The sequence below is a fragment of the Urocampus carinirostris genome, chromosome 10 (genome assembly GCF_059441175.1).
Source record: "Urocampus carinirostris isolate Australia breed hairy pipefish chromosome 10, RoL_Ucar_1.0, whole genome shotgun sequence".
Classification (NCBI taxonomy): Eukaryota; Metazoa; Chordata; class Actinopteri; order Syngnathiformes; family Syngnathidae; genus Urocampus; species Urocampus carinirostris.
Window position 1 is genome coordinate 14,568,300 of NC_142358.1, and position 1,077,967 is coordinate 15,646,266.

At 38.8% G+C, this 1,077,967-nt stretch overlaps 15 protein-coding genes, 3 long non-coding RNA genes and 1 pseudogene across 39 annotated transcripts in view; 6 read left to right on the plus strand and 13 right to left on the minus strand.

Annotated features, from left to right (window-relative positions):
* eif3k (eukaryotic translation initiation factor 3, subunit K) overlaps nucleotides 1-4,988 on the minus strand; it is a 5,909-nt gene extending 921 nt beyond the window's left edge. The window contains exons 1-6 of the mRNA XM_088346189.1: nucleotides 4,799-4,988; nucleotides 3,342-3,440; nucleotides 3,149-3,269; nucleotides 2,965-3,039; nucleotides 2,816-2,882; nucleotides 1,684-1,761 (exon numbers count right to left, since the gene is read on the minus strand). Coding sequence (XP_088202315.1) covers nucleotides 1,684-1,761; nucleotides 2,816-2,882; nucleotides 2,965-3,039; nucleotides 3,149-3,269; nucleotides 3,342-3,440; nucleotides 4,799-4,857 — 499 coding nt within the window. The 5' untranslated portion in view covers nucleotides 4,858-4,988. The remainder of the gene's footprint in view (nucleotides 1-1,683; nucleotides 1,762-2,815; nucleotides 2,883-2,964; nucleotides 3,040-3,148; nucleotides 3,270-3,341; nucleotides 3,441-4,798) is intronic.
* Nucleotides 1-31,233, plus strand: part of map4k1 (mitogen-activated protein kinase kinase kinase kinase 1) — a 35,326-nt gene extending 4,093 nt beyond the window's left edge. The window contains exons 2-32 of one of the 6 annotated variants that reach the window (XM_088346186.1): nucleotides 8,021-8,087; nucleotides 15,491-15,548; nucleotides 15,617-15,707; nucleotides 15,774-15,838; nucleotides 15,930-15,985; nucleotides 16,073-16,120; nucleotides 17,202-17,244; nucleotides 18,047-18,119; nucleotides 18,193-18,324; nucleotides 18,393-18,455; nucleotides 19,738-19,819; nucleotides 20,035-20,154; nucleotides 20,302-20,377; nucleotides 24,686-24,738; nucleotides 24,845-24,891; nucleotides 24,963-25,007; nucleotides 25,077-25,122; nucleotides 25,196-25,349; nucleotides 25,466-25,560; nucleotides 25,624-25,668; nucleotides 26,289-26,367; nucleotides 26,448-26,524; nucleotides 27,537-27,597; nucleotides 27,684-27,786; nucleotides 27,856-27,914; nucleotides 28,360-28,445; nucleotides 28,528-28,705; nucleotides 29,170-29,238; nucleotides 29,303-29,389; nucleotides 29,491-29,617; nucleotides 30,960-31,233. In XM_088346186.1, the coding sequence (XP_088202312.1) occupies nucleotides 15,646-15,707; nucleotides 15,774-15,838; nucleotides 15,930-15,985; nucleotides 16,073-16,120; nucleotides 17,202-17,244; nucleotides 18,047-18,119; nucleotides 18,193-18,324; nucleotides 18,393-18,455; nucleotides 19,738-19,819; nucleotides 20,035-20,154; nucleotides 20,302-20,377; nucleotides 24,686-24,738; nucleotides 24,845-24,891; nucleotides 24,963-25,007; nucleotides 25,077-25,122; nucleotides 25,196-25,349; nucleotides 25,466-25,560; nucleotides 25,624-25,668; nucleotides 26,289-26,367; nucleotides 26,448-26,524; nucleotides 27,537-27,597; nucleotides 27,684-27,786; nucleotides 27,856-27,914; nucleotides 28,360-28,445; nucleotides 28,528-28,705; nucleotides 29,170-29,238; nucleotides 29,303-29,389; nucleotides 29,491-29,617; nucleotides 30,960-31,056 (2,328 nt within the window). In that variant the 5' untranslated portion in view covers nucleotides 8,021-8,087; nucleotides 15,491-15,548; nucleotides 15,617-15,645 and the 3' untranslated portion in view covers nucleotides 31,057-31,233. Of the gene's footprint in view, nucleotides 1-4,992; nucleotides 5,205-7,743; nucleotides 8,088-8,233; nucleotides 8,572-15,490; nucleotides 15,549-15,616; nucleotides 15,708-15,773; nucleotides 15,839-15,929; nucleotides 15,986-16,072; nucleotides 16,121-17,201; nucleotides 17,245-18,046; nucleotides 18,120-18,192; nucleotides 18,325-18,392; nucleotides 18,456-19,737; nucleotides 19,820-20,034; nucleotides 20,155-20,301; nucleotides 20,378-24,685; nucleotides 24,739-24,844; nucleotides 24,892-24,962; nucleotides 25,008-25,076; nucleotides 25,123-25,195; nucleotides 25,350-25,465; nucleotides 25,561-25,623; nucleotides 25,669-26,288; nucleotides 26,368-26,447; nucleotides 26,525-27,536; nucleotides 27,598-27,683; nucleotides 27,787-27,855; nucleotides 27,915-28,359; nucleotides 28,446-28,527; nucleotides 28,706-29,169; nucleotides 29,239-29,302; nucleotides 29,390-29,490; nucleotides 29,618-30,959 lie in introns of those variants that run through there. The other 5 variants (XM_088346182.1, XM_088346183.1, XM_088346187.1 and 2 more) reach the window with 5 other exon arrangements.
* On the minus strand, nucleotides 12,300-14,896 carry LOC148357890 (uncharacterized). The gene is made up of 3 exons (XR_015851518.1): nucleotides 14,549-14,896; nucleotides 14,246-14,328; nucleotides 12,300-14,149 (listed from the first exon to the last, which is right to left on the minus strand). It is a non-coding gene; the product is annotated as an uncharacterized LOC148357890 (long non-coding RNA).
* Nucleotides 31,234-31,976: 743 nt separating the features above from the next.
* On the plus strand, nucleotides 31,977-51,030 carry ube4a (ubiquitination factor E4A (UFD2 homolog, yeast)). The gene is made up of 20 exons (XM_088346126.1): nucleotides 31,977-32,064; nucleotides 32,534-32,706; nucleotides 34,416-34,592; nucleotides 38,622-38,734; nucleotides 38,852-39,004; nucleotides 40,270-40,429; nucleotides 40,514-40,716; nucleotides 40,783-40,974; nucleotides 41,430-41,763; nucleotides 42,073-42,202; nucleotides 43,371-43,678; nucleotides 44,716-44,848; nucleotides 44,924-45,114; nucleotides 45,309-45,409; nucleotides 45,704-45,817; nucleotides 45,922-46,096; nucleotides 46,165-46,345; nucleotides 46,507-46,654; nucleotides 46,761-46,918; nucleotides 48,897-51,030. The coding sequence occupies exons 2-20, from the start codon at nucleotides 32,574-32,576 to the stop codon at nucleotides 49,036-49,038; spliced, it is 3,246 nt and encodes a 1,081-aa protein (XP_088202252.1). The 5' UTR covers nucleotides 31,977-32,064; nucleotides 32,534-32,573; the 3' UTR covers nucleotides 49,039-51,030.
* LOC148357892 (uncharacterized) lies at nucleotides 43,288-53,228 on the minus strand. The gene is made up of 4 exons (XR_015851566.1): nucleotides 52,976-53,228; nucleotides 45,925-46,363; nucleotides 45,689-45,823; nucleotides 43,288-45,129 (listed from the first exon to the last, which is right to left on the minus strand). It is a non-coding gene; the product is annotated as an uncharacterized LOC148357892 (long non-coding RNA).
* kmt2a (lysine (K)-specific methyltransferase 2A) lies at nucleotides 52,999-134,350 on the plus strand. Its single transcript, XM_088346125.1, has 34 exons — nucleotides 52,999-53,502; nucleotides 78,394-78,466; nucleotides 80,266-83,540; nucleotides 85,112-85,289; nucleotides 85,465-85,693; nucleotides 87,506-88,176; nucleotides 92,293-92,366; nucleotides 92,720-92,956; nucleotides 94,682-94,828; nucleotides 97,044-97,142; nucleotides 97,462-97,582; nucleotides 98,432-98,545; nucleotides 98,674-98,858; nucleotides 99,485-99,661; nucleotides 100,396-100,506; nucleotides 100,659-100,732; nucleotides 106,583-106,797; nucleotides 108,271-108,365; nucleotides 108,438-108,575; nucleotides 110,066-110,224; nucleotides 110,381-110,492; nucleotides 110,580-110,658; nucleotides 110,747-110,907; nucleotides 111,010-111,159; nucleotides 112,100-114,566; nucleotides 115,540-118,071; nucleotides 118,155-118,226; nucleotides 118,430-118,656; nucleotides 118,773-118,847; nucleotides 121,285-121,459; nucleotides 121,549-121,656; nucleotides 121,728-121,808; nucleotides 125,236-125,365; nucleotides 129,183-134,350. Exons 1-34 carry the CDS (start codon nucleotides 53,257-53,259, stop codon nucleotides 129,456-129,458), a joined length of 13,263 nt encoding a protein of 4,420 aa, XP_088202251.1. The 5' UTR covers nucleotides 52,999-53,256; the 3' UTR covers nucleotides 129,459-134,350.
* Nucleotides 134,351-144,543: 10,193 nt separating this feature from the next.
* Nucleotides 144,544-154,272, plus strand: c1qtnf5 (C1q and TNF related 5). Of its 2 annotated transcripts, none has more exons than XM_088345430.1 (4): nucleotides 144,544-144,883; nucleotides 144,956-145,083; nucleotides 149,633-149,874; nucleotides 153,280-154,272. In XM_088345430.1, the coding sequence occupies exons 3-4, from the start codon at nucleotides 149,643-149,645 to the stop codon at nucleotides 153,804-153,806; spliced, it is 759 nt and encodes a 252-aa protein (XP_088201556.1). In that variant the 5' UTR covers nucleotides 144,544-144,883; nucleotides 144,956-145,083; nucleotides 149,633-149,642; the 3' UTR covers nucleotides 153,807-154,272. The 2 variants fall into 2 exon arrangements, with proteins under 2 accessions (XP_088201556.1, XP_088201557.1); XM_088345431.1 differs by having other exon boundaries at nucleotides 145,050-145,083.
* A 13,152-nt stretch (nucleotides 154,273-167,424) lies between these two features.
* On the minus strand, nucleotides 167,425-174,635 carry rnf26 (ring finger protein 26). Its single transcript, XM_088346403.1, has 3 exons — nucleotides 174,537-174,635; nucleotides 173,225-174,308; nucleotides 167,425-169,464 (listed from the first exon to the last, which is right to left on the minus strand). Exons 2-3 carry the CDS (start codon nucleotides 174,211-174,213, stop codon nucleotides 169,182-169,184), a joined length of 1,272 nt encoding a protein of 423 aa, XP_088202529.1. The 5' UTR covers nucleotides 174,214-174,308; nucleotides 174,537-174,635; the 3' UTR covers nucleotides 167,425-169,181.
* Nucleotides 174,636-188,345: 13,710 nt separating this feature from the next.
* Nucleotides 188,346-197,189, minus strand: LOC148357896 (uncharacterized). Its single transcript, XR_015851533.1, has 2 exons — nucleotides 197,063-197,189; nucleotides 188,346-188,836 (listed from the first exon to the last, which is right to left on the minus strand). It is a non-coding gene; the product is annotated as an uncharacterized LOC148357896 (long non-coding RNA).
* mcamb (melanoma cell adhesion molecule b) lies at nucleotides 193,121-238,934 on the plus strand. Of its 5 annotated transcripts, XM_088345749.1 has the most exons (18): nucleotides 193,121-193,259; nucleotides 222,995-223,122; nucleotides 223,209-223,440; nucleotides 223,727-223,797; nucleotides 223,859-223,943; nucleotides 224,021-224,200; nucleotides 224,345-224,475; nucleotides 225,011-225,146; nucleotides 225,242-225,354; nucleotides 226,162-226,303; nucleotides 227,855-227,982; nucleotides 228,138-228,279; nucleotides 229,102-229,170; nucleotides 230,183-230,242; nucleotides 231,976-232,017; nucleotides 233,132-233,255; nucleotides 236,482-236,593; nucleotides 236,685-238,934. In XM_088345749.1, exons 1-18 carry the CDS (start codon nucleotides 193,196-193,198, stop codon nucleotides 236,685-236,687), a joined length of 1,962 nt encoding a protein of 653 aa, XP_088201875.1. In that variant the 5' UTR covers nucleotides 193,121-193,195; the 3' UTR covers nucleotides 236,688-238,934. The 5 variants fall into 5 exon arrangements, with proteins under 5 accessions (XP_088201875.1, XP_088201876.1, XP_088201878.1 ...); XM_088345750.1 differs by lacking the exon at nucleotides 230,183-230,242; XM_088345752.1 differs by lacking the exon at nucleotides 229,102-229,170.
* Nucleotides 238,935-241,034: 2,100 nt separating this feature from the next.
* cbl (Cbl proto-oncogene) lies at nucleotides 241,035-278,581 on the minus strand. Of its 2 annotated transcripts, XM_088345370.1 has the most exons (17): nucleotides 277,750-278,581; nucleotides 270,439-270,686; nucleotides 257,922-258,068; nucleotides 257,293-257,449; nucleotides 256,050-256,171; nucleotides 255,444-255,581; nucleotides 254,825-254,912; nucleotides 254,436-254,567; nucleotides 254,139-254,357; nucleotides 252,391-252,522; nucleotides 249,930-250,074; nucleotides 249,664-249,848; nucleotides 249,458-249,546; nucleotides 248,239-248,442; nucleotides 248,062-248,150; nucleotides 247,782-247,982; nucleotides 241,035-245,396 (listed from the first exon to the last, which is right to left on the minus strand). In XM_088345370.1, exons 1-17 carry the CDS (start codon nucleotides 277,894-277,896, stop codon nucleotides 245,101-245,103), a joined length of 2,739 nt encoding a protein of 912 aa, XP_088201496.1. In that variant the 5' UTR covers nucleotides 277,897-278,581; the 3' UTR covers nucleotides 241,035-245,100. The 2 variants fall into 2 exon arrangements, with proteins under 2 accessions (XP_088201496.1, XP_088201495.1); XM_088345369.1 differs by having other exon boundaries at nucleotides 249,664-250,074.
* A 20,533-nt stretch (nucleotides 278,582-299,114) lies between these two features.
* On the minus strand, nucleotides 299,115-845,271 carry grik4 (glutamate receptor, ionotropic, kainate 4). Of its 4 annotated transcripts, none has more exons than XM_088346499.1 (21): nucleotides 844,806-845,271; nucleotides 733,637-733,791; nucleotides 632,671-632,804; nucleotides 573,182-573,346; nucleotides 564,586-564,683; nucleotides 509,697-509,862; nucleotides 490,363-490,541; nucleotides 476,877-476,930; nucleotides 431,854-432,015; nucleotides 419,093-419,245; nucleotides 416,252-416,356; nucleotides 365,109-365,216; nucleotides 353,214-353,417; nucleotides 341,857-341,970; nucleotides 323,411-323,520; nucleotides 316,710-316,883; nucleotides 313,916-314,081; nucleotides 310,098-310,323; nucleotides 306,430-306,558; nucleotides 306,236-306,354; nucleotides 299,115-301,690 (listed from the first exon to the last, which is right to left on the minus strand). In XM_088346499.1, the coding sequence occupies exons 3-21, from the start codon at nucleotides 632,750-632,752 to the stop codon at nucleotides 301,298-301,300; spliced, it is 2,907 nt and encodes a 968-aa protein (XP_088202625.1). In that variant the 5' UTR covers nucleotides 632,753-632,804; nucleotides 733,637-733,791; nucleotides 844,806-845,271; the 3' UTR covers nucleotides 299,115-301,297. The 4 variants fall into 4 exon arrangements, with proteins under 4 accessions (XP_088202625.1, XP_088202622.1, XP_088202624.1 ...); XM_088346496.1 differs by having other exon boundaries at nucleotides 299,115-301,693; XM_088346498.1 differs by lacking the exon at nucleotides 844,806-845,271 and adding an exon at nucleotides 794,577-794,636 and having other exon boundaries at nucleotides 299,115-301,693.
* LOC148357900 (uncharacterized) lies at nucleotides 335,714-343,988 on the plus strand. Its single transcript, XM_088346501.1, has 4 exons — nucleotides 335,714-335,823; nucleotides 341,818-342,903; nucleotides 343,001-343,499; nucleotides 343,840-343,988. Exons 2-3 carry the CDS (start codon nucleotides 342,693-342,695, stop codon nucleotides 343,168-343,170), a joined length of 381 nt encoding a protein of 126 aa, XP_088202627.1. The 5' UTR covers nucleotides 335,714-335,823; nucleotides 341,818-342,692; the 3' UTR covers nucleotides 343,171-343,499; nucleotides 343,840-343,988.
* On the minus strand, nucleotides 731,179-731,341 carry LOC148357901 (U2 spliceosomal RNA; annotated as a pseudogene).
* Nucleotides 845,272-887,058: 41,787 nt separating the features above from the next.
* Nucleotides 887,059-938,235, minus strand: arhgef12a (Rho guanine nucleotide exchange factor 12a). The gene is made up of 40 exons (XM_088345294.1): nucleotides 937,086-938,235; nucleotides 916,604-916,624; nucleotides 913,958-914,049; nucleotides 912,584-912,649; nucleotides 910,145-910,243; nucleotides 909,328-909,377; nucleotides 909,132-909,189; nucleotides 908,870-909,039; nucleotides 908,636-908,755; nucleotides 908,037-908,141; nucleotides 907,821-907,952; nucleotides 907,578-907,676; nucleotides 907,381-907,491; nucleotides 907,201-907,299; nucleotides 907,084-907,126; nucleotides 905,612-905,717; nucleotides 905,391-905,528; nucleotides 905,275-905,307; nucleotides 904,369-904,483; nucleotides 904,181-904,286; nucleotides 903,910-904,113; nucleotides 903,695-903,833; nucleotides 902,470-902,502; nucleotides 902,237-902,388; nucleotides 898,840-898,986; nucleotides 898,692-898,777; nucleotides 897,982-898,107; nucleotides 897,760-897,874; nucleotides 897,302-897,402; nucleotides 897,139-897,216; nucleotides 896,755-896,830; nucleotides 896,506-896,673; nucleotides 896,342-896,429; nucleotides 896,074-896,151; nucleotides 895,895-895,989; nucleotides 895,609-895,815; nucleotides 894,165-894,395; nucleotides 892,738-892,961; nucleotides 890,987-891,059; nucleotides 887,059-888,019 (listed from the first exon to the last, which is right to left on the minus strand). Exons 1-40 carry the CDS (start codon nucleotides 937,115-937,117, stop codon nucleotides 888,009-888,011), a joined length of 4,227 nt encoding a protein of 1,408 aa, XP_088201420.1. The 5' UTR covers nucleotides 937,118-938,235; the 3' UTR covers nucleotides 887,059-888,008.
* Nucleotides 938,236-943,413: 5,178 nt separating this feature from the next.
* On the minus strand, nucleotides 943,414-950,141 carry tlcd5a (TLC domain containing 5a). 2 transcript variants are annotated; one of them, XM_088346413.1, is made up of 3 exons: nucleotides 949,816-950,141; nucleotides 945,851-946,048; nucleotides 943,414-944,397 (listed from the first exon to the last, which is right to left on the minus strand). In XM_088346413.1, the coding sequence occupies exons 2-3, from the start codon at nucleotides 946,038-946,040 to the stop codon at nucleotides 943,880-943,882; spliced, it is 708 nt and encodes a 235-aa protein (XP_088202539.1). In that variant the 5' UTR covers nucleotides 946,041-946,048; nucleotides 949,816-950,141; the 3' UTR covers nucleotides 943,414-943,879. The 2 variants fall into 2 exon arrangements, with proteins under 2 accessions (XP_088202539.1, XP_088202538.1); XM_088346412.1 differs by lacking the exon at nucleotides 949,816-950,141 and having other exon boundaries at nucleotides 945,851-946,128.
* A 1,086-nt stretch (nucleotides 950,142-951,227) lies between these two features.
* oafa (OAF homolog a (Drosophila)) lies at nucleotides 951,228-990,320 on the minus strand. The gene is made up of 4 exons (XM_088345458.1): nucleotides 989,745-990,320; nucleotides 959,323-959,457; nucleotides 956,905-957,085; nucleotides 951,228-952,657 (listed from the first exon to the last, which is right to left on the minus strand). The coding sequence occupies exons 1-4, from the start codon at nucleotides 989,955-989,957 to the stop codon at nucleotides 952,383-952,385; spliced, it is 804 nt and encodes a 267-aa protein (XP_088201584.1). The 5' UTR covers nucleotides 989,958-990,320; the 3' UTR covers nucleotides 951,228-952,382.
* Nucleotides 990,321-1,012,322: 22,002 nt separating this feature from the next.
* On the minus strand, nucleotides 1,012,323-1,033,086 carry pde9ac (phosphodiesterase 9ac). 7 transcript variants are annotated; one of them, XM_088346051.1, is made up of 20 exons: nucleotides 1,032,957-1,033,086; nucleotides 1,032,649-1,032,811; nucleotides 1,028,809-1,028,879; nucleotides 1,028,319-1,028,396; nucleotides 1,026,829-1,026,872; nucleotides 1,026,685-1,026,739; nucleotides 1,026,456-1,026,526; nucleotides 1,026,291-1,026,378; nucleotides 1,026,146-1,026,224; nucleotides 1,026,002-1,026,076; nucleotides 1,024,425-1,024,511; nucleotides 1,024,173-1,024,277; nucleotides 1,024,023-1,024,105; nucleotides 1,023,639-1,023,795; nucleotides 1,019,401-1,019,514; nucleotides 1,019,184-1,019,288; nucleotides 1,017,843-1,017,971; nucleotides 1,017,684-1,017,779; nucleotides 1,014,662-1,014,744; nucleotides 1,012,370-1,012,517 (listed from the first exon to the last, which is right to left on the minus strand). In XM_088346051.1, the coding sequence occupies exons 2-19, from the start codon at nucleotides 1,032,715-1,032,717 to the stop codon at nucleotides 1,014,694-1,014,696; spliced, it is 1,557 nt and encodes a 518-aa protein (XP_088202177.1). In that variant the 5' UTR covers nucleotides 1,032,718-1,032,811; nucleotides 1,032,957-1,033,086; the 3' UTR covers nucleotides 1,012,370-1,012,517; nucleotides 1,014,662-1,014,693. The 7 variants fall into 7 exon arrangements, with proteins under 7 accessions (XP_088202176.1, XP_088202175.1, XP_088202174.1 ...); XM_088346047.1 differs by having other exon boundaries at nucleotides 1,014,662-1,014,738; nucleotides 1,017,843-1,017,995; nucleotides 1,024,362-1,024,511; XM_088346045.1 differs by having other exon boundaries at nucleotides 1,017,843-1,017,995; nucleotides 1,024,362-1,024,511.
* A 17,209-nt stretch (nucleotides 1,033,087-1,050,295) lies between these two features.
* Nucleotides 1,050,296-1,070,080, minus strand: hepacama (hepatic and glial cell adhesion molecule a). Its single transcript, XM_088346191.1, has 7 exons — nucleotides 1,069,887-1,070,080; nucleotides 1,061,095-1,061,442; nucleotides 1,058,884-1,059,165; nucleotides 1,057,337-1,057,427; nucleotides 1,057,155-1,057,225; nucleotides 1,056,482-1,056,552; nucleotides 1,050,296-1,054,753 (listed from the first exon to the last, which is right to left on the minus strand). Exons 1-7 carry the CDS (start codon nucleotides 1,069,972-1,069,974, stop codon nucleotides 1,054,403-1,054,405), a joined length of 1,302 nt encoding a protein of 433 aa, XP_088202317.1. The 5' UTR covers nucleotides 1,069,975-1,070,080; the 3' UTR covers nucleotides 1,050,296-1,054,402.
* Nucleotides 1,070,081-1,077,967: the final 7,887 nt, after the last annotated feature.

The following is a 1,077,967-nucleotide window of genomic DNA, read 5'->3' on the forward strand; positions in this document are numbered from 1 at the left end:
TGCGGAGTTTGTATGTTCTCCCCGTGCTTGCGTGGGTTTCCTCCGGGCACTCCAGTTTCCTCCCACATTCCAAAGACATGCATTTCAGGTGAATTGGCCGGTCCAAATTGTCCCTAGGTGTGAATGAGCGAATGAGTTGTCTGTCCCTGTGTGCCCTGCGATTGGCTGGCAACCAGTTCAGGGTGTCCCCTGCCCACTGCCCGATGATTGCTGGGATGGGCTCCAGCCCCCCGCGACCCTACTGAGGATAAGCGGTACGGCTAATGAGATGAGATTAACCATATTGACTGGATCCACGAGATATCAAACAATAAAAACGTCAACGTTCTTAGCGTGCTAGCGATACAGCACACATTATTTTTAGACACGAACCAGGAAGTAGAAGCCGGATTTCTTCTTCTAGGTGGATGCTGGGTGACCTCTCAACGTCACCACACGCCGGTAGCGGTGGAGAGAAGCACTACATTACTGTCCTCTATTCAGAAAAGGTGCACACAATACAAAATCTAACTTACAGCTATGTCCGGATACTTTCCGACATCCCGAAAAAATGTTCGTATCTACCGTTTTACCCAAGTCTAATAGTCGTAAGTAGGGGAGCTGTCTGTACATTCAGTGAAGCACCTATTGATGCAGTGGTCTCTAAATCAGTAAAGACCCAACTGTTCTCATTGTAATTTGTGGGTTGGCAATCCACGGCTCAGGAGCCCCATGCGGCTCTTGAGCTCTGCAGAGCGTCTCCCTGGTGATTTCCCAAAAAGGTCTACATTTTGAAAAAGATCGGGGGGAGCCAAAAAATGGCAGACAACACTATCCATCAGCAAACCCAGGACATTCAGCCCTAGAAGGGGGACGCTGCTGCGTTTTACTCTTTCAGTCTTGTTATGCAATTGCTCAGAAATCGAATTTTAACTATTTGTTTTTATATACTTTTCAAAAGGTTGCAGTTTTATTTGTAAAAATGCATGCTGCGTTGCATCCTTCAACCAAGTAGTCACGTGGTGCGCTCTTCACCAAATGAACTGCAAGGAAAATAAACATTTGATCATGACAAATCATTATGTATATGTAACCTATGTTGTAATTTTGACAGCTAATACAATACAGTAATTCTTCGGTTATTGCGGTTAATGGGAACCAAAACCACCCGCGAAAAGTGAAAATTCGCGGAGTAGCGACGCCCCTTCAAAAATGCTAAAAAAAAAAATTATATGTATATATTATTTATTTTTTTTAAATCATTTTATTGTATTATTATTATTTTTAGACCCGGTTAATGGGGACCAAAACCACCCACGAAAAGTGAAAATTCGCGAAGTAGCGACGCCCCTTCAAAAATGCTTAAAAAAAAAAAATTACTGTATTTTATTATTATTTTTTTTTAGACCCGCGAAGCTCTGAACCTGCGAACGTGGAACCGCATAGTAGTGAGGTCCCACTGTATTTTTGGTCCCAACCTTTTGATAGTTTTGGTATAAGTGGTAATCTGTCCATTCCTTAAAAGTGTACCAATGTTGTTTGTCCATCTCCTCTCCTCCTGGAGAAGTCTGAAAATGTTAGCCACCATTTTTTGTTATTGAGGTGACTAAGGGCTGAGGTATTTTTGGATCGATGAAAACAAGTGACAACACTTACATAAAAATGTCAAAATGGAGCACAGCTTGACAATGTTACTGATCTTACCCAGGGGGTCCCCCAGCATTTTAGCCAGCAGGCGGCGGTCTATTGTCTGGTAGGTGATGCCCACCACATGGCAGATGACTGGAAAATATGAGGTCACCACGTTTCCTATTATTCCGACATAATGTAAACTATACATCTTGAATTACTTATCGTAAAGCAAAATTTTGTAATACCTGACCACTGGATGTTGCTGTATTGTACGTTGCAACCTAAACAAGTACTACTAGGCACTAAGAAGAATACTAACTACAGAGTTAAAGTGACCAAAACGGAACATTTGTCTCAAGTTTTTGCCTAACCTTCCGTAATGTTTTCCAGGTACCCGAAGCAGCAAGTTGGCGTACAATGATGTCAGTTCCTTTTGAGTGGGGCTTATGTTGTTTAAAAAAAAGGCAAATTTCTAGACCTACAAGAAAAAAAAGCCCAATTATATTATGTTTCATGTATATTTTCTTATTATTTGAATCAATATTCTTTTTTAAGGGATTAAGTTTTTTTTCTAACACAAAGAGGCTCTGAATAAATAAATAATAATTCTATTTATTTTCTTTCTGTTATTGGATTTCTATTATTTTTTTAAACAATAAAAAAAATTTAAGCAAACATTACTGATACAAAATTATTATTATTCTGATAAATTAATGCCTTACCTTTGATTTATTTATTTTGGGTTATACAATAATTAATGATATGAAGTCTTTTTCAAGGCTTATAATTAAAGGCACAGTGTGAATTAATCAGCGCCTCCTAGTGGTAAAAATAAAACCATACATCAAAAAAACATGAACTATCATAGAAACATACATTTAAAAAAACACTCATAGGTAGAGAATTAAGGATTTATTTTACATAGCATTAGCCTCACCTAAAGGGAGCTGACATAATTGTCCGCCATTTTGCTGCTACAACTACCCAAAACCCACAAAAAAGCTGGGCATAAGAATGTAAAGTAAAGTTGCACGTCACTTCAGTTTCCTTAGTTCGCATTCTTCCTTGTGCTTTTTAGCATTTCATTTCAATTGCACTACACCACAGAGCGACACCTAGTGGTCAGTGGCCTTGAAAGATTAAAAAAAAAAAAAAAAACAGTGTTGCAGTTAGTATTAATTAGGTATATAGTATAGAAACCTACATTTTCGTACAGAGTCTTCAAAGCCAGTAATTCCATCGATAAGCTCCCTGTTCTCTTTAAGACTCGCCTGTGAAAAAGAAAATCTTGCTTTTCAAAACATCAAATTAAAAAACCTCCCATTTGCTTATGTGTGTGTCTGCATGCATTACCCAGAAGCTCTGGAAGTGGCAAGTCTCTAGCAAGTTCCCGAGGTAGAGGATCTGCTTGATAGGGTGCTCCTCTTGCTGCAGCACACTAGTCAAGGAAATACACCCCAACCAAAATTTTCTCTACATTTCTACTTCACCTAAATTCTAATATAAAGCAAAATTGTGACTGGCACAGAGAGGATACGTGTGTTTGGTCGATCATGCACTTGCAGAGTGTGAAGTCTGTGTGGGGCAAGTTGGTGAGCGCTTTGAGTAGGATCTGGGAAGTCACGTTGGTCTGGAAGTAGGCTGGGTTGAACTGGTAACTGGTGAAAATGACATCAAATGAGCAGAAAAGATACAAAAACAGGCTTATTGGATTGTGTTTCGGGACTCACAGTTTGAGAACAGCCAGGTTGGCCTCCAGGTCGTATGCATTTTCATGGGCTTGCGTCTCCACGTAGCGCTCCAATGTGGCCAGGTTTTCGGGGTTGTAGCTTACAGTTGGTGAGACAGAATATTATTACGAATCTTAAATAACAATATGCCTAAAGGAAATATGATTTAGTCAAGCCATTTTAAAATCACAATTATATTGTAAGCTCCAAGACCGTTTCTTCCTCAGGGCCATCATCACCCTAAACAAGTGCACAAGAGTGAAAAAAATATCTGAAAAATAAACAACTTGCCCATCTTGAGGAAAAAATGTTTTCATATCTTATTTGAAATGACAGTGTCGACATGTAACACGTAGGGCACGGGATTCGAACTGCGATCTCTTGATCCCAAGACGAGCGCTCTACCTCCTGAGCCACTGTTGCTGCTAAATGTCATTGCACTACATTTCATTGCACTATTGTTCCGATGCACTAAATATTTTAGGTCTACTTCTCCTAACTTTGGTTGTACATTTTGTCATTGAAGTGTGTAATACAGCATAATCCTGGAGTGCCACATCTAATCTTGTTGTAAACAATAATCACTATATTGCTATCAATGACAATGAAGACAATTTTAATTTGAAGTCCTAATTTAGACAAAATAGTCGGAAAAAAGTACACTGTACCTATATCATTTTTAGTAGATTTCTCAAATAAATGCATCTTGATCCTTAACAAAAAACGGCAAACATTCTAGTACAAAGTCAAATTACAATTATAAAACACAAGGAAGAACTTCAGTCTCCCTTGTCAAACACAAGACATGTGTCCATCTTAATTATTACATATTAAGGTCATGTGCACATTTATTTCACACACACTCTAATTCCAGAGTTGTTAATCTTGATTAGATTTTCAGATCATTTAAACGCTACTAATTCTGAATAAATTCCGAAATGGAAAGCACTTTGCACAAATTAAACGATCCCAATCATTCTCATGACCCCAAATGTATTTGTCTGATCTACATAATGCAGCTACATCTTTTATGAAACTAAAAATCTTTTATTGAGAAAATATACATCAAGTATCATTATTACAGGTAATCGGGATTTTCTATACTTAACTACCAGGACATCTTAGCCTTTTTTTGAATTGCTGTTTTCATGGATTTGTATACGATTCGTACTCCGATTTGGGATTTTTGAACATCAAGTAGCAGCATGCACGGGAAGTAACAGTAAATAATGGAGTTCAATCTGGACATAAGATGACGCGCGTTAGACCCTTAACAACCTATGTAATGGCATACACACTTTCAAATAAAGTGACTGACTTTTTTACTGTGTTGTGATATTTTTACGTTATTCTAGCAGAATCTGCAACGTTATAACATTGGGTCAGTGCTAAAACGTAGCTAGCCTGACATTAGCATGCAGCTATATACTTATTGAAGCCTGAGCAAAATACCGTACCGGTCAATTCCTCGCAGGAGTTTGGCCACATTCGCCTTCATTAGCTCGAAAGTTGTCATCTTAATATGAAAAGTGAAAAGATGAAGGCAGGCGCGGCCAAAATTATATTTCCACACGTGGAGCAAAAAAAACAGACGCCACAGAGCTGTTTGTTGTCCGGAAAAAAAGAGCAACGGACCGGAAGTGAAACAACATGCAACCGGAAAAAACGCCGGTAACACTAAAAGTGACAAAAAAAAAAAAACCCCAGTAATATCAGCCAACTGAAGTAGTGTACTTAACAATGAGAGCAACTTTATACAAAAAATGGATATTATACTACGTTACTTTTTGGTTAAAACTCGGTGTACCTCTTTCGTGGTTATCAATAATGTCCGCTAGAGGGCAACATATCCATATCCAGGCGGTAAGCAAAATACTGTATTTTCTGCCTAAACATTTTTTTCTGCTTGGGCCATGAACTTTTTTGAAAAGGAGTGCTACTTTTTGTTGCTGCTTAGCGCGAAGGTCTACCAGTTTTACATGCATTTCTAAAATAACAAGTTATCATGTTATTACTACTTTATCATTATGTTATTTTTATGTTATTACCAGGTTGTACTTATTAGAAGTAGGGTTAAAATAGGCCCAGTCAACCACTAAAACATCTGCCTTGTATAGGGGCACTGGGTGATTTACTTATCTCAATTCTAGGCGTATTTCAAAATATTTTTTGTTGAATTGATCCTGTATTTAAAGACATGTGAATGAGTTTTCATGCCATTTAAAAATCATACAGAGTGTTCCAAAATGGTTGATCCAATTCTAAATGCCGGTATCGCAGAAACTACTTGATGGATCTTAAAGGTGGTGTCCAGAATTTGAAAATGTGTTACTCTCTGTCGCCATCTGCTGGCTTAAAGTCATGATCGCAGCCTCAGTCAGATCATTCATGAGTCCGATCATATCTTAGACGCGCTTGAATAAACTCTTTTTCTTTTAATTACTTTTTTTTCTAGGGGTTTGGGTTGGGGCTTGGACTGTACTTGAAACAGGCTTCTTTTTACTTTTATCATTTTCTTGCTTAACTTACAAAAAGCTGCAATGTCATGGACCAACCGCCCCCCTGACCCCGCACCTAATGTGTTGCATGTCCCGGAACAGCATCAAAGTAAGATAAAACCAGATAGGCGCAGTGGGAAAAAATGATAAAGGCTCTAGAGATTCATTGTTAATTTATACTTAAAAGAAAATAATATTGTACTTTCAACTTTCTAAGGACACCTTAAACAACTCACCCCACCTCTCATGAAACTAAATGCACTTTATTTTCAAGGTCAAAACTTGAATTGGTTGAATTTATTTATTTAATTAAGAACTTTTGTAAACTGTAATCAGACAAAAACTGCAATGGTGTAGTTACGTTACGATTACAAGGATGGTCCAATGTTATTCTCCAGGGCAGATCCAATGGGGTAGGAGGGGGGCAAGACAGAAAAAGAACCAGGACGGTAACATTCAGGATTGGACTTGTGCTAACTTTACCACAACTCAAACTCAGGCCAGGAACCGTCAGCAGTGGAAAAAGCTGCCCTGAGTGGCGTTCTCAGTGGTGCCCCAACAGCCCAGGCTGTTAAGAGATCCATGTACCGTCAACCTAGTTGCTAAAACTGCCCATCTGTTTTTTTATTTCACTACAGGCAGTTCTTATAGTACCTCTACACTACTGCACCATTTACCGTACTGTATTGTCTGTACATACTGTATGTTTACCTGACTTCCCATTTTGCATATTAAACCCAGATTCTTCTCTTGCACTACTTTTGGTTGGTTGGTATGTTGGTTGGATCCCTGAACAACTAGGGTTGTAGGGGCACCATTTCCTGCTGTGTGTCTTGGGCAAGTACAGCATGATGGCACCCTTCCCACTCCAGGCCAACACATATTTAATTTATATAGCCAAAAATATTTATCTGCTGTTGCAAATCCATATATTTTGTAAATTGTTATATTGTGCGGAAACTGCACTTTTGCTATGTTTACCAGAATGTCATGATTACCGATGTGAATCACCTGTGCCCGCTCCTTTGGCGGCAACTGCCTCGGACTCTGATTGGCTCCCTGTCCTTATTTAAACCCACCCCTCTCTGTCCCCTTTTGTCAGTCCGTCTGCAAACCTCAGTTAACACTAGGCAAGCTTTTTTTTCCGACCCTGACTCCCACCTGTTCTTGCTCCCGTCTGTCCCCCGGCTTCGACCCGTTTTTGATCCTGACAACGTCTACTCTCCCGTTCTGGCTTTCGACCTCTTTTTGTCCCCGACCACGTCTACTCTCCTTTCTTGGCATACGACTCGCTTTCGACCCGACCACGTTTCTGCTCTCCTGTCTACTGACCCGTTTTTCCATTCCCGACACCAGCATCGCTCACCACAGAAGATCCACTTCTGCGTTCAGAGCGACCTGCTTTCCGCGTCTAGCAATCACCGGATCGTGGTCACAACCCTTTCTCTTTCTTCCAACAAGACTTGTGAGAAATGCAACCCAAGTGGATCCTGTCTCCGTTCTGGTCTTGACACAGGATGACAATAAAGTATATCTGAATCTGAAATAGCACATTAACTACTATGCAGTAAGAGTCTTTTCTTTCATATATATTTTTAGCGTGAGTTGCACTGTAGTTTATTGTGACAAGGAGTCTGATGGAACAATCGAGCTGACAGCTTCAGACATTTACAACTGATAGACTGTGATTTTTCTATTCTCTAAACAGAACTCAGTCCAATGTTTTTTGTTTGATTCACAAGAGCACAGCTGGTGAGTGGAACATTTTATTTGAGTCACAAACCATAAGAAGAATAAGGATGCATGCCGCTAATTGTGATTTATAATATGCTTCAGTAAACAGGAAAGCAAAAAAAGAACTTCAGACGTCAGAAATAAATTTGTCTTGATTCTGAGATGAAAGGAAGGTGCTGAGTGGCTAAGAAGCTGGGGGTTCGTAGGGGAGGGGTAGGCCAACAAATTAGTAAGAAGCAAGAAGGTGCAAATGTATGTCTGCAAGAGTGCGTGTGGGTGCATGTATGTGTGGTCCTGTACCTTTCCGAAGGCAAAAACCAGAGCAAAAAACAAAAAGTGACTTCAAGGGTGCTCATCAGCTAAGTGTGAGACTGTGAAAGTGCATGTGTGTGAAAATTAACCCGGTTGTTTAATGGATCTCGAACACGTAGAGGATTTCTCCAACAGGAACCCTGAGGAAGACTTTGAGATTCTGCTGAGAGTCGGATGGGGAACCTACGGAGACGTTTACAAGGTCTGATTAGAATCCTTTGAATGGTTCCAGTGTATCGTCTTTTATAATTTATTATTTAAGGACGTAGATTTGACTGCTGCCAACTTTGCCACGACCCTTGAACAGGCCAGGGACCGTCAACAATGGGGAAGGCTGTCCAGAGTTGCGTCCTCATTTGTTCCCAGACGACCCATGCGGTTCAGGGATCCATGAACGATGAAAAGATTTAGGGCTGATCAAAATTGTATTTATGAATTTATAGTATAATCACTATGCTAAATGAATGTATTAATGTTCACTAGGCTCCCTTATTGAAATGTGTTTTTGATAAGGAACATTTTGGCTCTTTGTCATCACACTTTTGTTGCTTTGCTGCGGCCTCACAGGAGGAAGTGGTTAAGCGAGAACTGAGAATGAGCCTGAGACTGCACCCGCGACACAGCACCATCAGAAAGCAACGTCAACTTCTTTTTACCAGTTCTACACAGAAAACACATTTCTTAGGGTGCATGAATATTAATGACCTTTTATACACTAAGGCAGTGATTTTCAACCAAGTCAAGTCAAGTCAAGTCATTTTTATTTGTATAGCCCTAAATCACGAAGAGTCTCAAAGGGCTTCACAGATTGTTACACTATATTACACAAACTATTTTCAACCGACAAGAGGAGTAGGTTATTCATATGCAATGGAGTAGAAGTGAGTTTTAAGTTTAGATTTAAACATTTCCACTGAGGTTGCAGATCGAATCTCAGGGGGAAGAGCATTCCACAGCACCGGTGCCCGGATGGAGAACGCTCTCGAACCAGCAGAAGACTTTTTTGCTCTCGGGATCATCAGAAGACCAGCACTCTCAGATCGTAGGCTTCGGACCGGGACATAGTGGCAGATCAGATCTGAAAGATAAGAGGGAGCAAGTCCATGTATGATTTTGTACAATACTAAGAGAACTTTGAAGTCACATCTTTGGCTAACTGGGAGCCAATGCAGGTTAGCCAAAATCGGTGTTATGTGATCGTACTTTTTTGTCCTGGTTAAGAGCCTCGCTGCGGCATTTTGTACTAGCTGAAGAGACTTGATTCTGGACTTCGGGAGACCGGAGAGTAGTGCATTGCAGTAATCGAGACGGGAGGTAACAAATGCATGAATTATTGTTTCCGCATCAGACTGAGACAGTATTGAACGGATTTTAGCAATGTTGCGAAGATGGAAGAAGGCAGTTCTAGTAATTTGCTTTACATGCATCTCAAAGGATAGATCAGGGTCAAATATGACACCTAAATTTTTAACTGAGTCACTCTGTGTGATGTGACATTTGTCAATGTTCACAGCAGTTTTTGAGAATAAGTCCCGGCATTTAGAAGGACCAATGACTAACATTTCAGTCTTTTCAGAGTTAAGACGCAAGAAATTGAGTGACATCCACTCTTTTATCTCAGTGAGACAGGCCTCCAAATTTCCACAGTTTAGTGTGGAAGATTCCTCCAACGGAAGATATAGTTGAGTGTCGTCTGCATAGCAATGGAAGCTGATATTGTACTTGCGAATAATATCACCTAATGGAAGCATGTAAATGTTGAAAAGTAGGGGGCCGAGCACTGAACCCTGCGGAACACCGCAGGTAACATTAAAGGGCTCAGATGTCGTTTCACCATATTTAACACAGTGCGTCCTATCTGAGAGGTAGGATTTGAACCACGAGAGGACAGCTCCTGAGAGACCAATCCATTTTTCCAACCGTTCTAGTAGGATATTGTGGCGCACTGTGTCAAAAGCAGCACTAAGATCCAGCAGCAGCAAAAGTGATGAAGCGCCAGAATCCATTGACATTAGGAGATCATTTGTTACCTTGATCAGAGCTGTCTCAGTAGAGTGGTTAGCCCTGAATCCTGATTGCATGGATTCAAAAAGGTTATTCTCGGATATGAAAGCATTCAGCTGCTGTGCCACTACTCTTTCGAGTACTTTAGAGAGGAAAGGTAGGTTTGACACAGGTCTGTAATTACTTAATATTTCTGGATCAAGGTTGGGTCGTTTCAGTGTGGGTTTAATAACGGCGGACTTAAAAGCTGCTGGAACTACACCTGAGGAGAGTGATGTATTTATAATATTTAGAACTGAAGGCCCAAGGACGCTAAAAAGACTTTTAATAAGTGAACCTGGGAGCAGGTCGAACTGGCAAGTTGTCGGTTTGGCCGCATTCACCACTTGTTTGAGATCATCAAGTGACAGTTCACTAAAACCGGCCATTTTCCCAGGGCAGCCACCCTGTCGTGCATCTGTAAATTTCAGTCCTTTAATACGTGTGGTACTAACAATATCTTTTGCAATTTCTTCCTGTATGCATTGAATCTTCTTAGTGAAGAAGACCATTAACTCCTGAGCAGAGTGTGTCGAACTGTCTGCGATAGGCTGTTGCCTTGTAAGCGATGCTACAGTGTCAAAAAGGGCTTTGGGGTTGTTCTTTTGAGACGCAATCACCTTCGAAAGGTAGGCCGATTTTGCAGAGGCAAGGGCCGCTTTATACTTTAACAAGCTGTCACACCAGGTTTGATGGAAAACCTCAAGCTTGGTAGCGCGCCATTTTCTCTCCCATTTCCTGCATTCTTTTTTAAGGGTTCTAGTTTCATCAGTAAACCAAGGTGTGCGTCTTTTAGGACGTGATTTTAGTTTTATGGGCGCTATTGAATCCAGCACACTAGTCAGGGTGGTATTGAACTCATTCATGAGTGAGTCAATCGAGCCATTGTATTTAGGAAAGGACGCAACTGCTCCAGGAAGGAGTTCAAAGAGCTCAGAAACTGTGCCAGTGCTTATATTGCGTCCGCTAAATCCCTCATCTTTATTAACTCTACATTTAGTTAGCACCTCAAATGTCACTAAATAATGATCAGAGATAACAGTAGTACACGGTAGCACCATAATGTTTGAGGTTAAAACTCCTCGAGTCAGAATCAAGTCTAGCGTGTTCCCATTTTTATGGGTTGGCAAGTCAACCAGTTGAGTAAAACCAAATGCATCAATTAGAGAACTAAACGCAATAGTAAGTGAACTGTGTGGGGAGTTCATATGAATGTTAAAGTCTCCCATAATTATAATTTTGTCTGCATAGGTTACTAGTTCAGACAAAAGTTCAGCAAATTCGTCTAAGAAAGTTGTGTATGGCCCAGGTGCATGATAGATAGTTATTACATCAATTGACAATTGAGGGGACCGCATCACAAGAGCCTCAAACGTTTTGTAATTATTAGAGGTACGTGTATTAAATTTGAGCGATTTTTCAGAGATTAGCGCAACACCACCACCTCTTTTCAGCGTGCGTGCTATATGACTACTCTCGTAGTCTGGGGGAGAGGCATAATTTAGCGCTAAGTGCTCATCCGGGCGTAACCACGTTTCACAAAGACCCATACAGTTAAGTTTATAATCACGAATAATGTTATCAACAAGTAAAGCTTTTGGAGCAAGCGATCTAATATTTAACAGACCAAATTTCAGTTTTGCTGAATCATTTGACTTAGCTGAACTCTTTGTAGTCTTTGTCGAGATCTTCAAAAGCTCCCGGCGTTGTGGCCGTTCGTGAGCGCTGAGTTTAAAGCGTCGGTTGTCCGGCGAGGAATGAATGGTGGAATTAGTTACATCCTCGCGTCCATCCTCGCGTCCATCTTGCTGCTTGGACTTCACACGCTTCACACATCTACCTGCACGGCAACCACGTTTCTGTTTTCTTTCTTTACGGGGCCGCCGCCGTCGTTTATTAAGAGGAATAGCTGTCCACAAGGATGCCGGGTCTCTTTGAAGTTCGCTCGGTATATCATGGGCGTTATAAAAAGTGCCCGAAAAGTCGAAATTTAGACGCCCACCCAACCGAATAAGTTCGTCCCTACTGTAAGTGTTTTTGGCCACACATGTGTCCAAAAGTGAAAGCAAAAAAGACAAGAGAACGGCAATAAAAAGAAGATTAGCTGGACGAGCCGCAAGCATGTATCCATGCGCCGCCATGTTGGATTCTCTCACCACTGTGCTGCGACACACTAGTGTGCCGTGAGAGATCGACAGGTTTGCCGTGAAAAATTATCCAATGTCACTTTTTAAATTTAAAATTTTATAAAACATTTATGAATCATTTTCTGCAAACATTATGTTATTGTCGAGTGTGTGTGCTGGAAAAACTGGGGGTATTATAAATTATATTGTCAGAACCCGAACAGATGGTGGACCCAGACGCGTAATGTTTTCACACAAGCTTTATTTTACGGGACAGACGAGATCGATACAGGATACTGGATACAACAGCAAGATACTGGATAGGACGGGACAAACAGGATGAATACTGGTTACGTGAACAGGATACTGGACAGGACAAGACAGACAGAATCGATACCGGATACTGGAGGAAGATAGTGGACAGGACCGGACAGACGGTATCTATACCAAATACTGGAGCAAGATACCGAACAGGATGAGACAGACGGGATCGATACTGGAGACTGGAGCACGGTACAGGACAAGACAGACTGGATCGATACGGATACTGGAGACTGGAGCAAGATACCGGACAGGACGAAACAGGCGGGATCGATACTGGATACCGGAGACTGGAGCAAGATACCGGACAGGGCGAGACAGATGTGATCAATACCGGATACTGGAGACTGGAGCAAGGTACCGGACAGTACGAGACAGGCGGGATCGATACCGGATAGTGGAGACGGGAGCAAGATACTGGACAGGAAGAGACAGGCTGGATTGATACACGAGACTGGAGCAAGATACCGGACAGGACGAGACAGGCGGGGTCGATACTGGATACATAAGCAGGATACCGGACAGCGTCAAAATACAAGTCTTGCAAGGGCAGAGGTTTATTGACGGACTGACAAGGAGTGAATGAGAGCACTGAGTTTAAACAGGAGGGAAGCCAATCAGGCAACGAGCAGCAGCTGGCGCAGAATGGGCGGGCCCAAGTGAGAGCAATGGGTAACCGTGACATATATTGTAATTAAAAATACTGTTCAGTGTCATTTTAAAACATTTTGGGTTAGTGGTGTGTGGCAAAATTTTTCCAATGTAAAAAACATGCCCTGGCTCAAAAAAGGTTGAAAAATACTGCTCTAAGGTACTGTTGTGCTTTTCTAACACTGGTCGGTGTTAAAGTCCAATCGAGTTATGTTTATTAAAGATCTACACTGAGCACTGCTAATAGTACTTAACACTGGTGTCAGTGTTAAAACTGTCTGTGTTGAAAATTGCATTAAATTTCCACTCAGCAAGATTCGCCCAAAGGTTTGCGGTTATTTCAACACACACTGTGTAGGTAGTGTTAATTAAGTTCCACTTAAAGGGACATTTTGTATTTCTTAAGCCCTCCCAGTGGTTAAAAAACTATCAAAGAAAACATTATTTATTTGAATAATAATCAAATATACATGCATGATCATATCGTGCATTTTTAAAAAATGCTCGTAGGTCAAGAAATTTGTATTCATTTTACATAACATTCGAGTCGCCAAGAGGGAACTGAGATAATTGTCCTTCATCTGTGTTGGGACCTGTGCAAAAAATTTTTTAATAAAGGCTTTAAGAAAAGCTGACCAGCGACAGTTTGGCAGATCAATTATTTACAACCAAACAAGGCTTGATGGTTTTTGGTAGAATATTTTTGTCACAATTACTGATTTGACTCAGCTGTGCCCGCTCATTTGGCGCCAACTGCCTCGGACTCTGATTGGCTCCCTGTCCCTATTTAAACCCACTCCTATCTATCCGCTTTTGTCTGTCCGTCTGCGAACCTCAGTTAGCACTAGGCAAGCCTTTTTCAACCCTGACTCCCACCTGTTTTTTGCTCCCGTCTGTCCCCTGGGTTCGACCCATTTTTCAGCCTGACCACGTGTACACTCCCGTCCCGGCTTTCAACCTCTTTTTGTCCCTGGCCACGTCTACTCTACTTTTCTGGCTTACGACTCGCTTTCGACTCCGACCACATTTTTGCTCTCGTGTCCAGGCTATTGACCAGTTTTTCCGTTCCCGACACCCCATCCCTGGTATCTTCATTGCGTTGCTGCTTCGTTTTGACGTCAGCCTGAAAAAGAACAGCAGGACATATTTCTTCTCCAGCTTCCTGGCTTACATCTTTGTCATGCACACCTTCAAACATGCACAGCCCGCTTTGCTCTACCTGGTGCCTGCCTGTGTTGGCTTCCCTGTCGTAGTGGCCCTCTTCAAAGGAGAACTTACTGAGATGTTCAGGTACGAAGAAACCTTTGGGGAGGAGGAGCTCGCTAAAGATAATTCGTCAGAAACTAGCCATCGCCCCCGGGTCACTGCAACCTCCCGGGTAACGACCTTGCAGACGAGCAGGCTAAATTAGGCTCGGCCCTCCCTCAACCTACCTCCCCGCTAGACCCACAAACTCGGCTCGCCATTATTCGCAGGAGCTGCAAACCCCCCCATCTACCCACCCACGTCTCATTTCTCTTACCTCTTCCCACCACAACACGGAGGAAGAATCCCAGCTCTCAAAGAAAGACCTTGTCGATCTTATACGCTTCCGGTCCGGTCATCACTCCTCCCTCCGAAGATTGCAACATTTGACGGTGAAATGCGAAGACGATCGGTGCCGTCTCTGCGGTGAGGACGAAGAATCGGCCGAGCATCTCTGGCTGCGGTGCCCTGCACTCCAGTCTGCCCGATACCACCGCCAGCCGGGATTCTCCTTTGGAGAACTACGGAGCCTCCCACAAGCGAGTCTAGCGCTTCTGAGGATTATCCTTAGGTGCCTTGAGTGACTCAACAACAACAACAACCATCGCTCGCCACGGAAGATCCACTTCCGTGTTCAGAGCGACCTGCTTCTTGCGTCTAGCAATCACTGGATCGTGGGCGCAACCCTTTCTCTTTCTTCCATTAAAACTTGTGAGAAACGCAACGCAAGTGGGTCCTGTCTCATTTCTGGTCCTGACAATTTTACTTTCTGGGACTGAGTATTGAAAAGCAAACAAACCAATACTTTGTGTATTTAACCAAAACACGTCACCCTGCTCTTGGTAAAATCTGCTTGCTTTTCTGCTAATGCTAAATCCAACCTGCCATAGGTCAGGCGGTCAGCTAGCAAAATCAGCATTCTTGTTTTAGTCTAATTAGACCTTTTTAGCAACAGTGCAGTAATATACACACAGATTACGTTACTGTGCCTCTCTACATTTATTAAGTAAATAGGCAGTTTTTAAAAAAGAAAACAAGGTTGACACAAATGGGAGGGAAATAACCTCAACTCTAAATTTAAAATAATATTAATAATAATATACTGTAGTGCGTTTCTGATGAAATTAAACATAAATTGTGCAAGCAAATTGTGGATGACCATTTAGTTAGTGTGATTTCTAATGTGTGTGTGTGTGTGTGTGTGTGTGTTCGTGTTTAGGCACGTAATAAGCAGACTGGGGACTTGGCAGCCATTAAAGTGATTAAAACGGAGACAGGTGAGAAATGTCATGTTTCGGGATTGTTGTGACTGAACTTATAAAATGATTTGCCTGGTGTTTCCCAGAGGATGACTTCTCCACCATCCAGCAAGAAATGGTTATCGCAAGGAGCTGCAAACACAACAACATTGTGGCTTATTATGGGAGCTACTTGTGGTGAGCATGGATGGCAACATTTAGTTTTCAAACATTTCTTTGTCTTATCAATTGGTTAACTTACAGGGCCAATACACTGTGGATCTGCATGGAATTGTGTGGGGGGGGCTCCTTGCAGGACATCTACAGTGGTAATGAACAGTACAATAATCACAAATTTGAACTGATGACACGCAGAATTGGATAAATGGAGACATCACGTTATTTATTTGTGGCTTATAGCAACTGGTCCTCTCTCAGAAGCACAGATTGCGTACGTCTGCCGGGAGATGCTTCAGGTTGTCACGCCATGTGTTTCAAATCATCATCGTACAAAAGATGATACTGATGCTAGAAAAATGTATTCTGTATGTGTGTGGGACTAGGGTTTGGACTACCTCCATGCACAGAGAAAAATACATCGAGATATTAAGGTGAGCGCATTGGTTTGATTTTTTTTTTTCATAAGTTCTTCAACATTTAAAACCAATAATATTGTATTCAGTGACTCTGAAATTAAATGATAATAAAGAAGTCTACTTCTATTTTATGCCCCACTTTCCTTCAATTCCTTCAATTAACAAAATAATGTTATTTAGTCTTAGTCTTAACAGCTCCTTTGATTAAATTTCAGATTTTTTTCTATACTCACTCACTTCTATTCAGTTAAATATTGATTGGTGTAAGTATACAGTAATTATTTTTCTTTAATACCAAGGACGTACAGTAATACAATTAATATTATTTACAAATGCAAAGGCAGTAACTGGGAAACACTTTAAATTCATTCCTTTCAGATGAATTTATTTATAATTTAGGGGGGAAATAAACTAATGTGTCATAATCACTTAAGTATTACTGACAAAAGAAGAGGAACAGGACTGGGTTTAAATAGCAGGGAAGCCAATCTTTCAACGAGCCGCAGCTGGCTCCACACGGGCGGGGCCAATTGGGCGCCATAGCAACCGTGACATGTTTATGAATCCGATTTTGAGTAGGAAAACCCAATTGAAATTAGCATGTTTTTCCCAACTCAACCTTCGCACATATAAGATATAAAATGCAACTACAGCAATTTAGAGGTGTAAAATCACAAAATATATAAATACAAATCTGCTTTAATATTATGCAGAATGCAAATATGGGCATTGTAGACATAAAGACATAGAATAAGATGTAGAGTAGATTATAATTTGTGCAGCATCCCTCAGAGGTAAATTCTTCGAACCGTATTGCTTCAGGTCGAGTTCATACCCAACAGGTAGACTGTGATTGAATTATTTTATCATTGGATTGGAGGTTTGTATAAATATTAAATGCATGCTGTTTAGAAGTCTATCAGCATCAACATGTTATGTAAATATGCTACATTCAACTCATACCTACAAAAAGTAAGAATGTGGTTTCCGGTTTTGCGTGTGAAAATCTCCTCCATAACTTCATGTTATTTTCCTCATGCCTATGTACTGTAAAATCATGTTATCACCGCATGTATGATGTTATCAATGCCCCCAGGGTGCCAACATACTGATCAACGACCATGGTGAGGTGAAGTTGGGTAGGTGGATCATGGTTAACACACAATTTGTGTTGATGCTTATGTTTTTGCAACCTATTGCACGTTTTGGCTCTGGGACCGTATCCAGACTTTCTGTACTCAGGCAGGCCGGATTAGTATATAATTTCAACTTAAAATGTTTAGCCTGCCGTAGTTTTTCAGTATTATGCTGTATCACTGAGCCTCTTTTAATAACCTATCCTCATATTGTAATCATGGATGACAAGGGATCCTTTTGAAGCATAAAGCATTTACTTAGAAACAATGGGAAAAATTATTTTTATGTTTAGCATTGAATGAGTTAACTGGTTCATTTCAACTCTTGAGTGAATGCACTCAACCTAAACCAATTCACTATGTTATAAAAACTTGGGAGCTATGAAAACATATAAAGTTTACCTTAATTGTCATGCTGGTTTGAAATGGAATAAAAAGTAATACAAAATAAAAGCTTTAGCAGTGCATGGGCAAGAAGATTAGACTACTTTAGATCATACTACTATGTTGGGCCTACTAAAACTGAGAGTATATCCTTAAGCAACCAGAGGGAGCATTTGGTTTTGATTTGTTCTAAAAATCATAGCTTTTGATTGGTTCTTGTATATGTTTTTAGACATAAATGTGACAAAAAACATTTGTTCAAAAGTATGTCTTTGTGATTTCAAAAACTGTACTGGTATCCTTCAGAAAGACCAAAATTGTGGTATTAGTATCCCGACTCCATACTCATACTGGTATCGGTCTAAAATAGTATGGTAGACTATGAAACATGCATATTTTTAAAATTTCCTGTGGCATGAAGCTGACTTTGGAATCTCCGCCCAAACCACGGCCACACTGGCTCGCCGCATGTCCTTCGTTGGGACACCTTACTGGTGAGTGTTCTCCTTGACTAAATCATATTTAAAGTTTAACAGTTAACCAAAACACTTACCTTCTCCCCCTCAGGATGGCGCCCGAAGTGGTTGCAGTGGAAATCAAAGGTGGTTACAACGAGCTATGCGATATTTGGTCGGTTGGCATCACCGCCATCGAGCTGGCGGAGCTGCAGCCACCAATGTTTGAGCTCCACCCGTTACGGTAAAAACAATGACAATGATGTTAATAAGATTTACGTAATTATTTAATTGTGTTTTTTCTTCCCTAAGTGTCTTGTTTCTAATGTCCAAGAGTGGCTACCAACCCCCCAAACTGAAGGACAAAGCAAAATGGTAAAGTTTATTCAATTTGGCTCTTGCAACTTTTCAAGTTGCAAACCCATGCACTAAGGCAATATTTTATTGGTCTGCTTTAAAGGGGCATTGTGTATTTTGTGCCTCATAGAGCTGAAAAATACATAATTCTTAAAAACAATGATATTAATTTATATGATAAGCATAAATACGTGAACTATCATTTAAACGTGCATTTTTAAAAAATACTTATAGGTTGAAAATATTTTTTCATTAAATGAGGCTCACTCAGAGGGAGCAAACATGATTGTTTTCCGTCATGCTTCTACCGATACCCTCAAAACGCCAAAATCTGGTGAAAGGATGGGTCAGAGAATGGAAAGAAAAATTGTGCTGTTTGGTCAGTTCGAGTTTCTGTAGTTTGTATTCTTTCTTGTGCTTTGTGGTTCTCATTTTCAGTTGCACTACGGAATGCAGCTACAGCTAGTGGTCAAATATTACACAATTTCCATCCATCCATTATCTGCTCCGCTTATCCTCAGTAGGGTCGCAGGAGCCCATCCCAGCCATTTCTGGGCAGTGGGCAGGGGACACCCTGAACTGGTTGCCAGCCAGTCGCAGGTCGGTGCAGCGTCTGCCGTCATTCGGACCCTGTACCGGTCCGTCGTGGTGAAGAGGGAGCTGAGCCGAAAAGGCAAAGCTCTCGATCTACCTGTCGATCTACGTTCCTACCCTCACCTATGGTCATGACCAAAAGAACACGATTCCGGATACAAGTGGCTGAAATGAGTTTCCTCCGCAGGGTGGCTGGGTTCTCCCTTAGAGATAAGGTGAGAAGCTCAGTCATCCGGGAGGGACTCGGTGTAGAGCCACTGCTCCTCCGCGTTGAGAGGAGCCAGTTGAGGTGGCTCGGGCATCTAATAAGGATACCTCCTGGACGCCTCCCTCGGGAGGTGTTCCGGGCATGTCCCACCGGCAGGAGGCCCCGGGGGCGACCCAGGACACGTTGGAGAGACTATGTCTCTCGGCTGGCTTGGGATTGCCTCGGGGTCCCGCCGGATGAGCTGGAGGAGGTGGCTGGGGATAGGGACGTCTGGGCTTCCCTTTTAACGCTGCTGCCCCCGCGACCCGACCTCGGATAAGCGAAAGACAATAGATGGATGGATGGATGGATGGATGGATGTTGGTGAAGAACATTTTGTGGGCTTGATCGTATTTGTTTGTTATGCACTTGAGTGACTGTTGCTTTCGAATGTCATTGTGACATAGCATCATTACATGTAAATGCAGTGTTTTCAGCTGAGGTGTTTACTTTTTGTAGGTCACCCATGTTTTACAACTTTGTTAAGGCAATGCTGGTGAAGAACCCCAAGAAGAGACCAAGCGCCTCCAAAATGCTCTCAGTCAGTCTCACCATTTGTAACGTTCAACTAACCCTACTTTGAAGCACTATTTTGACCTTTTATCATGGCTATAAATCCTTAATCTGTTGAAATTCTTGAAATTGCTCTGTACAATTTTAACCCTCCCCTAATTAACTCAATTTTAAACCATAATTTTTATTTGAAAGCCTATTTTGGAACCTGAACTTTTACTCTTGTTTAATATTTTGTCCCAGCACACGTTTCTGAACCTGCAGAATCTGCACCAAAATCTGATTCTAGACCTGTTAGAGGAGTGTCGACACCCTGAAAATGTAAAATTCTGGCCAGAAATAGATGATGATGATGAAATAAAGGTATGATTTACCAACACAATACCATGACAATATTTTGACATAACATATATTTTAAATTCATTTTAAGCCACTCCGTGACAAATACATGACTGTTTACTAATGTATTTTTGATTTGAGTTGATTGTCTCATTTATTTTTGGATTGAAGGTGGATGGATCTTTGAAGATGATCCAGTCACTTCACAAAAACTACTGGGAGGAAAGACAGCCATCACAGACAAAGAGTAAGACAAACCGTTGATACTGAAAACGAGAAATATTTGTATAAATGTGCTTCACCAGGGACTTGAATTATGGATCATCAGATTAACAGACTGCTGCTCTACCAACTGAGCTACACATGATCTGGGCCATGTTATTATTCATTTTGTCCTGGTGCTCAACAAGGTCCAAGGCAATGCACTTTTTAATGGACCTCGATGAACTCGAGTTCTGCTTAAGACTGATTGTTCCTGTTTTTAATAATGCTTGGACAAAGACCCTAAGATTAAATGTTTAATGAAATTCATTAATGGGGTTCAATTAAATATTTCACTTGAGATCTGGTTGGAACAGCTTGATGCTGTTTTTAATACAGAAAGAACACTTCAATAGGGATTTTAACCCTGGACCTTCAGATTAGGAGTCTGATGATCTACCAACTGAGCTATTAAGCCTCTGCAAATTATTTTAAGAATTTGGTTTTTGCCCAAGTGCTTTCACCAGTAAAAGGAAAAAAACAATGGATTTCAATGAAACATATTGTTGTACTGCACACAAATGTTTCCTGTTTTAGTTGAAAGAACACATGAAAGAGGACATGAATCCTGCACACTCAGATCAAAACACTGATGCTCTATCAATTAAGCTATCGGGGGTGCTCTAGCAGCTTCTTTGCCCAAAAATTCAGTGTTTGGCTACGTGCCTTTAACGGTAAAAGATAAATGGAACTCAATTAAAAATATTGTTGAAACAATGCTCAGGAATGTTTGAGGTTTTGGCAATAGAAACACCTAAACAGGAACCCCGAATGCTGGACCCTCAGATAAAAGTGTAATTGCTCTATCAAGTGAGCCATTCAGGTTCTGCTCGTGATGTCTTTGTCTGAGAATTCGCTTTGTTGCCGAAGTGCCTTTACCGGTAAAAGACCAATGGACCTCAAACTATATTGTCTAAGTATTGCTCACTAATGTTTGTTGTTTTGGTAATAAGAACACCTGAAAAAGGACATGAATCCTGCACTTTCAGATATACTGATACTCTACCAATTAAGCTATACAGGCTCTCCCCAAGAATTCTGAACCCTCAAATGAAAAATCTGATGCTTTACTGACTGAGGTGTCCAGGCTCTGCTGGCAAAATCTTTGCCCAAAAATTTAGTGCTTGGGTACGTGCCTTTACCGGTAAAAGATAAATGGAACTCAATGAGAAATTTTGCTTGAGTAAGGCTCAGGAATGATTGATGTTTTGGTAAAAAGACACCAGAACAGGCACTTAAAAACCTCAAATTAAAAATCTAATGCTCTACTGACTAAGCTATTCAAACTTTGTTAAAAAAATATTTGCCTGAGGATTCCATGTTTACCTAAGTGCCTTTCCCGGGACATCAAACTCAACAAGAAATATTGCTGGAGTAATGCTAAGGAATGTCTGATGTTTTAGTAAATACACATAAACAGGGATTTGAACCCTACACCCTCAGAGTAAAAGTTTGATGTTCTGCTGGTGACTAACTTACCGGAAAAGTCTGTTTGCCCAAGTGCTTTTACTGGTAAATTATTGGACCTCAGTGAAAGATATCCAAGTACTGCCCATGAATGATGTTTTGGTAAGAAGAACACCCAAAGAGGGACTTGAGCCCTGGACCCTTAGATAGAAATATTGATGCTGTTCCAATTAAGTTATTCAGGCTCTGATAGCACCTTCTTTGCCCGATAACTATGTGTTTGGTTAAATGCTATAACTTGTAAGGAATCAATGGACCTCTGTGAAAGATATTGTCCAAGTACTGCTCACAAAAGTTTTATGTTTTGATAAGAAGAAAGCCTGAACAGGGACTTGAAGCCTGGATTAAAAGTCTGATGCTCTACCAACTGAGCTATCCAGGCTCTTGTAGTACTGTATAGTGGTTATCAGATTTTGCCCAAGTGCTTTAAAAAAAAAATCAATGTACCTCAACAAAAAGTACTTTCGTGTGTTCGTGTTTTAGTCATAAAAACACCTGAAAAGAAAAATGAATCGTGCACACTCAGAAAAACTGATGCTCTACCAATTAAGCTATACAGGCTCTGCTAGCAGCTGCTCTGCCCGAGAATTCTGTGTTTGGCTACCTGCCTTTACCGGTAAAAGATAAATGGAACTCAACGGGAAATATTGCTGAAGAAATGCTCAGGAAGATTTGATGTTTTGGTAAGAATACACTTGAACAGGTACTTGAACCCTGAACCCTCAAATTATAAATTTTGCCCCAAAATGTTGTTTTGCCCTTTGCCGAGTAAGTGACTTCACCAATGCACTTTGTCAATGGGAATGAATAAACGATTTGACTTAAGTTCTGCTTAAGACCGCTTGTTTCTTTTATTAATAACACTTGGAAAGGGACTCAAACCCTTGATTCTTATATTAAAAGTCCAGTGCACTTCATTAATGGACTTTAATGAAGGATTTGACTTGAGTTCTGCTCAGGATCGCTTGCCTTGTTGCTTAACTTAGATCTGCTAGTGCCTTCACCTATGCATTTAGTGAGTAGATTTCTAAACGATCTGACCTGAGTTCTGATCGCTTGTTACTGTTTTTTTAATAACACCTAAAATCGAACTTGAGCCCTGGACTCTCAGATTAAAAGTCTGGTGCTCAACTAAATGAGGTTTTGCTCATATAATTGCACCAAAGATCTTTGATTTTGCCTTAATGCTAAACCAAGGTAAGTGCCTTTACTGATGCGCATCATCAATTGGCCTCACTGAGAGCTTTTACCCAAGTACAACTCAGCTACATTTGCTATTATGCTTAACTAATACATGGCTAGTGATTTGACTGATGCACTTATTGCCTTCAATGAGATAGTTGACCTGAATTCTACTCAGAAGCATCTGCTACTTTTTATATTGATAAAAAACATCTGAGCAGGCACTTGAACCTTTACCCTCAGATTAAAAGCCTGATGCACTACTTACTGAGATACTCAGGCTCTGCTTCCAGTACTTCATACGTTTTCATTCATGTTTTTATTTTGCCTTGGTGTGTTTACCAATGCACTTCATTAATGGACCTCAATTAAATGTTTTATTTGAGTTCTGCTCAGGACTGCTTGCCTTGGTGCTGAACTAAGATGAGGCTGGTGCATTTACCAATGCGCTTCAATAAAAGATTTGATTTGAATCCTGCTCAGAAGCGCTTGTTGTTGTTTTTAGAAAGAAAGATGCCTGAAGAGGCACTTGAAGCCGAGAACTTTACATTAAGTCTGATGCCCTATCAACTTAGCTACCCAGCCTGTGCGTTCCGGTAACTTTCTCCAAAATACTCTATTTTTTGCTTCACCGATGGGCCTTAATTAAATGTTTTACTTGAAATCCTCTCAGAACCTTGCCTTGGTGCTAAACCGAGATTTGGCTAGTGCCTTTACTGATTCGCTTGGTAAATGTAAATGGTCTGCATTTATATAGCGCATTTCAAGTCAATGAAGACCTTCCAAAGCGCTTTACAATGTGCTTCACACCGATAGCAGCATTAGCCATTAAAGGCAACTGTCAGCTTATCAGGGGCATTAGGGACTTGACATATAACACAAGGGAGCCGGGAATTGAACCTGTGACCTCTTTATTCATGATGAGTGCTTTTACCTCCTGAGCTACTGGTGAAGGAACTCCGATGAAAGATTTGACTTGAGTTCTTTTCAGAAGTGCGTGTTGCTGTTTTATTATGATAATAACAGGGACTTAAACCCAGCAACCTCAGATTTCAAGTCTAATGTTTTACAAACTGAGCCAACCAGGCTCTGCAACTGGTCCATTTGTTCCAAATTTCTTTTTTACTTGCCTTGCTTCGGGTAAATGCCTATACCGACACACTTTATCAATGGGCCTCAATAAAGGGTTCTAATTGAGTTCCACTCAGCTGCACTTGCCTTAGTGCTGAACCAGATGTGGCAAGTGCATTTACTGAGAGACTTGGTCAATGGACCTCAATGCCAGATTTCACTTGAGTTCTGCTCAGAAGTGCTTGTTGCACCAGAACGGGGACTTGAATCTTAAACCCTCAGACTTAAAGTTTGAAGCACTACTAACTAAACTACCCAGGCTCTGTAATCAACTAATTTGTCACATCATTTTTTTCCTTGGTGCTGAACTGCATTATGGACCTCAATGAGAGATTTGAGTCATTTCTTAAAAACACGCGATAAGGGATCATTTTCCATGGTGCTGATCAGATTAAAAGTCTGATGCTCTACCAACTAAAAAATAGCTCATTTACTCGTGGTTTGTGGAAGGTTTAACTCATGCTCGCTAAGAAACTTGAATTCCAAAGAAATGTTGTGCGTATTTACGTTTCAGTGGAGCAGATTTACCGAAAGAGGCTTTGGAAGAAAGACTCTCCACATTCTACTGTAAGCATTTGAAAAAATGTCAACGCACATCCACGCAAACCTCCACATTCAATCGTTCATGTAATGGTACTTCTAAAGCAACATGGTTTTCCTGTGTTCTTTACAGTTTATGCATTCAGGAAGCTTGCGTGGTACCAGCACACACTCAATGAGGTATATCTATGCACAAACACATGAACACACACTTGATGTGTAATTCCATGTACGTTTGCTTTGTTTGTCAGGAACAAAGACTCTGAATCTTCAGATGATTATGATGATGTGGAAGCGTGAGCAGCTCACATACAATCAGACACATTCACGCACAGATACTTGATGCCATTTTCTTTTACCCACAGTGCCACAATGCTAGTGGATCAATTGCCACCTCCACTTCCTCCCAGAGTAATCAAATCCATTCAGGACCTTATAAAATATTACACTGAATAAGCAAACTGTCAACTGTGTGTGTTTGTAGCCCAAAGTGCGTTCAAACTCGGAGGAAATCGTTTGGGTGGAAGATGATGGTCCTGTTAAACCATTTTCGCTTTGCGTCCCATTGCCTCGCGTCAGGACGTCCAGTGGAACGCAAGTCAAAGCCTCTGCACACCCGAGAATCATGACAAACTCGGGTGAGATGCAAATAAACACACGTCATTTTTATGTTGATTAACTTCTTTTTGAGTAACTTTTGGAGGCATTATTTTGACTTGAGGACTGTTTGGATGTTTCTGTTTGTGCATGTCAGCAGACCCTATGTCCTTCCAGTTGTTGGACCAAAAACTGTTTCCCATACCTCCAGAGCTGCCTCCTAAAATTAGACAGCAACTCCAGCAGCCAAAGGTACAACATCAAGTACAGTTCCATGCTTTTATTATTATATTTAAAACCATTTGTGTGTGCCAGAACGCTGTCCAGTGTGTGAGACGTCTCAAGAAACCAAAACCTCTTGTGAGTTTTGATTGACTTTAGCAATTGAAAATTTGACTGACTGCATTTTTTTTTTTTTTTTGTAAATTTCAGTAGAATTTAAATGTGACCAATTTACAATTCTTCAACATTTACTTTAAAAGAGACCCTTGACCCTTACATCAAGTCAGACACTTTTCCAATTGAGCTATCCAGGCCCTTAAAGTTAAAGTCGAGGAAGTTATGAGAAATATTAGGCATAACCAATTGAAATGGAAATTATTTGAAGTGTTGAGTGATAAATAGGTCAAATAGGGAACTGGAGACATTATTCGATTTTTGTAACTTTATCGATAGACTTTGGCAGTTATAGCTTTTATTGATGGATTTTCTCAAGAGACCAGAATGAATAAATACATTTGAATTTATTTCTTAAAGTACATGTTTGTTAAAAACTAATCTTCGTATTATGAAATTAATTCACTGGAATGAGTGTATTGATTGCATTTTATTAGTTGGTTTGGTTCATTTAATCGCTCTTTAACTCGATTCTGTTGAATGAGCTAACAGATGACAGAGCTGATCAGACTTTCGGCTATTGCATTTCAGTACACGACAATTTTGCAAACTTGTACAAAACAATTTCCTCCCCGCTAGTTTAGATCTACTTTAAGAAGATTTTCCACAGCTGTCCTCTCAAATTAAATTGCTCTACCACCTGGGAACACTCAGACACCAAAGGTAAAAAAGGAGAAACATGTTATCTTTTATAACAACCGAGGTATTCTCAATTTTATACGTTCCTTGCATTCTTGATCTAGACCAGCACCTGATTGTGGGCGCAGAGGAGGGCATCTACACACTTAACCTTAACAACTCAGTGGCCACCATGGAGCTGGTATGCTTACTCTGGGGCTTATTCTGATGATTTAATTTGTTTTTATTGCACATTTAGGTGGTTGTCATACAGAACTTGTGAGACCAGTGCTTGCATTAATCCTACAAGTGGATTTGTTCCAATGTCGTGTCATTTTCGTTGAGATGTGTTTCAATTCCTGTCATTGTGTTTTTATTTTCCATTACAAGAACTCACAATCGTACTTAGTCCTTAGTCTTGTTTGAAACTACATTGACGGATCTAAATCTAAAATTGACAGCATGTGCTGTGGACATTTTTAGACTTTATGTCAGGGACCCGATTTGGGTGTTGTGGAAGCCCTGTGCAAAAACACAGATCAGTGTAGTAAAGGAGGTCTTTGTTCAGACAGGTTTTGGTACACTGAAGTCAGGTAGTGAGGCAACAATCGTGGTCCAAGATGCAGGTGAGGTGTCAGTATTCCAGTAAGCGCAATCAGTTTAGAGTTTGTCAGGCAGTACCCGTGATCCTGAAAGGCAGGAAAGGCTTCCGTACACTGGAATAGCAAAAGGTTGAGAAAAGAGTGCTTGGGACATGACATGGAAGGCAACGATCTAGCACCGAGCCAAGGGGACAGAGTGTTAAAAAATGACTAGGAAGAGCCGAGAAATCAGGGCAAGTGATCTCAGCTACAGTATAAAAAGAATTAAACCTGGAAAAAAGTGACCAAATAAGGTAAGTTCAAGATAGGGAACCTACAGAGATACAGGAACATGAGCGCAGGAACATGACACTTTGTGCATTATAATTTGTCATTTTGAAATTCCTCCCAAACGATTGGTGAGGTGTGAGAACAGAAATCTTGCGTATCATGTTTCGTTCAATTGAACTGATTGCATGAGCAACTTTTAAAAATACCGTATTCATTTAAAAAAATTCTTACAATATGTATATTGTACAAGGTGGCAATCTTGTGTTGTCAAGTGATTTAAATTTTTCCAAGTGGTTTTCTAAAGAGAAAATAGGTGAATGCATGTTATTACTTCCAATACAGTTGTACCCTGGAAAGTGCACTTGGGTCTACAGCTGCCACAATGTCCTCGTGTCTATATCTGGTAGGTCTTCTACTCCTTGTTAAAAGGCATACTTATTAAAATAAGGAAGTCTACATAGAAGGTTGTGCTTTTTTCTCTGTCTCCAGGGAAATCCTCACAGCTTCACTCCCATTCGCTGAAGGAGCTCTATGAGCAGGCTCGCAGAGACCAAAGGACAGTGGTGCTGCCCACTCATCGCTTGTTCTCACGGTAATGCTAGATGCAACTCTTATCTGGTCTTTCCTATACTCACTGAAGAAAGGTGTTCCTTGTCTTTAGGAAATGTGCAGTGACGTGTAAAATTGCAGACACCAAAGGATGCAGGACATGCTCCGTCGGTATGCACAAATGCTACAATAACTACAAATATGGTGTTTTCTTGTCCACGCTTATTGATCCTGTCTGGCTCTTTTTTCACCTTATGTCTTGATCTTATTTCACCTCCCAGAAGGCCTGGAAAATAAATTGGATTCGTTTGATTAATATGCCATTTGAAAAATGTTGTCATTGAAAATGGGCAGCACGGCGACGCAGTGGTTAGCGCGTGTGCGGCACAGTTCTAAGGTTGTGAGATCAAACCTTCCTGTGTGGAGTTTGCGTGTTCTCCCAGTGCTTGTGTGGGTTTTCTCCGGGCACTCTGGCTTCCTCCCACATTCCATAGACATTCCTTAAAAAACATCTCTCATTCAGTTTGCTTCATTCTTCCTATCCAACTACATCCACGCCATGACCAAACCTTGAAAGTCTGTTGTCCCCCTCTGATGAGCTTGCCCCCAATTTCAGCTGACACATTCCTATGCTGCGCGCTGGAATCTAGCGTGGTGTTACTGCAGTGGTACGAGCCAATGAACAAGTTCATGCTTATCAAGGTAAGCAGACCTTCATTTGGAGGGGAATCAGTATATATTAAAACACTTTCCAAACTACTATGCTGGTTTTCTATCACTGTAGCATTTTGACTTTGCCCTCACCGGTCCCTCATGCATGTTTGAGGCGGTAGTGGACCCCCACCTGGAGTACCCGCTGGTCTGCATTGGTGTTTCTAAGGGGCCCGGTCCCACAGTGCCTGTCACACTGGAGTACATCAACTTAAACTCCAACACTTCCTGGTTAATGCAAGATGATATTAGTGAGCCTCACACATACTCCTGGAGCGTTCTTTTTCTGTGTATGCACATGATTGGGATTATGAGCATATGCTTTTTTGTACTCTTAAATGTTGGGCACATTAAAGGGGTTAGCACAGATTTTACATATGAATACCTGCCAACAGTACTGCTTTACGCTTTGGACTACCCCTTCTCGCCCCTTAAAAATGCCTAGCTCTTTTTAAAATAATGTTGCCGCTTTATCACATTTAAACAGCAATGAAAAAATCTTGACTCGACTAGTATTTTAATCTAGGCAGTTCTAAGTTTTTGTGTGTAAATAAACTCCTCCAATTATTGCATTAGATTTCATCTTAGGTAAAAGATTATTTCCTTTTCTATACAAGCAAATGTAGGGTATTTTCATTTTCTTGAGGTATATTGTGTTTTATATGTAAATATATGAAAAGTTAGGCATGTATAGACATTCACTCTGTTGTCACAGATCAACGATATACTGGTGCCACGCAAGTCAAGCAGTTGGACAGCAACTCTCTGCTTGTCCTATTGGAAGGTAAACTTGTGCTCATTCAATCATCATGTTATAGAACGTTCGTCAACCATCTTTCATGGTGCAGGGAGAGCACACTTTGTCGACTTAGGCGGGGCGCTAAAGAGCGCCCAGCCTCATGAGACCACCTTCTCACATAACGTGGAGTCTGTAGGTGAGTCCCATAACAGAAGGTGGTACAAAAGAAGGTTGTGTTTTGAGTGAGCATGTTGCAAGTTACAAACCTGACATCACATTTGTGAATATATTTTGCAGTGTATTTTGAGAACACTTTATTAGCTGTGTGGCGTCATGGCTGGCTAAGAACAAAAATAGGTGTCACAAAGATGTTAGAGGAGACCACTAACTTCAAAAAAATCTATCGTCTTGTACAATCAGACAGGTCTGAACTTTTGTTGTTTTTTCTTAAAGTGGGAGGATGTCTTGGTCGCTTGTGTTTGCATTTTACTTATAAATGATTCCAAACCAAAAAAAAAAATCAAAGGTATTCCCAAACTGATTTTTTTAACTAGGAACAGAACGTATAGTGTTCCTCCCCACAATTATGCAAATATTTTTCAAAATATTTCACGTGCTGTGAGACTCAAGAAATTTAGTCTCTAATCCAGCTTGACCAATCTAGCTAGTTTTTTTTAGAGCTGTGACATAACTGAAGGAACACAACACTTTAAAAATGGTGAATCCAATCAACACAGCATGTGAGGCAGTTTAAAACAGGCGATTGTAGTGAACAGCGATTGCATACTACTCATTTCTGCTTAGAGAAATTGGAACTTTGCTTAGCCTGTCGTTGGAGGCCTTGTTACTGTTTTGTCATAGTGGCGTGTTTCGATCTCCAAAATCTGTGTGGGGTAAGTTTACCTGCCATTACAACGTGCTCCTTGTTTGTCTTCGCCTCCTTGGAGGTAGGCGATTGGGGATTTCTGTTTGTGTTTTTCGCCGCGTGTGTCGCGGTTAATATAATTTTGTCCTGCTAGCCCCCTCTTAGCGTCGAGGCTGCTGAGGGATTTCCTGTTTTGTTTGCTCCCAGTTGGCGCGAGTTGGCTGCAAACCATTTGTTGTCTGGCCGGCTAGCCTGGCGTTAAAGCCAGTTTTGCCATTTTTCTTGGTTTGTTTATTCCTGGCCAGCTTTGCATTTGTCGCAATAGCCTTTGCGGATTTTCTTTGTTAGTTCCCGGTTAGCCTGGCTGCTCGCTGAATGTTTTTTGGTCAGCTAGCCTTGCGTTTTTACGACAATGCTGTGGTAGTCTTTAGTTGATTGGTCCCGGTTAGATTCCTTTGGCGGCTCTCCATGTGTTTTTTTTTTGGGCCAGGCAGACCCTTTTTGGACATTTGTTGTACCATTTCTGCAACCACCTGCCAAAATGACCAAAACTGCGCTTAAAACACTCATTACCTCTTCGACTTATTAGCACGTAAATCAATATGGCGACTGGCTTGCTAGGGTGCTGGTGTTCCTCCAATGATGTCACAGCTCAGAATGACAAAGACAAGACATAATCGGAAAATAGCCATGAAATATATATAGATTTTATGCGAAAACATGTTACTGTATATTTCCTCACAATTTGCATGTTTAAGAATTTTAAAATACCCTAAACTCATTCAGTTCTAGTTGACTCAAATGAAAATGGATGCTTCACGTCAATAGCTGTCAAAAGCACTGAATGTATTAACGGATCAAATGCACCGCAATAACAGAATTTACTATGACACCCCTGCAGGATGGTTTTAATGGAAACCCACTGCACTGAGGACCCCTCAGGGCTGTCCAATCTGTACTTGCTGGAGATTGCTGAGAACTATGCCATGCTTCCCTGATGTCCATAAGCACGACATTAGAGGACAAAGGGACTTTCCATGCAGGACTCCTACAATAAGAGAGCCGTGGTTTCAGTTAATGAAACTGTTTTCAGTAGGATCGGTTGGATTGGGTCACTTGATTCTCAGTCAATGTGTATTGCCATGTAATAAAATAACTTAAAGTTTCAATTATTACATGGCTTGTCCAGTTTTATTTCCTCACATTTCTGTCTGCAACACACTTTTAAAGAAAGTCACCACTAAGAAAGGAAAAAAAAGGATTTTGCAAATAATACCACAATGACATAGGAAATCGAACCAACAATGGCTCACAGTCTTTATACACTTACTTAGATTAGTCAGTAGTTGTTGCCACTTATTATTATCATTATTGCTTACATATTTTTTATACTTTTTACCACAACTTCTGAGAAAGAAAAGAATAATGTTATAATCAATGCAGCAAAGCCATGGGAAATCGATTCAACAACTGATGTCTTTATATACTTACTTACCTTACTCAATTTTAAATATTTAATTATACTGAACAATCCCAATATATGAATACATTTGTGCTGAGTAAAACATGTCATTATTATTTATTTATTTATTTTATTGATTTGTTTTTTCAACGTACTTTGGCGGCACTTATTGGTCCTTAAAAATATTATTTTGTATTAATATTTGACTGTTTCATGCCCATTTTATTTTATTTATAAGGATGTTATGTTCAATTAAATAAAATACTACTACCAGTAGTAGGAAATTAGTTTATTTGATTTTTTTTTACCATAATAACTCCTTAAAGGGTTTTTAGGGTGAACATATTACATATAAAATATTTAATGATAAAAAGTTATACAAAACAACCTAGTATGAAAAAATAATATGGTGAAAAATATTGCCAAACTTTCCGACTCATGTTGATGACGTCACAGTTTGTATTTACTTGGGGCCTATTCGTGGTGATACAGAGAAGCAGGAGTTACAATTACCGTCAAAAGGGACACTTCGCAAGTCAGACAGGTAAGACAGTTCTAATATTTCAATGTAAAAATCATCTGCTACGAGTGTATGAAACTAATGTCGACAAGTATAAACAATTCATCTTATTTATTTCCAATGATAGCTGACTGGCTAACATGGTTAGCCATATGCCAGCTAGCACTGCTTGGGTGTTTTAACACCAATTCGCTCACAATGCGCGGTGTCATCGTTAAAACAATGTGACTCCCGAATAAACTCTATAAACTACACGCTTCTGAAAATATGGCGTAGTGTGTAGTACTACTAACACCAAGTTACTGACTCGGTAAGCATGAGTAGCCTACAGTGCACAGATGGGAATTCCATCCTCTCTTATTCCGTAATTATATATATAATTATGCGCATGTGCACGTACTCAAGCACCAGTTTACTTAAGGTAAAGACATACATGTTGAAAAAGAAACAGTCAGAATCACGTGACAATGATTTCAAATGGGTTTCCTTTCAGGGTATGATCTTGGCTGGACTTTGTGTTGAGCCTCAGTGAGATGACAGACCAGGGCAACAACAACAATCACAACATCTCCTGCAACCCATTCGCTGCCCTCTTCAGCTCCTTGGCTGATGCCAAGCAGTTTGCGTCAAGCCAAAAGTCTGCAGCGTTGCCCACTGGAGCCTTGCGTGAGTAATGATGTGCAAAACTGGTACTGTACTTATAAACTGCTGGTTATACACATAACAAGTAATTTGGGCATTTGCTTATCTGTATTCATAGTCACTCAAATGCATATGACAGTGTAAATTCTCCTCACAATAACAGTTTTTAGTTACTATTGGGGTCCGCACACTTTTTGAGTTTGCGGACCCAATTTGATTTGAAAGAAATAGCAGAGGGGGCCAGGAAGAAAAAAAAAAAGATTGATGCACAATGAAAATCCACAAGGTAGCAAAATGGTGAAAAGTAAAACGTGATATATCAAGGGATAACTGTACTACTATATGTTTTAAATATTCAGCAGTTACCCTGCTGAAACAGTTAAAGAGAAAATCAGTAACTGAGCAACGACATAATTTGTGGCACCTACGTGTGACTTCCTCTAATGAAGGCATTGGCATGTTTATACAGTATCTCAAATTATCTCGAGCAATGGCGTCAAAACATGAGGAAAAAAAATGTAGCCCTATTAAATATTTTGCCAATGTATTTATGAATAAAAGGCACCCTGGGCACAATACTACTGTACCTCCATAAACTGTTATTTAATTTAGTAGTGCATTGTTTCTCAACCCTTTTTGAGCCAAGGCACACTTTTTTTTCACTAAAAAAATCTAGAGACAAAAGGTCTCTGTTAGGAATGCTAACAAATTGATTCCTGGCACAAGCTTCTTGGTTATTTTTGTTCCTTTATGCAGCTTAAAGCCCCAATGTGTAGTATTTGATCACTAGATGGCACTGTGTTGTCTAGTATGAGTAAAGGCCAGTTATACACGGGACAGCGTAGCAGCAGGATGTCAGAAAAACATGACGCCGTGGAGATTTCACGGTCTAAAAGAAATACAGATTTCTGGACCTATGATTTTTTTTTTTCAATTTTTATAAAAATTAACATTTGTATGCTAGTTCATGTGTTTTGTTTATTTAAATCAATGTTTTTTTTTACTGGATGAATTTGACCTGTTGCCTATAGTGACAGCATACATTTTTTTATCATTTGTGGTTTATATACCTCAGGAGGTAATACAGATTATTAATATTTGTAAATATATTGGCTGTAGTTTTGGACGTTACTATATTTTTATCGTGTTTCACAATATATTTTTTTATTTTTTTTCTCTCATAAAACAATCAAAAGTGATAGTTAAAATATTTGACAGTGGAACTAGTTTTTTTACTACATATTAACTTTTTTCATTTTCTGTGTGTAAAATTAGACAATCATTTAAATCAGCAAAAGTATTTTCAAGGTGTATTTTATTATATTTTGAAGTGGTATCGTAAATGGCTTTTCGGAACAAAATAAGTGATTGTGTTTCTCTGTATTAACTTAGGAGCTGATAATTAGTACATAAAAGAAAGAAAATAGTAATCTGCTGCCAGCCACTGGTATGGAGTAATCTTAGAGTTACCTGGCTGATCAATGGGGGAAAGCAGTGATTCGGGAAAATGGCATGCTTATTTCCTAAAATAAAATTGCTCTATTTCCTGCAGCACACGAGACAAGGTCTCAAAGCATACGAGGTTGAAAAACACTGTAGCAGGGTTCCAAATAATTCATTAACTATAACCATTGTCTTAGATCAAAGTACATCCTGAATCAATATTTCTAACAATATTCTTCATATAGTAGCTCTGTAAACATTGTTTAATGACTGTTTGTGTCACATTTCAGAAGAGGACTCTGGGGAGAGCCAATCAGATTCTGAAAACTCTGTTTCGGACAGTGTAGACGAAAATGACGACTCAGTGGCCGAAATTAGTCGGTCGTTCCGATCCCGACAGGAACTATGTGAGCAACTTAATGTGAATCACATGATCCAGCGTGTATTCCTTATCACCTTGGACAACAGTAAGTAAATTGAGTCTTTAAGTATCTATTTACTTGACACACAATATATATATATATATATATATATATATATATATATATATATATATATATATATATACCGGAGCCATATCCCCCCTAGTGGATGTGGCTTGAGTCACGTTCTTATTTCTGACTCTTTCTGGGAGATTGATACAGAGGAGGGGATTCCCAGCCCCCTCGCTCAACCCAACTGATGTGTTGGGAGTCTTTAGGTGACCAAACCCCAGAGCGCCAAGCAGGGAGGCCATGAGTACCAATGTTGTAAGTCTTAGGTATGACTCGGCTAAGGCTTGAACCAGCAACCTCCCAGTCTCGGGGCAGGCGCCCTATCCCCAAGGCCACAGAGCTGTTTTAGTATTCCTTTTTTTATTTTTTTTTATTATTTTTTTTTTATTTTTGACACACAGTACTGCAGTGTTTAAAACCTTGATGTACTGAAAATTTTAACTTTTTTAGTGACACCAAAGCTTATTTTCTTCTTCAAATGAATGGGGGTTGTATGAAATCGGTGATCCAAAAATGTTAATAAATGTGGTTTTTAGTAACACAAAAACACAATAATGTAATTTAGAAAAACAATCCAACCAAGATTGTTCTTCTTCAAACACTTTCCTAATATTGTGATGACGGCTTAACTTAATTTTCCTCCACAATCTACTTCTCCAACGTTGTGTGTGTGTGTGTTTGTTTTTTGCAAATACAATGGTGTATTATCAGATACAGTGAGTGAACCTTTATCAGAAGTGTGGGTTCCAGTCAAGTCACATTTATTTGTTCAGCCCTTAATCACAGAGTGTCTCAAAGGGCTGCACAGGCCAAAATTACACAACCTCTGATCTTAAACCTGCATTCATGTTGTGTCCCAAAAAACAAATCGTGATTGGCCAAATCTGTTAAGTGGAAACCTTTTTATTTGGTGGCACGGCAGTTAAGTGGTTAGCGCCTCCATGGCACAGTCCTGAGGTAATGGGTTCAAATCCAGCTACCAGCCTTCCTGTGCAGAGCTTGCATGTTCTCCCCGTGCTTGTGTGGGTTCCCTCCGGGCACTCCAGTTTCCTCCCACATTTTAAAAAACACGCATGTCCAGTTAATAGGCTGGTCCATATTCTCTCTAGGTGTGGATAAGTGAGTGAGTTGTCTGTCTCTGTGTGCACTGCGACTGGCTGGCAACCAGTTAAGGGTGCCCCCTGCCTACTGCCCGAAGATAGCTGGGATGGGCTCCAGCAGCCCCCCCAACCCTACTGAGGGTAAGCGGTGCATATAATGGATGGATAGATAGAAACCCGTTATTTTTATACAATTATTACAATATTTGATATACTGAAACAAATGTACCAACCCCTTTTACAGGCTCAGGCATCTGTTTAACAAATGATAGTACTGCGTAAGGTTTTTTCTTTTGTTTTTTTTTTGGAAGTAACTACTGTACTGAGATGGTAATAATTCTATTCAGTAACGTGAACTCAAAGCAAAGAGACTGTTTAGCCAATTGGAATGCACAATGCACGATGCAAATCAGTGAAACAATGAGACCGTGAAAAGTGAACCGTAGCCAAGGTATACTATAATCAGAACATAATGTACTTTCTGTTATCTAGTGGAAATAATCGTTCACGCTTCTGGTTTTTGTGATGAATGTATGACAAACAAAGAATCAAAAAAATATCTGATTTCTAAAAAAAACATAATATTCTTTAAGTTGATGCAAAGCAGTAAAAACATAAAATCGTACCTGAATGACTACATTTTGCTTAGCTTTGGCTTGGTATATACTAATATTGGAACGGGAATGAATGAATGACTCGCTTTTTTTGCCAGATGAAATAAACGGAAAGAAGAATATGTAGTTTCTAGTTTTTTTTGCAGAGATTCCAATGGATAAACTGTTTACAACTGATTTCCAAAAACTTTGTTTTACAGTGAGCACTGCTTGTGACATGACACAGTGTCCTTTATGCTTTTCTTTTTCAAATGTATTATGCACTGCAGCTTCATCGTTCTGTGTACTTTTTATTGGTATTTTTCTTTTTTTTTAAACTCAAATAAAAATACAAAAAGAATGTGTTTTAATTTTTAATTTGAAACTAATTTGAAAACCTTATTTAAAAAATTATGTACACTCCAAAAACAAAGTTCTTACTTTTATTATTTTTAATATGAATATTATACAATTTAAATACTCCAGTATACACCCATCCATTCATTTTCTGCATCGCTTATCCCCAGTTGGGTCTCTGGGTCCTGGAGCCCATCTCAGCGATCTTCAGGCAGCGGGTAGTTTTCCAATCATTTGCAGGGCACACGGACAGACAAACCATCTTCATGCTCGCTCACACCTAGGGACAATTTGGAGTCACCAATTAACCTGCTACCCATGTTTTTTTTTTTGAATGTTCGATGAAACCGGAGTGGCCGGAGATTACCCACACAGGAACGTGAAGAACATGCCAGCTCTAAACGGAGAGGCTAGTAACTGGACTTTAAGCCTGGACCTCTGCACCGTCGCATGGACAGGCTAACCACTAATCCGCCATGTCGCCCCCATCATACGTTAAAACCAAAATAATCTGTTTAGCAAATAGAAACATGTAATGTGTCTTTTTTAACCAATCCTTACTGTGTTATGGACTGTTTAGCCTAAGAATGTCAAACTTGGTTTGGCTTAGGGGCCGAATCCAGATTTTCTGTGCAGAGGCGGGCCAATTCAGGAAAATGTCAACTCCAAATAATTTGCCTTGTTTTTTTTAGCATTATGCATTATCAATCAGCCTACATTAGTAACTACACAACATATCACAATCACAGATGAAAAGGGATCTTTTATAAATACAAATACAACACTTTTATTCACAAACAATGGGAAGAAATGTTTGGCATTAAATGTGTTATGTGGTTTATTTTAACAATTAAGTGAATGCAGTTTTACACTTAAACCTACTTACCACAATATACAAGTGGCTTGAGAAAGCATTTGGTTTGCATTTATTTCAAAAAATATGACTTTAGACCGAGAGACTAGCTTCCTTTTTTCACATACTAAGGAATTTATGGCGGGCAAGATTATGTCATCCAACGGGCCAGAAATTTTTGCATGCCTGGTTTGGCCAATCTGAATGCATAACGCTATGCATCATGGGAATCTCATGAAACATCAAGACAGTGACAGGGGAATCGCGTTATAACAAGGGATTACCGTTTATGGAAATTTTGGTGTTTTCTGGCAAGCCAACTGCTGTCTTGGAATACGCTGCTTTTATTCATCTAAAAATAAATTATAATATTGAAATATCCCTCAATTCTTCCATTTTGATTCTTTTTTAGCTTTGAATGTAAGACTTTGATGCTTTATTTGCATTGCCAATTTTCTTATAACATAAAAAAAAAATCAAAAATGACATTTTTTTTGCTTTTTTGTGTCGAGAGATAGAAGTAAGAGTAAACAAACTTTTTATCTAAAAAAACATACCAATTGTAATCCCTAGTTTCTAATTCAAATTTTCATAGTTATAAAGGGTAGTCTTAATTGTCACTGTGTTTGAAGCATGATTGGCTGGGGATTGTCAGGAAAATCTAATCCGAATTTAGTTTGGCCTGATGGCCTTACAAAAAACCCACACACATTGATTTATATGTTTCAATCATGTCCTATAGGTGGCAGTAGTACAATGTTGATACTGTCGTTACAAATTAGTTTTCCATGGTAATACACTATCTCACCATCAAGCATCGACTTTAGTCATATGGTGAAGTCACACCAAGAGTCTGCGGGAAATAGAATAATGAGTCATTATCGTCACATAATGGGAAGTTTTGCTCTGAGAATGCTGGGTCTCTGCACTGACGCTGTCTTGGGGTGAGTCATTTTCCTCAGGAAGTGAACAATAAAAAGCCTCATTCTTAAGTATACACAGTCATCCATTTTTCTGCCACATAAATCAGTTTCAACTAGTGAATTGAATTCACTTTTTTTAGATTGGGTAAACACTGTACACATGTAATCCTCTTTAGGTGATCCCAGTCTGAAAGGGGGCAATGGAATCCCACCTCGATGTGTTTACCTGGAGGAGATGGCGGCTGATCTGGATGGGCAGGATTGGCTGGACATGGACAACATAGAGCAGGTTTTCCAAGCACACTTTTGCTTTTTGTTATTTTAAGATATTTTCCTACTGAATTCTAGGCTTTGATTTTGCAAATAGATTTTCCCCATTTGTAATCTGTCTGTTTATTTCTGTCAGGCAATTTTTAATCGTCTGCTGATGCTCGAACCAGGAAACCACCTCATCTCTATGACATCATGTAGCACTGCGAATCTCTCTGCTGACCGTGACGCTGGAGAGAAATCTGCCATACCATATCTCTTTGCTAGTTATCAAAGGGCAAAGGAGGAGGTAATATAAAACTATTTTCAAGTCAAAACGGGTATTCTTTTATTGTGTCTCCTTCTTTTTAGTGCAAATGTGGAAAGATTTTCAGTGGTTTAGAAGAATTTTGAATGTAAAAAATGTTTATAACCCCCAGTGTTGACGCTGAGCAAATATTGCACTAAATAAAATGTCCAATTTATATCAACAATGATTGGTTGCTGTAGCATAACAAGCCGGTCTTTTATCAAGTCCAGTAAAATTACTACTAACATAGTAAAGTAACTTTGAAAATTACTTATTTATTTCAAGTTTGCTATAAAACAAAACAAAGAAAGGAGCTAGTTCCAATAGTGTAGTGTCTTGTTTGCTATTTTGTCAAATTTATTTAAGAGAAAACAACCTGTGGCACAAAACATGATGGGCACTGCTTTTCTTTGCTGGAAAATATGAATGACATCATCAACATTATCAATTGAGATTTGCTTCAGCCTTTTTCAGGCTGTAGGTAGTGAATTTTTTGTCTTTGATTTGTTTTTTTTTTTCATACAAACTTCATCTTTTAATGGCCACATAAAGACATATTAAAGAATACTGTCTTTTCGTCTTACACAAAGTTTACTAAAATCAGTTTTGTTGTTGTTTTGCTATTAACAGAAAACAATACTTTTTTATAGTTAGTTTGGAGCAGTTATATTTAATTTTTAAATCTACAAAACCATTAGGTAAGAGTATTTGATGGCTATTGAATTGAATTGGATTTGTCTTTATTGTCATTGGTATCAACATTGTATGCAATGAGCTTAGACATGGTTCTGAGGGGTAAAACATGTAATAAAGACTTTGAAGAGAAACAAAAGACAAAAAAACATTTAATTACAATGTAGTGCTTATAAAACTGGACCAAGTTATACAAATAATAATGCAATAAAAAGAGTATTGTATAGTAACAATAGTGCAATGAAAAGTGCATTAACATTTAGCAGCAAAAAAAAAAAAAAAAAAAAAAAAAAAAAATATATATATATATATATATATATATATAAATAAAACATTATAGATTTCAATGATACTTTTTTACCTGGTTGGGATCGAATGAGTGAAAATGTTGAACAGTGTATAACTCTTTCTGGGGCAAATATCTGCTTTAGCATTTGCTGTAGGCGGTTAAAAAATCGAAGGTGGGTCGCAATTGACCCCCAAGCCCCCCCACCCCGCCGTAAATTGGCGATCTCCTCTCAGGATTCATGTACAAATCTTATACTCATAATTTTGTTTTTTGCCTTCATCAGGTGACGAAGGTGCCAGAAAAGTTGCTGCCATTCTCTGTCCGTTGTAGGAACCTGACAGTCTCAAATGCACGCACGGTTCTGCTCACCCCAGAAATCTACGTCAACCAAGTCGTGTACGAGCAGCTTCTGGATTTGCTGCTGGATGCCTACAGTATAGCGCGTAAGTTCTCGATTGGTCCTGGTTATGTTCATCTGCTCTGACTTCCGAACAATATTTGTACCCTACAACATCTCCTTGCTTCAGAGCCAGAAGAAGTGATAGAGTTTATTGAGGAAGTGATCACTGGCTTGTTGGCCGACCAAGAAGTGCGGACTTTTGCGGAGGTGATTGTTCCAGTGCTTGACATATTCCAGGGTAGAATCAATGGCATGGATCTGTGTCAGCCCATCTTCTACTTCTACCTTGATGTGCTTCTCTACTTCTCCTACAATAAAGATATTGCCAAGGTCTGACAGCACTCTGGGATCATTTTTTGGGTCACGTCATAGAAAAGTTATACTTGATGCCTGCAGGTATTGATGGAGCACATCCAGCCTAAAGATCCAGCCAATGGCTTGCTGTACCAGAAGAGCCTTTTAGGAACTGTGTTGAGCGTGTCTTGCTTGCTTAAAACACCTGGAGTGGTGGAAGGTCATGGCTACTTCCTGAACCCTGCCCGTTCAAGTTCTCATGAGACTAAGGTCCAGGAGGGCAACATCCATCAGGTGAATGCTTCAGATAGTCTTTGTTTGTCTTTGACAACACTTTGTTCAGAGGTAAGATTGGGCCTAAAAACTTAATCCTGACCCAACCCAGGCCCTCCAGTATTAAAGCCTGACCTACCCTGAGCCTGACCATTTAACTTGATTTGCAGGACCAAGACCGAGACAAACCCAAAATTTCATATTTTATTCATGAGGACTCGGAAGGAAAGGTGATAACAGATTAAAACCCGGTCTTTTGTAACAAAATCTTAGTTAATCAGGACTTCATAAACATTTTTGTCTTTTATACTTCTGTGTCTGCAGAGGTGAAGATTAACATACAAATTTCCATTATTGGCTGTCCACCAAATTCAGGTCTGGCTCAGGCTTGGGCTATAGATCTTACCTCTGATTCTGATCATCAAACCAGCAAAGGAATCAAGCCACTGTGATGACGTTGATTCCTTCTTTTTCAGTTCATGGGCCAGTTCCATGAAAAGCTGCATCAAATGTTTAAATACTTGCTGCAGCGGTCCAGTGAAACTCGCCACCTGCTGCTATCCTGGTTGGGAAACTGCCTGCACGCAAATGCTGGCCGGGCCAAGATTTGGGCTAGTCAGATGCCAGAGGTCTTCTATCAGATGTATGCCTCGGATGCATTCTTCTTGAATTTGGGTGCGGCACTATTGAAGCTTTGCCAGCCCTTCTGCCGGCCACGTTCACCCAAGTTGCTTACTTATAATCCTACCTATTGCGCGGTACGAGACTTGAGTGAAGAGGGGAGACGACTTCGCAATGTGCACGCCAGAGGTAAGTGCACCTTCATTATTGTGATTGTTTTATTGTTGTCATTTTACTTATGATTTATATATAAAGTTATAGAACCCACATTGTGTTATAATTCTTATTCGTCTCATCGACCAAGAACCGTGAAGAGTGATGGAGATTTACCTTATTTGTGCCAAAATGTCTAACTTTCTGGTGTGTGCTATTTCAATGTGCTTAGTTATCTTTTATTGGATCATTGTTACATTTATTATGCCATTGTAAATGCAATTAACTTTTTCCACAAATCTGATTACTGTTCACATATGAATGAACAACTATATCCTTTTCCAGGTCTTGACAAAGAGACTTGTCTGACCCCAATGCCCTCCCAGCCGATGCCAGAGACATTTGCAGAGTCCTACAGTCTACTGACGGAAAACCTCGTTCTTACACAGCTTACCTTGCATCTCGGCTTCCATAGGTTCAATTCAGTTCATTACCTATAATGCCAATTTGGTGTTGCATAGAATTACAGCAAAGATGAAAAATCTGATTTGTACAGAGCAGAAGGAAATTAAATGAGTAAAATCAGTTTAGTTTTTTAATTGAATTGTCTTTATTGTCATACATAACAAAGCAGTGACCACTATTTGCAACAAGATTAAACATGGTACTCCATGTTGAAAAAAAAAGAGAAATAATTTCAAGATAGATAGGCCAAAGATGATTACAAGGTATTCCTTGGAGACTGGCCTAAGATGTAATAATAATGCAATGTAAAATAGTGCATCGTAAAAATAGTGCACTGAAACATAGTGCTATTATATTTCACTGTTATGGGTTCACTGATCCCTTAACCACCTGAGTCGCCGGGGCACCGAATAGGACCCAACTCTAGACTGGTTTCTCGACTGCTGACCTGGTTTTGGCAAAGATGGCATCAGTCCCTTCCTTGATGTTGTAGGGCCCAGTTCTTTTTAGCAGCAACAAGCTTTTAGAATAAGTCGATAAATAATATGTAAATACCCATTTTCATAAACATAGGGAAAATATGTATTAGTTTGTTTAGAGTTTGTTTTAGGTTTTGTTGGTTTCATGTTGGCTTGTTATTATGTTGGTTATTGACAAATACTACCCAATCAAGGACCAAAAACGGATACATTAAAAATAAATGTGAAAATGAAATTCTCAATTGCTGAATGTAATAAAAAAAAATACAAAATATAATCTAAATGAAAATTAAAAACCATAGAAAATCCATAATTACATGAATAAAAGTTATAAATAAAACAAGGTTGAAAAACTGTTTGAAAAAACAAATGCCGTCATAAATGCAAATATAAATAAATACAAACTGATAAATAAAAATGCTGTGCACTCTCATTTAGTTCATGCTTTTAATATGTTAAAAGTGCGGCCATGTATGAAAAATATTTGATGCAGACATCATTTGGTGCATGAAATAAATGTGAGTGCAGGGCTAATTTACTAATGAAATTGTAATATTTCGATGAATATTTTTTGTCATGTATTTTTATTTTTGTATATAGATTTGTATTATTTTATCTCGGTCATTACACCAAATCAAATACACTTGGTTTTCCGAGTGCTACGATACAAAAATGACTGTTGTGCTGTTGCATCCGCAGACTCTACCAACAGCTGGTCAAGATGAACCAATCCCTCCACCGGCTCCAGGTGACGTGCGAGGAGGCCCACCGCACAGGAAACCCCATGACGGAGCAGCTCTTTGAGCAATTCGAGCGCCTGATGATTGTCTTCTTGTCAACCAAAGCGGCCACCACACAGCCCGCTATGCTGCAATGCTGCCTTAACCTTCACGCTTCCACTGCTGCTTTGCTTGTACAGTTTGCTATGGGAAACTACGGCCCAGAATATGTAGCACTCAGTTTCCCTCTTCCTGCACTGCAGAACACCAAACTCTGCTTTGTACCAGGTGAGGTGATGTAATTTATGTGCCGTAAATTATACCTCTTAAAGCCCCTTCGTGTATGTGAAACATTTTCTTGCAGGGCTTCACTGCTGTATGGGGCTTAATTTTGCCATCACTATAGTTTAAAATTGCACTTTGAACTTTGAATACAATGGGAATCAAACTCAGATCGAGGCATAGAGTGCGTCGGTTTAGAGATACATACGACACCTGAATAGGCATTAGGTCTTATCTCATTATCACACTATTTTAGTCACGGTACCAGATATATTAGAAAGAATGTTTTTTTCTGAGCTCAAACTGAGCATTGTAAGTAACACATGTTTTGATTACAGCCATACATTTAATTGCATTTTTCAGGACGATCAAATTACTTCCCACTATATTCAGTTCCGAACGACGGAATTACTTGCCACAATGCCGTCATTCAGTACAGAATCTCATGTGCTTATAAAAGACTAAGTCAGCTGAACCACGGACCGGTTTCACGTATGACAATGATTTAGCGGCCCGATCTAATAGTAAAATCAACAATTTGTCACTGTGACTAACAATAGTGTGATGTTGAGTTAAGACCAAATGCCTTTTCATGTGTCCTTTGCATCGCGCAATCCACTCGGTGATCTGGGTCAGATATCCACTGCATTCAAAGTTTTTCATTTGTATGCAATTGTGATCAATGATATATTCTGACATGTAGTTACGGCTCTTTTTTGTTTTTTTTTGTGCAACCCTAGCCCTTACAGTAATTTTAATTCCATGCCCCTTATAGTCTTGTACGCCTTACATCGAAAAAAAAATCACAAAGGACAATTTTTTTTTGTGCGCATTATAGTGCGGAAAACACTCTATATTCATTAATATATCTACATACGTTGTTTGTTTTTTTAGTTTCGTTTATGCAAAATCACTGCCTTAGCTCATTTACGGCTTGGTTTGCCATTTTTTTCAATTATCATTCATTTATTGATTTTGTTACTTGCACAGTTAAGTATGCTACATGGGATTAGGTTTTATGTGCCTTTCGTACGATTTTTCAGAGTTTTTCGTCGAGAACTTGGGAGGTTTTTTCACTTTTCTGCGTCCATTTGCTGATGATGTTTTGGAGACCTCTGCGGAAAGTCTTGAGCAGATTCTTAACTTCATCACTGTCTTTATGGGTAATGTGGAAAGGTATGCCTTACTGTGTCAGATGAAACACGAAGCTATTACTTTTCTGCACTAAGTTGTTTTTTACGTTCCTAACAGAATGAAGAATCCACATCTAAGAGCAGAGTTGGCAGAAGTCCTAGAGGCAGTGATGCCCCACATGTTGCCTCTGGCGCCCGGTACTCCTCAGCCAATCGTCTTCCAACGACAGAGAGTGTTCTCTTCTTACAAATATGCACCACAATTGACAGAAGCCCTCATCACTGTGTTCGTAGATATTGAATTTACAGGTGAGACAGTGTTGCCTGTAAACATGAATATAAAACATTTTGTCACTGTCAGTTGAAGATCCTGGATGTTCATATATGGTCAGTTTCCTATTTTTCATAAGTCCATTGTTAGTATGGACCAGGTGTTGTTACCAATTTATAGTATGGGAAATTGTGTGAGTACAAGACGTGTTTTTTTGGGCTATATTCTTTAGGTGATCCTCACCAGTTTGAACAGAAGTTCAATTACAGAAGACCCATGTATCCCATCCTCAAGTTCATGTGGGGCGAAATTAACTACAGAGACAGTATCAAGGTAATTTTAGAATTATATATTGGTTATTATGGTTTAAGAAAAAAACTGCAGAAATAATAATACGCAGTAAGCAATTTTGACTGAGCGATGTCAATTCATTAAATTGAACTAATTGGTCAAATATTTTGAAGGTATTGAAAAGACATATATGTTTTCTTCCCCAGAACGCTACATATTATGATTAACAAAACGTAACTATGACTTAATTTTAGAAAACGATATGACTGCTCAGCACTTGCACGTTCAACAACTACGTATCCATTTACTAAGGAAATGTACCGTTGTGTTTCTCAGCATCTGGCAGAATATGCATCTAAGAACCTGGAAGCCATGAATCCTCCTCTGTTCCTCAGGTTCCTTAACTTGCTCATAAATGATGCCGTCTTCCTTTTGGACGAGGCTATTCAGGTAAAGCTATGAGACAAAGCAGGGATTTAAGCGAAGTTATCATCATTTAAAATTCCCAAATAATTTATTTTTCTTTCACATTGATCTTGCCATTAATGTTGCAGTACCTGAGTAAAATCAAGATCCTGCAGCTGGAACGGGATCGAGGGGAGTGGAGGGACCTGGGCCCCGATGGCCGAAGGGAAAGGGAGTCAAGCCTGCAGATGTTTGGACAACTGGGCCGCTTCCACAACATCATGTCCAACGAGACCATTGGCACGTTGGCCTTCCTCACCTCAGGTCCGTTCAAAGGAATATACATTTTTAAACCCTCCTATTGTAACAATGTCCCTGTTTTTATTTTCCAGAGATCAAAGGAATCTTTGTCCACCCTTTCCTTGCTGAGAGGATCATCTCCATGCTCAACTACTTCTTGCAGCACCTCGTAGGACCAAAGATGGGGGCTCTCAAAGTGAAGGACTTCAGTGAGTTCGACTTCAAGCCCCAGCAACTCGTCTCTGACATCTGTACAATCTACTTAAACTTGGGGTACGCCGTGAACACTCTCTGTGAAAGGATATCAGATGATTTGAAGGCTGCCTGTTTCAATAATGACTACATTTTTTTTGGTCGCTGTAGCTGAAGGGGAAATATCATTGCTCACTGCCAAGCATTGGTTTACAAATGAATTTAGTTTATTTCTTTGGCAGAGATGAGGAGAATTTCTGCCGTACCGTCCCTAAGGATGGCCGTTCGTACTCCCCTACACTTTTTTCTCAAACTGTGAGAGTGCTGAAGAAAATCAACAAGCCTGGAGACATGATTGTGGCTTTTGGACTCCTGTCGGATAAAATAAAGGTACTGTATTGTTTAACTCAAGAGTAGGAGGATTTTAAACAAGCCATTTTAGAAGTAGAGGTGTCTGGATTGTTTTTACAGTCCTTTCACTCTTCTCGGTCTCTAGTCTCATGCAGATCGACAGCAGCAGGAGGAGGAGACTTATTCAGATGCACCTGAGGAGTTTCTAGATCCCATCATGTCCACCCTGATGCTCGATCCCGTTCTTCTTCCTTCTTCCAACGTCACTGTTGACCGATCTACCATTGCAAGGCATCTACTCAGGTTAGTTATCAACGAGCATCAAACTGCTTTGTACGTACAGTTTAACTTTGATCTATCAAGTATACCAACATCGGTCAATCAACACATTCATTTTTTTAACAATAAGGTATAGAGTTTTGAGTTTACAAGATTTTAGGTTGGTTGGCACCTCAGCCTCCTTAACTGAACTGTACCAGAATTCCATCTCTAGTCAGAACAAAAAGAGAACACTTTTAACATAGTATTATGGGAAATTGTTTTGTGTGATGGTTTCACTATTTGGAATTTGCACAGGAGAACTGTAATTTCTGGACTATAACCCCGCACCTGACTGTAAACCTCACCCAATGTATTTTAAAGGAAAAAACATTTTATACGCATACAATCCCAACTAACAATAAGACGCATGTGCCCATGTTTAAACGTATATTTTCAAAGAGAGACTGAACACAGAAAGAGTTTTCAAAGTAGCAAGTAAGAGCAAAAAACGCACAGTTGCAGAACACTAGGAGGGCAAAAACATGGATCTACCTCTAGTTCTTGCCACTGCTTTTTCTGGCCTCCCACCATCAATTCTGCAATGCAAAAAGTTCATGCAACAGCTCTGTTTTCTTATTTTTCAGCCATCTCAATTGCTTTTAAAAGCTACGCCAAATTCTTTTTTTCCCCCTCCATTTTCCATAATGAGTACCGTTTTGTGCTTATGTTATTTATGTATAAGGTGTGTGACCAAATGTTAAAAGTTCTTCTATGGTGTTTTTTCTTGGTTGTGACTTGCATCTTTCTTGACACCACCTGTCCCACTTTTACTTTTTCTGCTCGAGGCCCCTGGTGGCTGTTACAAAAAACGCATACATTAGCAGCATCTCTGCATAAGCCTCAGGGTTGAGATTGTGTGAAAAAAGTTGCACCCTTTGGTCCAGAAATTACAATAAACATAATAATTCACTTTTGCTTGCTAGGTCAGTGTTGGGTGACTTTTTTACTGATCTAAGTCTTACTTATGTATCAATAGTTAATTTTCATCTTTGCATATGAATTAAAAAAAAGTAGAAAACGTTTTCAGTTTCTGGTGCAGGCTGCTACAAGTAGTTGGCAGGCTATGAATGTCTCTAGGAAACTACTCTTTTTAAGGAATTTGCAGACTTGCCTCTTACTCCTTTTTTCTAAAAAAGGAAATTCAAGCAAACTGAAAATCTTATCATAATTCTATTGTCATTCCACTTGGCTACAACAAACCAATAAAAATCTAAGTGCACTTAGAGTGCACTCCAAGGAGATGACTTGATTCAGGACCAATTAACCGTCCTCACAAATACTTACCTGGAGAAGTTTGTGTAAGACAATAGTGTTAGTTGTTGAAGGAATATAAAACATACGGCCCGTGGGCTGCATCCAGCTTCTTAGATGATTAAATCAGTTTAACCATACATTTCTGAGTATGTTGAAAAAAGAAGCAAGTCTCAAGGTAATTTCTATCAAAAGTTATGACTTAAAAAAAAAAATCCGAACCAAGTGCTCTTTCCGGCCACTGTAGGGCAGTGTCGAATTTGTAAAGCACGGTGAGTTGGTTCAGATTTAGAACTGCATTCACTCAGTTGTTAAAATTAACCAGTTAACACATTCAATGCCAAACATGAAAAACTTGTTCCTTATTGTTTGCGAATAAATATACCTTGTCATCTGTGACTATAATATGTAGGGTAGGTTACTGATGTAGGCCAAATGATAGAGCATACAACTGAAAAATCAAGTTTGAAGTTGACATTCCTTTACCGATCCGGCCTGCCTCAAAACAGAAAGTCTGGATCCGGCCCCAGAGCCAAACTGAGTTTCACATCCCTTGTCTACACACTACCTGTCACAATTCCACCGATATTTTTTTCGGGTATCTGATTTGTTCGCTTGACAGCCCAGTTTTAACATTTACAAACTAAAGTGAAACCTCAACTTTGCACTTCTTTGTGGAGCTTCTATAAAAAGAGTCTCCTCATTCCAGTGACCAGACAGACCCGTTCAACCGCAGTCCTCTCACCATGGACCAGATCAGGCCAAACGAGGAGCTCAAACAGCAGATCTTGCAGTGGTTGGATAAGCATAAGCAGGAGAGTCTACAGATGAGACCGAGTGACCAGACTTGAGCCGCTCGGTGCTCAATAATGACTGTGCCCTTGTTTGCTTTCCTCTTCCACATCTACAGTGGTTCCTCTTCCTTTTTTAGATGGCTAATATGTGGTGTTTGTCACTGCAGATTCTGAGATTGTAATACTGCATTTAAATCCTATATAATACAGACAAGCCTTGAAACGGTGTGGCACAACAGCTGTTTGACAATACCCAATGCTAATAATTTACATTATTAAAGTAATGCCATTTTAGGCAGAATCGTGACAAAGCATTTGTCTAATCCAGATTATAGTTTTCCTTCGACATGTACGTCAACCATAACGTCAGGAAATGCTTTGAAGCGCCACATACAACTACTAGGGTCACCAACATGGTGAGCACCGCATGAGTTGCCTGTGGGACTTATCTAAAAATAGATTGCCAGTAATAAACATTGTGATTGTCTTAGAATGTAGGCGAGGCAGTGTTTCATATAATTTAAGTGTTGCATATATTGAGATTTTGCTCTTTCCTAGTCATTGCGACAATATCGTATTTGTGTAGATGATTTTCATATTTTATTATAATGATGATAATAATAATAGTAATAACTAATAATAAAATTTGTCGTTAATCATAATAAAGAATGTAATTTTCATAATGTCTAATAATCCAGATTAATCCATGTTTAAAAAAAAAACTATGGAAACGATGATGATTTATGTAAAAGCTCAATCTCAATTGGCTGAAACATATGCAACTTTGCCACACTTGTTCTCCTAAAAGTCATCTAATAAGATGACGGTTGGCAGCCTGTAAAATCATAACAAACACAACACTTAACAAAACAAAGACAATTTATGATTTTAGTCATTGCTGCTTATGGCGGCATAAACACTTATTCCAATAGATAGAATTGTAAAATAATTTAATTTCCCTTATACAATCACCATATAAAAAGGAATTGGTTCCTTAAAGGGGAAACCTTAATGTCATCACTGATTTTTTTTTTTTTTAAGTATTTCTCCATTAAAATCCCATAGTGTTACTAAAACCTTGTACCTGCTGAATATTCTTTACAAACTTGCCGCTGTAAACAAATTTATACCGCAAGCATTTTGCTGAATTTTGAAGCCTAATAATAAATGTTCTTATTTTGCCATCTAACGCAACTACAATCAATGCTAGGTGTAAGATGGATGTAAATATAAATACTACTTGGAATATAACGCAAATTTATTAAAACGTGTGATTTTTTTTTATTTTTTATTGCTGCCCTTCTTTTTGTTGTATAACTGGCCATGACAGTTTCGTAAGCACACATCAGCGGTAAATGGTGTGACATGAAATAAAGAATGTGGGTGTCTGTCAGACTGCATTCAGGAAGTCTTGCTGTATGCTAAACACAGTTCCTCAGTTTTAAATGTAAAAATCATTTTAACCCTGCTTGCTGTTCGATGCTTGACAAAAACAAAACAAAAATACGAATACAACAATAGATTTAGGAAATGCATCATTCTTTTTAATTGGTGCTGAACACTCAATGAGCTGTCATTGATCTTGTTTACTTAACACAACGGGTGGGAGTTATTTCTTTTCATTATTAATGTTTTGTGACGTTAACGAGATGGAGATGTTCCTATTTATGGTACATACAGTTTGGATTAACAAACTAATCTCACCTGCTAGTATTTATAATCCCATTTCTTAAATACCTAGTTTCTCTCAAACCTTAACAGTTAACTGATAGCTGATGGTGTTTTCCAAAGATTTTCCATTGTTTGCATTCAATATTATTATTATTTTTACATAACTATAGAGAGCTGCCAATAGAATGCAAGGAAATCAATTTAACACAAATGTGATTTTAATAAATAAAAGTGGGTGTGGTCAAGACAACAATGTGAAGGTTATAGTATATAATTTATAATATGTCATCTTAATTTTGTCATGTTATGTGAAAATATATATTTTTTGTGTAAAATGTTAATTTTTGTGTACATAATGAATAAAGAAATAAAACATGGTGATGTTGTTACGTTGACTTGTTTTGGCTGAATTAATGCTCCACTACAATGCAGTACAACGCGGCACTGTAAAAAGTGAAATGATTTAAAAAAAAAAAAATCGAATGCCTTTTCATTTGTCATCTACAATCCTAAAAGTCCTCTGGTTAAGATTGTATCTGGCTCTCACTCCCGCAATCAGGGTTTGATTCCATTTGCATTCAATTCTGAGAAAATTAGCTCAGCAAAATGTGTCATTGGCCAGTAACAGAGAAATACTACCTTTAAACTTCGGTATAGTGCGCACCCAAACTTTGAGAGTTTTTGGGGTGAGAAGAAAAAGCGTGTGTTCCTTCCACATTCCCAAAAACATGCATGTCAGGTTAATTGGCTGGTCCAAGCTGTCCCTACGTGTGAATGAGCGGGTTAGTTGTCTGTCTCTGTATGCCGTGCGACTGGCTCGCAACCAGTTCAGGGTGTCCCCTGCCCACTGCACGAAGATAGTTGGGATGGGCTCAAGCACCCCCGCAACCCTACTGAGGATAAGCGGTGCAGATAATGGATGGATGGATGTGAAAAATCTGCACTTTTGAAAACAGGGGTCATAGGAGTGTTTGAAATCCTTGAATTTCATTGTTATTTTAATGGTCTGAAAGTGCTTTTGGGTGAAGTGCTTGTAAATGATTAGAATAGTTGCCATGTTTATTGGTTGTCTGGTTTGATAAACCACACATTAAATGAAGATGTGTATTAGTGTAAGGATCAATTATGGAAATTTATTATGGGCCATGCAAAAAATAAAGTTGGTTTCCCAGTGGTAAATTGTAATGGGAAGAACATCCTGCCAATAAAATAATAATATACGTATTACCGTCTTTTTCACCCAACACCTATATGGGGAGAGATTGGTCTCAAGAAATATTTACGTACTTATTGTTCAGATCCCTAAATATATTCTTGATTTGTTCGATCTACAAATCATATGTCTGGATAAATGCACAGGCAATATTAAAATTCAATGTAAATCGCAGATATAGTTGTGGATCTGCAAAAACATGATTCACACTGGATTTCTTAATGGTACTGGAGAAATTGGAAAATTGTCTTTGAAAGTGCTGGAAGCTAGTGCTATGGCTTCCATTATATTGAGACCTCTTTCCTGCAGTGCACTCATAACACTATCCATCCACCAAGAGGAAGGCCGCGATTGGCGTGGATGGATAGTGTTATGAGTGCGCTGCAGGAAAGAGGTCTCAATATAATGGAAGCTAGAGCTCTTGCTGGTGATAGGAAGGACTGGATAGGTGTTGTGAAAGGATAGTGGGATTGTGGATGAGTTCCAAAGGATGGGCTGGGCACCCGTATGATGCGGCAGGGTTAAACCAGTGAAAGCTGTCGGGCCCTGCTGTTGAACAGAAGAGTGTTTTGTGTCACCCTGACCCGAGTGACATGGCCGCTTTCTTGTGTCCCGTTTCATCTGGAGAGACGAAAGCATGACCAACTTAGGTGCCTAACTTGTGTGGGCATTTGGGTTGGCCATGGTCCAAAAATGTTTGTGTGTGGTTTTTTTGTGCCTTTTTTCCCCTTTTATTTTACTTGTTTTTGTATGTTTATCTTGCTGTCGGTCACCGCTCTTGAGGTATATGACCAAGGTAGATAGATAATGGATCGTTTTTGAAAGTCCTGAAGTGTTTAAATTTGGCCATGTAAAAGGTGTAGGCCTAAGAACCCTGCGAAAAAGAAAATCACCCAAGATCTATAGTTAAATGGTAAGTTTAACACTGAGTAATTGTATGTAAATTGTATTTATTTTTAACTCATCGGAATACCCTTGACCTGACTTGTGCGCAAGTGTACACAATGTTATAAATCTGCAGATTCATGCTAAAGCCCAGTATCGCTATCAAAAGACGATTTTCTCTATCTGATGCCGTTGTATGCATTTTACTCTAACGGTTTGTCTCACTCTTGATGTTATTCTTTTGCCATTCAAGTGCGCCGCTCGTTTCCCGGGCAAAGCCCCTGAATCTGATTAGCACTCGTCAACGTTGAGCTCCAATAGCGCCCGCTGAGCTTAATGCATTGTCCGGGCCCAGTCAGAGCCGCCCCGCAACCTGCATAACGAAGCGTCGTCCAGTGAGAGCCGAGGCCGTCGCGGAGCTTGTTTATGTGGAGTGCTGGCTCAGGGTTCCGCCCACCGACGGATCTCTGATCGCGGGGCACACAACCACAGCTACAGAGTGTAAAATGGCGCACAGCTGTCGGTGGCGCTTCCCCGCTCGGCCCGGAGGGAGCTGCAACTCCGGCACCGGGAGGAGAGCGGGCCGGACAAGGGTCACCGCCTCGCTTCGGAACGTCCCGGGAGCCCACCCGCACGCCGCTGGCCTCGGACCCGGCTATGATGCTGCACTACAGGTCTCTTCGGTCATCCGGAGCAACCTGCAGAAATTCCGGGATGTTTTGGGGGAATCGAGCGATTCGAGCAGCGCGGAGGTAAGAACCGGAGAAACCGCGGGGAGACAAACTCGGTTGGGGAGCTCCGGTCACCGGGACGGTCGTTGGTTGTTTTGCGGCTAACGGTCTAAACGCGGAAGGTATACCTCTCCCCGATGTCAGTGAAACTTGCAGGATGCTCCGTTAACTTTGGTGCACTTTTACGAGCAGTAACTTTGCTTTTGAACCCAACCAAGACGTGAGTTTGTTTCAGGTTCTGCAGGGAACAAAGTTAGTTTGGAGAAGTGTGAGGAGAGCCTCTATTCTGGAGGATTATTAGCACGCTAACAAAAAAACGCTCTCCTCATCTTTAATTTTGAATGATAGTTTGATAAACTAATCACGAACTGTTAATGAATTATTCATATTACTATAACAAACCCGTAGCATGCACAAAAGGCAGCTACAACTGCTTTACTAGTTAGCTACTTGACATTAGCTCACTTAAACGCCTTTAGGACTAATGACGTCTCTGAACACTAATTGTTTCTCCTTTTCGTCAGATGTAAAACAAGTAACGAGCGCAATTGAGCGTAATAACAACGTTACAACCGGGCACCCGATATAAGAGCTTGTTTGCAAACAAAACATGACAACTTTAGAGCACACGAATGTGATCGAGATTCTTCTCTTCGCGAATGTATTTCTTTCTAATTAATTGTTTTGCGCCACGCACGTATTTAAATATATTTGAAATGACGGAACGCGTTAAATTTGCTAACTCGTGCCCTCTCCCCCCTTATGTGCATCTTGCTCCAAATATTCGGCTAACGTAGCCGGTGGGCGAGTAAGCTAGCTCGCTTAGCGAACAGTGCACTTTTTTATTTTCACTTGTGTTTTTGCCTTGTGGAAACTGCTTCTGTATTCTGGGCTTGTTGTATCACTCGTAGGTTTCGAACATAGAAGTAAAAGCCGGCGAAGCGTTTCTGCAGCCGTGTGTTCTTAGGCTAGCAAAATTAGCATACTACGCCACGCTAGCCGTCATGCTACTGCTGATGCGTTGTAAAATGGTAGGTGGATCCATTCTCCTCGTAGTCAGTGCGTAGCTGCCCAGGAACGAAGCAATGCGCGGCTTGTAATCGTTTCACGGTCACATTTGCGAAGAAGCGGCGTGCATCTCTCGCAGAAAGGTTTTTCCTGTCATTTTTGTTCTAACAACGCCAAAGTGCGACTTGAACGTGTGACAGTGCGCATGCAGGGCCAGCTACAACAACAAGGAGCCCCCAGCTTGACGGGCCGTGTGATGTGGGGGTGTGTTCGCCTTAGCAAACTACCATCTTTCTTTCCCAGAAGTAGCAGCAGCGTGCTACCGTTGCAGAATCTTGCAATAGCAAGTGCAGTTGTATGGTTTGATTTTTAGTGCATGTGATGCACTGAAGACTGAGTGTAGGTTAGAATCTGCAGTTTTATGCCGAATAACTTCAGATTTTAAGAAGCTGTACCAGAAGCAACGTGCTACCGTTGCAGAACCTCGCAGTAGCAAGTGCAGTTGATGTACTGAAGACGAGTGTGCTGATTAGAATCTGCAGCCTTCTGTCAAAGATTTTATGACTTATATTACCAATGAGATTAATGAAGGGATGCAAAATAATTACAAAATTATGATGTGCGATCCTACTTTCTTGGCCAGCACAAGGTGTGGGGACCCCCTCTGAACCAGTATACTACTGGTCCATGTATTTATTTTGGAGAATTGAATGCATGTTTTATAAAACTGTGTGCATATTTTTTTCGTTTACCCAGGAATAAAAAAAAAAAAACAATACTTTCCTTGTGCATAGTAGATTTTGTTTAAAATTTAGGTATATTTTTCTCTTATTTTACCATGGGGACAAATGGCTACAATTATAGGTAAATACATTTAAAAAGTCCTGTGCAAACGCATGTTGCAGTGTGGCAATATTGCATTCAATATTTCAATGGTTTTTGGTGTCTTAAAACCATAATAAAAAGGGGGATGAATCTTAACACTGAAACACAACGGCGACAATATGATGAAGGTGCCGTATCTGAGTCAGATCAGGAGCCTTCTCCTGCTATTGGTAACCATGGAAAGCAGTTTCATATGCGGTAGAAAACCCGTACCCCAGGAAAAAAATGGGTTGGAAAAGAATGGGCGCCGCCAGGTTGTACTTGCCCAAGACACACTACAGGATGTGGTGCCCCCATCTTTGGGTGGTTAAGGGATCCGTGAGCTGTGAATCTTTCGCACAATAATGCGCACCTAACGAAAAATTATTTTGTGATGTAATTTTCGTATATACGGTGCACTTCACAATGAGGCTCATAAAATTAAAACTACAATAAGAGTTATGGTTGCATAAAAAATAAATACATTTTAATAAAACTAAATTAACATTGACATATGGTTTCACCGTCCTGCAACTGGCTGGCAACCAGTTCATGTTGTGCCCTGCCCATTGCCTGGAGATACCTGGGATGGGCTCCAGCACCCCCGTGACCCTACTTAGGATAAGCGGTGCGGATAATGGATGGATGGATCTGGTTTCACAACTAAAAATTATTTTTACAGCAAAACATTAAGATGTTAACCACCAGAGGGCACTAGAAGACCACTCTGTTTCTCAAAGGCAGAGCAGTATTCGTATGCAATTGTAACTAGGCATTTCCAACTTCATTCATTTCCAACTTCATACTCCGTATTTTCCAGTATATAATGTGCACTGGTTTATATAAGGCGCTTCTTAGAGTCCAGAAAATTAGATCATTTATTTAAACATAAACATGTTTACGTGTAGTTGATCCACGTGGTTATATTTTCTCAGTGTGAAAGTTCTTTCTCATTTTTTTCACAATTTGTTGATATCCTTTTTCAGAATTTCTGAACCTTCACATTATATAATGAATATTATTAATTCAATAGTATGTAACAAATTACTGTACTGAGCGTATGCAGGTGCAGAGTAAGGCACACAATTCTGTTACCTCATGGCAGGGGTCGATGGTGACACAAAATATTTTGTTCCGGCCACACTCCACTCCAAACAATGGAATTTGTGATAGTATTAACAATAGGTCTGGCCAACCAGTATTTTTTTCCTATTGGATGGACTTTTTGTTTTACAGTTCTTATATTTATTTCTTGCTCTGCCAATTAAAAGATGAATACAATTAATAATTTAATTTATTTGAAAAATCTCACTGCCTCAGCAGACATGAACCTCATTGCTCATCATAGCCTAATGCAGCCATTTTTTAAAACAAGTTTAGGAAAAAATGTTTTCTTTAGGGTTGGAATAATTATTTATTGCCATTGATTTACATAGTGAATATTGTTTACAAGATGAGATGTGGCATTCCAGAATAAACATGTAATAAAAAAAGAATATTGGGCAATATTTATGAGTTAAGTAAATCAGAATAATAGTTCAATGACATTAGCAGCAATATATTTTGCAAATCGTGTTATGTACATTTGAAACATCCTTGATGCAATATCATTAAATATAAGAGACCTAGTTGAAAGTGTCACGATCTTTTTACAGTATTCAGATTTCTGCCATCATCCACTAAAATCTTGTGCTGTATCAAAAAGGAACATTTAAAATCCTCTCATTTTCTTTTGAAATAAAATGCTCAGGAATAAGTATTTCCTGACATTTTGAAAACCAAATTACAAAACTGTTGTTTATTTCGAATCTTTTTACCATTTACCATGCTAGGTCACAGCAAAGTACAAACTATGCGTATTTTATTCAATGTAAAAAAAATTAAGACTCAATGTAATTTTTGATTTATTTTAAAAACCCACTCCTAATTGTGATATAATAGCCTGAAAAATCTATCTGTCCCCTGCATGTGATCGTCGCAGAGTCGCCTGATTCAGTTTCCCGTGGCTTCTCTGCTTTTGCTTAGGTCTCACTAGCTTTGTTTGCATTTAGTTGCCACTAAATATTTGATCTTGTCTCATTAATTTGGATGTGTCTGGTTCAGATTCCAGTTGAATGATTGGATTTTGGGTCCAACAATCCATTTTATGCCTGGCTTAACCTCAGTACGGTTACGGGGGTGCTGGAGACCACCCCAGCCGTGATTTTGGCATTAGACAGGGGACACCCTGAACTCGCTGCCAGCCAGTTGGAGGGTACACAAAGACAAGCAACCTTTCACTCGCTCATTCATACCTAGGGACAATCTGGAGTCACCAATTGACTGATTCCCCTGAGAAAACCCACCTAGGGTCAGGGAGAACATGCAAACTCTGCACAGGGGGCCGGCTAGCTGGATTTTAAAAAGGGACCTTTGAACTGTGTGGCCCAGGCACTGACCACTCAGTTGCCGTGACGCCCACAATAAAGTCAGATTCCCCAATAAATTTTGGGGTGACATCTTTGACTTGTATGCATTTTGTTGTGTAATTATTTCCTTGAATACTATTTTGAAAGGCATGCATCCATCCATTATCTGCACCGCTTATCCTCAGTAGGATCGCGTGGGTGCTCGAGCCCATCCCAGCTGTCTTCGGGCAGTGGGCAGGGGGCACCCTGAACTGGTTGCCAGCCATTCGTAGGACACACATAGACAGACAACTCACTTGCTCATTAACATCTAGGGACAAATTTGGACCGGCCAATTAACCGGACATGCATGTTTTTGGAATGTGGGAGGAAACTGGAGTGTCTGGAGGAAACTCACGCAGGCCCGGGGAGAACATGCAAACTCTACATGGGGAAGCTGCGGTAGCTGGATTTTAAAAAGGGACTCCTGAACTGTGTGGCTGAGGCATTAACCACTCAGTCGCCGTGCCGCCCACAATAAAGTCCGGCTGCCCAATAACTTTTGTGGTGACATCTTTGACCTATATGCATTTTGTTGTATATTTCTTTTCCTTGAATATTATTTCCGAAGGCAATATTACATAATTCAATATACTGATGCTTTTTTTCAATTTATGTACAGTTTACCAATGTCCGCACAAGTTGAAACATCCTTGACTTTTTATCCTATGAACTAGTATCTTCCCTGTAGTTCAGAACCTTTAGAGTTTCATAGTTTTAAATACCACATCAACCACCCTTTATTCATGCAGAGGAAATGACCTGATATCGCTTTTCCTGAATTGCATTCGACTGAAAGACTTTCAAGTCGGACTTCAAGCTCAACATTTTTAGGGAAGTAAGGAATTAAGACGATCTCAGTCCCAAATGCTGGAGTTGACGATGTATCCCCCTTTTCAGATCAAAATCCCCGCAAGTAAATTCTACAAATCCTGGTGAGACGCAAGAGTAATGAAAGTTTGGCGATATGTTTGATTTGTAGGTAGAATAAGCCGTGTGATGAAAAATGTGACTTTAGAAAGAGACACTTTCCTTTTGGTGCGTCTTGTTTTGCACTCAAAAGTATTCTTGAGCTTCTTGAGTGTGATGCAGTATTGTTGATGCGGAAAGGCAGACCGGGTTGTTCTTCCTCCTAGAGATCAATGGCGTCTATTTAAGATGAGGGACCAGCTTGGTGCATCCATTAAAGCTTTCTATAAATAAATGCTTAATCATAGTTACACAAAGATTTGAGATAAAGTGCAATGCTATTTAAATATTGGCCGCAAATCAATTCCTTGAAGCTTTTCAAGTACATTGAAAGTTATTTTTGGAAAAAGGTGATCCTCCCTCGTCACTACCATAAATTAATGTTTTCAGAGATTTAGCAAAGAAATTAAACGCTTTACAGTTAGACTGTCTAATTGTAAGTTACCACTATTGGATATTTTTGTAGTCTGGTATCCTATTTTCACATACTGTAACCCCTTGTTTATCACTGTTAATGGGGACCTGAAAATACAGTTGTTATACACGAATTAATACTGGAGCTCTCACTGTAGTGGTTATTCCATGTGCCTTATACTCCAGTGTGCCTTATATATGACAAAATAGTCAAGTCAAGTCATGTTTATTTGTATAAAGGTATATTCTATTCTATTCTATTCTATAGCCCTGAATCACAAGTAGTCTCCAAGGGCTGTACAGTCTAATTTTACACCCATTGCTACATAGAAGCCAGATAACTTAGCTAATACTCAAAGAACCTAATCTCACATGATTAAATAAGGTCCAGCCAAGAAAAAATATGAAGAAATTTAGTGCAAATGTATTTGACAAGTTGCAATTACTTTAATAAAACCAAACAAGCAGTAGTCACAGTTTCACTTTGTCAAGTGAGTATATGATTTAAAGATACAAGACCTGTGGGTACGACTTGTAATATGGTGTGCCATATAGTCCGTAAAATACGGTAAGTATTCGGGAACGTCAAATTACTGCCTCAGGAGCAGGACAACTTGCTGTGTTTGACGGAAGAATAAATTCTGGTGTTAACAAGAAGATCCTGAAAGAGAACGTTCGGCCATCAGTTCGTGCCCTCAAACTCGAGCGCTCTTGGATCATGCAGCAAGACAAGGATCCAAAACACACCAGCAAGACCACCTCCAAATGGCTCTAACACAACAAAAATGAAGGTTCTGTAACATCCGTATTCAAATCCAATTTCAGATGCTGTTGTGTGACCTTAAATGCTAGAAAAACCCCCCTAATGTGTCAGATTTGAAACAATTATGCAAAGAAGAGTGGGCCAAATTTTCTCCACAGTGTTGTGAGAGACTCATTACCAATTATCGTAAATGTTTGATTCTGTTTATTGCTGCCAGAGGTGCCCCAATTCGCTTATCAGGGGGCAATTACTTTTTCACATAGGGCCAGATTTTTTTGATTTTTTTTTTTTTTTTTTTGTGCCTTAATACGCGGAATCAATTTATAGGGGGATACACTGTCTCTCTGATATTGAAATCGGTTTGATGAGTGACAAATATGGAAAAAAAGCAGAAATCGGGAAGGGGCATTTTAGAATTTTGGTTGGTTGAACTTTTAATATTATGCTCTTGTATCACAGCCCTATAAAGATGTTCTATATCAGGATCGGAGTGTATCTCCTCTAACTCCCACTTTGTACCTAACTTCCACTGAGAGCGTGAATCGACACATCCCTGCCACGATACACTTTGTGGTCACATCTTGTGGTTTTCATGCAAGACCTGTGTAATGCCGAAGTGGTCAGACCGGGGCAGGATTGTTCGGGATCACTGCAGCCTGCTGAGTTCACAAGGCCATGCTTAACAAAGTGTGAGCCGGACACCCGGGCTGGGTCTCCCATTCTACCGCCCTCCCCTTTGCCAAATCCATCCAGACAGAAAAGACCTAAATCCAACACAGACGCAGAACTCGCTCTGAGAAGCAGAGCAACTTTTATTCTGACAGCTGCCACTTTGGAATGGATTGCTAAGCCTATTGCCTTGACTCAAAGGGGTGCTTGTCGGCTGTTGCCGTCCAAATGAAGGCATTTGTTAGAGTTTAGGGGTGTGGAGGGAATTCATTCTCTTGATCTGTCCAAGTTTCAGTTGCTTTTGCTGTTTTGCAGGGTTCCAACTTAGCTGTCCAGCTTTTGTGATTTTCTAATTGTGGAGGACAGCAACAGAAACTCACTGTCTTCCCCTATCATGACACCCAACCTTTTGGTGTTTTCCTCATATAAGGTCTGAAGAGAGTTTACAGTCATTTATTATCAAAGTCAATTTGTAATATAAAATCCAAAAGTTGATTTGTGACTTAAAAGGACACTGAGTAATATTTGGCCACTACTTAAAGTAATCAAGCAAATCACTTCTCCTCTTTTTTTTTTCATCCTTCCACAATATCTTCAGTTCGTTAGGGCACCCACAGCAGCAAGATGGCTGCCAATCATGTCAGCAGCTCCCTTTTAGAAAATTTCTGTAAAATAAATACAAATTATATACAAATTGTGAATATATAAAAAAAAGAACGTTTATATGCTAGTTCATATTTTTTTTTGTTATTCAAATACATATTTTTTTGAACCAGTAAAAGTTTTTCTTTTACCATTAGGAGGCGCTAAATAATTCTAAATGTCCCCTTAAATGTTAATATTTTAGCATTAATTTAGCACGAGATATTAAACAATAAATAACGTCCAAGTTCTTCGCGCGCTAGAGATACAGAACACGTGGTACAGTATGTATGTAGGAAGTAGAAGCCAGAAAGAAGCACTACAGTAATGTCCTATACAGTAGGACCTCGCTACTTCGCAGTTCCACGTTCGCGGGTTCAGAGTTTCGTGGGTTTAAAAAATAATAATAGTAAAATAAAACAATTTCATTTATTTATTTATTTTTTAAGCATTTTTGAAGGGGCGTCGCTACTTCGTGGATTTTCACTTTTCGCAGGTGGTTTTGGTCCCCATTAACCGCGATAACCGAGGGATTACTGTACTCGGAAAAAGGTGCACACGATACAAAATCTAACCTACAGCAATGTCTGGATATTTTCTGACATCCGGAAAAAAATGTCCGTGTCTACAGTTTTACGTAAGTCGAATGGTCGTAAGTAGGGGAGCTTCTGTATGTCCGGCCCCAAATGGCTTTGTTTAAAGTAAGATAAAAGGAGATAGGCGCAGTGAAAAACAAAGCATAAGGGCATTTTGAGAACAGTTTGGCGTTGTCAACACATACTTGATAGAGAAAAGATTTAATTTTCGACTTTTTTAAAGACACTTCAAACAATGCACGCCACCTTTAAGTACAGCAAAACATTTGTTTTTCATGTTTTGTTTATGACCAATTGGAAATAGCTTTTTACATTCAAGTAGTTAAGTAGCAAGTACATTACATTTTAGGATATTTTCAAAAACACATTTATTTCCCCAAATTGGAATCAAAAAGGGTCTGCGGGCTCTGAATGGCCTTCCAGGCATTGTTCACTACTTGAGTATTGCAAGTCAGAATGAAAACTCCCAGTAAGTCGTTACAGGGTAACAGTCTTAATGTTTTATTTTAACTTTTTCAGTATTTTTGCTCTTTGGGCATAATTACAGCAAATTCAGGCGAATAGGACGTCACTGAATGGATTGTTGCCTTTGCGACGCTATTATGTTGATGTAACCATATGTCTCAGTGGCGCACTGCTTAGTGTGTTTTGGTGCATGGTGCTAGAGTCCAGCAGGTGTTTGGTCTGTTTAAATAGAAGAGACCCCTCCCAGTTTAAATGGAAGAGACCCTTCCCCCCGCTTTCACCCGCGTACCCATCCCAGAGACAGCGTGTGGATTGGAGCAGGAAGCTTTGTGTCTGCTTTTATCCTCGGGCTCACAAAGTGTGGGCGCCTGAACGATATCAAAGGATGCGGGTGACACAAACCCCCCAAGTACCCCGCCCCTATTTGTCTCTACAGGACAACACTGGGAGGAGAATTCGTTACAGAGCCTCCCATCCACGGCTTCATTCAGCTACAGCAGGCGGTCAACGTGCTTTCAACTCCGCTTTAGGGGTCGTGGTGATGAGAGAGAGTTGAATATTTGATTTTTCTTATGCTTTAAGTGTCATTAGGTTCCCAGCAATCTGTGTCATTGTGAAGTAGTAGGCATTTGGATATTTATTCAAAGGTGGCGTACCTCATTTTAGGTGTCCTTAAAAAGTTTAAAGTACAATATTTTCTCTTCTCAATATGGGTTAACAATGTCCAACTGAGTTCAAAGAGCTTTTAAATATTTTTTCCACCGCCCTTTTCCTTGGGACTCTTAACACATCAGAAAACAGGACAGGGAGAGAATTATTTCATGCTGGTGCTCGCTTGTTTCTGTAAGTTTAGCATGAGAATGGTGAAAGTAAGAAAATAACTTTCAAATACAGTCCAAACACCGGAAAAGGTGAAAAAAGATGAATTTACTTGAGGGCATCTAAATGCACATACTTTCATGTGCAACACAAGCAGCCTAACAAAGGCTGCAATGATGATATGAGCCAGAAGATGGCGTCAACAAGTACAACCTTTTCAAAGTCCTGAAAATAATATGAAATAATTTTGGTATAAGAGCTTTTAATACAGATATCAGAGTCTCAATGTTTTCATCTAATGTGCTGTATTTTCCTGACTATAAGTCACAGTGTTTTTCCCATAGTTTGTGCGACTTATACTACTACGAGACATGCATCCATCCATCCATCCATTATCTGCTCCGCTTATCCTCAGGAGGGTCACAGGGGTGTTGGACCCCATCCCAGCTATATATGGGCAGGGGACACCCTGAACTGGTTGCCAGCCAGTCGCAGGGCACACAAAGACGGACAACTCACTCGCTCATTCACATCTAGGGACAATTTGGATCAGCCAATTAACCTGACATGCATGTTTTCGGGAATGTGGAAGGAAACCAGAGTGCCCGGAGGAAAGCCACACAAGCACGGGGAGAACATGCAAACTCTACACAGGAGGTTCGATCTCATGACCTTAGAACTGTGCCGCACACGCGCTAACCACTGCGCCGCAGTGGCGCCCCTAATACGAAACATAACTGAAATTATTAACACATTATTACGTCATGAAGTTTTAATTTTTTTTTATCACCGGTACTGTACATATTTTCACATGTTATTGTCTCACAAAACCGCAAGAGGGCGCTCTAGGCCTGTGTTGATAACTTCAACCTTGCCCTGTTGTACAGGGGACATTTTTTTGAAGCGGAAAGAGGAAATGAAGCGGTTTATCGGATTCCTCCCGAGTTGGAGATGTTTACTGGTAAAAGTGACACAGAGGATGAATATTTCATTGGGTTTAGTGATTTAGAGGGAAGATGGTGGCTTGATGAGCATTTTCTTCACACTAGAGTTATTTGAATAAGTCTTGATATGGTATGCCGTGAACTGAAATTAACAGGCATGTCAATCATGTAATGTTCGTATACTATACACACTTACTCATCCTTTCTCGATTTCATTTTAAATTACCTTTCAAGATGACGCGTATGTTTTTGGTGTCTGATTTTTTCAAAAAAATTTCACACAAAAATGTGACTTATTCGCTGAGTTCTTCCACGTGTTTTTTCATTCCTAATTATGCAATTTTGAGCTGGTTCGACTTGTACACTGGAAAGACTTGTAGCACTCTCACTCAATTTTCTTATCTTTGCACAAGATTCTGAATTCTGTGACGTGCTTTAATGTTACGTTTAGTGAAAAGCGCTTGAATTTTGGGTGAAATGCTTGTAAATGCTCAAAATTGTTACTATGTTTCTTAATAACTCAGCCTAAAAATGACACAGACACTGCGCTGTGGTGGCTCCGCTTTACCATTGCAATTGACAGCAGCTGCCATTAGTTTGTATGGCGGTGTCATGTGAAGCGTCATTACCCCCTACGGGTTGTGTCCAACAGGTGCATGCTACACCTAAACAGGGCACTATGAATTGTGTATTAGTGCAATTATGGACATTTATTATGGGCCATTTAACCAATTAAGGTAGCGCTTCAGAGTGGGTTTGCACCCTTCAGGTAACAAAAACCTGATAACTGACCACTGTTCAATCCTGCCTCTTGGTCGACCAGATTCGTTAATCTCAAACTGTGTTTTTTTTCTATCTGATAAAGAAATATTATCAATGTGAAAAATAAACTTTTTTTCTCGCTTTATTTCTATCTGTATTAAAAGTTCTTAGTTTCTAAGGCTCAGACCCAAAATCCACACTATTTATGAACTGACCCCAGGGTAGGACCAAATGCACCTGTGCCTGTCAGTCTTTGTTCGTATCTCTCTACTCTTGCGGTGATTGATTTCAGAAGAGGTGTCACTTTACCCCTGGAGTGTTTGTTTTAGGTCAAGTGCTGTCAAGAAACCGTCAAACAGTTGCACATCTCTGTGTGGGGACACTCCAAAATACCAAAAGCCCACCTTTTGCTTCTGGGGCAAAGGGTTGGGGGAGAGGTTCGATGCCATGTAGCAAAGCGTCACAATTGTAGAGCGTAATTTGTTATGTATGTGTGTGTAAAAACGCTCTTGGGGAATTGTCCTCCAAGGGTCGTATCGGAGAATGAGCTCATCTCTAATTTTCGTTCCAGGAAGAGATGAGGCACTGTGTGTTCTGTAAATGTCAAACGAACAATTCCTGGAATGTTTATAAGTGTTTTTCAATGATCCACTCGAAATTCTGCCTTTCCATAGATTATAGTCTTGTGCTCTCTAATTGCAGACCTGTACGGGTACAGAAAGTAAAATAATTGGTGTCTTGCTATTTTTTGGTTTGAGTGGTATTAAACAGGATCCAAACTGATTAATGGTAAACTGTCTCATCTATAAATAATAATAATAATAATAATAATAATTTCCTTGTATTGTCATTCTGTGTAACAATGTACACAGAACGAAATGTCGATTGCACCTGACCCGTTGTAGCGAGCCGATGCAGCCGCAGCCAACAGAGGGCGCCGCCGACCACTTTTTAAGGAACAGTGTGTACTATTTAGTGCCTCCTAGTGGTACAAAAAACATTGATTTGATTATTAGGCAAAAATACATGAACTATCATACCAATGAGAATTGTTATTAAAACCAAATCATAGGTTGAGAAATTTGTGTTTTTTTACATAGTGGAATCTGGGGCTTTGGAATACGGTACTTCCATGCATTGTATTATTTTCATGTGAGAGATGCCGATGATAAGGACAGAATACAGTGGCTTGCGAAACTATTTGAACATTTACAACATTTGGATTTGTCACCCTTTGAATGTTTTCTAAATATCATAAAGGGACATCGTGTATTATTTAGCTCCTCCTAGTGGTAAAAACGTACTTCATTACAAATTAATTATATCGATTTGAATAACAAGCAAAAATACACGAACTTTTATACAAACAAGCATTTTTAAACACTTGTTGTTCAAAAACATTTGTATTTATTTTACATAATATGAGACTTACCAAGAGGGAGCTAACATGATTATTCAACATCATGCTACTACGGGTACAACTAATAACCTTGTGGGTAACAAAATTAGAAGAAAAATGCGGTGCGTTCGGGTGCTTTGATTCTCTAGTTTGGATTATTCCTTGTGCCTTGTTGCACTACACAGTTGAGCAACGTCTGGTGGTCAAATCTTAGACAGTGTCCCTTTTTAATTTTTCAGAAATCACAATTTTTAATGTAATAAAATATATGTGTGTGTTTTTGTGGTGTAAAACTGGCCTGTATGGTCTTCATAAACGCATACAGCATTTACCTTTCCCTGTGGAATAACAGAATTTTCTGCGTTTCGAATATCTTCCTAATTGTGAATCTCATTAATTTTTATCCTTTAACCTTGAGAGCTGATCCCTAGTTACTCATTGGTCTGTATCACAGCATGTTGTGATGTTTGGTGACCTGTTAAAGGTCAATGCACTTGTATATAAGATGTACAGTGCACTAAAATGTGTGCACTCTATTACGTGTACCTTCAACATGACTCACTGCTGCTTTCCCGTTCCTACTCTCACCGTCTTTATTCTAGTCATTACTGCTCCTCATCTAGTTGCTTTGATCAAAACTGTTGCTTGTATATCCAAAAGGTTATCAATGAAGCGGCTTTCATTTCCCATTAAACTGGACACTTTAGTGGCTATACTATTGTCTTGTACTATCATCAATGCCAGACTGATTTGAATTTGCACAAGAAATAAAGTAGATGTTGGATAAGCACCATGCATCTTATGAAATAGATTATTTACTAACCTCGTGAGGTATTTGCCACATAATGGTGGTGTATGCACTTCCATGCTGTCGCAGATGTTTTTCACACGTCTCATCCTTTCCTGTACTCTTAAAGTTAGCTCTAAATCAGCACAAACGATCTAAGTATAAGCGCCAATGTTTTAAGCAATAGTAAAACGCGATTATTGGCCTTGCTTTGGGTTTTTTATGTGCTAAAATTGGGTGATATAATTAAATGCACACCAGTGACTCCTACACTTAGTTCCATGGTTGACACTTTTTGCATAATTTATTGGAGCCACGCCACTTTAAATGGACTCGAGCTAGGGGATTTTTATTGATCCGTTCATTAAGAGTTCTGGCAATTGTCGTGAATTGATGTTTTGCTTGAGTCCACATTATTTTGCTTTAATTTTCTGTCACTACATAGCAGAGCAATATTTAACTTCTGTTCAACATGACACTACGTAATCACAAAGCACAATTTTGAACCACAGGCCGAAGTTAGTTGATTACTTTTAATTTACGGACTCATCAGCAAATATTTGGTACAGTGGTACATCTACTTACGAATGTCTTTACATACGAACGTTTAGGTTGCGAAGCAACTGAACAGGAAAATATTGCCTCTAGTTACAAAGGCGTTTCAGGATAAAAACGGTAGAGTACGTGCTGCTATTAGTTTCACAAATGTAAACAAACTGGCTATTGCTTAAAATCTTTCCGGCAACCCTGTGCGCATGCGTGCTACCAGCATGCACTTTGTGTCACTGTCACATTTCAGAGTTCTGTGATGACGAGGAGGAGGGGTTCTGGCAAGATAGCGGGGAAGAAGCCGCAGCCATCATTCAATCAGCCCAGATAAAAGACATTTTAGCAAAATTCCATGAAGTCTTGGAATTTGTGGAAAGGAATCACTCCAATAAAGTGTCGACAAGTCGGGGTATCACTACGTCTGGCTCGCGCATTTCTGACAGATTGTCAAAAGCCATCAAAGGCAGCTGTCATTGGATCAGTTTTTTAAGAAACGCGAGCCAAAAAGGTCAATGAATATTTTTATTATTTCCTCAATTCTTTGTTTTATTTTACATGGTGTGACTCTCGTTTTATGTTTATTGTGCGGTAATCTAATTTTAACATGTATTTGTTATTATGCTCTAATGATTTACTAAAAAATATTATACTGTACTTGGAATTAAATAGTGTATTCACATTCAAAATGCGTCTCTACTTGCAAATTTTTCAAGTTACAAAGATATTCTCAGAATAATTAAAGTCTTAAGTAGAGGTACCACTGTATCTGTTACGGGTCCCAGACTACACTGGATACCACACAATAATATTAATTTAAAAGTGGCCTGAGCCTCACCCACCGGGTTTCAGTAAAATAAAGAAATTGTGTTGAAACGAGGCTGCTAAACCACTCCCGTTGTTTCCATTTACCTATCTAATTTATTCAAAATAATCAATAACAAACATTCTTCATCAAAAAGTCAAATTATACATATTCAAAAAAAAACACTCCGCTTGCATACTGTCTTCATTTAGCTGCCATTACAGTGCTGTAGCATGAATGTTTTACCTCAGTCAATTAACAATAGCTCAAAGAAATGTTCTTTTCCTCAAAACATTATAAAACACATTTCCTTGGGGAAATGTAATGATAACAAAAACTGCACACTGATGAATATTTACACTTTCACCTCTCAACTGACCAAAATATGAATAAAAGGACACACTCTGTATAAAGATGTCAATTACAATTTTTTTTGTCCAAAGTAACACTTGCGAATAAGGTGAAACATAACTTGCTTCTTAGTAAACTCTTTTTTTCTTCTTTTTTTCAAGGAATACTTCCACCATCTATACCAGGTGTCCCCAACCTTTTGTAGCTGAGTTTAATTTTTTGCTAATAATTAGCGCAAAAGGCAGTTTGATATTTGTTTCTAAAATAACAACTTATCATGTTATAACTATGTCGTTACTATGTTGTTACCAGGGTTATTACAGCAAGTAGGGTTAAATAGACTTTGTCAACCATTGGAAAATAATTTTACCAAATAATCACAAAGACCCAGCACTGGTGAACTACCTTCATAAAAGGTCTGCGGACACGTCAGCTATCCTTAGAGGGCGCCAGGTTAGGGGCACCTGATCTAAGTGCTCAGACAACCTAATTGCCAGGGATAAAAGTAAACATTTCTCATTAGGCTGTTTTACCACCTCCGCATGTGAAACAGTCGCCATTACGACTGTTAGCCATAACGTGTAAACCGTTCGTGCTGTAAAACTGCACGTCTTGTAATTCTCTTAAAACTCAAAATAAAGCACTCATTTTCAACATACAAATGACTTGAAATATTGCTACATACGGTACATGCCAATACCTATGGTGTAAATCATTAGTGTTTAAGTAACAAACTAATCTGTAAGTTGAAATGATGCTGTTGAACCACTTTTGTTGTCTTATTTATTTTTAATGATTCAGGAAAAAAAATGATGATTGAGAAGGAAATCCCAATGGTACATCCCTGATTTAGCCACAGTTTACAATTTTTGAATGCATTATATAAGGAACAGAGCCATGGTTTGAGTAGCTGACCTTAAAGGCGGTGTCCATAAGTTTAAAATATTTTACTTATTGACGCCATCTTCTGGCTGAAATTATTATTGCCGCCTCTGTCAAGCTCCTTTGGTTGCGCGTGTAAGTACGTGTTTATCTTCGAAGTGCTCTTCTCTTTTTCATCTTTTTTTGCAGCTTGGGTTTGGACTGTATTTGAAACTGTCCTCTTCTTACTTTCACCGTTTTCATTCTGGCTCTAAAGGAACCGTGATCAAGCATGTGAAATCACCCTCCCCCCCATTCCCCCCTGCTTCCTTTATTCAAGCCTAACACTCTGCATGGACGAATAAAAGCAGATTGCCGCGCTTAAAAAATATATTTAGGCTCTTTGAACTCAGTTGGGCATTGTTAACTCATACTTAATAGAGAAAATATTTAATTTTCAACTTTTTAAGGTCACCTTAAACTACGCACCCCACCATTAAAGCACGAGACAAATTGATTTGTAGTTGAAATTGATATAATTATTGGATGGTCCGCATGCACGGTTTTCTTTCAAAGTAATTTAGACATACCAAAGAAAGAATATTTTTTTGTTTCTTGATTGTTCACAGCAGAGGAACGCAGCCTGTCATCTGCACGAAACGATTCAAGGATGAGGTCTGCAAAATGCATGGACATCTATTTTGTGCATTTTAGGGATAGTCCCTCTTGCCACCCTTGTGTAGAAATATTGTTCTTGCTTTTGTTCTGTTTTTTTAACTATAGTCCTACACTTCATTACGTACAACTGTTCAAATTAATATAATAGTTTGATCAATAACCATGATAATTGATCAGGCTTTTATAGATTTAGTGATCATTACAAAAAGCTGGCAGTTTGAAGCCAAATACAGTATATCTTACAGCTGTTTTCATATCACTTTTGAGATTTTGTTTCGATTGTGGACATGTTGTAGCTTTCCAGTTTATCCAAAGGCCAGCACAGTCTATGGTTGTTTCTAATTTGTTTCTAATAAATTCACCAATAGTGTTTTCAGGTATTATTGTGAGTAATCTTTTAACAGGAAGTATGCAAAAGAGCACTGCTGCAATATAACATTTCAAACAAAGGCTCATCACAACGGAAGAAAGGCAGAGAAATCGAACAATTGAGAGCTAACTGCTATCCTTAAACAACTCCGCTATTCTTTTTCAATATTCCAGTCAGGCACCAAAATGCAACAGATGAAGTAAAACCGCTTATAGATCTGAGATGTAACTGAGCAAATTCACTCTACTTTAGTATTTATAGTAAAGTGGGTATGGTTATGATGGAAATAAATACTTTGAAGCTGCTGCACTGAAAAATTGCTCTTCTTCATAGTATCTATTATTGAGGCATCAAGGTCTATTCACTCCATGGCAGCTTTTATTGGACAGGAGAGGAAGCAACTGATGTTGGTTATGTGAGAGTGGGTGTGGTACACAAACAAGTCACTCTTGCATATTCGATAATGTAAAAAAAAAAACAACAATTAACAAATAACAATTGCTAATAATAATGATATCAGTATAAAAACTCGCTCCACATGTAGCTTTGCGCCAGCCAATTAACTCCAGGGGTAGGTGGACAGAACGTCACACAGAGAGTACATGTTTATGACTTAAAACTGGGGTCCAAAACAATTAATATTTGTTATGAAATCCTTTAGGTCACACATATCAGAAGTCGAGGCCCGCAACCTGGGTCTGGCTCGCGAGAAGGTTTTCCACAGCCCCAGAGTTTATCTTGATTCACTATTGCACTATACATAATATGCTTAAAAATTTTCCCCCTTGTGTTGAGATACACATTTTTTTTCTCTGTATTTCTGCAGCACTTTCTGTTCCCTTTAAAATTATTTGCTTTGAAGTATCTGGCTGTTTCAATCGAATTTGATTTAGATAGATATATAGATAGATAGATAGATACTTTATTCATCCCCGTAGGGAAATTCACGCTTCCAGCAGTCTCCTTTGTTGTTTATTACCAGGATGGCCTTCGGATGCTGTGTTGTAGTTTAGCAACAGCGGAGTGGATGACGTCACACGCTAGTCCAAAAGTTCGACGTCCCTGCAGCAGATGGAAATCTTTGTGCCCAGGGTTACACCACCTCGTGTTCACGTAGATAGCGAGTCCACCTCCTCTCCGCTTCCCGCAGGCTTTTGTGTCTCTGTCTAACAGCGCTGAAGCCGGGTAGCTCCACGTTAGCGTCCAGGATGCTAGATGTAAACCGCGTTTCCATAAAACACAGCAAACTGCACTCCCTGTACGCTTTGATATTTTTCACCAGCACAGCCAGTTCGTCGGTCTTATTTGGTAGAGAGTTCACCTTTACCATGATTACGGACAGTACCGAAGACTTTTAACACCGCTACCCGCTTAGCCTTAGCTCCGTCTCTGCATCCACGATAGGGCCCCCTCATCACGCCGGTACGAGAATTCTTTAGGGCAAGGAGTTGATTCCTCGAATAAACGCATTTTTGTGCGTTAAAACCCATAACGATAGGATAGAAAGTAATCCAAAGTGTATTTGTCAAACGGGACGAAAAACACCGAAGATAGACACTTAAAACAATAAATCACAAAAAGTGCGAAATAACACGGAGCTGCTGGAAGGGCTGCCGCTCGCGGCGGAACCTATGATGTACTACGATTTGTGACAATGCATTGTTCAACAAAAAATGACTCCCAAAAAATGTAAAATACTTTTATAAAAATTGTCTCAAGACGCTCCCTGCTGGACCAAAGTGGTACTACAACACCACAACTTCACAACGAGATCCAATGCACTAATTTGCATTAATTGATTATGCTCAGCGGCTCATAAAGGGCACGATGAATAGATGAGGTAATTAGTTCCTAACACTTTTAATTGTCAGTTTTATGGCTGTAAAGACATATAATACACCTCCCCTTGATCTAAAACCTACATGAGGGCTAGGGAAAGCTCAAAAAGTTTAGCATAAGGAAATTTAAGGGGCCCCACATGAGGTGATCCCAATTCCAGGATGACCTGCTTCTAATAGATGTTGCAGTAGTTCATCATTTCTATCTGGCATCAAAAAACCAAAACAACGAGGACATTTTATGTTTTTGAACAAAAGGTTGCGGACCACTGCACTAAACTGTATCTGTCTATTAAAACTGTTCAACATTCCATCAGTCTGGCCCTCGGCTTGTAGACATTTTTTTATTTAGCCCTCTGTCCGTTTGACACCCTTTCTTTTGTGTACTTGCACTCTAAGTATTGCATAAATACAGAAAAGGACTTTTTAATGTTCCCAGTAAGATCGTGGCTGCTCCAAATGTTGCGGCATATGGAGCGTACCTCACACTCCAGTGTTTGTTTACATTCTGCGGTTCCCTTCCTGAGCATGCCCCTGCTGTTGAGCTCATTGCACGACCGTGGGCGTAAAGTGACAGCGAGAAGACCTTGTTGTTGCGTAGGAGGCCCGTTTAGAGTCCGGATTGGCAGGCGTGTGCACGAGCACGGCGCGACTCCCTGACCCTTCGTCCTCCTGGGAGATGCCTTCGCTCCCTGTTGTTGTTAATATCCGAGATGATGTTTCCGTGTTTTGTTTTCATCTCTCCCTTCCTCACTACGCCTGCCCTCAATAATTTCTCCACTCGCTCACACACCCACTGCCGCTGTTGGCACGTTCCCTTTCACCTTCAAAGTAAGGCTGCAACAATTAGTCAAAGTTGGAGACAAAAATCGATAACAGAAATTGTAGACTATGGATTCCGTTGTCGACTATTGTTGCCGGACGCGTTTTTCCAGCTGAAAGGTATCTCTACATGTATTTGATCTATGCTGAGACCAGGGTTCCCGCTGATCTTGAATTTATTATTCTAAAAATAAGGCATTTAGTACGCCTTCAATCCAATTTTTGAAAGTCTTGATATGTAAATACTTTAATGATATTTATATTTGTTTGAACCAAAAACATTTAATGACATTTATCAATTGTGTTTCTTAATTCTTAAAAGTGGCTGTCCGGTGATCGTTTTCGTCTTTGCCAGGTAAAGTGTACAAGGCACAATGTAAGAAATATTTGTAGGGGTTTTTAATTAAAACATATTTTTGGTCAACCTTGTCTTAAATTCAATTTTAAAAGGCATTAAAAAAATCTTATAGGCTTGAATTTAATATGTCTTAAGCTGTAGGAACCCTGTGAGATTCACTCCTGCGTAATAGATTGACCGCCTTGAGAGTTAACATGGGCATATAGAAATGGCAGCGTCAAGATCAAGTATGCCTACCAAAACTTATCAAGTTTGTAAGCGTATTAGCCTGGGCACAACGAATAAATAGTAAGGTGAAGGAGACCTTGTGTATGATGGCGGTAACTCTGTTACGCACAAACATTTAAAGAGCACGGCAAACACTGGAACGAAACAGAGTAACTTATCTCGGTAAGACTCAAGTAACGTTCAAGTCAATACCTTTCTGATGACAACATCAGAAATTTTATACGCTTATATTTTGCTATGAAATTGAGCTTGAGCATTAAGCCAAGACTGTACCTGACAACATATTTGAAAATAAATTGCACTTGGAAAAGCAAACGTCAGTTGTTGAAACCATTTAATTTCAAAGTTTTGAAAATTGTATTTCTGTTACAAACTTTGCAGTTGACCACTGAATGTACATCATATTTGTTTTGTTTATTGTTCTGCCTATAAGCCGATTCTTGCTTAACAGGAATAAAAAACGTTTTCTTGATTTTAATTTGTAATTGATTTGTCTGTCCCTAAAGATGGACAGAGGTTTATTTATGCTTTTATGTCTCTACTGAATGAGAACTGCACCATGTTTGGTTTTAGATTTGTATTTATTTTTTTATAAAAATCTGCTTATGTTCAATAAAAGTTTTATTTTTCATTGTTCCCATTTACTTGTGTTGAATATAATTTAATCAACTTCATGCTAAATTCAAGCAAAAAACAATAATTGTGTGATTAGTCGACTATCAAAATAATTGTTAGTTGCACCCCTAATCGTCATTCAGTTCAGAATCTTGCGCGACCTGTTATGACTTTGCAAGTCGGTTTTACCACAGACTGATCTTATATGTTACAATGTGTGCCTTTTCATGTGTCATCTGTATCCCTGGTGGTCTGTTGCAGTGTTTTTCAAAAGGTGGGTCGCGGCCTTAGCCATGGCAAAATAATGCAAAGAAGACAAAAAAACAGAGTCAACTAAACTCCTTAACAGTAGTTGGCAATCATGCCCTGCTCGATTGCTTCTTTATGTTCAGTCAATCGGCGCGTTCGAGAGGGACGACATCCCATTTTATTGTGCTTTTGTTGGTTTTATTTCCCTTTTCTGACTATAATGAAAAAAAAGTTAGTGATAAGGGGATAGAAAATTGGAAAACGGTGACACAACGATCGAGTCAAAGTAGGAAACAATTGTGAAATATGAAAATGTTGGACGAGTGTCTGCCATTGAAGTGCTCCTGGACGGTACAGTAAATAGTTTAGAAATTGCATATTCCGACTGATCAATCAATGTGCTAATACGGAACTTTTTGATTTTTAGCCTTACTGTAATTGTAGTTCCATGCAGCTTATAGTCTGGTGCTCCTTATATATGAAGAATATATCACAAAGGACTGTTTTTTTGGGGGGTGCGGCTTATAATCTTGTGCAGCGTATAGTTTGGAAATACGGTAATTTTGTTCCAGGAATGTGCTCCTTTGTAACGTGTACTCGCAACACTGCCCCTCACACACCCAATGCCTCTACTCGTTCCTTTTCACCTTCGTAGTAAAGAATGCAAATGAGTGCCTGACGGACAAATGCGTGAGCTCACTTGCGCAACCGCTCTCGAGCTCAGTTGGGTGATGTCATCAAGGTCTATTCACTCCATGGCAGCGAGTCAAAATCGTCCATTTGCACCCCGCCTCCCTTTCCTCAACGACTGCAACAGCACCCAGCGAGAGAGGCCGCATGGCAGAGCGGAATGACTGTGAGGAGAGGGGAAGAGTAGGGGATGCTTAGCAACTGAGCATCCACGGAGAGAAGATGCTCAGGGGCAAGTGGATGCATGTGCACAATTTCCCCTCTACATCCCCTTTTCAGTGTGCAAAATGGCTGCATTTTATACATGTGATTTACTGCTTACTCACCCATCTTCCAGCTGACTTTTTAGCTGGTAAGTCGTCAACGTGTGCAAGACCGCACTTGCAAAGTGGCTGCTTTGCAATCTGGGCCAACAGACCTCAAGTGCATCCCTTCACAGTAACCGCTATAAATAAACATGATGAAAAGGCAGCCGCACCTCAACTCTTAAGCGAATGCTCTGTTAAAGAAGTGAAGGTTGTTTTTTTTTCTTAATGCATTTATATACTCTTAACTTGAAAAGGCGAGAAAAGATGTGTTCTGATTTATTTTTATTGTGTAAAATATATTTTATTATATTGAATAGCAGATCTTGTTTTGCTGTATCCTTCAAAATTGACCTCTTACCTCATGAAGATGCACTGACGTATTTTTTTGCACCGTGGTGTAACAAAAAACTGTTTAAACTGGAAATTCTTTCTTTTGTTATTTTAATGCAGGTGCAACAAATCTAGCTAAGATCTCAAATCTTTCCACTAAAAAGTATAGTGTGTCTCAAAAAATGTATATACACTTCGACTTTTTAGATTTGGTTTTAGAAAGAGTTCTGGAAATATTCTGGAAATGTGAAAATAAAGCTGATGTGCAAAGACGTGTTGGGGCACCAGTGTGTGTGTGCAACATAGATTTTTGGAGACACACTATACTTATCAAATCATATTTTATTTGAGATAATTATCTTGAAAGGAAATTGGCAAGTTCATTCAAATACAGTGTGTTCCAAAAGTCCTCTAGTAAATATGAGAAAACTAGTAATGTTAATTTGTACATGGAACGTTTTAAGACGTCCATTGTGAGCACCATTAGTCACACTACACAGATCAAGCCAATAGTCAAATTCTTGCTAAACGTGTCCCAGAATTGAATTGCCTTATCTTGTTGAGTCAACACCATTAATGGGTGTGAAAAGAAATTTAAAAATCATTATCATCAAAACAAACTTGATTTAATTAGCTTTAAAATTCCTTACTACCATTCATAGTTAAGATGTATTGGGACTTCTAGTGTACCCATACTTTTGGAGCATCCTGTATATGTATCATGACAACAGAGACAAAACGATATTACTGCCTTGCAAACTGAGCGATACCATAATCATAATCCCACTGAGTGATATAAAATCAGTCTTCTTTTCTATTGTAACCCCCTAAATTGTTTATCACTTCCCTTATTGAAAAATGTTTCAAATAGTTCAGGTTAAAAATTGACTCCTAATAACGTTTTTGAAATCTCCTACTTTATTTTTGATTTGAATATAGTAGTGGCAGGCATTTGAGTGAATTTCATTATACAGTATTACAGAAAACAATTTTAATCAATAGACTGCCTTTCCAAGATTTCTCTGACATCCTGTCCGCCTCCACTATATTGTCAAAACAATGAAATCAGCCCCCATTTATTCACTATCCAGCTTTTTATCTTCACGAGGGTTGCGGGGCTGCTGAAGCCCATCTTAGCTGTCTTCAGTGCTCGGTGGAAGCCCTGGACGGGTTGCCAGCCAATTGCAGGGCACACTGACGCAAACAATGGAATCGAACACAGGACCTTCAAATTATGAAGCGGACATGTTAACCTCTCGGTCTTCCGCGCCACCCCATTCTGTCATATCTGGATATTGGGTTTTGCTTGGGTGATGTGTGACTCATGACCAAGCTCCTAAATTTGAGACCACTTCCCGTCTGTTGGTTAGGTGTTAGTCACCGAGTACAATCTGAATGTAAGCAATTCATTTCAGTCCCTCAGATTCTTGCTGTGAGCATAAATGAATCAATTTAATTGATTGTTTTTTCTTGACTTACAGTGCCGTGAATCCTCCACCCCTTTTTGATTTCTGTGTTTTTTGCATATTCATCACTCACAAGAGTTTCAGATCATCAAGCCAATTTTAATAGCACACAGACAACACCAAAACAATCTAAACCTATTTAGCCCTATGTGAAAAAGTTTTTTCCCTCTTAATCCAATATTGAGTTCAGCCACCTTTTGGCAGCGATAACAATACTCAAACATTTACGATAATTGGTAATGAGTCTTTCACAACACTGTTGAACAATTTTGGCCCAGTCTTCTTTGTGAAATTGTTTATAATCTGGTGTATTGGAGGGAATGAACTGCTCGTTTGAGGTCACACCACAGCATCTCAATTGGATTTAAATCCAGACTTTGAATTGGCCACACCAGAACCTTGTTATTATTATTTTACTTTACGGGACCAAATAGGCCTACATTTGTTTGCAACTTAATAAATGTAATCAACATATCAAAACTGCATTTTGTATTTCCTTGGGTTGTCTCGAGTGTTGTTGCGAGTGATGTATATGCAGAAAATTGCAAAAAAGAAAATTGACGAAAGGGTCAAATACTTTTTCATGGCACTGTATGTTTCATGGAGCACTAGGGGAAGTTCTTGCTTCTCAACTGAGTAAATATTTTGTACGATCTTTTTTAACAGAGGGAATCATTGTGTCAAAGCCCTCAACATATCACATCTGCATTACCATCACTCTCATCATCGACCCATTAACTGAAAATTTCCCTCACTCAAGTGATTCAAGTGTTGCACATTTGTCAAATATGTACACAGATGGATACCAAATATTTAGCTGCCTTTCTTCTGTTTCTTTATTTTTTTTAGGAAGAAGCATTTGGTGGATTTGGAAAAAGCACTGAGCAAAAAAGAATACCAAGTCCATCGAAAACCACTTCAGGTACTGAAACCACTTTTTTCAAATATTGTACTTCTGGTAAAACTGTTTGGTCTCTTTGGTTGTCTTTTCGCTCTTGTGTGGCGTGTATGACACTTGTCTGTATCCGCTGCATTTGTACGAATTGGTAGATGATCTTTGAAGGATATTCCTGTAAAAAGTATTTTGAAAGAAAAATGACAATAACCTCTGCCCAGCCACATAACAATTGTTGACAATTGTAATTATTTCTGCTGGTAGTTTTTAACATCAGGAAGTGTAGTGTCTTGTTTAGGGTGTAACATAAGTTGAACATTTGCGTTTGATATTGCGTCATTAAAATTTGCCAAACTTATGTGGGACCGTTCTTGCAAAGCAGCTGCCATTTAATTATAAATTTAGCCAATTTTTCTAAGTAATGTCAAACAAATTAGGTGTCAAAATAATGACCGATAATGATACATTTTAATGTAGCAATTGGAAAGATGTTTTTGATTAGTATTTAACTCGATTTTCTTATCGGAAAAATGAGAAATATATAGGAAAGAAGATTGAAAACAAAACAATGGCGCTGAAACAAAAACTAACATAGTTTTAATGTTTTTGTTCCGATGTTGACACGGTGGCCAATGGGCGATTCAGCAGTAGCGCTGCTTCTTGCGGCTCCAGCGCAGTTTCTCAGCGCTCCTCACAGATTTCCTCTGCAGTCTTCCAGGTCCAGCAGCCCCACTTTGGACGACTCCTCATGCTGAAACAAAAACTAACATAGTTAAAATGTTTTTGTTTCACGTTAACAAAATAGTTTTAATATTAAGTTATTGTTCTGTCACTTTTCTGCCAAGCATGTCTTAACTTGCATGAAAGTGAACATAAAGGTTTCTCTGTTATATTTATATCTGACTCTTTTTATGATTCAGATTCAGATTCAGATCTACTTTATTGTCATTCTAGTACACGTGTATACAGAACGAAATTTCGATGCATCTGACCCCCACAGTTTCCTTGAATGTACAGATATAAATAAAGTTGTATTGTATTTTGGCTACGTATAGTATTTTACCATAGTGCCGATAGTGCAAGAAGAGTAGCTAACCAGATGTGCAAAATGGGCAGTCAGGTTAACAAGTCAGGTACACAGTAACATTAACACTGTAGCAATAACGCTGTAATTACAATAGTGCAGAGAGCAATGTGCAAGGAGTGGCAAGCTATAAAAAACTGCCAGTAGTGCAAAAAGTCAGATTAGCAGCCGTTTAGATTTAAGTTAACTATATGTTAGATTGACCATTGATGAATGGGATGTTGCATTCAAAGAGTCAAACATTGTAGGCATCCCTGGAATCTTTTTTTTTAATGCATTGTTAACTAAGTGAGTTTGACTGTTTGGTTCACTCAGAGGTTAGTTCTGGACATCATGGGCCTGCAAGCTCCTTAATGAGTAAAGATCTTTTAGATGCTCTTCAATATTTTTGTCCTTAGATTCACTTTGTGGTTTCATGAGGAAGAATGCTTAATGTGTTCAAATCAATTAAGTTCTCCTTTAACCTTTTAGCCTGCCATCCCTTTTTTCTCTGGTTATTTCTTTTAACGTAATGTTTTTTTGCAACATTGCTCAAAAGAAAACTACAGAAAAATAACTGTTAAAAAAAAGGAAGAAATATACCTACAGTATTTTTTTTGTAGTGGTTGACCTCATATCTTTATAGGAAATCCATGTATTGGTACTTATTTTTTATTATTTTAAATTTTAACTAAAAAAATCTATCTATTATCTGTATTGAAACTATCAGTTTACAATTTGAATTGTACTTTTGATTTTTCAGCAGGTCCATCCATACAAGAGAAGAAGCCAAGAGGACGTCCACCGCGTGGTGTCTCAGCTCAAAAAGCTGCTACTGCAGGTCGCCTTTCCCCCTGTTCGGTTCTATCCCCACCGCAAGCCAAACCTGAAGTCCTTGAGCGAACAGCTGAGAAGGTAAAGAGATTGCCCGGAAGGCCGCCGGGTACCGCGGAAAAACGAAGGGGCCGCCCCCCTTCGTCAAGTTCCAAGAAAGCTTCGAGCGTAGGTAGCCATGCAGCAGCTGAAGACTGTAGACAAGCTCAGTCGAGTGTGGACCCTGGGGAGGACTGGAAAAGTGCAAAGAAGGCACCACAGGGCTCTGAGGCCAACCGACCACACGGCGGGCGTGGTGAATCCAAAGATCACAACTCCAAGAGAGCAACTTCACTTACGTCTTTTAAGTCCCGGCTTAAGGCGTTACCCGGCGTGCCTCGGCGTCGGCGGGGACGCCCACCCTCAGCGGATCGTCTCAAAGCTGAGGCAGCAGCGGCAGCTCAGCTGTCCGCTTCTGTTGAATCTGGCGAAGGAAAACAAAAAACCCCGAAGGGAGGCGGCGAATCGCAGAAACCCCGCCCGAATAAAGAGGAAAACCAGGACTCTTCCGATCTTCCCACCTCGCCATCTCCATCTGTGCCTGACCGACCTGTGGGACTCCGAAAAAGCCCTCGGCACAGGAAGCCTGTCCGGATTGTCCCGCCGTTGAAGCGTACCGACGCCACCATCGCTAAGCAGCTTCTCCAGCGTGCTAAAAAAGGCGCACAGAAAAGAATGGAGAAGGAAGCTGGAGCCGGAGGGACGGGTGCCTTTGAGTCTAGTATCCGTAAAACGCAGCTGAAGAACATCAGGCAGTTCATCATGCCCGTGGTCAGCACCGTCTCCCTTCGTATCATCAAGACACCGAAGCGCTTTATCGAAGACGAGGGAAACTTTGTGTCCCCACCGCCTCAAATGAAAATTGCACGGTTGGAGGCGCCAAGCACATCAGTTTCCACCTCCACCCAACCCACCTCCATTGCATCTTCTTCCCCCTCACCGGTGGTGGCATCCACAACCGTGGTGGCCTCCACAACATCGGAAACCACTAGCACCGGCACTACTGCTCCTGTGGAATCCTTACCACCTCCTCCACCCCCAACGCCCGTCACCACCGCTCCGGCACAGCCCGAGAGTCTCCTCAATAGCAACACCGACACGGTGGCCAATGGGCGATTCAGCAGTAGCGCTGCTTCTTGCGGCTCCAGCGCAGTTTCTCAGCGCTCCTCACAGATTTCCTCCGCAGAGTCTTCCAGGTCCAGCAGCCCTACTTTGGACGACTCCTCATGCGACTCTCAGGCCTCTGAGGCCACTCAAGCCTTTTCTGAGCCTGAGGATCACTCCCTGTCTTTGCAGGTGGAGAGGGAGTCCAACTTATTAGGCAACTCCCAGCCTCCCTCACCTCCCTCTGAGCCAGAGCCCGTTTTACCTAAGAGGAGTCAGCGTGGCCAGAGAAGCCAGGGAGTGAGTCAGTTGAGTCGAGAGACTCAAGGGAGGGAGGCTGTGGAGACAGTGGCAAGCAAAAAGCCCATTATCAGCCCACCCACTGGGGTTTTGATGACCTCCTCTGCGCTTCTCAACGCCAAACAGGTTTCAACCACGACGTCCTCTTCTACTTCTCCCCCGCCTCCTCCCCTCCTTACACCGCCACAGCCTTCCCAGTCGGCTTCATCTAGCACAGCTGCTGTCAATGAGCACCATGCTCAGTCTCCCTGGTTGCCGCACCCCATTCCTCCGTTCATGCCCGGGCCCTCAGGGCTGTCCAACATATCAGACAAACGAAGCCGTTCCATTCTGAGGGAACCCACTTTCCGCTGGACGTCCCTCTCCCGCCCCGGGTATCAATATTTTTCCTCCGCCAAGTACGCCAAGGAGGGTCTCATTCGGAAACCCATTTTCGACAACTTCCGTCCTCCACCTCTCACTGCGCAGGACGTCGGCCTGCTGCCTCAAGGTGTCAGCGGAGTTGGTGGGGCCGGTCCAGCTGTCTTCACCGCACAAGGGCCTGGAGGATCAGGAACAGGGACTCGCCTATTTACCCCACATCACCCACACAGCCATCACCAGCATCCCTCTTCTTCTCGCTTTGAATCCCCTCACCCCAAGCGTAGCCCGCTGTTGCGTGCCCCACGGTTCACGGCAAGTGAAGCCCACTACAGGATCTTCGAGTCGGTAACACTGCATTCTTCATCTGGTAGCTCCCATTCTCCCCACCAGAAGTCATTAAGCTCCAGCAGGAGTTCGCGGCGCAGGAGACGGCTGATTTCTGGGCTTTTACGTGGCCAGACAAGGTCACCTTCCCACTCTATGACCAGGCGCAGCAGTCAAATCGGGGGCCAAATGTCCGCGGGGAGGGGATCCTCTGACTCAGTGGTGTCTGATTCGGTCCCCACTAGTAACCCCAGCTCCCTGCAGAGTGGCTGTGCCACCCCACTTGCTACTAGTGCCTTAAATCCTACTCCTTTTGGCAACTTCTCCGTTTCAATGGGTCTTAGCTCGCAGGGGATATCTGACAGCAGGAGAGGCCTTGCTGGAAATCCACCACCTACTTCATCTTCCGCTTTTCCCTCCTTTCCTTCTAGTGACCAAGATATGGGACGGGGAGCTGGAAAAGGAAATAAGGAGAAAATCCTGTTAGCTCCCCAGGAACTTGCTCCAAAAGACAAAGAAAGAGATACTGAGAAACACAGGGAGAAGGAAAACAAAAGGGATGGAAGGAAGGATGTGGAGAAAAGGAGTAAGATCTCTACTCCGGATGGCTCCCCAATTGTGCACTCTAGTCTCTATATAGATGGCAGGGACTCAGAAGATGCTCTTTCATCCCTTGCTTCCAAAAAGACTCAAGGGAGAAGAAAACCAATGTCAGTGGATGCGGTAACAGACACTCCATGTTCTGGCATGTCTGGTCTTCACGCCCCCACTGCCAATTCAATTGCTAAGGAGCGATTGGCAAAGAAAGGCAGATCCGATGAAAAGGGAGCAGAGTTAGAAGAAGGGGAGATTGAGGAAGAAAAACAAAGTGCTCCAAGCCAGCAGGGGGTGAGCTTTGCTGGCCAGTCGGGAAGACAACACCTCCCGGTTTCCTCTCTTGGGTCTGTGTTGGAACAAGCGGAGAAACAACCTGCAGCCGACAAACGGGTTGTTGGACTCCTGAGGAAGGCCAAAGCCCAGCTCTTCGAGATCAAAAAGAACAAGCTGAAGCCTGCTGACCAAACCAAGGTCCAGGTAAGTTTTTATAAAAAAACAAATATACCTACTAGAATTGCCATGAGGGTGTACCAAACCTTCTAAACCAAAACATTTTCGGCCTAAAATAAGTACATTCTCAGTTTCACCTGAAAGAAAACAATTTAACCACAAAAATGCTGCCGTGACATAATCAGGGTTCCAGCGAAGCTTTAAAAAGTCTTGAAATGCATTTAATTCTATTCTAAAAAACATTAATATGATTCATATTTGTTTGAACTAATATTAGTAATATTTATCAAATGTCTTTTTTAAGAATTCACCGATTTCTTTTTTTGGTAAAGTTGCATGACCACATTAACTGGACTATCAAAACCGTGCTATGGTTTCAGTCGGGCCTTAGTTCTTAGGTCAACCCACAATACACATAGCAACTTCAGACATAGATGTTTACTTTTGACCATGGGAAAGAACATATTTAATGAAAAGTGGCTGTCCTACAAACAATTTTTGCCATGGATAAAAGCCTTGCCCGGTAATATGTATGAGGCACGATGCATTGCGCGCAAAGAAATATTTTCGTTTATTTTTCACTTTGCACATAAGAAGAAAGGGGAAAGACCAGCGTCCAAACGATAAGTGTGTGAAATTTGTTATCTGAAGCATTTAAACAGGCTCCCCTATTGACTTTTTCGTATCAGTGGTAAACTCAAAAAGTAATTAAAACCAAGCATGTTGTAATTGACAATATTTAGTGGAATGTATTACTATTGGGGTGTGTTTAGTTTAACAGTTAACTCCAATTAGAGGACATTGCTAGCACACTGAGCCTGTTCCATCAATTCTCCTCTGCCCTTTTAGTTCTAAATAATACAATAACCAGTGGTAATTTAACACTCTGTAGAATAAGACCACGTGTCCACCGAGGTAGTGGTAAACGTTTACTCTTTAGGTGTTAGATTAAAACCAATATTGAGTACACTTAAAAAAGACAGTGTTAAATTAACACTTATTAGTTAAACGTGTAACAAAAACTCATCATCCACTGAGTGTTGGATTAACACTGGTGATTTTACTGTGTAAGGTTAAGCAGAAGTGATATGCAGCTAAGACTGTGTTGTTGTTATTTTAGGTATTTTCCCTGCACAGTTTTATCAATACCACAACATATTAGTATCATATCTGTATACTGTGTGTACAGATATGATACAAATGCACACAAGCTGCCTGAGGGAATCGCACCTAGAGAACTATGTTTTAATATTCAAATGCAAACCTGCATTAGTACTTAAAGTGAAACTCGATAATGGGAAAGTCCCATGGAGGGTGTTGCTTGAGGGGAATTTTGTTAGTTTCATACATTATGCACAAGCTAGAACAGCCCGTGATTTTGGAAGTCCTTTGAAAAGACCTTTCCTCAGTTCTTTACCGGCTAATCCGTTGATTAGTTGAGTGTAAGTGTCTATTGCGCTCTTACGCGCTTTGGCAATCGTCGATAGTTAACGTCGACTATTCATTATTAATACAGTTTCATTTACACGAGGATCGTTGATGTATTTATGAGCAGCATTTTACTTACTGGTTGTACTTATTTTTGTTAATGGGAGCAGGGTCAAGAGAGTGACTCTTCAGAGACCTCTGTACACAGTCCACGCATCAAGCATGTGTGTCGTCGTGCAGCTGTGGCTCTTGGTCGTAATCGTGCAGTGTTCCCAGATGACATGCCCACACTTAGTGCCTTGCCCTGGGAGGAGAGGGAGAAGATCCTGTCTTCCATGGGGAATGACGGTAAGAAAACCATTTCAATTTTTCTTGACAAAAAATAAGATGTTAGACTCTTCATTTTTAATGCAGTATTGTATACACCTACACGACATCCATTAATTTAGAATTCCAGAGTACGTTTGAATCTGTTTACTCCCGTAGCGGTTTGTCCGAACATGTATATTTTCCCCATCTTCAGACAAATCGTCAGTAGCAGGCTCGGAGGAGGCCGAGCCTCAGTCCCCACCTTTAAAGCCACGGGAGACACGGCAAAGGACTGTTCAGGAGGCTCCTCCCAAAAAGGGTCGGCGGTCACGACGCTGCGGCCAGTGTTCAGGTTGTCAGGTTCCGGAAGATTGTGGGGAGTGCACCAACTGTCTCGACAAGCCCAAGTTTGGGGGACGAAACATCAAAAAGCAATGTTGCAAGTAAGTATTAGCTAGGCACAATCAAGTATTATCTGGGTTGGGCAGTATTAAATATAACATCATTTTACAATGGTTTTACACTGTGTTATTTTTTTTAATGACTAACAAAGGTCTTCCACTCTACAGTATTGGATATTGCGGGATACCGTTAAACCAAAATAATCACAAACCAAACTTCACATAATATAATTAACCAGCACACCTTGATTATACCATTCACATTCTGTTTGTGATCTGTTTTATAAAGAGTATAAAAACACAAGATGCATGTGAACACGGACTGCCAGTGAAAACTGGAAAGGCGGCTGCGTTAAACAGCAAGTCAGGATAAAATAGTGGGCCCCAAACCAAATACAACAATACTAACATATCAGCAAGTTTTGTCCGCCCAACCCATCAACAACTGCTAATTACTTTAACATGTAAAAAAGAGACAGATGACATAGCAATTAACAAAAACGTATGAAATGCTCAACAAGAAATTAACAGCCAATTGTGCAAAGAGTCAGAGAAACTCATTACACAAAACTGAATTTGGAATGGGATGGACAATAAGTATACTGCAACTCGCAGTATGTAAAATAAAAAAAAAGCTCTTCGTACGCGGGTAAATCCAAGCTACGACTTGAGACCTTGTTGAGTACAACTGGAATGGATTTCAATGACCGCAATTGTTGGTTTGAAAAATTCGAGAAAACAACTGGCTCTGTAACTGCTTGGCATCCGGTAGCTACGAGTGCAGGTTACAGAGCCGCGATGGACTCTTTTCAGCGATTTGCTTCATTAAAATAAAAATAAAATAAAATAAAAACAACATGCAGTAGTAATGTTTATTATGTACGTTTATTTTAAGTGACCGTAACACTAATTTTAAGTGTACCGATAGTATTTACGCACTATCAAAAGTCGTGTGCCTTCAGTCGCGTCACACACCTCTCACCAATTTTAAGAGTTTTTTTACGGTCCTTAGCCTGCGGTGGGCCATAAGGGCCTGCATGATCTTCTTCGGCTTAAGAAATCTTTAGCCAGTAGTGACTGGTTCAAATGATTATTGACACATTGGTTAGCCAATCAAATTCCCAACATAAATATATTCAGAGCCGAAAGTAAACGTGCGTAATGCAACTGGGATCCATTTTTACGTGTGATTATTACGCGCAAGCGTTCACAATCAGTGATTGACTTCTGTAAAAAGAAGTCAAACATTTACAACTCTTTCACAATTTCTAAAAATAGGCCAAAGTAAAGTACAGGGATGCAGAGGTTTTAGAACTGTGAACTGGTCGCCTCCATATGACCACTTTTGGAAACGGTGTAACGTACCTTTTAGAAAAATGTGTTAAACAATGTTTAGTTTTTGAGATTTTCAAAAAATTTGACCTGGGAACAGGTAAAGTTTCATGCTCTTGTCACAGCTGTTTTTCAGCATGAGATTGCAAAATTATTTTAGGCAGTAATAAAACGATGGTATTTCTGTTTGTTACAACTTTGATTACTCAATGTTAACAATGATTATTTCAGTTTGGGACAAAACTTTAGTGATAGATTTTAAAAGAGACCAAAACCGTCCATATTCTCCAAACATAAGAACAGCTTTCAATCTACTTTGAGTATATTTCGGATTACAATTTTAGGCGAATTGTACAGGTTTGTTAAGGGGTTAATTATTTGATATCGGTAAAATTCGTTCATTATACAAGCAACAAATTAAGCTCGGATAAAGAGGTACCACTATACATTGAATATTACGAAATCCCAATTCATCAATGCAATATTTGGCAAATACAATCTATTTTTTGTTCCTTTCTCTAGGATGAGGAAGTGTCAAAACCTGCAGTGGATGCCCTCAAAGCTTTTTCTTCAAAGACAGGGTAAAGGTAAAAAGGACCAGAAGAGGATAAGGTTTGCTGAAAAGAAAGAGAGCCTCAATCCAGTGAAAGGACACAACTCTGAATGTGGCAGCAAGACTGTTGCTGTGCCGCCAAAAGAAGAATCTCCCCACAGAAAGAGTGAAATTTCCCCTTCCGACCTTGACGAGGAGACATCAAAGCAGCAGTCCCCACCGCAAGCATCTTCTCCAGCGCCGTCATCCTCTTCTTCCCCAGATGACTCCCCACAAGCCACCAGCACGTTCGCAAGCCAGGCCCAATCCCCTGACCTCGAGCAGCCTTCTGCTCCGAGCAACATCCCCGGCAAAAAGGGACAAAAAACGCAGCAACCAGCATCCTCTTCCTCTTCCTCGTCTTCCTCGTCACCCTCTTCGTCCAGCTCGTCCTCCTCCTCGTCTTCCTCTTCTTCGTCCTCGGCGCAGAATTCCCCAGCCCCTTCTCCGTCAATGCCATCTCATCCCCAACACTCCCAAGAGCCGCCAGGGCCACCGAGCGGTCATGCACCCACAAGGAAAGACTCCTCACCCAAGATTCCATTAAGCGAGCCTACGAAGACTAAACGGCAGAACTCAACAACAGCAACGTCAGATACCAGTAAGAGACCACAGAATCATTTTGGCTTTTTGCGCTCCGTTTTCCATAACTACGACATAACACTAATAACAACTGGTTCACAGATGGCCCAAAATCCGTTCAAAATGGATTGAATTACTACATCAGTGCTCGAGAACATGGCTTGCGAGCCAGATATAGCTCTTTTCATGAGTACATCTGGTTTAGAGATTAACTAGAGCCTTAATAATCTTTTTAACTTTCCAATTTTAGGGAATGCGAAACCTAAGCAATTTAGTATGCCAGTCGTTGGGTCTCAAAAGTTTTAGCTTAAATTTACACTTGCGGTGTTACATCGACAGACACTGTTTTGGCTGTTCTTCTCTTAGGAATCCTTCATATGGAAGCTCAATATATGTTCACTGTTGAGACACTTTATGTTGTAAACCCACAGAGCAAACTGTAAACATCCAGACTAATTTGATTGGGTCAGGAGTAGAAATGAGGGGATCTCTTCACACATGGCGCACTCCCCTGAATACATCCGAATCCTTCTCGTTTGCAGTATTTTGTGACATTTTTACAAAAGAACTCTGCTCACACCTTGTTTTGCAACAATATTTTCTACCAAAATGAGCATCAACAATCTTAAGTAACTGTGGGAGAGAGACACATTAAGTAGTATATTTGTTGATAACAGGCTCTGGCATTGATATTATTTCATAGATTTTATCAAATAATCAAATGTCCCACATTGAAATAAAATGTGTTGAATAATCTGCTTTTGTCTGGAGAGCATGTTTTCTGGTTTTGTTGAACTTTCTCTTAAAATTCGTGGCGTGGCGCTCGAAAAAAATAAAAAAAGATTTGCTTTCTTGGCTCTTTGAGACAAAAATGTTCCTGACCCCTGCACTACATGGCTCAAATTGATCCTACTTTCCGGTTTTGTATTCCACTAAATAATGATTGGGGTTGTTTTATACAAAATTATCCATTTTGGGGGGTTGTTTTATGCCCTAAATGACCCAATATTTTCGGTTATGATATTTTGGGACAGTTTTTTTAAACAAACTTAAAAATAATGCTTTTCACAATGACCAAATGTCAGGGTGTTTTAACACAATTGTCTGTTTTACTTTTAACCGTTGAATCATTTAGGCTTTACTTGGTGTTTTTTAACCTTAGACAGCTTAGGAGCATTCTATTTTCCACAACTATGTCCTAACACTAAAAACAACTGGCTCATGGATAACTCAAAATAGGTTTTAAAATGGACTGGTCTACTACATGAGGGGTCTCCAATGTAGTCCTGGCTGGCACCAGGGTTGCCCCTAAGGACAGCTGAGGTGCCCGTGGACCTTTTCTGAAAATAGCTTACCAGATCTGGCTTATAATGACTTTCAAGTAAAATTATTATTTTAGTTTTTGACTGAGCATATTTAACTCAACTTCCAGTAATGAGTCTGGTAATAACATAGTAACAACCTAGTGATAACATGATAAGTTGTTATTTTAGGAATGCATATCAATCTGTGGGTGCCTTTTGCGCTAATTACCGTATTTTCCGCACTATAAGGCGCACCTAAAAGCCTTTATTTTTTTCAAAAGCTGACCATGCGCCTTATAATACAGTGCGCCTTATTTATGGATCAATTTTAAAATTGCAAAGTTTTCCAACTAACTTGCAGCCGCCGACTCGATTTTCCCCCGAACGCCAAGTAGTACGCGGTGTATGCTGGGATTTATTTACCGGCGTTTCATTGGCTAACCAATGTGTCAATCATCATTTGAATCAATCACTATTGGCTAAAGTTATTCGGAGGTCAAGGGGCGGATCCTTTTTATCATTTACAGGCTGGCATTGGCTTAAACGGCAACACAAAGCCTGCAATTGGCCAAAAAAAGATGAATGTTTATGGCACGTGGCTGACGGCATGGAGAAAGCATTTTTTTCTATTCTGTATTTGAAATTATTTTATTCTCCTGGATTTACTACCCTCACGGATATAAGAGGACATTGGCTGCACATTATTATGAACACAACGACTTCGGTGAGCTACTTCGGGTTTTATATTGTCCCTGTATCTTGTTTCAGACTGAACTCGATGTTTCTGTGATAAGCGGTGCAGATAATGGATGGAATGGAGTGTCTATTTTTAAATTAAACTCAATTCCAAGTGTTTATTGTCATATGCACAGTAAAGTTGCGAGCGAAAATGAAAATAGAAACTAAGAAATGTTTGGCATTTCTTGAATCCCAAGACTTTAACCTTCCGAATGATACTTGAAATGACGCATTTAAGTGACATCGTACGGACACCGCATCCGCACATGTCTACGACACGTATTTGCTTCTTTGCAAGCTTTGGGAATGTTAAGGGGGTAATCGGTTGGACTGAACTATCTGACTGTTTTGTCCACGTTCCCATTGTAGCGCCTTATAATCCGGTGCGTCTTATCTATGTCAAAAATTGGACCAAAAACTATTTTTTCGGGGTGCGCCCTAGAACCCGGTGCGCCTTATAGTGCGGAAAATACGGTACTAACAATAAGTAGCTCTGAGCTTAAAATAAGGTTGGAGACCCTTGCATTACACGGATCAATTTTAATCCAACTTTCTGTTTTTCTATTGCATAAAATCAATTATTTGGGTTATTTTACACAGAATAATCTTCTGTGGGGGTTTTTAAGGTCCAAAATGATCCATGGGTTGTTCGGGTATTTTGGGGGAAGATTTCTTTAAACAAATTATTTAATTATTCAGTTTCAACAAAATTATCGAAAATGGTCATTTGACTCCAAATATCAGTTTTGGAAGATATTAAACAAACGGAACCAGCGTTTTTAGGTTGTTTTATTTTGAAACGAAAACAAAAAACACCCAATTTCGGAAGTAGTTAGTGCAAAGCAAGTAAGGAATTTCGGTGAAATCAACTCAAGATGTGGATTTTTCCACCATTGAACTAAACTGACTTGGGGACGTTTGAAATTGTGTCTTGACCAGATTTAGGCGTAAATTTGGCCTTGGGTCAAAACTTTGTTAGTCACTATTCATCACGTTTCTTATTTTTTTAAAAGCAATCAGTTTTAATGGTTACTCGTCACTTCAGTCCTATTCATTGGACCCTTTAACGTTCGGACGGCCTGCCGGTGGGCCGTTAAACTGTTAGTAAACAAATAACAAAGTTGTGTCAGCAGTCACTAAAATACATCATGCCACATATCATTTGAAAACTTAAACTCTTGGGATTCAAGAGATTTCAAAACATACCCATTACAGAAAAACAAGATACCAGAAAACTATAAAGCAGATATAACTTACCCAAAAGTCAAACATTTACAACTTTTTCACAATGTCTAAAAATTGGACAGAGTAAAATATGCAAATGCAAAGTTTTAAGGGCTGTAAACTGGTCACATCCAAATCTCCACTTTTGGAAACTCCTCGATCTACCATTAGAAAAATGTGTAAAACACAATGTTTCGTTTTTCCGATTGTGATCAAATTTGACAATGTAGTAGGTAAAGCTTCAAGCAATTGTCTCACCTGTTTTCCAGCTATGATTCCCATGCTACACTCGTCTGTGGGCGTTTGATTGCCAAAAAAATAAAACATAAAAATAAAAGGCGAGAAATATTTCTGTGTGTTCCAACTCAGATTACTCAACTTTAGTAGCACTTGCAGTGATTATTTAAGTTTGGGACAAAACTTCAGAGTGTTACCTTTCAAATACAGACCAAAACCATCCACATTCTCCAAACAGTTCAAGAATAGAATTTAATTTACTTTGGCTATGTTTTGGATTTGGATAATGGGCAAATTTTACAGCAACGTCAAGTAATTGAATAATTGAAAATGTCCTGCTCTCCTTTAATATTGTAATCCTAATTATTGAACAAACATGTCGTTTTTGCGTTTCCTGAAAAGCTTTTTGAAGTTAAAACGGTTTGTCTTGAAGCTAACAATTTTGCCCTCCCAATTTTGCTGTACCCTGGTAATATAGTTGGTAATGCCATAATCATCAGTAGTTGACTGTGCTATGGAACTAGTACCTTGTACCTAAGATTGCTTGCTTTTGACACATTCAAATCAATAACTCTGGCAAACCTATTGTTGAATTCAAATGTCTGAATTTTTTCCTCCTTTTCTTTTTATAGTTGTCTTGAAGCAGCTGAAGAAGCCAATTTCTCGCTCTTTACTTCCATCTCTTCAACAGAAACCAAAAGACAAGGTAGACAATGTTCATATAATGATAATAACACACGATGAGGTTTAAATATCATTAAAACCCTTGTGGTTAGTGGCTGAGTTAGCTAAATGTATAAATATAATTTGAGGCTGAGCAACCCTCAGGGATCAGACACTGTATGTCAAAGTTTCCACAGACTTTTAAGTGGTAAGATTCATTTTGTTGTGCTTATTTCTTACTGATGCCTATTTGGGGATTACCTCATTTAGGTAAAATTCCAATTATGCACTTCTTACCATGCAAGATGTTTGTTTTATATCCATGTTTTTAATTGAGTTAAATTTGTGTTGTCATTCTGTTCTTTTCTCCTTTTTTGCCTTGATGGACCCAAAAAGACGCTGACCACAAAATCTCCTGGCAGCTGTACTTTAAACTGGCTAGGCACTCCCTCGACTAGGGGCCAGGCGAAGTCCACGGCACCCTGCGACGGAGTGCATCGAATCAGAGTTGATTTCAAGAGGGAACAAGATGTGGAGAAGGTGTGGGAGGCGGGCGGTCTCGGACAGCTCACCTCTTTGCCCGTCACACCCAGGGTGCTCTGCTTCTTATGTGCAAGCAGTGGAAATTTTGAGGTAAAAACAAAAATTAAGAAATATGAATAACTAGGCATGGGACGAGGCAAGCTGCTTCAAGGGACTTGTGCCCACAAGACAAGATTTTGGGGAAAATATAATGACAAAATACATTTTTCACATTTTTTGGGAGGGGCTTGAGCTGAGATCTTTCTTCTTACTTAATAATGTTGTCTCCAACTATCCAATATTTCAATATCCATATATTTTTAAAATATGATTATAAAATCCAAACACAGGACTGAAACAATCTTTTTGAAACCTTGATAAAAGCAAATGTCTACTCTTTCACCTTTGACTCAGCACAAAACTCTATTGTTTCATGTCTATTAATTATTAATCCATCTAACGTGGTAATTGTCTATTTTAGCTGAAATTAATGCACTATGTCTATCTATCTACCTTGGTCATATCCCTCAAGAGGGGTGACCGACAGCAAGACACACACATACAATAACAAAGAAAATAAAAGGGAAATAAATAGCTTAAAAACACATAGGCGTGAAGATGCCCTTTTCCAACAACCAGCACTTTGGTATTATAAGAGTACAATGTGTTTGTTTTTTTTTGCGTAAAAAGGCGAATGGAAAATTAAAAAACCCTTGTGCAAGGATTTTAGCGCAACTGAAATCCGTTTATTTGGTTTGAGAAGCCATAACATAGATCTTCCTTTGAGCTAGTGGAGTATCTGGAGCATTACATTTTTGAGTGTGATTAAACTCTCAGAATGGCCAGAAAAAATTATCTTTATGTGAATTTGGACAGTCTATTATTGCTCTAAGAAATTATGGCTATTCCATGCAAGAAATTACCAAGAAACTGAAGATGTCCTACAACGGTGTGTATCACCCCCTTCAGAGAATAGCACAAATAGGTTCTAACCGGAGTAGAAAGAGAGGGGGAAAGATGACAAGTATATTAGAGTCTCTAGTTTAAGAAATTGACGCCTTAGCAGGTTCTCAACACGCAGCTTGGTTAAATAATACCCGCAAAACACCAGTGTCAACATCTACAGTGAAAAGCCGACTCTGACATGCTGGCTTTAAGGCAGAGTGGCAAAGATAAAAAGACTGGCATTCAAACGGAAGACATTATACGGGCAGAAGAACAAAGACATTGGATAACTGATTTAATAAATAAAAGTGAGACTTTATCATTGAAAACTCAAACTTTTGAAGGCTAGTGTAACTGGTTTAATTATCTGGAAATTGTTGTCCAAAAGTGCTGTGTAGGAATGGAAGAGTTCTTTGCAACTAAAGCGCTAATGCTAGTGGCCACGCTAGTTATGTTAGACACTTGAGCATTGGCGACATTTTACACCTCTGTTAAAAAATGCTAAATGTGCTTTACAATATAATCTATTGTCAGTGCCTTAGGCCCAGGAACAACATAAAAATGAAAGGGCTTACAATGCATTGATATCCATTTTTAATGGTTTATTTTGGAAATGGCCCTGTACTTTTTTACATTACACTTAAATAAGGGTGACCCGAGGAATATTAAACAAATCTAATGCATCTCGTGCTCTCCTTGAGTAAGATATCTCGTGACATTTTCAACCCGCACTTCGATGTCTCGTTACATGCCTATGAATAACTTAAAAAACATTTTTTGCCAGCTTCATGTCATAAAACCTCCTATTTCAGTTTTTATTTGCAAGTCAAAATCTCACATAACGTTGTTGGAGGATTAAAACTAAACGTGTTGCTTCTTTTCTGTCTCTAGTTTGTTTTCTGCCAGGTATGCTGTGAGCCGTTCCATCTCTTTTGCTTGGGGGAGTCTGAGCGTCCCCTCCAGGAGCAGTTTGAAAACTGGTGTTGTCGCCGATGCCGCTTCTGCCAAGCCTGCGGGCGCCAGCACCAGACAACTAAAGTGAGCGGTTCTGTTTATTTTCTCGGTCACAAAATAAACCCGATGTAGGATCACAGTGTGTCGAAAGGCTGCACAAAACTCCCCAAACACTTCCTGGCGTCGCACCCTGGCTGCCATTAATCAACTTTATAGATCACCGCCTTGATTTTTATGATTTAGCTCATCGACTATGCAGGCTGCACATGACGTTAGCGGACGTGGCTGTCGTTACAGTTTACATTAGGCACTTCAATAAACATTTATTGACCAGGGAAGTCGAACAGTCTTTATGTTGTTTTTGGCCTGTTGGTACAAGTTGATAAGCAACACCAATGTGATTGATCTGCTAAGGTGACCTTTTCTTTGATGCTCCAGGTTTTTAGGAACAAATCTCTGCCTAAAGGGTGTTAATTTCCTGATTACTTTAATTGGCTTCCAGTCCTGGCTCCTTTTCACGGCTGCAAGCTAAAATTTGGCCTGAAAGCTTTTGGCGGGGCCATTGGCATGCCAATGAACTGCTGATAAATCAACACAGGAAATGAGGATCTTCTTGGTCATAAAAATTATGATTGAAACATATTTAAACATGTGTGCTTCTTTGCTAGACATTTCTTGAAGCAAATGCCAAAGATTTGTCTGTAATTGCAGTCTGGCATTTGGGTCATTGTGACCATTTGTTAAAACTGCCTTAGTTTACCAAACTACAGTACTGTATTTGAAAGTTTTCATTGTCTATCAATCTGAACTATAATGATAATGTGGCTTACTGTTAATTAAGCACTAGATAAAATGTGACATTTTGTTAGAATTAATAAATTGTATTGAGAATTTTCAACTCAATTACAGCCAAAAAGACTACCTTAGAGGCATTTTTTATGTGTTTGTTAATTGTCAGACACGCTGTTCAAAAATAGACACCGATAACAGAAACACTGTACTGCTGCAAAAAGTAATTATTTTTATATTAGATGAATCTGTTAATAATTAAATGGTCAATACCATTGTCTAAAGCCCCAACCTAATTTATAAATGGCAGTGTTTAAAAATGAATGATAATAATTTAGGTTCGCTAATTTTTTAACACTTCTTCTTTTTAAAATACCAAAGTAATGGCATCAAAGCCTTCTACCTCCAAAATTTTCACTTTTAATACATACAGTAAATTCCTAAAATGAAATCCCCTGCATGCGTCTGAATGTTCGAATAGTTGATATTGTGTATAATGAAATTTAAAGGGATAATGTGTATTACCACTAGATGTTGCTGTATGGTGTAATGCAACCGAAAACGACTGCTAAAAAGTACAAGGAAAAATAGAAACTACGTTGACGCTGTGACCAAAACTCACAATTTTCCTTCTCATCTTTGAGGTTTTTGGGTTCCCGTTGCATCAAGATGGCCAACACTTGTTAGTTTCCTTAACATGAGCCTCGTGTTATGTAAAGTAAATGCTCATTTCTCAATCTATGAGTATTTTTTAAAAGGCATATTATATGATAGTTAACGTATTTGTACTTATTATTTAAATCAATATTGTGTTTTTTTTAATAAATCACCAAGGAGGCGTTGAATAATACACAATGTCCCTTTAACAAATTGCGAACTTTGAGTTTTTATTCCATTGTCACCGTAATATTTTATTTTGATTCAAGACAAAGATAAATGTGTCTTTTATTACTGAGAAAAATAAAAGATGCCAAATGTATTTGACTGCATTCAATTTGTTGGATTTTGAAGTCTTGTAATCGCAATATTTTTTAATTAAATAAAACAGTTGGCTATAGTGATGATAAATTACCGTATTATCTGGACTAGGTGCATCAAATTTTAAGATGGCCTTTTGTATTTCTGGCATCGTTTTCTTTTTTAGGTGCGCCCTAATAGTCTGGAAAATGCAGTACTTTTAGCTAGTTTTTTTTTAAGACAACACTAACTATACCATATTCTACGGACTATAAGGCGCACCGGATTCTAAGGTGTACCTTTGAATTTCTGGCAAATCTTTGCTTTTTAGGTGCACCTTGTAGGGCCTATTTTCCGTAAAATACGGTACTTGTCAATTGAGCTATTTGTTTTTACACATCTATTGGGAAAGCTCTAGAGCAGGAATGGCCAAGGGGCTGGTGATGACACTCTTGATTAAATGTTGATTGGAATGTTCTCGGGGCTTTCCCTGCACAGTACAATGAGACCATGTTTGATAATGACCAGATCTCATCTTTCTCTGGCTTTGTAGCAGCAGCTGCTGGAGTGTGATAAGTGCCATAACAGCTATCACCCAGAGTGCCTGGGTTCAAAACACCCTGCAAGACCCACCAAAAACAAGAAAGTCTGGGTATGATGTTAACTCACTATGCATCCTGTACAAACACACATACAACCCCTCACTTTCATTTGTGTACTCTTGCACCAAACCTCTCCCAGAAAATTCATTTCCCTACCTTTTGTTCACACTTGATGTTTCCAACTTTGGCACCGCTCGTGTCAATTCCATCCACCTTCCTTTTTTTTCTCCTGGGCAGCAACTATAAAAACGTTACACTTTTGCCACAGTGTCAACCTAACGCCTTGCGTGTTCTTTCGACAGCAGCCTGCTCGTTTCAACAGCGTACTCACAAATGTGTTTGGATTCCTTTGTTTACTTGTTTTTTCAGATTTGTTCCAAGTGTGTGTGCTGTAAGCGTTGTGGAGCCACCAAACCCGGAAAGTCCTGGGATGCCCAGTGGTCACATGACTTTTCCTTGTGTCACGACTGTGCCAAACTCTTTGCAAAAGGTGAGTCGTTGGTCCACGGCAGCAACAACAGAAACAAAAAACAAGATATATTAAAGACATTTTTGCTCATTATTTCAAATGATTTTGGGTTTATTTATTGAATGAATTTCACCACTAGGAGGAGCTAATTAATAGCCAGTAAATGGGTCTTTCCCATCTTCTAAAATGTTTGTGATTTCTTGCGATGACAAAAAAATGTAGGTGGTGACAGTTAATGATTTCATTTTATTTGATTTTACTTACTTCTTTTATCTTACATTTATGAGAGCTGTTCAGTACTCGCAACCCATTAGGAAGCAGGAAATGTGTGAGGGGGGTGGAGAGTGATTTCATGTTCGTCCTCGCGGTTTTCTGTTAGTTTATCATAAAAATGGTGAAAGTAAGAAAAGGACTGTTTCATATACAGTCCTGACACCAACCCCGACCCCAAAAAAGGTTAGAAAGTAGAGTTAATACCACCGCGTCTAAGAAATGCATGCACTTGCAAGCGGCAAACAAGCAGCTTGACGAGGGCTGCAATGATAACTAAAGCCAGAAGATGGCGTTAGTGAGTATACAATGTCAAAATTCCAGACATCACCATTAAAAAGGCTGGGCAAAGAAAGCGAGAAGAAAACTGTTGCGTGTATAGATATGCGTCTCTGTAGTTTCATTCTCGTTTGTGCTTTTAGCACTCATTTTCAGTTGCACTACATCATACAGCGACATCTACTGGTCAAATAATTGACACTGTCACTGTAGTTGACAAGTGTAATTGATGGCAATCGAGTTGATGGTTTTTAAAATCTTGGAGTTATTATTCTTTAATTTTTTTTTCTAAATAATCTCATGTTTCATCCTTTATGGTAGGGAACATTTGCCCACTTTGCAATAAGTGCTGCAACGATGAGGAGCACGAGAGCAAAACGATGCAGTGCCAACGCTGCAGCCGTTGGGTTCATGCCAAGTGTGAGAGCCTTACAGGTACGTAAATGACTCTAAAAAGCTAAGCTGGAAGATGGGACGTTGTTTATTGTGACAGGCTGTACCACACCACAATTTATTTCGCTGACCAAGATTAAGAGGCCAAGATATCTTTTGGTATCCCACAGATGAAATGTTGGAGCTGCTGTCAAAGCTGCCCAAAAATGTTGCCTACGCCTGTTCCAAATGTAGCGAGCGACAGCCCGCCGAGTGGCGAACAGCCCTGGAAGGGGAGCTTCGAAGCCGCATACGACACATCCTTGACGCACTGCTCAACTCTCACACCTCCGCTCACCTTCTCCGCTACAGACAGGTGAGAAACACAAACTCTTTGTTTGTAGTATATTTAAAAGATATTTTAAAAATGCCATCAATTGTATTAGATGAAGAGTTCTTCATGACCAGAATGCTAACTTAAGTGCTTATTCTATTGCTAGCAGCTAATAGCGACTTTTTTATTGTTATCTGTTAGCAACAGCTAAAATTCTGTACTGAAGAGAAGAGATTCAGTAGGATATGTCATGTCAGATTTCTGTTTCACAGTGAATATTATTTCACAAATATTATATAAAAACAGTGAAATAAATGGTGCAATGATGGGTTTTTTTTGCAGTTACTTTTAGAGACTGCCACTAAACAAGAAGGCCGTTTTGTGATCTTCTAAAACAATTTTATAACACACTCTTATAACTATAAAAATTACAACTATAACTATTAATTCTATAACTGCTGTTTTTTTCCTCAAGAAAATCCCCCAAAATAAGTCTATTTATCTGGCAGTGTATTTTTTTTTGTAAATACAAAATATATTTGATGCATTGAAGGGTTCAACTGTTTCACTCCAGCCCAACTGGTGGCAGTTTAATTTCAAAAATTTGTGGCATACAACCTAACGTTATCAATATATTCTTTTACAAGTACTTCTTACTCTTTGGGTAGGTGGTAAAACCGCCAGATCTAAACCCTGAGAGTGAAGAAAGCCTTCCATCTCGTCGTTCCCCCGAGGGTCCAGACCCTCCAGTGTTGACTGAAGCTTCCCTCGCAACTCCTAGCAATTCCCCTGCAGACCTGGAGTCGGTGAAAAAAAAGATGGATATAGGCTGCTATAAGTCTCTGGTATGTACATGTTTATTTTTATTATATTGAAAGCGTCATAAGGAAACTTAGTAATAAGTTACAATTTAGTAATGTTTTGATGCTTTAGTCCAAATCTTAAATTTAACTGGCTTTTAGCTGTATGAACCCTGTTTTTTTTGGTTTTCATCTTTATTACCTCTATGTTAATATTTATCATCTATAAGTTTAAATAATTAGCGTTGTTTAGCTACGTGTGTCATTAATACTTACGTATTTGTTTTAGTATTTGGCTAAAGCAGGTTTAAGGGGTCAGCTTATTTGCGAGGATAAATGGTACTTCTTCAAGTAATAATTCCCTCCAGAGTGTATTGTTCATGAACAACAAACCTATTAAAAAAAGTGTGAATTTTAGTTCAGTAAAGTACTATATTTTACTACTTAACAGGACTGCAAATAGTACTGTCTTCTATGTGGGTGTGTGGGTGTAAATGTGTGTGCATAATCAGATTATGCTGCCCTCTGGTAGCCAATGCAAACATCCCATTAGATCTCAATTAATAAAAATGCATGAATTAAAACTGCCCAATTCTATTTTATTTAATGATGCTTCTATTTGGCTCTGTTGATGACAATACTGTTGAGTGTAAAAATAGTCATGGGGAAAGACAGTCCAGCTTTTAATGGACTAATGAGCGTGGTTTTTAAAAGAGGAAAAATAAATAATCGTTTACCTCAACGCACCACTAAACTTGTGTGCATTTGTTTTTTTCCAGCTGGCATTTAGTGACGATGTCACACGGATCATTCAGACTGCAATTAACGGTGATGGTGGCCAGCCGGAAAGCAGGAAAGCCAACAGCATGTTCAAATCTTACTTCATCCGGGTAAGCATCCCTACTTTTTAAACCTCACTAAAACTACAACCAGGCATGCATTTTTTGCTGTTTTTTTTAAAAAAAGAACGAAAATGTGATGTTTAATGCAAAGTGTTTAACACTAGCTCAGGGAATCATAACTGATGAATGTTCTGTTTTAGCTAATGGACCGAAACTTTCCCTGGTTTAAAGCGAAAGATTCACACTTCTGGGACAGATCCAAAGTCTGCGCAAAGTGAGTATCTGCTATGCTGCAGCATCATCTTTCTTTCTTTTTTTGAGGGGAGTTGTGTCTTGTTTACCAGTTGCGCTGTGGGAGTTTCGGTTTTAATAGTCGGGTAATTTGAGTGCAGCCCTTAAACTGTTTTCAGCTGGGGAGGTCTGTAATTATTGAGGAGAACTGAAGAGACAGAGATGCTATACCATCATGTTGGTGGTGGCGGGATGCAGCCAGAAAGAAGCAAACTAATATTTATAGAATGTCTGTTTGAGTGTGCACAATCCCCCGAGATCTTATAAATTAGATTCAAACGGCTGTTCGACGACAAGAGCGTTGAAACTGACTCGACTGAATGGGTGGCACAGGACAAACGACTGCCGCTGTTACACAGATCTGTCGAGGCGCAGATTCACAGTAATAAATTTGATTCCACAGTGAACCAGATTGAATGGTCAGAGTTAGATCAGACACAATGGTGAGGTCATTGGATTAAATTACAAGATAAGAAAGTTTGGCTTGGAAGATCTGTGATTTGGGGATTTTTTTTAATGAGGCTAAAAAGATGAACACTTTCTGGCCTTGATGTGCTCTAAATTGCCAAACTGAATACAGACGCTGCCCTACTTACGAACGATCCGGACGATCGTTCGTAAATTGAATTTGTTCATAAGTTGCTTCACTGCTATATTTTGTATGGCATGTATGTTTAATGTTTATATAAGTATGTTTAAGGCCTGTATAAGTAACCTGTATTTTTTTGTACTAAAAAAAAACATTCTATCAAATAATATGCTCTATAAAGATAAATAAAGTTGAGTTTAACTTACGATTGGAAGATGGGCTTCAAGAGGCTCCTCCGTGGTAGAGAGTGGATGAAAAAAAGCGATCCAACCATTTTCTCAACCGAATCAATCTTTCTTATTCCACTTTCATTTCAAAATAAACGGCTCGCCTCTTCTTTACACTTTACACCAACCATAATGAATGGATTCACGAGATATTAAAGAACAAAAACGTCAAAGTTCTAAAAATACAGTACACGTCGTATGTTTACACATGAACTAGGAAGTTGAAGCTGGATTTCTTCTTCGGGGTGGATGCTAGGTGACCTCTCACAGTGCCACGCGGCGGAAAGAAGCACTACAGTAATGTCCTCTACTCGGTAAAAGGTGCACACAATACAAAATCTAACTGACAGCAACATCCGGATATTTTTCGACATCCCCAAACAAATCGTTTTTCGTAAGTTGAATTGTCGTAAGTAGGGGACCGTCTGTATCCAACTTTACCGTATTTTCCACACTAAAAGGCGATAGGGCGCACTCCCGACAACAAGTCTTTTTTTTATACATGTATATGTAGTTATATATGTAGTTGAAATGAAATATGAATTCTACACATTTTTACAGTATTGGAAAACATTAAAAGTGTTTGTCATGTTATTCCTACTATGGAAACCATATTAAAAGAATGACATATTTCCCTTTCACATGTTTTTAAATTTTAAACATTTTGGAAAAGCGCCAGGAGCCACTCCACAGCGCTTAAGAGCCAAGTACGGCTCGCCGACCCCGACCTATCAGAAATTCACTTTTCAAATCATTGTTTCTGGCATCTATTGCCTTAGTTGCCTAGTTCATTTGTACCCCTGGTGGTGTAAAGCAGTATTTCTCAACTAGTGGGTCAGGACCCAAAAATGGGTTCGCCTTTGCAAAATAATGCTAATGAAAGGGGGCCATTTAAACTTCTTTACAGTAGATAGCAATAATTGGATGCATATGCTAGTTGACACCTGCTATTTCTCACCACAGAAAAAGACCGATTTTGTTTGTCTACACATATCTAGCATGGCCAAAAGCAGATACATTGGAGAAAATATAAGACATGGAGTTTATTTTCTAAAAGACAAAACCACAGAAATGAAGTGTTTTGGATTAAATTAAAAATGCAAATGATTGAGTATTAAAGGGAATATGATGTTGTTTTGAAGCTGTTTTGGTTTTAAATGTAGTTTTTAAATGTGAGTATATTCTACTACCAATGGTTTAAACCGCACAATCTTTTTAATTCAGTAAATTTGAGAAGTTTAAGTTAAGAACCATTGGTTTAATGTCGTCGCCATCACCCCCTCGACCCAGGTTCTAATCCCATTGCATATGATGTACTGCGATTTGGGTCAGTGATACAGTCCATCATGTTCACCCAACCCAATTTTCTTACTAATTTTTCTTTAATTTCTCTCTCCAAATAATAAGAGTAAATCTAATTGTTCCTAAGTTTTAGAAAAATCTTTTCTTCATTTTTAAAATTTCTACATTGAATAGGCACGTGTCCGCTTTTTTTTTCAGCAGATGCAGTTGAGATATTACATTGATTGACAGTTAATCTTTAAAAGGCATACCCTGCCTCCTGCCAAATTGATTGAGTGTAGCTAATGAATGGATAATTGCCCTACAAATTTACGCTGAAGCTTTCTATCGACAACAGTGAATAAACCTACACGGGAAGATCAATTGAATAAATCCCCATGATGCTGAGCCCTGAACTAGTCCAATTCCCCGAACCACCCGGACTAGATTATAAATCGTTTAAACTTGATTGTATTGATGGAGTAAAGCAGCTGCTGACGACGACTCTCACTCCAAGAATCCCTAATGAAATGGTTGCCTTGAATTAATTATGCTCTTTGTAGAGGCGCCGGCTTCCCGAAATGAATATTCATGCCACGTGAAGCCACACGATGCCAGCTAGCTACGGAGACGTACTTGCTACGCACATCCATTCACACATCCTCGCTTAATCGCCGGCGTTTCAGCACTCTCCTCGGAGCGATCAACTTTCCCAGGCCATTTATTATTCATTCTATTGCTCCGCCTGCCTGGAAGACTTTATTGCGAGACCCACTGTAACAGTGTCACATGCCGCGGTCATATTTGTGGTTTTCTTGCGGTTCACTTTGTCAAGTTGTGTACGCAGAAACAAATGATCCATCACGTGGATTCAGTAGCCCACTCTTAAATTGAATCCAGACTTGCTTGCAATTCATTGATGGTGGCATTTCTGGCTTTCTACACAGGAAACTTCAGAGTACCCGAAAGGAAATTCAGATGTGAATGTATAAAATTTAGGTTGCAGTACATGAAGAACTCATTTCCATAACTATTAGCTGTAATTTACGTTTAGCAATTCGCACATAAAAACATGGTATGCTGTATTTCAGCGGTTCTTTAATGGGAGTATATGAAATACTGCATATAGGGTACAGTGCCTTGAAAAGGTATTTGCACCCTTGCTGATTTCTGTGTTTTTTTGCATATTTATCACTTACGAACGTTTTAGATCATCAAACCAATTTTAATATCACACAGAGACAACCCAATGATATACAAAGTTTTGAAATGTTTATTCCATTTATTAAGGCACACAAAGCTGTCCGGCCACCTCGGCTAGCTTAACAGAAATCAAACATTTACGCTATTTGGCAACGAGACATTTATAACACTGTACAAGCATTTTGGCCCACTCTTCTTTGCCAAATTGTTTCAAATCTGCCATATTAGAGGGTTTTCTAGCATAAACTGCCCATTAAAGGTCACCCCACAGCTTCTCAACTGGATTTAAATCCGGACTTTGACTTGGCCACTCCGGAACCTTTTTTCTTTTCTTTTTTTTTGAGCCATTCAGATGTGGACTTGCTGGTGTAGTTCGGTTAGTTGTCTTGCTGCATGATCCAAGATTGCTTGAGTTTTGGGGCACAAACTGATGGCTGGACATTTTCCTTCTGGATCTTCTGGTAATCCCCGGAATTCATTATTCTGTCAACCACAGCAAGTTGTCCTGGTCCTGACGCAGCAAAGCAGCCCCAGATCATCACACTGCCACCCCGTCGTGCTTTTCTGTTGGCATCATGTACTTTTTGTCAAATGCTGTGCCATTTTTACTCCAGATGTAACGGGCTGCACACCAGCCAAAAAGTTAAATTTGTGATTCATCAGTTTCCAGAATGTTTCTCCAAAAATGTTGAGTATATCTAAGATGCTTTTTGGCATATGTGAGTCGTCTCTTTGTGTTATTTTCTAACAGCAGTGGTTTTCGCCTGGAAACTCTCATCGATGCAAATTTTTGCCAGTACCTTTCTTATTCTGAAGTCATAAATACTGACTTAAACTGGGCTGCTTTGCTGCATCAGGACCAGGACAAGGTTCTGTTGTTGACGGAATAATGTTTTACCAGAAGATCCTGAAGGAGAACGTCGGGCCATCAGTTCGTGCCTTCAAACTCGAGCGCTCTTTTATGGGGAAATTACTGTTTCACATAGGGACGGATAGGTTTGAATTTTTGGGTGACTTAATAAATGGAATTAACACTTCAAAAATGCATTTTCTATTTCCGTGGATTGTGTCTGTGTGATATTGTAATTGGTTTGATGATACCTTTGTGAGTGATAAATATGCAAAAAAACACAGGAATCGGGAAGGGGAGAAATACTTTTTTACCTCACTGTATGTAAGTTTTAAAAGTATCCACATTATTAAAATCATTCATTTTCCGAACCGCTTATCCTTACTTGGGTCGTGTAGTTACTAAAAATTATTTACAAGAAATTTTGTATGATGTACATAAAATTAAGTAAATGTTATTTTCATCATGCCACACCTAATATTTAGGCTTGAATACTATTTTCGTTTTATTCCCCAAAACTGGGTTGTTTTTCCGAAAATTTGGGGTTTTTAGTTTTAAACAACCACAAACAACATATGGGATTTTGTTTATATCTATTGAGTCGTTTGTTTTTAAACATCCGCAAATCGTGATGTTTGTTCTTAACCTGAAATGTCTCATTATTTTATCTTCAATGACCCAACAAATTTGGTCATTTTTTAAACAACAATCCATAAAGTTGGATCATAACAAGCAATTAGGTCATTTTATGGAAATAACTTGAACTCTATGTTTTATAGTTTAGTTAGTTCGTTATAAAGTAATAACAATACAGTATAATAAAATGATAAATATAGTAAAAATCCCAAAATAAGAAATACATCAATAGCATACCGACCAACACTACCACTTTATGTGTTACGTTACCGCTTTTCTCTCCTTAAACAAAGCCAATTAATTAAAAAAAAAAAAAAAAAACTACTTCTTTCAAATTCAAAAAACGACAACAAATATCAACTCAAGACTAGTATTTTGTTTTGAAATGAGACAAAATCTTTGTGCGTGAATAATTTGTCAATTCATGTTACTATTGTAGTCTTTAACTGCTCCAACAATCGCATTACATTTACATTTTGGTAAAAGTTTGCCTCTTGTAGTTTGAGACAAGCACGTGTTTTTTATTCTTTTTTAATTTGTATCTCGTTATTTATTTGATTATATTTTTGAGACTGATTGTGTTTTGCCCGTAAAAATAAAGTGTGCGATAACATCAACTGCTTTTCTATGTCAAAAGGTTGGAATGAATGCAATAGTCAAGTCTCATTTATTTTTATAGCCCGTAACCTAAAAAAATCTCAAAGGACTGCACAGATCAAAATTACAACATCCCTTGTTCTGAAACCTATATGAGGGCCAAGGAAAACTCAAAAAACGTCAGCATTCTGAAAATTAAGAAACCCTGTAAATGGATCGCCTATAAGGGTAATGCTGCTTCCTGGATGTTAATGCTGCAATTGATTTTGCAAGGGCGTCAAGAGACAATACACAATCAACATGGAATATTTATTAACATAAATCATGCAAAAAGTCCAGTCGACCGATGCAGCAGGTTCTACTTGATGATGAATACATTTTTGTTCCCATTTTCAAACAGTCAGAGTTTAATGATGGCACTGTCTCATGTATTGTTGTTCTCTTCAACAGTGGTCTTCTGCCAAATGCTGTTTTGCCACCGTCCCTGGACCACAACTATGCCCAGTGGCAGGAGAGACTACAGCTGGCCCGTTCTGAGCACCCGCACTTCATCAAAAAAATCATTCCAGCCCCGTGCCCAAAGATTCCTGCTGAGCCAGACTTTGGAGCAACACCCCCTCCTCCACTTCCTCCTTCTTTACCTCCGCTACCTCCACTTATACCAGGTAAGGCAGTCCGACAAATTGATAGTTAATCTAAAAATTTTTTTCTTAACCTTACTGTTGCAGTAGTGTTACTCATTTGGGTTTAAAGCAGGAGTTGGAAAAATACAGGTCTTTAGGCTTTTGAATCCGGCTCGTAGAACGAATATTATGAAAATACCAAGACAGTATATACAATGGTAAATAAAGTACTCTTAATGAAAAATGTTTTTTGTGCCTTATTTGTCCCCCCTTTGCTTAGCTACAAAGAAAAAAAACTTCTACAGATATACTACGAAAATACCAAATTAATTAATAACAAATTCAGTATTTTAAAACAGGCACCTATTATATTTTTTTGTATTTCATTCTGAAAAGAAAAAGAAAAAACACTATAGAGATATAACTACAGTAATACTACAAAAAGATGCAGAAATACAAAAAAAATACAAAATACTTTACAGAAATGCAACAACAATACTACTACACTAATACTATAGTATAATACAACAATACGGCTACAATACATTACACTACAGTAGTACTACAAAATACTACTACTGTAATACTAAATATGCAATAGAAATCCTGCAAAACGTAATATCAAGTTGCAGGAATAACACTACACAAATACTATAAAATACTACAAAATCACAATCACAGTACTACTACACAAATACTACAAAAATTCCACAAAAATTGTAGAACGTTAATACTTTTAATACAAAAATACTACTACAGCACATTACACCACAGTAATACCCCCAAAATGCTACAGAAATACTACAAAACATCAAATTAAGTGACCTAATATATTATTAAGATCTGACCATTTCAAACAAATTTGATGAAACTAATTATTCAAAAACAAACAAATAAAAAAACATATCATATAGATGTCTGCATGTTTAACCCAATGTGGCACGCGACTCCAGAAGTTTGCCCACACCTGGTTTAATGACTAAAACTTAAACTTCAGTTATTCAAATATTTCACATTGTAGAGAATCAAGTATGCTTGAAAGATTTATCATATATTGTGTTTTTTTGTGTATAGCTACAGTAACACCCGTTTTATATTTTAAAAGGGCCAGAAGAGTGATGCTCATTAGCACTGATTTATTCATGATGTTTCCTTTTGAATGCTAGTATTCAGATTCTCTGGCACTTCTGCTAAAGCCAGTGATACAGTGTTGTACATATGTTTAATATCTGACAAAAGAAGAGCTTGAAACAGAAATAAAAATCTTTGCCTCTCAAATGTCAGCTATCTACTGGAATAAACGCTGCTAACAATGCACAAGGGGAAACAAATTATTTAAAGTAGACTGTAAACACAAATCTCTTGAGTTGAATAAACGGTAGAAATAGAGAAGTGCTTCTGGGATTGAGAATATTTGCAAATATACACTCTTTATTTTAGCCACAGGGGGTAAAACTTGGAAAAACACGTTGCAATGCTCATGGTGACCTTGCTGCTGCTTGTTTTTCTCCCCAGATTGTGAAGAGGACCTAAAGTTTCCTCCTCCACCAGGTGTTATTGATAACAGGCAGTGTGCATTTTGCTTAGAATATGGAGACGAGAACACAAACGTGAGTGACTTTGTCGACTTTAGGCACATTTGGAACGTATTCGATGCTATGTGACATGTTTTTCCAATCAAGGAGTGCGGTAGGTTGCTTTACCTCGGCCAGAACGAGTGGACGCATGTCAACTGTGCACTATGGTCCGCCGAGGTGTTTGAGGATGACGACGGCTCCCTGAAAAATGTACACATTGCTGTTATCAAAGGAAAACAGTTGGTAAGACACGAGAAGATACTGTGATGAATATAACGGTACACGTGCCCCTCGACCGACAGGGCCATAGGGGCACCACTTCTTGTGGTGTGTCTCGGGGAAATACAGCCTGACGGCGCCCATCTTTCTCCAAACCATTTTTTTGGCCAGGGGTTTGCTCTCACCATAAAGCAGGTAGTACGGGTTTCCGTGTATACCGGTAGCAGTAGAAGTCTCCTGATCTGACTCAAATACAGCACCGTCATCATTTGGTTGCCATTTTTATTTTCGATGTAAAGTCTCATCCTGCTCTTAAGAGCTGAGCGGGACCTCAGCTTCCAGTTGCTTCACCTTTTCACACCGTTCGCTTACACTTAGCTTTTTGTAGTCAGCGTGTTTCGTCTGGCAGTGACTCTTAATATTCCATTCTTTGAAAACAGTCATTTGTTAAATTAGGCAGACACAGTTGTTTTGGATTTTGGTGAAAACATTTCCACTTGTCATGAAAGGGGCGGCCCTCACAGTTAACTTTCCTTTTTTATTTACTGTCGCCATGTCGGAAATGGGGTGGGCTAAAATTCTCACGGAAGGGCAAGGTGGCAAGGGCGTTCTTCCTTCATCTGGTGAAATTTTGATTGTTTTTCTTTTTTTACAATTTTGTACTGCAGTCAACATTACTGGCGGACCATACATATTAATTTTATGACAGTAAAACTGGCCCCCGGGCCAGTCTTTGGACATATCTGGTGTAGGGGTTTGCTCACACATGAAACAGATAGTACTAGTTTTCAATGGTTACCAGTAGCAGGACAAGACTGTTTATCCTACTAAGAACCTTTATCATCTGGTCGCTCTTGTTTTTCAGTGTAAAGCCTGAGCCTTATCTTCAAAGATGAGCCTGATCTTGGCAGTGACATGTAGTGTGTTGCAATACTGATACTAGACCCCAAATCTCTGGGGAAAACTATATTGTTCCGAAATTTAGAGTACCGCATCGTACAATACACATACGAATTTACTACCACTACTTTCCCAAGGCTCAAAGATGGAAACAAATATATTATTTTTTATTCCATTCTCTTTAATTCCTTGTTTAATTTAGTACTACTTTTTGTAGGCTCATCGGAAAAAAAAGAAAACCGAGAAAGACAGAAAAGGAAAAGTTAAATATTTCACTTACCGGTACATTTTTACGACGTTTATAACCTAGCGTTTTTACGCTGTCTTAATGGTGCTGTTTGTATGTGTACTGATATTAGATCCTAAATCACTGGGGAAAAAACTATTTAGAATATACTTAAGCATACTCAGCCATTTATGTCCAAACCACACTTTCCAATTTTTTTTTCAATTGATTTACAGTCTATTAAAGTAATGTTTTGTCAATAATGGTGAAAGAAAATGCGATACATAAAAATTGAAGATATTTTTTATCCTACTATAGGATGTCATTAAATCTGATTATGTGACCAGGCGTCACCCATCAGGCATGTCATTTTGTTCTTCCATCCCAGTTCTGCAAGATGTGTAAGAAGCCAGGAGCCTCTGTCTGTTGCTGCTTCACCTCCTGCACCAGCAGCTACCACTTCATGTGTGCCCGCCAGGGCCTCTGCATCTTTCTGGAAGACAAGAAAGTCTATTGTTCTAAGCACAAGGATCTAATTAAAGGAGAAGTAAGGAATTCTCAATGACCTAGTACTTCTCAGATAACCCTGTACAGTATAATAGAAAAGTACATGTTGCACGTTGTGGGCGTTCAATGAGGACTTCTGACTCAATCAGGAAGTGGAGCAGTGCAATGCTATTTTTAAATAATTCCTTCCTCTCAGGTGGTGTCTGGCTTTGAGGTGACCCGCAGGGTACTTGTTGATCTGGAGGGAATGTGTGTGAAGAGCAAATGGATGGCAGGGCTGGAGCCTGAAAACGTCCACATTAAGATAGGTAGTGTGAAGTTGCGCCAATTATTTCTTTGTTTTCTAAAAGCCTTAATGCTTCTTTGCTGATGGCAACTTTACACTCTCCCTGCAGGTTCCATGACTATTGACTGTTTGGGAATACTGACTGAACTCTCTGACTCAGAACGCAAACTCTTCCCGATTGGATACCAGTGAGTGTTTAAGGTCCCCGGTATCATTTTAAAAAAATTCTTTTATCAACAGAAAAATGAATGCATATGATGATCCTCATTCTTCCAGGTGTTCTAGGGTGTACTGGAGTACTTTGGATGCACGAAAGCGCTGCGTGTATACCTGTAGAATCCTGGTTTGTCACCCACTTTTGGGAGAGTCTGAATTTAAAAGCTTACTGCCTCCTGAGGAAAATGTGACGATTGCACACAGCCCTCCCCCCTTACAAGGTAACGCTCGTGACAATCCCAGCTCTAAGAACCCACTTTAGGAAGAGTGGTTACCCACTGTGTTATTAGTTGATCTCACCTTTTTCTCTGCAACCCTTATAGATTTCCCTGATCCATTCGAGTCTCCGAGGCGCACAGAGTCTCTGTCCCCTGCAAAGGCCCCCAAGCTCAGAGTGTACACCAGAAACCGGCAATCTAGCAATCCCCCTGAAAACCAGCGCTCGCTTGGCCCGAGTTCTTTACCTTCTCTAGGTAGAAAACAATTTTTTTTTAATTTGTCTAACCAAATACAAACTGGGTAGAGGAAAGACCTTAAGCCCTAGTTTCACCCGAATTTCAAACCTAAAATCTTAATCACTACGTTCAGGTTCTGGCCGTCCTGCTTTTTCACTGACTTTTTTTCTTTCTAAATATCCATCCGTCATTTTTCTTTGTTTACTTTTGTTTTGCGCAATGGATACTTTGAACCCCCTCTCTCGCGGCCCATGTTGCTGTGCTCAGCGGCACTGCTGCTGGGCGCGGGGCGCACAGTGGCAAGATCAGCGGTGTACTTGGTGCTGCGTGAGCGGGTGACTGAATCCATCACTCGACACAATGAAATGGAAACAAAGAATAATAACTGGTGGATAAATACCCCCCAAAAAATGAGCTTTAAAACCTTAAAAACTCGTGTTTATTAAAGTTTAATTCTAATACTTGAGATTTGTCAGTTATTTATGAATATATGATACACAAGGTTTCGAGTTTTCCTTTGCCCACATCAGGGTATGTTGTTATTATAGTCTGTAATAGTCCTTAGTCTGTACAGCCCTTTGAGACTTCTTGTGATTAAGGGCTATACAAATATACACGACTAGACTTGACTTGACTGGACCAATTTTGGACTTTTGGTAAAATGTGACATTTATAATATTGAGACCCATGAGATTTACTTTTGAATCAACACATTTGTTCAAGGCAGAGATAATTGGCAAACATTTACTGGTGAGAAGACTTGTATGTCCCCATTAAATGGTTATTAATTATAAAGAAAATTGATTTCATTACACATTAGTTGTCAAGAATTAATTAATTGTTGCACCTCTAGTACAAATAGTACATAAATATTTTTCAGTTTTAACATACATGATTATATTCAGCTCTCATGAAAAATAAATGACACTTATATTACAAATACTTTTGTTTTTTGTAGGTCTCACTCAACTTCATAGTCAGATCAGCCAGTCCACGTTGGACCACATCACACAGAATCTTGAGTCCCGATTCCACAACTCTCCTCTTTCCACTCCTACCCACCGCCTGCATAAAGAAAAAGCAGTGAAATCTCTGACTCACATCTTGCCAAGACCCCTGACCTCACCCCCTCCGCTCATCTCATCACCTGCCAGAGACCCTGAAAAGACGAAACGCCTCAGCAAGGACTCCATCCAGAGGGACAAGGAAAGGGCAAGGCCGTTCATGCCGGGGAGGAATAGGTCTCAGGCTTCCATGATTCTGGGAGTTCAAAACACAGATAAGATAAGGGGGTCAATTCGAAATCAAGCCTCCAAGGAACCTGAAAAGAAAAGATCATCAATCGACGTCAGGCAAAAGGAATCAGACACTTCCGAATCAATGGCTAAAGAGCAGGAAAAGAAGAAGCCAGCATTCAAAGAATTGGACAGGTCAAGAAATCTTGGAAAAGGACTGTTGAAAGATTCTGAGGCGAGATGTAATGTAAGCAGAGACTCAGACAAAGGAAAACAGGCCAACACAGAGTCAAACAACCGAGATGTGGAGAAAAGCAAATCATCCTATAAAGATTCCAGCTCAAAGGATGTCGAGAAAGCGAGCGCAGTCAGCAGGGAATCGACGCCAAGGGACTCTGAAAGGCATCGACAATTTAGCAAGGAAACAGGAAAAGACAGACCATCCAGTAGAGACTCCGAAAAGGCCCGACCTCCCTCAAGGGACTCTAATTATAGAAACACAGAGAGAACCGGAGGCTCCGGAAAAGAAAGCGAGCTCGGCAGCCAATCCAAACAGTGCGTAGGTGAAATAAAGAACATCAGGCTGGCTCATGGCGGCTCGGGCCAGTCCTCTCCTCTGGTGGGCACTGCTGTCCTATCCAGCCACCAGCAAAGACTTGGAGGAACCAAGTCCACTCACAAGCATGTAAAACACAGCAGTAAAGACCAGAATGCATCTTCAGCTCATCAAAAGTCTTCCCCTCACATCACACAGTCCAAGGACAAGCCCGCCTCAGAGAAAAACGACTGTGGAAGCTTAGTGTCGTCTCCACTCTTTAGTGATGCGATTGTCTCGAAATCCAGCTCGCCGACGATTGTTCGGAAATCCAGCGATTATCCATCAGGTCTGACTGCTGTAAAACCTGTTTGGGCATTCAGGACAACGGGGGAGGACAAAATCTCCAAACGAAGCTCCTTGCACACGGCCTCCCCAGCTGCAAAAGACAAACACTCCAAAGTCAAAGCATCGGGAAACAGAGAGACGTCCAAAGACAGAGACAAAGACCAACATCTCCAGAACAGTAGAAACAACTGTAAGTCCCCTCACCTGAACAATAAGACAAAAGCCAGCGGTGGCTCCAGCACACATGCTCACAATCCCACCTCTCACAACAACCGCAACAGTAGCATCCAGATGATTGGGAGCAACATTAAATCCCACGGCAAGATTCAGCAGGACAAGCTGGAAAACCCAGGAAGTGACTCAACATTTTCAAAAGGCAGGGAAAATCTAAGCTACAGGGTGGACAATGACCAAGCAAAAGAGACATCTTTTCAGTCTCACATCAAACCGACGATCAAACAGTTGGTGTTATCATCCAGAGAGAAAAATAAACAAGTCAAAACATCTGCATTAACACCACCAAAACCCGGCCCCAATGGCGCAAGTGACGCCGATGGTATTTCCCCTATCCATCCAGCTACCACTCTCTCTTCTGTTTCCCCTGCTGGCCAGGGGATCCATCACCGCGCCCGCCCTATTTCTTTCTCCTCGCCCTCCGCCAGCAGCACCGACAGTTCTGAATCTGATGTGCAGACCCAAACGGAGGAAGAGGACCCATTCAAAACCCATCCGCATGACGGTCTCCGAGACCACTGCGGCCTCCTCGTTCAAAGGGTGGAAGACGAGGCGGAAGGCCTCGACGATTTTCACCACAGGCATCCAGACGATGCACAGCTCGAGGACGACAGCGACGGTTCGGGCTCTGCCAAGCGGCGCTACCCCCGTCGCAGTGCCCGCGCTCGTTCTAATATGTTCTTTGGTCTTACACCCTTCTACGGGGTCCGCTCTTATGGGGAAGAAGACCTTCCTTTCTTCGGCGGCGGCGATGTCCCCGGCTCTATGGATAAAAGGAGGAGCGGCCGCAGGAGATCAGCAGAGGGGCAGGTGGATGGGGCGGATGATATGAGCACCTCATCTTCGTCCGGGGACAGCAGAGATGAAGAAAATGGCAGAATGAACCAGCGAATCAAGGACCCTTATTATTACAGCTTCACACGGACAGTCATCAACCCAGGTGACGGCCTGCCGTCAATAGAAGGTCTGGATCAGTGTTTGGGTCGTGGCTCGCAGCTACAGCGATTCCTGAAAGATGAAGAGCAGCAGCAGAGGGCACAAGAAAAAACTGAGGACGACATGCTGGATGCCTTGTAAGTTCATATAAATAGTTTCAACATGTATGTGAATACATAATGAAAGGTTTTTGCCCAACGCCAGGATTTCTCTTACACTTTTAAAATATTTTTTCTGAAATTTGATCACGTTTCAGGCTGTCTAATAACTGATCATTGTTATTGCTTGTTTGTTTTCCACACTAGATCATCATTTTTGACTTTAGGATACGTGAATGGAATTAGATTAACAACAAATGAATCAAATATTCAAATGATAATTAGTTGCCACCTGCGGCCCTACTGATTTTGCACAAGTGATGCTCCATTACGGTAGCTTGTATTAAAAATACATAGTTTAGAGGGACATGAATTTACTTGTCATTTTTGCCTCTTATTAATTTTAATAACTGATTTGATCAAGTATCCATTCATACAATGTGCTAAAGGGACAGTGTGTATTATTTTACCACCAAATGTCAATAAATGGTGTAGTGCAACCGAAGAAGAAGTGCATAAAAGGAAAAATACAAATTACAGAGACTCAAAGTGACCAAAACGCATCATTTTACTTCTCTTTTTTTTTGCTTTTTGGGTACCCTTAGCAGGAAGATGACGGTCAATTATGACATCTTCCTTTTTTTGAGGCTCATGTTATGTAAAATAAATGCTAATTTCTTGCCCTACAATTATTTTAAACAAGCATGTTTGTATGACAGCTCATGTATTTTTTTTCTTATTATTTACTTTAGTATAAAAAAAAAATAACATTTGAATTTTTAAATAAGAACATGTGTACAACTTAAGCTGAACAGTCATAGTCAAACCTATTGTCAAAATTGTTGTTGATTAATTTGATAATTGATTTGTTTCGGTGATAAATGTTTGATTTTAATCTGTCTACGACAGCTATTTGTATCATTACACTGCGCTCACATATGTGTTTTTATAAGGCAGCTTTCGCTCCACTACCACAAATAAGCTGTCATCTGTGTGCTTTTTTTCCCCGCAGGACTTTGGGTAAGCAGCACATTGGCCAGCTGGACGGCATTGACGACGGCTCTGAAAGCGACACAAGCGTCTGCACCACCAACTCTACTACCACCACGGCCACCACGGCTTCTGTGTCACACAAGAACACTCCCAGGAGAAGGGGTAAAGACCGGCACCAAGAAAAATCGGATTCGCATGAGTCCACCAAAGACACGCACACCACTGGCGGAGGAACTGGAGCCCGGAAAGGACAGAAAGAAAATTGTTTGACTTTAAGTGGAGGAGGAAAGTCGCAGCCACACAGTCAGGGTCAGGATCCTCTGGAACCTCAACTCTCCCTTAACACAGACCTCCTCAAATCAGACTCTGACAACAACAATAGTGATGACTGCGGAAACATTTTGCCGTCAGACATCATGGAGTTTGTCCTGAATACTCCTTCTATGTCCATGCAGGCCCTGGGTCAGCAGCCAGAATCGTCCTCTTCCGAACTTTTGTTGGATGAGGGCTACGTTGGGGTAGACGTTAACCGGCGCAAGGATATTCTGTTTCAGGATTTCTCTGAGCCCCTCCCGTCCACAGAGGCTGGAGGGGTCGGGGAAAGTAGTGTGAGCAGATCCATTTCTGTGGAGGAGCCTTATCTCCCAATCGAGCTGCCCTCAGATCTTTCTGTACTCACCACACACAGTTCAACCGTGAATTCCAATCAGAACCACGCGGATGGCAACCTCATCTCGGATTTGTCTTCTGACCCTCATGCGGAGAAGGGCAGGGACAAGAAACGACCGCGAGCGTCTCCTACAGAGAATCAGTGTGATGCCCAAAATCGAGACGCTGATAGTCACATGACCCCCGAACCATTTAACCCTGCCGTTGGTCAAGTAGTTGAAACGTCTGCTAACCAGGATGTCTCTAGAAATTCTAGCACCCCCGCTGTTCCCAGTTCACAGTCATTTCCGCTTCAGGGTCAGAAGTTCCTCGCACCCCAAGCTGCTGGGCCCAGCCCTAGTCCTGTGCCTGTTCCAGGACCATCGCAAGTTCAGGTGTCCACCTCTGCTGTCATCAAACCCAGCCCTGATAAGCTCATTGTTGTGAACCAGCAGTTCCAGCCACTTTATGTTCTTCAGACGGTCCCAAATGGGGTCTCCCAAAAAATTACTGCCACGGGGGTGATGGACACAAGCTCTCAATCGGTGCTGAGCTCCATGACACTTGCCTCAGGCTTAAATCCGGGGTTGTCTGCACCACAGCCAATTTTCCCTGCCAGCGGCAAAGTCTTAGGTACTATGTCTCACTCAACTCAAATGCATGCCTTCCGAGGAGCGCCCCAGGCCGGCTTTCAAGCCGGAATCCCGAACACCACTTCGGGGCTGCTCATCGGGTTGTCCTCGCAAGCTCACGAGCAGCCTCAGATTCTGGTCTCTGAGGCGGGACGTCCGCATGAGCTGGGCCCCGGTGTTGCTATCGTGTCCAGCGCATCATCCCTCACTGCCGTACCGACAGTCTTTTCCTCTGCTCACGGGAAGAAGAGGCCCATCTCTCGATTATTGCCGAAAAAAAACAAGAAATTGGCCCGCTCCCGTAGTCAACCCACTCTGGCGCCTGATGTGGGTGCCGCCAACATGACGCTAATCAACCTATCACCCTCTCAAATCACTGCGAGCATACCTGGCCAGCCTGGTGGAAGCGTTGTTGAGTTAAGCGCACTGACTGGCTCCCAGCGAAAGGTCCCTAATATTATCAAAAGGCCAAAATCTGGTAACGTCATGTATTTTGATCCCACAACGCTCATCCAGCCAAGGATTCCCAGGGCCGCCCAGGCTGGCGTGCTGGAATCCTCCGCTCACATCTTACCATCTGGTCTTAACCCTACTCAGTCACTTTTAAATGTGGTTCCAGTGTCCACTAGTGGTGCAGCCGGTATCTTGACATCCGGGTCGGTGTCACTCTCCACACCTGTCCTCAGCTCAACTGAAATCAAGGGTTCATTCAGCAACCTTCTATTCAAGGCCAGCCCCCACGGATTGAGCCTCTCGGATCAGTCCGTGGTCCTTCAGTCGCCGGGGGCAACGCCTCTTGTGTCGCAACTTGGCTCTCCTGTGACTTCCATGGCTAACAGCATCTGCGTCCTACCTCCACACCAGTCCTTCAGCGTGGCTGTTGCACAGCAAGGAGACACAGATGGAGGCGCCGTGCACCTGCAGCAAACTTTTTCCAGGGCTCACACTGCAGATTCCAGTCTGAACAACCCAGTCACTATCGCACCGGCCACCGCCAAAGGACGTGTCGTTGGTGTGTTCACACAGAAACCGAGATCTTTACAATCCCAAAGGAACAGAACTGCTCCGATACATGGACCTCCCGATCAAAGCCTGCAAAACTCAACAGGGGTGGCCTCCACGACTATTACAATTTCGAAGGCAGAAAAGGGTAAACCCAAATCCAAAAGGAACAGAAAGAGCTCTGACGTGAGCAATGCTAAAAAGGTGAAGTTCGCACAAACTGAGGAGCGTCGTTGCTTTGCCGCAGGACAAAACCCCTTAAAGTTGACGTGAGTTAATGCCACAACTGGCACCTTTCGAAGTCCCCTATTAAATTTGAAATACTAAAGTTTTTTCCCTTTGTTTTTAAAAGCGCTTCTCGGAAAGCAAGCTATCCTGAGCCAATCGACACAAAAGAACCCCCAAACAAAGCAACCAACAAGAGGTATGTACACAACACTTCTTTAAATAGCTGGGTGGGTGTAGCCCTTAACCACTAGGGTTGTAGGGCACCATTGTGATTGTGAGCATTGTGATTTGACTTGGGCAAAGACAGCCTGGTGGCATCCATCCCTCTCCAGGCCAACAATATACCTTTATTTCAAGATTTTTATTGATAAGTGTTAACTTCACCTGAATCGTTTCCAGTGTCCTTGGTAAAAAGAAGAATTCTGAAGATCCCGGTTTTCCTGGAAAGGTTGAAGTCAAAGACAAAGGTTCTACAGTCACAACTCAGGCATGTCCTGGAAGTGCTTTACCACAGAACAATGATGGCATCAACGAAGACTCAGGCTTGGACAGCAAACCCAAGAAAGGCATCATCTTTGAGATTCACAGTGAAGATGGCTTCCATGTTCGCTGTGAAAGTATTGAAGGTGATTGTTTGAATTCCAATTCCCTACCTTCTTGGATTAGTTGTTATTTTTTCATTTCATTTTTTTGTTTTCACTGCGCACACCTGAACACACTCTCATAATTATCTGATTTACAGATGCCTGGAAGTCCCTGACTGATAAAGTGCAGGAAGCTCGCTCCAATGCTCAACTACAAAAGTTGTCCTTTGAAGGTACATGTTTTTGGTTGTACTACACAATAGAACGTAGAGGTAAGATCTTGGTCCCGGCCCGAAATTCGGGTTCTTGTTTTTTTGTTTTTTCTTCATGGATGATCTGTACAGGATGCACTTCCTAGTAATCATTTACATTACTGCTTTTTACTTCTACTTGAGGAATATATTTCTGAAATAACAGCCCTTCTACTTGAGTAACACACGTGGGCGCTGCAGTTCGGCGCCAAAGTGTATTTCTCATCTATATATATATATCTCATCTCATTAGCCGTACCGCTTATCCTCACTAGGGTCGCGGGGGGGCTGGAGCCCATCCCAGCCATCTTCGGGCAGTGGGCAGGGGACACCCTGAACTGGTTGCCAGCCAATCGCAGGGCACACGGGGACAGACAACTCATTCGCTCATTCACACCTAGGGACAATTTGGACCGGCCAATTCACCTGAAATGCATGTTTTTGGAATGTGGGAGGAAACCGGAGTGCCCGGAGGAAACCCACGCAAGCACGGGGAGAACATACAAACTCCGCACAGAAAGTCTGGAGCTGGATTTGAACCCACGACAGGTTCCCATGACATGAACTGTGCCGCACAAGCGCTAACCACTGCGCCGCCGTGCTGCCCCTATATATATATATATATATATATATATATATATACACACACATACCGGAGCCATACCCCCCTAGTGGGAGGTGGGTAGAGTCAAGAACACAATAACATTTTTGACCCCTCGCTCAACCCATCTTATGTGTTGGGAGTCATTAGTTGACCAAACCCCCCCAATTCCAACCCCTAATGCCGAGCGCCAAGCAGGGAGGCAATGAGTACCAATGTTGTAAGTCTTAGGTATGACTCGGCCGAGGCTTGAACCAGCAACCTCCCAGTCTCGGAGCGGGTGCCCTACCCCCAAGGCCACCGAGCTAGTTTCTCAAGTAAAGTTATAATATTCAGATAACTCGATCATAAAGAACATGCTTTCCGACTATCAGTTTAACTCCAAATCACGAAATCTAAAGAAAATGTCATCCTCGGTGTACCAGTGATGTGTCCCTTCCTCTTTCCACCTCTACCTGGCTTACATCATATGTCATTTTCGCTGTTACAAACTTTCTATCTGCTTTTCGGCTGAATATTTCACGATTTGCATCTTGTAACCTGCAGAAAATGATTTTCTTTTCAGTGCCATTTTGTGCAGTTTCAATTCGCTGCACTTTGCCCAAATGCGCACTTTGGCGCCCAAGTGTTTATTTTGGCGCTGCACTATGAAGTGCACACTTAATTTTAGGGACTTGGGCCGTAGTAAACTTGAAGCTGCGTCTTTTAGCCAAAGCGTGAACTTTTCAATCCGGCGCCGAAGTAAAGCTACAGGTTTATTGGCTCGGTCCCTCAAATCAATGTAATCTGTCAGATGGGTTCGGGCTTATATACCCGCTGGCTGGGTCAAGCCAGGCTGGATTTTAAAGGCCCCATCTTACTTCGAATACAGCGACTTCTAGTGGACAATTAAGTTCCAGTAATATGGGTTTCACGGTTCATAGATCTCTTAACCGCCAGGGTCGTCAGGGTACCATTTCCTGTGGTGTGTCCTAGGCAAATACAGCCTGGTGGCCCTCATCCCTCTGAGACCATTTTTTGGGGTTCAGGGTTTGCTTCCCCTACATTAAACAGATAGATATTGCTGGTTTCCAGGGCTACCAGCCACAGGAGAAGCCCCCGGATTTGACTCAGATATAGCACTTTAGTCATCTGGTCGCTGTTTCTGTAAAGCGTCATCAAGTCAAGTCATTTTTATTTGGATAGCCCTTAATCACAAAGAGTCTCAAAGGGCTTCACAGGTTAATACACATGAGAAGTTGAGTTATTCATATACTATAGAGTAGAAGTGAGTTTTAAGCTTAGATTTAAACATTTCCACTGAGGTTGCAGATCGGATCTCAGGGGGAAGAGCATTCCACAACGCCGGTGCCCGGATGGAGAACGCTCTCGAACCAGCGGAACACTTCTTGGCTCTTATCCCTGAGAGATAAGATGGACCTTGGCATTGACGGGCAGTGGCGTGTAGATCCTAAATCCCTGGGCGGAAATTATTTTGTAACATCACATTGTATGATACGCATTGCATCTCTTGTGGCTTTTAGATTTTTGTTGAAAAACACAACTCTGTGGCGATGACGTTACGTTCTTTGCTTTTGTGTTATATAAAAGGCTCAATAACAATGGAAAACAGACCATTGATTTTTAGCACGCTCCTCACCACATGGTGGTGCTCAAAGTTCTTCACAAAGTGTCTTTTTTTCCCATTCACCCATTCCATGGCGTTGGTCAGCTGTTGCCATCCAATGCAATGTGCTACCATGGCGCAAATTCAAGTTTAGCATCTCACTCAAGAACCTTTGAACATGATTGTGAAATGTTCTCTGGGTTTTCCCTAAGGGGTGAATGGACTGAGGATGCTGGGATTGGTTCACGAGGCAGTCGTGTTCCTACTGGAGCAGCTGTACGGCTCCAGGCACTGTCGAAGCTACCGCTTCCGTTTCCACAAGCCCAAAGAAACCGAAGATCTCCATATTAACCCCCACGGCGCAGCTCGGGCGGAGGTGCACCACAGGTGTGAATGGAATGTAAAATATTTGCATTTCACAGCTAACACCACAAACAAACAGCTCACGTTAAATGGTTCCTATGTCTGCCCCGCAGGAGGTCTGTTTTTGACATGTTCAATTTCTTGGCCTCAAAACACCGGCAGCCTCCCGAGTACAGGCCACAGGGGGAGTATGTGGAGGAAGGACAACTCAAAACAGCCAGGTCAGTCCGACATGGTTTTTAGAAAGATGATTACATTTTGTTGAGTTTTTTTCTCCTTGACATGTCTGCAGACGTGCATCCACGGAACTGCCACTTTCAGTTCGATTCAAACGTCTCAAGGCCACATCGAAAGAAACCATCGGAGTCTACAGGTGATGAGTTGCTTGTAAACAATTTGATTTTTGTCGTGATTGTGTTCTGCAAGTTCTCTGTTTTAGCGAATGTCAAATGCATGTATTGTTATAAATGGTTATTTTAATTTTCTACTCTGATTTTAGGCAACTACTTTGATAATGCAACTATTTGTATGTGGAGATAAAGTATTTTAAAGGATTTACACATGTCTTTTTTTGGGCCATTTTGATGTGTTAGCAAAGATTGCAATGTAAACATAAAAATGTTGTTGGAAATTTAACTTTTGAATAATTTTGTTATTACAGGAAATTTTAAAAAGGTTTTACACCGAGAGCTGTATAAAATGCCCATTTTGGATTACTGTGTTTCACTTTAAATCCTTTTTAAAAAATATTTTAAACGTCATATATTTTACTAATGCATTATTGTCCTTCTTTAAACGTTGTGTATTATATAGTGCCTACTAGTCGCTAGTGAACAATGAGCAAAAACACACGAATTATCATAGTCAAGTCAAGTCATTTTTATTTGTATAGTTCTAAATCCTGAAGAGTCTCAAAGGGCTTCACAGATTATTACACTATATTACACAGATTATTTTTCAGCCGACGAGAAGAGTAGGTTATTCATATGCTATGGAGTAGAAGTGAGTTTTAAGCTTAGATTTAAACATTTCCACTGAGGTTGCAGATCGGATCTCAGGGGTAAGAGCATTCCACAGCACCGGTGCCCGGATGGAGAACGCTCTCGAACCAGCAGAACACTAAAAATGTGCATTTCTTAAATACTTGTAGGTTGAAAAATCTGCATTTATTTTACATTAAGTGAGTCTTATCCAGAGGAAGCTGACATGATTGTCTGCCGTCTCTCTCAGATGGGTATCCCCAAAAACCTAAAACCTTGTAAAATCCTGGGGGGGGAAATGACAATCAAAATGCTGCAGTTTAGTCACTTTGAGTCTCCGTATTTCTTATTTTTGTGCTTTGTAGAGCTTGTTTTTGATTGCACTGCACAATAGAGCAACATCCACTGGCGGAATTTCACACAGTGTATAACAAGGACTCTATTATTTCACCTGAGTTAGAGAAAAAAACTAACACTTTTTCTATCATTAGCTTATGACCACAAAAATTATGTGTGGCATGTGTGTTCTCAATATTGCCCACTGCCATGAAGCACAAAGATTGTGTTCCTCACTCCTACTGCTACATCTCATCTCATCAGCTGCACCGCTTATCCTCAGTAGGGTCGCGGGGATGCTGGAGCCCATCCCAGCAATCATCAGGCGATGGGCAGGGGACACCCTGGACTGGTTGCCAGTCAATCGCAGGGCACACGGGGACAGACAACTCACTCGCTCAGTCACACCTAGGGACAATTTGGACCGGCCAATTCACCTGAAATGCATGTTTTTGGAATGTGGGAGGAAACCGGAGTGCCCGGAGGAAACCCACGCAAGCACGGGGAGAACATACAAACTCCACACAGTAAGGCCGGGAGCTGGATTTGAACCCACTCAGGAGGTTGCCACGACCTCAGAACTGTTCCGCACATGCGCTAACCACTGCGCCGCCGTGCTGCCCTACTGCTACATTCTAATTGTAATTTTATATCATATCATCAGTATGTTAGTATTGCGCCATTTTCAAAAGGAAAATCCCCAAATTGTTAAGCTAAACGAGAAAGAGCTTAAACACGGAATACTATATTTCCCAGACTTTAAGTCGTTCCGGGTTTTAAGTAGCAGCAGCTAAAAAATACACGAAATATTATGTTAATCAGGATAAAACATATAAGCCGCACTATGAGTGTGAGGTGCATTTTTGGGGGGAATGTATTTAATCAAATCCAACACCAAAAACATATGCCATCTTGAGAGGAAATTTAAAATTAAAATACAATAGAGAACAACATTGTACGCTGAACTAACATTACATAACTGATATGACTAGTACGAAGTAACATATTAAGAGTTATTACGATTACGCTAGCATAAGGCTCATGCTTATCAAATCATCAGTTTCATTGCAATTTACTAAATCCAATGAAACCTTCATCCTCTGTGTCACTTTTTAACAACTCCCCCAACTCGGTAGGTATAGACGTTGCGCTGCTTCCTCTTCTAAGTAGCTCACATCAGAATCATCGTCGTCCCCGCTTTTTGCCAGTCCCTTTCACGCTAACTCCAAACATTGTTGCTGCTGCTTGATTACAGTTTTTGGCTGCATATTTCCCTTTTTGCAACTGGTTATCTGCAGAGTAGGATTTTCTTTTCAGTGACATTTTTGTTCAGCTCTTGTCAGTTGTTTTTATAAATTACCGGCAATGTTGAAATTATCAACACAGGCCTAGAGCGCCCTCTTATGATTTTGAGTGAAAATAACATGTGAAATAATATGTTCATAATTTCACACATCAAGTTTAGTGTGAAAATAACATAATAAATGATATAATAGCGTGCTAATAATTTTACATAAAAGTCGCACCCAAGGCCAAAACTGCGACTTATAATCTCGAACTTGACTTGACTTGTTTACCTGACTGACTTTGCACATCTGGTTAGCTGCTCCTCTTGCACTCTTTGCACTACTGTATGATACTATACATAGCTATAAATTATTTAGCATATTATCAGTACTTCAATACTCTAACTCAGTACAACATTTATTTATATCTGTACATTCAAGAAAACTGTGCGAGTCAGATGTATCGACATTTCGTTCTGTATACACGTGTACAAGAATGACAATAAAGTATATCTGAATCTGAATCTCTGATTTGAAAATATGTTACATGTAACCATTTTAGATATTTTTTAGTTCATATTTTCACGTTGAGGCACTCCCCTGACTGCACGTCAATGGAACACAGATATTTCCCTCAGTGGCACTGTGTGAAGAGGTTTTGAACGACTCATAGTTTCGTCCGTGGAACTGTGCGAGAAGTTTCTGACCTAAGGAAATTTCATGTACCACAAAAGATTGTGATTGAAAATCTTTTTAATTTGCTCAAAAGTCTGATGTCACTTGTCATCTTTTGTGCACTGGCAGTGCAATTACATTGCTAATATTTTAAAAACAAAAACCTTGGGAAAGGCTGGGCGGAAGAAAATGAAAAGAAAAATGGTGCAGTTTGATCACTGGTTCTCCACTTTTTAACACTCGTTTTCGGTTTGATGGACTCAATACAGCGACATCACTGTCCCTTTAAGCCAGATGTGAAAATGGTAAAAAAAATTGAGGCACATAAACCACCAGGTAGCGTAGATCATTTAATTATTTCCGAAGAGGCTCATTTAAAATCTAATTGATGAAATATTTGGGGTGCATAACACAATTCAACAAAGCAATGTTATTTTTAACTTGTTTCATGATGATGACAAAACGGTACAGTGAACAAAATGCTAACTTATTGCATACTGACGAAATTACTACTCTTAAACAGATCGCCCATCCACGGCCGGGGTCTGTTCTGCAAGAAAACCATCGATGCAGGCGAGATGGTGATTGAATATTCTGGGACTGTGATCCGATCTGTGCTTACTGACAAAAGGGAGAAATTTTACGACGGGAAGGTGAGTACGAGAAGTGTGCTCAGGGATAAAATGGCAGGATCGGCAAAATTTGCAAGTAGTTTTTTTATTTGCTGTATCTAAGCTAAAATGTTCCCAAACTATCTATCCAACCATTATCATCTCCGCTTATCCTCAGTAGGGTCGCAAGGGTGCTGGGGCCCATCCCAGCTATCTTCGGGCAGTGGGACACCCTGAACTGGTTGCCGTCCAGTCGCAGGGCACACAGGGACAGACAATTGGCTCGCTCATTCACACCCAGGGACAATTTTGACCGGCCAATTAACCTGAAATGCATGTTTTTGAGATGTGAGAGGAAACCGGGGTGCTCGGAGAAAACCCACGCAAGCACGGGCAGAACATGCAAACTCTGCACAGGAACCTGGTACGTGGATTTAAACCCATGACCTCGGAACTGTGTCGTGGACACGCTAACCACTCATCTGCCGTGCCGCCTCCCAAACGATATGCGTTCTAAATATTAATGGCCTTATTTCTGTATGTAGCACTAGAGACAGAGGCACTATGGCACATGAGTGACTCTCAGCATAGATTATACCAGGGTTTTTACTGGTGCTTGAAATCCTTGAAAATGCTTGAAGTTCAATGTTGTGTTTTCAAGGATTGAAAATCGCTTGAATTTTGGGTGAATTGCTTGTAAATGCTTGAAATTGTTGCCATGTTTCACAACAAGTCTGCCTAAACATAACATCGACACTGCACTCTGGTGGCATTGCTTTGCCACTACATTTCTTCTTGTGTGAGAGAGTGTGTGAGAGCAGTGGGATTATTTACCGTCATTCTCACCAACACCCCCACACAGGCTCATTGTACAGCAGTGTCAAGATAGACAACATTTACGATCATGTCTATCACCATATGGTCATGTAAATCTTCCTAAATAAATAACACTTGAACTTTTCAAAAATCCAACGTCTTCACTCATTGCTTTCTTTCCTTTTGGCAGTGTACACAGGGTTTAAGTGTCTCCATTGTCTTTCTGCTGTGCCGTTTTGATGCATTGAATAAAGAGCCCTGGTTTGGTGGCTACCATATTTTGACACCCATTAGGCGCACTGTTTTAAAAAACGCACTCTCCTTGGTTCAAGTTATTTTTTGTCGGCTCATATGGCGCAGACGGGAGTCGCACAGGACCGCCTTTAATACCACAAGTGTGTGTATCCCAAAAAAAGCATTGGGCACTAAACTTAGTTTGATTGCGGTTAATTAAGTATTTATCACAAAGTAAAACGCCAGAATACAACAAAGTTGTAAAAAACAGCGACCAAACAGTTTGGTACTCACATTTTTACACAAAGCCCTTGAACTCTTCATCCTCCATTTCGGACGTAAAACTGCACCAAAGCTTCATTTTCCGAGTTACTTTACGTGCAGTGTGGCCCATCGGGAATTACGCCGCCTTTTGAAAGTTCATTTGCTTCACTATTTTTTTTTATCGGCTGTCAAATGGGCAGGCATAGAGTCACAAATCAAGAGCGACGGGGCGGCATGAAAAACTGCCTTGTCTTCTGACATAAACATCCCTTAGCCATTCTTCGTCTATCCAGCCCTTTTCATTTGCTTGTTCGTATGCGATAGCGGCAACAATTCAAACAATAGCGGCGTGCCAATATCTCAGTCGCTTTTCTATCAGCGTTTCTATTTCTTGTTGCCACAGTCTTACCCTCTATACAAATATCAGGGGTTAGAGATATTTATCACATTTTCCCTTAATTTTTATCCTCCAACTGAAAAACATCTACAAATTTACAGTGACCAACGGATGAATGGTATTTCTGCCCTGTTACATGTAGCTGCTCTTACTGAAAAAATATCTTGTGGAAAAGTTGGTATATACAATCCATTTTTCAGGATTGCTTTCACCTTGTGCCTCATACCGTCCACAACTGAAATATCAGGTTCGCCTCAGGCTTTTGCAACAATGGTATTTCTTGTGCAATCAGCTAGTTCACTAACATATTTCTCTGGCTTGAAAGCATTATTGATTGTCTTAAACTTCTTATAGTCACTTATCATGTGTGATGTCGCCCCACGTCCGATCATCAAACCTTTAGTGTTTACTGCTCACTTTATATTACAGTCATCAATCAACTTAAAACAATATGACCTGTCATCAGCATTCTCAGTCCTGTCCTCGTCTTCTGCTTCTCTTCCTCGTCTTGGCCCATGCTCCTTTTTGGCTCTCTGATGCGGCTTTTCTCCTGTTGCGTGCACCATGGAGTCCTGCTAGCTCCCCTGGTGAGGCGCATCACTCCTTTTTTCAGGATTGTTGGGACATCTCCTGGAAACATTCAACGTTGGTTGATTTATTTCGGTCTCAGACCTCTGCCTCGTCCCTGTAGCTGGTAACAATCCCTCGCATTACGTTGTCCCCGGTCGGATCACTCAGCAGGTATCGTTCACTCCTCTCTTCAGGGTTGTTAGGACACATCCTGGAAGTGTGTCCCCTCTGGTGTCATATACAACATTCAACGTCAATTGATTCCGGTCTCAGACCTCTGCGTCGTCCCCGTGGCTGTTAACAGTCCCTGTTCCTTGCGGCTCGCATTATGTTGTTCCCGGTCAGATCACTCAGCCGGTATCGTTCAGCGTCTTCGTAGCTCCTCAGCTTTGCCTTGAAGTCACTAAGAGTGAGGTTCTCACTTATCTGAGTGACGTGGACCACAAATGGTTTAAACAAGTCTGGTAGGCCTTTTACTACCATCCGATTTGTAACCCGTCATTAGAATTTTCCTCGGCCCCCGACAAGGAAGCGAATTTTGTCTCTGCGCGAACAATATTGACAGTTTCGTTGATTTTCATCTTTAAAGGATGCAAGTTCGCATTACACACTTAGGACACACAGCTTCCCCTTGCCAGCGTTATGTGCATGTGGAGTTGTCAGTGCTTTGTGTTCGTTGCCATCCCAGCTATCTTCGAGAATTGCGCAGGGGACACCCTAAACCGCAGCTTCTCACGTGACTATCTTTTATTGTCCAGGACATGTATCAATTCAGCATTCGCTTGCGCATTCTTCACGTTGTCATCCACTTGCAAAACGTTGTCGTCCTCCTCGTCACGTACCTGTGGCTTGGCTTTGATTGTCACCAACAGACTTCACGTATTCAAGGAATCTGGTTTCCCACAGCTCGAAAGATCGTTCGTCGCCGTCAAACTAAAGCCAACTAAACCGCTGACTAGACCTGGGCCCATAACTTGTCAGATTAACAGTAGTCCTCCTACTTCAGAAATTGTCGAGCAGTGGTGCACAAAGTGTGCTCTTTGCCAGATTACGCCAAAACACCACTCGTAGAGCCAGAGAGGAGTTTGTTCTGTTTTATTCTCCACATACGCAGTGGCATTATACCATTATTCACACCGGTGGTCAATTAACACAATGAGACTGCAATCCCACGTTATCAAGCATCACATGTCAAAGAACGCAGAACAGCTGTATATTCATAATACAGTATGAAAGATGCTCTTAAATGAATTGCCCAATCAGCATCGCCAATCTCAAGTCAAGGGGTGCTGGCCAATTAGCTTGAATCTTGGCTGTCTGAAACATTCCTTGGTGGTGCAGGAAGCATCCATTGGATTCTTTTTGAACAACCTCTTTTTGTTAATTACATTTTTTTTTTTCCTGCGAAGTAGTGAACTAGCCAAAACTGAATCATGAAGTAGCGAGGGGTCTGTGTATGTTCTAACTCTGTAGGAAGAACGTGTCTGGCAAGAATAGTCAATAATGGAATTCACTGTCGACTAATTGTCTCAGCCCTCAAGTAAAGTCGCTGAACTTTCTTCCGGTTTTCTCCCCAAGGGTATCGGCTGTTACATGTTCCGAATCGATGACCACGAGGTGGTGGACGCAACCGTGCACGGCAACGCGGCGCGCTTCATCAACCACTCGTGCGAGCCCAACTGTTACTCGCGAGTGGTGACGGCCGACGGCCTCAAACACATCGTCATCATGGCTGCCCGCCGCATCCACCGCGGTGAGGAGCTCACCTACGACTACAAGTTCCCTGTAGAGGACAGCGACAACAAGCTTCCCTGCAACTGCGGCGCCAAAAAGTGCCGCAAGTTCCTCAACTGACAAGTCTGTGCCAACGTTTAAATATAAAAAGGAGGCGGGGCCGTCAAATGGCAAGTCGAATATACTGTATTTTCGGGGCTATAAGGCACACCCAAAAATGCAAATTGCCCAGAAGTTTGAACGTGGGCCTTACATTACAGTGAGCCTTATACGGGGAAAAAATTTAAAATTATACTTTTTAATGGCAGACCACAATTATGTAAAAATGGTGGCAATTGGGCTTGGCCCGGATAGCAATGGTCGGAGCACCGAATTTTAACTATCTATGAATGGTAGTTCACAATTTCAAAACATTGGATGCAACGGGAATCAAACCTGGAGTGAAGTCGGGTGAGTGCCAGATCCTTTCCACTAGACCACTAGGGATACGAACGACCCATGGTATTGTTTGATTTGTCCAACTACTGGTCATCTAATATTCATCGCAGACCACAATTAACCTTCAAAATGAGCTGCCACTGTGTTATTAAGAACCCAGAAAAAAAATCCCCCAAATTCTAATTTATTTAAAGCCCCAGTGTATAATATTTGACCAACAGATGGCACTGTCGTCTAATGAGAAGAAAAACCCATTCGACAGCACAGCAAGATGCCAGACAAACATGGCAGCGACGACTGGGTGATGTTCCACTATGTAAAAGAAATACAAATTTCTCGACCTACGACCTTCTCTTTTTAAAATTAACATAGGTATGTTAGTTTATGTATTTTTCCTAGTGTTCTAATCAATATTTTGTACTGAATAAAAGTTTTTGTACCACTAGGAGACACTAAATATTACACCCTGCCCCGCTAATTTTAAATATTACAGCTTTTCCTGGATTGGCCCCAAGAGTAAAAAACAATAAAATGTTTTTATTCACTTTACCACGTAAGTTTTATCACAAAGTACAAAGATGGTGATGGTGCTGAATCCCAACCACTAGTCCACTAAGGAGATAAATGACGCAGGAAAAGGCAATAGGTCTTATCTCATTAACACACTATTTTTTTAATCACGGTAAAGATAAGTCAGAGAAATGAGAAAAACAAAAAGGGATTTTATCAGTTTGAAATTTTGTGAGCTCAAATTAAGCATCGTAAGGGAAATTCAAGCATCCACATGTTTAAATATCTATCTTCAGGGGCTCAACCGAAGTATTTCCCACAATGTCTTTCCCTTTATTCAGTTCAGAATTATGGAATTACTTCTCACGATGTCTTTCCCTTCATCCATTTCACAATATATTGTGCTTCCTAAAGACTTTGCAAGCCTGTGATACAATACTGTTTTTCAGTGGTCCCCAACCTTTTCCGTACTACCGACCTTTTAAATCCAAGTTTGATTCCCGTCTTATCCGTTATTATGCAATTGTCAGTGATCTATTCCTAATCAATTAACACACAAATTCAGTACTGTTTTTTGTGCAACCATAACCCTTACTGTAGTTTTGATTCCATGCGCCTTATAGTTCGGTGCGCCTTGTATATGAAAAACATATCACAAATGAATATTTTTTGGGAGGTGCGCCTTTAATCCGGTGTGCCTCATAGTCTGGAAAATACGGTATATGGTGCCTCCTTTTGCATCACGTGGCTTCGTTTGGAATGCGGAGAAAGTCAAATGATATTTTTACATTGGCTCATCAATCAGTTCTAAGATTTACAAGTATGTTTAAGGGGAAAAGGAAATCAAAAGTTCCGTTTTACACCAAAGTGCAATTTGTCAAAGGAACGAGAAACCGTTTTCTCCTGCGTGTTCATGATCAGCCATTGTGTGCACGTTCGGGCCGCGTGAATGTGCCCCCATGCCTTCAGAGCCGCGGTGACTTGAGCTCGCTAACGAGCTAACGCTAATAAGCTTGCTAACCTCAGAACGCCACAAATGAGGTGGGGGATTACACGTTATCCGTCACCCCCGAGCTCTTTCAAAAACCGAAAAAAAAGGCAGCTTGAGATTCTGGTGGACTGAAAGCCACGGGCCCCGAGACTCTTGTGATGTGCTTTAGTAGACGTATTTATCTTTTTTAATGTTTTCTTTTAGGGTTGGGTCTCATTCATTTGATGTGATCCATATGAAGCTATAGTTTTTCTAGAAAGTACCGCTTGTTTTTCATGATTCTGCAGCAAAAAGAACCAAACGCCCATGAATTGATCTTTTTGCAGCGCCTATCTTTCTTTTTATTATTACGGTAATGTTCTTAATGTGTTTTTTAGTCTTATGGAGTCTTGTTTTATTTTCTGTATTTTTTTATTAGAAAAGGCAATTGTCATGATTTAAAAAAAATGTAAATAATGTATATTTTTCTACAACAAGAAAAAAAACTTTAAAAAGCACTCACTAGTGAATAGCACTTAATGATGGTATTTATATTTTTTTAAAAAGTCATATTTATTTTAATGCCATTTTTTTGTAGGAAATAGAGGTTTACAAACACTAAAGCGCTCTCTATGTTTTGTACTTGGCTGCCTTTGTATTTTTTATCTTTTTTGAATTCCTCTTGATTTTGTCTGAATGTTTTTTTGTTCGATTCCAAAGACTGACGCCGGTCTGCGGCTCGGCCCACTCGGCTTTGGTCCACCAGGAGCTCTCCACCCCGGCCTTTCTTGTCTAAGCTCAATTATTTTCCTTGTGGATGGAATCGGGAGCGTGGCTTTTGTGAATTCCTATTGTTATGATTATGCACTTGGGAGAGCGAAGATGGTCGATACTTAAGCGGTGTCTCCTCTCTCCAGCCTTATTGTCTCCTCATCACGTCACAAACACAGAAGAAAAGTAGGAACCGGACAGTTGTATCAATAATTTTTGCATGGATAACGCAGGCAAAGGTTGAGCAAAATCTGAATTTTTTTTGTTTTTTTCACGTAACGATGGAGCTACATTTTTTTGCTCCTCGTCAGTCAGTAGGTTCAAAGTATCATTAGAGCAAACCTGAAAAAGGGGGAGGCGTAGTCATGTTTTTAAAACTCAATTTGACTGTTAGGTTGGTTCGGTGGATCCTTTAACCACTATTGTGGTAGGGGCATCATTTCCTGGTGTGTGTCTTGGACCTTAGCCGATTTTAAACATAATTGAGAAAAAAGTTCCAAAAAAAAGGTCATAGTTGTAATGCTGTACGATCATCGTGGTATTAAATTGTTGTATGATCACACACAGATTTATTTCCAATACGTTTTGTTTAGGTTTCTCATGTTTTGCAATAGCAGCAAGTATTTATGACCTTATTCTTGGAAAGCGACTCTCAGTTTCCTCCATTTTCAGTGCGGCGCTAATATTCTTTGCGTACAACAGTCAGTGACCCTTGGCTATTGCTCACTGGCCAAAATATATTGGTACCATTTCCTCTGACATCATCGGCAGTGACACCCATGCTGCCCTTACTTTTGGTGAACCCTTCCTCGCACCCCTGAGCACGTCGTGCTCCATCTCGTGGGACCGGTGAGGATTTTATCAAGTGCACTTGACTCGAAACGGGCACCAAAGCAAAGTACGCCGAGGGTACTCCAACAGCCTCCACCTCCTTGCTTAACAATGTTATCAAGTGCACTTGGCTGTCAACGGGCACCAAAGCGAAGTACGCCGAGGGTACATGAACAGGCTCTACCACCTTGCTTATCAATCTTACTTGGGACCGACTAGCTTGGTTGCGCTGCTACAATGAATGTAAAATGGATGGGTTTTTTTTTCAGTCGCCACGGCGTCATACTTGTTGGACTCGGATCGGGCGTAGTTTTGCTGGCGAATATTGGTGCCGACACGTTCGCTGGTCTTTAGGGCTCAGTCTTAAAGGCCCTCAACCTTTCGGTCGAATGGCTCCCTGGGTTTAGTTCCCCGTTGGGGGTGGGGTCACAGCATTGCCCTCCCCCCCTTAGGTCTGTAATTATAGTATAAATACATGACAATATTCTACGGACATATACATAGTCTTGTACGTTAATATCTATACATTATATGGAATGGACAGAGCAACTTAGTTACAGTAGCAAAAACAACCAATTTATACTAGCAGTGTTTCAATGTACTCTATAATGGTTTTTGTGTTACAGTACTATCAGATGAAACGAACGTGCATCCGTTGTTTTGGTTTTTTGTTCTCCTACCGTGCGATGAATATCCATACCAGTTTTTGCTGTGCCTGTGCTCGCTCCTCAGCAACTAGGGAATTATCGCAGATATGTTTTGTTTTTTCCCCAGCAAAATAGCAGTTTTATGTGACGTATATGTGTATTCATGTACTTTGCATATTTTTCTATTCCCCTTTCACTTCTCTCATTGTATGTCAAAACAGGGATTTCTACTTGATGTGGTAATAATTTGATTTAGGGATTATTATCCCTCCAAAATGGCGGTTTTCAAGTCATCCTAAGCTTTTGTCTGTATTTATGCGCTGTTTTTCTTTTCTTTTTTTGACTGAGTCATAATGCTGAACATTTAAATTATTTATTTTGTGCAACTACCATAAAGGAGTTGCCACCGAGATTTTAGAGAGGTTGAACAAGACTGTGTTTTGTGTACATGCGATTGTTTCTGTTGTTGAACTCATCAGCCCTGTTGGATGGAATGTGGTGTCTGCAGTGGGAGGTGCAGGAGAAAACGTCAACCGGCCCTTTTAGGGGCCATTTTATGTGTTTTTATTTTTTCGTATTTTTTGTTGTTGGCGGTAACCCTCCGGTCACGTCGTCATCATCATCACAATAATCAAAGGTATCCATAACAGTGTTCTCTCCCAGCATAGAAGGAAGACCACCACCACGGAAAAGAAAACAAACCACAAAACTATACTCGGTTGAATGTATAATGAGGAAACAAACTTTGTACATAATGTGTAAAAAGATAAATTTCTAATCATGTTTATTTTCTATGCACTTTTTTTATTTAAGTGATAGTTTAAATAATAAACATGTCTCCTGGATACGGTTTTGCCTGTCATTATTTGGGAGGTCTAAAAATAGTAAATGGCGACTACACCGATGACTTAATACTTAGGCTTCTACAAAAGACGAATATACCACTTTTGCAAGCCTTGGTGTTTTGATGAGACTACTATGCTCTTCATTTTTTGTTGGAGCAGTAGGTGAGCAATTCTTATTACTACGTACTATTACATCCATGCCTTAGTGATCATACAGCAAGAATAATATTACCTACATGGGTGTAAAGCTTATTAAAAGCAAGCACCATAAACGATAGCTTAAATGAGGATTTCCGCTTTAATTTTACTATTCATTATTTGTTTTCTTTGCTCTGTGACAGACTGGATATTATTACCTTAAATAAAGTGCAGGGATTAAAAATGTACGCACGAAATTCAAAGGCTTATACCAGACAAAAAGCATTTAATATGCCACAAGAGCAAATTATGTGACGTCATTGCCACATAAGTTTACTTTTCAACAAATATATTTGATGTGATGCATACAAAATGATGTGAATATGTGGAAAAACAGGCCTAACCAAAATTCTGGAAACAAAATTGCGCTTTTCCTTTTATAATTTGTCCAAAAACTTTACCCAGTAATTTAGGATCATCAGCATCATCATACATGTGCCACAAGCCTACGAAGCAGAGCACAATGCGAGGTCCGGCTCATCTCTGAAGAACAGAAGGGATGATTTACACTGACGACAGCCACCAAGTGATGAAGGTGGTGTATCTGAGTCCTATCAGGAGGCTTCTCTTGCTACTGGTAACCATGGAAGCTGGTACAATATGTTTCATGTGGGCGAGCAAACCCCTACCTAAGTTAATGGCCTGGAGAGAGATGGGCACGGCCTGGCTGTACTTGCGCAAGACACACCACAGGAAGTGGTCCACGATGACCCAGGCGGTTAAGGGAGGCCTTAACATGAAACAGCATAAGCACAAAGTCGTCCGTGAACTATTAGTTTGTGTTCGATACCCCAAATGATTTCCTACATAGTGTACTTGTTTAAAAATGAGATTAGACGTACTCCAGCATAAACGTACAAATATTTCCAAAGAAGTGCTTGTAGACCAGAGGTGGACACATTTGGTTAAAACAGGCATGTCAAACTCAGTTTGTCTATGGGGTCAGATCCAGACTTTTTGTTCTCAAGTGGGTCTGATCAATAAAGAATGTCAGCTCCAAATGTTTACCTTTGTTCTTCAGTTATATGCTTTATCATTCAGCCTCCATTAGTAACCTACCCTACATATTCTAATTGTGGATGACAAGGAATCTTTTCTAAACACTTCACATTTATTTGCAAACAATGGGAAAACAAGATTCACATGAATCGCATTGAATGTGTTAACTGGTTAAGTTTTACACCTGAATCAACTTACCACTCTATACTTGTAGTGGCCAGATAGAGCATTTGGTTTACATTTATTTAAAAAAAAATATATATATATATATAACTTGATAGAAATGACTTGGAGACACTTCTTGTTTTGGCATACTCCGAATGTTTGACATGCCTGTGTTGAAAAATTTAGCCAAGGGGCCAGATCGGCAGGGAAAAAGTAATTGATTTAAAAATAAGGATTATGTCTGCTGATACAGTCTTTAATCTGATACCTCAGGAATACACACACAAGGAATGTATTGTACGTATATCCATTTTTTTTCATCTTGTCACTACTATTTCAACAAGACGTATCAGCATTTATTCGTATTTATTGAATTTTACTCCAGTCGTGCAAAAAAATAGAAAGTGAGATTTTTTTTTAATTGCAGCAACTAAATCTATTTATTAATAGGTTAATGTGATAATGTGAAAAATACTAGGGACAAGAACAACACATATTAAGTAGTAGTACTTTGAGATTGAAAGAGTGGGCTCGCTACACAAGGCGTCTCATACTCAATTTACTTGTGGGCCGCCGGAGTTAGGGTAAAGTGGAGCCACACCTGATAAAAACATTCCACAATCCTCAAATATGTTTTTTCCTAGACAAAATAAGACTGAAAGATAAAAAGTACCGGAACAGGAATTGATTAAAAACAATCCGTAATAGGGACCAAAATACTTAAACCAAACACAGTGAGGAAAAAAATTGAATCAGAAGTAAATGTGCTCTCTCTGTTTCTATTTCGCTCAGTTTAATACTTTTAAGAGGAACGGCCAGCCAAGTACACAGACTTTCAAACACCCAAACAAGTTAGGCACCTCGGCACCCAAGTTGGTCATGCTTTCGTCCCTCCAGATGAAACGGGACACCAGAAAGCGGCCATGTCACTCGGGTCAGGGTGACACAACACACTCTTTTGTTCAACGGCAGGGCCCGATAGCTTTCACTGGTTTACCCCTGCCGCATCATACGGGTGCCCAGCCCACCCTTAAGAACGCGTCCACAATCCCACTATCCTTTCACAACACCTCTCCACTCCTTTCTATCACCAACAAAGACTTTCAAATACCGCGTTTAAAGCACACTGCAGAACAAAGTGGCATTTTTCCCCGCATGCACTGTGATTGTTTGTGCATTTGCAAGTGAACTGTTCTCGATTTTGAGGCCTGCCTAAGTAATTAGGATAAGGGTGGCATCCAAATCCAAATCAAGTGTTGTGCGAGATTTGAAGACTTAAGGCTGCTATCAAACCAGGAGATGGCGGCAGAGAATAACACATGGTTACATGTTACTTGCTGATGAATGAAAACATTTCTTAGACATGCTTGAGTAAACTCTCTGTTTTTTATTTTTCTGGAGGATTTGGGTTGGTGTTTGGACTCCACTAGAAGCGGCCCTTTTCTTACTTTCACCATTTTATTGCTTCACAGACAAATCATACCTGTCAAACTCCAGGGCTCCATGCCCTTACAAACTGTTGTATTTTCCCTTACAAAATACAAAATAATCTTACGCCATATTTTTTTTTCAAACGCGTTTATTTATGTAGTTTAATATGTTATATTGTACATGTGTTTCGTTATATCTTATAGATTGTTAATTAATATTTTGTTTTGAGATACTGAGTTGCTCGATATGAATGAGGTTTATCATAAAAAAGTTCAAAAATTAAGTAGCTTGGACGTTCACTGTAGAAGGAAAAAATACATGCAAATATAATTAAGTAGAATAAAACATTTTCTTATTCAAATTATGAATTCATTTTCTGCATTAAATTATTGTAGGTAATATACTGATTAAAGGGATAACCACAAACCTGTCTTTTTTTCATTTTCTCATTTTATACTTCCTTTTTTTCTTGACTTCTTTATATAACATCATAATTTGTAATATAATGCATCAAAGCAAGTGAGCCGTTTGAGAGCCAGCTCTATTTAATGAGTTGAGTCGAAAAAGCCGGTTTGTCTAAAAAGAGACTGACTTCCTTTCACTACATCAAACCGCTCGCTTCATTTGCAACGAACAAAATGATACAGAGATAGAGGCTTCCGCGGCGAACTCGTTTGACTCGATTGATTTGCCATTTCGTGATAGTCGGTGTATACCGGATGGTACCCATAATTGACAAATTTGCGTTTTTATCATACGTCGTACACGTCTTAAAATGCATAATAAACGTACTTTGTACGGCAAAACCGTACAGGTTGACAGGTAAGACAAATAGAAATAAAAAATAAAAAAACTGCTGGGACAAGCATGATGTGCATCTTCAGGACTCCAACTATTCTCCTTTCCTTGATTCTAATGTGTTCCGCCCTGAACAAGAATAATCAAATTTAAATGAAACCCGATGGGCGCATTGTGAAAAAAAAGCATACAGGCTCTTTAAACTCAGTTGGGCATTTGTAACATATACCTATTAGAAAAAATATTTGAATTTCAACTTTTTAAGGAGAGCTCAAATGACGCACCCCATCTTTAAATAGTCATATTAAGGAGGGGGCTCAAATTACACGGGCTACAAATTGCCTGCCAGAGGCGAGTTTGAGACCTCTTCTCTATGCAGTCATCTCATGCTTAGCATCATTTGTTTTTTTCAGCTGTTTGGATGAATGTTAGCATTTGGCTCAATCTAGTTTCTATTTTAAACAAACATCTGTTTTTCAGAAAATAGTTAAAACACACCCTTGTTATTAACAGCCTTACTCCCACGGCCCACTGTTGTGGGCTGGTTTATCCCCGCTGAGCGTCTGTTCATTAGAAGCGTTTTGGCATCTTTGCTTCCTTAAGAAGTGTAATTTAAGGTGCTGACTCGAGTGATGCTGATTGGAAACGTGTTTAGACTCATGGAAGGTTCCAAGATGAAAGCAAACATCGGCCTGTCTTTGCGAATTAATTTTACGTTGCTGATTCAGTGTTTTTCCAATACAGGATTTAAAATCCGAATACGATTTACACAGGTTATGCTTCAAAGTTGTATTGTAAATAGAACACAATATGTCTTAATAGGGTTCCAAAGTTAAGTTTTCAGGTCTATGGGTGTCACGAGGCGAGGTGGCGTGAAAGTCAAGTCAAGTCAAGTCAAGTCATTTTTATTTGTATAGCCCTAAATCACGAAGAGTCTCAAAGGGCTTCACAGATTGTTACACTATATTACACAAAACTATTTTCAACCGACAAGAGGAGTAGGTTATTCGTATGCAATGGAGTAGAAGTGAGTTTTAAGTTTAGATTTAAACATTTCCACTGAGGTTGCAGATCGAATCTCAGGGGGAAGAGCATTCCACAGCACCGGTGCCCGGATGGAGAACGCTCTCGAACCAGCAGAAGACTTCTTTGCTCTCGGGATCATCAGAAGACCAGCACTCTCAGATCGTAGGCTTCGGACCGGGACATAGTGGCAGATCAGATCTGAAAGATAAGAGGGAGCAAGTCCATGTATGATTTTGTACAATACTAAGAGAACTTTGAAGTCACATCTTTGGCTAACTGGGAGCCAATGCAGGTTAGCCAAAATCGGTGTTATGTGATCGTACTTTTTTGTCCTAGTTAAAAGCCTCGCTGCGGCATTTTGTACTAGCTGAAGAGACTTGATTCTGGACTTCGGGAGACCGGAGAGTAGTGCATTGCAGTAATCGAGACGGGAGGTAACAAATGCATGAATTATTGTTTCCGCATCAGACTGAGACAGTATTGAACGGATTTTAGCAATGTTGCGAAGATGGAAGAAGGCAGTTCTAGTAATTTGCTTTACATGCATCTCAAAGGATAGATCAGGGTCAAATATGACACCTAAATTTTTAACTGAGTCACTCTGTGTGATGTGACATTTGTCAATGTTCACAGCAGTTTTTGAGAATAAGTCCCGGCATTTAGAAGGACCAATGACTAACATTTCAGTCTTTTCAGAGTTAAGACGCAAGAAATTGAGTGACATCCACTCTTTTATCTCAGTGAGACAGGCCTCCAAATTTCCACAGTTTAGTGTGGAAGATTCCTCCAACGGAAGATATAGTTGAGTGTCGTCTGCATAGCAATGGAAGCTGATATTGTACTTGCGAATAATATCACCTAATGGAAGCATGTAAATGTTGAAAAGTAGGGGGCCGAGCACTGAACCCTGCGGAACACCGCAGGTAACATTAAAGGGCTCAGATGTCGTTTCACCATATTTAACACAGTGTGTCCTATCTGAGAGGTAGGATTTGAACCACGAGAGGACAGCTCCTGAGAGACCAATCCATTTTTCCAACCGTTCTAGTAGGATATAGTGGCGCACTGTGTCAAAAGCAGCACTAAGATCCAGCAGCAGCAAAAGTGATGAAGCGCCAGAATCCATTGACATTAGGAGATCATTTGTTACCTTGATCAGAGCTGTCTCAGTAGAGTGGTTAGCCCTGAATCCTGATTGCATGGATTCAAAAAGGTTATTCTCCGATATGAAAGCATTCAGCTGCTGTGCCACTACTCTTTCGAGTACTTTAGAGAGGAAGGGTAGGTTTGACACAGGTCTGTAATTACTTAATATTTCTGGATCAAGGTTGGGTCGTTTCAGTGTGGGTTTAATAACGGCGGACTTAAAAGCTGCTGGAACTACACCTGAGGAGAGTGATGTATTTATAATATTTAGAACTGAAGGCCCAAGGACGCTAAAAAGACTTTTAATAAGTGAACCTGGGAGCGGGTCGAACTGGCAAGTTGTCGGTTTGGCCGCATTCACCACTTGTTTGAGATCATCAAGTGACAGTTCACTAAAACCGGCCATTTTCCCAGGGCAGCCACCCTGTCGTGCATCTGAAAATTTCAGTCCTTTAATAGGTGTGGTACTAACAATATCTTTTGCAATTTCTTCCTGTATGCATTGAATCTTCTTAGTGAAGAAGACCATTAAGTCCTGAGCAGAGTGTGTCGAACTGTCTGCGATAGGCTGTTGCCTTGTAAGCGATGCTACAGTGTCAAAAAGGGCTTTGGGGTTGTTCTTTTGAGACGCAATCACCTTCGAAAGGTAGGCCGATTTTGCAGAGGCAAGGGCCGCTTTATACTTTAACAAGCTGTCACACCAGGTTTGATGGAAAACCTCAAGCTTGGTAGCGCGCCATTTTCTCTCCCATTTCCTGCATTCTTTTTTAAGGGTTCTAGTTTCATCAGTAAACCAAGGTGTGCGTCTTTTAGGACGTGATTTTGGTTTTATGGGCGCTATTGAATCCAGCACACTAGTCAGGGTGGTATTGAACTCATTCATGAGTGAGTCAATCGAGCCATTGTATTTAGGAAAGGACGCAACTGCTCCAGGAAGGAGTTCAAAGAGCTCAGAAACTGTGCCAGTGCTTATATTGCGTCCGCTAAATCCCTCAGCTTTATTAACTCTACATTTAGTTAGCACCTCAAATGTCACTAAATAATGATCAGAGATAACAGTAGTACATGGTAGCACCATAATGTTTGAGGTTAAAACTCCTCGAGTCAGAATCAAGTCTAGCGTGTTCCCATTTTTATGGGTTGGCAAGTCAACCAGTTGAGTAAAACCAAATGCATCAATTAGAGAACTAAACGCAATAGTAAGTGAACTGTGTGGGAAGTTCATATGAATGTTAAAGTCTCCCATAATTATAATTTTGTCTGCATAGGTTACTAGTTCAGACAAAAGTTCAGCAAATTCGTCTAAGAAAGTTGTGTATGGCCCAGGTGCACGATAGATAGTTATTACATCAATTGACAATTGAGGGGACCGCATCACGAGAGCCTCAAACGTTTTGTAATTATTAGAGGTACGTGTATTAAATTTGAGCGATTTTTCAGAGATTAGCGCAACACCACCACCCCTTTTCAGCGTGCGTGCTATATGACTACTCTCGTAGTCTGGGGGAGAGGCATAATTTAGCGCTAAGTGCTCATCCGGGCGTAACCACGTTTCACAAAGACCCATACAGTTAAGTTTATAATCACGAATAATGTTATCAACAAGTAAAGCTTTTGGAGCAAGCGATCTAATATTTAACAGACCAAATTTCAGCTTTGCTGAATCATTTGACTTAGCTGAACTCTTTGTAGTCCTTGTCGAGATCTTCAAAAGCTCCCGGCGTTGTGGCCGTTCGTGAGCGCTGAGTTTAAAGCGTCGGTTGTCCGGCGAGGAATGAATGGTGGAATTAGTTACATCCTCGCGTCCATCCTCGCGTCCATCTTGCTGCTTGGACTTCACACGCTTCACACATCTACCTGCACGGCAACCACGTTTCTGTTTCCTTTCTTTACGGGGCCGCCGCCGTCGTTTATTAAGAGGAATAGCTGTCCACAAGGATGCCGGGTCTCTTTGAAGTTCGCTCGGTATATCATAGGCGTTATAAAAAGTGCCCGAAAAGTCGAAATTTAGACGCCCACCCAACCGAATAAGTTCGTCCCTACTGTAAGTGTTTTTGGCCACACATGTGTCCAAAAGTGAAAGCAAAAAAGACAGGAGAACGGCAATAAATGGAAGATTAGCTGGACAACGAGCCGCAAGCATGTATCCATGCGCCGCCATGTTGAAAGGAGGGACCGGACCAGAAAGGAGGCAGGAGGCATGAAGGGAGAACTCAAATGCGTTGACGATCCATAAGTTTTATTTTACAAAATAAAAGTCGCCCAATACTCCGGGGCAAAACAGAACAACACAGAGTTCCTCTGGCACGAACTCAACAGGACAAGGCATAACAGACTAAAACAGGACAAGGCATAACAGACCGGGATTGTGTATATAAGTATAATGAACCAGCAACCGCAGAGCCCACAATGCAGCCTTAAATAGCAGACCCACAATTAGTGGAACTGCTTTCAGCTGTTGCCCAGAGGGCGGGGCAGACTGGTCACCAAGGCGACCGTGACAGAGCCCCCCTCTTAAGGGACAGCTCCCCCCTCTTAAGGGACAGCTCCCGAGGTCCCAAAAAAGAAAAAATTACAACCTCACGCCCCGGAATGTTGACGCTCGCGATTGGGGCAACCCCGCTCCCTCCTCCGAACACGCAGGAACGGGGAGAGGCAGGCGCCATCTGCGTCGGGCGGATCGGAATCGGCGCTCGGCAGGGAGGGGGTCTGGTGGGCAAACTGGACAGGGGATAACAGACAGGCAGAACCGACGAGAACAGGACAGGCAAAATCAAGGACAGGTAAACAGGACAGGCAAAATCAGAACAGACAAGACATGAGAGAGTCAAAATCAGAACCGGCAAAACAGGAGCAGCGGAGTCGGACTGGCACGCAGGCAGCTGAGTCGGACTGGCACGCAGGCAGCGGAGTCAGACTGGCACGCAGGCAGCGGAGTCGGACTGGCACGCAGGCAGCGGAGTCGGACTGGCACGCAGGCAGCGGAGTCGGACTGGCACGCAGGCAGCGGAGTCGGACTGGCACGCAGGCAGCGGAGTCGGACTGGCACGCAGGCAGCGGAGTCGGACTGGCAGGCAGCGGAGTCGGACTGGCAGGCAGCGGAGTCGGACTGGCAGGCAGCGGAGTCGGACTGGCCCGCAGGGGAGACTGAATAGCAGGCAGTCGGCACGGGAGTCGGGCAGGCAGGCATCAGAGTCGGAGTCGGCCCGACGGGCAGCGGAGTCGGAGTCGGCCCGACGGGCAGCGGAGTCGGAGTCGGCCTGACGGGCAGCGGAGTCGGAGTTGGACTTGCACGCAGGGGAGAGGGAATAGCAGGCAATCGGCACGGGAGTCGGGCCGGCAGGCGTCAATTATTCCTGGGACCCCATTCGAGGCACAGCAAGGGCCACGACGGGCGGGGCCGTGGTTCGAATGGGCAGGGAAGGCCAACTCAGTAGGCGCTTGCCAAACTGCGCTCTCCAGCTCTCCCCAAGTCGCGCTGGGATCGTTCGCTGAGTTCAATTGTTGGCTGGTTCATTCTGTCACGAGGCGTGGTGGCGTGGAAGGTGACCGGACCAGAACGGAGGCAGGAGGCATGAAGGGAGAACTCAAATGCGTTGACGATCCATAAGTTTTATTTTACAAAATAAAAGTCGCCCAATACTCCGGGGCAAAACAGAACAACACAGAGTTCCTCTGGCACGAACTCAACAGGACAAGGCATAACAGACTAAAACAGGACAAGGCATAACAGACCGGGATTGTGTATATAAGTATAATGAACCAGCAACCGCAGAGCCCACAATGCAGCCTTAAATAGCAGACCCACAATTAGTGGAACTGCTTTCAGCTGTTGCCCAGAGGGCGGGGCAGACTGGTCACCAAGGCGACCGTGACATGGGTTTAAACTTTACCTAGGTGAAAAGTTTATTGTTGTCACAGACCAGAACGGACTCAGGACTCAATTGCATGAGTTTCTCAGATTTTATTGAAAGAGCGAGATTTTGGGCTTGCTTGATTGCTTGATCCGAGGATTGGCGGAGAGCGGAATCGAGCAAGGCTGGCATGACACCTCCGTGTTGTAATAAGGCAGGCGGGTCGTTTGACCAGGACTGGAGATCAGAGACTATGTCGAGTTCGTAATAGCGGTCGTAGGCAGGCGGCAGGCAGAACAGGCGTAGTCAGGTTCAGAAATGGGTCGAAAACGGGAATCAGACAGAAAACAGGTTTAGCAGGGATGGAGTCGGACGAAAACGCTCACTGAGTGAAAACACAACAGCTCGCAAACGATCTGACAAATTTTGAATAGAAGACAGGGGCTTAAGAAGGGTGTGGCCACCAATCAGCTTGTCCGGGCTGTAGGCGCCAATCAAGCTGCCACAGCTGTTCCAAATAGGGCAATCATGACGATAGTTTAGTAGCCACTCAAAATAAGATGAGATAATGCAATGGATTTTGAACTTGTAAGAAGAGCAGAGAGAGCTCGAACCACAGATAAGAATTTACAATCTGTTTAAAAGGCCTCCATTTGGTTAAAATCTCCTATGGTCCAAAAGCAATAAAAACATAAACTTCTTAAAAAAACGTTTCTAGATTTTATTAGCCATTGACCTTCATCCTCCAATACTCAACCTCTATAACCCAATGCAATCCGCTCATACGGCATTAAAATCTCAACTTTTCCTTGGTGTAATGTAAACGGAACATTGAGATGAATTCACGCAGCAAGACGGGCGTTTTCATGATGAATTTTGTCAGCACAGCTGCAAATTTCGTCCCGGACTGAATTACGTAAGTGTCTCCTCGCGTCTCTTCCATTCCTCTGCATGACTTTGTGTCAGTGACAACTAATTACTTTTACAGTTTTACCAACCGCCTCACTCCCACCACTCCACCTAACTCACTCCCATCTTCTGCTTTTTACCCACTTCTGTCCTCCACCCACATTGAATTGAAGGAGCAGTTCTCTCCTCGTCTGATCACCAACTTTGGTAAGTTAACATTTTTCATTATGATGTATATTGGGGGATGCCTTTGGACATATTTGAAAGAAGAAGCTCTAACATTACAGATCTTTCGCACAAATTGTTTACTCAAGATTTGCAAAATGTCCGAATCCTAAGTCATCTGTAATGTATTAGCAAGTACATGTTGTTTACTATGTTTCGACACCAATGTTTGTAAAGCCAGCGAGTTTCTAATTTGATATCCAGATAGAAATTAAGATGGGCAAATTCACTTACTGACATTTTTGATTTGTTTCCCTCTTTTTAACTGTATACAAGTTTACTATAAATTCAAAATCAACAACTTTAAAAAACAATTGAACAAACTAAAAGAGGGGCTAACATGAAGAAGCTGGAGCTTATTTGTCCCGTACCACTTTTAATAATAAATCATCCAGGAATACAAATTCTTATAAGAAAGTATTGTACCTAAAACGAATACCATCCTATCAACATATGGCTTCATTTGAAGTAAAAAAAAAAATTAAAGATTATGTAATATACGCCTACAGACACTGCCTTACTTACAAACGGACGATCGTTTGTAAGTTGAATTTGTCCGTATGTTGCTTCAGTGCTATATTTTGTATGGAATGTATGTTTAAGGTTTATATAAGTATGTTTAAGGCTTGTATAAAAACCTGTTTTGTTTTGTACTACAAAATAAACATTTCATAAAATAATATGCTCTATAAAGATAAAGTTACGTTTATTTTACTTTTGAAAGATGGGTTTCGAGAGGTGGTAGAAGGTGTCAGAAAAATGGGGCAGGCGGCTGATGCGAATATTGAGTTGTTTGCTTTTACAGGGAGTGCAGAATTATTAGGCAAATGAGTATTTTGACCACATCATCCTCTTTATGCATGTTGTCTTACTCCAAGCTGTATAGGCTCGAAAGCCTACTACCAATTAAGCATATCAGGTGATGTGCATCTCTGTAATGAGAAGGGGTGTGGTCTAATGACATCAACACCCTATATCAGGTGTGCATAATTATTAGGCAACTTCCTTTCCTTTGGCAAAATGGGTCAGAAGAGGGACTTGACAGGCTCTGAAAAGTCAAAAATAGTGAGATATCTTGCAGAGGGATGCAGCACTCTTAAAATTGCCAAGCTTCTGAAGCGTGATCATCGAACAATCAAGCGTTACATTCAAAATAGTCAACAGGGTCGCAAGAAGCGTGTAGAAAAACCATGGCGCAAAATAACTGCCCGTGAACTGAGAAAAGTCAAGCGTACAGCTGCCAAGATGCCACTTGCCACCAGTTTTGCCATATTTTAGAGCTGCAACATCACTGGAGTGCCCAAAAGCACAAGGTGTGCAATACTCAGAGACATGGCCAAGGTAAGAAAGGCTGAAAAACGACCACCACTGAACAAGACACACAAGCTGAAACGTCAAGACTGGGCCAAGAAAAATCTCAAGACGGATTTTTCTAAGGTTTTATGGACTGATGAAATGAGAGTGAGTCTTGATGGGCCAGATGGATGGGCCCATGGCTGGATCGGTAAAGGGCAGAGAGCTCCAGTCCGCCTCAGACGCCAGCAAGGTGGAGGTGGGGTACTGGTATGGGCTGGTATCATCAAAGATGAGCTTGTGGGGCCTTTTCGGGTTGAGGATGGACTCAAGCTCAACTCCCAGTCCTACTGCCAGTTTCTGGAAGACACCTTCTTCAAGCAGTGTTACAGGAAGAAGTCCGCATCCTTCAAGAAAAACATGATTTTCATGCAGGACAACGCTCCATCACACGCATCCAAGTACTCCACAGCGTGGCTGGCAAGAAAAGGTCTAAAAGAAGAAAAACTAATGACATGGCCTCCTTGTTCACCTGATCTGAACCCCATAGAGAACCTGTGGTCCCTCATCAAATGTGAGATTTACAAGGAGGGAAAACAGTACACCTCTCTGAACAGTGTCTGGGAGGCTGTGGTTGCTGCTGCACGCAATGTTGATCGTGAACAGATCAAAGCACTGACAGAATCCATGGATGGCAGGCTTTTGAGTGTCCTTGCAAAGAAAGGTGGCTATATTGGTCACTGATTTGCTTTTGTTTTGTTTTTGAATGTCAGAAATGTATATTTGTGAATGTTGAGCTGTTATATTGGTTTCCCTGATGAAAATAAATAATTGAAATGGGTATACATTTGTTTCTTGTTAAGTTGCCTAATAATTATGCACAGTAATAGTCACCTGCACACACAGATATCCTCCTAAAATAGCTAAAACTAAAAAAGCCCCACTCCAACTTCCAAAATATTCAGCTTTGATATTAATGAGACTTTTGGGTTCATTAAGAACATGGTTGTTGTTCAATAATAAAATTAATCCTCAAAAATACAACTTGCCTAATAATTCTGCACTCCCTGTATTTAATTAGTAGTTAATGTTTTTTTTTTGTACTGCGCCTGAATACCCAAAAAAAAAAAAAATAGAATAAAGCAATTGTAATTCACGGATAACTCTTTTCCCCTTCATTCTTTTTCTCACTTAATTTGGCACGTCTTCCTCATCCCAAACCCTGTCTCAATTGTGTCTCTTTTTCCCCCTTTATCGGTTTCAGAACTAACGAAGCAAAAGAGTCGATCTGCATTTGAGGAACCCGGCGAACTACTCTGTCAGTCACTTTTTTGCATTTTGACTTCGAAGACTTGTTGTAAATTGGGCTTGCAGTCGGATCCATTATAAACACAGATGTTGTATTTGGAAATCCAGAGTTACACATTTTACGTTTGGAGTAAGGCTGTTGATGGGCTTTGGTCACATTTTATTTGGAACACAAAGTACTGGACTGGCTGCCTATCCATTCATCCGCCCATTATCTGCACCGCTTATCCTCAGTAGGGTCGCGGGGGTGCTGGACCCCATCTCAGCTGGCCTCGGGCAGTGGGCAGGGGACACCCTGAACTGGTTGCCAGCCAGGGCACCCAGAGACAGACAACTCACTCTCTCATTCGCAGCTAGGCACAATTTGGACCAGCCAATTTACCTGAAATGCATGTTTTCGGAATGTGGGAGGAAATTGAGTTCCCGGAGGAAACCCACGCAAGCACGGGAAGAACATGCAAACTCGTCACAGGAAGCTTTGATCCCATGACCTCAGAACAGTGCCGCAAACGCGCCAGCCACTCAGCCGCCGTGCTGCCCCTGGCTGTCTATATTTTTGTTATCTTTAGTCGAGAGCTGGTCTACTAGTGATCCCAAGAGCCAAGAAGAGATCCGCAGGTTCGAGAGCGTTATCCATTCGGGCCCCGGTGCTGTGGAATACTCTTCCCCCTGAGATTCGATCTGCAACCTCAGTGGAAATGTTTAAATCTAAGCTAAAAAACACACTTCTACTCTATAGCATATGAATAACCTATATTCTATGTTGACAATAAGTGTGTATTATTTGCCCTCATGTAGGTTTTAGATGAGAGGATGGTGTCATAATGGTCTGTAGTTTGCAATAGTCTTTGATCTGTGCAGCCCTTTGAGACTCTTTGTGATTAAGGGCTATACAAAAAAACATGACTTGACTTGACTTTTTTCCGTATAAAAATTTCCGTTGCTTTCGTTGGATCTGTCTTTCATCGCTGTCATGTGAATAAAAATGATCTCTAAAACAAGTTCATGTTTCAGGAAGATAACAAAAACCCCAAAAATATGTCCTTCCGAAAATGTGTTTTGGAGTTTTTATTTTGTTTTATATGAAAGAAACCATATGTTATTGAAAATGAATTCGAATTTTCTTTATAGTCTTTGATAACAACGTTGTGAACATTCTTTACTACGAGATTAGACATGCTCAGGTTTGCACACTTAACAGGACCGGTGAAAAACTAGCTATGTTAGATTAAAGAGACATTGCGTATTATCTATTATTTATTTGCTAACTTGCTGCTACGCATACCCCCAAAATACCCTTGTGAAAGGCTGAGCAAAATAAACGAGTAGAAATATGGTGCAGTCTGGTCACTTTGAGTTAGTATTCTTCCTTGTGCTATGTAGGACTCTTTTTTTTTGGCTGCACAACACAATCCGACGACATCTAGCGGTCAAATATTACACAGTGTCCCTTTAAGCTTGAAAGGCTTCTATTTTTCCACCTGTTGTAGAATAAACACCAACAATGTTTCCATCTTCGACGTATGACCACAAAAATTGTGAGACAAGTCCGGGAGGCGCCCAGAGATGCACTAAAAGGTCAAGGGCAGCATTTACTGAAGAGATACAGAAAATGTTATTTAATTTGTTCTCTCATTGGGGCTTCGGGAAGAAAAATAACTTAAATGGCAGATATGTGAAGAGGTTCTGAAAGACTAATAGTTCTGTCCGAAGCACTTTGCAAAATTATTTGGTTTGGCAGAGATGTTCTTCCATGGCTCTGACCAAAGAGTCTCTTGAAAGACAAAAATGTCCTCAGTAGACTTGAATCGTCTTTACTTGTAATGGTTAACCAAAAAGATTGTGATTGGCAATGTGCAAACCATTGATTCATAAAAATGCTTTGAATTCCTTCTCAAGTCTGATGCGGCCCGTCATATTTTTGATGCAGTGTCTGCGCAATGACATCGCTCAAGCTGCTGCCTCTGCCGCTCATCTTGCTCGTCCTCCGAGTGCGTCCTTCCAACCCTATAGAGGACAACAAGATTCCCCCCAGTCTGTGCACAGGAAACCCTGGCATCCCGGGCTCCCCGGGCATTCACGGAAGCCCCGGTCAACCTGGGAGAGATGGGCGGGACGGAAGGGATTCCGCTCCAGGGGAAAAAGGGGAGAGGGGAGATGTGGGATTTCCAGGTAAAGTACAGACAGCTGTAAGAACACAGAAGAACATGAAGCAACAATGCACACAGGCATATATTCTTTACCCTCTGTGGAAAATGTACAGATGTATATTGGTCATAATTGACATGGTTCATCTCATTTCTATTGAGAGACCATCTTAGTACCATGTAACGACATGTGAAATACACAGTGGGAAAAAAAATGGTAGTTTTCCAAATACTCAAAAATATTAGTGGGGAAAGAATGGAACAGGGCTTGGCGGTTCAGCCTTTTCTCTTTGAGTAAATGTTTAAGTGTTGTATTTTTGTATTGTACAGTTGTTTGTGTGCACATAGTTTATTGATTTATTTCGTTAATTAATGATTAATGCAGTTTTTTGTGCTGTGTCCAGATAAAAAGCCACATACAAACTTCAAATGTTACATTTCATATTTGATTAACCATTCATATTATTGAAACAACTTAGCACACCCATCTGATTAGGGAAAATTAGCAATATTGTATTGAGTACTGTGCAATTGAAAAATAAAAGCTCATTGACGCACACACAATATTAAAACAATTATGATAATTGTAGACTTTAAAGAAATGTCACGACCAGAACGGAATCAGGACCCAATTGCGTAACGTTAACTATGTTTTATTGATAGAAAGAGGAAGGGCAGCGCCCGCGATTCGGTGCTCGCTGGACGCGGGAAACAAGCCGCTCACAAAATCTGATTTTGATCCGAATACGGAAGGGGATCTTCTGTAGCGGGAGATGGCGGTGTCAGGGCCAAAAAAAAACAGGTAGATAGCCGGGACAGGAGACCAATAACTTGGTTGGGATCAAAAACGGGTCGTAAGCTGGGACGGGAGAGCAGACGTGGTCAGAATCAAAAAACAGGCCGTAGCCGGAGACGGACGGGGGGATCAGGAACGGACAGATGGAAAAATGGGTGCAAAAACGGGACAGGCGGGAGTCAGAGTCAAAATGCTTGCCTAGTAACAACATAGGTTTGCTGACGGACTGACAACCGGAGAGTGAAAGGACTGGGGAACCAATCAGGTAGCCTGCAGCAGCTAGCGCCAAATGAGCCGGCACAGATGATGCTAGTCAGTAATCATGACAAGAAAATTTAAAAAGATACCCAACTAAACTTTTTTTGGAACCACTTTGGAGCCAATTTATCTTTTTTTACACTTTAAAATGTAATATTTATTGCCTCCATGTAGTAAAATTGTAATTCAATGAAAAAAACAATGTCAATTTTAATAATAAGCAAAATGCATGAACTATCATATAATTGTTTATCTTTTTGCTGTTGTTGTTTTGGCCGATCTATTTCCCATAATGTTACAATGCTGTATAACGTGGCAACTGAGTGAAAATAGTGTGATCAGTGGTCTACTGATTAGGATATGATACTCTCACTGCTGCAATCCGGGTTTGATTCCCATTGCTGAGAGAGTTTTGTTTGCGATATTTGTTTATAATTAATCATCACTCAAATGAAGTTTGTGTATATCACACACAAGCAAAAAATGAGACAACATTTTTTTTCTTTCGGTGCACCAAACAACCCACTGCCTGGTACCAGTCCACTGGTTTAGTAGACACTCAAAATAGGAAGAAAACAAATCAATTCATTTTGAAGAAACCCTCACAATGCAAAATCCAAACTTTGTTCGACAAGCCCTTATCTGAGCCCTTTCTTTTTATTAAATATTCTAGGTTACAAAAGGTGGATCCACTCTAAAAGGTGTGGATATCAAAGAACACCAACATTATTGGGTGATGGTAATAACCATGTATACAGTGCATAAAAGACAAAATAATGTACTGCCATCCTATGCAATCTCCTTTGCAGGTAGAGGTAAGATCAGACCTAAAAAAAATTGCTCAAACCAACCCGAGACGCAAAAATACAAACCCGAATCCACCCAAATCCATCGTATTAACTTAAATTGATAAAAGAGCCCGAAACAAACCTCAAAGCTTTAATTTGCGGTCAAAGCTTTACTCCGGCTTTGCATACTTCAGCGCAGAACTGTACGTTTCGGCTAAACTACGCAGCTTGGGGTTTACTTTGCAAGTGCAGCACCTAAATGAATAGTGCGCTTCACGGCCACATGCAGCGAAAAAAAGTGAAATTAAACAAAATGACAACGTAAAGAAAATCAAATTATGCAGATTACAAGCTGCAAATAGTGAAAGATTTGTCCCAAAAGCAGATACAACATTTGTAAAGCGGAAATGACGTCTGACGTGAGGGAGGTGGAAGGAGGAAGCCGCATGTCTTTTATCCCGACACCGAGGATTTATTTGGATTTAGTGATTTTGAGTTAAACTGATATTTTGGTACGTATTTTCTGTATAAAAACAATTACTTGAATTGATCCTTTTTTAAGAAAAACAGGAAAGGAATGAATAATACAATTCAGACCAATTTAAGAATTATTAAAATAAATCTAAACATATAAATGGCATCTTTTTTAATCAAATGGTAAAAAACAAATATTTAAAAATATATCATATAAAAATATCAATTTAAGATATCCTTTTATTTTATTTTACTACAATTTGACTTCCCAGCTCTAAACCTTTGATATTTAACAGAAAGAATTAGGAAAATAATCTCTAAAGTGATCTAAATTACTTGATATTTTAACAAGCATATCACTTAGCCGAATTTAACAAATATTAAAAGAATTACTCGTATACGAAAGGTAGCTTTTTTACACAAATGGGAAGAATTAAATATTTCAGAAAATATATCAACATAAAATAACAGTAGAACTAGTACAAAATAGAAATACGATTAGCAAAATGATCTGCCATCTCCCAAGATTGTTTTGCTAATTTCAATTGTTAGTTTTTTATTATTTTACTAGAACAAAAAAGATAAAATTTATTAAAATTAGAAAAATAATATTTAAAATGAGCAAAATAAAATATCTCTTTTTTTGTTGTTGCTATTTTTTTCATGCCTGTTTGTTGCTCTTTTTCTTTTGTAGGTTTCTTCATTTTCCTTATGCGGAGGTTTTGAGTTTTTCCTTGCCCTCATGTAGGGTTTAGATCAGGGGATGGTGTAATAATAGTCTGTAGTCTGTGCAGTCCTTTGAGACTTCTTGTGATTAGGAGTTACACAAATAAACATGACTTGACTTGTGTAAAAGTAAGTGCATGCTGTATAGATCCTCCACGAAGGGGGAAAAAAAAAGAGAGTGGCCCGATCGGCCCCACTTAATGACTGACATTTTAAGTCCGAACCCGGCCCAAATTTTGGACCGGGTTCGGGCCTGGGTCCAAGATTTTACCTCTATTTGCCTGTATCCAATATTAAAGATAGAATAAACATATCAGTCCAAACATAGCCCAGGGCGTTAGTTTGGACTCCGAACTCAACTTCTGTCCCTGTCTGGCTGCCACAACAGGCGAAACGGGTGAGCGAGGCTCAACCGGAGACAAGGGCGACCCCGGCCGGCCAGGTCAAAAGGGTGAGGCGGGCCAGTGCGCCGTGGCCCCCAAATCGGCCTTCAGTGCCAAAATCTCGGAAGGCCGAGACTTGCCGTTGGCGGCGGGCGAGGCGCTCCTCTTCGACAAGATCTTGCTCAACCAGCAAGGCGACTACAGCTCGGAAACGGGCCGCTTCACCTGCAAAGTGCCCGGCGTCTACCACTTTGCCGTCCACGCCACCGTCTACCGCAGCAGTTTGCAGTTCGACTTGATGAAAAACGGCCACGCCGTCGCTTCTTTTTTCCAATTCTTCGGAAATTGGCCCAAACCGGCGTCGCTGTCCGGCGGCTCCCTTCTCCATTTGATTCCCGGCGACCAGGTTTGGATCCAGATGTCCATGGGGGAATACAACGGACTTTACTCCAGCACCAAGACGGACAGTACCTTCAGCGGCTTCCTGGTGTACTCGGACTGGAAAAACTCTGCCGTGTTTGCTTCAGAATGAGGAAAATAACCGTACAGTGGCCTTTTCTTAATAAGTAATCCTCAGCAAAAGCGGAGACGTTGAATCGGTCATATAAGGGAAGACTTGACAACTAGAACTCACAAAGGGCTTATACTAAACTGCACCCGTGTTTTATACTCTACTTCAGGGGTCACCAACGTGGATTTCCCCTAAGAACAACTGAGTAGCCCATGAGTGGTTCTGAAAGTAGCTTTTTGGAAATTTGATTTCTAACTGGCATGAGAAATCATTGACATGATCATTGTCTTTGACTAAAATGAGACAATTCGTCCAACATCTTTTTAAAAATAGGACTAAAATTTACATATACTGTATATAAATCACTCAGTGCCTTTATATTAGTGGTGGGCTGGGAAGGCCTTCTCTGCTGGCCTAAAAATATCGAAATCTTATGATGTTAATCATATTTTGTCCAGGAATACTTATTAAATTATTCCAAATTTTATGTCAGCTTTCTCTCATTGTTTTTCCTCAAGTTGTGCTCAGGGTTTGTTGACAGACATGAGTCGTAGGGGGGCATATCAAATAAACAGGGGAGCATGACTATTATTACCTACCAAATTTTTTGTGTTTCACAATTAGCCTTTGGTAGATTTGCAGTGGTCTGATACTTGTTACATTTCAATATTATTGCTTGCACAGTGCTCCTTGGATTGTTTAAAGCTTGGGAAATCTTTTTGTATCCAAATCCAGCTTCAAACTTCTCCACAACAGTATCTCAGACCTGCCTGGTGTGTTCCTCGTTCTTCATGATGCTTTCTGCGCTTTAAACATACCTCTGAGACTATCACAGTGCAGGTGTGTTCATACAGAGACTTGATTACACACAGATGGATTCCATTTATCATCGTTGGTCATTTAGATCAACATTGAATCATTCAGAGATCCTCACTGAACCTCTGGACAGAGTTTGCTGCACTGGAAGTAAAGGGGCTGAATAATTTTGCACACCCACTTTTTTTTATTTGTTAAAAAAAGTATAAAATATCCAATTCCACTTCATGATTGTGTCCTACTTAGTTCAAAGTTCAAGGGGGGCAAATAAACCCCAGAGGTTTTCTGTGTTGTTTTTAAATAATACAGTGTATGCAAAACAAGAATGTCCACCCAAAAAGTCCAATTTGAATTTGCACAAGCCTAATTTATCCCAGGTTTGGAAAAAATGTCACAGTAGTCTATGTGTCGAGACTTTTGAGTTCTGCGCTTGCATCCCTTCAAAGAGAAAACTTTTTATGATTTCCCGAAGCTGACAAAGCAAACACATTCCTGTGGATCTGACGCGCAAGCCGTTGCGGCCTAATGATTTCCCCAAACGCGGCAAATTCGTAGGCCTGACGACGTCACCTTGTCTAGTATTCATCTTTATGGCCTTTGACAAACACCACCATATATATATATATATATATATATATATATATATATATATATATATATATATATATATATATATATATATTCAGATTCAGATCTACTTTATTGTCATTCTAGTACACGTGTATACAGAACGAAATGTCGATACATCTGACCCGCACAGTTTCCTTGAATGTACAGATATAAATAAAATGTTGTATTGAGTGCTAATAATATACTAAATAATTATGGCTATGTATAGTATTTTACAGTAGCGCAAATAGTGCAAGAGGAGTAGCTAACCAGATGTGCAAAATGGGCAGTCAGGTAAACAAGTCAGGTAAACAGAACAATAACACTGTAACAATAACGCCGTAAGTACAATAGTGCAGAGAAACAGATGTGCAAGGAGTGGCTAGCTATAAAGAACTGCCAGTAGTGCAAAAAGTCAAACAAAACCCACAGATGTACAGATTAGCAGCAGTTTAGATTTACTATGTGTTTGAGTGACCATTTAACAGTCTAATGGCCAGGGGGACAAGACTACTGTGGAACCTGGTGGTCCTGCACCGCACACAGCAATACCTCTTCCCAGAGGCTAGCAGAGTGAACAGTCCATGATGCGGGTGAGAGGGGTCCCTGATATCGTTCTTAGCTTGGGATAGGCAGCGCTTCTGGCCAATGTCCTGAATGGAGGGAAGAGAAGTCCCGATGATTTTCTCTGCTGTCCTCGTCACCCTCCTCACACTACCCCAGTCGGTAGCGCTGCAGCCTCCACACCACACAGAGATACAGCTGGTCAGAATACTCTCTATGGTGCCCCTGTAGAATGTGATGAGGGAGGGTGGGGGCAGGTGGGCTCTCCTCATCCTCCGCAGGAAGTACAGGCGCTGCTGTGCCCTCTTAACCAGTGATGCAGTGTTCACGGACCAGGTGAGTTTGTTTGTGATGTGCACCCCTAGGAACTTGATGCTGCTGACAACCTCCACAGCCTTGTTGTTGATGAAAAGTGGGGCATGGTTGGGCTGTTTTTTTCTGAAGTCGACAATGATCTCTTTAGTTTTGTCAACATTCAGGACCAGGCTGTTGTCCCTGCACCAGCCCACCAACTGCTCCACCTCCTCTCTGTAGGCCAGGTCGTTGTCGTCCCTGATGAGGCCCACCACTGTTGTGTCGTCCGCAAACTTCACGATGTGGTTTGTGGCGGACCTAGGGACGCAGTCGTGTGTCATCAGGGTGAACAGCAAGGGGCTCAGGACACAGCCTTGGGGGGAGCCCGTGCTGAGGTTGATGACATCGGAGATGTTCTGACCAATCCGCACTGACTGGGGTAAGGACTGTGGGAATTTTGACATTTTCTTTCAGCGGTCCTCTTTGTGAATCTCACCGACGACACCAAACAAAAGTTCCAGCATCATCACCTTGTCCAATGCAGATGTGTGACTCATCACTGAAGACCAACTTCATCCAGTCATCCACTATCCATGATTGCCTCTCCTGAACCCATTGCAGTCTTGTACCTTTGGGTTAAAGCGTCAACAATGGTTTTCTTTTAGCTTTCCTTTACGAAAATCCCATTTCCTTTAGGCAATTTTGCACAGTTCTGTCACATACACTGACTCCAACTTCCTCCCATTTCCGCTTCATGTGTTTTGTTGTGCATTTTCTTTTTTCAAGACATATGGCCTTTAGTTTTTTTGTCCTGACGCCTACATGTCTTCCTTGGCCTACCAGTACGCATGATATTAACAACCTTCCCAAGCTGTATGTACTTGATTCAAATCTTTGATACAGCTGACTGTGGACAGCCAACATCTTTGGCAACCATACGAGTAGATACCTTCTTCAAAAAGTTTGAAGATCCTGTCTTTGGTCTTGAGAGACATATCTCTTGTTGGAGCCATGATTCTTGCCAATCCACTTAGTCCAGGAGCCCTCCAAGGTTGATAACGGCACTGTTTTAACTGCCCACTATAAAGCAGACCTCATGCCCAATTAAGGAAAATAAATCAACTGGGTGTGTCCTTTATTTCTACTCAGAATGCACTCACTCCATATTTTTTTTCCTCAGAATGGATTGATTCCATATTTATTTCCCTGCACATGCTCTATAAAAGTAACATTTACAGACCATTGCAATGTTTTTTCTTCATTACTTTTAGTGTTTCTTAATGCCAATATTTTGCACTTTGGAATAACTTTATGATAGTTTCTGTTTGTGATCTGAGTTTTTTTTCTACAGAATTAAATGTCTGAATGAGGCCTTGCCCAAGACTGGTGATTCCATACTTTTTGCTAGGGGTTGTCAGGGCACTAATGGGGACGCGATTCTGGACAGCCTTCTCCACTGTTGACGGTCCCTGGCTTTTAAATATACATTCCCTTCTATAAATATATCTATTTATGAGAGAAAGGACACCAGTTAATCAAGGCGGCCCTGCCTAAGCTTACTGACTTTACGTGGTTTGCGTCTGATAAAGTTCTCTTCACAAGCTAAGAGCACTTTGGAAAATCTACGACATTTCGTTTACAAATTTAGTTTGAGAGACGAGGGATTACGATATTGCTTTGCACGTTGCAGTTTAAAGCAGGGGTCTCAAAGTTACAGGGGCCAATTGCAGCCTGCAGTTTGAGGCCTCCGCTGTTCTAACCTCTTACCACCAGAGGGCAGCAACCGGGGTTTGGACTGGCATATGTGCGTCCAATTACCACATACCTGTACCCAAACAATCCTGCACCCTTTAAAAATGACATTTTGATCTGCTTGCGCTTGTTGGAGAAATCCCAGTCAGCCATGCCAGGTTCCTCTCCTGGCTACATAGATAAAGCCCCCTCAGCCACCCCTGGTGAGGGCGTCTAGTCTTGTGGCCGAAACGGCCAGTGACCCAGGGTCACACTACTGATGATGCGTCAAAATAACAACCATTCCACTAGTAACCACCAAAAAAGCACCACACTCTCCCAGCATAAGGAATCTTCATCTATCCTGTGTTCTGTAAATAAAATTCAAAGGCAATGTTGAAGCAGTACATGGACTGTTGGATAAACATGAATGATTCAAAGCACTGGAATGTGGAGAAATTTATATTTATATCAATCAAAATTAGCTTCACCTTGAGCGAGCTTACATAATAGTGCACCATCTCGCTGCTACGGGTACTCATAAAACCCAAAACATTGTGAAAGACTGGCCCAAAAAATAAAAGAAAAAGGTTGCAGTTTGGTCACATGAGTCTCCATAGTTTTTTATTCTTACCTGGGCTTTTTAGCATTCATTTTAAGTTGCCCTACACAATATAGTAACATCTTGTAGTCAAATAATACACATTGTCCCATTTTTTTAATATTGCGAAAACATTTTTTTAAAAAAAACGGAAAAAAGAAATTTGTTATGGTTCAACAAGCGAGACTCTCAGTTTAACTGTGGCAAGCAGGAAATACGTTCCTAATTTCCAAGGAAGTGTTAGGAAACCGCCACAAAAACAAGAAAGGGCATGTAATGAAATTGGTTTCAAGATTCATCTTCAAATTATGGATTCATTAATTACTGATGGATTGATTTCTTTTCATTTTCATTCTTGATGTTTTATTTAACGTTAAGATCTTGTTTTGTGAAGCTTTTATATATTTACGAAATGTAGAATTCGTTTTTATCAGAGATTTTCCTGTGAAAAAAATCGATTCCGCCCTACCCCACCCAGACCCTATCTCCGCCCCCAAGTAAACTGAATTTGTGACCCCTCTTTTATAGGACTGTTTTTATGACTACTCCACCCACAAACTGGGTGATATGAGTCCGCCCTCTAGTGGCCTTTATGCAACCGGAAACGCGGAATGGGAAATTACCGGAATAATAATACAGTAATACATTGCCATTTACTTCATGGACAACACAGTATTGTTTCAATATTAATGGTATTTTAAATATCAGTATTTTCTGCCTAACTGCATGTGCAATTTTCTGTCAAAACGCCAATCTTTCGATTTACTTGGTTAGGGTTAGGGTAAATCAGAGTTCCTTAACAGAAATGATAAATATCAGGAATATGCTAACACATTTGTAAAATAATTCAACAAAACCCTGTCCTACTATTCAAAAAACAAACAAACCTGCTGAATTAGTCTGCTCAGTAGCCTAGATGGTAAGGCGCCCGCTTTGAGACTGGGAGGTCGCTGGTTCGCGCCTCGGCCGAGTCATACCTAAGACTTATAACATTGGTAAAAATGGCGGCGCCCTCTGTTGGCTGCGGCTGCATCGGCTCGCTACAACGGGTCAGGTGTATCGACATTTCGTTCTGTGTACATTGTTACAAAGAATGACAATACAAAGGATATTATTATTATTATTATCCTACCTGATCTTTTCCAACCACCAATTGTAGCAGTCAGCAACTCAAAATGCTTCAAGTGCCATTTGTCCACCTAAAAATACAATAAAAAAACTGGTCTGGAGTCGCATAAAATTGTAAAAAGCATTATAATTAAGCCAAAACATGATGAGTGCGTCTCAGTGGCAGACTGTGGATTTCACACCTAGGCATTTAAAAGAGGAAAGATATTGAGATTGAAACCGACGGGCATAAAATGTCAATCTTTACGTTCATCTCAGGCCGGATAACTGACTTTTTAAAAATGTTATATTATCCACCCATCATTGTTCTTGTTTCTCTGTCTGCCTGTTTCTTTAAGTGCCTGGCATCTTAAGGACTTACTGTTACTGTGGTTCATGGTCCATTTTTCAACTCGTCAAAATTACAGACGGCCTTGACATTTTTTGTCAACTCCTGTTAAAAATCTGTCAATGTTTAAAAATCGTCGGCGAATGCAACCTTTGCAGACAAGGAAATATATACGATTTTGGTACAAAAGACAAGGTTTATGTGTGGCGCGTCTGCGCAGCTCAGGACCCTTTGGGTCCCAAAAACTGGCAAAAAGTAATTTGATTGGTTAAATGCTTAAATATGAAAGCACACATCTGGAAACAGCACAACCAGGAAAACCAATGAAAGGAATTCGACAGACAATTTGGAATTTTTTAATATGTATTCACGGACAAAACAAAGTTAATATCACGTGATACTGATGTCTTTTAGGCCAGCAGATCAGGCCTTGCAGGCCCCGACAGCCCACCACTGGTGGGTCTGTATAAGCTGAATTGATTCTAAATTATAATTCATGCTTTTTTTTACCTCCCGTCTCGATTACTGTAATGCACTACTCTCTGGTCTCCCGAAGTCTAGAATCAAGTCACTTCAGCTGGTACAAAATTCCGCAGCGAGGCTTTGAACTAGGACAAAAAAACACGATCACATAACACCGATTTTGGCTAACCTGCATTGGCTCCCAGTTAGCCATAGATGTGATTTCAAGGTTCTCTTAGTATTGTACAAAATCATACATGGACTTGCTCCCTCTTATCTTTCAGATCTGATTTGCCCCTATGTCCCGGTCCGAAGCCTACGATCTGAGAGTGCCGGTCATCTGGTGATCCCAAGAGCAAAGAAATGTTCTGCTGGTTCGAGAGCGTTCTCCATCCGGCACCGGTGCTGTGGAATGCTCTTCCCCCTGAGATCCGATCTGCAACCTCAGTGGAAATGTTTAAATCTAAACTTAAAACTCACTTCTACTCCATAGCATATGAATAACCTACTCTTCTCGTCGGCTGAAAAATAGTCATAGTGTAATATAGTGTAATAATCTGTGAAGCCCTTTGAGACTCTTCGTGATTTAGGGCTATACAAATAAAAATGACTTGACATGACTTGACTTGACTAAATTCTGAACAAAAAGATAATGAGCCTTCATGATGAAATGTTGAAATGAAGTACTCGGATAATTAAAATCTTGGTAATTCGTAAATAAAATTTATAGCAATATACCGGCACTTGAGAAAATCATTCATCCAGCTATTATCTGCACAGGCCAATTAACCCGTCATGCATGTTTTTGGAACAAGAGAGGAAACTGGAGTACCCATAGGATGACAAATAAAGCTCCACACGGGGCTAGACTTGAACCCTGAACCTCTGCACAGTGGGGCTGTGCGCTAACCACTCAACTGCTGTATGATCAAAGTGAATTGACAAAAATTTAAGCCAGTAGTATGAAGTTGTTGAAAATCCAATTAAAAAAAATATACGCAAAATAAAGCCCATAAGAAATGTAAATGGTCTGCATTTATATAGCGCTTTTCAAGTCACTGAAGGCATCGCTTTACAATTTGCTGCACATTTACCCATTCACACTCACCCTCACACACCGATAGCAGTGTCAGCCATGCCAGGCAACTACCTGCTTATCGGGGGCATTAGGGAGACAGTGTCTTGCCCAAGGACCAATTACGTGTTTGAAGTTAATACTTCTTACATGGTTTAAAGGCCTCAATGTTGGTAAGTTGTGTCGTTGTTGTCACGGTTGCCGTGGCGCCCAATTGGCCCTGCCCGTGTGGCGCCAGCTGCGGCTCGTTGACAGATTGGCTTCCCTTCTATTTAAGCTCTGTGCTCTCACTCACCCTTTGTCAGTCCGTCAACGAACCTCTGCACCCGCAAGTCGTGGATTTTGACTCTGTCCGGTTTCCTGCCTGTGTTTCCCTTCCGGTATCGTTCCCGTCTATTTTGTCCAGCTTAATATCGATCCCCAGTTTCGTTACCGTCTAGTTTGTCCTGTTTAATTTTGATCCCCAGTGTCTGGTATCGTTTCCGTCTATCTCATCCTGCTTGTTATCGGACTCCAGTCTCCAGTGCCTGATATCAATCCTGTCTGTCACGTCCTGTCCGGTATCAAACCCATCTGTCCGATATCTGCTCGGGCAATTGGTATCGATCTCGTCGGCCTCTGGATTCCTGTCATTCCTCGCCAGACTACTGTCCTACGTCTTCCGCCCAACGATCGCCGAATCACTGGCGTTTGGGTTACCGTGCATGACTGCCCCATTTCCCGTAAAATACAGCTTGTGAGAGAAACGTCACGCATATGGGACCTCATCCTGTTCCAGTTCATGACAGTTGTTGTTTTCTTAAACATCATGAATATGTGTGAAATGCTTGCCTTCCCTTATTAAAAGAAATACATGTCTATTTCCTGACCCGTATTTTTCCATTCTGAAACATTTTTGAAAAGGCTAAAACTACAGAGACTCGAGGTGACCAAAAGCTCATTGTTTATCTCTCCCTCACTCCTTTCCCAAGGGTTTTGGGTACCTGTAACAGCAAGATGACAGACAATAATGTCAGCTCCTTATAGGTGAGCCTCATGTTATGTTAAATAAATGCAAATTTCTTGACCCGTGACTGAGTATCTAAAAAATGCACATTAATGTAATATTGCTTATTATTCAAATTAATATTGTGTGTTTTTTTTTTCTAATAATTACGTTTTTTTACCAATAAATAATATGGAATGTCCTTTGAAGATGTGCATGGGGCTCTAAAACTTCATTACCGACCCCCGGCATGCTGCATAAGACATATTTTCCACTTCATTAAGCTAGAACCGACCTCACCATCATCTAATGGGTGCCCATTTTACTCCATCCTTTTTGAACTTTTTCCCACGCTTTTGAGGTCAATAAGGACATATTGAAACTCCCCACTAGTTGAAATGATATTTCCTCTCCTCCATTAGCAGCATCCTCTTTTACAAGCAATATGTAAACACAGCGGAGGCTGCAGACAGAAAAAACAAGCTTTCCCCTTGTTTGTGGATCACTGACCAAGTTTAGTGGAAAAGCGCCCCTTTGACACTTGAGGGACAGACTGACCAGATCTTCATCACATCGAATACCCCCAAATATGTGCCGGGCTGACGTCCGTGAGCAAATTCTGTCATCTGCGCAGATGTTGGTTCCGTTTATAGAACCTGGGAAAGGGAATTGGGGAGGGGGGAGGCTCAGTCGTAAGCTATCGGGCTCCCAGGAGTTGTCACATGGATGCGGAAGGGGTCCCATCTGGACCGGCCTCAATCCCAGACCAACTCCCACACATTTTTACAAAGCTTACAGTTCTCCAGTCAGACACTTTTAACGTTGTGTCGACAAAAGCCAACTGGTTGTCTCGAGTAGCCCGATAGTTTGGAATATTACTCACCAAATGAATTTTATGTATGTGCCCGACATATCGATAGCCACAGAAAGCCGTCAGGCAATTAGATTAGAATGTAATCGTCTTTATTGTCATGTAATAGGGACTTTAAAGAGGAAAATTAGACAAAAAAAACTGTCAGAATACATGGGCAAACATATTTAAAATGTAGCACTCAGAGCAAGGGTGTCCAAACCTTTCAGAAATTAGGCCAGATTTGGTAAGTTTGATAAGAATTGGTAAAACATGTGAGGGCCTGGCATTTTTTGACGGTCTTTAATAAATTCAACCTCCATGAAAGGTCAGCAGTGCTTAGCAATCAGCGTCGCGACCTCATAGCTCGCCTTTGTAGCGTTTTCATTTGACTCGCAGGGTCTCGTGAAAGAGCGCTGCTGTGCTGTTAAAACAGCTTCCAGTTGCTTTACCTTTTCACAGCGTTCCTTTACAGTTAGCTTTTTGTAGTCAGCATGTTTCGTCGGGCAGTGCCTCTTTATATTATTTGAAGACAGCCACTGTTTCGTGGCAAATAAGGCAGACACTGTTATTTCAGAGTTTGGTGAAAAAAATACTCCAATTTCCGCTTTCATTTTTTCATTTACGTCAAAAACGGGGTTGGCTAAAATTCTCAAAGAAAGCCAAAGGCAAGGTGTCCAAAGGGCTACTGCCCTTATTTCGTGAAATACTGTTTTTTTTTGTAAAAATTTATGTTTCAACACTACTGGCGGGCCACACATTATTTTATGATGGAGACCGCGGGCCAGGAACCATTTGATCACGGGCCAGACTTTAGACATACCTGGCTTAGATACTGGCCCTAGATATTATAGTAATAATATTAATATAATAAATAACAACATAAAAATGTGCATCATAAGAATAGGACAATGAAAAGTAGTACAATGACATTAGCAGCAACGATCAGCAACATGGTGGCCGGGGTGATATTCCCTTATAAAATTGATGTCCCTGCTGAGGTATTGCAAGGTGGCAATGTCCTCAAGACTGGATAGAGAGCAGACAATAATATTTTAGGCTGTGCTTATTACTGTTTTTCCTCTGCGCTGCCATGCTCCAAGTAGACCACACAGTGGCGCCGTATGCAAGAGTGCTCTCCATTGTGATCAATTTCTGCTAATTTATGGACAAGAAACAACTGATGCGTGGTGTAAATTAGGGTTAGACTGTATCAAGATCAACTGTAAGATAACTGATCTCTGTACAAAGGGTTGTGGGTTCAATCCCTGGTCAAGCTAGTATAAAGTATAAGAGTAGGGTTTTAGATTTGGACCTGTTGTCAGTAAGTGAGGGTTTTGGTCAAAGGTAGGGCATTTTAGATGACCAGTAGTTCAACTAGAAGGTTTTGTTCATTACAAATACGGAACCGGGGTCTTAGTATTGGAGTCTGGGTTAGAGGGAGGTTTTGGTTGGAGCTTGTGTTACGGTTTTGGGTAAAACTAGGGATAGTGTTTTGTTTTAATGCTAGGTTTAGGGTTTTGGTTGGAGATATGGTTAGGGTTTTTGGCCATACCTGGTATCTCCACTGGTAAAATGCCCATCTTCCACATGCAGGGTTGTGGCATCAAGGGATAGGGTTCCGGTTAGAGACAGGGTTAGGGCTAAAGTTTTCTTTAGTATTAGAAGTAGCAATGGTAGCCTAACTGCTAAAATGTACATATTGCACTCTTAGGATTCTGGGTCGATCCCCAGTCAAGACAGTACAATTTCTAGGATTAAAGTTTTTGTTGGAGCAACTAAAACCTCAACTCTACCTCCAACCAAAACCCTAGCCATAACTGCCTTGACTGGGGTTTGAACCCTCAGCTCTATGAGCAAATCGCGAGTATTTTACCATTTGAGCTACCAGTGTGGGTAAAAACAACAATTACAACTCTAACCTTAACCATCGCTTCAACCAAAACGCTAACCTTAATTATAACAAAAACCTTAACTCCAATCAAAACCCGAACACCTGCTCCAACACAAACCCCAAACTTTATTTTCCCAAAACGATGCATTTGTTTCTCTGCTTCATTGAATGTATGAATTTATTTTTTTTAATCAAAAGAGCTCCGACGATGGACATGAAAACGTTTGTAGCAAAGACTAACAATCGAAATTTGCTGAGTTTGCTACCATAGTTTGTTAAAGGAATCACCCAATCGCGTCGTTTATCCCGCTTCTTGTGGTTTGATTGACAGCAGGAGTCATCTTGCAAAAGTTCAAAACCGTCATGGGCAGTGTTCCCTCTAAACTGCGCGTGTGCGCAATTGCGCACTGCTCGCACATTCTCAGCGCACAAGAAAATCTAGCCAGCGCACAAAAATGAGGGCTCAAAATTACTTATTAAGAAGCGACTTACGTCAAAGTTACAGTGCATGAAGGTAAAAATACACGGGTTCCCCTGACGTTATGTTCCTAAATGCGGTATTTTGAAGTCGAACGAAGTTGAGTAAAGTTAGTAGAGTATGTCAAAACCGGCTTCTTCGGCTCGGCTCTTCAGGTTGTTTTTGCTTCTTTAAATCCAACATGACCAAATATTAAGTAAAATTATGCACAAAATGATTTAAAGGAAGGGGAGAATAGACCAAAAAAGAAAAAAATACCAAAATAAAAAAGTAGTGAAAAGCTGAGAAAAAAAGAAACAAAAGGAAGAGAAAAAAAGAAGGAAACATTTAGAAAACAGAAAAAAGAAAAGGAAAAAAGGAAAAAGGGTAAATAGAGAACAAAAAGAAAAAAGTAACAGCTCAGAAAAAATAAACACAATGAGATTTTTTTGAAAGGAATTAAAAAAAAAGTATAAAAAAACACAGAAAAAAGAATAAAAAGTTTGTGTTGCATTCAAATAATTTCCAATTATATCAAGTGAATCTTGTTGCCAACATTGTACTTCCACTAAAACATGTGATTAAGTACAGTTCTGTATCTTACAACCGACTAATTAAGCCCCAAATAATGTTAATATTATGGGACAAAATATATCAGGAAATGACAAGAAATGGATATCTTGTGAAAGAATTGTAAGAACAAACGACGTATGTAGGCCGTACAAGCTTTGCAATAGTACATGAGTCAATTCATTCAAAAGAATAAAATAATTTTGCATTGCCGGAAACTCAGCAAAATGTAACTTGATGTCAAGTTTTGGACATGTTTGATAATTAATTATCTTGCCACACTTGGGATTATGGTTGCTCACTGTTGTTTCAAGCGTTGCTCACCGACTTTGTGTGAACGCTCAGACCCGTGGAAAATTAGAGGGAACATTGGTCATGGGTCAAACCACACTTCGCCAAATAGCATTTGCCAAAATAGCATTCGGAGATACCTAAGTGCATTGGGCAAAAGGACGTTTTTAAAAAAAAAAATAAACACCTACTTTGTTAAAAAGTGATTTAAAAAAAAATGGAACGACGGCAATTGTGTAAAATGTATCCATGATAACTTTTTTTTTTTGCTGAAGGCTTTTTATTTGAAAACGTTGGTTTATTAATTGAAGGACGTTTTGATTAAATAACTGTTTGAATTGTGGCACTTTTGGGTTTCCATAAGATGTGGCCTTAAGCGTTATCTAATCAGCTCGAGGTTGTTCTTGCCATAACTGGTATGACAGTCACCTTTCTAATACTATAAGATCATGGTAAGCCCTCTTTAGCCTGGACACTTCAGCAGCCCTTATTGTGACTCATTTGTGCCCAGAATATTCTGTAAAAAAATCTTTAAAGGAACTGCTTATCTTCCCAGCCTAAATTTTGAAAATGTACCTTTTCTACCTGGAACCAATCACATTAGCCTAAGTAGAAAAAAATAGTTTTATACCTCTGTTTTTATCTATAGACATAAAAAGTAAAGACAATGTGATGAGTTATATTGGACACAAGCAAGATATTTCCTAGGATGCCAGTTCTTTATTTTGACCATTATTGCACTAAGTTGTTTGATCATTGCTGCCACCGGCCAATCATGTTGCTGTTTTTTTATTTCCACACCCCTGAGGCGTGATTTTCTTTTTCTAACTGTGATGGTTTACTAGTAATTTAAAAAAGGGCTCAAGGGAGGGTTTTAGAACAGGGTGGGATTTCTGATCCGAAGGCTTCCCTCCCAGTCTTCCTGGCAGGCCCCAAAATTCCACCAAAATACAAAAAACTTGCAAGAAACATAAAATGCCAACACATTTCTTAGACGTTTTAATACGAAAAGTCTGTATCTCAGTTCCCAACTCCTAGACACATTGTGGCCATTTTACACCTGAGGCAAACGTTTTTCTTGAGTGTCACTCGCAAGACACGAGATTAATGTCAACGATGGAAAAGGGAACAAACACTTTCCACATCTCACAAACGACAACACACAATCTCTAAGCATCGTAAACTCATTATGCACGTTTCCAAATTCTGAATTTCAAGGTGAACAAAAAAGAAAAGATAGAAAAATCAATGAATACTCTTTAAATAAGAAAAATATGACACATTGTAAAAAAAATTGACATGTTTTTAACAGAAAAAAATTATGATAACGGGCTCAGCATTGCATTGTTAAAATAAGGCAGACACAATGATATTTAAGACAAAATATCATTGTCATAACACTACCCTAAAAAGGATCCATACCTTTTCTTTTGTTAGTATTCCACATATGTAGTTAATACATTTTTTAAAAATGAATCACGCGCAGTCATCTTGGCTTTATTCATGTTTTTCTCTTTGAGCCTCCCTGTAACGGTTGAGATCGATCACGAGATGGACACTATCCAACCAGTTTCTGAAGTTTCGGTCCATTTTGGGGTCACAAAAACCACTGCAACTCACTTTGCACTCAAAAAAATCCCTTACTGCCAGGAGATTGTTATTATGAAATGATATTTTGTTAGTTTAAATTGATCGTAAATTAAGAAAACTAACGATTATTATGTCAAAATAAAGACACCAACTATATTTTGTTATATATTAAATAAAAAAGTAGTACTTGTACTTATTTTAAGCATTGTTTTACTCATTTATCTGCATCTTGATTTTGACTGTACTTAAAAATCACATTTATTGTGTAATGTTTATTTGTGTGTTTTTTTGTAGTAGAATAATATTGAAAATTAAACAGAATTGTCTGATGTGCTAATTTTGTTGATTTCCTTTTTCAAATTGAAACTCTTTTGGGTGTTAATTTAACAATGGTTATTTTAAGTTTAATACGTGTTAATTTAACACTTGAAGTAACCACTACCACAGCCCTTATCAACAGGTTGTTATATTAACACTGGTAATTTCACTGTACCATATATTTTTGAAATATTTTCATTTAAAGTAAAATAATGGAAAAGGGATTTAAATGAGCAAAATATTTCTTATAACAAGCTTAATTTAACACTCATTGGGGTAGTGTTCAAGGTTTACTCTTTAACACTGGGTATTTTAAGTGTACTTAGTAATTGGGGTCATTTAATACTCAAAGAGTAAACTTGAAACACTACCATAGTGAACATTCGGTCTTTTTCTCCAAAGTGTTAAATTAACACAAGTCATTTGACTGTATATATTTTTATTATAAAATAATAATAGTAGTAGTATTTAAATAAGCAAAGTTGTTTCTTGTGACACGCTTAAATGAAAACTGCAGATAAGGACCATATGTTCACTGACGTAGTGTTAAATTAACATATTGACTATGAACAAATGAGCAAAATCGTCTGCGAAAAGGGGTAAGATTGTTTTCAGCATAAAGTGAAAATTTGAATACTATTCGAAGGCATGGGAAATCTCGGAATTAGTGAGTTACACGTGTCAACCCCTTTTCAACATGCTGTTCGTACAACAAAATGTGGAAAAAATACTCAAGAAGGACATTTTTATACATCCGTTTCTGGTTCACAGTGAACTTTAAAGGAAAACACAAAAAATAGTTTGAGTGGTCGTAAAAATGCGATTGTGCCTTGTTAGAGGTAAACCTCGATGGTGTCGAAGATGATGCGTCGACACAGCGGGCAGTTGTGCTCGTAGAAAGGCTGATGCAACAAAATGTCCGTGCATCCTCGGCACAGGCACAAGTGGCGGCACGGCAGCAACACGACCGTCTTGGCGCAGTCCTGGCAGATGACGCACATTTTGCGCTGCTCTTGTTCGTTCAGGAGCGTCAGAAGCTTATCTGCCGGCGGACGCTCGGCCTTCTGGGAGCTCGCCGTGCTCGGGGCGGGTCTTTCCGATGCGGGGTTGCTCGCCCTGCCATCAGAGATAAGATCTTAAGCCCAAGCCCAATTCCGGCACATTTGTTTCTGGCCTAAAATGTCAATCATTGCATTCGACTTTTGCCATGCTTCTCTCTCGCTCACTTTTTTTTAAAAGAGCTAGTAGTCTGGGCCATGATGTGTATTAAACACCGTGATTAAATCAGTATCTTGTGACTACTTACTTGTGACACAGGCCTCCAGGATGCCTCTAAACGCCCCCCACCCCCACAGCGCACCCAAAATATTCACGTCTTTTTTTCTGAACTGGTTGCCAATTGTAGGGCACACAGGGACAGACAACTCATCCGCTCATTCACACCTAGGGACAATTTAGACCGGCCAATTCACCTGAAATGCATGTTTTTGGAATGTGGGAGGAAACCGGAGTGCCCGGAGGAAACCCACGCAAGCACGGGGAGAACATACAAACTCCGCACAGGAAGTCCGGAGCTGGATTTGAACCCACGACAGGTTCCCATGACATGAGCTGTGCCGCACAAGCGCTAACCACTGCACCGCCATGCTGCCCTTCATAAATAGTGTTATTATTTATTTTCTGACTTTTGATTTGTGAAGAATCCAGAACAGTTATCGGATTGTGGCATCTTTACGTTCAGGCACTCCCTCAATTTGCTCACTTTTTCTGTTACAAACTGACCCCGGGCCCTCATCAGAGAAAGGAAAGGTTATATGACCTTCACAGGAAATGTTGGGGACCCCTTATTTACAGTGAGTTGTGACAAGATACTGATTCAATCGCAGTGTTTTTTTGCACAGTATGGCCCACGCTACTAGCTCAGCAAGAAAAAAGCCCGCCCTAAAGCACTGAAAGGCCGTGAGTAGTTTTGGCCACGAGAGACCGTGGTCTGCAAAAAAAAAAAAAAAAAAAAAAAAAGTCGCCTTACCACAACACGTACTGTACTAAACTTTTGCAGAGGCAATTTAAAGTACTCCTTCCTGCCTGTCTAGTATGTACTTCTGTTGTGGTTTATGGCCTAATTTTAAACCCATCAAAATGAGGGACGGCCTTAAAATTTTCCCATCAACACTTAAAAAGAATCCTTCAATGATGTAAAATTGATGGTTAATGTAACCCAGGGGTCAGGAACCTGTGGCTCACAAGCTATATGTGGCCCTTTTCATTAGTACATATGGCACGATCATAATATTCAATTACATTTTTTGTTTAATATTTTTGCTTTTATGGCTCTTTGGGACACAAAGGTTCCTGACCCTTGATGTAACCCCTACCAACATAGAAATATAAAATATGTAAATATCTATAGAGTATTTTTTTATTCAAATTTCAATACAAAAGACACTCTAATTTGTTATCATAAATTTCCCTCTCCTACTCCAAAGTGCCAACAAATAAAATATAAAATTTCGAGTTTGCATCAGCCTGGTCCTGCAAATCAGGTTAATTTATAGTTCCTATCATGTCATCTACATCTGGGCAACATTAGTAGCGGCGGTGGCCATTTTGGAAGATTATAGAAATATGGCAAAAAAACTTTAATTGGGTAATGGCAGTTGTTAGACATATGTTCCAGGCTACGTTACAACAACAAAAGTTCACTGATTGATAAAGAACACCTTTAGGAGCTAGAGACAAACGGATATAAGAGGTGTGAGGGTTGAATTAATGCTCTCTAGACTTGCTTCGGCCGGCGAACAGATTACAATAATTAGACAGGCGTTTTAGCACGAGCATACCATACCCGGAGATTGCATCGCACCAAGACAGGGCCTTGATCTGCCCTCTACTAACTGTATAACGATGACTCAAGGTTCTCTCTAGAATTAATTTCAGTTAAAAGCATAATATTTTCTGCAAAGCTTTATGGCGCGCGTCGGAAGTCACATTGACTCAGTGAAAGTGTTTCTCTCTGGCCTCAAATCCCACTGTAACAGTACTTAGAAAAATGTGTTCAATCACAGAGTAATGACGACTTACACCCTAAACTTTTATTTGATCATTCAACAAAATAAGCGTAGACCCGTGACAACATCAAACTGCGTCCAATATGGCCAACTGTTTACATTCTGGGATTACTTGTTTGTCTAGAAAAATTGATTGCTATCTTTGGAACCGGACTGTCCATAGTTTAGGTCCTACCTGTCTTACAGGACGCAATGTGTTAACTATAGCAATCTGACTTCTGAACATTTTTATGTCACCTTCCGCAGGGCTCTGTAGTTGGCCTCCTTCTTTTTAGTATTTATATGCTTCCTTTTGGTGATATTATCCGTAAGTATATTAGTTTCCGTTGCTATGCAGATGACACTCAACTGTATCTGCCACTGGAGACAGTTGTAGAAATTTGGAGGCCTGCCTTACAGAGATACCAAGATGAATGTCACTTAATGTTTTGCGCCTTAATCCGGAAAAAGACAAGATGTTGATTGTAGGTCTAGCTAATTGCCGTGATTCGTTCTCAAAACACTACCCTGAACCTCGACAAATGCAATATCACCCAAAGTGACTATCAAAAATCTAGGTGTTAAACTTCATCCTAATCTGTTGTTTCAGTAACGTGTGAAAAATATTACTGGAATAGATTTCTTCCACCTCCGTAATATCGCTCAAATTTGCCCAATGCTGTCACAATCGGATACTAAGATTGTAATTCATGCGTTTATTACTTCGGCTTGATTACTGTAATGTATTGCTCTTTGTCTGCGGATGTCTAGCATCAAGTTTGCAGCTGGTGCGAAATGCGGCAGCGAGACCATTGACTATGATAAGAAGTCTGACCATATCACTCCTATATTAGCTAACTTGCACTGGCTCTCAGTGCCCTCAAGATGTGACCCAAGATATTCTCTTACTAACATACAAATTTTTGCATGGACTTTCTTCTCTTATCTCTCTGATTTGATTTTCCCCCAATGTTCCTGCATGGAGCCCCAATGGGAAATTTCTACTTGTGACACAGAGAGCCAAAAAGAAATCGTGAGGCTCGACCCGGTGGTGTGGAATACTCTGCCTTCGGAGAGAAGATCAGCAATCTCAGTGGAAGTTTTTTTTTCAAGACCCACTTCTACTTAGTAGCTTAAAATTAATGCCCACCTCATTCTTCTCTTTTTATGTCCTTTCCAGGTGCCTGGCTGGTGGTTGTATGAGGAAGACGTACAAATCAAAATGAGTCAGCAGAACAGAGTCTGGACCTAAAGCATGTCAACGTCTTCATCGACCAGCCGGCAGAGATGGGTAGCTGCCTCGTTGCTGTCATGGACTTTTTGGACAATTTTACAAGTTCGAGGGGTCGTTGCCGTCATGCACTTTCTGGACTAGTTTTTACATGTTACCCATGTTTTTCTTATTGATGTTCATTATGTTTTGTGTATTGTTATCCAATGCCAAATCTATTGCACCCTGGTCATCCTGGAAGGGGGATTATCACTTGAGAGGCCCCTACTCAAGGTTTCTTATTTTCCTCAGGTTTTTCCTTGCCGGTGGGTTGGTTTAGGATCAGGGGATGGTGTAATTGTAACCTTTGCAGTCCTTTGAGACATTTTGTGATTAAGGGCTATACAAATAAATTTGACTTGACATGTGCTTAATGTCACAAAAAAACAATTTAATGTGTAATCATAAATGACCTCTCTTACTCCCGAGGTCACAAAAATAAAATATGAAATTTCAGGTTTGCTTCAGGCTCCGTCCTGCAAATCAAGTTCATTGGTAGGGTTTGGGCTGTGCTTCGATACCTGTGGTCCTAGGTTCAATTCTTAAGGCCCAATCTTACCTCTGCCTGCCATCCGGCGGGTCCCGCCTAACCTCTTCTCCATCGCCGTGTCTGTCCGCTCGGTTTTCTCGTTGCGCCCTCAGTGCCAAGCGCAGCTGGCTTCTGTGGTAGGACAGCTGCCGCCAGATTCTTCCCTCCAGCAGGTAGATGTGAAACCAAATCCTGCGCAAGTGTCTCATAACTGTGTGTGTCAAACGAAGAACTGATCGAAACTCCCTGGCGAGTCTCCGCCCTGCTGGGAATGACTCCGCAAGTCGATGGGATACCTCCCGGGTGACTTGCGGGTTAAAATAGGCAGTAGTGGTCAGGGCGATGCCCACTGTGAGCGCCAGGCCGTACGTGTTGAGTATGAAGACACTGATGAACATGTGCAGCAGCGACACCACAAAATCCAAAACTACCTTGCAGGGAGACCATAGAAAAGCTGACGTGCAAACCAAGCTGCTGTAGAGGAAGGTGACGAACGTCAACGTGAGTTCTAACGCCATCTGCAGCGGACTAGATACCGTTTGCCAAACGCCAACCACGGCCGAGTGCAGTTGGAGGGTAACCATTAAGATGTAGTTCACCACTGTGTTGACCAGGTAAACCAGGAGGCTAATTACAATGCTGCACACTTCCAAAAGCGAGAACAGCCAGCGACAAAGCTGCTCCTTCCCTCGGAGCAGAACGTGAGTCGTGAAGTAGCCCACCATCTTCAAGCTCTCCAGAAAACCCTCTAGGGACAACATGAGGCGGCCCAGTAAGCCCACCGCGCCATGGGCGATGTGGGACGGGGCCGCTGCTGTGGAGAGCAACCCCAGATGCAGCAAGTTGCCCAACTCCAGCACGGAGTAGACTATCAACGCGGGCAGGTTGATGATGAAGTGGTACACAGCAAGGGTTGTCTGGATTAAGGAGTGGACGATGAGGAAATTGACATCCAGGATTAAACAGATTGCATCGAGGCATTTTCCAAAAGTGGAGATAATGATGTTTACTGGTCCCATGGCACTTTGCTCTGAGCGTCATAGATGTTTACGTTAGTTAGCATGCTCGCTTATATCCAATTCAGACCTTTGCTTTCTTCTTTTGTTGCAGCAACCTATAAAAAATGAAACAATAATTTTAATTACATTTTACAGACGCGACGAAGTACGGAGGCAAACACACAACCGGATGTTTACTTTCAAATGCGAAGCGAAGACTTCCGCCGCGTTTACTACGTTTGTTTCAGTGGTATTTGAGAACCCAAACAAGACCAGTTCGTGCATTCATCCAACAGGATTATATGACAACGGAAGAGCGAGACAGTATAAGAATAAAAACTCACTTGTATCATCTGCACGCTTTCCACCACTGAGGAAGCTGACATGTTTGTTTTGGTCACGTCCACTCACTATTTCCGGGTGCCTCTCTGCGCTTGCGCCAAATTCGCATTTTTATTATTTATTGTCGTTGTATTATTTTCACAGTCCAACCCAATCTGTTGGACATTTTAAGCAAATAAATAAACAAAAATATAATGTTTTATTACAACATGGTAGCTTCGAAAGCAAGTTGAATGCATGACTTTAAAGCCTAAAGTAAACGAATGGTTACCAAACTTTTGCAGGCTGCCGCCCCCTTGGCTCCCCAGTGTATTCATCTCATCTCATCAGCCGTACCGCTTATCCTCATTAGGGTCGCGGGGGAGCTGGAGCCCATCAAGTTTAAAAATCCTCACTGGAACAGTCCGAGGTGTCAGAGGAATAAAAGACCTCCGGTTCAGATTCTTCCTCCATGATCAAATGCAGTGTTTCAATGACTGAGTATTTCCTTTCCGTGCTGCCCAAGTCAGTGTTGGTAGGTAATGGCAATGGATTGATTTGGCCCCCTATACAGTATACATTTTCCCAAAGAGGTCACGATCCAATCGGATTCAAACAGCTGACCAATAATAGTTGAGAATCGAACAAGTTTTTTAATTTGAATTGTTTACCAATTCCATGAGAATCATTTAGATGTTTCTCTTTCCCAGGGCAATCAATCAGGTGTTTGAAGCAGCCAACCACATTTTATTTTGCAACCACAAGGTAGAAAGCACAATATTTTTTTTTGCAATGCTTTGCAGAAGTCTCTGCAAAATAATTATTGTGCGCGGGATGCGCCACGGTGTGCAATACCAGCGTCATGGGGGCTGTAGTTAGTGGTTTGCAGGCAAAATCATACATATTATTATGATTATTATATTTGTGCTTTGGCGCAACTCAATTCTTTTTCTTTGCATACAATTTACTGGACGGCACCAAAGAAAAAAATACAAAAAATCCTGGAATATACATTGAAATACACCAGGTTTACCCATCCATCTATCCATTATCTGCACCGCTTATCCTCAGTAGGGTCGCTGGGGTGCTGGAGCCCATCCCAGCCATCTCGGGCAGTGGGCAGGGGACACCCTGAACTGGTTGCCAGCCAGTCGCAGGGCACACAGAGACAGACACCTCATTCGCTCAATCATTCCCAGGATCAATTTGGACCAGCCAATTAACCTGACATGCATATTTTTGGAATGTGGGAGGAAACCGGAGTGCCCGGAGGAAACCCACGCAAGCACGGGGAGAACATGCAAACCCCACACAGGAGGTTCGATCTCATGACAGCAGAACTGTGCCGCACATGCGCTAACCACTGCGCCGCCGTGCTGCCCTACACCAGGTTTATGATAAGTCAAATATTATGAATTATAATGGATGTCTCTATGTACCAATAGTGTGCATAGCACACTTTGTGTATACTATTTGAGTTGCTCCCAAATACAAAAACATATACATCCCATTTAAATGCCATTTCTGACTTATTCATGTTCTCACAACTTGTGGGAAATTTGAGCCCCCAAGTGTTTACTTTTCAACACTTTCTCTTTGATTGAAATAAAAAAAAAACTTGAAAATGTACATAATTGGTACCTGCACACCATGAGGATTAAAGGGACACTTTGTATTGTTTAGCACCTTCTAGTGGTGAACAACTTTATCCATTAAAAATATATTGAAATATTAGCAAAAACACACTATCATACAAACGTGCTTTAGAAAAATACCCATATGGTGAGAAGTTTGTGTTTATTTTACATAACCTGAGGCTCACCTAGAGGAAGCTTACATGCTTGTCGGCCATATTGTCGCTAAGAGTACCCCCAAAACACAATAACCTTGTGAAAAACTGAGCAAAAAAATGAAATAAAAAATTCTGCGGTTCGTTTACTGTGAGTCTCCGTAGTTTGTGTTCCCCCATGTACTTGGTTGCACTAGTTTTCAGTTGCACTACACAATACAGTGACATCTAGTGGTAAAATATTACAAAGTGTCCCTTTAAAAAGTGTCAACTGTTTTTTCTTTGTCACTTGAACCTGTCTCAAGCTCTCCATCTGATCTGTATAAGGTTGATTTAAAATTTCTTTACTGGGGTGTTGGTGATATGATCTGTTATAATCATGGGAAATCCTGTTCCAAATATTTGCAACACATGACTAATGGCATTTGTTTTCGCGTCTAATGACACCAGGATACAGGAGGTAAAAGAGGCGGCTATAAAAGGTACTTTTGTCTTTGCTTATGAGCATCGTCTTGCTCCTTTTATGGAAGCGAACCCTCCCTCGGCTCTATTAGCCAGACAGCCGCTCAACTTCCTGTGTTTGTTTAATGCAAGTTCATATTGCTACCCTCCCTTTTCACCGACTCAGTGGTCTTTGCTGAAAGATGATGTCATTGAGGTGCATTTAAGGCAATGCACATTATTTGAAGGCTTGATGTTTAACAGTCTGCACATATAATATGTAGCTGATCAGACACTTGCCAAAGATCAAGCATCCTGCATTCCATCATCCAGGATACTATTGAATCCGGGAAAAAAATCTTGTTTCCACCCACAAAAGGGTTGTGGATATATAGAGTGAGAACAGGATGAATTTTAGACAACAACATTGACGTGATTCTATAAAAGAGGCACTGTTAATAACGTCAAAGCCGCTGGTCCCTTTCAAAAGCAGGAAATGTGTGACGTGCTCTTCCTCATCCTTTGTCTGATTATCCACCTCAGGGATTCCAAGAAGTCTTTACTCTTTAAACATAACTAAATATTTAAGAGAGATACTGATTAAAAAAAGACTTGATTGAGTGAAGGCCAACATTTGAGTGTGTATATTAGAAACCCAAAAAATGAACGTGAAAGGGAAGAGAAATGTTCTACTGTTTACTTTTTCCTTGATGTTACTCATTTGGGAGGAATGGAGCATATCACACGTGTATCTGCAGGATGTTTCTAATTGGAGCTGTGACTTCTTACTTGTTTTTTGCTGTCCTGTATCGTCTAAGTACATTTTTCATGTTGTCAAATTAACTACTCTAATACCTCATTTAGTGCGGTTAATGGGCACGATGACCCCCCGCGATGTGCGAAAATCCGCAAAGTAGCCAGTTCCTCCCCCTATCTTTGATATGCGCTTATATGGCCCCTGCTCAAAGTAATAGTCGACTGGGGATAATGAATTGCGGCCAAACTAGTGTAGTTAATTTTAGCCGGAAAGCGCAGAATAAAAGCGCTGGCGTACATGACACAAATATGCTCTCTTATTCCCTGCTCAGCAGTAGTCAACTGGGGATAAAGGATTGTGGCCAAATTAGTGCAGTTTATTTTAGGTGAGCCACAATGTCACACTTTAGCTGCCCAAACTTGAAAATAAAACGCGCATGGCTGGCCCCTACTCTCAACAAAGGATAGATAATGAACCATGGCCACAACCGTGCATTTCCATTTAGCAGGGTCAGAATGGCACACCTCCCGGGAAAAGTGCCTTCAGTTTATTTTAGGCGGAAATAACAGCAAAAAAGAGCCAACAGGCCCAAATAAATCCAATATGCTGGCCCCCGCTTGTAACATTATGCGATCCGGGATATTGGACTGCAGAATGTTTCTCATAGTAGTGAGCGATTACACTACATGAGATGAATAGAAAATAATAAACTTCTTCAAGCAGACCCCCAATTACACTTACACATCTGATTGATGTTTATTTTGACAACCTTTTTTTAAACTTGAACCTACTTTTTTTTACTAATTAGCTCAAAGGGTACCCAATTTGATATGCATTTCTAAAATAACAATTATAAAGTCCTTATTACCAGGTTAAACATAGGAAGTAAAGTAAAAACCCTACTGAGGACAAGTGGTGCAGATAATGGGTGGATGGATAATCAAGCATTTAACCAATCACATTTCAGCCATTACTTATTGACAGGCTCAGGTATCTACCCAGAAGGTTTCACAAAAAAGGTAAGAAGGCCATCTCTCGTAACATCCATCTTGGTTTAGCCAATCAGATTTGAGTTGGCGTCTGAGAGCCCTTTAGAGAGCCTTGATAAACGTTACTGGTTTCATGGATTATGATTGGCTAGTAGGCGGTCAACCCTCAACGCGATCGCGCTAACAGTTGTTAGAGCTGCCCAAAGAAATAATACGGTTGTGTTGATTTAATAGCAAAAAGTCAGACAACTCAGAAGCGAGCAAGCCTATCACAAGTGGACAAGGTTTTGTCTGTCACTTTTAGCCTAAAAGGTAAAATCTTAAGCCGAAGCCGGAGCCCAAACAGATCTGTATTTTGGGCCTAAGGGCCTGAAATGTCAATCATAACATTCGGATTGGATCAAAAAACTGCAAAAATCTGTGGTCTGTGCAGCCCTTTGAGATTCCTTGTGATAAGATAGATAGATAGATAGATAGATAGATAGATAGATAGATAGATAGATAGATAGATAGATAGATAGATAGAGAAATTCACATTTCCAGCAGCATCCCTTCGCTGAGAACAATACAATAATAAAGCAAAAAGAATACAATATACAAATACCCAGTGTGACGTGCAAATGCTCACTGTAGCGTGTTATATAGAATAACTAAATAGTGCTACACAGAATACATATTGCAATAAGATTCGGTAATATGCAATGTAGGTGGTGTGGTTTACTGTGGGCTTTTACTCTGCCGGGTAGAGTTAAAGAGCCTCATGGCATGAGGAAGAAAAGATCTCTTCAGTCTGTCCGTAGTACAAGACAGTGACAGCAGTCTGTCGCTGAAACTGCTCTTCTGTCTGGAGATAATGCTGTGTAGTGGATGCGATGGATTGTCAATGATTGACCGCAGCTTTTCCAGTGCCCGTCTCTCAGCTACTGTTGTTAGGCTGTCCAGCTCTTTGCCCACAACAGAGCTCGCTTTCCTAGCCAGTTTATTGAGACGAGAGGCATCCTTCTTCTTGACGCTGCCTCCCCAACACGCTGTCGCATAGAAGAGGGCGCTTGCCACAACTGTCTCATAGAATATTTTCAGGAGCTTTTTGCAGATTTTGAAGGAGGCCAGCCTTCTGAGGAAGTAAAGTCGGCTTTGCCCTTTCCTACATAGAGCTTTTGTGTTGGCAGTCCAGTCCAGTTTGTTGTCCAGCTGCACACCCAGGTATTTGTAGGTCTGGACAAATTCTACACATTCTCCTTTGATGGTTACAGGAACCAGGTGAGTTCTGGTTCTCCTGAAGTCCACCACCATCTCCCTGGTCTGTGTGGTGTTCAGGTGCAAGTGGTTTGCGTCGCTCCATCGGACAAAGTCCTGAATCAATTTCCTGTACTCCTCCTTCTGCCCATTTCTGATACATCCCACGATCGCAGTGTCGTCGGCAAACTTTTGCACATGTCAGGACTCAGAGTTGTACTTAAAGTCCGATGTATATAGAGTGAATAGGAACGGAGAGAGCACGGTCCCCTGCGGAGATCCTGTGCTGCTAACCACAGTGTCCGATGTACAGCCCCCCTGTTTCACATACTGGGGTCTGCCTGTCAGGTAGTCAGTAATCCATTCTACAAGGTGTGAGCTAACTCCCATCTCTGTCAGTTTCCTACTCAGTAGCAGAGGCTGTATGGTATTTAAGGCACTGGAGAAGTCCAAAAATGTAATCCTCACAGCGCCCTTAGCCCTATCCAGGTGAGAGAGGGATCGGTGTAACATGTATACTATAGCATCCTCCACTCCCACCTTCTCCTGGTAAGCAAATTGCAGTGGGTCGATGGCGTGACGGACCTGTAGCCTCAGGTGGTGCAGCAGCAACCGCTCCATGGTTTTCATCACATGTGATGTCAGGACTGAAGGGCTATATAAATAAACATGACTTGACTTAAAACCCTTAAAATTACAATGACCTAGCACAGGTGAGCTATTTTCAGAACTGGTCTGCGGGCACCTAAGCTGTCCTTAGGGAGCACCCTTGTGTTGGAAGTCGAGTGTTTGGCCAAGAGTTAAATCCTCTATATGGTCTAAATGGAATCACGTCATCTTTTTCTCCACATAAGAAGACTAACCGCGCCCACTTTAAGAAATCACCATAGTGAAGCTATGTTCACATCATGTCCTGTGTGGTTATCAAAGTGCCCCTTTGTTGTATTTCTGGTTGCCGGGACAGCGTTTTGCAGACATTCTAATTCTTCTCCCACTCTGCCTGCCGAACTGCATTGAACGGAATCAATCCCCCCCAACATTCGTCATATGCCTGCAGTGGCGGGAGCGGGCACAATAGGAGCCTCTCATGATTGGGGAGACAACTCCCAGAAAGGACGGTCCTCCATGCATTGGAAAGAATGACTTCTTTTCCTCTCCTTCCTTCCTTTGGCCACTGCTCGGGGCCTTGAAGTAAACACGCAACCCATGAATTCATCAAACGTGCCGGATGGGGGAATAGCCAAACACACGCACAAGTTTACGTGAAGAAAAGGAACCCAATCACTGCTAAAATCTAGCACGTGTGATGACGGCAGTCAAGATAAAAAGGCCATCAATAGTTTAGGTGAAAAAGTACCGTAATCGATTTGTGTCAGAATTAACACAAATGCTTGACCAAAGAGGATCGATTATATTCATGCACGGCTATTGTGAGCGAAATAAGATTGTCAAAAGCATTTCTTGCAAATATAATTCCAAACAAAATATTGAAGATGAGGTCATTATTTTATTTTTTTATCGTTTGTCCTCAAACCTGTTGTATTTATTTTTTTCATAAACTAACCTTTCATTTCTTTTAAAACTTTTTACCAGTTCTTTTTTAATAATTGTTTTTCATTTGTTTCTTAATCATTCCTCCCTTCCTTCATCTCTCCCTTTTCCCCTTCTATTATGTTTATTTTTCTTTCTTCTATACTACATTTCTTCCTTAATTTCTTCCATTCTTTTCTATGTATCAGTTTCTTTCATGACTTCCATCGTGGCTTCTTTGTTTTCTTATTTCTGTCTCCATCATTTATCTTTTTATTCTGTTTAAATTCATCCTTCTATGTTTTATTGCCTCCATTCTTTCCTTCCTTTCCTAAAAAACACCCGCCTGCCTGCCTTTATGCCCTTAATCTTCCTTCCTATTTGTATTTCTTTCTCTTTCCTTCCTTCATTCATTCACTCCTTTCTTGCTTTCTTGCAACCTTCTTTATTTTATTCACTTTCCTTCGTTCCTTCATTCATTCACTTTCCTTGTTTCATTCCTTTCTTGTTTCCCTCCTTCATTAAAATTCCTGTGTTTGTTTGTTCCTTTCCTCCCTCCTTCATTCACTTTCCTTCATTCCATCCATTCTTTTCTTCCAACAGTTTGTCCCTTCTTCTGAGCTGGACCAGACATTTAAATTATTATAAAAAAAGGTCAAAAAGTTACATGATATATATATATATATATATATATATATATATATATATATATATATATATATATATATATATATAATTTGCATCACTTATTTGGATTTCTTCCCCTTATACCCTTGTATTTTCAGATGTTTTCATGTAAAAAGAATGCATGCCATCAATTAAACATACTGAAGCAGACTTTCGCCTTCAACATGATCATCTTCTGTCTTGGCCTGTGAAGACTGTAAAAGTGGGGGCCAGCCCTTTTCCTGCTTCTGTTTCCCCCATTCAGCCCTTGACCTAAACCCACTGCCCTGAAAATTCCCACATTCCCTTTCCAGGATGTATAATCTGATCCCTAGAAGAAAGGGACACTCGTTTAGTGCCTCATCCTACAGGAATTTTGAGAGTCTTTCCTCAAAACATGTTTCCCAAGTTTGCTATTTTTAATATACGCTCAATCATCACGATATGCCGCACCCAAGCTCTGTGGCAGGTCTTATAATTTACTGACCTTGGACGAACAATGCTGCTGTTTGAACAATATGCTTCAACCCGTAAGTGCTGTGCTTTACTCTGGGGAAATGAAGACATCAGCCGTGTTTACATCCTTCTTCACGTTCACATTTTTGACTGCATGTTTTAACAAGATACAGTAACTTCTTCACCGACCAATACTTTGATAAAAGTGACCCAATAAAATTTTCTTTTTTCAGTGGCTGTACAGTAGCACAGCCAGAGGGTCCCAAAACGACAATTATTTCCTTTTTATTTGGTGAATGGGATGTTGTGTCCACTTTCCCATTCAGGATAAAGGGCAATGACATCACAGGTGAATCAGACAGTGAGGTCTTATCAGTATTGGCCTCATATTTCCATCAAAACACAAAAGGACAATGCGTTAATCCCAACAGGCTCTTCCTCTCTGATAGTTTTAAGGGGGAAAACATTAATTACATTCATAAAACACATGTTGACTCTGCTACAGCTATAAATTGGACATGGAAAACTTGGCATTCACAGTCAATCAAAAGATAACTGCCCGTGCAAATTGTAGATAGTGGAGGACTAAAAACTGCATGCACTAATTTTTTTATGACGCAAGCTCCAGGAGTAAAGTCAGTAAGGGTGACCACAATAATAAATAATGTTGAATTTAATACAACCATAAGGTTACTACTATCCTAATCATAATACAAAATTTAAAATTTTTATACTGGGGACATTTTGCTTGTCACTTGTTGCTAAGCAAAGTTTGTGGAGCTTAATCCGACCAACAGTCCAGCCTAATTAATGTGTGGGACATCAAATATGATTGTTTTGATCATAGGCCATTTCAATTTTACGGCATGAACAAAACCTGCGCTTGCTAGCAGTGTGAATCGTTCCACAAAAGATTATTTGATCAAGTTTTCAATATTGGACAAAGTTTAACAATGGGACTGATTTAGCAGAATTTACTTCAATTCATTATTAAAAGGATACAACTCCGTTCAAGAAACTATTGTTTCATGTCTCTTTTAAGTCGCTCTACATCATGGGTGGTCAAACAACCGCCCGCTGGTCAAATGCGGCCTGTCAGGCTTTATATATATATATATATATATATATATATATATATATATATATATATATATATATATATATATATATATATATATATTTTATTATTATTGAACAACAACCATGTTCTTAATGAACCCAAAAGTCTCATTAATATCAAAGCTGAATATTTTGGAAGTTGGAGTGGGGCTTTTTTAGTTTTAGCTATTTTAGGAGGATATCTGTGTGTGCAGGTGACTATTACTGTGCATAATTATTAGGCAACTTAACAAAAAACAAATGTATACCCATTTCAATTATTTATTTTCATCAGGGAAACCAATATAACAGCTCAACATTCACAAATATACATTTCTGACATTCAAAAACAAAACAAAAACAAATCAGTGACCAATATAGCCACCTTTCTTTGCAAGGACACTCAAAAGCCTGCCATCCATGGATTCTGTCAGTGCTTTGATCTGTTCACGATCAACATTGCGTGCAGCAGCAACCACAGCCTCCCAGACACTGTTCAGAGAGGTGTACTGTTTTCCCTCCTTGTAAATCTCACATTTGATGAGGGACCACAGGTTCTCTATGGGGTTCAGATCAGGTGAACAAGGAGGCCATGTCATTAGTTTTTCTTCTTTTAGACCCTTTCTTGCCAGCCACGCTGTGGAGTACTTGGATGCGTGTGATGGAGCGTTGTCCTGCATGAAAATCATGTTTTTCTTGAAGGATGCGGACTTCTTCCTGTACCACTGCTTGAAGAAGGTGTCTTCCAGAAACTGGCAGTAGGACTGGGAGTTGAGCTTGAGTCCATCCTCAACCCGAAAAGGCCCCACAAGCTCATCTTTGATGATACCAGCCCATACCAGTACCCCACCTCCACCTTGCTGGCGTCTGAGGCGGACTGGAGCTCTCTGCCCTTTACCGATCCAGCCACGGGCCCATCCAACTGGCCCATCAAGACTCACTCTCATTTCATCAGTCCATAAAACCTTAGAAAAATCCGTCTTGAGATTTTTCTTGGCCCAGTCTTGACGTTTCAGCTTGTGTGTCTTGTTCAGTGGTGGTCGTTTTTCAGCCTTTCTTACCTTGGCCATGTCTCTGAGTATTGCACACCTTGTGCTTTTGGGCACTCCAGTGATGTTGCAGCTCTGAAATATGGCAAAACTGGTGGCAAGTGGCATCTTGGCAGCTGTACGCTTGACTTTTCTCAGTTCACGGGCAGTTATTTTGCGCCTTGGTTTTTCTACACGCTTCTTGCGACCCTGTTGACTATTTTGAATGTAACGCTTGATTGTTCGATGATCACGCTTCAGAAGCTTGGCAATTTTAAGAGTGCTGCATCCCTCTGCAAGATATCTCACTAATTTTGACTTTTCAGAGCCTGTCAAGTCCCTCTTCTGACCCATTTTGCCAAAGGAAAGGAAGTTGCCTAATAATTATGCACACCTGATATAGGGTGTTGATGTCATTAGACCACACCCCTTCTCATTACAGAGATGCACATCACCTGATATGCTTAATTGGTAGTAGGCTTTCGAGCCTATACAGCTTGGAGTAAGACAACATGCATGAAGAGGATGATGTGGTCAAAATACTCATTTGCCTAATAATTCTGCACTCCCTGTATATATATATATATATATATATATGTATATATGTCCTTTAGTGTATGCCCCACTCCCATAAAAATATTTTTTTCATGAGGAATTAATGGGTACTGCGCTAAAAGTCAACATTTAATTTACTTTTATATCATTTACTTGTTTTATTTATCAATTTTCACAGCTTATTATCAAATTTAATGCTTGAAAACAGGGACTTAATATATGATTTCCCTTTAATACTGTGTATTTCCTAACCAAATTGAACAAATCATGTATTGATAAACAAATATAAAATGAAATTTCCTTTTGGTCTGGCCTCTCCATCAATTTTTTTTTAACTCATTGCAGCCCACGACTCAAAAAGTTTGCCCACCACTGCTCTACGTACATCGAATGAAATTGTGTGTAGTGAAAAATATATACTACCACCAGTGCTGGGACTGACACGTTACAAAGGAAAGAGTTCCTGGAACGCAACTACTTTTTTCAGTAACGAGTACTGTAATACGTTATTAATAAAATTATGTAACTCTATGTCGTTACTATGACACCTTATGGTGCAGACGTTAATTATAGTGTCCTCTGTTTGTCATGCCCTCTTGCTTTACTGACGTTGTCACATACGTTCCGTCTAAAGAACTGAGTTTCTACTCACGTGGATATTCTACCTACCGTATATACTCTCATCTAAGCCGAATTCACCAAGTACAAAACAAAATAATGATATCAGGGGGTCAGCTTCTCCTCACATATTCAAGGTGACGAAAAAAATTCTTAAGAATTTGTTTATTTTTGTTATGGCCACTAGACTGGATTGATGATGCAAAGTCTAAAAGCAATCACCTGCTTTGCTGTTGAAAACGACAACATTGGTGGCATGGTGACAAGATGAAGCATAGATTACATGTCCTATCTCCAGTACATCACAAATGCCACACAGGCCCGATTTGTTTACTCTATTTATGTGGTGGGTATGAGCCAACCCATTTGAACATTTGTCCCAAGTAGAGCATTCCCAGTGGCACCGATAAAATCTCTCTCATGAACTCTCTGTTGGGCTGCCAACAAATCAAAACAAATACAGTCCCGAAATAGACCGCAAAACCAAATCCAATTGGTTACATGACAACCATACTCCTGAAACACGACCCCTTTCATGAAGTGTCCCTGGATTTACTATAATCAAATCAGGTGTATCTGATGAATAATCCATAGACTTTCTCCCTAGCAAAGCATTAAGGGTGCTAAAAGAACCAAAGCGAAACACCTGCCTGCCTTGTTTATCTTTTTTGAGGCAGCTAAGTAGAACCTCCTTAGAATTTACAGTAACTTGGTCATGCCCGGCTGCTCCATGTGGACCTGTGCCAGTCCACTTGGCAGCTCTATGTATCAGACGCGGTTTTCCAGTGCAGAAGGTTGAAGATCAATGTGCACCGCACGTCTCACCACTCTCTCATCTGCATCCAAGTCGGCGAGCTGGGAAATTTCACACAGTATCAAACAAAGTCACAAAAAACAGCTCCGGTGCCCTGGATGGTGTGTTTTTACGAGCAAATTTGCAGACGGCACGCAACAGGCGTTTCCCTTTGGGCCACTGATGTTGCAGCTTGTGACGTACCCGTTTTTTGTGTCTAAAACCGTGAAATTTTTGAGATGCAGGCCCTCGCATACCGGACCGTACAACCGTAACATAATCAAGAAGGAAACCCCATCTGACCTAGCAACTAATGCAAACACATTATACAACATCCATCTCATTATATAACTTGAATAGATTCTAGAATACGATTTTTGATACGTGGGGTATTGCTCAGGGCTGCTAACCCCAGAAAAGCCACTTAATATATTATATATTTAATACAATATGGTACAGTTCTGTTTGCTAGGCTACTGTATAGTTATGTTTTTGTTATAAATCACCATATATTTTGATAAACATATGTTGTTACTGCAAATGTAGCATTACTTCTCATATTGAGGCTATTCGATAAAAATCCCAACTACTTCAAATGGAAAAATACGATTCATTTCAGTTCAATACACCTGTATCTTTATAACAAAAAAAATTAAACACTTTTCTGGGTTAAAATTTCGTTTTCTTTCTTCTTCTTCTTTTTTTCTACTCAAAATCAACTACTATGTTTATTCTGCTTGCTTACAGTAAAGAATAGAGTTCTGTTTTTCTACTGGACATATCCAAATGACATTGGACAGGATTCCATGTTTTTTTTAGTTATTTTGACTATTAGTCACTGTTTACATTATTGTCACTATTGGCCAATAATGTTGCTGTTCTTTAATTTCCACACTCTTTGGGGCGGATCTGCTTATTATATCCTAAGAGATTTAATAAATATAAAGGGCTTAGAGGAGGACCTTTGAAACAGATTGGAATTTTCACATTTTGAGTGTTTTTGTACAGTCCTCTCCTTTTCTCCTTGCAAGTTCAAAATTCATGAAACTCTTCTCTCCTTATTTTGAGTGCCTACTAATATATAAATTCAACACCATCGATACACGTTTTATTGACAGATTTAAAAAATAATTACCGATTACATAACTCTTTATCAAACCATTGTGGAACAATAAAAGGCAGGAACGAACAAAGATGAATTAAAGATTTTTTTTTTATTTTTTTTTTACCAGTAATGATAGTCCTTTTGAAACAGGAGCAATTTTGAGACTCTGATTTTATGTTTGAGTAGAATGCAAGTTTTTTTTTTAAAAAAAAGAAAGATATTTTTGTTCGAGAAATCCAACTGTTAATCTAAACTTTAGTAGACACTCAAAATAAGAAGAGAAGACATCAATGGAATTTTGAACTTGCAAGGCGAATCAGGGAAATGGGTCCTTAGATGACAAAATATCACTCCCCGTTTCTTTTCATTTACACAGATGCCATTAACTCGGAGTTAGCTGAAGTTAGCTAATTTGTTATTGAACACAACTAAACATTTTATTCACGGCACCCCCACAAAAAAAATAAACGTAGTAGCGGGATGGTAAAAAATTAATATTGAATTGTTCTCTTCCCAGTCACAGGTAGAACATTAGTGTCTGCTCAACTTTGATACACTTGGACCACGTTGGTAACAGCTGAGCTGTTATAACGTGGGCGGTGGATGCCTTCTAAGGGTAGAGTGGGTGGGATTACTCTTTATTACAGCTTTCAAGGATTTCATAATGTTATAAGGCCATAACAGTTTTAGAGTTGATTTTTTTCTTCTGTCATTTGAATTCACATCTTCTATTCCATAATCATTCACTGACTAAAATAGTAATTGCAGACAAACAATCAAAGGGCAATTTATGGCCTTGGACGACACTAACGTGCACATTGTGGGACTGTAAGGGAAAGCTGGAGAAAGAACACGTAAACGCCATACAGAAAGGTCAATTTCCTCTGCGCCAACGGTCACTATGGACATGCTGCAAGTACAAAGTCAACAAAGCAACGTATTGGACAAATTAGGCAATTAGCATTTGGTGGCACGGTCTGAGAATGTTACATAATCTAAAACCGAGTCATGCGCTATGCACTCGATTACAGTTTGGCAAAGCCTAGGCATATTCCATCAGTGGAAAGCCAAAACCATGACCACTCGCAGACTGTTTACCTGCCAGGAGACCAACCAGGAGCGAGTGGGAGGCGGCGATGAGTAAAAGAGGTCGGCAACACATACTGTACTGTAATTGATATGATGTCTTCTGGCAGGTGTTTGAACATTATTTGGCCCGTCCAATTCATTCCTTCTCCTGTGTCCATATTAAGATCGGTGGTCTGCACAGAGAGGGAGTCACCCGGTGTGGATGAAGTCATAAAATACAACTGTTAAGATTTTAAAATCAGAGAAAACACGCAGAATTTATTTTAAGAAAATACTAACCCTTTAGGGCAAAACTATTAGTCTAACATCAGTGTAACTTGATATTTCAGCTGCAGTTACATATCATAAACTAAAATAAACATCAATTAATGTTTTAGGACAAAATTTTCTGAAAGGATCGGTCTGTATTATTTAGTGTCTCCTACCGATAAATACTTTCATTAATTACAAAGAAAACAAGGACAAACTATTTGAATAACAGTATAAACGTGCATTAAAAAAAAACCTTGAGAAGTCTGGTCAACAAAATTAGAATACTATAGGTGCTCTTTGAGTCCCCAAAATTTTAATTTTCCTTTGCTTTTTAGCACTCATTTTCTGTTGCACTACAGAATAGAGCAACATCTTGTGATCAAAGTCCTGTCCCTTTAAGGGGTTTAGAGTAAGAGAAAACAGGCGTATAGTTTTTAGAGAAAACATTAAATAAGACTTTTTGTCATGATTACCCAAGTGGAGCCACCTGGGGTAATCATGTGGCGCGCTGGAATGTGCTTCCTGATTGGTTAATGCTCCCTTTTTAAACGCGTTACGCGGAGAACTCTTGGTCTGAGGATTACTTCTGTACCCCGTAAGACTCTCCCGATTACATGTGCCTTCTTGTTTACCTGATTCTGCCTGCCTGCCTCCGATCCGACCTGCCTCCGATCCGACCTGCCTCCGATTCGACCTGCTTTCGTCCCACGCTACGATCTTCTCTTCAGTCCTGGTAAACTCGACCTGCCTTCGTCCCACGCTACGATTGATCACGTCTCCCGCTAACCCTTACGCTTCCCCAAATAAAGAACTGTACGAACGCTCTGGGGTCTCCTGCTCTGTTCTGGTCCTCCTGACAGAATCCTCCGACCAGAATGGACCCCGCGTTCGTACATTTGCCCCCTGACCAGTATGAAAGCCTGAATCAGCAGCGCAATTCCCCTTCAGAATGTGCAGTTCGGCAAGTCCTTTCCGACGTGGCAAAATTGGCTAAGGCACCTCCGGCCGTATGACTGCGCAATGACTCCCATGCCTGTCTGTTCGACTCCCATGCCTGCCTGTTCGACTCCCATGCCTGCCTGTTCGACTCCCATGCCTGCCTGTTCGACTTCGACTCCGCTGCCTGCCCGCCCTGAGTCCGACTCTTCTGAATCTGCCCGCCCTGAGTCCGACTCTTCTGAATCTGCCCGCCCTGAGTCCGACTCTTCTGAATCTGCCCGCCCTGAGTCCGACTCTTCTGAACCTGCCCGCCCTGAGTCCGACTCTTCTGAACCTGCCCGCCCTGAGTCCGACTCTTCTGAACCTGCCCGCCCTGAGTCCGACTCTTCTGAACATGTCCGCCCTGAGTCCGAGTCTTCTGAACATGCCCGCCGAGTCCGACTCTTCTGAGTTGACTCTCCTGATTTTCCTGTGTTACCCTGTGACGTGCCGTGGGTTTTTTTTTTTTTTTTTTCTGGGGAACTTCTGGAGCCGTTCCTTGAGGGGGGGGTTCTGTCATGATTACCCAAGTGGAGCCACCTGGGGTAATCATGTGGCGCGCTGGAATGTGCTTCCTGATTGGTTAATGCTCCCTTTTTAAACGCATTACGCGGAGAACTCTTGGTCTGAGGATTACTTCTGTACCCCGTAAGACTCTCCCGATTACATGTGCCTTCTTGTTTACCTGATTCTGCCTGCCTGCCTCCGATCCGACCTGCCTCCGATTCGACCTGCTTTCGTCCCACGCTACGATCTTCTCTTCAGTCCTGGTAAACTCGACCTGCCTTCGTCCCACGCTACGATTGATCACGTCTCCCGCTAACCCTTACGCTTCCCCAAATAAAGAACTGTACGAACGCTCTGGGGTCTCCTGCTCTGTTCTGGTCCTTCCTGACACTTTTGAAGAAAATACTTTATACTCAAGCTAACATGATAACAACTCTGTCATAACCATCGAAAATGCTTTATTAAAAAGAAAAGAAAAAATAGATAGAAATTGTATTAATTAGTTTGCGGGGGTACACAAACTGTTCTGAAAGACTAAATGTCACTGTGCGTCAATTCTGCTGCCTATTTGTCCCTGTCCTCGGGAAAATTATATCTTCAGCTGGAAAGCTTCACTTTTACTAAAGTTAAGAAACTTCTATAAACAAAATTATTTTTGTACTATAATTAAACAAATATAATGAAATCACTACAGTGCTCTTTATTATTGGTAAGCAAACCCGGCCACAAATCTGGATTTTGTGCCGTTATGGGACCGAACCCAATCAAGAAAAGGGGACTCCATTCAGCTCAGGAGAGCCATGCACACACCCTTTGACATTGTGTAAACAGAAATAGACTTGCTGGAGTTCGTTCGAAGATCAAAGCCCTAAAAGTACACTCCAAAAAGATTTTGCATTAGCGGAAGATTTTGAAGTTGACAGTTGTGAGATTGGCACATGGAAACAATGCATTCTATTGGCTTATTTATAAACGAATAATCACGGCATCTAACATGTCACAATTTAGACCTGCTTTCATCCGATTTAGCAAAGGTCTGTGCCACTGTAGTCATTGCATAGTTACTATCCATTCGGCGGACATTTTATATGGTTTAGAACAGCTGTCTCAAACTCAATTTACCTGAAGGCTGCTGGAGCTAGTGTCATGTTTCCACAAGAAAAATGCACATAAAAATATTCCACTGTTTCAATTTGCTTTGTTTTGGTTTCAACACAAAACATATCTAATAATATATTAAGAATTCATAGAAAATCAATCAATCTGTAATTTATATATAACATTACAGCAAAAATAAGACTTAAGAAACCAAAAATATGAGTAGAAAAAGATAATCATTACCATTCAGATTCATACGTGTGTAACTTTCTGAAAACGATTGGAACTTTCAAAATGAACTGGTCTGAACATGGCTTCTCCCCCCCAAAATGTATCGAAACATTAAATATTATCTGCACCTCTGAGGCTGAAAGTGGCAGCATCCACGCAAGTCAGGTTATCTTGAAATATGACGACAACAGTCAAGTCGTATTTGGTAACCAAGGTCTAGAAGATAGGACATATTTAACACACTTGGCTCAAAGGCAGAAATTCGTCTAGTTATGAGCAAGACTCATCGATGGTCCTCTAAACTTCCCCCCATGTTTTCGGTTTTTAATTAATATAAAATGTTTTACAGATATTGCTAAAATTGAAATAGCTGATTAATGGAATCAGCTTATTTGTTGACGATTATACTCTGTCATGAGTAGACTTGCATATGGGCAATGGGCCAAACCAGGAAGTAGTTAGCCAGTCATATTGTAGGACAGACATACATCAAGCTAAAATTTTTCTTTGTCCTTATTTACCTTTTTTCGCATATGGGTGCTTTCGCTCTCTGTCAAACTGTAATCGAGTGCATAAGCAAAAGCCTGGGCGGCAGTAGCTCAGGAGGTAGAGCGATCGTTTTAGGATCCCAGTTCGAATCCCGGCTTGTCCGTGTTACATGCCGAAGTGTCCTTGGGTAAGACACTGAACCCCCAATACCTCCAATAAGCAGGTTAGCGCCTTACATGGCTGCACAGATCACGGCCGCTATTGGGAAATGTGAAGCACAATGTAAAGCGCTTTGGGAAGTGATTGACTTGAAAAGCGCTATATAAATGCAGATCATTTCATTTCATTTCTCTCTCTCCCTCTCTCTATTTAGTACTTTTAACAGGAGCTGTCAGCCAAGTACACCGACTTTTAAATATAGTACCACTTTTAAAACACTTCCTAGATGGAACTCGAGTTTTACAAGCCAATATATATATATATATATATATATATATATATATATATATATATATATATATATATATATATATATATATATATATATCTTGTTACCCCCACACACTGTAATTGTGTTCAAATTTGTGAATCAATTATTTCACAATTTAGAGCTCTCCCTCACTAATTAGCACAGAGGTATCCATATCAAACATTTAGTATTCATATTAAAGCAAAAGCCTCAATCTACCCGCAGGACACGAGTTTGAAACCCTTGAATTACAACTTGACAATAAACATTGAATTAATTGAATTACTTGTTAATACTTTTCTCCTCCTTTGAGAAGTACAGCAAATCACTGTTTTTCTTTTATTTTTACTACATGCGACCAGGAGTTTCATCCCTCTCCAGTCCCTCCCTCAAAGTGTGTGCGTCTCCTGGACCACTCCATGCTACACTCATCTCCTCTCAAACAAACTTTCCCACACACACTCTCACACACAGATCAGACGGAGCTCCACAGGACCAATCAACAAGCATGGAAAAGCGGCTCTCTGCCTCTCTTCTCACCGGAATTGTGCTCCTCCTCCATGGATTGACGGGTGAGTGCATCTGCTGCCCGTTGTTCAGCTTTGAAGCCAATGGAAAGTTAATAAAAACTTTTTTTTAAATGAAATGCAGTGGTAAAAGTAGCTGATTTGGCATTGCAGAAGGATTTATGGACATAAAAGAAGCTGCAGATCATCTGTTTGCCTACAGAGAAAGTACTTTATAAGGTTCTGAATTTACTGCACATGACTCAATCTTCAATTTCTTAAAACAAACATGATGATGAAAACGATGTTGTTTTTGAATGTGAAAACTAACATGACAGGTCACAATATTGAATTTATAAAGTTTTTTAACCTGCAAGTTATTTGACTGAATGACTCGAGTACACTTGAACTTTGTGCTGCTGCGTTGCTTGAATGTCAAATGTCGCTGAGGAATCAGAATTGAGCAGCTCAACTGTAGGAGGATGTTTAAATCGAGGTATCAATTGGGAGACATAAATTCCCTGGATGTATTTTTAGCCCCGCACAGAAGTTCTCTGCTTTCTGTCAGCTCTTGCCTGACCCATACGTCTGGGAGAAGATCAGAGCAATTGTGATGCACATTTTGGGCAGTATTCACATGACTTTCTTGAGCAAAGTAAAAGAGGTTTCCTGCTAACGTCCCATTGTGGCTGCTAAAGGTTGTTTATTTATAGAGCGGCTTGGCTGGAAATTTGGTGTTAACAACTACTGTGTGGCTCGGTTTCTGTCGTTGATTTACTTGTTTGTGTGTCACATGCCGGGGATGCTCATGCGGCCCCCGCCCATCACCAACCTTTCCTCTCACTTCAGCACGCCCTTCTAATGCCTCTTTGTCTTTAACCACCTTTTCCTAAACTCCTCCGAGTGCATTGTTTGTTCATCTTCCGTTCACGGTCAGCCTGACCATTGTTTAGCCCCTTTTACAAGTTATCACCCCATCCAGCCCCCACGCGTGCATTTAGTAGTCACTTCCTGGACCTCGCCCTCCCACTTGCGCCACTTCCGATTAACCTATTGATTCATGACATGCCAAGGAATTAGAAATAATACAAATCATTACTTGATGTTGGGAACCTGATAAAGTCATGCTTTACTATACTTTTTAAAGTTTTGGACCTGTGGTTATTTTCAAGATATTCCATGACAAATTATTAGTTTTTCGAATCATCAATTTAAGTTAAATACTTTATAAAGCAGAAAAACACACTGACATTTCAAAAGTGAAATTAAGTGGATAGGATTTATAGAAAGTGTGCAATAATAACTTAAACAAAAGTAGGCAGGTGCATAAATTCGGCCACCCTTGTTGGTTTACTGATTTGAAAACCTTTAGCTAGAAATGTTGCTACCATACCTGTGCATCCCTGTGCTTAAGGGCTATACTAATAAATTTGACTTAACTCATAGAATAATAATAATAATGATTTCTATTAGTTTAATTATCTTATTCTATGGCAGATAATAGGCTTGTTTTTTAGCATTATGGTTCTTATTTTGTAAAAAAAAAATAGTTAAATACAACAGTGATTTCATACAGCAAATAGTTGACTTAAAGGGAGAAAATTGTCCTGCCAATGGAGCATTATCTTTGATTTGTGCGATGTATCAGTTAAACAACAATGTAATAAATGTAATCTAATATTCACTGTTATTGTGAGACTTACTCATGGTTTCTACACTTGTTATCGTTACAATTAATCACTTTACTCAAAAATATATTATATATATATCACTCTGGAATAATTACTAGACAAGGGATGATGTTGAAATGAGGTGAAACAGGCCAAATGGAGATTATATTGTAATTTGCACTGTTAATTTGTCAGGGGGGGCACAGCGGCTAGGTGGTTAGCGCGCAGCTCCAAGGTGCAGAAATTCAGGATTCAAGTTCAGCTACTGCAGCTTCCTCGTGTGGAGTTTGCATGTTCTTCCCGTGCTTGCGTTGGTTTCCCCCGGGCTCTCCGGTTTCCTCCCACAGTCTGAAAAACATGAATGTCAGGTCAATTGGCCGGTCCAAATTCTCCCACGGTGTGAATGAGCGAGCAAACTGTCTGTCCCTGTGTGCCCTGCGACTGGCTGGCAACCAGTTCAGGGTGCCCCCTGCACACTACCTGTAGACAGCTAGCTGGGATGGGCTACAGTACCTCTGTGACGCTACTGAGGATAAACGGTGCAGATAATGGATGGATGGATGGATGTTATTTTATCAGTGATTCATAGGAAAATGTTCATTTAAATGTGGCGTTTAAATTGTCTTCCTTTAAAAAAATCACATTAATTAATATCAAAGAAATATGCATTTAATGAAGAAACATCCACCCATCCATTGGGGACAATTTGGACCGGCCATTTAACCTGAAATGCATAATTTAAAATGTAGGAGGAAATTGGAGTTTCTAGAAGAAACCCATACAGGCATGGGGAGAACATGCAAACTCAGCACTGGGAAGCTGCGGTAACTGAAATTGAACCCTGCATCTCCCCACTGTGAGGCTGCACACTAACCATGCGCCTGATGAAGACACAGTTAATTCTGATGTTATTTGGGACCGTATTTATAAAAAACATTTGCATGTCACTTGGTTATTGGTCGGTGTGGGGAAATTTTGAACTATTGCACGATTTAAGTCTGCCTTTTGTCCAATCGAGACAGTCAGTTTTTGGCTTTATCCACTGGATTTGCTCATCTTTTGTCTGTACCATGACATCAGGGGAAAAACAGCCCTAACGCTGAAGCATAGCAGTGACCCAGGACACATGGACTTCCTGTGACAGCCAATCAAGAAGGGCCAAAGAGCAGCAACGTCGGGTTTGACTCATGTAAAAGGCGCCGCTGTCTGCTCCCTGCAGCAACAATTAACAGCCTTGTTCTGCCGCGACTTGCAAAATGGAGACCCGTCAGATCTGGCTGGTGATGAGCACGATGGAAGTTCATAAATGTGAAATATCCCAGGACATGTGTAGGTCTTTGGTTTACGATCCCGTCTTTTTAACAAAGGCATTTTATATGGTTCTGATTGGCTCCAATATTCACCCAGTTAATGCTCGCTTATGATATGAACTGTGGCTTAATATCGTTGCTAAATATAATCAAACTTTGCGGCATTTTAATCGCAGGATGAAATCAGAGCCTTTTTGTCACTGCAAGTAGCATTGAGTCAGTGAGCCAATTAGTTGACACTTTCAAGCATCGTGGAGCAGATCCTTGTCTAGTGGAATCGCTCACTAAACAGTATGCGTCTTTATTCCTCTGAGGCTCATGCAACGGCTAAATCAGTCCAAGTCTGTAAATCACATGGGCCCGATCTGCATCAGTCTTACCTTTAAAGGGTAGACATTCTCAAATGACTTGCAATAAGTTTTGCTGACTGAATTCTGACCTTGAAATCATCAATAATTACTGATGTAGAACAGGGGTCAGGAATGTATGGCTCGCGATCTAGATATGGCTCCTTTTGTGAGTACATCGGAGATCAAATAAGGGCTATTATAATTTCATAGATCTTATCAAATTGTCAAACGTCACACAATGAAATAAAATGTGCTGAAAAATTAGCTTTTGTGTGGAGAGTGGATTTGGTGGTTTTGTTGTCTAAAAATATATGTTGTGGTTCTCAAAAACAAAAAAACAATAACTGTTTTGCTTTCTTGGCTCATGACGTAGAAGAAAACCACCATCACTTGCTTTTTGTCCCCCATCCAAGAAGATATCCAGCATTTTCTCCCCTTTGTGTTATGAATTGTAGTAGTTGTTCAGCCGACATCCTCAGGTTTCCTTTTACAATCGGATCATTCTATTGATGCGACTCCTCGTCCATTACCGCCATTACCTGGGTCAATACCGAGCAGAGCTGGAGGCTGATTGGTGGACACAGCTGCTTCCAGGACTTTGTGCTGTTGTCATCACTCAGCCATATACATCCCTCTATTATTGTGCACGCACGCAAGACTTCAAGCCTGCAAACAATTCAAAGTCTTGTTGAATGACATATTTACGGAAGCATTTGTTTTACAGCAGTGGAAGGAAGTTGCAAGTGTGTTTTTTCATTGCACAATAACGTCGGAAACAAATTTGAATACGTCTTAGAACTGACTTTAAAGAGAAGGAAATGTTTGAAATTTGAAAGACGTAAAAGTGATATGTCTTCTGATAAGAACTTTGTTTAAAAGAGATAAACTCCTAGGTTTATTTTTTTGAAAATTATTCTGAATCTCAATTCTTTCCACAATTTGACATTGTGATGAAAATTAAACTGAAAAATGCACCTCTTAATCATTACAAATCTGTGAAACATTGCTACGCTTTAAAAGGTTAAAAGGAACATTCACAAAATGACCACTTTTCTAACCTATTATGCATATTTTATAATGCTTCAATTAATTATATGAATTATGGTACATGTCAAAAAACTATAAAAAGACACGTAGGTTTTTTTCAAGTACCTTCATTCATCTAAAAAAATAACTTGAAAATTGATTCACAATCCAAAGCAGAAACAATTTTCTTGACTTCATGGATCTTTTACCAAATGTAACATATTTATTTTGACAAAATATATCACATTAATAAGGTGTAACCACTCATGTCACAAAAACAAAAATATTCAAAATTATGTTTTGTTGAACTGAAAGTCATAAGACAAGTATGCATCATAAAAAAAACGTGAACAGAAAACCAGACACAATTGACTTGGGATATATTTCTCTTTCATGACAGCAATGATGTAATACCAGTGGCGTATATCAAACTAAAATCACTATACTTTCCATTACTAAAAAAATTTCCCTTGAAAAAATCTACAAAACAAAGATAGTCATTAACATTACTTTTATGTGTAGTACTAAGCAGAAGTTTTGGCCATCAAAGTATTGCAAAAATAAACATCACTTATGTGAAGTGCAAAACTCTGCCAAGGCCAATCTGATAAATCTCACAGCCAAGTCTATCCATCCATCCATTATCTGCACCACTTATCCTGAGTAGGGTCGCGGGGGTGATGGAGCCCATCCCAGCTATCTTGGGGCAGTGGCCAGGGGACACCCTGAACCGGTTGCCAGCCAGTCGCAGGGCACACAGGGACAGACAATTTGCTCGCTCATTCACACCTAGAGACAATTTGGACCGGCCAATTTACCTAACAAGGATGTGTTTGGAATGTGGGAGGAAACCGTAGTGCCCGGAGGAAACCCAGGCAAGCCGGACAGCCTAGTCTAGCCTAACTAATTCAAACATTAAAAATAACAAGCTTGTAAGTCCAAAATAGATAACCTTAATTTGAATATCCCATTGCTTTCTACTTAAAGATCCAGCAGTATGTTAAACATTCATTCTGTTTTCATTTATTTTATTTACTTTTGGTTGTCAGCCAATACGTCACCTGTGGAAAGAAGGTGTCAGTAATGCACCTAATCCTAACAAAATTAGTAGACGACAATTCCGAGAACCACTATAAACTCAAATTGGAACATGCACCATTTGAAAATACTGTACACATGAGTATTGTAGAAGTTGGAGGACTAAGCAAGCTATAAAAAAGGTGTGATTTATAATCTAAAATCCAATCTCAATTTTTTTAAAGCTGAAGTAAAGAATGAGCTCTGATGGATTAGGTAAAAAACTAACATCCCAACAAAGCATGTGACTCATACTGCCACCTGCTATGATACCTCAATTGCTAACGTGGGAGGTTTTAACACAGACAAACTCTTCTAGTGCCAACCTACAGCAGTCCAAAAGAGCTAACCAAACTTGATATTTGCTGCAGCTAAGCTACTCTATGAAAGAGTTCAAGTCTTTCTTGCAAGTTCATTGGTTGCAATGATATTTCTCAACCTGACTGCTGAGAAACAGCTCACGACACAAACAGGATGAAGGGTTCAATGCCGTCTGCAGATTTTTTTTCAGTAAACGAGCGTACCTTCTGAGACAGCGGAAAGGCAGGATGTCTTTTGACCCGTTTGCATTCAAAGAGCCCTTTGGTTGTTTAGGGAGGTTGACGCTAAGGTTTCGTTCGCCTCTGGAATGAGTTGATAAGAAAACACAAGCTCATCATCATCATTAAAAGACAGAGAATACTTGCTGTAAGTCAAAATGACAAGAATAGGTTTAAACAACTTAGTGTGAATTGCATTCAGCCAAAAGGAGTTAGGACGCGAGAAATATTACTGTTCCAAGATGTTAAAATATTGAAACAATATAGGGCGGAAATTTTCCTTAAGAGAGATACTCTTATGTAACGTGCGATGGGTTTCATGTCTGTAGTCAGATTAACAAATTAATGAACCAACATTTCATTCATCATTTGATTGGAAGAGCAAGAAGTCAATATATAAACTGTAGCATGAGAAAACATGTTTAAATGTCTTACTTTAAAGCACCAGTGTGTAATATTTTACAACTAGATGGCACTGTATTGTCTAATGCGAACAAAAACCAGAGCACAGCGTAGTAGCAAGCTGCCAGACAAACATGGTGGCAAATCTAGGTAGGGATTCCACTATGTAAAAGGAATACAAATTTCTTGACCTAAGATTTTTTTTTTTAATAAAAATTCATATTGATATGAAAGTTCATTTACTTTTGCCTAATATTAGAAATCAAAGATTTTTTTTTATACTGAATGAAAGTTTTTTGTACCACTAGGAGGCAATAAATGTTACACACTGTCCTTTTAACTTATGAACGAAGTCCCTGTGCTGCTACATTTGAAAAAAAGCATGAATAGATGGGTAATGGCAATTTTTTTCGTTAAAAAATCTCGAGGCACACTGCCCAACAAAAATGTTTAAGAATTAATTCCCTGCACTCATTTCATGCATTTTTTTTTAAGCTTAAATTATCATATTGCCTTAATTGACAGTATGACGTTTCATGTTATCATTTGTGGTCCTTGTGGGTCAGGAGATACTACAGGTTATTCAATTTGGTTAAGAATTTTGCTATTTTATAATGAGTTTTGTGATTTCGTAGTGCAGTGGTTAGCACATTTCCTTACACACAAAAGGTCCCCGGTTTCAAACCCGGGTGGAAACAGATGTTGGCCTGGACAGGGATGGGTGCCACCAGGGTGTATTTGCCCAAGACACACCACAGTAAATGTTGCCGCTATGACCCTAGTGGTTAAGGGATACAATCAATAAATAAACGTCAAGTTTTAGAATGTTTTTTTCTTGTTTTTCTTGAAAAATAACAAGAATAATACCCAATGTTTGTAAAAAAGATCTGCCAGTGGAACTTGCAGTAAAAATGATATTTAAAATAAGCAAAATTATGTTCAAGCTTCATCAACAAAACCAGTTATTAAATACATTGTCCCACCTGACTAGTAAGCAGAAAGTTAGTATTTAAAAGAAAACTAATTGGAATCTACTGCCACCTACTGATATGGATGCATGTGACAGTGACTAAGTTGATCACTGGAAAAGAGCAACAGTATTTAAAAATGGCAAGGTTTTTAGTTAGAAAAAAATGGGCATTTTCCTGCAGGACAATAGTGAGACCTGGCACACTGGTTGAAAATCACTGCTGATTAGTAGTGTGTACGAGAGAGCTTCCTAATACACGTGTTCTGTTATCTTATCACATATATAGAACATATTGTAATGTACAGCTCCCCTAGAGGTTGAGGATAAATTACATTTTCTACTTGAAAGCAAATTTGATTATCCATTCAAGGCATTCTTCCATGTATCCTTCCAAATTTAAAAACAATACAAAATATAAATATTACTGTAAAAGCAGTAAGAATTACACACATTTTTCAGAATCTCAGTTTTAAGAGACATCAATGTGCTTTTTGTTCCCATCGTGGGTCAAAGGTGTCTCCCTGGCCTCGGGGGAAGCCAGTTGTTCCCGTTTGTCATTCACACTGACGCCATTGCACACGGACATTGCGCTTTCACAAATGATGGACATTCCCCGACGCCGCGTGGGGTGCAAACTCACAAATGTAGAGTGCATTCCCAGGGAAAAGGGTTGGGTGGACAGACAAAGGGGTGATTGCGGGACATGTGCTTTTGCAGCAGTGCCCAAACAATCAAAATGACTTTGTACTATGTGCTTTTACTCTAAATACAAAAATAATTTGTAATAGGTTTATAGTTCCGTTGAGAAAAAATACAATGAGTCCTGAACTTGCAAGGAGAACAGGAGAGTGTACAAAAATCCTTTCGAAACCAAATTCTAAATCTGTTTCAAAAGCACTCCCTGAAACCTTTATATCAGGGGTCGGGAACCTTTTTGACTCAAAGAGCCATAAAAGCAAAAAATATTAATTTTATTTTGGGAAAGAGACACACCATATATTATGAGACAAATTTACTAAATTGCTAAACCCGCGCCCCAGACAAAAGCTTAGTCATCAGCACATTTATTTTTGATGATTTGATAAAAATTATGAAAAGAGAATAATGCCAGAGCCCCTGTCCCAAAATCAACAAACATACCACTTTAAACTTGTCTCTTTCTTGCAATGACTCAAGATCGGTTAAACTCCTTTTGACCCTTTTTTATCATACATATTGGTTTCAAAACCAGATGCAAGCATTTATTTTGTAAAAACGTCACAACATTCTGAGAATAGGGAGCCTTATGTGCTTACCTTTGGCAAGAGATGGGAAGGAGTGCTTGTACTTTTGCATAGCTCCACCCATCCCTCCCACTCACCCAATCAAATGACTAAGTTCTCTTCCGGTGTTTTGGCGTATTTACAGTTCCGTGGATTCATCATAAGGTATCTGAACACTGAACACAGATTACATAGTGAACTTTTATATAAAGGATTCTTTAGCGTTGTACAGCTAAAACGAGTTTTTTTTCTCCCCATTTTTTTTGTGTGACACCTTGACTGTAAATTGTAGTGAAAAACGTGCCATATATATACTGCGAAGTAATCGTTGGCCAGTACGTTCCAGTTTGGCTTTGCGTGTAACATAATAGGATAGACGGATCAAGTTTTGGACAAGATGGAGAAATTTTGCATGCAATCAAATCTGTCTCTGAGCCACAGATACTCGTAGAAAGAGCCATATATGGCTCGCGAGCCATAGGTTCCCGACCCCTGCTTTATATTATCGGTAACTCATTTACTACCAATGACGCCTATTCACGTCAATGATTGAGACCTCAATCCTCTATTTTGCCTTCAGGAAGGTACTTGTAATAAGTTTGTAGATTATTAAGCACCGAAAAAAGGACAGAAACATCAATGAATTTCGCAAGGTGTACAGGAAAACCACTCAATGAGAGTCAAAATAATCCAACCCTGGCACAATAAGGAATCTTATTTGCAGGTGTTCAATCGTCAAAATAAAGCATCCTAGCGTTCTAAGCATTTTTTATTGCGAGCAGGCAGAATAAGAACAAATATAAAACTCACTTTGAATAAACATTAAATCTTTTTCCTTTCAGCTGGCAATGAGTTAACTCTCCAAAGTTACAAAAAGCAGCTCTGCCCTAAATGGTGTGGAGATCAAAGAACAGCAATATTATTGGCCAATAGGGACAATGATGTGAACAGTGAATAATATTCAAAAAACAAACTGTGAGGTATAATAGTCAAACGAATGAACAACAGTAAGGTATACTAGTCAAACTAATTAACAACAGTGAAATGAAAAATGAAAAGAAATGATCTGCATTTATATAGCGCTTTTCAAGTCAATGACTTCCCAAAGCGCTTTACAATGTGCTCCACATTTCCCAATAGCGCCCTTGTATTGCGGCCATGTAAGACGCTAACCTGCTTATTGGGGGTATTAGGGGTTCAGTGTCTTTCCCAAGAAAAAAAAGGACACTTCGAGATTTAACACGGACAAGCCGGGATTCGAACTGGGATCCCTTGATCCCAAGGCTTTCGTCAATTTAAGCTTAGTGCTCTCACTCTTCCTTTGTCAGTCCGTCAACGAACTTCTGCCCAGCAAGACGTAGGTTCTGACTCGGTCCTGTTTCCTGTTGGTATTTCCTGCCTGGTATTGTTCCCGTTTATTTTGTCCTGTTTAATATCGGTTTCCATTTTTTTTCCCGTCCATTTTTGTCCTATTTATTGTTCTCCTCCAGTTTTCGTTTCCGTCTAATTTGTCCTGTTTAATTTTGATATCCTGTTTCAATATCAATCATGTCATCCCGTCCTGTCCGGTATCGACCCCATCCGTCCAATATCTGCTCGGGCAATTGGTATTGATCTAGTCGGTTTCCGGCTTCCTGTCTTTCCACGCCAGACCGCTGCCTAACGTGTATGTATGACTCTCTATTTCCCGTAAAATAAAGGCTTGTATGAGAGATGTCACACATTTGGGTCCTGATCCTGTTCAGGTTCTTAAAAGAAAGTTTTGCAAAACTAACAGAAAAGTGCATAAGAATTCAAGTGCAACAAAATGGGAAAACATTAACAATTATTAAAAAACAAATGAATAATGCCAAAACATGCCTGCGGGGTGTTCCCTGTTCCCAAGCATCCATTCAACATTCATTCATTCACTTCATGCACTCAATTACGGGTGTCTTAAAAATAACCCTGAATATAAATTTTTTTTAGATTTGTCTTACAAATAATTTACAGCCCGGTAACATTTTTTAAGGAAGAAAACTATAAACAAGGCTGGTACTACATTATTAAAGATAAAATACCTAGCGTGATAACTCTCTAAATTGTTTATGTCGGAACGTAAGACTGAATATCTGTTTCTATTGCCCGTAATTGGCAACCACTCAAAGGGGTTGCTGACTTCAAAACCTCAATGGATTGACGTTTATCCTACTGAATATGAAGACAAGTCAAGCACTATTTAAAAAAAATCCACAGCTGGTTGAACAGATTATAGTGACAGCGACAACAAAAGAATGATGATTTGATCTGAAAAAAAAAAACACTGCTCAAAACATAAAAGGTAAATACACGAGTGGACGGAGAGTCAGTTTTACGGTATAATATACAAGCACACATAGTTAAATAGGCCACCGGATTTACAAGTGACACGACCAAAAAGAAGTCGCAAAATAAGCAGAGGTCTGTTCACAGAGTAGCAGGAAGTGGAGACGAGGGCCTGCAGAGCATCAAGCAGACATAACACTGTAAAGGAAACGTGATCCCCACAAGGTTCTCAGAGGGTGTGAATTACCGGACTTGCACCTGTAGGATTGACATGACCAACCACACATTTAAGCATTTTCCCAGGAACTTACAATAGCGGCAGGAATTTATCAAATAAAGTGCTGCGGCTTCCATTGTGCGTTATCACGATTTGTAGACAATATGTCGGGAAGTGGTGTTGTAGTTGACATTATGTTGCAATTTTAGATAGATCAGAGAACTCTCTGTGTTGGTATATCGCTATAGTTCAGTGTTTTCCATAGAATTTTGTGAGACTCTGGCGGGTGGACAGTCTTGAGGGGTTAGGACGCATGCGCCTCTGTATGTTTTCTTGGTACATTTTAAATTCAATCTGTTTTATTTTTAAAGCACAATCAAAAAGCTAAATCTATGATTCTTGTGGCCTTGTAAAATATTAAATCATAAATACACTCGTTATGAAAGGAAATAACAGCGCAAACAAGTCACACCCACAAAGCATGGTAAACGAGACAATAGTTTAAAATTTGGGCGTGTAGTTCGAGGTGTCCTTAAAAAACATGTTAAATAATTTCCCTATTAAGTATGTATTAACAATGCCCATCTGAGTTTAAAGAGCCTTGATATATTTTTTCCACCGCGTCTATTGATTTCCCGTGGTCACAGTTCTCTTTTATGCAGGAATGAAAATGGTGAAAATAGGAAAAGGACTGTTTCAAATACAGTCTAAAAGCCAACACAAGCTCCAAAAAAAGATGATAAAGAGAAATTTTACTCGAACGCATCTAAGAATTTCACATATTTGCAAGCGTAACAAAAGGAGCTGCAGTGATAATTTTAGCCAGAGGACAGCATCGGCAAATAGAACATTTTGAAGCTACAGACACGACCTTTAATGCAAAAAAGACAAATCTGCTTTTCATCTAAGGAGACTAAAATTTACTAGTGTTGTTTCGATGCCGATGCTGTACTATTATTTTAAGGTATGAAGGATAAGCTAAACAAATATAATACTCATATCGGTGCTTAGGTAAATTACAGTATTAAATATTTGTACAGCTCCTTTTGTGATTGTTACCATGACAGGATGCTGGTTCTTCTTCAATGGTTTACTGGAGGTTATTGTAACGTGCAATTTATGAGCTACAATTTGGGCCTGTGTCCACCAAAACATTTTCATGTTCTAAGTAAATTCTTCTAATTGCTTCCATTGACAGCGCTGCAAGGGCAGGGAACTTTTTCTGGTAGCAGAGATTTAAGAAATGTTCAACTTGGGGAAAACGCGACACTTGTATAGGTTACATTTTACCTAGCCGACTAATCACAGTACAAGCGGGGTGGGACAAAAACCTCAACAAGTAGTGACCTTGCGCTCTTTAACATGGGTTGTGGGGCTGACTGACCAATATTCTTTCTGACAGAGATACATAACTCATATATGCACCATGGCTTTTGCGATCATTTATATAATGAGAATGTTAAAACTTACTTTGATTAACTTCACATTTACATATATTTAGATATATTATTAAACATTTTAAACCTTGGAGACCCGCGAGGATCTTTCTATGTATGGGAAACACTCTGCCAGTAAGATGAATGGAATCAGAATCAACTTGTACACTACCAACATCACTCCCAATCCCAGAAGCTGTGTCAAGGTGTTTTGATATTTTTCTCATCTTCGTGTGCCAGTCCTGAGGGACACACACGGAGACGAGAGTCCCGTCCGGAGGGTTTGGATCTCTGCTTAATAATGGATGTTGTTTCCCTGAAATAATGCTCGTAATGCACATTAGGATGCTTTTAAGCTAATGCGACCTACAGGCTCTGCACAGCCAACTAATGTGGGCTCACCTCGTTTTAGTTACACAACGTGGCCTGGAGCACTTACTTTCATAGTTTGGGCTCTAATCGGTGGGTTTTGCTTTGCGTTGTGTCATAGATCGGGACCACTTTAGGGACTTTGGTTTATTTGAGGGAATGATCCCACATCCTGCACCTTACCTTTGATTTAGCAAACGTGCCAACTCTTTGAGTGGACTACGGTGTCAGTCAGATTATAATATTTTCAGACATTTTGAAAAATGTCCTCGGAAATAATGACACACAATTAAATTGTGGCTAGGGGCAGAATAATAACTATTGCAGGCATTTAGTTTGGTGTTGATTTAAATTAGCAACGCTTTCTTAAGGGCCTTAAAGTAGTTTTTTTCTTCTCCATGTTTTCCATTGGCTTAGTTCCCAGTAAATTGACACAGCTGATGCAGTGCATCAGATCTGGCATGTAACATCCCTTGTATCAAAATATCTTGGATTAGACGTATAGCATTAAGGCCTTTGTGCATTTCATAAATAAAGACAAAAATAAACAAATATATTTAAAAATTACAATTTATATTACCTTTTCATTTTTTATTTAATCAGATTTTTATGTTTTAAATCATATCTGGCTTTTTGTGTATTGTTCTTTATGATTATCTCGGTACTTTCTCCTCATTGTTTTAACCGTTTTATAAAAATAGTTGAAACATAAACAAAAAGTATTATTTTCTTAAATCCGCAATGGTGACTATGTCTGTGAGTCCAAACAAATGTGATGGCTTTTTTTCCAACTCCAAAATAAACAATAACGCTACCATTAATCCACCCACTACCGTTTTTAGCTACTAATCACCTTTCGTGCTGGCAAACAGTGATGTGCAGTCAGTGGAGTCAGGTGAGGCACAGCCTCACCATGGAAATATACAGTAAAATAAAAACCATAAAAAATAATTTTGATATTTATTCAGTGCTGAAGTTCTTTACACCACAATTTTTGGATTTTCTTTTCAAACTTGCTGTATTTATAAAATATTAATGAATTATATTAATACCATTAGTATATAACGAATTACTCTGCAGAGTGTCTGAAGATGAAGAGTGAGGCACGCAATTCTCTTGCCTCATGGCAGAGGGCAATAGTGAAACCAAGGATTCAGATTTGGTGCATACTTTGATCCCAAACAATATAATTAGTGTTATTATTAGCAAAAGCACCTCAAGCCCCTTAGTAATTGGTTTCTCGTTGCATGGATTCTTTTCTTAATGGAGGATGAATAAAGTATCTATCTATCTATCTATCTATCTATCTATCTATCTATCTATCTATCTATCTATCTATCTATCTATCTATCTATCTATCTATCTATCTATCTATCTATCTATCTATCTATCTATCTATCTATCTATCTATCTATCTATCAAACGACTTCATTTATTTGCTTAGGAGACAGTGAACAGTGAAGGATTTAACTTGATGCGGGGAAACGTGAAAAAAATAAATTGATTTACCGATTTGACTGACCAGTGAAAACTTTCAAGTTAGTCTATCTTAGGCAAACATTTTTCAAGAGTGAGGAATGCACTCAAAAATGCGCTCTAATTCTTGTGAAGTCATGTCATGGAACGTCTCCACCACGTCACCGCAATCAACCCTGTCCGAAAATAACGTTCCCATTGGCCTTTCCCATACTTCTCAGTGCTTAAGAGTAATTTTATTTCCTCCGTCTCCGTGGAGGGCTTGTACGGTGACTGAGCTGTGCATTTCGGGACGTGGGAAAGTGGAAAGAGTGGGCGTTTGCGACATTATGTGAACAGGCATAAGGAAGTGGCGCACTGACATGCAATCACACAAATACACACAAGGCAATGCGAACTGCGAGTCAACGTCGAAGAGTGCTGTTTTCTTTAAGGTGCACGAGATTATAAAGCAAATCCTCCAAAATAGCCTTTTGTGAAATATGTTTACATATTAAAGGCACCTAACTAAAAGGCGCATGAAATAAACCTACTTTAAGAGTTAGGATTTTAACAAAAAAAAAACATCGGAAAAAACCCTTTTTACAGAACGTGAACAAACATTATGAAATCTGGTTTCACTTCTAAAATGAATTGACTTATTTAAAAATGGTGACAGAATGTAGAAGCAAATGATCGTAATGCTGCATTTCCAATATGATTTACCGCATTCTCTAGGCTATCAGGTACACTGGATGTTAAGGCAGACTTTCATTTTTCTGGCAAATGTGAGGTTTTTGGATGCGCCTTCAAGTCTGGAAAATACATTATTTTTCCAACGGTAAAGGTTAACAGAGTAATGTAGAAACTTAGAAGTGGGTATAGAATAAATGAATGATTATTACACACATGTCAACCTCAGCCAATTGTTCCCCTTTTTAATGATCGAAATCCCTCTTATTAAATGATAATACACAACATAACACAGCACTTATTTACTCACAGCAAGACATACCTTGTAAAATAACGCGACGCTATTAGCAATTTACAATAACTTCAGTGTATCCTTCCAGTGACTGAGGTTTAACGGAGTAGAAAATAGTTTCTTTTTCCTGTCGAAAAAATGTTACATGGTGTACACAATTTGAAATGATCAATAAACATATAATATGCTCGTAGTCGAAAGGTCAGTATTCTGTTGAGTACTGTCGATTCATTCATGAATCAGACAAACATTGAGTTTTTTTTGGACCCTGTTGTTCAAAAACATTCAATTCATAAATATTAATAATATAAATCTTGAACACGAACACGAAATTAAAGTTTTTACACATTGGAACTTTTGATAATTAGTAAAAATAAATGGGTTGGGTAAACAATAGTACTAAACAATACCCAACTTATGGTTTTGTCTTGTTGAGAAGCACAAATTTACAGGAATTTGTAATCCAACAGGCGTTGAAATGAATAACTGATTAACTTAAATTTTTTTTTTTTTTTTAACTTCTCCTTAAAAATAATTGATGTAGTTGGTATGCGATACGTTTATTCTGTTTTTAATATTCAACACCTGCAAAGAAGGTTGCATCAGATGCTAATTCTTTATTTTGACAATTATACATCACTGTTGTTCGTTATTTTGACTATTTACGTCATTGTCACTATTTGCCAATAATCTTGCTGTTCTTTGAAACCCACACACTTTGGGGCGGATATGCTTTTTGTGGCCTGGGAGATTGGAATTTCTAATCGGAGGTTTGGGTCTTCTCCTGTTCTCCTTGCAAGTTCAAAAAGCCATTGATGTCTTCTCTCCTTATTTTAAGTGTCTACTAAACTATAAACTTTCCACCTAGGTAAAGTTATTGGTATGGCTTTCCCATTTGCACCTTTCAATGTCATAACAAATGAAAGAATGTCTAATTTCCCCCCAAAATTCAAGACAAGTAAGTCTGTAGCAGTTTTCATGTTTCATTAGGTGACAACGCTTTCAGATTTTGTACAAGCAAAACTCTAAATTCAGTCATGTCAACAAAGATTGCCTGTAAGACTGACTGGAGTCCGACTGGCTGAGAAGCACAAACTGATCTCTAGGCCAGGTGTCTTTCTGAAACCTGATAAGGAGTAGGACCTCCAGCAGCAACAAGGAAAGAAAAGCGCAAAGTCCTTTCCCTTCACTGCTGGTGTGTGGTCTGTTCCGATAAAAGCCACTTTTATTTACATTCTTAGCCCTTCTGCATTTTCAAATTGGTTTACTCAGTTGGCTCAGTTGATAGAAGGCGTCATGGAGGTCTGCGTCAAGTGTGACTCAATTTTTGTTGAGGAATCATAGAATGTGGAGATCACTGTCTGTGAACGCAAAGTACATCTGCTCAACTCAATATGGACCCTACGTGCTTCAGGCTAATTATGTCTTATTATATCGTCTTTTACACCTCCACTTTGTATAATAAATCTTTACACAATGGGATGAGAGTTGTATGCCATGCAAATCCTCTGGTTGTTTTCGATAGCGCTTATCGTGTCGTCCTCATGTGGAGTCTATCCCAACAGGGCAGACCCCAGACGCAATGGCTGTAAGTAAGGATTTGGCTTGATCCCACGCCAGCTGCAAGTACATTAGCTATTTGAACCGCTGTACCAACAATGGCCATAATAGAAACTTTATGCTGACTTTAGCCTGACTGAGTATAAGTAAGACAGACAAGAAAAATATAATACAAAGTTTGGAGAGAAGCCTACAATTACTGCAGGAGGAATCAGTCTCTTCCACCAGACTCAGGTTACGATGCTATTTGCGAATTAAAAAAACAGGCTATAATAAGCTGTTTGGACTCAGTCGAGTTGCTGAGTCCAAACAGAAACAAGTGTGGTTGTCAAGGGGGTTTGATAGAAGCCCATCTGTCCTCATACTAAACCACAAGTGTCTGACGAGAGCACCAAAGATGCCAGTCACTAAGAGTTGCATGGATGTTAGCTTACTGTCTATGACAACATCATTTTAGAACTTGGAAAGGGAATATTAAATACATTGATTATACTGTATATTTACAGGGGGTGGCAAGATGGCTGGGTGGTTAGCGCACAGCCCCAGGATGCAGAGGTCCAGGGTTTGATTTTCAGCTACTGTAGCCTCCGTATGCAGAGTTTGCATGCTCTCCCCATGCCTGCGTGCATTTCAGGTTAATTGGCAGGTCAAAATTGTCCCTAGGTGTGAATGAGCGAGTGACTTGTATGGCTCCGTGTTTCTGCAACTGGCTGGCAACCAGTTCAGAGTGTCCCCTTGCCTACTAACCGAAGCTAGTTGGGATGGGTTCCAGCACTCCCGCAATCCTAGTGAGGATAAACGGTGCAGATAATGGATGGATTTATTGATATACTGTATTTATGGGTGTTTTTTTTGTCTGATACCCTTGAGCATTATATAAAAACGCTGTGTTAATAAGTTTGAGGTCTCAAACTAAGATTCTGATGTACAGTGGACAATAAGAGTTGAGCAAAATCATGCAAATTTATTATGTTTCCAAAGTTTGAGCATAAGTGTGAGGCGGTGTCAAGTTCAGTGTGTGTCTAATTGTTTAAAGGGCCCCGGGGTGCGTCACAAAGCTTTAATGTGATTGATGAATGTGGGGCAAGTTCTTTGTGTCTACTATTTCAAGACTTTTTCCCATAACATTCTTGTGCGCCATTACGCAAAGTGGGGGTGGACCGAAACGAAACGGGGGCTACTGTTGTGGAAGCAGATCATTGTGGGATGAAGTGGAGGCAGAGAACATGCTTGTCATAGTAGTTATTGTAAATGATGGAGACATCAAATATGATGACCATCAACAGCAACTTTCATTTTCCAAAAGGCTCATTTTAAATTCTGCCTAGATTATGCTGATAATTATTCATTCTTAACTCCCCTACAATCTAGCTTTTTGTGTCAAAACCATTTAGCTTGGCAGCATGAATCATCGATTGGTTACTATTATATGAAATGAAAACGTGTGTGTGTTTTTTTTTTAAAATGCCATTTTATCATGTTGCAGAAATTGACAGTAAAATGTTTTTCTTATGATTTGTGGTCCTTGTGCTTCAGAAGGTACTACAGGTTATTCATAGTCGTTGATAATTTACCTGTAACTTTGGATTTAACTATATTTTTTACCGTGCTTTTCATGTTTTTCTAAAAAAATTCTAGTTTTCCTAGAAATATAACAAAAATAATACTAAAAATGAGCAAGAAGTCTCTGCTGATGAAACAAAAAGTCATACTGCTTTCTGACATTAAAGTTTGAAAAAATCAATAAATAAAACCAGCAAAATTATTTTCAAAAATTTCCAACGTATTTGATGTATTTTATATTATTTTTTAGTGCATTCTTTCACACCTTCATTAAACAAAATATGTTATCAACTATATTGCAGTACCTCATGAGATCATAATGGTATATAAAAAGAAACAAACTGGTAATCTGCTGCCACCTACTAATATGGATGAATGTTAGTTACATGGCTGATCACTGGAAGATAGCAAAGATACTGAGCACTGGCATGCTTATTTGCAAAGATAAAATTGGGCAACTACCTGTGGCACAATAGCTAAAAGACACTGCCATAAAGGACATCATACGAGCACAAATATTGCGGTATTCAGGCAAGTTGTTGTCACTTTTGAAGCAAAGTGCATTCCAAATATCTGTTGTGACTTTGGGAGCATTGACTTCACTGGAGGAACTCTAGTTGAAGTTTGGCACGCAGACCTCTTCACATTTCCGCCACTCCTTCAGATACTGAAAGTGTGCCACTGACAGATCCATAAACTCAATCATCACCAACCTTGTTCTCACATTAACCTTTTCTTCCCATTGTCATTTTTGCGTTTTCCTCTGTTAACATACAAATTTGTCTTCCATGTATACACATATAGCGAGTCGGTAATTTCCCATAGTTGCCCTTTTTCTCTGTCTCTTGTCCTGATGGGGGGGCTTCTATTCCTGGACTTGGGTCAACGCTCTGTCATGCTGCTGGATCATGTAAGCAAACAAGCTTGATAGGTCCTTGTTATTCTTAGACGTGACAAGGCTGGAAACATGTCGCAGAGCTCTACGTCTTCTGTCAAGTGACGCACTAGCTGGACTGGACTAAGATCATTTGGTTATTTGGAAGATAATTAGACTCCCTTTTAATGTAATCACCAACTGTGCAATTACCATCGGTGTATTTAATCACGCATTCTCACGTCATGCTTGATGTCTTAGTTTACTGGTATGCACAGTAAATTATAATATAGCATCGTTGATTAAACACTCTGGTTGAAAGATACCATTCTAATCTATCAAGACTTTAGAAAATACAAGAGGTGCAGCGGCTGAGATCATAGGGCTACCCGTGTGCCTTACAATATTTTGCACACAAAAACGTTCCACACATATTACACATATAATCAAATGTAAAATGGATTTAATTGTATTTATTGTTATTGATAAGAATGTAGTAAAATATTGTATGCAAAGAAATTAGGCATGTCACTCCAGGGTAAACACGTAACAAAAACCTCAAGGAGAAAAATAAGATGTGAGGATAAAGGCAAACATATTTACAATGGAGTTCCTATAGGCTTGTAATAATAGTGCGACGAAAATAGTGCATCGTAACACTAGTGCAATGAAAAAAGTGCAATACGATTTAGCAGCAACAACTCCCAGATAAGTCAATAAGATGTGGTATACAATGCTGTTAAAAAAAGTATATGCCCCCTCCTGATTTCTGTGTTTTTTGCATATCACTCACAAAGGTTCAGATCATCAAACCAATTTTGATATCACACAGAGACAACCCAAGGAAATATAAAATACATATAATTTTGAAATGTTAAAATGTTATTTTGTGAGAGCAGTAGTTTTTGCCTGGGAATTCTCCCATGGATGCCATTTTTGGCCTGTGTTATTTTTGAAGTGGAGTCATGGACACAAACTGAGGCAAGCAAGTCCTGCAGTTCCTTGGATGTTGTTTGAAGTTCTCTTGTAACCTATTGGAGGAACTTTTGTAGCTCTCTCTGAGTTATCTTAGTTGGTTGACCTATCTTGGGAAGGTTTGCCACTGTTCCCAGTTTCTCCATTTGTGGACAATGGCTGTGATAGTTGTTTCCTGGAGTCCCACAGCTTAAGAAATGGCTTTGTGACTTTATCCTAGCTGATAGGTAACAATCCCTTTTTTCAAATTTCTCTTGAAATTTCTATGGATCGTGGCATGTCTATTGTGTTTTTGAGATTGTATAGCATTCTTCACTTTGTCTTAAAGATTCAATGTAAGTTATTTCTGGATTCAACACATGTGGTGGAAATCAATTTTTGGCCTATGGAATTAAGCTTTTCCAAAACTGTTGTTAGTCACAGTTACTTTGTGATTTACGAGGGCAATTACTTTTTCACATAGGGCCAGAAAGGCTTAGACTTTTTTTGTGCCTTAATAAATTGAATCAAAATTTCCAAACTGCATTTTGTATTTCCTTGAGTTGTTCTTTTGTGTGATATTAAAATTGGTTTGATGATCTGAAACCTTTGTGAGTGACATATGCCAAAAAAAACAGAATTCACGAAGGGCAAATACTTTTTACGACACTATATATATATTTCACAGTTTTGCATGCTTTTTTTGTAAATAACTAAACAGACAAATGAATAAATACACAAACAAATTAATCAATTAATAATATTGCCCAGTTGGCAGAAAAGATAATAAACACGACACATAGTATCTTTAAAATCGAGCTACAGATATTTGTTTCAAATTTCAACTATTAGAATTACAATAATAGTTAAAACAAGCAAAATTTATTGTGATGACATTTTAAAAATGTATAAGTTTATCTGTTTAAAACAGAACAAGTAATACCTAAAATTAGAAATAGGACCTGCCATCAGTGGTGCTAGATACATCTAGCAATTTTGGAGATTCTTTTTCTTATTTTACGTGAGAAATAACTGAATGCAGATGGCTTAAATTAAGGGATATTATTTTAGAGGTGCATTATTTAGCGCTACCTTTAGGTAAAAACTTAATTCATTGAAAAAAAAGGATTTCTAATAATGCTGGTAGGTCAAAAAATGTGCAAAACCATGAGAAGGAACTGACATGGTGCTTGCTGCTACTGGCACCCCACAAAAGACAGCAATAAATATGAAAATAATGGTGTAGTGTGGGGCAGCATGGCGGCGCAGTGGTTAGCGCGTGTGCGGCACAGTTCTGAGGTCATGAGATCAAACTTCCTGTGTGGAGTTTGCATGTTCTCCCCGTGCTTGCGTGGATTACCTCCGGGCACTTCATTTTCGTCCCACATTCCCCAAAAAACCATGCACGTCAGGTTAATTGGCTGGTCCAAATTGTCCCTAGGTGTGAATGAGCGAGCAAATTGTCTGTCCCTGTGTGCCCTGCGACTGGCTGGCAACCAGTTCAGGGTGTCCCCTGCACACTGCTGGAAGATAGCTGGGATGGGCTCCAGCACCCCTGCGACCCTACTGGGGATAAGCGGTGCAGAAAATGAATGAATGGTGCAGTTTGGCCACTTTGAGTCTCTGAGTTTGTACTCTTCCTTGTGCATTGCGGCACTATTTACGGTTACACTGGACAAACAGTGACACCTATTGTTTTTAGTGTTTTAAAGTATAATTTTTTTGGGAAAACTACAAAATAAATGCATCAAATGAGCAAAATCTGCTCGTTGGTTTGTATTGGTTTTTGATTGGTGTAAGCCTTTGTTTCTTAAGAAATATTTGAAGATTGGTAAACATAAGTCCATGATGGAATGCCAGGTAATGTTTTCTAAACGTAATTATTTTGTCGGCCTCACTAAGAGAGAAGGAGCTGCAACATTCATGAAGCGGGACTCTAAATTGAGAGGAAGCTTTGAACAAGCTCATGGTAGATAGACAACATCAAACTGTTTGAACTGACATTTGCCTGAACCATAAATGTGACAGCAGTCAAGCTACGCAAAAGCAAATTATTTTGATGACTTTCTGAGGTCAATGCAGTGTTGTTTTTTGACAATTATTTAAACAAACTTGAGTTATTGTAATAAGGGACCTCCGAAGGTCCTCCAACATTAACTGTGTGAACGTGCCTCTTGCTCATTCTTCACTGTTCAGATGCAGTCAAATTATTTTCAACAAGACATGTTCCATGTTTCCTACTAACAGGCTGTTCATGTTCTAAGCTTTAGTTTGATACACATGGAAATCTGATTATCTTCCCATAGTGTGCCAAAATAACTCACTTTCAGTTTAGTTGATCGTTCGTCTGGCATTTTTCCCAAAAATCAGTCGGAACGTAAATGATGTAATCTCATGCACTGCAGTGACACAGCATGGAATTTGATTTGGTGCAGAAAATATACATGGCATGGTCCAAGACTTCTGCTCAAAGTAAACAAGAAATGCAAGCACGACTTTGAATCTTAAATCCAAACAAATTTAAATGCTATCACATTTATATGTCTGTTTTCAAAAGTGAAGCTGTACTAAAAATATATTTTTACGATTTTTTTAATGATATTTTTTTCATTCGTGCAGTCCCAGCACCCACTGGTAACTAATTTAACAGCACACTTTAATTTAGATTAGGCATGTTTTGGCCACATTCATTCAATACCCGTTAATCAACTCGTTCACAATGTGGGTGGGCGGTCGTGAGGTTGTTTAACTACAATTAAAAAAACTAACTGCTCATGCTTACTGTACAAACCCGTTTTTTTCTACAATTTGCTATTATTTTGCTTCAGTTATGTTACTGTTTTTTTACAAGGTTTCACATAATTTGACTGTCGATAATCATAGTTTTTGTCTACTCTGGTTTGTCTACTCATGACCTATGAGACATTATTTACAAGTACATGAAAAATGAATTGTCCCTGGTTTTAGACTGGATGATTGTTATCGTCACAAGATAAAATCAGATATTTACAATTAGAAAATAGAGTCCTATCTAACTTTGATTGAAGGTGGGGTCTAAATGTGCATATATTCGAAATTGCAAACTCTCTTCTTAGCCTAAAGTCAAGGATAAAGTGATGCCATCATTTACAAATTCAAGAAAAAAATTGCTGTCAGTGGATCCAGAATGGATAATAACGAGCTTGCTGGAAGAAAAAACAACATCCTCTCAAGTGGAAGCTCAATATTTTTCTGTCATACTGAATTAGGACTATTATGGGCAATTGCTCTCTCCCTATTGGACTCCATCGATCTGCAGCTTTTTGCAAAGCCAGCCCTTCCTATCTTGATGTATAAACATCACACAAGTGACATTTAATGCAGTCCCCAATGATCAAACCATTGGTGAGGAGCTGCATCAGGTAAAGGAAGTAGGGTGAAGTGTTGTTGGAGTGAGTCAGCATTGTCCGACTGTCGCTAATGGCTAGGAAATGTCCACCCAAGAGATTCTAATTCGATCTATTTACCGTCTAGCTCGATTAGACTCTAAATGGCAAAACAAAACAGAGCAAGAAGCAGGTGCAAATGTCCAGAATGGAGATAGTCAAAAAGCAGAAGTGGTCAATCTATAACAAGACCAGACATTAAATAACTAAACAATAACTAAAAAGTACGATGCTCAGTAGAATATTTCATCTTTTTAGGCTCTTAACACATTATACCGTACTTACCTTTTAATGGAACCACACCAGGACCTTGCCATCATCTAGAACAAAGGCAGGCAAGCTTTGGCCTGGGGGCCACATGCGTCAGGCTTTTTAATACGGCCTGCCGAATGTAAACGGTGAAAATATCATGACAACATATATACAAAAAAACCTTTTCTATTTTGTGCTTCAGTTATCGCTGGTTCACTCCTTTGCGCGAAAAAAGGTTTAATTGAAAAAAAAAAAGATACAATTCAACGGAGGCTTCCCGCACCACCGAGAGACGTTTTGGGCAGCTAATATTCAAGCCGATTAGCCATTCAATTAAAAAAAAAGGATGAAATAAAAACAACAAAGACTGCTTCCCGCACTACCGAAGAACGTCTCAGGCAGCCAAGATTTAAGCTGATCGGCCATTCAACTAAAGAATAAAATAAAAAAAGAAACGCAACGAATGCTTCCTGCACCATTGAGGAATGTTTTGGACAGCCAACTTTTTACTTGAAATCTCCGATGCCGATTGGCCAATTCATATTACAGCGTTTTTCGTCATCCCGCCAAAATGATGCATATCTCTCGCTTTCGCTCTTAGGCAGCAAGGCTCTAAATCATAAAAAAAAATAAAATCCTGATTTTCAATTTTCTTAGTTTTTTCAAATCGAACGTTTGCTTCATTCCGATTTTGAAATGTTCATTCAGCATGAAAATTTTCGTAATTTCGGTTCGTTTGACAATTTGCATACTCGGCAGCCAATCAGAAGCCTGCAACAAATAACCACGTGCTTCAGAACTTTCCCGAGCATTATAAGGTTGTGTATTTACATATCATTTTCCAAAGTATTGCATGAAAGAAGATGAGTAAATACAGGTACATACTGGTGGCAGATGGAAAACAGCAAAGTCATATACATGCAATGAATGTTATAAGTAGATTTATAATAAACTTAATTTTTAAGTTTTGTTCAACTATATAATCTGATTATCAATCCTTAATACTTTGCAACAATTGTTTGATTTTTTTGTTTCTTTTGGCGATTAGTTGTCTTATTGTGTTTCAAGTTGTGAAAAATGGGGCGGGCAACTTTATGGCTGGGCAGGCAACTTTTCAGAGTTGTTTGCCCTGGTCTCCGGTAACTTTTTGTGATGAGTTTCAGACACTGCCTTCAAATACCAATCCAACATCATGTACACCAAAGAGTTATTTCCCTTATTGTGCTTTTTTGCATTTTTTTATATCTTGAAGGGCGACATCAAATATTTGCACTTGTGGACAGCGATATTTTTCGACAGATCATCATTGCACAAATCGGTGAGCAACGTTCGCCCAACCTTTGAGTTCTTTTTAGGTAAAAAATGTGCATTATATATAAATAAATACGGTAATTGTAAAGAAAGTACAACCACAGAAATAATACTACAAAATACTACTACAAAAATAATACTAGAGGAATACTACTACAGATATAAAACTACAGAAATACTACAAAATACAAATACAGAAATACTACAAAAATACTACTATGGAACTACAACAAGACTATTAGCTATGGAAAAACTACAAAAATGCTGCAGAAATAGTACAAAGCTAAATATCAAATTAAGTCCTTTAAACAGGGACCATATATATTATTTTACTTTAATTATGAGCGTTTCAAAACCAATGTACTCAAATTAATGTATTTTAAAAAATCTAAAAAGAATTATAACATGTAGATGTCTGCATGTATATTCATTCATAAATGCAGACAAAAAAATATTGGATAGATCTCTAGGCCCTGGTCCCTGGCCAAATTTCTCAACCCAATGTGGCGTGCGATTCCCAAAGTTTTTCCACTTCGATCTAGAACCTGCTGCATTGGCCAAAATTTTGAGAAAGGAAGCTTGTCGTTCCTGTCAACTGGACCTTTGGCCAATTTCAGTTATTACTTATGTTTATTGTTGATGTTGACTGTGCATCGTCTGTCGATGCCCTTGCAACTTTAAAAGCAGCCTTGACATCATAGAAAGGGAGTACCTCAAGTGCGTCCCCTTCTCAAGTTTTCAGAATTTTCCTCATGCTGATGTAGTTTGGAGTTTTCCTTGCGCTTGTTTAGGCCTAAGATCAGGGGATGTTGTACTCGTGCCCTGGCCAGCCCTTCGAGACTCTGTGATTAAGAGCTGTACGTAGGTGAGATTTGACCTAACAGGGTGAGATTGTCAAGGAAAAGCGAACTGGTCAAAAAGAGAGGAAATGGCAATGACAAAAAGAGAATGAGGCTATTTTGAGGGGTTGTTGCAAGATTGATGGGCTCATTCATTGATTGTACCCCTGAGGAGCATTTATTTCCGTGTGAAAGCTATTGCTCATTTAAATAACGCTTGCAATCAATGGACAAACCGCACAACACATAATAAGAGCAAGGAAAATAGTGTTATATAAGAATAACTTTATATTCAAAACATGTTTGAATCCGTTTTGTGTCTGTTTCATGTTTAACAACATCAAAAAACGACAAGTGAGCTTGTTTGTATCACTTTTGGCCTTGACAGAGATCTTGCTGCTTTCCAAAGAGATAATCTTTGGACAAAATCCTTGCTCAGAGATTACAGCTACAAGTTGACAGACACACAGGAGGCCTCCTGTGATTCACTTGTAAACACGAGACAAAATGGGGCATGGGTGCTTTATATAATGATCAGGGTCATTGAGAGGCCAATTTGTAGTCTGGGTGTGGAAAATAAAAACATAAATAAAAAAGTTTTAAAAAATACCTTTTTATTTTAGTGCTATTGAAAAAACTGTCAAATAATAACAACGCTAAAAAAGGATGACATAAATTACTGAAGGAACAAAATCACAGCATTTAAAGAAAGACATGAATCAGGGTAAAGGTTTTGGAAATAAATTGGATTATATAATTTATTTCAATACAATATAACAAGAAAAATACCAGCTCCTGAAACAATTATATCAAAACTATTACGTTTGAAGTAGAAAGTTACAATTGTATTCAAAGTTATCTTCAATAACATTCTAAAAAGAAAAGAAACACAATGGTGTCCATAAAGGACTAATGGATGCTGTAATATTTGAAAAATAAGAAGAAAGTCAAAATCTTACAACAATAGTGTCAAGATAGTTTTTTTTGTGGAAAATGTATGCACTATTACAACGACAACAATGCAAATCCCATTACATAGTAATTGTCATGTGCAATGTAAAATGATTTACCAGATGACTGATAATTTCCTTTTCTTACAAATGTATTTTTACAGGAAAAACTAATGGTTATATATGGACCATTTCAAATTATTTACCTTATGCATCCATCCATTATCTGCACCGCTTATCCTCAGTAGTGCCGCGAGGGTGCTGGTACCCATCCCAGCGGACTTCGGGCAGTGGGCAGGGGACACCCTCAACTGGTTGCTAGCCAGTCGCAGTGCACACATAGAGACAATTCCCTCGCTCATTCACACCTAGGGACAATTTGGACCGGCTAATTAACCTGGAATGCATGTTTTTGGAGTGTGGGAAGAAACCGGAGCGCAAGGAGTAAACCCAGGCAAGCACGGGGAGAACATGCAAACTCCGCATAGGAAGGCTGGTAGCTGAATTTGATCCTATGACCTTTAGAACTGTGCTGCGGACGCGCTAACCACTCAGCTGCCGTGCTTCCGTCATAGAGTGTTGGTTTATTTTCTCTATTCTACATCGCCTGTTTGGTGCCAAAGTATAGGGACAATCTATACAGATGTGTTCCCTCCATTTACTAATCTGGCATTACAATTTGGTAATCTGACACAAATAATTACTAAACTATGAGAATGGAATTGCAAAGTATTCATGTTTTTTTATTCCTCATACCCTGCCACCAAAACCATCCCAGTCACGGCCAATAGTCGGCAGTGTAAATGGCAAAATACAGTACAATACGTCACTTATTCCACATTAAAGCACTTACCCCCCAAATTAAAAGGGTTTTCCCAAATTTTTCCATCAAGTCATAATGAAATAAATTTGGTTAAGAAAAGAAACCATAGTGCATTATACAAGTAGTCGGTGCAAGAAGGAAATCACAGCCTTTTGATGAAACTCCAAAAAGAGGTAAGGTGCATCCTTTCCCCTCCGAGGGTCATTATGCATTAGTATCTCTAGCATATTGAAAACAAAGTAAAAATAAAATTGGGTGTCAATACAAAGGATGCGTCACAACAAACTCAGAGGGGGGAAAGCAGTTGTTCCTTAGAGGCAGCCGGGGATGGAACAGTGGGGGCACTGTGTCGCCAGTAAAATGAAACCTTTCTTCCTGCCACAGGGTGACATAGTGGAATGCCACACATTCATGTGGACACGGGTGGGCGTCTCATTCTTGTAATGTAGCGCCTCATCTTTGCACTTACGTTTACATGGACAGGAACACCATGTTTAGGTTTAACAACTGGGGTTTTTTGCATTAACTGTAAGTTGCATTAATCTTAGGGTTATCTGTTCATACTGTATTGATATCACAATAATATCTTTTTGGTGTTTGTTACACTCTCATCTGCCTCTTTAGAATCGTTGTTAAATAGAAAAAAACGACCTATAAATGATTCTGTTTTTAATTGGGTAAAAACAACAATGTTCAAATTAGACATTAAATTTGTTGGACACACAAAATATTTAAAAACGAAATAGCTAAGCAACAGATATTTTGAAATAAATTGTCAAGAATAACACTCTATAACAATTCTCACATGTATATAATCTATCGTCCATTGAGTAAAACTACTTATTAAGTAAGGATGTTTCTTTGGTAAAGGATAGCTCTTTAGTATCTTTTGTGGGGGAGGGGCAGTGCGGGTTGTGTTAATATAAAAGTCAGAGAGTTAATAGAAATTGTTGTGCCTTTCTTTCTTACAGATAGGTTTGAGTGTACATTTTCTACAATTATAAAAAAATGTATTTTATTCGTAGAATGTGGATTTTGTTTTAATATTGTTTTGGTAAAGGTAGTATAAAAACAAAATAAAAAATCAAAGTCGCATACCGTAGATTTCCGACGTTAAGGCGCACCTGATTGTAAGCCGCACTCAGTATATTTTTAAAGGAAAAAACATTTTGTACATACGTAAGCCGCACCTGACTATAAGCCGCATGAGCCCACATAAAATCATGAGATATTTACAAAGAAAGACATTACGCAGAGTTACATACGGTAAAAACTGTCTGCATCGTTGCATAAGCTTGGAAAAAAGTTGCGCCTAATTATCCAAATTTTACGGTAGTTACTACTATTATGTATATGCAGGTGACATCCGACTTATGACTGAGAACGGTTCTGACCATCCAGTCATAAATCTTTTACAATGTTTCCATTTTCCACTGAGACAGTATCTGGTTACTGAGTGTAGTGGTAGATTTCTATGTCGGCTGGCTGCTAAAATTGTTATACATGTTGCTGGGCTGCTACAGTGCCAGATATTGAATTACAAAATGAGCATTTGCTGGCCGTGGATGTAATCACGAGTGGACTGTAGTCGGAGGTTACCTGTATACAGTACTATATGCACTGCCACCTAGTGGCCGTGGTTTGGATAACGGAAGGAGCACAATAAATACAATGGGTTGATGTCAAATTTCCTTTATTTCTATTGGATAAAAATGGAACAGTCTTGAGATGTGTGATTGCCAGAGCAAATGTGTCCTAATTTAAAGTGCACCTGCTTTGTATGTTTTATTATATAAATGTTTTGACTGTCTACTTTAAATGCCTTCCCTTTACACAAAATTTTAATAATAAGAATTTTTCCTCTAATTTTTTTTCTAGGAGCATGGGCGGGGGTGGAAGTGAGCATGGAGGACAGAGTGGAGGTTTTCAAAGGAGAAACAGCACAAATCACCTGCTTGTTTACCTCAGATGACGGCATCGGGGCTTTGAACATCCAATGGTTCTATGTGGGTTTCCTGACGTCACACTTGAAGTCAATACACAATAAATATGCAATGATGCAAACTTCACTTGCCCTACTTCCAATCTCCAGGTGTTGAGGACAGGAGAGAAGCAGAAGATCTATTATCAAGACGCTACAATGCAGGTGGTGGATAGAGGCACGCCTTTCACAGATAGAATAATGGTCAACGTCACAGCGGCCACCGGGGAGGTGGTGTTGACAATCACGAATGTTCAACTGAAAGACCAGCTCGAATTCATCTGTCTCGTCAAGAGTCTGACTGACGGCATTTCTGAGGGTCGCACAAAACTGCTGGTCTTTGGTAAGTCACAAGATGGCGGCACTTTGGGAAAAGTGGTGATGAATCAACACGTTCTACTTATAGCTGTATCAATCCATCCTTTCAAATAAACCTATCCATAAGTTCATGTTTAAAATAAATGTTATCTAGTTGTAATACACTACAGCAATGTTCAAACAAAAAAATAGTCATTCTAAGAATAGATAATGTCTGCCAAATATATGAATATTAGTAACACTGAACAGCATTTTTTCGAAGTGGTGGGAACTATTTTTTAAATTCTTGACTGAGTTCTTATATTCCACAGAGAGACCAAACATCCCAACAATAGAAGGTGTCCCAACAGGCATCTATGTCTATGAAGACACGCCCTCCAAGGTATGCTTACTGGCTTTTGTATACTAAATGATAAACATCTGAATTTGTACTTTTCCTCCAGATTGGCTCATGTGAAGTCAAAAATGGCTTCCCCAAGCCAAACATTACTTGGTACCGGAACAATGCGCCTCTACGTGCTAGTGATGGTAAGGCCAGAGATGAACACTTATATCTTCATTCAAATCACATCAATTTATGTTTTGCACACGCCTGTGTGTTGCAGTAGTAAAGATAGTGCCCAGCACCACCATTGAGTCTAGCGGTCTGTTTTCTGTGAGGAGCGAGCTGAGCATGAAGGTGACCAAGGAGGACAAAGACGCACTGTTCTATTGCGAAGTCACCTACCTGGTTCCTGGTGGAACCAGAATGACAGAGACTAACCCCATCAACATTACTGTGTATTGTGAGTCTTACCCTAAGACCCTAAATAAGAACAAGAGCAATTGGGGGTCAAATTCATGCAGCTGTTGCATCGGGCAGCCCAAATTTGAACTACTGCCAACCTGGGTTGTACTCGGTTTGAAACCAGTTCTGTATTGTGTTTCAGACCCGTCCACTGCTGTCAGCGTCTGGGTGGAGTCACCCAAAGGCAAAATCAAAGAGGGGGATTCTGTTACATTTAATTGCTATGGCAACGGTAACACGCCGTCTTCAGTCTACGTAATCAGAAATGAAGATGTAAGATTCTCTTTTAACAACAATCAGTCTGTGCCTTCAGATACTAGCAGCCGAAATTTTGAGATACAAACATTCGTTCATACGGAAAGAACTATATGAGCGCCCACTTAAGGAGGTAGCAAAACAGTTTATCATAAATATCATACTAAACTAAACCTAAAACTGAAATTGTTTTTCAAAGTGGAATTGTCATTATTGTATATATTGATGAATATAATTATAAGTTTATTTTCAAGCCCTGATTTTCTTGAAAAATCATTTGCGCTTTCAGTTTTTTATATAACACTTTAAATTATTTTGTAAAATATAGTGGAATAAAAATGGATTATTAGGAGCATCAAGTCAAAAATAAAATTTTGACTGTATACATCTAAATAAATTAAAAAAATGAATAAATACATAACCTGGAATCACTATTTTGTTTGTTTATTTCTAAAGAGTTACTCTATATTCTCAAGGCACTACTGTGAATTACTCACTTAAATTGATTCAGGAAGTGATCCTATTTACACAATTCTCCATTTACTTTAAATAGAATGAATACCCGCTGGAGTCCAACATGCTTGTTCTGGAAAACGTGACCCGTTTGCAGAGCGGCTTTTACGAGTGCATCTCACTTGACATGGAGACTTACCAGGAGCTCTCAGGGAATACAACTGTGTTTGTTAACTGTACGTCACCCGCACATTGTGACGCAAAAAGGTTGTGCTACCGTGTCTGCGACTTCTGAATGTTTGCTCTTATGCCTGCCTGCCATAATGTGCAGACCTCGATGATGCCCTGGTGCTGCCCGCTGAGATGGTACTGGCTCAAGGCGAAGAGCTGAGAGCCACCTGCAACGCTTTGTCGTCTCTACAGACACACACAGCTTGGTTCAAGGTCTGGAGTGCTTGTTTTTATAGTTTTCTCATTTTAAAAGAACGATTGAGTTAGGTAAGGTCAAATTTAGCATGTGAGAACAAATCAATGTTTTTTTTTTCTAAAACTTTTTTTGCTATTTGCAGTAAGGCTACTTAGCTAATGCTTACACTGATATATATTATAAAAACTAATTTATATAATATAACTAACATATATATATATATATATATATATATATATATATATATATATATATATATATATATATATATATATATATATATATATATATATAGTTAATGATTAAAAATATTTACCGCTCCGCATGTTTGTTAATCATCCGGTTGTGACAGGTTTTTTTGGTTTGAACAAATTTATTGACACTAATAACAGAAAACAATCTTGACAATCTCAACAGCAATCAAGCACAGAACAAGCGTTGGAGTTAAAAGGTTCTGCTGAGATTTTAATTGTACGGACAAACAATGTTCCTGCCCAATGTTATGTAATGAAAAAGGCTGTATGATTTCACAAGTGTGCTATCAAAAATGGCTGACGATCCCTTTTATACAAGGGGGGTGGCCTATGACAAAAAAAAACCTTTTTACTTTACACTAACCCTTTGTCATTATAAGACTCAAATATATGAATAATCATTGAGTGATTCAATTACAATTAAATACGTGTAGAAGATGTAAATGACTAGAATATTAAACAATTATGAATGCAAAACCCCCATTTCAATATTACACAATACTAATGTACTAAAGTGTTTTTCTGTTTATTGCCAAAGATGCGTAATAAGTGGGCTTTCCCTGCTCTTAGGATGGTCAAGAGGTGTCAGTGGGCCACATTTTAACAATGAAGGACGCCACATTCGACACAGCGGGGACATATAAGTGTGTCGTGTCAGTCCCGGAAATTGACGGCATGGATAAAATGGCAACCCTTCGAGTCAATGTTAAAGGTCAGTCTGCTTATGTTTGTGAACAGTTGTTTGTAATATTATTTAACTCTAAATTGTAAGCAAACGTTAGAGAAAAATTAAATGTACACGTGCACAACCACACTTTTGTGAAAGTGTTATTGGAGTCCAATTTGAACTAATCTAAATCTGGATACAATATGTAAATTTATTAAATTGGTCACCTCGTTTTAAAGTAGGAGTGGGTATTAGAGAGCCCATGTGTCAGGCTTTTTAATCCGGCCTGTTAAATGAAAAAAGCTAAGAAAACAATGATTCTGTGTATGTTTGAAATCAAAAGACTGTACTAGTAAGAAGAAATGTTGATTTGGTGCCACTCTTGTCCCCAATGTCCCATTGATGTCTTACCCCCATGTAAAATATATATTTTTCAAAAAGTGTCCATGTGTACTGCCAACATTTAAATTGCTGGCTTCATTTTTCTGGACTGAGTTTTTAATTATGTATTTATTGTATTTATCAAGCTGATTAGCACATTTCTTGCAAGAAAAAAAAAACCTTCCAAGGCAGTCGAATGGCATTTAGAGTTTTCGATTGTATAACAAGATAGATCAAACATTCTCTCAGGGGCCGAACTAGTAGATGAGAGGGAAAGAAAAAAAGAGAGAGAGAACAAAAAGAGAGAGAGAGAGAGAGACAGAGACAGAAAGAAAAGTTGAGAGAGAGAGAGAGACATAGAGAGACAGAGAGAAAAGTTGAGAGAGAGGGAGAGAAAAGTTGAGAAAAAAAAAGTTGAGAGAGAGAGACAGAGACAGAGAGAGAGAGACAGAGAAAAAAGTTAAGAGAGAGAGAGACAGAGACAGAGGGAAAAGTTGAGCGAGAGAGAGACATAGAGGGACAGAGAGAAAAGTTGAGAGAGAGGGAGAGAAAAGTTGAGAGAGAGAGAGAGAAAGTGAGAGAGAGAAACAAAAGAGATAAAAACAAATAGTGAGAGAGAGGGAAAGAAAGAGAGAAAAAGAAAGAAATCCAAGAAGAAATAGAAAGAGAGAAAAGAGACAAAGGAAAAAAAAGAGAGCAAAATAAGGTAAAAAGACAGAGAGAGAGAGAGAGAGAGAGAGAGTTGAAGAGAGGGAGAGAGAGAGAATGATACATAAATACATACAAGTACAGCGTTTGTGGGAGGCACCTGGCTTTGGCAACATCAAGTGCACATATTTCAATCTGCTGCTCGTTTTCCTCTATCGCTTCTCTCAGCGTTGTCTCGCGGGCTGGATTCAATCCCTTAGTGGGCCTAATCCGGGCTGCAGCCCGCCTGTTTGATACCCCTGATCTACATGATCCTCATGTATTGCCGAGGTACCGGATACGGGATTATCAACAGAGAATGAAAAATCGAATCAATTAATCAGTCGTGGGTCACAAATCAAAAGATAATTTGAGAAGGTGTGAAATATTTTTTTACTTAGTTTTATCTTCCTATTTGCACTGGATCGTGGATTTTTCCCATAAACTATAGAATACATTGCTTGACACATCTTTAATAATAATTGTGTAAAATTTGCAAACTTTTTAATGGTACCATTTGCTGTTCAGGTGCACCGGAGATTATTAAACCAGATCACACAGATTTTGAGGAGAGTGTGGCCAACACAGTGGAACTGGATTGCCATGTGCGAGGGTTCCCGGCTCCCAGTGTTATTTGGACCACTCCTGATGGAAAGGTACTTTGTACCGTACTTAGTATAGTATACAATTATATATGATACATAAAACATGTTGTTAAAAATGTCTCTTTCAATTCAGGTGTGACTCATAAATTTGTCTATACAGCATGGGGTCTATATAAACTGTCAGATTGATTATTGTGTCATTGCAGGTCCTAGAGACCAAGTCGGAAACCGTGACCGATGGCGGCGTTCACAGCGTGATGAGCTTTGAGGTTACGTCCGACCTGACTGCCTTCTGTAATGCTTCTAACGAGTACGGCGTCGCTGCGCAAACTTTTAACATCAAAGCCAGTGAGTACCTCCTCGAGTTTGTTGCCTCCACTGAGACAGTGGTCAAACCTTCACCCAGTGTTATTTCCTTCTTTTGATTACGATGGGATAATAGACAAACCAATGTGATTGCTTCTTAATTGTACACAATGAAATGTTGAAAGATTCCCTCTGATTATGATGCAATATGATTCCATTCAATTACCATCCAATACTACTAAGAATACCTTTGTTAGGGCAGAACGGCGGCTGAGTGGTTAATGCATCCGGGGCACAGTTCTGAGGTCATAGGATCAAATCCAGCTACCAGCCTTTCTGTGCGGAGTTTGCATGTTCTCTCCGTGCTTGCGTGGGTTTCCTCCGGGCACTCCGGTTTTCTCTCACATTCCAAAAACATGCATATCAGGGTAATTGGTTGGTCCAAATTGTCCCTAAGTGTGAATAAGCGAGTGAATTGTCTGTCTCTGTGCACCCTGCGTCTGGCTGGAAACCAGTTCAGGGAGTGCCATGCCCCCTGCCGGGCGATAGCTGGGATGGGCTCCAGAACCCCCGGGACCCTACTGAGGATAAGCGGTGCAGATGATGGATGTATGGATACTTTTGTTACAATTAGCTGACGACAAACCGATTACTTTTGATTCCAATGGATTCCTTTCGTTGTCAAACCAATCAGATCATGTCGATCAACTTTGCATTTCCCCAAAGCATCGAAATAAATCCCGCCCCAATGTTCCTCTGGTCTTTGTAATATCCGTTATTTCTGTCTAGGCTGTGCTAGTGTGTTGATTGTGTGTCACTATTGTTGTGTCCTCCTGCTCCCTCCTGCGCCTTACCTTATTTCAGCTGTACACACCACAACAACTGCTACCACCACTAGCACCACTAGCACAAGCACTCGTTCTGCATTCAAAGGTAAGGCTACAGTTGCTCTCTCTCGCTCATATATTTAAACACACACATGGATGGGACATGAAATGCATTTTCTTAATATTTGTTGTTTTTAAGAATCGTATTACAATTAAATTGCGCCATGTAGGAAAAATGCAGTCAATTTTACTGCAGCAAATTTAATATTAGCAAAGTATTGTGCTAAACAAATCACGCAACTACCGGAAAATTAATGTATAATTATATATTAATGATTTGCACGTCTTCATCACCTTAAAATATAATTAGATTAAAAACCTCTCTTGTTCAGTCATTCTATTGATATTTGATGAATTGATATTATTATTATCATTACTAATACATGTAGTTGAAACACTTGAGAACCAACTAATATTAAAAAACAATATAGACACCAGAAAATAAAGACTCTTTTAAAAGTATTGCTATTTATAATTTATCTATCTATCTATCTATCTATCTATATATCTATCTATCTACCTTGGTCATATCTCTCAAGAGGGGTGACCGACAGCAAGACAAAATTTTTACATATATATATATATATATATATATATATATATATATATATAATAATGAAGCTCTTCTAATGTTTGACATGACTGCAAATAGTAGTTTTTGTAGCAATGGTTAGTTTTGTGTCACATGCGGGTTTACTTTTGTAGCCATTTATATGGATTCAGCAATGAAAAGTGCACCCAATTTATATTCACTGCTCAGTTTTATCAAAGAGAATCATCCCACGGGTTTTTTTTCAATCTAAATGCACATGAAATAAAAATTCTTCCGGTCATCTCACTGTACTATTTTCATGGCAATTGCAATCCCAATGGCGCTCTTTGGTTGAGAATCACTTGAGACTTGAAACCCCCTACCCACTGTGTCCCTCTGGTCTGTGTCACATCCGTTATTTCTTCTTAGGCTGTGCTAACGCGTCTATTGTGTCACTATTGTTGTGTCCCCCTCCTGTATGCTAACACGCTGCGAAATCCCCTGTGTGACCCTTACCTTATTTCAGCTGTGCACACCACAGAATCAGCTCCCATCACTCGCACAGGCACTATTTCTTCTTCCACAGGTAAGGCTGCAGTTGCTCTGTGATAAGTTTATAGTTTAGAAGACTCTTAAAATAAGGAATTATAAACTTGCAAGGAAGACAAAGAAAAATCCCTTCATAACACAAAATGTAAACGGTGGATATAGTAAAAATGACGAACAGTGAGAAATAGTAACAACTCTGGCATCCAATGCAATCTTATTTGCAGGTGTCAACATTGAAAACAGAAACAAGCAGTATTATAAGCAGTACTAGTTGCCAGTCAAATTTAAAAATCAGCTATGGCAGCGTGATGTGGAAAAAGTCTGCCTTATTCAAAACAGCCCCTATTTTTATACTGTCTTCCCCGCCAACTGACGCTGGGTTGACAGCGTCACCATTTATATGTATAACAGCATACTGTAAAAATAGGGAAGATGGAGTACCTTGCATTTTCAGTAGTTTGAACATTTAACGTTTCATTTTAGTCTCCAGTTTACATTGTTTTTTTATTAACATCTGGCAAAAAACCCCAAACCTGTTCAACGTTGTAAAGATGTAGGATGAAGTTAATTGAATACACTTAAGAAAAAAATATCAGGATTTTTCAGCAAATATCATTCAAAGGGACAGTGTGTATTATTTGACCACTAGACGGTGCTGTATTTTTTAGTGTAACCGAAAACTACTGGTGAAAAGCACAAGGAAGAATTCAAACTAGAGACTCAAAGTGACCAAACGTCACCATGTTTTTATATCTTGGCCCAACCTGTAGCAGAAGGATGTTGGATAATTATGTCAGTTTCCTCTCGGTAAGGCTCATGATGTGGACAAAAATGCAAAATTTACAACCTACGAGTATTTTAAAACATGCATGTCTGTATGGTTTAAAAAGATAGTTCCTGAACTTTTGCTTATATTTTAAATAAGTATTTTTTTCAATGAACAAGGTTTTTTAACCACTAGGAGCCGCACAACAAAAAACAATGTGCCTTTGAAGATAATCTATATAAGAAAGTGAACTTACTACTGCAGCGAGAGGTTGAACATTAGACATGCACTTCCTTCCCTAGGGCAGATTTGTGGTTTTTTTCTTAAAGGGCAAAACATGTAAATCACAATTAAGTTTGAATAAATATTACTTTGCATCAGGATCGGCTATAGTATTAGTATAAACTAGAGTGAAATATGCAGTGTGGTCCAAAGGCTATTGTAAAGATACTTATACTGTGGCTAAATTCAACATTACATGAGTATGACCGTGAGACTTGTTAAAACCACTTAGCCTCAAATGGGCCCTTAAGTAGCACAGATGACTTGATTCACGACTGTAAAATATAATAATAGCTGTTTAAATAAAGACAAATACAATAAGTATGTTTTAGGATTCTAATGAGTATAAAGTTGTGATGGCATTCAGTAGACTAGTGTGGCAAGAAGCAGCTGACACCTAAAATATTCTCACAAAGTCGCCTGACAACCAAAAGGGGACCACTCCTCCTCTTAGTTGGGCAAAATGTGTTTTTGATATTTCAAGGGCCCTCAGAGGAAAAACTTCCGGTTTCTGGTTCTTGCCAAGTGTCACTTAAACGTGATTAAGTAGGGCGCTATCGCTGCTGGCCGTTATCGCATGTTTTCCCCGGGTTCTAAGCCTCTCTATCATTTCATAAAATTGTAAGCAGTGCATTTAGATGTGTGTGTGTGATCTTTCAGCAAGAGTTATTCAATTAAGCCTCGACTCCGACTGATAATTGTATTCATGTGGTTTTTCCCAGTCAAAGCAGCAACAGCTATTCCACCAAAGAAAATCAGGAAAGGTTTGTACAGTAGGATACTTTCAAAGGTCGGCTTTCTGCTTTCTCTCTCCTGACCAATCAATGCCACTGTTCCTTGCTTGCATCAGCACACTTTTAAGTTTCTACCACTTGGAAATGTTTCCACTTCCTTTTTCTCTTTAGGTTGCCAAGTTATAAAAAAAATCTGTGCTTGATAGACCTTTTTATAGGCACAAAGATACTTCAGGGTGGCAAAAATATTGATAGTGTGACAAAACAACTAGTGTAGTTCATCAATACAAGGCGCACCAGATCATAAGGCGCAACACCCAAACATAGCCTTTTGTGATATATTCTTCATATATAAGGGACACTGGACTATATGAGCATGGAATTGAAACAACACAAAATTAATCAATTTAACACTCATGTTGTGTTAGGAATTGGCGCCACTAACCGTTAGCGTGTTTATTTTTTACCTGGGGTCGGACAGTCCTGATCAGCAAAAAGAAAGGAGTATTGCTCAATATAGTTAATACAACATCCTAAAAATTATATCACAGGCACCCATAACCCTATTGTAATTTATGTTATGGCCCCTGAGATACATCAGTTATTACAGTTTATAACATTGAAATGGTTCACTGGAGAACCCAACACAACATAAGGGTTAATGTTAACCATAATATTTCAAAAACATAAACTAAAATTATGACATCTGGTTTCACCGCTAATGTTAAATTTAGCAACAATTAACACACCACGAGAGGTCACTCAAAGACCACTTTGTATGTTTCTTAAAGGCAGAATAGTTAACATATCAGTATAATTTAACAATTCAGACAAGAGTACTTAATTTTGTACAAAATGTTACCATAGACAAAAATATTCTTTATAAGGCGCACGGATTATAGGGTGCACTTTACATTTTTGGGGCCAATTTAGAGTTTTTATGTGCGACTTATAGTCCCGGTAAATACGGTATTTTGCCACTCAGAAGTAGATATGACATCACGGTGAAAAGGTCTATTCCGACGACATCCCTCCACGCTGCGGCATGCTACACAGTCCGGCCTCAACCCACCCTGCACCTGGACCAACTCTTTTTTTTGTTTTTCCACCCATACTGACCTTGTCCTTGTGTCTTCTCCACCAGAGGGAAGCGGCGTGATCATTGCAGTCATCATCATCGGTATCCTGCTTCTGGCCATCTTGGGAAGCGTGCTCTACTTTCTTTACAAGAAAGGAAAGATCTGTGGTCGCTCAGGCAAGCAGGACCTGTAAGTGGAAATTTTCATAACTCAACAGTCTCTTTTATTTTCACCAATGCAGATTTAGAATTAGAATTGTCTTTGTCATTGATAACAACGTTGTTTACGGCGAGATAAGACATCGCACTCAAGGATAAACATGTGATAGGCTTATATAGAAAAATAAGATAAAAAAGAATGTCTGGATAAAAAGGCAAAAATATTTACAAGCCATTGATTAAAGACTGTTTGAAAGTGCATCATAACAATGACAAAATATTGCAACAAAACAATAGTGCAGTGAAAAATAGTGCAATAACATATACCAGCAAAACAATTCCAAAATAAGTCAATAAATAATATTATATGAATGGGAACGATATATATTTTTTCCAGTTTAGTGCACTTGTTTAGGGTGGTGATGGCCTTGGGGATGAAACCGTCTCTGGGCCTCTTTGTCCTTGTTTTAAAATAAGCACATCAGTTTTGCTTGTTTAGCAGGATGATGATAAACAAAGCATGTCTGAAATGACTACGTTAGCAAAAGCCAAAATATGTATCAGTAGATATTAAGCATTTTACTGCAAAAGTGCACTTTGAGTGGGACGCGATGATACTGCGTCCTAGTGGCAAACTGGACAAGTTGCACAATACATTTTATTTTAATTTTAATATTTTAATCAAAGGATTGGTAAGATTAAAGCAGAGATAGTGGACAGAAATCAAGACCTGAGGAACGACTTCAGGCCGGTCGCCCTGACATCACATGGGATGAAAACCATGGAGCGGTTGCTGCTGCACCACCTGAGGCTACAGGTCCGTCACGCCATCGACCCTCTGCAATTTGCTTACCAGGAGAAAGTGGGAGTGGAGGATGCTATAGTCTACATGCTTCACCGATCCCTCTCTCACCTGGATAGTGCTAAGGGGGCTGTGAGGATTACATTTTTGGACTTCTCCAGTGCCTTCAATACCATACAGCCTCTGACAGAGATGGGAGTTAGCTCATACCTGGTAGAATGGATTACGGACTACCTGACAGGCAGACCGCAGTATGTGAAACAGGGGGGCTGTACATCGGACACTGTGGTTAGCAGCACAGGATCTCCGCAGGGGACCGTGCTCTCTCCGTTCCTATTCATTCTGTATACATCGGACTTTCAGTACAACTCTGAGTCCTGCCACGTGCAAAGGTTTGCTGATGACACTGCGATCGTGGAATGTATCAGAAGTGGGCAGGAGGAGGAGTACATGAAATTGACTCAGGACTTTGTCCAATGGAGCAATGCAAACCACCTGCACCTGAACATTACCAAGACCAGAGAGATGGTGGTGGACATCAGGAGAACTTGAACTCACCCGGTTTCTGTAACTATCAAAGGAGAATGTGTAAAATTTGTTCAGACCTACAAATACCTGGGTGTGCAGCTGGATAATAAAACTGGACTGGACTGCCAACACAGAAGCTCTATGCAGGAAAGGTCAAAGCCGACGGTACTTCCTCAGAAGGCTGGCGTCCTTCAACATCTGCAAAAAGCTCCTAAAAATATTCTATAAGACTGTTGTGGCAAGCGCCCTCTTCTATGCAGCAGCGTGTTGGGGAGGCAGCGTCAAGAAGAAGGATGCCTCTCGTCGCAATAAACTGGTGAGGAAAGCGAGCTCTGTTTTGGGCACAGAGCTGGACAGCCTGACAACAGTAGCTGAGAAAGCTGCGGTCAATCATGGATAATTCATCTCATCCACTACACAGCATTATCTCCAGACAGAAGAGCAGCTTCAGTGACATACTGCTGTCACAGTCTTGTACCAGGGACAGACTGAGGAGATATTTCTTCCTCATGCCATGAGGCTCTTTAACTCCACCCGGCGGAGTAAAGGCCCACATTAAACCACACCCCCCACATTGCATATTACCGTATTTTTATTGCAGTGTGTATTCTGTGTAGCACTATCTAGATACTCTATATAACACGCTACATTGGGTATCAACACGTCACAGTGGCTATTTGTGTATTGTATTCTTTTTGCTTTATTATTGTTTTGTTATCCAGCTGGGATGCTGCTGGAGTGTGAATTTCCCTGCGGGGATGAATAAAGTATCTATCTATCTATTCACATAAAAAAACAAAAAACAGAAAGGAGCCCAAAATGACCAACAAAACCAAAACTAATTCAAGTCATAAAATTCCCGTTAATGCTCAATTAGCTACATTTTTTTTTATGAATACCAAACCGCTTCGCTTAAGCCATGCTCAACTTGTGAAACAAACATGGTCTATCTTTTTCTGTTGTGTGAAATGCAATTATTACCATCTAATCTTAAATGGACAATGTGTACCATACAGCTACTCCTATGGGTTAAAAAATACGTTCTTAGATTAATGGATGATAAGTAAAAAATCCATGTACTATCTTCTAAAATCTCAAATAATTTTTTAGCTTTTCTTCTTTTTCACCCCATTCTTTTCTTTTTTCACTTTTTTCCTCTTGTTTTACTTTTTTGGTGCCCCTTTTTTCAGATTTTGCCTTTTGTTGTTTTCTTTTTCTTCCTTTCTTTGCAAAAGGCCGGGAAAAAAAAAATCAGAAAAATATTACAGTTTGGTCAATTTGAATCTCCAATATTTGTAATCATCATACTGTTTTTTTTTTGCTTGCACTACAATATTACACACTGTCCTTAAAAGGAGTTGAAACGACCCCGAGTTATTTTTTCTTGTCTTGGCATTATTTTGCCTAGGCAAAGGCCAGCGACCTACTGAGAACGGGTCCATGACCCGCTTTTAGGTCCCGACCAACCAGTTGATAAACACTGCCTTAAAAGATACTTATTAATCCAGGGGTCTCCAACATGATGCCTGTGGGCACCAGGAAGCCCCTTAAAAGCACCTGAGAAGCCACCAGACTGGTTCTGAAATTAGCTCAACATCGTGAATTTTAAGAACTTTGACAATGTTTTAGAGGTCAAGTGTACTTATTTTAACCCTACTTCTTACAATACAATAATGGTATCATCATAACAATAACGTAACAACATAGTGATAACATAAGTTGCTATTTTCGAAATGCATTTCAAACTGGTAGCCCTTCGCGCTGATCAGGAACAAAATGAGCGCTCAGGTTTAAAAAAAAATTGTCGACCCCTGTATAATTCAATTTTAATTGTCCCTCTATATTAAAGTACATTTTTCTAGTTGGATATTTTCTGCATGGTAACTTATGTGATTGACATTTGGTGCAACTTTGCAATGTCTTTTAGTACGAAAGAGAAATCCGGCAAAGACAACATTGTAGTGGAAATGAAGAGCGACAACACGGAGGACGCCATCCTACTGGGGGTAAACGGAGAGAAGCTGTCACCCAGCCACCAGGTACTGAAAACACACAAATAAATGACTCTCTGTGTGCTCCATTTATCCACCATGTTGAATTTGTCTTTGCTTGTGTGTTTGTCTTGTGAAGTAAACAGCGGTGAGCAGGAAGCCACTGCTCTGACGTGACTACTGGGACTCACTGATGGCTGCAAACTTCCACCGCAGTCTCTTTTTCCTGTCATTGAAGAAAAAAAAACCTCTGCCCCTGACCACAAAAGGATCACACTGAGCTCCATTACATCCCTGCGCATTTGTCAGAAGGCAACGTTTTAATTTTGGCTGTTTTATTTCGTATGTTGCTGATCCGCCACCATTGAGCAGGGACTATTTTTCATTTTATCGCCGAACAATCATTTGATCAAGTGCTTACTCCAGTGTACATACTTTGTCATCCGTGTATATATATTTCCTTATTTAAAGTGCTTTGACACTTGATTTTTGGAGAGCAGAGACAACCGCTCTGCAAGTCTGTACACTGAAAACCTTTGTATATGTCACCATTTTCAGTCCGAGATAATTCAAACCTATTTTTGCCTCTTGGTGCAGCCATTTACCTGTGGATCGTGTTATCAGATTGGCTGCCTTCAAGTCTGCAGTGGCCTAGACCGGTGTCTTTACGCTTCTGTTGTAGAGAATATATTTTTGCAAAGATATAAATTATTATAGATTTGACAACATAGAATTAACATTTGGTGTTTGTCTTTGATCATTTACATTCAGAATATTATGTGTTTGTGTGTGCGGGTGTGTTCAAATAGTTACTGTATATTACACCAAAGAAATTATGTCCAGACCCCAGAGCTTTGACTATATATACACATATGCAAAAACTTTCTACTGTTAAGATAGGTGATTTGTATTTGTTCAGTGCACTGATTTGTTTGTGGTCTTCATACAGCCCACATGTGTTTCTCAAATGTGAAAATATTTTTGTGATGTGAAAAATTAAGGATCATTTGTTGACTGCATTACTTCCTAAAATTTTTGAGGGAAGGAAGGCTTGTATATGGAGGACCAATCCTGCCATATGTAGAAATAAATGAATGAACAAATACATACAAAAATAAGCCATATAAATGAATGAACGCATAAAATATCGTGAGTCACGTAATATGAAAATATACGACATAAAGGCAATTACTTATTTATTAATGCATTTGGGCTGTTATTTCGGTATTTATTTTGTTGTGTAAGTTTTTACAAAAATGTTAATCAGTTGCCTGAGCTTTGAACCTTTTGGTTGGTTAGTGATGAACAAATCAGTTCGTTCACTGATCAACCAATAGGTGGAAAGTTCAGCCAGTACGAAATTAAAAAATGACAAAATAATTGCCATGCCGCAGAAATAAATGAGTAAATATTATTTATGTCATATAGTTAGGTATTACGTAATCTATGTATGTGTTAATTTATTTATGTGGCATACATTTTTAGGTATTTATCCATTTATATGTTTATTTCTACATATTGCAGTATTGGTCCTTCATGCTTGTATTCAAATTCTATGTGAGATATAGTCTCCCCGATGACAAACATTGGTAGCCTTTTCGTATTCAAGTCCAATAAAATACATTTTCAATTGTGCAACCAACAAACTAAACAGAACGTTATGGGCCGGCACAAAAATGCAGATGCCCGAAACTCCCATGAAACATAGGGGTGCCATTAACTTCCTTTCCTTGATGGGGAAAATTCTTAATCATTTCATTGATTATGTTAGTTTTTTGAGATGGGAGAATATCTCTTGAAACATCCCAAAATTGTGTATCGAGCAAAATAACACAGCTAGAAGCAGTTGTGCTGATATTGAACATTGAACTTAACACAGCAAACTACTACGTGGAATGTTGTGTCCTCAAGACACCTTTAGTAACAATAATTAACTTGAATTATCAATTACCCTGCCCATCCCTAACATTGTGTGTGACAATGTGACTGGACTACTACGGAGAAGAGGAAACAGATAATTTTTTTTCCTTACGAAATTTATAATATGTACAGTTGGCGTTTATGCATTACATTGTTAAAATACCAAATTGAGATGATCACTTGGTTTGATTTTATAAAAATCATATTTGGTCCCCTCTGACATCAACCCCCGTTTTGGATTTAGGATGGTGTTCCTTAGACATAATACTACTTGTTCACCTTTGTTAGTAGTTGATTTAAAGGTCTATTAAATTTTGTGATTTGTCTTCCATCGCCTGCCCCATTAGTTAGTGAAGAGATTTGTTATTAAATCCCCACCAGGACAGAAAATGGAAGAACCTTTTTGGAAACCTTTTTTTTTTTTAAATGAAACCGAATAAAAAATAAATAAAGAGTTGTTTCAGGACTATTTATTGGTTTTATTGAGTATATTATTTTTTTTCAAATAACTAATGATCAATTAGTTACTACATGTATTTGCATTTGTTTACACAATATTGCACATAGTATTACAGAACTACATTTTGTTGTGGTGGGGGGGTGGGTTTTGTAGCACAGATCCTTTAAAAAAATGTATATTGTGATAAAGTTCATTATTATTTTGTAATGTACTAATATACATTAGACTTTCATATAAGTTTAAGCTTTTTGTCCGTTTGAATATTGATGATTTGGGCAAAAATAGTAAGGAGATACAATACATACATTTACAGTAAAATGGTTATGTACTTGTATTTTTTTTTACACAGTATTTGGGAGAACAAATGCAATTTAATTGTGGGGTGGTTTCTCTCTAGCCTTCAAGCTAGTCCGTTGCTTTAAGCACTTGGTAAATATCTGAGATCGTTTGAAATATACTAATGCTGAAATATTTATCTTTGTATTTTATTTACAAAGTGTAAAACCGGTTTTTCAATGGTGAACCCTTTCAGATTTGAGGCTCATTTTTTTGCTTTAAGCTCTTGGTAAATTCCTAAGCTAATGTTTTGTTTGCTATTATATAGTAAACATCTTTTATAAACTTGTTCGCAAAATACATGAACAAAAAAAACAACAACACCAGTTTAGGATAGAGACATAACATTTTACGGACAAAAATATCAACATTTGAGTCAAAGATGACTCGATTTACCAGTTCAATTAACTCAACTCACCTTTGAAGCTGATGAGAGGAATTTCCTGTTTAACGGATAAGTGCCATCAAACTTAAGTAGTTAACCAGAACGAAACAATGAAAAAAAAAAAAAAAAAACCCTGGTTACATTTTTATTGACAACGCTGTGCAGTCTCCCCGAATCGTCATTGATGATTTTTAATTTTTAAAACATGAATTAAACAAATGTCTTTTTTCCTCATGACCGTTTTAAGTAAAACAACAGTGGCCTCTTGTGGCTTTACATCCAACAGCAGTCACGATAATGCTGTTGCGCATGCGCCAAGAACTTTGTCAACAGGGATTCCCTTCATTCGTTAATTTTCTTTTTTTAAGGACCATTGTTGCCGTTTTACCCCGGAATTAGATCAATATCGCAAGTTGCCTCCTGGAGGTAATTTATGAGGGACCGTTTGAGGAATAAACCACACTTGCTTTCACATACAACATCGTAGTCTCACACATGCACAACTATACTCTCATGCAGACACTTACCATGCAAACACTTTTATACTCTCATACACAATAATAAATTCACGCACACATATTATACTCCCAAACACACACTACTATGGCATAGTAGCTATGCTTTTTCAGACATACCCACGGATACATGCACAATTAGACTGTTACACACAGAACTATTCTTTCTCAAACACCATTAAAATTGTTATTATGGGGATTTTTTCCACGAATGATGTAATGATCACCTCAAATCTGTGTTTTTATTTTGAGTACTTTTGGTAACCATGCATCTGTGTTTAGTTGTATAGTTTAATGCCAAACTGGATTTGCTCTCAGTATTGTAGTGTGTATGACAGAATTGCAATGTGTGAAAGAGTATACAAGTGTGAATAGGTATAGTAGTATATGTATAAGAGTATAGTGGTATGTGCAAGAGACTATATTAGGGCGAGAGTAATGTGTGCATGAGTATAGTAGTATGTGTAAAAGTATAGTAACGTGTATTAGTAAAGCATTAAGTATGAACAAGAGTTTGTGAATGGTTATGACTGTGCCTATGAGAGTATAAGTAGGCATAAGAGGATGGTAGTGTTTTTTGCATAGTAATGACTGTGTTTGGATGAGAACAGTTGTGAATGTGTGAGAGTATGAAATTATGTGTGAGAGCGAGTATGATTTACTATTGAACGGCCTCTCATAGAAACTTGTGCGGCCCTAAAGCGACAGCACACAAACAACCGCCAGTTTACACGCACACTATGACTCACACGCACTTACACACATACAACAAAAGGCCTCAGTCAATTATGATCTGTGCACAAATGGCACTGCTTCACATAAGTATACAAAAATGTGTGTGTATTTTGGGGTACAGAATACAGGAATGTAAAATTGAACATTCTTGTCTTTTACTTACACAATCGCCTTTAGAGTGACAGTATCAAATCACAATTTATACCAGTAAATCAATACACAGCAAATGACACATCCTGAAACTATTAACAATGAAGACTCCATTCTTAAAATTTAAGGCAACTGGGAACACAAAACCGTAAATGAGAATGGACCCCACAGCTTCAACTGGAGTCATTTATGTACAATGCGTAACAAACACGTTCTTCAAATACCAGGTTCGCATCAACGTACCTCAAAGCATTGTTTGAGTTGGTTTATTCCAAACACAATCTACTACTGAATGACGAGAAAATAAATCAATGATTTACGGCTACAAGATAAACTTTATTGATTCAGACTCTGCGGGTTTTAATTGGTTATTCCTGAGTGATTTGAGAACTGACCATAATTTGGCCAAGTTTAAAAAAGCTCCACAGCGAATCCCTTTCAGGGGAGTGTCATTCCTTAACCTCAATGGATGGTGGTTTTATCACGCAAAATGTAAGGAAATAGTATAATTTTTACATGAAATCTGTATACATTTCATTGGTACATTCCAATTATTTTCACGGATAATGCCTCTTGAAGACAAAATTATTATGTTTGTCATCCTGATCTGTGACAACATCGCAGGAACACAAACATCCTATCAAGCCAGTGGCCATATTGTTTTACGTGTTAGTGTCAAAAAGTTTACGAGTGTTTTAAGCATAGTTTTTGTGGAGAACGGCTAGGCGTTGTGACACAGGTAGAGGCAGAATTGGTACAACTAAAGGGGTGCAGCTAAAAAAGGTTTAACTTGAAAAAAAAAAAAAAAAAAAAACAACAAAGGGAGACGCCAACGTAACCTCGGCGGAAAAACGCGAGCCTAGTCGACCAAAAAAACACACAGTGAGCATCAAGGCTAACCGGCAACCAAGAACGAAAAGCAGCAATCAATAAGCTCAAAGCAGGGGAGTCCAATTTTTTATAAACCAAGGGACATGGCCAAACCACCACCAACGCCAGGTTAGCCGATAAAAAAAAAACATGCAGTGAGCAACCAGGAACTAACAACAAAAAATGTCAATGGCTACAGCAATAAACGTGAAGCAGGCCGCGGATAAACCAAGGGATAGGACAAAACCGGCATTAATGCCAGTCCAGCCGGCCAAACAACAGAATGTGGGCTGCAAGCAACAAAACAGAAAAACCTTCGGCAGCCCCGAAGCAAGGAGCTGGTTTAAAAAAGTATAGACAGCAAAACATGCAGTGAAAAAGAAACAAAAAGTCACAATCGCCTACCCCAAGTAGAAATGAGCAAATTGCAATCGCTGGTCACAGTCTGTTTTAGAGGTCAGCTTACATGATATATTAATCAAACTCAAACATATATTACGATTCAGCATTTTGAAAGTGATGTGTTGCTTCAATGAGGTCACAGCTTTACAGGTAAAAAGCCAGATGGGTCAACTTTGAGACTAAATTTCTTGAGTAGCCTGGCACGCGGAATATTTTGCAACATATTTGCATAATTGTGGAAAACTACACATTCTGTGCCTAATTGGAAACAAAAAACTGCTGGGGAATACCTCTAAGCTTGCTAATGTTAGCAACGTTAGTCTCCAGAACATGCCAAGTTTCATAGTGCTTTCTTGTTCCACGGAAAACTTTGAACTTCAGTTTAAACATTAAAACATTTGGCGAAGGTGCAGCTCATGTTTCCACCTTGAAAGAACCCCGTTGTGAAAACATTTGTTAGCTTCACAAAGTTCCACACATTTAGCGGCGCAGCATTTGCGTCATAGCATTTTGCTTTCTGCCGCTATGATAACCTAAAAGGGACATTGTGTAATTTTTAACCCCTATACGTTGCTTTAGCGCGACCAAGAATGACAACACAACAAAGCCCAAAGGAAGACCAAAAAATAGAGACTCAAAGTGACCAAACCACATCATTTTTCTTTTTTTTCTGCCCAGCTGTTTACATTTGTTTGGGGTACGCGTAGCAACAAGATGGTGAACAATCTTGTCAGCTCTCTCTAGGTGAGCCTCATCTTATGTAAAATACATATTACCTGGACTATGAGTACTTAAAAAACGGGTTTTATGATAGTTCATGTATTTTTGCTTATTATTCAATCAATTTTTTAACCACTAGGAGCCGCCAAGTGATACACAATGAGAGCCTCGCCTCCCAAAAAAAAAAAAAAAAAAAAAAAAAAAAAAAAAAAAACATTCAACATTTTAAAGTTGACAGCTTTCGAGCTTCTTGTACGCTCAAGTATGCTACATTAGCGACTGTGGAAACAGGTGATACTGTCACTTTAAAGTAGAACAAACCAGGTTAAACAGTATTCACAAATGTACATTTAAGGCATTATTATTTAACACTATAATAGTAGCAGCAGTGAAGCGCTTCTGAATTAATTACAACAATATTTAGGATCATATTACAATATATTACCAATAAAGAAACAACAACAAAACTGACTGTTTTTGTAATCACAACACCGCACTGAGCTGGAGAGCAAAACCTGAACCAGACAGACGATGGCGTCGGACAAAAACGGTCGGAAAAATAAAAACAACTCTGCCGCACAACTGGGCCCATCTGGTACTGCGGAATGGGCGATATTAAAACAATCAAAATTATTTCAGGCACACAAGCTTGCACACATGCACATGATCCCACACACAACTGCAGCCAAACAGTGACAACATAAGCTGGTTTCAAGCATATGAAAACATGAAGTACCAAGTTCATGTTGTTCAGATAAAAGTAAGAGCCCTGTGGCTTTTCTCATGCAGAATTTAGAGTTGAAACACATTTAATAAATGTGTATGTTTGATCGAAATGACACAAGAAGTGTTTTTCACATTTAAAAAGACCCTTTAGACTAGATTAACCTACAGCGATTCCATTGGCTCCCTCTAAACATGTACATGGGAGTCGTTACAAAGCGTTCAGTTGTAGAGGGTGTCCCACGAAAATGTGTACACAATTTACCATGACAAAGCCAATTATTTTTCTCAGATTTGGTTTTGGAGTAGGAATTGAGGATACTGGGTTTTTGTACAAAAAAATGGTTTGAAACCATCTTGAAAATGTGAAAATAAAGCTGAATGTTTTCAGAAAAGTGTTTTGAAGCACAACCTTAGCCCATTATCCAAATGTCAAATCCAAAACTATATCTGAAATCTAAAAATCACCGATCCTCCTCCTCAAGAAAAAATTTAGCTTTGTTTCGAGCTGGGTCCCCAAATTAAAGTTAAGGGTGTGGGTTTACATACCCGTGGGCCCTGGTCCGGCTGGATTTTTTTTAGGCCCGATTGTATCTTTACTTTGTATATAATTTAGGGGATTTGTGTTTCACCTTTTAACAGTTTGTCCACCCCCAGACTCATAAAAAAATGTGTTTTAATGTGCAATGGGTTTTTAAAAAAAGAAAACAGAGTTTACCCAATTTAAAATAAAACATTTTTCTGAACTTTGATTAAAGTTTGGGCTTACATAGAGGTCTTCGGGGCACTGATTTGTCGACACATGTTACAAAGATATGTCCCAAAGAATAAATCACTATTTTCTACTTACTTTTTTCATTTCCTTCAAATAAATCCTAAATTATAAAATTGGACTGGCATGAAATATTTTTGGGGTTCTTAGACCAACACGCAAACAAATGCAGTGCTGCTAATCAGAGTTGTCTTAAGTCAACCCTCGCATTGCCGCTAGTACCAAGAGCAATCATTGGAGCAGACATGATCTCACATACTGACTTGTATATATTACAGTGTAATAATTACACACATTTTGTATACATTTAACCATATATTAAACTTTCATTTAGACATACATTGTATTCATGAGGTCTTGGTTACATTTTCAACAAAGCTTCTGAAGGGCGTTGTTGACGCCACAGGCCACATGCTCTTGTAGCAGCCCCGAAAGAGATACCACTGGTGGGTAAATTCTTGGCGGGGGCACCGGATAGCACCGGAGAGGGTCACGCAGCGGGCGGCGAGCCGTGCCGACCTTTAGAAAATTGGATCAAGCTGAGCAGGGGCGCTACGGCCCACGGTGCTATGTGAGAACGTGTGCCGTGGATGGAATGGAGACGAACTCTCGCAGGATGTTTTTGGCCATCTCAATATTGTTTTGTGCAATCATCAGTGCTTTCTGGATGTCCTGGTACGAATATCCCTGACTCATGAGATGCTCAATCTCGCTGCTAATTTGAGGGTTGACGTCTCCTGCAGGGACCCCGCAACCGATAGGGACGGGGAAGGGCGGGACGGGGCTGGGCCGACGCTCTGAGTTGATCCGTCTTGGGAGGGGTTTGGGAGGCCTTTCGGGAGCCTCCACGAGTTCAGAGATGCCTGAAGACACATGAACAAGGAAGTTATTGAGGCGAAGTAACAGTAACACCAAATTTAATATTCTGACCAAGGTGGGGTGTGTCGTTTGAGGTGTCCTTAAAAAGTTGAAAGTAGAATATTTCCTCAAGTACGTGTTAACTTAAACCAAATCTGTTCAAAGAGCCCATATTTTGTTCCTGTGTCTATCTGCTTTTATCTTACCCATAGCAGAGCGGTTTGTGGCGAAACACAATAGGTGAGAGGAATGGGGAAGACAAGGGCGTGTAGAGTACAGTATTTTCCGCACTATATGGCGCACCGTGTTATAAGGCGCACCTTCAATGAATGATATATTTTAAAACTTTTGCCATACATAAGACGCACCCCATTATAAGGCGCTATAAGTGCATGCTGGTTTGAGATCAGGTAATTGTGCAATTTTGTAATTGTAATCCTGTGCAGTCCTTCGAGACATTTTTGTGATTAAGGGCTATTTACGGTAAATAAATGTGACTTGACTTGACTACAGTAGAGAATGTAGTTACGTTATGAAACCTCTAGATGTTGCCACGCTAAAGGGAATGTCAACAAAACATTCAAAATGGTCAAACTTTATTGTTAACAAACAAGCTTTCCACAACTCCATTCACTCCCAAAATAAATAAACAGCCGTTTTATTATTTTCTCTGAGGTAAAACATTTTCGTGACACATCTTTAACATCTTTGAACAACATCAAGGCATATCATGTTACTTTTCCTCCATTTAGTCAACACGCAAAAAAAAAAACGTCTGATACTGTTATTTTAAATGAAACGTTAGTGCAATCGCAATAAAGTGACACTCGTAATGTGCAAAAACAACAAGTGCAAAACAATAACAATAAAGCAATAACATAATAACTGTAAAATGTAAAACGTAAACACACAAAAGAAAAACAAAGATCACTCTATAAGCTCCTCATTGACGAATCCCTCGAATTCTTCTTCTGCAGTATTCGAATTGACCATCTCAGTGAATGGGCCATCCAACACGTCCGGCTCCGTTTCATCAAGGTCGTCATTAATTGAGTCAGTGTCGCTGATGTTGTCTGGCTGTTCGGGGACAATTCCCGTCTTCTTGAAAGCTCGGACCACAGTTGAGACTGATATATCAGCCCATGCATTTACGATCCACTGACACATAGTGGCGTATGTCGCCCGGCGCTGTCTCCCCGCACGTATGAAAGAGAATCGTTGTTTAATATTTCCCAGTATGCACAGCGCGAAAAATGGAGTCGGCGGCTGCTTCTCGTAGTTGCGAGACCTTGCGAATTTAACATTGAGCCATATATAAGGCGCACTGTGTTATAAGGCGCATTGTCAGCTTTTGAAAAATTTTTAGACTTTTAGGTGCGCCTTATAGTGCGGAAAATACGGTAACTTGATGGTCGTCCCAGAAGTTTTTTGTTTATATTTGTTAGTGTAGTATGAAAACGGCAAAAGTAAGAAATTGCCTATATTAAGTATGGTCCAAATGCCAACCCAAACTCCAAGTAAGCTGAAAAAAGAAGACTCCAAGAAATGCAAGTACTTGCACGCGCAACATATAGAGCTTGGCAGAGGCTGCATTGATGACTTAAGCCAGGGGCAGCGAGTAAAAAAGTTCCAAATTCTGTACAGCTCCTTTAAGGCGAGGCTACAATAACATTTAATCAACCGAATAAACAAAGAAAAGTTGCATTAAAGTTACAGGAATTATATCATTGGTGTTGATTTTAAGTTTTGCTTGGAGAAGTAGATGTAGCTGTTGTGCATAGTGCAAACGAAAAACAAGTGCTACAAAGCACAAGGAAGAATGCCAACTACGGAGACTCAAAGATGCTGAATTTCACTATTTTTCTTCAATTTTTTTAAACAGTCTCACAAGGTTTTTTGGGATACCTGCAGTAGACAACAGATGACACTCAATCATGACAGCTGCGTCTAGGTGAGCCTCATGTTATGTAAAATAGGACAAATATTCGTGACCTACTAATATTTTAAAAAATGCACGGCTCACGGGAGGGCTTTTTGAAATCTCTTATATGATGTTCGGGCTCTCCCCCTTGTTCTTCTTGCAAGTTTAAAATCCATTGATATCTTCTTACCTTACTTTGATTGCCGAGTAAACTTATCAGTACCTTTAAATACATTAATTGTGGTGTCAATTTAGAAAAAAATGTGGAACGAACACTTGAGAACTGTAGTTGACTTTCTTACAAAAGACTTGGTGACATTTTAGTATTTTTGGAAGAAGAAAAAAAACTAATTAGGAGACATTGCTGACAAAAAAGTCGGAATTGCATATTAAATAAACAGCATAAAAGAAAAACTCAAAGACTATGATGAGTCAAACTTATCACAAAACTACATTCAGGGAAACTTACAAGCTGCCATAGATGATGAACTCGATGAGGAGGATGACGTTGATGAGGACGACGCTCCAAGATCCGAAAAAGCCCTTCGGGTGGAGGGCATAGGCATCCACGCTTTCGGGAAATCGTAACCATTGTCCTCATCTTTCCTATCCTCTGCTGTGTGCTCCCTAGGACCGTTGCTCAAGGGTAGAGGAGGGAGCTGGGAATAATCTGTTTTAGTTGAGAGGGTAATATAGTGTCACATGACAATTAAGATTGTGTATACAAGTTCATTATTTCGCATAAGAACCTGAATCTCTGGCTTGCTGGGAACTGGCCTGGATGTTATACATGGCCTCGTACATTGGAAGTCCGTCCTCAAGTTCGACGAGTGTTGACCTGGAGATTAAGCCAAAGTGTTTCAGCAATGTTGCAATACAGGCAATGTCATCTCCATCATTAAGTGATCATGTGGTGTAAGGACTACCGCTGGTTGAAGGTGATGGCTTGAGTCTGCGTCTGAATGGCAAAGAGAGACTGAGGTTGTGGCAGCCTTGAAACAGGGGGGCTCTCTCCTCTAGGTGGCGCTGGGACAGGGTGCAAGACGGGCCGAGATGAGGGGATCATGTATTCTGACTCCTCACTGTCGCGAACTTCTTCACCTGTTGCCAGCCGCACAGTCGAACACGGTCTGGAAGGTAAAACGTGTACTTTGAAGTGCTGGCTTGACTTATGAGCTAAGAGTTCAGTAAGCGAACGGCTTTAACTAAATGCAACACCCCTTGACTTCATGCCATTTACCGGTACTCTAAAAAGGGCCTCCATTGGGAGGGAGTATGAGACCAATCACCAATAGAACAAAAAATGCTCAGTTCGAAACAAGTGAAAGAGTGGTGTACAAACTTTACTTACATGAGTACTACTTTGACTGTTTTTATAAATGTATATTCCCGAGTTGTTTGGTTGCATCGTATGTAAAAAGCAAAAAATATCTCTGTGAGGTTTATCTCTAGAGATACAAAAATGCTTATAACAATTTGTTGAATTTTGAATACATATTACAACTTTGGATATTTAAAGAAAACCGGCACCCTATATAGCAGTAGGTTACCAACCTCTTTGAAGCCAAGTGTTACTTTTTGTTACTTTTGGTGCAAAGGCCTGCCTTATTGATATACATACATTTCTAAAATAACTTATCATTACCATGTTGTTACTACGTGATTACCAGGTTGTAATTGGAAAAGGTCAACCACTGAAACATCATTTAAGTCAGAAATCAAATTGAATCGAAAATTACCAATGACACATCACTGGGGAGCTACTTTCAAAAACTGTATGCAGGCTACTTAGGTGTTCTTAGGGGGCTACCTGCTACCCACGTTGGAGGCCCCTGATGTAATGAATAGCCTTTTTAAGGAGCAATTATTCTATTCAATATTTGCGTAGACACCCCTGTCCTAAGATATATAGATAAGGCAGCAAAATTGATTGGTCATATGCGACAACTTGTCAATTACACAGTTGACACAAACAACCATTTACTTTTATGGCTACCAGTTTACCTAGCATACATAAAGACCTGGGGAAATTGTATGAACCTACACATGATGGACAGAAGCTGAAATGCAATGCAATAGCTTCGCATGTACCTATAAAAATTTCTAAGTTTGAAATCCTAAAAGAAAACAAATGCTAATGAATACCTGTTTGCCAGTGTGTAGATAGCATTGGCAGAGGACGATGGTTTGACTTTGGGGTTGTCATAATCTTGAGCACCCACAGAGACAAAGTTCTGTAACCAAAAATCAAAAAACATCAAAAATAAAATAATGTGCAGTTGAATTTTTGCTCATATCTGTCGACTCTGCATGCTATTTTTTAAAACGACTATAAATGCTGTTGTGCTAACCAGCGGGTGGTCCAAACTGAGAGAGTTATTGTTCTTCTGCGGATCCGTTCGTGCGTCTAGAACAGAGGGTAGCGCCAAAGGGAGGGAGTGTCGGTTGGAGAGCTCCCTGACACCTGTCCGGATTTCCACACCCACGACAGAGACTTGACCGCACAAGGAAGATGAAGGAGACGAAGATGTGGGGGCTTTGGGAACAGGCCGAGAGTTCCAGTCAGTGGATGACCGGTTGGGAGGAGCAGGTGGCAGTTTCTCTCTGGGGGCCTCACCGGGCGTGCAGGGTAGGGGTCGTCTTTGCAAACGCGTGTCCAGGCAGGTAACAGACACGTGTGGACGGTCGGGTGGAGGCGGAGGTGGGAGATCCCTCAGCGCTGGGGGCAAGGGGAGAGGCTTGTCTTTATGATGAGCTGCGGCCTGGAGAGGACAGTCAGACAGTTATACCTGATTAGTGCTACTTTATATTTTCATATTATGATAAAAGAGCGGATTAGAGCAGTTACTGTAATTTTCAGACTATAAAGGCGCACCCAAAACCCCCAAATTGGCCAGAAATTTATACGTGCAATATTGATCAGTCGATGAATTAATGGCCACAATTGCCTAACAATGGTAGCAAAGGGGATTTGAACCGGACAGCACTGGTATGAGTGCTGAATACTGAGAAAAGACTCCTTACTATCTGGCAGCTAGGATATGATGTTCACAATTGCATAACATTTAAAGCAACGGGAATCAAACCAGGATTGCGGGGGGCGATCCGGTCCACTAGTCCACTAGGAATACAGACAACACAATGAAAAGGCACTAGGTCTTATTTCACTATTACACTTTTTTAGTCACGGTACCAGGTATGTGAGATAAAAGGGGAAAACAAAAAGCGATTAAAAATTGGAATAAAATTTGTTTTCACTCTTTTTCAGGTCAAACTAAGCATCATAAGCGACTCACTTTTTGAATATGTGTGGCCAGGCGTTTATTTAGGACTTTCAGGGCGACCAAATTACCTCCCACAATGCCTTTATCTTCATTCAGTTCAGAATATTGTGCACTTTGTAAAGACTTAGCGAGTCGGCGCTACAACATTGTACTTCAGTGCCCCCCAACATTTCCAGTTCCACAGACCAGTTTAATATATGACCATATTCTCGTGGCCCAGTCCAATAATTTTAAACATTTGGTACCGTGTCTAAGAATACTGTAGTGTGAAGATGAGATTTCCTTCCCTTCGTGTAGGTTTTAGGTTAGGGGATGGTGTAATAATAATCTGTAATCTGTACTGCCCTTTGAGACTTCTTGTGATTAAGGGCTATACAAATAAACACTAATGCAAATTAACGTGTCGTCTATATGCCTAGTGGTCTAGTTGATGGGATCTTGCGCTTTCCCCTCTGTGATCCGGGTACTAAAGTATTCCCTTTGATTCAAATGTGCATTTATATATGGTATTATTTATTTATAGTTGGACCCTGGCCCTTACAGTAGTAATTATATGCACCTTATGGTCCAGTCTTTTTTATATTAAAAAACACATCACAAAATACTTTTTGCCGGTAAGCCTAATAATGCGGAAAATAAAGTACTTGTGCAGACTTTATTTGCAACTTATGCTTAGACCTCCACCCATAAAAACAGAAAAGGATCCCACAAAAACAATATCAAACAGGGATTGTTTAAATTGTAATTATCATATTACTTTTAATAGTAGCAGCCATGAATAGATCAGCATCACTAAGCCCAAGTGTCAGAAAAATGTGAACAATAGTAGGACCTGTTTGCGTGACAACACTGGTACACAGCAACTGAATGCGCCCACTTCCTCTTCACAACACTGTTGTTATTGGTTGACTTAGAGCTGTGAAAACAGTCACCCTATTTAACAATACGGGCCATTTCCTGAAAGCTTACTATCTGTTTAAGCCATATTTAGAATTCAGACTGGTGCATACAACTCCTTTTCAAAGTAAACTGCCTTGATTAATTCAGGGTAAAAATAAATCAATGGGCGAAATGGGGGAAAGTCTTTTTTCACATGTCTTATTATTATTCAATATTGACAGAATTACCTTTTAAAACCCAGCTAAAGTCAAATTTGCCTTGATAAAACTTTTAAAAACAATTTTTTTCTGTGAGAAAAGCATCTCCAGGCACACAAAAGATTAAAAAAAAATTGAATTATAATTATTTTATTGTCATTGATATTAACTTGACAAAACATTGTTTTTTCTAGTTTTACGACACGTTTAATTTGTTTTTCTACAAATGTAGGTAAAATTCTATTTAAAACTAGCAGAATGTATCTTTAAGAAGGAAATATTTTCTATTGTAACTGTACACATACGATTAGCAAAATAAGCTTTTTTCATTTTCAAACAAACTAAGCTGCCTGGTTGATTTCCCTGTTCTACCCTCTGAGCAAATAATCAAAAAAATGCCATTAAAGAATATTCCATTCACTCTGCTGATCACAGAAAGACTTCACATATATAAAATTAATGCACGCTTTTTGTAAATAATTACCAACCCATTGTCATGAATTGGGAACAAAATTGGACAATTCCCTGTGGCACAGGCCACCAGTCAAGTTCTTACAGCAAACTTGCGTGCCACAGTACATTGGTTGAGATAAACTGGCTTAAGTAACCATGTTTGAATTCATATACTGATCAATAAATATACCATGCTTGTTCCAATGCTAAAATAAAATTAATAATATTCTTCATCTTTACAGACCTTTGTAGTGACTCCCGGACTGGAGGCACCTGGTGGGTTAGTGGTTCTGTGTGGAAGCAGGTCTAGTCTTGGTGGCACAGGTGGTAGCGATGACTGAGGAGTCATGGACATGGGTGATGATGGACGTTCCACCTGTATCACACAACAAAGCTTCAACGTCTCAAAAACAATAAAGAAGTAAGGGTTACTAGGCATGAATATAATAATAAAGAAGTAAAGGTTATTGAGCATAGCAACTTTTCCTTGGTGATTAGACCGATAAATTCTAACTTCCGCAAAACAAATGACAAGACAGAAATAATATTTCTTGTAACTTGTCACAAAGAATGCTGTGGTGTTGAAATATGACAGGTGTATCACTGCTCTTTATTATCAGTATTTCAGAAAGTTTCATGGCAAAATGTTCTAAAATGTTATTTTATGCTTTGTGCATGAATAAAACTAGCATGAACAAACATGGAAACGTGTCAATCGAAAGGGGAGGACTAACTAGCATAATGGGAATAATTTAAACAAGTCTGTTTGCAAACGGAAATAATGTGGCGAAACGAACTGACTACAAGTCCTACTCTGCTGGCCTAAAAAAAAAATATCTGAATCGTGTAATGTTAATTACTTTATATGATTACTTCCAAATTGACTGTCAGCATTGTTTTAATGCTTTGCCACTGGTTGCTCTTCTTCCAGATGTGTTTTCATATTTACTCTATTCAGTTTCACTTTTATGGTAAAATATGCTCTATGCGCAACATACAGCACAGATTAAATGACTTCTCTGCGTGCAAAGAAGCAAAATATGAGGCACAATATAAATAACCAATAGCAACAAGACCAATAGCAGCAAAATTTCTTTTGTCTTCATTTATTCGCAATATTTAAAATATTGCCACATCTTACTCACCCAAAATCATTTTTTATTTGTATGTAAAAAGGTACGCATTTAATCCATCACATTTCAGCCATTAATTGTTGCCAGGGTCAGAAATCTACTCCTTCAAAACATCTTCTACAGGTCAAGTTGCATAAAATAAGCGTCGACAAGGCTGTTGCTTTAACCAAATTTCAAGTTGGCGACACCAGGGCCTTCTAGCAGGCGTAAGCAAACTTCAGTTTTTTCGCAAACTATGATTGGTTAGAGGGCAGTAACGGAGCTCCACGATGAAAAGGAAAAAAAAAACGCCATATCCACAGAGACTGTCGAACGCATATTTTCAGCCCTAAATCTAACAAAATGTTATGCCAGAAATAGGACAGGATATGCTCGACTTCCAGCATTAATTTTGATGGCGATAGAAAAGTACTTCTTGATGGAACTGATATGCATGGATAATCTGAACGTCTGAATATTTGAAATCTTAAGAAAGGAGGATGGATTTTGTGTACAAATAAATGATTTTTGGTTAGTAAAATGTGGCAATATTCCTAAATAATTCCAATTTTATGAGATTATTCTTGTGCTGTGGGCTTAATGTTCTGTGTCATGTTGGGAAGAGCTAAGGGGAATGAATGTTTGGTGAATGTGAGTGTGTTCTTGACTCTTGCCACCTCACACTAGGTATAAAGATGGATTATTGATGCTTTATTTTACGTGTCATAGCTGCAGTTAAGGTTTTATAGCAATAGAATAGTTATGAAGGGTTGGATCTATTCAGAGGTAGCTTTACTGAAGGCCTAGGAGTGAAATGCATCGTCCGCCACTGATTTACACGCATGATGGGAATGTCTTGCTACCAAAACATTCAACTCACCTTTGTACAAGCAAGTTTGCTCATCATCAAGTGGGGGTCTTCAAGTCTATCATCGTCGTCGTCATCATAACTGGGCGATGGAGCACCCTCTGCCCCAAAAAGCCCTCTGCAGGAGCTCCCACTGTTGTCTTTTGGGTCAAACGGATCCACAACTATATGCTCGGTACCTTTAATCTCGCAGCGGCAGAACGGACAGCCCGTGCCTTGACCCTCGGACTCCTGCAACAGTGGACATGAATAAGGAATGTGCACGAACTTGCCCAGAGAGAACAAAAATACAACAGTCCCGTTTACTACCTGCCAAGCGGTCAAACATGATGTGCACATTAGATGACCACAGGGCTCAATCTTCACGTCCTTGTCATTCTCTGCACAGATTTTGCACAGCTGAAAGGTAGAGCCCATCTCACAGTAAAGTTCATATTGCTCCTGAAGAAGAGGAGGGGTGGGGGGGGGGAGAACAACTGTCGTAAGCCCACAGGAGCACACATTTTCTTTTCAGTAATACTCAGGAACCATTTTATTCACTTTAGGTTACATTCCACAGTTATATTTTTATTTGGCCATGTAAATGTTTAAAACAGACCCCTGGGTTATTTACTATGATCTATTGTGCCAATTTTCCACCCTGGTTGAGCGATACTTGGAAAAATGGATTTGACGATAAAGAGGCTTGCTGCTCTGACCTGTGTGACTTTAATGTGGTCTTGGGGTGAAGGCTCACAAAGTCCTGTCAAGTCTGGATTTTGGGGTCGGCCATCAGGGAATAAATAGCTGTAGATGTTGAGACAAAGGGGTGATTACGGAAATCAGGTGTTCCACAAACATTACTAGACTGTTCTCACGAGAGCACACTTTCGGACCAACATGCAGGATTCAAATTTCAATTTGGATCATGAACATTTTACAAAATAATACAGCAGCATTTCTGTGGCAACTTGTGACTGCTCCACCTTGGTCAGCATTTGAGAGTTGCTGACCAAGAAGAATAAGATCCGGCACCCTGTGTGATGACTTTTTCATCTTTAAAAAAATATATATTCACTAATAGCCTCCAATTATATGCGAAATCTGTTACAATATATATATATATATATATATATATATATATATATATATATATATGCCGTGCATAATTTTTCAAAAAAAAAAAATCTCACTTCAACATTTGTTAAACAGGAAGTTACTGTCCTGATCATGGCACATCTTGACTGCTACAAAATAGATCATGACTCAGCAACTTGATACTTGCATGACACTGACTGTACTCATTAGGAATTCCAAACAGAATGCTTCTGGACTTACAATCCTTCCCTAAAGCCATCAATGAGGGCCTGGAAGAGAGGTTTGTTATGAGGAATGGTCTGGAGAATGTTTCCATCTGCTGTTACGTAGCCGATTGCCCACTGACCCAACCGGGTGCAACTTAGTCTGAAGATGTAACTGAAGAGACATAAAAAAACAAAAACAAATGAAGGAGCAGAATAATTTCACACACCGTTTCAAGTTGCAAGGTGCGAACAGATGCTGAAATGTTGCAATATGACAGCACGTCATGTATTGACGTCTGTAACAGCCGGCCGAGTATTACACTGTTGCTTTCGGGCTTGGTTGAGTGACAAGTGCTGTGTAATAAACGGTTATGGTGTTTACACCAACCTAGCTAATGCCAGATCAAATACGTCACACCGCTCATGCTGGCCAAAACTGTGTGACATCGTCTTTCGATGTAATGTTAAGCTATTGATGCTAGATACCAGTACACTGTTAGCCTTTACTAACACCCACTCTTAGACAAATACTACTCACACATGTGTAACTCAACTGGAAGCAAGCACCGCTTGTTATTGCATCATCCAAATTAAGACCAGTAAATGCAAAGTGACATAAAAAAGCGGCTTCTTCTCTCACCTGCCATGTTTGTGAATAAATTTCTGCAGTCTGGCTTTAACTTCGTCGTAAGTGAGAAAGGCCATGTAACCTGGGTGCGTGACTGCCAAACTGTTCCAGTTTCGTAGAAGTGACGACCATGGCTACGACAAAGAAATTGTGACTAATTAGTTTACTGCAGCTTGAAAGTATGATCAAAGTACTTTCATATAACTGCCAGTTGCAGCTGCCTCACAGCGACAAAATTCAGAATAGGTCAAACCCTAAACCATAAGTGAAACCAAATCACCTAAGGTAAACTTAAATATGACATTTCTAAAATAGTTATATTGGTTGTATATAAAATGAATTTACACTTCTAGTGTCTTACAGTGCACTGGTGACGGGACTGTTCCTACAACAGCCTCACTCAGTAATTTTGCCAGTGGTGTGAAGGAAAGTAAAACTAACATGAACAACCACAAAGGTCACTGGTGTTCTGTAAAAGAAATTCTGAATATCTAATTAAACACTAATGGACTGCAGGTAAGTCTCTTCAAACTTGGTTGTTCATAATACTTGCTCCAGTGGACAAGAGATCAAAATGCATCTTTTTCTTGTAGTAGAATTTTTTTTGAATTAGTGTGACATTTTTTCCCAGGGCCAATTAAATAAAGGAGAGAAAAAGGAAACCGATATAATAACAATCACTATTTAGACTGAACTGTGTCCTTTCTGTCTAATCAAGATAAGAACATCATTACTATTTGGGTAACAACCAGCAATAAATAAATTAAAACAATAAAATGTTAGCTTCCAATAAAGGTTTCAGACACAAATGCAAGAGGAAGTGTGTCATAAACAGTTTTTGTGTTTTGGATATGATACCCCGTTGGTTGGAAGGAATTATAATGTAAAAAGAATACAACAAACAAATGGGTGACTGGTAGGACACATTTGAAAAGAGTCAGACGTCGTTTAGTAATGTATTGATAAGCTAACACTCATAAATATTTTCAAAACGAATATGCTTTGAAGACAAATCTGCCTTGTGACCTTTTTCCTGTGGCTTTTCATTATGCCTCGGGTAAGCAACAGCAGTGGCACAGCTCAAAATACACAGAGGCGCTGCATTTTAATGTGTATTTGATTAGCACCCGCCTGACTACAAAATGGAGATCAATGACTCATGTCTAAATGTGATGCTTCAAACTGCTTGTCTGGTAGACATATAGTTGACCTTAAGTAAATACAGTCTTTACAAAGATGAAATTTGGATGACTACCTGAAAAAGCCTGGTGAAAATGTCGAACTCAAAGACGGAGATGTAGTCATTGCATGCCAAGTCTATGGTGGACTTGAGGGCCATTGCTTCCAGCCCTGAGCTGATTGGATGGAATTCATGTAGAGACTGACGAAACACCTTCCAAGGCACAATGGTCCTTTGGAACAGAAAACCAAGAAATATATTTTTAGTGGAATATTCAATGGGTTGGTTTGTTTAAGTTTGTGATTCTTCTTTACGTATAGAGGGCTGAGCTATCAGGTTTACTTGTCATCAAATACGATAGTTGTCTCATGTAAAATTACATGGTAAGGTGCTGGTATGCAGAATTTGATGATTTATGGAGCTAGCTTTTTCAGTTAGTGCTGTCCTCTACGAAATAAACGAACAGGCTGGAGAAAGTTTGCTGGAAACACGGCTTCACATAGATACAACAAAGTACATAAAGGCTTTGAAGAAACAGAGTACTTTTTTCAGCATGTATCAGTCAGACAAAGAATGGGACGATCAATAATTGGTTTTCAGCCTCAGCCAGTGTACAAACCGTTGAGGAAAAACAATTGCCATTTCTGCAAAATAACAATACTAGATTTTAAGTGAACTTAAAATACAACATCCATTTGTCTCACTTGTCGCCGAAGGCACGTCTCCAGAACTCTGCAGCATCAGCCTTGGTGATACGGAAATTGTCGCCCTGAAACAGACCATTTGGAAAGATGGCCTTCAGCTCGGCCAGCATGTGGCTGAAAATCAAAGACAGCTTGGTGAGGTTCCTCCTGTAAAAGCAAACAAAATAATGTTTTATGGTTAACGCCCTGTCAAAAAACAACATCACCAATAATCATTCTATAGTACAGTATTCTATTACATTAAAATTCAGACTGTCAACCACGACTCCACCCCCCAAGCTTTCAACCCTGCGGCTCATGTAATGATGCGGCTAATGCATTTCTTCTAACTGTTGCTAGGGGCGCCCGAGCAGTAAAGGTAAGTGTGAGACACGTGGGATACATGTGTCAAAGACGCAGTCTAATCTAACGTCGCTCTTTGTGCATGAATAAAGCTAGCAACAAAATACCCTCATTATAGAAAAGGTGTAAATTGAAAGGGGAGGACTAACTACCATACTAAGAATAATTTTACGAGTCTGTTTATTTGTAAATGGAAATAATGTGGTGAAATGAACGGATTACAAGAAGCAACGTCCAATAAAGCAGAAATGTTTAGGGAGGATTCCTATTTATTTGTCGGCATTATCATGTGTTTGAGTAAATATTTTACATCGTTTGATTCTAAGGATTGTCCTGATCTAACGAAGCCATTTTCACAGACATTCAAAGAAGTTGAAGACCTCAGGGGACATACTGCTGAGATACGCTGGCTTTATAGTTTTCAGGGATCTCATTTCAGACTGATCGTGAAGCTTCTCTGGTAGGTATATTTTAAAATGGTCATCAAATATTGAGTTTAAGCTTTCCAATTATATGTGGCACGACATATTTCAGTGACTGGTGAAATTGTATGTATTTATCAAAAGTGTGGCGGCCCACCAGAACGTTAAGGTACCGTATATTATGAAAACTCTTTCAGTGTACGGTCTTTCTTTTTAATATCTCATGTTTCAATGTGAGCACATGTGGCTTATAGTCAGGTCCAGCTTTACTATGTACAAAATGTTGGTTTCTTTCAAAATGTGCTGGGTGCGTCTTATATTTAGGTGCGCCTTATAGTCCAACATTTACGGTAATATTCCATAGGGTGAGTCTGTGAATCACATTTAAAATATCCACCTGTCCGTGTTTTGTCTGTGCAAAAAGTGAAAGGAAGAGAAACTATGAGGTAAAGTCAGATTATACTGTACAGTAATCACCCTGAAATTGGTGATTGCTACACACATTACTGCACAACAACCAGTTTTGTGAACCAGTGTCACATATTTAGCAAAGATATTTTGTCATCATTCTTAATAATTATTGAGTATTATGAACTTAATTGAATTTCCTCCTACACGACAAGCTTGAGATAAGCATTATTCTTATTCCTTCAGTTGCATCCCACATAAAGAGAGTGTAACTTATGGAATTGCCACACAGGAAGTCCACTGAAAACACATTAAGAGGACCAGCAAATGGAAAGCTCAACATTCCTCTGTAAGACTGAAGTAACGGGTAGCAAAAAAAATGATGCAAAGGAGAGGTTAGAGCAAGGGAAAAAGTGCAGCGTTGGCAAAGCTCTGTAGTACCTGGCAGCATTGGCAGAGTGATTCTAAGGACGCTAATTTATGAACCCGCACAAACAAAAACATTGAGTGTGGTTGTTGTGCAGCAGATATTGACATGCACGAGAGCGACAGTAATAAAAAGGCAGACCACGCTGCAGCTGCGGGACACTATGTCGCCTATGAAGATGAAAACTGGAGAAATAGCTTTAATTGAGAATAGCATAAAAAAATCAACAACACAAACTGTGTTCCAGATGGCTTGCAACACATGTTCATGGTTTTAGTATATGGCATTAAAATAAAATTGACGTTAGCATTAAGTGACTAATATTTTAACATGGGATTTATGGGACATATTTTGATTGTCCCAAGGCAAACACCACAAACAACCCAAAAACATAAAAATCAAGCAAATGGAATTTTTAAAAAAAAGGGGCAGTAACAGAATGGCATCACTCCCGGCCATCACCATCCTACAATGGTAGCACTGTAGTCCGTGTTTGCGCTACCCCCTCCAACTGTTTCATTATCCGAATGCTGTGCCACCGTGAACAATGAAGAGTCACACAAAAGAGCCACATTTTGACCGCCATGTTTCATCTATCCCTGGCGGCCACCACAGCAAAAAAATACTTTTTTTTCTCTGAATAGTAGATTGTTGTCAACCTCCGCCACCATTCTTTCCCCCACTGGTGCTATAGATTGACCTCTGAACTTGCAGCTGGCTGCTCCCTTCCTGTTTCCTGCTGCTTGTGATAAAGTAGTTTAGCTCATCAGCCAGGTCCGTACTGTGCTAATACGGCGCAGCGCAGCAGCAAAGGTCAGCCCTTACAGAATGAACGTCTGTCTGGATTTTAAAGAAGCCCGCAGCTGTATTATCTTTGCTTCTCAAAACTTAAGCCGGGAAATCAGATTGATCACATGAAGCCAAAGTCTTGCAAGAAGTGCATCAAAGGTGATTTTCATAGCATTTTTATTAAGATCGATGGACCAAAACAACAAATTAGGACAACCACTTTAAAGCAAAACGTTCTGTTTGTTAATCATTTGGGCACCAGCCACTAATGAACTATATTTATTTGGACTTAAATTAATTCAAGCAGTTTCTCTCAAATGGGCAGAGCCAGTGACAGACAGCTTTTGCCGTTTTGACTAGTTTTGTAGCTAAATAGGCAAAGGAAAAGCTTGAACCCTCATCTTTTTTCTTTATGAAAGGATTTTTACAGCTCTTACCATTGTTTTGATTAACAATTGTTAATTGTTAAAAGTTTCTTGAAAATACTTGTTTCCAAGAAAACTGAGAAAAACAGCTTTTTGTAAATTATACTTTTTAAGCATAAATTCCATGCTTCCCCCCCCCTTTTTTTTTCATTTGTGATACTTTTAATATCCAAACAATGCAAATCAACATTTTATTGCAAGAACACTGAACTGATGCATGAACTTTGTAAGAACTTTGACGCGAAACTTTTCAGGTGAAGTGATCATATGATATCGGTCATCATGGCGATCGTGATCCCTTTGAGCAACCGTTCCAGCAGATGCACACAAAATGTCGTCCCTCAATGCTTCTGAATATGTTTTTATTGGTTATGCCATTAAATGACAAACAACAAACAAAGGCCATTAGACCTATTTTAACCTATCAAGATATAAATTAATCTCTACATCGAACATATTTGTAATAAGGGCTGTCAAAAAATAACATTTGCAATCAGTTAAAGATGATTAATTCTAAGGGTTATTAAATGTCAAATTAGTCATAGAAAAATAAATTCCGTATTTTCCAAGCACAACAAGGCAAGGTTGAGACTATAAACACAGGCCTAGAGAGCCCTCTTTCAGTTTAGTGTTAAAATGTGAAATGTTATACTCATGTGAAATGATATACCCGGTAAAAAAAATGGCAATAATTTAAATCTCACCCAAGTATAATTTGCACCCCTGGCCAAACTATGAAAAAAAACTCCAACATAGTATGGGAAAACAGGTGCACATTACTTATTGACATTGCACCATTCAATAAAAATGTATTTAAATATACTTTAGCTGCTTATTGCTGCCAATCAACATTTTATCTGTAAAAGTTGATAGGTTTTAAGATCCAAAATATTTATTTTTTTCTCATACTCATTCAGGTCCACAAATGCATTCTAAAATGCAAGTAAAATAAAAAGTCAAAGTTATTCTAATATGCTAGGAAAAGTGGTATTAAGATTTAATTAAAGTTTTATAATGATAGACTAAACAGTTCTTGAGATTGTAAATTTCAAAAGAAGGAAGGAAGTATGTCGTAAAATTCCCCTTTAAACTAAATATTTGCTTACATTAGCTTCCAAACATAACAGAGAGGAACATCAGTTATGTAAATGGCTAAAATAGTTGCCGTTTATTCTAATTTTTTTAAAAGTAGAGATAGTAGGGGAGTTGTTTATGCAACTTTTTGTGAAAATGACGTGGTTGATGTGCCTGGATATTTGCTTAATTTGTTGCACTTTATGCAAAAAAATAGTTCATATAAATAACTACCGTATTTTCCGCACTATAAGGCGCACCTAAAAGTCTTAATTTTTTTCAAAAGCTGACCATGCGCCTTATAAGACAGTGCGCCTTATATATGGCTCAATATCAAAATTCGCAAGGTCTCGCAACTTACGCAACAGCCGCCGACTCGATTTTCCCCGGACGTGGAGTAGTCCGCGGTGTATGCTGGGATTTATATACCGGCGTTTCATTGGCTTACCAATGTGTCAATCATCATTTGAATCGATCGCTATTGGCTAAAGTTATTCGGAGCCTCGGATTGGCTAGAGGGCCAAAACAAACCCTGCAATTGGCTGAAAAAGATGTGTCAATCATCCGTTAAATCGATCGCTATTGGCTGAAGTTATTCGGAGCCTTGGATACGCTAGAGGGCCAAAACAAACCCTGCAATTGGCCAAAAAAGATGTGTCAATCATCCGTTAAATCGATCGCTATTGGCTGAAGTTATTCGGAGCCTCGGATACGCTAGAGGGCCAAAACAAACCCTGCAATTGGCCGAAAAAGATGTGTCAATCATCCGTTACATTGATCGCTAATGGCTGAAGTTATTCGGAGCCTCGGATACGCTACAGGGCCTAAACAAACCCTGCAATTGGCCAAAAAGGATGACTGAATAGCAAGCTTGCTAAACAAGGCCATAAAGAAACATGTTTCATTAGTCTGTATCTGTAGATATTTTATGCTCCTGGATTTACTACACTCACGGTTGTAAGAAGACAATGATTCCGTATCATTATTGAACGTGAGAACTCAGGTGAGTTATGCGGCTTTATATTTTCCCGGTATCTTGTTTTAGAACGATCTTGATGTTGCTGTGATGAGTTGAGTGAATTAAATTCAATTCCAAGTGTTTATTGTCATATGCACAGTAAAGTTGCGAGCGAAAAAGAAAAAAGAAACTAAGGAATGGTTGCCATTTCTTGAATTCCAAGACTTTAACCTTCCGAATGATATTTGAAATGACGCATTTAAGTGACATCGTACGGACACCGCATCCGCACGTGTCTACGACACGTATTTGCTTCTTTGCAAGCTTTGGTAATGTTAAGGGGGTAATAAGTTTGACTGAATCGTCTGACTGTTTTGTCGACGTTCCCATTGTAGCGCCTTATAATCCGGTGCGTCTTATCTATGGAAGATATAGGACCAAAAACCATTTTTTGGGGGTGCGCCCTATAGCGCGGAAAATACGGTAATAAGAGCACACGTTACATGACTATGTAGAAAATAATTCCCCTTTAAAAACGAGACTAATCAAAACAAAGTCCAAACGTACTCGAGGAGTTAAGTATGGAGCCCCTCATACGCTAGTTTCAAGTGCGTGACTATTATCCTGCAGTCATCACTTTACAAATTCAAAACTACGGAACTGGCTCTTCATGACATCTTCATCAGGAAACGGTGCTCCTCAATAGTGCACTTGAGTATTGATCCAAGCACACAGCTCAACAAACAAGCGCCTGAATGAAACCAGCAGCTATCTCTAATTTCTTGACCAACTACAACATATTGGATTACTATGCGTTTGTCTCAAACAGGTAAAACACTAATTGGAGATTAAGGTAGAACATTTTTGTTGCAGGGCAAAGTAATTTGAGTGTAGTTTTGTACCAATTTGAGCCAATTTGACGTAGCCCGAATAATTACAGGAGCTAAATGAGAAGCAAGTGGACTGTGGATTAATCAACACTCTCATACTATGACTAATGACTTCCTGCGATAAAAAACATATCACATGGATAAATGTGTATATGAGTGTAAGAACATGTAAATGAGGTGATTCACCCTTAGTCTATGAGGTGCGAATATGAGTTTCCATTTGTGGCCATACACTAAAAAGGGCCTTATGGTCCTTCTGGTGGAATCATTAAATGAAACAAAGTGTGAAGTGAAGATTCACTGTAATGGAAGCAAAAGCAGGGAAAAAAAAAGTCTTGAGCTGGTTCTCTACAAATAGATGACCAACAAAAACGTTTCTGTCGAATTCGTATTAAAAACGTACACGCAGCTGCGATTTGAAGTTACATTATGGCAGGTCTTTGAGAATAAAATATGCAGTTTCAAATAACTTAGATACAATTTGGGATGCCCTGAAAAAAGTGTAACATTGGCTAAATGGTTGACTTGTGATATTTATTATGGCTGTGCTTTCCTATCCATGTTTGAGGAGGAGTATCCTATTGTTTTCCCAAAGCAAGCCCAGCAGCCACTGGCATCATACCTTATGTTCATGCAAACTTTGTTTCTTATCAGTTTGATCAAACAATTTTCTTTGGCACACAGCCATTTGTGTATGACTCAACAACCACCACTTTAAAGCCGGTCTGTAAAAGGACCAAAATAACGTTAAGTTAGTTCCGCTAGTGTATCACAGGTAGATTTTAAGAAATAGGCAACTTGTTTTAAGTGGGTGCTGTGCGATTAAATCTTAAAAGCAATGAGGACCTCTAGCAAATGTATACATGCAGGACTTCAAACAACGCGCAGAAAAACACTATTTAACTTTTAAGGACCGCATCTTCACATATTAACAAGAAACAATGACTATCTTAACCAGAGTCCTGATGTTCATGTTTGGTTATGTAAGAAAAGTTATGCAGTGTGTTTAGAACAGTGTTTCTCAACTGGTCTGAATTGAGGACCACCTTTAAATCCTAATGACAAGCTGGAACCCAAACAAGTAATAATTTCCACTTCTCAAATTTCTACAATAAAAGGATTGCGCAGAGATAGTATAATATATTCACCTTTATTTAAAAAACAAAACCAACAAAACCACTTCAAATACCGTATATACTTGCATGAAAGATTGCATTGCATATAAGCGCAACCCCCTACAACTACTTTAAAAATCGCCACATATTAGAAGGAATTAAAAATACTTAAAAAGCGTGTACCCAAATAATCTTTTTTAAATTATGTAGGTGATAAATATTAATATACTCATAAAAAGCGAAATATTTAACATATTTAAAGAGTTTATTGTACCTTCCAGCAGCGCTTCAATTGCAGACACTGATACATTATTTTCGTATTTCGTAATAGTTTCGTTCTTTGTCTCATCCGTTGTTGTCCCCGTTTTCCACTTTTCCTTTCCCTTATCATTAATTTTCTTGGGACCCATTATAATGGGCAGAAAAAGGAAATAAAACCAACAAAGTCCTGATAAAATATGATGTGTTCTCTCTCAAACCTGTCAACTGACAAAAAAATAATCCAACAAGAATGGAAGTAAAAAAAAAAGGTTACCAAACAATTTGGGCACGCAAACCAACTTTTATTTAAAGGGTTACCATCAGGAGGCTGAGGTTGAACTCTGCGACACGAAAAAAAGAGATCTACGCCGGGCAATATAAAAAAAATTAAGAGTACCAGTATAGAAAGGTCAGCTTTAGTTCAACTGTTAAATCCTTCCACAAATATCCAATGGCCAAATAAAGAACCAAAACGCCTCTCACTGTGTACAATGTAAGCCCTCTCAGTTGTAAAACTCATCCACCTTCAAGCCCACGACTTCCTGTGAACATCTGGACCTATGAACGGGGGTCAGGATGTGATTGAAGCTAAGCCCAACAAAAAGATGAAAAGGTCTCTTAAGAGAGGTCAAAACTATATCCGAGAACTTTCTTTTGATCAGCCTTGTGAAGTCTTTACTCATTCAGTGGTTAACAGGTTAAGTAGACTGAACATTTGGGGTGGGATGATATGCTTTAGTCATGATTCAATTGTATCACTAGAATTGTATTACGATTCGATATAATTGATGATTGCGATTTAAATTTCTTTTCTAAAACCAAGCAGCTCAAACAATACACTTCTGGGACAATAAACCATGACTGATGTCCAAACAATGCACACCAGCCTAAGTCAGTCAGTACGGAAGCTGACATTTATTTCAACTGAGACAATGAGAACATAACATGTACACTATGCAACAAGTTTCCAGCCACAAAATGTCCTGAACTGAAATATCAACGTAACACAATTTTGGACCTTTAATGATCCTCTTTACAATTAACACAGTAGGATGATAAAATAGTGCCTCTAAAAGAAAAAGAAAAACAGCACAAGTATAAGCTAAAATCAAGATCCTTCAAATTCAACCTATTTTTTTTCCAAAACCCTGTGCTGCAGGTAAACATTGCTGTTGAAGGTGATGCTTTAAGTAATAAAATACAACGTTTGTGCAAAAAATGCCTCCAAAAGAAAGCAGCTGAACTGTGAGCTTTTAAACTAAAGTGCTTTAATTCAAGTTTTGCAAAACCCTGGGTTGTAGATTAAAGCCAACAAACAAAAACTACAGCACTTTTTAATACCAGCATGTAACAGATAATCTACTGTTACTTTTGGCTGGTTCTGTTAATTGAGCTAGGGCTTAGGAGTATCAAGGTTCTTGTGCAGAAACAAGAGCTGATCGGGTCGTTTGGTTGGTCAATGTTGATATCGGGGTGATGGCACAAAAGATGTGCGGTCATGTTCGTCGTATTACCGCAATGGGATACGGGTCTGCAGCAAAGTTTGCAGACAATTTTGGTCATGTCTAGCTCCATCTTTCAGGGAACTGCAAAAACTAAAATGTGTCCATACCTTGGATTTAAAAGTCATGGGCTCAATTTTCCACTTCCATTTACTTTCGCACATTTTTACGTATACCGGGTACGATGTCACAAAATCGATTCTGGAGAGAAACTTTGATTTTAAACATCGACAAAAAACATATATACAGATGTTACCCTACTTTCTAACAGGATAGGCTCCGGACGATAGTTTGTACGTTGAAATTGTTCGGAAGTTGCTTCAGTGCTATACTGGTATTTTGTATGGAATGTATGTTTAAAGTTTATAAAATTATGTTTAAGGCTTGTATAAGTAACCTGTATTGTTTTGAAACTCAAAATTAAACATTTAATAAAATTATATGCTGTGTAAAGTTACAAAGCAGGCTAAATGATAAAACATAGTACTGCAAAAACAAAGCTACACATTAGGCGTTGACATTCTGTGGACTGTGCAGCCCTTTGAGACTCGGGCTATACAAATAAACATGACTTGACTATAAAGATAAGTAAAGTTTAACTTACTTTTGGAAGACTTAGAGTCTCACCCAACATTTTTTTTAAATTAAAAATCTCTTTTTTCCAAATAAACTGTAATTTGATGCCTTTAAATTAACACTCAAGATGTCTTGTGGACTCAAACTGTAATAGGAGACGTGCAAAGATTACAATTTTGAATTTGGTCCCTCAAGTTGTGTTGATAATTGAATTGCTCATTATCATATTTTCACCTTCATCGTTGTTTCATTATTATACAGGGAACTTTTTCCCTCCCTTCCATGTTTGCACCTCGACTTCAAAGCTAGGTAAAGAACTATTTAGAATGAGCAAACATTCGCTATTGAGTGTATAATGTCTTAGGTGTGTATCTTTATGTAGACAAAAACTTCATGAGGTTAGTATGGACGGTGTGGGAGTCAAATCTTCCAGTGGTTTACCTTCATCGCTCTTATTCGGATCTTGACCTCAGCTCAAGACTCACAGAGCTATCAAATGTAGACTCGACACCAACAGATCTAGGCTTACAATATGAAGTTACATTTAAACTTTCAAAATACTTTTCAAAGTCAGTCTCTTCACAAAAAAATATCTGTGGCCCAATTCAACAGCGTCCTGGTGTATTTTATACCCCAGAAAAATTGGTTCACTCTCGAGTTTAACAGTCTCCACACACTATAACTTTTGATTCATTCTGGTTCAGTAACCGAGAATATATTTGTTGAAAGAGCTGATGCCATTTACTTGTATTTTAGTTAAATATGTGGTTATAGATATATTGTCTAGAGCTGCAACAAAGAATCGATAAAAACGATTAAAATAGATAGTTAAAATCGTTGGCAAGGAATATCATCACTGATGCGTTGTGTTGCGCGATTAATACGTCGCTGAGTACGCTGCGGAGTCAGTGACGTCACACGCAGCGCAAGTCGGCGAGCATAACAGAGCGAGGTAGAGTGCAAACTAAGGCGCTATTTTCAAAGGGTATGGTAAATTCAACTCATGAATCATGACAGACACGGAGAAATCAGTTCAACCTAAGTCTGCAAAAGTGTGGGAGCAATCCACACTTCACGAAACAAAAAAGTGCGTCACTTGCAAGCTTTGCAATAGTGATCTGGTAGCTTTTCTTGTAAGCTAAGTGTTTAATTGTGCTTCATAGAAAAAAAAAACTCCACTTTTACACGATGGTAGTGGGATTGAGCATCAAGTTTTAATTTCCTGGCAAAGTCTGAGTGATTAAGTGAGGAAATGAATTGGTAATCTTTGGTCGCTCGCCTAATACTAGCGTTTGCTTGTTAGCTTATTAATGAGCTTATTAAGTGTGAGCTGGATACTTTTTATTCCAGTTAAATGAATTAATGTTTTTTTATTTGGGTGTAGCAAAGAATAAACCTGTACAGTATCCACCGCTAATTAACAAAAGGGAACAACAAAATATGTGCACCAAACACAAACAAAAAAAAAGCTGATGAATACAGTAATAACAAACATGTGGCCACCCTTGTTGCACTTATAATCTTAAACAGTGTTTAATTGTGCTTTATAAACAAGCTCAACTTGCACACACTGGTGCTAATAAATTGAGGATTAAACATCATGTTTTATTTTTCTGGAAAAGTCTGAGCGATTATCGTGCCCTTGTAAATTGTGCCATAATACATACTTATACTATACTTATCTCGATAGAAAACGGCAAACACCGACGAGCTGCATGATGACAAAGACATCATGCTGGCCACCGCGAACAGCTGTCGTCACGGAGAGCATCCTTAACATGATCGTAGTTGACATGCCAACATTTATGCATTGCAATGCAGTTTTTAAAGGATGAGTGAGTGATAGTGAGCAAGGGTGATATTGGTTACTTTTTGCTAGTTAATGTTGAAAATCATGTTACTGGGTTTTCAGATTTGCATTTTATTTCTTGTTTCAAAAGCTCGTGTGTCTTAAACATCAAAAATGCCTCTTTTTGCACTTTATAAAAAAGGACATTTTATAAGGGGTATAGCATACATTTGTATGTATTTTGATTATTTGACAAACAGAGGTTTTTAATGTTTAATATTGCAGAATACTCTGTTTTGTGCACTGTGTTCTTATTTGTGCGAAACATTTCAATATTTGAAAAAAGAAGAGGAAATTAATGTTTTCCTCATCGATTAATCGTAAATACTATTGTCAGATTAATGAATTAAGAAAATAATTATAAGTTGCAGCCCTATTCGCTTATGAAAATATACAGTTGTCACTCAGGGAAAATGACCCAAAAATAATTATCAAATGGACCATTCAAAATTAGAAGTATTCATTTCAAGAAACACCTTATTATGCAATATGTGGAAAGACCAATGTTCTTTGCATAAGAGAAAATGTTTACTTGCTTTGATTAATGGATACTCACCTGCTCGGCATGCTCCCTGCTTTTTAACAATAGATGGCAGTGTAAAATGCAATGTTTACACAAAGCTCAAATTCCCAACATCAACAACCACATATTAGCAATGTTGGTCGCCTCAAATTCAACAGGAAAAAAGGACTTGAGTTTAATACCTAGGCTTAGAATAATAATATAGGAAGTTCATTTTGCCCTCATTGCGGATATTTTGAAGAAATACAGAACTTGTTGCCACCTTTAAACATATGGTTCTATACAACAAGCTTTTTTGGATTTTACGACTTGACAAATTGTTGAAAATCAGCCGCACACTAAACTATGAAGTGTACCCCAGGTGGTTTCATGCTTTAGGCAGTTTCGGTTGATTATTTTTTATTTTTTTTATCCGCAAGCACATTGCACCTCAGATCAATAAACAACATCTCAAAGGTGAAAAAATACCAAACCAAAAAAACAAAATGCTTTATCAGAACAAACTATTCATAAAAAAGTAATCTTGCTCACAACAGAAACAGCAGCTGGAAAATGGCACAACAGAAATAAAAGGATAAAAATACCGACAAGACAATGAGGGATCTAAGTGATCTGCAGCTGGGAATTTCCTAATTAACACTGCAGTGAATTTGAGTTGGGTCAGAATTTCAAGGGCTTTTTAGTGGCCTTTTGTAAAAATAGGGCTTATTTTATAGTGATTGCACGTACAAAAGTCATATCCAGATGCATAGAGAACCTAAACCACACCTAAAAGGTGTGTGACTTAAGCATAAAGAGATTGCGAGGTATAGGCACAAAGTATGTAGATTCTGTGAAAAATAAAATGAAAATTATCCTCACCAAAGGCTCTGCTACATCGAACCAGAAAACCACAACTCTCATTTTGACTCATCAGAAATACCACCTCAAATTGTAAAAATCATGGTCTCACACACCTGGGTTGCGAGTTCTCTTCATACATGCGCTCCTTGCCCTCCTTGAACAAACTGATGGTCTGCTTGGTCTTCTTGGTCAGGTTCTCCATGAAGACCCGAAAGTACTCGTTTTCTCCCAGGGTTTCCATTTTGCCCTCGTAGCGGGATAAAATTGTACGCAGGTGCTGGTACGTGTCGGGCAACAGGTCCAGGATGTAAGGGGGGCTGTTCTTCAGAGCCAGTTTGGGGTTTTGGCACAGGCGCACCACCTGCAAAGATTAAAGATTAGAACGTGTCATGAACTAAAAACAAACAAACAAAAAATAAACCAAGGTACTAATCATTTGGGGAAAAAATGGATCGTCCGGCTTCATTTTGATCCTTCGCTTCATGTACACCTGGTAGGATATATCGTACAAAATCTTGTTTTCATACCTAAAACAGTAATTACAGAGTAGAGCTCTAAATACCGTATCCATTTTTGTAAAACGCGCACTCGTGCAAAAAAACCTTCACAAACATTGTGTCAAGAACCATCTTGATGGGATTTAATATTGGAGGGGAGAATATATTGTGTGATGAGATAAAAGCTAAGGCCTTTCCTTATGTCATCTGTTACCCTACAGGTCTAGTAGCTAAGAATCTGCTTTCACCACCGCAATCCGGGTTAGAATCCCGTTGCATCAAATGTGGTAGGCGATATATTTTTCAACTGCTCCATCATCATCTTTCCTGAATGTAGTGGGAATGATGCCCAATAGTCTTTTGAGAAGAATGCGCCAATGAGCAAATCCCTTATGGCTACATAATAGGCAATTTATCACTGTTGCACACTGCGTTCACTCATGACTAAAAGAGAAGTACATTAGAAGCTAAAAAATGAGAAAAATGCTTTCATATATAGCACACTTTCCAAGGTATTTGCCATTTATCAGGAGCTTCAATTTTGACTACATCAAGCATCCTTTGATTCCTCACCAGTGTTTCATGACTTAATCTATCACTTCAGTAGTTCGACCAACAATCATTACCAAAACAAAAAAAAAGTAGTAATGGATGAGCAACAAGATTATCTTTCTTGAGTTGGTAGAACCGTTTCATCCACAGTGTCAATTATCAACTATGCTGGGTGGTGAGAAATTACTGCTGGACAGACTTCTGGACTAATGTGCAACCTTAGTTACGCCCCACCTACTGTACTTCTGCAGTGTGAGTCACCATTGACCATTAAGAATAAAAACTCACTCTGCAAAAGCAGACTTACTGCCGCTGGATCCTTCCATTTATCAGACCATTTTTAAAGTTATTTCATTTTTTGTTTAGCATGATTTGTTTAGCAAACATTAGGATATATATATATATATATATATATATATATATATATATATAAACAACATTTCTGTAAATAACACACCTTATATTTGATTACACAAGCTTTGAAATGTTGAGTGACACCCACACAGATCTATGCTATATGATCCAATTCTGGGCTGCCTTATTCAAGGCAACAAAACACTTGGTTCAGGACACAAGAAATTAGGTCATTGTGAAATCTTGGCAAATTCTAATACCGAGTTGTCAAAAAGCCATGAAGCAATGGATCCTAAATGAGTTTCACTATTTGGCAGCTATCAGCCGATGATGCAATGAATTAGCCCCAACTCCCCTTGAAAAAAATAAACAGGCAACACATACTCCCAAAGCAGTTTTACCTCTTTCATGGAAATTCATCATGGGTAAGCTTTTCATTCTGGGGGGGTGTGTTACCGTTTTTATTTAGGAAAAGAACTCTTTGAAAAAAAATCTTTAAATAATTTGAAAGTGTCATGAAAAGGAAGAAATTGCTTGCAAACATTCCCATTGGGCGAAACACTCATTTTGTCAATGAGAATTTTTTATTTAAGTGCCATTCTTCGTTGAAAAAAACATCATCAGATAAATTAAATAAATTCACAATTTCAACGGATTATAATGATTTAAGATGTGTGTAATAGTCACAATTAAATAGGATTAGAGGGAAATAGTGTATTTCAAATAGAATTTCAGTTTTTGAAGGTAATTATACTGTATCCACTTAAGATGCTTTTGAACGATCATTTAAAAATCAATGTAAACATGGTGCTAAAAAAAGATCAGGGACAACAGCTCTCATGTAAATTTTACCCGGGTCTTAAACCTGATAAGACTGCAGCTAAGCCAATGCATCTTGTATCAAAAAGCACAGAACACTACGTGACCACAGGCACATGCAGTAGTACTGCATTTACGCAGGTATGATAAATAATGTTAAAAAACAACTACAGCAAACAAACGCATAGTGAAAATTTACATTAGTCAATTCTAGGACTTAAAGTCAACCTAAAATAGTGCTATTCAATGCCCTCAGCTATAAACAAGCAATTACATGCTTCCAATTTTCTGAAGCAATGTTCTGAGTATTCCTGGAAAACATACCGTCAGTGTAACAAAGTGAGAAAAAGACAATATCCTCAGAGTATAATAAACCTGAGCATAGGTAACAGTTTGAAAGGTGGAATGAGCCTTTAGAATGTTTTTAGAAAGTTGATCAACTTGCCTAAAAAAATATGACAAAATTCTATTTCTAATTATTTAGATTATAATAGTGCTCAAAAGATTCAAAACATTCAACCATCTTATTCCAATTTAGAATATTTCAAAGAATTGAGCAAGATTTCTCATAAATTGGGCATTCAAGCATTTTATATACATTACTTCACACACACCCAAAAAGGGAAATTATTTGGAACACCACTTGTATTGTGAGTCTGCCGCTGCTTCAGTTTGAGGCAAAGGGTTTTCCTTTGCAAGTATCGATCTAGTGGTAGTTTTGTAGATGAATCACAATAGAGGATATTGTGTTACACAAGCGATTGAGGTCAACAACAGAACAAGAAGCCAGTACCCTGCAGAAAAATTAATCTTAGTTTATGCAGTGGATTAAAAGTATATGCCGGTGTCCGATTTTTGTTAAATTATCCCTCTAATGTCATAATTTATTTTAATATCCATTCCATTAAAGTTTATTTTTTTTAACAGCCACGGTGATTGCATTTGACAACACAAGTGTAATGCTACCATTAAGTAACCAACTTTCCAAAAGACCAAGCCCATCTACAAAAAAGTATTTACTTGTGTTCCTGTGTGACATGAAGCATTGTCCTGCATGAATACTGCGGACAGAGTGGGTGGTGAACACAAGTAAGGATGTATGTTCTTTTGCAGAAGGTTCTGATACAACTTAGCATTCACTCGGTCATGTAACTGTGCAAGAGGCCCAACTCCTGCTGCAGAAAACATGCCTCAAACCATGACACTTCCTCCTCCACCTTTTGAAGACTTTACACCAGGGGTCGGGAACCTTTTTGACTCAAAGAGCCATAAAAGCAAAAAATATTAATTTTATTTTGGGAAAGAGCCACACCATATATTATGAGACAAATTTACTAAATTGCTAAACCCGCGCCCCAGACAAAAGCTTAGTCTTCAGCACATTTATTTTTGATGATTTGATAAAAGTTATGAAAAGAGAATAATGCCAGAGCCCCTGTCCCAAAATCAACAAACATACCACTTTAAACTTGTCTCTTTCTTGCACTTACTCAAGATCGGTTAAACTCCTTTTGACCCTTTTTTTATCATACATATTGGTTTCAAAACCAGATGCAAGCATTTATTTTGTAAAAACGTCACAACATTCTGAGAATAGGGAGCCTTATGTGCTTACCTTTGGCGAGAGATGGGAAGGAGTGCTTGTACTTTTTGCATAGCTCCACCCATCCCTCCCACTCACCCAATCAAATGACTAAGTTCTCTTCCGGTGTTTTGGCGTGTTTACAGTTCTGTGGATTCATCATAAGGTATCTGAACACTGAACACATATTACATAGTGAACTTTTATATAAAGGATTCTTTAGCGTTGTACAGCTAAAACGAGTTTTTTTTCCCCATTTTTTTGTGTGACACCTTGACTGTAAATTGTAGTGAAAAACGTGCCATATATATACTGCGAAGTAATCGTTAACCAGTAAGTTGCTGTTTAGCTGTACGTATAACTCTATAGGATAGACGAAACAACTTTTGGACAAGATGGAGAAATTTTGCATGCAATCAAATCTGTCTCTGAGCCACAGATACTCGTAGAAAGAGCCATATATGGCTCGCGAGCCATAGGTTCCCGACCCCTGCTTTACACACTTTGGGTTTAGTCTTTCCCAAATGTGTCACCAAGCATAATGCTTCCCATCCATTATCTCAGTAGGATCGAGGGGGTGCGGGAGACCATCCCAGCTATCTTCGGGCAGTGGGCAGGGGACACCCAGAACTGGTTTGCAGCCTGTTGCAGGGCACATAATGCTTCCATCAGACCCCCTAAAAATGAATGTGCTTTCATCACTGAAGTGAACTCTGGACAAGTTCTCTTCTGTCCACACGACATGCTCTTTGGCAAAGCTCAGTCTAGCTTTTTGATTTTATTTTTTTGCTAATGAGAGGTTTGATCACTGCAAAGAGGGCCTTTCGTCCAAATGCTCTATACCAGGAAGGCAATGTATGGCGAGACTGATCCTTAAAATGTTGAGCACTGAACTGGTGAGCAATTTCAGCTGCAGTGAGGAAACAATTACGCAGTAACCTGTCCTTTCTAGCATTTGTCTTCCGTGGACGACCTGCCTTCTTGGGCGACATGAATGAGTTTGTAGTTTTGTAAGGATTAAATCTTCTTGATATAAGAGATTTGGAACGGTTAACTTGTCTTGCTATGGCTGATAGTGTCAGAACCAGTGTTCCCTCTGCTGCGCGCGTGCGTAATTGCGCACTGCTCGCACATTCTCAGCGCCCAAGAAAATCTAGCCAGCGCACAAGGGTCCTAAACGGCTCTTCAGGTTGTTTTTGCTTCTTTAATCCCAACATGACCAAATATTATGTAAAAGTACGCACAAAGAGACTTAAAGGAAGGGGGGAATAGAACAAAAAAGAAAAAAAAAACCAAAATGAAAAAGTAGTGAAAAGCTGAGAAAAAAGGAAGAGAAAAGAAGAATGAAACATTTAGAAAAAAGCCAGAAAAAAAAAAGAAAAGAAAGAAATGTAGGAAAAAAAGTAAATAGAGAACAAAAAGAAAAAAGTAATAGCTCGGAAAAAATAAACACAATCAGATTTTTTTTAAAGGAATTTAAAAAAACACGGAAAAAAAAAGAAAAAGTTTGTGTTGCATTTAAATAATTTCCAATTATATCAAGTGAATCTTGTTGCCAACATTGTACTTCCAATAAAAAAATGTGATTAAGTACAGTTCTGTATCTTACAACCAATTCTCCCATTTCTCCAATACTATTAACAGAAGAAATGATACATTAAATTGTAGATAACAATAGTTGATTAATTAACATTATGATTAAGGACGGACCGAAATGGGTTTTCAGGGCCGATACTGACTCGGATTATAAATATTAAGAGGAGGCCGATAGTTTATATTTAGAACCGATATTCATTTGCTGTAAAAGCATAAAAATTGGCATAAGATTTTTTTTAATACAGCAATGTTATAAATTCAAAGAAAACTTTAATAGTGTTCTGAAACCAGTTACAGTAAATTCAATAAATTCAATTTAAACATTTGCTTACAAGGGGAAATCCAATAAAACCAGGATCTCATTCACAATGGTGAACTGGTTACAGCAATCCGCGAACAACTACGTACAATAAACATGCTTTACAATAAGGATACACCACATAAAGCCTACTTGCATACAACTAATCGTGGTAGTAAATATAGCAGAAAGCTACATTGCGTCACCTCGAATGTTAATGACGTTCGCAGTAATAAATACAATAAAACTCATTATGTAGACAACGATTGCTTTTTTGTTTTATTCACGGTAATCAATATTTCTTACTAAAAATTTTAAACAGACTACGATCGCGACACTCGTTCTATCCGAAGAGCAGCGCTGAGAAGCAAAGGAAAATCGGACTTTGGGTTCATGTGAAGGGGAGTGAGACACTGGTAATTTAGTCAAGAGTGGTCACATAGGAGATGGAGAGAAAAAAATAAGTGAGTTGGGAATGTGAAAAATATTCGTAAATATAAAAAACATTAGCGACAGCCCTAACTCTCCAGTCTATGACTGCGGAGTGGGCTTCCTACTTCAGTGGCTTCGCTCCAATACCGATAATCGTCAAATTCCCAAAGATCGGTGCCGAAAACAAGCCTGGTTGACCTCTAGTTATGATCATTATATTTTTCCCAACCACACTAACAAATGTATGTAAGGTAGGTGCAAGCCAATGAATGTCAATTCTTCTAAAAGTTAATGTACGTAATACTGTGAATCTGAAGTGTTTATCTGAATAACTATTTTCGTTCATTTAAAAGTGGTGTCCGCAACTTCAAAATATTCTACATGTTGACGCCATTGTGTGGCTGAAATCATCATTCAAGCCTCTGTCACGCTGCTTGTTCTGCATGTGCAAGTACGTGACTCTTAGATGTTCTCGATTTGAGTAGGTATTTGGACCATATTTTAAAAAGTTATTTAATTACTCTCACAATTTTCCTCCAAGAATAGAAGAAAACGGCAAGCATGTGCATTATATCACTCTCCACAACCTTCTTTCCTCCAGCCTAATGAACGCCGTGGCCAGATCACCCATGATGAAAGTAAGATAAAGGCACATAGTCATGGTGGAAAAAAAATAAATGAAGGCTCTTTGAACTCAGTTGGGCATTGTAAACATACTTGAAATGTTAATTTTAAGCTTTTAAAATACACCTCATCTTTAACTTGCTAGCATATTTTAAAGCGGACTTTTTTTTATTTTGCATTTTTTGAATGTGTGGTCCATTGAGTCAGACTGCCGAGAAACATGGCAAAAATTCCAAGCACTTCACCAATATTTTGGGCTCTTTTCAAGCCTTGAAAACACAACATTAAAATTCAAGCATTTTCAAGGATTACAAGCACTCTAACAAATCCCTGAATTTTGATGTGTGAACGCCGTAGTGTAAACAAAGGGATTGTTATGATACACGGTGTCAGAAATGCGCATGAAACAACCTTACATGAATACTTAAACCGACAACAAGGTCTTTGGGCTTCAAGATGAATTGAAAAAAGGCGAAATGAATAAGGAGGTGAGGGCTCAAAACGTTCACTACCCCCAAATTAGCCAATTGGCTAGCACGAGCTAACCATGTCGCGTCCAGCTGATTAGCTTCACGTTTAGCATAGTTAGCAGCGCACGAAAATTAGCTAGCTTACAGTAGTTAGCTGCAGTTAGCTTAGCGAGCATCCGCTTTGCGTAAAACTGGCTTACCTTGTCCATCAGTTTCCAACACTTCTCAACGGTCTTTTTGTCCACGGCCCCCGGCTGGTGGTGCGAATGGAGGTGGTGGTGGTGTGGTTGGAAAGCGTCTTTCATCATTCCGATTAGCCCCCCGCCTTTCTTCAGGTTGCCTGCCATGTCGGGGCTTGGCGGCAGCGGCGGCGTTTGGGGTCTCGTTGCCAGAGCCGCAGACAGGTGAGGCGCGGCAGCCGACGCCTAGGAGAAGGTGAAGGTCCGGCCGGCCACCCCCTGGGGCGAGGACGGCGCCCGAGTGACAAATCCGGCGATTTCTTCGCAGGTGGGTGTTATCGTGGAATAGAAGCCATCAGTAAAACAACCAGTTTATGGAATCAAATGAAGTGGCATATGCGACCCCCCCAACGCCGAGCGTGAAGCACGCTATGCTGCGTCTAGCTGCTCCACGCCTCGGCGTGCGAGCACACGCGCAGCCCGGCGAGGGGGAGCAGCGCAGCCCTGATAATAGCACCAATACGGTAAGCGTGTTCTGCAGTCCTCCACGCAGGCAATGAAAATGCAATCAGCGGCGTTTTCAGCTCCGTTTGGCCGCCGCTTGGTGGGGTAAGTCGGGCTTCTGGGTGCCAGCCCTGGTTAGTCAGGCTGGCGGGGAGGAAACCGCTCGCTGACGGCTCCGGGCAGGAAGTGGCAACGCGGAGTGCTTGACGATAAGGAGGCTGAATGAAGGAGAAAACATTAACATGGCCCGGTAAAGCATTTCTTTTCCGATTCTCTGTGACGCGTGTATGAGCGGCCTTTTCCTTCCCTGCTCGTCTCTTTCCGTTGCCCCCACTCAAAATCCCCACTCCACGCCTTCGCCCCAGAGATGTGTCGTTTGCGAACGAAACAAATTTACGAGGCGGCTCCTTGAAGTTAACGTCGCGAGCCGACTCCCATCGAAATTGTCTTTCTTTCTTTCTTTCTTTCTTTCTTTCTTTCTTTCTTTCTTTCTTTCTTTCTTTCTTTCTTTCTTTCTTTCTTTCTTTCTTTCTTTCTTTCTTTCTTTCTTTCTTTCTTTATCTCTTTCTTTCTTTATCTCTTTCTTTCTTTATCTCTTTCTTTCTTTATCTCTTTCTTTCTTTATCTCTTTCTTTCTTTATCTCTTTCTTTCTTTATCTCTTTCTTTCTTTATCTCTTTCTTTCTTTATCTCTTTCTTTATCTCTTTCTTTATCTCTTTCTTTATCTCTTTCTTTATCTCTTTCTTTATCTCTTTCTTTATCTCTTTCTTTATCTCTTTCTTTATCTCTTTCTTTATCTCTTTCTTTATCTCTTTCTTTATGTCTTTATCTCTATCTCGTTCTTTATGTCTTTCTTTCTTTATCTCTTTCTTTATCTCTTTCTTTCCTTATCCCTTTCTTTATGTCGTTCTTTCTTTATCTCTTTCTTTCTCTTTCTTTCTTTATCTCTTTATCTTCCTTTATCTCTTTTTTATTTCTTCCTTTTTATCTTTCTTTATCCCTATATTTCTTTATTTATTTATCCCTATCTTTCTTTCTTTCTGAATCCCTTCACTTCTTTTTTTCTCTCTTTATCCCTAACTTCCTTTCTTTTTTTATCTCTTCCCCCTCTCTCTCTCTCATTTCTCTGTCTTTCTTTCTTTTTGTTTCACTCTCTCTCGAAGGAGCTAGTGACTGGCCAATAACTGGCGGCATGTGTGTTATCTGCCTAATATAAAAATGTGAATGTTTGAATGAGGTACAAATTAACCGTTATTATAATATAGTAATGCCGCTCGATGATCAATGACGCACTCAATATCTGATTAGGTCTCGTGGCCAATTTAATCACAAAAAGGCGGTATAAACATTCACACAAGAGCTACTGTTGGTCGAACTCACATCATTCACGTGCACACAAAGACTGACTTCAAAGCACAAAACTTCCTCCCCGTCGTTTCTTAAAGGGACCCTGCGTGAACACAAAAAACAGCAACAAACGTAACAGCCATTACATTGCCTTCTCCTTTATGAAGTCCCTTGCCCTGAGGACCAAACAAAAAGATCTTCCAACCGCCTTAGCATTTGCCTCAGTGACTGCGGCTGGCCCTGGGCTTGACCAAGTCCATCTCGGGTCGACCAAACTCTACCCGATCTTCCGTTGATCGCTGTAAATTCATAACTGCCGTTTCCCCCGGCGGACTTGCCACTTTAAAAATTGCGGTGTTGATGGCCGCTCCCTCGGAGCCCCACTGAGAGGCTGAAATCAGCTTCACACGCTGACCACTTGGCAAGATGAGCACCCCAGCTTCCGAGTCTACCACAATATTTGCAGCTTTCATAAAGTCTCGGCCTAATATACATGGGTCACAAACATCCGCCACCCAGGCTGAATAAGTTGTTAGGTGTCCCTGGACGAACACAAATGTCCCCCTTCCCACGGAAACGACGTCAGGCCTCACAATCGTGGCGGAAGACTCCGTGTTCACCAGGGCTGTGCAGGAACCGTCCCCAATCTGCAAGTGAACAGGGCTAGGGTCCCCCACGTCCGTCCACCCTACCAATGCAACCTCCTCGTTCTGGACGTGCGGGTCCATGCACACAGCTTCTCTGCGTGCAGGTTGCACTTCCTGATAAATTGGAGGGATTTGCGTAGTCAGGTCTATACGGGCCCCTTTTTATTTTCCTGCTGCTTTACCATCCCTGGGAGGTGGCTTATCAGGCGACCTGGTTTTCTACATCCTCACCAGAGAGCAGTGCGTGCTTTAGGGTCGTCCCGCTCTTCTCCCTTTCCATGGCTGTGGTTCACGTTGCTTAAATTCACTGTGTAGCATTTCCTTCAAATCGAACTCTCCAAAACGCCTCTGCAGCCCCCCACCTGTGTGCCGCCATTAAATCTCTCTTCGTGATTTAACAGCAGCAGACAGTATGCGATGTTGTCATTCAGCAACAGGGCCAATCAATTTCGTTTCGTTTGACTACTCTGAAGTCCTGACCACTAATTCAAATTGCGCTTCATAAGCTTCCCAACTGTAGCACGGCGGCTGAGTGGTTGGCGCGTCTGCGGCACAGTTTCGAGGTCATGGGATCAAAACCAGCTACCAACCTGCCTGTGCGGAGTTTGCATATTCTCCCCGTGCTTGCTTGGGTTTCCTCCAGGCACTTTTCTTCCGCATTCCAAAAACATACATGTCAGGCTAATTGGTTCGGTCCAAATTGTCCTTTGGTGTGATTGAGCGAGTGAGTTGTCTGTCCCTGCGTGCCCTGCGACTGGCTGGCTTCCAGTCCTGGGTGTCCCCTGCCCACTGCCCGAAGACAGCTGGGATGGCTCCAGCACCCCTGCGATCCTACTGAGGATAAGCAGTGCAGATAATGGATGGATGGAAGCTTTCCATCTCTCCTTACTGGAGAACTTGAGCGCTTTAACAGCAGACCTTGTGTTCTGCTCATATTTGCACCGATCACTCCACATTCGGTGCAGCTTAATGCTGTCATTCATTAAAAGCAAATTCAAATTACTAGATCGGACTGAAAGCGCGAAGCCATGCCCACCATCGCTACAATATCTATGCATCACACGGGGAGCAAATGGAGCGGTCGTACAGCGAGCTACTCTTGAGTCGCTATTCCTGATAGCATAGCCGTATCATTTCTTCCTCATTATGCAAACTTATCCCAAAAGACAGTAGAAAAGGGTCTCAATTATTAGATACAGTGTTACATTCATAGCATCAACGTGTTCAAAGATGGTAATAACCTTGTAAGAGTGGATGCAAAATCTTGGAAATATATGAGGAACACATAGAAATAGATTCAAATTTGTGAGGCATAATAGTACATACCTGTCAACCTCTACGGTTTTGCCGTACAAAGTACGTTTTTTATGCATTTTAAGACGAGTACGACGTACAAGGAAATCTGTACGGAAAAACGCAAATTTGTCAATCGCATGCGTCTGTCGCCTGGGGATTTCCCATCATGCATCATTCCGAAAAAAAATAAATATATATGGTGTACAATTATTTTGTATTTTGTACGGGAAAATATGACAGTTTGTACGGGCATGGAGCCGTGGAGGTTGACAGGTATGGTAGTATCAAGAGGATATAATAATTAAGTTTTTCTTTAAGTTACCAAATGCCAACTACGTGTGTATTTGTTTTTGGAATATTGTTTTTTTCTTCTGTTGTTTTTCTTTTTTCATTAATGTCTTTTTTATTGTCGTTTTCAGCTGTATTCGCCCGCCAAAACTCATTTTGTGCATAATGTTACCTAGTAATTGTATATTAAAGCAACAAAAACAATCTGAAGAGCCTTTGGGGAGCCAAAAGAGTCAGCTCTTTTTAGTGAGCCGAGCCAAAAGAGCCTTTTCTCGAAAGAGAGACAGAATTCACGTCACTCCAGGCTTATTTGAGTGAGAGGAGCTACCCGGTAAAGGCAGTTAACTGCTAAATACTGCAAACATGAAGCACAACACACAACCGGGGTCACACAGCTACTGTGGCAAAACAACAAATGACACATGAAAAACCCCTGCAGAGACCAACGAGCTGCAACTCAAAATGTAATCATGCTGCTGTTCCTGAACAAAAACCTGTAAGTCCATTGTTACTATAGCAACAGAGCAAATGAGAGACAATTGACACTGTGTTTGCATTACTGACTTTATAAATAAAAATATGGTGGAATGAAGGGTATTTTAGTTTACCTTTGTATACAGTATTTGTATTTTCATAACGGCTTTTTTGTTAGACTCTCTTGGGCTTTTGTTCTGAAGCAATTGTAATATATATATATATATATATATATATATATATATATATATATATATATGAAAATATATTTATTTTATTTTTTTCTTTATAGTTTTTAAGTTTGCAGTGTAATTATTTAATTTTGAAAAAGGAAACAATTTTAGTGCCTAAATTCTTTGTGCAGTGTTAATCGTAATTATCAACTCAAGGTGGGAAGGGTTCAGGTATTCAATGATCTTGACATTTCCAAGAAAATAGTGTAGGTATGGGATCTTTATCAATTGATACCACTATGTATTTGAATTTGATCGATATCAAAATTCCCAATATTGCCCACCCTAGGAGACTTTCCAACTAATTACTGTACACAAATCTAAAGTGCACGATTGAGTCACCGGGTGGGCCCGTGCAGTCGTGCTCGTCCTTGATTAGTCACTAAAGAAGTCAATCAACTGACAATTGATGCTGGACACGTGTCACCATGGCGACTGGTGCAGAGATGGTGGTGGACTACAGTTTCTCTGAGGGAAAACAAACCCACATGCATTTGGACGAACATATTCGGAGGACAAACCAGGTGGTTTTTTTAATTGTTGTTGTTTTTTTTTTAATTGAAGCTGTGGAAAAAAAACTCGTCAAAGTTGGCCACCAAGACAAGGCGACCAAAATATTTGCATGGAAGCTCCTCTCAAAAAACATCGAGAGACATGTTTTTACGGCTTTTTTTTCTTTTAGTACATGACTACCATCTATTGGCGGGTATTTGATACTGCAGGCAAGCCTTGAACTACTGTATTGTATTTTTATACTTTTTTTAGCCACCCCTTGAGGCACTCCCTATAAAATGTTCAAAGTTAATACCAGTTTTATGTTTCTGTAATGCTTAACTGATCATGTTACATAAATGGACAGTTTTAAGTTTTTCTCATCACTTTAGTGTACCGTAGCTCAAGAGGTAACTCAGGTTATTCTGTAGCTTATGAATGACCTATATTTCCTGTTGATGATATATGTGTATTATTTTTTATTACAACGTCCATTGCAGCCTGGTCATCCTGGAAGGGGGATTACCTCATGTGCGGTCCCTTCTCAAGGTTTCTTCATTTTCCTCATGTTGAGGTTTTTGAGTTTTTCCTTACCCTCGTGTAGGTTTTAGATCAGGGGATGGTGTAATAATAGTCTGTGGTTTGCAATTTGATTAATGGCTATACAAATAAACATGACTTGACTATACAGGGTAATCATTTTACCGTAAATTGGGATTTAAAAAAATAATCTTTTTTTTCTCGTTTTCCTGAAAAAAGGAGGAAAAAGTATAAATTAATACTTCAAATGAGCAAAAGAATATCCGTCGCAGAACAATTCTACCATCTCATCGTTTTTTCTTGCGTCATTTTTCAGTTAAAGATGTATGACGGATTGCTGACTGTAACCCATAAAATTTCGGATTTTGGAACAATTTAAATGCTCCTTTGACGGATGGAACTTTTTAAGTTATGCAAATGATCTAGTAAGGCTTGGCATAGGCTAACTGATTACTATGACTATTACTATGTTTAAAAGGAACACACCGAGTTGTAAATAAATAGGTACGCTTACTCTACATGCAAAAAGCGTACTTTTTTTGTTTTAGCAGAAGTAAATACTATCTAAAAACAGGCCTAAAGAAAGTATTCCGTATTTTTATTATTGCTCTTTTTGTAGTCATGAAAAGAAGCAATACGTATGCTGCTATGTACGTGAAGGAAATAAATCATTGAGCAAAACTGAGGCGGCGCCCTAGAGAGTGTTTCGCAATATGCCATCGTGGGAGATAAGAGTTTTGTAAAATAAATCCATTATTTTATCTTGTAAATATTTTTTTATATATTTTACACATTGGGGTTTTGAATCGGGCGTGGGAAGGTTTTTATGGAGTGTGTGAAATAACTATGTTTTACTCACAATTGCTCAACTTGTGATTCAGATGTAATGTTGATTGGTCTCCGCGAGAGGCCGCAATCTTATTATTTATAGAATTTGGCCTGGTTAAAAACCTTTCATTAAAAAAAAATATGGATTTAAATGATAAGCATAATACATTATCATATAAACGTGCATTTTAAAAGTACTTCCACGTCCAGAAATGTATATTCGTTTTACATAACCTGAGCCTCACCCAGAGGGAGCTGGAGCTGACATAATTGTCTGCCATCTTGCACCCACGAGTCCCAAAAACCATACACCTCGCCAAAGGGTGCACCCAAATGCAAGAAAAAAGTTGCAGGTTGGTCACTTTAAATCTCCGTAATTTGGGTTCCTATTTGTGCTTTGCAGGGCTTATAAATGATGTCAACTGGACATTGCTTTTGCCTATATTTCATGTCGACGATGTCTGTGTACTGTCTGTTTATTATTCTTATGCTGAGGTTTTTGATTATTTTTATTGCCTTCATGTAAGTTTTGGATTAGGTTATGGTGTAATAGTCTATAGTCTGTACAGCCCCTCGAGATTTATTGTAATGAAGGGCTATACGACTAAACTTCCACTAATCTTTAGTTGCACAACACAATACAGTGACATCTAGTGGTCAAATAATACACACTTCCTTTAAGAGAAATCTGTATTGTACCAATAGTTTGCTGCTATGATAACGTTTCTTCTAGTAGAAAATGTTTTAGAATTCAAAAAGTACCGTACTTTCCGCACTATAAAGCGCACATAAAATCTGAAAAAAAAAAAAAAAAGCTGACTATGCGTCTTATAATCCAGTGCGCCTTATATATGGATCAATATTGAATTGCAAGGTCTTGCAACTAAGAAAAGCAGCCACCGATTCCATTTTTCGCGTAGAAGAAGAAGTGCGCTGTGCATACTGGGAAATATTAAACAACGATTCTGATTTATTTGTGCGTTTGTATAAAGACCCTGAAATGGCTCCTATTAAGAGACACGCTTACAACGCAGAGTTTAAACCCAAGGCATCAGTCACGCAGGAGAACACGGAAATAGAGCAGCAGCGAGAGAGTTTAACATTAATAAATCGATGGTGCGGAAGTGGAGGATAAGCTGCTCCAAGTAAGGAAGACTAAACAAAGTTTCCTTGGCAATGAAGCGAGATGGCCACAGTTAGAGGACACACTTGAACAGTGGGTTGTTGAACAAAGAGCAGCAAGTAGAAGTGTCAGTACAATAACTATTCAAATGAAGGCAACAGCGCTGGCAAAGGAACTTAACATTAAAGAATTCAGAGGTGGTCCTACTTGGTGTGTGTTTACGTTTTACATTTTACAGTTATTGTGTTATTGCTTTATTGTTATTGTTTTGCACTTGTTGTTTTTGCACATTACGAGTGTCACTATATTGCGATTGCACTAACGTTTAATTTACCATAATAGTATCAGACGTTTTTTTGCGTGTTGACTAAATGGAGGAAAAGTAAAATGTTTTGCCTTGCTGTTGTTCAAAGATGTTAAAGATATGTCACGAAAATGCTTTACTTCAGAGAAAATAATAAAACAGCTGTTTGTAACTACATCCTCTACTGTAGCCAAGTCAAGTCAAGTCACATTTATTTATATAGCCCTTAATCACAAAAATGTCTCGAAGGACTGCACAGGATTACAATTACAAAATTGCACAATTACCTGATCTCAAACCAGCATGCACTTATAGCGCCATATAATGCGGTGCGCCTTATGTATGGAAAAAGTTTTAAAATATATCATTCATTGAAGGTGCGCCTTATAGTGCGGAAAATACGGTAAATAACTAGCGCATGGGGCATCCCTTCCAATTAAGCATTTCAAAGGAAATAAGATAATTCAAATTAAACAACTTGGCAAAACAACAACAACAACAAAACAGTATCTCTGCAATAATTCTACCAAACTCATTGCTTCAGATGATAATTGCAACCATTATCAGTCAAAATCAAAAACCTTTAAACTTTTTTTCGAAAGTGTCCTGTAATGCAAAAAAAAAAAAACAAGATTACAACATCTAATTTGTTTTCCTTTTCAAATGAGTTATCATTTGTTTTTATATTTCCTGACTTTTGCCAATGTTAATGACTAATCATGCCGCAGCTTGCAAATGTCACATGACTTGACTATACTCAGACACGAGCTGTGATTGGTTGTTACCTGAGCAAATTTGATGTCATTTTTAGTTGTCAGCAAGTGGCAAAATGCTTGCATTCTTGAAAAGTTGGACTTTGCTGTTAATGTTTTTTCAATTTTGCATCGTGTTCTGCTTTCTGATCGTCTAAACAGCTTTTTCCCTCTTCTCGGATTAAAATTATTATTAGCGAGTTCACAGTTCATGGATCCCTTAACTGATTACTATGACTGTTACTATGTTTACTAGGGTCGTCGGGGCACCATTTCCTGTGGTGTGCCTTGGGCAAGTACAGCCTGGCAGAAATGAAAATGAAACAGTTAGTACAAGTTACCATGTTTACCAGTGGCAGTAGTAGCCGCCTAATCTTACCCAAATGCAACACCTTCATCTTCTGATCACTGTTGTTTTTTGGTGTAATGAGTCATCCTGCTCTTCATTAAGGATAGCGGCTTGTGTGTGTGTGTGTGACAATTTTGACACTAGACCCTAAATCACTGGGTAAAAACTGTTTTGTTCCGTAATTTAAAGTAGAAACGTTTTGTTTAAATTTCCATTGTATAGTACGCATTTCCCCACTTATGGCTTTCATATTTCTTATGGAAAAACAAACTTTGTGGCTAGGCAACACAGCGGATGAGTGGTTAGCGTGTCCACGGCACAGTTCTGGGGTCATGGGATCGAATCCACCTGTGTGGAGTTTTCATGTTCTCCCCGTGCTTGAATGTGTTTCCTCCGGGCACTCCGGTTTCCTCCCACATTCCAAAAACATGCATTTCAGGTGAATTGGCCGGTTCAAATTGTCCCTAGGTGTGACTGTTTGAGTTGTCTGTCTCTGTGTGCCCTGTAACGGGCTGGCAACCAGTTAGAGGTGTACCCTGCCGACTGCCTGAAGACGACTGGGATATGGGCTCCAGCACCCACGCGACCCTACTGAGGATAAGTAGTGCAGATAATGGATGGATGGAACTTTGTGGCATTGAAATTTCGTCCTATTCTGGGGTATGCCAGAATGCTCTCCACTGTGGCTCTGTAGAAGGACACCAGCAGCTGCTGTTTCAGATGATTTTTCCTGAGCACTCTCAGGAAAAGGAGTCGCTGCTGGGCCTTCCCTACTACCACTCTTGTGTTTGCAGACCAGGAGAGGTCGTCAGAGATGTGCACGCCCAGGGATTTGAAAGAGTGGACTCTCTCTACTCAGTCTACGTTTATAATGAGTGGTTGTGAAGGAAAGTATGGTATTTAATGGTATAGAATTAAAATAGAATAGAATTATATAATTTACTTTTATTGTCATTCTTTGTAACAATGCACACAGAACGAAATGTCGATACACCTGATCCGTACAGTTAGACTGTAGCGAGCCGATGCCGCCGCAGCCAAACAGGGCGCAGCCATTTTAGTCATTGGGTGACCAAACCCCCCAATTCCAACCTTTAATGCTGAGCGCCAAGCAGGGAGGCAATGAGTACCAATGTTGTAAGTCTTAGGTATGACTCGGCCGAGGCTTGAACCAGCGACCTCCCAGTCTCAGAGCGGGCGCTCTACCATCTAGGCTACCGTGCTGGTATAGTATGTCACGGGATTTATCCCAGCGATAAACGAGGGCTCACCAATACTTCTGAATAAGTTGGTGTCGCATACTGTCTTACAAATAAGATTATTCAGGTATTATTCAAATTTTTCACTCTAATTCTTGACATTATAACTTCTCTTATGTAAAAAGAAGCTCCAACATACTAAAAATCAGTACGCATGTACCTTACTTTTCACCTCAATGAATCATTCCATACGACTCATTAAAACTGAGTGTTTCTGAGGGTGACTTGAAAAGGTCAAGTCACTCTTCAATTCAGGGTTGTAAATTGCAATGTATTTGAATATTTTATGCATTTCAATTTTGCAAGTGGAGACTGTAGTAAAGCAGAGACACAGTTTTCCCTTTAGAGTATTTGGTCTATAGAGAACCAGACGTTGACATCATTTTTCATGTGTGCATGATTACAAAATTCACATGGGCGAAATGTGTAAAACCGAAAGCGCCGATGAATGATGCACTCTGGCGGAAATTCCTGTTGAACAAGTCAGCAAGAGGCAGGTGCACTGTCAGGGTGTGTCATCTGGCTGAATGATAACACATTTTAAGTGAAGTTTCTTAAGGGTTTCATCGTTAAAGCTGTGTTTTTCAACTGTTGGGTGGGACCCAAAAGTGGGTCGCGGACCTGTTTTCAGTTTGTCGCCTTTGCCTTGGCAAAATAAAAAAAAACAGGGCCAATTACGTTCTAGTAGATGGCGATAATGCTCGTGCTTTCAGCTCAGTCAATAGGCGCATTTGAGAGGGACCACATCTCATTTTTTTTGTTTTATTTCCTTTATCTGCCCATATTAAAGAGGCCCAAGAAAATTTGTGATACACACACACACACACACACACACACACAAAGCCACTAACACCCTAATATCCCTTCTACAGCAATCAGAAGCACAATGGTCGTTACAACTGCCACTGTAAGTATGCACATATTTATTGTACGTCATTGAAATATTTTTCAAAGTTTTATAATTTTGCACATTTTTACCTTTTTCATTTGTTTTACTTGAACTGAAAGAAGAAGCCCTCGACAATTGTATAATGACAATAAAGGCCATTCATTTAATTCATTAATGAAGTCTCACATTAGAGAAAGGCTGCCAGTAATGTGTCCCTGGAGAAGGTCGTATACGTTTTAATTCACTTGACGGATTATTTTTTTTCTAGCTAATTGATAATCAGAAATTTAGTACCTGGGACAGTAAGTCATTCTTAGGGCCTGAGGGGAAATATAATTATGAGCCCCACCAAACGATAAATAACAATTTATTTCAATATTCATGTATATCATTATTCAAAAGTTTTTTGGGAATAGATCTTTTTTTCTTGTGTCAGATAGTCTACAAATCCTTCTAGATGAGTATAGTTAAATATGTGTTTTGTTACAAATTAATACTTCGTAGCTTATTGATTGATACTCATGTCCTACTTTGCGTTCATTTCTATAGAGCAAAAAACAAAAATTATGATTCAATGGAAGCTAATTCTACGAGTTTTTCTCACGTACAGTAATTCGTCCCCGTTGTTATTAGTGCTATTATTATCATTGTTACCGTTTTTTAATAAATAATTGTATTCATATATTCATTTTCCAAACATTTATCCACAAATTTATTGTTTTGGGTTAATTAATTAATTATTTCATTTTAAGCGATTGATATTACCCCCAATTTAACTTTCTTCCTAACCGTGATACAAAAAACAGACACTAGATGGTAGCCATGCAATGTCATTTTATCACATTTATCCACGCTTAATTTTGGACCAGATGCCTTCATAAATATATTAAGCTAACGCAGGGGCCAGGGACTTTTTTGACCCAAAGAGCCATAATAGCAAAATATTTTGATTTTCTTTTCCCTTTTTTTCTAAGGGAGATCTGATTTAAGACAAAATAAACAAAACATCGAAACCTGCTTTAGAGACAAAGCTAATTCTTCATCACATTTTATTTCACAGTTTTATGTTTGAAAATTTGATGAAATCGATGAAATAATAATAATGCCTGATCATGTGTCCCATGTCAACGAGTATACCACTTTAAACTTGTCTCCCTCCTGCAATTATCTAAGCTCGCTGAGGCTCATTCTGACCTTCATTTTTTTCACGAATAATGGTTTCAAAACAAGGTGCAAGCAGAGTTCTTTTAAAAAATGTCAAAACCTACTGCAAATTAGGATACTGACGTATTTACCTTCGGTGCAGGCCATGCTGGGCAGAGAGAAATGCAGGCACGCTCCGCCCTTCCCTACTGCTCACCCAATCAAATTGATCTGAGTGTCTGGGTGTTTACTTTTTCTTCTGGGGGTTTTCAACAAAACGTGTCTCAACAGTGAGCCTAAATTGTTTAATGAGCTTCCATATTAAGGATTCCTTAGCAATGTACAACAAAAACAGGGTCTGTTAGTGTGACACCTTGAATGTAAACTGTAGTGAAAACTGTGCCCTTTATATCTTGAACCATCAATAAGTACATGTCATGTTAACAATATGTGCACTATAGTCTTGACTCCGGTTTATTCTCCAAGCCATGTGTGCCTATGATAAGAGTCAAAGGTTAAGTACCCCTCTCCCAATGTGTTCAAGCACAAAGTATATATGATTATCTTTTTTCAAAAACACGTTCCTGTAATCTGCCAACTGACTCATTATTTTTCTATTCATCACATCCAGTGCCTTTTATAGGACCACTTTGGAATTAAGGTAAATAGGATTTACCCTGCAAATACAAAAAAATAAGTTGGGACAAGCTAGGTAAATCATAATGCGGCCAAACTGAAAACTGATGGAAAGATGCAGTTTAAATATGAAGATACAATTTTAAGTATGTTTCCAAATTATTTTATTAAGTATTTGGCATGTTACTTTAACATTTTTTTTTTAATATAATTACTCACTTACTCAGTTAATAACGGAATTACCCTATAGTAAAAGTAACTAGTTACCAGGAAAAGTAACTATTTTCTTTACTTTAAAAAGAAGTTGTTGTATGTCAAATAGTTTGAAATGTTCTGATCAGTATTTGAGTCAGTTGAATAGAGAAGAGAAGACAGGTAGTTGTTGCTTAGAACCTTATAATATCTATTACGCCTCACTAGCAACAGATTTATCCAACACTTGAAAGGCAACAAATATAAACAGTAAACAATTTAATAAAATAACAATAAGCAGTAAACAATATATATATATATATATATATATATATATATATATAACAAAAGGAAAAGGGGGATAGAGAAGAAAATAATAAGCTTCCCCTTTATATACAAACATATTAAAACGGAAAAACACAGGAAGTACAATTAAAATATTTATAATTCTACGAAAAAAAGTCCAAAGCAATTTTCAACATTTTTCTCAATAAACTTAAAGTCTACAACACAGAATCCCCCAAAATGCTTATTTATCAATCATAAGAGAAAAAAGGCTGTTGATTGTCCGGCTTCCCTCTTTCACTTCCAAGAGCCGGCTTGTAGCGACGTTTCGTTCGAGAACAACACGTGTCGGTTGCCACGGCACTGGTCCTGTCAAATATGGGGCTCACATTTTTCGGAACTCATTAGGCTTTTCTTTTGGCGCATCAGTAAATACGATGATCATAATCACTTTCTAACTATGCAGTTGCTCTTATGAACGGTTACATGATCCGAAAAGAAGTCACGTAAACAACTCGTAGGAGTGTGGAAAACGTTGCTGCTGAAAATGGCGTCAGGTTTGCGGGGCCACACCACCATTGGCGTTCTGCAGCTGAAGTAATGCACTGCTTTTGACCTTTAGTAATGGTAACGGCGTAAAAGCAGAGACATTTTTTAGTTAGTGTCAGGGCCCGAACAGACGGTGGACCCAGATGCGTATTTTTTAGTTTGTGTCAGGGCCCGATCTGACGGCGGACGCAGATGCGTAACGTTTTCACTCAAGCTTTATTTTACGGAAACGGGGCAGTCACGCGCGGGAACACAAATGCCAGCGATTCGGTGATCGCTGGGCAGAAGAAGTGAGACAGATAAGTCAGGGGCGGGAAAACAGGATGCCAGGGGCAGACGAGATAAAAACCGGACAGGATAGATGGGATCGATACCAGATACAGGTTACATGAGCAGATACCGGACAGGACAGGACCGGACAGACGGGATCGATACCTGATACAGGATACACGAGCAAGATACCGGACAGGACGGGACCGATACCGGATACTGAATACACGAGCAGGAAACCGGACAGACAGAATCGATACTGGATACACGAGCAAGATACCGGACAGGACGGGACAGACGGGATCGATACCGAATACTGGATACACAAGCAGGATACCGGACAGAGTCAAAATGCAAGTCTTGCAAGAGCAGAGGTTCGTTGACGGACTGACAAGGAGTGAATGGGAGCACAGAGTTTAAATAGGAGGGCGCCAATCAGGCAACGAGTAGCAGCTGGCGCCAAACGAGCGGGCCGAGGTGAGGCCAATGGGCAATCTTGACAGTTACCTTGTTACTGAAAAAAAAAAAAAAAAGAAAAAAACGCCCGTTACGTAATGGTGTTATTCATTGTTACCAACACTGGTTGTTTTAAAAGAACAACCCCAAACAAATCAAATGTAATACTAGTCCTACTATTTTTCTTTTACACTGTAAATGAAACTCCTGTTGACACACATTACTGTACACATTAATGCACTACTTTCCGGTCTTCCGATTACCAGACTCAAGAGTCTTCAGCTGGTACAAAATGCTGCAGCGAGGCTTTTAACTAGGACAAAAAAGTACGATCACATCACCCCAATTTTGGCTAACCTGCATTGGCTCCCTGTTAGCCTAAGATGCGATTTTAAGGTTCTCCTATTACTGTACAAAACCATACATGGACTTTCCCCCTCATATCTTTCAGATCTGATTTCCCCCCATGTCCCGGCCCGAAACCTTCGTTCCGAGAGCGCCGGTCTCCTGGTGATCCAAAGACCCAAGAAGTGTTCCGCTGGTTCGAGAGCGTTCTCCATCCGGGCACCGGTGTTGTGGAATGCTCTTCCCCCTGAGATCCGATCTGCTGCCTCCGTGGACATGTTTAGGTCTAAGCTTAAAACTCACTTCTACTCTATAGCATACGAATAACCTAAACTTCTTATATGTAATAACTTGTGAAGCCCTTTGAGACTATTTGTGATTAAGGGCTATACAAAAAAAAATGACTTGACTTGACACATCCTTTTACAAAGCAAAACTCTGCAGATAGTCGCTGGTCTGTATTAGCAACATATTAAAATACATAGGTCTCAGAGAATGCAACATAGTTTTTGTACAGCCCAAAAGATTAGACTGTCCAAAGACTCGACACCAAAAGGTCAGTTCTTCAAGAGTCAGAGCAGCTGAAACAGATTTTAAAAGAGTTTTTGTCCCTTGTGATGTTTATAACCTTGAAAAACTAAAACAAAAACCATTACAGTAAATGAATAACCCATCCACATCATATGGTCAATCGCATTGGGCAATTTGTCGTTCTGACAGACCTCGTAAATCCCTCATGGAGTACTTGTAGACTGTGTAGAACACTGTGTAACCCGGACAAGCGAAGGCACCTTCAAACTGCTGTTAAAGAGATTGACGCAGCGAAGATGACGGGCCTGTTTAAAAACACGGACATGTAGATGAGATAAGCACAGGGAGACTTCGCGATAAAAGTTGTATACCGTAAACCTTTATTAAATGGATGTCAAACTCAGTTTGGTTCTGGGGCCAGTTCCAGACTTTTTCATGTCAGGCGTGTCAGATCAGTAAGAGAATGTCAACTTAAAATCTTATCGTAGTTTACCGTAGTTCTTCAGTATTATGCCTTATTGTTCAGCCTAGTTTAATAACCTACTTTATACATCATAATCATGAATGAGAAAGGATCTTTTCTAAGCATAACACATTTATTCACAAACAATAGGAAAAAAAATGTTTGGCATTTAATGCATTAACTGGCTTATTTCAAGAGTTAAGTGAATGCAGTTTTACACCCGAACAAACTCACCACGTTGTACAAACTCAAGTGAGAGCTATAAAAATGTGTAATTTTTTCTTAATTGTCGTACTGGTTTAAAATTAATACAAAAAAAAAAAAAACTTGCACGGGAAATAGGAATGGACTACATCAGATCAAATTACCATTCTGGGCCTACTAAAGCTGAGAGTACACTATATCATTTACTGTCCTCTAGTGAGCAGATGGAGGATTTTTATTTCTATTTTTTTAAAATACTATATTATGCATTAAAATCAAATGAGAAAACCTAATTACAGGCTTCAACATTTGATTAACAAATAAAAAACTGTACTTAAGTATTTTGTTGTAGTTGTTACTTCTGTAATTTCTAATATCCATGCATCCATCTGTTTTCTGCACCATTTATCCTCATCAGGGTCACTGGGTGCTGGAGCTCATTGCATCCCAGTCATATTCAACCCTAAACTGGTTGACAGCTAGTCCCTGGACACAGAGACAGACAATTCACTTGCTCATTCACACTTAGGGACAGTTTGGACCGACCAGTTAACCTGACATGCATGTTTTGGGAAAATGGGAGGAAACGGGAGTGTCAGGAGGAAACCCACGCAGGCACGGGTATAACATGCAAACTGCGCGAGTATGAGCTAGAAGTGAACACTGCACCTCCGCACAGTGGGGCTGCGCCCTAACCACCAAGTCAGCGTGCTGCCCGTGTATTTCAAATAATAATTAAAAAAATAATAACGCTGTTATATTGAGGGCAGCATGGCGGTGCAGTGGTTAGCGCGTGTGCGGCACAGTTCTGAGGTTATGAAATCGAAACTTTCTGTGTGGAGTTTGCATGTTCTCCCCTTGCTTGCGTGGGTTTCCTCCGGGCACTCCGGTTCCATCCCACATTCCAAAAATATGCATGACAGGTTGATTGGCTGATCCAAATTGTCCCTAGGTGTGACTGAGCGAGTGAGTTGTCTGTCTCTGTGCGCCCTGCGACTGGCTGGCAATCAGTTCAGGGTGTCCCCTACCCACTGCCCGGAGATAGCTGGGATGGGCTCCAGCACCCCCGTGACCCTACAGAGGATAAGCGGTGCAGGTAATGGATGGATGGATGGATGTTATATTGAACAACAACTGATATGAAAAAGGAGAGGAATGATCTATTGACTTTACTTCAAATTATATTGTGTCACCGACATGTGGAAGTTACTGGAAAAAAAAATTATGTCCCCAAAAATGTTAAAGAGAATAGAACATTCCAAAAAATAAATAAACGTACTGTACAAATAACATCTGCACTGTCAAATTATGATTTGAAAATAATCTTGATGCTTAATGGCACTTCTGATTTGGAAAAAGGGTTGGAAATGACTTCAGGACAACATTTTTTTTTAAACTTCTGATTATATTTTGTCGCCATCATGTGGATGTTTTTGTGAAACAAAAGTGTGGCGTAAAATGGGTTTACCCACCTTTAGCATGTAGGGAATTCCAACTTTGTGGGTGATAAAAAAATATCTTCCTCTGCCTTTTGGTGTTTCTGTGGGTCCTAAAACACTAAAACATGACTGCTTTTCGAGAAACTGGAAATCTAAAAACAGTTGCACGTATTGTAGGTTCAAGCTGTTGAACGTACATGTACAATCTGATTATTATTTTTGTGTAGATTGATTACAAAAAAATAGCAAAATTACAAATGCTACACATTGATTGAACAACTGCACTATTAAAATCGTTTTGTTTCCTCAAATTTCTTTGAACCGCTCTAGATACAATGCCTAATTTAGTCAAACATTTTATCTGCTTGAATTAACATCTTATTAGACCACGCCACAAAGTGACGGAAGTCCAATTCTTGAGAAGAAAAAACAAGTGTGTGTGCATGTGTGTGTACTTACCTGTGATATGACGTATCACACTATGCATCTGGGATGCCTTGGCATGAACTTTGACACCTGTGAAGGTGACGTCTATGATGGATTTTGCTGCCAATTATTAAATTGAGCGAGGCAAATGCAACGTTTCGGAGCAGTTTGTTGTACGTAGTGTCCAGGAAAAAAAGGGGTCATAAAACAGTCAAATATACACTGAGAAATACATCCTAATTTCTCTGTGATGGTAACCCATAACATTTGAATCTCAAATTAGTTCCCTGCTAAATGTTTGTGCCAGTAATTTGTTCCATCACCCAAACACAAATTGATGGTATTATTATTGAAACCAGAACTCAGAAGATACTGTGACAAAAAAATCTAAATATAATATAAATAAAAAGCTTGTGCAGAGTGAACAATTCATCGCATCGCCTTCTAGAGTTCACCTTTTGTGTCTTAGACTGTATCATCATAAGACACTAAAATTCTCAAAACTCTGGTACGACTATTGCCTGGGAAAAAAATATACATTTTTTGTTTTCATTTTTGACAGAGGACAAATAATATGAGCCTGAATTTCGAATTGATATACAGACGCTCCCTTACTTACGACCATTCGACTTAGGAAAAACAGTAGATACGAACATTTTTTTCGGGATGTCAGTTAGATTTTGTATTTTGTGCACCTTTTTCCGAGTCCAGGACAGTACTGTAAAATAAATCTGTTTCCTTTTTCTAGTTCGTGTGTAAACATTCTACAGCCTGCTAAAAACTTCAATATGGTTAGTGTAAAGTATAAAAAAGAGGCAAGCCGTTTCATTTGAAATGAAAGTGGAATAAGAACGCTTGATGCGGTTGAGAAATTAGTTGGAACGCTTTTTTTTGCCACTTTTTAGCACAGAGGAGGATCTCTTGAAGCGCATCTTCCAAAATAAGTTAAACTTTATCTTTATAAAGCATATTATTCTATGAAATGTCTATTTTTTAGAACAAAACAATACAGGTTACTTATACAAGCCTTAAACATACAAAATATAGCACTGAAGCAACTTAAGAACAAATTCAAATTACGAACAATCGTTTGGAATCTCGTTCGTAAGTAGAACATCGTCTGTATTGTCTTTTTTCACATGTAAGGGCGTCAAATGTGATGAATAATCGTCCATCATATATCCATGTTTGCTTTGTGTTAGCATTAAGCTAATATACTTTTTATTTTATGGATCATCTTCTCCTTGTCAAATGATAACACCCTAGTAACATGCCACGAGTGACAACTGTTAACTGAGCCCTGAGCAACTTGTGTTATCATTTGCAGTTGACACCCCCCTGGCAAGATGGCCACTTCTTGACTGGGTCAATTTTTCTGCTAATCTCATGTTCCCACACAAAAAAAAACCGAATCATAATACAATACCAGTAATAGCACGGCTACCCTTGAAATAAACACAAATCTTATGTTTAGTTTGACTTCAGTTGGGACTGTAAATATTACTGTGCCTCACCAGACACAAACTTCATCTCTGCTATTAGACGCAATTAGTGTTTTTAAGATAAGTGAATCATCTCTTGACACACATTTAGTTAAATATATCTTTGTGAACTTTCCAACTAATGTGAGTAAGCTAGCCTTTGTCCGACCCCCCTCTAATCAAAGCGAGCTCCTTAAACAATCTAAAATGTCCCGCTTCAGACATTTCTTCAGACTAATATATTCCATGTTGATGTTTTGCACATAACCAATGCATGAAAATGTCAGAGCAAGTCGGCCGACGCCAACTGAAAGGCACCTCGGGCCTGGCGCAACCTATCACATTCAATTGAAGTTGAGGGGACTTGACATTTCAAAGAACACATGTCAACTGCTCATATAAATATAGAAAAAAACTTTCTCCCTTGACTGCAGTCCCATTTATTTGTTTACGCAGCTGCGCTTTAGTCATATGAATGTTTGGTGGCCTCGAGTCATTTATGAGTATTTCCCCTGTTCGTGTTTACATTGAGATGAGAGGTTATAAAGAGGTGAGGAAAAAGTCATCGTCAATATAGACACAGAGTCAAATATGTCAAAAGATGCAATGGCACAGCAATGACATTTTTTCGTCTTTAACAAGAAACATTATTGAAGCCAAAACATTAATAAGAGTTTAAGTAGTAGAGGTGAGATGGGGTCTAAAAAAAATCCAGCCCGACACAACCCAAGCCTGCGGGTATGAAAGCCCGACCCAGCCCGAGCCCCAACAATTACCTTGATTTGCAGGACTGGGCTTGAAGAAAATCCTAAATTTCACATTTTATTTGTGAGAAGGCGGGATGGGGGGGTGATTTATGATAACATATGAAGCCTGTCTTTTGTCATGAAATATAATTTTTATATTTTATATTTCTGTCTCCGCAGAAGTTAAATTAACCAAGAATTTTCCATTCTTGAAGATATTTTTGAAAGAGATGTGAAAATTTGAAAGCCGCCAGTCATTTTGACTGGTTGGAAATTTGGCCGTAAACTACAGCAGCAGTACGTCCTTAAAAGACATGTTGCCGCCATCTCCTGGCTTATGTCATTATTGCAGCCCGAGTCAGTTTGTTGATGAAGGGCATGCAACAAGTACATGCATTTCTTAGACGCGCTCGGATAAACTATTTTTTAATCTTTGGGTTTAGGTTTGCGTTTGGATTGTACTGGAAGAAGGCATCTTTTTACTTTCACCATTGTCATGCTTCACTTACAAAAAAAAAGAAATAAAACCCATGGGGACAAGCATGACGTCACTGTCCAGCTCTCCCTCAGCCCCCATTCCTCGTTTCTAATGTGTTCCGCCCCAAAAAGCTCTGTTAAAAGTAAGCTAAAAGCATATGTGCGAAAATGAAAAAAGGCGCTTTGAACTCAGTTGGGCTTTGACAACAAATACTGAATTGAGTAAATATTTAACTTTTTTAAGGACACCTCAAACAGCGCACCCCACCTTTAACAATCAATTGACGGTACTATACAGGGATCAGAATGGAGATTTTCATTTTCAGCTGAAATAGCCAGCGTCCAGGAATAAACCGGGGCGGAGCCAACCCCCACCGCCTAACCCCCCCCCCCCCCCAAAAAAAAAAAAAAAACCTGGGTTTTAGGCAATTTACTTGTCCAAAACCATGCTTATATTTATCATTTAAGTAACATTTTTAGAAGATTAAAATAATTTGCCCACATAACTGATTTTTTTGTAAATACTGCAAGATAAGTTCAAATGCAGTTCAGTCCCTGCAGCTTGTGCGACAATGCGGCCAATTTTTCTAACGGCCGCCAGGGTGCGCCAGAGCAATAAAGGAAAGAGTGAGACAGTCGGATTTTGAATTTGTTTGCTATGCAAGAGAAAAAGTGAAAAAGTCGGAATACCTTTGGGGTTCAAAAACAGCAGAAATCCGCGGATCCGCGGAAAATTCTGATCCCTGACTATAAGAGAGAGAGAGAGACAGCAAAGAATGACAGCCTGCCAAATGATTTTTTAGTTCAGAATCCACAAATTGTTTTCATATACATTTTAAAAAATATTTACCAAAGGTGCTGTCTGGAATTTAGAAATGTTCTACTTTCTGATGCCATCTTCTGTATTAAGTTATCATTTTACCCTCTGTCAAGCTTTTTTTGTGGCGCGTGCAAGTATTTCTTAGAAACACTCGAATCAATTATTTTTTTTTTTCTATATTTGTGGGGTTTGGGATGGCGTTTGGACTGTATTTGAAACAGGCCTTTTCTGACACTGACCGTTTTCATGCTGAGCTAACAAAAAAAAAGCGCGGGACGAGCACAAAATCACTTTCGACCCTCTTTTCCCCCTTTATAGCTTATGGAATTTCCCGTCAACTCTCAAAAAAATCTGTCAATGATGGAAAATTGTCTTTATTGGGGTTTGTGTTGATGTTTAGACTGTACCTGAAGAAGGCCTCTTATTACATTCACCGTTTTCATACTACACTTACACAAATAAAAAAAACAACCCTGCAGGGACAAGTGTGATGTCACTCTCCAGCATTCTCTTGAGCCCCCATTCATCAAATCTAATATGTTCCGCCCTAAACTGCTCTGATAAAAGATAAAAGCAGATAAGCGCAAAGGAAAATTAAGCATAGAACTCAGTTGGGAATTGTTAACACATACTTAATAGAGAAAATATTTAATTCTCAACTTTTTTAGGGACACTTCAAACAATGCACCCCACTTTTAACAATCCAGGGAAAGAGACAAAGAACAATGATTGGCGGTCAAAATTTTAAATTGTGTTTAGTATTCACACATCGTTTTAGTATACATCTTTATAAACATACTGTATATCTATCAAAGGTGCTGTTCAGAATTTCAATATTTTCTACTCGCTGATGCCACCTTCTGGCTCAACTCATCATTGCCGCTTCTGTCAAGCTCCTTTTGTGGCATGTGCAAGTATGTGCATTTCATTGAACCCTTCGTATAATCTATTCTTTTTTTTTATCTTTTTGGTGATTTGGTGGAGCTTTGGACTGTACTAGACTGAAGCAAGCACCTTTTCCCTCACTTTCACACTTTTCAGTTCACACTAACAAAAACAAAACAGGGCAGGATATCACTCTCCACCTTAACCACCCCCCACCTCCAATTCCTGTTTACTGACGTGTTGGCACTCTCAAACAGCATTGCTAACAATAAAAGCACATAGGCGTAGTTGGCATTGTGAACACATACTTAATAGTGAAAATATTCAACTTTCAAGTTTTAATGGACACCTCAAACGGGAGAGAAGCCAGGCCCAAACTGAACGTGTAATGATTTTTACATTTTGACATTTTAGGCAAGCCCCGCCGGAAATTTAGGTCTGACTAGGGCTTGGACTCAAGGTTTTACCTCTATCAAGTATTTTGCCAACCTGAAACAACGTTTTCGATTTTAAAAAAAGCAACTTGTTTAATGGTTCATTTCTTTCCCAGGAACAATATAACAACAATATTCAGTACCGCTAATCCAACAGAGGACAGGAATAATTTAAAAAGGCTGAAAAAGAAAAAAGAAACGACACACTGATAAATGACTTGAAAATACTGCATAGTACAAATGGCCCGTGGCTTTGTCCTTTGTGTGTCCTGTTCCGAGGAGCACCGAGGGCCAGCATGAGACAGACTCATCAGTTTTTTTTTTCCATGAGCAAGGAAAAGACAAGTCCGCCCCAGGAGATTCCAAATAAAAAAGAAAAAAAGTTGAGTCAGTACCTTGGTCCTGCGATCCGGCAACGAAGCAGCGCAGGAAAGGAAAACGGACATCCGCGGGGGGCGCTTGTTATTCGGGTTCACTGCTATTTGTCGTCTTGTCCCACTCTATGCTCTCTTCGCTGGGTGTGGGGGACGGCGGTGCACCGGCGGCCCCCCCGGGACGCACCCGCAACCCCTGGAAGCGTCTGCACTCGGGGCAAATGCGGATGTGACTGCAGCCCCGGGCCACCAGTGCCGCTTCCTGAGCCAGTCTGTGTGAGAGCGGTTCGGGGAGGCCCGTGCCCGTTCCGGTGCACAGCTTGCCGTTGGCCAGGCCGGCTGCGGCAGCTCGTGCCCGGCGCTCCTCAAGGGGTAGGGTGCGGCAACGGGTGAGCGACGGAGTCCGACGGCGCCTCACTTGCAGGCTGTCTTGACACAGGACGATGCCCTGGAGCTCGCGCAGCATCTCCTCGCACACCGACTGCTGGGGCCCACAGAAAGAGGCGGTAGGGGTCAGGGGTGGTGGGGTGAGAGAAGGAAGGCCATACTGATCACACATTAGAGGTCAGATGCTCATCAAACCGTACAAAAAAATTGCTTTTTGAAAACGGACATGCACTCCAGCCTAGAAAAAACAAATGACATCATTCTTTCAAGCAAGGGCATAGTTTTGGTAAGGACGAAGAGGACGTTTCCACACTAATATTAGTGATTATTGCTTTGTCCCCACAGGGGTCAGCGACGTGGTGCACCAGGGTGCCCACCCCAAGGACAGTTGAGGTGCCCGCAGACCTGTTCTGAAAATAACTCACCAGTGCTGGGTCATTGTGAATTTCTGGTAAAATGTTTTTTTTATTGGTTGACTGAGTCTGTTAACCTCTATTTTTTAAAATTGACCTTGTACTTACATGGTAGAAACATAGTAATACCGTGATAAGTTGTTATTTTAGAAATTCAAATAAATAATTTCCAGTTCATGGGCTTCACGAACAAAAACAATGTATTCAAGGGTTGATAAATATTTTAGATTTTTTTTTGTATATCAAACAAATGTTTTTATTTGTTTTTTAATACAAAAAACTAAATTCTAATTTATGGGTTTCATAAAGGGAATGAGCAAAAAATGTGCAGGTTTTTTAACTAGCCGTTTGGCTACTTTTTAGCCCACAGCTAGCTATCTTCCGATCTTTTTAACTATTAAGCAAGCTATCTAGCTAGATTTTTTACATACTATCTCGCTAACATTTTACCTTTTTGGCTAAATATATATCTGGTTATTTGGATGACTTGTAGCTAGTTATCTAGATTCCTTTTAGTTTTTTACCCGTTCACCTTTCTAGCTAACAACCAAGCTACTTTTTGGCTGTTTAGCAAGCCATTGAGCTAAGTTGCTGTTTTAGAAAATTATACAAACTAGATGCCCTCTGCGCAAACTAAGAATAACATGAAGCTCTCAACTTGAAAACTCAGCTTGAGACCCCTGACCTAAAAGATCAACGGATAAACGTCTCGTTCACCTTGCAGCGCGGACCGTATTCCATGCAAGACTTTTGATTTGTTCTTCGGCCTGTATGCACATAATTGGTTGTATGTTACCAGAAGTGAACCTTGGAAGGGGGCGTGTTGTATAGGAACTACAATCCAACAGGAAACCAAAGATACAAACGCCGTCACGGATTGTACAGGAAAAGAAAAAAAATCAATCGTTTTATTTGTAAAATGATTTAGGCAATACACCTCTCTCCTATATTGCTTATTGTAAAAAAAAGTAATAAAGGCCACTGAAGAAACAAGCAACCTGATAGCAGCAAGAAAGATTGGTGCAAATAAAACAATGTCACATCATGGAAAAAGGAGACACCACTGGACATTAAAGCAAATGTCTGAAAGGGGATCAAAAATGGATAGTACCCAAATATTATATGTCACCTAAACCCCCCTCCCCACCCCGACATCCCCGGAACAAGCAGTCCTCTTGTGCCCCCTAACATTGATATGTTTTTTTAAATGATCACGTATTATTGGTGGGGGCAAAACAAAGATTGGTCGATATTGATGGCAACATGTCACCTTCGTCCTTGCCAAATCTGTGACTTTCATCACATTTTCACTGAAGAAAAACTCACGCGTCTTATCGGTGTGATTGGGTTGGGATGTCTTTAAGTGACTGCTTAATTCATTTGGTTCTGTGCTGTCTGCTGCCCACAGTTTTAACATAGCAAGCATACCAGTCTTATCTTATCTCCCTCCAAGGTCACAGTGAAAAGCGTCAGAAGGAGACTTTTTAAAAACATGTTTTCCCCAGTGCTTCTTAAATATTTTCTGTCACTCGGAAGCTTAAATTATTTGGCTCCTTGCTGTCTGTTGCCAACAGTTTTAACATAGCAAGCAATACTGGGGGAAAACACCAGTCTTTCCCTCATCTCTACCTCCGTGGTTGCAATGATTGGCTACGGTATGCGACGTCAAACTTCCTCGTTTTGGGAGGAGACTTCTGTTTCTTTATCGTGTCTCCCTTCACCTGTCTTCTCATTGGGGTTAAATGTTTTTTCATGGTGTCACTTGAGGGTGTGCTTCACTTTGTGTCTACATTACTTAAAGCTCATACTCTGTTCTATGCTATATGGAGGCAGAACGTAAACAAAATACTCTGCCAATGAGAGTGCCACTTTTGCACTTGATTCTTTAGAAATAATAAAAAAAAAAACGTTTTCAAACACTGCCACCAGGAAAGCCACTGCCCCTTAGTGTAGTGGAGGTGCAATTGCACTTTTTTCTGGGAAAGTTCTCATAAGTCAAACTTGCCCACACCCCTTTTGATGGAGCCTCTTGCCCCTCCAGGGAGGTCCACCCCACTATTTGAGAATTAATGCCATAAATGGAGATATTTGAGTTCTTTGAAGCCAAGAGACAAAATGGATTTGGAGTGTGTCGGATAGTGTTCGTTTGCGAGCTCTCAAGATTACATCAGCTGAGAAATATGAGGGGTTGACTGCTCTCACAGGTATTTGTACACGTTTTGTTCTATTTTCTTAAGTATTTGGCTATTTTAAAGCAGTTTTAGGGTGTCGGCTTGAATGTAATATAGGCTTATGGGATGATACTTTATGAATTGGTCCCCATTAATGCCAAGACCGAACCAACGCCCTTGCTTATTTTTTTTTCGATACATTTTGTTTTATTTTTGACGTAGTACTCTCTTATTATTGTAATCCCACAATTCCTCCATTTAGTCCACAGGAAGCATACTTCAATCCATTATTCTAAACCCTTTGAATAAAAAGAACAAAAGATCTCACCCTTAGTGGTTGTGTGGATTAATGACTCATAGGGCAACAACTTGAACATTTTCTGCCCACACATTTTATATTTTGAAGTGTTTAAATTAAATATTAACTTAGCATCATGCGTTATAATTCTCTGCAATTATTTTTTTTATTACTGGTAAAATTATGACATTATTGGGTTTTATCAAATTTTCTGATTGAGTCAAGTGGATATTTTACGCTTCCCTACAATTTCAGAAAATTATTACATCAGTGTGCTCCAGGCTAAAATGGACATTGTGTATTATTTAGCACCTCTTGTGTAAAAAAAAAACTGCTGCTATGCTCTAGCTGCTATTGGTGCCTCCAAAAACCAAAATACTGGTAAAATGCTGGGCAAAAAAGGGTTTGGTCACTATAAGTCTCTGTAGTTTGTATTCTTCCTTGTGCTTTGTAGCACTCATTTATTGTTGCACTACGCAATACAGCAACATCTAGTGGTCAGATATTACACAGTGTCCCTTTAAAGCATTTGTGACACATCGATCTATGTTGTCCAAAAAGAAGGGCTCACAAGTTGGGATTTGACTTTGACATACTGCACGTTTATTGAAGTCACAGTGCGGAGTCCATTTTGGACAAAAAAGGAAAATAAGACAGTCATTGAGTATTATTTGAAAGGCATCACATCAGAAAACATCAGCTCAGCGTTTGTGTAGAAGAAGGCAACTATTTAGCTGCTACAGAAGTGGTCAAATTTCTCAATCTGAGATGCGACTACATTCAACAGACACCCTGATAATTACATCATGTTAGCGGGTAATAAACACTTCATATGTTGCAAAATACCATTAATTCCGGAATACAAAGCACACCGGCTTATAAGCCGCACGTTCAAATTTAAGGAAACAACTCAAGTTTTGTTTTTGTACGAGTTGCAAAAATAAAATTGAGTTTTTCGCTTAAATTTGAGCATTAAATTTTATAAGCCCTGTGGCTCATTTATGCCATTTTCTAACACTTAAAATAGATCAGCGGGGAAATGTCTAGTACAGAGAGTAACACATTGTGCTGCTATTAAGACACTCATTTGGGGACTGTAGGCAGATGTTCATCCATTAATGTGTCACAAATGAGATGATGAGGCATTTAGCTACCGAAAGGAGTCATAGTTACTCACGTTGGTTACCGCTTAATTTAATTTCTTAAGTTTGACATTCAAAGCACCTGGCAGAAATCACAATGCTTTGTTTTGATGAAGTTGACACCTTTGTCTTGGGACAAAAAAGGAGGAGTAAGTTGCATCATATAGCAAGCGGCAGTGTTTAAAATGTATACAAAAAAAATGTTGTGGGTTCTAGTCCGGAATTTATGGTAGGTGTAAAGTAAGTTGCATTGTTGATCTGATGATTTGCACAAAAAGTTTTACTTGATACACTTGGTTGGATTTGACACACATCTTCGAGGAACAGGCTACGACTGCCAGCACCATTATTGTACCAAGAAGACCCTGACTACATTCAATACGACATACTCTTTATATTGCAGATTTGACATTCCAACAGAAACACATATTTACATAAACTGTCGACCCGAGAGGTCAAATCTTTGGTTTTGTGCTCATTGTGTCTGCAAGCAGACAGGGACTACGGATCAGACCCACTGGGCACAGTAGGGAGTCTGGTGGCCCCGCGGGTTGGCGGGCACCAAGGGGGGTAGAGGGAAAGAAAGCAGATGCAGGTGACATACGCCTCTCTCACCTCGCTTCCCGGCGCGTGCCTCAGCATCCACACAAACTCCAGCACCGCCATAAAAATGGCCACCAGCAGGCCGCACACTAGCACCACGAAAATGCCGCCGATGTTCTCCATGCCTAGACCTGCACCGATGAGTTGTGGAAAGTCAGATGAGGGCTATGAAACAGTAGCTTTGAGATCAACATGACAAGGAGGACCTTTAGCTCTGTGGTCCTCTTCCTTGGGACATTTGCCGCCATCCCACCACTTCCTCTTGAGGATCTCCAAGCGATTGTCCTCCTGAAGCTTAAGAATGGCCAGGTCAAACTCGTCACGGTACACGGAGCCTGAAGACAAAAACAGCAAAGCGATCATCGTTTTAAAGGACACTGTAATATTTGGTCACAAGATGTCGCTGTATTGTGTAGTGCAAGAAAAAAATGAGTGCTTAAAAAGAAGGATCACAAACTACTGAGAATCAAAGGGACTAAACTGCAACATTTTTCTTTTCATTTTTTTTGTCAAGCCTTTTTATAATGTTTATTGTATTTGGGGCTACCCTTGGCAGCAAGATGGTAGACGATAATGTCAGCTCCCTCTGGGTTAGCTTCATATTATTAAAAATAATACAATGTAGAGTATACAATTCAATATTGTTTTTAATGAATTTAGTTTTTTACGACTTGAAGGCAATAAATAATACACAATCTCCCTTTAAACTTTTTGAACATCGTAAAAAAGTAATCATTAGTGATTTGCTTTGATTTAAAAATAAAACATTTGTTGCCTACTTTTATTATAATTACCTCGAAATTAATGATTAATTTACAGGCAGTCAAGTTAAAATTGATTGGCACTGAATCGTGGACAATAAGTATTAATCACCGATTTGCTTTTCATTTGCAAATCAACGCAATTGCCTTTTTTTTTTGGACATAGTTAACTCAAAATTAACTTCGAATTAATTTACAGACAGTTCATTTAATATTGTTTTTTTATGTCACTATCATAGCATTGTAAAGTCAAATGACATTTTTATAGCCCTTAATCACAGAGTGCGAATGTCACCAAATGTGTTGATTTGTTTGTCGGTGTTGTATTCAAAATATCCTGTTAGCAGAAAAAGACTGATCTTTGATTTAAAAACAACTTAATCTGGCTTGATTACTTTGAAGGGACATTGTGTTGTGAAATCAGCATTTATTTATTTATTCTATGTAACAGGAGCTTGTCCTATGGAGCTGACATAATTGTCTGTCATCTTGCTGCTATTGGGACCTAAAACCTTTAGAAGGCAGGGATAAAAAATGAGAAGCAAGCGGTCGATTTGTTTACTTTGAGTGTCTGTAGTTTTGTAGTTTGTATCGTCCTTAGTGGTTTTTCAGCACTGGTTTTTGGTTGCGCTACACCCGGGATGCCCAGTATGTCGATCGCGATCCATCAATCGATCTCGACGACAGTGTGGGTAGATCGTGAGGAAAAGACGGACTCTCCGTTCGTTTGGTTTGAATGAAAGTTTATTAAGTGCTTATCGCGCGGTCAAAACACGACAGATTGTTCTCCGCCTGAGAGCAATATGGCTGCCGCGTGACTAGAGCTTGGCAACAGCTCTCTCTCGGGTGAATAACATCTACAAAATAAACGGCAGCCTATCATCTCCTCACTATAAAATATGTCACTTGATAGAAATAGAGGACAGTCAGTCTGACGACTGACCATTTCTGATGCATGGTCACCACGCATGTGTATACAACTCGGCAAAAACGTTCTCAATTACTTATCAAAGTATGCAACACCAGGAAGTGTTACGCACATAAATGCTTATCATGAAAGAGATAATGGATGTGTGAACAAAGAAAGTCTATTTGCACCAGATCTCTCCAAAGCCTGGTAATTTGTACGCATCTGGAGAATGCTGATTCCAAGCACTCGAAGCTGTTGCTACATAATTACGTGAGATGGCTGAGTAGAGGGAAATCTTCACAAAAATTCCAAGAGTTATGTCGAAGATTAGGGAGTTTTTTTTGTGAGTCTAAACATGCTCATTTTCATCCCATACTGGCTTGATTCTTTGTCCAGGCATGGACATTTTAGAAATAGCTTACATGTGTAAAAAACGTGGGCACCCCAGCACTACACCATGAAGCGACACCTAGTGGTGCAATAATGCACACTGTCTCTTTAACCACCGTTGTGGGATTTTACTCAGGCAGAACTGATTACCACTACGCTCACTTCTGCCAGGAAACACTTAGACAAATACATTAAGGACTATCAAGACGACTCGGATTGCAATTGCAGTGCAGCTGGTAGCTCCTTATCCTTTTTAGATAATGCCAAGTCTCCTAGCAAGTTGTCAAGCCCGAGGACGAGATACAGGCTTGCTAGAGGCCTCCAAGACTTTTAAACGGTGGTCACAAATACTTTTGCAGCATCCAGCTTTTTTTCCCCCCTGAGCCTATTTCGGAACAAACTGTTTTATCTGATAACGAGCAGACAGCGCATATCTCCACCAAGGTTAAACATTTATCAACTAAAAATTTATAAAAGACAGCGTTTTTCAACCTTGACATAACACAGCTTTTGAAATAACACACACACATTTTATATGTATATATATATATATATATATATATATATATATACAGTGATAAAAATACATATTTAAACACCCCTCTATTTTGCTATTTCTACCACTTAGAAATCATTGGAGGGGTCTGAAATTTTCATCGTAGGTGCATGTCCACTGTGAGAGATATAAACTAAAGATAAATCACAATGTATGATTTTTCAACAATGTATTTCTGTGATACGGCTGTAAATAAGTATTTGAACACCTGTGTACCATCTAAAATTCTGACCCTGAAAGACCTGTTGATCTGCCCATGAGAAGTCCACCGGCATTCCATGCACCATACTGAATCAGATGCATCTGTTTGAGGTCTTTAGCTACTTAAAGATATCCGTCCACCCTATACAATCAGTAAAACGTTAACTTGTAACATGGCGAAGACCTAAGAGCTGTCCAAAGACACCTCACCTTTCATCACCTTTCTTTGAATCATTGAGACCCCAAAAGGTGATATCTTGCATGGGGCTCCACTTTGATTGAGATTGACTGTCATGTTTAGCTTCTTCTATTATCTAATGATTGCTCCAACAGTGGACCTTTTTTCACCAAGTTGCTTGGCAATTGCTCCGTAGCCCTTTCCAGCCTTGTGGAGGTGTACAACTTTGTCTCTGGTGTCTTTGGACAGTTCTTTAGTCTTCGCCATGTTACAAGTTAAAGTCTTATTGTTTGTATGGGGTGGACAGGTGTCTTTAAGCTGTTAACGACCTGAAACAGGTGCATCTGATTCAGGATGATACATTGAGTAATAAATTGTTAAAAAAATCTTGCGTTGTGATTTTTTTGATTTCTCTTTCTAGTTTATCTCTCTCACAGTGGACACTGTGCACCTACGAAGAATATTTCAGACCATAATTTCTAACTGGGAGAAATATCAAAATAGCAGGGTGTTCAAATACTTATTTTATTTACTGTATATATATATATATATATATATATATATATATATGTAGCGACAAAAGACATTCCTGTCAAATTTCCCATGCTCTTATCTTGCGTTCTCCCATCGGGATGGAAAGAGACACTCTATTAAAGCCTGTTTGAGTTTTTTGCATCATCTCTCCTCCTTAGTGACCTCTACAAATAACTTCCCTCCTGCTCAAGCGCTACTTTTCATTGGGAATTTTTCCGATAACTCCTTCAAGAACTTCTCTTGCTCACAAACTAATTTTAGCAGCCTCTCGACGACTTCAAGGCCCATCAGAGGCGTTTTAACCCTCGTTTGTATTTAATCATCTTCCGTATCCCCAGACTTACCCAGCGGCATCCCAATCCCGTAGCCCTTGGTGTCGAGCAGCCCGCCGATCTGCGTCAGGTTGCAGTTCCTCTGCCTGTAGTACTCATTCATGGTGCTCTCCAGCAGGTAGGCATAGTTGGAGTTGAGGACTCGGGCGATGCCTTCCTCCGTGCTCTTCACGAACACACTAGGCTGCTTGGAGTGCATGAAGTTCCACATTCGCTGATAAGTTTGGTAGCGGGAGTTCTGTGGGGTCGGGTAATACCGGACCATTAGCGAACGTGTATTGTAAAGAACTGAAAGGTTTCTTTAGAAAAAAAGTTATGCTTTAACAACATATCTACCTTGTTGCAAGGAAACTACGTTGAAGTAAAAGCAAGAGTTTCTTTCAACATTTCTATTTCAACAACATGATTGTTCCAGATATCCATATTAACTATTAACAGGGTTGGGGAGTACCAGAATACATGCAAAGGCGTTACATAATCAGTGGACAGAAAAATGTATATTGTATGGTTACATTTACAGAAAAAAACTTACTCAACTTACAGGTAAATTTAGTCAAAATAACAATTACTTTGCAGGAATACAATTTCATTTGAAACTATATTTTGCATAAATAATGCGCTGATATACAAATTGTGTCCATCATCATTTAAATTACTGACACGTGACACATAGGCTTACATCCGACTTGCACGAAACATAAATGTTGCACGGATTGTACAAATGGCCAACTTATCCATCACTTCATGTTTTCAGACAGTGTCGCGGGTAAAACCACATTTCTTTTTGTTTTTATTGCATTTCTCCTCGATTGTAGCACACATTTTGTTGAATTGGCGCAAGCCTGCAGTTTCGTGAGAATACTAACATTTGTGCGTATCTGGCACTGGGCAGTGTGAATGAACGGTTGTGATGCATTTAGTAATTTGATTCCTCATCTTCTTTTTCTATATTGCAGTTTATTGTTGTTCAAAATCCACTATTTGATCACTGTATTGTTATGTTGCGAGAATGTTTTACTTAATAAATCTGAATATTTTCAAGGTTTGGCATCCCCACTTCAAACCCGTAAAACTTGAAATTGGACAAAAGACGTGCCAGAGTTTGTTGGAAATTTAGAAAGTTAACTCTTGGTGTGTTTAAAACGGTAATGGGTTCTTAACGTCCTCCTAATTCAAACTCAAACAGATCATATCCTGTCTGCCATGTGAAATGGAAAGTTTTGTATTTGCTTAATAAACTATACTGTACAGTTAAATTTGAGCACTTTTGTTGGACTACAAGCCTAACCATGGTTACATCCAATTCTTTTTCAAGGTTACATTGTTTATCTATGTTAAGTACAATTTTAGAATTGTATTCATACCGTTCATTTATTCTGTTATTAGCATATTTGGTATTAGAGTACAGTATTCCAAAATGAATGGAAAGTAATCCAGTTACATTACTTCAATAATGTAGTATTCAGATTACGTTACTGATTACCCTTTTCAACAAGTAATGAGTAACTGTATCAGGTTACATTTTCAAAGTTACCCTCCCAACCATGATCGTTAGAGGTAATGCAATTATCATTTGTTCCATTCCAGTTGTTGTTTTGGTTCCTGTTAAACAAAGATTATAGGTTTCAGTATAAAAAGAAATCAAATTGGCCCGCATAGGCTTCCATTTTGTGTGTGTATCCCTTTAGAGGAATAAAAAAGCTATTTGTTAAAAGTTACCAATATACGATAACAAGTGGAAGGGATAGATTAGCTGAACTTCTACAGCTTTTGAGGGAGAAATATTACTTTCAACTTCGGATCAAGTGACTTTTTCCCGGCCCTGGAAGCACATTTGTTACTTTATGTTCAAGTTCTCTTTCCTTTTTTGTCCTAGTAGAGAACATTCTTCACTTAGCATTCAAACTTGCCCACCTCTTCTTTTCAGCTTGTTTTCAGCAACATAATTAACAGCCTAGCCGGATAGAAAACAGCACCCTTTGTATACTATTCCTGTATCATTCTTCACTGCCTTACTTCCTGGGTCACTTTCTTTATGTTCCCCCTTTATTCTTTTCATAGATATGATGAATGCTTTGAATGGTTGTGGTGGAGTCAACAGAAAAGTTGCATTACGAGAAAGATAGAAAGGTGACAAGGTGGGCAACTTCACAGATGAGCCGCTAATGACAATACATATAACATTGAATAAGCACCGTATTTACCGATTATAAGTCACACCAAAAATGGCCACATTGGTGAGACATTTAAAAGTGCGGCTATAACCTGATGCACCTTGTACTCGGTAAACCACTGGTGGACAAAATTGGAAATTCGTTCGTGCGTTACTACATGAGGTTTTATGGTATACTACTGTATTTCTGCGAGGATTGATCAATCAAAAAACATTGTTGACCAAAATCGCATATTATATGCAACGGAAACTGAACCTGGGTCGCAGCGGTGAGAGCAACAAATCCTAACTAGTTGAGCTCCAGTGATATATGTATGAAAGGCGAAATAGCATTAACTTTTATCTCATTATCACAGTATTACTACGGCACCAGGGATGGATGTTAAACAATGGAGAAAACAGAAAGTTGTCCTGAAAGATCTAAACAAACGCAGAGTCCAATTGATCATCAGAGACACCAGAGTTTTTCCCCTAATTTGACTTTTTTGCATTCTCTAACATTTTTATCTGGCACCGTAAAAATAGTATTATAATGAGATAGAATATAGTGCCTTTTCTTGTGTCATCGCAATCACTGGTGGTCTATTGGTTGGGTTTTGTCGCTCTCAGCGCTGTGACCCAGGTTTGATTTCTAGTGCATACGATATTTTGCAATTCTGGACTACGACATGAAATGGCAACTGATCAGTCATTGCACTAATATATACCATAAGTGTAACGGTTATACAATCAATACCTCTTAATGTAGTTTGAATTCCATGCGACTTATAGTCAGTGTGCCCTATATATGAAAAATATATGACTATTGTTTGCCATCATATAATGCGGTGCGTGGAAAATATTGTACTACTAAGACAAAAGTGGATGTTGTTTTGGTGCTACCCTTGTCCCCAGTGTCCCTTAGTTTTTCCTCATTTATTGCTGAGGTATCAGATTTGAGACTATATTAGCACATATATAAAAGTCTAACCAATCAATTATTTTTTTCCTCTTGGCCAAGCCCATCTGCCACATTTTTTCATCCAATTCGGCCTGCTACTCAAAATGTTTGCCCCCTTAAGTCAAGTGAAGTCATGTTTATTTGTATAGCCCTTAATCACAAAGAGTCTCAGGGCTGCACATACCACAGATGATTGTAAACCAAAGACTATTATGACACCATCCCCTGATCTAAAACCAACATGAGGGGAAGGAAAAACTGAAAAACCTTAACATGAGGAAAATGAAGAAACCTTGAGGTCATCCCCCTTCCAGGAGTACCAGGCTGCAATGAATGTTGCAATAACAAATAATACACAAATATTGTCAAGCCCCAACCCCTTTTTTGATAGAGATGAAGTAGAGGGATGGGTAGAAGAACCCCTCAGAAACTGGTAATTTATATTGTGATTCAAACAATGCGATCCTTTCTAAATAGGCTTAAAAATGACTTCTACTGACGTGAGGCATGAGAATGAGTTTAAATGATTTAAAAAAGAAGCATCCAAAGTTATGGAGAAGACAGTCCTCTTAAAAGCCTTTGCCTTCAACCCCTCGTCCCTTTTTTTAACTTTTCAGGTGATCTGTTCATTTTGTGATGTGATATTGGTTGCAACATGCTTAAAAAGATAACAAATACATGTGAGAAATCCGAAATACAAAGTGCGTGGGCCCCGACCTGAAAGAAGGTCATGGTGGAGCCCCCGTGCATGGTGCCGTACGCGATGGCCGTCTGGTCGGCCAAGTCATCCACCGATTCGATGGGGACCTCCATCCTCTGAACGGTGAGGAAGGCGGCCAGGTTGGCCGTATACGAGGAGATGATGATTAATGTGAACGCCCACCTGCAAAGAGGAGACCACAGCATGTTTATCTTTTATGCAAACCGGTAGACGGCCATTTGGAGATAAATCATGAGGGAGACATGCAACAATGGAAATGTTTTCATAAAAAGGGGAAAAAAAAGGGAAAATATCAACAAAAGGCTGCCAATGACTTCATTACCGTCTATTTCCTCAACATATTTTTCATACACATTTTTACATTGAGTTAGAATTAGAATGATCTTTACTGTCATTAAAAACAATGTTTTAACATTGTTTACAACGAGATTACCAGGATAAGAGAGCACCGTGCTTTAAAGGGTAACTGTAAAATGCGACACACAACAAGAAGTCCACAAATAGACTGCAAACAAATCTTACTCCATACATAGAATAGGTTGCCTATCTTTTTTTTCTTGTATTAAAATACATATTATTTTACTAAAGTAAATATTATACTTAAAAGGACAGTGTGTAATATCTAGCGTCTCCCAGTCTTTAAAAAATACTGACTTCATTAGAAAAAGAAGACTTATTTGAATAATAAGCAAACATACATGAAATATCATACAAAGATGCACTTTTTGAAAAATACTCCAAGTTGAGAAATCTCTTTTATCTTACATAACATGAGCCTCGCCAAATGGGAGCTGACACAATCATCCCAAGGTATCCAAAACCCCCAAAAAGCTGGGCAAAAAAATGAAGTAAAATGGTGCCGTTTGGCCACTTTGACTCTCCGTAGTTTGTATTGTGTTTTGTGCCTTTTAGCACTCATTGTTTCTGTTGGACTACTTATTACAATAACACTTAGTGGGCAATTAATACTGCATGTCCCTTAAAGAGTATTAATGAAATATTTGTTGGAGTTAACAGCAAAACAACTAGAGGAATTACATACTAGTAAATAGAATGCAAAAATAAAACATCGTTTTTACTTCAATTTTTTTTAAATCTTAAAATATCTGATATTATTCTCAGAAAAAAATTGTTATTCTAAAATTAAGCAGAATTGATCAAAGATGCTTGATCTTTTTTTTCACGTTTTTCCTCATTTCTCTAATCTTGGTATTTAATATTTGCTAAAATAAGAAAACAATAGTTGACATCTGCTGGGCATTTTTACCTATATTAACAATTATTTTTATTCTTTTTTTTGAGAAGCAAGGAGGAATATATTCTTATAATACATTAAATTATACTAACAATCTCTACATATATTAATGCTTCATCTCATAAATATTGCAATGCTGTTGCTGTTTAAAACCTTTTTTTATACATGATTTCATTTTGTAAAACAATTTTAATTAAAAAGATATTCTGTAATTATTTATATTTTCTCTGTGTTTTTTTTTTCGTGTTAATAAAATAAGTATTTATTTCAGTGTGCGATCAAGTATCAAATATATTCCTCGGTAGTCATATACATCCCGGTAGATGTCGGTAGATGCAAACCTTTTGCTAATATTAAACAGCAAAACACAATCCATCACCGGAATATTAAAAACAAACAACAAATGCTTGTTTAAAACTGGAAATGACGACAATTTAAATGGAAACGAGATTGCACAAAGTCTAATTTTCGGTTCAAAATAAAGCAGCCATAGATTGTCAATGTTCTCGTGGCACAGGCAAAAAATAACTTTAATGATAATTTGATAATAATACCCGGCCTTACTGTGCGGAGTTTGTATGTTCTCCCCGTGCTTGCGTGGGTTTCCTCCGGGCACTCCGGTTTCCTCCCACATTCCAGAGATATGCATTTCAGGTGAAATGGCCGGTCCAAATTGTCCCTAGGTGTGACTGAGCGAGCGAGTTGTCTGTCCCTGTGTGCCCTGCGATTGGCTGGCAACCAGTCCAGGGTGTCCCCTGCCCACTGCCCGATGATTGCTGGGATGGGCTCCGGCATCCCCGCGACCCTACTGAGGATAAGCGGTGCAGCTGATGAGATGAGATGAATTATAATAATAATAATAATAATAATAATAATAATAATAAGCCTAGATCATTGGTCTATTTGCTAGCCCACTATGGATCTAAATGACATGGGAAAAGGCATTACATTTGATCTCAAAATCAAAGTATTTTTGCCTACGGTACCATGTTTTTCAACGTTGTTTTGGAGGAACTATTTCCCATAATGCTCGATTAAAACATTGTACAACGTGCCACCGTGAGTAATAATAGTGTGATGATGAAAATCCAATTCCTTTTCTCATCTCAACCACAATCCTAGTGATATAATGGCAAGGATTTGGCGCCTTCACCGTTAAGATTCAGGTCTGATGACTGATGCACCCATCACTGAGCGAATATGGTCAATGGTATTTGTCCACTGATCAACTTTTGTTTGAATATGGTATATTACTGTAAAGCCTCCAAACATGACTACATACAGAATAATCAAGAAGTGCGGCCAGGTACCAAACAACCCACAGTCTCAAACCGGTCTGCTACCACTTGGTTGCCAACCACTAGACTAAAATACTAGTCACGAGTCAAGATTTGATTTTTGGTTGTTTAACTTTGACAAAGGGGTACATTTAAAATAAATTGTTAGGCGTATGAATATTGTTTTAAAGGTTATGATCGTGTTATTATTGCTGATTAATGAATGTTCAGGCATGATGAGAGACTGTCCGCACTGACCAAACTCCGCTGACGCAGCGCGTGGACAGCGCTCTTGGGGCGATGGTGGAGCCTTGCTGCATGAAGCCTCCGACTGGGAACCACAAACTGTTTCCGAGCGAGTACTGATTGATGAGAAGGTTGCAGCGTCCCTTCAGGCAGGGGTGCGGGTTGTACCACTCGTAAGGCGTCAATCTGTGGAGAAACAGACATGTTGCTGTGTACTGGTCTCCAGGCAAACAGAGTGAACGGGAACACCAGTGAACACAAATTCTGCATTTACATAAGAACAAGCCAAACAAAAAAGGAGAGTGAGTTAAATCCATCAGTCTTTTGTTTTTGCCTCCAGAGGGTTTACTAAGTTCGTATTCTGAGCGCTATACTAAAGTTTGTCATATGTGAAACTAATATTGTGCAGTTCCTGAAAGTTAAAGTTTGTGGTAGTGACTTTGTGCAATCTATATTTAGAAACAAAAATCAGTAAAAACAAAGAATTAAAATGTTTTAGGAACTATATTTTTTTCTAACAAAAGGGACGTCGCGTGTCCAACAGCATTGAAGACTCACTTAAAATAAGAAAAAAAATATTTAAACATTTGCATTTGTTGTAATATTGAAATGTGTCACTGCATATACAATCATGTTTGTATGTATGACTTACAGTTTATTCATTTATTAAATTAGTATTTGGATCGGGTTAGTTGTTTCGTGGCAATGCACCTTATGATTATCCATATATTTGAATATACTTAGGGCAGCACGGCGGCACAGTGGTTAGCGCGTGTGCGGCACAGTTCTGAGGTCATGAGATCGAACCTTTCTGTGTGAAGTTTGCATGTTCTCCCCGTGCTTGCGTGGTTTTCTTCTGGGCACTCCGGTTTCCTCCCACATCCCAAAAACATGCTTGGCTGGTTCAAATTGTCCTTAGGTATGAATGAGCGAGTGAGTTGTCTGTCTCTGTGTGCCCTGCGACTGGCTGGCAACCAGTTTAGAGTGTCCCCTGCCCACTGCTCGAAGATAGCTGGGATGGTTTCCAGCACCCCCGCGACCCTACTGAGGATAAGCGGTGCGGATAATGGATGGATGAATATACTTATATTCATTCAACTTGTCCTTATACAGTTTCTACATTGTTCTAAGTGGTGTTCTGATTTACTGTTGGGACATAGGCTTTGGGTCTTATCAAACCATCCGCAGAATTCAGTCTCGACAAAGGACAGGGGTAAGGTTAGTAGTGATGTGTCGTTCGCGAACATAGCGGCTTTATGAGCCAGCTCTTTAAAGAGAAAGATGGAATCTCCACCAATCAGGATCCCTGCAAGACACTCTTTCTTTCAAGCTTTTTTTTTATATTGAAGGCACATGTATAAGGTCAATTTGCATGGTGTCGTCTCTGTGTCTAGAGGAAAGAGATCACAACATCTAAGGGACCTAAAATAAACAAATAATAATTCAAAACAGGACGATAAAACCGATTTGTATTATTCGAACAAAACTGACATAATCAAATTTATATTATTTTTGGTTGTTTTCAGGTGTTCTGCATAGTTTAAGTCTAAATTGGTAAAAATATTATTTTTAAATTATTAAAAAAAATATTTTCCTTTTTTCATTTTTGTAGGGATTCTGTTTTTATAGTTGCTTAGTATAGAAAAGTCAAATGTTTAAATAATGAAATAAAATGTAAATAAAATCAAATTAAATAATGTTTAACTGTTCACTGTAGTGTGAGAACATAATGCTTATTATTATATACTGTACTAGAGTAATACATTTTTGATAACCAAAAGAGCCAACTATTTTTAGTGGGTCGAGCTGAAAGAGACAGAAGTCTCATCCCTAACAGCTGATGTCTTGGGATTTCTATGTTACGCCCCTTGGGTATTTAAATGATCCGCCATTTTGAAAGTGCGCTTATAAAACCATTACAACCTTGTTCTCTACTCATAGAATAATATGATTTATTTAAAAACAACAAAAAAATAAAACTAAGTGAACTGCACATGGATGAATGTTGATGTCCATTAGAACACGTAGAGTAGGAAAAAGTCTGTCTTCTTTCACGTTGCTTGTAAAAATGATGGTCGTACGTAAAATGCGGATTCTCATTAGCTCCGGAGCCCAAACGTCGCATGAAAATGCAGAATTAGCTCTTAGAGTTTCATTGACAGCGCATATCCATCAGGAGATGCTTGATTGTTGTGCGCCATGTCTTTCAAGTACCTTTAATGATTTTAATGGGCAAAGCCTTGTCCATCTCTGCAGTGAAAATCAAACCTATTAATTGCTGTACTAACTAATTCTGGACTCTAATTATGAGAAAATCCACAAAAGTACAGCTAGAGAAAAAGGAGAAGTAGAAGAAGAAAAATATTAGCTTTGAATGTTAATATTTCTACACATTAGATTTAACATTCACAAAAGTAAGCATCGATAGCATGCAACGTTAAAACAAATTTGAAGCATTAGTAAACTACATCCACGTAATAAAGTCGCAAACATTTGAAGTTCTTAGTTCCGCGACCTGCAATCACACCCAATTTTGACGTGTGTGACACTAATCCTGGAACAACTGATGTGTAGAAAAATATTTTGCCCTTTCCCAACTTGACACTTGATTTTTGAGTCCACACAAATTGAGTTAAATGATTTGATCGGGAATACTGAGATTTGGGCAGTGTTTTGACATCATCCGAATGCAGAGAAATGAGTATAGGTTAGCACTAGTTTGCAGGAAATATAACAATTCTTAAAAAACTGTTTCCTCTGTATTCTTACCCAAAATGTGAGATTTTGGCAAACCCAACCTATAGTATGTTCCACGGCAGATTACTGAAAATTGAACAAGGTAGAAACCTGTCTGTCAAAACCCGAACAGACGGTGGACCCAGACGCGTAATGTTTTCACACAAGCTTTATTTTACGTAAATGGAGCAGTCATGCGCGTGAACACAAACGCCAGTGATTCGGCAATCGCTGGGTGGAAGAAGTGAGACAGAGAAGTCGGGCGGGGTAAAACAGGAAGCCAGAGGCAGAAGAGATCAAAACCTGACAGGACAGACGGGATCGATACCAGATACAGGATACAGGAGCTTGATACCAAACAGGACGACATCGATACCGGATACTGGATACACAATCAAGATACCGGACAGGACGAGACAGACGGGATCGATACCGGAGACTGGAGACTGGAGCAAGATACCGGACAGGACGAGACAGACAGGATCGATACTGGATACTGGAGACTGGAGCAAGATAACGGACAGGACGAGACAGGCGGGATCAATACCAGATGCTGGAGCAAGATAGCGGACAGGACAAGACAGACAGGATCGATACCGGAGACTGGAGCAAGATACCGGACAGGACAAGACAGACGGGATCAATACCGGAGACTGGAGCAAGATACCGGAAATGACAAGACAGGCGGGATCGATACCGAATGCTGGAGCAAGATAACGGACAGGACAAAACAGACAGGATTGATACCGGAGACTGGAGCAAGATACCGGACAGGACAAGACAGACGGAATCGATACCGGATACTGGAGCAGGATACCGGACAGGACGAGACAGACAATTGATACCGGATACTGGATACATGAGCGGGATACCGGACAGAGTCAACACACAAGCCTTGCAAGTGCAGATGTTCGTTGACGGACTGACAAAGAGTGAATGAGAGCACCAAGTTTAAATAGGAGGGGAGCCAATCAGGCAACAAGCAACAGCTGCCGCCAAACGAGCGGGCCCAAGTGAGGGCAATGGGCAATCGTGACACTGTCGTTCTAGTGACAGATAAGGGTTATTCTTTCAATTGGTAGTGTCTGTGTTTGTATCGCTGTAACACTAAATCTTCAGCACTTTTTGGTGCAAATTTGTGTCCTTATTGACTGATAATTGTCACATGTTTTTGTTGGTTCAATCCAAAAACTTGTGAAAAACCTTCCATGGGGATTCTTGAATCGAGTGTATTATTGCTTGGTGTCATCATTGTTAAGTATATTTCCTGGTCCACTATGAATTCTATGCTTGGAGTTATTTGGTGTGGTCCAAAGGAAAGGTAAGTTCAAATTCTAAATTTAAGATTAAAAAAGTGACCTTTTAACATTGGGTTGAAAGGCAGAATATTCTAAAACAGCAATTATAATTTGTGGTCCTTACTGCAGGTGCCTTCTTTGCTACCACAGACCCATGTAAAGATGGAATAAATACATAAATCCAACAACAGATTAGGTTGCCATTCATAACGTACTGCCCTCACTAGTGTGCACATACTGTAGTCTTAGAAATCATTGATAAGAACTTTGGAAAATAAATAGTTTGCATTGGATTCCATTTTCTGTCCGACCACCGAGTGTCAGTATTACACTGAACACACAAACATCTGTTTTGGTTTTGATCTGAACACCTGCTGAGACTGACTGAACAGGAAAAAAAAAACAAGTCGCTTGGCCCCCAGGGAACAAAACTGCACGAATACACGGCTGCTTTCTGGTTGCTTTGTTTTGTTTTTCTCTCCGGAGACATTTTCCCCACGACTTTTTTTGTGTGCTTTTGAGTAGCGGAAGCATTAGTGATCTCCGAAGGCCCCTTTCATGTCCCTTGCTAAGGGAAAACTATTGATAAAAAAAGCAAAAATGGCTTCAATTATAATTTGACCATTTTCTCATACGCATTTGTTGGTATATGTAAGGTATGAGTCAAAATATTGATATTAGGGCAACGCCGGGCCTATTTTAAGGTTTTTACGAGAATTGCTGAAAATAATATCAGGTGCACTCATGACTGTTCTAGTATAGGGAATTACAAATTCAAAAAAGAAGTTGGCGTTTATTTAATGCAGTGAAATAATACTTTTATTACAACTAAATCCGAACCCGCAAATTGTATTCTTACGTCATTGGAAATTGATAATTAAAAAAAAATCGAAAAGGAAAAAAAAAAGATTCTTTTACGAAATAAATTTGTTAAAAATGTCAAGTAAGAAAAGTAATACCCAAATTAAGCAAATGTTCTTATTTGGTATATAATGCTGCTCATTGTAAGAATTCATTTTTAGTATGAGGAGTAAAATTATCTACCATCTGATAATCCGATAAATGTAGTTCAAGTATTTTATGTTTTTAGTTTTACTACTATAAATTGATATCCAGTAAAATCATTTGAGAAAACTTACAAAAAGCAAAGATTTTTGCCCATGGGGTAAGATTTATATAAAATATATGTCATGATTACTGATGTGATTCAGCTGTGCCTGCTCCTTTGGCACCAACTGCCGTGGGTTCTGATTTGCTCCCGATCAGTATTAGTACCCAGTCCTGTCTGTCCCCTTTTGTCAGTCTGTCTGCAAACCTCAGTTAAAACCTGACCCCCACCTGTCCTGTTTTTTGCTCCCCCTGTCCCTGGCTACGACCCGTTTTTAATCCTGACTACCTATACTCTCCCATTACAACTCATTTCCGACCCCGTACACGCCTTGCTCTTCCAGTCCCGGCTACCGACCCGTTTTTCTGTCCCTGACACCGCCGTCGCTCGCTACGGAAGGTCCACTTCCGTGTTCGGATCACAATCCGAGTACGAGAGCGACTTGCTTCCCGCGCCTAGCGAACACCGGATCGAGGGCACAGCCCTTCCTCTTTCCTTTAATAAAACTTGTGAGTAACGTAACGCAATTGGGTCCTGTTTCCGTTCTGGCCCTGACAATATATGTATTCGGCAGTACATGTTTGGGGGCGATTTTGTTGTTTCGAGACGGCAAAACCTTAGGTGTATTTAGGAACTGGTTAAGGTTTTTTTCCTGGATACAACTAGAATTGCTTGAGGAGATCATTCATAAATAATTCTGGCATTGCACAACTCAAAATAATGATTTCAGGCATTCAAGGTTTTATTTTGTGTCTCCCATTTGATAGAATTGTATCCACCATGCATTAAAATGAACAGAAATTGGAAAAAAAACGACCCCCTGGCATTCTCCAGATGGTTTTTTATTTTCTTTTATCAAATATATATTCAAAGTAGTAATACCTAGTGGTATTAGTTATTTGGTATCAATAATTGATACATAGGACAAAACTGTGATCAATACATGAGCATTTTGAAAGTAGAACTGGTATTAGCCTCGGGGGAAAAGCCAACATCCATACATAAGCTCCTTCCACAGCTATTGATTTCTTATAGGGTCTCCAATGTGGTGCCAGTGGACACCTGGGTGCCCCCTAAGGACAGCTAAGGTGCCGGCGGCCTGCTCTGAAAATAGGTCACTGGCTTGGTCATTGTTATTTTCAACTGAAGTTATTTTTTTAGTGGCTGACTGAGTCTATTTAACCCTATATCCAACAATCAATCTTGGTAATAGTAGAGTAACAACATATTAATGACATAAGTAGCTATCAGCTAGAAAAAGGTTTGAGACCCCTTGATTACTTGTTATCATTGATTTTTTTATTGACCTTTTGGTCATTATTTAATCATACAATGGAACTTATTCTAGTCTGCGGAATCCCATAACAATACTGCTTTTTGACTGCTATGTTGCTGAATCTAGCTAACAGCTATCAACTACATTTGAGCAAATGTCTCCCTGTCATAGTTTTTAGTTCAGGTCAGTGATTGTCTGGTGCTTCCGGCAATCTGCAAGTACCCTGGCGTCTATTGTTTACAAACATGTAAAGGTCTGCTGTCAGTGCGTGAATTGTGCGAGAGTGCGTGTCTACCTGGCCACAAGAAATAGCACGCAGCTTACAGCCAGGTAGGCCAGCAGCATGAAAAGCCATACGCCCGGCGAGAACGGATCCAGGAAGGAGAAGTATCCGGGCCGCCGACCCTGAAACAAACACAGAAAAGCCCTCACATCAATGCGTCTGACTTCAGATCGCGTTAAAATCGCATGGCTGGACTCGATAAGGGCGTCTGAGGCAGTTGGGGTTAGGAGTTTGAATTCCCTTTTGTTAAAAGGTGACAAAAAAACAACTGTGTCGGGAGAAACGCCTTACAAAGGAACGTCTACCTGGAATGCAATTACTTTTCTCACTTATGAGTACTATAAAACGTTATAAATGAAATAATGTAACTCTACTGTCGTTACAGCATGGTACGTTACTCCACTACTTTTTCAAAGCAAGTCATGAATTACAATGACATCTGTTCTTTGACCGTTCCTCTGTCACTCGTTGAAAATCATACAACCGCCGATCTGCCTGCAACACAACAAGTAATATAACGTCCGAGAAGGGTTGGCGTGTAGATATGTAGTGTCTCAAGCTGAATTTCCTCTCATGTAGATAATCTCCCAACCCGTTATACTCATCTTAGACATATTTACTACTATAAAACAAATACTCATATCAGAGGTTATATGCCCACATTTGGTTGTGTGTCATAAATAGCAAATGGTAAACAGTGCATGCCGAGGGGGGCGTGGCTTACACAAGAACAACAAAATCAAAGGGGCGGATGTGAGCACCTAATTTACAGTAGAAAGAACTGTATTTTGGTCCTCTTTTGTAAAATTATTATGTAATAAACCTGGCATGGAGAAAAAAAAGAAAATGTTTTGGACAGTAGCCAGGAATGGAGAAGAAAATGTTCAAATGGTTTGAAGACAAAAGACAACGTATATACAGTGCATCCGGAAAGTTCTCACAGCGCTTCACTTTTTCCACATTTTGTTATGTTACAGCCCCATTCCAAATTGTATTAAATTAATCTCTGATCTCAAAATTCTACACAAAATACTCCATTATGACAATGTGAAAAAGTTTTTTTTTTACTTTATTTGAATTTATTAGAAATAGAAAACTAAGAAATCACATTTACATAAGTATTCACAGCCTTTGCTTAATACTTTGTTGATCCACCTTTGGCAGCAAATACAGCCTCAAGTCTTTTTGAATATGATCCCACAAGTTTAGCACACCTATCTTTAGGCAGTTTTGCCCATTCTTCTTTGCAATAAGTCTCAAGCTCAAGGTTGGATGGGAGACGTTTGTGCACAGCCATTTTCAGATCTCTCCAGAGATGTTCGATCGGATTCAAGTCTGGACTCTGGCTGGGCCACTCCAGGACATTCACGGAGTGCTTCGGAAGCCAATCTTTTGAGATCTTGGCTGTGTGCTTTGGGTCGTTGTCCTGCTGAAAAATGAACCTTCGCCCCAGCCTGAGGTCAAGAGCGCTCTGGAGCAGGTTTTCGATCTAGGATATCTCTATATATTGCTGCATTCATTTTCCTTCTATCCTGACTAGTCTGCCAGTTCCTGCTGCTGAAAAACTTCCCCACAGCATGAAGCTGCCACCACCATGCTTCACTGTAGGGATGGTATTGGCCTGGTGATGAGCGGTGCCTGGTTTCCTCCAAACATGGCGCCCGGCATTCACACCAAAAAGTTCAATCTTTGTCTCATCAGACCAGAGAATTTTGTTTCTCATGGTCTGAGAGTCATTCAGGTGCTTTTTGGCAAATTCCAGACGGGCTTGCATGTTCCTTTTACTAAGGAGTGGCTTTCATCTGGCCACTCTACCATACAGGCCTGATTGGTTGATTGCTGCAGAGATGGTTGTCCTTCTGGAAGGCTCTCCTCTCTCCACAGAGGAACGCTGGAGCTCTGACAGAGTGACCATCGGGTTCTTGGTCACCTCCCTGAATTAAGGCCCTTCTCCCCCGATCGCTCAGTTTAGAAGGCCGGCCAGCTCTAGGAAGAGTCCTGGTGGTTCCTAATGTCTTCCATTTACGAATAATGGAGGCCACTGTGCTCATTGGGACCTTCAAAGCAGGAGATTTTTTTTCTGTATCCTTCCCCAGATTTGTGCCTCAAGACAATCCTGTCTCGCAGGTCTATAGACAGTTCTTTTGACTTCATGCTTGGTGTTTGTGCTCTGACATGCACACTCAACTGTGGGACCTTATATAGACAGGTGTGTGCCTTTCCAATTCATGTCCAATCAACTGAATTTAGTGCAGGTGGACTCCAATTAAGCTGTAGAAATATCTCAAGGATGATCAGTGGAAAAAAGATGCACCTGAGCTTAATTTTGAGCATCATGGCAAATGCTGTGAATACTTGTGTAAATGTGATTTCTTAGTTTTCTATTTTCAATAAATTCAAAAAAAGTAAAATAAAAAACCTTTTCACATTGTCATAATGGAGTATTTTGTGTAAAATTTTGAGATAAGAGATTAAATTAATACAATCTGGAATGAGGCTGTAACATAACAAAATGTGGAAAAAGTGAAGCGCTGTGAATATTTTCCGGATGCACTGTATAGTGTGCCAGCTGTGTTTGTTTGCAAGCTTTCACAATTGCAAAAGCTAAGAAATATGAAGGGTTCACCAATTCCACAGGTTGGTGTACACGTTTTCTTCTATCTTATAATTATGTGGCTTTTTTAAGCAGATTTAAGGGGTCGGTAATTTGTAAGTAGAGAGAGTAACATGTTACTTTTGGATGTCAGTAATCTGTGGCATAACACAATTATTTTTAAATAAAGTAACTTGTCAATGCAACTTATTATTTTTTCAGTTACACTGCCTCACATCAATGCGTCTGACTTAGGATCCTGTTAAAATTGCTTGACTGGACTTGATGAGGTCTTGCGAGGCAGTCGGGGTTAAGAGTTTGAGTTCCCACTTGTGAAATGGTTACACAAAACACATTAGCAGCAACATCCCTAAAAGATCAATGACATTGATCAGCGGACAAAGTCGTGCATCGAATCACAACCCCCAAAGGGCGGAGTTTACAGTGAGTTAATTAACATTTACAGCCGGTCTGCAACCATGTGGCAGTAAACATTGCTAGTTGAATGTGATAAGCACAGATTTCCCTGTTGTAAACTGATAGCATTACAATTATATGCTCTTGTTTGCACGTAAACATTCAGATCAAGTCATAAAGCAGGTCTCCAATGGACAGTACAGTACACAGAGGGGGGGCGGAATATTGAGACTCCGCGACAAATACAAATCTATTCCCAAGGAACCAGGCAGTAAAAAAAATCATTTTCGCAATTTATGTGGAGAGTTAAACAATACAATGTAATAAAAGTGTACAGGACACAATATCTAGGATAGCGATAGTGGTGGGGTGCTATACAGTATAATCACAGCAACAGGGGGGTAGTTTAATCCAAAAATGAATCTAATCAAGCTGCAAGCTGCTCTTATACAGTATATTGACTCTTCTTGTACTGTTTTTTTAGATATCATGGGGTTGAGACACTTGCCTCCCAAAATAAAAGAAATAAATAAATACCCTCCTAAACTACCAAAATTATACTAATGTGCTAGACTAAAATGCACATTTATTTTTATATCAGAGACAGTTTTCAACTTTCATTTTCTGAATTTCCACAAATGCTCAAGTATGAGTGATTGAATTAGGTCATTCATCTACCATTTATCATATCAAGATATTGTAAAACTATATAGAAATAAATACATCTATATAAAAAAATAATTAAATCCATCCATCCATCCATCTTGGATATTGGAGAATAGTTACACAATAAGCGTTTTTTTATGCTAAAAAGTCGCTTTGTAAATGCTAGTCGTTAGCTCCTGTTTGTCACTTGGCAATAATTTCTCAATTTCAGCTCAGCAGACTTGAAGCACTTTATGTCTCCTTTTGGAAAAACACCATGAAAAGCTAATATTTTAATATTTTTTGAGCGAGTTTAAGCAAAAAAAGAAGAGAAAAATCTGTTTCCTTAAAAAAAAATCCTTCTCTTTTAAATACAATAACACATAATTTGAGTGGCATCACTTCCCCCTCTGTTACTAAGTAATAGACCAGAGCGTCTACATCTTTTTATTATCTATCCGCAACAGCCGCTGTCCTCTAAATGCAACCAATTACGGGTGACGCAGCACCACCGTGATGTGAACACTTATGTGTGTGTGCCGTGTGGGTATATTTGTGTATATATGTGCGCCTCACTTCCCGAATAGGAAGCGTATCTGCAGAGATATAGCATCTGCTTGCTTGACAATTAAAAGGTCAGGGAGACAGAAAAACAGCGTAGGCGATCACGTGACAGATTGTTCCAATTACAACGACACAGTCGTGTTCCGAGATCTTCAATTAGTGATTCAGTCTCGGTTGTAAATTGTCAATGAGGGCGTCGCTTATGTTGCTTAGCCCGAGCAAAATTAATCTGAATTAAATTAATCGGCAGCGTGCTGAAGCAGCGTTCATCTCTCTCTCTCCACACACAAACATTATATATAGAGTGTGTTTATGTATATATATATATATATATATATATATATATATATATATATATATATATATATATATATATATATATATATATATATATATATATATATATATATATATATATATATATATATATATGCATTCAAAATAAGGACTTTTTAAGACCATTTTAAGATCATATCCAATGAAATTTAAGACCAATCTCGCACCTGTTCTGGCATACAGTAGCGGGAGGGGGTGCCAGATTGTGACAGACCCTGGCGCCCGACGTGAGCCAGCTGGGACGGCAGAAACTTATTTTGATGCCATGCCCTGCGCACAATGAGCGGGAAGGGTATCGCATCCTCGGCGGCTGAGGTTTGGTATGCAAGGGCCGTCCGATCACGCTTGCACCGAGGGGGGGACTGGCCCCCATTATGGCTGTGTCCTGGCCTGGACTAAGGGTGGGACGGAGGCAGCCGTGGGCAAGACCGCGCGGGGTTTGGATGCGGGTACAGACCAACCCAGAAGCCGCCACTGTCAAGAGAAAGGGATCTATCATGCGTCAGAAAATGCTGCAGAATATGACGCACCCCGGGGAAGACGTGGTCACCACCAGGTGGAACCAAACCTCATTGGAGACAACCTGGACGCACTGGCGCATTGGGACAACCGCTCGCCATGACCTCTAAAGCCTGTGCGAGCTCCTATATTTTGGGCACAGAGGCGGGTAACGGTGTGGGGGCGAACCGGAACCGTTAAGAGGTGGTGGAAAGGTATGCAGCCGTGATGGGTTTGGTATGTCAGCTGGCAATCCCGTGACGGTGGTCTGTGCCTGACTGCAGGCATTATCGCCACCATGCCCGATGTCCCTGCCAGGACAGGTTCGGGATGTCAGCCGGGTGAACCCGTGACAGCGGTCTGTGCCCGAATGCCGCCATGAATGCCACCGTTGCCGCCATCCCTGAAGTGCCCCCCTTGCCGCAAAGGGTTCAGGCGTCAGCTGGACGACCCTTCCCACTCTTTCACTGGTACAGCCTGAACCCAGTAATACTTTAAATCAACCACAATGGCTCAAACCCCAAAGTTACTTCAATGACAACAGTTGGTTAGAGACTGACTGTACGTAAAGCTTGAATGTAATTATGCATTTTTCGAAAAACGACATTTTGATTTTCTGTTGATCTATATTTTTCTTCTTTTGTTATGTTCTATCTCTCTCTCTCTTTCTCTCACGCTCTATCTTGCTCTCCCTCTCTCTCCCTTTCTCTCTTAAGATCTGAAATCGAGACTGAGAGCGCATAGTTCGTAAAAAGTGAATTGAAAAAGTAAAGTGTGCGGTGTGTAGCCGAACTCTGTGCTTTAATAAGTTTGTATTAAAAGACAAAGTTATTCTTTAAAGAGCTGCAGGGAAAATAATCTGCTTGGAGGCTGTAGAAGACACTATTTTGCAAATGGAAGTGCATATAAAGTATCCGCATTTCCTTTTCTCCCCCCTTTCATAAAAGAAAAAACCCTAATGGTGCCTTTCAGCAATGTGTTTCTTAAAGTTTAACCATAACCTTTAAAAACATTTTCTAGCTGTGGCAGATGAAAAGAACTTTTGAATGTAGTTATGCCTTAACTTAGGAGTTTATTTCCTTCTTTATAGAAACACTTTCAAAATGGGAACCTTGGCTACCAGAGGGCTGTTAAGTGAATCAGTAAACTGCTATTAAATGGCGCCATTTGATAAAGTAAATGAAAATATCCAAGTAAATATCTTAATGTTGTGGTGGTGGCATGGTGAAGGAGTTGTAACTCCAATTATAGAAAAAATAAGCATCTTGAAGCTGTTAGGATACTTTTGACTCATCGACATCAGTGGCTCTCAGGTTGGGTCCAATTTATCCCCTCAGGGTAATCGAAGATATTTTAGGAACTTGAGATTTGAAAAAAGATTTGAAAAATCTAACCACTCAGCTGCCTTGCTGCCCTAATTCTAATTTTAAATTGTTAATTTACGTAAATTCACTGCACTTTGTAGAACAGCTAGACATATTGGATATGTTTTGTGTGACTTATTTCCATATTCTACAGGTCGGGTGTTTTTCAACAACCCGATGCGATAAGATTGAGTCCTTTCTCGCTAAAGCAGATGTGAGTGTGTAGTATAGGGACCGTGTAATTGAGGAAGTGGTGTCACTAAGAGGTTAACACTATTTATCATAATTACTTGTGGGCAAATATTCACTGTGTTTCAGAGGGTCACAAATGCTTTCCAGTACATGTTTGGGCTGCACTACTCCTACCACGAGCTCTGTATTTGTGGCAGAGGGTTTGTTTGTGCATGGCAGAGAGTGAGACTACAATGTTGAGTTTATATTCGCATTGCGGCGTTTCAGAGCTTGGCAGGAACTGTTCTCATTGTTGTTCAATGACAATATGGGTTTGGCTGGTAATTTGCTGAGCACACCAAAATCCATGATTTTTGTTGGTCAATAACATCATAAAAAATACCCCACATGCATTTAAGTGAAAAAAGACAATCACACATGTTTCTTTTAAAATGGTAAATGGTTAAAGCAGAAGTTGGAAATCTATGGCTTGCGAGCCAGATATGGCTCTTCATAACTACATACAGCTTGGAGATAAAATGCTACTTGTGCATATTTCCTCTGTAGCGTCGAGTTTGGTGCATGCATGATCGAAGCAACGCTAATACCACATACTGTGTGGTCCAGTATGTAAAGGGCACAGTCTTAAGTACAGTTAACAGTCAATATGCCAACAGACCATGATACGTGGCTAACGATAAATAAATTATGTTCTATGTTGAGAAAGTTAATGGATAAAAACCCACAGACCAAACTGTAAACAACAAAAGACACCAGCCAAGCACACAGCGCAATTTGATTGGTTGACCAATAGGGGTGGCTGAATCTTTGCACACACAGCCCACTCACCTTTCTCTTACACACGCCCGCTGCGCTGAATGGAAATACATCGGTCTGCATTTTTTTTTTGGTGTCATTTTTACAAAATAACTCTGCTTGCATCTGGTTTTGAAACCATTATTCAAGAAAAACATGAAATAAGGATCTTGAGCAACCGCAGGAGGAAGACAAGTTAAAAGTGTGGTATTTCTTGATATGGGATACAGGCTCTTTCATTATAAGTATTTAAATCTTTTTTTTTAATATTATCTAATGCCACAGTAGTAAATAAAATGCACTGAAAAATTTCCTTTTGTTTGGAGACCTGGTTTTGCTGCTTTGCTGAATTTTCTCTTGAAACATATGGTATGGCTTTATCCCTCAAAAAGAAAATCAAAATATTTTGCTTTTATGGCTCTTTAGGTCAAAAACGTTCCCGTCCCCTGGGTTAAAGGGACAGCGTGTATTTTGCGCCTCTTTGTAACAAAAGTCATGTTATGTAAAATAAATACAAATTTCTATGAGTATTTTAAAAAGTGCACTTATGGTCCACATATATTTTTGCTTATTATTCAAACCAATATTGTTTTTTAATCAATTAATTGAGTTTTTTACCACTAGAGGGTGCAACATAATCCATAATGTCCCTTTTAAAGTATTGACTACTGAACGAAGAGTAAGTGATGCCCTCACTGTGGGTAACTTTCATTTCTCCTGTGTTTCCGATTTAAATGTCTGCAGATAACCTTTTAAACGCAATCGAAATAAATCAGGATGAAAGCTTTGCATAACTTATAATAAAGCAACATCTAAAAGAGACATAGTCACCAGAATTAAAATTTTTGAGCATTTTTTGTGTGGCCATTTTAAATACAAACTCCTCAAATAAAAAACAAAGTAACTAAAAAACTGTGCTTTGCCTGGAAGAGTTTTTTCATCAACAGAGCTTACTTCCAGGTGATTGCACCAAACCTAGATATTATATTATAAGAAACCTTTTTGTGTCAATGGCAAAATCTGAATATGAAATGCCTCTCAATAGTTTAGCATTAAGGGTGTAAAATCACAAGCTGTGTGTCTTTTATACTATAAGACAGTGTTCTCCAACCACCGGGTGGTGGCTAGACAGGTACTGGGCTGCACAGATATAAAACTATGTGCTATTATTTTCTGCTTGTCATTGTTTTACTGACAGTGCTACTGTCACTTAAAAGATGGACCCGGGGTTTAAGAAGGTGCGTTTGCATTAAGATAAGTGAGCTTTGCAGCATAGATATTTACCCATGGAAGATACAGTAAGGGGTAAATAAAACCAAATTTGTGCAATTATAGGCAATCAGGATTAAGAATGGTAAACTGCAGCCCACCATGACATGTTATAATGATAGTAAACAAACTTGTCACCATGGTAAAAGCTATTGCAATAGGTTCTAGGATACATGTCCCAATCCTGCTCTTAGGTTCAAATTTCTATGTACAGTCCCTCTCTATTGAAAACTCCAGTCTCTCTCTCTCGACCTTATCTCTTTCGGTCACTCTCTTCCCCTGAGTTCAATTGCAGTCACTTGTCATGGTTTCCCTGCTAAAATCTCTCTCTTGTCACTATTTAAACACTCTGTCTCCTTGGCTCTGTGCTAAATCGTTGTCTTCCATGTCACATCCCAATCATTCTTTTCTCAGCCTTTTGTTATTCCAGTGTACCAAATCCTTGCCTACCCTCCAAATCACGAGTAAGGCCTGACGAAGTTTTGAACTGTTGCTCCCACTGTTTGGACTTACTGAAAGACAGACTCCTCCCCTGCATCTTGCACCACCATTTTTGTCTCGCCACCTGACTTTCTGTGTACAGAACTGTGCCCAAGAAGACTACCGTTTGCAGTACAAATCAGTGTTTCTGCACTTTGCTTCCAAACCACCCCAAGTGGGTTCTTGACAATAAATGTGTCCCTAGGCAAAGAACACGACACAGAGGCCACCTAACACCAACACCCTTTTTGCCGGGTTTGATTTATTTGTTGAGTTTGTATTTTTGATTCCTTGACACGCACATGGACGAGACAATTTGCGGTATACATTAACATAACGACCACAGTTTGGGGCTGGGATTTTGTTTTCTCAAGGGTACAACATTTTTCTCTTAACCAACAGAGATGAACAAGCAACAATCACATGGTAGAAAAGAACAAATAATGTCTGACTCTTTTTGAAAGTCAATCTCAACAAATAAAATACGGTGACAAAAACAAAGCAGAGGGAAACGCTTTCTATAATATTTGACGATCCTGCATTTTTCAGTGTTTGCCTCTGGAGACCTCCTAAATGAAAACCGACACACTGAGGGACATTTCCTTTTTGTCATTTCTACTCTTCTCTCCTCGGCTTGTGTCTCGGCACTCATCTTTCTATTCACTCCTTCAGCGCACTCTGTATTCAGTTGGCTTTCATCTCTTTTTGATCTTCTCGATTCCCCACCTGCTGTCCAATCTCGAGGTCGCTTACTACATAATCTAATTGCCTCTTCAGCTCTAGTGGACACATGCGTTCAAAATACAACATTTGGTCGAATCTTTTCCTTATATTATGTTTTTTTTAACAAATTAATTGCCATGGGCACCTGTAAACTTTCTTGATAACTGGCAGTGAATGGGTTGGAACAAAACTAGTTCTAGTGCGGTGGTAACTAACCTTTTTGAGACTGAGAGCTACTTTTTTATGACAGATGATCGTAGGGGGCTACCTGTTTGATGAAATACAACAAGTTATGATGTTATTACTGTATTCTCTCTCACACCTAGGGACTATTTGGACAGGCCTGTTAACCTGATATGCAAGTTTTTGGAATGTGGAAGGAAACCGGAGTGCCCGGGAGAAAACCTACTCGAGCACAAACATGCAAATTCCGCAGAGGATGGCTGGTAGCTGGATTTGAACCCTTGACCTGAGAAGTGTGCCGCGGATGTGCTAGCCGCTCAGCTGCCGTGCCGCCTTTACAAAATATACACACCGATAAAAGATTGTCAGAGTTCGTTTTTCAGCTTCCTCCAATAGGTGAACCTTCAATCTTTGCTAGCAATGCTACAGCGTTAGCATCCATGAGAACTTCCGCTAATAATGCATGCGTGTGACATCACGCGTCCTCTTCCATGCAAGCGGGATATAATGACAATTAAACAAAAAACGACTAAAAGTCACAGGAGACTCAATGAAGTCGCATTTAGTTGGAAATGAGAACGATCAGACAAAAACATGGGATCTCACCCAAAAATGCTGTAAGTTTACACTCTGCCATGGCTCGAACCTGTGACCTCCCATTATCGGTAGAGTGCTTTCAACCCTAAGGCCACTGTGCTGGTCTCTCTGTGTGCTCTGCATGAGAAAAAGGGCGCACTCCCCGAGAGAGACTTATATGCGCCTTATGGGCATCAAAATACGCTATCCTATATTACTAGCATATTACTAGTTTGTTTTAGTAGAAGAAAGGATGAAATAGGCTGAAACAAAAACTAAAACAACTGTCTACCATAAGGACAATGAGCGATTTACATTAATAAACTCTAGGCTAATTTTGAACAAAATTTTGGAATAATTGATCATGTATTTAAAGACACTGATCATGTCAATGACTTTCAGATTCACATATAGTTGATTGTCATTGTTGTACGCATGTTTACGGAACAAAATGTTGACACATTTTACAGTTTCCACACAATATAAAAAAATACAAAATATATGGATATATAATTGTAGATACACAATTGTAGTTGTATAAAACTTTGCATGTCATTTAGAAATCAAACTTCCTAGAAAATCAGAATGACCTATTACGTTTCAGAACTGGTCCGCAAGCTACTTAGCTTTTCTGTAGGGGGGTACTCTCTGACCTCTGCTCTAGTGATTAAGCTTTTGTTCATTACATTAAAAACTTGTTGGAGAACTATCAGCATATTTCTAAGAGCTGCTATGGGTAATTCAAATTTTAGATTTGAAAAAATAAAATTTGATATTTAAATGTTGCCCCTGAATTTTTCTCTCCCTGCTTTTGAAGAGCACATTCATTTTAAATGCCATTAAAATTAAAAGAATATTCAATTTAATTTAACTTATCTTCCTGTCAAATCACCTATTAAAATTGTATTAAATTTGATAAATACAAGAAATAAAAATAAAATCAGGGGTTGGCTTATATGCAAAAAACAAAATGAACACAAGGTAGAGTAAGAAAAGCCACCCAATGGCCCACAACCGTGCTGTGCCTTCATGCTCCCGCCTCGCCAGCTCTCCTCTTCTTGTTCAGTCCATCCCGATTGTGTTTGAGAGGCACTGCATCTTAATTTATTGTGATTAAGTGTTTTATTGCCTTATCTGCTGATAATAATGGGTCTGGGGGTAATAAAAGGAAGAAAAAAATGGAGAACAGTAAGGACGGAAATACAAAAATGGTGTCTGAGTGAATGCTCTGATACTGCTGCTTAAAAGTACGGTGAATGGTTTGAAATTATTTTATTATTATCCTTAAACCCAGTAAGGGCAGATCCCTTAACCACTAGTGTCAAATAGGTGCTCATCCCTCTCTAGGCCAACAAATGTTTCCACCCGGTCTCAACCCAGGGTATGTTAATCTTTATTATCTACACATATAAATGAGTATTCTTTTTTAGTATGTAGCTATTTTAAAGCTATTTTAAGAGGTCAGGTTCAAATTTGATGTAGATTGATATGTAAGTAATCGCTTATAATGAAGAAAAAAATTAATAATGATAAAAATGACATCATGCAAAAGGCCTATTAAATACATTATAGATGTATCAAAGTGTGGGTAATTTACATCATACGGCATCTGCCTCTTACTCAGTCACAGAATGAGATCTATAAGCTTAGCATGCCACACTCTGCCTTAAAGACGGCAGCTGAAACCGACACAACTCCTTTTCAGCCCTAATCAACCTCTCCGTTTAATTATGCAACACGCCTACGAGCCGACACCTACTTTAGCACAAGAGTCCTCAGCTAGAGGGAAGGTGTGTATCAACTTCTCTTAAAGACTCCTTTACCTCACATGGCTTTGGCGCGGAGATAATGAAGGTGACAGGAGCGAAAGTTTCAATAAGACCAGCCTGCCAATAGCTCAAGGTTATACACCGTGTCACTGCTCATAAGAATGACAAGCGACTGAGGCCAAACGTGGCACGCGAATGAACTGTCTGCTTATATACACAAACTGCCATGTGATTGTTGTCAGTGTCTGTTTAAATGAAAATATGTCCACGGTGGAAACTTTAAGGTCAAACCTTTTCTGGATAATGGTCTTCCCCTTGTTTTTGCTCATGGAGATAATCCCGGAAAATATTTTTCTATTTTACTCATCCTTAAGTGATTAGACACTAAAATATATATTAAAAAGACAACATATTGACTGTTTAAAAATCTATATAATCTAAATATATCTATCTGAACTAGTTTGTAATTCACAGTTTGTATGCGTGTGAGTTTGTGTGCGTTTGTGTGTGTTTGTATGTGACCTATGGTCTCAGAAACAGCTGAGCTTATTTTCATGAAGAGGGGCTTTAGTCAGGTTTTGTGTCACCCTCAATGAATACCAAAAGTATTGGCAGTGGCTCAGGAGGTAGAGCGCTCGTCTTGGGATCAAGAGATCGCAGTTAGAATCCTGGCTCCTCCGTGTTACATGTCGAAGTGTCCTTGGGTAAGACACTGAACCCCTAATAACCCCAATAAGCAGGTTAGCGCCTCACATGGCTGCACGGCCGCTATTGGGAAATGTGAAGCACACTGTAAAGCGCTTTGGGAAGTCTTGACTTGAAAAGCGCTATATGAATGCAGATCATTTCATTTTCATTTTATTTCATTTCATTACAAGCCGCTCTGGAGCGGTATACAGCACTTTGGCACTTCCTAGTGGCTCCCTGGGGCTTTTCCACAGACCAAAGCCCCAACAACTTCGCCCAAATAGAATATTCCAGAATGGTGAGCCAAGAAATGTCAAGCCTCTGTGCATGTCTCAAAATTCTTAATCAGAGATTTCTTTGTCTCTCACAAATTGGATATTTTAATGTTTTGTATTTGTTTTTAGGCCCAGGGTTAAATCCTAAGGAAAAAAAAAAGATTTATTCACGATGAAAAATTGTGATCGTCTGATTTCAGTGACGCGCAGTCAGGGGAAGCTGTGCTCACCTGTCATAATGGGAGGATAAAATTAAAAATGTATTAAATTCTTATATTTATTTGGTGTGAATATTGTTCTTCTCATTTAGCTTTACAATTATTGAATTATATTTTAGAGTCACTGAACTTTTACTCCATATTATGAATATAATCAATGCAATTGTTATGTAATATATTACTGTGCTTAGCTTCTGCAGATGCAGAGTAAGACACTCAACTCTCTTGCGTCATGGTAAAGGGCAAAACAGACGCTCCACTACTTATGACCATTCGACTTAGGTAAAACGGTAGATAGGAACATTTTTTTCGGGATGTCGAAAAATATCTGGACATTGTTCTGAGTACAGGACATTACCGTAATGCTTCTTTCCGTCCGACATGTGGCGCTGTGAGAGGTCACCCAGCATCCACCCGGAAAAAAAAAATCTGCTTCCTCTTCCTAGTTCATGTGTAAACATTATATAATGTGTATGTTTAAACTATCTCCAGGGCGCTAAGACATTGACATATTGACATTCTTATTGTTTAATATCTTGTCCATCCATTCAATATGGTTGGTGTAAAGTGTAAAGAAGAGGCGAGCCCTTTCTTTTGAAACAAAAAGGGAATAAGAAAGCTTGATGCGGTTGAGAAAATGGTCGGAACACTTTTTTCTGCTACTTTTTAACACGGAAGAGGACCTCTTAAAGCGCATCTTCTAAAAGTAAATTTAACTCACCTTTATTTATTTTTATAGAGCATATTATTTTATAAAATCTTCATTTCTTAGTACAAATCAATACAGGTTACTTATATACGCCTTAAACATACTTATATAAACCTTAAACATACCAAATATAGCAGTGAAGACACTTACGAATAAGTTCAACTTACAAACCATCGTACGGAACCTCGTTCGTAAGTTGGGCAGCGTCTGGCGTCAGACATAGTATTTGAGAGCCAACAGCAAGTCATATGTAAATCAAAGATTCCTTTTTCATGAGACCAAAATATGTTAATTTTCTGCTGCAAATTTCTGTAATAAAAATTATTGAAATATATTTGCATGCAGAAAAGCTTGTTCAGACTTACAAACTGCACTCTCTCAAACATGTAAATATGACACTACATTTTCATTGGCATAGGTTTTCTGGGAGTAAAAATAATGAATAACACAGAAGGAATGATATACAGTCATTATGAGAGATGTGGAGTGTGATCAGAGAGTCTATTATCTCGGTGAAATAAATACCCAGCCTTATCATTGATCTGACTGAAATTTGCATTGGAAGTTTGTAACTCATTTCATCACCAAAAAAAGGCATATTCGCTTTCAAGAAAGGAAAAGGCAGAGTTGGGTGTATATAAAACCAAAATACTATTATTATGACAAAGTAATGAATAATATAACAATAATTGTGTAAATGTAATAGAATAAAGTATTATTAAGGTATTCATATTGTTTTTAATTAATTGATTGCGCTCCGCAACCTGCCTCAATTAGTTTAAATGGCTGTGCTGCAACTACAAACCTTTTTGAAATTGATGTTGTTTTATTCACAAGGTGATAGCACATGGCACTGGCACATAGAGAACCTCAAGTTTGATCTTGTCCACCTTTCCTGAAATTAACTTTGAATTAGCATACTTGATTTAAAATTAGAATCCTGTCATGGTCCTGCATTTGAGTTCTGTTTCTCTGTCTGTTCTCTCTCTCTCTCTCTCTCTCTCTCTCTCTCTCTCTCTCTCTCTCTCTCTCTCTCTCTCTCTCATGTGCTCTCTCTTCTCCGTCTCGCCCTACCTTATTTGGTCACTCACTTTAGGTTGTATTTTCCTACTCAGAGATGTTATCATTTGTCTTGATTTTTCCTTCCTTCCTTTTTCCTCATATCACAACTCTTCCTCTGTCATTTTCAGTCTACTGTCCCCCTTGGATCCTTGCTAGATTCCAAACAGCCCCGTCACAGCGCTCTTGTTTACTCAGTGTAGTGATGCCTGCCTGACCTCCTGGACTATGAGTAAAGCCTAATGAACTACTACACTGTCGACTTCCCTGCTTGGACTTACTTTGGAACCTTTTGCCTGTCCATTATGTAACGTTTGTTTGCCTCTGGTGTTCGGGATACTACTGCCTCACTGCCTGCCTTCCCGTGTACTGAAAAATAGCCTAATCATGGACTAACATTTTATTGTACTAATCTGTGCTTCTGCATTGTGCTTCCGCACCATCACAAGTGAGTTCTTGACAAATCCTTGTCATTCCTTTATTGTGCCTGAGCTCATTTATGGCGTAATTTTGCAAAGTACGTATTTTTCAGCAAAACTTTTTACTGTATTTTGCTCCCCATAATGTGTACCAGATTATAAGACGCTCCACTCAAAAATACTTTTTCATATGTTTTCCATACATCAAGCAAACTGGACTATAAGGCGTATGGAAATAAACTACAGTAGGACATATATTTATTCATGTATAAGCGTTCCTATACACTTTCCAGACACTTACTATTTATATTAGTGCAATGACTAATAAGTTGAAAAATGTTGCAGTCATTAAATAGCAATGCATTCTACGGGGATTGAGGTCATGGCAGTAAGATCACTGAAACGTAACTGTGAGGTCACCAGTAGTACTGATAACATCACACTATTTATACTTATGGTCCCAAAAACGAATCTTGGAGAATGGAGAAAACAGAAAGTCCTTATTTAAATGAAACAAAAAAAAAAGTACAGCATAACAACTCTTTGTTGTTACTTTGTTGATGATAAATTGGACTTTACGTTAATTATACCTTTCAGGACGACATTTCCGTTTTCTCCGTTGTCAAATATTTGTTTCTGGGACTGGGTAAAAATAGATTGATATTGCGATAAAACCAAATACCTTTTTCACATGTCATTGGTACCACTGGTGGTCTAGTGGTAAAGTATCAGCGCTATCAGGTTTGATTCCTGTTGGATTCAATGCTTTACTATTATAGTCAGCAATGTTTTTGATTGAGCAATCATTGCACAGATATGGTAAAAGCACATGTATCTTATCCACCAATTTTTATGATTTATTAGAAGCAATGTGTTATACTATGCACTTTAAATTTCCTCCAATTTGAGGACTTTCGGTCTGCCTTAAAATGCACAGAGGACGCAAAAGTTGAACCAGGAAATGACAAGGGAATACTGTTGTCAGGAAAGTGATTTCAAATTAAAAGAAAAAAAACCTTCAACTTTATTTTCCCCAAACCTTCGACTCTTCTGAGAGAAAATTGTCCCCTCTCTCTGTATCCTAACAACCACTTACTGATGAACAGAGCATCAGACGAGTCGTGTTTGTACCAATTCAACCGGGCCTTGTGTGTGTTTGTATGAACCCAGCGGGATGTCAATCCCTCGCGGGTCCGAACAGCCAACTGCTCACCCGCCTCCCACAAGGCGCTGCCTGTTCAGGCAGCCTTTTAAACCTTTGCCCGTCGAGGCCATCGATTGATTCTCCCCAACTGCACAATTGAGTGCCTGCCTGCTCCACCTATTAGTTTCGGCCTCCTGACCATGAGGAGGTACAAAAGAGGGGAGCTTTACAAGAATGGGAAACAGAACAGCAATAGAGATTGGGAATAAACGCTCCTGAAGGATGACAAAAGACAGCTTGGATGAAGATCGGTGCTATGCTAAGCGCTCCTTGGGTCACCTTGGGTGTTAGAGGCGGGCAGGCCTGATTAATGGGCCTCGGATTCCGCAAACATTGGCTCGCTTCCTGCAGCACTTAAGTTGTTTGAAGGTTTCTTGCTTGGATTTGCTTTCAAGATACAACACAGGTTAAGGGGGCACAAGCAAGAGACTACACTGGACAGTTTGTACAAATTATTATTGGCTCCATTGCTGAACATTTTAAAGATGGTACACTGTGGGCATACAGAGACCCTTCACTATTTCATGCTTCTGTTATGGCTAGTTCACATCGTGGATTTAAAATGTTCTTGTTTTTATTGTCATTGAAATCAATGTATCGTGCATTCTTTTGAGCAGACAGCACAGAGCAAATGGAATTACAGGGGTAGATTATCTCTTGGGCGGTGTGACTCTTTATGCAACTTTGATAGGCTGTTGTATGCTGTGAGTCAAAGAGCAGGGCAGTCGCACTGGTCAATAGGTCCATCCAAAACAAACGGTGCCATCTAGCATTTAAATAGAAAACTCTGACTCAGTAGACAGCAGAGATGGTGGTTACCATTGCATAATTTGTGGCTCATTATCGAGTTCAGTAAGTGAATGAGGCGGCGTTGGGAGAGAACTTAATAGCAGGGCTGCAGGCCCGGCTTACTCCTAAGGCTAGGCTATCAAGAGTTGGTTTGAGGAACGATGACATTACAGTTAGCTCAGGCTTCACCTAATGACCAATCAGGTCTCAATTCCAAAAGCAGGTAAACTGTGATTGGTTGTTAACTAAGCCTTGGTAAGACATCAAATCCACTACTTTCCTATAATCAAGCATCCTAAAGAAGGATAAAAACAGGATAAATTTGGCTCAGCTAGTATAAAAAAATAATCCTGCTTTTAGATGAGTAGGGGTAAGTGAAAACTTTAATAAAAACCCTTGCTTACAAAAATAAAAGTCATTAGAAATGAAAAGCTGCTCCTAAAATAAAGTCATTGACTCACAAAACGCCATAAAAAAACCTGTTTGAAACCTTTGTTTTTGGACTGCAAGAAAATTGGCCCCAACATAGTTTGAGAATCAATTGCTAAGTTCATATTACTTCGGTTGAAACCTAAAAAAAGGCAACAGGATTATATTTATTTAATCCTCTAAAAGTAATCCAGTAATTGAGATTGTCTACATGCTGCTCTTACAGCAAAGGTCTGGAAGACTGCGAGGGATGCAACTCACTCACCAGGTGGACTCGGTACATGATGCTAATGCCCAGGGTCATGAAAGGCTTGGAGAAGTCAATGACCTTTTCCCGCTCCGCTGTGATGGTGAGGCCAGCAACTGCCAAGTCAGCTTTCTGAAACACAAACAGTGAAAGGTTCCGAGTTATGCACAGACCTCCCGAACTAAGCCGTGCTCAGGTTAGAAAGACCAGACAAATATATATATTTTATAAACTTATACTTAGTTGTATATATCTATCTATCTATCTACCCTAGTCACATCCCTTGAGAGGGGTGAATGACAGCAAGACAATCACATACACAAAAACAAAGAAAAGAAAAAAGGATACAATTTTCAAAAAACACAACAAATTTCACCATACTCAACCCAAATGCCCAAACACCCAAACAAGTTAAGCACTTCGGGACCCAAGTTGGTCATGCTTTCGTCCATCTAGATGAAACGGGACACAAGAAAGCGGCCATGTCACTTGGGTCACACAACACACACACTCTTTTGTTCAACAGCAGGGCCCGGCAGCTTTTACTGGTTTACCCCTGCCGCATCATACAGGTGCCTTGCCCATCCCTTAGGGGCCGGTCACACAGACATTTACGGCTGAATCACGGCTAAAATTTTGCGGTTTTTTTTTGCCCGTGGTTGCCCGGGATCTAAAATGCGCAAAATTTGACAACCCGCCGTTCGTCTGTGGTATGGCCGGAAAAAAGACGCCGGCGACTGTTCCGCTTCCTCTCATCGCGTCATTTGCGCGTCATTTCCGTGTTTAGACCACGTGTATAAATACTGCCGAGCAATCATAACAGCGAAGTCCCGCGAAGCTAAAAATAGCAAACTATGGCACCGAAGAAGAGGCGAACGACGAGGTCCACGACCAAAAAGAAGAAGCAGTGTGCCAAGAAGCCCAAGTCAGGAACCACAGTGGAGGTGCAAGCTGTCGTCCATTCTGCCGCTGAATGTCCGAGTGCTCGTGGCGAGTTCGTGGCCAGTCCTGCTGCGAGTCCAAGAGATGCCGGTCTAGTTGAAGAGGAGGAAAAATCTCTTGATAGTAAGAATAATTTATGTTATACTTTTTAAAAATTTTAAATCTTCGTCAAACAATTATTGTTAATCAAAAATACACTTTTACTAATCTGGCTTTTCAGGTGTTACATCTACTGCCACCACTGCTCCCACCACCACCCCCGCTGCCAACACTGGGGAGGGTGCCATGCGAGTGGAGGATCCTGTGTCGGAAGAGCCTGGTTCTCCTAAATTCCCGGGACCCACCCCACATCAAGAGGAGGAGGGGGGGGCAAGAGCCAGGTCGCAATAATAAGAATGGCAAGGGCAAGGGCAAGAGGAAGGCCGATGGTGCTCCAAAGCAAGCTTGGAGTCTCCCCGACCAGGTAGAGCAGGATCTGGTTGAGTGGCTTCAGGGCAACCATTACCTTTGGCTCCGAAGCACCAAGGACTACCACAAGAAAAAGTCAGCGGGGGAGATGAAAGCACAGGAGATCGGGGTCTCGTACACGCATCTGCATAACTGGTGGAAGAACGTCAAAGATTGGTTCGTAAAGCTATCCAAGAAGACGAGTGGCCAGGCAAAAAAGCAATTGACGGATAGGGATAAGTGGGTGCTGAAGAACATTGCCTTCTACAAAAGTAAGTACATGTTATCACATTTATTTGAAAAGTTTTGAAATGTCACTAAAATAGTTAAATATAGTAATTTTATTGTATGAATTTCTGACAAATTCCGCTCAATTTGTTTTTGTTTTTTTTGTAAAGACATTCAATATATTTGTACGCTTCAGTAAACTTCATGATAATACAGTTTATTAAAGTTAATTTAACTTTATTCCAAAACTAAATTGCAAAACTATATTCAAAAGGTATATTCTAAGAAATTGTTGAGGTGATTAAATGTATGCAATGTCTTAACATGTTTTAATGCAATATGTCAATATGCCATTATATTAAACAAATTTTTAACTTGTTTCAGGTTCGATCCACACTGAGGCTCCAGACACCCTCATCAATCTGCCACGTGCCTGCTGCCATGCGCTGCCATCAACTGGAAACTCCTGACTCCATGGCAAGCCAGTCCAACATCCTGGAAGAGATGGAATTTGCAGCAGCGCAAGAGGGCTCGACCACGTGTAGTCGCCGGCGCAAGACCAGAAGGAGGGATGAGGAGAGCCTGGATGAGGAGGCCTGGATCCAGGAACTAAATTCCACCATGAGGGCCAACCAAGCACTGCTGGAGAAGCTGGTGGAGGAGAAGTGTCAGGCTCAGTCAGACCGAGAGGCCTTCATCCGCTTTGTTGCTGACACGCTCCGCAGTTCTCTGCCATGAAAGATCTCTTCACGGATATTATGCGTGATGGAGGACAGAGTCAACATTACAGCAGGCGTGACACTCAAGGGCCTTCTTCATCGTGGGCCAGACCGGGCCCCTCAGCGTCTGCACCACCAGGCTGCACAGCCTCCTCACAGCCCTACTTCAGTAACAGCCAGTATTACCTGCCCCAGCCCAACTGTGACCAGTACAGCCAGTGGCAGTATGGTGGTGTTTTTCTGCAGCAGCAGGCTCCCCAGCAGCAGCAGCAGCAGCAGCACCAGGAGGATGCTACGGAGTAGCGTATGATGTTTGATATTTTTCTGTTACTGTGTTTTTCAGCTGTGGAAGATGGCCTATGTTATGCCTTGCTGTTTACTTTGCTGTTTACTTCATTACTTTTGATAATTTTGATATAATAATAAAGTTGTTGTTAAATTGTTAACAATTGTTTGTGTTTCCTTGGTAAATAAAAGGAAGTGTGTGAATTGTGTGCAATAAAAATGTGAAAAAATATTACAGTAATAAAATAGTAAACCTCAAAAAACAAGAAATAATACTTAGATTAAGATTTATGTCTAAATTGAATGTTTAGTTATTGTCATTTGAAATTAGCCAATATGTTATTATTGTAATAGTTTATCATTTTTAATTTATTATCTTGTTATGGAATGTATTGTCAAGAAATACAAATTGATTAAGACGAGGTCTCTATGGTGACAGGGATCCATTTTCAAATCTTGACTGTGAACGTGTGCTCCGCAAATTGCGCTATGACCGTGCTCATGATTACCCGCTGCTATTTATAGCGTCCTAACCACGCCCTGGCCGCGGCCATAGCACGTCATTTTCGCGTCATTGCCTCGTGTTGACCACGTGTGCGGCACGCGGTTTAACACGTGCTCAAACTTTTGAGCAGCTCAAAAGTTTTGAACGCGGCCGACCACGTGAAAATTTCCGACCGCGAGTAAAGCACAGCTCTATCTCGTCTATATGGCGGTCTCCAAACGTCCAACAGCGCCCAACGGCATCTGCTTCACGGCCAGAAATTTCTGGTCGTGGTTCAGCCTCAATACGCTCGTGAAAGGCTGTGTGCCTTCTTCGCGCTGCCACCCGCGCGCGAATTTCCGAACTCGTGTTGAGCACCGCTGTATCTCGTCTTAATGGCGAACTCAATGCGTCCAATAACGTCTGCCTCAAAGGCAGAAATTTCTGGCCGTGATTCAGCCGTAAATGTCTGTGTGACCGGCCCCTTAGAACGGGTCGAAACATCCCACTATCCTTTCACAACACCTCTCCACTCATTCCTATCACCAACAAGAGCTCTAGCTTCCACTACATTTAGTAACAAAATTGTGCCACATCATTCAATAGAAATGGCTCCTCCTAATGGTGAGAATGTAGTTCATTAAATAAAACAATATTGATCTAAAGGGACACTGTGTAATATTTGATGACAGTATTGTTTAGCACAACCGAAAAATACAAACTACACTGACTCAAACTGACCACACCACACCATTTTTTTCTTATATTTTCACTCAGCCTTCCAGTAGCTTTTTAGGGTTACCCATAGCACCAAGATGGCGGACAATTATATCAGCTCCCTCTATGCCACCTGTGTTAAACTCATGGCCTGCAGGCTTAATGTTTACGTTTTTACTGTAGCTGTATTTGCTGACTACAATTAATCAATGAGGGAACATTTAGGAGACCTATCCCTAAATAGAATCTTAGTGAAGGAAAAAAATATTGAGGGCTTAAAAATACTAATTGTTTTATAATCATATCTTACACCCCCGAATCATAATTTGTTTGTAAGCTTTCAAAAAGATCCCCAGGCCTCTAGCAAAGGCACACTTTTTCTGCCATTAATTTCCTAGTCAGGCCTCTGTGAGAATCGTTTTTTCTATGACGTGGCCCTGAAGCTAATATGAGTTTGACACCCCTGCCCGATGGGGAGGAAATTAAAGATATCCCAAAAAAGGAAAGATAACAAAAAGTGACTGTTCCTTTTGTAATTTAAGTAACTCCAAATTATTCTCAGTAATTTGTGTTGCCTTCATGAGTTTGTTTTGTTTCCTGCAGGATCTCGTCCCAGATATGCATGGTCCAGGTTATTACCGAGGAAAAACCTAGGGCGTAATGGGAATGTGTGTTCTGATAACTCCTGTGATTAATCCATGACTGACACGAGCATGACTTGCATAATCCATTATTCCTGCAATTTGCACTGAGTAGACTGGAATCCAAACGGTGTTAACATTTGTAGTTTTCGTTAAAGGAAAATAATATACAAAGGAGAATTGTGATATAAACCGTTTTGCTGGTTTTGTAATCCTCCTCAAGAAGCATTTGGATTGTCACTAATTAAATTGTGCAAGTCCAACCAACTGATTTCAGGTAGGCCTGGCCTGGAAAACCAATCTCCTTCAACCTTAAGTTTGGAAGACACATTCATATTGATGCAAGGATACGTGGTCAAAGCGGTGAATAGTCACAGTCACAAAACAGCCAACAAGAAAACAAGGCACTGAAATGTAACTGTGAGGGAGTCGTCATCTTCCAGACTCGGGACACAAAGCGGAAGAAGATTGTAAGAATAGAAGGGCTGGACAGCATCGCCATTGTCAGGACCAGAACAGAAACAGGACCCACTTGCAGGACGCTTTTCTCAGTTTTATTGGAATTGGTTATTTAAACGACTAATAACAACAATATTTAATGAAACCCTTAAAACAAGGGGTACCAAAATCAAATGGTTGGAAAGCCCAAATAAGAATTTAAGCTACAAGCCGAGGGTCAGACTACTATAATGATGATATTTTGAAAGATAACGCATATAGTCTTGGAACCAAATTGAACCTACCTACGGGAAAATCAACAAATATATTCCGATATGATAAGACACTTAAACAATATTTTTTTGTGGCTCTGTCAGTTAACTTTAATTTTTAACAAGCGTAAAGGACAAATTTCCTTGATATAAAAATCCTATTTTAATTGAATCAATCTATGGCTGTGTTCTCACCAGGGAAGGGCACAAGGGGGCTGGTCCGAATTAGCCCCCCCTCCAACCAATTGGGTAGATTCAAGTCATGCTGTAATAGGTGGATGCAACTACCCCTCAAATTAATTTTCCAGCGGACGAGGGACGAGTGTTGGCCCTCGACCATGGACCACCCCTCAGACGGGTCAGCAACCTTAGATCACCGGTGGGCCCCAAAATGCTTCCTGCTGCGTTCCAAGATGTGACTCAAAAAACTCTGCCTCATTCATTAATGTAACTTAGGCACACAATTGACATTATTCTGTCTGTTTTTTTGGGTATTTGTTGAGCTTAGTATGCACTTGTTAGCAACATTTCTTAAATTGGGCACAACAATACAGAATTGTGTGTGTCTCTAAGAAATTACAACGTTACCATCTTCACTCAATTCCCATATTCCCACACCATTTCTCTTTTGTCGATTAGAAATACGAGTTTCTCCTGTCAACAATCTCATCTCATCTCATTAGCTGCACCGCTTATCCTCAGTAGGGTCGCGGGGGTGCTGGAGCCAATCCCAGAAATCATCGGGCAGTGGGCAGGGGACACCCTGAACTGGTTGCCAGCCAATCGCAGTCCTGTCAACAATATCCTTTGTTATTTAGTTTGATCAAATTTTCCTTGTCATGTAAATAAAACATAGTTTATTAGAATCAAACCATGTGCATTTTTTGTTTGTCAATATTATTTCCTTTGGGACTGATCAATCTTTATCCAATATATGATATGCTTTTTGTAAACAAGGAGATTTCATAAAACAAAACGGCTTAAAGAAGGACCATTTGTAAAGGTTGGAATTGGTCATATTTGGGTTTTGTTCTCCTTACAAGCTCAAAATGTATTGTTTTCCCTTTTTATTTGGAATGTGTACTAAACTATAAAATTATCAGTAGGTAGAATGTCAAAATTAGGTTTAAGAGTATTTCAATCTGTTTGAATAATCCCAGTTTCCTCGACATAATTGCAATCCAAGACTAAGCAGTTCTAGTATGCAGATTCAAAAGTTGCCGCAAAAAGATGGGTGACATTATAAAAACTCAAACAGGTTCGGAAGATAAAGGCCCTCTGAAATCACGATTTAGCACTTTGTATTTCAAATATACAAGTATGTAGCAAAAGGTGGCCTCATGTATGCCCAAGCCCGATTTACCCACCAGCTTTCACCCTTCATCGTCAGCAGTACCAAAGTACCGCCTCATCTTATTTTCCTTCTTTTTCTTTTTTTCTTTCAAACTCACAATCGTTTGAAAGTCTGATCGGCTAAAGCGGGCGCCGGAAGGAAGCCACACGCGGGGAACAGCCGTCGAGGCAATTTCTACAGAGGCCGATCCTTTGCGAGATGAACACGCAGTCGCAACAGCGGCTGAATTATTTATGTGACAATAGAATATTAATATTGATAACTGAATTTCTCTGCCTGCCTGCTGTTATGCCTTCCAGTGCAGAAAACGGTCCACGGTTCAGTTTCCTATCATAGCTTGGTAGTATGAATGCTTGATATGGAATGTTAGGAATTCAGTGAAAAGGATTGAAAGCTGTTAAAGGATAACAGGAACACAAATAGCGGCTTACAATACAATGCAGCGTATTGATTATTCTTTTCTTTTTTTCAGGAGGTGTATGTTTATTATATATGCTGACACTAGTGACTGAGTAAGAAGATATACACTATAATTATTGGACTGACAGTTATCAGACTGTTAACAGCCTATTATGACATCACAGTTTTCGGCCCGAATGGAAAAATGTAACAAATTATATAAAATATTATTAGTCACTTGCTGCTACTCTAAAATATTCCATCAGCCAACACTGCTTATCAGAAAAGTCCCAAGAATTTATGTACTGGATATTATTTTTGGGTTTTTCATTGTATTTGCAATACTTGATCCCTCTGTCTATCACTTTGTCATGTGCGCAAGGCATGGGAGAGCTTAAGATCACTTACATGGCTCAGCATATTTACATTGAGTTTTTTTTCAGGACTTTTTTGTCATACTCTTGTGTATATGTTAATGCCAATCTGATTAATATTGCTGCGCTACTTGATAATGATTGACAGCTATGAACACAGTGCGCAAACGAGTGTCTTGATCTCGGCACAATGTGTTATTTTTTTTTACCTGACATTTCCCTGCTGACTAATTTTAATAAATGGACATGGATGAGTCCATATTTTACGGCTGTTTAAGCCTGTGAGTTAAAAATTCGTTGATGCTCTTACAAAAACAAAAATGAGTTTTTTCCTAAAATCTGGAATGCGACCTTAATTAGGTGTGCTCCGAAGTCTGGGATTTAGGGTAACTATTGGCAAATGTTCCTTCAATTTGTTGCTTTTTTTATAATCTTGTAAGCCTTTAACCCATCGAAATGAACAGTTTTCTCTTAAAGTGGAATATCTGTCCAAATGACCTCTAAACTCCATGTTGTGACCTTGTGTCGGCCCCTCAGGTTGAAATTGCTGTTGAGAGATATAAGCGACACGTTTCTGCTGTTATTTTCTCTCTTCAATGATCATTGATGATGATCATAAAAATTTGATTATTATTTTTTTTTCTAAGCATATTTTCTTAAGAATAACAATACTTAAAGCCCCAGTGTGTAATATTTGACAATAAGATGGCACTGGGTTGTCTGGTGCAAGCAAAGGCCAGTGCTTCATAGCACAGCGTGGCAGCAGGTTGCCGGACAAACATGACGGCGGCCCAAGTAGGTTTCCACTCTATAAATATTTCTCTACATATTTTTTTTTCAAAAATAAAAATTCACATTTGTTTTAGGGTTTATGTATTTTTTGCCTAATAATATTTTTCTTTCACCAATTGGAGGCACTGAATATTACAAACTGTCCCTTTAAGGGAAGCGTGTGTATTATTGTACCACAAGATGTTTCTCTATTGTGTAGTGCAACAAAAAACAAGTGCTAGTTCTAAAAAAAACAAAAAACAAAATAGTACATATACAAAAAAAAAAAAAAAAAACTTTTTGTGGAAAAATAAGTGATAATAAAATAACACTTTATTTTAACCTATTTTTCAAGTTTCACTATAATTATAATCTTGGTTTGTATTCTATAAAAATAGCAGAAATTAACTAAAACTAGCAATAATGATCTGCTATCGGAAAAAATCTTGCCTAAATACGTTGTAACTTTTTTTTGTAAAATAAGAAAATATTTAAAACCTGCAAAATTCTGTTTCTTTTATACTTTTTTGTGGCACAATCTTGAAAAGCCTTATCGAACAAAATTATTTTTTTAAATAATATTTTCCCTGCACAACCTCACAATCAGATAATTAGTATATAAAAAGATAAAACAGGCAATCCACTGCCACCTACTGATATGGATGAAAGTTACAGTTATTTGACTCGTCCCTGGAGGAAAATAACGATACTGAACAATGGTATGCTTTTTTGCTAAGATAAAGATAATTTCTCGCAGCACACTAGACAAGGTCTTATAGCACCCATCCACTAATATCCTTAAAGTGCCACTTTTTTATGGAGATAGCCAGACATGGGACCAAGTCACACATGTGCAAGTCTCAAGTAAGTCTCAAGTCTTCACCTTCAAGTCCCAAGTAAGTCCCAAGTATTTTTTTCTTGGGCAAGTCAAGTCACAAGTCAAGTCCCGAGTCTTAGATTGCCAAGTCCAAGTCAAGTCACAAGTCATAAAAACAGCGACTCGAGTCGACTCGAGTCCAAGTCACTAAGTCTCAAGTCCCCATGTCTGGAGATAGCACAGTCTTTCTCTTTCTCATCCTGTGCCCTTGGCCACTCCCTAAGTTTATGCCTTTTTGTGTGACTGAATTGCTCATTTTAGCACCTCTCGCCTGCCTGACAGGCAGAGGAGAGGGCCAACTCTGGTCGCGCAACGTTATCAGAAGCTAAATATGACAAGCACAGCGCAATGTGGACTTTTTTTTTTCAACATCAAAGAGCAACAAGCTCCAACCAATAATGTAAACATGTTACTGTTCCTGAACAAAAATTTGTAAATCTGTTGTCACTTTGAAGCCCTTTGAGACTCTTTGTGATTGACGGCTATACAAATAAAAATGACTTGACTTGACTGTAAACAGGGCCAAAAGGGCTTGTTCATTACATTGCTGATTTTTGGTTCGAATCTCTTTACTTTTGCTCTGTAACAGTTGTTGTAGTAGAAGTATTTAATTTTTATACTGTTAAAGGGTTAAAGGTTGTATTATTTACACTCTTTGCACCCTCTGACTTATTTTTTAAAATATTATGCGATATAAGGTTTATTTGACATATTGACATTGTTATGTTTGTATTTTCATTACATTGTTGCTTTTTTATTCGACCCTCTTGGATTTTTTTTCTCCAACAGTTGTAATATAAAAATTTCTGTTTGTTCTTTCACACTGTTAAAGTTTGAATCGTAGTTATTTAACAATAAAAAAAATATTGCCTAAAATCTTTGTGCTCTGCTTATTATAAATATAAACCTACTCAAGGGGAATATAGGATCAGTAGCGACTGATACTACCAACACTGGTTGAAAAACACTGAAAAAAACAGTCTTTTGAAGGTGAATCATCCTGGCTTTAAAATAATATAAAAAAACAGCCATGTCTTTCCTCATATACAGGACTTTCATTACTTATACCAGAAACCAGCCAATTATCATCTCCATCGCAAAACCTCTAAATTGTTTTTTTTTTGAGTACTGTATGTGTGTAAAGAGCGTTTGTTCCTCAAAAACCCTTTAACAAATTTTAAGTCAAGATTTCCTCCTGAAAAATCAGCAAAATAACATAACCACTTCTCCATTAAATTGAAAGCCAAAAAGCAGCACCAGCAATGATTGCACATGAGAACTCTTAAGGACAGGAGGGTTTGCATTTCATTCATCAAAGAGGCCCATTTAGTGAAGACGTGACTCTTTATACCTCCGACAGAGGTTCGGCAATAAGAGTGTTTAGTCATTTAAGGTGGGGTGCGTCGTTTGAGGTGTCCTTAACAAGTTTAAAGTTAAATCCAAATATCTGCTTTTATTTTACTTACATCAGAGGTATTTGGGCCACAACACATTAGCTTTTCTTTTAATTTGTGTTTGTCAGTGTAGCATGAAAACGGTTAAAGTAAGAAAAGGCCTCATTTTTGTAAAGTCCAAACGCCAGCCAAAACCCCAAGAAAAATGAAAAAAATGGAGAATTAATTCAAGCACGTCTAAAAAATGCACACGGATGCACGTGCATCATCAACCAGCTCATTGAGACTGTGATCATGACTTTAAGCTAGGTGATGGCAGCGGCAAGTTAACATTTTAAAATTCCATACAGCATCTTTGGTTGGAGGCTTAGTCAACTCGTTCATGAGTTTGTGCATTTCTTAGACGTGCTTAAAAAGATTCTTCTTTATTCTGAGTTTGGGTTGGCGTTTAGAAAGTATTTCAAACAAAGCATTTCTTACCTTTACCATTTTCATGCTACACTAACAAAAAAACTGTAATGACAAGCATAAAGTCACTCTCCAACCTCCCTCCCTCTTCCCTATTTCCTTCTACTTAATATGATGCACGCTGCGAACAGCGTTGTAAAAGTAAAATAAAAGCGGGTAAGCGCAGGCGGAAAACATTATGAGGGCTCTTTGTACTCAGTTGGGCATTGTTACACTTACTTAATAGAGAAAATATTTTGCTTTCCACTTTTAAACTTTTTAGACGACACAACCCACCTTGAAATATTAAAACAATAAAGCCAAATGGGGTTGACGTATTTAATCTACAGGATTTAAGAGTGAAATTAACATGTGCAGAAATGCCTATTATTGAGAAAAATGATTTAATTAGAATAATATGTACAATTAAATAACACCCTAATAAGAAACTAGAGGTGTGCTAAGTGTATGAAAGATAGTCCCTCGATAACTCACCTCACAAACAAGGTAACAACATGAATGTTTGATGAGACAAACAAGTTGGTTTAACTTCACAAGATGTCATGTATGTGTATATTAGACCTACCCTAGAAATGAGCTCCCCCACCATTCCGCTCCACGTTCCATTGGCCCCTGGGACTCCGTACTGCCCGTCCCCCACCAGTCGAATGCGATACTTGAACTTGAGGATGGCTGCTAACTCTTTTAGCATGTCCACACAGAAACCTTCGTAGCGCTCGTTTCCCCCCAGTTCCTGGTGGTCGGCCCTCAGCATCACGTAAGGATTTTCCTGAATGACACAACAATTATTGTTTGCGATCAACAATTGAGGCACTTTGGAAACAAATGGAGAAAAGGACCATGGAAAATCATGATCACGCGTTAAAATAATAATGAAAACAGTACAAACTCAAACAAGGACTAACATTCTCAGAGACGGTTACTTACCCAGGGCCATCACCACCTAAAACAAGTGTGCAAAACTGAAACATATATTGTATTTTCAACACTTAAAGGTGCACTAGATTTCAAGGTGCACACCCAAAGAATAGTCTTTTGTCTTATATTTTTCATACAGGCACACTGGACTATAAGGCGCATGGAATTAGGACAACAGTACTGTGTTCACTATCTATCTATCTATCTATCTATCTATCTATCTATCTATCTATCTATCTATCTATCTATCTATCTATCTATCTATCTATCTATCTATCTATCTATCTATCTATCTATCTATCTATCTATCTATCTATCTATCTATCTATCTATCTATCTATCTATCTATCTATCTATCTATCTATCTATCTATCTATCTATCTATCTATTTCTTTCTCTCTCTATCTATCTATCCATCAATTATCTGCACCACTTATCCTTAGTAGGGCTGTCGGGGTACTAGAGCCCATCCCAGCTGTCTTCCAGGGGGACCCCCTGAACTGGTTGCCAGCCAGTTGCAGGGCACACAGAGAAAGACAACTCACTCACTCATTCACAACTATGGACCGGCCAATTAACCTGACATGCATGTCTTTGGAGTGCCCGGAGGAAACCCATACAAACACAGGGAGAACATGCAAACCCCAAACAGAAAGGCTGGTTGCTGGATTAGAACACATGGTCTCAGAACTGTGCCTCGGATGCGATATCCACTCAGCTGCTTTGACTCGGTTGCATGCAAAGTTTATCAATTGATCAATTATTGCACAAGTACTGTAGTAACGCACACCAACTAATATGCATTTCCAATGTCATCCACTGAATTCCACGCCATATAGGATTCACTCTCAATTTTCTGGCCAATTGGGGGTGCACCTTATATAGTCTTGGAAAATACAGTACATCTGACCAGTTGTCTTAAAAAATGGTTATTGTACAGAAAAAAATGCATCCGTATTCATTGACTTGTTCATAAATGTTATATTGCTACTTTTCACTGCACTGTTATTACAATGAATTTACAACTCCATTCTCCATGCACTACCTGGTAAATATTGTTTGCTTATCTATCTTGACATTCTCTTTACATTTCTTAATTACATGATTATCCTGGAGTGTCATGTCTAATTTTAAAAAACAAGGTTCACATTGCTATCTATGACAATAAAAGACAATTCTAACTTATTCTATGACTTTTTTTCGCATTGGTCCAAGTCATTTCATTTTGTAAAGCAATCACTGACAGTCCCAGAACACAAGCCCCATAAAAGCCCATAATGATAATAATTACTGTCCATGCATATTATAAACCTCTAAGGCAGCCTAATGCTGTTGTCATAGTAACAGCTCTTTAGTTCTACCAGCAGAGTAACTGTAAAGTGTGTGAGTACATCATTTTAGTTGTAATTTGCACCATAATTTGCACTGAGTGATAAAGAGGTTTCATATGATCACTATCATTTTAAATAGATGTTTGTTTAGTATTACCATATTATGGAAAGTATCAGTGTGTGCATGTAAAAAACGTACCATATTTTCACGACCATAAGGAACTCATAAAAGTATTTGATCTTCTTCAAATTGGGCGGCGTGACCTATCATGCGGTGCGCCCTGTGTCTCATGTAAAGCTGCAAATGTTGACCAGCCCGGTAGCTTTAGGATTGGGCGCTCCCTCCCAAAACTGGGAGATCAAAGGTTCGATCCTTGGCCGAATCAAGACTTACAAGTACTCATGGATGCTAACGCCGAAGTATATCTAGCAATTTGAAAGTTATTATTGTTTTGGTGCTTTCTTTTCATAAAACAGTGTCATTTTGCCACTACACAAAGACTACGGTGGCACAGAAACTTCAATTGGATTCTAGTAAAAAGAGTGGATTGTCGGCAATGTTGGGCTAATGTTTCTGCCGAGACTGTTTGTTCGAGATTTCTAGAAGTGACTCTGAGACTAAAGAAAATGAACATTTTAGTGTAGCTGTTCTTTTCAGAAACAGGACGAGGATTTTGATAATTGTATTTTATATCCCTGCTAAAAGAAAAATGTGAGCATAACAAACTTTGATTTGCACCAGCTCCATTTTTTTGTTTTGTCCGCGTGTTTTACATTGTAATCAATACTTAGTTTTGCTTCCGCCGTATTTTAAAATACGTACACTTGTATGTTTGTCTGTGTTGTAACGTGGCCACAGCAGAGAGCACCCTAGTGTGCGGTGCACCTTTTGTAGTGTTAAATACAGAAATAGAACCAGCTTCAGATACTGGCTTTTAAAACGAAGAGCCCTATGGTCGTGAACATACGGTTATGTTGTTTATTAGCACACTCGTGGTCCATTTATTTGTTTAATGACCATCAGCTAGCATGTACGAAATGGCACATTACTCTAGCTTATATAATAAGCGTACTTGGCAAGAAAGTCTCCTTCTATAATAGTGGCATAACTTCTACTCGTGGAAATGCATTCATAGCCAGAAATTATTTAAAGTGCACTATTTAATCTAACAATAAAATGTGAAAACGACCTTGAATTACGATGGAAATGTTTTGAGCAGAAGGCTAATAATTAAAGACGTAATTTTGCTGAATTAAACTGAATAATGCTGGCCCGTATGATAAAATCATAATGCAATGACGTTTTACTGTGTCATGTTTTATTAAATCGATTAAGATATAATCAGGAGTTTTACCACTCGAACCGGCAATCAATGTCAGTACATTCGGTAGATCCAAGTGGAGCTTAAATGTTAGGGATGTTCAAGACTGTAATCTTTCTTTTATCTTGCTTGATGGGGACCAGAATCCCCTGTGATACGCGGAAATCTGTGTAGTAGCCCCCTTCATATTTAACCTGAGCTGTGCTGAACCCCACTCATAGCAATAGTGAAGGTATTGCTCATTTCAGCCAGAAAAAAAAAATAATAAGAACTCACAGACATGACATAAATTTGCTGACTCGGCCACTGGTCTCGGCAAAGGTTGACTGGGGATAATGAATCACGGCCAAAACAGCGCAGTTGGCTTCTGCTCTTGGCAGCAATCAACCAGGGATAAAGTATTGCGGCCAAAACATTTCATTTTAGCCAGACCAAAATGACAAGCCTCCTTTCAAAAGAAGCTTCCACCGGTCACTGCAGCACAATGGGATCGGGAATAATAGATCATGGCTGCACGAGTATAGTTCATTTTAGTTGGTGGAAATACAGTAATGGCAAAAAAGAGTCACCGGGCCATAAAAATTGAACTCCGGCAATATTTGATTGGGGAAAATGGTTTGCAGTTAAATTGCTGATGCACAGCACTGCAAAAAAATAAGTCAAGTCACTGCGTTTCAAATAAGCCACTGTGTCCGAGAAAAATGCACTCTGCCGGTCCCTGATTCCATCAATATGCGATGAGAGATTATGGATTGCGGCCGCATGAGTACAGTTCACTTTTTGGGTGGACAGCACAGCAAAAAAAAAAAAAGAGCCGCCATGCCAGGCAAAAATGGGCTCTGCCAGTCTCCGATTCCACCAATATGCGGTTGGAGATAATGGATCCCGGCCCCATGAGTGCAGTTCACTTTTTGGTGGATAGCACGGCTAAAAAAAAACAGTAAGCGCAACAAATGTGAACTCGACTCATTCTTGCTTGCAGCAATATGCAATTGGGAAAAATGGATCGTGGAATATTTTTCACCCCTCAATGCTCTGATGCCACAAAGTACAAAGCACCAAGTAGCAAGGGATACCGATCTGTTTTTGCCAATCACAGTATCAATATGAAACTCAGATTTTAAGTAGTCATTGAAGCCAAACTTAAGTACTACCTCTGAAACCACCTGCTTTGATATTTAAAATCCACCTCACCACCAATAAAATACAGTATTCCTGCTACCTATCCACGTTGTCCGAAATATATTTACAGTTTCATGATAATATACATTTTAACAAAATGTAATTTACACAAAAGCGGACGAGAGAAATTTGAAAAACGACTGGATTAAAAAAACCTTGTGAAGTTTTTGAACTTACACGAGACTTTTTTTTTCAGATGCAGAGGCGCATTTCTGCTTTGTCCTTTTAATGTTACCACTCTGAAGTGATATGTATTATAAAGTCTGAGTCAGTATAAACGACAGTCTCTACACTGTCTTCTTATGAAGTGAACCACAAAAAAAAATGCGGGTTTCCAAATGATGATGATTAACAAAGTCTACAGAAGCAAACACTTCAATGCCGCATCACATTAAGTATTGTCGCGTGCGTGTCAAGTTGTCACAAATTGCAATTAATTCCAGCCTCTGCTCAGATATGTTTGTCTTACCCAACATGTAATTACATGGTAAAACATGATTTGCATTTCACGCCTTGTGAAAATAAAGAGCAACGATAAAGCTTTTCTATTAATTTAAACCCACATCCCGATCAACAAATTCACAACATCAAAGCTGGCAGAAAAATGAATCAATAAAAGAAAAAAACATTTCATTTATGTCTTGATGTCTTTGCCTAACAGTTATCCCTCTTTTCTCTCCTTTATTTTTAAAACCTCCTGTTCCGATCTCCTAATCCGCAGGATGTTTTTTTCCCCTCTAAAGACCTCAGACACAATCAGTTTGATTCTAATACTCTCTGAAGTCAAATCTAGAAGAGCTTTTAAACGTCTGAGGCGAAACAATTTGTTTCGAGATGCTGGTCGATTTCCAATTCGTCTGGGTTAAGATCCTTTTTCTTAAAGGAATGAAGTAATTGGAGTTGAAATAATAGCTTTCATAGTGTGTGAAATGATCTGTCATTGTTTAGTATCTTTATTACCACAATGGTGTTTGTTTAAATCCTGGCCAAGTCCTTTGGGCCAGCTGGTTACAATTTTTTTTCCCTCAATTATATACAAATAAATAAATAAAAATTTCATATAAAGCTATTTTCGATGTTTTCTCTTTGATGGTTTGGTTCTCCACGTTAGAATACACAATCTTGTCTTCATTAGAAGGCAAACCAACAAAATGAGGAAGGCATCAAACACTTTTTACTTTCACTGTATACCACTTCAGACCAAAGTCAAACTTTATTAGATAGATTCTTAGACACTTTACCAAGATATGAATTGGGCAGTGCAGAGTGCTGTTCCTAGTGAAATGGCTGTTGAAGTACCACTTCAGACCAAGAGCAGAACTTTACACTATACAAGATAAAAATAGAGCGGTATAAAGACGAGAGCTCTGACCACGCATGCCACGGCGTGAGGAACGCATGTTTAGGTTAGCTACCAGCAGAAGAAGTCACGCACCCTTTCAAGACTAGTCTATTGCGGTTAAATTCTTTGGGTTTACATGTAAATATCACTTTCATGCATAACAGAATGCCTAAAAAGAGGGTGGGAAAAAGAAAACATATTAAATGCCACCCCCTTTCTCATCAAAACAATTCATTTTAAATTTAATCTCCTGACACTTCTGTTGAATTGATCTCCCCACAAGTGCGAAACAAGTTGTACCGCTCACAGCAAATTCGTAGACAAAAATAATTGTTTTTTCTTATTTTTGGGAGCACCGCATACGTTTTTAGATCATTATAGAAGGAAAACGGATGAAAAACTTTCTTTAGTTATTCTGAAGGGTGGCTACTGACACTTTAGGTGAATTCTGTTCACCGTTTTTGATAGTTCAATATACTCTAATCAAGACACACAAACTCTTGGATTCATGGACTTTTCTTTTACTAATCATCTATGGAAGAAGCTTGAATAGAACACAAAACAATAATAAGAAAATAAAACAAAAACAGAAACTAGAAGCTAAGAACTGAGAACTTAATCTGGCACCATTCGGATTACGTTATTGTTACGTCGCACCAATACCAATACCTAGCAACAACGAGATGCTCTACGAAGTTCTGTGTCGATGAAGATGACGGCCCAGTCTTTATGTCCTTGGCTGTAGAGCAATGAGGAATCCTGGTAGGCTTGAGAGCCGGTTGGGACGAGGACCACCGGATGCAGAGTGTTGAAGGAGAGGTAGACTGCTGGTGGCTTGAGGCTTCACTGAGGTTGCTGGCTTTGTCCCACTGGTTTGGCCGCTAGCTTGATCAAGCTTGTCTGCTGACCTGGCAAGGCTCGCCAGCTGCCTGTTGAGCTGAGACATGGCCAGGACCGACCTTGGTCCAGATTTTTCTCCCGTTAGGATATCCCTACTACTTTGTGGCTGGCCAAAATCAGCGAGATGAGATGTGTACCACCTGTGGTTTCCTGTCTCCTGGAGGGGCGGACACCCTGTGGTGGAGTTGTGAGGGCAAGTTTTGATGCGCATATAAGGCCATAGCCCGCCCTTCCCAAACTCACAATCCAGGAGTATCAGTCAGATGACATATCTATGCGATTGACTTAAAACACAGTACAGGTATTTACTTCACATGTTTTGATGTTGTTTGATAATTTTCTGACATTGCAAAATGGAATTCTGACCAAAAGCTGAATACTCTTCATATCTATATTAACTTTGCATTTTTATACTATTTTTGCAGTATACCATGCCTGGGGAAAAAGGAACATGTCTGGACCATACTGCTGATATCAAGCTAGGCCACGAAAGCAACCATTAACCTGGAAGCAGCGAGAACATTTGATGTAGTTGAAAAATTGTACCTAAGGCAAAACGTGAAAACAGAGGTTTAAGTGTTTGTTTGCCAGCTCTTAAGGTTGCACAAGCAAAATATGAAGGGTTCAGTGGTTTCCTGCTGACCTGTTGTCAGTACAATTTTTTTCCTCAGCCATGGGGCTATTTTAAAGCTGCTTTAGGGGGTCATCTTATGTGCGATGTGGACTTATATGCGAGTTTATATTGTACTCATTGTGCATGGGTCGGGCCAAGGCGGCTTTCTATAACTCAAAGTCGTGACTTTCGCATATCTGCAGTCATTGGGTGTCCCTAAATTCTTTCTGGAAAATTTGTTTTAATGTGTCACAAAACATGTTTCTAATGAGATGGATTAGAATACTACTTTTCACACAAATTTTCCTCCATACGGATTCAATATTTTGTTATTATGTCCATAAATAAGTAGGTTATCCAGTATCACGAGAAAGAACACAGTCTAGGTTGCTTCTGTCACAGGGAACAACTGTACTTGTCCATTTGGCAGAAATACCCAAAAGCAATAGCGTGCGCGACATATCGGATTTCAATACAGACCCGACTGGAGCCGCTAAAACCAAAGATATCGGAAGGGAAATAAATTCTCCTTTTTATGACATGACAAGCGACTGCATTTCAAAATCGAGATAAAGAGCAATACAAACAACATATAAAGAAAATTTTATCTGAGGAAGCAAATAATTGGCTTTTTCCATCACATGGCTGAGCTTACTTAGGTAATAAACGCTTTGAAATGACTTTAGTGTAAAAATGAGATCAATGATCACAAAAACATGCCCAGAGGGTCTGCTGGGAAACGTCGTCAATTCTGTGACTGTGACAGCAATCAAGTAATAACGCCATCGCTACTATCTTTGGCTGCGGTAAAGTGGCAAGAATTCTCGACTATTATGAGTTGAAGTGCTAATTCGAGAACGTACAAACAGTCTCGCAGGTAAGAAATTTGTTGGCTGCTGCTGCAGAGCAAGATAAGCGCAACACGGCAATCATATCGTGATGAATGAGCTGTGATAGACCCTGAAAATTGCCTGGCAGTGGATTCCCAAGTTCGGTCAAGAGACTCTTTATCTCTAAAATGAAATCGAGACGCCGAGCTAGCCCAATTTATACGTTCACACCTACTTCCTGTTGTGAAAAGGCAATCCCATTTGTTCTAAAACTCGCACGTCTTCATCTAAGAATCCTCCCTACGGGGGCAATTGAGAAAATTTTGTACAAGTGTTTGAATATTCTCAGCAATTATCTTTAAATATAGCACATGTATTTTGGAAAAAAATGTCTAAATTGATATTACAAAGTAGTAAGGCTTAAAAGTTGCCGCTGAACTGGCATCATTATTATCAATGAGAAAGGCTCAATCCAGCAGCAGAGTGTAGTCAGGGGAGCAGGTGAAGCTGTGCCTCACCTGTCATCTTAGAAATAAAAATATGTTTATTGGTTGTATTCATTTATCGTTGAAGTTCTTTCTTATCTTAATTCAACAGTTTTGGATTTTCATATTCAACATCACTGAATCTACACATTGTGTTCTGAATATTATTAATATAATTCATATCTAAATATATATATGAATTCAAGTAGAGTTCATAAATTCATGAATAAAACAACAACAGTTCAATTAGCATTAGAGGTAAGAACTTAGTCTTGAATGTCAGGCCGGGTTTGGGCATGAAATGTCAATCATTAAATCGCAGTTTTTTTTTTCAATTTTTTCGAGGAGGCGGATCTGCACAGCATGCACTCTGTAAGCCGCACTTTAACTCAAGTACTTATTTGGATGATTATTTTTCACTTCTACTTGAGTAACACTATTCTGAAATAACCGTACTTTTACATAAGTAACACATTTCATTCACTTCAACGCCGCACCTACTTCAGCGCCCAAATGCACACTTGATTTGAGGGACCGAGCCCGAAGTAAACCTGAATCTGCACCTTGGCGCTGCACTTTGAAGTTATGCGTACCTCAGCCGCTGTTCGCACTGTGCCAAAGTGCAGATTCGGGTTTACTTCGGGTTACTCCGGTCCCTCAAATCAAGTTAATAGGTCGGGTTCTGGCTGAATAGGGCTTTCATTGCCACGGGCCGGGCTGGATTTTTCACCAATATGAATAGGGTATTATTTAGGGTATTAATTTATTATAACAATAATAGGTTATTAATTTTGTTTCCTTAAAATAATTCTATTTAGATTCAAAAGAGTTATTTGATAAGATTATTTTAGTCCCTAAATGTGGACATTTATCAACAGGGTAATCCATGTATTTATTTAAAAATCCCTGGTTTTAAAAAATAAAAAAATTAAAATTAAAATTAAATACCGTTTATATTGTCTTTTTATTGTTAGATAGCATTACACAACTGTATTACTTTCATAACTGTATTTGAAAACAGTAATAAGAAAGAAAAAATCTCTTTAAAACACAAAGAGTACCAGTCTCACAAATTTCTTTAAACAGTACATTTCTTTGAAATAGTAACACACAAAAAGAAAGTTGGTCTCTTAACCTCTTTTTCTGAACAAAGAATAAAACAAAGACATGAGAATGAATAATTTATACTATTTATAGGGCAAGTCAGAGGGTGTCAAAAACTTTTCAGAAAGGTGGCCAGATTTGGTAAACTGAAACTGTTTGTCAGCCAGGCATTCTTTTAATCTTCAATAAAATCACCCTCTGTGAAAGGTTTGCAGTGCTTGGCCATCGGTGTCGTGGCCTTGTAGCCCGTCTTTGTAGCATATTCATTTGACTTGTGAAAAAGTGCTGCTGTGCTTTTAAAACAGCTTCAAGTTACTTCACCTTTTCACAGTGTTCGTTTGCAGTTAGCTTTTTGTAGTCAGCATGTTTTGTTTGATAGTGCCCCCTGATGTCATATTCTTTGAAAACAGCCACAGTCTCCTTGCAAATAAGCAAAACGCAGTTGTTTCGAACTTTGGTGAAATAATTCTCCAATTTCCACTTGTCTTGGAAGCTGTGGTTGTAACAGTCAATTTTCCCCTTTTCTATTTACAGTCACCATGTTGGAAATGGAGTGGAATAAAATTCTCACAGAAAGCCAAGGGCAAAGCTGCCAAAGGGCTACTGCCATCACTTGGGTAAATGGTGAATTTCTTTTTTCCGTACAATTTTGATCAAACGCGGTCAACATTACTGTCTGACAACATATTATTAATCTTATGACGAAGGTCACGAGCCCGCATAAATTTGAGCACCGGCCATAACTTGCCCCGGGGCCAGACTTGGACATGCCTGGAGTAGGTTATCTAAAGAAAACTCAGTCAAGTGTTTTGAATACAGCCGTTAAAATAAGTGAAAATAAATAGAGGTCTGTTTATATGTTGGTAGCTCACAATAAAATAGTTAGCTAAATACTTAGCCCTTAGCATGCCATCCACATAGGTCATGGTCAAAACAGGCATAAGATTAAACCAAATAAAGTTGGATAATAGAAAGTAATAAAATTATTTATATTGTCACTATTAACATTAGTAAGCATTGTTTACTATGAGAATAGACGTGGCACCCTAGGATAAACACACAACAGAGAAAAATAATAAATGAAAAAATAATGCTTGAATTAATCTGCAAATATTTACAAGTGACTAGCTTAAGTATTAAATGCAAATAGGTGCAACTGAATTAAGTACAATGAAATTAGCAGCAACATATTTCCTAAGAAATAATATGAAAATATAATATAAATAATATACTTTTTCTATACATAAGCAATATATATGTATACATAAATTACAGTGTTGCATGCTTGTTTGGGGTGATGAAAATCAGTCCCAACATGCTTTTGCATCATTTGGTAAGACTAAAACTGAGAAATCACTGGAATAAGAGAGTACATTATGGTATATTTTCGATAAATACATTTATTGTCTGAAATGGAAGTAGATTCTTTAACCCCTTAACATTTCGACAGCAGGCTGTTGGACTGTTGATAAACAAAGTCGTGTCTTCACAATTTCACCAGTCACTGAGATACGTCATGCCGATATAATTGGAAATATTAAACTCTTGGGATTCAAGATATGATGACCATTTCAAAATGTACTCATCACAGAAACATCATGATCAGTCTGAAACAAGATCCCTGAAAACTATGAAGCCGGTGGCACCTCACATTCATTAACTCACCCAAAAGTGCTGGGAAATTCTGCTCATGACGTGGTTCCTCGCAAATATTGTGTGGTTACATTCACGAAAGTCCAGTGAATCTAACGTGTAAAATACTTAATCCAAAACACACGATAGTGCCGACATATGAAAAGAATCCGCCTAAAATCATTCCTACATCATTTGACGATCCTTGTTGTAACCTGTCTATTTGGGTCCATAACTCCCCTTTATAAATAAACAGACTAGACCTACCATTTGAAAAATGTGTGAAATAAAATTATTATTTTTTTTAGGTTGTGACCAAATTTGTCAAAGTTTTAGGTTAAGGCTTCAAGCTATTGTCTCACCTGTTTTCCAGTTAAGATGCCCTTGCTTCACTCATCTGCAAGCATTTTATTGCAAAAAAAAATTTCCGGCGAGAATAAAACCTTTTATCTCTGTGTGTTTCAACTCAGATTACTCAATATTTTTAGCACTTACAGCAATTATTTCAATTTAGGCATTTTTTTTTGTGTTTTACCTTTCAAAAGAGACAAAAACCATCCATATTCTCTAAATGGTTCAAGAACAGCATTTACTTTGGGTACGTTTAGGACTAGAATTAAGGAGTTAAGATTAGTTTAGAAAAAAGGAACTTAATTCAACTTTGGGCAAATCCATCTTTCCTGTCATGCCAAGTAGTGAAGATTTTATTGATTAAAAACAACCGTTTTCTACCCGCTAGCCACCTAATTTTATCATGCCAAGCGCCTGCCATTAACGTGATGTTTGCTCTACGGCACTTACAAGTATGGTGGTGATGGTGAGAGTCGTGTTGAAGAGGGTGTCGGTCACATTGACCGATGGGAGCTTCTTCTCCATAGACAGTCCATCTTCGGAGTGCCACAACCCAATCTGCGGACACACAATAAACATGCGATCAGTCATTACGTCCTATGGCTGCAAAGGCCGATTGAATCATTTGCCTGGGTTTTTTCGACCACGGCACTCCCATGACCTTCACATGATGACAAAGGACGCACAAACGATGACAGACGTGGCTGAATTGCGAAGCCAAAAGCAATTACGGAAATTGGTGTGTTTGCGTGGGGCAAAAAAGAAGAAAAACCCGACACACATTTGATTGCTCGTGGAACAAATAAATGCAAGGCGTGTTTTCAACAGTGGCGGCACCTCACATTCATTAAACCAATTACCAGAATTTCCTCTGGCAGAAAGGCGCGGCCGCATTTTTACTGTTGTGGATTCACTGCTTTCCATTACAAAGAACATTTTCTTAATCCAAAACACCATGGATTACACTGCCAGTTCAAAACAATTCTAACTTTGAGTTTGGATTGAATGCACCACATTTTTCTTTGTCAATTTTTTCAAGAATCCACAATGTTCCTATGGCCTTTTGTTTGTATTCCTGTCGCACACAAAGGTCCTGGAGACAGGACAAAACACTGGACTCTTAGATTAAAAACCTGACGCGCCACCAATTGAGCTAATCAGAGTCTGTGATCAGCTTCTTTGTCCTAAAATTTTACAGATACACTTAGTGAATGGACTGCAATGAAAGATTAGACTTGAGTTCTTCTCATGAAATCACCAGAATAGTGACTTGAACCTTGGACCCTCAGATTAAATGTCTACAGCTCTACCGACAGAGATACCCAGGTTCTGCTATAGATCTCTCTGCCCCAAAATTGTTATTATCTTTTTGTCTTGGTCCTGAAAGTAAGTGCATTTACTGATGCTCTCCGTTAATGGAGCTGAAAGAGATGTTTGACTTGAGTTCTTCCCATGACTGCTCGACTTGATCATACTAGTGCCTTTACTTGGTAAATTGATTATTGAAAGGTTTGAATTGAGTAGTGCCCATTACATCTTCATATTATTATTGATGAATTTACTTGACCAGGGACCTGAACCCTGGATCCTCAGATTTAAAGTCTGATGTTCTAGCAACTGACCTACACAATCTCTTTAATCATTTCCGTGACCCCAATTTTTAATTTTTTTTTTGTCTTGGTGATAAATACCAAATGTTATCACTTGAGTTCTTCTCATGAACACTTTTTGCTGTTTTCAACAACAAGATCACCTGGGAAGACAGATTAAAAGCCTGATGATCTACCATCTGAGCTACACAAACTCTGCAATCATTTCCTAGCCCCCGCCATTTTTTGCCTTGGAGCTAAAGGTAATGTATTTAATTAATGGACCTCAATGATATATTTTCTTGAAATGAAATGAAATGATCTGCATTTATATAGCACTTTTCAAGTCAATGAGTTCCCAGAGCGCTTTACATTGTGCTTCACATTTCCCAAAAGCGTCCGTGATCTGTGCAGCCATGTAAGGCGCTAACCTGCTTATTGAGGGTATTGGGGGTTCAGTGTCTTACCCATGGACACTTTGACATGTAACACGGACAAGCCGAGATTCAAACTGGGATCCCTTAATCTCAAGACGAGTGCTCTTCCTCCTGAGCTACTGCCGCCCCGCTACCTCCTGAGCTACTGCCGCCGAGTTCGTTCAAGACCGCTTGGTGTTGTTTTTAATAATAGGATTGCCCAAACAGGGTCTAGCTAAAGCCTTTACTGATGCACTTGGTGAATAGACAGCAATGTGAAATCCCACTTGAGTTTTTCTCATGAGTGCTTTTGGCTGTTTTTAATAAAAGAACTGCCTGAACAGGGACTTAAACGCTGGGGCCTCATATTAAAAGTCTGATGCTTTAACAACTGAGCTATCCAGTCTTTGTAGTTCACCCTTTTGCCCCCAAAATGTATTGTCTAAATTGGCCTAATGCTAACCGGTAAAAGCATATACCGATGCACTTCATTGATAGGGCTAAACCAAAGATTTGTTTTTCAGTGTCACTGAGGACCACTAGCCTTGGTGCTGAACTAAGATCTGGCTAGTGCCTTTACTTATGCAAATTGTGAAGTTACCTCAATGAAAATGTTTGACTTTAGTTCTGCTCAGGGCCGCTGTTTCTTTTAAAAACATCCGAAAACGGACTAAAAGACTGTTGACCAACTGAGTTTTCCAGGCACTGCAATCCATCCCTCAACCCAGAAAAATGTTTTGGTGCAAAATGTAAGTTCCTTTACCAATGCACTTTATTGGACCTAATTAAAAAATGTGTCCTCTGCTCAGGACCGCTTGCCTTGGTGCTGAACTAAAAACTTAACTAGTTCCTTTACGAACACACTTAATGAATGGACCACACTAAAATATTTGATCGAGTTATGCTCAGCAATGCTTGCCTTCGTGCTGAACTAAGATCTTTATATTGCCTTTACAAACACACTTGGTGAATAAATCTCTGAACAATTTTACTAAAGTTCTGCTTCGGACCACTTAATGATTCTTATTTTCAGAATGCCTGAAGAGAGACTTGAAACCTGGACCCTCAAATTGCAGTCTGATTCCAACCACCTAAGCTAAACATGCTCTGCAACCAGCCACACTGCTTCAAATTCATTACTTTTTAATTTAACCTCGTTGCTAAATGCTAAGTGCCTTTACAATGGTTTTAAAAGGTTTGGAAAAAATGGATTTCTAACATTATAGTTCATCTACAATATCAGGAAAAAACAAATGGGGCCTTGAACCCTGTACCCTCTGTTTGAAAAGCAGATGTGCTACCCAGTGAGCTACACAAGCTCTATGAAATTACTTTTCATATTGTGCCCTGATGCCAAGCTTAGCTTTATTGATAGACTTCATTGATGGACCTCAATGAAAGATTTGAGTTCAGTTTTGCTCAGGGCCGCTTGTCGCTGTATTTTTGAAAAATGTGAACACATGATCAAGGACTTGAACCCTGGACTCTCATGTTAAAAGACTGATGCTCAAACTGAGCTGCCCAGGCTGTATATTTTCTCTGTCCCATTTTTTTTTCTCTTTGTCCATTTTTTCCCTTTGGTATTAAGCAAGGGTAAAACACTCAAATGTACTTACTTAATGGACAATGAAGGATTTGACTTCTTTCTGCCCAGGACCGCTTGCCTTAGTGCTGAAATAAGATATACGTAGCGACTGCCTTTACCGATACACTTGGTGAATGGATTGCTGAAAGACTTTAATAGAGTTCTGCTCGAGACCACTTGTGTTTCTAATAATAAGAATACCTGAACAGAGACTTGAATCCTGGACCCTCAGATCAAAAGTCTGATGCTCTACCAAGTGAGATACCAAGGCTTTGCACTCAATCTTATTCCCTAAAATTAATTTCTTGTTTTGACTTATTGCAACACGAGTAAGTGCCTTCACTGATACACCACCCAACGGGATTTCAATTTAATATTTTACTCGAGTTCTGTTTATGACTACCTCATGTTGTCCGTAATAGAGCATATGGCATGTACTGTACATAGGCTTACTCATTTGTCACTAGACACATTAACTGTTCGTTGGGATTGCGCCAAGGAACTGGAATGCAGTTCTTTAATTGGTTTGCATGTAAATGTGCCTGTAAAGTAATGTAGATATTTGTCGATTGAACAAATTCATAGAAAAATATGTGTGATGCACCAAGGACATGAAAGTAGAACCACAAAATGGCAAGGGAATACTGTACAATGCAAATACTACAAACACTCGTTATCAGCGTATTTGTTCGATCCTATATTCTTTCTATGCTTTTCAGAGTTGCTAGCTTGGTATTGTTGATTTTCATCCCATAGTCCTTTTAGTGGAGCAACTCCAAATGCAGTTTAAACAGCAATGTTCTGCTTTGGAATTTTTCTGACACACCTAATACTTCATTAAATAACACATATTAAAATGTTTAAGAAAGAAAGCGTAGAGAAAATAATGAAACTTCATACAAATTCTCGTTTGGTGGTTTCATGATTTTGAATGTACATGCATTTCAATGAAGCGTCATTTTGATAAAGCCTCAAACAATGTTTAAGGACTTTTCCACTGGGTGACGGTTTCCACCCCCTATGCAGATAAATACGAAATTGGGAAACCACTTACTTTAAAGATGCTTATCTGCGTCATTGTTAATGTCAGGGTGACCCCGCCGCCATTTTTTTACTGTGAAATATTACAACGCAACCCTGCATCTGTGCAATCCATTTCTCCGTAAGGGTTGAAAGATTGATCGAGTTTGAGGATTTATTTTCCCATTAGGGATTGTCAAGGTCTGTATATTATAATAACAGGAAAATGACAACAGTTACAGAAACGTATCATGGATTTTTCAATATTCTCTTCCCCTTTACTGTTTTCATGTACAGTATACCAAACCCACGGGTGTGTTGCAATACTGAAATGCCCTAATTGTATACTTTCTTTATTTATAACCTCTCTTTTTTGTTTCAGTCAGTTACTCTATCTTTCTCTCTTTCTATTATTTTTCTTTCAAACTTACCTTATTTGGCCACTCACATCTGGGTTCAATTTTGTCACGATTGTTGCCTATGGTGGTATAGTGTAGATACTGGTGCCTTGCTACCTGACTTTTTCTGTACCAAACCCTGCCCCAATAAAAGACCATCATTTACTGTACTCATCTATATTTCTTAACTGTACTTCAGCTCCACCCCAAGTGGGTTCTTGACAGCCGGATAATAAAACAAACATGCAGAAGAAGAAAATACCTTTCTTCTTCAGGTGCCTGTTTTATATTCTAGTGGATGTATTTGTAATACTGAATTCAGTGCATTATTGTGCCATAGCGGCGTCACTATTTGTCAATTGTCAAATCAATTCTTTGGAAACATTTTTTTAAAATATTTAAACTCTTCATACTGTTTAGAATCATATCTAATGATTATCATTTGGCTTTTTTCTCCAAACCTTGGTGATTCAAGCATGTTTTCCACAGTGCCAGTGTCATAAGCGTGTTACACAAGGTTCGTGCTTGCATTAATTCTGTGTGAGAGTCGTAGACCCCCCCAAAAAATAAAGATACACCCTTTACTTTGTGTTCGGTGCTGGCTGTGTACTGGAAAAGACTGTCTAGCGCCGTCACCGGTTTAATGATGTGGCAAAGCATGGTGGGGAACCGGTATTGTGAAAAATAATCTTTTTATCACCTGAATCTTAAAGCATGTTAATTAATACTGAGCATTAGAATAGGTCAAGAGGCAAGCTAAACCATAAAGGCCAGGAAATCACAACTCAGGTTTTATGAGTAATGCATTACTTTGCTCATAAAAAAGAACTACAAACATAAAATTATATTTCAAACAAACTGTTTGCATTTTGAGTACGATTTTAATAAGTTTTGGATTTTCAAAGGAACTGCCTGCACCAGGGCAGGATGTGACCAAAAAGCAAATAAACGTACCATCATAAATATTCATAGAGCAAGAGAGCTCGGCGACAAAATAGGCTTCTCATTGAAATACATTACGGCGCCAGTTTACGGTAACTTTTCTAATCATCCGTGTTCAAAGTCAGTGATCCAACACATCCAGAAAATTTCCGGTTTAGAAATACTGATCACAGTATCAGCCTCGCTTCCGCTAAGAAAGTTGTACAGAAAGCACAAATGATTGCTTCTTATTCGATTCTGATTCATTTTGGTATTCAAAGTGTCACTTGGCGGAATTCAAATGAGCCCCTGAAAATCATGCATTTGAAATATGCCTGTTTTTGGAGTCAGACCAGAGAGAAAAATGGATCAAACTACAATAACAGACAAGATTGAGCCCGCTCAGCATTTAAAGAGTTGATACTCGTGAAATTTTGCTCCATTCATGTTGATCAGATCCGTTTTAAAATGGCAATATGGTTTAATCATCTTTCAGTTTTGATACGAAAACAGAAACTTTGTGAATATATTCGAATTTAGTCTACTTAGCACAGGATAAACCTTTGAACAGGGCTGCCTGCTCGACAAGTAATAATTTGCATTAATGACAAGCTACACAAAGAACTTTAGAATTAGTGTTACGATTTGCATTGTCTTTACTGTCATTCATAAGAACGTAGTGAGCATTGATTACAACTAGATTAAACATGGCACACCAAAACGAACACACAATATAGAACTAAAAGACAACATGATAAAAATGAATGTCACAAAGAGAATTTGAAATACATATTGGGATGGAAATTAACTAAGACTCTTTGTCAGTCAATAATCTGACCATTTTGTGTTAGGAAAAGCCTAAAAATAATTACACCGAAAAACATGTTGACAAACATATTACATCAGGGGTCAGGGACCTTTTTGACCCAAAGAGGCAAATTAGCAAAATATTTAAATTTTTGTTTGTTGGAAAGAGAGCCATACCATATATTTTAAGACAAACTTCAACAAAACCGCCAAACCCGCTCTCCAGACAAAATCTAATTTGTGCACGCCTTTATTTCACTGTGTGACTTTAGACGATTTGATAACATTTATGAAACAAGAATAATGTCAGAGCCTGTGTCCCTTATCAACAAATATACCACTGAAAACCTGTCTCCCTTTACTAGTTGACATTCATTTTGGCCATCAATTGTTTTAAAAAATCGAATTATTTCATAAAAATGTCACAAAATACTACAAACGAGGATGCTGACGTATTTCTGTCAGTTTTTCTTTGGGTTTTTATTCTTAAGTGTTTTAACAGTGAACCTATATTGTTTAATGAGCTTCTATAAAAAGGATTCCTTAGCGACGTACAGCCAAACGGGGGACTGGCTTTCTGAGACCGTAACTCTAATCTGTAGTGGAAAGTATGCTCTGTATATACTGGACCAAACTAGCATAATTACTAGAGCAATGCCAGCCATGCATGAAATAGATATTTTATGTACTCATGAAAAGTGCTATATATGGCTCACAAGCCATAGGATCCTGATTAGATGGATAGGGTTTGTAGGATAATAAAGCAGGTTATTTCAGGGATGGACCGTGAGGGTCTGCAAGGTCTTCTCTGCTGGCCTAAAAATATCATGTGATATCATGTGAATTACATTTTGTCCATTAATACTTCTTAAATCATTCCAAATTGTCTGTCAGGTTCGTTTCATTGCTGTGCTGCTACCAGATGTTTGTTTTCATATTGAATCATTCAAACAATTACATTTGAGCTATTAGTTGTTGCTAAGCTGGTAAAAACACCTGGAAGCCTTTATAAAAATCCTGAAGGCCATGTACCCTAACATCAGTCTTCAAGTAAGTTATTGGTTTAACTAACCTTAACCAGAGTTGGCATCTGAGCCCCCTGGGAAATGTCACTGGTTTCACAAACTATGATTGGCTAAGGGAAAATAATCCAAAAAAGCAATCATGCTAACAACGTTACAATTTGGGCAGAGGGAGCAGCACAAGGATGCATATTGTTGAGATGATTTAATAGTAATACAAATGAGGTAGGATTCTATTTTCTATAACACACACTCAAAAGATGCTTGATATATACACCATACCGGTGGGAAAGAAAATTCCCAAGTCAGTTTTCATTTGAATATTTTAATGCATGAAGCTCCAGATTTATTTCATTTTGTGGTTACTGATATGGTGCGTTTGGCTTTTTGACGACAGTTGCTGGTAGATCAGAAGTCACTTCAAACAAGTAGCTCCCAGTGCATCCAACCTCCACGTGAAAGTAAATCACTGTGAAATTGTACAAAGAACATATGACACCATTTTCTCTGGTATATATTTGCTCCTGAGCGAACGTTCCTGCTTATCCCAAGCTGACGCTGGCATTTTTCCTTCCTGCGAGTCGCATTGACTCACCGGCGGCCCCACTCCGCTTCCCACCCGACCGACCCAAAGAGAGTTGACGGCGCGGCCACCTAAGGGCCATTTCCTACCCTCTTCCTGCTCACTGCACCGCACCTTCCTCCTGTTCCTGTACCAAGTCACCATGAAACCGCTCGCTATTATCGCCTTAGTCGCACTACCGTGTTCAGACTCCTGGCACTGTGGATATTGGTAGGCTTGGGGAGTAACAGAATACATGTTACAGCGTTTCGCAATCAGGGTACAAAAAAAAGGAAATGTATTCAGTGACGCTTTCCCACAAAATAGTTATAATGAAGAGCCCTATTCACCAGACTATAAGGTGCCCAAAAAACACATATATTTGCCTGAAATTCAAAATTGCTCCTTATAATCCGGTGCACCTTATAGCCTGGAATATACAGTACTCTAATACTAGAGAAGCAAGAAGACTGTTGTAGAAATTTGTCAGCAAATGGAAAAGAAACTCAATGCGGAAGTATAAGCAGCACCCGAGAGACTCAAGAAAGACAGACTAACTGAGAGGTTATGCGAGTGTGAAATGAACAGCCGGACCGCTCCAATGATGTCAACAAGTGGGATGAGACTGCCTAACAGGGGATGTGACGCCTTCTTCTATGATGTGGAATTAGCCAGAGATTAGGGTGGCGGCTCATTCGAGCGTCAGAATCGGCTGATTCTGCTGTCAGAGAAACGCCACCTCGGACTGCCGGAGGATGACGGACGCATCCATCACCAAAACGTTAGAAAGTATAATGTCGTATAGGCTGAGCTCGAGCACTCGGGTGGCACGGTGCTGAAAAGTGGCTCGTTTGTGTGTGCGCTAGAGTTGGGGAACAGGAAAAAAGAATTTGATGATAATTTGGGGAAGGAAAATAACTTTAAAGTACAAAAATATTCTGTGCTTTGAGTAATTCCCTGCTATTAGTTTCTTTTAAGAAGCATGATTGGACCTTTGTCTTCCTAGCTCATCTGCTGTGTTGTATTTTTTGCCATGTAAAATACATCAGGCACTTTCATCAACGCCAGGCCTCCTGTATTATCCTTCTCATTATACCAGGGTTTTTTATTACGTTTACGGGAAAATATATTTTTGTGTGTGCTCTACCTATATATGAGAGTTAAATTGCTGTAATCAATTGGATGACAAAAATGTAAAGGAATTGAATATATTCTGCAAAGCAAAAGAACAAATCTACGATTTGTTTTTTAAACAGATACATGAATGAAACAATACAAAACATTAAAAACAATAAATGGAATCAGGCATTACTCAAGCTGATGTACAAAATATTAATATTTTAATCTTTATTTATATTTTTTTATAAAATGTACCTCCAGATGATTCTTTTGTGTTTATTCAATGAAACAAAATGAAATAAATTAAAGGTATCAGAGCAACAGGTACAACAATAAGTATGGAAACAGATTTGCAAAAAGACACAGTCACAGGTTTAATTTTGTGTTCCTTCAAGAGATTAAAAAAACTTGTCTTGTTTTGTTGTTTTATAAATGAGTCAATTTTATTGATGATTGACATTCTTGTTTGCACATAATTGTTAGTCAGGCAGTTTTCCATAATGACAGAAATTAGGTTTGTATTGTCGAATGTAGGAAGAATTTCCAACGCAATGAATTCTGGTTATGCTAGCCATCGTGTATGCCACAGTCTTATTCATCATGTTGTGTAAGTTGATACTTTTGGCAAGTCACATAAGAGCACATCTTGGAAAGCAGAAATTTTGCTCACTTTTGGAGGAAGAACCATGGCACCTTGTTGAAAATATGTGACATGCATGAAATTATCTTTTATTTAATGGGTAAAGTTAAATGCGGAACCAACGTCTATTTTTGCGATGGCATTGCTTCATTTGTCTCTACTCTAAAAATCGGACTTCTAATCCTAGTCTATTGTCTGCAAGTATACATCGTCATTTAGCAGATATGGAACTAATACGGTACAAAGGAACGTGTTCCTGGAATATATTTTTGTTCTCTGTAATGAGTCCCGTAACACGTTCTAATAAAACTACTGATGTTACTACGTGGTGCGTTACCACATTACTCCGCTACTTAATACATGCAAATCATGTATTATAGTGTAAACTGATTGTTGAGTACTCCTGATTCTCTTAAGTTGTCATATAAATTCCAAAATCCTGAAAGATAGACAATCTCTGAAAAGTTATAAATATTCATCTGCAAAATACATTGAATACAGTTATGGTGGAGCCTTCTCAAGCACAGAGTACAAGGCTGCTGAATTTCTCCTCATGAAGATGTTCTCTCTACTGTATTTACTTGCATCCAAGCCGAATTTACCACTATTAATAGAATACTGAAATCAGCGATTTAGTTTATATGGACATATTTGGTTGTGTGGCACCAACTGCGAGTGCAAGGAAACACATAGATAAGGGTGTGTAGGTTATACGGGAACAACACGTTAAAGGGAAATCTACGGGGTAAACCGTAGTCCAGAATTTAGTGTAAAAGTGTGCTCAATTTTATGTCAGGACCAGAATGAAGACAGAACGCACTTGCTAGAAAAGGAGTCGGAGCCAGGAATCAAACAGGAATCAGGACAGGAGAGCGTCAGGGTCGAAAGGGCTTGCCTAGCGTCAGCTGAGGTTCGCAGACGGACTGACAATGGGTGAGGAAGACGGGGGTTTAAAAAGAGACAAGCAGCCAATCAGTGTCCGAGGCTGTTGGCGCCAAAGGAGCAGACTCAGGTGCCCCGCATCAGTAATCATGACATTTTAGTCTTTTTAATTGTAAATTTATTTTTTCATTCACCCAGTATCCAGAAATAAAGAATGAGATCATTGAGTGATTTGAAACCAATAAAAAAATAAATATGGGATGTCTCGAAGTATGTGTCTGCTAGTTCACAAGATTGTGCAAGCTAAGAAATATCAAGGATTCACTGTTTGAGGTGCACATTTTCTTCAATTTATTTTATCATTGGGGTTATTTTAAAGCAGTTTAAGGGGGTTGGTTTATTTTTGAGTATAACTAGATAGTTAGTTTTACAGTATTGCACTACTTTTTGGTGTCAGTAACTGAATTACTTTCGTAAACTAATTACTTTTTTTTCCAGTAACGCGCCCAAGACGGTTCTTTAGAGTGTTGGACAACATTGATTCCAATACACGCTGGTTTGGACATAGAAGTTGTGTTTTCAGCACAATTTGAGTGAAACTTTAAATTTGTAACCTGTAGATCCTATATGAGAAGAACAGAGCTTGTGCCGAATGCATCTACAGGTGGCAACGTGGGTGCTTGACACTGACACACAGTGAAAAAGATTGGCCCGAAAACAAGTGTACTGACTTTGAGTTCGCTCTAGCTGCAGCCACATGTGTGGTATTTTCCAAGATGTGTTGGTTTCCCACACAAGCAGTCATTATGCGGCATTAGGTTGACTGAGACGGCTAGTATGAAATTGAAGAGTCAGTCGGACTGGCAGGCAGGAGTTTTGTGTTCTTGGCATCTTTTTCCAAAACCAAAAGTTAACTAAAGGTAGCTGCACAATTCCTGAAACCAGCACATGTTCAAATATCAGCCGGGTATAGATAGCGATAGTGAAAACAAACAGGAGGAGAGGAAGACCTTTATCTGATGGTATCAATCCAGGGCCTATTTCAAGGGCAAACACACATTCAGAAAAAAATACTCCCATGTCTACTCAAAGACAAATTATAATGGCATTTTTGACTTTTGCTTGTCCTGATCAAAAAGTAAATGAGGTAATCTGTTCACGTAAACGATTGATTTAAAATGAGTTTTTGTACTATTCAAATTAAGGATGTCCACATCCTACTGATATCAGTTAAAGTACACCACTCTTTCTTAACAATAGCACAATAACTTTAACATTATTATGCATTTTACTATTAACTAATCATTTGGAATACATATAATGATATGGAAAAAAAACTTTATAAGATCTAAATTATTGGATCTGTGGATATTAAAATTTCTTAGAAATTTGTCAAAAATTGTTACATTTTTTTTTAATTTGCTTGCAATGAAGAAAGCTTGGATATTTTACTATTTTTTTAAATTATTTAACATTAAAAAAATATGCTTATAAATTCAGGGTTGGTTTATTTTAACTAGTGCACCAGGATTTGATAATGAATAGCAATTATAAGTTCAACATAAATTTAAAGGACAAATTCTTTGTCATACATAGATAGATAGATAGATAGATAGATAGATATATACTTTATTCATCCCCGTAGGGAAATTCACACTTCCAGCAGTCTACCCCGTTGTTTATTAACAGATTAACATGATGCCCGAGGGTGCTTGTAGCGGAGTGGATGACGTCACGCCAGTCCAAAAGTTCGACATTCCTGCGGCAGATGGAAATCTTTTCTTTGTGAGAATCCAGGGATACACCACCTCGTGTTAGCAAGTCCGCCTCCTCTCCGATTCCCCCCGGCTTTCATGTCTCTGTTTAGCGACGTTGAAGCCGGATTTCTCCAGGTGGCTCCGGGTGGCTACACGTTAGCGTCCGGAATGCTAAACGTGAGCCACGTTTCCGCAAAACACAGCAACTGCGCTCCCTGTGCGCTTCGATGTTTTCAAAAAGCACTCGATGATCATATTTGGTCGTGAGTTCGCATGTAATAAAATGAGAAAAAATAAACTTAAAATGAGCAAAATCCTCCAATAAATGATGAGAAAATTGTTTATTAAATTATCAATAGTTGATTTGACTACTGATAGGATTAAAACAATAATGTTTACTATACATTTGGGTAAATTATTGTTACATTTGTTGATATTATGCTTGCAATGAAAATTACTTTTTTATCAATGCATGGTTGCATAGAAAAAAATGCTTATAATGGCTGGGTAAGTGTGAAAAAATGGGGGTATGAGAAAAATATTGTTTAAATGTTTAGTTGTTGAAATTAGTGTTATATTTGTTTTTATTTTGCTCTCAATGAAGAATGCTTGGCTATTGAACATCTTGAAGTTGTTGTCATCTGTTGTGTCAGATCAAAATTAATTGATGTCTTCTCTTTTAAATGTCTTTTTAATGTCTATTTGCCAAAGACACAACACAGAAAATTGTGTCCCTTCAACCCTAGTGGTTAACGGATCCAAGAAGAAGACGTATCAATGGGATTTTCAGAATGATATTTTGCGCACAAAAACAAAAAATATGACTTGAAATGAGCAACATTTTCTAGAGCAATTTTGTTCATTTTGTTGCCTCATTCTTTCAGAAAAGAACAATTAAAATAGAGCAAAACTACATTTTACATTTTTAATTGGTTTATGATTGAAAATGTGTTAAAAAAAAACCTAAAAATATTGTACTTGAAATGTTTGCTATATTTTAATTTGTAAAAGATATATTCTTATTTTGCCCTGCAATTGGCTGGCAACCAGTTCAGGGTGTCCCCTGCCCACTGCCCGATGATTGCTGGGATGGGCTCCAGCACCCCCGTGACCCTACTGAGGATAAGAGGTGCAGCTAATGGATGGATGGATGGATATTCTTATTTTACTAGAGCAAAATGATTCCGCTTTTGCCTGGTTGAGTTTGTGCCCAAGAACGCCATCAAAACATGTGCTCTGACCAACTTTTGCCAAAAAGTCAATCTCTCAAAAGTTCCTTTTACTTCTAGATTGTTGATAGCCGTCAGCCGGACTTTGGCTAAGTTTACATGCTAACACTGCAGCGCTTACTTACTACAGTTCAGCAGTTTGAATTTATAGAAATAGATTTGTGTAACAATAAATCCTTTAGACGTTGAAGCTGGTTGGTTGACGCTATGTGAAATGAAATGAAATGATCTGCATTTATATAGCGCTTTTTCAAGTCAATGACTTCCCAAAGCGCTTGTGTAACAGTATATTAAATTAACATTGAGTTCTTTTTTTATAATTTGGCAAGTAAGCAATTGTGACTTTTGTTTCCAAAAGACTGCGCCGACTGCTTCGCCATCATCATCAGTTCCGTCTTTCTCCTGTTTACTTGACACTATTCAATCTCAAACAAAACAAAAACACACCAACTACACAAATCATTTTGAAACGAGTAAAAGAGACTGTTCAGTGCAGCTATTTATTTTTAATCAAATCCACCCAATTTACTCAAAGTAGAATCAAAAGATTGTCTTATCTGCACATAGTTGTCCAAAAATAATTTTTCAGAAAGTTAAATGCCTCTTTCGTGACAGTAAATGAGCTAGTAATATTCCAGTTATGCATCTCTTTGTATCGTGCTTTTCACATTTTTTGTTTTCAGTTTCTACCCATAATTTTCACTTCGGTGCAACCCAATATTTTTGGGATGCAAATTTAAAGTGAAGAAACAAAATCAGTATTCTCAGCAGTTGTGCACACCTGCAAAGTAATCCCCCCTTTACTGCAGCTTCCTGTTTTCTCACTCAGAGAGTTTAAACTTCAAAACCCCTGACTGCTAGCGTGAATCGTATATGCTTTTTGCAAATGGAAAAGTGTCAATAGTCATGCTGAGCAGAGAAGATATCACGCAGCGGCCAAGAGCAGAAAAATTAAAACGTAGCTTTTTGGTAGACTCGAGGCACTTTCAATTTAAACATGAGCATACGCTAAAAATGGACACAGGATATTTTGCAGCCCGTTTTGTCTTTTTTTTTTTCTTCCCTTTTTTTGTGCGATGACGCAAACACACCGAGGCTTCACCCAGCCTGGAAATCCTTTAAGGCTGAACAAAAACTCAACATTAGGCTTTTGATCTATTCCCCATCTGCAGACTGCAAAGCGTACGACGTGGAAAACAAAGAGGACGAGGGACTGACGTTTGTCTCCAAGAGACCAAACAAAGCACAACAAATACATGCCAGCGTTTGTTCCTGACATCCCGCATTTCAGCGACATTTCGGATTCCCAATGCAAATCCAGAGAAGAGATGCTTTGACTCAGCCTGACTTCTCTCTGCTCTCATTTTCATCTCACAAAGATGGCTCCTCAGTACTTAGTACATAGAATACAAATGCTAAATTCAATTCATGCATCCTTTAAATAACGTATTTACATTATAAATACAAGCAGTGTGCATAAGAAAATTTTGCATTAATCAAGGTGTCGATAGAATATTGGACTCGGCTGCTTGGAGTGGTTGGTCATCGGCAGCTGCAGTACCTAATTTGGACACCAGAGGTCGTTGGGGACCTCACAGAAGCAGACCACTCTATAGCAGATGTTTTTCCATTTTGTTATTATTTATTGAGGGTGCCTTGACACACAAACTAGCTTGATACTCTTGCGAAGGACTAAACTACAACTGTGTAAGTCTGCGAAAATTGGTTCAGCTGTTTCGGGGCCTATAAGTCATATACACACACACGCACACACACCCAATTCAAGATAGCTGAGATACATTTAGACTAAATTCAATAGATTGGCCATTTCACTTTAAATTTTGCCGGTATGCAATGCTGCTTTGATTTTAGGAATGTAAATGTAAATGAAGTAACACATTTATTCTGTTTGCTTTGGTTTTTAATATTGGAAACCTGCAGAGGAGATTGCATTAGATGCCACAGGGTTTTTTCTTATTTTGACAGTCATCGCTCACGGTTGTTCTGGGTATTATTGGCAATAATGCTGTCGTTCTTTGATTTTCCACACCTTTTAGGGCTGATTTACTTTTGGTAACCTAGGACATTTAATGAAAAGAGAGGGCTTAGGGTTTTTAAAAGAGATTTGGTGTTTTAACATCTTGAGGGTTGTTTGTACAATCCTTTCCATCCATCCATTATCTGCACCGCTTATCCTCAGTAGGGTTGTAGGGTTGCTGGAGCCCATTTCAGCTATCTTTGGTAAGTGGGCAGGGGACACCCTGAACTGGTTGCCAGCCAGTTGCAGGGCACAAAGTCCTTCCAAGTTCTCCTTATTTTGAGTGTCTACTAAACTATAGATGTACCAGTAACCAAAATATTATTTTTAGCAATTATGTATTGAGGTCACATCTTCAAGTTAATGGTGGAAACTAACTTTCTTTACAAGCATTTACCACTGGCATTATTTTTGTAAAACACTAACAGAAGCTAATCATTACAATTTTCTCACGGACCAAAGTTTTGGTTTTGTATGCCAATGGCAGCAGTGTGGTATGAATCAATACTACCATTGGAGCATGGTTTCAAACAACAGTCGGTGTGAGACGAAGCTGCATTCTCTCTAGAACTTTATTCAACATCTTCCAGGAGAGGATCATGTTTGAAGCTGTGGAGAATTGGGGGACACAACATCTCTAATATCCGTTTTGCTGATTATATTGCGGGATTGGCAGGAGACGAACAAAAACTCAGAGATCTGGTCAACTACCTGGACAAAGCACCAACCCAATATGGAACGGAAATCAGCACAGACAAAACAAAAGTATTGACCAACAATCCCTAAGGTATCACCACAAACATCACCATCCACCCAAGAGAGCTAGAACCTGTCACTAAATTTAAATATTTTGTAGCCGTCATAAGAGAAGAGAGGCCAGTACCAGAGATCATGGCCAGGATAGCTCAATCCACAGCGGCACTTGCCGGACCTAAACCCATCTGGAGGGACAAGAACAATGAAATTTAAGACCAGAATCATGCAAGTGCTGGTTGCTTTCTTCTTTCTCTACGCTTGTGAGATATCGACTCTCTAAGCAAAACTGGAAAAGAAAATGCAGGCCGTGGAGATGTGATACAACAGGAAACTTCTAGGTACCAGCCACAGAGCTCATGTGACAAATGAAACGGTGCGCAACACCAACAGAGGGCACATTGGACCCTATGAAGAACTGTTGTCAAACTTGGCAGACAAATACTTCAGTGGCATCGTCACGTGACAAGATCATCAGGACTGACCAAGATAATTCTCCAGGGCACAGTACAAGGGTGCAGGAGGAGAGGAAGACCAAAAAAGAAGTTGTCTGACAACATTAAGGAATGGACTGGTGCCAACTTCGCCACAACCCAAAAACAGGCCAGGAACAGTCAACAGTGGAGAATGATGTCCAAAGTTGCATCCTCATCAGAGCCTCAACGACCCATGAGGGTAAGGGATCTGTGAACCGTGATAGAGTGTGAACGAAGACACACTGCAAAGTTTAAAAAAGTAAATAGATAAACCTAGTTCTGTTCACAGATGATTAACACTTTATTTGAAATATAATTTTACATTTTTTTGGGGGATTATTTTTATTAAAATGAGATTTCCTCTTCATTTTCAAACACCATGGAGCAGAAAGAAATGTAAAAAATGTAGCTATATAAGAAATCACTACATTTTAAAAACATAGAAAGTTGGATTTTTTTTAAATTATGTGAAAAAATAATAATAAATGGAATTAACCAATTTATTTGCTTCCTGAACAAAGATATTTTACTTGGAAATACTAATATTAATATTTTACTACATTAGAAATTTCTTTTTCTTAATTTATTGTTGTTTTAGCCCTTAATAAAAAGTTTAGAGCAGCCCGATCTGAGTAAAAAATAGAGCAAAATGAAAAAACTGCAATCTTTAAAAGTAAAGAAAAATATGATTTTAGTTGATAATACCAATAAATAAGAAAAACGTGTTTAAATGAGCAACATTATTTTTCTGCATAACAGGAACCTTTTACCTGGAATGACTTATCTTTAATATTTTAATTACAAAAATATTATTATTTCTCCCTCTCGTATTTTCACCTTTTACATCAACTAAAATATCATTCTTAACACACAAAAACCCAAGAGAATCATGTAGGAACATCTCGTGTTCTTCACCAGCATGCTGACCGTCAGATTATACTTTATGTTGTGGATCAAACTTTATGTATGTTGAATAAAAAATGGAATTTGACTCCCTACTCTCCTTGCTGAGCCCACATTTATCCACGAAATGCCCACAATCTCATTCCCATACCGCTCACATTAACTTTACAAAGAGTCACATTGTATGTTTAACTCCATCCTCCTCCCTGCAACTCATAGTTGTTTATTTATATAGAAACATACAAAATGATAACTGATGATGTATGGTTTAGAACGCCATCTGGAGAGGCTTTATGACTTCACCCTTCTGCATGCTTGCTCACTCTTGAAATTATGCCTTTATCCAGGGAGGGTTAATTATTCAAGCCTTGTGAAAATGTTTCTGTTCGAGCCGAAGGCACAACATAGGGAACTCATATCGCAGAGTCCCCGAATGAAGATGTCACTTCATGAATGAGACAGATGATTGAATTATAGGATATGTCAGCCTGCCAGGCCAATCGCTACCTTTCCTAGCTTACCCTCTTTGATAAAAAAAACAAGGTATTTTTTTAGATAGTTTATACGCAAGTTTGTTTGGGATTTCCTTTTGATATTTTATTTGTTTTCTGGTTTGTTAAAGTACCAGTGGGTATATAACAAAGCATCATCTAGTGGTGCAAAGACACATACAGAAGTGGAAAAATAAAAAAATATATGTCCTAAATGGCTTTATGTGAAAAAGTAGGTCACAAGGCCATTTCCAAGGCCTTGGGGCTCCAATGAACCACTGTCAGAGCCATTATCCATAAATAAACAAACTGGTATCGACCAATTAAGATTACTCCAACGGCTCATCCAAGAGGTTACTAAATAACTTTGAAAAATGTCCTAGAAAATGTAGGCCTTGCTGGCCTCAGTTAATGTCAGTGTTCATGACTCCACCATAAGAAAGACGCTGGCCAAAACTGACATCCATGGAAGAGTTCCCAGGCAAAAAACACTATCTCAAAATAACACAGAGTTGCCAAAACGCCTCTTGATTGTCCCCAAGCCCTTTGGTGAAACATTCTGTGGACTGACAAGTCAAAAAGGTAACTTGTTGAAATGGTTTGCAGCCAAAAATGCCAACAGTAAAGCATGGTGGTGGCAGTGTGATTGTTTGGGGATGCTATCTTGCCTCTGAACCAGGAAATTTGCTGTGGTTTAAGGAATAATGAATTCTGGTGTTTACCAGAAGATCCTGAACATATAGGCATCAGACTGTACCATAAAATTCAAGCACTCTTGGATCACACAGCAAGACAACTATCCAAAACACACCAGCAAGTTAATTTCTGAATTGTTAAAAAAAGGACAAAACTTGCAAGGACAACAGGAGAGAACTGCACAAACAACCACCAGAAATGAAAATTCCAATCTGTTATAGAGGACCCCCTGAAACAATTTCTTTTTATTAAATCTCTCAGGTTACCAAAAGCAGATACACCCTAATGAGTGTAAGGTCAACGAACTGCAACATTATTGGCCATCAGTGACAATGATGTAAACAGTCCATATTAGTCAAGATAAGTAACAACTGTGAGCAATAACAGTCAAATAACAAACAATCCTGGCATCCTTTGCATTCTCCTTTGCAGAAGTCTAAAGAAAAAAACAAAAACAATTGGCCTGCTTTTCTCTGTTTCTACCAATGTCTGTGCATCAATTCCATGACCGTGACTCTCTCCTGTTCTTACTGCCCTTGTGTAGTATTTGCATCGGGGGCAAGAAAGCCCTTCTTACAGTAATAGCGTTCCAGGAGGCACGGTACAGGTATGGAAAAAAGAAAGATAGATTGCCATAATATAAATAGAAGCAGTGCTGACAGGAAATAAATAAATCCACCATAAAAAGAAAAAAAATGAACGGCCACAATCGCCCTTTAAACTGGAGTGCGTCTTGTGCAAATGACGCGGCTCAAAACGTCTTGTGAAAATTGGAACGGCGCACGTGTCAATCAAGCTAGCAGTTACGCCGATGGCGGGGCGGCGAGATGACCGTAAAACCGGGTTTAACTCACTTCTGGATTTAAAGACACAAAGACACCAGGGGGCGATTTATATCGCTTAAAAAATGAGTGCGTCTCGTGTAATCGCTGGACTCATAATTTCGAGCAGCATATACACTGGAAGGTCTGAATGATTGAAGAGTTTATTGAAACAATCCCCGCAGTGAGATAAGACGAAAACGAGAACACGGATGAATAATACATAGAGGACTCCATTTGTAAAAAGAAAATCAATACATACTTAGAAAGTCTGTTAGAATTAGGTTAAATGATTGGAAAAGTGACAAGTGTATGGCGGTGGATGCTTGGTGTTCCGCCGCATGCTTAAATCATCATTCGGGCTCAGCGAGACTTTTGGATAAAGAAACAAAAGCTGAAAGAGCAGTTCTCCTGCGGACTTACTAAAACGAGACAAAATGAGAAAAAAACAATATTTTTGGCTTGTCAACAGGACAAAATCCTACCCAAACAAACACCCACAACATGGCTGATCATTGTTTTTACAGGAAAAGGGTGCTTCCCATACAAAGTTAGGAAGTCAAAGCTTCATAACCGAGTTTTGTTAAGATCCAACTAGATTTCGCATGTGGTATGACAAGATTTGTCAAAGACCAGAAACGGAGACAGGACCCACTTGCTTTCGTTTTTCTCAGCTTTATTTAGAAGGAGGAACAGGCGTGCACCCACGATCCGATGATCGTCGGTCACCTGTAGCAGACCGCTCGGAACGCGGAAGTGGGACGTCCGTGGCGAGAGAAGGCAGTGTTGAGAGCGGGGGAAGAACTGGTCGAGGGCCAGGGCGGTGGAGCAGGAACGTAATCGAGTTCAGAAAAGGGGTCAGAGCCGGGAGTCAAACAGGAATCAGGACAGGATAGAGTCGGGGTCGAAAGGGCTTGCCTCGCGTGCGCTGAGGTTCGCACACGGACTGACAACGGGTGACAGGAAGAGAGGGGTTTAAAGAGATAAGCAGCCAATCAGCGGCCGAGGCAGTTGGCACCAAAGGAGCCAACTCAGGTGCCTCGCATCAGTAATCATGACGAGATTAGGGCAGACTCTAGGGCGCTCCTTTGATTCCACGTGTGTGCTGGTTGTTTTCATATTTTCGAGGATGAAAAATAGTGAAACTATGAACATATTGTTTCAAATACATTCCAAATGCCAAGCAATACCCCCAAAAACATGAAAAAAGAAGGATTTATCTAAACACATTTAAGACAGACGTGTACTGTATATGCATGCGACTTACAAGCAGTTTGACGGAGGCTGCAATGATGATTTCAGCCAGATGATGGCGTCAGCAAATAGAATATTTTATAGTTGCGGATACCACCTTCAATAATCTATCAGTGCAAAGGCCAACGTGGACAGGCCATGATAAAAACAGGACAAAAAGTGCTTCCCAAACAAGCATCTACAAAATGGCACGTGGTTTAAAAATAACGAAACTTAAATAAAGTGAGATACCCCAGACAAAAGTAGGGATTCCAAGCTTCACAACCGAGCTTTGTTAAGATAGATCTAACGGTTGTGGTATGATAAGACTGTGTTTCTGTTTGCACATTTGGCTAACACGCGTAAGGTCCCCGGTTCAAGACGAGTTGGAATCATTTGTTGGCCTTGAGAGGGATGGGTGCCAGCAGGCTGTACTTGCCCAAGACCCACCACAGAAAATGGTGCCCCTACGACCCTAGTGTTTAAGGGAACCACCCATCCATGATAATATCAGGATACACTGTCAACAAATATACATTTAATTCAAATATAAGCATGAGCATAAAGTGCATTTATTACAACAAAATCAATAATGTCTCATCTCATCTCATCAGCTGCACCGCTTATCCTCAGTAGGGTCGCGGGGATGCTGGAGCCCATCCCAGCAATCATCGGGAAGTGGGCAGGGGACACCCTGGACTGGTTGCCAGCCAATCGCAGGGCACACGGGGACAGACAACTCACTCGCTCAGTCACACCTAGGGACGATTCACCTGAAATGCATGTTTTTGGAATGTGGGAGGAAACTGGAGTGCCCGGAGGAAACCACACAATGTGATAATCAGATAATGATGTGATGATTAAATGATTAAAACAATTGTAGCTGGAAAACCACATATTTAGTGACACGTGTTAAAAATCTAACACTACCAAAATGAACAAAGCAATAAGAAACCGAAACTGAAATACCTCATACCAATTTTATTTTATGTATTTTTTTAAATTCAGCAATCTTGCAGCAAATTGAAAAAGAAAAAGTGAAAGGAGTGAATTGGGGCACTTTCTATTTCCGTCAATCCACTGGGAGCAAATTGCTCACTCACCTTGGGAGGGATTTCTATTACCTCGAGAATTGAGAACAAAATCCATTAAAGAGGGTTCTTAGTTTTAAGGGAAAAAATCAACATGGAGGACAATGAATTGACTTGGCATGAAAACAAATCACACTGAGACCGGGAATAAAAGCTCACTCGTCATCACAAATGTCAATGAAACAAATCCATCCTGGAAAGCTGCTCTAGCTTTGATTTCTGAATAATGAGACATCATAACAGCAACCTATCATAGGAACAAAAGGAACTGCCAACTACGGGAAAACAATCACAATCAGTATTTTGTCTTTGTAGCAAGCTTTGTGCTCAATTTAACATAGACCCTATTTGAAACAAATATAGACATAAGATGTCACACATCTTATGTGTGTCAAGGGAAAAACACGTTTTGAAGTTTTCCAGGACTTTCTTTTGTACTACAAAAAATAGCACACCTACTTTGAACATAGGTGGTATTGTAGGTTGGACCTGAATTGATATTGAAAAATGTTCCTTTTACCAATACTATTTAAACAAACGCATTATTGCCTCAAATTACCCAGATTTTACCTTTTTAAATATAAAAAAAACAATATAACAATATATATATATACATAAACAGTGGAACCTCGGTTTTCGAACGCCTCTCAGTTCAAACAAATCGGTTCTCGACAAAAAATTTCGAGAAATTCTTGCTTCGCTTTTCGTTCAAAAAAATCGGAGTTCGAACGCCGGTACGCTAGGGTGAGATGCTGAGCGGCGTATGGGTGTAGATTGCCCCCACCCTTCGTGAAGAACTGTTATGACGTGCGCGCGCACTTCTTTTTGCTTTCGCTTTAGATATCGGTGAACGGAGTGTTTTAGCCCCTAATTATGCCTCAGAAGAAGGTCGGTGCAAGCAGCAAAGTTGCTACAGGTGAAAAAAGAAGGGTAGTGCATACAACTATTGCATTTAAGAAAGTAATAATAGCAAAATATGGTGTGCGAGTTTCCCTTCTTTCGAGGGAATAGATCATGGCTTCTGTAGACCTTCACAAAAGTAAGAAATCCTATTCATAATTCTTTTCTTTATCCTTTAACCGCTCACCATTTGTTGTGGAGACCCGGGTGCTAAATGACGTGTAAACGACCTGATTTTTTTGTTCTACACGTTCATGTTAGCGTAATCTCTCTCTCTCTCTCTCTCTCTCTCTCTCTCTCTCTCTCTCTCTCTCTCTCTCTCTCTCTCTCTCTCTCTCTCTCTCTCTATCTCTCTCTCTCTCTATATATATATATATATATATATATATATATATATTTAGGGGATTTTAGGCTAAATATACAGAAATATCTTTGGGGAAGAAAATAAAATACCATTTTTCTTTAATTACAACTTTTTTTGTCTGTGTCATTTTGTGTTTTCTTTAGTCAACATTACAATATTTTGGGGCTTTGTGGTGCAAAACTACCCTCTTTTTACGTGTCTAGGTTTTATTTGTATATGACAGCTTCATGAGTTTTGTTTTGTTGGATTCGGCAACATTTTTGAGCTTTTTTGTTAAAAACAACCTAAGAATCTGGGTCTTGATGATCCACTTCTCCATTCGTCCACTATTGACCCAAATTAGCTTATTGTTTTTGACTTAAATGTTTTAAAACTTGAGATATCCTCTTTAAATTAAATACTTTAATGTCTTGTTCAGATAAAAATATATATTTTGTTATCGGTCAATTGCAGGTAAAAACAAACATAAAAAGAAACTAAAGGAAGTTTGTGAATTACAACTGGGTTAACTGCTGAACTCCAAAGGGGGGCTTTCACATGTGTTTTGCAGGCCAAAAATATGGATTTCACGCAGTACTTCATCAGTTCCCAACAGGTCAAAAAAGTCACTGAATAGCAAAACTTCATTAGTGATTGTTTTCTCTGCAGGGGCTCGCCCAGACCTCCGCAACAAGGCGAGCTCCTGCGAGGTCCAACACAGCATTGCTGACAGCCCACTCTTCCCACACTGCAAAAAATGACTCATTTTATGACATTTTTTTAGGAGGCAGGCTGTTTTGAACGAGCTCCACGCAGAGCAAAAGGGCCAATCTTGGGAGGCCAGAGGCTGCAGATGCTGCGTGTTGCGTGATTTGGCTAGCTGCGGTTCGCTGGCATACGAAGGCGTGTTTGTTTTCAAGGGGACTCGTAGATGAGCCCTGATGCGCACACATCAGAACAGGCGAGCGGGAGCTGTCGACGGACATCAGATTGATCAGCCCGCAGCGGCACGATTTCCGTGGCCCGGCGAGCGTCTGTGATGCGAGGCACCAGACACATGATGCCGTCATCAATTGCAGCGACAGCCTCCAATGTTACGAGGGCAGCGAGGGGCACGCTCCGCCGATATTAGCCATTTATATATCAGCAATGATGCCGTTTTACAGCGTCGGCCTGCTGTTCCGACCATCTGGAGAACAAGGCAACTCCTAGTACATGAGCAAGTCCACTAGCAAGCTAATGTAGCACATGAACCTGGCTGGTAAATGGACATAAACAATTTAAGAGCTTTACAGCTGTTGCCATCAAGATCTTACTGTTAGTCATTTCAATTATATGGAGCAGCACTGATAGTTGCATGAAAATGGAATACCAACATTGCCAATGTATTAAAGGTTTTTGATGTTTCTCAAAATAATTCCTTTTTTTACCTCCAGGAAATGATGCACACAAAAAAGAAAAAAAACATGGGTAAAACATTTAAAGGGAAACTATTTGACCACTAGATGCTGCTGTATTGTGTACTGCAACCGAAAACGAGTGCTACAAATCACATGAAGATTGCAAATTATGGACCTCAAAGGGACATTTTGTCCTTTTTCTGCCCATCCTTTCACAAAGTTTTTGTTTTTTGGGGTTACCCGTAGAAGCAAGATGGCAGACAATCATGTCAGCTCCCCTTAGATGAGCCCAACATTATGTAACATGAATAAACATTTCTCGACCTACAAGTATTTAAAAAATGCATCTTCATATTATACTTATTTTTTTCTGCTTATTATTCAAACCCATATTATTTTTCTATGATGTTTTTCTTAACCACTAAGAAGCACTAAATAATCCACAATGTCCCTTTAATTATTATTACTTATTATCATTATTATTAGTCATCCTGATATCACAACGCTGGAAGTCGTTTGTAACCAACTGCCGGGTATTCAGAGGAGCACAGCTTGGCAACACAGACCATCGTCTGCTGGTGGCCCAGCTCAAGCTAAAGCTCCGAGCCAACCAGCACAAGACTCTGCCTCGCCCTGACTCCTCCAGACTCAGCGACCCCAACATCGCCAGAGACTTCAGTTGCTCCATCTGCCGCACTCTCGATTCCCTTGCTCCTGACAAGCTGACAGACTGGGCGGCCTTCAAGGAAAGTGTCCTCCAGTCTGTTCACAATGTCCTCGGACGCCCGCAATACTCCCCGAGAAAGCCCTGGATATCAGAGAGGACACTCAACATCATAGACCAGCGGCGTGAGGCCCGGCTCCGAGGCGACCTCACGGAGTATCGGAGACTGAACCGCCTGCGCAATGTGGCCATCGCTGAAGATAGGGAGAGGTTTTGGCAGGCAGAAGCCCAACAGCTTGAGTCCGCGGCCAACAACAACAACATGAACCGCGTATTCAGTCTACTACGCCATGCCCGTAGCGGCCCACACATGAAGACAGCCCTGGTAAAAGACTCAGACGGCAACCTCATCATGACAGAAGCCAACTGCCTCGCGCGCTGGAAGGAGCACTTTAGCCTCCTCTTGCAGCACACCACCATCCCGGCTGATCCCACCCTCCTATTGGCTGCAAACACGGCACCTCCTAGCGACGCCTGCTGCACAGACCTTGTAACACCCGAGGAAGTGAGAGCTGCTCTGAAGAAGCTGAACACCAAGAAAGCCCCCGGCATCTGTGCCATTACCGGCGAGATGCTCAAGGCCGGCGGTGATGGCATGGTGGAGTGGCTAACCTGCCTATTGAACCAGGTGTGGGAATCGGAGCAGCTGCCTAACCGACTGGACCAGAGGAGTCATCATGCCCTTCTGGAAATGCAAGGGTGACAGGCTTGTCTGTGGAAACCACAGAGGTATAACCTTACTCTCCATCCCGGGCAAGGTCTTTACCAGGATCTTGCTCAGCCGTGCCCTTCCAGCAATCAGAAGCTGCCGCCGTCCCCAGCAGGCTGGCTTTATGCCCAACCGCTCCACAACGGACCACATCTCTGCCGTCCGTTTGCTGATAGAGAAGACCCGTGAATTCCGTAAAGATCGCCATCTGTATATCGGATTCATTGATCTGAAGGCCGCCTTTGACACCGTCTGCCACTCTTCACTGTGGAACATCCTCCAAGCTCTTGGAGCATCACCCAAGATCATAGCCCTGTTCAAGCTGCTCTACAGCAACGCAGAGAGCTGTGTCCGTATCAACGGCATTGACTCCGACTGGTTTACTATCTCCAGCGGCGTTCGTCAAGGCTGCGTGGCTGCTCCCGACCTTTTTAATTGCATCATCGACCATCTGATGTTCAGGGTTAGCGAGCGCATCCCCGGAGTGTCTTTCGGCAACTACCACCTGACTGACCTGGAGTATGCTGACGACACTATCATGCTCAGCACTTCCTACAGCCAGCTGAGAGACGCTCTGGGCATTTACAGCGAAAAGGCAGCGCGGCTTGGCCTCCAAGTGAGTTGGACGAAAACCAAGTTCATGTATGTCGGTGATGGACCAGATCCACCTCCCATCCAAATTGGTAGCGACATCGTAGAGCCTGTCAAGAGCTTTGTGTATCTGGGGTCCATGGTGACAGACAATGGGGACCTAAAACCAGAGATTCTCCGCAGAAGAGCCCTGGCAGCATCTGCTCTGCAGTCTCTCTGGAAACCACTCTGGCGGCACCAGACCATCACACGCAAGACGAAGCTCCGCATTTACAACCTCGCCGTACTCTCTATCCTGCTATATGGCTCAGAAACATGGCCCCTGAACGACACCCGGGCCACAAGAATCGACGGTTTTGATAGCAGGGCTCTCAGAACCATGGAGAACATCAGGTGGCCCCAGCGAGTCTCCAATAAAGAGCTCAGAGCCCGCACGGGCCAGCCCCGAGCATCTTCCTTGGTTGCACAACGCCGCACCTGCTGGTTTGGCCATGTCCTTCGTCTACCACCAGACCATCCGACACGAGCCATTCTCCAGTTTGACCCAAAGGCCGCAGGCTGGAGACAACCACGAGGGAAACCCCGCACTCGATGGCTCGACGTCGTTGCGGGCGACCTCCAACAACACGGAGTTGCTGTAGAGGATGCAGAACAGCTGGCACAAGACCGCCAGCATTGGAAAAACCTGGTCCATCTGGTCGGCTCAACGCTCAGGGACGGGACCCCCTGACCTTCGCTGGAGCAATAATCAATCAATAATCAATTATTAGTAGTAGTACAGTTATTTATCTACTATTTCAAAAAACAAAATGGCAAAAATACATAAAATGAACACACTTATCGGATGAGGCAATTGATGAATTGTTTTTCATATGTTATACATATATTTGTTATTCTGATAAAAATAAAAATTAAAATAGCTAGTACAATTTCAAAATAAACATGATCGTTTAATATTTCAGGGAAAATATTTAAAAAGAGCATAATTATCATCTACTGAAACCTTTTACTTGGAAAGTTGATCATTTAAATAATATAAGATAAATAAAGCTCAATTATATTTTATCATACATGAATCTTCATTGCTTTTGTGTAATTCTAAATAATAACCCATTTTTGTTTTCGTTACTTGAGCTCTGAGTAAATGTGATGTAACTTACAGTCGACGGCAATAGGCAAAATGAGATGGATTCACTTTTTTTGGCCCTTTTGTTCCCCCAAAAAAATCCAGGTTCATAATAAGGTTATGTTTGAATCACTAGAACATCTTCTACATTTCAAAGCAATGAAGAGCTTAAACAACAATACAACATTTAAATGACTGAAATTATCCTGGAAATGTTTTAAGTCCTTGCACAAAATTAGACGTTTAATTCAAAGGCGTAGGCTTGGTCTTCTCATTGTTCATTGTTCAGCTATGATTGTTCGATAATGGTGGGGATTTTTTCCTTCCATCTATGCCAAAACAACAGTTTGGCTTAATTTATATTTATTTAAAATTTCGTGGTGTCAGGCCTACTTTTTAAAATTTTCAACATTACAGTAGTCACCCTCAGGCTCCATTTTTTCTTTGCACCTCTTCGTCTCAAGGAGATATTCTCAGATTCGTGTGGATGGAAGTGGCAGAGCGTGAGAGATTGCCAGGCTGCCGTCTTACATCAGCATGGTCGGCCTCGTGGGACACCAGCACTACAAACAACTGCTTTGCCTTCCAAGATCGAACGCATCGAAACTCTTGCGATGTGCAGACACATCATCAATGGTGCGCGTATCATCTGAGCCATGTGTGGGATGTCAATATAATTGTTTTCGTCTTTCTTTTTTCCTGGCTAGAGCTGACACTGATAAGTCAATTACATGGAATCTCGAATAGACTATTTTAGGGGGATAGTCGATGTTCCCTCTGAGCTGCACGCGTGCACATTTGCGCCATGCCCAGACCTTCTCAGCGCACACGAAAATGTATCCAGCTCATGAAAATCAGGGCTTGAAATGTATTAATTCCCTGGAAAATTCAGCTAGACTTACAATGGAAATAACACGGGTTCCCTCTGTGTTTTAAATGCAGTATTTTGAAGTCAATATAAACACCAGATCAGGTAAACGAAAGTAAACACGCATGTGAGCTAGAGCTGGAGAGAGGAGTGTGGGGGTGGGATAATTGGAGAGGCGGGGTCGGGATAATGGAATATATCATCCCTGCTGTTTAACTCGGCAACCCCAAATCTTGAAAGAGCCATATTGGAGCCAAAAACCCCAAAACAAATATTTGGAGCCACAAAAAAAACAAACCAACCAAACAAACAAAAAAACACCTTTATATAAGCATTATAAGGAAGGCAATACATACTACATACAGTATATTTACTGTAAATACCTTTATTCATTAAAAATGTTGGTGTCGGGTTTGACCTCCCACAGAAACCATATCATTTTCCATTACCACACATTTTTTTTTTGACAGCGTACCATGGAGGGAGTGTCAAAGAGCCGCGTGCTGCCCCAGAGCCACTTATTGCTGACCTTTCAACAAGTGGATGCATCAACTTTCAGCATGTCTCTGATTGACCATGGTTATAATAAAACTTGACATTTTTTTCTTCTTTTGTGTTGTCAAACATCACAGGAGTCTGACTCTTCACATTTACATAAACATTATTCTTTTTGGGTGGTTTTAGGTATTTGAGAAATCTGGTGTTACATTCAAATAATTTGCAAATATCAAGTCGATCTTTTTGCCGACATGACTTCCACAATAAAGTATGATTAAATACAAATAGAGCCACAAATGTTAGTATTATGTGACAAAATTTAGTTTAAAAAAAATGAAAATCTCATGTTAAAGTTATAATAACAACTGACGTTTGTGGGCTCTTCAACCTTTCCTATAGTTTATTAGCCAATTCATCAATATGTGAAAAACTAATTTACCATTGCCGAAAACTCAGCAAAATGTAACTTGATGGGATCTCAGATTTTGGACGTGTTTGATAATGACTCTGTTGCCACACGCAGGATTGATGTTGCTCACCGTTGTTCCAAGCAATGCTCACAAACTGTGTGATTGCTTAGAACCGTGGAAGCTTAGTTTGAAGAAGAAAAAAATCCTTTGGATCAGTGACCAAGGTAGTCACAATAATTCTTGATACGGTTTGCTCAAGGGCATCAGAAACTCTGCTTCTCGTCAAGAAAGATTGTAGAGAGAGAAGTCGACACTTTAGATTAACCCAGACAAAATCCTTTGTCCATGATAGGTCCTTTAGGCTTACACTGACTCCATTGAAATATTACAGTATTCCCTTGATAGCCACCAATCCATTATCTGCACCACTTATCCTTAGTAGGGTCGCGGTGGTGCTGGAGCCCATCCCAACTATCTTTGGGCAGTGGGTTGGCAACACCCTGAACTGGTTGCCAGCCAGCCGCAGGGCATACAGGGAAGGCAACTAACTCGCTTATTCACACCTAGGGACAATTTGGACCGGCAAATTAACCTAACATGCATGTTTTTGGTATATGGGAGAGAACCAAGGTGCCCGGAAGAAACCCACAGAAGCACGGGGCGAACATGCACACTCCGCACAGGAAGGCTTGTAGGTGAATTTAATCCCACGACCTCAGAACTGTGCCGTGGATGTACACTAGTGCACAGTTTCCTGAGCCGTGCCATAATTATGCCGCAAAGCAATCTGGACTTGCAGTACAGAGATAAATAAAGCACGCCAACTCGGCTTACTCTCTCAAAAAAATCCTCATGAGTATTGATTGATTTCTCTTGGGAAATTTCCATTTTTATTTTGTGCCCCTTGGTGAAAATGACACAATTGTACCCATCCATTTAAAGTGGATATCACAGTTGTATCCATCCATATACAGTGTAATCCCCTGCTTCTGGGAGCTACGTATGAATACACGTTGTAAACAGAGAGAATGAAGCTGACTTTTGAACCGAGAGAGCATCATACTTGGTGGATTCTGAAGGGTGACATGAATTAAATCACCCTTCACTCTAAGTCAAATGCAAAATCTCCATCTATTTGTGTGAAAATTTCAATCTTATTTCCCTGACTGATCAAATGTTGAAATGCTCTAAAATGACACACCTAGTCTAGAAAACCTAAATAAACCTACTGAAAAGCTAACACATGTGATTAGATAAATAAAGCAATATTTTCTTATGGCTCTGTCAGAAATCATTATATGAAAAAAGATCACCATCAGCAACGTATATTAAATATTTTAGCAAACGTGGCCTAAAATAACTAAAGGAAAAGATGATGGCAATTTTCTGACTTTCACTAACCTACAAAAACCAATAAATGCAAGGAGAAGTAACCGACAGCGAAAACAAATACAGCACACAATGTTTCTTGTTTTATCATACAATAATAAATCAAAATAATTTCTGGGGGCGAAAAAAAACTTCTCGGGGACCGGTCGTGGCCTTCCGGGCTTGGCAAATGTGTCTTCACTCATTTACTCCTATTTATGGTAATTGACGTCCGAGGGGCTGTTTCAATGAACTTGTCAGTTTTTGGGTCACGTTAAATAGTCGGTTTAAAAGATTCTAGCGTAGTCCAATGCCCAGATCTTCTCATTTGTGAGGGGTGGGGAAGTCGAGCGGATTTGTCTCAACTTTAGCTTAGCGCTCACACTCTGCAGTTTTTGTTTTGTCCATAAAGCCCAGAGGCATCAGAATGGTACATGAGGTGTTAGTAAACAAAAACAAACAGCACCCTCATGCTGGCAATCTCTCCATTCCCCACATGTAACGCCCTGCCTCTCCACATGAATAAAAACAAACTTCCGCTTGAAATCATCCCATTCGACACTGTGACATTCGCCTTATGTTTCACGGGACTGGTGCCAGGACAAAGTTAAAAGGACACCGGAGACACGGACAAGGTTAATAAAGGCAGATGAGCTGATGGCTGACCAGGTAACAATTTGGCCAGCATGTAACATTTTTCCTAAGTGAAAAGAAGAGGAAGCATGAGCGCCTACAACCTCCTCAAGAGACGGTGACACGTCAGGTAATTCATAAGAAATACAAGATTACCCTCCACATTTTTACACCGAGCATGAGGATTTCAATTGAATAGGGACGTTAAGTCTTAAAAGAAGAGAAAAGCCCCTAGTGTGATCGGAGCACTTGAAATGCTGCTATTCATCATGATCTCTGCTACTTATGTGTAAGAGGGCGTAATAATAAAAGACTTTCGTAATCGCTTATTATCCGATATAAATAGCTGCATAAAGAAGAGGGTTTACGTTGACTCTATGAATGAGAGACAATTGCAAAACTATTCAAAAGTGTTTTCAAAAGGAAACTAAGACGATTGGCTTTATTTTGGCTTGTGTGATTTTGTGTGTGTATGCGCTTACACGACTTTGACGCGAAGAGCTTATAACACGACACAGTTGATAACATTTACTTTAAAAAGAGAACAGTCCATTTTCAGTGGTATTCACTGAAGTTCACTGCCAACTTAAAAATATAAAAAAGTACAGAATAATAATTATTTGTACTTGGATTAGAAAAGTATGGTAGCTTAATGCTAACACATTGACAAACTAACACTACTAACATCACAACTATAGAATATAAATCCTGACATTCTTTGATCTCATTTTTCTCTCATAGCCAATATCACGTGTTTAACTTGTTCATCCTAAAATGCCATTTCTATCTATCCATCTATCTACCATTCTACCTTGGTCATATCCCTCAAGAGGGATGACCGACAGCAAGACAAACACATACAATAACAAATACTAATACTAATACAGATGCAAATACTCTTAAAAAAATATTGACTACGTTGTTATCAATAACAATAAAGACTATTCTTTCTGGACTCAGGACAAAGTGCCCGGGGACAGTTAGGTCTGGGCTCGCCTGCCAAGGCTGCTGACCCCCCCATGAACCCGATCCCGGATGTTAATGAATAAATTGATTAATTGCTGGTCAATCTGCACTAGCTAACGCTAATTGATAATCACTAATAGTGAGTCAGCGCTAAACAAGTCAACACACACTTGGCTTTGGTAACTTTAAGATCTGTCCATTACCTCTTGTCGGTCTTGCATTGTAGTAAAATAATTATGCCTCTAGAAATGCTTCACTGCCTATTATCATGTGAGTACAATTTAGGAATCTGTCCTACTTCATGTTTGATGAAAAACTCTGGTTATCGATTAGATGCATAGCATCATGGTGTAGTACGCTTGGTGCAGGGCAGTAGATAGGAAAATCTTATACAGGATCATGAACACAGCCCACAAAATCATGGGCTTTTTTCTGCCCAGTCTGGAGGATATTGCCAACACCATTATTAAGTACTCCTCCCACCCTGGTTTGTGCCTATTTGATTTACTGCCTATTGGCAGACACTAGGGTTTATGGTTCACAGTTCATGGTCCACAGATCCCTTGAAAAAACAAAGACTCAGAGCTATTTTTTTCCCAAGTGCCATCACCACCATAAACAAGCACACAAGACTGTGAAAAAGGTGTATATATATGTATATATTGTCTATATCCTTGAGGACTACACTGACACAAAATACTTTTTTTCCTAGCCACTCTTAACCACAAACTCTGCTGAAACAAACAGGAATCTCAAAAGATTCAAAAACCAACACGCCAATGCACACCAGTGCTCAGAGAGAGATTTGTTTTGTTGCATGTCCAAGTAAAATTGCCTATTAATCAATAAGTCAAGTAAAGACCTTTATTTTGAAAAGCATCAACCGGAAACTATTACTGGTCAAAAGACACGCCTTCTGTGACTGATGACCTCATTGACATTAAAAAGCTCAGGCAGTAACGTCTACCTGCTCACTTTCTTTGCGCTTGCCTCTAGGGCTGCGTCTGGCCTTTGCCCCCTTGAAAAATGAGGACAAAGAAGGTCGAAACCCAGGGCCATGGCCCAAAGGCGAGGAAGCCTGGCGCACGCCGACCACGAGGCCCTGGTAGTCGGTGTTTCCTTCTCTCCCTCTCCATTGGCTGAAAGCTTTTAATATTGGTTTTCTTCTCAGTCCCATGCTATGCCTCTCCCCCCACGTGATGTTTTGTATGAGCCAAATGTAACGCAAGAAAAGATAAGATGGGTATATTTGATTTATTTGACACATGATGAAGTAATTCCTGATCATTTGGAAGAAGTTGATAAACTTAAAACTGGGCTTGGTAATCAAAACTTTCTATCACTGCAGATTCTCTTTTCTCCTCTCTCCCCCTCTTTCCCACCGCAAGTACTCGTGTCAACAATGTTCTTTGTTCTTTCTTTTGAGTTGATTTTCCTTCTCATATAATCTAATTGTAGTTTGTTTAGAATCAGACCACATTGCGTTATTCATTCGTGTGTTTTTATATGTTTTTTTCCTTTGGATTGATTAACCATTATCAATACCAATGAACTGCAAAATCAATACGCTAAAGCTGTAAAATAATATATTTGAATGATGCTTCCTTTAGAAGACTGTATTTTGGAGACAATTTACTGTAGGGAAATTTAAGCACCACCAGCTTGCCGACTAAGTAACCACCAAACAAGAATCTCAACAAAATAAATATAATTTAAAGCAATTCTCCCTACTATATATATATATATATATATATATATAAGAATAACTTTTTCCTCTACACAAAAACAGACCAGGAACCGTCAACAGTGGAGAAAGCTGTCCGGAGTGTCGTCCTCATTGGTGCCTGAAAAACCCAGGTGGTTAAGGGAACAGTTATGAGGATGAATAAGAAAATGATTATTCATATTTTATTCCTCCGTTTTTGGAAATATGATCATGTTAACGTCATTGCACTTTTTTCATTGCACTATTTTTCTGATGCACTTACCACTTAGGCCAGTCTCTTGTAAATATTTGCCTATTTATCCAACGTTCTTCTCAATCTTATTATTCTTTATTCATTTATTAGATGTTCATCCTAATCTTGTTATAAACAATGTTTACTATGTTGTTATCAATGACGATAAAAACAATTGTAATTAGATGAACTGATTGCTATGACAAATGTGTGATTGACAAGCACGTCTTAAGTAACCGGCTTGTGTGGGAGAAAACACTGAGGCTGGGGAGAATTGCTATAAACTAAAATACAAGGCAAAAGACTGCAAGTTTTCATTTTAAAACAAGGGACAGTCCTAGTTTGCCAGGTCAAATAAGGACATCTTGTCACCCTAATCTTATTTTAAAACTGTTCTAGCAGGTCCATTATTTAGTAACCCAAAAATAACAATCATTGCTCTCTGAGTTACATATAACTTAAAGTTACCTCCATGCTATTAACTGACATACATCATACCAGGAGACTTCATCTTGATACCATTCCACCTCATCTGTTTGACGTTGCATAGTTATTCTAGCGCTGATTTCTATCTCCCGACCCAGTTTTGCCTTCCATCCATTATTCTCACACACTGTTGATTTTCAAGTTCAGATTTCAGCTGCTTCTGACTGCTCTGCGTTCCGGCGCTGCATTTTAAGGAGGCATTGATGGATGGGAGAAAATTGAGCATTGGCCTCCCCCAAAACGGATTCTCCCCAGCCCATCTAGGATTTTTGATTGTGTTCTGGTTCAAAGTGTTCCCAAGAATGTTGCATAAGGTCTTACAATCGCAGTAAAGCATGTGCTGCACGGCATAACGGCTTTTTATTTTCATATCTCACCTGCATACAGGCCAATCTCACCTATAAATATTACTATACGAGTTGGACATAGTTATTGAAATGATGCGCTGGGGGGCTTCGGTGTTACGATGTCATATTGCTTTAGACTCTATGGAGGAAGAGAAGGTCGGTTACTTTATAAAATAAAAAAGGGCATCCCACAGTCGACCGTAATTGAATATTTCTATTCAAGAAGCCACTTTTGAGCAACCATTTGTATTGATGATATATCTTTACCGCTCATTTGATTATTTGGGCTGAAAAATACAAGTACATGAGTTTTGCGCATTGTTATACCTTACATTCCTCTAAATCAGGGGTGCTCAGAATTTTCAGCATGTAGGTTTCGTACAAAATGAACTAGTCAAAAGAATCTACCCATTACAAAGAAAATGGAAATTCAAGAGCAGTGAAGTATTAAAAAAAAGCATTCTTATTTGTGGAATAAAAAAAAAAAAAAAAGCTCAAAGTATGGTCTCTGACAGTATTGTGATCAGGGTAGAACTAAGTCAAGCATATATAATATATCAACATGTGATTTAATGGTATACTATATTCAGTTAATCAATATATATCTTTTTTGATACAATAGTAAACACCATGACTCAATATTTTTTTTTTTTTTATTGCCAATGTTTTTGTCAGATGATGCTCTTGCAAGAAATAAGTATCACTGTATTGCTGTCGTGCAGTACTTTCATTTGTGGTTAATAATAGTGTTGTGGCAAATACACTTGCAAATGTAGAATGGATTTGCATACATGTAGAAATTTAGAAAGACTTGCTTACAGTAGTGGGAAACGGTCGGGTAGACATCCTTGAAGATACTCTTGGCAGACATTAAGTTTCCTTGAAGATAGCGTGCAAGGGACGGGACGCTCTGTACTTGATACGTGATACAGGACCGCCTTTTGGGGTGTACTCAATCGAAGCCTAATCGTCACTACCAGCTTTAAATACATTGTCATGTTCCTAGCTCTGTGAGATCTTTATTGACGCATCAATAAAGTGACATCTCCCTCCGTAACGAGACTGGCTCCTGTCTATTTCTCTTATCCACATATGAGAAGACTTTTCTCTCGATTATCGGACCTCCAATTTCTACAACATTTGGCGCCGCAACGTGGATTGGCACTAATTAAATAAACAGAAAAGGGAAAAGACTTCTCAGTGGAACGGTCTCGAATGAGCGGTTGAGGTAAAATGAAATGAAATGAAATGAAATGATCTGCATTTATATAGCGCTTTTCAAGTCAATGACTTCCCAAAGCGCTTTACAATGTGCTCCACATTTCCCAATAGCGGCCTTGCAGCCATGTAAGGCGCTAACCTGCTTATTGGGGGTATTAGGGGTTCAGTGTCTTACCCAAGGACACTTCGACATGTAACACGGACGAGGCGGGATTCGAACTGGGATCCCTTGATCCCAAGACGAGCGCTCTACCTCCTGATAGTTTTTTCTCTCCTTGTTTCAATTTGCTTGTCGAGATTCGTGGGAGGACGGGAGCCTGTGACGTCGGAGCTAAATTATGAAAATGCGTGCACGTGGGATTTTCCGTCTATAGTCAGGCCCAAGTTCGGACGGATGAGATATATAGACTGAGTTGTGATTTTTATGTCCGACGGGATTCTGAGCTCACAGAGTCCTGTTTGTTGTGGGACATAGGCTGCTTGAAAAAGGGAAAAGGCTAATTTAACCTGGATAAGAGGTTGCAGCGGCGTCGGTATTTGTATATTTATGATTGTCTTGAGATCTGTGTAAAGCTGTGATAAGACGTCGTCATTTGCTGAAGTGACAGTTCGAGAGTGGACGATCTATGTATGGTTAATACGGGGCATGTTTTATGTGTTTCCCTAGTCGATTGATGATTGGGAGGGATATGTAACCTTGCACTTAAGAAAAAGTGTGGTGCATGGAACCTCGCCATTTTCTACAATCTGAAAGGTTATACCGACGTTAGAAAAATGAGCAGTAATCAGATGTTGTATTATTAAGATATATTCGCATAGAAACAAGCGATACACAGAATGTGTGAGAATTGCTGACATGTTTTCAGTCTGGGAGATGTCTCATTCGGGAATGTTGGTGTGTGTGCCAGCTGGCGTTAATTGTGCGTGTGTCTCTCTGTCTGTGGATGTGTGTTCTGTTCGGTTCGGTTTCTCCCCCGCCCGCCTGAGTGAGTGTGCGCGGGTGATTTATACTTAACTGTTTTTTGTTTTTTTTTGTGTTGTTTGGCGTTGGGAGAGGAGTTAAGGAAGCATGGATGAATGATGGAGTGACTGCTTATTCTACATTTTACGGTCTTGTATGTGCGTTAAAGTGTCTTGCTTTTTGTGGGTTGTTCTCGCACCCAAAGCTCACCTCCCCCCACCCCCGTCTTTCCCCCGTCTTTCGCTCCTTTACTGTATGGAAAATAAAAAAGTGGAGGGATTACTTAATTCGTCAAGTGCTCCGTTTGCGTGTGGCCTTTTGATTTGTGAGATCTTGTTCCGATGAACGTGATAAGTATAGTTTGGGTAAATTGAGGAAACAATTTGGCAAGCATTTTCAAAAGACAATGAGGAGCAGATTACTCGATCTTGAGGGAGACCATGAAAAATTTAAGAATTTAATTGCTAAGGTGATGTCTTCATGGTCATTTAACCTAGACTAAACATCCGGGTTTGTAAACATAACCGATTTAACAGGATTCAGAAGTCAGACGGACTGTTGAAAAGGGCTGAAGATGGCAAAAAACAAACAAAGACGTTCACTCATCCGTTGTCTGCGCCGCTTGTCTACAGCAGGGTCGTGGGGACACTGGAGCACATCCAGGCTGTCCTCAAACAGTGAGCAGGGGGCAATCTGAACTGATTGCAGCCAGTTTCGAGGAGAAAGAGGTAGACAACTGGGCACCAAGGTCAGTGTGGCACTGATAAAGCTCATGGTCACATTCCAGCGGCGGATTACGAGTGGAACGTCACAATGGACTGAGCCAGACGGCCAAGGCCGTCGACGAGGCGGTGATAACGAACAACACGAGTCTGCATTGAATCACGCTAGAATCTTGTTGATTGACGTAGTGTTTACAAATCTGAGGAATATTGATACGTTTGGATTGTAAATTATTTTATTTTTAACACAGAAATACTGCTAAAATTGTATTTTGAATCTGCTTTCCAGGAAAACGGTGATGTGTCTCCAGATGCAGGAGCATCAGGAGGATTATTAAGGAGAATAGGTAACAGGGGAATACCTTTGACTTTATATCAGATACAAGTGCACAATTTAAAAATATTATGCAAGGGGGGGTGTGAAATAGCTGAAAAAACAAGGTTACTGGTCTCCGTATTTACAGGCCACGGTAGACGGAGAGAATAATAATAATAGGAGTAATAGGAATAATAGGAGCAGTGCCATCAAAAGATCTAGGTGCGGGAACAGTAATTAGGTTTTTGATTAGAGAAGTTATTCCGCGATTTGGCATACCGTCAGAAATAAGCTCGGATAACATTTGTTCAAAAGGTCGTGAAGGGCATCTTACAAAAACTACACATTAAACAACGGTTCGGTGAGGTTTATCAACAAAGTCAAGGGATGGTGTAAAAGAGTAAATGGAATATTAAAATCAAAGATAAACAAGATCTTTGTGAGTACTAGGCTCGACTGAGGGGATGCGCTACAGTTAGCGCTGATGAGTTATCGCATGCAAACTCATTGGATCACGCATTTAACACCGCATGAAATGCTAACAGGCAGACCAGCACCGCATCTGGGAGGTCCCTATAAGGGGCCGCCACTTGAGCAACTACAAAACACTACAAACTGAACTGAGAGACTGTATGAGACAATTGACGGCTGTCATCTACTGGCTGGTTAAGAGACAAGAGTCCAGGGTCGAACAACCATTTGAAAAGACGTCCCAGGGGATCTCGTCTACATCAAGGTTTCAACGAAAGTGGAACCATCCGAGGCGTGAGGGACCGTACACCATCGTGAGGGCAACGCCGGCCGCAGTCCAGGTCGAGGGCAGCTCAAAAGGGTACCATCTGAACCACTGTACCACGGCTCACGCTGCCACCGTCAACGAGACCAAGCAAGATCAACAGGGCAGTAACGTTAAATTAGGAAAACAAGATGTGGATGACAAAGCTGTGTGTGATAATAAATTGTCTGATATGATTGTTACTAGGAGCAGAGCTCGAGAAATCGCAGCGGCGAATGGAAATTGCGGGTCCGAAAGTGCAACCGGAGATCCAAAGAAGCGACGCTGCAGTTGCAGACCATGACGCATCCTAGAGACAGCGGCCCGGTTAAGTGTGACACTACTGTATAACATGCCAAAACGGTTGAGGATTTGGAAAGTACAAGTACATTTTACCTCATGAAGGGCTCACTGGCCCTGAGGTATGGAAGCTCGAAAGTACCAAAATCAAAAATATTACAGGAAAAGAGAAAAAATGTGAGATATGACGGAAATGTGTAAAATGTAATGTTTAAAATATGGTGCCATAAGAAACATGCACTCGAAATCTTTTAAAGGGACAGTGTGTATACATTGACCCCAAGATGTCTTTGCACTGTGGAGTGCAACCGAAGTAAAAGTGCTGAACAGGATAAATAAGGAGAGTCACAGTGCCCAAAGAAGCACTATTTTCTTCTAATTATTACTCTAGTTTACAGTCACGTAGTCACACCAGCGGTCCCTGTTTTGGATGTAAGTTGCTAAAAATACTTTATAAGAAAGCTAATTAAACGATTTAGGTTCACTATCAAGACATTTCTAATAAAAACTCGCAGGAAAAAACCTTAACCGAGAACGAACGTTTTATCCAGAAGCTGTAGCAAAGAAACTCAAACGTTTTGATTGGGTAAGTGTTAGGAACTATAAACAGGACATGCGCACTTTTACTCCATTGCCCAGCGCCTGTGCTAAAAGTTAATACGTAAGTATCTTCAGTTGTAGGAATTTTTGACATTTTCACAAAATAACTTGGCTTGCATCAGGTTTTGAATCAATAATTTGAGACGAAATGACAGACAAAATGAGCCTCAGCACTCATAAGTGACGGCGGGAGGGAGTCGAATTTTAAGTCGCTCGACACTCAAAACGTCACACAGTGAAAATTAAAATCGCTGAATGAAAGTACTGTAAAAATACTACGACAGTAATACGGTAATAGAGAAATGCCCCTAGAGCAAGGGTGTCAAAGTCATTTGAACTCGGGGGCCACACGATAGAACAAACATTCTGTCGGGGGCCTGACTGGTAGATTCTAGAGAAAGAAGTTTAAAAGAGAGAGAGAGAGAGAAAGAGACAAAATAACAAAGAAAGAGGGACACAGAGAGTGAAAGAGACAGAGACAGAGTGGGAGAAAAGGGGTGGAAAAGAGAGAGAGAAAGCGAAAGAAATACAGAACAGTGTCTTTGTTCAAGGCACCTGGGTTTCATAATTCAACCTGCAGCCTCTTTGACACCTGTGCCCTAGAGGTATACTAAACAGTATCACAAAACTAACGATTCAATATAGTACTTTAAGACAAAGACATAGTACACTACATCAAATAAAAAATAAATAACTACAGAACTAAATACCAAGTTAAGTGCAAGAAGGGCATTTATGAGCTGGCTCTCTTCAATGAATTGAGAAAAAAGCAGTTTTGTCCAATGAAAAAGACTGACTTAACCAATTACCAACAGCAATGACGTAATCTCGAAGCGACGAGATCTCATTAGCTAAGGTCGGTGTGCAGAAAAATAAAATCTCATACAGTAAGACCAAAGTAACGATGATGTAATGCGTTGAATCTTTGTTAAAGAGGAATTAAATGATAATGACAATTTAAAGGAAAAGTTTGCGTCCCCAGCATGAATGATGCATCTGGGACACAGGTACATGGTGAAATGAGAACACTGAGTGTATACGAGATAATTATACAGAATGGTTTAAAAAGAAAGAATGTTTAAATAACAAAACTAGTCATCTCTCGTTGAATATACGAATGGCAAAAGGGTAAGAATTTTTAAGACGTGTAGTTATGCTCCTAATAAAGCAAGGGCGAGTAAAACAAAGAAGACGACTGGAAACCGTCCATAATTTCAGTGTCCATCTTTTCGTTGGTTATAAAGGGACAAATTCAAAAGAGGCGTAATACATAAAAAGATTGTTTCCTTAGTTTTTCTCATATTCAATAATAGATTACTAGTGGTATGAATGATTTCGAATCATCAGAAATTGAAAGAAGTTTGAAAATGACGACATATTATCACAGGGAGGAAAATTCGAGACTAGAAATCATTAATAACGTAGCTGAAGCTATTTCAGTCACTGAATGAAATATTTCTTTTAAAAAGGAAAGAAAAAGAAAAACAAAGGGAACTAAGACAATTGCGTAAAAACGAAGATTGTTGCGCGGAATAAAAGATTAAGATAGTAATACAAAATAAATACGAGTCAAAAAGATAATTCATAAGTGACAAGTATGTATTGCTTTATATCGAATCAACAATAAGAGATTATGATTACAGAGGGATGAAAAGACAATTAGAAATTTTTGACATTGAGTTCGAGTTGGCAGTTTTTTAGGACAATTGATTCCACACTGAATTTTTTAGAATGAGTGTTACGTTCGACAAATGATTAATAAATGTGAAACAGATGCTGACTTATGGTTTGGTTAAGCTAAAATGAAACATTGTCTATGGAAAAGAGCATTTTTTTTTAGAAGACAATGAGAAAAAGATTGATCAATCCTGGAAAGGATTAAATGAATTAAAAATACCGGATTAATGGATTTCGAGACATATCATGGTGATTTAAAAATATAACTGCATGGGAAATGAATGGAAATTAATTAAACTAAGATAATTAATGTCTACTAGTACTTAAATTTAGAGAAAAATTTAGAAATTGAATAACCTGGCTAATTCACTAAAACAGGGGTGTCAAACTCATTTTAACTCGGGGGCCACACTAAAGAACAAACATTCTCTCGGGGGCCGGACTAGTACATTAGAGAGAAAGAAAATGAGAAAGTGCAAAAGAGAGGGCGAGAAAAAGAGAGAAGGGGAAAGAAAATGATAGAGAAAGAGAGAAGGGGAAAGCAAAATAGAGAGAAAGAAAAAAAAAAAGAGAAAATGAAGAGAGAGCAAAATAAAGTAAAAAGACTGAGAGAAAAAGAGAGACGAGGGGAGTGAAAGAGAGATAATGGTTGAGAGAAAAAGGGAGGAAGAGAGAGAAAGAATATACAAGTACAGCGTTTGTGAGAGCCACCTGGCTTTGCCAACATCAAGTTGACATATTTCAACCTGCAGCTTGTTTTTCTCTTGCGCTTCACTGAGTGTTGTCGCGGGCCGCCTGTTTGACACCTGTGCACTAAAACATCTCAGTACGTAATCACGATAAAACTTAACGAGACTCTAAGTGCCCCTGAATTACACAAAAAAGTTAACCTAGTATATTGTTTTGCTTTAATTCTGAAAGAAAAGAAAAAAGAAACACTAAGACAAACATACAACATAAGTTATTTAAATAAGGATAGTTTGCTGAAAATTAGGTACGAAAAACTTGAGACAGAAGTATGAAAAACAACACATTAGGTAGTGTTTTTGGAGTTCCCCAGGGTCTTGAAAAGTACTATATAAATCCAGACCATTTATGATGGAATGGAATATACCTTTACGGACATAGTTACAAAACGGGTTCACATATTGTAACTGACAATTAAATTTGGCATGACACTCCATCTTCAGAGTTAGGTAAAGGATCGGAAAAGATAAGGTTATAGTTATAATTAATACAATATTTACACAAGAATGTGCATTTAAAATGTTACATACAGTTGAGGTTTGTGTAAATATGCATTTGGTGAAAAATAGTCATTGTAGTGAAAAAAAAGTTGTCAGCATTGTGCAAAACATATAACAGTATTTTTATAGATAAGCTATGAAAATAAAAGGAAATTATTAAAAGGATCAATATCTAATTGAAGGCAAATAAACATAGACATAACATGTTGTTTTGCTTTAGAATAAGAAGATACGTACCACGCAATAAATAAAATTTTATTATAGAAAAAGATGCTGAGCACAGGGGTGAACGAATTGATCAGATAGATAGATAGATAGATACTTTACTCATCCCCTGAGGGAAATTCACATTTCCAGCAGCATCCCTGAGCTGAGAACAATACAATAATAAAGCCAAAAGAATACAATATACAAATACCCAGTGTGACGTGCAAATGCCCACTTTAGCATGTTATATAGAGTAACTAAATAGTGCTACACAGAATACATATTGCAGTAAGATTCGGTAATGTCCAATGTAGGTGGTGTTGTTTAATGTACGTATTTTTGCGAGTTGAAACCCATATCCATAGGATAGAAAGTAATCCAAGTGTTGCAAGGCACTGATAAAGTAAGCAAAAATAAATAAACGAATAAATAAATCACAAAAGTTGCGAAAATAACACGGGAGCTGCTGGAGTGGCTGCCATTCGTGACGGCGCCGGAAGTAACACTATCAAATACATTTTTCCACAATTGGGTCAGAATTAAACCTCTAGGGTTTAATCCAGCCATTCATGTGCAGTAAACCAAAGGAGAACAAGAAATGGGATGGTAAAGTATTACGATAATGTAAATCCTACTACAGAAATTCTATGAAATTACTAGAAAACGGAATATAGAGCTTGGAAAACGGGACATAGTATATGGTTCGGCTATAATTCTAAAAAGACCAACTACAGAAATTCTGCAAGAATACTGCTACAAAACTACAACGGCATTAATACTAGCGCTACTAAAAAAAAATCCTTCAAAAATACTACAACAGACTTCGAAAATATTACAGAATCTTATTTAATCTTATTTTGTAAATATTATAAGATACTACTGCAGAAATGGTTGAGTTAAGTGCAGAGCGGACCAGAACTCAATCGCTTAACGACCGGTTACTTCTATTCAGCAAAATTGTCCAACGCTCAGGGAATAAACAAAACAGCAACTGGCTTACAGGCAAACAGGAACTCAGACTAGGAATACTCATAAAACAGGCTTTTACTCAGAACGGGCAAGCCCTTAAGAAGGACACACGCAAATTAGACGGTCGCCACGGCGACCATGCTGGACATGACAGAAATACTACATACGTGCACAGCTACAATGACACAGTTGTACCTCTACTTATAAGTTTAATTGGTTCTAGCAGTAAATATGGAATGATGAAACTATTGTAAATCGAAACACATTATCAATTTGAATCAATTGGATTGAAACGGGATTAGTCCGTTCCGAAAGCAAACGAACCTTGTTGAATCAACTGCAATTGCCCTGAAGGTATGCTGGTGTTCAGTAGGGGTTCATACATATACACAAAATAGATAAACATGAAATAAATATAATGAAATATAACATCATAACTGTAAATGAGAAAAACTGGATGTGTCCCCAGGCTCGTGACGCCAAAAGTTTGCCCACCCTTGACTTAGAACCATTGTTTTTGGGACGATGGACTGGTGGTTAATTGCGCTTTTAATGACGGATTTCTTTTTAGGTTCTTTCTAAGAAGCAGAATGTTGGGAAAAAATTTTGAGCTGATTGTAGGCGATGATGAAATAGGTCGATAATTCTCTATAGAGCGTGACGTCTCGTTTGGTCTCATGTTATAGTCATCATAGTTCCATTCCACTCCATTTAGTTATTAATATCGATACGACGACACACACGCACGCACACTGCTGTCGTCTTAATAGAACTGAATCGTCTCTGCAACGCACAACACAGTGGCCACGATCACACTCTCAGTCCACTCTTGGCGCCCATACTCAGTCATCCCTCTCCTTAGAGCGCCCTAAACCTTGCTTCCTTGATTGAGTAGAAGGACGTGTATGAATAGTGCAATTGCGATAGAAGACAAGTTTGAATTACTGAAATTCCGAGTATTGTGGGATGAGTCAGACGAAAGAGAGACATAGATTGTGAACTTAGGTTTTAACTCAGGGGGGAAGTTGAGACATTCCGTAAAAATAAGTTAAAACCTAGTTTTTTCCGAAATTGATGAAAAATTGTCTTCTGAATAAGCTCTCCATATAACTGTTTTTTGAGATTCAAATTACGAAATTTGGACGGATAGAAAAATATTACACAGAAGAAATGTTGTGATATTACAAAATTTACAGTGTTTGTCAAATTGATTAACAAAAATCAATTAAGATAACCATTCACCATTAGCAAATCGCCCACATTGAGAACATTTTGGGATGGTATTTTTCATTTTTGGCAAAATCATGAAAAGATAACACGTTGAAAATCAAAAGAAATGTGATCAATCTACAAAAGAGAACACTCAAACACTCAAATCAGGGTAAATGATTCTGACAAGGATAATGGTTAAACTGATCCAGTGACTGTATTTAGTGAAAAAGCAAAATTTGAAATTTAGAACTGACAATTTGAAAAAAAATTGTTTATCTTCTAGTTAGAATTTTGGGATAGAATGCTCAAAATGGATAGGGCATCTTATAGTGGGGATTTTGATTTTCACTTAAAATAAATATAAAGACGTGCAACCAGTCGGAGTGCCGATGGACTACCAGAAACCAAATGTGTTAACGACAGTACAGACTAAAGTGACGGATAATATGCTAAACCTTAATGTGACGATACAGGCGAAAAGGGTACCGACACGCCAAAGTCCAGAAAAACCTACACCCACGGCGACAGCACTGAAGAGTGAGGTTACAACGCCGACAGCCAAAAATGAGTGCACGGCCAGTACGTAAAATTCGGGAAATTGTGTAGAAGAGGAGAACCATAACCCTAACTCGGTAGTTGTGTAGGCACATGGCCTCAATGTGCACTGACTTAATTTGACTAATTAACTTAAATTTTTGTGGGCAATCTGTCTTGTTTTATGTTTTGTGTTTGTTCAATGTTGTAAGTGTTTGTATTCTTTCCTGTATTCTTATCTTTCTTGTCTATATGGTTGTCCAGCGTTTAATCGGCCCACGTAACTGAAAGGATTAACAGAAAAATATCGAAGGAAAAGGAAAAAGGGAACAATACAGTGCTCAAAGAGACGAGAAAAACGTTTTTAAAGAGGAAGACGGTTTAAAATGTATTGTTTTAGATAGAACCGATAGCACGTCTCGTTAGGAATCGAAAACGTTCGTTTTTTTTAGAAATCGTTTTGACGCTAAGGGTGTGCAACATAACGTCCGAGAGCCTATGGAGTTCCCAGAAAAATAAATGTTTTTTCAGTTGGAAAACGATGAATTTAGGGGTGAAAAGTCTAGAAAAATTATGTTTGGTTATTTTAGGTGCTTTAGATTATGTTAATGCCAGAATAACACCAAGAAAGGATAGAATAATAACAAAAAGAAAAAAGTTAACCTATTCCGGTTTTCAGTTCAAAATTGGAAAATTAAGGAATGTGAAGACGAGGAAAAATCCAATTGAGTGTATTGGAATGGAGTAATTTGGGAATGAAAAGCATTGTTGTACGAGAATAGTGGAAAAGCGTGAGTAAATTCTTTCTTTTCATTGAATATGGAGGGAAAATTCATTGAGTCGAATAAAAATGAGTAAGATGAATCATTGTGGATCAATGCACGTCATTTTCACATTAAGTAGGTGAAGCTAAGATAGTAGATTGAATTGGTTTGGAAAATAAATAAATAAGTGAGATGGTTATATGTCAATTTCCCATTAAACTAGTGGGCTAAAAAGAATGTGTTAGAGGGCGTAGGAGAAGGGAAAGTTATGTAGAAAATGGATTGTTGGCAGAGCAAGTAAGGAAGTTACAAATACAGAAAGATAAATGTAAAAGAAGGTAAAAAGGGGAGAGATAGTAGGCATTGAGGAAAAGAGAAGAGTGGGACATGCAAGTGACAAAAGGAAGGAATGTAAAGGGGAAAAAGTAATTAAATGAAATATTTTTGTTGACAATTGGCCGGAGTTAAAGAGCATATATTCCGGATGGACGTGTATAGCTAGATACCATCGGACAACCGAGAGGAATTCCAGAGGAATTTAAAGTTAGGAATGAAATTAAGTCTGGATTAGAATCAATGTTTATCTGGATAACTCCGAATAAGAACGCAGAATGGATTAATTAAATTTATTACAACCAGCAACGTTTTTACATTAACGAGGCCTTTAGTGCAGTAGGAGAGCAAAGCGATTTTCTCTTAGCCAGTAAAGGAGGCGTGTGTCATATGATAAAGGAGGAATGCTGTACTTATATACCTTTAAACACAGCCGCAGCAGGAAGCTTCACGAAAGCACTGTCGAAGATTCGTGAGTTGAGCAATGAAGTGACAGTAAATACTGAAAAGAACAGTATCTCTTTTGATTGGTTCTCGTCTACATTTGGGTACTGGGGTAGTCTGTTAGCGAAGGGGGATTCTTGTACTAACTGTCGTAATAATTATGTGTTTGTTGTGTTTCTGTGCCATACCTATTCTTGAAAGAGGAATTCTTAAGACTTTTGGAGAACAAATGACAGTAGTGGCTAATACTAGGGTGGCAGAAGCTCAATGAGCACAGTTAGTGATTAAATATCCAAGCCTATTCCTTAGTGAGGAAGAACAGATGACTCAACTAAATTTAACGCCTTGAATTTTATCTGGCAACGTTGATAGTCAGTCTACATTATAATAAAAAATGGAGCATCTGCGGAAAGAGACACATATGATGATCTGGACTGAATACGATATCAATTAGCACTATTGTTAAACACGCAACACACTATATAGCACTAGGAATAACAGCAACAAATATATTGGTTTCTGATTGTGATTCTTTTGTTGGTATGTCACACTGCCGGGGAGCAAGCTGCTGTCTAGGATGGTCAGGATGCATCGTCGCTTCCGGGTTTTTGGCTGCATGGAAACTGAGCGTGATGCCTGCTGGGATGAACACTCACTCCAACATCTGACTTCACGACACCCGTTGACGAATACGACAGTGCATGGTCTTCAAAATGTTCGCGGGGGTCAGGCCAAAAGCCAATGTGTACACTGTATCACTATCCAGTCATGCACTCATCTTGAAATGTATCGACGACTGTTACCAAAATTCGTTATCACTTATCAGTTCAATTATTCATTTACCTTTATCACGTACCGATCAACCGTCGACGGTCCACGTGTATAATCCAGTATGTACGGATAAAGATAAATGAAGGGGGGGTTAGTGCATGGGTCAGATGTTTGGAGTGTTGGGGGTTTTTGTAAATGAAACATGAACAATGAAAGTTAGAATGATCACAGCAGGCTGACCGCCAGAATTTTATTTTATTTTCGATTCGCGTAAACTCTGTCCGTGTATTGATGTGTATGATTTGTAATACTTTACCACTACCCTGTATTCATCTTTGATTTTAGTTTCCATTCAAAGTGGGAGTATAAACTCCCAAAAGGGGGGATAAGGTAACAGAAGAAGAAAAAAAAAAAAAAAAGGGGGGATATGTTGTGGCAAATACACTTGCAAATGTAGAATGGATTTGCATACATGTAGAAATTTAGAAAGACTTGCTTACAGTAGTGGGAAACGGTCGGGTAGACATCCTTGAAGATACTCTTGGCAGACATTAAGTTTCCTTGAAGATAGCGTGCAAGGGACGGGACGCTCTGTACTTGATACGTGATACAGGACCGCCTTTTGGGGTGTACTCAATCGAAGCCTAATCGTCACTACCAGCTTTAAATACATTGTCATGTTCCTAGCTCTGTGAGATCTTTATTGACGCATCAATAAAGTGACATCTCCCTCTGTAACGAGACTGGCTCCTGTCTATTTCTCTTATCCACATATGAGAAGACTTTTCTCTCGATTATCGGACCTCCAATTTCTACAACAATAGAAATTTCAATATATATCTAACAGTTATTTAACAAAATGTATTTTATTTTAATTAACAATTTATTTGTTTGTAAAGCATATTTATAAATTCGAACATCTTACATTTTACCATATATAAATGTAAACGCGAATATTACATCTCATTCTGACTCTTAATCATGAAGTACTTATTAGATACTAAGCAAAGCATTAAAAACAAATAATTGCTATAAATGACACATTACATCGACAGCAGTTTGAGTTTTCCAATTTGCTACTGCTTCTTAACAACATTGATGTCTTTGCTGAAATGCTGCATTTGACTAGTAGATTGTAGCGTGTCCTGAAAAATACATTGCACAAAATACCACGATCAACCAGTACTACATCAGTGATACACCGGTAGACTATGATGTACGTAGTGAGCAACCCTACTCTAAAGAGTGACCTAAACCAGTCAATGGCCAATCCATAAATATAAGTATATGAGTTGGACATAGTTAATGACATGATGTTCAAGGGCCCTCTGTGTTACCATGTTAAATTTCCTTAGACTTTATGAAGGAAAAGCCTTATGAAATAAAAAGGGGATTCTACAGTAGACTGTAATTGAATATTTCTTTTCAGGAAGCCAATTTCGAGCAACCATACGCACTGATCATATATTTTTATGGCTCAATTGGTTATCGCCACTGAAAAATAACAGTAAGTGAGTTTTACACACACATTGTTGTGCCACACATTCCTCCAAAGAGGGACCTACACGAAGCCAGTCGTTGGCCAATCTCATCAATGAACATAGTACACAGTTCATTCCGTGTTACGATGTTGTATTGCTTTAAGAAGTAAGACTCTGAAAGTATTAGGTAAAATATAGTTAAGGAAGTAAACAAAAAAGATAAAATGAGAGAAATACTACCTATAACGAGCAGAATTTTCAGCCAAAATAATACAACAGTTTACTTCAAAAGATGTTTCACCATTTCCATTTTTACCCTTCGCAAAGAGCAGATAACAGATAGAGCAGGTGAACTGCAATCAGGGGAGGGAGGTGACGGTGTGGCTCATCTGTCATCATGAAAATCTAAAATAAAACTTATATTCAATGGTATATATCTTTAGTGTAAAAAAAAATCTCATTTAACTTCACAATTTTGGGATTTTTATATTCAAAATGGCTGAATTTTCACATTATATTATAAATATTATTATTGCAATAAGTATGTAGAATTCTTTGGTGTTGAGCGTCTACAGATGCAAAGTGAGGCATGTAAATATCTTTCCTTAAGGCAGAGGGAGATGGTGAGACCAAGGATTCTGATTCGGTGCACAACTCAGACCCAAATGATTGATTTACTGAGTTTAATTAGCAAGCCATCTACAAGTTAAAGGAATAAAGTAATTTTTTCACTTTGGTTGGTCTTTCCTTCTTAAAAGAGGATTACCTATCGGGGCTTCTGTTCAAAAGGAGAAGCGCATATACTTAATTTATAAGTTAAGGCAAGACTACAACATTTTTCTTCTACGCTACAGCTTATATATCGCTTTCTTGTCTGTTCATTGATTTGTTATTCTGACAGTGCCTCAACAGACACGGACCTTACAGTATATCACTGGATAGAGCAGATAGAGAACATTTTCAGAAAACCTGCTTTGGTTTATGTACTTTGAAAAACTATGGAAAACAAAAAAACATGTATACATGCATGCATGATAACTGCATAATAACTCTGCTTTGTGAAAGGTGACAATTAAATACTAACACACAATGTAAAATACCATAGACTCGATAACAAATACCGATTCCAATTCAAGGATCAATTTTAAAATATCTCTAGAATTAATAAAAGGGTTTAGGCAATCTCACTTGCAAGATTCCATATTGAAAAGTACTTTACTTAGGGCAGCGTTTCAATGTAATGGAATTAAACTCAGTTTGCTAAGACTTGGGTGTCACCTTACCTGCCTTAGGCCATCCTTGCTGCTTTGCATGATCCTTAGGGCGTAGTTGGAGCGTTGGCCTTTGCTGTTGAATTCGATGTGGCCCGTTAAACCCTCCAGTTCGACCTAATAATCATAAAACATCAAAGCAAATTAATCAATTTACCTTTAATTCCATCCCACTTTCCATTCATCAGTGACGATGACGACCAATTACACTATTTTACCCTCTCCTTCGGATGTCATAGACAAAAATACTGATGAAAACATCCCTGTAATATCACCCTTATTATAAGTGACATGTGGTTGGGAATGCATCTGGTTAAGCACAGTCAGATTTACACATAAATTAACATACATTCATTCATTTTTTGATTGAAAGGGTAAATAAGCATTATATAAATGGTGGGGTACGTAGTTTGAGGTGTCCTTTAAAATTTGGAAATATAATTATTTTCTCTATTAAGTATGTGTTAAAAATGCCCAACTGAGTTCAAATAGCCTTTATAAATGTTTTCCACCGCACCTATCTGCTTATATCATCAGTGTTCTGGCCACGTAGCGCGTTATGCTGGAGGAAAGAGGCGGAGGGATGGGGGGTGACTCATTTCATGCACCTGCTCACAGTTTTCTTTTATTCTTGCTTGAAAATGGTAAAAGAAAGAAAAGGACTGTTTCAAATACAGTCTAAATACCAACCTCCCAGAAGATGAGAAAATAAGTTAATTTAAACACTTCTAAGATAGAAGCATACGTACACGCGCCACAGACGCAGCTTGACAGAGGCTGCAATGATGATTATAGCCAGAGGATGGAATCAGTTAGTAGACTATTTTGAAGTTACTAACACCACAATTAACTGTCTTGTTGTCATTTTGACGCTACGGGAAAAAAATGTTTTATCGTCAACTTCTGAATTAATTATATGCACTGCTCCTTTAAAATAAAAGCATCGATAGGTAATCCTCCAGTCAATGCAACAAGAAAAAATTACAGTAAATTGCAGACTACAAGCGACGACCTTTTTTTCCTACATTTTATACAATTCAGCTTCAAATACAGTGCAATTTATTATTTTCTTTTTTGACTTTCGTGATAAATTAGTTCATGTTTTGCCAACATTGTTTATATGCTACTTAACAAAAGCAAAATAGGAAGTTAGTTTACTTTATTACTTATCCTTTTTAATCACGAACTGACAATATTTTAACTTTGTCACCCACATATCAAGTCCTCAATTCATACATCCGAATTGAACAGCATTGAGAGTTATCCATCAAAAATGCTACACTTTAATCTTAAAGAAATGATAACAAGCAAAATTCAATTCTACCCATTACTGTCGGAACCACTGATGACAACAACATAAAAACACATCTCTCTGATGCAATCTGGCTCTATTGTCCGCAGATTGGTCTCCCTGCCGCTGGTGTCTAGAACATTGGTTTTCAACCACTGTGCCACGACACACTAGTGTGCCGTGAGAAATTATCCAATGTTACTTTTTAAATTTAAAATTTTATAAAACAGTTATAAATCATTTTCTGCAAATATTATGTCATTGTCAAGTGTCTGTGCTGTAAAAACTGGGGGTATTATAAATTATATTGTAATTAAACATACTGTTCAGTGTCATTTTATAACATTTTTGGTTAGCGGTGTGGCGCAAAATGTTTCCAATGTAAAAAACGTGCCCTGGCTCAAAAAAGGTTGAAAAACACTGGTCTAGAATAAAGGGTTCATTCGTGTTTTCTATAGGCAAAGTAGTAAATATGTGCTCATCTTTGTTATTGCCAACTTTAATGGTCACATGATCTGAAAGCACGTGACGTAAAGAACTCGGAGGTGTGAGTAATAAATGAAAATGGAATTGTTCATTTTTATAGCGTTTTAAGCCATTAAAATCTGGGACAGGTTGTACAAAGACAACATTGACTTTTGTTCTTTAATTTGAGCGTGCGGCTTTTAATCAAGTGCAGAATTCATTTATTTATTGGATGGCTTGATCTTCTGTTAGCATGCTAACATTATCACTAATTCTATTATCTGGGGCTTTAAAGTGTGCACCAAATCAGAATCCTTGGTCTCAATATCAACTTTTTCCATGAGGCAAGATGATTACATGCCTCATTCTGGATCTGCTCAGCCCAATAATACATTACCAACTAATTGTATTAAAACTATTCATAATATTATGTGAAAATTAGGATATTTTGAACATGAAAAATCTATATGAGTGATAACTGACACTAAATAAAAATAAGCTTATAATATATTCTTTATTTTATATTTCTATGATGGCAGGTAAGGTGTGTCTACCCTGACTGCACATCACTGGTTAAGGACTGCCATTCTAGACTTATTATTTGCATATTTATTTTTTTGTAATCTTAATCTATCATCTCTGAGTTAACAAACCTTTTTGCTTTTCTCATATTTTATCAACGTTTGTCAAGTGTGGTAGAGCAAATCATTAGGGAGGGGAGAAAATGTGCATTGCGAAACTTACATTTTTGATGATTTTGAAAAATGACATTAGAAAATTGTGAAGATAAATGAGAAATAACTTTAACACTGACGAAATTGAACAATTTAATATATTTATTAATTTTAGACTCCCATGATGACAGGTGAGGCACAGCCAGAACTGCCTCCCCTGACCGCATGTCACAGCTGTTTATTTATTTCAGCTCTTTGAGTAACATAACCTTCAAAAGGACATTGATGTATAGCTTAAGGAACAATCCCTGATTTATATAGACAAGAATCACTCCCTTTCCCAAAATAATAAACACTTCCATAAAGGCTCGTTGAATTATTATTATCTTATTTTTTCATGCCGTACAGCTGGGGCCAACTTACCATCCTAAGGTAATTCATCAGGCTTGTGCCGTGCTCCCAGATTTTGGAGGACTTGCAGGAGAGCTGAGTGGCGCCTACATTTTGGCTCCGGTTCAGTTCCTGGACCGCTGCCACCACCGCAAAAACCGCATCAAAGAGAAGAGCCGAGGAGAGCTGCGCAAGCGAGAGGACGAGTAAGAAAGAGGAAGATGCATTTATTATGAATGCAAAGACCAAAATTCGGAGAGGAACATGCCGTTGGGTGAGCAATCCTCTGGGAGGAGACCATGATAACTTTATTCTGTTTGCAATATTATACACCTACAAAGGATATTTCACAGTGTGCCAGTATGTCATATTGGCTAATATTGTGAACTGTAGTTCATTGTTTTGAAAACTAAATCATTGTCGCTATTGGCCAATCACGTTGATGTTCTTTGCCCTCCACAGTCTTCAGGGCAGATCTGCTTTAGTAACGTGAGCCATTAAAAAAAAAATAAAGGGTTCAGGAGGAACAGGTTGGAATTTCTTGTTTGTTCTCTCTCCTGCTTTCCTTGGACCTTCAAAATCTATTAGCGTCTTCTTTAGTTTTTTGAGTGTCAACTAAAGTGTAAACTTATCAGACCATGATTAAATATTTATCTCCATTCGATAGGGTCAAGAACACAAACAAGAGTGGCCACTATTTTGTGCATTCAGAGGTCAAATAATCAATTAGCAAAATAATCAAAATTTTAGGTGATTCATCAAAATTACATCATATTTTGAATTATCCATCCTTTCATCTATCCATCCATTATCTGCACCACTTATCCTCAGTAGGGTCACGTGGGTGCTGGAGGTCATCCTAGCAATCTTCGGGCAGTGAGCACCCTGAACTGGTTGCCAGCCAGTCACAGGGCATTTGCAATTATAAATCCTCTAAATATTAACCTTTTTAAAGTAAATTTTTCATTTGCATATATTTTAATGTTCCTCTATAGTAGAATACGGATTAGTTTTGTGTTGAGTCAGAATAAAACATTCAAGTAGTTTTTTTGTCTTTGTTTTTGTCGGAACCAGAACAGGAGGACCCAGATGCGTGAAGTTAACTCACAAGTTTATTGAGATATATAGGAAAAACAAACGCCAGTGATCCGGTGCTCGCTGGACTAGGGAAGCAAGCCGCTTACGGGATCGGAGCGTGTTCGTAATGCGGAAGTTGATCTTCCAGAACGGGAGACAGTTTGGACCGGCTGCCTAGTGGTAACAAGAACATCAACAATATAAAAACAAAAAAATACTGATTCGAAACAAAAATGCATGAACTCAAATATAAACATGCATTTTCGAAAATGTTTGTAACAAACAAACCAAACATTTTGAAAACAAACAGCCCCCCCAAAAAAAAAAAATACAAAAATGAAAATAACAACGAAGAGTAAACTTTTGACGGTACCTTAATAAACATATGGTCTTTTTTTTGTGTAAAATTAAGACGCAGCACGGCGACTGAGTGTTTAGCGCGTCCGCGGCACAGTTCTGAGGTCATGGGATCAAATCCAGCTACAGGCCTTCCTGTGCGGGGTTTGCACTTTCTCCCTGTGTTTGCATAGGTGTCCTCCGGGCACTCCGGTTTCCTCCCACATTCCAAAAACATGCATGTCAGGTTAATTGGCCGGTCCAAATTGTCCCTAGGTGTGAATGAGCGAGTGAGTTGTATGTCTCTGTGTGCCCAGCGACTGGCTGGCAACCAGTTCAGGGTGTCCCCAGTCCACTGCCCAAAGATAGCTGGGATGGGCACCAGCACCCCCGCGACCCTACTGAGGACAAGCGGTGCAGATGATGGATGGATGGATCGATGAATTAACACTGGTTATCTTACTGTGTAAATATCTCACAGTCATGTTTTTATAAAACATACAAATTTTATCTTAAAATCCCCTATTACTGATAATCTGAATAGAATATAAAAAATGGGGGGGGGGGTTATTATTCATTAATAAAACTGTATCATAATATATTGTCATTTTCAGGTTTTGTTGGCTGTTTTTTCTTCTTCTATTTCAGACCGGTCGGAAAAAAATTTTCTGGGAGAAAGTGGATTCTTGTTGTTAACAATCTGAGACATATAACATTAGACTGCTCATTCAACCCAAAATGTTCATTCTCAAACTGACCTCAAGCCTTCTGGTTTACACTCAAAGTTTGTTAAAAGTGGTTCAGTCTAGTATTTCAAATGAAATATGGAGCCCAGTGCAGGCAATTATGTTCAAGGGAAGACAACAGCTGTGTTCATAAATTAACTTATTGTAATTAAATGGTTGATTTACATCCATTTCAAGTCATTATGAACCCCCCCACAAGGTTCCCGCCCTTGTAAACACTTTTGTTAAAATTTGAAAATGCAAATGTAGAATGAAAAGCGAGGTGTTGATTACAGGCTGTTGCCATAAATTGATGTGAGCGGGGTGTGCTTTGCACCTCACATGGAGCCACGTACATTATCACTACATAACTAGATTTAAGTTCTTTTTAGAACAATGTTGCATTGCAGCGAAAAAGAACAATAATTTTATTTTTCACTTGAAAAGCATGCAAAAAAATGCCATGACAAAAGATAATTCTCTGATGTCTCGTGCTTGGTCAACAACTTTTGGCCACAATTAGCAAACATACGCCGTTTAGCAAAATGGGGCAGTAAAAATAAATACAAAACACGGATAGCAAAAATGGTACTGTAAAGATATGTATAAATAAAAAATGAAATAGATTAAAAAATGTAATCAGATCAAATAATATATATATAAACATAAGAAAAACATATACCAAAAAAACATCCTGCAGATGCTGTCAGTATGAAAAGTACTGTTATTTACACACTGGGACTGTCCTTTGTTATTTTTTATTAATGTGTGTATTTATATAGCATTGCTTTTGGTTCCATTTTTATGTATGTATTTGTGTTGAATTTCCAAATAATATTTAAAAATTTGTTGATTTTTACATTGTCGTATCTTATTATTTATGTTTTTAATTCTTAATAGTTTTGTTTCTGTATACATACATCTGTATTTGGTTTAATTAGCTACATTTTTACATTTGTTTTAATTTAATTACTGTTATTTTATTTCCATTTGTATGCATGTATTAGTATTTAAAGTCCAAATTGTATTGAAACACATAAAAAAACACATTTATTTTTTCACGTTTGTCTAATTATTGAAGGTATTCCCATTTACATGCATTTAGTTGGATACGTTTTTGGTATGTTTGACCTTATTTTTCTTTTTTATCTATTTATCCATCTATTTATTTATTATTACTTTTTTGGTTTTTACCTATTTATTTATTTATTATTTATTCGATTTCCTTATTTTTTTTAAATGTTTATGTAATTATTCATTCATGTTATTCTTTTTTTTTTCCCAATTATATGTCTTTATTATGAATTACTGTATATTTCTATATTTTTTTTGTTCCAAATTAATTTATTCATAAGTGGGTGTGAACTCTATTGTTATTTTTCATTTCATTTTTAGATATTTATCAATGTTTCTGAATTATATTGGCACATTTATTTTTAATTTTGTATTTATTTATTTATCTGTTTATGTGTTTGTAATCATCCATACTATTGTTTTAATTCAGATTCCTTTTGTACAAGTAATTAAACAATTAAATTCATTCATTAATTGTTACTTTTCGGCAGCACGGCGGCGCAGTGGTTAGCGCGTGTGCGGCACAGTTCATGTCGTGGGAACCTCCTGCGTGGGTTCAAATCCAGCTCCAGACTTCATGTGCGGAGTTTGTATGTTCTCCCCGTGCTTGCGTGGGTTTCCTCCGGGCACTCCGGTTTCCTCCCATATTTCCAAAACATGCATTTCAGGTGGCTTGGCTGGTCCAAATTGTCCCTAGGTGCGAATGAGCGAGTGAGTTGTCTGTCCCCGTGTGCCCTGCGATTGGCTGGCAACCAGTTCAGGGTGTCCCCTGCCCACTGCCCGATGATTGCTGGGATGGGCTCCAGCACTCCTGCGACCCTACTGAGGATAAGCGGTGCAGCTAATGAGATGAGAATTGTTACTTTTCCTTAAACATATTTATTTCTGTTTAATTCCTGATTTATATTGGTATGGTTTTTTTTATGTTTACATCCATTTGTTTGTTATTTTCACTATATTTTATTCCCATTCATATGCATTCATCTGTATTTAATTGAAAATCTATGTAAATATTCACATATTAGTTTCTGTTCATATGAACTTATTTTTATTTAATTTATGAATTTTACTTATCTATGTTCTTTTAAAATGTGTATTCATGTTTGATTTTTGAAACATTTGTACATATTTAGGCAGTTTTTACACTTATTACTTATTTTAGAAATGATTTTTTTAATTATTAATTTTGGTTTCCTTTTAGGGCAGCACAGCGGCACAGTGATTAGCGCGTGTGCGGCACAGTTCTGTGGTCATGAGATCAAACCTCCTGTGTGGAGTTTGCATGTTCTCCCTGTGCTTGCGTGGGTTTCCCACATTCCAAAAACATGCCTGTCTGGTTAACTGGCCGGTCCAAATTGTCCCTAGGTGTGAATGAGCGAGGGAATTGTCTGTCCCTGTGTGCCCTGCGACTGACTGGCAACCAGTTCAGGGTGTCCCCTGCCCACTGCCCGAGGATGGCTGGGATAGGCTCCAGCACCCCCGCGACCCTACTGAGGATAAGTGGTGCAGATAATGGATGGATGTATGGATGGATGGGTTTCCTTTTATATACATTTATTCTCTATTTAATTTATGAATTATATGTAGTTACCTGTTCATTCATTTTTTTACTCATATACTATTATTTTTTCCTTTAACTTTTGGCACTTTTCATGTCCCATTATGTTCTTCTCAAACCCTCATTTTGCCTTCTGTATGCTGAGTCTGCTCCAATAAGCATTCATGAAATATGTTGCTAAATCCCAGCATGCATTGAAAAAAAGCCACTCTTCTCTTTCAAGATTGTCTATTCCGCAATGCTCTTCTCTAAAAAAAACAGCCTACTGTGATGCGCTTGGATGTCACTTTCAGATCAGAGCCTTTCTTCCTTCAAAACATGCATAACATCCATTTAACTTCCTTCCATGCCTCATCTTGGCAACTTCTGCTCCACACGCTGACCCACACAAATAACCCCCTGGCTGATGATGCGCACGATAATGATGCTGCTATTGAGAAGGGAGAAGAGCTGCGTGCTTTATAACTCCCTAATTGGTTAATGGCACATTAGAAGTGAAGTGGCAACTGCGGATTTCTAAGAAGCATGGCCTGAGTCTTCTATAGGTTTGACGAATGGAGACATTGACTGAATGGAGACGAATGCAGTCGTGTTGTTATGGCAGCGGAAAGATCCACAGCAGTTTCCATTAAAGTCAATACTCTTATCTATGGCAGTGTTTTTCGACAAGGGTGTCCAATTTTATATTTAGAAAAAAAAAACATGCCATGGTCCAGTTCCTGTAACTGTTGTGAAAATTATACTGATTCAACACACTCAGTGGATGAAATCTAATGTTTCTGTTCGTTCAAATCATGCTTTAAGAAGTTAGGGAACGTGGGAACAAGTCAGGCTTATTACACAAAGATATTATTGACTTCCCCCTTCATATTTTTCTTATTCAATTTCCCCTATGTTCCTGCTCGGAGCCTTTGCCTGGAAAAGGCTGGTCTATTAATGATTCCAAGAGACTGGAAGAAACTGAAGGTTCGAGAGCGTTCTCCTTTTGAGCCCCTTTAGAATGCTCTTCCTTCTGAGATTTGATCTGAAACCTCAGTGGAATTGTTTGAATTCAGGGTTAAAACACACTTATATTCAATAGCTTATGAGTGTTGTTGACCATATACTCTTGTCATCTTGTCCTTGAGGGAGAACAATGAGCCTGTTTGTTGCACGGTGAATGCATCTTGAACCATCGTACCTGCACTTGGACCTGTGGTACGGCATCATCTAGAACCTCTTGCAGCCGTCAGGATTTTGGAACAGGAAGCTGTCAACTGGACATTCTTATTACCTCCATTCCATTTTGATGATGTCTGTGTATTGCCTGTTGATGCCCTTGCAACATCAATTGCAGCCTGTCCATCATTGGAGAGGGATTACCTAATGTGCAGCTCCTTCTCAAGGTTTCTTTATTTTCCTCATGCTGAGGTTTTTGAATTTTACCTTGGCCTCAAGTAGGCTTCAGATTGGGTAATGGTGCAATAGTAGTCGACACTTTTTGTAATTAAGGGATATACAAACAAACATGACTTGACTTAACTAGAGTCAGATGGCTCTATCATATGCTGCCTATGCGGGGGAGGGTCCAGTTTAATATTTTCAGGATTGGAGGACGTTATGCCTCGATTTTATTTCCTTGTGTAAATAAAGAAATAGCTAAGTCCCATCATCTTGCATTATGTCTCCAATCACTCGTTAGGATTCATTTTTTGGACATCATAACAAACTATCCATGTCATTAATATTTCTTTCCTCTTTATATTTTAATTATCTGCTCACGGAGTACATGTTCAGTAATTTATTTAAAGGTGGTTTGAGGTGTCTCTAAAAATGTTGAAGTTTTAAGATGTTAATATGTTATATGTTTAATATGTTCGGATTTCTTATCAAAAGGTTTGGGTTCTCTTCTGTTCCCCTTGAAAGTTCAAAATCCATTAACGTCTTCTCTCCTCATATTGAATGTCCTGTTTATAAACTTATCAGTAGTACAGGGAAATACATTGGACAACTTTTTATACTTTTGTTTGACAAATATGTTAAAATTTGCACTACAAAGAATAAATGCATAAAATAAAAACATTTTTTCCATGATCTTTTTTATTTGATTTAAAAAAAATGAAGAAGGTTAGGTTGTCATAAAAAAATGGTTCCACTGGCAGATCCAGTACTTCTCATTTTAAATATTATGCTTAATATAAATAAGCCTAAATTTTGAAAAATAGGCCAATGTCATACTCCAGTAAAATCAAAATGACAATTCTTTTCACCAGAATCAATAACCGCTATAACCTTTTGGGCTATGCTGAAAAGAAATTATAAGAAAACATAATCCTGTCAATTTAGCCAACTTGTACATTTTTCCTTTTAAAAACAAGATATATGGTGCTTATTTTCAAATATTTTTGACGGACAGTACGTCTCAAAATACTTTTAACAAAAAGAAGGGGGCCTTGGTTTAAAAAAGGTTAAGAAACACTGTTTTAAGGGCCAGAATGTCTTCTCTTCTACTAACTCTACTGACAATTACGCCGTATTTGAGGAAAGGTTTGTTCGTCACAAATATTCAATTCTGCATCACTTCTGAAATATAACACTCAGCCATTGCCGTGTGCCTTTTATAGATTAGATCCATTTTGACATTTGACAGCAATGAAAGCAGAGTGGTGCCTGGTGGCATCGGTTTAATCTAGGATTTATGTTTCTTACAGAAAATCCTCTTGCGCGAAATGAATTAAAATGCCTTTCAACTGTTGTAACTTGCTAAAAAAGACGTGAAAAGAAGATTTCTGAAAGTAAGGCAAGCATTTTTGTTTCTAAAATTGCGATACCTTTACCAAGTTTGGGCACCAAAAGTCGGCGTTATTACGACACCAGTTCTTGTCCCATATACAACGATCAAAGATGCCAATAAATCGTTGCTGGTGTTAGCGAAATTCAACATTAGCAGTGTCTAATGAGGTAGTAGTAATTAATCTTGGAGTAAGCTTTACTAAACTCCATTAGATTTCTGTGTGAACACCAGTTCAATTGTGGAACACAATATTGTGCTATTACTTCTGTCGAATAATCTTTTATGCTAGCCTATTCAAAGTTTACATTGTTACAGTTAATCTTTTTGTGTTCTTTCAAAAAGTGTGAAGGAAAGTAATGTATTCATTTTCTTAAGCACATATTGTATTTTTTTACAGGCAATTGTGAGTACTGACACTATTTATCGGTGTAGGTGCTGACACCAACCTTTGTAACAAAACTTGCTATGACAGACGATACCAGTACCTTGTTGTGGCCATTTAACAATGAGGAACCTGTAATCAAGGTAATGTTAAACTGCTCGGTGGCCTTGGGGGTAGGGCGCCCGTTTCGAGACTGGGAGGTTGCCGGTTCAAGCCTTGGTCGAGTCATACCTAAGACTTACAACATTGGTACTCATTGCCTCCCTGCTTAGCGTTCGGCATTAGGGGTTGGAATTGAGGGGTTTGGTCACCTAATGATTCCCAAAACATCAGTTGGGTTGAGCAATGAGGCTGTGATTCCCCTTCTCTGTATCAATCTCCCAGAGAGTCAGGAATGTGTTCTTGACTCTAGCCACCTCCCACTAGGGGGGTATGGCTCTTTTATAAAATATATAATCTATAAACTGCCATTAAATACATTTAGTTTTGAGAAGGAAAGATTGTATTGGGATTCTTTAAAACATATAAACCATTTATTGCAGAGAGAAGGGACTTGTCTGTACTTTTAGCATTTGTATAAACATGACTACCAAAAATGTGGTTATTGTATCAGTCCGAACGTCCCTGATGTTAGAATTCAGCACAACTTCCAACTGGCAGACGTACTGGAAGATCCCCATGGCTGTTGGTTCTCATGTTCATGTTACTGCCTGCTATTGTTACCTGACCTTTTAATGCCTGTCCTCAGCCAACTCAAGGCATCCAGCACCCTACCAGGTGAGTTTAGCCCACACTGGGTTTTTGGTTTATTGTTTCACCCACAGCCCCAACCCCCCCGACTCCCATCCCTCCACCCATGTGGATATCTGTTTTTGTTAATTCCTATTACACCCCCCTCCCAAAAAACAAAAACGAAAAACAAAATAAATGGTCACTCAGCTGTGTGTCTGCGCCTGGATTCGCCTTTGTAAAACATGCACCCACATTTCTAGCATTTCGATTTAATACCCGTTTAACAACCGCAACTGTTCGAAAATTAACTAATAGGCAGCGTTATAAAACTTACGCAATACTCGACCCCAATTAATACTCTCATTAATAGTCTAATTTTCCTCGTGCTGAGGTTTTGAGTTTTTCCTTTGAGACATTTTTTTGATTAAGGGCTATACGAATTAATGTGACTTCACTCAGCAAGTGTCACTTGCGGCATAGCGGCAGAGTACGTAGACGCTCTGCCGAATTACAGTGAGATTATTATAGTATTGAAGCCCAAGAGTGCCATATGCAGCCTGGTCATCCTGGAATCAGGATTACCACATGTGTGCTCCTTTCTCAAAGTTTCTTCATTTTTTTTTTGGAGTTTTCCCTTGCCCTCATGTAAAGATCAGGGGGCGGTGTAATAATAGTCTGTAGTCTGTAGAGGCCTTTGAAACTTCTTGTGACTAAGGGCTATACAAATACACATCACTTGACTTGACATGACTCAATCAAAAATTTAGCTAATATTTTAGTTTTAATAATTGCACATTTAGCTATCATGCCACAAATAGCCTGGACATTTAGCTTTGGACACCACAAGTTAGGAAAACAACCACATTCGGGTTTTGTATAAACCACAAGAGCCCTGCAGGACCACTTGTAAAGTCAGATCCCATTAGCGTCAAAGCCAGCAGATCACTTCTTCAATTGGGCAGATGACTCAATCTGGTTAAAAAAACGCCATCAGCCTTTTCTTCTTTAAACTTGAAGCTAATTAGTCATAAAGGCTGAATGCCGCGAGCTGAGAAGTATTCAAGCAACCTGCTGTGAGAGCAACTGTACAGCTTTTTATCACGCTGTGTTCTAATGCTTATTGGCCTCTTTCAGCAGCAGGCTTGCGTGCAACAGAGGAGGGCAGATTGTTAGGCCTTCATCAACATTCATCCAGCTCAATTACACCCTTGCTCATTAATCGACGGCTCCATTGGCTTCAGAAAAACTTCCTGACAGGACAAACAGAACGCAAGAAATTATTTTGTTTGCCTTATTAGAGCGCTGTATTATATATTAAATCTGATTAATTCCTTTCTTCTTTAAAGTTTACTTTTAGATATTTGCATTTATCATGATTTCAGATTTTGATGGAACCTGTATTTAGTCTAAACACTAGCAAAACTCCGAAAAAGTTTCCATTGCAATAGGCAGGGTTCTCTCGCGACTTAATGCTTCAGATCGATTTATTTTAGTTACATAGATCTGTCATGCCGTTTCTGGTAAACATAGTCATTTTAAGCAGAATAACTTAGCTCTGTTTACCATTTTGCAAGCTAAATTGTAACAAATGTCACGAAGGGGGACAGGTGTTTTGTAATACAAGCAAAAAGCTGTGCCTCCCAAATACATAGGGGCAGATAAGTATGTAGTCAACCACCAATTGTGGAAGTGATCCTACTTGGAAGAATTAGAGAGGCCTGCAATCGTCAACATGGGTCAACCATAAGAGACAGAATGGGAAAAAAACCAGAAGATCACACTATTTGATGTTTAAAGAATTAATTTGAGTGGAAAATACGTATTTGGTCACCTACAAACAAGCAAGCTGTCAAAAACGTATAACTTATTCTGACAAGGCTCCAGCTGTATTAAGGCACTTTTTAAAAACTCATTTTCGGTACAAAAGACAACTGTCCTCCACCTCAGGCGGTCACACTCCAAATTCCACTATGGCCAAGACCAAAGAGCTGTCGAAAGACACCTGAGACAAAATTTTAGACCTGCACTCGGCTGGGAAACCTGTATCTGCAAAAGGTTAAATGCATAGTGTAAATATAATTAACTGTGGGAACATCTACTAGAAAATGGAAGACATACAAGATCACTCATTCATTCATTCATTCATTCATTCATTCATTCATTCATTCATTCATTCATTCATTCATTCATTCATTCATTCATTCATTCATGTATTCATTCATTCAAGATATGAAAACTATAAACATATGAGAGCGTGTAGTAAAGAAATGCTTCTTTCTCATGTGCAAAAATCAAGTTTAAGTGTATGGTTTCTCTTTTGTTTTGTTTTTGATTAATCAAGGTCCAAAAAAAGGACTGTCTTTCTTTCTCTGCATTGTTGTTTTCTCAGCCAACTAGCTAAATTAATTATAAGGTGTTTTCAGGCTGTCCATAAAGGCCCATATGTTTGCACATAATTTTTTCTAACTTGTTTGTTGTAGTAGTATTGAAATGATCACTGTACATAAAGTCACGGCTGTAGGAGTTTTCAGCTATAGCCATTTTATTATTTTGGTCATTTATATCATCATTCACTTGTTTCAGTGTAGGTAATGCACCTTGTGATTATTCATATATTTGAGTTTAGTTATGATGATTTACCCTTTTTTGAAATCACTTGACTTGAATGTATGCATTCATTCAGTTGTTTTACAGTCTTTACCTTGTTTCAAATGATGTAGAGCTGCGATTAAAGATTATTCTTTTAATCTATGAATCGGTATATTATAATTTTGGACTTATTTGATTTTTATGCAACACGTTGTTTATTCCCTTTTCTTCATTCAAATATTGCTATTTTGAATGGATAGAAAAATAGTGCACCAAACAGTATAATATTCTATAGTATAAAACAATAAAAACTATGCGTTTGTCAAATAACAACAATTAACCAAATGCATACAAATGTATGCTATACGCTGCAAATATTTAAGATAATGTTTTCCTAATACCTTATTAAAAGATCATATTACATTTGGACTTCTTCTACAAAACAAAAACAAAGAAAGAGCAATACATCTCATTTTATGTGTAGGAAAAACATTTTCCACAAAAAAATGTTTCGAAAACAAATGTTTTTGTTTTTGATTAATCTTTAAATATGATAAACATTCCCAATGTGCAAATGATATATATAATGGTTTATAATATGCATTGTGTGTTGAGTTAAACACATCATAATTGTTATTTTTATTTTCGCTCTGTTTATTAATAATAATTTGTTTTCTGTTTTTTCTGCAGCACAATGTGTCTGCTTGAAAATGGTTAACTTGGTAGTGTTTGACTGTTTCATGCCAACTTTGTTTGTCATTATGTAATACAAAATTATGTTCATACAAAATGATTGAAAAAAGGAAATTAAGCTAATTCTATGAAAGGGGTGTCAAGATGTCCTCTCTCTGACCAAAGTGGTACTACAACCTTTAACTTCACTATGAAATGTAATGCACTTATTTGCATCGATGTACATGTTTAGTGGCAAATAAATTGTTGAACACAACAAATCGATGATGACATTAGTTGCCGAGGCCCGTACTAATTGATTTGAATCAATTTGTTGTTGCAGCGCTAAAATTATGTCTTGGTTTGGTGTTGGCAGAAGGCCTTGTGTCTTTTTAACTACTAGACCCAATTTGGACAAAAACAGGGTTAAATATAGATTTTGTTTTTGTCATTACCCAACCTCTTGGTATAAAGTTGATGTCAGCCACTTTGATTGTGTATTTTTTGCAAAACCAGACACCCTATTTACTAAACATGATCTACTTTTGTATTAAGGGATGCAAAAACCGCCTTTTATTTAAATACAATATGAGTTCTCTGCTCCAGATAGTAAATCTACAAACATGAACTGGGATCCCAATTTCTCTGAAGTGGCTAAAGACACTACAGTAGATTAAATGAAGCGCAGCCAAAAAAACAACAGGCTCAGACGTCTGCTGCAATTACGGTGTTAAGAAGATAAATGTCATTCTTGTATAATTTCCTTTTGTTGTTGATATAGATGCAGATGGGGTGAGGCTCCAAAGGTCTGTTTGGCCTTTTTGACGGAATACATTAAACATGGACGCTTGTGCCAGTGCATGTGTACTGACTAACCGGGGTGCCCACGAAGGGAGCGTGTTCACAGTTCTCTTGCCAGGATCGGTTGAGGCTTAGTGCAAAATCCTCAAAGAAGGGATGGGTTTGGTTGAAAACGGAAAAACCCAAAATGTTGACTCGCTGGTCTGCCACGTCCTCCAATCGCAGCATGGAGAACTCCTGCAGGATAAAAGATGACATCATAAATGCTGCGTACAGATTTAGTCGAGTAGTAATCGCGACTGTAGAACTTTTTGTTTTTATGTGTACATTTTGAGTGCTTCAAGGACATTAAAAATTTAAAAACATTACAACAAATTGTTTACATTTTAAGAACTAATTCGGGACCACCAGGCTTACAGTTTTGCCACTTTGTCACTGTAATACAGATGTTTTTTCCCTCAAATGACGAGTAACGATCAATTGGCATTAATTTTGATTCTATTCATTAACCAATTGAGAAATGTGAAAATAACATTGCTATAATGCAATCAAAATGTACAATTACCGAGTCACTTTATTTAAAGAATAAGTATTCTTGGATTTATTCATTTATTCGCAGTGATGGGCAATTCTAAGTATTGGTACTTTTGATCGAGGCAAATACAAGTATGTACAACTCTTTTGTGGCAAGAATAAAAAAATTCCCATTTAATTCCAACAGAATTGGCAGAATTCATTCTAAATATTGTTTCTTTTGAATATTACTAGTTATTTTTTTTTAAAATTAAGATTATATACATACACACACACACACACACACACACACACACACACACACACACACACACACACACACACACACACACACACACATATATATATATATATATATATATATATATATATATATATATATATATATATATATATAATTAAATGAATACTTCTGAAAAAAATAAAAATAAAATGTGATAATTTTGGGAAAAAAATCCTTATCATTCAAAGGACTATTATTTTACTTTTTCTCTTTTTTTATTTACAATTTTTCAAGACTTTTTGCAATGCATTTTAAAGAAATTGGAGGAAAATGCCACATTTGCATTCCAATTACGGATTGTTTTTATTCCCTCGGCTTAAGTCCAATGAATAAAGGTTGGTGAGTAATTGAGTATTTAAAAGGTGCTTTCCAGATTTTTTAAATTGTCTACTCACCAATGCCATTTTACAGCCTGTCATCATTTCAGTCTCAAGGTGCTTGATGGCGCATGCAAGGATGTGCATTTCTTAGATGCTCTTTTTCCTTATCTTTTTGGGGTTTCGGTTGGTTTTTGACAGTATTTGAAACAGTCCTATGCTTACTTTCACCATTTTCATGCTACACTAAAAGAAAACTGCAAGGACACGCATGAAATCACTCTCTACTCGCCTTAACCCACTCCTGATAAAAGTAAGAAGATAGGAGCAAATAGGCACGGTGAGAAAATAAAGCAAACTCTGTTTGATGTTAATTGAGAAAATATTCTACTTTTGACTTTTTAAGGACACCTCAAACTACGCACCCCACCAATAAACTAAAATGCACCTAATTTAGTTCAGTCACAGTCAGCAGAGAACCAACATTTAATACCTACATTGAAAACCACATGTTTTAGGTCATACTGTATGTTTACAAACATGTGTATTGTCTTATGAACCACACATTTTCATTGAATGATATGACCAAAGGTAGAATGAAGAAAACAAAACGAGGACGCCACACTAATAAAAACAATGATAAAACAGAGGAAATAACCTGTCAGGAAGCAAAAGGGAAATAAAAGTATATTGTTATTGGAGTCTTGCTGGACGAAGTGCCGGCAGGGGATATATAGAAATAAGAATGTGAAAGGAGAATGGGTAGTGGAGGAAAAGGAGTGGCGGGGATGAACATTTCTTAAAGCCTAACGGAGGTGTCAGAAGGCATACTCCGACCCACCCAACCTTCAGGTGGCAGCCCTGGCAGGTCCTGTGTGCCATCTGGCATTTGACAGGTTGACAGTCAGCCAGTGAGGATTGTGAAGATAAGCACGGACGGATGCATAGCACGCTTGCTTGGGAAAATAAATAGATGCGGTCGGCTGAACAGAGGACCAATGTCATCAACTGCTCCAAATTGCCGAGCTATTGTTGGTCTGTTAGCAGGAAACAATTACTTTATCGCCTATGAGGCACGAGGCCAGCGCTTGGAACGGTTACTGCAGAGTTTAAACCTTTTACTTAATGACTTTCTGCGCAACCACTGCGTCTAAACACAAAAGCAAATGCCAAAATGTTTGAAGGTGTGCAATTTGGTCCTCATCCAAAATTAAATTACATTACATTAAAACACACACACACACACTTTTTGGGGTATACAGTAGATCTTAGGGATATGGTGACCTAGCCTTACAAGGTGTTCACTCTGCAGTGTGGAATAACATGGTTTTCCGGCCCCTCTTTATAGCATTTTCTCCACCATACATCATCAACAAAAACTTATTTTGTGTGTCCAAAAACCTCAGACATTGTGGCATTTTTGCTAATGCAGAATTACACTTTTAGGATGCCTGTGTTTTATTGGTCATAGTCATATAAAATGCTGGTCTGCTATTGCTTTGCATCTGAGCAACATGAAACCAGGGATATGCAATTGAAGAACTACTGTATCTCCCGCAAATGTGTGTGCTCCGGAAATACTGCGAGCTGGCAATAGAATACTGTATTTTTGTACTATATTCACTGTGGGTCCCAAAAACATGAAAACATGATAACCACGGAAATGAAGCTAGTGTTTATCAAGAAATCCAAAGAAGGCACACGGCTCACGACCTCTGCTACTTTGCATGGGTTTAAAGAATCGACGATCGGGACCATAATTGAAAATAATGAGGCGATTAGAGCAAGGAGATATTTTAGGTCATGATAATCTTCAAAAGTGGAAGTGTTCAGATCTGTTTTATTTTTATTTGGCAGTCGGCATGGGGTATTCTTTGTTTGCTTTCAAAAACAAACATACACCTTTTGGTGTCGGGTCAAACGTCAGTTTTTTTGTAAATTTAGAGACAATGCAAATAACAGTTCAAATAAATTTTTGGTGTGATTTTTAATATCCTTTATTTGTAAAGAAATTTCACTTTTTACTTACGCCCCTCTGATTGAGATCCACCGCAGTATTGTAAGCTAAAATCAAAATTTTCTCTGCCTCCTTTATCTCTCCCTACAGGGTCCTATTGAGCTTTTTTAGAACCTGCCATGTAATTACAGACTAAGTGTACCTTGATCATCCATTAGAGGGAAAACCATGCAAATAAACCCATAATTATGTTTGCCCCTGAAAGCTGCCTGCCATTTATGCTCGATCACGGCAGTGACACGGCAGGTGAACGCCTATCTCTATCATTGATGAACACATGCAATCACAAGGCAGGCTAAATATCTTCGGGCGATGCCTAAAACGAGAAACCCGGAAGGGTTATGTTAGTTTGCACATTTCAGTAGAGACAAACGCAATCTACATTCAACTACTTGAGCGAGTAGCCGCCATTGCATAGTAATCGGGCCGAGCGAGAACTGGGAATTATTCAGCTTAGGACAGATGCTTATCAGTGACGGGAGAGGGAAAATGAACCAAGTGAAATAGGCAGCGAGGGACAATGATGAGGACAAAAAGATAAAGTGAAAAGTTGAGCCAGAGGCAAAGCGAAAAGACAAAACAAGAATCAAAGTTTCAGAAATTGGGTGCACCATTTATATTAACTGTATGTGTCACAACAACTGGGTGGATGCAACTGTGGTGGTTGGCTACTGGGAGCAGCAGCTACCAGTTAGTTCTCTCCAGTTAGTTTTTTTAGATCTAAAAAAAACAAAAACAAAAATCTAAAACGGAGGCTGCTGTGGTCTTACTGCAGAACCACAGTCGAGAGCATTACAAGCATACCGAGTCACTGAGTGGTTTGCTGGGTGGAATGCAGCAGACAGGAGAAGAGAGAGACATCAAAACATCCCAGAAAATTACTGGCTGCTCTCTGCCAAGTCTGTAGGACACAGCTAAAATGCTGGGTAAGCGATTGGTAAGCGTCACTGCAATGATTTTGGCTGCACACCCTTCCAAAGAACTCAAATTCTCTCTCTATGTTCAGTTCAAAATCTGTCATACCAAACTGTAATTTGTTTACCTATGGGTGCTGAGACTTAGAGTGATGGTAAAGGGAGAAGCAAGAAGACAAAATCAATGTAAAGGAAGCTTGAAATAATAAAGAAACACAAAGAAGACATACAAATTGATCACAAAGGAATATGGCTGTGACAAATTGACGATCCTTTTATTTACTGTCACGTCTACCTCAGAAGAAGAGATCCTCTCGCAGACACCCCCCACCCAAAAAAAACAAAAACAGAACAAATCATAAAAAAACATCAAAATATAAGTCTGGTTTTCCTATGCATTAGTGCTTACAAAATGTAACGCTTTCTGCACTGTTTTTCTTTTCAAGTTACGACTTCACTGCCTCCTCATTAGGAATAAGGAAACAGTGAAGTTTTCTAAAGGTATAACAATCCTTTCAAATGAAAGTTTTGAAATCTGTTATTATTTTAGTCTGCAATCTCCTTCCTCCTCTGCATCCACCATCTAACACTACAGTACCAACTCACGTCACAGCAAAAGTAAATACAATTGTATGTTCGCTTTATATGCATATTTCTTTTTTTTAATTTTCAATTATAAATATATACATTGAAGTACTACCTACTATAAACTGTCTTTTCATTTCAATATTTTTATCTGGGGTCCCAGGGGATCCAAAACACATTCACTAATTACCATAGGTATCTCTACCGTTCCATACGGCGATTTCACCCTAAAACCGCACTTCAGAACAGGTTATTGTCATATCCTGGGGCTCTAATGTTTTTAGCTGTCGTTAGGACTTTGCTCATTTTTTATCCATGCAGAACTCAGCCCAGCTTACTAAAAACATGATTAAAATATGGGATAAAAAGAGAAGTCACCATTCAATTTTGTCACTCCTCAAGCAAAAACACAGTCTTACTATCCCCTGAATACCACTTTGAATATTTTGCATGGCAGGGGCCCCCTAAAGTACTAATTGACTGTGCTAAATTGATATTCACTCATCAAATACTAATTCCCGAATGTGTGAACCTGTTGGTTTAACTGCAGGATAATGAGTTCCCATGAGGGACGAGTTGACAATAGACTCCCATGACAGGGACATCTTCCACTCCACACATGGAGATTTTTCCTAGTCTTTGAAATCCATTTTTATGACCGAAAATGTAAAAGGAATAATGTGAGGGATCAATCCAGCTTCCATCAATTTGGCCTAGGCCTCATCTCTTTAGGAATAGAGAGAACAGTTGGGATTTGGAAAACTGATGTTTCTGACTGCCTATTCCTCCAAAGACCCGCTGAGGGATACTTAATGGAGATACTGAACCCTCAGATGATCCTGCTGCTCTGCAGTTGTCGCTGAGGGGATAAGATGTGATAAAGGTCTTGCCTCAGCTGTCATGACGATATATACCCTTGAAGAATCATTTGGCTCTGCACAGCTGGTTATGTTTAAAATGAAAGTTTCTTAGATTTATAAAAACTATTGACGAAAATAACGTCTATCCACCCTGGTCTCAGCCCTCGAGAGGGGTGACAGACAGCAAGACAAACACATATATAACAAAGAAAATTAAAAAGGGAAAAAGTAGTAAAAAATACACACACAAATTTTTGGGAAACACCCAAACAAGTTAAGCACCTTTGGCACCGAAGTTGGTCATGCTTTCGTCCCTCCAGATGATACAGGACGCAAAAAAGCAGCCATGTCACTCGGGTCAGGGTGACACAACACACTCCTCTGTTCAACAGCAGGGCCCGACAGCTTTCACTGCTTTACCCCTGCCGCATAATACGGGTGCCCTGGCCCCATAGAACAAGTCTAAACATCCCACTATCCTTGTACAACACCTCTCCACTCATTCCTATCACCAACAAGAGTTCTAGCTTCCACTATATTCAGACCTCTAACCTGCAGTGCACTCATAACACCATCCATCCACGTAAATCGCGGCCTTCCTCTTGGTCCTCTTCCATTTACTTCTGCTTTGTAGATCATCTTCAACATTCGCTCCTAAGCCATCCTCTCCATATGTCCTGTGGTTACGGGCCCTCTTCCTCTGGGAGGTGTGAGAATTCTCCCACCGTGGTCCGCTGCGTGTCGTAAGAGGCGAATAAAGTGGAAGGAGCGAGGGGACTGGGGATCATCTCCTCTCTATCTCTACTCCCTGAGAGACAGCAAGGCAAATAAAGGGGGGCGGGAGACTGAAAGGTCTCGCAAACCCTAGTTATAAGGGTCAGTAAATGTGAGAGGATGTGGAAGTAAAGCGACTGAGTTGAAGAAAGAAGAGATCGGAAGGATGATGATAAAAATGACAAAAATAAAAAATGGGTTAGGATGCAAAGTACTACTGCTTCGACTGTATTCTGTTTTACAGTAATGACAGTAAATTGGAAACAGAATTACAGAAAACCGACTGCTATATAGCACACATGCTAGTTATGTAAGCCTTTTAGAATATAAACAAATACTATAGAAAAGTCTTTGTCTTGATTAATAACAATGTAGTGTACATCTTTCACAAGATACGATGTGGCACACCAGGATACACATGCAATACAAGAAAAAAATATATGAGAAAAATTATTAGGCAAGAGAAGCAATACTTACAAGGTAATGCTTATAGAATGGTCTCAGAATATGCAGCAGCTGCTGGGCCTCTAATTTTTTTAAATTACATCCAAATATTCTGATGTCGGGCTATTAGATAATAATAATAATAATAATAATAATGCATTTTATTTAAAAGCGCCTTTCAGGCCACCCAAGGACACTGTACAGACAATGAAAAAATACAATTTAAAAAGTTGTAAGCGAAATAATAAATAAAAACAAGACATAAAATCATAAAAACAGGAAATGGAGAAGCTATGTGTTGTAGGCAGTCCTGAACAGGTGTGTTTTTAGATGGGACTTAAAAGTGGAGAGAGGTGTGCAGTTTTGGAGGTCCGGAGGTAAATTGTTCCAAAGCTTGGGAGCAGCGCTACTGAAGGCTCTGGCTCCCATTGTGCTCAGGTGGGCAGGGGGCACTGACAGTCGGAGGGAGGACGAGGATCTGAGGGAGCGAGTGGGGACGTGCACCTGGAGAAGGTCGGACAGGTAAGGAGGAGCCAGGTTGTGAATGGCCATATATGTATATAGGATCAGTTTGTAGCTGATGCGATGCTGAACAGGAAGCCAGTGTAGCTGTTGGAGAACGGGGGTGATGTGCTGCTGGGAAGATGATTTTTGTAATGTGGTAAATGCATTTAGGATGGAAAAAGGAGGTTATTTTGCCTGAAAGCATTTATTGTCATTAATGTGCATAGAACGTCCATAGAAGTCAAATAACATGTTTTACAGGCAAATTTGATCATAGAAGACAAATCTAACTTCCTGTTTTGTATGAACCATTTTTTTATGACCTACTTATCTTTCTCTTTTTCTTTTTGTTCGAATAACCAAGATGCTAAAGGACGTTATTTTGTCCAAAACAAAATAATTTTTGTCTTTTTATGAACAATTATTATTCTCTATTTGGTCTCTTTTTAAACACATTTACTTTTTCCAAATTAATATGATGATGGGCAGTTGTTTATAACATTTTTTTTTTCTTAAAACAATGCTGCAATGTTCAGGGTAGTCCGGAAGAATACATTAACCAACATTGTATAGAGGTATTTTTTTTTAACAGTGCAGGGCTCAGTTACCAGTTTTCTTAAGTTTAAATGTAGTTTTTTCAGTTATCCGTTTATTTCGTAAGAGTTGAGAAACTAGGGCAGCATGGAGGTGCTGTGGTTAGCACATGTGCGGCACAGTTCTGAGGTCATGAGATCGAACCTCCTGTGTGGAGTTTGCATGTTCTCCCTGTGCTTGCGTGGGTTTCCTCCGGGCACTCCGGTTTCCTCCCACATTCCAAAACACATGCATGTCAGGTTAATTGGCCGGTCCAAATTGTCCCTAGGTGTGAATGAGCGAACGAGTTGTCTGTCCCTGTGCGCCCAGCGACTGGCTGGCAACCAGTTCAGGGTGTTCCCTGCCCACTGCCTGAAGATAGCTGGAATGGGCTCCAGCACCCGCGTGACCCTCCTGAGGATAAGTGGTGCGGATAATGGATGGATGGATGGAGTTAAGAAACTAAGGAACATCTATACCTAGAAAACGTTTTTTTAGCTTTTACCTCCAAGTACTTTCGACTCAGGCCACCTTTGTGAGTTCAGATTGGCAGTTTTATGTTTTCACCTTTTTCCTAATTGTTAAAATAAAACGTCTAGGAAAAAAAGATAAAGAAAAAAAAAACATTCCCTGATTTATATCATCCATAGTAAAACTTGTCTACTTATGCTTACGAACTTCTACTTGGCAACCCTAAACACATCACAATAAAGCATTAATCAGTTAATGGCTCATTATCGTCTTTTAGCAAACTCCCAATTTAAGCACTTCAGCATGAAGTCTCCCCATTAGTTGTATAGATTTTTTTTAATCAAAGGCATATAGTCCCATACACTAAAACAGGTCTAATTGTCGCGTGAACTCCCCTTCCACGATCGACTAATACCTCTGAACAGTCAATCTCGATAAAGGACACCTTTCACATAAGATGAAGTCATCTTATCTATCTATCACCACAATGTTAATCAATGGCATTTTCCGCCATTTCTATACATTCTGATAAAAACGCCTTGAGTGGCGTTAAGTACTGACCATTTTGAAAATATAAGAGCAATATTTCTTAAATGGAGCTGTTGCAGTGCAAACCAAGCAGGCAGACTTCTGTGATATTTCTCTAAATTGGATACTGATGTCAAAGAAGATAAGATACTAATTAATGATATTTCTGCCCTCTGACAAAAAGGTGAAGTTAGGTCAGGTGAGCTCAAATTTCCATGGCCTCGCTATGGAATGTAATGTATTTTCCAATATGCAAATTTTCTCTGCAAGAAAGAATAAATCATTGCAAAAATTACAGTGTAAATCCAGCCTCTGAAGACTCCTGCAGGCCTTTCATTATGATTTTCTCTTAGACCACAGTGTGGGAGGAAGTGAGGTAGCGAAAAGGGAGCTTCAGCAAATGTCACGAAGATTTGTTGTGAAAAATTGCCTAAATGATAGAATGAATCTCCTGTAGCTGGACATGAGATCAGAAACCGCAGGGTGCTCTACCTTACGGCCGGAGTCTTGGTCGCAAGATCACACACGACTGGATCTTAGCATTTATCACTGCGCAGCATGCTGTTGTTAATACATTAACTTGGCTTCAAAGCTTATAATAGTCGCATACATCAAAACAAATCTGGCCGAACCTCCTGCAGGGCTGTTGGAAACAAATGGCTAGTTTTATTCTATTATTCACCATTATTCATGGCGTCTGCTTTGGCCTAGAACAGTAACAGCCTATTTGTGAGCTAGGGGACCTTCTGCCCAGATTAATATTTAGACCGTTTGAGTCTTAAACCACATGAATATTTCACATACTGACATATGTTAGGAATTTGAAGCAGTCTCTTCTGGGAAGCGATTCACATCATGGCCAGCAGAGGAAGAACTCTCCGAGCATGTATACCACAAGGCCGTTGAACTTCTTCTCGGTCAGAAACTGTGGGATGTGCGGTGAATTGTAAACAGTACTGTTTTTGTAGCAGTTGTTGCTTCACAAAACTGTCACTTATTCTCACGTATGAAAGAACAAAATGCTGCAGACTCACTGTGCTAGCAACGCCAACAACGGTATTTATTTGGCAACACTAGTGTTAGGATGTAGAAGTTGTCCGTCCTACAGAGGCAGAATGACTGGAGAACCCCGCTTGAATTGGCCACTACTTGCACCAGGTTCTAATCAGGAGATGGGTGTCTAAATACTCTGCCAACGGAAGAAGCTGTAAGAATGTTGCTTGCCACTTCGATGTTCGACCTTTGCATGTTTTTCAACGCCGGTATTTTCGATTGATCCTGAAATTCTTGAACCTTATCTGGAGTTTTTCTCCATTTCTCTTTGAGTGAGTTTTTTTTTAGTTACTTCCCCCCCAATAATATTTTGTCACCCAATTTGTGTGTCTGTGCTTGGGTAAGCCTCACCAATAATTAAAAGTTAGCCATCAGTTGTGTTATGATTAGCGAGATAGGATCCAAGCACAGACACATGAGAGGTTTATTAGGGGATGGGGAATTGGGCTTCAACACAAGGTGCTCCAAAGAGGAAGGAAAAAGGTAAATAATAACAGAAAGCAGAGTCTATACAAAATGAGGCTGGTATAAATACGAAGTCTTACAAAAGCAACGAGGGGTAGAGGGCTTTCTCGAGGGCAGTTTGGATGGGCAGGAATATGAGATAATCCCACATAGAAAGTCAGTCAAAACTGTCCTTAGAATACACAAACACACACAAACTAGAGCTGAAATGAGCCAACAGTCTTCTCAATCAGTCAATCAGTTCAAATGGCACACAGGAACCTCAGAATTGATCTATTATCTGCTGTTCACACTTATATTTAATATGTTTGTGAAACTTACAACTTGTCAATAATCCTACATCGAAAATATATGAAATGAGTACTAGTTAAATATTTGACCCCAAGTTTGTATTAATCTAAATATCATACAACTGCTTAAAATTTCAGTTCATTACCAGTAAATATCCTCTAATTTATGAAGTCTTTCAAGAAATCAGACTGATTATACCTTCGTCATACCAGGTTATAATATATTAAAAAATATCTATTGGGAATGTAATGATCAGTATTGTTCAGTTTGACCAACCCAAATTACAAGGAATCAACTAGCATATTATTAGCAAAAACATAGCTCATTTTAAGTATAGTTTTTTTCTTGTTTTAAGATATGGACCATAATTTGGTATCTTGTTACTTGAAATAAAATGAAATAAGCTAAATTGACTGATTTAGCTTTGGGTAGAACACTTTTTTCCTCTTAGGAGAAAAGTACTTATTTTTCAATAAAATGACAACAGGGGAAAAAAATAAAAGTAATTGGACTATTTACGGATACAATTATCACATATATCTGTTAATTATTATTATTTTTCAGTCATTATCTAACTTTCTTAGTTCAAAATGTAGTAAAGTCCAACGAACACTGTATGTTACCCGGACTGAAAACAAATCACCGTCTTTTTTCCTATACAATAGTTCGAGAAGTAAACATGAGTAATTGTTTTCAAATGCTCCCAGTTTAGCAGCTGATCCTTTGAGACATTGTCATGTAAACAAACAGCTAAAACAATCCTTTTCTCAGTCAAAGACTGTATTGTGCAAAAGGGATTTTCAGCTTTCAGACCCAATGCCCTCTCCAAAGTACAAGGATGTGTTTCCTGACAGATTCCCAGCGTTTTGATTAAATTGCCAAAAGGCCACAGCGAGTCTGGTTTCAAATCACCCACTGTCGCTAAAAGGATACTGTTAGTGGTGATGACAAAGAGGCTTAAGTGATTTTTTTTCTTTTTATATGCGTCTTGATTAAATCAAATTCACATTTAATCTTGTGATGTTTGCCTTGCAGGATGTTGATAAATTGATGGTGACAGGTCTACTTTTCCCTGACATTTGTTTGCATGCGTAGTTGCTTCTGCATTTTCATCAGCTCAGCAGGTTGTTGCCAACTTTTTTCAGCATGCATCTTTTCACAATCTGTTTACTGGAGTGACACTGATAGGATTCATCCGCAATTAAAAGAACAGAAAAGTTTTGCCCCCACAATTTGATGAGTATCGGAAATAACATCAGATAGCAATTTAGATGGAAAACATAGAAGCAAGTATTTTTGTCATCTCTGCCGGGAGATTCATATTGGTGCCATGAACTTTTGAATTAAACAGAACAAAAGTTCAATTCGGCTGATTAACCTAAACAAACTTTGCAGTCAATATTAAGCTTTATTACCATTTTTATTAACATGAACAGACATAAAAGCATGTTAATTAAAGAAAAACTGAAATACATCCACACTGGTGCTTTGCAAATCAACAGAGGAATTCAAGGGTTGCGATATTTTAGTGGCACTTAGTTCCAAACAACGTAATTAGTGTTAAGTGGCGTTTATGTCCCGGTGTGTTAAAATCCAAAGATGCCGACATGGTAACTGTGTGAATTGTCTATTTAATTAAAACACTTTAAGTCTTTTCATTAAATACAGTTTGATCCATGTCACACAATGTGGTGTGGAAATAAGAGCAAGAAATAAAAGAATGTTGGAGGAAAACATTGCGAATAAGAACATGTTTTTATATGCTTACAGTGACATTACAAATGTCAGGATCCGGCGCAGAAATGTGAATGTTCTAAATTTTTATTTACAGAAAAGTAATTGGTATGGATGCACACGCGGCCCAGTTCTGAGTTCAAATCCAGCTACCAGCCTTCCTGTGTGGAGTTTGTATGTTCTCCCAGTGCTTGAGTGCTTTTCCTCCAGGCACTCCGGTTTCCTCCCACATTCCAAGAACATTCATTATAGGTTATTTGACCAGTCCAAACCGTCCCTAGGTGTGAATGAGAGAATTCGTCATATGATCTGTGTCCTTAAACTGGCTAGCAAACAGTTCAGGGTGTCCCCTGCCCACTGACAGAAGAAAGCTAGGATGAGCTCCAGCACCCTCACAACCCTACTCAGGATAAGCGGTTCAGATAATGAATGGATGGATGGATAATTGGTATGGATAGTGTACAAAAACAGAAAAATGTGGACCGTATTTTCCAGACTATAAGTTGTTACGGAGTACAAGTCGCACCAGCCCAAAAAAATGCATAAAAACATATAAATTGTACCTAAAGTATAAATCACATTTTTAGGGAATTCTTTTAAATTGTTGTTTTGTTGCTGTTTTTTAATAAAAATCCAACACGAGAAAAATACAGGTTATCTTGAAAGGTAATTAAAAATTAAAATGAAATAGAGAACAGGCTAAATGTACAGTATACTAACTTTACACGCACGTGCTTATCCAAGACACGGTCTGAAAAGTCAGGAAGAACATAATAGATTAGGAGTTATTCAGATTACTCAAGCTTAAAGAACATGCTTACCAAACTATCAGCTCCACTCCAAATCATTAAATTCAATGAAATTGTAATCCTTGATGTCACTTTTCCCAGTCAATTTTCCCAACAACTCCCACAATTCAGGAGGTCGACAATGAGCCACTTCCTCCTTCCGCTTTGAAAAATGTCCCTCCCACAACAGGGCAAAGTTGAAATTATCAACACAGCCCTAGAGTGCCTTTTTGCGGTTTAATGTGAAAGTATCACATCAATTATATACTGAATATATATCTTCCTACATAATGTTGAAAGGCCAACTAAATGAACTAAACATGAAAGTCCATGTTGGAGCACAAAATGACTTGTACTGAAAACAATTCAGAAAGACATCTCGGCATATTGGAAAACCAACTACTGTTGTTCTAAATGAACACACATAAAAGGAGAATACAAAGTGAACAGGCATGGATAGAACCACTACAACATGTTACAACACCGACCGGTTCTAATCCAACAAAACATGAAAATGCGACAATACAAGAAACATTCCAATATCTGGACAGAACAACAAGAGTGACATGCCCATGACACCTTGAAATACAGGTACACTAACGACATGTACATGAACAAAAACATAGAAAAAATGCGGAGTACGTAGGGACACTATGTTGCTCTACCAGAACAAAGCGTGAAAAAAAGATGACGCAGTTTATGATGAAAAACAACCTAGCTTGCACTGAAAAATCAACAACACGGCATGTATCGGAAGCCAACTGTTTCTAACTGAACAAAACATGAAATAAGAGGACACAGTAAACATACTTTAAGAAAACCATCCAGTTCTAACCAAACCAAACATGAAATAGAGACAAAAGAAGAAACAATTCCAGAAGTGGGCAGGACAACAAGAGACCTTGAAATATATCGGCACTTGTCTGAGCTTGAGAGTTTTTCTGGTTTGCGCTGACGATTTCAGCCGGCAGCTGGAATTTAACCCTGGACTTCCGCACCATGGGGCACCGCCGGGACCGTGAGGCCACGACAGGATATACTGTTTTGTACTAAATAAAAGGTAGACATGGTATTCTCATCTGAAAGACCCTTTCCTGTTCCTCCTTGTAAGTTCAAAATCCATGGATAGCTTCTCGCCCTATTTTGAGTACCTACCAAAGGTTAAACTTAACAAAGTTTTACAAAAACTACAAATGTGCATACCAAGTCATGTATTAATTAAGATTATTATTTGGTATTAATTATTGTATTGTATTGTATTTATTTATTCAGCCAGTATAAATCATAAACATGATATATACAGGGAATCATTTGACACGCGAACCTCTCGACGTCTTCGATCGGCGCCGGGTTTTTAGACCCAACTGCTTTGTTGGGAGTCATTAGGTGACTAAACTCCCCAATTCCAACCCTTAATGCCGAGCGCCAAGAAGGGAGGCGATGAGTACCGATGTTGTAAGTCTTAGGTATGACTCGGCCGAGGCTTGAACCAGCGACCTCCCAGTCTCAGAGCGGGCGCCCTACCATCTAGGTCTGTCAAAATGTATCTCACCTTCTAACCACATTTTTGGGTTGTCGTCTTTGTTGGTTTCCTGAATTTAATTAATTTGTCTTGTCATTGATAACAATGTAGTAAGCATTGTATGCAACGGGATAAGACATGGCACTCCTGGGTAAACATGTAATACGGACATTAAAGAGAATAATTAGATACAAGAATGTCAAAATACATAGGCAAACCTATTTACAATATAGTGCTTGGACACTCGTCAAGTCAAGTCAAGTCACATTAATTTGTACAGCCCTTAATCACAAAAATGTCTCAAAGGACTGCACCGGATTACAATCACACCATCGCCTGATCTTAAACCAACATGCAGGCAAGGAAAAACACAAAACCTCGGCGTGAGGAAAACACTTGAGAAGGGGCTTTACAATTCTAAGTTATAAAAAGTTATAAAAAAGAGGGCATTGTTTGTGAATAAAAAAGAACAGTTCAGTATTACAATAGTGCAATCAATCTATCTTTCTACCCCGGTCATATTCCTCGAGGGGTGACCAACAGCAAGACAAAGACATACAAAAACAAAGAAAAAAAAGGGAAAAAGTAGCAAAAAACACACACAATTGTGTTTGGACTATGGCCAACCCAAATGCCCAAACACCCAAACAAGTTAAGCACCTCTTCACCCAAGTTGGTCATGCTTTCGTCCCTCCAGATGGAACGGGACACAAGAAAGCGGCAGTCTCATTCCTGTCAGGGTGACACAACACACTCTTCTGTTTAACAGCAGGGCCCGATAGCTTTTGCTGGTTTACCCCTGCTGCATCATACAGGTGCCCTGCCCATCCCTTAGAACGCATCTAAACAGCCAATTATCATTTTACAACACCTCTCAACTCATTCCTATCACCAACAAGAGCTCTAGTTTTGTGCAATAGCATTTAGCAGCAGCAAAAAAGAAAGAAACCCAAAATAAGGTGCAGCATAAATCTTCACTGTTTTGTGTGCTTATTTAGGGTGGTGTGGGCACTTGGAGAGAAGCTGTCTCGGTTTCTTGTCCTTGTTTTGTTTTGCTATGAGAAAATACAATGTTTGGATAAATGGGGAGTCACAGATGCAAGAAATTCTCAATTGATGAAAAACATTGGTTGAAATACTTAATAGCAACAAAAACCTAAACTTGTTACTGTCTCTTCCTATAAACAAGCATTTTCACAAAACAATTTGACTATGATTTAATCAAAAGTGGCAAAACAGTCAAACTGGTGAAAAATAAAGCTGGCACACAACATTCAAATAAATTAATGCGTTGAGTTGCAATTGACTGGTTCCAGCCACTGATTTAAGCTTTGAAACTAGACAGACCACAGAACATAATTGGAAGTTATGAGACAACCGAATGTGTTGACAGTATTGTGTGGAAGCACATAGGTTCAATGTGTATTCGCCACATGCTTGTGACATGAGGGAAGCTAATTGTGCATAAAAAGGAAGTCAACGACCAATTCCAACTTTCCTTGGAAGAGGCGATAGTAAGCTGTGCGACTCAAGCCGGAGGATTTGGAAGATAATGGACTGTGATACAAATGACTTCAGTGAGGCATCGGAAAATGGTAAGTGGGTGGTAACAGTTTTGATAGAGAAGGGTTGTTACATTAAAGGTTTTAACAGGAGAGAGCCATCACTGCATGATATTAAAGAGATTTAAGAGATATTTTCGAGTTTTCAACAATTTTGCATACGAAACAATACATGTTTGGAAAAACACTGATGATGGATGCTATTGCCTGTGAAAAAATACTGAAGAGATTAAACGGGTTGAATGTGATCAATGAGTGATGGGATAACTTTGATAGCTTTTGAACCCAACCAGAATCTGTAAAACCTCCATATTCATAGTGCATTGGATTATTTTAAAGCTGGTGACAGAAATAACTTATAGGGGTACACACTATCATTGACTATAAGTGAAAAATACCAAATTGTAATATTACTAGTGTCCATTGAATGTTTTTAGTACTTTGAATTTTTGGGTGTACTGACTTTGCAGCTTTCCCAGAAAGACATTATACTCTCTCAGACTAGCACAAGTTTGCCAGGATAACAATATTTTATGAGCAATCAGGTCTGTCATTCTTGAGGTATATGACTCTGCCAAAAATGGAAGTGCCACTCAAAAATGGTTCTGCATCTAAATGCGGGCGATGCTCTAAAGGTGCACAGCCTTTCTAGTTTTAGTTGTGCTCTTTTTTGTAGCCAGAAGTGGCCTTGGTAATTATTATATAAGTACCTGGTAGAACTGGGTAAAACAGAAACTCGAGAAATGGAAACATTTCCACCACTAAAAGTTTCAATTTTGTGGGCAGCTTCTGGACCGCCCTTGTGATTGTAAGGGATTTTGTCATCAAGCTTGTGACTTGCCGCAGCCATTGTCCGTATCTCATTCATGCCCAGAATTTTTCTGTAAATAAAACCTTTGAGGCAAATGTTCATCGTTTCCAGTCTGTATTTTAACAACCTACATTCGTACTAAATGAAATAAAAAGAAAAACATTTACAACATGACTTAAGATTACTTTTTATGTTCGCTTTCCCATGTAAGAAACATCCTTTCTTAATTGGTCACAATGACAAACAGAAACAACCACAGATGTGCCATTTCCATGATTTTCGTCTCTTATTTTTTCAAAATGGGAAACTGACTGTTATTGTCAGGTAGTCATTTTATTTGAATGACATTTCCATCATCATTTTGTGGGTTATCAAAGATGCCTTTGAATGAAAATGTTTTGAGGGGAAGTTGTTTCTGGTGCTTGTAAAAAGACCACATTCATACATTTAGATCAGCTATTTTGTACTTGTTGTTTTAGTTGTTATCTTAAAACGAGTACTATTTTGTGCACCAGGCACTTACATTTCATTATATTTCTTACTTTAGTCGTGTTCTGTACAGGACTGTCATTTTCTGTAGTTCATGGATCCAAGGGGTAAAAGCAGGCGAATAGACCTCAATACATTTTGGAACTTGGAAAGAGGAGTGGGAAAAGTGCTTTCAGATAAGAGGGATTCCATCCATTTCTAAAGCCTGAATATGTGCACCCCGTTTTTATTAAATCTTCAAGATTACAAAAAGAAGATCAGCCCTTGAGTTGGGAATCAAACAATAATGCAATCGTCAGAAACATTGAGTCCAAATAAGGAACTGGCATCCAATGAAATCTCCTTTGCACTCGTCCAATAGTAACAAACTTATCAGATGCGTAGACGAGCATGTTGACGGTTTTAATTTGGGATTCTGATGATTGTAGTGAACAATAATTTTATGTGTTCACCACATATGTCGAAGTCAACGCCCGCAGGCAACATCCAGCCCACGAAAAACGTTCCTATGGTGATTTATTCAACCGTGTGGATAAGAGAGTACTCGGTGGGTTTGGACACATGGAGAGGATAGATGAGGAGCGAATGTTGAAGAGGATCTACGGAGCAGAAGTAAATGGAAGGAGACCAAGAGGAAGGCCGCGATTGACATGTATGGATGGTGTTATGAGTGCACTGCAGGAAATAGGTCTAAACATAGTGGAAGCTAGAGCTCTTGTTGGTGATAGGAATGAGTGGAGAGGTGTTGTAAAATGATTATTGGCTGTTTAGACGCGTTCTAAGGGATGGGCAGGGCACCTGTATGATGCAGCAGGGGTAAACCAGCAAAAGCTATCGGGCCTTGCTGTCGAACAGAAGAGTGTGTTGCGTCACCCAGACCCGAGAGTGACATGGTCGCTTTCTTGTGTCCCGTTTCATCTGGAGGGACGAAAGCATGACCAACTTGGGTGCCGAGGTGCTTAACTTGTTTGGGTGTTTGGGCATTTGGGTTGGCCATGGTCTAAAAATGTTTGTGTGTGTTTTTTACTACTCTTTCCCTTTTTTATTTTCTTTGTTTTAGTATGTGTTCGTCTAGCTGTTGGTCACCCCTCTTGAGGGATATGACCAGGGTAGACAGATAGATGGATGGTGATTTCAACTCATTTTTATAAACGGCTCTCTGACCACAGGAAACCGGCTGTCCGCAGATCTTTAAACGTACAAATACTACATTTCCCACAATACAATAATGATGGATGAACACTCACGCATGAGAGCAAGACAGAGTCAATTAACACGAGCTCAATACGCATCTGCCTTTCAATTTGATTGACAAGTGTCCTGCACTGCATACATGTATCATTTCATCTTACTATTTTTTTTTATATTGCATAGAAGTCTTTGTTAAAGATATTTTCAAATTAATCTTAAGTCAATGTTTGGCTTTATTTATCTGGTCAAGTTGGAATATTATTTTTTTTTAGTTCAGTGTTTCTCAATTATTTTCTGCCACGACCCTTCTTTAAGGAAGAAATGATATGATTGAATTATCATGTTTTGCAATACACAGCTTTTCAAAGCAGGACAATCTCAGCTCCTGAACCACTGACTAAGGTTCACAAGGCTGAATACGTAATTTTTTTTCAATGAACATCCGATCTGTGCTGACCTCGGCCTATAGCAAAATTATTTGCTATAAACATTTATCAACATTTATTGGATTCGCTTCTCTTGCAACGCAGGAACCTGACATTAGCCCAGTATAATCTGTTTTAAACAGTACAAATATGTGTTTTGTGGCTAATCAAGCAAAATCTTCTGCCAATGTACCCTTCAGTTGCAATATATATATATATATATATATATATATATATATATATATATATATATATATATATATATATATATATATATATATATATATATATATATATATGTGACTCATTATGACGCCCTCTGTGGACACTCTTGCATCCGTCAATGCCCTCCTCGTTCTGTGTTCAAAGTGTGAACGCGACAGCGACCTTTTTCCTCTCTGAGAAGGTCAACCAAATGACTCAAGCGCACACAAGAGAAACGAGCAACAACCTCATTCCTACAGTGACACAAGGTTAATTTAAATTCCCGTAATTGGCTAAACTGGCATCAGCAAAAGGTTAATTTTGTTGTCCGAGAAAATGTGGCGGAGATTCTGGGGCAATGCCATTTATTGGCTAGAAGACAATCTGCTCAGTTGCAGTTGTTTTGTCACCTGAAATAAAAGGAGGATTCCAAATTTACAGTGTACATCTGTTTGTTATCGGCGATGCTTATGCACTGCTTTCTTGACACTTAACTGCTTTAAGACAGATCGTAAGTTTAAAGTGGCTTCCGCCAGCCTCTGCTATTTGCCTGAGGTTTCGAGTGGAAGATAATGGCAGGGCCTTTCGCGCATGGAGTCCTTCTTTTTCACATTTTTATGCTTTGAGGCCTCTGTTTATCTGTGAATCATGATTGACTGCATAATTTTGACCAGGGGTCTCCAACCTTTTTTTTTTTTTTAAATAGCGCAAAGGGAACCCAGTTTTATTTAAATTTCTAGCAACTTGGCTAGATGGTTTGCTAAATAGCTAAAAGGGTAGCTTAATAGCTAGATAGAAATGTAATCAGGTAATAAAAATTAAAAGGGAGCTTGATAGCCAGTTAAAACCCATACATTGAAATGTAGTTTGTTGTGATTTCTGTAAAACAAATCAATATAAAAATGAATAAATACATTTGTCTAAAACACGAAGGTATTCTTATTTTACTCTCTTAATTAATTAATTAGTTGAGTATTTTTTTGGTCATGAAGCCAAAGCACAAGGATTTTTTTTGTAAATTCTAAAAAATAAATGATCACAGCATTAGTATGGCCACCACGTTGGAGACCCCTGGTTTGGCTCAACATACACAATAAAAAAGAAACTCACCCCTTTATTACCTACTCATGTGAACTGCAGCCTCTTCAAATGATAATGAAACCAAAGTACATTAGATCTTATACACTGTAAAAAATAAATTGTATCCCCAGTTGGAAGAAAAAACACTCAAATATATGTTTTAATACATATGTTCAATAATCCATCCATACATTATCTGCACCGGTTTTTGTCACTAGGATCTCGGGGGTTCTGGAGCCCATTCCAGCTGTCTTCAGGCAGTGGGCAGGTTGCCAGCCAGTGGCAGGGCACACAGAGACAGACAACTCACTTATTCCCACCGAGGGACAATTTGGACCAGCCAATTAACCTGCCATGCATGTTTTTGGAATGTCTGAGGATTCCACGCAGGCACAGAAAGAACATGCAAACGCGGCGTGTGCAGGCTGGGGTAGCTGGAACTGAACCCTGGTCCTCTGCACCATGAGGCGAAGCACTAACAACCCGGCCGCTGAGGTTTTTTTTTGATAGATATTATCATTCAAATTATCGTATTTTCACGGCTACAAGGCGCACCTAATAAAAGCCTTTATTTTTTGCAAAAGCTGACCGTGCGCCTTAAAGTAGAGTGCGGCTTATATATGGAACAATATTGAGCCGCAAGGTCTAGCAACTAAGATAAGCAGCCGCCGACTAGATTTTCCCCAGTAGGCGAAGTAGTACGCGGTGTATGCTGGGATATATACCCGCGTTTAATTTCCTAACCAATGTGTCAATCATCATTTGAATCGGTCACTATTGGCTAAAGTCATTCGGGGTAAAGGAGGCAGGTCCTTTTTTAGCATTTACAGGCTCGCATAGGTTGAGGGGGAAAAAAACAAAGCCTGCAATTGCCCCAAAAAGATGAATGTGAATCACACGTGTTAGGTTTCTCTACGGCATGAAGAAAACGTTTTTTACTAGTCTGTATTTGCAAACAGGAATTATGTGGCTAAACAGCCAGCTAGCATCATAAAACATCTTTTGATGCAGATGCTTCTTGGTGGATTTTTCCTTTATTTGACGGCATAACTGCGGCCACTATTCGTCACTATTGGCTAAAGTTATTCGAAGGTAAAGGAGGGGGGTCCTTTTTAGCATGTACATGCTTGCATAGGCAAAGGCGGGGAAAAACAAAGCCTGCAATTGTCCCAAAAAGATGAATGTGAATCACAGGTTAGGTTGCTCTACGGCATGGATAAAAGGTTTTTTACTAGTCTGTATTTGTAAACAGGAATTATGGGGCTAAACAAACAATTAGCAACAAGCGACGTCTATTGATGCAGATACTTCTCGGCGGATTTTTCTTTTATTTGTCAACATCATTGCATGTTTTGGAGTGTGTAAATATTTTCCACGGTTGGATTTACTAAACTCACGAATGTGAGAGGACCATGGTTGCGTATTATTATTGAACGTGATGGCTGCAAGACGACTTTGGCGAGCTACCCCGACTTTATATATTTTCAGTACCTTGTTTCAGACTGATCTTGATGTTTCTGTGATGAGTCTATATTTAAATTAAATTCAATTTAATTCAAAGTGTTTATTGAGAACCACATTTTCCGTGCACAATGAAAATCTTAGTTGCTGTCCACACAATTGTCAGCAGAAAAAAAAACAGAAATTAAGAAATGAATGGCATTTCTTGAATCCCAAGAGTTTAACCTTCCTAACGATATGTGGGATAGTGCATTTGAGTGATTGGTGAAAATCGTACTGACACCGTGTCCGTACGTGTCTGAGACACGTATTTGCTCCTTTGCGAGCTGTCGGAATATTAACAGGTTAATAAGTTTGACTGAACTATATGACTGTTATGTTGACTTTCCCACTGTCGCGCCTTATAGTCCGGTGCGCCTTATGTATGGAAAATACAGGACAAACAACTATTGGGGGTGCGCCTTATAACGCTGTGCGCCTCATAGTCGTGAAAATACGGTACATTTTTGGTTCTAGTTTTAAGCATTTTCTTTTAAAATTACTGATCATGAGTGAGATCCGACCATTTTGTTCATTTAAGGCTGACTTTCCCTTTTTTTAGAGAGAAAGAAAGAGGATAAAATATTACTTAAAACCAAAAATACTGTAGAGAAAAATACTGCCAATCTGGAAAAATTTGTTTTGTATTCTTTTTCAATCCATTTTTTTTCTCACCATACGTGCACAGTTTAAATAATTGTCATTCTATTTTATGGAAACATTCAGAATAAATAAAGACTCCCTAAACATATTTTACATTTTGTTATGTAATCCATATCTGAACTGAGCTATGAATGACGTTTTCGATGAAAAGGAACAGTACACTGAATATTTTCAAAATTATCTTCTTTGTATCCTGTGTTTCAAATAAGCGTTTGAATAATTGGGTCATATTTGCAAAGGTGGACCCAAATGCAAGGAAGCCTGTATGAGTCATGAACCAGGTGTGACCAAGGGGCTTTCTCCTTGCCGCTGAGAAAGGAACCTGGCGCGGTTAAGGGACTTTCTCCTCCCCACATAGCAGGAAGGCGCCTGGGGGACCTTCTCCCCACCGACCGGACATGGACTGGGTGCAACAGATAGTCCTTTGATACAAAACATAGGACAGAGGAGATGGACTCTTCCCACTTTCTTTGTCAGTTGGATGATTCTGTCTTGGCGGCAAAGATAAAGCTCATCGGCCACGGTTGGCTCCTGTCTCGACGGTGAGAAGAAAGCCTCTGGGCCACGCCAGGTATCTTTCTCAGGGCAAGGACCCATAGCCTTGCTGCAGCCTCTGTATCTTATTTTTTTTCTTTTTTTTACGTCTGGTATCTGGCCCTTGAGGGTGAAGTAATGTCAGGATCTGTTAAGCACCTTCCCTCAGAGGGCAACACCAAACTGTGTAGCAAGACATACCTGTTCACAAACTTTTCACGCCTTGTTGTATTGACCCCAACCATTTATAAGGATAGTTTGGACAACGCGCTGGGTTGGGTCATTACCACGATCTCCCTATTTTCCAGTTTCATCCTGGTTTATGAGTTTTTCTTTTCTGGTTTAGACAATTTTATTGTCGTTTTGTTATTTGTTTGTTTTTTTGTTCTTGTGTTTTGTTATTATACATCATACTTATTCGAGCACCCCTGCCTCTGCTTTTGCATTTGGGTTGACCTAAAATCATAAAAAATATTCAAAGAAAACTCGACAGTTGGAGGCTGATTCCATTGAGTTCCATTCATCTTCTGATACCGGTGCACAGTAATTGGGACAATTGAATTACATTACGGCGCTGATTAAATTTGTTTTAGCATAACTCATAGTATATTAATGTGACAATATCATTGCTACAAAAATGAATTGGGGCCTCTCTAATAAAAATTGTAGTTTGGATTACCAAAGAGAGCCAAGCCGAATTTCTGGTAACGCATTACAAAATATCGTCGTTTACAGTCTGCATGTGTTTTGTCTTTCCACATAGGCCATTACCCTTTCCATTTCTCAGCTGATTGAGTCACAGCTATGAGCCGAAACAGAGCAATAGGAACTTGACATAAGCGACGAGGGGAAATTAATTAAATCTCCATCATTTTCACAGTCACAAAGAGTGCACTCTCAAGCACTTTGAATGACAAGGTGCTTCTCGGGTTCACGCACGGCAAACTTGATGACATTTTCTCTTTTTAGTTGTGTCTTAAAAAGACAGGCATCTTGAATTCCCTCAATACTGGAGAGAAATTTTTGTCTGAGCAATAACCACGCAGAATTGAATTTCTGTATTGCTTAGATAATATTTTTTTTATCAAGGCCAAAGCCGGACAAGGGCAGAGTGAGGAGCGTGTACTATTTGCGGAGACGGATGGAGTAAAGATCGTCTAGAAGAAGATGGTGAAATGACAAGAACCCCAAAGGGCAAAACAACATCTCAATTGGGAAAACAAACCTTTCTAATAAAATGAAAGCAGGACGTAAGTCATTCATCAGTGTTCGTACACCTTTTCAATGGTCAAATTCATGTGCTTTTCATGAATTTTTAAAGACTTTGCAAATTATCCAGTACCATTCAAAGAAAAATTCCAGTGTGAATCGTGTATTTTGCAGAGCCACAAAAATATCTGTAAATTACCCATGCAATCTTTAATCTTGTAAATAGTTTTGAGACAAATCTCTCCCCATACAGGTATTGGGTAACACTGACAATAAAATGTAACTTACATTTTCAGGTGCAGGTTGCAAGTTTTTCCCACTACAATTTACCACTGGGAAACACTAGCTTAATTTTTTGCATAGCGCATACTTAATGTCCATAATTGATACTTAATCTGTGCACTATTACACATTTAATTGTGCACTGATAAGGTGTAGCATGACACTTCATGGGACATACAAACTGATGAGGCTACCGTTAATCATGAGAGACGAATAAATGCAAATGGCAAAGCGAAGCCACCAGAGAAGTGTCAGCGTCATTTTTAAGCAGACTTGCTGAGACACGTGGCACAAATTTAACGAAAACTTCACCTCTAAATTCAAACAGTTTTTAATCCTTTAAAAGCAACAATAAAATTCAAGCATTTTTAAGCATTTCAAGCACCTGTACGAACCCTGATCCATGCTAGTGTTTAAGCTGCAATTTTGTGATAAGGCACTTTCTCTCAAGTACGGAAGAGATACTTGGGAACACATGGTGTGTAATCTGTTATAGACACATGTTCTCAAAACATTTTATCAAGCTACGATTGACTTAACAAAATAATATGTTATCTTTAGATGAGAATATTTTGCTCATTTTAAGTATACATTTTATTTACTCATTGTCAGAAAAAGATAAGTAGAATTTTTCCAATTCCTTAATTTTTTAGTGTTTAGAGGTTAAAATGAAAAAAAAAGATCAACTTACAAACAATGTTTACTCTAGCATAGTTTTTCTCATCCACCCATCCATCCATCCATCCATCCATCCATCCATCTATCCATCCATCCATTATCTGTCCCGCTTATCTTCAGAAGGGTCGCAAGGGGAGCTGGAGCCCATCCCAGCTATCTTCGGGCAGTGGGCAGGGGACACCCTGAACTGGTTGCCAGCCAGTCACAGGGCACACAGAAACAGACAACTCACTCGCTCACTCACACCTAGGGAAATTTTGGACAAGCCAATTAACCTGACAAGCATGTTTTTGGAATGTGGGAGGAAACCGGAGTGCCCAGAGGAAACCCACACTAGCGAGGGGGAGAACATGCAAACTCCACACAGGAAGGTTTGATCTCATGACCTCAGAGCTATGGCGCCGTGCTGCACAGTTTTTCTCATTTTAAGTATTTTCTGCAACATTGCTATAAAACATTCTTGGAGAAACGTGAGCAAATTTAGATCATCTGTTGGATAAGACAGTTTTGTTTATGTAATTCTTGCACTAATGCAAAGCTTATATTGCCCTTGTCTGGTTTAAAATATACCTGTCCTCTTAGGCGTGTACTGTAGGGGGCAATGATGCTTCCCTAGACAAGGCCATACAAACTAATGTCAGGTGCTGTTAATCACAAGTGAACAAAAATGAAATACAAACGCAAATACACTAGAAAGAACTGTCATTTTAGACAGACTTATTGAAAAACATGGGTTCAATATCAAGCAATTACAATCCACAATTCAAGCTTTTTCAACCCTCGAAAACAACACAATTCAAGCATTTTTGAGGATTTCAAGTACTTATAAAAACCCTGATGCACGTTTTCATTTCAATAGCTATTCTGTAAAGAAACGCTTTTTTAAAGAATGGAAGAAATAATTAGAAATACAGGGTGTACTGAGCTCTGCCTTTCACTTGCTAATAACAAAGCACGGAGGTCTAACCGGCGTCTTGACAAAGAATAATGGGGATTAATTTAGATAGTGGCCTTAGCCTAACAAAAATCTTCACTTCATAATTAATACATAATAGCCTAAAGGCCTAGATTTAAATGAGGGTCAAAAATATCAACAATTAGCTGAAATGAACAAGAGAAACGACCCTACGGTTGCACCATTGGGAAAACATCAAAACAAGGGAAACAGTTTAAACATTTTGCCCTAACACTTTCTGAGTACCGATTTATCCGTCAGGGAAGATTACTAATACGTTGGTGAAGAGCGATCCCATAGATCAGGGTTCTCAAACACACAGCACTATGGCCGGTTGCGGCCCGTGGAATGACATTGTGGGTCCCCGCCTTAATATGTACGTTTAATGTAAGAGTTCTATTTAGATGCTCCCTCTTGCCCCCCTATCTCAGCCTCTATCTCAAGTCCACAATGGCCCACGGAGTTGTTTTGTCGTCAAACCGTCTTCCTGTTCCGTCAATCAGTGCCATTCTGTTATTGTATTTGGTGCATTTTATTTCCTTTTTTTATCCCGAGAAAGTTAGTGATAAAAGGAAGGAAATGTAGTAAACAGAGACAACGATTGAGCCAAAAAGGGAATAACAATGAAAGAAGGAAATTATGTCTACCGTCGAAGTGATGCTTAAAGGTACATTAAATACTTTAAAAAATGTTTTATTTGTATCTCTATTAGCTACAAATATTTAGCATTGTTTGGTTACACATTTCATTAATATTTAGGATAAGTACTGAATTTGTATTAGTATGTGGTAAATTTAACGCAGTTTTTAGGGGGCCGGCTTATCTAAAAGGTAGGCTTGTATGCTAGTATATACAATAAACATGTAAGTTTACTCAGTAATGAAAAATGAATCATGCAGCAGATTATTTTGGAAATTGATCACGTTTTACATGTGCTGATTGAATGAAATTACTTTTAATTTTGCATTATCGCCAGCTATAGAAGTTTGGTGTTTACATCCGTTTTGGTGACAGCAAGCCATATGTTGGTTGTAGCAGTGTGACATCAAAGAGTGTCTCAAATTGCAGCTGAACTCCTGTCAAAGATAAATGGATTTTCTACCAGGTTGCAATTTTTCCATCTCCCCTAGAAGGGCTGGTCGTAACGGCAGCGCTCTTCCAATGTCAATTTGCGAAGCCACAGGCAAGAGAATGACAGGCCTCCATAAAACTGCAAAGCCAAAGCTGACAAATACTGCTAATGGCTTTGCATCTGCCAAAATAATGCATGAAACACAATTTGGAATGAAAGTGCGTAGTGACTTCTGGCGCATTAAACTGGGTTTAATTTACTATAAAATCCAAGTATGAACCATATTTGCCGTGTTGTAAGGAATGTGCTCAATAAACCTTATCCACCCAACAAAATGGCGACGTAAGTAGTCTGGTTCTTTTTCAGAATCTTTCAAAGCTTTGAACAGCGGCTTAAAGGATGATCCTGGGAAAATCTAGTACCTGTGTCACACTTTTTTTTAAGAATCCACAAACCCGTCTTAATCCAAAATAACATAACACATTGAGTATTTGGAAGAATGAGTGTGGAGATGAGAAGACACAAGACATATGTGTATTTGATTTAGTACCGTGCAGCCAAAAAGAATGATTGTGTATTTTATTGTTTTGTTTGGAGCTGGTTGTTAGAAGTATAATGTTGAAGTGTGACACTCTAGCTCTAACCCATTCATGATTGCATAACATTTGAGCTGTAATTTGTTTGGTGGCCAGATGTGTACTTGAATGTTACAATATCAGTGCCAGTTGATAGCTGCTTGAACTGGTTTGAACAGAGACTTATTGAGCAGTGGAAAAAATCCGACCATTGCACCAAAAGTTTATTTTTTTTCCACAGCTTCTGGACCACCCCTTTAGTATGAAGATGATAGTACACCCTTTGTGGAGTGGCACCAGGAACTGTCAGCAGCCTTTGTCTGTGATTCATTCATGACCAGAATATTCTGTAAATAAATATTTCTACGTAACTGCTCAGTTTTACCTGGTTATATCAGTATCAGAAATTATTTTCCCCCCATTTTATTAACACTCCACTTATTGAAACATGAATATTTTGTTTGTTTGTTTGTTTGTACATGATTCAATTGTTTGTTTGTTTGTACATGATTCAAATTGAATCTTTTCTTCCAGCGCCGTCACGAATGGCAGCTACTCCAGCAGCTCCCGTGTTATTTTCGATTGTTCTCGATTGTTCTCAGCTCAGGGATGCTGCTGGAAATGTGAATTTCCCTTCGGGGATGAACAAAGTATCTATCTATCTATCTATCTATCTATCTATCTATATTAATTCTGTATTTTTATCACAAAAAATTTCACTAACTGAAATTAAGTCATCATGCCGAGAATGAAAAGGCGTCCATAAGGCTTCACCAGGCAGGATGTGTGTGATAAGATTTCCTAAGCATTTATACCGGGGCAAGATTGGTGCTAGGTTGGTTACCTGTCGTTGGTTACTCGTAGCAGCAAGACTGCGGACAACCATGTCAGCTCACACTGAGTGTGCTTCATGTTATTTAAAATAAATGCACATTTTTTGACGTACACATATTTAAAATCAATTTCATGTTTCAATGATAGTTTATATATTTTGGTTTACTATGCAAAGAAAACTAATCAGAATGAGCATACGGATGAGCAGAAGGCATACAGAGCTGGGGTGGGACATTCTATGCATAAGACAACATGTTATTTCCAGGGACACTAATGGTCGTCATCTGCATAAGTCAAACCTTTATTGAAGAACAGCAAGAAGAAAACCTTTTTTGAAAAAAATATCATAAAAGGTCTTTTTGGTGTTTACAAGAAGCCACTTGAGAGACACAAATAACACGTGGAACAAAATGCTCTGGTCAGATGAGACCAAAATGGAGCTTTTTGGGCTCAATGCAATGTGTTACCTTTGTTGTAAGAGTAACATTGCACATCACCCTGAAAACACCATCCCCACTGTCAAACGTGGTGGTTGCAGCATCTTGCTTGGGGTTACTTTTCTCCAGCGGGGGCTGGGAAGATTTTTGTAAGGAATATTGGGCAAATATTTGCGTATGATTAAAGCCAGAAATATGGCAAAATGTCAAAAATTTATTGGGGGGACAAAACATTTTTTATAATGTTGAAGTGTGTCACCCTAACCCTTACCCATTTGGTCATAATTGCATAACTTTCTTATTTCAGTTGTGCGTCTTGGTATGTTTGCAATGTTGTTTTTTTCTTTCCATATAAAACAGATAAAACTGATACAACTGATAAAACTGAGACAGACACATTTTGTTTGTCATTGTTAGTCATTTATGTCCACATCGGATTGTTCAGAAGTTTTCTAGAGTCATTTGGGCTGGGAGAACAGGAGGACCAATATTTTGTGCAACACCTGCTTGTCGGTTTTTTCGTTGTAAATTGAATATAAAATGTTAGAATAATTTGGCTCCACTATAAGATTGTGTATCATATATTGTTGATTCTTAGAAGATATTTTCGCATACAATTCGAAGCCTGAAATATGGCAATGTAACAAAAAGTTCCTAGAGGAACAATACTTTCTTTTGGCACTGTAAACTCTGCACCAACTCGCACCTGCAACCAAATGTGTCCTGTTCCCTACTTTGAGGGAATAGAGATGAACACAACGCAACATAGTCACTCTCGTACTTGGCTAACCTTCAAACGACATTAGGGTCCGATCAACACATGAAAAGTCACTGGCAACCTGATGTGATTTATTCAATCCCGGCGAGTAGCTTGGGCGGTAGGGAACAAATCACTTACGGTAGATGGAAGCCACGACATACAGACAGAGTGCCAGTGGGACTGAAAAAGTGTCTGCCTGCACGAGCATGTGTCCTTTTATAATTCTTTATGCCTTCCATCCATCAGCTTGGGTACAACAAACCTCTACGAGTGTGTGTTTGTGAGTTTGGCTCCCATGCGTACGCGATGTTAAGTTGCTGCAAGGAGGACAATGATGTTGGCTTTTCATGAGAAACATTTCTGTAAAAGACAACATTTCAAATTGGTGATGTGTTTTACTTTCTTTGCCTTGAGCAGGGTTTTTACTCTAATCGCTTCAAATGACGAAACAGCTCTTTCTTTATAGCGTTTGATCAGTTTTGGACATCCTGAGGCACGTTGTGCCACAGAAAAATAAATGAAAACGTTAGAAATGATCCTATTGCACATTTTAAGCATGAACATCTATCTATGGAATACTTCTACTGAAAGACTGTATGGCAAATAAACAATAAAACTACATTACTCAAGCTTGGTAAGACCGTCTTCTTTGCCTTTCCGTTAAAACATTGTCTTGATAAATATATCAGTCGGTGTCAGCAAACAGTTATTATTTCACAGCTGACAGGGAGCGAAAAAGTAAATTTCCCATGGCTGTAAACTGCAAAAAAACACGTTATTAGTGCATTGGCAAAACATTGTTTTTTTTTGGCTTATTTTCAGTTGTTTACGAAGAATCATTCACAAATTATCTTGTGGTAGATACTTTTGCACATTATAAGTATACATTTTCTTATTTTACAAAAAATTAAAGTGGTATGAAAAAATAAACAATTGATAAATATTGTGTCCATGAGGTACAGTTTGATGGACTAACAGGAACATTAAAAAAACGTTTTAGTTTCTCCACTAAAAATAAACAATGTTTAAAAAATATTTGACCTGCGCTACGTGATAGACACTTCAGACAAGATTGTGCTATGTTTTCCTATCTTTTTTGTATCTATAGGGATAAATGCTAAGTTTATAGTTCAGTAGACACTCAATATAAGGAGAGAAGGCAACATTGGATTTTGAACTTCTATTATGAAGAGGAGAGGACCCAACCCTCAGATATTCCAATCTGTTCTAAAAGCCCTCCGCTGAGTCCTCATTCTATTAAATCTTCAAGGTTACAAAAAGCAGATCTTCCCTAAAGGTTGTGGAAATCAATATTATTGGCCAATCGTGATGATAATTAAACAGTCCAGAGTATTCAAAAGAACAAACAACAGTGAGCAATAAAATCAAAATAAAGAATCGGCATCTTATGGAATCTCCATTGAAGTTGTTCAATATAAAAAACAGAATAAACTTATCACCAACTTTAAGTGACATGACTAATCATACCTGCCTTAATGAAGTAAATACAGTACATTTTATGATAGATTATTGTTGTTACCAGGGCTGGTTGTGCATTTCACACCTAGACCCTCAGTGGTGCTACGTCAGAATCGCCCCAATCCTCAATAACCGTTTTTATGGCTATAAAACATTAACTGCAGCTACATATGCGGCACAAGTCAATAATAAGTATCTTCATACAATTTAAATATTACTTAAGAATAAGCCGAGTTTTAGCAAAAAATATTTTTATTTGTGCACAAATACAATTCTTTCCTCAAGAATATTTCAATTACTCTGTCCTCCAAGCATGTCAGTTCCATCAAGAAGTCCTTTACTGAATGACGCCTGCCCTCTCATATTTCTGGCATACGTATATATTCAAGTTAGGGCTCAAAATGGCTGTTTGAGGGGCGGCATTAGCTTAGGAGGTAGAGCACTCGTCTTGGGATCAATAGGTCGCAGGTTCGAGTCCCGGCTCCTCTGTGTTATATGTCGAAGTGTCCTTGGGCAAGACACTGAATCCATAATGCCCCCAATAAGCAGGTAGGCGCCTTGCATGGCTGACTCCCTATTGGTGTGTGAGTGTGTGTGTGAATGGGTAAGTGTGAAACACATTGTAAAAGTGCTTTGGGAGGTCTTAATTGACTTGAAAAGCGCTAAATAAATGCAGACCATTTACCTTTTCGTTTTGATTCTTCTGTTACCTCACCCTAGCAAATCATAATTTGTGAAACCATTGGCGTTTACCAACTTGGGATCTGATTGGCTAAATCAACAGCCTTATTGTCACTTATTTTATGAAAAGCAGATTGTGACCGCCTTTGGGTAATTTTCTGAATCTGGCAACAAGTATGGGCTTAAATGTGATTGGTTAAATGCCTGAATATAAAGCAAACATCTGGGACCGGCACAACTAGGCGAAAAGCAATGAAAGGAAGCTGAAAGACAAACATATGTTTTGTGATGCCTCCTTCTCAGAAAAAAAGAACATTTTCATAACCCCTATAACTCTGCCCTTAACATGAATATAATTATTTGTCTTTTTAAAATACTTTTTTGCATTGCACACTCTCTGACAATAACCACATTATTGCTATCTACAGTAGCGGATGTGCAACTGTCAGGCGGGACGGAAGGAAAACTGAGATCACTTGCACTCGTTTCTTGGTTTTTATTAGAAGGAAGGAATGACAAGATGTGAATCTTCGATCCGTTGTTTGACGGATTGTCGAGACTTGACAGGCGGGTGAAGGCTTGGCGGGATTCGTCGTGGACAGGCGTAGTCGTCGTGTTGTTGGTTGGCGCTGGAGAAGAAGGGCGTCGTTGTGTTCAGAAGAGAGATCAGGAGTTAGGCGGGCAGGGCAGGTCGTAGGCAAATTCGGAAACGGGCCGGCAAAGGAGATCAGGTAGAAAAACAGGAGGCAGGCAAAGAGTCGGAGGTACGGGCTTTCTGAGCAGATGGCAACAGATCGCATAGTACAATCGGACAAAGTGTTACCGGAAGCTGGGGCTGTTGGCGCCGAATCCTGAACACAGGTGTTCCCGATCCGGGTGATTGTGACAGCAACTGCACTTTCACTTTTCCAAACACTCTAAGACCTACCTTACTGCGTCAGAAGCCAATTTTCCAGTATGTCATATGTTATATTAAAAAAACAAAAAGGTAAAAAAGATGGATGAAAACCACTCAGGCAGAATAAATGCAACAAAACGTCTAAATGAAGACAGAAAGCATCCCGATTGGTGAGTGAGCACAAGCTGAAAAATGCGTAGAGTTACAGGTGAGCGGTGCGGGGACGTTGATGAGGGTCTTGAGATGATTCAAGGGAAACAGATTAGGCAATGGAGCGCTCTGGCAGATCGTTAGTCACGAGTGTCTAGAGCGAAGACAAATGAAGTGCCGGCGTGGTGAGCAGACACAAGAAAGCGGCGCTAGGAGGAATAAAATAAGGAAGAAAGACCAAAAATAAGAAAGATAGCGATGGTTAAGAACGAGCTCAATGAGGCAACCAGTTCCAAGAAACGCAAGTTAGCAATTACGTGACCTAAAATTCCCTTTGGATGCATAAGTGGATTACTTATCGCCTAATATGCATGTATTAACATTGTACTACATGCATATTAAATCTAATGTACCCTCATTAAGGACATGCATTTATCATTGGTCGCTTCTCTGCGGGACGATTCATCATTTACACTTTTTCGAGTGGATTCGATTCTCATGCATTATGCCCGAGGTGGAGAATAGCAAATGGTCCACTAGCAATTGTGGTCTCAGACTGTCACCACAAGTGCATCATTTTCCGATTATAATTCAATATTTTCTTTAATGTTGTTGTATCAGAAGTTATGACACTACATAGCGGGTCTGTGAATTTTAAGTAAAATGACATATGGATTGATTTCTTCAATATTTTCTGTTTGATTAACGGTAGCCAGCAAATATAGCTACAGTGGATACTTTGCAAGTGGCGCCAGGTGTTGGCGACATCTGATGGACATATTTGGAACTGAAAGTCATTGTTTGATGAGATGCAACTTGTTTTCTCCCTTTTACCTTTTCAGCATTTTCTTGTGGGCCGCACAAAATGATGTGTCAGGCCAGATTTGACGACTTTGACACAAGTGCTTTACAGCCTTTATTAATTAAGTGATTTATGACGAATTGATTTGGTCATAATTAATTATTTTCACTTTTTTTCAATTGTTTGGTTCCAATTATTCATCTTATTCGTCACAATTATTCGTCCTATTCGTCATTGCATTCGTGATTTATTCTCTTGCCAGAAAATGAGCTCATCATATCCCGTCCTATGAGAAGTGGTTAAGGAGAATTTCCACTTCAACTCACTCTCGTAGGGATTTTCCATTACATCTCCTTATTAGGTTTTGTTTTTGTCATGGCCCGCTGATACGGTTATTCTGTTTTAATTCCGAACATCTGCAAATGACATTTCACAGGATGCTGTTCGTTATTGTGCACTATTGTTTGTTGTTTTGACTATCATGCATTGTATACATCGCCGTCACTATCGGCCAATAATGATACTTGTTATTAATTGCCACACTCTTGTGGGCGTATCTGCTTTGATAACCTTGAAGATAAATACAAAACCTTGGAGATAATTTAAAGAAAAGGTTTTAGAACTGGTTGGACTTTCTTATCTGAAGACTTATTTTTCTGTCCTCCTTGCAAGTTCAAAATTAATTGATGTCTGCCTTATTTTGAGCGTCTACTAAACCTTTAACTTAACACCTGCTGTCCTAGTACAAATGTGATTGTAAGCCATTTTGGCCTATGCACATGTTAATCCTTTTTCCAGGAGCATTATTCTGTAATTATAAAAAATTCAAACTACTCATTTTGGCTTTTGGTGTGACCATTTCGAAATCCGGATCCAAAACAAACAAGCAGAGGAAGAATAAGCCGTTCTTCTTCATTATAAAAAAAAATATTGAGAAATTATGAGTAAAAAAAACAGCCAAGCTCAATGTGTTATCTGCTAGTCTCTTTATGAGGAAAAAATGCAAAATGCCCTATCTTATATACTTGATGAAACTAATATACAACAATAAATTCCCTCAAGCAGAAGATTATAATCTCAAGGTTTTATTGCCTCTGTTTAAATAAGTCTTGATTAATTCCTTGAGGATTTTTGAGGCTGTAAATTGAGACGATATCTCGTCTCGGCGAATCGACCTTAGATGAATCTGCCCAAAAGGGCGATTGCGTGACAAGATATAAGCATATTCTGCTAAGGTTAGAGGCCACACGCTTGAAGTGAGGCAGCTCGTATCGCCGTCATAGTTAAAAGGAAGCCAGATATAGAGTAACTAATTTAGAGTCCCAGTAGGCTCATTTACTGCTCTGACCATAGTACCTTCCATGTTCTCCCGCCGTACAGTCGAAGGACCCTATTTTCTGCAATAGGAAGGAGTGATCTTGGGTTGTTTTGAGCTCCTAGGAAGAAATGACCATTCACTCTTATTTTGGGGGACTGAATTTCTCCATCAGATAATGCAAAGACATAATAGACTTCTGAAAGAAATGTTTCCTTTTCTTGCATTGACTAATTGCCTTGTATGCTTTCTCTCGTTTTTACAAAACCCATTGGGGATAATTTTAGAATTTACAATTATATGCACAAAGAGTACATTGTTCAAATGGATATGTGAATAAAAAGACTAATTGTCACTTAGCTATGGCAATGTTATCATGCCAGTAAGCTGACATTCAGCAGCAACAACAACAACCACAAAAACACAACGTGTATGTCAACCAATATGTCCACAAATAATTGATTTGAGAGGGATTAAGGCAAAGTGGGAATTATTTGAGACAACTCAACCCAAAAAATGAAACCAAATGAAAAAAATAAAATAAAATAACAAACTTGGTCTGGCGACAAATTTGTAGCAGCATCTTTGTTCGCTAGAGGGCGTCTGGAAATCATGATTTAATATATGAATAATTGAATGAATGACCTTTGTTGTCTTATGCAAGTATTACAAAACTAGAAGGATACTCTTTCATTCTCTCAGTGCAAGTCAAACAAATAAATGGTAAAATGGTAAATGGGCTGCATTTATACAGCGCTTTTCAAGTCAATGAAGACCTCCCAAAGTGCTTTACAATGTGCTTCACACTTACCCATCACACACACACTCACACACCAATAGCGGCCATGCAGCCATGCAAGGCGCCGACTTGCTTATTGGAGGCATTAGGGATTCAGTGTCTTGCCCATGGACACTTCGACATATAACACGGAGGGGCAAGGATTCGAACCTCTGATCTCTTGATCCCAAGACGAGCGCTCTAAAAATGTAAACATGTGCAAAAGGATTAAAACATTAAAAATGCACAAGTTCCTTTTGGTCTTTTTTTAAATACTTGTATTCTCGTCCAGCTTCGCCTCTCTTTCTCAATACTTTGTAAAAAAAAAAAAAAAAAATGAAGGTGTATAGCATACATTAAATTTGTATACATTTTGTTAGTTGTCAAGCTAAATAGCAAACTGGCAAAATAATACATGTTTTTAATATCTGTATGTGTGAAATTGCAATATTCAAATTATGTCTCGAGATAAGGAATTTTTAAGATAAACTGTCTTGTCCATGACTTCCTGAGCTCATGTGAAGCAAAACCGCATCCAAGCAAGCCAAATACCCCAAGTTTTGGTAGTTTTTTTGCAGCCCACACACTAAAAGGGAGCTATCTGGACAATATTATAATAATTGCAAGACAAGCGGTGAAACACAAGACAGGAAAAGTCACAATAACATACCTAAAATGAGGCAAAGGCAAAAAACGAACGCATTCTGAAAAGGACGGCAGGTAAACTTACTTTTTGATGCTTAACACAGACAAAACAGTCAGAAATCCCCCAGCGAAACGGTAAGCAAAGTTCAAATTCCTCTAAGTTAAGTGAAATGAGCACAATGCATTCGCTGATTACTACAATTGATGTCTATTTTTCAAAGGGTAACGCTATCTATTTTGGTTTACGATCTCATCCGTGGTGTCTCAGCTCTGAGGTCAAACTGTCTACTTTGAAAATTACTTTATCGAGATCCACGGCGCGTGGAATATTTTGGAACATATCTGCATGATTCTAGGGAGGAACACTACAGGTTCTGTGCCTGATTGGAAAAAGGATCTTTTACAATCCCTTTAAAACGTATACTTGGATTCATGACCATCAACTTGAGGTTGGACTTACTGTAAATGTTATGGGTCAACGTTTTGGGACTTGACTTGTACCTTAGAGACTAGGATCTAGCTTATCTGTTTATTACGCCACAAAAATATAATATCTTATTTTGAGATTTGGTCTTTCATGCAGAGGAGCTTAGCCGACTGAACTCACAAGAAAATTAGTCAAAATCCAGACCATCTTGTAGGTAGCACTGCCACACATGTTTATGGATCAGATGCTGCTTGTGGTTTTGTTTTTCACTAAGAGTGCCCCATAAGCTTTAAAGATGAGTCAATAAGGGGACACAGGCTCTTCCCCTCCTCATGTCTCTATTATGACCAGGACTGCCTGAGTGAGAGTGATGTTAAGGGATTATTTACGTAAAGAAACAAAAGCAAGAGGAGTGCCCAAAGGAAGGGAATAGTTCTTAGCCTTTAAAAACACGTTCAACGATGGACGCGCCTACATGAGCCAGGCTATAAATTAGTCTCAAGTGTAATGTCTCTGTGGTCCGATAACGGATATATACTATGAATAGTGAGTACAATGTAAGAAGTAGGAAGACGGTGGCAGTCCACCTTAGTACCCACACTAATGTACCTCTAAGGACTAATTATGGTAGTTCAACTAAACTGCGCTGATCTTATATACAGTAATCCCTCGGTTATCGCGGTTAATGGGGACAAAACTGAAAATCCGCGAAGTAGCGGCGCCCCTTCAAAAATGCTTAAAAAAAACGTATACAGGTATACAGTATACCCCCCCGCCATTAAACCGAAGTGATCACTGGCATGATGGCAAGGAGTTATTGGGTGACTCATCCAGAACTCTTCACACTAGAACTGAATGTACCAAAACATGACCCACAAGTGTAGCCATGTCTTACATAATCAATTTACACGGTATAGGACTGCGGCGAAACCACTTTGAACCATTCAGTATGATTGTATTAAGCGCTCTCAACCACATGCAGCCATCGCAGTTTTTTCGCTTGTTAACACTACCGGTTACAAATTGAAAATAAAAACTGTGAAAATGTGATATTTGAGAGTGTTTGTGAAGCGTTTTGGGAAACAACAGTTAAAAAAATGGTCTGTGTTCATTTTAATGAAAATGAAAGAGCTACCTTCTGACAATAACAACATACTTTAGGGCCCGGTCACACATCCGTTTGCGTCTGTATCGCGGGTAAAATTTGGCAATTTTTTTTTTGCCCGTGGTTGCCCACGATGGAAAATGCGCAAAATTGGCCAACCCGCTGTTCATCGGTGGTATGCCCGCAAAACAGACGCCGGCGACTGTTCCGCTTCCTCACCGCGTAATTTCCGCGTGTGGACCACGGGTGTGAAAGCTGCCGAGCCGGTGTTGTGCCGAGAAATGCATCCCTGCCGAGATTTGCATCCCCTGGCTACTATCACCACTTTGACCTGGTTTTATCTCACTTTTGTATCACTTTTCAAGAATGTAATAGCGGACATATAACCAAAACCACTTTGTCTTGCATTTGTTGGGAATGTAATACAACTTAAACCGTTCCGTCTTTGTATTTGTTGTGAATGTAATCGAACGGTAATGCACACCGTATATAAATCACTTTTGAGCAGGTAACATGTTTATTTTGCCCCTTTCTATTCAAATCGCTCGTATTGAAACTGTTATGCACTCTACCATAAAGCTTATTTCAGCATAATAAGCTTTATGGTAGAGTGCATAACAGTTCTCAAAAGTGATTTATATACAGTGTGCATTACCATTCGATTACATTCACAACAAATACAAAGACAGAATGGTTTAAATTGTATACATTCCCAACAAATGCAAGTCGAAGTGGTTTTGGTTATATCTTCGCCATCACATTCTTGAAAAATGATATAAAAGTGAGATAAAACGAAGTAAAAGTGGTTATAGTAGCGAGGGGATTCAAATCTCGGCAGGGATGCATTTCTCGGCACAACACCGGGCTGTAGAAATCATAACCGCTCAAGGGGGGGGGGCGGATTCTGAGCGAAGTGGTAAGTAACTCACCATGACTAAGCACTGTGTCAGGGCCTCCCCTTCCCCTTCACAATAAGAGTGTCCACACCGTGTCCTCAGTTGACATAAGCTCGCGCTCAATGGCGTCAAGTCAATAAATGTTTTTATTGAGAAGGTAAGGTATATTTTTTAGACCCGCGAAGCTCTGAACCCACAGAAGTGGAACCCCGAACTAGCAAGGTTCCACTGTAGTTCCGATAAGATTGAATACAGAGTTTGTCCGGAAGATGTTTACTCTGGTATTATTAAACATGCATAGATGTTGTAGAACGGTGGTCACCAAACTAAGGTCCCTGGCGGTATCAAGCACAGCAACGGATTCAAACTGGCCCGCGATACAATGCTGTGTGAAGCATAAAAACAAAACAAACAAAAAAAAAACAGAGCCTCTTCTAATAAAACAATACCTGCATTTTTTAAGATGTCATGTCCACTTGATTTAACCAAAGCCACGCGCCACTTCACACATTTTAGACATTTGTGTAAACACGCATTCAGAAGTCATTTGGTTTATAACCGAAGTTTTTTTAAGGCAATATGATTGGACTGACTTGGATTTCTTAGCCTGTGTACCTGTGTAAAATGGATTGGCTCATGTTATATATTCAGATTTAAGGTATCGGGTTTAAGACTCTCTATCGACATATACAAATAACTATAAATACCGGTTACTTCAGCTATTTCTTTCCCTCCGGACCGGCCCCTGTGAACATTTTTTTCAAACCAATGCGGCTCATGACTCAAAACATTTGGAGACTCCTGTTGTAGAATTATGATTCCTTTGTTCCAGAGTGATACTGCAATTTAGAAATTAACGAGCTGTTCTCAAGACAGCATTGGTTCTCTGGATACAAAATGAACATACATTGCATAAATGATCAGAGCATAAACATACAGATTGGGACACTGCTGATGCCAATTTCCCATAAACAACAGTGGAAACAAAATCCAAAACCAAATGGCCTGCGGTAAATAAAAAAAAATACAGGGAAAATAACATTAAATATGGTAGATTGGAGGTGCACTGACCAGTAAATGCAGAAAAGGTTTGCAAACTGGGGAAAGTGGAGCGGAAACAATGCTACTGTATCTCTAACAGACGTAATAGGCAGGGAAGAGTCAGTCTAGGTCAACTATATGCAATTTAAATGTTACCACTGGACTCATGAATTTATTGCCATTGACCTGAGGTGTGTTTGTCTTTATTTTGAGTCGCACGATGCTCTTACCCAAACTTGCAATGTGCATCAGCCATTCCACCAAAGCGGTTGTTATATCTCTCAAAAAATATTGCTAAATTCAAAAGATAGGTGAAGTCTGAGATTTATGTTTGGTCATAGTAGTGAAACTCCATATACAGTAATAGGACAAAAAGTGACTTGTAATATATATGGTAGTATGTAATATATAATCATACAGACATATGCCATTTACAAAAGTGGATGTTGAACTTCAGTAGAGAACTACGATTTTTTTTGCATATACTTATATTTGAAAATGAACATTTGGAGCTGACAACGGGAAATATTTAACGGTTGGCTGAAATACTGAAAGAGGAAAAAAGCCCCAAATAAATGATCAAAACCTTCCTTTTGCACTGACTTGCTTAAAAGGCAATATGAAATAAAATATACTTACAGATTAAAATTGCTGGGTTGTAAATAGTTAGCTCTGTAGTGGAAGCAAGTAAATATTAGCAAAAGTTTGGTTAGTGGCTTGAAAAAAGGAAAAGGGACTCAAAAACCTTCGGTCCAATATTATTTTCGTAAAATGAATTAAATTCTACATTTTATAACAGTACATAAGAACACCATCCAGCCCACATTTGTAAGTTAGAAGCCATTTAAACTTCCTCAAAATGTGTAGTGACGCAATCAGCTTCATTAATATTGTGCTTAAAAAAATAACAGTTGACTCTCCCATTATAAAATATGAGTAAGGAGATTGGTTGTGAAGTTTACAGTTCATTTGAATTCATATTTTAATAAATTTTCCATGGATCTTTGTTTGAGTAAATATAAAATAAAAATGTATTCAGAAACCAAAATAAAAGTCAAAGTGCAGCATGAAACATTAAAAGTACAATCAGCAAAGTACCCCCTTAATATCCTAGAATGACAAATACAGTGACACACACAAAACAGGGAGAAATTAAATAATGAATTAAACAAATACTCATAGTCAATGAAATGTATTTTTATAATAATAATGCTGGTTATTGGTCCATCTAAATGCCGTGACTTGTTCTCAAAAACAGCTCTGAACATTGACAAATGCAATATCACCCAGAGTGACTCAGTCAACAATTTAAGTGTCATATTTGACCCCGATCTGTCCTTTCAAACACACGTTAAGAATATTGCCAGAACAGCTTTTTTCTATCTTCGCAACATTGCTAAAATTTCCCCTTTGCTGTCTCAGTCGGATGCGAAGATTATAATTCATGCGTTTGTTACCTCCCATCTCGATTACAGTAATGCACTACTCTCAGGTCTTCCGAAGTCCAAAATCAAGAGCCTTCAGCTGGTACAAAATGCTGCAGCGAGGCTTTTAACTAAGACAGGAGAGTTTCATCACATTACCCCGATTTTAGCTAACATGGATTGGCTCCCTGTTAGTTTAAGATGTGATTTTAAGGTTATGTTAGTATTATACAAAATCATGCATGGAAATGATCCGTCATATCTTTCAGATTTAATTTCCCTCTATGTTACGGTCCGGAGTCTTCGCTCTGAAAACGCTGGTCTACTAGTGATCCCAAGAGCCAAGAAGAGAGCCACAGGTTCGAGAGCGTTCTCCATCCGGGCCCCGGTGCTGTGGAATGCTCTTCCCCCTGAGATCCGATCTGCAACCTCAGTGGAAATGTTTAAATCTAAGCTCAAAACACACTTCTATTCTATAGCATATGAATAACCTATATTTTATGTTGACAATATCAGGAGATGGTGTCATGATAGTCTGTAATTTGCAATAGTCTTTGATCTGTATAGCCCTTTGAGACTCTTTGTGATTAAGGGCTATACAAATAAACATGACTTGACTTGACTTAACATGAGGCCAGTAAAAAATAAAATAAATGATTAAGAATAAAACATTTAATTTTAAAGGGACAGTGTGTATTATTTGGCCACTAGATGTAGCTGTATTGTGTAGTGCAATGGTCACAAACATAGTGCCAGGTCCACCACAGACTCATTCCGCATGATGGGACATTGTGATTTTCTCGGCGATTTGATTTGCCAACTGACATGATGTTTAAGTGGTTGACTGAGCCTATTTTAACACTAATCTCTACTAATTACAACTTGATAAAACATAATACTTTGTTAAACATATAGTACTAACATCATAACTTGTTGTTTTCGAAATTTATATCAAACTGGTAGCCCTTAGCATTAATCAGTAACAAAAAAGTAAGTCTCACTTGAAAAAGGTTGGTGACTTCTGGTGTAGTGCAACCGTAAACACATGATAAAAAACACAAGAAAGAGCACAATCTACGGAGACTCAAAGGCTCGTGTTATGAGGAACAGATGCTAATTTCTCCACTGACAAATATTCCTATGTTTTTATGACAGTTCATGGATTTTGCATTATTATTTGTTCTGTTTGTTTAATCAACTACGTTGTTTTACCAATAGGAGGCGCTAAATAATACATCATGCCCTTTAATCCAAAATAAAGATATGGAATAAAGAGTTACCTTGAAGCCATGTTGACAGCTAAGCCCTTGACCTCTGCAAAACCCCACCGCCAAAACTTCCAAAAGTCAAGATATGCCGCGTCAAAAGTAAATGAGGTAAAGAAGGCAAGGAAATAATCAAGTACTGCAAATGTCAACGCTCAGCATATTGCTTATTTTCAATCACTTGAAATTCGACTTTGCATAATGAAGCCACGGTGTCGTTTCTCTCTCAGCTCCCGTCTGACTAAAGTCATCCCTCTATCTGATTATTGACGCAAACAAGGAAAAACAACAACCTCAACAATCCGTTTTTGAATACGCATTTATACAAACGACTTGAAGGTATTCAATGTGATTGATAGGAAAGCAAAAGGCAGTAAAGGTGGGTGATACTGGGATTTTTTGTATTAATCCGATCCGAGTAAAAACAGCGTTTTATCGATCGGTATAATCTGATACCGATGCTTTTTGCTTGGAAATGTCATGATCATTAAATAACTGAACACTTCCCCCTTGAAAAAGTTAATACTAAATCTAATTCACCCTGGTCATCCTGAAAGGTGGATTACCACTTGTGAAGTCCCTTCTCAAGGTTTCTCTTTTTCCTCACGCTGAGGTTTTGAGTTGTTCCTTGCCCGCATGTTGGTTTAAGATCAGGTAATTTTCTAATTGTAATCCTGTGTAGTCCTTTGAGACATTTTTGTGATTAAGGGCTATATAAATTAATGTGATTTGACTTGACTTGAATTCATAAAGGTTTTTAGAAACTAAATTTTTGAAAATTAAATAACTACAATAAAAACTTTATATAAAATTAAATATAAATACAGTGGTATCTCTTTATACCAGCACCTCTAAATACAAGAATATCAGAAAAGTTTGTATAGGCAAACAAACTTGGGCTCTCTATACAATGGGAAATCCAGTTCCTGAGCAGTCCCAAAGGCTACAACAAGAAACCTGCTCGTGACTGCTTACTACCAGTAACAGCTCATCCAGTTTGCACATGCAAACTACTACAGGTATTCAAAGCTACAGCAACTTCCATCTTATGTATAAAGCAATTGTTAACATATCAACTAGTCTCTCAAATTTACTTGTACAACTCCAGCAATTTCTCCCCTTATGAATGATTGCAAATCCTCCATTTTAAGCAATAATAAACCTAATATACACAGTGTAGCACCTGTTTACTCACAGTAAGACAGAATTTGTAGAATACCGCGACAATTTTAGCAATCGACCATGTCGTCTGCTACTAAAAATAGAGACAATCAGGATAAAAACCGAAACTAGAAAGACAGTCTTTTTGATTCATCTCAGTCACTCTTAGCTAAAATGTATGCATAACCTTTGAAAACACTATCAACATTATCATAGTGATAGTTGTAATAGCTATACAGTATAGATCCCCAAACAACGATCATTTCCAAGTACTAGCTCAGTATCGATAATCTCGATATTTGGATCACAGGTAACACGCATATCTTGACAAGTATTTAATCTGTCACTCTTAGCTATAATGTATGCATAACCTTTCAACCCTACTATCATCATTGTCATAGTGATAGTTGTGTAATGGCAACACAGTATAAGTACTCAGATAATAACATTGATCTGATCCACGTAGGAGCTCAGTATCGATGATATTTATATTTGGATCACGGGGAACCAGCAAAAGTTTACAAGTATTCAATCAATCACTCTTAGCTATAATTCATGCATAACCTTTAAACCCCACTATCAACGTTATCAAAGTGATAATTGAAGGCAACACAGTATCGATCCTAAGACAATAGTTACAATCTTATTAAAGTACTAGCTCAGAATCAATAAAATTGATATTTGGATCACAGGAAACACATATAAATTGACAAGTATTCAATTCCAGTCACTCTTAGATTAATGTATGCAAAACCTTTGAACCTAATATCACTGATATCATAGTAATAGCTGTAATGGCAACTCAGTATCGATCCTAACCCAGTATTATCGATCATAACCTATTACTTTTTTAGTATTGATAATATCGATATTTGGAGAACAGGGAACACACATACGTTGATAAGTATTCAATCTCAGTCACTCTTAGCTATAATGCATGCATACACTTTGAACCCACTATCAACATATAGTATAGTGATAGTTATAATAACAACAAAGTATTATCGATCCTAAGACAATATAATCGATCTGGTCCAAGTACTAGCTGAGTATCCAAAAGATCAATATTTGTATCTATCTCCCCACCTTTGAAAAGCAGCTTGTTTTGCTTACCAGAGAGGTGAAGATGTACGTGTAGTAGACTGAAAGCATTCCCAGCTCTGCTGCCTGCACACAAAGGAGAAAACAGAAGTATGAGGACATGAGAAAGAAAGTGAAAAGGAAAAAAAAAAAAAAATCAAAGTAGAAATCCAAGGTTTGGAGTCTGAACACGAATGGCCGGGACAAATCTGGAAGCAGAGAGAGGCGAGGATATGTCGAGGTGAGAGGTCGGTGAACTGGCGCCCGACTCGGCGGCGCGCTGATCAAATCCCGCTCTTGATGAGAACAGACATTTATCAGACAAGGGCTCTGGAGTGGGGACGGGGGGCGCAATTACATTTCGCCGGTGAATTAGTATGCGGTTTGACAAATGTCTGACAATTTGATTAAATCAAAGTCACAGCAGAGTGCGACCGTGAAGGAGATGGTGAACTTTTCAGAATGGCTGCCAATATCAAAAGCATGTATCGGCATACTGTGATCGGGTCGGACTGTGCATTTGCTATCATTCTGCAAGAACGACCTTGACAGACTTTCACGTTGCCTGTATCGACACAAATTCCCAAGAAAAGTGTTTCTTTGAATTGGGCGAAGTGATTGGATAATCAATTTCTATCGATTACTCTAATCATTCTTTGAAGCAATTAAAACAAAATAGAGTGCGCCACTTGGCCGTAATCAGCCCAGGCGCTGTTAATCCTGTCGAAAGTAGCACCTTGTCTAAAAAAATCGTCCCTTAGAAACGATTGGATGATTTGTTGATTTTCAAACATTTGCTTGACTGTGTTGAACTGATTGTTGATGTCTAGAGCTGCAACAACTAATCGACGAAATCGATTAAAATCGATTAATAAAAGTGTTACCAACCAATTAAATCACAGATTTGTTTGTATCACATGATTTATGAGTAACTCACTACATTAAATCAATGCAAATAAGAATGCACACAATTGAAATTTGTAGTACCACTTTGATCCGACTGAGGGCGCCATGCCAGCTTTAAAAAAAAAAAATCTTTCATTTTCAAAATATTTTCTTATTAACGTTGAACATACCAATTAAAATGGACCTGAAAGTTTAAACTTTATAGTGTTTGACTGTTTTATCGTGAAACAAAGGTAACAATTTTCAAGGAAACATAGAGTTCTGAAGAAGTAAAGCGAAACTCCCCAGAAAAAAAGTAAATAAAAAAAAGTAAAAAGAAATCCAATAATAAGGACATATTTAACTCTACACAAGGGGAAGATTATATATTTGTTTATGTAAGCAGAAGCTCCCCTACTTGAGCCATTCGACTTACGCAAAACGGTGGGTACGAACATTTTTTTCGGAATGTCGAAAAATATCTGGGTGTTGCTGTAAATTAGGTTTTGTATTTTCAGAGTAGAGGACAGTACTGTAGTGCTTCTTTCCGCCGCATGGCGCTGTGAAAGGTCACAGAGCATCGACCCTGAAGAATAAATCTGGCTTCTACTTCCTGGTTTGTGTATAACAACGTGTACTGTATTGCTAGCGCACTAAAAAGTTTGACATTTTTATTGTTTAATATCTCATGCATCCATTCAATATGGTTGGTGTAAAGTTTAAAGAAGAGGCAAGCCGTTTCTTTTGAAACAAAAGTGGAATAAGAAAGCTTGATGCTGTTGAGAAAATGGTCGGAACGCTTTTTTTCTGCCACATTTTACCACGGAGGAGGACCTCTTGAAGCACATCTCCCAAAAGTAAATTAAACCTCATTTTATTTGTCTTTATAGAGCGTATTATTTTATGAAATGTTTATTTTTTAGTAAAAAACAATACAGGTTACTTAGACAAGCCTTAAACATACATATATGAACCATAAACATACAAAATATAGCACTAAAGGAACTTACGAACAAAATCAACTTACGAACGATCGTCCAGAACCCAAGTCGTTCGTAGGTCGGGCAGAGTCTGTATGTACAGTATTTTTATGTTTTCTCAAAACATTTGAGAAGTGGGTTTACATCTTTCTTATATTTTTTGTGAATACAAAAATTGCTACACAAAAAATGAAAGTTAATTGACAAACACAGTTGCCTAAGTTCTACTTACAGTAGAAATTATGCCAACCACATTGTTTTTTTCTGTCCTAATGGTGCCAGGCAAGATTCCAACCTTCGTTTTGTATTTTTCTTATCCTTATTTTTGTTTTGTGTTCAACTCAAGTTTTTTTTCCTGTAGATGGTTCATAAAGAAAACTATTTAACCCGAGAGCGTGTGTGACTCGGTTAAAGTACGTTGAAAACAATTCACTCTTACTTGTTGTGTAGCCATCCTTGAAATCAGGTAAACATTTTTTTTTATCCGTTTCCTGTTAAAATGGTCTAAAAGTTGTATGTGATGCTTCTAAAAAGTGAGAAGAGTTTGATGGAATAAACCCACTTCTTAAATTCACCTGTTCAATCACTCATTTCTTCAAAATATTTATTGACCACCCAAATTCGCCACACTCGAATTGGCTCAATATCAAATTTCAATATATATATATATAGAGCAATTGTGAATTGGCCCAGACCCATCCTTTGCTGGTCTAATTCATATTGACAACTGGAAAATGAATGAATATACGTGCATGCAATATGCCTATTACGTAAATCAAAATTCAAGATAAACATAGTCAATGCTTTTTTTTGTCATTTGCCACTGTAGCAAACACGTTCCTATTTCTTCTTTATTTCTCAGCAAGCCCGTGTTGACGTTGGGGGGAAGGAAGCTTCGAAAACCGTGAAAAAAATGTCACTACAACAAAGAAAAAAATGCTAGATGGAGGCGATCTCGTCTTAGTTCTCAATGAAAATGAATCCCAGTGATAGTGAATTATTCTTTTTAATGCTTGTGTTACGAGTTCATGAATGGGTAGGCAAAAGAGTGAATTACGGTCGAGTCATTTTAATCTGGTTCGGCGTCAATCACGTTCCTGTGTTTCCTATTGAGAAATTCCAAGCATTTTTACCCAAAAGGTGAATAACAACAACAACAAAAAAACCATTATGCTTTTGTCAACTTTAAGTTCACATAGTTTAGCAAAAATATCTTAGAGCCATCATGACAGAATAGAAGTCAGAACCAGAAATCATGGCCAGGATAGCTGAAACCACAGCTGCACTTGCCAGACTTAAACCCAGGGGAGGGACAAGAACATGGCAGTAAAATCAAAGATCAGACTCATGCAAGCGTTGGTTACTTCCATCTTCCTCTACGCTTGCGAGACATGGACTCTCACAGCAAAACTGGAAAAGAAAATCCAGGCCATAGAGTGCGCAACACCAAAAGAGGGCACATTGGACCCTGCGAAGAACTGTGCGCAGACGGAAACTTCAGTAATATGGTCACGTCCCAAGATCATCAGGACTGACCAAGATAATTCTACAAGGCTCAGTCCAAGGGGGCAGGAAGAGAGAAAACTAAATGGGCCGACAACTTTAAGGAATGGACTGGTGCCAACTTTGCCACGACTTAAGAACAGGCCAGGGACAGTCAACAGTGGAGAAGGCTGTCCAGAGTTGTGTCCTTGTTGGCAACCCAGCGGCTGAGAGGTTAGCGCGCAGCCCCAGAGTGCGGGGGTACAGAGTTCAATTCCAGCTACTGGCCCTGTGCAGGGTTTGCATGTTCTCTTTGTGCCTGAGTGGGTTTCCTCAGGGCACTCAGGTTTCCTCCCCTATCCCCAAGACATGCATGGAAGGTTGATTGCCGGTTCCAAAATCGTCCCTAGGTGCAGGTATAAATGGATGCATGTCTATGTCTATGTTTTCTCCGAGATATGGCTGGAAGCCAGTTCAGGGTGCCCAATACCCACTATGTAGGGCTTCAGGACCCCCCGGCCTTCCTGAAGATAAGCTGTGAAGAAAATGGATGGTTAGAACGGAATTTATGTTTGACAAATGTAAGCAATAGTCATACTGCTTCTGTTATAAATTTAGCGAACAGTTAGCAAATGCTAAATCTGTCTAAATCTGTTGCTGCATGTACAGCCAAATTCAATGGACTCATTGTGATCCAACTGTTTTTCTATTCAAATTTTGGAATTTGTAATCACAGTTTTTATCCCCTTGTATTCAACATACTACCTTTCGGACGTCCTACCTTTCGGACTAAGGTCTTCTGATAACCACATTCTGCTGACAGTTTTGGCTACATTTACTTCTGGCAAAAAAGTTAAGAAACATTTATAACCATGGCAGTAAAGCAGGTAGGACTGATCCAATGCCCAATATTCATCCTAGGCTGCTATGTGAGAACGGTGACATAACAAGGAAAAATGGAACAACATGGACCGTGAGGCGCCAAGGAAATAAATAATGCTTCCCACCCGGCTTTGGACCGCCGCCATGTTTTGTCACGCCCTATTACGTACTGTCACAGTTTGTTGCCGTTTCATTACCGCTGACAGATCATCATCGAAACAAGCCAAATTCCTTGTTTTTCGATTATTGGTAGAAACAAAGACATATATATTAATTCAAAACATTTTTAGGGATATTTGGAAATATTCTGGAGAACTATTTAAAAATACTTGTAGAACTAAAACATGATTGGCCACAACTCGACTTTAAGACAATTTAGCCTGAATTCTTACTTGTTTTAAAATAAGTTGTTTACCATGACATTTTAAATATGATCTATACATTTTTTTGGTAGAATTATTTTGAGGGTAAATATGAAAAAAAAAATATTATTATGACGCATTTTATCTTTTTCATTTTAATGAGAAGAAGGTTTATTTAACACTAGCCACATTTGATACTACTTAATTAATTTTATTTTCAAAATAAATTTTGAAGAAAAAAGGATCAATACATTACATTTTTCTTTTCTTTAAAAAAAAAGAAAAATCTTGTTCTTAAAATTGGCAATATTTTCCACCACTGACATAAAATGTATATTATTTTTGGGGAAACGTTTGGATAAAATACAAAAATAATCAATTTTAATCTATACATGTATTATTTTTATTTTCTTAAATGTAAAATAAATATATGTAAAATTAGCCAGGTTTTGTACAACTTTGGTAAAAAAATAATCCAAAATACATTTGAAAACAAATAAAAGACAATATTTATCTTTCTATTTATAAATTAAGAAAGGTGAATTTTAACATGACCAAAATGTTCTACCATTAGATAAGCATATTAGTGTAGAACAACAATGAGAACATTTGAAAACATTTGTTTACTATTTTCATTTAAAATAAAAACTACGTTTGCAAAAAAATTAAACCAAGATAAATTTAAAGACAATTTGGAAAATAAAACGCTTTCATTCAATTTTAACAGAAAAAGATTCTGAATCCCCTCCTACAAAAAAGAGAAAAAAATAAATGAGAACTATTGAAAAAAACAATTTGTTTTTGATTTTGATTTTAAAAATAAGAAAAAATGTACTATCCTTAAAATTAGCAACATTCTACGATTTTTTATTATTTTGGAAAAAATGTTCTTTTTATTTTGCAAAAAACACATTTTTTTCTAATTTATTTTATCTTTTCAATTGAAAAAAAGAAAACAATACATACCTAAAATTTGCAATAAAAATTGAAAATCAGATTTTCAAAAGTAATTAAAAAAAAGAAAACGTTATTCTTAAAATTAGCACCATTTACTACCATTGGGTTAAGATTTTTACTATTTTTGCTGGTTGAAAAAAAAAGTAGTACGGGACATTACAAATTCCTTACACGGAAAGCAGTGATCCCTTGCTTCCATTTTAACAGGCATCCCCGTAAATGTCTTGCTCATTGCTACCAATACTAGGCAGTCTCTATGAATGAATGATGATGAAAAAGAGAAAAGGTTACAAAGGCACTGAGAAGACTTTCCACTGAGGGCTTTAGTTGCTCTTTGGTCCGAGGTTGTCAGGGTTGCTATAGTGAGCGGATGACCGCTGATGGCATCTCGAACGCTTGATTGAGGAGGAGACGACATCCGCATAAAAAAAGCATGAGAACGGAAGCAAATGCCGCCTCTTTCGACTCCATTACACGTCCACTTGACGTCACCTTCAATCTGGACCACTATCCATCCGTTGTCGAGCTCAAATAATGAGGTGTGTATTAATTACTGAGGGGCCATATGCTGCCGCCAAACATCCTGGCTTCCCAAGATCCTCTTTGTGATGCCACCGGGTCCCTCTCGGACATTAATCTTCCATCGGGCGAAGCGTCATCATTTTAAAGTGTCCGAGGTGTTAATAATGTACCGAAAGGTTAATTATCAGCATGTGCTAGAGAGGGGAAAAGCACCTAAGGATCAAACTCTTCTGTTGTTCCCTAACGAAAAAGGCTTCATCAGTTTGCTCGGCACAGCTATAATGATGAGCTATTTTACGATAATTTTTAGGATAGGATGAAAGTACCAAAGTTTATTTTAAGTAAATGGAAAATAAGCATGGGGTTACGGTCAGTTTCGAACAAAACTACTAGCCAGGCTGTGGCAACATTCTGCTAAAACCTGTTCACTTAAAGCAAACACATGCTTCCTTTTTCCTGACAATCTGTATGAACATCTTTTTTGTCGTGTTACATTGTCTGTTTGTTGGACTTTTTATTTTGGGTAATGTGTAATAAAGTGGCGGGCCGTGGATTTCACACCTAGGCCTTTAGTGATGCCATGTCTGAATCAGCACAACCCTCAATAAATATTTTAAAGCTATACAAAATTCACTGCAGCTTCAGCTGCAACACATAAAAAGCATCACTAATAAGCACTATTATTAAGGAATATATTCACTATACTCACTAAGAATCAATTATATTTCTATACAAAACCCATCCTCTCCTTTACTCAAGACTGTTCGAATCCTGGCTCCTCCGTGTTACATGTCGAAGTGTCCTTGGGTAAGACACTGAACCCCTAATGCCCCCAATAAGCAGGTTGGCACCTTGCATGGCTGCACAGCCGCTAATGGTGTGTGAGTGTGTGTGTGAATGGGTAAATGTGAAGCACATTGTTAGGCGCTTTGGTAAGTCTTCATTGACTTGAAAAGCGCTATTTAAATGCAAATCATATCATTTCATTTCAAGAAGAAATTATTTACTCTGTCGAACAGATTATCAGTGCATTTCAGTTCCTTTAAGAAATTATTTTTTATTACCATCGAATGCTGTCATATTTCTGGCATAAGTTTTTATTCTATTTAGGGCTGAAAAAAAGGCAGTTTGACAGAAACAGTGCATATGGGGATTTTTCTTCTTCACGTTATTGTTGTGGGCAGCACGGCAGCACAGTGGTTAGCGCATGTGCGGCACAGTTCAGAGGTCATGAGATCGAACTTTACTGTGTGGAGTCAGCATGTTCTCCCCGTGTTTGCATGGGTTTCCGCCGGGCACTCTGGTTACCTCCCACATTGCAAAAACATGCATTTCAGGTAAATTGGCCGGTACAAATTGTCCCTAGCTGTGAATGAGCGACTGAGTTGTCTGCCTCTGAGCGCCCTGCGACTGGCTGGCCACCAGTTCAGGGTGTCCCCTGACCACTGCCCGAAGATAGCTGGGATGGGCTCCAGCACCCCCGCTACCCTACTGAGGATAAGTGGTGCAGATAATGGATGGACGTTTTCTTGTGATACTTCTGTTACAGTCCCCTAGCCAGTCATAGTTTGTGAAAGTTAGTTTCGTTCTAGATGGCCACGTGGTTGCCAACTCAAAATGTAATTTGCTAAACCAACTATATTATTCACAATTAATATATGCCTCAGGGCCTGCAATAATTATTGTGAAGGCCTCTGGGTAGATCTCTGACCCTGGCAGCAATTAATATAAATGTTTATAAAAGCCACACATCTGGAAACAGCACAACCAGGGCAAATTAATGAATTGAATTATTTTATAAATATTCATGGACAAAATATAATGAACATCACCTGATTTTGATATGTTTCAGGCCTTCAGAATAGGCTTTGGAGGCCCTGATGGACCACCACTAGTATAATCCATCTATTCATCCATCTATTTACTGTGTCGCTTATCCTTACTAGGGTCGCGGGTGGTGCTGGAGCCCATCCCAGTTATCTTCAGGCAGTGGGAATGTGATACCCTGAACAGGATGCCAGCCAGTTAAAGGGCACACAGAAACAAACAAACACCCACTTACTCATTCTGGAACAATTCAGACCAGCTAAATAACCTGACATGCATCCTTTTTGAGAGGAAACTGGAGTGCCCGGAAGAAACCCACCCATGCATTGGGAGAACATGCAAACTCCGCACAGGGAGGCTGCGGAATTAAATCCTGGACCTCCGCATCGTAGGGCTGCATGTTAACCACTTTTCCACTGTGCCGCCACTGGTATAATAATAGTTTATGATAGTTAATAACTCTCATGCAAGATATTCTGAAAGTAAAGGCGGTAAAGCCCTCCAAAACATCTAGAATTCTGAAAAGACACCAAGGTGCCTTCAATGTGTATTTTATTAATCTAGGTCCGAACTGATACTTTGCAATCTCTCGGTATAGAAAGATGAGTTTAATAGTAAATGTTGTCAAGAGACATACATACTCGATGTGAGTGCAATCCTTTTTAATTGAATTGTCCTTATTGTTGTTGATAACAACATTGTAAACATTGTTCGCAACAATATTAGACATGGCATGTGGGCAAAACACAAAATAAATACACGAAAGCGAAAATAAGAATAAATATGTCGAAAAAACAATTCTGTAATACTTTGCAAGATATACATTTTCGCAGTTTTGCAGTTTTGTTTAGGGTGGCGATGGCCCGGAAAAAAAAATGAGCGTGTTAGTCCTTGTTTCAAGGGACCTGGAGAGCCTCCCAGAGGGCAACAGGTCAAAGAGGTGGCCTGGGTAAGAAGAGTCCTTCATAATGTAAATGGATCTGCTGTGGTATCGCAACCCGGCAATGTCCTCCAAACTTAGCAGAGAGAAGCCAATGGTATTTATTTTCTGGGTTCTCTTGATTACTGTATGATTTGTATTGCCTTTGACATGTGTTTTCTATTTTAAGCAAAATAACATTGGGATGGGCGTTTTTTGGGGAGTAGTGCCAGTCTTTGGTGACATCCAGTGGATATATTAAAAACTGCAGGCCATTGTTTTACCTGATGCGGGTAATTGTTCTCTTGTGCTTCTCTCAGCATTTTAAGCTTTGGCTCGTGCGCCGTATGTTTGACACCCCTCTATTAATTTTTTGTTTTTCTATGTTACGCTGCCTCAATTCCACTTGCTTCTTTTATATAGGGGGTTTGGGGGGTTTCTTGCAGACTGATGACGCCATGCTTCTTAAAGCCATGCCCTTAGCCCAAAGTGCACCCATTTATCTTTCTTGTGATATGAGACAGCAAATGGATTATGGCAGTGAAAAAACATACATTACTCTCTGTAGTTTCTTTACTCTTTTTGTCCCTAGAAAATCTCGGGAAATATGACGCATACCTTGACAAATCAAAATTTGTGTAGAACACTTTTTTTCAGGGTATTCAGGAGCACCTCTATATAATAGCTACTTAATCCTGTAATGGGCCTAAATGTCCATTCATCCATTATCTGCACCGCGAAGCCTCAGTAAGGTCACAAGGGTGCTAGAGCCCATTCCAGCTATCTTCGGGCAGTGGGCAGGGGGCACCATGAACTGTTTGCCAGTTAGTCACGGGGCACACAGAGACAGAAAACTCATTCGCTCATTCACACTTAGGGACAATTTGGACCGGCCAATTAACGCGACATGCATTTTTTGGAATGTGGGAGGGAACCAAAATGCCCAAAAGAAAGCACAGGGAGAACATGCAAACTGCACAGGAGAACTCGATAGGCCTGAACTAAATGTAATTGGTATGTAAATTAAATGTGACTCTTCCTTTGTGTAAAGTAAATTCTGAATTTGTTAAAAGTTCAAGTCATAAAGATTACAGTTGCATTGAAAATATGTGACTACAAAAATAAAATATGCTATAAATTAATGGAAGTGGTACCTCAACATACAAGCTACACTAGCGATGATAAATTTGAGTTACAAGATGTCCTCCGAGCAAAAATCTGTTGGCACATTGTTGGTTGGTGTAAATAAGTCTGCAAAGACTGACGTGCTGGTAGATCCTCATAATAAACTCACATTTAATTTTGTGAGTACATAGTGAATATTGAATAAAATACAGTCAAATATCACGTTTTCTTTTGTTATGTGTTATACGAGGGTTGTTGGAAACAACATAGCCTATTGTATTTCTCTAGAAGAGAATAAAGTACTTCGGCCCATTACTGCTGGGTTTTGTATTTACAACGCACACGTTGTGGATAAGAGAAGCTTGCCGTTTACCTTAGAGCAACGCTGACTTCAGGAATTTGGCGCCCGACTACCAAACATGTTTTATACTCGACTCCATTGGTACCGCATTGTTTTCCTCTTGAAAGTGCCCCCGCACACAAGGCTGATGTTCAATAATGGAAATTACGATTACTCGTCATTTCATTTTCATTTTATTTTTGTGGACTACTTAAACATATTATTGATCTACAATTGCTGGGCAGAATGTTTTTTACAATTGTGAGAATAAATAATAAGCCCCAATGTTTAAAATGTAGCAAAAAAATAGTGCCATGAAGCATGGAATTTACAGTAATTTGAGTCAACTTTAACAATTTTGAGAGGTCGGGAATTGATTAATATTATTATTTTTTTTAATAATCATTGGTCGAAAACTGTGTATTATCTTTCACAAAAGTGGAATCCGTAACTAGGAGTTGATGGCATGCTTGTCTCGCTGCTACGGGCACCCAAAGAGACCAAAGCTAAGTGTTTTAAATGTGGAAAAAAATGTGCGAGACTCCCGATTAGTATGCATGATGGAGATACAACTACTGAGACATATTTTGGGTCCTTGCTCAAAGCATTGAGTCGTCACACCAGTAAGAGAATTGTGTGTTTGTGTTTTGAAGAAAAGATGATGCCACTGTGCGACTTTCTATTATTTTTTTAACTCGAGTTTTCAGCATTGTTTTTCAATTGATACTACTAGCCATGTAATTAGCTTCGTGCTACCGATTAATGGTAGTTACAGCCTCTCTTGCCTTATCATTACTCGGCTGGTACAAGGAGTTTGTTTGTGTTTTGGAAGAAAAGACTATACAACTTTTTTTCTGAATCAATCTTTTTAGTGATTGTTTGCGAAGCTAAACTATTCGAGCTAATTGTTCCTTGAGTCACTCTTAGTGTTTGGTCTTGATAATGCAATTGTTTTACATGGACCCATTACCGAGGACAACGTAATCTAGTAATTTTGATTTTCGCATGAAAACCATTCGTGTGTGTGAAAGAGAGTGGAATACAAGTTGTCAGGTGGGCTGCATTCCTAATTTTAGATATGAGTTGTGACACTTTGTATGTGAAATATTTTTATTTCGGACACAGGCAGGAACACTTTGTCTACTTTTTGACCCAAAAAAGGTTTCATTGAATAACCTCATAATTGTCTCATCTTCCCTTTTAAAGATGTGCACTGTGGGGCGGTTGAAAATCCTCCAATTAAAATCCTTGGGCAGAGGTTAGTTTGTGATTTAACATATGTAACATACCAAAGATTCTTGTATTTAAATGTACAGTGAAGAAAATAACCCTTCCATTTTTCTATTCCTCCCACTTAGAAATCATGGAGGGGTCTGACATTTTCATTGTAGGTGCATGTCCACTGTGAGAGAGATAAACTAAAAAGAAAAATCCAGAAATCACAATGCAGGATTTTATTCACAATTTATTCGTGTGATACAGCTGCAAATAAGTATTTGAACACCTGTGTATCATCTAGAATTGTGACCCTGAAAGGCCAGTTAGTACGCCCCATTAGAAGTCCACCTGACTCCATGTATCATTCTGACACCTGTCTACCCCATACAATCAGTAAGACTTTAACTTTTAACATGGCGAAAACCAAAGAGCTGTCAAAAGACACCGGAGACAAAATTGTACACCTCCACAAGGCTGGAAAGGGTACGGAGCAATAGCCAAGAACCGTGGTGAAAAAGGTCCATTGTTGGAGCAATCATTAGAAAATGGAAGAAGCTAAAGATGACGGTCAATCTCAATCGGAGTGGAGGTTCATGCAAGATATCACCTCGTGGGGTCTCAATGATTCTAAGAAAGGTGAGTAATGGTGACTGTGCCAAGATATTTCCTGCAGTGTGTGCAAACCTGGTACGTTTGACCTATGTCGTAAAAAACAAACGATACCGTACCAAATATTAACATTCATTTTCTCAGGTGTTCAAATACGTACAGCTATATCACACAAATAAATCATTAAAAAATCATGCATTGAGATTTCTGGATTTTTCTTTTCAGTTTATCTCTCTCACAGTGAATATGCACCTACGATGACAATTTCAGACCCCTCCATAATTTCTAAGTGGGAGGAATAGCAAAATAGCAGGGTGTTCAAATCCATATTTTCTTCACTGTAAATGGCATACACTAATACTTTTTTCTTCTTTGATGAGGAGATATATAATGATCTCTAGAAAAGTTTGTTCATTCTGACTACACTAAATATTAATACAATATATATGTACTTGTTGTTTGGAATTAGATTGCAGCTTAACTGGTAACTAGGTGTTTATTTATCCAACACAGCAGTTTGGAATAACTAGAAGGTCTCTTAATCAGCTGGTCTTGTGTTCAATTAATGTAATTTCCACAGTGTGTCTGTCATAAGGTAATTTTATGAAGACTTAGCAAACAAATTTAAGCCTAAAGCGCGGAAAAAACAAAATATTTAATACCCGATGTAAACACTATAAAATAAATCACGAATAAGCTTTTAACCAAAACGTAAGTGCGCTTACAACCAATTTTTTCAATATGATGTAAACTTATTTTAAAAATCTGCATCAGAGTAAAGGCTTTCAAATATACTAGTAGCCAAAAACACAATTTTATTGAGTGGTCGTGATCAACAATAGTGTTTTTCTTAAAGAAAATAGAACTGGTCTAAAGGTAAATCAATCTCTTTCTCTAGGGATAAATGAGTACAGAATGGATGAGTAACAGATATGATAGACTTACTTCAATACTTCAAGGACACTGGAAGTTGTGTGGGATAAAGTTCGTAAAGCGAACATCCTGGCAAGGCTAGGCTGGCAAGGCTAGCTATCCTGGTAAATTTAAGAAAAAGGCTACTGTTTGGTCAATGGACTCGCATAATAAGTTCTTCCTTCTGCTTTGTAGGACTTATTTACGGTCACATTATACAATAGAGGTACACCTATTACTCTAAAATGTCTTTTGATGCCCTTGCAACATCCATTGAAGCCTCGTCATCATGGAACGGGTATCACATTGTGGGCAGCCCCTTCTCAAGGTTTCCTAATTTTCCTCGTCCTGAGGTTGTTTGAGTTGTTCCTTGCTTTTATGTAGGTTTCCAATCAAGGGATGTTGTAATGGTATTCTGTGCAGCCCTTTGAGATTTTTTGTGATCGAGGGCTATACAAATATGACTTGTCTTATATCTACATGGCGTGGTGGCACTCACCCGTTCCAGGATGATATGGGACATGGTGGAGTTGGCATCGACAATGATGGTGGGAGTCTTGTCATCCCGGATCTCCTTGAGGAGAGGGGTCGGGTCCTGGCTGTCATCCAGCATACGCACTGACAGGGTCTCCTTGGAGATGAGGAACTGTCGGAGGAGCTGCTCCAAGTTCAATAAGCCTGAGTTGCACACAAACACAAATGCTGGGATTACTTTTAAGAAAGTGAGGACTCCAATTTAGATGTGAGAAAGGCTTAATGTGGATAACCTTTGACAAAAGTCGGAGAAGGAAATCGTGTTAGAAAGATCGCAGTGTGTGGAAACACATGGTGATGACTTTACCAGACACTTGATTTTTCAACTATATTTAAAAAAAAAAAAGAAAAAAAATCTCTTCATGCGTGACTGACTTTGATTAACTTCTGTTCACTGCACTGATAATATTTTGATTCCAGTAAGGTACGAGGGATTTGAGCTAATTAAAACATAGCCGACTTCATCAAACGGCTCCCGGTAGCAGTTAAAGAGTCACTCGGCTTCCATATATTTAGCAGAGGCCCTGAGTGGTTATTTGGCTAAATTCCAATACAGGAGAAGGGGAAACTGAACTGGGATTATCAGCAAGCATTAAAGTTAGCTTGGCCTCCTGTTGGGACTCGTGGATGTGAATGTTTAACACATTTGTAATAAAATAGGCAATACCAATTGTTGTCACGTTGTGTTGATATAGGAAGAAAATAACATTGAGAAAGATCATTTGTTGGTGACTTTTCATGTTTTATAGTGCGTCAATTTGCCATGGGCCCTTTATAGCTACTTTCAGCTCCAGTTATTACAGTATTCTCTTGATTTTTACTGTTGCTGGACTTGTAGTACAGAGAAAATTATCCACGCAAATCTACAGTTTACTCACTGAAAAAGTCGTATTGATAATGGTAGATTTTTCCAGACATATCTATTTTATCTTCTGCTCCCACTGTGAACAAGGCAGAGTTGTATCCAAACATATATAGTGGATATCACAGTTGTATTCATCCATTTATGGTGTAAGTCCGTGCTTCTGCAAGCCATGTACGAGGACAACTCCAATACTTCATTCAAATCCATTAGTGGCATAGATACATGTATCCTTTATTTAAAATAAAAAACAGAAACAACCTCTATTTGCATACTACTGTTTATTCTGGAGCCGCTCCGGAGTGTAAGTCGCATGAGCCAAAAAATGCACAATTAAAAAGGACAAACCATATATAAGTGCACAAGAGTATTAGCTTTTTTGACAAAACCCAACGCCGAAAACATACATGTCATCTTGACAAGCAATTGAAAATAAAAGGGAACAACCGGCTGAATAGGTTTGTATGGTATGCGAAAGTTACATGCCTGTTATATTCAATAATGGCATGACATATTGAGAATTATTCAGAAAACTCAAGTATATATAGCATAATTAACAAACTAATATTTTCACTCCAAATTACTAAATTCAACAACATTCTTATCCTCTGTGTTACTGTAAACAATTTGACCACTTCGCCTTTTGCTTCTACGGCGCTTACATCAGACTCGTCATCTTTCTGCTTTTCGGCTGCATATTGTACTATTTGCAGCTAGTGATCTGGAGAATATGATTTTCTTTTTGGTACCATTTTTTGTTCAGTGTTTTTGATGATTTAAGAAATCTCTTGACCAAGTTGAAATGACGCCTTATCTTCTGAATGTTCATGTCCCAATTAATAAGAAAAGGTCATGTCATTTCACCACAGTAAACATTTTTAATTTGCTCCAAAATTATTTATAACAAAACTAGCAACCCTAGTGTAATGTTAAAAATGACTTTATTTTTACCCTCTGCTTGTCCAACTCAAACATCCAATTTTAACAAGACAGTATAACAAACACAACAAAAGCTGGGGGGATAGTTCCGTTGAGGATTGCTTTACAATGAAAAAATGTACTATAAAAAAAAAAAACAGAACATACAATGGGCTTGTTCAGAAGACAATGGGAACCAAGGAAAGAGTCGGGAAATTGACGGGGCCGTATATTATAAGACACGGCCAGGGTTGCAAAGAAGAGTCTCTGAATGAGGTGGAAGCTTATCTGTTTACCTTATTTTCAATCGTAACCAGATAAGCTTACTCGTTGAGTCATCGAAGTGGTTAGGTAAAAATCCAGCCACAAACCAGAAGACTTGAAAAAGATCAAGGAATGCGCAATAACCGGACAAGACATTAAATAATCACAACCAGAGTTAAACAGCGGTAACAAACTCAAATAGACGACAAGAAGTAAATGCTTTAGACAGGTACACAGATAGCCATAACTAAATAATAATGTGACGATTAAATCATAGAGTTGATATACTATATTTATTTTTGTATAACACACATTTTCCTAACCCAAAACTAACTCAGAGTTTGAGAACGATTTAAACATGTGATTATATGTTAGTACATTACTGTCTTTAAGCAACCCAGATTTCAGCGTAGAGAGCAATGACTCTTGACCACTTAATGGCTTTATAGGTGACATACGAAAAGGCTTTAGAATTTATCTCAACTTCACACTAGTTTTACTCATGGCATCACATAGTTTAATACGTGGGTCCATGATTAGAATTGTTAATTGACAAAGTAAAAAGTACAGAGTACAAGCCATGAACACGATATAAAGATAACATTGACAACATTTTTATTGAATGTCTTGCTCAGTCAGATTCAGTGTCAGCGCTGAATCACAATGTTTTTAACCTACAATGATTAGGAAAATACTGTTATTAGAAAATTCATACGATTTTAACTAGATATTCAGTGACATTACAATGTTCTACAAACAGCTACCCAGCCCTCAGTCAAAGGATGCTTGATTGACAATGGAAGGGTGTTCTGTTCACGGGGCAATAAAGATTTGTGGTTTGGCAGGCACGTACTGCCCAACTCGTGGAACCAGGTGTGGGTTTGCCCTCAGTCAGCTCCCAAAGACAGAGCGTTTGCGTACGTCTACTCAGTCCACAAAGCAGAGGTGCCTTGGTCTTGGCTGACCAAGCGGCGTTAAGCTTTCAGACCTGCACGTTTTTAGCAAAAATCCTCTGTGCCCAAGCTGGTTTTGGACCCACTCTTCATGTCATCCTTGAAGGAAGGGGGATATTAACAGACTTTTTCACAAGTGCGCTTCCATTCTGTAGTCTGATTGGTGTCAGGGTTTGAAACCACATGCAACCTTTGAGCTGTGGGTAAAACCCGGGCAGAGCTTGCCCTTAAGATACTGTTGTCATGGTTGCCATGGCGCCCAATTGGTCCCTGCCGTGAGGTGCCAGGTTCTGTCACGGTTGCCACGGCGCCCAAATTGGCCCGCCCACTGACACCAGCTGAAACGCATTGACAGATTGCTGCCGGACTACTTAAACGCGGTCTTGCGAGTTGCCTGGTGTCAGAGCGTCTGCGAAACTCCTGCTAGACTCTGTGTGATATGTCAAGTCCTGTGAATTTGCCTGTGTTTGATCCTGTTTTATTTTTGGCCCGATCTGTTTGATTTTGACAACTCTTTTGTTTGATTTCAATCTACTTCGCAACCATCGATCCTCGGATCGAGTGCGCGCGCATTACTCTTCTCCCCAATAAACTGTGAGTACGATACGCGATTGGGTTCTCATTCCTGTTTCCAGTCCTGGTTCGTGACAACTGTCCTGATAGACGTTTACAACGACAACAACATTTACCCCAAGTGAAGGGTTTGTCTTCAGTGGTGTCAGTACTTTGTAACAGGTTAAAAAAAAATAGAATTTATTATACATCCCCAGTAAGAGTGTCACGTTGGTTCGCCACTTTCATATACACTCCAAATTCTATCCCTTCAAATCTCAGGTTTCATAGTAAAAAGCCATCAGAACTTCATCAGGCAAAAAAAGCGTTCTCTCGTATCTACCAATTTCAAACCAGCTTGCAACAGCGTTCAACGTCTGTTCAAGTGAATATGCAATTTAGCACCTGCTGTTTGGAATCACACGCTTCACACAAATATCAGCAACACAGTAATATTACCAGAAACAGGTGATTATTCGTTCAAGCATTTATTACTACTACAAAATCTCAAATGCATTAACTCTCAGGCATCAAGCCTAACCATATCAGTAATAATGTCTCGGCAGTACATTACACCGAGTGTTTGTTTTGCTGCATTTGGACTCTCCGTAACATGGGCCCTCCTCTGCCCTGCCTTGAACCTGTCATTCCGACTTCCACTGTAGAACGACACAGAGCGTCTTTGATGAGCTTGAAATAGCATGCGCTAAATCCTCCTCCTTGTCTGTCCGCCTCGCCTCCCGGCCTGCACTGCAGCTCACGGGGACATCAAGTGAAATTTCACATGCATTTTATCACATCAGACGATGAACTGTGTCTGACGCGGCCACATACAAATATGGTGACACGTGGCCAAAGTTGGTGTGTTCGCAGGGTTGTATTGAGCTTTATCTAAATTGGAGTTTTTACACGCTTGTAAGATATCATAGAAAAATGACAGCGTTATTTTACACATATATGCATAAACATGTATACACAGGCACACACACACACACATTATATGTATATATCCATCCATCCATTATCTGCACCGCTTATCCTCAGTAGGGTCGCGGGGGTGCTGGACCCCACCCCAGCTATCTTCGGGCAGGGGACACCCTGAACTGGTTGCCAGCCAGTCGCAGGGCACACAGAGACAGACAACCATTCACTCTTTGATTCACACCTAGGGACAATTCGGACCGGCCAATTGAGCTGACATGCATGTTTTTGGAATGTGGGAGGAAACTGGAGTGTCCGGAGAAAACCCACACAAGCACGGGGAGAGCATGCAAACTCCACACAGGGGGTTCGATCTCATGACCTCAGAACTGTGCCGCACAAGCGCTAACCACTGCGCCGCCGTGCTGCCCATATATATATATATATATATATATATATATATATATATATATATATATATATATATATATATATATATATAAAATGATTCCTTTTTTAAGACATATTATTCTTACTTAAGTAGACAAACAAGTTGAAAAACCATTAATGAGATCAATTATCTCATAAGCAAGCAATCATTTATTTTGGTATGCATTTACTGTAGAGCATGGATATGGTCACTGCGTTTGTTAATTAAAAATCCATCCAAAATAAAATAATTAATAAAAACCTTTACGGGGATATTTTAGCCACATTAGCAATACATTTTAGGCCTCATTAGCATTCTATCCAAACTAAAATGAACATACAGGTAAACTGACCTAAAATCACACTCAAATTCTTGAAACATACATTACATGTGAATAAACTCACTTTATGTCATTCAAGTATGCCGCCAGTTCGAAAAACAAACGGCAGCACAATTCTTACTTTTGGCAAATACTTTGAGCATGTGTTCATGTCAACTGCCAGGGTATTTTGTTCCTAAAATTTGATTATCACATGATACAATATTTATTGTATTACTTGTGGCTTTCATTTTTTTGTCGAAAAACAATCGTTGTACCTATGACTTTTGTCCTTTGCTTTTGTGACATATTAAAGGCGCCCAGGTTTTTTGTTCGGTAAAGGACTTTGCATTTCATGTATACCTGGTAAAAACATGTATTGGCTTGGTGAGGGCCACGTGAAGGATACCTGCTCAAGACGCACCACAGGAAATGGTGCCCCTACGACCTTAGTGCTTAAGGGATACACACAGGATACTTTTTTGCATGGCCTACAATATGTATCGATAGTTGATGCGTAATCCTTGCACTGATACACATGATCTGGCGGAGCATGCATCCATCCTCTTGAGCGTGAACTTTAGTAGGCGATGACACTTTGTAGGACAACGCCATACAAACCAATGCCAGCTGCCGTTATTCACGAGAGAATAATTCATGCAATGGAAAAGGCGAAGTGACCAGAGAGCAGGGTTGGCCTCATTTTTTAGAAGACTTATTAAGACGCGTGACAAACGATTTAAACCAGTTCAAACACTTCACCCAAAATTTAAGCACTTTTCAATCATTGAAAACAATACATAAAGAAATGAAGTATTTTTTAAGAACTTCAAACCCCTGCACAACCCTGTTTTTACATTCTATGTACTTATTCTGATTTTAGTTGTGCTGTACTCTATATACAAGTGTAAGAGCAAACGAGGATGCACCTTCCACATATGAGACATTTAAATTAATGAATCTTACAGAAGCAGGGAATGGAATCCACAGTGCTCGCAGGTGAATAATACATTCCCTTTTGTGATGAGTCATCATTTAGCCCCAGGCGTAGTAAGACCTACTTTTATGACTTTGCCACCAATGTGAACTTTTCAAATGTACAGTAGAGGAGATACGTCAAAATTTTGAAGTGCCAGCGTAATAACCGCCCCATTAACCCAAAATAACCACTGAGGCGAATCATGTTTTATCACTGACTTCCATCAGGTGCTGTCAGCCAACAAAATGCAGGGGTACCGACATTTTCTAGCTCCAAAATTCAGGTGTTAAAGTTGCTGTATTTGTAGAAATTAAACTCCTGTTCTTTAATTCTGTGTCTCCTAACTGGTGGGACGCGGACCCTTCTTCCAGTGGGTCAGGGCCTTTGCCTTGTCCAAATAATGCTAAGAAAAATTAACAGAGGGTCAATCGCACTCCTTAACAGTAGATGGAGATAATACCCTGCAAATTCGAGTTGATGCCCTCCATTTCAGAAAAATAATGGTAAATGGTATTGTTTATATGACCAAACAAAATACTACAGCGTATTAATGTGCAGTGTTGGGCACGTTACTTTAAAAAAGTAATTACTTTTAGTTACTCACTACTTTTTCCAAAAAGTAGTAACTGAGTGACTCTGAAAAAAAGTAAGTACAGTAATCCCTCGGTTATCGCGGTTAATGGGGATCAAAACCACACGCGAAAAGTGAAAATTTGTGAAGTAGCCCTTCAAAAATGCTAAAAAAATAATAATAATAATCTCATCTCATCTCATTAGCCGTCCCGCTTATCCTCAGTAGGGTCGCGGGGGGCTGGAGCCCATCCCAGCCATCTCCGGGCAGTGGGCAGGGGACACCCTGAACTGGTTGCCAGCCAATCAATAATTTTCTTTTTTTTTTCTTTTTCAATTATTTTATTTTATTAATCTTTTTTTTTAGACCCACGAAGCTCTGAACCCGCGAACGTGGAACCACGAAGTAGGGATGCCCCTTTAAAAATGCTTAAAAAAAAAAAAAAAAAAAAAAAACATATATATATATATATATATATATATATATATATATATATATTATATTTTTATTTTATCATTATTATTTTTAGACCCGCTAAGCTCTAAACCCACGAACATGGAACCGCAGAGTAGCGAGGTCCCACTGTAGTTACCAGAAAGAGTAACGATTACTTAAAAATACGTTGTCGTCCATCAAATAATTTGAAATTTAGTTTGTAGAGTTGGGAATTCGACTATCTTTAAAGAACAACTTTTTCGGCTCAGCTCACTAAAAAGAACAACCAGGACCCGAACAGCTCTTCAGGTTTTTTTTTTTCTTTAATCTTCCAGTGATCAGCTAATTATATGTCAATATTGTCGAAAAACGGGTCGACATGACAGTAAATTCTCACTTGTCTTAGACTGATTAGTTATTGTGTAAAAGGATCATTTGTTTGCAAAATACTCTATTCTGGAATAATTCATATGCACAAAGGACAATGGAGGATGCAATTGTTTGACACACTAATCAGTTCCATTGTTTTATTCTTCTTCATGTAAAGGTCGTCCCACGGTTGCTTGAATTTAAAAGGACACCTCAATCATAATACATTTAAAGACTGACAGAATTGTTCTTTTGACACATAAATAAAGCCTCTGGTAAAGCAGATCAATTAGTCTTTATGTGAGTATTATTTTAAACCAAATTTTTAAAGGCAAAATGATTCGTTTTTTTCAACAGCAGTGCAGGGCCTCCAGTTTTGAATGTGGGTATAACTTTTTTCTGACACTCTACATGATAAATAGTCCGCACTGTGTTCTACTTTTATCCACCAAATTGCCTTCAAGCACTCACATTCAGATTTATGCACCACTTTAGGTCAGCGTCATTATATCGAAGTTGCACCACCACTGCTAAAGCTAAAAAAATGTTCACCTTGAGGAAAAAGGTAGGGCATGTTTGGAAGTTAATGCTTTTGGGACTGTTAAAAAATATATTAAAAAATACTTGGAAACAACTGCCTTCTATCATTGGAAAATCAAAATAGCTATTGATTGAAAATTAATCCATCCATTCATCCATTATCTGCACTGCTTATCTTCAGTAGGGTTGCGGGGGTGTTGGAGCCCAATACAGTCATCTTCGTGCAGTTGGGCAGGGGACACCCTGAACTGGTTGCCAGTCAGTTGCAGGGCACACAAGGGACCGCTCATTCACACCTGGGGACAATTTGGACCAGCCAATTAACCTGACATGCATGTTTTGGGGAATGTGGGAGGATACCCATGCAGGCAAGGGGAGAACATGCAAAATTCATGGCTGCGGTAGCTAAACTTGAACCACGCACCGTGGGGTTGCACAATGATCACTCGCCCACCGTGCCGGCCGGAAAATTGATCCATGATACCTAATTCACCTTTTTCATGGCCAGAATTTAATAACTTGTTAAGGACTTTCAAAGCCAATTTTCCAATTGTTTCCAGTACTATGAAAATAAAACCAGTGAGAGTCATGTATTATGCAAATATAGCTGCTATTTACATATGCAATTTTTAACAATTACAACTATTTACAAGCACTTTACACAAAATCCAAAAACTTTTCATTTCTTGAAAACCCTATATAATACAAGTATTTTAAAGGATTTCAAGCACACGTATGAACCCTGCTGATACCTGTCAGGTAAATGGTATTGTATTTTATCTGAATTTCACCCAAAAACATTGGGGGCTCAAATGAAGCAAAAGTGATCATACAAAAAGCCACAATCCAACATGTATGCCAATTCTGTCAGGACCAGAACGGAAACAGGACCCACTTGCGTAACGTTTACCACAACCTTTATTGAAGGAACGAGGAAGGGGTGCGCCCACGATCCGGTGTTCGCTCTCGTACTCGGCTTGTGATCAAAACACGGAAGTGGATCTTCAATAGCGAGCGATGGCGGTGTCAGGGGCGGCAAACTGGTCAGTAGCCGGGCCTGGGAGAGCAAGATGTTGTCGGGGTCGGAAACGAGTCGAAATTCGGGACAGGAGAGCAGATGTGGTCGAGATCAAAACAGGTTGTCGCGGGAGACAAACAGGAGCAAAAAATGGGACAGGCGTGAGTAAGGGTCGATAAAGGGCTTGCCGTGTAAAAAAAGAGATTCGCAGACGGACTGACGACAGGGGATTGACAGGTCTGAGTTCAAATAGTTACAGGGAGCCAATCAGAACCCGCAGCGGTTGGCGCCAAATGAGCGGGCACTGCTGGGTCACATCAGTAATCATCCCGTGTGTTTTTCTTGAAAACTCAAGAGTGTGTCAGCACAAGATTGAAGAAAATGTCGAATTTTGTGTTTCACAATGCAGGGTGAGTCAAGCCAGAAGAGACGGAAACTATAAAACAGGGAGATAAACGTGACGTGCATTCAGGAGAGGCAGGTGAGGCAGAGCCTCATCTGTCATCATGGAAATATAAAATTAAACCATATTGAATACTGTATGTATATTTTTTTTCAGTGTTAAAGTGATTTCCCATTCAATTCCACAATTTGGGGATTTTCTTTTTCTTAAAAACGACTGCATATTCACAATGTATTGGGAATACAGATGGTAGTAAGTAAGTGGTATATTTTTAGGTTGTTTTTGAATGTTTACAACCGGTTCATTGTCAGAGGACTCATATTTCCCTCAGTTGACTGTACTATTGGTAAAGATAAAATGTAAATAAAAAAATATAAATACAAATGCTAGGTTACATATTGCTGTGCTGAGCGTTTGCAGAGTGAGGCAAGCCATTCTCTGGCAAGGATTCGCCGATTCTGGCACACACCTCACCCCAACGATACAATTAGTGATAGATAAGTAAACAGTAACACAAGCCATCCAGTATTTTTTTTCTCGTTGAATGAAGTTTTTTTTTTTTTTTTTTTTTTTCATAATGGAGGATTGCCTACCAATTTTTTATGTTATTCAAAATGACGAGTGTATAGACTTCCTGTATGTCAACCATGGAGAATACAAAAACCCCTTTTCCTCTTTGGATACCTATGACCCGTTGCCTGTCCAGGGTTAAAGTAAGACAATAAAACATTTTCTTCCAATGCTTCAGTTCATATATTGCATTCTTCCTCTGACAATCAAATGTTAAAAAATATAGGTTGATACATACGTATATCTGTATATCTGTACCAAACCAGTAATGATCTTACCACGCATCACTCAACGTCACAACCACTTAGACTAATTCCAATATCTTTGAAACTAACTATTAATTAAGGGGGGTATTAACTTTAAGATGGGTAGACTTTAGGATTTTGGAGCAGGATAGTAAACAAGCAAGACTAGATTGTATTGTGAAAACTTAATAAATGTTGAAAATATTGTAATATCAAAATATAATGACAAGTTAACCTTTCTAGTGTTAATCAAGACAAATCTAACATTTAACCCTAAAAAACAAAAACATTGACAGACTATGTGCTTCAAGATATGTTAATGAACTGGCTCAATACATTTTGTTTAGGCTACCCTGAGAAGCCCTATCTCAAATCCGAATCTAAGCTAAGCAGTGTCGGGCCTGGTTAGTACACGAATGGGAGACCACCTGGAAATACCAGGTGCTATAAACATGGCTCCGGCAATACCTCAGGAGGTAGAATGGTCGCAGGTTCGATTCCCTGCTCCTCCAAGATATATGTCGCAGTGTCCTTGGTGTCCTTTGCATGTAGGGGCCTTGCATGGCTGCCCCTGCTACTAGAGTGTGAGTGTATGTATGAAGCAGATTGTAAAGCAATTTAGGATGTCTTCAATGGCTTGAAAAACACTATATAAATTCAGACCATTTACCATAAAAAACATGCGGTTTGGCTTAAAAAATGTCTTTACAGTTGACCCCTGAGAGGAGAATAGTTCTCCACTAAGTCAAACATACGCTACAGACTATGTCTAGCAGTTTGAGTGAATTGGTCATGGGTGGTAACATTAAATATTGAGCCCTTCGTTTGACTGCTCACTAAATAAAAGGCAAATGCCTTCTTAAATGTGCTGTTTGAGCTCAGTGGCAGCTACTCCTATCAGCTCATTTATGGAAAGGCACGCCGATGTGTCTTCAATTGGCCGAAAAATGCATCTGTGCAAATAAAATAAGTTGTGTGTGTCCATATCTTTATGTGTTGCTTTTATCTATTTGCTCTGATTTATGGGTAAAACCTTGCAGGTTGACAAGGGCCATGCTTGCAATGCTGATTTGTTTACATAACACTAAGGCAGGCACTTCACTATGCATGGCAAATAAATGTGTCAAAAAATGTCCTTGTCGTTTCTATAACCATTATTTAAATCTACTATTAAGGTAAAGGGTGAAAAATGACTTGAATGAATGTGCTAATAAAAGGGCCGAATTGGAAATTCAAATAATTTCACGTTCTGTAGGAATATCCCCGTAATGCACTTTTTGTTTTTTCCCAGAGTCCTACAGATGTGAGCCATTTTCTCTGGAAAAAAAAGTTTATCTCATTTTTTGTCATCACAGTTGTACAGTTTGGGGAAATCAAACAAATAAATACAATAAAGAATAAACAGATAAATAAAGAATCACAGCAAATAACTGGGTCCTAGTAGCACTAATAAACATGATGAATCCCAAATAAAATGTATGTTGTCTTGAGCAATTTAGCTGAGGTAATAGTTGTATATTAAGTTTCAATATTTGGACAGAAATAAAAGACCAAAGATGTCACGGTTGCGATGGCGCCCAATTAGCCCCACCCGAGTGGCGCCAGCTGCGGCTCATTGACAGATTGGCTTTCCGTCTTTTTAAGCTCAGTGCTCTCATTTTTCCTTTGTCAGTCCGTCAACGAACCTCTGCCGCGCAAAACGTGGGTTCTGACTCTGTCCTGTTTTCCTGTTGGTATTTCCTGTCAGGTATTGTTCCAGTTTATTTTGTCCTGTTAAATATTGGTTTTCAATTTCGTTCCAGTCTATTTTTGTCCTGTTTATTATTATCTCCAGTTTTCTTTCCCGTCTAGTTTGTCCTGTTTATTTCAATGTCCTGTTTTATTAACAATCCTGTCTCTCCCGTCCTGTCCGATATCGACCCCATCAGTCCAATATCTGCTCGGGCAATTGGAATCGATCTTGTCGGTCTCCGGCTTCCTGTCTTTCCACGCCAGACCGCTTCCTAACGTGCATGCCTCCCCATTTCCCTTAAAATAAAAGGCTTGAGTGAGAACGTCACGCGTTTGGGTCCTGATCCTTTTCCGGTTCTTGACACAATTACCATTAATAAGAAACCTGATTATGCACACAAGCATAATTAATACAGATAGTGTTAAGATAATTCTGATATGAGTCTATTTAGAAATGATGATATGATGTCATTCTTTTATTAATTCAATACTCTATGATAATTATTTGGTTTCCTGAATATATTATTGTGAAAAGTGTTTAGACAGTTAAGAAGATGGGAAAGATAAGCTCTGACTTATTTTCCTGACAGCAAATCTTTATTTTTCTCAATTGTGCTGTAATTTGTTGAATTATAATCATCCGTAACTTGTATTTGGATAGAGAGGGATAATTTATTTTAAATACCAATCAGTTAAAAATATAATTTTGACAAGTTGTAGTTGTACGTCTTGAACAAATCTTGCCAAATTAAAACTGCACAGATAAAATAATGACTAGTTTGTGCTGAAATGCCAAACATGGAATACAACCTGGTTTTGAAAACAACATTGTTTAAGTTTTACCATATAGCCGATATTGTAACACATTCAGTGGCCACCTCTACATACCCAAGTTTCTAGAAATATGAGATACGAGATGACAATCGAGCAAAAAAAAATGCCCGACATAAGAGAAAATCCAAGTTATAGACATTACCACTGGAGCAGAGTTGTTAAACTCATTTTGGCTCTGGGGCCAAATCAAGATATTCTGTTCTCAGGCTTATATTTTTAGAATTACAATTTATCATTTAGCCTTCATCAGTGACCTACCCTAAATATTATAATCATGCATGACAAGGGATCTTTCCTAAACACTAAACATTCATTAACAAACAATGGGGAAAAATATTTTCATATTTGGCATTGACTGTGTTAACTGGTTTATTATTAACCCAGCATTGATCTGGAAAGCCTATGTAGTTATAGACTTACCGTTTCTTTCAAAAATACCTAAAAACGTTGTTGAACAGCAGCTAAGAGACTTTATGTGTGAGGATAATATTTTTAATTTATGCAGTCAGGATTCAGGGCAAATCATTCCACTGAGCCAGCCCTGTTTAAAGTAACCATCGATCTTTTCCTGGCAATGGACTCCAACGCTTCATCACTGTTGCTGCTACTGGATCTCAGAGCCTTTGAACTGTCAGGAACTGTTCTCTAATGTTTCAGATCCTGCCTCTCAGATAGGACGTATTTTGTTAGATACGACCTCTGAGCCTTTTAGTGCTACTTTTGGCATTCCTCAAGGCTCAGTACTTGGTCCCCTTCTCAGCATTTATATGCTTTGGTTAGGTGATATTATTTGCAAGTATCATATCAGTTTCAATTGCTATGAAGATGACACTCAACTCTAACCTCTGGTAGATGAATCTGCTCCACTTAGTTGTGGAAAATATGGATGTTATGCAAAGTTATACATGGACTTGCCCCCTCATATCTTTCAGACTTAATTTCCCCTTATGCACCTGCTTGGAGCCTGCACTTGGAAAATGCTGGTCTACCAGTGATCCCAAGAGCCAAGAAGAAATCTACCCGAGAAACTGACAACAGATGAGTTGAAGGGACTACAGGAGATTCAAGAGATTGCAAGAGATCAGCTGTTGAGGATAAGAAAAGCTAGCGAAGGTGACATTTGCAAAGGATATTAGAAAGGTGCTGGCTAAGTGGAAATAATTGCCGCTTTTGTTGAAAAGAAGCACCCAGACAAGTGGTAACTGGTATTGTTGCAGCTCTTTTTATCGCTACTTGCCTTACACATTTACATAATATTTTGAATTTTGATTAGTTTCATTTGAAGTTACAGTAATTTTAATTTTAAGTGTACAGTAAGTGCTTGAGTATGATTAACAGCTCGCTCACTCCTCCACCATGACATATACATCTCTGTTGAGCCCGGCGCACACATAGCCACAACTACATGGGGAATTTTTTGTCCACACCTTTGGCTGAAGAACACCAACGGTGCCGTGCTTCCACACACCAGCACACCACAAGCTGCACAGTTTTCAGTGTTAGCAATTATGAAGAAAAGCACATATTTACCTCTGCACCGAAAGAAAATGCTGCATTGTGTAAAATTTCAGCCCTATTTTTCTTGACTACTGCGCCGGGGCAACCGTACTATGGAGAACATTGACAGAATGCAACACAGACGTGAGCTTTTCCCTTTTGTGGTTAAAGACCAATCGTGCAACTGTACACCAAAGGACCAAAACTAATTTCATAGCGTGTTAGCATGAAAAATTTGTCCCAAAAGCCCAAAGACTGTTGTTTTATTTTGTGCCTCTGAGAACACAGAGGGTTCCTTTGGGGAGGGGGTGTGTCAAAGGGAGCACATGGTCTAACAAGAAGCTGAAGAAAACAAGGTTCTTATCCTTTTTGCCATGCATTTTGAGGCTTGTCTCATTCCGACAACAGGGACAGAGATAACCACGGTCTCTCCAAGCCTCGCGGCTCTGGGGTGCCAAGGCCCCAAGCATGGTGACCTCGGTCAACCATCTTAGTCTTGGCCTGCGTGACAAACCACCCCCGACTGAAATTTGCTTGATATATAAGAAATTCTAGATACCATAACCTTAATCCGGGAACAAATTCATCTTGTACGTAGAAGAGCCACTGTATAGTGATTTGGTAGGGGTAACTAGCTAACCTAGCATAATGGGAATTGTAGCTTGTCCCATGTCGGCATTGGCGCACGAGCTACCTTCGAGCACAATTACACCTCTGCTCCTGTGTGTCCTCAGCCTTCGTTGAAAAATATGCATGCATTGGTCACACTCTGTTAGGTTGTCGGTGGGGTGGATGATTAATGAGGCCGTAACATGTGTTGGGCCATTGACAGCACACTGCCAAGCCAACAGTTGACTGCAATAGTAAAAGGGCGCACGGCTCGGGGACCAAACGATACCAGCCAGACCAGGCGAGCTGCCACTCGGTCTTCAACTAAATGAAAAAAGGGACACTCGGGTGCATGCAATCAATATGCCCCATTTCCTGGACAATCTCCTATTTAAAGCCAACGTACGAAGCCAGTGGTTATCTGTCTCCTTTCCAATCACTTCATTTTGCTTATTCGCTTGCAGCCTGAAAAGCACCTCTCTCCAATTTCATTTTTCCCACCATTTCCTATTCAGGCCTCTGGAAGCACGCCAGGACACAGCCACAGGGAGAAAATGACACTTAAAATTAGTTTTTTGAGTCCAGACACAACCAAGATGGCTGAGACAACAACATTGCTATGATCATTTTTGGACAAAGATACATGCTGCAATATAAGACTGGGATGCACACAGCAACAAAAAAACAAAAAATGCAAAATAGCGGAGATTTTTGCTTATTTACAATGTACTTATACTTATATTTATATTTTGTGTAATAAGACTACTTTTGTAGTAAAACAATTTAAATGTAATTGAAAATGTGAGAAAGTCTTACTCCACCGGACAGTTGGGGGTGGGGTTGCTTGTTGAGTGACGTTATGGACCTAGGCACAGTTGTTTGTTAGTCTAGCATGAGAATTGTAAAGGTATGAGAAATGAAATGAAATGATCTGCATTTATATAGCGCTTTTCAAGTCAAAGACTTTCCAAAGCGCTTTACAATGTGCTCCACATTTCCCAATAGCGGCCTTGTATTGCAGCCATGTAAGACGCTAACCTGCTTATTGGGGGTATTAGAGGTTCAGTGTCTTACCCAAGGACACTTCGACATGTAACACGTACAAGCCGGGATTCGAACAGGGATCCCTTGATCCCAAAACGAGCGCTCTACCTCCACAGACTATGACTATGAGAAGGTCTGTTGCTAATACAGGGTTGGTCTACCTTTTTCTTTGCCAGATTCAAGCACTTTTTAAGGACTTCCAAAGCCAATATACCAATTTATCCAATCCCATTAAAAGAAAACAAAAACGATGAGATAATGTATCTTGCAGAGCCACACATATATCTGCAATTTACATATGCAATTTTTAATCATGCGTGTGCATCTGTAAAAAACAATTTTTGGGGGGGGAATAAATTGCAAATTGATTTGTCGATCTCAACAATATGTTTTTAAATATTTCTGAGACAAATCTCTCCACATGTAGGTGCTGTAGCTTACATTATATGTTGCAGACAGCTCTTCCCGTTACAATTTACCGCTGTGAAATGCTACTTTATTTTTTGGTTGCATGTCCCATTATAAATAACTATAATTTATCTGTAATATTTGCACTAATACACAGTTCATAGTGCCCTGTTTACGTGTAAACGTGTACTTGTACTCTTGGGCACAACCCATAGGGGGAGGTGACGATTCCTAGGACAATGCCATACAAACTAGTGCTAGCTATCGTTAATTACAAGGGAAATGCAATGGCAAAGCAAAGCCACCAGAGAGCACTATCGGCGTTATTTTTAAGCAGACTTGTTGAGAAGCATGGCAACGATTTCAAGCATCTACACGGATTTCACCCAATGTTCAAGCACTTATCATTCCTTGAAAACACAACATTACAAATCAAGCAGTTTTAAGGATTTCAAGAACCTTTACCAACACGAACCTCAATCCCCAAAAATGAAAAGAGGTGAGTTTATTTGAGAACGTTTAAGAAATGCACGTGCTTAATGATTAAGCAGACTGAGGTTGAGACCATGACTTTAAGTCAGGAGATGGCAGCAGAGAGTAACAATGTTTCAAAATCTAGGCAGAGTCCTTGAAAACTAGTTTTCTAGTTAATTAAGAGCCTTTTTCATTATCCAGTACGTGGCCGATTGTTTTGCTTAATAAATGTGTTTCAAATGGCGATATTAAATTTGTCTTAAAATGAGCAAAATGATCTACTATTTGGTGGATGCTAAATGTTAATTATGTTTTTTCTTATTTTATTCACAAATATAAACCACCAATAAATTATACTTATGATCCGCACAATTTTCAATGATGGTGAATACTTTTACTCTTTTTAGGTAATAACTTTCTCATTTTCGTATAAAATGTTTCTTATTAACATGATGGCCAATTTTCTAGATCAATTGTCTCCTAGTGACTCTTCATTTATATTATTTTATTATGAAATAGCTCTGAATGACTATAGAAATATAGTTTTTAATACATTTTTGTTCCCATTATGTTTAAAGATGAATGCATTTATAAAGAATAAATGACCATTTGGATTTGTACCCAAAAATAGAGGTGGATAGGATTTTCAATCATGTGTAACTAGGTAACTGAGAGTGACTTTAAAATGACACTTAAGTCCTAATGCAGATAGGCATACCTGTCAACCTGTACGGTTTTGCCGTACAATGTACATTTATTATGCATTTTAAGACGGGTACAAAGTACGAGAAAATCTGTACAGAAAAACGCAAATTTGTCAATTATGGGTACCATTCGTTATACACCGATGATCACGTAACAGCAAATCAATCAAGTCAAACAAGTTCGCTGCGGAAGCCTCTATCGGTATCGTTTTTTTTCCGTTGCAAACAAAGCGAGAGGTTTGATGTAGTGAAAGGAAGTCTCTTTTAGAGAACCGGCTTTTTCGGCTAAACTCATTAAAGAGAGCTCTCAATAGGCTCACTTGCTTTGATGCATTATCTTACTAATCATTATTGTTGTATAAAGAAGTTAAGAAAAAAAGGGAGTATAAAAGGAGAAAATGGAAAAAGTCAGGTTTGTGGTTATCCCTTTAGTCAGTATATTACCAACAATAATTTAATGCAGATAATGAATTAATAATTTGAATAAGAAAATTCTACTCAATTATATTTGCATGTATTTTTTCCTTCTACAGTGAACGTCCAAGATACTTAATTTTTGAACTTTTTTTTAATAATAAACCTCATTCCTGTCGAGCAACTCAGTATCTCACAACAAAATGTTCATTAACAATATATATGATATAACGAAACACATGCACAATATAACATGTTAAACTACATAAATAAAGACATTTGAAAAAAAAATGTGGTGTAAGATTATTTTGTATTTTGTAAGGGAAAATACGACAGTTTGTAAGGGCATGGAGCCGTGGAAGTTGACAGGTATGATGACTGACTATCTGGGAGGTTTTCAGGAAATGGTTGAAGCGCTAAAGAAAGGCAGTCCGACACACATTTACCGAGCATCAATCAAAGTGGGTTTCAAATAAGTGCAAATTAAAATAAGTGATTTGACATGTCTCATATCAGTCTGTAAAATTTTAAATATATACCTCAAGTGTTTCCATTTCTGCAAATGTGAAGCATTGTGCAACAAAAGAAAAGAAAAAAAGAAACAGTTAGCCGGTGCCACTCGAGGGTCATGGCGTCTTTGTCTGGGGAGTTGTAATTACTGCTCTCCGGACTACAAGAGGGTGGGAAGAGGCCACGATTTAATCTCTGCTTCTATTTGTGAAAATAAACTCGCCCCCGGGGGATTTGAGAGGCTTTTTTAAGGTCATTCAGTTTATTATCTTTGGAATCTAACGAGTGCCTTTGACAAGGAGTTGGTGAGATCAATGCTGGATACGACGTCTACGTTTGCTCTCCCTTTTCTCTTCTTTCGTCTGTCAGATCTTGATCTCTATCGTGTAGTCTTTGGGGACTGCACGTAGACAAGCTATATTTAATTTGGATTTGGAGATGATGATTATGGAGTGCAGACTGTTTATTTTTGGGATCCTGGCATCAAGCGTGCCCTGTGGATTGCAGCAGCTGCTTCGACTGTGTCAGAGGGTGAGATTTTGATAAAGTGATGCATCTGCTGCTGGAACAGAGTTGCGGTGCATCTGTGCTAGCTTGATGTGTCAACACATCTCAAAAGGAAAACACATAAAACACTGTTTGCACTTTGTCGGCAGGTGGAGGGATAACGGCTGGTGTGTGGGCTTTGTGAGCGTGTGTCCCGTGCAGTTTTATTTTGTACTCACAGTCGGCTTCAGCGCAGATCAGGCAGGCGGCCGTGCTGTTAAAGAAGGTAAGAAGGCTCGTGACAGCTAGGCTGACGTCCATGTTGGTTGGCCTCAGGTCCAATGTGGTAAACCGAGGAAACTGGACTTTCAGAATGTCTTCTGGAGCCACCTTTACGTAGGGCACCTGCACATAGGAAACGATATCCGCAGGACAGTTTTTATCTCTTTTTAGTTTGAGTTCAACCTCGATAGTACAGTATGTCAAGGTGAAAGACATGAAACATATTCTTCATTTAAGTAACCTAAGAGCGCCTCAAGGCTCCCATTTAGTTCACTTACTGTTCAAGATACATTTGACTCAAATGGCCGCCAAGACTTTTTCGGAGGTGGTAAGTGCAAGCTTGATGCAACCAATGCCTTAGTGAGCTTCAAATGTATAGCACGATTGGAAAGAGATTAAAGATGCGAAAAATAAATTAAGATAAGGATTGAAAGGAAGATGGGAAGATGGAAAGAGAGAAAGAAAGAAAGACAGACAGACATACATGAAGGAAATGATGATGAAAGAAAGGAGGAATGAAAGAAGTAATGAAAGAAGGAATGATGAAAGAAAGAAAGGAAAGATGGTAGGAAGGAACTAAAGAAGGAAGGAAATAAGAAAGGAAGGAAGGAGACTTTGATGAACACAATTGAAAAGAAAAGAGATAATGGAACAAAGACAGAACAAAGACTGATTAAAAGGATGGACAAAAACAAAGAAAGAAAATAGGATGGGCATAAAAGAAGGAAGGAAGGAAGGAAGGAAGGAAAGAGGGAAGGAAGGAAGGAAAGAAGGAAGGAAGGAAGGAAGGGAGAAATAAAAAAGGACTGAAGGAGGAAGGAAGGAATAAAGGCCAACAAAAGAAAGATGAAAGAACAGAAAGAAATACATTAGAATGATTAAGAATGTAAGAAAAAAAGAACCGATAAGGGGTGAAGAATGAAAAGAAAGATGAAAATTATGCCCGAAAAAAGGACAGAAAGCAAGAAAGAAGGAAATAAGGAAAGGAGAAAGGAAGGAAAAAGAAAGCAATGAAGACAGAAATAAAGAAAAAGGAAGGAAGGATGAAAGAAAAATAATGAAATTAAGGGATAAAACGGGAATAAGAAATCTGAGGACGGAAAATAGAACGGAGAGGATATGAAGCACTAATAAAAACAAATGGGTAAAGAACAAAGAAATAAAAAAATGGATTGCCTTTGTCTGGCCTCACAACAGCTCGAAACATTTCTGCGACGACCTGACAGTTATCTGGAGGCCGTTCCCGCGACTTTTCTTTAAACCGGCTATTTTATTTCTGACAGTGTTTTTCACAAAAGCCCGAGGAGAAGCCCCCTCAACCTGGACATAAAACCAGTCAAAGCACATCTGACGTTTCCGAGACAGATGTCTGAGGCAGAGCCTCTTCAACCTGGATTTGAACCAACCCATTTCTGACAATACTCGTCAGGGAGGTCAAAGGAGTTATGCGCCCAACATGGAATTCCTGATGGGTTTCTGAAGAGTAGCACCCTCCACCTTAACTTCAACTTATCCCAAGTAATTGCTGACTATCTCGCGATTGGAGCCCGAGGAGGAACTGGCCATCACAATACTGTCACTTCTGTTATAGAAGCTTTCAGGGATAACGTCAAAAACTCTTGGTTCAAAAAATAATTTTAGCTTGTCGATCTGCTTTAAAATAAAATTCTGGGCTCGCCTGTGAAAACAAATCTCCACTCCCAAGATCGAAAATTGCCAAATGTATGGCTGAAAAGGTTACAATCAGGATGCCTTCAGACAGAAATGTTTTGAGCACCCACGACTCGGTTTTGCTTTCACGAGTCATACAACCCAAAGGGCTGTTCGCCGCTCTACACGCATACTCAGAGCTCACAACTTTAGCGAGTGACTAAGATGCTGAAATGTCTGCACGGATCACAGGATTTGTTTTCATACCGCCCACAAGAACAAGCTCCAGTTACAGAGGATTCATTTCAACGCCTCCTCGGCTGCTGTTTGAAAACATTTCCTAACGAGACTCTACGGATCTGCTCGGCGGTTTGATTTCAGGTGATACGACAGCAACATGTAATATCATTCGAGGAACAGGTGCTGCTACAATTCCCAGGCCAAGGATCGATTCTTGGGACCACAACATCAATGATCATTTCCAACTATTTTACTAAAGACGCTGTATCAGAAATTAAGTTTTAGGGGTCATAATAGACAATAAATTAAGCTAGAAAACACACATCAGACACATACAAACTAAAGTATCTAAAAGCATTTCAATAATTAATAAAGCCAAATTCATTTTAAACTATAATGCATTGTATTTATTATATTGTTCTCTAGTTCTGCCATAGTTAACATAATGTGCAGAAGTCTGGGGCAATAATTACAAAAGTTCACTACAGACCCTTTTTATCCTCCAAAAACGTGCAATTAGAACCATACACAGGGTAGGATATCAAGATCATACTAATATTTTATTCCTGCAGTCCAAATTATTAAAATTAGATGATTTAGTAAAGTTTTTCACTGCACAACTGCTATTTATGGTCAACTTAAACATAGTGCCAGAAAGCATCCATTATTAATTTGGAAAGAGGGAAAATATAACTTAAGGGGCTGTAGTAAATTCATAATCCCAAAGGTGAGAACCACCAGGAAAAGTATGTGTGTGTCTGTGTGTGGAATAAAACTTTGGAACAATTTACATGACAAGATCAAACAATGTCCAACTATTCACTTGTTCAGGTTTAGATACAAAGGAACATTCCTGGCGGAATACAGAGATGAGGAGGGTGGGGTATGAGTGGTGCGGGTGATTGGAAAAAGTGCATCTAGTTAACTTTGTGTTATTGTTGCTATTGTTATATTACAACTGTTATTATTAATATTATTACTATTGTTGTTATATCATTGGAGTATTTGGTGGGGAAGATAAAGGGGTAGGTAATATAAGCATTTTATTCTTACAACCCCTTTTCGAACATATTTTGTATTTTTTTTGTGGAGTTATTGTTTTGTTCTGTTTTTATTTTGATGTTCGAATACAGTTTTCGTTCATTCATTCATTCATTCAAATCGGCATGATTCCCTTGAATACATTGGTGCCCTTTACCAAACTGACCATCAACCAAAACCTGCAGTTTCAACTTCCGAACGGCTCACGTTAAGCACAGACGACAGTCATGCAGAGGAACGCAACCAGCTCATGCCAATCTGCGTGCCTTGCAGGCTTCCACTTTTCAAAACAGCTCTTGCTACAGTCTTTATGATGATCTGAAAAACAAAATTGCTGATACAAACAGCATGGGGGATGATGAAAGTGATAAAAAATAGATTAGTCTACAGCCAACTGTGGCTAGTGAAGGATTTTATACATTTGGCTTTAGAGCATTTTATACAATTGACTACAAATTACATTTAATGCAATAGATATTTACTGTCTGTGCCTTTATTCCAAGAGTAGTGAAAGGTCAGGACAGAATAGTGGAGAATGTTGTTTACAGAACGGGATGTACCGCTGATAAGATAATCAGCACATCCAGACGTTGTTGACGCAGGCGTTGTTTTGAGTACCGACATCGGGACGCTCGTCTACGAAAGGTGAAGCCCAGGGGGCTTCCTTGGCGCGCCCATGGGAGGAGTCGGCACGCCATTATGCGGGGAGAAGATGGCCAATAGGAGATAGCTAAAGGACCTGAGAAGAGGGCCTCTCAGAGAGTCCAACGTCACTAATTCGGGCATTTTCGATGGAGTACACTTAGTTCAATTGTTAGGGAAATTAAATCTGCCCTTGTGTGGGAATGTCGGCTTTCCTGTTCATGTTTCCCTCAAGAAACGAGCACGCATAAATTGTTGGGTGAATGTAAGTTGTGTATGGTTAATGGAGCCAGATAACTAATTCGAACAATTTGGTAAACGGTAGATTTTGATAATTGATTCCAACACTAGTTTCAAATGTTGAAGCAGAAAATTGGTGTCCTTAGTGTAAATACACACGGAGAGGCGACGAGTTCAGATGAAAAGGAAGGATTGTGTCCACTCATATGTTGTTGTTTTTGGCAAGACTTAATAAAATGTGATCAGGAGAAATGATCAGCGAACTGACAGAAAATATGTAAAAGTGAACAAGACGATTATTGAAATCAGTAGATTATGTTAGAGTGCAGATTTAAATAAATATGTGATTGTGTGCAGAACTAGAGGTTCATTTTTTTTTCTTTTTATTGGCATGTGTTTAAATGCAATAAGATAATAAGAAATATTACAAGGGAGGAAAATAAAGATTCAATCACTTGTCACCCCAAACGTACATAAACAAAGACACATTTATATTAAGGCACTATTATTATTTTCATCAGTATTACATACATTTACATGTTTACTACTTTGCTGGTTTGATAACGTGTCCTCAATATTGTACGGAAGTTTGCCCATCCAGTTAAAATGTTTTTTGTGGACTTGTTGAAGCTATTCAACCATTTTCCTCGGGATTTCTTTGATTTCTTTGGAAGGTAGTGGGGGTCAAGTTTGGTGGGCTTAGCATTGCAGATGCCATGATCTTTAACAATAAATGGAGCAGTTCAGTCGAGTTTGAAGCAGCTAAGATGAAGATAAGCAATATGAAATCTGAGACCATGGTTATCACCCGGCAAAACGTAAGCGTGCCCTTTCTGGGTCCAGGAAGAGTTTTACAAGTGTGCATTAAGGAGATCGACAGTTGGATTGTGTAGCTTCTACTGTCATTCGGACTCGGTTGGTTGTGAAGAAAGAGCTGAGGTGAGAGGTGATATTCTATTTACAAGATGATTTACGTTTTTACCCTCACCTATGGTCACTCGCTATGAGTTGTACACAAAAGAACAAAATAACTTGAACAGTTTAATATAGTTTCCTCTGCAAGATGTCCATGCTCTTCCTTGGATAAGTTTGGTCAGCCAGGAAAGACTCAGAGTAGAGCTTCTGATCCTATGCATTGAGATTATCATGTCTTGGTGACCCCAGTACACCTGCCTGGAGTGATGTTCAGGGCATATCCCTCCAGCAGGCAGCCCCTGAGCGGACCCAGAAGACTCTGGCTGGACAATGTCTTTTGTCTGCCCTGAGAATCCCTCGGGGCCCAGATTAGCCGGACCAATTGGCTGGGTACAGGAAGGTTTTGGAAACCCTGAAGAGGCTGCTGCCAGACAATACTAAATCCTCGACCGAAATCCTTGATTCATCAGTAACATTCAGGTAGGGTGAAATCATTGATTAGCAGAAAACTGTTTCCTGTGTCATCAAAAATTAGCCACAGAGGAAAAGAACAGAAAAGTCAGCCAAGCCTTCCGTGAGAATCAATAAATACACTTCTCCTGTCTACTTGAGTTGGCCATGCAATCTTTAGATTGATTACCCTTGTCCTCACACTGTTAATTTGCCGTAGCATTATAAATATAAGTAGTCTCTTGCGCCCAGCGATTAAATCCAAACAAACCCGGTTATTCTGACACAGGCCAATTTGTACTGCCAGTTAGAAAATGCATGAAGCAGAAAATTAAAGGAAACCTACGTGCAGATGTGCTTTCAAGTTTTCTTGTTCTTTGCTGTTGGAGCTACTTATTTCAGTGTTTTTTTCAATACATTTCTAGCTATATGTTGAATGTCCCAGAGTATGGTTGACATTGATGTCAAAGACTTTTATATAGATAAATGGCAGTACTGTACATTAATTTAAGGCTGGAGTTTCTTCCGGCAACACACTTCAATCATAGGATGACCTCATCAAGAAGCTTTTGTTTTATCCGTAGATTTTATTTTGTCTTCTTAATTATTCTTAACTGCCTGGAAACCAGTTCAGGGTGTCCCCCTGCCCACTGCCTGAAGATGACTGGGATGGGCTCCAGCACCCCCGCAGCCCTGGGGATAGTCGGTAGAGATAATGGATGGATGGATAGTCTTATTTTATCATGTTGATCATTAAATTAAATAAAAAATAAATTAGATACGTTTGTTTATTTTGAGGTTTATATATTTAATTTTGGTATGTGAAATAAAACTCGTAATTTAATAATTCATTTTCTTATTTTACGTTACCAAAATAGGATTGCAGGTTTTAAAAGTATCTCATTTTTTTTTGTAAAGTAAGACACTCATTTTGAGTTGTTCTAATATTTGACGGGAAAAAAAGGTTAAAATAAGAAAAACTATTATTAACAATGATAATAAGTTTCAAATAATACATTTCAAAAACCTTTCAGAAAATACATGCCTGTGGGACATTTTTTCAGTCAAATGGTAAAATTAAAAAAAATGCTATCGTAAAAGAGGAGATAATCACATAACAAATCTAGTTAAAACAAACAAAAATAAGAAACATAATCAGCAGAACTAACTATCAATAGGCCTTTTTTTCCTGAACAGGAAACTTTTCGCTGACTGGTTTAAAGTTTGACTATATTCTTGCGGCTCGGATCAATATTGATGAGTAATATTATAATAATATGAGTATAATAATAATAACAATAGCCCAAATCAACTATGTAATCACCAGACCAAAATTGATTTAGATGACGTAGGAAAGAGCATTTGATTTAATCTCATCATATTATTTTTACTCACAATACCATGTTATATAATGTTGTTTTGGCTTGACTTTTTCCTGCAATCGTATCAACGTTGTACAACGTAGCGCCATGAGTAAAAATAGTCTGATTTTGGTATTAAATGTAATGCCTTTTTTCTTGAAATCGACAAGCCATGTGACCAAAGATTTAACACTCTCACCGCAGAGTTACGAGTTCAATTCCTGCTGCATCCAAGGAATGCAGCGACAATTGTCGACTGATCAATCATCTATTAAGGTGATGTGCTACGTAGAACTTCAGTAAAACGATAAATAAGTAAATTAATACAAATAAGGCTATATTTTCTGTCTGGGTGGCCTCAAACCAAATGACCCGCGGCCCGATACTGGTCAGCAGCCCAGTGGTTGCTGACCACTGGTTTACGTTATCAAACATTGTAATTGAAGCAATACAGTAGTTAGTGAAATGCTTTTCTTCACACTGACATCCCACTGTTAAACTATAAAAGCCCATTAATTATTCTGCTCTACAGAAAATCAACATGCCGTTATCATAACGAGCTCAAAATGTCAGCTTTACTTCTGCCAGTAACAACTCTTAATGCAACAAATGACCAAGGCTGGTTTGTGTATATATCTAGCTACATCATACGGTTACCATGGCACTGTCTCAAGCAACAAGTATGCAGTCACACAATTTCTCTCTACTGATAATCAAATTAGATTTCTACAGTATATACTTGCATCTGAGCTGTACCCACAAATAAAAAATGAAATTGTATGCAGTGCATAGGGAAAGGGCATGCCACATACAGGGACAATTACATCAATGGGGCAAACTTTAACAAATAACTTACAGTAAAATAGTGCTGAAAGTTGTTATTTTTATGTGTAAAATTGTATTTGCAATACACCATGTCTGAAAAAAAAATCTTGGACATTACCCAAAAATCAAGAAGGAAATAGAGGGTTTGAAAACAGAAGACATGCTGGATATGGAGTGTCTCAGCTTAGTTTGCACATGTCAAGAAATATGAACGCTTCACTGCCTCCACAGGTTGGTGTTCACAACTTTTTTTTATTTCTTCTATTATGTAGCTATCTTTACTCTGTTTTAGGGTCTACCTGAATGTGCATATTTACGGTATGCAATTACGCAATTACTTGTTGACTAAAGTAACTCGTCACTTGTTATTTTTTTCAGTAATGTGGTCAACACGGATCACAATCGAGGTTGACCGGGAAACAGGGGGATGGAGTGGCAGGTGTTGGGTCAGTCGGCCGGCCAGGCATCAGGGGTAAAGCCTGGCTGGGTTTGAAGGAGATTCTGAAGGACGTGTGGCGTAGAGAAGAGCAACCAGGAAGGGAGCCTCTTCATCATGGCAGATTGCCTGTCCGAGCTCTTCTGGACCGCCATACATTGCCTTTCCCCCCCGTCCCCACATGCCCGTGATTGGTTTTCAATCCTTGCCCATTGTGGTGTGATGGAGTCCCTTGCTGTCTGGATGGATGGGGGCACAGTCGGTAGTGACAGGCCCCGATGGAACACTACAACCTAAGTATCGAAGACTAAAAGGTGAATAATCTTTGTTCGGACGTTAGGGTATCTTAACAAATGCCTTTGATTCTTCCGATCCTATTTGTCTAATTTTCTAAATTCTTGTTTCCTATTCTTACTTTTAGAACTTCTGTAAACTTTGTCCTGATCTTACCTTTGTAACTAAAAAAGCTGCTTCCTGATGGGGACACAGGGATCAAATTAATTGCTCGTTAATAATTTGGTCAATTGCATGGAATGGATTGTTGATGAATTGAGTGTTAAAGCGATCGAGAGAAAATGGATGAGGGGTGGGTGTTGCATATTCAGTGGCAAGTAGTTTGCTTTCCACAAGAAGTTTTTCTAAAGTGCAAAAACTTGACGGGAAGTGTGGAGCTAAAAGCAAGAGAGGAGGCAATTTGTGGCCACCCAATTAATTTCCAGTGGCCCAGAGCTAAAATGATAGTACATATTCATATACATATATAAATATATACACACATATGCATATATACATATACACATATACACATATACATATATACATACAGTGTTCTCGTTTGCCCGCATCCCTGCGTCCTAGACGCACCATTTTTGCCGTGGACGCATAGTCTCAAATCAACGTGTGTCCCCGGGACGCAACTTTTTTTGACACAAAATTGTCATTATTACCCGATTACATTCTTTTTAAACAAAGAATTAACACACTCCAAACTTTTCGTCAGGCAGATCCGGCAGATGTTGTTTTGGTCTCGCGGTTTGAGTTTTCGTCTACACGTCGATCTCAAGTTGTGTAGTCAAAAGTCCGTCTCTTTTTAGAGAATCGGCTTTTTCGGCTCAACTCATTTGAGAGAGCCGTCTCTCAAACGGCTCACTTGCTTTGGTGCATTATATTACGAATGATGATGTTGTTTAAAGAAGTTAAGAAAAAAGGAAATACAGTATAAAGGGAGAAAATAAAAAAAAGACATGTTTGTGGTTATTGCTTTAATTAGTATATTACCAACAATAATTTGATGCAGAAATTGAATTAATAATTTGATGGTCATAACTGAATGAATATATAGATTTTATTATATTATTTGTCACCGATTTACAATTTCAACCTCGATAACTCTAAATTTTGGGGACCCATAGATCTCTGTTGGGACCCATAGATTTTTGAGCAAGCGAGTGCCTGGGATCCATCACTTTTCAGAGGTAAAATGAACACTGTACATATAAACATACGCATATATACATATACATGCATATACATATGTATATGGTACAAAAAATAAATATGAAAGAGTCGTTTTTAATAATCATACCAAAAATTTGTTTCTTTATGTTAAGAAAAGAAAAAATCTTCAAAGATTGGGTGGTATTGTAAATCTCACCAGAATGTGTTACATCTGGTAATATTGAATCTTCTTGGTGGATCTGTTGAGGAAAACCCCAAAAAAAGATTGGATTGATGAATTTTGATTCTAATAAAAATATTGGAAATGTCAATTTTTGAAACAATCGTTGTTTTTTTTGTTTTTTTAACCAGCAATAATATATAATATTTTTTAACTATAAGGAAAACCAAATTATGTGTGCTTGAAAACACCACATTAAAATAAATAAAAAAATACAGTAAATAAAAGTGACCTCTGTATTGTTAAACTTTTCAGTATGCAGCACTGGTACATGTCTGACCTAAACAAAACTATAACAGCGTTTAAAAAACATCAGGTCAAGTGACAAGCTAGTAACAATTCTTAAATAACAATTCAGAAAAGTTGATGTCAGCCATAAACACTGCAAACTCACAACAACACTCTGACAGTTTGTACAAAAAACAAACAAAATAAGAAAAAAAGCACGTTGTGTTTTGTGCGACACCAAATTTCTGGAAAGTACAGCATTTACAAGTATTGCTTAAATATCAATCACATTCATGGGCTTGCAATATATCTGAAGACAGATGCTTTAGTCAGCACAGACATTAGTTTACAATACAACATTTTAGAAATATGTGCTTTGATTTGCTAAGCCCTACACACACCTCAATCCCAGATACTCTAAGAGTAAATCACCCTTTCATGGTATTAATGGGAGCAACGTGGTGAATTGATCACCTTGCAGTACCCGAGAAATGTTTTGTCTTAAAGGTGCTCCGAAGACAGAAAATCGATGTACAGCATGAAGGATTGCGAGTTGTCAGCGTCATTTGACACACCCGATAGTGTAGAGGGTTGAGGAGTAACATAATACATGTATTCGTGTTGCGTAAACAGGATACAAACAATGTAAATGTAAATTACGGGTAAAGTGAGTTAAAATAAGGATGACTTTGCAGGATTACATTTTATTTGAAACAATATTAAGATATAAATAATGCACCAACAGACAAAATGTCAATCACTGACACGAGAGAGATAGAGAGAGATGAGGCGCACACATATGTATACACGCATCGTAGTGATTCTGTAAAGAAAGCCAACTCATCTATTACTGCATGTTTGTTACAATTTGATGCGGGTATAAACACTTTTCCTTTTGTATGTATTTGATATCACCTTCAATCAATTTTGTTGAACTGGTGTGAGCCTGCAGTATTGTGAGAGCAGCTTGTGTTTTTTTTATTTTGCGGTAAATGGTGTTCCAAATTACTCTACAATCACTGTATTATAATATTGTAAGATGGTTTTACTTAGCTTAGTAAATCTGAATATTGTCAGGATGTTCGGACACATACATCTCAGAATTTGATGGAGGTCTAAAGTGACCACTTTGGGTGTTAAAAACAAAATTGGGTTCTTAATGTGCTCTTAAAGTAAACTTGCGCATGTCTCATCTGCTATGTGATATACAGTTGTTTTTCTTTTTGCTTGATAAATTATGTTACACGGTTACAATTATAGCACTGTTTGGTAGGACTAGAACCAACTATCCAACCAAGGTTTCCTCCAACCTTTGTCAAGGTTACATTGTTCATTAATTTAAAAAAAAACTGAGTACATTTATTTGTGCATTTGGTATTAGAGTAATACAAAGGTAATCAAAAGTAATACAGTGACATATTAATTTAAAATCAGAGTTTTTGGATTACGATACTGATTACATTTTTCAACAGATAATATAAAACTGTATTGGATTACATTTTTATGGTAACCCTTTCAACCCTGTTCGTATTAATCAGCCCTGCTGTACAATTAATCTGACTAACAATAAGAAAAATAGGAAAACTCTTTTCTCAAGCATTCCTGCACGAGGGATGCATCGAATACACTGCAAAAAGTATAGTTTGAATTATCACAAGTCCTGAAACGATAACAAGAAAAAAAACAAGTTAATAGATCCCTTACCTGCCTGGGTAGTCAGTGTACCACTTGCTGTGGTATGTTTTGGACAGGTATAGCCTGACAGCGCCCATTCCTCAGCCGACTGTTTTTTTAGGTTGCGGTTTGCGCCCCCAGATTAAACACGTTCAAACATAAGGGTGTCCATATGTGCACCCAGGCTCAAACTCGGGCATAGGAGGTGTTAGGCGAGATCATTAAAGCCGACCTTCGAACTATTTCGACAAGATTCTGGTCCATCATCCAGCCTCTTAGGGGGGAAAGAAGTGTGCCATCACACTGTGTATAGTGGAGATAGGGTGCTGCTGAACTCGACCCAGGACATTAAGAAGCAGTGGGCATAATACTTACAGAAACCACCTCAATCCCAAATACAGGTCTTCCTCTGAGTAAGCAGAGCAGGGGGACTCTGAGGTGGGTTCTCATATCTCTGGGTGTGAAGTTACTGAGCCCCAGGGGATGGATAAGATCTGCATGGCATACATTAAGGCTCTGATTGTTGTGTGTGTGTCATGGTTGAAACCCCATCTGCAATCGCTTGGACATTGCGGACAGTACCTCTGGACTGGCAGACTAGGATGTTGGTCCCCCTTTTCAGGAAGGTAGGAGTGGACCCACTGGAGGGTCTACATCTCTCAGCTGGCCTGGGAATGCCCTGGGATCCCGTCAGATGAGCTGGATATAGTGGCTGGGAATAGGGAGGTCTGGGCTTACCTGCTGAGGCTTCTGTACCAGTGACTCGCCCCCGTTTTTTGAGGTGTAATTTGTTGTTGGAAAATATGAATACTTTCTAAGTGAGGCAAAAAACAAATATTCCAAAAGTCAACAAAAAGTGTGTTTAATTAGCTGTTGTAATTTTCAACGAGAGCCAATATTTACGCGACAGCCTCCTTAATGGATCTGAAAGTGGTGCGGGAGAATAGAATATGATATATTTTCAAACATAAACCCCATTGGTATCTTCTGATCTTTTTCTGTGGCACCCATGGAAACAACTTGACTGCTGCTGCAAGATGGATACTTGTCAGAGCGCTGACTGAGGATGAGGAGACGAAGACAGAGTACAAGTCCTCGAGGAAAAAGCTGACGGCTGGATTGTCACTTAGGAATGATTTAGGGTGAGGAACTGCAAAATAAAATAATAATACAAATACACAATAGTGCAAAATTGGACTATTTACAGTGTGAATTTGTCAGATTATTTTTTTCACCTTTTTTCGTTGGAGTACACAGCACAGACAACATTAACGTCAAGGACATGATGTACTTGAGCTCCCAGTGAAAGCGCTGATCCGTCATAGAAATGCTTTACTTTGGCAGTAAAACGAACAGCAGCCATTAAATCAAAGTCAGTGGAGCATTGTTGACAATCTGGTATGCTCGGAAAACTGCAAACAACTGAATATGTTGATATTGTGTTGTTGATTAATCTGATAAAATGAATGGATAAATGTATGTATAAATTAAGTTTTTTAGGACACAGCCCAAAAAAACAGCATTTGTTTCTAAATAACAAAAGGGAACAACAAAATGAAGATTGATCTCCGTAGTTTATGTTCTTCATTTTCAGTTGCATTGTACCATGGAGTGAGATCCAGTGGTCAAATAATACACAATGTCCTTTTATGTGTTTTTCTGTCATTAAAGAAGATAAGAATATTTGATGCTGAAAAGTTGACATTTTGAGATGTGGAAGTTATTCCAATTCGAAAGGTATTAAAACGATGCATAAATTGTGAAAATGTATTAATCAATTAGGCTGCATGTAGTGGTGGGCCCAGTTAAACAATACCAAGATTAATACATTTTCTCTAGAATCATTACCTCTTGTATTGTAATTAGCTGCAATCCTTGGCTATCAGTGCCAATTTAGGGGCATTAATTCACCAGAGCTTTATGAGTTATATCTTGATTGAACTGCACGAGCTATTCGAGATATATTCCTAGATCACACATTCATTGTTCATATCACAAAGATGAAACAATTGTAAGGTCCTTTCAAAGTGCAACATATTGGCATTCAGAAACACTAAAATAAATTTAGAAAAAACATTGCAATGGTCAGTAAATGTCACTTTTATTGAACAAGTGCAGGGGAATGAATTCTGAAAAAAAAATGTAATCAGTGCATTTCGACCAGAAAATAAGGACATGCCCAGTCAATTTATTTTCCTAGTTGGGCACCTGGCTTAAATTAAGTCTGCTCGTTAGTCAGCAGCGAAGAATAGTGCTGATGTCACACCTTGGAGGGCTCCTGGACTAATAGGATTGGGAAAAATCATGGCTACAACAACAGAGATTTCTCTTGAGACCAAAGACAGGATCGTCAAACTTCTTTAAGATGTTAACTCTACTCGTATGTTTGCCAAAGATGTGGGTTGTTCACAGTCAGCTGTATCAAAGTTTTGGACCAAGTACAAACAGCATGGCAAGGTTGTTAATGTCCAGCGTACTGGTAGGCCAAGGAAGACATGTAGGCGTCAAAACAAACAACTAAAGGCCATATCTCTTGAAAACCTAAAGGAAATGGGATTTTCATATGGGGAAGCTAAAAGGAAACCATCGTTGATGCTTAAACACAAAATGACAAGACTGAAATGGGCTAAGGAGAGGCAATCATGGACTGTGGATGACTGAATGAAGGTTATCTTCAGTGATGAGGCACAAATCTGCATTGAACAAGGTGATGGTGCTGGAACGACCGCCTAAAGAAAACATCCAATTCCCCACAGCCTTCTTTTTCCTCCACGTGTTAAAATCAACATCCGGGTTGCGAGACTAGACTGGAAAAACCGCCGGAGCAAAGCAGTTCATGAGTTTTTTTCATAACAAAAAACAACAAACAAATTCAAAACAGAATACAACAACAACAAAAAACAGTGTTGTGTGTGTCATTTACAAAGGGTCGAGAAATAGGTTGACCGATATTTGAAGAGGAAATGGGCTTGGTTTGGAATGAACAATACAAGTGAGTAGAACATTTCCATATCCCATCTGCATCCCTTTCCTGGTCATACTGGATTTTGATGGATTTTGCAGGTGGTTTAATACAATCCAGAGACTCAAATACTCAACAGTACATCAGAACACCACTTAGAACTTATATGAGTAAGTAGTTATTAAAAATAATAATGATGTGATTAGTAAAATCAATGAAGAAAAGGTTATCACAGTGGCAGAGAAACTCATACACTCATGACCATATATGCAGTGCCACATTTCGATATTCTTACAACATCGATGCAAAACAAAGAACGACGTATTTATTTTCTGAACAGGCCGGCAACGTTTATTAAAACGATACCTGACATGATCTAAAGTTACACTGTGGTCACCTGCGGCCTCCAATCTGGTTTATTTATATGTATAATAATAATTTTAAAAATAGGTGCGCTTCATAGTTCAGATTTTACAGTAATTGTTTTCCCATTTTAGTCACACATTTGTAGTAGAAGGTACAGTATCCAAAGTCAATGACGGCGTGAGGGAACGGTTACATATTTTGGGCACCTGCCGCTTATAGTCCAATGTAGTTTATTTATGTACAAAACGATAATTACCAAGGTAAATATAACGGTTATCAAACATTTTTACAGTATACTGGTTTTATTTCATTTTTTTGTTTTCATTTTTCACTTCCTGTTGGCCTTTACACTGGACTCGCAACAAGTTCACTTTCTAGAGGTGTTTTGAAGAAAAACGTATCCATGGAGATATGTCTCTTTTTGCCTTTAAAAATTGTAAGGCGTATGTCATAAAAAGAGCTATAGCACAACCAGTTGTCTTCCGGATGTTTATTTTCAACGAATGCCTAAGTTCGAACAAGCTCATGCTGCAGGGAGTGGCCCCGAGCGGGGAGTCTCTAGTGCAGGGGTCGGGAACCTTTTTGACTCAAAGAGCCATAAAAGCAAAACATATTAATTTTATTTTGGGAAAGAGCCACACCATAAATTATGAGACAAATGTATTAAATTGCTAAACCCACGCCCCAGACAAAAGCTTAGTCATCAGCACATTTATTTTTGATGATTTGATAAAAATTATGAAAAGAGAATAACGCCAGAGCCAACAAGCATACCACTTTAAACTTCTCTCTTTTTGACCCTTTTTTTCATACGTATTGGTTTCAAAACCAGATGCAAAAAGTTATTTTGTAAAAACGTCACAACATTCTGCAAACAGGGAGCCTGATGTGCTTACCTTTGGCGCAGACAGTGTAGGGCGAGAGGTGGGAGGGAGCACTTTTTGCATAGCTCCACCCATCCCTTCCACTCACCCAATCAAATAACTTTAAATTATCTTCCGGAGTTTTGGCGTATTTACAGTTTGTTCTATGGATTCATTATAAGGTATCTGAACACTGAACACAGATTATATAGTGAGCTTTTATATAAAGGATTCTTTAGCATTGTACAGCATTTTTTTTTTCAATTCCGCTTTAGTTTGGCTTTGCGTGTAACTGAACATAATTAATGGTTCAAATTTTGAACGAGATGGAGAAAATTAGCATGCAATCATTTTTTCTCTGAGCCACAGGTACTCATAGAAAGAGCCATTGGTTTCCGACCCCTGCTCTAGTGGCAGCTTCTGGGAATGCTCATAACTTGGATTTTCCCTTTTATGTCAAGCAATGATTTGGTTCCAAACAAATCTAATACATTGTAATTCTGGTGTCTAGGCGTGCTTATACATGAGGTAATGACTGTGATTACAAAAGTAAAGGATATGGATTCTAATCAGGTGTGCCTTAGAATCCAGATTTTAAAGAAATTGTTTTGCTGATTTACTGTAATCCGTAACAGTTTTGCAGTAGAGGTGACAGTATGCCAAGACAGGGACGATGCAAGTGTTGGAGCCCGGTTACATATTTGCTCATGCTCTGGTGGATTTGCATAAACAGCATGTGTACAATCTTGTCGGCAAACATGCACATTCTGTTCATGGTAGTGCCACAGAAGACAAGGCAGGTCTGTCGATCGCGGCTTAATGAGGGCATTCTCACCGGGGCCACGAACAGCAGGCAAGCGGATGCACCTTTGTTTGACGGCAAACACACTTAGACAATTCACTACGTGCTTCCAGTATGCTTACCTAAATTAATATTAATAATGCTACCCTCTAAGCTGCTAACATGACCTAAAACCACGCTGGAATCTCTCGATCGCCAGGTCAGTGACCTAAATGTTCCCCGACTTTATTATCATCACTGTCTCAGAGCGTTTCTTTACTTGCAAATTTTAGACGGACGGCCGGCTGTCACGCAACTGTGGACAAAACCATTTGCTCATAAGACAACATCGTGAATGGGGGAGTCAGGCAAATGTTTCAGGCTAAGATTACCCGGCTCGGTCGACAGGATTTTTATTTCACAATGCTAACAACCGTCAAATTGTGGATGCAAACACCGCTAAAGCTGACAGTAGCTAATTGGGTGTATCAAAGCTTGAAAACGGTCCGTAGTGGGACTGGAAGCGTGGACGTATTCCCGAGCGTCACACACTCGCTGCCTACGACTCTTCTAAAGTTTAGCGATGCGTTTAATATCTTCCCTTTACCTTGTGTCTCGATTCCCAGGTTCCGTCTGAACGTCCCGATTAAAGGAACAGGTACATTGTTAGGGTATGGTATGCCTCTTCCCACCAGAGGTAGTCAACTAGGTTTGGAACGGTGCACAGGTATAAATGACCTTTAACCTTTTAGCAATATTGCTGTGAACATGTTTGAATGTTTTTTTAATTATATCCCTAAAGCCGGGCTGTAATTTTATTTATCTAGAGCATATAAATAAGATGCTTTTATTTTGAAGGCGTCTTGCCGAAAGTTCCTGATTCTTTGGAGGCAGTTAGAAAAGTCCGTCAATGCAAATAAACATGGTTTGGCAAACTTCATGAAGTAAAAAGTGTGTAAGTTATCACTAACACAAGAGCTAATTATCATTAGAGGACATTCCCGTGCACTCCGGTTTCTTCCCACATTCCAAAAACATGCATACCAGGTTAATTGGCCGGTCCAAATTGTCCCTAGGTGTAAGTGGGCGAGCGAATTGTCTGTCCCTGTGTGCCCTGCGATTGGCTGGCAACCAGTTCAGGGTTTCCCCTGCCCACTGCCTGAAGATAGCTGGGATGGGCTCCAGCACCCCCGCGACCCTACTGCAGAAAATGGATGGATGGATGGACATTCCCGTGTCCATCCCGAGGTCATTAACGAACCTCCGGTTATTTCTTTATTTGTTGTGCTAGCGTAATTAAAGGTGTTTGTGCAGATTTTGTACCACTTCATGCATTTAACAGACTTTGTGTGATTAAAGGTGAACAGTTAGACTGCTTATTTTCTGTTAAATATTGTATTTACAATGTATTATGAGGGCAGCACGGCGGCGCAGTGGTTAGCGCTTGTGCGGCACAGTTCATGTCATGGGAACCTGTCGTGGGTTCAAATCCAGCTCCAAACTTTCTGTGCGGAGTTTGTATGTTCTCCCCGTGCTTGCGTGGGTTTCCTCCGGGCACTCCGGTTTCCTCCCACATTCCAAAAAACATGCATTTCAGGTGAATTGGCCGGTCCAAATTGTCCCTAGGTGTGAATGAGTTGTCTGTCCCTGTGTGCCCTGCGATTGGCTGGCAACCAGTTCAGGGTGTCCCCTGCCCACTACCCGAAGATGGCTGGGATGGGCTCCAGCCCCCCCGCGACCCTAATGAGGATAAGCGGTACGGCTAATGAGATGAGATGAGATGAATGTATTATAAGGAATCAACATACAGAAACATCACTGTGTTTTTATTTTTTTTTCTAGCACTAGTTTCACGTTGCTACATGGGGCGTTTATTATCTTCCTTTTTAAAACGTTGTGTCTCAATTCCTTGGTTCTGTCTGAAAGTGACAAATAAAAGGAATAGGTTCATTTTTAGGGTCTGGTCTCTGCTTTCTGGTCACTGGAGGGCGCAAATAGGGTTTGGAACCGGGCATAGGTGTGTCAAATCGGCACACACCTGTCCCTAATTATCCTGAGTCTTTATAATGACATTTTGGACAGCACACGTTATCAAGCCATTTTCATCTCCACTGTTCTTTCAACATACAATTGTGTTTGTGTTTCTGGATTCTTTTTAGGACATGTTTTAGTAGATCAGTGCTTGGTTTCTTTATTCCTTGCAACTCCATTTCCAGTTGGGTCTTTATTTCTGTTTTCAATCATATCAGGTTTTGTTATTTTAAACATTTTGTTGTGTTGTGACCCTTTTTTTGTTACTTTGTTCCGGGTTTGGTGTTTAAATGTTATCCTTCATTTTGAGAACCCCAACGTCAGTTCCTCATTCCCCTTATATACTGGTAGGTCTACTCAATTTACGAAGGCACTCAAAACATATTGTGATTGCTTGATTGCATTTTTAAATTAGTAACATTTTGTAAAAAAAAACATACACATACACCTGTTCTTCTCTGTTCTAATTCTTGTTAGCAAGTCTTAGCTTAGCCCAGAATGTGTCTTGATAGTTGGAGTGAGGATAGCACAGTGACCATTTACGAATGAATTCATTTAGTGGTGAAAACAGAAGTCATACTGTTAAATTATTTTCTATGCAATAAATTATTCTAATTTGAATGTATGTTTTTTTTTTGCAACGCAGGGTCATACTGTAGTTTTAGTTCTGTTGGCCTTATAATCTATAGCGTCTTATGTATGAAACATATATCACAAAAAATTTGAAATGCCAAATATTTGAAAGTATCATTCTGTTTTAAGGGAGAAAGATTCGTAGGTTTATTTCATCATAGGGCGGCAGTAGTTCAGGAGGTAGATCGCTCGTCTTGGGATCAAGAGATCGCAGTTCGAATCCCGGCTTCTCCATGTTACATGTCGAAGTGTCCTAATGCCCCAAAAAGGCAGGTTGGCGCCTTGCATGGCTGCACGGCCGCTATTGGTGTGTGAGTGTGGGTGAATGGGAAAATTTGAAGCACATTGTAAAGCGCTTTGGGAAGTGTTCATTGACTTGAAAAGCGCCATATAAATGCAGATCTTTTCATTTCATCTTCGAGGGATTAGAATGAACAAACATTTGTAGTTAAAATTTGTAGTCTACTTGAATTGGGGCTCTAAAAGGGAACACCAAACAGTTCTCGCACATGTAGTTGCACCTTTCCCAAGTCCACAAAGGCCTTGCAGGCAGACAGATTGCATGTTAAGGATTTCTCAGCCTTGGCAGAGGTCTGCGCTCCACTGACTGCCGTTCTCGTTTAACTCATGCAAAAAAAATAAAAAGGTTGTCAGCAGACCATTTCAGGTCATATTCAAAAAGCAATACATTCAAATTTGGCTTGTAATCTAGAGCTACCGAGCTGGAGTTTCTGAGCTATGCAGTCGAGTGTGTAAAGCTTCCCGCTACTTGTCTGCTGTGAGGCAGAGCGAAACCCCGCCGCAAAAGCTTCGCGAGTAGGTGAGGCGGCCATATGGAGAGCGGCACCGTAATGTGGAAGTACATCTGTTGGTCAGAACCTCCCCGAGTGGCGGGAGAGCTGAAGCTCTTCATCACAAGAATTTATATGGGTCATCAAACGTGTCAGGCGCGGCGGTGGGAACATTGACACAGTTTGGGAAATTTTGTTTACAGTACACATGTTGCTGAGGTCCTGGCTATCAATTAACAAGCAACACAAGCCTGCATAATGAAAGGGAGCTGTCCTTGAGATGATCGCCGCCAAATGGCCGGCTGCATTTCGGACTAAGTTAATTTTATGAGCTCAAATGAATGTCCTCATGAAGCATGGTATACAGTATATATTCTAAAATTTTGCAAAAACAAGTGGAGTATCTGCATGTTCGATAAAGTTGCAGGGGCTAAGCATGTCGTTAAGCATACTAGCTCCAAATATTCACAATATACTCTTGTTTTCTAAAAAAATTAAAATTATCTATTAAAACACGAGTCAGAATATATGGGACAATTAAGTGAAGATTAGAAAAATGTATGGAGTATTTGTAAATACAAATCAGTAGAAGATGCTTAGCGTGAAGTGACAGATGCTGGCTCCCAAAATTTACGAAGCATGTTCCATTATTTTTTAAATAAATAGAAATAAAAAGCCTGAAAATATGCTAAAACATAACTAAATATTTCAAAACATTACAAAAACGTATGGGGTATTGTTAAGAATGATACTGTAGTGATTGCTAGGAATGACAGGAAGCACACTAGTTTCCAACATATTTCTGTGTTTTCTAATAGATTGTCTCGGTTGCCATAGCGCCCAATTGGCCCCACCCGTGTGGCGCCCCACTATTCAAACCATGTCCTGTCAATTCCCGGTTATCAGTCCGTCTGTGAATATCTGTTTTTACACGGCAAGCCCTTTTTCGACCCTGACTCACACCTGTCCCATTTTTTGCTTCTGTTTGTCTCCCGTGATGACCTGTTTTGATCTCGACCACTTCTGCTCTCCCGTCCCGGCTTACGACTTGTTTCCGACCCCGACCACGTCTTGCTCTCCCAGTCCCGGCTACCAACCAGTTTCCCCCTCCTAAAACCACCATCGCTCGCTACGGAAGATCCACTTCCGCGTTCGGAGTGACCTGCTTCCCGCATCCAGCAATCCCCGGATTGTGGGCGTAACCTTTTCCCTTTCTTCTAATAAAACTTGGGATGAACGTTACGCGAGTGGGTCCTGTTTCCGTTCTGGTCCTGACATAAATGTAAATCATATATTTTAATCTGGAGATTGAACAGCATTGGAAAAATATTTTTGTAAATATGCTACAGTAGCAGTTGCTAAGATTGGTGGAATAGATGCAAGCTCCTAATGTTTAATAAGCATGTTATTTTCTTGTGTTTTGTAATAAATAAAAATCATTTCAAAGAAAAAAATAGTCTGAAAGTATACTAAAAATAAATTAATTATTGCCTGTCATGACACGATAAAGGCTAGCTCCCAATAATCACGAAGCATGTAATATTTTCACATTTTTACATTAATAAAACTAGTAATAATTGAGACTCACAACGGGCTAAAAACATTTAAAAAGATGGATAGAATATTTCTAAATAAAATAAACGAGTAGTTGAATCATGTGACGGATACTAGCTCCCAATGTTCATGAAGCATGTTATATTTTTGTGCCCAAAAAACAATGTTTAAGACTGAAGATATGCTAAAAAAAAAAAAAAAAGACGGATCCTTCCAAAACCTTACAATAAAATGGATGCAGTTTTTAAAAAGTGAAGTAGGAGTGGTTGCATGACGTGGTAGGTATTATTTTGAAAACATTTCAAAAGATGAGTATGATGCCGTGGCGGTGGCTAAATATATATATATATATATATATATATATATATATATATATATATATATATATATATTTATACATACATAAAATTGAATTGAATTGATTATTTTATTAATAATCTGATTAAATGAACCATTTTTTTTTTTTTACAAACTGAACGCAAAGTGTTTGATTCTAATGAAATTGTGGAACAAATTAAACTGAAGCTCAAACAACATTTGGATGCATCTTTTTGTGACTTTCTGCCTTTGAAAACCCAATGTGGCCAACCTCACGTAGAACCTAATTCCAGCTGTACTCGAGTACAAGTTAACATTAGGTAGAGGTAAGATCAGGCTGAAAAATTTTAGCCAGACACAAGTCGCGGGTATATAAACCCGAACCCGCCCAAAGTGAAAGTGAAAAAAAATAATATTCCACAGATTACAGGCTGCAAATAGTGAAATATTTTGCCGAGAAGCAGAAAGAAAGTTTGTAAAACGTTTAAGAAATTGGCGAGAAGCGTAAATGACAGCTAATGTGAGGAAGGAGGAAGGCGGAAGAGGCGCATCTTTTACCGTAACGCCGAAGATGAAAATGTATTTGGATTAGGTGATTTAGAGTTAAACTAATAGTTTGCTAAGCATGCTCTTTATGTAAATAATTACTTGAGTCAAAGTAAGTGTGTACTGTGCAGATCATCAACAAAGGGAAAAAAAAAAAAAAATTGTGATAAAAAAGTCCGGACAGCCCGACTTAATGATTGACAATTTTATTCCCTGAAAATCGGGCTGGGTTTGGGGCTATGTTTGTGCCTAGGATCCTACCTCTAGCGTGAGGGTTTAGGTTTAGGGTTAGGGGCTAGGGGTTAAGGTTGGTTGTATGTATCTTTAAAACCCTCCCAGAATCCAAAATGTCCTATTCATTCCCTAAATAAAACCCCACTACTGAAACAGCCAAATTTCCTAACTCATTGTACAAATACGTTGACTGGAGGAAAAAGGGCTCCATAGCGAATAAGCAACCAAGAGGATATTAACTTTTTTTCCCTCTTCGAACCCTATGATCAATGAGATCTGGTGGTCAATGTTCCACTTTCCTAAAAGGCACCATGAGACCTCAGCACACTTCATCTTTATCACGAGGCTTCTTCTTCTGCGGCTACCGGGAGCCGAAGCGGCATCATTACTAGCTCAAATTGAGATCTCGCTGACAGGACTGACACTGAAATGAGTCGGTTACTGGGGTGATGCGGTCACAATCCGCAGTCCATCCTCCTCCTTAAGATGAGTTTTAGTCAGCATTATCCGACTTCCAACAGCTGGACTTATACATCTCGTAAACGCTTTCCTGGAGGTTTAACACATGCAGTTGGAGGGTAAGGGAACACATCTAAGAGCATTAGGTATATATATATATATATATATATATATATATATATATATATATATATATATATATATATATATATATATATATATATATATATATATATATATATATATATATATATATATATATATATATATATATATATATATTCCTTTTGTCAGGACCAGAACAGAAGCAGGACCCAATTGTGTTACTTTTTTCACAAAGAGAGAGGGCTGCACCCAAGATCCAGTATTCGCTGGACGCGGGAAGCAAGTCGCTCTTGTACTAGGATAGTGCTCCGAATGTGGAAGTGGATCTTCCATAGCAAGCGACGGCGTTGTCAGGGATGGAAAAAAAAACGGGTCGGTAGCCGGGACTGGGAGAGCAAGGGGTGGTCGCGGTCGTGAGCGAGTCGTAAGCCAGAGCGGGAGAGTAGACGTACTCGGGGTCAAAAATAGTTCGTAAACCGGGACGGGAGAGCAGACGTAGTCAGGATCAAAACGGGTCGAAGCCGGGGAGAGAAAGAAGCAAAAAACGGGGCAGGCGGGAGTCAGGGTCAAAAAAGGCTTGCCTAATGTTCACTGACTTTCGCAGATGGACTGACAAAAGGAGACAGACAGCACTGGGTTCGAATACTGACAGGGAGGCAATCAGAACCCGCGGCAGTTGGCGCCAAAAGAGCGGTCACAGCTGAGTCACATCAGTAATCATGACACCTTTACAGTTACAGAAAAAAAAAAGACAAACGAATCATAGGTACATTTAGTTAAAATAATGATTACTTTGCAGGATGAAAATTTAAACAAAAACTAGATTTACACAAACACAATGGGTCAATAGACTAGTTTTGTCTATCATGATTTCAATCACTCATTCTCGAGAGACAGCAGTCGCAGTTATGGCCGCATTTGTTGGGCAAATTGTACATACAGAAAACAGGTAAAAATACTTCTCATTTTGTCTGTATTTTATTCATCCTTCAATGTAGGATTCATTTGGTTGAACTGGCTTGAGCGTGCGGTTTCGTGAGGGCAGCGTAGTTGCATATTAATGATGCCTTCAGGAACTTTTAGTCTTCTTTTTGTAGTTTTCAGATAATTGGTGTTTAAAATCACTATACAGTCACTGTATTGTTATATTTTGAGTAAGTTTTCTTAGCCGAGTAAATGTAAATGATGTCCCACTTCAAGTATAGCTTGAACTGGATAGGAGACATCCCAAGTTTTGGGGAAATTGAGAAAGTGAAATTTGAATGTTTAAGAGGACATTGGGTTCTTAATGTTCTCTTTATGTAAAATTAATCAGAGCATCTTTTCCGCCATGTGAAAGTTTTATTTTTGCTTAGTAAATCATACTACGTGGTTAGAATTTAAGGACTCTTTTGTAGGAGTGCAAGCAACTACCTGACCTTTTTTTCCTCAAATTGTTTGTCAAGGTTTCATTGTTCATTTATCAAAAAACGAAATTGTGTAATTTGATTTATTATATGTTTCGGTAGGAATACAGTAATACGAAAGTAATCAAGTTACATTTATGCAAAAATAAGGTATTTGGATTACTTTACTGATTACACTTTTCAACAGGTAATTCATTTCTGTACTGGATTGCATTTTCAAAGCAACCACCCCAACCCTGCACATGCATACAGAAATTCTAAAGCTGTCCGGCGTTACCGAACCCGATCAACCTAATAAGGCTCCAACGCTAACAGACGCTTGCCTACAAAGTTCCCAGACACTTTTTCAATCTGTAATTGATTACGCTGTCATAAAGAGGGTAGTTCAATTTTCCCTTACGGCCTTGTAATTGAACCACAATATATACACTTTGCAATCTTTTTTTGAACAATTTAAGGCCTAAGGGCGTCATGACATAAACAAGTTTCTGTTGTTCGATTCATTTGATTTTTAGATATTAATTTGTGTTGATTGAAAGGAGTTGTACTTGAAAACAATACAAGAAACAGACATTCAAAAAAAAATCAATAAATGCAACCCGGTATATCATCAAATGCAATGAAAGAGGTTCGAGTATGAAAAGTGACAATTTGATAGCGGGCGTGTAAATCTATTTAAAGCAAAAACATATTAAGGGGACTATTTATTTAAACTTTTAGTCAAACTTTATGAGACCCTGCTGACAGTGGGAATTGTTTCTGCCTACTTTACCTTTTTTTAATTAGGGAAAACATTTAAAAAAAAATATTTGACATTCCGTCAATCTGAATATTCATTTTTATGTTTTCATTATTTTCTGAATAAATCTTATTTTGAAGATTTTTTTTTTTATGGCGTTCATTTTGTTATAGTCTAATATTGATTAGGAATACATTTAACATAAATCCATTTATGTCTATTATAAGAAGGAATTTCGATTTAAATGTGTAATTATGTGTAGAGTGTAATAGCTCAATAATAGTTTTGTTAAATAACTGCTTTTAGGATTACCATGTAAAATATGAAATACATGTACATTGATAAAATGATAAATTAGTCGTTTGACATTCCTCTGCAGAGTAAATTTCAAGAAAATAGCAAGATGCATTGAAATTAGGGCTTATATTTTGGAATCTAACACACCTCCTTCCTCCTTGCCCAACTTCCCTGCACTCCTTAAAAAGGACATTTTGCGTTTTACTACAGGTTGGGTCATTGTCATTCTTTTAGTTCTACTGTCATTTTGTTTCATTTCATTCCACCACAAGAAAGTTTTTTTTTTGTTTGTTTTTTTTTTCTTTTTCATTTTGATTTTTTTTTTTGGTACTTTGCTTAAAGCTGTTTACAATTCTAGTTTTGGTAGTTGTTTCTAGTTGGAACTTGTACTTTTCATGTTTGCTTCTTTGTTTCTAGTTTTGTTACTTCGTTTATTCCCTTTTGTAGTTTTATTTGTCATTTTCTTTAGTGCCCACTTGTTTGTTTGGTTTGTTTTGAGAGCCTTTGCCTGCAGTTTCTAACTCCCCCACATTGGTCCATCCATCCATCAAATCATAGCATTACTAATTAACATGTTACCAGATATTTATTGGTGAAAAAACACTAATCAATGCTCAGATATCAGATGACTTAAAGGAAAATAATTACCGTAAATTTCGGACTATAAGCCGCTACTTTTTTCCCAAACCTTCAACCCTGCGGCTTATTCAGTGATGCGGCCAATTTATGTAATTTTTCTAACAGCCGCCAGTACAAAAGGTAAGATTTACACCGGCGGAATATATGCGCCGAGGAAGACTGCAACTTCTTAGCTTGTGCACAAATTAAATTAGCGTAGAAATATCCTCACCATGCAAATTGCAAAAAGAAAGGCACATGACGTAGCTTTCAAGCTAAAGCAAACAAGCAGTCCGATAAAGAAGGAAACAGAGTTACTGCACGTAAATTTCACTCTGCGAGCGTGTAGCTAGCGTACTTTTGAATAAGGGAGCGTGGGACGACGTCTATATGACAAAATCTCTTTCCCATACCGGCGGAAGACGACTTTGATGGCGTCAGTTATAAGGGGGAAGATGAGGACGGTTTACCGTGGTTTGGTTTGGTTTGAACAATTTTATTGACACTACTAACAGCAAATAAACAATGTGAGGTTTGAACATTTTTTCTCGACTGTCTTAACAGCAATTAAGCATATTCACAATTTCATTATTCACAATTTCGTTATATCTGACAATATGACGTTTTAACAATTTTTTCGACATTTTTAACAGCAATTAAACACACAATTTCATTATATCATATCCCATCTAAGCTTAAAACACACTACTATTCCGTAGCATATGAATAACCTATATGAGTTTTTATCGACACTTTTAACAGCAATTAAATAGTTCTTGGTTTGTTTTTTTGGTTTTTAGCAAGTAAACAATGAGAGGTTTGAACATTTTTTCTCGACAATCTCAACAGCAATTAAGCATATTCACAATTTCGTGACGTTTACCGTGGTTTGTACAAGTACGATATGTTTTTATTAACAGAGCTGTTTACCGTGTTGCGAGCGTGTTACTAGGAGCGTTTTGCTACCCTTCACTGGCACGGTTTGGGATGAAAGTTATAATATTATAGTTAAAGCTTTGAAAACTCTCTCGGTGTACGGTCTTTCTTTGTAAATATGTGTAACCGATGTATAGTACGTATTTGCACCTGTATATTTTTGTAATGTATTTATTTGAGACACTTATTCTGATAAGTTTTGCGAATTAAAAAACAGGGACGGAGCAAACGCGGGCTGACGGGAAGTGGGGTAAAGGTGAGTGAGACCTGTTGTCGCAGCGGACAATAGTGGATATATATTTTTCCCACCCTTACCTTTGGAAATATAGACTTTTTTACCTTGGATTAGTTTTAACGGGTACCCGGACTCTGCAGGTCTGCATCAAACCTTAAGTACCGGTGTCATTTTCTGTTCATTTTGCCTGCTGTGGTTTTTGGACTGTGTACTTTATATTCAGTTATAATCGCGGGACTCAAAGTCGGGTATGGGCTAAATTCGTGATTGTGTTACATGTTTTAATGTGGGCGCATGCGGCTTATATACAGGTGCGGCTTGTGCAAGTACAAAATCGGTTTTCCTCTTAAAATGTGGTGGGTGTGGCTTGTAATCAGGTGCGCTCTATAGTCCAGAATTTACGGTAATGTATTTTTATTTATACAAGTTGTAGTAACAATAAATTAGTCATGGTGTTGAAAGTTGAAATGTTTTACTTTATGCTTGCTGAAATATAGACAGTTATAAAGTTGCAGCACCTTTTCTTCTGCCATAAACCTTTTTTTTCTGTCTGCGTTGTAAAATCTTGGAATTTATTCTGTTAAGCTTCACCAGTTTAGCAACATAAAATATTGTGAGGTAGCATCAGTCACGTCATGCTAAGCTACTGTAGTTTATTTACAAATACTTTGAGTCAGTTATGTATTAGTATATTTTTATTTTTAATTTTTTTTAATGATTTGTATTTATTAGCAAACTCCCAAAATATCACGGATCGTGGCTATTCGACGCCAGCTCTCTCAACATCATACCGCTTTTGTATCTTATTTATAAATACTCTATGCAATTTTTAAAAATGTTTTTAAACCATTAGGTATTTTCTGCATGTGTTCAGACTCATTTTTTTTCTTAGAACTTATTTGTCATTATAACAAAACCCAACAACATAAGATACTTGGTAAATATTGCGAGCTAGCATCCGTCCCGTCATGCTTAGTAACCACTATCATAAATACTATATGCATTTTAAATGTTATAGAATCATCCGTTATTTTTAAGCATACATTCACCTATAAATTACTATTGTTTTCATTATTTAAATTTAAAAATGATTAAAACTCCAAAATAATTAACATATTTGCATTTCGTCACCACAACGTAAAGAGTTACATTGAGGCAATAAATGAAAAGAGTCAGTTGAATAAATAATTTAGAAATGCAGTTATGGTTTCTCAGCTTTGTTCAAAATCTATTGTAAAAAAAAAAAAGAATGAATATAGTCTACTTGCTCTGCTTTTTTATCATACTACTTTTCAACAAATATGACACAGACTAACTTTGATTGAAGCACTTGTGTCCTATGAAAACTGTCACTGTACACTCTCTATCATGGTCAAGTCACTCCCTCATAGTAAAATATGTTCCAGTGAAATATAGACATTGGCCAACAAATGGAAAAAAATTGATTCATATTTATTATTAAAGGCGGAAAATACAATGACTATGATACGCAGTTGTGCCTCTCCCGCAGAAAACAATCATCCACATTGAAATCCAATTTGCCGCCTGTTAACCAGCTTGCCACTCACTGTTTTCATCTTACTCGCCAATCAAAAATTGTATATTTTTGACATGATTCCTTTTAAAGGCATGCGAGTGCATAGCAGGATTGATACATATTATTTAAATGAAGACAATTATCTAACGATAAATGATTTGACCTTGACATTTACTTTTGAATATACATCCGACAACGTTCAAAATCAAATTGCTATATAAAGTAAAGGTGGGCGGTATTGAAGATTCTGGTATTAATCCCATCTAAGTAAATATAGGTTAGTCCTAATCAATATAGTGAAATACTTTTTGCTTGGAAATGTCATGTTCATTGCAAAACAGAAGAGGCTTTAGGTAGTTTATGATTTCAATAAACACAGCACAAATCTTTGATTAGTAAAAGTAGTTATATTTTTATCAAAAAACTACATTGCACAGTATGAAAAACACATCTACTGTTTCAGAACAAGAGCCAAATTAAAAAAAAAACATTAATGGAAACACAAATACTGTATAGCAAGTTCAACAAGACTGCACTCCAACCATTCATTATCTACACTGCTTATCCCTAGTAGGGTCGCGGGTGGTGCTAGAGCCCATCACAACTATCATCGGGCAGTGGGCAGGGGAAACCCTGAACTGGTTGCCAGCCAGTCGTTGGGCAGACAGGGACAGAAAACTCACTCGCATTCACACTTAGGACCAATTCAAACCGGTCAATTTTTGGGAATGTGGGAAGAAACCAGAGTGCCTGGAAGAAACCCAATCAAGCATGGGGAGAACCTGCAAACTCTGCACAGGGAGGCCAGTAGCTGGATTTCATCCCATGACCTCAGAACTGTGCTGTTGACGCACTAACCACTCAACCGCCGTGCCGCCTCCAATTGCTGAATATATTTAAAATAAAGTCAGTAGTACAACAGATATAAGCTTCGGTGCAGCTTTTTGCTCTATTTTCTTATGTGTTCATGTCATTTTGTGGTGTTGCCACGGTAGCATTTCACTTAAGCACACAAATTATACCTGGCATTGTTGAGAAAAAAAGTCCACGCCACACAGTGCATCCCGCTTGCCTGTCGTTTTAAGCTACTAGTAGGAATGCCCTCTTCTGCCTGGCAGGCAGGATTCAGCAGGAGGCCAGCAAGGGAGATGCGCTAAAAGTGTGTCTGTTAGTCACAAACTCATGAATTCCCTCAAATAATTGCCAATTGGGCTGGGTGAGAGAAAGACAGGCTGCATAGAAAATAACCACTTTAAGTAAAGAGTAGCAAAATATTGATCCCAGTACCATAGTACAGACTCGATTCAAATACTTGCTTAATATCAATACTCATATTTTGATCGGGGCAGCAAGGCGGCACAGTGGTTAGCGCATGTGCGGCACAGTTCATGTCTTGGGAACCTCCTGCGTGGGTTCAAATCCAGCTCCAGACTTCCTGTGCGGAGTTTGTATGTTCTCCCCGTGCTTGTGTGGGTTTCCTCCGGGCACTCCGGTTTCCTCCCACATTCCAAAAACATGCATTTCAGGTGAATTGGCCGGTCCAAATTGTCCCTAGTTGTGAATGAGCGAGTGAGTTGTCTGTCCCCGTGTGCCCTGCGATTGGCTGGCAACCAGTTCAGGGTGTCCCCTGCCCACTGCCCGAAGATTGCTGGGACGGGCTCCAGCACCCCCGCGACCCTACTGAGGATAAGCGGTGTAGCTAATGAGATGAGATGAGATGAGATGAGATATTTTGATCGATCCGCCCACCCCTAACGTCACAATGAGTCTCCGATCCAAACAGAATGCCTGCCTCACACCACCGGACATGGGAAACGTATTGTGTGTTTTTAGTTTGAAGCTTTTCAACTAAAATCCATCCAGAATCTTTGCATATGGATGCATCAGCATCAAACTGAATTAATTTAAGTATAAAGCAAAATGATGACAAAAATGTACAGTGAAAAAAAAACTCATCAGGAGCCCTTATATATTCATCGGCAACGTAACATTCGATGCAATTTTAAACGGTAGCAGGACAGTATGAAAGTGCTTTGTGAATATAGTGAACCTCTTCTCTAACCTCTTATGGAGTCTTATTGGAGAGTAGAGTTAAAAATTCAGTGGGTAGGTGGATGTACGTCTCCCTAGTGACTGAATAAAGACATCTGAGGAGACTGGCGACAGCTCCTAGTGGAAAAAGTTGAATATGAGGAGCAGTCGATAGTCATTACTTTTTACTCTTAAGAAGTCTTTCTTATTTGAGTTGACCTTGCTATTCAAAACAATATATGATTATTATCTTTATAAGGTGGGTGAATTGTATTAAATTATAAATATGCAGTCTTGGAATAAGTCCGATGAGTATTTTGTTTAATGAGACTAATTATATCAAGGGTACTCAACACTCGCTACCCTAACCCAGGGCTCGGAAACGAGCAACTCTGGAGCCGCATACGGCTCTTTAGCGCTCTCAGTGGCTCCCTGGCACGTTTTCCAAAATGTTTGATAGTGGAAAATTTTATGGTTTCTGTAGGAGGACAAACATGACACAATCATTATTTTTTCCAATAAATATTAGTTATATAAAGTGTATTTAAATATATATATATATATATATATATATATATATATATATATATATATATATATATATATACCACATTTCTGGTCCATTAGGCACACCAGATTATAAATACAGTACTGGCAAATTTATATTCATTAGGTACACATTGTTGTCCGGCAAATATGGTTTGCTTAAAATAAAATCTCTATTGACTGCTAAAACAGATACAGTACATTGACTTTGCACTTACATATTGTTATATGTACAATATTCTGCTTAATTTGCTCTGATCAGATTTTCAGAAGGTATTGAGATGTGGACAAACGGCAAGAACTCGTTTTTAGTCAATGTAGGGGGGTTTTGGAGGGTATTTGCGATCCTTGAAGAAGAAGACTCATTTTTCATGAACATATTGCTCCTTATTACATGTCCCAGGATCATTGAACCTATTATAAAAATTGTCTTATATTCTAGAAAATATACTCCTTTAACTATATTTGATTTCAATTTTGAGTTTCAGGACATATCAGCTATTAGTTTTCATTAGCTTTTGGGTGTTTTTTTTTTTTTTTAACTTTTACATCAAAACTCATTAATTACAGATTTAACTGGGCCACAACTTTAATAAAAAAAATTTAGCTGAAAAATTAGGTGCCGAGCAAACAGATGATAATGAGCAAATCCAATCCAAGTTTGAAGAAAATAAAAATACAGTTCTCTCCTTTTAAATCTGGAAACATGAAAAGTAAATAAAAAACATAAGATCCACGTTAGTAACAAAAATAAATATATAATACAATTAAAAATATCTAAAGGAAAATCATTTTCTTCCTCTGCATTTAAAAAACGGCCGCTGGAGTTAAGCAGTTCTGGTGAGTAAAAATTAAAAAAAAATGTTGAAAATCAATTTTACACTAGGAGGACAGGCCAAGAGAAAAACAAATCTTTAGAGTTAGTTGAAGAAGCCGTACTTCACACCTGCCCTTTGTCTACAAAGGTTCTGGCAAGTACTGATAAACCCCGAGGCCTTCCCTTACTGTAAACAAGAATCACCACTTGAAACAATGTGGAGACAGAATTACAACTAAATGAATAGATGTATTGAGAAGTTAATAATCATGAAGTGCATTAATCACGACTGAATGAGTGAAAGAGTTATAAATGACTGAAATATTAAAACATGTTATAAATTAATAAATCATAAAATAGTGATTAGACTATTCAGTGACACATTTCAATATTGCAACACAACTTAGATCACCTCTTATCCAGATGTGTCCATAAAAATACCAACAAAAATAGCAAAGGGTTATTACTGAATCAATACAGATAGAGTGTTGAATTCTGGGAGTCAAAGACTGTCGGGATTTCTGAAATCTTGTAAATCGAGCGTCTGTAGGGTATATGTTACATAGTCTGCTTTTCAACTTTAATGAATTCATTCAAAACCCTCTATTGTGAAACAAAGTTGTGCCATTGTAACAATTCTCAAAATGATATACTGTTTCTATTTGTGTAAAACAGGCACTCATGTAGAGCATGCACCCCTAATTTACAAATTGGTGTACATTTTTTGTTTCTCTTTTTTAGCTCAAACTAAGCATTGCAAACGTTGTTGAATATGTGTGGCCGTGATTAAAATAATATATTGACAAAGTAAACCGAGAAGAGCAATACCAACATAAAATGTACATTGTATTCAATGTCCTTTAAAGTCGGATTTATCATTCGGTAAATCAAAACGTTTTTTTCCCTCATCGTGCTTATTTGCATTTATTTTTATCTTTTAGGTCTAACATTGTTTCCTCCATTCTCTAACATTTGTCTCTGGTCCTGGGATAATGAGTTGAATCCAATACATTTTTGTAAGTAATCCATATCACTAGTGGTCAGGATTCAAGCTCTCATTGCATCTCATCAATGCAAACTGGGTTTTATTCCTGTTGTAGTCAGCGATGATCAGCGATATTTTTCGACTGATGAATTGTTGCATTTTTGGTTATACTAACCATTCTACTGAGACAGCCCTGATTAAGGTAACCAATGACCTTCTACTAGCAATGGACTCCGGCGCTTCATCACTCTTGCTGCTGCTGGACCTAAGTGCTGCCTTTGACAGTGTGGGCCATAATAAAATGGATTGGTCTCTCAGGAACCGTCCTCTTAAGTTTCAGATCCTACCTCTCAGATAGGATGCACTGTGTTAAAAATGGTGAAATGAAATCTGAGCCCTTTAGTGGTACCTGTGGTGTTCCGCAGGGTTCAGTACTTGGCCCCCTTCTTTTCAGCATTTACATGCTTCCATTATGTGATATTATTCGCAAGTGTTATATCAGTTTTCATTGCTACGCAGATTACAATCAACTATATCTTCAGATGGAGGAATCTCACACACTTAAAAAGTAATGACTATCGACTGCTCCTCATATTTAACTTTTTCCACTAGGAGCTGTCGCCAGTCTCCTCAGATGTCTTTATTCAGTCGCTAGGGAGACGTACATCCACCTACTCACTGAATTTTTAACTCTACTCTCCAATAAGACTCCATAAGAGGTTAGAGAAGAGGTTCATGTGACTTGTTTTCAAAAACGTCTCTGAACATTGAAAAATGTAATATCACCCAAAGTGACTCAGTCAAAAATTTAGGTGTCATATTTGACACCGATCTGTCCTTTCAAACACACGTTAAGAATATTACTAGAACAGCTTTCTTTTATCCTCGCAATATTGCTAAAATTCGCCCTTTGCCTCAGTCGGATGTGAAGATTATATTTCATGCGTTTGGTACCTCCTGTCTCGATTACTGTAATGCACTACTCTCTGGTCTCCCGATGTCCAAAATCAAGAGCCTTCAGCTAGTACAAAATGCTGCAGCGAGGCTTTTAACTAAGACAAGAAAATTTGATCACATTACCCCGATTTTAGCTAACCTGCATTGGCTCCCTGTTAGCTTAAGATGTGATTTTAAGGTTCTGTTGGTACTATACAAAATCATGCATGGACTTGCTCCCTCATATCTTTCAGATTTAATTCCTCCCTATGTTCCGGTCCGGAGCCTTCGCTCTGAAAACGCTGGTCTACTCGTGATCCCAAGAGCCAAGAAGAGATCCGCAGGTTCGAGACCGTTCTCCATTTGGGCCCCGGTGCTGTGGAATGCTCTTGACATTTGATCTGTAACCTCAGTGGAAATGTTTAAATCCAAGCTTAAAACACACTACTATTCCATAGCATATGAATAATCTATATTTTATTTTGATAATATGTGTATTATTTGCCTTCATGTAGGTTTTAGATGAGGAGATGGTGTCGTAATAGTCTGTAGTTTGCAATAGTCTTTGATCTATCTGTGCAGCCCTTTGAGACTGTGATTAAGGGCTATACAAATAAACATGACTTGACTTGACTTGACTTAAAACCTTGTGAATGAAACAACCCAAACTTTCTTTCTAGGTTAGCAAAAGTGTGTTATGAATATGGTAACCATATGACTGAAAGTGAGAATGCAATATTTCCGATGAACTGTCTTTGACTTTAAGCATTTAGCATCCGCCCGGCATGCATAAGATGGCAGCAGGCTCATTAGCCACATTTTGTCTGGACTCAGACTGGTTGCAGTCTGTGGAGATGAAAGCGGGCGCAACAGCACCTTTCATAAGCAAGTGACTGCTTTTGCTTTGCAATCAATACGCCATTCTGCAAACCCGTCTTGATCTGCCACCACTGTTCAAATCACGGCCACCTTATTAGTATTTCCTGCTCCTGTCTCAACTGTCACAGAGGCAGACTTTCTGTTGCACAGCGCAGAAGGTTAAATAGAGTCCACCATGCCTAATTAGCACTGTTGACAGCTGTGCGTTAATGTAAACCTATTGCGATTTGCTGTAACACGGTCAGCTAATTGAATGAAGTGTAGTTATTAGACATTTAACCTTGGAGCGACCGCACATGGTCCTTGTATTGCATGCTGTAAAGGCTTTCGGCTGGAATTGTTTTTATACAAGCAAAATGGCCCATTGCTGGGCATTCTCCCAGGGCGAGGTTGTTGGTGTTGTTAGCGAACCAGGCAGAAAGTGCAGCTTCCTGAAAAAAAGCCAGAGTTCTCATTACTAATCGCTGATCTGAAAAGGACCCCAGCTAACCATCCAGCCAAACCATCCCTCCTGCCCGGCACTCTTTTCTCTCTACCACCCAGTAACAATTGACCTGAATATAAAGGTTTTACGTTTCAACAATAACCGGAGATAAGTAGAAACCTATTACTTTCTACAATTATTATGTAAATTAAATACCGTACACATTCAAAAGAAAAAATAAACAGGCACCGTTTTCTGACCCAACCATTTGGTAAAAAAAAAAAAAAAAGTATTGTTTACCGTACCTGTGCACATTAAAACATAATGAATTACTTTACCAATACATAGTCTCTAAGGAATTATTTAGCCTGTCAGAATGCAGAACACGATGCATGATGTAAATCTGTAATGCAGTGAGAACATCAAAGATTAAATTTGTCGTGGATAAAGAGTTTTGTATTCATCTATATTAAAAAAAATGTAGATTTTTTATACTTACACTATTAGAAATAACAATTAAAATGAGCAAAATCAAACACAATTACTGCACCATAAATCAAAATTATATCACATTTGTATTATTATTTTCCTTGTTTTCCTATGTTTTATTTTATTTTATTTTTTTTTAAAAAGGAAACAAAATAGTCATTTAAATGGGAAAAATTAACCTATATTTTATGTAAGTGGGTTTCATGAGGATCCTCATGTTTGAAGGTAGTAATTTGCATTATCTACCAACATAAAGCAGGAAATCATTTTTTTTTAAGTTTGAGATCTCTTTCTAAAATGAATCTCCTTTTAAATCCACGTATCCCACCACATCTAGCATTACAACTTAAGTGCATTCAAATTTGCAATTCCTCTATCTTTTTAGGAAAAATGTCAAGTTTTTTCCCCCCATAAAATTATTAAAAAAACGTAGCATTCAATGCATTAATTAATTGCTACATATTTGTCAATGTTTGACATACTCGCCATGTTTCCTTTAGAGAGGGAATTGAAGGCAAGTAAAGGAATTACATGTCCAAAAATCATTTTCCTACACGCTTTTTTTTTAATCAGGATTGGTCCTGTTTTCAGGATGTAATTTCTAACATAAGATTAGGACAAATATAATACGATACCTTTTAGTAATGTATTAACTCTTATTTTGAATGGGTCAGAACCCAAACAGACAGTGGACCCAGACGCGTAACGTTTTCACACATGCTTTATTTTACGGCAACAGGGAGGTTATGCGCAGGGCAAAGGAAGTGAGACAGAGAAGTCGGGCACGAGAAAACAGAAAGCACGGGGCAGACGAGATCGAAACTAGACATGACAGATGGGATCGATACCAGATACAGAATACACGAGCAGATACCGGACAGGACGGGACCGATACCTTATACTGGATACACGAACAAGATACCGGACAGGACGGGACAGACGGGATCGATACTGGACACTGGATACAACAGTTTTGTTTCAATACCTATTTAGAATAATGCATTATAACTGAAGCTGCATATACATATACATATACATATATATAGCAACTCACTAAAAAACTGTTGCGCCGAGCGGCCGCTTTACATTTTCTCCTTTCCATGAAAGCGTGTCGAAACTGCTTGAGTGTAAAAAGAACATTGTGAAACCGAGACAGGTTTCACCGGGCAAATAATAAAATAAGCGAGACAGGCGCCGGAGGAGCCGGAGAACAATAAGTAAAACTCAGCGAGCCGTGGCTGGTGTCGATGCGGTAATATCGGATATTAGAGAAATGTGTCGGGGCAAGTGCCTGAAAATATTTAACAGCAGCACAAGAGCTAAGAAATGAGGGGAAATGGAGAAACAGGTGCAAAGATAATATTGACAGGGGGAGGAATGTTAAACAGTAAAGCTGTGAGCAGAGATTTCCCTTAGGGCAGGGCTTAGAAATGAAAATGAACTCAGAAACATGTAGACAAATCTTGAATATACACATCAATTTATGAGCACAACTGATCAGGCAAGCCTCAGTTCTCAAGTTTAATCTTTATGATCATTTGCATGACAAGCTTCTGGAAAATATCCGATTAAAGACTGATAAAAAAGCAGGATGATGAAAGGGAAAAACAAACATTACAGCATGACGTCTAACGGAGCATGACATGTCGAATTGAAGAAAATGTCGGCTAATGCTAAATACGAGAGAATGGGATATTAAGGATTGTACATCTTTTTCATGGCCAAATTCAAGCACTTTTTATGGGATTCCAAAGCCAATTTTCCAAGTTCTCCTGTACCATTAAAATAAGAAATATACATTTTGTTCCACACCTTTGTTTTTATTTTCTGTATTTAAGCAATTGTTCATTAAAACAGAAGCCTTCCGGCATCTCTGTATTATCACCTGTTCTCTTGGGCTGAACATTAGGGGTGATGACGCTTCACATGACAACGCCAATACAAACTAATGCCAGCTACCGTTAATTACTACGGAATAAGAAATGCAATGGCAAGACAAAGCCACCAGAAGCAGCCTCGCCGTGTTTATTACTAGATAAATCAGGGGACTCAACCTCACGGCCAATTGCAGCCCTCAGGATGATTTCTTGAGGCCCCCGCCTTAATAAGAAAGTTAAAGTACATATTATTTGACCACTAAAAATGTTGTATCTTGCCGTGCAACCAAAACAGTGCTAAACATAAAAACACAAATTACGGAAACTCAAAAGCACAATGATTTTTCTGGATTGTTTGCCCAGCAAGATGGCTCACAATTATGCCATCTCCCTCACACTGGTAAGGCTCACTTTATGTAAAACAAATATACATTACTCAACCTTTGGGTATTTAAAAACATGCACATTTATATGCTAGTTTATGTATATTTACTGTTCATGTAAAATTGCTAATGTTTTTTATCTTGTGGAAAACACAATTTGGCTGAACCTCACCTGGACCCTAGCTCTGACAGCCCCGAAGTCAATTGATTGGAGACCTGTGATGATAATAATTTGAAAATATGTACATATTTCTCACTAGTTCTACATTAGAACCAATTTTGAGTCGCGACAGGCTTTATTTTATGGTATTGTTTTATCGTAGCAACATAGTTGCAGTGTGAACCCTTTTGTGACTGTACGGCAAATCAAGATTAGAAATTGAAACAAAAAATAATTGAAACAAAAATTGTTTTAAGTAAATGGTCTACATTTAAATAGCACTTTTAAAGTCAATGAAGACCTCCCAAAGCAATTTACTTTACAATGTGCTTCACACTTTTCCCATTTAAACAGTAACTAACCGATAGCAGCGCCAGCCATGCAAGGCAACGACCAGCTATCGGGGGCTTAGGGAATCAGCGTCTTGCCCAAGGACACTTCAACATATAATAGAGGAGCCGGGACTCAAACCTGCGGCCTCTTGATCCCAAGACAAACGCTTTACCAATGCCGCCCAAAGGAAAATATTGATTTAAAACAATTTGTATTTTATAAGAAAACATGTATACAAACTAACAATATTATTGGCCCTCTAGGTTGTAAAATGATTACGTGAAGATAACGGATATCGTCAGTAATTGTGAGAGTTCTATACAGATGTGTTGCATATAAGAAATGATCACATATGCCACAATATTGGAGAAAATTATAATTTTTTCAAGACTAAAAGGTGAACATAAAAGCAGTAGATATCTTTCAAAATGTGCGACACACTGTGTGACAATGCTGTGTGCCCTGTAATTGTGTGCTGTTGTTGTAAGCCAGACGTGGTAGAGGGGACCATGCAATCTTTAAAGAGGGAAGTCCGAACGTTAATAGTTGAGAATGGATGGGTGCATCATGCAACACATTGTATTTTTTTCCACTTATCGCCAGCGCTTATTAACTTTAGATACATCCGAATTGAAGCCCCACCACACCTGAGGCTTAAAGCAACAAGAGTGAAAAAGCCAGTGTCGCAATCTTGATAGTATTTTTCCACTATATCTTTTACCGGCAAGCTGTTTTCTTTCAGCTTGCATTTATTCTCACGTACATCAGCTTTTTATTTTGGATTGCCGTGGGAAACTTGTAATAACGCGGGAGACCATGAACGTACGCTATGTAACCGATTTCCCCATGTTGAATGGTCACGTGATCCCAAACAGATGATAAACACAACTAAAATAATTGCTGAAAATGGCTTTGGGTCTGCAGTGTTTCACAGTCTGTGTGAAAAAACAAGTGAGGCAAATTAACTCTGCTTTCTTTCGAAGCAGATATTGGATGCTTGGTTCATCATTGTTTGAACTTGCAGCAGCCTGCATCATTTCCAAGAAGTCGCACGGCACATCAAGTGACTATGAAAGTGAAAAAAATTGAACTGGCATGTTTGATGGATATTTGGTGAAGACTTTGTTGGGTTGATCCACAATTACTAGTAAAAAATAAATAAATGTATTACTATGCTAATCATTCATGTATTTTACTATGTCTACTGAGTTTCTTTTTTCTTTTTTTTTTCATTGATCAAAGTTTTGCACCCGCTTGACTTTTAAATATGCACACTTTAAATCCTGTTTTTTGAGGAGATTTTCTCATTTTGTTATACAGTGATACCAATACATACGAGATTAATTTGTTACCGGATCATCCTAGTATCTCAAGCAAATTTTCCTTATACAAAAAAACTGAAAAACAATTAATGTGTTCCAGGCATCAAAAAAGCATTCATATTAACCCTAAATCAATATAAAATGCATCTTCCTGATCACTAAAAACACATTCAAATAGTAATTGAACATAAAAATAAAGCTTAACGGTTAATACATTGATTATGAAATGACTTTAAATCCCTGATCTGTAGTGGAAATGTCTGGAAATGCTCGTAATTTGGATTTTCCCCCATGTATAAGGCTTAAATTTTGCTGTAAAGACATCAAATTCATTAAACTTCTCCTCGCTTGAGTAGCGCAAATGTAGAGGTATCACTATATGCCCTGTAAATACAGATATGTGATATCCATCCATCCGTTATCTGCACTGTTTATCTTCAGTAGGGTCGCATGGGGTGCTGGAGTCCATCTCAGCTATCTTTGCACAGTAGGCAGGAGACAAAATGATGAACAACTCATTGGCTTGAAGGACAATCTGGACCTGGCAATTAACCTGACATGCATGATTTTGGAATGTGGGAGGAAACTGGGGTGCCCAGCAGAAACCCATGCAAGCACGGGGAGAACATGCAAACTTTGCACAGGATTTGAACCCATGACCTCAGAACTGTGCCACGGACGGTTAACCACTCAGCTGCCCTGCCTCCCTAGATATGTGCTATATTTTCTAAAAAAACAAAAACATTTCTCATTGTTTCTCTGGTTGGTAATTCCTTTAAAATGTGACTGTTTAAAACATCTTGGACAGCCCTTTATTTGTCACTTGGCATTGCCACTGAAACCTTTTTAATCAGACACGGGTCCAATTTACATCATCAATTTCCCTCCCGCCGGACATAACGCAGTTTCAATGGTGTTATGAATGAGAGGGTCCCATTAAAAAAATGACTTCCTCTCCTTTGACTTGGCATGAGAATGCAGTGACACTTTGAGCACGGTTATGACACATTTGTGCCAAGAAGTCTTTAAAAAAGTGCAGGTTTGCAATAGTGTGGAGCAGAGAAGCAAAGGACTGATGAATATGTGAGCTGGCCGCTCCACCATAGCAGCTGCCGCGCACCGCTTTTGACCGACGTTTGGCAACGAAGTGCTCTAATTTAAGCCTGGCTGCAGTGCGCACACTCTCCGGGCCAGAGAGGATTTGCGGGCTAGGCTGGTGGACTTGTGGAGTGACAAAAAGCTGCTGAATAGCTGGAAGGATTGCAGGTGAAAAACTGTTTTGACAGCTACATCAACTTAATACAAACTGAGAAGGCACAGTGATGCGTGTTATGAATAAAGAAATGGGGTAATTAGCTTACCGATTCCAGAACATACGATTCAGCAATGGTACATTCGCGTAGGGTGGGATTTGATTCACAGTGCCCTGCATAATTATTGGTCCCTCAAGAATTTTTTTGTCATATTGCCATATTTCAGGCTTCAAATGTAAGCTAAAAACCTAAGTATAAACAACATGTGAGACACAACCATGAACTACAAACACATTATTTCAACATTATATGGTATATTTACAACGAAAAATCTTCCGTAAGAGATTTGTTCCAGCCACCGAAGCTACTTGGCGGGATTCAATAAATCACATCAGGTCTCCAGTGACTTTTCATGTGTTAAACAGACCCTAATCTCATTTGAAGGTTAGTCAACACGAGGGCGGGCCTTGCTATTGACAATGGTGCGTTGTTTTGATCTCTATCCCCAAAAGTGGGCAACTGGACACATTTGGGTACAGATGTGATTGTTTGTTTTGAGGAATTCAGTCAACTACAGTATCCAGAGAAAGTATTGTTCCTCTAAGAACATTTGTCATATTGCCACATTTCAGGCTTCGCATTTTATGCCAAAATTATACTATTTTCTAAGAATAAGCAATATGTAATAATATTATATAGAGGAAACAAATTATTTTCACATTCTATATTCTTTTCACAATGAAAACAACTGAAAAGTAGGTGTTGCAGAAAATATTGGCCCCTGTTCTCTCAGCTCAGTCAACTGACTCCGCAAGTTACCTGATGACCTTTGAATGATCCAATGTCAACCTAAGAGACTAACAATGGCAGATACAGGGCGCCCATGTGTCATTCAATCTCAGTTTGTAAACAGTAATGTAAAAATGGAAGGAGCATTAAATAACTGCAAACCTAAGAAGACCTGGCTGTCCCTAAACGTTCCAAACAGTAAGACAACCAATCAGTGAAGCAACCAAGAGGTTAATTGTCACATTGTATAGCCTGCTGGAATACACACTATGGTGGGTAAATCCCTGCATACAACAACTACTAGTCATAATCTGCCTAAATCTGCCCTATCATTTAAAAGATCGGCAAAAAAAGGCCTTTTCTGAATGAAAACCAGAAGAAAGTCTGTTCTATCTGTTGGAGTCTGCAAGAGACCACCTAATTGGGCACATTTTCAGCTTCCAACAGGACAACGCCCATAAAGCAAACTCAACAATGGTAGGGTTACAAATTTACAATATAATGCTGTTATTTTGAAACATTATAGTTCAATTTACTTTAGAGAATCCCCTAAAAATGGGATTCAAATGGGTTTTGCTATGGCTTTAACACATTAGAGTGCCTCATTGTGGGCTGAGTAAAACAAGATTTAAAAGGAATAGGAGCTGGGGAAAAGATAAAATTAGAATACTGACCAAAACCTTTTCCTAAGTCTGCCTCAATGACAAGTATAAAAAATCTGGCCCTATGGTGGGCTACAAATTAAATTTTAAAAAATATAAGACTTTTTTTTAAATAATATAATAATAATAAAGAATATTTGCTCAAATTTTCTTTTAAAATGTTAATGATAAGGACTATTTTTCTTATTGTAGTATCCACTAATATGTTTTAATGTAAAGAACAAAGGACCAAAGCTGAACTCGCAATTTGCAGCAGCTTATGGAAAAAGGTGGGAAATTTGTCAGCACCTGTGTTTATCAGCTCGAAAGCGTTTGAAGGCAAAAGAAGCCTATTATGTTTATCTCGCAGGCTTTTGCTCTAACAATGACCTTTCCCTGACTACAAAACAGTGCCCACCTGACCTGAGCTCACCTCTAAATCCTACCTGGATATCTCCTTCCTTTGCATCCCCCATCCGCCATGTCATGCCGTAATCTCTCTGTTCTCCTCCGAGCAGATGGCTTTGTAAGCTCCAAGCAACCACTGAACATCGGACTTGATATTAATATTTATGATTTTCTGACACATTTGAGTAACAGAATGAGGGGCACACTTTACTCACTTAGGCACAGGAATGGTGCACATTTTGTGGTACGGGAGTGGAAACTGGGTTGCAGTATTGAAGTCAGGTTAATTTCCACGGGGTAAAAAACGGACACAACTCCACAGAAAACTTTATTTGAACTGACACTGATACAAAAGGCAACAACCTGTAGGATGCGGTAATAATACAACTTTTTTCAAAAGTCGATTGTGACTGCGTTCAGCTTGATAATGCAGCTAACTTAAAGGAGCTGTACGAAATTTGTAACTTTGTTACTCTCTAACGCCATCTCCTCGCCTAGTCAAGATTGGAGCCTTAGTCAGCTTGTTCATGATGTGCATGCAAAAACATTCATTTCTTAAACATGCTCAAAAATATTCTTTTTTCATCTTTGTTTGAATTTAAGTTAACATTTGGACTTAACTAGAAGCACGACTTTTCTTACTTTCACCAATTTCATGCTACACTGACAAAAAAAAAAAAAAAAAAAAAAAACTGGGAACGAGCATTACATCACTCTCTACCACTCAGCCCAACCCCCGTCCCTCAAACCTAATGTATTCCGCCCTGAACTACTCCAATAAAGAATGATAAAATCAGGCACACTGTAAAACAAAGCACAAGGGCTCTGCAATTTCAGTTGGGCATTGTTAACACATACTCAATAGAACGAATATTTACCTTTCAACTCCCAAAAAATACCTCAATCGAAGCACCCAATCTTCAGAGCAGGTGTCCTAAATTCAATTTATCAGGGGGTTTGCTGTAGTTAAGGTCTTGTTAGGGTTGTGCCATAACTGTGTTCTCAAAAGATTTTTTTTCTACACAAAATAAGGTCTAAAACAACAACAACGAACCTGAGGCGTGTTCAGGAGAGTGAGCGATTGCTATCGCTAGCTATCGCTAGCTTCTGAACGGCCAATGATTATTGAGCGCTCGCGTGCCCGAGTAATCACGGGAGAAAGACCGCTTACTTTGATTTCCAACATGGCGTCGACAGTGCAGAAGATGGAGGATCTCACCCTGACGAGTGCTGTTGGCGATGTAATATATCGTCTTACATTGCCTGGTAATGTTTGTGAACAATGCAAGACAGGTATGACCCTTCCACTGCGTTTAGGATAACCTTAACTGTGTCAATATGCGAACTGTCGCTCATATAAGCCAACTCGCTCAAAGCAAGCTGTAGAACGAAATCCATTGTACTGTCGTCGGCCATTTTGGATCAGTAAGGCAATCACAGTGAGCGATTACAAAACGTTCAGCAGTGCGCGGCAAGCGATTAACAAGCGACTACATGTCTGATTACTCTCCTGAACACGCCTCTGTTACTAAGAATTAATAAACAAAGACAAACCAATTATGTGTTTAAACTCGAGCATACACTCATTATGAAGAAAGAAAAACAATTATGGAATTTGAATTTGGAAGGAGGGCAGGGAAAGAAGCCTTCGGATAAGGATATCCAACCTGTTTTAAGACCTTCCCCTGAGCCTTCTCTTCTTATTAAATCTTCAGAGTTACAAAAAGATCAGCCCCAAGGGGTGTGACCATCAAAGAAACGCGATGTAATAGTCAAAACAATAAACAACAACAGTGTGAAACAATGGTCTTCCTATGAAACAGGTGTTCAAAATCAAACGCAGAATAAAGTATCAAACAGCAAATGATAATGACTTAAGAAACTAAATATGTGAATTGAAAAATCCAATAAAATTGGCTTAAAGATAGAAAAAGACAGAAAGTTACATGCAAGATGCATCTATTGTCCTTAGCGCTTCAGTACAACAATGATTATGAACCCCCCCACATCCTGAAAGCCCACTCATCCCAGAAAAAAAAATGCTTTTAATCATTTGATCCATCCCTATTAAACATGCTTTTTTATTCTAAAATATTTAATTACCTACTAATGCATTATGAAAACTGACCATTTTTGTTACTTAAAGACTACTTATTTTATCTACTATTAAAATTAGAAATGTACTATAATAATAATAATAATAATTATTATTATTATACTGAAGAAGAACATAATGCCATTTTAGAAGCTAGAATCCAAGACAACAAAAACTAAAATAAAAATGAAGAGAACTTTTCAATTTTAAGGTTATTTGAATTATTTGCCTTTAGAGTGCTGTGACTTTTTATTCTATTTGAAGATTTTTACATTAGTTTTGATTTGTGTTAGAATTAGTTTTTAGTTGTGTGTGTGTGTGTGTGTGTGTGTGTGTGTGTATTGTTGATGTAAGGTCTGTGCAGTAGAGGGCACAAGTATTGGCGCATGGATCATTTTTATATCAATCGTGCGTCTTATGAGTGAGACAAATATAAAAATGGCACACATTTCTGATACTGCGCCTTGTATTGGGGACCACCTTTAGTCATTTAACAATGATTAATTCAAAGACAACATTTTAATACTAAAGTGTAAAAAGTACCAATAATTGAGCTGTAAAGTAATAAACTTAAACATGAAGCGAGTAGCATACCTTTCAGAATTTGTGTAACTGCCATCCTACTGTATTTACGTTCAGCATCCGGATGTTGGCACGTTATGTTCAATTGCCTTTAGTGAGCTTACGTGACATCATGGCTCTGTCGGGCCGACTCAGCTCAGAGGTTTATGTGGGGGAGGGGGAGACAACTGACCTGCTGCCGGTCTGATTTGGCATGCGATATTATGCCACCAGCCAATCTTCTGCTAAGCGTTCTCACCAAGGTCTGCACCGGAGTATCAAATATTCAATAAAGGTTTATTTCCCAAAGGAGGCTTTCTACCCCGATGCTGTTAGATGGGCTTTATTTGCCACATTTTCTGTGTTATTGTACATTCTGGCATTAGTGGTAATTGTGGTGGTGGTTTGATACTCTCACACACAGGTTGTACCATTTTCTACCATGGTTGTGCTTTAATACCATACACACAACTGCTTTATTCATTCATGCAGGGCATCTTTCTCCCATTGTGGGCCCTGTAGTTATGTTTCGTTGAAATCTGAAGTGGTTTTATTTTTCCTTTTCTTTTTTTTTTCTTTTTTTAGGTCGTGTATTCATATTTAAATTGCTTATTACAGGTGTAATCATTATGTCGATTGTGATCTACCAGTGGATCACTGAGGTAGTACTGGTAGATCGTGGGAAAGTACACAGTGCATTGTATTTGTTGGAGCATCAATGTTGCTAGGCAGCAGTAGCAAATTGGAGAATTTCAAATGTTGTTCATGTAAAGTGTAATTTATCATAATTATTTAATTCAAATTTGTTGCTTATTATGTTATAAGTATTTAATGATTAAGAGTCCAAATGTAATGTTATAGTTATGTAACATTCATATATTGTAACATGAATGAGTTGTAGTTTATTAATATGCCTTACAAATAAAGGTGAGATAAACATTTTGGTTGGCGGGCATTGCATTTGATAAATATATTGATTAAAAATGAATACCTGATGAAAGATTAACCTGTAATGATACAAATATACTGTATATACTACACTACTTCAAAGTGCCTTTCAGGACACCCAAGGTCGCTGTACATAGAGTACCAAACAACAATAAAGCAAGAATAAAGCAATGGATTTGGTGCCGATGAGAAGTAGTTCAGTTTTATTGCTCTTTAGTTTCAGGATGTTGACAGTGAACCATGATTTTATTTCAGAAAGGCAGGAGTTGAGTTCGGGTGGTCGGAGTATCGAGTTGGGTTTGCCGGAGAGGTAAAGTTGGGTGTCCTCCACGAACCAGCAGAATTAAATATTGGATTTTTGTGGGATATGACCTAGGGTGAGTAGGTTTTAAAGGGTGAGGGCCCCAGGGCAGACTGGAGTGGGGTCAGAAGAGTAGAACTTGACTTGAACGGATTGTAGTCAGCTATTTAAACGTTGGGGGCAATGGGGACAAGAGTGTCACCAAATCAACTCATTATTTTGTTAGTGATACTTTTTAAAACTATTTCATTTACATACTATTGTTGTATCTTATTATGTTTTCACACCATGGTGGGTTTTCAGATAGTCCTCCAAAATATGTGTGACGGAAAGCTGATGTACCATGAGCCTGGCTAAACAAAGTTCCATGTTGTGGCACATGCGGTGTAATCTGATAATACTGTATTATGAAAAGCATTTACTTAACATGAATGTGCAAAGTGAAGTTAAAGTGTTTTCTTATTTTAAAGAAATCTATAAAAAAATATACTATTGAACAGCCACTGCTCTCAAAAATGGGGGGACTGAGGTAGTTGGACAAGGTCTAATTGAAATAGTGTTGCCAAGTTTAGAGAAGTTTTTGACAGTTTCGGACCTTACTTTTGGAAGGAAGTAATTCCAAGGTGTGCAATACCTTTTTTTCTGAGGAATTATTTGGGGATTTAGATGACAGCCTCGGAAAACCAAAAAGCAGTTAGCATTTAGATTGTGTAAACTATGGACAATGGAAAAGTTGGTTCTGCAGGACTGCTGAGAGGGGACTCAGAATGGAAAGTAAATTCACATTATTTGTCATCATGTTGGCGCTTAAAGCATAGTTTGCTCATCCAAAGACTTCTTTGCTTCTTGCCCGAGAGGGTCAACACACTTTTAACTGCTCTTAAAGCTCTTCTTTCAAAAGTCGCTGGCATTCTGTGTAGAGAACAATCTTGGTAAATTTGACCCAGGAAATGCATAAAAAAGCTTAATTTGGAAATTTTCCCGAGCAACAAACAACTAAAACTCTTCAAACTTCTCTTCATATGTTTGCACTTGCAGGCCAAAACAACTTTAGGGTCCTCATATAGCTACATTTTGCAGAGCCACTATGGCAAGCCAGCACCTAATAGTCATCAACACAGTCCAGAAAATAACCGGGTGTTATCTGCCTAGTCTGGTGGAAATTGCCAGCATGTAATACCACAGTTGAGTCAAAACATTATAAAGAACATATTTTATATTTGCCACCACCTCTTTGTCCTACTGCCCATTGGCAAATACTACAGGTTCATTAAAACAGGGACTAACAGGCATAGAGACAGTTTATTTGCTAGGGCAATCACCAGCCAAGAAAAGCGCACAAGAATCAGAAAAATGTATATCTTGCCTATTTATAGAAGAGGGGTGTCAAAGTCAAGTGGACAGAGAACCGAATCAACAATTTGATTACAAGCCGAGAGCTGGACTGATCGGGATATTGCTTCTAATGCTTTTAGTCTTTATCATATGTTTATCGTAGATTACAACATCTAATCTTGTTATAAACCATTCACTATGATGTCTTGAATGACAATAAAAAATATTCTAATTATAGCTAGCTGGTGGGTAACAACTATTATCAAAAAAGACAATCAGTTTCTCATATTGAGAAGGATTCCTCAGCCCACTGCGAAAATCCGCAATTGATGTGATCGACATTAGTGTCTCAGTTGAAATATGCAAGCGTCCTCTTTGTGGACTGTAGGAATTTATACAGTGAGATTAGCGCAGTGGGTGTTGCAAAGCAGTTAGCTCGGACGATCAATGACAAGTGACACTTGCAACAGCAGGCAGTCAGTGTCTGTTTGCCTCTTTGACAGACCGGAACAGGGCTTTGAGGACACGGACGCAGCAGAGTGCAGAGGGTAAACCATGCTTGTATAATCTACACGCTTGTGTCGCGTGTCATGACAATTGCATTTAAGGCCATGACTGAGCACTGACATATCATAAGCAAAGAAAATGTTTGTTCAACTAATACCATGCTTGAATGTACTGTTTATGCAATGCTGTGGTAAGATGTTTGTATGGCAATGTATATGCAAATGTTCAATAAAGAAAAAAAAAACAGAAAATGCTTTTGTGACAGCTTTTTTGTGAATGATCACAAATTTATATTAACACATGCACAGATATAAGCTCACATAAACTGAACAAGAGTTGCTTGATTTTAGAAAATAAAAATGCCCCCTTTTGTCTTAATAGTGGTCTCTGTGGCCCTTTGAGACTTGGGAATTGGGGCTACACGGATAGATATGACTTGACTTGAGCTATACAATTAAAAGCATATTCAAAACTTTAACTCAAGAGTTAAGCAGCTTTATACGGATTGAAGTAAAAATTCAAAAGATTTGACTGCAGGAAATTGCATTGAAAATAGTACCCTCAAATTCAAATCTGTTGATTGTTACAGCAGATTTATATCTTTTAAACATTTTAACAGCAGCAGAATGTATTGTTGTGATGACGAATTAAAGAATCTAGGGTTAAAGCAGTTTTTCACCTGTATATTTTGAGTTAAAAAGATCAATAACAGGTATGGACAAAAGTACTGTCATAATAAAAGCATTTATAGCTTTACCTCGAGAGCTAGAGCAAGTTTATATGCATGTTTTTGAGTTCATCCATCCATCCATCCATTGTCTTCCGCTTATCCGAGGTCGGGTCGCGGGGGCAGCAGCGTTAAAAGGGAAGCCCAGACGTCCCTATCCCCAGCCACTTCCTCCAGCTCATCCGACGGGACCCCGAGGCGTTCCCAAGCCAGCCGAGAGACATAGTCTCTCCAACGTGTCCTGGGCCGCCCCCGGGGCCTCCTGCCGGTGGGACATGCCCGGAACACCTCCCGAGGGAGGCGTCCAGGAGGCATCCTTATTAGATGCCCGAGCCACCTCAACTGGCTCCTCTCAACGCGGAGGAGCAGTGGCTCTACTCCGAGTCCCTCCCGGATGACTGAGCTTCTCACCCTATCTCTAAGGGAGAACCCAGCCACCCTGCGGAGGAAACTCATTTCGGCCGCTTGTATCCGGGATCGAGTTCTTTCGGTCATGACCCAAAGTTCATGACCATAGGTGAGGGTAGGAACGTAGATGGACTGGTAGATCGAGAGCTTTGCCTTTCGGCTCAGCTCCCTCTTCACCACGACAGACCGGTACAGGGTCCGAATGACGGCAGACGCTGCACCGACCCGTCTGTCGATCTCCCGTTCCATCCTACCCTCACTCGTGAACAAGACCCCAAGATACTTGAACTCCTCCACTTGGGGCAAGACCTCCTCCCCGACACGGAGGGAGCATACCACCCTTTTCCGACTGAGAACCATGGCCTCGGACTTGGAGGTGCTGATCCCCATCCCGGCCGCTTCACACTCGGTTGCGAATCGCTCCAGCGAGAGCTGAAGATCACGGGCTGAGGAAGCCAACAGCACCACGTCATCTGCAAAAAGCAGTGACGCAATGCTGAGGCCCCCAAACCGGACTCCATCCCCGCCAAGGCTGCGCCTAGAAATTCTGTCCATAAAAGTTATGAACAGAATCGGTGACAAAGGGCAGCCCTGGCGGAGCCCAACCCTCACCGGGAACGAATCCGACTTATTGCCGGCAATGCGGACCAGACTCTGGCACCGGGCATACAGGGACCGCACAGCCCGGATAAGACTGTGCGGTACCCCATACTCCCGAAGCACCCCCCACAGGGCCTCCCGAGGAACACGGTCGAATGCCTTCTCCAAGTCCACAAAACACATGTAGACCGGACAGGCAAATTCCCATGCACCCTCAAAGACCCTGAAGAGTGTATAGAGCTGGTCCAGTGTTCCACGGCCAGGACGAAAACCACACTGTTCCTCCTGAATCCGAGATTCGACTTCCTGGCGGACCCTCCTCTCCAGTACCCCTGAATAGACCTTACCAGGGAGGCTGAGAAGTGTGATTCCCCTGTAGTTGGAACACACTCTCCGGTCCCCCTTCTTAAAGACGGGAACCACCACCCCAGTCTGCCAGTCCAGAGGCACTGTCCCCGATGTCCACGCGATGTTGCAGAGGCGCGTCAACCATGACACGCCCACAACATCCAGAGCCTTAATGAAGTCTGGGCGGATCTCATCGACCCCCGGGGCCCTGCCACCGAGGAGTTTTTTGACAACCTCGGTGACTTCAACCCCAGTGATACGAGAGCCCAACCCAGAGTCCTCAGGCTCTGCTTCCCCAGAGGAAGACGTGCCGGTGGAATTGAGGAGGTCTTCGAAGTACTCCGCCCACCGATTCACAACGTCCCGGGTCGAGGTCAGCAGCGCCCCATCGGCACTATACACAGTGTCGATGGCACACCGCTTCCTCCCCCTAAGACGTCGGATGGTGGACCAGAATTTCCTCGAAGCCGTTCGGAAGTCGGCTTCCATGGCCTCGCCAAACTCCTCCCATGCCCGAGTTTTTGCCTCGGCAACCGCCAAAGCCGCATTCCGCTTGGCCAGCCGATACCTGCCAGCTGCTTCCAGAGTCCCACAGGCCAGGAAGGCCCGATAAGACTCCTTCTTCAGCTTGACGGCATCCCTCACCGCCGGTGACCACCAACGGGTCTGAGGGTTGCCACCGCGGCAGGCACCGACTACCTTGCGGCCACAGCTCCGATCAGCCGCCTCGACAATGGAGGCGCGGAACATGGTCCACTCGGACTCAATGTCCCCCGCCTCCCTCGGGACATGGGCGAAGTTCTGCCGGAGGTGTGAATTGAAACTTCTTCTGACAGGAGATTCTGCCAGCCGTTCCCAACAGACCCTCACAACACGCTTGGGTCTGCCGGGTCGGGCCGGCATCTTCCCCCACCATCGAAGCCAACTCACCACCAGGTGGTGATCAGTTGACAGCTCCGCCCCTCTCTTCACCCGAGTGTCCAGAACATGCGGCCGCAGGTCCGACGAAACGATGACAAAGTCGATCATCGAACTACGGCCTAGGGTGTCCTGGTGCCAAGTGCACATATGGACACCCTTATGTCTGAAAATGGTGTTCATTATGGACAGACCATGACGAGCACAGAAGTCCAATAACGAAACACCACTCGGGTTCAGGTCAGGGGGGCCGTTCTTCCCAATCACGCCCTTCCAGGTCTCACTGTCATTGCCCACGTGAGCGTTGAAGTCTCCCAGCAGTACGAGGGAGTCCCCAGGGGGCGCGCTCTCAAGCACACCCTCTAAGGACCCCAAGAAGGTTGGGTACTCCGAACTGCTATTTGGTGCATAAGCACAAACAACAGTCAGGACCCGTCCCCCCACCCGAAGGCGGAGGGAGGCTACCCTCTCGTCTACCGGGGTGAACCCCAACGTACAGGCGCCGAGCCGTGGAGCAATTAATATGCCCACACCGGCTCTGCGCCTCTCACCACGGGCAACTCCAGAGTGGAAGAGAGTCCAACCCCTCTCGAGAGGACTGGTACCAGAGCCCAAGCCGTGCGTAGAGGTGAGTCCGACTATATCTAGTCGGAATTTCTCAACCTCACGCACCAACTCGGGCTCCTTCCCTGCCAGAGAGGTAACGTTCCATGTCCCAAAAGCCAGTTTCTGTAGCCGGGGATCGTCGCGCCAAGGACCCCTCCCTTGGCTGCTACCCAGCTCTCTGCGCACCCGACCCCTTTGGCCCCTCCTACAGGTGGTGAGCCCATGGGAAGAGGGTCCCACGTCGTCCCTTCGGGCTGTGCCCGGCCGGCCCCCGTGGGTAAGGGTCCGGCCACCAGGCGCTCGCCAGCGGACCCCACCTCCAGGCCTGGCTCCAGAAGGGGGCCCCGGTAACCCGCGTCCGGGCGAGGGAAATCGAGGACCAAAGTTTTCTCTCATCATTAGGGGTCTTCTGATCTGCGTTTTGTCTGGCCACTCACCTAGGACCTGTTTGCCATGGGTGACCCTACCAGGGGCTTAAAGCCCCCGACAACATAGCTCCTAGGATCATTGGGACACACAAACTCCTCCACCACGATAAGGTAGCAGATCAAGGAGGAGTTAAATACTGAAATATTTGACAGCAGTAAAATGTATGGAAAGTAGTACAGTCAAATCTAGAGCACTTGTAGAGCTATCGCTTGAGTTAAAGCAGCTCTATCTTGTTTTAGTTAGAGCATACAAGCTTTAACTTTGAAGTAGTACAATTCTGTTAAATATGAACCATCTTTAAAACTAATTTGACGATTACATTAGCTTAGCTAGAGTAATTTCTTTAATTTCTGAGGGTTACGATAAAAATAATTCAGTATTTACGAGCCGTCAAATGTATTGAAAATAGCATCGTTAAAGCTTCAACTCGAGTTAGTTAACAAAACCTAAAATAATGGAAAATAGAGCTTTGAAATGTAACTCAATTTTAAAGCTCTAACTCAAAAGTAAAAAAGTGGATGTGTATCCTTAATTTCTTTAAATATATAAAATGTAATGCTGTTTGACTTGACAATATAAAGATTAAGCTCAACTTCAAAGCTTTCACGAACAAGTTAATCTTTAATGCTGTTTCAATTTTGAGTTAAAATGTAACACTGCTTTAACTCTTGACTTAGGCCTTGTTTTAAAATGGCTTAACTTTTCAACTAGAGCTATAAAATTTTAATTCTTCCACTTTTCTATCTATCTACCCATCTATCTATCTACCCTGGTCATATCGAGAGGGGTGACCGACAGCAAGACAAACACATAAAAAAAAAAGAAAATTGAAAAAAAAGGGAAAAAGTAGCAAAAAAGACACACAAACATTTTTGGACCATGGCCAACCCAAATGCCCAAACACCCAAACAAGTTAAGCACCTTGGCACCCAAGTCGTCCAGAACGCGTCCAAACATCCCACTATCCTTTCACAACACCTCTCCACTCATTCCTATCACCAACAAGAGCTCTAGCTTCCATTATATTTAGACCTCTTTTCTGCAGTGCACTCATAACACTATCCATCCACGTCAATCGCGGCCTTCCTCTTGGTCACCTTCCATTTATTTCTCCTTTTACTACTCACTTGTACCTTCATTTATACCACTATTGTGTTGTTGTCTTTGTATGTATACCCGTTAAATGTATTTGGATACTATTGCACATGCACTTGCCCCAATACACACACACACACACACACACACACACACACACACACACACACACACACACACACACACACACACACACACACACACACACACACACACACACACACACACACACACACACACACAGAAACTACCAGATGAATGCCATAGTGAAATGAACGAGTACATACAAATTGTGTTGAATTAAGAAAAACAGCCAATTTCACACAGCATGCGTTTTCTTAAAACCTCATTCCGTACTCGTGTAGGCACACCATCTGTTAGCACTGCTCCACCATAGATAGCAAACACAATTATGTTCAACTGGTGTTTAGAATCAGAGTGGCTTTCATTGTGCAGAAAGCTTTTTAAGTGATGCTTTACCACTGCCACTGAAGTAGCCGTCTTAATAAAGGGATATGTCACAGCGTTAACTACCGCCCACAGTTTTGGAACGTGGGAGGAAATTGGGATACTTTGGGGAATTTGGTAAAAATCACCTGAAAAAGTTCATCGATATAAAACATCCGTTTCATCTTTCATTTATATTGAAAAATGTATGTATACTGTGATTGTCATTTGAAATGTATTATTTCCCCAATATCAATATTGTCACACACTACTGCCCATCAATGATAAGGTCCAGCTCATCTCTCAAGAGCAGACTGGCACTTTACAGCGACCAGATGATGAAGTTGCTGTATCCCCACCTGCTACTGGTACCATTGGAAAACAGTACTATAATGTTTTATTGAGAGGAGCAAAATTTGCAGTAGCGTAGCACAGAGTCATGGGAAAAGCAACTCACCTCTTTTTCTCCACAAATATTACTGATGATAGAATTGGAGGCTGGACTGGCAGAGGGACCGAGGACCGCTACCACTCCCTTGGACATGATTTGGCACACTGTGACAGGAAAGAAAGAAAAGTCTTAAGGTGAACAAAATGCCCAAAGAAAAAATAAACACATAAATACAATATAGCCCTTAATCACAAAAAGTCTCAAAGGGCTACACTTATTTTCTTGACTAAAATGTTATTTTGAGTCAGCTATAATTGTGCTATTGTTAATATTTATCTCTATTTTATCTAGTACCGCCCACCCTCTGTTAAGTTAAAATAAATGCCTTAAAAAGTATTGCCTGGAAGCAGATGGAGGGAAAAAACACAACACAGAAAAGGGCAGTTTACGAGATAAAGGACAGTGATAACGTCTTTTTCAATAACACCATTAAATCTGCATGCAACGTCTTCACCTTATGTGTATAAACACAAAATATCGGACTTAAACTCTCTGTGGATAAACCGACCATATATATTAATCCCAGACAGACATTTCTTGCGGGTTTATAATCCCTGGCTTCCAATTAAACTCGTATGCCCAATGAAGCAAAACAGACACAAGTAGAAGGACTCTGCATGAAGTATAAACCTGAATGTGTGTGTTTGTGTGTGTTTGTGTAATATGGCTTTGCATACTAATAATTAAGAGTGGTGTGTCAGTGTGTATGTGTTTGTGAACACGTTTGAGGGTGGTGCGCTGTATCCAAAGGCAGTGAATCGAATGATTAATAAGTAATCCCTCAGTCACCCATAAGGTCTGCAAAGACGAGCACATGCGCACATTTCGACTGGTGTGCTGGTACACACAATTGCGATTTTTTTTTAAGGCTTCAGCAAATTATGAGGCTGAATGATGTGACTGCGGGCTAGCATGCTGAGACACACTGGCTCAGGTCTTAGGTGCGTTATGTGTTTACCTCGCACCAGAGCTACTTGGAATACCTATTTCTTGTCATGATTACCGATTTGGATCACCTGTGCCCGCTCCTTTGGCGCCAGCCGCTGCGGGCTATCTGATTGGCTCCCTGTCCCTTTTTAAACCCAGTCCTGTCACTTTCCTTTTGTCAGTCCGTCTGCGAACATGTGTCGATACAAGGCAAGCCTTTTTGACCCTGACTCCCGCCTGTCCCGTTTTTGCACCCGTTTTTCCACCTGCCCGTTCCTGATCCCCCCGTTTGACTCTAGCTACGACTTATTTTTTGATCCCGAGTATGTCTGCTCTCCCAACCCGTTTCTGACCCTGACTATGTTTTTTGCTCTCCTGTCCCGGCTATCGACCTGTTTTTCCTTCCCTGACACCGCCATCGCCCGCTACGGAAGATCCACTTCCGTATTCAGATCGCAATCCGATTGCGAGAGGGACTTGCTTCCCGCGTCCAGCGAGCACCGGATCGTGGGCGCAGCCCTTCCTCTTTCTATCAATAAAACTTGAGGTAAACGTTACAAAATCTGGTCCTGATTCCATTCTTGTCGTGACATCTCTATATCATATGGTCTGTTTCTTTTACTGATAAATACTTCCTTTTTAAAATTTAAGTGAGATGTAATGATGGACGGAGACAAAAAGGGATTTTCATTAAACCGCAAACCAATTATTTGGGTGTAGATGTGCATAACCTCCTTAACTTGGATCATATTAGCAAGAAAAACCTGAGGTATTTTTTTTTAACCCTCTAGAAATTAAAACCGCCCAGTCCCAAAATGAAAAAAAGAACCCAAAATGGCATCTTATTTTACAAACCAAAGATTAATCCAAGTAGTTTATCGTTCTCTCCTCGAGGGGTCAAATTGTTTTGACGATGTACGACAACATCCAGAAACCAGCATGATAGGTCAGGAAAATGTGCTGTGGTCTGATGAGTCCACCATTTAGATTATTCAGGGGTTAGAATGAAACAGATTAAATTTAAATATAAGCTCGGATAATGATTTTATTTACATTCCATACACTGTCCTCACTTCCCTGGAACTGAACTTTGTTATTTATTCAAAAAGGCCTGCGCACTGAATGTGTTTGTTCTCGTTATGACCTACTCAAAAGTTCTAAATATCGAAAGCTTTATACAATGTTTTTTTGTATTTTCCTTTATTTGTATCTCCTGCAGCGACGATGACAACTTCCAAAGTCAAGCGCAGTATGTTCCGTGATGCTGGTTGACCTACGTGTTCAAAACAAATCTTTTGGAGGTGATTTAAAGTGAAAAATTACCAGAATTATCATAAAACATTTATTCACTGATAGAGACTATTTTAAGTAAGTTGCATTTTGTCAGTATTGACTGCTAGACAAAGATAGAAATATATGGCAAATAAAATACATTGAGTAAAATTACCTGCCCTCGGTAAATGCTTTAATGCAGTTTCTCAGCCTTTTTTCATACACACACCATTGTTGAGGGAATATGATTTCAGCCAAATACCCTTATTTACCTGTGCTTCATAATTTAAGATTGTACAATGGAAAGAAAAAAAATGTTCTGCTATAAATAAACTTTATATCCTGATTTATATCACTAGCTTTGTTATATATTTTAATCACTTGCTCAATATTTCAGAATTTTACTCTTTTTTGAATGTTTTTTTTTTCCAGTACTTTAGAAATGTTACCAAATTTTCAAATTTTAGGGAAAAAAAAGCTTATATGATGAATTATTATTGAATGCTTAACTTACTAAACTAATCACAATCATTCATTCAGTCATTAATTATCTGGACCGCTTTTCCTCAGTAGGGTCGTGGGGGTGCTGGAACCCATCCCAGCTATCTTCGGGCAGTGGGCAGCGGACATCCTCAACTGTTTTCCAGCCAGTCGCAAACGCGCTGACCACTTCGCCGCCGTGTTGCCCCAATCACAATCAGTTGTTTCGAAATATTTTCTTGTAGATCCACAGTCACTTTTTCAGTATTTTAGATTTAGATGTATTATTTGTTCAAAACACTTATTTCGTATTTTTGAAATGTTGCTATATTTTAAATGTATTTTTGTAATGCAATAAATAGCCCATTACATTACAAATTTTTTCAGACCAAAAATCCAAGCATTCAATTTCAGAGAGAATTGTATACTAAAAACAAAAAAACAAACAAAAAAATATTAATTGGAATTACATAGATCGTATGCACACACCTAACTGAGTCACATGCCGACACCATAGTGGATGGCGGTAAACCGTGGTAAACACTGGGTGAGGCCAATAAACAGTAAAAAACCTAAAAAGTTGGATTATCCAACACCATTGGCAATGACTAGTCAAGCAAATATTGTGTAACTGTAGGATGAGGTGACTCACCTTGTCGGAAATCACCAAAAACACTATTTAGATCAATTGAGAACCAACCCATACCTTCTTTCTCCTGACATATTTACACATCCAACCAAATCGCCCTGACTTCAGTCCACACAATCTATACCACTTTGTTGTAAATGGTGTATCCTCGTACACCAATGCTGATATAAAAGCATATTAAAGTCTCGATGCTTATCAGTTCTTCTTATCCAGTATGCGGTGCTGCGCTTTGTTGTGCAGAAAAATGCCCTCCCGGCATGAAATGTACCCCCTCGCGCAAACGTTACTAAAATGACTTTATATCTTAATTGTGGGTATGTAATAGAACAGTGAAGCACTTTGCATAGAAATCATTCTGGAGCATGTTGAACATATTGTCTTTGGTGAAATGACGTTTCATCGTCTAAACTTTTGTCTCCCGTTTTAATTTGACCATTGATTTTGGATTAATGAGCTTGATGGTAGAGCACATAACAGTTTTCAATAAATGTGATATTTGGAAAATGACTGTTTTGAATTGCTGGTTAGTCGCAATAAAAGTTACTAGTTCATGTAGTAAGAAATGACAATGGTAAGACAATAAGGGCTATAAAGCACTTGTTAACTTATGGTGAAAAGTGTCTTTGACACGACTCGTACCTGCTTAAGATAAAATTGCTTGGGAATACATCGAACGTACATTGGAAAACAATCCTGGAATACTTGAAAGCTGCCAGTGTTGTGCCTCGGCACAACAATAGTCCCTCCATTTGATGGCTTATAAACATTGCCGTCTTCTCTTTTCATCAGAAAGATACGAAAAAAATCCAAATCGAGTTTCTAACCTGGCAGGTTAGCAACAATAAAACACCATCGTAAAAAGACGTGGTTATATTCTCATGTCGTAGTTATTGATATTTGCTTCGAATCAAATGTCCATTCAAGTGCTGTTTGGTAGGGTGCTTCTTTCCATCCGTCATGGCTCTAATTCTCATTCTTTATTTTCAAATTGCCTTGCATTTTTTTGAAATCACGTCTTTAGTGTTATTGATTATGCAGTGTATTTTCAATTATTTCTTTTTTTTATTGTAAAAGAATGAGCTAGTTTTAGGATTTTTTTTTTTTTTGCAAAATAAACCTACCCATGACAAAAAGAATATTGGGCATTGGCCAAAACAAAATTCATTTTTTTCATTATACAGTATACTATTCTCAATTATCTTGTTTAATATTTTATTATTATTTTATTTTCTACATTCTTAGTAATTTAGAATTGTTATTTTATATGGTACTAACTCATGTAGTCAAGTCTAAGAAAACATGTTTAAATTGTTTAAAATAAAATACTCGTGCAGCTCACCTTATGAATTATTTTATTGTCAAATACCCCTACTAGTAACTCATAGAAGATGTTTGATCGCATTTACTAAATATGAAACAGGTATTTTGCTAATTAATTATATTTTCAGTAATTATACTACCTTTTTGAATTACTTGTTTGACATTTTGATTGTTATAATTTTTGGGAAATCCTTTTTCAATATATAACCATTTTACCATATTTTTCATTTACTTCTTTCAATATTTTACAATTTCAAAAGTTTTTGAAATAACTTTTTTAATATTTAAAAAATATATATTTTTAAATAAGTACATTAAGAATAAACAATAACTTTAAAAAAATGAAGGTAAAAATGCGATATATCCCCAAAAATCAAATAAAAAAAACATTTTTTGCCAATGCGACATTTCTTTACAGTGAGAAGGAGAGCACATGCTTTGATTAAAAGTTTTTTATTTATTTATTCTTTTTTTTTAAGATACATATTTAAACTGGCTTCAAATTTTCCACAACATTTGACTCCAAGAACAGTAAATTAAATTTTGGGAGATTTACTTGTCCTCTGTACAATCAAGGTTCAACTGCAACATTGCATGATCGACACGTTTTGCTCACCTTCTGGGCCATTTTTCAAATGCCCAGCAGCATGCAGAAAATATTTTGTCAGGCGAGGGTTTGGACATTTTTAGATCCGCTAATATTCCCATCTAACCGCGGCCACTCATCCATCTCTAATCCAATTTCATCCCCCTTTGTGCATACCGTCACACACAAAACATTTGTATACACAGGGACTCCCAACCTGCATAAATATAGACCAGCGCGTGTAAAACAGCAAAAGAAAAAGCAACGGAAATATTAGAGCAAGTAAACCGGCACTTTCATTGACGGTGCTTCTAAAGCAGTAAAGATTCACGTGGAAAATCAATGCATGCACGTGCCGCTCATAGCTGATTGAAGTAAAGTATTGATTTCATATGATTTCGGATCAAAAGATTGAAAAGGGTAATGGTTGGCATTGAGGATTGTGGAAGCGCACTTCATTGGGAAAGCTGCCTGCATACAATGACATGTTTAAATAATAAAGTGAAATGTCGATGTGGAACAAAGTCAAGTGTTTGTTAGGCAGGTGCTGAGGCCAGGAACTGTTCAAGGTTGCATATCAACTAGTGTGTGGCATTCACTGCACCTAGACATTTCAATTATTTAAGAGCTTTATGGTTGTAATTGTTTGTCTAAAGGCGAAAAGTTTTTGATGCCCAAACAACTGAAATGAAATTTGCCACGTTTGACCAAATAGGGTAAATTAAACCATTGCACAGGGAAGAACAGGAATGAATTACAGTAAACTTGGATTTAATTGCCTTTATAATCAGTTATATCAACGTTGTGAAACATTGCATACAACAAGATTAGACCAGGCACTCTAGGGTAAATAAGTCATAAATACTTTATAGAAGATACAAGTCAGAAAGAAATATTCAGAGCGAAGTGCTTAGAGACTGGCCTAAGTTATGATAATAATGCCGTGTTTGTGAATGAAAGATAAGAGTGCCTAGTATCAATAGTGCAATGAAAAATGGTTTGATAACATTTAACAGTAACAAAAAAACAACATAAGTCACAAGGTAAATACAGTTTATTGCAATAACATTCAGAAGCGACAAAAAAAGAAAAAAACACCAGTATGTTTTTTTACAGTTTTGTGCGTTCGTTTATGGTGATGATGGCCCTGGGGAATAAGTTGTACCTGAGCCTTTTTTTCTTTATTTTGAGGGACCTGTGGCGCCTACCACAGGATAACAAGTCAAAGCAGTGGTGGCCGGGGAGAAGCGTCTTTTATAATGTTGATGGCTCTGCTACGGTATCATACGCCGGCAATGTTCTCTAGACTTGGCAGGACAATATTACATTATTTCGTTGTTTTTGATAAGAAAGGAATCCTTTGCAAAAGTAGGATATTTTTTTTAATACAGTCTTTGGCGAACAAATCATTGTGATTAGGCATGCATTGAAAAAAGTATTTGGGGGTTGAAACTGTGACAAGAATGTGAAACGCTTAGCAGAAAAATTAAACAGATAAATGAAACAGAAAAATGAACAATAAAAATAAACTGAATACTTCTTTTGCAATGATTACTAAAATGGTACAACATCAAATGATAAAAACAGGCTAGTGTCTAATTGTAAGTGTTTAATTTATTACATTGCCAATCACATTCACTGATCCCTTAATGCCTGATCCCCGGGTCATCATTAACACTTCCTGTGGTGTGTCTTGGGCAAGTACAGCCTGGCAGCACCCATCCCTCTACAGGGTGTTTTGTTTGAGTTGGGGTTTGTTCCTCCACCACTAAAAGGCATTTAAATTATTCAAAAACAAGTCAAATAACAAAGTGATACACAAGCAGTAAAACAATTGAGAGATCTAGAAAGATTGTTGTTTTTGGCTCTTTGGGGGAAACTCATGACGAAGAAAGAAGGACTTTTTTTCATCCATTTTTATTTAACATCCGGGTTCTAAAACGGTTGAAACGAGAGCTGGAGCTGAGTAGCTACCCTAAGGTTTTTATTACAGAATATTCCGGGCACAAGTGAGGTACAGAACAAGGCTGTATGATCAGAAGTGTGCAGTGAAAATAGCAGACAGTTACTTTTATGTCATGATTGCCGATTGAGCGCACCTCCCGCTGCTTAATTGGCACCCAGCGGCATGGACAGCTGATTGGCTGATGCACTTTTTTTAAACCGCTGGCTTCCAAAAGGAAGCCGTCAGATCGTTATGCGAACTGTTGCTACCAGCTCAGTAAGCCTTTTTGTCCGACTCTGTTCCTACCCTTCTTTTTTTCTGACTGATCTTTGTTGCCAACCCATTTCCGGACCCGACTTTGCCCTGTTCTACCTGCCTGTTGCCTGAACTGTTTTGTCCCGTTACCTGCGTGCCTCCTGCTACCGACCCCGTTTACAAACTCAACACCGCCTTTGATCTCCAGTCCCGGCCAACGACTTGCTATTACCACCTGTCTCCGATCCTCCTCGCCAGACACGGAAGTGCCACTTCTGCACTGCCCGCTCCTCTTGTCTGTCAGCCATCGGATTGTGGAAGCGAGCCCTGCTCTCCCTCTTTTATCAATAAAAACTGAAAAAACGAGCGCTATTGGGTCCCGTCTCCATTCCTGGTTTGTGGCACTTTTATATTAATAAGGCGGGCAATGGCAAAAACAAAAGCTGAAGTAGAGAGGTTATAGGAAATTACCACTCCACCCTAACAGAGCTGAAGTGAATGGAGTCAGTAGTAAATATGTGCTCGTCTTTACAATCACTACCCGACTTTGTAGTAGTCACTATTTTGCAAGATCACATGATCTGAAAAAAAGGGACCTCGGCAACTTGGAGGAGAGGTGAAAATGGCCCAGGTAAAACCGGCTTCAAGTGTTCAATCAGATGCATGTGTTTATTGCTTCTCGGCTGTATTACTCTAATGTATTTCTTTCTAAACCCTATATTCTATACCAATGTCCCTTCTTAAGGTTTCCCATTTTTCTCATTCTGAGTTTTTTGACTTTTTCCTTTGACTTTTTCCTTCCTTATTCAGATCAAGGAATGGTGTAATTGTGGCCTGTGCAGTCCTTTAAACATTTCATGATTAAAGGCTATATAGATAACAGTGTCGTGACCTGACCCACTTTGATTGAAAACCCAGGAATAATGTAATAATTTAGAAAATACACTAGTGCATCTGAGCGTTCAAACTGTGATTATTAGGTTTCACCCTTCAAGACATATGAATTGACTTGATTGCAAGAAATCAAATTTGCTCGCCACAATTTGTGTGAAACTAAAAGTCCTGAACATCAAATCACTTAGTCATCAATCCCCCAGATTTAACAGATCCCTTAAACCTCAAAATACTACGCTTGAAAAACGACTCAGAAATTAGGGCTTTTACTCACTGGTTTCTCCCATTTCATATTCGCTGTCTCTTAGGAGCTCGAAGATGTCGACCTCCAGCTTTCCAGTGACGGAGCGATTGCTGTTCCTGTTGATGCTGTCTTTGGCCAATGTGATGGCAAGACGCTCTCCTCTGCTGCACTCCATGGGATCATCCAGGATGGCAGCTGCACAAAGAGGCCCAAAATATTCAAGAAAACGGCGAGCTTGGAGACAAATGCAAAGAAATAATACGGGAGAACACTTTCCTCATGTTAGAACGACATTTAATTCGATTGATGGCTTTTAATGGTTTCCCCACCACTTATGGGGCTTTTAGCAGTGCGGTGAAGTCATTTTTAGTGTCCTTCAGTGACATTTTGTGTTCTGACGAATGACAAATCACAAAAAGGTTTTCATAAAAGAAATGTTTTTAATGATCAGACTTTTTTTGAACTTTACAAGGAAAAGACTAATGCTAAGTGAATTCAAACCAACTAGTATAATAAAATATTGCAAATTGTGACGAAAACAAGATTGAATTGACTAAAGTATAAACAATTTATATAAATATTAAGGATTAATCTTGCCATACATAGAAAAAAAAGTGTAAATACATAAACACAAGAAGACCGGACTAAACCTTCAAGTTTTTAAAGTCTAACCTGTTCTAAAGGTCCTCCCCTTAGTCCACTGTTTTTATTAAAATCCCCTAGTTTCCAAGAAACATGTTAATCCTAAATTTTGTGAAAATTAAAGAACAGTGACATGATTGGCTGTTAGTGACAACAATGCAAACAGTGCACATGCCCTCAACAATAGTCAATATAAAGAACAAAAATGCAAAATAATAGTCGAAATAACCCACGCTGGCATCATTAGCGATCTTCTTTGTAGGTGTTTAATAGTCAAAACAGAACCACATTCTTATCAAATGTAAAACGAAAATACATTGTACATGTCAGGTCAGTATTGTGCTGTAGTTGTCTCTAAAATATTTAAATCATGGCTGCATGTATTCAACACAGCTTGTCACTTTCAATGCCTAGTCTGAGCTAAGAAACAAAGAAGTGTATCGATTTTTAATAATAATGATAAAAAAATAGGGGTGCGCAGTATACACATGAGTGGCCGCGGTTAGATACTATAATTTGTTGGACCCTCCTTTTTGTTATCTTCCTTCCTGCCTTTTTTTGCCTCCTATTTTCCTCATGCCATTACTGCTAAATTCCTTTGACAACACAACATGTGCAGTACACATTGTACAATAAATCTCTTGAGCAAAGAAGAGTCAGGAAAAAGCACATTGCACCCATTTGGACACATGTAGCCAATCTATCCCTGCTAGTAAGCTTAGGCCAGTTAAATGAAACTTAGAATTCCAACATGGCCCGGTCTTATGAGGTCTGACATTTAGTGGCAGTCGATTCGTGACAGGCGGCAAACAAGCAGGACTGATTTCACACCGGGAAAGCACGAGCCGGCGCTTGTTCCGACAGAAAGCGATCAATGAGTTGCCGAAAGGTGTGTTAATGCTGCGGACCATAGAAGAACGTATTTGTGATGGCAGGCATTTCAGATAAATAACAGAATAGATCCCTCTGAGAGCGCAAAGCAGCAGAAAGTGATCTTAGGAGGTCCATTGAAGTCCCTCACAGATGCCGTCCTTTTCTAAACACGCACGGCTGGCTGATTTTCTAAGCAGTACCCTTTGAGCATTAAACATCACCAAACTATTAAGCGAATCAACTTTTCATCTCTGATAATAGTTCAGTCAGGCCTACTGGGCTTTTACTGGATGGCACAGCGCAATTACTGCATCCAAATTTCATTCGATACGACAAGCAAGTCAAGTTGAATTGGGGTTCGCAAGGGTGTAGTTTGGAAAGGTGAGCCTGGATTTGGCAGGTGCTTCTCAACAGGTGCGGAAACGGGATGCCAATAGCTGCATCAGCATTCAGGCTGTGTGACATCACCGCTGTGCGGCACAAAGCAACTCTTAAATTCAAATAAAATAGTAGTCAGGAGTTCTGGTCCACTGGAATTGGAATACAATTCCTTTAAATTTCTGACTACAAGCCCCTACTTTTTTGCTACATTTTAAACACTGCGGCTTTAAACACAAAGTGGCTTGGTCTTTCTTTTTTCTGTGCTGGCAGTGAGGAAAACGGCAAGCTGCACTTCTCCACAAAACACCAGGAAACATTGATATGCACTTCAAGAAAATATAGCCAATTTATTTCCAACATTATCGATAGTAAAAACACTTCACTTTCCATATCATCAGTGTCAATCCCAGGTCACTGAAGTTTTGTTTATTCCATTACCGCTGCAACTACCAATGACAACAACACAAAAAGACGTATATGTGTTGCGATCTGGCACTATTCTCCAAAGTATGGTTGCCCCGACGCTGTTATAGCTCACATTTTACACGATGGAGTTTTTAGTAATGAATATGTATTTATCTCTGAATGGTCATATGATACGAAGACACGCCACGTCAACACCTTGAACCAGAACTGAAAATGACATTTTATAACATGGATAGATTTTACATCCATTTTTTTTTTCTTTTTTTATTCTTCTAAAAGTTATTAAATGTGTAGAGAATGAACTCCAATTGTAGTTTTGTTTCACGTCAGCTTTAAAAAAAGTTTCACAGATAACTTTGTATGTTTTTTTAGGGTCTAATTATACAGTTGTTTCTCAAACCACTTATCTTCACAATGATTTCTGTCAGGCGGGACGGAAGGAAAACTAAGATCACTTGCACTCGTTTTTTGTTTTTTATTGGAAGGAAGGAATGACAAGACGTGAATCTTCGATCCGTTGTTTGACGGATTGTTGAGACTTGACAGGCGGGTGAAGGCTTGGCGAGAATGGTCGTGGACAGGCGTAGTCGTCATGTTGTTGGTTGGGGCTGGAGAAGAAGGGCGTCGTGTTCAGAAGAGAGATCAGGAGTTAGGCGGGCAGGGTAGGTCGTAGGCAAATTCGGAAACGGGTCGGCAACGGAGATCAGGTAGAAAAACAGGAGGCAGGCAAAGAGTCGGAGGTACGGGCTTTCTGAGCAGATGGCAACAGATCGCATAGTACAATCGGACAAAGTGTTACCGGAAGCTGGGGATTTAAATGTACAGGGTGCGCCAATCAGCTTTCCTGGCTGTTGGCGCCAAATCCTGAACACAGGTGTTCCCGATCCGGGTGATTGTGACCAATCGCAGCCAATTTGAGCAGTTGGCAGGGGACAACCTGGACTGGTTGGCAGCCAGTCGCGGGGCACAAAGACAAAAACAGCTATTCACTCATTCCTAAGGACAATTTCAACCAATTGTCCAGGTAAGCTAATAGTGGGTTGAAAGTGGGGTGCCTGGAGAAAACCCACTCAGTGAGAGAATACTCCATACAGGGAGGCTTGTAGCTGGATTTGAACCCAGGACCGCCAAACTGCGAGGCAGACATGTTAAGCAGTCAGTTACCATGCTTCCTGTGTTTTTGTTGGTTTTCCTAAATTGCTATGAACAAGTTCAAAACTGCAAACCTTTTTTTTAAATTTCAAAATCCATGCATTTACAATATGTGTTTGCAAAACCTTTCTATAGATTGCTATGAACATGTTTAAAACTGCAAACCTTTTTTTTTATTTCAAAATCCATGCATTTACAATATGTGTTTGCAAAACATTTGTAAGCATTTTAAATAGTTTTAAAAATATAGATACACACATAACACACATATACACATATACAAAAGACCTCAAGACCATTCAATAAGATCCCAGAATATGTCCTTTGCAACAATAAGTTCCTCACCCCAACAGTCCTTATTTCTCTTTTCCTTTATTTTGCTTCTTTATCTTTCCTTTTCAATTGCTGCACGATAAAAAGTGCAGCAGCAGCCAGACAAAGCAATCTTTTAAAGGTAGCCTTCGCAGACGTGCTTTTCCATATGATGGAAAACCATCTTTAGACAGGTGAAAACTGAACGCAGGGGGGATTTTTGAGCAGATTGTAGTTAGTTGGGTCCATAGATCAACCTGTGAATGCAGGAGATCGAAAAATATCTCGATCGTGTGCCAAACGCTTGATTAATATCTTAAATAGACCAGTTTCAGATGTAAACTTCACCCAAAGTAGCCAATGATGATTTAGCTATGAGGTTGGTGTCTTCTTTGCTTTGTGGGATTTTGTGATTTTCTAAACCACCTCAAGATGATATTCAAATACACAGAAAATCTGAGTCACACCATTGAACGACAATGATTGTCCCCATTTAGGAAGGAGTTCAGTTCCGCGAGTACGGTAACATATAACAAAAAAAGCTCGGTTTCAACAAGAGTGTGGAAATATACCTCACAATCAGGGTTGGGTAGGGTTACTTTAACTTGATTACTTTCAATTACTTTTGGATTACTCCAATACCAAATATGCTAATAAAAAAAAAGAAACTAAATATGAATACAATTACTAAATTTTGTGCAGGCTTGGGGAGTAACGGAATACATGGAACGGCAAAAATGATGGTGGCAAACTGTTTGGATTTATTTTCATTTTGTTTCTGTCGCATTTTATGTTAGTTTTGCCAGAGATCAAAGAGATCAGAGCCAGGAGAGAAAGCTTACCACGTGTTGTGAGTCATAATCTTATTCATATTTAGTTTATTTTGTCTTTTATTAGCATATTTGGTATTGGAGTAATCCAAAAGTAATTGAAAGTAATCAAGTTAAAGGAACCCTACCCAACCCTGCTCACAATGTCTGATTAAAAAAACCTAAATACAGCAGCAACACATGTGAAACTTGCACTGGAATATGAGCTTATGACTTTTTTTTTTGTTTGCTTAATGTTATTGTACTATTCTCATTGCACTACTGTACTATTACAATGCACAATTCTATAGGGTATTAGAGTAAGTATTTAAGTCTAGTTCCCAAGCATAGCATTACAAATATGTTTTTCTGCGCTTCATATCTTCAAAGACTATCTTTATAGTCTTTTATCTTTCTCTATTACATGTTTACCTTGGTGTGCCATGTAGAATCTTGTTGCATACAATGTTTCACAACATTGATATCAACCCTAATAAAGACAATTTGATTCAATGTGTGGTTGCTTAGAAAATAGTACTGCTAATTCAATAAAAACTGCAAACTTTTGCGAGCAAGATGACAATAGTATTTGCTGTGAAAATGTTTTTAGTATAACATAAGTTAAAACAACCCACACAAATCCAAAATCCTGTTTCTTTCTTCGTGAACAACATAATGCTATACAATACAACATATGCTAGTCCTAAATGTCGCCTATAAGCGACTGATTTTTTGTGCCAACATTTGTCAGAAAGGTTTGTGATGAATATATTTGCAGTTATCAGCTCAGTTAAATGGCATTCGGGTGGACAAGGTGTGCATACCGGAAACAACACCATCAACTAAGTATAAAACCAAACTAGAAGTGTCAAATAATTGTTGAATTCCTACATTTATTAAGCAGCAATTCTGGTGAATGGAAATTATTTTACAAATATACTCATTCCAGTCATGTTTTTGAAATAAATGTGAGCGATGTCCTGCTTTATGTGACGCAGCGTTAGTTGTGATATTGAGCTTTAATTGATGTTTTGTAATTGCACCTTGATACCAGTACTATTAAGAAGTGGATTCAGTCCAATTAAGACCTCCCTGAAGGTTTGATACCCATTGGCTTTGATAAGCTAATGTCAACGCTATTCTTTTTGTTCTCCACTTTGTAAGGCTTGAGCTAAGTCTGGTTTTCGACTGATTGTGTCTAAGACTAAAAAAATGCAGGTAAACTCATATAGAATTGAGAGATGCTAATCACGTGTCAGAACCAAGGCATTCAAGTTGGTCATATTCCGTAAGGTTTGAGACGCCCATTTATGGTTAAAAAAGAGAGATAGGCAGTATTTTATACTCACTTTTAGTTTATAAAGTGTTAGGTGTGTGTCAGTCAAAGGTATGAAACTCATTTTACTTTTAGGGAATGGCCTGGCGTGTCCATCAATGCGATATGTTATGTCTCCTATTTCATTGATGCTGGAACCAGTTGAGGCCGACCGTAACTCGTATTTAATGTCGATGGTGCTCACGGGTGTTGATGGAGGTGGAAGCCATTACGTACTGGGGGAAATGGGAAAATAGTGCACAAGGACTTGCCCTTTGATCAAAGACTTTTGCGTATGTTATTGCCGTGACTTTCATTTAAATTTCTCTCCGGTTCATGTTTTATTCAGAAGCACTGACGGGACTGTTGTGTGGTTTTATTAGCATCACACACCACACCTTTGGCATTGCATATTAAAGCTCAAAATGCATTTACAGTGAGAAGTGCAGTGATGCAAAAACATAGCACTTACTCGAGGGAAATGTCCATCAACTCAGTTATCAACTCAAATTCTTACACTGTGATAGAAGTTGGGCTCATTTGTTGGATGACTCGAGACTTTTCGCAAGATTTCAACCATTACCATGCAGGTTGGTTTTTGGCTGAACCATATAACTCTTACCTTATAATAATATAATCACACATATATCATTGTGTTTTAAGGTGAACTACAAGACTTAGACAAAAATAAGGATTAGAAAAAGAACAAACCCACCAGTGATCCAGATCAACTACATTGATTAATATTGAAAATATCAAAATATTTCAAAAATTCCAACAATGTTGAATGCTTAAAAAAAGACACATTTGAAATGCTTTAAATTCTATCTATCTATCTACCTTGGTCATATCCCTCAAGAGGGGTGACCGACAGCAAGACACACACATACAATAACAAAGAAAATAAAAGGGAAATAAAAAACAAACAAAAAAACACCTCACAATATTTTTTGGACCATGGCCAACCTAATTGCCCAAACACCCAAACAAGTTAGGCACCTCGGCACCCAAGTCGGTCATGCTTTCGTCCCTCCAGATGAAACGGGACACCAGAAAGCGGCCATGTCACTCGGGTCAGGGTGACACAACACACTCTTTTGTTCAACAGCAGGGCCCGACAGCTTTCACTGGTTTACCCCTGCCGCATCATACGGGTGCCCAGCCCATCCTTAAGAACGCGTCCACAATCCCACTATCCCTTCACAACACCTCTCCACTCCTTTCTATCACCAACAAGAGCTCTAGCTTCCATTATATTTAGACCTCTTTCCTGCAGTGCACTCATAACACCATCCATCCACGTAAATCGCGGCCTTCCTCTTGGTTTCCTTCCATTGACTTCTGCTCTGTAGATCCTCTTCAACATTCGCTCCTCATCCATCCTCTCCATGTGTCCAAACCAACCGAGTACTCTCTTATCAACACGCTTGCTTAGTTCCACGACTACTCCAGGTCTGTCTCTCACAATTTCATTTCTCAGTCTATCCAATCTTGTCACTCCTAACATAGTCCTCAAACACTTCATCTCAAAATCATTCAACTTCTTTGAATAAATCAAGTAAATGGCAATAACAGTAGATACGAGGTTTGGTTGTTTTTTTGATTGGCTTTGTTTGACTGGGTGCTTAACATCCATATTTAATGCTGCTGTTTCTGTTGTATTTGTTTTAATAAACTACAATCTGCGTAGAAACCTTTTTGGCCACATATACTGAAGTTTCTGCCAGTGACCCCTCAACCGGCTAATTATGCAATCTATTGGTTATTGTGCATTTGTCAGTGAATTTAAAACAACATCTGGGAAGAAGTTGGACCTGCCATATCCACGTTACATTCAGGAAATGACAATTGTTTGTCAGTAACACACTTGTATGTGTCACATACTAACATCCTGTCATGATTCGGTGCCCGCAATACCCCCCACCCACTTTCTCCAAGAGCTTCCCCATTTTCCAGTCTCGCTCTCCACTCCCCTGTGCAGGTGTTCCCAGACATGATTAGCCACCCTCTGCTGTAATTACTCCGGTCTCCCACTCCATGTTGCTGGGTTGTCATTGTACTTATCTCAAAATATACTCTACAACCTCCAAGATGACAAGCTCTACTTTCCAAAACATTTTTCTTCAGGCACTCTCCTTATGATATCCCTTAACTACTTTTTTTCTCAAGACTCCTGCGATTCTCATATTGATTCCATCTGTTTTTCAATTCTGTGTCTTGCGTTTAGGTATGTCTGACTTCACATGGCACATCTGTGTTTAAAATTAAAAAATCGTAATGTAATTGATAAGAAAAATGTATATTTTACTAGTGTTGATTTAGAATATTTGCTTTGAGAAGAAGATAACAAAAATGCTGATCAACTAGTAACGTCACACAGTGATTCATTTGATAAAGCTACAATTAAGCTTGGTACTGCTTGTCTTTTCTTCACAACATAAAACTGGCACAAATAAAGATAATTAATCACAATGAGATTCTTCCGTCTCCCAATGGCTTGCAATTTAAATCATAACAGCCATTCCCGTGCCTCAATCTAATGCACTTTTCCTTGCATGTAAACATACCCTGTGACATTATTGGAAACTATCCATAATTATTTTGTTCACAATTGACCATGGGGCAGCACGGCGGCGCAGTGGTTAGCGCATGTGCGGCACAGTTCATGTCATGGGAACCTCCTGCGTGGGTTCAAATCCAGCTCCAGACTTCCTGTGTGGAGTTTGTATGTTCTCCCCGTGCTTGCGTGGGTTTTCTCCGGGGGCTCCGGTTTCCTCCCACATTCCAAAAACATGCATGTCAAGTGAATTGGCTGGTGCAAATTGTCCCTAGGTGTGAATGAGCGAGTGAGTTGTCTGTCCCCGTGTGCCCTGTGATTGGCTGGCAACCAGTTCAGGGTGTCCCCTGCCCACTGCCCGAAGATTGCTGGTATGGGCTCCAGCACCCCCGCGACCCTAATGAGGATAAGCGGTACGCTAATGAGATGAGATGAGACAATTGACTATTGACGTGGAAGGCCAGTGAGTGAAAGAGACATTTGCAGAAAGAGTGTACTGAGAAAACCTTTTGACTTTCCAATTTCCTGTCCACTAAAGTGAACTTTCCTTTATAATGATCACAGGACAAGAAAATTATAGTAAAAATATAATTAAATTGTGGAAAACAACACCCTCCACGGACCACAGTGTCACTCCGTGGAGTAATTTTACAACGCAGGTCAAACGAGTTGACAATATCACATGGACAAACAGCTATTTTTCCGAGGTGATTTTGTAACTTGAAAAACACGCAGACATAGTCAATGGACGTACAAAGTCGATGAGGACCTGCCAAGTTTACGTTGCGACTTGCTTGGAAGCACCGTTGTTCGTTTTTTTTTTCTTTTTCTTTTTTTTAAATATATTCTTAAATCTTCACAATTTGCAGTATATTTGCTTGAGCAGTTTTTGAGAGGTAAAAAAATGATCTAAAAGTGATCATTGGCCAAACTAAAACCCTTATAGGTATAATCAACATTGTGTGCCCCTTTTCTGAGTCTGGATTGGTCAAATTAGAAAAAAAAAAGACTTAGTAGTTCATGTATTTTACCTTGGTAGTTTGGAAAAAAATATATACATTTTTTATTTTAAATAAGTGAGAAATATAGTGGCTAGGGTTTTTTTCGATTCAGAACAAAAATGATAACATGTACTCAAACTTGCCGGAGAAGGGGCATTTTACACTACACTCTCTCATTCGTTTCTTAGCCCTCCAAGCATTTTATTTTCATTTTATTACGATCGTTGTTTGGTTCCCACCAATATTCCTGTCATGGTTGTCATGGCGCCCAATTGACTGCGCCCGTGTGTGTCACGGTTGCCATGGTGCCCAATTGGCCCTGTCTGTGTGCAGCTAGCAGCTTGTTGAAAGATTGGCTTTCTGTCTATATTAAGCATAGCACTCTCTTGCTTCCTTTGTCAGCTCGTCAACAAACCTCTGTCCCACAAGACGTGGGTTCTGACTCGGTCCTCTTTTCCTGTTGGATTTTCCTTTCCGGTATTGTTCCCGTTTATTTTGTCCTGTTTAATTTCTGTTTCCACTTTTGTTTCTGTCTATTTTTGTCCTGTTTATTATTGTCACTTGTTTTTGTTCCCATCTAGTTTCTCCTATTGATTTTCGATATCCTGATTAGTTTTCTATCCTGTCTGTCACTTCCTGTCTGGTATCGACCCCATCTGTCCGATATCAACTCGGGCAATTGGAATCGGTCTCGTCGGTCTCTGGCTTCCTGTCCTTCCACGCCAGACCGTCTGCCTAACGTGCATGACTCCCCATTTCCAGTAAAATAAAAGGCTTGTGTGATAACGTCACGCGATTGGGTCCTGATCCTGTTCTGGTTCTTGACAATTACGTGATCGATTAAAAGGTAAATGAAAACACCTACGGACAATTTAAGACTGTCCGATTAGCCTGACATGCATGTTTTGGGAATGTGAGAGGAAACCAGATTGCCCAGAGGAAACCCATGCAAGCATATGGAGAACATGCAAACTCCGCCCAAAAAGGCTGGCAGCTGGATATCAACCCATGATTTCAAAACTGTGCCGCCCATGAGACAACGTATCAAATACAATAAAATTACAAAATGTAAGAATTCAATTGAAAACAGAATTTAACAGTATTAAAGACAATTATTGTAATCCACTTGATTGATCTATTAGTCAACAAAAAAAACAAAATATGAATTAGATACTAACACAATGACTTCTTTAGCCAAATATATTTGCAATGCACTGCTGTTAAATGCAATTTCCAAACCACATAGCCAACAAATTAACCAACATCCAGCCATGGAAAATGAAATAAAGTTTTTTTTTTTAATCAAACTCTTTTACAAACCCTGTGGTGCGCACGATTGCAAGTAGTGCTCGTATTGCCTTACATAATTGGAAAAGCCCGTTTTCAGAAGACAAGGCCACAAGTAATTGACTTCCTGTCCTCCGATCATGTAATTATTTCCCACACACATTTTACACAATGCGTGCAAATGGGCTGATATGTGAAGTTGTGTTAATGTGAGGCTCAATGCAAAACGATAGACTACCGGCATTTCGATCGTAAGCTTTTTGAAGCTAAGAGCTCATTTTTCTCTTCCTGTTAGTGTGGATCGCTACAATTTATAGAAAAGAGAACTGTATAATATTACTATGTTGTTACTATGTTACTATTAAGTTATTACTAGATTGTGAGTTCTAATAGAACAGTGCGTCTCGATTTTTTTTCTGTCTTGCCATCCTAAGAAAAAGAAAACCTCTCGCCTCCCCCCTAAAACCTGAACAAACTCAAGAGGTTTATCAATGTGATTGGGGTGCAATGTCTCCAAGTGACGGCTTAATTTATTTGGCTCCACGATCTCCGCTGCCAACATTATACACAGTAAGCACACCGGTCTTTTCCACACCTGTAATCGATTTCCTCATCTTGGCTTCCATGAAAAGATCTTTTATTTTGTCTCTTGATCCCTGTCTCTCCCCACCTGTCTTCTCATATTGTGTAATGACGGTCTGTGACACAAACTTTTCTATGCTGATTTTGAACAGCTTTTTCATACTGTGTGCCGATCCTGTCAAAGAGAGCGCCACTGTCTCCTAATGGAGTGGAGGTGCAATTGCAGGTAGATATAATTAAAATAAGGATTAATTTTCCGGATTCAATTTTTATTTAAAGGCATTTTTGCGTAGCACACATCAGGGGACAATATTGAGGTGCCTTAGTTTTCACTCTTTTATTATTGTCCCAGGTTGCAACAGCTTTGTTTACATTCACTTACATTCAAGCATATCTTGTCTAAGATGTGAAAAATATTTTTTTTTTGTTTCATACATTATTATTTTAATTACTATTTTGTTTCAGGGCAGCACGGCGGCGCAGTGGTTAGCGCGTGTGCAGGCACAGTTCTAAGGTCTTGGGAACCTCCTGTGTGGGTTCAAATCCAGCTACAGGACTTCCTGTGCGGAGTTTGTATGTTCTCCCCGTGCTTGCGTGGGTTTCCTCCGGGCACTCCTGTTTCCTCCCACATTCCAAAGACATGCATTTCAGGTGGATTGGCCGGTCCAAATTGTCCCTAGGTGTGAATGAGCGAGCGAGTTGTCTGTCCCTGTGTGCCCTGCGATTGGCTGTGATTGGCAACCAGTTCAGGGTGTCCCCTGCCCACTGCCCGATGATTGCTGGGATGGGCTCCAGCACCCCCGCGACCCTACTGAGGATAAGTGGTGCAGCTAATGAGATGAGATGAGATATTTTGTATCATTAATAAATATCTCACTTGTTTTTCGACCAAAATAAGAAACGCAATTTTGAAATACGCACAGAATGTTTGGAGTTTTTATATTGGAATTAGATACGTTTTAAAATATATTTTTTTCTCTTAAAGAATTATTTAAGTTCTGTAAACAAAAGTGTATTTTAAATGAGCAAACATTGAAACCTGTTTTTTGACCCACCAGAACTTTTTTTTCTTTATTTTATTCCCTATTTTTGACTGGATGTTTTGCGGTATCAGTCTTGGACAACAAATTGATTATTACATGTAAAATTTATTTTTTTCATATATTACTGTATTTTTCACTGTTTCAATTCTTTTGGCAGGTCATTCAGTTACTTATTCGTCCCGACCTGCTATTGTTTTCATCCTATCCTCATTAAATCATAGAAACATGTATTTCTTTTATTTATACATTCATCCATTATCTGCACCCAGGGGTCAGCAATAAATGATTGGTGAAAAATTAATGCCATTAATTGCGAAAAATTAATGGAATGGTTGCTTAAATTCATAAATCCATTTATGGCAAAATTTAAATAATTAGCAATTATTGCGAGTTTGCGACCCATTAATTGCGAAAATATTCGGGTTTTTTGTTAGTCGATTGCGTCAACAAACGTGCAAATTTTCTCGCCGCGCGAGCATTTCGTATGCGGTCAAGGGCACATACACGCACAATCGGGACAGTGCATGCATACGCGTAAGCTACCGTGTTTCCCCCATTATAAGGCCCAGCTTTTTATGAGAAATGAAATTCAACCTTCCTGCAAATAAGAGGCTCATATTACCTATGAAAACCGTAGATATCAACGTTATTTAACAACGGCAATGCTTTTCTAAGAATTTTTTAGCGAAAATGTATTACTTTTGCACATATTTTTATTTCAAAACCTCAATTTTTGACGATGATTTTGAAGTAAGGCCGGCCTTATATTCGGGGAAACACGGTAGCTGTACGTACATAGTGTGGTTGCAAAGCAGCTTTTTATTGGTCGGGACAAAATCGGGCTTGTTGATTAGCTCACGTTTTGCCTCAAGCACGTACGTCGTGGATGCACATACGCACATGTTGTACACCACTACTATTACGCTGTATTAATTGTAATCTTCGCACGGTTATGGGACCGAAGGAAAAAATGGTTAGAGAGTACTTCACACAGATTGATGTCGTCAACGGCAAATGGCGCTGCTCATGTGGCGCCGAGCGCATCCAACGGCGCAACACCGGTTGGAGCAATTTGGAAAGCCACATTAAAAGTCAGTACTTGCAGAAAGAAAGTGATGCAAAGAAGCAGGAGTCATCCAATCCTGGATCGATAGAAAATTTCCTGTCGTCACCTTCAACCGTTTGCCGAAAAAGAATACGAATCTTCAAGTGGCTGCGGTTGGTTTGTATCGACCTGGAGCCTTTCAATGTTGTTGATCGGCCTACCATCAGGGACATCAGCAATACGGAGCCAATCTGCACAAACACCTTAAAGAAGTATTTGGCCTTGGTGACACAGGGTGTGCGACAGAAAATCGCCTTCGATCTGCCATCCCGATTCGCGGTGGTATTCGACGGATGGACTTGTTCTTCCGATTATTACGTTGGCGTTTTCACCTCGTATATAAGCCCACGCGGTCGGGAAAGTGCTCTCCTCGGCTTCTCAACACTTTTGGATCCCAAGGCACAGACGGCTGAAAACCACCTGGTGTTCATCGAAGACATCCTTAGCAGGTACGGCAAGTCTATGGCCAACGTGGTGGCGCTTTGTGGCGACAACTGCAAGGTGAACAAAGCCATTGCAAAGCAGTGCAATGTTCCTCTGGTCGGCTGCGCCTCCCATCGCTTCAACCTCGCTGTCAAAGAACTCTTGAAGCCCTACGAAAAGGTGAACTTCTTTTCTATGCTGCTTACTTATATCTCACAATATCTATATTGAAGACAGAGTGCACTCTGTCACAGCGGTTCCACAATATTTTTTTCACATACCCCATTTTACGCAAGGCGATTTTAAGCTGCTCAAATTTAGCATATTTCTTATTTCCTGCTTTTACTTTTTTAAGGTACTCTGTAAGTTGAACTCCTTGATGGCTCGCCTGAGATACAGCATGCTTAGTGCACTACTGGATGAATACACAGACCTTCGACCGTTGACGAGAAATGAGACACGGTGGTCAAGCACGGCAAAGATGGTGCGCAGGTTCTTCGAGCTGCAGAAAATTCTTGCAAAAGAAGTTTTCACCACCGACCCAAGGGTGATGGATTTACTTCTCAACGCAGCGGATGTTCATAAACTCACTCAACTCAACGGTGATTTGGCCAAGTTGGATTCTTTGACGCTTACTTTGCAGCAAGAAGATCTGACAGTCGCAGAGGCGAGGTACCTCTTTGATGTTGCAATGTCGTCCCATCCTGCCATGGCCCATCACCTCAGCCCCGACGCCGAAATCGTTCAAGCGCCTATGTTTGAGAGGGCTATTGTGAAAATTCAAAACCAAAAACATGGTCAACTTACGGCAAAAGAGCGTCAAGCAGTGGAGGCTCTCAAAGTCACCGAAACTGCACCGGTCGATGAAAGTCCAATAGATGAGTCATCGGATATGGCCTTCGGCCAAAATTTGATAAAACGGCGCCGCCTGAACATGATGCTGCCCACCTTTGATCAATTTATCGATACAACATTTATACTGCCAACTTCCAACATAGTAGAACGCTTTTTCAGTGCTGCTGGACGTGCCTATGCGGATGAACGGTACAACTTGTCAACAAATTGCCTAGAAGCCCAACTTTTTTTGTTTTCTAACAACCGCTTCTGGGACAGCGAATTTGTTTCCCACATCGTTTCATCTAATGAAAATCTCTAACATTTTCACTATCTCCGATGTTTCTATATACATTTTTGTTCATAAATGAATGTGTAATAAATAGCAAAACCTCTTATTACTAAGGTGTCTTACTGCGCATGATAATGTTGGCGTGAATGTTCTATCATTCACTGTTCATCTAACCTCAGTTAGTGTTCCGACATTTCGCATATTAACTTAGGAGGAATCGACAAATTATAATTATAAAACAAGCCCCAACATGACGGTAGCTGATGTGATCACCAATAACTCAGAAGATATTTTTTGTACTAAAAGTAAAGATTAAAGGGACCAGTTTGTTCGACCATATTGACACGGCTAGTATACCATTAAATTACCAATTAATGGCTAGAAATCCAATAAATACCCATTAATTGGCCTTGCCGCAAAAAAATTAATTTTAATTTTTTCGCACTTAAATATTATTTTTTTTTCCAAAAATCAATTAATGATGACCCCTGTCTGCACCCCTTATTCTCAGTAGGGTCACGGGGGTGCTGGAGCCCATCCCAGCCATCATCGGGCAGTGGACACCCTGAAGTGGTTGCCAAACAGTCTCTGAGCACACGGAGACCGACAACTAACTCGCTCATTTACACCTAGAGACAATTTGAACCGGCCAATTAACCTGACATGCAAACTACACACAGAAAGGTTCAATCTCATGACCTCAGAACAGTGCTAACCACTCAGGAGCCGTGCTGCCCTTTTCATACCACTGTATCAATGTATTCATCTAGCTCTATCATTTAAGGAAATGAGTATCGCTACCCAGCTTTAATATGTTTTATGGAAACATTTTCAAACAGCAATTATGTGCATTTGTTGCAAGAACCATTCATTTTACAATGACAATTTAAAAGATTTGTGCAGAAGCCAAAACCCACAGCCCACCCCAATCATTTAGCAGAATTCACGACGATGTCAGTGTAAATACAGGACATGAAACAAAGTGTAAAAAATGCCAGTGGTGCACCTGTCAGGTGGCCACTCCAATTGATGAAATGGGCGCAGTCAGGCCACGGAGGTAGTGGCATGTGTCAAATAAAACAAATAGTGGGAGGTAAGAGCAACCTAGCACAATTTCACAGGACAATCTTACATGACGTGCACAGACAACAGAAGGCTAGTGACTCTGATAAACACTGTGATCCCTCCTTCTCCAAAAATTGGAATTATTTTATAGGTAGAGAGAGTGCAATACCAAACAGCCTGGCAGGCTTTTTCAAAACAAGTCAGGTCACGCAGACATGAGCTGTCAGGATGGTAGCATTTCCCCCTGCACTCCCATTCCGACTCCTCCAAAAGGGAATTGACAACACATCAGACATACACAATCAGGTTAACACTGCAGGAATTTTTTTTTTTTTACACAAACGCAACCTGTATCTGATCTGTTAAAGTCAGTCTGAACAGCACATATCTGATTTCATGAGACCAAGCCTAGGCCACTTTCATATGTGTTCCCAAATCGGGGCGGCAGTAGCTCAGGAGGTAGAGCGATCGTTTTAGGATTAAGGGATCCCAGTTCGATTCCCGGCTTGTCCGTGTTACATGCAGAAGTGTCCTTGGGTAAGACACTGAACCCCCAATACCCCCAATAAGCAGGTTAGCGCCTTACATGGCTGCACAGATCACGGCCGCTATTGGGAAATGTGAAGCACAATGTAAAGCGCTTTGGGAAGTCATTGACTTGAAAAGCGCTATATAAATGCAGATCATTTCATTTCAAATCATATATATATATATATATATATATATATATATATATATATATATATATATATATATATATATATATATATATATATATATATATATATATATATATATATATTTTTTTTTTTTTTTTTTTTATATATATATATATATAAATATATTTTTTTTTTTTGGGGGGGGAATGCGTCTGCTTTGTGAACGGTTGAGACGAATCCATTCGACCTGATAGGTGACAACGTCACTATTCAATGTTGCTGCTATTGCCCCACAAAATGCCATAGTGAAAATCCTGGCTTCTTAAATTGATCAAGCTGTACATATGCTGCCTTCCGGAGCACAATGACTTTAAAATTGTTATATATGGTACACCCTCAACATCCATGAGTACTTCTGAAAAAAGTGAGCACATTGCGTGTGACGGCAGGTGGCCTCTTCTGCGCATGCTGGACATGTGTGGCGATCAAACGGGAAGTCACATACAAGTCGCATTAAGCTCTGCATTGTGAATCTAGCCTTGGACACCAGCACGCAATACAAGGCCGCTATTGGGAAATGTGGAGCACATTGTAAAGCACTTTGGGAAGTCATTGACTTGAAAAGCGCTATATAAATGCAGATCATTTCATTTCATTTCAGAGATCCCATGCTGCTCCAAATAGTTGTTTGGACTTTCAGTTCTGTGGCGATGTAAAAACTCTATACCAAAAATGGACAAATTCGATCATCTTGGTGGTACTTATAGAAGAATAAAATACAATACAAGTGCCATTGTATTTCATTATTTTTCTGTTCTTGCAGTTGTAAGTAATCAAGAACAAAACGTTTTTTTCCCTTTCAGATCATGTATCGTTTATTCCAGTTGCCAAAAATTGTAACAATGTGATAAATCAGAAAGAAAAAACTATTTAAAACAAGCAAAAAGCCCAAAAAAAAAAAAGAAACATTTCACACCCCATCGACTGATTTGTCTCTGCCCATTTCAAGAACTATTCCAGTGTGATTAATTTTAAAATGTATATATTACAAATGAATTTTAAAAATCTGACAAAATAATATTATAATAAATGTGGAGGAAAATTGTGTTACATTACTAAACAACAAAATATGGGGTAATTAGCATGTTTGGAAATTTTAAATTTGTGTGCACTTTAGGTTTTTTTTTGTTTGTTTGTTGTGGTAAAAACTATAAAGTAAACTGACATTGTGGCTTAACTTTCCAAACTAGACTTGGGAAAAAGAAATCCTTGGAATTAACAAACTTGTTTTCTGTGTATAATCATCATAATTCCAATGAGAGATAAATGAGATAAATATGAGCGTAAATATCTGCTAATAGGGTAAAATTGTTATTGTATGTTCCATGGCAAAACACTGAGTTTATCTATGCTCCATTTAAGTATCAATGATAAAGTACTAACCTTTTTGTAATCATCAATCAATCAGCAGGCAAAGCACCCTTTTCAAGACGCCATTCGCGATTAGTGCCATTGGCAGACAGCGCTGTCCCCGCAAACCAAGTGTAATTTTTAGAGATGCTTCAAGTTGTGTTATTAAACAAGTTTGGAATATTTTGACCATTCTAGATGGTGACATCGGTTTTAAGAGGAATTTTTGCGACATTATGACGTTATCAAATGTTTTCTGTGTATTAAAAAAATACATGTGAAAAGTTTTCTTCAGTGAAAGAAAACAACGTGTTGATTGGATATATCCCGCAGAAAATTATTCTTGCAGCACCTTTACTCTTGATGAGTTCGTTAGGTCTTTGGGGGTGGTTTGCTATGGGCACACAGTGACTTACTTCAATAGCGATGGTGATGTACAGTAAAAAAAAAACAAAAAAAAACTAGTATTTAGCAAAGCACACCTACCCGTTTATTACCGTTCATATACAATCAATGCCGGCACTCCCCCTTTTAACAATCTAATGGTCTGGTATTATGTGTCTGTGTTACATCTATACACCGGGCACACTGCACTGTCTATTTTGGAGAAAATAGAATACTTTTCTGTGTGCCTTTATGGTCGTGAAAATAAAGTAATCCTCTTCTAAGCTTTGTAGCTGCTGGCAGACATTTTGACATCATGGCTTTCATTCGACATAAGCGCCAGAGTAAGTGAGAGACTGTTGTCATGCAAAGACAGCAAGGATCATGGTTCACTGAAGCCTTCGATACTGAAAGTAAACACACCGAATCTCTATCCCAGGAGACAGCATAGATGTAGCTACAGTCAGATGTACCATTGGAGTTGTAAATACACGGATATGGTTTTACAGTATATAGGACGAAAAAATGACATGAACATCAGTTGTCAATTTGGTTCCGAACAAAATGTCTAAGCCCATAGCTTAGTGTGATCTTAGAGAGAACATAAACCGTTCAAAAGTGTCATGAATGAATAAGAGGTATTGTACGTCTACTGCAGATTTTTAGTTATTGATAATTCTGGGAAATGTTTGATTTTACAACCGCAGTTTAAAAATGAGTGGGAGATTAAATAAAATCATCAGCTATCCTGTTCTAGGGGACATAATTTTCTGATTAAAAATAAATTAATATAATCCTATTTTTATCATTACCTAAAGTTGAAAAGTTGATAGTTAAATATGTTCTCTATTAAGTATGTGTCGTGATTGCTAACTCGAGTCACCTGGAGCAATCACGTGGACGTTCTCTGATTGGCTTGTGTTCCCTTCTTAAGCACGCTACGCCCAGACCTCTTCGTCTGAGGATTACGTTTGTACCCTGTATGACTCTCCCGATTACCTGTTCCGTCTTGATCTGTTTACCTGATTCTGCCTGCCTCCGATCCGACCTGCTTCCGTCCCACGCTACGATCTTCTCTCCAGCCCCGGTAAACTTGACCTGCTAAACTTCCGCACTCCGATTGGCTACGTGTTCCGAAGCTACTTTCCCGGCTCCTGACGTCCGACAGCCATCGCGTCTCCCGCTAGCCCTGTACGCTTACCTAAATAAAGAACTGTAACGAACGCTCTGGGGTTTCCTGTTCTGTTCTGGTCCTTCTGACAGTATGCAGGACTGAGTTCATAATATTCCTGTTTCTTTTCCTATCTGGTTTTATCTTACTCTTAGCAAGCTGTCCGGTGCGGAACACAATAGTCAGGAGTGAACAAGTGGGGTTGGGTGATGAGCAACTTCATGCTTGCTTTCACGGTTTCTGTTTAGTTTCTTTTCGATAGTGTATCACAAAAAGGATGAAAATAAAAAAAATGTAAAAATAAAGTCCAAATGTCAACCTACACCCAAGAAAGATGTGTTCATTCGAGCGTCTCTAAGCAATGCATGGACTTGCACGCACATCATGAATGAGCTGACTGAGGCTGCAATATTTGTTCTGTTATTTCTTTACAAAAGCACAAAAGGTTAAGGATATTATCAGGTTTAACATTGCTTGAAGGCACCGTGGCCAGTTTTGGTTTGAGGGCAAAGTCCCAACGAGAGTGAAGGTCTTTCATCCATCCATTGATACATTCATGAAAAGATGGAGACCCTGCCGGATCATAACATGATGACAGCGCTGGAAATTCACATTGTGAGGTGTCTTACAAAGTTAGTGTCAAAGCTGGCCACAGCAATGACATCATCTATGAAAAGCTGAGGGCATTGTAAAGGATAAAAAAGTGGATACACAAGGAGCGATGGACCATGTTCTGCCACAGCCCCCCCAAATAATGATGAATAATAAGTAAAAATGTTTCCAACGTTTGGTTCATATGGTTTAAAGTTTGAGCATCCAGTAGCCAGACGTAAAGCTTCATACTTTAAGTCAGGAGATGGCAATAGAAAGAAACAAACCTTAAATTCCAGACAGCATATTTAACCGTCACTTTTCTGTTAAACCCAGCAGAAATAATTAAAGCATAAGAACTCAAACCGAAAATTAAAAAACCCAAATGAAATAAAAGCTGTTGATAACCTGCTTTTTAAATTATCCTTTTACCTGGTTGTCAAAACCAGCAGAAAAATGAATAAAAGTTAACCAAGTACCGAGAGTGTGTCGAGGCAGGTTCCAATGAAAATAAATCAACAGATGGCACTTGACCTGAGAAGGCGGCACTGTAAGGATAATCTCAACAAGGACAATATAGTTGGGAGTCAGTGGATGGCGATTGTTAGGAAGGAAATAGCAATGATATGGCGGTTGTAGTTTGAATTTAGCACCCCAGGGATGAAAGTATGGCAGGTTGGCAGGCAAAAAAAAGGAAAAACAACCCTCGGGGAATTTCTACTCTTACTGGGTGTCATTAACTGTCAGTCGGCCTATCTCCTGGCGCAGGCCTGGGCCTCCAGATAGAGGCATGTAATTGTCTGGAAGGTCAAGAGAAAGCAGGAGATAGTTTGAGAGAAAAGGTTAAGAGGGGAAATAGGCTGAAAAAATAGCTATTTCAGAAATCAGGTGCTGATGAATAAAGAAAGCACATCAATAAAAGACCTTGTGGAGAGCTCCATTTGTTCCAGTTTCTATTATGCTGGTTCTCTTTTGGGTCTCGGATGCGAAAGTGCCTATCATGGTTGATTTTTGAGCAGGAATAATGTTAAAAGTTCAGATACATTCGGGCATTTGTGGATATACCTTACATTTCCAGCATGAAGGCCTCTCAGTCGTTTATAGAATAGTGTTTTTAAAGGACACTGTGTATTATTTGACCACTAAATGGCACTGTATTATGTCCTGCAACCCAAAACGCCTAGTACAAAGCTGAATGTAGAACTACGGAGACTAAAAGTGACCAAACCACACCACTTTTCTTCTCATTTCTCTGCCCAGCGTCAATTATGTCAACTCCCTCTAGGTGAGAGTTTGGCAACACAAATTGTTGAATGAGACATATTGGACCAAAAAAATAATAACACAATATATAAAGATGTTTATATATATGTGTCAAGGCCCATCTTAAGTTTGCATATGACCATTTGGATGATACGGTGGAGTCATGGGAAAACGTTTTGTAGTCAGATAAGACCAAAATAGAACCTTTTGGTCTTAATTCCAATAAGCGTGTTTGAAGGAAGAAGTATGAAGAGTAAAATCTGAAGAACACCATCCCTACTCAGAAGCATGTAGTTGGTAGCATCATGCTTTGGGGGTGTTTTCCTGCACAAGAGACAGAACGAGTGCACTTCATTCAAGAGAGGATGACTGGGGCCGTGTATTTTGAGATTTTGGGGAAAAACCTCCTTCCTTCACTCAGAGCATTGAAGATGGGTCGTGGCTGCGTCTTTGAACACGACAACAACCCAATGCACACAGCCGGGAAAACCAAGGAGTGACTCCGTAAGAAGCATATCTAGCATGGCCAAGCCAGTCTCTAGACCTGAACCCAATCAAATGTCTTTGGAGGGAGCTAAAACTCTGCGTTTCTCAGCGACAGCCCTGAAACCTGACTGATCTAGAGAAGATCTATGTGGAGGAGTGGGCCAAGATCTCTCCTGCAGTGTGTCGAAACCTGGTGAAAAACTACAGGAAACGTTTGACCTCTGAAATAGCAAACATTAGCTACTGTACCAAAATTAATATTTATTTTTTCAGGTGTTCAAATACTGATTTGCTGCGATATAACCCAAATAAATTGTAAAAAAAAAGAAAATCATGTATTTAGAGTTCTGGATTTTCTTTGGCCAATTGCAGGCTTTGTTTTTCGGTCTACAACCTGGATTTGCCCATACGGACCTGTAAATGCTAAAAAGGACCCGCCTTCTTTACCTCCAAACAACAATTCAAATGATGATTGACACATTGGTTAGCCAAGGAAATTGTGAATGATTCGACATCAAGATGTCCCTATTGTTTTCAAATTACACCCGGAAACAAGTGTGCGTAATACCAATAGTGATTACTTTTTATGCAGCACAATCATTATTTGACTTCTGGAAAAATAATTCAAATGTTTAAAACTCTTCCACAATGTATAAAAATTGGCCAAAGTAAAATACTAATTTGCAAAGATTTGAGTGTCGCCAAATGGCAACTTTTGGAAACACCTAAACCTACTTCAGAAAAAAATTGTAAAATGCAAATATACGTTTTTCAGATTGGGATCAAATTTGACAAGATACCTGGTAATGCTTCAAACTATTGTCTCACTTGTTTTCCAGCTAAGATATGTTACCTTTCAAAAGTGGCCAAAATTGTCCATATTTTGTGGGTAGTTCAAAAACAGCATTCAATTTACTTTAGGTGCGTTGCAGATTGGGATTTTAGGCAAACTTCACAGGAACATTGAGGGTTTAAGAAACCTGTTTTCCACTGTAGTGATAACTAAGGGGCCGGTCACACAGCAATTTGCGGCTGAATCACGGCCAGAAATTTCTGCCTGTGAGGCAGACGCTATTGGACGCTTTGAGATCGCCATACAGACGAGATACAGCAGTGCATAACACGCGGTCGGAATTTCGCGCGCGGGTGGCAGCGCGAATTTGTTTTGCGCTGCTCAATTCTTTAGAGCGCGGGTACACAGCCTTTCACGAGCGTATCGAGGCTGAACCACGGTCAGAAATTTCTGGCCGAGAAGCAGACGCTGTTGGGCGCTTTGAGACCGCCATATAGACAAGATACAGCAGTGCTTTACTCGCGGTCGGAAATTCACACGCGGTTGGCCGCGCGAAAAAGTTTTGAGCTGCTTAAAACTTTGAGCACGTGTTAACCGCGGGCGGCACACGAGGTAATGACGCGGAAATGACGCGGAACGACGTGCTCTGGCCGCGGCCAGGGCGTGGTTACACATGGGTAGGACGGGCAATTTCAGCGGGTAATCGTGGGTGGAGCATGGTAATAGCATGTTCTGCGCCTGTATCGCGGTGTTATTACGTGAAATTAGCGTGTTACGCGTGTGACGGTCAAACGCCTTTTTCCGCGTATATACAGCGCGATTTGCCGAGCACACGTTAGTTGTGCTCGAGACGTCAAGGGGGTGAACATGGATCCCCGTCACCGTAGTGACCTCGTCTTAATCCATTTTTATTTCTTGACATTTCTTTTCATTTCATAACAAGATAATAAAATAAAAATGAAAAACTATTACAATAATAACATATTGGCTTCTTCGGTGCCATAGCTTGAAATCTTGATCTTCACGGGACTGTGTTGTGAGCGGTTATGATTTCTACAGCGCGGTGTTATGCCGAGAAATGCATCCCTGCCGATATTTGCATCCCCTCGCTACTACAACCACTTTTACCTCGTTTTATCTCACTTTTATATCACTTTTAGGGAATGTAATGGCGAACATATAACCAAAACCACTTCGTCTTGCATTTGTTGGGAATGTAATACAACTTAAACCATTCCGTCTTTGTTTTTGTTGTGAACGTAATCGAACGGTAATGCACACCGTATATAAAAGCCTCCCCCCCTCGCGTGAACGCGCATTCTGCTGCGCTTCCAACAAAAGTGATCGTATTCTATATAAAACGCTTATTAAAACAATAAAGCGAGCTAATTATAACAATTGGGAGATCCTAGTCTATACAACGCGTTTATTTAAACAATAAAGTGCGATCGTCATACCACCGATGAACAGCGGGTTGGCCAATTTTGCGCATTTTCCATCGCGGGCAACCACGGGCGAGAAAAAATCGCAAAATTTTGGCCGTGATTCAGCCGCAAATGTCTGTGTGACCGGCCCCTAATTCGAATATTATTGTCATTAATTCAGTAGCATTTGTTTTATAAATCGTCAAGTCATCAAAACGTGTAAGGACAAATGAAGGGGAACGAATAAATGAGTTACTGTTATAAATATGAATGTTGTGCAGAGCAGAAAGGGCAGTGGGAATATGAATCATACAAGATAGGCTTTATTTTTAGAAAAGGACAGCAAGTCTACCAAAAAAGAAAAAGGGGATGTGCACTATTGTAAATAAGAAACTAAAATGACAAGTTGCCAGAACCCCGGTGGTCACATTATGCAATTTGAAAGATTAGAACTCGGACAAAATGGCACAGAAGGAGCAACACTTATCCACTTGAATTGTAAGGAAAGAAAGAAAATAACACGGACTCAAACAGAGATGAGTGAGAAATCGGCAGCTCTCAAGAGAATAAAATTACTTTTGAAAAGATGAGCCAGCTCAAGGATGATGTCAGTGAGATATAGATTGAAAGCACAGAGAAAGACGTTTAAAGGGAAGGATGACACATAATGGGTGAAAGTTGGATAGCTGTACCCGGGGGGATCCTGCATCCCCTCTGGCGTGCTCGATAAGTGTCCAGCAGGAATTCGCCAGGAATCAATGTCAATTAGTGTTTTGCATCACCAAACCAGCGGTATGCAAGACATTCCTACAGTTTTCACTATATATAGCCATTGAACTGAAACAAGTTATGCTCTAAAAACACTTGGGTCACACATTGGATTAAAAAATATCCACATTTGGATAAGTTTGAACCAAGTTGATGCATTCCATTGTACAACATGAAATTACCTTTTTTTTTAATTGTTTTATCAAATGAAATGTAAACAAAAAACAGCTGTCGGACAATGAATCGCCACATAAAGCGCTGTATAAAAACATTCAGTGTCCACTATAAATCCCCTGATTTATCCCCACCCAACAAGCCAAAACACCTATTTCACTGACATACAATTTTTAAAAAACAATGAAAACAAAATAGTAATATAATGCAATTTGATTATGGCATGGCAAAGACTAACTTAGGGAGGAAAGGAACCTGAGCAAGGCTTATCAACATTGAAAGGGATGGCAGAAGATGGCCTTAGGCTTTTGAGCCATTGAACCACTCCTGAGCGAAGACCCCCCACCCCCCACATACACACATGAGGAAACCCTGAAATAATTACAATAAATTAATGCAGAACTGCACTAGTGAGAGTGTGGTTATAAAAGCCATTGCAGAGCTATAGTCCATAGTCTATGCAGCCCTTTGATACTTCTTGTGGTTAAGGGCTTTGCAAGTAACATGACTTGACTTGACTTGACTACAGTCTTCGTTCTGAGGCTAGATTATTAAATCAGGGATAGAACATGTTGTTAACACCTCAAGGAAGAGATTGTGTAGTATGGAATAATGGCAAGATGGATGAAATATAAAAAAATGTGAGATTATGATTGCATCCAGTAATGACACTTAACCTCAAACACAACCTTGTCCCTCGGCACTCATTCTTACTGTGTCTGCTTTCGGGCCCTGAAACCATCTGCCTCGAGGGCCCTCACACTCTCCGGGCAGGCTCAGCTCTCGCTCCCCCAGGCATTTTGTCCTGCCGTCATTCCATGACAAGCTTGCCTACAAGCTGCTGTCAAATGCAGGTGTTGAAGCAATCGACGTAAGATTGCTTGCCAACACCCACATCAAAATAAGCAGTTTGGTACTCTTCTTCTTACAAGAAACACCAAGAGTAACGCTACCGGCCACCTGGTTGGCACAACTGATAAAAAGCCCTCAGGAACCAAATGCTTTTGCCTGCTTTGTATATTGTCATTCTCAAGTGAAAAACACGTTTCTTTTTTTTAGCCTTAAATAAGTTGAAAGAGTTTATATTGTTAATATTTGTCTTTATCAAGTATGTGTTAACAATGCCCAACTGAGTTCAAAGAGCCCTTATGTTTTACTAACCACTGTGCTCATCTGCTCTCTTTTAGCAAAGCTGCTCACATTAGGACGGGGGAATGGGGGTTGGTAGAGAGTTCAGGAAAGTGACGTCAACCCAAGAAGTCAGCTTTGAGTACAGTCCAAACGTCAATCAAAACCCAAGAAAAATTTAGAGATTATTCGAGTGCTTTTAAGAAATGTACGTACTGTCTTTGCATGTGAACAAGCTGACAGAGGCTGCAATGATGAGGCAAATCATGAGATGGCGGAAGCGGGTGAAAAAGGTTTCACATTTATTATTATTTTGTCCAACTAAGTAAAGAATGGAGAAACACTATTATTACCCCCCAAAAAATATATATAAATATTTTTACATGAAAGCAACAATATGTTAAATATTGACCTGTTTTAGAAAAAATAGTCTTCAAAGGGACACTTAAGATTTGACCAGTATTGTGTCATACACCCTCAATCTATGATACAAAGCACAAGAAATAATACAAACTCATACCTGTCAACCTCCACGGCTCCATGCCCGTACACACTGTTGTATTTTCCCGTACAAAATACCAAATAATCGTACGCCATATATATTTTTTTTTTTCGGCATGATGCATGATGGGAAATGCCCAGGCGGCAGATGCAAATTTGCGTTTTTCTGTACAGATTTACTTGTACGTCGTACTTGTCTTAAAATGCATAAAAAACGTCTTTATATATACATATATATATATATATATATATATATATATATATATATATATATATATATATATATATATATATATATATATATATATATATATATATATATATATATATATATATATATATATATATATATATATATATATATATATATATATATATATATCATCTCATCAGCTGCACCGCTTATCCTCAGTAGGGTCGCAGGGGTGCTGGAGCCCATCCCAGCAATCATCGAGCAGTGGGCAGCGGACACCCTGAACTGGTTGCCAGCCAATCGCAGGGCACACGGGGACAGACAACTCACTGGCTCATTCCCACCTAGGGACAATTTGGACCGGCCAATTCACCTGAAATGTTTTTGGAATGAAGGAGGAAACCGGAGTGCCCGGAGGAAACCCACGCAAGCACGGGGAGAACATACAAACTGCGCACAGGAAGTCCTGTAGCTGGATTTATATATATATATATATATATATATATATATATATATATATATATATATATATATATATATATATATATATATATATATATATATATATATATATATATATATATATATATATATATATATATATATATATATATATATATATATATATATATATATATTGGCATAATGCATGAAAAACTGGATGGATCCTAGGCTTTAAAAGGTATGATTTTTGACCATTAGATGTCGCTGTATAGTGCCGTGGAACCGAAGGTGAGTGCTTCAAAGAACAAACTAAAGGGACTCGAAGTGACCATACCACAACATTTTTATTCTCATTTTTTTAAGGTCAACTTGGGCTATTTTAATTGATTAAGAAAAACAAGTAATTTAAAGGGACATTAATTATTTAACAGTCTAGTGCAAAATACTATGAAAAAAATACTTAAGTGTTAAAATATAGTTATGACTTAATCTTAACCTGCATGCCTTAAGCCAGAAAACATACTAATAGCTTTTGCCTAACTAACAATTAAACAATTTGGGATTCTGCCACCTTCTATAAAAGGTCTTGACTTTAAGTGATTTAAATTAAAAGCCCTTAACTCCCTAAATAAACTTTTGAATTCTAGATTCATCTACTTATCAATTTATTGCTATTTACAATGGTGAATTAATCAAATTCAAATTATTAATTGCCCAGATTTATTCCAAAACAACACACGTTTAAAAATAACAATAACATCCAGACATCTTCAAACTATTTTTGGATAGCCACACAGCCAATGTGACCCTGTTAAGTGCGATATGAATTGTAATATAAGTTATTAAAATGATTTAACTTGGGGATCGGCAACCAACATTTTTGAAAGAGCCATAACGGAACCCCCCAAAAAATGTCTGGAACCCCAAAATATTAAAAGCTTTAACAAAACCAAATTTTAAATAAAAAAAAAAGTAGATTCATAAATAAGTTACCAATTCGATATTTAATACTTCTTCTAAAGAAAACCAGAACACAAAAACACGTAAAAAAATACATCAACACCCCTCATCTATTTTCATTTCCAAACATGTATCATAAATTAGCCCCATGTTGGCTATTTTCCCAAAGTATGTGGTGAATATTTAGGTCTTATTTAAAAGCATTAGATTTAATGGTGACATTTTACTTTATAAATAGATAGATAGATAGATAGATAGATAGATAGATAGATAGATAGATAGATAGATAGATAGATAGATAGATAGATAGATAGATAGATAGATAGACAGACAGACAGACAGACAGACAGACAGACAGACAGACAGACAGACAGACAGACAGACAGACAGACAGACAGATAGATAGATAGATAGATAGATAGATAGATAGATAGATAGATAGATAGATAGATAGATAGATAGATAGATAGATAGACAGACAGACAGACAGACAGACAGACAGACAGACAGACAGACAGACAGACAGACAGACAGACAGACAGACAGACAGATAGATAGATAGATAGATAGATAGATAGATAGATAGATAGATAGATAGATAGATAGATAGATAGATAGATAGATAGATAGATAGATAGATAGATAGATAGATAGATAGATAGATAGATACTTTATTCATCCCCGCTGGGAAATTCACTCAATAGTCATGTATTTAGCTTACATTTCCTTATGTTAAGTTTTCATTTTTTTATGTTGGGGTCATCCAACCTTATTCCCTTTTCATTCTTACTGTTACATTCATTTTATTTTTTGTTCCAAATGCAAAGCTAGCTTTAGTCCTTTGTATGCAGCTCAAACACAGTTACATCTATTTTCTGCTACCTCTGGTATCCTTCTGAGGGGGCTGATAAATTACCCAACACCACATTGTAATACATTTGTATCAAAAGCAGCAAGCAATGCCAAAAAGATGTTAATAGAAAAGCATGCTTTCAGCATGGCCACAAGTGGGTGTGAACAAAAAGTGCATGTGCTTTTTTTTGTGCAGGCGAGTAAGCAGAGATCGTGCTGAAGGAAAGCGTGAGGCCTGGTGATGACTGGCTGCACTAACTAAATATAATGTCAAAGGAAACTGGCAACAGCTGGGGTGTGTGGGGGATCTCGTGACTCAAACTGCTGAGTGGGCACTGTTATGACACCCGCGTAATGGAAGCGATGTTGACTTGATAATGTGTGAAATGGAAAGGTTGGAAGAGAGTAGCATACGAGGACATGTGAATGTAAACCGAGATCTGTAAAAGGTATCTGAAATCATCCGCCCAGATTCAAATCGTTGAAATGCCATTATACTGTTTAAAGTATAGAACTGTGACGTGAATAATTCATTCCTGAAAAGGTGCACACAAATCTGTCCATACGCCTATGCAGACAACAATGAAGAAGAGTTTCACAATTACTATGACACTCTTGCATAGGTGAACCCTATGCATAGAAGGCAGAATGGAGGCAGGTGTGCTCAGCAAACGATTGTATCAACAAAGACAGAAACAATAGACAAAAATGACTCAAATCAACTAGGAAATTGTCCAAACCAGAAACAAAACAAAATAATTGAAATGGCAAATGTCATTAAATAGTGCATGGGAATGGAAAATGCAATTCCATCCCGACTTCAGTCAACATGTCAGGTTTGTTTTTTGTTTCCGCTTTGGACAATTTGTCAGTTTTTTAAAGATCTGGTTTGTTTTTGTTTGTTGTTTCTGGCTTTTGTTAAGAAATATCTCCCTTTGCTGGGCACATCTGCCTCCATTCCGGCTTCCAAGCATTTTGATCCAACCTTCACCAACATGACAGAACAATTCAACCCATTCCTGCCTCATTTCACTTGGGTCCACCCGCAAAAGGTGACATACTGTAAGATACCTTTTCATTTGATTTGTGAAAAGGTTGTTTTTAATTGTAAGAAGTGAATGCATAGAACCAGTTGTGCCTATACAGTAGGTAGTGCAGCAGCAGGTTTAGAAAACAAGAACTCCCTGTACTTCCCTTGATAGTAGGTAAGCATTTGACGATTTGTGAGGTTAATATGTTCCTGTCAGAGACCAGAAACAGAGACAGGACGCACTTGCGTTTGTTTTTCTCAGTTTTATTTAGAAGGAGGATAAGGCTTGCGCCCACGATCCGGTGATCGCTGGTCACGGGTAGCAGATCGCTCGGAATGCGGAAGTGGCACTTCCGTGGCGATCAACGGCAGTGTCGAGAGCGGGGGAAGAACATGGTGATGGCCGGGACGGAGGAGCAAAAAATGTAATCGAGTTCAGAAAAGGGGTCAGAGCCGGGAGTCAAACAGGAATCAGGACAAGAGAGTCAGGGTCAAAGAGGCTTGCCTAGCGCAGGGCTGAGGTTCGCAGACGAACTGACAATCGTTGACAGGAAGACGGGGGTTTGAAAAGAGATCAGCAGCCAATCAGTGTCCGAGGCCGTTGGCACCAACGGAGCAGACTCAGGTACCCCGCATCAGTAATCATGACGGTTCCATTAAAACTCATATTAAGTTATTTTCCCCAGAGTAAGGAAAACATCCTGAATATTTTTGTCGCAAAATAGCATATGTACTGGCAGATACATCAATTTTATAACTGCAAAAGAACATACTGAAATCGGGGGTTGGCTTGTATACATAATCATAAGACGTATGTGGGGAGGGGGTGGCTTATACAGAAACAAAAATACAATGGGATTCTCATTTGGGCAAATGTGAACACATGGCTACAGAATTTAAGGTATAAATGTGAATTTTGTATATTTTTTTCATTATTATCTTTGCAATACACCATGCCTGGAGAAAAAGAGAAAATGTGATGTCCCACACTGCTGACTTCAAGCTAATCGTGATAATAGTCGCCAAAAAAACAAGCAACCTTGAAGAAGCAAAACAAAGTTTTTTTTTGTTGAAAACAAAGACAGATGATGGAGAAAACATGCATCACGAGTTATTGCACTTGAGGCCAAAAATCAAATCATCAAAACATGGCATGGACATTACTTAGAAATGCTAAACGTTAACACCGGCTCACTCACTAAAAATGCCTCGTGTATTGATTGATTTATCTGGGACATGCCCATTTATTTTCTGCCCCCATGGTGAAAATAAACATTTATATCCGTTAATATGTAATGGATGTTACAGTTTTAACAATCTATTTACAGTGCAAGTCTGTGAATCTGGCAAGCAGCGTACAAGCATATTTTGTAAACAAAAGCTGTGGAGCACACTTTTGAAGCGTGGACAAACAAGCACAGTGTTTAGTTGATTTTGGTAGGTGACATGAATAAACTCATCCTTTATTTAATGTAAAAAGTTGAAGTAAAAAAGTCTAATTGCAGAGTGACTGATTAGATTGCTCACCAAGTACATGTCTACGGGGTCATGCGATTGACACACACCTTCAATCAGCACCAAGGAAACAGAAGGCAGTTCTTCGATTGGTTTAAGTATAAAGACCCTTGTAAAGTGAAGCCATAGTTCCACTTACAAAATTTGTTCCAAGGACCTAATCATTGGAAATAAATCAGGCATTTACAGCGGATGCAAAAGTCGAATCCTGAAACAGCTAAGGAATACCATGACATAATGTTGCTGCAAGGTGAAAAAAAAACAACGAATCTCATCCTTCCTAGTTGTAAATAATCAACTACAAGTTATAGTTGTCTTGAGACTCCACTGCCAAACCATCAGAAACTAGCAGTGAAAATTCCACAAAAAATAAAGAAAACACTTGAGACTAAAACTCTTTGGGAATGGCAAGGTCGGTTTAGTCTCGCAAAGAAACTCAATCTCACATCCTCTGGAAACGGACGCTTAAAACAAGAGCTTAACACAAACAAACATCTGTCTCAAAAGGTCAGAGAAACAACCAAGTCACACATCTGCGCCATTCTAAAGTTAGCTGAATAAAGACCGTTTCCCTTGTGGCGGTCATGACATAGCTGCTCTTATCCTGACCGAGCACTTGTGATATTTGATGTCACCATGGTCATGTCTCCACTTGCTATCCTTCTGTTTGTTTTTATTATAAATAATCAGCATAGTAGGAATAACTAGTGAAAATATTGCTTCATAAAATTTCAGTCTGGTTGGACAGCTTTTAATTACCCCAGAAGAGAAAACAACAACAACTCTTGATGGTAAAGACCGGGCATATGGTTGCCCTTGTAATTGGCAAATAATATTTTGTTTTACTACCCTGATCAAAATACACTCGACAAAAGCCAATTGGTCATGAAAATAAAAAAGGAAAACAATAAAAAAGCTCTCCACAGGATGTAAAGAATTGACTTTACCACAATTTTCCTTTGAGATTAATTCTAATGTATTACAAAGGTAAAACATGTTGAAGCAATAAAAGCAGTCGGATAATGGTGTATGACTTAACTTCTTACGAAAAGGTAAGGTTAATTTGCTTTCTGGTGGAATCTCAGGATGAATAAAAGAATGCGTAATCACTTATTATGGTGAATGTTTTTGACTTTTTGAATGTGAACATGTTTTGATATATTATATATACACATCAATTTTTTTCGGGAGGCACAATTTTGTGTCTTGAAATAAAGAGATAAAAAATGGTTATTACTAATACAGTATCCCCTTGCTCTATGGTGGATTACTTATTGCGGTTTTGCTACTTCTGCGTCATAGAACATGAATATATTTTTTTATCTATAATTTTAAAACCTGAAAATAGGAATATGGCAAAAAAAGTTATTGGGGCGGGGGCAATACTTTTGCCAGACACTTGCAAAATAGGCCTTGACCTCTGACAAAATAGCCCATCGACTTCACCGTGACTTTCAATGTTTTTGTTTCCCCCAAAGCAGCCAAAGTGAAGACTGCAGTGCACACGTGCAACACATTGAAAAAGTGAAAAATGGGAGCATGATTATAAAAAGTGTTTCCTTGGCATGAATAAGCACTAATCAAATCTTCTCCTCTAATTCCACTTGAAAGCAGTGCTGTCCACGACACGCTGGGCGTAATGGATGAGCCAAAGGAAGCTCCCCGGCACAACGGCTTGAGGTGGCTGCAAGGAAATTGATGTCCTTGTCTTGAAAGATGCAGCGTCGGAAAGTACAAATGTGCACTGAATAGAAATCAACTCTGAAACGTCCCACTTAGTTTCTTCTTTGCCGCAAAAAGGGGGCTGTTTGGGGTTTTAGCGTTCGTCTGTGAAACTGTTTGAATACAATAACATTGCATGATTTTTTTATCAGAATGTGTCAAAAAGTGTATCACGTTAAGATGGAGTACGCCTAGAAGGGAACACTTCAAACACTTAACTCTTTTAGCGCCATACTGCATGAATGTGTTTTCATAAGCATTGTTCTTCAGTGCCAAAATGTTAAAACATATTTATAATAATGAAAAAAAAAACATTATAAGACGTTTGGTGCAGCTCTTCAGTAAGTATCAAGTCTCTGGGGATTATTTCAGTATGAGAAATCCCGATTAGATGGCAGGAGCGGCTTTGATCAGACAGTGTCCACGCAACAAAGGAGCACCACTAAGTTGTGTTGCTTCCTGTATCCAGCAAATGAGAATATGTAAGCGGCCCATATGGAAAATAGGCACAGCAAAGCAGTGTGGTGAGAAAAGCATAGATAAGAATACAGTCAACACTTTTCAAGAAAAAATAAAAAAGTCCCTTTGTCATCATTAGGGCAGGGGGGATGACCTTTAGTGCATGTCTGTGATCGCCATAGTGACCAAAATTGTGTCATTACATCACTGGAAACTTTGGCGCTGAAAAGTTTATGCATTTTGTATGCATAGGTTCAGTATTCTTCCAATAAAATTAAATTTTGCAAGCAAAGTGCTCCTGTTTTTGCGGAAAGCTTTGTTTGGATATAGGAGGTATCACAAACAAATAAAAGTACTGAAGTGAAAGGTCTACCTGAAATGCATCCTTCCACAAATAGCCATTTTCCTCAGAATTTTTCTAGTGATCGAAAAATGTATATTAACTAAGAAATGTTCAGCCGTTTACTAAACTATAATACAAGCTGGAAACATATCTCGGAAGATAAGGGTTGAAGCTTTCTTTTGATATGTCCTATGCCGCATAGCTACAAGACTACATTTTTTGGAGGCCTTCAAAAATGTGTCAACATTGCAAAAGTTGGCATACAGCTCTTCCCTTTTGAAAGAGACATCTAGCGTCAAAGTTATAATTGCAAAGGATTCTTTCAATTTCATTAAACATTTAGCTTTTTGGGAAATCCCGGGCAATTGCGTGTTTTTTTGCTCTTACCTGCACACCACTGCACAACTGGGATAGAAATTAACAGCTCTAAGGAGGACAGATTATACAAATAGGAGATGCATGGATTAACAACTATTGAAGTGGAGCAGAAATCATAACAAATCTTGTTGATCAGCCTCGACTATCATGCACTTGGAAAATTGCCACCAATGTTGCTACTGTTGTTTTCCAAAGCTGCCTAAGTCTGACACAAACAAATAATGAATTTAGAACTATAGATATGTCAAGTCAAGTCAGATGTATTTGTACAGCCCTTAATCAGAAAAAGTCTCCAGACAACTGACTACTATTACAACATTCCCTGATCTAAAACATACATGAGGGCAGGGAAAAAACTCAAAACCTCAGCATAATGAGATGAAGAAATCTTGAGAAGGAGCCGCACACGCCCTTCCTGGATGACCAGGCTGCAATGGATGTTGCAATCAACAGAAAATGCACAGACATAATATGTGCTCAAATTGAGTTTACCAATGGAAATACCTCATCTTTTGATAGCGATATCAATAGTGGAAAATTGTCATGTAAGAAATCCCTAGATTGGGCTTGATCCCGTTCCTGCCTGCCTTTCTTTGGTTTATTAGTTAGGAATGATTGAACTCAACAGCACAACATCCCTTAAAATGCAAAACAATACAATATGTATTCAAAATATCAACTCAGTCAGTGCTATAAATGAATAATAAAGTGCAAAATAAAATGATAATAAAACCCCATTTACAATTATATTTTAACCAATTTAGACACATATCTTCTAAAAAAAAACGTCACACAAAAATAAATTAAAATAAGTAAAACAAAAAACAAAAGATCAGCAGTCTCTAAGATTGAATGCACTCAATATCAATATAATCAAACCGAGTCCAAATTTGGCTCATTTTTGTGCTTTTCATACATAAAGCACATACAGTAATCTTCGATTACCTCACATGTAGTCCGTTTTCATGGTGTCTTTGGGTCCTCTTGCTGAGGTTTTGAGTTTTTTCCTTGCCCTCATGTACGTTTTAGATCAGCGAATAGTTCAATACTTCCTATTTACACCTTTCTCAACTGACTTTACTGATACCTTTATATGCAGATGATTCTGACTTTATCTTAAGGTAATTATTAAATATTTGAATTTCATGTTTTTCCGACAGAGAGAACTGCATACGGTATCTTCGTTTCTGCTAAAAAAAAAAGCATGGAACGGTAATTAAATAGTTTAATTTTATTTTACTGTTGGACATCTTCAAAGGATATTGCTGAGGATGTCAGGGTTGTTTGTTATTTTAACTATTATTATTGCACACCATTGTTTGTTATTTTGGCTCACTGTTTGTTGTTTCGACTGTTATAAAGTAGGGTTGTTCATTATTTGGACTATTATGTGCTGTTTACATCATTGACACAGTTGGCCAATCATGTTGCTGTTCTTTTATTTTCCACAACCCTTGGGCTGTTCTGCCCTCTGTAACTTATGGTATTTAATAAAAAGAAAGGGCTCGCGGGGCGACCTTATAGAAGAATTTGGATGATTTATCTGAAGGTACGATACAATCCTCTTAATTCTCCTTGCAAGTGTAATATCGATAGGTGTCTTCTCTACTTATTTTGACTATCCACTACTATAAAGGTATGACTTTGTTACCCTCATCCGAAACGTGATTGGCTAAAGTAAGAAGTAAATTAGTGTAGCATGAACATGGTGAAAGTAAGAAAATGATTGTTTCAAATACGGTCCAAATGCCAACCCAAACCCCCCAAAAAGTTATAAAATAGCAGAGCTTAATGTAGCGCGACTTAGTATGCACATACTTGCTAGAAAATGCTGGTGTAACTCTCTCGATTTGGAGAATGAACCCATAAAGATCCACATTATGAGACTCCCGCTTACATTTACTCTTAAATCTTTCCTGTAACCATCCAATAAATCTTACCTGGCTAGTCTCAACATACATTGTGATTCAGTAATCATGATCGCATAGAATGCATTCGTACTTTCAATGTAGATTTAGTACCGCAATTAACAATTGCATTGGTGTTGCACTGATAACAATAAAACCGTTTGTCTAAATAATAGAAAATTCCAATGGGGTCCACGGTAAAACTCTGAAAAGTATAGTACCAATACCACATTGCACCACAATGAAAAAACATCAACAGAAGCTATGCAATTATTTTCAAAATTGCACTTAAATTGCACCAAGTCTGCCTCGTGCGTAATAAACACCCATAGTAATTACTATGTTAATATTTTAACAAGCAGAGCTTTTAAGTTGGGGACAACTTCTAAAAGCTTTATTGTACAGCACTCCAAAGACTGCTGGGAAAACATGAATTCCAATTCCGTTTCAACAAAACACTTGAGAAAACATTTATTTTCCAGGGTGCATTTTGTGTATTTTATACACGAACAATACACCACGGATGTCAACTGTGACATTATCTGGTTTCCTGAATAATTTATGCTGTGAACTGGGCAGTCAAGTAGTTTGCATAATTGCATTACATCGCTCCTCAATGTCATTGCAGCCAATAAGAAAACAGAGAGAAAAAAAACGTTCGGTCCCCCTTGAGGGTCTTTTACCTTTCGACACTGAAACCCTGCCATTTCTTATTAAAACCATAGATTTATAAATCATTAATCACCTTCTCATGGATGGGACCACTGGTTGTGTGGTGCTCTTTGAGAGAACATTCTGTAGTGCTTACAGTTGAGTAAACTGGAAGCGTTACAGTCAAACACAATACTTTTAGAATAAAATATGTCTTTTTACATGTGTAATGTACGTAATGCAAGCAGCATGTTATTTGCCAGTCAGTTATTTATCATTCTATATACCATATTTATTTGTGTAAAACATGCATATTTTTTCCAAAAAAATAACACAAAGTTAGGGTGCGCGCTATAAACAAGTTTTGCGGTACAATATTACTGTATTTGTGCAATGTTTGATCAGTCAAATCATTTTCACAATAACAAGACATTGATCTTAACCACTAGATTATCTGTTATCCAGATGACATAAGAAAAGGCATATCATTTTATCTCATCATCACTCTATTTTTAGTCAGGGTACCAGAGATGAATTTGAGAGAATGGAGAAAACAGAAGTTGTGCTGAAAGATATAAATAAACACGAATAAGCGTGGCAAGGGTAAAACTCTTTGCTGTATCTGATGACGAATCAGACTTTGGAGGACATTAAATACTTACATCGTAAATTTTATGTTCTTATTGTGTTCATGGTTTCCATTGTCATTAAAATATTTTATTCGTGGATGCAGGTATTCATTTACAATGCTTAGTGGCCCTTAAAAGGGCTTTCCACACTGGACTTTTAAAATCCAGAGAAAAAATAATTTGATGTTTTTTCTGGTGTTGTTGAAACTTATCTGCATGATGAGGAGATTAAGAAATGATTCTATAGTATTCCTTCCCTCCCTGAAACATGCCTGTTCTCCGGCTAGTATGTTTTCAGACTGTGTTTTCAGACTGTTCAGTAGGATCTTTAGCATACCTTTACTCGCATGATTGACGGTTCTGTATTTGCAGCATAGTTGGAGATTTCCTTTATTTGGGAGCATAATCACTAGCATTTTTGTCCATGCGAATGTTCACTCTCCTTTTTTCCCGATATGTCTGCAAATCTTTGTCCATAAGTTTATAATTTGCTCACCACCGTTATGTACTGTATGAGTTCTGACCAGATGTTGTCGTTTCGTGGCCATCATGTGGAAGTACAACATTGGTCAGACCATTGAAGAGCTGTATGCCAATACCAACCGTGCAGTAGACATCAATGGTACCATTAAAGCATGGTAACAAACTACAGTCAGTTTTGTCCTTATTGGTGCCCCGACAACCCAGGCAGTTAAAGGATCCGTGAACTGTGAGTTTGAGTTCAGAAAAAGTAAAAATAGTATACCGGTTTTCAAATAAAAAATGACAGGTGCGCGTTTAACGATAATAAACACGGCAGGGGCGTATTCGTCAAGTCAGTGTAAAATACAATCGCATGAATAGATAAATGAATTTGATGCTTGAGTATATTTCATCCGGCCACATTTTTCACGTGTTTTGTTTTGGACCTTGTTATAGGAATAAACTGCAACAAAAAAAAAATCTTACACCATTGGCGGAAAGTTTTTCTTGTTTATATATATGTTTTCTTCTTCTAAGGTATTTGAAAATGTTTCCTTTAGATAAGTAAACATATCTCTTCTTAAATAACTTTCTTATTTTAAGACATAGTTTCTACTTAGATAAGAAAGCTTATTTATGAAAATGTTTTCTAATTAAATAAGAAAAATATACTGTAAAAACAAGCATTTATTTTTGTAATGACAATTACATTTAAATATCTTAAAACTAAAAAAAGGTTCAATTTAAATAGGTAACATGTTTTGTCAGTGGGGTAAGATTTATTCTTTTGTGTGTGTATTAATTTCTATTTATATATTGTCAATGTTATAAAAAACATTTTAATTTTGGACTTTTTTATTTTCTCCGTAAACAATCTATTAATGCAAAAAAAAATATTCTTTTTGAGAATAGTGGCTACAATACATAAAAGAAATCTTCCAGTGGAATAAGAAATTGTTTTGAAAAATTATGCAATTGACTAGTAGCAAGGATACTAAAATTTGTCAACTTTTGTACTTAGGCTTTAACCAGTTTTCATGAGGCTAAGTTGCATATGTATTATTTTCAACAGCTGCTGTTATATCCCGGGTATGCATTCTCAGTTATATCAGTTTTCCACTTCCACAGATTTCAATTTCAAAACCTTCCCTGCATGCGTTACTACTGTACCTGCAGGCACACATGGAGTCGGTGTGCTGCATAAACCAGCATACGTCTCTTGACACAACCTTGGTTCTGTAACCCGCCCTGAAAAGCGCTTTTTTTTCTTACCCAAATCCCTTGATGGAAATGCAATTCCGTTGTCAGTCAGAAGGGTAATGGAACGAGTCAAGAAAAGTTGGAAACTCCAGCAAGAGTGACCCCATGGCACTACTGTAGCTATGTACTGAATACGATATTTGCCATGCAGTATGGACTGTTTTGGGACGAATGCCTCACACACATATGTATATATATAACCGGTATATATATATATATATATATATATATATATATATATATATATATATATATATATATATATATATATATATATATATATATATACATATGTGTGTGAGGCATTCGTCCCAAAACAGTCCATACTGCATGCTGGATTGCTTTAATTTTATCAGTGCAATGAAACACACCGTCATTCATTTTTATTGTAATAAAGATAAACCACAGGTGGTATCCTACAACAGAGTAGTTGCGTAGTGCATCATTCTCCACAGAATAAGCTGGATCCAATTGAGTCATAAAGATAGTAGGCCAATATAGCTAATACATGCATACAGGATGTGTTGCTTTCATTAGAAGGCTCATATAAGGATTTTATTTGTTGTTCGGCTTCAGGAAAAATTGGTACATTTTTCTTTGTCCAATATGGCTCTTTCAACATTTTGGGTTGCTGACCTAGGTTGTTAAGGGATCCATGAAACGTGAACATGGAGGGTAAGTGAAAACTTTGGAAATAAGGTAACTGATAACTGGTACTTAATAGAGTACCCAACACTTCGTAGGAAACTTGTGCACAGCATTCAGTTTTATAGTCAGTTTTGGGGAGTTACAGCGGACGTCACATCAGGCAAAGAAAATATATTGAGACAGGGAACACCCCCCCACCGAGAAGCTTCCCATCGGTCTTAACAAGACTTTACCTTCATACGTACATCAATCTCAAGATAAACTCTCAACCACCCGCAAAGCTCTACTGATTTCAGCCAAGGGAACTTGTGTAAACTTCACAAATGGAAACTTCGTAGTTCAGAAAATGGGGCAAATTGAAAACAGCCTACCAAAAATCCTTGAACAAGCACTCCCAAAGTGCACGGAGAAAAGCGGGAGCGACGAGGGAGGAAAGGATTCGGCTGCCTTTTGTCTGCCATGGGCCGCTTTGTAGCTGCTTTTCAAGAAATAATATCCAAAAAAAGATAGTTTTGTTTGCCTTGCTTCAGGTTTTTACAGTGAAGGTTGAAGCTTTAATAAACAATTAACAATGATTATGTGAACGGTGTTAGGTTTTTCTTCGACAAGGACGTGTTATCCCCAATAGGTTAACAATTTCATGAACTTGAAATGTATTTGTTAGTATTACTCTGCATACAGAATGTGTTAAATACATTACATATTAAGAATATGCATATATACAAAATATTTGTATTTGTGCTGGTATTAGTCTTATTTTAAAGGGACGGTGCCTATACTTTAGTGTATTTAAAGTATTTAACGTTTTTTTTATTTAGGTTACTGGTGGTTCGGAACACACTATTTAATTTCCATGAGTTTCTATTCTCAACTACTCGGCAAACAATGTTCCCTCTAAATTCCCACGGGTCTGAGCGTTCACACAAAGTCGGTGAGCTAACTTGAAACCACAGTGAGCAACCATAATCCCAAGTGTGGCAACTAAGTCAATATCAAACATGTCCAAAACTTGACATCAAGTTACATTTTGGTGAGTTTCCGGCAATGCAAAATTATTATTCTCTTTTGAATGAATTGACTCATGTACTATTGCAAAGGTTGTACGGCCTACAAACGTGTTTTTTTTCTTACAATTTTTTTACAAGATATCCATTTCTTTTTATTTCCTGACACATTTTGTCGCATAATATTAACATTTTTGGGGGCTTATTTAGTCGGTTGTAAGATACAGAACTGTACTTAATCACATTCTTTAGTGGAAGTACAATGTTGGTAACAAGTTTCACTTGATATATTGGAAATTATTTGAATGCAACACAAACTTTTTCTTCTTTTTTCAGTGTTTTTTTTTTAATTCCTTTAAAAAAATCTCATTGTTTTTATTTTTTCCGATCTGTTACTTTTTTTCTTTTTTTTCTTTATTTACTATTTTTCCCACATTTCTTTCTTTCTTTTTTTCTGGGTTTTTTCTAAAATGTTCCTTCTTTTTTCTCTTCCTTTTGTTTCTTTTTTTCTCAGCTTTTCACTACTTTTTCATTTTGGTATTTTTTCTTTTATGTTCTATTCCCCCATTCCTTTAATTCATTTTGTGCATAATTTTACATAATATTTGGTCATGTTAGGATTAAAGAAGTAAAACCAATCTGAAGAGCTGTTTAGGACCCGAAAGACCCGGTTCCTTTTAGTGAGCCGAGCCGAAGAAGCCGGTTCTCGACAAACTCTACTGACTTTACTTTTCAACTTCGTTCGACATTGACTTCAAAATACCGCATTTAGGACACAACGTCAGGGGAACCCGTGTATTTTTACCTTCATGCACTGTAACTTAAGTCGCTTCTTAATTAGTAATTTTGAGCCCTCATTTTTGTGCGCTGGCTAGATTTTTTTTGTGCGCTGAGGATGTGCGAGCAGTGCGCAATTGCGCACATGCGCAGCTTAGAGGGAACACTGACAGCAAAGCAATACCACAACTTCAGCCCCAGAAGATTGTTATACCCCACTTCACTTACATTTGTATTCAGCATGTATATCGTGTTATTATTTTGTTTAATTTCCGATGATTCCGGTTGCAATGGATTTACCATGGCAAAGGAGCAGACCTCATGCCCCAATTACCCGCCAATCCTACAATCTGTTCTGGGAAACAGACCGTTTTGTTTACTCAAAATGTTCTCAATCTCTATCACACAGTCTATAAGATAGACCTGATGCTGCACTTGTGAAGATGTAGATCTTAAAAACACAAAAGTTTGCTGTCATCAGTGAATCCAATGTGAACAAATCTTTAAAAACTGTGTCTTTACAGAAAAACACACTCTAACCATTTGGCATAAGTATAGTATTATCTGGACTATGGGGCGCACCAAATTATACGCCACACCCAGAAAAAAGACTGTTGGCATATATAATTCAAACAAAAGGCCCCGCAGACTATCAGGTGCATACAATTGGGACTACAGTAAGAGCTACTGTGTTTATTTACATATTTATGATATATCTATTAGAGCATTGATTAATCATTTGCTAACTGGTGCTGACCAAAATTGAAAAATATTGCATGCAAAGTAATCGAACCTGGGTACCAGTTGTGAGATTGCGGCCCTCATCCACTTGACCACCAATGATACAGTCAACATGTACGAATACAATATATTTTATCTCATCATCACACTGTTTTTAGTCACGGTACAAGAAACGCTCATTTGCATTTTGTTCTGCGTTCTGAAAGGTTAACCATTCCTTTCACTTCTCTACATTCAAATCTACATCAATAAAGCATTTAATATGTACAGTATATGTACAGTGCATACGGAAAGTATTCACAGCGCTTCACTTTTTCCACATTTTGTTATGTTACAGCCTCATTCCAAATTGTATTAATTTAATCTCTTATCTCAAAATTCTACACAAAATACTCCATTATGACAATGTGAAAAAGGTTTTTTTTTTTAACTTTTTTTAAATTTATTAAAAAAAGAAAACTAAGAAATCACAACCCGATCGAACATCTCTCGAGAGATCTGAAAATGGCTGTGCACAAACGTCTCCCATCCAACCTGATTGAGCTTGAGACTTATTGCAAAGAAGAATGGGCAAAACTGCCTAAAGATAGGTGTGCTAAACCTGTGGGATCATATTTAAAAAGACTTGAGGCTGTATTTGCTGCCAAATGTGGATCAACAAATTATTAAGCAAAGGCTGTGAATACTTATGTAAATGTGATTTTTTAGTTTTCTATTTTTAATAAATTCAAAAAAAGTAAAAAAAAAAACACTTTTTCACATTGTCATAATGGAGTATTTTGTGTAGAATTTTGAGATAAGAGATTAAATTAATACAATTTGGAATGAGGCTGTAACATAACAAAATGTGGAAAAAGTGAAGCGCTGTGAATACTTTCCGGATGCACTGTATGCAAGTGAGATTGTATGGTATCTTATTGTGTGATAATGAGATGAGCTATAATATCTTTTCTTATGTTATCTGTACCAATGGTGGTCTAAGCGTCAGCATTCACACTGTCACAGCCCATGGGCGAATCCCGTTGCATATAATTTCGGGCAGTGATGTTTATTAATTGATCAATCAGTGAACAAATACAATAGTATATTGTAAAACCTTACTGTATGCATTTCCAAACGTATCCACCATATTCTGCAGTATATAGGGCGCACCAGGTTACAAGGCAGACTTTCAAATTATTGGCCAATTTGGGGTGCACCTTATAGTGCAGAAAATAAAGTTCTTCATTAAGATCCCGTCCTCTTCTGGGAGGAGATCACAAGAAAAGACACACTGAAGGATTTACAATCGTAAGCTGTCTCTGGAGTTCCTCCTGGATCGGTAAGAGAGCTGAAAGATGCTGCCAGGGAATATGATAGGTGCTCTGACCCATTTTGTTACTGTGACAACAATCCTCTCAAGAAGTCGAGGCGGAGAAAGATTGCGAATAAATGGGCGAGTGAAGCTAACAAATACAGACAGCCTGGCCCCCGATGTTTCCCTGAGGGCTTAATCATGAAAAATGTTTTTCCAACAAATGTCAGTGGCGGTGAAAAGAGTCGGTTCTCAAACATTCCCCCTCTGCCCCTTTGCATAACTCATTCCTTGTAGGCAGGGGAATGTGAAATGGGTGGATTTATTCCTCATTAATGACACTCGCAAAATAGAATTGCACTTGGGGTCTTATATACAGTTGTGATGTTACTGTCTCCCGATGTTTAGGACTGCTGGTCTGCCAAGTTTTGTCTGTCTTTTGAACAATGTTTTGTCTCAAATCGGCATAGCTTAATGGAACTTTGATATGAGGAACTTAAATATGATATAAGATGGGTCTTCCGGTTGTCAGGAACCGGAACAGGAGAAGGACCCAGATGCGTAACGTTTCTCACACAAGCTTTATTTTATGGGAACTGGGGCAGTCATGCACGTTAACAAATTCCTGTGATTCCGCTATCACTGGGCGGAAGAGGAAAGGCAGAAGTCTGGCGTGGAGCAACAGGAAGCCAGAGGCCGAGGAGATCTATGCCAGTTACACGAGCAGAAGTACGATATCACACAGAACGAGATAGACGGTGAAGATCCCCGATACAAGAGATTTCAGCAAGGTAACACTGGGCGAGACAGATGGGATCGATACCAGACACTGGAGACTGGAGTCCGATAACAAGCAGGACAAGATAGACGGGAACGATACCAGACAGGATACATAAGCATGAAACAAAGTCATAACACAGGGTGCAGAGGTTCGTTGATGGACTGACAATGGTTGAGTGAGAGCACTGCGCTTAAATAGGAGGGAAGCCAATCAGTCAACGAGCCGCCAGCTGTCCCTGGAGTTCCTCCTGGATCGGTAAGAGAGCTGTAACAATTGTGTGTTATTTGGCACCACCGAATGCCAAAAATACTTCATTCTTAGAAAAATAAAATACAAAAAAAAGTGATTAGAATCATAACCAAAAATACAAGAATCATCACATACATGTGCATTTTTCATATTTGTGGGTCAAGAAATGTGTATGTATTTGTATGATGCCCACCTAGATGGAGCTGACATTGTCCACCATCTTGCTGATAGGGGTAACCCCAAAAACCTTGAGAAGAAAAAATGTGATATTTGGGTGTCCATAGTTTGTGTCCTCCCTTGTGCTTTGCAGCACTTGTTTTCGGTTGCGTTACAGTTACATTTAGTGGTCAAATACTACACAGTGTCCGTTTAAATAATTTCAATGCCACATTTGTCATTTAATGCACCTCCATATCTGACCACACTTCCCAAAGTCTCTTTGAATGTATGTATGCTAACTATTGTTGCAATTCCATTAATGATTGCAAAAATTTGAAGGGAATATTGTAAACTTGACACATTGGTGTATTCATCTTTAAAATGTAGTCAATTAAACGCTGCAAAAGAAAGATCATAAGCTGCTACCTTTGTTTTAAGTGCTTTGAACTTTCAGACGATGCAGCTAAACGATTGGCAATGACTATGCTAGAAGACACAGATTTTGGTGCATACAACACTACCTTACAGGGAAGAAGAAGACACAACTAAAATACAAAGAAAATGCTGGCTTAGCCTTACAAAACAATACTCTTTTTCAGCATAGAATAAACTAGCTTAGGTCGGAGAATCAGAGGATTAGATATTTCAGCAATGAGGAAAACAATGATTGGCCAGCAATATAAGTAATAGTTTTAGTCACAAAGGTCACCTGTCAGTTGTTGTTTTTGTACCATGTGCCAATGCAGCAAAAGTATTGACAAATACTACGCCAGCTTTCGAAACAGACGATGATAACATTCATTTTGGGCGTAGTAGAAGACATGGTTACCTTTTGATGCGTGAAAAAAACTTTAAGTTTAGGCATAGAGGAAGGCAAAGTTAGCGTTTGAAAAAAAAAGTCGCTACTGTTTGGTGTTCAAGAAGACGACCCTTTCTTGTGGCATACAAGAAGACAACACTCAGTTTCAGTGTAGCTTAAGGTGCTAAATGTTGTCACATAATAAGATACCAAAATGCAGCATGGAAGAAGACATGGCTAGGTTTTTGCATCCAAAAATATACACATTTTTGGCAAAGAAAATAATGCTACCTTTTGGTGCATGGAACAAATTACGCTTTTGCTGTAGAAGAAGTGTCACGGTTTGCGCCAGGTGCGGCTTGTTGATAGATTGGCTTTCCGTCTACTTAAGCTCAGTGCTCTCACTCTTCCTTTGTCAGTCCGTCAACAAACCTCTGCCCTGCTGGACGCGAGTTTTGTCTCAGTCCTGTTTTATGTCCATTATTGATCCCGTTTATTTTGTCCTGTTTAATATCGGTTTCCAGTTTAGTTCCCGTCTAGTTTGTACTGTTTAATTTCAATATCCTGTCTTGATATCAATCCTGTCTGTCCTGTCTTGTCCGGTATCGACCCCATCTGTCCGATATCTGCTCGGGCAATTGGTATTGATGTCCTTGGCCTCTGGCTTCCTATCATTCCTCGCCACACTGCTGCCTAACATGCACGACTCCCCATTTCCCGTAAAATAGAAGGCTTGTGTTAGAAACGTCATGCATTTGGGTCTTGATTCTGTTACGGTTAATGACAGAAGACAATTGGTTTTTTTCTGCATGTAAAAATATGCAAATGTTTGGCATACAAGAAGACACCGCTAGCTTGAGGGTTCATTCATTGGGAAGTCGGATGAGGCAGCTATTAAACAGACTATATTTTTGGCATTGAATATGATGATGCTAATTTTAGCGTAGACGAAAAAAGCTGGTTTGGGGGGCTTTTTAAGCACATTTCGGCATTGATGACTATATGAAGTTACAATGCTGAACTTATATTTAATGCTCTGCCCTGTTGATTAATTGTTTTTACATTGTCGACAATTGATAAGTAGTATTGCAGGGGTAACCAACTCGGTCCTCAAAAAGCGCGTGTCTGCATGCTTTTGGAGTTTCTGTGCTCTAATACAGGGGGTTTCAATCACTTGGATTATTATCAAGCTCCCACACAGCTTTCTAACAAGCTGAACATTTGCATCACCTAATGGACGAGGAAACATGTGGACACGTGGCTCACGAGGACCGGGTGCTGTACTGTATTCAGATATATGCTGGTTTTAATGAGACAATGTCACACATGAACATTTGTAATGTGATAAAATCATTAAATCCAGCTTGATACAATAAAATAATTCCAAAGAGTACAAGTACACCACTCTTTGCTGAAATTGAAGAGCTGCACTTAAAGCTGTTGAATGAGGTCACCTTCGACAGCGATAAAGGTGTCGCGCTCAGGTTAATGCATCGGAAATAAATATTCTAATAATATACCACTTTGAGACCTATCGTTTTCCACGTACACTTTTAAATAGGCATTTTTCTCAATGGAACGTGTTCAAATTATTATCAAGGTTGAAGTTTAAAAGCTGTTGGAAGCACTTCTTGAAATCGATTTTACCAAAAGGCTGAAAGTGCATGCACGTTCGAAAAGAAATATTTCATGATTAATATCAGTCGAAAGAGTTTCATATACATATTTGATGCTGGTTGAGGCAGTGTGGGTGTCTACGGCGTTTATATGTATTCTCTGGTAATGACAACGAAATACTGAAAAGTGATCTAGTTCTGTTTTTCTTATGTTGAATGAAATTGGGCATTTTTGTTTTGGCATTTGGGTTGGCCATGGTCCAAAAGCTTTTGTGTGTGTTTTTTGCTACTTGTTCCCTTTTTTATTTTTTTGTTTTTGTGTGTGTTTGTCTTCGCGGGATATGACCAGGGTGGATTGATAAATGAATACAATGCTCAAAAAAGTAATGTTTCTGGGAGGTATGGATTTATCAAAATTGACAACTATGTCTGAATGGCTTTTTTACTCTCTAATCTGGAATGAGCACTATGGCAGTACGATTTGGTAGTGATTTGCAATGATCTCGTCATTTCACACCCACACACACACATATATATATATATATATATATATAAATATATATATATATATATATATATATATATATATATATATATATATATATATATATATATATATATATATATATATATATATATATATATATATATATATATATATATATATATATATATATATATATTCGGGTCTCTTATTGTTAAAACAATACACATTTAAAAGCAACGTCTACCTGTTTTTTAACATCTCCTTTTAGGAGTGTCTGTCGAGTGATCACAATTTCTCAGGGCTTTAGTTAATGGCCAATCATGGCCTTGCTTCAGGTGAACTTTGTTTGGTTAATAAATTACCCCTTGAGCAAAAACAATTCTCAAAAAGGACTATCCCATTGATGTGGTTAGCGCTTGTGCGGCACAGTTCATGTCATGGGAACCTGTCGTGGGTTCAAATCCAGCTCCAGACTTCCTGTGCGGAGTTTGTATGTTCTCCCCGTGCTTGCGTGGGTTTCCTCCGGGCACTCCGGTTTCCTCCCACGTTCCAAAAACATGCATTTCAGGTGAATTGGCCAGTCCAAATTGTCCCTAGGTGTGAATAAGCGAATGCATTGTCTGTCCCTGTGTGCCCTGCGATTGCCTGGCAACCAGTTCAGGGTTTCCCCTGCCCACTGCCCGGAGATGGCTGGGATGGGCTCCACCCCCCGCGACCCTAATGAGGATAAGCGGTACGGCTGATGAGATGAGATGAGATGAGAATATGGTTCAAAATGCCATGTTTGGAATGATTATGTCCAATACGGGATATTATTGTTAGAAAAGTCAGTGGGTTGATTGTACATATTAAGATAAACATCTGTTTAAAATGGTGTAAAATATGTGTTGTCATTTAGTTTTTCCCAAGTCTGTCTAGTGACGTCAAATTGAAGCCATTAAAAAATATAGTAATTTAAGTTTTCTCGGAGGGCAGCACGGCGGCGCAGTGGTTAGCGCATGTGCGGCACAGTTCATGTCTTGGGAACCTCCTGTGTGGGTTCAAATCCAGCTCCGGACATCCTGTGCGGAGTTTGTATGTTCTCCCTGTGCTTGCATGCGTTTCCTCCGGGCACTCCGGTTTCCTCCCATATTCCAAAAACATGCATTTCAGGTGAATTGGCCGGTCCAAATTGTCCCTAGGTGTGAATGAGCGAGTGAGTTGTCTGTCCCTGTGTGCCCTGCGATTGTCTGGCAACCAGTTCAGGGTGTCCCCTGCCCACTGTCCGATGATTGCAGGGATGGGCTCCAGCACGCCCGCGACCCTACTGAGGATAAGCGGTGTAGCTAATGAGATGAGATGAGATGAGATGAGAGAAGTTTTCTCAGGTATTTTTGCCAAATGGCTTATTATTTCGTCACTTCCTGTTATGAACTTCCTATTCTGGATTACTGTTGTTTTATTAAAATATGTCACTGCCAATATTTAGTCATGATAATGTATTTTCTTCATTTATAACGTTATTTTTATAATAGTATCTTTGAGTAGGATAAAAAAAGAAAGACAGCAAACGTACATTTTGTATCATATCATATCAAGTCGTTCTTTCGTCCATTTTAACGAAATACAACAAATCTCCTTAACAAATCTTGAGCGGTTTGAGTAAGATTTCCCCAGAGATGATGAGGAAGTCATCAGAAAAGCTCCATTAATCTGTTTGACCCATAAGGGATTTTCTATTAGCTTATGGATATCCATTTTTGTATTTTTGTATAAGAATGACAGTAAAACATGTCAGTCTTTGCAAAAATGAATTGTTACAGCCATTGTCTGTTAGTGCATGTATGTCCTTCAAACCTTCAAAGGAACTGCTTTTCTGTTTTCAGGCTCTGTTTTGAAAACCCGCCTTCTGGGTATCAGGAACTAACATTTGTCAACATTTCCTACATCCTTTTAACACAGCGAGAGTTAGGTTTTGCCCTAATAAGGGATCGGTATTGGCTTATTTTCTAAAGCAAACACTTTTTGGTCTCTGATTGTGTCCAAGTATCTTGAAAAAAATCAAACAAACGTTAAAGTTATAAAATCATCGTGTTGTTATTTTTCACTACCTCACTGATAATTCATGAACTTGGCACAAAACAATACCTGCTCTTGGTTTATGTTTCACTTAATTATTATTAAGCAGAGCATGCCAATAGATGTGACACAAGTGGCAGTTAATCAAACCTCTTCAGAATGAACAAAGCCGTCTTCCCCTCTTTAATTTTGTAAACAAAAGTCAATTTTGCATTGGAGATTTATCAAACATGTCTGGCCGGTCCTGCCAAGGAAAATGTGGCATGGGGGTGAAGCTGCTTTTGGCCCGCTGCATTCAGTGCATATGCCGTACAATAATTGTATGCCAGGTGAGGAGGACTCAGGGGAGGGTCATGTTGAATACATTTCCTGCAGTGAAAATTGTAACACTTTGGTTACCGTGAAGTCCGCTCTACAGAGCACACGTGATCAAAAGCCTAGTGCACACATTCGAAAACAAAACACAATTTTGCACCAGATTTCAAGGTACATGCTTAAACCACGATTTGGCGCTTAGCCAGGAGGTGTTGTAGGAAGTCATATATATATATAGAAAATATAATCTAAAAATAGATACGGACGATGTACGGAAGAGTAATGTCAAAATCTCAAAATCAATCACAGTGAGCAGATTGACTGACACAGAAATTGATTAGAGCTTTTAGATTTATTCAAACACTAAGGATCTATCAAGACCGTGGTTCCTGTTGATCCAACCCATCCAGAAATTGGCACACAAGCCATTCTGGAATAAAAGTCCACGTCAGTCGATTTACTTTCTGAATTACTGTCACACAGACTCTCATCAAATATCAAACCAAGACAGTTTACTTCTTTGAGAAATGAAGCACTGTTTTTACTCCCGTTGTATCTAGCATTGCTACGATTCTGCAAGTTCAAAACTAGAAAACGTTTAGATATGTATGAGGACGTAAATTAGCAAAAAAGGGGAGCATGTAAGCTTTTTGTGATTAAAGGCTGTTCAAATAATCTTGACTTGATTTTACCATAAAAAATACTTAATTAATTAAAAATGCTATTGCACGGAAAGAAAACACGAATGAGGGCTGTAGCACATAAAATGTGAGCCTAAAATTTCTATGCGACGGCACCATGGTTAGCTTATGTAGGGAGTAGTGCCAGACTGCAACGCAGACGTATCTTTTTAGGATTCGTACACCTTTTTCATGGCCAAATTTTAGCACTTTTCAATGACTTTTCCAATACCTCCAGTACCATTCAAGGACAAAATCTGGTGTGAATCATGTACTTTGCAGCTCCACCAATATATATGCGATTTATATATGCAATTTTTAATCATTCGTGTGTGTTTATCAAGATATGATTTTTAAGTGTAGCATCTTTGATAGATCATTTCCCATTGAATTCAATTTTGATGTATAAATTTAGAACTTGGTTTGTAGGAACAAAAGTTGAACTATCAAGAGTATGTTGTAAATATTGAGTGGAATAATGTCAAACCTCTCGATTTGCTTCTGTTTTGTAACATATGCATAATGTTGGCAAAACATTGACTATGAGCATGAAACACGTTTCCAAAAAGGGCAGCTTGCCGTTTTCCTCTGTCACACCCACACTTGAGGAATTTGACAACCGAGTGCCAACATTAGCAAAACATGCTCGATATCCTGTGCCACGCCATTTTTCCTTGAAAATGTGCAATTGACTGGTCAACATGAACTAAAATCGTGATAAATCATACATTTTGATTGGTCTTTTGCGAACTACGAATTTATTTTATTGATCTACTGTAGCTGGTTAAAGTATTTTTTTCCCGCCACAAAAAAAAGAAAGAATAGGCAACGCCTTGTTAAAATTGCAGTGTTTAAAATATAGCAAAAAGACAGCAGCTTGTAGTCAGAAATTTCCGGTAATTTCCACTTTCAAGACAGCTCCTTTAAACAAATTAAGGTCCCATTCTGCCAGAGAACACAAACGACGAGGACCACAGTTTGACAAAAGACTCAGAGAGCAAGTAATAATTGAGATGCTATGCTACTGCATCTGTATGTTCAAACAGTGGTTAATTATCACCACGTACAGTAAAAGACCAAATTGCATTCACTTGTCATGGTTCCTCGAGGATTAAAGTAAACGTCAGCAACCTAAACATAAGCGTCACATTTTTTTATTAATGAGTTACACTGCTATTCAATTTGTGTATACATTTAGGATATAATTTAAGAAGCATCTTGAGTATGTTGTAAATAATAGATAATGTATTGTAAATCTTCTGTATTGCTCCTGTTATGTTTTATTTTTATATGGTTGGCAAAAATATGGACTAATTTATCTTGAAGGGTGACATCGGTTTCTTACTGATTTTGCATTTAGCAGGCATGTATTGTGGAATGGAGCAGTTCACCATTTTCCTCAGTGCCGCCCTAAAAAAAACAAAACTGTATTTAAAGCAACAGTGTTTGAAATGTGCCAAAAATGTAACAGTTTGTTTTCCTTATTTTACAATGTTTCAATTGTAATTTTGCCGCTTTGCATTGTATGCAATTTTAATTCAATGCTTTTTGTGTACATTATACTAGAAGGAAAAACTTCCCTGCTGCCTAATTATTCATCAATAAAAAAAACGCCACGGTTTTTGCACTTTGGTTAGGACCAGACTTCAAAGTGTGTTGGGGGGAGCCGGCTTCTAGGTTCAGAACAATAGTTACAGACAAAAGTAACATGATTGGAGTTTTGTCGGCGCATGCAACTACGCTAACAAGCTCTACAGTTTTGGTTGTCATGGCAAATGAGAAAAAGCATATACTTTTGAAGCAACACGCCAGCAGAAAACAACAAAATACAATTAAAGAGAGAAAAAATAAGTCTTGATGGAGTTGTGTTGTGTTGTTGAAGGTCGGGTGCACGAGAGATGAAAATGGATTCCTCTCGATAATGACTGACTGTTTTTGCATTGCCTTCATAATTATGCCTTTTTTTCTTACTTGAACATCGTCTTTTCATAATTACAGGATGAGAAAATATGCCTGGCATAATTTGCAAGAGCCTTGAGGAACCCATTTCATTTTTTTTTTCAAGAAATGGTCACATGTTTAATGTATGGGTTGAGTTAAGTTTCCAACTGACTTTTAATATCATCATTGAGAGGGTAAGAAATATTTCACATTATTAATATATTCCCTCCTAACCTGAAAACAACTCTGTAGCAGCACAACTGAGATACTAGGAACATTCAAAGTCATTTCAGGGGTGAGCAGAATAAAGAAAATGGCAATTCATGAGCGTTTTTTAAGAACAATTCCCTCAGGATTCGTACGCCTTTTTAATGGCTTGAATTCAATCACTTTTTAAGGACTTTAAAAGCCAAATCTTCGATTAATCTATAACTGTTTAAAATATAAATCCTGTATTAATAATGCATTTTGAAGAGCAACACGTATATCTGTGATTTACATATGTGCTTTTTATCTCGCATGTGCATTTATCAAAACATGATTTTTAAATCTTATGTATATTGCAGATATATTTGTAGATCGTTTATGGATATTTTTGAGACATATCTCTCCTCATGTATGTGTGTCACGGTTGCCCATTGCCCCCAATTGGCACCGCCCGTTTTGCGCCAGCTGCGGCTCGTTGACTGATTGCCTTGCCTACTATTTAAGCTCAGTGCTCTCAGTCACCCTTTTTCAGTCCGTCAACGAACCTCTGCACCCGCAAGAAGTGTGTATCCTGCGTGTGTATCCTGCCCTGTATCTATCCCGTCTATCTCAACCTGTCTAATACCTTGCTACAATCTCCAGTGTCTGGTATCAATCCCGTCTATCTCGTCCTGTTTGATATCGGTCTCCATCTCCGGTGTCTGGTATCGTTCCCATCTATCTCGTCCTGTTTGATATCAGACTCCAGTCTCCAGTGTCTGGTATCGATCCCGTCTGTCGCGCCTTGTCTGATACCTTATTACAATCTCCAGTATCGGGTATTATCCCCGTCTATCTCGTCCCGTTTGATATCAAACTCCAGTCTCTCGTGTCTGGTATCGATCCCGTCTGTCTCGCCCTCTCTGATATCTGTCTCCAGTATCTAATCTCAATCCTGTCTGTCCCGTCCTGTCCGGTATCGACCCCATCATTCCGGTATCAATTTGTGTAACTGGTATCGATCTCTTCGGCCTATGTCTTCCTGTTGTTCCACGCCAGACTTCTGCCTTACTTCTTCCACCCAGCGATCGCCGGATAACTGGTGTTTGGGTTTACGTGCATGACTTCCCGTAAAATAAAGCTTGTGTGATAAACGTTACGCATTTGGGTCCTCTTCCTGTTCTGGTTCTGACAATGTTTTGGGTAGAACTGACTGTAATATATAGCTTGTATTTTCAGGAAGTTTTTCCCATTAAAATTTACCACTGGTAAATTTACCACCGCTACATTATTCTTTGCATGGCCCATGACAAATGTCCATAATTGATACATGACCCTTGCACTAATACATATTTCACAGTGCCCTGTTTATGTGTAGCATGTTACTGTCATCTTGGCTGCAACTCGTAAGACACTATGACGCGTGATAGGACAATGCCGTACAAACTAAAGGAAGATGCTGTTAACCATGAGGGAAGAAACAATAAAATATCAAAGCAAAGCCACCAGACAGCAGTGTCGTCATTGTTTATTTGTTGAGAAACATGGAAAAAAATTCAAGCATTTACAAGCTAATCACCCAAAATTCTATCACCTTTCAATCCCTAAAAACACATCATAAAATTCAAACATTTTCAAGGATTTAAAGAATTCCCTATGAACGCTGTTCATTGTCTCACATTGAAGTACTTCAATTGATCTCGTTTTAGCCATGGGATAAAAGTTCTTTCCGTTAAAAATCCACAATTGAGTTTGATATACTTCACAAATCTCACATAACTTACGTGGTCATTCTATAATAATGAGAGGGATATTCTATTTGAACTGTTCGGAAAAAAAATTAGCTCTGCATTTATGTCACATTAAATTTGTTCCAATGAAAAGGTGTTCTTTGAATGTGATGGTTTGAACTTTTGCCACTGCACACATTTTTGATTGTGCAGCAAGAAAAGCGCTCAAACCTCGAACCTGTACAGGAGTTTGTTTTTACAAAGGTAATGGGAAAGGTGTGGTGGAAAATGAGCATGACCCTGCAAACTTAAAGGGATATTGTGTCTATTTTGACACTTTTCTTATTGAAGAGTAATTTAATTTTGAGTTCTCATTTTAGTAATATCTTCAATAACAAAAAATCTAATTCCCTGTAAAACACAACAGACAGATCTCACCTTGAAGACAATATAACATCCATCCATTATCTGCACCACTTATTCTCAGTAGGGTCGCGAGGATGCTGGGGCCAATCCCAGCTATCTTCCGACAGTGGGCAGGAGACACCCTGAACTGGTTGCCAGCCAGTCGCAGGGCACACAGGGATAGACAATCCGCTCACTCATTCACACCTAGGGACAATTTGGACCGGCCAATTAACCTGACATGCATGTTTTTGGAATTTGGGAGGAAACCGGAGTGCCCGGAGGAAACCCACGCAAGCACGGGGAGAACTTGCAAACTCCACACAGGAGGTTCCATATCATGACCTCAGAACTGTGCCGCACACGCGCTAACCACTGCGCCGCCGTGCTGCCACAATATTACATAATGTATATATAATTTACATTTCTTTGCAAGTTTTGGGATACTTCATGACCATTGCACAACTCTTGATATATGAAGGTAAGGGGGAGTTGCCTATTGACTAATGTCAAACAAATTATAATGTGTCACACATTTACTCATAGTTAAATGAAATGAAATGAATGAAATGAAATGAAATGATCCGCATTTATATAGCGCTTTTCAAGTCAATGACTTCCCAAAGCGCTTTTACATTGTGCTTCACATGTCCCAATAGCGGCCGTGATCTGTGCAGCCGTGTAAGGCGCTAACCTGCTTATTGGGGGTAATTGGGGGTTCAATGTCTTACCCAAGGACACTTCGACATGTAACTTGGACAAGCCGGGATTCGAACTGGGATCCCTTAATCCTAAACGATCGCTCTACCTCCTGAGCTACTGCCGCCCTAACCCTAACCCAAGTTAAACATATGTTTTCAGCTCCATACATTCAATTACCGTGGGACTTTTGGATGCCTAAAATTTTGAGGGGTGTCATCTCGTTTGGTGTTTTCCTGTTTTGCATTTTGTGGTTTCCGCATATTGTGCGATCAATTAACAGATTAAACAATGTTCTCTTCAGTAAATGAAAAAAACAGCTTTTGAATAAAACATCTGCAAGGCTGGATATGACGTCTGTGGAACATGTAAATGTGATACAAACGTTGTCATGTGAAATTCCGCTACTCCCAGATGCCTAAATCAAACATGAGGGTCTATTGTCTTTGTTTTTCTGGAATGATTATGACCCATTGCTATGTTGATTTGACCTATTAGTGAGTCAATTCCCTAGCAACGAGCAATAAAACCACCGGAGAACCTCATTACTGGAGAAAATTAAATCATAGTTTTGTCATGTGATCAAAACAAATGTATAGGAAGGTACAATAATTCAGAGATTCTGCTAAACTAGAGAACCATGGGAATGAAATATGTTAAATGCACGAGCAAGAGTACTGTAACCTTTCACATTTACTAACCATTCATCAGTTAAGACACATAGGCTCTCATGTGTATTTAAACTGAACATTTTACCATCAACTGGACAAAAACATAGAAAACAGAAGCAGGGTGGAGAAGCCAACAAAGCTGATTGTATCCATCCAGAGACAAAACAAGTGTAAAAATGGGAGTTACCTTTCAGATATAAAGTACAGTTTTTATTTTACACCTTAAAATCTGGCAACAGCAGTTTTTCTCACTAAAATCTCGAGGCACACTGCTTGCTGAAAATAAAAATAAAAAACAACAACAACAAAAATGAACAATTAATTCTCATTTTTTTGTTTCTTTTTGCTGTTTGAGCATAGTGGAATGTACATTTTCCAATAAAAAGTAATACCTTGAATAGGAACAATCACTTGGGTGGGCTATGGCTCAGCAAGGAGTGTGGGTGGGCAAATTTGGTAATTTCTCTTGACATTTGTATTTTTTGTCGAAAATAAACTTAAAAAAAGCAAATTTAGATGCCTGAGAACCTCTGTTTTGAGTGCAACCTGGATGTCATCTTCAAACTAAATTAGTTACCCCTATTATTTACGTCATCCAAACAGCTCAGGAAATCATCAGCTGCAGAGGCAACATATATATAAATGATTCTCCCCACCCCAGCCAATGCATCTTTGACCAGCTGCCCTTTGGCAGACTAAGAGTTTCTTCCTCAGGGCCATCACTATAAACAAACACAAATGACTATGTAGAAAATAGATAACTCATTCAATTGTATGTAAATTAATATTCACAACTGCTTTAGGATTTATTTGTGGAAATATGTTGCTGCTAAATGTCATTGCACTACTTTTCAAAGCACTGTTGTTCAGATGGACTTGGGCCAGTCTCCATGCACTACCTTGTAAATACTTTGCCTACTTATTGTAACATTATTTTAGATGTTAATTTTCACTTTTAAGTCTGAATTACATTCTTATCAAGCCTAATCTTGTTGTAAACAATGTTCTCTAAGCCGAATCACTGACAAAACAACTGACTAATTGTTTTCTCCTGAACCGGTTAAGAGAACATTTTCTGCCACCCACTGATATGAAATAACATCGCAATCACTCTATTTATCACAGGAATATTTCACGGATTTGCTTTCAAATAAAACTGGACAATATGTTGTAGAAAACCAGACCATTTAGTTGAAAAACATGGACTTAAAGCAGCATGAAGACTCGATAATAAAACAAATACTCTGTACTTAGCATAGTGCTGAGTGAGAAATGCACTTACTGCTAAATCACCCAAATTTGGTAAAGATAGAAATCAAAGGCACCCATTAATGTCAAACTTTGCTGCAAAACTGTGCGCCTAGACCAACCAAAGAACCAAATACAGTCATACCTCTAAAAACGAGCACCTCAAAAAGCGAGAACTATGATATACGAGATTGATTTGAAAGAAAAATGATCCTCCACATACAATGGAAAATCCAAGTCACGAGCATTGAGGGAGGCTACCACTGGAGACAGCTCACTAGTTTCTCTAGTTTCACTCTTTCAATGAGACTTACTTTTTGTCATGTCCGTAACATGTTGAAGGGGAGGCGGAGACATACAGAATATCCTTGGATATTTCTTTTTTTTTTCAAAAGGTTCATTGTGTAACACACATCGAACAACCAAATGAAAAGGAAAGAAAAATAAGAAAAAACAAAGGAAAAGAGAAATACATGAAAAAGAAAAAGAAAAAATAGGGACAAATATAAAAGTAGAAGAAAAAAAGGAAATTAAAGAAAAAAAATGCAACGGGGGAAATAAAAATATCCAAAAAATGAAGAGAAAAAAATACAGAAAATGGAGAAAAATGAAAGGAAAGAAAAAAGAAAAAAAAGATGTAATTATGAAAATGAAAAGAGACAAAGGGAAAAATTAAATAATACAACTTGAAATGAGCAATAAGTGTCTTACATTGGATTTTTTTCTGTTGTTTGTGAAAAGATAAATAATTAAAATCTTGGGCAAAAGACCGAACATAAAAAGGCTAGCCTTGGCAGCAAAATGGCGCCTAATGTCATCTGTTCCCTCTAGATGAGGATCATCTTATGTCAGATACATGCCAAATTCTCGACCGCCATGTATTTTTACATGCATAGACACTGTCCCTTTAAAAACCCTTTAGAAACTGAAAACGCTGCAACTACAGCTAAAACGGCAAAAGAGAGTGATGAATAAAAAAGGAAAGTTACAGTAAGTACTCACGTATCATCAAAAGTCTTGTGATCACTCTGTCAATCAACCCCCACCGCTCTGCACCACTTCCACGGCAACAACCCAATAAAAAACTCGAATATTTTTTATTTATATCTTATTATTGTATTTTGTATGTTTGACCGCAATGTAATTTACTTGAATATTTTTTGAATGAAAACAAAGCTGTGTTTTTTAGCTATTAAGGCTTATCAATGCTTTTGGGAGGTCAGGAATGGACCAATGAGTTTTTATTTATTTCATATCCGGAGCAATTCGGGCACAGTCCCGAAACAAAAGTAAGCTCATATGAAGAGGTACCACTGAATACATTTAAGGAACCATAGAGTGATTTTGTAACTTATCATTGTAAATTGGGACGTACCAATTCTGAAGGAGAGCGGGCCACCTGAGGTGCTTGTCACCCACATGGCTAAGAAGAGCAGAAGCGCCCAAGCTGTGAGCATCTTCTATAACTCCTCATGGGTCCTTGCCCGGGGGTGCCCCTGTCACAGCCACCTGCAAAACACAAAGTACAGCAAAAGTGAAAGAGTGCAGGATATGTTATGTAAAAAACGACGGGTAACGGCTTTGCAATCAACTTGCCGGAAGCTAAGCATCTGTTGAGCTTCATTCCGAACTGCTACACACTGCAAACATTTTGCGGTTTGTTGTCTGTGTGTGTCTACGGTTGCATGCTGGGAAGCTGTTTGCCAACCTATAAAACGGTTGCTAGCTTGATATGAGTTCTGCGGCGCAACATTTAACTTCATTTGAATTGAGGCATTTGTTTGGGCAAGTGTCAGAAAAGCTCAAATTTCAGATGGGGAAAACAAATGACCGGAAGCTTTTAGGGTGTTTCAGTTTCAATCTCTCTGCAGCTGTGGTATGGTTTCAAAAGTATTTGCCAAATTTATTTCAACGCATTTTTTGTTGCTTTGTCAGGAACCCGGACAGTGAGGAGCAGAAGCACAGTGCAGAAACTTAGATTAGTATAGTAAACGGTGGTCTTTATTCTGGCACAGAAAGTCTGGTAGCATTGCAAAAGTAAGTAGAACACCGGGCTAAACAGTGAGTTAAACAGGTTAAACGGGTTAAACAGTATATCCTAGCAGCAATGGCGACATTCCAAAGAACTAGTAAGAAACCAAGTGAACTGAGTTCTAATAAAGGGAAGAGGGTGAGTTGTGATTGGAGGACACAAAGTTGGAAAATAAGGACAAGTGACCTCAGTTGTAAGGAAGATAATTGAAACTGGGGGTACGTGGCCAAATAAGGTTAGTCTCAAGAGAAAGAAGAGTAAGAGTGAGACAGACTTGTGTAGGATTGTTGCATGCTTCATGCTTCTTCTAACAATAATTATATATATATATATATATATATATATATATATATATATATATATATATATATATATATATATATATATATATATATATATATATATATATATATATATTTATATACATCTGGTTCAGTTTGAAAATAAAATAAAAATGACTGAATAGTGAGTCGTGTCTTTGAAATATCCCTACATTTAAAACAAAGCTAGTCCGTCAAGGCGGAATAAAAACATCAACATATTAGTAAGTAAGGCCTTTGTTTTGTTGTCCTACTGTTCATTACTGAACAAATGTTTCTGCTGCACTGTCTAGACATGTATTTCTAACTATGAATACAAAAGTTGCAGGAATAAAAGAGTATAAAGGAGCAGTTGCAAAGTTGAGTGATGTAAAAGACGCCGGCAGTCAGATGTGAGGCTAATGAAGCATATTTGGAAGGCAAGGACATGGAGTCCCTCGTTATCGGACTCATTTACGTCCGCAACAATAAACCGGCTCTTTATTTACAAACGCCATAACAGTGCAGCGATTACTTTTGATATGTGAAGCAATGTTGGTCAACATGAAAAAGCCTACAAATAAACCAACATTTGTTTGGTTATTTTTTTGAAAATGAAACAATTAACAGCTCCTCACGAATAATGAGCAATTTCTGCTAAGTGAGTCCTTGGATAATCATAGTACAGTGGAACCTCGGTTTTCGAACGCCTCTCAGTTCGAACAAATCGGTTCTCGACCAAAAATTTCGAGAAATTCTTGCTTCGAGTTCGAACGCCGGTACGCTAGGGGCGATGCTGAGCTGCGTACGAGTGTAGATTGCCCCCACCCCTCGTGAAGAACTGTTGTCACGGCAACGCTCACTCCTTCTCTGCTTTCGTTTTTCAAAAGCAGTGAAGGGAGTGATTTAACTCCTAATTATGCCTCGGAAGAAGGTTGGTGCAAGAAGCAAAGTTGCTACAGGTGAAAAAAGAGGAGTAGTGCGTACAACTATTGCATTTAAGAAAGAAATAATAGCAAAATATGAGGAAGGTTGTGCGAGTTTCCCTTCTTTCAGGAATACAGCATGGCTTCTGCAGACAACCGCTAAGGTAAGAAATCCTACTCATAATTATTTTCTTTATCCTTTAACTGCTCACCACTTGTTGTGGAGACCAGGGTGCTAAATGACGTGTAAACAACCTGATTTTTTTATTTTTACACGTTCATGTTAGCATAATCTTTCGTACGGATTAGCCTGGGTTAGCTTCATGTTTACTTCCGTGGTAAACATTTAGGGTGTTGGAACGGATTAAAACAAGTTTACATTACTTTTAATGGGAAAAAACAACTTCGGTGATCGTACAAATCGGTTTTCATACAAAGAAATGGAACGGATTATGGTCGAGAACCGAGGTTCCATTGTATTCATTATCAACGTTAACCTAACCTAAACCTCCTGGATATTCACTATGATTCATAAGCACGGTTGCAGAATTATGGCATACAATTCAATTACAAAATTACATTTTGTGTTATTCGAATTATATCAGACACCATTGTTATGAAATAGTCCATTTACAACATCGACACTCACCAATAACAAACAAAAGCATCAAGTTCAGAGTAGAACAAGCAGATATTATGTATAATAACGAGTTTATGTATCAGTGCAATAAAATAATATTTAATGTGTTTCAAAACGCAGCCACAGAGTACACAACGATCTGATCTGTTCCACCACACGTTGTGAGGATGTTTCCCATAACAAATAATGAATGTTGCATTAATCAGTTCACCCAAGCCCATCTGCCAGCACCGAAAAGCTTTTATTAACTGTAGAGTGTTTTAGCAGAGGGGTAGGCAATCAATGACCCGTGAGCCACATGACCGACTCCAAACTGTTTATTCAGGCCTGCCAGACAAAAATGTTAAAAATATAATGACATATATACAAAATTGAAGATATATGAGACAAAAAATTCCCCTTTGAGACTACTTGTGATTAAAGCCTATACAAATAAACATGACTTGCTGTTCTTGTCCCCAGTATCTCTTATTGCGTCTCCCCCACATAAACAAAATATATAATTCACATGAATCATTAATGTGGACTTTTAAATAGCTGGCTAAAGTTTTCTGTACTTGATATTTTTTATTTTGTATTTCATTATCAAGATATGAGTTAGTGAAATGTCATGCAAAAAAAACAAAACTTCTGGGGTAACCCTGGTACATTATTAATGAACCGTATCAAACTTAACGTTTATGTGCTTTAAATTTGAGCATTTCTCGATCGATTCTATGATTTTTTTATAGATAAATAAGAAATGATTTTTATATACGTTTTTTTCCCCTTGTGAACCGCTGAAGTATCCAATATTTGTTTTTCCCCATCGTCCCACCCACCTGCCAGATTTTTTAATCCACCCCTGATTAAGCGTCATTCAAACAACAGTATTTTTTCTGAACTAATGTTATGGATTCTATGTACATATCAAACATTTAGTCATTTATCAATAAATGTGACTGCATCTGAAGCTTGTATTTATTACTGTCACAATTTTAATCCTGGAATTAAAATTAAAAAAAAATAAAAATAAAAACTCAACCACATGCGTGAAATCACTCTCCTCCCCCAAACTTCCCCCCCAACCCCAAGTCTGTATTACCGCATGCGTAAACCAAGCTTGAGTTTCTGTTGTCTTAATTGTTCTGGATTGGACAAAGCCCTGCCCTGTTTTTTCCGAGCCTTTTGTCGGTCAATTCCTGAACCACTAAAATGTCAAGGTTTTAAGTGTGCTCTCCAAAAAAAATACATCCACAGCCAAGAAAGGGATTGCTTATTCAGATGATCGCTTTATCAAGGTACGTAAGAAATGCTGGCTTCTTCTGAGCGCAGATCAAGAGCCAATTTTCCACTTTGGGTGCTCATGCTCCATAACAAAGGAAGTCATTTCAAAGCAGTTGAGGAAGGTCATTGAAGTACCAGCGACTGCATGATACAGTCACGCAAATCAGACAGGACAAACAAAAAAGACACAAGTGTGTCACCATCATCTGCAGGATCCGCAGAGGAAAGTGTCAGACCTATGAAGATGACTGACACTTCATACAAAACTGGAACAAAGGGACTTGATGGTTCCACATTGCCAGGGATAATCGATCAATTTAAGCTGCACCATATGTATATAAATATATATGTATGTAGACACACTTTTACATATGAACAAACAAAAACAAATTTTGGGGCTATGATTTTTACATGACACACCCCTTTAAATACTATAAGGAATTTATTTATCGTATTGAAAATTAAAACCATTTCAGGCATATTGAAAATCAAATGGTTCTCCTTTATGTAAAAGCCTGATCCCCTCTGCCACCACTTCTCTATAGAACAGGCCTCAGACTCATCAAATCAGTCTGGCTTCATTATGTCAAGGTTGCCCATTGCCCTCACTTGGCCCCGCCCGTTTGGCGCCAGCTGCAGCTCGTTGCCTGATTGGCTTCCCTCCTATTTAAGCTCAGTGCACTCACTCACCCTGGGTCAGTCCGTCAACGAACCTTTGCACCCGCAAGACGTGTGTTTTGACTCTGTCCGGTTTCCTGCTTGTTTATCCTGTCCGGTATCGATCCCGTCTATCTCGTCCTGTTTGATATCTGACTCCGGTCACCAGTATCGGGTATCGATCCCATTTATGTCGTCCTGTTTGATAACTGACTCCAGTCTCCAGTGTCTGGTATCGATCCCGTCTGTCTTGTCCTTGCTGATTTCTTGCTACATTCTCCGGTATCCTGTATCGATTCCGCCTGTCTCATCCTGTCCGATATCCTGCGCCAGTATCCGGTATCGATCCCGTCCGTCTCGTCCTGTCTGATATCTGACTCCAGTCTCCAGTGTGTAGTAATGATCTGTCCCGTCCTGTCGGGTATCGATCCCATCTGTCCAGTATCTGCTCGTGTATCTGGTATCGATCCTGGCTGTCCCGTCCTGTCCGGTATCTCCTCATGTATATGGTATCGACCCGGTCTGTCCGGCATCTGCTCGTGTATCCGGTATCCATCTTGTCAGCCTCTGGCTTCCAGTTTTTCCACGCCGGACTCTGTCTTACTTCTTCCGCCCAGCGATTGCCGAATCATTGGCGTTTGAGTTCACGCGCATGACTGCCCCATTCCCATAAATTTAAGTTTGTGTGAAAACGTTACGCATCTGGGTCCTCTTCCTGTTCTGGTTCTGACACATTATCCAACCGTTATGTATGTTTGTCATTTGGATGTTTTGTGTGTGTGTGTGTGTGTGTGTGTGTGCGTGTGTGTGTGTGTAATGTATTGTGATACTTGTTCTTTTCCTCGGTATAGTCGGTGGAAGTAAATTCCCCTAATTGGACAAAGAAACTAAATAGAATCAATGATTCTCAAAAATAGATTTATGTTTACTACGTCAGGGATAACACATTATCAGTGTTTGTAATTTTAGTGTTTAAATATTTGACAACGATGTACTTTATTGATCTATTAATGTTTTGGTAAATGTTTTCACCCGACTGTGTAGTACAATATCATAGAAAAAAATAAAATTCTGAAAGGAAACTTTAACTTTCCTCTAGATTGTATTCATTAATGCTGAGCATGTACATTCTTGTTTTAAACGTGTTTTACAAGACTTTTTTATACATTGTTCTATAGAACCGTGACAAAAAAAAAAACATTCAAAACAAATGGCTCCCTAATCTGCAGTCAGTCAGCCTCTGTTTGCAATTTGAGGCGGCAGATGGAAAGTTCGCAATAGTTCAAGAGTGTCAAGAAATGATTATCTCCTTATTTGCTTCCCATTGAAACTACGTAGTGTGAAGCTAGCTCTCGTGCACTGCGCCTTTGTTCTGCGGCAAAGCTGTCTGGTTCTGATGTGAATCACTAGTGTATGAGCAGACTGCTCGTATATCTCTTCCTCGAGTCACCAATTTGTCAGGACAATATACGTCCAGTGGCAATCGAATCCTCTCTGAGTAGAATCTATGTGATGAATGGAGCTGGCGCTTAATCACAGAACGCATCTTGCGCTATCGTCATGTGATGAATCAGGAGAAAAAGTGCAGTCAACACTTGGGGGTGAAGTAAAACATCACAATTCTGCCTGTTAGGTAAAGACAAATAAAGTTTAAGCAATGGAGTTGTGCTAACCAAGATAAACTTAGGAAGTCGATTGATGCCATTACATCCGTCTTCAAGTCCCTCACGAGCAGAAATATATGCTCTTTGGGTTGATGTGCAATCACTTAAGATTCACCCAATTAGCATGTCACCCTTCATCTTCTTCATTTCATCACCCTCAGCCTTATTTTTCCAACCAGAAATAAAATTATTACATTTAGGTTTGGCGGACGTTTGAATCCTATGAAGTTCCTTCACAAACTTTAACCTATTACAACTTAAATTAAAAAAACAAAACAAAAAAACACATATCTATATAAATATATATGTATAGTTGCAAAACAATGCCTCATTGAATATTTAAAAATTTTACCCGGCTACTAGTTTTAAAACAGGGTTACATTATGAGAGTAAGATATGATCGTGAGCAAACATGTTATAGTTTTGATTTTAAAGGGACTGTGTAATATATGACCACTAAATGTCGCTGTTTTATGTGGTGCGACCAAAAGTGGATGAAGAAAGGAAAGATACAAAGTATGGAGACGCAAAGTGAAATCTGCACCATTTTCTTCTTTTTTGCACAGCCTTTCACTAGATTTGTAAAATAAATTGAATTTTTGACCTATGAGTATTCAAACAGTGCCTTTTGTCAAGGTTGATAGTTCATGTATTTTATCTAATTTTTCAAATTAATATTGGTTTTGGTAATAAATAAGGTTTTATTCCACTAGGGGGCACTAAATATTACACAGTAGAGGGTTGAACTGCCACAGGTGCATTTCCCCTAACCTTTTCCAACCACCGACTCTACCAACATTAGAAAAGACCCACCATTCATCACAAGACCTTTTCGTTTACTGAAAGGGCATATGAGAGCCCTTCATCTATATGAAGTGACCAGACTCTACAGCTGAATTTTGAACCGCAAGAGTTTTCATTTATAATCAAAACCATAAATATTCACGTATGTGTGTCATGTTTCCTTTCAGAGATTTAGTTCATTGTGTGACCAAATTAGATGTTGCCTTTTATCAACAATTAGTATAATTAACCAATTGGAAAATTGTGAAAAGCCTTGTCAGGAACGTCAACCGGTCATGGGACATGTCTCTGACGACTGACAGCAGCGGCATTCAAAATCTCAGGCTCTTCTCCGTGGACAACGAGCCCAGGTTGGCCTTTGGGAACTAATTTGGGTGGTAAGAGCAAAACCTGCTGGCCAAATCAGTAAATACCAAACTAGATTCTGAAGAAAATAAATATAATTTGACCCCATGATGTTCCCTTAGAATTCGTATAGGATCGCGATCCAAGACGTACCAAAAGTAAATTGAATGCTGTTCTTGAACCATTTAGTGATTACGGATGATTTATAAGGTAAGAATTTGACATTTTGTCTAAAACTGAAATAATCAATGCAAGAGCTACTCACATTGAGTAATCTGAGTTGGAACACACAGAAATGTTTTATTCTCGCCTCATTTTTTTGTTTTGTTTGTTTTTTAAATACAATGCCAGCAAATGAGTGTAGCATGGGCTTCTCAGATGGAGAACTGCTGAGACAATAGCTTGAAGCCTTACATGGTACCTTATTAAATTTGATCACAATCTGAAAAAATAAAAAGTGCATTTTAAATATTTTTTCCAAGAGTAGGTTTAGGCGTTTCCAGAAGTTGCAATTTTGGCCAATTTTGCATACATTGTAAAAGAGTTGTAAACATTTGAATTCTCCTTCCAGAAGTCAAATCAATGATTGTGCACACTTGCCGGTAATAATGGTGCCTAAAAAATGAATCCCAGATTGCCTTGCGCACGTTATTTTAGGCTGATATTTGAAAATACCCCCAGAAAATGGCATACCCTTCTATGTACCGGGAGAGTTAACTATGGTCTTGTTTACTTTACACCGCTAACCGTTTTACCGGATGCTAACGTCAGCATAGCGCTAAATCTCCTGCCCGCTGCTATCAATAAACAGCAGCTTGCACACCCCAACGGAGCTTTATCGTCGACGGCGACTTTAATCGGGCATGTTTATGGACTGTACTCCCAAATCCATTCAATTGTGGACTGAGCAATTCGGAAAAAAACACTGGACTATGTGTAATGTAAGATCAAACATCAAACATTCCGGTTGTATCCAGCAACTCTGTTTGTCCCTCACCCCCTCATCATAAATATTTTACACGGTTGGATTCTATGGATTGTCCTTGATGTAACAAAGCCATATTTGCCGACATGCAAACCATTTGATGACAATTTGATGTAATGATGAGTTACACCGACTTTATAGTTTTCAGGTATTTTGGTTAAGACTGATCATGATATTTCAGTGACTGGTGACATCGTAAAGACACGCATATGTTTATCAAAAGTCCAGCAGCGGGCCGGCAAAACGTTTGGGGTTTTAAGCAACTTGGTCTACAGCACAATGTCAGTTTAAAGGCCATCCATACATTCATAGTTATGATGAAAAACATCATTAATGTCAAATGTATTCTTAAATTCCAGTATTTCTTGTTTAATTACAGGTGATATAGTTTCTAATGGACACACGGGCTTCACCTATTGTCCTTGTGGCTTATATGCACCAGTTGTACCTTTTTTTTTCCTCTATTTACCTTGATGGCCAATGTTAGCAGTTATTGAAACCTTGACTTTTTGAAAGCTGGCAAAATCTGAAACTGGCTATCAGCTATGAATGAGGTTTGGGTATTAATGAGGTTTTATGTGTAGCGACCCCTTAGTAATAATGTTTTATAATATTTTTTATAACTTGTATTTTTATTCTACTTTTTCTATTGTACACCTGCAAAGGAGATTGCATAAGGTGGCAGTCTGTTATTTTGACCTTATTCATCACTGATGCTTGTTATTTTGACTCTTATGCATTGTTTACATCATTGTAAGTACTGACTAAAAATGTTGCTGTTCTTTGATACCCACACACTTTATGGTATGTCTGCTTTTTAAGTTTAATAAAGAGAAAATGATCAGGGGAGTGCTTTTAGAAGGTTCGAGCGCGTTCTCCATTCAGGCCCCGGTGCTGTGGAATGCTCTTCCCCCTGAGATTTGATCTGCAACCTCAGTGGAAATGTTTAAATCTAAACTTAAAACACACTTCTATTCTATAGCAAATGAATAACCTACATTTTATGTTGACAATATCAGTGTGTTGTTTGCCCTCATGTAGGTTTTACATCAGGGGATGGTGTCATACTAGTCTGGGGTTTGCAATAATCTGTAGTCTGTGCAGCCCTTTGAGACCCTTTGTGATTAAGGGCTATACAAATAAACATGACTTGACTATAATTTCTTATCAGAGGGTTGGATCTTCTTGTTAAAAATTAATTGATGTATTATCTTCTTATTTTCAGAGTCTACTGAAATATAAACTTATTATTGTTTTTATTTTTAGTCCCTGGAATTTCTACCCCCTAATGTCCTCAATTATTTTCTAACTTTAATCACAATGTGACATTTTAATGTTATTTTTTTAAATTTACATTACATAACCAAATGTTTTCATTTACATTATTGCGCCTGAGAGCTAAATTCTGAGAATATCATTTGAAATGCAATGAGACTCAATACAATTGCAAAACATGTTAAAAAAAAAACCTGCATTACTTTGCTGAGTAATTACGAAAAAAGAAAAAGGCAAAATAAACTGTCAAAACAACCGCATAATTTATTATACCTTGTGTTAGAAATGTCTGAAAATAACAGCTGTAAAAAAAACGGGAAAAAAAGGATGCCCCCCAGGGACTTCGAGAAAGAGAACCTCAAATGAAGGGTCTCTTCCAAAAGTAATTGAGCATCGGAAATTCCTCGCAGCTTATTTCATTATGCTCACAAGAGGATTTACCTTGCTTCATTCTTCATGGAGGATGGATCTTGAGGAGGCGTCGTGTAAGCGATGCAGGACGTGTTTATGCCAAGAGTGCACGTTTAGTACGCCAACACCAAGATGAGATTCCCGACATTTAAATTCCTTCCTGAAATAGAATTTGTATTCTTGCTGCTTAATGTGGACCATAAGCAGATTTTAGGAATAATTCCTCACACCAACAAAGTGGTATAAAATATCTGAGCGTTTGAGAGTTAGATTAGGACAGATTTGAGAAAGGGGACTTGACCTGACCTGCTACATTGCAGTGACGTGCCCTTGCTCTGGCTCTTTCTGATGTTGAAGCACCCTTACACACATTATCCAGTAACCAGATAAGACCATTGGGTAGCGCATTGGCACATTGGTGCAACTTGCCCTGTTTTTTGTAACCTTCAAGATTAAATCAGAATGAGAGAGCTTTAAGTAGAGCTTTAGGTGGGATGTTTTTTCTTTTTATCTGAGAGCACTTTCCCTGGGACTTCTTCGCAAGTTCAAAATCCATTGTCTTCTCGCATCATTTAGTGTTTACTAAAGTTCACCCTAAATTGTGACGCAAAACCCTCTTGAGAATAGAATGCTGTACTGTGCAGACAGGTTTGTTTAGAAAATGAGAAAAAAAATAGGTGTACCTTTCCTGTGGCTTGGTATGAATAGGTATAGATGGACAATCATATGCTCTGCATTGTATCCCATTTTCAATTTGAGTCTGACCTGAATACTGAACAGGCGGCAGATTGGGAAAAGAAATTATTGGCTATTGCAATGTTTTGTCTTTGTTTCCGTTCCAAAAAGGGATAAATAATTGTTCTCAGAAAAGCTTTAAACAAGCCAAGTGTTTATGAGACATGTTCTTCAAACTTTGAAGATTAGAACCTCCTCCATGCAAAAAGAGTTGGCTGAAAAAATGAATGAATTTGATTAGTATGTCTTTTTTTCAAATATCACAAAACTTAAAATATTCTGAATTGTAAAAATTGATGATTTTTAAACTGGTGCTAATAATCCAACTACCTAATTATGGAATCGTATGGTGAGGTGTGTTGTTTGAGGTGTCCCTAAAAAGTTGAAAGTAGAATATTTTATCTTTTAAGTGTGTTTTAACAAAGACCAACTGAATTCAAAGAGCCCTAATATATTTGTTTCTTATCACAGCTATATACTTTACTGTACTTGAAGCAAAGCTGTTCGGGGCAGAACCCATTAGGAATATGTTTTGTGGGGACGGGGTGGAAGAGGTTGTGTAGAATGACTTCAATCTTACTCCACGTGTACTTTTTTTAGTGTAGCTCAAATTGATCAAAATAAGGAAAGGTATGTTTCAAGTACAGTTCTGACACCAACCCAAACCACCAAACCAAAAAAAAGACTGAGTCCGGCCATTCTCTGACCACATTTTACCCATAGTTCCGAGTTGAACATTTTGCGCAGACAGGAAGAGGCTTAACAGGATGATATCCCCCATCAGAGTAGACAGGGGACTTTAAACTGAATACAATAGAAAATATATGATAGCTAATAAATGAGTAAGTGTATAATAGCTAATAAGATATTTGAGACCTTCCAGACACAAAACCTCAGATTCTCACGAGAAAGCTTCATACGGATTACACTGAAAACCAATCTGGGGTTTACTTCGTAGAGTGATTTCGAAGGGAGCTGCAGGTGCAATAGGATCACAGGTGAGACTTGTGGCGAGGTTGTCGGCATTGTCCCAAAGTGGCAGGATGAAAAGGGATCTGAGTGACAAGGCAGAATTGTCTGACAGCTGCTCGACATGCCTGTCTCAGCCACGCTGTACACAATTCAAATATCACAACTGCCAATCAAACATCAAACGCAAAGTAATTCACTTGTAAATGCCTTATTACATCTGACAGTGGGATCCAAATACACGTCACGGGTATAATAGAAACCTTTGAATTTATTCATGTCCTGTTGAGCTGGGAATCCCTAGAGTGGATTCATACTATGTGCAGATGGTAATAAATGTTGTGTATGACGTTCTGCTTAGGAAAGGTGCGAGAAGATGTACATATTATAATTATGCATGATTACATTCACACTTGAGTTCCGAGAGAGAGAGAGAGATAGTGAGAGAGAGACACAGTGTTCAAATATTACAACAGATGAGGGAACAATGAAGTCTGCTGAGGAGAAGGGTAGTTTCAAGTGTTTGCGTATAGAAAACAGCTGCCACACTTCAGTTCCACAGAAGGACACAATATGACGTGCAATGGACTTTAATGCTATTAGCTATGCGTACATTATGAACCTTGAGTATGAAGATTAGGCTGAAACGTGACTGGAAAAGCAAAGTAGTGACTTTAGAACTGCCTGGGGAAAACCTGAGCTTTGTCAGCCCTTTCGCACACATAGAAACTTAATTGCAACATACTATAACCAGGCTTGGGTAGGGTTACTTTAACTGGGTTACTTTCAATTACTTTTGGATTACTTCAATACCAAATATGCTAATAAAAGACCAGAGAAACTAAATATGAATTAATTACTAAATTTTGTGCAGGCTTGGGGAGTAACGGAATACATGGAACGGCAAAAATGATGTTGGCAAGCTGTTTGGATTTATTTTCATTTTGTTTCTGTCGCATTTTATGTTAGTTTTGCCGGAGCTCAAAGAGATCAAAGCCAGGAGAGAAAGCTTACCACGTGTTGTGAGACATAATGTTATTCATATTTAGTTTATTTTGTCTTTTATTAGCATATTTGGTACTGCAGAAATCCAAAAGTAATTGAAAGTAATCCAGTTAAAGTAACCCTACCCAACCCTGACTATAACCCTGCAACATGTTCTTTCTTCCTTTCAGATTCAATATTTAAAAAAAAAAAAAAAATCACTGAGGGAATCTATTAAAACTAATAAAACCAAGTATTCTAATTGTTTTTTGCTCATTATATTCCTTTAAATAATTTTCATTTTTATTGTTTATTAAATAAAGTAATTTAAAAAGAAATAATCGAAAAACGGACTACATTTAAAAGTCAAAGCTATGTAAAATCCACACTGACACATGCCCAACGATTTGAAGTTGGCATATTGGCAGTCATCCCGATGAAGGCAAGCGTGAAAGAGACAATTTTGTCCTCCTACTTTGCTTTCCTTTGTCAGCTCTCGGTTTGAGCAGTCGAGCAGGACCTGAGGCAGTAACAAACCCTTAATCGATAGCTATTGTAGCGGCACAGGTCCGCTCTAGTCTGCCATCCATACATTTTGTCTAGTCCAATCTTTCACCTCTGTGTGCAATCATGACTACAGAGAAGTCGGTAATGAAAATTTCCTTTAGATTCAATCGAGTAGTTGTCGGCTTACCTCGAAAAACAACATTTAATACAATATACAGTATTCTCTCAATTTTCACGGCTAATCTCTGCAATTATAACCTGTATCAACCTCCTTAATTATGCATTATTTGGCTGTTGCGACTTATAATCCGAAACAACTTGTAGTCTGGAAAATACAGTAGTCCGTATCACAGTTGTAGCCATCAATACACAGTGCATTTTATTTGGATTGCTCTAATCAGCGCCTAGGAAAGAGAATTCATTATTCCGGTCTTTTTGATCATAAATAAATACTTTCATACCTGTGTCGATCAAATATCAATGTACGGTTAGTTGAAAGGTGTCTTCCTCATGGCATTGAGGGGGTCATTAACATTTTACTGGCACAATGCCACCTGGAAATGTGTTTGTCTATCGATCCAAAAATAGAAATGATTGGCCTGCTTTACAGCACGCATCATTTTCCATATGTCACAGTTAATTTAAGGTTCATAATGGGGAATGTGGTCAGAATCAATGTGGAAATCTTCAAATTTTTGCCATGTAATGCTGCAATAACATACAAACTTGAAAGTAATCAATAAATTCCTTTAAGACGGTTCGTACACCTATTTCATGGCCAAATTTAAACACTTTTTATGGACTTTAAAAGCCATTTTTTTCAATTTATTTAGTAGCATTAAAATAAAAAATAAGGTGTGAGTCATGTGTTTTGCAGAAACAAAATTATATCTGTGATCTACAATTGCAATTTTTTAATCTTAAATGTACATTTATCAAGAAATTATATATTTTTTTAGATCATGAGTAAATAGCGAATATGATTATGGATCTAAACAATACGGTAGTAAATGTGTGTTGAGACTGAACTCTCCCCCATATGGGTGTTAGTTAAAATGATAATAATATGTAGCCACTGGGAACTGCTACCAAATGAATGTCCATAATTGATACGTAATCTTGACACCTATAGACATTTCCTAGTGCCCTATTTAGGTGTAGCATGTACCTGTTCTCCTGGCCAGGACCAGTATCGCGCGATGACGCTTCATAGGACAAGCTAATGCCAGCTGGTGTTAATCACGAGGGACGAAGAAGTGTAATGAGAGAGTGAAGCCACAAGAGAGCAGTATAGGCTCAAGACTGCTTGAGAAAAATGGCCACAAATTCAATAATTAACTAGCACTTCACTCAAAACTCAAGCACTTTTCAATACTTGAAAACACAACATTGAAATTCAGGCATTTTTAAGGATTGCAAGCCCCCGTACGAACGTTGCACTGTACTTTCTTGAGGTCAACAAAAAAGTTGGTTCCATTGCATTATATTCAAAGCACTTCCATACCGCGTTAGCAACTCATTTGCTAACAATAAATGTTTTTTTGTATCTCTCTTTTAGTCTTCCCCATCGACTACTTTATTTTGTTTGGGTAATACATTGCATTGATTGTTTTTGTTTTTCCCTCCCATTGCAGGACTATTAAATGCTTACTCTTTTCTATACTTCCTTTCCAAGCTGAGCTAACAATGGTGTCTGATTGGTGCACTGCTCCGAATATAGACGCTGACAAGTGGCCCGGGGAGAGGCAGAAATCAGGGTTATTTCATGAAGCAGAAGATTAGGGCAGGAAGGAAGAGCGAAAAGGGCAGCCTGAATCAAAGATGAATGGCTGCGGAACAAACGATCGTCTGATCCGTCGCCACTCAAGTGCCCACCTCTAAATGAGTATACAAGTCAAACTGCGGTGTTTGACCCCAACCTTTATGTTTTTTGGGGACCCTTTTCCCGTTTCATTCATTTTGCAATTTCTGGAACCCCGAGGGCGTGTATCGGAGGTGGAAAGCCGCCCAATAAGCCAGCGCTTCATTTTGTCTGCACATTCAAGCAACTGAGCTTTTCGGCGAAAGCACTGGAGGGAAACAGACTTCATTTCAAAATCAATGTCCCACTAAATTGTAACAGCTTGTCACTCTGGTTTAACAGCTGTATTGGTTAAGCACCGAGGGCGGCTTTTTTTCTTTTATTTTTACTAGCTTGATTCTTGTCTGCATGAGAATTACGGTACTGTTCAAAATAATAGCAGTGTAATGTGACTAACCAGAATATGTCAGGTTTTAGTATTTTCTTTTTTATTGTTGCCAAAGAAGTTACCAGTATGCTTAGTGGATTCTCAGAAAACAATCAAGACCCATGTAACTTGAATACTTTTGATTATATTTGGGTTAGTCCAACACCAAATATACATTTAAAAGATAAAATAAATATAATTTGAATTAAATTACTAAATTCTGTTTGAAATAAATGAATAATGGGACCTTAAAAAAGTATCAAAGGAAACGAAGGTAAGGCAGTCGCTTGTAGTCATACAAAAAAAAGTGCTTACATTTCAACCATGTAGTATATTTTATCAAGCCAAAATAAAACGTTTTCTTTCAAATGACAGACAAGACACTGTCTGAGTTCATATTAAGAGCACAATAGGAACTCAATATTGCTTTTAACACACCAAGCATCCACATTCTAAATGTTTCAAGTGCCAGTGATTAAAATCATGATAGACACAATTCATTTATCGGCACATATGTATATGTTAATGTCGTTTCTAACAAGATTGTTATTCTGACAAGTCATCCTTATTTCACTGAATGTAACTGTAATTTGATCATGCATACTGTATAATAAGAGTATATTATAATGACAATAATTCTCATTGGTGCTCATGGTGACAACTGACTGGTATGTGGTGTGTGTCATATGAGTATCTTTGAACTTGCTGCCTTAGTGGGTCCTCCCCCAGGCATCAGGACCACTATGAGTGTCTTGAACTTTGTATTAAAAAGACAAGGCACAGGAGCTTGAGCCGAATACCTCCAGCATCAAAATTCCCGCTTGTCTGCCCTAACTAAGAAATGTGCAGGAATGTCTGTTTTGTGTTCTTGTTAAAAGTTATCTCTACGTGATTGTATCTCCATTTATTTAGTTTTTGTTTAGCTTTCACCATCATCACCAACATCTTTATTCATATGGATAATAACCGTTGTAAATTTAACATCGTAAAAAAGGACCGTATGTTCATTGAAGGTGTGTTAAACATTTACTCTTTACGTGTTAAACTAACAGCATAACTGTTTACACTAAAAACAACGTTGTTCATTTAAATCTTAGAGAGCAATCCTTTAACACTACCTCAGTGAATATATTTCAAGTGTGGTATTGCATTTGTGAATGTTTCTACACCATTACAATGGCACTTTTTACTTTCTTTGTGAATTTCACTTGTTGCAATGACAATCAATTTTATTCTACTCTATTTTGCTCCGAATAATCGTAATATAGGATTGGTAATCAACACTGCTTTTTTCACTGTGGTCAAAATATATTATTGTTTTGTCACACTTCATTACTGTCTTTGTAGCTGCAGCATTAATAAGTAATTCAGTGACTGTAAGGGAGTTTTAAAAATAGAACTTTACAGTCTTTTTGGTGTGACATTCGTGAAATGTTGTGAAACCCTATGCGAAACAACACTTGGGATATACCACGACAAGGGAAACAAAGTGTAAGTTTATTGATGTTTTCCATGATGCAGTTAGTTTTATAGTACTGCGAGTTAGCAAGCATAATTCCATACACAAATTATTGACTTAAATGTATTTTTTTTAGAATAGTAGTTGTAATGAATATTTTGGGGGGTTTATTTCTCCACATATGTCAAAATATAACAAGTCTTTAATATTTTAAATACACCCTTAACAAGAATATTTACGAACAAGAATATAACCTTTTCTTCTATATGAGCAGTAAATAAAATGCTCTTGCATTTAAAAATAGCTGTAACAGGATTTAGTTATGTACAAAAACAGAAGGAGAAATAGCCCGAGAATCGGTGGCATCCCATATAGGGGAAAAATATTAAATCCACAAAATTAATAGTCAATAATCCATCTATTAATGATGATATAATTTCCCCAAAAAGGTTGCTGCAAATAAATGTCAAAATGCTTGATATCAACATTGAAAACCATCTATCAAATAATCTCTCTTTTCACACAACACATTTAAATTTCCTAAAAAATATATGTTTCTCCAATTCCGACCTAATTAAAAAAATGAGATAAATGTTAATGTTACCAATATTTGATGGGTGACTGCTTTGTGATAAGGACGTCACAAACGAATGAACCCCACAATCAACAAAGGTCTCTCAGTTATGATGTTGCCAAAAATGACAACTATTATTTTTCCTTCTAACTTCTTAAACAGATACTTTTTAAAGAACCACATCTGACATTTCAAATTGGGTGTCTTCACGATGTTTGCTTTTGACTAATATTCCATCAAACACACACTGCTTGTGGCTGGAATTGCTGAATGTCAAAACGTACATGAAAGTTTTAAACAAATGGCCCACAATGAAATGAATGTCAAATTGTTTAACAGACGTGGCCTTTAGCGTAAACTAAATCCACAACATGCTCTTTCAACCAGGTGGACAATTTATTACGAAAATAATCAGCACAGTACTACAGATATGCAAACTTAACTGTTACTGTAGGTTATAGTGTCTGTTATAAATATATATATATATATATATATATATATATATATATATATATATATATATATATATATATATATATATATATATATATATATATATATATATATATATATATATATATATATATATATATATATATATATGGCCTGACAATAAGTATTATATTACTTAACAGACTTAAGCAAATGTTCTTGTTAACCCAAGCTAACGGAAAATTACCCATGTTTCAATGTTTTAAAGACAGTCCTGGGCTAGTTGTTGTGCGACTACATCTAGCTAACACAACTCATGTTAACAATTTGAGTCTTTAGCTGTGATTCTGAAGGATCCCTGCACGCTAAGATTAAATAATAGAGAATCATTGATGATGGGATAAGGACACTTGGCTATATGCGTTAGGTAATTGTTGCATTCTAAAGAACCAAGCCATGTCATTGCGGCTCATGGGATCAAGAGCGAGTACATTTTCGATTAATTAAATCAATAGGTTTGAACTATAAAACCGATGTGGGTCAAGTATCTTATATAATTAAGTAAGGGCTGCTTGGCACATATACTGTATCTAATTACTTTGGTGTTTCTGCTGCTGCTGCTGAAACTATAACAACGCCAACGAGCAAGAGAATAGAACATGAACATTATTGGTACTGACCAACTTAAAGAAAGGAAACAGTGTACTCTAAAATTAAAATGAATTAGACTGGCAGAGGCATAAAGTTGACAGAAGAAAATAATGATAACGGGGTTTTCTCTGTTTTATGTATGTATATATATGAGTGTGTGTGTATATACATATATATATATATATATATATATATATATATATATATATATATATATATATATATATATATATATATATATATATATATATATATATATATATATATATATATATATATATATATATATATATATATATATATATATATATATATATATATATATATATATATATATATATATATATATATATATATATCAAACACTTGCATTCTCTCTTGGATTATTGCAAAAAATTACGTATGTAAAATGTACTTTATTCTCTTAGTTTTTGTTACTCAATTTCAAGACTTATACGTAAATAACAGGTCAGTGTTGATTGAATGCAAATACTTATTATTTAATTTATTAGAATGGATAACCAAGTATTTTATTTTCCGTTTTAGTAGATAACTATCAAATTTTATTTTGATTGATGGTTTGTTTCATGGGCAGCGCAGTGATTGGCGCATGTGCAGCACAGTTCTGAGGTCATGAGATCGAATCCTTCCTGTCTGGAGTTTGCATGTTCTCCCCGTGCTTGCATGGGTTTCCACAGGGCACTCTGGTTTCCCCCCACTTTCCAAAAACATGCAGGTCAGGTTAGTTGGCCGGTCCAAATTGTCCCGAGTTGCGAATGAGCGAGTGAGTTGTCTGTCTCTGTGTGCCCTGCGACTGGCTGGCAACCAGTTCGGGGTGTCCCCTGCCCACTGCCCGAATATAGCTGGGATGGGCTCCAGCACCCCTGCAACCCTACTGAGGATAGGCGGTGCAGATAATAAATGAATGAATGTTTGCTACATCTATTTGTAAATAACAAAAGGAAAGAACAGTTTACTTACCCATACTATGCTAGTCGATAAAGAAGCATTGCTAGTTCCCAATGTTAGCATCCTTGTCGGTTATGCTGTACAAGCATTAGGTTATTTAAAAAACAAAACAAAAAAAAAAACTAAAGATAACAGATATTTGAAATGCAAACAAGGCTGACAATCAATTAATATGTTTTATTGATTGATTGTTACATCATCTGTTTGTGATTTACTAAATAAAAAAAATAATTTTCAATTTTTCAAATGTTGAAGTCTTTACTTGCTAGTCACTAAGATTGTCATTGCTGGTTGCTAATGATAGCGTCTGTGTCTGTTAAGATAGGCTGCATTAGCACTCACAGTAGTTTAGAGGCAATCGTTCATCACAATTGCACCGATTCATAATTGCTCTTAGCAAATACAACCATCGGCAAAAAAGACACACGATTTAATATGTGACCACTCGATGTTGGTGTATTGGGATGTGCAACAACAATTGGTTTGGATATTCATTTTATATTGTGGCGTACCCGTAGCTGCAACATAGCGGACAGTCATGTCAGCTACCTCTAAGGGACCTTAATGTTATATCGAATTAATGAAAATCCCTACAAGTATTTAAGAAAAAGCACATTTATATGCTAGTTTATGTATTCGTGCTAATTTTCAAAATCAATGTATTTTTCTTTTTAATGAACAAAGATTTACTTTACCACTGGGTGTTAAACATTACACAATGTCCCTTTTATGTCAAAATGTTTGCTTTGCCCACGAATGATGAATAGCTTTAAAGTGTGATAAAAATGATTTAGGGTAATAGATGGGATTAAATTAATTCCATTATTAAAGAGTTTAGCTAACACCTCTCGATACATATCACACCTTTCATGGCCACACCCTTAGTTTTAAATTCTACTCGCAATGATATTTCAAAATAAAACTAAATATCAATTTATTTTAAAAGCATTATCCGTATTCACATCACATGCTACGTAAGACATTTAGCTTGCCGCATGCTCAGTCCGCCACCAATCACTCAGCCTAATGAAAGATGAAAAGCAGAGAGAGCGGTCAGGATGGTGTGTCCGTTCCCAATTCTTGGAGATTTCTTTGCTACGTAGCCATCATATTAAACAGCCGTTACAGCCATAAATCAGAGTAGCCGGGTTGGAAAACGATCACAGATTTAGTTTACCCTTGTGACTTCTTGGTTGGCGAGAGAAATGGCTTGTACCTGCGGGGTGCAGGATAATGGAGGTTAGTGTTTAAGGCAGCAGATAAAACTTGAGCAGCCCCCTAGGCCTTCTTTTCCGACTTAGACCACTTTTTGGGCTATAATGGAAAATGGTAAATTGATTGCATTTTATAGCCTTTTACCAGTCACTGAGGACCTCTAAGGCGCTTTACAATACACTTTACACTTCCCCATTCACACACACACTCACACATTGATGCAGTCAGCCATGCAAGTCGACTACCTGTATATTGGAAGCAATAGGAGTTCCGTTTTTTGACCAAGGAAAACGTGGATATTAAACTTGGAGTAGACAAGAATCCAACACATGACCTCTTTAGTCCCAAGACAACAGCTCCACCTCCTGAGGTACTGCCGGCCCACTGCACACCTAAAAACCTCAAATTGACCAGATTTTCTAAAGTCGGCCTTATAACACCTTGTATGTGGATACGAAGGGAAATACATACAATATTTTTTCATGGGCGTAACTACACAAAGCATTTGTGGAATGATGGATCACTTATAAAATAACCACTAACCAAAATCGCAAAATATTGTAAGCGACGGAAATTGAACCTGGATAGTGTTGGTCCCGAAATGTAACCATTCGACCACAAATTAAACATGTAAAATAGGAAAATAGACTTTTATCTCATCGTCACACAATTTTTACAGTGTCAAAAATTAATGTTAGCGATCGGAGAACATATAAAGTTTTCCTGAAAAATATAAATAAACGCAAAAAAGCACGACAACGGAAACAACTTTTCAGTGTATTTGACTCATGTATCGAACTTTTCAGGACATTTTCTTTTTTCTTCATTTTCTTACATTAATATCTGGTACCACAAACACAGTGTGACAATGACATAAATAGAATGCCCTGAGTTAATTCTGTACCAGTGGTTGTTCAATGGTAAGGTTTTGTTTTTTTCTCTGCCACAACATGGGCTCAAGTCCTGTTGCATGGAATAAAATGTTTTGCAATCTTGATCACCGACAATAATAAACGAATTAATCATTGCACTAATATGTATTGTGAGCATATAAAATGTGCAGCCATTATGCACGAATCATTTTCGTCACTCTTAATGTAGTTTTAATCCTCTGCACCGTAAGGTCCACTGTGCCATATATATAAAAGAAAGGTTGACAAAAGACTGTTTTTTGGTGGTGCGCCTTATAATCCACGGTCCTTATAATGCATAAAATACAGTGTTTTTTTCCCCCTCGTTTTGTTTGTGTTTGTGTCTCGAGGTTATCGCTCACGAGAAGACAAGAGGATTATTGAGACTTCTATTTTCCAGACAAACAGAAGCTTCTTGTTTGATGTCTTTGTTTACATATTTGCTGCATGCCCAGGTTGGGATCACGCCGTCACAGAAGTGAAATGCAAAAAGCCATACTAATGAGGCTTTGGGTTCGTAAATTGGTTCAGGGACTTGATTAACTCTAAGTAGAAAGATTGTGCGACGACATAATAATATTACCCCAAAATAACAGTTAAAAAAAACCTCCGTCTATTAATTCATTTATATTCGCTTAGGTTAAGTGATGCAGGTTTTAACTATCCCCTCCACAGCCACATCATTCATCTCATCTCATCTCATCAGCCGTACCGCTTATCCTCATTAGGGTCGCGGGGGGCTGGACCCCATCCCAGCCATCTCCGAGCAGTGGGCAGGGGACACCCTGAACTGGTTGCCAGCCAATCGCAAGGCACACAGGGACAGACAACTCATTCGCTCATTCACACCTAGGGACAATTTGGACCGGCCAATTCACCTGAAATACATGTTTTTGGAACGTGGGAGGAAACCGGAGTGCCCGGAGGAAACGCACACAAGCACGGGGAGAACATACAAACTCCGCACAGGAAGTCTGGAGCTGGATTTGAACCCACGACAGGTTCCCATGACATGAACTGTGCCGCACAAGCGCTAACCACTGCGCCGCCGTGCTGCCCCCACATCATTCAGTTACTTCCAAAATAATCCAAAGTAGAGGGAAGATCCGGACTAATACACCAAGCCTGATCCAGACAATTAACCATATTTGCCGACCTAAGCTTGAAAAAAAACAGATTTATTCATGCTACTTCTGTTTGTTATTGAAAAACGTAATTTCTTTACAAAACTATTTCACCGGGTTGTAATGTTGGGTGACTTGATATCAAGTGACAGCAGAATGTTAAACTATGTAGCTTTGAAAAGCAATTCTTTTGTTTCCTGGTGCTGCCTTTAAAGAGACAAAAATATATTTTTAGTATGTCTTAAATTGAGAATATAAAAAATGTTAGCAAATTGTTTTTAATTGTTTCCGCCCTAATGGTGAAATCAAACGAATCATGGTGATACAAGGCGATTTACGGCCAAACATGGAGATTCACAATCAAACAAAGGAACTTTCCAATTGTAATGGAATTTTGCTCATCAAAATGTAATACCAAAGCACCATGTTGGAAGCCAATTATTTGGAAGTATTTCATGATTTTCACCTCGGCGAAATGCAATGAATAACGTTGATGCGAGGCGATTTCTAGTCAAACACAGAGATTGATTATCAAACAAACGGACTGTCGTTTTAATGGAGTATTGCTTCTTGAGATGAAAGGCAAAACCAGCAGTAAGTTTCATCTTCTTAGGGGGGAGGTGGGCACGCGACATAATACACAGAGTACATACATATTATACCTAATATTGTGACATTCCTACCTGAAGTGCAAAAACAGTTTAACCAAAAGTTATCATATTTTATGCAGTTTTTACTGGCATACGGTGTCACTGTGTGGTATGCTGGCAGAGAACGGGGAAAAAAAGAGTAATCAACACAGAAAAAAACAGAGTAATCAACACAGCCCATAAAAGTCACTGACTGCTCTCTGCCTAGTCTGGAAAACATTACCAGCTTGCAGTACCACAGCAGAACCATCAATATCATTACGGACTCTTCTCACCCCAGCCCCCACCTCTTTGACCTGTTGCCCTCCGGTAGGCGCTACATGTCTGCTAAAACAAGGACTAAAAGGCTCAGAGTTGTTTTCTGGGACATTTCCATACAAAACATGCAAGAAAAACAGTCAAAAATATAAATGTTGCCTGTTCCGTTGAAAAACAGGTACTCTTATCTTATGTGTTGACTAATTTAGGATATACTGTTGCTGCTAAATGGTATTGTATTATTTTCATTGAATCGTTATGACAACTTAAGACAGTCTTCAAGCACTACCTTTTGAATAATTTGGCCTCTTTATCCTGACATTCGTTTGTCATAGTTTTCACTTTAAAGGCTTTATTACAGTTTTATCTGCCATTTCTAATGTTGCAAAATGCAATACTTTCTTCTGGAAAGAGGAAACGTACCTAAATCATCAATGTGGAATACCAATCGGATGCCTGAGCTACATCATCATGCTGTGTGTACCCACCAACTTCAATTGAAAAGAAGTGCAAAATGGCAATCACCACTAGCTCTCAAAATCATGCCAAGTGTGCCCTGTCCAGTCACATCTCCATCAATTCCGTTTACACGTCTTCTCCTTCCCTTGGGTTTGACACTGGCAGCTTGTCCGCCGCTGTCTGTCAAACAGCACGTGGCAGTGACCCTCTGGTCACTCCGGTCCTTATTTAAAAAAAAGTAAATATAAAAGTATTGTGCTCAGTGGTAAAGTCAATGAGCTTACATGTACAGAAGATGAGGGGTTGGGCCAATACATAGAAAGTATAACCAAAAGCCGAGTTTGTTAAAATATGCCAAATGCTAGTGTTAGATCAAGATCAGGATCATGTGCAAATACATGCAATTTGGGGCATCGTTAAATTAACACATGCACTAGTTATTTCAAAATTCTTTTGAACTCAGCTATATAGGGGATACGTTAAAGAAAAAAAGGTAATTTAGCACACAGTAGTCTGTTCTTGTTTTTTAGTTATTATTTTGAATAATTTTAAGCAAACGTTTATCTTACAAATCCAAGCCACATCTGACCAACTTAACTGATATTACATCGCCTGCAAGAATCCACCCAAAATTTAAAATGTATATACATATATATATATAATATATATATATATATATATATATATATATATATATATATATATATATATATATATATATATATATATATATATATATATATATATATATATATATATATATATATATATATGTATATATATATATATATATATATATATATATATATATATATATATATATATATATATACATATATATATATATATATATATATATATATATATATATATATATATATATATATTATGTATGTAGAAATATATTTTGACTCCCTCGTGTAAGATCGAGGCTGATTGTCATGCCCAGTGTAACGTCAGAGTTCTCAGATTATCGAACTCTGCTACTTTAATGTTTTTTTAGGTTTTTATTTATTTTTTTTATACGTTTTGTTTTTAATTTACCTCACTGTAAAAAAAAATCGCAACATAATTTAATCACATTTTAGACATTGATATTTTGTGATTAGGTCTACTTTTAAAACAGTCCCGGGCACGATATATTGTCAGTGTGCCTGTGGGCACGGGGTTGGCGACCCCTGCTTTAGCGTCTTAGTTCATGTTGACAATTTGATTCCCTTGAATATGTTGCACCCGTTTTCTAATCTGTACCCAATGGTTTACAGTAACATTCAGGTCATTGTTTTAGCTTACTGATCAAAGTCCAGTCCTTACGTCTTTGAAAAAAGGCCAGGATTTTCAAGTCTTGGACGGGAATAGAATTTGTTTGCAACCACAAAAGCCCAGACGTTATTTGACTTCCTGAGCGCAGTCGCCAGGAGAGTTGAACAACAGGGTAGGAGTTGAATACCAAAATATGTTCATCTCCAGACAGGTTGACAGGTTTCTCTGGGACAACAAGGACAATCATTGTCTTTGCTAGGGCAATAAATCCATGACTAGCTGCCATCAAGCTAAAAACTGAGCTGGTGGATTTACACATTAAAGAATTTGAAATTGCCTGATATGAACTTTATCCATACTTTAACACAGAACCAACAATATCCAAGCTTAATCTCATAATTAAACCACAAAAAGGATTAATTTTCATGATTAATGAGGTATGTAAGTCTGTTGAAGAAGATTGTGGAGGCACAATCTTGGCATGTAGCTTGACTGCGCAGTTCCTCAGCTAAGCCCCTGGTAATGTCACCAGCATTTCTAATGATTCATTTTGGAAGGTTCTGTGATCTATGGTGTCTATACTTGATCACATACACTGGATTACTCTGCTTGATCATTGCTGGGTTTTCTTTTGTTTTGATTAAGGTTCCTGGGTGGACGATTAAGAATTAAAGCAAAAGAAAACCACGAGAAACTGTAAAAATTAAAAAGAAACACAGGAGGCTAATTTGGAGTTTGGGAGGGGAAGATAGAAGCCGCTTGACACAAAAGAGGGCATCGTGAAGGGCGGCAGATAATAACCAGACGGTACTGTCATATATCTTTTATGACTATTCCTTGTGGTGCTCTGACCTTGACACATTGCAAGCATTTATTATTAGGAATGAAATAAAAAATAACATATTCATGTTGAGAAAAATGACAGAACAGTCTTTTGAAGCGAATGACAATTAAGACTTCATCTAAATTTAAATTATACAGTGAAATACAATTCAGTCTTAACCGAAATAGTATTTTGAGCAAGTACCAAGTGAGGGCATGTGGAGATTATTGACAAACAATGTAATAACAATTTAATAAAGAGGCTGGAATATATTCATGATGTAAATGTCGGTTCAGTTATAAAGCAGTTATACTGTAATCAATATATTTAACGGGATGACGCTAGCGAAAAACAACAGCAGCCAGATGATAAGTGCTGATTCTGAGACTGATCAGGAGGCTTTTCCTGTTACTGGTATTTATTGTAACCAGTATTATCTGTTTCATACGGGGCGCAAGCCCCTACCCCCAAAAAATGGCCTGAAAAAGGGTGGGCGCCAACCGGCTGTAGTAGCACGAGACACACCACAGAAGGTGGACTAAGTTAAAAAAGTAAAAATCAAGATCCTAACATTTTTCTACTTTCATTCGTGAGTACAGGGACCCAGGTAATAGTTACCTCAGAAGAGAAGTCGATAGACTTAATTAAAAACTAATTTATATGGTGTTGTTTTAGTTTCCTCATTAAGATAATGCAATTGTGTAAACGGTAGGCTTGTAAAGCTGTTTAAAAAAAAATATGTCCTTCCGTCTGTCCGTCTGTCCGTCTGTCCGTCTGTCCATCCATCCATTTATCTTTCTATCTCTCTTCCAGTTTTTTACCTAACTACTTGTTATCTCTTTTGCAAGCCATATTGATAAGTTGCTATTTTAAAAATTAACATCAAACTAGGTGTCCTTTGTGCTAATTAGTAACAAAAGGATGGAGACCCATTGTTTAGTGAAATGAAAAACAATCATGGGGTGTTATTTTTTTTTAACAACAATTAATTTTTGTAGCTGAATTAGCTTGTACAAAAACTAAAATATTATACTTTATGGGGATTGGGGTTTATTACATGTATACATTTTTGTTTATTTCAAACATTTTGTTGACATTTTAAAGAAAGTATATTTGGTTGTGCAATTTGCACAAAATTAGTCAATTTATGAAAGAAATACTAATACAAGTACAATCAGTTTTTTGTTTTTATTTCTGACAGAACTTCAAGGGGTGAACTGTGTCTCATCTTCATGTATAATACCGTTTTTTCTCACGCATATGACCAGCCACAATGTCGACCTTAAACCAATATTCTACTCAAAATATGAGCTGTTGTCGAATTTCGAATTTGCCACATTAAGGGTTTGTACAGGTGAGAGAAATCCTTGAAAATGCTGAAGGTTTAGTGTTGATATTTGAGTGAATATAAATGCTTTATACAAGTCTGCTTGAAAATGATGGTGACACTGCTCTCAGGTGGTGTTGCTTTGCCATTACACTTCTTCCACCATAATTAACTCCAGCTGGTATTAGTTTGAATGGCATTGTCCTATGAAGCGTCATCGCCCGCTATGCATGCTACACCTAAACAGGGCAATATAAAATGTGATGTAATGCACAGATTACAAATGAATTATGGACATTTACCATGGGCCATGTAAAAAAAAGAAAATCATGTTTTCCAATGGTATTTGTAATTGGAAGATTTTCCTGCAACTGCAAAATCATACAGAATTCCCAGAAATCTAGACATGTGTGGTTTGCATCTACAAATATATCCACGATTTACTGAAGGTCTAAACATCATATTTCATGATAAACACACGTAACATTAAAAATTGCAGTTGCAAATTGCAGATATATCTGTAGCTTTTCAAAATGCATGATTCACAATCGATTGCTTCTTTTAGTGGTACTGGAGAAATTGTGAAATTGGCTTTGAAAGTTCTTAAAAAGTGCTTGAATTTGTCCATGAAAAAGTGTCCAAACCTTGTAAATTAAACGCAAACAAAAAAAGTACTTTGTATTGGGTCCCAAGAAAATAATTTCTATCATGTCAGTTACAGTTTGAGCCAGAACGAATAATTGTTCTTCAGGCATTCACAGAACAGTAATTACGTCCGTGTTTATTCTGTTCCAGTCAAGTCAAGTCAAGTTATGTTATATGCACAGGCCTTAATCACAAGGAGTCTCAAAGGGCTGCACAGACCACATACTATTGCAAACTATTGACTAGTATTACACTATCCCCTGATTTAAAGGAAAAAGGGCAAGGAAAAACTCAAAAACTTCAACATGAGGAAAATGAAGAAACAATAAGACCGCACATGAGGTAATCTCCCTTCCAGGATGACCAGGCTGCAACGGATGTTGCGATAACAAATAATAAACGGATATTGTCAACATGAAATATAGGTTGTTCATAAGGTATAGTATATAAGTGTCTTTTAAGCCTAGATTTAAAAACGTCAAGTTGTATTTATTTGTATAGCCCTTTATCACAACCAGTCTCAAAGGGCCGTGTAGACACAACAACAAAAAATAACAAATAAAATATAACATCAGCTATATAAAATAGTTTTCTTTGAACGGGAATTTTGTAACTTGGATTAAATATATACTACCATAATTACCTAAGGGGAAAAAAACAAAACACATGTCATTATATTTTTCTCTCATAACAAATGGAAAAAATGGGTGGAATAATGCAGCGCTACCGACTGGGGTAGTGTGAGGAAGGTGACGAGGACAGCAAAGAAAATCATCGGGACTTCTCTTCCCTCCATTCAGGACATTGGCCAGAAGCGCTGCCTATCCCAAGCTAAGAACATTATCAGGGACCCCTCTCACCCCCATCATGGACTGTTCACTCTGCTAGCCTCTGGGAAGAGGTACTGCAGTGTGCGGTGCAGGACCACCAGGTTCCACAATAGTCTTGTCCCCCTGGCCATTAGACTGTTAAATGGTCACTCAAACACATAGTAAATCTAAACTGCTGCTAATCTGTACATCTGTGGGTTCTGTTTGACTTTTTGCACTGCTGGCAGTTCTTTATAGCTAGCCACTCCTTGCACATCTGTTTCTCTGCACTATTGTACTTACAGCGTTATTGTTACAGTGTTATCGTTCTGTTTACCTGACTTGTTTACCTGACCTCCCATTTTGCACATCTGGTTGGCTACTCCTCTTGCACTATTTGCGCTACTGTAAAATACTATACATAGCCATAATTATTTAGTATATTATTAGCACTCAATACTACAACTCAATACAACATTTTATTTATAGCTGTACATTCAAGGAAACTGTGCGGGTCAGATGTATCGACATTTCGTTCTGTATACACGTGTACTAGAATGACAATAAAGTAGATCTGAATCTGAATCTGAATCTGAATCCTGAAAATTGTCCAGCTCGGTAAAAATGAACTCATGACCAATTTCGAGAAAAGTAAGGCAAGAAGAGGTAATGGCAAAAATACACATGGAGGTAAGTTAAAGGGAACGAAAACACGATGGGAAATTTCTTCAGAGTGTTTTATAGCCGAAGAGCGAACAATTTCTGACTTTACACACAGGGAATATATGCATGCATCCACTGATTTGCACCCTGATAAAAAGGTCGTGTATGTGTTCCGTGTCAAATGACGAAGAAAAAAGGCAAACGATTCCTGTGATCATACAAAGGAGGCGTTTTCGCAGTATTTCTCGTTGATTCCCCTCAGCAGGTCTACTTCTAAATGAGCCCAACTTAGTTTGGTTTTGACAGACGTATCATTATTTGTGGATTTCTGAAGGTGATTCTAAATCATGGACAGTGACATGACAGCAAGGAGACCATGAAAGGTTTCTTCAGAGGACATTTAAAAATGACTCTTCCCTGTTTCAAACAGTCCTGAGCCCTGCTAGTGACAAGTGTACATTTAGGGCATTGCAGTGTATCATTCTGAAGCCAGTGGTAATGCTTTATGCTGTTAATTATATTTAAAATGGAGGTCAACCTCAAAAGAATTCCCTTTCACTGTTACATTTAACGCGCCCCTACTAAACACAGAATTTCATATAAGGAACTTGTTTTGTATAAGTAAAATACAAAGCAATACTCACCTGTTTTGGAGAGTTGAATTTGATGGATGACGACATCAATTTTGCTGTTATAATCATACAATTGGTCACTGCAGAAATAGTCATGGTTGTATGAGTTTTAGCTATAACATTTTATTATTTGAGTCATAGTCATTTATATATCTTTAATTTATTTATTGTTAAGTAATGTACCTTATGATTATTCAAATAGTGTTTTATTTACTTGACGTCTCAATGTATCCATTCATCTTGTTGTACAATCTCTATGTAGTCCTAGTCAAGTCAAGTCATGTTTGTTTATATAGCCCTTTATCACAAGGAAACCAAACACTACATTTTCCCACAATGCCTGTCAACTACAGTTAGTGTGAAGTATTTTCAGGGGGAGCAGATGGTCAAATCAAGTCATGTTTATTTGTATAGCCCTTAATCACAAGGAATCTCAAAGGGCTGCAAAGACCACAGACCATTGCAAACTACAGACTATTATTACACCATCCCCTGATCGAAAGCTTACATGAGGGCAAGGAAAAACTAAAAGTAAATCTGAATCTGAATCTGAATCTTATACAGGTAGTGGTTGAGGCTATTGTCCCAATAAACTGCAGCTAAAGAAAATAAACAATTTTCCGGCACATTGTTCATAGTTGTCTTAAAAAGCGTTACTTTGGAGTGTTCAAGCAACCCCATATTCAACCCAAGCCCTCCTAAAAAATAATATATTTTTAAAACTCTCTTTTCCTTAATAAAAGAAAAGATGGGCTTTAATATGATGGGAAACGCTAGATAAAAAAATCGCTCGGCTAGCGTCACTTGCGGGCGCCGCATAGGGTCAACATCTGTGGGGGCTCCGGTTACTCAGAATGTTAAACAGTCGTTATGGTAAATAACTATTTAAGCATCCAATACCATGACTTTGCTATTGTCAACAGATACTAGTCCTTAATTGATGTGTGTGTGTAAGCCAGGGGCGTTACCACAGTGGGTGCAAGGGGGGAGAAACAGAACAAGCTGTGCCCACACTCTGCCCACGCAAATCTGAAAAAAAGAAAAAAAAGAAGAACAAATAAAAAGGGAAAAGAGAGAAAAAAGAAGAACTACATAATAAAGAAAGAAAAAAATAATTACACATATGGGAAAGAAGAAAAATAGAATAAAAGGAAAAAGAGAAAAATAAGGGGAAAAACTGGAAAAATAAAGAAGGGGAAAACAGAAAAAAAGAAAATGCTTGGAAAAAAAGGAACAATGTGTTTCACTGTATAGAATTACAAAGTATTTATAGTCAGACAACTTCCCAAATAGACACATGCTACTAGAATGCAGGTATTTTTTACACAACAGAAGTAAAAAGTGCTTTTAACACTTTAAATCAAACTCACAACCCGGGACACTGGTCAAGTAGAAAAAGGCAACTGCACTTCAAATATTTTGCTCATCACAAAAGTCAACAATATAATAATATATCCAGTCCCTCTTTCTATGTGATATTATATGCTTAATAGCTTAAGAACTCTATTACCAATAATGTCACATTATTGCACATGAGCCGTGTGCCCCCAATATTTACAGCTGTATGTCATGGATTACTTGCGAGTGACATTAAAGTCAACGCCCTTACATGCCAACACGCCTCCACTCAATTCATTCAAAATGATGCATCAATCTAATTCGAAACCGGTTCCACAGTGAACCGATTTCTTGGAATCGGTGGTAAAACTCCATTTCGTTTACACTATCCATCCCGCCCAGGCTGCGGTGCTAACATAGCAAACGAAGGCAACCCAACGCAGGGTCAGGTGACGTCGTTCCACGTGATATTTGTTGTCGTTGCTCGACTAATCATATCAGATGCAGTGATGCCGCCAGCTCGCAGTAAACAAAGGTGTGGCTGTATTTCACTCCAAAAGATGATGCAGGATTATGTCACACTTGCAACAAAGCCCACTCAGTAAATGGGGTTAACACTACTAACATGCTCAAACACCTGGCTGGACAAGATGGCATTAAACTTGAGAATGCAGCGTGTTTGAGGCGCTTCGAAGACAGGAGGACAGTGTAGCCACAGCAGGTAAAGAACCTAGCTAGCCTGCTACCAGTTAGCTAGCTACATTAGCTAAGATTTTAGTCGTGACATTATAAGATTATTTTAGCGCCACTGTGTGTATCCAGGTCTATCCATGTAATTGAGATGACCCCATTGGCAGTAAAAGATTTTATACGATTGACTACAAATTACGTGTATTCAGTTCAATGCAATAAAGATATTCACCGACTGTGTTTTTATTCAAGGTACATTAGAAGGTTAGGCTGTGTGGAATGCATCAGACGTATATCTGATAACAGAATTCCTGTGAGTGCTGACGCAGAAGGCCAGACGCAGAAGGGCAGACGTAGGGGCGCCGCTGGTATGCGCAGATTGTGGAGCCCAGCCGACACTCCCTCATGCGGGGAGAAGACCAATAAGAGAAAGCTGACGTTAACTACAGATGACACATAGCACATAGCCAATGGGATGTCTTTGCTTTGTTTGTTGAAGTGTATACATGATCCGGGGCAACTGGGAGGGGGTAGTCGTCTCCTGAGGGCACACTTAAACCTGCTGTTGTGAATAAACCCGCCCCCGTGTGGAAATGCCGGCTCCTGGTCATTTCTCTCTCAAAAAACGAGCGCACACAATTGTTGGATAAATGTGGGTCGTGTTTGGTTAATGGAGTCAGATAACTATGTAGCTGCAGGTTCAGCAGAGGCCCCTCGTCCAACAGTCCAGCCCATATTAAAATTATTTTCATATTAATAAAACCTAGTACTATATCTGTAGTCACATAGTACCTATTTTTCCGCAGTGAGAATCAATACGAGAATCAATAAGGAATTGGATTGATAAGAAAAGTATTATCAATACACAGCCCTACACTGCAGAAATTCAAACAAAAGTGTTTTTTACAGTAGTTTTGACTCACTTTTCTAGCAACATTTGATTAAAGATATCCTTCAAATTAGCAAAATTATGTAGTAAGTATTTTTTGGGGAGATATATTTTTCAATGAAGATAAGAATGAAAATTGAACTAAGTATCTTAATTAGGAAATAAATTCAATTACGCATACCCGGCTAATTTTCACAAAGAATGACTGTTCCCCCTCCGCTCAATGTTTCCTTTGAATATCTAGGATTTGATTGGCAGTCAGAATATATGTTCTAAAGTTAATTATTATACGGCCTTATTATCCAATCAAAGGATTTTTATTGCTTCATCGCCATTACTGCCTATGAGACGTCTGATGAAAAAGACCTTCAAAAGTATTTCCCCTTATCTCTTTTTTACTGGACGATGGACTCTGGGCCACACACTCTCACGCTCGCTCAATAAACTCAATCAATGAAATGGCTTCCGATAAAGGCGAGATTAGGATTGCGAAATTTGTCAGTTGACGAATGTTCTGAAAATCCTATTGGGAAGAAATGGTGCACAAACCAATTTGCTGGTAACGGACGTTTCCTGCGGATTGAGATCAGATTATTATAATTTCCTAGGCATGTAAAAACGTTTCAACAGTGGCGATTCAAGACTATGGAGTCCTCCTCGGAAAAGTAGTAAATATTAAATTCCCGGCGTGTCATAAAACATTTCTTAATTTTATAGGTGATTTTTTTATAGTAGTATTTAAGTAAAGAAAGTCGTTAACGACAGCAGAGTTGATCTTTATTACATAATTAACACAGCACGGATCATCACTTAGTCATGATGGACACATGCTTCATAAATGCTTTAATCTATATTTACTCGAGCTAAATGGTGTGTTTGTTTTATAGGAAAACAAACAATGAAGACTGATATATCTACTGTATATAGATTAATCCATCCATCTATTTAGTGGAACTGTATTGACATAACTGGATCTATCTTTCTTAATCTATCTAAATTCTTTTTACTAGCTAGATGTACAGTATCTACCTACCGAGAGCTACCGAACTACCTACCCACCTACCTACCAATTAGGAATAAATAGAAATAGTTTCCATAACAGTCATCCTTTGTATCAAACAATGATATAGAAATACGAACTGGTATCAGACTGATACCAATATGCAGTATCGAACTAATATCGACACGTATCAGTGCCCCACCATCCCTATTCCTTATTAATGGGCAAAATATTTTTTCCACATTCAAGTGTGTTTTTCTTCAGTCACTTTTACTAGAAAAAAAAATATATTGAGTTTAGTTTTTCCTAGTTTTAAGATTAATTGAAAACATTTTTCTGACTAGATAAATAAGAACAATCCTACAAGACAAGAGGAAGGTTTGTTATACTACCCGCACTTACAAGAACTTCCCCCCAAAAATGTGGCACCCTGTATTGAATTTTGAGGTTGCTTCACAAAGTAATTTTTTCTATATCATTTGAAGAGTCCATTTTCATTCTTTTTCTGGAGAAAAGGGTTAGAAGTATCTTAAAATTAGATAACAACACTTACAATTACCCATCTGTTCAGGGATTAGAGAAATATATGTATTTTTTTATGTATTTATAGTGATTAAAAGTCTGTCAGGAATAGTTGTGAGTTTTATCATAAAGCGTTTTGCCAATTTAAAGGGATATTGTGTATTGTTAAACACTTCTTGGTGGTAAGAATATAATATTATTTATTAAGTCAAGCCATGTTTATGTCTATAGCTCTTAATCACAAAGAGTCTCAAAGGGCTGCACAGACCACAGATTATTGCAAACCACAGACTATTATTATACTATCCCCTGATCTAAAACCTACATAAGGGGAAATAATACACAGATATTTTCAACATAAAATAAAGGTTATTCATATGCTCTAGAATAGAAGTGTGTTTTAAGATTAGATTTAAACATTTCCACTGAGGTTGCAGATCGAATCTCAGGGGGAAGAGCATCCCCAACCTGCGGATCTCTTCTTGCCTCTTAGGATTACTAGTAGACCAGCATTTTCAGCGCGAAGGCTCCGGACCGGAACATAGGTAGCAGGACCAGAATGGAGACAGGACCCACTTTAATTAAGGTTGAATGTATTTTGTTGTTAATTTAAGAATTTATTTTTATATTTTTCTGGAAAAAAAGTTTTTAAAATTACAGTGTTTTCTGCCAATTGAGAAATAATGTTATATGTTTATTTAAATCGATGACATTTATGCTCAGGAAAACCGATGATTGCTACTCAGGGAATCTAGTTGCAAGATTTATCGTGCAGCATGTTGTCAATTGAAAGAGACACTGTTAGATATAAATAAATTGACCAGTAGATGTCACTGTATTGTGTTGTGCAACGAAACATGACAGGTCCAAAGCACAACAAAAAACTAGAATTATGGAAACTTAAAGTGACCAAACCCGCTACTGTCTTCTCATTTTCTTTCCCAGTCTCTCACAAGGTTTTTTTTATGTTCAAAGTGATGTTATGTAAAATAACTACAAATATATTGACGGACAAGTATTTTTGTCTCAAGGGTATTTTTGTTAAAAGAATGCTACCGGTAATTTATTTTATCTTTTTTTTTTTTAACATTGAGAGCTGTTAAACAACAATTTGTTTTAAGGAATTCTCCAACTATCACTCCTGATCTATTACACATTAATTGCAGATTTGGGAACATTAAAACTCCTCCCTTGTTTACTTGCCTGAATCCGAACAATCAGAGCAATGGTGTAAACTATATTTTAACTGCATTCGATCACGTATCAACTACACAAAGACTTTTAATTGCTCATGCAGGAGTCGATGTCTATGAAAAAGTCAGGGGTAACTGGGATTAGCTCTAACTTCCGTTCATCAAAGAATAACGAGCCGCTAAATTAAGTTGAGGTGGTGATAATGCCAGGCGGGATCAAGCAAGGTAATCCTATAAGACAAGAGGAAAGCTTGTTATACTTCTTGCACTTACAAGTACTTCCCCCCAAAAAATCGGCACCCTGTAGTGAATTTTGAGGTCGCTTCACAAACTACCCAAGAAAACTTTTTGTGTGGGGCTACATTGACCGAAAAATGCCCTAATTTGCTAGCTTTGACAGTGCCTGTGTCAAATATGTGGTCTGCGGGCCAAATGTGGCCCGCCACACCGTTTTCTGGGACCCGCAAGAGCTTAAAATGTTTAATGTTTGCTTTGACCAAGCACTGCATATCCCACAATGCCTTTAAACTACAATAATTTTGAAGTAATTCCAGGGAGGTAAATTGTCAAATCAGGTCATGTTTATTTGTATAGCCCTTAATCACAAGGAGTCTCAAAGGGCTGCAAAGACCACAGACTATTGCAAACTACAGGCTGTGATTACACCATCCACTGATCTAAAACCTACGAGAGGGCAAGAAAAAACAAACAAATCTCAGCATAAAGAAAATCAAGAGTCCTTGAGAAGGGGGCGCACATGAGGAAATCCCACTTCCAGGACGACCAGGAGCCCATCCCAGCTATCTTCGGGCAGTGGGCATATCGTCGAATTATAGACGCCAGAAACTACTAAATCTATTACATACACTTCTTATCAGTGCTAACTTTGCAGTAGCTCAAACAGTGACTGTAGCCTTCAACCGGTCATCAAGGTGGTGTCTAACTGTCACTGGGCGTTTCGACGCTAAACCACAACGACCTCGAGTAAGCGGGCCGGCCGTCATGGCCAGTCACTGCCCATCTTATCCTGTTCCCCAGCTAAACTCCTCTCTCCTACTCCAGAGCCAGCAAGAGGCTCTCTCCACGGCTACACCCACCCTCTAGGCAGCTGCCTATCCCCCTCTTCCACTTATTCCCAGAGCTGTTAATGTGTCCCATACAGACTGTGTTGGAAAGCCCCTGCACCCGACCTCCACTGGGAATAGCCAGGTCTGACATCCCTTGTCCCAGGACTGTTGGACCAGTTCTTGATATTTGGTGTTTTTCCTTTAATGGGTTTCGCTGCATCCATCTTCCCACGGTACAGTTAGCTCAATCAGGATGATCTTTTGGGCCTCTTCTAACCAAATCACGATGTCTGGCCTCAAGGAAGTTTGGACTACCTGGGGAAAGTGTAATTTCCTTCCCAGGTCTACCCTCATCTGCCATGCTGGTGCTGTATGCAGGATGTTCTTCTTGGTCTTGGAGGATGCTGGTTTCTCCCCTTCCCTGACAAACTGGATGGAATGTGTTGGACTAGGTTGAGGTTGGTGCTTCTTCCGCCTTTCCTGCTCCAAGATGCAAGCCAGTGCACAGACCTTGTCTTGGCGGTATCTGCCCTGGCTAAGAGCAGTCTGGCATCCTGCCAGTATGGAATGAGTGTTGTAAATACGTACATTTACCATATGCAACTTTTTCAGTGACATTCTGTACTGTAATTGCATGAGCATTCAAAAAATGTGTTATGTAAAGGAGGCTCCTGATATTCAAGGTTGTTGCTAAGCAACTGCTTTTGTCAACTCTTAAGCCTTTACATACTGTGAATTCAGTGAAGGTGTGCAATTAGATGACACACACAAAAAATATTAAAAAGAAAAAATCAATTTCGGCAATTTGAATGAAAATACCTTTAAAGTCAAATGAGAGCTTGAAATGAATGAAGGATAAGGGAAAACTGATGATAAAAGAGACGTGATATATAAAACTTATATTGTGAGAGTAGGTTTTTTGAAGTCACTGAATTTCACTTCATCTCACTCATTGACTGAGCTTATCATACATTCAGAAATTAATCATTTTCATTTCAAAGCAAAATAAGTTAAAGTAGCAATTCCAAATCTCTAATAACATTTTATTTCTGCCAATAATAGTGCAAAAGTACAATGTTGACTATTGTAATGATACAGAGTACTGATATAATAAAAAAAATCTCCCCCACGTAAAAATTTGAAGAACATTGCATATACAATATTTCTTTTTAAAATTTCCTGACATAAAGGGCAAATTTAAAGTTCCAATATTAATACAGCCAGTCCGCGTATCAATTAACAGAAGATGTACTGCTCCAAAAGTAAATTAATTTTCCAACAATTGCTTTTTATTCACCTAGCTGATGATTCATCTTATTACAACTGTAAGAGAAAAGAAAATCCATGAGCAAATTGAGCCATTGGTAGAACAACCTGAAGTATTTTAATATAATACAAATTGAAAGTATAGTTATTTCAAATATGATCATTGCACATGTTTTATTTCGGTTTTTAAACTTTTCATTTTATAATTCAAATGCATATGTTTTAATTAGAAGAGTAAATACATAATGAACAACAGTTGTAAAATTAATGTCAGATATATGTGCTAATTTTTATTTTTGCGGTTCTTAATCTTCCAGAAAAAAGTAAGATTTGAATATTAATCATGAAAATGATCAAAATAATTTACTATCGACCATATAAGATAGATTAGCTGATTTCATTTATTTTTCATTTTACCACAACAAAAAAAAATATATGAGAAATGGATCAATCCACTTCATAGTTGGATTTGACTCAGTTCTCAGGGTCGTTTTGTAGGAAAACGAAGCCAGAATTGGGTCAATTTGTTAAAAAAACAACAAAAAAACTGTGATATTTTGGAAAGGTGGAGCAAGGTGAGGGAAGCTCAAAAACAAGAATCATGCTTAATAACAAAAAGGGGTACAAAGTAAGAAACGAACAAGTGGTCAAAGACAAATGACATGTCCAAACATTAAACATGAAATTATCCAAACGAGAAACACACCAAAATTGAAATGGAGATGCAAGAGACAAAGTAACAAGCACATGGGCACTAAACTACCAACAAAATGTCCACAAAAGAAACAAAAAAAATATATATATAAAAAATAAGAAAATGTAAACCTGGCATGGAAATGCAAGGAACAAAGTAACTAACATAATGTCCAATCCAGAAACAGAAATAGTAAAAGAAAAAAGAAAAAGAACAGATGTAGCAATCACAGTGGAAATGAAATGAAATGATTAGCTGATTTCATTTATTTTTCATTTTACCACAACAAACATGTTTAATAATTAAATAAATACAGAAACTACGCTTTTAAAAGAAAGATACAAATAGTATTAGTGAAAATGATCTAAATCGATTGACACACACCATCCATCCATTATTAGTATTGCGGGGGTGCTGGAGCCCATCCCAGCCATCCTCGTGCAGTGGGCAGGGCACACCCCAAATTGGTTGCCAGCCAGTTGCAGGGTACACAGAGAGGAACAACTAACTCATTCATTCCCACCTAGGGACAATTTGGACCGGCCAATTAACCTGACATGCATGATTTTGGAATGTGGGATGGAACCGGAGTGCCCGGAGGAAACCCACAAAGCACAGGAAGAACATGCAAACTCCAGACAGGAAGGTTCGGTCTCATGATCTCAGAAATGTGCCGCGGAAACGCTAACTACTCAGCCGCTGTGCTGCCCTGTGATAAATACCATATCAGATAATTTGGCTGGCCTCACAACAGAATATAATAGAATTTTACTGGAAAGATATATATTTAACTATTGAAGAAAGAAAAATCCTTTTTAAAAAGTAACATACTGTCTAAATATTAACAATGAAATTGATAAAAATATATATATTATTTACTGCAGCAATAATTTAAATTATCAAAAATATGTTATTAATTACCATATCAAATAGCTTTACTCATTTTTTTTAGAAAACTCAAATTAAAATAAAATAAAAATACATACATATATGTATATATATATATATATATATATAAATATATATATATATATATATATATATATATATATATATATATATATATATATATATATATATATATATATATATATATATATATATATATATATATATATATATATATATATATATATGAAGTTAAACATATTGTAAAATAAAAAAATTGAAATAAAGAAAAAATTGCAAAACTATCCACCAGTAAATTGAGGATTATTATCGTTTTGTTTTTTTTTAATGCCTGTATTTTTAAATTAGTGCAGTGTCGCCGCCATTAAAACTATATCAACGTATTCCTACGTAACATTTTTCTTCCGTGACACTGCCTAATTGAGGCAATTTCTCTATTTCCCCACACTTGAAAATGTTTTAAAACACAAACACAAGCCTGTCAGGAACAAACGCATAGCAGAAGTAAAATCGTTTGGAGACGAAGGAAGTAAAATATTATATTCAATATAGTTTGGCAACGTCTGTTAGTTTAATAATGCAACAAGCCGAAAGGAGAGGTCTAGGTCGGAAGGTCACTCTGACAGTCAGTCTGCTTGTGTCGGATGTCGGAGGCTGCTCAAACACATTAACACTAGTGTTTCATTGGGATGAGCCCTGCACCAGTAAGAATCCAAAAGTACTTCTTAATGGAACTTAAAAACATATGTTGTTGTTGTTGAGAGATTCCATGCATGCAACATCTAAAACGCAATGGATTAAAAAAAATATATGAGAAATGGATCAATCCACTTCATAGTTGGATTTGACTCAGTTCTCAGGGTCGTTTTGTAAGAAAACGAAGCCAGAATTGGGTCAATTTGTTAAAAAAACAACAAAAAAACTGTGATATTTTGGAAAGGTGGAGCAAGGTGAGGGAAGCTCAAAAACAAGAATCATGCTTAATAACAAAAAGGGGTACAAAGTAAGAAACGAACAAGTGGTCAAAGACAAATGACATGTCCAAACATTAAACATGAAATTATCCAAACGAGAAACACACCAAAATTGAAATGGAGATGCAAGAGACAAAGTAACAAGCACATGGGCACTAAACTACCAACAAAATGTCCACAAAAGAAACAAAAAAATATATATATAAAAAATAAGAAAATGTAAACCTGGCATGAAAATGCAAGGAACAAAGTAACTAACATAATGTCCAATCCAGAAACAGAAATAGTAAAAGAAAAAAGAAAAAGAACAGATGTAGCAATCACAGTGGAAATGAAATGACCCGATGCTGTGTGCTGTCCAAACATTTTAAAAGGTCAGGATAATTAAGGACAAGAGCGTGGTGATCGAACATACCTGTGCCTAGTTACAAAATCAGTCTGCGCCTTCTGGGGAGAGGTGACGTATGAGATCCTCACGCAAACTCCTCAACATTATCATAAATTACTAAACAATAAATTGAGCCATTCCCTAACCATGCCAACACATTTTACGCTAGATTACAAATGTCAAACAACTGAAATGATAAGGACTAAAAACAGGGGACACCATGGTCTGGATATCATTAAATCACAAGACTAGTAACAAATTTGTCTGTATTTAACCGTTTTAAACCCCACAAATATGCTTGTCATAATGAATAAAACAGTAAAAAATAGCAGAGTAATTAGAGTTAAAACTCCCAGAGTCATGTCTTTGTGAGAGGGAACACACAAAAACATTGTTTTAAATTCAAAGTCATGTTTAAGACAAGCCCAAAAAACAGGTTATTTTCATTTGAAACAACACAAACTAACTCATTTTGTTTGAAAATATAGTATTCTGTTGAAAAATCCCATTTTTGTTTACATCGATCCAAAAGTTTGGGCTCTTGGCAGCCAAACAAACCACAACATTGGTTCAAATTGACCAAGGAGTAAATTGGTCAATTTTGGGCCTTATTTCAGTTGATTTTATCTTCCGATGAGAACATAAACATTTGCGTTTTTTTTTTTTTTTTCTAAACCGGAGTAGCAACAACTATTGGCAATAACTTGCATCTAATTGATATTTTGATAATCTAAAACATTTAAAAAAAATATGTATTTAAGTTTTTGGATCCATCTTTGATTTTACATTTTCAAGACGTTTAAAATGACTGATTCTCAAATGTATATATTTGCCTATTTTTCAATCACAGCTTAGTAAAAAGAAAACATTGTTTGAAAATACATACAGTAACTGAGTGACCATATTATGAGTGTAAGGTAGGCTTTTCCGGGCAGCACGGCGGCGCAGTGGTTAGCGCATGTGCGGCACAGTTTATGTCTTGGGAACCTCCTGCGTGGGTTCAAATCCAGCTCCAGACTTCCTGTGCGGAGTTTGTATGTTCTCCCCGTGCTTGCGTGGGTTTCCTCCGGGCACTCCGGTTTCCTCCCACATTCCAAAAACATGCATTTCAGGTGAATTGGCCAGTCCAAAATGTCCCTAGGTGTGAATGGGCGAGTGAGTTGTCTGTCCCCGTGTGCCCTGCGATTGTCTGGCAACCAGTTCAGGGTGTCCCCTGCCCACTGCCCGATGATTGCTGGGATGGGCTCCAGCACCCCCGCGACCCTACTGAGGATAAGCGGTGTAGCTAATGAGGAGGGGTAGGCTTTTCCTTTGGATGTTATCATCATACATTTTTTTTAAATTATTTTTTTAAAGTATTTATTAAACACAAAAACAGAAGAAAAAAAAACCTTTTTCCAAGCTCAAGCATTTGTTATTATTTTATGTATTATTATTATTATTATTATTATAATTATTATTAATAATAACCAGCTACCCCTGCTTACAAATGTATCTACATACCAAAGTTTCAGGTTACGAAGTACCTGAATGTGAAAATATTGCCTCTAGTTACAGAGGCAATTCAGGATACAAAGTCAAAAATACAGTGCAATACGCGCTGCTATTAGCGCTCCCAGAGTTTCCCGAAAGTAAACAAACGGGGCGGCAAGCCAGAGCACATACGTGTACAGTATCCCAGCATCCACTACATGTGACCGTCACTGTTCAGAGACAAGGAGAGGGAGGGATTCCGGCATGATGACAGGGAGGAGGACACAGCTATAATTCAATCAGCCCAAATTAAAGACATTTTATCACAATGAAGTCTCAGAATGTGTGGAAAGGAATCACCCGGAAATAGTGTTGACAAGTCAGGCTATCGCTTATTATGATGGCATCTGCCCAGCGCATTTCCGACAAACTGTCAAAAGCCGAGAATGAATTACATTCATGAGTAAAGATACCACTGTATTCAAATAATCATAAAGGGGAAGACTGTTTAGCCAACCAGACAGCAGAACACAATGCACGATTCAAATCCCTGACATAGCGATACCGTGAAAAGTAAACTGCATTATAGTGAGGGATTACTGTATAAGCAATGATTCGAATAAAGATTATCTGATTGACAACTTAATCAAATAGTAATATAATCATTTGTCGCAGCCCTACTTCGAACAGATTGTAGATCAATGTGTTGCATTGAATGCGCAACGGCGCCATAAACACCGCCAAGGCTCTCGGGAAAGTAAACGTCTGCAATGCAACAAATCAAAAACGCCAAAACACAAAACATGTCAACGAACCTGAGGGCTTGTCATTTACCCTGATTTGTGTGCAGGAATTAGAGTGCTGCTTGTCATTAAAAGCTGCATGATATGTCAAGCCCTAACATGATAAAACAACGTCTGGTCTGAGGGCTTGATAAACGATAACTTTTTTTTTTTTTTCTTTTCAGATTAACGACAACTACGCTCTACGGCGGCGCTTGTAGCAACGCAAATCTCACTGTGACAATGACAAACGGAAATGGGAGCTGACTGATGAAGTTTGATGAAAAATGACTGGCATCGCTCAAGTTGGCAGCGGAATGCACGCCGACACATTTCATGCTGGATTACAAATGTCGAACAATTGAAAAGATGAGGACCAGAAGCATTTACCCTCTACGCCTGGGGTCTCAAACTCAAATGAGTTGGGGGCCGCTGATGCTGGGTTCCAGGTGAGGTTGGCCCAAATGGGGTTTTGATATTCACCAAACATATGTTGCTGTAATGTGTAGTGCGACCAAAAATAAGTCCGGGCGAAGACAACAAACTTCGGAAACTCAAAGCAAAAAGCACTGTTTTTCTTCCAATATTCATATTAAGACAGGGACCTCAAATTATTATCCTGGAGACCACAAGTTTAAGATGCTAATTTACTGTTGGAATTAGTTATCATTGTTGTCTTTAAGTGCAATTAAATTAACTTGAACAGTGTCAGCCGTTAAAAGTAGCCAAAACAGCCATAATGAGAATTAGATATATGAGTTGCTGGAATTAGTTGTTACGTTTGTCTTTAAGTGCAATGGAATGCAGTTGAGCAATGTTACCATTTGAAAGTAGCAACAACATGGCTAATGTGCATTAGAGTTGCTAGCTGCGGAAATTACTAATTTGATTGTCTTTAAGTTTGATTGAATTTAGTTGCACAACATTAACTGTTACAACTGCCACAATACGGCGAAATTGCATTAGAGATGAGCGAAGCCAACCACATTATCATTAGCATTTGTAGCCCCTACACTACAATTAAATCCCAGCAACATATATGTATTGTAATACAAACGCAGTTAAGTGTTTTCTCAAGGCATTTATAAGGCTAACATTACTTCTAAACTTTTCAGTTAAGAGTTAAGTCTTTAATAAGGCATTTTACAAATTAGCACAACTACTACTCTTATTTCAACTATTTCGACTGCTAACTCAATTCTACAACCGATGGTGTGCATATTGCTGATAAATAATGACTAAAATCATGCATGGACTTTCCCCATCATGTCTTTCAGATTTAATCCCCCTTATGTTCCTGTCTGGAGCCTTTGCTCTGAAAATCCTGGTCTACTAGTTATCCCAAGAGCCAAAAAGAGATCCGCGGGTTTGAGAGCCATCTACATTTAGGCCCCTGTGCTGTGGAATGCTCTGCCCTCTAAGATTAGATCTGCAACCTCAGTAGACTTATTTAAATCTACGTTCAAAACACACTTATATTCTATAGCTTATGAATGACCTGTATTTCATGTTGACAATGTCTGTTTATTATTCATTTTATATTATACTTTTGATCATTGCATATGCCCTGCGACTGGCTAGCAATCAGTTCAGGGTGTCCCCTGCCCACTGCCCAAAGATATCTGGGATGGGCTCCAGCACCCCCGCGACCCTACTGAGGATAAGTGGTGCAGATGGATGGATAAAAGGATGGATAGATGATTGTTTATTTTATTTTTATTTTCATAGTTTGTCAATGCAACATTGGTTGCAGCTTGGTCAAGCTGGAAAGTGAATTGCTTCTTGTGCAGTCCCTTCTCAAGGTTTCTTCTTTTTCCTGATGCTGAGGTTTTTACTTTTTCCTTGCCCTCATGTAGGTTTTAGATCAGATGGTGTAAAAATAATAATCTGTAGTCTGCAATAGTCTGTGGTCTTTGCAGCCCTTTGAGACTACCTGCGGTTAAGGGCTATAGTGACTATATAAATAAGCATGACTTGACTTGAATTGGTCTTTTTTGTATCGGCCTTAATCACAAAATGTCTCAAAGGACTGCACAGGCCACACATACTCCACCCCTTGATTTGAAACTGATTTAAGGGAACACCTCAAAAACCATAGCATGGGGAAAATAAGAAAAAAGAAAATAAATCAAGAGCAGCCTTCTCATATGGATAAATGTTACACTTGCTCTACTGATCACTGGAAGAAAGCAAAGATACTGAACAATGGCATGCTTTATTTGTAAAGCTGACATTGAGCACTTTCGTGCGACACACTAGCCAAGGTCTCACGACAAACAAGTGTGCACCGGCAAACTATTTGAAAAACACTAGATGGATTGATAGATAGGTAGATAGATACTTTATTCATCCCCATAGGAAATTTCACATTTCCAGCTGTATCCTTTTGTTGAAAAATAAAATAATGAAATAAAGAGATAGAATACAAAAATTCCCAATATAACGTTTTGCTAAAGAGTATTTAAATAGTGCTACGGAAAATACACACTGTAATAAAACTAGGGTAATATGCAAATGTAGGGGTGGGTTTTAATGTGGGCTTTCACTCCCTCGGGTGGAGTTAAATAGCCTCAGGGCATACAGAGTGAGCCAACAAACCTTGTTGTAACCGTATCTGAAGTAATGTTTCTGTATTAGATACTCCCAAAAATGCATATGTCACAATAATACATTGCTAGTAACTGGTCACTATTACTACCAACACTATTGGTTACTGGTCACTAATCCCATGTATACTTGCAAATGCAGTTCGTATTTCTCATTGGAACCACAAACTACATCATAACTATGGCCAATTATCCTTGTACCAGAATAGTACTTGATGTGACCAGGCTCTGCTTTTGATAGACATCAGTTCAGGCATCAATTCTCACTCCAAAATTATCCTGTGCAGGGTCATGAGCAGCTGGACTCTATCCCAGTTGCATCGAAGGAGAGCGAACCTTGAACTGATCACCTGTCAATTACCGGACTGACGCAGCCCACGGTGAGGCTTTATTTCACATGGGGGGGAAGCGAACGTAGAATGTTAAATACAACCAGAGAAAGTGTACAAGAGGATCAGACGAGCCATAGCAACTCTCAGCATTATATGTTGGGGACGGCTGTTCAGCCAGTGGCAAGGTTTCACTGCAAGGAATAGGTAAATGTCCCGTGATGTCTGCAGTCACATCAGAAGGTACCAATTGCTTTAAAACCAACAAGTCAATCTTGCCATATGAAGTTATATAAAGTAGATCTCAGCTTCAAATAGGTTGGTGACTAAAGATTTAGAGTACAAGGATCAAATTAATGGCTTGGGGGCTAAATGTGGCCCCTAATCTATGTTTTTGTGACCCACAAGAGCTGTCTAAAAACAAATGGGTTAAAAGAATGCTTTCACCAGAAGCTTCATATCCTAAAATGGCCGCCGACTACGATACCTGCAAAGTGACTGCTTAGCGTCACTAGACGGGAGTTAGTTTGTAACATATATGTTTCGTGACATTTTTTAAATGAACTGTAATGTCTGTGAATTTTTGGAATTTGGATATATAATGTATGAAGAAGTAGTTACATTGATCTTACATACCATTCAATTACATTTTGTTATGTTTATAACTTACATCAGGACTTTTGTGCACAGCCATAACACTTATGTCCCCCTAGGTAAGGACAAGTTATACACGTTTTATTTCACTCCAAATTTTGGAACAAAATATTGTTTTCCCCTATGATTTTGGATCTTTTATCCCTAAAGAGCGGGATGACACTTCACATCGATAACCAACGATGACCAGATGATGAGGGTGGTGTATCTGAGTCAGATGAGGAAGGTTATCTTGCTACTGGTAACCATGGAAACTAGTACTATCTGTCTCACGTTGGAGAGTAAACACCTACCCAGAAAACGACCTGGAGAAGGATGGGCGCTGCCAAGCATTTCTTGCCCAAGACGCACCACAGGAAGAGGTGCCCCTTAGACCTAGGTGGTTAAGGAATCTGTGAACCGTGAACGAACATTTCTTGCAAAATTAAAAAAAAAAATTGAATACATGTTTTTACATGAACCACATTTTTATCAGTAGACACATATCAATAACACACAATTCCTTCTTTTTAATTTCCAATACTAATCATTAACGAAGAAAGACAAACAAATGCGATCCAATGTCCGCCTTTCTGTTTTAAAGAACTACAATTTCATAAAACAAATGATAAGTCCTAAATCCTGCGTTTCCATTTTGTGTTTCTTGTGTACGGAATACTGCTGCAGGCTGGAATTTGTTTACCCTTTACATGTGGTGCCAGCTAAAGGCTGCCTTTTTATGACTAAGACTGCAAAGCCAGCTGAGAGCAAAGGCAATATAGAAACAATCAATAGAAGCCCAAGGAGGCCAAGTGTTTAGCAGCTTTTTGTGTTTGCTCCCATTTTTGTACCGGCGCGCGGCTGCCCGTGGAAGCAGAGAAGCCGAGCTGTGGCCCCGTGCCCCGGCTTTGATGCGTCCCTTCCGTGGAGATTTCAGACAAGCAAGTGTGGGGTTGCTGAAGCTAAGCCGAGCCCGCTGAGCTGTGTGGGTGCCACCTACACGCTTGCATTCATTTGCGAGTGAGTCTGTACCGGACAACGGGCACAAAGCAAATCGTTTATTTCTATTGTGGGCATCTGGGGTTACGGTCCCAAGCCTGTGAAACATTTCAAAGGTCTTCGATTATGGTCCGCTGCAAGAAGTGTTAGGGCAAATGAGCTATAAAAGAAAGTTTTTCTCTGTAATGTAATTCTCTGTAACGAGTACTGTCACGTGTTATCATAAGAAATAATAACTCAACCATCGTGACTACTGGTCATTACTGCATTAATCATGAATTGCATACAACAATGAGACCACTTGCTACTTTGTGCTTCGGTTATCGCTGCTTCATTGATTTGCGCATTTCGAATTGAATTGTTTTTAATGTCATTGATGTCATTGATTTCAATGTATCGTGCATTGCTTTCTGAGCACGCGGGACAGATTGTGTGTGTGTGTGTTTGTGTGTGTGTGTGTATTAGGTGGGCGTGACTGTCTGTGTGTGCAACTGTATTAGGCTGGTTTGCGCTGTCAGTCAAACAGCGAGGGTAGGCAGGCGCACAAGACAGTGTTTCTGAATTAAAACAAACTGGGAAGCATGTTAGCCGGAAGCTTTTACTGACTTACATTGAAATTAAATTTATCAATTAAATCTGACTCTGAAGAAAGTCAGAAGTGTGCAAAGAAGTGGTAATCACCACCTGGTTGTCAGTGGATTGTTATCGGTCAGGTGAAGCAACTGAGGTGGCGTCGGGAGAGAACTTAATAGCGAGGATGCAGGTCCGGCCTACTGTTATGGCTAGGTTAACAACTCTATTAGGCCACCCCTGCCTAGCCTGTATCTCACCAATGCCAGACCCATTACCCATGAAACAAATGATTTGGAGCTAAAACTCATGAGAAATTCAAAATGGTTGTAGTTAAATCATTTCGTATACCTGAATCAACTCTATACCCAATGCTAGCGTGTAGCTCGACTGCCGATCTCTGAATCCCTTTTTTGCACCGAGAGAAGCCCTCCAATTCTTTTGTAATTTTGTTTAATGACAATCAAGACAATGATTAAACTGATGTTATTTGTTCTATGTTATTATTTGTAGATCTACAGATGTTATTTGGCTACGGTTGTACACTCTCAGTCGGTAATCATCTCCGAGGTAATTTTGATCCTTGGGGTTTTTTATGGAGGTGCGTCACTACATAGGTTTTCACTTTTGCAGGTGGTTCTGGTCCATATTACCCGCGGTAACCGAGGGATTTATGTACATTGGAATGTCATCCAACTGCTGAATAATTCTGCATCACTCATATTGTTACATACAACCATTGATCTACTGGACACAATAGATGGGTATGTTTATATCTACCTACAAATTACAACTGAATACATTTATGGTGGTGCCGTCTCTAGCACAGAGTATGAGGTAGCTGAATTTCTCCACATGCAGTTATTCTTCCTACTGTATAAACTCGCATCTAAGCCAAATGTACAACCTTAAGATTAAATAAAGCTATCAGTAGGTCAGTGTATTTGCGCATACTTGGTTGAGTGTCACCAGAAGACAAGAGAATGATAGGTAGCTAGTGGGGAGAGGGGCGTGGCTTATACAGGAACGCCAAACAAACCCAATAAGAGGGACAAACGTAAGCGGAGAATTGACGATGAGAGTATGTTGAATTTAGGTTTTTTGTTGAGAAAATAAGGTTTGTATTCCACCATGCCTGGAAAAAAAGGGAAAATGTCTTGGACAGTACCCATAAATGGACCAGGACATCTTGGAGTGGTTCAAAGCCCAGAGACAAATATAATACGAAGTGTCTCGACAAACAGTTCATTGCAAACGCTCAAAGGCTAAAATATATAAAGGGTTCATTGCTACCAAAGGTTGGAGTACACGTTTTAATCTCTTTATTTTATGATGTGGCTATTATAAAGCAATTTTAGGTAGTTTGCTTTTGTGCAAGGGTATATAGCAATTCGTAACTAGATAGTTACTTTTGTAATCTGGCGGGTAAGCGAATTACTTCCTAAATGAAATAACTAGTAACTGTAACTATTTATTGTTTTTCAGTAACGCAGCCAACACTGCAAGCAACATGATATCTGATTCACACTCGGCGTAGGTAAATGGTGAAAGTGGCAAATAAATTCGGAATGATCCATTCCTACGTACAAGGCCAAACACTGCTCGGGTTCTTTTTGAGAAGCGTCGCATGTGGATAACCTTCAGAGTGTTTTGTTTTTCTTGCCGCCTGTGTGATAAATTCATAAATAATATATTACCCTGTCTAAAATGTAGGTAAGGCTTTCAGGGTAATATGATTGGATGCAGCAGAAGAACTTTATATGGCAATATACTATATATATATATATATATATATATATATATATATATATATATATATATATATATATATATATATATATATATATATATATATATATATATATATATATATATATATATATACACACACACACACACATGTGACGCAGAAGCAAATTAAACACGAGAGCGGAGCTAGAGAAAATTTGTAATACAGAGGACAACAAAAGGAAAATACACTTAGTTAGACAAAAGGCACAATTTTTGGGTGAAAAACCAAGGACTCGATTTCCACTCTTAACTGATCACATCAACAATCGATATACGACACGACCAAAGAGGGTTAAACGTGGCCAAACAACCGTGATAGAAAAGGCGAGCGAAGGTTAAAGCTTGCTCTGCTTCACATTTTAATTGAGAACAAGTTAAGCTGCTGATTTCATCTCTCTGTACCGGAGCAGGACCTACATGCCAAAGCCACTATCTTCACCTTTACTTTTTGCCGTTTCTTGGGAGATAGCCTTAACAAGTGCAGGTTTTATGTCCCGAATTGTGCCTGCGAGCACATTTATCTTTGGGGTTCTCTGACTTTTCCTTGACTACCAGAGTCGTCTTCCACCGGAGGTACTGTACCGTGGCATCGCTCTGGAGGTGTCGGGGGAAATCACATCCCTTTTGTAAGATGCAGTAAAAAAAGTACCTACCGATAGGACCATTGTATTTTTGTTTGACGAACAAAGTCACTTTCTTCAGAGAACGCGGGTTAGTTGTACTCGCTCAGGGAGTTTGGATGCGCTGGCATCAAAGTGATGGCGAGGGGACGGGTTCAGGCAGAATACAGCGCAACCTTCAAAGTCAAACCAGTAAATTCTTTGGTGTGAGACAGTCAACAAGAGTTCCCACTGAGGTAATTTCCGTTTTAAATGAAATATTGCTGCCATCAGATGTAAAAAACAGTCAAACAGTCTCATGATACAGCATGAGAAACTAAATGACTTTGAAGACTTATACTCAGCATGTATCAGAAGCGCTATTAAGTGTTTTGAGTTTTAAAATGAATAAAAAAACAACTAATTTAATTAAATTTGTGGATATTAATTTCAATCAAATGTTTTACTGGACTGGCAGTGATTTAATCAACATAAGAAAGTAATAAATAAAATAAAATAAAATCGTCTTACACCCACATCTTAAAGCTTTCTATTTGTTTAAAATTCCTGCCTTATCAAATAATTTGCATATTTTTCAGGTATTCTTTAAAATGTGTTTCTATAACTTTACCTTTTCAAAGGCTCAAGGCATCGTTGCTGTCATGCACTTTCTGGACAAATTTCAACGCATTACCTATTGTTTTCTTTTATTGATGTTCACTATGGTTTGTGTACTGTTACCCAATGCTAAATATATTGCACTCAGGTCATCCTGGAACGGGGAATACCACTTGTTAGGCCCCTTCGCAAGCTCTCTTTCCCCTTGCTGAGGTTTTGAGTTTTTGCCTGCCTGCATGTTGCCTTAAGATCAGGGGATGGTGTAATTGTAACCTATGCAGTCTTTTGAGACATGTTGTAATTAAAGGCTGTATAAACAAATGCGATTTGACCTGACTTTACTTACCTTTTTTTTTTCTTACGCAAAATAATGAAATGTATCTTTAAAATTAGAAAAATTGTCAGACAAAATGGAAGAAAGGAAACATGTTTGCTATTTTTTCTAATTCTATTTTTTTGCTAATCCACCTGACCTATTAGATAAATGTGATCATTTTAAGTGTTTAATTGTACAAGTACATTTAAAATTGTGAATTTAATCTTAAAAAGGGGTGAGATCTTTTTTTTACCATTTGGCGCAGAACCATATGATACATTTTGTTGAAGTACAACATTGGCATTTTATAGGCATCTGGCATCTTAAGAAGTAAACGCTAACTACCTCCGTTGTTGAGGATAAAAGAATATTGGACTTGTATTCAGCATGGATGAAAACATTGATAAGTTTCAGGATGCACCAGGAAGCGTGACAAATAAGAATATGTATCTGCTAAGTGATGTATATTATCCAACGTAAAAGTCACTCTCTCGTAGAGTAATTGCCTTTATTTATATTCATTTAAGTAAGAATCTATTTCACTGATTACCAATTTGGCCAGCAGGTAGTGCTTACGGTTTCCCACCCAAATGTATTCATCATAGCATCATAGTGTGTCCAGAATTTAGTATGAGGGAAGCAATACTCCAAGCATACTTTAATATTTAAATTATCGATTTTTCAGCTCATTTATATGGAAAAAGTTTGATCAGTCCAGAAAGAAAATAGTAGAGACACACAAAAAAACAATGCAGGTGTTACAAACAAACTACATTTATTTCCGTTACAAGAAACATTGATTCAACCAAAGAATAAAGGATATTGGTGACACAAGTCCCCCAATCCTAAATAGGTGGATTGGGGGACTTGTGTCCCCCAATCCACCTATGTGTCGCAATAATGAAAGTACTGATGCATATACATGGTTAAGATAATCAACTTGTTTTAATGATAAATAATTATTTTGAAATCCTTTCTTGCCTACTTTTGGTTCAGACAAAGCAGTACGTCAAGCCTTTTTTTCTGGAAAAATGGTGAAAAAAATGTCCATAAATACATTTCTGCATTTTGTAAAAAGCCTTCCAAGAACTTTTAGATGTGGACTGATGTGTTATTATATCTTTTGGACAAACAAAAATGTTAATTGAATATGTGATTCTACATCCGATTTTTGTTTTCGTCCACATTTTTCTGAGCTTCAATGCATTTGACTTGGCTAGTTTTCCTGTACGCAAAAACACGGTTATGCCGTCAGCGCAACGAAAGGTCCTTGAGTGATTTATTGAGCTGTCATTACTAATACCTACTTTTTTTTGTCAATTAAACTCCAATTCATCACGATGAGTGGGTAAGCTCTCTGAAAGCGAAAAATCCTTGGCAATGTTGATCACGGTGTGAGTCACAATTATCGGTAATTTCGACACGATGGCAAGCTCTGCCAAGATACGGGCGGCGAGTCTCGCTAATGAGATGTCATCATGCGAGCCAAACGGACGCTCAAAAGCCGTGGATGCTCGCTTCTAGCAATTAAAACTACCATTGAGGTCAGTTGAAGAGGAGATTCAGACTGACGTGCATTATTTGTTTTGGATATTTGCTTTGTTGTCATTAGTGTAAAGGAAAATGAGTCCTGGTCGAATTGGTTAGGGATATGTCAGAACACAAAACAAGTTTTTTTTGTAACTCCTTGACAGCCAGCTAAGTTGTCACCAAATTTGACACTGTCCAATGACTGCCAGTTTAAAGGAACATTATGTATTATTTAGCGCCTCCTAGTGGTAAAAAAAAACATTACCAATACCAATCATTCAGGCAGACCCCAAAAACGTTGTTAAAATTTGGAAAAAAATGTTTTTTTGTTTTTTTTTTAAAGGTGCGGTCTGATTACTTTGAGACTCTGTACGTTGTATCCTGCATACCCTATGCAGTGTATCACTGGCCCTTGCCCGTACCAGACTACACAGTGGAATCTGGTGGTCAAATATTACATATCAGAGCTTTAAAGTACCATTTACTTTATTTTCGTATTCATTTAGTGAGCAGCCTTTTCATGGTCATTGTATATGTTCATGTTTATATTCACTATGTGTGTTCATGCATTACCTTGCATTAAGGGGACACTGTGTTATATTTGACCACTGGCTGTTGATGTATTTTGTCGCGCAACTGACAACTAGATAAAAAATAGGTGTTGTGTGAAGTTTTGGGCTGATGAGAATCAAGCCTTGAACTTATACTTAACTCATGAGCCATAAAAGTGTATCTTGTCTCTTATCCTGTGTTTAATTCAGAGGTGTAAGGTAATACAACTAACAATATTATTCAAATAAATATATTTTTTTTGATAAAGGAAATTTAATTTACTACTAGAAGGCGCTGAATAATACATAATGACCCTTTGAAGGAGCACGACTCTCAGCATCCTGGATTAAACTGCGAATACACACGCAGTAATAACAGTACATATGGCTAACCTCGAAGTGAGTTTGTTATGTGTTCCACTCTTTTGAAACCAATATCCAAGTAAGCCAGTTTTCAAGACAATACAGATTCCTCCAAGGACTCAACACGTGTTTATGGTCGATTCCTGCACTATTCGATGGACCTTGATTGAGATGGTCTCTTATATATCTTTGCCCTCTCGAGGACTCACTTTTAACTAGTTGCCTGACAGAGCCACCTGTGTCAAACTCTGTGTTCATCATAGACTACATTCATTATAGCGGACAGGCTTCCCGGATTTCCCATGAGGCTCTGCAGCACAAAGAGGTGAGAGCATCCTGCCCCGAGTGATCCTGCTTCTGCCATCTGCCGCTCGCCATTGATTTCTGTGGTGTGTGCATGCTACCACAGATACATTTCAACGACCTGCATCTCACTCTTATGTCTTGTTTGTTTGCTCCGTACCATGTCCATGAGAATATCATTAAAACTATACTTTTTTATCTTTGATTTGTCAAAAGGTTTTCCTTTTAGAAAACATGGCATTGAAAATTTGGTGTCAATGCTACTAAAAAAAAGCACATAACGCAAATGTTTACAAAGATTGGTAATAATACCATAAATCAATACCACTGTAAAAAAATATGTTCCTTGTTCCCCAAAAACACTCGTAACTTTCCAAACATACCAACGCTACAAATTAATTTTTACTCTGTTGCGTGAAAAATTGGGTCCGTTCTTATAGATAAATAGACAAACAAATAAAGACAGATGGATAACCAGATGGGTAGACAGATACACTGTCAGTTGATAAAAAAGATGTACTTTAGATTGCTATTTTTCTCAGGGGTACGTTCAGAACTGTTTCAGTTAGTTAGTTCATTGTACATACAACTTCAACTTTAACTTCCCTTGCTTCAGATAGTTGGACAGTTAGTGGTATGCCCACCCCTGTTTCTACAATTTTTCATGTTCCAATTAGTTAGTTAGGAGAACACCCTCCTGTGCTTGTACAACTCACCCTGTTCCAGTTAGTTAGTTAGTTAGTTAGTTAGTTAGTTAGTTAGTTAGTTAGTTAGTTAGTTAGTTAGTTAGTGTTCCATTTTCCGGCCACTGTTTGTACAAATTACCCAGTTACTGGTCATGGATTATCGAAATATAACTCATCTGACTTCAGGTTTTGTTTTGCACCGAGGGAATCTGATCTATGCCTCAAATTTGAATGTTTTTTTACTCTTTAAATACAAAAAAAAACTACAAAAAATTAGTATGATTACTGGTATATTGAAGATAATTATTTATTTTTAAATTGTATTTTATAATCAAAAAATGCTACACTGCATCATATTTTCTTTTTTCACTGAATCTTAACACTCTAATAGGGTAAGATTTATTTTTCTTTTTAATAATTATTTTTGTACGCAGAAAATTCATCTTAAATTAAACAGGTTCTGTTAATTTCAGTTATATTAAGGATATTTTTTCATTGGAAAGCGTTTATGAACAGCAGTTTTCAGTTATTTCCACAGATTATCAATTGCATTGAGGTCTGAACTTTGACTTGGCCATTCTAACACATTGATATGTTTTTCGGTGAACCATTCCATTGTAGCTTTTGCTTTATGGTTTGGATCATTGTCTTGTTCGAAGACAAATCTCCGTCCCAGTCTCAGGTCTTTTGCGGACTCCAACAGGTTTTCTTCCAGAATGGTCCTGTATTTGGCTCCATCCATCTTCTCATCAATTTTAACCATCTTTCCTGTCCCTGTTGAAGAAAAGCAGGCCCAAAACATAATGCTGCTACCACCATGTTTGACTGTGAGGATGGCGTGTTGAGGGTGATGAGCTGTGCTTCTTTTATGCCAAACATAACGTCTTGCTTTGTTGCCAAAAGTTTCATTTTGGTCTCATCTGACCAGAGCACCGTCTTCCACATGTTTGGTGTGTCTCCCAGGTGGCTTGTGGCAACTTTAAATTACACTTTTTATAGATATCTTGAAGAAATGGCTTCCTTCTTGCCACTCTTCCATAAGGGCCAGATTTGAGCAGTCTACGACTGATTGTTGTCCTATGGACAGATTCTGCCACCTCAGCTGTAGACCTCTGCAGTTCATCCAGAGTGATCATGGGCCTCTTGGCAGCATCTCTGATCAGTTTTCTTCTTTTATGAGCTGAAACTTTAGGGGGGCAGACCGATCTTGGTAGATTTGCAGTGGTCTGATACCCCTTCCATTTCAATATTATTGCTTGCACGGTGCTCCTTGGGATGTTTAAAGCTTGGGAAATCTTTTTGTATCCAAATCCACCTTTAAACTTCTTCACAACAGTATCTCGGACCTGCCTGGTGTGTTCCTCATTCTTCATGATGCTCTCTGCGGTTTAAACAGACCCCTGAGACGATCACAGTGCAGGTGAATTTATACAGACACTTGATTACACACAGGTGGCTTCCATTTATCATCGTTAGTCATTTAAATCAACATTGAATCATTCATAGATCCTCAGTGAACTTCTGGACATAGTGCTGCACTGAAAGTGAAGGGGCTGAATAAGTTTGCACACCCACTTTTTTGTTTTGTATTTGTTAAAACAGTTCAAAATATCCAATAAAGTGTGTTCCACTTCATGATTGTGTCCCACTTATTGTTGATGCTTCACAAGAAATTGCAGATTTATATCTTGATGTTTGAAGTCTGAAATGTGGCAATGGGTCACAAAGTTCAAGGGGGCCAAATTGTTTCGCAAGCTACTGCTCATTTTCAAAACCAGGGCCATGTTGAAATCAATGTTGCTTATAGCTTCCAAGTTTGAATCCTCAGGGACGAATGACTGATGGCTGATCTGAGGGAGCCACGCTGTGCAGTGTGGGGAAAAAATCACAAGGCATCAAACTGAAATTGTGCTTCAAAAAGCTCCGTATCCAGATGACGTGGGAGTTTTTCTTTGTTTTGTTTTTTGCGCATGTACACTGTTATCTGCTTGTTGGATGGTTTTCTGAAGCGTCTTATCTCAAGGAACAAAATCTGGTTGAGTGAGAAAAAGAGTGCTTGATGCACTGGCCTACTATCGCTCCCCATGCATTATTCATGAACATAAAAAGAAACATTCGAGTTGGCGTAGTGGCTTACTGGCGCTCTGTATTTGACCATTCAGAAGAGTTAAAGTAGTCCAAAGACGTACAGCTGGGAACAATCTCAATCTGACCAGCTTCAGCCCATCCTCATCGAGACAGTGGTGGATAAGAACAGCTCGGACCAGCCAGAAACAGAAAATAAAACCGACAAGATCAGAGTAGAATAAGATGTGGACTACATCATATCACACCGCTTGAAAGAACGGGTAGAAGACATTGAGCAGGGCATTATAGCCATCTACAGTTAAGGAGTGTAATTTACCCTCTGTATTTTCTTTTGCTTAGCATTATTTTGCCAAGGAAAAGGCCTGCGACCCACTGAAAACAGATCCATGCTCCACTTTTGGGTCCCAAACCACAAGTTGGGAAAAACTGATCTAAAGTCACATGCTTAGAGCAGTCTTCAAGTTCAAGAAATATGATACTATTTATTTCACTTAACACCGGTAAAATATGCAGTTTACAATATGTACACGTAAACCAAACGGACAACAACAGTATAACAGCTTCCGCGTTTAGCTTAACGGTCAAAACACCTTGCCCTTCCGGGTAGGATGCCTGTCTGACAATAAAAGTACTCATAATGAATATAAGAAAAATAACAATCAAAGAAACACATGTTGGCCCGCACATAAATTGCAGATAATATGTACCACATTCTTTGGACTATAGGGCCTACCTAAAAAGAAAAAGAAAATCCAGATATCCTAAACTGTGCCTTAAAATCCAGTGCTGCTTGAAATACTGAAAATACAGTAGGTTAGAATTCTTATTTAAAAAATTGAATCATATATATTTTTTTGCAGCAGTGATTAACGCTTCTCTTATTTAACAGTCACTTTGTCTCTGTTTTACTCAGACACTTGAAAGATATATACCGTAATTAAGACTTTTAAGGCACACAAACAAAAATAGCCAGATGTTTAAAAGTGCTTTTTATACTCCAGTGTACCTTACATATTGTAAATGTCAAGTATTCTAATGATTATAATAGAAGTACTCATTGCTAATCAAACGTATATGCATTCAGTCATGATAACGTCATCCTTGGCCTCTTCCTGTCATTGCAAGAAACTGTTAAAAATGCAGCACTTCTTTTTACTTCCTCTTATTGTGTAATGAAAGTTACTCAAATATACTTGTCAAGATATCAAAATACTTCTTTATGCTAAACATTTGCGAGAATGTGATGTGTATTGAACGTATACAAGTGATGCAAACTTTGTCATAAACATGCCAGGATCAGCACAGAACATAGAGAAATAGGTACAAAATACTGCACCTCCCGCATACGTAAATTACGATTGAGTGTCTGTTGTCTTTGTTGTTCTGGATTAAACAAAGTTCTCGGAAAAGTGATCGTCTATCGACCTTTTTCTGTGATTGCTCTATCTAGACTCATGTTTGTGCGTGAATTCCCAAACAGTTACAGGAATTATTCCCATGATCGTCCGAGTGTGATTGGTCTGCAAACGAATAGGCGCCACCAGGCCATACTTGCCCAAGAAACACCACAGAAAGAAGTGCCCCTGCAGTAAAGGGATCCGTGATATTTTATTTGCATTTCCCTTCAGTAATGTTAGTGGCATGTGTTTTAAACTCTAATGGAAGCTTTACAGATGCGCAAGAGTTATATTGTAAAATGATCACCATATCTGGGCGGGTGTTAGACTTGCTCTGCAGTGTCGCTTTTGTCGCTGATGATAACGGGAGGATCTCGAATGTTTAAATGCCACACTTTGGAAGTGACACAGGCAAAATGCCATTGCTCACCATTGATAATGAATGGGGTTGTTGCTTTTTACACAGAGAGCACAGTAAAAGGTCATTTACAATGCTAAAGGCATGCTACTGCATGTTCTTTGATAAGACAGTATGTTTTTTTTAAATGCTGTAAAGTGATACGCACATTTAGTTGACTGTTGTGTAATTTAGAGCAGGGATGACAAACTAAGTTTTGCTCTGTTTCCAGGCACAAGCTTCCTGTTCACAGACAGGCCGGATCAGTAAGAGAATAACAACTCCAAATGTTTAGCTTTGTTTTTCATTATTATGCTTTATATTCAGCCAACATTTGTAATCCCAACCGACCTATTATAAGCATGGATGGGTATTTTCTAAATACATATATTCACAAACAACGATGGAAAATAGTTTCAAGTTTGGCATTGATTGTGTTAACCTCGTTTATTTTAGCAGTTGTATGAATGCAGTTTTACACCTCAACAAACTCACCACGCTACACAAACTCAATACAGTGAGCACATTTGGTTTGTATTAAAACGCTTTGATAGAAATAACCCTATTTTTCAAAATTCGGATCAGAAATTTATGGCAGGTCGGTTCATATCTTGCAATGGACTAGATCAGGCCGGCGGGCCATATGTATGGGACGTCTGATTTAAACATTGCATATCAAGAAAATAACACGATTTTTTTGTCAAAATAATAAGTAATATAGACTTGTTTGCAACAATCAAAGGTTTAATTTATTTCACAAGATATAAAGAGTGTACTGCAAGCCTGAGCATTTTTGATGAGTGCCTCGGCCTAATCTTTTTAGTTTAATGCATTTTGATCTGGAGTGTCCACTGGGATCCTGCAAAAGTTCAATTTATGACCACTAATGTTTTTTTTCCCATGATAGCACACAAATACACAAAATAACTACAACTAGCAGCAACGGCATCTTTCCTTTTGTCTGTTTTCTGACCAGTGCAAGGATTTATTTGCTCCCAGCTATCGCTGTGACCTCACGTGTGACATGTGTTATCAAACCGTTGATTGAAATTAATAAAAGAACAAATAATGCATTATTATTTATTTTTTTCAAACACAAAAGAGAACCTTTATATCAGTTACTTTATACACAGTGATAAAACCAAACAAAATAACATTTTTTTTTTTTTACTTCATTGGAACTTCTGGCCAGAAGGGGCACTGTATAACAGTAATCAAGACACAAAAAATAAAATGTATACTAGTATCAAAATGCTAATGCCGCTCAGTTTAAGAAAAAATATGCCTTGCAGGTGTAGTTTTGATGTCGTTCTTGCACACGTGCTGATTTTGTGGCCTTAAAACACAAACACAACTGCCAATTTTTAACCCAATGATTTGCATACTTGTGAAGAAGAATGTCAATAATGTGAATAATGTTGTAAATGTTCACGTCACGGGAGTAATATTGTTCAGTACTATTTAGTGAATATTTATCTACAGTCGACCAAGTGGGAAAAATATTTACAGAAGCTTTTAGAAGCAGGTCAACTTCACCGATTGAATGATTATTCAACCTACTACCGTAATATAAACTCAACATTTTAAGAATATAATATCTCCAATTTTCAACTTAATTGTCAAATATGCTATATGCACAATATACACTACAGATGGAATTACTTCATATTCCTTGCTTGTGATAATGTAATAATTCACACACAAATAACACATAGCAGCAAGTTAAAAAAGGTAAAAGTATGGATATAAAATATATAGAGTTTTAAAAATGTGCAAAGTACAGCCGAAATATTGAGTAGAGCCGTTTGTATTGATTTGGCAGGAGGCAGAGGTGTGGGTAGGGAAGGCAGGGATCAGATTACTGACAGCCTGATGGAAGAAGCTGTCCTTGAGCCTGCTGGTTTTGCTCCGTGACTCTATAGTCTTTCCCTTACAGAAGCAGGTTTACTGTGGTAAAACACACAATTAGTTCCATTGTGCAGTGGATAGGAAGAAAACAGACCAAAAGAAAAACAGATCAGATTTGAACACTAAAAAAAATGACTCCGCCTTTTTCGCCTTTCTCCAGTTTGCAGTGTAGTCATTGATTGATTCAGTCTTCCTTTGTGTCCTGTGTAATCATTGTTCCTGACAAGTAGGGAAAAAAAGCCAATCCCACTTTGAATACATACATCAAAATGCTGTAGGGCACTGCAGCTAAATCAACAGACAGAGGTCACCAGAAAAAGCGTCCTTACTTTATGAAGTCAGTGACCGGAGCATAAACAATATAACACTTTTTTTCTCACACTGTCTTTATCTCGCTTCCTGTCAGGCGGAATTCAAATCTGTCGGGAATATTGGCTTGCAAAGGATGTACCAATAAGGTGTATATTTGGTGCAATGATGTCACCTGATTCCCATTTTTACATTACGCTGGTTATGTAAAGATGTCTTTGACTACGAGTACAGATTATTGTTAGTATTCTGATTGTCTAAAGCAGGGGTCGGGAACCTTTTTGACTCAAAGAGCCATAAAAGCAAAAAATATTAATTTTATTTTGGGAAAGAGCCACACCATATATTATGAGACAAATTTACTAAATTGCTAAACCCACACCCCAGACAAAAGCTCAGTCTTCAGCACATTTATTTTTGATGATTTGATAAAAAATATGAAAAGAGAATAATGCCAGAGCCCCTGTCCCAAAATCAACAAACATACCACTTTAAACTTGTCTCTTTCTTGCAATTACTCAAGATCGGTTAAACTCCTTTTGACCCTTTTTTTTCATACATATTGGTTTCAAAACCAGTTGCAAGCAGTTATTGTGTAAAAACGTCACAACATTCTGCAAATAGGGAGCCTGATGAGCTCACTTTTGGCGCAGATGGCGTAGGGCGAGAGATGGGAGGGAGTGCTTGCGCTTTTTGCATGGCTCCACCCATCCCTCCCACTCACCCAATCAAAAGACTAAGTTCTCTTCCGGTGTTTTGGCGTATTTACAGTGTGTTCTGTGGATTCATCATAAGGTATCTGAACACTGAACACGGATTATATAGTGAACTTTTATATAAAGGATTCTTTAGCGTTGTACAGCCAAAATGAGTTTTTCCCCCCCTTTTTTGTGTGACACCTTGACTGTAAATTGTAGTGAAAAACGTGCCCTATATATACTGCGAAGTAACGTCGGCCACTTAGCTTTGGATTGGATTTGCGTGTACCTGAATAGGATGAATAATTCAAGTTTCGAACAAGATAGAGATATTTTGCATGCAATCAAATTTGTCTCTGAGCCATAGATATTCATAGAAAGAGCCATATATGGCTCGCAAGCCATAGGTTCCCGACCCCTGGTCTAAAGCCATGTAAACAAAGAGAAATATCCAATTATGGTCTTAGTCTGACTCTGTGTGTTCCGTTTGCAATGGTTGAATTGGTTATTTAATTATCTGATTGATTCATGATGCTGCACACAGGTTATTTTTTCTCTGTTTTCTCTCTATATATATACCCTTCTCTCTCTCAACTATCTCTCTCTCTCTCTCTCTCTCTCTCTCTCCCTCTTTTGCTTTCCCATACCTTTTTTGGTCACTTACTTCTGGGTGCTAATTCTTGATTTCCCCGTGGTATTACATCCTATCGTGACCCTTCCTCGTCTCTACTCAAAGACTATATCTAATTTGTTCTGTGGTAGTTTGTTGTTCTTCTTGTCATGTCCCAAACTTACTTGTCTCAGCTTTTAATCATTCTTGTGTACCAAAATCTTGCATTCCCATTACGGATCACAAGTATCTTGTATTAAACTTTTGGACAGTCACCTTAGCTGCTTGGGTCTACTGGATCACTGAACCTTCACCTGTGTTTTGGATGATGATCTTTGCGTCTGGCATTCTAGATACTGTTGTCTTGTCTAAAGAACACTGCCCGAATAAAGGACAAATGTAGATCGCTCTGATATGTGTTTCTGAATTGTGTTTTCTGACAGATTATTCATGCAAGTATATGTATTTGAGTAATATGCGCCATTTCCTCATACAGGAAATGGTTATGCTGCAAAGCACTGTGGGACTTGTTGTAGAGACAAATGCTAGATGAAAACTCCTGTTTACTCGTTAAAAAAGCCTCAAGTGTATTAGTTGATTTCTCGAGGTCATGTCTATTTTATTTTCTGCCCTAAAGCTACAATTCCACAGGTGTATCCATCTGTTTACAGTGAATTTCAATGTTGTATTCAACGATACATAGTGAAAGGTTTTCCCTGGCCTCTCAGGTTTTTACGATGTATATATATATACAGTATATATATATATATATATATATATATATATATATATATATATATATATATATATATATATATATATATATATATATATCTCATCTCATCTCATCAGCTGCACCGCTTATCCTCAGTAGGGACGCGGGGATGCTGGAGCCCATCCCAGCAATCATCGGGCAGTGGGCAGGGGACACCCTGGACTGGTTGCCAGCCAATCGCAGGGCACACGGGGACAGACAACTCACTCGCTCAGTCACACCTAGGTACAATTTGGACCGGCCAATTGACCTGAAATGCATGTTTTTGGAATGTGGGAGGAAACCGGAATGCCCGGAGGAAACCCACGCAAGCACGGGGAGAACATACAAACTCCGCACAGTAAGGCCGGGAGCTGGATTTGAACCCACTCAGGAGGTTCCCACGACCTCAGAACTGTGCCGCACACGCGCTAACCACTGCGCCGCCGTGCTGGTCTTGTCCCCAGTGTTGATTCATTGTCTCCCTTTTAATGGATATTGTCAGATTGAGGACTTAGAAACAATATATTACTTTAGATTGAATTGTGTTTCAAAACCGTATCTGTTTATAAAGAAATATAAAATATACATATTGATTCATGTGTGTATATTTATTCATAAATACAAATGAGGGGTTTCATTAGGGTTTCATTACTTTTCTTATCTTTTTATACAGTAGTAACAATGGATCTCACTTTTGGACCACAGAGGAAACAAGGACGATTCTTCTTTGGATTTGGTGAATGTCATGAATCAATCTTTTAATGAATAAAGTTTAATTGCATTGAAGGGCATTTATTTGCATTATAACATCACACCAACTTTGCCCCTGTTAAAGTATTAACTGCAAATGTCATGTATATGTCTTTTGTCTTCATGCATGGAATGGATTCATTTGGATTGCTCCAAAAATAAGACTTGTGATCCAAGTCAGTCAGAGTTCAGTTGGATGATACTAGGAATTGTCCTAAAAAGAACTACAGTTTGAGCTAAAACCGAACCGAAGGTGGCCATTATTAAAAGCATACTTAAATCAAGCCTGGACGGTACTAAGACCGAATGACTCGTCGTCTTCCAGCACCCCGAGTTGACTAATGTTCACATTTGGCACGTGTTCCTGCATTGATCGAGATGCAAATGAAGCGTACCTCATACATAATTTGTCAGTACAGGTATAACAAGGCCAAGGATTATTGCGCACTTTATGTTCTGTAACTGTTAGTTTTGGCTCACCTTGCAAAATGAATATGCACGAGTACAACTATCAGAATATATCAGTGCAAAGAGACCATGGTGATGCACTTAAGAGCTTGCACAGATTTGAAAATATTGTCAGTCACGGACCACCACCCCAAATGGCACTGCTACAAATAAAATTCAAAATCCCAATACTTGCCGTTTTGAATGTAAAACCATTCTGTATGTTGTTTGTAACACTTACAGACTGTTTGTCAGTTGTCTGTGCTTCTGTGATTCACAAATCGGAACAACATATTTCAATTCCCTTTCAAACAAAAATCTTTCCAGCAAAACAAAGAACAAATTAATTAGAAAATGGAAACTGACAGAAAGAGCTCATAATAAAAAAAGGCCTGGCAAGAAAATAAAAGATCTAAGACTTCATTTTGCGTTCACAAAACTGGCATCTATTGTTCATTTTCTTTCCTTGGTAGCTCAATGTTTCTGACCAGGGACTATTTATTATAGTATTAGCATAGGCACGACTCCTGGCTGACTAAATAAGTCAGGAAACCCGCAGAGGTGAATAATAGATGGAGTCTGGTATCAAACTGCTGCATTCTCAAAGAAAAACAAAAGTATATCATCACACAATTGTCCATTTTGTGACACTAATCTACCAGGCAGGGGTATGCCGAATGTACTTGACCTTCTTACAAAAATAGTAAAAAGTAAAAAAGACAAAAAAAGACAATAAAAGACAAAAAAATGACAAAAAAATCAAAACACGGCATCTTTTTAAAAAATGTGAGAGTTTCTACCTCTTTTGCAACGTTTATTTATTTTTTAACATATATCTTTTTTACCCCACTGTGAGAATATTTTAGGTTGTATCTGTCTTAAAAATACTTAATATTCGTAATATTATTTTATGTATACATGCATCTGCGACTGGCTGGCAACCAGTTCAGGGTGTCCCCTACCTACTGCCCGAAGATACCTGGGATGGGCTCCAGCACCCCTGTGACCCTACTGGGGATAAGCGGTGAAGATAATGGATGGATGGTATACATGTATATAGTTTCTTAGTTTCATCACGCTGGCAACTGTGTGGACAGCAAAGTAAGAATTTCATTGTGGTCTGCATATGTAAATAAACACTTTATTTCTGAATACTTCAATACTGTACACTAAATGTTTTTAGCACTTTGAGTTCTAATTATTTGCCTGAAGGGGCTTTACAAATGTATTTTGATTGTTTTCTAAGTTTATTCAAGTCGATGATTAAACAAACAAACAGGCAATAATATACTAACATAAATGAATACATTAAAAAAAACAAGGTGTTATCTGTCTTATTTGAAATGTATTTTAAACGTTTTTTTCTCTTTATATGAAAGTATGAATACATAATAGGAGCTACATTATTTTTTCAGAGCAATTTCAGCTTTTGCTTTTCTATTTAAAATAAAAATACTACACTGGAACTAGTAACATGATCGAACCACTGGCAGAACATTTTAATCATTTAAAGTATAGTTTGTCCTATTTTAATGTATTTCAATTATGGCAGATGGTGAACTTGTGTCCTTACCTTATTTAATGTTTGCCACCAAAATAAAAAATCCATAGCCAAAATAACTAATATATTGTCATCCACAAAATCAGACAAACTTATTTTAAGGTTGATTTAACCTTTAATTTTTACTACGGAACACGTTTTAAATACTAATACCAAATAAAAACAATTAGAAGATCTTAATTTATAATTATCACAAGGGAAAAAGGTAAATTTTTCATGTGAATTACAGTATATTACATTTATTTTACTGTTACAGCAGTGAGAATTTTCAACAAGATACTATTTAAAAAAAAATACCTAGATGACATCTTTCCAAGGCAATTTTACCACTTTTATGCAGATTGAAATGCAACAGCATGAAGGGAATACTATTATTGGTTTATTTACAAGACCTATAAACAGCATGTAAACACTAGTTAACTGTAAAAGCAGGTTGTAACCTCTGAACAAGAATTCTGACCACGAACCCGCTTTAGAAGTTGGCAACTTGGCAGACCACTAAAACCAAGCATCCGAGCTTTATTTGATTGCGGTTGTTTTTATAAAACCTCATTCCAAAGTGCCAGTATGGAGTGCATTTGTTTTACCTGGCCTCTCTGGAAAATAATAGATACAAATATTTTAATAAAATACATTTATTTGGAAGAAAAAAAGGCTTAATTTTATGAGTACATTTTCAAAGATATTTTAACTTTTATAGTAAAATAATCTATATGTAAAATATGCAGAATTGTCTTATCTAGCATTTGGTAAATAGTTTTGCTTATTTTAGGAATATTATTTTGTAATGTGGATTGAAAATATTTTTAAAGGCTAAATAATACACCGTAATTTAGACACTGTATTTTCTCAGTTAAATATAATCCAGTGTTAACTAATTTCTGTTATTTTTAATGACAATTTTCTAACATAGGTAGAAAAAAATTCTTTAAATAAGCAAGAAAAAAGTCTACCATGTGTTATAAAAGAATAGTTTACTTATATCGGCAGTAATTATTTCTTTTTTTCCTCATAAGCAAAATCTATACCAAGTTTATTTGTATAACTGAAAACAAAATCTACAAAAATTACAAGTAAGTTAAAGACTAAAATGTATATATACGAACCCAGTGATGGCAATAAGTATTTGAACACCCTACTATTTTGCTATTTCTCCCACTTAGAAATCATGGAGGTGTCTGAAATTTTCATCGTTGGTGCATGTCCACTTTGAGAAAGATAAACTAAAAAGAAAAATCTGGAAATCACAATGCTTTTAAACGATTTATTTGTGTGATATAGCTGCAAATAATTATTTGAACACCTGACAAAATAAATGTTAATATTTGGTATGGTAGCCTTTGTTTGCTATTACAGAGGTCAAAAGTTTCCTGTAGTTTTTCAACAGGTTTGCACAAAGTGCAAGGAGGATTTTGGCCCACTCTTCCACACAGATCTTTTCTAGATCAGTCAGGTTTCTGAGCTGTTACTGAGAAAAAAAGGAGTTAAAGCTCCATCCAAAGATTTTTGATTGGGTTCAGGTGTAGACTATATATATATATGGTCGAAAAAGTCAATTTTACCCAGGAAAAACACAAAATCTTACCTCATTTTTTGTTCATTACTTGATTTTTGTATATCTTTTGTTGTTTTAGGATATTTGATCATGTTTTTTTTTATTAAGAAAAATGATAATTATAAAGAGCAGAAGTTTCTTATCCAGCAAATGAGAAAAATAAATTGCTCATTTTAAGGAATATTTTCCACCTGTATTAGAACAAAAGACGTCAAATCATTCAAATGACTTACTATCTGCTAGCTGTATTAGACAATTTTACTTATTTAAAAGTTTTTATTTTTTTTTAAATAAGACAATATATCCCACAAGGAGAAGCTAGACTTAAAATGAAGAATGGGGTAAGACGTTTTCCATTGTAAAATTGGTTCTACCTGATCAATTTCATTGAACTGGACAAGTGATGATATCAAATACTTACCATCTCAAGGTGACATTGTTTTGTTTCATATGTAATAATAAATTCACATATTCAATTTACAAATCAATGTCTTCACAAAACTAGCCAAAAAAATGAAATAATTAGACAGAAAAAACTTAAGAACTAAAGTTTGTGAATGTTCTCGTCGGGCAATGTTGTGTGAGGATACTTGTTGTCATGGTGAATGTGGCAAAAATAATCCACCATTGCCCACATTACATCAATGTACTTATGTTGGTCCATTGTTTGTTGACTGGTCAACAATGAAGTGGAAAACTCACAGAGTGAGGTGTTTTTTTCCTTTGTGATTGCAGTAATGGAACTTTTAAGGTATACCTTATACATTGCCTTGTGCTAGTATAGCCCCCCCATTAACCTGAAAATATTTTCTAATCAACTAGAGGTGAGACACATTCGTGAAGTGGAACCAACTTATTTCAACATTATAAATTATATTTAAAACGGAAAAAAAACTGATAAGTATGTGTTCTATCAGTCAACTTACTTCAGAAATTCCCTGATGACTTCTGAATGATCCAATGCTGACCTAAATGACTTTCAATGACAAACAGAGTATAACTGTGTGTTATTAAGACTCAGTTTACTCCGGGATGGGCTCAGAGGAGAACATTATGAAAACCAAAGAACACACCAGGGAAGTCTGAGATAAAGTTCTGGAAGAGATCAAAGTGGGAACAGGATACAGGGAGATTTATCAAAATGTATAAATATAATGGAGCACTGAGTGAGCAATAATATCAAAATGGAGAGAGCATAAAACCATTTGAAACCATTCGAAACCTATCAAGACCTGGTCATTCCTCTAAATGTGACAATCTGTGCCTTAGACAAGCATTAGTCATAATATGCCTGCCGTTTATGGAAGAGTGGGTAGAAGAAAGCCCTTTCTGAACCAATACCATACGCCAGAAGCCACATGGGAGAAACACATAACATGTGGAACAGGGTGCTCTGGTCAAATGAGACCAAGACTAAAGTTTTGGGGCTGAATGCAAAGTGTTAAGTTAGGTGTAAGATTAACACCATCTGCACTGTCAAACATTGATGCTTTGCTTCAACAGGGATTGGCAAGATGGTGAAGGTTGACAGGAAGATTGGTGGCTCCAAATACAGGGCGGTATTGGTAGAAAAATCTGCTGTAGTCTGCAAGAGACCAAAGAATGGGGCACAAATTCACCTTCCAACAGGACAACGATCCTAAACATAAGCTAAATTGACAATGGAATGGTTTCAAACTAACAATATATTGGTGTTAGAATGGTCAAGCCAAAACCCAGACCTCAATCCTATAAAGCATCTGGAACGTAAGGTATTTTTTAAGAACTATTGGGTAAATATTCATGTTTCAAGATTTGCAAAACTTATATGGACATACCCAAAAAGACGTGTGGCTGTGATCACAGCAGAAGAAGTTTCTACAAAGTACTACATCAAAGGGGGCTGGGTGTCTTTGCAATCTCTTCCATTCTTTTATTTGTTAGCAGAATATAAAATGTTAATTAAATTCTCACATGTTGTTGATTCCTTTACATGTTTTGAGTTTTTATGTATACGTTTGATGGCAATCATCAAAAACGTTCTTGGTGGGCAATTACTTTCGCAAGATACTGTATATTCGGAAAGCTTGCAATAAGCCTTCGAAAACAAGATTCAGTTGTCAAGGAAATTGATTTTAGTGACCTGAGGTTTGTCATTCAACAAGGATTTCAAAGGAATTAAACAGTTGAAGTTCAAGGTGCCAATCATTATTAGGCGGATGAGAGCAAAAGCTTTAACAGCACATTAATATACGGAGAACATTTTTGGGAACAGTCTATAAATAGAAAGAGAAGTTGAAAACACTGCAGTGTGTGGATGTGTGCGTGAAGCTGCACAAAGGGTAATGTATCAGAGAGATATTTTCTGCCATTGTTCAAGCGCAAAACTTTTGAGCTCAAGGACGCTGTCGAAAACAGACTAAATGGAGAGGTCTTTAAAAAGATGATCTGCGGTTCGGGAGGAAAACACAAGAGTCAAAATGGAACCAAACTAGGTAAAATAGTGCTTAGTGGAGTCGTGCTTTGCTACAATTTGCAGGGACAAACTGTTTTGGAGAAACTGCAACCACCAACTAGATAATTAGCCTCTTGTACGCGCTACAGGTCTCTTAAAACAAAGACTAACAGGCTCAAATATAAATTATTCCCAGGGGCCATCTTCCCACTATACAAGCATAGTGGAGGGATATACAGTGAAGAAAATCAGTATTGGAACACCCTGCTAATTTGCTATTTCTCCGACTTAGAAATCATGGAGGTGAATGAAATGTTCATCAAAGATGCATGTCCACTGTGAGGGAGATGAACTAAAAAGAAAAATCTAATTATCCCAATGCATGATTTTTTAACGATTTATTTGTTTGATATAGCTGCAAAGAAGTATTTGAACACCTAAGAAAATGAATGTTAATGTTTGTTATCGTAGCCTTTGTTTGCTATTACAGGTTTGCCCACACTGCAGAGGGATTTTAGCCCACTCCTCCACACAGATCTTCTCTAGATCAGTCAAGTTTCTGGGCTGTCGCTGAGAAACACGTAATTTGAACTCCCTCCAAAGATTTGCGATTTTGGGGGGGATTTTTAAGGGTTATTGTTCTATCTTCTTTATTCATTATCCATTATCCGTTATCAGTCAGTTCATAAAACGCTACAAAGTCTAGGAGCCGGGACTCTTACTCTCAGCCAAAAGGCCAAGCTAAGGTCCTAGCCTTAAAGCCTTGCTGCGATCATTGCGAATGCACCGTTCCCGGAGGTACTGCAATACCGGGCCGATGCGTGGAGTGGACAGAGCAAGCTCTTATTCCATCTCGATTGGGTCCAGGTCTGATGAATGGCTGGGCCATGTTAGAACCTTGATATGCTGCCTACGGAGCCACTCCTTGGTTTTCCCGGCTGTGTGCTTTGGGTCGTGGTCGTGTTGGAAGACCCAGCCACGACCCATCTTCAATGCCCTGACTGAGGGAAGGAGTTTGTTCCTCGAAATCTCACAATACATGGCCCCAGTCATCCTCTCTTTAATGCAGTGCACTCGTCCTGTCCCATGTGCAGAAAAACACCCCCAAAGCATGATGCTACCAACTACATGCTTCTGAGTAGGGATGGTGTTCTTTGTTCTTCTTCCTCCAAACACGCTGAATAAAATTAAGATCAAAAAGTTCTATTTTGGTCTCATCTGACCACAAAAATTAATCCCATGACTGCTCTGTATCATCCAAATGGTCATATGCAAACTTAAGACGGGCCTTGACATGTGCTGGTTTAAGCAGGGGAACGTTTAGTCCCATGCATGATTTCAAATCATGACATCTTAGTGTATGACCTACAGTAACTTTAGAAATGGTGGTCCCAGCTCTTTTTAGGTCATTGATCAACTCCTGTCGTGTAGTCAAGGGCTGACTCCCCACCTTTCTTATAATCATTGAGATCCCACGAGGGGATATCTTGCATGGGGCCCCACTCCACTTGAGATTGACCGTGATGGTTAGCTTTTTTTCATCTATTTTTTTAACCAAGCTTTCTCAAAGAGACAAAAAGAAGGGAAAATACGGTACATGTTTTAAAGGAATAGGAAATAGTTAGGAAAAAAGAACAAAAAAGGAAAACTGTGATAAAAAGGAAATGAGAGGAGAAGAAAGCAGGAAAAAATGAGAAAACTAAAGAGAAAAGGAAATGAAGGAAATGAGGAAATTAAACTGAAAAAAACAGAAAAAATAAAAAATAAAATTCTCTTTTCTTTTTTTTTTCATTTTCACTTTTCCTTATACTTTTCTGACACAACACCATTCCGAGTATTTCTGACTCCCAGCAACTCGACAGCAAATTATATTAAAATGTACTACAACAAAATAAAATCTTAACCCATTGGCATTAACATTTGTTTATTTTAGGTATGATTTATTTGATCTTAAGATACTGTACCGGATGGGCGCCGCCAGGCTGTTTTTAGCTTGACCTTTACAATTTTAGTCCCTCAGTTGGCATCCATTAAAAATGGTTAACAATGGTCAGCATCATAAGCCTGGGTGAAAGGAAATTATACTTCGGATCCTAACTTATAGCCCAATTCACACAACTGCAGGCGAAAGATATTCACCCAATTCTGGGATTCAAATGATAATGTTGAGAACACACAGGATTGTAAATTCCGCGAGCTGTCGGTAGAGAACAGGCACACTTGAGATAAGCTATAAGATCCATTCCCAGAGTTAAACCTCAGTCTCAGAGCCGGGCTTCTGCGCTCACTCTCCAGCATGTTAAATAAGATCCAGTACAACCTAAAAAGAAGCTGTGAGAACAGATTTCAGTTTTAAGACTTGACTACATTGTAAATGTCTTGCTTTTCAGCACCTTGTGGTTAAAACCGTGTTTTTAAAATACTCAGACATTCCAACAGAAAAAAATCATCGTCTTCTGTAAAGGCAATTAGAAAAAGCTGGAGTCTCGTCGAGAATCTGAATCAGAGTTATGGCTCTCATCGGTAGCGGCTTAGGGGGATGGATGGATAGAAATATGGATATTAGAAATACTGAACGAGTACTTGGATCGAATCAATACTATTGTCTTGATATCGATACTGTCTCCACATTTTAATCACTATATAATAAGTTTGGTTTATGCATACAACATTGTTTAAACTTTACATTTAGTACTGAGTTCAGGATATTTTAAAATATTGTGCAGTGGAAAACAGGGCAGCACGGCGGCAGCACGGCGGCTGAGTGGTTAGCGCGTCTGTGGCACGGTTTTGAGGTCATGGCATCAAATCCAGCTATCAGCCTTCCTGTGAGGGGTTTTCATGTTTTCCCCATGTTCTCCCCGTGGGTTTCCTCCGGGGTCTCTAGTTTCGTCCCACATTTAGAATGCATGCATGTCAGGTTAATTGGTCGATCCAAATGAGCGAGTGAGTTGTCTTTGTCTGTGTGTCCTGCGACTGGCTGGCAACAATTTGAAGGTGTCCCCTGCCCACTGCCCAAATATAGCTGGGATGGGTTCAACCCATTCACACATTATGCTGCACTCATTTATTATCCCATGGGTTCAAGACCCTGGTATGGATCAGCAGTGCTGATAATGGATGGATAGATTATGCAGTGGAAGGTATTTTAGTTGTCTTGTTGACATTGTGATACAGTATTTGTATTTTTGTACTATTTGTACTATTTATTTTGTTTGACTGTTGACTTTTCTTCTGAAACAGTTTTTGGAGTTGAAGTAATTATCATATTGTTAACTGTTTTTAGATTGTCTTGTTTACACTTTTTGCAATTAGACTTCTTCTTCAAAACATTGTGCACAATTTTTATGTTGACATTGTAATATTTTAATTTTTGTACCGCTGCTTTTATTTTTGGTGTCACACTCAAGTCAAGTCAAGTTATGTTTATTTGCATAGCCCTTATTCACAAGGAGCCTCAAAAGGGTGCACAGACCAAAGATTATTGCAAAAAACATACTATTATGACACCATTCCCTGATCTAAAACCTATATGAGGGCAAATAATACGGATATTGTCAACATAAAATATAGGTTATTCATATGCTATAAAAATAGAAGTGTGTTTTAAGCTTAGATTTAAACATTTCCACAGAGGTTGCAGATCGAATTTCAGGGGAAAGAGCATTCTACAGCACCGGGGCCTGAATGGAGAACGCTTTCGAGCCTGCGGATCTCTTCTTGGCTCTTGGGATCACTAGTAGACCAGCATTTTCAGAGCGAATGCCCCGGACTGGAACATAGGGGGAAATTAAATCTGAAAGATATGAGGGAGCAAGTCCTTGCATGATTTTGTATACTACCAACTGAACCTTAAAATCACATCTTAAGCTAACAGGGAGCCAATGCAGGTTTGTTAAAATCGGGGTAATGTGATCAAACATTCTTGTTTAATTAAAAGCCTCGCTGCAGCATTTTGTACTAGCTGGAGGCTCTTGATTTTGGACTTCGGCAGACCGGAGAGTAGTGCATTACAGTAATCGAGACGGGAGGTAACAAACGCATGAATTATAATCTCCGTATCCGACAGAGACAGCATAGGGAAATTTTAGCAATGTTGCGAGGATGGAAAAAAGCTGTTCTAGTAATATTCCTAACGTGCGTTTGAAAGGATGGATTTGGGTCAAATATGACACCTAAATTTTAGACTGAGTCACTCTGGGTGATGTTACATTTGTCAATGTTCAGAGCAATTTTGAGAACAAGTCACGGACCAATAACTAACTAGCAATTTTTGTATTAATTTTATATGCTGTTAAAGTAAGCATTGTAGTTTATTAATTAAAAAAAAAGACATATTTAGTGCCTAAAAACTATGTGCTGTATTCATCATAATAGTAAACTAACCCAAGGGGGAAGAGGTTCAATTCCTCAAGGTAAAGACTTTTCTAAGCAAAAAGTATCGGTATCATATACTGTATCCTAACCTGAAATTCATTGGATCAGATTTAATGAAATTCCCAGTATCGCCAGCCCCTAGTAGCACATGGTAGCTCAAATAGCTCCATATATCATTAATTCATAATATCTTCGCAGTCACGTCTCCTTGCGTTAACCCATTCACACGTTATGCTGCACTCATTTATTATCAAACTCGGCAGACTTTGCAATTAATTGTGATCAATCAAGGTGTCAATGTCAGTTAAAAGGCTCAAAGTAATTTTCTACCCATAGAACTGCTGTCAAAAACTGTCTGCAATGAATTACTATTAAAATATTAAATCAATTGGTCGAATTTTTAGTCAATTAGTTGGATAAACCCGAGACAATTAGAGTATTTTCCAGATTGAAGGCGCACCTAAAAACCCCAAATTGGTCAGAAATTTAGAGTTAGCCCGTGCTCCTTATATACCACAAAATATGGTGGATAATATTAGAACTGCAAAGTTACAATCAAATGATACTGCCTACGGCTCTGCCTTTGAGAAGCATATACAGTAGAGTGGACTTCGAGTGCCCTATTGTGCTTGACATGTTAACTGTACGAACATGCTTGTTACATTTCAACCAAAGATGAAAGGGGTTCTCATAATAACCGAAATGTAATAAAAGTATTTTTTGTCTTTATCTAATGTTCTGTTAATTATGTAACAGTTTTTCATCCACTAGTTGCAAGCATTTATGTAAGGTCACTGTTCTGGCTTTGTGAAACATATATAGTGGTCTAGGAGCACCCTTTTTTGGTGAACATGTTAATTGTTTGTTGCTAAAAGAACAAAAAAAGAAAAACACAGAACTTCAACGGCAGCATTGAAGTTTCGAATGCTGGTTGCAAAAACAACAAAAAATCAAAATCAATCACAGGCTGACCTACAAAATCTATATTAATAAATGATATAAATATAAATGCTTTATAAAATATGACTAACATTACATAGCCATGAATGATGTTACAACTAGTTTATATCGGCATGGCGAGAAAAACACCACGTGTGTTTAGCAAGATGAGCATGCCCTTCGGATCACCAGTGACCTGAGGAAGATGAGCACGATGAATGGCTCTGTAGGTGTTCTTAGAGGCAATGACGCTTAAAGGGTTGGAGAAACTGAAACAAATAGCTCTGGCTTTCGATTCATCAGCATTTACATTTTACCAGTGTAAGAAGCTGTGATTCCAGTGTTGTTATTTAAGCGCTTATTATGGAAATAAGAATTAATGACCACATTTAAAACATTCCCAGGATTTTAAGATGCCGGCTTCAACAGCATTAAAATGAACAAATTAATGTCCATCTTTTACATTTTAAGCCCAGCACATACGTGACACACCGCTTTTCTCAGCTGCTACATTTTCAGTTCTGCTCCAAGTTGTTTACAGCACGTGTTTTCAGATCATGTGACCATGTATTATGAAGACAACAAAGCCGAGCACATATTTACCGCGGCACTGAAAGAAGTGGGTTGTAAGTATTCAATAAAGTACCTGTATAGTCAAACCTCCTATTTTGTTTCTTTAAGTAGTGTCTGAATAATGTTGGCAAAAACAAGGAGTAATTTATCTCGAATGGTATCATACATGTTCCCAGACAGTGTTTTGAACTGGAAAAGAGCAGCTCACTGTTTTCCTGTGTGGCCACGAAAAAAAAAAAGAGAAGCTGGGATAATGTGCATCATATTTAAAGCTGCAGTGGCTAAAATGTAGGAAAAAAATTGCGGATTGTTGTCTGGGATTTACGGTAGTCCGTTACCTCATTTTTATTATCAAGGATTACGAAAAGCATTGATATAGAATCATCCCATTCCTATCGGATCTATTATTTTTGCCAAACATTGTCAGTATTGTCAACAAACGTTTTAACTATTTTCCCTTAGCTTTACTCCCGTTCACTACTTAAACTATGTATTGAAAAATGTTTTTTCATAACTAATTTCTCAACTTATTTTGGAATTCTGTTGCTGCTAAATGTCATTTATCTACTGTTCCATTGCATTTATGTTGTTATGCACTGACAGCACAACTTAGGCCAGCCTTTTTTCATCATATATTTTGTCACGGTTGCCAATTGCCCTCACTTGGCCCCGCCCGTTTGGCGCCAGCTGCAGCTCGTTGTTTGATTGGCTTTCCTCCTATTTAAATTCAGTGCTCTCATTCACACCTTTTCAGTCCGTCAACAAACCGCTGAACCCGCAAGACGAGTGTTTTGACTCTGTCCGGTATACTGCCTGTGGATCCTGTCCGGTACCGATCCTGTCTGCCTCGTCTTGTCCGCTATCGATCCTGTCCGTCCCTTATCGGCTCGTGTATATGGTATTGATCCTGTCTGTCTTGTCTTGTCTGATATCTGACTCCAGTCTTGTGTATCTTGTATCGATCCCGTATGTCTCCTCCTGTCTTACATCTTGCTCCAGTCTGCAGTATCCGGTATCGATCCCGTCTACCTCGTCCTGTCCGAAATCTTACTCCAGTCTCCAGTATTTGGTATCGATCCTGTCTGTCCCCACCTGTCCGGTATCGATCCAGTCTTTCCGGTATCTGCTCGTGGATCTGGTATCAATCTCGTTTATCTCTGGCTTCCTGTTTTTCCGCACCGAACTTCTATCTCCCTTCTTCCGGCCAGCAATTGCCAAATCACCGGCGTTTGTGTTCACGAGCATGAGTGCCCCATTCCGGTAAAATAAAGCTGGTGTGAAAACATTACGTGTCTGGGTCCTTCGTCTGATTTGGTTCTGACATATTTCTCTTTATGGTATTGTGTTTTTAGCCATGTCTAATATTATTGTAAATATGCTCACTTGGTTGTGATTGATTACAATAAAGACAATCAGTGGGATACTAGGGCCCGACCCCCACAAACAACAGAATTTCACAAGGACAAACTCTAGGACTTTGTAATTTCAATAAATAACCAACAAATTGTAGCAAATATAGTTTAGGGTTTTTTTTTCACAAGTTTTATTACATAGACAAATATGAACATTGTAAAGTTTCTGTTTTTTTTTAACCGAGTGTGCAATATCAAAAATAATATTGCATTTAAATCTATAAATCTCACATTACATTAAAACAAAAAAAACAAACAAAAAGCCTTTAAACTTTAAGGATTTGTGTAAGGCAACGGTTCTCAACTTTTTTTTTTAAACAAGCTCCCCCTGAAGGTAACCATAAGCCTTCAAACGCCCCTTTGACCCCTGCTAACGCTCCACTTAGTATTAATAATAAAATGCACCAATAACCCCCAATTTAAGCACCACCCCCTAAGCACATGATCCGTCTCCGGGCCTTGGCTTGAGCAAATGCGGTGACCATGTCTTTAACATTCAAATACCTTCGCACCCTGTACTCAATAGAGATGAGTGCAAGACCAGAAAGTCGGTCTTGGGACATAGTTGACCGGAGATATGGTTTACACAACTTTAGCGATGAGAAGCTTCTCTCCCCAGAAGCAACTGTAAAGGGTAGGGTAAATAGTAGGAGAGTAGGGCAATGCTCAGGTTGCCATAGATATCCAGCACGTCTTTCTTGTAGATGTAATCAAGCATCTCTCTTGGAGAGGATAAGTCATCTGCATGGTATGCAGCACTGACCTCAAGATACAACTCGTCAGCATCCAGGTCATTCATGTTTCTACATTTCTGCCCAAGTTTGCCATTTTGCATTGCTTGATGAATATCCTGTTTCGAGAAAATAAAACCGTAAAGGTCATAAACTTTCTCCAGCTTGTTAAAACGATCATTGTGGCGGGTGAGGGCGGTGTCAACTAGGAGCAGAAAGAATTGTCTCTTGAAGTTTTCTTCAGAAGAAGACTGAGTTTCTTCCTGGCTCAATTATGCCAATTGCCTCGTAGTTTTCCTTGTTGTTTTATTTGAAAATATCCTCTCGAGTTCAAGTGCCTGAGCTATTTGCCTGCTATCCGTCTTGGATGCGTGTAGCCCTTTTTCTCTTTAAAAAAAAAAGTTAAAAAAAGGGCTAAAAAGAGTTAGTTTCTCTTTTTAGCCCTTCCAGAGAAACACTTCGGCTCTGTACCAGCTTGCTTTTTCAGATTATTCGGTACAGCATGCTGTACCAAAAAAACATTACACAGCACAAAGTGCAATGTCATTAGCTCAGCTCTGATACTGACTGCTGTGGACATTGTGATGAAGTCTTTTTTTGTGTTTTTTTTTGACAACTTTAATGCTGTCAATCCTCGACTCCCATTTGTTGTGGACAGCGATTTTATTGTCAACTGTGTCATTATTTTATTGCGACTGGCTTACCAGTATCTTACTTTCTTCTCTCCTCTTCTTATTTTTCCTATTTCTTTTTTTCATTCCCGGAAGGATAGTTTTTTTTCACAGTGAAGGTCTCAAAACGCAATTTTCCAACTTTTCACTCGACTTCTCCATTGGCAGCAGTGCCAATTTTTTTCTCTGTCGCCACCTAGTTGGGGCCCTAAGCAACTGCCTGGTTTGCCTGGTGAAAAAAATCGCCTCTGAAGACAATTGGAATTCTAGTTCTGGTCCATGCTAACCTGTGCAATGACTTCTCGTTCTCCAACTCGCGCTAGCTTCTGTTTGTGATCAATTTGCCCTTTTAAGGTTAGGTTCAAGTTGTTACTGTCAAGATTAAACACATTATTCCTAGCTGAAGGTTTCAAATTGAGGAGAGTGGCTGGAGAGTGCTCACCTGCTTCTTATCACTCCCCACACCTGCACCTCATTGTCAAGCTCTTTACAGTGACTTGCTCTGGCAGCACAGGATGTAAAATCGTTTTTGCAGACTTTCTTGGCATTGCCTGCCCTCCTCCAGGATCTTGCCGACAACCTATTTTGCCTTGGACTGTTGCATACAATCTTGGCCAATTGCTCCCAGTATTAATAGTTGCCATTCTCCTTAATAACTGATAATAAACATTATACACACAAGGTGGCACCTATTGTCTCGAAGCAATAACCTAACCTAACCTAACCCTAACCCTAACCCTAGATCTACAATGACGATGTCGTCTGCTTTCAACAGGGGTGGGTCGTAACGAATTATATTGACTCCATCATATTTACTTGAGTAACTTTTGGGATATTTTTTACTAATGGTAGTTTTTTTTAAATCACTATATTTTTACTTTGACTTGAGTAGATTTGTGAAGAAGAAACGCTCCATTATGGTTCATTGAACCTGTTACCTAAGTAAGTATTTGCGTTTCCCCTATTTTTGTTTTTTTTTTCCCAGCTTTGCAGCCCAAGCCCCGCCTCTTTGAAAGGAGCCACACAGGTTACGTACTTTACTTTTACAAAGAGTTGCTATTCAATTTTTCTAAATGCGTGCTGTGTTTTATTGCTCTATCTTTATTACCCAGATAACGTACAAACTACGCACCTTTGTTGTTGTTTTACCAATCCTCAAAATAAAAATGACATCAAAAACTGTATTTCTTAATTATATTCTTTGAATGTATCAAAACAACTAAACATTTACATTGCACTCCTATTGTAACAAAGTTAAACTTCGAGCGGTATCATACAACAGAGTTAGTGAGTTCATTCTCCACAGAATGCGCTGCATCCAACTTAATCATAGGCTAATATAGACACATACAGCAAGTGTTGCGTTCATTACAAGGCTTATATCAGGCATTTCATTTTTTCACGGCTCTTAACAAATGTTTTTTTTTTTTTTTTTTTTTTGGGGGTGTCCCTTAAAGGCTCTTTCAATATTTTGGGTTGCCAACCCCTGGGCTAGCTTGTTATTCTGCCTTCAAAATTTGTTAAAAAAGGTACTGGGGCTTTGCATGCGTTACTTGTGCTTAATTTATTTTGGGGGATTAATAGTAGTATGTTTGCATCGGTTATGAAAGTACTTTAATTTACCTTGATTGTTCTTTTTTTAAATAAATATAATTTATTGTTGATTGGATGGACATTGATGATTTGATGATCCGATTGAATGATTGTTTAAAAAAAAGCAATAAGAAATATGTTGCTATAGTTACTCATTAATCAAGTATTTTTTTAAGAAGTACTTTTTTACTTACACTCAAGTGATTATTTGGATGATTTTATTTCTACTCAGGTAATATTGATCTGAAGTATTAGTACTTTTACTTGAGTAATGTATTTGGCTATTCTACCCACTACTGGCTAACAGTGATCGAGCCGAAATGGCCAAAATTTGATCCGACTAACAAGTTTTCTGTTTTTTTCTAAATTGCCATACAAAAATTGCTATTCAGTGTACACAATTTCAAATGATCAAAAACTTTTATAAAATACCAGGAAAACGTATCAGTTGACAGGTATGCTTTTGGATTCTTCCGTGATTTTTCTGAGTATGCTTCTGAGATAATAACTTTGCCAGCCCCGTGTATTTCCAGACAGTAATTTTTTGTTGTTGGTTGTTGTCAGGGCAGCAGTAGCTTAGGAGGTAAAGTGCTATAGGGATCAAGGGGTCGCAGGTTCGATCCCTGGCTTCTCTGTGTTATATGTTGAAATGTCATTGGGCATGACACCGAATCTCTTATCCCCCTGATAAGCAGGTAGTTGCCTTGCATGGCTGACGCTGCTATCGGTGTGTGAGAGTGTACATGGGTAAGTCTGAAGCACATCGTAAAGCCCTTTGACTTCATTGACATGAAGAGTGCTACATAAAACCATTTACGTTTAGTATGTCACGTTCCCTCCTGCTACAAGATCACCTTTTGTTATTTCCCTTTTTGCTTATTAAACCCTAGTGATTCAACTGTGTGCATTGTGTCTGCGTTTGGGTCTATCTCAAATTGCTGAAGACAGTCATAAGTCAGGTTCAAGTTTATGTAAGCTTTAGCATCACTTGTGAGTGTGATGAAAAAAAAAATCACTCATCAAGCCATAATGACTGTTAAACTGCAAAATGTCTTTCATGAGGTTGCATAGAAAGGGAAGGAAGATATTACGGAGTATAAACATGGTGCATCTCAGGGACAGGAAAGGAGATTGCCCTAATCAATCTAATGCCTCTCCTACTGCAGTAATCATTTCCACAGGCATCATGGCACATCATTATGGTGATTCACTCACAGTGTCAGTCAAATTCAGGACACCTTCACATCAAGCCTCAGAACCAGCAAGTGAGAAAACAATAAATAGTATAAGCCCCGGCAAGAAAATACTGTAGTTAAAAAAAAAACCTTTATTGTAGTTCTAATCATTGTACACTTCGGGGTACATGCCACTTTCTGATGGGAACATTAAGAGATTGAAGGAGAACAGACTTTTTCCTTTCTTCATGTGTTTTGATCAACATCAAGGTCTTGGGATGAGATGGGTAAAAAAAAGGTTATTATTTCAATAAAAGTAATCACAACTAATAAAACAGAATGTTCTCAGTTTAAGGCGGCACAGCGCCATGGAATGGTTAGCACGTCAGTCCCACAGTTCAAGGGCCCAGCTTCAAATCCAGCTAATGGCCTCCCGTAGCGGAATTTGTTCTCTCGTGCCTCCCACATTCCAAAAACATAAGGCGGCATGGGGCGGCAGTAACTCAGGAGGTAGAGCGCTCGTCTTGGGGTCAAGGGATCCCAGTTCGAATCTCCAAATTGTGCCTACATATAAATGTGATTTTAGGTCACCGTGTGACTGGCAACCAGTTTAGGGTGTTCCCTACCCACTGTTTGAAGATAGCTTAGATGGGCTTCAGCACCATCGCGACTGTAGTGAGGATGAGTGGTGCAGAAAATGGATGGATGGATTATGGGTTTGTTAATACATAACAAAGCTGTGATGGTTTCACAAGTGCCCCATTCAAAATGGCTGACGACTGCCTAAATACCAAACAGAACACAGAAGTTAGTGGAAAATTCTTAAGGTACCAGCTTCACAGAACTTTGTCATCCACACTGAATCCTGCAGATGGTTTGATAGACTCAACTGAACAATAAATAAATAAATAATACACTTCGAAAAATGTAAAGAATGTACAAGTTTGTGCAAACTGATAAACAGCATTGTTTTGGTCTATGGGAAATAAATACCATGTTTTTAATGTCCAAAAACAGTCATCTTTGCTCAAAATGTTCCTCTACTTTACACCCAAAATGATGATTGTGATTTGCGCAAAAAGCTAGTGTTGTCTTATTCTTCAAGAAAAATTGTACTTCTGGTCAAAATCATTAATTAAGGTAGTTTAAAAATAGTATTATTGATGCCAAAATCAGGCAAACGTTTATTTAACAGACATTTTTGCTGATTTTATGGACTAATGTATTTACTAAAGTTTGAAGGAGGACAGACTTGTCCCTTCTCTGCATGTTCAAATCAAAATCTGGGTCCTGAGATGAAACTGGGGGAAAACAGAGCTGGAGCGAGCATTTATGCATTGGAACATGCAAACTCGACACGGGCAGGCTAGAAGCGGGAATTTAATCCATGACCTTAGAACAGTGGCACGGACACGCTAACCACTCAGACGCCGTACCACCCTGGAGTGAGCAGTATGAGGTTAATGTTTGTTTGTTTTTTACAATAATTCTAAGAAAAATAAAACTAAATATGCTGGGCGTATAAGTAGAGAACAAGGGTTTCACACATGCAATTTCAAATGACTGACAAAAACTTGAATATAAAAATGGCGGGACTCAAGGTGTCCCTCGCGACATTAAATCAAAACACCATGTAGAATGTGGGAGAACTGTAAGACGAGATACATCGATAGATTGTAGCAGCAAGTAGAAAAAAAAAACAAGAAGCAAGTGTATTTGAATATTTCGATAATCATAAGTTGCAGTGGTTACCAGTACATGATTAGCTTGATTGCAATATTAATGTTATTATTTAATAAAATGAAAAAGCTATCACTGGCAAACCTCTGCAATACAAAGTGACATTTTAATACTTCAAGAGGGTTGTTTAGCCTTTAATGTGATAAAATAAGAGCCCATAATTTTATTTAGGGGTGGCACACAAAACGTAAATCACCTGATTGTTATTTGGAGGGACCTTTGAGGCCAATTAATGACACCTAGTTTATTTTTTTAATTTATCTGTCAAAGACAAATCCATTTTATTTAATAGTATGTATTCTAAGTCATTTCATTGACCATTGTTGTTTCTTCTTTCGTTAACATCTGGTCTACAATTTTGCCGGTATGTGCCCAATTTGCTTCTACAAAATTTTGTAATCCCAGCAACTCAACAAAACAAACCCACAAACTAAAGGACCTGTTGCTATACCAAATTGCCATTTTTTTCTCATTTTTTTTCCTCAGAGGCAAGTTGCTTTTCCATGAATCAATCGACCACACTACAGTGACTCACTGTCAAATGAAGTTTGCTGCTGCACAACAGGGCGGTGGTAATTCTTAAGAAATAACTACTTTCTGAAACTCAAAGCCCTGAGGGGAATTTGGACACAATGTATGACCCAAGGCCTGCAGTATCTGTACTTAGGAAAAAAAACGTGACCGGACCAACAATTGAGCAAGAGATACTGTTAAGCTGCACCCGTCCACAGTGAGGCATGTACTTTTAGGTATGCCCACATTAAACCCCAACCCCACATTTGCATATATTTTTATGACAGTGTATGTATTTTGGAACACTATTTAAATGCTCTTTATTCCAGACATTATATTGGGTATGTTTGTATTCTATATCTCTTATTTTATTTTTTAACACAAAGATACTGCTGGAAATGTGAATTTCTCTACGGGGATGAATAAAGTAGATTTTTTGTTTTTGTATATCTGTAGTATTTACCTGGCATTTTTGAATGATTACAGTAGTTTTATGATTATAGTATTTCTGTAGTTTTACTGTAGTATTATTTTTTTTGTATTTTGTAGTATTTCCAATTGAGCATTTTTGTTGTATAGTATTGTTTTAGTATTTTATACAACAATGTTACTGTAGTTTTATTTTTGTTATATATATTTTGATATTTCCTCAGGAGAATTTTAGTTGTATCGCTCTAGGTGTAATTTATAGTATTTCTGTTGTAAACCTGTTGTAGTATTTTTGTAGTAATTTTCTCTAGTAGTTGTTTTATACCATCACATAAAGTATTAATATTCTTTTAATATTTTAGTAGAAGTATACTTGATGTATTTTCAAAGCAGAATTTTAGTAGTATTTTTGTAGAATTTTCGTAGTATATCCATAGTAGTATGTTTTTCATGTTGCATTAGTATTTTTGTAATATTACTGTAGTTATCTTTTTTGTAGTATTTTGGAGTAAATTATTCTGTAGTAATATTTTGTAATACTGTATAGTATTACTGTAAGCAGTATTTTTTTAGTTATTATATACTATTTTTTCATTTTCAGGATGAAAGAAAAATAATATATGACGTCCCTGTTTTTAACACTATATTTGATATTTAGTTTTGTAATTATTGTGTAGTATTTATGTTGTTTGTTTTTTTTTGTTTTCCTTTATGTATTTTTGAGTGGACAGAAAAAATGACAATGGGGACAATGTTGGCCCCACAAAAAATGAACCACTCTTGGGGGCCCCCTAGTGGTTACGGGGCCATAAGCAGCCACTTAGCTCGCTTATGCCTTGGACTGGCTCTGCCATCAATGACAGTCAACTCTGATACTTGCAAAGTGAAGATTCAGTGCCACAACACAGCAGTCTATCCAATCGATCTAAACTTAATTGAATCTAATTTATCTGTATCTAAACTATTTTATAAATCCTAATTAGTGTGTGTGTGTTTGTGTGAGTGTGGGTGTGAGTTTGTATGCGACACATAGGCTAAACCGTTTTTTGAAAAAATGTACAGGGTTGTACTCTGGGCCTCCACAAGCGTCTTTAGCTACATTCCATGTCAAGGCACCTCAAATGAATATCAACAAATTTGATAAACATCTGCTTTAGTGGGTATTCTAACGATCTCTGCCAGCTAAATTGGGTATTCCTTTCCCGATGTCTTGTGAGTTTTTTTTCTTATTGTCTTTTGTTGACTTCATTGTCTTTGTCAAAACTATGGTACAGATAAGATTGTGACCTTTTTCCCACTTAAAAATGTACTTCAATGTCATCGATACAGTATAGTATATGCAAATGAAAACTGGCTCGAGCTCAGCTCACCAGCAGGCTGTGAAAATCCATAATGTGAGAAAAGCCTCAGCAAAAATACAAGATGAAGAAAGGCTAAGACCAGAATAGCTGTTTTTATGGGCGTCACCAAAACCTCAATCTATCCATCTATACGAGTCTGCTCACTTGGGAATACGCTTACCAAGTCCTTCCCGCATTATCTGCAAGGACCCAGTCATTAGACTGCGCCAGAAAAAAATATAAAAACAGTGCGTATAAATAACCACCAAGAGACATTACGTGATCTTGTATCTGATATTGCTTCTTACCATGTGCAATAACAAAACCATTATTCATGTTTCTGTTTCTTCCACCTCGCCCTTTCTGTGACTGCACAGTGGCAGATAAGTGAAAGAAGGCTTCGTATGTCCCCTGGACATTTTAATTAGCTGGTCTTTAATTTGGCCTGACCCTCTTTCAACTGTGATCAACCAGTGGGAGCACTGATAAGGACCTGCCACTCTCAATAAAGCAGTGGTATAACCCAACGGCAGATCGTTTCTTTCTAATTTTTCAGACTCTTTACGACTGTGGCATCTCCGGAAATTCGGAACCAAAAACCGGCAACAATGACAATATGGCACGTAAGCTGAGCTCATTCATCTCTGCCCTCCAGTTATGACGAGCGTGACTGGCAAGCATATTAATAGTTGGGAAATGTGTGCAGGCAGAATTCATGTAGGATTTTTTTTTTGTATTCCAGTGCTAGAGGCGGGCGCTGTGTCGTCAAACAACACCAGCCTTGAGTTTAATGAGGCCCAGTGAAAGCCCATATAAAAGTACTACGGATATAAAACATCTGAGAAGAAAAATAGGAAATACAATAGGTAAGGACTTAATTTCTTCCTGTTCTATTTGCAGCTCATGAATCACCTAATCGCTGAATGGCGAAACACAGGGATGAGCTGGGATGAATGATAAATGGTCTGCATTTGTGTAGCGCTTATTACTGAAGACTTGTGCTTTACAATGTGCTTCACACTTATGTAGCGACCCTCGTTCATGCACGACACAAGGTTTCACAATCTCTGGTTTATTGCCTGCATTCAGTAAATAAAACAATACAAAAGTCAGGGGTCTCTGTTCTCGACTGCAATTATCTTCAACGCTTACAAAATTCACTTCAGCAACGGCAAGCAGACAACATGCGAGCACATTAATAATGAAACTTCGATAATAACAATGAACATAACTTTCCCACGTACCTGCATTCAGTAAATAAAACAATACAAAAGTCAGGGGTCTCTGTTCTCGACTGCAATTATCTAAAATATTGAAGATACAAAAGAACGGGTCATCACTCAACAGGCCGCACCTCGTGTCGTGTTTGCATCAAAACATGTTGCATTTTCATTTCAAGCTGTATTCACTTCTTATTTAGTGCTTTTTTTAATACACATCATTTAGAACAACTTATATATCTTTATATACAAAAATAATTTCGAAAGCAGCTCAAATGTCTAGCAAAATATGCATTTTTTTTATCCAACTGATATTGGGCACAGCTTACCTTCAACGCTTACAAAATTCACTTAAGCTACGGCAAGCGCTGAAGCCCATAAAGTGCCAAACGAAAAAAACAGTCGCAGACGCCCATGACTTAACAACTGAATGAGGTACCGGAATATTAACAGTAATACAACAAAAACACAGATTTTGTGAGAATTCAAAAAAACATTCAAAACAATCAAATTTCAACTCTGTTACACCTACCCATTCACACACTCACACACCAATAGCAAGAGGCAGACATCTAAGGCGCCTACCTGCCCATCAGGGGCTTTATGGGTTCAATGTCTTGCCCACTTCAAAATATTACCTGGAGGAGCTGGAACTTGAAGTTTTGACATCTCGGTCTTAAGACAAGGCCTCTACCTCCTGAACTACTGCCACCTCAAAAAGAGAGTTCTATTAGAGTAGGTGTAATATGCCCATTGCCAGAAGAACAAAACATTCTGTTTTTCAGAAGCTCATTTTTGCGTTATAAATACAAAGAAAACAGATATGGAAACATTTGTAGGAGTTCAGGCCTGTTTCACAAAGGAGAAGACGAACCAAGTGAGGACCTGTCAAAAGCACAAGATAAATCCCTTTACTGCTCTGTAGACTGAGATTTGCATGGCTGCCCGTGCTATGCACGATTACCTTTACAGCACCCAGCAAAGTTTAAATCCGGGATAAAAAAAAAATAGTTTTTCAATAGAGAAATAACCTTGACTGTTCTGTATACAAACCTGGACATTACGCCCCTGACAGAACCAGTTCCCCAATTAACTCATTCAACAAGGTTTTTTAAATGAGTGAACTAATGCTAATTCTAACACAACGGCTTTTTGATGTTTTTCTTTTGTTTTTATGTTTATGTAAAATACAGTTTGAATTGTGTCCATCCATTAGATTAGCAACTGACTCTCAGGCAGAATTCCACAGCAACACTTTTGTAACTAGATACTGTCTTGGCAGAAACTATCTTTCTATTGTATTTCAATTCACGTTCAATCTGATTTATGACAGGTTTGTCAGAACTGATCCTGGCTGTAAATCAGTTTGTAAAGCGTGTACAGTACTCTATTTACTATTACCATTAGATAGATTATCCGTCATTATTTAATCTGCCACCATTTAAGAAGAGAGTTGCAATCATACCACAAACAAATGATACATTTTATAAGACAATTTTCACACTTTAATGCTGAATGTGGTGTTACCACATATTCACACTCAGGTATTACATGGTGCTCCCAAACATTGCCTTTCATAAGTTGTTTTCTTTCAATAAAAATGTAATTTGTTTGTTTGCTATTATTGAAACCTGTCCTCAATTGCACTATTCACCCTGAAAAAAATGATTGTATTCTACAGAAGCAATTCCAAATAATGGCTTGCATTATTTGTGCCAGTGATTTACAGGGGAGGCAGGTTGAAAATATAATTAATGTTTATTTTTATTGATTATAGAATTCATTTCTTATTTAACTTACCATTTTGGTATATTCTTTTTTAAAATTGCAGAATTTTCAAATGTGACTAGGTATATTATTACAATTAGTATATAATGTAATACATTGGTACCTCTACTTATGAATGTCTTACAAAGATTGCCTCTAGTTACAAAGTCAATAATAAAGTACATTGATTGCTGCTTTTTGCCATTCACTAAGTTCCTGGAACAAAAAACAGTGACATCTAATTTCGACATGTATTTGTACTGATGCTCAGTAATAATTCATTCAGAACAATATCACACTGTTTTTTCCAGGGGCTTGGAATGGATTTGCACATTTACATACAAAATAGGTCTCTAATTACAAAGTTTTCAGGTTACGGTGCTACTCCCAGAAAGGACTGATTTTGTAAGTAGAGGTTCTACTGCACTGTGCTGAACATCTGCAGATGCAAAGCGATGCGCACAAAGTACGTTTATTATGCATTTTAAGACGTGTACGACATACAAGAAAATCTGTACGGAAAAACGCAAATTTGTCAATTATGGGTAAACACCGACTATCACGAAACGGCAAATCAATCAAGTCTAACGAGTTTGCCGCGGTAGCCTCTATCTCGGTATCGTTTTTTTTTGTTGTAAACGAAGCGAGCGGTTTTGATATCCTACTGTGCGCATGCATCATGCATCATTCCGAAAAAAAAAAAAATAGTGTAAGATTATGTGTATTTTGTAAGGGAAAATAGATAGATAGATAGATAGATAGATAGATACTTTATTCATCCCCGAAGGGAAATTCACTTTTCCAGCAGCATCCCTGAGCTGAGAACAATCGAAAATAACACGGGAGCTGCTGGATAACATATTAACGTTAATTTATGTGTAAATCTGCGTTACCAGACACCTATCTAACCACACGTAAATGATTTGTGCAATGATGTTTCCCCCCCACAGTCACGCCAACATAGATTTGAGGTATTTTTATATTTTGAAGTGATAGAGGGTGTATAAAAGAATCACATTTTTACTTTCCATTCAAACTCCCTCGATGTCGGGCTGTTGGGTATTTTGTGTCCCTCTTTCAAAGTCTTTTCCCATTCGTTGTCTTTTATCACTACATTAGCTCCTTGTTACCATTTTTCCTTAACCACTATGTCATCATTACTGAGATCCATTCTCAGAGTTTTATATAGTTTTGATATAAGCCCCTATATTGATTGTCCTTCTGAATATGATATTGATAATTCCTCAACTTTAGTTGGCTCCTTACATATTTTCCCCCCATTCATCAAATATTTGTAAAAATCCTTTCTAGGTAGGTTGAATTCTTGTTGGAGTTGTTCGAATGATTTCATTGCCTGTCGTTCGAATACTTGGGTAATCAACATGAATCCTTTTTGGACCCATTTTTCAAATCCTACCTCCATAACCCCAGGTTTAAAGTCTGGGTTTTTCGCTATTTTTGTAGCCCTTTTCACAGATCTTGATTATTTTTTGACCAAGTTTTAATAGTTACCTTAATCCATTCATTCTGGATTTTTAATTTCTTCCACCTCATGACTGATATGTATGGTAACGATTCCACAGGCATATTTGGACAAGATCGCTGCTCCATGTCCACCCATATTGTATCTTTGTCCGTAGTAATCCACAAAATAAGTGCTTTAATTTGAGCTGCCCAATAGTAATATCTAATATTGGGTTGGTCCAGGCCCCCTTTTTCTTTAGAAGCTAACAGGGTTTTGTATTTTATTCTAGGTTTCTTATTTTGCCACAAGAATTGTGTTATCAATTTATTTAACATTTTAAATGTGGATGCCGGGATCAGAATAGGAAGAGATTGAAACAGAAATAATAGTCTTGGTAATATGTTCATTCTAATTGTTTCTATCCTTCCGATAAGGCTTAAGGGCAAAATGTCCCATCTTTCCAAATCTTTCCTTATTTCTTTTATCAACATTCCGTAATTTGCATCAAACTGCTGTGTGGAATGTGGTGTAATAGTCACCCCCAAATATCTAAACCCTTTATTTATCCATTTGAAATCAAATCAGTTGGACATTTTCCTGATATCGTCATTGCTACTGATTTGCTCTCATTATTTAAATACCCAGCTACTTCCCCATATATTTTAAGGTTCTCCAACAGTGGTGGTATTGATAACGAGGGCTCTTTCAGCATTACCAACAGGTCATCTGCAAACAATGATATTTTATGTTCTACTCCTCCTTCATCTAATAGCCCCCTTATTTGCCCATTTTGTCTTATTAGCACAGGATATTCTATGTCAAGTTCTATACCGATGACGTCAACGAGTTTTACTTAAACATCTCCGAAGGTTGAGTGCATTATAAATTGAATACAAGAAAATAAGAGAATTGCGTGATGCTGCATGTGTCGTTTAAAGTGTGTTGCTAAGCGATCGATGAAATCGTGTTTGCCAGTCAGGATTGTAATGTTTTGAGTCAATGATTTGAGTTCAAACCACTTTGTAAATAACTAAATGACGTAGAGAAATACCAATAGTGTTCTTTTTTCAGAATTGACCACAATGATTGCCTTGAACTATGACTTCCTGTCTAATTTTATTCCTTGTATTTTTATATCAGCACGCTTTTTTTCTAAACCAATCATGATGAAAGGAAGATGAATACTTTGAGATAATTACAAAGCATGTCTAACCCTTACTGTGGGCCAGGTTTTACGCCTATTATCTTTATCTTTTCATTATGCTGCGAGTTCATCATATAGAACGTGATTCTATTTCCTCTGTCGGCTTTAATAATGAAGTATAGTCGATTTTTATGCTGACTGTACAAATAGGATAGTGGGCCCCATCCTGGTGAGTTTAAACATTGTCAACTATAACGCCATAGAACGTCAGTGCCATTACTGAAGCATCATGTCCCGTTGATTAGACTTCCCTGGCCATGATGAAAGTGTCTTTTATTTTTGTGTCAAAAAAATAAAAAATAAACTAAACATGGACGGAGTAAAACACGTTCAAAGTTGGTAAAAATATTCCACACTGCCAAAGATTCCCTGAGCACTTAAATCCAACATTAAATGAAGTAGCCATGTTACTATTCGGTTAGCTTTGCAATTAGCACAGCTATCCACATTTCCCTGCCCCTTTGCGAAAACAGTATCTGTAAGAAGAGCATTTTATTCAGCATTGTGGTGACAATGAAGAAAAATGATAAAGAGCAGGCTAATTTTAGGTGGATCCACTTTTAATTTTTAATCTAAGTTTTACTTAAAATATTTTACCCAAACTGGCGGACAGTCATGTTGATGTTTTTTTTTTTTTTTGTTGTTTGTTTTTTTTAAATGAATATAATTACTTGATGTTCAAACGGTCACTTGGAAACATAGAAACACGTTAAATCAATCAAATTTAAATTGAACAATTTGCCTGTGATGAGGCTATTTTTGGTTTAAAAAAAGCAAAAATGTGGATGCAAACTTTTAGCACAAATTAGTTAAAAGGCATGCATTTGAACACACCTGTTATCGAAAACAGTAACATACCCTCTTTTGAGGATTATTGAGTGGATTTTTGGGGGGTTGCTCGTTTCTGATACAATTATGGTGCAATAGTCATCATCAACATACAAGCCAAACTTTTATTTTGAAAAGCGGAAGACGTTATTTCTCACTATGTTTTTAGGTGTGAAACACAATCTGTCTCAGAGATGAAAAAAAAAAAAAAACATGTCCTTGTTCAAATCGGAAGCACCAAACTAAATCTTATGCGATCGTTGGAGCGGTTTATTCAAGCACAAAGACTTGATCCTGCTTCAAGATAAAGCAGTGTTAGACTAAAGTACTAGTCTCAAGTTTGTTTTTTTGTTGTTTAAATTTAAAGGGGAAAAGCAGTAGAATATCTTTTAAAATGTAAGCATTTCTAAGGTCAAACAACGGTAGTGTTGGCAAGTTTGTTCCAAATTGCATTTATCCTTCACTTCAATGGCTCTATTTTTATGACAAGGACACAGTAAAATATATGTAACTGCTTGTTCATTTACAACCAAGCTTTTGCAAATCTATTTCTTTGTTTAAAATTCACTTTCACTTGACATGTAAATTACTTTTAAAGGTCTTTAATATTATTCCACTTATGCACTGAAGCCTAATAAGCAACCACCGTAGCGGCGGCAGTTGAGTAAATAAACGCTCCAGGGCCACCATTTGCAGAAAATATGACATTTAGAGTCAATTCACATTTTCCACAATTTCCTTCCTTTGCTTTCTCTTTGAAAAGTAATTGGCTAAGCAGCGACAGCCCTCATACAGGTGAAGCTGTGATCTGCTCAGCGGCCTTATGAAAGTTCTTTGGCCCTGCGGCCGCCTGGCACTGCCAGCGTCCTCGTACCTGTCAGCCTCAGTAATCTGCCAGCTTGCAGACAAACATCGGAAGGTCTTATCTTGACTTTCCAGGTGCGAACGGGGGAAAAGCACAGGGGGGAGGTGGGAGACCGGCGGAAACCGATACCAGGCGGAATTCAGTCATCACCGAAATGTAAATAGTTCATTAAAGGTATTCCCAAAAATAGTTTTGTATTCCAATTAGACACAGAACGTGCTTCCTGCCCATCATTATGCAAATGCAGTGTCTTGCAAAAGTATTTTTGCACATCTAGAAACATATGTCTTCGCCCAGTCTGCTCTTCCCCCTTAGATTCGATCTGCAACCTCAGTGGAAATGTTTAAATCTAAGCTTAAAACACATTTCTAATCTATAGCATATTAATAAAATATACTTTATATTGACAATATATGTTATTGCAACATCAATTGCAGCCTGGTCCTCCTGGAAGGGGGATTACCTCATGTGCGGTCTCTTAACAAGGTTTCTTAATTTTCCTCATGTTGAGGTTTTTGAGTTTTTCCTTGTCCTCGTGTAGGTTTTAGATCAAGGGATGGTGTAACTATAGTCTGTGGTTTACAATCATCTGTGGTCTGGGCAGCCCTTTGAGACTCCTTGTGATTAAGGGCAATACAAATAAACATGACTTGACTTGACTTGGACCACTCTTCCTTACAAAAGCGCTCAAGTTCCTTAAGGTTTGATAGGGATCCTTTATGCACAGCATGTGGACGTTGGCTTGGTCATTCTAACACCGTTATATTGTTAGTTTTAACCCATTTCATTGTAGTTTTTACTTTATGGTGAACCTGTGCCCCATCCTCATGTCTCTGAAAAATACAAACTTTGGTATTGTGAGATAACGCCGTGCTATTGTTGCACGAAAGCCCCCCCATCATCCTCGAAAATTATTCGGGAAACCACGGTGAATGCACAATTATGCTGAGCATTTTTTGTATATAAAGATATTTATATACAAAAAAAAGCACAATTATTATTCAGAGAATAACTCAATCAAAGTAGACACTCATAAAATCGTGCTCATGAGGCCGGCAAACCGGCTTTGACGAAGACAGGCTCATTTGTTGCTCGCATTTTTTCCGCTCCAAAACACAAAGTGCATCTAAAACATTTTATTTTCTGGCAATGCAGGTAAACATGAATGTCCTACAGGCCGGGATCAATGTGCCAGTATCCAAAGTGAAACACAGATAACGTTAATGAGCCTGCCAGACCGCCAAGCTCCTTTCATTCCCGGCGTGGTTGAGCAAAAAAGGATTCACCCCGACGGCAACACTAAACACAGCGCTTGACGCTTACTGTATGGGGGAGTGTGTGGGGGGTGCATAATACACCATCTGCACCAAAGTGATAGTCAATACTTGCATCTTATGCACGGTTGCACATGTGGCCAATGAAATTGAAACTGTCTCCACAAACCCATTTGCCATGTGCCAGAGTTGGTGAAAAAAAAAAAGTTTTTAAAAAAGTCACGCTGTCAGCTGCAGATTTTTGCCTGGGAGAAATTTGTCTCTACAGCACGCTTTGGGTGCTGCTGTTTATAATTACGGGAGCTGCCTAGGAAAACGCATGTGGTCTGTCACTTTGCTCTAGCCGTGTTGTGATAGATTCATTAAAGAATACTAAAAGACGTCTATGCTAACAGGTGGAGATGGGTAGAGTTGCGAAAAACATATATATATATATATATATATATATACATATATATGTATATACATATATATATATATATATATATATATATATATATATATATATATATATATATATATATATATATATATATATATATATATACAAAACTCAATTCCAATGAAGTTGGGAAAGTGTGTTAATTGCAAATAAAAATTGATCCAAGTAAATTGCAAATTCTTTTCAACCCATATTTAAATGAATGCACAGCAAAGACAACATATTTATTGTCTTCACTCATAAACTTTATTGTTTTGGGAGAAAATCATCAACTCTGTAATTTGATGACAGCAACACGTGCCAAAATAGTTGGGACAGGTGTCAATAACTACTCAGAAAGTGGATGAATGGAAATCAACCAACTATTTGCAGGTGAACAGATGAATTAGCAACAGGTGACAGTTGTTACTGGGTATAAAAAAGGGAGACCCGAACAAGCTAAGTCATTCACATGCAAGGATGGGGCGAGGTTCACCTCTTTGTGAACAACTGCGTGAGCAAATTGTTGAACAGTTTAAAAACAACATTCCTCAAAGTACAATTGCAAGGAATTTAGGGATATCATCATCTACAGTCCATAATATTGTGAAAAGGTTCAGGGAATCTGGAGAAATCACTGTGCGTAAACGGCATGGCCGTAAACCATTATTGAATGCCCGTGACCTCCGAGCCCTCAAGCGGTACTGCATTAAGAACCGACATCAATGTGTAAAGGACATCACCACATGGGCTCAGGAACACTTTGGAAAACCACTGTCAGTCAATACAGTTCGACGCTATATCCGTAAGTGTGGGTTAAAACTTTATGTTGCAAAGCGTAAGCCATTCATCAACAACATCCAGAAACGCCGCAGGGTTCTCTGGGCCCGAGCCCATCTAAAATGGACTGATACAAAGTGGAAAAGTGTTCTGTGGTCTGATGAGTCAGTTTTCCAAATTGTGTTTGGAAATTGTGGACGTCGTGTCCTCCGGTCCAAAGAAGAACAGAACCACCCAGACTGTTATGCACGCAAAGTGCAAAAGCCAGCATCTGTGATGGTATGGGGGTGCATGAGTGGCCAAGGAATGGGTAACCTGCACATCTGTGAAGGCACCATTAATGCAGAAAAGTACATTCAGGTTTTGGAACAAAGTATGTTGCCATCCAAACAGAATCTTTACCATGGGCGCCCTTGCTTCTTCCAGCAGGATAATGCCAAGCCACACACTGCACGTCTCACGACAGCGTGGCTTCGTAGTAAGAGGGTGCGGGTGCTTGACTGGCCTGCCTGCAGTCCTGACCTGTCTCCCATTGAAAATGTGTGGCGCATTATAAAGCGCAGAATAAGACAAAGGAGACCCCGGACTGTTGAACAGCTGAAGCTGTACCTAAAGCAAGAATGGGAAAGGATTCCACTATCAACGATTCAACAACTAGTCTCCTCACTTCCTAAACGTTTATTGAGTGTTATTAAAAGGAAAGGTGATGTAACACAATGGTGAAGAAGCCCCTTTCCCAACTACTTTGGCACTTGTTGCAATTATAAAATTCTAAGTTTATCATTATTTGCTTATGGAAATAAAGTTTATGAGTTTGAACATGGATAATCTTGTCTTTGTGGTGTATTCATTTAAATATGGGTTAGAAAAGGTTTGCAAGTCATTCTATTCTAATTTTACTGACATTTTAAACTTTTTCCCAACTTCAATGGAATTGACTTTTGTATATATATATATATATATATATATATATATATATATATATATATATATATATATATATATATATATATATATATATATATATATATATATATATATATATATATATATATATATATATTTTTTTTTTCATAATGAAAAACTATCGACTGTTTGGACAGCAGTGAACAAACAACTTTATGCACAAAGTATAAAAATGTTTGTCCAACATCCATCGTTTGCCCTTGTTTTTGCATTGTCACTATAAAGTGCCTCAACTTTCACAGCCACGGACAAATGAAATGTGCGGAGCCTTTTTGCAAAAACTCGAAAGGATTTTTATGAGGTGGAGCTGGAGTGCAGTGAAAATTTTGATTGTAGAAGACAAAAAGCTAATATTTGCTGACTGTCACAGGGTTGTAAAATCCAATCGGATGTGGAACAATTGGAAGAGTGCTGAATCCACAATGTTGTTTGCGGAAGGATTCAGAAAGAAGTTTGAGATTACGACTCACTGAAATTCACACACTAAAGATTTTAGACATTTTATATAAAATGGTGTGCCCCAACAAGTCTTGAACGGATGTTTTGTTTAACATGGTTATATGTGAAGGATAGGTGACGTGTGTTGTTTGAAGTGTCCTTAAAATGTTAATGGTAGAATATTTTCTCTGTTGATTAGTGTTAGCAATACCCAACGCCCCTTTATAATTTGTTTTTTACCATCACGACTCTCTGGTTTCATCTTACTTTTGGCAACGCTGTTCAGGGACTCGCAACACATTACATAAAAGGAATGGTGGCAGGGGAGTTAATGTTGTAGAGTGAAATTTTGCTTAGTATCTCAGTTTTCTGTTAGTGTAGCATGAAAACGGTATGTTTCATCATATTACATTTATTCTAGGACGTCTAAAGAATACACATACTTGATAAACGAACTGTGGTCATGAGATTAAACCAGGAGATAGCGGCAGAGAGTTCCAAGTTCCAAATCCCAAACAGCTCCTTTAAGAAGAAATGTAAAGTTTGCCACTTGCTGTGAAGTGAAATAGAGTCAATTTTCAAATAAAAACCAATAAAATCTTATCTTAAGTAAACAGATAAGCGGTGATTGGTCATTAAAATATATTTTCACAGGAGGGCAACTGGTAAAATGTTCACTCGTTAAGGGGCCGGTCACACAGACATTTGCAGCTGAATCACGGCTAAAATTTTGCGTTTTTTTTTGCCCGTGGTTGCCCGGGATGGAAAATGCGCAAAATTTGACAACCCGCCGTTCGTCTGTGGAATGGCCGGAAAAAAGACACCAGCGACTGTTCCGCTTCCTCATCGCGTCATTTCTGCGTCATTTTCTCGTGTGGACCCCGGGTATAAAAGCTCCCGAGCCGGTGTTGTGCCCAAATCCGACTCCTACGCAGAATGCAGCAGAATGCGCGTTCACGCGAGGGGGGAAGGATTTACCGTTCGATTACGTTCACAACAAAAATAAAGACGGAATGGATTATGTTGTATTACATTCCCAACGATTGCAAGACGAAGTGAATTTGGTTATATGTTCGCCATTACATTTCCTATAAGTGAGATAAAACGAGGTATAAATAGTTGGAGGAGCGAGGAAATGCAAATCTCGGCAGGAATGTATTTATCGGGCTGTAGAATTCATAAACGTTCTAGACACAGTCCCGTGAATATCAAGATTTCAAGCAATGGCATCATATTTATTTTATTATCTTGAAAAGAAATGTCAAGAAACAAATATGGATTAAGACGAGATCACTACGCTGACGGGGAGGGGTTTATTGAGGGTAATTGTTTTATCTATTATTCTAATTATTCAATATCGATCAGTTCATAACACGTTACAAAGCTTAGGAGCCGGGACTCTTACTCTCGGCCAAAAGGGGTTTGGGGTTTTTAAAGGTTATTGTTCTATCTTTGTTATTCATTATCCATTATCCGTTATCGGTCAGTTCATTATACGCTACAAAGCCTAGGAGCCGGGACACTTACTCTCAGCCAAAAGGCTAAGCTAAGGTCCTAGCTCTAAAGCCTTGTTGCGATCATTGCGAATGCACCGTTCCCGGAGGTACTGCAATACCGGGCCGATGTGTGGAGTGGACAGAGCAAGCTCTTATTCCATCTCCGGAATGCAAAAATCAAAGGCCAAGCTAAGGAACTAGCAAAAGGCCAAGCTAAGGACTTAGCATCAAAAGGCCAAGCTAAGGACCTAGCATCACGGCCGTAAGCCAAGAGGGACAGTAAAGAGTCAAAGGCCAAGCTAAGGACCTAGCATCAATGCCTTGCAAAAGGCCAAGCTAAGGACCTAGCATGTTGTATTTTGTTTGTCTTCTGTTTGCAGACTCTGATGCTAATATTATTAGGCACCTAAAGTTATATTGTGTAATATTTCACCACTAGGTGTGACATCTTTTGTATAGTGCGACCAGAAATTAGTTCTACAAAGTAGGAAGAATAACTAACTACGGAGTGTCTGGTGACCTAACTGTAGCCTTCATTTACCACGCTAGCCTTGTTAGCCTAGCCTCGTCCATACAACACTTTTTCATAAATTGGGTGAGGCATTTCAACAAAAACTTCTATTTTGCCAAACTTGCAGTCTTCAAAGTTATAGACCACCTTCAGGTGCTTGCCACTTAATCCTGCTAAACTAGCACATGGTGCTAATTTCCTTGATTACTTGCAAACCCTTATTTAACTGGCATACTAACTGCCAGTTTAGATGACTTTGCAAGATGGTGGGTCGCTCTGAAGTGACTGAAAGCCTCAGGCAGCAGGTTATCCAGATGAAAACAAAAGGAATGACCCTATCAGCAACAGCAAGACAAGTGGATCGTGCCAAATCTGTGACTTCAATACAAAACTACAAACTCATTCAAGTCGCCCAGGAAAGCTGGTCCTTCGCAGAAGACAAATGCAAGAGAAGACAGGTCATTGCGGAATATGTAAATGAGTAACAGGAATTTCTCACCAGTTCAGTGCTGAATATGGTAAACATCTTAATCGCAACAGAGTGTCTCGCCATTTAAGACCATTTGGACTAAAGGCCTACACAGCAGTGACCAAACCTCTCAAAAAAATAATAGACTGAGCTTTGCTAAGGACCATGCTGTATGGACAGAGAAGAACAGGCCTTGAGTTCACTTTAGTGATGTAAGCAAATTCAATTTATTTGGGTCTGATGGAAGCATTATGTTCAGTGACACAGAGGAAATGCTAAACTCAAAGTGTAAAAAGGTCAGTGAAAGGTGGAGGAGGAAGTGTCATGGTTTTGGGCATGATTTCTAGCAGAAATTAGGCCCTTGTACAGCTACATGGTCGAGCGAATACAAATGTGTATCAGAACCTTCTTCAACAGCGCATGGTTCTTTATTGCAGTAGCTCAGGAGGTAGAGCGATCGTTTTTAGGATTAAGGGATCCCAGTTCGAATCCCGGCTTGTCCGTGTTACATGCCGAAGTGTCCTTGGGTAAGACACTGAACCCCCAATACCCACAATAAGCAGGTTAGCGCCTTACATGGCTGCACAGATCACGGCCGCTGTTGGGAAATGTGAAGCACAATGTAAAGCGCTTTGGGAAGTCATTGACTTGAAAAGCGTTATATAAATGCAGATCATTTCATTTCATTTCATTATGCTCATTGCCCAATCAGCTTGCAGTCTACATGCAAGACAATTTTTCATGTCTTACAGGAACACGGATAAAGCATTTTCTTATAGGTGAAAACATTAAATTAATGGCATGACGTGCTCAGACTCCTGATCTCAACCCAACAAAGAACCTCTGGAAAATTCTTGGTAACAAAGTTATGGTCAAGAAACACATAAAATCATCTCACTGTGGAGGAGGCTGGAAGAAGAATGGACCAAAACAGTGTGAAAGACGAGTGATGTTCTATGGCCGCAGAAGTGCTGAACTCATTCACAGCAGAGGCCTATATAGTTCCATTTTTTTTTTTACTTATCAGTCATTGTTTTCTCTAATTTTGATCAGTGTGTTTTATGAAAAAATGTTTTTTTTTTTTGTGAAATGCCTTTAGTCATTTTGTGAAAAACCATGATTAAATAAAATATAATTTACCTGTGGAACAGTGAAGACGATATTATTTCGAAATTATTAAATGTTTTCCAAGTTGTTTTCTAATTTTGATCTCCAGTGTGTATTTACACTTAGATATACTTAGATCACAAAAATTATTACCACCCTAGCTCTGCTCAGTGGTGATAACAATGTATACTACCTTGTCACCAAAGACAATAGTGACTGTTCTATTCTAACAATTGAATTTTTTGTTGAAATAAAATACAAGTCAAAGTGAAAGTCACTGAAATTAACATAGGTCCGTATCTGGAGTTCTACATCAGGCCTTATGTGGAAAACTCAATTAAATCGTTCAGAGTTTGCCCTTCGCCTTCATCCCCACATGATTGAATGTTGTCTTCTTATCAAAACTTCAGCCCGGCACTTATTTGCATGCGAAAAGACAAAAAAATATTTTCCTACCTTTGATCTCTTGATGTGCGGGCGCCTTCTAATCCATGTTACCGTGAAAAGGGCATTCAGACTTCAGCACTTGTACGAGCTACTTAGGTTCTTCTCATCTCCACAACAGCTCGTGCGAGCAGGCGCTCAAGCTAATTCGGATTTCTGTCAATGCTCTGAAATAAAAACATTTTGATTGTTGTGAACATCTGTTTTTGAGAAATGTATTGCAAATGGATTTCATTGCTTTAGAGTGTGACACAAAATCAACAACATTGTTAAAGGGTCAGCGTGTATAATTTGACCACTAGTTGTTGCTGTATGGTTTTGAAGCTAAAAGCCAAGTTTTGTTACTGATTGTCGCAAAGGGCTACCATTTTGCATACATATTAAAATAAAAGTTCATTTTTGCATTATATCATATCATGTCATGTCATGTCATGTCATGTCATGTCATGTCATGTCATGTCATGTCATGTCATGTCATGTCATGTTATGTTATGTTATGTTATGTTATGTTATGTTATAATAATAATAATAATAATAATTTCCTTTGTATTGTCATTCTTTGTAACAATGTACACAGAACGAAATGTCGATACACCTGACCCGTTGTAGCGAGTCAGAGGGCGCCGCCATTATACCAATTAGGTATGTTATGTTATGTTATGTTATGTTATGTTAGGCAGCATGGCGGCGCAGTTATTAGCGCGTCTTCAGCACAGTTTGTGAGGTCATGAGATCGAACCTCCTGTGTGGAGTTTGCATGTTCTCCCCGTGCTTGCGTAGGTTTCCTCCGGGCACTCCGGTTTCCTCCCACTTTCCCCAAAACATGCATTTCAGGTTAATTGGCCCGTCCAAATTATCCCTAGGTATGAGTCAGTGTATGAATGGTTGTCTTTGTCTATGTGCCTTGTGGCTGGCTGGCGACCAGTTCAGGGTGTCCCCTGCCCACTGCCGAAGATAGCTGGGATGGGCTCCAGCACCCCCGCGACCCTACTGAGGATAAGTGGTTCAGTTAATGGATGGATGGAAATATTATATTATGTCACTATGCTATTACCAGATTGTAATTATTAGAGTTCAACTCAACCACTAAGACATGATGTCATTAAGAAATCAAAATTTACTAGAAAATCGCAATGACCCATCACTGGTGAGCTATTTTGAGAACCTGTTCGCAAGCTACTCAGCTGCCCATAGGGTGCTTCCTGCTGCCCACAAGCACCACGTTGGAAACCCCTGGTGTAGTGCAACTGAAAACAAGTGCCTAAAAGCACAAGGAAAATAACAAATTACAGAGACTCAAAGGAGCCAAGTTGTAATTCTCTTTTTTTGTCAAGCCTTTTTTAAGTTGTTGGATACCTGTAGCAACAAGATGAGAAATAATTATGTGAGCTTACTATAGGTGAGGCTCTTGTTACTTAAAACACATGGTTTTTTTCGAACTATGGTTGTTTTTAGAAATGAATGTTTGTCATTTTTTGCTTTTTATTTAAATCAATCTTGCTTTGTGATTTTTTTAACATTAAATGGCTCCGAATTATACACACTGTCCCTTCAATAGTTGAGCTTGGTGGGCACGGCCGATGGCATTGAAATTTACACGAGGATCAGCTTTGTAAAATGCAGTTTTAAAATTTACTGTCCCTTTTTGCTGATGTTTGTTTCACTCTGTGCCTTACTCAGCATTCTCTGTCTTCTTTTCGCGCGTTGTGCATTTTTCATACTGTCACAGTGTATACATTAAGCAACTTTTCACACTTAACAGTCAAAACATGCCCCAAAACAAATTCCTGCAGTAGACCAAGAAAGTGTGTGCCCAGTTAGCATTCGACATTTTGCATTTGGTGCTAATCGTATGAGTGTGAACTTAAAATGCACAAACATTTTAAGCATATTTATGCTGTAGCCACTAACTCACTGTCAAAGGCATATTTTCGCTCACCCATAACATCTCGATAACATCACCCCAGCTATATTTCCTGTTTCAGAGATGATATCTGCTTTATTTTTGTACAATATTTGATTTGTTGTTACAGGACATGAGTTAGGTCCCATCTCAGGTCCATGCGGACCTCTTGCCACCGGCTTATACACTTTGTGATATTGATGTATGATTGTTTGTATTGTATGCAGCAGTCCCTTGCTCCAAGACAAATTTATCTTCAGAGAGAAAATATAAAGATCAACCTTGAACTATTGACTCTACTCCTCAGCCAGTAGCCTGTTAGCTTAAGGTCCATGTAGCAAAGTTGCTCACCAAACACAACAGAGACGGTTGTCAATAATAACAAAAATAGCACTCTTTGCAACAATAAACAAAGGAAGCTTTTTGAAACACAAATCAATACTTGCAGTGCCGCCTATCTAATGATTTGAATGTACAGTGTTTTTCACAATATAGACAAGAAACAAGGAAATATATGACAGACAGACAGGCAGTTTGGGGAAGTGCCAATTAGCATTACAGCCCAAATTATTTTGTGCAACATTGTCAAAAGCAAAAGTATATAGTGAAAATAGAAAACATAGTTATCCTTCCCAATAATCTTCTTTTTCATGGCGGACAATTTTGCTCATTTTAGTTGGTATTACATATATTACATTTTCCCCGATTTTAATGTTTCTTTTCAGGGTTTTTTTCACAGCAAAACGTGTAGTTGAAATAAATCAAAGGAAAAAGAATTATCGTGGAATAAACAAAAAAATCATTGTCTTGTTCTGTTAAAAATAAGTTTGTTCATTGTATTTTGTAATTGGGTAATTGGGTTGGTAGGTACAGGTAGGTATGACAGGGAGGTAGGTATGCTAGGTAGGTAGTCATGATAGGTAGGTAGGTAGGTAGGTAGGTAGGTAGGTAGGTAGGTAGGTAGGTAGGTAGGTAGGTGGGTAAGTAGGTAGGTAGGTAGGTAGGTGGGTAGGTAGGTAGGTAGGTGGGTAGGTAGGTAGGTAGGTAGGTAGGCAGGTAGGTAGGTAGATCAGATTGTAGGGAGAGGATCGGTGGGAATTTATGTAGGTAGGTAGGTAGGTAGATAGATAGGTAGACCAGGTGGTAGGGTAGGGTAGTAAGAGGATAGGTGGATATTTATGTAGGCAGGTAGGTAGGTAAATAGGGAATTGAGAAAGGAAGGAAGAAAAAGTGAGGTGGCCAGGGAGATGATAGGTTTTAGATCCAGGTTGGTTGTAGAAGCATTGTCAGAGTATAGAAAACAGATCAGTGTCTTATTCGCATAATAGGACAAGAGCTTGAAATCGTCAAATAGGCCGTCTTTGTTTACCAATTGCATCAGTTAGACATTCCTACACAATTACTTTCCAACTATTATTTTTTTCCATTATTTTTTAACGTTTTATTCCAAAGAGATATCCACTTGTCAAAAATCTTAAACACTTTGTTCTGAGGAGTTCTAGCTATTTCAGCAATAAATAGTTATTGCAGAGGATGTGTGATAAACAATAATGCCGGAACATTTGAAGTACACTTCAGACTACATTTGATGTTGCACTCACTGTCACCCTTCTCCAGTAGTTTGCAACTTTTATATCATTTTATTTGAAAATAAAACCTCAAATTTTGACTCACCAAAGAGCCCTAAAGTCAACCTGGAATGTTTTGGAATAAGACAAAACGCAAAATAGAACAAGTAAAGAAAAAGATAAACAAATCAATTTAGAAGGGGAAAAAGGATAAATAACAAATGCAACTGTAAATTATTTTCTTTTTATTTAGTACAAGTTGTAATTTCATTTTGATTTATTGCATTTTAGGATTGTTTTTGTGGGGGATTAATTAACACATTGACCCCCACCCAAAAAAAAAAACATAATCAAAACGAATCAGAGTCTTCAGTTCATTTATGGCCGTTAGCCGAAACTGAAGTCAACCAGTACTGTAAACTGGCCTGCAATAAATACAGAATGATCATCATTATTTTGAAAATTATTTATTTTTTACTAAGTTGACAGTAATAGTTATTGTTCTATGACCTTTTTTTTGCAGGATTCTTTTTGATAGGTTTAAGGGACAAACCTGGACGTCAATCACCGTGACTGGATACCTCAGGCGTATTACAGAGAGTATTCAAAGTACCAAAATGACAAGTGTATAGTTTAATAGACATACATGGATTTTTAACTTTCTGGTACAACAGGAGAGGACTCAAACCTCCAAAAGGAAATCCCAACCTGTTCTAAAGGCCCTCACCTTGGCCCTTTATTTTTGGGAATTTTAAAATCAGATCTGTGTGGCTTTCAAAGAACAGCAACCTTATTGGCCAGTGGCGAAAATGATATAAACATTGCATAATGGTCAAAACATCATCAACAGTGAAGTTGTAATAGACAAAAAACAAATTAGCATCCTAAGCAAGTCTCCTATTGCAGTTGTCTAATGTTAAAAAGAGAATAAACTCATCACATGACAAAGCATAATTATAATGATTGAATAAAGTTGTCATGGTTTATAGAATGCAATACAAGTTTTTAAACTTATTTGATATCAACGATAGCTTCCCAATGCATTATCGTTAATTATATTATTTTTCAAAGATATTGAGAGTTAACCACCACGACAGCGGTAATGAAGAGACACTCGTGTTGTAGCGATAAAGGTTGAAAAATGATGAATGGCTGCGGCGAACCAGGCTGAAGCACCCAAAGGGTACTTCAGTGTACTCAAATGGTTTGTCTTATTTGTAAATATCATCAAGAGTGAAGCTCTTCTAAAGAAAAACACCACCAAGGGTTTGTTGAACCATTTGTAAGGACAAACAATATCCACAAGGATTTGAGTATGTCACAAGCTTGCATATGTTCACGTTCAATACAGACAAAAATGAAGGTAAAGACACGGTTAAGATCCAGAGAGGATTATAACTTTAACAAGAAATATGACAAGAATCTCAATAAATGAGCTTTTAAAAATCTTAAGTCTTATAAAACATGTGCAATGAGTTATTGCAATATATTATCACTGAATACTTTGAATTTTACGTACAACCATAATTTTACTTAAAATACCAAACCACAAAAATATCAGATAATGATTTGATAAGATTATGTTTTCTTCAATATGCTGGTCCAAATTGTCCCTAGGTGTGAATGAGCCAGTGAGTTGTCTGTCTCTGTGTGGCCTGGGACTAGCTGGCAACCAGTTCAGGGTGTCCCCCGCCCACTGTCCGAAGATTGCTGGGATTGGCTCCGGCACCCCCACGACCCTACTGAGGATAAGCGGTGCAGATAATGGATGGATGGACCGCTTATCCTCACTAGGGTCGCGGAGGTGCCAGAGGCAATCCCAGCTTAGGGCAGTGGGCAGGGGACACCCTGAACTGGTTGCCAGCCAGTCACAGGGCACACAGAGACGGACAACTCACTCGCTCATTCACACCTAGGGACAATTTGGACCAGCCAATTAACCTGGCATGCATGTCTTTGGAATGTGGGAGGGAACCCACGCAAGCACGGTGAGAACGTGCCAACTCCACACAGGAAGGTTCGATCTCATGACCTCAGAACTGTGCCGTACACGCGCTAATCAAAGCGCTCCTGTGTTGCTCTGGAGTACTCATAATATGATAATTAACTTTTTTTTTCTTTTTAAATACACTATCCATAAAATCTAAAAAAGTTAAACGTTTTACTCTGGGTCCCGTTACCAAAAAAATGAAGGGCCACTTTAAAAGTGTTTTTTTTTTTAGATACATACTTTTGAACTTGTTTTTTCAAACAAAAACCCAAGTGTCTTTCTATAGTTAGAGTAAATACATAATTGTAATTCGATTTGCAGCTTTTGGTTAGTTATGCATTGTACAAAACGCATCTTTTAGGAGAAATTGTTACATCAGGTGTATGTTATTTAAGAAAGAAGTGTTGGAAAATTCTAAAGACAGAAAGTTGCCGAAAACATTTTGGTTGCATGTTTTTTTTTTCTTGGTATGGGATGAAAAAGTATTTTTTTCAAAATCGGCATTTACAGTCCTCCATGTGTGCCTATAAATCACTAATCTGATGATGCAATACCTGTTTAAGGAACATTTTCACACAGACAAAGATATATCTGTAAAGGAAGGGTTTAGATTAGAATCGATACGTTGGATAAGTGTTTTCTACAGTCAGACGGAAAACTGAGGCTCCACTAAACAAAACATAGCTTTTAGTACGGAGGACTAAAAGATCATCTTGGAAAAAAAACACACACTTGAGGAGACGACCTCGAAAATGGATCATCCCTATAATGGGACTATAACATATGAATTAGAGTAGGGGGAAAAGACTCGTTCTTTATAATATCATGTGAGATGTTAGGTATTTGTACACAAAAATATAGGATAAGTAGAAAAACGATAGTGGTCTCGACTGAGACTTTGGAAAATGTTGAGGTCTTTGTAAAACAACAATGATATCTAATTGAAATGCAGTCTTGCTTTGCACCATAAAACGCTAGTTTAAGTTTTACTTTTACCTAATATAGCTTGTATAGTTTTTCAATAGTAGTTTATGGTGCTTTGCTTAGCTGAAGTGGGGGAAATTTCACGTCCTATTTCACGGCCATGATTGTTTCTTTCCCGAATGCATCCCCAAACAGAGATAGTTCCCTTACTATCAAATCAGCCTTTTGGTTCGATCAGCAACATGTGTGCCTCCTGCAACAGCTACAGTAATGAAATATGGACAAAAAATATTTGGACATACATTCAATATAACACAGAAAAGTGAGACTATGGATCGACAAAACTATCGATGAGTATGCGGATTCTGAAAACCCGCATGCATTAAATATTCAAGACTGTTGCTGGAGATCAAGTTTATAATGTAGTATCTTCATTTGTATGGTGGTCAATCTGTCTCATTTAGGGAGACTATGGATCATGATCACCTGATAAAGGTCAATTCATTAGATGTTTGAGAGGAAAGTTACAGACTGAATAAATTCTATACTATGTCTGTTTGTAGAATGTCATATACTATTAACTCAAGGTCCTTTCTCAGAAACAATGGGTCGGAATCTACTGTGCATTCTAAATCACTTAAAGCCATATTCTTCCCATTAAAGATCAAGACAATAGATAAATCCAGGCAGCTCTTCAGGTAGTTTTGCCCTCGTAACATTTTGTTTGAGGGATCCATTATTCAACATGCTCAGCACAGCGTATCTGTTGACTTCACAGGAGGTAAACCTGTCTAGTAGTCCCGCTACAAAACAGAATCAGTTGACGATATGTCGTCAATCGTCTGGGTTGGAAACAATCGGTGAAACAAAAATTGCATTCTTGCAGCCTTCTTAAAGTTCTTGCATTTGGACCCATCAGGTTATAGAAAAGAAAAAAAATCTCAATGTTTTGTGGGGTATCTCTTCTAATCGGTTTCTCGCTGGGATTTTTGGCAAGTTAGGCAATAAATAGTCGGCCCTGTTTCCTACAGTGTAGCTAAGGGAATGAACAGTAAACCCATGACTCAGTAGTATAATGTTCATCTTATTTCCTTTCTGATTGAATGCACAACCTGTTTAGATAACTTCTTTTGCATCCATTGAGGCTAATGTTACCGATGCAAGACCTCGTATGTGGCCAGAGGAGTCTTTGTATTCAAGTCTTGCTATGTGCTCTCACTGTTAATCTGCAAGGGTCCATTAGGTGTTCTGTCCATAAACCTTGAAGGTATAGTCAGTGATCTACCACAGATACCAAAAAGTTCCCTCTGAGGCCCGCACATTATGTCAGTCTTAAACCATCACCTTCTCAAGCATGTAGCACCCTAACTACTGACAATTGATAGTTTAAAAATTTGGTCAGGTATTGACTGCTATTGCGGCCTTTAACAGTATATTTCTGTTCCTAACCCACTTTTGCACTTAAATAACTATGTCATGTCTGAGTCTGTGAATAAAATGTTTTTTTTTTTTCATGAAAGACAATTGCTGAGAAGTCTATAAATTTATTGGAAGGAGTCCTTGACAAGAGGCTGTTGGGGTAAAATTTTGATATCGTTTTACTTGGCTGCATGATCGTCTAAACCAGAGGTGCTTGTTTGGTAAAACCTGATCGACAGGCACTCTTAGTACATTGTGGGAAATTATTCATTGTGTTGTATTTTTTGGGACACGTTGCAATCCAGCATTTGAATGCATCATTTTAGCGTATACACTCCAGTCAACCTTGCTGTCCAAGCCTGCCATCTCTGTTATGGTATTCTTAACTGCAAGGCATGAAGGAATATAGCTCCCTTTCAGCCTGTGCCATGACCCCAATTGGAACACCATATTCATCACATCACAAGAGAAGTGAAAGACAGCTGTGCACTGACCGAGCGGTCTGCAGAGAGCCGATAAAGCGTTTAGGATTCACGAGTCCGTGATACTGACCAAGTGTCCCCCTGCTAATAAAATAGCATCAACAATAATAACACGATAACATGCTTTGAAATGCATCTTAAATTTTGGAAACACATATCTAACCGGTAGCCCTTAGTGGCTATCATTGACAAAAAAAGTAGCTCTCAGCTTCAAAAGTGTTGGTGATCAATGCCTGGGGCTTTAAAATAATACCAGAAAGACATGGTAGAAATATAAAAAAAAGCAAAAGCAGGAAATAAAATCAATTGGTGACTGATAAAACGAAAATGAGCCTGTTTGAAAGAATATGTTAATAACGTATGTAAGTAGGAAGTCTTTGTAATTATACAATTTCACATGCTGACTCGCTGTTTATGAGCCTAATTTCCAAAATGTGAGAAATTGGACAGCCAAGCAGAAAACAGAGGCTAGAATAATACGAAAGCAAGCAGAAGGGGGGGGACATGTTCGGAGCAGGGTAGGTTGCACTGCGTGGCAAGCTGCCACATTAGCCATTGCAGAACAGAGCAGACTCATTTAGGTGTCCGCAGTCGATGCTGCTGAATGGCAATAGTGCTTCCTCCGCTGCTGCTTTCAGGGACGTGCCCGGAGTGTTGAGTGGCCTTCTTACTGTGGCCCTAAATAGTTTCTCCACTAAACACACAAAGAGCAGCTGCAAACTCTCTCTCTACTGTTTCTACCGTTCTCACGTCCATGGCCTATGAAGAAGCCGCATTTGCTCGTTCCGTCCTGAGGGAGGATCTTAACAACACAACAATGACCCCAAATTTGACTACATCCAGACAGGAATGAACAACCTGATTATGGAATGAATCAACATTGAGTAGAGAGCCATCGGGGAGTCTGAAAAAGGCATTTGGATATTTTGGCAAGGCAGTTAACTTCAATAAAAGCTCAATAAACTGAGATTTGTCTGTGGTGATAGCAGAGAGAATTATTCATCCAGGTAGCCAAAGAACTTTAGTAGCTTTGTAAGATACCCATTTGGTGTTTGAATTATCTTGGCTTCTAACCTCACCTGAGGACAGCAGGTGTTTAGATATCCTACGCTTGTTCGGATATACAGTATTTACCCTCAGGATTGAGGGCAGAGTTTCCTAAAAAAGAAAACAGCCTTTTCAGGGAAATTCAGCGAGGGAGACATGATTCCAAAAACAGACTAAGACCAAAACATTTTGGAATTTTGGTTCATTCATTTTGTTAATTCTGTTTGGGGAAATACAGTCTGGGTTATGTGGTGGTGGATCAATAGGCAGTGCAGCAGGAAACAAGGCTTGAATGCTCAAAAAGACGTGTTATAACACAACTGCCCAAACCAGAAAAAAGAATTAAAGTAGTCTAAAATTGTGGGCCAATGTGTCCGAAACACACCGGTTGGTATAGTAATTTAGCACAAGCGCTATGTAATGGCTCAATTATTTCACCAGATCTAGTAGATAAAATAACTGTTGAAGGGAAATAACTGCCTCTCAAAAAACACTTGACATGTACTGCTGTGGCTGATGTGAGGGATAGAAAATCATTTTCTTGTGGCTTAAGCCAACCAAATGAACCAGATGCCAGCTGCTATGTGTCCTCCATAAACATTACACGTTGCTCGCAATGATGTTAAGCTGTCAGGTTGAAGGCTTGCTTCGCCTCCAGGATACCTTTTTTAGAATCAAAGTGGGAAAAGACTTTTGTTGGGTGGTCAGGAGACATGGCGGTACAAGCGCGAAGTTAGAAACTTCCCGGGGACACTTGATGATTGCTACACTTCTAGAAGCACTGCTACCAGAGCCATATCTCCTGGCATCCCTTAGTCATGTGTATAGTTACTAGGCCATAGAGAAGGAAGGTGAGTATGGTGGATTAGTAAATCCAGAACTTTGTCTTGCCGGAGATGGTTTAATTTCCAGAGAGAATGCAGAGCTGATGGTGCAAAGGACTTCTCTGTGGATAACATTTGGTTTTAGATCCCTTATCGTCTTGTCACTTGACCCACAGCTACCTTTTGCCTGGCGCTAGTCGTAATTACAAAGCTGCATTTGGTCCTGTTCACTTGTAGACTAAATTTCTTTCCCTCTCGATATATATATGCCCAGAGTATGACCCAGGAGGTTTAGTGTGGCATCATTAGCTTACTCCCGGGTTGTTAGATGGTAGCTGTCAAAGGACACGCTGGAAACTCCTTAACAAGCCCTGGGTGCCAGAAGTTCAATGATGACGTTAAAAAGGTCGGGGGCAGCCATGCAGCTCAGGCCGAGTAGTCAAGAATCACCATTGGTAATACAGAACCAGCTATCAATGACTACATTCACATGGTAGCAATAATCTAATTGGAAATGGAATATAGAATTTCTGGAGCAATCTGAGAGAAATTGTTTATATGCCTAGAGAAAAGCCAATACATGGTGTATGCCGATCACATGGGTGAAGCGGGAGCGACATCAATTTACAAATCTAGATGTTACAAGTTTTGGGTGGTGAATACATTATTTTAGGAACTAATTTATTGACCAATGAAATTAAAGAACCGAGTTTGTTATTTTCAAACCTCGTCTCGGCTTTTTGGAGCACCACATACGTTTTTAGATCAATAAATTAGGGAAAGACGGATGTAAAACATTTGAGTTTTTCTGAATGGTGGCTACACACGACTTTAAGTGAATTATTTTTACCATTTTTGATAGCTCAATGAACTTTAATCAAGACACACAGTCTCAGATTTATGGAGTTTTCTTTTATTAATCATCTATGGAAGAAACTTAAACACAAAACAAGAAAAAGACAATAAAACAAAAAAATAGAAGTTTAGATCTTAGTTGGTACCATTTAGATAGAAAGACAATGTTGGCTTAATTATTACATTTTTGTAATTTGACTGTCCCCCCAGTTTGGCGGGTGGCTCGATCAGGCTTGGGTGCTGGCTCAGCAAGATTCTCTGGTTGTTTGTCAAGCTTGGGTCAGAACCTTTTTGGTTGCGTGCGGGCCAGGATTTGGTCCTGCACTGCTTGTTTTGCTAGAGCTCTTGCCTCTTGGCTGGCTCAAAAAGATCTGTTTTGGCCTCTTGTAAACCAGACCTCTTGTGTCCTCGCTGGATTTTTTTAAACTGAATTGTAGTTTCTCCCTGGGGGGGATTGTCACGGCGACCTTTGATGTGCACATGCGAGACACATTCACCCAGGATCTGCCAGTAGACAGAATCAATGCAATATCATTAAAAAGTATTCACTTCACATGTTTTGACATTGTATGATCATTTTCTGACATTGCAACAGGTATATTTGTTTAAGTTCTGCTCGTGTTGTGAATCAGCTGAAGTCATCATCCTTGTATTCCCTTTGGAGGAGGAGAGAAGGAGAGGGAGAGGAAGGTGGAGCCGAAAGGGGGCTGCTCTTGTCTGGCTGAAAGAACAATATTGTCCCAGTTGAGTCCTCTACTTGGTTGCTGTTTCTCGTTTAACTTTTGACATTAAATAACAGATTATTTGATTGACGTTAATCAGCAAATTCAATGAAGTCCCATGCTTGTTACCTCCTAATTATTTTGTTCAAATAATATATTGTTTTTTAATGTTTTTAGCCTTTAGCACATGTTTAACTTTTTGTTTGTTTTACTCTGCATAATGACAATAAAGTCCAATCAAATTCAAATTGCGCTCCAAATATGAGATTGTGTGTTTGCAAAATGTGCTTGCATGTGATTAGCCAAAAGAATAGACTTTTAGGGGCGGCATTAGCTCAGGAGGTAGAGCGGGATCAAGAGATCTGTTTGATTCCTGGCTCCTCCGTGTTATACGTCGAAGTGTCCTTGGCCAAGACACTGAATCCCTAATGCCCCCAATAAGCAGGTTAGCGCCTTGCATGGCTGCATGGCTGAATGGCCTCTAGTGGTGTGTGAGTGTGTGTGTGAACGGGTACGTGTGAAGCACATTGTAAAGCGCTTTGGGAGGTCTTCATTGACTTGAAAAGCGCTATGTAAATGCAGACCATTTACTTAGCCTATGTATGGATGAATACAAATGTGACATTTACTATAAATATTGATAGATACACCTGTGGTGTCTTTGTTGATGAACCGAAATCAAAACCCAAATATTCCTGTGAAATCAACCAATATGCATGAGGCTTGTGTGTATTTGTCCATGTTCTACCAGCCCCACAGTGCTTTCGGACAAGTTCCACAATGTTTTTGGCATAAACATTTCCCGGATGAAGGGAACTGCACATGTGCACAAGCAACTTAATTACCTGAATGCAATCACATGCACAAGTAAACAAAAATGATGGGACTAACACAACCACTGCAATCGGAATACTCGCTGTCAGACTTTGACCTTAATCGAAATATTTTGCGTGTTAACATGGATTTATGTAATCAGAATACTCGCAATATTCAGTTTCCAATCTGAATATTGTCTTATGTAAACATCCCCAGTGTTATTTTGAAGTAACTTTCAAGGAAGGCTTGTAAAATACTCCACAGCGAAGCATGAGTTTTAGATCTAGTACCAGATCTAGTGATGGTCCTCGCTATCATTAGATAGACACCAGACCACCAGATCTGGATTCGTATGTCGCAGGGAGGCAGGTGTGTGCTCCAATGACCCAGAATAATTTTGCCTCTAGTTGTTTGCTCCAGGTAGGCTCATCCTCAATGGGTTGATACAAAGGGTCTTGCACATGTTCTGTGCTTCTCCCAGGCCAAGGTCAGCCAAGATAGACTGTGTACCATAGGCTAATTGACACAATCCACAGCATCCTTCTGTGTGTTGATCCAAGTTCTGTTCAGTATTCCTCAGCCAACTTTGGTTGCACAGGATTTTTCTTTCCCAACCTGTTTGCCTGTCAGACACGTACACAGAAAAAGTGGCTCTAATAGCCCCATAATGAGATGCCTGACCGTGAAGACAAGCCGACTTTGAGGAAGGGCCATGAGAGAGGCACATACGTGCAATGCAGCGGATTATTTCTCTAATTTATGGACACATCAAAAGTATAATGTCAAAGGACACGCACATTAAATGAGGCATATTCTTTTTAAATTAGGTGACATAGGTTACTTTGTCATGCCTGTAAATCTATGGGTGATCCTGCATTTGCATTTTTAAATTTGACAAGTACCTGCCTCTTTTGTGTCGCTTCAGCAGTGTTTTTCTTGATCTATGTTTTGCATTGATTCCTCACATTTCTCAAAATGCAGGTAGTAAATAAAAATGCTAAAGTAAATATATCAATTTGATGAAGCCAAATGTCCATCCAGTTTAAACTGATGCTTTTCTGGTCAGCGATAGACACAATTTACGTGATGAGATGTTAAGCATGTTTTTCTTTATACTTTAAAAGAGTCAAAATATAAAAAGTCTGCCGCTAAAAAATGTAAATAATGAATTGATGGTGCTTGGTTCTTAAAAAATCAACGAATAATGAGTAACATTAAATATTATTTTTGTAAAACAGACAGTGTACAAATATCTCATAATCATTATGCAGGTGTTGATTTGATTGACTATGAAGTGAGGACAATTACAAGAAATTATAAAAATATTTTTTGAAAGTGAAAGGTATAGAAAAACAGATAATCCTCTACATGGAAGATAATCCTTTTCTTCCAGATGATGACAAAAATTAGGTTCGGAGTTTAGGGTTAGGTTAAGGCTAAAGAGGTTCAGAATAGAGGTAAAAAGGTCCCTCCTTTGAGTTTAGGGTTGCTTGTTTATTATTAAAATGTATCTCAAAATGTTGAAAACATTAAAATTGATAATTACTACTACTCTAAAAGTGAAACCAGTGTTGCTAAAGAAAATTTAACAGAATTCTGGCCTATTACGTGCTGCACCCCATATACTGTATTTCATAAATGTCTGCTTTCGACATTGTATCTATTTCTATTTGATTCATCAGTGCATTGAAAAACTGATATTTATCACTGAGAACATTTTAGTAGCAGCACCTGTAGCATCATGACTATGTACTTAAGTCTTCAAAATGCGAAAATGTGTCTCGGGTTACCCGAGGATTTTGACGCCTTTGGTTCAATTTGGAGTAAGATTATTTGTCAGTTGGTGGCCTGCCAATGGCCGAAGACCAGTCTCGGATTCACTCTGCCTCAAATCAGCTGGGATGAGCTCCAGTTCACCATAATGAATACAAGCGCTTAAAATTGGACGGATGAAGGGACATTTTATGAATCATAACTCTCAAGGAAATTACCTACTATGAAGAATCAGCGCAAAATAATAAAGGGAATGACAATGTTCTTACATAAATGTGTTTTACTGGCCGTTGTGCATCTGCTGTTTTCATCCCTTCCCATCTGTAATTGGTCAAGTTTTCCAGTTTGGAAACGGCGTCGATTTCTTTGAAGCAGTTGATATTTGCCGATGACAGCCTTCAAAGGATGTAATGCTGTTCCGTTTAGAAGCAATTAAAAGCCGCTCATTGTCCAGATGAAAAGATCAATGAATGTCATATTTCTTGTGATCAAGGCTGTCTTTTCATTTACATCAAACATGTTCCTCAAAAAGAAGGCCGTCGGGCAGTTTCAGGGCCTCGTTCAAAGCCGCAGAATATTCAACAGGACAGCGGCATATAAAGGGCGACTTGAATTGAACAACGCATCCTCCGATAATGACACTTTTGAAATTATGAAACGCAAGATCTCATACATTTAAATAAAGGCTTAGGGAATATTTATTGAAAATCAATGTGACTTTTGCTGATGTTGTGCGAACATTCAGGAAAATAAGATATGACCTTGGCGAGTTTTACTCTTATCTGATTTAGGCACAAGAGTCCTTAAAGCAGCTTTGTGTTTAGGTGGATTGCTCACAAAAATATTTTGGAGCTAGTGATTTGACTTACCTGCCCCGAATTAAATGAGAATTTAACAAATATGTGTTTTATTCAAATGCAAACATGAATGAATTAAAAGCTAATTAATCAATGCCTCAAAAGTTGTTCTCAGTTTCTCATATTAATTCATCCATCTATCTATTATCCTGTACTGCTTATCTATTATCCTGTACTGCCGGAGCCCATCACAGCTATATTAGGGCAGTGGGCGGGAGACACCCAGAACTGGTTGCCAGCCAGTCGCAAGGCACACAGAACCTGATAATTAACCTGACATACATGTTTTTGGAATGTGGGAGGAAAACCGCAGTGCCCGGAGGAAACCCACGCAAGCACGGGGAGAACATGCGATTCCCGCACATGAGAATCCATCCCATGAGCTCAGAACTGTGCCGCGGACGCACTAACCACTCAGCCACCCCATATTAATTTAGTTTTTCATGAAACAAACTTTGTTATTGTTTTTGATTTCTTTATTTTGTCTCATTCACTGCCATGGAGGTCCATAGCCATCATTCAATCGTTTACTTAGCTGTCTGTGAACTATTTGTTTCAGAGACAAAAACTAAATAAATGCTCAGCCCATTGGCAGAGCAGTTTGCTAATTTTTTAGAACATTTTTTTTTTGTCATTGATGTCAACACTCCCAGTTCAGTATTCTGTTTTTGTAATTTCACCTAATTTTGAACCACTCTTTTGCCTGTTGTTCTTTGGGGGTTTTTGGGGTGGGGTTTTATTTATTTTATTTTTATGATGGAAAACTGTTACAAACTCAATAAAAAATTGAATTATTTAAAAAAATATAAAGGGCTGTAAGCATAACCAGGCAAACATATTTACAAAGCAGTGTTTAGAGACAGGCTTAAAAAATAAAAAATGGAAATAATAGTGCAATAGCTCTGGATTTACTAATCCACCATACTCACCTTCCTTCTCTAGTAGTAAGTTACAGTAGTGCAAGGAAATGCAATGCAAAAACCGTTGGCAGCAATAAAAAAATCCTAAATAGGTCCCAAGATATATTATTTCACAAAAACCGCATCTTAACCATATTTTTCTAGTTGTAAGATCTTTTAGCTGTATGCACAATTGTCTTAGATAGTAGTTGCTAAACTATTTTGCAAACTTTTAGTATTGTTATGTCTTATGGTGGAACATGTTTCTTAAAAATGAGCAAATAAAAAAGGCCATCTGCTAAACAAAACAGTTTTTCTTGTTTTTGTCATGATTACTGAGTCGGGGCACCTGCGGCTGCCCCGTTGGCGCCAACAGCCCTGGTCGCTGATTGGCTCCCTGCCACTTTTTAAACCCCCCGGCTCCCTGTTACCGGCATCAGATCGTTGCGAAACAATGCTCCCAGCTAGGCAAGCTCATACTTTCAGATATTTTTCCTGCCTCTGCTTGATACCTGTTGCCGACCTAGTTTCTGAACTCCGCCCTTGCTCTCCCGTCCCGGCTAAACGACCAGTATTCCTGCAAGTCTACGAGTATCCTCGCTCGACAAAATAGGGCCAATTCCGCGTTTCCAGCCGCCTGCTATCCGTCAACCATCGGATCGTGGAAGCAAGCCCTCCTCTCCCTCTTTATTAACAAAACTGAGTAAACGAACGCTACTGGGTCCTGTCTCCGTTTCTGGTTCGTGACACTTTTATGTATGTTTTTTTTCTTAATATATTCGAAAAACAAGAACATTAAGACACAAAATGAGTCACATTTACTGCTAAGAATGTATTTTTTTGCAGTGTACAGACCAAATCAGTAAATGGTCTACATTGAATTTAGATTTTTACATTTTTCTGCATTGCAAATTTGAAATAATGTCCTAATGTTTAATTAATTAATGATAATGTTTTTTGAATGTAATTAATTCATGCATCAACACTCTTAATGCTTTACTTGTTCAAGTTTAGCTACCTTTGCAATTACCACCAGTATAGCCGATTTTGCAAACAATTTGGTTAATTGACATTTATTTAATTTGTGTTCAAGTTGTTTACTTCCAGTATTCGGAACCAGGTGTAAAAACAAGTTTATTAAGGGACTGAAAGGTTAGCAAACAATCTTGAAATTTGTGTCCACTCATATTCCTCCGAGAGACCTCAACCTTTCTCCGTGTCACATTTTCCATCCCCTCTCGCACCCCTGCCATCTTCCTGTCCTCCCCTCTAATTTGATTATCTCATTTGCATTTTCCCTGGTCATAATTGATTCACCCCATGCCAGATGAAGTGGCAGTACACTAGAGAAATGTCTGATGTATACTTCCAACTTGAAATGAGGCTGGAATAGACACAAGAGGCAACATGTAACGAAAGCCGGGTTCTCATTTCCTTTTTTTGGAACAAAAAGCTTTTATTGATTCAAACAAAATACATTGGAGACTGTGACCCAGGAAATTAGTAAGGACAGAGCAAGGACCAGGAAATTAGCTATTGAGTAACAAGACGACAAAAATTACAAAAACAAATGAATAGGGTTTTTTGTGCCAAAAACTGCATTCAACTTTTCTAAATTGTTTTTTTCTGACACAATAATGCAACGGAATAAACTAGACATTGGTTGTTAAAGTACTTTAGAGCATGACCAACATTTTGCAAAAGTGGCCAAAGTGTATCTTAAATAATGAGGATTACGAAAAATTGTTTTTTTTTTTTTGCATATTTACAAAAAGCTAAAATGATCACTTATGAATGTCTGCCCTCAACCTCCAAGGTATCCCACAGATGAATTCTGAGAATATAAAGGGTTTATAGAATGGGTTTTATATTGGTAGTATCTGTTTGTTAGTTGGCATAAGAAATTGTAAAGTTGAACACAGTCTTTACATTCATGATAATATCTGAATTATAATTCTGAATACACTCTTTGTAATTAGCCTACCAACAATATAATGTATGTAATTGCCTTGAGACCCTTTTAGAGGAACATTGGGTTGTTTAATGAGACCATTTTAGACAAATATCTAACAATAAAAACGCCATAACAACATTGTGATAACATAGACATGACATGGCATTAATACTACAATAGTTGTTATTAGTGTTGGGGATAACGGAGTTATAAATAACGCCATTACTTAACGGTGTTGATTGTTTTAGTGACGGGGTAATCGATTTTTTGTTTCAACTGTTACAACACCGTTATCGTTACTGATGGTCAAAAGTGTTGCGTTACACTTGCTGCAGAACGCCAACGGAGGCGTGTCCCCTTAACCTGAAGCCGTTTTAAGAAGGGCTGTTTTCCCCTCTTTGAGTTGTTTATGTTACGTCATTTCGGATCATGTCACAATTAAAAATGGAGATTACCAGTTAAATAGCAATTTTGAATATAGTATTTACTAAAGAGGTGAAAGAAAAGGCGGATGAGGGCTGATTCGTGACCCGACTCGTGTCAGTTGCATATGAAACGTCTCCTTGAGCTCTTGGAAGTGAAGGAACGGAGCTGGCTCCCCGCCAAGCAACACCTGGTTCCCTTCAAAATGCCTATTTTTTCCTATAAATGGTCAATATGCTGTTGTTTAATTTAAATGTGTTGAGCATAAAAACTGTTAAAATTGTGTGCTTTTGTATCATATTTGTAGATTTATAAAATATTCCTGTGTTTTTCACTGTATAAAAACTGTAAGATTTATTCTTTTTTTAGATCTCCTTTTTTGTTATTTTATTTTATGTTTCCTTTTTCCATTCATTTCCATTTATCCATTAAACTTACTTTATATTGTTTACTGCTGATTGTTATTTCATTGTATTGTTGAATGTTTTTTATTTGTTGCACTTCAAGTGTATAATTAATATGTTGCTGGTGAGGTACAATAAATATTCTATAACTCAACTAAACAATTACTCAGTCACTGATTTACTCCGTGACAAGAGTAACTACTTACCAATAAAGTAAGTTGTTGTATGTCAAATAATTCAACATTTGCTGAGTAGTATTTGAGTCAAATGGAGAGGAACAGATAGGTAGTTATTGTTTTATGGAACCTTGTAATAATTATTGTTCCTCACCAGCAACAGCTTTATCCTACATTTGAAGCGCAACAAGTATAAACAGTAAACAATATAATGTAAATTTCAGAAAGTAAATGGAAAACATCAAAAAAATAAATGAAAAAGAATCAAGAAACAATACAATAACAAAATGAAAAAAGAGAAATACAAGAAAAAAGAAAAAATATATAAACTTTACATTTTCATATAAACACATTAACACTGAAAAACACAGAAAATAAAATTCAAATATTTTTAAATCGACTAAAAAAAGTTCAAATACAGAAACAATTTTAACGTTTTTTTTATGCTCAACAAATGTTAAGTCAACAAAACAGAATCCCAAAATAATTCATAAAAAAAGATGTATTGGAGGAACCAGCATTCGATTGGTGGGGAGCAGATTCCTTCATTCACTTCTCATTGAGAAATGTCTATACTATACTATTACTATACTCAATTCCTATCCAGCTATAAGGTAGTCACTATTTTGAATGGTACTATGAAGTAAATAACTCTAAAGAGTGGAAAACCGCACTAGGTTTGCGGGGCACGGCGCCATTGGTCTTCTGCAGCTAAAGTAGCGCACCACTTTTTCCCGTCATCAGTGTTGTAACAGTGGAAAAAATTATTTGTTAGATTATGCCGTAAAGTAATGACGTTAATCATAAAAGCATTATTCCCAACACTCTTGGCCACACTACTAGATTGGATTTGACCAATACTCACCATACATTAAAATTGTGTATAAAACAGAATATAATGGAAGGTGGGGTGTTAGATATAAATTGTTTTGAACAACTTTATGTTGAAAATTGCTCGAATTTCCTTGGATTACGTTCCTTAACATTATGATGCCTTGACGTAAGACGTTCGTCAGTTGTCGTTCTTTTATGTGAGAAACGTCAATAAGGTATCTCCAATATTTTGTCGATGCAAAGTTCCACTGACTTTTTTCAACATGAGCAAATATTGGAGGATATTCAAAAAAACTCTTGCATGTCAGCAGATGCCACCAGCCGATACTTTTAAAAATTCCTTGCTGATGGGTTTTTTTGCTTTTATTTGACGGTGTGACAAAAAAGCAGACTATCAATCAGCACCTGCCTGAGACTGACTTTGGGCCGAGGGGGAACTGCGGTAATAAGCTGCTTTCATTCCTGTTCTCATCTTCCTTGCTGTTTCACTTTTGGGTCAATGGGCAGTGCTTTAGACCATAACTCTATCATCTACTCCTATGGATTTGAAGACTGTTTCGTAGATTTTTTTTTACTATTCGCACGATCGCACTTTTAGATTGGCCAAAGGGAACTTGGACGCGCCTCAAAAGTCAAGCAGCATTTCTGTGATAATGTGACATTGGGTTATCGTTATTGGTTTTTATAACAACATGGCGATATCCTTCAAGAGACCCGATGCTTCTAACTGTTGCTTTGTATGTTCGCAACCAGCCTACCTTGATAAATAAATCACAGCTTTCGAAAAAGTTCCAATTGCAAAAACATTTCTTATTCAATTTGCTTTATGAGCATAATTTGCAAGGTTTGACATGAAAAGATGTTAATCGTTCTCAAAACTAAAAGCTCCTTAAGGAATAACGGCTTGTTTTTTTTAATCCCCCAATGAAAATGTGTGCTAGGTATTTTGTTTCCACTGGCTAAATGCAAACATGTATTCAGATTAAAATCCTTATCGGATTATAACTGCTTCAGTCAAAGTATTCGGATCCAACCAAGCCAACTTTAATTAAAATGCTATTTTGAATGATGTGAGTGGTCTATGGGAAATATAAAACATTATTATTAACTCTTTTTGTGACATTTTGGGGCAAACCATATTTACTACTTACGTCTTTAACGCCACACAAAGATCCCTCGGTTTTTGCGGTTAATGGAGACTAGAACCACTCGGGAAAGTAAAAATCTGCAAAGTAGCCTTGCACCTTCATAAAAGCCTCCAAAGAGTTAAACTTATCTCGCGATAATGTCATTATGACTGCGAGTGTATGACTGTAACAAAAATAATTATATATACAGATAATAACACACAACGGATAATATCAGTTGATTAAATGGTTTATTTTCATTAAACAAAAGTAAAAGAAAAATAAAGGGCTTTTCCTTTCCCGGTAAGAAAGCAATTTAGAGAGCGGCCCGCTAGCTGCACGCTAGCATCGGATATCCTCAAAAAAATTACTTTGCTTGGACCTTGTTTTAAAACCATTATTTAGGACAGAAATAAGCCTAAACACTCTTAAGCAACTACGGGAGGGAGACAAATTTTAAGTGGTGTATTTTTATTTATCTGGGACACGGGCTTTACTCTTATTTTATAGATCTTATCAAATGGTCAAACATTACACGGTGAAATAAAATGTGCTGAAGAATTACATTTTGTTGGATTAGGTGGATTGACGGTTTTTTTTGAATTTTGTTTTAAAATGTATGGTGTGGCTCTCTTTCAAAAAAATAAGTGTTTTCTTTTAAGGTTCTAGGGGCAGAAATGTTCACAACCCCTGATCTAGGGGTTCCGGGGGCATGCTTCCCTGGGAGAACATCTTGTACATTTTCAAACACATTGATGAGGTGTTTGTTAAGTATAAAACCAAGACGATGGATCTATGATTAATATGTGCCATTTTAAGCCATTGTCATGAATACACTGGTTGTGAAAGGCAATGACACAGCAAACAAGTCATACCCACAAAGCATGGTAAACGAGACAGGAATTTATTGAAAAAATAATCTGCTTGTTTTAACTAGAAAGAACTAGTGTTGTTTCGATGCCGATGCTTAACTACTCCACGGTATCATTCCGGCCAGTAAACAGGCCAAATCACCGATCTGAGTTTAAAATTTAATAATTTAAAGTAATACTCCTCTTGGTAAATTACAGTATCACATATCAGTCCCACTCCTTTTTTGATTGTTCTTCAATGATTTACAGTAGGTGTGGGCAATACTGGAAATGTTGGTATCGATCTGTTCCAATACATGGTAATATTGATCAAATAGATGCTTTTTGCTTCAAAATGTCACGATCATGATGAATAATTTAACACTTCCCGGTTGAGTTAGTTCACAATCACGCCAAACACAGCACAAAGATTATAGGCACTACAAATATTTTATTTTTTATTAAATATCTACTTTGCAAACCTTAGCGGAGTACAAAATTAAAATAGATAGTTGTATTAAAACAGTTTAAAAACAAAAGCCGAGAAAAGAAGCTATGTTCCAAAAATACAAATTATGTATAACAATGTCAATTGGAGCAATAAAATACCTTAAACTTAAACATTTGAAAATAATGTTAAAAATGCAAATAAAGTCGGAATTGTCCCTCATTGATTCTGTTGCCATAGTGAAAACTGATTTTGAGATTTTTGTTCAGAAAAAAGCGTCATGTTGACATTTTCGGTTGCAGCTCATCACTCTCTGCAGAATGAGCTTTTTATGTGTTTTGGGCAATTAGTGGTGTTGCCACAGTAGCAGACAACTTTACCACAGAGAATACACCTGTTATTGTCTGTTTCTGTAGCTCCACTTCTTGTTTTACCAATGTTTTAGTTTCTGGCAGAAGTGGGCACATAGATTTCGCCCTGCCTGCTAGAAAATATGATACAAGTTTATGAAACTCTGGCGAGACCCATTAAACCCTGGCGGCCTGCCAGAATTTTGTTATGGTAAACGTAACACTGATCTGATCCAACCCCAATCAGAATATGAATCGACCAAGAAACTCTGTCCTAGAAAACGTAGTAGAGCTATTGCCTTAAGCTATATTTGATATCACGGTCCAGATGTCAGTGGTGCCCTGTTTCCGTCTGCACCTATGATCGGCGTAGGCTGCGGTGTCTGTCTCATTCCCTTAGTACCGTGCTACACGTTCAAACATCTGCTCCGACACATGGCATGCCACACACATTTTGCAATCAACCTCAGGGCATTACTTTCTTCCAAGAACAAAAAAAAAAAGAACGAGTTCCCTATACGCGTTGTAAAAACAGTGTTTGAATAAATCCACACAATGTGGATTTGGTCACTCCCCGCGGACCTTCGGCAGACTAGCGCGTCAGAGCACTACTTTAGTGATTAAAGGGATGACACCTGCGGAGAGACAGCTTTTATTACCAGCTCCTCTTTCCTTGCTGCGGTTTCTGAAAGAAGAGAGCGACTGGAATGTAATCACCTCCATTCGAATAGGAAGAGAGCCCTGAGCAACAATATCGGTTGAGTGGGGGATTTGGGAGCAGGAAACAGATAAATTGTAATTATGACAGCAGGGCAACACCGCTTCCTCCTCAGACCGAGAGTTAATAGGATACACAATCAAAAGTGGAAAACAGCCAAACCTCAAATTTGTAATCGCCTGGAAACTTGTAAACATTTTTCTGTGACTTGAAAAAAGAGTGGAAAAATAAGCTTTAAATTTAGCATTATGCTCGATTCTGATTTGGCGTTTTTGCTCGGAATTTTATTCGAAAGTTCTTAGCGAAAGTCAACATATACTCATTGAATATACTGTGAGTGATTTAATTCGAAGACCATCTGTTGTGTTTTTAAAGGCAAAATGGGTGACAATCAAGGCTACATTAGCTCTTTATGCCAGTTGGTATTTTTAAAACTTTACAAACCAAAGTCACATTGTAAAATTATATTTCTAATTTTTCAGCAATCCAGTGAATGTTCTGATTGAACTGTGGGCTACAGACAAATCATACTGTGGAAAAAAATATATCTTTAAATTATTATTAGCATCATTGATGACAAAAGCCATATTGACAATATAAACTAATATACATGTTTTCAGCCGTGCTGCAAACGTTCTGATTGAACTGTGAGCTCCTTTTCACCCAATGAAAATATCACGAATACTGGGGGAAAACTATTGCGCTACCGAGCTATCTAGCTGTCAAGCTATTAAGTTATCCAGCGATACAGCTATCCCACCAATCTATTTATCATTCAATATACCAAAGCAATATCCCCTTAGTGGGAGGTGGCTAAATTCAAGAGCACACTCACTCACAACCATTCATTCCCCTTCGCTCTTCCCAAACCTGACACCGAACATAAAGCAAGGGGTGTGTTTCTTTCCCATGCAACACTTCATCAGCAGAGAGGCCCGGCAGCATACACTGGTTTACCCCCTCTACATCATATGTGTGGATATCAGTCATTGTTAAATATCCTTCGCCACTCACATCTGTCCCTAGCACACCCTCTTGCATCCATTAAATTAATCGACCTAACATCAAGAGCATGTTTCGCCCTATTCGTTCAATCATATGTGGGCCTTCCTCTCATGCTATTTCCCAACATTTTCGCACTACAGTCAAACAGCCTTCCTCCATTCTTTCCTTACGTCCGCACCATTACAGAACATTTTCATCGACCCTCTCAGCAAGCTCCATAACATCACCAGTTATTTGCCTCACTTCCACATTCCTTAACCTATCCAACTGTGTCACTCCACACACACTACGCTAACATCTCACTTCAAAGACATTAAACCTATTACGCTAATTTTCAATCAAACCCCACACCTCTGATGTAAGGACATCCTACCTTTTCCCCAGAAACAAACTTCCAATCTCACCTCTTTTATTGTAAGTTTTTCTACAACCACGCACATTCAGGCCCCCAAGTCTTAGGGTGGTTTAGAGCACCCCTTTTCCACCCTCTGCGCAATTTTGATCCTTCCTGGGATATTGAAACAGAGGAGGGTATTTCCATCCTCCTCATTCTGCCCATTATATTGTATTGAACAAACCTTTTGATGGATGTAAGACTATTGTTTCATTTTTTGCGTGTTTTAAAATCAACAGTTTATAAACAACTTCTCAACATAAAATTTTTTTAAAAACAACACAAACATTTGAGTTTTATCCTTGCAAATCCACTTCAATCACAATGTTCTTTTTTTCCCCTGTCTTTTTTTGTTTTTTCTTTCCTGGGAAGAGAGAGTGCTGCCTTGCAAATTAAATTCATTGGCATCCCCGCCTCTCCACGTCTTTTGCAGCCACTCCATCACACTATGTGATAAATGGTCCCGCTTTCTGGAGCAAATAATTCTTTTTGCCTGAAATATCCTGTGTTTCATTATGTGCCATTTGCATAAGCTCAGGCAGATGGATGCCACTTCGGAAATAGGTCCGACCCGGATGTCCGCTAACGGAATCCACAAATAGCTTGCATGCAAAGCATTGATCTTTAAAAAAAACATGTTCTCTAACCTTAGTCAACGATTATAATCGCTCTAATGCAGGACAAAAATGCAAAAGCTAGTCATCACTCGATAAAAATGAGGCATGAAAAGTATTATTTACACAGCAGGTGAGGGTGTAATATAATCCCCTTTTGCATTTTATGTTTTCAATTTTTAGATCCTTTTCTTCCTTCTTTGATTGTATCTTTCAGGTTATTTGGTAAAACTGTCTTCAAAGTTTTGTGTTTCCAATGCCAAAAGCAAAGTACTGGTTCCATGTTCAGGTAATTGTGCTCATTTTAATTCACCCGTAACGTTATTTTTCCTGTGCTTAAATGGGCTTTTACTTTTTTTAGAGTCAAAGTAGGAACGGAATATTTACCAAAACGTATTATATTTTCATTTAGTATTTTTATACTTAAATACTTAAAACAAGCTAAAATATCTTAAGAGCTATGTTGTAGAAAATTGTATTTAAGTTTATCGAATTAAAATAAATTATTTACTAAAATAATTAAAAGAAAATAGTAATAAACATAAAACACTTTTAAAACTGAATACTGGATTTCTTTTCGTCAATATATGTATTTAGCAACTAATTTTAAGAAGGTTTGAAGATATTTATTTTAACGGTTCAACATTTCTATCATCTTCACTAAAAGGATACATCTTTAAATACATGAATGTTAGTCTTTATTTTTATGTTGTTTTTTTAATATAATTTAAATTATATGAAATAAGGATAATAAAACAGATATTAATTACTTCTACATACAATTTTTTTATGAAGAAACATAATTTAAAATGATATGAAATAGGAAATATAATGCAAATATTCACTAGTTCTCCCCACTAATATTATAGAAAATGTGCTATAAAAAACATCAATGAGTAAAGTCACTCCAATAAAATAAAGTCCTTTCTTCAAACACGAGACAGGCATTTGAAAGCCAAAATGGAAAAATTATCAACATTTTCATCAATATTAGGAATCTTCATTTCATAGAAATCAGACTTAACGTCTGTCAATATTGAAAATGCAGGACCAAAGCATTTGATTTTTTTGTTTTTTACATTGAATTTTGGTTCATTTTTCAATATGAAATAAAAACCTGGAAGTTTTTCTTTTAAATTATTTCTTGGAATTGCGATAGCAATAGCAAAATAAATAACTAGAAAAGGCCCACAAGCCAAAAAACGAAGTAATTTTATCAACAAGTGTGTTACATAAATAGTTAAAGTTTATTTTTAACACATCCCCTGTGGTCCTGATCTTTCTTTGGTGGTTCGACTCGGTGTCATGTCGATGACGCTACAATATGATATGAATTGTTGACATCACAACAATGCAGTCAGCATAATTTCACAAAGTTATTTATATTCATATTTGTTCGAGATCCTACGTATTAAAAACATTAATCCACTTGCTGTTACATCACAAACGCTCTCATTTATTTTAACCTTGACAAGTGTGCGCTTCTCAGCCCCTGGAACAGATTGAGCGCAGCACAATGGCGCAGTGCTTCAACTGGAGTTGACAACTATTGTGCAGACTTTTGGCAAAAAAGAACATCTCGTGTGAATAATGGAGGCCCAGGAGCCGGCCCAGAAATCTGAATAAAAGCACAGCAGCGACCTGGCCACCAAATTAAACTCGGTACCCACGTCTCTCCCACCCTAACACTGAACACTGGCTCCCCCCAAGGTTGTGCACTGAGCCCCCTGCTTTTCACCCTCTACAGCTCCGACTGCTCACCGACCCACCCCACAAATACTATAATTAAGTTCGCTGACGATACCACCTTGATCGGCCTCATCTCTGAAGGGGACGAGGCGGCATACAGGGATGAGGTGGAGTCACTTTCAACGTGGTGTTCGGAAAACCACCTCATATTGAACACCACAAAAACAAAAGAACTGATTCTGGATTTCAGAAGGAATGGCAGGAATCCAGCACCACTCACCATAAAAGGAGACTGTGTAGAGAGAGTCCACTCTTTCAAATTTCTGGGTGTGCACATATCCGACGACCTCTCCTGGTCTGCAAACACCAGAGCGGTGGTAGGGAAGGCCCAGCAGCGACTGCACTTCCTGAGATTGCTCAGGAAAAATAACCTAAAACAGCAGCTGCAGGTGTCCTTCTACAAAGCCACAGTGGAGAGCATCCTAACATACTGCATCACGGTGTGGTATGCTGGGTGCACAGCAGCAGACAGGAAAAAGCTCCAGAGGATCATCAAAACAGCCCAGAGAATCGTCGGCTGCTCTCTGCCCAGTCTGGAGGACATTGCCTGCTCTCGCTACCTCAGCAGAGCAGAAAACATCATCATGGACTTTTCTCACCCCGGCCACCACCTCTTCGACCTGCTGCCTTCCGGCAAGCGCTACAGGTCACACAAATCAAAAACAAACAGACTCAGAGACAGCTTCTTCCCCACAGCCATTACCACCCTAAACAGACACCGCACAAAAAAACTGAAAACTGTTGCAAAAAACTACCTCACACGAATGTAAAATGGTACTCACGTACATGCTGTCTGCACTATGTTTGTTCACTGCTCAAAACAGACACAGCACAAAAAACCTGAAAACTTGTGCCAACACTACCTCATACGAATATAATGGTACTAATGTCTATGTTCTTGCACATGTCGACTGCACTACGTTTACTGCTCACCTTGCACAATGTCTGACCATTTCCTTTTTTCTGCACTATGTTGTCTATGTTTGCACCAATGCATATGCTGACTATTTTTTTGCACTATGATGACTTTGCACCAAATGCAATATTGCACAACCCTTACGATACCAACGGTATCACGACAACACTGTATGTAACATCCCACATGCCGACATTTCTTGTGTAAATACCATGTCAATGATAACTATAGCCTTATCCCCCTTGTTTTATAACCTTATCTTCTCTGTTCCTTTATCTTCTTGGCTCATACCTCACTGTGAATGTGTAAAACTGGAGTGTCATGCCCAATTTCGTTGTCACAATATGTTAACCCATTTTGTAACAATGACAATAAAGGTATATTCTATTCTATTCTAAATGGAAGTGTGTTGTCGTTCACACATATTTGAGAAATCCTCGATTCTACCACCGATTTCGTGAGCTGCATGCCAAGTATCTGTGGAGTAGTCAGTAATACACATGTTAGTGTGCGTTACAATAATTTAGTGAAAGGACGCATGCATTTATTCATCAGTTAGTGCAGTTATTTTGCCTTATATGCTCCACAATGTTGTTACAGGATGTGTTTTTCGTGGTTTGTGTATTTTCTGTCTCTGTTTTTTTTACTCACATGCAATGGATTTTAAACATTCATTCATTCATTTATTTTCTGATGCGCTTATCCTCTCTGGGGTGACGGGATTTCAAAACATGTTATATTTAAAAGTATAAATTTTAAATGTGCTGTCCGAAATTTGACGCCATCTTCTGGCTCAAGTCACCATTGCAGCCTCTGTCAATCTGCTTGTTTGGCACGTGCAAGTACATGCATTTCTTAGATGCGCTTGAAAAAACTTTTTTTTAATCTTTTTTTGGTTTGGACTGTATTTGAAACATTCATTTCCGTAGCTTCACCATTTTCTTGCTTTATTTACAGAAAACCGCAAGCACAACAATGAACTCACTCTCCTCCCACCTTAATATGAATGTTTAAAGGGATCATTTGTATGATTGAGTGCCTCCTGGTGGCAAAAAAATAATTCATTAAAAAAATGTATTGATTTTAAAAATAAGCAGAAATGTATGAACAATGATATAAAGGTGCATTTTTTATTTAGAAATGTGTATTTTTTGACACAACAAGAAGCTTCCCTAGAGGGAGCTAAAATCATTGTCCCCCTACTTGTTACTGTAGGTTATTCCAAAAATGATGAAAAGGGCTGGTCAAGACATTATTATGGTTCATTTTGTCCCTTTTGGAAGTTGTGGGCATTTTTTCATTCTTCCTTGTGCCATTTTGTTAAAGTCGCAAATCTTGTTTGGGACTGGGCACAGGTGAGTAGTGAGTGGATACACATGAGCCCAATTATCTTCACCCTATAAAAATACGTTTTGATCAACTAACTTTGTCGGGTCATTGTCATTTCACGTCCAACAATTGGCTCAGTTTGTTCGAGTTTGTTTCTGGTTTCTGTGTTACTTTGCTCCATGTATTTTCCAGTTACAGTTTTGGTCTTCGTTTCAAGTTTGGACATTTCCTTGTTTTATGAAACCATGTTTGTTTGTTACTTTGTACCTCCTTTACATTATTAAATGATATGCCGCTTTTCTGATCAACACTGCATTAGCTCCTGCCTTCCTCACATCAGTCTGTATTTAATAGAAAGCCAATCTCATCAGATATGTGTTGGGACGTAACTAAATGGAATAAGTTTGTGGTCCCAACTTCAATATATTTGAGTGACATGTTTTTATAGCCAAATTTAAAAACTTAACAGAATGACGGGACCATGAGTACTGCCTGCCAAAGCATTTGTACTGTCACCTTTGCTGTAGTGAGTTTACCGGATCACCGACCCTTTGCCCTCCCCCTGGACCACAAATGCTGCCTCTGGTGATCTTGATATTGTTGCCCTGATGTCTGATTCTCCTTGTACTGAACACTGTCAGAATAAAGACATCCATTGCTGCACTAATCCATGTTATCGCATTGCACTTCCACGCCACTCGGAGCGGCTCCTTTGCATTTTGCTTTCAATATACAACACAGCGACATCAAGTGTTCAGTATTACACAATGTCCTTTTCAGAAATGTATATTGATCAGTAGTTGACTTTTCAGTTTTACATTCTAGCAAGCCCTTAAAAGGATAGAGACTTTCTCAAACTGATGGGACTTTTAAAATCAGAATTTCCAAACTGTCCAATGAGGAACAAGAAAGTGAAATCAACGCATTACCCTGAGGGACTTATAATCACTGTTTAAGCTAAATACTGTCTGTCAGACTGGGTAGGGCATGGTAGAAGACACGTTGGGCTTGGTAGGAGCCGACGTTTTTTACCTGCGTCGTTTTCCGCCCTCCCCTGAGTCCCGTCGCAATGATCCGGCAACACGCCATCTGTCACTGTCATTGTAATTAATCTGCTGCTATTTAGCGGGTAATGAGAGCCTGTTGTGGCTTTTGTGCCGCTTCATTTCTCCGACACTTTTTTTCCTGCCTCCGTCATAAAAGACGTTGTTAAAAAAAATTAAAAAAGAGACGTTTTGTTGCGGTCGCATTAACCATTAATGACTGAGCTAGAACTCATTTGATAGCGCCTGGAGCTAAGAAACTAATATTAAAAAAAGACGTGACTTTTTTCTGAGAAAAACTTAAAAAGTGAGGTGTGTCATTCGCGGTGTCCTTAAAAGATATGTTCTCTATTAGGTATGTGGTAACAATACCCAAAAGAGTTCAAAGAGCCCATATGCCTTATTTTACATTGTGCTTATCTGCTTTTATTTTACTTTTACCAGACCCGTTCGGGGTGGAACATATTAGGTTCAAGGAATGGGGGCCTGAAGTCCCCACTGTTTTGTTTCTTTTTATTTGCCAGTGTGGCATGAAAATGGTGAAAGTAAGAAAAGGCCTGCTTCTAGTTAGTCCCAAAGGCCAAAACAAACTCTGAAAAACATGAAAAAGGAAGAATTGTTTCAAGTGCATCTAAGAAATGCATGTACTTGAACGCAAATCATGAACATGCTGCCTGAGGCTGCAATCATGACTCAAATCCAGCACCTCACCAATATATATATATATATATATATATATATATATATATATATATATATATATATATATATATATATATATATATATATATATATATATATATATATATATATATATATATATATATATATATATATATATATATATATATATATATATATATATATATATATATATATATATATATATATATATATATGTATATATATATCTGGTCTGGCCTGGGAACGCCTCGGGATCCCGTCGGATGAGCTGGAGGAGTGGGCTGGGGATAGGGACGTCTGGGCTCCCCTTTCAGGGCTACTGCCCCCGCGACCTGACCCCGGTTAAACGGAAGATAATGGACGGAGGGATGGACTTTTGTTTCAGGATTGTTCACATTTTGAGTAGTTTTTTTTTTACCTTTTCTGTATATTTAAATTAATATTACATTGTTCAATAGTGTAAAACTTTTTTGAAATAAAATCAGGGGGGGAAATCCCATAAATGAGAACATTTCACTGACAAATAAGACGGGAGGTCTTTTTTGACTGTTTGTATGTATTTTTTATGTTGGATATATTTTTGGAAGATGTTTTTAGTAAAATAATTCAAAATCCAGTTGGTGTAATAATTTAGATTTTTAAGTTTCTTATTGCAACATTTATTTTCATCTTTAAAACAGCCAAACACTTAACAATTGATAAAATATAAAATGTAAAAAAAAAGAACACAAATACAAAATTTGGCATTATTTTATTTTTATAAGAAGATTCGGGGGATCATTTTGCTCATACTGTCTGTCTTATTTCAACATTTTAAAAATGAGCTTTTGCAAAGTAGAATAAACCAGAAAAAAATCATTAAAATAATTGTTACTCTTACATGATTTTAAAAACAAATGGTAGGATAAAACATTTTAAATCATTTTCTAAACAGGTATTCAATCATTAATATTTGTAATAATTTAAATAGCAAAAATAATTATTCAAACTATTTGAAAAATAAGATAAATAACATAATGTTGCTGTTAAAATTAGCAATATGTGTATTATTTTTACTTTTTATTATAACAATAACTTTTTGGGTAAAAACAAAACAAAATAAAGTTAATTGTAAGAATAATTAATTAATTAATTAATTAATAAAAAATAAACAAACATTTACCATGAGCAGGTTCTTTTTGGGATTCAACGATTTACTTTTTAAACTTAGACAAACAAAATGATCGGCTGATAGTTGTATATTATTGTAGACATCTAAAATAAGGAGACAATAATTTTGAACCTGCAAGGACAACAGGGGGAATGTATAAGAAACTCTCTCAATGCTTAATTCCAACTTGTTTTAAAAGCCCTACGCTGAACCCTTTATTTTCATTATTTCTCAGAGGTTACAAAAAGCAGATCCGTCTAAAAGGATGCGCGATTCAATGAAAATCACTATTATTGACTGATAGTGACAATGATGTAAATCAAACCTAGGCACTCCAGTCCTCAAGGGCCACATGTCCCGCCTGGTTTTTGAGGTTTCTCTGCTTCAAAACAGGTGATTCCAAGCTCCTTTGTGTCACCTAAGTTGAAGACGAGAAACCTACAAATAATGCATGACATAAGGCCCTGGCGGACCAGAGTGCCCATATCTGATGTAAACACTGCATAGTACCAAAAATTACAAACCACAGTGACGTATAATACTCAAACTAACAAAGTGACGTCAAATTAACCTTCTTTGTAGGTGTCCAATATTAGAACTGAATAATTGTATCTGCCTGCTGTTTTAATTGTACTTGGAAAAAATATTTTACTTATAATGCTCCTTTTTGTAAGTAGTTGCATAACTATTTGAAGTGTGTAAATGAAATAAACCCAACTTAATTTAATTTTATGGATTCTGGAGGAACATACAATGATACTAAGAAATATCTGTCTGTGGAGTAGGTATAAAACAAGTTCAAGAGATGCCCACCAGATTTCTGAGTCTATTTGATAACATGCGGTGATCTACGCAGTACTGAGATCCAGTAGCACCAGAACTATAATTTTATTATTAACCATATTGTACCTGATATCCTTTGTATTATTTAAAAGGGCAGTCAGTGTGTTGATCCTAAAACCGGACTGATATTTCTCTAAAATGCTGCTCCCTTCTAAAAAAAAAATACAGCTCAATAAAAAACTTTTTTTCCCAACATTTTTTAACGGTAAGTAAATGGTAAATAGTAAGTTGGACATTGGGTGTTAAATGTTTAAAAAGCTCGAGTCTAAATCGCTCTTCTTCAGAGGGGGCCTCACTAACACAGTTTAAAAGGCGGAATGGAAAACGCCAGTCTGAAAAGAGCAATTGACTATACAGACGGTGCCCTACTTACGGACGATCGTTCATAAGTTGAATTTGTTCATAAGTAGCTTCAGTCCTATATTGTGTTTGTTTAAGGTTTATATAAGTATGTTTAAGGCTTGTAAAGGGAACCTGTATTATTAATTACGAAAAAAATAAACATTTCATCAAATGATATGCTCTATAAAGATAAATAAGGTCAAGTTTAACCTACTTTTCGAAGATGAGCTTCAAGAGTTAGGCAACTCCCTCCTCTGTGGTAAAAAGTGGTAGAAAAAGAAAAAAAAGTGATCCCACCATTTTTTCAACAGCATCAAGCTTCCATATTCCACTTTCATTTCAAATGAAACAGCTCGCCTCCTCTTTACACTTTACACCAACCATATTGAACGGATGAACGAGTTCTTGGTGCGCTGGAGATACGATATAGAATGTTTAGACACAAAATAGGAAGAGGAAGTGGATTTCTTCTTCGGATGGATTCTGGGTGACCTCTTACAGCGCCACCACACACCAGTAGTAGTGGAAAGAAGCACGACAGTAATGTCCTGTCCTCGGAAAAAGGTGCACACAATACAAAATCTAACTTACAGCAATGTCCGCATATTTTTTGACATCCCGACAAAAAATGTCCGTATCTATCGTTTTTCGTGTGTCGAATGTTTGTAAATAGGGGAGCGTCTGTATTTAAAATCTGTTCCTCAAAGAAAAAAAAGTATTTACAAGAGATATTGGGTCTAAAAGGCAGGTTGTTGGGTTGACTTGGGAGAAAACTCGACCAAGTGTCCTTGCATCATCCAAGGCAAAACCTCCCAGTGTTTCCTTGTGTAAAATTGCTAGTATAGATTGTACATTCTGACAGGCTAAAAGGCTGGACCTGATTTTAGTCATTTTACTTCTGAATGGTCAGCAAAGTCATTGCAAAGAGCATTGACCATCGACCATTGCATTGAGTTATGCTTTATGTCAAAGGAGTTTTGACGGAAAATATGACCCATGTCCGAAGCAAATTGAAAGGACAGATCTACATGTGATTGATTCATTTTAGGATGAGATCTTTAGAATGGAAGAGTGAAGAAATAATCCATCCATCCAGCCATCCATCCATCATCTGCACCGCTTATCCTCAGTAGGGTCGCAGAGGTACTGGAGACTATCCCAGCTGTCTTCGGGCAGTGGGCAGTCGACACTCTGAACTAGTTGCCAGCCAGTCGCAGGGCACACAGAGACAGATACCTCATTCGCTCAATCATACCTAGGGGCAATTCAGACCAGCCAATTGACCTGACATGCATGTTTTTTGGAATGTGGGAGGAAACCGGAGTGCACGGAGGAAACCCACGCAAGCACATGCAAACTCCACCCTGGAAGGTTCCTCACAACCCATGCACATGCCCTAACCACTGCGGCGCCATGCTGCCCCAAAGAATCATAATTTCCTTTCAAAAATGAAAAAAAATATTGCCTGTGCTCTGTAGACATGTGCTTACCATGATGAAAATTGTCCTGCCATATGTGATACCTTGCATTAAGGTTCAACAATCACATTGTTTGTCTCCCTTTTGCTCATAATCTTCCCGAGGATATTGTTTCACTCCTTTCCATCTTCTGTAACGGATAAAGAAAACATCCGTGACGGAGGCTAATACAAAGCATTAAAGCGCATCTATGGCTAGGCTGCACCTGAGCAACATGAGAGAGGAATGAAATTGGACAGGCACAAGAATCGCTCAATTACTTAACACTTAACTCTGTGTCGCTATGACCAGGACACACAGTGCCGTAATGGGTGGAAACAGACTCACCTGAGCAGATACACACACGGAATTGATAAAGTTTGACAAGTAAAAAGGAGTGATGTCATTCGATAAAGGAAAAAAACGATCCAGAGCGAGCCAAGGACGTGACAGAGTTGGATTTTAGGGGGCTGCTCCAAGGTTTTTTTGTGGGTCCCCCCGCTATCGTTTTCTTCATGTTAACTGCCGCCAGCTTCCATTGTCAGCAGCCGGTGCACTCGCTGTGACAACAAACTCTCAGTGGTTGGATTTACAGTGCAAGTTTAAGTGCACAATTCTGATATCTATCAGTGCCAATGCTTAATTTTAGTGTCTTTGTCCCAGGAAAATCCTGCTAGAGTAGCCTGAAAACTTTTTTAGTTCAAATCAACGTTCTGTAAAATGTCCTCATAAAACAGATTTTAAATTTGACTGCTGTTGTTTTAAAATAAACCATAATACATGCACCCAAGCGAACGATGCTAAATCCGAAAGGAAATCCAAAACATCTTAAACATTCTGAAAGTTGTTTTCATTGTTTTGAAATGTGAAATGCTTGCAAAAGTATTTATATAAACTTTGCAAGGTTTTTGCAGTAGATGATATGATGATGGAAAGCAGAATCAAAATGAACCCTGCTTGATGCCATCATTTAGACTGGTACGTTTTAATGTCAACAATTTAACAGTTAGGATAATTACCCTGTGAGTATCTGGCACACCACCCCCAGAGGCCACTAACAAGGTGTAGAGCAAGACACACCTTTCTCTAATTATACAAAGACTTTAGACTTCAGGATACTGTCAGTTTTCATTTTGTTCAGACAAATTATTTGTTCTGTGACCTCTTGTTTGTTTGTAAATTTGTTACTTGCATCTTCATCTACAGTTTGGTATTCGTTTGGATCATGTCAGGTTTCGTTTTATCTGGCCATTTTGTTGTTTTGACATCCCCTCGTTTGTTAGTTTGTTCCTCGCATCTCAATGTATGGTTTGGTCTGTGTTTCTGGTTTGGCAATTTTGACAAGTATTTGTTTTGTGACCCCTTCTTTGTTGGTTTCTTTGTTTCTGGGTTTATTATTATAACCATCGTTATTTTGAGCACCATGCTCCTGCTTCCCTTTTTTTAATCCACCCCGCAAAGTGTAACATTGCTAGCTGACATTGTACTGCATTTAATACAAACATACATCCATCCATTGTCTACACGGCTTATCATCAGTAGCAACGCGGGGGTACTGGGGCCCATCCCAGCTATTGTCTGGTAGTGGGCAGGGGACAGTGCCTGGAGGAAACCCACACAAGCACGAGGAGAACATGCAAGCTACGCACAGGAAGGCTGGTAGCTGGATTTGAATCCATGACCTCAGAACTGTGCCACGCAGGCGCTAACCACTGCGCTGCTGTGCCGCCTATATATATATATATATATATATATATATATATATATATATATATATATATATATATATATATATATATATATATATATATATATATATATATATATATGTGTGTGTTTGTGTGTGTGTGTGTGTGTGTGTGTGTGTGTTATTTGAATAGTATGAAAAGTACTAAAAATCACGTGAAATAAGGAAACGTATCCTGAGAAAGTATGAATTGAGACCAAAGATTAAGAAAGAGTACAAAACAGCATAAAAAAGTTCTGAAAAGTATGAAAGCAGTAATAAGGAAAACAAAGGAGTAAAAGGACTGGAAATTGATGGTGTGAACTCTGCTGCCACACTGGGTGGAGATATTTAAAACTACAACTCAATATTGTTTTACATGAATGCCTCATTCTATTTTATGCCACTCTCAGCTATTTTCATAAAAGCCCCCAAGCCAAAAGCTCAAAAGTCAATAATTAAAGATGTAGCGATTTCCTACAAGTTCTAACTACAGGTCATCGGTTTCATTAGGTCAGTAAGGGTGGCTTAAGAGAATTGTTAGCAATAGTTGCTAACAGTAGGCTGGACCTGCAGCCTCGCTCTTTCCTTCTCTCCTGACACTGCCAGAGTCGCTTCCCGGAACCAATGACAACCCGCGGAGCTCCCACTGGTGATCACCATTTCTTTGCGTTCCGATTTAACTAATTAATTTCTTTACAGTGTAACGGGCCACTATAAGCTAGCACCCGCCATGCTTCTTTTGGGTGGAGACCTTTACTTGTACGCCTGTCCCGCTGCTTGACTGTCAGCACACACCAGCCTATCACATTCACACAGGCAGAAAGTCACGCCGACCCAACAGACAAAACCCTACCCAACCTGCCTCATGATAGCATTTGCTGTGTGCTGTTTGTTCCAAACATAATGCATGTTACGTTGATATCCCTGACCAAAAAAAAACATTCAATTCAAAATCCACGAAGCAGTAAACCAGCGATTACTGAAGCGCTAAGTCGCTAGGGGTCTCTGTGCTTTATATGTCTATATATATATTGAAAAACCTTACGGATGTTTGCGTCATGGTTTTCCTCCTACAGAAACTGTATCATTTTCCATTATCAAACCTTTTTACAAAAGTGGAATCAACTACGGAGCACCAAAGAGCCTCTTGTTGCGGAGCTCTGTGCTATCTCATCACGCAAATTCATTTGCAGCGCGCAAACCTGTGCGCTACATCCAGCGAAGCAAGATCAGAGACTGTAGCCGCTCATTAGTTGTCCAACAACGAGTTCGCGCAGTCTACTTAGGGACCGCCTTTCGCCAATTTGCTTTAAACATTTCTTGGGGTTCGTTGGGGATGATTAGCTGCCAGGATAAACTGCCAGATCAAGGCGGACTAAATGTGCTTTACAGTCATCATTAAATTTGTATAAGAATGAAATCAGGCAGGAGATTTACGATCACTGGAGAATACAACTGCTAAGACGATATTCATCCAAAACGTTTCCTTTAAAAAAATAACATCGACAAAGTCTTGTATCTAGATTGCTACAAACCGATGTGTAGTACTCCTAATATGTCTTTAATCGACTGTCCGCTGCCGCTGCCTAGCAAAGGTAAAATCTCAGCTCATTAATCATGAGAAGATGACTTGTGAGGAAGCTGCAGCACTGCAAGGATATGCTAATGACTGCTGCTAACGTCTCGGAACACCGGGGGATGATATCGTTGCTGGAATTACAATTCTACAACTGAACATTTTGTCTTACGAGAATAGATATATTTTAACTTATCTCATCGGGAATCTACTTCTTACTAAGGAAAGTATTTTGTATTTTTGCTTAAAACGGATTACCTTAAAGAAAATCAGATATTAGCCAAAGCTATAATCCTAACTGTTATCTTTGCGCCTTTGGGTGTGTAAATTCCTAAAATTGATAAGAAAAAACAATTGTTGCCATGACAACTCCGGTTCTGGATGGCTTTGCTATTCACTCACTCACTGCAGTTTGATGGCTCTAGACCAGGGGTGACTGATAAGTTTATTGTTTTAAACATTGAACACCTACAAAAGACTTTGCATGAGAGGCCAGTTTATTGTCTGGACTATTATTGTGTACTCCTGTATTTTGTTTTTACTATTACTAACTGTTTAGATCATTGTCAATATCGACCAATCATGTTTCTGTTGTTTGATTTCCACTCCCCTTTTGCTTTTGTAACCCAGGAGATTTAAGAAAAATGAAAGGCTCACGGGATAGCTCTTGGTATTTGGTATTTCTTATCTAATATTTGTCCTCTCTTATGTTCTCCTTGCAATTCCCAAATCAAGCAATGACTTATTTACTACTACATTTGTTTTCCAACTGTCATGTGAAACCATTCACAAGATCAGTGTATTCACATAGATACATGATAATTGTTTCCAGATTTTTTTCAAAATGATCTTAAAATATATATATATATATATATATATATATATATATATATATATATATATATATATATATATATATATATATATATATATATATATATATATATATATATATATATATATATATATATATATATATATATATATATATATATATATATATATGTATATATATATATATATATATATATATATATATATATATATATATATATATATGTATATATATATATATATATATATATATATATATATATATATATATATATATATATATATATATATATATATATATATATATATATATATGTATATATATATGTAAATCGAGGCAGATGTTTTAGAGTGTGACCTAGCCTATTAGAACATTACTTCCAACAATTAGTACCTGATAATAACATAGTAAAAACATGATAACTGATGGTTAGCGCGTGTGCAGCACAGTTCTGAGGTCATGAGATCGAACCTCCTGTGTGGAGGTTGCATGTTCTCCCCGTGCTTGCGTGGGTTTCCTCTGGGCACTCCGGTTTCCTCCCATATTCCAAATATATGCATGTTAGGTTAATTGGCCAGTCCAAATTGTCCTTAGGTGTGAAAGAGCGAGTGAGTAGTCAGTCTCTGTGTGCCCTGTGACTGGCTGGTAACCAGTTCAGGGTGTCCCCTGCCCACTCCCCGAAGAAAGCTGGGATGGGCTCCAGCTCCCAATCGACCCTACTGAGGATAACCGGTGCAGATAATGGATGGATGGATGGATGGCATATCTAACTGGTAGCCATTCGTGCTGAAAAAAAAATGTCTCTTGGCTTAAAAAAGGTTGTCGTTATTTCTAATTCCCTGCTATTGACGGCTAAAGACATCCATGGCAGTGAATGGGTTAAGGGAGGGAGGTTCTGAGGGGCTGCTCGTAGCTCCAATTAAATTAAAAAAAGTCAAACCTGAGTACAATTTGCAAGACGATGCAAGATATACTGTATGTAAAAAATTTATGAAATGAAATAATCTGCATTTATATAGCACTTTTCAAGTCAAGACTTCCCAAAGCGCTCTACAGTGTGCTTCACATTTCCCAATAGCAGCCGTGCAGCCATGTAAGGCGCTAACCTGCTTATTGGGGGCAACAGGGGTACAGAGTCTTACCAAAGGACACTTCGACATGTAACACAGAGGAGCCGGGATTCGAACTGCGATCTCTTGATCCCAAGACGAGCGCTCTACCTCCTGAGCCACAGCCCCGTTGGTAGATGGCTTAAGTGGCTAGTTTATTTCTCTGGTCCAACACAAAACGTACGCTTAACTGGTTTGCTCCACCAATGCCCAATAATTTTCCTTATAGGTAGTTGAATGGAATATATTTTTTTAAAGAGGCTGATTGTTGGCCATTTTGACACCATATTTAAAGGAACTATGTTCTATCTGTGGTCAGAGGCAAATGCATTGAGCAATTAGCTCTACCAATGCCCATGAATCTTCCCACTAGCATGGCTTTTTTTAGAGAGCTTCGTTGTTGGTCAAGAGTGTCATCTATGATCAGACAACATGCTTTCAAAGAAGACAACAGGTGAGACTTCTTCAGAGCGCCTATTTTTTCCTAATATGCATTCATTAGCTAAAACCTGGGCAATTATGATGACATCATCTCTATCTCTTAAAATGGACGCCGCTAGCGATAAATAAAAAAAAACGGTACTATATTCGCCCCAGGGGAAAAGTCGCACCAGCCGAAGAATGCATTATTAAAAGGAAAAAATAAAAACATATATACTGTATATAGGTCCCACCTGTAGTATAAGTAGTATTTTGGGGGTAACTTGATTTGATTAAAACCAACACCAAAAACATACCTGCCCTTGAGAAAGACAATTTTAAATGAAATTTGGAAACTCGGTGTACTAAAGTTACACTTACCTACATGTCCTATACATGCTCAAATACATCATTAACTGCATTATTTCGATAACTCTTTCATAAATAACATGCCTACCAAACTATCAGCTGCACTCCAAATCACTAAATCCAATGAAATATTAATCTTCGATATCGCATTTAACCGTCAACAACTCCTCCAGCTAGGTTTAAAAAATGTCCAAGAACAACAGGGCAAGGTTGAAATTATCAACACATGTCATGAACCGGAACCTGATCAGGACCCAAACGCGTGGCGTTCTCACACAAGCCTTTTATTTTACGGGAAATGGGGAGTCATGCATGTTAGGCAGCGGTCTGGCGTAGAAGGACAGGAAACCGGAGACTGTCGAGATCGATTCCAATTGCCCGAGTAGATATCGGACAGATGGGGTCGATACCGGACAGGACGGGACAGACAGAATTTATAATTAAACAGGATATCGAAATAAACAGGACAAATTAGACGGGAACAAAAACTGGAGAGAGTAATAACCAGGACAAAAATAGACGGGAACGAAACAGGAAGCCGATAATTAACAGGACAAAATAAACGGGAACAATACCGGACAGGAAATACCAACAGGAAAACAGGAATGAGTCAGAACCCATGTCTTGCAGGGCAGATGTTCGTTGACGGACTGACAAAGGAAAAATGAGAGCACTGAGCTTAAAAATACGGGAAGCCAACCCGTCAATGAGCCGCAGCTGGCGCCACACGGGCGGTGCCAATTGGGCGGAATGGCAACCGTGACATCACAGACCTCAAGCGCCATCTTGCAGTTTAGTATGAAGATAACATGTGAAATTATATACAGTACCAGTAATAGAAAACTCTATGATATAAATATGTGTTGATAATTTCACATATATGTATCACCAGAGTTTAAGTCATGACGCTTAGGGGGCGGCATTAGCTCAAGAGGCAGAGCGTTTGTCTTGGGATCAAGAGGTTGCAGGTTCGATTCCCGGCTCCTCCGTAAGGGAAAAGTGTGAAGCACATTGTAAAGCACTTTGGGAGGTCTTCATTGACTTGAAAAGTGCTATATAAATGCAGACCATTTACATCTAACCCTGGCTAAACTATGGAAAAAAATGGTGACTTTAAGTTTGGAAAAAAAAGAAAATATTGCTTCCTAAAGGATTTTTCACAAACACAAGCTATAGTGTTTAGATTAGTAAAGCCCCACAATTACAAAGTAATCCTTGGGGTTGACTTCCACTTTAATACAAATCATGCAATCTTTTGAGAGAGAAATTTCTGGAAAGTAAAAAAACAAATGTTCCAGCATTAAAGGCCTGAAAGTAAATTTAAATCAAGGAATTAAACATTTGTAAGTTAAACAGGACATTTTCCGTTTCTCAAGACAAAAAATAAGATTGACTGTACTTCTAATCAGCCCTTGTTAGTATATTGTTTTGTCATTTGTTGTTAAAATACGGAACAGTGTCACCTGTTGTTTACGCGAGCCGAGTAGACTTTGTGTTTGAAGGATACAGCCGATTGGCTGCCAGCAACCTCTAGACCACATTGAGGGAACAAAACGTGACATGAAAGGTCAGGTAAGCCATTCGGAAGAAGCCCGGCTCCAATCTTTTTCAGTTTAATTAGTGTTGTCGCTATGGATGGGCACAGAGTTGAACCACTTATACCCAACACAGCATGTTGTATTAGTATAAACATACATACATACATACATATATTTTCTGCGCCGCTTATCCTCGCCAGAGTCGCAGGGGTTCTGGAGCCCATGGCAGTGGGTTAGGGTTAGAGACACCTAGTACTGTTAACCAGCCAGTGACAGTGGACACACAACTCTGTACCCCTGCTGCCCCCAATAAGCAGGTTAGCGCCTTACATGGCTGCACGGCTGCTATTGGGATATACAACTCATTCGCTCAGTCACACCTAGGGACATTTTGGACCGGCTAATTAACCTGATATAGTTTGCATGTTCTCCCTCGTGTCTGCGTGGGTTTCCTCTGGCAATCCGGTATACACACAGATGTGTTTATTTATGTATGCATCCTTTCATTTGTTTTGTTATTTATTTTTTGGATCGTTTATTTTATCATGTGTTTTGTGGAGTGTTTTGTCATTTATTTTAAGTATTTTTCTATATTTTGTTGTGTATTTTCTTGCATGTTTTCCTATGTATACTGACATGTATTTTGTCATGTACTTTGTCATTTATTTTGCCTTGTATTTTGTCATTTATTTTATGTTGCAGTTTATTGTGTCATTTACTTGGTCGTTTTTTTATCCATTTATTTTGCTATGTAATTTTTCATTTATTTTGTCATGTATTTGGTCATTTATTTTGTCGGGTATTTTGTCGAATATGTTGTCCTTTATTTCATTTATTGTGTTGTATTTATAGTTGTGTATGTTGTCATTTATCATTTTATGTAATTTGACATGTATTTTGTCTTGTATTTTGTTGTGGACTTTGTAGTGTAGCCCTGCGATTGGCTGGCAACCAGTTCAGGGTGTCCCCTGCCCACTGCCCGATGATTGCTGGGATGGGCTCTAGCACCCCCGCGACCCTACTGAGGATATGCGGTGCAGCTAATGAGATGAGATGAGATGAGACTTTGTAGTGTATTTTGGCATGTTTTTTTTCATGTATTTTCTCGAGTATTTTGTCATGTATTTTGTCGAGTATTTTGTCATGTGAAATTATTTGTTGTGCATTTTCACTTTACGACACGCGGTTTAAAATGTAATTTCATCTCCTCTCCTTGTGCATCCACCCATAAACTCCACTGTACCAGCTCAAGTCATGTAACACCGAAGGTAAATATAATTATTTTTTTTCTTCACATGTTTATTTATGTATAATGTTTTTGATTGTATACACAAGCATTACATATTAGTAGTAATCTGAGGTACTGGTGTTAGCTGACTACCATAGGTCTTTATCCCCTGCCATACTGCAATTTTACTGTTCAACGCCCACCACTGATTTATATACAGTATATAGAATTCTCACATAGTGATTTTGCACCAACTAGTAAAATGTCAGCAGCACTTATTTGGTTTACAAAAGTGCAATGAAGTGGCCATTTGGCAAAACAATCAAATGGCTTCTTATTCGGAGGCAGAGAGTCGAAGTCCTCGCTATCTAATGAAAAACATATGTGCGCGGCCCGTTCCGATCTCATGAAAACACTCAAGCCTCTCAAGACGTCGGAGACTCTGCTGCCAAATTAAAATCAGCAGTATGAATAAGAAAAACGTTGTATCGTAGTCAATAACCGGAGGGGAGTTACTTTCTTTACTGGAGGACAGGTTGCTTCAAAACAGGGGCGTTACTGGTGAGGGGATGAAGGGCTTCAGTGCCCACCTACAGACACACACAAAGAAAGTGGATGGGCACTGCATATTAGGGACACTAGCGTGGACTCTCCGGTGTCCTACAGCGTAAACTCAGTTAGTTCAGTCCCCATGTAGGGAGCAGTCAAAAAAAGAAGGAAAATTAGAAAACAAATGAGGAAGAAAGACACAAAGTAGAAAAAAATATAAAAGCTGAAGTAAAAAGCTAAGAAAAAAGAAAAGAAAAGGAGAAAAAAAGAACGAAAAAGCAGAAAAAAATGTATAAGAAAAAGCAAAAGAAAAATGGTAAAAAGAAGTCTGGGGGGGAAAAAAACAAGAAAAAATGCACAAAAGGAAATGGAGAATAAATAGCGAGAAACAAGCAAGAAACAAAAGAAGAAAAAACGAAATAAGAAAAAGCAAAAAACTAAAAAAAAACGAATGGTTTGTGGGGGGGGTTTCTTTGATCTGTATACTACCTAGAGTAAATCAATACATTTAAAAAAAAATAATTAATATTATTTAATTTGAATCTATCATTCAGCTAAATCATAATAGTATTTGGTTTTTTTTTTCACTCTCCGGTGAGCTTTTAAATCCTTTAAACATTAAACATTTTATATTAGGCAAATTTTGTCAAAACCCGAACAGTCATGCGTGTGAACACAAATGCCAGTGATTAGGCGATTGCTGGGCGGAAGAAGTGAGACAGAGAAGTCAGGCGCGGGACAACAGGAAGCCAGAGACAGACAAGATCGAAAGCAGACAGGACAGACGGGTTCAATACCAGATACAGGATATACGAGCAGATACCGGACAGGACGGAACAGACAAGATTGATACCTGATACTGGATACACGAGCAAGATACGGGACGGACGGGATCAATACCGGATACTGGAGCAAGATACCCGACAAGGCAGGACAGACGGAATCAATATGGGGTACTAGATACACGAGCAAGATACCGGACAGGATGGAACAAACAAGATCGATACCTGATACTGGATACACAAGCAAGATACCGGACAGGACGGGACAGACGGGATTGATACGGATACTGGAGCAAGAAACTTGACAAGGCAGGACAGAAGAAATCAATATGGGGTACTGGATACACGACCAAAATACCGGACAGGACGAGACAAGCAGGATCAATACCGGATACTGGATACACGAGCAGGAGCGCATATTGACCAACTACAAGATGACAACAAGTGTTTGGAAGTGTTGTCTATTGTTTTAGATATGGAAGCCTTTTGTAAACTCTTGTTTGATGGTTGGTTATTTTCAACGCGCATCAGTGCTGTGAAAAATGTATTTGAGGGAAAAATAGCTGTGCTCCCTCATGCATAAGCCCTCACTGTGACTTATGTCTGGTCAAGGGACTGCATCAAAATACAAATTTTTCAAGTCGCACGGAAGTTGAAGTCAATTTTAATTACTGTACAACAACGGAAGTTTAAACCAAAGTATTATGAGAAATATTGACTCTGTGGAGAAGGAAAATGTAAACTGGCGCGGTCTGCAGTTCTCCAAGTTTTTAATCAGACCATTAAAAAGAAGCACAAGCTATTTTCCTCTGTCTTATTTTATAGGTAAAATAATTGCTGATTAAAAGTACAGCCAATGTGACTGTATTTACTGTATATTATTTGTAAATATAATTTCTTCATTCCCAATATTTTCCCTGAAATGCTGTAGATATGTGCTGCTAAAAGTCTGGCTAATTTTTAAAAAGCTTGGTAGATGTTGGTAGATGTAGATAGGTAGGCGGTTAGGTAACTGTAGATAGATAGGTAGGTGGGTAGGAAGGTAGGTAGGAGGATAGGTAGGTAGATGTAAACAGGTAAGAAAGTAAATAGATGTAGATAGTATGATTTAGATAGGTAGGTAGGTAGGTAGGTAGGTAGGTAGGTAGGTAGGTAGGTAGGTAGGTAGGTAGGTAAATGTATATTGGTTGGTAGGTAGATATAGACAGGTTGGTAGGTAGATGTAGACAGATAGGTAGATATGTAGGTAGGTAGTTGTAAAAGCAGACAGGTGGGTCGATAGGTAGCTATATCTAGACAGGTAGATAGATGTAAAGATTTAAGTAAGTACAATGCTGGAGTGGCTAATCGGCAGGAACGGTAGAGTACCTAAAGGGGTGGCTCATGTCAAAGTGTAGTTTGGACTGGCTGGATGATAAAATAATTTGTCACTCTAAACTTACTCATGCTTCATTCTCCAATCAGCTATTTGGTCACATCCAGTGCAACAGATGAGGTGAGTTTCACCATGTGGGGAAATTTCTCTCTCCCAAATTTGAAGTAGGTTTGGCCCACCACCACTCTTCTGTATCGGTAAGAGGAACCACTGTACAGGACGAATGATCTGAGTCAGGTATGATGGATGGCAGAAAAGTACTATTGAAGTTGAAAAAGCCAGAAAAAGAAAAATAAGTCAAGTCATGTTTATTTGTATAGCCCTTAATCACAAGACTGTTATCATTAATTCCACTCATATAGCACGTTTTGCCTGTCCTCTGTGTGTCTTCGAATATGTGGTGTACTACGTGTGTGCAGAATTTAGCAGTAAAATGCCTTGAACGAGTAGCTCCTCACACTCAAATAAGCTCGTAGAGATGGGAATTCTGTCTCTTTATAGAAAAACGTCTCTTTCGGCTCGGCTCACTAAAAACCAGCAGACTCTTTGAGCTCCCAAAAGCCTCTTCAGATTTGTTTTTATTGCTTCTATCTAATATATTATGTAACATGCACAAAATGACTTTTGGGGGACTAATAAAGCTAAAATTAGACAGAAATAAAACAAGAATCAGTAGAATAAAAAGTAAAATTCAGGCGAAAAGAGAGACAAAAGTAAAAAATAATAAAGGAGGAAAAAAGTAAAAGGCTAGAAGACTCAAAAGAAAACAAGAATAATGAAAAAAAGGAAGAGAAGCAGAAAAATGAGAAAATGAGTAAACATGCTCAAAAAGAGGAAGAAAAAAGTTCTGGAAAAATACAAATGAAATATAAGAAAAAAAGCAGGTCCTTTCCCAATACAACTTCCTCACATGTCATTGGGCTGGGATAGACATTCCTGTTGACCCTTTCCTATACTCAGGTTCCATGTGAGTGGAGCTTCTCTGTTTTAAAATGTGTAAAAACTAGGCTAAGAAGCATGTGATTTTTAAATCTTGATTACATTTTGAATATATGTGTGGATCTCAACATTTATGAGTGTAAACCTTTTTTATAAAAATCACTCCCCATATAGGTAGGTCTTGGGTAAAATCACAGTTACATGTAGCTTACATTTTCAGTTGCAGGAAGTTATTCCCATTTACCACTGTAAACACCACATTAAAATTCAAGCATTTTTAAAGATTTTAAGTAACCGTACAAACCCTGCAGAATAGGGCTGCAGGATGACCTGAAATCTAATTGTTATTGCTCTGTGACATAGTGCGATTGTATAATCCTAGGACACTGGTTTGAGCCTTGTGTGAGTAGACAGCAACGATAACAAATATCTCCAAAAGATGGAGCAATTTTCTTAGGGTGAAAACGGATCAATATGATTGACTCTTGTGTGGTCTTCGCTTTAAATACCTTTTTGTAATGTTGTATACAGCTTAAATGGAAATGTGAATAAAAACAACATTTCATCTTTCTATTTTTGGCGGGAAATCCATGAAAAGTTTAAAGTTAAAGCTGGTGTTGGTATCTTCAAAAATATTCTACTTGCTGAGGCTATCTTCCGTCTGAAATTATCATTGCCAACTCTGTCAAGCTGCCTGCGTGCCGTGTGCGCTTATGGTGTCTTTAGACACACTCAAATTAATTCTTCTTTTTTCATCTTATTGGGGGTTTGGACTGTATTTGAAACAGTCCTTTTCCTATTTTCACCATTTTCATCCTCAGATAACTGAAAACAACCAGCATGCGCGTAAAATCATACTGCACCTCTTCCTGCCAGTCTCCTATTTTCCAGCCTAATGTGTCTAGTGGCCGGAATATCCATGATAAAATTAAGCTAAAGCAGATGGGCGTGGTGAAAACAAATGCGATTGCTATTTTAACTCATTCTAGTATTGTTAACACATACTTAATAGAGAAAATGTTTAATTTGAACCTTTTTAAGACCACTTTAATTTCTGCACCCTATCTTTTAATAGAACATTACTCAACGGGATTTTCCTGGGTTTTAAACATCACAGTAGCAGGTGATTTTGACCCAAGGACAACACGAAGGTTGATGTCTAACAAAAAAAAAAAAATATCACACAAAATATACTTTTCTTTCAGAATCGAAAAATAAATCGAAATTGCAATACTGGTCTGAAAAATTGCGATAACGTTTTTTCCCCGAATCGTGCAGACCTACCACAGAATAAACATTCCGGCTGTTTTTTGCCATTCACTGTCATGCAAATGTGAATGACAAACATCCAACTACAGATATTACACTTCCCATACCCACGTGACACACATCCATCAGCATCATGGATGCGATCTTTCTTCAAAGCCTGCAACCACAGTGACTTAACTTTATCGCATCTCGCCATTGTTCTGCTGTGCGATGTATCTGCTCCAAAGGATTGACTCAATTTCCTATGACCCGAAATGAAGACAGAATTCAGCGGTTGCTCTCACATAAGGCCCCCTTGTGATGGGGTGGAAGGTTAGAAGACGCATGGAATAGAGCTAAAGGTACGCATGTGGAAAAGCTCAAGCCCCCTGCTGACGCGAGGTAAAATTCCGAGAGCAGTGGAGCACATGTTAAAAGTCATGAAGGCGACAGCCTCAATGCCGAGGTCGTGTCAAAGACAATGTTGAACAGCCGACAGGATGAGAATATGTAGGACCAAGAAGAAACTTAACAAAAGGGATTCACAGTAAACTAAAAATGTTTAACCCTAGACCGATACATCAACACTGAAACAAATAGAAAAAAGACTGACCTGAACTGACTTGCTTCAAGATGGGGTGCATAGTTTGAAGAGTCCTTAAAAAGTTCAAATAAAATATTGCCTCGGTTAAGTATGTGTTAACAATGCCCAAATTAGTTCAAAGAGCCTTTATATGTTTTTGTTCACAGCAACTTTCTACTTTTATATTACTCTTGGCATTAGTGTTCTAGCCACTCAGTGCATAAAATGGAGGAATGGAGGTGGGGGACATGAAGGTGGAGAGTGATTTAATGCACATGCATGCTCATGTTAGTCCAGCATGTGCAGGACTGAGCAAATCATTTGGTTTAAGAAAATGGCAAAGAAGCCAGGACAGGGGGAAAAAAATCATTGATTTAGTTTATTTGTTTTATCGGCCAATACAGTGTCTTGAATCCAAAACCTCAGCAATGTATGAGTAAAAAGATTAGTAAGACCTATTACATTTTTATCATATGCATTCATTAATGAGGGTTAATATATATATATATATATATATATATATATATATATATATATATATATATATATATATATATATATATATATATATATATATATATATATATATATATATATATATATATATATACAGACACGCGTCTAATTGCATATGTTATTTTATTTTACATTTGCGTTTAAATTTTATCCATTTGGTTTTGAAACACTCACAATTAAGGCAAGGTAATGTGTCATGTCCTTTTAAAAGTGAAATGTGATACTATAGTATGCCCAATATGTAACATGGCTAGCTCAGACAGGTTTTTCTTGCAGAAAATTTGATTAAAGTAAAAGTTTGATAAAGAACTAAAAAGATGTAGCTATTTAAGTGTTGGTCTTGAACATATCATATATTAATGCTTTATAAAAAAATATATATATTTTATGGGGTTGGGAGAAACAAAGGGACACTAGGGAGAAGTGTGGCCTCAAACAAACAAAGACAAATGTATTAGCCATAGTTTATTTGTGATTATATATTGACCCTTTGTTGCACACACATGACCTGACCATGACGGGTGGAAGCAAACCATGTAACAGTGGAAAAAGCCAGCAAGCTGTAGAAACAACAACAGAATCAGCTACAATATTTCAGCTTTATAACATATTACAACGGTACTCCACCAACATTAGCTAATAACAATAACTAACTTATTATATTGAGTGTCCTTGACCTGACTCGTACCTACTTGATATAAAATTGCTTGCAAACACATCAAACGTTCTATCCCAAAAATGCTTGCTGCAAGTCCGATGAATTTGTGTGCTGCGAGTCCCTCAGTGTTATTTGCAGATAAAGATTGCCGTCTTCTTTCTTTATCAAAATAGATACGATAAAATACCAAATCGGGCTTAGAATCTTGCTGGTTGGCACTGCCCAATGAACAGTAATAAGTCACCATTGTAAAAAGTCGTGGTCATATTCTTCAGATGTGTTTTTTGATATTTGGTACAACTGAAATGCTTATTCAAGTACAGATCATTAGTGTGCTTCTTGACGTCCTCGGCTCTCATTCTGCCAGGCCATGCAACGTGACGTAACGTGTAAAGGGTCAATGTTATAACCATATTTTCACCATTTTAATTTAGCAGGGCAGATTTAAAAGCCTATTGGGCTGTCTTTGGCCTGCGGGCCGTAGAGCGCCTACCCCTGAGCTAGTGACTTACAAAAATATGGAAATAGAGCTTCTTCCATATCCCTCCTTCTCAAGTGCAAAATTCAAAAATGTGCCAGTGACCTGCACTCACTCCCTCCATACCCAAAATTCAAACACTGGCAAAAACATCAACGAAAATGTCCAGAATTAGAGAGTCCGTTGACATTTCTGAGTCAGAACAGTCAGTGCATCAATGGCAGGCTGGTGTCAAGCTAGACAGGAAATATATCACGTTCCTTATCACGACAGCTCTGAATAGCGAGGCCACTCTGCATGGCGTGCACCCTTGAAACGTCCGTCTTGATAAGGTTCACGTCAGTTGGTGAAAGGAACCATTCGTGGTCAGGACAGTGCCGCTGATTTTCTATAGGCAAAGTTGACGTCCAGACGTCAGAAAATGTTCAAGTACATTGAGGCTATTTCTTGCTACTTTTTCAGAAACGGGGACAATTACATGTATGTAAAAAGGAGTTGATTGTGGGCAGTGTTGGGAATTCTCATCTCATCTCATCTCATCTCATTAGCTGCACCGCTTATCCTCAGTAGGGTCGCGGGGGTGTTGGGAATTAATCCGTTATAAATAACGCTGTTACGTAACTATTTTGTTTTTTCAGTAATGGGGTAATCTAACTACCGTATTTTCACGCAGATAAATGGCTCCCGCTTCATTCCAATTGCAGGGCGCGCCTTATCAGGCATTCTGTCCCTAATGCAGAGCAGGTGACTGAGACCACCTCGGTGGCCTTTGGGTTGGGCGCTCTCTCCCGAGAAAGGGAGGTCATACTTTTGAGCTTTGGCCCTGTCAAAACATACAACATTTTTGGGTAAAATCGCATTGTTTTTGTCAGTTTGTTCATATTTCCAACTAAATGTGACTTCTATGCATCTCCTGTGACTTTTAGTCGTCTCACGTTTTATTGCCATCAAATCCAGCTTGTGCGGAAGAGGACGCGTGACGAGCTCATTGTGCAGACGTTTAGGGCAATATTTATAAAAGTTTACTCCAGCCTCTTTTCATACTCCAAAAACCTGCAGTAATAATCATACACAAGGCAGGATATTGTGATGACTCCATTATTTTATTTCTGCAGTGTAAATTATTAGAATTGTTTGATATAGTAGACTTTTACAATTCACAACTACTACTCAAGGTGAATAAAGATGCACTGCCAGAGAACATCCAAAATTATTCACACGAAAATAAGGAAGCTATGACTTGTGGAGAAGTAGTAACTTCAAGATACAACTGTTGAGAACCACCAGGAAAAGTATGTGTGTGTCTGTATGTAGAGTGAAACTTTGTAACAAATTATAGGATGAGCTCAGACAGTGTCCAAATATTTACCTGTTCAAATCCAGATTTGAATAAAAAAACAGTATTGTCAAAGTACAGAGAAAAAGAAAATTGGACCTGAATTATATAGCAAATGGATAGTTTATGCACATAATTAACCTTGTTATTATTATTAATATGATAATTATTATTATCATAACTGTCATCAACTGTTATTATCACAATTGTTATTACTTTCATTTTTTTGTCTGAATGATATCTTGCTATTAACTATTAATCATTAGCAGTGTAGAGTTAATATATGGGTAAAAATAATAATTGACCTGGAATTATTTTAACTATTGCTATGATGAAGATAATTATTGTTATTATTATGTCAGTGATAATGATTGTATTTTTATTAATAGTATTGTTGGTATCCAAAGAATTTCAGTGACCAGAAGCCTTAGACATTCAATAGAAGGGTCAAGCTAATAATTTAACTTGTTATTATCATTATTATAACAATAATCATGTCAATTATTTTTGTTGTTTTAGTATTATCAACTATACGACTATTCATATTGTTGATGAACGTTGTTATGGTTGCGATTTTTCTGTCACCATTATATTATGAAAACTCATCACAATCTGGATCTACCGGTATATTTATCTATGTTGGTGATGTTGATGATGATTGTGAAAATGAAACAAAAACTTAATAAATGGGGATACAATCACGTAGAGACATTTAAATAAGAACACAAAACAGGCAGCAGCACGGCGGCGCAGTGATTAGCGCTTGTGCGGCACAGTTCATGTCATGGGAACCTCCTGCGTGGGTTCAAATCCAGCTCCAGACTTCCTGTGCAGAGTTTGTATGTTCTCCCCGTGCTTGCGTGGGTTTCCTCCAGGCACTCCGGTTTCCTCCCACATTCCAAAAACATGCATTTCAGGTGAATTTTCCGGTCCAAATTGTCCCTAGGTGTGAATGAGCGAGTGAGAAGTCTGCCCTGCGATTGGCTGGCAACCAGTTCAGGGTGTCCCCTGCCCACTGCCCGGAGATGGCTGGGATGGGCTCCAGCCCCCCTGCGACCCTAATGAGGATAAGCGGTACGGCTAATGAGATGAGATGAGACAAAACAGGCATGTCCTGCACAACTCATAGTTAGGGCAGACAAGTGCACCCATGTCAGTTTAGGACACAGTTTATATGTGTTGGTGATGATGCGCTTCTTGGAAGTAAACAAAGGCAGCCCACTCCCCAACAATCAACAGCTGGTTTCAGCTGTGGTGCCTTTTTTATCTTGTGATTGGTCAATATGCATTTTAGAGGACCCGAAGAGTTGCTTGGGACACGAAAGAGAGGGCTCTTTTCAGTGAGCCAAGCAAAAAAAATTGGTTCTCTAAAAATAGCCGGAATTCCCATCGCTTCACGTAAACTCTGGTCAAAGACTTAACCATGGTGTTTTGTATTTGCTCAGAAAATTATTTGACATACAACTTACTTTACTTACTGTTACTTTTTAAAGTAACAGAAATAGTAACTTCCCCTTGTAACGCGATCATTTTATTTCACAGCAACACAATTACTCATGACTCCTTTCAAAAAGTAACTAAATGTTTTCAAGTAACTTGCCCAACACTGATTGTTAGTGATGGATTATTTGCCACTTGTTAGTTATTTATTGAATACTGTATTCGATATCAGCAGTATCCCCTGTCTCTCATTTTTCAAAATGGCCGTCATTGGCGCTCCGCTTGAAGAGTTGCTTTAATTAAAGGATGTTTTTTTTTTACATGTTATGCTTTAAAATCATATTTTATGAATATGGTAGTACGATCTAATGAATATTTCTATATCCAAAGTTTGCGTCTGATTAAATTCTTCTCCAATATACGATCAGTTTTCCAGTATCCGAAGTCAGGGAGGCTACCACTAAAGGTTTGCGCAGGTACGCACCAACAGCATCCTGCGTGGTTTATAAGCTAGGTGGGTCCTTAAACCCCCCCTGCATAAAACTGTCAAATGATTTAGTCTGTTAATTCATTGGTTGCAGCCAGGAAATGTAGCACTTAGAGGTGCTGCGTCAGCTGCATTTGACAAAGACAATGATCCAGAGGAGCGGTTATTGACTGCAGAAATTAAGGATGTGTTTGCTTGCTGGGAAAAACTGCAGGCTTTTATAACAAATAAACATCCTGATGAAAACAAAAATGTACAGGTACAACTATGGCTGGATCGCAATTTCATGCATCCAGCGGAACAGTGAGTGGAAAAGCGTACCAAGTGGATTACATTTACACTGACTTTTGTTTTTTGTACTGTTTTTTCATTAGGTTGTTGTTGTTCTAACTGTTCTTGGTCAATAAAGCTTTGCATTGGACAGTAACTTCATCTTTTGCTTTTCTTTTAGCCTTATTTATGTGGTATATATATGAGCATTGACTGAACATGAGTGTACCTCCAAGCTAGTTACATTTAATTTAATGGAGGTTTGGTTGCATTTGATGACCTTGGAACAGATCAATCATGTTTCCATTTTTTTTAATGAAAAAAAACATGGTTCGATTTACAACTGTTTCACGATACAACATTACTGCTGGAACCAGTTTGATTTGTAGTGGTTAGAGGTATTACTGTCATAATCTGTAATGGACATAAGAGGTTCGGGGACTGAGTCAGTTTTCAAAAATAGTAATTCATAAAATAAATTCAACAAATATGACTTCATAAAACACAATATTGTCTTGAAGATTCAAAAACATAACCTGGAGCTTGCTTATAGGTGTTCTCCACTCAGCCGGTAGAAGGCAGTGATAGGCTAAAAGTGCTAATTTTGCTTGAAAGAAGAAGATTAAAACAAAGACATTCCACATCAATAAACACTTGGACAGTTTTATATGACAGGCATAATTATGTTTGTAGTATACTGTATTTCTTTGTGCGTGTTGTAGTTGGTAACACAATGGTGCTTTAAATTTATTGTACTGTTAACTCCGTACATGTCAATTAAAAAAAATAAGCAGGATAAGCCAGGATTTCTTTCCTTGATAACACGAAAACTCATTTAAAAATCCTGTTCTTAACGTTAAAAAAAACTACTGAAGTAGGTGCTCTGTAGCATACCTATCAGACGCTATTGCCTCAGGTATAACGTGAAAATTTGTGAGAAGAATACATTTGAAAATCCAATTTTTACAAAAGAGATGATGAAGAAATTGCTCCGTGTGTAGCATAATTGTAAGAAGTGTAATTTTTAACTGCGGTATTCCTTTCAGAAACAGGGTAATCTAACAAATTGATGTTCCCCCCGTTACAACGCCGATACATTCCGTACATTTTTGCGGGTGTTTACATATGTTTTTGTGTGTGTTTTACATGCGTTTTCATGCATGTGTGCCCATATGTACGTTTTTGGGTGTCTTTACGCACGTTTTTATGTGTTTACAAACGTTTTTTATGTTTATGAACGTTTTTGTGTTTATTCACGTACGTTTTATGTGTTTACATACTTTTTGTTTCTGTTTACGTACGTTTTTGTGTGTTTACATACGTATTTGCTCGTGTTTACGTTACATTTTTGTGCGTGTTCAAGGATCTTATTTTTGCATGTTTATGCAAATTTTTTATTATAATGTTTATTGTTTTTTTTTTTTTATTGCACTTCTAGCTGGTGAGGTGCAATAAACATTAAGACGTTCTATAAATCAACTACCGGTCTGTTGTATTCTATTCAACTGCCTCGAATACTGCTCCAAAAATATGAAATTCTTTGTCATACAACAACTTTTTTATTTGAGTGATGGAAATAGTCATACTCTGTGAAGAGCTACTGCTCCTCCGCATTGAGACGAGCCAGATGAGGAGGCTTGGGCATCTGATAAGGATGCCCCCTTGACACCTTCCTCGGGAGGTGTTCCGTGAATGTCCCACCGGCAGGAGGCCCCGGGGACGACACAGGACACGCTGGAGAGATTACATCTTCGGGCTGGCCTAGGGAAGGCCCTGGGATCGCGTCGGATGAGCTGGAAGAAGTGGCTGGGGATAGGGAAGTATGGGCTTCCCCATTGAGGATGCTGCCCCCACGACCCGAAACGGATAAATGGAGGATAATGGAAGGAAATAGTAACTTTCCTTGGTAAGCAGTTACTTTTCCTACAGAGCTTTTCAGTTACTAAATCAGTTAGTTTCTGCAGTTGGACCAGTGGGCATAGAAAACGTCGACTGGAGCTCCATCATTGAGTCTTAGCTCAATGCTTAAATTTGTGCTATTAAAACCCTTCACGCAGATTTTAATTAAGGGTGATGTCACATCCCATTGAGCAGAGTTCCACCGTCTCGTCAACCTCCGGAGGGCATAGAAAACATACAGACAAGAAGGTTCACGTTCATCCCTGAGTGCGATTTTTTTATTGTAAGACAAACGGAGATGAGGGAAGGTCAGAGAAAAACGGATAATAGATGAGTGGGAATGTGCTCGGAAACAGAGAAATGAATTAACGTGACAATGTCTGCATTAAAAAAATGCTGGGAAAGAAAAAAGACTGTTGCGTATGTCATGTGTCCTTGTTAGTTTACACTCACAGGTTACATAACTCTTACGAAACTTCAGTTGGGTGAAAATTTATTTCAGGTTCATGTAGCAACAAATTACAGTGGCCTCCTCTACTAGAAGATTAATTTGTTCTTGGGTCGACCTCCTATCAGGAATTTTCCCCATAAGAAATGACTGGAAACCAATGTATCCGTTTTTGGCCTTCCAAAATCATAAAGTTAAGCCTAGATAGCTATAAAAGACATTTTCCTGTTCACTAAAAACACATATAAATACTTGTTTAACTTAAAGGGAGTATTAACAAAAATGAGATGATATTAATGAAATGAAATCTGAGTTTATTATGAGCACATACAAAGGGTGTGCGATACCTGACATTAGATATCGTTATCTTCCTTGTGATTTGTAGCACTCATTTTTGGTGGCACTACACAATACAGCGACATCTAGTGGTCACATATTACACAGTCTCCATTTAAATAAAATAATGTTTTTAAGAAGTTCATGTGTTTTTGCGTATTATTGTATTGAATAGTTTTTTATTTTATTTAAATGAATGAGGTATTTTTACACTATGGGTCTCTATAAAATACATATTTATATTGTGCTTTGTTATTAAAATAAAGCAAACTGGATCTTTTTTAAATGTTTGCATTTTTTTCCCAATGTAAATTACTGTATCTTTTGTACTATAAGCCGCATCTAAAAACGCCAAATTGGCCCGAAACTTGAAAGAGCGCCTTGTAGTCCTGTGCCCCTTATATACCGGGGATACGGTGGATAAAGTTGGAAATGCATAGATAATACCAAGGGTTGGAAACGTATGGCTCACGAGCCATAGATTACTCTCTTTTAATGAGTGAATTAAATTGTGCAATTATGTACTGTATTATGAATTATGTATTATGTACTGTATTGCATGTGTGAAGCCAATACAACACTAAATATGCATTGGGTTCAGCCCAATTTATATATAGATGACACTCATGCAAGCGTTGGTTTCTTCCCTCTTTCTCAATGCTTGCGAGACATGGACTCTCACAGCCGAACAGGATGAGAAAATCCAGGTCTTGGAGATACAATAGTACATGAAACTTCCAGACATCTACTACTTAGCCCATGTGTTAAACAAAACGGTCTGCAACACCATCAGAGGGCACATTGGACCCGGCGAAACTTTAGTGGTATGGTCACGTCACAAGATCATCAGGCCTTACGAAGATAATTCTCCAGGGCACAGTCCAATGAGGCAGGAGAAGAGGAAGACAGAAAAATAACTGGGCCAACAGTACAGAATGGACGGGTGCCAATTTTGCAACGACCCAAGAACAGCCCAGGGACCGTCAAAGGTAAAGAGTCACACTATCCTTAATATGGAACCTTATTCAATAATGTATATTTACTGTTGAGACACTTTATGATGAAAATCTACAGACCAAACTGTAAACACCCCAAAACTCCAGCAAGGCTCTCAGAGCAATTTGATTGGGTGAGCAGTAGAGGAAAGCTGTACACAGGGCAAAGCTATACACACAGCACACTCCTCCCCTTGCCCGGTGCCGTCTTCACCAAAGGTAAAAATGCTGATATGCTAGTTTGTAGTTTTTTGGGACATTCTTTACAAAAAAACATCGCTCGCACCTTGTTTTGAAAACATCATTGACGAAAAAAAAATATGTTCTGCCGTGCATTTCCTTTTTTGTTTTTATGTATTTATTTATTCAGTATAGCGAAACACAATCTTCTCAACAAGTTGAAAGCATCTTGACTGAAAAAGTTTGACTCTACTGGCTTTGTTAGCGCAGTAAAGAAAATGCAATTGATTCAGGTTGTGTCATGGAAACGCAAGACGGAGACGGGTGGGTGGTAAGATTGGTCGGTTGAAGTGCGGGGTTCGGGGGCAGGGACATTATTTATATCCAGCCTCTCACCTATTGAACCAGCTTCCTCTCAAAGGCAGGGAGAAGCTGCAATATAGATGTGTCAAATCCATGGTGGCATTGATTCGCCTTTGCCTTTTATTGCTCATTCGCGATGCTGCATTTGACAGACAGATAATTAAATACATGACAACTTGTGGTGTGACCGACAGGTCAGAGCGAGACCGTGGTGGGGCGTGACAAATGAGTGATGGTGTTCAACTCCGAATTCCGTTTTACCACCGTGTTATTCTGCTGCTGTGTAGAACCGGCTGTAGATCGAGCACCTTTTACAATGCATTTTTAACGGTATGACCGTCCGAACATTGATGAATTGGCAGCTATTTGATAGTGAAATGAATCACCAACTCTATTTAGAATCATTTATTATTTTACATATTTCAAATGTATTTCCAACTATGATAAGTACATGCAAAAGTTACAGCACCGATTCAATAACTTCCTCTTAACTGCATGAAAACATGCAATAAATAAGGCACTACAGAAATAACAAATAGCAGCAAGGTCAAAAAAGTAAAAGTAAGTATGCATATAAAAATATAGAAATGTGTAAGGTTTCGAATAAGAAATGTGTCAGGTTTAGCCGGTATCTAAATAGCCTGTTTTGCTTCGATTTCGCAGAAGGGTGAAGGGTTGGAGGGGCAGAGAGAGACAGTTCAGTATTTCTGATTTAATGATGGAAGAAGCTGTTCTTGAGCCTGCTGGTTCTGGCTCTGAGACTCTGCAGCCTTTTCCCTGACGGCAGTAGGTTGAAGAGGCTTTTGTGTTATAAATTCTAAAAAACATTATTATTGTTATTTTATATCGCTGAGTTTTGTTGGCTTTCATGACTCTAAATCAAGCATTTTGCTTTAGGTCAATATCATGATAAATTAAAATGGCTGTGCACCATTGGAGCATCACCAGTGTTGAGCCGTGAAAACAATTTTGGGTGTCATTTCCCCTTTTGGTAGGGTCATTGGCACATGAGTATGGAAACCCCAAAGAGTAAGACTAAGTCCAGACAGAGACTGAAATAATAAAATAGGGGTATGAACAGACCAAATACAGTATGTAATGGTCTACATATGTAATGTATGGAAAATAACCTCAAATGCAAAGAATCAAAGGAGAAAACAAAAGAAAACTGGAGACAGGAAATTAAAAAGACGCTGTTCAGACATCATCTTGCTCTTTTTTTTGCTGAGTAAACAAAGCCAAACGCTCTCAGTCAGTTTTGGGGGCATTTTTTACACCTAGGGTAATCTGCCAGGCTGCCTGTGAAAGATGGTGGTCATATCTAAACTCCTTTCCCCTTTTCTGATTATACAGACAGACGAACAGACAAACAAACAAAAAATCTCTAATCATGGTCACCTATCACCTAGTTATGTTTTTAAAGTATTGTTTTTTTTTGATTAAAAGTATTTATTTGGTGGCTGATAGTTTTTTACCCCATGTCTGATATTTGCTTAATTTTGGTTCGGATTACTGAGTGAACAAATAAGAGAGTTAGAAACAGATCTAGGAAAAGGGAAATGGGTAGATGAAACTATGAGAGGGATACAAGAAAAGAACAAAGAAACCAAGATAAAATGACACAATGACAGACAACGTATGCGCTCATTGACACCAGGGGACAATTTGGATCGGCCATTTAAACTGAAATGCATGTTTTTGGAATGTGGGAGGAAACTCGAGTGCCCGGAGGAAACACGCACAGGCATGGGGAGAACATGCAAACTCTGCACTGGAAGGCTGCGGTAGCTGGAACTGAACCCTGGACTTCAGCACCGAGCTACTTTTCTTTGAAGAACATATGAAAAAATTAAAAAACGAAATCTTAAAATTAGACCGTAACTTAGTAGATGGTAGATCATTTTCACTATTTTGAGAAATATTTTCAAGCATGCTTAGTAAGATAATGCTTAAAATGAGCAAAACAATGCACCATGTGCTATATATTAAGATAGATTGATTTATTGGATGTATGCATTTTTAATATTGAGGACAAAAATTAAAATAGCTAAAAAAAATCCACATAAAACAAGCAAAACCTTCTGCCAATGGGGTAAGATGTTTTTATTGTTGTCCAGACGAACGCGAGAGCCCCACTCCTGTTCCTCAATAAACACACTGAAAAATAATAAAACATGTGCTGTATAAGATCATTTCGTTTATTTTAAGTATATATATCTAATTTTACTTAAAAACATTTTTAAAACATCCTTAAACTGGAAAAATATAATTAAAACAAGCACAACTTTCTGCCAATAACAGAAGGGCTTTTGAATTAGTGTTCCATGGACCAAATACTTTGATGTAACTCTAGTAAGTTTCCTGTCTCAACATTACCTCTTTTGTGGACCCTTCCCACGCTGTCCTTGTTGATGTGAAGCGGGGCTGGTTCTGCTCTGGCCTTCCTGTATTGCAAGATTATCTCGTTTTTGTGGAGTTCAGTAGAAGATTGTTCATTAAACACCGTGCTGTTAGTCTTTTGACCTCCTCTCTGTTGTCTTACTCATATTACCCTGAGATGAAAACGACCACAGTGGTTTCATCAACAAACTTGATGATGCTTTTTGAGGGATGGGTTGGGGTGCAGTCAGATGTGTAGAGAGTGAAGAGAAGGGGGACATTGTGGAGAACAGGTGCTGACTCTGATTGTGAAGGAACAGTGACTTTCCAGCTTTACGGATTGTGGAAAATCTGTTGGAAAGTCTTTTATCCACTGACAGATGGTTGTGGAGAAGCCCAGATGCACCAGTTTTTGCACTATGATGAGCTGAAGTCCAAGAAGAGCAGCCGCAGGTAGCTCTCTCGGTACTCCAGGTGGCTCAGCGCACGATGGCGTCCTTCGTTGATCTATTTGCGCTGAACTGGTGGGGGTCCAGAGTGGGTGGCAGACAGGCCCAGATGTGTTTGGAGACTAGTCTCTTGAAGCACTTCATAATAACAAGCTTATGATCATTGAGGCTGTCCACTGCTGTCATTCTGGGAAATAGAATTATTTTAGAAGTTTTGAGGCATGAGGGAATGGTGCCTTGAAGCTTTTTATTCAATGTACAGTTTTGCATGTGTGAGTGAATAGTGTTAGATGTGAGAGTACGTATGATTAACTTAGCAAACGGCCTCTAATGCATGTATACCTTTTTGTTTTTCTGATTCTAATTTATAGTTCATGGAAAAAATACCATTAACCGAATATTACCATAATTATGTGTTGCATCCCGACAACACTGAATGTAATCAAATATTTCTTTAGGGACTAAAAAAGATGCACTTCCTTATACCGACTGACAACAAACAGGAAAAGCGCTTTGATCAAACTGCAATATCTTCACAGACTACCGCCTCTGGCACCCACACCCATGCATCATTTCCCATCAAAAAAATATCGGCCTGGAAGATTTTTTTTTCCTGATGTCAATACGGGAATTAGCCTTTTGATGCATCCTTCGGTGTTTATCCTCAGGCACAGTCGTACGTAAAAATATACACATGTGCACTGAGGTAGGCGGAAAGGAGCAAGTTTTTCTTTGCTGGCTCTCGGGCTCGCTTATCGATAGCAGACAGCACTCCCTGGTCATTTTCAAATACGTAGGTCATTAGCAACATTGAGCTTCATTTGACACTATTAAGATTGTAGTAACAGGTGAGGCAAGGGTGTCTTCTCTCATTCCTGGTGGTTTCTTGACTTGTTCTGATTCTGATGAAGGCAATAAAAAAGCTCCATGAGTACGTAATGTGACCCTCGTATAAGGCAGTTAAAGCTATTGGATCATGTAACTCAATTATCCAGTTAGTACAATATACATTGTTGAATAAATTATGTTTATTTTCATGATTATCACTCATATGTTGTTGATTCTCAGAAAATGTTTTTAGTGTTTTAACGATACGTTTGAAGCCTGAAATTTGGCAATATATCCAAAGATTCTTTGGCATCCAGTTATTTTGCAAGGCACTGTAAACCAAAACCTGCAAGCAGGAAAGGTAACACTATTGATGATTTGATACGGTTTTCAACAATATAAGATTTGAATGTGGAACGATTCGACTTCCATTCGACACAGTGAGGCTTATTTCAAAAGATATGTCATTTTGCTTACATTTGAAAGAACTTTACCATTTTCTTTGAATGTACAGTACATCTTTCCAATAAAAGACCATTCGATACGCATCTTGGAGTACTTCAAGTGGAAAGATTATCCCTTTTGCATGCTTCTTAAAGAGTAGGTTTGCTACTAAAAGAAAAAAAAGGAACACCAACGACTGATTTGATTGCTGACCTTCACAGTGTGTCAAGATGTTTTAAATTTCCGAATTATTCAAATAATTGACTAGCTACAAATGTCTTTTAAGCAATCATGAAATCCTAAAGAAAAACTAAATTAAATGTCTTATTAAACAAACATGGTCTATTATTTAGTGTCATATAGAGATGGATAAATCACCACTCCTTAAAAAAAATATTGTTTTAAAAATAAGCAAAAATATAAAAACTTGATAAGAAATTTGTATTTATTTTACTTAACATGACGCTCACCCACAGGGAGCTGACATGACTATACGCCCACTTTCTTATGCGGGTTTCCCTAAAACTCAAAATTCTGGAGAAAGGCTTGGAAAAAACGATTAAAAAAAGGTGAGATTTGGTCGGTTTGAGCCGCCGTAGTTAGTAATTATCCTTATGTCTTTTAGCACTCGTTTTTAGTTGCACTAAGCCATACAGCGACATCTCATGGTCAAATATTACAAAGTGCCCATTTATAGAAAATGTTATTTAGGGAATAGCAGGTCTCATCTCATCTCATCTCATTAGCCGTACCGCTTATCCTCATTAGGGTCGCGGGGTCCCAGCCATCTCCGGGCAGTGGGCAGGGGACACCCTGAACTGGTTGCCAGCCAATTGCAGGGAATAACAGGTATTTATCTGAATATCAAACATTTTTTGCATAAGGAATGACATTTTTCTTTCCAAGCCATATCGGTACCAAGTACGATTTAATGATTATTCAAGGGTTGATTATTTTGATTTAATCTGGTGACAAGCGTCAAGTAATATAGTTTATTTTGTTCAAACAAATACCTCAAACAATATTGTTTCCATTTCATTAGTCTAGGTATGGTCAATTACAGTTCATTAATTGTTCCGTATTACAAAATATATATAAAACAACCTGTAAAATTGAAATCATGTGTATTTGTTATGTTGAGGGTTTATACATTTTTACTGGGTTTATGTTATGTTATGTTATGTTGTGTTGTGTTGTGTTGTGTTGTTTTGTGTTATGTTATGTTATTTAATGTTATGTTATCTTATGTTATCTTATGTTGACTTATGTTATGCTATGTTGTCTTGTTATATTATGTTATGTAACTATAATTTTTACAATTAGTTGTATAGTATTTTTTTCTATTAAACTCAGCAATGGTTTAGTGAGTCATTCCCCAAGTATCTTGAATGGAGAGTTTTGAAAAGATGACCATAAAAACTGAACTATACGGCGCACTTGATTATAAGCCACACCAATTACACAATTACAAAAAAATATATATTTTTTTACATTGTGCAATGAAAAAAATACCAATAAATATGGAAATAGTTCTCAAGGTTAAAGTTGTTTTTATTTTTCTGTTCATTCCACCTATAATGAGCAACAACCATGCGGCCGTGGTCCATTGTATCCCGTAAACTATTGCTGAGAGCGGGATCAGAAAGGGCACATTTGTGTCATGTGCAACAGCTCAATTTATTCCCATTCTTTCTGTTTAAAATGAAGTGCAGCCGTGCGGGCTTGATCCGTTATCTCCGGTTGACAATTGCTGTGAGTGGGGCCTGGCATAGCGCATGGTAAAAATGTGTCTTTGTGGGGAGGGAGGGATGGTGGGTTACTTGATAGATTTTTGCATATTGCAGGCGGTTCTGGTCCCCATTAACTGTGATAAACAGATTACAGTATCTGTGTAGAAGAACTTTTCCGTTTTTTTTCTCTCTTGTGATATGGTGGGCGTCGTCTCACATTTGCAAGGCATTATCGCTATCTATTATTAAAGAGTGTAATTAACCCTGGGTTATTTTTGTCTTTTTAGCAATTTAGCAACGTAAAGGCCCGCAACCCATTCAAAACAGGTTTTTTGGGTCGTGACATACCAGTTGAGAATCCTTGCTTTCAACACCATATCTATGTTTGCCATTTTCAATCAATCTCTGATGTACAAAAAAACAGTGGAGTCAGTGCACTGACTGGGAAACTTGTCATTATCTTGAGTCGGCACGTAACAACCCGGAAACCAATAGTAAATTATCTCTACCTCTCGGCCAAAAACAGCCCAATCAATATACAGCCAAGATTAATGCTGACAAGTCCAGTAGGACGGCAGGATCGCGCACAGTGTCTAGCAAGTACCTTCATTATCTTTTCTTGTTTAGCTTCTGGCCACGACAAAGCAAATGATACCTTTTTGTGGGGGTAGTCAACAGTTTGTTTGATTTTTTTGGGTGATTAAAGGTTTTGTGACTAAAATGACGAATATAACACTTGGCTAATATCACCCATGTGTAGTGGAATTGAACAGACATCCATCCAGCCTGACGCCCGACAAAAAGCATCACTCTCCCACGCTGTGAGGTGTGAGGCAGCATGACCGGAAGCAGCAGGGTTCTATCAAGGGTTACCAGCACTGCTGGGAAGGCGTGGCTTCCTCTAGGATTAATGCAGACAGCATCCCGGACATACACCCTCAACTTATTCTATTCTAAATTGAAAAGGCGAGTCTATTATTTTAAACATGTCTCGCCTTTTAGGAGCTGGACACATGTTTCTAGATATTTGTGTCAGGAAAACAGATGAGGAACCTTTTTAGTTAATCAGAAGGATTGGCTACACAAAATCATTTTAAGTGAATGCTTGTTTTTGAAAGCACAACGTACTAATCTAGACCAATTCTGATATAAGGGGTCTTTCTTTACTAATCATCTAAAGAGGAAACTAAGATATAACACAAATCAAAAATAAGGACAAGAGAAAAAGACAAAGGAAGATAGAAATTGGGATCTTGGCTGGCACCATTCGATTAGAAAAACAACATGGTTGGCTCAATTATTACTGTAGATAGAACTTAAGGCAACTGGGCATTACTATAATTTAATGACAATTTCCTTTTCATCACACCAATCGATACCTGTTAACCACTTGATGAGCTTTGGTTTCAGTGTGATGCTGTGATAACGGAGGCCGATTCAAAGGTTGCAGACAATAGTCTTCAGAAATTAATAATCCTGAAGGCCCGGTTGGGACAAGAACCCCGGGATGCAGGGCGTTAAAGCTGTGGCTCGTTGCTGGCAGGTCCTTACTTTTTCTTAATGAGTGCTTTGAGGTTGCAGGCTGAATCCCAACGATTTGACCACTGGCTTAAAGCAAAACTATTTTGGTTGCCTGCTGGAACAGGACCTGGCTGATTGGCTTGCTCAAAAAAACCTTTGGGTTTCTTGCTAAATGGGAATTTCTTGTGGGCAAGATTGTCTTACTCTTTGAACATTCGTTGGCCTGTAAAGAACTTTTGTCCCTGGCTGAGTCGGACCGCTCTGGCGCACTCGCTTTCCCCAACAGAACGGAATTTCGGGTGTTGGGAGTTCCTCTCATGCGACTCCGGCCGCCCTCCTGAGGGGAGGGAATTGCCAAGGCAATCTTTGAATGTCTTTTGTTTCACAATTGAGAGATAAACCAGTGCCACATTGGAGAATTCAATAAATTTAAGTAATTACATTAGCTATCATTGGATTCAATGCACATGTTTGACATAATTTCTTCTTTTTGCAAAACAGGTATTATTAAAATGATAAGTTTCTTGAGCGCAAACTCAGATGAACGTGTTCAACACTGGATTCTAGCTGGGGAGGAGAGAGAGAGAAAGCCAAGGTGGAGAGAAGAGAAGGGTTATTTTATATCCGTGTGACCCTTCCCCTAATGCAAACCAGAATGCTGACCTAACATTGAATGCCCTACACCTCTTTTCATGAGTACATATGCCTCCGAGATAGATAGATAAGTCGAATAATTTCATCCCAATTTTGGTACATGCACTGATTACATTTTTGGTTCAGTCCAGTATATAGGGCACGTTATCAACTAAAACAACAGTTTACCGTCGGGGTGTCGCATCAACATATCCCTTTTTGGCAGTATGTTGGTAATAAACCCTTTAAATGAAAGCTCATTAAAATATGTATGTTCACTGTTGAGATATGTTATGACAAAAACCCACTGATCAAATTGTAAATAAATAAAAACACCAACAAACCACTCAGAGCAGATTGATTGGATGATAGGTGGAGGTGAGCAGATTTCAACACAGTGCAAGGCCCTTTTCTCTCTTGCTCAGTGCAGATTCCGCTAAGGGTAATATAAGATATACAGTGCATCCAGAAAGTATTCACAGCGCTTCACTTTTTCCACATTTTGTTATGTTGCAGCCTTATTCCAAATTGTATTAATTTAATCTCTTATCTCAAAATTCTACACAAAATACTCCATTATGACAATGTGAAAAAGTTTTTTTTTTTTTACTTTTTTTGAATTTATTAAAAATAGAAAACTAAGAAATCACATTTACATAAGTATTCACAGCCTTTGCTTAATACTTTGTTGATACACCTTTGGCAACAAATACAGCCTCAAGTCTTTTTGAATATGATCCCACAAGTTTAGCACACCTATCTTTGGGCAGTTTTGCCCATTCTTCTTTGCAATAAGTCTCAAGCTCAATCAGGTTGGATGGGAGACGTTTGTGCACAGCCATTTTCAGATCTCTCCAGAGATGTTCGATCGGATTCAAGTCTGGACTCTGGCTGGGCCACTCCAGGACATTCACAGAGTGGTTCTGAAGCCAATCTTTTGAGATCTTGGCTGTGTGCTCTGGGTCGTTGTCCTGCTGAAAAATGAACCTTCGCCCCAGCCTGAGGTCAAGAGCGCTCTGGAGCAGGTTTTTATCCAGGTTATCTCTATATATTGCTGCATTGATTTGTCCTTCTATCCTGACTAGTCTGCCAGTTCCTGCTGCTGAAAAATATCCCCACAGCATGATGCTGCCACCACCATGCTTCACTGTAGGGATTGTATTGGCATGTTGATGAGCGGTGCCTGGTTTCCTCCAAACATGGCACCTGGCATTCACACCAAAGAGTTCAATCTTTGTCTCATCAGACCAGAGAATTTTGTTTCTCATGGTCTGAGAGTCATTCAGGGGCTTTTTCGCAAATTCCAGACGGGCCTCCATGTTCCTTTTACTAAGGAGTGGCTTTCGTCTGGCCACTCTACCATACAGGCCTGATTGGTGGATTGCTGCAGAGATGGTTGTCCTTCTGGAAGGCTCTCCTCTCTCCACAGAGGAACGCTGGAGCTCTGACAGAGTGACCATCGGGTTCTTGGTCACCTCCCTGACTAAGGCCCTTCTTCCCCGATCGCTCAGTTTAGAAGGCCGGCCAGCTCTAGGAAGAGTCCTGGTGGTTCCAAATGTCTTCCATTTACGAAAAATGGAGGCCACTGTGCTCATTGGGACCTTCAAAGCAGCAGAAATGTTTCTGTATCCTTCCCCAGATTTGTGCCTCAAGACAATCCTGTCTCGCAGGTCTACAGACAGTTCTTTTGACTTCATGCTTGTTGTTTGTCCTCTAACATGCACACTCAACTGTAGGACCTTATATAGACAGGTGTGTGCCTTTCCAAATCATTTCCAATCAACTGAATTTACTGCAGGTGGACTCTAATTAAGCTGTAGAAAGAGCTCAAGGATGATCAGTGGAAAAAAGATGCACCTGAGCTCAATTTTGAGCTTCATGGCAAAGGCTGTGAATACTTATGTAAATGTGATTTCTTAGTTTTCTATTTTTAATAAATTAAAAATAAGTAAAAAAAAAAAAAAAACTTTTTCACAGTGTCATAATGGAGTATTTTGTGTAGAATTTTGAGATAAGAGATTAAATTAATACAATTTGGAATGAGGCTGTAACATAACAAAATGTGGAAAAAGTGAAGCGCAGTGAATACTTTCCGGATGCACTGTATGATATAATATAACTTTGCTTGTGCCTTGTTTTGAAACCATTATTTAAAAATTACAGTCAAAATGAGCCTCAACACTCAAAACACTGAAAGACCCAGTGTTGTAAGATGACTGCATTTTTATATTTTCCAAAAAGTCTGGAAATGTTTTTTTGTTGTCGACTTTCTTTCTATTAGTACAGCTATTGAGTGTTATTTTTTGGAATTGTTCAGACTCCCAATAATTTTTGGGTGCCCAGCTTTAAAGGTGCAGAACTTTGGCTGGACAAAAACTCTTTGTTACCTTGGACTGGGTTTCTTATATATAAGTGTGTACAATAACATTCTACTAAAACTTAACAAAAATAATTTTCTTGCAAGCATTTTCATCTCCAAAGGCCCCCTATAACACCATCTAAGTGGTTAAAATAAGTTTATTTTATGTTTTTCTATCCCTGGATCTTTCAGGGTTAGAAAAACATAAGAGCGGAAGGTAAAACCTAAGCAGTATTTATATTGGTGTGGGACACAGGATCTGTTATTATTATTATTTCATAAATTTGATCAAATCAACAAATGATACACAGTGAAATAAAACGTGCTAAAGAATCAAATTGTGTCCGGAGAGCGGGTTTGTTGGTTTTGTTGAGTTTTGTCTTAAAGAAATTCAAATATTTTTGCTTCTATGGCACTTTGGCCAAAAAGCGTCCTGACCTCAGCTCTACACCCTGGATTCCCACCGGTTTCATAAAGCACATTCATCTAACCCTACTTAGGGGCCGGTCACACAGACATTTGCGGCTGAATCACGGCTAAAATTTTGCGTTTTTTTTTTGCCCGTGGTTGCCCGCGATGGAAAATGCGCAAAATTGGCCAATCCGCTGTTCATCGGTGGTATGCCCGCAAAACACGCCGGCGACTGTTCCGCTTCCTCATCGCGTCATTTCTGTGTCATTTTCTAGTGTGGACCACGGGTATAAAAGCTCCCGAGCCGGTGTTGTGCCCAAATCCGACTCCTACGCAACACATAACCCTCTCCCCCACCCCCTCGCGTGAACGCGCATTCTGCTGCGATCGCTTTTGTGGGAAGCGTACATTGACATTGGTGACTTTTGCATCCGCGTTAACAAACGCAATTTGTAGAATACGATCGCGCTTTATTGTTTAAATAAACGCATGATATAGACTAGGATCTCCCAATTGTTATAATTAGCTCGCTTTATTGTTTTAAAAAGCGTTTTATATAGAATACGATCGCTTTTGTTGGAAGCGCAGCAGAATAGCAGAATGCGCGTTCACGCGAGGGGGGGAGGAATCTGCACAGGAGTCGGATTTGGGCACAACACCGGGCTGTAGAAATCATAACCGCTCAAGACACAGTCCAGTGAAGATCAAGATTTCAAGCTATGGCATCATTTTTATTTTATTATCTTGAAAAGAAATGTCAAGAAATAAAAATAGATTAAGACGAGGTCAGTACGCTGACGGGGATCCATGTTCACCCCCTTGACGTCACGAGCACAAATGACGTGTGCTCGGCAAATCGCGCTGTATATACGCGGAGAAAGGCGTTTGACTGTCACACGCGTAACACGCTAATTTCACGTAATAACACCGCGATACAGGCGCAGAACACGCTATTACCATGCTCCACCCACGATTACCCGCTGAAATTTCCCGTCCTACCCATGTGTAACCACGCCCTGGCCGCGGCCAGAGCACGTCATTCCGCGTCATTTCCGCGTCATTACTTCGTGTTGACCACGTGTGCGGCACGCGGTTTAACACGTGCTCAAAAGTTTTGAACGCGGCCAACCACGTGAAAATTTCCGACCGCGAGTAAAGCACTGCTCTATCTCGTCTATATGGCGGTCTCAAAACGTCCAACAGCGCCCAACAGCATCTGCTTCATGGCCAGAAATTTCTGACCGTGGTTCAGCCTCGATACGCTCGTGAAAGGCTGTGTACCCGCTCTCTGAAGAATTGAGCAGCGCAAAACTTTATCGCGCTGCCACCCGCGCGCGAATTTCCGACCTCGTGTTAAGCACCGCTGTATCTCGTCTGAATGGCGAAATCAATGCGTCCAATAGTGTCCGCCTCAAAGGCAGAAATTTCTGGCCGTGATTCAGCCGTAAATGTCTGTGTGACCGGCCCCTTAAGTTTCTTTTTTTTTTTTTACAATTTCAGACAAAACGTTTTTTTTACTTGCACTAATCATCTAAAATGTTTTTAATTGAGTGCAACATTTTCATCCAGTTTTGTTTCTGTCTAATTGTGTCTGATAAAAAAAACAGCAACAGAAGTATGAAGTGCATTTTGGTACTTTTTGCTATGTATGGTTCTTTACAGAAAAATACTACGATAACTTTTGGCACAGAGGAAGACATTGAAAAACTAAGTCATAAAAAACACCATTAAGCGGGTTGGGGGTACTGAAAATGAGCTAAATTATCTGTTTATGAAAGGAGTTTTTGGTATTATTTATTGTTATTGTGGGTGGTTGACGCTGACATTGATTGTGCCTTAGTGACTCCTCTAGACACAAATGAAAGGAATTAGTATTATCCGTTAATCCCTGCCATTGGCCGAGATTAGTGTAACTTTCTGCAAAACAAAACAATGATTAGCCATTATCATTTTGTGTTTCATTAAAAAGACAATCCATTTTAGCAAATTGCTATTACTGGGATCTGGAAAGACAGAAAGTAATCTTGTTTATTTGATCATTCGTTCCAATGCCAAGTGACTAGTTGGGAAGAATGAGATATTTCCCAAAGGGCCAGTTTTTGTCAAGGTTGAGTTTGGGCTGGTTGGATGAGAACAGTAATTTTAACATGCATCTGTCAATTGCACTATCTAACCTTACTCGTGCATTTATTCTCGAGTCAACTATTTGGCCACATTAAGTGCAAAACATGAGGTGAGTTTTACCATCCGTGGAATTACCCCCTACCAAATTATAAGTCAGTTTGGCCTACCACCATTCTTTTCTGTAACAGTAAAATTAACATAAAACAGTGTGGATGATATGGGTTAGGTACAATGGAGGGCCGAAAGGTAGATTTGCAGCCGAAAAGAAAAACAAACGTGTTAAAAGAAAGACTGTTAACATTCATTTCACTCATTTTGCACATTTCGCCTGTCACGTGTGTGTCCCCGATGTGTGTTATGCCATGTGTTTGAAACATTCAACAGTGAATTGCCTTCACCAGGTAGCTCCTCTCTTTCAAATTAGCTCGTAGTCATGGAAATTCTGTCTTTCAAGAAGTGGCTCTTTTGACTCGGCTCACTAAAAAGAGCGGCTCTTTTGTCTCCCAAAGGCCTATTGAGATTTGGTTGCTTTTATCTATATATTGAATACACAAAATTACTTTTGGGGAACAAATAAAGCCAAAAAAGGACAAAAGGACACCAATAAAAAAACAACAGGAGGAAAAGAAATGCAAACAGACAAAAAAAAAGAAGAAACCATGACAAAGGTAGAAAAAAAATTAAAAGTCTAGAAAAATCAAAAAATTACAAGAAAAATTAGAAAAAGGAAGGAAAAAGCAGATGAAATTAGGAAAAGAGGAAATATGCTTTAAAAAAGAAATAAAATGTTTTGGGGGGGGGGAGAAACAAAAGATAAAAAGAACTAAAGAAAACTAATGAAAAAGAAGAACAAGCAAGACCGCTCACCACATAACCTCCTCACAGAACCTACCATGTCATTGGGCTGACATGTTAGTTCCTGTTGATCCTTTCCTCTACTCAGGTTGCATGTGAGCAGAGCTTCTCTGCTTTTAAATGTTTGAAAACTAGGCTAAGAAGCTCACTGTCCTCATACTGATGTACACTAAGAAGGGAATTCTCATGTCTGTATACAATGACAATTTTGTCAACAAAGTTGCAGAGACCAGTGATTTGGTAAAGAGGATTTTCACGTTTTAAGTAGCCTGCCTAAAATGTGGGTAGGAAAGCAAAAGAGTTTAGTGTAAAGCCTAACAACCTTTGGAAAGGCAAATGCAATTTTGATTTCAAATGACTGATACTGTACATAGGTAAATATGTTTTCATCTACAGTATATCGGAATCTTACTATAATTTTCCTTTGAATTTAAATTGCAATGTGTTTCTTTTAACTTATCAACATATACCTAAATTTCTTCTGGAAAAAAAATACATTGTAAGAGCTCGCTTTGGGTAAAGAACTCCCGGGTTGAAAAAGGGGCCCACTCCGGCCCTGATTCATTCAATAGTATTAAAAAATGCATTGTAGTGAGTGAATATTTAAAACAGCTTATAATTAGATACTGTGTATCCATCCATCCATTTTCCAAACAGCAGGAACGGACAGTTTAGCTAAAGCAAGATAAGAGACTAAATCTGTAGTTTGTATTTTAAAGAAAGAACGGTGCAGAGGACATGTAAATATACTTCAAGGCTTTAATGATCTTATGCTTATCACAAAGTAAATACCCCAAATATTGTGGCTGAAGAAAATCTGAACTTGGACACTCGGCAGCTAAAAACCTGAGAGGATATTCGTAGGAGGATATTGTTGTGGAGGTAAAAACATATCCGTGCAACATTAAACAAAATTATATTCAGCAGCAATTATTGGACTTTGAGAGTCTGACAGTGTGACCATCATGGGAAAAACTATCACAGAAAACGATACAGCAAATTCTACATTTTTTGACATCAGATATTCAGTACGGCCTCGAGGACATTCAATGATTACATTCGGCTTTACGGCCCGAGCTTTGAACTAATTGTATGTGTTAAATGTGTTTTTAACCATTTATTTTATGCCATATCTTATTCTTTCCATATAGTAAAAAGAAACACCACTGTACAAAAATCTCAAAGGTTGATGTATCAGATGATTTGTGTTTCTTTAGAAAAAAAATTTGGGGGAATTTTACTATTCATATTTAAATAATCCCAAGACAAAAGCTTTAAAACATTAAAAAATAAGACAGTGATGAAAATCTGACTGGCCAAAATGTTTCATTTTTCCTGACCCCAGCCCTTCTAATATCTTCTCTGCGCTAGTTGATGGGAAGAAATGGTCTTTTAAGAGTTCTCTAACCTGCTTGTTACTTGACTGCGAAGGACCAAGTGGTGCAAACAATTTTTTCATTTGTACTCGGTTAAAAATGTTAAAAAGTTGGGCTCCTTTCCTTATAGTAGCAGACACTAATATCAGTATTCGAAACATCAACTTTTTAAACCCCACACTAAATAGTGAAACTGGTTGGTGGACCATGCCTGGTAACTATGTCATTATTAAAAACATCTATAATTATAAAATAAGTCTATATTTTAAGGTGTTGCACGTCCCTTAAATCAAAAATGAATAAGCTCATAGACAGTTTCTTGCCCAGGGCATCACCACCCTAAACAAGTGCACAAAGCTCCGAAAAATGAATATCTTGCCAGTTACATTGAAAATTGAGTACTTCTAACTTATTTATTGACTTATTTGGGAATAGCTGTTGCTGATGAATATTATCGCAGTATATTTCATTGCACTATTATTACAACTTAGACCAGTCTCCAATTGCCACCTCGTAAATATGTTTCCCTATTTATCTTAACATTCTTTCATCTTATTTTTTTTCTATTTTCAGTCTTTATTGCGTGTTTATCTTGTGGTACTATGACTATTATATTTTGTTTTGACAATGCAACATTCATTGCAGCCTGGTCATCCAGGAAGGGGGATTACCTCATGTGGGATCCATTCGTAAGGTTTTTTTCATTATCCTCATACTGAGGTTTTTGAGTTTTTCCTTTTCCTCATGTAGGTTCAGATCAAGGGATGGTGTAGTAATAGTCTGTAATTTGCAATAGCCTGTGCTCTGTGCAGCCCTTTAAGACTCCCTGTCGGTGATTAAGGTCTATACAAATAAACATGACTTGACTTGACTATAAGGTCTTCAGTACGTGTTTATCTTGTGGTGCCGAGACTATTTCGTTGTAAACAATGTTCACTACGTTGTTTTCAATCACTATATAGACGATTCAATTCAATAAATTATGAAACAGTTTGTATTGAGTTATTTCTAATAAAACAAATGATGATCATGCAACATGAATAATAATTATGTTCAGTGGCAAATATTGGTCTTGATGGTATGCGGCTATAATAAATATATTTATGGAAACTGTTTGTAATATGGTGGCAGATAACATTTGCCTACAGGTATGCCATTCTTAATTGAAGTCTAGACATAGTCCAAAGTCGGGGCTTTGTCGTTTATTTTTTAGCTAACAATCTAATGTGTATGTAATTTCCTGTCCAAATTTGACTTTGATTTTCTAAATGTGTGTGCTCATCAGGTAATACATTTTTTTCTGTTTTTAATTTGTTTATTGGCCACATGTAAAGGATATTGCATACAGTGCCTGAACATTTGACTATTTGTGGCGTAGTGTTGTTTATTTTTTTTACTATAATGCACTCTTTACATAATTGTCACTATCGGTCAAGATGCTGCTCTTTGATTCCCACATCCATGGGACATATCTGCTCTTGTAACCTAGGTGAGGGCATTTAGAACAGGTTTGAATTCATCATCTAAAGTTTGAACTCTCTCCTGTTCTCCTTACAAGTTCAAAATCACTTGATTTCTTCTCTCTTCATTCTGAGTGTCTACTAATGAAAGCAAATACCGTGTTTTTTCACGATAAACATCATGAACGGTGATGTTTTTCCCAGTGTTTGTGACCTTTCCATCAATTATTTCCATTTTCAAGACCTGCTTCACAGCACGACTCCGTGGCGCCAGCAACGTCAATCGGATCAATACTCCAACGAGACAAGACACATGGCTCAGCCTGATCCGATGTTGGCCAGACAGCTCTGATTGTTTTCTGCAGATGTATGGAAAAGCACGAATACTCGTTCCTTCATGATTGTATTTGTCAGGTGCACGGTCGCATAGCTTGCAACCAAGGCCGAAATGCTGCAGTGAACTAGAATACACAACGTGGTTTTCTTTCAAAAAAGATCCTTTTAATTGCAGGCAAGATAATCACATTGCCTATTGAAAACATATTTAGCTTATCATCACTGAGGCACAAACAATGGAGAGCATAAAAGTGACTCCTGCAGAGGTATGTAGTACATCGAGAGTTCCGTCAAAAATAAGAGATCGATAAGGAAAGGTTATTTGCTCCACAGCTACTATGGAAGAAAATCACATGACCCCATCTAATGGTCCAACATGATGTTGATATTAGTATCGCCTGGTCTATAACAACAAATTCATTTTGGCATTTTAACCACTCTATGGTTGGCCATATATATATATAGATAGATAGATAGATAGATAGATAGATAGATAGATAGATAGATACTTTGTTCATCCCCGAAGGGAAATTATATATATATATATATATATATATATATATATATATATATATATATATACTGGACTGTCTCAGAAAATTAGAATATTGTGATAAAGTTATTTATTTTCTGTAATGCAATTGAAAAAACAAAAATGTCATACATTCTGGATTCATTACACATCAACTGAACTATTTCAAGCCTTTTATTATTTGAATATTGCTGATTTTGGCTTACAGCTGAAAAAAACTCAAAAATCCTATCTCAAAATATTAGAATACTTCCTCAGACCAAGTAAAAAAAATAATTTTATAACAGCAAAACTAAATCAAACATTTGAAAATGTCCATTGATGCACTCAGTACTTGGTTGGGAATCCTTTTGCACGGATTACTGCATCAATCCGGCGTGGCATGGAGGCAATCAGCCTGTGGCATTGCTGAGGTGTTATTGATGCCCAGGATGCTTCGATAGCGGCCTTCAGCTCATTTGCATTTGTAGGTCTGGTGTCTTTCATCTTCTTCTTAACTATACCCCACAAATTCTCGATGGGGTTCAGGTCAGGGGAATTAGCAGGCCAATCAAGGACAGTGATGCCATGGTCAGTGCACCAGTTACTGGTGGTTTTGGCACTGTGGGCAGGTGCCAGATCATGCTGGAAAATGAAATCCTCATCTCCATAGAGCTTTTCAGCAGATGGAAGCATGTAGTGCTCTAAAATCTCTTGGTACACAGTTGCATTTACTCTGGACTTGATGAAACACAGTGGACCAACACCAGCAGCTGACATGGCTCCCCAAACCATTGCTGACTGTGGGAACTTCACACTGGATTTCAAGCAACTTGAATTTTGCTCTTCTCCAGCCTTTCTCCAGACTCTGGCGCCTTGACTTCCAAATGAAATGCAAAACTTGCTTTCGTCTGAAAAGAGGACTTTGGACCACTCTGCAACTGTCCAGTGCTTCTTCTCCAAAGCCCAAGTCAGACGCTTCTTCCGTTGTCTTGAGTTCAGAAGTGGCTTGACCATGGGAATACGGCTATTGTAGCCCATTTCCCGGACACGTCTGTGAACTGTGGCTTTTGATACCTGGACTCCAGCTTCAGCCCACTGTCTTTGAAGCGCCCTCAAATTCTGGAAGCGGCTCTTCTTCACAATTTTGTTAAGGCTGCGGTCATCTCTCTTGGTTGTGCAGCGTTTCCGGCCACATTTTTCGCTTCCAACAGACTTTTTGTGGATATGATTTGAAACTGCACTCTGTGAACAGCCTGCTCTTTGAGAAATTTCTTTTTGTGTCTTACCCTCCTGATGGAGGGTATCAATGATGGTCCTCTGGACAGCAGTCAGATCAGCAGTGATTTAGTTTACTGAACCAAGCTGAGTGTTTTTAAGGCTCAGGAAACCCTCGCAAGGTGTTTCGAGTTAATTAGATAATTCAGGTGATTAGTTGAATAGCCTACTTGTATACTTTTTCATGATATTCTAATATTTTGAGATAGGATTTTTGAGTTTTCTTAAGCTGTAAGCCAAATTCAGCAATATTAAAATAATAAAAGGCTTGAAATAGTTCAGTTGATGTGTAATGAATCCAGAATGTATGACATTTTTGTTTTTTTAATTGCATTACAGAAAATAAAGAACTTTATCACAATATTCTAATTTTCTGAGACAGTCCAGTATATATATATATATATATACATATATATATATATATATATATCATCTCATCTCATTAGCTGTACCGCTTATCCTCATTAGGGTCGCGGGGGGGCTGGAGCCCATCCCAGCCATCTCCGGGCAGTGGGCAGGGGAGACCCTGAACTGGTTGCCAGCCAATCGCAGGGCACACAGGGACAGACAACTCATTCGCTCATTCAATTTGGACCGGCCAATTCACCTGAAATGTATGTTTTTGGAACGTGGGAGGAAACCGGAGTGCCCGGAGGAAACCCACGCAAGCACGGGGATAACATACAAACTGCGCACAGGAAGTCTGGAGCTGGATTTGAACCCACGACAGGTTCCCATGACATGAACTGTGCCGCACAAGCGCTAACCACTGCGCCGCCGTGCTGCCCATATATATATATATATATATATATATATATATATATATATATATATATATATATATATATATATATATATATATATATATATATATATATATATAATGACATAGTTATATATATATATATATATATATATATATATATATATATATATATATATATATATATATATATATATATATATATATATATGTATAGGGTTAATGGTTACTCGTAGTACAATCCTTGGCACATGTTGTTGGGGTGTAGAACATGTGCTGATAAGGATGAATGAATGGCAGCACTCACTCTCTTCTATATATATATATATATATATATATATATATATATATATATATATATATATATATATATATATATATATATATATATATATATATATATATATATATGTATGTATATATACATTGTAAATTTGAATTCTGAAATGTGTTAATTACAACTGCATAAGTGAAGGACCTATGAATGAAGACCTTATACAATCATGATTAGATATGCAGCGACAAATTTTGATATTTTTAAAAACTGTTAAAAATGCTTGCAAACAGACACAAATAGTACGTAATAGTATGGAAGAGTATGTATAATATTTCATTATCAGTGGTGTTTTTGCTTTGTACACATACAATTTCATTTTATTTTAAAAATAACCACATTTGAAAAAAACCCATCACTACTGGAATATCAACTTGAACACAAAGGTCATTCTTAAACGCTAACGCTGTCACGACAACAAGTCTGTTGCCTCGCATTGTCCGTTAGGACAGAGCGGTAGGAGCCGCTTCATCCCAACGCTGCTGTGGGCATTCATGTGGACCACCAACCTATTACAGGTGTGAGATGGGGTCTAAATGGAGAAAAATGAAGTCCACTCATGCGAACAGGACCCTGTCCCCAAACAGCAGTTCAGCTGTTTGATCTACGGCAAGGGTTGCTTTTTCAGCCTACCTGTGGAGCTCAGGAGCAGCCTAATCCAGTTGTACAAACGGGCTTGATGCAATTAGGCGCTCTTGATTCTCCTTCGAAAGGCAGACCAAGATACTGTTTTGCCAATTTTTCAGAAAACATCTCAAAAACCTTTAAGGACAATCTAATCTGTTCTTTCACTATAACAGAGCAAACATTATGCTGGTTGTCAATTTAAGAGAAGTTGAAGTAAGACATCAAACCTTCGTGTGGGGTTTGCATGTTCACTCCGTGCTTGTGTAGGTTTCCTCCGGGCACTCCGGATTTCCACCCATATTCCAAAAACATGCATTTCAGGTTAATTGGCCGGTCTAAATTGTCCCTAGGTGTGAATGTGCGAGTGAGTTGTCTGTCTCTATGTGCCCTGCGACTGGCTGGCAACCAGTTTAGGGTGTCTCCTACCCACTGCCCGAAAATAGCTGGGATGGGCTCCAGCACTATCCCGACCCTACTGAGGATAAGCGGTGCAGATAATGGATGATGTAAGACATTTAGTCCGTCCTACAATGTATTCAAAATGTCTCGCATATCTTCACAAGTACTAGAATAATTTAGCAAAGTTCAGTCTGGAGACCAAGTATGTGTGCCCATAGCAAGCACCGATGGACTCTAGGTGGTGCTCAAATTCCTGCTTCTCTGGCCTCTCTAAAAAAATGTACCCATTTGTGAATTGTGTTTAATGTTTCTTATAGGATAAATTGAATCATGTTTAGGTAAATATAGTGCTTAAATTAAAAATAGTATTTGAAAAAGTCCATTCTGGGTAGCTTGGTATTGTCATTTTTAAACTATTGGTGAACAAAGTTTGTGAAAGTTTCAAACTGGGAAAACTACAATTTGTGTCATCCTAAAAAATCTATATAAATATATGTGGATATAAAATAAAGCTGTTGTGGTGCCACTCCTCTGCATGTGCTCGCTTCAAATTGGAAACACAATGCTATTTGTGAAGGCAACAAATTAATAGGAGGCTCTTTTGACAAAAAATACATTTTAGGTCAGGCGCACCTAACCCCAAGATGTGCAGAAACACTCTTCGGTTTGGCAAAGGCAATGAACGTGCACTAAACCTGATCTGGTGTGACCCACGGCAATAAAAGCAGAGTGAACGCGGCACGCAGGGTGTTGAAAATAATCAAACAAGGTTATGATGTGTGAAGTATGATTAATTACCCAGAAAGAGAGTAAGAGGTTTATTCTTGTATGGAGGCACACTAAAATCCTTTTTTTTTTGTCTCTTTCCGTTTTAAAGACAAGATCGATATTTTAAAAAATCACCTTGAGTTATCGAAAGTGATCAGTGATTCCGCTTAAGGAATTGCTTTGTCTGTTGGAGGGAATCAAGCATGAGCTCTTTGCACATGTTTTCTTTATGAGCTGTGATATTACTGTGTCAATTACCCTCACCCTCTATACAGTAGCGCTATGGAAATTACTTGTTCATTGAAAAGGATGAAGAGACGTGATCAATTGGTGACGCCATTCAAGAACGCAATAAACTCAAATTAGACGAAGCCAAAAAAAAAGAAAAATAGACGTTGGGAGTTATTTACACAGCTGTGTGAGGTTGTGGTACAATCAGCCGGTGCATTTGAGGGAAATATTTATTGTGATGATTACATTTTGACGTGTTGAAAGGGGTTTAATGGAATAGCAACTAAGGGAATCTTAAAAGCAAACTGTGGAATATTTGACCACTAGATGTTGCTTTATTGTGCGGAGCTGTGGTGTCAAACAAGTTTTAGCTCTGGAGCCACATGGCAGGAAAAACATTCTCACGGGGGCCGGATTAGTAAATTTATATCATAAAAAGTGTGCCTTGGCTTTAGGGCTGGGAATCTTTCAGAGGCTCACAATTAAATTATGAATCAGGGGTGTAAAATGTGATTATAAAATGATTATTGAGGGTATATTTCCCTCTCTTTTTTTCCTTGACTTAGATTTAAACTCTTGTAATGTGTATCAACAATGATTTGTAATAAAAAAAAGAAATTCAATTAACCTCTGCTATAGTTGATTTAATTCTGGAGAACTCATACAGACTGGAAAGTGATAAATTAACATACTAAGCATATGAACACTAATTTAAATGATTGATTTAATGATATAAAAGTCATTTTGCTTTTTTGTTTTTTATGAAAATATTTACCTGTATATGGGAACTTCAGTGTTAGATTTTATACGTAACATTGAAAGGAGCTAAACCCTCTTTACACTTCTGTAAAGGCACCAAAGTGCTTTTTTTGCATGTATTTTTGTGTTGCCTTAAACAGCACGTTGGTGACTTTTATTTTGAATGCCTCTATGTAGATTCCTGACCCTGGCAACAAGTAATGGCTAAAATGTAATTGATTTAATCTTTGAAAGTGAAAGTGCATATCTGGAAGTAGCGCAACTAGGAGATAAAGCAATGAAAGTAAGCTGACAGACAATTTCGAATTAGTTAAGTATTTATGGACAAATAGTAATTAACATCTCAGGATTCTGATATTTTAGCCCAGTAGAGAAGGCATGGCAGGCCCAGATAGCCCACCACTCGTATCGACAAACTAGATAAAATGAAGAAGTTAATGGGATTAATTCAAATTTAAATGCAAAGCAAGGAAAGCTTTCAGTTCTCGCATAATAAAACTAAACATACACCAACCATTTGCACCAATAAATGTATGGGTCTCTACTCGGATCACTCTTGTCTGTTAATTCTGTTGGTTGCCATAGGAGAGCTTGCCAACATTTAGTGGGTGGTTGTAATCGCCAGATCCGTGATTTGCTGTTTAATCAGCTCCCATTCAAAGGCAACAAAGAGCTGATAGCGAGAAGATTTTGGACTTTGTGACGACTATAATGTGAGTTGTGTCAAGGACGTTTTTATACAACACTTTCTCTTTCATATTATTGTATTAAAAGTGCTCTAAAAATATTTGATTTTAATATAAAATATACAGCAAGATGGGAACAATACTTACTAATAACACATCCATTTGATTTAGAACTCTTTTCACAAGTAAATTGTTCTCATGGTTTACAAAAAGAAAGGTCTCTGTAATAAGGATTGCTATGTTAGACAATATTGCTTCAAAATACCTGTTCATGGATAGCTTGTTAAAAAAAGACATCCAAGTTTAATTTTGCAATTGTTTTCTTAGTGATACTGCATTTTCTCCCCCCTCTAATAGTTTGTTATATTCTAGACCAGGAGTCATCAACGTTTATTAAAACTGAGAGCTGATTTTTTTGTTTCTGATTGGTGCAAAGGGCAACCAGTTTGATATTTCTAAAAAAAAAAAAAACACACACATTATTATGTAATTAAAGTGGCCAGTTTACCTGTTTGCTCTCGTCACAAGAAACTCGAGATACTCGAAATCCAAATTTCCAGACATTACCACGAGAGGGCAAAGTACCAAAGACCGCTCTCCGCTAGCGTCAGGTTGTACTAGTTAGCATGTGTGTTCCCCACCATACAAACCTGATATCGTTTTCTTACAGATCATTAATATTGTGTTGTGCTCCCTCACTTCCTCCAACAACAGGCATAAACCTCCGTTGGCAACCAACGACTTCCTTCATGCTAAGTGCTTATTATAAACACACATTTTATTTTATTTCATTTTTTAATTTTTGTATTTTGTAATCTTATTTTTATAATTACAGTATTTTTTGTTAAATATCTTTTCAAATGTGTTTTTAGTGATCAAGAAGATGTGTTTTATGGCTAATAAGGGTAAGTTGGATATTTTCGGGGGGCCTTGAGTAACAGATTAGATTGCTCTAAATTATGTTTTACAGGGAAAATTCGTTTGAGAGACAAAAAATGTTCGATACAAGCTCACACTGGGAACGAGTTCATCTCATATGCAGAGGGCTGTACAGACTCTACTATATTGCTATTACTATTCTATAATTATATTAACCCCGGGTGGCAATTATTAGAAATATGTTAAAAATAAGCTTACAAACATCATGCCCGATAGAATTCAAATTCACACACAAATTCATAACTGGTGAGCTTTTTTCAAAATCAGTTCACGGGCTACTTAAGTCATTTTAGGGGGCTACCTGAAGCCATGTTGGTGACCCCAATTCTAGACAATATTTTTCCTCTTACATTTTAATTCAGTAGTGCTCTTGGTGGCTTAAATAGCACATTGTATGTATTTTTCAGGGCTTTGTCAATTATTTCAATGCCAAACCTTTTATTCTCAAATGGGAAGAATCAGTGCCACCCAATTTTTGTGACTCTTTTTTGAAGGCCTACAGACAATGCTGTTCTTATAGCTATATAGGCACAGGACATATCAAAAGAAAGCTTCAACCCTTATTTTTCATTAGAAAAAAGTCTGTTTTTAGCTTTCACCGTTGTTTACTAAACAACAGTTAAACAGTTTCCTGAAAATACTCGTTTCCAAGAAAACTTCTAAGAAAAACGAAAGGAAGCATTTCATTCAAACTCTCATTTTGGTGCTTTTTTTGCATTTGTTCTACCACAAATATCTAAACAATTATTTTTATAAACACAATGGTACTTTGCTTTTATTGCAAGAACTTATGCATGAACAATGCATGAAGTATGAAATAAATTTTCAGGGCCCGATGTTTCGGGTGACATGATCACACGATTTTGGTCACCATGGTGATCATGTTCCTGCAATCCTGCATGACCATTGCTACCCTGCGCCTTCACAAGTCTTATTTTAGTATCCTTAGTTAGCAAAGCAACTCTATTTTAGGAAACAGATATGTTGGCCGTAGCTGTCAAGGGATTATGTTGAGGGAATAAACATGCTATCATATCTTGGAACTTAAAAGTTTGTTTGAAGGGGCCAAAAGTTTTTTTTTTTTCCCAAAAACAACAAGAATATAGGATTTTTGTTCTCTGGGCTGCGATAGTTATTACCTTACTTGCTTCGGTAATCTTCACCTGCAGCGGCTTCTCAGAGACGTCTTACAGCTCTCCTCAGATCGATAGCCAACCTGGTGGAACGCACAGTTCCGCCGATCGCAATCTCCAGCCATGAGCTGATAAGGCTGAATAGGAAGGAGGGCACAGTAATTGCCTTCAAAAAACTCATCAACTTTTTAGACCTTCTCCTATCCAATCAACTCATTGGGTTAATTAGGATGATAATACGATGAGGGGGACTTTTGCAAAACGGGGTGGAAAACTTATCCGGCAACGACGGATAACTGCTGATAATGTTTGTTACAAACTGTAAATCAGAATGCAGTACAGATGTTCTTAATCCTCCTTCTTTTAGCCTCGGCTTCTATAATATATTTGAAGCTTAAATTTCAACATGATGCTCAAATACAAAAAAACAAAACATAGATAGTAGTGTTGGCTTTATTTAAGGTAAAAAAAGAGGAGTAGGAGGATTCGTCACTCATTTTCTAAGCCTGATCAGTCATAGAAATTTTGCTTACAATCCGCTCCAAGAAAATGTATGGGGTATCAATCGATACCGATCTGATATTGATATTTTTTTTCTTGGAAATGTCATGATCATTAAATAATTAACCGTTTTCATTTGAGAAATAATTAAGATTGAAAGGGCTTCTACACCAAATAGAATGGAAAATATTCCAAAATACCCGCATTTAGATACTTTATTTTAACAGAAAAACAGTACTAGAGTTGTTGAGATACCGTCTCGTAGTGGTTTCAACATATTAAAAGCAGGAACTCTGGCCAATATATTGTCTAAAGAAGTTTAAGTTGTGTTAGCCATAGTTTTGATATGCTGCCCTAAAAATTAAAGACTAACTGAAAGGAGGAAAATGATCTATCATTTGCACCAGAACACAATTTTGTTCATTTTATGTATTATAAAGGTAAAATGTGTATATTTTGATATAAAAGTATTTTTTTTTAAATACTCGTAGGTTGAAAAATTTGCATTTGTTTTACATAACATTTTACATACAATAACAGGGAGCTCACATAATTACTGGCAATCTTGCTGCTATGGCTCCCTCAAAACCAAAAACCTTGTAAAAAGACAGGACAAAAAAATGAGAATAAGAAGATTCGGTTTCATCACCTTGAGTCTCTGTAGTTTGTATTCTACCTTGTGTTTTCTAACACTTGATTTCACTTGCTATACACAATACAGTGGTATTTAGTGGTCTAATAATACAAACTGTCCCTGTAAAATGTGTTTGATTATCTGTTTGTTGAGACAAAATAGTTACGTTTTTATCCACAACGAGTGAAGATGCAGACTTAGACTTAACACTGAGATCTATAAATGAGTAATAACCAGTCCAGATTGTAGCCCGCCTTACACATATTGAACAGCACCTTTAAAGATAAATGGGTGACAGGAAACTTTGCAAAACAGCATCATTTGGTTTTGAAACAAGTAATTGGAATCTTTTTGCCAACGGAGCAGGAAAGCACACTCAACCAAACTCATTTTTGGCACTGATTCTTAATGGAACACTGATGGCTTAATGCAGGCTATTGAGAAAAAATTACCCATGCATTCATGAATGTCTTCCTGGAAAAGGTCAGGAAAAAACCTCGCGTAATGATAAAGTATTTCTGAGGAGGTGTGGAGCACATGTGCTCGTACACTAAATAGCATATTCTTCCAGCCTACTTCTTTCCTTGCAGGCCATATACTGAGACCAGTATGAATACACAGGTTATTAAAACAATCATTCCGGCGCTATGAGAGGCCGTTAAGAAGTAAATCATACTTGCTTTCACATATATCATCCTACTCTCACACATGCACAACTGTACTCTCATACAGACACAGTCATACCCATGCAGAGACACAACTATACAAACTCACACACACTCTAGTATCATATACACACTAGTATACTCACACACACACATTGCTATACTCTCTCACACACACACTGATATATTCCTAAACACTCACACACACACACACATACACACACACACACACACACGCACACAATTAACTATAGACTCACACACACTATTCTAATCTATCACATACTTCACTATACTCCCACACACACCCTTTTAGACCCTCACAAACACTATTATACTCTCTCACATACACTTATCTTATTTCTAGTACACCATTAAAATTGTTAGTTTTTTTACAGCTAGTGTAATGATCACCTCACCTCTCAGCAATACACGCTGATCTGTGTGTATATATTGTACAGTCGGACGTCAAACTGGAGTTGCTCCGAGTATAGTAGTATGTGTGAACTAGTAATGTGTGTGTAACTGCGTAGTAGCGTGTATAAGTATGTAAGTATGTGTAAGAGAGAGTATAGTAATGTGTTTAAAAGTAAATAAGTATGTGAGAGAGTATAGCAGTGTTTGTGCATGGGTATAATTGTGTCTGTATGAGAGTATAGTTTTGCATGCGTGGGAGTGTGATGTTATACTGTATGGGAAAGCAAGTATGATTTATTTTAAACTGCCTCCATTCATGTTCAGGCTTTTCAAAGACGTAAACAAATCAACTATCGTGACAGTTTTGGCGGAAAAAGTAACAGTGGAAAAAATATTTCGGGTGTCAGGTTTTGGTAGCTTCAAGGTCATTTGTGTCACTTTGGTTAATTATCCTGCAAAAAATGCGGAGCTGATTTTGTAGATACAAATTGATGTTGAGGGAATGTTATAGTTTAGGTGGCATCGTTATTGGAGTTAAACCGCAATAGCAGGCTGGGAACCACAGGTGGTGTGTTATTTTTGCTTCAGTTTCCTTCTTCGGAAGGGGGAAAGTGTTGGAACCACTGCTTTACTAAGGAACACAATTACCTTTCTGAATAATGAGTATTGTAACATATTAATAATAGCAATTTGTAACTTTACTCTCATTCCTGTTTTATTGCGTTTTCCCACTATTCTTTTAATGAAGGCTACAAAGCCTTGAACATGTATTTGGTCCTTTCCCCATTTCTGTGTTTTTTTGCATATTTGTCACTCACGAAGGTTTTAGATCAACAAACCAATTTTAACATAACACAAAACGCAGTTTTGAAATGTTGATCCAATTGATTTTGGGCACATGTATAAGAATGTGCTCTGAGAACTGGAAAACTCCTGCATCACTCACATTGTCACATATGACCCCGCGATCTGCCAACAATTTAAAGAAGGGTGGGTCTATTTATTTATACTTCCATACAAAGTACAAATAAACACAGAAATGGTGGCGCTGTCTCAAACACAGAGTATGGGAACGTTTAATTTCCCATTACGGACATATTCTCCCAACTGCATGTACTCACATCCAAGCCAAATTTACAGCTATAAAATAAAACATTCAAATCAGGGGGTCAGCTTTTATGCACACATTTGCTCTGGTCATTAATAGCAAATCAGAGCCAGCGCAAGTGTGTTGAATTTTGTTTTGCTTTTGTAAAATAATTTCTGAAATACACCATGCCTGGACAAAAAATAGAAATTGTCTTGGACCGTACGTAAAAATGGAGAAAGTTTCCAAATGGTTTGAAGCACAGAGACAAATATCTTTAAAGGAAGTAACTAGTGACAGCAAAAAACCTTTTTCCACTAACGCACTAAAAACGGGAAACAATACAATCTAGTGCATTCAGAACATGTGTAAATATGTCCGCTGAAATAAAGTGCATTAACCTTGAATGGCTCCCAACTATTACAAAATATAATTGTTTACACTTCAATTAAACACTTTTAGCAATTTACAGCAATACCTAGTTAATCCTTCAACGTAGATGGAGACTCATTTGACATCAAACATGTTTTGCCAATTATTCAATGATCATGACATTTCCAAGCAAAAACGTATTGGTATCAAGTGATACCACTCTGTATTTATTTCGATGGGATCAATACCAAAATTCCAAATATTGCCGATTCCTACCACTGATGTCATCTCTCCCTTTTTTGAGTGTCTACTAACCGTTAAACTTATCAGCTGAGAAATTACCCGTTCAGCAAAAACAACAAAATGTAGTATCTCAACGCTTTCACTCCCTCCGGCATGCAGCATGCACTGGGTTAATTTACCAGCTATAGTTCCATTTCCAGTGATTGCACTATTCTGTGTCTCCTTTTTGATCTTGCTACGTTAACTTGTATCTTTTGATGATTTGACTCAGAGCGTGAGCGACTTCCCAGCGCCGCCTTCTGCGCCATTTCTTTTCCGCAGGTCACTATTTTATGCAACACATTTCAGGTCAAGCAATCTCATCGGATCTAAAAAGCTATTAACACAAAGACCGTCATCTGCTGTACTCATCATAATGGAACCGGTTCGCAGATTAAACGCGATCTTGGGCTGTTGCGTTCAAACCCTCCAGGCCGTGTGACTCTCTTCGTTATGTTCCCAATCTTCCCAGTAACCCCAGCGGGCAGGTCACCGTGTGAATACTAATGCGCTTGGGTCCGAACAACGCTTGACGCGACGTAATCCCTAAGCTCCAGAATGCAAGGACTTTCTCCTTGAACCATCATTGCCCTGACGTTTGTTATCAGCCCGAAGTACATGATTAATAAGAGGCCGGGCGTAGTTTCGCTCTATTTGACTGCACCGCTGCGTGTCAATCAAGAAGTGCGTGGCGACTGGTGACCCTCTCTGGGCAATTAGAGAAGACATGGTGACATTGTTCATTTTTTAATTCCCTCTCAACTGGCACAAGTAGGATGAGTGTCACGGCGGTGAAAAAACAGAGAAGGGATCTTACAAATATCGAAGCTATAGTAAATTTAGTTAAATATTAATTATACAGGAGCATTGCAACTCTGCTTTTTGCAATGATGTGATGCTGTTGTCTTGCTCAAGTCGTAATCTCCTGCTCTCTCTGGTGGTGTTCACAGCCGAGTTTGAGCCGGCCAGGATGAAGATCAGTACCTCCATTTCAGAGAAAAGGGTGGCACGCTCAATCCAGGTTGTGGATGAAACCCTTCCCCAAGTGGAGGAGTTGTATCTTGTCGTATTGTTCATGAGCAAGGATAGGATGGAACAGACGGATCAGTGCAGCCTCTGCTGTCATGCAGATCCATGTCCAGTCTGTCGTGGTTGGAAAAGCTTTCGATGTACCGCTCGATCTACGTTCCTAACTTTACCTATGGTCACAAACTGTGGGTCGAGACGGAAAGAACAAGGCCCCGGATACGAGCGGCTGGAATGAATTTCCCCTGCAGGGTGGCTGGCCTTAGAAAAAGGGTGAGGAGTTTGGTCATCCAGGTGGGACTCAGTGTAGAGACAGCTGAGGTTGCTCAGACATTCAATGACAATGCCTCCTTGACACCTACTTCGTGAAGTGTTTCGGGCATGTACCACAGGCAGGAGGCTCCGGAGCTGACTCAGGACACACTGCAAAGACTGGACTGGAAAGATTTCAGGCTGGCCTGGGAACTCCTCGAAATCCTTTCGGATTAGCTGGACCAAGTCACTGGGGATAGGGAAAACCTGCTGAGGTTGCTGCCCCCATGAACTGACCCCAAATAAGCGGAAGATAATAAATGATCATTGATTAAATAATAATTAAACCCTAAAACTACAGTTGTAACAAAATCCCAAAAATAGGGCTAAAACCAAAAATATAAAATGAGAAATGGTGGAGCGGATAACTTGCTTAAAAAAAATGGGTTGGATACATTAACCACTAGGGTCGTAGGGGCACCATTTCCTGTAGTGTGTCTTGGGCAAGTACAGCCTGGTGGTGCCCATCCCTCTCCAGGCAAACAAATGTTTCCAACCTGTCTTTAACCTGGGACATTTTGATGCAACTCCGCAAGAACTACTTAGCGCACAATATTTCTGGTGACGTGATCACACCATTTCAGTCATCATGTCGATCGTGTTCCTGTGGACGTGCACGAAACGTCATCCCTCTGCGAGAAGCGCCAAAGCCAATATAACGTGTTTTTTTTTTTTATAAGATTACTGTTTTGTTACATTTTGGCACTCAGGGTCAATGCTTCTGAAAACATACTGTATTTATACATTATAACACTGAACGTCTTACAGGTTAGCACCAACCAATCACTTACAGGAAGGTACAGAGTACAAAGTCTTCTGAGAACACAAAGTAGGTGTTAACAAATTAAAACAGTACAACTTTCAACCTGGCTCCAATTATTAAGAAACTATTACTAATAACTCAGTATTTTAGACATTATTGGAATCATTCTATTGTCTGTGTACACTCATTTTATAAATACATGGGTAAATACAAGAACTTTACTATATTTTTTTAAAAATTAAGTATAAGTGGCATTTCAGGGGTGAACTCTCAAAAGAATTGGATACTCGTGTCACGTTCGGTCTGGAAAAACAGCTACCAAGACAAAAAATATTTCACCGTCTTAATGTCCAGTATGTTTGCATCAATACAGTTGACCTACTAGTGTCAAAGAGTGTCATGTTGACTTCCCATATGACGATTTGATACAGTGTGGACATCGCGAAACTGTTAGAACACGGTCTGACAGCAAAATGAATCCAACTCAAAAGCGTGCCTGGATAGCTAACGTGACAACGGTTCCTTCTCACACAGCAATGTCATGCTCGAGGTCGCCACTCTTTAAAAATAAATTGCATTGTATACCTATTCTTGCTTGTTGTATTGAACTAATTGCCAAAATCAAGGCTTGAAACAAGGACTCCTAAATGTAAGTCTGCACTCTCCCAACTGAGTCGTTTTGGCTGATTGATTACTGTAGGACACTGCCAAAACAAACTATTTTAACCGAAACCCATTTCAACAATGTACTGTTGCTATCGCATCTTGATGGAATTAATTTGAAGAATAAACTAACATTTTAAAAACAGGACCTCTAAATCTGCAGTCCATAGCTCTCCCAGCAGAGCTATTTCAGCTGTAATGACTTCACCAGGCAATCCCAAAACCTTATAGGACCTATAAACCGAAACCCAACAAAAGTGGTGGTATTGTAAATTTATAGAAGTGATTTAAAGAGTAGAGTAATTGGCTGAAATCAGGCTTGCATCAACAACCTCTAGATCTACAGTTCAATGTGGTCCTAGCTGAGCTGAACGATAACGGACAATACTAAAACCTCACAGGACCTCTAAACCGAAACACCTGTACAATTTTTAGTTTATGTAATTGATATGAAGGTTAAACAAATTTGCCCAAATTAAGGACTGAACCAAGGTCCTCTAGATCTTCAGCCAAGTTCTCTTCTAGCTGATTGATTATTTCAGGACAATGCCAAAACCTCATAGGACTACTAAACTGAAACCTTACGCATTGTAATTGTGAGTTTTGGAATCCATTTAAAGATGAAAGTAATTGCAAACTTCAGGTTGAATCTGAGACCTCTAGATCACCAGTCGAGCTCTTACCCAACTGAGCTATGTAAATATCATCTGAAAATCCCAAAACTTTACAAAGCATCTAAAGTAGAGGTAACCTAAGGCCTAAAATTTCCAGGCTGCCCCGACCGGGCCCACGGGTATAAAAGCCCGAACCAGCCCAATTCACTTGATTTGAGGTACCGGGCCCGAAGTAAACCAAAATCTGAACTTATGCTGTGCATACTTCAGCACCCAAGTGTGCACTTTAACCATGAGTTGTGCCAGGGAAATTAGGCTTTTTAGTCTAGCGCAGTCCTAACAGCTATATCTGAACTAATATCACTTTGCTGTAAAAATAGGCAATATGTGATGTGGGCTGCCAATCAGTCATCCATTCCCAAAATAACATTTATTTAGCTATCATGTTGTGCGTACACCATCTGTGCCTGAACATGGCCCGAAAAAAGATGTCTGAATCAAAATTATACAAAGATTTGGATGCGGCACTTCTTTATTAAGATTTGTATCGTGTTGTTCTTTTCTTATCAGTTTGACTACATCTTGATACATGTGATTTTTTTCATCTCTGTCATAGCAGAAAACCACTAGCATAGCATGACGTGTAGCATTATGCGTCTTCTGACCATTTAGTGAGGCGTTTTTAGTAGTTTCTAGCATCGATTGACATTTACATTCGATTTAATGGCTAATCAGCACAATGACAGAGTAGAGGGTAAAGAATGGCTGCTATGGCAACGGCTATCAAGCAAACAAGGCTCGTCCGTCGGAATATATCTGACATCTACAACTGAATAATTGCAGCCACAGAGTAATGTTTTCATGTCAAAGCAAATTGCCGACATTTTCATCCATCTGTGAAATTAAGCGTTGATCAGACACGATTAATCCCCCCCAAAAAACTGAGTGAAGTCTGTCCGGCCCCTTGCAAATCCTTTATTACGTTAATGTGTTATCGATTTGCCGTTGTGCAAAGCTAACCTCTCTTGCAACATTATAATGAGGCCGACACGGTGGCAAGGAGACTGTTTATTCGTGTCAACAAAGAGCAAAAGGGAAATCTCATATCTCGGAGATCTTTCGAGAATCATCTAGCCGGGTAGAATCTGAAAGCGTTTGTTAATCGCTTAGTTTATAAAACTCTGAGTTAAAAGTTTAATGCTTCTCTATTTGTTGATTCATCTGTTAAAGCCCCAGTGTGTCATATTCGTCCACTAAATGGCTCTGATGTCCAATGCAAACAAAAACCAGTGCCACAGAGCACAGCGTAGCAGCACAATTCCAGACAAACATGGCAGTGACCTCAAGGTAGGGATCCCACGACTTGAAAGGAATACAACCCATTATTTTTTCCTTTTAATAAAAATGAACATCGGTATTATAGTTCAAGTATTTTTGCTTAGTACTCAAATCAATTTTTTTGTTATGAACAAAATATTTTTTGTACCACTAGGAGGCACTAAATATTACACACTGTTCCGTTTCGTTGTACTGTTTAAATGTATTATTAAATTGTATTTATTTAGGATCGTTTGTCTGTCTGTTGATTCAGAATCTCAATCTCTCAATACCTTGGCAATGCATGAGGAAAAACATTCTTGTTCTATCAGGTATTTATGGGTAAATACACTCGCACCCATTTCGATGTACTGTAATCCCTCGCCATTTTGTGCTTTGAATTTTGCGTATTTTGCTGCAATTAACAGCTCATTTTTGCCAGCAATGTATTTCCACCTAAATTAACTGTATTCATGCAGCCTCAATCAACCATCCCTGCTGAATTTGGCTGCCAAACTTTTATCAGGACTGGCGATTCATTATCCCCAATCCCAGATTGATGCGAGCAGGGACCAGTAGAAGGCACCTTACTGGGAGGCATGCCATTCTGGCCGGCATAAAGTGACTTGCCCGGTTGTGCCCGCAATACATTATCTCTGGTCGACTATTGCTGAGACCGGGTATTATGTCAGGAGCTGTGCCTTTCTGGGCCACCTAAAATGAAGCATTACAGTTGATATCTATTATACCCAGTTGACTATCGCTAAAAAGGGAGAACGTCAAAAATCACTTTTGTTGTGAGCAGTGCCGATAGTGAATGCGCCTGTGTGCCAGCGATCCATTATCCCAAGTTGACTATTGTGGCAAGCAGAGACCATATGGCATTTGTTTTCAGAAAGTGTGCTGTTTTGGCCCGCCTAATATGAAATGCATTGTTGTAGTGGTGATCCATTATCCCAGTCACATTGCTAAGGGAGGCCCATCAAAAAGCCCTTTTCTTTGAAGCAGTGTCGTTCTGGTCACTCCAAATGAAATGCACCTACGTGGTCGCGATTCATTATCCCTAGTTTTATTGCTGCGAGCAGGACCATAAGAAGGCACTTTTGTCAGGAAGTGTTCTGTGCTGGCCGGCCTAAAATGAAATGCATGCTTGTAGTGGTGATCCATTATCCCCGTTTGACCAGGAGAAGGTGATTAACAATGTATTTTATGGGACCCCAGGCTCTTGGTTGAAATGAGTAATGAGTCATTTTTCGACCCGGTCTGTTATTTTTTACCTAACTTTTTTTTAGGTTTTTTTGAGAATAAATAAACAACGTAAAACAGTGGGGGGAAAAACCTCCCTACTATATTTTAGTAGTTTTTGTGTGTGTGAGTACTTGCTTACCCTTATGTTTAGTAGGCTGACTTTATGTAGTAATAACGTCTTGAAATACCCCTCGAGTGGCAACAGCACTGATTACCATCAGACTACTGCATCTCTACACTCCAAGTGCAGCAATTTGCCTCAATTGTAGCCAACTGCCCTTTGCATTTTTAGCGGTCTGCAATGTGCAATTGTGGTAATTGCGCCGAAAGTGGTCCTAAACAACAGCAAAATGTAAGTTTGATTTTTACAGCGCGGGTCCAACTTTCTTTGTGTTGTCCACAGGTAGGTCAGCATGGATGCAGGTGCTTTATCTATGGCAGGCTGCCTTGCAAAAAAAATCCTCATGTCGTTTATCACTGTCTGAAAGGCTGACAAGGAGCGCGGTGGATATGGATCATCTTCGACAGTTAGATGAGACCTTCCCCAGGGAACGTGTACACATCCATGCACACCAAGGCATACACGCATGTGCGAGTATACTTTTATGATTGAATCTAATATTGTGCTGCTAAAATTTGACACTCTCACGCATCTTATTTTAAAGAACGTCTCTCCACTTAATGGGTCACTTTAAGCAGTGTTTCCCAAACTTTTTGGAACCAAGGAGCACTTTTTACTCATCACGAGGAACAACGTCTCTTAAAAATATGTACAAATGAATTCTGGGCACCAGTTTCATTTTTTGTTTTTTTAAAGATTAAATGATAATTTTGTCTAGTATGAAGCTTTGTGTCGATGTGGCTCAGGAAGTAAGAGGTTATTAATCATTTTGCTGTAATTTAGGGTTTTACTACATTTTTAACTTGTTGATTAACTTGAGTTTCACTATATTTCCATATTTTCTAAAAAAAAATAACCACCCAAAAATGTGATTACTCGGTTCTAACTTTTTCTTTTTTTAATTTTTTTTTTCTTCATTGAGGGACCAACCCCCCCTGATTCCAACCCCTAAAGTTGAGCAGGGAGGTAATGGTTACCAATTGTGTAAGTTTTAAGTATGACTCGGCCAGTGATCAAACCTCTGCCTTCACAGTCTCAGGACGGGCAACCGTAAGGCCACCGAGCTGGTAGGTCGCCCTATGTATAGGTTTTATTTCGAGGCGCCTGGCATTCAGGTGATCCTGATGTATTTATAAAAATTATCTGGCCGAGGTTATTGCACGATGGCCCGTCCCTGCTTCATTGCTCACTTTTAGAGTCGCCTTCAGCACAGGTCCCCTAAAATATCGAGCACTTAAAAGTGGAACAATTATCAGAGCAAACTGACTGTAAATCTCATTTCTGGAGGAGGTGAAGATACACATTGACTAGCTGTGTGATTGTGTGCGCAAAAGTCAGGTTTAAGGAAACACGGAATAGATGTAAAGGCTTTACGTAATTAGGATACAAAAAGTGTCATTGTATTCCGTTAGGGTTACAGAAAAATAGAAATCAAATTGCATTTAGTTAGAGTAAGGATTACTTTGCATTTACATATACATAATGTGCAGATAGACAAACTGTGTCTATCATAATTTAAGTCATTAAATAGAAAAAAAACGAGAGAGACTTACACACGTAACGTCCATGTTTTTTGACTCATCCACCAATACCTGTTTGTCCCACGGTATTGCAGGTAAAAGTACTTTTGTTTTGGTCTGTATTTTATTTCTCTTCTAATGTTGCCCATATTTTGTTGAATTGGTGCAAATCCGCAGTTTCGTGATAAAGCTTACGTGTGAACGTATTGGGCTCTCCAGTTGGGCGTTAGTAATGCGTTCGGGGACATTGAATAGATTTGATTGATAGTCTTATTTTTGTATTTTGCAGTTATTTGTTGTTTAAAATACAATATACCAGTGATTGTCAACCAAAAATGTTGCAAGAGCCATATTAGACCAAAAAAAACTGCAACAAATGTTTGGAGCTGCAAATAATTAAAAGCTCTACATAAGCCTCATAAGGAAGGCATACTGTACATATACATGCTGTATAAATATATTCTCATTGGAAACAATATCATTTTCCATTATCAAACACTTTGAATAAGTGCCAGGAAGCCACCAAGGAGCGCCAAAGCCGCCTGTTGCTCACCACCTGCATTTTACAATCACTGTATTGTTTATGAGTGAGTATGTTTTTCTCAGCCTAGTAAATGTGAATAATGTCAAGAGGTTTGTAATCCCCTTTTCAAGTAAAACTTGGACAAAAGACATTACAGAGTCTTTTGTCCAAGTTAGAAAATGAACACTTTATGTATTTTAAACAATAGTTGCCTTAATAATGTGCCCTTAATGTGAACTAAAACATACCATATATTTGTTGCCACGTGACAGAAAAGGTTTAATTTTTATTTAATAAACTGTAGTACATGGTTAAAATGTAATCACTTTTTTGTAGGACCACAAGCAACAACCTGACCTTGGTTTCCTCTAACTCCTTTTAAATGTTACATTGTACATTTATCTAAAACAAAATTTGGTTATTTTATTTACATAATGTTTATTTTGTCCTTTATTAGCATATTTGATATTGAAGTATTCCAAAAGTAATCAAGTTACGCTACTGCAATATTATGGTAATTGAAAAACGTTACAGATTCCATTTTTCAACAGGTAACTAATAACCATATTGCATTATAGTTTTAAAGTAACTTTACCAACCCTGGCAAAAGTCCATGAAGTTTTGTGTACAGCAGCGGTGCTTTGTTAAAACACAATAAGCTTAGGAATGGAAGGGCTCGTCAAGGCCATCAAAACAGATTCGTAAAAAATCTGGTCGGCTAAATGAAGAGGCAAAGACAAAATGGAAACACAATTCGTGTTCAGAGACTTTCGGATTGGTTCACTTTGTAGAGCGTTTGATGCTAATTAAGAAGAAGACAACCAGAGCAGATGTCACGCGAACCCGGAGAGAATCAATTCGTATTAGCTGCTTAGGTTCAGACCAGCCAATGTTTGTTATTGCAGCCATTCTTAAAGGGACATTGTGTATTTTTTTGCGCCTGCTAGTGGTTAAAAAAAAAACCAATTTCAATCGCTAAAAAAAAATTGATGTAGATTCTAAGCAAAAGAGCATGCACTGTCATTCAAACGTGGATTTTTGTAATACTTGTAGATCACGAAAACTGTATTTATTTTACATAAGATGGGGACATATTAAACTTGATCGATTTTTAGAGGGGGGGATCTTTTGAGCCATTTTGTCACTGAATACTAAAGAAGCACAGATGACAAACATATGGAACATACCAGAAACAAAATGGAAACCAGACACCAGATGTTTTTCCTAATGAAAGAACCAACAACGAATCAGGTCTTTCAATGCACAGAGCCCAACATACAGGCATAAAAATGTTTCAGGAGTTAAAAACATGAGAATAAAAAGATATATGTTTGGATCCAATATACAACCCGACATGATGTTGTGGTCTATTGGCCTGCACTGTGTTTAATCGATCTGCAGGAGACACCACACACATTCACCTTGGAGATTTTGCATGAAACCAAGATAAGGGATTAAGCCTGGATATGTTTGTTATTACGGCTGAATTTAGCCTCAAGTCGGTTGCATGAAAGCAGGTTAAATTTAGCTTGGATCAGTCACGACGGTGATATATTAACTACAGCTAGCCTGCTCCAGACCAGCCTAATAACAAGGGTACATACAAACTTTTTTTATGATGCACTATTCTTAAAAGAAAAGATTGCAATATTAGTATAAATTATGGTAGGCCAGCTTCTAAGCATGACTTTGTTCATACGTTTGAATATTTGTGGTATTTTGCCGAAATGTGAAGGATTTTCATGCTTGAACTAAATGCAACTGGTTAGTTAGCCTGGTGGAAATGTTGCCTTTGCATCAAAGGTAAGATATAATCATTAAACGACAGGAGTTTTGTGTAAATGGCCTATTTCCTCTTTAAAGTCAGAATACTAGAGGGGCATTGATTGATTAACTGTCAAATAATCAAATGATTATTAACATTTTAACATATTTGTAAATGATTCTTCAATAGTTAAGTAATTGTATGGATACTTTTTTGTTAAGATACTTTATAAATTATCAACTGTAAAATTTTGCCCACTCTTTTTCGTTTGCCTAGGGTTTTGGGGGGATTTTGTTTTCCTTTTTGAGATGTTGCCATTAAAAGTGATATTTTGATTATTTTAGAGCCTGGCAGTGATTTGTTTTTACTTTGAAAAATAGGAAAGCATTTTTTTGCACGTTTCTGACATTATACGGACCCAAAAAAACAATATAGTGGGATCGAAATGATGTTTTTTTTAGATGTATTGATTTATACACTGTAAAGTAAAGAGAGAGATGAGATATGTTTGTTGTGGCCCTGGAAAATGAATTTAAATTTAAAGTAAGGGCTTTTCCTTTCTGCCAGTGATTGATCTATTTTTTTTATAAAAGCTTTTGAATAAGTGGAAAACAATTTATTTATTGTCAATGAAAATAATGTGCTGAGTAATCAATAATCACAATTTGGGGGACAATAGGGCCCAAAATTTGATTCACTTTATAGATAACTAAATAAATAATAAAAAAAATTACCAAAAATGGTATAAGAGTAAATGAAAGAATGAATGTATTGTAGCAGTTTATATTCCTTCACTTCTTTAGCATGCAATTAGGGAGTTTTAACACTGAAGTGACAGTTTCCATGTTGTCAATGTAGGACGAGCGTAGGCGAGTGTTCCCGATAACTGACGACAATTCAACGTTTTTTGAGTTATTTCCAGGAATCTGCGTTCTTGATCGGGTGCAAAACCAAGAGTAAGGGCGGTTGTTGAAATGAGAACTACTAATTGGAATGCTTGAGGAGTAACAGAATACATGAAACGGCGTTACGTACTTAGGATACAAAACAATTGTCTAATTATTCTGTTACAGTTACAAAAAAGAAGAAGTAATTGAATTACAAGTATATTTGTTTTAGATAAGGATCATTTTGCAGGGTTACAATTTTATTTAAAAGTATATCGATGAATACACAAAGCGCCGATAAACTCAATCTGCACCGCTTATCCTCAGTAGGGTCGCGGGGGGCCGATAAAGTTGTTTTGTTAAATTAGTGCGAGCCCGCAGTTTTGTGACTGCATCTGTGGTAGGTTTGAACTTTAGTAGAAACTCAAAAAAAGGCAAGAGGACATCAATGGATTTTGAACTTGCATAGTGGGCGGGGACGTGGGCTTTCAGATAAGAAAAAATCCATCCCTTCCCCTAAGTCCTCCACTCATATTATTAAATCTTCAAGGTTACAAAAAGCAGGTCAGCCCTACATTGCGTGGTTGTCAAAGAACAATGACGTGATTGGTTGATAGTGACAATGATGCAATAGTCAAAACAAAAAACAATAGTGAATCTAAATAAGGAACTGGTATCCCATGAAATCTCCTTTGCACTCGTCCAATATTAACAAACGTATCAGGCTGCTTATGTGTGTGCGTATTAACACAGTAGTGAGACAGTGCTACGCTCAGGGAGTAAATATTAATTGTTGTCTTCTTTTTTGTATTTTGCAGTTAATGTTGTCGCTCGTGTTCATAACTGTTTTAAATGATTATCCAAGACACTTGCATCAGACAAGGAGGACACCAGTCATTTTGAAACGCTCACAATAAAAGCAAAATAATATAAGTTTCCTGTTTTATGCACTACGTTTAATATTTATTTATTTATTTATTTATTTTTTATTATTACTGTACTTGTATATCTTGGTATTTTTGTAGTATTTATTTTGTATTATTGTCATATTATTGTAGTTTTATTTTTTTGTATAACTGTACTTTTATTTGTGTAGTATTTTTGTACAATTACTTTATAAGCATTTTAGTAGTATTTCCTTAGTAGTGTTTTGTTGCATTTCTGTAATATTCCTGGTATTTTTAGTATTTCCATGTGGGATTTTTTTATTTATCATTAGTACCGTAAATTCCGGACTATAGAGCGCACCTGATTATAAGCCGCACCCACCACATTTTGAGAGGATAGTTATTTTGTACTTACACAAGCCGCACCTGTATATAAGCCGCATGCGCCCAAATTAAAATACGAAACGTAATCATAAATTTAACCCAATCCCAACTTTAAGTCCCGCGATTTTAGCTGAACACGAAGTTCACAGTTCAAAAACCACAGCCGGCAAAATCACGGAAAACGATACCAAAAGTTAGTATTGGTTGCAGACCTGCAGAGTCCAGGTCTCGTTAAAAGTAATCCAAGGAAAAAAAGTGTATATTTCCAAAGGTAAGGGTGGGAGAAATATATATCCACTATCGTCTGCCGTGTCCACAAACACTCACCTTTACTGGTCCCCACTTCCCGTCATCCCCCGCGTCTGTTACGCCCCTTCTTTTTAATTGGTCAGTGCAAAACTTATCAGAATAAGTGTCCAAAATAAATACAGATAAATACATTACAAAAATATACAGTTGCAAATACATATCATACATGGTTACAGATATTTACAAAGAAAGACGGTACACCGAGAGAGTTTTCAAAGCTTTAATAATAATATTATAACTTTCATCCCAAACCGTGCCTGTGAAGGGTAGTAAAACGCTACTAGAAACACGCTCGCAACACAATGAACCGATCTGTCAAAATAAACATTCCATTCTTGCAGAAACCACGGTAAACCGTCCTCATCTACCTCCTGATAATTGAGGTCATCAAAGTTGTCTTCCCCAGTATGGGTAAGAGACTTTGTCATATAGACGTCGTCCTACGCTCCCTTGATCGCTCGCAAGGTAATTTACCTTGCGTGCAGTGGCTCTGTTTCCTTCTTTTTTGGATTGCTCGATTGCGTTTAGCTTGTAAGCTGCGTCATGTGCCTTGAATTCGAGCGCCGCTGGCTGCTGTTAGAAAATTACATAAATTGGCCGCATCACTGAATAAGCTGCAGGCTTGAAAGTTTTGGGGAAAAAGTAGCGGCTTATAGTCCGGAATTTACGGTATTATGTTGTAGTATTACTGTCGCATTTATTTATATATCTGTCATAATATTTATGTAGTAGGATTGTTGTCGTATTTCTGTCACAATATTTCTGTAGTAGAATTGTGATTATAATATTACCATTGTGGTATTTTTGTAGTCCTGACGGACCGGATGTGACCCGCAGGTCATAGTTTGTCCACCCTTGCATCCTGGAGTTTGTTGGACATTAAGAAAGTGAACACTTGTTGTGATTGAAACCATATTGGGTTCTTATTATTCTCTTAATGTGAACAATTGGTTGGTTGGTTGGTTGGTTGGTTGGTTGGTTGGTTGGTTGGTTGGTTGGTTGGTTGGCTGGCTGGCTGGTTGGCTGGTTGGCTGGTTGGCTGGTTGCTTGGATCCCTCAACCACTAGGGTCGTAGGGGAACCATGAACTAAGGTGTGTCGTGGGCGGGTACAGCCTGGTGGCGCCCATCCCTCTCCAGGCCACGGAGCATATCTTATCTGTCTTGTGAAAGTGACTTTTATTTTTGCCCAATACATCTTACTACGTGGTCAAAGTACACAAAATGTAGTAATTTTAATTATATTATGTTTATTTTGTCTATTATTAACATATAGGGTATTGGAGTTATCCAAAATTAATCAAGTTACATTACTGCAATATTGAGAAATTTGGATTCCGCTACTGATTACATTTTTCAACAGGTAACTAGTAACTCTATCGGATTACCTTTTTTAAAGTAACCCTCCTGACCCTGCTGATTGGTTGCCGTCCGTGTTTGGGTAGTGGGAAATCTGTGTTTGGCACTGTCGCGCACGGCAGCCTTAGACAAATTGACGCTAGAGCAGCCCGATGATGAAAGTCTGCCTCCTTGAATCATAATGCCGTCAAATCTTCACGGGCTTTCGTTTTATTGGACAGGGGAGTTTACTTCAATTAGTCGGAGGTGGCTGCCGGCAAGCGACGTTTTTTTCCGAATGGACGCAAAGGCGTAAACATCAACCGCTGTAGATGGGGTCTCGCCATCTCCAGAAGGCTCCAAATATCATACATTTATTGCAAGTTTGATGGATTTATTCATTCTCACTTAAAATATGACTTAAAATGCTAATGAGAGCGTATGAAAAGAGCTTACTAGAAAATCCTATCATGTTTTGCCCTTTTAGCGGCAGTGTGATGCTGCAAATCTACATTTTTTTAACAGTTTTTGAAGATAGTATTTCTTGATTTTTGCATCAGAAATCATGCCAAAGATACCTCAAACCACAGCTACACTTGACAGGCACGAACACATCTGGAGGTATGAGAACATGGGAGTGAAATCAAAGATAGGACTCATGCAATCGCTGGTTACTTCCATCTTCTTCTACGCTTGCGAGACATGGACTCTCACAGCAAAACTCGGTAAAAGAATCCAGGCCTTGGAGATACGATGCAACAGGAAACTAGGCACCAGCCACAGAGCTCATGTGACAAATGAAACGGTGCGCAACACCAACAGAGGGCCATTGGACCCTACAAATAATTCTTGTCAACCCTGGGCAGATGGAAACTTCAGTGGTCACAAGATTATCAGGACTGACGAAGATTCTCCAGGGTTCAGTCCAAGGGGGCAGGAAGAGAAGAAGACCGAAAAAGAACTGGGCCAACAACAATGAGGAATGGACTGGTGCCCACTTTGCCACGGCCCAAAAACTGGCCAAAAACACATCAATATTGGAGAAAGCTGCCCAGAGGTGCGTTCAGATTGGTGCCCAGACGACACAGGCAATCAAGGGAACCGTGAGATCTTATTTTAAATAGCAATTTGATATTGGAGGATTGTGGAAAAATGTTATCAGAGGTTTTCTTGAGGAAAACACGATTAAGCCAGACCTCACCCAGACCCTAGCCTCAGCAGCCCCCAAGTAAATTGAGTTTGAGACCCTTAATATGCAGGTACGTTATAGTTTGGCTTATGGATTAAAATGCCTACACGGAGCAAACACTCGCATGTGCCCACGCACACACAAAGCCAATTAAACTGGCATGAGACTTTCAAATCTCTCGTCGACTGTCTTATTTGCTTTATTACGTTGACCTTTTATTTACCCGACCGGGGTCATTTCTTGTAAACTCAGCTCAGACGTGATGATTATATAAATCGGTAACAAGGGAGAGCTCTTTCCTTCTCGCTCCGACGATCACTTTGCCACTCATCAATTATCCTTTTGCAAAAGTGTGTTTTCATCATTCAGATTGCCGTGGAGATAAAACATCTTGATACGCTTGAAGTACAGTTCCCAGCCAGGAATTATTTAATGTTGTATAGGGAAACGGCGCTTCCATCTGCAGTTTCTTTGTGAATGGCGAGCAGGCAAATAAAAAACAGCCGCATGGGGACTGGCGGCGATAAAAAACCTCCACTCAGGGGCACCCCGAAATTGAATTTACTGCGAGTGGAATTGGATAACGTACTAGCAGTTGTACCATAAATGCTATAAATCCGTACAAGCGTCGTCCAATACGACACTTGAGACCGTGTATGTAGTATGTGTTTGATTCATGTAAACGGCCTACAACAACAAAAATCCTGGCGGGACTCAATAAGAAATGTTTTATTATTTTACATCAAATATGTTGTCTTGATTAACTTTCATCCGGTAAAAATAATTAAAAAAAATAATTTTAGAGATCCTTGGCTGTTTGCTAATGCTTATTGTAGTCCTTTCCACTCAGATACAACAGACTCTAATGTGGTCCCATGTGAAGTTGCTCTGCCAACCAAAATTCTTGCTTCCAATCTTACTTTATTTTTTATTATTTTCGGTTTGTTTAAATACAACTTAATTCTGAAATTCTATAATTTTAATTGCTTGCATTTTGTATTCAACAAAAATGGTAATTGTGATGGTAGAAATAGTACAGAAATGACAAATATTCTTAACAGTCTTTATTGGCATTTTGTGTTTGACATTTTCACAACATATTTCAAATTGTTTTCCAGTAAAATGAGAAAATAAATGCCTCAAAATTAGCTAAATTACTTGACAGTGTCTGTCCAATGTAAGGTTAAAAAGTCCTCTTCCAAAAACAAAAAACAACCACAAAAAATGCTGCGTCGCCTACAAGTTATGTTCTTACATAGCTCACAAGAAGCATGGACTTACATAACATATGGATGGATACAATGGTTGCATTTACTATACATCGACTGCAGCATTTTCCCTGTTGGAGCATGAAATAAAACGGAAATGTCGCAGAGAAATCAACCAATACACATGAGGCTTTGTAGCAAGTAAGCCGGAGTTTGTAAGTATCATTCATTCGTCTCTGTACTACACAAGTGTGAAACAGGCAGGCTGCGGGCCGGATCAGGCCCTCCAATGGTTTAAATCCGGCCCGCAAGACAACAGTGAGAGAAGCGCAAGAGAAAAATGAGCTGTAGTTTTAAATATTTCCACCGGATGTCACCAAAGCCAGTTAAAACCTGCAAAACAATTGTGGTAGTATTTCTCCATTTCTCTCTGACTCACTTATTTTTTATTTATTCCTCCCTCTTTTTCTTTCTCCTGTTTAATGTTTCTTTCTCGTTTTCTCTTTTCTCTATTTCTCTCTCTCTCTAACTCTTTCTTTTTCTCTGTCTTGCTCTCTTTCTATTTTCTCTCTCTAATCTACACTTTAATTCTTTCTTTCTATTTTTCTTTCTCACCCTGTTTCTTTCCCTTTTTCAATCTCTCTCTCTCTCTCTCTCTCTCCCTCTCTCTCTCACCTCACTTTGTAGCTTTTTCTCCTGCTGACTCTTTTTCTTTCTGTCGTTTTACTTCCCTTGTTCCTTTTATTGTTCTCTTTTTCACTTTATTTTTCTCTATATATTCATTTCCCCCTTTTTCTCCATTCATATCTATTCTACTCTCTCTTTTTCTCTCACTGTTACTCTGTCTCCCTTGTTCTCCCTAACTGTTTATCACTCTCTCTTTCCCTCCCTCTCTTTCTCTTTTTTTTCTCCCTCTCTCTTTCTCTTAAACTTACTACTACGGCCTTTGCAAGATTTTTTTAGAGCATTTGTGGCCCCCAGCTAAAAGGAGTGCGACACCCCTGCTGTACTACAAGATCCACAGGAAGAGAGAAACGTTTACCAATAGATTCGACAGCACTTGAACACGAGGCGGATGACAGACCGGCCCCTTTTGTATCACAGACAGGTATGGCATGCTAGCGGCTTCACAAACAACTCAATGTGCATAGGATCATTAGGAACCGAAACTAAGTTATTTGTTCTACAGTGAGTGTTTTCTTTTTATTACGCTGCTTTTGGATGGGTTGGTTGTCAATGAGAGAAGTTTGTAGGTTACTGAGGCCGCTTTACTTGCACTTTCTTTGAGTATTGTCACTGCGCCCTCGTTAGCAAATGACAAAAACAAATTCAAGCAAAGGTGGTAATTGGTAAAACTTAAATTATTAGGTGTGATTATTAAATTATTATGTCCTCTATATACCATCTATTCTATTTCTATGTTAATTTGGTACGGGGTTTCTGACTTCGCCATAGATCACCAACATTTTGCATCACCTCTTACAAGGTTATCAGCTTCTTACCTTGATGCTATGAATTTAACTCTGTATGCAATAATTTGGACCCTTTTCTACTGTCTTTTGTGATAAGTTTGCATCAGGGGGAAGAAATTATACGGTTACGCTATCAGGAATAGCGACTAAAGAGTTGCTCGCTGTTGTTTCGACCGCCCTATTTGCTCCACTTGTGATACATGGATACGGTAACTATAATGGGCGTGGATTAGCGCTCTCTGTCGGATCTATTAATCAAACAGATTCCTTTTGTTACGCTAAAGTACGCACATATGCGTTCATGGTTATTACTTTGCAAAATTGCATTTAATATATTTAATATACAAGTGATTAACCACAAAAACAGGGAATACGGCATTTATTTGAGAGTGGTTTCTTAAAGCAGCTTTATACAATAAAAGAAAATAAACCAGAATTTTGAAACCATATTACAGATATACTAATGGAGGTTTGACGTCCAAAGTCCTCAATTCCACCGATTGTGTTAATCAAAAAGGTTTGGCATAAAGCAGCAAGCATAAAAACAACTAACAATAATATAGAAAAAAACATTTGACAAGCTAATTCACCAACGGTACTGGAGAGAACTTGAAGAAGTCTCCTCAGGTGGGTCGAAGCCATCTTAATCTCCACTTTTGGGTCTAGCACCAGAAACACTCAATGAGAAACTGTAAGCAGCAGCATTAAGCAGTCGCTAAGTGTTCCTCCACTTGGAAAAGAGCAAATTGAAATATCAGCAAAACGCAGCTTAGGAGAGTACAGCCAGTGCTGTGAATTGAAGTCACATGAATCCTGAGAATCAATGCATATAGCCTGCCTTGAAAAGCTACCAAACAAATTGTTGACCTTGTAAATGCTAAATAGTAACTTCCCAACCTCACAATCAATTAGAATGAATGTTGACAGGTTGTCATTTATAATTCGTCAACTGATGCGATACTCGTCAGTGATTTGTCATCCAACTGAAATATACAATATATATATACATATATATATATACATATATATATATATATATATATATATATATATATATATATATATATATATATATATATATATATATATATATATATACACGAGATATATTTCCGTTTTTTTTTTTCTATAAAAAGCAGTAACACATTATTAGACCTACATAATAAATCGCCTTTCTAAACGTACACTACATGGTAAACAAGTCTTGCTGGGGTTTTAGAGTTTCCCCTCGCTTGCATGCATGTTTCAGATCAAGGGATGTTGTAATTGTCACCGGTGCAGTCCGGTTAGGCTTTTTGTGATTAAGGGCTTTACAAATAAATGTGACTTGACTTGTTTTGACGTTCATTTGAGTTTTTTTTCTTTGAGAACAAAACTGTAAAATTTTGCAAGTTCAACTCAGAGAAATGTAGGAAGACGACAAACACACTTTTTCATGGCTTTGGGGGTTGTATGGATAAAACTAAAAAATAATCCAAAAGAGTCGAACGGAAACAAATCAAATTACTTTTGTTGTCCGATAAAACATTCCTTTTTAGATCAAATACAACTATCCTATAACTACTAAGTGTTCTATGTATTTCGCTCATGCTTTACATTTATATTTTGGGGCATTTTGGCTTTTAATGGACAGGAACATTGACTTACAATCTTGTAATCATGGAAATATAAAATAAATCAAAGAACTGTTAAATGATTATATTGATTTAGACTTTCTTGTTTAACTTCACAAGTTTGGGTTTTTCTATTTAAAAACTTTTCTCAATATATTATGAATATTAGCAACATAATTAGTATGTAACGTATTATTGTGCTGAGCGTCTGCAGGTGCACAGTGAGGCATGTAGTTCTCTTTCCTCATAGCAGAGGGCAATAGTGAGACCAACTGGTTTGGCGTACACCTGTGCCCCAACCAATAAGATTAATTAAAGTATGGACCGGGTGGAAACATATGTGTGCCTGGAGAGGGATGGGCACCACCAGTCTGCACTTGCCCAAGACACACCACAGGAAATGGTGCCCCTACAACCCTAGTGTTTAAGGAATCCAACCAACCATTGGCAGATGTAGAGAAAGACATATGATTCTCTTACCTCATGTCAGAGGGTGATAGTGAGACCAATGCTCCTGATTTGGCACGCCCCTTAGCCTCAAACAATTGAATTAGTGATAGTTAGCACGCTAAAAGCAAGTCAAGCCATCCTTTCAGTAACTTTGATCTCAATATATGATTTTTTTTTTCATAATGGAGGATTGAAAACCTATTGACGCTTTTATTGAAAAGGAGCAGTCCATAGACTTTATATATATAAGTTAAGGTGAGACAATAAAACGTTTTTTTCTATGCTGCAGGTTATATTTTGCCTAATTGCTCTACCAATAAAATAATGAATAGAATGTAGGTTTACTTCGTTGTAATATGACTGTGCCTCGCCAGACACAAACCTGGACAGGAGCGAGAATAGTGACAAGAAAGTGTGGAACAGAGAGAACTGATAATGATGATACTTCTAAAAATGAGTCACACTCACATAATAATTTTGGCAATCGTGTATAAAATAGTTAATTAAACTCTTACTTTAGCGCCACCCATTCAAACTTTGAAGAAAATGTATTTGTATGTGATTGGTGGAGCTCCCATTTTAACGCTGTTCTCCATCTTTTTCCTTCTTGTGTGCAAAATGAAAAAAAATGCAGCCTTGTCAAGCACAAATTCCCCAGGGCGATAACTAGCTTCATGAGGTTTGCCTCACCTCACATCACATTTGACGTGACGTCATCATGACATACTTTTTCTGTGGCATTATTCGGTTGTATTTTTTTATTTTGGTGTCAAAAATAAATGAAATAAAATAAGAACAAACTAAATTCAGGGATGGAGATTACAGACAGAATTAAGAGTCCACCACAAATGCCTCTATAAAATGGCGGACTGGTGCTTTAATGCGCCTTGTTTAGGAGAACGAAACCTCGGAAAGAGAGGAAAATCCCCACGACCTTATTCTAACCAAAGTCCTTCTCACACTTGCTTTGCTGGAATTAGCAGGTGGTCTGGCAAAACTGATGCAACACCCTTCTGCAAACCAGATCATTTGGAACAATGTAGAGACCGTTTATAGTGAACAAAACAATAAGGGAATACTTCACTTAAATACATGGATAATCATAAGGTGCATGAATTACAGCTAAATGAGCAAAATGACTGAAATAATGATGAGATGATTCAAGGTCCAGGTCTCCCTTAACCATCAGAACCATATGGGCACCACTTCCTATCGTGTGTCTTGGGCAAGTACAGCCTGGTGACGCCCATCCCTCTCCAGGCATTTATTTTATGGGGTAGGGATTTGCTACCCCACATAAATTAACTGGTTTCCAGGGTTACCAGTAGTAGAAGAAGCCTAAGACACAGTACCTTCATCATGTGTTCCCCTTGTTTGAATAATCAAATGGTAAGTACCGTAAAACCCAAATCTAAAAAAAAATTAAAAATATTTAAAAAATAAATACATAAAAGCTAAACATTTGGCGTTGACATTTTTAACTGATTCGGCCCACACGAGAACATCAAGTCTGGATTAGGCCCCATAGCTAAACTGAGTTTACATGCCTGACCCACAGCATTCATTCAGATTCAAAAAACAAGCACATATTTTGTACAACTTTAAAGCCCCGCTGTCCAAACCACGTTGCCTTGATTAAACCCAATAAACGATGAAAGCGCTCCCGCGTGTGGTGTATCATTAGGCTAATAGCATAATTGTTGAATTTCATTTAACAAATCAATAAAAACCATGGATGCACTCGCTTAAAATTGTGTTTTCAGACGCCTGGAATAAGAGTCTGCAACCAAGCTAACTGTGAGCCTATGCTACGTAAGGCAAAAGTGAACCTGTGCAAAGATAAGAAAGCCAGGGCGTTATCCCAATCTTTGAAAAAGCGGGTGACAAAGTGATGTGGGCAGAAGGGGGTTGTCATGGTGAGTGCTCACGTGTTTTGTCAATGGAAAAAAGAAGTGAGCCGCTTGTTATCCGGGAAATGAAGCACCGGCAGAGTCGTGTCATTCAAAGGGAGTCAAGATGTGCAGCAAATCCTTCAATGCCATAATGGAAGGGGCATCCTTGGAGGCTGCGGCGCACTGCTTCAACTAAGAGCGCGAACAGATTAACTCATTCACTGGAAATGTATTCTGCTAAACGTTATCAGACTGATGAGACTCCTCCGAAAGTACGTCCAACACATTGCTTGTATACAGTGAAACAATTCTACTGCAGTGTATTATATATAAATACACAAATAGCTACAAATATTTGACATATCAATAAACAAATAAATCTGTATCACCTAAATATATAATGTAAATGCAATGTATTTATTTAGTTATCCATCAGCGACCACATAGTCTGATTTTTTAATAAATTTCTTGAGTACCAAACCGGAGTACTTAATAAATATGTTATGTGCCACTTCAAAGACCAAGCAAGCCAAATATAGCCTATGAGCCTTAGGTTGCCAACCAGTGGACAATCGCAGCAGGCCTACTACATTCAGCCGCAAGAGGGAGATAGATTGCATACCGTAAGATAGATGCATAGAGATAGAGAACCAAAGTGAGAGTTATCATGATAGAACAGAGGAAGAAAAAGACATAGAGATAAAGGACATGTAAATATAACCGGGCTCTCCATTGTGGTGCACCCTGGGTACCCTATGGGGACAACTGAGGTGCTCTTAAAAAAGCCAGTGTTAAGTCATTGTGATTTTCTGGTAAAAAAAATTATTGGTGCTTGACTGAGTCTAGTCAACTTTACTTCCAATAGTTAACATAGTAACAATGTAGTAATAACATGGTCAGTTTAAAATTTTAGAAATGCACATCAACTGGGTTCCCTTTGCGCTAATAAGTTATAAAAAGCAGCTTTCAGCTTGAAAAAGGTTGGAGACCCCTGATATATGAGAGAGAGAGGAAGAGATAGAGAGATATAGAGAGAAAGAGAAAGAGAGAGAAAAAGAGACCTAGAGACATGGAGGTAAAGAGATGGAGGGGGAGAGGGGGATGCAAGGGGGAGTTAGAGATGCAGCGAGAGAGAGAAAGGGGTAGGGAAAGGGGTAAAGGGGGAGAGACACATTGAGAGATATAGCATAAGATATACATGGAGATAGATAGATAGATAGATAGATAGATAGATAGATAGATAGATAGATAGATAGATAGATAGATAGATAGATAGATAGATAGATAGATAGATAGATAGATAGATAGATAGATGGATGGATGGATGGATGGATGGATGGATGGATGGATGGATGGATGGATGGATGGATGGATGGATGGATGGATGGATGGATGGATGGATGGATGGATGGATGGATAGATAGATAGATAGATAGATAGATAGATAGATAGATAGATAGATAGATAGATAGATAGATAGATAGATAGATAGATAGATAGATAGATAGATAGATAGATAGATAGATAGATGGATAGATGGATGGATGGATGGATGGATGGATGGATGGATGGATGGATGGATGGATGGATGGATGGATGGATGGATGGATGGATGGATGGATAGATAGATAGATAGATAGATAGATAGATAGATAGATAGATAGATAGATAGATAGATAGATAGATAGATAGATAGATAGATAGATAGATAGATAGATAGATAGATAGATAGATAGATAGATAGATAGATAGATAGATAGATAGATAGATAGATAGAGTAAAAATCCTACTTAAATACAAATAAATATATCTTACCTGTCAGTTGTATTTTCTCACACAAGTCTTTCTCCCAAAGAGCAAATCAAACAAGCCCAGATGCCATGTGCATTCTCTTCATTCCTGTCCAAAAGTGAAGATCCCAAATACGCAAAGTGCCCGCGCGCATAGTCCACGAAGTGTGCGCGTGGATCCCACGAAGAGTTGTACGTTTGCTCAGCATCACATTCAAATCGCAGCGCCGTGGGTCCTTCTCATTAATTGGGCTCATTGGAACCCGAGCGCCGTTCGCACCGGGCGTGCTGCGCATTCTGTGTCCCGCCAAGGGGCTGAGAAAAAACGAGACATCGAAAAAAAAGACCTTTAGTCGACTCGAAATTGACGAACCCTCCGATGCGCCTTTCACATGTTAAGAGTTATGCGCGTGCACGCTAGCAAGCGTGCAGTCCCCACAGCTAGTCTGCATCCACTGCAGTCCACTAAAAGGATGCAGACTGAAGCTGAAGCGCGGGAGACCAGAGCGCCTTCTCTTGCGTACACGGACGGAGGCGCACGACTTCACGCACGCGCAAACACGCACAAGAACACGCACACACAAATTGGATTACTGCTGTGTGCTGCCTTCCTCCATGCAATTGACCAGTCGTGAAAAAAACCACAACGTGTTGCTTTTTTCTTCTATGTTATTCAGATCAAAAATAATAATAACAAATACATGTTTCACTGCATAAATAGTCATGAGTGTATGAGTTTTCATAACCTTTTATTATTTTAGTCATTTATATCTCCTTCGTTTATTCAGTTGTAGTTGGTTAATGCACCGTATTCATACATATAAGTGTGTGCGGCAGGGCACCTGAATGGTTGTCACATCCACGGCACAGTTCTGTGGTCATGGGTTCGAATGCTGCTACCAGCCTTTCTGTGCGGAGTTTGCATGTCCTCCCGGTGCTTGCAGGGTTTTTTCTCCTGGCATCCCGGTTACCTTCCAGATTCCAAAAACATGCATGTCAGGTTAATTGGCCGGTCCAAATTGTCCCTAGGTGTGAATGAGCGAGTGAGTTTTTTGTCACTGTGTGACCTGTGACTGGCTGGCAACCAGTTCAGGGTGTCCCCTGCCAGCTGCCCGAGGATGGCTGGGATGGGCTCCAGCAACCCCGTGACCCTACTGAGGATAAGCGGTGCAGATAATGGATCGATGGATAAATATAACGTTGTTTATTATTATACAAGGACTCAAATAAGAAAACATGTGATCAGAAAAACAGGTAGTCAACAAAATAATCAACGGAATAATGAAACATTTGACTAATTTCTTCAAGCCCTACAGGACAAACACTTAGAGAACAGTAAGAGAAAAACATGCATGCAAAAACATGCATGTCAGGTTAATTGGCCAGTCCAAAATGTCCCTAAGTGTGAATAAGCGAGTGAGTTGTCTGTCTCTGTGTGCTCTGAGACTGGCTGGCAAGCAGTTTGATGTGTCCCCTGCCCACTGCCCGAAGATAGCTGGGATGGCCCCCTGTGACCCTACTGAGGATAAGCAGTGCAGATAATGGATGGATGGATATTTGAGTGTGATTATTTACTTCTTGATATCATCACCTGACCTCTTGATATGTCTATTCATGTATTTGTTTTGTTCTCTACATTTCTGAAGCCCCATCAACATGGTGTGGAGCCACAATTCAGAAGCACAAACTTGTACAGTCAAAATGTTGTCCTTTATTAGGGCACTGTTCATCACAAGGAATATCAGGTGGCGAGGCAACATTATCCAAATCACCAAAGGCAATAAAGTAATTAGACAGGCAAAAGGTTCAGGGATCCAGTGAGTCCAAGCTGAAAAGTCAACGGTCCAAAAGTTGATGAGGTGGTATTCGCAGTCCAGGAGATCAGGCAGGAGTTTGGTTCACTGGGTAGATGCGAGCGCTGTAGCAGGGGTGGTTTTACGGGTACCTTTATATGATACTTCAAAATATCACAAAACCATATCATAATAATGACAACCTACTGATTGTGTTTTTTGTTACATTGTTTAGAGGTTGGACATAAAAAATAAGCTAATTACTCTTTATGAAGACTAAAATCTGAAAATACTTGACCCAAATTGGGTTAAAAATGGAACAACACGCTACTTTCATGAACAAAGCCCGACATTGGGGTGGTATTTCTTTTCCTATCAAAATATTTTGCCTTTTTGTAAGCAAGATGACACACATGTGGTAACAGTTCAACATGACACAAATTTTAGGATACTATTTTCATCACATTTATGAAGTTTAAACCAAAGTACTGTACTTAGGGAGAATTAGAAAAAAAATAAGCAGTACGTTAGATAACTGGTTAGACATCCGCCTCACAATTCAGGGATCCCAATTTTAGCCTCCCTGTGCAGAGTTTGTATGATATTGCCTGTGTCAAATGTCTCCTGTTTACTTCAGACCTTCCAAAAACATTCACAGCAGGTTCATTGGTGATGCCAAATTGTCCCAAGGTATGGTTGCGTGTGTGATTGATTCTATTCTCATATGTGCCCTGTGATTGGTTGGCAATCAGTCCAGAGTGTCCCCTGCCCACTGCCTGGTGTCAGCTGGTATTGGCTCCAGCACCACCACAACCCTTATGAGAACAGGTGGTTGGAAAATGAATGAATCTGTTATATGAAATGACCCATTTCTGGGTGGTTTGAACAATATTGTGAAATATCTAGGGTTGTTTTTGTGTTCAGTTTAAACACATTAAAATTCGTATATATGTATTTTGTGGTTTGTTTCAGTTGGTAACTCATTTTTGTTTTACATAATAGCAATCACTATGTACTAGACATGGTTGGTAATTGCATTGGAATGTATCATTAATTGTTGACGTTAACAATAATTTCCAAAGTTTCTAAATGGCATAAGACATTCATCTGAATTATTTTGTTCCCATGAGACGATTATCATGTGTTTTTAATGGAGGTGGCCAAAACATGCCTAATTAAAATACAACTGCAATAATAATCTGACCAGCGGAAAGGAGCAGGAACTGAATCATTTCGAAATAAACGTTTTTTTCTGACGGAAAACATTCAGTGTTGAGTCAACCACTATGAAATTGTGTATATTGTAGGATTAAGATATCGCCATTACCACTGGATCGCAATAGGATCAGGCGATGGTGTAATTGTAATCCTGTGCAGTAGTTTAAGACATCTTTGTGATTAAAGGCTATACAAATATTTGTGACTTGACTTGAATTGACTTGAATTAATTTCCATTTCAATTTTAATCACTAGTAATGTAAAAAAAATTAAAAAAATAATAACTGTATATGTCATGTTAAAAGTAGTTGAAAATAATTACTTAATTATTTTAGTTCAAAACAGGGTAGTAGGTCACTATATGCATTGCTGCATCTGATGCTACTGACAAAAATAGTTCATAGACACTGTGAACAACAAATGACATGTGAAAAATAAAATTGAGATTTGGATATCAGCACCAAGGCCAGTTACAGTACTCTTGCAGGTACCAAAAACCCAAGAATCGTTCCTTTCACCCACGAGCCAGACATTCGTCTGATATACATCCAAAACATCAACTACCTGGCCATTATGGCATTCAAAACAATACAATATACGATAAAACTAAATAAATTACACTTATTAGTAATTACTCACAAATCCACATTTTATTCAACAAGTGTGCCACTAGATGACATTAGAGTACGATTTATATTACACAAAACAAAGAAAAAGTCCATTCCCTTTCCAATTTAAAAAGTAAATATAAAATGAACACCTATATGCCAACCGTGGGGTTTATCCTAACCACAAAGTCGTTTTACAGCAGCACCACCTGCTGTATGTGATGAGAATAGCATCACCCCCTTGTGAGACTTTGAATGTGCATACTCGATTGGAAATCAATACATTGACCGTCATTTATGGAGTAAAACTCATACTCTTGCTATTGAGCCGAAACATCGGGAGGAGAACACAGCTGGGATTTTTGTGTGTGTGTTTGTGTGTCCCCGAGATGTATGAGTATCATTTACACGCAGCGGCTTCAGCAGAGCGACAAGTGTTGTGTGTCCCGCCACCCAGGTGAAAAACACACTGAAACCTCTGGAGAAATGACCCCACTGACCTTCAATCAACACACCAGCCACAAACTTGACTTCAGCCTTTGACACCTGCCAACATGTAGGTGGGAGGTTTTCAAAGTCAAGACACCTCTGCCCTGTTGCGTCATTTTGTAGAGAAATGCACATTTATTTATATTTTTCTTGCTTTAACTGGGAGTAATGGTTGCAATTTAGAAATGCAGACGAATGGTATTCGCCCCTCAGCAAGTCTGCAGTGCCTGACAGTCGACAGTTGGAGGGAAATAAAAGAATCATCAATTGGCATTTGCCGGTCATGCGAAACGGGAAATTGCATCATCAATCTAGAAATAATTTCATAAACCTTTTAATAAAACAATAAAGATATTTCCCTTGTGTCTTCAATTAAGAAAAAAAATGCACCGTTTGCCGGGCTCATCACTCATCCCATGACTCTATGCAGAGGATAAAGAATAAATGACCTTGACTATTGTTGTTAATTATCAACATATAGCACATTGTTTCAGCATTAAGAAACTATTTTATTTCAAATCACCGTTTTCACTTCAAAGGGACCCTAGATAAAGTAGTATTGTGTATCATGTTGTGCAATCGAAAACGAGTGCTAGAAACTACTAGGAAGAAAACACACTACAGAGACTCGAAGTGACAACACCGCACCATATTTATTCATTTTATTTTGTCTGCCAAGCCTTTCGTCAGATTTTATTTTTTTCATGTAAAGAAATTTAACACAATGTCCACAAGGGTGCGTCAAATCCAAAAAAAACAACACTTTCTGTTTCTTTGCCAAGCCTTTCACCAGGTTTTTGGTCTTTTGGGTATGCAGGGTAGCAAGATGACAGACAATTATGTCAGCTCTTTCAAAGTGAGAGGGGGAGATGTAAAATAGGTGCTATTTTCTTGACCTAAGCAACCGAAAATGAATTGTAATAGCACAAAAAAATGATGTTTTCCCAATTTTAGTAACAAGATGGCTGACATTCATGTCAGGAAAGCATCCCAGACCATCACTCTGTCACCACCATGCTTTACTGTTGGTATAATGTTCTTTTTGTCAAATGCTGTGACGCTAGATGTAATGGGCTGGATTGTTGGAATATTATATAATGAAATTGTGAATGTGTTTAATTGCTGTTAAAAATGTCGACAAAAAATGTTCAAACGTCATATTGTTAGAAAATGATAGAACAAAATTGTGAATATGCTTAATTGCTGTTAAGTGTCGTGAAAAATTGTTCAAACCTCACATTGTTTTTTTGCTCTTAAAAGTGTCAATACATTTGTTCAAACCAAAAAAAAACTAAAAAGTTCAATTTTGGACTAAACAGTCCATAGCATGTTTCTTCAAAAGTCTTAAAGATAATCACGATGCAATTTACCAAAATTGTGACGACTCTGCGTGATTCGGTGACAGCAGTGGAACCCCATCATGGATCCCATTTTTGGGCGCCGTCTTTCTTTAAGTGGAGTCATGAGCACTGACTTTAATTGGGCTGCTTTGCTGTCTTGGGACCAGGACAACTTGCTCAGTTTGACGAATAATGAATCCTGGTATTTTCCAGATGATCCTGAAGGAGAACGTCCAGCCATCAAAGACAAGCGTTCTTGGATCATGTAGCAGGACAACAATCCGAAACAAGCCTGCAAGTCAATTTCTGAATGGCTCAAAAGAAAAAGAAGAAGGTTCTAGTTTGGCCAGGTCCAATTGAGATGCTGTCACCTTAAACAGGCAATTCATGCTAGAACACACTCCAATATGGCAGATTTGAAACAATTTTGCAAAGAAGAGTGGGCCAAAGTTCCTCAACATCGTCATTAACAATTATTGTGGCCATTTGATTTCTGTCACTGCCAAAGGTGGCCAAACTCGTAGTTAGGTTCAGGGGGCACTTAATTTTTCACATAGGGCCAGAGATGTTTAGATTATTTTTTGTGCCTCAATAAATGGAATCAAGATTTGAAAACTGCATTTTGTATTTCCTTGGTTTGTCTCTGTGTGATATTGAAATAGGTTGGATAATCGAAAATATTGGTGAGTGACATCCATCCATCCATCCATTATCTGCAAAGCTTATCCCCAGTAGGGTCACGGGGTGCTGTAGCCCATCCCAGCTATCCTCAGGCAGTGGGCAGGGGACACCCTGAACTGGTTGCCAGCCAGTTGCAGGGCACACGGAGACAGACAACCCACTTGCTCGTTCACACTTAGGGACAATTTGGACCGGCCAATTAACCTAACTTGCATGTTTTTGGAATGTGGGAGGTAACCGGAGTGCCCAGAGGAAACCCACACAAGCACGGGGAGAACATGCAAACTCCACACAGGAGGTCCGATCTCATGACCTCAGAACTGTGCCACACACGCGCTAGCCACTGCGCCGCCATGCTGCCCTTGTGAGTGACAATTATGCATAAAAAACAAAAGGGGGCAAATACTGTGTTGTTTTTTATAAGGGTTATTTTTTCGTACCATGGCAAAATAGTACCATCATTAATGGGAGAAATTGGCTGAAGTTGACAGGCATGCATCAGTGATATCAAGTTGTCCCTTAAAAGCACAGCATGTTTAGGAACAGAAATATGCACAGTAGGCAAAAAAACAAAATAAATATGATCGTTTCAAAATATTTTTTTAAAGGTGTATCGAAAACAACAATGTTTTCTTTGTTTACAGGAATATAATAGTCGGTGAAGGGAGGGATGTAAATTCGTACATGCCCCAACCTACATCGCCCTTTTTAAAAATGTACTTTCTCGCTCGCTCTTAATGCAAACACATTTGCCAGAACAAAAAGGAGAGGCTCGAGAAACATACAGATGAGCCTGAGCGTTAAACACACAGCATTCCCATCACGTCTCAGAAAGATGAAGGAAAAATCAGTGGAGGGATGTGTTCTTCCGAGGTTCACCCCCGATGATTTTTGTTGTTGTTTTGCTGGATTAGAGCTACTCTTCTCCGTGAGCTAAGCCACTGCTGGGAAATAGCCGGGGTCCCTTTATATCAGCGATTGGGAGCATTATCGTGCAATCGGCGCAAAAGCCGCACCACCGTTTGTGCAATCCATTATCACAAATGCAATTTTGCGCCCCCGTGTTAAGTCATTTATAAACTATTATTGGTGCGAAGGGGGATTTGATATGCTTTCAAGTGGGACTCTGGCCTGCCTCTTTTGATTTTATGAGACCGGAATCAAAACCCGTTCGTAACGGGATATTCGTGTCTATTACAAATGCGGGTGAAGTTAATAATCATTTTTCATCAGCGGCTTTGTGGGTAGAAGACGAAGCCTGTTTTACATTCTCTTAAGTACATCAGGAGACACGGAATGCAAAGGACGGAGATCCATCACGGTTGCACGCTAAGTGCTTTGGAGCAGCAGGACGTATTCAGGTAGCAGCTTGCCAAGCTGAATTTAAATGTTTTTTTCTTTAAAAATAGAAACAAGGTAGACTTTGGCAAACTGCCTGCAGGGCCCAGAGAATTCCAAGGTCTTCAAGGCTCATAAAAATACATGTGTTTATTCATTCGGTTATGATTGTTTCATGTTGGGTCATGATGGAAGAGTGTAATCCCTCGCTCTAATGCGGTTTACTTTTCACGGTTTCGCTATTTCATGGATTCTTATATAGTTAAAGGGGTGTGACACTCATTTTAGCTCAAGGGCCACTTGGTTAAAAAAAAAACGTTCCTGGGAGCCAGAAGAGTAGATTAAAGAGAAGGGAATAAAGACAGAAAGAAAGTAAGCGAGAGAGAGAGAGAGAGAGAGTGAGAGAGAGAGAGAGAGAGAGAGAGAGAGAGAAAGAGAGAGAGAGAGAGAGAGAAGCAAGTTAGAGAGAAAGAAGTAAAAGGAGAAAGAAAAAAATTGAGGGAAAAGAACGTAAGAACAAAAAATAAAGAAAGAGAAAAGAAAGAGAAAAGAAAGTGAGAAATAAATAAATAGAGAAATAAAGAATGAGAGGGACAAGGCAAGAAACAAAAAAGAACGAGAGAGAGAGAAAGAGAGAGAGAAAGACAGAGAAAGAGAGAGAGGGAGAGAGAGAGAGATAAATAGCGATACAAAAAGAAAAATAGAGAACATAAGTGACAAAACAGAAAGAGGAAGAGAGAGAGAGAGAGAAAGAGAAAAAAAACTTAAAAGAAAGAAAGAGTGATTCCAGTTTCGGTCTTTGTCCCTCAGTTTCTTCATTAAATATCATTCTTATTTTGAGCATCTTGCCTCAGTTCCTGTGTTCCCTTCACTTGGGTCAACTCCTAAAAAATTTAACAAAATCATTGCTTTTTGTTGTTGTTTTTTAAATGCGCTATGTTCCCAACAAAATGTGGTCACTTAAAAAATGTGTTGTGTCCCCACAAAAAGCAAAACTACACCCATGAATCATATATATATATATATATATATATATATATATATATATATATATATATATATATATATATATATATATATATATATATATATATATAGATAGATAGATAGATAGATAGATAGATAGATAGATAGATAGATAGATAGATAGATAGATAGATAGATAGATAGATAGATAGATAGATAGATAGATAGATAGATAGATAGATAGATAGATAGATAGATAGATAGATAGATAGATAGATAGATATTTTGTTCATCCCCGAAGGGAAATTCACATTTCCAGCAGCATCCCTGAGCTGAGAACAATCATAACACGGGAGCTGCTGGAGTGGCTGCCATTCGTGACGGCGCCGGAAGAAAAGATTCAATTTGAATCATTTACAAACAAACAAACAATTGAATCATGTACAAACAAACAAACAAAATATTCATGTTTCAATAAGTGGAGTGTTAATAAAATATTTCTGATACTGATATAACCAGATAAAACTAATTTTAAGTTACCTGTCCAAATGAATGTTGTGCCATCTCACCTTTCCCACTCTCTCTCCTGCAGTTGACTTGCTGCTGCTCGCTCCTGAAACTAATACTTACCTCTTTGTGTATTGCCTGCATATGGCGACACCCTCTTTCAGCTTGTCTGTCAGAACCTTGATCTCCTCCTAAAATGCTTAATTACTCGTATGCAATAGTATATGACATCGCTGTTTTCCATCTGCCATCAGTATGTACCTGTGTTTACTCATCTTCAATCATGCAATCTTAGCTACAAGCCACGTGAACTCCACTTTCCACTATGCTTTTAATAATAATAATAAAATAAATTTTAATTTGCAACAAAACCTGATTCTGCCCTTTTGGTAGGAGAGATACTACAAACTCCATATACTGGACTGTCTCAGAAAATTAGAATATTGTGATAAAGTTCTTTATTTTCTGTAATGCAATTAAAAAAACAAAAATGTCATACATTCTGGATTCATTACACATCAACTGAACTATTTCAAGCCTTTTATTATTTGAATATTGCTGAATTTGGCTTACAGCTTAAGAAAACTCAAAAATCCTATCTCAAAATATTAGAATATCATGAAAAAGTATACAAGTAGGCTATTCAACTAATCACCTGAATCATCTAATTAACTCGAAACACCTTGCGAGGGTTTCCTGAGCCTTAAAAACACTCAGCTTGGTTCAGTAAACTAAATCACAATCTGATCTGACTGCTGTCCAGAGGACCATCATTGATACCCTCCATCAGGAGGGTAAGACACAAAAATAAATTTCTCAAAGAGCAGGCTGTTCACAGAGTGCAGTTTCAAAGCATATCCACAAAAAGTCTGTTGTAAGGGAAAAATGTGGCCGGAAACGCTGCACAACCAAGAGAGATGACCGCAGCCTTAACAAAATTGTGAAGAAGAGCCGCTTCCAGAATTTGGGGGAGCTTCAAAGACAGTGGGCTGAAGCTGGAGTCCAGGTATCAAAAGCCACAGTTCACAGACATGTCCGGGAAATGGGCTACAATAGCCGTATTCCCATGGTCAAGCCACTTCTGAACTCAAGACAACGGAAGAAGCGTCTGACTGGGCTATGGAGAAGAAGCACTGGACAGTTGCAGAGTGGTCCAAAGTCCTCTTTTCAGACGAAAGCAAGTTTTGCATTTCATTTGGAAGTCAAGGCGCCAGAGTCTGGAGAAAGGCTGGAGAGGAGCAAAATCCAAGTTGCTTGAAATCCAGTGTGAAGTTCCCACAGTCAGCAATGGTTTGGGGAGCCATGTCAGCTGCTGGTGTTGGTCCACTGTGTTTCATCAAGTCCAGAGTAAATGCAACTGTGTACCAAGAGATTTTAGAGCACTACATGCTTCCATCTGCTGAAAAGCTCTATGGAGATGAGTATTTCATTTTCCAGCATGATCTGGCACCTGCCCACAGTGCCAAAACCACCAGTAACTGGTGCACTGACCATGGCATCACTGTCCTTGATTGGCCTGCTAATTCCCCTGACCTGAACCCCATCGAGAATTTGTGGGGTATAGTTAAGAAGAAGATGAAAGACACCAGACCTACAAATGCAAATGAGCTGAAGGCCGCTATCGAAGCATCCTGGGCATCAATAACACCTCAGCAATGCCACAGGCTGATTGCCTCCATGCCACGCCAGATTGATGCAGTAATCCGTGCAAAAGGATTCCCAACCAAGTACTGAGTGCATCAATGGACATTTTCAAATGTTTGATTTAGTTTTGCTGTTATAAAATTATTTTTTTACTTGGTCTGAGGAAGTATTCTAATATTTTGAGATAGGATTTTTGAGTTTTTTTCAGCTGTAAGCCAAAATCAGCAATATTCAAATAATAAAAGGCTTGAAATAGTTCAGTTGATGTGTAATGAATCCAGAATGTATGACATTTTTGTTTTTTTAATTGCATTACAGAAAATAAAGAACTTTATCACAATATTCTAATTTTCTGAGACAGTCCAGTATATATATATATATATATATATATATATATATATATATATATATATATATATATATATATATATATATATATATATATTTTTTTTTTTTTTTTTTAATATATATTTTTCTATATATTTTTTTGTTTGTTTGTTTGTTTTTCAAGTCACCAATAATACAAATATTTCAAAAATTGTCATTAGAATTATTATTGTTTTGGATCCTGGCGGCTTCTTGTCTTAGAGCTAATGGAACAAAGGTTTCTATTAAAACCTCCATTTTTTTATTGTAAACATCTTATCCTCAACTAATTTTACTGAAAGATAAAGAAAAGTTAAGGGCTGGATTATCAGCGGTAAAAATGTTAAAAAATGGTATTCACCACACAAACCTAGTGTTTCTTATTGCTCCTCAACTTTTCTTGATATCATTTACTTAAAATTATTTAATGTGTCAATATTGAAAAACAGCAGTTGAGCAAACATCTTTAAATAAATAGAGGCTCTTATTTTGATTTCCTTGATGTATTTAGCATAATCTATTTACAAGTGTTTTTTCTTCTCTCCCTATACTGTAGTTGCTTATTTAAGGGGTTTTTAACTTGTCTTTAGTTTGTATTTTTGATTGCAACAAATTATATATATTTGAATTTCTGAACTCTGAAGTCCAAGAGTGGGGAATGAAAGGATTCAATGATGTACTTAAAACCTGCATTGCAAATTGGTTGCTTTTACACATTACAATGGCAATTTTTTATGACAGTGTTTATGTCAAGTCTGTTTATTTGTGATGCCCTCAATCACAAAGAGTCTCAACGGGCTGCACAGACCACAGATTATTGCAAACCACAGACTATCATTACACCATCCCCTGATCTAAAAACTATATGTGTCATGGTTGCCATGGTGCCCAATTAGCCCCGCCCGTGTGATGCCAGCTGCTGCTCGTTGTGAGATTCCGTCCATCCATTATCTGCACCGCTTATCCTCAGTAAGGTCGCGGGGTTGCTGAAGCCCATCCAAGCTGTCTTCGGGCAGTGGGCAGGGCACACCCTGAACTGGTTGCCAGCCAGTCACAGGGCACACAGAGACAAACAACTCACTTGCTCATTAACACCTAGGGACAATTTGGACTGGCCAATTAACCTAACATGCATGTTTTTGGAATGTGGGAGGAAACCGGAGAGCCCGGAGGAAACCCACGCAAGCACGGGGAAAACATACAAACTCCACACAGGATGTTGGATCTCATGACCTCAGAATTGTGCCGCACACGCGCTAACCACTGCGCCGCTGTGCTGCCGTTGAGAGATTGACTTTCTGTTTATATAAAGCTTGGCGCTCTCTTGCTTCAGTGTCAGCCCATCAAACGAACTTCTGCCCCACAAGACGCGGGTTCTGACTTGGTCCTGTTTTCCTGTGACATCTCCAGTCCGGTATTGTTCCCGTTTATTGTTGTCCTGTTTAATTTTGGCGTGCCAGTTTGGTTTCCGTCTGTTTTTGTCCTGTTTTTTATTTTATTCAGTTTTCGTTCCCGTCTAGTTTCTCCTGTTAATTTCAGATATCCTGATCCGTTATCCTTTCTGTCTGTCACTTCCTGTCCGGTATCGACCCCATCTGTCCGATATCAACTCGGGCAATTGGAATCAGTCTCGTCGGTCTCTGGCTTCCGTTCTTTCCACGCCAGACCGGCTTCCTAACGTGCATGACTCCCCATTTCCCTAAAACAAAAGGCTTGTGTGAGAACATCATGCGATTGGGTCCTGTATCTGTTCTGGTTCTGACAAAATGAGGGCAAGGAAAAACTCAAAAATTTTAACATGAGGAAAATGAAGAGACCTTGAGAAGGGACCGCACATGAGGAAATCCCCCTTCCAGGATGACCAAGCTGCAATGGATGTTGCAATGACAAATAATACACAGATATTGTCAACGTAAAGTTTAGGTTATTCCTATGCTATGTGTTTTAAGCTTAGAAGCTTGAACCTGCGGATCCCTTCTTAGCTCTTGGGATCACTAGTGGACTAGCATTTTCAGAGTGAAGGCTCCGGACCGTAACATAGAGGGAAATTAAATCTGAAAGATATGAGGGAGCAAAAAAGAAAATAATAAGATGAAATTGATCACAAAAAAAACATATATGTTTACATTAGACGCCCTGTATACATTAGTAATCTGAGGTGGGAATCATAATTGTCACGTAGGGGGGGATAGAAACCTAAGGTTATTAGATGAAGTGATCCAACCTTCCCGGCAACACAGGTAAAAACATTAAAATTCTATATAATGTACATATTAAACATAACATAGATAGAGTCTGAATTACTCAAAGTTATACATGTGTACATGTTTACATGTAAAGAAAAGCTTAATTGTATTTATTTTTGGTGTTATGTGACTTGAGCTGGTACAGTGGAGTTAGTGGTTGGATCCAAAGGGTGGGGGAAATGGCAGATTCAAATTAAAACATATTGGTTGACGATGTTTTAAGTATTTTTTCTGATAAAATTGTATTCTTAATAATTGTCCGAATGTTGATTGGTTACAGCCAAAGCGCGGGTGACAAAGCATTTACCATCTTCGCATTACTTGATTATTTCAGGCTTTGTTTCCATGTTATGATTTTTGCCTTTCGCTAACATCACCGCGAGTGTTGGTACTCATTGCTAAAAGGATTAAAGTTTGTCACATGAGTTTTCGAACTGAACAAAGAAAGAGAAATTTAGTATCGTGAGTGGGAGTTCACCCAATGATATATTGGCATGTCATTGATGACGTGACGCAAACCAATAACAGACCAGCATCTTATATGACGTCGACCAATAGCAGATGACCAAAAGTCATCTTAGAGACATATAACACACGTGGCTCACAAATTCATACGCACAAACCCTACAAAGTGTTCGGGAAGGCAAAATCATTCGTTTTTTATATGGAACGGAGGGGAAACCGCTGTAACGAGGGGCCGAAACAACGTTCCACATCTTGACGTGAAAAAGTTCTAAGCAAGGAACGCTGTAACCTGGAGGTCTACTACTGTATAGGTCTTGTGACTAACACAATTGCTGTTGCCACAGACGACTGCACTTTAAACTAAGGATGATTTATTTGTAACGGTGCACCACACTCTGCTTTAGCATGTCAGGGGACGAAAGCAATCACACTTAATAGCAGTGAGGTTCCATTAAATGTCCATTAAGACACTACGCCTGTTTCTCTAGCATTTGAGCTACTTTTGAGATAAAGTCGTTTGAAATTTAAGGGAGGTAAATTGCATTTATTTAACTGTTCGTTTTTAAAGTATGATTCATTGAACACTTAGAGCATTACCATATTATAAAAGCCTAAATAAGATTGTATTTGGCGAGGGGATTGAACCAGCACGTTGGCACCTCATCTCAAGTGGCTTGATTGACAATAGTGGGTTGGCCGCCTTCCAATTGCAAATCTGCCTGTGCCTAAATGTCAGAACAAAAGGGAGCAGCTCACAATGGCCGACGCGCCGCCATGAATGGTCCTGTCCGTCCCTTGCCGTCGTATTGATTGACTGGAGCTGGCAATGCGCATGCAGTGGGAATAGACATCACTGACAATTTAGGACAAGGATTTGTCAGCAATTTCCTTCATTTGCATATGCCAGTGGTGATGTATTGACAGGCTTTTTGTTGTCCTCAAACAACCTTTACTTGTCCAAAGTACTCCGGGACTGTGCTTGATTTTGGAAACTCAGAATAATCATACAGTTTGACCATTGATACGTTTAAAGTTTAGTAGACATTCAAAAACAGAGAAGGGAGCCCAAACCTCTGATAACAGATTCCAACCTATTCTAAGGGCCCTCTGAGCACTTTTAATTAAATCTCCTAGGTGACAAAAGAAGATCCATCCTGAAGGGTGTGGGAATCAAAAAGCAACATAATTAGCAGATAGTGACAAGGATGTTCACAATGCTAAATAGTCAAATAAAGAACTGGTATCCTATGCAATCTCCTTTGCAGGTTTCCAATTTGAAAAAGTGAATAAACTTATCAAACATGAAAAAAAGATGTAATCCGAACACAATATTTTATTCAATATTCAGTTAAAGGAGCATGAATTCAGCCCGAAATCCACTTTTGTCCCGTACTGTCAATTGTCATGGTACTCCTCTTATTGTTTAATAAACATGTGGGTCCTGTGTTGTCTTCACTTTACGTTTTGTTCAGTTAGAGCTGGTAGTTGGGTTCCAACATATCATGCATTTTGTTCCTTTCAGGTTTTACTTCAGTTAGATTTATTTAATGTGCCTGCATTTTATTTCATGGCTTTGTCATTAGGGCACTCCTTTTGTTCTGTCCACGTGTCTCATCATCGTCCTTTCTTGTTTTTTTTCTATTAAAGCTGGTTGGTGTTGGAACATTTTGAGGAAATATTATTTTTCTTCTGCGTGTTTTTTAGATTTTGGGGTGTAAAAATGTCAGTTATCTCAAATACAGGCTGGGAACAAACAGTCCCTTTAAAAATGTATCTGCAACAACTGATACTGATATGATTAAACTCAAGGACACATCTGGCTACAAAACAAAACTCAACTTTGAAAATGAATAACTTATACAATTATAAATAAATACGGGTAGTGACACACTTCAAACATTCTGTAGTTTTTCTATCCTCATGTCGGTTGTTCCGCACATCCTTCAGATTTAGGGTTTTGTTCAGTCCAAACCAAATAATATTCGAACAAATCTCACGTTGTCTACTTTCGTGTTTTGTTTACGAGTAGAACTTGTTTGTGTTCTGTTTAGTATTTAAGAGTGTTTTTATTGTTTTTAACATAAAATACCACTGAATTTGGTTTGCAGCAGGATAAAACAGGATACATTTAAGTCAAATCTAACATGTATATACAAGAAGGAAAAGACTAGGTGCATATATTCTGCTTTTACATGTTCTATGTCGGTGATTTTCAACCTATTTTGAGCCAAGGCACATTTATTTCATTGAAAGAAATCCCACAGGACACCACCAGTCGGTGCCGTTGCCTCCCCAGGCAGAGTACATTCGAATGAGAGATTTGTTGTTTTGCTTGACTGCACTAGCCTACAAATTGGATAATAACCTATTGCACAGTATGACAATTAATTATTGTGGCACACTGGTTGAAAAACACTGGTATATGAACATCAAGGTGCGGCTGAAAGGAAAAAGTGCGTAGAGCTGTGTCTTCAAACAAGTATTCCATTACATCTCATGTTGTCTACTTTCATGTTTTGTTCAGGTAGAGCTTGTTAGTGTTCCAAGGGAAATAGTCACTATTCTAACACATCCCACGTTGTCTACTTTCATGTGTTGTTCAGGTAGAGCTTGTTTGTGTTCCCAAATATCCCCCATATTCTTACTTTTATGTTTGGTTCATTTAGATCTGGTTGGTGGTTCAAAATTATACAGCGGGGATGTGTAGTCTGGCCTGTGTTCGAGTAGCTTTGAGGTCTTTAAATTGTTAAGATCTTGGTAATTTTTTGGTTCTGTTTCAGTAGACTGATATCAATTCATTTTCTGTAAATAAGTCATTTTCTAAAATCTTGACAGAATAATCTGACAAATCTGTAGAAGCTGTGAGTGCCCTTCCTTACTGACATTTTATCTTTTAGACATCATATAAGAGAACAAAATTGCACCGGGACAGTGATTTGTGATGAGGTTTGTGTCTGGTGAGGCACAGTCAGACTTACAAATGAATTGACCTACTGTAAATACCGGACTACTAGCCTCTGCTTCTTTATCTACATTTTAAACACTGTGGCTAACAATCCGATGCAGCTTATTCGTGCGACGGATGGTTTCTGAGACAACTTCAGCCCCTTTTCGTGGATCTCAGCACGGCACGTACCCCGCCTAGAAGTTGGCTTAGAACCGGTGTGGACCCGGGGAAGCCGACTGTTACCTCCCGTCTCGATTACTGTAATGTTCTACTCTCCAGTCTCCCGAAGTCCAAAATCAAGAGCCTGCAGCTGTTACAAAATGCTTCAGCGAGGCTTTAAGCTAAAACAAGAAAGTTTGATCCCATCACCCCGATTTTAGCTAACCTGCATTGGCTCCCTGTTATCTTAAGATGTGATTTTAAGGTTCTGTAGGTATTATACAAACTAATGCATGGACTCATATATTTCAGATTTCATTTCCTCCTATGTTTCGGTCCGGAGCCTTCGCTCTGAAAATGCTGGTCTACTAGTGATGCCAAGGGCCAAGAAGAGATCACAGGTTCAAGAGCCTTCTCCATTCGGGCCCCGGTGCTGTGGAATGCTCTGCCCCCTGAGATTCAATCTACAACCTCAGTGAAACTGTTTAAATGTAGGTTCAAAACACACTTATATTCTATAGCTTATGAATGACTTATATTTCATGTTGACATTGTCTGTGTAATGTTTGTCAATGCCACACCCTTTGCAACCTGGTTATCCTTTTTATTTTTTGTTTTACATTAATTATTTTTTATTTCATATAGATGTTTTTATTTTTATTGTTTGTTGATTCAAAATTCATTGCAGCATGGTCATCCTGGAGGGGGGATTACTTAATGTGTGGTACCTTCTCAAGATTCTTCATTTTTCTCATGCTGAGGTTTTAGTTTTTCCTTGCCCTCTCGTAGGTTTTACATCAGGGGATGGTGTCATAATAGTCTGTACCTTGCAATAGTCCGTGGTCTGGGCAGCCCTTTGAGACTCTTTGTGATTAAGGCTTATCCAAATAAACATGACTTGACTTGACTGTTCAATTAAAACAAAGCACTGCGATGGCCTGTGGCAGGTGATGAGGTGAGGGGATTTCTGCTCAGTGCTCTGAATGTCAAGGTGAAGAAATTCACTGAAGAAACAGCGGGAGTAACTCTGACTCTTTTGGGTAGCCAAACACGCTTCATCATCTAATTTGTGACAAGCATCAATGAATGGATGAACAAGATTTCCACTGTCCCTAGGGAATGAGACTGCATCATTTGCAGAATGAGCAGAGAAATGTCCAGTACAGACAAGTAACACATCCATTTGCGGACTCTGTCTGCAGTTATAAAACTTAATCAACTAACTCAGCTTTCAATATTAAATTAATCGGCATTAACATATATGCAGGAGTACGATGAAAATCCTCTCAAACTGAAACTCAATGTACTGTTCTTAATACACTACAATTAAGAAGCAGTTATTAAAAAGCTAACAAGCAATCGCGAGCATTAAGCGGGCGACCAGAGACTAACGTTACGTTTCCTCACTTAATCACTGAGACTTTGCCAGAATAATAAAACTTGATGCTAAATCTTACCACCAATCATGTGAAAGTGGAGTTTTTTTATGAGTTTCAATTAAACACTGCTAAAGATGATTTAACTAAAATAAAAATTATCTTACACACACACACACACGCACACAAGTGCGCAGTCATTAATCAGCTAACAAGCAAACGCTAAAATCAGCGGGCTACCAGAAGAGAACGTTACGTTTCGACACTTAAAAGCGCAGATAACAAACGAATGAAAACAAATGATTTAGTGGCTTACCCAGCTACTGAGCTCCCTTCATCCTCGTCAGTGACTCGATGTTTTGGTTTTGATTGCTACCTCACCATCGTGGTGCACACTTCCGTCGAACTGTTTTCTTCGTGTCAGTCATATTTCATGAATTGAATTTACCGTAGTCTTTGAAAATTGCGCTTTAGTACGCAATCGCTGTGACGTCACTGATTCCGCCACGTGCTGAGTGACGCATCAATCGCGAGACACAACGCATCGATGAACTAATTTGTTTCCAAAGCTTATATCATCAATTTAAATCGATTTGATTGATTCGTTGTTGCAGCTCCAGTTTCCTTTCTCACACTTTGTCATATGCGTAGGGATGGAAGAGCTTAAGATAATGCGACTGTTCATGCAAGCTCAGTAGCCTAGATGGTAAGGCGCCCGCTTTGAGACTGGGAGGTCGGTGGTTCGCGCCCCGGCCGAGTCATTCCTAAGACTTAAAAAGTGGTCGGCGGCGCCCTCTGTTGGCTGCGGCTGCATCGGCTCGCGACAACGGGTCAGGTGCAATCGACATTTCGTTCTGTGTACATTGTTACACAGAATGACAATACAAGGAAATTATTATTATTAATTATTATGTGACTCAACAATAAGATGCGACTCTACGCCAAGAAAAAAAATGACTGGATGGCTTGGCTTTCTGTTAGCTTGCTAATACGATCACTAATTCCTGTACATTGTTTAGGGCTAAGTTGTGTGCCAAATCAGTGTCCTTCTTCTTACTATCACCGGCTGCCATGAAGCAGGAGAATTGCATGCCTCACTCTGCATCTGCAGACGCCCAGCAGAGTACATACTAAATTTATTAATAGTGATCATAATACAGGGTGTTGCCAAAACATGTAGAGACAATTTGACTTGAAATAGCTTTTTTTCTACTTCAGGTTTTCGTACGTAAGCCCAATATCCAACATTCTTACTCCAAAATCAAATCTAAAACCGAAAGAAAACATTGGAAGGACCAAAACACACAAGATGACAGTACAATAAGTACAGAACGAGAAAAAAAAGACCTGTGGACATAATAGGTTCAAATTAACGTGTTTCATTTTACAAGGTTAATTGTTTTATTTTTTCATTTCACTTAAAATGATTAAGGATCGTTCAACACTGTTCAGTGTCACTTCCCATTTGTGAACATCAAACTACACTTTGTGTGTTAGAGAAAAACTTTTACTATGCCATTTCCAGTTGTTACTCATGTATTTTTGTTAGTGTCCACACACACATGCACATACAGAAGAAGGAGCATGGGACGTATTAGACCATGATGCATTCCATTTAACAACATATACTGTTATTTATTTTTTTCATTGTAACATACTCTCACCCCAATACACTGAAACCAATGCGAAAGAGGAGCGGGGGAGGGGTGAGAGCTGTGTCAGGAATCAAATGGACTGAAGTGCGCATAGTTTACATTTTTGTTTTGTTTTACCTTTCTTTTAATCTAGCATTGCTCATCATATTTACGCCTATCGGGCACTTTATTAAAGAAAAGAGGGTTTTAAAAATGCTATAATTTTAGGGATGCTTGAGCACCCCCCAATAACAGGCTGGTTACGCCCATGATGTAGGGCAGGGCTGGCGAACACGTGGCTCTAGAGCCACATGCGGCTCTTGGCCAATAAGAATGCAGCTCTTTGCCTCATCATATTTTCTATATACTGTGGCTCTTTGTCTTTTTTCATGTTTAGTTTTTTTGTGTATTAAGGGTGGACACTTTCCTTGAAATCAACACAAGAACAACCTTTTTATTGTAAGAAGATAGAATAGAATAGAATAGAATAGAATATACCTTTGGTTAACATATTGTGACAACGAAATTGGGCATGACACTCCAGTTTTATACATTCACAGTGAGGTATGAGCCAAGAAGATAAAGGAACAGAGAAGATAAGGTTATAAAACAAGGGGGATAAGGCTATAGTTATAATTTACATGGTATTTACACAAGAAATGTCGGCATGTGGGATGTTACATACAGTGTTGTCGTGATACCGTTGGTATCGTAAGGGTTGTGCAATATTGCATTTGGTGCAAAGTCATCATAGTGCAAAAAAATAGTCAGCATATGCATTGGTGCAAACATAGACATCATAGTGCAGAAAAAAAGGAAATGGTCAGACATTGTGCAAGGTGAGCAGTAAACGTAGTGCAGTCGACATGTGCAAGAACATAGACATGAGTACCATTATATTCGTATGAGGTAGTGTTGGCACGAGTTTTCAGTTTTTTTGTGCAGTGTCTGTTTTAAGCAGTGAACAAACATAGTGCAGACAGCATGTACGTGAGTACGATTTCACATTCGTGTGAGGTAGTTTTTTGCAACAGTTTACAGTTTTTTTGTGCTGTGTCTGTTTAGGGTGGTAATGGCTGTGGGGAAGAAACTGTCTCTGAGTCTGTTTGTTTTTGCTTTGTGTGACCTGTAGCGCTTGCCGGAAGGCAGCAGGTCGAAGAGGTGGTGGCCGGGGTGAGAAAAGTCCTTGATGATGTTTTCTGCTCTGCTGAGGTAGCGAGAGCAGGCAATGTCCTCCAGACTGGGCAGAGAGCCACCGACGATTCTCTGGGCTGTTTTGATGAGAATCGTCGGTGAGTGTGTATTGGGAAATAATATGTTTTTAATTGTGTGTGTTTGTGTTTGTCTGTCTGTCATGGCAGGTCAGTGCATGGCGTGGCTCTTTGACTCTCACAGTTTAAAATTTCGACTCTTTGTGTCAAACTTGTTCGTCACCCATGATGTAGGGTAATACGGCGTCTGCTCGAAAGTGAAACGGGTCAGCGTGTGACGCAGCGTATCAATCACATTATTGTTCTGGGGTGCGTCCAAACGCACAGCAAAGCAGCACAGATGGCCGCCGATGATGTCCAGGCGTTTACGAGCGATTGCTGCTAAATCACAGCGCACCTCGCCACTTCCTGTCGGGGGCCCAACACGCTACGGAACACGCTCACAATGGACAGACAGTGATGCATGACCGCCCGCGGTTGCGCAGCGAAAGCTTTCGTCTTGGCACAATCTCGATGTCGATTTTAGACCGCACTCCAACAGTTACTAAATATTCATCAGCGATGAATAAGGGAGCAGGTGGAGCATTTTGCACCATTCGAGCTGCGCATCGTGTGGCATGGCGTCATGTGTGTAAATACACGTCTCTGTCCCCGAAGCACTTCACACCTTCGCCACAGTGTCTTTAACTATTACCTTCAGCGGCAGGAGATCGCATGAAATTAAGGGGGGCATTATTCACTTCTGCAGGAGGTTTCAAACTTGATATCTTTTGAATATAAAAAATGAATTATTATAATAAATATATGTATTTCCCTGTACTAACTCACAAACATATAATTTATATACAAAAAAAATAAATAAATAATCTTCTGGATACTGTTTGCCAAGGGCTTGATTAAGGATTTGACATTCATGAGCTGGTTCACATAATCCACATGCTTTTGAATGTATCATTCAGATTTGGAAGAATACATCTTAAAATCTTCAACATACACAATACTTTTTATTTCATTTGCCATACTCATGTACTTCTTGGGATAATTACATCTCAAAGAATATCATTTTTTCCAAACACCCTAAACATTATTAATAAACTGTCTCATACACTTTTTTAAAATCTTCTTACACATTTTTAAATTTTTGATTCATCTTACTTTCCACTGGAATGAGAAGCCCTCCAATGTTGCCGTACTATACTATAACGATAATGATAAGACCCATCCATCCATTATCTGCGCCGCTTATCCTCAGTAGGGTCGCGGGGGGTGCTGGAGCCCATCCCAGCCATCTATGGGCAGTGGAAAGGGGTCACCCTGAACTGGTTAACAGCCAGTCACATGAATTGTATTCATCCATCCATTCATCCATTATCCGTACCGCTTATCCTCAGTAGGGTTGCGGGGGTGCTGGAGCCCATCCCAGCTTCGGGCAGTGAGAAGGGGACACCCTGAACTGGTTGCCAGCCAATCGCAGGGCACAAAGGGACAGACAACTCGCTTGCTCATTCAAACCTAGGGACAATTTGGACCGGCCAATCCACCTGAACTGTATGTTTTTGTAATGTGGGAGGAAACCCACGCAAGCACGGAGAGAACATGCAAACTCCGCACAGGAAGTCCATTAGCTGGATTTTAACCCATGACCTCAGAACTGTGCCGCACACACGCTAACCACTGCCCTGCCGTGCTACCCTGGATTGTATTCTATTCTGGAAAAAGGAAAATTCTCACTATTGGTATGTAAAAATTGGGGTAATTATTACCCCATTGGCATATTTATCTCATTTAAGTGTGACTTTTGAAATGATTTCAACTTGAGAAATGATATACCTAAAATTGTCTCATCTAAAAGACGTTAAATATTTTTTTTTCATTTTATTTATTTATTTATTTCCTTTGCTCATTTGGGTTGTAAATATTTCCTGAAATGCTACCATTTGCTGGATGGATTCATTTATCTAATTTTGAATATGTTTTTTCTCATTGTATTAGGAAAACAACATATAAAATCTTAAAATAAGAACAAATGAACTTAAAATGATGATGGGCTGTGGCTGGGTCTTTCAACATGACAACGATCCCAAACACAGCCAATGCAACAAAAGGGTGGCTTTGTAAGAACCATTACAAGGTCCTGGAGTGGCCTAGCATGTATCCAGATCTCAATAATAGAAAATTTGTGGAGAGAGTAGAAACTCTGTGTTGCCCATTGACAGCCCCAAAACATCACTGCTCTAGAGGACATCTGCATGGAGGAATGGGCCAAAATATCAGCAACAGTGTGTGAAAACCTTGTGAAAACTTACAGAAAAGGTTTGGCTTCTGTTATTGCAAAGTATTGGAATTAACATTTGGTATTGGCCGAACAATTATTTTTCACCATGATTTGCAAATAAATTATTTAAAAAATAAACAATGTGATTTTCAGTTTTTTCCCACCATTCTGTATCTCAATGTTTGGGTTTATCCATGTTAACATTTACAGGCCTCTAATATCATCAAGTGGAAGAACTTGCACAATTAGTGGTTGACTACATACATTTTTGCGATTTTTCATCTTGCGAGTGCATTAATTATGACACGTTATTTCTAGATCTTGAGTAAATTGCAAATGTATTTGTTTTTGAGACAAATCTCTCCCCAAATAGGTGTTGGGTAAAAATGTCAGGAAAGTTCTGCCATTACAATTTACCTTTGGGAAACACTCCGTTCAGTTTTTGCCTGGCCCATAATAAATGTCTATAAGTGATACATAATCCTTGTACTAATACAGACGCTGCCCTCCGGTCGATCATTCGTAAGTTGAAACATTTCATAAAATAATATGCTCTATAGTTTAACTTACTTTTGGAAGATGAGCTTCAAGAGTTAGGCGACTTCCTCCTCCGTGGTAAAAAGTGGCTGAAAAAAAGTGTTCCGACCATTTTCTCAACCGCATCAAGCTTTCTTATTCCACTTTCATTTTAAAAGAAACGGCTCGCTCCTTCTTTGCACTTTACACCAACCATATTGAATGGATGCACAAGATATTAAACAATAAAAACATCAAAGTTCTTAGCGCGCTAGACATAGAGTACATGTGCAGTAATATGTTTACTCACGAACTAGGAAGTAGAAGCCGGATTTCTTCTTTGGGTTGGATGCTAGGTGACCTCTCACAGCGCCACCACACGCCGGTAGCGGCGGAGAGAAGCACTACAGTAATGTCCTGTACTCGTAAAACGTTGCACACAATAAAAAATTTAACTTACAGCAATGTCCAATTATTTTTCGACATCCCGAAAAAAATGTTTGTATCTACCGTTTTACGTAAGTAGAATGGTCCTAAGTAGGGGAGCGTCCGTACACATTTAAATCTTTATGTGTAGAATGAACCTCCTCTCTTGGATATGGGGCCGATGAAGCTTCAAATTACAATGCCATACAAAATAATGCCAGCTGCCAGGAAGGATGAAATGCAATGCCAAAGGGAAGCCACCAGAGAGCAGTGTTGGCATAATTTGAAGCAACAATTTTAAGCATTTACAAGCACTATATCCAATATTCAAGAACTTTTCAATCCTTTAAAACACAACATTAATATTCAAGCATATTCAAGGATTTCAAGTACCCGTAAAAACCCTGAAAAGACTATGCTTACTTTGGGGCTAATTTTATAGATAGAAGAATGCAAAGCTACCTTTTCCTGAGCAAGTGTAGTATTCTCTTGACTCACACTATTTACATAATATAAAACCGACTATGGCAATGGCACACACGAGAAAATTTAAGCATGAACCGATCAATACTCTCAAGATTCATCTCAAGAGCGCAAGAACAATTACCAATCGCAGGTGAAGATGGCCGCCCGACCTTCTACTTGTTCTCTAGAGGCCACTCCGATACCCTTGAAAATTGGAAATGAGTCATGTACCTGCAGAGGAGTATTTTAATGATTTCTGACCTACCGTGTTGTTTTTCTTACCTGCTACGTTGACTTCAGTAGGCCAGCCAGTCGCCAACCCTGATTTGATTAGAAGGTTAAATAGCAGCAATTAGGAAAAGCGTTTCTATCGCTTTGGGGTAGTCGTGATCCGACGCTGGTGACTCGAAGTGCGTGACCTCCATCAACCCTGGGGAGGGGATTAAAAAGGCTTTTTTTGGCCAGCTGTTTACTAAAACATGCAGTCGAAAGGAATACTGAAATGAACCCAGGCGAGGCTTGTAACAAAGGGCTAATTTATCTGATAGCGTCTTGTTTGTGTTGGGCTATTAAATGCCATTGTGAAGCCTTAACAAGTCGCCAAGTGGGTACTTAAAAGGATGTTCAGATGAAAGGCTTGGATTAAGCATCAGACATACGCGACAAATGAAATAAACGGAACCGATAACTTTAAATATCTGTGTGTACACACAGCAAAAACAAAAAAAGTTGAGGGGATGGTGAAATGATAATCAACCCCGAAACAGAACCCCAAAAAAAAAATTTGTAAGGAAAACTGTCAGGACCAGAACGGAAAAAGGACCCAATTGTGTAGCGTTTACCATAAGTCTTACTGAAGGAAAGAGAAAGGGCTGCGCCCACGATCCGGTGTTCGCTGGACGTGGGAAGCAAGTCGCTCTCGTTCTCGGATTGTGATAAGAACACGGAAGTGGACTGAAAAACTGCTCAGTAGCCGGGACTGGGAGAGCACGGCGTGGTCGGGGTCGGAAACGAGTTGTAAGCCAGAACGGGAGAGTAGACGTAGTCGGGGACATAACAGGTCGTAGCCGGAGACAGACGGGAGCAAAAGCGGGACAGGTGGGAGTCAGGGTCGAAAAAAGCTTGCCTAGTATACACTGAGGTTTGCAGACCGACTGACAACAGGGGACGGACAGAACTGGGTTCAAATAGTGACAGGCAGCCAATCGGCGCCAAATGAGCGGGCACAGGTGAGTCACATCAGTAATCATGACAGACGACAAATAAATCAATATAAGTTTGGGAACCTATATATATGTTTTTGTTTTTCTAAAGTAAAGTATAGTTTATTTTTTATTTTCAGGTATTATTGTAAATTATCTGAACAACATTTTATAGATAAATATATTTTTACTTTCAAAATCCTTCTTATGCCCTGGAGTACAAATATGTTGTTCACCATACTTGTGAATGCCCTAGAAGCAAGGGTGTCCAAACTTTTCAGAAAGCTGATCACTAAGCACTTCAATCCTTGGCTGAATTTATTAAAGACTGTTCAAAGAATGGCAGGCTGAATAGTCGGCCTTCACACCTATTTCAGCTTACCAAATCTGGCTCGCTTTCTCAAAAGATGAGACACCCCTGTCGGAACAGTGAACTTCGGTTCTTTGCACTGAAACCGCTGACCTTCACACTCACGGGCTGCCTTCTCACAAGAGAACCTGGCGCTGCCAAACGAGCGGAAAGCACGTTTTGCCGTTCTGAACCAATTTGTTTCGGGTCCTGCAGTGGTAGAAGAACCCCGACAAACACACAGCCGTTTCCTATTCCGCTCAGGTTTTTGTTTGTTATCCTTTACTCACGCTTATCTCTCTTTTTTTGTGCTCCTGACGTTATTGATCAGCGCTCTGCCGAAGCTTGTCAGACAGATTAAATCACCTGACCCATGCCCGATCCCTCCACACGGGCCCGCCATCTTATCAGACGGCCTCAATATGGATCATATTTCCACCGAATGTGTTTTTTACTCACACCAACACGAGACGTCCGCTGTCGTTTTCACGCGCATATGGAAATGGAAATACAAAACAGGCCGGATATGAAAAAAAAAAGGTGAGATGAGATTGAGGCACGCACCACACAGCGCCTGACAGACCTTACTTAAGGATAGCCTCGCTGAATTAATTCGTCTGCCAAAACTAGATTCCGTTTCCTCGGAGTGATTCACCTGTGACCGCAAACTTCCGTCACGCGCGTCCCCTCCGAAGACTCCTTCTAATTCACTGTTTACAAATACTGTTAATGTAAAACAAGCCTGTTTGGCTTTGAAACTCATGTAAAATTCATGCTCATGCTTTAAACATAAAAGTGAGAGCCGTTGGAGCATCAGAAGCTCATTAGAAGACGGCGTGTTGTAATTATGGACGCGATATTAAGCGCAATGCGCTTGGCGTCGACGTGCTTTCGGAGAACAGTCACACAATTTAATCAAACGGTGCGCACTCTTGACTGAGGGCTACTTTTCGATAACCCGAGGGAAAACGGGGAGAGGGGCAACCTTACAGATATTCAAAGGTCCTTTAAAAGCTGATTGATTTCTTGTCCGTTCATTTGTGAACTAATAGAGGTCACAATTGTGACAGATCTATTTAGGATTTATCGTGGTAATTATAACCTCACATAAGTTATGCTTCAGCACGGAGATGAAATTGTATCTCTTCTTCCCCTCTATCAAGATAAAGCATGTATGGGTCTGCATGCAGCCGATAGAAAATAGGCCGATGACATGACTTTTTTTAAAAATAAAACTGTATCTCTTACTGTTCTCAAAGTGTTTCTCCTGTAGTGCTTTAAGAAACTAGTCAAATATTTCATTATTTGGTTGATTATTTTGTCGATTACCTGTTTTTCTTATCATATATATTTTTATTCCAGTCTTTGTATAATAATAAATAACATTATATTCATCCATCCATCCATTATCTGCACCGCTTGTCCTCACTAGGGTCGCGGGGGTGCTGGAGCCCATTCCAGCTGTCCTCGGGCAGTGGGCTGGGGACACCCTGAACTGGTTGCCAGCCAGTCAGGGCACACAGAGACAGACAACTTACTCGCTCATTCACACCTAAGGACAATTTGTACTGGCCAATTAACCTGACATGCATGATTTTTGAATGTGGTCGCTAGCCAGGGTTCCCGGAGGAAACTTAGCAAGCAAAGGGAGAACATGCAAACTCTGCACAGAAAGGCTGGTTGCTGGATTTGATCCCATGACCTCAGAACTGTACCGCGCACACGCTAACCACTCAGCTGCCGTGCCGCCCCCATACCAGCTCAGTAGCCTACAGTAGATGGTAGTGTGCCCGCTTTGAGACTGGGAGGTCGCTGGTTCGCGCCTCGGCCGAGTCATACCTAATTGGTATAATGGCGGCGCCCTCTGTTGGCTGCGGCTGCATCGGCTCGCTACAACGGGTCAGGTGTATCGACATTTCGTTCTGTGTACATTGTTACAAAGAATGACAATACAAAGGAAATTATTATTATTATTATTATTATTATTATATTATATTCATACCGTAAAAAATTTCTGAACTAATGTGGCCAATATTGTGTCATAAGATATTCAGGGAAATTATCATTGTTTTTCAAAATAAAAGCAAGTCGCTGGGATCAGGCTAAAACTTTTGTGAGCACAATTGTTTCTTTTTTTTTGTGTCAACTGATACAGTCTCGGATCCAATATCTACAATAGATGTGGGACAGTGTTATTGTTACTGTACAGTGACTTGTTTACCTGACTGCCCATTTTGCACATCTGGTTAGCTGCTACTCTTGCACTCTTTGCACTATTGTATAATACTATACATAGCCATAACTATTTAGTATATTATTAGTACTTCAATACTCCAACTCAATACAACATTTTATTTATATCTGCGGTCCCAAAGGTGAATGAATGAATGAATGAATGAATGAATGAATGAATGAATGAATGAATCTCCCACACTAAACTGTGGAAATTTGGAGGCCTGCCTCATTGAGATAAAAGAGTGGATGTCACTCATGTCTTGCGTCTTAACTCTGAAAAGACCGAAATGTTAGTCATTGGTCCATCTAAATGCCGTGACTTATTCTCAAAAACTGCTGTGAACATTGACAAATGTCACATCACACAGAGTGACTCTGTTAAAAATTTAGGTGTCATATTTGACCCTGATCTATCCTTTGAAATGCATGTAAAGAAAATTACTAGAACCTCTTTCTTCCATCTTCGTAACATTGCTAAAATCCGTTCAATACTGTCTCAGTCGGATGCGGAAATTATAATTCATGCGTTTGTTACCTCCCGTCTCGCTTACTGTAATGCACTACTCTCTGGTCTCCCGAAGTCTAGAATCAAGTCTCTTCAGCTGGTACAAAATGCCGCAGCGAGGCTTTTAACTAGGACAAAAAAGTACGATCACATAACACCGATTTTGGCTAACCTGCATTGGCTCCCAGTTAGCCTAAGATGTGATTTCAAGGTTCTCTTAGTATTATACAAAATCATACATGGACTTGCTCCCTCTTATCTTTCAGATCTGATTTGCCCATATGTCCCGGTCCGAAGCCTACGATCTGAGAGTGCCGGTCGTCTGGTGATCCCAAGAGCAAAGAAGTGTTCTGCTGGTTCGAGAGCGTTCTCCATCCGGGCACCGGTGCTGTGGAATGCTCTTCCCCCTGAGATCCGATCTGCAACCTCAGTGGAAATGTTTAAATCTAAGCTTAAAACTCACTTCTACTCCATAGCATATGAATAACCTACTCTTCTCGTCGGCTGAAAAATAGTCTGTGTAATATAGTGTAATAACCTGTGAAGCCCTTTGAGACTCTTCGTGATTTAGGGCTATACAAATAAAAATGACTTGACTTGACTTGACTTGAATGAACAACAGGTCATTTACCAAATTCAACAAAGTACCATCCTTGTTCCTTTCACGCTCCAACAGTGAGTTCCATTGCTCCATTGTAACTACAAGATGTGCTTGTACGTGGGTAGCCAAACACATAGACTTACGCCATATATGGATGAATACAACTGTGGCATTTTTTCCAATGGGAGCAAAATCTTAAAGGGAAATGTCCTGGTGAAATCAAGCTTTTTACAGTAAGTATGCCAGAGTTTGCTACAAACATATCCTAGATCAGGGAAACTGGACATTTTTTTAACACAACATGGCCCATGAATCAAAACGTTTGCCCAACTCCCTGGACTAAGACAATCCTACTTGTACTTGTACTTGATTCAGTTATCAATGCGGAACGGTTGAGCTGACGCCACCCATTGAGTTAGCTGCATCTTGAATTGAGGCCATCAAGCTCAAGGCATCCGACGCCGCAGTAGCCATGAGCGAGAGCCATTCTTGATTCCAGCGTTGTAGACCATAGAGGTGAAGGCCAGAATCAGCTCAGAGTCTCGTTTCACCATTTTGATCAGGGTATTCAGCAGTGGCGTATCTTCCAGCTCTGCAGTGGTGGTGGGTCGACAAACAACATGGCTAAACCATTGTAGTCTCCTCATAAGGATGGTTTGGGGTGAGAAAATAAGTCTTGCAGCGCTGTGGACCATAGTGTTGGATATGAGATGCTGCCAGCAAACTCTAAGGATATGTCGTAGACACTGATGATCAAACACCTCAAATGAGCGGTGATCAGAGACATGCACATTCATACAGGTGAATGATGTGGATGAGTACTTGAGCTGTTCTGATTTTCGTTCTCAAAATGATTTAATGCCTGAACACAGGTGGTTTTGAAGATGGTCTAAGGCAAGACAAGCATTGTTAATGCAATTTTGGATATCTTCTTTGCTTCGGACGGTTGCCGTCACGGAATCCTGCAATCGGGCGCTTCATTTTCTGCCTTGTGTTATCAGCTAGTTGGATTTTGTCGTAGTTTTTGCCAAGAATGGCAATATCGTCGGCATAAGCAATGTACGTTAATCGTATTTTTTTCCAACAGTGACGCCTAAGACATTTTCAAGTGCTGTAGAGATTATCTAGTCAATGGCATAATTGAACAATGTCGGTGGGAGAATACAGCCTTGTCGAACTCCGGAGCAGATGTCGAAGAAAGGGGATTCCTGACCATTGGCGCGAACCTCGGTGCTAGTCGAGAGATATATGGCGGTAATCAAATTCAGCAGGTTTGGTGGAATGCCATCTGCATGGATTATCTGCCAAAGTACTCTGTGGTCAACATAATCAAAGGCAATTGAAAAGTCAAGGATATACACAATGTTTTTTTTACTGGTAGCAAGGCGTAAAGTGAAGCTTTGGTCAGTGTACCCATGAAATGCCGCATTTATTCTGTCTTGTGCGCCAGTCTCGTTGATGTTGAAACCGCTTCAGCAGGACAGTAGTGAAGACTTTTGAGGCAATGTCAATAAAGCGTATACCCTGGTAGGTGTAGCAGCATTCATTGATGGGAAATCAAGAGAATATGAACTTTGAAAGCGGTCTCCGCATGTATGTCCTTGTTGAATGAGGTTTGAATGCACCCCGTTTGCAGCAGATTATCCACAGACGCAGGAACAGGAAAACCACAAGGTCGCTGGAGCAGACGCAGAACTGGATTTCCATTGCATTGAAGTAACCCTAGCTTGATTTCAAAGCTCCGAACATTTGTCTTTCACACCCTCAATGATAGGGAGTTTGTCTGACAGAGATGAGCAGGTTGGACGCACCTATCATTGACTACTTAGGAGACCAGCAGGAGCACACCCTGCTGCCCAAACCAGGCATAGTAGACCTTTACATACTTGTTTGCTGCAGAAATACTACGAATGCAGAAGCAAATACAACCAGAGCCCCGCTAGTAAAGTCATGTTTTTACGTCACACCAATCCGCCATGGGTGACCCTTCTAGGAACTAATGTTCCTGACAGCATAGCCCTGACAATAAACACATTCACAACCTTACCACCATGAGGATGGGTTGGAATTTTAGGGAAGAAATAGGACAATCATATTAAAAATACAATTTGTGTCAATTACGCGCTGAATAAGTAGTGTTCCTATCTGCAAAATATTTCACACCCCGGGGGACTAGAGAAATTTCGTCTCAAAGTTGACGATTTAGCTAATATCCTCTAGAGCAGACCTGGGCACTCCGGTCCTGGAGGGCCATACGTCCTGCCAGATTTTGAAGTTTGCTCTTCTTTAACTCAGGTGATACAAATTATAACCTCGTTAGCAAGCTAGCAAGTGCTCATTAACGATACTGGTGATTGGAATCACCTGTATTGGATCAGAGAAACCTCAAAAATCATGCAGAACATACAGCCCTCCATGACTGGAGTGCCCAGGTCTGCTCTAGAGCTATGAGGTCATCGGATGAAAACAAAACTCCTAACAATGGCGGGACTCGTTGACGCTACATTTGAGGCCGCTCTGAAACAGACTTAGTAGTGAACATCGATTGCATACCGCTTATTTCTGCTTGGAGAAATTGGAAGTTTGCTTACCGTGTCACTGGGGGCCTTGTGACTGTTTAGTTTGAGTTGAGTGCTTTGATCTCCAAATGCTGCATGGGGTAAGTTTACCTGCCGAAGTGACAGCGTACGTTCCCTTTTTGTCATCGCCACCTTTTCAGCAGGTGATTGTGGCGTTTCCTTTGTGTTTTTCGCTGCATGTCTCGCAGTCGGTATTATGTTGTCCAGCTAGCTCCGTTAACGTCGAAGCTGCCGAATGCTTCCGGTTTGATTTGCTCCTGGTTTGCCTTTGTTAGCAGCCGGCAAGCCTGCAGTGTCCGTTGGTTCATGTTTATTAATGTATAGCTTTTCAGTCTTGCATCCCCGTTAGCTTGGCTACCTATTGCATGTTTTCGGTCGGCGAGACTTCCGTTTTTTCGACCAATCGGTCCTGGTCATCCCCCTTTAGCAGCTAGCCTGCCCTGTCCACAGTCGTGTTTATCCCCATCTTGCTTCGTGTTTGTTGCCGTGTCCGCTTTTCATTGTTGGTTCATGGTTAGCCTAGCTGTTTGCTGCATGTTTTTGGCTGGTCAGCCTGGCATTGATTGTGTCCCTTTGCTCTCTTTAGCCGCTTGCTAGCCTGCTGTGTCCATTGGTTTATTCCCCATTTGGTTTGTGTTTGTTGCCGAGTCCGCTTTCCTCTGTCGGTTCCCAGTTAGCCTAGCTGCTTACTGCGTGTTTTGGTTGGTCCGCCTGGCGTTGGTTGTATCGGTTAGCTCTCTTTAGCACCTGTGTCCATTGGGTTATTCTCGGTTCAAGTTCGTTGCCGTAGCTGTTTTTGTATGTTGACTCCTGGTTAGTCTGGCAGCTTACTGCGTATTCTTGCTCAGCCAGCCTCCCATTTTCTGCTGATCGGGCCCGTCGACCCCTTTTTAGCAGAAAGCTATCCTGCGGTGGCCATTCATTGGTTTATTCCCGGCTAGGGTAGGCCCCTCGCTTCCTCTGTTATTTTTTTTGCTACTTAGCCCTGTTTTGGCTGCTTGCCCTTTGTTGTACCATTACTGCATCCACCTGTGACACAACGCCTAAGCATTCTCCACAACAATATGATAACTGGCTTGCAAGCGTGCTGGTGTTACTCTGACGACGTCACAGCTCATGTAGTCAAAGACAACACGGGCTGTCTTCAAAATGCATTATCATGGAAAATAATTGGAATATAAAGATTAAATATATCTAGTTAGAATGCAAAAACATGTAAAATGTTCCCATATTTTGCATCTTTTAGAATCTGGGGATGCCTTTTATCGAAATTGGCCTGCAATTAAACATAGTCGATATTATCCCTCTTTGACATCATGCTTACAACACCCAGCGGTCTGGGCGGTATGGCGACGCAGGTGTATTCCCAGCTAGCGGTGGTGCAACAGAACATGCACTTCAGAGTGCGCTCGCTTATTCCCAGGACTGCTCCAGGGTCATAACTCTGCAGCGGCTGCAAACGGAACACTATGCCAGCTGGACCGCCTGAAGCTTTTTTCGCCAGATCCTCCATCAAAGTGGCACGCAGTATTTAGACAGTTAACACTAGTCCGCTGGGTTCTTTTTTTTTTTACTGTTCGCCCCGATTGTTCAGTTATCCCTCGGACTGTTTGCTGTGCGTGCATTCGCTTAACATCTTGACTAGGACTAGTTAAATGAACGTATATAAGCCCCGCAGTTGAATAAATAAAGATGAGGGAAAGCATAAAAATACCGGAAAGAAGGTACAAACAATTAAAGTACACATCGCCTAATGTAAAAAATATTGCAAGGAGCAGCAGTATGATTCAATTCCACATAAATTGCATCCAAGCGGTAAACAAATCAATAAATACGAGAGCGGCAATAAGACACTTGTGGATGCATTATCATATTGATGAGAAACTCGCAATGCATTCAACGGTGTGCGCACGTGTTAATAGAAATATGTACAGTGTTACGCATCCAGTACACGTAAATGCACCGTCATCATTATTGTCACATACGGAATGATTGCAAAAGCTGAAGGGAAAAGGATTGCTTCCCTGTCACAGGTAAGTCATTTAGTCAAGCATCCTTATCTTGGAATTAATCTCCATGGTAACATCATCCCACGACAACGGAAGGTGAAGGCAGCCAATCTGAGCATATGTATGCAATTAGCATCCAGGGCAGAGGAAAGCAGGCCTTTATTTTTGCATCTGGCAGCAATTTGCATCACCTCGTCTTTAACTCATTCAACAGTTTGGCAACATGAATCATATGGATTTTTGTACGGTGAATAAATGATTGATTCTCATTGAAATCTATATTATGAAAACATAACACCTGTAAACAAACAAATGAGCTTTCATGGTTGATATAGTTTTTTTTTTAAAACTGTGTTTTACTTGTTCTTCACTAAAACTAACAGGTCAGAATAAATGAGTCGAGCACCACTAACTTGTATTTTTTTAATCAGCCAAGAAAAAAAAAATCAAAGGAACTCAGAATGCTTTAAAATCCCATAGAGCAGATGTGGGCAAACTATGGTCTGTGGGTGATTTAAGCCCCCTTTTAATCCTGCCCGTTACGGGAAAATATTAAAAATATGACCATGTCTATGTACGTATATATGTATAGATAGATAGATAGATAGAGAGATACATATAACACCCACGCAGGCACGGGTAGAACATAAAAACTAAAAGTAAAGAGAGTAAAGGAAGAGAAAAGAAAAAAGAGATCAAAGAAAGAAAAAATTAAGTAAAATCAAGAAAACAAAAAAAGACAGGATTTTGTTTTGGGGGTTACCCTTAGCAGCAAGATGGCTGCCAATCATGTCAGCTCCCTCTCGGTTAGCCTCACATTGTGTCAAACAAATGCAAACATCTCAACCTACAGCTATCAAAAAAATGCATGTTTATATAATACTTCATGTATATTGGCCTATCATTTAGATAAAAATGTTTTTACCTTTAATTAATTACGTTTTTTTTACCACTTGGAGACATTAAATACTACACATTGTCCCTTTGAAACGATAATTCCAGGAAAAAAATTCTTATATGGCATACGCATTTTGAAATGGTCCAAACACATATAAAATACAAGGAAAACATATACGTTGACAGGTATGATATCCTCTCACCTGTTATCCATAACATTATGTCCTTTCTCATTTGAGTGAGGAATAATAATAATTTAATCTTGTATTAAGCACTGCGTTTGGCAAAAAAGTATCAAAAAGACCACCGGCCCATTGTTTTCTCACCTCTGCTGTCTTTCCCACATGCTCAGTTCAAAGAAAAGCAATGGCATCATTAAACCATGACCTTCTAGCCAGCCAACTCAGGCATCTTCTATTATACACAATGGCGAATCAATAGCGGTCTTATTATGACATAGAAATAGCAGACAGCATGAAGACGGTTGGTAATGAGGTCACAAGGACATCTTGCGCTCAATGTCCCCTAAAAGCCCGCCAGGCATCCTCCACTTATTTACAATTCCGTCTTGGTACAAAACCGCTCTAATAAGGTCACGCAATGGAACTGTTGAGTCTTTTCATTGACATTCAGTCTCGATTGAAGCATCGTATCATAAGTGAGAGGGAAAACGCTGCATAAACATGTGATCTTAGTGGTTGGTGCTTATTCAAAAGGAATCAAGATTTGAGTTTTGGCGCAAAGGTATTAGAAAATCTCAATTTGAAAAAAAAAAACATATAAAAATAATAATGCACAATTTCAAATACTTTATATAAAAATTCATATACTTTATAGGTGCATGTTAAGTTTAATTAATAGAACTGATTGAAAAACTAAAATTTAAAAAAAACTTCATCAGCCGAATGTCATTTTTATTAAGACATTCAAAAATATATATATGGTTAAGAAGAAAATAGAAGAACAAAGCCAGGCTATGAAGGAACAGCAGTCGCCAAATGAGTCTTCAGTGAGAGCATGGAGAAAGAGCTAACTGACTATATTAAGAAACTAGCAGCGATGTTTCATGGCTTAGGTGTCATGAACTGCCGTGAACTGGCTTTTGAGTTTGCATACACGATGCCACTGAATGTGAGAGTTCAAATGGCCAGAGTGACAATGATGATGATGACGATGATGGTGACAAGGATATGTCTGCTCGTGACTTTGTCATTTTGAATTTTGCAGGTAAAAACAAAAACAAAACCTTATATGTTGGATTGGTAGCGAATGTTGGAGGTGATGAGATCAATGCAAAGTATTCGAAGCAAAGCTTTAAGAGGTCTGCTGATGAAAAGCCCGTCTTCACATTAAAAGAAAAATATTGAGTCATCCCTACAGGTGATGTGCTCAAGAAACTGTCCACAACACAAAAGTTTGGTGGCACAGCCAGAAGGGAGCACAAGTTTACATTTCCCTGCATTATTGACAAGTGGACTGTCCATTAGTTGGCTGAATCTTTCATTTTCATTTTGTTCTGAGTTTGTGTGGCGCTAGGCCTTGTTGAAGCAAATTGACTTTTGATGATGTTAAAACTTGAAATAAACATTGAACAAGTACTTTTCATTGAATGTATCTATATCCATAATGTTTATATAGCATTATTGTTTGTAAGATTATAATGATGTTTTTTTTCACTTTAATTAGGCACAATTTTAGGTACTTAGGTTGTGATGTGGCTGCAGTTGGTGGAATAGAGTGCGAGGTATTGCACAGAGTGAATCGAGGAAGCAATGTTTTGGGTGCTCTGAGGAGAGAGATGAGCAACAAGAGTATGAGTATGGATGTGAGGACTGTATGAAAGTGTGATTGTGCCGACTGTGTTGTAAGGGGCAGAGACTTGGAGCCTGAAGGCAGATTTGAGAAGGAAATGTTTTTGAGATGAAGTGTTTGAGGAGTATGTTAGGAGTGACACGATTGGATAGATTGATAAATGAAATTGTGAGAGACAGAACTGGAGTAGGAGTGGAACTGAGCAAGAGAGTACTCGGTTGGTTTGGACACATGGAGAGAATGGATGAGGAGCGAATGTTGAAGAGGATTTACAGAGCACTAATAAATATGAGGAAACCAAGAGGAAGGCCGTGATTGACGTGGATGGATGGTGTTATGAGTGCACTGCAGAAAAGAGGTCGCAATGTAGTGGAAGCGAGAACTCTTGTTGGTGATAGGAATGAGTGGAGATGTGTTAGACGTGTTCTAAGGGATGGGCAGGGCACCTGTATTATGCAGCAGGGGTAAACCAGTGAAAGCTGTCGGCCACTGCTGTTGAACAGAAGAGTGTGTAGTGTCACCCAGACCCGAGTGACATGGCCACATTCTTGTGTCCCGTTTCATCTGGAGAGACGAAAGCATGACCAACTTGGGTGCCGAGGTGCTTAACTTGTTTGGGTGTTTGGGCATTTTGGTTGGGCATTGGTCAATTTTTTTTGTGTTTTTTGCTACTTTTTCCGTTTCTTTGTGTATGTGTCGGTCGCCCATCTCAAGGGATATGACCAGGGTAGATAGATAGATAGATAGATACCCCACTGAATTCTGACTAATGGCACAACTTACCCTGCACTGGGGACAAGTTGTGCCACAAAACCACATTTTGTTCTACTCAAAGTCTTTTTAGGATCCAAAGTGATCACTCCCAGGGATGCACAACATCCTAAACTATAAGTACATATTTTAGTTGGAGGCATTTCCTTTAATCCCCTTGTCTAAAGGGCACTTTAAGTAAAAATCTGCAATACATACCCCTCTCCCCTACTTTCAATTTCAAGCTTTTACAAGCACTTCTCAATCCTTGAAATCACATTCAAATTCGAGCATTCTCAACGGTTTCAAGCACCCGTGGAAACCCTGCAAATTGGATGAGATGGAAATTGAATCAGACCTTGTTTTAATGCTTCCTTGATAATTTTTCAAATTTTAAGTATTACTGTAGTCATATTTCCTTATTGTATTTCCTTTCCAATGTAAAAATGCATGAGTAAAAATGTTTAATATATGCCAGATTTTTTTTTTTTTTAATTTTTAACAAAATTTGAACTTTTTACGTCCAATAGGTAAAACACTTCACTCCAAGATAAATCATATGACATACCACTTAACACCAAGTATTTTTCTTCCATCCATCCATTATCTGCACCGCTTAACCTAAGTAGGGTCGCGTGGCTGCTGAAGCCCATCCCAGCTATCGGGCAGTGGGCAGGGGACACCCTGAACTGGTTGCCAGCCAGTCGCAGGGCACACAGAAACAGACAACTCACTTGCTCTTTCATTCCAGGGCACAATTTGAACCAGCCAATTAACTTGACATGTATGTTTTTGGAATGTGGGAGGGAACCGGATCGCCTGGAGGAAACTAACACAGGCACGGGGAGTGCATGCAAACTCCACACAGGGAGGCTGTGGTAGATTGACTTGAACCCTGAACCTCTACACTCTGGTGCAGGGCACTGTTCACCTAGCCGATGTGCCGCCCAAGTATTTATTTTAGCTTACTATAAAAAGGAATTCTATTAAAACTTTTAAATTAAATATACTACAAAACGTATATTTAAAATATGAAATAGGAAAGATAATCCTTAACATAAGCAATATGTTCTGTGGGGGCAAGATTTGTTTTTTTTTGCAGTGTGTCGAGTATTACAAATTCACAAACTAGACAAAATGCCAAATAGTATACACAGCCTGACCAAGCAACATCACCTTGTTTCTTTCCCAGGGTGCTTATATCTTAAGGCAGGTTACATTTAAGACTTTTTAGGATTTTTTTAATGCCTTTTAAAATCAAATTTAAGACAAAGTTGACAAACACACAATTGAAACAAACAAAACAACAAAACATCACATGAATGTGAGGCAATTTTAAACAAATGTTTATTTGAAAACAAACAAAAAAAAAATCACATTTTTGGTCCAGTTGAAAACCATAATGCCAGTTAAAGCCTTATTTTTACAATAATAAATTCAATGCCTCTTGAGACTTTTCAAGTACGTATCCGCGGGAGCTCTGTCTTCCTCTAAAGCATGATGTCCAACAATCTTTGCTTTCAGGTCAGGTGACAGTTGTTTTGAGCCTACCATGTTGACAATCCAGAGACAATGCAAAAAGAACAACTTGAAACTGGCCACTTTTAAATAATGTTCAGCTTCATCTGTGTATTTAGATTAATGGTTAATGATCTTACCAAACACATTTTGTCTTCATGGTTAGCACAAAATTAATGCATATACCGTAAATTCCGGACTATAAGCCGCTACTTTTTCCCCAAACCTTCAACCCTGCGGCTTAGTCAGTGATGCGGCCAATTTATGTAATTTTCCTAACGGCCGCCAGCAGCGCTCGAGTACAAAAGGTAAGATTTAGACCGGTGGAATATATGCGCCGAGGAAGACTGCAACTTCTTGGCTTGTGCATAAATTAAATTAGCGTAAACATAACCTCATTATGCAAAATGCAAAAAGAAAAGCACATGACGCAGCTTTCAAGCTAAAAGCAATCAAGCAGTCCGATAAAGAAGGAAACAGTGCGACAGCGCGAGTGAGGCTGCAGGAGCGTGGGACTACGTCTATATGACAAAGTTTCTTTCCGACACTGAGGAAGACGACTTTGATGGCTTCAGTTCTAAGGAGGAAGATGAGGATGGTTTACCCTGATTTTTACAATTAAGGTAGGTATGTTTTTTTAACAGACCCGTTTACTGTGTTGCGAGCGTGTTGCTACCATTAACTCCCCTGTCACGGGCAGCGTTTGGGATGAAAGTTATATTATTATTATTATTAAAGCTTTGAAAACTCTCTCAGTGTACCGTCTTTCTTTGTAAATATGTGTAAACCATGTATAATCTGTATTTGCAACTGTATATTTTTGTAATGTATTTATTCGAGACACTTATTCTGATATGTTTTGCACGGGCGAATTAAAAAAGAGGGGCGGAACAAACGGGGGGTAAAGGTGTTTGTTGTCGCGGCGGACAATAGTGGATATATATTTTTCCCACCCATACCTTTGGAAATATACACTTTTTTTTCCCTTGGATTACTTTTAACGGGTACCCGGACTCTGCAGGTCTGCATCAAACCTTAAGTACCGGTATCATTTTCCGTTCATTTTGGACTGTGTACTTCAATGAAAGACTTTTAGTTTCAATCGTGGGACTTGATGTCGGGTTTGGATTAATTTTGTGTTTGCGTTACATTTTTTTTTTAATGTGGGCGCATACGGCTTATATACAGGTGCGGCTTGTGTAGGTTATACTCTTAAAATGTGGTGGGTGCGGCTTATAATCAGGTGCGCTCTATAGTCCGGAATTTACGGTAAATACAACTAGGGTACCCACATTTATGCACCTGTCTTCTTTTGTTCGCATGATTATTGCACAATTTATGTAAATCCTACAAACTTAATTTTTCTCCTCAAATATCAGCATGTCTGTGATAAGTTCTTCCTGTTTTTTAATATTGGACACTTACAAAAGAGATTGCATAGAATGCCAGTTTATTAGTTTATATACCATCCCTCACTTTTGTTTGTTGTTTAGACTATTACACACTGGTTACATCATTGACACTATCGGCCATTCATGTCGCTGTTTTTTTTATTTTGCACACCTTTTAGGGATGATCTGCTTTTTGTAACCTAGGAGATTCAATAAAAAGAACAGGAGGGCTTTGAAATCAGATTGCAATTTCCTACCTGAGGTTCGAGTCCTCTCCTGGTTTCATTGCAAGTTGATGTCTTCTCTACTACACTACTGAGTGTCTATTAAACAAACTTATCAGTCTGTTGATCTTGACAACTGACAATAATTGTCATCCGAGAGCAGCTGCATGTACGAATATGTCGCGTAAAGCCGACATGTATGACTTAATTGTGTTACTAGTTTTCATGAACGACCCTCTTTAAAGCACAGATAAATAGCATGGCACCGGCATGGACTTCATCGGGGAATTAATAATGTCAAGTCAAGGGCAGGGAAACAAAGTATGAGGTCTAAATTCCTGATGAGCTAGACTATAAGTGTGTTTTACGTCTAGATAAATGGTGTGAAACACAAGGCCTGAGGGCCACATCTGGCCCGGCATATAATTATATCCGGCCTGTAAAATCATTTTACATACATCTACTATAATGGCCTGGCAGATAACTCTCAAATTACAGGTGCCATAATGCAGTGCTACAGCTACATTGCCGCTGCAAGACTTCGCGAAAACATAGATAGATTTATTTCTCCTTGCATCAATCGAATTAGCTGTAGCCTGTAGAGCGCAGCCACTTATAAAACTATCTACTGACAAATAAACACGTCGGCCAGTTGAAAAACAAGAGCGGGAGGTGCATTATTGGTGAGTCTTAAGTGTCAGGAAGCAGAGAGTTATGCCCGAGGACGAGCGTTTCTGTGTCACAAGGTAACGGAAGGCTAAATGGAAAAAATCAGGGTGACGTTTGTGTTGCTGTGGATTACATGGATGTAAAATCCTCACAATGGCCAAGAGAAAAGTTGATTCTGAATACTGAGCTTTTCATAACCGATGGGAGGCTGAATATATGTATACTGACATTACTGGTAAACCTATGAGCTAAGGAATATAATGTAAAACGTCTCTACGAGACAAAACATCAGGATTAGGTGGAAAAACCTGAACGCAGAGTAGGAGATACAGAACGTTGAAGAAAAACATGAAGATCTATGAGATGTTTTTCACCAAACAAAATTCCAAAGTGAAAAGCACAAATTTTGTTTTTTTTTTCCTCCATATTTTGAATTTGTATAGTTTTGACAAGAGATATTTTAATAGAGAGCCAAGTATTTTAAGTTATTTAATGTTAAGTTTGTTTAGTATGGAATAATATTGTCCTTTTTAAATTCACATTTGTTGAAAAAAAAGGCAAGTGTTTGTTTATTCAATAAATATTTATCCTGTTTGGCCCGCGACCAGAGGTGTGGTTTGAGTTTAGCCCTCTATGCAATTGAGTTTGACACCCCTGGTCGAGATTATTTCCACTGAAGTTGCAGATCTCATCACAGATCACAGAGCATTCCACGGAACTGGGGCCAAATGGAGATAGTGTCAAACTTGCAGATTTTTTTCTTGGCTCTTGGAATCACTTGACATATACCAAAAAAATCAAAATAAGACAGCCTCTCCAAAAACTATCCTGTAAGATAAAAACATGTGATTCAAACAACACATAATATCCTTTCCAATGGATCACGGCGCCATTTATTTATTAACGTTTTGCATAACCTTCCAACATGATCATGGTACAGTACATGTTGAACTTCAAGACAGGATTAGAGCAGATAGCAGGCAGTTAGGACGAGCGGTAGGCCCTCCACGAGGAAGAGGTGTGAGGCCACCAAAAAGCACACGTATAGGGGAGAGAAAAAATAGGAATAGTGTGAAGAAGAGGAGCACATCTATAAGGAGGGAAGAGAAGGAAGGACCAGATCAGAGCCACGACGACTCTTCATTCTGGTTCGACGCCACGCGGGTAATCCACAGAGAGAAGGGGGGGTTCTGTACAAAGGTATTTTACACTGCGAGCGCTGCGAGCCTTGCAAACTCTCACGCCACCTGGAGAGGAAATTCAGAGAGAAAGGAGATGCGCCAAGTAGCAACAGCATGCATGCAATGAAGGAAACACTTTTTTTCTTTAAAAAAAAAGAACCAAACAAAAGGAAAATAAATACATCTTGGGATAAAAAAAAAAATCTTAATACATTATCTTAAATGTTTCCTTTTCTTGCTTTGTGTTTCATATATCTAAATATATATACATACATAGACTTTTATGTATATATATATGTGCTGTATATAAACCCACATTTCTTTGTACATTTTGGTATAAGTTCTCTTTCTTGCAAGGGGGTTAGGGTGGGGAGGATTTAAAGGTGGAAAAACGGGTGATTGCCTTGTGCTGATGAGGAGGCGACTCCACCTCTTAAGTCTCTTGCTTTCCGTAGTGACAAAAACGACTCAGGAAAAGGGGGTGTGGGGGGCGGCAGAGAGGAAAAAGGGCAGGGCTCAGCAGTAAGAGGACAAGCTTATACAACGTCCACTATGTCCCTGGGCACACGTGCACACACAATGGTGATCAACTCTTTGGCCCCCCTCCCGAGCTGGAAAGAACAGCCGAGACGTCCACTATCTCTTATCTGAAGAAAGAACAGCAAAAAGTACTGTATTTATTAAAGGTATTCCAAAACAGATTTATTTTTCAATTAGGCACAGAACGTGTAGTTTTCCTCCCCACAATTATGCAAATATGTTGCAAAATATTGCACACGCCGGGGGGACTCGAGAAATGTTGTCTCAAAAATGACCCATCTTGATTGTTTACAGTAAAGCTATGATGTCATTGAAGGAACACAACACTTTCAAAATGGCGAATTCTATTAACAAAACATACGAGTCCAGCTCCCAAACAGACATAATTGTAGTGAAGAGCAAGCAAGTTTTTAGTGTTGGGGCTGCCGAGGGCTTCTCCGTTTTGTTTGCTCCCGGTAGCTGCCCATTATGTGTTGATGATTTAAGTTTTTTTTTAATACCTAAAGGTTAATTAATAGTATCTAGTGCCTCCTAGTGGTGAAAGAAAATTGTTCAAAATAACAATAACCCCCCACCCCCCCCCCAAATGGAATTATAAGAAAAAAAAAACTCTCGTTGTAGGTTCTCTTTGGTCTTGTGCTTTCTACCACTAGTTTCACTTGTTATTGTTCTAGTTTTAATTGATTAATCCTAATTGTTCTTGGCTAGCCTGGAAATTCGTTGATGCTTATTTGTTGTGAATTACAATTGGCTTAAAGGGACACTGTGTAGTATTTGACCACTGTTTTTGATTTTTTTTTTCTTTTGTTATGTATGATAAGTCAAAATGTAATATGATCCTTAGATAAGGTGGCAGGAATAGAGTATCTTACATGTTTGCAGGTGTATAGCATACATTTATCGAATTTTACGCACTACAAGGCACACCAAAAAGCCTTCATTTTTTTGAAAAGCCAATCACGCACTTCATGATACAATGCGCTTTATACCTGCATATGAATCAATATTGAGGCCCAATAGGTTTCTGAACTATGGTAAGCTGCCGCCAACGTAATCCCCCCCCACAAAAATAGTGCCCATTGCATATATTATTTATATATATATATATATATATATATATATATATATATATATATATATATACTGGACTGTCTCAGAAAATTAGAATATTGTGATAAAGTTCTTTATTTTCTGTAATGCAATTAAAAAAACAAATGTCATACATTCTGGATTCATTACACATCAACTGAACTATTTCAAGCCTTTTATCATTTGAATATTGCTGATTTTGGCTTACAGCTGAAAAAAACTCAAAAATCCTATCTCAAAATATTAGAATACTTCCTCAGACCAAGTAAAAAAATAATTTTATAACAGCAAAACTAAATCAAACATTTGAAAATGTCCATTGATGCACTCAGTAATTGGTTGGGAATCCTTTTGCACGGATTACTGCATCAATCCGGCGTGGCATGGAGGCAATCAGCCTCTGGCATTGCTGAGGTGTTATCGATGCCCAGGATGCTTCGATAGCGGCCTTCAGCTCATTTGCATTTGTATGTCTGGTGTCTTTCATCTTCTTCTTAACTATACCCCACAAATTCTCGATGGGATTCAGGTCAGGGGATTTAGCAGGCTAATCAAGGACAGTGATGCCATGGTCAGTGCACCAGTTACTGGTGGTTTTGGCACTGTGGGCAGGTGCCAGATCATGCTGGAAAATGAAATCCTCATCTCCATAGAGCTTTTCAGCAGATGGAAGCATGTAGTGCTCTAAAATCTCTTGGTACACAGTTGCATTTACTCTGGACTTGATGAAACATAGTGGACCAACACCAGCAGCTGACATGGCTCCCCAAACCATTGCTGACTGTGGGAACTTCACACTGGATTTCAAGCAACTTGGATTTTGCTCCTCTCCAGCCTTTCTTCAGTCTCTGGCGCCTTGACTTCCAAATGAAATGCAAAACTTGCTTTTGTCTGAAAAGAGGACTTTGGACCACTCTGCAACTGTCCAGTGCTTCTTCTGCATAGCCCAAGTCAGACGCTTCTTCCGTTGTCTTGAGTTCAGAAGTGGCTTGACCATGGGAATACGGCTATTGTAGCCCATTTCCCGGACACGTCTGTGAACTGTGGCTTTTGATACCTGGACTCCAACTTCAGCCCACTGTCTTTGAAGCTCCCCCAAATTCTGGAAGCGGCTCTTCGTCACAATTTTGTTAAGGCTGCGGCCATCTCTCTTGGTTGTGCAGCGTTTCCGGCCACATTTTTCCCTTCCAACAGACTTTTTGTGGATATGCTTCGAAACTGCACTCTGTGAACAGCCTGCTCTTTGAGAATTTTCCTTTTGTGTCTTACCCTCCTGATGGAGGGTATCAATGATGGTCCTAAGGACAGCAGTCTTCCCCATACTTGTGATTTAGTTTACTGAACCAAGCTGTGTGTTTTTAAGGCTCAGGAAACCCTCGCAAGGTGTTTCGAGTTAATTAGATGATTCAGGTGATTAGTTGAATAGCCTACTTGTATACTTTTTCATGATATTCTAATATTTTGAGATAGGATTTTTGAGTTTTCTTAAGCTGTAAGCCAAATTCAGCAATATTAAAATAATAAAAGGCTTGAAATAGTTCAGTTGATGTGTAATGAATCCAGAATGTATGACATTTTAGTTTTTTTAATTGCATTACAGAAAATAAAGAACTTTATCACAATATTCAAATTTTCTGAGACAGTCCAGTATATATATAAAGTCATTTCCTAACTTATGTGTCAATCATTAATGATCCCCCTTAGGGTGCAGAATACACGCCGTATGTATTTTTGTTTATTAGTATTTGACGAACACTTAGATGTTTTTTAATTGTTTGCCTTATGAAATATTCTGTTGTTTTGTGCACTATTTTCTACTATTAAATCAGATCCATCGATTAATCGTAAAAATACTCGATCGATTCGTCAATTACGTAAATAATTCTTAGTTGCAGCCCTAGTTGACAATATGAGGTGCTAAATAAACCAAAAATTGTTTAAATTCAATGTCGATATAAAAATTAGACAAGCATTTATCACTTTACCTTTGTTTCCATCAGAGTGTGTGGTTGATCTCTCCTGCCTCTGCCGAAGAACATTGTACTTAGCTTCAACTTCCTGAAAGCAAAAATGAACAAATAATGAGAAAGGTGAATGTAAATACAGTGGCTTGCGAAACTATTTGGCCCCCTTGAACTTTGTGACCTTTTGCCACATTTCAGACTTCAAATAGAAAGATATAAAACTGAAATTTCTTGTGAAGAATCAACAATAAGTGGGACACAATCATGAAGTGGAACACACTTTATTGGATATTTTCAACTTTTTTAACAAATAAACGAAAATGTGGGTGTGCAAAATTATTCAGCCCCATTGAGTTAATACTTTGTAGCGCCACCTTTTGTTACGATTACAGCTGCAAGTCACTTGGGGTATGTATCAGTTTTGCACATCGAGAAACTGACATTTTTGCCTATTCCTCCTTGCAAAACAGCTCGAGCTGAGTGATGTTGGATGGAAAGCGTTTTCAGTTCTACCACAGATTCTCATATGGATTGAGGTCTGGCCTTTGACTTGGCCATTCTAACGTTTTCAAGTTTTTTTTGGCGAACCATTCCATTGTAGCTTTGCTTCTTGTTTTGGATCATTGTATTGTTGGAAGACAAATCTCCATCCCATTCTCAGGTCTTTTGTGGACTCCATCAGGTTTTCTTCCAGAATGGTCCTGTATTTGGCTCCATCCATCTTCCCATCAATTTTAACCATCTTCCGTGTTCCTGCTGAAGAAAAGCAGGCCCAAACCATTAGCTGGCACCACCATGTTTGACTGTGGGGATGGTGTGTTGAGAGTGATGAGCTGTGCTGCTTTTAGGGCAAACACAATGTCTTGCATTGTTGTCAAAAGGTTCAATTTTGGTTTCATCTGACCAGAGCACCTTCTTCCACTTGTTTGGTGTTTCTCTCAGGTGGCTGATGTCAAACTTTAAACAACACTTTTTATGGATATCTTTGAGAAATTGCTTCCTTCTTGCCACTCTTCCATAAAGGCCAGATTTGTGCAGTATTTGACTGATTGTTGTCCTATGGACAGATTCTCCCACCTCAGCTGTAGACCTCTGCAGTTCATCCAGAGTGTTCATGGGCCTCTTGCCTGCATCTCTGATCAGTTTCCTCCTTATATGAGCTGAAAGTTTAGGGGGACGGCCCGATCTTGGTAGATTTGCAGTGGTCTGATACTGCTTCCATTTCAATAGTATTGCTTGTACAGTGCTCCATGGGATGTTTAAAGCTTAGGAAATCTTTTTGTATCCAAATCCAGCTTGAAACTTCTCCACAACAGTATCTCGGACCTGCCTGGTGTGTGCCTCGTTCTTCCTGTTGCTCTCTGCCCTTTAAACAGACCTCTGAGACGATCACAGTGCAGGTGCATTTGTACAGACACTTGATTACACACAAGTGGATTCCATTTATCCTCGTTAGTCATTTAGATCAACATTGAATCATTCAGAGATCCTCACTGAACTTCTGGACAGAGTTTGCTGCGCTGAAAGTAAAGGAGCTGAATAATTTTGCACACACGTTTACATTTTTTATTTTTTAAAAAAGTTTAAAATATCCAATAAAGTGTGTTCCACTTCATGATTATGTCCCACTTATTATTGATGCTTCACAAGAAATTGCAGTTTTACAGCTTGATGTTTAAAGTCTGAAATGTGGCAAAGGGTCACAAAGTTCAAGGGTGCCAAATAATTTTGCAAGCCACTGTAATCGTTACAGCTTGCCGATTTCTGCTCACCTTCAGATGGTTGAGGTTAGCCTGAAGGTTCCGCAAGTGCGACAATACTTGTCTGCTAAAAGATGAAAGGCTGCCGGCGTGTGATGCCGAAGAAAACCTCAAATTGATGCCCGAGTCGGCGGCGCAGCCTTGCGAAGCACTCAGCTGCTTCCCAGCTGGTGACATATCCTCATCTGTAGTGCTCTCTCCTGGACCGCCGTATTCTTCCAGAACTAAAAATCCTGCTGAGAAAGAAGGACATTGGTGCCTTGATGTTTTTTCCCTTTGCAAGAGGTTGAGGGCCAGTGAGGAAGGAAAAGAAAGTAATGGTTGGATAAATTATTTGTTTCCCAGAATGTTGAGTTTTAACTCAAAATTCATTTTTTTCCCTCAGAATTTTGACTTCATTAGAGCTGCACAGAATTTGGAACTTTTTTACTCGCTGCCACATCTTCTGGCTTGTGTCATTGTAGCCTCTATCCGTTTGGGACTTTTCTTCTAATCAAGTGAGAATGCTAGTTTTTTGTAAGCATTTTATTTTTTTCAGGTAAAGTTCCGTCTTTAATATAAAAATATCTGAATAATTCAGAGTTTTTACTCAGATTTGGCACATTTTACTCAGCATTGTCTTATTTCTTGGAATTCTGACTTTTTCTTATAAATTTTTTGACTTATATTGCTAAATTCTGACTTTAAATGAAATGATCTGCATTTATATAGCGCTTTTCAAGTCAATGACTTCCCAAAGCGCTTTACAATGTGCTCCACATTTCCCAATAGCGGCCTTACAGCCATGTAAGGCGCTAACCTGCTTATTGGGGGTATTAGGGGTTCAGTGTCTTACCAAAGGACACTTCGACATGTAACACGGACAAGCCGGGATTCGAACTGGGTTCCCTTGATCCCAAGACGAGCACTCTCCCTCCTGAGCTACTGCTGCCCTAGAGTGGTGATTATGAGTTTCCTTTGATTCAGGTGAGAATTATTGCTTTGTCTAAGCATTCTGATCCTTTTTTAATACTAAAAAAAACTACCTTTAGTGTAAGTATTCTCATTTTTCCCCACCAAATGAATCTCACATTTTTGTCAGATATCTCACATTAAACTCTGCATTATTTTATTGGAATCCTGACCTTTTTTTTTTTTGTGATTCTTACAATAATCTTTGAGTTACGATTTTTATTTCAAAGTGTGACTTTTAAAAAACTTGGAGAAACAGTGAATTTGACTTAAGAGAGTCAAAATTCAGTCAGAACTCTAAGTAAGATTATAGCAAAAACCCTGCCATTAGCGCCCCCGCCCCATTGTCCCTAATCCTGCTCCGTAGTTGCGAGACCACATCCTTAATCCAATAAATAACAAATTAAGAAATGAAGACAAAATTTTAGTAGGTCTTTATAAAAACTATTTCATAAGATGATGCTAGTTAGCTGTTGATAAATACTAACCATAATCTTCAGGGGAGTCAAAGAAACCCGTGTCGCCGGAACCCAAGTCCTGGGTGGCTTCCTCGGTCTGGGAGTCGTTCCTCTCCGCGCCGTTGTGGACCATCACGCGTTTCTCCACGGGCGTCCTCAGGGAGGTGGTCCTGAGGAGGCGGCCTCCTGAGGAGCGCTTACTTCTCTCTGCAGCCTCTTGTGACATGAGCTGCGTCACCAACACCTGCTTTAATGCTGACACTGCCAAGAAAAGTCCAACTTTACTTAGAAGCAAACACGGCACACAAGTTCAACAAGACCTGCTAATTAAGTACAGCCAGAATTTTCCTAAGAAACACGCACAAATTAGCAAATTTCACAAGATCCTCTTTTAAAGGAGAGATTTATTTGAAAATTTAACAGTATGACATGCTCCCATGTTTGGAGAATAAATCTTGTTAGCATTTTAGCGTTTCTCTAAAAGTTTAAAGTGTTTCACTCAATATTTTATATCATTATGCCTGAAGGTAAGCCATAATCAAAAGAGATGCATCACCAACTCTCTGCCTTTGCTACAAAATTCAAAAGAATCGTTTTAAGTGATGTCAAAAAATAAAGCTATAAATCCGTGCCAACACAAGCTTTAGATTTTAAGCTTTAACTTGAGCTAAAATCACGAGTTATAGCAGATAGAAACCTATATCTCAACATTAATAAGCATTAACTACTACAGTGAACACTCTAAAGCCTTAGCACTAAAGCACATATTGTTATATGATGGAAAAAAATGATACATTTCTTAGAGTATGATACAATTCAATAATTATTACTGTATCAGAAGTGAAAAATTTCTGCCTGAACAAGATACATTTTTTCAAAGCTGACACAATCGTTTTTATGAAATGAAAATGAAATGATCTGTATTTATATAGCGCTTTTCAAGTCAATGACTTCCCAAAGCGCTTTACAATGTGCTCCACATTTCCCAATAGCGGCCTTGCAGCCATGTAAGGCGTTAACCTGCTTATTGGGGGTATCAGGGGTTCAGTGTCTTACCCAAGGACACTTCGACATGCAACATGGACGAGCTGGGATTCGAACAGGGATCCCTTGATCCCAAGACGAGCGCTCTACCTCCTGAGCTATTGCCGCCCCATGAAATAAAAATATTACTGAGTAATCGGCCCATTAATCAACAAGTATTTAACGGGTTTACAATAATAACATTAATAATTAAATGCTAGACAGAATAAGAAAAAGATCAAAATACAATCGAAGACAATATTATTTTCATAAAAACATTCTAATCTTGCATGTGAATTATTTGAACAAGGCAAATACAAACAAACAATCTGCAAAAATTTGGGGTGATGTTGATCATTTTGAATGTGACATAATGGTCAATATAATTGACTTAGCACTAAAGTACAGTTAAGAATAAGTATAAAGTGTACATATTAGTTTTAATGCTCACATGTTTTCAGTGCTTCATCTGCTCTAGATGGAAACACATTAAAGGAGTCTGTGTTGCCCTCTTCAGGTTCTTGATACGAGAGCTCCTGGTGCACAAAACCCTCCTGCACCTCCTCTTCTTCCTCACCCGCCTTCTCCGTCTCAAATGGATTATTAGTAGGTCGAGGGCTTGGAGTTACGCGTCTCACAGCCGGACTGCTTTCTTTATCTGAGTATATAGTTAGTGATATGCTTTAACCAAACAAGTACCATGATGCTCTTAAAGGGAGCATGGGCCAAGCCATTACCTGTGGACTGAGTGCTGCCAGTGGAGGTGCGATCAGGGTCTTTGATTAGTTTAGCAACACCGCTTGTGATGAGCTCTACGCCATCTCGGTCTCCACTGAAAGACAAATATGGCCGACTTAAAAGAAAAAACTATCACACTTAATAGAATCCGTTGCAGTAGTTTGATGAATTGGCCTACTCTGTTTGAGGTAACGGTATGATGCTGTGGGGTTTGATTTTCATGGCTTCAGCTCTTTGTGTGATCAGGTTCTGCCACCTGGTGGGCAGAGATAAAAAAGCACTGCTGCCTTAACCAGAAAACAAACAGCATTAAGACAAAATAAAATCATACATCCTGAGTTATAACGTTGCAAAATAGAACAAATTGTACATTAGTCAGAAGATGGTACTACACAGGACAATGTACCCAATGATGCAATAGATTTGATGGTCACAAGATGTCTTACATTCTTTGATCGGAGACTGTGGACGCCATCAACTCATAGATCTGCGCGCCGTTCTCAGACATGGAGAGAACAAAGAAGGACTTGTTGTCTGAAAAAGGAGAAAAAGAAAATTGACGAGAAAAAGTCACCCCCTGAGGTGACTACGCGTATTGCCAGAGGCGGACCTGTAGCCACAGAGCGCACCAGCACTGTGCTGAGCTTGATGATGGGGCTGAAGATATGTTTGGTGTCGGCGGTTCCAGCCAAGTTCTTGCTGTGACACTTGAGGATGAGACGCTCGTCTTGTTTCTGGAGCAGGACCAGGATGTCCTCCAAAAGGAGAGTGTAGAGCTCTGGGAAGACAGACAGTGATTAGATAAATATGAATCGCGGGCTGACAAAACATGCTGTTTTTATATTTTGAGAAGACAAACCGATGGTCTTGTCCTTGTTCACTTTCCACGACAGTGGCCCTTCGTGCACCATTGTTTTCTTGGTTAGATCTAGGTTCTGATAAAGGAACAAAAATTATGATTTTAAAAAACAAAACATATCTATATCGCAAGATCCACATATGTTTTTAGTGAAAAACATCTTAGTGTTCTATTAAATGAATCAATCGGTTTTGAAGAGGAAATCTCTAAACACAAGCAGGCCTGAGGACCTCGAGCACAGGACTTAAGACACCTCTTTCTTTGAAAAAGCATACCCTGTGTAATTTGTGATCACATTCTCCAACATTATCACAAGGGACTGATTTTTGAAGCACCCAGAGAACAGCTATTAAAGGTAAAAGAGCTCTCATTCTGACATATTACCTTTAGTTCCAGGATCATTGGGTTATCTGTCTGCTTTAGGGAAGACAAGTCCAGTCTTCTTTGATAGTCTTCTAGTCTCTGCAGTAGTGACAAAAAAAGCATTTTTTGTAATAAAAACCAAACAGAGGGAGAATTGATGACTGAAACACACAAACACACACACCTGCTTGTCTTCTGATTCTTTTACGGCCTGGTTGACGTGATTGAGGATCTTTCGGCAGCAGTCGGCTGCTTGCTTCACTTTGTCCTTCTCGGCAACATCATCTGAAAAATAATATGACGTTAGCAGTAAAAAAGAAGCTCCTAGGAAGATTTACAGTTCCTCCATCCATTAAGCCTGAATGAATAAAACAGTTGGCCAATAAAACTACATAAAACACATTTTAATCATTGGTGAACATGGTTTGGGAATAAAAAGACACGTTAAATTTTGAACCACTCGTCCTTAAGCATTTAAATCATAATCTTCCCTCTGTAATTCGGTAAGCGTTGGCATGTTGCCAAACAAAGGTTACTTTAAATATTCCCAGCGCCACATACTAAATTGTATGATTAAATTTGTGAGATAATATGCTCCACAGTGACAGAATTAAGAAAGTGTAAAAGCAATGGGAGATTTACCTGTGTACTTGGAGATGTTGTCCAGCAGCAGGGGGTACTTGGTGAACCTCAGCATCTCGACGGGAATTATGTCCTTCAGTTGGAGTCGTCGGCACAATCGGTTACTTTGCGCCTCCTGCGAAGCACAAAGTCCAATTTAGCGTGCACAGTATAAATAATTGAGAGCATTCAGAGTGTAAGACCACTCTAAGTTTAAAGTAAAATATCACGTCAGCTCATTACCTGCATGAATGAAATAAAGCGCGATTCTTTCTTCTGCTTGGTCTTGATGATCTCCAGCGCAAAAGGCTGGTTACTGCAGAAAGTCCCCACGGCCTGTTTGATCTTCTCCTCCTCTCCTCCACTGAACTGTAAGCACCCAAACCAAGATGGGAAAGGGGGGGAAATAAATACACAGTGGGTCCGTTAATGTGGGTCAGGGCAGTTGTCATGGTGACTGTGTTTACCCACCACACAGTGCAGAATCGTTCAGAAAGGGGGGAAGGCTTAAGTTTGTCAGTGAAAGCTTAAATGTAGACTAGGCCCTCGGGAGAGAGCATTTAGCCTACTTATGCCCTGTAGAGGCATTTTAGACAAGCTTGCCTGCTGATATCTGGCTAAACTACATTGCATTTAGCACTCATTAGGTGATGCGGTTAAGTCAGCCAAATGTGGGGCAACATTTGACATAACCGAAGATTCGAGAAAAGAGCATCAAGCAAACATTAATTGTTAAAGCGTGAATTCCTGTATTTACTGTATAATTCAAATATTAAACAACTATAGAAAAGAAAACCAATAGTCATGTTCCGAAGAACTAAGTCTGCCACGATGACAAAATGAGAGTAGGAAAAGCAATCCCATGTTTTCTGTTGCCATCAACCTTTTCAGTATGTCAGCACTTCTATAAAGTGGCTACAATAACACAATCTAAGCTTGAAAATTGTACTCACCCAGGACAGCAAGTCATCTCCTATCTGATCAATGACTGAAGACTCATTCCGCTTCCGAACGGCTGCCATTTGCTCCAAGATGGATGCTGAATTGTAAAGCAAAACGTTAGTCAGAGAGCATGCCAGTTTATAATGCAGGTGAGCGCACCGTGTAGCTGGAGAATCTCCTCCAAGTTGGAGAAGATGTTTTTGATGTCGGCAGGTGGCAGGATGGCATCTTTTGAAAGCTTCTGGTAAAAGACGTGATCCAGAACTCTCAGCATTCGCACGTGTGCACGCTCCGTGTAGAATAGTTCTGGTACCCAAGAAAAGTTGCATTAATAGTTTCTCAGAGATAAAACGATCCTGAGGGAAGCTAAAGGATTCTTCAAACTATATTACAAGGCGCTTTGGGAGGTCTTTAGTGACTTGAAAAGCGCTATATAAATGCCGACCATTTACCTTTTAAGATAAGCCATTTTGACTATTCTTATAATATCAAATTTAATACGTAACTTTTAAGATGGTCATTCTCTGTTTTTAAGGCGTCTCAAACAGATAAAACAGCTATGTGCCAGTTTTGGTTGCATATTGTGAATTTCCCTGCGGGGATGAATAAAGTATCTATCTATCTATCTATCTATCTATCTATTTTCTAAACTGGCGAGGATAGCGAGCTCTGTTGTGGGCACAGAGCTGGACAGCCTGACAACAGTAGCTGAGAGACGGGCACTGGAAAAGCTGCAGTCAATCATGGACAATCCATCGCATCCACTACACATTATTATCTCCAGACAGAAGAGCAGTTTCAGCGACAGACTGCTGTCACTGTCTTGTACTACGGACAGACTGAAGAGATCTTTTCTTCCTCATGCCATGAGGCTCTTTAACTCTACTCGGCAGAGTAAAAGCCCACATTAAACCACACCCGCCTACATTGCATATTACCGAATTTTATTGCAATGTGTATTCTGTGTAGCACTATTTATATATTCTATATAACACGCTACAGTGGACATTTGCACGTCACATTGGGTATTTGTAAATTGTATTCTTTTTGCTTTATTATTGTACTGTTCTCAGCTCAGAGATGCTGCTGGAAATGTGAATTTCCCTGCGGGGATGAATAAAGTATCTATCTACCTTCTTTTCATGTACCATAGCATTCGGACTAGAAGCCTAGATTTTTTTTCACAAGCTTTCAACCCTGCTTTATATGCAATGATGCGGCTAATTTGTGCAATTTTGAATGGCTACCATAGGCATCCGAGCAGTAAAGGTAAAAGTGAGACCGGTGGAATATAAGTGACAAGGAAGACGCAAGTTTAATGTAACTTTGTGCTTTGTGCAAGAATATAACTAATATGAACAGATTCTCATTTTGGGGAAAGGTGTCAATCAAAAGGGGAGGGCTAACTACCATAATAGGAATGATCTTATGAGTCTATTTATAAACTGAAATACTGTGGCTAAAGGAACGAAATACAAGAAGCAACGTCCAACAGAGCAGAAATGTTTGAGACTGAATCCTATTTATCTTTCGGCATTATTGTGTATTTTGGAGTAAATATTTTACACGGTTGGATTCTATTGACTGTCCTTGATGTAACAAAACCATTTTCGTTGAAATTCTTAGAAGTTAAAGACGGCCAGGGGATGTAATGGTGAGTTACTTCGGCTTTATAATTCTTGGGTATCTTGTTTTGGACTGATCATGTTTTTCTGATGAGTATATTTGATAAGGATTAAATCAATGTCTTGAATCAAATGAGTTTAGGCTTTCAAATGATACGTGGCATGACGTATATCAGTGACTGGTAGCATCGTACAGAGATGTATTTGTTTATGAAAAGCCTGGCGGCCCACCCGGGGGCCGTTGGAACGTTTAGGTATAGTATTTTATTAAAACTTTCGGTGTACCCTCTTTCTATGTACCGTATTCTCGCACTAAAAGGCGCACCTAAAAGCCTTTATTTTTTTCAAAAACTGACCATGCGCCTTATAATACAGTGCGCCTTATATATGGATCAATATTAAGTTGCAAGGTCTCGCAACAAAGGCAAGCAGCCGCTGACTAGATTTTTCCTCGTAGGCGATATGGTCCGCGGTGTATACATATGCCGGCGTTTTATTTCCCAGCCAATGTGTCAATCATCATTTGAATCGATCACTATTTGCTAAAGTTATTCGGCGGTAAAGGGGGCGGATCATTTTTATCAATTACAGGCTCGCATAGGCTAAAGGAGCAAAACAAAGCCTGCAATTGGCCGAAAAAGATGAATGTGAATAGCAAGTTTGGTTGTCTACGGCATAGAGGAAACACGTTTTACCATTCTGTGTTTGTAAATATTTTACTCTCCTGGATTTACTACACTCACAGATATAAGAGGACCATGGTTGCACATTATTATTGAACGCAACGACTTCGGTGAGCTACTTCGGCTATATATTTTCCCAGTATCTTGTTTCAGAGTGATCTAAATGTTTCTTTTTTTAAATTAAACTCAATTCCAAGTGTTTATTGTCATATGCACAGTAAAGTTGTGAGCGAAAAAGAAAATAGAAACTAAGGAATGGTTGGCATTTCTTGAATCCCAAGACTTTAACCTTCCGAATGATATTTGGAACGATGCATTTGAGTGACATCGTACGGACACCGCATCTGCACGTGTCTACGACGCGTATTTGCTTCTTTGCAAGCTTTCGGAATGTTAAGGGGGTAATAAGTTTGACTAAACTATCTGACTGTTTTGTCGACGTTCCCATTGTAGCGCCTTATAATCCGGTGCGCCTTGTGTATGGAAGATATAGGACCAAAAACTATTTTTTGGGGGTGCGCCCTATAACCCGGTGCGCCCTATAGTGCGGAAAATACGGTAAGTATCTCGTGTTTTATCGTGGGCGCATGTGGCTTATAGTCATGTGCGGCTTGGGTACGTACAAAATGTTTTTTGCTTTAGAAATGTACTGGGTGCGGCTTATAATGAGGTGCATCTTTTAGTCCGAATTTTGCTGTATTAGGGGCAGGGCGCATAAAATAAAACTACAATATATCGCTGTTCACATTTGCAAAAATTGGATGCAACAAGAATCACACGCAGAGTGACGGCGAGATTGGCCAGAACCCGATCCAATTTAATAGGCAACCGGGGATACAGATGGTTAATGTTATTACAGGGCTGGGCCGCAAAAAAATTGTCAGACATTAACACACACATTTTGTCACTTACAAAGCTTAGTTTGAGCTAATATAAAACTTCAACAAAATGTTACACCGGTTTTTAATCACTTTCTGCTGGCTAATTTCTCTAGCACTTGTATCTGGTACCATGAAAAAAAATAGTTAGGTAAAACCTATTTTATTTTCCTACGTCAACTATAGTCCATCCTTATTGTCCCAAAAATACTGTAGATGAATTTTCACAATGTTTGGATTTATGTGAAAAACAAGAAGGTCTAAACATAATATGTCACTTTAAAATACTGGGAAAAGATAATCTATTTCCAATAATTTATTAAATCTCACCAAAAGTCAGTATTATCTTTGTTTTTGTTAATTATCTTACCATTGATAACTTCCTGTCTCTTGATTTCGAGAGGTAGGAGACCTGCCAGAACCTCCCGACCCACCAGCTGCTGCCAGTTGAGGGGGTCGTGTTCCGAGTCTGTTCCTTGGTCGTCCTCGCTTTGGACGTCTGTAGGACCCAAACCCTCCAATCTTGCAGAGATAAAGAATATTGGACTATTTAACAAAGCACTTCTGGGTGTAACCAGATAACACCAGGACTTATCAGCCCACCTCCTCATGGCCTTTGGTGTTCCGTCATGGGTTCTGGAAAAATACGAGAGAAATAAGTGATTAAGCAGAAGCAAACTAGTAGTTTGTGTTTACTATTGTATTAATTGAAAGTGTACTAACATCCTTGTGGGGGGTATCATAACACATTATTAAAAAATAATTACGCCATTGGGTAGTAACATGGGCGTTACATCAACATTTTGTATTAGCCATGATTACATCTTATTTTGGAAAAAGCATAATGGCAATGCCAGGCTTGGTGTTAGCGGGTATTCTACTTGAGCAATGATGTTAGGGCCGTGGTTTGGTAAAAAAAAAAGTAACAGGGAGCCACTAGGGAGTATGACAGCCGCTTGTACACGAGAGCAGATGTTTAGTGATTTTGTTGGCAAATATTGTGGGTGCTTTGACACAAAACCTAACTAAAGACACTCCAAGAGGCCTAAAGTACTACTGTGTAAATTGTCATGAAATTCAGTCCAGCCATTTTGGAGTGTATAAGCCACATACAAACATACACGCATGCAAATCTCGATTTAAATAATAGTCTAGACCAGGGGTGTCAAAGTCATTTGAACTCGGGGGCCACACGACAGAACAAACATTCTGTCGGGGGCCGGACTAGTAGATTAAAGAGAAAGAAAAAGAGGGATAAAAATAAGAGAAAGAGGGAGGGAAAAGGAGAGAGACACAGAGAGTGAAAAAGACAGAGACAATGGGAGAAAAGGGGTGGAAAAGAGAGAGAGAGAGAGAGAAAGAGAAAGGGAGAGAGAGATAAATAAATCCAAGTACAGTGTCTTTGTTGGAGGCACCTGGCTTTGGCAACATCAAGTTGACCTATTTCAACCTGCAGCTTGTTTTTCTCTTGCGCTTCTCTGAGTGTCGTCTCGCGGGCCGGATTCAAACCCTTAGCGGGCCTGATCTGGCCCGCGGGCCGCCTCTTTGACACCTGTGGTCTAGACGGACATAGATAGGTATTGTGGGGCAAGGCAGTTAGTTCTGTATTTTTTTCTTTCCTTGTTTCTTTTTGATCATATTCTACTATTTTGAGATGGGATATTACAGTTTTTGCCTGAATCAGAAATAATAAAACAATCCTCGCGATATTTTAGTTGATTTATACATTTTTTTTTATTAATTGCATTACAGAAAATATAGACCTTCATCACAATATTCTATTTCTCTGAGACAAAGCTAAATTATGCTTGCATGAATTATTAGGCACCTGTCAGTTTCTCTGTCATCTTCTTGAAGTTGGTCCAGGCTGTAAAGGTCAAAGTGCGATGCAGGGTAAGAAAATCCATCAAGTGTATCAGACTGAAGACCGTCGCTCAGCCTGGTGGTGCCTGAAGTTGGAGTCCCGCCTAAAAGTAGAGAAAGATGTTATGAACAACGTCCCGTTTGCTTCCTCTACTCAAATTCACTAATTTACTTTCTGACCTGAGTCTGTGTCTCGGCCAGGGTCAGAGCTAAATGTTGAGTTGTTTGGTGATGACGTGGTGACGGATGCGGGGTGTGTGAGTTCAGAGCCCTCGCTGGATTGGCTGCTCCTCAATCGTCCCCCGTCTGGTTGCTCGGTGGCCCCAAGACTAGGTTGAGACAATTGCTTCTGAGGTTTGGGCCGACCGTCAAGGGCTTTCCCCACTTTGCACAAAAGAAAGGGCAGTCAGAATGTCAAAAGGCTTCTGAAGTGAGCTTGTGAATAGCAAACCTGATGCTGCTTCAATGCGGCTTGGCCGACGCTGAGGTCCAAGGATGCTGGGAAACCTGGGCTTTTTCACCTTCTCTTCACCGTCCTTTTCTGTCTTGATGCTTTTCTAATAAGGTAAAAATCAGATCATCAAATCATAGTTGAGATGTTGCAATTAGAGGTAAAATAAAATTGAAGAGAAATAATACCTTAATTTTAGGAAGGAAATTGATCCGGACCCGTTTTGACTCCAGACTGCGAGGTTCCTTGACCCTCACACCAAGGTGCTTCATGTATGTATAAATGACATACTGCATTGTAGTGCTGAAGAGGAGGAACAGGTGAAACTGGGAGCTCGTGACATACAAGCTTGTAGAGTATAGAATTTGTTCTTAAACAATATTATGTTGCAAAATATCGATGAGGGTTGCTTTGGGTTATTTTGAAATGAAAATATCTGATCAAATTAAGTGGTGTAATGGAAGAACAAAACCACGAATACATGAACTACATTACTCAACACTAGAGGTAAGATCCGGCTTAAGAAAATCCAGCCCAACCTGACCCGGCCCGCGATGAACCCAAACGTTGATTTGAGGCTGGGCCCTCAGTAAACCCAAAGCTGCACTTTAGCACCGTGCATACTCTGGTGCCGTAATACAGCGCCGAGGTGCAGCTTCGGGTTTATTCTGGGCTTGGTCCCTTAAATCAAGAGTGCCCCGAACAGCGCCAAAATGTACACTACGGCCCTGAAGCACGCACCTAGGTGCAGAAGTACTCATGGCACTGAGGTGCAGCGCCAAAGTGTGTTACTCAAGTAAAAGTACAGTTACTTAAGAATAATATCACTCAAGTAGAAGTAAAAATAGGCCATCCAAATAATTACTTGAGTAAAAGTGCATGCTGTGCAGATCCTCTGCAGGGAAAAAAAAACGTTGAGAGAGAAGCGACTTTATGATTGACATTTTGTGCCCGAACCAGGCCTAAAATTCGGACCGGGTTTGGTTCCGGGCCCAAAATCTTACCTCTACTTCACACAGATGGATAGCTTCAAAAGTAATCCTTTTAAATTATTCATACAGTCCTTATAAGTGCAACCATTTAAATCATCTTACCACTTCTCCTCTTCTGTCGTTTGAGCAGTAACCCTGCAAACAGTATTTTGTGAGTGCCTCATTGATTTGACAATATTGAGTGTAGTCAGGTTGCTGTGATTATTTGCTTCACTTACAGGATGTCCTCAATCTTGGTAATGATGTTTTCAGCATAAGAGCGTTCTCGCTCAAGAGTCCCACGATCTCTCACGCGTTCTTGATCGAGCCTGCCCAGCTCAACTTCAGCAACAGTTAGACCCATACTTCGCTTTTGTCTATGTGAACAAACATGCCGTGTTTTGCAACACAGTAAGATGTATGAAACCTGTAAAAAATACACTATCTGAACCAAGTCTACCTGAAATCCTCAAGGTTCTTTTGGATCTCAGGGAGCAAAGAATCCTGGAGTGTTTGAACATGTTGTCTATTGATTTCCTCTGGGATCAATTCTGTCCGCCGGCGATCTGCAAAAACATGCTTTTGTATAAAACCAGCCTAATCAAATAATGCTTAAAAAAACCATACCTAAAGTTTGAAAAAAAAAAATGTTTAGAACTGGACCCATGTTGTATTAACCTTACCGTTTCTGTAAAATTTGCCTAAAATCCCAATCCAAGACGTACTCAAAGTGAACTGAATGCTGTTCTTGAACCGTTTGGAGGATATGGACGATTTTGGTCCCTTTTAAAAGGTAACACTGTGAAGTTTTGTCCAGCACTCAAATAATCCCTGCAAATTCTACTAACATTGAGTAATCTGAGTTGGAAAACACAGAAATGGAAGGTTTTTTTTATTCCCGCCCGAATTGTTTTCTTTCTTTTTGCAATCAAATGCCTGCAAAAGAGTGTAGCATGGGCATTTTAGCTGGAAAACAGTTGAGACAATAGACGTACCCAAAGTGAAGTGAATGCTGTTCTTGAACCGTTTGGAGGATATGGACGATTTTGGTCCCTTTTAAAAGGTAACACTGTGAAGTTTTGTCCAGAACTCAAATAATCCCTGCAAATTCTACTTACATTGAGTAATCTGAGTTGGAAAACACAGAAATGGAAGGTTTTTTTATTCCCGCCCGAATTGTTTTCTTTCTTTTTGCAATCAAATGCCTGCAAAAGAGTGTAGCGTAAAAATGGTGCGTAAAAATGAACCGCGATTGGCTTTAAGCATGTTTCCCTTCGGCCCTGATTTGAATACAAACCGTAAATGTGTACATATTTACATTGAGAATTCATTGGCTAACCATTGTGTCAATCCACATTTGAGTCGGTCACTATTGGCTCCGGAGCTGAATTGGTCAAGACCGTATTTTCAATTCGGGCACTCTAACGTTACAACAGGCTATGGACCTTGAAAGAAAGCAATTGGCCAAAAATGGTGTCAATCAAAATATCATCGAACAATGGATATGCCGGAAGTTATCTGATGAGTCCGTTTTTTTTTTTCAAAAGGTACATTAAAAAGCCAAACCGACGGATACAACAAACCGCGCCTTAAATTGCAGAAATGCTTTTAGATTGTTTTGATCTGTTGGCATTACTGTGTGTTTTGGAGTAAATATTTTACATAGTTGGATTTACTGGTCTTTCGTGAATGTAACCACATCATATTTGCATGTTCTCTCATCATGAGCTGACTCCTAGGAAAGGTGATGTTTCTCTGATGAGTATATTTTCAAATGGTAGATGGCAGATCACAAATCCCAAGAGTTTGAGCTTCCCAATGATATGTGGCATGACATATTTCAGTGACTTGTGACATTGTGAAGACACGACTTTACTACCGGGATAAGGGGATAAAGTATACTGTAACTCAAGAAAGTGTAGACAGACTTACCAAGATCTTGAGAAATTGATTCAGGAACTGTGACTTTTAAGTGCTGAAAGAAAACAAATGACTGTTCAATATCGGATATCTTTTCTTAAGCCTATGAAGAATATGGTCATCACTCACTGCTCCCCGATCAATGAAGAACGTATGGAGGTCCATGAACACCCGTCTTGTCTCTTTGGAGTTAGTTTGCTTGTATAGGTCAGCATAGAGGTAGCACAGCTGTGCACGAGAGATGATAAATACATTTTTTTTTAAAACAAGAAGATTTAACTGAATCAAAACATTTTATAGGGGTCGTACCACTGGAGCAGGATCAAATTGGGATATGACATGATGCATGAAGGCTGCAAGGTGGGCGGGCCGAGATTTGAGCTGCTCAATGCTGGTAAAGCGGTTACACTGGCCATTTGTCTAAAAAGAAAGTAATACAAACAGACATGATACTCTCTGGCGGTATTAATGAATCGTAGAGATATGAATTTAAAACAGTCATTTACCTGCTCTTGGTCAGAATCAAAATAATCATCCTCAGCTCCAATTATATGCGTGACAAGCCGAGAGGAGGGACTGTTGATGTTAGTGGGAGACAGAGAGTCCTAGTGGGCAACAAAGTTTGATATTGTTGAATAAAAGATTTGTTTTAAGAAGGATGGCATTCTACTATAGTCCAAAAATGTCCTAAAATTACACTGAAGCACGGATATGTGAAAACTATATGAATAATTGTTACATATATGTACCAGCTCATTGGCATCCTCTGTTTCTGGGGAGTGGCAGGAGTTGTAGCTATTTCGGGGTGTTTTCTTTGGACTCGGACAGGTTAATTCCCTCTGATAAAAACTCTCTGGAGAGACGAGTCCAAACCCAGGTATCTGTAAATAGGGACAGACATTAAGTTATATTCACAGACAAACCAAACACTAAACATACAAATTAATTATATTGTATAAACTTACAGACGTGCCACTCCATGTCAAGTCAGCACTTTGATCTCCTGCTGCCAGAGTGTGCTCAGTCTCAAACATGGTACCATCATCTGCATCTCCACCTTGAACAGCCTCCTATGCATCCACAGGGACATTTGTTAGCAATCAAATACATTATAAATTCAATAGATTTGGACTGTGCAGACAGGTATATTTTAACTTTTTTTTTTTAAACAGGTTGTTTTTTCAACATTTAAAAATGCATTTAAAGTAGTGAATATGTATATTTAGAAATTGCATCTTAATTCAAACATACCCCTCTTAAATCATGAAAAACAACACCAGAAAAACATAGACTAGCACAGAATGATATATTTTTACAATTGTATGGCAACTAGTGAGAAAACTAAGCATCCCCTTAAGGATGCATGAGGCAGTACATACGATTAAAGCATTACAGGCACAATAGAGTGGCTTTCCACAGGAGCCTAATGCTCAAATGAGATTAGGATTAATGTTCGTCTGGGTTCTCATTGCACTGCACAAAATAACACAAAGATCTTGAGGATGATATTGGTATGTTGGGTCTTTTATAACCCAATTGTGTTTGCAGGTGCGATCTGTCCTACCTGTGTTGCGCCCGTGGCCTTAAAGAGCTGACCCTGCAGCTGTGGAATGTGTTTCTTAGCTTCCTGGTTGTCTTTCAGTAGTTTGGGGGAGGGGTTTCTGCCATAGTCCTCCTTCATTGCCTGTGCAAGTGATGCTCAGTTCAGTCGTCACATTGTAAGCAATTTACACTTGGAGAGATAAATATTTTTTTAACCTGCACATAAAATATTTCAAGTAATTTGAGTGTTTTTTACCCATTGATGCGTAGAGGAGAGCCTGTCATAAGGACTGTATGGGCGTTCTGATGCAGGCGAGTTTGGGGAGGAAATAGCAACACCCAACATTTCAGACTCTGCTTCGGAAAGGGGGATCTGGGCAAGCCCCGGAGGGCGACCCAGAACTGTGAGGGCCACATAGGAGCCCGCTGTAATAAGAAGAATTTCAAGCAGGACCCAATTAATAGGATAACAATCTTAAATACTTTCAGCTAGTTATAGTAGTTAAAAAATAACCTACATTTGATAAGCTTGACCACTTCTATGTGGTTTGAATGTGTAACGAGGGTTCCGTTAACCTGGAACACATCAGAAGCACAAAATTCAAACATTGACTGACCAGAAGGTGGCAACCTACAACCTGTTTAGACCTTTGACAGGAAGAGATTTGATTAGGCAGTCAAAGGGGCGGAGGGGTTTGTATTAGATAAACACACCTTGATGATCCTGTCTCCTGTCTGAACGCCTGCCCGCATTGCAGCTCCATCTGACAAAAACACAACAACAAGAGTATAACAATAAAGAATAAAACAATAACAAATTGGTTTGGGTGCCTCAGAAGATGAAGCCCCTAACAGATCAAAGCAGCCATTTGAGTATCAAAATGCTGGTTTCATTTCACAAAAGATCTGCTTCACGGCTCTACTCAAAAAAAGATTATGTTACTGTTTGAGACAGGTTTATTGTAGTTCCTGTCAAATCTTAGTTACTGACTTGCTTGACGGAACAAAATTGTTCCAATGAAAAAAGAATTTGGTGTCCGTGCAGTCAATAAAAAAAAATGCAAGGAAATGGTTGCAGTCATCTCCATTTTCAAACAGAGCATTTAAGTATTATATTCAAGCAGAACATTCATGCACTTAAGAACACAGAATATGGAAATAAGTTGGGAGAAGGCTTTTCATCAGTTGCATGATGGTATTTTAAATTTGGACGTAAGGAAAGGTTTATTCTATCACCCGGTCTGCTCATCGCTGCAACAGCTAGGTAATGTTGGTACACATTAACCATTTGGGAAAAAATCTGTACCCACCACAGGAACATGTTCTGCAAGATGGGAATCAGTGCAGTTTGCAAATAAACACAAAACTTCCTGTTATGACTGAACCTGATAATACTGTCCTATGTAACAACTTAGCAAATAGAAAATCCGCAACTTCATTTTTGCCCGCGGCATGTAAGTGGCTGCGACAACGGTGACTTGTTGTGTCAGTTGTAACAAAATAACGAGGCCCATCAAGAGTCTTGTGTCACCTTCTTTGACGAGCTGCACAAACACTGGGTTGTCACCGCTGACTGTGAGCCCAAAGCCATTTTCGTCTTTCTGGATGATGACACATCGCTGGACCAGACCTGCAGGTAAAACAAAGACCCAAATTAGAAAGCGGCAAGAAGGAAATAAAAATGAAGTATTCAAAATGATCCAACTCAAATGTCGCATGTTTAAATGTCACACTATTCTGTGATCTGCTTTAATGGTAGCAGATATTTTACAAGCTTATGCTGTTTTGTGGTCTTTGTAGGGAAAAGAACAGCAGTTCACTGCCCCATTGAACGGAGGGAAAATACTTAAACTCAGCTACGTAAAACAAATTTACTATCCCTAATTTAAAATGACAATTTGTACAACTAAAATGTAAATGCCTTTTGGCTGTAGGTTTGTTTTGGAGGTTGCCTGAAATAGATCTTGTGATCCAGACAGTGGCAGTTTTTTCACAGTGTGCTGGGGGAAACAATTCTTTGCAAGTTCTGAACGTACGCCGTCATTAGCATGGCGAGACAGATTTGCGTTTAACCAAAACTGGACAAACAGGACTGAACACACAGAGAGCTGAGACAGTATAAAGTAAAGATTTGTATTTGGGAATTACATCAAAACAACGTCTATTTTGAACTGCTTTTTCTTTATCTTGGAAAATGTATTATTCAAAAGTGACCCGGCGTGTAGAGCATGACCCTTGAACTAATTTCTTGTTGTGGCTGAGATTTCTGTCCTTTGGGGCTTCAACCAAAGAGGTGAACGGATCAATAAGGGCACTGGTAGGTTGGGGGTTGGTGAGTGGAAGGAATAGGAGCTAATTGATGTAGAGCGGTTTGGGGGAAGCAAAAAGCCCCAGGCTGGGGGAAGAAGAGGTGCGACAGAGCATTTGACAATGCTTAAGGGGGGGAAAGGGTGAAAGGGAGGAGAACTCAGAGGTGTCAAAGTGATTAAGCCATAGGAGCTTAAAAAATGGTGTAAATTTACCTCTAGATGTTGATCTTATACCTGCGTTCTATGCTTAACGGTGTGTTTTAGGTCAAGCTTTAACAAATCTTGACAAGTTGGAGTGCTGACATGGTCAATGAGCAGGCTAATCCATCTAACATGATGCATTATTCAGAGGCTGACTGATCTGTTATTGACACGTTTTGCTGAAACGTAAGAAAAAAGTACTCTTGGGAATAAACTGGCATTTAACACCGCACACTCAAGGCTTTGCATGAGAAAGGAAAAAGCCCAAGGGTTTAAAGCAGTGGAACGCTCAAAATGTCAAATGCAGTGAGCGACGAATGTTTTGTTAGGCAAATATTACCATTAGCAGTAATCCGTAGCATAATCAAATTTTTAAAGTGTTAAAAACTTTCTTCTTGAAGTCTACAGGGAGTAAACAGCTCCTTTTATTAAAGGGATAGTGTGTAATATTTAATGCCTCGTAGCGGTCCAAAAAAACTTAAGTAAAAAAAAACAGATTAGAGTACTATCATATCACTGATCATTTTTATGAAGAATCATAGGTTGAGAAATGTGTATTTCTTTTACAGTTAAATCCCCACTTAGGTTGCTGCCATGTTTGTGCGGCAACCTGTCGACACACTTGTGCCCTGTGGCACTGGACCGTGACTGGCACCAGACAACACAGCGCCGTCTAGTGGTCAAATAATACACACTGGGGCTTTAAGCTTGGACAAAATTACATAACTGCAGCAGCTACTGACCTTTTTTAGAATTGATAATTTCACCAATGAGCTATAAATGATGAAATAAATAGACTTCAAAAGATTATATTGCATTTTTAGGTGGCATTTGTGGTGCAACTATTGTTAGAATATGTCCACCTGCATCCTGCCAACTATTGACTGCTTGGTGGTGTTCTAGGCCTTTCTGGCTTTAAGGTCCTATCTACTGTAGTAAACTGAAAGAAATTTGCTGAAGCACCTCAAGTTACATGCCTCACCTAAGCTATGTGCTAGATTTGCCTTAGTCGTGCTAATCCAAACGAGTCTAGCTCCTCTGTGAATACAGTGACAATGTTTTAACCGGACTGCCATCCAATGGCAGATCAACAAAAGGGTCGCGTAAAGTAATGTAGCTTTTCCTGCTCTCAGGTTGTTTGTTAGTATGAAACAGTGTCCTGCCCACTTAAAGAAAATGAGCAAGTTGATGTGAAGACACATTGTAGAATTAAAAAATATCCAATAACTTAAGAAAGTCAATCCATTTAACTAGCTTTTTGTCAACTGAAATTATGAAGAATAAAGTAAAATGGGAAACACAAAATTCACAAATTCTTGCTCACTTAACAATGCTCTTGTTAGTAGTCAATTTAGTTTTAACATTTCTTTCCCGTCTAAAGTTATTGCCACACCAGCATATATAGATCATAAAAGAGTAAGAAGAAGTCACACCAATCACCCCAGCAAGAGCATCCTTACCACAGGACTCAGGCTTCCCTTCTGCTAGCACACTGCTGCTGCCCCTCTTCTGCACCACCAGAGCATCTGCTCACATCCCCCAAAAACGCAGACAGCATGGCGGGAGCGCATGCACACACAAACACACACACGGATCCAACACAAAAGAAAGGAAAGACACAGAATAGAAAATCATGAGGGAAAAACAATCATGGGAGAAGAAAACAAATAAAATTATAAATAAATCTGTAAAGAAACACACGGCTGTGGTTTGGTCCTCTGAAAATATTACTTCCAATATTGCCTCATGTATTAAAAATGGATTTCAAAAAGACAAACCTGACTCTGGAGCAGTGGCCTGTAACCTTCTCAAGCTGAGAGCTACTTTTTGTTACTAAATAGCGACAAAGGACACCCAGTTAAATATTAATTTCTAAAATAACAACTTATCATGTTATTATTAGGTTGTTATTTTATTTTTACCACAAAAAAATATTTTACTAGAAAATCATAATAACCTAGCACTGTGAGCTACTTTCAGAATAGGTGCGCTGGCACCTCAGCTGTCCTTAGGAGTCACCAATTCGGTGCCTACAGGCACCAAGTTGGAGACCCCTGCCCGAGAAAATCGAATTCCAAGATACATTGAAAAACACTACTTGCATCAAATACTCATTGATCTATTATAGAAACAACATAGAAACAGAATGATCCTTGCAGGTGCTGCCAAACCACTTTGTATTAATTCAATGTCTTTTATGGACTGCGGAATTGTCTATTCCAAGTTTAGATTGACAGAAAGTGGATAAGAAAATAGTAGTTCTTGTCATTGGCATGGAATATTACTTTCAATATGATAACTTCCTCTTAAAGTGCTACCACATCAAACTATCCAAATAAAGAGCAGTCTTGAAGTGTGTGACTGATTCTGTGGCTTTGTCTACATTTTTAAATGTGCATTGAGTCCAACCAAACACACACATGCCACAGTTGCACCATGTCAAATAAAACGGCTGGGGCCCACCCAGCTAGCATTAAAGACGCAAGCAGCTGCATAGAAATAGTTGTAAAATAGATAAGGAACCATTTGACAGATTGGATTGATCTAAAGAAGACTTTCTAAAAACACATGCAGAACTAGAAATGGATAAGAAAGACCAAGGTTTTCAAACACAACATAAAGCAGTAGGGAGACACACAACCTTTCACAACCTGGGTTGCCTTATGCAAACTGACATTATCACACCCACTTTTGGAGACTGGGTGTTTTGTGTAACAACAGTGCAGAAAAAAGGGTGGGTCACAGTTAAGAACAAGGCAGAAGAACTGACAAGGGAGTAAAAGGGGGCAGAATAAATCCTAGATGAAAAGACAGGGGTTTAGGTAGGGAGTTACCTGTCGGGTCAAACTCATTGGAAGCAAGCGAGGTTTTGTCACTTTTAGGTTTCTTGTCCGGGGGGTGGTCTTTGCTGAGAATGCTGCTGCTTCTACAAAGAAACACATACACCAAATCATCAAAATCAGTGGTTACCAAACTACAGTCCCTGGTCCAGAAGCGGCCCCTGTCCACATTTAGTCCAGCTCCCTGAACAATACCATTGAGCTGTTTTTTTTACCCTAAAAATAACTCAAAGTCTGGGTGCACATATCATGAAATGAAATGAAATGCACATATCACCACGAAGCAGCGACGCCCCTTCAAAATAGCTTAAAAAATTATTATTATTATTTCATTTTTATTTATTTATTATTATTATTATTTAGACCTGCGAAGCTCTGAACCCGCGAACGTGGAACCACGAAGTAGTGACGCCTCTTCAAAAATGCTTAAAAAAATGTATTAATTTTTTTATTTTTTATTTTCTATTTTATTATTATCATTATTTAGACCTGCGAAGCTCTGAACCCGCGAACGTGGAACCACGAAGTAGCAACGCCCCTTCAAGAATGCTTTAAAAAATATATATATATATATACATATTATTGTCTGACTTTTGGTCTGTGAAGAATCCAGACGGGTTATTTGGTTATTATTTATTGAATGAGTAGTGTTTGTTCTGTAGAGAAGGTTTATCTGATTGTGGCTTTATGGAAAACAATACATTTTTTCATTATCCACTCGTGCAATCGTCACACTATTTCTGTTACAAACTGACCCCTGCCCTTCATCAGAATAGGGAAAAGGTATGTGGCACTCACAGGAAAAAGTTTGGGGATCCCTGATCTAAATGAAAGAGGTAAATAAGATCACAATTCACAACCAGACTATGTGACTGTGGCCTAAAAACTAAACATTCATACATTGGATTCCTTTGTCCAAGGTAAAGTAGTGGCTGGGGAACAGGTTAGCCTAGCGCCTAGCATTGCCCAGAGCAGCTGGGAAAGCAAAGAAGACGGGTGACGCAAACACATGCAAGCCTAGCAGCTTCTTCACATAGTGGCCAGACACGGGAGAAGTCATTTTCATACCATGGCAAATACAATGAGATCATTGATTAATGATTAACATGATTGGTGAATTGTTTTAGTCAATACTTAATGCAAACTTGTACAGCCGACCATATAGAAACAATGCACCGCTATTTAGGTCAAACATTAAAGGAAGGAAGTTTATCAATCAATTTACCGATCAAGAAAACGGCTTCTCCAGCGAAAATGAACAAGACTTGCAGGAATTACGAAGTGCACTATTCAGCAGTAGCCAGCAAAAGCAATAGTTAGCAGAACAACAACATGTCAGCCATGTTGCAACTGCTGCGGGCAATATTGTTCTCAATATGACACTGGCATGAGAACAGGACCTCATTCAAAATTGAAACATTCACCGATTCAATTTCAAATAATTGATAGATTTAGTGTCGAACCATTCTTTGAAGAGCAGATTTTAAAGTTGTTTTACGAAATATTTAAACACAGCTTAGATCGTCATTACAGTGTTATTGATAATTTCTCGGGCCAGTTATAAAAGCTATTATGAAAGTTAAAGTTGGGTGCACTAATCGGAATTTTTCTGCCAATAATCTAGCTTTAAAAAAGTAAAACTTGCCGATTGCGATTTTTTACCAAGGTCGGATCCTTATGACAAGAACATAACACAGAGACTACATAACACCAACACTTTTCGGTTAATTTGAGTTGGTATTACTTGCTACGCGACACTATGTGACATTTTGTATTAAATGTTACAATAACAACCAGAGTGCGTAGCTATTAGCATGTCTGCCTAATAATTCAGAGGTTCAGTTCCAGCTACCGGCATCCCTGTGTGGAATGCGGTCTTCTGTTCTCCTTCCAAGTTCGAAATCCATTGATGTTATCTCTCAATAATTTTAGTGTCTATAAAATTATAAATTTAATGTTAAAAAAAATCAAGGTTGACCGATATATTGGTGCACCTCTAAATGTGGGATTTTAACATGATTTAATAATGATTCAAAATCCAAACATTTAAATCACCATTCCTGAATAAACTGTCTCCAACACAAAGGTTTCACTGTATAATTTTGAGTGTGAATGGATGAAAACGTCACTAAAGCATGCGTGCAATGCATACGCAGTGAGCTAGATGGGGTTTAGTTGGCATTCATTTGCCACACAGAAGCAGCAATTATTCACTTTGGCGCTGACAATAATGTGTATGAGTCACTGCAAATGTGTCACGGCGTAGAATGTAGAAGCCAGAGAGGATGTGGAGGCACTATGCAGAGAACGATTTTGCCTAAAAAGAGATGCCGCGAGGCCACGCACAAACTTGGACCTGGGCAAACCATGTATGGCTGTCGCTGCCTATGCCGGCCACAAATGTGAAAGGCCACTGTTCTGTTCACAGTGAAAGGCAGTGATGGGCCACACTTAGAAGAGGGACTCCTTTGTCCTTTCACTCACTGTGTGTATGCGAGTGTGTGTGTGTGTGTGTGTGTGTGTGTGTGTGTGTGTGTGTGTGTGTGTGTGTGTGTGTATGTGTGTGTGTGTGTTTGCTGGGTGGATGTGTTTAGTTGAAATTCAAAAGACTTCTGTATTGCAGCAAAATACAATTCTTACCTGTTTGCTTTCTTGGGAAACCTGTGGGGAAAAAAAAACAATCCCATTAGAAAATATCGCAAGAATGAGCTCACCATGATCACAGTGTTTCATGACAAGATGATGAGTGCAAAACAAGATTCATTCTCCGAGACGCATGTTGGGGTAAACATGGTAATCCAGATCAAACATCCTAGTTCTTGAGAGGCAGATTAAAGCCTTTTCCAGGTCAAATGTCCCCCGCTTCAGAGATCACGGTTCTATCCGTTTGTGAGTGTGTTACTTTGTGTGAGAGCAGCATCCTTGACATTGACACTCTAATCACTATTCCTTTCACTTCTATTTGGGTTGATGCAGAGTAGTGGAGAGAGAGATCAAATCATTTATTGGGCTGCAACGATTAGTTTACGTTGTCGACAAAAATGAAAAATATTTAAACAGAAGAATTTTTAAAAAAAAAATGAAAAAACACAAAAGCATGGACCTTTTTGAACCTGGTGCCCTCTAGTAGGCACTACAGGTCCCTTTAAACAAGGACCAACAGTATCAGAACAGCTTTTTTCCCTGAGGGTTGTCATCACCCTAAACAGGAGCACAGGACTGTGAAAGATGTATAGCCAATGTATAGAAAAGTGAGTATTCATATTTATCAGCTTCTAATTTTCTTGCACCTAAATGTTATTGCACTATTTTTCATTGCACTATTTCTACAATGCACTATTGATACTATGCAATTATAACTTGGGGGAGTCTTTAAGCACCAACTCGTAAATATTTTTGGCTCTATTTTCAACATTGTTTTCATCTTATTTTTCTCTTTTAAGTCTTTATTACGTGTTTATCCTGGAGTGCCAAGTCTATTCTCATTGTCATCAGTGACAATAAAACGATTGTAGTTCTTCTAAATGTTCACAAGATATGATTGCTCCCTTCTCCAAAATGTAACACAGGTTTTACACCATGTTAAGAGAAGGCAAGTTTTATTGTTTTTTTTTTATTTTTGAGGAATCTGAAATATGGCCAAAATAATTTAGATGCATTAGGATTATTAAAGTCATACTTCAGTTTTGACACAATCGTCTTCACATTGGCTCAAAAATTGCCATGGCTATTGCATAAGTTACAAGAATACAGCCCCGTGTTGACATTATTTTCAGTCATAATTAACTATAAATATATTTATTTTAAAGCTGCAACAACGAATCGATCAAATCCATGAAAATCGATGATTAAAAGTGTTAGCAACGAGTTAGGCCATCGATTAGTTGTGTCGCGCGATTTATGCGTCACTCAGTACGTAGCAGAGCCAGTGACATCACACGCAGTGCAAGTCTGCGAGCATAACAGAGTGAAGGTGGATTGAACTGCTGAAACAAGATGGACATGGGCAAAACAGTCGACTGAAGTTCGCAACAATGTGCGAGCACTCAACACTTCACAAAACCAAAAAAAGGTGATATGGCATGGGAGCACCAAGATATTGAGGCATCAATTAAAATCAAAACATTCAGTGACCAGTAGCACAGTAAGTCACTACATTATTTGTTTTTATTTGTTTATCTTTTTAAGCGTGAAAACATAACCCTTGTCTCTGTTAACGTTTGCTTTTTAGCTGATTAATGACTGCGGCTGTGTGTGAAATACTTTTTATTTGAGCTAAATCATCTTAAGCAGTGTTTTATTGTGCTTCATAAAAAAAATCCCCTTTCACACATCCATCCATCCTTTATCTGAACTGCTTATCCTCAGTAGGGTCGCGGGGGTGCTGGAGCCCATCCCAGCTGTCTTTGGGCAGTGGGTAGGGGACACCCTGAACTGGTTGCTAGCTAGTCGCAGGGCACACAGGGACAGACAACTCACTCGCTCATTTACACCTAGGGACAATTTGAACCGGCCGGTTAACCTGACATGCATGTTTTTGAAATGTGGGAGGAAACCGGCGTGCCTGGTGGAAACCCACGCAAGCACAGGGAGTACATGCAAACTCCACACAAGAAGTTGCGATCTTATGACCTCAGAACTGTGCCGCATACGCGCTAACCACCGCGCCGCAATGCTGCCCACCCTTTCAAACAATGGTGGTAAAATTGAGCATTAAGTTTTAATTTTTTGAATTTTCGGGCAAATTCTGAGTGATTAAGTGAGGAAACATTGTTATTTTGGTCGATTGCTTGACATGCATTTGCTTGTTAGCCTAAAAGTGACTGCATGTGCGTGAGCGAGGTTTATTTTTTTCAGTTAAATGAAAGAATGGAGTGTTTTTGGGAACAGCACCAACCACTAATTAACAAAAGGGAACAACAAACATACAGTGGGAAAAATATCAAAGGAACAATACAATATTATCATAAAAAGGTGCCCAAAAGGAGTAAATTGGCCTAAGCAAGTATTTAATTGTGTTTAATAAAAAATGTAAACTTGCACACAATGGTATAAATAGGTTTAGGATTCAGTTTTACTTTACTGGCAAACACTGAGTGATGAATCTGTCTTTGTAAATTATGCCATAAAAATAATCATACTTTACGTTCTCATTATATTAGAAAACAGTAAACATTTTCAGTTTCGTGATGAGAAAAAGACACACGCCACAGCAAGTAGTTGTTATCACAGAGAGCATCCTCAACTTGATCGTCATTAAAATGCTCAGATGTTTGCATTTTAATGTAAAGTTATCAAAGAAGGAAGAGTGAGTTAGTGAGCAAGGGGTGATAGTGGTTACTTATGGCTTGTTAAGGTAGAAAATCATGTTACTGGGTTTTCAGATTTGGATTTATTTCTTGTTCCAATAACTTCATGTCCATTTAAAGAACAAAATTACCTGTTTTTTGCACTTTTTAAAATACTATCTTACACACTTGCAGGTGTATATCATTATTTTGTATTTAATTTTTGGTATTGTTAAGTTATTTGACAAACATTCTGAATGGTAATGTGGATATGTGCCACTGGGTTTATCAGATTTGCAATGATATGTTGTATTGTTCCAAAAGCCCCTGTCCCTTAAACAACACTGATGGCCTTTTTTCTGCACTTTATGAAAAAAAAAGTACACATTCGCAGGTGTATAGCATACAATTTATGTTTTTTTTTTGCTATTTGATGAAGACTGATTTTGTATCATTGAATCGTGTAAAATATTTTTTGTGCACTTATTTCTTATTTGTCCACTACGTTTCAATTTTTGAATAAAGAAGAGGAATTTTATGTTTTTTTTAAATTCGATGCATAGATTGATTGAAAAAAGAATTGTCAGATTAATCAATTATTAAAACAACCGTTAGTTGCAGCCTTTATTTACTTTTGTATTCGAATGTAAGGGAGGCTTGTTTTCTTGTGAATGGGAAAGTAAAATAAAACCCTATACTGCTAAACCGCCACAGGATGTGTATTGGAGCATAAAACAGAGGATTATTTAAGTACACATTTCTCTCTTCATAATATAGTGGTCTTGCAACTAACGAGCTACCATTAACTCCCTTTTGCCCAGCTACAGTGTCCCATTCAGAGCCACCCTAGGTAGTTGAATGGCCTGCTCATGAAAATGCCTAGACTTGTAATATATTCCATAAGTTCATTGAGAAGGTGGGCCAGGAAAAAAAAATCCTGAAGCTTTAAGTAACTAATTTTAATGAAACATTGACACCCGAGAATTTGGGGAAAAAAAAAGAATAAGAACAGACTTTCGTGGTGCGTGGGTAAGGGGTGGCAAAACTGAATATGCTGGTTTTGGTTCGGCGTACTGAGGTGTTAATAAATACATGGTCATATTATGATGCAAGGTGCCTCTGTGTAGCTCTCTTATAAGGAATTTGTGATATTTTTTTAAAATTAAATCCTGTAATCAATTATAACAACTCAATAATTGTGGATATTGGGGATATGAGGCTCAACAGTAATGCCTCGCCATTTCACAGTTCGACTTTGACGTCCTCGGTGTATATCGGATTTCCTCTTTTAATGCGTTCCACGGATAAATTTCCTCTTTTAATGCGTTCCACGGATAAATCTGTACTCCGAGGAATTCCAGCCTCCCTTGACAAGCTCCAGTACACACAAACCAATCGGACAACTGCCCTCTATTCATTGGGTACCCATTGGCAGGGGGTAAGCAGCATCCCTCCTTGCTGGATGTTTCAAGCTGCATACGCCCGTGCCAACATTGTGTTACGCCTCGTACTGTTAATTTGTATATAATTTAGTATATAAAATATGGTTTCTACTTTGAAAAAAAAAACACTAAACACAGATAAATATGGAAGGGATTGATCGCCAAAATCAAGAAGATACTTTGGGGTTTTCATGAGCACCATATTTTTAAAGCTAACCTTCAAAAATGTCACCATCATGATTGCCATATAAACAATATAAAATGAGAATCACACTGCATCTGTATTAAGCATCAATTTTCTGTCAGTCTGGCAGGCAACAGTGCACTATTGTTACATTTCGTCATAATGAACACAGTAATGAGAACAGAAATGCTTTCAAAGGGGAAAGAAACAGGCTGTCAACAAACAGGAAAAGACACAGTCTGTGGTGGGATCTGGCTAAACTGAAATTAGGATCCAATGTGCTTGTTAACATACTCATTGAGAGAACTGACCTTTCTACTTGCAAGGCTAATTCCACACTGCATAGCTTAATACTGAATTCAGATTTTGGGGTGAAATCTAAAGTTTTTGTGCGATTGTTTACATTTCCAACAAAATGCGACTTGTTTTCCTGTGTGAACGCCACTAGTGTCCCGTATGCACAGAAGAGGACACGTGAGATCACACGCAATGCGCTCATGTTTGCAAAAGTACTCATGGGTGGATGGATTGTTATTGGATGGATATTACAGGCAAAACCTTGTCCCCCAAATATTAATAACATCCAAAAGCTTGATTTCCTCCCAATGAATGCACCCCCATAATGCAATGTATAATCCAAGTGCCACTTATACATATGTGTTCCTTCTTAATCATGCATTTTAGCCAGTGACACTTATACACCGGAGAGACTTAAAAGAAAAAAAAAAATAATATAACCAACTAAATATAACTTAATAACAAATTTGGTGTGATTGCATACAGCATTGGTTTTACCTGATTATAAATCCATTGCACTGAACAAAATATGGAATAAAAAAACCTATGCCAGTTTGTTATCACACACAGCAAACTCAATATGGACTGTTTTTGTACCCAATTATTCCAATTTCAAACATTTCGAAAAAGGAAACAACAGAACCAAATAGACCGAGGCTTCACAAATGAAAATGTTGAGAAAAATGTCCCTAAAAGTTTGGTAAATAGATGTTAGTTGCTGATGAAAATTTGTCTGACAAAAAACACAAGCGCTGTAAAATAAATGCCCAACAAAAAATATTAAAAAAATTTCCGTCATCTGAATGACAACAATCTTAATCATTTCCAAGCACAAAAAAAGTCAAGAAACAAGGGACATTTGATTGGAAAACTCACACATTTTTATATAAAATGTTCTGACAAAACAGCAGATGTTAAATCAATTCCAGCTTATATACAGAAACCATAGCTTGGGTTAAAAACATTGAAATTTGCTCAAATGCTAAGCAGTTAGCAACTAAACAAATCTTGTAAACCTCACCTGGCAGCAGAGCACAACTTATGAACAGTATTTTAATAATCAGCACAAGTTTTAAATAATTCAAATCAAACACCTAAATTCTATCAAATGATTTCACCAATTAGCACATTTTCAAAACTCAAATTGTCAACCTTTACAATGATTTAATACCCAACTCTATTTGGACATTGTTTGAGTACATGAAAAAAGTTGACAACAACAGAATTCATTGTCGACTATTGTAGCCAGACACGTTTTTCCAACGGAATAAGGCATCTCTACATCAAACTCTGCTAAGAGTCGCTCATGGGCAATCGCGTCCGTCTCGAGCAGTACAAATATGACAGTGTCAACATCAAGTATGCGTACCAAAACTTATATAAAGTTTGGAAGCATTTTAGCCCATATACAGCAGATAAAAAGACTATGTGCACGCACCAGACAACACAGCGCTATCTAGTAATAGAATATTACACACTAGGGCTTTAAAATTGTCAAACAATGAGTTACATCACTACAGCTGAGTTTTCACGTCATTAATATATTATATTACAGGCATGTATAAAGAATTTGATATTCAGCAAAAAAATAAACAACGATTGCATTTATTTAACTCACTGTATTCGAGCTTTTCATAAAATAAGTAAAAAACATGAAAGTCTGTCTTAGGCACTGCGTAAGTTAAAAAAATCATGGCAGTACCTCAGGGCTGTACGAACATTTAAAGCAAACAGTTGGAAGAGTTGAACAAAAAGGAGACTGACACGCCCCATTAAGATTCCAGAAAACATTCTAGCCGATACGCTTTAGATGACGTGTATTTTGATAAAACTGCAAGAGGCAAAATAACAGATTTACGCCAATATAATCCTACAGCAGGGATGTCAAACTCAGTTTGGCGCTGGGGCAGGATCCAAATTTTCTGTTTTTAGGCGGCCGTATCAGTAAAATAATACTAACTTCAAATGTTTAGCTTTGTTTTCAGTATTATGCTTTATCATCCAAACTACATTAGTTGAGTAAATGCAGTTTTACACCTGAACCAAGTCCCCATGCTATACAAACCTAATACTTCCCTCTAGAGGCCAGAGAGGGCTTTTGGTTAATCAAAATAATCATAAATTTTGAAAGAAATGACCTAGACTCGCATCTTGTTTTTAACATACTCAGACATTTTTAGCAGGCCTGATGAAATGATCAAACGGGCCGGATACTGCCCACAGGCCGTATGTTTGACATAACTGTCCTCGGGTCATCATAATCTTCGAAATCACAAGTAGTACTTTGGTCTTCCTCTCAGAAAGTAGTTGTCTACAATCAATTTCACAAATACTGCAGTACTATTGTCTTCCTCCGAGAAAGTAGTTATCTGCAATCAATTTTCCTTAGGGCAGCTTTTCCAAAAGCACACGACTGAATCGTATGTGGGAGAAAGACGACAGAGTCAGTTCGAAAAGGGTGGGGCGAGAGTGCACAGCGCAAGTAGGGAGGTGGTGGGTGCTGATGCACAGCAGCGGGCCTGGGCTTGAATGCTCCATTGAGGTTTGGTGTTTTGATGGAAAACTGTGCCAGAGCTGGGCCAACTCCAGCGACAGCGAGGGAGACCGTGACTAGACCAAAGTATGAAGCCAGGGAGAGAGAAACGGGAGTAGCAACGGGAGGGAGGGGATGACGAACAGCGTTATTTTTGTGAAAGAGTCTCCCAAACGGAAGAGGAAAGGAAAAGGGTGAATAATAAAAGAGTAAAAGAAACAGGGGCAAGATTCGGGGAAGCGCTATTTTCCTCTTCATAGTAAATCACATACCACACACAATTAAAGCCCAACACATAATGAAAGATCAACACATTTAAGTCAGCTAGCATAATACACATTCTAAATTCATATACATTAGCCCCCTCTACACTGCATATGACTCATAATATTTTCCTTTTCCTCGCCATGTTACGGTTCTACATGAAAAGAAATGAGTGGAAAGGGATGGGCGCTGAGTTGGACTAGGCCATTGTCCATACCAAATCACCATCAGATAAGTGGTGATAATATACAGCAACGCTCTTTGGGATTAAAAAAATTACCCAAACAGATTTATTTTCACAATTAGGCACAGAACGTGCAGTGTTCCTCTCACAATTATGCTGCTAAATCACACAGGCTCGAGGACTTGAAAAATGTTTTCTTAAAGTTGACCCATCAGGCTTGTTTGCTGTAAAGCTGTGACAATAATGGAGGAACACAACACTTTTAAAATGGTGAATACTGTTAACAAAGCATGTGAGGCTAATTCCGAAACAGACAGTGATTGTGGCAAACGGGGATTTAATACCGCTCAATTTGCTTGAGGTAGGCGATCGTGGCTTCTAGTTTGTGTTTTTTGCCAAAAGTATAAATTTGTGCGGATAGCCCAGTTATCCTTTTGTTGTTTGTTCCAGGGTAGCCTGGGTGCTCACTGCATTATTTTGGTCGACCAGCCTTACGTTGTTGAGTCCCAGTTTTCTCCTCATTGGCTGCTCTGTTTTTTTTTTGCCAGTTAGCCTCATTTTGGATGCTCCCCTTTTGTTGCACCATTACTGCAACCACCTGCGACACAACGCCTAGGCATTCCCCACAAAAACCATCAACGCTTTGCTTCAAACACGTATAACTTTTCTGACTAACTCTTAAAACAATATGGCGACTAGCTTGCTAGGATGCTGGTGTTCCTCCGATGACATCACAGCTCATGATGACAAAGACATGCCGTCTTCAAAATGCATCTCAGAAAAAATTGGGGTATCCATCTACATCCATTATCTGTCCTGCTTATCCTCAGTGGGGTCGCGGGAAATTTTGAATATACCGACGAAATATATATATATATATATATATATATATATATATGTATAATGCAAAAAGCATGTACTATTTCCTTAGATTGTTTAAGAATTTTGTCTTACATTTAAGCAAAGGCTAACAAGGATCGAGGTGGCACATTTTGCAGCATCTGTAAATAAAAGCAAAGGTCAAATGCCTGCTTGGGCCCACATGAGAGAAGTCGTTCATATAGCCGAATGAAAACTGCATTGCTACAGTTATGAGGGCCATTCCAACAGAGACTAAGAAAAACATTTCTCAGCTTGTGCTACGAGAGGTGGGGCTTGCACAGAGTGAGAAAAAGGATTGGACAATCCTGGGAGCTGCCTTGGGGCTGTGTAGCACAGATTGAGGAGTGGTCCAACCCAGCAGAAAGAACACAGAAAATCTCCTCAGATACCAGGGAAGTAAAGGCAAAGTTTGTAGCTGCTGAGTCACAGGACTCTCAAACACCGTAGGAAATTGCAAAGACGTTCTACGCTGCCAGCAGGACTGATTTTATCTCAACTGTATTACACTGACAGCGGTTTGTCAATCGGCGGCAACACACCAGATTTTATCTAACCTGTATACCCGAGTGACAAAGTGTCGTTGTGCACCAAAAACACACGTAAAAACAAGATCACCTTTCTTCCTTTGAATAGGGGAAAGGAGGCATCTTCTTTGGTTGGGCGATACTTGGGATTTTGGTATTGACCCGATCCTAGTAAATACACGTTAGTATCAAACGATACTGATAATTTTGCTTGGAAGTATCATTTTTAGCAGCACCTTATTGCTCTTTTTAGCGTGACCTTATTTCATGTATTTATGTCGATTTGTGGTGTTGCCACAATAGCAGACCCTCTACCCCACGAATTACACCTGGCATTGTCCTTTGCTGTCGTTGAAAAAAGTCCACACCATGCTGTGCTTCCTGTTTGCCTCAGTCAATTTTAGCCTCTAGTAAAGGTGGTCACATAGATTTGGCCCGCTCTTCTGCCTGGCATGCTAGGCCAACTAGGGAGAGGTGCTAAAAGTGTGCATGTCAGTCACCACTCAGGTATAAACTTGTAAAATGGCTGAGGGAGAGAATGGCCACCCCATCTACATGGAGAAGCTTCACTTTGAGGAAATTGGTGGAGGCGTCGAGTATCGATATCAGGACAGTGGTATCAATCCTATCCAAGTATTTGCTTAGTATCGATATTTGGAATGATCTGCCCACCCTTAGCACGTCTGTATCGCGGTCTTGTTTGAGACCAAACAGACTGGCGACAATCACAGGCTCCTGACCTCCACCGAGCCCCCAAGGTATCAATGTGTTAACTGGGGCAAAGATCGATTTAGAGAAAGGCAAGAGCTAGCGCTTGAACCAGACACCGAGGGTCGTTGGTGTAGGAAGAAACAGAAGTAATAGCTATGGAGCTGGAGCTAAAGCCTCCAGGGGAAAACATTGCCCTTTCTGCCCCAATAAACCTCATCAGGATTCCTGACATGAAGGCCAGGGGATAGACATTTCTTCACGCTATGCTGTCTGCTGTGCTCTGGAACAAAGAAGGAAAGGAGGTAGTCCAACATGTTATGCTGTTTACACTATAGTCGGCCATAAACAGATGGTGACTTCTCTGATCAGTGGGGAAAGTTCCTGGGATGACGGGGCATGTAAACAAATCCTGGAGTGGCATAAGTACTGAATATTGAGTTGCACTCACAATTCACTTGATGTGTGTTCTATGTGGCTTAAAGACAATCAGTGTGTGAGTATCCAGGGTGGAACACATGATGTAAGAAGAATGGGGAAGTAGGGAGAGTGCTAGAGAGTGACATCATGCTTGTCTAGGTTTTTGTTTGTTTTTTTCTTGTAAGTGCAGCATGAAAATGGTGAAAGTAAGAAAAGGTATGCTTCATGTAGAGTCCATACATCAGCCCAACCCCAAGAGAGATTAAAAAGAAGAGTTTATTAAACCGTCTAGGAATTGCACATACTTGCATGTGCATCATAAACAAGCTGTCTGAGGCTACAATGACTTAAGCCAGGAAATCATGGCAGCGGATAAAAAAGTTCCAAATCCCGTACAGCTCCTTTAGGCAAATGCATGGTGTTACATCCAAAATAATATTTGAGAACACAAAAAGTCGATGGTTTATTTATAGCTAAAAAAAATGTCTGCTCAATAATGTATAACATAATTGAAATATTACAATACATTGATACATTTTTCCAAGTTGTGTTTTACAAGTTTTTGTTCAAAGTTTTTAATTGAACAAAAATCTAATTTAAAACTAAAAATTTGTGCAAATACGCTAAGATTAAGGGATTTGGAAAATGTCTAAATCAAAAAGTATCAAAATTTATAATGATTTATAGAAATGAGGATTAACTTGATAATCAAGTACTTCTTGATTAATCAATTAGTTATTACATGTCTATATTTAGCTGGAATTGAACTATGGACCGCTGCATCGAGCCAACCACTCATCCGCTGTGCCGCTAATATTTCACATTTTTAAAATCAACTAACCAATCAATTAATCAGGCCAGAAACATGAACATGTGATCAATTTCCATAAAAACTGTAACACGCATTTTTGCTATCAAATAAACACACTTATTTGAAGTCATTTGCTAATCGTTGAATAATTGAGTGAATTAATGAATAAATGAAGGAATAGCCTTTATTGTCATTTTACAAAAGTACAAAAAATTGGAGGGGCTTTTCCTTTCGGTGTAGAACGAAATAAAACGAGGGAAATGTGTAAAAACGTTAATTCCGAAATATCTTAATGATATACAGATATAATAAATATTTGTATAGTCACAGTTGCAGTCGTAAAGAACAATATCCATTATAGTCCTGAACGCTACAGATCAGAGTTTAGGGTGGTAATGGCTCTTTGGGAATAGTTGGTTTTCTTTCTTTTTTTATGTACTTAAATCTACAGGTGCCATGTTATGTCGTATACATCATTAAATAATGAGAGAGAGAGAGAGAGAGAGAAAGAGAGAGAAAGAGAGAGAAAGAGAGAGAGAGAAAGAGAGAAAGAGAGAGAAAGAGAGAGAGAGAAAGAGAGAAAGAAAGAGAGAGAGAGAAAGAAAGAGAAAGAAAGAGAGAGAGAGAGAAAGAAAGAGAAAGAAAGAGAGAGAGAAAGAGAAAGAAAGAAAGAGAGAAAGAAAGAGAGAGAGAAAGAGAAAGAGAGAGAGAGAGATACTTTATTCATCCCCGTAGGGAAATTCACACTTCCAGCAGTCTACCCCGTTGTTTATTAACAGATTAACATGATGCCCTAGGGGTGCTTGTAGCGGAGTAGATGACGTCACATGCCAGTCCAAAAGTTCGACATCCCTGCGGCAGATGGAAATCTTTTTCTTTGTGTCCAGGGATACACCACCTCGTAATGTTTAATGTTCTGATTAAATGTAATATTTACTTTTACTTTTCTTTACTTAAAAAATGTGACGCAGTGATACCACATAGGGTTTGGGACAGGCCTTGTGAAAACTCCACATTGACAAAAACGTCTATGCTGGACAGAGATCGAATTTTGTGGAGGAAGCATGTGCGTTTTAACTAAGTATAGTGTCATTTTTAGGTGGCTGCTTAGCCCTGAATCAGCAGAAAGCAGTAGCGCAAGGTTAATTGCAGTGCAGTAGGAGGTTGCTGCTTCGTTTCTCTCCACACATAAACTTCTGCTGGCAGAGAGAAGGGCGTTTGGAGATGGCATATCTCATCAAGGGACTGCTCAGACACACTCGTCTCATTTCACTAAGTACTGAACTGCCGTGTTCTGCAAATTGAAGGTCACCCACTGAGGTTAGACTCTAAAACAGACTGTATGCCATTGAAAATATAAACAAAATCGTATAATTTATGAGCTGCCGTTTTTTGTCTTAAAATGTTGTTTCTAAAAAAAAAAAAGGAACGTCTTACTGCTTACACACTTATTAAATTATATATATATATATATATACACAAAAGGACTATGCGGTTATATTAAAGGGACAGTGTGTAATATTTTGTGCTTCCTAGTGGTACAACAAAAAATGTTCATTCTGTAAAAAATAAAATTGATGTGAATATTAGGTTTTCTTTGACACAGTGGAATCCACCATGTTTGTCCACCAGGTTGCTGCCACCCAGTTCACTGTGACACTGGCCCTTGTTCGCACCAGACAACACAGCGCTAACTAGTAAATAGAATATTACACACTGGGGCTTTAAAATTGTCAAACAATGAGTTACATCACTACAGCTGAGTTTTCAGGCCATTAATATATTATATTACAGGCATGTATAAATAATTTGATATTCAGCAAAAAAATAAACAACGATTGCATTTATTTAACTAACTGTATTCGAACTTTTCATAAAATAGGTAAAAAACATAAAAGTCTGTCTTAGGCACTGCATAGGTTAAACAAATATATATTTGTTTGCTCAATATAAAATGTAAAAGTATCCATGCTTGTAATAAAATAGGTAAATTACATAAAGATACGTCTTTGGCACTGAGTGATTTATTTACTTCTCTTATATGAAATATATTTGACAATCTTTACTCTCTCTCAGAGTTTCTGATCTTTGATAATTTTTTATAGCACCATTGAGACTTTTAATTTACGTTTTAAATAAAAAATAAATGCATTTGGTAATGTTTCTGTTATGACTTGGGGCAGAAGTCAGACATGCTGCAAAAACAAATCAATGAAAATGTCTAAAAACTGCACAATTCAAGTATTATCGTTTCTCATCTTATGAAAAATGTATTGTAATGAGAAAAATTATCGTCTGCCACATCTGTATTACTTCTTCTTATTTCATTTAAAAATAATGCTTAAAATAAGAAAAATATTGTTTATCTTCAACAAAAATAGCTATGCTAATTTCATATTTCTCTTAATTTTAGCAGAGAAAAAAATACCCAAAATGTGCCAGATAGCAAAATAAAAGTACAACTATTCATAGCAAAAAAAAGGTAAAATATTTTGTTTTTTTAATGCAAAAATTAGAATGTACATAAAATGAGCAAAATTTTCTGCTAATGGACCGAGACATTTTTTGCTGTGAAAATTGACAACACCGTTTTATGTTACCGGTCATGTTCTTTGGGGTGCAGGGCTATTAGATAAGATATTAAAAATAATAAAAATAATAGGAATAACAGTTTCTTGCAGGACATAAACATATGCAATTTCCCTTGAGAAGCAATCCCATAAATCCAAGTCTTGACTAATTAATGTGATCAAAACCCCTCAAAATCCATTCTAAATCTTCCATGCTTTGTCCTATCTTTGCTTAGGAAAGAAGTTCTTATTGAATCTGGGTATTTGTTCTGCGGTGGATGCTAAAAACAGACTGGAAAGGAGTCCCAGCATGCAAGCTATTAATCACAGTCTTGCAGTACAGAGCAGCAGTGAAACTCCAAGGTTTTCAGCCACTGAACCAATTCTGAAGCCAATAAGCATATAAGGGGAATTTTAGCCTATATTTACTAAATTCTGTGCAAAATAAAATGGTGTCTACAGTATTTAATTATTGCTCAATCCTGTGTTATTCTACAAACGACGATTCTCCTTTTTCCAGATGAATCCCAAAATTAATCTAATAGACACGTTCCTTATTCATAATGACCAAGCACTTTCACTCCTTGTCCCCTTTTTATCTGTTGTAATAATCTTGTCTTTACTGGAGTGAGAGTAATGCGTAACCCTTGAGCTCCCTTATCCTTGCTAAAGGGGCATTTGCAGAAAGATCATAACGCTATGGGACAGATGCCCCCAGCACATGAAAACACTAGCTAAAAGTGGTAACCCCACCCACTCTCGCATCACTACCCATTTGTAATGACATTATTTTCCCTTTATGCGTTTCAGAATCCTTTCAAAATATTTGTCAAATAAGCCTGGGAAAAAAAATACAATATCCATTTTATCAGTCTAGATCAGGGGTCACCAATCTTCTTGAAACTGAGGCTAGGGCTGCACAATTAACCAAAATCAAATTGATATTGCCAAGTGATGTAGTGCGATTGAGTTATCGCAAGACACTGCTGTTTTTTTAGGGATTTATAGACAGCAACCCTAACAAGAAGAGGGCGCAGTCTACTTGAGTTTAAAGGCTGTCACTAGCATTTGACTTACTTGCCTTAAAGTCACAATTAACTAGTAAGTAACAAGTGTTTATTCATCAACACCAGCTTCGGGTAGCTTGAATTGAAATCATTCTTCCAAATAATTTCCCCAATTACTTTAAAATTATTATATAACGATATAAACGACTTTATATAACGATGAAATAATCAACCTAATTTGATGTATTGCCCATCTGTACCCGAATACATAAGTTTTTAGAACATGATTGAATATTAAACGTAACCACGCACATGCAAATATTCATTCCATGTATGAATAATAATTTTGTCAAACAACGTTTTATGACTATTGGACACACAATGTTTAGAGAAGTAGAAGTAGTAATATTAGAGTAGTTGGGTGGTATATTTTTGTAGGGAGAGTCTTTCCCTAGTTAAATGTATTCCCCGCCTTGCAAGAATGGTTTGCTCCTCTTGTATAAAAACATAAAAAAAGGCACTGGCATTCACGCTGCTTGCAAACAATAACATCGTACACATTGACAATATCCTTTGTGGTTATCATTCCCGTGAATTTGTCTCATTTACCATTGGCAAGTACGTTTTGAATTTGTAATAGTTTTGTAACATTTGCATTTTTAATTAAATTTAGGTCAGATTTGGTTTTACAACTTCCAACTTATGTTGCTTTGTTCTGCTAACAGTTTCATTGTGATACATGACCAATGTGTCGCTCCATTTGACATCTGGCCTCCTGCCCTCCTGGTGTGATTATATCAACTTGATTAAAGTCCGCATTTGGTGACTGAAAGAAATATACATTTTGCGAAAAACTTATGGCACACCACAGTGAAAGTACAACAAACTGCATTTTTTCCGCATGCAAAGTACATTGACATGCCAATAATTAATAATTTTTTTATTTGTTGCAGGGTCTGTATGGATGCGGAAACACCTTTATTCCAGAAGACAAGTGCATTCTGATAAAGTCATGAACTAATTCAATAGCAGTGCATCAAATACTTTCAGGAGCAGAGTAAGACTCACAATCTAATACCCTTAGAGTACCCTTGAATTAAATGCTACCGTAGCAGAATGAGACATACCTAAATTGAGTATGTGTTTTATCATAGCCATGAAATGCTATTATGAGACAACGCAATGAATTAGACGCATCTGGTACCCAGAAGATTAAAAATATAGGACGTGGCGTTCTGTTGTATATTCCCAGAGCCATATGGTATATTATCGATAGGAAAGTAAAATAGTTTTTAGAATGACGAAAGAAAGCATTATTTTATCATTTCAATGCATATACCTGTGATTTTTGTGTATTTTTGGTAATAAAACATTAATTTCAAGCCAAATTTCCAGCAGTCAATATCAAGCAGGGATGTTATGGACTTTAATGCCTTGGTGGTTGTTGTCTATCGACTGAGTGCCATGATTCGCATTTCATGTAGTGTTTCCAAAGTGAAACACTCGGTGTCTGACCATCGATTAGTTGCAGGCTATGTGATCTTAGAAGGCAGGAGACACAAAAAAATACACTTAAAGGACACTTAAACAGTTGAAAATAGCCAACATTCGGATAGTTGGGAGTCACAAATGAATCACTAGTCAGCAAGTTGATATTCCAATCAATTATCACTTGCTCATCGCTCATTTTTATAGTCACTAGCCTGCTGATTGCATTAAGCTCGTAGTCATAACAAACAAAACAACAAATAAAAATCGCCAAGCCATATTTACTGCGTAATAAACGACATATTATTAATCACACCACTTGTCCAACAAAATGATCTCTCTGGCATACTTATTGCTTGTACCTGACTTACATCTGTTAACTTATAAGGAACACATAGTCTAAAGCTAGCCCACTCTCACTGCATGCTATTGTTTACTTTTAGTGATGTCACCAGCACCACTTTCCGGGAGGGCCTCAGGCCAGGCAGGCGGTGTGGTGGGGAAAAAAAGTGGAGATCAGCAAAACTTCATGACAAAGAACTAGTGGCTCACAAAACTGAACTGCGGGTTGGAGGCCTATCCCTAGTAAATGATGCACACCACTAACTGCATGGCCAACACACAAAAACAAAATGCAAAACTTACACAGGTTAAATATTCAAACAATTTCAACGAAACAGAAACCTGAGAGGAGAAAACACTCCATGCCCATTACACATGACAGTGTAGATTTAACTCAGACTGCATGAACAAGCAAGCTGTGCTTACAACCGGCTTTGCATTTACTTGAAATATCACCAATATATTTATTTTTATCTGGAACTATTTTATCATCCAAAAAGTCATTTAAGTCAACTAAACTTGATGTAATTAGCACTTAAAAAAACATTAACACATACAAACTTCTGCTGTGTTCTACACTAAATTTACAGTGGTAGCACTGATGCGACAAAGTCTGAATTTTTTGTAAAATTACATTTTTATTTTTTCAAAATGAATGACAGAATTGTGGTTTTTTTCCGTTGTTGTTGTTGACTTTTTAACATCAACATAGTCATTGGGTGCCATTAATCAGACTCACAATAATTTTTATTGGGACGTTTGCATATAAGCCCGGCCAACTGGTGTAGAACTTTCACAATTTGCAAATCTTTGGCTGAGCAACTGCACTTTCTGAATTATTGTTTGTTTTATTTAATGTAGCAAACCAGTATGCATTATAATTTTTACTGAGGTATAAACATTCTCACCTATCTGTACTGAAGATGAATACATCTACCAGACATGAAATTTTGCTACGCCATTGACGCAGCGTTATAAAATTACCATTCTCAAAAAACTTCACAAAAAAAGAGTTAGATTTTGCAAACCTTTGATTTTCATCTCCAAATGAATTCTATAAAATCATCTTAATATTTTTTTTTCTTTGATGTTTTTCTACATTTGGCTGTTACAGGCTTAACGGTACTCTTGTTTGTGTTAGCACGGTAAGCCAGTTTAGGGGCCAGAGAAATTCAAGTACTGTGTTTAAAACAAAATGCTGTTGGAACTTAATGTCTAACCCAGTTCAATAAAGTTCTTTAAACACAACTATTACCCTAACCCTATGGCAGGAAACTGAAAAATATGCAAATAATGGGAATAATTTAATCGCTTTTCCCCAAATATATGTAAAAATAATAGTAATGTCAATCATGACAAATGTGCAAAAAAGATACAATAGAATGGCAGTACCATGTATAATTTATTCAACGGTTTGAATTTGTCGCACAGAAGTGGTAACTCCCAAGCAGACGATGCATGTGTTTATTCATCGTAGCAACTGGTCTCCCTTGGGTTCATTTGGGCCACACAATGTTGTGGTAGCACAACTAAAAAAACACAACGAAAGTGGGTGCTAACCACTTCTGTCATCGTTGCAGAGGGGGGATGGGTGCCAACCATTATAAGGTTTTAGTCTCTTGTTCGTATACTATCTGTGACGCGACAACTGGAGCTTGCGTCTGTCCTGGCCTAGACAAACACATTCCTGCTTTTCTCACAGGTATGTGGGATTCAGGTAGGAAGGATGGTCATGAAACAAGGGAGTTAACTTTTTTTCAGAGTCAAAAACCATGCAAGGATTACTTTATGTAATGACTGCCAAATATCCTAATGGATTATACATGGAAAAACACTTAACAGGCAGATTTATTTACTGTTGACTCGATGACCCTGATGGCAGCGTGCTAGCGCTCTTGGCCGATTCCTCCAATAAGATGATTACGCGGTTCCCTTTCAATCCAGTGATCGTTTTAATGGGCGCAGAAGAAGGTGGCCGTTAAAAGCTTAGAGGTAATAGTGGTGTTAGCTAGGCAGGTTGAGTCTCTTTTAGCACGAGGCTTACTTTGCCGGAAAGAACTCAATTTCCAATGCTAACGATCAGCTGTGTTTCCATCAAGATCGGATGTAGGTCCTTGGTAATTAGATTGCGAGACAGTTATTAGTCAGGACATGCCACAAAGGAGTGAATTACTTGCAAGCACATCTGACATTAGCAGATGCAAAACACAAAGCCTTCAGTATTGAAATACACATAAAACGAGCTCTCAGTATACCTCATTAAACTTGTCATTATATGTTGTAGGTTGTTACCTTATCAACTTAGTAGAAATTTCTTTGCTGATGACTAAATAACGTACTTTCAGTTCTATGGGTTTAACACTATTCCAGCATTAAGTTACAAGATGCTCACTGTACAACATTTACATTATTTGTAGGGGCTGGCAATGTAGAAAACACACTGGATACTGTATTTAACACTATAACTATAAATCCATGCACTAAACAAAGGGGGGAAAGTGTTTTTATACATAGTGCCAGTAAATAAGAAGTAATTTTATTGTCATGTGCAGTTTAGCTCAGAGCCGCAAATATCATAGAGCCATCGATTCATACTCTGTTTGCATGTCTTAAATTGCCTATAACTAATTGATGAGATTAAATTTGTTTCAGTTTCTATCCCTTTAAAAAAACCTATTTCCCATTTTTACTTGTGTTCCTCACACGCTACCATAACATATGTGGCTTTGCTTGTTTATAGCTCTAGAAGTGCCACCCTGCCTGAGTGTGATAGTGATGTGGGTATCGTCAGTGCAAGACATTGTGGGTGTAAATTATTGCCATTGGCAGCTGTTTGACTTGACCTGACAATTGTATATGGGCAGCTACTGAAAACAACATACATTGTTGGAAATTCAGCTTTTCTCGTCTATTTTTGCCTTTAATGCATCAAATTGTTCTTAACAGAACTGTGTGGGCAACTGACAAAATAATATTAACAATTTGTAAAAAAAAAAAAAAAAAAAAAAAAAAGAGATCCCTGAGAAAAGCAGATAGTCATTTTAATAGCGTATGTTGTTGAAAATTCCACTAATTAATAAAAATTAGTCATCTCATTCTTAATGATTGGACTAAGCATTGCAAACATTACTAGTAAGGTGTAGACTAGCTAGAGGACAGACATGCTTAGCTCAACTGCAGACACTTGTGAAAACCAGAAACAAATCGAAAATAGAATTGATTCCAACATGACACAGTCAATTGCCAAATCTGATACGTTCTTAGCTTAACAGTACAACCTCAGTTTTATCAATGGCAAATAATCAAGAACTGTTAAGTTGTAAAGTATTACTGTGATTTATTTGGTGTTTGTTTTATTTACATTTTTAAGTGAAAATCTATGGTTATCATGTAAAACTGTAAATTACTCGAGACTGCAACAAATCAACAGAAAGAATCTCGAATTTCGAAAAGTCAGAGGCCAGCCAACAATTAAGAGGCACAAGGATAGGCAAATACCGATAAATTGGTGTTCTTGCCGAAAGCAGCCTTTTTATTATCTGAACGGGTCATGGTAGCAAAAACACTATTGCTCCCTTTTGGCAGATTAACAACCAAGAACTTTACACTAAATGAATGGTAAATTACCATTGAGTAAATACAATCTTATAGAAAAATTATGTTGAGACCTAAAAGTTATATGTGTCATTTTTCTATGAAGAGGGAAGGAAACTTTATGTACTAATTATATTGATATAGGGTATCAATGACTACTCATGATTTGGGTACCAAGCATACCTACGCTTACACACCTGTAAACTCAAACGTTTTCCCCTTTTGTTATTCGATTTTAAAAATTATTTCAAATTGTGTACGCCTCGTAAAAAATGTGTTTGGGGTTTTTTGTTTTAACTCGACTATTATGTTACACCTATCTTGTCTTGCCTACTTCGACTTTAATGTTGATCGTCTCGGACACTGGTAGCAGACAACAACAGCATTTTTGATTGCTAATATTGTTGCGATATTCTACATAGTCTGTCTTTCTGTGAGAAATAGGTGCCTGTCGTGTTTTAGAGGTTTATTATAAGTTAATAAGGGGAATTGCAATCATTACTTGGGGAAGCAAATGGCTGAGGTTGAAAAGTATGTGTTTACAATACAAGATCATGCAGAGTATAATTGCTTGAATACTGTACCTGTCAGTGAAGCTGGACTGTGTGTCACTCATTGGGCTTCCGGTTTTAGATTCGCAAGGAATTATATCCGATTAACATTTTCCAGAATGTGATAAGGCGACTTGATGGAGCGTCCTTCTCTGGTATTCAGCGATAAACAGCTTTTGCAAAAAAAATAAAAAATAATAATAAATTAAAAATAAACGTGGGATTTGGATGGAAAATATCCCAAATGTTCAGAGGAGTCCGAACAAGCTGGATTAGAACAATTGCAGACCCTAAAAATGAATTAGGGCCTGGGTAGAGAGATTATTTCCTCTCCGGTGATAAATAACACTGTTGGCCCAAATTGCACACAAGGAAGCCTCGCATTCACATCCCAGTAGTCGTGTAATCCAACCTCACGGACACCGTGGCAAATGCAGTCCGTCTGCCACCACCCTTGCTCGGCTAGAAGAGGGACAAAACGTCCACGGGAGATCACGCAGACTCCTCCAGTCGCCACTTGGCAGTTCAGTCACTCATGCTCGATTTTATCAGTAGACACCGTAACATTTAAAATAGCTAGACAATAGAATGTATATTTTTAAAGAAGCGTTTGAGAATAGTGTATTCTCCGTAGCTTGTAGCTAACAAAACAGAAGAGCTCTAAAGGGAGGAGGAAAAAAAAACTTTGCGTCGTGTGCTCCTGCAAACCAAAGTCCGAATCCAGAAGAGTGGAAAAAATGCAATGAGGTCCACTGGTTTTCCTCCGATTCAAAGTCTATTTAAAAATAGCATCTAAAGGGGAAATAATAATCCAAAATTATGAATGTCGACGCTCCTTGACTCCATATTTCCAGAAGCGAGTCACTCAGCCGTCTCTCAGCGCAATTCCCGTGGATGAAAAAGCAAGCTAGGCTAGTTGGCCAAGCTAACGGGACAGAAAGTAACTAGCAGTTACCTACGCCCGCTCGCCAGGGACGAGTTATTTACAAAAAAAAAACAACCCGGAGAGTTTTTAAAACTTTCAGGGACGTTCGCGACTTTTTCTCCCGGAGCTAGGCGGCATTTGCTAGAGAGTAAAAAGCTGAGGGACGTCAGGAGAGGGGAAAGCCGATGTGTGGCGCTAGCAACGCCCTAGCCTGTTAGCATCCTAGCCGACGCGATAACTTCGACCAACCACTTCCGCCTGGAGGTGGGAAAACTCTAACGCAGCATCTTGGCCTTTCGAAATGATTCGGAGAAAATAACCATAACAACAAAAAAAGGAAACACGCAAGATAATTATTAAATGAATGTCTGCCAAAAATACATACAAACATACATACATACATACATACATACATACATACATACATACATACATACATACATACATACATACATACATACATACATACATACATACATACATACATACAGTGAAGAAAATAAGTATTTGAACCCCCTGCTGTTTTGGTTTTTATCACACTTAGAAATCATGGAGGGGTCTTAAATTTTCATCGTAGGTGCATGTCCACTGTGAGGGAGAGATAAACTAAAAAGAAAAATCCAGAAATCACAATGCATGTTTTTTTTAATGAAATGAAATGATCTGCATTTATATAGCGCTTTTCAAGTCAATGACTTCCCAAAGCGCTTTACATTGTGCTTCACATTTCCCAATAGCGGCCGTGATCTGTGCATCCATGTAAGGCGCTAACCTGCTTATCGGGGGTAATTGGGGGTTCAATGTCTTACCCAAGGACACTTTGACATGTAACACGGACAAGCCGGGATTCGAACTGGGATCCCTTAATCCTAAATCGATCGCTCTACCTCCTGAGCTACTGCCGCCCCGATCTGATCTGAACACAATCGAAAATCTTTGGAAGGAGCTCAAACTTGGGCAGCACGGCAGAGCAGTGGTTAGCGCGTGTGCGGCACAGTTCTCAGGTCATGGGTTCAAATCCAGCTACCAACCTTCCTGTGCGGAGTTTGCATGTTCTTCCCGTGCTTGCGTGGGTTTCCTCCGGGCACTCCGGTTTCCTCCCACATTCCAAAAACATGCATGTCAGGTTAATTGGCCGGTCAAAATTGTCCCTAGGTGTGAATGAGCGAGCGAATTGTCTGACCCTGTGTGCCCTGCGACTCGCTGACAACCAGTTCAAGGTGTCCCCTGCCCACTGCCCGGAAATGTCTGGGATGGGCTCCAGCACCCCCGCGACCCTACTGAGGATAAGCGGTGCAGATAATGGATGGATGGATGGATGGAGCTCAAACTTCGTGTTTTTCAGCGACAACCCAGAAACCTGTCTTATCTAGAAAAGATCTGTGTGGAGGAGTGGGCCAAGAACCCTCATGCAGTGTGTGCAACCCTGATGAAAGACTACAGGAAACGTTTGACCTCTGTAATTATAAACAAAAGCTACTGTACCAAATATAACAATTATTTTCTCAGGTGTTCAAATACTTATTTGCAGCTATATCGCACAAAAACAAAAGTTGAAAAAAAGTCATGCATTGTAATTTCTGGATTTTTCTTTTTAGTCTATCTCTCACAGTGGACATGCACCTACGATGAAAATTTCAGACCCCTACATGATTTCTAAGTGGGAGAAATAACAAAATAGCAGGGGGTTCAAATACTTATTTTCTTCACTGTACATACATACAGTGCATCCGGAAAGTATTCACAGCGCTTCACTTTTTCCACATTTTGTTATGTTACAGCCTCATTCCAAATTGTATTAATTTAATCTCTTATCTCAAAATTCTACCTTAAATACTCCATTATGACAATGTGAAAAAGTTTTTTTTTTTTTTACTTTTTTTGAATTTATTAAAAATAGAAAACTAAGAAATCACATTTACATAAGTATTCACAGCCTTTGCTTAATACTTTGTTGATCCACCTTTGGCAGCAAATACAGCCTCAAGTCTTTTTGAATATGATCCCATAAGTTCAGCACACCTATCTTTAGGCAGTTTTGCCCATTCTTCTTTGCAATAAGTCTCAAGCTTAATCAGGTTGGATGGGAGACGTTTGTGCACAGCCATTTTCCGATCTCTCCAGAGATGTTCGTTTGGATTCAAGTCTGGACTCTGGCTGGGCCACACCAGAACATTCACGGAGTGGTTCTGAAGCCAATCTTTTGAGATCTTGGCTGTGTGCTTTGGGTCGTTGTCCTGCTGAAAAATGAACCTTCGCCCCAGCCTGAGGTCAAGAGCGCTCTGGAGCATGTTTTCATCCACGATTTCTCTATATATCGCTGCATTCATTTTTCCTTCTATCCTGACTAGTCTGCCAGTTCCTGCTGCTGAAAAACATCCCCACCGCATGATGCTGCCACCACCATGCTTCACTGTAGGGATGGTATTGGCCTGGTGATGACCGGTGCCTGGTTTCCTCCAAACATGGCGCCTGGGATTCACACCAAAGAGTTCAATCTTTGTCTCATCAGACCAGAGAATTTTGTTTCTTATGGTCTGAGAGTCATTCAGGTGCTTTTTGGCAAATTCCAGACGGGCTTCCATGTTCCTTTTACTAAGGAGTGGCTTTCGTCTGGCCACTCTACCATACAGGCCTGCAGAGATGGTTGTCCTTCTGGAGGGCTCTCCTCTCTCCAGATGGACTCCAATTAAGCTGTAGAAAGATTTCAAGGATGATCAGTGGAAAAAAGATGCACCTGAGCTCAATTTTGAGCTTCATGGCAAAGGCTGTAACTACTTATGTAAATGTGATTTCTTAGTTTTCTATTTTTAATAAATTCAAATATAAAAAAATAAAAAAACGTTTTCACATTGTCATAATGGAGTATTTTGTGTAGAATTTTGAGATAAGAGATTAAATTAATACAATTTGGAATGAGGCTGTAACATAACAAAATGTGGAAAAAGTGAAGCGCTGTGAATACTTTCCGGATGCAATGTACATGCATGCATACATACATAACCAACATCAATTTGGATTACTAAAGCATTGCAAACAAAAATTAAACCATGGCCAAAATTTAATTAACTGTATTGACACAAATACCAGTTTTGTAACAAATATAAGAAGAAGGACACAACACTCTCTAATAAAAATGTTTATTTCATGTTACAGACACTGTCATGAAACACGTCATTCAATGTTATTCAAATTAGGATGGGTTGGGCTATTTCGGTTTTATATTGGCAATTTCTTTTAGTAAGTATAGAAGGTATACATTTTATGTATGATTACTTGTATTTGTTCATCAGTGCATTCATTGTTCCTTTTTAATTTAACTTGCAGTTAAATTGATATTTTTTTTTAACCAATATTAAATTGTTTTACCCGTACCTCGTATCCAAGTAAGCATCAGGATATCGAAATACTGTATTAGCAAAATTCACGGGACATTCGATATATTTTAACATTGCAATGGTATTCCAATGCATACCTAGAAAAATATAATAAAAAGCGTCTTGGTCCGTCACATTAAAAAAAAGTACATATGGGAAAAAAAATGAACCACTGTGCGTGATGTCCACGTCACTCGTCTCTGTTCAGTTAAACTCTAGCCCCCTCTAGTGGCTATTGACAAAACATTCAACAGTGAGGAGCCGCTGTGAAAGTGCGGAATGTACAATAATAATTTCAAGCACTGTAATAGGTTTTAATTTTCTTTTTAAAAATAATTTTACAATGTTACTGCCCATCAATGGACTTACTTGTGCTACAAAAAAAAAAAAGAAATATGGAGTATTCTCTACACTTCCCTCCATTCAGGACATTGGCCAGAAGCGCTGCCTATCCCATGCTAAGAACATTACCGGGGACCCCTCTCACCCCCATCATGGACTGTTCACTCTGCTAGCCTCTGGGAAGAGGTTCTGCAGTGTGCGGTGCAGGACCACCAGGCTCCGCAATAGTCTAGTCCCCCTGGCCATTAGACTGTTAAATGGTCAATCTAACATATAGTTAACTTAAATCTAAACGGCTGCTAATCTGACTTTTTGCACTACTGGCAGTTTTTTATAGCTTGCCACTCATTGCACATTGCTCTCTGCACTATGGTAATTACAGCGTTATTGTTACAGTGTTAATGTTACTGTGTACCTGACTTGTTAACCTGACTGCCCATTTTGCACATCTGGTTAGCTACTCTTCTTGCACTATCGGCACTATGGTAAAATACTATACGTAGCCAATTACAATACAACTTTATTTATATCTGTACATTCAAGGAAACTGTGGGGGTCAGATGCATCGACATTTCGTTCTGTATACACGTGTACTAGAATGACAATAAAGTAGATCTGAATCTGAATCTGAATTTCAGATGTAATTGTACCAAAGGCCTGTAGACTGATGGGCGCTACCAGGCTGAAATGGTGCCTCTACGACTATAATGGTCAAGTGATCCAACAACAACATTTTATAATAACCAAGTAAAACAATAGATTTTTTTAACTACTAATAATTCTCCCTGAGTATTGTGGATATCAGTTCAAGTTAGCAATATACAAAAAAATGTATCACCCATGGATTAAGATGATTATGAATTGTAAACTATGTGAATGTTTTTGGGACACTTTGCTCCGTAACCAAGAACCATGCTGTCCCTATATATATATATATATATATATATATATATATATATATATATATATATATATGTACAGCGGAAGCTTCAAAGTAAATCAGATTCATTTTTCTAAGGTTCCCAAATGCATTTCATAAGCCCTAAGAATGTCTACACAAATGTAAGGGAAAAAGGAAAATTGCAAAACAAAACATTTTAAATATAGTACAAACCTATTTTGTTCTGTCAGCTAACAATTTAAGTAGTTTTCCTGATTTTACTCTTTTCTTCTGTGCTTGCAGCTCCACATTCCAATTACAGTAAACCTGGACCATTCGTAGAAAACGATGCACATTTAATTATAAAATATAACACATTACATTGCAATATTATGGATGTATTCAAGTAAAAACTAAAATTAAAATATAGAGTCAGCAAATAATATTATATGCCAATTTAGCGAAAAGATGGACATTTTTCCTTATTTTAAGACTTCTTCTTCAAAGAACAATAATTCAGTAAATGAGCAAAATTATCTGCCATCTGCCACATCAAAACAGTTCGTTTCAGTTATTTCTATGAGACTAAAACAACTGGCTAAAATGCGTGAGCTCTTATATTGCAGATGAATCAAGAAAAGATTATCTTAAGACTAGACTAGGTGTATCTTTATTGTGCAGTGCAAAGAGTGCTACTACGCACAAGGAAGAATACAGACTACGGGGACTAAAAGTGACCAAAAGGTTCCAATTCCCTTCTCATTTGTTTGCCCAGCCTTTCACAAGGTTTTTGATTTTTGGGGTTGCACTCCGTTATGATAATGTATTTTTGCTCATTCAAATTAATATATAAAATATATATATATATATATATTTTTTTTTTTTTAAATGAATTATTTTTACCACTAGGATGCACACAATTATACACAATGTCCATTTACAAGATAAAAATATAGTCAAATAAAAAAGTGAGCAAAACAAAATTGAGCTAGTTTTTTTTCTTTTTATAGCGTCTTTATCATAATCCGTGTCCATACTTTGGAGCTTCAACTGCACCGTATCAGTTTATGGTTCTGATGACTCACACCAAAACCATTGCTGTCATATGATATAAACACAAAAACAGTGGCTGCCCTTGGTGTTGCTGTAACCAAGAGCAACATCTGTTAGTGTTTTGCTTTCCAGCCACATAAACCTCCTCGTTGCTCTTTTCCTTGCGCCTTTAGCGAAACAACCAGTTTGGTGTCTGAATGACCTGTTATTTTCAGTTTCATCTCATCACATAAAACTCCACGCTCAGCATTTAATCAGTCTTTCCTTCATAGGCATTCAGTGCCTCTCGCCCTTCTTTCCGCCGACTCCCGTATTTCCTCACGGCGAAGCGGACGATATCCACCGTGAACAACCAGGAGAGCGCGTACAGGGCTACGCCCCCGCACTTGATGAAGAATCTGGGCCTGGGCGAGATCAGCTCACAGTACAGCATTGTGCCTCCCACGAAGATCCGCATGAACACGAAGAGCAGCACAAAAAGCAAGTCTACCGCGTGTGCCAGGGGCGTGTCCCGCCGGCCTGTCTGTTTGAGGAACCAGCGGGCTTGCAGCAACGGGTTGGTGACCTCGCTGCCGAAGAGTACGGCGCAGCCTTCGATGCCCGACTCGCCCAGCCAGAGGGTGAGCAGGATTGCCAGGATGCTCATGGAGTGGTGTGCCAGCATGAGGACGCCCTCGGTGCGGAAGTGCACGCACCAGGCCATGTCGAAGACGAAGTAGCCGAGGCTCAGGAGCATGGCGTTGATCTGCAGAGGTGTGTTCTTTGTACCTTAGATGCATACACATTTCCATGCTTGTAAATTAACAGTGTCTAAAACTCATGACAGACAGTTACCGGACACCAGGGCAGACAACTCTGAAAAGTTGCCTTCCCACCCATAAAGTTGCCTGCCCCATTTTTCACAACTTGAAATGGAATAAGACGATTAATCGCAAATAAACCCATTTTTTAAAGTCTTAAGGATTGATAATCTGAATATATAACAGAACAACACTTTAAAATCAGGTTTATTACAAATCTACTTTTAATATTCATTGCATGTATATGACACCGCTGCTTTCCATCAGTAAGTGCCTGTATTTATTCATCTTCATTCATGCAATGTTAGCGTTGCGTCCTCTGCTACAAGCCACATGAACTCCTCTTTCCACAATGCTTTTAATGAACGTTTACGTTTTGTAGCGTCATCAATTTTGTTAGCTTCTTTTGAATCTTTCTTCTGGGGCTGATGTTTTGGCTTGATTCCTAACCACATATCCATTTTTCTTGTATTCTCTTTGTGTCTGATATGCAAATGCACTACCTTATAGGGCTCGGGAATGTCCGGAAGCCCGAAGTTATTCGAAGAAGACTTCTGATCAGCTTGCAAAGTATGCAAATCGCCAAACTAACCGAAATTTCCAAACCAAACGAACATTTCTTTCGTTTTTTTTTTTTCCTTGAAAAAGTTGTCGGCCAACCGGGCGGAGTCGTTTTGTAAAATGTACGCCCGACGTAAAAGATGCACGCTTCGGGCGTGCAGACGTTATTTCAGACGCTGAAATTACATCAATATTTTTCTTAGAAGTTGCAGCACAATAAATGTGTCAAAAAAAAAAAAAATCAGTTCCCCACAAAGAGAAATGCAGTAATCGCGAGGGTTACGTTAGGCAAATTTTGTGAAGTAGAAACCTTGGATTCTTTACTGTACTATACATTTAATACACGGAAAATATCTATATTTTTGCACCTTTTTAAGGACACTTCAGAGGACACAACCCACCTTAAGGTAAAAGATCATGGGTGGAGTATTGGTTAGTTTTTTATGAAGGGGAAGGGTATGTATGCAATACTAATGTTAATATCCGGTATAGTATCAACAACTACTCAAGAGTTGAGTAACAATATTTTTCCGTAAAAGAAAAAGGTGTTGTGTGATCAAACATACCAAGATTATGTTTGTATGCCTTTAGTCTTAGCTTTAATACCATATGATTGTTTAACAGCAGAGGTTTAAAATATTTTTTAAAGCCCTGGATATTGATACCGTGTATGGTATTGAACCTTCCCTAGGTGAAAACGGTATCTCCAACGTTGTTTAGATTGTGCAGGTGTTTGGTTTTAAGCATGCTGCTCTCATATATTAATATTGGTTGTAATGATGGCAGAGAGCAACATTTTTTCAAAGACCTTCTTGTTGATAAAAAAGTTTAGAGGCTATTATCAGCAAAGTAACTCCTACCTGGGTAAGCAAAAGGCCAGGGTCCATCCACGTAGCCAATGTAGGCGGTGATGCCAATAGCCAGGATGCCGTGTAGCAAGGTGACAAGGCGGCAGTTCCACTCGGAACCTCTGCGGCCGTTGATGTGACAGAGGGCAAAGTAGAGAAACACCCAGCCCACAACGCTCAGGAGGGCCCCGTGCACGACCATGTTCTTCTCTGAGGACGACAACAGCATGCCGCTGAATGAGATTGCTTACAGTAAGAGCACTGTGATGTTCTTTACGCAAACAATTAGCCTTTGCTCAAGCCAGAATGACACTACAGTCGACCCCTTCAGGGTCCAATGGGGTGAGGGGGACGGTCCTTTGCCGGCTGTGACGTTTGTACCATGGAGCTGGACTGGGCGAGCCCTAACTCAGCAGAGCCTTTCCTTTCACAATACAAAACTAGGAGAGAAATGACTGGGCCTCAGACACTCGCTTCTTCGACAAGTCAGGTCAACATGTTTGGAAATCAATGTTCTTAACAAAGTAACAACAGATTGCAAATGAAAAAGCAAAGGGAACTTCAAAGTTGGAAACTATCCAATGGAAATCAGTCAAAGGACAGTATTTCTTAAAGGCCAAACAAGAGCCATAAAAGTGAAGGCTTATAACTGCATTTTGTCTCATTGTTTTGTGACTCACTTACTCGCGCAGGGGTTGACCACCTTAAATATTAAAAGAAGCATAAATAATAAATAAAACTAAATCTTTATATAGGCCCACTAAGGAAAGCAACACATACTATACATACATTACAGTTCAAAGGTTTGGGGTCGCCTATACATTTTCATTCGTCGACGAAAGTAAAGTTTGAAGGATACAATTATTATTATTTCAATTATGATGTCTATCCGACTCAATGTCTCAACTATACTTTTAATTTTATTTGTAACCCACATGAATGATTAAAAAAAGAGTGACATTTCATGAAAAACACAAAATTGTCTGGGTGACCACAAAGATTTGAATGGTAGTTTATATACTGGACTGTCTCCGAAAATTAGAATATTGTGATAAAGTTCTTTATTTTCTGTAATGCAATTAAAAAAACAAAAATGTCATACATTCTGGATTCATTACACATCAACTGAACTATTTCAAGCCTTTTATTATTTGAATATTGCTGATTTTGGCTTACAGCTGAAAAAAACTCAAAAATCCTATCTCAAAATATTAGAATACTTCCTCAGACCAAGTAAAAAAAATAATTTTATAACAGCAAAACTAAATCAAACATTTGAAAATGTCCATTGATGCACTCAGTACTTGGTTGGGAATCCTTTTGCACGGATTACTGCATCAATCTGGCGTGGCATGGAGGCAATCAGCCTGTGGCATTGCTGAGGTGTTATTGATGCCCAGGATGCTTCGATAGCGGCCTTCAGCTCATTTGCATTTGTAGGTCTGGTGTCTTTCATCTTCTTCTTAACTATACCCCACAAATTCTCGATGGGGTTCAGGTCAGGGGAATTATCAGGCCAATCAAGGACAGTGATGCCATGGTCAGTGCACCAGTTACTGGTGGTTTTGGCACTGTGGGCAGGTGCCAGATCATGCTGGAAAATGAAATACTCATCTCCATAGAGCTTTTCAGCAGATGGAAGCATGTAGTGCTCTAAAATCTCTTGGTACACAGTTGCATTTACTCTGGACTTGATGAAACACAGTGGACCAACACCAGCAGCTGACATGGCTCCCCAAACTATTGCTGACTGTGGGAACTTCACACTGGATTTCAAGCAACTTGGATTTTGCTCTTCTCCAGCCTTTCTCCAGACTCTGGCGCCTTGACTTCCAAATGAAATGCAAAACTTGCTTTCGTCTGAAAGGGGACTTTGGACCACTCTGCAACTGTCCAGTGCTTCTTCTCCATAGCCCAAGTCAGACGCTTCTTCCATTGTCTTGAGTTCAGAAGTGGCTTGACCATGGGAATACGGCTATTGTAGCCCATTTCCCGGACACGTCTGTGAACTGTGGCTTTTGATACCTGGACTCCAGCTTCAGCCCACTGTCTTTGAAGCTCCCTCAAATTCTGGAAGCGGCTCTTCTTCACAATGTTGTTAAGGCTGCGGTCATCTCTCTTGGTTGTGCAGCGTTTCCGGCCACATTTTTCCCTTCCAACAGACTTTTTGTGGATATGCTTTGAAACTGCACTCTGTGAACAGCCTGGTCTTTGAGAAATTTCTTTTTGTGTCTTACCCTCCTGATGGAGGGTATCAATGATGTCCTCTGGACAGCAGTCAGATCAGCAGTGATTTAGTTTACTGAACCAAGCTGAGTGTTTTTAAGGCTCAGGAAACCCTCGCAAGGTGTTTCGAGTTAATTAGATGATTCAGGTGATTAGTTGAATAGCCTACTTGTATACTTTTTCATGATATTCTAATATTTTGAGATAGGATTTTTGAGTTTTCTTAAGCTGTAAGCCAAATTCAGCAATATTAAAATAATAAAAGGCTTGAAATAGTTCAGTTGATGTGTAATGAATCCAGAATGTATGACATTTTTGTTTTTTTAATTGCATTACAGAAAATAAAGAACTTTATCACAATATTCTAATTTTCTGAGACAGTCCAGTATATACACACTGTATATATAAATCGGAAAACATTAGGAATGTCTGTGTCATGTATGTCCTTCTACAGAAAACATCGTTTTATGTTATCAAACCTGTTTGAAAACTTGCCAGGGAGCCACTAGGGAGTGCCAAAAAACAACAAATCCGGCTCCAGAGCCACTTGTTGCCAACCACTAGACTAGTGATTCATGTAAACAATTCACCTCAGTCAGTGATATTTAATGAAAAACTTTGAATATGACAGGGGGGAAAAATGAACAATTGTAAAATAAATGAAAGAAACACGGGTTGCAAAAAGTCCAGAAATAAAAGACAGAAACAAACAGTAAATTCTGGTATCTAGCACATTTGCCTATGGTCCCTGGTTTGAGGCGGATGGGTGGGACCAGGCAGTACGTACCCAGGACACATCAAAGGAAATAGTGGCCTTACGACTCTAGTGGTTAAGGGTTTCAGATAGTAAGACAATATTAAATTGGAGGGGGAAAAAGAGAAAAAGCCACATGAACAGATCACCTAAGATAATTGTGACCATTTTTCAGTTGCCTGACAAATGACTAATAATAGTATGAGAAGCAATGACAAGGAATTAAAACAATTACAAGTAGAAACGTTTAAAGTTATTTAAAAATAAATATTCAATTAAATCATACTGCGTTCAAGTAATTGTGGGAAAACATGCTCAGCTTGGATTTGTTTATGCATCTCTCTGGGCTGACATTATCACTTGTTAAAAAGACACTCGGGTGGCACGGCAGCTGAGTGGTTGGTGCATTCGTGGCAGAATTTGGAGGTCATGGGTTCAAATCCAGCTACCAGCCTTCCTGTGTGGAGTTTACATGTTCTGCTTGCGTGGGTTTCTTCCAGGCACATCGGTTTCCTCCCACAAAAACATGCATGTCAGTTAAATGGGCCGGTTTAAATTGTCCATAGGTGTGAATGAAGTTGTCGGTCTCCGTGTGCCCTGCGACTGGCTGGCAACCAGTTCAGGGTGTCCCCTGCCCACTGCCTGAAGATAGCTGGGATGGGCTCCAGCACCCCCGCGACCCAACTGGGGATAAGCGGTGCAGATAATGAATGGATAGATAGATGGGAAAATACACTCTGCAAGTTGTGTGTACCGAATGAAGAGTTTTCAATCAAACGTTTTGAATGACATAATGAATGCATATATGCATTTCAAACGGATTAAGAACAGCCTTGTTTACACTCAAAAGTTGGAATAATTCGACTCGGGCGTGAATGCAGCACAATGAATGGGAGGCTGCTTTACAAGCCAGAGTAAGCTAACATGCTAGCAAACCGCACCCCCAAATTTTCACGCACACATTTCACTAATCGTGAAGAAAATAAACTGCAGTTACCTTGTCGGCGCACATGTGGAAGACGTCACTTTGGATATTTAATTGCAAACAAAACGCCAATTATAAATATACAAGTTAGCTTGGAGTAGATGCTAACTGTTGTCCTCCACCTGCTCTCCATCAACAGGGGGTGGTTCTTGCTTTCCACCTTGCTTGTGACCTAACCAAGTTTACTACACATTTAGCTATGAAGCATATAATTTGTCATTGCATTTTAAATTATATTAATTTTCGCTTTGGCTTTGTGAAGCAATATATGCGCCCGTATTGTTTCAATTTACTACCTAAAGCATGGACGATTTTTTTTTAAATCGTCGACAGCGACACTACATGGTCAGACCGAGTACTTACAGGTGAAAGGGTGAGTAGATATCATTTATTTATGTATTTATTAATAACCTTTCTAGTTATACATCGAATGAAAATGTAATCAAATAAATGACAAAAAAATACAAATGAATAGTAGAAATAATAACACCCAAACGGCTTTAACAGTGTCATACAAATTATACACTCACAGGACCAAAATTCCTATGGTCTATCAATTGGTTTTGACTTTCTAAGTAGTACATTCAGAGCACATTGGTACGCTAGAATATTCGTGTTTATTCCTTCTGTTTACAAACATGATATAACATTGCGATTATTATTATGTGGCAGCACAGTGGTTGAGTGGTTAGCGTGTCTGTGGCACAGTTCTGTGGCCATGGGATCAAATCCTGTGCTGAGTTTGCATGTTCTCCCCGTGCTAGCGTTGGTTTCTTACGGCTCTCAGATTTCCCCCCCCCCCCCCCCCCCCACATTGCAAAAACATGGATTTTTAGGTTAATTAACCGTTCCAAATTGTCCCTAGGTGTGAATGAGCATGTGAGTTGTATGTCCCTGTGTGCCCTGTGACTGTTTGGCAACCACTTCAGGGTGTCCCCTGCCCACAACCTGAAGATGGCTGGAATGGGCTCCAGCACCCTATTGAAGATAAGCGGTGCAGATAATGGCTGGATGGATGATTTGTATGTGTACAAGTATTGCTGTACCGCAGTCGAAACACATTTATCGTACAGAACTCTTATTAAACGTTTTCTACCAGTGTAAATTGTGCGTTTGTTTTTTTTACCGTTGATGCAGCTAATTGATTTTTTTTTGTCTTTTGTATTATGAGTGTACACTCCAGAATATTGTTTTATGATACATTGCGCCTTCCAATTGTTGGATCATATCTTTGGGCAAAGTAGAATATCATGATCCATCCATTTATTTTTTTGCACGGCATATCCTCTCTAGGATCACGGGACATAAAAGTGAAAAAAATACATCACTATAAAAAGTAAACATGGCAGTGCAAAGAAAACCTTTATCACACTGAAAAACGAACTTTTAAATGGAACATTTACTCATACCATCACAAAACCATGTCATATTAAAACCTCTTTATTGGGGAAAACAAGAAATAAAAGTTAAAAAGGTCATTAACGTACAGTAAACCCTTATGGGTTTAATATTTCCCAATTCGAAAATGATAAAGAGTTGAATGTACTTTAGTCGACACTCAAAGCAGAGGTGGAAATATTAAGGCACTTACTCCCTGGAAAAAGGCCACATAGTTAAATATTGTAATAATGCAACCGAGACAATGTTCAATTATTGCCTCAGTTGGTCCCACAACTTCTCAAAGTTCCCCTTTAATAAATACAAAAAAAGTTGACATTTTAAGACAGGATTTAGGCGTAAACATGAACATATTTCAGATGACCACAAGGTGGCGGTGTAAGAACTTCTAAGGCCACATGAGTGTGCATGTCAACATAGTGACACATAACCGAACAGAAGCTGTTTTATCGAAAAGAAACAGTATCTTTCTTTTGGACATTTCCTTTGACTTTGGCTTATTTTGACACACTTTACAATCAGGCGACAGCCTACGAGGGCCGTGAAGACGGCTGTGATAAATGCTTCAAGTGGTCAACAAAGATTAAAAGACACGCCAAGGGAAGAATTGCGGAGGTTAGTGTGAATATTTCTCATATTTTTAGGGTTTTGTGGTTGATTAAAAGCTTACTTTGATGCAGATGAGCATCAATGAGAGAATATGTAAAAAATGACAGTTACGTCCAGAGGTAAGCGAAATAAATAAACACAGCATTAAAAAGGAAAATAAATTGCCATAGAATCACAATTTGTTTATAAATTAACCATTACCAACACAAAATGTATTAAGTTATCACAATAAACCTTAATAGTGTTTTTTGTGTGTGACTGAACGGAAAAAAAGTCACTCCAGGCCAAATTTTAAGGCCTCGGTCCACAAACGTGACTGCTAAGAATCTGGTGTTTTTTTTTTTTTTTATACAGTTCCATTTTCTTCAGTCAAGCGTTTTGGGGATGATGTGTCATCACTGGCGACGAGTCTTCCTCTGAAGTGAGGGCGGAAAAAAAGGAATCACTTCATCCCTGACAGTGATCTTTTTTTCCTCTTCTCAATTCTCTCTCGGCGGCCACATCTGGAACTCACCACGGCGCCACCTGATCCAGCTTGGCTCATATCATAGATTATGTTTTGATCCGTCCAACTAGGTCTCCTCGTCCCAGAGGCAAAGCTGTTTTTGTGAAACGTAATATGTGAAGTGGTAGCCTTTGCTGCAGCTCTTGATGCCGCACTTGTAGGTGGAGCCCTTGCCCGGCGTGTCACGGTTTCGGCAGTATTTGAGGAGGCAGGGGTACCACTCCAGACGGAGGCCGTACGTGCAAAGGCACGGTTGCCACAAGTCTTTGGTGGCATGACAGGCTTGGAACTGGGGCGTCTCGGATGTGTGGGGCAGGGACTCAAACGTTGTAGCGTCCACGCCTGCAATGGACAATGATAAGTTAAATAAAAAACAAAACAGCCAAAATGAAAGACCACTCCCCGCTCTCCCCCAAATTACTATTTCATAGTATTACTGTAGTCCCTTGTTTTTCACACATATTCCTCTGCCTTTTGGGCATGCCGCAGTTGGTATAGAGCTTTTTGTTGACATAATAGCTTTTAGAAAAACTTGGGAGTCTAAAAAGATTTGCGCTTACATTATGTTGGTTCGTCAAGCTGTTTTACACATTTGTGCAACTTAGACCACTAAGTTCTTGACAGACAGGCAGACACAGGCAGAAAAAAAAGGGGGGGGGACTGTTTGGCCCATCAGAATGGAGAACGCAAAATCTATGAAATAGCTAAACTGCGAAAAGTACACCGTAGTAGGATTACTGTATTACTGTTATGATCAATATTAATATTACCAAAGTGACACTAACATTTGACCACTACATGTTGCTGCATTGTGTACTGCAACCAAAAACGAGTGCTAAAAAGCGGGAGGAAAAATACAACTCAGAATACACTCAAAAGTGACCAAATTTCAATTTTTATTTTTTTGCCCAACCTTTTTGAGGTTATAGCAGCAAGATGGTGGACAATTATGTCAAGACCATTCAGGTGAGGATCTTATCTAAATTAAATGTGAGTTTATTGACCTATGAGTATTTTTTTTTTAATTTCACATTTAGATGATAGCTTATGTATTGCTGCTTGACATAAAAAAATAATGTTGCTTTTTTTTGGATGAAGTTTATTTCATCACCAAGAAGGGCGCAAATGACACAAAATAAGAGTTTTAATAGTATTTGACACATAATGTTGTTCTTCTCAGCTATAATAATACATTCAATATTTATCACCTGTGCAAAATAGATATAAATTTATACAGCATATCAGTGTTTTTTTTTTCCCAACCTAGGGTCTTAGAATGAAATATGCATATGATAGTGTTCTATCACTATCAGTGGCTGCTATTCTACAAAGAATTAACTCCATTCTTTTCATGTTTTAATAGAATGTTTACATGTTTTTAAAAAAGATGGGTATTTTGTAATAGCAGCGACGTCGGCAATCATCCAGTATGTTGTGGTTCATAGCAACTATTACAAAAAAATACAAGAAAAAAAAAACTTTACTTGATATAGAGAAACCATTTGGGTTTCATTTTTGATTATCAACTATTTTGCCGACAAACCAGGACACTTAAACCTGGATTGCACCTACCGAACAATCTCGCCGCTAATGCTAGCGAGACAATGCGAGTGCTCGTAATGCTAGCTATGACCGCCAGCGAACACGTCCCCGAAGCTAGCCCCTAATGTTATAGACCTTGACCTGAATGAAAATTTCTAAAGCTAGCATCTTAAATGCTAACCGCTAAAGCTAGCGATCAGGTCCTCGGATGCAGGAAATTTCAAATTTAACATAATAAAACACATTTTGCAAAATAAACACCACAACTTCAAAAAGGTTGAGTTGACTTAAGTTACTATATTTAGAAATCCATTTTCACAAATTACCAATTCAATTTTAATCTGCAGTCAATTGATATTGACTTTATGTACATGTAATGTATGTTGATTAAATAGCTAAAGAATTTTCAAGTGACTAACTTCTGTGATTATTCATTAATTCATTTTTTATTTAATTACAATGTGTGTTAAACGTTAGCAAATAGTATTTTCATCCAATGCCATGAGTGAAGCTACACCGTCAATCTCACCACCTACACTTCACAATTACCAGTGTGTGAAGGATTAGTTCATCTCTTGTCACGTAAATGTCTATCTACCCCCTTGGTAGTAGCATCAAATTCAAACGGTTGTTTTGTGATGCAAATATGTTGCTCAGAATGCAGATTTAAAACACCTTGGTGTCATATCCTGGGGTGTCTCATATGCATAAGTACGGCCTATGGCAATACTGCAGCATCAAGATAAGCTATTTAGAGGATTCTGTTCTGTAAAAGTTTGCCTGGTTACATTCTAAAAACACTTTGGGTCGAAAAAATCTAAATTGTTTCAAACAATGACCAGAAATATTCTATAAATTCCATAAACAAATCACAAAAGCTGGGGTTGTAATAAATAAATGACACCGTTTTTATCATTAGTAAAATAAACAAACACTTCGTATATGTAATATGTTTGTATGAAACAACCCCATTTTGTATTTAAAACATATATACCTAATATTTGAGGCCGTCCTAAACAAAATAACCTTTTTTGTGGTTATGTTGTACAATTTAACCCAAATTTTAAATCCAGTTTTTGAAAAAATATACAATTTCAAGAAGGCAGTTTAAAAGACAATGACTGAATTCTTGGAGATTTGTTTTTTCTCGTTTTCTTTTTTACAAATGTTTCTCTCTTTCTGTGATATTTCCCCCAAAAACTATTGGGGGTGTTTTTACAAACTGATTTTTTTTATTCATTAAAACAAAAATGCTGAATTCTCCTGTGTAGCACAACCCAGTTTTTAAGATGCTTTTTGAACAAAATAACCATCATTCTTGTTTTTTTTAAGAAAATGAACACATTCTTGAGAGGAAACATTACTCGGTATTTTGGTTGTTTCTAACAAAATTAGTCACATAAACTGATTTGAAGATGTCTGCACACATTCAATTAATTTCTCTCTTCAGTAGCGTGAATGAGGGCGAACCAAAATGTAGCCTTAAAAAAGTGGGACATCTTGAAGCTTTATCTGCAAAGATGCGCCTGAGAGTGATAATGATGCCGGACCATGACCATCTGACATTGTTCTCCTCTTAAAACCCAGCTGCCAGGGGAAGACAGTGGTACTTTTCATACACCATCTCTTCACCCTGGACCCTGATCCGTGATATTTCATCGTTTGATACGGAGATAGGCATCCACAAGTAAATGCTTTTGTGCTGTCTTTTCTTCAGCAGCTGTTCAATTTAAATATGTTCTTCTACCTGAAGGTTCTTTTTGAATCATCTTATGTCTTTAAGCGGTTAAGAAATAAATATACATAAGAATGGCATACGCATAATAAATGCATAATTCTTTGTCCTAGTGTAAAAAAAAAAGTACGTAAACAAAGCTAAAAGTGTATTTTTGTATTCCATAGTCTACTTTATTTGTTAGTGTTAGAGTGTTTTTCAGGGATTCTGTTTTGCTTGACCTTAAAGTTGCTTAGTAGAAACAACTTGAAATTTTGAATTAAGTAGGCTAAAAAGTTCACTGTAGATTACCATTATGATATAGCAAAAAAAAAATATTTTTAAACGATTTACTAATTAATTTGATGCATAATGTTTTGTTATTATTGATAATATGTCACAAAAAATGCCTAAAAAAATCTGAGGAGCTGTTTGGGAGCCAAAAGTGAGTCGAGCTTAAAGAGTTGGTTCTCAAAGAACAGACAGACTCAAATGACTAGTCTAATGCCCCTGTCCTCTGTGATGGGACCATTAGGGGGCAGTGACACATGAAAACTCAATAATGAGGAGCCACCATCTGCGTCATTTTTACGCGCACCGTTTCAAATTTTACTTAATTTAATGTGGGATCAATGACTCAGACTGACAGAAAACATGGCAATTTCCCACATTTCAAGCACTTCACCCAAAATTCAAACCTTTTCCTGAACTTGAAAACATAACATTAAAATTTAAGAATTTTTAATAATTTCAAGTTCCTGTATAAACCCTGCCTCTTATTGGATATTTGACTACATTTAAGTGTTAAAATGAAGTGGTATTATTTGACAATAAATTTGTGAAGTCTTATTAGTTTCAGCCGGATGCCTGGGATGTTTACTTTTACTTTGAAAAACAGAATAACATTTGGCCCATTTTCTGTTACACCATGCTCAAAATGAATGTTTTTTACCATGTTAATTCCAAATAACTCTCTGTTTAAGAACACAGGCATTTATTTGGTGAAGTTTTGGTTTGTCAAATGAATCGACAAAATAAACCACAACTTATTTCAATATTAAGATGATTTCTCTAGCTGTTATCCCTTCAAATTGAATGAAAAAACACTTATTAGGAATGTAACCTACCAAAATAAACCCATCTTTATCAGTGACAGTACCATCAACATTAAGATAAGCGTAGGCGTTAAATCCTCAGAGTTAAGAGGAAAGAAGTATCCCGGCAAGATGAAGTAGAGAAGATAGTGTCACGGTGATATAGTGTGTGAACACAACCTAACAGACTTGAAAACAGGAAAGTGGGCAAACATAAACACAGATAGAAGACCACTGACCTTTGCTGAGCCAGTGCTTGACGTCGGCCTCTGTGGTGTAGATGGCCCCGCGGGCCTCGCTGCACATTTCGTGGATGTGGCCGCTCAGCTGCCAAGCCCGGCTCACGTTGACCGTAGTGCTGATGGTCAGCTGTTCCAGGCCACGACGCTCCTCCGCCAAGCGAATGGCATGAGGGTTTTTCTTGAAATAAAATTAAACAAAGCATGCTCACTATAGGCCTCTATCCAGCCCGTGACATCACCGGATCACCACAGGATGCATTTGCACTGTTGACCCAAAACAGCGGGAGTACGATTTTGAATAGAGCGAGGGAAGATTTGTATGTGGGGTTGCATATTTAGAGTTGCAATTTACAAAAACAACATGTGTGTACAGGTAAATAAATAGCAATTTTAAATAACTTTTATTTTTTTTTGTCAATTCCTATAGATTCATATGCGCCTGTGGCTGAAAGACAATAAAAGAACTGACTGGACCGAGGACTTAGTAATGCCTGCATTCGGGATGCTTCATATTTGGTCATTTATTGTTGCCATTTGGTTTGGAATTACTTAAATGCAGAATGTCTTAGTAAATGTAAGCAGGATAAGTGTCAGGGAATTGTAACTATTTGCTACCAATGCCTACGATTGTCTGCAAGCTTGCTACTCCTGGTGTTGGGTAGTTCTTCTACTTATTCTTTTTTTAAATTTTAAGTTCACAAGTTTATATTAAAGGTGATGTCATGTTAACAGAGCCTAAGATAAAAACTTTTTTTTTACAGTTTCTAAGAGAAACTGTATGTTTACTAAATTGCATGCCGCCTTTTACGGTTTATCATTCTTAGTTTTCAAAGCCTAAGAGCTTGAAGAAAAGAGACATTTGTCTGCTGCTGTAAGCTGCAAATCATTTTAAATGTGTTAAAATCTTAAAACTTGAAAAGGAGCAAAGAGACATTCATCTGCTCTGCTGCTGTGTTCATTTTAAGTGGGTGTTTTTTCTCATCCAGACACACGATTGCATCATGTTAAATTTTGTACATTACTTCTGAAAAGTTGAGTCAAAGACCTTACGACCCGTTATCCCACCTGTGCATTGTTCCTCAAAAGGTTTTAACCAAACAGGCTGAAATCCTGCCCTGTTGCGTTTGTTTTAATAAAAGGAAGAGAATGTAAAGTAATAATGATTCCTTGATTATTTCCTGACTTGATTTCTTGACCATTACATTGCTCTTCCTTATAAGGGTGTAAACTTTATGTAATATTAAGCTGATATTATGATAGTGGCATATAATGCAGAGGGTTTTTGTTTGTTTTTTGGAGCAATATATAAGTCAATCATGATTGTTTGTGTTACAGTTAATCATCTCCAGAAATTCCTAATTGTAAGAGCCTGAGTTATCGAGGCGGGAGGTAGCAAACGCATGAATTATAATATCTGTATCAGACTAAAACGACAGATAAGGGTCAAATACAAGTACAGTCACTCTGGGTGATATCACATTTGTCAAGGTTCAGACCAATGTTTGTGAACAAGTTACATAAATGAGTTGGACCAGTATTTAATACAGTAGTATCTCTACCAACGAATGTCCACAGATACAAAAATTTTAGGTTACGAAGTACCTAAACAGGAGAATAGCGCCTCTAGTTGCAAAGTCAAAAATATAGTACAGTACGCGCTGCTATTCGGCAATCACAGGGTTTCACTAACGTTAAACTGGCTACCGCTTCAAATCTACCTAGCAACCAGTATGCATGCAGGCTTTCAGCATGCTCTTCATGTCACCGTCACAGTTCAGAGTTCACATTCGTGGAGGACGGGGGGTTCTGGCAACACCTAATTCAAGACGATTTAGCAAAATTCCATAAAATCGTGAAATTTGTGGAAAGGAATCATCCGGAGAAAGTGTTGACAGGCTGGGCTATTGCTACTTCTGCCTCGGATTGTCAAGAGCTGGCAAAAGCAGACGTCATTGGATCAGTTTCTCAATAAAAGCGAGACAAAAAGGTTAATTAAGATTTTTACCGTTCCCTTTATTCTTCGTTTTTTTAACATTATGTGCCTCTCGTTTTATGTTTATGGTAATCTAATTTTAACATGTATTTGCTTCATGTACTGATGCTTTTTGGGGATTTATTGTAACAATCTTGTACTGCACCTTTGCGGGGCTTCGAACGAATTAGCGCATTTACAGCAAAATGAGTCTCTACATACAAAGGTCTCAGGTTACGAGGCCACTCCCAGAACAAATTAAATTCGTGAGTAGAGGTACCACTGTAATTCAATTTTTTTAGCTTAAGACGCAATGTCTGTGCAGCTCTTTGAGACTTTTTGTGAGAAAGGGCTGTACAAATAAACCTAACTTGTGAGTTTATGAAAATGTAATTTAGTCACTAGAAAACTAAAAAAAGATAATAGGGCCAGTGCCGTGGTACCTGTCTGAGGCGGGCCATTGACTCGCTTGGGATGATCTCATTGCGGCCGAGGCGGGAGACGAAGCACAGGGCCTGGTACTGGTTCTGTCCTCTTTCCAGCTCGCCCAGGATTAGCGATCGGAATATCTTCACTTCCTGCCAAGGGAGCACAGAGATGAGCCGTGACCACTTTCCATTCAAGCATCCGGAATTTAACCGTTTATGACCGCAATTCCAAAGCCATACCAAATACGGTTTCTTATTTTTTAAATGTAAAAGACAGTCATACTATCTGCTTTAAAGAGCTGCATATACAAGGGGGATAGGTAAATTGGGGAAAAAAAGAAACCCTGTTGCCTTTGGCAAGCACTCGCGAGCGGAGTTGGAACTGATGCGTTACAAAGAAACACGTTCCTGGAACGCAATTACTTTCTCAGTAACATGTAATGTAACGCATTATTAATAAAATGGTGTAACTCGTCGTTATTAAATATTGCGCTACTGCGTCTTTCTGCCACTAGTTAAATGCAATTCATGACTTAAAGTGTCCTCTGAATGCTGTAAACTCCTGAAACTCTGAGGTTAATGCATTCGACCCTTCTTTGCCAATTATTTTCTGAAGGGTAAGTATTTTTATTTTTAACTACAAAGTACACCTGAATACACTTATGGAGGTGCCGTCTCAAGCAGAGTACGAGAACACTGAATTTCTCCTCATGGGGATATTGTCCCTTCTGTGTATCTACTCTCATGAGATGTATCTAAGCCTAATTTACAACTATAAAATAAATTACTGAAATCGGGGGTTCAGCTTGGATCAGTGTTTGTATTTGTTAAAGAAATCATTCCCCTTGTTGGTGTTGGGTGGAAAATTATGGTAATATGTTGCTTACATTTTCAATCGCAAAAAGTTCTTCTCATTACAGTTTACCACTGGGAAACACTCCCTTAATTTTGTGCATACCCCATGATAAATGTACACAATTGATAGGTAACCCTTGCACTAATAGACATTTCATAGTGCCCTATTTACTTGTAGCATGCACATGACCTCTTGGGGACGGCCTGTAGGAAGCGATGACGCTTCATAGGACAATGCCATACAAACTATTGCCAGCTGCAGTTTATCGTGAGGGAAACAAGAAATGCAATGATGGAGCAAAGCCACCAGAAAGCAGTGTCGGCGTCATTTTTAATCAAATTTGTTGAGAACATTGGCAACGGTTTCAAGCATTTACAAGCACTTCACCCAAAATCCAAGCACTTTACAATCATTGAAAATAAAGCAATACAATTCAAGCATTTTCAAGAACTTCAAGCACCTGAATAAATCCTGTCGGCCATAAAAGGTTATGTGGTAGTTTATGCAAAGAATTATGGGAAGAAGCTACAGCTATCATAGGAGATTGTGATCCCATTCATCTGATTCATATCCTCCCTCCTCTTCTCCCAGCCAGACAGACAGTGTCCTTAAACACCCCTCCTCCGCTTTTTACACCCGTATGAAGCAAACCGGCTGCAGAAAAGCAGCTATTCGTTTGCAAAAGGGGGCGGGACAAACAAACATCCCCCTGATAACCTTAATGAGCTGCACTCCCACTTCCTGCATGCATAACAAGAATGCACCCCGCCCCCCGGTCAACCCCCACCCCAAAGAAACATTCTTATTACACCACTTTGCATGTTTCTTATTCAGCGAAGTATTTTTGTCAGTCGAGAGTGCCTGACAAGTAGACAATCAGAACTAACATCAACCTGTGACACCATTTGACCTTTTAGAAGCTTATTGCTAAGCAAATATTGATTTAGGGGCTTCATGCAAGGTTCGCTTCATGCATTTCGGTGGCATGCAGGCAGAGAAAATACAGGAAGTTTAAAAGCTTTTATCTTTTAGCTTTGTTACAGTTTTGTGTGTGTCTCTGTGTGCAAATCTTAACTGCTTAATACTTTGCAGCAATTGAATACAAGTGCAAATATAAATAAAAACTAATGAGAAATGTTTTTGCTACTTGAGCTACTGAATATTGAATCAAGGATCCTTCTTTGTTCTTTAACATTATTTTTTTAAACATAAGTATCTTCAAGAAGTTTAAATAATAACATCACAAAAAGGCGCAAAAAGGTGACATCCTTTCTCAGTGAGGCAGGCCTCCAAATTTCCACAGTTTAGTGTGGCAGATTTCTCCATCGGAGGAGCAATGGCAACTGATATTATACTTGCGAATGATATCACCTAATGGAAGCATGTAAATGCTGTAAAGTTGGGGGCCAAGTATTGAACCCTGCGGAACACCACAGGTAACCAAAACAAACTACTTTATATTTGTTTAATCGGTTGATGAAGCAATTAATCGGACAGAATCCCACAATTACTAAATTGAAAATTGCAAGTCATTTCTAAAGGCCCATGTTCGTTCTATCCTTTTCCTAAGTGCCACTTTTAGAGGGACACTCGGAGTCACTTGTTTAACTATTAACATTGACTTTTAGACACTTATATACTTTAATTTGTCATACAACACTTGTAGGTTGAGGAATTATAAATATTTTTGGGGAAAATGGCCTTTTTAAAATATTTGTTTACCTGTGAGGTTTGGTTTTTGACATCAGAAGGGTCTGAGCAGTCTATCATGCCTGATGCAAAAGATACAAATCAGCAAATGTTTACTGCTGAAGTGAGATATTTCGAGGGATTTGAAAGGTTTCCAATTCAAAGGGAATACAAACAACGTATCCTTTAATAGTTGTCGATTAATTTGATCAATGATTAGGTGTCGATTAATTTTTGTAGCTCTATGAGCAATTAAAAAAAGAATCATGCACAATGTGCATGTTACAAAGTGTGTAGACAAAAAAATGTTTTGAGGCTACCATGAATTTTGTCTCATGCTAAAAGCATGCGTGTTTGTAGATTGAAGAGTTTAAAATGATCTACTTCAAGTTGTGTTTGAATCTGATTATTTAACATAAATAAGTCTCAAAAATTGCAAAAACCCACACTATATTATAGCTTGGTTATGTTTGGATATGAGATCGTAAAGTACTTAAAATCTTAAAATACCTAAAGATTTTAAGACCATCTCTAAAGCCTTTTCTATTCTGTCCTGACAGACCCTGGCCTCAATGGAGCTCATATTGTTTTACTTAGCCCCTATCCGCCTAAGCAAATAGCATTGCATTAGCCGTAATTATCACTTTAGAACTTTTGCTAAATAATTTAGCAGCTGATGCACATGTTATGTGGACCTCAAGTAGCAATGCTAATGCAAACATTGTGAACAGGGTCGCTAGTTGTTAATGCTGGTGTTTTTACATTGTAGCCTGATGTTAAATCATGCAAAGTTTGATTTAAAAAAAAATACTAACATTTGATAAAACCATGTCCAGAAAAGTGATACATTTCCCAAAATGTCAGATTTTTTGGTAGATTGTCAGAAATGTGCTAATTGGTACCAAAAAAAAATCTTTAAGACCTGGTAAAATCAAGACCGTATTTTTATGTTAAATGGAATTGGGATAAACCTTTGCCATATCGCCCATTCCTACAACACTGTTGCCATTTGCCCTGTAATTCAGGTGGCGCACAGCTTCAAGACCTCCCATATTCTACACACAAGTTACTACATAGTTAGTCTGTGTGGTGTGTGTGCTTTCGTGTGTTCAGAAGAAAAAGGGGAGTCTTTCACGTCAGCCACATGGATCTGCCTCAGGGCACTCTTGGTAATGGTAATTACAGAGGACTGAGCACTTGTACCAACTGTGAGTAGTAGAAAAAGTGCTGAAGCGTGTACAGTTCTCACACAATCTTCTATGGATCAAGACCTTTGAGTCCATTCCTTGGGAGGGATGCCAGTTGGCGCGCAGAGTCCTGCCAGTGTTGCGTCATGCAAAATGCTTTGCACTTATTCTAAATTAAAGACATTCCTTAATAAGTATGAATTAAACACAAAATTAATAGATTCAAGGTTAAGTGTTCTAAAAAAGTAACCAAGTTGTTATCTTAGTGGTTTAAAAGATTACATGATTCCGACAGTGACATCATCTTGTTCCAGACTAGCAGTCAGCTTCAGTGGTTAATTTTGACGATACGGAACCCACGCCGGCAGAAACTATCGTTACCCCGATATTATCCACGGATGAACATGGAAAAAGCCTGGTGGGAAAAAAGGAGGATCATAGTTCACTGATCCCTTAACCGCCTGGGTTGCAGGGCACCAGTGAGGACGCAACTCTAGACCACTTTCTTCACTACTGAAGGTTCCTGGCCTGCGTTTGCATTGTGGCAAAGTTAGCACCAGTCCATTCTTTGATATTGTCTGCCCAGTTCCTTTTTGGTCTTCCTCTCCTTCTGCCCCCTAGGACTGTACCCTGGAGAATTATCTTGGCCAGTCCTGATTATCTGGACTGCAGTCTAGTTGTGCACTGTTTTTGTCACATGGGCTAAGTAGCTGATGCCTAGAAGTTTCCTGTAGCATTGCATCTCCAATGCCTGTTTTTTCCTCTCCATCTTTGCTGTGAGAATAAATGTCTTGCAGGCATAGAGGAAGATTAAGGTAACCAGCACTTGCATAAGTCGGATCGTTGATTCCCCTGCTATGGTTTTGTCCCTAAAGATGGGTATAAGTCTGGGAAGTGCGTCTGTGGTTTTGAGCTTTCCTGGCCATGAATTCTGGTTGACTCCTCTTATATGACAGCTCCTGGATACACAACCAAAATTCATGCAGCCCATGAACAGGTATGCTGACAAATGATGGTCTCTGAAGAACTTTGGACTTTCCCAAATCCATTCGAAAAGGGACGATAGGGTGTGGTTAACGTCTGCAAAGGTAGCCAATGTTGATTTCTGGTCAGGACGCAAAAGTTCACACCTCACTGAAACATTCCCTTGTTGTGTTTACAAGTGCTGTAGCACAGCAATACCAAGTAAAGACACTGAACAGGATGATAAACAAGACAAATCTTTTAAGGTAAATTTGAGGACGCAGAGTGAAAAAAAAACTAACAAATTCCACTTTGTCAGTTTTCTAACTTGGTTTTTGGAAACTTGTCATCAATTTCAGGATCCTGAAGTAAACCTGCTGATAAATCCATCCTTAAACTACAAAAAACTTGCCAAGAATACTAAACAACTGTAAAGAGTGGGTGGGCAAACTACGGCCCGAAGGCCACATGCGCCCCATTAGGCTATTTTATCCGACCCGACAAACGAAAAATGTAACATAAATGATCATACATGTAATGGTCAAAGAGTACCACGAATTAAAAGGTTGTGCCAACCTTTGTCCTTTGGCTTAGAAATCTGTGCCGCAATCTCCTGGCTTTTGTAATCTTTGCAGCTTCAGTCAGCTAGTTCATAAGGCGCCTGCAAGTACGTGCATTTCTTAGATGTGCTAAAATAGTTCTTTTTCCTTTCTTGGGGTTTGGGTTGGCGTTTGGACTACTTTTCTTTGCCCATTTTCATGCTACGCTAAAAAAAAAAAGGAAAAAAAAACACTGGGGGTTAGCATGATGTTACTTGTCCCAGGTCAAATTTGATCACAATGTAATTTTTCTAAAGTAATGTGTTTCGAAAAGTAGGCATTAGGACAGCCCTAGAAACTTTGCAACCGTGTAATTGACTTTGGCCAATTTTTAGACATTGTGAAAGAGTTGTAAATGTTTGAATCATCTTTCAAGAAGTCAATCCATGATTTTGCACACTTGCCCATGAAATTCGTGCGTCAAAATGGATCCCAGGTTGCATTTACGCACGCTTATTTTCAGTTTTTTTTTTTTTTTTTTACAAGACATCTCATAAAATTACGATGGAAATGTCATTGGCTAACCAATGTGTCATTTAACATTTGAATTGGTCACTATTGGCCGAAGTTGTCAGTTTTATTTCAATTCAATACGGGCACCTATACGTTATCACGGGCTAAGAACCGTGAAAAAATCTTATGATTGGACGAAAGAGGTGTCAATAAAAGGTCAGAGACTAACAGTCGTATTAGAAATCATCTCTATAGGTTTAAAGGGGAGTTATGTGCCAAACAAACTGATGACAACAAGGATCATCAAACGACGCAGGAATGATTATAGGCAGATTTTTTTAATCTGTCGGGATTATCGGGTGCTTTGGAGTAAATATTTAACACGGTTGGATTCACTGGACTCGTTTGTTATAACCAGACCATTTTTGCGGACCATTATCTCATTTGACTGTCAGGCGACGTAATTAGTGAGCTACACCGGCTTTATAGTTTTTACGTTTCTTGCTTCAGACTGATTTTAATGTTTCTGAGATGAGTACATTTTAAAATGGTCAGTATATATTGAACCCCAAGAGTTTAAGCTTACCAATGATATGTGCCATGGTGTATTTCAGTGACTGGTGTCATTGTGAAGACATAACAGTCTGACGATCCGCCATTAGGGTTTGAATGTTCAAATTAAAAGATCCCCAAAAGTTGTTTAACCTTAGGCTGTTCCCTATCAGAGAGGTACAAACGACAGCATGGCTTTTAAATAATGCACACAACTACTGATTCCCTAGCGTAGCTTCCTCACACCAGAGACTTTTCAGGCTGGCTCAAAGCCAAACACAGGAGGCACTCATGCGACCGCAGTAGCAGGTCATACGCAGACCTTTAAAAACCAGGAGAGAGCCGGGTGCCGCTTTCATTCCCGCTTACCTTTGGTTGGCCCGATCATTTAAGGCGGACAAAAAGGCTATTCAGAGTCTCAAAGGGTGACATTTACACAGAATATTCCCAGCCACTGCACTCGTAACCCAGCACGACCTACTCTCTTGACAAATATTTCAACGTGACTTTAATGTTGTAGCACTCTTACAATGCCATAACTCACTTTTTACTGAGGAAGGTCATTTAAAATATAAACATGCATGAACATGCACACATCAATGAAACGAGTGGGCCGACGACTGAAGGAAGCCGACACCAATCACGTTACTCTATCTTCTTTTGAAGAACTACACCGTGATAAGGCTGATGGATGATCCCTTTGGGGTCCTGATTTCTCGATCTGGATAATGGAGATGCTTAGCGGCTAATTGACTGTGAGTCTTTATTTGGATAACGTGGTCAACGAGTGTCATGGAAAAGAGAGGTAGAGCTGCAACAACAAATTGTTTAACAGAAAGATCACAAATTAATTGTACAATCGATTACCCTTTTTCAAGTATTTGCCTTTTTTAACAGTACATCCCAGTTAATTGTTATTCTCTTCCACCATATATAAATAATCTTGGTAAAATTAAACATTTACAAGTCAGAACACAACCGTAAAAGCCACACCTTCATTTCAGATGCATTTTTATTTCACAATTTTTGACCAATTTGAAGTGTGAAACTAAAATCTTAATGTACAGACGCTCCTCTGGTTACGACTGTTTGACTTTCGAAAAACGGTAGATACGAACGTTTTCTTCGGGATGTTGAAAAATTTCTGCACATGCTGAAAGTTAGATTTTGTATTGTGTGCACCTTTTTCCGAGTACAAGACAGTACTGTAGTGCTTTTTTCCGCCGCTACGAGCGTGTGTCGCTGTGAGAGGTCACTAAGCATCCAACCCAAAGAAGAAGTCAGTCTTCCTCTTCCTAGTTTGTGTGTTAACATCTCCAGCGCGCTAAAAACTTTGAAATTTTTATCATGTAATATCTCGCGCCTCCGTTAAATATGGTTGGTGTAAAGTGCAAAGACGAGGCTAGCTGTTTCATTTGAAATGAAAGTGGAATATGGAAACTTGGTGCTGTTGGATCACAGCCACTTATTATCACAGAGGAGAAAGTCGCCTAACTGTTGAAGCTCATCTTCCAAAAGTAAGTTAAACTTAATTTTATTCATCTTTACAGAGCATATTATTTTATAAAATGTTTACAGGTTTATTATACAAACCTTAAACAAACTTATATAAACCTTAAACATACATTCCATACAAAATATTGCACTGAAGCAACTTACGAACAAATTCAACTCATGAACGATCGTCCGGAACTTATCTTGTTTGTAAGTAGGGCAGCGTCTGTCGTCAATTTTGGGGTGAAACGTAATGTGGTATTTTTTATTTTAATTTGGCCCCAATTAAACACATTTCTTATACTTAATATTTAAGTGTGACTAACATGTGTCTTTTTTTGACACATTAGGGGCAAATCTGCTGAATCTGATCAAATCAAAGCTACCGTCACGTGTCCAAAGCTCCCGACACAAGGTGACGAAAAAAAAGAAAAAAACATCTTATTTATTTAATGGTCGGGGAAATTAATTGATGTTAACATTTGAGAAATGACAAAAACACAGCTTGATTTTTCTGTGCCATTTCAATGTCTACTATGTTCAGCAATTCCAGGTAACTTTCTCCAAAATAAAACTTGACTTTTTAATGTGAGAAACATCTGCATGGTATGAACAAATGCAGACCCACATTGTTTTCTTGAAAATTATTTGGATAAGGTTGATACTGAAAAGGACTGATTTTTCTTCCCCCACATAGTCGTTTCACAACCTGGTTGTGACACCGATAAAACAAGCGCTGAAGTTGAGCAGTTCTGTTGAGGTTATCATTCAGAATATTCCTGGCAGAAATGAGGTGAGCACAAAGCTGTTTAATTCACAAGTGCGATTACGAACATAGTTGACAATCACTTTTGTACAAGGATGGCAAGTTATGGGCAGTGGAAACGTCCCTACTTTACACCAGCCATTTTTGTAGACAGGCTCTGGCAAGCAGTAATAAAACTCAAGGCTGTCTCCTAACTGCAAACTAAAAACACTTGAAACAATGTAGAGACTGAATAACAACTAAATGAGTGGATATATCTAGAAGTCTAATAATGATATCAAGAACAATTACACTCAAATAACTGAATAATCATGAAGTGCATTACTTGCGATAAAATAAGTGAAGGAGTTGTGAATGACTGAAATAAGAAGGTTATGAATTAAGAAATCATAAAATCACTACTTTTAGCAGTGATACATTTCAATATAACAACATTTTTTTTCTCACATTTCGTCAAGATTAGATTGTCATGTCTTGATTGTATAATATATATTGTCAACCACGTGTCACATATAATCGCGTGGAGTAACTCCAGTTTCTCACGGTTGTAGAAAAAGTCAAAATGTGATTTCTCTAATAGGAAGCAACACAGTAAGCAATTTGATTCTTCAGGATAATAAATACCCCCCGGTTGCCCCCTTTTGGCTACTGTTTGCCGAAACCTTACACGATCAAATGTTTATCCAAGACCCCCTTGTCCCGACTAAATGTCTCCGTTTGCCCTTTAAAAACAACATGCTGCTTTGAAATGTTTTGCAATGGGGGCTAATGTTTACTTTGCCGTGCACAAAGGCGGTGCCGGACGAGAACTCAGGTGCACGGCAGGGATTAAAGATCATGACGGGAAACAACGAAAAGGTTGGGGTGGGTGGTGGGGTGTGTTGGGACACAAAAGGAGCAGGAGAAAAGACTCCGTGCTAAGAAATGCCTGACTTGAGGATAATTACAGAGGCTTCGACTGCAGGAATGCAAAGTCACATTTGGGTTTGGTCACACCTGGCTGTCCAAAGAGCAAAGCTATTAGAAAAACACACAAATGGAACGACATTAAAGGCATTGCCAAAGTTTTTTTCTCAATTAGGCACAGAACCTGTAGTGTTCCTCCCCAAAATTATGCAAACGCCGGGGCACTCGAGTAATGTAGACTCAAAGTTGACCCATCTGTCTTGTTTGTTGTAGAAATGTAACGTCATTGAAGTAACAGAAACACTTTAAAACTGGCAAATCCCATTTACATAACATTTCGAGCTCGAAACAGACAGCGATTGTCGTAAACAAAGTCTCTCCGACCCCGATTTTATGGTGATAGAATGTCCCTGGCATAAACAGTATCTGTCTGGAGAAAAAAAAACCAGTTATAATACCAGGAAATTAAATATACAGCTGTATCAATTTGAACCTGTGGTTGAGGCAAGTGAAGAAGACGGGGGCAAACTTGACATTTGGGATGAAGAGGGGAGAAAGAGTGATCATTTCCTTAACACAGATTGCTAAATTGTGTTTAGGATGCTTCTTCTGAGATAGTCTTTGGTGTAATTACCAGTTTCTATCCCTTTTTCATGCTAATTTTGCAATTTTTCTTTAGGATGCTGGGTTCACTCGTCGGTCAGGAACACAGCGCTGAGAATGGGACATTTTAAAGACTGAACGAGTGAATACATTTACTGTTGTGAAATGTAGGTGTCACAACAAAAATATGACATAAACCTTGCTTAGATGTATTGTTCATTCCGTATTAAACTGCGTTTTTTAGCACTAAACTCATTTTTTAGTGAAGGCGTAGCACAACTTTAGACCACTTTGAAGGGCCTTTTCACAGCCGAGTGTTTTTCACGAAATTTGTCAAATTTCTCGCAACATTTTTGTCTCCCAGCCAGCAAAAAAGACATACATTTGCTTGAAAAACTCTTGGACTAATTAACATGTAAGGCTATATGGCAACTGGCTTGCAAGCGTGCTGGTGTTACTCTGATGACGTGACACCTCACAATGTCAAAGACAAAACAGGCTGTCTTCAAAATGTATCATCTAGGAAGATTATCGGAATACTGAAAAAATAAGAGATTTTTCACGGAGAAACATTTACTTTCATTTCGCATGTTTACGATTTCCTTTAAAACCGACAGAAAAAAACAGTTGCTTGTTCTGTTTTATAAGCAATAAAAAGCAACCCTATGACCACACAAAAAGGTTACTTTGAGGAAAACTTTGCATTGGGGAAATGAGACAGCTAACAGGAAAGGAAATGAAGTCGATAGATAACGAATAAACAAGGGAGATTGCCGTTGTCCCATTCAGTCCCCTGACTGGTGTCCCGCGGCTTTCATATCCTGTTGCAACACACTTCTAGATAAGGGCTACAACAATAAAGGCTTATTTGATTTAACCATGCATTACTTCAAATTCATCTAAGTGACATGCTTTGTCAGTGCTGTATATTTTAGGCTTTATTTAATTTATCACTTGCCTCGAGACTGGTTACAGTTATGTAAGTCCATTTTTAGGTCCAACACGTTCCTGGAACATAACTTTTCTCAGTCATAAGTACTGCAGCGCATAAATAGTAACATTTAGTAACCCAAGTGTCGTTACTAACTTGAGAATTACTGCATTACTTATTAAATGCAGATAATGATTGACAATGTTCTCCGACTGCTGAATGATTCTGTGTCACTCGTTTTTTCACATACAGCCCCGATTCTGCAGTGACAATAGGTGTGCATGTTTGTTTATATCTAACTACAAAGTACCACTGAATAGAGTTGTGTGTGTGTATGTGTGTGCGCAAGAATTCTGAATATCTCCTCGTGCAGATATTCTCTCTCTAAGCCATTTATAAAATCACATACTAAAATCGGGGGTTACCTTATATGCGCATATTGTGTTGCGTGTCACCAGTAGCGAATGGTAAGTAGCACGTGTGGGGTTGGGCGTGTATTATACAGGAACAACAAACAAACTAAATCAATGAGTTTAACGTAAGCACAGAATTTACAGTAAAAGTGTGCTGAATTTTGGGATTTTTATTGGCAAAATTATTTTTGGAATACACCATGCCTGTAGAAAAAAGAAAGTTTCGGGCAGCACCCTGAAATGGAGAGGGAGATCTTCGAGTGGTTTGAAGACCAGAGACAGAATGGATATCGAGTGTTTTGGCAAAGTATTAGTTTGCAAACTCTACAGATTACTCAAGACAAGAAATATGAAGGATTCACTGCTTCCACAAGTTTGGTGCACACCTTCTATTCTGTATATTTTCTATTAGGTGGCTATTTTATAGCAATTTAGGGGGTTGGCTTTTTTTGTGAGTATATGCATTATTTTGTAACTAGATAATTACTCTTGGAGTAACACGCTACTTGCTGGTGTCAGTAATATGGGAGAATAACTGATTCATATATACTATAATAACTGATACATTTATGAAGTAACTGTAACAAATGACTGTTGTTCAGTAATGCATCCAACACTAAGTCCAAGACCTGCCGTTTTTTTTGTGTATAATGCCCATTTATGTTTTTAATTAAAAAAAAGAACTGGTTGGGTAAACGTTATACACAAAGTTTTACCGTATTATCGCGAACCCAGGTCACGCCAAACTGTAATTACTGGACCATCAGTAATATAGAGGAAATGTGAAAAGGCATTGGGTTTTATCTCATTATTACGCTACCTTTACTAAATGTAGCAGAGATAATTGTTGATTTCACGTGTTATAAGGACAATACATTTATAAGTTCCAATGCTTATACAAGATTCTAAGAATATAGAAGAATTTATTGCCATTGGTCATTAGTCTGTGACATTTTGATTGACACCTCTATCGGCCAATTGTAAGCTTTTTTCACGGTTCATAGCCTGTGATAACCTATGGGGGCCTGTGTTGGAAAAAAACATTAAGACAACTTCGGGTGAAAAAATCTTTAGTCATTAGTGACTGATTCAAATGTTGAGTGATACGTTGGTTAGCCAATTAAATTTTCAGACAAATTTTATGAGCTGTATTGAAATCAGAGCTGAAAATAAACGTGCGTAAATGCAACCCGGGACCCATTTTGACGCACAAATTTCACGCAAGTGTGTACAATAATGGATTGACTTCTTAAAAGAAATTTCAAACATTTACAACTTTTTCACAATGTCTAAAAATTGGCCAAAGTATATTACACAGTTGCAAAGTTTAAAGGGCTGTAAACTTGTCGTCTTCTAATGGCCACTTTTGGAAACGCTATGACATGCCTTTGGAAAAAGGGGGAATAATACAATGTTTAATTTTTCAGATTGTGATCAAATTCGACCTGCGACTAGGTAAGGTGCATGCTATTGGACACATCTGTTTTCCAGCTTGGATGTCCATGCTACACTCTTTTTTTAGGCATGCCGTTGCTAAAATAATACATTTCTGTATGATCTAACTAAGATGATTCAATGTTAGTAGCACTTAAGGTATTTTAGTTTGGGACCCTTCAAAAGAGACCAAAACCGTTCATATTCTCCAAACGATTCAAGGACAGCATTCAATTTACTTTGGGTACGTCTTGGATTAGGTTTTCAGGTGAATTTTACATGGAAGGTAAGGGTCTGAATGTTAGGGGATAGTCAGTAATAGTATGCATTAAAGGATTTGTTCATTGTACTTCCAAATATACCGATTCAGATTCATTTTTGTGTTTGCTTTTGATATTTTTATATCAGGGGTGGACAAAGTTTTCTATTTAATGGTTGAATAAAAAATTAGCTGAGGTGTCAGGTTACGAGTGTAACAAGAGCAACACAAATAAAAATTAACATTTGTCTCTTGTACCGTGACTAAAAGCAGTGTGATGAGATAAAAGCCACTGCCTTTTTATATGTCATCTACAGCACTGGTGGGTGGGTCCAATGTTTAAATTAGGGGTCGATTCCCGTTGCATCCAACTGCAAAGTTTGACCTGAGAAAAAGTGAAATAAAATTGTATACGCTATTTTACTCAAGGCAAAACCAGAGATGCGCGTTATACATGAGTGCGCGTTATATACGAATACATAACTTAAATAAATCACATTTTAGCACTGCACAAAGGGTACTACTAGTTTAAAACTCGTTTGTATACAGATTATACCATTTGTTAGGAGCTACAATGACTTCCTGTGGTCTCAGGATGGGAGGGGGGAGCCGAAACAGGTGCATCAAACCAGGTCTCTCTGCAAAGCCGTTTCTTTATCTAGTACTACAGAGGAACATCTGGTCTGCCGGTGGGAGGAAGACGAAGGATAAAGACATCACTGGGGACCGTGGGGCCACGAAAGGCCAAAGGGGGTCTCATACCCTACTCGAAGGGCCACCGAAAGAACACAGAGGAGGCATTTTTCTTAAGTCACCAGGCAACAAAGAGCGGCTAAGTGAAAAGGATTCAACAGGAGGGCTCTGTTAAAGCTATCCGATTTATGTTTTCAGATATGAAATTCAGATAGGGCACAAGATCAGACAAGGGTTCAGAGTCTCCATCACAATGCTTCGCTTTATTCCAGTTCCTTTTGATATGACGCGTTGACCGTTTACAATGTGGGAATTCGGTTTGAAGTTTATAAAACCAAAGTTGAAGGCAAGTAACGGAAGCAGTTAATTCCTGCAGGCCTTTTATTCCTTTTTTGTGTAAAAAAGAATGGGGAAGGCTTTAAAGCAAGTGTGGCCAAACTACAGCTCGGTAGCCAATTAAGGCCGGCCTACAGCACACATTGAAAAACATCTTTTCCACTGAAAATGCTTTTTGAAAAAATAATTCACCATGATGAGAGCACGGTTATTTTTAGATATTTTACTAAATTATTATCAATTCTGTTATTTATTAAACTGAAAGGCACATTTTTTAAATTCACGTACCCGCATTGTATCAATATTAAAATTGTACACCTAACATGAATAATTCTAAGACCAAACATCTTTTGAATGGTGGATTTTGGTATGGTCCCTTTTAAAAAGTTTAGTCCCTAAAGATTCATGCAAAACTGGGTTGTGTTTATCTTGTATAAAGAGTATTTGATGTGTTTACTTCATTTGATGTGATGCAAAATAAGCTTACAAAAGGCTATTCAAATAAACATGACTTGACTTCAAAAATGTCTTTTGGAATGAACCTTGGCAGTGTTTCCATCTTTCCAACCAGTTTTTCCTGTGTGGGAAATAATTGCTTTACCTTATAGTCACCTTTTGAAAGGTTCTCCAGTTATGGTTCTGAAGAAAGGATATTTGGATGCTAGTAAATTCAGGGGAAGACTAGTTATTGGTTTTGTGGGTTTTGACAAGCCCAGAAAACTTGTAAAGCGCTAAATTAGGGGTCTCAAACTCATTTTCAGTGGTCACTGGACCTAGGTCAGGTTGGGCCAAATCGTGTTTTCCACAAGAAAAACATACAGCCGTCCTCGAACATATTTAAAAAAATTAAACACAAAATGAGATCTATAAATCAAATCTAATCTAAAGTCACTAGGAATGAAGTTGAAAATCAATCAGTAATAAAAAAAAAAAACATCCACAATACACTTGCACTGCACATTCATTAAACTTTTATATTAAAGATGGGGCCTCAAATTGAGACGGCTGTGCTAAACTAACCTTGTGGAAAGCACATACCTCTATTCAGAGAAACTTCTGTAAAATCAGTTTTAAATCTTTACTAAGATAACTTTTGATAGGGCAAGAACTTAAATCCATATAATTTCCCCATTGACCGTCAACCATGTGGAAAAATAAAGCGATTGATAAAAATAATAAAAAGTTGCCAAGCGCAATACAGTTAGCTTGTCAGCAACCTGCTACAGTATATTGCACACAACTCTAAGGGCTGCACTTTGCATTTATTTCTTAAGATTCCTGATTCTGAATTCCTGAAGTTAAATTTTGAAGTCCCACCGAATTTATGAGGCTTATGGTCCAGAATGACTTTTCAACCAAGCCTGGATTTGATTACACGAAAGAGTTCACACGTTCATGAGACTCATGACTCAGTCTGTGTTTTAATGAAATCATTGGGGGGATATTCACGCCATGCTGATGTTGGACTCAACATTTCCCAGAACAGGTGACACTTACCTGTTAAAAAACTATGAGGGGGAAAAGAAAAGAAAAAAAAAAAAAAAAAAAACCCTCAACAAGTATATGCTAGCGACGAAGAGCGACGGTGTTCCAACTGAGTGAGAGCCAAAGTGTGCTGAAGTGACCGTTATGGGAAAAAATCTTAAGCCACATCACTGGCAAGCATCAGCAATTCTCATCAAAAAAATGTAAACGTGTAGCCAGAAGTGACAGCGAGGAAAAACGATTACATTAGCGAGAGTCACAAGATGGGAAAAGCTTGAAGACTTAAAACGGGCTGTCAGCCAATACTGTCATAGATAACCAAAGAGACAATCGAATCCCTGAAGCACCAAATTTCCACTAGCTCTTTGTGTGCTTTTGGGTGGATTATTTCCCAATCTATTGTTACAATAAAAAGGGTGTGCCTATACCACTTTGAACATAATCAGGATAACAAAAAGGCAGGTAACCCACACTTGGGAAGCAATTGCTTTTACTTCCCATGAAGTAGAAATCCGTGCGGTAAAACATTTGGCACAATAACTGCTTTTAAACTGCAGGGTTGTGCAAAAATCAACAGAATTGACTCCCACATTTGATACTACGATTTACCTAAAAGTGAGTGCGATGCCTTAGAGCAGTGTTTTTCAAATGGCGTGCCAGGGCACAGTAGTGTTCCATGAGACCTTGTTTAGGGTCTTGCAGGAAATTGCCCAATTTTATATTGGCAGTAAAACATGCTATTGTACAGTATCTTTGCTTTTTTTCCCAGTGATCAGCCAAGTACCATATTTTCTGGACTATAAGGCACACCTAAAAACTGACTACTGGTTAAAGCAGTTACTTCCCACACAGGAAAAACTGGTTGGAAAGACAAAGAAACGAAGCCAAGGTTCATTCCAAAAGCCATCTTCAAATGACTTATTGTTATTTGTTTAGGTGCATTCAGACCATATTTCCAGACAAGAAGCGCTCTAAAAAAAACCCAAATTGGTCAGGAATTTAAAAGTGCGTCAGTATAATCCGGTGAGCCTTATATACTGATAACATTGCAAAGCATTATTACAATTTAATCATACAGCAACCAGTAACTGTTCTAGATTTGTGAAACATATAGAGTGGTCTTTGATCGCCCTCTAGTGGTTAAAATGTTTATTTAAAAGAGATACAATGAAGTAAAACTTTAAACAATGTAATTCCAGTAAAAGTATTCACCAAAATAAATCATCTGTATTACTCCCATGGTGACCAAAAATTAAAAAAAAAAACTTACACTGCCAATTGAGGCAACATGTCAATTTAAACTTTAAAAACAAAAACATGAAACTGGAGGCGGTCATTAATTGAAAACATTATCGAACAACAGTGTGCCTCAAGATTTTTAATGAAAAAAGGTTGTCCTCTTAAAAGATATTGAGAAACACTGCATCAGAGCACTTGCAGTCATATACATCAAATATTTTGGCTTCTCTTTTAATGTACGATTGACGTGGATGGATGGTGTTATGAGTCCACTGCAGGAAAGAGGTCTAAATATAGTGGAAGCTAGAGCTCTTGTCAGTGATAGGAATGAGTGGAGAGGTGTTGTGATAGAATAGTGGGATGTTTAGACGTGTTCTAAGGGAGGGGCAGGGCACCTGTATGATGCGGCAGGGGTAAACCAGTGAAAGCTGTCGGGCCCTGCTGTTTAACAGATGAGTGTGTTGTGTCACCCTGACCCGAGTGACATGGCCGTTTTCTTGTGTCCCGTTTCATCTGGAGGGACGAAAGCATGACCAACTTGGGTGCCGAGGTGCTTAACTTGTTTGGGTGTTTGGGCTTTTGGGTTGGCCATGGTCCCCAAACAATTTTGTGTGTGTTTTTTGCTAGTTTTTTCCTTATTTATTTTCTTTGGTTTTGTGTATGTGTTTGTCTTGCTGTTAGTCACCCCTCTCAAGGAATATGACCAGGGTACATAGATAGATTTTAATGTACATTTATAAAATGCTGTAAAGAGCCTATACACATTTTGGTAAAATGAACCTGCCCTCTTTTATTAACATTGTAAAACATTTTTTCTTGTACTGCAGTCAAATTTCACTGAAATTAAGTTCGGAAAAAAGAAAAAAAGTCAGTCTCCAAGCACCACCGTCTACATATTTTAGCCTATTCTCTTTTTTCTCTTTTCAGTCTGTATTACGTGTTCATCCATTTTATCTTCGGCTGCCATGTCTAATATTGTTGCGAACAATATTCACGAGGCTGTTATCAATAAAGACTATTACATTCTTTTTCAAATTCAAATACAGCACAAATACTTAGAATAATTGCCGTTTGAAAATTAATACCAAGCGTGTTCTAGGATGACAGCGACCATTCCGAACACACGCGAAGGTTACATGATTAGATGTTAAAACCCTGGCTTAAGAGTCTTATGTATTGCCAACAAAAGTCATAATCCACTTTTCAATTGGCTGACATTGCCATTAAAGATGACAAACAAGCTGTACAGGAAAATAAATGTTAGAAGAAGAAGAAAAAAGATCAAAAGCATATATCCCTTCTCTAAGTTTATTTAGCTCATATGGTAAATACTTGACAGTGCCCGGGGTTAAAATGGTGCAATCCGCCTCTGCTGAACAGTAAACATCTGGCATTAAGTTATGAGCCAGTTCAGTGTAAACAGAAAATGATTGAATGCAGCAGTCAGTAATCTTATCAGCGACCTTCCAAAAGTTTACATGACACGCTCATAGACGAGCTCAACCGGATCACCGTTTCCACATGTGGAATTGACCTTAAATTATTCTCTAGAAAGGCTATTCTGCTTCTGACTCAATTTCCAACAGATGCAATATTAAAAAAAATATAAAAACTTAGGAAAACCCCTAAACCGAACCTCTTTGATGCTGCTGTCGAAAACCTCATTTCAACCTAGCTGAGCCATTAACCAACCAGCCTCATTTGAACTATACCATAAAATGTTACCAAAATAGATATTTTTAGTACCATTATGTCTTGAGCAACAACAACAGTTTGATGTGACATGCAGATAATTTAATATAAATCCAAATATCCTTTTGATTAGAGATTGGCATTTTCTCAACTGTAAACATTCACCAATTTTAAATACCTTTTATTTTCATAGATCAGGTGACGTTTTTCTGGCTTGATTTTTGTTAAACCATGATGACTGACATTTTGGTAAATATCAGATTTTTTTGTGTGGGAGTTTCTTGTCCTTTTTATTTCAAATTATTGACCTATATTATTTTTGAGAAAATGAACAAACGTTTCATTATCGGGTCTCTGGAAAGGTGGAAAAAACTCATACCCATGTAGTTCTATCTTTTCTTTGTGTATTTATGTTGAATTAGATGGTGTAATGAGAAAGTATATATTTTCAATTTATTTATCTGACATTTATTAAGCCATACGTTGGTTTCAAATATAATATATATATATATATATTTATATATATATTTATATTAGTTAACATGTGCATTTTATATAACAACCATGATGTGTTTTTAATGTAACATAGTTCGAATCTTGTTTTCCTGAATATATTATTGTTAAAAGTGTTTAGACTGTAAGGGGGACGGGACCAAGATAAAACGGATTCTTCCCGGCTGCTCTTTTTTCTTTCTTTTTTTTGTAAATGGTATTTAAAGTTAGTGATCTTTAATATACTGTAACATTATATCTGGATGAAGAGAGGGGAAAAAAATGAACATGGAAACTTTCCGCCAACAAACCAATTGCTCGTTGGGTCATTGGGCCTTTATGAAATGCAGAATTGCCCACAACATTTTCAGAAGTAGGTCAAATAAAGCAATAAATGGAATATAACTTGATTGTTTACGTAGGCAATAATAAAGTCCATTAGCATAAAAGCCCTTAAACTCACATTGTATTCAATACTACATTTCTTTTAGACAGATACCAATACCTAAATATTTTGTCATTGATACTTATACCACATTCACATACTGTACACAAGTAACATTTAATTTTGTCTGCTAGAATGGCTAATATACAATGATATAAAATACCTTTAGTTTTCCTTAATACTGTATTAATTTAATGTCAACACCATTCCTTTAAAATCACGCTATGTTTTGTCAAATGGCCTTTTGAAGGCACCAAATACTGGTCTAAAAAAAAAAGAAGGCTACAATTGGGACTAGTATTATTACTCTGCTATTAATGCGAAAAAGAAAACAAAAGAAACCCACATCAAAACTGGCCGCTGACTGGCATTACGTAGCCTGAAGCGCTAGAAAGTGAGATCAGCGTTTATTGCTCCAAATTGCACCGCAGTGAATAAAAGAAAGTGGAGTTCGATGAAGACGTGGCTCTCCAATCTTTTTTTTCTCTGCAGTAACCAAAAAGGAAAATATTCGGTTGAGTCTTGCTTGAAATGCACCCTCGCAAATGGTGGGCAAGCCGTTGCAGCTTAATGCTGCAAGTGTTTAACATCGCTGTAAAAACGCTCTTCTTCCCACACGCGCGGACGTTCGCGGCAGCTGGAAGTGACAGCTCATCCAACTTTCCATAAATCTTGGAGATAGCGCAAGCAGAGCTGAATAAAAAACACATGCCTGGGAATGAGAACAGGAAGACGCTAGTTTCAGGGACGGTGGGAGGGGGTTGACCTTGAATTGGAGCAGATAAAGCAGTAGAAGACTATAATCATCTAAAACAGGGGACCCCAACCTCATCTGTTCCGGACCGGTTTAATTTCTGACAGTATGCTATCGGCCTGGCCCAAAGGTGACATTAACATGTTTGTACGTTTTCCAGTTCGATAAAAACAATATTATAATGAGTGTAAATTCATCTTGTCACATGTATCATTTAGCCGTCCTCTTAACATCAAACCAAAATCTCCACTCTGGGAGGCCGGTAGCTTGGACCTTTAACCAGGGTTCTCGAATCCATTTTAAACTGAGAGCTACTGTTTGTAACAAATTAGCACAAAGGGCATTAAAAGGCATTTCTAAGATAAAAACTTGTCATGTTATTGCCATGTTGTCACCATAATATGAGGTTAGAAATTGTAAGTGGGGTTAAATAGCCTCAGCCAACTACAAAAAATAATCATTTTACTAGAAAACCACAATGACCCAGCACTAGTGAGCTATTTTCAGAACAGGTCCGCGAGCACTGCAGTTGCACTCAGGGGGCACTCTGGTACCCGTGGGCACCCTGATGGCGACCCCTGCGCTAAACTGTGAGGCGGGTGCGCTAATAGCAACACACTGAAGTCACTATGGTTACGTTTAACACAAAATATCACGCCAATCCGCGTGATAAGTAATGAAAAATACAAACTCACCGAATGAACCAAACCCGGCGTTTTCACCTGCGCAGTTTTCCTCTTCCCCCTATTTGCCCAGGTCATGTGTTTTTGGATCATGTGACTGTTAAAGACGCCGACTAAAGACGCGAACACATATTATTACTACGCGAAAAGAAATGGAGAATCAGGGCTGCGTCACACAGATGTTTCTGGGGCTTTTTTGTCAATGAGGTTGTTGGTGTTCAATTTGTCCTCAAAAAATTAAAGGGAAACTCCAGCAACCTGACATTGACACTGATTATACGGAGAGTTTAGAGTGTTGTTCAATAAGAATATATAAACTGAGGACTTGAGTTGTGGGTGCAAAAGTCAAAATATTGTGCGTAGATTGTAAATATTGTATGAATTACATACTCTGAAACCTCGCAATTTGCTCCTGTTGATTAATTTCTGTCTTATAAATGTTTCTAGACATCACTGCCATGTTTTGTATGAGTAGTTGTGTGCTCGCCATTTACTTCTTTGGCTATTTTCTCAAAAAGAACAAGCTACACTATTTAAAGCCGCAGTGTTTAAAATGCTGGAATATTTCTTTCTATGCGGACCGCTACAAAAAGACCCGCCGCCTGGTACCTTACCGCGGCCCGATGGTTGGAGGGCCATGATCTAAAGGTTCAATTTCCAGTAAACAAAACCATGTGTGTCAAAGTGGGGACGCATCAAAAAGGGGGCTTTATTCCGAGTAGATACCGTTTTGTGGAAAATAGAATGCAGACTGGATAGGATGGAGGGGGTCACTGATGATGGGTGCAATGGCCTCTTCTCTCCCTCTTTCTCCTAAAGTGCAAATTAGCCGTTTTGGCTAGCCAAGCAGACGCGCTGGATCAAAAAGGTCAGACATGCCCACTTAATCCTGGTAAATTCTCCCCCTTCACATCTCAGCAGCCTGTCAGCTTCTGTGTGACAACAACCAATCACACGTGCACGCACACATGCCTTTGCACTGGGAGCATTTCCACAATTTCTACCACAATACACACAAACCTCAAAACCGCACACTCCCTGCAAGCTCTGGCCTAGCAGCTTCCCCATTGACAAGTCTCCCAATAGTCATTTTCCACAACCGAATGCTGCGTCATCTTTCCAAATGCAATTCCCGGTGAGGGACGGGACACTAAGTCTGCTCATCTACTTTTAGAAAAATGCTAAATCTGGTCTCGGATCGCCGGGGTTGGGAGGTTTACTTTAGAAACATAATCCGATACATGTCACCAATAACATAATAATATTGAAGTAATCTAACTTTACTTTTTTCAATTACCTTTGGATTACTCCATTACCAAATATTCAAATAAAGCGCAAAATATATATAGTATAAATAAAATGACTACAGTTTGTTTAAGATAAATAAACAACGTAACGTTGAAAAAGAATTAGTGGAATACCAAGGTCACAGTTAAGGCAAAAATAAAACTTCCTCTTTCACAAGATATGCTCTGTTTTAGTTCAAATTAAAAAGGTACAGGGTGTAATATTTGACCGCAACAAAAACAGGTGCTAAAAAGCACAAGGAAGAAGACAAACTACGAAGCCTCAAAGCGACCAAAACACAATATTGTTTTCCCCTACTTTCTGCCTTGTGTATCGCGAAGAAAGAACTAAAGGTCCAAAAATAAGGGATAATGAAAATTATTTTTTCAAAAAAAAGGGAGGGGGATTAAAACAAAAAAAAAGAAAATGAAAGGATTAAATGCCAGAAAAAGAAAAGTCCAAAGGGAAGAAAAAAGGGAAAAGAAAGAAAAGAAAAATGAAAAGAAAAATAACAAATAATAAATAAATGAGCAAAAATTATCTTACGGTGGAACATTTTTTTCTGCATATTCTAAATGGAAATAGAAAGTAAAATAATGAGTAAAAGCTAAAAAAGGAGGGTAACCTTGTCTGCAAGATGGGAGCCAATAAAGTCAGCTCCCTCTATGTGAGGAGCATCTTATGAAAAAATAAATGCTCACTTCTTGACTGCAAATTATTTATATTTTTAATGCATATTTACATAACAGTTTATATATGTTTGCTCATCGAGCAGCACGGAGGAGCAGTGGTTAGCGCATGTGCGGCACAGTTCATGTCTTGGGAACCTCCTGCGTGGGTTCAAATCCAGCTCCAGACTTCCTGTACGGTGTTTGTATGTTCTCCCCGTGCTTGCGTGGGTTTCCTCCGGGCACTCCGGTTTCCTCCCACATTTCAAAGACATGCATTTCAGGTGGATTGGCCGGTCCAAATTGTCCCTAGGTGTGAATGAGCGAGTGAGTTGTCTGTCCCTGTGTGCCCTGCGATTGGCTGGCAACCAGTTCAGGGTGTCCCCTGCCCACTGCCCGATGATTGCTGGGATGGGCTCCAGCATCCCCGCGACCCTACTGAGGATAAGCGGTGTAGCTAATGAGATGAGATGTTTGCTTATCATTTGAATTGTTTTTTCAAATTATTTTTTTAAAACAACAATTTAAATCAGTCTCAACTATTTCAAAAATCCGGATTATGTGTGTGTTTAGGGGCTCCAAAACGGCTAAGTCGTTTTTTTGTGAAAAATTTCAAGGTTGTACTTTTACTGAGTGTCTTTAGTTATGTTTCGTGCCAAAGCTCCCAATAAATACCAACAAAATCAATAAAAATAAGCTTTCGAGTGGTCTGCTTTCGTGGGTCTCTAATGCTCTCTGGTGGCCAAATTGGGTACTGCTGCTCTGGACCACCATCCAATCCAAGCAGCTGAATCTAATCTTCTTTCAGCCCAGCAGCGGTGGGCCACTTTGCTTTTCATTAATAAATATACCCTTAATTTGATTACATCTTTTTTTCTGTAATTGTAATAGAATACAAACTTTTTGTTGTATCCTTATCACGTAACACCTTTACACGTGTTCCATTACACCTCTAGCCTGCCGTTTGCAAGCGCAGTGTTGTGTTGAGAGAGTAGCAATGTGGGGGCGGAAAGAAGGGGGCATCCCACTTCTAAGCAAGAGCAGCTGTCTTTTTGACTGCTCTCCGTGAAAAAAAGATGAATGAAACCCAGTAATGCTTTACTTCAGAGGTGGGGGGCAGGCTTTCTGGGGGTATTTTTGTCACATTGTAGCCTGAGGATAGGCAATCAGCTTCACAGGAGGGACCTTTGTGGTCTAACCACGAGCTAAAGGACATAGGCTGTGGTTGCGGCGCAGAAATATATAAATTATTGTACCCTTAGGGCCCTGCCTTTGTACTGTTGACTTGTATGGTTTATGAACATACTGCGCGTGTATCATGAAACTTCTGGCTCTCTGGAATGTTATTTGAACTTCAGTACAAAAATTAACTCCAATCAGCACAAAATCCAAGAAAAGAAACAAAGACTACAGAGTCTGGCTAAATGTAAATTATTATTGTTTTGTCTCTGGTGTCTTAATCAAGTTATAGCCATTTTCGATGGTCCTTTCACTGGCAATTCTTGTTATGAGTTATTATGTAATTCGGCCAGGAAAAATACTCTTTTGCAACATTCCAGTAAAATACAACTTTGACGTCAAAAGCCATTATTGGCACAGAATGAATTTATATATTTGTGGACTGTTTAATCAGTTTAACTAAAAAAGCACCTACAGACGCTACTCTACATACAAATGATATCGTTCGGAAGTTGAATTTGTTCATAAGTTGCTTCAGTGCAATATTGTGTATCTTTAAGGTTTATATGAGTATGTTTAAGGTTTGTATAAGTAACCTGTATTGTTATTTACGGAAAAATACATTAAATAATATGCTCTATAAAAGATACTTAAAGTGGACTTTAACTTACTTTTGGAAGATGCGCTTCAAGAAGTCTTTCTCGGTGGTAAAAAGTGGCCGAAAAAAGCATTCCGACCATTCTCTCCACCGTATCAAACTTTCTTATTCCATTTTCATTTCACATAAAAGGGTTTGCATTTTCCTTACACCAACCATATTGAATGGACGCACGAGATCTCATCTCATCTGTTGCACCGCTTATCCTTATTAGGGTCGCTGGGGGGCTGGAGCACATCCCAGCCATCTCCGGGCAGTGGGCAGGGGACACCCTGATCTGGTTGCCAAGCAATCGCAGGGCACACGGGGACAGACAACTCACTCGCTCAGTCACACCTAGGGACAATTTGGACCGGCCAATTCACCTGAAATGCATGTCCTTGGAATGTGGGAGGAAACCGGAGTGCTCGGAGGAAACCCAGGCAAGCACGGGGAGAACATACAAACTCCGCACAGTAAGGCCGGTAGCTGGATTTGAACCCACGCAGGAGGTTCCCACGACCTCAGAACTGTGCCGCACACGTGCTAACCACTGCGCCGCCGTGCTGCCCGACGCACGAGATATCAAACAATAAAAACTTTAAAGTTCATAGCGCGCTGGAGATACAGTACAGTATGTTTACACACGAACTAGGAAGAGGAAGCCGTGTTTCTTCTTCGGGGTGGATGCTGGGTGAACTCTCACAGCGCTACCACATGCCGATAGTGGCGGAAAGAAGCTTGACAGTAATGTAGTGTACTCTGAAAAAGGTACACACAATACAAAATCTAACTCACAGCAATGATCGGATATTTTTCGACATCCCGGAAAAAATGTTTGTATCTACCGTTTTACGTAAGTTGAATGGTCGTAGAGGGGAGCGTCTGTATTTCAAACACCATGTTCTAAGAAAAGAACATTTCAAATTTATATTGAAGAATGAGTCTGTATACATGCATATCCAAAAATATTAAATAGACGCGAGAAACTAGTGTTAAAATCCTAAAAAAAAAAGAGCTTTGCATTTTCAGACTTTCGACTGGTCAATGGTTTGTAAAAAAATAAATAAATAAAAAGAAGAAAAAAGCCCAGAAATTTGTGCAGTTACCAATACTATAAATTGAATTAGGATTTAAAAAATATTGATTCTTACTAAATTTTGACCTGAGTTTAGCAAAACGTTTTAATTTAACACAAAACATAGTCTTCTATTATGGAGGGAAATTAAAAAAAAATAATAATATAAATACTGCTGAGAAGATTACAATCAAATAGTATTATGATGACTATCAATCCATCCATCAATTATCTTCACCGCTTGTCCACAGTAGGGTCACGGTGGCGCTGCAGCCCATCCCCAGCTATCTTCTGGCAGTGGGCAGGTGACACCCTGAACTGGTTGTAAGCCAGTCGCAGGGCACACAGAGACAGACAATTTACTCGCTCATTCACACCTAGGGAAAATTTGGACAGGCCAATTAACCTGATATGCATGTTTTGGGAACGTGGGACAAAACCGGAGTGCCCGGAGTAAACCCACGCAAGCTCGGGGAGAACAAGCAAACTCTGCACAGGAAGGTTCGGTCTCATGACCTCAGAACTGTGGCGCACACGCGCTAACCACTGCGCCGCTGTGCTGCCTATTATGATGACTAATAAAAATAAAATTATTTGGAAATTAACTGTTTTACTGCCAGCCTTCTTAATTATAAAATTGAAGTTTAACTAGTGTTGATTTGATAGCAGATGACTTGTGGATACATTTCAAAACATCAAAATATTAATTGATTAGAATACTACTCAAAATGATAGTTGAACCATCAAACTTGTACAATTCGGAAATGTCTCTGTATTAATTCTAATCACAAAACAAAGAGGTACAAACCAACATATATGCAATCACAAATTATCCCTCCTCCAAATTATTACATCAGACGTACATTTTAGATTAAAGGGCTTTGATACAATGGAGGCCATCATGGAGGACGGATTTCAGCCTTGATTAATGAGGCGCGGGCAAGTTGATGGATACTTGGGAACCATGAGTTTCTTTTTAGATATTTGTGGTCAAACATCTGAGTCAACAATGATTTTCCTGAGCTTTGCCTCGTGTACTTTTAAACATGTAAAGTTAATGAAACCACACACAAGGGCAACCAAGGACATCAACTGGATTCAGCAGATATTGTTAGCTTCAAGGATTTCTTGTAGGAGTTTGCGTCAAACAAGAGCCAAAACTTAGAACACGGAGTGAGAAACTAAGTCAAAAGTTTAGGTGTAATTGGACTGCAAGCATTTATGATGACATAGCAGCTTCCACAGTCAAAATGCTACAAGCCGCGCCTGTAAATATGTGTTGACGTAGAGATGTGCAACAGGTTTTTTGTTGGTTATGTAGCAATCTTCCAAAAATTGAAATGCAGGTCACGTTTTAAGAAAAAATCCCCCAAGCAACACCTTATACAGATTTACCAAGTTATCACTCTCTGTTTCCATGCCGACCTAAAGTTAGCATGACCCCTTACATACACTGTGACTGGATACTGGCCTGCCTGCATAATTTTGCTGTGAACTGCTCTGATTGGTTATTTACAAGACTGGGACATATTTGGATGGTACTTTATAAAGTCATGTTCATTTCTTCATAAGTTGGCAGTTCCTGTGCCATACATTCCAAAGTGGGAAATACATTAAAAATAAGTAATCGTTTGGAATGATATTCCACAGATATATACGGTATGTTGTGAAATGTAATCCCGAGAGATGCTTACGTGTGCTATAAAATCACTTTTCCATAAGTAACATTGATGTTCTTAAGAAGTCCACATAATTGCTAGGAAAATCATTGATACCGGCAACATTTGCCTCGTACCAAGTAGCAATTGTATGAAAAATAATGTATTTGAGTAAACCGGTTTAGCCACTGAAAAAGTATGTCCTGAATGTGTATCTATGGAAATTAAAGCATAACCGTACAAACCTCAAACACAAATTCTTTGCTTTTGGGGATATTGCTGGCACTGGCGATTCACGCCAAAATACAGACTTTATAAAGTTAGTTAAGTATTTTTACATTCAGGCAGTATTTTGTTAAAAACACATGACTAGTGGTCAAAGATAGCAAATTCACATTTCCAAATTTCACTTTATAAATTAGATTATTTTGATCAAGTCACTCTACACAATCAATAAAGTCCACTTTTGTTTCATTCTTGCTCCAAAAGTAACATTAAAAAACACAAAATAAGGCAAATTTTATAAAACTTTTGCAGAGAAATCAACATTGTCTTGAGGCTTGAATAATCGGTTTCTGGATTCCAAGAAAAAGGTCCATTGCAGCACCAACAAAGAAGAAATCGAGCCAGTGCGTAAGGCATCAGATATACCGAATGGGTTTACATGAACGAGAAATCAGATTATGAAAGGAATAACTCAAAACCTTAATTTGTTTAACACAAAGTTGGATATACGTTTAAGAATGCTTTAACATGGACCAACAAAACCAGAGTATTGGCAAATGTTTTGATCTAAATGGTTGCCTGCATGTAAACATCGCCATTATTGATAGCACATTTTTTTGGCCTTACTGTACACAAGTTTTGTGTACGCGCCTAATACGTGGGACCACAGAAATCATTTACGTGTATTGTTTGGTTTGCACATTTGCAGAAAAAGTTACTTTCACTCCTTAAAAGGACTGTCTGTAATATTTGACCAGTATATGTCACTGTCAAGTGTAGCACAACCGAAACCAAGTGCTGTAAAGCGCAAGGAAGAAGACCAACTACGGAGACTTAAAGTGATTAAACCGCATCATTTTCTTCTCTTTTTTTTGAAAAAGTGTCACTTGTAGGTATCTGTAGCACCAAGATGGAAGATTATTAATTTTACTCATGTAAAATGCAAATTTCTCAACTTTAGAGAATTAAACACATGCATATTTATATGATAGTTAATGTATTTTGTGTCCGGACGATCGTTTGTAAGTTGAATTTCTTTGTAAGTTGCTTCAGTGCTATATTTTGTATGTTTTAAGGCTTATACAAGATTTTTTAAGGTTTATATAAGAAACCTGTATTGTATTTTGTACTGAAACAATATGCTCTATAAAGATAAATAAAGTTACGTTTTTTTGCTTTTGAGAGATGGGTTTCGAGAGGTCCTCCTCCTGGTAGTGGGTAGACGGGAAAAAAGCGATCCAGCCATTTTCTCAACCGCATCAAGCTTTCTTATTCCACTTTCATTTCAAAAGAAACAGCTCGCCTCTTCTTTCCACTTTATACCAACCATATTGAATGGATGCACGAGATATCTAACAATAAAAATGTCAAAGTTCTTAGCGCACTGGACATACAGAATAGAATGTTTACACACGAACTAGGTAGAGGAAGCAATTTTCTTCTTCGGTTGGATGCTGGTCACAGTGCCACGCGGCGTAAAGAAGCACTACAGTAATGTCCTCTACTCGGAAAAAGGTGCACATAATACAGAATCTAACTCACAGCGATGTCCGGATATTTTTCGACATCCCAAAGATGTCCAGAGATGTTCCTATCTACTGTTTTTTGTAAGTCGAAGGGTCCCAAGTAGTGGACGGAATGTACTTTACATAACACGAGCCTCACGTAGAAGAAGCTGACATGATTTTTGGCCATTTTGCTGCTAAGGGTAGCCCCCCCCCAAAAAAAACCTAGTAACCCCATAAAAAAACTAGTAGGAGGCTGGGCAAAAAGGTGAGGAAAAATTGTGGAATTTGGTCCGCTTCTTGTTTGTCCTTTAAAGCACTCATTTATGGTTGGACTACACAATACAGCGACATCTAATGGTCAAATAATACACACTGCCCCTTTAATCTTGCATTTACATGGCCCGAGAATACCAGAACACGGGTGAATGTTTCAATCTTAATCAGAAACCTTCCTGAAAGTAACCATGGCCATTATTTAGAGCACATATTTGGCTATACTGTTTAACATGCTTCTCAAACATGCGGCCTGGGGGCCAGTTGCGACTCAAGGGACAATATTGAGAGCCCCCCACCTTATTATATAAATTTAATATGGATGACCCTTCTGGGGAGATGTTCTAAGCTGTTGAACTGAGGCTCACTTGCTTTTGTTGTCACACTTGAAAAGTGATTTTGAAAAAAATGGTTAAAGGGACAGTGTGTAATTAGTGCCTACCACTGGTACAAAAACATTGATTTGAATACTAGGCAAAAATACATAAACAACAATAACAATGTTAATTAAAAAAAAAATAGGCTGAGAAATTTAAGAGTGGAACCTCTACCTACAAGTCACCGCCATGTGCTTTTTGCTGCTACACTTTGGCACGGTTTTTTTCCCCGCATTAGACAATACAGCGCCGTCTAGTGGTAAAATATTAAACTCTGGGGGTTTAAAAGTTAAGGAATGTTACCACAGAATTAGAATTATTCAAGTTTATACTCATATTGTTTACGTTTTCTTATGTACTGTATTGGTATGTAAATATTATTAGATTAATTGATTGATTTTCTTAAATTGCAGTCTAACCTAACCCAGACTTAAGCGCCTCTGGCCCCCAAGAAAATTAAGTTTGAGAGCCCTGCTGTACTATAAATTACAGGTTTGGAGAAAAAGTTACTTTTACTCTTTTAATAAATCATCAGCATCAACATGTGAGGGTGAAAGTACGTTTTTCTTCCAAACTCAACATTAAAATCTGCAAGATAAAGAAAGAAAATCAGTTCATCTCACCTGTTTGAAGTCAACCATAAAGGTAACAAGGGTTCCGTCCCCTTGCTTGAACTCCACCGATATGGAATTCTTGTCGCTGTCCGCCTCCAGAACCTCTTCAGTCACCAAACCGTCGGCGAGCCGGACTCGAACCCTCAACTCGGATCCCAGTCCCCAGACCCAGACCACAAACAGCGGCAACAGGAGCAGAACCTTCGTCGCGCTCGCACACATCCCCGATCACATGCAACCGAACCCAAAGCGAGCAAGATTCCAGGCGTAATCCAAATTTGTGCGTTCATATCTAAACTTCTTCTCACATCTCGAAAGGGTTCGGAAAAAGCGCTCAATCAGCGCACTTCGCTCGTTGCGGCCGCTTGTCTTTTCTTCTTTCCCATTGAAAGGCTTTCGGTTCCGATGTGACGGGCTCGCCGGTCCCAACGTGAGAACGTTTGTGCTCGAATACGAAAACTTTGTCGTTTTTTCTTCTTTTCACGCGTGGGGTCGAGCGACGCCGTCACTTCCGAGCTCCCGGCTGCAAACTTTTAGCGTGCGTGTGCACGGCGCTAGTAGTAAACTCTTAAAAGGCGCGTGCGCGCACGCACACAGCTGCTTGTTGGCCCATCCCCCTAAAGAAGTGGGCCTCTCATGTGATCCTCCTACTGCACTCTCAACTAATAATACCCCTCTACTTACCCAACTCTTTTTCTTCACTGTAAACTGGTAGTCCTTACTTTTTCTGCATCTTTTCTTAACAAAGTACCAGAATTAAAAAAAAGAAAAAACAACTTTAAACGTGATAAAAAACATAAGCATAAATTCTTAAAGGGACAGTGTGTATTATTTGACAAGTAGTTCTCACTCTATGGCAGGGGTGTCAAACAGGCGGCCCGTGAGCCGGATCAGGCCCGCTAAGGGATTGAATCGTTCGTTGTCGTTGGGGTTGTCCATCGATTCGATGATGACCATCTTCTTTTATTTGTGAGTCTGCTGATGTCTGAACAGTCCGATCCTGGATTGTGGTCGGAGACTCAGGTAAAAGAGGATACCTGCGCAATGATGGTTTTTAAAGTGGCGTAAGGGGTGCGCTTTCCCCAACGCCACTATCTTGATTGTAAAGAAGATGGTTCCAGTGGCAAGGGAGACCCTAGACGACCGGCATCTTTCTACAACTGCAGGCGGCTAACGGGATCCAGGTCTGTAGGAAACCGCCTCAAAGCGTGTCGCCACCAGCTTTTGGGATCACTCTTAGTCTGGACTCTACCCTTCGACCTGTTCGGCTTGGGTAACCCTACCAGGAGTACGAGACTCCCGCCGACATAGCTCTATGGGTCATGGAGACGCGCAAAGTGCCCCACCACGATAAGGTGGTGATCCGTCGGGATTGAATATTGCCCGTGAGACAACGCTGAGGAAAGCACAAGAGAAAAATGAGCTGCAGGTTGAAATATGTTCACTTGATGTTGCCAAAACCACGTGCCTCTCACAAACGCTGAACATGTATTTCTTTCTCTCTCTCTCTCACTCTTTTTCTCTTCCTCTCGTTTTCTCTCACTCTCTCTTTCACTCTCTCTGCGTTTTTCTTCCTTTGTTCCTCTTTGACTCTTTCTCTCTCTGTGTCTTTTTACCTTCAATTGCTCTCTCTTTTTTCTTTCTCTCTCTCTTCTCTCTTTCTCTCTCTCTCTTTGTCCCCTTCTCTCTTTCTCTCCTTCTCTTTTCTGTCCTCTCTTTTTATTTCTCTTTGAATTTTTTTCTCTTTCTTTCACCCCTTCTGACTATTTCTCTTTTTATCTCTTGTGTCTCACATTCTCTTTCTCTCTTTTTTTCTCTCTCTATCTTCCTCCCTTTCTCTCTTTCTTTGTCCCACCCTCTCACTTTATCTCACCCTCTGTTTTGCTTTTTTTTTTTTTTCCATCTCTCATCCGGCCCCCGAGAGAATGTTTGTTCTATCGTGTGGCCCCCGAGGGAAAATGAAATGAAATGAAATGAAAATGAGTTTGACATCCCTGCTGTATGGTATGGTGCAAAGTGGTCAAACTAATTTTTACATTAACATAATGCAGAGGTCCTTAACCCTGTATAATGTACCAAACCCCACCAGTTTCATATTCACATTCACTGAACCCTACTTCAGTGGCAAATAAAATGGGTTTTTTCTCAACTTCAGAAAATTGTTCTTCTATTGGTGTACAGAATGAACCGTGCAGAACAAAATAAAATGGTGCATGAACTCACAGTAAATTACAGAACATTTGTTCCTATAGTTTTTCCAGTGCAAGGCTAGAGTTGTGTCAATCCTGCACTCAGGTTCCTGTTTCTCTGTAGATTCCTTCATTATCAATCACTCTGTCTCCACTCTTCTAGCTCTCTCGACCTTACCTTATTTGGTCATTCACTTCCGGGTTCAAATTTCCTCCTCACAGCTCAGTCACCTTTTTTAATTTCCCTCTTATCGCCACTCTCCCTCGTTTCTATGGGTACACTCTCTCCTTGGCTCTGTGCTAGTTTGTTTTCTTCCATATCACATCCAAAGCACTTTGGTTTCAGGGTCTTGTTATTCTGGTGTACCAAACCCCTTGCCTGCCTTTCTGAAATATGAGTATCGCCTGAGAAACTCTCACTTTCACTGTTTGGGTTTAATGGAACATTGACCTCAGCTTACATGTCTGACTACCATTGTTGCCTCGCTACCTGACTTCTCCTGTACCAAACCCTGCGCAAATAAAAGACGTCAGTTTTCTGTATCAATCAGCGTTTCTGCAGTTTACTTCCGCATGACCTGGAGTAGGTTTTTGACAAGAGTTGCTCAACTGGGCATAGCAAATCTTGCAGATAGGACGCTCCTTTCCATCCCGTTCTGTGAATCCATATCATACACATTCATCCTACCACTTTCTTTTTGGCTCAACTTGATCAGGATTGAAATATTAAGAAAGTAATTAATATCATGTGATCATTTGCAGACAGTAATGGACAAGCGGGTCATGTCATCTCGTATAGACATGATAAGTCGGTGTGTCTTGACCTCCGTGGCATTTGAAGCCAGGTTAAAAAAAACACTACTGTATAGCCCTCGCACCATCTTTTCTTTTTAAAAGATTGTATTAATTGATTGATTGATTTTGATTGAAAAGAATAAGAGAGAAAGAGACAGAGAAAGAAAGAGAGACAGAACGAAAGAAAGAGAAGTAAAAAGAGAGGGGGGATAAGAGGGCAAAAGAAAGGGAAAAAAACAAAGAGAGAGAAGGACAAGAAAAGAGAGAAAAAAAAGAGGGAGTGAAAGAGAAAGTAACAGAGACAGTGGGATAAAGACAAGAGTAAGAAAGAGAGAGAAAAATAGAGAGAGATACAGAGAAATCCAGTAGACATATTTCAAAACTAAAGCTTTTTTTTTCTCTTGAGTTTCTCTTTGCGTTGTCTCGCGGGCTGGATAAGAACCCCTGGCGGGCCTGATCCGGCCCACAGGCCATATTTTTGACACCCCTGACTACATTAATGCTTAATCGCAAAAATAAACGAGGTAGAGAATACAATTCTTACCAAAACTACCAATTTGTTAATTCTCAACTGGTAGGTCGCGACACAAAAGTTGGTCACTGACCCGTTTTCACTTGGGTCACAGATCTTTGTTTTGGAGAAATTCCACTAATGGAGAAAAATAACTGAGGGTCATGTACACTCCTTGACAGTAGATGGCAAAAATGCCCTGACCAGGTTGAAACCTGCCAATTCACACCACAGAAAAAGACCAGTAAAGTTTTTTTTACACATGTCGAACATGGCAAAACACAGATTAAGAGAAGAGTATATGATATATGGATGTTATTATCTTCAAGACAAAGGAGGACAAAATCCTTAAGTGTGTTATGTGCAATATATCAGTAGTTGCACTTTTTCATTCCATGTTTTTGCATGTTGAGTCTGTTAGAAATGTCTGAAGGCTCTCAAGTGAAATGATTTGGATTTCATTGAATATGCAGCTAAATGAGCAAAAGAGATAATATTAATATTTCGTTCTTGTTGTAGTGTTAAAGAATATTTTTTTCACCACCAGGAGTAAATAGATAATACTCACCTTCCTTTCAAAGTGACATTTACAAATGGTTCCAAAAGACGTGTTTATTCGTATAGTTAGGGAATTGTGAGGAAAGAAACAGCACCTCCTGCTGGATTCAGTTGAGCAATGCACTGTCGTTGAAAAATGATTTTTTGATTTTGATTTGAACAAATTTATTGACACTAATAACAGCAAACAAACAATGTGAGGTTTTAACAACCCTTCTCGACGATGCTTAAACCGACACTTTTATTTAGATTTTTGGGAGGGGTTGACATCCGTACCTTACACGCATTCATATGTCAGGATAGAGAATACATGTCCTACGTCATTCTTGGATGCTTTCATACGTTTTATACTTCATCTGTCATACACCGTTTTCTTTCCACAAATTCTAGAGATTAGATTAAGAATTTCCTTTGGTTCTGGGGAATGGATTTTATTTACTATATGGAACACATTACACCTGGCATGACAGGCCTTTTTGCTGATAAATACTACATAAATTAATCATAAACAATTACTAATGCATTGAATTTGAAGCTGTCAGAACCAGGACAGGAGGAGGACCCAGATGCGTAATGTTTCTCACACAAGGAAATGGGGAAGTCATGCACGTGAACACAAACGCCAGGGATTTGTCAATCACTGGGCGGAAGAAGTAAGGCAGAAGTCTGGTGTGGAACAACAGGAAGCCAGAGGCCGACGAGATCGATACCAGTTACACGAGCAGATGCTGGACAGATAGATAGATAGATAGATAGATAGATAGATAGATAGATAGATAGATAGATAGATAGATGGATGGATGGATGGATGGATGGATGGATGGATGGATGGATGGATGGATGGATAGATAGATAGATAGATAGATAGATAGATAGATAGATAGATAGATAGAGAGAGAGAGAGAGAGAGAGAGAGAGAGAGGGAGGGAGGGAGGGAGGGAGGGAGGGATGGATAGATAGATAGATGGATGGATGGATGGATGGATGGATGGATGGATGGATAGATAGATAGATAGATAGATAGATAGATAGATAGATAGATAGATAGATAGATAGATAGATAGAGAGAGAGAGAGAGAGAGAGAGAGAGAGAGGGAGGGAGGGAGGGAGGGAGGGAGGGAGGGAGGGAGGGATAGATAGATAGATAGATAGATAGATAGATAGATAGATAGATAGATAGATAGATAGATAGATAGATAGATAGATAGATAGATAGATAGATAGATAGATAGATAGATAGATAGATAGATAGATAGATAGATAGATAGATAGATAGATAGATAGATACTTTATTCATCCCCGCAGGGAAATTCACATTTCCAGCAGCATCCCTTCGCTGAGATAGAATACAATTATAAAAGACGGGACAGACAGGATTGATATCAGATACAGGAGACTGGACACAGATATCAGACAGGGCGACACAGACGGGATCGATAGCAGACACTGGAGACCGATATCAAACGGGAACGATACCCAATACTGGGGATTGTAGCAAGGTATCAGACAGGACCAGACAGATGGGATCGATATCAAACACTAGAGACTGGAGTCAGATATCAAACAGCGCGAGATAGACGGAATCGATACCAGACAGGATACACAAGCAGGATACCGGACAGAGTCTAAACACATGTCTTACGGGTGCAGATTTTCGTTGACGGACTGACAAAGGGTAAGTAAGAGCACTGAGTTTAAATAGAAGAGAAGCCAATCAGTCAACGAGCCGCAGTTGGCGCCAAAAGGGCAAGCCAATTGGGGGCAATGGGCAACCATGACAGAAGCTACCAAACAGGGGGGAAAGAAACATATCCAAACCAGGGGTGTCAGACTCATTTTAGCTCGGGGGGGGCCACATGTTAGAAAAATGAATCTCACTGTGACAGGACTAGTAAATTAGAGAGAAAGAGAGAAATTAAGAAAGAAAGAAAAAAAGAGAGGAAAGGGAGGAAGAGGGAGAAAGAGAGAGACAAATGAATGTATACATAGAATATTAATATAGAAAGAAAAAGAGAATAAGAGAGAAAGACTCAAAGAAAGAAAGAGAAACAAAGCAAGAGAGAGAGAAGTAAATAGAGAGGGGGGAAAAGACAGTAAAAAGAGAGAGAGAAATAAAGAGGGAGTGAAAGAGAAATTAGAGACAGAGGTATAGAGACAAGAGTGAGAAAGAGAGAAAAAATAGAGAGGGAAAGAGAAAAATCCAGTAGACATATTTCAAACTGCAGCTTGTTTTTCTCTTGAGCCTCTCTTTGCGTTGCCTCGCAGGCCACATTTTTGACACCCCCGACTACATTACTGCTTAATCACAAAAATAAGTCCGTTATCCCTGCAGGTTCTTTATCTCTCAGGACTTCCACGTCCTGGGTGGTCCTAGGTCACAGGGGCCGAGAACCCCGAATATGTCGACACGGTCCCTCCAGTCAAGGAGAAAGCAAACAGAGGGAGGCCATCAGGCCGAGCAAACAAAAGGTTTTAGCCTGGACCCTGGAAAACCAAACTCGGGGCCAAAAACACTGAAGGACCAGCTCAAGGAAAACAAAACATCTTTGGTGACAGTATTTAGCCATCAAGATTTGTCCTCAAGGAGCTCACAAATAGCCCAGCAATTGTTTCAACACAGACTACAACCTTATTTGTGTACAGGCTTTGTTCAAAAGGAGACGAACAACAAACATTTATTCCATCTTAAATATGGAGGATCTTTTCTGTAAATAATATCTAAAAACTACCTAAACGTATATGGCATATAGATAAATGAACACATAAATATATGACTAATTATACGATTTATTGATACAACTATGCACTTTGTCATTTATTTTGCCGCGTATTTTGTCACAATAAAATGTTATTTAAATGAGGAAACAGCCGAGTTGTCTGAGCTTTTTACCTATTGGTTAACCAATGAAGAATGACTGGTGCACATGTGATCAACCAATGGGTGGACATCTTAGCCAGTTTGACACGCCCCCTCATTTGAATACAATTATGTTGTGACATATCAGACGATCAAATATACGACAAAATAAATCACAAAATACATGACCAAATATACGACAGAGTACATGACAAAATAGATCACATTATACATAACAACATACATGTCAAAATACATGACATACTACATGACAAAATACACGACAAAATTCATGTCAGTGTCAGGAACCAAAACAGGATCAGGACCCAAACGCGTGACCTTCTCACACAAGCCTTTTATTTTACGGGAAATGGGAAGTCATGCACGTTAGGCAGCCGTGTGGCGTGGAAAGACAGGAAGCCAGAGACCTACGAGATCAATTCCAATTGCCTGAGTTGGTATCGGACAGATGGGGTCGACACCGGACAGGACGGGACAGACAGAAAAGATAATGAATCAGGTTATTGAAATAAACAGGAGAAACTAGACGGGAACGAAAACTAGAGAAAATAATAAACAGGACAAAAACAGACGGAAACAAAACTGGAAACCGAAATTAAACAGGACAAAATAAACGGGAACAATACCGGACAGGAAATACCAACAGGAACAGGACCGAGTCGAAACCCATTTCTTGCGGGGCAGAGGTTCGTTGACGGACTGACCAAGTATGAGAGAGCGCACTGAGCTTAACAAAACAATCTGTTAATGAGCCGCAGCTGGCGCCACAAGGGCGGGGCCAATTGGGCGCCATGGCAACCGTGACAGTCAGAGTACATGACAAAATATATTAAAAAAATAAATCATAAACTAAATCACGCAGTGGTTAGCACATTCGCCTAACACGCGAAAGGTCCCTGGTTCGAGATCGGGTAGAAACATATGTTAGCCTGGAGAAGGATGGGCGCCACTAGGCTGTACTTGCCCAAGACGCACCACAGGAAGGGGTGCCCCTACTACCCTAGTGGTTAAGGGATCCAACCAACCGACCAACCATACACAACAACATACTATGACAAAATACATAACAAAATAAATGAAAATATTCAAAATACATCATAAAATATATGACAAAAATAAATGTCAATATACACATCAAAACAAATGACAAAATAAAAAAAAATAAAAAATAGATAGCAACTAAAATGAGAAAATGCCTGAATATGAATACTGCATTTATGTCCTATATTTAGGAATTACATGATTCATGTGTGTGTTTTTAATGATGATAGGAATGAGTGGAGAGGTGTTGTGAAAGGATAGTGGGATGTTTGGACGTGTTCTAAGGGATGGGCAAGGCACCTGTGTGATGCGGCAGGGGCAAACCAGTGAAAGCTGTCGGGCCCTGCTGTTGAACAAAAGAGTGTGTTGTGTCACCCTGACCCGAGTGACACGGCCGCTTTCTTGTGTCCCGTTTCATCTGGAGGGATGAAAGCATGACCGACTTGGGCCCAAGGTGCTTAACTTGTTTGGGTGTTTGGGCTTTTGGGTTGGCCATGGTCTCCCAAAAATGTTTGTGTCTGTTTTTTGCTACTTTTTCCCTTTTTTTTATTTTCTTTGTTTTTGTGTATGTGTTTGTCTTGCTGTCGGTCACCCCTCTTGAGATAGATAGATATGTATGTGTTTATCTATTTAAATGGCATGTATTTGGGGATTTTTGTTGCTTCTAAACGTTTTTGCAATCTTTTCATCAAACTATTGTTACAACACACTATTCTTTTTAATTGTACTATTATCATAACTTAGGGCGGTCTCTAAGCACTACTTTGTAAATACTTTTGCCTAGCTTCTTTCACAATCTTTTATCGTTTTTCACATTAAATGTTTACCCTGGATTGCCATGTCTAACGTCATTGTATACAAAGTTTCACTGTGTTGTTATTAATGACAATAAAGATCAATTTGTAGTTGTTTATTTATTCATACTTTTATTTGTACTTATGACAGGCTTGGTCTTCCATACACGACCACACCATTTTCTTTCGCAAGTTAAAAAGTTCCGCTGATGTCATCAGGCCTCATGCCTTCATCACTAAATTTGATGTTGAAATGTCGTGTTTGCCTGTCACTTCAAAATCCCTGCACTCAAACGCGCCGGTCCAAAGTGCAATAGTGTGCGTGAGGCGTGCGTGACGCCCACCGTGAAAAAGGCAAAGAAAGACGCGAGCCGCAGTTTGCACATGTTTATTATTAACCCGCAATTGCGTCATTGTTCACCATAACACACAAGCATATACGCATAGGTTAGCATTAAAGCGAAAGTGTGTCCCACTCGATTGGCCCCATCTATAATGGCAACATATTGGTTAATGTTCGAAACCTGTAATATGTCCTTGCATATATGTAGTCACAATTCAATGAGTTTTCCAGTAATTTTCATTTGATTATTTCGAATCATCGCATTATTGTGTCATTTTTGTATTCAACCAAGAGTCAAGAGTGTGGCTCCGACACTCCAACATCCTGTTTGATGTAAAAACACTCATGGGCGTTACTTTAACACTTTTCAGTGTTACATTTATTTTCATGGGTGAGGTAATATGAGCACTCATTGGTGTGGAAACATACGGTGTACAAACTTTGTAGTGTCGATCTAACACTTGTGATTTTGCTTTGTAGTTTTTTTTGATTGTTTGTGCTTATTGTGATACAAAAGGCTAGCTTGCTTCAAATTTGATTGGATATAAAGTCAGACAACTCTGAAGTGAGCAAGCCTTTCACAAGCAAGAGAAAGTTTTGTCTGCCACTTTCAGCCTAGAGGTAAGATCTTAAGCGCAAGTCCAAGTAAGACCCAAATTTTCAGCCAGGTCGGGCCTACAATGTCAATCATTACGTTCATGTTTGGCCAAGCTTCTCCCTTGCTGACTTTGTTTTTTATTATACGCACTTCTTTGTGTCTGTTTATAGAGTGTTTTTTAACTGGTACCGTTAGACCCAGAGAACCATAGTTCCCCCCTCCTTCACAAATAAAATAAGAAATTAAACCTTCAAGAGTAGAGAATAGAGCCGGTTTACATCACTAATTCAGATTGGAGCTGAAGGCCTAGGTGTATAATACACTCCCCGCCACTGGTAACTTGTTTACTGTATACATATATATATATATATATATATATATATATATATATATATATATATATATATATATATATATATATATATATTAGTGCAAAATTTACAAAAGTACATTCTGAAAAATGTGAATGTTTTCTTTGTTAAGGGCAGGGTTGAGATTAGTTTTCACCTTTCTTACAAGGCTGCCTTTGAAGGAATCTGCAACCCATTTGTATTTTTTGTAAAAAAAAAAAGGATTGCTCCATCTTGTAACTGAACCTCTTCGCTTACTGGAAAGGTAGTAGCAAAGCTAAAGAGAGATACCCGTATTTAAACCCTTTGCTTTCTTTCCAAGATCCTTACAGAGAACGACAATATTTTCACAGAAGTGATCAGCTCGCAATAATACCAGCTATACATCTGCAATATTTTCCTCGGTAAGTCTTCGTTTTAACACGGAAAGCCTCCTGGGAGGACATGTGGACGTTTCCCAGCTGCATCTTTGCAGAATGAGGACAGCCAGCTTGTGGGGGAGAGACAACGTCTGCACTCCATCGCTCCTCTGCCCCGCACACAAATGGATAAAACTGTTGATCCAAGTGCCAGAAAATCACGGCGCTTTCCCAAGTCCTGATGATATTTTCTTATATTTCCTCCTTCTTAAGCTGCGTTCAGTGTGCCGGGCTTGCGGCCAGACAGGCGAGAACGCGGCGGGAGATATCCCCTTACACATGTGGCGGGCCGGGGCCAGAAACAAGAAGCCAGGAGGTGCACGGGACCGCATGGAGAAGTGTGAAATCTAATAAGAGACAGTTACAATGCTGGGCCCTTTTTTCCGCTCATTTTTTTGTAGTATTTAGCTCAACCTTAGCCCAAAATACAAGCCTGAATAGAGTTTTGGACGCTGTCTTAGGGACAGGGTTGGGTAGAGTTACTTTAACTGGATTACTTTCAATTACTTTTGGATTACTCCAATACTAAATATGCTAATAAAAGACAAAAGAAACTAAGCTAAGAGTGAGTTGGTTCACCTTTGGCAGCAATAACACAAGTCAAATGTTTACAATAATTGGTAAGGAGTCTTTTCATAACGCTGTGGAAGAGCTTTGGCCCACTCTTCTTTGCAAAATTATTTCAAATCTGCCAAATTGAAAGGGTTTCTAGCATGAATTGCCTGTTTAAGGTCACACCACAGTATCTCAATTGGATTTCAATCCGGACTTTGACAAAGCCACTCCAGAACCTTCATTTGTGTGTGTGTGTTCAGTGTAGAAGAAGAAGCTAGTTTTATGGCGTAGAAGAAGACAACACTAGCTTTCCACCAGGAATAAGACAATGTTAGTTTTGAGCATGTCAAAACTTGTTTTTGGCAATGAAAAGTTAAATTACACAGGTTTTTTACAGCGTAGAAAATGATGACACATGATTTTAGTCCTAAAGAAATGAAGTTGATGCTTTTTCAGCATAGAATATGATGCTAGCTTTCCAAGAAAAAGAAATTACGTTTTTGGCGAACAAAAAGCATGAATTTGACATTGAAGTTGATGAAATCGAAGACACTAATTCCCACTAACAAGTAGCTTACACTGGTTTTGTCAGCACAGAAGAACATGCTGGTTGTCAGCGGCAAAGAAGATAATGCTTGTTTTCAGCTTAATAGAGGATGACAAAGCCATCCTCCAAAAATAAGACACCAAAGATGTTGGTGTTTTCAATGCAGAGGAAAATATGTTCTTTTTGTGTGGAAAAAGATTGTCTAGAACAGGGATGTCAAACTCAGTTTGGCTTTGGGGCTGGATCCATGTTTGCCAGATCAGTAATCGATTCTAAACTCCAAATTTTCAGCTTTGTTTTTCAATATAATGCTATATCATTCAACCTACATTACCAACTTACCCTACGTAGTATAGTCATGGATGATAAGGAATTTTTCATGATGCAGCTGTCACGACCAGAACGGAATCAGGACTCAAATGCGTAGCGTTAACCACATGTTTATTGAATAGAAAGAGGAAGGGCAGCGCCCGCGATCGGGTGCTCGCTGGACGCGGGACGCAAGTCGCTCTCGCAATCGGATCATGATCTGAATACGGAAGTGGATCTTCCGTAGCGGGAGATGGTGGTGTCCGGGACGGAAAAACAGGTCGATAGCCAGGACAGGAGAGCAAAAATGTGGTCTGGATCAAAAACAGGTCGTAAGCCGGGACTTTAACTTTGATTCCTTACAAAATACGTGGCATGGGGCTCTTTGCGGCCCTCTCTTTTATGCAGTACGCATTGCCAACACCCCGAGCGTATTGCACTTGGCACATGTGACGTCTACACGCTATGGAGTCCTCACAAATAAAATGGGAAATTTCTCTTTGTTCACAAATGACGCATCACTAATTCAGACTGGAGCTAGGAAGCACTGTACGCCACAGCATAGCAGGAACTACTTTTTATACAAGAGGATGCTTTACAAAAAAGGTAATTTCCATCCTTAAATATACTCCATTATTTTCTCTTTCTACTCATTCTCACTCATGGAGCATGTACAACGTAAAAAAATAAAACGCTGTTGGAAAATTGGGTCATCTCCTTAGCGAGACAACTGACAGCAAGCGGACATCAGAGTAAGCATGTTGAAAGTGAAGCATCCAGATGTTTGGAACTCATATAGAGGGGGTCGAAGGGGAAAAAACAGTCACAGAAGGGGCGATTTATCTCGAACAAATCCAAAGACAGAAGTAGGAGAAAAAGAAAGCCCACCCTGCTGAAACAGTACCTCAATTCTTGTGGAGGATTTAATGGAAAACTCCCATAAAGTTAATGACAGAGTAGGAAGAGGTGGAGGGTGGAGGGGATCTCCTTTATATTTGGTGTAAAAATAAATAAACATGTCAGGGTATAGCTACAAGCATTAACGCTGACGGTAGTGTGAATTTTTCCTGGCACGAGTGTGATGAAAGATTATTATACCCGGGGGCAGGAAGGTATCATTTATCTTACCCTGTTTTCCGTCGTTACGGCACAACTACTACCTGCTGAGAAGTACTTCTTTGTCTTCATTGGTCTTTTTTTCTCTCTTTGGAAATATCAATCAAACAAAATGACACGTGTTTTGCTCATGAATTTTCTGCATCAAATGTTTCGGTCTGGGAGGCCTAGAACACATCTGCTCACCATACGTGGCAGGGATCTGTTTTCCCCCGTTATAAAATCAGACAATAAATAAAAATCAAAAAGAACAAAAATACAAACATGTTTTCGTCCAGAAAATGTCTTCTTTGAGACCAAAATTGTTACGACCAAATTTTTCAATACACATATATATACATATAAATATTAATGTCTTGTCATATTAGACCACAATCCTTGATAATGTACCAAGTACATGAAATATAAAGTTTTATAGTGGTCAGGCATGAAATAAAATCAAGTCAAGTCAAGTCATGTTTATTTGTATATCCCTTAATCACAAAGTGTCTCAAAGGGCTGCACAGTCCACAGATTACTGCAAACCACAGAATATCATGACACCATCCCCTGATCTAAAACCTACATGAGGGAAAATAATACACAGATATTGTCAACATAAAATATAGGTTATTCATATGCTATAGAATAGAAGTGTGTTTTAAGCTTAGATTTAAACATTTCCACTGAGGTTGTAGATCGAAGCATTACACAGCACCGGGGCCCGAATGGAGAACGCTCTCGAACCTGCTGTCATGTCCTGCACGGTTGTCATGGCGCCCAGCTGGCCCCGCCCCTTGACACGGGCTGAGACGCATTGGACTGATTGCTCTTGGAGTACTTAAGCGCGCTCCTTTGTACTGTGCTTTGCTGGAACGTTTGTTAAACCTGGTTAAACTCTGTGAGACTTCTGTTAAAACCTGTTAAATGCCTAGTTCTGTGAATCTTCCCGTATTCGATCCTGTTTTGTTTTTGGTATGATCCGTTTGTTTGTTTTTGACAACTTTTCTTTTGTTTGGATTTCTAATCCACTCCGCGACCTTCTATCCCCAAATCGAGTGTGCGCACCCTCCTCATCCTCCCCCCAATAAATTGTGAGTACGTCCACGTGAATGGGTCCTTATTTTTCTGTTTCCCGCTCCGCTTCGTGACACCTCCGGATCTCTTCTTGGCTCTTGGGATCACTAGTAGACCAGCATTTTCAGAGCGAAGGCTCCAGACCGGAACATTGGGGGAAATTAAATCTGAAAGATATGAGGGATCCATTCATCTTTTTCTTCATCCTGAGGATTTTTAATTTTCCTTTGCTTTCATCTACATTTTAGATCAGGCAATGTTGTAACGGTGGTCTGTGCAGCCATTTGAGACTTTTTGTGATTAAGGACTATACAAATAAACATGACTTGACTTGACTTTTGTGTCTGTACATCTCAGATATGTCAGGCCTATAGAAACCAGCAACAATCAAGGTTATTACAAAAGATGCCTGCACTAGATTTGTACACCGTAAACGGAGAAGTGACTTGTAGCGGTAAGATAAGTGAGTTGAAGGACAAAGAAGATAAACTAAGCTAAGGTTTCAATACATAGGTTAGAAAAACAGCAGAGGCAGCCAATGAAACATGAGCAAAAAACAATGCTCCGGTCTCTGCATCTGGTCATCGTCAGGAGGGTCGGGAGGGATTAGCCTGCATGGAAAGATCCAACAAAACAGGATACTCCCCAAACGATGCTGGTATGTTGGAAACTTGACTCACCCGAGAGATGAACGCAGTCCTTCGGAAATCAGATCTTTATTTATTTACAAAATCTGAAGTTACCTTTGATGTGGGAAACCACGTGTCCCGCAAATGAACCAAAACAAGGTGGAACAAACACATAGGATGTTATTTAGCAATGGCAAAACATGTAGAAAATATAATAAAATTACCAAATAGGTTGTCAACAAAATGTGTTGACCTAAAGTGACAGTGTGTAGAGATTGCTGTACAATAGAAAAGAGCCAAAGCATATGCTTTTCAAAAAATACCACTACAAAAACTTAAAATGAATCCACTTGGTAACATTTGCTATACTTTTTTTTTCGTGAATATCTCCTTAGTTACCCACAGCTGCGAGCAGCGCACCTTTGTCAGACCCGGCAGCTCTTTTTTTGTAGTATTTCCTGCGAAAAATAATTGTACTCCTGCAACCACGATCCATTACTCAGAGCCTGTACTGGGAGGGAGGACCGGCGGAAGGCACTTTTGTCGGGGGGCGTGCTGTTGTAGCCCTCCTAAAATGAAATGCACTGTTGTGGCTACAATCCATTATTTACAGTAGACTAGTGGGGCCGGCACTAAAAATGAACCGCATTGTTTTGACCACGTTCCATTATCCCAAGTCGACTATTACTGAGCATGGGGGCTGAGGGAGAAAATTTGTATCATGTTTGGTGGCTATTGCCCCCATGTTCTTTTTGCCTAAAATGAACAGTAACATTGAGGCCGCAAGCCATTATCCCTGATCGACTATTGCTGAGAGCAGAGGCCAGCAGGGTGCATTTTTTTCCCGGTTCGGGCCCCTAAAGCATGTCATTGTGAGCCGTCTAAAATCAACTGGATTTTTATATATTATCCCAGATCAACTTTTTCTGAGAGCAGTGGCCAGGAGTGCAAACATTTGTCATGTATGGCGGCTCGGTTTTCCCATTATGTCCACCTAAAATGACCAGCAGCCACACACCTTGTTCGGTTATCGCTGAGAGCAGGGGCTGAAACAGGGAATTTTTTTTAGTTTGGGCCGCTGAAGTGTGCCATTGCCTAAAATGAACAGAAATGTTTTGGCTCTGATCTATGATCCCAATTTCACTGTTGCTAAGAGTGGGGTCCAGAAGTGCAAATGAATGTAATACGTGACGGCTCTCTTTTATGTTCTTTCTGCCTATAATGAACAGCACCATGGTGCCACCATCCATTATCCCTGGTCAACTATAGTGTGAACGGCAGAGCACATGAGTTAGGCTACTTTGCGGATTATCACATATCCTATTCTGGTCCCATCAATCGCGATAAACAAGAGATTACAGTATATTATTGTCAGTAGCCATTCAGTTATATCTAAAATCTGGTCATTGAGAGTTTTTTTTCACGTAATTAATGATGTTGATTAATAGTTATGAAATTTTTACACTTCTAATAAGAGTGCAAAATCCAGTAAAACATCTTGATGGCTGGTTTTGCTGTATTCTTTCCTATTTGCGACACAGCCAATATTGTGAAATGAGTTGAGTTCACAGGCCCAACGTCATCCTGCTTGAATAATATTGGGAAACATAAAGTAGTTTTGAAACAACAATGCTTTCGCACGCACATTGTGAACCGTGAAATGAGACAAAATGTTATCTACTTTGCCGCGCTCCAACAGCTGTGTATATACAGTAGTTATCCTTCGCTCATGTGGTATTTTTCACAACAAAACACAAGAGTAGAAGTTGCAAATAGTATTCCCTCCCATCAATGGGTTGTATTGTCCCTGAAAAAATGTGACTACTTGTGACAAGCCAATACAAATCAAAAATGTAATAAATGAAACTGGCCTTTTGTTCAGAGCCTGAAACGATCTGCTTTGGCTTCAAATTTGCATTTATGATTACTTTTTATGGTTTAATTGCACAAGTGTTTTTGGGACCATGCAGCTGACTGGCAGGTTCACAGAGTAAGTCAACATACTTGGATGAGCTTATTTGGTTTAATAAGTAGTAGGCTCCGATACATAAAGATAACGGATCATTTTTGGTATTGTTAAAAAACTTCATATGATGTGTTCTTTATTGTGTTTTCACTGCTTAGAATGGAATGCTTTTTGGAAAATAGTGTAAGCAACTGTTTGCATTTGTTCTCTGGCAAGATGGGAAAACGTTTGCCTTTTGACTCCCTACAAATAAAGAACAGTCTTTTCCCAAGCTGCAATTTTCTTAAGTAGAATACACGAAACATATGTAATTACGTTTACTGCTGCAAAGGCTGCTCAACAGGATAGATTATTGACAAACAGTTGATGTCCAGATTTAAAACATTGCAGCAATCATTAAAAAAAATTCATTTTTTTATTGACGAACAATGCTGTCAACATAAAATCTCAAGACAAATCTTAAACACAAGTTTATTTTTCTAATTTCTTCAACTATGTAATTATGAATGGAAATCAAGACTACAGTTTTGTCCTTAATGACTAGCCTTATATAGACATTAAAAGGAAAGAACAATACGCTGTATCTATGCGGCTCTAGAACAAATTTAGTCGGTCGAGAAGTCCATATTTTTTGCCGATAGAAAGTATCTTCCTCTGCCTTCTAGTGCTTTTGTCGGTCCAGACCCTTTGTTGACATGATGGCTTTTAGAAAAACTTGAAATTAAAAAAGTTTTGCTCATACGTGATATTGAAATGGGGTGAACATGCAAACCCTGCACATGGAGGCTGCGGTAGCTGGAATTGAAACCTGGATTTGCGTGCTAACCACCCAGCCGCCAATATTAAATCATTAGCACATTAAGTCATTAGTAACATCAAATATGACACAAAACACCAAAGTATATCAGTAACCGTGTCCTTAAGTCTTTCTGATAGTTTTCCCCAGATCTTCTTACTTCAATAACCTGAAATGATGGCTTATAGTTTTGGTTTGCCACCCCAAGATTTTACGTGCCCCAATCTGACCACATCTATGAAAATGTTCCGGAGGTGCAACTAGCATGTCATTGTCCGTGTCCGGTTGTACGGGACTGTCCCGGCCAGCCAGGCAGTTTGCCGGGTCAGCAGAGAAGACGAGTCCGGGTTAGTGACTCACTCGTCTGCCTGATGTTCCAATCTATTCTGTGGCCTGGCAACGGATAAACCCGGAATTTGGCTCGTTTACACAGACTCGGCGGGGAATCCTGCAGTTTACACACTCGCTATTTTTTATAAAAACTAGCAAGGATGTAATGAGAAACAGGTAGAGAATCACAGTACAAGAGACACTCATCAAATATTGACCTGAGCCTTGAATTTATTTTATTTGACGTTCATGTGTATCAGTTTTATGTTCTTGACCACTCAATGGTTTCACACCCCGTCTTCAAATCAAACATTCACCATCACCGCCCTTTTACCTTAACCCTGAAATAGTTTAAACTGTGTGTAATCATCTTTGGAGGGTTTAAAAATTTGGCAAAGTCATGAGCGAGTACCAGCGGGAGGCACTGAAGAATGTAAGCATATGGAAATAAAGTGTCTTAGGGCCAAAAATGGTAACTTTGTGTTTAAATATGCTGGTTAAACATACCACTAGTGAGAATAATGTGCAACTTCGTTTTAAAAGATCCACGCGGTCTTTGGACAAATGAGTGAAAGTGAACATTATGGAGGAATGTTTTGATGGAACTGCTTTTGTTTTAAGACTCCCAGTTCACACGAGAATAACCTCCCAAAAGGATATTTGTAAAAACATAAGTCTTCTACCGAACAAGAGCAGATGTTTGATGTGATATGTTTTAAAGTGTCATCTTTGTTATTACAAAAAGCAAATCATTTTGTATTTCAAAAATGTAGATTATTTTGTACTTTAACAGTTAAATACAGTAAAAAAGTAACATAAAACTGATGATCAAATTAGTTTAACATAACTAAAAACAGTTGAATAACAGTATAATACTGAAATTAATTTGATTATAGTATTATACATTTCAGCCTTTACCCTAAATATTTGTATTGTTGTATAAATAGAAAAAAAAAGTTTAAAATACAGTAAAAATGACTAATATTTTTTACTTCAAAGATAAAAAACTGTAAAAATACTACAAATAAATTGATTAAAATACATTATTTCTTAAAAAACAGTTCAATAGATATTTAAAAAATAAATCATTTCATTTTAACTCAATATATTTCAGACTTTTGTATTTAAACTTTTATTTTATCATTGTAACACAAAAAGTCAGGATAACATTAAAATATGAACAAAAAATATTTTAAAAAATTGGTATTCTAATATGAACGGGTTGTTATATATATATATATATATATATATATATATATATATATATTATCTCATCTCATCTCATCAGCTGCACCGCTTATCCTCAGTAGGGTCGCGGAGGTGCTGGAGCCCATCCCAGCAATCATCGGGCAGTGGGCAGGGGACACCCTGAACTGGTTGCCAGCCAATCGCAGATATATATATATATATATATATATATATATATATATATATATATATATATATATATATATATATATATATATATAATATCTATATATACATTTTTTGTTGGGCATACCGACACTCTGTGTTGCCAAGCACTTTTAGCGCCTCCAAGTGGTGAAAAACAATATTGATTTAAATAATAAGCAAAAATATAAAAAATAAAATATAAATGTGCTGTTTTAAAATACTCGTTTATCGAAGGATTCATTAGTATTTTGTCAAGCCCCCTAACCCCGGCACACCAACACCTTGTGGAAAAACTTGTGCCCCACCTACAAATCTGAAAAAATTCATTTGGTCACTTTGAGTCTCCATAGTTTGTATTCTTCCTTGTGGTTTTTAGCGATCGTTTCGGGTTACAAGACTCGCAACACCGACATCTAGTGGTCAAATTATACACAGTGACCCTTTAAGTCTAGAAAATTCTACTTAAAGCGTGGAGAAGAATGTATATACAGTATGTGTTCTTTATAAAGTCCAACATTATAACAAGAAAGACACACACTCCAGAAATTGCTAAAAGTGGCACCCAAATAATCTTTATTGGTAGGTGATTAATGTTTCATTCACTGGCCATGCTTGCTTTGTTAAATCGAATAAGAACATTCATGCAGGCTCACAGAACAAAATAGTGTATATACTCAAACAAAGCACAAACAAAATGCCCGTTTGATCTCACCTCAACTGCAATCATGTGATTGAACTCATTTTTTTTTATTGCTTTGAGATTGCAGATACTTCAAGTGGGAACAATTCTACAGTGTGAGACTAATCAAATAAAGTTACAAAACGTGTCTTTGATCGGAACTGCTTCACAAATGTCTTTGGTGAGTCATCACCTGCTGGGTTTTATTGACATATGGGTGGTATCCCGTGAGAGGTTAGCCTTAGAGAGTCGAGAAAAAACAAAACAAAATTTGAGTCAATGCCAGAACAACCACCTCGCTTTGATGGAGCTGATAAGATAGAGAGAAGGAGGAGGCCTGTGATGATAAATGTCACCCTTGGGTGATATGCTGCCAGGTGACCAAATCCTCTCAGTAGGACTCAATTGTGCTTCAGTGTATTTTTATAGTAGTTTCCACGTTTTAAATGTTAGTTATCAACATTGAATACGTTTACATGCAGGTAACAGCCTGACTAGGATTACAATTTTGGATTTGTGGGACAATCGAATGAATGGTTTACATTCCTAGAGCAGTGTTTTTCAACCAGTGTGCCATGAGGCCTTGTCTAGTGTTCTTGAGGAAATTGCCTAACTTTATCTTCAAAAAGCATGCCATTGTTCAGTATCATTGCTTTCAGCCGAGTAACTGTAACATTCGTCAATATCAGTAGATTGGCAGCAGATTACTTCTTTCATTTCTTTGACATCCTAATTATCTGTTCATGTGGTAGCACAGTGTATTGGATACATTATATTCGAGTTTGTGGAGGCTCTGGTGGGAGTATGTTATACAGTGATTATTTTGAACAAGTATTTTACCATCCAATACCATAACTTTGTTATCGCCAACAACCCGTTTAGAAAATAATAATCTTATATTATACTTCTTTATTTTATTTTCATTTTTATTGTTTGTTAATGCAACATCCATTGCAACCTGGTCATCCTGGAAGAGGGATTACCTAATGTGCAGCCCCTTCTCAATGTTTCTTCATTGTCCTCATGCTGAGGTTTTTGAGTTTTTCCTTGCCCTCAAGTAGGTTTTAGATCAGGGGATGGTGTAATAATAGTCTGTAGTTTGCAAGAGTCTGTGGTTTGTGCAGCCCTTTGAGACTCTGTGTGATTAAGGGCTATACAAATAAACATGACTTGACTTGATGACTTAAAGCCATTTAAGATTGCACTGCAAAAAATCCTCAAATACCTCATATAAAGTAAAAATCTCACAGATGACATTGCTTACTTTAATTATTAAATATAAAAAAATAATAAAACATGTTTCCACTGGCAGAGAAAATATCACTTAAATTGAGCAACATTTTAAAATTATTTTCCTAGAAAAAAATGAAAATGTGTATATATAGTGAACAAGATGTGCTCGTATGTGGCTTGTCAACAACATAGACTTAAACTATAAATGGATGGCATTCTGCTGTAATTTTGCTGTGGGGGCAGAAAATAAAATTGACATTTTCCAGAGAATTCAACCAATACTAATGAGACTTTTTGTAAGCGAGTAAACCAATGTCTGCATGTATCATTCATGTCTGTACTCCAACTCACATCGTGCTTTGCGGCATAAAAATATATTGTCGTTTGCGTGCAAGCAATCTGATTACTGGAATGTCTATGAATGGATTAGTAATTGGAAAAGAGCGGTACCAATAAAACATACGTTTTTATTTGAAAAATATTTTTTTAATTTTTGGGGTCCAGCAGTCCAGATTAAAAAGCCTGGGTATGCGGGCTGTATTTTGCTAACCCTCCTTAACCAGACATTTATGCACAATTATATGGAATCAGTGGTCCCCAAACTACAGCTCACGGACCAGATACGTTCCGCCAACACATTGGTCCGGGCCCCTGAACAATACCCATGAACATTCTGAGTTGCAGCAGTGAGACTGCCGGACTTTTAACCCTGAACTACCAGTGATATAGATGACACATGACAAGGTATTGGGTTTTATCACATTATTACACTATCTTAAGTCGCTACCAGAGACCGATATGAATTTCACTGTACATTTTAATTGTTACGATGACATTAAATTTGTCACTTACAATGCTTAAAATGAAATCATTGATTGTAATTGTACTATGCGAAACGCACAATGAAATCAAAATTCCTCTCTGGTACCGTGGCAAAAATAGTGCGATAATGAGATAAAATCTGCTGCCTTTTCTCAAGTCATTTATACCACAGGTGGTTCAATACGGACAACTAAGCTGAACGTGCACCTGTCCTTGGACTTTTTTTCATTAAAGAACCCAGAGAGATTGATTTGGTAATTATTCATCTCATTAGTAGTGTTATCATTTACTCTCTGACTTTTGTTCTATAAAGAACCCAGAAGGATTATTTGATTGTGGCTTTAGGGAAAATATAAAATTTTTACATTTAAGCACTCCAGCGGTCTTTTTGTTAAAAACTGACCGCGGGCCCGAATCAGAAAAGGGAAAAGTTATGTGGACCTCATAGGAAAATGTTTGGGGACCTCTGGTTTACACAAACAGACTCGCAATAGTCTGTTTCCAATCTGATTATTGCCTGCATGTAAACATACCCAATGTATTCCGAGCAATATATTGAGGAATCTGACTTGGTGAAGAAAAAAAAATGTTATTCTGAGTGCTTGCAAAGAACACAAACAAATAGAGATAGCCAATATCAACCCCGCAAATAAACAGTCGGAGGTCACAGGCTCTCGGGTGCAAAAGTCTAAGTCAAAGTTGAAGAAAGGATGCCCCCTGGGGTGCCTAACTTGAGTCGGCTGTGTCGCTGAGTCGACCGTCTTTCCTGTCCGACACCGTTTTCGTGGATGGTCGGGCCGTGGGGCCGCCACGTCTTCACCCAGACTCGCCTTTCTTAAAGTCTTTGCTGAATTTGAACACAAAAGAGGACCCCTGGAACCAAAGAGCACAAACAATTAGTATAACAAATATAAACGAAACAAAAATAAGATGTTTTGTTAGCCACCTGCAAACCAAAAATGTATCCATCGATTTAAAGATGTTCAATGGAGTACGGAACAGAAATAATGAGAGCAATGTTGATTAACACAATTTAAGAGGCATTTATCTAAAACTTATATTTAGGTAAATAAAAAGCACATGTTGCACTGGAGTAAAATTTGAATTCATAATGCATTTTAAGAGCACCTTAAAAAGATAAATATGAAATGAAAAGAAAGAATACCAATCTGACAGTGTCAACAACCATTTCTACCTTTGAACTTTTCATGGAATTCTTTGGGAGTGTATGGCAGCATTAAACAACAATAGGGAACACATGAGTGTTGTAGTCAACATGCCAGTTTAATAGGACATTGTTTTATTCAGCACATCTTAGTGAAAAAAAAAAACAATATTCATTATATGTTGTTATTTAAACCAGCTCGGTGGCCTTGGGGGTATGGCGACCGCCCCGAGACTGGGAGGTTGTGGTTCAAGCCTCGGCCGAGTCATACCTAAGACTTAAACATTACCCGTTGCCTCCCTGCTTGGTGTTCAGCATTAGGGGTTGAAATTGGGTGGGTTTGGTCACCTAATGTCTCCCAACACCTCTGTTGGGTTGAGCGAGGGGGCTGGGAATCCCCTCCTCTAAATCAATCTCCCAAAAAGAGTCAGAAATGACTCTAGCCACCTCCCACTAGGGGGATATGGCTGTGATATATATATATATATATATATATATATATATATATATATATATATATATATATATAATTTAAACGTAAATTTTTTTTTTTAGATACCTGTGGGTCAGGGGTGTATAAACTTTTCAGAAAACGGGCCAGATTTGCTATGGTGAAATTGTGTTAGAGTCGACCATTCAGCCTGGCCTCCTTTAAACAGTCTTAAATATATTCACCCTCCATGAAAGGTTTGCAGTGCTTGGTGATCAGCGTCGCGACCTCGTAGCTGACTTTTGTAGCATTTTTATGTGATTCGTAGGATCTTGTAAAGAAAGCGCTTCTGTGCCGTTAAAACAGCTTCCAGTGGCTTTTCCTTTTCACAGCTTTCCTTTACAGTTAGCATTTGCCGTCAGCATGTTTCGTCCTGCAGTGCCTCTTGACATGATATTCTTTGAAAGCAGCCACAGACTCTTGGCAAATCCGGCAGGCACAGATGTTTCGGATTTTGGTGACTAAATACTCCAATTTCCACCTTTCCTGGAAGCAGCGGCCCTCACAGTCAACTTTCCTTTTTTTATTTTCAGTCACCGTGTCGTAAATGCTGTGGGCTGAAATTCTCACAGAAATTCAACGGCAAGGTAGCCGAAGGGCGACTGCTATCCTGTGGTAAAATCATGATTTTTTTGGGGGGTACAAATTCAGTGTATACTGCGGTCAACATTACTGCCGGACCACATAATATTAATTTTATGACAAAGGCCGCGGGCAAGAAAAAAACGTAGATTGTAACTGCCCCCTGCCAGACTTTGGACATGCCTGCTGAAAGTTGAGAAATAGCATTTATTTTACATAACATGAAGCTTACCTAGAGAGAGCTGACATTATTGTCTGCCATCTTGCTGCCATGGGTACTTGAAAAACCAATAACCTTGCAAAAGGCTGGGCAAAAAAACCCGGTGAGCTTTTATCACTTTGATTCTCTATAATTTGTTTTATTCCTCATGCAACACAGCGTCATCGGTGGTCAAATATACGAATTGTCCCTTTAAGTTAGAATCAGCAAAAACAGTCTTGCTCGACGTGTTCCCCAGTGTTATTTAATATTATATGACTGGAGATAGCCCATTTTAGTTCACGTGCAGAAACTGCGGAAAAAGTGCAACAAGTAGAAAATAGGACGCATGACAATTTCATCACATTTACACTGTTATGCGCTTTTATAATCTGAAAAGACTGTATATTCGAGCTGTTAATCCAACAGCCTATTTTGTGGTTTTGTTTGGGTTAAAATCCGGGGTGATGAAAGTGTTAGCACGCCCCTGCAGCACCGAGAGCGGTCAAGAGAGGCAGAGACAGTCACACACTCATGACACTAAAGACTAGCACACAACCAAGGGTTCACTTCTTACTTACACAGAAACCACTGCACTCACTCACTGCAGAGCTTACTTCTTCTTCCCGCCTAATGACATATTTTCAGTTTTTTTCTTCTGTGCCTCATTGAACAAAAGACATACCTTTATGTTAGCAAGTGGCTTTGGGAGGGGAAAGGGGGAGGCGGCGCGCATGCATGCATGTGTGTGTGACCGTGTGCACCTCATTCAGACTTTTGGGGAGTCGGTGCCCCACCCTCACATGAGACATTTTGAAAGATTTTGAAGGGAAAAGTGAGCAGGAGTTTTCAAAGTGCGGGGAACTCAGTTAGGCTGCACACAGTTGTGTTTTTTTTTAAATTCAGAAATCGACTTTGTTTTGGAAAACGTTCCTCAGCTATTTTAGTTTTTTTTTGTGATGTTTTAATGCAATGGTTCTTAAATAGGAGTACTAGTAACCAGGAGCGGGCCATGCATTTTCCACCTACGCCTTTACTCCAGTCTAAATTAGTGATTTGTTCAAGCACAACACATTATTTTCCAGGGATTCTGTGTTGTTGACTTTAAATTTGTAGAGTATAGAAAAGGGGAACCATTTTTTTAATTTATTTTTTTTTATTTGTAATTTTCTCATTCAATGTGTTTTGCATAAGAAATGTATAGTTTATTCTTGTGTTACATAGTTTATTTGCTGTTGCACTGAATACAGTGGGACCTTGCTACTTCGCGGTTCAACGTTCGCAGGTTCAGAGCTTCGCGGGTCTAAAAAAAAATAATAATAAAATAATATTTATTTATTTTTATTTTTTTCTGAGCATTTTTGAAGGGGCGTCGCTACTTCGCAGATTTTCACTTTTCGCGGGTGGTTTTGGTACCCATTAACCGCGATAACCGAGGGATTACTGTAGTCACCATTTTTGATTAACATTGTTGTGTTTTTCGGATATTCTGTGTTGCTTAATTTTGACATTGAAGTTGTGTAGTGTAAAAAGTTAATTAAGTTACACAACACAGCGACATCTTGAGGTGGTGAAAAAATAAATGCTACTATAATTTTGTAGAATCGATTTTTTTCCTAAATTATTCATTCAGTTTGTGCACAATGTTACATTATTATTGTTAGTACTGTATACTGATTAAGGGGACCCCCCAAAACCTTTTTTCATTCTCTCTTTATTTCCTTTTTGTTCACAAAATTATGCCCATGAATAGATTTCTGAGCTTAGTAACAAGTGATCTTGAAAGGTGATAGGTTAAATGCTTAAATATGAAAGCAAACATCTGGAAGTAGCACAAGCACATAAGAACCAATGAAAGGAAGCTGACAGACAATTTGAAATTAATGTATTCTATGTTTATTTTCGTGTGTGGCTTTATTTAGCCAAAGCACAAAAAAACCGCATTAGTCATTAATTGAAAAATTATTGGTGGACAGAATATAATCAATATCATGATTCCGATATGTTTTACTCCTACAGAAAAGGCCTTACAGACCCTCATGGCCCACCAGTGCTAGTAACCCTGGGGGCAATTTGGGTACGTCACTGGGTACTTGAGTTTTAGAAATGTACTGTATCTTTAAAACTGGAAGAAATGCAGAACTTTGCAAACTAATGACATACTATTTTGTTTCTTTCGAAAAAGTTTGAAGTATTATTTTTTGACTTACAGTAATCCCTCGCCATAACGGGGTTTACTTTTCACAGTTTCGCTACTGCAGAGATTTGAATCGTGCATTACGTTCTGTATTCTGATTGGCTAAACAGTCTCCCCACTTAATATTTTTTGACAGTACACTAGAAAATTGTAAAAAAATAATGCTACCAGCCTGTAAACAGGGTTCGTTCTTTGGTTTTAGTGTATAATGGAGTACTTAATTGTAAAACAGTTGAAAAAAAGGTTTCTACATAATGGATATCGCCTATCACAAAACCCCCTCGAAAAACGAGGAATTACGATATCAATTTCAATATTTTCTCTCCTCACAAGGTAAAAAGCAAAAATAAAAAAGGGAAAAGCAAAAAGGTTTTATTTGCAAGAGAGAACGTCTTTAAAATAAACATTTTTATATCAGAATATTTTTTGATCATTTAATAATTAATTTTATATTTCTAGTAAAACACTCATTTTAAGCATTATTCTTTAAAAATATAGTACTTTCTTGTTATAACAGAAATATAATAGAAACATGTAATAAAAAAAATAAACAATACTCCAAATTTGAGTTTTGTTTTGACAGAAAAAATAGCCGAGAATGTATTAAAATAGGAAATTACTTAAATGATAGCAACACCAAAACCAAAAACAATCACATAAGGTGAAATGATCCTTTTTTTCCAATTTATTTTTTTCTGGTAAAATCACACTCATTTAAAGTATTATTTTTATTTCTTTCAATAAAATAACAATTTGAAAATATATTACTTTTCATTTTTTCTTTTTTTTCTTTTTTTGCAAAATAACAAAAAAGATACTTAAGAGTTTAATAAAAAAATATTGTTGAAATGTATTAAATGGGAAATTACTAAAATGATAGCAAAGTGGGTAGAATGGTAAATAAACAAATATAAAAAAGCAAAATAATCCGTCAATGGGTAGATATCTTTACAGTTACTGTATTATATTTATTTGCATTTATATCTACTTAGTGCACAACGGCAAAAACCTAATAAAAACGAATCAAAGACTGTAAGGGGCATATTTTAAGGATCGTTTTTCATTTGTGTTACAAGAAATAATATAATATCTTAAAACAGAATATTGTACACTCAAAATGAGCAACTTTTTAACCAGGTGCTAAATAATTTAGTTTTTGCAAGTATTTTGGGCACTTATTTTTAAAATAAACCAAAACAATGAAAAGTTTTTTTTTCCTTCATGATGAGGTACTCCACAATTTGAAAACTGATGGTCCAGATGTTACCCAATCATGGGGCTTTATTGTAAACAGTCATAGAAGTTTTTGCCACATCAGCATCTTTATAGTTTCCAACTTGGTTCAAAATGTCTCATTTTTGAGACACCGACTCCAGCAGATCCACGATAGATTAAAAAGTTTCTACCTCTGTCATGGCGTCATCGATCTGTTTCAGCTCTTCATAGTGGTCTCTGGAGTCCCTCAGGGGTTGGACCATAATCTCCTCAATTTGAGGGAAAAGCTGTTTAGAGAGGACGACAGATTTATTAAGGCTTCTTCAATCGTTCTACCTAATCGGACCTACCTTCATGACGGTTTCAAACATGGGAATGAGCACAAATTTGATGAAGCCGATCTGAGCAGTGGGTTTGGTGACTTTGTCTCTGTCCATGAAGGGGGCCACAGGGAGGCCCTCGGACTTCTCCCGGTCGCTCTGGGAGACACATATGTTGACATCCTAAAGTACAGTTTTTGGGTCGCTCAATCACTGCCAATGGGTAGTTTGGTTCATTTACCACTCCTCTTGTGATAAGTGTATTCTGTTTTTAATATTGTTGTTCATTTTTTTGACTCTTAAATCATTGTCTCTATCAGACAATAATTTTGCTGTTTTTTGATATATACACCACTTAGGACTGATCTGTATTTAGTAACGTTGAAAATTGAATACAATGAGCGAGCCCATGGGAGGGATTCAGTACGGGAAAGGAATTCCTCATCTGAAGGCTTCTCCCCCTGTTCTCCTTGCAATTTCATAATCTATTCATGTCTTCTCTACTTATTTTGAGCGTCTGTTAAAGTTCAAACTTAACAGTTTTCAGGTAACATGCCCCATGTTGGCGATTCCATGGCGACCTGTGTCTTAAATCAGCTGTAAAATGCACTAAAACAATAAAAGAACCATTCCATTTCTTATCATCTTTTGGTAACCTTGTAAGGCTTCCTTATCTTTAAAATTATTTATTTTTATATTTTTGTTTTGGGTCTCCGGGTCTCTCCTCAATTTCGATTTTGAAAAATGTTCAAATGCACTTGAATAGAATTATATAAATAAAACTTCTGTTACCTGACATCATTATCTATAAGAACATTTATAGTGTTAGGGTCGGATTTTCTCCCGCATATATTTACTCCAAGAACAAGGCTAAAAAAAACTCTTTTTTTCAGCAATAGAACTTTAATACAAACATAAAATGAAAAGCAGAACAAGTCAAGAGACAAACCTTAAATTTGCAAGAACAAACAACAGCCAAGAAGGACCAAGAACAATTATTAATTCCAAAGCAAATAAATAACATAATTGGAGTAAAAGAAATAAATACCATGTTGTATGTGTTAGGATGCGTGTGCAGCAAAAATTGGACACTTTTATCTTTTACTTTGCAGAGATGTTACTTGTATTTAATGCACAGTATGTCCGGTCCACTTATTATTTAAGTTTTTCTAGAATTGTATAACCTTGTTTTTACTTTATTTTGTTAAAATAGTCATTCCTGACAAAGTCAAGAAGCCTTGATGCAATAAATAAATGTATGTGGTTTTTGGACCCATTTTAGATCGAAAAGGGTTCAGTGGTGACCCTAACACAAGAGGAGGGTTAACTAAACCTCAAAAAAGACTGGAAAGGATTGTGTTGAATGTTTACCTGCATGAAGTACTCCTCCAACAAGCAGTCCACCCATGGCTCGGCCACTTCGGTGGGCCTCACCTCATTGGAGATGTCGCAACATTTGATCAAAACCATCTTGAGCTAAGAAAAAATAAGACTATTGTTGTGCAACTATTTTTATTAAAAAAACACATTGGCTGTATTCAATAATAGTTATTCAATGGAGCTGCAAATGTTAATATAACATACGTACACATGTCACATGCTCCTCATTGGTAAAGTCAAAGTTGTCTACTTTCTGCTTGAATGAATCCAGTATCTCGCCATGCCGGGCCATGTCCGTGGCCAGGATGAGGGTGATTATGGCCTGTAGTCAAAAGAGCAAAGTCGGCTCATTGTTCAGGTTTATTGAAAAATGCGTAGCAGGCAATGGTCAAGTGACCAATTTGTCGATCTAATTCCTTTACGAAGACATTATTGTTCTCAAGTATGGAGGAAAACAACTGTCAAAAAGGCGGATCCAAGAAAGACGACTGGTAGCGCAACTGTCAGACTACTACCCGTAAAAAACAACTTGTACCCATATTTCACCCAATATGTATTGGTAATTGTATGGATTTGTGTATCTTATAAAGTTCCTTGTGCATGAAATTAGCTCGGTTGAAGTATTTAGTTATGACTTTAGCATCGTGAGTGAGCAGCATGCACAAAATAAAAACTGTGGATGTATGTCGTCTTTTCATCAGTACACACACAAAAAAAATAGGGACAAAGATTATGGTGCAGCTCAAAGGGACAATGTATTATATTATCACTAGTAGTGGCTATATGGTGTAGTGCGAGGTTTGGCAACCCACTGCTCAAGAGTTGAATTATCCCTGGTGTTTTCAAATAATGTTTAAAAAATGATGGGGAAGAGAAAAATATGCTTTTTTTTTTGCTTTCTCACTGATATTGGGTAGTAAAAATATCAGATACTGGTTACTGCCCCGAATGCGGTAATGTTATACCTTGTGATGTAAAGTCGTGGCTCTCAGGCTTGAACTCCTAGCTCGAGAACATAGCTGCAATGCTAAACTATGGGGCTGCTGTTTTCCACTGTTTTTCCTCTCTCTCTACTGTCCCGTGTTTGGAGAGCTGTGGAGCCCAGGCTACCTTGTAAAAGGGAAACATAACAAGGTGCCATTTTTTTGAAATTTCATTTTTTATAAATTAATGCTGCGTTTTATTGCACTCTCTTTGTTACCCAAATAAAGGGGCACATTATGCACATACTGTAATTCATAATATTGTACTTAAGTTGAACTTGAAGGGAGTGTGACTACAACAGAGTAGTCACATGGTGCATCATTCTCCACAAGATTTGCTGCACCCAACAGTCATTTTGATGGTAGGCTAATATAGGTACATATAACATGTGTTGCATTCATCATGAGGCTAATATAAAGCTATAATTTTTCCGAGGCTCTAGACAAATTTGTTTTGTATTTTTGGGGTCAAATACAGCTCATTCAAAATTTTGGTTTGCTGACCCCTGGTGCAGTGCAACCAAAACCTAGTGCTACGAAGCACAGTGAAGAATACAAACTACGCAGACTCCAAGGGACCAAAACTAACAGCAATTTTGAGAAATTAAATCCAAAAATGGTTGAATGAGAAAAAAACCTTAAAACTGAATAAATGTAAAATCTAATATATTTCATAATTTCAGATTTTTACGATGAGAGATGAGGCTGTGCCATACTTGCCTCCCCTGATTGCACATCACTGGTATGATACACGGTTGCAAACATTATAATGCAAATAAAGAATAAAAAAAGATACAAATTCAACATATAAATTAGAGGTGCTTAGTACCACTTTTTTCCACCCCAATACTCACCTAATTATCAATACCAATACCTGGTACTGCTGGTAATACTATATAAAATTCCCTTCCGTCTGCAAGAAATAGCTGATATTCTTACCTTTCAATTGTAAAAATAAAATAATATCTTCCTCAAAGGGACAGTGTGTATTTTTAGTTAACTAAATGTTGCTGTATGGTGTTGTGCAATTGAAAACATACAATAAAATATATGAAGACTTAAAGTAACCAAAACGCACCATTTTACTTCTCTTTTTATTTGCCCAGGCTTTTTGAGGGTTTGGGTACCTGTAGCAACAAGATGGCGGACAGTTTTGTCAGCTCCCTTTAGGTGAGGCTCATGTTATGTCAAATAAATGCAAATGTTTTGACTTATGAGTATTTTTTCAAATGTTCACATTATATTTCATATATATTTTTGTTTATCATTTAAATCACTAATTATTTTTAATGAATAAAGTTTTTTTTTAACTATCCATCCATCCATCCATCCATCCATTATCTGCACCACTTATCCTCAGTAGGGTTGCGGGGGTGCTAGAGCCCATCCCAGCTATCATCGGGCAGTGGGTACGGGACACCCTGAACTGGTTGCCAGCCAATTGCAGGGCACACAGGGACAGACAATTCGCTCGCTTATTCACACCTAGGAACAATTTGGACCAGCCAGTTAACCTGACATGCATGTTTTTGGAATGTGGGAGGAAACCGGAGTGCCCGGAGGAAACCCACGCAAGCACGGGGAGAACATGCAAATTCCACACAGGAGGTTTGAACTCACAACCTCAGAACTGTGCCGCCCACACGCTAACCACTGCGCAGCTGTGCTGCCTTTTAATAGCTAGGAAGTTCTAAATAATACATACTGTCCCTTAAAAAAACTACCAATCAACTTACACTAGTTTAAACGCTTTGGGAGGTCTTCATTGACTTGAAAAGCGCTATATAAATGCAGACCATTTACCATTTAATATTTGATATTGAATAGAGGGAAGAGGGGCAGGAGTTCAAGCACCTTATACTGTATATCTGTGCACACCATTGGCCAGCATTAAACATGATACAGGATTCTCTCACGGTGATGACGTTGTATCTCATCACAACAATTATACATCTCAATGTATTTGTTTTTTTTTCGCCAGGTGACATTATTACATTTTTACAGATCAGTGTTTCTCAACAGGTGGGTCAACCATTTTAGGTTAGCCATGGGCCTTTTCCTTGGCAAAATAATGCTAAGAAGGAGAAAAAACAGGAGGTCGGTTACACTCCTTAACAGTAGATAGTGATAGTGCCCTGCTTGAGGCAATCGGTTTGAGGGGGACCACATCTCCCTTTACAATAATTTTGTCGGTTTTATGTTCTTTTCCCACCAATAAAAATAGGTCCCAAGAAAATTATCTAGAAGGGGAAGTAAAAGTGGAAAACAATGAGAACATTTTACAGGTTGAACAGGAAACAATTGCAAAATCTGAAAATTGTGTACGAGTGTCTGCCATTGAAGTGCTGCTAGAAGGCACAGTAAATTGTTTAAAAATGTTATATATAAAGGTTTTCACCTGTATATTAATCTTTGTTAACTACACAATTAAGTTCACCCTTTTTAATATTTTCAATTTATTTTAGTATGTAGCTATTTTAGTAGCTTAGAGCAGTGTTTCTTAACCTTTTTTGAGCCAAGGCACACTTTTTTAATCGAAAAAAATCTTGAGGCACATTCTCTGTCGAAAATGTTAGGATATTATACAATTTTTTATTTTTATTTTAAAGCTTGAATGATCTTGTCGCCTAAATTGACAGTGTAACATTTTTATCATTATTTGTGGTCACCTTGGATCTGGAGGTAATACAGGTTATTTATTTTCGTTAATCATATTATTTTAATTTAGAATTTTACTATATTTACTTTTATAAGTTTTACTACATATTTATTTTCTTTTTCTAAAAGAAATAAAATAAAATAATACTTGAAATGAGCAAAACGATCTGACTTTTTATTTTACTACATTAACTTTTTCTGTTTTTTTTTTAAACAAGAAATTATCAATCCAAATGAGTACAATTAATAGCAATATTTTTACACTTATTAATTGTATTATTTCTATTGGAGTACAAAATGGAACAGCTTCATCAAATGAAAGGTTATTAATCACATTTCCCTGTCTACCTCATATTTAATCTATGAAGGGTAAAAGAATAGGAAACTGCAACAGGGTAGATAGATGTTAAAGGTTTTTGGCTGACCACTGGAATAAAAGGAAATGTACCGAAACATGGCATGTTTTTTTTATGGAAAGATAATATCGGGAAATTTCCTGCGGCACATTAGACATGGTCTCCCGGCACACTAGTGTGCCCCAGCGCACTGGTTGAAAAACACTGGTTTAGAGGGTCGTGTGCAATGTAGACTTACATGCGAGCATATACAATACTTAGTTATTTTGTTTTTGAAAAACAAAAAGTGAATATATTCTAATATCTCTGCTTTAAATTCTACAATGCTTTCATTGGATACATTTGAGAGTGGCATTCTCTTGATTGGGGTCGTAGCTTGTCATCAGGGTGGACTGGTGGGTCCTAAAGTCAAACCATTTGAGAAGCAGTGTCATATAGGACCCACTCACCTGTCGAATCTGTTTAAACGCTTCAGGGTCCACATTTGCGAAGATGTTGCACTCAGGAAGGGAAAGGATCTGGAAAGCCACTGCGCAGTGATGGTTCTCCAGGGGTGAGATGTCGTTATAGCGCACCGCTAGCTCCGTGCGTGCGTTGATTTGATACCTGATAAGTGGATGTCATGAATGGATGCTTTTTAAAACAGGATTAAAATGGTCCATGACAACTATGACAATTTAGAGGAAAACGACATCGCAGCAATCTCTGGATCAGTGTGTTTACTTATGTGGGAGCTCCTTGTTGTGAAACAGTCGCACCGTTCAGTGCAATCATTCTCAAAACATAGCGAGGTCAAATTCATCTTTGGTGCTCTATTACTCAAGCAATCTTACGTGTTGTTGTAACCAGGATGGTCCAGGTCGTGGCACACAGCAGCTGTCATTAGGATGCCCATATCAGTGAGAGTCAGCTTCTCCTGCAAGATAACAATGATAATTATCGCTATTTGTCCAAAGAAGTCGGGAAAGAATGGGGTGCCTCACCTGCAGGTTGCACAGGTGGATCATTCCATACATCATCTGACTGACGCAGAAGCAGTGACGGAAGTTGTGGAAAGGGTTGTTGCGATAATTCTCCTGGATGGCTAACTGTGACATTTGGAAGGATTTGTCATAAAAGATTTAATGAAACCAAAAGCACTTTTTTTTGCAAAATTCAAGCAAGTTAATTACAATTGGAATCATGCAGATGTATTGTTTTTTTAGTGTGTACTCTGGTGTGTTTCTTTCCCTCACCAGCCAGCGTTTGAGTGTGATTGGGTTCATGTTGAATTCTTTAACCAAACCCAAGTCATGGTACATGTACTCCAAACAGCTCAGCATCTAGGATGGGAATAAGGTCATACATGTAAGATTTTTCAATTGGACACAATAACGGTATCTACATTAGTGGTTCTCAAATATGGGTATGCAAGATTTTAAACTACACTTTATATGTAAATGTACTTTATTTGCGTAGCCCTGTTTTATTGCTTTATGTTCTCAGTTCGGTGTTGCCAGGTGCTTTACAGTACTTACAGAGAAACAAGTAAAAAAAACAGAAAAAGAAAAATAAGAGCAAAAAAGACAATAAACACAATAAACATAATGAATACAACAGTGTCAAATAAGATGAAATAAAATATGTATAAAGACAACATATTACAGTAATTAAAGAAATGATTAAACAATGTAATTTCTCATTATTTAGAAGGCTAAACTTCTAAAAAAAAAGTACAAGAAAACAAATGTACTTTTTTGTGGGGATTGTCAATACCACATTCATTTCTGACTAATACTTAACCTTTGAATAGCAATTGATACCAATACCACGTGCTTAAGCACCAGTATATGAAGATCCCCTCCGTTCAGGAAAAAAGCTGAGGTTTTAAAATAAAAGCAGTAACTTTAAATACAAATGTAATATATTTCTCTAATAATACATGTATTCATATTTAATAGCAATTTAGTCAATATTTTCTTATTGGCCTAACCTTTCACCTCAAATTTCAAGTTCCAGATAGGTAAATGGACACTCAAATACAGATACTGGTAACAGCCACTAATCGTGAATACTGATACCTTTAAAAAGCTAAAAAGGCGACAATACTAATACTTGGGACCATAACCTGACTTTTCCTAGTATTTAGGATAATTTGTTTTAACATTGGTTCATTTTATACAACACAATGAATAACATTAGTCCATTTGCGCTATAGCACAAAATATTGGCTAGTTTATTTAAAACGACAACTCAAAAAGGGGAAAATCTTGTTTAACCCCCCCAAGTTGTATATTTTGTTTTATAACAACTGAAAAAAAGATTCATTACATTAAAATAACCCAACATCTTTGTATACAAAGCACAGAAGTTAGCTCAAAATGATTTATGTCATGGCACACGGAATAGTCCCCAGTTCGAGACCTGGTGGAAACATTTGTTGGCCTGGAGAAGGATGGGCGCCACCTGGCTGTACTTGCCCAAGACACACCACAGGAAATGGTGCCCATACAACCCTAGTATTAAATAAACAATTATTAATTGCAATTATTAATTCAACAATTCCAACTACTGTAAAGTGTTTTTTTAGTGTAATTGCTGTTTTATGGTTAGGGACACTTGGCTAAAAACCTCTTAAAGGTGGTGAATCCCCAAAAAGATTGAAACAACACTAATCAAAATGAGGTGGATTTGAAAGTGTTTTTTATGTTTCTTTACCCTCATGGAGGTTTCAAATCTGGGTATGTTTTAATGGTTTTCTGTGCACCCTTTTGAGATGTTTGTGATTAGAGGCTATTCAAATATATATAATTTGACTTGACTCTTGCTTTACCTCATTGTGCTCCCAGTGCCAGACATCAAACGTTGGCTTCTTCAACGCCTCAACAGTCTCCTGTGACAGCGTATACTGGAGAAAATACAAGAAAAACATAAAAGATTCCACACTTGTGCATGTATTGTGTCCCATCGAACGCACCTTCGGGTAATTGGGAACATCCCGTCTCGGTGTGACTTTCTTCCCATCATCAAAATTATATTTACATGGGCAGTTGATCCTAAATAAAAAATGCATAAGATGCTTTTCTTTGTGACGATATCAAAGGCTTGAAAACGTCAATCACCTGCCGCCGCTTCTTGATGTCATCTCGTCTCGAAGCTTCCTCAGATCATTTTTACACTTCTCAATTTCCACCACTTTCAAACCTTCCACTGAAATGTGATCAGATCACAATTAGAAAATGCGTCCACTTTAATGTTTTTTTCAAATTTCATGATCTATCACTCACGCTCCACTCTCTTCTCCAGCATGGCAAGCCTGTTGGTGACCTCCGTCTTGAGCTCGTTGATGCGAAACGCTCTGCAGGCAAAGTGCTTTGCGTTATTCATGGCAGCACAATAAGCGATTAAACGGGCCTTTTAGCGGTCTCCAGCGAGTGGCTTTAAAAGGCGGCGTTGTCAGGTATGTGTGTCAGGTATGTGGCAGGCCGAGCAAAACATAAACAAAGGAGGCGTTACCTGCTGAATTGTTCAGCCACCTGGGACAACACGTTCTGAAACATGTCCTCCTTCTCTGCACACACAAATAGGTCGGAAAGTTGTCACCTCTCTAATTGTGTTTTTTTTTTTTGTTGATGCTGGAAAATATGTTGAGTTTCTTACCTCCAAGTTGGCCAGTGGACAGAGGGACAACTTTGTACAAAGAGCTGTACAGAAAGAAAAAAAACAATAAGTTTCTGAAATATAAAATAGAATAATTACAGTAAATTTAGAATGATTTTTGATGGGCAATGGCTGCACGTCCATCCAAAAGAGTGTTCAATTTCAATGTAGGATTTAAAAGAGGGTGATTTGAGATATGAGTTGAAAATTGATATAATTTGTGTTGAAGAAAAACCACAAATTTATGCGGGACCTTGCCCCACCCATGATTTAAATGCTCACTCTGAGTATTACCCAAAAACAAAAACAAAAAATGGATTGGGAATAATAATGGACCAATTTAATAAAAAACTTGGATCAATATGATGTAATTTAACAATACAATGTATTTTCTTTGTTTTAAACAACCATACTTTTTTGTGGCGGTGACCATAGTTTAAAAAATTGTTTCGTAAAAACCAAGCTAAATTAAAATACACTACCTTTTTAGGTTGTGCCACAATATTTGAGGTTGCTATAAAACCCCCCAAAAAACTTTGTTTTGTGTGGTAGCATGAATGACCCATACTCTGGTTGTATTTAAAGAAACCACTAAAGTTTGGGAAATTTAAAAACTTTTCTTTGTTTTTGTTTTTTTTGCACAATTCTTATGTATAAAGACACTCAATCATTGAAGTGTAGGTGACAAAAATTTGGATCAAGTTCGGACAAATTAACTAAAAGGGAATTAGGGCAATTTGAACCCTATTTGTTTTTTTTTTTTGACCCAAGTGTTTCAAAAGTGTATGGTACATAGAGTTGATGAGAATGTTCTTCCAGCGGTCTGAAAATCCTTGAGGGGTCCCTTTATTGTTCTCCTCCCCTACGCCTAAATCAGATGTTCGACTTTGCAAATAGATCATTTGCGACAGGCGTGCATGTGGGCATAACCATTTAACACATGACAGATAAGAAACCTTGAAGAGTTCATTCATTTTCCCAACTACTTCTCCTAAAAAGGGTCTTGGGGGTTGCTGGAGCACATCCCAGCTGACATCAGGCAGAAGGCAAGGGAGACCCTGTTGTGCATATACAACCATTCAAAATACGATAGCGATGGACAATTTGGAGTCACCAATCAACCTGTCATGTATGTTTTTGAAAACCCATTCAGACAAAGAGATAATACAAAGTCCTGCAGCAGGAATTGACCCGGGTCCTCTGACGCATATGGGCTAACCAATCACCAATACAATTATGAACAGTTGAAAAATGTCTGGAGAGGCCTACTACAACATTTGATTAAGAATGACCAGAGGCCTTGTTACTGTAATAGGCAGCAGATACAGTCCACATTTAACAACAAATAAAACTCTGAAGCATATTATCTTCAAATATGGAGCATATTATCTCCATATTTGAAGATAATATGCTTCACACGATGTGAACAAAGCCAGCAAATTGGTTAAACTCCTCAACCACCAACATCTGACAATAATAACTGTGCATACTTGGGAGAGTTGGTGGGCATGGTGGGATCTATAGAGACCAAGGCACCTTCTGGATCCACCATCATGATTGCAGTGTTCCTACGGAAAGTTCGTTAGAAAAAGGATTAGCAAGCCTTTGATTATTGTCGTTAAAGCTTTAGGATTTAATTACACATATTGGGAAAAAGACACTATACAGTATTCCATCCTTACAAAAAACGAAATTAACATTAGCTAAACACTACCCCTAAGTGGTTTGGAGTGGTAAGTGCTGGCCAAACAGTTAACTAATCACAGCCCTGCTTTATTCTGCCTATGAATGCAAGTAAGAACATTCTAATTAGTCATGAATTGGAGTCAGTTTTATTTGATCATGGATACAGTAACTCTTACACAACATATACATTGTTTATGTATAAAATACACATTACAGTAAAATAAATATATCCACAAAAACGTTTCTGGGAACCTCGTAACTCCCTCAAAAATGGAGGATTCTGTGAGTACCAACCTTGGAATGTTAGAAGAGGTGCACAGAAGCTCCTTAATGTCACAAGGACTGCAGTGTCTACTGAACACCACCTGGGAAAAACACATATTCAAATGTAATCTTGCACAATTGTATGAAAAGGTATCTGAAGCTTTTGGAATTTCCCACATATTTGCATAAAATCACTATAAAATTTGATCTGAACTTTATGAAAATCACACTCATGAAGAGGATGTTTGCCCTGACTAAAACCATCATCCATCCATTATCTGGACCGCTTGTCCTCAGTAGGGTCGCGGGGGTGCGGGGGCCACCCTATTATTTATAGGTTTACATGTTTTAGTGAGGACATAAAGAAAACAAAAAAAGAAGGGGCCAGAATAAGTAACTATTGTTCACAGATAAGATTTAGGCGGCCCACACTCTGGAAATGACATTTATAAAAAACAAAAAAATAAACATTTCCAACTTAAAATAATTGATTGTTCCGTGGAAAGGCTATTTAGAACTATATTTGTCTTTTATACTGTCATTAATAACAACATATTGTACATTTTACAAAAAATATTAGACATAGCACTCTGGGATACACGCATATTAACAACTTTAAAGAGAGAAAAACTATTAAAATAACGTTGGATAAATAGGCAAACATATTTACAAGGTATTGCTTGGAGATTGGCTGAGGAGTGCATTGCAATAATAGTGCAATAACATAGGCCGCAACGTGCTTCCAAAATGAGTTGAGAAATAAGATATTAATAAAAAAAAATTCTAAAGATAGCCAAGATATTTATTTTTCACAGTCCTGTGAGCTTGTTTAGGGTGGTGATTGCTTTTAACCTTTATTTTGTTTGATACAAGGCCTAAGCATTGGAAGGTGATGTTCGAGCACTCTGGAGTTCAAAAGATAAAAAAAATAATCTATGTAAAAATCTGTATTTTTTAAAGAGCACAACAACTCGGTAATTGCGTGATGACAAAGCAGTGTCTGAAAAATACCCCAGCACAACAACTCAGTGATGGCTACAAGTGACCTTGAAAAGGACCAGGTGTGGAAGACAAATATTGAATTGTGGGTTTTCGGGCCCTTGAGCAGACATGTGTCATCAGCAGCGCTCTACTTGAAACACTCAGCTGACCTGCAAGTGTTGCATTGAAACCCTTTGCCTATTTGCGTTTGCTATGGCGTATTATTAAAACACAGCCATTCTATTCCTCAGAGGTTTGGGCACATTCTTAATATGGCTGCAAAGTTTGGGGTAAACCACAAGGAACATGACGTCTGCCAGACAATTAGCAAGAAGATTGTTACTTATTAATATTTCAAAAAGCAGAAACCTAAGCAGAAAATGCTATATTATACAAGCAAATAACTATAATACTGCAAAATGTCAATACATAACTATGAGAATATTTTTATCCCCTCTTGTATCAGAAACACCTGTAGGTCTCAGTGTACTCTGTGAGAGGCTAATTTTAGATCTGTTTCAGGCAGCCTGAGTCAACTGGGAACACTTAGATGATGCTTGAAAATTGAATCAAGACTATTTTTTCTAAAAAGCGCCTTTGCTATGTCACATATGTTGGCTCCAAGTCTAACATTGTCAGTAGAGAGAATGGTCTCATATAATTTAGTTGAAAATTACAGGGATTTTGTAGTTATTTCCCCCAAGAGCCATTGACGCATACGTGCAATTTCTATACTACTGCCACTGAATGCTGCTACTTGCACAACCGTTTAGGAACTCACACATATTTATTACATATCATTAATATGTATGTATAGATTATCGTTTTACATTTGTCTTACTTTGCACTGAAAGGAGAAGCCTTGCAATTTTATTGTATTTCTCTCTGATGAATAAAGTCCATTCAATTATTGATTGATTGATTTATTGGTTGATTGATTGATTAATTGATTGATTGATTCATCCATCCATCCATTCGTTCATTCATTCATTCATTCATCCTTGATGACAGTGTCTGAAATAAGGTCTGCCCGGACGTCTAGGGCGTGCATTTTTACGTCTCCGCTCGGGTGGCCGACAACTTTCTTAAGAAAAAAAACCCGAAAGATTTTTTTTCAAATCAAACGTGTGCTTTATTCCGATTTCAAAATCTTCGTTCAGTTTGAAAATTACGGAATTTCGGTTTGTTTGTCAATTTGCATACTCTGCAGACAATCAGAAGACTGCATCGAAAAACTTGGTGCTTCCGGACTTTCCCGAGCGTTATTAGCTTGTGTGTTTGCATATCGTTTTTCAAAGTAGACGCACAGAGAACAAAAGAAAATGGATAAGTGGTTAAGAATCAAGCCGAAACCTCAGCCCCAGGAGAAAGATTCAAAAGAAGCAGACAAAATGTATGACGCTCAGAAAACATAAATGTACATTAAAAGCATCATGGAAAGAGGAGTTCACGTGGATGCAGCAAACGACTCAACGCAAACATTGCATGAATGAAGATGAGTAAATACAGGTACAAAAAGTAGATTTACAATAAACTTAATTTTAAAGTGTTGTTCTGTTATATATTCTGATTATCAATCCTTAATACTTTGCAATAACGACTTATTTTTGCGATTAGTCGTCTTATTGTGTTTCAAGTTGGGAAAAATGGGGCAGGCAACTTTATGGCTGGGCAGGCAACTTTTTAGAGTTGCCTGGTGTCCTGTAACTTTTTGTCATGAGTTTCAGACACCGTTCATGATTTATTAAGGTTTTATGTGAAGATTAATCATTATCCAAATCCGTCAATATTAAATGTAAAGCTGCATTCATGAAATAATAATAAGACTTTTTTATGTAGGTTTCAGATCAGGGGATGGTGTTATAATAGTCTGAAATAATAGTCTGTGCAATAACCTGTGCAGCCCTTTGAGACTCGTCGTGATTAAGGGCTATACAAATAAAAATGACTTGACTTGACTTTAAATCCTTTCCGACTAAAACCAATTTTGGACAATTTTGGAGGCGCTATATTGTATCCTACATTAAAAAAAAAAAAAATCAGTGACTTACATTCCAAAAAGGACTTGTGATAAGTGAAATTGGTGAAGTAATGACATTTATTATATTTCTTTCATAATTTTTATACAATTATATACTCTACCATACATTGAAAACAAAGGCAAATACTTCCTTACAGGCCCATTAATTTAAGGAAATAAAAATAAAATAACTGTATCCCAAAACAATTATTTTTATTATTATTATTTCTTTTTAGGTTTATGGTAAAATACCTGCTCTGTCAGGTGTCTGTTTTGCCAATCAGAATGCAGAACATGAATCCGTAAGGCAGAAAGACACTAACAGGCGAGGCTTCATTTTAAAGCTGAGTTAATTTAATTTTGAAATATATTTAATTCTCATGTTCATTTTTTTCAAGTTTTTTTTTCTTCAGAAAAGCAACAAGCTCACGTTTTCACTAGAGAACTTACAGGACTGTCTTGAATGACAATATTGTGAGTTTTTAATTCAACAAACAAAACATGACATGACGGAGGCTACATCAAGGTCATTCGATCTGGATTATTTAGAAACCAACAGAAATATCATTTTATTACTGTATTATTTCTGATTTTGGTTTAGAATATTTTTTTCATGATGATCTAATATTTTCAGATGGGATATTTCAGTATTCACTATAATCAGCAATATTTAAACAATATTTCTGTTTATTTGTAGTGAATCCAGAATTGTTTTTAATTCGATGACTGACAATAAAGAAATTGTGATTCAAAATCTAAAGTGCTGTGTCACATTGTTTTAATTTTCAGTCACAGTCTTGTATTTCACTGTTTTCTTTGAGCAACAAAAAATGGAACTGGGTTTTCTTACATTATTTCCCTATGCTCACCTTCTGCACTTTTCCATCCACATCCAGGTAGATGGCTTTGGGGGCATAAGAGGAGGAGCTGGACCCCATATTTGACCTCCCTCTCCTCTTAGGCGCCCGTGGTGATGCTGACCTGGACTTGCACTAATGGGCAAAGTTGATGAGGTGACCACGAGGACGTTTCCTATCACACAGAAAAAAAATATGACAAAAGGACATATATATGAGGTGAAAAAAAATCAGAAATAATCATTTTGACATTCTATTAGAATTTCATCCAATGCAAAGCAAAAGGGGGCAAACTAGATACTGGTTTTATGAATACTCACAATGCAAGACGTGCTGCTTCTGGTGCAAAGAAAGCGTCCCTCGGGTGACTCACTTTGGAAACCTGCGAGGTGTTTGAAACCGCAACCGACGGATGCGAAACGAGCCACTGAGCCAGTTGATGGAGATGCGAGAGAGCCAAAGGGCTTGGATGTAGCATCAATATAACTGGCTCTCCTAGCTGGTTGCCGGGGGACAGTAACCATAGCGAGAAATAAGACAACCCCCCTGCAACCCTATGATGTGGTCACAGGCTTCTTGAACTTGCTGAGGACAAAAAAAAGCATTAATATTTGATGAAATGTTTAGACCAGCCAAGAGGGAATTTATACTTATAAGAAGAGGATTGGTACCAACAGAGGAGACTAACTATATATATAAAAAAAAAAAAAAAACAAGAGAAAAAATTGGGCTAAAAATAACCAAATCATGAGTCAGACAAGTGGTAGCACAGCCACTTCATTTTGAGCACAAAAGCAATTTCAGAAAAGAAACACACAACAAAAAACGTGTGTTTGTGGGGTTTTCTTTGAACTTAAAGAGACAATGTGTAATATTTAACCACTACATTTCACTGTATTGTGTAATGCAAACAAAAATGAGTGCTACAAAGCACAAGAATGAACTACAGGAACTCAAAATGACTAAATTACAACATTTTCATTCTCATTGTTTTAAATTGAATAAATTGTGTTTATCCATTTATCCATTATCTGCACCGCTTATCCTCAGTAGGGTCGCGAGGGTGCTGGAGCGCATCCCAGCTACCTTCAGGCAGTGGGCAGGGGACACCCTGAACTGGTTGCCAGCCAGTCGCAGGGCACACAGAGACAGATAACTCACTCACTCATTCACACCTAGGGACAATTTTGACCGGCCAATTGACCTGACATGCATGTCTTTGGAATATAGGAGGAAACCGGAATGCCCGGAGGGAACCACGCTAGCACGGGGAGAACATGCAAACCCCGCACAGGAAAGCATGTAGCTGTATTCGAACCCATGACCCCAGAACTGTACCGTCAACCACTCAGCTGCCGTGCCGCCTTAAGTATGCTTATTGTCAATAAAATTAATAATGTGAAATATTGTGTGCAACAAGATTGGACATGGCACAAGTAATTAAGAGTTTAAAGAAAAATAAAAGGATAAACAACTATCTGGATAAAAGGCAGAAAAAATATATATAAAAAGATAAACAAAACACTCAGAGACTGGCTTCGGTTCTAATAGTAGACCAATGTTTGTGAATGAAAAAGACGAGTGCATCGTAACACGACTTCAATGAAAAGAAGTGCAATAACATTCAGCAGCAACAACAAAAAAGAAAAAAACAAATAAGTTGCAAAATATGTTTCCACAATTTTGCGCACTTGTTTAGGGTGGTGATGGCCCTGGGGAAGAAGCTTTTTGCTAGGTCTTTTACAAGATTTTTGGTTTTGGGCACCTGTGGATACAAGATGGCCAACATGTCAGAATCCTCTAGGTGAGCCTCATGCTATGTAAAATTAATAATTCATTACTTGAGATATGAGTATTTAAAACAATGCATGTTAATACGCCCATGTCGTTTTGCGTGTTATTCAAATGAATATTGTTTTGTTATATCACATATTTTTACTACTAGGAGGTGCTAAATAATACACAATGTCCTTTTGAAAAGTTTCGTCCAAACCAAACGTCTAACAACTCTAATGATAAGCTGTTTTGTTTAAAATAACCCCTCAAAAATGTGTTTTACAAAATATTTCCCAGAAAAAAGAATACCCAACAAAATCACTTAATGTTTATTTGATAGCCCAAAATGTTGTTGTTTTGTAGATTACACGAACATAAACATGTTAGTAAAAAATTTGAAATTTTCAAAAATTGCTGAAAAACGAACTTCTTTTATTTTAATCATTCAAAACATTAGGCTTTTTGTATAAAATTAAAACCACATTTTTCTTTTGTGTTATTATATTTAGCAAACTTTTGGGTCGAATGAATAACTCACAATGCATAATTTAAAGTTACTAAAATAGAAAAAAATAAACATTATTGTAGATTTGGTAGTTAATGACAAGATAAGATAATGGGGACATTTATTTTTGTACAGTAGTAAAATACAATGAATAACTGTCACGGTTGCCGTGGCGCACAACTGGCCCCGCCTGAGTGGCACCACATGCGGCTCATTGACAGATTGGCTTTTCGTCTTTTTAAGCTCAGTGCTCTCATTTTTCCTTTGTCAGTCCGTCAACAAACCTCTGACTCAGTCCTGTTTTCCTGTTGGCATTTCCTGTTCGGTGTTGTTCCCGTTTATTTTGTCCTGTTTAATATTGGTTTCCAGTTTCGTTCCAGTCTTTTTTTGTCTTGTTTATTTTTCTCTCCAGATTTTGTTCAAATCTAGTTCGTCCAGTTTAATTTCGATATCCTGTTTCATTATCAATCCTGTCTGTCCTGTCCGATATCGACCCCATCTGTCCGATATCTGCTCGGGCGATTGGGATCGATCTCGTCGGTCTCTCGCTTCCTGTCTTTCCACGCCATACCGCAGCCTAACTTGCATGACTCCCCATTTCCCGTAAAATAAAAGGCTTGTGTGAGAACGTCACGCATTTGGGTGCTGATCCTGTTCTGGTTCTTGACAATAACAGCTAAAGAATATCGACAATATAAACAGGGATTATTTTAAAAAACAAAAAACCGAAAAAAAAAAACAATAACGAATAAATCAACACAAAATGGTGCTCTTTTGTGAGTTATTGATGTCAACCAATAATTTGGGTTGTTGTTCCTCTGCAAGCAATTTATAGCGCCCATTTTATTTTTGCAGCTTCAACTGATAAAAATACTCCTTTATAATAACCTTTTGGGTCAAATGAATACCCGAAAATAAAGTTGTTTTAAAGAAAAACACCTCCTGAATTGAGTTGCTTTGCTGAGGGTTTTCAACAATTTTCTGGCTTAAATTATACATTACAACAACACAATCTTGGATGTTCAAGTTGTGTAATCAGTAACTTATTGAACTGTAATTTGGTCATTGAAAGTTCTAAATTGTCAGCTTAAAATAAAAAACATTGTGCTCTTCCGCAAATGTCATTAACTCATCCTCCATAATATCAAAGACATAAAAACTATGGTTCTATACTATGCTTCTTTCCCCACACGGCTCTTAAACTGATCTGCTTCTTGAGAGCAGAACTAGCAGATGGTTTAGTCAGATGAGTTGGGGCCATGCAGACACTTCAAGAGACTTCAGTCGGGTTTTTGATGGGTGACCATTTGGAACCGAATGATCATGATGAAAACCTGTCACTTAATTACTGGTCATGCGTTGGCGGGGCAATTTAGTGAAACGATTTACTGCAAGTTAGTCTGTAGTCTCGAAAAAGGAGCAAAATGTTTTTGGGGATGATAGACCCATATGGGTGAGGCAGGAGCTGGAAACAGGGGTGCTCAAAACAAGGATGGTATTTATTAGCAAAACCAGGACCAGAGTACCAAACAAACAAGTGGTTCAAATTCGGCAAACCGCTACAGCAACAGCTAGCTTTCATTGGCTCGTTACAGTCAAAAGAAATTGATCAATTAAATCGGACCCTGAATCTTGCCAACACCAGGTCCATTAGCCATGAAACAGATGACCTAGTGCTACATTTTATGGGAAGCATCTACATTTAGGACAGTGTTTTTTAAATAATCATCGCAATGTTCTGGCTCAATAAGAGGACAACTGATGCTAGCGCACAGCTAGCTAGCCACTCTCTGAATCGCTTTTTTACTCTGAAAAGAGAAGCCCACCAATGTCATTTTACTTTTGTATAATGACAATAATACGATCCGTTCAACTGCAATTATGTGTTGTGTGTTATTATTTGTGGATTCATTTTTGTTACGTTGTTTCAGTCGTATACTCTTCAGGTAAGTATAACCCTTATGAAGGTGCAAAGCCATGTTGTGGATTTTCAGTTTTTGTGGGTGGATCTGGTCCCTATTAATCGCGAAAAATGAGGGATCTCTGTATTCCGTTACGACACAACCTCGCCTCCAAGAAGTCTACACAAGACAGGTAAGAGTCTTCTGTAAATGAGGTCACTATCTGCCGTTTCCGGGATATTTTAAATCAACAAGACTTGAGTGAAAACGCTCCACAAGGCACGAGTAGGAGATCATTAATTAGAGATGGAAAAATGTCAAGGGGCATCGAACAGGTGACACACACACACACCCAGACGCCATCTCCGTCCCTTGAGGCTAATTACCGCTCTGTATATTGCACCACATTCATCTCACTATAAGTGCCACACAATGGTAGTGATGGAGTAATCAATGAGTGTGAAAAAAAAATGTGACTTGGAACCACTGACGTAAACAACCTGAGTCACTGATTACCTATTGCTGGAGAATAGATTTTTAAGTTTTCAGGACAAACTTTCTTTGACGATTTTCTTTGACTTACAAGCATTTTTTAGGTTATCTTTGGTAATCCTGCCAGACATACTGTATTTTTTAGACAATAAGGCACACCTGAAGAAAAAAAATTGGCCAGAAATTGAAAAGCTTGCCTTCACAGTAGTACTTTGCTTTTTTTTTTTTTTGCTTTGTTTGTCAAAACGCGCACAATTCAAACCTTCATTTATGTATTTATTCATGTGTCTTATAGAACCAAGAAAAAAACCCAATTTACAAGCCCAAGTAACAAATAAATTACTGTACTTACTAATTTTGTTTTTACAAAAAACTCTGGCACAGTCAAATTATATTTCAAAAAAATATCTTTCTGTTTTATTACACAAATGTATGGATTAAGCAGACGATTCACTTTACTTTCCATGTTAATTTGCCGCCATCATGTGGACTGCAATTGACTTTCAGGTTCTGTCCTACAGAAACCGTACATTTTCCCATCATCAAACCTATTGGAAATAGTGCCTTGGACCTACTAGAGAGCACCAAAGACCTGCATGTGGCTCCAGAGCAAGGTTAGCAGGTCGAGAAGACTAATTTGTTGGCGATAGAAAACATCTTCCTTTGTCCTTTGCTGCTTTTGTGGGCCCATATAGCGTGTTTTGTTGACATGATGACTTTTGGAAAAACTTAAAAACAAAAAAGATTTCCGCATACATTACATAAAATTAAATGAAATGACCTGCATTTATATAGCGCTTTTCAAGTCAATGACTTCCCAAAGCGCTTTACATTGTACCTCCCATTTCCCAATAGCGGGCGTGCAGCCATGTAAGGCGCTAACCTGCTTATTGGGGGCATTAGGGGTTCAGTGTCTTAGCCAAGGACACTTCGACATGTAACACGGAGGAGCCGGGTTTCGAACCTGCGATCTCATGATCCCCAGACGGGCACTCTACCTCCTGAGCTACTGCCGCCCCAATAGAAGTCTGTCAAACTGTTTCACATCTGTGTACAACTCAGACCACAAAATAATTGACGAGCAGGAAGACAAGCAGAAAAATCATAGGGCAACTGGTTAGCCAATCGGAGTGCAGAACACAAGGCATGATGAAAATCCGTGAAATCTGGATATCTAAATTGCGATACTGTATGTAAATTTCTCAGGACGAATTTTTTTTTTTCTCCATTCCCTAATATTTGTCTCTGGCAAAGTAAAAAATAGTGTGATAATGAGATATAGTTGAATGCCTTTTCATATGTCATCGACCACACAGGTATAGTGGTTCAGTTTTGGCGCCCTCACTACCGTGACCTGGATTCTATTCCCTATTTCATTCAACATTTTGCAATTTTCGTGAGCGACATTTATTGACTGATCAATCATTGCACTAATACATGGTTTTAATTCCATGATCCATATAGTCCTGTGCACCATGTATATTGAAAATATATGACAAAAGACTATTTTTGGGGCTGCGCCTTATAATCCCTTACACCTTATAGTGCGGAAAATTCGGTATTTAAATTTTATTTATTAATTGAATAATTTCAATGCACCTGCAGTCTCCGTTAGAACCAAATCTAGTGTGTTTCCATCTTTATGAGTCGGCAAATCAATCAGTTGATTAAAACCAAATGTGTCAATTAGAGACCGAAACGCAACAGTAAGTGAATTGAGTAGGGAGTTCATATGAAGTCCCCCATAATTATTATTTTGTCTGCATGGGTTACTTGGTCAGACAACAGTTCAGAGAACTCATCTAAGAAAACAGCGTATGGTCCTGGGTCGCGATAAATAGTTATGATTAAAATTGACATGAAAGAGGACCGACCGCATGACAAGAGCATTAAAACAAGTAAGCCGTTTGAGAGCCGGCTCTCTTCAATGAGTTGAGCCGAAAAAGTCGGTTCTCTAAAAAGAGACGGACTTCCTTTCACTACATAACTACCACATGAAATCTGAGGTGGCAGAGGCATGCGCACAGTAACATAAAAAAAAAAAAAAAACGGATACCGAGATAGAGGCTACCGCGGCGAACTCGTTTGACTTGATTGATTTGCCGTTTCATGATAGTCGGTGTATACCGGATGGTACCCATACATGACAAATTTGCGTTTTTCCGTACAGATTTTCTTGTACGCCGTACACGTCTTAAAATGCATAATGAACGTACTTTGAACGGCAAAAACGTACAGGTTGACAGGTATGCAACACCGCCACCCTTCTTCAAAGAACGTGCGTCATGACAGCTCACAAAGTCAAGGGGAGAAGCCTCATTTAACGGTAAAAACGTATCCAGTTTCAGTCAAGTTTCACGCAGACCAATCAAGTTAAGTTTGTTATCACTAATAAGATCATCAACAAGTAGAGCTTTAGGAGCAAGCGATCTAATATTAGCTGGTACAAAATGCTGCAGCGAGGCTTTTAACTAGGACAAGAAAGTTTGATCACATTATCCCGATTTTAGCTAACCTGTATCGACTCCCTATTAGCTTAAGATAAGATTTTAAGGTTCTTTTGGTAGGATACAAAATCATGCATGGACTTGCTCCCTCATATCGTTCTGATTTAATATCCCCCTATGTTCCGGTCCGGAGCCTTCGCTCTGAAAATGCTGGTCTACTAGTGATCCCAAGAGCCAAGAAGAGATCCGCAGGTTCGAGAGCGTTCTCCATTCGGGCCCCGGTGCTGTGGAATGCTATTCCCGCTGAGATTCGATCTGCAACCTCAGTGGAAATGTTTAAATTTAAATGTTCCAAGATTGCGGTGCGCGTGAGTGCAGTGGCTTCAGGGGCTCCAGTTTTTCAGTGTTCTTTTTATCCCTCATATTTTCCCTTCGAGTCCTTTTACAACTACAATAACATCCACAACATCTCGAGGGATATACAGGGACCACCGGATCTCCCTGGGTGATCTGCCTGCGACAACGACGGAGCAAAAGTAAAGGCTGCCAGTCGGGCCTAGGCTAAGAAGGCGGCCACACAGACTAGGGCTTCCAAGCATGTTCCTGACCAACGCCAGATCCATCGTCCACAAAATGAGTGAATTTGAGCTGCGGATCGCCACCAACAGCTTCGTCCGAAATTGGAGTATTTTTGTCATCACGGAGTCTTGGCTTCCCCGACGCCGCAGTCCAACTAGCAGGACGCACGCTTCACCAGCACGAACAAGACGGAGACTCCGGTAAAAACAGGGGTGGGGGACTATGCGCTATAATAACAGCTGAATCATTGACACAAACTGCTCACCCGATATAGAGTTTCTAGCAGTATCTTGTAGACCCTTCTATCTACCGAAAGAGCTAACAATGGTCATTGTGGCTGTTTACGGTCCACCGGATGCTAACGTTCCACCGGATGCTAACATTAGCATAGCACTAAATCTCTGGCCTGCTGCTATCAATAAACAACAGCTTGCACACCCCGACGGAACTTTTATCATCGCCGGCGACTTTAATCGGGTATGCTTAAGGACTGTACTTCCCAAATTCATTCAATACGTGGACTGAGCAATTAGGGAAAAAACACTGGACTATGTGTACAGTAAGATCAAACATCTAGTTGGATCCACCCATCTCTGTCTGTCCCTCACCCCCTGTGCACCCCCCTTCCGGAGGAAACCAAAGCCTACACAACAAGGACAGTACAAACATTTTCTTTGTTCTTTTATCTCTTTGTTTCCTTATTTCGTTGTCACAATATATCCCATGTTGTAACAATGACAATAAAGGTATATTCTATTCTATTCTATTCTAAATCTAAGCTTAAAACACACTTCTATTCTATAGCATATGAATAACCTATATTTTATGTTGACAATATCAGTGTATCCGTGTATTATTTGCCCTCATGTAGGTTTTAGATCAGGTGATGGTGTAATACTACTCTGTGGTTTGCAATAATCTGTGGTCTATGCAGCCTTTTGAGAATATTTGTGATTAAGGGCTACATGACTTGACTTGACATTATAGCTTCTCGCAAAAGTGAATCAACACTTACACACTTTTGTTAAAGATGAACCTTCACAGGGGCAGCGCGGCGGAGCAGTGGTTAGCGCGTGTGCGGCAGAGTTCTGAGGTCATGAAATCGAACCTCCTGTGTGGAGTTATCATGTTCTCCCCGTGCTTGCGTGGGTTTCCTCCAGGCGCTCCGGTTTCCTCTCATATTCCAAAAACATGCATGTTAGGTTAATTGGCTGCTTCAAATTGTCCCTAGGTGTGAATGCGCGAGCGAATTGTCTGTCCCTGTGTACCCTGCGACTGGCTGGCAACCAGTTCAGGGTGTCCCCTGCCCACTGCCTGAAGATTACTGAGATGGGCTCCAGCACCCCCGCGACCCAACTGAGGATAAGTGGTGCAGATTATGCATGGATGGATGGATGGATGAATTTTCACTTTTAGGTTACTCCGAGGGCAGCACAGCGGCGCAGTGGTTAGCGCGTGTGCGGCACAGTTCTAAGGTCTTGGGAACCTCCTGTGTGGGTTCAAATCCAGCTACCGGACTTACTGTGCAAAGTTTTTATGTTCTCCCCGTGCTTTCGTGGGTTTCCTCCAGGCGCTCTGGTTTCCTCTCACATTCCATAAACATGCATGTTAAGTTAATTGGCTGCTTCAAATTGTCCCTAGGTGTGAATGAGCGAGCGAATTGTCTGTCCCTGTGTGTCCTGCAACTGGCTGGCAACCAGTTCAGGGTGTCTCCTGTCCACTGCCTGAAGATAACTGGGATGGGCTCCAGCACCCCAGCGACCCGACTGAGGATAAATGGTGCAGATAATGCATGGATGGATGATGGATAATTTTCACTTTTAGGTTACTCCAAAGGCGGCACTGCGGCGCAATGGTTAGCGCGTGTGCGGCACAGTTCTAAGGTCTTGGGAACCTCCTGTGTGGGTTCAAATCCAGCTACCGGACTTACTGTGCAAAGTTTTTATGTTCTCCCCGTGCTTTCGTGGGTTTCCTCCAGGCGCTCTGGTTTCCTCTCACATTCCATAAACATGCATGTTAAGTTAATTGGCTGCTTCAAATTGTCCCTAGGTGTGAATGAGCGAGCGAATTGTCTGTCCCTGTGTGTCCTGCAACTGGCTGGCAACCAGTTCAGGGTGTCTCCTGTCCACTGCCTGAAGATAACTGGGATGGGCTCCAGCACCCCAGCGACCCGACTGAGGATAAATGGTGCAGATAATGCATGGATGGATGATGGATAATTTTCACTTTTAGGTTACTCCAAAGGCGGCACTGCGGCGCAATGGTTAGCGCGTGTGCGGCACAGTTCTAAGGTCTTGGGAACCTCCTGTGTGGGTTCAAATCCAGCTACCGGACTTACTGTGCGGAGTTTGTATGTTCTTCCCGTGCTTGCGTGGGTTTCCTCCGGGCACTCCGGTTTCCTCCCACATTCCAAAGACATGCATTTCAGGTGGATTGGTCAGTCCAAATTGTCCCTAGGTGTGAATGAGCGAGCGAGGGGTCTGTCCCTGTGTTCCCTGCGATTGGCTGGCAACCATTTCAGGGTGTCCCCTGCCCACTGCCCGATGATTGCTGGGATGGGCTCCAGGACCCCCGCGACCCTACTGAGGATAAGCGATGCAGCTAATGAGATGAGATGCAATGAGGTTACTCCGATTAAGAATTATTATTGTTGTTTCTTGAAAACTAATAATCTTGCGAGGTTTAGCAGCTGAGCAGTGGACAAAAATAAAAAGGTAGAAGGTGAACAAAAACATCGAGAAGAATAGTCACCATGGACAACAATACGTAGGAAATGGGTCATCGACATGGTGCCTGCGGACTGGTTCTGAAAATAGTTCACCATTGATGGGTCATTTGGATTTCCTGAGAAGTTTGATTTATTTCTGGCATGATATTATAGTGCAGGGGTCTCATTGTAGTGCCCACGGGCACCAGGTAGCCCCTTAAGAACACCTGAGTAGCCCAGAAACTGGTTTTGAAAATAGTACACCAATGATGGGTCATAGGGATTTTCTAGGAAGACGGATTTTTACTCCTTTGCTTTATCATTTACATGATCAGTGTTTTAGTGGTTGACTGTGCTTATTTCACCCCTACTTCTAATCATCACAACCTGGTAATAACATAATAATAACATAATAACAAAAAAGTAATAACTTGAGTTGTATTTTTCAAAATGGGTTAAGGTCAAACTGGTTGCTCTTCACGAAAAAGTAGCTATCAGGTTTAAAAGGGTTGCATCCCCTATTATAGTAGTTGAAAAAGCCTATTGTCACACTACCTCTAAAAATTACAACATGGTATTACAATATGAGCATAGTCACAACCAGTAACCTGCCGGGCCTTCTAATGCTTGTTAGAGATGTAACTCATAATAATCACAAAAACCGCAAAGTTTAGATTTGATCTCTTTTTGGGCCCGGTGTTGTATAGTGGGGTACATGCTGTAAGGAGGGGCCAAAAAAACATCTTATTTCACAATGTGACGTGAAAACATTGTAAGGCAAAGACGCCAATGGCAGCGACGTTTATCACGTCCAGGTTTTTTGGGACAGTGCAATATTCATGAATCTCCACATCAAAACGAGCATGCAATTCAAAAGACGCAATCATGGCTTCAGAGAAATGAAAGCTACATTTCAGGATAAAAGGCGGCAATGAAATGAACTCCGATTTCAATGACAAAAGGCCTCGTGGTGCAGCTGGATATCTGAAGGGAAGACATGTTATCGCTATAATAGTCATGGACCGTGCCACATTTGTTTTTAGCGTCAATTGTTTTCAACAATGAAATTGCTTTTTTATGTTTCTCATATGTGTTCTCCGTAAATACACAAAAGTAGGTCAGGCTGACGGTGAGCTCTTTGGACAAAAAGAGACTACCCGAGTGTTTTTCAACCAGGGTGCGGGGGCACACTCGTGTGCCGTGAGAACTTGTCTGGTGTTCTGCGGGGAATTATCCAAGCTTATCTTTGGCAAAAATACATTCATTGCTTTCTTTCAGTTATCATCTGATTAACTGTAACATTCAGTAGTTGGCTGTAAATTCATTTTCGGCTCTTCTGAACGAATACTCTCCCGAGTCACCACAGTCTCATGAATAACCTATTTTGTTTGATGAAGCTGTTAAAAGGGACATTGTGTATTATTTGACCACGAGATGTATGGTGTTGTGCAACCAAAACAAGTACTAAAATCACAATGAACAATACAAACTTCGGCTACTCAAAACAACCAAAACTCACCATTTTAGTTCTCATTTTAGTATGTCTTTGGCAAGTACAGCCAAAAGACAGCCTATCCCTCTGCAGGCCAACAAATGTTTTCACCCGCTTTAGATCTTTTTAATAGTAATAATTATTTTAACAATAATCACATTATTATTAATACACTTTTAATAATGAGCGGTGCCTTCTCAAGGTTTCATTGTTTTCCTAATGCTGAGGTTTTGAGTTATTCCTTTCCCTCATGTAGGTTTTAGATCAGGGTATGGTGTGTCTGTGGTCTGTGCAACCCTTTGAGACTCTTTGTGATTAAGGGCGTCACAAATAAACATGACTTGACTTGACTTTGATTTTTTTTGTTCAGCCCTTTTGAGGTTTTTGGGAACCTGTTGCAATTATTTAACTCCCTTAATGCGAGGCTCATGTCATCTCAAATAAATGCTCATTTTTTTTGGACAACAAGTATTTTTGTAAATGCATACAATATTTATACATAGTTCATGCATTTTTTTGCTCTTTTCTAAAATAATGTTTAATTTTTTTAGTGATTTTCTTTAACTACTAACAACGTTGAAACATACACACTTTCCCTTTAGTAGTGTATAAAGTAGATGACAAATTATTATACCTTTTATTCCTTCATTATTCATTAACAATTATCTCAGCTGCCTAAGGTGTGGCTCATCTCATGTTAAAAACAAAAACAAATTTTCTGTAATCATCTATAGTGTTAGTTTTTTTTTACCACTTGGGGCCAAATAACACACATTGTCCATTTAAGATTGCACTGCAAAAAATAACAAAATATATCAAATAAAATAAAAATCCTGTACATAATTTATTGATTTTAGTTATTTCTTTTACATTGCTTAAAATCAAGTTAAAAATATGTTCCACTGGTAAACATGTTTACTCGTTTTAAGAGCATGCGATTTTTCTATAAAAACAACTAACAATTATAAAGTAAAACTTAAAAAATATGTTCAACCAAGAATTGCTATTACAGTAGACCAAAATGAATAACTTGCATGACCTTCTGAGCCAACGTGACTACGTTATTTTTTCAATTTAGGCAACTTAATACTAAAAAAAACCACATGAAACTGGTGCCTGGAATTAATTTTTTAAACATTTTCAAAAGATGGGGTGCCTTGACATTCGAAATAAAAATAAAAATATGCCTGAGTTTTAAACAGGTTGGTAAATACTGAACTAGACAATCATGTCTTTTGAAATTGTGCAATATCCATGCCAGCCTTATTTCAATTTTGGAACTTGTTATTCCTTTTTTTTTTTTTTTTTTTTTTTTTTTTTTTAAACTAATTACTACAACAGTCTCATTTTTTTCCAAACAGTTTACATAAAACACAAAACAGGTCATGGAAGATCATCCTGGTCTCGTCAAGAGAGCCAATTGATTTGAGTTTGCGTGATTGCATGCACTTGAATTTAGCTGCAAATCAATATAATTAAAGAGAAGTCACTTGACGTTGATTGAGCTTCCCATTAGTGGCTTTCTTTATTATACAAGCCATTTGTTCTCCCTGGGCCCAAAATAACTAAAATCTTAAAATAAACTAGATTAAGTAAATCGATTGTTTAGGGTTGAAATGTTGCAATGCAATGGTGACATCTAACGGACTAAAACGATATAACGGTTTAAGAGAAAATGTAAATACTCAGGTTTAACGTTTTTTAGCCCCAAACAAGCACACAAAACGTGAAAAATATATTTTGCTAAAAAAATAAAATAAAGAAATCATATTCTATTCTTTGAACTTGCGTTAGCTCCCCGATTTTTTTGTCTTTGAATTATTTTGTTACATGTGTATTCTGGAGTGCCATTTCTAACCTTGTGGTAATAAATGACAATAAGAGATCTATTATATTTTATTATACTCTTCATAATTGTGGCAAAAAAATATTGATCACTAATACGTACACAAAAACAATACACATTGTTCTACATAATTAGAAGGTAAATATAACCTTTTTTGTTTTACTTCCCAGAAAAAAAAACATAAATATAACCAGATTCTAACTACTAATAATTAAGTATAATAACCCAATTTCTATGGACCATTCAGATAATTATAGTTGCATGTACGGTTCTGCACAACTGATAATAGTCATTACCTCAGTCAATCTTGAAGAATAATCACGATAATTATCATTATGATCAAAAGTAGAAACCGTATTCAGCCATAAGTGTTCCATTGATAACATACAGTTAAGCAGACTTTGAAGTGAATGTTTACATAACAATGATAGAGGATGTGTTGAAAAAATTCCATTTTATTTTTTACATTGTTTGCATAGAATACAATTACTTTCAAAAAGAAAAATGGATGTCAAAATTATTCGATTATTTTTTTCTAGAGGTGGGTGTCAAAACCCGAACAAACTGTGGACCCAGACGCGTAACGTTTTCACACAAGCTTTTTTTTACGGGAACGGGGCAGTCATGCGCGGGCAGACAAAAGCCAACGATTCGGCGATCACTGGGCAGAAGAAGTGAGAAGTCAGGCACGGGAAAACAGGAAGCCAGACCAGATCGAAACTGGACGGGACAGACGGGATCGATACAAGATACAGGATACACGAGCAAGATACCGGACAGGACGGGACAGACGGGATCGATACTGGATACTAGTTACACAAGCAAGAAACCTGACAGGACGGGACAGACGGAATCGATACCGGTTACTGGATACACGAGCAAGATACTGGACAGGACGGGACAGATGGGATCAATAACGGATACTGTATACACGGGCAAGATTCCGGACAGGGCAGGACAGACGGAATTGATACCGGATGCACGAGCAAGATACCGGACAGGACGCGGCAGACGGAATTGCGAACAGATACACGAGCAAGTTATCGGACAGGAGGGGACAGACGGGATCGATACTGGATACTGGATACACGAACAAGATACCAGACAGGACGGGACGGACAGGATCTATACTAGATACTGGAGACTGGAGCAAGATACCAGACAGGACGAGACAGACGGGATCGATACCGGATACTGGAGACTGAAGCAAGATACCGGACAGGACGAGACAGACAGGATCAATACTGGATACTGGAGCAAGATACCGGACAAGACGAGACAGGCGGGATCAATACCAGATACTAGATACACGAGCATGATACCGGACAGAGTCAAAATACTAGTCCGACCACAAGGACTGACCAGGAGTGAAAAAGAACACTGAGATTAAATGGGAGGGAAGCCAATCAGGCAACGAGCAACAGCTGGTGCCAAACGAGCGGGCCCAAGTGAGGGCAATGAGCAATCGTGACAGTCGGATGAACAAAATAGAATTATTTAGATACAGTTTTACATTTGGATATAATTTTTTAACAATATGTATTTCGATCAGAATGGTTTTACTGTGTGCAACCAAATGCCAAAATTAAAATTGACTCAATACATTTTTTTTAAATCTGTCAAACTTCATTCTCATTTCAGATTGCAAGTAGATTGTTTGGGGCTCATTTAAAAATAGACTATGGACAAATGATCTGAGGCCAGATCCTTGTATTAAGTGCAACATCTTAACAGGATATATTTGAGTTAATATGGCAATAGTAGCACAAGATAAATTATATATAATCTAAATAATCAAACATGTTTTTTCCATTATATACTGTTATTTAAATCCACCCTATTCCAAAATCTGTTTGGATCAAAATAAATGTAGTAAATTTTACATATCTTTCCCCCCCCAAAATATTACAATTTTAGCATTATTAATAGTTATAAGGATATTATATTTTCACTACTACTACTACTACTACTACTACTACTACTACTACTACTACTACTACTACTACTACTACTACTACTACTACTACTACTACTACTAATAATAATAATAATAATAATAATAATGCTTACTATTATTAATAGACTCATTTTTACTAATTATATTTGAACAAAAATAGTCATGCAAAAGTTAGCTGCTACAGTGGCTTGCGAAACTATTTGGCCCCCTTGAAATTTGTGAACTTTTGCCACATTTCAGACTTCAAACATTAAGATATAAAATTGTAGATTCTTGTGAAGAATCAGCAATAAGTGGGACACAATCATGAAGTGGAGCACACTTTATTGGATATTTTTAAACTTTATCTAACAAATAAAAAACAAAAACGTGGGTCTGCAAAATTGTTCAGCCCCTTTACTTTCATTGCAGAAAACTTGGTTTGGTGAGGATCTCTGAATGATTCAATGTTGATCTAAATGACTAAATGGAATCCACCTGTGTGTAATCAACTCTCTGTATAAATGCACCTCCACTGTGATAGTGTCAGAGGTCTGTTTACAGCGTAGAGAGCAACGAGGAACACACCAGGCAGGTCCAAGATACTGTTGTTTAAAGCTGGATTTTGATACAAAAATATTTCCCAAGCTTTAAACATCCCAAGGAGCACTGTGCAAGCAATAATATTGAAATGGAAGGAGTGTCAGACCACTTCAAATCTACCAAGATCGGGCCGCCCCACTAAACTTTCATCTAATGCAAGGAGAAAACTAAACAGCGATGCAGCCAAGAGGCCCATGATCACTCTGGGTAAACTGCAGAGGTCTACAGTTGTAATGGGGCTACAAAGTATTAACTCAATGGGGCTGAATAATTTTGCACACCCACTTTTTCGTTTTTTTTATTTGTTGAAAAAGTTTAAAATACCCAATAAAGTGTGTTCCACTTGATGATTGTGTCTCACTTATTGTTGATTCTTCATAAGAAATTACATTTTTTATATCTTGATGTTTGAGTCTGAAATGTGGCAAAAGGCAACACATTCCAAGGGGCAAAATAGTTTTGCAAGCCACAGTACATAAGCATGCAAAAAATACTTTCCAGGAATTTGAAAACACAGTATTACTGTCTGCCTTTTTTTCTGGCTTGTAACATTTCCATGAACTAATAAAAGTAATATATTATAAAATGTGTTTTATAGGTCACACAATAAGTCTTGCTTATAACTTGCTTAAGGTTAGGAAGATGGACTTCCAACCCTTCATGTGTTTTTGACTTATAGACACTTTTATTTGTCTATATACAAATTGAGGTACCCAGGAGGCAAACGGATAATTTCACCGGTAAAAAGACAGCGTAAAAGAACGCTGTCATTGTTGCTTATTGTCGTAATGTTGTCTGCTTGTTTGACAGAATCTGAAAAAAACGTCAGTGACTGTAAATTAAAGTGTTACAGAAATCCAGAAGAAAGAAAAAAAGAAAGAAAAAGAGAGTTGTGGTTAATTTCAAGATTGGACCGAGGCACTCATTAAAAATGCCTGGGTTTGCAGTTCACACTTCGTATCAGATAAGAACTTAAATGATGGTTTCTATATAGTCCATATGATTGATTATATATATATATATATATATATATATATATATATATATCGGCAAAGTATGTTGTAATTGTCTTACCTTCAGCTAACTGTTTAAGCGTATAAACACTGTGAACAGCTGCTCGAACAAGCACATGTTGCAAACAAACGTTGGGCACACAATCCGAGTCATTTATGAGAGACATTTAATTATTCATATAATTTTGTTATAGTAAACTCCTTGATCTGTTAATTTTTTGGCGTGCTAGGATTAAGTTTGGCCAACCCTTCAACCAACCCCCAAATGGCAAAGCCATGCTCTGCACATAACTTGGGAAAATATGAAATACTATTTTTTTTATCACTAATACTAAGAATTCAAAATAGCTCACGAAATGGAATATATTGTAGATTTTTATTTTGTAGTTACACAAAAACATGTAATGATTAAAAAAAAAAAAAGAAACACACAATCTAATCGGACGTTCCTGATGAAATTAACAATACATTAAACAATAAGCATGTATGCTCAACAGGATATATCTTTATCAAAAATGTTTGATACCACATTCTTCAGACCAATACCATTACTGAAATTTTGAGTACTCATTGATTCACATTCCCCATACCGACACGGTTAGTACATAAAATGCCCTCCCCTCTGCAAAAAGTAATTTTAAAGGGACAGTGTACATTATTTAGCACCAATTAGTGGTAACAAAACATTTTGACATAAATTAGAAACAAAAATCATCAGATAATACAATTGAACAACCCAATCTTGTCTTTTTAACTACAATATAAACTTTTTTTTTTAAGTTTTTGTAAAATTATCGCTTTTTAGTATTTGCGTAATATCTTCTGTTGGAGGAATCTGCCACACTAAACTGTGGAAATTTGGAGGCCTGCCTCATTGAGGTAAAAGAGTGGATATCACTCAATTTCTTGCGTCTTAACTCTGAAAAGACCGAAATGTTAGTCATTGGTCCATCTAAATGCCGCGACTTATTCTCAAAAACTGCTGTGAACATTGACAAATGTCACATCACACAGAGTGACTCAGTTAAAAATTTAGGTGTCGTATTTGACCCCAATCTGTCCTTTGAAACGCATGTAAAGAAAATTACTGGAACCGCTTTCTTCCATCTTCGTAACATTGCTAAAATTCGTTCTATACTGTCTCAGTCGGATGCGGAAATTATAATTCATGCGTTTGTTACCTCCCGTCTCGATTACTGTAATGCACTACTCTCTGGTCTACCAAAGTCTAGAATCAAGTCTCTTCAGCTGGTACAAAATGCCGCAGCGAGGCTTTTAACTAGGACAAAAAAGTCCGATCACATCACACCGATTTTGGCTAATCTGCATTGGCTCCCAGTTAGCCTTAGATGTGATTTCAAGGTTCTCTTAGTATTATACAAAATCATACATGGACTTGCTCCCTCTTATCTTTCAGATCTGATTTCCCCCTATGTCCCAGTCCGAAGCCTACGTTCTGACAGTGCCGGTCTTCTGGTGATCCCAAGAGCAAAGAAGTGTTCTGCTGGTTCGAGAGCGTTCTCCATCCGGGCACCGGTGCTGTGGAATGCTCTTCCCCCTGAGATCCGATCTGCAACCTCAGTGGAAATGTTTAAATGTAAGCTTAAAACTCACTTCTACTCTATAGCATATGAATAACCTACTCCTCTCGTCGGCTCCAGAGCAGGGGAATGTATAATAATATTATGAAAAATAGTCTGTGTAATATAGTGTAATAATCTGTGAAGCCCTTTGAGACTCTTCGTGATTTAGGGCTATACAAACAAAAATGACTTGACTCAAAAAAAATGACAAAACACAAATGTATTTTGTGGATTCTTCTTTTTCCTAGAATTTCTTTTGAGCAATCTTTGAGGGTTTATTTTCAACAGCCAATCATTAAAGTGTATTCTTCCATTTGGTTTAGACCTATTTTTAAAGGGACATTGTGTATTATATAGCCACTCATAGTGGTAAAACCCCATAAATCATTAAAATACATCATTAATTTAAATAATCAGAAAAGAATACTTTAACTATCATATAAACGTACATTTATAACTAAGCGTCGGCTGAGAAATTTGCATTATTTGACATAACTTGAGCCACACATAGAGGGAGCTGAAATAATTGTCCGCCATTTTGCTGCCTTGGGGGACCAAAAACCAAAAACGACAAAAGCCTGTGCAAGAATAAAAGAAGTATGATGCCGATTAGTCACTTTGAGTCTCCCTTGTAGTTTGTATACTTCCGTATGCTTTTTAGCACTCACATTCAGTTGCATGACACAATACGGGGACATCCAGTAAGGAAATAGTGCACACTCTCGCTTTAACTTTCAAACCTCAAACTGTCATCCCGAGCAAAGCAATTACCCCCAGGGCCGCAAGTTTTAGACCCACGCTGTACTTTGCTGTCAATAATGAGAATGTTTACATGCAGGCAATCTTTCGATTCAAATTGAAATATTCAAAAATATTCTGGTTTTGTGAGGCCATGCAAATAGTGTGTATTGTTTCGTGCTTCCCAGTGGTAAAACAACTTGATTTATTAGATAAACACTATTGATTTGGATATCAACCTAATACACACTGTCCCTTTGAGAAACACCCTTACATCTTACCATAATACTTTCCTTAACATTGCATTTATTTAATGGTAATCTACAAATTCTCTATTTTAAGGTTCCTGATTGTTAAACAGCCTCTGGAAGGAGGACGAATATGTATCTGCTTCCATTGCCAAAAAGCCTGGTATCGGCACTGACACCGATTGGTATTGGTCATCCAAAGTCCAGAGAAACATCCCTGGTGGCCACAAAAGGGATTGCGGGCACAATCTAGTCTTACTGCTGTGGTGAACCCTGTTTCTTGTCGCCGGGTGCAAGATTTTCTGCCTTCATGGGCAAGCGAACGCTCGTGTTTCGGTGGGAGTTCGAACTTTCCGGAAACATTTTAATATAATGTATGATTTTAATACGATGATATGACTGTCCTGACTTTCGATTCACAAAATACAAAAAAAGGATTTCAGTTACACTTGCCGAAGCTATTTTTGACTTATTTTAAAACCTCCTTAAAAGATAAAAAAATCAGTTAGCCAAAGCTGAAGGTAACAATAACACATTATTGGGTATCATTCCCTTGGCAACAAATAAACAGAAAATAAATCTGTAACAGTAATTATAATGATAACTAATAATTTCAAGTCTGAGTCACTGTCCGCTGCAAAGGGTTCCGATCCACTTTATATTTTTGTCAATGCTATTCTTAAAAGTACGATGATTTTGTCATTGTTTTAATATTTTGCATGAATGCAATGTTTGCAATAAAAAAGTATGATAGAGCAAAAAATAAAACATACCAAGAATGAAGATACAGTTGTGGCCGGGATATGACATTAATCATTTCTGAGGTTGTGATTGCAACATGATATTTGATTTGCCTTAAGTGAGACTTGAGCTGGTTTAGTGGAGTAACAGGTGGATGCATGTTAAGGGGTTGGGGGGACGACAGGGGATTAAGATCTAAACTTCCACTCGCGAGAATTGTCATCCCCTTAAGTCTTCCTTGCTCTAATCACCTCCTTATTTTTTAGTAATAGTCCCGATCACCAATTGTCAGGAATATGCATCTTAGCAAAGGTAGCGATTCATGTGCCCTCTTCATATTTCTTGATAATCAGAAGCTTAGTTTCAATGGTTACCTAGTTTTTGCTTCTCCCTTCAGCATCACTGCAAGACTTGTACAAAATAAACAATTCTATCACAATTTTCAAAGTCTTTATGAAACCAACTAGATTAGGAACAAGTTAAAATGGATAAAACAATAGGATTCAACACGCCAACATCCTCCAGAGGGTGCCAATAGACGCCTGTTCATATTTAGCTGCACTTGACTCTAATCAGACGGGTTTTTAATGAGAAGCTATCAGATTGTTGCTTGCCTTTTTATGGTTTTGCCTTTGTATGCTTCTCAACCCCTTTGATTCCTATTGTTCATCAACTCTGGACTTTCTTAACATTGTCAGATTTTACGGACTGTGCTTTTTCTTTTTTTTTGTTTTCTTCCCTCCTATAATGAGCGCTTTTTGTTCATTATTTTGGCCCCTATAAACTTTTGACATTCAACCTTTCAACCACCTCCCCCAAACATAACAACAAAGACATTGTGGGAGGTAGTTCAGCCAATAGCATACCGGTAGTGTCATGATGCAAAGACGTAAACCAAAAGCAGATCAGTATTTTAGTTGACGTCCACCAATCACCGACTAGCTTGTAAGAGACGTAGCGCATAATGCATTTAATGGCGATCTACCAATTCTTTATTTTTAGGTTCCCGATCGTTAAATTGCCACTCAAAGGAAGTAAAAAATGTCAAGGCCTCCTGTCGCAAAATAGTATCTTCACTGATACCAGTTGGTATTGGTAATCGAAAGTCTACAGAAGCATCCCTGGTGGCCACAAAAGAGATTACAGGCACAATCTAGTGTCACTGTGGTGAACCCTGTTTCATGTCACTTGGAGTAAGATTCTCGGCCTCCACGGGCAGACGAACACTCGGGATTCCGACCGGGGCCCGAATTTTCCGGATGGGGCTGAAACTGCGTGGGGACGAACAGGGCGAATGGGCGGGAGAACGGGCGGGGCTCAGCGATGCAGCCGAGGCTTGTGGGAGAAGCTGTGCCAGGGGAGAGGGGCTCCTGCTATACCTTCGCGGGGTGGTCCAAATAGGCGGCTCAGTTCTGTGGGTGGGGAGCACCGGGACATATGTGGCGGGGAAATTGAAGTCAGTCTGGCCATAGCCGGTGGAAGCGCTTTCTTCCAAACGCTCCAGAGTCTCCTGTCGGATAACAGTGGAAATTGTTGTGATTTTGAGCTACGTCACTGCCCATGTTTAGTCATGATTACATTCTTTCTTTCTTGATAACCAGGTCTAGGGAGTAACGGAATACATGTAACAGCGTTAGGTAAATAGAATACAAAAACAATGTAAATGTAATTCCGTTACAGTTGCAGAAAAAAAGACGGAATCAAATTAAAGGTATATTTATTCAAAATAAGCGTTGCTTTGCATGATTAAAATTGTATCGAAAAGTATACCTACATATAAGCTGATAGACAATTCGTGTCTATCATGATTTCCATTCCTGACACTAGGGAGACAAAGCGAGATGAGGATTATACACGACGTGCTCATGTATTGTAGTAACGTCCATATTTGTTGTGCAGATTGTCCAAATAGTGTGTTTATTACACTGTGTTGCAGGTAAATCCCTTTTTTTTGTCTGTATTTTATTTCTCTTTTAATGTAGAATTCATTTTATTGAATAGGCACAAGCCTGTAGTTTTGTGAGGCTGCCTACATGTGTACATATTGGGCACTGCAGTTTCACGCTACTAATGCTTTCAGGGACATTTACTTCGTTTTTTTGTCTTCTAATTGTATTTTGCAGTGAATTGTTGTTCAAAATCCGCTATACGATCACTGAATTGTTGTGTTGCGAGAATGTCCTCACAATTGTTGTAGATAAGCAGACAGGAATGACAGTTTACTCCATAGAATGTAATTTTATTTATATTATTTTTATTTCGTCTTGTATTGGCATATTTGTTACAGAAGTAATCCAAAAGTATTTGATAGTAAGCAAGTAAGATTACTGCGATATTATGGTATTCGGATTACGTTACGTTTTTCAAGTAAGCCTCCTGCAAGGGGAATTATGGTCTAAGTGTGCCTTTTATACTATATTCTATATCTTTATACTTTTATATTTCTATAGTGCTCAATAAGTGTGTGGTTTTACGGTTTTCACAAACGCCTTTAGGGTCAGGAGAGAAGGTTTCCCATGCCAAAGGAATTTTGTCTCTACAGCCGGAGGCAACTTGTTACCTCCCTGTCTGTTATCAAACAGGTGCACATAACTCCTTTCTGCTAACCCATTCAACATATAGGCCACTGGCAATTCTCCTCAGACCCCTACCTATTTTCTCTAAAAGAATGCATTTGATTCAAAAGCTACAACTTGACAGCCAACATGAGGCCTGCTAGATGGCTAATAATGAAATGAAATGAAATGATCTGCATTTATATAGCGCTTTTCAAGTCAATGACTTCCCAAAGCGCTTTACAATGTGCTCCACATTTCCCAATAGCGGCCTTGTATTGCATGTAAGACGCTAACCTGCTTATTGGGGGTATTAGGGGTTCAGTGTCTTACCCAAGGACACTTCGACATGTAACACGGACGAGCCGGGATTCGAACTGGGATCCCTTGATCCCAAGACGAGCACTCTACCTCCTGGGCTACTTGACACCTTTGTTAACCCGTTTACAACCAGTTTTGGAAGTAATGCATTACCAAGGAACACATTTCGGAAAGCAACGAGTACTGTACGAGTACTGTAATTAATACAATTAATAAATATGAATATTTAAGAATGTTATCCACATCAATTAAGAACGTAGAACCACACAAGAGGAATAAACTATTTTCAACCTGAAATCTAATTAAACAAAAAAGAAAACAATGCTTGTTAGTTCAATCACTTAAGATGCCGTGTGACTTACGTCTTCGTTGAGTACGTACAAAGGCATGGGACTCCTCCGACCAAGGGTGGTTGGTTTTGGTACTACATCAACTGCATTTGAAACAAAAATAGGAAAGTACATCATTGAAGACTGGGTAGAAACATTTGTTGGCCTGGGGAAGGATGGGCGCCACCAGGCTGTACTTGTCCAAAGCACTCCTCAGAAAGTGATGAGCCTACGACCCATATTTTAAGGGACAGTTAGGGTAAAAGTGTGCTTACTCACAGTATTGCTGCTATTGGCCTTCTTTGATATCCACAACCCTTAGGGCTGATCTGCCATTTGTAACCTTGTGGAGTTAATAGAGAAAAGTGGCTTGGGCGAAGGCATTAGAACAGGGATGGGAATTCCTTATCTGAAGGGTTTTTCCAACATCCTACTCTAAAGTTTAAAATCATTCATGTCTTTTCTCCGTATTTTGAGGGTCTACTGAAGTTTAAGCTTAACATTTTTGGACCTTCGAGCCAGATATGGACCAGCAACCTGTCACATTAAATATCTTCCCCCCTCCAAATCGACTCCTAACATAACAAAAATTCCTATGAACATCGAGATACATTTTTTGCTTAAAATTCCAAAACAATATTTTATTTGCCACTCTCATCACCAGTACCAGATCCCCCAAATAAATGTATATACTGTATAAACTCACCATCATGGCCATTGTCTCCTGGCTGTGCCATGTAGATGGGGGCTCTCTGAGGGACGGGTCTGTGTTTCTTTCTACAAGTATCGTAGGAAAGGGAGTTTCACAACAAACATTTGCACATTTATGCAAAAGGGCAAGGACGAGAGAGTTAAAAAGAAGGGACAAAAATAAATCTGAGTCTTTACTTGGAAGGCTTCCAGCAAGCGCAGACGGTCACCAGGGTGATGAGGAGGAAAATGCCTCCAGTGGACAGGATGATGTACAGCGAGCTCCGTCCTAAATCAGAGGAAGAGAGTCGAGATGTAGAACAAAACAAACTAATAAGAAAAAAATAGCATTAAAGTACAAATAAAGCTTGCCCTCTTTCTCTCATTTGAGACGTATGATTTGTGCTGGCCAAAAATAAAAAGCTCATTTGTATTTGTGAGATTATTATCTGATCAGTTTCAGATAAAACCCAACAGACATTTAATTAAAGTATGTTTTAAACAAAAAGTTCTTGAAGTAAGACCTGATTTTAAATCACTCTTAACATGAACTTTTCAGTCATAGCACTTAAAAAAAAAACTATTAATACCCTGTGCCTCAACAGCAATTAAATCATTAGTATGTATTGTAAATCAGTCTTAAACCACCCCATCGAGCGTTCTGCCACTCATTCCAAGGATTTTAATTAAGAGAACCAGCTTTGAGCGCATGGAATTCAAACTCACTCAGTGCCAAAGACATACACTACTGCATACCTGTCAACCTGTACGTTTTTGCCGTACAAAGTACGTTTATTATGCATTTTAAGACGTGTATGACGTACAAGAAAAATCCGTACGGAAAAACGCAAATTTGTCAATTTTGGGTACCATCCAGTATACACCGACTATCACAAAACGGCAAATCACTCAAGTCAAACGAGTTTGCCGCGGAAGCCTCTATCTCAGTATCGTTTTTTCCAATGCAACCAAAGCGAGCGGTTTGATTCTATAGTGCGCATGCGTCTGCCGCCTGGGGATTTCCCATCATGCATCATTAAAAAAAAAAAAATGGTGTACAATTATTTTGTATTTTGTACGGGAAAATACGACAGTTCGTACGGGCATGGAGCCGTGGAGGTTGACAGGTACAATACTGTTCAAAAGTTTAGGGTCACCCAGACATTGGTGTATTTTCCATTAGTACTCAAATGTGCTGAAAACTAAATAGAACGTATGGCTTAAAGGAATGGCTATGGCTGTAAAAAAAAATATCCTGCAAACTTTGCTCTCATCAACTAATGAAAATTTCTTGGTGACCACAAACTTATGAATGGTAGACTATTTTTACGTTATATATTTTGTTATGTATAGCAGTACGTGTGAGAGAGTATAGTGGGATAAATGACAGTATAGTAGTAATGTGTGGATCAGAGTATAATAGTATTCCCGAGAGAGTATAGTAATGTGTATGAAAGAGTATAGTAGTGTTTGTGCATGGGTATGACTCTATCTAAATAAAAGTATAAACGTGCATGTATGAGATTATGATGTTATATGTGAGAGCAAGTATTTTTTAGTATTCAAACATCGTCTCATGTCCTTTCTTTTCTGAAATAACAGCGCATTCATTCACTCACACTGCCTGCTGGCTGCACAGATTTGCACCCCCGGTAAACAGCATTGTTATCGCCGGCATGCGATAATTAGTCCGGCATGCCAACTGCAAACAACATCTGAACACAAGTTGGCCTGGCGCCACCTACTGTACACAGTGAGCTTGACGGGCACGCTCTTCATGCTGCTGACGGCGTTTTCCACCATGCAGGTATAGACATCGTCGTCCGACATGAGGACACGCGAGATGCTAAGAACTTTCTGGTCGTGCGAGAGCAAAAGGCGTGAGTCGTTGGCCTGCATTTTGCCCCCTTTTAGCCACGAGTAAACGGGTTTGGTGCCATTGTCGTGGGAGCAATGCAAGTGGAAGTGCTCGCTGTACTCCAGGACAGACGACGCCACCATCTGGATGTAGGGCTTGGACACAGGGACTGCAAATGATAAGAAAAATACATTTGGAAAGGAACCACAAGTGGTTCTCTAATGGGGGTACTTGAAGGTACTTTGAGTGATGCTTGACATTTTTCAAAAAGTCTTAAAAATGTGCATTTCCTTCCCTTGCACATACAAAAAGGTCCTTTTAATAATGGAGATTTTGCTAATATTAAAGAGTATTTTTTTCCTTTAACCATAGTTTAAGTGCAAAGAATACTTAGTAATATTTGACCACTTGATGTCGCTATGTTGTGTACTGCAACTGAAAACGAATGTTACAAAGATTGTAAACTATGGAGACTCAAAGTGACCAAACCCAAAATTTTTTTCTTCTCATTTTTCTCCCGGCCTTTTACAAAGTGTTTGGTGTTTGGGGATACGCGTAGAAGCAAGATGGTGGACAATCGTGTCAGCTCACTCTAAATGAGCCTCATGTTTTGTGAAATAAATGCATATTTATTGACCTAAAAGTAATCCAAAAAATCACGTCATATACTTTTGCTCATTACTCAAACATCTTTTTTATGATTAAAGCTTTTTTTTTAAACCACTAGGAGGCACTAAATAATACACAATGTGCCTTTAATGATAAAGACATTTAATAATTCCTCATATTTCAATTATTGTAGATCTTTTTTCATATTTTTTTTTAAATTGTATTTCTGAAATATTTTTCAGTCAAAAAAACAAACATTTTAGGTATTACTGCTCTTATTTTATATAAAAAACATTTTTAGGTTATTGTGATATGATAATAAGAATAATTACTATAGATAAAATCCTTGAATGACATTAGTTAAATAATATAGATAACAACAATAATTGTAAAAAATGAACTAATGAAACACATTTTTTATTCTATTTTTTTTAGAATGATTTAGTATTTTTTTCATTGTGTTATATAATTTTATTACATTCTTTTTTTCATTGTAATAGTTTTATGAACTGGTTTTCCATTAAAATAACACAATTATTTCAATTAGCACCTATTTTGCTAAGATGTAATAAAAAGCCGGTGGAAGCGCTTTCTTCCAAACGCTCCAGAGTCTCCTGTCGGATAACAGTGGAAATTTAGATGTAATAAAAATAAGTATAATTACATGTGAAAAGAGTTGAAAATATACTCAACAAACATGTTGCTATTCTTTGTTGTTTCTAAAAAATATTCCGATTTGTTAGTTTAAAATTGCTTTTATAAAAAGTAACACAAAATTGATCCCTCTCCATTGTGACATTTTATCGATTTGTAGTTTGGGTCCGTCCAATAAGTTCCAGGATATGTTTTCTAACTAAATTATGGAAATTATGGCAGAAGAATTTTTTTCTGATTGTTTTTGACAGTATTCTGGGATCATGGGATAGTAATTCAACGTTCATTTACTACTGTGCTATCCTTGTGCTATCACTTTGTTTTTCCCTTATTGTAATTTTTTGCCTTTGTTTATAGCTTTCAGGACGACTTTCTGTTTTCTCCATTTTTTAACATTAAGTGAGGGAAGTGTGTGTGTGCACGTGCTTTCACTTGGTCTCGTCGGGCCGTTGTAACTCACTCTGAGTTCATGTCCAATCTAATCTCAAAAATAACATAAGAAAATGTCTATTTGTGCTGTTTTTACATTGCATTGTTATATGCGGGGTAAGCTTGGGAAAAAAACACGAGAAACTGTCAAAAATGTATCTTCATTCAAACAATGTGATCATTTCTAAATGGACAATCAAATTATTCTTGTAACGATGTAAGATATGATAATTAGTTTAAAATAATGGTTTATAGATGAAGCATTAAAATTATCCTATAAGTCTTTCAGGTGATTTGTTCATTTTGTGTGTGATGTTTGTTGCAACATATTTGAAAATAAAAAAATAAACGACATTTACAATACACAAATACAAAAATGTTAAAGGTCAGAAAAAAAAGTGCTTACCATCTACAGTCAGCTCAATATAGTGTTCTCCTGTGAAGGTGTCATCCGTGATGGAGATCTCCACCTCATAGGATCCCTCGTCCATCAGCTGCAGATTGTGGAGCAGAAGCGACCCGTTCTCGAACACCAGGATCCGGTTTCGATACTCGGGCCGAAGGTTCCCGATGACGTCAGTACCAATGGACTGCACCACCGTAACTGGTTTTAGCTTGTCCCTCTTGAGCTGCCACTTGATGACGGGTTTGTCAGAGCTGCTGCTGGTGTAACTGACCGACAAGAGGGCCTCTTTGCCCACAACGCCCCTCACCACTTGCGTCTGGCTTGTTACATTCACACCTGACACCTCACCTGGAGCAAAAACAAAAGAAAAAAGTGGTGGCTTAAATAGTTAATGCAGGTAACATCTTTCATTATTTATACAGCTGATATACTGTACGGCATATACGGTATGTCAAAGGCAAGGCCCTTGGGCCAAATCCAGCCCCTGAAGATCTTTTCTATCCTGAGATGATCTTGGTTCATTATTGTAGTGATCATTGTAGCTTCTACACTATAGTGCTTAGCTGAAGTATTGGCCTCACAAAAATTATTTGCCATTTTGACACTTTTCAGGATTCACTCTTAAAGCTAAAAAAACTACCACTATTTTCAAAGAATCAACAACACGTGAGACACAATCATGAAGTGGAACAAAATTATTTAAACATTTTATATTATATTTAAAAAGAAAAATCTGAAATGTAGCTGTTGCAAACACATTTTTTTAGGTTACTGAAGAATAGCTTCTTCCTCAGAGTTATCAACACACTAAACCAGTTTTCGAACACAGTTTTGACTGCAATATCCCGGTCAGGACCAGAAATCATGGCCAGAATACCTCAAACCACAGCCGCACTTGCCAGATCGCCAAATTAAAGATCAGACTCATGCAAGAGCTGATTACTTTTATTTTCCTCTAGGCTTGCGAGACATGGACTCTCAAAGCAAAACTGGGAAAGAAAATCCAGGCCTTGGAGATACGATGCGACAGGAAACCTCTAGACATCAGTTACTTAGCCCATGTGTCAATTGAAACAGTGCGCAACACCATGAGCCGGCACATTTTTTAATATCCCAAAACAAAAAATACTTTGCACTTGTTAAAGTTAGTCGGCTAAAAAAAAACAATTTGTCGCTTAAAAACTCAAAACCACCATGCTAATACATCGTTTTATACAGACACCAACAGCTACTATTTGTCCCTCACTCTCTTTCATATGTAAAGAGAGTACAAGCTTTCTTATTCTTTTTAAGCTAGTTAATATTTCATTCAAGCCACAGAAGAGAATCCCCCAAAGGACATTCACTTAAAACAGCAGTTAATTCTTCCAAACTAAGAACAAAACAAAAGCATTGACAATTTAAAAGCAGTCCCTTTCTTTTGAAACGTTGCTGTTTGTCACACTCATGTGACAACAAAGCAGCATGAACTTGGCACCGCTAATAAAATTCAGGCCAAATGAATTCTCCCGGAATTTCATTATTTACGTCCTCAACTTCTTTTGCTCCGACACGTCAAACTGTCCTTGTTTTTTAAAGGCAGACACTCAGTGTGGTTTTCATCATGATGGGCTTGCTTTAATCTCAAGTTTCTTTTTCCCCATTGATGCTGAAACCTCAGACTTGATAAAACTTGATTCTTCATAAAACTATGACCTCATTTTGAGTGGAAAAACCACCCAATGTTCCCTAATATAAAAATAAATGGTTTGATCCTAACTATTGTTGGGATTTATGCATTACAATGGAAAGCGCTCCTGGAACGCTGTTACTTTTACTGTAATGCGATATAAATAAGAGGAAGTGACTCAATTGTCGTCACTACCTTACTTATTTAATGTAGGCAATTAATTGGGATATACACCAACTGTTCAATAATTCTGCATTACTCATATTGTCATACAAATCCTCTATCGACTGAGTGTAAGGGGTGGGCATGTTTATATCTACAACTAAATACAGGTATGGTGGCGTTGTCACAAGCATAGAGTACAAGAGCATTGGATTTCTCCTCATGCAGATATTCTCCATACCATATAAAATACAATCTAAGCTAACTTTACAATTATAAAAGCAATTCTCAATGCTAGTGGAGGACGCTGCAGTCCACACCTACACCTTTATTCCAGTTTGAATTAGGGACGTGCCGTTGGTGATTGAACCAGCTCAATAAGCCGATTCGTTCACAAACAATGGTTTTGTCTTCTTCCAGGCATTCTTTGTTAAAAGGTTAAAATTGTTTTGTATTTTTTTTTTTACATCTGTAAATATTTTATTGTATGTTTTCTGTGTTTTTCATTCAAATTATTTTACATAAAAATATAAAGTTTATTTTAGTTTTACATAGTTTATTTGTTGTCGCACTGAATATTTTAATTAACATTTTGTGTCTGTTTACCAGACATTCTGAGTTGCCTCAAGTTGATAAGTATAAACAAATTTAACATTTAGATGTGTTACACAACACAGACATAAATAAACGCCACTATAATATAGTAGAAATATATATATTTTTTCAAATTGTTAATTAATTTACTGCCAAATATTACATTATTATCTGTAATATACTGATTGAGAGGACCCTGCAAAACCTGTTTTTTTAATTTTCTTTTTCCCCTAGCTTTTTTCTTCCTTCTTTCTTTTTTTCCTTTTTTCTTCCAATAGTTTCCTTCTTATGTTTATTTATTTGCTTTAGTCTTCCCTTTTTTCAAGTCATTACTAATCTGAAACAATCCAACCCTCGATAACTGTTTTATGGCTGTAAAACCTTTATTGCAACTACAGCTGTGATACATAAAAAAGCATCAATAACAACATCAAATTGCAATGTTATTTGGAAATATAGCCACCCTTTACTCACCAAAACTAATTTTCATTTGAACAGGGCCCACCCTTGCTTGATACTCAATTCATTGTCACCAGGAAACAATTGTAGCCAGTGCGTAGAGAGGGGGGCATGGCTTGTACAGGAACAACAAACCAACTCAATCAATGGGGCAAATCAAGCACAGAATTACTGTAAGTGTGCTTAATTTTGGTCTATTGAATTTATATTATCCTTTTTGCAATACACTATGCGTGGAGAAATAAGAAGAGGACTGGGACAGTACCCAGAAAAGGAGAAGATCTTTGAGTGGTTTAAAGCCCTGCAACAAAATATATATGGAATGTCTCAGCAAAGAGTTTGTTTGCAAGATATCAAGATTACACAAACCAAGAAATATGAAGAGTTCACCGCTTCTATAGGTTGGTGTAGATGTTTTCTTCTATTTCTTCTATTAATTGTCATATTTAAAACAGTGTGCGGCTTCTGTTTGTCATGAGCACCGATGTGAATCACCTGTGCCCGCTCCTTTGGCGCCAACTGCCTGGGATTCTGATTGGCTCCCTGTCCCTATTTAAACCTACTCCTATCTGTCCCATTTAGTCAGTCCGTCTGCAAACCTCAGTTGACACTAGGCAAGCCTTTTTTTGACCCTGACTCCCACCTCTTTTTTGCCCCCGTCTCTCCCCCGGCTTCGACCCGTTTTTGATCCTGACCACGTCTACTCTCCCGTCCCGGCTTTTGACCTCTTTTTGTCGCCGACCACGTCTACTCTCTTTTCCCGTCTCACGACCACGTTTTTGCTCCCTGTCGTGGCTACTGACCCGTTTCCGTTCCCGACACCGCCATCGCTCGCAACGGAAGATCCGCTTCCAAGTTCAGAGCGACCTGCTACCCGCGTCCAGAAATCACCAGATCGTGGGCGCAACCTTTTCTCTTTCTTCCAATGAAACTTGTGAGAAACGCAACGCAAGTGGGTCCTGTCTCCGTTCTGGTCTTGACACTATCCAAGTATATAAGGGAATTTGTAGCTAAAAAGTTACTTTCGGAGTAACACGTTTCTTTTTGGTGTCAGTAATCTAGGAAGTCAATGAGCTAAATTGTATACAAAGTATATTTATACTTTGCCCATCACTGCCCTTCTTAAACCAGGAAGTGGTATGTTAATATATGGAAACACACCACACTTCGAAAAACAAGGATGCTTGACGTTTGATTAAAAGTGTTGCTAAAAGAAAATGTTTTTAATGTTTGAATAGAATTGGGTGAGCCAATTACTTTTTTGGGGGGTTTAACTTGTTAGCTCTGTCAAACTTATTTTAGCATTTTTTTCAATTACGGCTTTACTTATTTGATCACATTTCACTATATTTATTATGTTTTCAGTGGGTTCAATTAGACCCTATGCGTCATTTAAAAAAATGTTCCACGTATCATAAATATTATTATATATCACAGATTATATTATATTCCACATTCTTCATCTTGCAGCATTTTTTTTCAATTTGGCCCTTTATCCGTTTCACCTCTCTAAATAGATAAATAAACATGTGAGTTGTTTTCATAATCTCTTTGAACCAGATAGTGGTACATTTTTTCCACTGAAAATTTTCACATTACATTACAAAACAAGCTATAAAACTGGATTAAGATTCCATTTTTTTCTACCCTTTGATGAAAACATAATGAGTTCAAATTCTTAGCATAATCGCCTTCATGCAACCATTATTCTGCTCACTGTGTGCTCAGAGCAAAAGGAGAACGCACAGAAAAGTTCTGAAATGTGTTTTCACACCTTAATTACAAATCGGCCTCACTGAAATTGTGTGGCATTGTCCAGGATAAGTAAAATTCACATTTTGTATGTCCTTATCCCACATAAAACCAAGACAGCATAGTTATTGGATGCCAAAGTTGGTTTGGCATGAGGCCGGATCAAGACTCTCTGTTCTGAGGCGGACCAAATCAGTCAAAGAACATCAACTCCAAATTTTTACCTTTGTTTTTCAGTACAATGTTTAATTATTGAGTAAGCAACCTCAGATATAATAAACATGGACAACAAGAGACCTTTTCTAAACACAAGACATTTATTCACAAACAATGGTAAAAAATGTTTTCATGTTTGGCATTAAATGTGGCAACTGTTTGATTTTATCAACTGATTGAATGTGGTTTTACACCTGAACCAACTCGCTACACTATACAAACTAAAAACTGCTCTAGAGGGCCCGGTCACACAGCCTTTTGCGTCTGCATCGCGGGTAAAGTTTTGCGATTTTTTTTTTGCCCGTGGTTGCCCGCGGTAGAAAATGTGCAAAATTGGCCAACCCGCTGTTCATCCGTGGTATGCCCGCAAAACAGACGCCGGCGACTGTTCCGCTTCCTCATCACGTCAGTTCCACGTCCTTTCCGCGTGTGGACCACAGGTATAAAAGCTGCCGAGCCGGGCTGTAGAAATCATAACCGCTCAAGACACAGTCCCATGAAGATCAAGATTTCAAGCTATGGCACCGAAGAAGAAGCCAATATGTTATTATTGTAATAGTTTTTCATTTTTATTTTATTATCTTGTGATGAAATGAAAAGAAATGTCAAGAAATAAAAATGGATTAAGACGAGGTCACTACGGTGACGGGGATCCATGTTCACCCCTTGACGTCTCGAGCACAACTGACGTGTGCTCGGCAAATCGCGCTGTATATACGCAGAGAAAGGCGTTTGACCATCACACGCGTTACACACGCTAATTCACGTGATAACACCGCGATACAGGCGCAGAACAAACGTGCTATGACCATGCTCCACCCGCGATTACCCGCTAAAATTTCGCATCCTACCCGCGTGTAACCACGCCCTGGCCGCGGCCGTAGCACGTCGTTCCGAGTCTGTACCGCGTCATTACCTCGTGTGTACCACGTGTGCCGCCCGCGGTTACCCGTGGTCTAAAGTTTTGAGCGCCGCAAAACTTTTTCACGCGGCCGACCGCGTGTGAATTTCTTGCCGCGTGTAAAGCACGGCTGTATCTCGTCTGTATCGCGATCTCAAAGCGTCCAACAGCGTCTGCTTCACGGCAGAAATTTCTGGCCGTGATTCAGCCTCGATACGCCCGTGAAAGGCTGTGTGACCGGGCCCTTAGTGGCTGGAGAAACCATTTGGTTTGCATTAGTTTAAAAAAAAAAATCATGCCTTTCTGTGGAAATGACTTGGAGATTTGTTTCTTTTTTTTTTTTGACCTACTCAGAAATGTATCGTGGGACGGATTGAATTGTTCAAGTGGCTAGATCTGGCCCGCGGGCTGTATGTTTGTCAACAGCAAGAATAGCACATATTTTCCCTGTGGAGGCCGCTTCCCCGTTAGTGGACACAAGTCCAAACATTGGCTCTTAGCCGGCTTTGGGGAGCCCCGCTGTTATGCAGGGAAGAGCGAGCAAGCAAGGCAACACATAAAGAGAGAGAGAGAGGGAGCATGATTCTGCACTGTTGACTAATTCTTTGCAGCCAGGCAGTAAGCAGGGCATCGCCTCCTCGTCATGGCAACCAATTTGGCCATCTGACAGCGGTTGTCAAGGCGATAAGACAAAGGCCACGATTGTTGGACCTCACTTGAAAAAGAGAGAGACAGAAACTGGGAACCAGAAAGTCTTTGTCAGCGGTGAAGTTGGCGATAGCACGACAGGACTGGTCCAACTTACTGAGCTTTGGTTTGAACTTTGATGCAATCCTCAACAACACTTTTAAGATCACACTCACAAAATACAATGACAACTGGTAAAGAACCGACGTGGTACAACAATTGAATAAACATTTTGGAGTTAGAATTTGGGTTTTTCTGCTCGTCTGCTAGCAGCTATTTACTTCCTGATTGACAGAATGGATCAAACTGTGTTTGTATTTTTTTCTAATCAAACCAAAATTGCAAAAAGGAACCCCTCATTAGGCTAAACAAAAAAACTAACAAATACATACATGAAGGGGTTTTTAAGGGTTATTGATCTATCTTCGTTATTCATTATCCATTATCCGTTATCGGTCAGTTCATAATACGCTACAAAGCCTAGGAGCCGGGACACTTACTCTCAGCCAAAAGGCCAAGCTAAGGTCCTAGCCCTAAAGCCTTGCTGCGATCATTGCGAATGCACCGTTCCCGGAAATAACAGTACAATGGACATTTTTCATTTGTTTGAAGCACAAACAAACAAAAACCCAACTAAACCTGAGTAAACCCAAATTAACTTAAAGTAAGCAAGTCTTAATCAAACCAAAACTATAACCAACCAGAAGAAACCAAAACAAAACAAAGCGAAACAAAACAAAAGGAAACTAAATGGAACAAAACGAAACGAAACATTCAAAAAATTGTATGTTGGAAGAATTATATGAAGACCCAGAAACCTTAATAGGGAAAACAACTCTAACAAATGGTAAACAACGTCTGCATTTTTTCTTTTTTATTTCAAAATAAAACAATGTTTGTGTTTTAGCAAACTATTTCCGAGTTCACAGAGGACATAGACCTACAGATAAAGGCGACAGGTACTATGGATCCCCCCATCCTAGCAAAATCTTATTGCAACCATATTTTTTGGAACCAATGCCCAAATATTAAGGAGCACAGGCCAATGCCATTATTGCATGACATCCCCTCCCCTCTGCAAAAAAACAGTACAGTATACTATAAATACAAATGCAATAAAAATCTTTTTTTTAATGGACTGTGTTTATTATATGGCGCTTCCTAGTGGTAAAAACTGAACATGACTCTCACTATAAACCAAATAAAGCTGGGCAAAACTGTGAAGTAAAATGCTGTGTGTCTCTGTAGTTTGCATTCTTCCTTGTGCTTTGTAGCACTCGTATTAAGCACCATAGAATTAAGTAAGTCAAGTGCAATGAAAAATAATCAACAGATATTGTCAACATAGCTCATTCATATGTTATAGAATAGTGTGTTTTATATAGGTCATTCATAAGTGTTTTAAGACTCGATTTAAACAGTTCCACTGAGGTTGCAGATGGAATCTCAGGGGGAAGAGCATTCCACAGCAACATTTTGTGGTCAAGTATTACACAGTGTCCCTTTACCAAATAAGGAAGCGATTACAGTATCAAAAATGGTTTTAAACACGGACAATAAATGTAACTTTTATAAGTCCTCATTACATCACATACACCACATTATACCTCAAAATAGAACATTTTACTCATTTAATTTTTTTTCTGTTTGAACATATTTTCAATGTTTTTGATGGAATTAAAAAAAAAATTCAAATGAACAAATGTATGTGATATAGCAGGCTAATTCTGCTCGTTTTGTTTCACTCACATAAAATTACATTGGTTTTTATATTTAAGTAGAAGTAAAATAAGAAAGCATTCTTAAAATGGTCAAGATAAGTCTTGTTGGGTAGTTTTTGTCATTTTGTTCCAAAAGAGGAATTATTAACTTGTGTAAGCTGGTTGAGAAATACGCACTATGCCTTCGTCCACTATATGTCGCTGTATTGTGTAGTTCAACTGAAAACGAGTGCTAAAAACAACACGTAAGAATAAAAACTATGGAGACTCAAAGTAACCAAACCACACTATTTTTCTTCAAATATTTTTTGTGTAGCGCTTGTGATGATGTTGCACTACACCATACTGCGACATCTAGTGGTCAAATAATACACAAAAGATGCAACTTCATTAATTCTTTAATGAATTAATTCTTGTTTTTCATTAATATCACTTATTTTAATCACATTTAATTTCCCATTTGAATCCAAAGTTTTCAAATGCATACACAACTTTCCTTAGTTTTAACACTGTTATAGCTATTGAATTCTTTAGCTTGTTACAATCTAACTTTTATAAAATTTTGTGTCCCGTCCTCTGGTGTCGCCACGCATTTTTCTCATTAAACCAAGATCCAAAAGTTCCTTCGTACCTGTGAGGAGGAGGAGGCTGACCAAGGTTAGAAGCGGAGGAACGTCAGGAGAAAGGTTTGGGCCTGTTTTCTTCCTCCCCGGCTTCATCTTGCGTCCTGTGCACGGACGTTCTTCCACTTAGTGAGCATGGCTTGACCTGCAAATCGGACCTTCTCCCCACCACGCTGCCACACTGGCCCTCTTCCTGGCTGGACTTGCTGAGACTGAGCCCCACGCTCTCTCTTAAGCACCCCCAGTCACAGCCAACAAAAGCCTAACTTTGTGTGTGTGTGTGACAGAGACATAGTATAGATGAGCTGCCCTCTTTCACAGTACGTTACACTTTGTGAAAGAAACATTAATGCGGGGGAAAAGGAAATTGGGGGAAAATGGTAGCTGAAATCACATCATACACACATGAAAGGAAAAAAATCGTGTAGAAAAGGAAAACGCCTTTTTGGAAAACAACTTGGCTAACTTGAGCCAGCTTGGTAAATTCCTTAGCAACCAGCCCTGCTTTGAGGTCAAGTCCAGTTGGAAACCAATAGAGGTACTTTGGGGTTTTTAAAGGGGCACTGTGTAATATTTGACCACTCGATGTTGCTAAATTGTGTTTTTAATAGCAGACAACTGCAAAGGAGGTTGCCTTGGATGCCATTTTGTTTTTTTGGTTATTATTGTGCACTGTTTTTTTTGTTGTTTTGACTATTATGCACTGCCTACATCATTGTCACTATCGGTGGGTCATGTTGCTGTTCTATGATTTCCAAACCTTTTAAAGCAGATCTAAGAGATTCAATAAAAAGAAAGGGCTCAGCGGAGGGCTTTTAGAACCGATTGGAATTTCTGTCTAATGTTTTGGCTTTATCCTGTGTTCCTTGCAAGTTCTAAATCCATTGCTGTTTTCTCAAACCACACCATTTTTTCTTCCTTTTTTTGCCCAGCCTTTCACACATTTATTTGTTTTTGTTTATTTGGTACCCTTAGCAGCAAAATTCAATTTTCTGGGGACGTGTGGTCATGGGTGGGGTGGTTGTTTTCCAATCTTCACTAGTGATTAGGTGACCAACCTCCTAAATACCAACCCCTAATTCGGAGCGTCAATCAGGGAGGTAATGGGTACCAATTTTGTAAGTCTTAGGTATGACTCAGCCAAAGCTCAAACCTGTGACCCTCCCAGTCTTGGGGTAAGAGCCAAATCCCAAGGCCACCAAGCTGGTCACAATGCGAACAATCAGCTACCTCGAGGTGAGGTTCATGTTTTGTTAAATAAATAATGATTTTCTGTCCAAGGAGTATAAAAAAAATGGACGTATAGATAGTTCAGGTTGCGAGTATTTTTTACATTACACTCACCTGTGCACGCTCGTTTTGGCGCCAGCTGCTGCTGGTGACCTTATTGGTTCCCTATCCTAAGCTCAGTCATTTCACTTGCCTATTGTCAGTCCATCAGCGAACCTCTGTTTTCACAAGGCAAGCATTTTTGACTCTGACTCTCGTCTGTCCCGTTTTGTCACCCATTTTTTCACTCGTCCGTTCCTGTTTTCGCCGTTTGTCTCCTGCTACGACCCGTTTTGGACCCCGACCACGTTTTTGATCTCCCGTCCCAGCTAACGACCTGCTTTTCCGTCAAACTACGCTACGATATCCCGCTCCGGAAGATCCACTTCTGCATTCGGACCACGCTCCGATTCCATGAGCGACTTGCTTCCCGCGTCCGGTGAGCACCGGATCGCTGGCGCTGCCTTTCCTCTATATTTCAATAAACTTGAGTAACGTTACGCATCTGGGCCCTACTTCGAGTTTGGTTGAGACACCTACGGTGTTTGCACGTTCTCCCCGTGCATGCATTGTTTTCCTACAGACACTCTGGATTTCTCTCACATTTCCAAAAACATACTGTATATAGCAGGTTGATTGATGGGTCCAAATTGTCCCTAGGTGTAAATGACCCTAGTGAGAATGAGCGATGCAGAAAATGGATGGATGCTCTATCATTCTTTTGAAAAGCTCACATTCAAGTAGAGTTGCAAATATAAAAATATAATCACATCATAAACAGAAATTTGACATTAGTTTAGAGACTGTTTATAAATGTACTGGACGTGGGCCATACATTTAGTTTAATCATTGTGCATCATTTGAACCCAATTTTTGTTTTTTTGTTTTTTAGAATTAAACATTCCTACTGCAAGTCAATTGCCTTCAAAGTATTATTTTTTTCATTTGAAGTGATCTTGCAATTGCTGCACCAACAAAGAGAGATCTCATAAAGCTGCAGCAGCTAGATTGAAAGCTCAAAAGCTAGGAACGTGAGAACACACTCGTATTTAGTCGGCCATCAAAGCACGTTCCTCAACGCCCCACTGTTGCCACCCATCTCGTTAACCCCCTCCTGTCATCTTGGGTCACACTCCAAATCAAGGATGACTCTTTGCAGTTGAAAGGGAGACGCACTGAAAGTAAAAGTACCATGAGTGGAACCATTGTCACGTTGTTTGACACCACTTGAAGCTGTCGCCCACGCAGTGCAAAAAGATGGATTTTCAAGCACTGATTTCCTTTTGGGTTTTTTGCCCTTTTTGGTCTAGTAGCTTTCACTTTGACATCAAATCAAGGGCTTTAACATTAACTTCCAGAATTTGCTGATGGGACAATATGGAAGTAAATAAAGAAATTTGAGTTGAAAGTACAGTAAGTGGAGCAAAAAGCAGTATTAGACAGATCAAGCAAAAAAAAAAAAAAAAAATGAAATTCCTAGCAGGGAAGTAAGAGGATTCAGCACGCCACCGGCTTTCACAAGGTGCCAGGACAGATTAACCATTTGTGCTTACCTAGCGCTAATCAACACGGCATAAAATGAGAGAAATGACAGCTCTCTTTGCCGTTCTTGCTTGTTCGTGCCTATTTCCTGACTATTTGATCCATGTAATATCAAAGAGTCAGGAGTTTTGGACTGTAGTTAATTTCTCTCTGCCTCCCCGATGAGGAGCATTTTTTGTTATTTCCCTTTACTCCCAATTAATCTATCATCTCGGCTCACGTGTGCGCATTATAATTCTTTTTACCGAACATCACAGGCAGCTTGCAAATGAGGCTAACTTTCGCCAGGTAAATAGACTACATAACACAATAGAAACAAATCTGAATTACCTGACTAATAAAAACATGTTATAAAATAAGGACAATATTATCTCATCTCATCTCATTAGCTGCACCGCTTATCCTCAGTAGGGTCGCGGGGGTGCTGGAGCCCATCCCAGCAATCATTAGGCAGTGGGCAGGGGACTCCCTGAACTGGTTGCCAGCCAATCGCAGGGCACACAAGGACAGGCAACTCGCTCGCTCATTCACACCTAGGGACAATGTGGACCGGCCAATTCACCTGAAATGCATGTCTTTGGAATGTGGGAAGAAACCAGAGTGCCCGCAGGAAACCCACACAAGCACGGGGAGAACATACAAACTCTGCACAGGAAGGCCGGTAGCTGGATTTGAACCCACACAGGAGGTTCCCAAGACCTTAGAACTGTGCCGCACACGCGTCAACCAATGCGCCGCCGTGCTGCCCCAGGACAATATTGTTTTGTATTATTTTCTAAAATATTATGATCATGTTTTTGAGTTGTTGTATGTGTTCCCCTGTCATTACGTTGTCAGTTCCTATGCAGGTTCTATAAAGCTCAACTATTAGATTCCTTATTTGTGACGCTTATTTTGTCGCATACGCCTTTATTCTCTCGAGTGTGTAAATAAACAACTTTTTTGGTCTTTTGAGTTTTTTCTCCAAAGCAAACGGAATCCTTCACGATTTCACTCTTCACAGAAGAAATGTGTAATTTAAATTCCTAAAAAATATTAATTATTTGTATTTTAAATAACAGTTTGACATGTTGATACTGTCTCAATGAAGACGACAAAACAGAGTGGGGTATCAATTATGTTATAAGAAATTAACAGTGATCCAAAACACTCAGCTCCTAAAAAAAAAAAGAAAAATAAAGAGAACAAACATGATTTTCTATGTAAAAAGATATGGTGGGTTGTCGTCAAACCTTGAGTTTTATAACAGTGCACTAGATTGTCAAAGGGTGGCAATTGGAATCTGTTTTTAGTTATTCATTTACCACTACAGAATGTTTGACGTCTAGAAGTGTCAATAGCATTGAAAGTGAAAAATAAAAAAATGACGGTTGAAATAAAAAAACATGTTCTTTGATAAGAACCAATACATAGTTTAATTTCACCTGGGGATCCCAGCCTTAGAATTATCTATGTGTGTCCAAAGATTTTCAGCGACCATTAATGATACTAAATATGACACTGTCTCCTAAAAATGTGTTAAACTAATTTCCTGTTCTGCCTATTACATTGACTCATTAACGACCAGCACAATAAAAATGAATCACATGCAACAATGGCAGCAAATGGCAAAATAGTAACAGACAAGTTTTTTTTCATCAAATATACTTTATAACTTTTGTAAAATTCTAAACAACGGTATGGATATTTAGGTATTTTTAAAGTTACATTCTGTAATGTCTGAATTGTCTAATGCTAATGGATACCAGTGCCAAATAGCACTGTTTAGCAGAAAGATGCCAGAAAAACCGACTACTTGGTATGGATTCCGCTATGAAAAAGAAATACGATATACATTTCATGACCTATGAATATTTATAAAAACATTGGTTTGATCAGTGTCAGAAACTCATGACAAAAAGTTACTGGACACCAGGGCAGACAACTCTGAAAAGTTGCCTGCCCAGCCATAAAGTTGCCCGCCCCATTTTTCACAACTTGAAACACAATAAGACGACTAATCACAAAAAAAATAAGGATTGATAATCAGAATAACTGAACAACACTTTAAAATTAAGTTTATTGTAAATCTACTTTTAACATTCATGTATATGACATTGCTGCTTTCCATCTGCCATCAGTATGTACCTGTATTTACTCATCTTCATTCATGCAATGTTTGCGTTGAGTCGTCTGCTGCATCCACCTAAACTCCGCTTTCCACGATGCTTTTAATGTACATTTATGTTTCGTAGCGTCATACATTTTGTTCGCTTCTTTTAAATTTTTCTACTGGGGCTGAGGTTTTTGCTTGATTCCTAACCACTTTTTTCTTGGGTTCTCTGTGCGTCTACTTTGGAAATCGAAATGCAAATGCACGACCTTATAACGCTCGGGAAAGTCCAGAAGCACTAAGTCTTTAGATACAGGCTTCTCATTGGCTGCCGAGTAAGCAAATTGCAAAACGACCCGAAATTGAAATTCCGAAATGTCCAACCCAAACAAAGATTTCGAAATCAGAATAAAGCAAACGTTTGATTAAAAAAATAGAATAAAATAAATAAATAAATAAATAAATAAAAATCTTGAAAAAGTTGTCGGCCACCCGGGCGGAGACGTTTTGTAAATTGTACGCCCGACTTAAAAGATGCACTGGTTTGATGTTTTTTTAATGGTATTTATTTATTTTATTTTTTTTTACTGAATACTATTACATGAACTAATCTATAAACGTGCGTTTTTTCCAAATATTCTCTGGACGAGAAATGTGTACTTATTTTACATAACAGCTACATGGAGCTGATATGATTGCCTGCCTTCTTGCTGCCACGAGTAACCCCAAAAACGGAAAAAAATGAGAAAAAAAAGGGTGTTGTTTGGTCACTTTGATTCTTTGTAGTTTGTAATGTTCTTTGTGCTTTGTAGCTCTTGTTTTCCGTTGCACTACACATTATAGCGACATTACTGGTCAAATACAACACAGTGTCCCTTTAAAATAGGAATAAACAATTTTATAAGGATCATTTTTGTAAAATTCGAAAACAACCATATCGATAGTTAGACGGGTCATCATTTTCCAAAGAAGAAAAGGGTTCTTGGGTTAAAAGAAAGACAAAAATAATAGGATTTATTTCCGTATGTGTGCTTCAGAAGAGAAAGTTCTGCCACATCTGTACTAAAACTTTCACTTGCACAAAGTGCGGGCTAGAAATTTTGCTTTTAAAATTGCTATTTGATGACTCACTCGAGGACCTTAAGACGTTAATTTCCTTGACTCCAGCGCCACCCAGTAGGTGTGCACATTGTTTATCGTTCCCAGCCATTAAAGGGACGGTAGAGTGTAACAAAGAGACCTCTGGGATTGAGTAGGAGAAAAATTAAAGTCAGTCCACACAAAAGCTCTGGAGGATTCTTGTCATATCGTTGCGAAGGAGGAATGACAACCTGAACAGGGAAGAAGACTCACATTTGCTGTCCTCACTTAGCACCTGCACACATGACAGAGAACATCAAAATGGAATCTCTTTGCCAAAGTATGCAGGACTGTTTTCTTCTTGGTTTTCGTTTTTTGTGCAGTGCCTCAGATGCGCGTGGGCAGACTGAGTGGGAGCAGTGGGAGGCTGAAGATGCCCCGCTCATTTCTAATAACAGGAGAATGCTTCGGCAAGCCAGGCAGATATATCAGTATTTAATTTGAATAGCCGTATGTAATAAAAGACGGGTTGGTTATTTATGAGCCTGGCGACACTCCGTAGCTTTGTGAGTATACAATACCGGTACAGTTTCATAACCTCTTATCTTTAGTGCAATTGTAGAACTTTGAAGACCAACCAAGAATGTGCAATGGTGCCTTGGCATACAGTAATTTGTTAAGGACACAAGTGTCAGGACCAGAACGGAAACAGGACCCAATTGCGTTATGTTTCTCACAAGTTTTATTAAAGGAAAGAGGAAGGGCTGCGTCCACAATCCGGTGATTGCTGGACGCGGGAAGCAGCTCGGTCTGAACGTGGAAGTGGATCTTCCGTAGCGAGCGATGGCGGTGTCAAGGATGGAAAAACAGGTTGATAGCCGGGACAGGAAAACAAAAACGTGGTCGGGGTTAGAAACGGGTCGTAATCCGGGACGGGAGAGCAAACAAGGTCAGGATCAAAAACAGGTCGTAAGTCGGGATGGGAGAGCAGATGTGGTCAAGATCAAAACGGGTCGTAGCCGGAGACAGACAGGAGCAAAAACGAACAGGTGGGAGTCAGGGTCGAAAAAGGCTTGCCTAGTATACACTGAGGTTCGCAGACGGACTGACAACAGGGGACAGATAGGAGTGGGTTTAAAAAGGGACAGGGAGCCAATCAGACTCCGAGGCAGTTGGCGCCAAAGGAGCGGGCACAGGTGATTCACATCAGTAATCATGACAACAAGCTGTTTCTCTGCCATTTTTTTAATTTACGAAAAAGCATTCGGGATGTGATTACTTTATTCTTCTTTTTGTTGCTGCGAACAAAACTCAAAAATATATCAATCAACTTTTTTTAAATTGAGTGAAACATTTTTGAAAACAGCTTCAAAGCTTTTAATACTACTCACATTTGGTTGATTGTCAAATATTAGTAGATGATAAAGCAAAATTATCACGTCACGAAAACAAATCACTATCTCAATATAGCCACGATTCGTCCCAAAATAGTGTTTGCTGCTAATTAGCACATAACTGACAACTTTCTATTAATGTTTCATTCAAAGAAAAGTTGGGCATTTCTTTGGACTTTCTGAGCAAGGTTTTAACGTAAACTTTTATGCAAAATCAGTAGCAAAAGCAGCTAGTTGCCACGTCCGCAAAAGCAAACCTTGTATTAATAGATAACATGTATGATAGTAGAATTAACTGTAAAATTAGTCAGGATTGACTGCTTAAGTGATGCTAACAGCTAAGGTGATGCTAGCTGCCTAATGTGATGCTTTTTGTTAATGCAGCTAGCAGCTGCGTTAGCCAAAATATGTGGTAAATCTTGTCCATTGACTGCCAAACAAGAATTGAATAGGCCAAAAAAGATATCTTAACTCTATTTATATCTTTGAGACGATACTATTGTTTAAGTCATTTATGATTTAATATACTCACATTGCCAAATTCAACTCTTAAAAAAAGAAAATGTTTTAGCATTTTTATGTTAAAGCAATGATAACAAAAATCAGTGGAAAGTGAGAACAACGTATTCATCATTTCTAAATGGTTAATACTATTTTAGCCCTAATTCAAGAGGTTTCTACAACCAATCACAGAGCATCTACTGTCTGAAGT

Bases quoted from the DNA above. Each gene is read 5' to 3' on its own strand.
- ube4a (XM_088346126.1), top strand. From the start codon at position 32,574: ATGACAGACCAGGGCAACAACAACAATCACAACATCTCCTGCAACCCA. The intron at 32,707-34,415 runs GTGAGTAATGAT...GTCACATTTCAG, and splicing joins GTTGCCCACTGGAGCCTTGC to AAGAGGACTCTGGGGAGAGC. The intron at 38,735-38,851 runs GTTTTCCAAGCA...TATTTCTGTCAG, and splicing joins ACATGGACAACATAGAGCAG to GCAATTTTTAATCGTCTGCT.
- kmt2a (XM_088346125.1), top strand. From the start codon at position 53,257: ATGGCGCACAGCTGTCGGTGGCGCTTCCCCGCTCGGCCCGGAGGGAGC. The intron at 92,957-94,681 runs GTAAAAACAAAA...TTCTGTCTCTAG, and splicing joins CAAGCAGTGGAAATTTTGAG to TTTGTTTTCTGCCAGGTATG. The intron at 110,659-110,746 runs GTGAGTGTTTAA...TCATTCTTCCAG, and splicing joins CTCTTCCCGATTGGATACCA to GTGTTCTAGGGTGTACTGGA.
- c1qtnf5 (XM_088345430.1), top strand. From the start codon at position 149,643: ATGACATCGCTCAAGCTGCTGCCTCTGCCGCTCATCTTGCTCGTCCTC. The intron at 149,875-153,279 runs GTAAAGTACAGA...CTGCCACAACAG, and splicing joins GGGAGATGTGGGATTTCCAG to GCGAAACGGGTGAGCGAGGC.
- rnf26 (XM_088346403.1), bottom strand. From the start codon at position 174,213: ATGGGACCAGTAAACATCATTATCTCCACTTTTGGAAAATGCCTCGAT. The intron at 169,465-173,224 runs GTAAGATTGGGC...CTCTGATGGCAG, and splicing joins CCGCCGGATGGCAGGCAGAG to GGCGAGCAACCCCGCATCGG.
- mcamb (XM_088345749.1), top strand. From the start codon at position 193,196: ATGGAAAAGCGGCTCTCTGCCTCTCTTCTCACCGGAATTGTGCTCCTC. The intron at 193,260-222,994 runs GTGAGTGCATCT...TTTTTTTTCTAG, and splicing joins CCTCCTCCATGGATTGACGG to GAGCATGGGCGGGGGTGGAA. The intron at 223,798-223,858 runs GTATGCTTACTG...CTTTTCCTCCAG, and splicing joins ATGAAGACACGCCCTCCAAG to ATTGGCTCATGTGAAGTCAA.
- cbl (XM_088345369.1), bottom strand. From the start codon at position 277,896: ATGGCAGGCAACCTGAAGAAAGGCGGGGGGCTAATCGGAATGATGAAA. The intron at 254,568-254,824 runs GTCAGAGCAGCA...CCTCTTCTTCAG, and splicing joins ACCACATTAAAGTCACACAG to GAGCAATATGAACTTTACTG. The intron at 248,151-248,238 runs GTAGTCCTTACA...CTTAATCTCCAG, and splicing joins GCCATCACCTTCAACCAGCG to GTCAACACTCGTCGAACTTG.
- LOC148357900 (XM_088346501.1), top strand. From the start codon at position 342,693: ATGGCACCGAAGAAGAGGCGAACGACGAGGTCCACGACCAAAAAGAAG. The intron at 342,904-343,000 runs GTAAGAATAATT...CTGGCTTTTCAG, and splicing joins GGAGGAAAAATCTCTTGATA to GTGTTACATCTACTGCCACC.
- grik4 (XM_088346496.1), bottom strand. From the start codon at position 632,752: ATGCTCACAGCTTGGGCGCTTCTGCTCTTCTTAGCCATGTGGGTGACA. The intron at 509,863-564,585 runs GTGAGTTGCTTT...TCCTATGTGCAG, and splicing joins ATATTTGTGGAGAAAAAGAG to GTGCCCTACGTAAAGGTGGC. The intron at 416,357-419,092 runs GTAAGTTGGCCC...TATGATTATTAG, and splicing joins TGATGAATTACCTTAGGATG to GTCGAACTGGAGGGTTTAAC.
- arhgef12a (XM_088345294.1), bottom strand. From the start codon at position 937,117: ATGAGTGACACACAGTCCAGCTTCACTGACAG. The intron at 908,756-908,869 runs GTAAAAAACACT...TCACTTGCACAG, and splicing joins TCTCCTCTACGCATCAATGG to GCAATGAAGGAGGACTATGG. The intron at 904,287-904,368 runs GTATTATTTCTC...TTACCTTATTAG, and splicing joins ATTTCCTTCCTAAAATTAAG to AAAAGCATCAAGACAGAAAA.
- tlcd5a (XM_088346412.1), bottom strand. From the start codon at position 946,067: ATGCTGTTGTCGTCCTCAGAGAAGAACATGGTCGTGCACGGGGCCCTC. The intron at 944,398-945,850 runs GTAGGAGTTACT...TATGCATCTAAG, and splicing joins CTGGCCTTTTGCTTACCCAG to GTACAAAGAACACACCTCTG.
- oafa (XM_088345458.1), bottom strand. From the start codon at position 989,957: ATGTGTGCGAGCGCGACGAAGGTTCTGCTCCTGTTGCCGCTGTTTGTG. The intron at 959,458-989,744 runs GTGAGATGAACT...CTCCCTTGGCAG, and splicing joins TTATGGTTGACTTCAAACAG to GAAGTGAAGATATTCCGATC. The intron at 957,086-959,322 runs GTACCACGGCAC...TTTTATTTCAAG, and splicing joins CAATGGCCCGCCTCAGACAG to AAAAACCCTCATGCCATTCG.
- pde9ac (XM_088346044.1), bottom strand. From the start codon at position 1,032,717: ATGGGGTCCAGCTCCTCCTCTTATGCCCCCAAAGCCATCTACCTGGAT. The intron at 1,026,527-1,026,684 runs GTAACGCCTCCT...CTTTGCCTGCAG, and splicing joins GTGGCTGAACAATTCAGCAG to AGCGTTTCGCATCAACGAGC. The intron at 1,026,077-1,026,145 runs GTGCGTTCGATG...TATTTTCTCCAG, and splicing joins ATGTTCCCAATTACCCGAAG to TATACGCTGTCACAGGAGAC.
- hepacama (XM_088346191.1), bottom strand. From the start codon at position 1,069,974: ATGAAGCCGGGGAGGAAGAAAACAGGCCCAAACCTTTCTCCTGACGTT. The intron at 1,059,166-1,061,094 runs GTAAGCACTTTT...TATCATTTGCAG, and splicing joins TATTGAGCTGACTGTAGATG to TCCCTGTGTCCAAGCCCTAC. The intron at 1,056,553-1,057,154 runs GTGAGTTTATAC...TTTCAAATGCAG, and splicing joins AGGAGACAATGGCCATGATG to TTGATGTAGTACCAAAACCA.